Source organism: Schistocerca cancellata, chromosome 10 (assembly GCF_023864275.1).
Source record: "Schistocerca cancellata isolate TAMUIC-IGC-003103 chromosome 10, iqSchCanc2.1, whole genome shotgun sequence".
NCBI classification, from domain to species: Eukaryota; Metazoa; Arthropoda; class Insecta; order Orthoptera; family Acrididae; genus Schistocerca; species Schistocerca cancellata.
This window is the reverse complement of record NC_064635.1, coordinates 28,147,606-29,301,038: the sequence shown is the minus strand read 5'-3', so window position 1 is coordinate 29,301,038 and position 1,153,433 is coordinate 28,147,606. Positions and strand designations below refer to the sequence as shown.

Here is a 1,153,433-nt window from a genome sequence, read left to right as displayed (position 1 = left end):
TGGAGTGTAGCCATGTACGGAAGTGAAACATGGACGATAAATAGTTTGGACAAGAAGAGAATAGAAGCTTTCGAAATGTGGTGCTACAGAAGAATGTGAAGGTTTGATGGGTAGATCACATAACTAATGAGGAGGTATTGAATAGAATTGGGGAGAAGAGGAGTTTGTGGCACAACTTGACAAGAAGAAGGGGTCAGTTGGTCGGGCATATTCTGAGGCATCAAGGGATTACAAATTTAGCACTGGAGGACAGCGTGGAGGGTAAAAATCGTAGATGGAGACCAAGAGATGAATACACTAAGCAGATTCAGAAGGATGTAGTTTACAGTAAATACTGGGAGATGAAGAAGCTTGCACAGGATAGAGGAGCATGGAGAGCTGCATCAAACCAGTCTCAGGACTGAACACCACAACAACAACAACAACAACAACATGACCATATTCAGGTCTGTTTTATAAGTAACTTGCTTACTGATCATTTTAATCAATTCGACAATTTAATTAGAGAGTTACGACATCTGGAGCAAGACTAGAAGAAACCGTTGTTGTTTGTCATCTGTTGTTGACCTTGCCGGCGGATATGATAAAAGTACTATCACCAGACGCTTTAACTCTAAATTTCGTGAAGAACAGGCTTTTGGATAAGAGAAGAAGAAGAAAGATGTTCCCAAGGGAGACCATATCAACTTATCGACGTTTTTTGTCGCATTTAGGACAGAAATCGAAGTCTGGTAACAGAATTCAATCAGTTAGCAAAGGTACTAACGTTTTATTTTTCGATGCTATAACTGTGCATTGAATATACATAAAACGTCAGATTGTCTAAAATAAAAAAGCACAGAAAAAAACCTATAAGAGCAGCTTCTAATGATCAAGATGGAGAAGAGAGTAATTACTGTTTCTCAGCAACTAGTTATGAAAATTCGTCAACACTGGCTCAAATTAAATGGCATTTGGATTCCGGAGCCACAGAACATTTAAAAAATAGCAACATGCAATTGAAATACATGAGAACGTTGCCGTATTCAATTAAAATCAATGTTACTAAGTCTGGAATCTTTCTATATGTTACGTGTGTCGGTGAAATTGAAGTTATGAGTTGTGTAAATGGTACGATTACAAATATTTTGTCAGTTCCAAACCTCAGAAAACCTGCTGTCCGTGCGTAAACTTGGATCAAAAGGTTTGCTAGCTGTTTTTGTATTTTTCAGGACAACAACGTGCTCTTGCCATTGCAGAAAGGAGTGAGTCAAACATGTACACACTAAATTGTATACAAAGGGACTTAAATGTCATGTAGTTTCACCAACACAGACGTTTTTAATTATGGGATGAATGGTTGGTTCATCTGAGTTACGATAATATTCGTAAGTTGCAGAAGCAAGCCAACGGAATGAACTTTAAATCTAACACGTCAGATTAAAATTTTTGTCATACATGTATTGAAGGGAAACAGACGTCTCATCCACATGAAGAGTAAAAGCGACCAAACCACTAGAATTTATTCAGTTATGTAGTTGGACCAATTATTCGAAACTGATATGATATTAAAAGGTATGTTTAGACATTTATTGATGACTTTACTCATTTTACTTGCATGTATTTTCTAGAAGCAAAGCCAGAAGTGCCAAAATTTTTCAAAAATTTGAAGCAATGTTTACAGCTCATTTCAATTTGAAAGTAAGTCATCACTGTTGTGATAATGGGCAAGAGTATATATCGAATGAGCTGAAGACTTTCGACCGTACATTTGCGTTACGCATAAGCTATTGCCAATCATTTGCTTCGTGATAATGGGCAAGAGTATATATCGAATGAGCTGAAGACTTTCGACCGTACATTTGCGTTACGCATAAGCTATTGCCAATCATTTGCTTCGCTGCCTTGATGACGATTGTCAGCTGAGAAGTTAGAATTCCATTGAGTATTGTTTATTTGTGGGTATGTGTGTGTGTTAGTGTTTATTTGTGGGTACGTGGTGTGTTTATTGAGTGTTGTTTGATAATTCGCCTACAGTGCTGAAAATATTTTGTTGCAGAGTCCTGTTTGGTCATTGATGAATTTTTTTTACCTGTGTAATAGTTTTTTGGATGCGGAGAGTTTCTTATATTTTTAATAAATGGTACGTACTGTGTGTGTGTGTGTGTGTGCTTCAAGATCTGAAGATCAGTTTATGTGCCTCCTGTGGTGTTGTTTGTTTTCAGTGAGGTACTCTGCAAATGTGGAATGTGTAGTATCACTTTTCGATGGGCTTAAATGTTCAGAATCACATCGAGGAAGGTGTAAGGTTGTGTTTTACCCACTCCTCGATGTTTTTCAGTCTGTAAATCATGCAAACAGTGAAGAAGAAGGAGAAGAAATTTGGAAAGGGAATCAAAGCTCAGGGAGGTGCTACGAAAACTTCACGGTTCACCTATAATACTGTCAGACGGAAAATGATTTGGAAGTGCACTTTAGCGCAATGGGCAGTACGCAAAAAATACATTGTACGATGAACATCAACAAAAGTGAAACAGGGGTAATGAAATGTAGTCGAATTAAAGCAGGCAGTGTGGAAGAAATTAGTTTAGGAAATCAGACACTAAAAGCGGTAAACGAATTTTGCTATTGAGGCAGCAAAATAACGACGATGGGCGAAGTACTAAGAAGAAAAACATTTTTGAAGGCGGGAGAGGAATCTGTTAACGTCGAATACGAACTTAAGTGTCAGGAGGTCTCTTATGAACCAAAGCCAGTTAGTCAGTTAATTAGTTATTAGTTACATGTTCCATGGATCATTTTGTACGATGGATCGTAATGATATGGAAATAGTCATTTTCCCTTCACTTCGTAAATCAATTTGTACATATTGCTACATTCTGAATACTTCTAAGTTTTTTTTATATAACAAAAAAAAAGATATACAGATGTGAGACAGTAATTCCTATCCACTACTTCTTACACGTTACATCAATATAAATTCTTCTAAACAATAGAAGTTTTCAAGTAGAAACTTTCTGAGTTTGTTTTCAAATTTTACTTTTCTTTCTTTCAGATGCTTCATATCACTGGGTAAGTGAAAAAAAACTTTCTATTGCAGCATTGTACACCCGTTTTTGTGCTAAAGACAACCTTAATGTGGAGTAATGAGAGTCATTTTTGCTTCTGGTATTATAATTATACAAATCATTTTTCTTTTGAACTTTAGAGGACTGCTTACGACAAACATCATGAGGGAATAAACATACAGTGAAGCAGTGAGAATGCCCAACTCCTTAAACAGGTATCCACAATATGATCGTGGGTGAGCATGAAATATTATTCTTACAGCAGGTTTCTGTGCAATGAAAGCTTTCTTAAAGATCAGTTACCTGAGAGCATTATTTCATATTACATTAATGAATGAAAATACGCATAATATGTCAGCTAAATGATTTGTCTCTCCCAAAGATTTGCAAGGAGTTTGATTCTAAGTGCAAATGTCGCTGAACTAATTTGTTTAGGAGTTCCAAAAGGTGTTTTTTCCCCAGTTAATATTCTCATCAATAGGAACACCTAAGAAATTTGAAGTTTCCACCATATTTATTATTTCGTCACGACGTATTACACTTATCGTAAGTCAAGTACCCCTAACTATGCAGCACTGAATAGGTTGTGCCTTTTTAAAATTGAGGGTAAAACCATTCGCAGAAATGGGTACTTTTAAGAACCTTGTTTACTGTTTTTCTGTTTGGTGTATGTGTACTTGGACTGGATACAATACTAGCGTCCTCCGCAAAAAGAATTTTGCTTGCTGTATATTAGAGAAAATATCGTTTACATGTATTTGAAGGACAATAGTGGACCTAAGATTGAGCCCTGGGGAACTCCATTCGTGATCCCCCACCCCTCTCCCAGTCAAAATTATCTCTGTAGACTACAGGAGTTGAATTACTAAGTACAACTTCCTGCATTCTTTTGCTTAAATGTGACATTATCCACTAGCTGAATGTACTGTCTATCTCCAAATGTTTGGAGTGTAACCTAACACCGTAAAATTTCGACGAAAAATATTTCAGATGAGAAAATAACAGCAGTTTTTGAATCATAGTGCTACAGGGGAGATCAGAAGATAGTTAGATGAAGAGATCGAATGACTAATGAAGTGATACAGAACTGAATTGGGGAGAAAGAACTTCAGAATGCAACTTAACTAAAAGGAGGGATCAGTTTATAGGATACATTCTGAGACTCCAAGGAATAGCTAATTTGGCGATCGAATGAAGTGTAGGAGCTTGGGGGAAAATTAAAGGGAGATGGAGAGAGAGACAACAAGTCTATATTACAATAAACAGGTTCAAATAGCGCATAGACTATCGTGAAGATTTGCATGAAACCAGTCTTTGGACTGAAGACCAGAACACCACCAACTGAAGATTTGTCACACAGTGAATGTCCACTTTATTGCAGGCTAGATCCAGGGTTCAAGCAGCTTTGCACCGTAGTGGGCTTCGGACGACGTGGGAGGAACCTGATTCCAGATACAGGACTCATGAGGGGGGCCAGCTTCCTCATGGAGCATGGCAGCAAGTGTGGCTACAGCGGCATCACTGACGTGAGTATCACCTACTCTCTGGTCGATGTTCTTTACGTCCAGCTCGATACCCTAAAGATTTGCAAGGAAATAGCAGTACACAGTTGCTGAGGTTGGTATAGCCATCTCAGATAATAGAGATCACGACCAACTTTCTGTCAAAGTAGTGATGAATCACATAGTAGCCGAAGGTCAGTCAGGCTTTCGCAAACATCAGAACACATTTGTTTTAATAAGATGATAACAGTTTCTGAAAATGTAAAGTGAAACATTTATAGGTAAGAGTTGACTATCATTTACTTATCAGACTCAGCATCCCGACTCTCTCTCCATGTGCCATAAAAGTTTTCGTTCATACATGACACACTGCTAACAATGGATTATGTCTGGGCCGACATAGTCGTAATGAAAACATGTAGTCACAGGCATATCCTACTATACAGAATTCAGACCAATACTCTTCTCAATGTATGTTATGGGGTGACATCAGTTCTGTCCTGCTGTAAATACTACTTACATGCTGATGTCCCACAGTTATGGTTATTGCATAAGCAATTAACTTCATTAAAACTATTGAGAATCTCAGCGGTGACTTGTGTACATTACCGAAATGGCACAAAATATTAGGTGGAAGGTGTCTATAAACAGCATATCCGAAAAGTTCCCATACCCCTTTTCACTATATATAATATACGAAATAAATAACTGTTTTCTTCGTAACCCTGTTTTGTAGTTGACAAAAAGCGTTGTTGTCAGTATTATATGAAATGATTTAGATTAATGTTTCTGATTGACAATGACATAGAGCAGCTAGTTGCAACCCACCGTGCTTTTTCGGTACATTTCCAAATGGCACATCCCACATAAGAATGTTATTTTCTGATGAGTGTGAGATATGTTACGATTCACACACAAGGCTAAAAGTCTGTTAATAATGGCAATGTATGCAGAGTTGCTGCTTATTACATGTGAGTCCAGCAAGGCGTTAGCCAAGTAGTCATGAAACAACACACGACAAACTTTAATACTAGTGGAAATCGACAAAGTTTTCCGTTGTCAATAAACAGATTTACAGACAAACGAGATGAGCGAGTGCAGTGTTTGTTACTTTTATTGTAAAATAAGAGACTGATGACTGACGATATTGCTTGTGTTGTTGAGGGGGGTAGGACGTCGAACGGGCCGACTTGGAGCAGGAGAGGCACCACAGGACATTTTAATTTCCACTGTCTATAGTTTCACAAATAAATTCATAAAACTTTGTCAGCATGACCAAGAAGGACTCAGGATTCACAATCATAACAGTGGAAGTTCAAAAACATAACAAAATAATTTTTTTCATGTGAAATTTGATCATTTTTTCACTTACTATTGGCTGCATTTGTTGCTATAGGTACACTTTTCTTCATAAGTAAGAAAGATTCTTCGAAGAATTTGGTACAGCATACAAACCGTACTTGCAGGTGTATGAAACTCTAGAATTTTTTGCATTAAGTAGTTTGTGTTTAATAAGCATACCAAGTTTAAAGTAATAAGATTTTTATTTTGGCTATTACATATCCCCAACTACAGAATTTTGTGTTCTTTTAAAACTGTCGAGCAACATAGGCAGATTCTTTTTCACTTTCTAAAACAGTTTCCTTCCTTTTCACATTCCTATGTTGCACTCTCCTTGATTTTATCACCTGCAAAAATGGTTTACCTGCTTTCAGTACAAGCTCTCTGTCTATTACAAACAAAGCTTTGATGCGGTTCACTCTGGGCTTAATTCCCATTTTCTCTAAAACGTATTTCCTGCTTTCACACCAGCATCAAAACATTAAACTGCATCACAAACTCCAATAGAAAGCGCATTTCTCCTAACAAAAATGGTTTTTGGCAATCTTACCCATACACCTTGGTTAAAACCTCCTTTTGGGTTTTGGGTACCGCCATGAAGGGATTTCTTCAATAAGTTTTCATTTGCAAGATCCCTGATTAGAGGTTTGATGGCTTCCATTACAGCAGCTAGTAGGGAATTCCTGTGAGAATCTTCTTCACCATCAGCACTTGACCTTTGGTAGCCACACCATGATTCACTTCCTTTTGACACTGCATCTTGGTAAACTTAAGACCAAATAACGTGCCTTATAATCACTCAAATATATATGTTTTATACATCAAAGTATTCAGGAATATGTGCGCTACAAAATAGGCATATTTTTGAAAAATCGAATATTTTAAAATTTTTGACGTCCTACCCTCCTCAAGAAAATGTCATTTTCCGGACATGCTTGCATGTCCGATGGAACAGGCACTGCAGCTACTGCAGCTGTCATGAAATACGTGAAATGTATTAGCAGCTGTGAATATGAACAACCATCAGTTTTATAAATGAATGACGACAGTGAAAATTTGTGCGAGTCTGGGATTCGAACCTGCATTTACCACTTTCCACAATAGGTCACCTCAACCGCTTTGGCTATTCGTGATCGACCCACAATCAGACTCATAGTTCCATATGTCGTCGTTCTGGCGTTGCGACCTGTATTCGTGCACACATTATGTAATTCTCGTACAAGGGAGGACAGTTTAACTGAAAGTGGCTGCCCGGTGATGACTGACGTGACTGAGTTTGACCACCGACCACAAGACTACGCTGCCACAGTGAAAACAACAAGCTTAGTTCAGCACCAAGTTATATTTATCATTCGTGGGTCGCCTGACCATGGAAAAATTGTAGGACAATTTAAAGGCTCTTGAAATCTAAGTCAGGTTGAAGTTACCAGAGGTCTATTTGCTACAATGACTGACATAAATCATAATAAAATTACTAGAGAACAAAGTTATCTAAAACTCAAATCAAACAAAATATCCCTGACACTTTGGGGATGTGCCAAAAAGTACGGAAGACTGTATGGTAAAAGCACTACATGGTCTGCTCATCTCGGCATCTCGCAAAAAGTATGTAACAAGAAGCAAGAAGCACAAACTGTAAAAAAAAAAAAAAAAAAAAAAAAAAAAAAAAAAAAAAAAAAAAAAAAAAAAAAAAAAAAAACCTAGGCGACCCAATTTTTTGGTTTTGAATATAAACTTCATTGTCAATACAATCTGAAAGGAATATATACTACAATGTAGAGCCGTCCATGGAGATTTGTTCTAACTCAGCACATGCTCAATATGTCCACCATTTCGTTTCCTAACTTCCTTCAAACGAACACTGAAGTTAGTGATTACCCTACGGCACATGTCTTCCGTAATTTCATTGCATGCTTGAAGAATAAGTCTTCTGAGGTCAATTAAATCACATGGACGTTTCGGGAAAATTTGTTCCTTTAGGTACCCCCCAAAAAGAAAGTCACATGGATTGAGGTCTGGACTATTGGGGGGCAAATTTTGTCCGTCATTGAAGCGACCTGGAAACCTGAGTGAAATGATCCGCATGTCGAAATGCTCGTGTAAAAACTCCAACACAGTGTTTGCAGTATGTGGCCTTGCTCCATCTTGCATGAACCACTGCGTGTTGAAGGGCAAGGTAGCAGCAAGAAGCTGTGGAATGAAGCTGTTGCGAAGCATGCTGTTCACAGTTTCCTCAAAGAAATAGGGTCCAATAAGTCCGTGACCGGAGATTGCTGCCCACGCTGTAATCCTCGGAGCATAATGTTGTCGTTCATGAAGCACTTGTGGGTTTTCAGTGGCCCAAAAGCGTACATTTTGATTGTTAACCACACCGTCTAAATGAAAATGCGCCTTGTCTGAAAACCAAACGGTTGAGAGTTTCTTCCCTATCCTCCGCCCACTGAGCAAACAGTAGTCTCTGCTGCTTGTGTTCTTCAGTGAGCTTCTGTGCACAGGTCATCTTGTATGGGTACATATGGAGGTCACTTTTAAGAATGCGTTGAACGGAGCGTCTGGATATTCCCAGTTGCACTGCTTCGTTTCTACACCATTTCCCGGGACTTCTCTGTACAGCAACTCGTAACGCTTCAATATTCTCCGGCGAACAAACAGACTTAGGCCGAGGTCGCTTCGCTTCCAATACTGTTCCTTCCTGTACAAATTTATGGTACAACCTGTGGATGGTCTTCTTGCAAGGGACCCATCGCGTGTTAAACTGTTGTCGAAAACGCCTCGGAGTCACGACAAGGTTTTTCGTTTCATGAAAAAGTGTCGTCAGTCTTCCATTGTCAGCCATTGCTGCTTACCAGTCTCCTAGCGGAAGTATTGTGAATTACACGTGATTTCGTAACTCATTTGTTTTTCCAAGCTCTGCTGGTACTGCTGTAGAGATCCCAGCGGGATATATAATGTGCGTCGTAAATTGTGAAAGAAACAATTGGTAACACATTTCGTATGCCACCCTGTAGATCTTCCTTCACAAGTCTCTAATTAAAAAAAAAATCTCCGTATGGAAGAGGCAGCTCAATGCTGGTACCAACGTGACACGCGAGAATACCGCTTATTTCACGAAAAGACAAGGATATACACCAAGCTTTCCACTCTTCATGTACACAACAGACATTAAGAAAGACAAGGGTGGTACTGGATGGGAGCACTTTGTCCTCAGTTGACTACGTCTTCATGCCAAGTATGGTGGTGGTGCGACTTATTCTGACTGGATGATAAAAATTTTGGAGCAGAAGTACTTGTTTTTGTTATGCTGGCTTGGTGGCACCATAGTGCATCGAACTTTGAGGTTCATGCAGGAAAATCGAAAGTGTCATACCCAATTATTCTGTGCTGACTGTAGTGGCGGCATAGTATCCTCTGCACTCAGCTCGACCATGTGTCACCTCTGCTGACCAAAGTCCAAAACAGGGTGCAACTTCACTTCTGACGAAACTGCCCATTTCCCTGGGAAGGTTCGCCTCTCATAATGAGATTGACTGAGTGCCTTCTGCACACAACAGGACCCTGAGGCCACTTCCAGAGTGAATCTTGCCAGTGTGAGCAAAGCATTTTCTCCCAAGCACCAAATGTCCAGTATTCTCAATAAAATAACCACCAAATAGTTGCAGAGAACGAAACAATATCACTGAGTGATGTGTGACAATAATGTCACATCAATGAAAATTCGAGAATGGTCGACATACAGTATGTATGCAATGTGAACGATTATTACATCTGAATACTGCAACGTTGTTAGGCACATTATTGTGAAACAACACACAGCAAACTTATAATCTGGTAGGAAATCGACACAGCTCTCCCTGATTAATAAAAAGATTTACAGTCGAACAAGACAAGTGAGAGCAATGTTTTCACTTAAAACTTCCGGGCTGATAGCCCGGAAGTTTTAAGTGAAGACAATACCGGCCGTGAAAGCTTACATTGTATGAGGGCAATGTTTGTTACCTATACTAAATACACTATGTGATCAAAAGTATCCGGACACCTGGTTGAAAATGACTTACAAGTTCTTGGCGCACTCCATCGGTAACGCTGTAATTTAATATTGTGTTGGCTCACCCTTAGCCTTGATGGCAGTTTCCACTCTTCCAAGCATACGTTCGGTCAGGTGCTGGAAGGTTTCTTGGGGGATGGCAGCCCATTCTTCACGGAGTGCTGCACTGAGGAGAGGCATCGATGGCGGTCGGTGAGGCCTGGCACGAAATCTGCGTTCCAAAACATCCCAAAGGTGTTCTACAGGATTCAGGTCAGGATTCTGTGCAGGCCGGTCCATTACAGGGATGTTATTTTCGTTTAACCACTCCGCCAAAGGCTGTGCATTATGCACAGGTTCTCGATCGTGTTGGAAGATGCAATCGCCATCCCCGGATTGCTTTTCAACAGTGGGAAGCAAGAAGGTGCTTAAAACATCAATGTAGGCCGGTGCTGTGATAGTGCCACGCAAAAAGAGGGGTGCAAGCCCTCTCCATGAGAAACACCACCACACCATAACACCACCGTCTCCGAATTTTACTGTTGGCATTACACACGCTGGCAGATGACGTTCACCGGACATTCGCCACACCCACCCCCTGCCACTGGATCGCCACATTGTGTACCGTGGTTCGTCACTCCACACAACGTTTTTCCACTGTTCAGTCGTCCAATGTTTACGCTCCTTACACCAAGCGAGGCGTCGCTTGGCACTTACCGGCGTGATGTGTGGTTTATGAGCAGCCGCTCGACCATGAAATCCAAGCTTTCTCACCTCCCGCCTAGCCGTAATAGTACTTGCAGTGGATCCTGATGCAGTTTGGAATTCCTGTCTGATGGTCTGGACAGATGTCTGCCTACTACACATTACATGTTTTTGGGGGTGTCCGGATACTTTTGATCACAGAGTGTAATATGAGAATGATTGTTGAGTCCATACAACTACAACGCTGTCACACTGAGAACAGCATGCTTAGTTATATTTATCATTATTGGGTCACATAACCATGGAAAATTTGTAGGACAGTTTAAAGGCTCTTGAAACCTAAGTCAAGACTAAGATTACGCGATATATATTTGCTCTAATGACTCACATAAATCATAAGAAAACTGCCAGAGGACAAAGTTCTCTACAACTCAAATGAAATTACAGAATGACGTTAACACTGTGAGGAGGTACCAAAAAGTGTGGGAGAGTGTATGAAGAAATTGCAACAAACTCTGCTATTCTGGGCGACTCCTAGAGTCAAAGATTACATTACCACAACAGGCTACGGATTATAACCAAATTAAGCAATGAAAGTTGCATAGAAAACTAAGCAAGTAACGAACTGCTCAGAATTGGGATCACACAACAGCTAGCATGAACGAAGAGAAGGAGATGGCAGCCCAGAGATGGAATGCCCACAGTGGTCCAGAACGGAATCGCCCAGAACATTTGTTACAGCCCTAATCTATCTGATGTTTTTAAAAAAGTACTGCATGCAGGGGACGATTCATTACTATTGCTAATTGATGGATGAAAATATCACTTGTTTTATGAAAAAATAGCTGGAGTATGCAGCAGAAACATCCCACTGTTCGTATTGTTGTTGTTGTGGTCTTCAGTCCAGAGACTGGTTTGATGCAGCTCTCTAAAGCTGCATGCCCTCGGGAAAAATTACAGCTGTAGTTTCCCCTTCCTTTCAGCTGTGTGCAGTACCAGCGCAGCAAGGCTGTTTTGGTCAGTGTTACAAGGCCAGATCAGTCAATCATCCAGACTGTTGCCCCTGCAACTACTGAAAAGGCTGCTGCCCCTCTTCAGGGGCCACACCACACGTTTGTCTCGCCTCTCAACAGATACCCCTCCGTTGTGGTTGCACCTACGGTACGGCCATCTGTATCGCTGAGGCACGCAAGCCTACCCACCAATGGCAAGGTCCATGGTTCATTGGGGGGGGGGGGGGGGAGACTCTTCTTGTACAAAATGCAAATTAACAAGCACAGAGTCATAACTGGGCTCTTACAGCGTCTAACTGTTTGCTCGGCTTCTTCTCAATGAACATGGTGTTGGCATGACTCAGTTAGACTGGATGATCAACATGTTGGAGTAAAAGCAACCATTTTTCTCATGCTGGCCAAGCAGCATGGTGGCATGATAACCTTTGAAGATCATGCAGAAAAGGCCAAAATTTGTGTGGTGCGTGTACTGTAAGACCTTCAGTACACACACCATCAGATTATTTGACTTGTTACTCTAATGAAGTAGGTGAATGTCAGCAATATGTCTCGTGGTCTTATCGTGGCGTGTTTATCTTCTGCCGTTAGGTTAGACGATAGAAATGCCACTTGTGCGCTTAGAGTAGCAGATTGACGGTGACCAAGTTTAAACAGATCTGGATTAATCTTCACACACATTTATTAAAATAATAACAAGCATAAAAATTACTAAACTTGGTTCTGGATGCTATTTACAATTGACAATCTAAAGTTCCTTTGGTATTGGTACGTTAATCTTATTCTCACATATATCTCTGATACTTGACAAAAGTGTCCATACATTTATCTTTATGGCTATTACAGGAATATGGTAATCTTATTAGGCGCAGACTGAATCTTGACTATAGACTGGTACAGACAAATGTAGGACTCGTACAGATTGTACAGACTAATGCAGACTGGTACAGACTGGTGCAGACAAATGCAGACTGGTACAGCCTAGTGCAGACAAATGCAGACTGACTAATTGGAGGTCTGTACACTCATTATAATACCTCGCGCATTCATGTATCACTGCGCGAGTGTGATCTGCAAGGAGAAAAGGATCTACATTAGCAGCAATCTCATTGGTTGCGTTACATATTAATACGCAGATCGGCGGAAGCAGAATTTGGTCCGTCTCTATGGCAGCGCCATCTCGTAGTGTGGACACGGACGAGCGCTGCGCCTGCACTGTTGTGCTTAGCGGGGCGCGCTCTAGTGGGAAAATTGTGTACGCGCTGACTATGCGGAACTATGTACACAACAATTTGTAACTCAATCATTCTGTGGAAATGGGAGCGGTGGCACTGCAACCCTCCCCCTCAGTTAGGTCAGCTGCCAGTTCTGCATATAGAAGGCCAAAGCAGTGTCTATTAACTTGTGTCTGAATATATATTGAAGAGTCAAAGAAACTGATACACCTGCTTAATATCGTATAGGGCCCCTGCGAGTGTGCAGAAGTGCTGCAAAACGACGTGGTGTGGACTCGACTAATGTCTGAAGTAGTGCTGAACAATATGAATCCTGCAGTGTTGTCCATAAATTGGTAATCATACGAGAGGGTTGAGATCTCTTTTGAACAGTATGTTGCAAGGCATCGCAGATATACCCAATAATGTTCATGCCTGGGGAGTTTGGTCGCCAGCGGAAGTGTTTAAACTGAGAAGAGTGTTTCGTGGAGCCAAACTGTAGCAATTCTGGACGTGTGGGTTGTCGCATTGTCGTGCTGGAATTGCCCAAATCAGTCGAATGCAAAATGGACATTAATGGATGCAGGTGATCAGGCAGCATCGTTACGTACGTGTAGTCTGTCAGAGTCGAATCTAGACGTGTCGTGGGTCCCATATCACTCCAACTGCACACGCCCCACACCACTATAGACCTTCCACGAGCTTGAACAGTCCCCTGCTGACATGCAGGGTTCATGGATTCATGAGGTTGTTTCCATAACTCTACACGTCCATACCTTCGCTAGAATTTGAAACGATACTCGTCCAATCGGACAGCTTTCCAGTCATTGACAGACCAATGTCGGTGTTGATGGGTCCATGCGAAGGGTGAAGTTTTGCGTCGTGCAGTCATCAAGGGTACTCGAGTTGGCGTTCGGCTTCGAAAGGCCATAACGATAATGTTTCGTTGAATGATTCGCATGCTGACACTTGTTGATGGCCCAGCACTGAAATCTGCAGCAATTTGCGAAAGAGTTGCACTTCTGTCACGCTGAACGATTCTCTTCAGTCGTCGTTGGTCCCGTATTTGCAAAACCTTTTCCCGGCCACAGCGATGTCGGAGATTTGATGTTTTATCGGATTCCTGGTATTCACGGTACACTCGTGAAATGGTCGTACTTCTATGCTATTTCGGAGATGCTGTGTCCCATCGATCGTGCGCCGACTGTGACACCACGTTCAAACTCACCTAAATTTCTCACCAGTACCTTCTGGTCGGGGTAGAAGAAAAGCTGCTTCACGTTCTTTGCTCTTGCAGTGCTTCTTTCCTGATGCTGGCAGTAATCTCCGCAATGACCTGCCTGTGCTGAGTCAGCAGCTGCAATGGCAACGCAGCCATTTCTCTAATCCTGTCCTCTGGTTCCTGATTTATTAACCCTCGAACAGTCGCGCCATTTTTCGTAACACGATTGGGCGTGTAGTGTACTTTGTACGTGTGTAAAGAGTAGCTGCCTTTAAGTTGCCAAGGTAAACATGTATGAGCAAAGTCACATTTAATCTTAGTTTAATTAAACAATGATATAATAAAATTACGTTACATGAGATGTATCACTGTTTAATGAAACAATAACGAAATAAGCTTTTCATAATGTTATGCTGGTGCCGCATGCAAATGTCACCCCGCCATTATGTCCCACTACAGGCATTAAGCAGAACAGTTGCGTTAAATACCTGCCAACTGCTTATTTTTGATCACTAATTTTTTTTTGGTCATCAGTCTACTGATTGGTTTGATGCGGCCCGCCACGAATTCCTTTCCTGTGCTAACCTCTTCATCTCAGAGTAGCACTTGCAACCTACGTCCTCAATTATTTGCTTGACGTATTCCAATCTCTGTCCTCCTCTACAGTTTTTGCCCTCTACAGCTCCCTCTAGTACCATGGAAGTCATTCCCTCATGTCTTAGCAGATGTCTTATCATCCTGTCCCTTCTCCTTATCAGTGTTTTCCACATATTCCTTTCCTCTCCGATTCTGCGTAGAACCTCCTCATTCCTTACCTTATCAGTCTACCTAATTTTGAACATTCCTTTATAGCACCACATCTCAAATGCTTCGATTCTCTTCTGTTCCGGTTTTCCCACAGTCCATGTTTCACTACCATACAATGCTGTACTCCAGACGTACATCCTCAGAAATTTCTTTCTCAAATTAAGGCCGGTATTTGATATTAGTAGACTTCTCTTGGCCAGAAATGCCTTTTTTGCCATAGCGAGTCTGCTTTTGATGTCCTCCTTGCTCCGTCCGTCATTGGTTATTTTACTGCCTAGGTAGCAGAATTCCTTAACTTCATTGACTTCGTGACCATCAATCCTGATGTTAAGTTTCTCGCTGTTCTCATTTCTACTACTTCTCATTAACTTCGTCTTTCTCCGATTTACTCTCAAACCATACTGTGTACTCATTAGACTGTTCATTCCGTTCAGCAGATCATTTAATTCTTCTTCACTTTCACTCAGGATAGCAATGTCATCAGCGGATCGTATCATTGATATCCTTTCACCTTGTATTTTAATTCCACTCCTGAACCTTTCTTTTATTTCCGTCATTGCTTCCTCGATGTACAGATTGAAGAGTAGGGGCGAAAGGCTACAGCCTTGTCTTACACCCTTCTTAATACGAGCACTTCGTTCTTGATCGTCCACTCTTATTACTCCATCTTGGTTGTTGTACATATTGTATATGACCCGTCTCTCCGTATAGCTTACCCCTACTTTTTTCAGAATCTCGAACAGCTTGCACCATTTTATATTGTCGAACGCTTTTTCCAGGTCGACAAATCCTATGAAAGTGATCACTAATTATCTCATAAATAACTGCCTCATTGTGGGACTGTGCTGCTAGCTCGGAATCTGCGTCATTTTTGTGTACACACCTCAACTTTTTTCTCAACTAGCTCGCTGTTCATCTGCTGCTCACTTGAGCACATGAAAACACAACTAATACTGTGCTTCCAGAATGAGATTTTCACTCTGCAGCGGAGTGTGCGCTGATATGAAACTTCCGGGTAGATTGAAACTGTGTGCCGGACCGAGACTCGAACTCGGGACCTTTGCCTTTCGCGGGCAAGTGCTCTACCAACTGAGCTACCCAAGCACGACTCACGCCCCGTCCTCACAGCTTTACTTCTGCCAGTACCTCGTCTCCTACCTTCCAAACTTCACAGAAGCAGAAGAGTCGTGCTTGGTACGGCACTTGCCGGTAAAAGGCAAAGGTCCCGAGTTCGAGTCTCGGTCCGGCACACAGTTTTAATCTACCAGGAAGTTTCAGTTACTGTGTTAACTGAAGCAATAATGAAGGAACAGGTACGGGGCGGCAATTTTAAAACAAGAAAAGAAGAGAATGTTTTTTCTAGTTGGTGCACTTTATACATAGGCGAGCCCACTCGAGGGTTAAAATTTCGGTTCGAGGCTTCTCGTTTAAATCGTGAGAAAAGTGAACTCGAATTCCTTGACATACTCATCCCAATTGCCGTGTCTTCTACTGCAGTAGGTCCGACAAAGTTTAACTAGTTGACACGTGAATCTCTCCGCTGGATTTGCTTGGGATGGCGCTCACCGGACTAACTCCCTTTATTCTCCTTCTCCGTAGCATTCCCTTCCACATCTTAATTAGTACGTCTCCGTCTGTGGTATAAGAGAGAAAATAAGTGATAAAACTGGTCAGCGAGAAGAAGTGCTTGTCCTCGAAGTTCTGTCCGCTGTTGGGTGCAGATCCTGGTGCCGCATGAGACTCCTTCGGCATGGCCCTATGGTACGCCTCTGGCAGTGCGGTATTAGGCTCCAAACTCTGACAAATATGCCGCTTATTACTCATACTCAGACTATTCTCTGCTACAGGAATTAATGACTCCATGACTTACGGTTGCTCAGTTTCTCCCCTTGGATTCTCTACATCGTGTCCCATCGAGACAAACTGTTCAGTTTCTGAGAATCCAACAGGTTCCATAACTTTATATCCAGTTTGGTCTTCCAGTACCTACATTCTCTGGGATACTGAGGTATTTGTTTACTCTGCAGTCTGCACTGATTCAGAAAGTGAAGCGTTTCTTTCCTTCACTTTCTTTAAATTGGACTCGACCTGGTCCAGCATTGTCACATTGCTTTCTATTGTTTTTGAATCCCTTTCCCATGAACCGTGGACCTTGCCGTTGGTGGGGAGGCTTGCGTGCCTCAGCGACACAGATGGCCGTACCATAGGTGCAACCACAACGGAGGGGCATCTGTTGAGAGGCCAGACAAACGTGTGGTTCCTGAAGAGGGGCAACAGTCTGGATGATTGACTGATCTGGCCTTGCAACACTAACCAAAACAGCCTTGCTGTGCTGGTACTGCGAACGGCTGAAAGCAAGGGGAAACTACAGCCGTAATTTTTCCCCGAGGGCATGCGGCTTTACTGTATGGATAAATGATGATGGCGTCCTCTTGGGTAAAATATTCCGGAGGTAAAATAGTCCTCTATTCGGATCTCCGGGCGGGGACTACTCAGGAGGACGTCGTTATCAGGAGAAAGAAAACTGACGTTCTACGGATCGGAGCGTGGAATATCAGATCCTTTAATCGGGCAGGTAGGTTAGAAAATTTAAAAAGGGAAATGGATAGGTTAAAGTTAGATATAGTGGGAATTAGTGAAGTTCGGTAGCAGGAGGAACAAGACTTTTGGTCAGGTGAATACAGGGTTATAAAGACAAAATCAAATAGGGGTAATGCAGGAGTGGGTTTAATAATGAATTAAAAAATAGGAATGCGGGTAAGCTACTACCAACGGCATAGTGAACGCATTATTGTGGCCAAGATAGACACGAAGCCCATGCCTACTACAGTAGTACAAGTTTATATGCCAACTAGCCTTGCAGATGATGAAGAAATTGATGAAATGTGTGATGAGATAAAAGAAATTATTCAGGTAGTCAAGGGAGACGAAAATTTAATAGTAATGGGTGACTGGAATTCGAGAGTAGGAAAAGGGAGAGAAGGAAACATAGTGGGTGAATATGGATTGGGGGAGAGAAATGAAAGAGGAAGCCGTCTGGTAGAATTTTGCACAGAGCATAACTTAATTATAGCTAACATTTGGTTCAAGAATCATGACAGAAGGTTGTATACGTGGAAGAATCCTGGAGACACTAGAAGGTATCACATAGATTATATAATGGTAAGACACAGATTTAGGAACCAGGTTTTAAATTGTAAGATATTTCCAGGGGCAGATGTGGACTCTGACCACAATCTATTGGTAATGAACTGTGGATTAAAACTGAAGAAACTGCAAAAAAGTGGGTATTTAAGGAGATGGGACCTGGATAAACTGACTAAACCAGAGGTTGTACAGAGTTTCAGGGAGAGCATAAGGGAACAATTGACAGGAATGGGGGAAAGAAATACAGTAGAAGAAGAATGGGTAGCTCTGAGGGATGAAGTAGTGAAGGCAGCAGAGGGTCAAGTAGGTAAAAAGACGAGGGCTAGTAGAAATCCTTGGGTAACAGAAGAAATATTGAATTTAATTGATGAAAGGAGAAAATACAAAAACGCAGTAAATGAAGCAGGCGAAAGGGAATACAAACGTCTCAAAAATGAGATCGACAGGAAGTGCAAAATGGCTAAGCAGGGATGGTTAGAGGACAAATGTAAGGATGTAGAGGCTTATCTCACTAGCGGTAAGATAGATGCTGCCTACAGGAAAATTAAAGAGACCTTTGGAGATAAGAGAACCACTTGTATGAACATCAAGAGCTCAGATGGAAACCCAGTTCTAAGCAAAGAAGGGAAAGCAGAAAGGTGGAAGGAGTATATAGAGGGTCTATACAAGGGCGATGTACTTGAGGACAATATTATGGAAATGGAAGAGGATGTAGATGAAGATGAAATGGGAGATACGATACTGCGTGAAGAGTTTGACAGAGCACTGAAAGACCTGAGTCGAAACAAGGCCCCGGGAGTAGACAACATTCCATTGGAACTACTGACGGCCTTGGGAGAGCCAGTCCTGACAAAACTCTACCATCTGGTGAGCAAGATGTATGAGACAGGCGAAATACCCTCAGACTTCAAGAAGAATATAATAATTCCAATCCCAAAGAAAGCAGGTGTTATGTGAAAATTACCGAACTATCAGTTTAATAAGTCACAGCTGGAAAATACTAACGCGTATTCCTTACAGACGAATGGAAAAACTGGTAGAAGCCGACCTCGGCGAAGATCAGTTTGGATTCCACAGAAATGTTGGAACACGCGAGGCAATACTGACCCTTAGAAAATAGATTAAGGAAAGGTAAACCTACATTTCTAGCATTTGTAGACTTAGAGAAAGCTTTTGACAATGTTGACTGGAATACTCTCTTGCAAATTCTAAAGGTGGCAGGGGTAAAATACAGGGTGCGAAAGGCTATTTACAATTTGTACAGAAACCAGATGGCAGTTATAAGAGTCGAGGGGCATGTTAGGGAAGCAGCGGTTGGGAAGGGATTGAGACAGGGTTGTAGCCTGTCCCCGAGGTTATTCAATCTGTATATTGAGCAAGCAGTAAAGGAAACAAAAGAAAAAGTCGGAGTGGGTATTAAAGTCCATGGAGAAGAAATAAAAAGTTTGAGGTTCACCGATGACATTGTAATTCTGTCAGAGACAGCAAAGGACTTGGAAGAGCAGTTGAACGGAATGGACAGTGTCTTGGAAGGAGGATATAAGATGAACATCAACAAAAGCAAAACGAGGATAATGGAATGTAGTCGAATTAAGTCGCGTGAGGTTGAGGGTATTACATTAGGAAATGAGATACTTAAAGTAGTAAAGGAGTTTTGCTATTTGGGGAGCAAAATAACTGATGATGGTCGAAGTAGAGAGGACATAAAACGTAGAGTGGCAATGGCAAGGAAAGCGTTTCTGAAGAAGAGAAATTTGTTAACATCGAGTATAGATTTAGGTGTCAGGAAGTCGTTTCTGAAAGTATTTGTATGGAGTGTAGCCATGTATGGAAGTGAAACATGGACGATAAATAGTTTGGACAAGAAGAGAATAGAAGCTTTCGAAATGTGGTGCTACAGAAGAATGCTGAAGATTAGATGGGTAGATCACATAACTAATGAGGAGGTATTGAATAGAATTGGGGAGAAGCTGAGTTTGTGGCACAACTTGACAAGAAGGGACCGGTTGGTAGGACATGTTATGAGGCATCAAGGGATCACAAATTTAGCATAGGAGGGCAGCGTGGAGGGTAAAAATCGTAGAGGGAGACGAAGAGATGAATACACTAAGCAGATTCAGAAGGATGTAGGTTGCAGTACATACTGGGAGATGAAGAAGCTTGCACAGGATAGAGTAGCATGGAGAGCTGCATCAAACCAGTCTCAGGACTGAAGACGACAACAACAACAACAACAATCTAGCGTTTGCCCACTGATCTGAGTAGGTGATCGGATTCTCCACATAGCGCTGCTACCTCTTCCTGAATTCGTTTTCTGTTCTCCAGCACTTTTTTCCTGTTTGCGTCTACTCTCATTCGATCTGCTTTGACCTCCGGGTCTCTGTCCTGTGCTGCTTTCCTACCTGCCTTCGCTTGTCTGTTCGACTTGTTTCGCGCCTGTTTCCAATTCTTCACCTCTTCCCTGCCTGCTTCTGCTTTCTCTAGAATTTTATTCACCCACAATGGAATATCTCCCATGGTTCAAAAGTGTGAGCTGCTACACGCAATGGTCTACTCCGTTTCGCAAATCACCTTAGTTTCACTCGCTTCGGCTGTCTGGATTTCAGGCACTGCAACAGCTGCTGACGTCTCTCCCTCAGAGAATTCCGATACGAGTTCCTGTGTTTCCATTGAATATGCCTAGTGAAAAACTCTCCTTGCCTCTCTACAACATACTCGACTAATCCTATCTATATATTTTGCATGCTCCAAACCAGTATATGCTGCAGATACAGTATAATGAGCAAGCTACAAACTAGGACAGAAATGGTTGCTACAACTTTTCGCAGTCGAAAGATGTATCTCACTGTGCTGCAGAATATTAAAGGAAACCAAAAGTAAGATCATGCGTCATTTATGATGGACGTTTATACGCAACGTTGCTTATTACGTATGAATACTGCAAGTTTTTTAGTCAAATGGTATGAAAAAGCGTACAGAAAACTTATAATCCTAGGGGAATTCAACACAGTTCTCCCTAGTCAATAAACATGATAAAATATTGACAACTTAGTAATCATGCTTTGACTTATTTTCTCTTTGTTTTCTATATGATCTTTTCATTGTGTTTTTCCCCTTTGTATCTGTATCTCGGCTTCAAGGTAATTGTAATTGTGATAAATAATAAACTCATCTAAATACTTACCTAAATACCTAGTAATTAACAACAGGTTTGGGCCTAGCTGCCAAGTTTTACAGTACACCAAGCAAAGGTGCAATAACTAATTAATTAATTTAATATATGATTCACAGTCATGGCACATGAGATGGAAAAGTACAGGATACCATTGCTTGATGGCATGAAATTTAACAACTGGAAATTTAGGACTGAACACAATTACGAGATCTGGCATTATTGAATTTTGCGGAGAAGCTGTACTTCGAAGTGAGAGAGATTACTCAGCATAACTCAACTGAACAACATGCACAGGAGAAAGCACTTCTGGAAGAACTTAGCGTAAACGATAAGAAGTGTGTCTCAAATAATTCAAAGAATTTCAGACAGTTAATCGGAGTATGTCAAGGACAAGGGAGCTGCCTAAGATTTCTAGAATTTATGAACTCAAACTTTTGAGGGGAAAAGTATGGCTAATATACTTTTATTAAGAAAGACTCTCTTGACTATGAGGTGTAATGGAAATGACGATACTCTTGAAAATCTTTTTTTTTTAATTTGATAAGTTAATATGTGATTTGGAAGCAATGGATGTTAATATTGAAGAAACCGATGTAATGTGCAGTTTGTTACTAACAATGCCTCCAACATACCAGGTTGTTTAGTGCTTAGGAAACCTTGTCAAGTGAACAATTCTAACTCAGTTTTGTAAAGGGTAAACTATTAGACGGAGAAGCAAAGCGTAATAATTCTAAAGGTAACAAAACGTTATTAATTGAACTGTGTCCATCGATAGCCTTTGTCTTGCAGCAAGGTCAACGGAAGTATCAAGTGAGAACCAAGTCTTAAGGTATGAATGATACAATCAAAGACCAGACGTAATTGCATCACTTAAATATTTTAATAGACGTAAAAATAAAGCAGTAGAATTTTAATGGAAAGTTTGAAACAAATTCTTCGGTATTTTAAAGTAACACTTGTTGTTGATCTGTGTAACAAAAAGGAAAATTCAAATGATCTTCTCTGCTATGCTGATTCTGACTGAGGAAGTCAAGAAGACAGAAGATCGATTTTTTTTTTTTTTTTGGAAACACTGTTTATTGGGCTACAAGGAGACAGATAAGTCTTTCACTGTCTTCAACGGAAGCAAAATATCTTGCTTTGGCAACAGCTACAACAGATACACTTGTCTGTAGAATTTTCTAAAGGAATTTAAAATATTTTCGAAAACTCTAACAGTTAATGAAGATAATCGGTCACGCACATGCCTATTACAGAAGTGGGAATACAGACCACTGAAGCATATGGATATTACATACAGTTTCTTACACCAGTTGTGCACTGAAGGACTTCTGAATGTTCAAGATATTAGCTCTGAGGAACAAGTGACAAATATTTTAACAAAAGCAGCTCCAACTGTACAGTTTAGTAAACTGTGTACGAGAATGTGGATTATGAAATTTCTGGATACACACTGAAATTATTAATTATTAATTAATAATCAAGTCCCATATGGATCGACGTAGGTAAAAGGCTGATGAAGAATTGTGCAAAAGAGCAGAGAAAACATTTCAAAGGAGACCTCCAGTAATCTGCACAAGATGTAGACGAGGAAATGGAGATGCATAGATGTCTGTTTGAGGCGCGATGGTGCACACGCAAAACCGTTGCATACCTGGTGTTTATTTGTAAGTACTGCAATATACAATGTAGTTTATGAGAGTACACTTTTTGCAGTCTGTCGATCGCGGTTTTATTACAGCAGAATTACCAGTTTTGAGTAGCATCGCCCGTCTTGATCTCTGGTAAAAAAATAAAAGTAAACGACAACTGGGATGTAATATTGTGTTTACAGTATTAAAAAAACTAAACAAAAATTATCATCTACAAATAGCGGCAGTATCGCATACACAATATATAAAAGACGAGTGCATTGGCAGAGCTGTCATTTGCACTTAGGTGGTACATATGAGAAGGTTGCCTATGTGATTATAGTCACATGACGGGAACTGACAGACTTTGAGCTAGGAGTGATACTTGAACCTAGACGCATGGAGCATTTCATTTCGGAAATGGTTAGAAAATTCAATATTCCGCGATCCACAATATCAAGAGTGTGCAGAGAATGCCAAATTTCAGGCATTTCCTTTCGCCATGGATAACGCAAAGGGCAACGGCCTTCACTTAACGACCAAGAGCAGCGGCATATACGTAGAGTTGTCAATGCTAACAGACAACAGCGTGGGAAATAACCGAAGAAATCAGTGGGAGATGTACGATGAACGTATGAGGGTGAGACAAATGAAAACCTCAAATATTTTTTTAAATATTATTTATTGTGCAGAAGTGGTACAAACCTGTATCACTTTTCTACATAATCTCCCCCACGCTTAATGCAAGTCCTCCAGCGCTTACAAAGTGCAAAAATTCCTTTAGAAAAAAATTCTTTTGGTAGTCCGTGCAACCATTCATGCACTGCGTGGCGTACCTCTTCTTCAGAACGGAACTTCTTTCCTCCCATTGCGTCTTTGAGTGGTCCAAACATATGGTTATTACTTGGGGCAAGGTCTGGTGAGCATGGTGGATGAGGAAGACACTCTAAATGCAGGTCTGGGATTGTTGGAACTGTTGTATGGGCAGTGTGGGGCCTTGCATTGTCATGTTGCAAAAGGACACCTGCTGACACCAATCCACGACACTTTGATTTGATTTCAGGCCGCAGATGATTTTTTAGGGGATCTGTGTATGATGCACTGGTGACAGTGGTACCTCTACACATGTAATATTCCAAAATGACGCCTTTTTCGTCCCAAAAGAGAATCAGCATAACCTTCCCTCCTGATGGTTCTGTTCGAAACTTCTTTGGTTTTGGTGATGAGGAATGGAGCTAATTCCTTGCTCGCTCTCTTCGCTTCCTGTTGGTGGAAGAGAACGCAGGTTTCGTCCCCAGTTACGATTCTTGCAACGAAGCCATCACCTTCCTTTTCAAGAAGCTCTTCACAAGCATCAACACGTCGTACTCTCATTTCAGGAGTCAGCTGCCGTGGCACTTATCTTGCAGACACTTTGTGAAACTGGAGCACATCATGCACAATGTGGTGTGCTAACCCATGACTAATCTGTAAACATGCTGCAATGTCATTTAGTGTCACTCTGCAGTTTTCCTATGGCTTCAACTGCTGGAGCACATCATGCACAATGTGGTGTGCTAACCCATGACTAATCTGTAAACATGCTGCAATGTCATTTAGTGTCACTCTGCAGTTTTCCTATGGCTTCAACTGCTGCAATGTTCTGTGGAGTCACAACTCGTTGTACCTGACCTGGACGAGGAGCATCTTCCACTGAAGTCACACCATTTGCGAACTTCCTACTCCATTCGTAGACTTGCTGCTGGGACAAACACACATCACCCTACTGAAGCTTCATTCGTCGATGAATTTCAGTAGATTTCACACCTTCACTACGCAAAAACCGAATAACAGAACGCTGTTCTTCCCTGTTGCAAGTCGCAAGTGGGGCGGCCATCTTTGTACTGATACTGTGACGGTACGTGTGCATCTGCACTGTGCTGCCACCTACAGGCTATTCTGCACGCTGTTTGTAGCACGCTTACCAACTTACAGGATAACGGCGCGAAATTTCGATTTGTTATTACAAATTTAAGGTTTTCATTTGACTCACCCTCGCATCTGTTAGGACGGTTCTGCGAAATTTGTCGTTAATGGATTATGGCAGCACACGACCGACACGAGTACATTTGCTAATAGAACGACATCGCCTGAGCCGGCCTGAATGGCCATTGCGGTTCTAGGCGCTACAGTCTGGAGCCGAACGACTGCTACGGTTGCAGGTTCGAATCCTGCTTCGGGCATGGATGTGTGTGATGTCCTTCGGTTAGTTAGGTTTAAGTAGTTCTAAGTTCTAGGCGACTGATGACCTCAGACGTTAAGTCGGATAGTGCTCAGAGCCATTTTGAGCATCGCCTGCACTGCCTCTCGTGAGCATATCAGTTGGACGCTAGATGACTGCGAAAGCTTGACTTGGTCAGACGAATCTCGATTTCAGTTGGTAACAACTGATGGTAGGCTTCGACTGTGGTGTAGACCCCACGAAACCATGGGCCTAAGTTGTCAAGAAGGCACTGTGCAAGCAGGTATTGTCTCTATAGTGTTGTGTGCTGTGTCTACATGGAATGGACTGGGTCCTCTGGTCCACCTGCACCTACCATTGACGAGGAATGGTTATGTTTGGCTACATGGAGACCATTTGCAGCCGTTCACGGAGGTCATTCATGGATGACACTGTGTCATGTCACCAGACCACAACTGTCCAGGACTGGTTTGAAGAACATTCTGCACTATTCGAATAAGTGATTTGCTCACCTATATTGTTCGGCATGAGCCCCATCGAACATTTATGGGACATAATGGAGAGGTCAAAAAATGGTTCAAATGGCTCTGAGCACTATGGGACTTAACATCTATGGTCATCAGTCCCCTAGAACTTAGAACTGCTTAAACCTAACTAACCTAAGGACAGCACACAACACCCAGTCATCACGAGGCAGAGAAAATCCCTGACCCCGCCGGGAATCGAACCCGGGATCCCGGACGTGGGAAGCGAGAACGCTACCGCACGACCATGAGCTGCGGACTGGAGAGGTCAGTTCTTGCAAAAAATCCTTCAGTGGCAACGCAGAGGTAATTGGAATGCACCTTGCAGGTCTCCAGGCGAATAAACCATGTCTGTTCAGTCGTCTTTAGACTGTGTGTCTGGAGACAACTGTTCCAGTGGCTGTGGTAAGGTCCCAAGCAAGGCTACCTGCAGTACTCCGTGACCGTCTGTGGGCACTGATGGTGAGATATTGGTCTTCATGTGGTGTTGTACACTGAGGACGTCCTGTACTGTAGCGCCTGGACACGTTTCCTGTCTGCTGGAATCGTTGCCATAATCTTGATATCACACTTTGTGCCACACAGAGGGCCCATGCTATGACGAACTGTGTTTGACCAGCCTCCAGTCACTACCCCTCATAAAGTCATCAATATGTGTTCTTTGAGTCATTTTAAACACGCAGTCACTATTAGCACATCTGAAAATGTCCGCACACTTACTCGCTGCACCGTACTCTGACATGCACCAACACACCTCTGCGTATGTGGGCTGCTGCCAGCACCACCGCATGGTGATACCCCGAGGTGATTTAAACCCGCAAACCGCCCACCAGAGCGTTGTTTCACCATCTATCAGCATTATCCTTAATTTATGAGCATGAGTGTATGTAGATGTAGATTCTCAAATGCTGGGTGAATATGTTTAGGGTGCTGTATACATATATACACATCTTCAAACTTTAATACGAGGGTGAGTCAAATGAAAACCTTAAATATTTTTTAAATATTATTTATTGTGCAGAAGTGGTACAAAACTGTACCACTTTTCAGCATAATCTCCCCCACACTCAATGCAAGTCCTCCAGCCCTTACAAAGTGCATAAATTCCTTTAGAAAAGAATTCTTTTGGTAGTCCACGCAACCACTCATGCACTGCATGGCGTACCTCTTCATCAGAACGGAACTTCTTTCCTCCCATTGCGTCTTTGAGTGGTCCAAACATATGGAAATCACTTGGGGCAAGGTCTGGTGAGTATCGTGGATGAGGAAGACACTCAAAATGCAGGTCTGTGATTGTTGCAACTGTCGTACGGGCAGTGTGGGGCCTTGCATTGTCATGTTGCAAAACGACACCTGCTTGACAGCAATCCACTTAGCTTTGATTTGATTGCAGGTCGTAGATGATTTTTTAGGGGATCTGTGTATGATGCACTGGTGACAGTGGTCCCTCTAGGCATGTAATGTTCCAAAATGACGCCTTTTTCGTCCCAAAAGAGAATCAGCATAACCTTCACTGCTGATGGTTCTGTTCGTCGATGAATTTCAATAGGTTTTACACCTTCACTACGCAAAAACCGAATAACAGAACGCTGTTCTTCCCTGTTGCAAGTCGCAACTGGGGCGGCCATCTTTATACTGATACTGCGATGGTATGTGTGCATCTGCACTATGCTGCCACCTACAGGCCATTCTGCACGCTGTTTGTAGCACACTTACCAACTTACTGGATAACGGCGCGAAATTTCGATTTATTATTACAAATTTAAGGTTTTCATTTGACCTATCCTCGTACTTGAATTATTGTATTACATTTTTAACATAATATTACATCTGATAATAAATGCATTATGACAGAATATTAAATTTTTAAATTCAATCAATATTTATGTGAAATAGTGAAAGTCAAGTTTTTGCTGCCCCTGGTAGCCGTAGGATAGGCTAGCTGCATCAGAAATGAGGTGTCCGGTTAGGCACTTATAGTTCAATTCTTTTGTCTTGGTGGCTCGCGCATACCCGCCCATACGCGGGAGACTGCTGTGTTGCCAGTTGCACGCGCCAAGAGAAGCAGCGCCATAGTATAGTATAGTTCGCAAACTTACGTTTCGGGGGGGGAGGGGGGGGGGAAGCTCGGTTTTCATGAAGTAAAGCCACCACGGCCGCATTAACCCTTTAGCTGCTACAGAGACGTGCTTCCCGCATTCCGCGCTGTGAGCGATTGTCATCACTGCACTGCTCGCCTGTGCTGACACATGGTGTTCTGACTGCTTTGACACACTTATCATTCGATTTCACAAAAACTATTTGGCCCAAAAATTTGATTTTTACACATCTTCTTGACTGATACCTTACCCCCATAAATGACTTAATTTCGCTTCGATGTTCAACGCAGTTATTGTGCAGCATTAAATGTAATAAATGCGCGAAAGTTTGAAGAGTTTGCAGAGGTAAAATTCCATAGCGTCTACTTTCCGTATGGTCGATTTTAGTTGCCACAATGTTGGGAATGAAATGTGGACAAGATACCTAAATTTCATATAAAATTTACTGTATAACAATATCTCATTTAATTTAAGTACCAGATAGGTTTCGTATGTAATATTGAGAAATATTCCGTCTTTCGCGATTGTAATAAAAGGTTTATTTATACCAGAGTCATTTCGCTTTTTTCTAAAAAGTTCTGATTAAAACAAAATTGGCAAAGTACACAAAACTGAATTGTGGACGTAATAAAACATAGAAACTAAAATATATTGTTAGTGAGGCGCAGTGCGCAAACAATTTGTGTTCGTCACAACGGACAGCAAGTACTTGCCAAAACATAGATCAGTTGACGAAAATATTGAATATGATGCTGTTGCCAAAGGAGCGAAGCAAAGAATTGCGTCAGACAATCAAGTAGCTCGGCAACGTACGAGCCGAAATTCTGCTCTAAATAACACTTTTAATACTGTCGCAGAGAATATATCTCAATATGAATAGTAAAACAGCGACTGCGGAAGAGAAGATATACAAACAAAACAGATATCATGAATATTGTATGTGTGCCTTTTCATTTTTTTTAATTGCTCTGAAAAGAAATATTAGAGGACAAAATTAGAAAAACTGAAAACTTATTATGATTGTGATGAAGAGACAAAGCACTAGAAATTTCAAAAAATACATTCAAATGAATAAAATTTATGAAGTAAGACACTACAATATTGTTTTTAAATAAAGAAAATATTACGCACCGAACATAGTTTGAACACAGAACCTCTCCTTTATCAGTCAAACACCTTAACCATTACACTAACACAGCTCATCATTCAAATGTTTTGCTGGAGGACTGGAACACATCATGCAAATTACCGACAAACACTGTTGGTATGACTTTGAATTATTCACGTTTCGTCGAAGTACAATAGGAAATAAACAATTACTGCTGTTCGTTATTGCGAAAAAGCAGTTTGTGAGAATGATACAAGCAACTTTCCTTGCTTATTGCTTGTTTGGTTTAATTAATTAATAGAATATGAAGCAATTGGTATAAAGAACGCTTTTTCCAAATTTTCTATAAAAGAAAGCCTGTTATCAAGAAACTGCTTTTGTTCAATTATTTTATTTATGACTCAACATTTCTAAAACTGAAGCCACTCGTCCGTGCTCTGCACTGCAGTAGAGCTCTGGCAACGTCGTTCTCTGTTCATTGCCTGACTGTGTTTTGTGATGTCAGTTGCACAGAACGAACCTAAAGTCGGCCACCGTCATAAATGACGCGCACTATAGCCGCATCTGAAATATGGAGTCTGCTTAGGCACTTAGTAACGTACATGGGAGATGTGTCATAGGACGGTCCGCAGCAGGGAGTGTCGTATGCGGCCCTTGCAACTGTGCCTGCTTTCTCGTCCACAGAACGGCTTGTGCACTTTCGACGTCGAGAAGAAGTCTGCGTGTTTCGGCGACTCTGGAGGGCCCATCTTCTGCAACAACGTGCGGGTGCAGTTCGGTATGGTGGTGGCTGCCCGGTACGAAAACTGCACCGTCGACTACTGCGGGGCCCCGGTCATTTTCAACATACACCTGTTCCTCGGCTTCTACCGCGAGTGGATCATGAGGTTCGTCAATCCGCCAGCGGCGCCGGGGCGCCGGGACGCCGCCTCCCAGACGGCGTCTGCACCGAAACTCGCGCTGCCTTCCGGGATCGCTCTCTCCCTGCTCAGATCCTTACCAGACTCTCACCTGGCTACGTGAGCCTGTCGCTGCGTATCTGACCGACCCATTCTTTTATGCACCCACCACATTTCTATCCAAGAGACCCAGAGCAGGCTGCGCAAGGGGCAGTATTCAGAGTTTCCCTTTCTATCACTAGCGACCTCGTAATATGTACCCTTGTCTATATTTGCCACGTATCCCAAAAATTTGAGGGCACAGCAGCATTTTCAGAAAAAAAAACAAAGTTATATCGGAAAATATGTTTGTGGCAAACTGCCCTGACTCTGGATTGCTCACCATGGACATTGGGGGACAGTGTCACAGATTGTTTGGATACGAAAAAATAAATTATTTATTCAGAAAGAAGTTGTATTAAAAAAAGAAAAATCAAACTATGATATTCAAATAACTTCCGGGAATTCAGCCAGGTAACACTTTCAGCCACCGCCGATATTTCGGCTGGAGAACACCCCGCCATTTTCAAGGCAAACTGCAACGGACAGGCGGCGTACTTGCACATTTAAAACCTCGGTTCTCGGACTGAAGCAGGAAAGATGGTAGGGAGAATCTGAATGTCTTTCTAGAACATCGGAACTCGATCCACCCGAATATTCGTTTTATGATGGAGGTGGAAGAGGATGGTTGCCTTCCCTTTCTTGACGTGTTGGTTAGGAGGAAGGATGATGGATCATTGGGACATGCAGTCTACAGGAAACGTACTCACACCGACTTGTACTTACAGGCTAATAGTTGTCACCATCTGACTCAGCGTGAAGGGCTACTTCGTACCTTGGTACAAAGGGCACATGTCGTTTCTGACGCTGAGACTTTGTCAGCTGTGCTGTCCCATCTTGAAGTTACATTTCGTCAAAATGGTTACAGTGATAGACAGATTAAACGTGCGTTGCGCTATCGGCGAACTGTACATCGTGTGATTAATGATAATTCTGAGTCAACACCTAAGTCTACTGCCTTTTTGTCTTACGTAGGAAACATGTCCAACATGATCGGTCGTATTTTACGGAAATACGATGTGAAATGCGTTTTCCGACCTTCATCTAAAATTAGAGCACTTTTGAGTTCCGTTAAGGATGATCTTGGACTGCGTAAGGCGGGTGTATATCGTATTCCTTGTAGCTGCGGCATGGCATATATTGGTAAAACTATCAGGACCGTGGAGGACCGATGTACTGAGCATAAACGGCACACACGATTACAGCAGCCAAGTAGATCTGCTATTGCCGGACATTGCTTGGATACTGGTCACCCCATGTTATATAATAACACCGAGATATTGGCATGCACGTCCAGCTATTGGGACAGTGTTATTAGGGAGGCAGTTGAGATTAAATTAGCGAGCAACCTCGTTAACAGAGATGGAGGTTTCTGTTTAAACTCTGTTTGGAATCCGGCTCTCTCCCTTGTCAATAAACGGAGGGACAGAGTCAATGCTACCTTACCTGCGAATTTATAGTCTCACTATCGACAGCTCTGACTTTGGTCATCTTTGGTGGCACTAGTGTTCAGTGTGTGTGTTATCTTTCCTGCTTCAGTCCGAGAACCGAGGTTTTAAATTTGCATGTACGCCGCCTGTCCGTTGCAGTTTGTCTTGAAAATGGCGGGGTGTTCTCCCGCCGAAATATCGGCGGTCGCTGAAAGTGTTACCTGGCTGAATTCCCGGAAGTTATTTGAAAGTTGTATACGCCAGGAGAATCTCTGGTCTCCAACTATGATATTGATAACGCCCTGTTAAACCGGACGTTTCCGTAAGAGTGTGCAAAAATGTAACAGTCATACAGAATGCTCCACTGAATAATTTCAGGTAGGGAATCTGGGGCTGGAAAAGCCAGCCTAAGGAGATATGGAAGGAAACGTGACTACCATTTTGTCTAGCATTACTGTTTTCCAGCTTATTTACAACTAACATGCGTACATGTTCACACGTACTGCGCTGTTTATTTACATGTACATTCCTTATTTCCTGCAAGGAAACAAGGAGGACGAGCCTGGTTAGCAAGATGGTATGATGCAGGTTTTGTTTACTTTACTTGTCCATAAGATGGTTCTGTTGTCTCGTATTTACATCCTCCTAGCTATTTCCCATAGGGATATCTGGAGTCACTTGAGTATGAGACCCAAGTAGATACTGTAATCTTGCCGTCACACAGAAAAATGGTTCACATGGTTCTGAGCACTATGGGACTTAACAGCCTTGGTCATCAGTCCCCTAGAACTTAGATCTACTTAAACTTAACTAACCTAAAGACATCACACACATCCATGCCCGAGGCAGGATTCTAACCTGCGACCGTAGCGGTCACGCGGTTCCAAACTGAAGCGCCTAGAACCGCTCGGCCACAGCGGCTGGCGCCGTGACACACATCACTATTAAATTATCCTTAGTGTCATCATTAGTTCCAAAAACTTGAAAAAGGGTAAGACATACAAAGAAAATACTTTTTATTTATCCTCATTTTCTCTTGTAGTAGTTGTTGTCGTCGTCGTCGGTTGCAGTTGCCGCGTCTATTGTTACATTCTTGCGGCTGAAATTTTGACTTACTGGGTTCCAGGTGATAGAATGCTATCTGTTGCTATGACTTTCTTTTATTTGATCCCACCCTTCTGTATCACACTGACTTCACAGTCTCCATTTGCATACAGCCAACAATTACATTGTTGTAGACAAAATTAAAAAAAAAAAAACACGTGCGTTTCCATCACAGGCATACTCAATACTACTGACCAGACTTGGCCACTGTTTCTATGTTTCGATACAGTGTATCGATACCTGGAACTGTTTCAGTGTTTCGGAACGGCTATGGTTCACTGTTTCGAAACAGTGGTGTTTCATTCCGCCCCTGTCTCGGATCTCGAGCCAGACACAGAAACTGTATCGTTGTTTCAAAATAAGACTGTTTCAGTCCACCTGCGCCTGGAACGGAGTAATTGTATCGAACCAGTGATGTTTCATTCCGCTCTGTGTCGGACGAGATTCGGGCTCGGCACAGGTACTGAAACACAACATACCACTTCATGAAACACTTTCAAGTGTGTCGAAATCTTTAGACAAGCAATAGCATGAAGCTTAAGATATCCGAAAATAAAGCTTCGTTTCTAGCTGACTGTCCTATTCCGAAATGGCGTTACATCTGCTTTATAAACACTAACCAAACAATAAAACAACGCATACTATTCACATTCAAAATAATAAATATCTGAAAATCATTCAGTTAAATTACACTTTTTTTTATAACATACGCTTCTCTGTTCATGTACAGTAATCATATTAAAAAACGCAAGTAAGACTACAACATTTTAAATTAAAAAAAGGCGTAGAGTGACAGTTATTAGATATGTACATAAATTTGATGTAGCTATAATTGCAAGCAATCTGTTTGACATATCACTGATAGTGTAATGGTAAACGGGAAGCATCGTAAATTTATAGTAACGGTTCGAAACACCTTGAAACACAAAAATTTTTTTCTGTTATATTTTGTTATTTATTCAAATTATTTGGCGTTATTTGTGAGTCTATAGTCACTGTGTCTATTATCCACAATGATTCCCTTTGTGTGCATGGAAATTAGCAGGATGGGTATATTAGCCATACTAATGAAGAACCTCCAGTTCCGTTCGTGGTGGTTCTTCTGTCTTCAGCGAAGGCTTTCCTCAGCCAATTGAAAAGTATGAAAGTCACATGAAACAAAAGCAGCGCATTTGCTGCAGGAAATACGAAACTGCCAAGACGCCTAAGTGATAGTTTCATACTTTCTGCGATATGATTAGCGCTCTCGCACCTCATTTGTGTTTATATGGACATACTTATACAGTAGACATTCAAGATGATAAAATGTGTAGGTTTATTAGATTACAAAACACAAACTGTTTCACTGTTTCGAAACACCGTATCGAAACATTATATTGTACTGTTTCATTTGTTTCGAAACATTTACGTGTTTCAGTTTGCCCATCTCTACTACTGACATTCTGCGGTACTCACAATATTCCGAAGAGTTTACAAAGCAAAAGAGTTTACAAACTCTATTGACAAAAGAAGACTCTGTACTAAGTTACATAATTATTTTATAAATGAGTCCAGAAATAAATTCAATAAATATCGTCAGAAGGTGCAAATTAATAACGGGAATTTTAAATATGTCAGAAATTTCGTACTTTCAGATATTTGTAAAAGGAGAGTAATTTTAACCATTAGTGCATATCGATTGTAACAGACTAATTTCTTTTCATACATTTTAGCCTGAAACAGAATACATTGTATATAAAACCATAAGAAATTGTTTTAGCGAAACAGCTGAGATAATTTTAACCTATAAAAGATTTAGAAGTATGCCTTTTGGTGTCGCCTATTTCTATAAAGAAAGGTGATGTTAGAGGAGGGTGTCGCATTACAATACGCAGATTGAATTAGTTGCCGGAACTGTAGCTGCCTGTGATGTGATTCGAAACATACCAGGGATATTTGTCAAAGTATATCAGAATCTTGTTCGCCGATATCATACTTGAATTGAGGTTGATAGCCGTCAGTTTCAGCACTTTTTGTAACATTCAGTATAAATGGTACGTTTATCGTGCCATGACGGTATTTGGGGTTAACTAATGCAAATAAGAAAAGTACACAGTAATGTAATTTTAATCCTATTATCTCCCGAAACTGGCTGCTGCGACCCCAGGTTCCCTACCTCAAATTGCTCAGTGGAGTATCCTCTATGGCCTGTTATACGGAAACATCCTGTATATTCATGATTAACTAGCTTAGCACCCACTGCCTCGCTTGTGTAGGCTGTATGGCCTGCACATATTTTTCGGTTGCGACACCTGCTAAACTTCTCACGCCAAGGCCATAGAAGCATGGTCTTTTCAGAATGTACTTCTAGTGAGAATGTGATTCTGGTAACTAGAGTCCAACGTTTTTGTTAATCATGCCTTTTGCGTTCTGCTGGTGATATTTCCACAGAAACTTTCATACCTTAACACATATTTCTTTATATTTAACTGAGAAGTGAAATATCAAACAATGGAAAATCCAGGATGAAATGTAACAATATTATGAGAAGAAAAGTTGCTACTCACCATATAACGGAGATGCTGAGTCGCAGATAGGCACAACAAAAAGACTTTCACACTTAAAGCTTTCGGCCAATGGCCTTTGTCAACAACACACACACACACACACACACACACTCATGCAAACACAACTCACACACACGACTGCAATCTCAGGCAACTCAAACCACACTGAAAGAGAAACACCAGCTTTCACAGACATCGATTCAATTATTTTTCATATAACAAAATATTTTCTTAAAAATCCTCTATTTCACCTCCCTTAGGGGTTGAATTTTCAAAAACAGTGTAACACGTATTTTTTTTCTAACCGGGAAGCTAAATACAAATTTTCATAGATTTAGCTTCAAAAATGCTTTCATTATGAAATAATTTCATAAAATTTTACGTCCCTTCTTTCACACCCTTGGGAGGTTGAATTTCCAAAAACACTGAAACATGTGTTTTTTTTCATTTTCAATCGCGAAGTCAAATACGAGTTGTCTTAGATGTACCTTTAAAAATGCTTCAGCAGTTGACTAACAACGATTTATTTCCATAACGTTTTCACCAACTATTTTTACCTTGTCAGTGGTTCGATTTCCAAAAAAGCTGAAACATGATTTTTTTAAATTTCTGACTGAGAAACCAAACACCAGTTATCGTAGTTCTAGATTTTCAAAGGGTTTTTCAGTTCCTATTTCACCTGCTTAGGAATGCAATTTTGAACAGTTCCTTCTTACTCAACGTCTTAAGTATAAGATTAACACTCTAGCCAAATTTCAAGTTTATATCCTTAGCGGTTTAGGCTGTGTGATCCTGTGTCAATGACTCACCTTTGCACTATTTCAGTCCTTTAGAGTTGAATGTCCAGAAGCACATATTTTTCGTATTTGCAACCAAGAAACCAAATCCCGAATTTCAAGGATTTAGCTTTACAAGTGCTTCCGTAATGAAATATTTTCAGACCATATTTCACACCCTAATTCACCATAGCGAAGGTTCAGTTTTCTAAAACCGTGAAATGTATATTTTTTATTTGTAAGGGGGAAGTCAAATATAAATATTCATAGATTTAACTTCAAAAATATTGCATAATGAAAATATTTCCATAATCAATTTAATCTCCTATTCCCCTCGCATCACGAATGGATTTCTAAAAACAGTGAAACACCTTTTTTTTTATTTTTAGCTCAGAAGCCAAAGTCAAATTTTTATATATTTACTTTTAATAATGCTTTCACAATAAATTAGTTTCATAAAACGTTTCATTCCTTATTTAACCTTTTAGGTGTTGAATTACCAAAACATTGAAACATGTATTTTTTATTTGTAACCGAGAAGTGAAATTCAAAGTTCATAGACATACATTCAAAAATAATTAGTAATTATTAATAATGATACCTTTAAAAAAAACGTTATCCCACTATGTCACCAATACCAATTTTCGTAGGTCAGGCTACAAAATTGCCATAATAGCAACATATTTTCAAAAAACTTTTCATCCCCTATTTAACCCCTTTAGGAGTGAAATTTCGAAAAATCTCCTACAGTGGGTTAGGCTATGATGAGTCAGCTGGTGAGTGAATGAGTCAGTCAGTTGGGACATCGCGTTTTACACGTAGAGATTTAGACACTAAAATAAGTTCAGCAAATATTTAAAAAAGTAAGTCCTGTACTAGTCTATTCACTATCATATGAAGCTGGTATCTGTACAGATATCACAGGTGATCTTGCAGCTCTCGATGAATGAAGTTGTAATGAAATCTAGACCTTTCACTGCTTGCAGGAGTTGATAAATATCAACAGGGACAGTTGAAAAACGTGTGCCCCGACCGGGACTCGAACCCAGGACGTCTTGCTTATATGGCAGACCCTCTGTCCGAGTGAGCCACCGTGTACACAAACGATAGTGCGAATGCAGGGACTTATCTCTAGCAGCTGTACTCTTACAATTGCCACACAAACATAAAAGTTGAAACTTCCTGGCAGATTAAAACTGTGTGCCGGACCGAGGACCTTTGCCACAGGACCTTTGCCTTCGAGTCTCGGTCCGGCACACAATTTTTGTCTGCCAGGAAGTTTCATATCAGCGCACACTCCGCTGCAGAGTGAAACTCTCATTCTGGAAATGTGGGGAAAGTTAAAACGAACTAAGTTGGTTCCAAATCGAGGTCTGTTCACTAACTGGAGAGCACTCCACAAATTCCAAAACAATTCACATGTATGAATTCCTACCGCTATGGTTCCGTAATGGTGCTGTGTGCAGTCTGTGGCTGGTTGGTATTGTTGGAATATTCGCTATTACAGTGTTAGGCAGCTGGAAGTGAACAGTGCGTAGCGTTGCGCGGTTGGAGGTGAGCCGCCAGCAGTGGTGGATGTGGGGAGAGAGATGGCAGAGTTTTGAGACCGGACGATCTGGACGTGCGTTCGTCAGGAAAAGGAAATTTGTAAGACTGGATGTCATGAGCAGATATATATATATTATGACTTTTGAACACTATTAACGTAAATACATTGTTTGTTCTCCATCAAAATCTTTCATTTGCTAACTATGCGTATCAGTAGTTAGTGCCTTCAGTAGTTCGAATCTTTTATTTAGCTGGCAGTATTGGCGCACGCTGTATTGCAGTAGTTTGAGTAACGAAGATTTTTGTGAGGTAAGTGATTCATGAAAGGTATAGGTTATTGTTAGTCAGAGCAATTCTTTTGTAGGGATTATTGAAAGTCAGATTGCGTTGCGCTAAAAAAAATGTTGTGTGTCAGTTTAGTGTTGATCAGAATAAAGAAAAAGAGAAATGTCTGAGTACGTTCAGTTTCGCTCAGCTGTTTAAAAATCAAATAACGTTAGAGGTTTACCAGCACTGTCATTTATAAATTTTCTAAGGGGATGTTTCGTAAGGGAAACTGCTGGTCATTATCATTATCCAGCGAGGGTTTGATTTTTTAAGGAATGCAACGTGGACGCTCAATTGCTCCAACAGATAGATTCAAAGACTGAACAGTATGGCCGCTGGCAATATTCACCATTTTCTAGTAATGATTGAGTCATCAGGGCTGGCTTATGAATCTCAGCAAAAAGAAACTCCAAACTTATTGAGGATCACAATACATGAGTCAGTCAGTAGCAGAAGAGTCGCTGAGCTAGTATGTGATGACTATGATACGCCAATCGGGTGTGCACTTGGACTCTGATTGTGGATAGGAGATAGTTCAATTTTTTCCCGAGTCAGGACTCCTATGGCTTTTTGAAGTCAGTTGTTGGGACACTAAGGGATTCGCAGAAGTGACAAGCTTCTTAATCATTTAACAAGATTTATGTGGGGCCATCTTTGCGCTATATTCGTTCATGATTCACCTCATGTATTGAGATCCTCAATATGTGTGGATGTTCTTTTTGCTGAGTGGTCATTAACCTCTTGTTACCTACAAGGAAAAATTACTAGGATTCGTTTAGTAAAGATCAGTCCTTGAACGGTCGGCCTGAACTCCGTTGGTTAAATTTTTGTCATGCAGTTTCTTGATGACAGAATACAGGGCTGAATTCAACTAATGTCTGTCTGACTTCAGACGACTTGCCATTCAGGGAAGTTAAGGATTGATGAGCACTTTTTTGCTCAATAGGAAGCTTATGGCTACAAAAAGTTCATGTTATACTGCAAATGAATGTCCCACCGTGTGGGAACCTCTTACCTGCAGATACCCACAAGGATATTTAAGATACCGTGCATCCTTAGGCAAGTGTTAAGTGGAAGGAAGTGCTTAATGTGTGTATCTTTCTTACAGGGATACTTAGAGTTCTAAAATTAGTGTAGGTTACTGTAGACTACCATAAGTACGCGTGGACTAGCGTATTTTTCCTAGTATCTTTAGTCAGTTATGGTCATACCCACGACACTTGTACATTGGGTGTGTTGCATACCTATCTGGCGTTACCACATATCAATCGCTTTCTTTACATATGTGATCAGTATCTTATTAGATTCCATAAAAACCGGAAGCGGTGAACCACCTTTAAACTGAGTGAGAGTATTATTAGGGGCGAGGTAACCTAGGGAACATTTCTGTTTTACATACTTATCCTCGTATCTGTTACTTGTATATAGACTGCAAAATTGAAATTGCCAATGTTTAGTTAACGTTTTATTCCAAATTTGTTGATCTATAACATGAAACTTTTGTGTCCCGCCTGGAAGGCGGCGCGTGGGTCTGCTCCTGAAAACTGAAGGGTAGGCCGAATGTAGGAAGCTGGGAGGAGCGGGTGAGGTAGAAATACGTTGGTACAGCAAGTAAGTAAAAGTGGTTCACTGGTGCATGAATATATAGGGCTATTACAAATGATTGAAGCGATTTCATAAATTCACTGTAGCTCCATTCATTTACATATGGTCACGACACACTACAGATACGTAGCAAAACTCATAAAGTTTTGTTCGGCTGAAGCCGCACTTCAGGTTTCTGCCGCCAGAGCGCTGGAGAGCGCAGTGAGACAAAGTGGCGACAGGAGCCGAGAAAGCGTATGTCGTGCTTGAAATGCACTCACATAATGAAATGAAATGTCGTGTGGCGAGGGCCTCCCGTCGGGTAGACCGTTCGTCTGGTGCTAGTCTTTCGATTTGACGCCACTTCGGCGACTTGCGCGTCGATGGGGATGAAATGCTGATGATGATTAGGACAACACAACACCCAGTCCCTGAGCGGAGAAAATCTCCGACCCAGCCGGGAATCGAACCCGGGCCCTTTGGATTGACATTCTGTCGCGCTGACCACTCAGCTACCGGGGGCGGACTATGCATTCACATCAGTCAGTCGTAACAGTGCAACGACACTTCAGGACGAAGTTCAACAAAGATCCACCAACTGCTAACTCCATTCGGCGATGGTATGCGCAGTTTAAAGCTTCTGGATGCCTCTGTAAGGGGAAATCAACGGGTCGGCCTGCAGTGAGCGAAGAAACGGTTGAACACGTGTATCTGGACATGCTGGAAAATTGGCTCATGCCACAACTGGAGACCGACAGCGCCGACTTCATCTTTCAACAGGATGGTGCTCCACCGCACTTCCATCGTGATGTTCCGCAGTTCTTAAACAGGAGATTGGAAAACCGATGGATCGGTCGTGGTGGAGATCACGATCAGCAATTCATGTCACAGCCTCCACGCTCTCCCGACTTAACCCCATGCGATTTCTTTCTGTGGGGTTATGTGAAAGATTCAGTGTTTAAACCTCCTCTACCAAGAAACGTGCCAGAACTGCGAGCTCGCATCAACGATGCTTTCGAACTCATTGATGGGGACACGCTGCGCCGAGTGTGGGAGGAACTTGATTATCGGCTTGATACCTGCCGAATCACTAAAGGGGCACATATCGAACATTTGTGAACGCCTAAAAAAACTTTTTGAGTTTTTGTATGTGTGTGCAAAGCATTGTGAAAATATCTCAAATAATAAAGTTATTGTAGAGCTGTGAAATCGCTTCAATCATTTGTAATAACCCTGTATACAGAGGCATACATAACTTTGTACAGATGAACACGTAGGTGTAAGTAGAGCAAAGTCTCTAAATGAAGCGAAGCTGAAGCGCAGTGTCCAGGTCGTCTGCTCTTGATCAAAATGGATAGACTCTGCAGCGGCGCTCGTACAGCTGAACAGCGCCTGCTTAAATCATGGCTCAAGTATTTTTAAACTGGATTTCTGTTAGGTAAGTAAGTTTGTGATCTTGCTGGTGGTAAGTTTCTATGAGACCAAACTGCCGACGTCATCGGTCCCTAGGCTTACACACTACTTAATCTAACTTCTGTCAGATGACAGAAAGGTAGTCTTTGATTTACCAGAATGTTGATGGCGGCTACACTTCGCCCACCACCGATGTAACTTTGCTGCTTTTACATGGCTAATTGTGAAACTATTAATTCTCTTTGGAAGATTACAGAATGAGGGTCCCTGTTCAGAAATATTTGAAGAAGTGAAGCGCTAATTACATCCCTGTAAGAGTTAGTATTACATGGCCGTCTTAAAAAATTTAAATCTTCATATCCGTAAAAGTATTTAGATTGTTGGTCAGCTAGGTTTCGAAGTTTCGGTCTAAGATTAAGTTAATGTTACAGAGGATAAAATGACCCTGGATTATGTCGTTTTGCCCTGCCCCATCAAACGCCACATCGATCTTTCGAATACACTATCGCTGCTTATAAAACGACATTTACAAATTAAAACAGTAAGAAGCAACTAGGAGGGTCGTACAATAAGTAATACAACACATTTGTTTACTGAAAGCAGATTGGCCGGCCGCTGTGGTTCAAATCGTTCAAATGACTCTAAGCACTATGAGGCTTAACATCTGAGGTCATCAGTCCCCTAGACTTAGAACTACTGAAACCTAACTAACCTAAGGACTTCACACAAATCCAAGCCCGATGCAGGATTCGAACCTGCGATCGTAGCAGCAGCACGGTTCCGGACTGAAGGGCCACTGTGGCCCAGCGGTTCTAGGCGCTTCAGTCTGGAACCGCGCGACCGCTACGGTCGCAGGTTCAAATTCTGCGTTGGGCATGGATGTGTGTGATGTCCTTGGATTAGTTAGGTTTAAGCAGTTCTAAGTCTAGGGGACTGATCACCTCAGATGTTAAGTCCCATAGTGCTCAGAGCCATTTGAACCATTTGAAAGCAGATTGATTTTATTTCAGGATTTCTGCAACCATATTATTCCTCACTCTTTTGGCTACAAAACCCAGTTTTTTAATATAATCTCAGTTCAATGCGACGGCCTTACGCCTCCATACTGGGTGCTCCCGAATACCCGCAAGGTACCGCTCTGCTGCATCAATAAAAGCACTCCGTCTTCAGGCCACAAGTGGCCCACCGGAGCCATCCGACCGCCGTGTCATCCTCAGATTAGGATGCGAATAGGAGAGGCGTGTGGTCAGCACACCACTCTCCCAGTCGTTATGATGGTTTTCTGTGACCAGAGTCGCTACTATTCGGTCGAGTAGCTCCTCAATTGGCATCACGAAGCTGAGTGCACCCCGAAAAATGGCAACAACGCATGGCGACCCGGATGGTCACCCATCCAAGAGCTAGCGGTGTCGTCGGTGTTATTGCCTCGTCCGCCCTAGTCACTCGTTCGTTTCCTTTGCTGAGAGTCTTTTTAAGTAGACTCAGTGCTGGTTCCCATGCCCTGCTGAGGTTGTAGCCGCAATTTCGGCTAGTTAAAAAGACGCTCAGCAAAGAAAACGAACGGGCGACTAGGGCGGACGAGGCAATTACGCCGACGCCACAACAGACGCCGACGCCGACGCCAACGTCACACCGACCACTGACTCGCGGGCGCGGACTGCGGAGAGAACGCTCGCGAGGGGAGGGGATTTAATACCACAGCCCACCCTCAGGAGCTCAGTTCGTCAGCACTCCTGACGATGGTGACATGTCTGATCGCCGCAATATTGTGCCCGCTGGACACTATGGACCGGCAGTATACCCGTGGACTGTTCGAGCAAGAAATACTCCGGGAGAAACTGAAAAATCACAATTTATAGTCGGGTCGATGACATAAATATAGTCTCATTATTTGAACTGAAATTCCTATCCAGCAATTCAACACTGGTGAAATTTTAAATGTGAGTTGTCAGTTTTTAAATTACTGAAGATAATGCCGTTCGATATTTTAAATTTTGTTATTAGCCATTGTTACCTCATTAATCACAGTTATACCTTTATTTGTTGCATATTTGTGCTAATGATTCCAAGCCGGGGTGGCCGAGCGGTTCTAGGCGCTACAGTCTGGAACCGCGCGACCGCTACGGTCGCAGGTTCGAATCCTGCCTCGGGCATGGATGTGTGTGATGTGCTTAGGTTAGTAAGGTTTAAGTAGTTCTAAGTTATAGGGGACTGATGACCTCAGAAGTTATGTCCCATAGTGCTCAGAGCCTTTTTTTTTTTTCGTTTGCTAAAAAGAATGGGTAGCTTTGAGGGATGAAGTACGGAAGGCAGCAGAGGATCAAGTAGGTAAAAAGACGAGGGCAGGGTAACAAGAAATGTTGAATTTAATTGATGAAAGGAGAAAATATAAAAATGCAGTAAATGAAACAGGCGAAAAGGAATACAAATGTCTCAAAAATGAGATCGACAGAAAGTGCAAAATGGCTAAGCAGGCATGGCTAGAGGACAAATGTAAGGATGTACAGGCTTATCTCTCTAGGGGTAAGATAGATACTGCCTACAGGAAAATTAAAGAGACCTTTGGAGATAAGAGAACCACTTGTATGAACATCAAGAACTCAGATGGAAACCGAGTTCTAAGCAAAGAAGGGAAAGCAGAAAGGTGGAAGGAGTATATAGAGGGTCTATACAAGGGCGATGTACTTGAGGACAATATTATAGAAATGGAAGAGGATGTAGATGAAGATGAAATGGGAGATACGATATTGCGTGAAGAGTTTGACAGAGCACTGAAAGACCTGAGTCGAAACAAGGCCCCGGGAGTAGACAACATTCCATTAGAACTACTGACGGCCTTGGGAGAGCCAGTCCTGACAAAACTCTATCATCTGGTGAGCAAGATGTATGAGACAGGCGAAATACCCTCAGACTTCAAGAACAAAATAATAATTCCAACCCCAAAGAAAGCAGGGTTTGACAGATGCGAAAATTACCGAACTATCAGTTTAATAAATCACAGCTGCAAAATACTAACGCTAATTCTTTACAGACGAATGGAAAAAATGGTAGAAGCCGACCTTGGGGAAGATCAGTTTGGATTCCGTAGAAATGTTGCAACACGTGAGGCAATACTGACCTTACGACTTATCTTAGAAGAAAGATTAAGGAAAGGCAAACCTACGTTTCTAGCATTTGTAGGCTTAGAGAAAGCTTTTGACAATGTTGACTGGAATACTGTCTTTCAAATTCTAAAGGTGGGAGGGGTAAAATACAGGGAGCGAAAGGCTATTTACAATTTGTACAGAAACCAGATGGCAGTTATAAGAGTCGAGGGGCATGAAAGGGAAGCAGTGGTTGGGAAAGGAGTGAGACAGGGTTGTAGCCCCTCCCCTGTGTTATTCAATCTGTATAATGAGCAAGCAGTTAAGGAAACAAAAGAAAAATTCGTTGTAGGTATTAAAATCCATGGAGAAGAAATAAAAACTTTGAGGTTCGCCGATGACATTGTAATTCTGTCAGAGACAGCAAAGGACTTGGAAGAGCAGCTGAACGGAATGGACAGTCTCTTGAAAGGAGGAAACAAAAGCAAAACGAGGATAATGGAATGTAGTCGAATTAAGTCTGGTGATGCTGAGGGAATTAGATTAGAAAACGAGACACTTAAAGTAGTAAATGAGTTTTGCTATTTGGGAAGCAAAATAACTGATGATGGTCGAAGTAGAGAGGATATAAAATGTAGACTGGCAATGGAGAGGAAAGCATTTCTGAAGAAGAGAAATTTGTTAACATCGAGTATAGATTTAAGTGTCAGGAAGTCGTTTCTGAAAGTATTTGTATGGAGTGTAGCCAGGTATGGAAGTGAAACTTGGACGATAAATTGTTTGGACAAGAAGAGAATAGTAGCTTTCGAAATGTGGTGCTACAGAAGAATGCTGAAGATTAGATGGGTAAATCACATAACTAATGAGGAGATATTGAATGGAATTGGGGAGAAGAGGAGTTTGTGGCACCAATTGACTAGAAGAAGGGATCGGTTGGTCGGACATGTTCTGAGGCATCAGGGCATCACAAATTTGGCATTGGAGGGGAGTGTGGAGGGTAAAAATCGTAGAGGGAGACCAAAAGATGAATACACTAAGCAGATTCAGAAGGATGTAGGTTGCAGTAAGTACTGGGAGATGAAGAAGCTTGCACAGGATAGATAGAGTAGCATGGAGAGCTGCATCAAACCAGTCTCAGTACTGAAGACCACAACAACAACAATGATTTAATACTAAGAATGAAACATCTCTGCGTAGAGGTAAAGTGTGCTCCACCCCAAACTTAGAAGAGAAGTATATTTTTGAAAAGGGAGACACTAATTATTTTATGTTAAATTTTTTATGGATTTAGTATTCTAGAAATGTTGGTGTGAGATAAGATGTAATTACATAATTTTGACTAGTCAAAATCATCTGTGAAATAGGAATTAATTTTTGGTATTTCTTTTTGGGCCACCATGCACGCCTATTTACGTAGCATCTTTTATACTGGCCTGACATGGCCCACCACAACTCGCCATCCTGTGTCTGCCGCTTCATCTCAGAGAAGCACTTCTGTCGTTAGTGGGGTACATTGCTGTCTTTGTCTTCTCCTACGGTTATTCACCCTATGGGTCCCTCTAGTACCATGGAAATTATTAAATTATTCCCTGATGTCTTAATGCATGTCCCATTGTCCTGCCTCTTCTTCCTGCGGTGCTCCTCATTCCTTAACTCATCAGTCCACATAACTGAACTTTCTTCTACAGCACCATATCTCAAACTGCTTCGATTCTCCTCTGTTCCGGGTTTCCCACAATCCATGATTCGCTATCATACAATGCCGTAATTCAGATGTACATTTCAGAAATTTCTTCCAGAAAGTACGGTCGATGTTTGATACTAGCAGACCGCTTTAAGGCAAGAACGCCCTCTCTGGCTTTCCTAGTCAGCTTCTTACGTCACCCTTGATCCGTCCGATATGTGTAACTTTGCTTCCAAAGTAGCAGAATTCCTTCTCTTCATGTGATTATTGGTACCAAAATTTGATCTTAAGTTTATCGATAATTCTGCTATTCGTCATTACTTTCGTCTTTATTCGGTCTACCCTCGGTCCATGCTGAGAACTCATTACACAGTTCATTCCATTCAACAGCTTCTGTAATTGTCCTTCAATCTGACTAGGATAACAATGTCATCAGTGAATGTTATCACTCATGTCCTTTCACTCTTAATTTTAATCCCATTCCCACAACTTTGTTTTGTTCCCATCACTGCTTCTTCGAAGTACAATTAAGCAATAGTGGCGTAAGACTTCATCTCTGTCTTCCAGCGTTTTTAAATCGAGCACTTCCTCTAAGCTCAAGCATTTTTAATGGTCACCCTTGTTTCTTGTACCTGTTGTACAACACTCATTTTTCCGTATAACTTACATCTATTTTCTGAGAACCTCATACATTTGGCACCATTTTACATTGTCGACAACGAACATGTCTTGATTTTTCTTCAGTTTTGCTTCCGGTATGAAGCACAGTACCAAAAGTGATCGTCATTTAACATACCCTCATTTCTCCTTTCCATTCTTCTGCGTATTATTCTTGTCAGGAACTTTGATGTATGAACCACTAAGCTGATAGTACGATATCTTTGGCACTTGTCTGCCCTTGCTATCTTCGGGAGTGTGTGAATGATATTTTTTCCGAAAGTCGGATATCTACAGTGTCATAGATTTTACAAATCAGCTTGCACAGGCGTCTGGTTGTAATGTACGCTACACATACTGAGAAATACTAGTATGAATGTTACGAGCACATAGCGCCATACCTGAATTCCTATACAAAGCGAAAAATAAAGACCTATCCATCAATTAATCGTATTCTTCAGTCTCAAAGGAAATCGTAAATACAGAACGAATCCACAATACCAAATTAATCTATGAGGAAATGATTATGTACACTGTCATAAGATTTGACATCAATCTCAACTGCTGGACTGATATCAGCTATGACAGGCAGTATACCAAAGTAATAAAATAATCAAGTAAGTTTGTAAGTATGCTGTTTAGGTTTTTATGTTGGTAACGCCACGTAGCGCTCTGTATGAAAATCACTGACTGTGCTGTGTGCAGTCTGTGGCTGGTTAGCATTGTTGGAATATTCGCTATTGTAGTATTGGGCAGTTGGATGTGAACAGCGCGTAGCGTTGCGCAGTTGGAGGTGAGCCGCCAGCAGTGGTGGATGTGGGGAGAAAGATGGCAGAATTTTAAGAGCGGACGATCTGGACGTGTGTCCGCCAGAAAGAATAAATTTCTAATACAGGATATCGTGAACTGATATATATATGATGACTTTTAAACATTATTAAGGTAAATACATTGTTTGTTCTCTATCAAAATCTTTCATTTGCTGATTATGCGTGTCAGTAGTTAGTGCCTTCAGTAGTTAGAATCTTTTATTTAGCTGGCAGTATTGGCGCTTGCTGTATTGCGGTAGTTTGAGTAACGAAGATTTTTGTGAGGTAAGTGATTCATGAAAGGTATAGGTTATTGTTAGTCAGGGCCATTCTTTTGTAGGGATTATTGAAAGTCAGATTGCGTTGCGCTAGTAAAAATATTGTGTGTCAGTTTAGAGTTGAATAGAATAAGTAATGAGAGTAATGTCTGAGTACGTTCAGTTTTGCTCAGCTGTTTGAAAATCAAGTAACGTAGAGGTTTATCAGCACAGTAATTAAATAATTTTTCAAAGGGGATGTTTCAAGTTGTAGCTATGAAGAAAGCTACTGATTCGACTGTTATATTAATTATTTTATGTTGGTCAAGTACTGTACATTTAACGATTTCTAGACTACATTTACTGTTATTGAAAGAATTAAAGTTACAGAATTAATTTACGTTTTCGCACCAAAGATATTCTACATCTACATTCTACATCTACATTTATACTCCGCAAGCCACCCTACGGTGTGTGGCGGAGGGCACTTTACGTGTCACTGTCATTACCAAAAGTGATCGTCATCTAACACACCCTCAGTTCATCTTTCCATTCTTCTGCGTACTATTCCTGTCAGAAACTTTGATGTATGAACCGCTAAGCTGATAGTACGATATCTTTCGCAGTTATCTGCCCTTTCTATCTTTGGGATTGTGAGAATGTTATTTTTTCCGAAAGTCGGATATCTACAGTGTCATTGATTTTACAAATCGGCTTGCATTGGCGTCTGGTTGTAATGTACAGTACACATAATGATAAATACTAGTGTAGTGCTCAGCACAGATATTGCTTTGTATGGACGCCAAAGATTAGACTTCACAGTAGGCAGCAGTGAAGCATCTGACGTTCGATTAACAAATGACGGTATGTGATGACAGTCTTATCTTCCACGGTAAACAAAATCCCACGTCTCCTCAAAAGATTAACCGATGCATGAAACACTATGACATGCTGTTAGGTTTCGATTCTAACTTCATCTCCGCTTCTACAAGGAGCTCGAGTTAAAATGCTGCTCTAGAGTAGTGTGTGATCACCTTGTATTAGCACAATATTTGATGGTACCTCTGCGCAAGAGGAATCAGCGCAAAATTCCCAATGAAGCATCGAGCGACACACCGCTGGAACACGGTGCAGGTTTGCTGGTTGGCCGCGTGGGGCGCTGCCATCGCTTTGGTTCACTGCGGTCTCAACACGCCGGAGGAAATACGGAAGGGCAGGGAGGCGTGGGAGCGGTGGCGTCGCACGGCGAACAGCGAAGGACATCCGGAGGGCAGAGTGTTTGGAGGCTTCGAGACTCACGTCGGCGTTTATCCCTTCGCCATTTACATGCAGATCAGGGAACTTGACAATTTTTGGCATTGTTCGGGCAGCATCGTCGCTACGGAATGGGTTCTATCGGCGCGGCACTGTGCAGGACATGCGGTGTGGGAAGGTGAGCAGCCATGACATCTTTATTGCTTTGTGGTGGTAATACACTCTAGAGATGGGCAAACTGAAACACATAACTGTTTCGAAACAAATGAAACAATACAATGTAATGTTTCGAAATAGTGAAACAGTTTGTGTTTTGTAATAGTACTGGAGGCGGGAACAAACTGCAGAAACAACGGATACGCTACTGGGATTCCCAAATTTCGTTAATATGGATAATATATACCCGGCCTGCTAATATTCATGCACACATTGTGGAGAATAGGCACATTGACTATAGACTCATGAATAAAGCTACAATTCGAAAAAATAACGAAATATAAGAGAAAAAAATTTTGTCCCTCAAGGTGTTTCAAATCATTACTATAAATCCACCATGCTTCCCAGCCCTTCCCGTTCACCATTACATCATCAATGATCCGTTAATCACATTGCTTGAAAGTACATCCAATTTACGTATATGTCTAAAAACTGCCACTCTACGCCTTTTCTAATTCAAAATGTTGCAGGTTTACTTGAGTTTCTTTAATGTGATTACTGTACATGAACAGACAAGCATATTTTATAGGAGATTTGTAATTTAACTGAATGTTTTTCACACTTTTATTATTTTGAATGCGAATAGTGGGCTTTATTTTATTGTTTGTTAGTGTTTATAAAGCATATATTACACCATTTCGGAATAGAGCAGTCAACTAGAAACGAAACTTTATTTTCGGAAATCTTATGCATCATGCTGTTGCGTGTCAAAAAGATTTCGACACTATTGAAAGGGTTTGATGAAGTAGTATGTTAAACGTATTTCCGTATCTGTGCCGTGCCCGAATCTCGTCCGAGACAAAGTGAAATGAAGCATCACTCTTTCGATACAGTTAGTCCGTCCAAGCACAAGTGGACTGAAACAGCGTTATTTTGAAACAACGATATAGTTTCTGTGGCTGGCTCGAGATCGAATCTGGTCCCGTTATCCGACACAGTGCGGAATGAAACACCACTGTTTCGAAACAGTGACACATAGCAGTTTCGAAACAGTGAAACAGTTCCACGTATCGATACACTGTATCGAAACATAGAAACAGTGGCCAAGTCTGATACACTCACGCTGGCGGCAGCTCTTGCGTCGGTAATGATCCACGTGACGCGCTCTGAATTAAGGGAGGTGAATACGACAAATTGTGACTCGTGTGTTGATAGTCAATCAAATTCTCGTTCGTTATTTCCTATGCTTCGTAAATAAAGTTAGCTGATATCTAGTGCTATTAGGTCCCGAGTTAACCACTTACTCTAAAATTGTGGCAAGTTCGGAAGTAAGATACACGAGCAGACGATTGCAATGGTGAGTGCAGATCTTAGGCTAAACTACAGATCGCTACGGTCGCAGGTTCGAATCCTGCCTCGGGCATGGATGTGTGTGATGTCCGTAGGTTAGTTAGGTTTAAGTAGTTCTAAGTCTAGGGGACTGATGACCTCAGATGTTAAGTCCCACAGTGCTTAGAGCCATTTGAACTAAACTACAGATCAATAGATTACCATAATTATTCTCGGGTCTAGTGCAGCAGGGGATACAACCCGTCGGCTTTGAACAATGACGTCACAAGTCGCCAGAGACCATGTATTACAAAGATGAAAGAGCTGAGGAGAATGTTGAGAAACAAAGGAATGCGAGAGAGATAAACATTGATCTTGTCAAAAGCCGAGAAGCGATTCTTCTTAGTGTTGTAGCTCCCTTCAGTAGCTAATAAGTGTTTTTTGGCTTTAAAAAAAATCTCACGAGATAGAATAAACTGATCCTACTTTATTAAGCAATCAATAAAAAAAACTAAACTAAAACATAACAGCAAATTTTAGTTTAGTTTTTGTATTGATTGCTTAATAAAGTAGGATCAGTTTATTCTATCTCGTGAGATTTTTTTTTATTAAAAAGCCAAAAAACACTTATCAGCTACTGAAGCATCTGTATCTTAGGATCAGGTTATTCTATCTAGTGAGATTTTTTTTTTTAAAGCCAAAAAACACTTATCACCTACTGAAGCATCTGTATATTCTAATGGGTGCGGGAGTTCCGACTCCTGGGGAGGTGGGTGGGTGTTATGCATGGCTAATCTATTCTATTTGCAGTTTACCATTTTCGCTTTTGCTGTTATGTTTCAGCTTCGTTTTTTTATTGATTGCTTAATAAAGTAGGATCAGTTTATTCTATCTCGTGAGATTTTTTTTTCAAAAAGCGAAAAAACACTTATCAGCTACTGTGCCTTGGACGCTAATAGTATCCCATTCGTTAGTTGAACTATATAGCTATACGCACCATTTTTATCTTGCTCGCGAATTGACATATATAGTGTCAGTGTGAAGGCGAAGTGAAGTACGGGATACAAATTATAGTTGTGTCGTCAGTGTAAAGGCGAAGTGAAGGATGTTGTTGTGATGGGGGTTTCGGAAGTACACATTGGAAAATGTCATGCTGATACTAGAGCTGGAAAACGAAAAAAGATCGCCAGCTCCCAAATTTCTGTTACGTACTTCGCAACACGGAAATACACATATTGGTGGAATAAGAAACGATCGCTTTTAGATTAACATTCAATTATTTTAATGATAGTGCTTATTAGAACACAGAACTGCTTTATTATCTATGCCTCGAAGTGAAGACATTACGATCTATGACTAAGGAATGACGTCATTGTTCAAAGCCGACGGGTTGTATCCCCTGCTGCACTAGACCCTTATTCTCTAGTGTTCACATTCGTTGGATTTGCCAAATCGCAACGAATTTAGCGTATTCTAACCTAATCTAGACATTAGTATACGCTTCAGATAATCAAGACGTTAAATGTGATTGATGGCAGTTTCACCCACAACGATTTACGCTGTGCTGTTGGTTTTATTTGTTTATTTATTCAACCAGCTGAGAACAGTGTGTTTAGGCCCTCTCTTTTGTACAGTGTTTTTTACGTCATAGCTCCTTTAGAAGGAACAACAGTTTTAATGCTACAAATAGAAATAAAACGACTTGAATTTATGTAGAGACAGTGAAAATTATTAAAAGCATCTCGCATTGAAGTATGCCCCATATTTCGCACTTCTATAAAACTTTGCCAATCTTGGGGATAATGCGCTCTTTGAAATTTGGCATAATCAACATTAAAGTTAATAATAATCAAATCAATGCTAGTTAATTTCGCGTTCTCCATCTCGGAAATAAAAATAATTAATTTGCATCTTCCGCCGCAAGAATCGTTAGATCCAGCTATTCTCACTGGCTACCCTCCACTAAAACCTAACTGGTTACGACCAACGGTAACGAATTGCCAACAGCGGCACTCGGTAGAAGAACCGCTGACATTGTAAGTGCACCGTAATTAGCGCTGGTCTGATATGTATATTGACGACAGCCACTGCTCTGAAAGTTGTTTTTCAATCTGACTGTTGAACAGACCAAATTAGACGCCAAAATCGCAAAACGTGAAGTAGTTATGATTTTCTGATGCGCTGTTAGGACCAGTTACGGTAGTGCGGACCCAGCTTCGCAGCTTCGAAAAGCCTATGCTTCCTGAGTAGTATGTAAAAAAATCTGCGAATTTTTTGGACTTGTTTTAGCTATTTTCTCATAATTCGTAAACTATGCGCTTTCCGATGGTAATTGTGGGGTCTTGCCCACTCTTCGCTAATAGGGTGCCTACGGGGTGCAGCGTTCTCGGAATGCTACACAACAGTTCAAACAAATAGCATTAGTAGTCTTATTTCTAGAAACCAAATTGACAGTACTTAACTTTGGAGATTTACAAGTAGTAGTCGAAAAATTGGAATTTTGTGGTAAGTTCCTACGGGACGAAACTGCTGAGGTCATCGGTCCCCAGGCTTAAACACTAATTAATCTAGCTTAAACTAACTTAGGACTAACAAGGGGAAGGCCTCAGACACGGCCAACCGTTTCAGCTCAAATTTGGCAGGTCGCTTGAGTACAACCTAAAACGGTAATCTAAGATATTTTGGGTCAACACCCGACGTTGCCTGGTGAAACGTTGTTGTGATGCCTCGTGTAAGGAGGAGAAATGCAAACCATCACGTTCCCGACTTTGATAAAGGTCGGATTGTAGCCTATCGCGATTGCGGTTTATCGTATCGCGACACTGCTGCTCGCGTTGTTCCTTGCTAATTAACAACGAAAGTGAAGACCAGATGTGGCTTGAATTTAAAGAAATAGTATCGACTGCAGTTGATTTATATCAAATAAAGTAACTAACGACGGAACTGATCCTCCTTGGTACACAAAACGGATCAGAGCACTGTTGCAGAAACAACAAAAAACAACATGCCAAAATTAAACGAACGCAAAATCTCTGAGATTGGCAATCTTTTACAGAAGCTCGAAATTTAGCGTTGATTTCAATGCGAGATGCTTACAATAGTTTCCACTACGAAACTGTCTCGAAACCTGGCATAACATCCAAAGAGATTCTGGTCGTATGTAAAGTATGCTAGCGGCAAGAAACAATCAGTGCCTTCTCTGAGCGATGGCACTGGGAATACTATCGATGACAGTGAAGCCAAAGAAAACTTACTAAACAAAGCCTTCCGAAATTCCTTCACGAGAGAAGACGGAATTAATACTCCAAAATTGGAATCAAGAACAGCTGCCATCATGAGTAACTTAGAGGTAGATATCCTCGAAGTAGTGACGCATCTTAAATCGCTCAATAAAAGCAAGTATTCCGGCACAAAGTGTATACCAATTAGGTTCCTTTCACAGTATACTGATGCCATGGCTCCATATTTAACAATCAAATACAACAGCTCGTTCAACGAAATATCCGTACCCAAAGACTGGAAAGTTGCACAGATCACGCCAATATGCAAGAAAGGTAGAAGAAGTAATTCGCTAGAGTGCAGTCCCACATTATTAACATCGATATGCAACAGGATTTTGGAACATATATTGTGTTCGAACATTATGAATTACCTCAAAGGGAACGGCCTATTAACATACAGTGAACACGGATTTAGAAACACAACTAGCCCTTTACTCGCACGAAGTGCTGAGTGTTATTCACATGGGATTTCAAATTGATTCTGTATTTCTAGATTTCCAGAACGCTTTTACACAGTGCCATACAAGCGACTTGTAGTGTAATTTCGTGATTATGGAATATCGTCACAGTTATGTTACTGGATTCGTGATTTCTTGTCAGGGAGGCCACAGTTTGCTGTAACTGACGGAAAGTCATCGAGTAAAACAGAAGTGATATCTGGCGTTCCCCTAAGTAGTGTTATAGAACCTTTGCTGGCCCTTACTTATAAAAACGATTTAGGATGTTTGCAGGTTATGCTGTCGTTTATCGACTAGTAAAGTCATCAGAAGATCACAACAAATTGCCAAACTATTTAGAAAACAAATATGTACGGTGCGAAAACTGGCAATCGACCCTAAATAATGGAAATTGTGAGGTTATCCACGTGAATGCTAGAAGGAATCCTTAAACTTCGGTTACACGATAAATCAGTCAAATCTAAACGCCGTAAATTCAGCTAAATACGGGTGAATTACAATTACGAATAACTTAAATTGGAAAAACCACATAGAAAATGTTATGCGGGAGGCAAATCAAAGATTGCGATTTATTGGCAGAACAGTTAGAAAATATAGCAGATCTACTTAAGAGAATGCCTACTCTACACTTGTCAGTCCTCTTTTAGAATACAGCTGCGCGGTGTGGGATCCTTACCAGGTAGGACCGAAGGAGTACATCGAGAAAGCTGAATGGCGAGCAGCACGTTTTGTATTATCGCGAAATAGGGGAGACAGTATCACTGACATGACACGGGATCTGTGGTGGTTATCATTAAAACAAGAGCGTTTTTCGTTGTGGCGGCATCTTCTCAGGAAATTTCAATCACCATCTTTCTGCTCCGAATGCGAAAATGTTTTGTTGACGCCGACCTACCTACATAGGGAGAAACGATCGTCATAATAAATTAAGGGAAATCAGAGCTCGCACGAAAAGATACAGAGAATTATTGTGAAGGTGGTTCCATGAAAACTGTGCCAGGCACTTAAGTGAGTACCCATATACACTCCTGGAAATGGAAAAAAGAACACATTGACACCGGTGTGTCAGACCCACCATACTTGCTCCGGACACTGCGAGAGGGCTGTACAAGCAATGATCACACGCACGGCACAGCGGACACACCAGGAACCGCGGTGTTGGCCGTCGAATGGCGCTAGCTGCGCAGCATTTGTGCACCGCCGCCGTCAGTGTCAGCCAGTTTGCCGTGGCATACGGAGCTCCATCGCAGTCTTTAACACTGGTAGCATGCCGCGACAGCGTGGACGTGAACCGTATGTGCAGTTGACGGACTTTGAGCGAGGGCGTATAGTGGGCATGCGGGAGGCCGGGTGGACGTACCGCCGAATTGCTCAACACGTGGGGCGTGAGGTCTCCACAGTACATCGATGTTGTCGCCAGTGGTCGGCGGAAGGTGCCCGTGCCCGTCGACCTGGGACCGGACCGCAGCGACACACGGATGCACGCCAAGACCGTAGGATCCTACGCAGTGCCGTAGGGGACCGCACCGCCACTTCCCAGCAAATTAGGGACACTGTTGCTCCTGGGCTATCGGCGAGGACCATTCGCAACCGTCTCCATGAAGCTGGGCTACGGTCCCGCACACCGTTAGGCCGTCTTCCGCTCACGCCCCAACATCGTGCAGCCCGCCTCCAGTGGTGTCGCGACAGGCGTGAATGGAGGGACGAATGGAGACGTGTCGTCTTCAGCGATGAGAGTCGCTTCTGCCTTGGTGCCAATGATGGTCGTATGCGTGTTTGGCGCCGTGCAGGTGAGCGCCACAATCAGGACTGCATACGACCGAGGCACACAGGGCCAACACCCGGCATCATGGTGTGGGGAGCGATCTCCTACACTGGCCGTACACCACTGGTGATCGTCGATGGGACACTGAATAGTGCACGGTACATCCAAACCGTCATCGAACCCATCGTTCTACCATTCCTAGACCGGCAAGGGAACTTGCTGTTCCAACAGGACAATGCACGTCCGCATGTATCCCGTGCCACCCAACGTGCTCTAGAAGGTGTAAGTCAACTACTCTGGCCAGCAAGATCTCCGGATCTGTCCCCCATTGAGCATACTTGGGACTGGATGAAGCGTCGTCTCACGCGGTCTGCACGTCCAGCACGAACGCTGGTCCAACTGAGGCGCCAGGTGGAAATGGCATAGCAAGCCGTTCCACAGGACTACATCCAGCATCTCTACGATCGTCTCCATGGGAGAATAGCAGCCTGCATTGCTGCGAAAGGTGGATATACACTGTACTAGTGCCGACATTGTGCATGCTCTGTTGCCCGTGTCTATGTGCCTGTGGTTCTGTCAGTGTGATCATGTGATGTATCTGACCCCAGGAATGTGTCAATAAAGTTTCCCCTTCCTGGGACAATGAATTCACGGTGTTCTTATTTCAATTTCCAGGAGTGTAGATGTGGAACTTTACGTTCAGTTAAGGTCGAGAAGGGTATCAGGGATCATAAGGCGGTGACAGCATCTACGACTACGGATACAACAAGGAATGTTAAGAAAGATGGTGTAATACTTACGTTAAATGGGTTTCGTAAGATGGTGCATTATGACGCAAAACCTACACTCTTGGCAGAAGGACAACGGGGCGTGTTGATGACATGGTGGTGCCAGAGTGGCAATGTGCTGACGTGCCACGCCGCTACTCTCTATGGAACAACGTCCTCGCTATCTACTTGCTGACCGCATCCGGTCCGTATTTGAGCATAAGAAATGGTTCAAATGGCTCTGACCACTATGGGGCTTAACTTCTGAGGTCATCAGTCCCCTAGAACTTAGAACTACTTAAACCTAACTAACCTAAGGACATCACACACATCCGTGCCCGAGGCAGGAATCGAACCCGCGACCGTAGCGGTCGCGCGGTTCCAGACTGTAGCGCCTAGAACCGCTCGGCACCCCGGCCGGCGTTATTAGCTCAGCTTATTTGTTGCTAAGAGGTCAAGTGTGTTTTCATAATCGTTTACTATTCGCGTTGGCTCGTGAACTAACTGCTCGAAATAATATTCGGAGAATGCGTTTAGTACAGTTTCGGATGATGTTTTATGTGTATCACCTGATTTAAACATTTATCTTCGCCAACATATCGCGGGTAATTTAAAGCCACCACCAACTATAATTGTATGAGTCGGGTGTATATTTGAAATTAAACTCAAATTTTCTTTTAACCTTTCAGCAGTTGTATCGTCTGAGTTGGCAGGTCGGTTAAAGGACCCAATTGTTATTCTATTTGATTGCCAAGAATGTTATCTGCCCTTACTCACAGGATCTGTGTACTTCGTTAAAATATAAACTACTTTTTACAGCAAAAACACTCCACCACCAACTGTGTTTAGTCTATCCTTTGTAAACACCGTTAGGTTCTTCGCTAAAAATTTTGGCTGAACTCATCTCCTGCTTTTTCCAGCTTTCAGTGCCTATAACGATTTGGGCGTCAATGCTTCCTATTAGTGCTTGTAGCTCTTGTACTTTCCCAACACAGTTACAACAATTTACAACAGTTATACCGATGGTCCCTGGATCTACGTTCTTGCTGTGTTCGAGCGGCACCCTTTTTAAACTCAAGCCCTTTTTCTCTTTCTCCGAGACCCTCTAACCTAAAAAAAAACGCCGAGTCCACGCCACACAGCCCCTGCTACCCGCGTAGCCGCCTCCTGCGTGTTATGGAGTCCTGATCTATTCAGCGGAACCTGAAACCCAACCACCCTACGGGGCAAGTCGGGCAGCCTAGACAGTCGCAGAACTGTCTGGGCCTCTGATTCACACCCTCCAGTCAGCTCTGTACCAGAGGTCTGCAATCGGTCCTGTCGACTATGCTGCAAATGGTGAGCTCTGCTTTCATCTCGCAAGCAAGACGGGCAGCCTTTACCACTTCTGTTAGCCGATCGAATTTAGAGAGAATTGTTGTGGCGTAGCAAGACAGCCACGCCACTCGGAAGTAGCCGAAAGGCACGCGTTAAGCTCACGCAGATGGGCGTGAGGTCTGAAACAGGATACGTAATGAATGCTATAAAGAAAAGTACGTAGCTTCTGGAATACTTAACTTTAATCCATCATTTGTATACAGCATTCTTGATGATACAAGTGAGACTCTCCAGAAATGGTTAATGGCGCCTTGCTAGGTCGTAGCCATGGACTTAGCTGAAGGCTATTCTAACTGTGTCTCGGCAAATGAGAGAAAGGCTTCGTCAGTGTAGTCGCTAGCAAAGTCGTCGTACAACTGGGGCGAGTGCTAGTAAGTCTCTCAAGACCTGCCGTGTGGTGGCGCTCGGTCTGCAATTACTGACAGTGGCGACACGCGGGTCCGACATGTACTAATGGGCCGCGGCCGATTTAAAGCTACCACCTAGCAAGTGTGGTGTCTGGCGGTGACACCACAAGAATCTCTTCCGATCCAATGCGACACATATCATTGGTACCGATGTAAGCCACCACCTGCAGTTGGCTGCACCCTGTGCTCCTCATGGATTTCTGGAGGGACCCGTTCCACGTCTGGACTGAATCCACCCGGTGTGAAAATGGAGAGCGCATTCGTTTTCTTCCCCTCCTTGCCAGCCGTGTCCCTTAGGGGCCCGAAAACGCGCCAAACATTGCAACTCCCAACTACCAATAATCTCGTGCTCTGTGACTGCCCGTGTCTTGCAGGCCGCGAGATTTGCTCTGAAACAGGAGAAGAGACTGCACCCGGCTGAGGAACAGTGTCGGCCCCTGACAGCACCTGGAACCTGTTTGTCAGACAAACTACGGAGGTCTTACTTGCGGTCCCCTGAGAAGTCTTTCGCCCACAGGCGTGCTAGTGCTATAGTATCCCCCTCACGGTACTTACATAGACATGAAGCGATGAGAGCCTTAAGAGCCTGAAGTACACCCATCGTCTACATCTACATCTACATCCATACTCCGCAAACCACCTGACGGTGTGTGGCGGAGGGTACCTTGAGTACCTCTATCGGTTCTCCGTCCTATTCCAGTCTCGTATTGTTCGTGGAAACAAGGATTGTCGGTATGCCTCTGTGTGGGCTCTAATCTCTCTGATTTTATCCTCATGGCCTCTTCGAGAGATATACGTAGGAGGGAGCAATATACTGCTCGACTCTTCGGTGAAGGTATGTTCTCGAAACTTTGACAAAAGCCCGTACCGAGCTACTGAGCGTCTCTCCTGCAGAGTCTTCCACTGGAGTTCATCTATCATCTCCGTAACGCTTTCGCGATTACTAAATGATCCTGTAACGAAGCGCGCTGCTCTCCGTTGGATCTTCTCTATATCTTCTATCAACCCTATCTGGTACGGATCCCACACTGCTGAACAGTATTCAAGCAGTGGGCGAACAAGCGTACTGTAACCTACTTCCTTTGTTTTCGGATTGCATTTCCTTAGGATTCTTCCAATGAATCTCAGTCTGGCATCTGCTTTACCGACGATCAACATTATATGATCATTCCATTTTAAATCACTCCTAATGCGTACTCCCAGATAATTTATGGTATTAACTGCCTCCAGTTGCTGACCTGCTATTTTGTAGCTAAATGATAAAGGATCTATCTTTTTGTGTATTCGCAGCACATTGCACTTGTCTACATTGAGATTCAATTGCCATTCCCTGCAGCATGCGTCAATTTGCTGCAGATCCTCCTGCATTTCAGTACAATTTTCCATTGTTACAACCTCTCGATACACCACAGCATCATCTGCAAAGAGCCTCAGTGAACTTCCGATGTCATCCACCAGGTCATTTATGTATATTGTGAATAGCAGCGGTCCTATGACACTCCCCTGCGGCACACCTGATATCACTCTTACTTCGGAAGACTTCTCTCCATTGAGAACGACATGCTGCGTCCTGTTATCTAGGAACTCCTCAATCCAATCACACAATTGGTCTGATAGTCCATATGCTCTTACTTTGTTCATTAAACGACTATGGGGAACTGTATCGAACGCCTTGCGGAAGTCAAGAAACACGGCATCTACCTGTGAACCCGTGTCTGTGGCCCTCTGAGTCTCGTGGACGAATAGCGCGAGCTGGGTTTCACATGACCGTCTTTTTCGAAACCCATGCTGATTCCTACAGAGTCATTTGTAAGACTGTAACATTTATTCATGCTTATAAGATCTGTCGATTATATGGTGAATAAGGTTTACCTGTACTGTAGGCGCACACTATATAGAGGGTGTTACAAAAAGGTACGGCCAAACTTTCAGGAAACATTCCTCACACACAAAGAAAGAAAATATGTTATGTGGAGATGTGTCCAGAAACGCTTACTTTTCGTGTTAGAGCTCATTTTATTACTTCTCTTCAAATCACATTAATCATGGAATGGAAACACACAGCAACAGAACGTACCAGCGTGACTACAAACACTTTGTTACAGGAAATGTTCAAAATGTCCTCCGTTAGCGAGTATACATGCGTCCAACCTCCGTCGCATGGAATCCCTGATGCGCTGATGCAGCCCTGGAGAATGGCGTATTGTATCACTTCAAGAAGAATATAATAATTCCAATCCCAAAGAAAGCAGGTGTTGACAGATGTGAAAATTACCGAACAATCAGCTTAATAAGCCACAGCTGCAAAGTACTAACACGAATTCTTTACAGACGAATGGAAAAACTAGTAGAAGCTGACCTCGGGGAAGATCAGTTTGGATTCCGTAGAAATACTGGAACACGTGAGGCAATACTGACCTTACGACTAATCTTGTTGTTGTTGTTGTTGTGGTCTTCAGTTCCGAGACTGGTTTGATGCAGCTCTCCATGCTACACTATCCTGTGCAAGCTTCTTCATCTCCCAGTACCTACTGCAACCTACATCCTTCTGAATCTGCTTAGTGTATTCATCTCTTGGTCTCCCCCTACGATTTTTACCCTCCACGCTGCCCTCCAATACTAAATTGGTGATTCCTTGATGCCTCAGAACATGTCCTACCAGCCGATCCCTTCTTCTGGTCAAGTTGTGCCACAAACTTCTCTTCTCCCCAATCCTATTCAATACTTCCTCATTAGTTATGTGATCTACCCATCTAATCTTCAGCATTCTTCTGTAGCACCACATTTCGAAAGCTTCTATTCTCTTCTTGTCCAAACTATTTACCGTCCATGTTTCACTTCCATACATGGCTACACTCCATACAAATACTTTCATAAATGACTTCCTGACACTTAAATCTATACTCGATGTTAACAAATTTTTCTTCTTCAGAAACGCTTTCCTTGCCATTGCCAGTCTACATTTTATATCCTCTCTACTTCGACCATCATCAGTTATTTTACTCCCCAAATAGCAAAACTCCTTTACTACTTTAAGTGTCTCATTTCCTAATCTAATATCCTCAACATCACCCGACTTAATTCGACTACATTCCATTATCCTCGTTTTGCTTTTGTTGATGTTCATCTTACACCCTCCCTTCAAGACACTGTCCATTCCGTTCAACTGCTCTTCCAAGTCCTTTGCTGTCTCTGACAGAATTACAATGTCATCGGCGAACCTCAAAGTTTTTATTTCTTCTCCATGGATTTTAATACCTACTCCGAATTTTTCTTTTGTTTCCTTTACTGCTTGCTCAATATACAGATTGAATAACATTGGGGAGAGGCTACAACCCTGTCTCACTCCCTTCCCAACCGCTGCTTCCCTCTCATGCCCCTCGACTCTTATAACTGCCATCTGGTTTCTGTACAAATTGTAAATAGCCTTTCGCTCCCTGTATTTTACCCCTGCCACCTTTAGAATTTGAAAGAGAGTATTCCAGTCAACATTGTCAAAAGCTTTCTCTAAGTCTACAAATGCTAGAAACGTAGGTTTGCCATCATGTAGATGGTTCTTACCCCTACAGTGCTTCGTTCCTGTATGTGCCAAGTTTGGTTGACATTGGTCGATTGGTTCAAGATATAAGGAGTTTACATACATATGCATATTATTTTGATAAATAAACAAAATTTTTGTTTATTGTAGGTGGAAAGGAAAGGGGGTGAGCAGAGGGCAATGAAACAAGCAAATAATATCAATAGACATAGATTATGAAACCGAGGGATTCTCCAATAAGTCCACATTTCCTGCATGGCCGACTTACTGGTTGTGGTCCCATTATTTCCCTCAACACAAGCTAATCAACTATTTGGATGATTTTCCTTATGGTGGGAGGATCTGTATGTGGTAGATGCACAATGGTGCATCGGCACACTTTCAACAGGCTGTTTTGGAATACACAGCATGAATCTTCAGCAGCAAGTATATCAGCCGTGGATCGCCTATGCCATGGTTTTCTAGGTTCCTCCTAATTGAAACCGTTGACTTTTTTGCGCTGGGATATTTAAAAACATTGAAGTATTCCAGCCCTGTTGATAGTGCTGATGGACTCTGGGAACTCACTGCAGATAGTTCTCAATGCATTCAGAACGCACATGGGATTTCTGAACGTGTTATGGGTATCAATGAGGGGACATGCAGAGGTCTGCCTTCGCATGAATAGTGGACATATGGCACACTTACTGTAATGTGTTTGTCTTCAAGCGAATTTCTACAGTTGATCCTAGGGGTTTCTGTTATAATGTGTTCATGTTCTCAGTCGTGATACATCATATTGGGGAAAGCATTTGTTTCCAGACCTACGTTTATCAGGATTATTTGGTGTTTCATTGTCCTCTACTAGCCCCTTCTCGTTGGTACCTATAACAGTAGAACACCCAGTATGCAGATTAACGCTACTTGTGAGCCAAGTAACTATCTACTTTGATCTCACATTTTATTTTTTGAAGCAGCCAGCCGCTCTCTGCCTCCACAGGCGTGACATTCGCTGGTGACGTGGACTACACGACAGACAGGCTGTTCACAAAGTACAACATCCAGATACGGCTCGTCAGGGCGGCGAAAAGCTACGTGCCGCCCACTCCTGACACAAAGGACCACGACATCATGATGGTGCGTGTGTGGAGGGGCTTCACTACAATCGTGGGTTACGTCTCAGTTATTCCCATCACAGAGGACAAAACGTAAGTACCCAGTGGAAATATCCAATATTTGTGTATTATTAGACAGATTTTTTGTGATCTCTCAAAGGTTTTTGATTGTATAAATCATGGAATACTTCTACATAAGCTCAAGTACTGTGGTATGAATGGGACAGCGCTCAGATGATTTAAATCATACCTAACTGGAAGAGAGCAGAAAGTTGAAATAAGCAGTTCAGATAATGTGCAAAAAACTGGTGATTTCTCAAACTGGGGATCAATTAAGAATGGGGTGCCGCAAGGTTCGTTCTTGGGTCCTCTGCTGTTCTTAATATATATTAATGACTTGCCATTCTGTATTCACGAAGATGCAAAGCTGGTACTTTTTGCCGATGATACAAGTATAGCTATCACACCCAACAGACAAGAATTAACTGGTGAAATTGTAAACGACGTTTTTCAGAAAATCATTAAGTGGTTCTCTGCAAATGGGCTCTCATTAAACTTTGACAAAACACAGTATATACAGTTCCACACAGTAAATGGAATGACACCATTGATAAATATAGACTTCGATCAGAAATCAGTAGCTAGGGTAGAATATTCAAAATTTCTAGGTGTATGCATTGATGAGGGGTTGAACTGGAAAAAACACACTGAGGATCTGCTGAAACGTTTGAGTTCAGCTACTTATGCTATTAGGGTCATTTCAATTTTTGGCGATATACATCTGAGTAAATTATCTTTCCTTGCCTATTTTCATTCTCTGCTTTCCTATGGCATCATATTCTGGTGTAACTCATCATTGAGTAAAAGTGTGCTCATTGCACAAAAGCGTGTAATCAGAATAATTGCTGGAGCTCATCCAAGATCATCCTGCAGACACTTATTTAAAGAGCTAGAGATCTACACTGTAGCCTCACAATATATATATTCACTTATGAAATTTGTTATTAACAATCCGAACGAATTCAAAAGTAATAGCAGTGTACATGGCTACAACACTAGGAGAAAGGATGATCTTCAATGATGATGATGATGATGATGATGATGATGATGATGACGATGATGATGATGAAGCCCCGTACTCCGTTACAGAGCGTAGGGGGACGATGCGGGAGACCCGCATCGCCGTACTAGGCAAGGTCCTAGTGGAGGTGATTTGCCATTGCCTTCCTCCGATGATGAAGACGACACAACAACACCCAGTCATCTCGAGGCAGGTGAAAATCCCTGACCCCGCCGGGAATCGAACCCGGGACCCCGGGCTCGGGAAGCGAGAAGGCTACCGCGAGACCAATACTCAAGGTTAAATCTAACTGTGGCTCAGAAGGCGGTAAATTATGCTGCCACAAAAGTCTTTGGTCACTTACCTAATAGCATTAAAAGTCTGACAGATAGCCATATAGCATTTAAAAGGAAATTAAAAGAATTTCTTAATGGCATCTCTTTCTACTCATTAGATGAATTTTTGGATATACTAAGTGGGTAATTTCCCCAACGCCACAAAAAAAAATTAAAAATATTAAGTGTCATGTAATATTTTGTGTAATGTAATATATATCTTGTATAGACACCTTTTATTAACCTGACACGTTCCACATCATTACGAAGTGTCGCATTCATGATCTATGGAAGAAGTACTAATCTGATCTAATCTAATCTAATACAGCTTCTGTTGTAGCCCTAGTATGAACTAGTCTTGACAATATAATGATGTACCGCAGCACTCAAGTTCAAAGAGATAGGTTCATTACTCCATGGTGTAAAGGTAGCAATCGATAACAGAAATGCGTTTAAAGATGTGCACGACAGCTTGATTTTAATATTAGTGATTTGATTAACAGCCGGGAGAAAAGTAGAGAGAGAGTGCCAACAAAAGTGGCTGCAGCATGTGCTTCCCAGATTTTATGTTATTACAAGACGATAGATTTTAAAACATGGAGTAGTTAGAGGCCACAGATTTGTGAGTGTGTATCTTCTCCAGAGAAGTAAAAGATTTTTGCAAGAGGGGAGCTGCTATACTAAAATTGCCATTAGTGTGCTTGAAGAAGTGTTACATCCCAAAAACTAAACTCTGAAAGGCAGATCAAATCTTTTACATTCCAGAGTTTAATAGTTATTATTCAACATTTTTCCAGATATGTTACTTTTAATATCTCAAACATGGGTTCGACTTCATTCTTATACACTATGTCCATATTTTTATGGTATTAACAAGGTTATGGACAATACGCTTACAAACTTAATGTTAAGGACTTATTTTTTCATATTCTTGTATCTATCACATCTCGAACGCAATAATAAAAAAGCTAGGAAGTAAAGCAAAGAAATATTTTCTGATCGTATGTTATTAAAACACAAAAACTGTTCACTACAATAACTTCATTTATTCAAATACAATACAAGCAATTAGAAAGAAAGTTGAAAATCCAGTTGTTCATCAACGAAATAACCAGCCTTAAATGTAAAATGTAACTAATACTTTTCAGAAATGATGAGGCCGGAAATTAGCTTCAAAAATGTTTATCGAATTTTGATACAATCTGTAATGCTTTATTTGTTTACAAAAATTGGCTTATGATAGTGTTAGATGGGTAGATCACATAACTAATGAGGGGGTATTGTTTAGAATTGGGGAGAAGAGGAGTTTGTGGTACAACTTGACTAGAAGAAGGGATCGGTTGGCAGGACATATTCTGAGGCATCAAAGGATCACCAGTTTAGTATTGGAGGGCGTCGTAGAGGGTAAAAATCGTAGAGGGAGACCAAGAGATGAATACACTAAGCAATTCAGAAGGATGTAGGTTGCAGTAGTTACTCAGAGATGAAGCAGCTTGCATAGGATAGAGTAACATGGAGATCTGCATCAAACCAGTCTCAGGACTGAAGACCACAACAACAACAGTGTTACTTACTGTACAAAGTAATAAAGCCGACATGAAGGGTGATTATTCATTGTTGGGCTTCGCCTCTCTAATTTCAGACACACAAAAATGCAGCCTCAATGATCCGAGATTGATTCAACTGTCAGACTGACAACCACTGAAATGTGGATGGAAATTAATGAGATGCTGGGTGCATCATTTATGAGGATTCACATTATTTGCACTTTCATCGTCTACTGCTCTTTATTGTGAATTAAATGTTTAAATTCTTTCTGCATGGTGCTCTGATGTTGTTCCATAGCAAATTTGCAATAGTATATCATATAATACATATCCAGAGTATTTATCCTTCTCTCATGTCATTAACATTCTTTTTAAAGAATTGTGACGATAGATTGTTAGAATGTTTCTTTTGGTGCAAACAGCCACTGGATCTTTGAACATCCTTCATACCATGCACAAAAAAAAAAAATGAAATGATTGTTGGCACTGATGTCCAGGAGGCCTCATACGGGGAAGTTCGGGCGTCAGTTGCAAGTCTTACTTCGTTCGACGCCACACTGGGCAACTTGCGCGTCCGTGGTGATGATGATACGTTTATGAGGACAGCACAGCACCCAGTCCAACAGCGGAGAAAATCTCCAACCCGGCAGAAAATCGAACCTGAGCCCGCTGCACGGTAGGCAAACACGTTACCACCCAGCTAAGCAGGCGGACATACGAGCAAACAGTGATCACATCTACATCTACGTGATTACTCTGCTATTCACAATAAAGTGCCTGGCAGAGGGTTCAATGAACCACCTTGAAGCTGTCTCTACCGTTCCACTCTCGAACGGCACGCGGGAATAACGAGCACTTAAATTTTTCTGTGCGAGACCTGGTTTCTCTTATTTTCTCGTGATGATCATTTCTCTCTATGTTTCTGCGTGCCAACAGAATGTTTTCGCAATCGCAGGAGAAAACTGGTGATTAAAATTTCGCGACAAGATCCCGTCGCAACGAAAAACGCCTTTATTTAATGATTGACACTCCAATTCACGTATCATGTCAGTGGCACTATCTCCCCTACTTCGCGATAATACAAAACGAGCCGCCCTTCTTTGTACTTTTTCGATGTCATCCGCCAGTCCCACCTGATGCGGATCCCACACCGCACAGCAGTACTCCAGAATAGGGCGGACAAGAGTAGTGTAAGCAGTCTCTTTAGCAGACCTGTTGCACCTTCAAAGTGTTCTGCCAATGAATCGCAGTCTTTGGTTTGGTTTACCCATAATATTATCTATGTGATCGTTCCAGTTTAGGTTATTTGTAATTGTAATCCCTAAGTATTTAGCTGAATTTACAGCCTCCATATTTGTGTGACTTATCGCGTAATCGAAAATCTAAGACGGCTACTCAGACTGTATTCTATATTGTTGGGGAACGCCGGATATTACTGCTGTTTCACTCGATGACTTTCCGTCTATTACTATGAACTGTGACCTTTCTGACAGGAAATCACGAATCCAGTCGCACAACTGAGCCGATATTCCACAGGCACGCAGTTTGGTTAGAAGACGCTTGTGAGGAAATGTGTCGAAAGTCTTCTGGAAATCTAAAAATATGGAATCAATTTGACATCCCCTGTCGATAGCACTTATTACTTCATGAGTATAAAGAGCTAGTTGTGTTTCACAATAACGATATTTTCTCAATCCGTGCTGACTACGTGTCAATAAATCGTTTTCTTCGAGGTTCTTCATAATGTTCGAATACAGTATATGTTCCAAAACCCTACTGCAAATCGACGTCACTGATATAGGCCTGTAATTTAGCGGATTACTCCTACTTCCCTTTTTGGGTATTGGTGTGACTTGAGCAATTTTCGAGTCTTTCGGTTCTGATATTTCTGTGAGCGAGTGGTTGCATATAATTGCTAAATATGGAGCTGTTTTATCAGCATACTCTGAGAGGAACCTGGCTGGTATACAATCTGGACCGGGGGCCTTGCCTTTCTTAAGCGATTTAAGCTGCTTCGTTACTCAGAGGATATCTGCTTCTATGTTTCTCATCTTGGCAGTTGTTCTTGATTGGAATTCAGGAATATTTACTTCGTCTTCTGTGGTGGACGAGTTTCGGAACAACGCTGTGGCCACGATTATATCGAACTGAGGAAAGTTGTGCGAAATGAAGACTGCCACATGGCAATAATAAATGAAATGTCGCTCTGTAGTAGGTTCTTCCGAGAAGTACCGAGTAAAGGCAAGACAGCGCGAGCCTCGGCGAGCACGCGCTTGCCGTGGTCGATCCTGCCATAGAGGTTAGGTTAGGTTAGTGTTGTTTAACGTCCCGTCGACAACGAAGTCATTAGAGACGGAGCGCTAGCTCGGGTTAGGGAAGGATGGGGAAGGAAATCGGCCGTGCCCTTTGAAAGGAACCATCCCGGAATTTGCCTGAAGCGATTTAGGGAAATCACGGAAAACCTAAATCAGGATGGCGGGAGACGGGATCGAACCGTCGTCCTCCCGAATGCGAGTCCAGTGTGCTAACCACTGCGCCACCTCGCTCGGTCCTGCCATAGAGGTCTGACTGCGAGAATGTTAACTGCACTGTTTCATACGCTGAGCTATACAGCCCTGGTATTTTGTGCAATTAACACTGGGTGATTTAGTGTGCCACACGACGTGCCTGATTGTCCGTCTAGCCGAGGAAGTATGCTAACAATCCTGTGAATATGGCCGTTGCCCACAGAACATGAGGATATAGGAAAGGTGCATCACTTGGTCATCGATAATGTTAAAGCAAGGATCCTGGTTAATGTTCACCTTAACTTTAATGACCGGTCCAAAAACCATTACCAAAACATCAAAGAACCGCCAGTAGTATGTTTTGAACTTTTAGCCTAGAACGTAACCGCAAGGCTATATAATCAGTTAAAACAGCTGGCGTATGTCCCATTTGACGTTCACCATTGCTACAGTTCATCTCCGCTTAATGCTACTCATTACTGTTTGGCTTTCAAATGAGTTTTTGTGTTCAAGCACTATGGGACTTAACATCTGAAGTCATCAGTCCCCTAGACTTGGAACTACTTAAACCGAACTAACCTAAGGACATCACACACATCCATGCCCGAGGCAGGATTCGAACCTGCGATCGTAGCAGCAGCACCGTTCCGGTCTGACTTTTTGTGTTCCTTTCATCTTTAAGGCGACCAGAGGGCGTGAGTAGAGTTTCGTTATTTTTGTTTGCAAACACTATCTGGTGTGATATACTGTTTATTGTCTACATTGCGTCTTTGTTACAGAGTTTACTTACGTTTTCTCAAACTCATTGGCGAATTCTGGTTATTATTTTTCGCTTCTGTAACACAAAGGCACTTTTCACTGATCATTATCCTCACAGATTCGCTATTGACAGTCACTTGTTTAGTCGTCTTGTTTACGACTGTCAGCCGCGAAGTTTGAATTTGTTCAACAGTGTTGTTTTAACTTTATTTGTGGTAATGTGTTTACTTAATGCGTGGTGTTTGATGGTTCGTTTCGAATGCTGAAAATGTTTTATTGCAGCGTCCTGTTTGGTCACTGATTATTTTGACCATGCGCAATTCTACTGTGGATAAGGAAACTTTCTTCTATTGGTCATAAAGGTAGAGACGATTATTGTGCTTCAGGATCTGGAGTTCCGTTTCCTCACTCCATCGCTGTTGTTCTTTTTCAATGAGGTGGTCCGCAAATTTGGAGTGTGTACTATCACTCTCAATGCTCTTAAAAACTGAGAATATCTTCTAGAAACGAGTGAGGTGGGTTTCTAGATTCCCTCTCCCCCACCCCAACCCCTACCCACCCGATGTCGTCCAATCTGTACATCGAGCAAGCAGAGAAGGAAAATAAGGGCATATTTGGATTTGGAACCAGCATCAAACTTAAGGAGCAGAAATTTAACTTCACGGTTTGCATATGGCACTGTAATTCTGTCAGAGGTGGCAAAGGGTGTGGGAGAGCAGTTGAACAGTGTGGATACTGTCATGAAAACAGGTTATAAGATGAACATTAAAAAAAGTAAAATAATGTAGTCGAACTCAGTCAGGCAGTTTAGAGGGAGATTAGGAAATGAGAAACTGAAACCAATAAATGAGATCTGCAATAACTGACAATGGCTGAAGTACGAAAGATATAAAATGCAGGTTGGCAGTAGCAGGACATGCATCTCTGAAAGAGAGAAAGAGATCTGTTAATATCGAATACAAATTTCAATGTGATGACGGCACTTCGATAGAGGCTTTTAGAGTGTAGCCTTATATGGATGTGGAACTCGGGCGAAAAATGTTTAAAGACCAGAAGATATGATGTATTGCTGAAGATTAGATGGGTAGATGAAGTGAGTCATGAGGAAATACTGAACTGAATTGGGGAAAAGAAAAATTTATGGTGCAACTTAACTACACTACTGGCCATTAAAACTGCTACACCACGAAGATGACGTGCTACAAACGCGAAATTTAACCGACAGGAAGAAGTTGCTGTGATATGCAAATGATTAGTTTCTCAGAGCATTCACACAAGGTTGGCGCCGGTGGCGGCACCTACAACGTGCTGACACGAGGAAAGTTTCCAACCGATTTCTCATACACAAACAGCAGTTGACCGGCTTTGCCTGGTGAAACGTTGTTGTGATGCCTCGTGTAAGGAGAAGAAATGCGTACCATCACGTTTCCGACTTTGATAAAGGTCGGATTATAGCCTATCGCGGTTGCAGTTTATCGTACCGCGACATTGCTGCTCGCGTTGGTCGAGATCCAATGACTGTTAGCAGAATATGGAATCGGTGGGTTCAGGAGCGTTTTGGTTTTGGTGCTCTATACCAATGATCTTCCCATCAGCCACCAGACACGAATATTCATATATGCTGATGATGCAGCACACAGGATAAAACCTTTGAACAAGAGGAGGAGAATCTCACAGGAGCCTTAACAGAACTTGCTACCTATTACGACGGCAATAATCTCAAACCAAACCCTAGTAAATCTCAAGTATCCGCCTTTCATCTTACGAACAATCTAGCCAAACGGAAACTCCGATTCACGTGGCAAGGGGAAGAGCTGAAACATACAAACAGCCCAAAATACCTGGGAGTAACATTGGACAGAGCACTTACTTTTAAGCAGCACTGTCACAATACTAAAAAAAAAGGTCTGTGCCAGGAACAACATACTGCGGAAGCTAACAGGTTCACCGTGGTGAGCTCAACCACATGTTTTGCGCACCACGGGTCTGGCGCTGAGTACAGGGTTATTACAAATGATTGAAGCGATTTCACAGCTCTACAATAACTTTATTATTTGAAATATTTTCACAATGCTTTGCACACACATACAAAAACTCAAAAAGTTGTTTTACGCGTTCACAAATGTTCGATATGTGCCCCTTTAGTGATTCGGCAGACATCAAGCCGATAATCAAGTTCCTCTCACACTCGGCGCAGCATGTCCCCATCAATGAGTTCGAAAGCATCGTTGATGCGAGCTCGCAGTTCTGGCTACGTTTCTTGGTAGAGGAGGTTTAAACATTGAATCTTTCACATAACCCCACAGAAAGAAATCACATGGGGTTAAGTCGGGAGAGCGTGGAGGCCATGACATTAATTGCTGACCATGATCTCCACCATGGCCGATCCATCGGTTTTCCAATCTCCTGTTTAAGAAATGCCGAACATCATGATGGAAGTGCGGTGGAGCACCATCCTGTTGAAAGATGAAGTCGGCGCTGTCGGTCTCCAGTTCTGGCATGAGCCAATTTTCCGCGGGCTACGCGTGAAACTTGCCCGCACGCGTTCAACCGTTTCTTCGCTCACTGCAGGCCGACCCGTTGATTTCCCCTTACAGAGGCATCCAGAAGCTTTAAACTGCGCATACCATCGCCAAATGGAGTTAGCAGTTGGTGGATCTTTGTTGAACTTCGTCCTGAAGTGTCGTTGCACTGTTATGACTGACCGATGTGAGTGCATTTCAAGCACGACATACGCTTTCTCGGCTCCTGTCGCCATTTTGTCTCACTGCGCTCTCGAGCGCTCTGACGGCAGAAACCTGAAGTGCGGCTTCAGCCGAACAAAACTTTATGAGTTTTTCTACATATCTGTAGTGTGTCGTGACCATACGTCAATGAATCGAGCGACAGTGAATTTATGAAATCGCTTCAATCATTTGTAATAGCCCTGTATCTCAGCAGTGGAATATGCGGCGCCAGTTTGGAGGAACTCTGCTCACACTAAGCAAGTTGACGTCGCCGTAAACGAAACTGTACGTATTGCCACAGGATGCCTCAAACCAACTCCCACAGACATCATTTACCCCATCATAGGCATAGCACCACCCACTATCCGCAGACAAGTAGCCGCCGAGATCGAAAGATCAAAACAAAAGAATGATCCTCGACACCCGATGCATATGTACCGAAAACAACGTGTCCGGCTGATATCCCGCAGGAGTTTCATTGAAACTACTGAAGAGCTCGCCACCAAGCCCGCCGCAAGGCGGCTATCTCTTTGGGAAGAAATGGTGCCACACTCCACAATGGAACTACTTGAGGAGGGATCTGCAGGATTTCAACTACCTTTTACAACTTGGAGGTCTTTAAACCGGCTGCGCACTGGAGTAACTGGGTGCAAATCAAACCTATTTAAATGGGGTTACAGTGATGGCGATAGGTGTGAATGCGGAGCAATACAGGACTTGGACCACCTACTGATCTGCCCAGATATGTCTATAACATGCACTAAAGATGATATTTTGAAAGTCAATGACAAAGCAATCTACGTTGCTAATTACTGGGAAGGGAAGATATAATTGGTTCATCCGGACACGGAAGACGAAGAAGAAGGAGGGTAATAGGGAACGCCGTGCTGGATCCCAACGGCCTCGTATCACTAGCAGTCGAGATGACAGGCATCTTATCCGCATCGCTGTAACGGATCGTGCACCAACGTCTCGATCCCTGAGTCAACAGATGGGGACGTTTGCAAGACAACAACCATCTGCACGACCAGTTCGACGACGTTTGCAGCAGCATAGACTATCAGCTCGGAGACCACGGCTGCGGTTATCCTTGACGCTGCATCACAGACAAGAGCGCCGGCGATGGTGTACTTAACGACGAACCTGGGTGCAAGAATGGAAAAACGTCATTTTTTCGGATGAATCCAGGTTCTGTTTACAGCATCATGATGCTCGCGTCCGTGTTTGGCGACATCGCGGTAAACGCAAATAGGAAGCGAGTATTCATCACTCTGCGAGATGACATGGATTGCCATTGGTTACCCGTCATGGTCACCTCTTGTTCGCATTGACGGCACTTTGAACAGTGCATGTTACATTTCAGATGTGTTGCGACCCGTGGCTCTAACCTCCATTCGATCCCTGCGAAACCTTACATTTCAGCAGGATAATGCACGACCACATGTTGCAGGTCCTGTTCGGGCCTTTCTGGATACAGAAAATGTTCGACTGCTGCCCTGGTCAGCACATTCTCCAGATCTCTCACCAATTGAAAACGTCTGGTCAATGGTGGCCGAGAAACTGGCTCGACACAATACGCCAGTCACTACTCTTGATGAACTGTGGTATCATGTTGAAGCTGCATGGGCAGCTGTACCTGTACACGCCATCCAAGCTGTGTTTGACTCAATGCCCAGGCGTATCAAGGCCGTTATTGCGGCCAGAGGTGGTTGTTCTGGATACTGATTTGTATGCACCCAAATTACGTGAAAATGTAATCACATGTCAGTTCTAGTATAATATATTTGTCCAATGAATACCCGTTTATTATCTGCATTTCTCCTTGGTGTAGCAATTTTAATGGCCAGTAGTGTAAAAGAAGGGATCGGTTAATAGGTCACATTCTGAGGCATCAAGGTATAGCTAATTTGACAATAGACGGATGTGTGGGGAGAATTTGTAGAGAGAGACAGAGAGGCAAAGGCGGGAGTGAGAGAAAGAGAGAGAGACAGGGAGAGAGAGAGAGAGAGAGAGAGAGAGAGAGAGAGAGACAGACAGACAGAGTCTCGACTACAATAAACTAGTTCAAATTAATGTAAGTAGCAGCAGTTATGCTGAGATGAAAATGTGCATCAAATAAGTTTTCGGAGTGGAGACCACAACAACACCTGTAGGTTTGTCACACAGTACAGTTGTTGGCAGTGAACATCCGCTTTATTGCAGGTTGGATCCAGAGTTCGAGGAGACTTGCACCTTGGTGGGCTTTGGACGACGTGGGCGGAATTTGAAACCGGACACAGGACTCCTGAGGGCAGCCAGCTTCGTCATGGAGCCTGGTGGCGAGTGTGGCTACAGCGGCATCACCGACGAAGTAAGTAAGTCGACGTACCCGACATCCAACTCGGTACCCTACAGATGAGAGGAGAAATGCCAGTCTCTGGCTGATGAAGTTGATGTAGCCACCGTAGGGAACACAGATCGCGGCTAGCTTTCCACGAAATTAACGATGAATCATCATGAGACTGTGACGCCTCCTATTGCTGCCTACTGACACTTTATAATGATATGTCTACGTAATGTGTATACATAAACATACAGTTATAAATGTCCCCGTTCGTAGTCGCTAATTATAACAATATGTTACTTTTGTGCTGTAACATATAGCTATAATCAGCGGTGGAAACATATTTGCGAACGCCGACCGTGTGCCGCTGTTTCTTGTTGGATGGTCTGATCAGTCGGAAGTTGCATTGCAGAGGAGAGTAAATGCCTATTCAAAATATAATTATTTTGGATAGCTCAACATGAATTTCCTAAGGGACCGTAGTTTATCATGCATTTACCAGTAGAATATGGCGCGGAGAAAATATTTCGCCGCATGCAACTTCCGTCCGAAATCGACGAAATAATTCGTGACTGTGAACTCTCTATTTGGCAGAAACATATAGAAAATTAAATAATTTCATGAAGAAGTGAGACGTAGATTCTATGAATAGTCCATACACCCGTTCCATTTAACTCTGAATTTATGGCAATTAATAGACGAACTTACACTGCAATGAAGGATTTAACATGGATGCCGTTTTGACTGCCACTTCTCTTAATGAAAACGATTCCTTTGACGTTTTCACATACACGTCGCACAATAAATCTACTGCTAGGCACTTTTAATATTACTCATTTACTTTACACTAGAACAATATTATTTTTAACAATAATAATACGGCAGCAAGACATGCGCGTCCGACACAAGTTACAGGAGACAAGAGAAGAATGAGTAACTGTTCATCGAGAATATCTCGTACCTCAAAAAAATATGTGTAAAAGTGTTCTTCTTCTGTCCGTTTTTCGCGCCGCGGTTTTCAAAGTCAGTAACTCACTGCATCTCTGACGGCGCTTCGACAATAAACATGTTACGTCACAGGTCGTTCCCCTTTTACATTCTCGCAACATTATTTGCTAACTGTAGCTGTTGCCGAGCGACTGCTCGATTAGTGAATGATTTAAAATGATAAGGCAATCACATAATGTTACAACTTCCACGATCAACCAAGGTCTAGTGTCCTTTTTCTATGCCCAGCCAGTATTCTTCACCTCGTCGAAGTACGTCAATATATGTTGATCAACAGGTCTAAATTGAAATTTTTACTATCACCTATCTGTGTTGTGTAGTGGCTGCCGCCAAAGATGTTCATTAACAGTTACTAGGCGGTCAATTTTTGTTTCGAAATGAAATGATATCTTTGATTTTGCGTACATGTGTACACAGAATTACACTCCTGGAAATTGAAATAAGAACACCGTGAGTTCATTGTCCCAGGAAGGGGAAACTTTATTGACACATTCCTGGGGTCAGATACATCACATGATCACACTGTGATGATGATGATGATGTTTGGTTTGTGGGGCGCTCAACTGCGTGGTTATCAGCGCCCGTACAATTACCCAATCTTTGCTCAGTCCAATTTCGCCACTTTCCTGGATGATGATGAAATGATGAGGACAACACAAACACCCAGTCATCTCGAGGCAGGTGAAAATCCCTGACCCCGCCGGGAATCGAACCCGGGACCCCGTGCTCGGGAAGCGAGAACGCTACCGCGAGACCACGAGCGGCGGACATGATCACACTGACAGAACCACAGGCACATAGACACAGGCAACAGAGCATGCACAATGTCGGCACTAGTACAGTGTATATTCACCTTTCGTAGCAATGCAGGCTGCTATTCTCCCATGGAGACGATCGTAGAGATGCTGGATGTAGTCCTGTGGAACGGCTTGCCATGCCATTTCCACCTGGCGCCTCAGTTGGACCAGCGTTCGTGCTGGACGTGCAGACCGCGTGAGACGACGCTTCATCCAGTCCCAAACATGCTCAATGGGGGACAGATCCGGAGATCTTGCTGGCCAGGGTAGTTGACTTACACCTTCTAGAGCACGTTGTGTGGCACGGGATACATGCGGACGTGCATTGTCCTGTTGGAACAGCAAGTTCCCTTGCCGGTCTAGGAATGGTAGAACGATGGGTTCGATGACGGTTTGGATGTACCGTGCACTATTCAGTGTCCCCTCGACGATCACCAGTGGTGTACGGCCAGTGTAGGAGATCGCTCCCCACACCATGATGCCGGGTGTTGGCCCTGTGTGCCTCGGTCGTATGCAGTCCTGATTGTGGCGCTCACCTGCACGGCGCCAAACACGCATACAACCATCATTGGCACCAAGGCAGAAGCGACTCTCATCGCTGAAGACGACACGTCTCCATTCGTCCCTCCGTTCACGCCTTTCGCGACACCACTGGAGGCGGGCTGCACGATGTTGGGGCGTGAGCGGAAGACGGCCTAACGGTGTGCGGGACCGTAGCCCAGCTTCATGGAGACGGTTGCGAATGGTCCTCGCCGATACCCCAGGAGCAACAGTGTCCCTAATTTGCTGGGAAGTGGCGGTGCGGTCCCCTACGGCACTGCGAAGGATCCTACGGTCTTGGCGTGCATCCGTGCGTCGCTGCGGTCCGGTCCCAGGTCGACGGGCACGTGCACCTTCCGCCGACCACTGGCGACAACATCGATGTACTGTGGAGACCTCACGCCCCACGTGCTGAGCAATTCGGCGGTACGTCCACCCGGCCTCCCGCATGCCCACTATACGCCCTCGCTCAAAGTCCGTCAACTGCACATACGGTTCACGTCCACGCTGTCGCGGCATGCTACCAGTGTTAAAGACTGCGATGGAGCTCCGTATGCCACGGCAAACTGGCTGACACTGACGGCGGCGGTGCACAAATGCTGCGCAGCTAGCGCCATTCGACAGCCAACACGGCGGTTCCTGGTGTGTCCGCTGTGCCGTGCGTGTGATCATTGCTTGTACAGCCCTCTCGCAGTGTCCGGAGCAAGTATGGTGGGTCTGACACACCGGTGTCAATGTGTTCTTTTTTCCATTTCCAGGAGTGTATTTCCTTCAGAAGTCACAGGGTTCATTTTACACAGTTTATTTGATATGATTCACTACGATCGATAATCGTACTTGAGCCCGATAATAAATGTCGAAACAGGGTCTATAATCGAAAGTCAAAGAAATTTACTTTTAATTCGCCCGGCTTGCAATGAGTTTAACTATTTCATGCAGTGGCGCACTAACTTAAGCATCGCGAATATTCAGAACTTCAACGCTAAAAGCCCGGACACTAAAATCTCGGAACACGAAGATTCCCGGACGCTAAAGACCCACAGACGCTGGAGACTAACAGACGCGAAAAACGTGAACAATACATGCGTTGGGTTTACGTAATAGTTGTGAAGCAAAAGGAACGTTCGTTAGAAAGTCTTTGAATAAAGCCCCTTGCTGCTTTACATATAATTCTCTATTCCACTTGATCTTATTATTCTTTAATGCAATTCTTCTGCTTTAAATTGAAAATTCGTGATTTTGTGAAGTATGGGAATTGTTCATGGCCAGTTCGTATAAATTTTAGTTTCAAAAACCGAGCGAGGTGGCGCAATAACTAGCGCACTGGACTCACTTTCGGGAGGACGACGGTTCAAACCCGCGTACGGCCATCCTGATTTACGTTTTCCATACTTTCCCTAAATCGCTTCAGGCAAATACCATCATGGTTCCTTTAAAACGTCAGTTTCAAAAAATACCCGGAAGGTAAGGAGGGGTTACAAGACGAGTACCAACCAGCCTTTCGTAAAAACAAAGAAAATAGCATTCTCATTAATAAAAGTTATGTAAAAACATAGAGCGAATCAATTACACATAGTAGAAGATTATAAGTTCAAATTGGTTCAAATGGCTCTGAGCACTATGGGACTTAACATCTGAGGTCATCAGTCCCCTAGAACTTAGAACTACTTTACTAACCTAAGGACATCACACACATCCATGCCCGAGGCAGGATTCGAACCTGCGACTGTAGCAGGTACGCGGTTCTGGACTGAAGCGCGCAGAACCACTCGGCCACAGCGACCGGCAGAGTTTATGTTGTCAGAGTCTTTCGCTGTAATATAGCTGATAAAATGCTCTCGGTTTACAAGCCGCGCTACTTCAGGAACAACGCTCGTACTTCCGACGGCTATTTCCGCCATTGTTGTCCCGAGTAAAAACTCTGGATCACAGGATCCCGGGTTCGATTCCCAGCCGGGTGGCGGATTTTCTCCTCCCGGAGGCTGGGTGTCTGTGTTGTCCTCATCATTTCATCATCATTCGTGAAAGCGGCGGCACTGAACTGTGTAAAGATTCGGAATTTGTACGGGCGCTGAAAACCGCGCCCTTGAGCGCCCCACAAACCAATCATCGTCATCACCATCATCATCATCAAGTAAACACCTCTCCCTTCCGGGGCTGGCACAGTGTTCCACTTATATAGGCGCGTCTGCGACGTCTACAACCATCCAGAGAGGGCCGAAGTAACGCATGCGCAGAAAGGCGCGTCGAGAAACTCCTAACAGCTCCGATCTTTGTTTCGCTCCATATCCTGAACCAGTCCAACGCCCTGCTGAAACAGTACCCCTGGTCTCTGTTGGAACTGTAGCGGTTTACTCGAATCTAGGTCGCTTCCTTTATGCTGGAATCCCAATATTTATTTATCTTTTACGTCCGATTTCCAGGCAATGTTCAGCTATGGCCGACTCCTCAAGCTCCCTTCGTTAATACACGTTCCAGTCACCATCTGTCAAAAGCATGAAATGCATCTGAAATGCGGACATACAGGAATAGAGTCAGTGGGATGCTGGAAGGCACCGACAGGGATGTGGAACAATGTCGACTCTCACTTCGTCGTCAGCTGCACTAGGTTTCTCTGTTGAGGATCCATGGCGCGAAGAGCTCGATCAAGGTGGTCATACAGATTCGCGGAGTCTGGGGCCAGGGTCTTTCGAATCACACACACACACACACACACACACACACACTGCGATCTGTGTGACACCTTGCAATCATTGCCTTGTTGGCAGACGCCATAGTGCCGAGGAAAGCAAACACCATATAGGGGTGTACATGATCCCCTGGGAGAAATACATACGAGGTGTGACAATAAAGTAATGAGACTGATTTTCTTTGCAAGATGTGCCAACCCTGCAGGCTTGCGTAGGCACAATATCTTTGACCTTGTTCTATAAGCTGCTTCTAGTCCAAGCGGCACATCGATGCAACTGCTCAGGCGTTTGTTGTGCTGTAATACGTTAACACGTGTTTGTGTCTCTCGTCACGTAAATGGAACCACATAATATTGCACATTGGTATGCCATTTCTTTTTGCGTTAAATTGGGTGAAAACACGACAACTTAGGGTAAGCTTTAGAAGAGTTTTGGAGAGGAGGTTATGTCAAGAGCTCAAGTTTTCCATTGGCATAAAATTTTTAGTGAAGGCAGAACGAATGTTGAAGATGAAGACCGCAGTGGACGACCACCAACCTCACGGACGGATGTCAACTTGGCCAGGGTGAGTGAACTAGTACGACCTGATCGAAGATTATCCGTGAAAATAATTGCAGAACAAGTGAACATCAGTCGAGAAACGGTTCGTCTAATAATAACTGAAGACTTAAGTATGAGAAAAATTTGTGCAAAAATGGTCCCCAAAAATCTGACACCACAACAGCGAGAAACACGAAAAAATGTGGCGGCCGATCTGTTAGAGCAAATGGAAATCAATACAGAATTGTTGAGGCATGTTATCAATGGTGATGAAAGTTGGTTTTTTCAGTACGATCCAGAGACAAAAGGCCAAAGTTCGCAATGATGCTCAAAGGGATTACCCAGACCAAAAAAAAGCTCGCGTGTCAGAGTCAAAAGTGAAATGCATGCTTGTGTGCTTCTTTGATTCCAAGGGAATTGTTCATAAAGAGTGGGTGCCTCCTGGACAAACAGTTGACCAATATTACTACAAAGAAATTTTAGAAAGACTCCGTAAAAGAGTTCTTCGTGTCCGTGCCAGCATTGCTGATAATTGGAGTCTGCATCACGATAGTGCGCCATCCTGTACACAAATTTTTAACTTCGAAACAAATTTCAGTACTGCCACAGCCACCTTATTCACCAGATATCGCTCCGTGCGACTTTTTTCTATTTCCAAGAGTCAAAACGGCGGTCAGCGGAAACCATTTGCAATCAACACAAGATGTCCAAAAAGCTGTGACGAGGGTCTTGGAGGCTATTACAGAAGATGAGTTCCAGAAATGTTACCGTCAATGGCAGAGGCGCTGGAAAAAGTGTGTGCAATCAGAAGGTAGCTACTTTGAAGGAGACAACACTAAACTTGACTAAAACAGTAAGCAACTTTTTTTTTCACATCAGTCTCATTGCTTTATTGTCGCACCTCGTATTTGTGTTGAATGATTGTGGCTTCCAGGATGGCGAAATCACCCAGCGAGTGCCACGGAAACATTCCCCAGACCATAACTCTCCTTCCTCTCGCCTGGACCAATGACTCTTCCAGGCCGTTCGCTTTCAGACCACTCTCGACGCATACGCCGACAGCTTTCATTCCAATGGAGCACAAAAAATAATTAATCCGAAAACGCCACTCAGTGGAAGTCTAGCTCCGGTAGTGGCTTGCAAATTCCAACCTTCCTCGCCAGTGAACAGCATTCAGCATGGGCCTGTGAACTAAGCGTCCGCAGTGGAGGCCGATACACAGAAACATTCGCATAACAGTCATTGAGGCGACAATGTTGGTGCACGTTGGTTCATCTGTGTGGTAGGCTGCTCAAAAGTTGCACGTCTATTCGACAGTACACACGTAGATAGCCATCGTTTACCCTTGTCATCGCCGGCCGATGTGGCCGAGCGGTTCTAGGCGCTTCAGTCTGGAACCGCGCGACCGCTACGGTCGCAGGTTCGAATCCTGCCCCGGGCATGGATGCGTGTGATGTCCTTAGGTTAGTTAGGTTTAAGTAGTTGTAAGTTCTAGGGGACTGATGACCTCAGATGTTAAGTCCCACAGTGCTCAGAGCCATTTGAACCATTTGAACCCTTGTCATCTATGGCCTTTGGTACACCAAGTCGCCTCGGCGACGATTTTGGATGGTACTATTTTGCCATGCACGGTATATTTTCTCGGTGGCACGTGAACAACTATCACTTAATCTCCACATTACGACAACGACTGCTCTGTTTTCCACTTCCCCCGACGCGCCTTATATGGTCAACACTGCTAGTGTCAAAATGGTTCAAATGGCTCTGAGCACTATGGGACTTAACTTCTGAGGTCATCAGTCCTCTAGAACTTAGAACTACTTAAACCTAACTAACCTAAGGACATCACACACATCCATGCCCGAGGCAGGATTCGAACCTGCATCCGTAGTGGTCGCGCGGTTCCAGACTGTAGCGCCTAGAACCGCTCGGCCACAAGGGCCGGCTGCTAGTGTCGCCAACTACCCTGTGTGAGTGGTTATTGCACACTGGCGTCGAAAATAGGTGTTGCTCGTATTAGTGCGACTGGACCACATGGATGCAGCAGCATTCGCAGGGGACGCCATACGCACAGAGCTCTTGATGAGCCATCTCGACTTTAACTGGGCGTAACATACGCTATGTGATCAAAAGTATCCGGACACCTCGAAATCAATACGTTTTTCATATTAGGCGTATTGTGCTGCCACCTACTGCCAGCAACTCCATATCAGCGACCTCAGTAGTCATTAGACATCGTGAGAGAGCAGAATGGGGCACTCCACAGAACTCACCGACGTGGTCAGGTGATTGGGTGTCACTTGCGTCGTAAGTCTGTGTGCGAGATTTCCACACTCCTAAACATCCGTAGTTCCACTGTTTCCGAAGTGGTAGTGAAGTGGAAACGTGAAGGGATACGCACACCACAAAAGCGCACAGGCTGACCTCGTTTGTTGACTGGCAGACACCATCGACAGTTGAAGGGTGTCGTAAGTGTAATAGACAGACATCTGTCCAGGCTATCACACAGGAATTCCAAACTGCATCAGAATCCACTGCAAGTACTATGACAATTAGTCAGGAGGTGATAAAACTTGAATTCATGGTCGAGCGGCTGCTCATAAGCCTCACATCAAGCCGGTAAATGACAAACGACGCCTCGCTTGGTGTACGGAGCGTAAACATCGGACGGCTGAACAGTGGAAAAACGTTGTGTGGTGTGACGAATTACGGTACACAATGTGGTGATCCGATGGCAGCGTGTGGGTATGGCGAATGTCCGTTGAACGTCATCTGCCAGCGTGTGTGGAGCCAAATGTAAAATTCGAGGGTGGTGGTGCTATGGTGTGGTCGTGTTTTTCATGGAGAGCGATTGTACCCTTGTTGTTTTGCGTGGCACTATAAGAGCACATACCTATACAGGGTGTTACAAAAAGGTACGGCCAAACTTTCAGAAAACGTTCCTCACACACAAAGAAAGAAAATATGTTACGTGGACATGTGTCCGGAAACGCTTACTTTCCATGTTAGAGCTCATTTTACTACTTCCCTTCAAATCACATTAATCATGGAATGGAAACACACAGCAACAGAACGTACCAGCGTGACTTCAAACACTTTGTTACAGGAAATGTTGAGAATATCCTCCGTTGGCGAGGATACATGCATCCACCCTCCGTCGCATGGAATCCCTGATGCGCTGATGCAGCCCTGGAGAATGGCGTATTGTATCACAGCCGTCCACAATACGAGCACGAAGAGTCTCTACATTTGGTACCGGGGTTGCGTAGACAAGAGCTTTCAAATGCCCCCATAAATGAAAGTCAAGTGGGTTGAGGTCAGGAGAGCGTGGAGGCCACGGAATTGGTCCGCCTCTACCAATCTATCGGTCACCGAATCTGTTGTTGAGAAGCGTACGAACACTTCGACTGAAATGTGCAGGAGCTCCATCGTGCATGAACCACATGTTGTGTCGTACTTGTAAAGACACATGTTCTAGCAGCACAGGTAGAGAATCCCGTATGAAATCATGATAACGTGCTGCATTGAGCGTAGGTGGAAGAACATTGGGCCCAATCAAGACACCACCAACAATGCCTGCCCAAACGTTCACAGAAAATCTGTGTTGATGACGTGATTGCACAATTACGTGCGGATTCTCGTCAGCCCACACATGTTGATTGTGAAAATTTACAATTTGATCACGTTGGAATGAAGCCTCATCCGTAAAGATGAAACATTTGCACTGAAATGAGGATTGACACATTGTTGGATGAACCATTCGCAGAAGTGTACCCGTGGAGGCCAATCAGCTGCTGATAGTGCCTGCACACGCTGTACTTGGTACGGAAACAACTGGTTCTCCAGTAGCACTCTCCATACAGTGACGTGGTCAACGTTACTTTGTACAGCAGCAACTTCTCTGACGCTGACATTAGGGTTATCGTCAACTGAACGAAGAATTGCCTCGTCCATTGCATGTGTCCTCGTCGTTCTAGGTCTTCCCCAGTCGCGAGTCATAGGCTGGAATGGTCCGTGCTCCCTAAGACGCCGATCAATTGCTTCGAACGTCTTCCTGTCGGGACACCTTCGTTTTGGAAATCTGTCTCGATACAAACGTACCGCGCCACGGCTATTTCCCCGTGCTAATCCATACATCAAATGGGCATCTGCCAACTCCGCATTTGTAAACATTGCACTGACTGCAAAACCACGTTCGTGATGAACACTAACCTGTTAATGCTACGTACTGATGTGCTTGATGCTAGTACTGTAGAGCAATGAGTCGCATGTCAACACAAACACCGAAGTCAAGATTACCTTCCTTTAATTGGGCCAACTGGCGGTGAATCGAGGAAGTACAGTACATACTGACGAAACTAAAATGAGCTCTAACATGGAAATTAAGCGTTTCCGGACACATGCCCACATAACATCTTTTCTTTATTTGTGTGTGATGAATGTTTCCTGAAATTCCCGGGTTCGATTCCCGGAGGGGTCAGGGATTTCCTCTGCCTCGTGATGACTGGGTGTTGCGTGATGTCCTTAGGTTAGTGAGGTTTAAGTAGTTCTAAGTTCTAGGGGACTGATGACCATAGATGTTAAGTCCTATAGTGCTCAGAGCCATTTTTGAATGTCTCCTGAAAGATTGGCCGTACCTTTTTGTAACACCCTGTATTAATGTTTAGGCACCTTCTTGCTTCCCACTGTTGAAAAGCAATTCGGGGTTGCAATTGCATCCTTCAACACGATTGGGCACCTGTTCATAATGCACGACCTGTGGCGCAGTGGTTACACGACGATAACATCCTGCACACAGTCCTGACCTGAATCCTATAGAACACCTTTGGGAAGTTTTGGAGCGCCGACTTCGTGCCAGGCCTCACCGACCGACATCGGTACCTCTCCTCAGTGCAACCCTCCGTGAAGAATGGGCTGTCATTCCCCAAGAAATCGTCCAGCACCTGACTGAACGTGTGCCTGTGAGAGTGGAAGCTGTCATCGAGGTTTTGGGTGTGCCAACACCATATTGAATTCCAGCATTACCGATGGAGAGCGCCACGAACTTGTAAGTCATTTTCAGTCAGGTGTCCGAATACTTTAGATCACATAGTGTATTATATGTCTAGGATTCAGTCCAGAACACTGACCTCAATCCACGCCTGTGCACCAAGCCTGGTATCTTGCTGCTCATCGCCTCACAGTGTGGCAGGAAAGCAGCTATCATGAATCTTCCCCCGATTCAAAGATGTCCTTCGTTAGCAACATCTGAAAGCGTTTGTAATGTCTCCCTTGCTGTAACCGTTCTCTCTGAACACGCATCTTGATTTCTACAATTCTGACTATGAATTGTCATCGTCAGAAATAACATTTACCCTGTGTACAGACGTGTTCAGAACCTCTTCCATGTGTACAGAATGGTGAAAATTACTAGCGTTCGAGTACCCATCAGTGTGTGTTAGTTTCCTGTACACCGAATGACCGAGCTGGCTTCCTGTTCAGTTAAAACATCCGAGAATGGTAGCTTGCCATCTGTGTCCATCTCGAAAGCGAATTTAATGTTGTACACTGCCATGTGATTAACGAACTGCTGCAGTGCATTTTCACCACGAGGCCATATCGGGAAGGTGTAGTCCATGTAGAGTAGGAAGGAAGATCGAAGTAATGAAATTGTTTATCGTGTGTTGATCTCATTTTATTTGCCAGTCTCATCCCATCGTTTCTCTACAAGCAGTACAAGTGTTTCACGCATACACGACACCGCGCTGACAATGATTCATTTCCAGGGCGAGATGTGGAGACATGCAGACACAGATGTACAGACCGGGCTCTTTTCGACACAAGTCATAGTGTGTCATTGAATCTGCCCCACCGTAAATACCACATATAACCTGACGACCTCCAGTTACGTTTCAGTGCAAAACATATTAACAGCATGAAGGCTATTCAGAATATCAGCGTGGCATATGTACATCATCACAGTGGCACAAAATATTACGTGAAAGATGTGCATACACAGTGTATCTGAAAAGACCCCATGCCCCTCTTAAGTTCGTTCAATTGACGAAAGAAACAGTTGTTTCATTGCTACTCTCGCTTTGTAGCTATCAAAAAGCGTTGTTGTCAGTGTTGCATGAAGTCATTCAGACTAACGTTTCTGAATGAGTTCTCTGGTAACAATGTACAGCAGCGAGTTGTAACGTGGCATGCATTGTTGCCACACTTCACAAATAACGTATATCGCATAAGATGGTTATTTTCTGATGAGAGTGCGATGTATTGCAATTCATGCGAAAGGAATTTGGCTTCCTAGTCCAAAAAAAATCTCCAGTATGTGCATGAGTTGGAAAGCAACCTGCTCTTGTTATGATATGGGCAGGCATTTCAACACAAAACCCGTTCGCACCATATTTTATTGAAAGATATGTGACTGGAAATTCTTATTTGGACATGTCGAAACTGTGGTGAATACCTCAGCTAGATGGCTAGAGAATCGTGGATCACAGTGTGGTTACAGCTGGATGGAGCTCCAGCAAACTTTGCTATTCAAGTGTGAGAGTTTCTCGATGATTCATTTTCGAGGCCACAGGATTGGGCGTGGTTCAGCAACACCTCCTGCTCCAGTGAAGTGGCCTCAACCAAACCTGGACTTTATCACATCAGACTACTCGTTGTGCGAAATAATACCGTATAGTTCCACACAGATCAACGTCGGCTCAAGGCTAATGAAGAAATGCACAAAATTGGGAATTGAGGAAGCCAATCAAAGAATATCTCCAGTGATGTCCACAAGATGTCAATGACGTCATGGAGATGCATAGTTCATTGTCTAAGGCACGATGGCATGCATGAAGATCTGTTTCTATTTGTATTATTTATACACATATTTTTTAATTTTTTTTTGTATCTATTTTTATACTCCAGTAAATACAACATAAGATACATGAGAATTCACTTAGTTTCAGTCTGTCGATCACGGTCTTGTTACATCAGAATTACGGGTTTCGTGTGTTGTCGCCCATATTCAGATACAAGCGTTGTATAACAAACAATTCATATAGTCACAGAGTGACCGGTCTTAATGGAAACAGAGCGTGGCACAGTTGTATACTAAAGCCAGGCTGGCATTATGTCACAATACAGGGTGTAACTAAATTTCCTATACAGACTTTGAAGAACTTGTAATGGGACCAAAATGTTAAGCTTAGAATAGATACTCATGTCCAGAAACGTAGAGTTTTACTGCTACATGCAAAAACCATAACGCACGTTGCTGTATGGCTTCTGCAGCTTATCGTCTGGGTCCACTTACGGGTAGGACTCTTTGTGACGACCATCGGCTGCTGGCTGCTCTCATCTTTTACTTTCCCCTCTTTGGGGAAGTGTGAGGGGGAGTTTGTAGCCCTTCGGCTTTTACTCCCCTGTGGACGTGTGTGTGTGATTTTTCTATAGTTTTAAAGGTGTCTGTGATAATGTGATGATTGTTGTGAGTGTGTCTGGTACTTGCCTGGGGTAGGCGAGCATTTTGGTGTTGTGGGGGAAGGAACAGGATTAGGGATTGTGTGTTGGGATTTTCTCTTCGACTTAGTCGTCGAAGATCGTCATAGGGCGCTTGTGCTTATCGCGGGACATGTCATACCGACCTAGGGAGTGGATGAGTGCGTTTCCTGATCTGGCAGAACCCTCACAGAAGGCCCTTGCCAGATCCTGGAAACGCTCTCTCAGGAGTGGGATTTCGGCTGCGGCGTGCAGGTCGTCTGTGGGGAATCCAAGGGGTAGACGCAGTGCCCTTCTGAGGGCGCGGTTCTGCAGCCTCTGGAGTTTGTCCAGGTGCTGCTTCGCCGCGTATCCCCAGACAGGGCACCCATACTCCATTACTGGCCGGATCAGGGCCTGATATACATTTACTGCTACTGGGCAGGGAAGGGAGCTGGTTGTGTTCAGGATAGGGTATAGGATGGACATTCTGGCGCAGGCCTTCCTGTGGACCTCGTCTATGTGGGGTTTCCACGTAAGACGAGAGTCCAAGGTTACGCCAAGGTACTTGGCGGTTCTGCGCCAGGGGAGTTGGTTTCCGTTTAGGTAAAGGTGGAGGGGGGGGGGGGGGGCGTTGAGGAGGTTCGCGCCTTCCGAGCCTGCGGGTAATCAGCATTGCCTGCGTCTTCTCAGAGTTGATGGTGATGCGCCAGCGACGGGCCCAAGTTTCTGTGTCATCTAAAACCTTTTGTAGCCTGCGGATGACCAGGTCCTTATTCGCGTTTCTCGTGTAGAAGGCTGTATCGTCAGCGTACTGTGCGGTGTGCACCAGGGGGGCCGTTGGAGTGTCTGCAGTGTACAAACTGTACAATACGGGCCTCAGGACCGATCCCTGTGGCACCCCAGCACGAATACGCCTTCTGGTGGAGGTGGCAGTTTCTACTTTGACGGTGAAAGTCCTATTCGTGAGATAGCTCTTGATCAGCTGAACTATGCTCCCGGGAAACCCTTGTGTGTACAACTTGTAGAGTAGCCCTCTATGCCATACCGAATCGAAGGCTTTGGCTACATCTAGTAGCACTATCCCGCAGTAGCCTCTAAGACGGCCATCGACGTCAGCACAGATAAGGTACCTCTCTACCATGCTCAGGTTCTCACAGTCACCAATCCCTGGCCCCCAAACACCTACCACAGCCGTAACCCGTGCTAGCAGGTCTTTCTCGGATATCAGGGGGAGGGGGGGGGGGCGTGTCTCCTTGGTCAAGGATTTCATGTGATCCAACAGATAGTAGACCGAGCAGGTTCAAGTTGGGAGATCAGGTAGGCCAAGCAATCAGGCCACCACAATCTATGCACTGTTGGTCAGATTGTTGTTGGCCAGATGATCTCAGACCACATGTGGAAAATGAGGTGATGCGTCATTGTGCTATAACCACGTGTCTTGATACACATACAATGGCACATCTTCCAGAGTCCATACAGTAGACCACCAGTGAATCAAAAATACGTGGCACGCATGAGATGTGGAACGCTTCCGAAGTAGTCAGAGCGTATCGTTCCTGAAACCCTCGGGACCACACACCTTGCGGAATTTCATCAGCCGATACATGATTGTTGTGGGAATTGAGAACACCTCGCCTGATGAACTTGGCTTCATGCGTGGAAGGGATCGCCGTAGGATGTCCACACAGTGGTGCAAGAACCACCTGTAGAAGTAGACTGCAAGACGCACAATCCTGTAGCTGCATTGGTGTAACTTCTACGGGTACTACTGATGTAGCTCCTGCTCGTGCAGAACACGCCAGAGAACCTGGTGACGCACAGTATACCTGCTGTGTTTCTGGTACACGTCATCGCGTCCTCTTCACTATGTGGAGTACAGCCTCTTCGAACTCGAATGTGCGGCGCTGCCGTGGGGCAGCACAGTCGGCCCTGCTGGTGATGAAAGTACCCATATCGGAGGCCCGCTGGGGCTGCACTACGAAGAGGGAGTGCGGAAGTCTCTGGCGCAGTGGAAAACGCTCCGCAGTCAACTGACGGAGCACCCCTCCCATTGCATCGAGCTTCGCCGTACAATAACATCCTGTCGGCGTATTCCGCAAACATGTAGTTCCCGATGGTCGACAGGATCATACAAAAAATGAAAATTACGTACAGCTTGCCTTCTGTATGCCCACGGCCTTTCCGCAGTGGTAACGCCGTTTCCCCGTCAGATCGCCGAAGTTAAGTGCTGTCGGGCTGGGCTGGGACTTGGATGGGTGACAACCCGGTCTGCCGAACGCTGTTGGCAAGTGGGGTGCACTCAGCCCTTGTGAGGCAAACTGAGGAGCTGCTTGACTGAGAAGTAGCGGCTCCTGTCACGAAAACTGACATACGGCCAGCAGAGCGGTGTGCTGACCACATGTCCCTCCAAATCCGCATCCAGTGACGCCTGTGGACTAAGGATGACACGACGGCCGGTCGGTACCATTGGGCTTTCGTGACCTGTTCGGGAAGACATTTGCATTCTGTATTGTAGTGAATGATTACCACGAAGAAAGCCCACAAACACAACTGGAGGTACAAAGCTCTGTAAGTGGGTAGAATAGTACAGTGTGAAAAGAGACCACAAGCATAAAAGCAGGTACAAACCTCTCTGGCCAGAGCACAGACTCAACTGAAAGGCATGTAGAGCAACCTTTAGTGGGCGTGGGACATTGGGTTATAGGTGAATGACGTGTGCAATAATCTGGTCAGTGTCGCCGAAAATGCGGAAGATTTGAACGTGTGTTGTCATATTTTGCCTGTAGCTGCAAAACGGTACGTTTCCGGACATGAGTTCGTATGCTGAACTTAACCGTCTTTGTCCCCACAGCAACTCCTCAACGCCTCTAAAGGGAATTTAGTTATATCGCGTATATTAAAATTTCAATGTAGTTTGATTGGTGTAAGAATCCTACGTATCCTTAATGCCCGACGTCTACACGTACTAATCGATTTAAAATGCAACCTTGAAACAATTTACACTCAAAATGTTCCAGAGCATTAAAAATAAAAGATTGCAGAGGATTTACTAGATGGAGAAAAACATCTCATTAAAAGAAAACAGTTACAAAACTTTTTAGAAGTGTCCTCTTTTGTTTTCCATTAAATCATAGTAGAGGGCTCCAAACTGAGATTTCTTCTGTTCTGTTGTGTCAGACTCGACGCTGCCGCAGCAGAATCGTTGTACAGTACCAATCCTATCCCAACACGGTGCGATTGTACAGCCTAAAACGTGCCTTTGAAAATTTCGTAATAACTACTGTGAGCAAAATAAATTTCTTCTTGCAGCAGCTCTCCAGGAATTTTTTACCGATAGGCGTAAATTCCAATTTTTTCTGTCATGTTTAGATAAGAACTCTTTTGAAACTCTGTGCAGTAGTCCCGTCTCTTCTCCTTCTGCACGAAGTTTGTGTTTGCTGGTTTGCATATGCGCCACGAACTTCAGCCAACTATTGCGCCCACTACGTTCGTTCTAACAGGTGTGATAGTTTCGCCGAGTTTGGTCTGTATTATATTTATTACTCTCTGCACATTTGGTTTTTTACACACCGAAATAATTTGCCATGTGGTGCTAGTACTTTAAACGTATGGAGTGTAACAAACTACTTTGGCCAAAATAGCGAAACTTTCCTCTCTGTTATTGTAGGTCTGTGAATATACACCAACAAGTCCGGCAACTTCATTCGCATAGTTCTTTTGGGCACGGCGAAACACTGCTACTCTGCTAGGTCTCCACATCAACTCATTCTTACTACAGCGATTCCCTGCGAATGATACCGTACTCAAAGAATGAACTCCCGAACTGCGATTGTGCTTCTTCGTCAGCCGTAGAATATTTAAGAACAAATGAAAATTTGTGCTTGACTGGGGCTTGAACCAGGATTTCCCATTTGTCGCGAGAGGTCACGGTAACCACTTCGGCTATCCGAGCATGCTTCCAAGAGTGCCTAAAATCTTCATCAGTCCTGGTGTCTGCTCTCCCTTGTGCTCACGGAATCACAATCGCAATTTGCGAGTTCATTCTTAATTTAATGCTGCTGTTGATCGTCAAGCCAGTGTCTCACACACGCCCTTCAATACTTAACTTGGTTTCTTTCAATGTCTTTGCAAATACCTCTCCCTTTATCGCCTTTACAACGTCTGTTATTCGTGCCATAAGAGTTTGCACGTCAGAAATTGGTCAACTGAATATATATTTAACCCTTTCAGACCCGAATTTTTTCTGGAGGAAGGAAATTTTTTTTAAATACTGTAATGGACTTGGATGATTTTTTAATGATTTTAGATGAATCATTTATAAAAAGATATGTTACCATTTACACACAAAATACATGCAAAATTCACCATAATTTTACTTAAAAATGAAATGAGTCATTAATTATGTTCATTATGTGGTTCTAATTGACAGGAAATGAACGGAAACAGTTTTTTTCCTTTGACAAACAGAGATGTACATTACATTTTTCACATTTTATTCATGAACGTCTCTTGCATCCCGGAAATTTGCACCTGGTAGGCAGTGCACCACTTTCATGAAGAGGCAAGTGTTGTGTTCCATCAAACTGAATCTCTTCAGGAGGCCTAGTTTCTCCTCGAGGTGTATCTGGAGGTGTGGCAGATGGTCGGTCCCGTTTTCTATTCGAGGTATCCAGACATCTGTTACGGATGGCAGTATATATAGGCCGAACATTATAGAACTTGTCTTTATTGTCTGCTGGTATAGCCATGTTGTTAACAAGATGTAAATTTGATCTGAGTTGGAAGAATCTATTTCTGGGCATATTGTCCAAGAATAATTACATTTTCAATGTTGTGTCCCAATACATTTGGACTCTAGGAAATTTTAGACTTCCCATAATTATATGAAGCCCAAACAAGATTTGGAGTTCCGCTGGTGTAGTTTGTTTGAAATTGCTAATTGTTCCACTCTGCAAGGCATATAGGTTTGTCATATCAGCCATAGTACTGAACAGATCATTGGTAATGTACTTGCTGAAATAAGTTGAAGGAGGAAGTATTTCCTGTTCTTCAATACATTGTTCCCATTCGTAATATGAAGCCAGTATAGAGAGTGGACGATGACGCCACTTGATGTCGTTTTTTTCTGACAAAATGTATTTTACATCACTGAGCTCATTGTTCGTAAGTGAATCACTGTCTTGAATATCACTATCGTTGTTATCATTGTCACTGCACACACCACTTTCATTATTTGCAGTTCACTCATGATTGGTTTCTCCCTTCTTTATTTTGTCAGCCCCCACTCTCACTTCCTTCTCTCTTGAAGTACAGTAGGATTCTACATCAGGAACTGATTCTTCATCTGATGATAAATCGAAACCTGACACCTCTCCATTCAGCAGCATCTCTAAAATGGTATCTGCATCGCGCTCAGTGTTGAAATACTGTTTCTTTGACATGATGAACAGAACTGAAATATTCACAAATAATAATATCAGTAGTGGTATTTCCCTAAAATAATAATTTACAGTAGACCGAACGACATTGTCATCAACTGGAGCTTCAATGCTATGTCAATTTTCCTAATTGTTGCTCATAACAATACCTAGTAATACAACATACTTTATATGTTTTGAATAAATCCCAGTCAAAACTCATACAATCGTCAGGATAACAAGAAACGGTTCCAACAAGCACTTCATATGAAGGAAACACAAGATACTGAGTTATGTAAAACATTGTTCTTGAGACCTCATGGCTACAATAGTGCACACAGAAAAACATCGCCTCTTTTTGTTGACTAAAACAAATAATTTTGAAATATTGATTGTTGTAATAAATAAATAGAACATTCTACAATGTTCATGGAAAACAAGAATACTGGTACTAAACTATACTGTGGGTTACAGCTTACCAAAGACTACCAGGTACTTTCAAGGTCACAAACTGCTCTGCACTGCTACATTAATCTGTTGATATTTTTATAGTGCTGCACAACAGATGGCAGCACTTGTGCACGGTGGAAAGAATGAAAATTCACAAATGTGTACATCAGCTCCGAATTGAGTAAGAATATTTCTATTGCAGTTAAGACGTAGCAAAATTAATGTACACAATTGTAACCATCATCATCATCAGTTATCTGCTATATTAGCAGGTCCTTTGCCTCTCCATTTTCTGCGATCCATTGCTTCCTTCTTAAGGCTGCTGTATGTTGTACCGTCCATCATGTCATCCAGTATCTGGAATCTCTTCCTTCCTCGCTTCCTTTTCCCTTCTACATAACCTTCTAAAACTGTTTTTATCAGTCCGTCATTCTTTCTTAATATATGCCCAATCCAATTTCTTTTTCTTTTCTTTATTACATCTAGTAACTGTCTTTTCTCTCCCACTCTTCTCAGTACCTCTTCATTTTTTACTCTGTCCATCCAACTTATTCTTTCCATCTTCCGCCATGTCCAGATCTCAAAAGCCTCCAGCCTTTCTCTGTCTTTTTTCCTCATAGTCCATGTTTCAGCGCCATATAGAAGAACACTCCATACAAGACATTTTATGAGTCTCTTTCTGAGTTCTCTGTCCAGACCGCTGCAGAAGATTCTCCTTTTATTATAAAACGCCTCTTTTGCCATTGCTATCCTTGTTTTAATTTCTGTGGTGCACTTCCAGTTGGTGTCTATCCTGCTTCCAAGATACTTAAAATTTAGCACTTGTTCTAGTGTTTCTCCATTCAGCACAATTTTTATTTCCTTATTTCCTCCTATTGCCAATACTTTTGTTTTATTTGTGTTAATTTTCATTCCATATTTTTTTCCGTTAGTTGCAATGGTGTCCACCAAATCCTGTAATTCTTTTTCCCCTGTGGCTAGAAGGACCATGTCATCAGCAAATCTCAAGCATCCTACTCTTCTTCCTCCAATTTCTACTCCTTTGTCATCTAATGAGCATTGGTCAATCATATTTTCCAAGTACAGGTTGAAAAGAGTAGGTGATAAACAGCATCCTTGTCTTACTCCTTTCCCTAGTCTGATCCAGTTTGTACTTTCTCCTCTCACTTTAACTGAAACTTTTTGATTAAGGTATAATGAGTTTATAAGTCTTCTGGTTTTCCAGTCCACTCTCTCTTCCCTCATAATAGTCGCCAGCTTGTCCCAAACCACATTGTCAAATGCCTTTTCTAAAGCGATGAAGCACATATATAGGTCTCTTCCTTTTTCAATAAACCTTTCTCCCAAGATTCGTAGGAGCCCTATTGCATCTCTGGTGCCCGTATTCCGTCTAAAGCCAAACTGCTCCTCTCCGAGATTCTCCTCCATTACATTTTCAAGTCTTTTATTAATTATTCTTAACATCACTTTGGCTGCATGTGAAATGAGGCTGATAGTCCTGTGCTCGCTGCATTTCTTGTTTCCTTGTTTTTTCGGTAATGGAATCATTACTGTTGTCAAAAAGTCCTCAGGCCATTCACCACTGTCATATATTTTGTTACATAACCTCAATATTTCTCTTATTCCATTGTGGTTCAAGCATTTTAGTATTTCTCCCGGTATTGTATCTGTACCTACTGCTTTGCCATTTTTCATTGCAATTGTAACCACAGGGTCTAAAAGGGTTAACATACAGCACAAAGTGCCAAGCAACTGGAAAAAAGCGTAGGTGACTCTAGTACATAAGAAAGGTAAAAGAACGGACCTGCAAAATAACAGAACAATATCCCAAACTTCTGTTTGCTGCAAATTCCGTGCGGGATTAGCCGAGCGGTCGAAGGCACAGCAGTCCTGGACTGTGCGGCTGGTCCCCGCGGAGGTTCGAGTCCTCCCTCGGGCATGGGTGTGTGAGTTTGTCCTTGGTATAATTTAGGTTAAGTAGTGCGTAAGCTTAGGGACTGATGAGCTTAGCAGTTAAGTCCCATAAGATTTCACACACATTTGAACATTTTTTTGCTGCAAGTTCCTTGAACATATTCTCAGTTCGTACACAATAAACTTTCCTGAGTCTAAGAAGCTTATGTCCACGAACTAGCATAGCTGTAGGAAGCACCGCTCGTGTGAAACTCAGCTTGCCCTTTTCTCACATGATATACTGAGAACTCTGGATGATGGAGAACAGGCAGATTCCATATTTCTAGATTTACAGAAAGCATTTGACACGGTGCACCATTGCAGGCTGTTAAGGAAGGTACGAGCATATCTGCATCTACATTTACATCCATACTCCGCAAGCCACCTGACGGTGTGTGGCGGAGGGTACCTTGAGTATATGGAATAAGTTCACAGATACGTGAGTGGCTCCAAGGCTTTTCAAATTATAGAACCCAATATGTTGTCCTCTGCGGCGAGTGTTCATCAGAGACAGGGGTATCGTCAAGAGTTCCCCATGGAAGTGTGACAGAACCACTGTTGTTCTCTACGTACACACATCTGAAAAGGTTTTACATCACCTCGGTTCCGAGAGTTCTGGAACCTGTACAGAAAATTGGAATAGAGATCAACATAAACATCATTTCCACGCTTTTTATTGCTCATGAAAACCACACATTGCATGTTGTACCACCATATAGCGAGATCTTCAGAGTTTGTGGTCCTGATTGCCGTACACACCGGTACCTCTAATACCCACTAGCACGTCCTCTTGCGTTGATGCATGCCTGTATTCGTCGTGGCATACTATCCGCAAGTTCAAAAAAATGGTTCAAATGGCTCTGAGCACTATGGGACTTAACTTCTGAGGTCATCAGTCCCCTAGAACTTAGAACTACTTAAACCTAATTAACCTAACGACATCACACACATCCATGCCCGAGGCAGTATTCGAACCTGCGACCGCAGCGGTCGCGCGGTTCCAGACTGAAACGCCTAGAGCCGCTCGGCCACATCGGCCGGCTCTGCAAGTTCATCAAGGCACTGTTAGTCCAGATTGTCCCACTCCTCAACGGCGATTCGGCGTAGAGCCCTCAGAGTGGTTGGTGTGTCACGTCGTCCATAAACAGCCCTTTTCAATCTACCCCGGCATGATCGATAGGGTTCATGTCTGGACAACATGCTGGCCACTCTAGACGAGCGAAGTCGTTATCCTGAACGAAGTCATGCACAAGATGTGCATGATGTGGGCTGGAATTGTCGTCCATGAAGACGAATGCCTTGCCAGTAAGCTGCCAATATGGTTGCACTATCGGTCGGAGGATGGCATTCACGTATTGTACAACCGTTACAGCGCCTTCCATGACCACCAGCGGCGTACGTCGGCCCCACATAATGGCATCCTGTCTCTCTATATCTCTTCCATGTCCAGACAACATCGCTTTGGTTCACCCCAATACGCCTGGACACTCCCATTGTTGAGAGCCCTTCCTGGCACAAAATAACAATGCGGACGCGATGGAATCGCAGGGTTGACCATCCGGGCATTGTTGAACCCCTGTGGAATGACTGGAACTGATCGGCTGACGGGCTCCCTCTATTTAATAGTCGCTGCTCATGCATGGTTGTTTACATCTTTGGGTGGGTTTAGTGGCATCTCTGAACAGTCAAAGCGACTGTGTCTGTGATACAACATCCACAATCGATGCCTGCTTCAGGAGTTCAGGGAACTGGGGTGATGCAAAACTTTTCTTGATGTGTGTATATACAGGGCGTTTCAAAAATGACCGGTATATTTGAAACAGCAATAAAAACTAAACGAGCAGCGATAGAAATACGCCGTTTGTTGCAATATGCTTGGGACAACAGTACATTTTCAGGCAGACAAACTTTCGAAATTACAGTAGTTACAATTTTCAACAACAGATGGCGCTGTGGTCTGGGAAACTCTATAGTACGATATTTTCCACATATCCACCATGCGTAGCAATAATATGGCGTAGTCTCTGAATGAAATTACCCGAAACCTTTGACAACGTGTCTGGCGGAATGGCTTCACATGCAGATGAGATGTACTGCTTCAGCTGTTCAATTGTTTCTGGATTCTGGCGGTACACCTGGTCTTTCAAGTGTCCCCACAGAAAGAAGTCACAGGGGTTCATGTCTGGCGAATAGGGAGGCCAATCCACGCCGCCTCCTGTATGTTTCGGATAGCCCAAAGCAATCACACGATCATCGAAATATTCATTCAGGAAATTAAAGACGTCGGCCGTGCGATGTGGCCGGGCACCATCTTGCATAAACCACGAGGTGTTCGCAGTGTCGTCTAAGGCAGTTTGTACCGCCAGAAATTCACGAAGAATGTCCAGATAGCGTGATGCAGTAATCGTTTCGGATCTGAAAAATGGGCCAATGATTCCTTTGGAAGAAATGGCGGCCCAGACCAGTACTTTTTGAGGATGCAGGGACGATGGGACTGCAACATGGGGCTTTTCGGTTCCCTATATGCGCCAGTTCTGTTTATTGACGAAGCCGTCCAGGTAAAAATAAGCTTCGTCAGTAAACCAAATGCTGCCCACATGCATATCGCCGTCATCAATCCTGTGCACTATATCGTTAGCGAATGTCTCTCATGCAGCAATGGTAGCGGCGCTGAGGGGTTGCCGCGTTAGAATTTTGTATGGATAGAGGTGTAAACTCTGGAGCACGAGACGATACGTGGACGTTGGCGTCATTTGGACCGCAGCTGCAACACGGCGAACGGAAACCCGAGGCCGCTGTCGGATCACCTGCTGCACTAGCTGCGCGTTGCCCTCTGTGGTTGCCGTACGCGGTCGCCCTACCTTTCCAGCACGTTCATCCGTCACGTTCCCAGTCCATTGAAATTTTTCAAACAGATCCTTTATTGTATCGCTTTTCGGTCCTTTGGTTACATTAAACCTCCGTTGAAAACTTCGTCTTGTTGTAACAACACTGTGTTCTAGGCGGTGGAATTCCAACACCAGAAAAATCCTCTGTTCTAAGGAATAAACCATGTTGTCCACAGCACACTTGCACGTTGTGAACAGCACACGCTTACAGCAGAAAGACGACGTACAGAATGGCGCACCCACAGACTGCGTTGTCTTCTATATCTTTCACATCACTTGCAGCGCCATCTGTTGTTGAAAATTGTAACTACTGTAATTTAGAAAGTTTGTCCGCCTGAAAACGTACTGTTGTCCCAAGCACATTGCAACAAACGGTGTATTTCTATCGCTGCTCGTTTAGTTTTTATTGCCGTTTCAAATATACCGGTCATTTTTGAAACACCCTGTATAAGCGCCAGGCCAAAGATAGTACAAGGTGTGAATATCGATACACACCGCTGCTGCCACTCGCGGAGAGAGAGGATATCACCATAATCGCGATAACCGCGGTAGACTAAACACAGACTAGCAATCAAGGTTTAATCCAACGCATAACACGAGCCACCCACGGTTCATTGTAGTTTGACAGTGAATGTGACTTTATTTCAGTGATTACAATCTCAAGTAAGTTTTACAAATGACTCGATGGCATAAGCCCTGTTTTCAGTATGTGGTTGGACCCCTTCATGCCTGGACGAGAGGCTCTGGTTCACATGTGGAGGGTGTCGGGATGTCCTTGTAATATCTCCCGAGGTAAACTGGCCCACAACTGTTATAATTAATTCTTCATCTCCTGGATACTGGAGTGGGGCGGAGTTGATGAACATTTTGATCTCATACGTCCAGGCGTCTTTCTGGCCACAGTAGTACATCAGTATCTAATAGACAATTCAAAGACAAATACGTTCTCTATGTGGACGAGCATTGTTCTGTTGATGATGGTGTTCAAAATGGTTCGGCTCTGAGCACTATGGGACTTAACATCGGAGGTCATCAGTCCCATAGAACTTATGTGAGGATGATGATGTTTGGTTTGTGGGGCGCTCAACTGCGTGGTTATCAGCGCCCGTACAATTTCCCAACCTTTGCTCAGTCCAATTTCGCCACTGTCCTGGATGATGATGAAATGATGAGGACAACACAAACACCCAGTCATCTCGAGGCAGGTGAAAATCCCTGACCCCGCCGGGAATCATAGAACTTAGAACTACATAAAGCTAACTAACCTAAGAACACCACATACATCCATGCCCAAGGCAGGATTCGAACCTGCGACTGTAGCAATGGTGCGATTCCGGACTGAAGCGCCTAGAACCGCTCGGCCACCGCGGCCGGCGACAATGCTGTCACATGACATGTAACAAATGAGGATGGAAGTTGATCGTCATGTAACGTTGTGCCATCAGTGTTACGTCAGTCTTTACCAGCTGTGACCTGATGACACGTAACCGCTACGGTCACAGTTTCGAATCCTGCCTCGGGCACGGATGCGTGAGATGTCCTTGGGTTAGTTAGGTTTAAGTAGTTCTAAGTTCTAGGGGACTGATGACATCAGATGTTAAGTCCTATAGTGCTCAGAGCCATTTGAAACATTTGAACATGATGTCACACCCAACGGCTTGCCACATCTTGACAACATGAGTAACACCCCTCTCACTCTCCAAAACAATAAGAAAATGGGTCCTGTCCCGTGGTCGCCGCCATAATAGTAGACAGTTGTCATCTGGGGTAGCCCCAGAACAACAGTTCATTGCTCAACACATTGCGACGCCATTCATCAGTGGTCCAGGCTTGCTGGGCAAGCAACACTCCAAATGTAGCATCCGTGTTGTAGTGTTAAAAGCAGCCTACAGGTGGAACGGTAATTTCCTAGACCAGCTTCTACTATCCTCTGACCAGTGGTGTAGGATTCTGCTGATAACGCTGTGTCACAAGAGCACGTGGCATCTCTGTCTTCCACAGTGATCACTCAACATCTGACACTCTTCACGCCCCTTGCATACACTGCCTGGCCTCATAGCATAGCATAAATATTAATTACATCCGGAGATATTGTAACCTAAAGTTGACGCTTGAAACCTCCGACGTTCAGTTGCGTGTTGTAACAAACACTTCATTTCAGGGGCCCAAACAGCTGCAACATACATCGCGTTTCTACAGAATGATCTGCCAACGTCGCTCGAAAATGTCCCACTGGAAATGCGTCGACGTATGTGGTATCAGCATGATGGTGCACCTGCACATTCCACAATTAACACTAGGCCGACCCTTGACAGGATGTTCGACGGGCGTTTCATAGGACGTGGAGCACGCATAAATTGGCCAGCCCGTTCTCCTAACCTTACACCTCTGGACTTCTTTCTGTGGGGTACGTTAAAGGAGAATGTGTACCGTGATGTGCCTACAACCCCACAGGATATGAAACAACGTATTGTGGCAGCCTGCGGCGACATTAGACCAGATGTACTGCGGCGTGTACGACATTCATTACGCCAGAGATTGCAATTGTGTGCAGCAAATGATGGCCACCACATTGAACATCTATTGGCCTGACATGTCGGGACACACTCTATTCCACTCCGTAATTGAAAACGGAAACCACGTGTGTACGTGTACCTCACCCCTCATGGTAATGTACATCTGCGTCGGTGAAAAAGACCAACAAAAGGAGTTAGCATGTGGACGTAATGTGCTGTTCCAGTCTCTTCTGTACCTAAGGTCCATCACCGTTCCCTTTGGATCCCTACGTAATTCGGTGCTCTCCGATACATACGATCGAACAGCGGAGGAGTGGTACGCAAGCGTCAACTTTAGGTTAAAATTATCTCCGGATGTAATTAACATTTTACAATGAAACAAACGGCACTGATTACGTATTTGTTTATATGTTCAGATGTGCTAACAAAACTAACGGGGTTCCATTTAAAAAAACGTAGGTTTGTGTTAAAAAACATACTTCCGCGCATTTTTTTATGGTTTGTATTAACCAATTACACTAGCCCCTCTCCTCACGTTCGGTCTGTGGAATCGATTCGTCAGTATTTGATGTGGTTTACGAAATATATCCAGCGGTAATGTCAGGTGACTCACCCTGTATAAATAGGTGCGGGTTTTCTAACGAGAGGCATTCATGTGTGACAGCTCTCCTGGATGGCGGGGCGTGTCACACCACCGGCTACACGCAGCAGCAGATGGGGCTCCACATTCCCGACCCTCTGAGGCCTAAGCGGGGTCCGTAGCCAGCCAGCGACAGGCCATACCACGGCTCGCTACCACGGGCAGACTTGTTGGCTCCCAACACACACCGGAGACATCCAGGGCGAGGACCGCAGATTCGGACGTCGGATCACGGGCGCTTGTTGCCGCTTGTGATCTGATCCGTGACGGCGAAGAAGCGTGCAGCGGGCCACCTGCGGCTCCAGGCGAGCGCCCAAGGCAGCAGTGGCAAAGACTGCCGAGTCGACTATCAGCGCATTCTAACGAACGGCCCACACACGGCAGTGCACGCACAGGTTGCTGAGGCAGCCATTCCGCGCCAAGCCGTTTCACAGAAAGCAAAATGGCGTCCTCAGCATAGTAGGACTAAAGTCTATTCACCGACAGCTGAGACGAAGTATAAACAGTGTCACGTGAGCGACTACGCTCGTTTCCAGACAAAGCATTCGGTGTTCACGTGATACGTAGGGGTGTGAAAAATCCTTGGCGCCGCTTTGCAGCTGGCGGCGTTCGGATGGCTGCCGAGCTGTCACAGCGGACCGTGAGAAACCTGGGCAACAGTGTACGAAATAAATTTAACAATAATGTTAAAATAATGTTAAACTGAGTTCATTCTGTCGAAGCAGATTTATTTTCATCCAGGTTGCTAACAAAACGCTCCGTTAAAACACAATTAATTGTTAATTTTAATAACAGTACCAGTAATAACAATGAGAAAGGACGAAACAAGGTTCACTCTGTCGAACTTGAACTGTTTTCATTGAGATTTATAGCAAACCGCTCCTCTCTCTCCTCTATAATGCAGTCTAATTTCCACATTTGAATTTCCACTTTTTCTACGACATGGAGGACGCACTTGTTCGAATCCTCTGCAGTCACTGTTCTTACTGCTTCTTCTAGCAGTACTTTAACTTCCGGCATTTTGTATGTTTTATTTTTCACTGCAACATAGCCTTTGATTCTGGCCCACACTAACTCGATGGTGTTTAATTCACAGTGGTACGGAGGAATTATGAGAACTGTTTTCCCTGCATTATTCGCCATTTCATTCGTTGTGCGCTGTTCTGTGATTTTTAACTGTATCTAAAAGTTCTTACTTCAACATACCGTCTTCGAAATGGATGTTTTTAGACGTGAGGTTTTAATTCATTGCTTCACTATTACTGACTCTATTGGGCAGAAAATTTGCAGACGTCATCAACATATAGCACTGAAGGCAATTATAAAATTATGTTGCTGTGCGACACACAGTTTAGGAGATATGGCGTGATAAATATAGAGTAACGCGAAAAAACAACTTTTCCTGAAAGCTTAAATATTTCTCTTTTTGAGTGACAATAAATCTTAATGTAATGTAAATAAAGGTGTCGGAAGGTAGTTCTCGGATCACTTTATCATGTTCAGGTGCCAAATTATAAAAAACACGACTTTCATTTTTTAATTTCTGACGCCCCAGCCTTGTACACCCCTCGACGGCAGCGCTGTGGTCACTAGAGATGGGCAAAACTGTTCTTTTCAGAGATTGGATCAGAACTGTTCACTCCCTGAAATGAATTAGCTCTTTTTCATGACTCACCACTCATTTACAATATAAAATAAATGGAAGGCACATTGCCCTTTAAACTTGGTTTATTCCAGTACTATACCTGTATTTTGATCTTATTTGATCCTATTTTGAAGTAACACAGATAATGAGTAAGAATTTTGTATTGTTTATTGAAATTTCCACGATATGACAAAGTTTTTGATTATTGATTTATTTTGCACTATCGTGGTTTTTTGGGTGATCGGAAAATGTTGTAACTTGAGATTTACATTAACAATATATTTGGCTATAACGTATTAAAATTTCATTAACCTCATACAAATACATCACAAGCCATATATTTTTAAAGTGAACTTTTCCTTCCGAAGACGCCTAAAATCGCAAAATCCGTACCAGAATAAGAAAAAAAAATATAAATTTGACTGTAAGACGAAAGTGCTGCATATAGCCTTACGCAGAATAAAACAAGGAAAATATTGGTGTATCACATTTTGCGATACGTTTATCGGTTCGCTCGTAATTAAAGCGTAAATTCGAGTGTCTATAATAAAAATCCTATAGTAAGAGGAGTCATCAGGAACCTAATCTAATCAGTTTAAACAAATAAAAATAAAATAAAAACAATTGATGTATACATAACATAATAATGTAATATACATAGCGACATTACTACGAAGAACAATATCCAGTGGGGACGAACTCCGATGCAGAGGCGCTGAGTCGAGCAGGTCGAGCCGCGAGCTGTATTACTGCGTGAGATGAGACCGCAGAGACCACAGTGACACCTGAGTCGCTTTGCTCGACGCTCTGGCTAGTGTCGAGACGGTGGGGCGAGCGTTGAGCGGGCGAGTTCCGAGGGAGGGGGTAGCGGTGAACTCACCCGCTCCGAGACAAATAGTTCGTTCCCTTGCGAGCGGGTTTTTGCAAGTAGTTCCTATGTTATCCGCTAGGTGGCTCTCTGTCCTGTTGCTCGCATCAACTGCCCAGAGGGCAGGACGTGCGACTGAAACGATCGCCGACAGAGTGCGATGCGAAGTTACACTGCGCGGCAGACGACGCACAGAGACCCCACGGCATATGTGAAACACAAAATCCAATGGGGCACTGCACAATGCAGGCAGCCAAGGTAGAAGCAGGGCAGAGGCCGGCGCTGGCTGTGTTGTGTGGCGTGCACTGTGCTGTGACCAGCAGAGGCGCTGCTGATATGCTCCGTCTCTCTCTCTCTCTCTCTCTCTCTCTCTCTCTCTCTGCCGTGGGAAACGTTTGGAGCTACCGTTCTTTTTTTCTGAATCACTGATTGTTCACTCCTTTGAAAGATTGAACTCTATGAATTAGTTCAAGAGCGGATCCCCCATCTCTAGTGGTCACGCGCCTTGCCGTGTTTACCGTACGTCTCTTGTTTCGGTGAATGGAGTATAGGTGACGCAGACCGATGGGAACGCGGCACTGTATCTGGAAACAATAAAGCGCTTGGAAACCCTGTCGAGTTTTAATACGGTGCCTTCTACCTCTTCCCACTACATTTGGTGCTGCTGTTACATTCGGTCACAGAAGTTGCCACTACAGTATGTATACAAGACGTTCAGAAGTTCTCGTTGCAAGCCTTCTAGAACTTGTAGGTGGGAGTGATTCCATAACGTTTTGAGTAGGAATCCATATACAGTTTCGGTTCCATGATGGTTTCAAATCATATGTGGAACTCATCTACGTCTGCTGATGGAAAGGCAAAGGTCTCGGAGTTGCTTCTCGTAGTATGTAATAGGACAGCCAGGATGACGTATACTATACTGACGCTACTGGACTTCAGCAAAGCTTTTGACACTGTTAACTTTGACATATTGCTCAGAAAAATGCAACAGCTTAATTTCTCAGATAGTGCAATGAGATGGTTTGAAAGCTACTTACAAGACAGACAGCAATGTGTTGTCTGCGTAAATGAAAAATCTTCCTGGAAACATGTTTCCTCGGGAGTGCCACAAGGATCAGTCTTAGGACCACTTTTGTTTTCTTTATATGTCAACGATATTTCGTTGGTTCTGTCCTCCTGTAAATATCATTTCTATGCCGACGACCTCCAGCTCTACCTAAGCGTCAGACCTGAAGATGTAAACACGCTCAGATGAATGATGATCTGTCTTCAGTAGTGACATGGGCGATAAACCTGGGGCTTAAACTAAGTGCAAAAAAGACGCAAGTAATCTAAATAGCCCATCAAAAATTAATAAGTTCAGATTTCCGCGAACGGCTACCTCCTATTCTGCTCGACGGTACTCCAATACCATATCAGAAAACAGTTCAGAACTTGGGTGTAACTTTGGATGAGCATCTCAACTGGGCGGAGAATACAGTCGCAGTGTGCCGAAAGACGTCTGCTTGTCTCTATGCTCTCAAAAAGTTTCGGAACATATTTCCACAGGACTTGAAACGCCAGCCCGTGCAAGCACTCGTTCTACCGAACCTCCACTATTGTGATGTGATTCAGCAAGGCACGAGTAGTGAAAACAAAAGACGGCTAGAGCTAACCATGAATGCCTGTGTGCGTTACACCTGCAACATTCGCCGATATGATCATGTTAGTGCTTCATACTCCGAGCTAGGGTGGCTGCATCCGGACAAATTGCGTGACTACCACACTCTATGTCTACTTCACCGACTCCTCGTCGCGCAAGCACCCCAGTACCTTGCTTCAGAGATTAAAAACCTGTCATGCCATCATAATCGAAACACGAGGTCACTCTTATTTGGCATCCTAACTGTGCCCACTCACAAAACAAAAACTTTTGCAAACTCCTTCTCAGTTGCCGCTGTCCGCCTCTGGAACAAACTGCCCCTTACCTTGCGCAAAATTCAATCTCCTGCTGCTTTTAAGAAGAAGTTGAAGCATTTCCTACTATCATCCTCATAACGTTCTCCACAAAATTGATGTACAAGGCCAATCCTCTCATCTGTCAAATAGCAAAGCTAGCGTCTCCTATCTTGCTCCTGAGATGCCTTCCTCTTGATCTATCTCTATTAGCCACGCAATCTTCTTTTCTTTTATGTTTCCTTAATTAAGTTTCATCATGTCTCTCTATTCTTCTCCTCCCTTCACCATCAGTCTCCCTCATACTCCCTGCTGCTAGCACTCCTATCTAAAATCTGTCTCTTCAATAATGTCTAATTATAAGAGTACTTATGATCTACGAATATAAACTCTATATGTATGTATTTTTTCAGGGGTGCCTTTGTAATTGTTTATTTCACTTTCTGTACTAGACGTAGTTTAACATGCCTACTAAAACATATGAATGTAAAATAAGTAGAATGCCTGGTTAGATGTAAGAGAGGGCCTGATGGCCCTAATCTTGCCAGGTTAAATAAATAAATAAATAAAATAAAATATATCAGACGGTCACCTCATGTCACTTAACGTCATATGTGAAATTTTATTTATGAGACTCCTGTAGAGACAGAGGAACAGTTCCAGCTGCTGCCGTAGAAACTGAAGAGACGCCCAGGTGGGGTGGAGAGTGTGTACCAGTACATCCTTCGAGGGTACAATGTCTGTAATAACGTTGGTGGTGACCCGTCGAGCTGCTGTTGTAATGCATCAGTACTGACGTGTACGTACAGTATGCTGTGTCACTTTTGTTTTGCAGTTATGTAACATGTAACGTTCATTATACTTCCTTTCGAATTGTTACCTAACAACTGTACTGTGCCACGCCTAATTCGGTTCCTCAGAAACAGTATGTTTCCAGACATGAGTTCCTATTCATAATATGCACTCACTCCCTTCTACAAGTCTTAGAAGTTTGTAATGGGAATTACCGAGCACCCAGTATGTACAAAGTTACACTCTCAGTCGAGCATTTCTTTTCGCATTTTTGGGCCACAGTCATGCAATAATACTAGAATGATATTTGTGGCACTTCATTTTATATTACTGCCATGATTTCGGTCCTAAGCCATTATCAAATACAACAATGTTGAGTATATACTCAATGTTATTTTCAGACCGTGTTAATGTAGCTAATGTATTGATGTTCATTCTGTGGCTCAATGGTTTTATGGCTGGAAAACACGTTTGCTACCACACATTTCTGTGGTTTCGTACTTACTTGTACACTGGGACACCCAGTTCAACCCAGACGTTGCCTTACTTAACAAAATCTAGTTGTGCTCAACATTGTAGTACGTGTTAATGGCTTAAGGCCGAACTCATGTCAATAAAGTGTTGTTTCTTTTTTTTTCCAGACAGAGTACATGTGACTTTTGTGAATAGTCTGTGACCTGCAACAGACAGTGGCACGTATGAACCTTACAAGCGTGTCTTCTTTCTCATCCCCAGAACGGTCTATGCACATTTGACGTCAAACAAAAGTCGGTGTGTTTCGGCGACTCTGGAGGCCCCATCTTCTGCAACAACGTGCGGGTCCAGGTCGGCTTGGTGGTAGCTGTCAAGTACAGGAACTGCACCATCGACTACTGCGGGGCGCCGGCGGTGTACAACATACACCTGTTCCTGGGCTACTACCGTGACTGGATCACGGCGGTCATCAACCCCCCAGCGGCGACGGAGCCTGGTCGTCGGGCTGGCGCGTCCCAGCCGGCGGCCATGTCGATCCTCGCACTGCCTTCTGGACTCGTGCTCTCCCTGCTGAGCTTCTCATTAAATTCTCACTGGGCTACATGAGTCTGCCATTGTATATTTCACCACCTCACCCTAAGATTCTCCAGTTCTTTTTCTTTTTTGGGGGGGGAGGGAAGGAGACCCAGGACAGTTTGTGCTCAGTTTATACACTACTGGCCATTATAATTGCTACACCACGAAGATGACGTGCCACAGACACGTAATTTAAACGACAGGAAGAAGATGCTGTGATATGCAAATGATTAGCTTTTCAGAGCATTAACACAAGGTTGGCGCCGGTAGCGACACCTACAACGTGCTGATATCAGGAAAGTTTCCAACCGATTTCTCACACACAAACAGAAGTTGACCGGCGTTGCCTGGTGAAACGCTGTTGTGATGCCTCGTGTAAGGAGGAGCAATGCGTACAATCACGTTTCCGACTTTGATAAAGGTCGGATTGTAGCCTATCGCGACTGCGGTTTATCGTATCGCGACAAAGATGCTCGCGTTGGTCGAGATCCAATGACTGCAGAATATGGAATCGGTGGGTTCAGGAGGGTAATACGGAACACCGTGCTAGATCACAACGGCCTCGTATCACTAGCAGTCGAGATGAGAGTCGTCTTATCCGGACGGGTGTAAGGGATCGTGCAGCCACGTCTCGATCCCTGAGTCAACAGGTGGAGACGTTTGAAAGACAACAACCATCTGCACGAACAGATCGACGACGTTTGCAGCAGCATGGACTATCAGCTCGGAGACCGTGGCTGCGGATACCCTTGAGTCTGCATCACAGACAGGGGCGCCTGCAATGGTGTACTCAACGACGAACCTGGGTGCACGAATGGCAAAACGTCATTTTTTCGCATCAATCCAGGTTCTGTTTACAGCATCAAGATTCTCGCATCCGTGTTTGGCGACATCGCGGTGAACGCACATTAGAAGCGTGTATTCGTCATCGCCATACTGCCGTATCACCAGGCGTGATGGTATGGGGTGCCATTGGTTACACGTCTCGATCATCTCCTGTTCGCATTGACGGCACTTTGAACAGTGGACGCTACATTTCAGATGTGTTACGACCCGTGTCTCTACCCTTCAATCGATCCTTGCGAAACCCTACATTTCAGCAGGATAATGCACTACCGCATGTTGCAGGTCCTGTACGGGCCTTTCTGGACACAGAAAATGTTCGACTGCTGCCCTGGCCAGCACATTCTCCCGATCTCTCACCAATTGAAAACGTCTCGTCAATAGTGGCCGAGCAGCTGGCTCGTCACAATACGCCAGTCACTACTCTTGATGAACTGTGGTGTCTTGAAGCTGCTTGGACAGCTGTACCTGTACACGCCATCCAAGCTCTGTTTGACTCAATGCCCAGGCGTATCAAGGCCGTTATTACGCCCAGAGATGGTTGTTCTGGGTACTGATTTCTCAGGATCTATGCACCCAAATTGCGTGAAAATGTAATCATATGTCAGTTCTAGTATAATATATTTGTCCAATGAATACCCGTTTATCATCTGCATTCCTTCGTGGTGTAGCAATTTTAATGGCCATTAGTGTGTGATTTATAGTTTTTGAGGAGGCATCATCCAGAATTTCACTCTCTATCATTAGCGTTTCTCGTAATATGTATCCTTGACAATAACGTCCCAAAAATTTGAATGTATAGCAACATGTTTCATGAAAAGTTTTTTCGGAGTAATTTTTGTGTCAACCTATCCTGACTCCGGGCTGGTTGTCACAGATCTTAGGATTGGTGTCAAAGTCTGTCTAAATGTGGAAAAAATATTATTCTTTGAAAGTATTTCTATCGAAAATAGAAAAATCAAAAATCTCTCAAGATTTATTGTTGCCACAACACATATGGATTACATGAAATGATTACATTTACAGATCAATAGCACAAGCGGTCGAGATTTCGACCAACGCTGGAACATCCACATTAGTACGTGGTGCAGCCTTCACGACCGGCAATCCAGGTACTGACAATAACTTCCAGTCAATCGTACAGACGGCGAATACAGGCCTGGCATACGTTATCCCACGCCTGCTTGACCTGTTCATGTAGTTCTGTAAGCGATGTTGGCTGACGGGTCACACGAATCGCTCCTCGTCCCCTCATATGCCGTACGTGCACCACTGGAGACAAACTGGGAAATCGTTGTGGCCAGAGAAATTGCTGCATGAGGTTGCGGAGCACGTTGATTTTCATGGGCAGTGCATAGGCAAGCATTTTCCTCTTGGAACAACACATCAGCTTCCTGTTGCAAGTACGGCAAAACGTTCTGCATATGCCGAGGGCTGGTTAGCGTCCTGTAGTGTGCGTACCGTAACACCTCCAGTACACACACCATCAGATTATTTGACCTGTCGCTCTAACGAAGTAGGCTAGTGTCAGCAATGTGTCTCGTGGTCTTATCGTGCCGTGTTTATCTTCTGCCGTTAGGTCAGGCGATAGAAATGCCACTTGCACGCTTAGAGTAGCAGATTGTCGGTGACCAACTTTAAACAGAACTGGATTAATTTACACACACATTTATTAAAATAATAACAAGCATAAAAATTACTTAACTTTGTTCTGGACGCTATTTACGATTGACAACCTGAAATTCCTTTGGTATTAGTACGTTAATCTTATTCCCACATATTTCTCTGATACTTGACAAAAGTGTCTATATATTTATCTTCATGGCTATGTACAGGAATATGGTAATCTTATTAGGCGCAGACTCAAACTTGACTATAGGCTGGTACAGACAAATGTAGAACTCGTACAGACTGGTACAGACTAATGCAGACTGGTACAGACTGATGCAGACAAATGCAGACTGACCAATCAGAGGTCTGTACGCTGGTTGTAATACCTCACGCATTCATGTATCACTGTGAGAGTGTGATCCACGAGGAGAAAAGGTTCTACGTAAGCAGCAATCTCATTGGCTGCGTTACATATTAATACGCGGATAGGCGGAAGCAGAATTTCGTCCGTCTCTATGGCAGTGCCATCTCGTAGTGCGGAGATGAACGAGCGCTGCGCCTGCGCCGTTGTGCTTAGCGGGGCGCGCTCTAGTGGGAAAGTTGTGTTCGCAGAACTGTGTACACAACATGTCCCCACGCCAGACACACAGAAGCTGAACCAATGTTGTAGCTCATCGCCATTGTGTCTCGGATGAATGCACTCTGTGACACACCGCTCACCAAGTCTACGTCGTACGAGCAAACAGCTGTCACCTGCATGCGCGAAGAATCTGCTGTCATCGCTGGAGAGCACTGCGCGCCATTCCATCTTCCTTGATGATCCTCTGACAGCACCAGTCGAGCCGTGCACGTCGATGCTGTGGCGTGAATGAGAGACGGGCTAGAGTTGTGCGTGCCCACAGTCCCATCGCTGATAACCTGTTCGCAGCAGTTCGTGGTGACTCGTCTGGGCTCACAAGCCCTCTTACCTGTGCTATGACAGCTCTACAGTCTGCCACTGCTGCCCTCACAATACGACGAACCTGGCGGCCGTCTGTGCTGCGCAGATGTCAAGAACCTCATCTACGGGTGTGAGAATGATCATGTGACCCCTGTAAAAAGTGGCTGGTTTCTGTAATCTTCTGTGTAAGAGTCAACCTATATTTTGTACAAAGCCATGTGGTCAAAATATCAGTTTTGACAAAATAGCAAAAAGTTACTTATGAGCCGCTTCATTCTATCTTCTATTTTCCCAAACTTTTTGACATACGAGGTGCGACAATAAAGTAATGAGACTGATTTTCTTTGCAAGATGTGGCAACCCTGCAGGCTTGCGTAGGCACAATATCTTTGACCTTGTTCTATAAGCTGCTTCTAGTCCAAGCGTCACATCGATGCGACTGCTCAGTCGTGAGTTGTGCTGTAATAAGTTAACACGTGTTTGTGTCTCTCGTCACGGAAATGGAACCGTGTAATATTGCGCAACGGTATACCATTTCTTTATGCGTTATATTGGGTGAAAACGCGACGGCTACTTACGGTAAGCTTCGGAAGGATTTTGGAGAGGTTATGTCAAAAGCTCAAGTTTTTCGTTGGCATAACATCTTTAGTGAAGGCAGAACGAATGTTGAAGATGAAGACCGCAGTGGACGACCACCAACCTCACGGACAGATGTCAACTTGGCCTGGGTGCGTGAACTCGTACGATCTGATCGAAGATTATCCGTGAAAATGACTTCAGAAGAACTGAACATCAACTGTTCTGGAATGAGAAAGATTTGTGCAAGAATAGTCCACAAAAATCTCACACCACAACAGCGAGGAACACGGAAAAGTGTGGCAGCCGATCTGTTAGGCCACCTTATTCACCATATATCGCTCAATGCGACTTTTATCTGTTTCCAAGAGTCAAAACGGCGGTCAGGGGACACCATTTTCAAACAACGCAAGATGTCCAAAAAGCTGTGACTGGGGTCTTGGAGGATATTACAGAAGATGAGTTCCACAAATGTTACCATCAATGGCAGAAGCGCTGGAAAAAGTGTGTGCAATCTGAATGGAATTACTTTGAAGGAGACAACACTAAATTTGACTACAACGGTAAGCAACTTTTTTTTCAAATCAGTCTCATTACTTTATTGTCGCACCTTGTTTGTTCATATTCGAGCTTTCTATGATGAGAGAGAGGGAGACAGCGGCTGTGGGGAAGAGGCGAAAAACTAATAAATACTGGAAGATAGTAGAAAGTGGTTATAGTATAGAAAGAGCGAAAGAGGAAGTGATAGTGTGAGAGAAAGAGAGGGACGCAGTGGCAGCGGGACATATTTGACAGTGACAAGACGGTGCTGGGAATAGAGTGAAGCAGACAATGCAAGGAGAGGGGAGGCAGGAATAAAGAGAAAGTGAAAGTGGAAACTGAAGTGGGTGAGAGACAGTGATAGCGAGAGACAGAGTATATGACAATGAAAACGAGGAAGAGAGAGATAGTGACAATAAGAAGAGACAGCAGCTGTGGAAAGGGATGAATCAGACAGTAGCAGTAAGAGGAAGACGGTTACAGTAGTACTTGGACAGAAGGGAGGAGACTGAGGCTGTGAGACAGGGGACAGTGACAGAGAGACAGTGAGCTGGGCTGAGTGAGTGAATGGAAATGGGCAAGTGCTAGCGGATGGGTATCGGCGACCTGCAGCGATGGACTAGTGGGTTTAACAGTTACAGTTAGATGAACTTGTGAGAGTAAGATGTGGGTTGCATGATAAAAGGATCGAAAATACGTTTCTGCGTCGCAAAATTTTTGGGAAGTTTTCTAAAGGTGCTGAAGAAGGTGGAATTAGGAAGCTGGGACCCCACTTTTCAGTCGGAAGATTCTATTTAATAAACACGAACGTATTCGAATGTTTCCGCTGATGAATTCTCTGCCTAAGAATTTTGCTGTCTAGTATATCGAGTTGTGTTATTCCTACTTCCTCCAGGTCGTCTCTTACAGCACCGACCCATGAGTTTCGTAGAATTCCGAACCCTATCTAGTTAACCTGATTTGTTTCCATCTTTTAGAATTTTAACCTATTGTTTTTCATCCCCGAAAACATGTTAATGTATTTTTCTATTTCTTTACTTGCTCTTAGTCTTTACGTTCCTTCTTCAATAAAATTTCGACCTAAAATTCTCCATATTAATTTATATTGTCTGTTTTAGATTTCTTCAATGTCTCTCTTTTTATTTAGAGTGTTTTAGCTCCGTAGAGATGCTATGGCTCGGTGACAGTGTTGAAGTGTCTCAGTTCGGTGTCTACATAATGAATTTTTTGTTATAGATGTCTCTTGTGAGCTCGAAAGCTGTTTTTGCAGATTGTTACAATGAATTTTGTAGCCAGTATGAAGGAAAACTGACCTTTGAACGTTGAGTTGCTTATATACAGGGATAGGGCCAAATGCATCACATCATCATGATTTGGGGTATGGCAGGAACGACTATTTGAAGCAAAACACTTCATATGGACATATACCCTATTCCGAATGGTTTCTGAGAGTGAACACATTTAATGTACATAATTATTGATTTCCGTATTACCAGTACATTGTCAGATTTACACATGTTCACATGTACGGCAGTTAGTTTCATTTGTTGTGGGGGAGGAGACCAGACAGCGAGGTCATCGGTCTCATCGGATTAGGGAAGGACGGGGAAGGAAGACGGCCGTGCCCTTTCAAAGGAACCATCCCGGCATTTGCCTGGAGTGATTTAGGGAAATCACGGAAAACCTAAATCAGGATGGCGGGACGCGGGATTGAACCGTCGTCCTCCCGAATGCGAGCCCAGTGTGCTAACAACTGCGCCACCCCGCTCGGTACGGCAGTTAGTAAACATTACGGTATGCGTTTTACAAAGCATCAGTTGGGAAATGATATTCTGAAAACATTCACCTCTAAGCATTCTGGTACACGTCACATTGCAGCTATCGTACAATTCACAACATATGTTAGGGTATCCTATAGACAGCTTCAGCGAATTTGCTCACTTTTGGAAGAGCACGTTGTCTTGCTTGTCTGAGTGACTCTGCACGTTCGCGTATTCACCTTTCGTTTCTACTTCTCAGACTACAACCACCACCATAAACGAACATCAAATGGAGTAAAGTCTGCTGATCTCGGTGGCCAGTTACCTGGACTACGACTACCAATCCAGAGATTAGGGCACGTGGGGCTGGTGACCTACGAAGAGGTTCCGTCATGCTGGAAATGCACTGCAACATCGTCAGGGTATTAAACGAACGAATTTTCGGAAAAATGAAAGTAATTCTGTCCCATCACTCGCTCTCCTAAAATGACTGGACCTATCAAGATGTTACCGATCATGCTGCTCCAAACATTGATCGACAAACGAAACTGGTAACTCATTTCCATTGGAGTGTGAAGATTTTCCTGCGACCATCGATTACTTGCGTTATTGATTCAGTTCCGTGTAAACGTGGCTTCATCAGTGAATTGTATTAATGGAAGGAAATGACGATTGTCATTTAACCAGTGACATAATTCTAGTCTTGTGGTACTGTCCCCAATACGAAGATTATGGACTCACTGTACGTGAATAGGAGACAAGTTTTCTGCATGGAGTGTTCGCCATACACATATTCGCTGGACACTGATACGTGTAGGAAGCCGTTGTGTGCTAGTAGTAGGACAACGCTGTCCATTGCCATTGCATTAAATGTGTCGCTGTCCGTGCGCGCGTTGTTGAACTACACGCTCAGAAGCAAAATGGGAACTTGCAAGAATACCTCTATCACACGATGTGTTGAAAATTCTGGTGAGGCTACTGTACGGCCAGGAATTCGACATATCGAAAAGCACCGATGGTTTTCTTCAACAGCAGCAGAAGCCGTATCTCCATATTCTTCATTAATCTAGATGTGTGACATTTTAACCAGCACAGTGTACAATCACAAGTAACAAATGCTTCGCTCCAAAACACTCTCACTCTGACGAACTAATTCGCTCAAAAGACAGCTAGGACAACTGCGCATTCGAAGGGCTCGTCTAAGGTTGAAAGCAATGCGTTAGGTTGAGCTAGAATAAAAGATCAAAGAAGTTCGGTGGGTAAGACACATGCATGCGCACCATTAGCCCAAAAACAAATGCACATTCATTGTGTTCTGTCTAGGGTACTACTCTGAATAGGGCATATGTCCAATGAAGGTCTTTGCTTCAAATAAGCATTCCTGCCATATCCTTCAATACTGCTCACTCCTCCTGAAGCAATAAGACGTCAAAACTGATGACTCATTTGTAGCCGCGCGGGGTAGGCGTGCGGTCGGAGGCACCTTGTCACGGTCCGTGCGGCTCCCCACGACGGACATTCGAGTCCTCCTTCGAACATGGGTGTGTGTGTTGTCCATAGTGTTGTTGTTGTTGTGGTCTTCAGTCCTGGACTGGTTTGATCCAGCTCTCCATACTACCCTATCCTGTGCAAGCTTCTTCATCTCCCAGTACTTACTGGAACCTACATCCTGCTGAATCTGCTTAGTGTATTCATCTCTTGGTCTCCCTCTACGATTTTTACCCTCCACGCTGCTCTCCAGTGCTAAATTTGTGATCCCTTGATGCCTCAGAACATGTCCTACCAAGCGATCCCTTCTTCTTGTCAAGTTGTGCCACAAACTCCTCTTCTCCCCAATTCAATTCAACACCTCTTCATTAGTTATGTGATCTACCCATCTAATCTTCAGCATTCTTCTGTAGCACCACATTTCGAAAGCTTCTATTCTCTTCTTGTCCAAACTATTTATCGCCCATGTTTCACTTCCATACGTGGCTACACTCCATACAAATACTTTCAGAAACGATTTCCTGACACTTAAATCTATACTCGATGTTAACAAATTTCTCTTCTTCAGAAAGGCTTTCCTTGCCATCGCCAGTCTACCCGTCGACTCTTATAACTGCCATCTGGTATCTTTACAAATTGTAAGTAGCCTTTCTCTTCCTGTATTTTATCTCTGGCACCTTTAGAATTTGAAAGAGAGTATTCCAGTCAACATTGTCAAAAGCTTTCTCTAAGTCTACAAATGCTAGAAATGTAGTTTTGCCTTTCCTTAATCTATTTGCTAAGATAAGTCGTAGGGTCAGTATTGCCTCTGCGGAACCCAAATTGATCTTCGCCGAGGTCGGCTTATACCAGTTTTTCCATTCGTCTGTAAAGAATTCGTGTCAGTATTTTGCAGCTGTGACATATTAAACTGATAGTTCGGTAATTTTCACATCTGTCAGCACCTGCTTTCTTTCGGATTGGAATTATTATATACTTCTTGAAGCCTGAGGGTATTTCACCTGTCTCATACATCTTGCTCACCAGATGGTAGAGTTTTGACAGGACTGGCTCTCCCAAGGCCATCAGTAGTTCTAAGTCGATAGTGTAAGTTAGTTTAAGTTAGATTAAGTAGTGTGTAGGCTTAGGGACAGATGACCTCAGCAGTTTGATCCCATAAGACCTTACCACTAATTTCCAAATCTTCAATCATTTGTAAACAGTCCGTGAATTTTTCAGAACGTCCTCAACGAATACTCATAAGGAGAGACCGGATGAGGTGAGCTCCGCCTAGGGACTCTTAGCACATGGTCAGCCGAAGAGAGAAGTGCGGTATACGGGAACAAAGCGACCTTACGCCACGCCGCACTGACCCTACACACATGTGCTTATTGGTTTGGCACAGCGTAGTATGGGTATCACTTCATAATGGCTACGGTACACGTGAATAGTGTATTGTTTCACTAAAGAGCCAAAGAAACTGGTACACCTGCCTAACATCGTGTAGCGCCCTCACGAGCACCCAGAAGTACTGCAACACGACGTGGCATGGACTCGACTAATGTCTGAAGTAGTGATGATGGAAACTGACACCATGAATCCTGCAGGGCTGTCCATACATCCGTAAGAGTACGAGAGGGTGGAGATCTCTTCTGAACAACACGTTGCAAGGCATCCCATATATGCTCAATAATGTTCATATCTGGGGAGTTTGGTGGCCAGCAAAGTGTTTAAACTCAGAAGAGTGTTCCTGGAGCCACTCTGTAGCAGTTCCGAATGTGAGGGGTGTCTCATTGTCCTGCTAGAATTGCCCAAGTCCGTCGGAATTCACAATGGACGTGAGTAGATGCAGGTGATCAGACAGGATGCTTACAGGTACGTACGTGTCACCTGTCAGAGTTGTTTGTAGACGTATCAGGGGTCCCACAGCACTCCAACTGCACACTTCCTACACAATTACAGAGCGTCCACTAGCTTGAACAGTCCCCTGCTGACATGCGGGGTCCTTGGATTCGTGAGATTGTCTCCATACCCGTACACGCCCATCCGCTTGATACAACTTGAAACGAGACTCAGGCGACCACACACATGTTTCCAGTCATCAACAGTCCAATGTCGGTGTTGTCATGTCCAGACGAGGCCTAAAGCTTTGTGTCTACATCTACATCTACATTTATATTCCGCAAGCCACCCAACGGTGTGTGGCGGAGGGCACTTTACGTGCCACTGTGATTACCTTCCTTTTGTGTTCCAGTCGCGGCAAGAACGACTGTCTGAAAGCCTCCGTGCGCGCACGAATCTCTCTAATTTTACATTCGTGATCTCCTCGGGAGGTATAAGTAGTTGATGTGGTCTTCAGTCCTGAGACATGTTTGATGCAGCTCTCCATGCTACTCTATCCTGTGCAAGCTTCTTCATCTCCCAGTACCTACTGCAACCTACATCCTTCTGAATCTGCTTAGTGTATTCATCTCTTGGTCTCCCCCTACAATTTTTACCCTCCGCGCTGCCCTCCAATACTAAATTGGTGGCAGTAAGTAGGGCGAAGCAATATATTCGATACCTCATCCAGAAACGCACCCTCTCGAAACCTGGCGAGCAAGCTACACCGCGATGCAGAGCGCCTCTCTTGCAGAGTCTGCCACTTGAGTTTGCTAAACATCTCCGTAACGTTATCACGCTTACCAAATAACCCTGTGACGAAACGCGCCGCTCTTCTTTGGATCTTCTCTCTCTCTTCCGTCAACCCGATTTGGTGCGGATCCCACACTGATGAGCAATACTCAAGTATAGGTCGAACGAGTGTATTGTAAGCCACCTCCTTTGTTGACGGACTACATTTTCTAAGGACTCTCCCAATGAATCTCAACCTGGTAATGTATTCGCAATACATTACATTTGTCTATGTTAAGGGTCAGTTGCCACTCCCTGCACCAAGTGCCTATCGCTGCAGATCTTCCTGCATTTCGCTGCAATTTTCTAATGCTGCAACTTCTCTGTATACTACAGCATCATCCGCGTAAAGCCGCATGGAACTTCCGACACTATATACTAGGTCATTTATATATATTGTGAAAAGCAATGGTCCCATAACACTCCCCTGTGGCACGCCAGAGGTTTCCTTAACGTCTGTAGACGTCTCTCCATTGATAACAAAATGCTGTCTTCTGTTTGCTAAAAACTCTTCAATCCAGCCACACAGCTGGTATGATATTCCGTAGGCTCTTACTTTGTTTATCAGGCGACAGTGCGGAACTGTATCGAACGCCTTCTGGAAGTCAAGGAAAATAGCATCTACCTGGTAGCCTGTATCTAATATTTTCTGTGTCTCATGAACAAATAAAGCGAGTTGGGTCTCACACGATCGCTGTTTCCGGAATCCATGTTGATTCCTACAGAGTAGATTCTGGGTTTCCAAAAACGACAGTCATCAAGAGTACACGAGTGATCCTTCGACTCCGAAAGCCCATATCGGTGATGTTTCGTTGAAAGGTTCGCACCTGACAGTTGCTGATGGCGCAGCATTGAAATCTGCAGCAATTTGCGGAAGGGTTGCACTCCTGTCCCGTTGAACGATTCTCTTCAGTCGTCGTTGGTCCCGTTCTTGCAGAACCTTTTTCCGGCCGCAGCGATGTCGGAGATCTGATGTTTTACCGGATTCCTGACATTCACGGTACACTCGTAAAATGGTCGTACTGGGAAAATCCCCACTTCATGACTACCTCGGAGATGTTGTGTCCCATCGCTCTTCAGGCGACTATAACACAACGTTCAAACACTGAAATCTTGATAGTCTGCCATCGTCGCTGCCGTAACCGATCTAACAACTGCACCAGAGTCTTGCTGTTTTACAAAGGCGTTGCCGGCCGCAGCGCCGTATTCTGCCTGTTTACATATCTCTGTATTTGAATACGGATGCCGATGCCAGTTTCTTTGACGCTTCAGTGTACTAGCGGTGCTGTGGGTTTGGTGCACCGGATAGCGTTTTGGGTTAGCATGCAGGAGGTGAAGGCTTCGATTGTGGGTCGAAACGGATATGTTTCTACACTCCTGGAAATTGAAATAAGAACACCGTGAATTCATTGACCCAGGAAGGGGAAACTTTATTGACACATTCCTGGGGTCAGATACATCACATGATCACACTGACAGAACCACAGGCACATAGACACAGGCAACAGAGCATGCACAATGTCGGCACTAGTACAGTGTATATCCACCTTTCGCAGCAATGCAGGCTGCTATTCTCCCATGGAGACGATCGTAGAGATGCTGGATGTAGTCCTGTGGAACGGCTTGCCATGCCATTTCCACCTGGCGCCTCAGTTGGACCAGCGTTCGTGCTGGACGTGCAGACCGCGTGAGACGACGCTTCATCCAGTCCCAAACATGCTCAATGGGGGACAGATCCGGAGATCTTGCTGGCCAGGGTAGTTGACGTACACCTTCTAGAGCACGTTGGGTGGCACGGGATACATGCGGACGTGCATTGTCCTGTTGGAACAGCAAGTTCCCTTGCCGGTCTAAGAATGGTAGAACGATGGGTTCGATGACGGTTTGGATGTACCGTGCACTATTCAGTGTCCCCTCGACGATCACCAGTGGTGTACGGCCAGTGTAGGAGATCGCTCCCCACACCATGATGCCGGGTGTTGGCCCTGTGTGCCTCGGTCGTATGCAGTCCTGATTGTGGCGCTCACCTGCACGGCGCCAAACACGCATACGACCATCATTGGCATCAAGGCAGAAGCGACTCTCATCGCTGAAGACGACACGTCTCCATTCGTCCCTCCATTCACGCCTGTCGCGACACCACTGGAGGCGGGCTGCACGATCTTGGGGCGTGAGCGGAAGACGGCCTAACGGTGTGCGGGACCGTAGCCCAGCTTCATGGAGACGGTTGCGAATGGTCCTCGCCGATACCCCAGGAGCAACAGTGTCCCTAATTTGCTGGGAAGTGGCGGTGCGGTCCCCTACGGCACTGCGTAGGATCCTACGGTCTCGGCGTGCATCCGTGCGTCGCTGCGGTCCGGTCCCAGGTCGACGGGCACGTGCACCTTCCGCCGAGCACTGGCGACAACATCGATGTACTGTGGAGACCTCACGCCCCACGTGTTGAGCAATTCGGCGGTACGTCCACCCGGCCTCCCACATGCCCACTATACGCCCTCGCTCAAAGTCCGTCAACAGCACATACGGTTCACGTCCACGCTGTCGCGGCATGCTACCAGTGTTAAAGACTGCGATGGAGCTCCGTATGCCACGGCAAACTGGCTGACACTGACGGCGGCGGTGCACAAATGCTGCGCAGCTAGCGCCATTCGACGGCCAACACCGCGGTTCCTGGTGTGTCCGCTGTGCCGTGCGTGTGATCATTGCTTGTACAGCCCTCTCGCAGTGTCCGGAGCAAGTATGGTGGGTCTGACACACCGGTGTCAATGTGTTCTTTTTTCCATTTCCAGGAGTGTATTTGCCCATGAAATCGTTGTGGGCTTCCCGTTGTTGTTGAAATCATTCACAGAAGTGGATCCGCAGACAGCGGTATGCAGGTTGCTGCTGTTGCGTTAAAGGAATAAGCTGATGCTGCTCGTTCAGCACGTCGCCCTGCGTTGAGAAACACGCGTCTGTCTTGCAACGCTACGTTTAATGCGCTTTAGTTCTTGGTGTGTGACATCTAGAACAGCTTCTTCAGTAGATGGAGTAAGGCGAGTTCGTGGACAATGTCTGACACGCATTGGCGGAATGAGAGAAACTGTCTCCCGAAGGCTAAGCTCCAGACAACGAAACACATTTGTATCTGTGTGACGTTGACGAGGAGGATATATAGCAGCACATTCATGAGTGGCAACACCATACCAGTTATTAGGTGCACCAGGGACCATATTCATCGTTTGTGTATGCTGTACGTCTGCAACACTGTTATAGAACAACACAAGGAGAAAATATGATATGTTTACGAGTGCATATGGAGTCAAAATGGTTCAAATGGCTCTGAGCACTACGGGACTTGTCATCAGTCCCGTAGAACTTAGAACTACTTAAACCTAACTAACCTAAGGACATCACAAACATCCATGCCCGAGGCAGGATTCGAACTTGCGACCGTAGCGGTCGCTCGGTTCCAGACTGTAGCGCCTAGAACCGCTCGTCCACCCCGGCCGGCGCAAATGGAGTCAGTCATGGGCGCGTTACTCCACAAGAAATCAGTCCCAGTCTGGTGATAAGCGAGCGCATATAGTGTAAACACGTCATTTGTCGCAGCGGGCTGTTGCACGTAACGCGCATCACCTCTCTTACAGATTTTGTTAGCCGGCCGCGGTGGCCGAGCGGTTCTAGGCGCTTCAGTTCGGAACCACACTGCTGCTCCGGTCGCAGGTTCGAATCCTGCCTCGGGCATGGATGTGTGTGATGTCCTTAGTTTAGTTGGGTTTAAGTAGTTCTAAGTCCTAGGGGACTGATGACCTCAGAAGTTAAGTCCCATAGTGCTCAGAGCTATTTGAACCATTTGAACCATCCCGTCACTGCCAATTCTGAAATATCCGTTTTCGAATTACACAGTTTCCCTAACAGTAATGTGCGATAAGCTTCACATTTCCATGGCTGACAATAATAATAATACCAACTACTTACTAACCAACATCTGGTTATCAGACCCAATATTGAAAGACATAATTAGTGGTTCCATGGTGATAAAACAAGCAAATGGTAACCCAAGTTTGAAATTATTTGCAAAGCACGTTGCTAGCCCCACTGGTGAAATAAGGCCCTAACGAACTGTAATGAACGTGGTAAGAATAACAGTTGGTACTAATCAATGGGTCCAGACCACCACGACGAGTGAAATGCTTCCTTAAAAGCACTTCAGTTTCCGTTGTTGTAATGCGTCAGTGCAAGTGGTTTGGAGTAGACCCACTGTGATCGCTTTATGATGATTAGGACGGAGACTACATTTAGCAAATAAAAATAACTACGCCTTGAGTCAGAATCGAACCCTAGACCTCCTGCACACTGACCCAAATCGCTGTCCGCAGCTCGTGGTCTAGTGGCTAGCGTTGCTGCCTCTGGATCACGGGGCCGTAGGTTCGATTCCCGGACGGGTTGGGGATTTTCTCTGCCGGGGGACTAGGTGTTTGTGTTGTCCTCATCATTTCATCAATATCATCATCATTCGTGACAGCGGTTAACTGGACTTTGTAAAAAGAATTGGACTGTGTCAACACTGGCGCTGATGACCCCACAAACCAAACATCATTATCATCATCATTCAAATCGCTATGCACTGCATGAACTGTACAGCACTACGGCGACATCCTGACACAGGTAGTTACCGTACATCTGATTACATACAGTGTTGCCAGGTTGCCAATCTTTAACGTCCGTTTACTGTCGGAAATTTGCGCAGCACAAAATTTTGTGACACTTTTATACTGCTAGTAAGTGACGAATCGCACTGTGAAGGAGTGCATCAATTTTTCTTTAAACAGCAAGACCTATTTGACAAGTGTGCGTATCACGTTGGGCCAGCGACGGGACGAGGGACGTTTGTATGTGTGAACCGAAATTGTCACGAAACTGTAACGCTGGATAGCTGATGCTACTAGGGACCAAAATTACTAATGTTGTGTTGGTCGAAAACGCACCATTTTTAAACTAAGGAAAATTGGCACCAGGCGCTCCGATTGGCCGTGGGATTGCCCTGTTGCCCTTCGTCGGTTGACACAATTCACCGGCGACTTGGCGAAACAGGTTCCTTAGAGGGATAAGCAATGACGAGATACGTTTGAAGTTCTCTAACGCTATAGATACAGCAATAAGGAATAGCGCAGTAGGCAGTACAGTTGAAGAGGAATGGACATCTCTAAAAAGGGCCATCACAGAAATTGGGAAGGAAAACATAGGTACAAAGAAGGTAGCGGCGAAGAAACCATGGGTAACAGAAGAAATACTTCAGTTGATTGATGAAAGGCGGAAGTACAAACATGTTCCGGGAAAATCAGGAATACAGAAATACAAGTCGCTGAGGAATGAAATAAATAGGAAGTGCAGGGAAGCTAAGACGAAATGGCTGCAGGAAAAATGTGAAGACAAAGAAAAAGATATGATTGATTTGGTGAAGACTGCCAGTCTCGCTAGCGGGATGAAAGCAGAGCTCACCATCTGCAGCATCGTCGACAGGACTGACTGCGGACCTTTGGTACAGAGCCGAGTGGAGGGTCTGAATCAGAGGTTGAGACGGTTCTGCGACCATGTGGGCTGCAGATTCCTCGACTTGCGCCATAGGGTGGTGGGGTTTCGGGTTCCGCTGGATAGGTCAGGAGTCCACTACACGCAACAAGCGGCTACACGGGTAGCAGGGGTTGTGTGGCGTGGGCTGGGCGGTTTTTTAGGTTAGATGGCCTCGGGCAAGTGCAGAAAGGGCAACAGCCTCAACGGGTGCGGGGCAAAGTCAGGACATGCGGGGACCAAGCAGCAATCGGTATTGTAATTGTAAACTGTCGAAGCTGCGTTGGTAAAGTACCGGAACTTCAAGCGCTGATAGAAAGCACCGAAGCTGAAATCGTTATAGGTACAGAAAGCTGGCTGAAGCCAGAGATAAATTCTGCCGAAATTTTTACAAAGGCACAGACGGTGTTTAGAAAGGATAGATTGCATGCAACCGGTGGCGGAGTGTTCGTCGCTGTTAGTAGTAGTTTATCCTGTAGTGAAGTAGAAGTGGATAGTTCCTGTGAATTATTATGGGTGGAGGTTACACTCAACAACCGAGCAAGGTTAATAATTGGCTCCTTTTACCGACCCCCCGACTCAGCAGCATTAGTGGCAGAACAACTGAGAGAAAATTTGGAATACATTTCACATAAATTTTCTCAGCATGTTATGGTCTTAGGTGGAGATTTCAATTTACCAGATATAGACTGGGACACTCAGATGTTTAGGACGGGTGGTAGGGACAGAGCATCGAGTGACATTATACTGAGTGCACTATCCGAAAATTACCTCGAGCAATTAAACAGAGAACCGACTCGTGGAGATAACATCTTGGACCTACTGATAACAAACAGACCCGAACTTTTCGACTCTGTAAGTGCAGAACAGGGAATCAGTGATCATAAGGCCGTTGCAGCATCCCTGAATATGGAAGTTAATAGGAATATAAAAAAAGGGAGGAAGGTTTATCTGTTTAGCAAGAGTAATAGAAGGCAGATTTCAGACTACCTAACAGATCAAAACGAAAATTTCTGTTCCGACACTGACAATGTTGAGTGTTTATGGAAAAAGTTCAAGGCAACCATTAAATGCGTTTTAGACAGGTACGTGCCGAGCAAAACTGTGAGGGACGGGAAAAACCCACCGTGGTACAACAACAAAGTTAGGAAGCTACTGCGAAAGCAAAGAGAGCTTCACTCCAAGTTTAAACGCAGCCAAAACCTCTCAGACAAACAGAAGCTAAACGATGTCAAAGTTAGCGTAAGGAGGGCTATGCGTGAAGCGTTCAGTGAATTCGAAAGTAAAATACTAGGTACCGACTTGACAGAAAATCCTAGGAAGTTCTGGTCTTACGTTAAATCAGTAAGTGGCTCGAAACATCATGTCCAGACACTCTGGGATGATGATGGCATTGAAACAGAGGATGACAAGCGTAAAGCTGAAATACTAAACACCTTTTTCCAAAGCTGTTTCACAGAGGAAGACCGCACTGCAGTTCCTTCTCTAAATCCTCGCACCAACGAAAAAATGGCTGACATTGAAATAAGTGTCCAAGGAATAGAAAAGCAACTGGAATCACTCAACAGAGGAAAGTCCACTGGACCTGACGGGATACCAATTCGATTCTACACAAAGTACGCGAAAGAACTTGCCCCCCTTCTAACAGCCGTGTACCGCAAGTCTCTAGAGGAACAGAAGGTTCCAAATGATTGGAAAAGAGCACAGGTAGTCCCAGTCTTCAAGAAGGGTCGTCGAGCAGATGCGCAAAACTATAGACCTATCTCTCTGACGTCGATCTGTTGTAGAATTTTAGAACATGTCTTTTGCTCGAGTATCATGTCGTTTTTGGAAACTCAGAATCTACTATGTAGGAATCAACATGGATTCCGGAAACAGCGATCGTGTGAAACCCAACTCGCATTATTTGTTCATGAAACCCAGAAAATATTAGATACAGGCTCCCAGGTAGATGCCATTTTCCTTGACTTCCGGAAGGCGTTCGATACAGTTCCGCACTGTCGTCTGATAAACAAAGTAAGAGCCTACGGAATATCAGACCAGCTGTGTGGCTGGATTGAAGAGTTTTTAGCAAACAGAACACAGCATGTTGTTCTCAATGGAGAGACATCTACAGACGTTAAAATAACCTCTGGCGTGCCACAGGGGAGTGTTATGGGACCATTGCTTTTCACAATATATATAAATGACCTAGTAGATAGTGTCGGAAGTTCCATGCGGCTTTTCGCGGATGATGCTGTAGTATACAGAGAAGTTGCAGCATTAGAAAATTGTAGCGAAATGCAGGAAGATCTGCAGCGGATAGGCACTTGGTGCAGGGAGTGGCAACTGACCCTTAACATAGACAAATGTAATGTATTGCGAATACATAGAAAGAAGGATCCTTTATTGTATGATTATATGATAGCGGAACAAACACTGGTAGCAGTTACTTCTGTAAAATATCTGGGAGTATGCGTGCGGAACGATTTGAAGTGGAATGATCATATAAAATTAATTGTTGGTAAGGCGGGTACCAGGTTGAGATTCATTGGGAGAGTCCTTAGAAAATGTAGTCCATCAACAAAGGAGGTGGCTTACAAAACACTCGTTCGACCTATACTTGAGTATTGCTCATCAGTGTGGGATCCGTACCAGATCGGGTTGACGGAGGAGATAGAGAAGATCCAAAGAAGAGCGGCGCGTTTCGTCACAGGGTTATTTGGTAACCGTGATAGCGTTACGGAGATGTTTAACAAACTCAAGTGGCAGACTCTGCAAGAGAGGCGCTCTGCATCGCGGTGTAGCTTGCTCGCCAGGTTTCGAGAGGGTGCGTTTCTGGATGAGGTATCGAATATATTGCTTCCCCCTACTTATACCTCCCGAGGAGATCACGAATGTAAAATTAGAGAGATTAGAGCGCGCACAGAGGCTTTCAGACAGTCGTTCTTCCCGCGAACCATACGCGACTGGAACAGGAAAGGGAGATAATGACAGTGGCACGTAAAGTGCCCTCCGCCACACACCGTTGGGTGGCTTGCGGAGTATAAATGTAGATGTAGATGTAGATGTCGGAAGGACAGACTCAGCATACAGAAAAGTCAAAACAACCTTTGGTGACATTAAAAAAAAAGCAACGGTGGTAACATTAAGAGTGCGACGGGAATTCCACTGTAAAATGCAGAGGAGAGAGCAGATAGGTGGAAAGAATACATTGAAAGCCTCTATGAGGGTGAAGATTTGTCTGATGTGATAGAAGAAGAAACAGGAGTCGATTTAGAAGAGATAGGGGATCCAGTATTAGAATCGGAATTTAAAAGAGCTTTGGAGGACTTACGGTCAAATAAGGCAGAAGGGATAGATAACATTCCATCAGAATTTCTAAAATCATTGGGGGAAGTGGCAACAAAACGACTATTCACGTTGGTGTGTAGAATATATGAGTCTGGCGATATACCATCTGACTTTCGGAAAAGCATCATCCACACAATTCCGAAGACGGCAAGAGCTGACAAGTGCGAGAATTATCGCACAATCAGCTTAACAGCTCATGCATCGAAGCTGCTTACAAGAATAATATACAGAAGAATAGAAAAGAAAATTGAGAATGCGCTAGGTGACGATCAGTTTGGCTTTACGAAAAGTAAAGGGACGAGAGAGGCAATTCTGACGTTACGGCTAATAATGGAAGCAAGGCTAAAGAAAAATCAAGACACTTTCATAGGATTTGTCGACCTGCAAAAAGCGTTCGACAATATAAAACGGTGCAAGCTGTTCGAGATTCTGAAAAAAGTAGGGGTAAGCTATAGGGAGAGACGGGTCATATACAATATGTACAACAACCAAGAGGGAATAATAAGAGTGGACGATCAAGAACGAAGTGCTCGTATTAAGAAGGGTGTAAGACAAGGCTGTAGCCTTTCGCCCCTACTCTTCAATCTGTACATCGAGGAAGCAATGATGGAAATAAAAGAAAGGTTCAGGAGCGGAATTAAAATACAAGGTGAAAGGATATCAATGATACGATTTGCTGATGACATTGCTATCCTGAGTGAAAGTGAAGAAGAATTAAATGATCTGCTGGACGGAATGAACAGTCTAATGAGTACACAGTATGGTTTGAGAGTAAATCGGAGAAAGACGAAGGTAATGAGAAGTAGTAGAAATGACACTGACACGACGGCATGCTGCATTTGAAGAGACTGTTGTCGAGCGCTTCGAGGAAGCGCCTACGACAAGTACTCGAGTGGTTGGACACGACATGGCGGTCACTCATCGGCTAGTCTGGGAGATTTTGAGGTATGAAGGCCAAGCACCCATTTAATTTCCCTCCTGTCCAAGACCTAAATCCTGTGGCGGACTCTGAACACAGGCTAGGTTTTTGCCGGTGGTTTCTGCGACGTGTTGCGCGAGATCCCGACTTCTCCGCCATTGTGTTGTTTACCGACGAGCGCACCTGCCATTCAGATAGCCTCTACAACACTCGAAACGTCCATTACTGGGAAACGGGAAATCCTCACGTGACGTTAAGTCCACGGACACCAGGAACGATTTTCACTCCACATTTGGGCAGGCATTGTGGGTGACAATCTGATAGGGCCGGTCCGTCTATCTCCTCGGCTTACTGGAACAAATTAGATTCACTTCTTACAAGAAACTCTACCCTACCTGCTGGAAGGTGTTCCCCTGGACGTACGGCTACACATGTGGATTCAGCGTGATGGGGCGCCCGCACATAACAGTCGTGCTGTCCGCAGGTACAGGGCTATTACAAATGATTGAAGCGATTTCATAAATTCACTGTAGCTCCATTCATTGACATATGGTCACGACACACTACAGATACGTAGAAAAACTCATAAAGTTTTGTTCGGCTGAAGCCGCACTTCAGGTTTCTGCCGCCAGAGCGCTCGAACGCGCAGTGAGACAAAATGGCGACAGGAGCCGAGAAAGCGTATGTCGTGCTTGAAATGCACTCACATCAGTCAGTCATAACAGTGCAACGACACTTCAGGACGAAGTTCAACAAAGATCCACCAACTGCTAACTCCATTCGGCGATGGTATGCGCAGTTTAAAGCTTCTGGATGCTCTGTAAGGGGAAATCAACGGGTCGGCCTGCAGTGAGCGAAGAAACGGTTGAACGCGTGCGGGCAAGTTTCACGCGTAGCCCGCGGAAGTCGACGAATAAAGCAAGCAGGGAGCTAAACGTACTACAGCAGAAGCCTTACCGTTTACAATTGCTACAAGCCCTGACATCCGATGACAAAGTCATACGCTTTGAATTTTCGGCGCGGTTGCAACAGCTCATGGAAGAGGATGTGTTCAGTGCGAAACTTGTTTTCAGTGATGAAGCAACATTTTTTCTTAATGGTGAAGTGAACAGACACAATGTGCGAATCTGGGCGGTAGAGAATCCTCACGCATTCGTGCAGCAAATTCGCAATTCACCAAAAGTTAACGTGTTTTGTGCAATCTCACGGCTTAAAGTTTACGGCCCCTTTTTCTTCTGCAAAAAAAGACGATACATGACACGTGTATCTGGACATGCTGGAAAATTGGCTCATGCCACAACTGGAGACCGACAGCGCCGACTTCATCTTTCAACAGGATGGTGCTCCACCGCACTTCCATCATGATGTTCAGCGTTTCTTAAACAGGAGATTGGAAAACCGATGGATCGGTCGTGGTGGAGATCATGATCAGCAATTCATGTCATGGCCTCCACGCTCTCCCGACTTAGCCCCATGCGATTTCTTTCTGTGGGGTTATGTGAAAGATTCAGTGTTTAAACCTCCTCTGCCAAGAAACGTGCCAGAACTGCGAGCTCGCATCAACGATGCTTTCGAACTCATTGATGGGGACATGCTGCGCCGAGTGTGGGAGGAACTTGATTATCGACTTGATGTCTGCCGAATCACTAAAGGGGCACATATCGAACATTTGTGAATGCCTAAAAAACCTTTTTGAGTTTGTGTATGTGTGTGCAAAGCATTGTGAAAATATCTCAAATAATAAAGTTATTGTAGAGCTGTGAAATCGCTTCAATCATTTGTAATAACCCTGTATTTAACTCCTCGACCGCCAGGTAACTTGCAGAGGTGCTCGTAGGACATCGTCCCCTCGATCATCAGACCTCACACTCCACTGGGCTTTTCCCTGTGGGGATCCTTCAAGGTTCTAGTTCACCCACTCGGGCGCGAGCCACCTGCAAACGAAGAGGAATTAATGGATCGGATTGAAGATGCCACGATTTACATCAGGCCAATGCCAGGAGTCTTTGAAAGACTTCGGCAAAACACGGTTCGACGTTACCAAGCTTGTGTCGCATCAAAAGGTCGCCAGTCCGAGCACCTGCTGTAAGTAAACAAGTCCTAGCTACAAAAAAGGCCCTTTTCAGGGCCGACACAATTTGTAAAAGACTTTTCTGTACGCGGACTAACAGCTATTGACGGATTTGTTCCCAGTATGCCTTACCATGAAACTACAATGGATGTGATGGAAACCCGGTGGATTCGCCCCCAGGTCCCGAGTGTGGAAGGCTAGCGCGCTACCACCGAGCGCTCGGGCTGCTTGGATACAAAGCGATCTCTGGCAGGCAAAGCATTCGCGGTCACCTACTTGGGCATCATCATTTGTTGCAGGTCGTGATTGACGTTTCACACGTGGCTGAACACTTCCTGTTTCCTGAAATAACGCAACTATCCGGTGAACGGTCCGGACACTTCGATGATGTCGTCCAGAAAACCGAGCAGCATACATAGCACACGCCCGTTGGGCATTTTGATCACAATAGCCATACATCCTTACGATATCGACCTTTTCCGCAGTTGGTAAACGGTCCATTTTAACACGGGTAATGTATCACGAAGCAAATACCGACCGCACTGGCGGGATGTTACGTGACACCACGTACTTATACGTTTGTGACTATTACAGCGCCATGTATCACAAAGCGGAAAAAGTGGTTCAACTAAAACATTCATATTTCTTTACGTACTAAACGAATGTGTAATAAAAAGTGGGGGTTCCTATTTAAAAAGACGCAGTGGATTGCGTTTGACCTATGGCAGCGCCATCTAGCGGGCCAACGATATCGCCATCTGGTTTCCCTCTTCAAGGTAGACGAGTTTCGTTCTTTGTAGTTTTTTCGTTTGATGCTTATTTCGTGAGATATATAGCCCGGTCACTGTCAATGGACCACACTGTATACAGGGTGTTACAGAAAGGTACGGCCAAACTTTGAGGAAACATTCCTCACACACAAAAATGAAAATATGTTACGTGGACATGTGTCCGGAAACGCTTACTTTCCATGTTAGAGCTCATTTTATTACTTCTCTTCAAATCACATTAATCATGGAATGGAAACACACAGCAACAGAACGTACCAGCGTGACTTCAAACACTTTGTTACAGGGAAAGTTGAGAATATCCTCCGTTAGCGAGGATACATGCATCCACCCTCCGTCGCATGGAATCCCTGATGCGCTGATGCAGCCCTGGAGGATGGCGTATTGTATCACAGCCGTCCACAATACGAGCACGAAGAGTCTCTACATTTGGTACCGGGGTTGCGTAGACAAGAGCTTTCAAATGCCCCCATAAATGAATGTCAAGAGGGTTGAGGTCAGGAGAGCGTGGAGGCCATGGAATTGGTCCGCCTCTACCAATCCATCGGTCACCGAATCTGTTGTTGAGAAGCGTACGAACACTTCGACTGAAATGTGCAGGGGCCCCATCGTGCATGAACTACATGTTGTGTCGTACTTGTAAAGGCACATGTTCTAGCAGCACAGGTACAGTATGCCGTATGAAATCATGATAACGTGCTCCATTGAGCGTAGGTGGAAGAACATGGGGCCCAATCAAGACATCACCAACAATGCCTGCCCAAACGTTCACAGAAAATCTGTGTTGATGACGTGATTGCACAACTGCATGCGGATTCTCGTCAGCCCACACATGTTGATTGTGAAAATTTACAATTTGATCACGTTGGAATGAAGCCTCATCCGTAAAGAGAACATTTGCACTGAAATGAGGATTGACACATTGTTGGATGAACCGTTCGCACAAGTGTACCCGTGGAGGCCACTCAGCTGCTGATAGTGCCTGCACACGCTGTACATGGTACGGAAACAGCTGGTTCTCCCGTAGCACTCTCCATACAGTGACGTGGTCAACGTTACCTTGTACAGCAGCAACTTTTCTGACGCTGACATTAGGGTTATCGTCAACTGCACGAAGAATTGCCTCGTCCATTGCAGGTGTCCTCGTCGTTCTAGGTCTTCCCCAGTCGCGAGTCATAGGCTGGAATGTTCCGTGCTCCCTAAGACGCCGATCAATTGCTTCGAACGTCTTCCTGTCGTTCTGGAAATCTGTCTCGATACAAACGTACCGCGCCACGGCTATTGCCCCGTGCTAATCCATACATCAAATGGGCATCTGCCAACTCCGCATTTGTAAACGTTGCACTGGCTGCAAAACCACGTTCGTGATGAACACTAACCTGTTGATGCTACGTACTGATGTGCTTCATGCTAGTACTGTAGAGCAATGAGTCGCATGTCAACTCAAGCACCGAAGTCAACATTACCTTCCTTCAATTGGGCCAACTGGCGGTGAATCGATGAAGTACAGCACACACTGACGAAACTAAAATGAGCTGTAGCATGGAAATTAAGCGTTTCCAGACACATGTCCACATAACGTCTTTTCTTTATTTGTGTGTGAGGAATGTTTTGCTGAGAGTTTGGCCATACCTTTTTGTAACACCCCGTATAAATAAAAACAGTTGACCTAAGATAGGACCCTGAGGTACAGTCGACTCTACACTGCCCTCAAAAATTTCGTTTTTCTTCTTTCTTGACAGTGGAGTCCGTACTTAGGCCGACCCTCGGCAGTGGTAAAGGAACAGCAGATTAGTGTAGCAGAGGGGCCTTTACTGAGCAGCTGGAGAGACAGGCCGCCAGACCGGCGAGGGAGGCCAGCAGCGGGGCGGCCGCCCCGCGGCTGCCGCTGCAGCTCGCGCGCCCCCGCGTGCCCGGCGTGATGGCGTCCTCGATCCAGTCCCGGTAGTAGCCCACGAACATGTGCACGTTCTTCCAGACGGGCGCGCCGCACCACTCGAAGCAGCAGTTCTTGTACTTGGCGCCCACCACGAGGCCCATCTGGATCTGCTCGCCCTTGCAGAAGACGGGTCCTCCAGAGTCACCGCGGCACACCGACTTCGTGGCGACGTCGAAAGAGCACAAGCCGTTAATCTGTCAACAAGTAGTGTGACGCTACTTGTCCTGAACCGCATATCTACAAGTACATGTTTATACTTTTTCATGGAGTGTCTATTAACAAATCTGTCATATTTGCAGTACACATGTTTGGCGAGTAGTTTCGGACCAACTGGTTCATACTCAACCCTTACTTACGGAGGCTATAAAAAATACACTACTGGCCATTGAAATTGCTACACCACGAAGACGACGTGCTACAGACGCGAAATTCAACCGACAGCAAGAAAATGCTGTGATAAGCAAATGATTAGTTTTTTAGAGCATTCACACAAGGTTGGCGCCGGTGGCGACACCTACAACGTGGTCACATGAGGAAAGTTTCCAACCGATTTCTCATACACAATCAGCAACTAACCGGCGTTGTCTGGTGAAACGTTGTTGCTCGCGTTGGTCGAGATCCAATGACTGGTAGCAGAATATGGAATAGGTGAGTTCAGGAGGGTAATACGGAACGCCGTGCTGGATCCCAACAGCCTCGTATCACTAGCAGTCGAAATGACATGCATCTCATCCGCATGGCTGTAACGGATCGTGCAGCCACATCTCGATCCCTGAGTCAACAGATGGGGACGTTTGCAAGACAACAACCATCTGCACGAAGAGTTCCACGACGTTTGCATCGGCATGAACTATCAGCTCGGAGACCATGGCTGCGGTTACCCTTGACGCTGCATCACAGACAGGAGCGCCTGCGATGGTGTACTCAGCGACGACCCTGGGTGCACGAATGGCAAAATGTCATTGTTTCGGACGAGTCCAGGTTGTGTTTACAGCATCATGATGGTCGCATCGCGGTGAACGCACATTGGAAGCGTCTATTCGTCATCGCCATACTGGCGTATCATCTAGCGTGATGGTATGGGGTGCCATTGGTTACACGTCTCGGTCACCTCTTGTTCGCATTGACGGCACTTTGAACAGTGGACGTTACATTTCAGATACGTTACGATCCGTGCCTCTGCCCTTCATTCGATACCTGCGAAACCCCACATTTCAGCAGGATAATACACGACTGCATGTTGCAGGTCCTGTACGGGCCTTTCCGGATACAGAGAACGTTCGACTGCTGCCGTGGCCAGCACATTCTCCAGATCTCTCATCAACTGAAAAAGTCTGGTCAATGGTGGCCGAGCAACTGGCTCGTCACAATACGCCAGTCACTACTCCTGATGAACTGTGGTATCGTGTTGAAGGCGGATGGGCAGCTGTACCTGTACACGCCATCCAAGCTCTGTTTGACTCAATGCCCAGGCGTATCAAGGCCGTTATTACGGCCAGAGGTGGTTGTTCTGAGTACTGATTTCCCAGGATCTATGCACCCAAATGGCGTGAAAATATAATCACATGTCAGTTCTAGTATAACATATTTGTCCAATGAATACCCATTTATCATCTGCATTTCTTCTTGGTGTAATAGTTTTAATGACCAGTAGTGTAATACATAGTTGAAGCTTACTGGCACATTAAAACTGTGTGCCGGACCGAGACTCGATCTCGGGACCATTGCCTTTCGCGGGCAAGTGCTCTACCATCTGAGCTACCGAAGAACGACTCACGCCCGGTACTCACAGCTTTACTTCCGCCAGTACCTCGTCTCCTACCTTCCAAACTTCTCAGAAGCTCTCCTGCGAACCTGCGAAGTTGGGTAGCAGTTGGTCGTCGTTGCTCCTGATTCTTTGTCTAGAGCGAAGTGCTCGATCTATCTCCTTGCTAGAATAGCCATTCACGAAAGTCGACCGTAAATGTTCAATCTCATCTTTTAAATAAACAGTTCACAAATTATCTATGCCCTGTTTACCAGGGTTTACAACTCCTTTTTGTCTAGGGTGTTGGTTAAATTCTTTATGCAGATAACTATCAGTATATGTGACCTTTCTATACACCTTATGGTCCAAAGCTCCGTCCCGTCGTTTAATCACAGACTCATCCAGGAAACTCAGTTGCCCATTACTCTCCGTCTCCTTAAATTCGATTTTCGGATTAATGCTGCTTAGATGCGTCAGGAAGGTATCCAACTCCTCTGATCCGTGTGTCCATACTACGAAAGTGTCATCGACATAGCGATACCATCTGGTCTGGTTTTAAGTGACGACAATACCGGCCATTAAAGGCTACATTGTATGATGTTAATGAACCAGCTGGTCCGAAAATAGTCGCCTAACATATTTAAGGCATCTATGTCAGATTTTGTTAATAAATCCTTCATAGGCTTCGTCGACCTGGAAAAAGCGTTAGACAGTATCAAATGGTACTCATATTCGATATTCTGAGAAAAACCATACTTGCTCCGGATACTGCGAGAGGGCTGTACAAGCAATGATCACACGCACGGCACAGCGGACACACCAGGAACCGCGGTGTTGGCCGTCGAATGGCGCTAGCTGCGCAGCATTTGTGCACCGCCGCCGTCAGTGTCAGCCAGTTTGCCGTGGCATACGGAGCTCCATCGCAGTCTTTAACACTGGTAGCATGCCGCGACAGCGTGGACGTGAACCGTATGTGCAGTTGACGGACTTTGAGCGAGGGCGAATAGTGGGCATGCGGGAGGCCGGGTGGACGTACCGCCGAATTGCTCAACACGTGGGGCGTGAGGTCTCCACAGTACATCGATGTTGTCGCCAGTGGTCGGCGGAAGGTGCACGTGCCCGTCGACCTGGGACCGGACCGCAGCGACGCACGGATGCACGCCAAGACCGTAGGATCCTACGCAATGCCGTAGGGGACCGCACCGCCACTTCCCAGCAAATTAGGGACACTGTTGCTCCTGGGGTATCGGCGAGGACCATTCGCAACCGTCTCCATGAAGCTGGGCTACGGTCCCGCACACCGTTAGGCCGTCTTCCGCTCACGCCCCAACATCGTGCAGCCCGCCTCCAGTGGTGTCGCGACAGGCGTGAATGGAGGGACGAATGGAGACGTGTCGTCTTCAGCGATGAGAGTCGCTTCTGCCTTGGTGCCAATGATGGTCGTATGCGTGTTTGGCGCCGTGCAGGTGAGCGCCACAATCAGGACTGCATACGACCGAGGCACACAGGGCCAACACCCGGCATCATGGTGTGGGGAGCGATCTCCTACACTGGCCGTACACCACTGGTGATCGTCGAGGGGACACTGAATAGTGCACGGTACATCCAAACCGTCATCGAACCCATCGTTCTACCATTCCTAGATCGGCAAGGGAACTTGCTGTTCCAACAGGACAATGCACGTCGGCATGTATCCCGTGCCACCCAACGTGCTCTAGAAGGTGTAAGTCAACTACCCTGGCCAGCAAGATCTCCGGATCTGTCCCCCATTGAGCATGTTTGGGACTGGATGAAGCGTCGTCTCACGCGGTCTGCACGTCCAGCACGAACGCTGGTCCAACTGAGGCGCCAGGTGGAAATGGCATGGCAAGCCGTTCCACAGGACTACATCCAGCATCTCTACGATCGTCTCCATGGGAGAATAGCAGCCTGCATTGCTGCGAAAGGTGGATATACACTGTACTAGTGCCGACATTGTGCATGCTCTGTTGCCTGTGTCTATGTGCCTGTGGTTCTGTCAGTGTGATCATGTGATGTATCTGACCCCAGGAATGTGTCAATAAAGTTTCCCCTTCCTGGGACAATGAATTCACGGTGTTCTTCTTTCAATTTCCAGGAGTGTATTTAAGAGTAGAACAGGAAATGACTACTAATGGTACAGCGTACCCTTCGCCATGCACCATAAAGTGGTTTGCGGAGTATGTATGTAGATGTTTCTTGATGAACCATTTATTATTTATTGTTTGAACAGAAGGTATGTAAAGTCTAGTCTCGTCGTGCTTGCAGGCAAGCATACCCAACTGTCGTCGGGCACATTTTGAATCCATGTAGTGTGTTGAATAGACAGTATCGAAATACGCATACGGTGTAAATTACAGCTGCTCGGACAAGAACCACAGGAGCTACGAGTTGCGAAATGTAGGCTCTGAGTAGACACGAAGACAGGAATCCTCGTGACGATTCCAGACGTGGCCGGATATTGTGGATGGACGAACAGATGCATTCAGTAACGTTACAATAATGAATTAAACTGCATTTCGCACCCATGGCAGTTCAGGTGCAGTGGCAATGAAGAGCGATATGTAATCCGTCGTCTAGATACAAATATCCTTCAGAGTGGGCACGTTCTTCTTCTAAACCACTCACGAAACAATATCCGGAAGGAGTGTCGAATTATCCTGAATGTTCATCGGTGTAATTACATTTGAAGCAAGCAAATCATATCAATTGTTTGAAATTATTTTCAGGTAACTGTAAGTGCAGAAACGATCGAATGCGAAGAAATTGTGCGCTTTGCCACACTTTAACTGTGGACGATAACACCCTTGTATCTGTGATGAGCCGTTGTGTACTTGTGAAAAAGGAAACGTCCGCTGGTTGTATGAACCAAATGCATTTTGCAAGGACCAATTTCTTGTGAAATTCAACATCTTCTAGAACTGTGTCACGGTATAGACTATCATCTTTGTTTGCTGTCCAAGAGTCAACCAGAAGAAGAATTCGATCTCCGCCATGCAAATCCGTCTATAGTACCTGTTCCAAGAACACTTTCAAATCCCATTTTGTCATGTTCGATGATTTGGTAGCATTTCTTTCATACTGCGTAATTCAAGTGTCATGATTGTTGGAAATTTCCCAGTGAGTTTCGAAACCAGAACATACAATAACAGGCATTGTTATGTAGGAATGGATGGTTTCTGCAACAGAACCTAAGGCATCATAAATCGTCTTTGCTACCTTAACGGCAAGAGTTATTCCACAATGTATCTCCTTAGCAAGTCCTGACTAATCTGCAATAGTTATTTGCTCTGGGGTGAAATCATACTCTTCAGTAAAACGCCTTACTTCCGTAACTCTATTACTAGCTTCCTTTTCTATTATCACCCACGTCACCAGACTATTTGTCGCTATCTTTATGCGTGATCACGAGAGAAAAATCTTGCTTCTTTTATCATGACTCGCTGTAGCGATGTTTTGGAAGTTTTGATTTTTAAGGTGTTGTCTGGATCAATCTCTGCCTTAAAAGACATCGCCCAGACAGGTTGCGCTCCGCCATGTATAATTCCAAGTTGTTTTCGCATTGCAATGAACTGATCACGCACGTATTTGTTTACTCTTTCTTGTGGTATTTGGCCATTACTGTAGTGAATTTGCCTCTAGGGAACATGTCTAGGACTGCTCCATGCATGAGGGTACAATTGGATGCTTCGGCCCGGTTTTGTAAGCATCAGCCGAGTAACCTTCAGGATATTTTGTACTGTTCTTCTTTAGAGGTGATGGAAATACGAGAAACCACTGCTTTTGTCACCGATGCGTAATGTTGGACCTAGTGGCGGCTCGTAGGTATACATTTTGGGTGTTCACAAGTTTTTAAATTCAGATAATATGAGAGTGTGAAATTAATAGCATTTGCTGTATAATAGTTATCCTTATCAAAATATCTACACAACTTCAGCTGCTGTCAATAATAATAATAATAATAATAGTAATAATAATAATAACATCCATAACTTGTCTGAAAAAAGGAATAATTGTTTTTGTGGAATTTTGTTGTTTTGTACATAATTAAGTACAGTTTACGTCAAGAACGAAATAATATTAAGCTTTCGCCACTCTTCGTTTTGTATTTTTGTGTAAATGGAAGATTTCGTCTTTTTTTCTAATTTTTCGGGCAAATTTACAAGATCCTTAATTCATATATTAGTTAACGAATTGCCGGCCGGTGTGGTCGTACGGTTCTAGGCGCTTCAGTCTGGAACCGCATGACCGCTACGGTCGCAGGTTCGAGTCCTGCCTCGGGCATGGATGTGTGTGATGTAGTTAGGTTTAAGTAGTTCTAAGTTCTAGGGGACTGATGACCACAGATGTTAAGTCCCATAGTGCTCAGAGCCATTTTTAGTTAACGAATTAACTTCTGAGCTGAAAATCAGGCGTTCTTACGTTTAAACCACATAACAAGTTACGCTTGCAATACGTGTCTTGGTTAAATGTTCGCTTGTAGTCACGCTTACTTGATTTCGACACTTTTCAGGCAATGGATCTGGTCTGGAATGCCCTAGTTTCTTTGCAGCTAACTGTTAACTGGTAATTTTCTTTTCTGTTAGCGCTCGATACAGGTTCAACAGAGTTCATGTTGACAGTCGACAGGAAAGCCGATTCCTGCACAGTAGACAACCAACTCCGAACACAAACTGCCGTTTGGGGAAATAATTAAATTCAAGTAGTACTATCTGCCAACAAGGTCACTTGACGAGAATACAAATGCGCGCTGAGAGCCATTAGGGCTGAAAGTGCACCGTCTCCGATCCCCCATTATTTAAGTGAATATCAGAGAAACCAACTTTACGTCAACGTTCAGATATACCGGGTGATCAAAAAGTCAGTATAAATTTGGAAACTTAATAAACCACGGAATAATGTAGATAGAGAGGCAAAAATTGACACACATGCTTAGAATGACATGGGGTTTTATTAGAACAAAAAAACAAAAAAAAGTTCACAAAATTTCCGACAGATGGCGCTGGACCGCAAAACGTCAGTGACTGCGCATAACAATCGTGTATAAAAGAAGCTGTAATGAGAGAGAGAATCGGATACACCAGCAGTCGCAGCATGTTGACGTTACCTGAAAAGGCGCTTTTGGTGAAGCTGTATTATCAGAACGGGGAATGTGCTAGTTCAGCGTTACGATCCTATCGCCATAGGAAGGGGATTCGAACGGGTAAAGGTCCGTTGACAAATGCAGCTGTGGCGAGAATGATTTCGAAGTTCGAAGCCACGGGTTGTTTAGACGATAGACCCCGTAGTGGCCGACCGAGCACAAGGCGTAATGCTGCTGAGACAGTTGAGGAAGAGCCGGTCGTGGTGGCCGAGCGGTTCTAGGCGCTTCAGTCCGGAACCGCGCGACTGGTCGCAGGTTCGTATCCTGCCTCGGGTATGGATGTGTGTCATGTCTTTAGGTTAGTTAGGTTTAAGTAGTTCTAAGTTCTAGGGGACTGATGACCTCAGATGTTAAGTCCCATAGTGCTCAGAGCCATTTGTACCAGTTGAGGAAGAAGTCGAGACTGTAGCGGGTTCGTCTACCCACGGGGAAGTCAGCGCTCGTGCAGTCGCACGTCGCACCGGCATTCCATACACTACTGTTTGGTTGGCACTTAGGCGTACCCTCCGATGCTATCCGTGCAAAATTCATCGGCATCATGAACTGTTACCTGGCGATTTAGTGAACCGAAGGGCATTTGCGGCGTGGGCGTTTCAAAAGATGGCGGAAGATGACGATTGGTTGAGTAACGTGTTGTGGACCGATGAAGCTCATATCAGGCTCCGAGGGTCTGTCAACACCCACAACTGCAGAATTCGGGCTACCGACAATCCTAGAACTGTCGTGGAAACTCCATTGCACGACGAGAAAGTCACAGTATTGATGTACCACATCTACCGTTATCAGGCCTTTTTCTTCGAGGAAATGCGTGGTTCTGGTTTTGTAACTGCTACCGTGACGGGTGAGAGGTACGCCGAATTGTTAGAGAATCGCATCATCCCCAGCCTAGCTGATAAACACCTGCTGGAACGTACGATGTTTATGCAAGTTGGCGCTCCACCCCACTTTGCTAGACGCGTGAAAGATCTCTTGCGCGCGTCGTTTGGTGATGATCGTGTGCTCACCTGCCACTTTCGTCATGCTTGGCCTCCCAGGTCCCCAGACCTCAGTCCGTGCGATTATTGGCTTTGGAGTTACCTGAAATCGCAAGTGTATCTCTAGGGATGCTGAAAGACAACATCCGACGCCAATGCCTCGCCATAACTCCGAACATGGTTTACAGTGCTGTTCACATCATTATTCCTCGACTACAGCTTTTGTTGAGGAATTATGGTGGATATATTGAGCATTTCCCGTAAAGAACATCATCTTTGCTTTGTCTTACTTTGTTATGCTAATTATTGCTATTCTGATCAGATGAAGCGCCATCTGTCGGACATTTTTTGAACTTTTGTATTTTTTTGGTTCTAATAAAACCCCATGTCATTCCAAGCATATGTGTCAATTTTTACCTCTCTATCTACATTATTCCGTGATTTCTTCAGTTTTCAATTTTATACTGACTTTTTGATCACCCGGTACATACAATGTGGTCCTACAGTACTGATTAACGTGACCCACCATAAGATCAACAGATGTGAGAAGCATGAAAAATGCTAGTCTCACAATCAACAATCATGTGCTTTATGGTTCTCAGTGCCTCACTGTATGAAAAAAATGGTTCAAATGGCTCTGAGCACTATGGGACATAACTTCTGAGGTCATAAGCCTCTAGAACTTAGAACTACTTCAACCTAACTAACCCAGGGACACCACACACATCCATGCTCGCGACAGGATTCGAACCTGCGACCGTAGTGGTCACGCGGTTCCAGACTGAGGCGCCTAGAACCGCTCGGTCACCCCGGCCGGCATAATCTATGAAAAAATCCGAAACTTAATTTACTATATCTCCCTCACAATCCCACAAAATAATCGCAGGTTTCTCTATCAGTATAACTATAATACACACTGATGTGCGATCTAATTTTACTATATAGTGAGTGAACTCGCATATCTGTGGAGTGTGCTACCGCCTAGATGTGTGGTGAATGTAGATTACAGTCTGCTGCAGTGTGCTGCCACCTCGTGGCATTGACGTAAACTTGTAGGTAATTGGTTACGACTAGCAGCGCACGCCGTGAACCGTGCACATCGTTTATCAAATCCGTATGCATTTGGCCCGTAAAACAACTACGTCACTGCAGTTGCGCATGTGCAGAAGCTCCTTAAAATGTGCACAAGTGAAGGTGTGCTCGCAACCCTGATGCCAAGTTGCACCGAGTCTTCTTCTGCTTTCTTCTTCTTCATCATCGTCGCCTTGTGCCACGTCACGTAGGGTCGGCGTTGCTCTTCTGGATCCTTCTCCTCCATAGTTCTCTATCCATTGCCTCTTCCTTCTTCCATCCTTTCTCCCTTAGGTCCCTGGATATCTTATCCTTGCACCTCATCTTCGGTATTCCTCTCCTTCTCGCTCCTTCAATCTTTATATCTTCAACTCTGTTTCCGATATACTCTTCCCCTTTTCTCTGTAAGTGTCCGTACCACCTTAGTCTGCTCTCTTGTATCTTTTTCCCCATGGGTCCCACTTTCACAGCTCCTCTAATAAATTCATTTCTAATTCTGTCCTTCCTTGTTACCCCACACATCCACCTAAGGATCCTCATCTCCGCCACTTCCATCTTCCTTTCCTGGGCTACTGTGATTGGCCATGTCTCTGCCCCGTATATCATAGGAGGCCTTACCACCGACTTTTACACTTTCCCTTTGAGCCCAATGCTCACCTTCTTGTCACACAACACTCCTCTCATTTCCCTCCAGTTGTTCCAACCGCAATTTATTCGGGTTGTTGTATCTCGCTTTCCAGTCCCCAGGTATTTAAATTTGCAGACCGATTTCAGCTCATCATCCTGGATCTTGCAAGACCTCATCTGCACATCCTTCAGTGGTAAATATTCTGACTTTGTCCTGCTAATTTTCATCCCTCTTTCTTCTAGTGCCTTCCTCCAATCCTCCAGCTTCTCCTCAAGTCTGTCGATGCTCTGCTCACAAAGAACCACATCATCCGCATACATCATATTCCACGGTGCTTCCTTCTTCACATCTTTCACCAGCACATCCATAATCAGGTCAAAGAGGTAGGGGCTAAGCGCAGACCCTTGATGGAACCCTACTTTTACTGGAAACTCCTTTGTCATACCCACACTGCTTCTCACCTGTGTGATTCCTCCTCTGTACATTTCCTTCACTAACCTCACATACTTCTCTGGCACGCACTGCTCTCTCACGGTTCTCCATATTTCGTTCCCTGGGACTCAGTCATATGCTTTCTCCAAATCAATGAAAGCCATATGTAGATCGGCTTGTAGCTCCCCGTGTCTCTCCACTATCCACCTTAAAGCATGTATTGCATCAGTCGTTCCAGGCATGAACCCAAACTGTTCTTCACACACCACAGTCTCCTTGCGTAATCTTGCTTCTATAAGACTTTCCCAAATTCTGCACCGAGTCTAGAGGAGCAATATGCAACACAGCGCTGTACAATCAGTGCCGTTTGTTTCAGATCACCGCATCTACATTTCGCTTCACAGCACTCAAAGGAAGATAACCAATAAATCGGCAAAGTGCCAAAAGTTCGGATGTTCAGGTGCTCTTGTGCTCCTACACAGCAGCCGCCACTGCCTGGACGACTTTCTGAAGTCGGCTGATTTTCTAGCTGTATAGCTGGATCATCCCCAAATTCACTTTCAATATGACCTTTATCGATGACCTCTTCATTTACAATATACCTTCTATTTTTTTCAATAGGGTCTAACGCCGGAAATGCATACCCTCCTATTTCCATCTATTGTACTATAAATTTTTTTCCTATATTTGTTACCTGATACATTTCTGTGTCTTTATATAATGTAATTGTTTTACTTTATGTCGATGTATAATTGGTTTGTTTTGTAAATATTATTTGTATTTTACGCTGGGTCTGGCCTAGGGAAAACTATGCTATCGAACGAATACATCGATAGGTCGTGTGGAGAACCAAAGTGTTTAGGATCTTTGGTAGTGTTAACTCTGCCGCATGGAGCGCGGGCAGAGAGAGTCTGGCTGGAGTAGTGCGGTTGAGCAGGTGTGTTGTGTGACGCTCCCGCGAGTTGCCGCGCTTTCGGGGTTTGGCAGCATGTAATTGCGCTCGAATTGCTATGTTAGTTTCTGACACGGTGTCGCGGACGGGAAGCATTAGCTGGCGCACATCAAGAGCCCGTTTCGCCTTGTGACCGTGTCGAGAAGAAGGCGCGCCAACATCCAGCTTCTGCAACAGCGACGGCCGACAATGAGTGACTGTCGCCACCTCCTCGATCGACGACTTCAAACCTTCAATCAACCAACAAGGAAGACTGAAAGCACGTGAAGTTTTGGAACTGTATGGCAGACCTCAGCTTTTCAAACTATGCCATTAGCAAAATACAGCAACTTAGCATCAACCTTTGTTGCTCATTGTCCCAATTGCATTACCAAGCAGGGTCCCTTCCTTTTCCGGAATTAACCCGAGTGTCGTTGAAATTCAAACGCCAGCATTAAAGTAATATCATTCCATTTCACTGCTTTAATTTCAAAGTTCAGTTAAAGTATTCATAGCTGGCTACAATATTTAGATTACACAAGCACAAATTAAGAGTGCGAGTTTTGTTACCATACTTTAGCTTACCTGTGACTGCAGCTCAGCTTGTGCTGCTAAATTTTATTATTGTTAATTGGTCAGAATCATTTAATTCAAGTTCAAAGTTAAATCTCTTATTTCTAAATTCCGTAGATTCAAGTAGCTTTTGAAATGATTGTTGAGGTAGCCCAAGACTAACCTTATTTTATTGAATTTCGTAGTGCTTCAGAAACAAAGTTCACTATTAATTTCAGTCACTAAATTAACTTTCAGTTTTACGGTTTCATTAATTCTTTTGCTAAATTAAGTCAGAGTGTAGGGAAATTTATTACTTCTGACAAACATTCAGTTTTCACACAACAAGCGTCAACCTTCAGTTGCCACGCTTTTAGTGCTAATTATATGTGCATTAATCTTTCATTTTCAGTTATTATAGTAGTTGTCCATAGGACTGGCGACCGTAATTTTCCGCAAATCTCAAATATCTAATTAACGCCAATTAATTGTTAACGTAACGATCGCACATTTACTTTCTTTATTAACTTTACCCCTTTTCAAAATTAATTTCCACCAATTTCGTTTGCATTTTTCCTTTCATTTAGATGTAACCCTTTCCTCCTCCTTTACCGACAGATCAACTTCGGTGACGATTGCTTTTCGCGAATTTCCATTAGGTACACGTGGTTTAATTTTTCACTGCCATTAAGGTCGTAAGTGAGGGGGAGGTTACAAGGGCTGCACCCACGGTCTGCGGGAAGGTTCTTGTATATCTCACTAGCCGTAGCGTCGCTTGTGTGAAGTTTTCCTCGTTAGTGTTGTTCTGACGGCCGAGTGAGTCGTAGCGCCTTTGCTCCACCTTTACTGTCTGTTTGTGTTCGTCTACTTGCAGCGGCGTCGGCCGCTCAGCTACAACGGTTTGTGTGCGCTTTACTTTCGATAAAACAAAGCGGCACGTGCAGCCCGGGTCTCTAGAAATCCACGACTGGCTTGTCTATACAGTTTATGTGAACTCCGATCAGATCCACACTGCTTGTTTTCATGCCGACGAGTAAGTGTTTTACGTGAAATTTATCGACTCCCTTCACGTTGAATGATTACTGTCGCGACATGGTTCTCAAGTCCACTTCAAGCGTCGTGATAATTCCGTTAGTATAGTGTCTCTCGCAGATGCTGAAATCGAATATACCAATGTTCGAGTGTTCAGCCTCCCGTCGGAAGTTGATGACTACTTTTTAAAGGACAAAATGTTCAAATGTGTGTGAAATTTTATGGGACTAAACTGCTAAGGTCATCAGTCCCTAAACTTATACACTAATTAACCTAAATTATCCTAAGGACAAACACACACACACCCATGCCCGAGGCAGGACTCGAACCTCCGAAGGAGACCAACCGCACAGACCATGACTGCAGCGCCCCAGACCGCTCGGCTAATCCGGCGCGGTCTAAAGGACATGTGACTCCTTATGGTAACGTGAAAAACGTCCGTCGAGAACGCTAGTCTATTCGACATAGACTGTAATGTTACGGTGGAATTCGTCAAACGCAATATTCCATCACATTTACAAGTGTGTGGTTACCGCGTCCGTGACGTATATACCTGCTTCCTGCAGTAATGGAAATACACTACCAGCCATTAAAATTGTTACATCAAGAAGAAATGCAGATGATAAATGGGTATTCATTGAACAAATATATTATACTAGAACTGACATGTCATTACATTTTCACGCAATTTGGGTGCATAGATCTTAAGAAATCAGTACCCAGAACAACCACCTCTGGCCGTAATAACGGCCTTGATACGCCTGGGCATTGAGTCAAACACAGCTTGGATGGCGTGTACCGGTACAGCTGCCCGTGCAGCTTCAACACGATACCACAGTCCATCAAGAGTAGTGACTGGTGTATTGTGACGAGTCAGTTGCTCTGCCACCATTGACCAGACGTTTTCAGTTGGGGATAGATCTGGAGAATGTGCTGGCCAGGGTAGCAGTCGAACATTTTCTGTATCCAGAAAGGCTCGTACAGGACCTGCAGCATGCGGTCGTGCATTATCCTGCTGAAATGTAGTGTTTCGCAGGAACCGAATAAAGGGTAGAGCCACGGGTCGCAACACATCTGGAATGTAACGTCCACTGTTCAATGCGAACAAGAGGTGACCGAGACGTGTAACCAATGGCACCCCATACCATCACGCCGGGTGATACGCCAGTAGGGCGATGACGAAGACACGCTTCCAATATGCGTTCACCACGATGTCGCCAAACACGAATGCGGCCATCATGATGCTGTAAACAGAACCTGGACTCATCCGAAAAAGTGACGTTTTGCCATTCGTGCACCCAGGTTCGTCGTCGTGTACACCATCGCAGGCGCTCCTGTCTGTGATGCAGCGTCAAGGGTAACCGCAGCCATGGTCTCGGACCTGATAGTCCATGCTGCTGCAAACGTCGTCGATCTGTTCGTGCAGATGGTTGTTGTCTTGAAAACGTCCCTATCTGTTGACTAAGGGATCGAGACATGGCTGCACGATCCGTTACAGCCATGCAGATAAGATACCAATATCGACTGCTAGTGATACGAGGCCGTTGGGATCCAGCACGGCGTTCCGTATTATCCTCCTGAACCCACCGATTGCATATTGTGCTGGTGGGTCTCGACCAATGCGAGCAGCAATGTCGCGACACGATGAACCGCAATCACGATAGGCTACAATCCGACTTTTATCAAAGTCGGAAACGTGATGGTACGCATTTCTCCTCCTTCACAACAACGTTTCACCAGGCAACGCTGGTCAACTGCTGTTTGTATATGAGAAATCGGTTGGAAACTTTCCTCATGTAAGAACGTTGTAGGTGTCGCCACCGGCGCCAACCTTGTGTGAATGCTGTGAAAAGCTAATCATTTGCATATCACAGCATCTTCTTCCTGTCGCTTAAGTTTCGCGTCTGTAGCACGTCATCTGCGTGGTGCAGCAATTTTAATAGCCAGTAGTGTATATCCATTTGTTGGTTAAAAGTAATATACAGTCCCAAGCTGAGGTGGATTATCTTTTAGAGGGTGTTTAATACACTGAAGCGCCAGAGAAACTGGTATAGGCTTGCGTATTCAAATACAGAGATATGTAAACAGGCAGAATACAGTGCTGCGGTCGGCAACGCCTATATAAGGCAACAAGTGTCTTAGCAGTCGTAAGATCGGTTACGGCTGCTATAGATTTAAGTGAGTCTGAACGTGGTGTTACAGTCGGCGTACGAGCGATGGGACGCAGCATCTCCGAGGTAGCAATGAAGTGGGGATTTTCCAGTACGACCATTTCAGGAGTGTACTGTGAATATTAGGAATCCGCTAACACATCAAATCTGCAACAGCGCTGCGACCGGAATAAGATCCTGCAAGAACGGGACCAACGACGACTGAAGAGAATCGTTCAACGTGGCAGAAGTCCAACCCTTCAGGAAATTGCTGCAGATTTCAATGCTGGGCCATCAACAACTATGAGTGTACGAAGCATTCAACGAGACATCATCGATATGGGCTTTCGGAGCCGTAGGCCCACTCGAACACCCTTGATGACTGCCCGACACAAAGCTTTACACGTCGTCTGGGCCCGTCAACAGCGACATTGGAATGTTGATGACTGGAAACACTTCACGTGGTCGGACGAGTCTCATTTAAAATTGTGACAATTGTGATAATCTGAGCAGTTCTCTTAGGTTGTTCGCAGATGACACTGTAATTTACCGTTTAGTAAGGTCATCCGATGACCAGTATCAGTTGCAAAGCGATTTACAAAAGATTGCTGTATGGTGTGGCAGGTGGCAGTTGCCGCTAAATAACGAAAAGTGTGAGGTGATCCACATGAGTTCCTAAAGGAATCTGTTGGAATTCGATTACTCGATAAATAGTACAATTCTCAAGGCTGTCAATTCAACTAAGTACCTGGGTGTTAAAATTACGAACAACTTCAGTTGGAAAACAGCATAAATAATAACACAATTATATAACACAATGAGGTTGATTTCTGGAACCGTTAAATCAACGCCCACGTACTGGCTACCGGTGCTATGTAATATCCTGCCCCCGGACCTGCGTAGAAAAGCGGCCCTACTGCACGAATTCAGAAAGATTGAGACAAAACCAGAACTACCAATTAAAGAAGAATTCTCACAACTGCGACACACTCGATTGAAATCAAGAAAGCCACCCATACGCACAGCTGAGCAGCTTCAAAATAATAACTATGACCACATGAAACAATGGAGACTAGATTGGAACCAAAAGACAAATGACCAACTACAGACCTGGTTTGAGAACTATAACTGCAACATCTCTGGAATGGAACTAACACGGAAAACATGGTCCGCATTAAATCGAATACGTACTGGACATGGCAGGTGTGCGGATTCACTACACAAATGGGGAAGAGCGATGTCACCAGAATGCGACTGCGGTGCCCCTAGACAGACGATCCAACACATCCACGGTGAATGCTCCTTGCGAGCATATGCAGGGAACTGGTCCGACTTCCTGGAGGCATCCCCATCGGCGCTAGAATTGATCTCAAACCTCGATATAACCTTTTAACTGACCAATATAACCATAAATTATATTCATGATTGTTATAAGATTTTAATGTCTAACACTTGATGTATTAATGTTCCATGTATAGTCATACGCTAAATAAATAAATAAATAAATAGATAATATTGTGGAGAAGGCGAGCCAAAGGTTGTGTTTCATTGGCAGGACACTTACAAGATGCAACAAGTCCACTAAAGAGACAGCTTACACTACACTCGTTCGTCCTCTGTTAGAATATTTCTGCGTGGTGTGGGATCCTTACCAGGTGGGATTGACGGAGGACATCTAAAGTGTGCAAAAAAGGGCAACTCAAATGGCTCTGAACACTATGGCACTTAACTTCTGAGGTCATCATTCCCCTAGAACTTAGAACTACTTAACCCTAACTAACCTAAGGACATCACACACACCCATGCCCAAGGCAGGATTCGAACCTGCGACCGTAGCGGTCGCGCGGTTCCAGACTGCAGCGCCTAGAACCGCTCGGCAACTACGGCCGGGAAAGGGCAGCTCGTTTTGTATTATCACGTAATAGGGGAGAGAGCGTGGCAGATATGATACGCGAGTTGGGATGGAAGTCATTAAAGCAAAGACGTTTTTCGTCGCGGCGAGATCTATTTACGAAATTTCAGTCACCAACTTTCTCTTCCGAATGCGAAAATATTTTGTTGAGCCCAACCTACATACGTAGGAATAATCATCAAAAATAAAATAAGAGAAATCAGAGCTCGAACAGAAAGGTTTAGGTGTTCGTTTTTCCCGCGCGCTGTTCGGGAGTGGAATGGTAGAAAGATAGTATGATTGTGGTTCGATGAACCCTCTGCCAAGCACTTAAATGTGAATTGCAGAGTAGTCATGTAGATGTAGATGTAGATGTAGATGTAGATGTATGGAGCGGATGGACGTGTACGGTTATGGAGACAACCTCATGAATCCATGGGCCCTGCATGTCAGCAGGGGACTGTTCAAGCGGGTGGAGGCTCTGCAGTGATGTGGGTCGTGTGCTGCTGGAGTGATATGTGTCCCCTCATATGTCTACATACGACTCTGACAGGTGGCATGTACGTAAGCATCCTGTCTGATCACCTGCATCCATTCATGTCCATTGTGCATTACGATGGACTTTGGCAATTCCAGCAGGACAACGCGACACCCCACACATGTACATCTACATCCATACTCCGCAAGCCTCCTGACGGTGTGTGGCGGAGGGTACCTTGAGTACCTATATCGGTTCTCCCTTCTATTCCAGTCTCATATTGTTCGTGGAAAGAAGGATTGTCGGTATGCCTCTGTGTGGGCTCTAATCTCTCTAGAGCCCACACAGAGGCATACCGACAATGCTTCTTTCCACGAACAATACGAGACTGGAATAGAAAGGAGAACCGATATAGGTACTCAAGGTACCCTCCGCCACACAATTAGAATTGTTACAGATTGGCTCCAGGAACGCTCTTCTGAGTTTGAACCCTTCCGATGGCCACCTAACTCCCCAGATATGAACATTATTGAGTATATGTGCGATGCCTTGCAACATGATCTTCAGAAGAGACCTCCAGCCCCTCTTACTCTTACGGATTTCTGGACAGCCCTGCTGGATTGATGGTGTCAGTTCCCTCCAGCCATACTTCAGACATTAGTCGATTCTCTGCCACGTCGCGCACTTCTGTGTGCTAGCGGGAACCCTACACGATACCAGGCAGGGGTTGCAGTTTCTTTGGCTCTTCAGTGTATTAAGATAGAGGGTTACTAAAATATTTCTTGTGTGTTAACTGTTGTATTTTATGCGTGTTTCAGAAATTCCTTTCCATATTGTTTCCCCCCATGAACCATGGACCTTGCCGTTAGTGGGGAGGCTTGCGTGCCTCAGCGATACAGATAGCCGTACCGTAGGTACAACCACAACGGAGGGGTATCTGCTGAGAGGCCAGACAAACGTGTGGTTCCTGAAGAGGGGCAGCAGCCTTTTCAATAGTTGCAGGGGCAACAGTCTGGATGATTGACTGATCTGGCCCTGTATCAATAACCAAAACGGCCTTGCTGTGCTGGTACTGCGAACGGCTGAAAGCAAGGGGAAACTACGGCCGTAATTTTTCCCGAGGGCATGCAGCTTTACTGTATGATTAAATGATGATGGCGGCCTCTGGGTCAAATATTCCGGAGGTAAAATAGTCCCCCATTCGGATCTCCGGGCGGGGACTACTCAAGAGGATGTCATTATCAGGAGAAAGAAAACTGGCGTTCTACGGATCGGAGCGTGGAATGTCAGATCCCTTAATCGGGCAGGTAGGTTAGAAAATTTAAAAAGGGAAATGGATAGGTTAAAGTTAGATATAGTGGGAATTAGTGAAGTTCGGTGGCAGGAGGAACAAGGCTTTTGGTCAGGTGAATACAGGGTTATACATACAAAATCAAATAGGGGTAATGCAGGAGTAGGTTTAATAATGAATAGGAAAATAGGAATGCGGGTAAGCTACTACAAACAGCATAGTGAACGCATTATTGTGGCCAAGATAGATACGAAGCCCACACCTACTACAGTAATACAAGTTTATATGCCAACTAACTCTCCAGATGACGAAGAAATTGAAGAAATGTATGATGAAATAAAAGAAATTATTCAGATAGTGAAGGGAGACGAAAATTTAATAGTCATGGGTGACTGGAATTCGGTAGTAGGAAAAGGGAGAGAAGGAAACGTAGTAGGTGAATATGGATCGGGGGGAAGAAATGAAAGAGGAAGCCGCCTGGTAGAATTTTGCACAGAGCACAACTTAATCATAGCTAACACTTGGTTTAAGAATCATGATAGAAGGTTGTATACATGGAAGAACCCTGGAGATACTAGAAGGTATCAGATAGATTATATAATGGTAAGACAGAGATTTAGGGACCAGGTTTTAAATTGTAAGACATTTCCAGGGGCAGATGTGGACTCTGACCACAATATATTGGTTATGACCTGTAGATTAAAACTGAAGAAACTGCAAAAAGGTGGGAATTTAAGGAGATGGGACCTGGATAAACTGAAAGAACCAGAGGTTGTACAGAGTTTCAGGGAGAGCATAAGGGAACAATTGACAGGAATGGGGGAAAGAAATACAGTAGAAGAAAAATGGGTAGCTTTGAGGGATGAAGTAGTGAAGGCAGCAGAGGATCAAGTAGGTAAAAAGACGAGGGCTAGTAGAAATCCTTGGGTAACAGAAGAAATATTGAATTTAATTGATGAAAGGAGAAAATATAAAAATGCAGTAAATGAAGCAGGCAAAAAGGAATACAAACGTCTCAAAAATGAGATCGACAGGAAGTGCAAAATGGCTAAGCAGGGATGGCTAGAGGACAAATGTAAGGATGTAGAGGCTTATATCACTATGGGTAAGATAGATACTGCCTACAGGAAAATTAAAGAGACCTTTGGAGATAAGAGAACCACTTGTATGAACATCAAGAGCTCAGATGGAAACCCAGTTCTACGCAAAGAAGGGAAAGCAGAAAGGTGGAAGGAGTATATAGAGGGTCTATACAAGGGCGATGTACTTGAGGACAATATTATGGAAATGGAAGAAAATGTAGATGAAGATGAAATGGGAGAAACGATACTGCGTGAAGAGTTTGACAGAGCACTGAAAGACCTGAGTCGAAACAAGGCCCCCGGAGTAGACAACATTCCATTGGAACTACTGACGGCCTTGGGAGAGCCAGTCCTGACAAAACTCTACCATCTGGTGAGCAAGATGTATGAAACAGGCGAAATACCCTCAGACTTCAAGAAGAATATAATAATTCCAATCCCAAAGAAAGCAGGTGTTGACAGATGTGAAAATTACCGAACAATCCGTTTAATAAGCCACAGCTGCAAAATACTAACACGAATTCTTTACAGACGAATGGAAAAACTAGTAGAAGCCGACCTGGGGGAAGATCAGTTTGGATTCCGTAGAAATACTGGAACACGTGAGGCAATACTGACCTTACGAATTATCTTAGAAGAAAGATTAAGGAAAGGCAAACCTACGTTTCTAGCATTTGTAGACTTAGAGAAAGCTTTTGACAATGTTGACTGGAATACTCTCTTTCAAATTCTAAAGGTGGCAGGGGTAAAATACAGGGAGCAAAAGGCTATTTACAATTTGTACAGAAACCAGATGGCAGTTATAAGAGTCGAGGGGGACGAAAGGGAAGCAGTGGTTGGGAAGGGAGTGAGACAGGGTTGTAGCCTCTCCCCGATGTTATTCAATCTGTATATTGAGCAAGCAGTAAAGGAAACAAAAGAAAAAATCGGAGTAGGTATTAAAATCCATGGAGAAGAAATAAAAACTTTGAGGTTCGCCGATGATATTGTAATTCTTCTGTCAGAGACAGCAAAGGACTTGGAAGAGCAGTTGAATGGAATGGATGGTGTCTTGAAGGGAGGATATAAGATGAACATCAACAAAAGCAAAACGAGGATAATGGAATGTAGTCGAATGAAGTCGGGTGATGTTGAGGGTATTAGATTAGGAAACGAGACACTTAAAGTAGTAAAGGAGTTTTGCTATTTGGGGAGCAAAATAACAAATGATGGTCGAAGTAGAGAGGATATAAAATGTAGACTGGCAATGGCAAGGAAAGCGTTTCTGAAGAAGAGGAATTTGTTAACATCGAGTATAGATTTAAATGTCAGGAACTCATTTCTGAAAGTATTTGTAAGGAGTGTAGCCATGTATGGAAGCGAAACATGGACGGTAAATAGTTTGGGCAAGAAGAGAATAGAAGCTTTCGAAATGTGGTGCTACAGAAGAATGCTGAAGATTAGATGGGTAGATCACATAACTAATGAGGAAGTATTGAATAGGATTGGGGAAAAGAGAAGTTTGTGGCACAACTTGACCAGAAGAAGGGATCGGTTGGTAGGACATGTCCTGAGGCATCAAGGGATCACCAATTTAGTATTGGAGGGCAGCGTGGAGGGTAAAAATCGTAGGGGGAGACCAAGAGATGAATACACTAAGCAGATTCAGAAGGATGTAGGTTGCAGTAGGTACTGGGAGATGAAGAAGCTTGCACAGGATAGAGTAGCATGGAGAGCTGCATCAAACCAGTCTCAGGACTGAAGACCACAACAACAACAACATTGTTGTAAACTGCTCTGTACAGCTGGTCTCAGGCAGCCAGTTTTGGCATTCAGTGAGGGCCCATAACTGTTAGCTCCAGCAACGAGAATCATTCCTTGAGTGCATTGTTGGAATGATTTAATTTCATGAGCTTCCATTTATAATTAGTTTCGTAAATGTTTTGCGTAATAATTTTTTGAATTTAAAGTTCATTTCCTCTGGATTAGTCTGTTTAAGCACCTTACGCTACTGCCCTGGGCGTTTATATCTACGGTTCTTCCCTGATTAATTCCATGTTTCTATTTTCCTGCTTGCTGTTTGCACTACGCAATTTTGTTGTGCTTGTTATTAGATGAAGTATGTAATTAATTTGAGTGGAGAAATGTAATCAAAGAACAGAGGAAGGTTGTTCTAAGGCTCATAGCAATTCGACAACACCCCCGGTGTATGAATATGAAGTGATACTTACGTCGATACCAGGAAACCTGCAGTTGGGTCCGGGTTCCATCATGAAGCTGGCTCCCTTCTGGATCCCAGTCTCTGGCTTCAGGTCTTTGCCTCGCAAACCAAAACCAACGACAGTGCACCTCTCGTTGAAGTGTTCGGAGTACCTGTAGGCAGCAATGGTTCCCTTAAAACAATGGCTTTACGTCTAACTGAAACTTACGCAGAGCATCACTAGCAACTTAGTCGAATAAGTATGTAATAGCAACTTAGTGTCTAATAGGTCGTCTACATCAACGTTACCTCCTTGAAAATAGTCCCCATTAGATAGTATGCACTTATACCAGCGCTTTTTATAACCCCCCAAAAAACTTCTCGATGTCGATCTTTGGCTCTTCCTTTAGCTCTGTCGGCAACACTTTTTTAATCTTATCTGTGCTTGTACATCGACGGGCGTTCAGGGTTTTCTTTATTTTTGGAAAAAGGAAAATGTAAAATGGGGCCATGTCTGGCTGGTACAGAGGCTGGGGCATCACTACTGTATTGTCCTGGCCAAAAATTCGCGAACAAGCAACGAAGTGTGAGCATGTGTATTTATCGTGGTGAAGATGCCATAAATATTGATTCGCCCCAAATGCGGGAATTTTTTCAGATTTCTTCACGTAAACGGCGCTGAACTCGAAAGCAGTTCTTCTTACTGACCTTTCGACGTCGTCGCTAAAACTAATTTCTCTGGTCTTGGCGATCCAGAACGTTTGTTCTGAAACGTTTAACCTTACTTTCGACAACAATGTGGGAATTGTGAAGCAGCCTCGATGCGAAACACTTTTTGTTATTTATTTACTTATTTATTCCCCAAAGTAGTTTCAGCTACAAATATAGCCATCGTCAGTGGGGTCTTTAAGGAGAGCAAGAAGTCAAACAGGCCGACTTGGAGCAGGAGAGGCACCACAGGACATTTTAATTTACACTGCCTCTACTTTTACAAATAAATTCCTAAAACTTTGTCAGGAAGGATTCAGGATTCACACTCGTAGAAGTTCAAAAACATAACAAAATACATTTTTTTGCATGTGAAATTTCATCACTTTTTCACTTACTATTGGCTGCATTTGTTGCTACACGTACACTTTTCTTCATAAGTTTGAGACATTCTTCGGTAAATTTTGCACAGCGCACAAATAATACTTACAGATATATAAAACTCTAGATTTTTCCAAAATCTATTACAAACTTTGGTAAAAATTGAGACAATTAACTATAAAATTTGAGTTTTTTCTAAACATTTTTTCATAAAATAAATAAAGTCTAGAGTTTCATGCACCTGTAAGTATGGTTTGTATGCTGTGCAAAATTCGTCGAAGAATGTCTCTTACTTTTGAAGGAAAGTGTACCTATAGCAACAAATGTAGGCAATAGTAAGTGAAAAAATGCTGAAATATCACATGTAAAAAAAATATTTCATTATGTTTTAGAACTTCCACTGCTATGAGTGTGAATCCTGAATCCATCCTGATCATGCTGACAAAGTTTTGTGAATTTGTTTGTAAAAGTATAGACAGTGGAAATCAAAATGTCCTGTGGTGCCTCTCCTGCTCGAAGTCAGCCCGTTTGACGTCCTATCCCCCTTAAATCTAAAACATGCAGAAAATACTATACATCATGTCATCTTGGAGATGACATGATGTATACGGAGAAAAGCAGCAACAGAAAAAGCACTGAAAATATGATGCAAACAGCGACAACAGTTCGTATAACCGTGTTGTTACGTACAATAAATAAGGTTGTATGAAAGTATACATAGATACAATATTTAAAAAACAAACAGTGCAAATGTAATAATGTGTTATAGTGCTTTATAACTATGCTATTTTCTGCATGTTTTAAAGAATCCACATTTATTTTAATTTTACTTCAATATTAATTCGTTGCTTTCGAATTCTTTGACATCAGCTGTATTTGTCATATACGAGGGTAATCCCAAAAGTAAGGTCTCCTATTTTTTATAAGTACGTAGACCTGTTTATTTCTACAATGGTTTACATCAGTTTACAGCTTCAACATTTAGCTATTTTTCGACATAATCACCATTTCTGTCGATGCATTTTTGTAGACGCTGTGGCAGTTTTTGTATGCCCATGTCATACCAGCTCGCCGCCATGCTGTTCAGAAAGTTATGAACCTCTTCTTTCACCTCCTTTGTTGGAGCTGAATCGCTGGGACCACAATTAACGCTGACAGGTACTGTGAGACTCTGAAAAAACTCAAACGGGCAATTCAGAACCGGAGAAGATAAATGTTGAGCAAGGGTGTACACATTCTCCATTACAACGCTCGCCCACACATCGTTCTGCAAACCGTTGCTCTCCTGCAACACTTTCAGTGGAACATAATCACCCACCCACCCTATAGTCCTGACTTGGCGCCCAGTGACTATCACCTGTTTCCTAGGTTAAAAGAACATTTGCCCGGAAAGCGATTCAGCTCCGACGACGAGGTGAAAGAAGAGGTTCATAACTTTCTGAACAGCACGGCGGCGAGCTGGTATGACATGGGCATACAAAAACTGCCACATCGTCTACAAAAATGCATCGCCAGAAATGGTGATTATGTCGAAAAATAGCTAAATTTTCAAGCTGTAAACTGATGTAAACCATTGTAGAAATAAACAGGTCTATGTACTTATAGAAAATAGGAGACCTTAACTTTTGGATTAACCTCGTAATGTTGTTCAGCACACTGCCGCAGTCATCAGTAGAAATATCTACATGTATACACCTAACACCCGTTGTATTCTACGGCCTTCGATAGTGCTGGAAGAATGCGGATAGGTGGGTTAGAAGGAAAGAAACGGTGGTAATGAGGTTGACGTAACGAGAAGGACTCGAGAATGAAGCGTCGTACCAGTCTGACATACTCACTGTCTCATTTCCGTGATGGGTATGATGCCGACGAAGCCGGAGATCATTTCGAAGGCGCGGTACATGTGCAGCAGCATGATGTCGTGGTCCAGTCTGTCTGGAGTGGGCGGCTTGTAGTAGCTGACCGTCGCCGCGACGCGGATCTGGACGTTGATCTTGGTGAAGACTCTGTCGGTCGAGAAGTCCACGTCACCAGCGAAGACGATAGCTGCGGGCAGGTAGTATGAGTCAAGGGTCTACCTCCCCCACAGGGGCGCAGGCAGTGCCCCCTCCTGGAATCTGGGCTACAGGGTTTACAATCATCACGGAATTGTCGCGATGTACTACAAGCGACCATCTACAGGGCTATTACAAATGATTGAAGCGATTTCATAAATTCACTGTAGCTCCATTCATTGACATATGGTCACGACACACTACAGATACGTAGAAAAACTCATAAAGTTTTGTTCGGCTGAAGCCGCACTTCAGGTTTCTGCCGCCAGAGCGCTCGAGAGCGCAGTGAGACAAAATGGCGACAGGAGCCGAGAAAGCGTATGTCGTGCTTGAAATGCACTCACATCAGTCAGTCATAACAGTGCAACGACACTTCAGGACGAAGTTCAACAAAGATGCACCAACTGCTAACTCCATTCGGCGATGGTACGCGCAGTTTAAAGCTTCTGGATGCCTCTGTAAGGGGAAATCGACGGGTCGGCCTGCAGTGAGCGAAGAAACAGTTGAACGCGTGCGGGCAAGTTTCACGCGTAGCACGCGGAATTCGACGAATAAAGCAAGCAGGGAGCTAAACGTACCACAGCCGACGGTTTCGGAAATCTTACGGAAAAGGCTAAAACAGAAGCCTTACCGTTTACAATTGCTACAAGCCCTGACATCCGATGACAAAGTCAAAGGCTTTGAATTTTCGGCACGGTTGCAACATCTCACGGAAGAGGATGCGTTCAGTGCGAAACTTGTTTTCAGTGATGAAGCAACATTTTTTCTTAATGGTGAAGTGAACAGACACAATGTGCGAATCTGGGCGGTAGAGAATCCTCATGCATTCGTGCGGCAAATTCGCAATTCACCAAAAGTTAATGTGTTTTGTGCAATCTCACAGTTTAAAGTTTACGGCCCCTTTTTCTTCTGCGAAAAAAACGTTACAGGACACGTGTATCTGGACATGCTGGAAAATTGGCGCATGCCACAACTGCAGACCGACAGCGCCGACTTCGTCTTTCAACAGGATGGTGCTCCACCGCACTTCCGTCATGATGTTCGGCATTTCTTAAACAGGAGATTGGAAAACCGATGGATCGGTCGTGGTGGAGATCATGATCAGCAATTCATGTCATGGCCTCCACGCTCTCCCGACTTAACCCCATGCGATTTCTTTCTGTGGGGTTATGTGAAAGATTCAGTGTTTAAACCTCCTCTACCAAGAAACGTGTCAGAACTGCGAGCTCGCATCAACGATGCTTTCAAACTCATTGATGGGGACATGCTGCGCCGAGTGTGGGAGGAACTTGATTATCGGCTTGATGTCTGCCGAATCACTAAAGGGGCACGTATCGAACATTTGTGAATGCCTAAAAAACTTTTTGAGTTTTTGTATGTGTGTGCAAAGCATTGTGAAAATATCTCAAATAATAAAGTTATTGTAGAGCTGTGAAATCGCTTCAATCATTTGTAATAACCCTGTACAACTGTACTAAACTACATACTAAACCTTCTGGCAAGGGCTCTGGCGTATAACATATAACCCCGCCCCCCCTCCCGAAGAGGCTATGAAGGCCCAAAGGTACCCACCGGCCGCCGTGTCATCCACAGACCACAGGCGTCGCTGGATGCGGATTTGGAGGGGTATGTGGTCAACACGTCGCTCTCCCGGCCTTATGTCATGTAATATATAGATTATTGCTTGCTACTTCAGTGTTACCTTGAAGCTGTGAGGAAGGAGGACAGGCGTTCCAAGGCGAGGAAGCAGAGACGATGCTGAGGGCAGACGAAACTAAGAGAGATATTGTTACATGAAGTAAACCGTAAGGGGAGAGCCTTGCGAAAATGCAGACGCCCTCAGACGCGGTCCCAGGTCGTTAGTAGTTACTCTTCAAGGAATTGACGTGTAACTTCATATGTCGTCTAGACGCTGTGGTATTTTGCCACCGTAGAACTTTGTAACTAACAGGCACGTAGTAGCGTATGAAGCTAGCTTGATACCAGCCCTGAGAACAGCAACGGCAGTAGGCTCACAGGGGTTAGAAAGAGAGCGAAAACGCCAAAAACTGTTGACCTACTCTGGGAAGCCCGAGGGGCGGGACTAACTGACGTATAACAATAATGTTGCAAGCCTTATTTGGCAGAGCAGCTACGTTTAGCTTTCAGCCGAACTATGTCGATACCAAATACGGACTTAGTGCAACTGCATTAACATCCCCGCCTTATGAGCAGTAGAGGGGACCTAACTAAACCGTGATTGGCAGGCACCGGCAAGAGACCTACGGGATTGGCTGGGTGGCTTTAAGTGGGAAAAACAGTGCCTCCACGTGACTCTTTAAAATCCCTAGATTCCGCATTTTGGCGGAGTTCTCAGTCAGACGATCTGGGAGCCGAACCCGCGTCCGTCGACTCCAGCCTCGGTCCAGCTCCGCGTAAGTCTGCTCTCGCACTTGGAGTGACTCAGTGAACAGTGTCACATTCAGTATGTTTTGTTTTGCAACTAAGTTGTATCCTTAATATGCTGCTAGTGTTTGCTACTGTGGTTAGCATCCACTCCTGGGACTTCTGCACTGGTTTCTGTTGTAACAGTGTTATTCTTACTTTTTCTACCCACAGAACTAGCCTCCAGTGCATTAGTCAGTCCTGTCTGGAATAAAGAACTATTTCAAAACCCTGTTTGTCCAAGAGTGTCCACAACGAGTTCCCTACCGAGTCTCACCACCTGCATTTCTAGTAAATGCCTGTACCAGTGTTGGCTCAGATAGAAGAAAACAATCACATTCCTTCACTGTGAATTGTCCTTCTGCCTTCTGCTCTGTACCGCTCGCAAGCACAGACTAACCATCAACCCCTTTTTCCCTCTCCCACCTATGTCAGGACACGACAGTCAGTTTCCGAGACCGGAGCCGCTACTTCTCAATCAAGTAGCTCCTCAGTTTGCCTCACAAGGGCTGAGTGCATCCCGCTTGCCATCAGCGCTCGGCAGACCGGATGGTCACCCATCCAAGTGCTAGCCCAGCCCGACAGCGCTTAACTTCGGTGATCTGACGGGAACCAGTGTTACCACTGCGGCAAGGCCGTTGGCACGTATAACATTTAGCAATGGCAAATGAATTTCACTTTAAAAGCTAACATTTTGATTAGGCTTTACCGTGACTGTTACTGACATTAAATGAAACAACAAGTTTACTGTTACCAGTCACTGTTTATTTATCTCCACGACGCGTTTCAAAGGTTTAAACCTCCATCGCCAGGTGGATTTACATTTGTTAGTATGACATTTGCGTGTGTGTTGTGTTATGATTTTTTGGAGGAACTTGTGGCACTGTCTAGTGGGGAAAACAAAACACTATTGCAGAACATGGTTTTGGGTGCAAATGGCTCTGAGCACTATGGGACTTAACATCTATGGTCATCAGTCCCATAGAACTTAGAACTACGTAAACCTAACTAACCTAAGGACATCACACAGCACCCAGTCATCACAAGGCAGAGAAAATCCCTGACCCCGCCGGGAATCGAACCCGAGAACCCGGGCGGTTTTGGGTTTCTTTTGACAAAATTTAAACGTATATCTAATGGTAAACATAAAATAAGTAAAATAGAGTACTTCTAGTGGTCACAAGTTCCTTTCTCTGTCGTAACACGTCACATCTACATCTACATCTACATTTATACTCCGCAAGCCACCCAACGGTGTGTGGCGGAGGGCTCTTTACGTGCCACTGTCATTACCTCCCTTTCCTATTCCAGTCGCGTATGGTTCGCGGGAAGAACGACTGCCGGAAAGCGTGCGCGCTCTAATCTCTCTAATTTTACATTCGTGATCTCCTCGGGAGGTATAAGTAAGGGGAAGCAATATATTCGATACCTCATCCAGAAACGCACCCTCTCGAAACCTGGCGAGCAAGCTACACCGCGATGCAGAGCGCCTCTCTTGCAGAGTCTGCCACTTGAGTTTGTTAAACATCTCCGTAACGCTATCACGGTTACCAAATAACCCTGTGACGAAACGCGCCGCTCTTCTTTGAATCTTCTCTATCTCCTCCGTCAACCCGATCTGGTACGGATCCCACACTGATGAGCAATACTCAAGTATAGGTCGAACGAGTGTTTTGTAAGCCACCTCCTTTGTTGATGGACTACATTTTCTAAGGACTCTCCCAATGAATCTCAACCTGGTACCCGCCTTACCAACAATTAATTTTATATGATCATTCCACTTCAAATCATTCCGCACGCATACTCCCAGATATTTTACAGAAGTAACTGCTACCAGTGTTTGTTCCGCTATCATATAATCATACAATAAAGGATCCTTCTTTCTATGTATTCGCAATACATTACATTTGTCTATGTTAAGGGTCAGTTGCCACTCCCTGCACCAAGTGCCTATCCGCTGCAGATCTTCCTGCATTTCGCTACAATTTTCTAATGCTGCAACTTCTCTGTATACTACAGCATCATCCGCGAAAAGCCGCATGGAACTTCCGACACTATCTACTAGGTCATTTATATATATTGTGAAAAGTAATGGTCCCATAACACTCCCCTGTGGCACACCAGAGGTTACTTTAACGTCTGTAGACGTCTCTCCGTTGATAACAACATGCTGTGTTCTGTTTGCTAAAAACTCTTCAATCCAGCCACACAGCTGGTCTGATATTCCGTAGGCTCTTACTTTGTTTATCAGGCGACAGTGCGGCACTGTGTCGAACGCCTTCCGGAAGTCAAGAAAAATAGCATCTACCTGGGAGCCTGTATCTAATATTTTCTGGGTCTCATGAACAAATAAAGCGAGTTGGGTCTCACACGATCGCTGTTTCCGGAATCCATGTTGATTCCTACATAGTAGATTCTGAGTTTCCAAAAACGACATGATATTCGAGCAAAAAACATGTTCTAAAATTCTACAACAGATCGACGTCAGAGATATAGGTCTATAGTTTTGCGCATCTGCTCGACGACCCTTCTTGAAGACTGGGACTACCTGTGCTCTTTTCCAATCATTTGGAACCTTCCGTTCCTCTAGAGACTTGCGGTACACGGCTGTTAGAAGGGGGGCAAGTTCTTTCGCGTACTCTGTGTAGAATCGAATTGGTATCCCGTCAGGTCCAGTGGACTTTCCTCTGTTGAGTGATTCCAGTTGCTTTTCTATTCCTTGGACACTTATTTCGATATCAGCCATTTTTTCGTTTGTGCGAGGATTTAGAGAAGGAACTGCAGTGCGGTCTTCCTCTGTGAAACAGCTTTGGAAAAAGGTGTTTAGTATTTCAGCTTTACGCTTGTCATCCTCTGTTTCAATGCCATCATCATCCCGGAGTGTCTGGATATGCTGTTTCGAGCCACTTACTGATTTAACGTAAGACCAGAACTTCCTAGGATTTTCTGTCAAGTCGGTACATAGAATTTTACTTTCGAATACACTGAACGCTTCACGCATAGCCCTCCTTACGCTAACTTTGACATCGTTTAGCTTCTGTTTGTCTGAGAGGTTTTGGCTGCGTTTAAACTTGCAGTGAAGCTCTCTTTGCTTTCGCAGTAGTTTCCTAACTTTGTTGTTGTACCACGGTGTGTTTTTCCCGTCCCTCACAGTTTTACTCGGCACGTACCGGTCTAAAACGCATTTTACGATTGCCTTGAACTTTTTCCATAAACATTCAACATTGTCAGTGTCAGAACAGAAATTTTCGTTTTGATCTGTTAGGTAGTCTGAAATCTGCCTTCTATTACTCTTGCTAAACAGATAAACCTTCCGCCCTTTTTTTATATTCCTATTAACTTCCATATCCAGGGATGCTGCAACGGCCTTATGATCACTGATTCCCTGTTCTGCACTTACAGAGTCGAAAAGTTCGGGTCTGTTCGTTACCAGTAGGTCCAAGATGTTATCTCCACGAGTCGGTTTTCTGTTTAATTGCTCGAGGTAATTTTCGGATAGTGCACTCAGTATAATGTCACTCGATGCTCTGTCCCTACCACCCGTCCTAAACATCTGAGTGTCCCAGTCTATATCTGGTAAATTGAAATCTCTACCTAAGACTATAACATGCTGAGAAAATTTATGTGAAATGTATTCCAAATTTTCTCTCAGTTGTTCTGCCACTAATGCTGCTGAGTCGGGGGGTCGGTAAAAGGAGTCAATTATTAACCTAGCTCGGTTGTTGAGTGTAACCTCCACCCATAATAATTCACAGGAACTATCCACTTCTACTTCACTACAGGATAAACTACTACTAACAGCGACGAACACTCCACCACCGGTTGCATGCAATCTATCCTTTCTAAACACCGTCTGCACGTTTGTAAAAATTTCGGCAGAATTTATCTCTGGCTTCAGCCAGCTTTCTGTACCTATAACGATTTCAGCTTCAGTGCTTTCTATCAGCGCTTGAAGTTCCGGTACTTTACCAACGCAGCTTCGACAGTTTACAATTACAATACCGATTGCTGCTTGGTCCCCGCATGTTCTGACTTTGCCCCGCACCCGTTGAGGCTGTTGCCCTTTCTGTACTTGCCCGAGACCATCTAACCTAAAAAAACCGCCCAGCCCACGCCACACAACCTCTGCTACCCGTGTAGCCGCTTGTTGCGTGTAGTGGACTCCTGACCTATCCAGCGGAACCCGAAACCCCACCACCCTATGGCGCAAGTCGAGGAATCTGCAGCCCACACGGTCGCAGAACCGTCTCAGCCTCTGATTCAGTCCCTCCACTCGGCTCTGTACCAAAGGTCCGCAGTCAGTCCTGTCGACGATGCTGCAGATGGTGAGCTCTGCTTTCATCCCGCTAGCGAGACTGGCAGTCTTCACCAAATCAGATAGCCGCCGGAAGCCAGAGAGGATTTCCTCCGACCCATAGCGACACACATCATTGGTGCCGACATGAGCGACCACCTGCAGATGGGTGCACCCTGTACCCTTCATGGCATCCGGAAGGACCCTTTCCACATCTGGAATGACTCCCCCCGGTATGCACACGGAGTGCACTTTGGTCTTCTTCCCCTCCCTTGCTGCCATATCCCTAAGGGGCCCCATTACGCGCCTGACGTTGGAGCTCCCAAGTACCAGTAAGCCCACCCTCTGCGACCGCCCAGATCTTGCAGACTGAGGGGCAACCTCTGGAACAGGACAAGCAGCCATGTCAGGCCGAAGATCAGTATCAGCCTGAGACAGAGCCTGAAACCGGTTCGTCAGACAAACTGGAGAGGCCTTCCGTTCAGCCCTCCGGAATGTCTTTTGCCCCCTGCCACACCTTGAGACGACCTCCCACTCTACCACAGGTGAGGGATCAGCCTCAATGCGGGCAGTATCCCGGGCAACCACAGTTGTAGCCCGATCGGGGGATGCGTGGGACGAGCTGGCCGTCCCCGACAAACCCCCATCCGGACACTCACAGTGATGCCCATTGGCAACAGCCTCAAGCTGTGTGACCGAAGCCAACACTGCCTGAAGCTGGGAGCGAAGGGATGCCAACTCAGCCTGCATCCGAACACAGCAGTTGCAGTCCCTATCCATGCTAAAAACTGTTGTGCAATGAACGTCTGAACTAATCTACAGAGAGCGCAAACAAATCGAAACAAAATTTAAACGGTTATTAAAATACGAGATTGCCTAGTAAATGCAGTAATGCTGCCACTTGTGCACTGCTGACACACTGCTCGGCGGCGGAAGGAGACTACGCGATTTTACACTATTCAGGTACTAAAACGCGATGCTACAACTCTCAAATACTATAATATGCCCGAAATTTATGAATTAAACAATGCAAGTACCAAAAACACGCAAAGAAATTAAGAATTAAACTATGTAACAAATGAGTGAGCTAGGAGTATACGACTTGCTGCTGCAGCTGCTTATCCAACGGCGGCAGGGAGCACACTGTGGGTCAGTGTTGACATGATAAGAAAAAATAAAGAGAAAGTAGGCTCAGCATGTTCAGTTTTACTCAGCTGTTTAAGAATCAAACAACGTAGAAGTTTCATCTTCTCAGTCATTCTGCAATTTAAGTACAGACACACTCATTTAAATAAAGAAGTTTCAACAGGACAGTATACATGAACTGTGTTACGACAGCGAAAGAAAACTGTGACCACTGGAGGTACTCTACTTTACTTATTTTATGTTTACCGTTAGATATTCGTTTAATTTTTTTGTCAAAAGAAACACAAAACCATGTTCTCAAATAGTGTTTTGTTTTCTCCACTAGACAGTGCCACAAGTTCCTCCAAAACATCGTAACACAACACACACACAAATGTCATACTCACAAACGTAAAACCACCTGACGATGGAGGTTTAAACCTTTTAAACGCGTCGTGGAGATAAATAAACAGTGACTGTTAACAGTGAACGTGTTGTTTCATTTACTAAATTAATCTCAATTTTTGCCAGTTTAGATATTCCTTCATTATCGCTTCGGGTACCATAGCGATAGGTTTTGCCCACCGTAGCGCATCAGTGAGCAGCTGAAAAGCGAGTGTGTTACGTTTGGCGTACAAAATACGCATCGCGTCTGGCCATCTCAGTAAAATTCCTCCTATTTAAAATTTGAGAGAACTAAATTTTCGCTCTGTTGCGCAGTGTGTGCTGATATGAAATTCCTGGCAGATTAAAACTGTGTACCACACGCAGACCCAATCTCGGCGTATTTACCTTTCGTGGGCAAGTGCTCTACCGACTGAGCTACACAAGCGCGACTCTCGAGCGATCTTCACAGCTTTACTCCCGCCAATATATACATCTACATAGATACTCCGCAAGCGAAAGTATGGTGCGTCGTAGATGGTAGCCAGTACCATCACTAGTCATTTCCTTTCCTGTTCCATTCGCACATAAAGCGTGGGGAAAACGACTTCCTATATGCTTCCGTATGAGTCCTCGTCTCGTGTGGATCTGCACGGAGATAACTTATCCTCCGATGTGTGATGGAGTTCACAGCAGTTAGTGCTTTGCCTCCCATGCATGTTGGTGTTGCGTCTTCATATGTGGATTGTCTTCTTGGGTGTCTCCTCAGCACAGTTCTGCAGAGCTAGCTATGCAGCGAGCAGGTGTGGCCAGCGGGTGGCGACGCTGCGCTGCAGTTTGCGGCCCAGCGTCCGGATTTGAGCATTGTGCGACCGGCCAGCACGTTCGTAAAAGGTGCGGGCGGTCGTCTGGAAGAGGTCACGGAGCAGAGGTACTTCCGCGACGTCGTGAAGATGAGCGGTGGGAAAATCGTAAGGCAGGTGTAAGGCCAGCCGAAGGATACGGTTCTGCAGTGTCTCCAGCTTCTTCAGGTTCGTGTCGGCGGCGTTCCCCCAGACGACAGCGGCATATTGGAGTACAGGGCGGAGCAGCGCCTTGTACAGGGTGATGCCCAGCCGCGGTGGTAGTTGGGAGCCGGGGTTCAGCACCGGGTACAGGGTGCGGAGTCTTTTCCGCACTTTGGCCTTCACTTCGCGGATGTGTGGAACCCACGTGAGGCGGCGGTCGATGGTGACGCCGAGGTAATGCGCCGTTGGGCGCCACGGGACAGGGCTTCCACCGACGGTGAGCGGTTGCAGACCTGCAGGAACGAGTCGCCTGGTGACGATCAGGAACTGGGTCTTGGCACCATTGAATTGGAGACGCCACTTGACTGCCCAGGCTGCCAGGGTGTCAACGGCGAGCTGCAAACGGCGGCGCATGACGGCGGCATTGAGGCTCCTCGTATAGAGAGCCGTGTCATCCGCGTACAGGGCGAGCCGCACACGGTCGATCTTCGGTGCATCAGACGTGTGCAGCGAGTACAGGAGTGGCCCCAAGACCGAGCCCTGCGGCACGCCGGCGTTGATGCGGCGGACGGAGGACAAGCCCTGCGCGTCCCGCACATGGAAGGTCCTATCGGCAAGATAGGAAGCGATGAGACGTACGTGCGACGTCGGGACCCCAATTTCAAAAAGTTTGAACAAGAGGCCGCGGTGCCACACACTGTCGAAAGCACGCGAAACGTCCAGGAACACCGCGCCGAAGAACTCGCGCTGCTCGAGGGCGACGAACGCATCTTCCACTAGCCGAAGGAGTTGATGAACGGCCGAGTGGCCCCTGCGGATTTTTCGCATCCTATCTTCGTGGTCCTTACATGCAAGGTATGTTGACAGCAGTAGAATCGTTCTGCAGTCAACTTCAAATGCCGGTTCACTAAATTTTCTCAACAGTGTTTTTCGAAAAGAACGTCGCCTTACCTCCAGGGATTCCCATTTGAGTTTCGGAAGCAACTCCGTAACGCTTACATGTTTTTCGAACCCACCGGCAACTAATCTATTAGTCCGCCTTTGAATTACTTTGATGTCTTCCTTCAGTCCAATCTGGTACGGATCCCAAACACACGTGTAGTACTCAAGAATAGGTTCGTACTAATTTCCAAACTCCGCCATCTCTCTCCTCACATCCACCACTGCTGGCGGCTCACCTCCAACTGCGCAACGCTACGCGCTGTTCACATCCAGCTGCCGCTGCCCAACACTACAATGGCAGACAACAATGCAAACTAGCTACAGATGGCTGCTGGCCGTCTCTACATGGACTACACTGGGTCTGCATCTTTGATGGCCCACCAATACCATTATTTCTACAAGGACTGCAGTGGGTCTGCACCTCTGGTGGCCCACCAATACCACAATCTCTACCAGGACTACAGTGGGTCTACTCTGTGATGACCTACCTACCAATATTCATCACCTTCGACTGACTCTGCGGTGGGTTTGCTCTGTTGTGGCCCATTACCTGTCTGCATGTCAAGAGGCAGCACTGTCTTTCCGTTGGAAGCACAACACTACTTCTTCAAGACTGCATGGAAATCCACTACTTCTGTGTGCAATTTCTTTTACTAATGAGACTTTGTGAAAAAAAACTGTAATTACTATTATGATGAATGATCAGAACTATCTTTATGGACTGTGAGAAAATTTTAGCTTTTGACCAACATTGTATCAATAAGTGTGTGCATTTGATTTCTTTGTTATTGTAATTATGAAAAATTTTATCAAATCATTATTGGCCACTGCCCAAAACAATTTGTAAATTTTTTTGTGGGGAGCATGGGGGCTATGTAAGTAGGCTGTTTATATTTTCTTATTGGCAACGTTACGTAGCGCTCTGTATGAAAATCACTGGCTGTGCTGTGTGCAGTCTGTGGCTAGTTTGCATTGTTGTCTGCCATTGTAGTGTTGGGCAGCGGCAGCTGGATGTGAACAGCGCGTAGCGTTGCTCAGTTGGAGGTGAGCTCTATTAAAATCTTTCATTTGCTAACTATCCCTATCAGTAGTTAGTGCCTTCCGTAGTTTGAATCTTTTATTTAGCTGGCAGTAGTGGCGCTCGCTGTATTGCAGTAGTTCGAGTAACGAAGATTTTTGGTGAGGTAAGTGATTTGTGAAAGGTATAGGTTAATGTTAGTCAGGGCCATTCTTTTGTAAGGATTTTTGAAAGTCAGATTGCGTTGCGCTAAAAATATTGTGTGTCAGTTTAAGCACAGTCCTGTATAATTGTTGAAAGGGGGCGTTTCAATCTATTAGTCCGCCTTTGAATTACTTTCATGTCTTCCTTCAGTCCAACCCGGTACGGATCCCAAACACACGTGCAGTACTCAAGAATAGGTCGCACCAACACCCTATGTGCAGTCGTCTCCTTTACAGGTGAACCACTCTTTCCTAAAAATCTCCCAATCAACCGAAATCGATCATTCGCCTCCCCTACCACAGTTTTCACATGGTCGTTCCATTTCATATCGCTTTGCAATGTTACGTCCAGATATCCAATCGATTTGACTGTGTCAAGAAGGGTACTAGCAATACTGTAACCGAACATTACAGGTTTGGTCTTCCTAGTCATCCGCATTAGCTTACAGTTTTTCCACTTTTAGGGCTAGCTGCCATTCATCACATCAACTAGGAATTTTGTGTGAGTCGTCTTGTATCATCCTGCAGTCACTCAGCTTCGACACCTTACCCTACACCACGGCATCATCAAGAAACAACAGCATATACGCTCCTGGAAATTGAAATAAGAACACCGTGTATTCATTGTCCCAGGAAGGGGAAACTTTATTGACACATTCCTGGGGTCAGATACATCACATGATCACACTGACAGAACCACAGGCACATAGACACAGGCAACAGAGCATGCACAATGTCGGCACTAGTACAGTGTATATCCACCTTTCGCAGCAATGCAGGCTGCTATTCTCCCATGGAGACGATCGTAGAGATGCTGGATGTACTCCTGTGGAACGGCTTGCCATGCCATTTCCACCTGGCGCCTCAGTTGGACCAGCGTTCGTGCTGGACGTGCAGACCGCGTGAGACGACGCTTCATCCAGTCCCAAACATGCTCAATGGGGGACAGATCCGGAGATCTTGCTGGCCAGGGTAATTGACTTACACCTTCTAGAGCACGTTGGGTGGCACGGGATACATGCGGACGTGCATTGTCCTGTTGGAACAGCAAGTTCCCTTGCCGGTCTAGGAATGGTAGAACGATGGGTTCGATGACGGTTTGGATGTACCGTGCACTATTCAGTGTTCCCTCGACGATCGCCAGTGGTGTACGGCCAGTGTAGGAGATCGCTCCCCACACCATGATGCCGGGTGTTGGCCCTGTGTGCCTCGGTCGTATGCAGTCCTGATTGTGGCGCTCACCTGCACGGCGCCAAACACGCATACGACCTTCATTGGCACCAAGGCAGAAGCGACTCTCATCGCTGAAGACGACACGGCTCCATTCGTCCTTCCATTCACGCCTGAGGCGACACCACTGGAGGCGGGCTGCACGATGTTGGGGCGTGAGCGGAAGACGGCCTAACGGTGTGCGGGACCGTAGCCCAGCTTCATGGAGACGGATGCGAATGGTCCTCGCCGATACCCCAGGAGCAACAGTGTCCCTAATTTGCTGGGAAGTGGCGGTGCGGTCCCCTACGGCACTGCGTAGGATCCTACGGTCTCGGCGAGCATCCGTGCGTCGCTGCGGTCTGGTCCCAGGTCGACGGGCACGTGCACCTTCCGCCGACCACTGGCGACAACATCGATGTACTGTAGAGACCTCACGCCCCACGTGTTGAGCAATTCGGCGGTACGTCCACCCGGCCTCCCGCATGCCCACTATACGCCCTCGCTCAAAGTCCGTCAACTCCACATACGGTTCACGTCCACGCTGTCGCGGCATGCTACCAGTGTTAAAGACTGCGCTGGAGCTCCGTATGCCACGGCAAACTGGCTGACACTGACGGCGGCGGTGCACAAATGCTGCGCAGCTAGCGCCATTCAACGGCCAACACCGCGGTTCATGGTGTGTCCGCTGTGCCGTGCATGTGATCATTGCTTGTACAGCCCTCTCGCAGTGTCCGGAGCAAGTATGGTGGGTCTGACACACCGGTGTCAATGTGTTCTTTTTTCCATTTCCAGGAGTGTATATACAGGGTGGTCCATCGATCGTGACCGGGTCAAATATCTCACGAAATAAGCATCAAACGAAAAAACTACAAAGAACGACGAAACTTGTCTAGTTTTAAGGGGGAAACCAGATGGCGCTATGGTTCGTCCGCTAGATGTCGCTGCCATAGGTCAAACGGATATAAACTGCGTTTTTAAAAATTGGAGCCCCCATTTTATTACATATTCGTGTAGTACGTAAAGAAATATGAATGTTTTAGTTGGACCACTTTTTTCGCTTTGTGATAGATGGCGCTGTAATAATCACAAGCGTATGGCTCACAATTTTAGACCAACAGTTAGTAACACTTAGGTCTTTCAAATTAAAATACAGAACGTAAGTAAGTTTGAACATTTTATTTCGGTTGTTCCAAAGTGATACATGTACCTTTGTGAACTTATCATTTCTGAGAACGCATGCTGTTACAGCGTGATTACCTGTAAATACCATATTAATGCAATAAATGCACAAAATGGTGTCCGTAAACCTCAATGCATTTGGCAATACGTGTAACGACATTCCTCTCAACAGCGATTAGTTCGCCTTCCGTAATGTTCGCACATGCATTGACAATGCGCTGACGCATGTTGTCAGGCGTTGTCGGTGGATCACGATAGCAAACATCCTTCAACTTTCCCCACAGAAAGAAATCCGGGGACGTCAGATCCGGTGAACGTGCGGGCCATGGTATGGTGCTTCGACAACCAATCCACCTGTCATGAAATATGCTATTCAATACCAGTTCAACCGGACGCGAGCTATATGCCGGACATACATAATGTTGAAAGTACATCGCCATTCTGTCATGCAGCGAAACATCTTGTAGTAACGTCGGTGGAACATTACGTAAGATATCAGCATACATTGCACCATTTAGATTGCCATCGATAAAATTGGGGCCAATTATCCTTCCTCCATTAATGCCGCACCATACATTAACCCGCTGAGCTCGCTGATGTTCCACTTGTGGCAGCCATCATGGATTTTCCGTTGCGCAATAGTTCATATTATGCCGGTTTACGTTACTGCTGTTGGGGAATGAGGCTTCGTCGCTAAATAGAACGCGTGCAAAAAATCTGTCATCGTCCCGTAATTTCTCTTGTGCCCAGTGGCAGAACTGTACACGACGTTCAAAGTCGACGCCATGCAATTCCTGGTGCACAGAAATATGGTACGGGTGCAATCGATGTTGATGTAGCATTCCCAACACCGGGGATTTTGAGATTCCAGATTCTCGCGCAATTTGTCTGCTACTTAATGTGCGAATTAGCCGCGACAGCAGCTAAAACAGCTACTTGGGCATCATCATTTGTTGCAGGTCGTGGTTGACGTTTCACACGTGGCTGAACACTTCCTGTTTCCTTAAGTAACGTAACTGTCCTGCGAACGGTCCGGACACTTGTATGATGTCGTCCAGGATACCGAGCAGCATACATAGCACACGCCCATTGGGCATTTTGATCACAATAGCCATACATCAACACGATATCGACCTTTTCCCCAATTGGTAAACGGTCCATTTTAACACGGGTAATGTATCACGAAGCAAATACCGTCCGCAGTGGCGGAATGTTACATGATACCACGCACTTATACATTTGTGACTATTACAGCGCCATCTGTCACAAAGCGAAAAAAGTGGTCCAACTAAGACATTCATATTTCTTTACGTACTACACGAATATATAATAAAAATGGGAGTTCCTGTTTAAAAAAACGCATTTGATATCCCTTTGACCTATGGCAGCGCCATCTAGCGGACGAACCATAGCGCCATCTGGTTTCCCCCTTCAAGCTAGACAAGTTCCCTCTGATGAACACTCGCCGTCGAGGACAACATACAGCGTTAATGCCGTCTCCTATCGTTAAAATTCACAGATGCTCTCCTGCGAAACTTGCAAGACCAGAAGTCTTGGAAAATAGGATATTACGAGGACATAGCTTAGCCACAGCTTGTGGGATGTTTCCAGAAAGAAATTTTCGCTCTCTATTTCTCCGAATGAGATTTCTTCTTCTTCCAGTAGTACAACTACTGTTTTGCGACTGGTGTTGTATGCAAGTCATCTACAGAGTGTTTTCCTTCTTCAGGTCGCGTAAAAGCGTCACTCCCGACAAAGTTCATGAGGTATTCAGTGCGGATTCCAACGCTGAAACTGTTCCACAGTTCTGATGAAGTTCTGATGAAGAATATGGAAACCATTGACTATAGCGAACTCGATTCATATAATGAGCAGAAGTACAATCCTGAAGGTGATTGCAGGGAAGGAAGTTGCGGGTTTTTCAAATGAGACGTATTTCATAGAAAGAGACAAAGAAGGTAAATGGAAAAACATCCTGCAATGTCAGTAAAAGTATAAGAAACAAGAAAATCGTGAGAATTTTCTTTATTCTAACAAATTCTAACAAATAATAAAATAGAAATGCTTTGTCTCATAATGTGAGTATACTTTTATACACAGGTTGGATAAAAAGTACTGGCAACACGGTTATTTATTTATTTATTTATGCATTTATTTTACCTGGCAAGATTAGGGCCTTCAGGCCCTCTCTTACACCTAACCAGGCATACTCAGATTCAACAAATTTCAGTTTCTACAGAACATTAAGAACATATAACATGTTATACAGTATTAATGTTACAGAAAAAAATAGAGATTATAAAAGTAGTTCAATGATAATTATATCAATCAAAAAATAATTATAACAATCAAGAATAATAATAATAGTAATGACTATGTATAGGAAAGTATATTTTTTTCTTTTATGAATGTCAGTCCTATTGCTAGTTGGGAATTTTCTCGTTATATTCTTGCAGCTTGTGAGTTATTATCATCAAGCAGAGACATAAGACGATAGAATGGGGTGAAAGAGATATAGAAGAGGTAGATAGGTTAGAGGAAGAGAAATAGAATGGTAAAATTCGAAGCTATGATGGAGAGGAGAAAGAAAAAGATGAGAGGGGCACAACAATGGTGGCTATACCGTCCCTAATATGTAAGTCTTGAGTTCCCTCTTGAATGTTAAGTGGTTCTGGATAAGACGCAGATCACAGGGGAGCGCGTTCCATAGTCGTATGGCTGAGATGGAGAATGACACAGAGAAAGATTTTGTGTTATGTAAAGGTACAGCCAAGATGCTAGACGTATCCGATCTGGTATTACGGTTGTGGAATGATGATAGGTGTTTAATGTGAGAAGATAAGTATTGGGGGCACCAGTGGCTAAGAAATCGATGAAGTAAGCCATCGTGTAGAGATCGCGTGCCTTATGTGGGCGTATCCAACCTAGCTGGGAGTATGAAGGACTGATAATTCTTACCAGACTTTACTGTGAGACGTTCACCATATAACGTGCTCTCTCGTCCTGCATCTCAATCGCCTTCCCCCACCGACAGGGAAGGCACCGTAAACCATCAGCGCATCCACCTCTGTCGATGTCTCGGAAGGGGCCGTTCTATGGCACGGATGATGTCTTCTCTTGCGTTGTAACGCATGCCATGACTTAGTTCCTTCATATTGGCGAACATACAATAACTGCGCGGACTCGTATCTGGTCAAAACAGTGGATTGTGTGTTGAAGCAGGGACCTAGAAGTGATGAGCAGGCTTCGTCCCCCTCTGCAGCCCTCAGCGATTCACAACCCAACAACAGGCCACAGCAGTCCACCCACACCACCGCTGCCCCACATTGAACCCAGGGTTATTGTGGTCTTCAGCCCTCAGCCGCCCCGCCGCGCCCCCGGGGACATCTTATACCAGACGAGTGTAACCACAAATGTTTGCGTGGTAGTTCTGGTTTTCAAAGGGCTCTGAGCACTATGGGACTTAACTGCTATGGTCATCAGTCCCCTAGAACTTAGAACTACTTAAACCTAACTAACCTAAGGACATCACACACATCCATGCCCGAGGCAGGATTCGAACCCGTGACCGTAGTGATCGCACGGTTCCAGACTGAAGCGCCTAGAACCGCTCGGCCACATCGGCCGGCAGGTAGTTCTGGTGTGCGCATATGTGGAAACAGTGTTTGCACATCAATCGCCAACACAGTGTAACTGAGGCTCAGTAAGGGGAACCAGCCCCCATTTGCTGAGGCAGATGGAAAACTACCGTAAAAACCATCCACAGGCTGGTCGGCATACCGGACCTCGACACTAATCCACCGGGCGGATTCGTTCCAGGGACCGGCGCACCTTCCCACTCGGGAAGCAGCGCGTTAGACAGCGCGCCTAGCCGGGCGGACAAACAGTGGATGGTCCAGAATGAGATTTTCACTCTGCAGCGGAGTGTGCGCTGATATGAAACTTCCTGGCAGATTAAAACTGTGTGCCCGACCGAGACTCGAACTCGGGACCTTTGCCTTTCGCGGGCAAGTTTTAATCTGCCAGGAAGTTTCATATCAGCGCACACTCCGCTGCAGAGTGAAAATCTCATTCTGGAAACATCCCCCAGGCTGTGGCTAAGCCAAGCCCCCGCAATATCCTTTCTTTCAGGAGTGCTAGTCCTGCAAGTTTCTCAGGGGAGCTTCTGTAAAGTTTGGAAGGTAGGAGACGAGATACTGGCAGAAGTAAAGCTGTGAGTACCGGACGTGAGTCGTGCTTCGGTAGCTCAGATGGTAGAGCACTTGCCCGCGAAAGGCAAAGGTCCCGAGTTCGAGTCTCGGTCGGGCACACAGTTTTAATCTGCCAGGAAGTTTCATATCAGCTCACACTCCGCTGCAGAGTGAACATCTCATACTGGAAACATCCCCCAGGCTGTGGCTAAGCCATGTCTCCGCAATATCCTTTCTTTCAGGCGTGCTAGTCCTGCAAGGTTCGCAGGAGAGCTTCTGTAAAGTTTGGAAGGTAGGAGACGAGATACTGGCAGAAGTAAAGCTGTGAGTACCGGGCGTGAGTCGTTCTTCGGTAGCTCAGATGGTAGAGCACTTGCCCGCGAAAGGCAAAGGTCCCGAGTTCGAGTCTCGGTCGGGCACACAGTTTTAATCTGTCAGGAAGTTTCATATCAGCGCACACTCCGATGCAGAGTGAACATCTCATTCTGGAAACATCCCCCAGGCTGTGGCTAAGCCATGTCTCCGCAATATCCTTTCTTTCAGGCGTGCTAGTCCTGAAAGGTTCGCAGGAGAGCTTCTGTAAAGTTTGGAAGGTAGGAGACGAGATACTGGCAGAAGTAAAGCTGTGAGTACCGGGCGTGAGTCGTGCTTCGGTAGCTCAGATGGTAGAGCACTTGCCCGCGAAAGGCAAAGGTCCCGAGTTCGAATCTCGGTCGGGCACACAGTTTTAATCTGCCAGGAAGTTTCATATCAGCTCACACTCCGCTGCAGAGTGAACATCTCATACTGGAAACATCCCCCAGGCTGTGGCTAAGCCATGTCCCCGCAATATCCTTTCTTTCTGGAGTGCTAGTCCTGCAAGGTTCGCAGGAGAGCTTCTGTAAAGTTTGGAAGGTAGGAGACGAGATACTGGCAGAAGTAAAGCTGTGAGTACCGGGCGTGAGTCGTGCTTCGGTAGCTCAGATGGTAGAGCACTTGCCCGCGAAAGGCAAAGGTCCCGAGTTCGAGTCTCGGTCGGGCACACAGTTTTAATCTGCCAGGAAGTTTCAGTGGATGATCCAGTATCTCTCATGCCCTACAAACCTGGAAGCTCCTGCACGGGATTCGCCATGTGGCCTTGTGCATTATTGTGAATTTGTGAATGTCGATGGGATGCAGTGGCAGAAGGAAACACTGTCGTGCGCGCCGACCACGTGACACTTGAAGCTTGATACACCTGCACTGTTTGTGTTTCCTAATTATACTGTTAGGGTGCTCGAACTGGCCTCCTGCATCCTCAGACAGTACACACAGCAACTGACTCAGACACAGCCGTGACAGCTCACTGCACTACTCCAGTTGACCTGCTACACACAGCTGTCGTGCCATCTGATGCACGTCCTTCATGTTATAGTGGTGTTCCCACTACTTTTTACCCAACCCACGTATATGGGGCATTCAAATGAAAACAAGACGAATGGAAGAAAAGAAATAAACTGTTTATCATTTCGAAAGTAATCGCCATAACTGTTAATACATTTATCCCACTATGAGTCAAGTCTTCATGGGAAAACATTTGCAGTTTCCTGTGTGAGCGTGTGGGTGCTATTCTGTCATTCTGCGCAACGGATTAATCTGAGATGTACCCTTTACCTGTGGCTCCTGCAAGATGCAATTTCCACCCCCACACTACTACAGAAGTCAGACAGACGCTCCCAACGTTCTAAAGAGAAATGCCTGAAAAACTTTTAGCAATAAATATGCTCTGGAGTCATCCACTGTAAGGAAATGACACAAAAATTCATAAAACTTCTTATGTAACTAGTGGCATACTTTGGTACTGGAGTAGTGCTAGTTAGTGTAAGAAAAACATGAAACAAATGAAAATTATTATTTATTTTGCAAAAATTCTGAGAAATCACAATGGCACTTTTAGTTATGGACTGAATAAGTTATTTTCAGGTTCTTTTCGGAACGTGAAGGATAGGATTCGCTAATGAAATTTCTATACAAAGTTTAAGATTGTTATTGACTTGGCAGAACGGCAAAGAGCCGCGCCTACTCAACTTGAATAATTATCCGCCTTAGGACGTTACTAGGTATGGTCGAGGCTGTCGTGTGTGAAATGCAGTGAAGTGTACTGTTGTGGAGGAAATATGGGGCTCGCAAGACCTGTAGTGCACAATACAGTAAGCTGCGATGACTTCTGTCTGCGCCGCTCGCTGCTGACAAATAAGATAACTCTCGTTCTATCTGGATTGACCTTCGCCAATCAAACTCTCCCTATGCCTTGATGAAGTCAAGGACTCCTATTCGCCCCTAATCTAACTATTGGCGTGGTACACTGGTCAGATAACCAGTCCACCGTGATACCACTCAAACATTCGCTCACAGGCGTTTAACTATAACTCTGTCCATTCACACAGCACAATAACTGTGGCGGCCAACACAGTGAACAATACTTAATCGCAAGGACTCAATATAGAGTCGCACTCCGATTCGCTCTCGACAGAGCTGCTCTCCCAGTGAAGTACTGAGGAGAGACTTGTTCCTCGCTATTTGAGTACACATAGGAGCGCACACGCTCTCGTTACATGTTCTCGCTCCAAGAGCGACAATGGAATGGCCCCTCTTCATGCCAGACATGAAGGGGTATATCTTTCGGTCTCTTCCATTACTCCTTCAGCTCAAGGCATCAGGAATATCATCTGCCAATCAGCATTGTTCTTCTAAAACGGAAGAATGACGTTTCGTTTAAGGTGACCAATCCAGAAGTCTGTAGCATCGGCGTTTGGCGTTTGCTGTCTCCCTGTGAAAACCTCTGAAACTGTGTGCTATGTTTGTAAAGAATGCGTAGGCTGGGCGCTCCCACACAATGTAGCGGAATTTGCTTTTAATCCCAACACGGGGTCATTCTGCCTTTCACTAGGGCAAACGCTGTCTGCTCTATGGGCGGTCACCGGCTGACATAAATCGTCCTCTGAAGGGACCGGCCTCCTGGCGTGCGGTTTGCCTCTCCCGAACTAAAAGCTTTTGTGACCGTCGTGTCTTGAATGTGCGTGTGTACGCCAGCCTCGAGTATTTCAACCTCGGTGCACACTTGCGATTTACTAGTTATTTGCATGTCGTTTACATGAATACATACAACATTGACATTATCTTATCGAGTTTGGGTTCGAATGAAGCGTCTTGATGTGCGGAATGTGATTGTGGGGGCGCAATATGTAAGCAATGAAAGTCAGGAGACCACGACGTCTTACACCTGCTAAACCATGATGCTACGCAGGAGTGCACTTTTTCGGTTGAAGCAAACAGACAGCCATAGACATCTTTCTTCAGGGAAATCTCTTGGAGAGAGATCGGGACTGTATTGAGGATGTGTATGGGCTTTCCAACGAAACTTCTGCAGTGTAGTCGAAACACCCCTGGCAACATGTGGCACCTATACACAGTTCTACTAGAAGCATGCCATATGTAGCAGAGAGTGTCAGTTTATCAATATGAAATGATAGCAAAATAATAATAAATGAGGTATTCCTTAAATACGGCTTCACTGAATCGATGAACATGTAATAGATTGGTGTGGAGTGTAAAGTATGCAGAGTGCCCGAAAACTTTAAGAAGAATGCATGCACTCACTTGAGGATTAACACTGCTGCTTACTGAGATTCTAGCACTCACTGTGTAGTGTGAGCATAAAGTTTTTTCCCTGATTACAAAAATTCATTCCTAAGAAACCATGCGAGATACTGCTATGCAGTTTGCTGCAAATGGTTTTACGGATACACTTCTACGTGTGCTGTGACAGCATCTGACGTTTCTTCCCTATCTCTTCTTTCAGTTAGCATCGTTTAGGAGTGCTGCTGTTCCAGTTGCGTCTGTGCAGGGGGAAGTACAGTGTGTTTTGTGATTTCCCGAAATGCGGTCGCCTATTGCAGTTCGGCAACAGTTCTGAAGTGCCTGTTGTGATGTAGACCAAAGATCGCTGTGCTGCACCAAACGTGTTAACTTTCATCAGTACTACAGACATCGGCGATGTCTCGCTGAAAACCGCAATGACGAATGGAGAAGGCCGCCAGAATTTCACAAAACTCTACAGGGGCTGAAGTGGGAATATTCCATTATGTCCTACAAGAAATTCCGCATTTTTTCACCAGAAAAAATGTATTCCGTTACTTACTGAACGCCTCTCATACTAAGCTATCACCATCATTCTGTCCCTTTGTAAAGAATTTGAATGTGTGAATTACACTACTGGACATTAAAATTGCTACACCAAGAACAAATGCAGATGATAAACGGGTATTCATTTGACAAACATATTATGCTAGAACTAACATGTGATTACATTTTCAGGCAATTTGGGTGCATAGACCCTGAGAAATCAGTACCCAGAACAACCACCTCTGGGCGTAATAACGGCCTTGATATGCCTGGGCATGAGTCAAACTGAGCTTGGATGGCTTGTACAGGTACAGCTGCCCATGGAGCTTCAACACGATACCACAGTTCATCAAGAGTAGTGACATGCATAATGTACGAGCCAGTTTCTCGGGCACCATTGACCAGACCTTTTCAATTCGTGAGCGATTTGGAGAATGTGCTGGCCAGGGAAGCAGTCGAACATTTTCTATATCCAGAAAGTCCCATACAGGACCTGTAACATGCGGTCGTGCATTATCCTGCTGAAATGTAGGGTATCGCAGGGTTCAAATGGTGGATAGAGCCCCGGGTTTTACCACATCTGAAATGTAACGTCCACTGTTCAAAGTGCCGTCAATGCGAACATGAGGCGACCGAGACGTGTAACCAATGGCACCCAATACCATCACGCCGGGTGATACGCCAGTATGGCGATGACACGCTTCCAATGTGCGTTCACCACGATGTCGCCAAACACGGATGCGACCATCATGATGCTGTAAACAGAACCTGGATTCATCCGAAAAAATGACGTTTTGCCATACGTGCACCCAGGTTCGTCGTTGAGTACACCATCGCAGGCGGTCCTGTCCGTGATGCAGCGTCAAGGGTAACCACAGTCGTGGTCTCCGAGCTGATAGTCCATGCTGCTTCAAACGTCGTCGAACTGTTCGTGGAGATGGTTGTTGTCTTGCAAACGTCCCCATCTGTAGACTCAGGGATCGAGACGTGGCTGCACGAGGCCATGCAGATAAGATGCCTGTCATCTCGACTGCTAGTGATACGAGGCCGTTGGGATTCAGCACGGCGTTCCGTATTACCCTTCTGAACCCACCGATTCCATATTCTGCTAACAGTCTTTGGATCTCGATCAACGCGAGCAGGAATGTCGCGATACGATAAACCACAATCGCGATAGGCTACAATCCGACCTTTATGAAAGTCGGAAACGTGATTTCTCCTCCTTACACAAGGCGTCACAACAACATTTCACCAGGCAACGCCGGTCAACTGCTGTTTGTGTATGAAAAATCGGTTGGAAACTTTCCTCATGTCAGCACGCTGTAGATGTCGCCACTGACGCCAACCTTGTGTGAATGCTCTGAAAAGCTAATCATTTGCATATCACAGCATCTTCTTCCTGTCGGTAAAATTTCGCGTCTGTAGCACGTCATCTTCGTGGTGTAGCAGTTTTAATGGCCAGTAGTGTAATTGTACTTCAAAACTATCTTTTTTCATTTTGCATAATATAAAAATCCTATTCAAAATGGTCACCTGCAGCTGCTAGTTATTGTTTTGGATGCTATGGCGTCAAGATGCCTTTAAAATATGTTCAGAAGTGAGTGTGACGAACATGGGATCCTGTTTCGATAAATAATGCGATTGAGGGGGAGAAGAATGATATGCTGACCTATTTTCACAGCAAGAAAGCAGCATAATGTTCCACATAACAAACAGAAAGTGGTGATTACAGGAAAAAATAAAGGTGTAGTAGTTGGTGAAAAGATCATGAGAAGGTTAAGGAGTGTGAAATGAAGAACAAGAGCAAGGAACCCTTAATTATATTTCTGAGATGGAACAACGATTTCATGAATTTACTGGGAATGACCTATGAAGCTTAGTATTCCAGTTGCTAGAGTGAAACAAAAGACCTCATCGTTTTCAAACTAATAATCTACATGCAGTGGCCTCTGTTGTGTAAGAGCACAAGAACACCTTTCGGAGCTATAAGTTATTTTTATTTGACTGCTGTTAAATGTAAAGTAGATGCAGTAATCTGAACTACATGACACTAAATCGACCACGATATGCCATGTTGCTACTCCTCTAGATTCCGTGAAACTTGGCAACAGCATCACGAGCACACCTTCAGTTGTGCACATTTTAAGGAGCTTTTACGTATGCACAACTGGTATGACGTGATTGCTTTACAAGCCAGATGCGTATAGATTTAATAAATAATGTGCACAGTTCATGATGCGCACAGCTAGCCCTTAACACTCAACTACAAATTTGGGTCAATGTCACCAGGTGGCAACACACTGCTGCAGAATTTTATCCTTTTTTTCTGTATTGTTATTTTAATACCTTTACAACAAAGATAGGCCGGCGGCGGCCTATGTATGCTGCTCTTCGGCCACAGTGAACACATACAGGAAACAGAAAGACAGAAAAACAAACAAACATGGTGGACAAAAACGGGAGACAGGCATAGCAAAATAAATTAAGCCATTCACGGGCGCACTGTTTGAATAAAGAACGTTCATCACTAAACACAACGGGGAAGAACGAGTTTACACACGTGAACGGAGGAGCACAAATGTAGAGACACTGAAGCACTGACACGAAGAAGCACACGAGCACCGGCGACGGTCTCTGGCGCACAAAGACGCACCGTTCACACACTAAGCTGGGGACCTGTCAAAGGAAAGAGGTGCGGGTAGGAGGGAGAGGGGGAGGGTGTTGATGCCGTTGGGGGAGGAGAAGGAAGGGGGAGGGGAGAGGGTAGGGGGGTTGTGGAAGACCGGCGGAGGGGAGGAAGGGAGGAGGGAGAGAAGGGAGAGAGGGTGCCCTGGAGGAAAAACACAGGTGGAGGAAGGGGAGGATCAAAGTTGGTAGGAGGGGTAGATGGAGGGGATGAGGGCATCATCAGGGAGGGGGAGCTGGCGGGAGCCACCTCGGGCGAGCGTATGGAGTGTGGAGAGATGGAGCATGGGTGGGATGTGGGAGTACAGGTGTGGCAGTGGACGGGGATGAGAAAGGATAGGAGAGACAAGCGGGTGAGGGGGATCAAGTTTGCAGGAAGTGTAAAGGATGAATTTTATCCCTGTTCACTTCGCATAAATCCTGCTAGGCGGTAGCACACTCCGCAGTTACGCCAATGTAATCACTATATAGGAAAATTAGATCTGGCATCAATACATGTTATAGTTATACAGACAGAAAAACCTTTTTTGTGGGATTATGAATGAAATATACTGTACTAAGTTTTGGATTTTATCATAAAGCAATCCATTTGAGGCGCCGGAAACCACAAAGTGCGTCATCGTCAGTCGTGAGACTGTGGCATTTATTCATGCTTCTGAAATCTGTTGATCTTACTGTGGGTCGTCAGGTTTCTCTGTGCTGTAGACCCATGTTGTATAAATTAACATTCACGAAAAGCAGTCTCACTGGTTTCTTTGATGTTCAACTACACGATGGCGTGCTTTTGGCCCTTATGGTTCTCAACATCTCATTTCTGTTCTAGTCAAGTGACCATTTTCGTAGATAGAAGTACATGAATTTAATCATTTTCATAAACTGCAGTTTGTGTTTGGAGATGGTTGCTTAGTGTCAAAATGGACTATGTTGAATCTGTTTTAAGTGTTAACAGTAAACAAAATTGCTAGGAAAAGTTAGCCACAAAGGAATTAGGGCCTCTCAGACCAGACCTATTGCCTGAAAAAGTGCCTAAATCAAATAAGCATGACTTCAAGTGAGCAAATAAGTGTATAATAAGCGTAAATTGTTGTGTGTGTGTGTGCAACATAAGACCGTCCGATTTTCAGCCTGAAAGTTAATTCATTACCTAATAAATGTGTTATGGATCTTGTACATTTGTCCAAAAAAATAAAAAAAGCACGAAAACTTTCACTTGCACAAAAATGCGATATGAAGAGTAACGAAAGCTTACACGTTGTTTCGTTCTTCCTTTAAACTGTTTTTAATTACGTACAAAATAACAAAATTATCCATAAACAATTCTTTCTTTTTTCAGAAAAGTTATGCGTATTATTATTACTATTATTATTATTATTACTATTATTATAACGATTGTTCCCCTTCAGGAGGGCGATTGAACTTGAATTCATAATTTCATCTGCGGACTTTTTTCTTCTTTGAGGGTTGAATAACACTTAGGCGGTTTTTTGTTCTACTGATTTTTATTTGTATGAACTAGTTTTCGGCTTATTAGGCCATTTTCAGATAACTACTGGCTATTGTTTACAAGGAGCTTGTGTTCTTACGTACCAAACATTCTGGACCAAGATACAACGCACTTACATACGACCTTTAGTTGTGGTACTGTCTTTGGAATTGTCAAACGGGTCTTTTGACTTTTTGCTCTGTAAAACTGTTCTTTAAGATAAAAAATCACATTTTATGGTTTGTCAGTACCATGTATGACAACAATGAGAATTATTTAGAATACACATTGTTACAAATTTACAATTTTTGGTATTTGTTGTGAACAGTTGCACTGGACTTTAATTGTTGGTTGTACAACAGCATGTTTTCTTTGGCGGTTGCATTTTGTTATTAGAAAATTGTGCATTAATATATACCAAATATTACATTGTTACAGTTGAGTTACAGATAGGAACGTAAACACATAAGGGATATTACATTACATTGGGGTGTGAATTTGTTTACTATTGGGACACTTTGTGGTTAGTAGCAGTTCTACTTTATTGCGTAAAGTTTAAGAGTGGTGACGTGCTTAGTTGCAATTGGTCATTTAGGACCAACTGGGGATTTAGGGCTTAGTGTTTTTCTTCTTTGCTTCCCAAAAACTCTTCATCCTCTCAGAATGCTCCTTCTTCCGTTCTACTGTCCATTTTTTTTAACACGCTGACGCGATGTTCTTTCCCTAAACTTCACACTTGTGATTTTATTCCGGCACTGAGTGCGGTCTTCGAGATTCTTTATGTTGATCTGCTGCAGATCCCTCTGGACCTCTTTCAGCCATTATGTGCCGCATTTACTCTTTGTTATAATAATGAAAATTTTCCTTGCTGATTTGGAGTCTCCCATCCTGTAGACATGTGTATAAATATTGGCATGGCGTTTCCTGATTTCGTCTGTTACTGTGTTGGTCTTTATATAGAGCTCGTTTTGTGGTCTCTTCATCCAAATGCCGTTTTTGTTCATTACCCCATAAATTTTCCTGAGAATTTTTCTGTCTTGCTTTTCTATTTCCCTAATTTTTGAATGAACATCAGCCACCATTAAACTTCCTTTCAGATTAAAACTGTGTGCCGGACCGAGACTCGAGCTTGGATCTTCGTCTTTCGCGGGCAAGTGCTCTACCATCTGAGCTACCCAAGCACGACTCACGACCCGTCCTCACAGCTTTACTTCTGCCAGTATCTCTTCTCCTACCTTCCAAACTTTACAGAAGCCTTGCAAAACTAGCACTCCTGAAAATGGATATTGCGGAGACATGGCTTAGCCACAGCCTGGGGGATGTTTCCAGAATTGCATCAACCATCATTGTTTCAGCTGCGTAGATTGCTTATGGAAGAATGATTGTTCTATAGTTTTTTAATTTTGCGTCTGTCGTAATGCACTTCTTATTGTAATGCGTCCATGTTAGCCTGTAGGTTTTCTGGAGCGTGGTGATTCTTTGTTCATTGGCGATTCGGTTTAATCGTGAGGACTGTATAGTTTCTCCTAGGTATTTAAAATGGTAGACTTGGGAAATTTTGTGATTAAATGGGATTTATTTCTGGCTGTCTTTCCATATAGTTCGGTTTTTTAATAGATATCTGTAGTCTGGTTTTTTGTGAAATTTCATGTAGTTTTTTCACTGCGTGAATCGCTTGTGTTCTGTTATTGGTGATAATTGTACTATCGTCAGCGAAAGCAATGCACTTGATTTTAATTCGGTTCTATTTTTTTATCCAATTTGGATACCCTTTATAGGAGATTCCCATTCCCTGATGATCTTTTGTAGAACAATATTGAAAAGCGTTCGGGATAGTCCGTCTCCCTGTCGGTCTCCACCTTTAATTTCGAAGGATTCTGATATTTCGCCCATGAATTTCACTTTGGTTGTTGTTCCTGTAAGTGTCTGTTCGTGTCTTTCGTTCGATCCCAAATTCTTCCATGATTTCAAACAGGGTTTCACGGTCCACTGAATCGTATGCTTTCCTGAAGTCTATGAATGTAATTACAGTAAAACTTCGTTAATACGAATACGAAGCCGGCCGCGGTGGCCGCGCGGTTCTAGTCATTTCAGTCCGGAACCGCGTGACTGCTACGGTCGCAGGTTCGAATCCTGCCTCGGGCATGGATGTGTGTGATGTCCTTCGGTTAGTTAGGTTTAAGTAGTTCTAAGTTCTAGGGGACTGATGACCTCAGATGTTGAGTCCCATAGTGCTCAGAGCCATTTGAGCCACGAATCCGAAGGGACCGAAAAATCAGGAGTTCGTGTTAAGTGAAAAACACAGATTTTAATAAGTATACATGTACAGCAGTACACTAATGTGTAATACACTACACTATCAATCACGTTATTGTAGACTTATAACACTATAAAATGATTGTAAAATCCAAGTACTCACAAATTATGTACGTTACTTTCTTGAAAAAAATTCGGTCATGGTTCGCTGACGTTCATGGGAACGATAATATTTTGTAATTTCACAACCAATTGTAATGATAACGTCCGTAAACCCAGCAGTGACGTCGGATGTTGAAGCGAACCGTTCTAAACAGTCCAAGGCTGTAACATCTCCTGACGGGTAGGTGGAATGGTATCTGTATTCTCTTCCTCTCCACTTTCTTCTGATGGCCCTTCTTGCACCTCGTTCACAGCTTTTGGCACTTCCGATTCCGCAGAAGCACATACGGCAACATCGTCGTCTACACTAATGAATTCTTCGAAACTAATCCCAGGGTTTGCAACGTCCTGCAGAACTGTCCATTCATCAAGTGAAGTGGCATCTTCAAACTCGTGGACATCTTCAGTGTCGCTATGTCTCCAAGCTCTCTTAAAGCACTTCCCTATATGATGTGGAGATCCAGGCTGCTGCGATGGCTTTTATTGCATCAAGCAAATTCCAATTTGGGGTTGCACTATTGTTTTCAGCAGCACGAACTGCATCTCTTACAAGTCTCTTACGATAGGCTATCTTTATGAGAGAGATGGCAGAGGAAGTGCAAAATGGCTAAGCAGGGATGGCTAGAGGACAAATGTAAGGATGTAGAGGCTTGTCTCACTAGGGGTAAGATAGATACTGCCTACAGGAAAATTAAAGAGACCTTTGGAGAGAAGAGAACCACTTGTATGAATATCAAGAGCTCAGATGGCAACCCAGTTCTAAGCAAAGAAGGGGAGGCAGAAAGGTGGAAGGAGTATATAGAGGGTTTATACAAGGGCGATGTACTTGAGGACAATATTATGGAAATGGAAGAGGATGTAGATGAAGACGAAATGGGAGATAAGATACTGCGTGAAGAGTTTGAAAGAGCATTGAAAGACCTGAGTCGAAACAAGGCCCCGGGAGTAGACAACATTCCATTAGAACCACTGACAGCCTTGGGAGAGCCAGTCCAGACAAAACTCTACCATCTGGTGAGCACGATGTATGAGACAGGTGAAATACTCTCAGACTTCGAGAAGAATATAATAATTCCAATCCCAAAGAAAGAGGGTGTTGACAGATGTGAAAATTACCGAACTATCAGTTTAATAAGTCACAGCTGCAAAATACTAACGCGAATTCTTTACAGACGAATGGAAAAACTGGTAGAAGCCGACCTCGGGGAAGATCAGTTTGGATTCCGTAGAAATGTTGGAACACGTGAGGCAATACTGACCTTACGACTTATCTTAGAAGAAAGATTAAGGAAAGGCAAACCTACGTTTCTAGCATTTGTAGACTTAGAGAAAGCTTTTGACAATGTTAACTGGAATACTCTATTTCAAATTCTAAAGGTGGCAGGGGTAACATACAGGGAGCGAAAGGCTATTTACAGTTTGTACAGAAACCAGATGGCAGTTATAAGAGTCGTGGGGCATGAAAGGGAAGCAGTGGTTGGGAAAGGAGTAAGACAGGGTTGTAGCCTCTCCCCGATGTTATTCAATCTGTATATTGAGCAAGCAGTAAAGGAAACAAAAGAAAAATTCGGAGTAGGTATTAAAATCCATGGAGAAGAAATAAAAACGTTGAGGTTCGCCGATGACATTGTAATTCTGTCAGAGACAGCAAAGGACTTGGAAGAGTAGTTGAACGGAATGGATGGTGTCTTGAAGGGAGGATATAAGATGAACATCAACAAAAACAAAACAAGGATAATGGAATGTAGTCGAATTAAGTCGGGTGATGCTGAGGGAATTAGATTAGGAAATGAGACACTTAAAGTAGTAAAGGAGTTTTGCTATTTTGGGAGTAAAATAACCGATGATGGTCGAAGTAGAGAGGATATAAAATGTAGACTGCCAATGGCAAGGAAATCGTTTCTCAAGAGGAGGAATTTGTTAACATCGAGTATAGATTTAAGTGTCAGGAAGTCGTGTCTGAAAGTAATTGTATGGAGTGTAGCCATGTATGGAAGTGAAACATGGACGATAACTAGTTTGGACAAGAAGAGAATAGAAGCTTTCGAAATGTGGTGCTACAGAAGAATGCTGAAGATAAGGTGGGTAGATCACGTAACTAATGAGGAGGTATTGAATGGGGTTGGGGAGAAGAGAAGTTTGTGGCACAACTTGACTAGAAGAAGGGATCGGTTGGTAGGACACGTTTTGAGGCATCAAGGGATCACAAATTTAGCATTGGAGGGCAGTGTGGAGGGTAAAAATCGTAGAGGGAGACCAAGAGATGAATACACTAAGCAGATTCAGAAGGATGTAGGTTGCAGTAGGTACTGGGAGATGAAGAATCTTGCACAGGATAGAGTAGCATGGAGAGCTGCATCAAACCAGTCTCAGGACTGAAGACCACAACAACAACAACATGAGAGAGATTTTGCCTTGGTCCAAAGGCTGAAGGCGTCTTGTGGCGTTGGGTGGAAAAAACTGAATCTTTACGTTGGATAGGTTCAGATCATGAACGTTATGGGCAGTACATCTGTCCAATGTAAGAAGAACATATCTATTTTGAGCAACCATTCGACTGTTGAAACGAAGAAGCCACTTGCGAAATGATGTGCCATCGATCCAAGCTTTCTTGTGGTGAGAGTAGATGCAAGGTAAAGTGCCCATATTTATGTTTTTAAAACAACGTGGTTTCTCGGATTTACCGATAACCCAGGGACGAAACTTCTCACTGTCGTCAGCATTAGAGCGCAGTACAACAGTCACACGTTCTTTGCTTCGTGCTCCACCGTGACACTTATCAGCTTTTATCCTCAGGGTGTGATTTGGAAAAAGATTGTAGAAAAATCCAGTTTCATCCATGTTAAACACATCACACGAGGCATTCTTTTCCCTCACTCGGTTGAATTCATACAACCAGCTGTTCGTGCTTTCTTCATCAACTTTATTTGCTTCGCCACAAATTTGTACAGATGAAATTGAATGTCTCTTTTGGAACCGATACAACCAACCAGCAGAACAACGGAAGTCTTTGATGCCCATATCTTTAGCAATATCATTTGCTTCTGACTGAATCACAGGGCCAGTTAAAGGTATGTTACATGCACGCATATGATTGAACCATTCTAACAGTAACGATTCGATGTCTTCATACTTGGCGGTACGAAGTCGTTTACATTTGTTTCCTGAACCTGATGCCGCAGCATTAATTTCTTATCGATTCTTAATAATCGTAGATAAAGTAGATCTAGGTATTCCAAACTGCTCTGCAATTGTTGTTTTCTTGGTACGACAGTCCACTTCATCCAGAATCTTAAGCTTTAACAGTACATTTAGAGCTGTCTGTTTCCTCTTTGCCATTTTCGCGTGCTACAGTACTGGTTGTAGCTGTAGTTTTTATTCAGCATTACAACTCGATACGGCTACGACTAACAGAACACCTGTCAAGTCGGGCACTTTGAGTACATTCCTAAAAGCTGCTGCACACATTATTGAATGTCTTACAGTGTACAGCATACGCTGATTGTTGAGGTGATAATCGCGGCTACCGACCTGCAATACGTTAAAAACGAGTCAACAATAAGTAGAATTAGCTTTGTAGCTACATTTCCTACATTTATTACGGAAAAAATTACGCTTTAGAATTCTCTAAGGTCGGAAGTTTGTGTTACAGTGAAATTTAATTACGCTAGGAACTGAAACAGAGTTCGTAATTTATATTAACCGAAATTCGTGTTAACCGATATAACATACCATAAGAACTAATGTATTCCTGAATGAGATTTTCACTCTGCAGCGGAGTGTGCGCTGATATGAAACTTCCTGGCAGATTAAAACTGTGGGCCGGAACCAGACTCGAACTCGGCACCTTTGCCTTTCGCGGGCAAGTGCTCTACCATCTGAGCTACCGAAGCACGACTCGCGACCGGTACCCACAGCTTTACTTATGCCAGTACCTCGTCTCCTACCTTCCAAACTTTACAGAAGCTCTCCAGCACGACTCACGACCGGTACCCACAGCTTTACTTCTGCCAGTACCTCGTCTCCTACCTTCCAAACTTTACAGAAGCTCTCTTCGCAGGAGAGCTTCTGTAAAGTTTGGAAGGTAGGAGACGAGGTACTGGCAGAAGTAAAGCTGTGGGTACCGGTCGCGAGTCGTGCTTCGGTAGCTCAGATGGTAGAGCACTTGCCCGCGAAAGGTAAAGGTGCTGAGTTCGAGTCTCGGTCGGGCCCACAGTTTTAATCTGCCAGGAAGTTTAATGTATTCCTGGCGGAACCAATATTTTTTTCGCGTTAGCCGCGAGTTCGTCTTATGCGAGTTCGCCCTAACGAGGTTATACTGTACTGCTTTTCTTCATTTCTTCATATGTAACATCGTCTTTAAGCACCAGATCTGTTCCCCACATGATCGTCCTTTTCTGAACCCGGTCTGGTATTTACCAATTAGAGGATCTGCTTGGGATGCTATCCTGTATAAAAGTGCTTTGGAAAGGATATTGTAAGCGACTTGGAGCAGGGAAATTCCTCTGTAATTGTTGATGTCTGTCTTGTCGCCCTTTTTGCGTAGCGGGTTGAATTAGAGCGTATTTCCAGTCCTCTGGTATTTGCTCCGTCATCCACGCGTATTATTACTATTACTATTATTGTTGTTACTATTATTATTATTATTATTATTACTGTTTTTCTTATTGGCAGTGACTGGATTTGTGCAAGTGTGTTGATAAGCATAACTACTATCTATACAGGAGATACGATTAATTCCACACTCTCATATTAAACTGAATCTAAAAATTTGTGAACACCCAGAATGCATGCTCACAAGTCGCCGCTGCCTATATGGAAAAGTGGACAGGCAGTGGCCACATAATGCCTGTAGATAGGGAAAACTGGCCACCATGTAAGCCTCCAAAAAAAATGTTTATAGTTATCAGAGCATTTCTTTTTCCACAAAAAAATACTTGCTTTCATACCTAATGTGCATTCAAAATGCATAAGCGGCAAGCTTCTATTAAAAATTATGAGTTGGTGAAAATTCAATTTTCCTTAGCGTAGCCACTTTACGCCACCTTGCCCCACATATCATAAGCCAATTCCATCAGTTGGTGTTGTGGCCTCTTTGAGTCCGGGTGTAACACAGGATGCCAGCAGGTTCTTCCATTTCTATTGATTTTGACCCACTCGTTGCCAATTCAAACTGGCTGTCTTCCTTAAGTCTCTGTCCCATCCGTCCAGTGGTCTTCCCTGATGGCTATGACCAATGTTAATGAATCGCCAGCAGCAGCACGCAACAGAAGTAAGACACTGTAAGTGCACTCTAGCCGAAATGTTTGCCGAAGATTCTAACTGCAACAATTTATACACTTCTCACAACGACAAACTAAGGACAGTGAAGTACAGCACAGAAATGCAGCAAACAATAATGGCTGCATACCTCATACCGTTCGATCAGCTAACTGACGTTGATTGCAGTTAAAAACAAATAATTACTGGCCGAATCATTCCGACTTCTAAGAGTTCAGAAAGTATTCGGAATACATCGATATAGTGGAAAGCAACTGACTCTTTATTCACACTGAGTGATGAGTGCTACCAACATAAAATTTCAAGCTTGTTATATATTTCTAGATTGCCAGTGGGATTTTGACAGTGTTCCCTATAAATGCTTCTAATCAGATGGAGTACTGTCACAATCGTGCAACTGTATTCGTGATTTCCTGTCAGAAATTGACACTGTAGCAACTGGCAGGAAGTCATATAATGAGACAGACGCGATATCTGCAGTTTCAAATGGTTCAAATGACTCTTAAGCACTATGGGACTTAACAGCTGACGTCATCAGTCCCCTAGACTTGGAACTACTTAAACCTAACTAACCTAAGGACATCACACGCATCCATGCCCGAGGCAGGATTCGAACCTGCGACCGTAGCAGCCGCCCGGTACCGGACTAAAGCGCCTAGAACCGCTCGGCCACAGAAGCCGGCTATCTGCAGTTTCTCACGGAAGTATTATTGATCCTCTGCTTTTCCTAATTCGTAGAAAACTATTTGGGAGGCAATCTGAGCTGCATTCTTAGATTGTTTGCAGATGATGCTGTAATTTTCCATCTCGTGAAGTTATCATATAATGTAAACCAATTACAAAATATTATAGACACGATATCTGCATGGTGCGAAAAGTGGCAGTTGATTCTGATTAATGAAAAGCGTGAAGTTTCCACGTGATTACAAGAAACAATTCGCTAAATTTCGCTTACATGGTAAATCACACACATCTAAAGGCAGCATATTCAGCTTAACACCTAGGTATACAATTACGAATAACTTACGCTCATACCATTACATAGAAATTGTTGTGGAGAAGGTGAACCAGAGATTGAGTTTTATTCGCAGAACACTTAGAAGATGCAACACAGAAGAGACTGCCTCCACTATGATAGTGCATTCTCTTCTGGAGTATTTCAGCGCAGCATGGAATCCTTACTGGTCAGGATTGAAGGAAGACATCGTAAAAGTTCAAAGAAGGGTATCTAGTTCTGTATTATCATGAAATAGGGAAGAGAATGTCATGGATACGATAATCGAATTAGGTTGGCAATAATTAAAACGATTCTGTTTTTCGTTGTACTGAGATCTTCTAACAAAATTTACTTCACCAACTTTTTTATGTGAATGCGAAAATATTTTGCTAACGAACACCAACATATGGAAAAATGAGCATCAGAGTAATAGTAATAATAATAATAATAATAATAATAATAAAGAACAAAGAAAAGTATGAGAAAGGGCAATTATAATAACTAAAAGCAAACTTGAAAAGAAGAAAGTGGGGGAAATTAAGGAAATCTTTAAAAAATAATATCTCTGATTTTATCAGACATTTAACAGCAGACTTGGCTTACGCAGCACTGAAAATTGCGAAATATTTGCAAAATATTTTGATCAACTTCTTAATTGTCCAGAACCAATCCATAAACTGGAATTGTCAAAAATTCATGAAAATCGAGAAGAAGATTTAACTTTGAATACCAAAGACATTGAAGAAGTATTTACAGCCTTAAGAAACAATAAAGTTAGTAGAGAAAACTCTACAACCGAAGGACATTTGAAATGATCTCTACCAAAAATTTTAAAAAAGAGCTAAAGTTAATTTTTGAGGAAATCTAGAAAACAGAAAAAAATTCCAGGGGCCTGGAGCGAAGCCTTCATACATTCACTGCACATGAGAGGCAATAACCAAGATGTTAAGAGCTACAGAGTAATCTCTTTGTGAGCTGCTACATATAAAATATTTTCCTATATTTTACTGAGTGGAATAGAAACAACACTGGACAGTCATTTACTTGAATATGAAGGTGATTTAGGAAATGCAGAAATGTTTAACCATAGAACACTGAAGGGGCGACATTATTACTAAACCATAGTAAATTTTACCACTCCATATTTTACTCAGAGGAAGTCATAATTTGCAGTTTATGCACTAGTTAATTACGATTATAAGACCTCGTATGGTTCATCACACAGAAAAGTAGACAGTGTCCTTTTTTACGCCCTTTAATGACAATAACAGATTGTTGGGAACCACGAATTGGTAACGACTTCAATTGTAAGTTTTTATGAAACTTTAGTAATCTAGGGTTAATCTAAAATCAATCCTTTGCCACTGATTACTGAATACAAAAGACATTGTAGTATTCAATTATTATTGATTTCTCCATCTTAAGACTACTTCAATTAATTAAAGAGAATTTTACACCAGACATTGTAGTAATATTTGCTGATTTCAAAAAGGTCTTTGATTTCGTTGACATAAAAACTATGAGCCCACATAAAGTAATTGGAGAACACTGTGTCAGGTCTAAATTAGCAAATGTAATTCGTGAAATACATACAGACACAGCATGTAAAATGAAATTTATGACAGAAATATCTCACCACTTCGAAATGGATGGAGACGAGGGGCTATCCCCAATTTTCTTAACCGTGTTCTAGTAAAAAAAAAAAGTGTAAATTTGGCATGGAAAATGTATGAATATAAGATCTGACGAATAGGATTGGGAAAAGAAACAAAAATACTGGGATAAACTGTCTCACTTTTGCAGATGACTTTGCTGTATTTTCCGAAAATGAGAGATCTGCTGTAACACAACTTAATCTCTTGGAAGAAATAGCCAGTAGGACTGGCTTTAGAATTACTGTAAAGAGAAACAAATATCTTATGAACATTAAAAATGCATAGAAGAATGTTTGGCAATAGATATTGCTCAAATTGTACAGGTTAAAAAATTTAAATATCTTGGTGAAATAATCTAAGAAAACGATATGGAAAAATCTGTATAGAGGAAAGGATATATAAAATGGGAAGAGCAAATGCTATAACATAACGCTTTTACAACAAGAAATGTATGAGTAAAAAAAAAGGAAAAAAACAGAAATAAGGTTTCACAGCACAGTAGAGAAAGTAGAATGTCTATGTATACAAGAGTATGTCTATCATGGAACTATAATTTGGGTAAATGAGACATACTAGAACAGCGAATTATGAGGAAGCTGTTACACCCACGAAAAACTGTATAAGGTTAGAAATTCCATAGTAATGACGACATTTATCGAAACAGAAAATGCTTCAGAATTAGTAATGAGGAAAAGGAGACTGGTACTTTTTGGGTATTTATACAGGATTAAAGACAGTAGATCAATCAAAATTAGCTTCAGATATCTCTGGAATAAGAAGTCAACAAATAGTTGGTTTCATGAAGGAAAAAGGTATTAAGGAAAAAAAAATACTTTAAAAGCTGAAGAAACAGCTGACAGAGTTGTGTTTAGGGAAAAAGTATTGTATGCACATGGATTCCAAGAGAAGACAGTGGAAAAAAAACTGGACTGAAATGTTGAGAACATAAGAAGAAAAAAATAGTGAAAAGACTAAAGAGTAATTGAAGAAAAGAAAAGAAAAAACAATAAAGAAATGAACTTGGCACACGGTCATTAATCGGCACATTCAAGATGAAAATATTATTATTATTATTATTATTATTACTATTATTATTATTATTAAGGAACTGAATTTGGCACATGATGATTAACTGGCCCATTAGAGAAAAATATTAATACTAATAATAATAATAATGAGAGAAATTGGATCTCGCAGAGAAGGATTTGCCATTCAATTTTGCCACTTTACATTCGCGAGTGGAACGGTAGAGAGAGAGAGACAGAGGGAGGGAGTGTTTTAAATTTGTTTTATGAACCCTCTGCCAAGAATGTAAGTGCGAATTGTGTAGTAGTCAGGCGAGCTCACCATCCCAGTCGCCCGAGCCCTTGCAGTGGCGCGCCGTCAGGACCCAACCGGGCGCCACCAGACTTCCGGAGCAGTCTTCGTACCCCTGCTTGTCTTTGGTGATGAGGTACACGGCGAAAGGATACAGCCCCACGTGTGTCTGGAATCCTCCGAATATCCGGTTCGTGGTGAACTCCTCGCGTTTCCGTTCGCGTCGCATTCCTTCCAAGGCCGCCTTCCCCTCCTGAATCTCCTCCGGCGTGTTGTAGCCACAGCTCACGAGCGCGACGACAGCGCTCCATGTGGTCAGTCGCCACACTAGCAACATGACCCGTCGATATACAATTCAACCACGAAAATCAATTTTTCCTTCCGCCAAACAATGAGAAAACAGGAGTAGCCACCTCAGCGTACGGCGGTTTTCAACTGCGAGGAGCGTTGCTCTAAATTTTCATCGTCCATTCAGCACGTCAAAGCGGCGGTGATTATGAAAACATCACTGAACAACATTTAGCTCCTTCTGCAGATATTCAGCTGTTCTGTGGTCTCAGCTGTAAACTACGTATTATCTCTGGCGCGCTCATATCGTGGGCATATCTATGGAGTCAAATATAGAGTAGATCTACGTCTACATCTACATTTACATGACTACTCTGCCTGGCAGAGCACTCATTGAATTACCTTCAAGTTATTTGTCTACCGTTCCACTCACAAACAGCGAGAGGGAGACGCAAATCGTTAAAGTTTTCTGTGCCAGCTCTGATTTATCCAATTTAATTCTGAAGATCATTTCTCCCTGTTTATGTGGGCGCCAGCAAAATATCTTCGCATTCAGAGGAGGAAGCTGATGATTGAAATTTCATGAGAACGTCCTATCGCAATGAAAAACGCCTTTGTTTAAATCATAGCCACCCCATTTCGCGTATCATTCCTGTGACACTTTCACCCCTATTTCGCTATTGTACAAAACGAGTTGTTCTTCTTTTGAACTTTTTCGGTGTCTTCCGTGAATTCTATCTTATATGGATCCTAACACTGCTCAGCAGTACTCGAGAAGAGGGCGGAAAAGCGTAAGGAGGCGGTAGAACTGTTGCACTTTTAACTGTTCTGCCAATAAATCCCTGTCTTTGGTTGGCGCATATCTTCTTTTCTAAATCAAAATCTACATATACATGATTACTCTGCAATACAGAATCAAGTGTCTGTCAGAGGGTTTATCGAAAACACCTTTAAGCTGCTACCCTACCGTTCCACTCACGAAAAGCGCGCCTAAAAAACAAAGACTTAAATCTTTTCGCGCGAATTCTGATTTCACTTGTTTATTTTGATGGTCATTTCTCCCTGTGCACGTGGGCACCAACAAAATATTTTCAAACTCTGAGGAAGAAACAGGTGATTGAAATTTCATGAAAAGTTCCTGCTACACCGTAAAACGTCTTTGTTTTAATGACTGGCACTGTAATTCGTGTGTCATATTCGTGGCAATCTCCCCATTGTCGAGCGATAATACAAAACGAGCTGCCTTCTTCGAAATTCTTTGATGTCCTCCATCAAACCTATCTGATGCGGATCCCACACCGCTCAACAATACTCCACAGGAGGACGGACAAGCGTAGTGTAGGCTGTCTCTTTAGTAGATCTGTTCCATTTTCTGAGTGTCCTGCCAATAAATCGAAGTTTTTGGTTCGCCTTATCCACAACATTATCTATGTGATCGTTCCAGTTTAGGTTATTCGTAATTGTAATCCATAAGCATTTAGCATTTAGATTTGTGCGATTTACCGTGCAACCGAAATTTAGCGGATTCATTTTAGTAGGACTACTCACGCGGACGACTTCACACTTTTCATTATTTAGAATCAATAGACATTTCGCACACTATATAGATATCTTGTCTAAATCATTTTCAATTGGTTTTGATCATCTGATGACTTTACAAGACAGTAAATGAGAGCATCATCTGCAAACAATATAACGTAACCCGAAGTGGGTCGCGATATTCTTTAGAACCTCACGCTTAAATCAGAGATTCAGCGGTATTTTCGGTAACCAGCTGAGATTTTTCAGGTCTCTGTGGTTGGAGACAGTACAGAATGACTCGGATATTAGGCTAAGGAGATGGATATTGTGATGACAGGGTAAATGAGACTCTGCGTTGGCCTGCTTTTCATTGCTTCTTCACGTATTAGCAAGGAACATTCAGAAGAGGGCATGCACTACTTCATAACTTCAGAAAGCGTAGAAGACAGATGAGCTTTACAACCAGTTACCAGAAGAAATAGCTACCTCGGCTTACACCTTTGTTAATAGTGGAGTAGACTCAGTAGTGAACTAAAAACTGAACTAAACTCCTCCCGAGCAGTCCATGAAGGCCCAACGGCACCGACCGGCCGCCAGGTCATCCTCACGCACAGGCGTCACTGGATGCAGATATGGAGGGGCATGTGGTCAGCACACCGCTCTCCCAGCCGTATGTCAGTTTCCGAGCCTGGAGCCGCTACTTCTCAATCCTCAGTTTGCCTCACAAGGGCTGAGTGCACCCCGCTTGCCAACAGCGCTGGGCAGACCGGATGGTCACCCATCCAAAAGCTAGCCCAGCCCGACAGCGCTTAACTTCGGTGATCTGACGGGAACCAGTGTTACCACTGCGGCAAGGCCGTTGGCATCAGTAATGAACACTGATAAGAAAAAACATTATGGCTATTTCCCACCGCGACGTTGGATGCCGCCTGGTAGCGTTGCGGGCATGTGACACGGTAACAAAAGTATGTAAGCGTAGCAGACACGGACGGGGGATCACCCAAGTCAAGATATGGGCTGTAAATGGGGAAATGCACTGAGATAAGCGACTTTGACAAATGGCAGATTATTATTGCGAAAAGTCTGTGAGCGAGGATCTCGAAAACGGCGAAGATAGTCGAATGTTCACGTGCTACTGTCGCGAGAATCTACGGAAAGAAGTAGAAGAACTGTGAAACTACAACTAGACACTAAATACACTCATACTCATAAATTGAGGATAATGCTGATACATGGTGAAACAACGCTCTGGTGGGCGGTTTGCAGGTTTAAATCACCTCGGGGTATGACCCTGCGGTCCATTTGACCTGCGGTCGTCGCACGGTGGCGCTTGCAGCAGTCCACATACTCAGAGGCGTGTAGGTGGATGTCAGAGTGTGGTGCAGCGAGTAAGTGTGCAGATGTTTTCAGACGTTCTAATGGTGACTGTGTGTTGAAAATGGCTCAAAGAACACATATTGATGACTTTATGAGGGATAGAATACTGGGGCGACTGGAGCCTGGTCAAACACAGCAGGTCGTAGCGCGGGCCCTCCATGTGCCAAAAAGTGTGATCTCAAGATTATGGCAACGGTTCCAGCAGAGAGGAAACGTGTCCAGGCGCTACAGTACGGGACGTCCACACTGTACAACACCACAAGAAGACCGATATCTCACCATCAGTGCCCGCAGACGGCCACGGAGTACTGCAGGTAGCCTTGCTCGGGACCTTATCACAGCCACTGGAACAGTTGTCTCCAGACGCGCAGTGTACAGACCACTGAACAGACATGGTTTATTCGCCTGGAGACCTGCAAGGTGCATTCCACTGACCCCTGATCACAGGAGAGCCCGTAAAGCCTGGTGTCAAGGACACAGTATATGGTCATTGGAACAGTAGTCCCAGGTTATGTTCACGGACGAGTCCAGGAATAGTTTGAACAGTGATTCTCATCGGGTTTTCATCTGGTGTGAACCAGGAACCATATACCAACCCCTTAATGTCCTTGAAAGGGACCTTTATGGAGGTCGTGGTTTGATGGTGTGGGATGGGATTATGATTGGTGCACGTACACCCCTGCATGTCTTTGACAGAGGAACTGTAACAGGCCAGGTGTATCGCGACGTCATTTTGGACCAGTATGTCCGCCTTTTCATGGGCGCAAAGGGTCCAACCTTCGCCTGATGGATGATAACGCACGGCCCCACCGAGCTGCCATCGTGGAGGAGTACCTTGAAACAGAAGATATCAGGCGAATGGAGTGGCCTGCCTGTTCTTCAGACCTAAGCCCCATCGAACACGTCTGGGATGCTCTCGGTCGACGTATCGCTGCACGCCTTTAAACCCCTACGGCACTTCAGGAGCTCCGACAGGCACTGGTGCAAGAATGGGAGGCTATACCCCAGCAGCTGCTCGACCACCTGATCCAGGGGATGCCAACCCCGTTGTGCGGCCTGTGTACGTGTGCATGGTGATCATATCCCATAATGATGTCGGGGTACATGCGCAGGAAACAGTGGCGTTTTGTAGCACATGTGCTTCGGGACTGTTTTCTCAACTTATCACCAATACCCTGGACTTACAGACCGTGTCGTGTGTGTTCCCTATGTGCCTATGCTATTAGCACCAGTTTTGTGTAGTGCCACGTTGTGTGGCACCGCATTGTGCAGTTATCCTTAATTTATGAGCATGAGTGTGGATGATACGTGAATGTATCGCTTTTTGCCTCCAATTCGCAGTTGGTGCGTATGAAATCAGCCGTTTCTCACTGCTTATGAACTCTTAATGGACTGGTGAAAGCGGCTTTGAATGTACGTCTCTACTTAAGTTACAAGGCTTACAGCTAATATTCATACTCGGACGATATTTTCTTTTTTATGGCAAGCTTTTATGATTCAATCACTACAGATCTAAGAGGACTGCTCGGATGTCTCCTAAATCGGTTATGTAGATCAGGTCCTATAACACTCTCTTGAGGGACTCCAGATATTACTTCTGTCTTACTCGATGACTTTTCGCCAGTTACTACGACCTGTGACCTTTCTGACAGAGGATCACGAATCCAGTGACACAACTGAGACGATACTCCGTAGGCACGCAATTTGGTTAGCAGTCACTTGTGACGTAACGGTGTCAAAAGCCTTCCGGAGCACTTGCTGGCAACACTTCGCCAGTCTCCTGATGCTGGAGACGGTGAAAAAAAATTTTAAAAATATATTTTTTACAAGTTATACCTAACTTAATCAATTTATTGTTTTTATTATATTCTGATAAGGTTGCTACAGTGGAGGAGGCAGCAAATGTAAGCAAGACAACATCTAACAATCAAGATGTATCGGGAAAAAAATAAAATTAATACCAAACCGAAGAGGAAAACTGTTGCAACAAATAATTTAATCATGCAAAAAGCTATAAGCGAAGAAGAGGATCAATACGGCAAATACGTTGCAGCCGAAATGACACGTCTCTCTTCAGAATATTCACGTAAAAAAATGAAAATTAAATTTCTGCATCTCTTACCCGAGATAAATGAGGAGGATAAGCTATAATCAAAACCCGCTTTTCATAACTACAGCAGTCGTAACTCGGTGGCTTCGGGAAACGGTGTTTTGAATCGTCAAGCAATTCTGAACATTATATAAACCTACTAGCACCGAAAACCTTGGCATCTTATACACTGACAAACTGAAAGTACTTTTCCACCCATTTAATACCAATTACCTAAATGTAATCATTTAGCAATGCAGACGTTTCACGAAAATATACTGTTTCATGATGTAGTATTAGTACCTACTTACCTTACGCTAAAAATCGCAAAGTTACAACGAGTCGTTCTCCTACGCTAATAACTTTTCTGAATTTGGTATCTGTTTTGAAGTGCACCAATTTTACAAACAAGCTTTTAGGAATCAGCTGGTTTTATGCTTAAGAAATCCGAAAACTGTGCTGTATCCTCAATGAGGAATTCGGACATTAACTGACTGTAGGAACCCAAGTCTGCTCGTCTCAAAGCCCACTCTCGGGCCCACACAGAATGCTTTTTCTTCTTATCTGACGTCTTTGGATTAATTATGCACGCCGCGATTTTGCGCTTCGATACTTTCAACATGGCAAGCAGATGTACGACACAGGGCACATCAGTATTTTCTTTTGTGACGAATAATTCCAAGTAACTACAAATATTTTAAATAGTAATGCTTCTTCTTTACTACGAACTTGTTTCTGCTATAGCGCCATTCTCAAGTAAACATAGAGTTACCCATCTTGTCAATACAACTGTCAAAAGCACTTCACGAAAATATTCTATACAAGCAAAACCTTATGTGCTTATAACGATGTAACAACAAATAGACAGTCCACAGTTTATTCTCTGATGCAATTTGGGCATCTATTGCAACTAGATGTTTACTTGTGAAAGGCGCTACACCCGATAAAATCTTGTGGTAAAGAAGAAGCATTAATAATTAAACAATTGCAGCTTAGCTGGAATTAGTAATTATAAAACGTCATATTGTGGCCATACTTTATACTTAGTGCCTGGCCGAAAGCAACATCTGTATTTATCAAGCAGTAAATATCATATGTAAACGCATCTAAACGCCTAACATTTATTACGAATTATAGCATTTCGGAAACTGACAGATACATATCCGTGATACAATTTTCTAGTGATATCTCTCAGTTCGTAAACAGTCAAAGCTGTTTTTTGTCCTACACTTGAAAAATATTTCCAGAGAAAAGTGTCAGGTGTTAGCGCACCTTAACACATAACAACCGCTACACACCTGTTTATTGTTGTTATACACTGTGACAGCAGCGCTCCAAGCGGACATAGTTAAAAACGACATCCGATGAATGAGTGTAGTATCGTTTATCGTCACTATGTTTAAATGCGACACATCTTCCGTAAGACGAAAACCGAATTTCGGAAACAGTGTTTACATATAAAGGTATGAAGCAGATTTGGTAGCCCAGTTAAATATGGCACCTGGAAAACAGCTGTTACAATATCTGATTTACTCAGCACAATTAGACGAGGAGTAAACGGCTTCGGTCTAATATTTCTACTTATCTTTCACTGTACAAAGAGCCACACCGGCAATGTTAGCCGAAAATTTTTAAAAACAAGAGAAAACCTGTTAGCCCAAGCTCGTTTCAAAACCGGTTACGTTTACAAGGGAGCTAAAATTGAATTCCATACGTGTTTTACGGTAATTTCCAAGAACGTTTGCCTATCGAAGTCGCTGGGTCCAAACGATACGTATCGAACGTGCGATCGGAAGTCGATGCTGCGACCCAGGTGTCGGGCGTTGTGATCAATTATTTGTGATCGTGATTTTTATCTGTTTTCCGTCGCTCCCTTACTTGCTCTAAATTACATACCTCTGCGAATTATTTGTGAGTTGCTTGGGAAAAACACGATTTATGTCGTTAGTGAGTGGGATGTCTGGTGTTCTTGACGTTTCTTCGGCGGATACTCTCACATGGAAGAATCTAGTTCCATGTTTATCCAGCATAGAAAATTGTTCGACTTTTTGTCGCAAATACGGAGTACTACAGGAGTAGAAAAGAAGGGACTGTGTACACTGTTGTGGTGCGAAGTGTGTAAAACTTCGTAAGAGCAGTTTCGATGCTGAAATACTGTTACAATTTCACTGCGGAAAACGAACGAGTGTCAGGAAGAATACATGGTTCGACTCTTCCAAATTATCCATTCAGACCACCGTAATGACCTTTCACATGACTACACCGACGACGAGTAAGGTAAGTCGTCTCCTTTGCAATTACAAGTATTTTTTGTAACGCCCTTCTTTTGTGGTTCCTGTAGTGACCAGCGTAAACATACTCATAACACCCGCCATCAGAGTCACATACTCGATTTACGATCGCACGTTCGATACGTATCGTTTGGACCAGCGACTTCGATAGGCAACCATTCTTGGAAATTACCAATTTTACGATATGGTCGATAACAAAGTAAATAGTAACGATACGTGTGTAATGTGTACTGCTGCTATTAGGGGTCTAGTGCAGCAGGGGATACAACCCGTCGGCTTTGAACAATGACGTCACAAGTCGCCAGAGACCATGTATTAGAAAGATGAAAGAGCTGAGGAGAATGTTGAGAAACAAAGGAATGCGAGAGAGATAAACATTGATCTTGTCAAAAGCCGAGAAGCGATTCTTCTTAGTGTTGTAGCTCCCTTCAGTAGCTAATAAGTGTTTTTTGGCTTTTTTTAAAAAACAATCTCACGAGATAGAATAAACTGATCCTACTTACGAATAGGTAGAAATACACGTACGTTACATTTGCGACCTCTGAATAAGAAACAAACAATTAACTTAATTAAATCACACGTTTAATGATTTAGCGAATATCAAGCGATCGCTTTTAGATTCACATTCAATTATTTTAATGATAGCGCTTATTAGAACACAGAACTGCTTTATTATCTATGCCTCGAAGTGAAGACATTACGATCTATGACTAAGGAATGACGTCATTGTTCAAAGCCGACGGGTTGTATCCCCTGCTGCACTAGACCCGCTTTTAGTAACGAATACACACGGATACACTTTATTTCGTTACTTTCACAGCTCTATTACATTATGTTCCTTGTTTCTCGCCGAGGGAATCAAACTTCAATGGACTTCTTCGAGATTGTGGTTGCTACTCTATGCGGAAAATCAGAGAATATGCTGACCAGCAGAAAGCAGCGATGTAATCTGTTGATCGACAAACAGCTGAAGATACATAGCGTGTGATGAATACAAAATTGTGGTTCGTTGCTTGTTTTTTTGATAGTGTTTTCTTACCATGTGACAGTTGTTTTGTCCGTGATCTCCTTCCGAGTGAGAGTTAGGTATTTAAATTTCTCGAATTGTTTTGTTTTACATCGCTGTTTTAACGGCCGCATGACTCACAGCACGACGTGGTGCGAAAATCACGCCTTTGTCTGAATGGTGGAAGGAATCTGGCAGAAATTTTCTCGCAAACGGAGCTGATCGCCATCCGTTGACATGGTGCTAGTGCGTCGCCTGGCCGCTTGGTGCGCTGTCGTCGCTGTGGCGCGCTGTGGCCTCAACACCCCAGAGGAGGTGAGGAAGGGCAGAGAAGCCCTAGAGCTGTGGCGCCGCAAGGGACGAGACAGCGGCTGTCCTGACGACAGAATATTTGGCGGATTCGTCACTTTCGTCAGCCTGTACCCCTTTGCTGTCTTCTGGTACTCGCTTTCAAAAGATAACTTACAGACGTGTTCAGGCAGCATAGTGGCTCCTATGTGGGTTCTGACAGCGCGACACTGCATCTTGACCATGGACTGGGAAGGTAAGTTACAGCTCATTCCGCGTCTTAACCACCATATGTAGTAGTAGTGGCAGTAGTAGTAAGGGCGCTGTGGAGGGTCCGTATAACTTTGTGAATGACTTTTACAACATCCTGTAGTCGCTTCTCTTGACGTAGTGGGGGAGATAGAGTGGGGATCACTTGCTCGACCTTCAATTTGCAGACCTGTGCAGGAGGGAAGTGCATGAATACAATCCGCCGAACTACATTCCCCCACACTTATAACCTGTTATATCTCCAGAGCACAATTTATCCCTCAAAACGGCTACTGGATTTAAAGATAAACATTAATTTTATACTCTTTGAACAATATTTTAATAATCTGCAATTTTTCCATCCCTAAATCCATGAAAACGTTAGTTCTACAGAAAAAATGAATAGGACATTTCGTGTAGGAAATTAAGGGTGAGCCAAAAGTCCGTCAATATTTAAAAATTCGATACTTCACGGAATAAAGTAGACAGACAAGTAAAATCTGAGACACGTCACTGGAATGACATGGGGTTTTATTGAAATCAGTGCACAAAATGACCAACATCTACATCTACATCTACCTGGATACTCAGCATATCACATTTAAGTGTCTGGCAGAGGGTTCATCGAACCACCTTCACAATTCTTATTATTCCAATCTCGTATAGCGCGCGGAAAGAATGAACACTTATATGTTTCCGTAAGAGCTCTGATTTCCCTTATTTTATCTTGGTGATCGTTCCCCTCTATGTAGGTCGGTGTCAACAAAATATTTTCGCATTCGGAGGAGAAACATGGTGATTGGAATTTCGTGAGAAGATTCTGCCGCGACGAAAAATGCCTTTCTTTTAATGATGTCCAGTCCAAATCCTGTATCATTTCTGTGACACTCTCTCCCATATTTCGCGATAATACAAACCGTGCTGCCTTTCTTTGACTTTTTCGATGTACTCCGTCAGTCCTATCTGGTAAGGATCCCACACCGCGCAGAGGTATTCTAAAAGAGGACGGACAAGCGTAGTGTAGGCAGTCTCCTTAGTAGGTCTGTTACATTTTCCCCACAACATTTTCAATGTGTTCCTTACAATTTAAGCTGTTCGTTATTGTAATACCTAGGTATTTAGTTCAATTTACGGATTTTAGATTGGATTGATTTATTGTGTAACCGAAGTTTAGCTAGTTCCATTTAGCACTCATGTGAATGACCTCACACTTTTCGTTATTTAGGGTCATCTGCCGCTTTTCGCACCATTCAGGTATCTTTTCTAAATCGTTTTGCAGTTTGTTTTTATCTTCTGATGACTTTATTAGTCGATAAACGACAGAGGCATCGGAGAAAAACCGAAAACAGCTGCTCAGATTTTGTCCCAAATACACTCCTGGAAATGGAAAAAAGAACACATTGACACCGGTGTGTCAGACCCACCATACTTGCTCTGGACACTGCGAGAGGGCTGTACAAGCAATGATCACACGCACGGCACAGCGGACACACCAGGAACCGCGGTGTTGGCCGTCGAATGGCGCTAGCTGCGCAGCATTTGTGCACCGCCGCCGTCAGTGTCAGCCAGTTTGCCGTGGCATACGGAGCTCCATCGCAGTCTTTAACACTGGTAGCATGCCGCGACAGCGTGGACGTGAACCGTATGTGCAGTTGACGGACTTTGAGCGAGGGCGTATAGTGGGCATGCGGGAGGTCGGGTGGACGTACCGCCGAATTGCTCAACACGTGGGGCGTGAGGTCTCCACAGTACATCGATGTTGTCGCCAGTGGTCGGCGGAAGGTGCACGTGCCCGTCGACCTGGGACCGGACCGCAGCGACGCACGGATGCACGCCAAGACCGTAGGATCCTACGCAGTGCCGTAGGGGACCGCACCGCCACTTCCCAGCAAATTAGGGACACTGTTGCTCCTGGGGTATCGGCGAGGACCATTCGCAACCGTCTCCATGAAGCTGGGCTACGGTCCCGCACACCGTTAGGCCGTCTTCCGCTCACGCCCCAACATCGTGCAGCCCGCCTCCAGTGGTGTCGCGACAGGCGTGAATGGAGGGACGAATGGAGATGTGTCGTCTTCAGCGATGAGAGTCGCTTCTGCCTTGGTGCCAATGATGGTCGTATGCGTGTTTGGCGCCGTGCAGGTGAGCGCCACAATCAGGACTGCATATGACCGAGGCACACAGGGCCAACACCCGGCATCATGGTGTGGGGAGCGATCTCCTACACTGGCCGTACACCACTGGCGATCGTCGAGGGGACACTGAATAGTGCACGGTACATCCAAACCGTCGTCGAACCCATCGTTCAACCATTCCTAGACCGGCAAGGGAACTTGGTGTTCCAACAGGACAATGCACGTCCGCATGTATCCCGTGCCACCCAACGTGCTCTAGAAGGTGTAAGTCAACTACCCTAGCCAGCAAGATCTCCGGATCTGTCCCCCATTGAGCATGTTTGGGACTGGATGAAGCGTCGTCTCACATGGTCTGCACGTCCAGCACGAACGCTGGTCCAACTGAGGCACCAGGTGGAAATGGCATGGCAAGCCGTTCCACAGGACTACATCCAGCATCTCTACGATCGTCTCCATGGGAGAATAGCAGCCTGCATTGCTGCGAAAGGTGGATATACACTGTACTAGTACTGACATTGTGCATGCTCTGTTGCCTGTGTCTATGTGCCTGTGGTTCTGTCAGTGTGATCATGTGATGTATCTAACCCTAGGAATGTGTCAATAAAGTTTCCCCTTCCTGGGACAATGAATTCACGGTGTTCTTATTTCAATTTCCAGGAGTGTAGTTTATATAGATAAGGAACAGCAAAGGGCCTATAACACTACCTTGGGGAACGCCAGAAATCACTTCTGTTTTATTCGATGACTTTCCGTCAATTACTACGAACGAATGATGTTTTCTAAACCCATGTTGATTGTGTGTCAATAGACCGTTTTCTCCGAGGTAGTTAATAATGTTGGAACACAATATATGTTCCAAAATCCTGCTGCATATCGACGTTAACGATATTGGCCTGTAATTTAGTGGATTATTCCTACTACCTTTCTTGAATATTGGTGCGACCTGTGCAACTTTCCAGTCTTTGGGTACGGATCTTCCGTCGAGCGAACGGTTGTATATGATTGTGAAGTATGGAGCTAATGCATCAGCATTCTCCGGAAGGAACCTAATTGGTATATAGTCTGGACCAGAAGACTTGCTTTTATTAACTGATTTAATTTGCTCCACTACTCCGAGGATATTTACTTCTACGTTACTCATGTTGGCAGCTGTTCTCGATTCGACATATAATACAAAGCAATAATTAACATAAACATTGATTTTTAGCGACGACATTCTTCTTCATAACAAGAGTTGAACATATCGGTCGGCATTAATCAAGAATATCTGTAGTCAAAGGACAGTTTTGTGAGCAACACTGTACAGTAGATATGGTGCGAAATTGCCGTCGGATGTTGTCTTTTAGCATACCTAACGAGGTCGGACTTTCGCAGTAGACTCGCAACTTCAGGTAACCCCACAACTAATAATCACACAGACTGAGATTTGGGGACATGGTAGGCCAAGCATGATGGAAGGGATGGCTTAGCTGGCGATCCTCACCAAACGATGTGTGCAGGAGATCTTGCACATGTGTAGCAACATGGGTGAAGTGCCATGCAGTATAAAAGTCATACCTTCCAATAGGTGTTTACTAGCCATGCAAGGGATGATGCGATTCTGTAAGATATCGGCGTATCTCGTACATGTCACACTCACAGTTCGAAAAGAAGCATCCTGTGGTGTCACCGCCAGACACCACACTTGCTAGGTGGTAGCCTTTAAATCGGCCGCGGTCCGTTAGTATACGTCGGACCCGCGTGTCGCCGCTATCAGTGATTGCAGACCGAGCGCCGCCACACGGCAGGTCTAGAGAGACTTCCCAGCACTCGCCCCAGTTGTACAGCCGACTTTGTTAGAGATGGTTAACTGACAAATTACGCTCTCATTTGCCGAGACGATAGTTAGCATAGCCTTCAGCTACGTCATTTGCTACGACCTAGCAAGGCGCCATTATCATTTGCTATTTATCTTGTGATGCATGTACCGTCAGACCGATGTTCACCAATTATGGAATAAAGTTAAGTATTCCCGAAGCTACGTACTTTTCTTCCTACTATAAACTCCTATAACTGTTCCAGACCTCACGCCAGCCTGCGTGAGCTTAGACGCGTGCCTTTCGGCTACCAATCATAGTGGCTTGGCTGTCTTGCCAAGTCACAACACGTCCCACATTTCCTCGAAGAAAAAGGGTCCGATGACGATTCGTATGGTAAATTCACACACTGTGTCTTCCTCACGCAATGGGATCTAGACAACTGTTGCAGGATTTTCAGTAGCCCATATTCTGCCGTTGTGGCTGTCGACAGGCTCTCGGAGAGTGAAATAGGCTTCGTCGGTCCGCAACACATTAGACAACATAGCGTCATCTTCCCCCATTTTGTGAAGCGCCAACACTACAAATAATCTCCGCGTCACAAAATCGACGGTTAATACACTCCTGGAAATTGAAATAAGAACACCGTGAATTCATTGTCCCAGGAAGGGGAAACTTTATTGACACATTCCTGGGGTCAGATACAGCACATGATTACACTGACAGAACCACAGGCACATAGACACAGGCAACAGAGCATGCACAATGTCGGCACTAGTACAGTGTATATCCACCTTTCGCAGCAATGCAGGCTGCTATTCTCCCATGGAGACGATCGTAGAGATGCTGGATGTAGTCCTGTGGAACGGCTTGCCATGCCATTTCCACCTGGCGCCTCAGTTGGACCAGCGTTCGTGCTGGACGTGCAGACCGCGTGAGATGACGCTTCATCCAGTCCCAAACATGCTCAATGGGGGACAGATCCGGAGATCTTGCTGGCTAGGGTAGTTGACTTACACCTTCTAGAGCACGTTGGGTGGCACGGGATACAAGCGGACGTGCATTGTCCTGTTGGAACAGCAAGTTCCCTTGCCGGTCTAGGAATGGTAGAACGATGGGTTCGATGACGGTTTGGATGTACCGTGCACTATTCAGTGTCCCCTCGACGATCACCAGTGGTGTACGGCCAGTGTAGGAGATCGCTCCCCACACCATGATGCCGGGTGTTGGCCCTGTGTGCCTCGGTCGTATGCAGTCCTGATTGTGGCGCTCACCTGCACGGCGCCAAACACGCATACGACCATCATTGGCACCAAGGCAGAAGCGACTCTCATCGCTGAAGACGACACGTCTCCATTCGTCCCTCCATTCACGCCTGTCGCGACACCACTGGAGGCGGGCTGCACGATGTTGGGGCGTGAGCGGAAGACGGCCTAACGGTGTGCGGGACCGTAGCCCAGCTTCATGGAGACGGTTGCGAATGGTCCTCGCCGATACCCCAGGAGCAACAGTGTCCCTAATTTGCTGGGAAGTGGCGGTGCGGTCCCCTACGGCACTGCGTAGGATCCTACGGTCTTGGCGTGCATCCGTGCGTCGCTGCGGTCCGGTCCCAGGTCGACGGGCACGTGCACCTTCCGCCGACCACTGGCGACAACATCGATGTACTGTGGAGACCTCACGCCCCACGTGTTGAGCAATTCGGCGGTACGTCCACCCGGCCTCCCGCATGCCCACTATACGCCCTCGCTCAAAGTCCGTCAACTGCACATACGGTTCACGTCCACGCTGTCGCGGCATGCTACCAGTGTTAAAGACTGCGATGGAGCTCCGTATGCCACGGCAAACTGGCTGACACTGACGGCGGCGGTGCACAAATGCTGCGCAGCTAGCGCCATTCGACGGCCAACACCGCGGTTCCTGGTGTGTCCGCTGTGCCGTGCGTGTGATCATTGCTTGTACAGCCCTCTCGCAGTGTCCGGAGCAAGTATGGTGGGTCTGACACACCGGTGTCAATGTGTTCTTTTTTCCATTTCCAGGAGTGTAGTTCATTGTAGCTCATTTTATGCACGATTCTCAGGCAGCGTTACTGTCATGTTCCTGTTTAGAGTAGCATGCCATTTCAGGCATGGGTGTCAGTTTTTACCCCTCTGTCTACATTATCTGTGAATTAGCGCGTTTTCAAATGTTAATAACTTTGGGTCACCCTGTGTAATGTAGTTTAATTTTGTACAGGGATAAAATTACGCTAGGACCCGCGATTTCCGAATAATTCCAGAAAAACATAAACAAGTTACCTTCAAACGCGCTCCCCCCGCACCCCAGCACTCGCACACCAATGGTCTTTATGTATAGTGTGTTGTTCATGACACTCCCACTTCTAGCACTGTACAAATATTTGCGACCACACCGTTTTCCCCCTAGTAGACTTTCTTTAGTCTTCGTTGACTGGGATGTATAGTAGTCCGCATCTCGTGGTCGTGCGGTAGCGTTCTCGCTTCCCGCGCCCGGGTTCCCGGGTTCGATTCCCGGCGGGGTTAGGGATTTTCTCTGCCTCGTGATGACTGGGTGTTATGTGATGTCCTTAGGTTACTTAGGTTTAAGTAGTTCTAAGTTCTAGGGGACTGATGACCATAGATGTTAAGTCCCATAGTGCTCAGAGCCATTTGAACCATTTTGATTTGATGTATAGTACTTGATAGGCATTGAGAATCGCTGAAACTACTTATTACAGCGTAAGACACAAATAGATTACTTTTGTTTTCGACGTGGTGAGTGAGACTGGCGATTATTGTTGCTGATTTTCGTATTTATTTCTTGTAATGTATGTTTCTCTGAATATGACAGGATTTCTTATGAAATTGTTTAGTATTCCAGTGTTATATTTGGACTGTGAGTTTGGAATGCCAACAAATGTCAGTGGAGGAAAACGTTGTGGTGACAAACTGACCTGCAGCATAGCCGGAGGTCTACGGAAATGTCTCAGACCTGTTAGCTACAAATAGGCCGGACCATACCTAAAGTGTTAGTATAGAACCAAGGATTAGCGATCAGTATGTCATTATAGCAACTATGGTTACAAAAGTTATTAAATAGGTAAAGAAGGCTAGGAGATGTAACTCTTCAGGCTTATCGCTCAGTTATAGTATTCTTTTTCTTGTCTGTAGCAGATGTTGTCATTTCAACGTCTTCAATTGTTTTATATATTGTATGTCGTGAACGTCGACGATATCTTCTGTAAGATATATTCTGACTAAACTTCAACATTGACATCAATGATTCCTTCACACATGGTAACGGATGGTTAACCGTCGCTATTGTACGAGGTGGTTCAGGTGTGCCAAATGTAGCCGGCCTCGAAAGCTTTGTCGACACTCTCTACTTGATGGACCAGCAGTCTTCTGTGGATGCAGACTAAACTTCAGCATTGACATCAATGATTCCTTCACACATGGCAACGGATGGTAACATGCTGAAGTTTAGTCTGCATCCACAGAAGACTGCTGGTCCATCAAGTAGAGAGTGTGCAGCGACAGATTTTATAGTATTCTTTTTCTTGTCTGCAGCAGATGTTGTCATTTCAACGTCTTCAATTGTTTTATATATTGTATGTCGTGAACGTCGACGATATAAAAATACTAAGATAATTGAAGACGTTGAAATGACAACATCTGCTGCAGACAAGAAAAAGAATACTATAAAATCTGTCGCTGCACACTCTCTACTTGATGGACCAGCAGTCTTCTGTGGATGCAGACTAAACTTCAGCATTGACATCAATGATTCCTTCACACATGGTAACGGATGGTTAACCGTCGCTATTGTACGAGGTGGTTCAGGTGTGCCAAATGTAGCCGGCCTCGAAAGCTTTGTCGACCGTGATGTCATCGCATATAGAACCTATCATGTTACTGAAAATGCTAATAAAGACTTTGTTAAATCGACTTATATGTCACCATCACCTTTTACTTTATATACACGTAGTAGACGTAAGTTATCATCTAATGAAACTGTATCAGGTCCTGATGAAGGTCTCGAGCTACGTGACCGAAATATCGTGCAAGTACGACGCTGATATCCGGCAGAATACCCGACAACCCAAGATGTCAAGCCTAGGAGAGATTTTCTGCTAGATAGAGCACTTGAACAGGGAACGTACATAACTTAGTTCCAGTAACATGGACTTAGAAAGGTTGTGGTCCCAGTTTAAGCAGATTCTAAATCGTGGTCTGGAGAGTTATGTGCCTGATAAGTAGATGAAGGATGAACAAGGCCCGCCACGGTTTAATAACAAACTGCGGAAGATGTTAAAGAAGCGGAGGCTGCAGCACTCTCGATTCAAGAGAGAACGCTCAAATGACGGCAATCGAAGGTTAGTGCTAATGAGTGTGTCTGCGAAAGGATCTATGCGCGAAGCATACAACAGCTGCCGCCGTCATACCTCATCAAAGGATCTGGCAGAGAGTCCTAGAAAAATTTGGTCCTAGGTAAAATCGCTAAGCGGGTCCAAGGCCTCCATTCAGACCCTTTTTGACCAGTCTGGTTTGGCAGTTGAAGATAGCAAAACGGAAGTCGAAGTTTTAAATTTCACTTTCAAGGAGAATCGTAAAAATATACCATCATTTGACCTTTGGACAGACTCTCACATGGACAACATAGTAATAAGCATCCATGGCTTAGGGAAGCAACCGAAAGATTTGAAAGCAAATAAATCACCATGCCTGATTTATCAGCCATTTTAGCGTATGACGCGTTTTACATCATGGCGAAGGCCATTTCATTTTTAGTTTTGGACCTCCATTACTGTATGGTGTTTTTTAGCCCTTTTTCCACGTACCTGTTTTTAGCTGTCTCCAATTCTGTCCATTGGGAATGACGCATAGTCGTTTAACTCCACTCTGTGTTCGTGTTCCCTAGTTTTGACTTGGGCGCGTATGACCCCAGCTGTTTTTTGCGCCCTAAAGCAAAACAAGATAAACCGACCATGTCTGGATGGAACCACAATTCGATTTTTAGAGTACTCTATGGCATTAGCCCCTTACCTAGCCCGCATTTGTCGTAAATGTCTCGCGCAGCACGAAGTCCCAAGCGACTGCAAAAAAGTGCGGGTGACACCAGTACATAAGAGGGGTAGAAGAAAGGACCCTCAAAATTACAGTCTAATATACATAAATTCGATTTGCTGCAGAATCCTTCAACATATTCTCAGTTTGAATATAATGAACTTTCTTGAGAATGAGAAGCTTATGTCCACGAATCAGCATAGTTTTAGAAACCTCCGCTCGTGCAAAACTCAGTTTCTCTGACGTGATATACTGCGAACTATGGATGACAGGCAACAGGCCAGGGGAATACTCGTATATCTAAATTTCCGGAAGGCGTTTCACAGGGTGTCTCATTGTAAAGCACTCCGTCGTCAGGCCACGAGTGGCCTACTGGGACCATCCGACCGTCGTGTCATCCTCAAAGAAGGATGCAGATAGGAGGGGCGTGGGGTCAGCACACCACTCTCCCAGTCGTTATGATGGTATGCTTGACCGAAGCCGCTACTATTCGGTCGAGTAGCTCCTCAATTGGCATCACGAGGCTGAGTGCACCCCGAAAAATGGCAACAGCGCATGGCGGCTGGATGGTCACCCATCCAAGTGCCAGCCACGCCCAACATCGCTTACATTCGGTGATCTCACGGGAACCGGTGTGTCCACTGCGGCAAGGCCGTTGCCTGTCTCATTGTAGCTTGTTAACAAAGATACGAGCGTATGGAATAAGTCTACAGGTATGTGGTCGGCCGTGGACTTCTTAAGTAATACTACCCAGTATGTTGTCCTCGACGGCGAATGTTCATCAGAGGCAAGGTTATCATCTGGAGTGCCCCAGGGAAGTGCGACACGACCGCTGTTCCCAATATACAGAAATCATTTGGCGGACAAGGCGGGGAACGATCTGCGGTTATTTGCTGACAATGTTGTGGTGTAGTATAAGATGTCGAAGTTGAGTGACTGTAGGAAGCTACAAGACAACTTAGACAAAATTTGTAGCTGGTATGATGAATGGCAGCTAGAGCTACATGTCGAAAATGTAAGTTAATGTGGATGCAAAATTGTTAAAGCTTTCGTGGCCACTTGTTGACAAACTGCCTATCGGCTTCTGGCTCGGGTTATTCGGCCGACATTCATCGGATGATTTTACTGACGTTTCGCCAGCAGGAGTGGCTGGCATTGTCAAAGCTTCACCCTCCATTGCCGGTGGTGAACTGGAGCAGAGTTCGCGGCAGCTGACTATATGTACCTGAAGCGCCAACGTCCCAGGGGTTCTCCGCGGTTATTTCCGGTGCGGTTCTCCTCTTGCTACCTGCGACAGTACGGGAATCCAGGATCCGTTTACCTTTAGGCTTTCCTCTTTCTTCTTGAATCTGTTCGCGTGTTTTCGTGTTTTTGTATTTCTACAGCTTCTCCCCCCCATGAACCATGGACCTTGCCGTTGGTGGGGAGGCTTGCGTGCCTCAGCGATACAGATAGCCGTACAGTAGGTACAACCACAACGGAGGGGTATCTGTTGAGAGGCCAGACAAACGTGTGGTTCCTGAAGAGGGGCAGCAGCCTTTTCAGTAGTTGCAAGGGCAACAGTCTGGATGATTGACTGATCTGGCCTTGTAACAATAACCAAAATGGCATCGCTGTGCTGGTACTGCGAACGGCTGAAAGCAAGGGGAAACTACGGCCGTAATTTTTCCCGAGGGCATGCAGCTTTACTGTATGATTAAATGATGATGGCGTCCTCTTGGGTAAAATATTCCGGAGGTAAAATAGTCCCCCATTCGGATCTCCGGGCGGGGTCTACTCAAGAGGATGTCATTATCAGGAGAAAGAAAACTGGCGTTCTACGGATCGGAGCGTGGAATGTCAGATCCCTTAATCGGGCAGGTAGGTTAGAAAATTTAAAAAGGGAAATGGATAGGTTGAAGTTAGATATAGTGGGAATTAGTGAAGTTCGGTAGCAGGAGGAGCAAGACTTCTGGTCAGGTGACTACAGGGTTATAAACACAAAGTCAAATAGGGGTAATGCAGGAGTAGGTTTAATAATGAATAAAAAATAGGAATGCGGGTAAGCTACTACAAACAGCATAGTGAACGCATTATTGTGGCCAAGATAGATACGAAGCCCACACCTACTACAGTAGTACAAGTTTATATGCCAACTAGATCTGCAGATGACGAAGAAATTGAAGAAATGTATGATGATAAAAGAAATTATTCAGATAGTGAAGGGAGACTAAAATTTAATAGTCATGGGTGACTGGAATTCGAGTGTAGGAAAAGGGAGAGAAGGAAACGTAGTAGGTGAATATGGATTGGCGCTAAGAAATGAAAGAGGAAGCCGCCTGGTAGAATTTTGCACAGAGCACAACTTAATCATAGCTAACACTTGGTTTAAGAATCATGATAGAAGGTTGTATACATGGAAGAACCCTGGAGATACTAAAAGGTATCAGATAGATTATATAATGGTAAGGCAGAGATTTAGGAACCAAGTTTTAAATTGTAAGACATTTCCAGGGGCAGATGTGGACTCTGACCACAATCTATTGGTTATGACCTGTAGATTAAAACTGAAGAAACTGCAAAAAGGTGGGAATTTAAGGAGATGGGACCTGGATAAACTGAAAGAACCAGAAGTTGTACAGAGTTTCAAGGAGAGGATAAGGGAACAATTGACAGGAATGGGGGAAAGAAATACAGTAGAAGAAGAATGGGTAGCTTTGAGGGATGAAGTAGTGAAGGCAGCAGAGGATCAAGTAGGTAAAAAGACGAGGGCTAGTAGAAATCCTTGGGTAACAGAACAAATATTGAATTTAATTGATGAAAGGAGAAAATATAAAAATGCAGTAAATGAAGCAGGCAAAAAGGAATACAAACGTCTCAAAAATGAGATCGACAGGAAGTGCAAAATGGCTAAGCAGGGATGGCTAGACGACAAATGTAAGGATGTAGAGGCTTATCTCACTAGGGGTAAGACAGATACTGCCTACCGGAAAATTAAAGAGACCTTTGGAGATAAGAGAAACACTTGTATGAACATCAAGAGCTCAGATGGAAACCCAGTTCTAAGCAAAGAAGGGAAAGCAGAAAGGTGGAAGAAGTATATAGAGGGTCTATACAAGGGCGATGTACTTGAGGACAATGTTATGGAAATGGAAGAGGATGTAGATGAAGATGAAATGGGAGATACGATACTGCGTGAAGAGTTTGACAGAGCACTGAAAGACCTGAGTCGAAACAAGGCCCCCGGAGTAGACAACATTCCATTGGAACTATGACGGCCTTGGGAGAGCCAGTCCTGACAAAACTCTACCGTCTGGTGAGCAAGATGTATGAAACAGGCGAAATACCCTCAGACTTCAAGAAGAATATAATAATTCCAATCCCAAAGAAAGCAGGTGTTGACAGATGTGAAAATTACCGAACAATCAGTTTAATAAGCCACAGCTGCAAAAGACTAACACGAATTCTTTGCAGACGAATGGAAAAACTAGTAGAAGCTGACCTCGGGGAAGATCAGTTTGGATTCCGTAGAAATACTGGAACACGTGAGGCAATACTGACCTTACGACTTATCTTAGAAGAAAGATTAAGGAAAGGCAAACCTATGTTTCTAGCATTTGTAGACTTACAGAAAGCTTTTGACAATGTTGACTGGAATACTGTCTTTCAAATTCTAAAGGTGGCAGGGGTAAAATACAGGGAGCGAAAGGCTATTTACAATTTGTACAGAAACCAGATGGCAGTTATAAGAGTCGAGGGACATGAAAGGGAAGCAGTGGTTGGGAAGGGAGTAAGACACGGTTGTAGCCTCTCCCCGATGTTATTCAATCTGTATATTGAGCAAGCAGTAAAGGAAACAAAAGAAAAATTCGGAGTAGGTATTAAAATCTATGGAGAAGAAATAAAAACTTTGAGGTTTGCCGATGACATTGTAGTTCTGTCAGAGACAGCAAAGGACTTGGAAGAGCAGTTGAACGGAATGGATGGTGTCTTGAAGGGAGGATATAAGATGAACATCAACAAAAGCAAAACGAGGATAATGGAATGTAGTCGAATTAAGTCGGGTGATGTTGAGGGTATTAGATTAGGAAATGAGACACTTAAAGTAGTAAAGGAGTTTTGCTATTTGGGGAGCAAAATAACTGATGATGGTCGAAGTAGAGAGGATATAAAATGTAGACTGGCAATGGCAAGGAAAGCGTTTCTGAAGAAGAGAAATTTGGTAACATCGAGTATAGATTTAAGTGTCAGGAAGTCATTTCTGAAAGTATTTGTATGGAGTGTAGCCATGTATGGAAGTGAAACATGGACGGTAAATAGTTTGGACAAGAAGAGAATAGAAAGTGGTGCTACAGAAGAATGCTGAAGATTAGATGGGTAGATCACATAACTAATGAGGTGGTATTGAATAGGATTCGGGAGAAGAGAATTTGGTGGCACAACTTGACCAGAAGAAGGGATCGGTTGGTAGGACATGTTCTGAGGCATCAAGGGATCACCAATTTAGTATAGGAGGGCAGCGTGGAGGGTAAAAATCGTAGGGGGAGACCAAGAGATGAATACACTAAGCAGATTCAGAAGGATGTAGGTTGCAGTAGGTACTGGGAGATGAAGAAGCTTGCACAGTATAGAGTAGCATGGAGAGCTGCATCAAACCAGTCTCAGGACTGAAGACCACAACAACAACAACAACAACAGCTTCTCTGAACAATCGCGTGTGATAGTGCTTCTCTACAGCCAGAACTTCCGAGTCGGCGAATATTATTACGTGGTCTGTCTCACTCAGTGCGTGCTCTGCCACCGCCGATTTCTCCACCTGCCCCAACCTGCAATGTCGCTTATGTTCTTCGATCCTGGTGTTGATTGATCGTCCAGTCATTCCGACATAAACTTTTCCGCATGTGCATGGTATACGGTATATTCCCGACATTGCAAGTGGGTCCCTTTTCCCCTTTGCCGATCTAAGACACTCTTTGATATTCCTTGTCGGTTTGAAAATCGTCTTTACGCCGCGGTTGCGCAATATACGGCCGATTCTGTCCGTCACTCTGGGAATGTATGGCAGAAAGGCCGTACCCGACTTTCTTTTTCTGATTCCTTACTTCGCCGAGTGTTTGGCTCTGTTACACTTCCAATATAATTTGTGGAGTACCCATTGCTCCTCAGAAAACATCCCAGGTGTTGCATTTCGCGTATGGGGTGCTGCGGCTCACACATTCGTCCTACACGCGTTACGAGCGTATTAATCATACCTCTTTTCTGGCTCGGGTGGTGGTTTGACAGTTTGTGCAGGTATCGGTCCGTGTGTGTCGGCTTTCGGTACACGCTGTGTCCCAAGTTTTCGCCATCGCCTGTGACCAGCACATCCAGAAATATCGGTTTTTGTCATTTTCTACTTCCATGGTAAATTTTATTTTGGCTTGGAGGCTGTTCAACTGTCTTAGGAAGTCGGATACGCCATTACCATTGTCCCTCTTGATACAGTCAAGTCGTTTAAAAATCTGGGCATAACTTTGCAAAGTGAGATGAACTGGAACGAGCAACTGCGAACTGTAGTAAGGAAGGCGAATGATCGGCTTCGGTTCATTGAGAGAATTTTAGGAAAGAGTGGTTCTCCTGAAAAGGAGACCGCATGCAGGACGCTCATGCTGCCTATTCTTGAGTACTAATCGAGTGTTTGGGATAAGAACAGGTCGGACGGAAGGAAGACATCGAAGCAGTTCAGAGGCGGGCTGATAGATTTGTTGCAATAATGCAGATGCTTCGGGAATTCAACTGGGTATCCCTAGAGGAAAGGCGACGTTCTTTTCGAGAAACACTTCTGTGAAAATTTAGAGAACCGCCATTTGAAGCTGACTGCCTAACGATTCTACTGCCGCCAACATACACTACTGTCCATTACAATTGCTACAACAAGAAGATGACGTGCTACAGACACGACAGGAAGAAGATGCTGTGATATGCAAATGATTAGCTTTTCAGAGCATTCACACAAGGTTGGCGCCGGTGGCGACACCTACAACGGGCTGACATGAGGAAAGTTTCCAACCGATTTCTCATACACAAACAGCAGTTGGCAGGCGTTGCCTGGTGAAACGTTGTTGTGATGCCTCGTGTAAGGAGGAGAAATGCGCACCATCATGTTTCCGACTTTGATAAAGGTCGGATTGTAGCCTATCGCGATTCCGGTTTATCTTATCGCGACATTGCTGCTCGCGTTGGTCGAGATCCAACGACTGTTAGCAGAATATGGTATCGGTGGGTTCAGGAGGGTAATACGAAACGCCGTGCTAGATCCCAACGGCCTCGTATCACTAGCAGTCGAGATGACAGGCATCTTATCCGCATGGCTGTAACGGATCGTGCAGCCACGCCTCGATCCCTGAGTCAACAGATGGGGACGTTTGCAAGACAACAACAATCTGCACGAACAGTTCGGCGACGTTTGCAGCAGCATGGACTATCACCTCGGGCACCTGGTTACTCTTGATGCTGCATCACAGACAGGAGCGCCTGCGATGGTGTACTCAACGACGAACCTGGGTACACGATTGGCAAAACGTCATTTTTTCGGATGAATCCAGGTTCTGTTTACAGCATCACGATGGTCGCATCCGTGTTTGGCGACATCGCGGTGAAAGCACATTTTAGGCGTGTATTCGTCATCGCCATACTGGCGTACCACCCGGCGTGATGGTATGGGGTGCCATTGATTACACGTGTCGGTCACCTCTTGTTAGCATTGACGGCACTTTGAACAGTGGACGTTACATTTCAGATGTGTTACGACCCGTGGCTCTACCCTTCATTAGATCCCTGCGAAACCCTATAGTTCAGCAGGATAATGCACGACCGCATGTTGCAGGTCCTGTACGGGCCTTTCTGGATACAGAAAATGTTCGACTGCTGCCCTGACCAGCCCATTCTCCAGATCTCTCACCAATTGAAGAGGTGTGGTTAATGGTGGCCGAGCAACTGGCTCGTCACAATACGCCAGTCACTACTCTTGATGAACTGAGGTAGGCTATCGTGTTGAAGCTGCATGGGCAGCTGTATCTGTACACGCCATCCAAGCTCTGTCTGACTCAATGCCAAGGCGTATTAAAGCCGTTATTACGGCCAGAGGTGGTTGTTCTGGGTACTGATTTCTCAGGATCTATGCAACCAAATTGCGTGAAAATGTAATCACATGTCAGTTCTAGTATAATATATTTTTCCAATGAATACCCGTTTATCATCTGCGCTTCGTCGTGGTGTAGCAATTTTAATGACCAGTAGTGTAGTATTTCATGCCAAGACAAGGCCCGACAGTAATCATAGCTCTCTCCCAGTGCAGAAATCACAGCAATTGTGCAAATACAGGACGTAAACACAAGGTGAGATATTGAAGTTTGAGTCGGTTTGGAGACGTGCTCGGATGGTCGAGACAGTTACAGCAACTGATCGCGTGGAATGGGAAATTCGGATGCGAGTTCCGGTTTTGCACAAATTTTCATTGTCACAAATATATTGTGCAGCTTTAGCGTGATCATATTCGCAATAGCGAATGTATTTCTTGTACAGTCCATTGCCTTCTTACTTTCGTCCATGTTCGTCTTATAATGTCTTTACAAGAGACTTTCCATTTGAAACTTCCTGGCAGATTAAAACTGTGTGCCCGACCGAGACTCGAACTCGGGACCTTTGCCTTTCGCGGGCAAGTTTTAATCTGCCAGGAAGTTTCATATCAGCGCACACTCCGCTGCAGAGTGAAAATCTCATTCTGGAAACATCCCCCAGGCTGTGGCTAAGCCATGTCTCCGCTATATCCTTTCTTTCAGGAGTGCTAGTTCTGCAAGGTTCGCAGCAGAGCTTCTGTAAAGTTTGGAAGGTAGGAGACGAGGTACTGGCAGAAGTAAAGCTGTGAGTACCGGGCGTGAGTCGTGCTTCGGTAGCTCAGATGGTAGAGCACTTGCCCGCGAAAGGCAAAGGTCCCGAGTTCGAGTCTCGGTCGGGCACACAGTTTAAATCTGCCAGGAAGTTTCATATCAGCGCACACTCCGCTGCAGAGTGAAAATCTCATTCTGGAAACATCCCCCAGGCTGTGGCTAAGCCATGTCTCCGCAATTTCCTTTCTTTCAGGAGTGCTAGTTCTGCAAGGTTCGCAGGAGAGCTTCTGTAAAGTTTGGAAGGTAGGAGACGAGGTACTGGCAGAAGTAAAGCTGTGAGTACCGGGCGTGAGTCGTGCTTCGGTAGCTCAGATGGTAGAGCACTTGCCCGCGAAAGGCAAAGGTCCCGAGTTCGAGTCTCGGTCGGCCACACAGTTTTAATCTGCCAGGAAGTTTCATATCAGCGCACACTCCGCTGCAGAGTGAAAATCTCATTCTGGACTTTCCATTTGTTCGACTGCTGTTTCAAATCGTTTGGCCGCTCCTGACAATGAGAATGTCATCTTCAAGCTTCTTTATTTTTAAATTTCTTCTCCATGTACTTTAATTCTCTCTCCAAAATTTCTCCTTAGTTATCTTCACAGTTTGCTCGTTGTACAGGCGGAGTAACATTGGGGTCAGGCAACAATTCTGTCTCACTTCCTTCTCTACTACTGCTTTCTTTTCATGTCCTTCAACACATGACTGCCAGTCGGCGTTCTGTATACGTTTACAGGTAACAATTCACATCCGTATTTTATGTCTACTACTTTCTACATTGTAAAAATCTTATTATTATTATTATTATTACAATGAAATGAATACCCTTATCTGCATACAGGCGTTGATGTAAGTCAACGGGGACAGTTGAAAATGTGTGCGCCGACCGGGACTCGAATCCGGGATCTCCTGCTTACATGGCAGACACTCTATCCATTTTCTTTTCTTTTTTTTCTTTTGTCCGTTGTTGATCGTTGTGTTTGGTCGTTGCGGACGTCACATGACATCCGTTCAAGTTCGTTTGTTGATCCTTCCAATCAGTTTGTTTGTTACAGAGGCCAACCAGCTTTCTGATCGAACACGCTGAGCTACCGTGCCGGCGAGGGGCACTGTTTGTGCATCCGCGCAGAAGAAGATTGTCAAATGGCTGTTCAGCCTTAACTAATATATATATATATATATATATATATATATATATATATATATTAGTTAAGGCCGAACAGCCATTCATATATATATATGAAGATGGATGGTGTTCTTTCGGACATGTCCGACAGAACAATTACCATCTTCATATATATATTTTTATTTTTAAAAAAATATAGACGTTGTGGGATGATGACAATTTATAAACAGAGCGAGGTGGTGCAGTTGATAGCGCACTGGACTCCCTTTCAGAAGGACGACGGTTCAAACCTGTTTCCGGCCATCCTAATTTAGGTTTTCTGTAATTCCCCTAAATCGCTTCCTATGAACGGATACGGCCAATTAGCTTCCCCAAACCTTCCCTAAACCGAGCTTGTTCTCCGTCTCTAATGATCTCGTTGTCGACGGGACGTTAAACGGTAGTCTCCTCCTCCAATTTATAACCGAGCCATGGGACTGTGGCAGATTGTTCTCAGTTGTAAAGATGACCGGCCGTAACCAGAGAGGTACCGTAAACTCGCCACACTCGTCCTCCGCAGGTGTTATTTTCGCTGGCGACGTGGACTTCACGACGGACCGAGTCTTCACCAAAGTGAACATCCAGATCCGCATAGCCCGGGAGGCGTACCGTTACTGGCCGCCACAGCCGGACCACCTGGACCACGACATCCTGCTGCTGGAGCTCTGGAGGGCCTTCACCATCGTGCGGGACTACGTCGCCGTCATCCCCATCACCGAGGACAAGACGTGAGTGCAGCGCCACAGTAAGCTGCAGTGGCGAGCCCGTTTACCAACTTACTGGCCTTCAGGGTGTGCCCGTGAGTTCAGTTGTCAGTCTGCAGTATCTGATTAAAATGATTGTCGCACACTATCTGATCAAAGGTATCCACACATACACACATCACAAAAGTTTTGCGTCACCCCAATTCCCAGAACTCCTGAAGATAGACGTCGACTGTGGATATTGTATCACAGACGCAGTGTCTTTGACTGTTCAGAGATATCACTAAACACGCCCGAAGATTTAAACAACCACTGTTACGTCGGGTCGGCGGTTCCATCTCAAAATTCGGTGCACCTTGCCAATTTCTTTCATAATTTCCGAAATGCCCTGTGTTATTATTTTGTGGCTTTTCTACATCTACATCTACATTTATACTCCGCAAGTCACCCAACGGTGAGTGGCGGAGGACACTTTACGTGCCACTGTCGTTACCTACCTTTCCTGTTCCAGTCGCGTATGGTTCGCGGGAAGAACAACTGCCGGAAAGCCTCCGTGCGCGCTCCAATCTCTCTAATTTTACATTCGTGAGCTCCTCGGGAGGTATAAGTTGGGGGAAGCAATATATTCGATACCTCATCCAGAAACGCACCCTCTCGAAACCTGGACAGCAAGCTACACCGCGATGCAGAGCGCCTCTCTTGCAGAGTCTGCCACTTGAGATTGCTTAACATCTTCGTAACGCTATCACGCTTACCAAATAACCCTGTGACGAAACGCGCTGCTCTTCTTTGGATCTTCTCAGCCGGCCGCGGAGGCCGAGCGGTTCTAGGCGCTACAGTCTGGAACCGAGCGACCGCTACAGTCGCAGGTTCGAATCCTGCCTCGGTCATGGACGTGTCTGGTGTCCCTAGGTTAGTTAGGTTTAAGTAGTTCTAAGTTCTAGGGGACTGATGACCTCAGAAGTTAAGTCCAATAATGTTCAGAGCCATTTGAACCATTTTTTATCTTCTCTCTCCATCTCCTCTGTCAACTCGACCCGGTACGGATCCCACACTGACAAGCAATACTCAAATATAGATCGAACGAGTGTTTTGTAACCCACCTCCTTTGTTGATGGACTACATTTTCTAAGGACTCTCCGAACGGAGAAGTAGCTGCTGCCAGTGTTTGTTCCGCTATCATATAATCATACAATAAAGGATCCTTCTTTCTATGTATTCACAATACATTACATTTGTCTGTGTTAAGGGTCAGTTGCCACTCCCTGCACCAAGTGCCTATCCGCTGCAGATCTTCCTGCATTTCGCTAAAATTTTCCAATGCTGCAAATTCTCTATATACTACAGCATCATCCGCGAAAAGCCGCATGGAACTTCCGACACTATCTACTAGGTCATTTATATATATTGTGAAAAGCAATGGTCCCATAACACTCCCCTGTGGCACGCCAGAGGTTACTTTAACGTTTGTAGACGTCTCTTCATTGAGAACAACATGCTGTGTTCTGTTTGCTAAAAACTCCTTAATCCAGGCACACAGCTGGTCTGATATTCCGTAGGCTCTTACTTTGTTTATCAGGCGACAGTGCGGAACTGTATCGAACGCCTTCCGGAAGTCAAGGAAAATGGCATCTACGTGGGAGCCTGTATTTAATATTTTCTGGGTCTCATGAACAAATAAAGCGAGTTGGGTCCCACACGATCGCTGTTTCCGGAATCCATGTTGATTCCTACAGCGTCGATTCTGGGTTTCCAAAAACGACATGATACACGAGCAAAAAACATGTTCTAAAATTCTACATCAGATCGATGTCAGAGATATAGGTCTATAGTTTTGCGCATCTGCTCGACGAACCTTCTTGAAGACTGGGACTACCTGTGCTGTTTCCCAATCATTTGTAAACTTCCGTTCCTCTAGAGACTTGCGGTACACGGCTGTTAGAAGGGGGGCAAGTTCTTTCGCGTACTCTGTGTAGTATCGAACTGGTATCCCGTCAAGTCCAGTGGACGTTCCTCTGTTGAGTGATTTCAGTTGCTTTTCTATTCCTTTGACACTTATTTCGATGTCAGCCATTTTTTCGTTTGTGCGAGGATTTAGAGAAGGAACTGCAGTGCGGCTTTCCTCTGTCAAACAGCTTTGGAAAAAGGTGTTTAGTATTTCAGCTTTACGCGTGTCATCCTCTGTTTCAATGCCATCATGATCCCAGAGTGTCTGGATATGCTGTTTCGAGCCACTTACTGATTTAAAGTAAGACCAGAACTTCCTAGGACTTTCTGTCAAGTCGGTACGTAGAATTGTACTTTAGAATTCACTGAACGCTTCACGCATAGCCCTCCTTACGCTAACTTTGACATCGTTTAGCTTCTGTTTGTCTGAGAGGTTTTGGCTGCGTTTAAAATTGCAGTGAAGCTCTCTTTGCTTTCGCAGTAGTTTCCTAAGTTTGTTGTTGAACCACGGTGGGTTTTTCCCGTCCCTCAAAGTTTTACTCGCCACGTACCTGTCTAAAACGCATTTTACGATTGCCTTCAACTTTTTCCATAAACACTCAACATTGCCAGTGTCGGAACAGAAATTTTCGTTTTGATCTGTTAGGTAGTCTGAAATCTGCCTTCTATTACTCTTGCTAAACAGATAAACCTTCCTCCCTTTTTTATATTCCTATTTACTTCCACATTCAGGGATGCTGCAACGGCCTTATGATCACTGATTCCCTGTTCTGCACTTACAGAGTCGAAAAGTTCGGGTCTGTTTGTTATCTGTAGGTCCAAGATGTTATCTCCACGAGTCGGTTCTCTGTTTAATTGCTCGAGGTAATTTTCGGATGTGCACTCAGTATAATGTCACTCGATGCTCTGTCCCTACCACCCGTCCTAAACATCTGAGTGTCCCAGTCTATATCTGGTAAATTGAAATCTCCACCTAAGACTATAACATGCTGAGAAAATTTATGTGAAATGTATTCCAGATTTTCTCTCAGTTGTTTTCCGTATTTCTATGTCCCTCTTCCCGTATTGGAGCGCGAGTGTCCTTCTTATATTACTTGTGTCAACTGTTCTTGTTTTCCCGGATTACTCTTTTGTGTTGCGTATTAATTTGGTTCTGATTTTGTTTGCATTTCCTAATTTGTTCGAATTTTTCTGTGTCAGTAAAGACTACCGGTCTTGTGTCATTCAGATTATAATCTACCTTCACAGATAAATTATTTAGCTGATCCGAAAGTTCGACTACTTTCTCTGATAATGAACCGATGTCCTCCGTGTGTCTTTCTGAACCAAATTTCAGAGCATCTACTGTGTCCTTTAAGTTTTCCTGAGTTTTTGCAAGTTGCGCAACCGAATCGGTAGATGCAACTGAGTCAATTTTAGCGTGCAAGGTGTCGTGATTTTCATGAACAATAGTTTGCAGTTCTTTTATGGCTGCTTCGTGATTCTGTAATGCGTTTTCATGCGCGAAAACATAGGTTGAACATGCTCACAAATTTGTGTTTTTACGTTATTACAGACATTTTGACATTTCGATTCGATTTTAAGTAACTCAGCAGTTAAACCTTCACGTGTTTGTTGAAGTATTTCTTTAATTTGTTTCTGATTTTGTTCCATTTGTTGCTGTGATTGTTTGTTTTTGATTTTGTTCCATTTGTTACAATAATTACAATTATAATTAATTAGTGTCTGGAGCATGTTCCTTTGTGCCTATCGACGGTGCATTTGCACCGGCAGTATTCGTATTTTGAAAAGCAGAGAATGTGCCTTGAAGCAATTGAGAAAAAGGTGAGGACGTAAAACCTGAATCTACAGTATTTGCAAAATTTTGTCCTGTCATTTCGGATACCTGAGGCGAGCTGTTGCCGACCAAACGATCGACAATGCTTCTCTGTTCACTAATTGTTTCACTGTCCACACCATTATTTGGCACCTGGTCCATTTCCCTACGGAGAATTACCAAATTACTATTCTGAATATTTGTTAATTCACACAGTGGCGCTAACACACTACTCTCGTCTTCACTGTCATTTCTCAATTTACTTTGCAGCCTAGTGTTACGTTTTTCACACACCATGATCACAATTTCAAGATCAAAAATAAGAAAACACATTAACATAGCAGTGAATATAATATATAAGACGGCTAAGTAAAACTGAACGTACTCAGACAGTTCTCTCTTTACTTATACTGATCATCAATAAACTGACACATAATATTTTTTAGTGCAGCGCAATCTGACTATCAATAATCCCTACAAAAGAATGGCCCTGATTAACAGTAACCTATACCTTTCATGAATCACTTACCTCACGAAAATCTTCGTTACTCGAACTACTGCAATACAGAGAGCGCCAATACTGCCAGCTAAATAAAAGATTCTAACTACTGAAGGCACTAACTACTGATAGGCATAGTTAGCAAATGAAAGATTTTGATAGAGAACAAACAATGTATTTACATTAATAATGTTCAAAAGTCATCATATATATATATCAGTTCATGATATCCAGTATTACAAATTTACTCTTTCTGGCGGACACACGTCCAGATCATCCGCTCTCAAAACTCCGCATCTCATTTACCACATCCACCAGTGTTGGCGGCTCACCTCCATCCAACTGCGCAACGCTACGCGCTGTTCACATCCAACTGCCCAACACTACAATAGCGAATATTCCAACAACGCCAAACGGCTACAGACTGCACACAGCACAGTCAGTGATTTTCATACAGAGCGCTACGTGGCGTTACCAACATAAAAACCTAAACAGCCTACTTACATAGCCCCCATGCTCCCCACAAAAAATTTTACAAATTGTTTTGGCAGTGGCCAATACAGGTTTGAGAACATTTTTCATAATTACAATAACAAAGAAACCAAATGCACACACGTATACAATGTTGGTCAAGAGCTAAAATTTTCTCACTGTCCATAAAGACAGTTCTGATCATTCGTCACCGTAAAATTGCAGTGTTTTTATTTTTCTCAAAGCCCGAGCAGTAAAAGAAAATGCACACGGAAGTAATGGATTTCCATGCAGTCTTGAAGAAGTAGTGTTGTCCTTCCAACGGAAAGGCAGTGCTGACTCTTCACATGCAGACAGGCCACAACAGAGCAAACCCACAGCAGAGTCAGTCGAAGTTTTAAAGAATATTGGTAGGTAGGTCACCACAGAGTAGACCCACTGGAGTTCTGGTACAGATTATGGTATTGGTGGGCCACCAGAGGTGCAGACCCACTGCAGTCCTTGTAGAAATAGTGGTATTGGTGGGTCATCAAGGGTGTAGACCCACTTTAGTCCTTGTAGAGATTGCTAGCAGCCGTCATAGCGTTCAAAAGTATATATATATATATATATATATATATATATATATATAATTTTGTGACATCCAATTAAACAAATTTCCTTTTTCTGGTGGACACACCTCCAGATAGTCTGCTCAAAAATCTGGCATCTCTCTCCCCACATCCACCACTGCTGACGGCTCACCTCCAACCACACAACACTACACCCAGTTTGCATCCAACTGCCCAACACTCCAATGGCGAATATTCCAACAATGAGTCCAACTGCACACAGCACAGTCAGTGATTTTCATACAGAGAGCTACTGGCGTTACCAACATAAAAACCTAAACAGCCTACTTACACCACAAGCAAGTCTTTAGCAAAGCATCTTGTGGATTTTTCTACCAAGAGGAAAACGAATTCTCAGAGTTTGAGAATGCCCACCTTGAGTGGCGATGTTCCTTCTGTTGTGTCCTCGCCAATGGGCGCAACCAGATCTGGAGTGCTCAGGCATTTTCCTACTGGCGCCATGGGCTGCACTTTGAAATTCGCTACCAATCACAAACGTCATCAGCAACTTCTTCACTGTCACCAATGAGATGGATCTCTCTGTTGTGATAACCGGCGACCACAGGCAGCAATGAACGAGTTCATGTTCAGCGATGGTGTACGACAGTTCTAGTGTGGAGTTCCAGAGTTGCTGTTCGTGGCTACAGTTCTTAGTGGTGATCAGCCTGCGAGACTTAGTCTACAAATGGAGTCACATATGGCCTTCGCTCAAGAACATATGATTACTACCGTGATTGACAGTGTGGCACTCAGGATGGACTTAGTCTTGTTGACATTGTATTCAATATTCAGTAATGCACACCTTGGCAGGCCACTGCTTAATTTTATTTGTCCACAAGCACATCTAGCGAGTTGCTGTACAACTCTAGTTAAGTACTGCAGCACAATAAAGTGAATATTTGTGGGTCACTAACTTCTTTGGACTGCCATAGTTCCTACCTCCACAATGGAGCATCTAAATGTAATACAACGTGTGTGAGCTGTTCTTCCAGGGTGACGCGTTAATGTCAACTGGGATCCGTTTGCGTGCATTGCCGAGGACAAAAGACCTTTGTAGTGTGTGGTGACTCTTAACGCCTCCTCGCTCCTGTGACACGCAGTGCGGGCGGCCCTACAGCCTCACAATGCACCATCTCAGGAAAACATGTACCTTATGCAGCATCATACAGCTTGTGTATCCCTACAGTTGAAGTCTTAACCACCACATATAATTTGTCAGGAATGATCCTGTGATTTGGCTGCTTCCTGACCTCAGATTGGCCATTAAAATTGCTACACCACGAAGATGACGTGCTCCAGACGCGAAATTTAACCGACAGGAAGAAGATGCTGTGATTTGCAAATGATTAGCTCTTCAGAGCATTCACACAAGGTTGGCGCCGGTGGCGACACCCACAACGTGCTGACACGACGAAAGTTTCCAACCGATTTCACGTACACAAACAGCAGTTGACCGGCGTTGCCTGGTGAAGCGTTGTTGTGATGCCTCATGTAAGGAGGGGAAAAGCGTACCATCACGTTTCCGACTTTGATAATGGTCGGATTGTAGCCTATCGCGATTGCGGTTTATCGTATCGCGACATTGCTGCTCGCGTTGGTCGAGATCCAATGACGGTCAGCAGAATATGGAATCGGTGGGTTCAGGAGGGTAATACGGAACGCCGTACTGGATCCCAACGGCCTCGTATCACTAGCAGTCGAGATGACAGGAATCTTATCCGCATGGCTGTAACGGATCGTGCAGCCACGTCTCGATCCCTGAGTCAACAAATGGGGACGTTTGCAAGAGAACAACCATCTGCACGAACAGTTCGACGACGTTTGCAGCAGCAGGGACTATCAGCTCTGAGACCATGGCTGTGGTTACCCTTGACGCTGCATCACAGACAGGAGCGCCTGCGATGGTGTACTCAACGACGACCCTGGATGCACGAATGGCAAAACGTCATTTTTTCGGATGAATCCAGGTTCTGTTTACAGCATTCGTGTTTGGCGACATCGCGGTGAACCTACATTGCAAGCGTGTATTCGTCATCGCCATACTGCCGTATCGCCTCGCGTGATGGTATGGGGTGCCATTGGTTACACGTCTCAGTCGCCTCTTGTTCGCATTGACGGCACTTTGAACAGTGGACATTACATTTCAGATGTGTTACGACCCGTGGCTCTACCTTTCATTCGATCCCTGCGATACCCTACATTTCAGCAGGATTATGCGCGATCGCATGTTGCAGGTCCTGTATGGGCCTTTCTGGATACAGAAAATGTTCGACTGCTGCCTTGGCCAGCACATTCTCCACATCTCTCACCAATTGAAAACGTCTGGTGAATGGTGGGCGAGCAACTGGATCGTCACAATACGCCAGTCACTACTCTTGATGAACTGTGGCATCGTGTTGAAGCTGCATGGGCAGCTGTACCTGTACACGCGATCCAAGCTCTGGTTGACTCAATGCCCAGGCGTATCAAGGCCGTTATTAGGGCCAGAGGTGGTAGTTCTGGGTGCTGATTTCTCAGGATATATGCACCCAAATTGCGTGAAAATGTAATCACATGTCAGTTCTAGTATAATATATTTGTCCAATGAATACCCGTTTATCATCTGCATTTCTTCTTGGTGTAGCAATTTTAATGGCCATTAGTGTATATGCTTTAGAGAAGCAGTATTCCCATGACTAAATCAAGGGAGAATACTGATTTGTACAATAGTGTGGGTGACTGTCGTATATGAAGGTTGTTTTTAGATATAAAAGTGGCATCTCGTCGTAGGTAGCTTTGTCACCTAAATGAGAAGTTCCATAGTGCTGCTCACAGTGCATGCAACTTGAAGTATAAACTACCATGGCGCATACCCCTTTTTTTCACAGTTTGAACGAGTGTGATGCTCACTTTCTCGTTGACCACTTGGTTGATTTCGGTGTGAAGAAAGATCAGACCAGTGTCCTGCCTGACAACGTCGAGAAATATATTTCTTTCTCAAAATGAATGATACCAAGAATTTCTTTCTGCTTCCTAGCCGCACTGTGTTTTATTCAGGTACCACTACAGAAACTTTTTCAAACTGTTTCTCAGGAGGATATGCAAATCCCTTTAGTGCATATTATGATGACGCAAAGTTTCATCTTGTGACGAGGAAGGGTACTTTGCCATACTAGTACCTGGACTGCATGGAAAAACTCTACGAAAATAGGGTACCCTACACAACTGCATACACGAGAAACCTTAGAGGTGATGCAGTACCATATGCAGAGTATAAGCATGTAGTAAATGTTTGACAGGACTTCAAAATCCTAAATTTAGGGAAGTATGCAAAACTTAATGTGGACATGGACATATGTTTGCTTGCTAACGTTCTTTAGAAATTCTGGGGCGTATGTACCCTTAATCGGGTAGATAGATTAGAAAATTTAAAAAGGGAAATGGATAGGTTAAAGTTAAATACAGCGAGAATCAATGAAGTTCGGTGGCAGGAGGAACAAGACTTTTGGTCAGGTGAATACAGGGTTATAAATACAAAATCAAATAGGGGTAAGGCAGGAGTAGGTTTAATAATGAATAAAAAAATAGGAGTGCGGGTAAGCTACTACAAACAGCATAGTGAACGCATTATCGTGGCCACGATAGGCACGAAGCCCACGCTTCACTACAACTAGCTTCAGTAGAACTAGCTCCGCAGATGATGAAGAGACGGAACAAATGTATGATGCGATAAAAGAAATTATTCAGATAGTTAAGGGAGACGAAAATGTAGTAGTCATTGGTGACTGGAATTCGATAGTAAGGAAAGGAAGAGAATCGATAGTAAGGAAAGGAAGAGAAGGGAAAGTAGTCGGTTAATATGGATGGAGGATAAGGAATGAAAGAGGAAGCCACCTGGTAGAACTATGCACAGAGCATAATTTAATCAAAGTTAACATTTGGTTTAAGAATCATGGAAGAAGGTTATATACGTGGAAGAGGCCTGGAGACACTGGAAGATTTCAGATAGATTATATAATGGTAAGACAAAGATTTAGGAACCAGGTTTTAAATTGTGGGATTTCCAGGGGCAGATGTGAATTCTGACCACAATTTATTGGTTATGAATTATAGATTAAATCTGAAGAAACTGCAAAAGGGTGGGAATTTAAGGAGATGGGGTCTGGATAAACTGAAAGAACCAGAAGTTGCAGAGAGTTTCACAGAGGGCATTAGGGAACGATTGACAAGAACAGGGGAAATAAATACAGTAGAAGAAGAATGGGTAGCTTTGAGAGATGAAATAGTGAAGGTGCAGGGGAAAAAGTAGATTAAAACACGAGGGCTAGAGGCATATATCGCTAGGGCTAAGATAGATACTGCCTACAGCAAAATTAAAGAGACCTTCAGAGAAAAGAATCACCTGTGTGAATATCAAAAACTCAAATGGAAAACCAATGCTGAGCAAAGACGGGAAATCAAAAAGATGGAAGGAGTATATAGAGGGTCCATTCAAGGGCGATGTACGTGAGGGCAATATTATCGAAATGGAAGAGGACGTAGATGAAGATGAGATGGGAGATATGATACTGCGTGAAGAATTAGACAGAGCACTGAAAGAGCTAAGTCAGGGAACGACCCCAGGAATAGACGACATTCCGTTAGAGCTACTGATAGCCTTGGGAGAGCCAGCCCTGACAAAACTCTACCATCTGGTGAGCAAGATGTATGAGACAGGCGAAATATCCTCAGACTTCAAGAAGAATGTAATAATTCCAATCCCAAAGAAAGCAGGTGCTGAAAGGTGCGAAAACTACCTAATTATCAGTTTGATAAGTCACGGCTGCAAAATACTATCAAGAATTCCTTACAGACAAATGGAAAAATTGGTAGACGCGGATCTTAGGGAAGATCAGTTTGGATTCCGTAGAAATGTCGCAACATGCGAAGCAATACTAACCCAACGACATATCTTGGAAGATAGACTAAGCAAAGGCAAACCTACCTTTCTAGCATTTGTAGACTTGGATAAAGCTTTTGTCAATGTTGACTGGAATACTCTCTTTCAAATTCTGAAGGTGACAGCGGCAAAATACAGGGAGCTAAAGGCTATTTACAGTTTGTACAGAAACCAGATGGCAGCTATAAGAGTCAAGGAACATGAAAGGGAAGCAGTGGTTGAGAAGGGACTGAGGCAGGGTTGCAGTCTGTCCTAGATGTAATTCAGTCTATATTGAGCATGCAATGATGGATACAAAAGAAAAATTCAGAGTAGGAATTAAAATCCATTTAGAAGAAATGAAAACATTGAGGTTCGCCGATGACATTGTAATTCTGTCAGAGACAGCAAAGGACCTGGAACAGGAGTTGAAGGAATGGACAGTGTCTTGAAAGAAGGATATAAGATGAACATCAACAAAAGCAGAACGAGGATAATGGAATGTTGTCTCATGAAGCCAGGTGATGCTGAGGGAAATACATTAGGAGATGAGAAACTTAAAGTAGTAAATGAGTTTTGCTATGTTGTTGTTGTTGTGGTCTTCAGTCCAGAGACTGGTTTGATGCAGCTATTCATGCTACTCTATCCTGTGCAAGCTTTTTCGTCTCCCAATACCTACTGCAACTTACATCCTTCTGAATCTGCTCAGTGTATTCATCTCTTGTTCTCCCTCCACGATTTTTTATTTATTTCTTGTTCTCCCTCTACGACTTTTACCCTCCACATTGCCCTCCTATACTAAATTGGTTATCCCTTGATGTCTCAGAACATGTCCTACCAACCGATTCCTGCTTCTAGTCAAGTTGTGCCACAAATTTCTCTTCTCCCCAATTCTATCCAATACCTCCTCATTAGTTATGTGATATATCCATCTAATCTTCAGCATTCTTCTGCAGCACCACATTTCGAAAGCTTCTATTCTCTTCTTGCCTAAACTATTCATCGTCCACCTTTCACTTCCATACGTGGCTACACTCCATACAAATACTTTCAGAAACGACTTCCTGACACTTAAATCTATACTTGATGTTACCAAATTTCTCTTCTTCAGAAACGCTTACCTTGCCATTGCCAGTCTACATTTTATATCCTCTCTACTTCGACCATCATCAGTTATTTTGCTCTCCAAATAGCAAAAGTCATTTACTACCTTAAGTGTCTCACTTCCTAATTTAATTCCCTCTGCATCACCTGATTTAATTCGACTACATTCCATTATCCTCGTTTTGCTTTTGTTGATGTTCATCTTATATCCTCCTTTCAAGACACTGTCCATTCCGCTCAACTGCTGTTCCAGTTCCTTTGCTGTCTCTGACAGAATTACAGTGTCATCGGCGAGCCCTATAATTTTTTTTTCTCCATGGATTTTAAATCCTACTCTGAATTTTTTTTTGTTTTCTTTACTGCTTGCTCAATATACAGATTGAATAACTTCGGGGATGGGCTAGAAACCTGTCTCACTCCCTTTCCAACCACTGCTTCCCTTTCATGCCCCTCGACTCTTATAACTGCCATCTGGTTTCTGTACAAATTATAAATAGCCTTTCGCTCTCTGTATTTTACCCCTGCCACTATCAGAATTTGAAAGAGAGCGTTCCAGTCAACATTGTCAAAAACTTTATCCAAGTCTACAAATGCTAAAAACGTGGGTTTGCCTTTCCTTAATCTTTCTTCTAAGATAAGTCGTAAGGTCAGTATTGCCTCACGTGTTCCAACGTTTCTACGGAATCCAAACTGATCTTGCCCCAGGTCGGTTTATACCAGTTTTTCCATTCGTCGGCAAACAATTCGTGTTAGTATTTTGTAACGGTGACTTTATTAAACTGGTCATTCCGTTATTTTCACATCTGTTAACACCTGCTTTCTTTTGGTTTTGTAATTATTATATTCTTCATGAAGTCTGAGGGAATTTCGCCTCTCTCATACATCTTTCTAACCAGATGGTAGAGTTTTCGCAGGGCTGGCTCTCCTGAGGCTATCAGTAGGTCTAATGGAATGTTGTCTACTCCCAGGGCCTTGTTTCGACTTAGGTCTTTCAGTGCTCTGTCAACCTCTTCCCGCAGTATCATATCTCCAAGTTCATCTTCATATACATCCTCTTCCATTTCCATAATATTGTCCTCAAGAACATCGCCCCTGTATAGACCCTCTGTAAACTCCTTCCACCTTTCTGCTTTCCCTTCTTTGCTTAGAACTGGGTTTCCATCTGAGCTCTTGATAGTCATACAAGTGGTGATGTTTTCTCCAAAGGTCTCTTTAATTTTCCTGTAGGCAGTATCTATCTTACCCCTAGTGATATGTGCCTCTACATCCTTACATTTGTCCTCTAGCCATCCCTGCTTAGCCATTTTGCACTTCCTGTTGATCTCATTTTTGTGAGGATTGTATTCCTTTTTGCCAGCTTCATTTACTGCATTTTTATATTTTCTCCTTTCATCAATTAAATTCAATATGTCTTCTGTAACCCAAGGATTTCTACTAGCCCTCGTCTTTTTACCGATTTGATCCTTTGCTGTCTTCACTGTTTCATCTCTCAAAGCTCTTCTTCTACTGTATTTCTTTCTCCCATTCTTTTCAATCATTCCCTAACGCTCTCCCTGAAACTCTCTACAACCTCTGGTTCTGTAAGTTTTTCAAGTCCCATATTTTTAATTTCCCACCTTTTCGCAGTTTCTTCAGTTCTAATCTACAGTTCATAACCAATAGATTGTGGTCAGAGCCCACATCTGACCTGGAAATGTCTTGCAATTTAAAACCTGTTCCCTAAATCTCTGTCTTACCATTATATAACCTCCCAGTATCTCCAGGCCTTTTCCATGAATACGACCTTCTTTCATGATTCTTGAACCAAGTGTTAGCTATTATTAAGTTATGCTCTGTGCAGAATTCTACCACGCAGCTTCCTCTTTCGTTCCTTACCGCCACTCTGTATTCACATACTACGTTTCCTTCTCTTCATTTTCCTACTGTAGAATTCCAGTCACCCTTTACTATTAAATTTTCGTCTCCCTTCACTATATGAATAATTTCTTTTACCTCCTCATACATTTCATCAACCTCTTCGTCATATGCAGAGCTAGTTGGCATATAAACTTATACTACTGTGGTTGGCGTGGGCTTCGTGTCTATTTTTTGGCCACAATAATGCGTTCACTATGCTGCTTGCAGTAGCTTAACTGCACTCCTATTTTTTTATTCATCATTAAATCTACTCCTGTATTATCCCTATTTTGTATTTATAACCCTGTATCCACCTGACCAGAAGTCTTGTTCCTCTTGTGACCGTACTTCACCGATTCCCACTATATCTAACTCTAACCTATCCATTTCCCTATTTAAATTTTCTAACCTACCTGCCCGATTAAGGAATTTTACATTCCACGCTCCGATCCGTAGAACGCCAGTTTTCTTTCTCCTGATAACGACGTCCTCTTGAGTAGTCCCCACCCGGAGATCCGAATGGGCGACTATTTTTGCTATATCGGGAGCAAAATAACTGATGATAGTCGAAGTAGAGAGGATATAAAATGTAAACTGGCCATAGCAAGGATAGCGCTTCTGAAGAAGAGGAATTTGTTGATGTATGGATTTAAGTACCAGGAAGTCTTTTCTGAAAATACTTATATGGAGTGTAGCCACATATAGAAGTGAAACATGGACGATAAAAGTTTTAGACAAGGAACAGTCTAGAAGCTTTCGAAATGTGGTGTTACAGAATAATGCTGAAGATTAGATGGGTAGATCACGTAACTAATGAGGAAGTATTGAATAGGATTGGGGAGAAGAGGAGTTTGTGGCACAACTTGACTAGAAGAAGGGATCGGTTGGTAGGACACGTTCTGAGGCACCAAAGGATCACCAATTTGGTACTGCCGGGAAGCGTGGAGGGTAAAAATCGTAGACGGAGACCAGGAGATGAATACACTAAGTAGATTCAGAAGGATGTAGGATGCAGTAGGTACTAGGGTATGAAGAGGCTTGCACAGGGTAGAGTAGCATAGAGAGCTGCATCAAACCAGTCTCTGGACTGAAGACCACAACAACAATGTATGACCACATATACTCTGGATCCTGCCTTTTATTACATGGCAGCCAGTTAGTCTCAAATGCTATTCTCAAGAAAATGAAAGTCAACATTGAATTATTGACAAATATTGATATTGTTGACATGTAACTGTCCTTTGGATGAAGGATCTGTGAGGGTCTTTGGTAGTGTATCTGTAGCCACAGATTAGATCAGATTAGATTATTTTTTCGTTCCATAGATCCGTGCTGAGGAGATTGTCGTGGATGTGGAACATGTCAATTTTTTTTTTCTTTTTTAAAGCTGAAATAGCAATACTAATAGTATGAATATATACAATACATCAATTGTTACTATTAAAAAATTCGTCAATGGGGTAGAAGGAGTTGACCACTAGTAAGTCTTTCAGGCTCCTTTTAAACTGATCTTTATTTGTAACTAAATTTTTTATGTTTGCTGGCAAATTATTGAAGATGAGTGTTCCTGAGTAGTGAACCCTTTTTTGAACTACAGTAAGTGCTTTTAAGTCCTTGTCCAGATCATTTTTGCTCCTGGTATTGTATGTATGAACTGAGCTGTTTGTTGTAAAAAGAGATATATTATTTAGGACAAATTTCATTAAGGAGTAAATATACTGAGAGGCAGTAGTTAGTATACCCAGTTCTTTGAAGAGGTTTCTACAGGACATCCGTGAATTTACTCCACAAATAATACGTATTACACGCTTTTGGACTCTGAAAACGTTTGTTTGACTTGAAGAGTTACCCCAAAATATTATACCATATGACATTATGGAATGAAAGTAGGCAAAGTATGCAAGCTTTTTCATTTTTATGTCGCCTATGTCTGCTAACACTCGAATTGCACATTGCATTTGTTAAGACGTTTCTGCAGTTCTGTGGTGTGCTCCTCCCAACTGAATTTATTATCAAGTTGTAATCCCAGGAATTTAAGACTGTCAACCTCTTCTATCTGCTCTTCTTCATACTTTATGCATATGCTGGGTGGAAACCTCTTACAGGTTCTGAATTGCATATAGTGAGTCTTTTCCAAGTTTAATGTCAGCGAGTTGGCTTTAAACCATTTATTAATATCCTTGAAAATATCATTAGTAGATCTTTCTAGAACTACACTGGACATACTATTTATTGCAGTACTTGTGTCATCTGCAAACAAAACGAACTCAGCATCTGGCAGTGTAGCTGATGAGAGATCATTGATGTACACTAGAAAAAGCAATGGCCTTAAGATGGATCCTTGTGGGACACCACATGTAATTTCTTCCCATTCTGATGATGACTGATGACTTAATTCACTAGTCCCTTACACTGACACCCTTTGTTTCCTGCTAGTGAGGTATGACTTGAACCATTACACCATACATTTCTAATTTATTTAAAAGGATGTTGTGGTTCACACAACCGAATGCCTTTGACAAATCACAGAAAATACCTGCTGCTTGTAACTTGTTATTTAATGAAATAAGTACATTTTCACTGTAAGTGTAAACAGCTTTCTCGATATCAAAACCCTTCAGAAATCCAAACTGTGGTCTTGATAATATGTTATTTGTGGTCAGGTGGTTGAGAAGCTGCCTATACATTACTTTTTCTAAAATTTTTGAGAATGCTGGCAGAAGTGAAATCGGTCTGTAGTTTGATGGTATCTCTTTATCCCCTTTCTTGAATAGAGGCTTAACATCTGCATATTTTAGCCAGTCAGAAAATGTCCCAGTTATAATTGACTGGTTACACAAGTAACTTAGAATCGTACTAAACTCACAAGAACATGTCTTAATTAACTTTGTTGATATTTCATCATAACTACTAGAATTCTTTGTTTTTAAAGATTTTATTAGGGAAGTTATTTCTTTTGGTGAAGTGAGTGATATATTCATGTACCTGAAGCTATTTGTAAAGGCTAGTTTCAGATATTCAAGGGCATTATTTACTGATCCTGACAATCCCATTCTATCAATAACGGATATAAAGTACTTCAAGTACAATAGAAAGGCAACTAGGCCACAGATGAGTGAGAAGTTCAATGCATATGATGATTCAAGCTTCAATGTGTGTCTGGATGATAATAACTTATACAGGCATACCACTGTTGCTGATGGTTGGCGGGTTTCAATGGCTGTCCAAAGATGAATGCCTTGGAGTAGGTGAAAATATCCGTAGTGTGATGGCTAATTCAGGGCTGGGGTATGCCATACAAGCAAAACCCTACTAGTTTCCATGATATGTCCAACTATTTGCCACTATTTCCAGAGCAACTAGTTCTGCAAGGAGGCTCCATCCCCAAACAGATGACAACACTAACGAACAAGTAGAGATATGTTGTTCATTATTGTAATTTCCAGCAGTCCCTCAGCTTAGGGATGGAGCTGGTTAGAATCACTCACGCTATCTCCTGCAAAAAGTCACGCTGGTTGAAGGAGTGTATTGATCTAAATACTAGAAAGTGGGCTTCTGCAAAGAATGATTTTGAAGCAGATTTTTTGAAATTATGAATAATGCAGTTATCAGCCAGACAGTGAAGAATTTGAGAAAACACCACAAAAATCATATCAGAAAAAAAATGGGATTTGCGTTATGGCATAATCAAATATCGTACCAGAACAAATTTCGTGATTCACAATCTTCAGTAAGAACTTTGTTGGTGTAGATATGGCAAAGGTTGAAGCAGAGTTCACGAAGTCTGTCAAGTGGGGACATGTACCGGTTTCAGCATGAGTTTGCAGAAACCCGTTTTGCTGATCCAAAGTTACTTTATATTGATACAGATAGCTTCATCTGTTGGATGAATGACTGCAATCCATGCAAGGTAATGAAGTGCCATGCCAGTGCATTTGAGACAAGGTCACATGCAGTATATGAACCTTGTGGTATTGTTCCACAGAGCAAGAAGATTGTCAGCCTTATTAAAGACGAAGCAAATGGGTTGCCAGTTGTGGGGTTTGTCTGTCTCTCATCGAGGTGTATGCGTATCGCACATTGGGAGGTGTCACCCAGATGCAGGTGAAGGCTCTCATGACTGAAGACTACACGCATTGTTTGTGGTAAATGGAAATGAGCGTTTGGCATCATTGGCCGGGAGGCCCCTTACGAAGCAGGTCCGGCCGCCTTGGTGCAGGTCTTATTACATTCGACGCCACATTGGGCGACCTACGCGTCTGATTGGGATGAAATGGTGATGAAGACAACACAACACCCAGCCCCTGAGCAGAGAAAATCCCCGACCCAGCCGGGAATCGAACCCGGGCCCCTTAGGATAGCAGTCCGTCACACTAACCATTCAGCAATCGGGGCAAAGATTGTTTGTGGTGCTCCACCGCAACTGCAGCATATGGTGCGACAGACTAGTATTCAATCGTTGGGGCACAAGGTGTACACTGTGCTGCAATCAAAAGTCGGTCTGGAACCTCATGATGATAAGCAGGTCATTTGTGAGGATGGGTCTGACACTCACCGATACTCACACTATTCACTTGATGCGGGTGATGAGATTGAGAGAGAGTGACAGTGAGTGTAAATGCCGTGTGTACCTGAAATATTATGACTTGTTTATCACAGTGGAGATATTTTTTTAACTGCACAGTGTGTGTGTTGACATACATGTGTATATCTGTAAGTATATTTGCTGATAAAAATGTGTACTGTGTAAACACATATCCACAACATCTGTGCTGACAAAAATGTGTACAACATACACTTGTAAATATTCCTTTTACTATTACAGCGCCATCTATCACAAAGCGAAAAAAGTGGTCCAACTAAAACATTCATATTTCTTTACGTACTACACGAATATGTAATAAAAATTGTGGTTCCCATTTTAAAAAACGCAGTTGATATCCGTTTGACCTATGGGAGCGCCATCTAGCGGGCCAACCATAGCGCCATCTGGTTTCCCCCTTCAAGCTAGACAAGTTTCGTTCTTTGTAGTTTTTTCGTTTGACGCTTATTTCGTGAGATATTTGGCCCGGTCACGATTAATGGACCACCCTGTATACACTATGGGCAGCGATTGTTCACTCTTTCATGCTGACTGTCAATACCATGCTATGTTCTTCACCTAATGCAGGTTTTATAATCGATTCTATTATTATTATATCCTCTGAAATGTAATTGGCGTTTGAATTTACCGCGAAAATTTGAATTTACCACGAAAATTTGAATTTCCTGAGAAAATTTTAAATATGCCCAAATACGGGAGGGTAGAAGGGTGAAGGCTGTGAAGGGTGTCGGAGAGAGATATCCCAGGGGATGGGGGAGGGGAGAATAATTCATCTATTGCCTTAATCAGTCAATTAATTTTATATCAATTTAATATCAAAATTGTCCCAGAACTGTCTTTGTCCTCCTACCCACTGCTTCCCTGGTGGCAACACAATACTTCCCCTGTTCTTCTGTGCTGGCGGGTCCGCCTCAAGTGACATCCGGTGGCCATTTCTGCTTTAAAGAAGGGGTGTGGTTTCTTTTGATCAGATAGTGTATGATTTATAAGACTCTTTCTGCTCGTGGCGTATGTCACACATTTCACACACACAGAGCGTATTCAAAAATTCAGTCGACCAAACGGAGTCAAAAACAAATATACCTCGCTAAACAAGTTATGGGAAAAACATTTTGAGTGAGCAGTAATACACCTGTGGTGAAGGGGACAAACGAAAACTATAAGGGGCAGCCAAAAAAAAGCGAGATTGATGTAGTCTATTTATCCTTTCAAAACTAACCGCCATAACTGTTAATATACCAGGTGATCAAAAAGTCAGTATAAATTTGAAAACTTAATAAACCACCGAAAAATGTAGAAAGAGAGGTAAAAATTGACACACATGCTCGGAATGACATGGGGTTTCATTAGAACAAAAAAAAAAAACAACGTTCACAAAATGTCTGACAGATGGCGCTGGACAGCTACCATGACGGGTGATAGGTACGCCGATATGTTAGAGAATCGCATCATCCCCAGCCTAGCTGATAAACACCTGCTGGAACGTACGCAGGATGGCGCTACACCCCATATTGCTAGACGCGTGAAAGATCTCTTGCGCGCGTCGTTTGGTGATGATCTTGTGCTCAGCCGCGTTTCGTCATGCTTGGCCTCCCAGGTCCCCAGACCTCAGTCCGTGCGATTATTGGCTTTGGGGTTACCTGAAGTCGCAAGTGTATCGTGATCGACCGACATCTCTAGGGATGCTGAAAGACAACATCCGACGCCAATGCCTCTCCAGACATGCTTTACAGTGCTGTTCAAACATTATTCCTCGACTACAGCTATTGTTGAGGAATGATGGTGGACATATTGAGCATTTCCTGTAATTTTTTGAACTGTTGTATTTTTTTTGTTCTAATACAACCCCATGTCATTCCAAGCATGTGTGTCAATTTTTACCTCTCTATCTACTTTATTTCGTGATTTATTCAGTTTTCAAATGTATACTGACTTTTTGATCACCCGGTATTTGTCTCACTGTGAGACAAGGTGTCCATTGCCTTCATGGAAAGGTGTTTGCGGTTGCCTGCGGAACCACGAATGTACCCAAGCATGTACGTCTTCCTCCGAAGCAAAGCGACAGGCACAAACGTCTTTCCTCAGGACTCCAAAAAATTGGAAATCGCATGGACCCGCCCATGTGCTGCCAAGGTTGTTTCGCGTATGCTGCAGAAGTTTTGCAGGGAAGCTCTTACAGATTCTCCATGCAATCCCGATCTCCCTCCATGCAATTTCGATATTTTAGGAGCCCTGAAGAAAGATATTCGTGGCCGTCGCTTTGTTTCGAAGAGTTGCGCACCTGGGTGCAATAATGTTTCCGTAGGCAACAGCAAACATTTTTATTTGATTGCTCCCTTCTTGCTTCTTCGAAGATCGTTCCACAAAACTTGATTTGTGATACGTAGTGTTGCGACGTCCAGACATTCGCACTACGAGTTCTGGCATGCCTACCATTACATATACATTACAACATATAAAGGTGATGCCAAGACAATGTTGTATTTATTTAAATGGATCATAGTAAAAGCAATGTTCTTCCAGTATAACTGGTTTCTCACAACAACTATACTCGTTTACAAAAAGAAATCGGTTGACCTACACGTCAAAAAAGTACTAGCACACATTCAACGAACTTACGGCACGTTTTGCCCAAAATGCCCGCTTCTGAGCCAGAAATAACGTTTCAAAATAGGTAGAGTTACCCCAAAATATAATGCCGTATGTCACAAGCGAATGAAAATACTCAAAGTAGACTGGTTACCCAGTCGAACTATCAGTTACTGCAGATAATGTTCTAATGGTAAATGTAGCAACATTAAGTCTGTGAACAAGATCCTGGACATGGGTTTTGCGTGACAGTTTACTATCTATTTGCACATATATAAATCTGAATTGTTCAGTGTCACTAATCATATGCCTATTCTGTGTAATTAGAACGTCAGGTTTTGTCGAATTGTGTGTTAAAAACTGTGAAAACAGTGTTGCTGTGATCTTATACTACACGGAACTTACAATACTGGCCATTAAAATTGCTACACCAAGAAGAAATGCAGGTGATAAACGGATATTCATTGGACAAATACATTATACTAGATCTGGCATGTGATTACATTTTCACGCAATTTGGGTGCATAGATCCTGAGAAATCAGTACCCAGAACAACCACCTCTGCCCGTAATAACGGCCTTGATACGCCTGGGCATTGAGTCAAACACAGCTTAGATGCCGTGTACAGCTGCCCACGCAGCTTCAACACGATACCACAGTTCATCAAGAGTAGTAACTGGCGTACTGTGACGAGCCAGTTGCTCGGCCACCATTGACCAGACGTTTTCAATTGGTGAGAGATGTGGAGAATGTGCTGGCCAGGGCAGCAGTCGAACATTTTCTGTATCCAGAAAGGCCCATAAAGGACCTGCAACATGCGGTCGTGCATTATCCTGCTGAAATGTAGGGTTTCGCAAGGATCGAATGAAGGGTAGAGCCACGGGTTGTAACACATCTGGAATGTAACGTCCACTGTTCTAAGTGCCGTCAGTGCGAACAAGAGGTGACCGAGACGTGTAACCAATGCTAGCCCGTACCATCACGCCGGGTGATACGCCAGTATGGCTATGACGAATACACGTTTCCAATGTGCGTTCACCGCGATGTCGCCAAACACGCATGCGACCATCATGATGTTGTAAACAGAACCTGGATTCATCCGAAAAAGTGACGTTTTGCCATTCGTGCACCCAGGTTCGTCGTCGAGCACATCATCGCAAGTGCACCTGTCTGTGATGCAGCGTCAAGGGTAACCGCAGCCACGGTCTCCGAGCTGATAGTCCATGCTGCTGCAAACTTCATCGAACTGTTCGTGCAGATGGTTGTTGTCTTGCAAACGTCCCCATCTGTTGACTAAGGGATCGAGATGTGGCTGCACGATCCGTTACAGCCATGCGAATAAGATGTCTGTTATCTCGACTGCTAGTGATACGAGGCCATTGGGATCCAGCATGGCGTTCCGTATTACTCTCCTGAACCCACCGATTCCATATTGTGCTAACAGTCATTGGATCTCGACCAACGGGAGCAGCAATGTCGCGATACGATTAACCGCAATCGCTATAGGCTAAAATCCAAGGTTTATCAAAGTCGGAAACGTGATGGTACGCATTTCTCCTCCTTACGCGAGGCATCACAACAACGTTTCACCAGGCAACGCCGGTCAACTGCTGGTTGGCACTGGCGCCAATCTAGTATGAATTCTCTGAAAAACTAATCATTTGCATATCACAGCATGCTCTTCCTGTCGGTTAAATTTCGCGTCTGTAGCACACCTTCGTGGTGTAGCAGTTTTGATGGCCAGTAGTGTTTAATTTGTTGATGTGTGTATTTTAGTTCTTTTCATGTTTCAATATGTTACCAGTGTATTATGTCACAAGCTGTGTGGTGAAATTTTAATCCATTAAATAGTAACCCTTTATGAAATACTGTGTTACAGCTGATAATCCTACAAAACTCTGTTTTTGTGGGTTAGTTAACAGGAAATTCCATGTGTGGCCAGCACCACGCGGTCAGCCCAGTTGATCTGTACAACCTAAATACGACCCCTGCAGCAGTGGTCTCTTACTAAAGTCTTATACTCCTTGCAGGTACCCGGCAGACTTCAAAAAGATTTGCACCACAGTGGGGTTCGGAAGGCGTGCCAGAGACGCGCCGCCATACACGGGTATTCAGAGGGGAGCCAGCTTCCTGATGGAGCCTGGCCAGAAGTGTGGCCTCCCGGAAGTCAAAGTGAGTACCTCACAGACCCCACGGCGGTGGGGCTTCAAGCATGTGCCGCAGAACAACGCTTCTACTCATCATGTGCTTCGTGCTCACTTTTTGGCTCATTTGCCTTCAGCCTGTTTGACTGTTATTGCCGGCCGCTGTGGCCGAGCGGTTCTACGCGCTTCAGTCCGGAACCGCGCTGCTGCTATGGTCGCAGGTTCGAATCCTGCCTCGGGCATGGATGTGTGTGATGTCCTTAGGTTAGTTGGGTTTAAGTACTTCTAACTCTCGGCGACTGAAGACCTCATATGTTAAGTCCCATAGTGCTTATAGCCATTTGAACGATTTTTTTATTATTAATTTTAATAATTAACAGCCTCAGTTGCACTGTTTGCCTAGAATTTACCTAGGTTTCAGTCGGGATAATCAAACTGTAGAGAAGCAGCCTACTCACGCCTTATAAAATTCTCATCAGTCTTTCCATCGTGTGCCAACCTAGTCCGCTGAAACTAGCTCTGACGTCATAAATGTTGCGCAATACTTTAAAAAGCAAGTAAATAACCTGCAACGGTTCTAGCATGTCAGGAGTAATACTAAATCAATATGTGTTGAATGTCAGTTCAATAACTTTAACCATTTTCAAAATTTGGACGTTTTTCTGTAAAAATCATTGGCGCAACAGAAAAGAGCTAGAGACTTAAAAATTTATATTTAGATTCCTGTTTCATATTAATTTAATAGAAACAGTCTTCTGGATCTCACAAATTAATATTTTAGTTGAAATTCAATATTTTCTGGTTTTTGTCTTAAAAATTAAGGAAGCAAGATAGATTAAGTAGGCTAATAAATAAGGCTAGGATGTTTAAGTAGAATGGAGATCCGCTATAATCATAAAGATATGAAAAATTTCAATTGAATAACTATAAAACTATAGCGATAGCGTATCTCCAAAGAGCAAGTTCAGAGCTCGTCTACTGCGTGTAGTGTAATTAAATTAATTCTCTCGCCCAAAATATTTTACTTAGCCACGTCAGACTTTTCTTATGATTACTTACCTGTGTGCTGAATGCACATTTAAATTGAGAGCTTCATCGGCCATCAGCAAAAGAAGCTATGATTTATTCAATGACTTAAAGTGGTGCATTACTAGCCCAGCGGCTAGTTGGGAGGGCCGATTTGATCAGGCGTTCCCTTAGCCGTCCGCACCGCGGCTTTATATATAAGAATGCTGTGCGAGGAAGTAAGGCCCCAGTTCTCTCCAGACGCTGAATAGCACATCACCTGTGCCGGGAGTCGCGTCGCGTCGGTATCAGTGCTATAAACAGCCTCGGATGCCGTATTAAGTTAATCGGCATACGCGTAACCATGAAATCGTTTTCGAGTGAAGTGTTAATTCTGGGATGACTTTAATAATCTATCTTCAGTTTGCGTATGTCGTATTTTCGCGTGCCGCCGCGGGACAGACATTCTACCATTATTTAGCGTGGCGTTTGATGAACATTATCATCAAATTATGGCGAGCATTCACTTATACATTTAATTTGAACAGTTATAGTTGTATCAGCGCATTAGACTCTGAACTGCTCTGGTAGTTGGATTGTGTGGATTTTTTTTTTTTTCATCTGTGACTTTCAGAATATATCGAACGTTTTTTCACGATCGTTTTTGATTATGAATCCCAGACAATCTCCTAATTCCTCAGAGCTATAAGCTGTAGCTATAAGTGTATTTCTCAGATAAAGTGGGCACTAGGAATTCTAATTACAGGCTTCACGTTTTGCTAATCACTTTCTGGTTGCCAATATTGTAGTTAGAGAGCCAGTGTTGAGAATGGCAAAAGACAGCATAAATAATAGGAACATTTATATAACAATTAATTCCACCTGCCGCCCCACAAATGGTTAAACGGCAGGGAAAAGCATCTTTTCTTTTCTACATAACATATTACGTTTAAACAATAGAATAAATTCCAACCCGCCACCTCACAAAACCTACTTCAGAATAACAGTAGCTACCGTCTTTCCATAGTGGACACCGTCAAGCTAAAATTAGAAATCCATAAATTATAGTCAGACTGTAAAACTTATCTGGCACTACCTCCGCCCCACTTCGCGACCGCATGTGGCAGCCACGAGTGCTGTACTGGAACTTGAGCTTTGAGCATAATTGACCTATGTCGGTCAATAGTTTTTAAGTGTGTTGACTGAAGCGATGTTAGCCAAGTCACACTTTAGCATATTTCCGCTGTCATTCCCTAAGTTGAATGGCAGTGGTCTCCAGGCCCGAATTATGATGGCAGTGGTCCACACACAGTTTTTATAGTATGTGTGTGGATCACCTCCATGGAGGCAAATTGAGTACCCCATTGCCGCCACATTTCCCCTACTTTAGTGTTTTCTACAACTCATAACCATAAATTCGCCAAGAAGCTCAATCAGGCACGTGTATTAGTTTTTGACTTGATTCTAGACCTTTTCAGGTCAAATAAACTAATCTTGAATAATGACCATCTATTTTATATGGCCCGTATTGCCAGATGTTACAGATTAAATATAGACTTGTTCCTAAGTTCAATCATGACTATTTGTGTGCTAAGTCAATAAGATGTTCATGCGTTGTAACCATAGCTAAGCAGGTGCTTAACAATTACGTCTTAAAAACTTCTATACCTAGTCGTAATAATGACGATGTTGGCTTTATACGATCCTTCCCACTCCTAAGTTCCTTTTAGGCGATTAAACTTCGTGCTTAAGCACAAAAATTTTCCTAGATAGGCTATACCTTGTAAGCACATATCTTCCTCATATCATGACCAATGAATACTTCATAACTGTTAAGACACTCGATCTAATTACATTCTGCACAGGTTAACATACAGGGTGTTACAAAAAGGTACGGCAAAACTTTCAGGAAACATTCCTCACACACAAAGAAAGAAAATATGTTATGTGGAAATGTGTCCAGAAACGCTTACTTTCCATGTTAGAGCTCATTTTATTACTTCTCTTCAAATCACATTAATCATGGAATGGAAACACACAGCAACAGAACGTACCAGCGTGACTTCAAACACTCTGTTACAGGAAATGTTCAAAATGTCCTCCGTTAGCGAGGATAAATGCATCCACCCTCCGTCGCATGGAATCCCTGATGACCTGATGCAGCCCTGGAGAATGGCGTATTGTATCACAGCCGTTCACAATACGAGCACGAAGAGTCTCTACATTTGGTACCGGGGTTGTGTAGACAAAAGCTCTCAAATGCCCCCATAAATGAAAGTCAAGAGGGTTGAGGTCATGAGATCGTGGAGGCCATGGAATTGGTCCGCCTCTACCAATCCATCGGTCACCGAATCTGCTGTTGAGAAGCGTACGAACACTTCGACTGAAATGTGCAGGAGCTCCATCGTGCATGAACCACATGTTGTGTCGTACTTGTAAAGGCACATGTTCTAGCAGCACAGGTAGAGTATCCCGTATGAAATCATGGCGGTGAATCGAGGAAGTACAGTACATACGAAACTAAAATGAGCTCTAACATGGAAAGTAAGCGTTTCCGGACACATGTCCACATAACATCTTTTCTTTATTTGTGTGTGAGGAATGTTTCCTGAAAGCTTGGCCGTACCTTTTTGCAACACCCTGTATAAGCCCTTTTCCTCAGCTATACCTTCTATTTCACTTTACTAGTAAATTCAACGTCAGGAATTAGGTTCACGTCTTGTCCCGACAAGTAACTATCATATAGTTTACGTGCACGCAAGGTATTGTGTCCGCCTAGGAGGGCCTCATGACGTTACGGTGAGTTCCAGTACAGCACTCGTGGCTGCCGCATTCGGTCGCGAAGTGTGGCCGAGGCAGTGCCAGATAAGTTTTACAGTCTGACGATAAATTATGGATTTGTAGTTTTAGCTTGAAGATGTCCACTATGGTCAAACGGTAGTTATTGTTATTCTGCAGAAGGTTGGGTTATCCCGACTGAAACCTAGGTAAAATCTAGGCAAACAGTGCAACTGAGGCTGTTAATTATTAAAATTAAAAAAATGATAAATTGTCATCGTTTGATTTTATCATAATTCAGGATACTTAAGTCTGGTAAATAGTGTTTTCACAAGTGTATCAGGTGTGTCTCTCCAAAAGCATGACCTCCAGGTCCCCTAACTTGAACCAGTTGGATTCCTTCGAATCAGGAAATTTGTGACTTTTGGCGTATTGCATCTCTGCTGGAAGTGCCAATGAACTCTGGGAGCCGACTGTGGATAGTTGTCAGTGCATTCGGGAAACGCCTGGATCGATACGTGAACGTTGCTTTCATGCAGGCTCGGGCATAAACCTGTGGGCTGGAATTGTGGGAGGAGCGCTTCTGGGTCCTTACCTATTGCTGGACTAGTTGAATCCTCCCTTGTATCGTAAGTTTCTTTGCAATATTTTGCCGGTGCAGTACAAAACGTTCCATATGGTGTTCGAGGACGATAGCTATGGTTTCAGCTTGATGTTGCACCGCCACCATTTGGAATCAATAACTATTTAAATGAAGCATTTTCAGAGAAATGGATTGGTCGAGGAGGTCCTATGTTGCAGCCTCCACGTTCCCTGGACCTGAACCGACTAGATTTTTATTTGTGCGTACACGTAAACGAACAAGCTTCTAGTAGTCCACCCATGGATGTAAGCTACCTAATAGCTCGCGTACATGACAATGGCGGATGCAGGCGTTTTGCGTACGGTGCAGCAAAATGTCTTCCAGCGAATGTCGAAGTGTTTTCAAATGCAAGGTGATCGCTTTGAACATCTTCTCTGAAGTGGACGCTGCTCGTAAATGTAGGTACTGTCTCTGTGAAGATAAACCTGGACATGAGACGTGCGTGCCATAACGTGCAATATAGCGTAGCCTACCTTTTGTGTTTTTTGTACCTCTTTGGGTACAGACGATGTTACTGTATGTAATATTATTTTCTATTCGCTTTACTTGTGTCATTTACGAAACAAAGTGGTCTTCTTGTCTGCAAAAAGCTCGTGTTATGTCTTAATGTTAATGCAACAAGACGCCGCACTGTGGAAGTGTAAACTTGATGCAATTTGATGCTTTAACTGGGAAAAAGGAATGTTTGGCGCGAACGCGACTCGAACATCGGCGAGTGTGCACTTCCTTTCCCCACCGCACTGCCTCTTCTCACTGAGCTACTGGGACAGCTCTGCCAGAGTGCAGAAGGGTTCATGCTGTCTGCTCCTGGCCATGCTGCGTGCAGTTACAGTGTAGCCAGAGTCTCGATTTTTAAATTGACTTTCTATTAGGTTTTGTTAGATACACTTTTGTCCTGATTTGGGATGATGAATTGCACACTGAACGCCAATCATGGCATTTTTCCTTCATCCTGTATTTGTATATGTCCTGGTAATAATAATTTCGTGTTGCTTAATGTTCTAGTGCAAATCCTTCAATTGGAAGTCACTTCAGCAACTTTTGTCTCCATAACCAGTTATCCAACTGGGTGAAGGCGACCTACAGTTTAACATGGAATCGGAAACATGTTTCGCTTCTGGCGAATCTCCACAGCCAGACGGTCTGGCCGAGCGGTTCTAGGCGCTGCAGTGTGGAACCGCACAACCAAAAGTGCGGTCGCAGGTTCGAATTCTGCCTCGGGCATGAATGTGTGTGATGTCCTTAGATTAGTTAGGTTTAAATAGTTCTAAGTTCTAGGGGACTGATGAACTCAGATGTTAAGTCCCATAGTGCTCAGAGCCATTTGAACCATTTTTTGAATCTCCACATCATTGAGAAGTGTTTGCTGGGTTAACAAACAGAAATAAAAATTTGATCCCACTGAGAATCAATTCCACGAAATGATTAAACGTGTCCACACACTCCAAAATATGTCAGTTTCCTGCTTTTGACTAAGGCAGCAGCCGCACAGTATCAACGTACATCCTTTGAAAGGCCCTCTTGACTGGCTTGGAGGCCACATGTCCCGTCTCACTATTGTGTGATAGTTTACTGAATGCACACACATGACAAGTAGACAGTCTTTTACGAATTTCCATGCTCATCCTGGATCATATTGTAAGATGGCAAGAACTATGCCCCCTACATGAAGTCATTAAAGATCACCGAACTCACATTGAGCGAACAGTAGGGCTGAACAAAAATGACTGATAAGGCACACTGCATCTTGTAGAGGGTATAGCATGGACGTATTGGAATAATTAATGGTGATGGTTTTAATGTAATTCGCACGACATGAAAACTTTGTGGAAACGTGTCGATTTACTGGAAGCTAGTTTATCCCAGGGAAGTATTCAGAGTTGACTGCAGCTGGGCGGCGGCGTGCGGCTGGGAAGTGGCGAAGGGAAGCGAAAATAGGCAGCTTCGGGCGGCTCAAACTCTGAGAAAGTGGTAACAGGGCGCGGCCTCCAGCTACCTTAAGATGAGTGACAGTGAGGGGGTGGTTGACCCCATGCTGGTGTACCGGGAAGCAGATGGAGAACTTGTACGCCTGTTGATAAATGTCCGTCCTCCCGTTCTCAGTGAAACATGCGAGAAAGCCGCGCAAAGCTATGGTGGAGCGGTCAACAGAGGTCAAAATATGCGTGTTCGTGACTATAGCAACTTCATGCTGAATTCACGGTCCGCAGAGTCTGAAGTAAATCAGGTGAAGAGCGACAGAATGAGATATGCTGGCCTCCAATGGGAATGTAGGATCAAGGAATTTGAAGTACTCTCCTGGGAGTCAGAATTCCGCAAAAATTGGTGTTTTGTGCAGACGCTAACCTTCATGGCTGGCCTGGGAGGAGCTAAATAGCAGAAGTTGAGAGCATGGGAAATTTTGTGGGAATTTGTTCACTTCCCAGAGCAGGCATTGGTCGGGACTGGGAAGTGACGCATAATTAACGCGACTTGCGCTGCAATTGGCGTAAGTGATTTTGCTGGAGGGGAAACCGATGCAAAGAGTGGACTGGCAGAAGTCTCCGTAGTGGTCTTCCGTTCCCAGCTTGCCTAGAGTGCGGACGTGGCGTTCTTTACTCAGCTTGCCTGAGAAAGAGTGAGCATCTCTGCAGTTTAGGACTTAGCAAATAGAACGATTGAGCTTGGAGATAGGAAGTTTTGGTTCAGCTATGTACTGAACAAGATAGCTAGGAGTGAATAGACGAGCGCAGCCTTGCAGCACCACGAGGTTGGCCGACGTCCGCACAACGACACCGCTCCGCCATGCTGTATTCGGTTATATTGCGCCATCTCCGTCCACTGATTAATTTGTTGGATCATGTCGGCAAGGTTTCCTCGAAGGTTTCATGGGCCGTGTATTGTAGAATTCTTCTCGCACTTCGCATTACGCCTGGGTCAGTCGATAGGAATTACTTTTGAGTTATCGCGCTTTACTCCACGCAAACGCAATTTATTACCACTGCCTGATAGGAGAGTCTTGTATTGTGATGACTGAAGGTCGGGAGTTAAAATAAATTTGTGCTAATCGACTGCATCTGTTTTCAATCAAGTAGTTGAAATCCCAAGTCACTTTCTTAATTAATTTTATGTTCAACATTTGCATCTGATGTTCAATACCTGAATATAACATCAATGTGCACCCCTTTTTAATTAAAAGTGATCAATTCTGAATCAATTAATGTCAACACTGCCACCGCAGTTTAATCAGGAGTCACAGGGCCGTATTACTTTTTTTTGCGTTATCCGATATTGCGGCAGTTTTGCACTCTGTGTTGATCTGTTAGTCAGTTAGCTGGGGCGCTCACACGCCAAAACCAGATAAGTGACACACACCCCAGTGATCCATGTAAATACCGAAAGAGAAATCGAAATAATTCCTTAGGAAGCACTATCTGAAATTCATTGCCTCTTTGGGACTTGATGATGATGACTTTGGGACTTACAAAATAATATTCACTTTCTCGACGTACGGGCCTTTACTGTTTCACTTTCATGAATCCTCTTGTAATTTCGCGAAAGCATTCATCTTGATCTTGGAATTTTCTAATGTCAAGAAGCAGGTGAGGTATGTGAGTAATAACGTAAGTCACAATCAGACCTGAAGCACTATTTTTCACCAGCTGACAGTCTCTTCGGTAATTCTCACTGGAATCAAACATAAAACTCAACCCTTCTGCGACCACTTTTTCTGAACCCTTTATAATATGGAACTCGAACTTAAAGGTTAAATTTCTTGTTATCCATCTGGCAATACGACCAGTCTTGCATGCGCTGTCTAAGACGGAAATGGGCGCTTGGCTGTCAGTCTCTGCAATGAACTTTCGATGCTCCGAATAGCATCGAACCATTTCCATGCCAAACAGAAGAGCAGAGGCTTCCAATTCATAAATTGAGTACCTTGTAGTTCATTGAATCCCTTTCACGTACAGTCAGTTGCTTTCTCACCCACTTCCTGCTCCTGCAGCAAAGCAACTCCTACCTCTAGGGCCAACACATCTGTCTGAAGAATGAAGGCTAATGCCAGGACTGACGTCAACGCTTCCTTCAGTGCCAAAAAATTAGTCTTTCTGTGAAGGCCCAAAAGAAATTTACACCCTTCTTTACGCAACTCGTTAAGTGGATCAGCCTTCTCGGCAAAAGTGCCGATGAACTTCCTAAAAGCATTGGCCATACTCACAAATCTGACAATTTCTTTAACGTTTTCCAGGGGTGATGACTGAAGTCTTCTTCTCTCTTTGGGTCGGTATGAATCCCTTCATTTGAAACTATGTTCCCTAGAACCTGTATAGAGTATCAGGGAAACACAACCTTTTGTGGATTAATCATCAGATTTGCGTTTCTTAATCGCTCAAAATTGTCACGCAGGTGCCGTACGCGCTCTTGAAGCGAACTACTAACACCACTGAATCGTCAAGATAATAGTGCGGATATCGAAGCTTTATGTTGGAAAACACAGCGTCCATTACCTGCGAGAGAAGGCAATGCTTGAAGCTAATCCAAAGGGGACACTTTTTAACTCAAATATCTTCCAATATACTACGAATGCTGTAACCAGCGTCAAACCTTCCTCCAAGCATGTTTGATTACAGGCCTTATTGATAACTAAGGTGGGAAAGACCTGCACTCCCTGAAACCATCTTAGGCACAAATTACAATCAGGCAGTCGCACTGATCTCAGGACTCCCTCTTTAGTTAATTCACAGTAATCCAGCACCAGGAGGTGCCCACCAGTACATTTGGGAGCCAAGAACTTTGTAACAGCATAAGGAGATTTAGGCGACCAGATTTCTCTACATTATAACTTTCTTCGTCTAATATTTGCAGTTGCCGGCCGGAGTGGCCGAGCGGTTAAAGGCGCTACAGTCTGGAACCGCACGACCGCTACAGTCGCAGGTTCGAATCCTGCCTCGGGCATGGATGTGTGTGATGTCCTTAGGTTAGTTAGGTTTAAGTAGTTCTAAGTTCTAGGGGACTTATGACCACAGCAGTTGAGTCCCATAGTGCTCAGAGCCATTTGAACCATTTTATTTGCAGTATGAGTGGCGGTAATCTACAGGATTGCTTCTTAACTGGCAGCGTATCTTTTAAGTCAGTATGTCATTATAGAAGTCCAGTAATTCATTGGTCAACACATCTGGGAATTCTGCGCACAGGTCCTTGATCCTTACCTGAGGAAATTCATCTGAAGGGGCTAACTGTTCATCTAATGAGTCTGGCTGCCTCACATCATCAGCTACCATACTGTATTTGTCATACATCTACATCTACATGGATAATCTGCAAATCACATTTAAGTGCCTGGCCATGTTCATGTTACACTGCTTGACAAAAAGATGTAACGTCAAGACATATGGGAGGTAACGAAGTTAAATTTCACAGACTGAGAGAGCGTATGATATATTTTTCTATGATTATCAAAATCGAGTCAAATTGACAAAGAACTTGGTAGTATGAACCCACTTCCTTTTTATGACGTCGCATCTCCTCTAGTCTGGATGCATGCACTGATTCAGTTGAGAAGGGTGGCATAAGAGGCAAACTGGTCCACAACTGCTGTAACTGGACTGTGCTTGTTAAAGCCATTGGTATGACATTGACATCCGAGCTCCTCAAACACATGTTCTACCAGTGACCGATCTTGTGATCTTGCTGGCCACGGAAGTACCTCAACATCAAGCAGTCAGTTCGTAGGTACACAAGCTGTGTGTGGTCGAGGATTTTCCAGTTGAAAAATCGGACCGAGACACTGCTACACGAGGATGCAGGATGTACTTTATATACCATTGTGTACTCAAAGATCGCTCAGTTACTGAAAGCCGTGATCTGAAGTGATACCCGATGGCTGCCCAAACTGCGCGCAAGACTCCTAGAGTAACATCGCCGTGCCGCTCCAGAATATTGGAAGAATGGGATCACCCCTCAGATCGCTGTCATACTGGCCATTTTTGAGCATCTGGTGAAGTGCAGAACTGTTATTTATCAGTATTCCTGTTTTACAGTCACGGCACCAATCCATATGCGGCCGTTTGTGGTGTTAACAACAATATACGAGGGCAGTTCAACAAGTAATGCAAAACACTTTTTTTCTGAAACAGGGGCCGTTTTATTCAGCATTGAAATACACCAGGTTATTCCTTTTAGCTACACAACACTATTTTTCAACGTAATCTCCATTCAATGCTACGGCCTTACGCCACCTTGAAATGAGGGCCTGTATGCCTGCACGGTACCATTCCAATGGTCGATGTCGGAGCCAACGTCGTACTGCATCAATAACTTCTTCATCATCCGCGTAGTGCCTCCCACGGATTGCGTCCTTCATTGGGCCAAACATATGGAAATCCGACGGTGCGAGATCGGGGCTGTAGGGTGCATGAGGAAGAACGGTCCACTGAAGTTTTGTGAGCTCCTCTCGGGTGCGAAGACTTGTGTCAGGTCTTGCGTTGTCATGAAGAAGGAGAAGTTCGTTCAGATTTTTGTGCCTACGAACACGCTGAAGTCGTTTCTTCAATTTCTGAAGAGTAGCACAATACACTTCAGAGTTGATTGTTTGACCATGGGGAAGGACATCGAACAGAATAACCCCTTCAGCGTCCCAGAAGACTGTAACCATGACTTTACCGGCTGAGGGTATGGCTTTAAACTTTTCCTTGGTAGGGGAGTGGGTGTGGCGCCACTCCATTGATTGCCGTTTTGTTTCAGGTTCGAAGTGATGAACCCATGTTTCATCGCCTGTAACAATCTCTGACAAGAAATTGTCACCCTCAGCCACATGACGAGGAAGCAATTCCGCACAGATGGTTCTCCTTTGCTCTTTATGGTGTTCGGTTAGACAACGAGGGACCCAGCCGGAACAAACCTTTGAATATCCCAACTGGTGAACAACTGTGACAGCACAACCAACAGAGATGTCAAGTTGAGCACTGTGTTGTTTGATGGTGATCCGTCGATCACCTCGAACGAGTGTGTTCGCACTCTCCGCCATTGCAGGAGTCACAGCTGTGCACGGCCGGCCCGCACGCGGGAGATCAGACAGTCTTGCTTGACCTTGCGGCGATGATGACACACGCTTTGCCCAACGACTCACCGTGGTTTTGTCCACTGCCAGATCACCGTAGACATTCTGCAAGCGCCTATGAATATCTGAGATGCCCTGGTTTTCCGCCAAAAGAAACTCGATCACTGCCCGTTGTTTGCAACGCACATCCGTTACAGACGCCATTTTAACAGCTCCGTACAGCGCTGCCACCTGTCGCAAGTCAATGAAACTATACGAGACGAAGCGCGAATGTTTGAAAATATTTCACAAGAAATTTCCGGTTTTTTCAACCAAAATTGGCCGCGAAAAAAAATGTGTTGCATTACTTATTGAACTGCCCTCGTACACATTCCGTAATCGAGCTGGTGTTAGCTTCTGAGCAATGGTGCCGGTTGCCACAGAATGTTACAGGGAGTGTGTTGCTCGTTATCAGACACCTGGCGCAAGTGTGAAAGGGTTATCATGTTCTTGGTGCACACTGTGGCAGTCCTCCCTCGTGATGGTCTGAGGTGTTCGAGTGAAACCTAGGCGTCGAGAATGCCTGCCCTATATTCCCTTGCAGTCCAACATCAAGCCACTGGCCCACTGGTCCAAAAATACGGACATCGCACCATTCAGCGAGCTAGCCTAATGGAGACCGACAATGATGATGACATTTGGCTTGTTTTGTACTCAACTACTCGGTCATCAGTGCCCATACAAATTCCAAATTTTTCACAATCCAGTCACGTCACTTTTACCGAATGATGACGAAATGATGAGGACAACACAAACACCCAGTCCCCAGGCGGAGAACATCCCCGAACCAGCCGGGAATCGAACCTGGGAGCCCGTGATCCAGATTCAAATGGTTCAAATGGCTCTGAGCACTATGGAACTTAACATCTGAGGTCATCAGTCCCCTAGAACTTAGAACTACTTAAACCTAACTAACCTAAGGACATCACACACATCCACGCCCGAGGCAGGATTCGAACCTGCGACCGTAGCGGTCACGCGGTTCCAGACTGTAGCGCCTAGAACCGCGCGGCCACTTCGGCCGGCGTAATCCAGAGACAACGCTAGCCACTACGTCACGAGCTGTGGACGTCCTCAATGGGGCACCACTGGAAGTTTGTATGATGCTGGCAATGCTGTCTCAAGAGTGTGCAGAATCTGCGTGTCCTCCACAGTGATCATTCAGTACATGACGCTGTTCATGCCATTTATATGCCCTACCAGGCAGGACATGTTCTATGAGCAGAGGACGCTCTCCGCAACAGAGAATTTCTACACCATCCAGCTGGTAGACGTCCAAGAGGGGTCGTCTGCAAACGAGGTGGAGAGACAGGACTTAAGTGGCGCTGGAAGAAGCACTTCCAATAGCCAGGTCTGAAGAAACTCGAGATAGAAATAAATGGACAAACTTGTTGTAAGATGGCTATAATTTCGCACCTTACAAGCACTCATCCACATACTTTACCGTGAACTACAGCCACAATTACTTATCATTTGATAGGTTTTACATCGTATATATGAATACTTAAAGGAGACTGACATTGCCACGTACGCCTTGTAAATACAGGGCTATTACAAATGATAGAAGCGATTTCATAAATTCACTGTAGCTCCATTCATTGACATATGGTCACGACACACTACAGATACGTAGAAAAACTCATAAAGTTTTGTTCGGCTGCAGCCGGACTTCAGGTTTCTGCCGTCAGAGCGCTCGAGAGCGCAGTGAGACAAAATGGCGACAGGAGCCGAGAAAGCGTATGTCGTGCTTGAAATGCACTCAGATCAGTCAGTCATAACAGTGCAACGACACTTCAGGACGAAGTTCAAAAAAGATCCACCAACTGCTAACTCCATTCGGCGATGGTATGCGCAGTTTAAAGCTTCTGGACGCCTCTGTAAGGGGAAATCAACGAGTCGGCCTGCATTGAGCGAAGAAACGATTGAACGCGTGCGGGCAAGGTTCACGCGTAGCCCGCGGAAAATTGGCTCATGCCACAACTGGAGACCGACAGCGCCGACTTGACCTTTCAACAGGATGGTGCTCCACCGCACTTCCATCATGATGTTCGGCATTTCTTACACAGGATATTGGAAAACCGATGGATCGGTCGTGGTGGAGATCACGATCAGCAATTCATGTCATGGCCTCCACGCTCTCCCGACTTAATCCCAAGCGATTTCTTTCTGTGGGGTTATGTGAAAGATTCAGTGTGTAAACCTCCACTACCAAGAAACGTGCCAGAACTGCGAGCTCGCATCAACGATGCTTTCCAACTCATTGATGGGGACATGCTGCGCCGAGTGTGGAAGGAACTTGATTATCGGCTTGATGTCTGCCGAATCACTAAAGGGGCACATATCGAACATTTGTGAATGCCTAAAAAAACGTTTTGAGTTTTTGTATGTGTGTGCAAAGCATTGTGAAAATATCTCAAATAATAAAGTTATTGTAGAGCTGTGAAATCGCTTCAATCATTTGTATTAACCCTGTAGTTGTTAACGCTTATTGCATGAAAGATGACAGAGTGTCTTTATTAACAGAACGGTGTAATGAATGATTGCCTATACTAGTAAAGGTTGGAACGACAGTGGAGGCAAAGCGGCAGGCAGAACTCCAGCTCTGGGTGGAAGGCCTGCACAGGTGTTGGTCCTGCTTAAAAACAGGAAGCAGCTAGACGGATGTCGTGGCACCTGAGCTCTGGAGCACAATAGGGTGACGGCCGGCCGCTATTGTAGCAGGGGCGTGAAGGATAACCGGATAATACTTCCGAGCTCTGCAAATCTTGGACGCAGGTGAGAGGAAGGAAGAAGCGGCATCTAGGAAACGACACAGCCTAGGTTATTTCCGAGGATTTTCACTCAGAAGCGTACCATTGTACGAGTATAGGTTTTTCCTCGGAAACATTCCGCGCTGGACGACAAAAGACTAAAATATGGTTGGTCAGCGTTCGAAAGAATCTGTAGAGAGGGAGAATATTCCGTGGTTTTGGGAATATGATTCGTTTTCGGAATTACGATGGTGGGGAGCTGAGCCTTGCTGGGAAGCCAGCGGTGGGGAGACGGGGTCTTCCGTTGTGAGCGCCCTTGTGTGACGGTCGCTCGATATCAGCTTTTGTTTGTACGGGCGGACTTGCTGTCATTGCTGTCAGGAGAGTTTACAGTTAGAACAGTCGGGCGCTGTACTGTTGCAAACCTATACGATTCTGGACTTCACCTCCAGGTTGGAAGTCGTCATTGAGATCACTTCTGCCTAAACTGACGTTGAGACGTTATTTGAACTCCGTCCTTGTGGCTGGGGTTTCGCGTTTCTCGTGTGTAGAACACAGAGAGGAGAAGACAGAGTTGGTTAGTCAGGGGACCGCCTTCTGTCGTCTATCGCGTCCGTCGACCGTCGGAATTTAATATATTATTATTATTGTTTTGATTGTTGCCGACTTACGTGGTAGACCTTAATAAAAATAATACAGGGTGATTCAAAAAGAATACCACAACTTTAGGAATTTAAAACTCTGCAACGACAAAAGGCAGAGCTAAGCACTATCTGTCGGCGAATTAAGGGAGCTATAAAGTTTCATTTAGTTGTACATTTGTTCGCTTGAGGCGCTGTTGACTAGGCGTCAGCGTCAGTTGATGCTAAGATGGCGACCGCTCAACAGAAAGCTTTTTGTGTTATTGAGTACGGCAGAAGTGAATCGACGAGAATCCGCGGGAAACCAGTATGAACGTGACTCGCCTAAGGTGAACGTTTTCTGTGCCATTTCAGCCAATAAAGTTTTTGGTCCCTTTTTCTTCGAAGGTGCTACTGTAACTGGACTACAGTATCTGGAGATGTTAGAGAATTGGCTGTTCCCTCAGCTCGAACAAGAAGCACAACAATTCATATTTCAGCAGGATGGAGCGCCACCACATTGGCACTTATCTGTCCGTAACTACCTGAACGTCAACTACCCGAGGCGATGGATCGGCCGCCAGGCAGCCCGTGACAGAGCACTTCATCACTGGCCTCCAAGAAGCCCTGATCTTACCCCCTGCGATTTTTTCTTATGGGGGTATGTTAAGGATATGGTGTTTCGGCCACCTCTCCCAGCCACCATTGATGATTTGAAACGAGAAATAACAGCAGCTATCCAAACTGTTACGCCTAATATGCTACAGAGAGTGTGGAACGAGTTGGAGTATCGGGTTGATATTGCTCGAGTGTCTGGAGGGGGCCATATTGAACATCTCTGAACTTGTTTTTGAGTGAAAAAAAACTTTTTTAAATACTCTTTGTAATGATGTATAACAGAAGGTTATATTATGTTTCTTTCCTTAAATACACATTTTTAAAGTTGTGGTATTCTTTTTGAATCACCCTGTATTTCATTTTATTTTGATTTACTATTAAATGCTTTTGTGAAGTTCTCCTTTTTAACAATATTAATCTTAAATTATTTGTTACGTTAATGAATGTTAGGCTCACTGAATCTTAAGATTTGAGCATATAAGTTGAACAATGGAATAAACTTTTCATATTAATTTCCTCGGCTAGTCAGTTCACTTGAAAGCAAAAAATCTTTAGTTATTAATTACAATTGCGGCCCACACACGCGCGAGAGTATTTTTTCTTACCTCCGTTAACCATTCCATTGTAGTCGGAGTCCTGGCTCTGGCTCTCGGCTGTGGTACTGAAAATAAGAACCTAAAGCTACATATTTTCTGCAACGTCGGGCGGCTGTGGAGAAAAAAGTATATTATGTTAATAGCGGGCGAGTTTTTCGCTTCCGCTAAAAAAATTTTATAAGTTAATATCGCCACGTAATGGCGTCGTTGGCTGCATCGGCTGCTGCGATTGTTGAACTGTAAACTACTCGAATGCAGGTTAATTCAAAGGAAGGCGGACATGAAATCGGGATCACCTCTTACAAATTAAAAGTGCACAATAATATTAAATGAATATATTATCTGCTTAATTCGTACAAATATGCTTACATTTGCCAGCACACGCAAAATGTCCGTCTACACGCAATCAAGACAAGAGAAGAAGTGAAGACGACTAAAAAATTAACAAAAGAGCGTATCTTGTCGTCTCTTCAGATCATTTTGTTATATTTCTTTGCACTCGAAACTTACACAGAGAAATTATTATTTTACGTGTACATGATAATAATATATATTATTCAATTTTTAAATGTCTCTTCTTTATAAATATTGTTTTTAAGACCTTTTTTATTATTTCGCTGGGGACGCTATACGCCCTATTGCTTGAAAGAGTTTATTTGTGGCTGGAGTTCCCCCATCGTCGCAGACGAGTACGAGAACCATCACTTCGACGCGCCGGACGCAGTACATATCGCAAATTGCTTCGGCTTATTAGGGCTATAAAAGCTAAACAGCTGTGATCACGTCAGTTTATTTCTACTCAGGTTCCACACCACCGTAGATCATCTTTGAAAGTAGTGTCTTCTAGTGTTTGGTACGTAGATGATGTCAGTCATTTCGCGTTATTGAATTAGATTGCGCAGTCATAATAAGGTGCAGAGTTGGGCAATTGATTAGTAATTTTACTTAGGAAATGTAAACTTTGTAATATAATGTTTTTTTAATCTACAATAAATATACAAGCAGGAACAACGTTTATTATTTAGTACTGTAGTATTAGTTGCCTTAATCATTCATTTATGTTTAGGTTGTAATTTATATGTTAAAGTCCATTAAGAGATCCTAAGATGTGCTTCAGGGGGTAGTCAGACAAGGCGAAATCTTCATTTTAGCGTTTATTATTTTCCGTTGCGCACATTTTTTTTACATCCTCCTGGAGTAGCATCTTGGAATATATAATAAAATTTCTGTGATGTTACAACTACTTTGGCGCGATTCGTGGACTTAATGTGTTGATCATTTTATAACTTTCTGTGTATGTCTTGTATTTGTATATTTTTCTCTTATGCCATGGGCCTATGTGGTCTGTGTTTGCGCAATAAATGACGATGATCGTGACCGGGCTTGGTAGCGGCAGTAAACAAAAATAAATCTAGTGCACTGTGGGGTCGTTTCTACTTGTGACGGGCAATTTCAGCTCTGATCACTTACTGTATACAGGGTGGTCCATTGATAGTGACCGGGCCAAATATCTTACAAAATAAGCATCAAACGAAAAAACAACAAAGAACGAAACTCGTCTAGCTTGAAGGGGGGAAACCAGATGGCGCTATGGTTGGCCCACTGGATGGCGCTGCCATAGGTCAAACGGATATCAACAACTTTTTTTTAAAATAGGAACCCCCATCTTATATTAAATATTTGTGTAGTACGTAAAGAAATATGAATATTTTAGTTGGACCACTTTTTTCGCTTTGTTGACAGATAGCGCTGTAATAGTCACAGTCGTATAGGAACGTGGTATCACGAAACATTCCGCCAGTGCGGACGGTATTTGCTTCGTGATACATTACCCGTGTTAAAATGGACCGTTTACCACTTGCGGAAAAGGTCGAATTGTGTTGATGTATGGCTATTTGTGATCAAAATGGCCAACGGGCGTGTGCTATGTATGCAGCTCGATATCCTGGACGACATCATCCAAGTGTCCAGACCGTTGGACGGATAGTTACGCTATTTAAGGGAACAGGAAGTGTTCGGCCACATGTGAAACGCCAACCACGACCTGCAACAAATGATGATGTCCAAGTAGGTGTTTTAGCTGCTGTCGCGGCTAATCCGCACATCAGTAGCAGACAAATTGCGCGAGAATCGGGAATCTCAAAAACGTCTGAGAATGCTACATCAACATCGGTTGCACCCACACCTTATTTCTATGCACCAGGAATTGCATGGCGACGACTTTGAACGTCGTGTACAGTTCTGCCACTGGGCACAAGACAAATTACGGGACGATGACAGATTTTTTGCACGCGTTCTATTTAGCGACGAAGCGTCATTCACCAACAGCGGTAAGGTAAACCGGCATTATATGCACTATTGGGCGACGAAAAATCCACGATGGCTGCGACAAGTGGAACATCAGCGACCTTGGTGGATTAATGTATGGTGCGGCATTATGGTAGGAAGGATATGGCTAAATGGCTCTGAGCACTATGGGACTTAACATCTATGGTCATCAGTCCCCTAGAACTTAGAACTACTTAAACCTAACTAACCTAAGGACATCACACAACACCCAGCCATCACGAGGCAGAGAAAATCCCTGACCCCGCCGGGAATCGAACCCGGGAACCCGGGCGTGGGAAGCGAGAACGCTACCGCACGACCACGAGCTGCGGGCGTAGGAAGGATAATTGGCCCACATTTTGTCGATGGCAATCTATATGGTGCAATGTATGCTTATTTCCTACGTAATGTTCTACCGATGTTATTACAAGATGTTTCACTGCATGACAGAATGGCGATGTACTTCCAGCATGACGGATGTCCGGCACATGGCTCGCGTGTGGTTGAAGCGGTATTGAATAGCATATTTCATGACAGGCGGATTGGTCGTCGAAGCCCCAGATCATGGCCTGCACATTCACCGGATCTGACGTCCCCGGATTTCTTTCTGTGGGGAAAGTTGAAGGATATTTGCTATCGTGATCCACCGACAACGCCTGACAACATGCGTCAGCGCATTGTCAATGTATGTGCGAACATTACGGAAGGCGAACTACTCGCTGTTGAGAGGAATGTCGTTACACGTATTGCCAAATGGAGTGAGGTTGACGGACGTCATTTTGAGCATTTATTGTATTAATGTGGTATTTACAGGTAATCACACTGTAACAGCATGCGTTCTCAGAAATGATAAGTTCACAAAGGTACATGTATCACATTGGAACAACCGAAATAAAATGTTGATACGTACCTACGTTCTGTATTTTAATTTAAAAAACCTACCTGTTACCAATTGTTCGTCTAAAATTGAGAGCCATATGTTTGGGACTATTACAGCGGCATGTGTCACAAAGCGAAAAAAGTGGTCCAACTAAAACATTCATTTTTATTTACGTACTATACTCAAGAGGATGTCGTTATCAGGAGAAAGATAACTGGCGTTCTACGGATCGGAGCGTGGAATGTCAGATCCCTTAATCGGGCAGGTAGGTTAGAAAATTTAAAAAGGGAAATGGATAGGTTAAAGTTAGATATAGTGGGAATTAGTGAAGTTCGGTGGCAGGAGGAACAAGACTTCTGGTCAGGTGACTACAGGGTTATAAACACAAAGTCAAATAGGGGTAATGCAGGAGAAGGTTTAATAATGAATAGGAAAATAGGAATGCGGGTAAGCTACTACAAACAGCATAGTGAACGCATTATTGTGGCCGAGATAGATACGAAGTCCACACCTACTACAGTAGTACAAGTTTATATGCCAACTAGCTCTGCAGATTACGAAGAAATTGAAGAAATGTATGATGAAATAAAAGAAATTATTCAGATAGTGAAGGGAGACGAAAATTTAACAGTCATGGGGGACTGGAATTCGAGTGTAGGAAAAGGGAGAGAAGGAAACGTAGTAGGTGAATATGGGTTGGGGCTAAGAAATGAAAGAGGAAGCCGCCTGGTAGAATTTTGCACAGAGCACAACTTAATCATAGCTAACACTTGGTTTAAGAATCATGATAGAAGGTTGTATACATGGAAGAACCCTGGTGATACTAAAAGGTATCAGATAGATTATATAATGGTAAGTCAGAGATTTAGGAACCAGGTTTTAAATTGTAAGACATTTCCAGGGGCAGATGTGGACTCTGACCACAATCTATTGGTTATGACCTGTAGATTAAAACTGAAGAAACTGCAAAAAGGTGGGAATTTAAGGAGATGGGACCTGGACAAACTGAAAGAACCAGAGGTTGTACAGAGTTTCAGGGAGAGCATAAGGGAACAATTGACAGGAATGGGGGAAAGAAATACAGTAGAAGAAGAATGGGTAGCTTTGAGGGATGATGTAGTGAAGGCAGCAGAGGATCAAGTAGGTAAAAAGACGAGGGCTAGTAGAAATCCTTGGGTAACAGAAGAAATATTGAATTTAATTGATGAAAGGAGAAAATATAAAAATGCAGTAAATGAAGCAGGCAAAAAGGAATACAAACGTCTCAAAAATGAGATCGACAGGAAGTGCAAAATGGCTAAGCAGGGATGGCTAGAGGACAAATGTAAGGATGTAGAGGCTTATCTCACTAGGGGTAAGATAGATACTGCCTACAGGAAAATTAAAGAGACCTTTGGAGATAAGAGAACCACTTGTATGAACATCAAGAGCTCAGATGGAAACCCAGTTCTAAGCAAAGAAGGGAAAGCAGAAAGGTGGAAGGAGTATATAGAGGGTCTATACAAGGGCGATGTACTTGAGGACAATATTATGGAAATGGAAGAGGATGTAGATGAAGACGAAATGGGAGATACGATACTGCGTGAAGAGTTTGACAGAGCACTGAAAGACCTGAGTCGAAACAAGGCCCCCGGAGTAGACAACATTCCAGTAGAACTACTGACGGCCTTGGGAGAGCCAGTCCTGACAAAACTCTACCATCTGGTGAGCAAGATGTATGAAACAGGCGAAATACCCTCAGACTTCAAGAAGAATATAATTCCAATCCCAAAGAAAGCAGGTGTTGACAGATGTGAAAATTACCGAACAATCAGTTTAATAAGCCACAGCTGCAAAATACTAACACGAATTCTTTACAGACGAATGGAAAAACTAGTAGAAGCCGACCTCGGGGAAGATCAGTTTGGATTCCGTAGAAATACTGGAACACGTGAGGCAATACTGACCTTACGACTTGTCTTAGAAGAAAGATTAAGGAAAGGCAAACCTACGTTTCTAGCATTTGTAGACTTAGAGAAAGCTTTTGACAATGTTGACTGGAATATTCTCTTTCAAATTCTAAAGGTGGCAGGGGTAAAATACAGGGAGCGAAAGGCTATTTACAATTTGTACAGAAACCAGATGGCATTTATATGAGTCGAGGGACATGAAAGGGAAGCAGTGGTTTGGAAGGGAGTAAGACAGGGTTGTAGCCTCTCCCCGATGTTATGCAATCTGTATATTGAGCAAGCAGTAAAGGAAACAAAAGAAAAATTTGGAGTAGGTATTAAAATCCATGGAGAAGTAATAAAAACTTTGAGGTTCGCCGATGACATTGTGATTCTATCAGAGACAGCAAAGGACTTGGAAGAGCAGTTGAACGGAATGGACAGTGTCTTGAAAGGAGGGTATAAGATGAACATCAACAAAAGCAAAACGAGGATAATGGAATGTAGTCGAATTAAGTCGGGTGATGTTGAGGGTATTAGATTAGGAAATGAGAAACTTAAAGTAGTAAAGGAGTTTTGCTATTTGGGGAGCAAAATAACTGATGATGGTCGAAGTAGAAAGGATATAAAATGTAGACTGGCAATGGCAAGGAAAGCGTTTCTGAAGAAGAGAAATTTGTTAACATCGAGTATAGATTTAAGTGTCAGGAAGTCATTTCTGAGAGTATTTGTATGGAGTGTAGCCATGTATGGAAGTGAAACATGGACGGTAAATAGTTTGGAGAAGAAGAGAATAGAAGCTCTTGAAATGTGGTGCTACAGAAGAATGCTGAAGATTAGATGGGTAGATCACATAACTAATGAGGAAGTATTGAATAGGATTGGGGAGAAGAGAAGTTTGTGGCACAACTTGACCAGAAGAAGGGGTCGGTTGGTAGGACATGTTCTGAGGCATCAAGGGATCACCAATTGAGTATTGGAGGGAAGCGTGGAGGGTAAAAATCGTAGGGGGAGACCAAGAGATAAATACACTAAGCATATTCAGAAGGATGTAGGTTGCAGTAGATACTTTGAGATGAAGAAGCTTGCACAGGATAGAGTGGCATGGAGAGCTGCATGTCTCAGGACTGAAGACAATAACAACGACAACAACGAATATGTAATAAAAAATGGGGGTTCCCATTTAAGAAAACGCAGTTGATATCCGTTTGACCTATGGCAGCGCCGTCTAGCGTTCCAACCATAGCTCCATCTGGTTTCCCCCTTCAAGCTAGACAAGTTTCGTTCTTTGTAGTTTTTTCGTTTGACGCTTATATTTGCCCCGGTCACGATCAATGGACCACCCTGTATACTCGGCTGTGGTGTGTATCTGGAGATGAGCACGTCTTCTGGGTTTTCACTTTTTGACACCTTATCACGTGTTCTAGGTGCCCGCATCTCGTGGTCGTGCGGTAGCGTTCTCGCTTCCCACGCCCGGGTTCCCGGGTTCGATTCCCGGCGGGGTCAGGGATTTTCTCTGACTCGTGATGGCTGGGTGTTGTGTGCTGTCCTTAGGTTAGTTAGGTTTAAGTAGTTGTAAGTTCTAGGGGACTGATGACCATAGCTGTTAAGTCCCATAGTGCTCAGAGTCATTTGAACCATTTGAACGTGTTCTAGGTCCTTCAGTTTATTGTCGCGCAGTGTATTTAATTTTATAATCAGGGATCCGTTTGCTGGACCACCTGTACACGGAGTGAGGCTGTAAAGCGACAAGCTGTACTGTCTGTCGGCAGGACAACGGGCTGTGCACCTTCGACGTGGAGACGAAGTCCGCCTGCAAGGGCGACTCTGGGGGCCCCGTCTTCTGCGGCACGGCCGACTTCCAGACGGGCCTCATCGTGGGCGTCGTCTACAAGAACGAGTGCGCCAAGTGGTGCGGGGCGCCCGCGCAGTTCAACTACCACATCTTCGTGGGCTTCTACCGCGACTGGATCCTCTCCCGAATACACGAGCCGTATCGCGTCCGCTCTGCTGCTGCTGCAGTCCCGGCGGCCTCGCAGCCGATTTCGCTTTGTACACTCGCCGTGTCTCTGCTCAGCTTTGCAATAAACGACCACTCATCTGCATGACTTGCTGTACGTCCCACCATCAGCAGACAGTCTGAGTAGCCCTCTTACGTTGTTTCCAGCCGGTGTAGTAATTTGGAAAATGGGTTTAATCATAAAGTCGCACAATAATTCTCGCCGTGAAGCAGCGTTGCGACAATAGCGATATATGAGGGGCGTTTGAAAAATCCGTGCAAAGTCCGAGAGATGGCACCACCGGCGCATATTCAGGTCATGTTTAGTTAGTAGCATCTTTGGAAAGAGCGCACACCAAGGTTCACCCATATTGGTCTATTTCCTTGTGTTTGGCATTCGTGTGAATCAAGGAAGTCGAATGATTGTCAAAAAATGGACGAAAAAGAATTTCATGTGGTGATTAAACATTACTTTATGAAAGGCAAAACATCTCAGGACACTAAAGAGAAGCTTGATAAACATTACGGAGACTCTGCACCTTCGATTCGAACAGTTTATAAGTTGTTTCAAAATTTTCGGAGTGGCCATATGGGCACAAGTGATGCTGAAAGTTATGGACGTCCTGTGGAGGTTACGACTCCATAAATCATTGATAAAGTCCTTGATATGGTGACGGATGACAGAAGAGTTAAGGTGCGTGGGATTACTAGTGCTGTGGGCATCTAGAGTGAACGGGTACAAAATATTTTGCATAAACATTTGAACATGAGAAAGCTATCCGCAAGATGGGTTACGCGATGGCTCAAGTTTGACCAAAAACGGAATAGTGTGAAGTGTTGTAAGGATGGTTTTGAAGCTGTTCAGGAAGAATCCGCAGGACTTTAAGCGTCGTTTAGTCGCTGTGGATAAAACATGGATACATTCCTATACGCCTGATACCGAACAACAACACTGGGTTACCAAGGGAGAATCTGGACCAAAAAAGAAGACCATTCCTTCGGTGGGAAACGTTATGGCGACTGTCTTTTGGGATTCACAAGGGATAATCCTCATTGACTATCTGGAAAAGGGTAAAACTATTACAGGTGCATATTATTCATCGTTATTGCACCGTTTGAAAACCGAGCTGGGGATTGGACATAAAAAAAGTCCTTTTCCATCACGACAATGCACCAGGACACACCTCAGCAGTTGTGGTCGCACAGTTAATGGAAATAGGATTCCAAATCGTTTCACATCCACCCTGTTCTCCAGACTTGGCTCCCTCGGACTACTATATGTTCCCCAATTTGAAGAAATGGCTAGCGGAACAAAGATTTTATTCAAACGAGGAGGTGATTGTAGCAACTAGTAGCTATTATGCAGACTTGAACATTTCATATTATTTGGAAGGGGGCAACAAATTAGAACAACGTTGGATGAAGTGTATAAGTCTAAAAGGAGATTATGTCGAAAAATAAAAAAGGTTTACCCCAAACATGTAAGTAGTTTTGATTTTTGCATGGACTTTTCAAACGCCCATCGTACACAAATGGAAACTATGCCACAGAATATTAACAAAATATAAGTAATATTTAACTCCACACTGGCTGCCACAACGAGAAAAGTCACATACATTCGCGAGTGAGTGGGTTGTCTAATAACTACTGCGTTTGGGGATGATAGTAAAAAATTTTAGTTATTGTAAAAGTCACTCACATATGACGAATATACGGGAGAGTTTGACGCAGGTATTTTCTTAAATTCACATTTCCTTGTGGCCTGGTTTGCAAGGAATATCGGTTACGGTGAAAATAAGAATCAGATAAAAATTACAGCAAAAGGAATCGGACTTCGATAGAAAAACAGAAATGATGAAGATTGCAGGCAAATGACGAAATTTAAAAAAAATGAGAACGGTGGACACAAAGAAAGAAAAGGGATGTTCACCTACCACCATTTCTGTACTGCACAGTCGTGAAATCGACGCTCCTGTCTGTATCCATCTCGTATAGATAATATTGATCCAGGAGAAAATGGTATTAGGCATCCATAAATAATTATAAACGCGGAGATTTCGTTTTGACTTAAGCTTGTGATTATTCAAATAAACTTCCATAAAAATAGTACCAGGCTTCACATATACATCTACACTTTATGGCGAACGAGAACAGAACAGAAAATTACTACTAAAGGTAACAACTGAAAAGCATCATTATGTGATTGTCTCTCTTACTTATCTTTGATTGGCCGATTGATATCGGGCAAATATTTCACATTTTGGTTTATCAAGATATATTGAAAAAGTATCTCCAGAACTGTTTCACAAATTGTTGACGTTTTGAAATAGGAGTAACATACAAACTAATCACGAAACAAAGTTGAATCTCAGTAAGGTGCAAAATTTATTCAAGTTTACTTGAGAAGCACTCTCTCTTTCCAAGCACTAATCCCGACTGCCAGGGTCTGCTGGTCAATCGGATGTGGCATGGTAATTGTAAGGGTGGCCGCATGCCCTTCCTGTCGCCACCCCGTACCCCCGGGAAGGAATTAGTGTATCCCAAATGTCTGCATCTAGTGTAAGCCATGGAATAGTGGAAACGTATTCAGATATCTGTGAGCTGTGTAGTAGTAGTAGTAGTAGTAGTAGTAGTAGTAGTAGCTTTATTCGTCTGTAGATCTCTTTTTATAAGGATATAGGACATGTCATTTAGAAATTTAGATCAATTTAAAATAAGCTAATTCGTATACACATATACTTACAGACTTCTAGTTAGAGACAATCATTAAATTTACTCCTGGTACACAATACTTTTCATGCAAATAACTTATTAAATAATGTAATGCCACATTGTTCACTCATATCTCACAATCAGTCACTGCACACACTACACACACATTGTTTCATAACACTTCACTCACTACACACACACACACACACACACACACACACTGGTGATCTCTGGGCCATTTTCTGTGCTGGAACTTCCCATTTGCTATCCTGAAAAATTGAGTCAGCATCCCTCCATAATGAGTGAGATGTTGAGCTCAGAAAGAGGAAGAGGCGTTAGTATGGTACCATATGCTTAGCTTGGACGTAAATATTTCTAGAAAGAAAAAAAAGGAAAAAAAACGTAAGGTGAAGGTGTTATGTGGAATGTTGGATATTTTATAATCATTATTATTATTATTTATTTGTATAACATTTTTATCAAACCCCTACTCTGTTATAGCTAAGTAATTCTTCAGTGTATAATATGTATTGCATAATAGGTACTTTTTAGCTGCCTTTTTAAATAAGTATATTTTTGCAATTTCTTTAATCTCTTTTGGTAATTTATTGTACAGTTTTATTCCTTGGTAGAAAATGCCGTTTTTAGTTTTATGTTTATTTTTTCTTGGTAAATGTAAGTTGAGTCCATCTCTTGTTGATTGGTCATGGACAGATTGTGCAGTGATTACCAACGTTATTTTTGATGTGTACAACTGACTGGTAAATGTATTCATGTGGAGCAGTTAAAATGCCCAGTGTTCTGAACAGATCTTTACCATGAGCTTTACTAGTATTTTTGGTTATTATTCTTATGGCTCTTTTCTGGAGTTTGAAAATTGTGTTCATATTTTGTGCATTTGTTCCCCAAAAAATTCCATGGCTACGATTTGAGTGTATATATGAATAATATGTAACTAAAAAACACTGCATGTTACACAGTGATGATAGGATTCTAAAGGCATAACATGCTGATGACATTCTGTTTGCAAGTACCTTTGTGTGTTCACACCACTTTAACTGAGAATCAGTATTCATTCCTAGAAATTTTGCATTTGTTACACAGTCTATAGAGGTGCCATCTACATTTAATTTAACATTGTCTTTTTCCTCATCAAACTGAAATTCATGGCATTAGTTTTCTTTATGGTCAATGTCACTTTATTACTTATTGACCAATCATACACTTCCTCCCGGGTTCGATTCCCGGCGGGGTCAGGGATTTTCTCTGCCTCGTGATGGCTGGGTGTTGTGTGCTGTCCTTAGGTTAGTTAGGTTTAAGTAGTTCTAAGTTCTAGGGGACTTATGACCACAGCAGTTGAGTCCCATAGTGCTCAGAGCCATTTGAACCATACACTTCCTTGAGAGATTCATTCGCTTTCCCGGCAAGGAGTTCTCTTGTTTTCTCAGTGACTATAATATTGCTGAATTCCTCCAATAGTTATGAAAGAGTAATTCAAAAAAACTGTGGTGGAATGTGGGGACCAGCCCAGTACTCACCTAGCAGAATGTGGAAAACCACCTAAAAACCACAAACAGCCTGGCCAGCAGATCGGCCCTCGTTGTTAATCCGCTAGGCAGATTCGATCTGGAGCCGGGGCGCATGCCCGAGTCCAGGAATCAGTGCATTAGCACTCTCGGCTACCCTGGTGGATACTACATCGCACAAATGGCGACCATTTGCAGATACACAGTACTCCATGAATTTAGTGAAATTTCCAATTTCTGAACTACTCTTTCGTAACTACTGGAGGAATTCTGAAAATTTCATCGAGAATTCGATCTTTTAACTATTGCTAGCTTCTCGGCGGTCGGCGGATACAATAACAAGCCAACACATTATCAGCACTGCTACTGCGACATTGGATGCCACCTGGCGGCGTTGCGAGCACGTGAAGCAATAACAAAAGTACGTAAGTGCAGCACACACCGACAGGAGACCACCCTAGCGAAGATACGGGCTTCAATTGGGAAATCCATTGAGATAAGGAACTTTGAGAAACGGCACATTATTTTTACTCAGAGCCTGTGAACGAGTATCTCTAAAATGGGGAAGCTGGTCAGGTTCACACGCTACTGTGTTGAACGTCTACAGAAAGAGATGGGACAGTGAAACTAAGATGGACGTCCACCACTGTTCACAGAACGTGGGGTTCAAAGGCTTGTCTATTCTGTAAAATAGAATAGATTGTGAACTGTGGCATTTACGCCGAAAGTCCACAATGCTCATGCATATAGAAGTGTTTTGGTACGCACCATTCATCGTAAATTGTTGGACATGGAGCTGGTGGAAATTTCATTGTTATATTAGCTATTCCTGTTGTGAAAAAGATCATTGAATAACTAACAAACAAAAAAGAAACAAAACGTAAAGGTGGATTCTTATCATTGTTATTAGCTGCATCAACTTATTGAGCAGCTGTTGGTTCACTTGCTGCTGGTTCTTCAGCAATTCGAAATGCAGATATAAATAAGAAAAAAGGGAATAATGATCAGAAGAACAAAAAGATCTATTTTAGCAATGCAAAAGAAAGGAAAAGGAGTAAAACAAATTTCAAAGAAATAATCGGTATAAGTAATAATCTATTATCTAATTTTGATATGATATAATTAGTTAAACAATTAAAAATTTAATATTTTCGTGTTGTTTTTATGATTGAAGGATTATTTAATGAACCAAAAAAATTAGAATGTCGAATAGTAAATTTAGATACTTCTGGTCATGTTGGAACTCATTGGATTTGTTATCATAAAAATAAAAATATAAATTTTGTTTTTGATTCATATGGAGGAAATATACCTAAACTAACTGTTTGAGATAAAATAATTTATACTGCAATATTGAGAGAATACAAAACTTCTGTGAAGTAATTTGTGTTCATTTGTTTTAAAAATAGTAAGCATGAATTATAAGTTTAATGATATTTTAAGTTTACTAAATGGACATTTTTTAAATAAACTCAGTATCGATTTAGAAAAAGTAAAATATTTTCAGTCATTCATTTCAAAGATAAATAATGAATTAATTTCAAAATTGGAAGATTTCTGAGTCACAAATCAAAAATTTTCATCATCAATATATCCAAAAGTTAATAAAAAATAAAGCCATCATTAGAATAGTTAGAATCAAAAATTAAAGATTTTAAAACATCAAGAGATCCAAAAGGAAATAATTTACTTGGAAATTTTCAGAAAGAATTAAATACCATTATTAAAGCAACTATATCTATATTGGAAGAAGAACTGTGAATGTAAATGATCCAATAGATGCAAAGATTTGGTGAACAAACATTATTTACAGAATCAGATATCAAATCTTGTTACAAAACTGCAATATACAAGTATTCTGACACAAGTCAATAATTATATAAGTAAACAAGAAATAAGTCATTACTTCACAAATAAGGAAATTAAAGATGTTATTTCATAAATAGATTTAACTCCATACTTAAATGAGTTAAAAAACTTAATTATGAAGTGTATGATAAACGAATTATTAAATGTAGTTTTATGACTGGAGGTGAACAAAAAATGTACAATTACAGTTAATATGAGTTTATAATTAAAAAGTTGTTGTTGTTGGTAAAAGCATAAACAGAGATGTAACATTTAATGATTTTGTAATTTGGGTGAGTGTTATTGACATACTTTACAAAATAAATCCTGAAGTTGTGGGAAACAAAATATAGAAATCAAGTTTTCTGACTGTAACATTAAAAAATTCTGTTAAAACTGTTCCAAGTGATGTAAAGATAATTGTATTTGGTGAAACAATTTAATTGTTTTTATTCTATGTAAATGAAAAGCGATATTCTTATTTAATATTTGAAATGCAAAAAGTTTAGTGAACACTAATTATAATAGATTAACACCAAGAAATGGAAAACAAAAAATCGAAGTACTTTCTTCAATTAGAAAAGTAAAAAAACTAAATTCGTTAAAAAATTTGTAGGTGAAGGTCTAAACATTTCTGGACAAATTATTATTGAATTACATAAACTAATGAGACTAGGATTTAAAACAAGAAATGAAATTTCTTATGGAATAGATGATTTATGGCAGTCTGATATAGTCGAAATGGATTCAAGTAACCTGAAAGTAATATTGTAAATAAGTAATGGATATAAATATTTTTTAAACTGTTATAGATGTTTTTTCCAAAATTTGCTTGCGCTATTCCAGTTACAGGTAAAACAGGTAAAAATAAAGTTGATCCATTTAAAAAAATGTTCAAGTTGTCAAAACCAAAAAAGTTGCAAACACACAATGGTAAAGAAATTTATAATAAAGAATTTCAAGAATTAATGAAAATATATAACATTGATCATTATTCAACTTTTAGTGAATTAAAAACAACTGTTACTGTATGATTTAATAGAACGTTGAAAGAAAATATGTGGCAGAAATCTGCTCTTCAAGGAAATTATAAAAGGTTTGACTTAGTTTCTAAATTAATTGATGAATAAATTAACACAAAACATTCAACTCTAAAAATGACACTAAAATGTGTAAATAAAGAAACAAAAAAATCCTTTTTGAAAACTATTCACATAACAAATTTTTTAGATACAGAAGCTAAATATGAAATTGTTGATAAAGTAAGAATAAGAAAATTGAAAGGAATTTTTGATAAAGTATATACTACCTATTGCTCAACAGAAATTATTGAAACTAAAGATGTTTTTCATTCTAATCCAATTACATATAAAATTAAAAAGTAAATGGCAAACAAATAAAAGGAAATTTTTATGAACAAGAACTATTAAAACGAACTTTGCAAGTGTTTATATGGTTGAAAAAGATTTAAATAAGAAAGGTAGTAAAGCATATGTTAAATGATTAGTTTTTGGTAGTTCACGCAAGAGTTAGGTAAATAAAATTAATATAATTTTTTAAGATGTTCATAAAAATTTTTAATTTAAATGGCGAGTGTTACTGAAAATTTAAACATGTCTGGTACTGAATATGCTTATTGTTTCATTAAAAAAGATAGAGTTGATATTCAAATAAATGTTGACAAAAACAATTTAATGCCAAAATTATTTGAGGATTTTAAATTTGATTTTATGGAATTAATTGAAGGATATAGTGAGCTTTACTTATTAGATGAACTTAAAAAAATTATGATTTTTTTTATAAAATTTGTTTATGAAAAAAGTACTTGGTAATTTAGTTTTATAGTCTAAGAAGCATTTCCAAGTTTATTTATATCTTCATAGAATTGTTCTCATGAATATTCAACCAAAGTGTTGAAATAATTGCAGTGGCAAACAATTCTTATATTTTCTTTTTAATTTGTTGATACAAATTTACTGAATTGAAGTTGTAATCAAGTCTTAACATTTCTTCACAATTTGGATGCCAGTTAGCAGTTGATGGTTAGAGTGCTGTCACCAAAGATTTAAGATAGTCTGCGTAACCAATTATGCTGGCCACTGATGCAATATATATATATATATATATATATATATATATATATATATATATATATATATATATATATATATATATATATATATATATGTACAGGAATCGTGTTAATCCCTTCCACATGAACTACAGCCAGAAGATGGCGCACTGAAGCGCCAAAACTGGTTGCAATAAAATAAATAAAATCATAAGGTCGGCTGTAGGCGTTTCATTTTCTCACAATAGTAAACGGGCGTCGTCCCAAAGATCAAGGATGGACATACGAAATCTGTAGAGTGTAGTGTGTGTGTAATGATGCCGTAGGTGGTGGGGGTGGAAACGCTGTGGACAATTTGATGATACAGCTTTATTATATCTTCAAATCCAAGTGATGCAGGCATGCCTCTCCTCGTGACCTTTGGACAGTGCGGCTGTCATCTGCTGCTAGTATGGCGCCTGGTGACACTGTGTTAAGTCTGCGGACCGTCGGCGAAGGCCAGGCCACACCCAGTTACACAGTGGCGCTTCCTGGCGGAACGACTTGCCAGGCGGTGGCCCCTCTGCTCTTCGCTCCATGGTAGCGGAAGCGGCCGTTTATGGGTCTCGAACCACATCCCTCAGGCACGTGGCGGACGGTGACTGGACCTCCGGATAAGTGACAGTTAGCAGAGACAGCAGGGCCGGTGGTGCTGTGGCACCAAGTTCTGTGAAGGAACAACCCAGTGCGATGGCACACGCAGCCTGGTCTCGAACCGTAGGCTGATGCTGGTGCTACCCAGTCGTAGCGCAGTCCGGTGGTGCTCCAGCGTCCTGGTGTGGCTACTCAATCTTGACCAAGTCTCAAAATCTAATGATGTCCTGCACTCAAATTCAGCTTCATTCACACTCTGTTACTGCTTATTTGTTTCTTTAAAACCTGGTGTCCAGTCATGCCGCCCATAACAAAGGGACTTCCTCCAGTCTGGTGGCAACGACTCGCTTACTACATCGTTCTTTGCTGTTCGAAGAACTTTACCACCGCGATCAGCTGTCCTCACTTCGCAACTCACTTGCGCATCTGTTAGTGTGGCCTACATACAGTGTGACAATTATTGAACAGTTGCTGTTGTGGTCTTCAGTCCTGAGCCTGGTTTGATGCAGCTCTCCATGCTACTCTCTCCTGTGCAAGCTGCTTCATCTCCCAGTACCTACTGCAACATACATCCTTCTGTATCTGTTTAGTGTATTCACCTCTTGGTCTCCCTCTATGACTTTACCCTCCACGCTGCCCTCCAATACTAAATTGGTGATCCTGTGATGCCTCAGAACATGTCCTACCAGCCGATCCCTTCTTCTAGTCAGGTTGTGCCACAAATTCCTCTTCTCCCCAATCCTATTCAATACCTCCTCATTAGTTATGTGATATACCCATCTAATCTTCAACATTCTTCTGTAGCACCACATTTCGATAGCTTCTATTCTCTTCTTGTCTAAACCATTTATCGTCCATGTTTCACTTCCATACATGGCTACACTCCATACAAATACTTTCAGAAACAACTTCCTGACATTTAAATCTATATTCGATGTTAACAAATTTCTCTTCTTCAGAAACGCTTTCCTTTCCATATGCCAGTCTACATTTTATATCCTCTCTACTTCGACCCTCCCCAAATAGCAAAACTCCTTTACTACTTTAACTGTCTCATTTCCTAATCTAATTCCCTCAGCATCACCCGACTTAATTTGACTACATTCCATTATCCTCGTTTTGCTTTTGTTGATGTTCATTTTATATCCTACTTTCAAGACACTGTCTATTCCGTTCAACTGCTCTCCCAAGTCCTTTGCTGTCTCTGACAGAATTACAATGTCATCGACGAACCTCAAAGTTTTTATTTCTTCTCCTTGGATTTTAATACTTACTCCGTATTTTTCTTTTGTTTCCTTTACCGCTTGCTCAATATACAGATTGAATAACATCGGGGATGGGCTACAACCCTGTCTCACTCTCTTCCCAGCCACTGCTTCCCTTTCATGCCCCTCGACTCTTGTAACTGCCATCTGGGTTTTGTACAAATTGTAAATAGCCTTTCGCTCCTTGTATTTTACCCCTGCCACCTTCAGAATTTGAAAGAGAGTATTCCTGTCAACATTGTCAAAAGCTTTCTCTAAGTCTACAAATGCTAGAAATGTAGGTTTGCCTTTTCTTAATCTAGCTTCTAAGATAAGTCGTAGGGTCAGTATTGCCTCACGTGTTCTAATATTTCTACGGAATCTAAACTGATCTTCCCCGAGGTCGGCTTCTACCAGTTTTTCCATTCGCCTGTAAAGAATTCGCGTTAGTATTTTGCAGCCGTGACTTATTAAACTGATAGTTCGGTAATTTTCACATCTGTCAACGCCTGCTTTCTTTAGGATTGGAATTGTTATATTCTTCTTGAAGTCTGAGGGTATTTCTCGTGTCTCATACATTTTGCTCACCAGATGGTAGAGTTTTGTCAGGCTGTCGGTAGTTCTAATGGAATGTTGTCTACTCCCGGAGCCTTGTTTCGACTCAGGTCCCTCAGTCGTTTATCAAATTCTTCACGCAGTATCATATCTCCAATTTCATCTTCATCTACATCCTTTTCCCTTTCTATAACATTGTCCTCAAGCACATTGCCCTTGTATAGGCCTTCTATATACTCCTTCCACCTTTCTGCTTTCCCTTCTTTGCTTAGAACTGGGTTTCCATCTGCGCTCTTGATATTCATACAAGTGGTTCTCTTTTCTCGAAAGGTCTCTTTAATTTTTCTGTAAGCAGTATCTATCTTACCCCTAGTGAGATAAGCCTCTACATCCTTACTTTTGTCCTCTAGCCTTGCCTGCTTAATTATAGAACTATATGAAATAAAATTGTCATAACTTCTGAACGGTTTGCGTTAGGACGTTCAAACTGCACTATTGGCTGCGTGGCATGATGGAAATTAGTATGCACATAGTTTGGTTTAGCCCACTTTCATTTAGATGGCTTCATCAACAAGAAAAATTGAAGTATTTGAGGGACTGAGAATACGCAATTCGCGATCGACAAGTCTCTTCAGCCTCAACAAGTGACTGTGTCGTGCGCAGTCTCCAATTACAAACAATTGGTGCGATATTCCTTGATGGCAAGGTGACTACTGGACAATATGTGATGGCTTTGGAAAATTATTTCATCCCTATTGTGCAAAGTGAACTTGCTTTCGACAAGCTGTGGTCCATGCAGAATGCAGATCTACCTCATCGAAGCAGGAAAGTCATGTCCTGGAGGAGCACTTTGGGGACCGCATTCTGGCTCTGGGGTTCCCAACGGCCACTGGCATGGCCCTCGATTCCCACCATATTCACCAGATCAGAAAAGATGCGACTCCTTCTTGTGGGGTCATATTAAACACCAGGTATACAACAATAACCCCTACCCATTTCTGAGGTGAAAACAGCCATTCAGAAGATCATCGACAACATCGATGTTCAAACATTTCAGCGGGTCATGCAGAATTCCGCTATTCGTCTGCGCTACATTATCGCCAATGACGGCAGGCATATCGAACATGTTAAACCTAAATCCGAATACGTGCACACGTGCTCCGAGCAAGTTCATGTGCTCCTTTGACACCTCTCTGTGCTTCCCACTAATAATGACCAGTTCTTGCACCCCTGAAAATACTTCTTCCTGCCTCCTGAGTTCATTCCGTAACTCCCATGAATTAAATACTAAACTTAAATATCATTTATGGCTAGAAAGTACCACATCTCGCTGTGTGGAAAACAATACTCCACCTTCCAGGAGGTGCACTTGGAGTCTCTTTACGCCGCCCCCAGCGAACAGGTACAGAGCGTTCTTCTCCTCTGCCTGGCAACCTGAGGTCAGAGATTCATATCTCCTCCACCCTCCCAAGAATCGTGCTGTCTCTAAACAGCGATCACCTTGTTCTACTGATAATACTACCACAAATAAATATATAGGTCTACCACCAATATTATCAACGTTATGTCCTACACTGCGCATACAAATAAACTCTCTTGACCTCAATATGCAACGAGTCTGAGGTATCATGACTTCCCTCGACCGTTGCTCATCATTTCGCTTTTTCGTCTTAATATCCTTCCTTGCCTTTACAGGCACTTCTTGTCGAATCGCCACTGGCGCGCCCTTGAAAGATCGCACACGTCCCATAGGCACAATCGTCGTGCTCGTCAATCGCCTGCAATGGGCACCGTGCCAAAGATTTTGCAGAAATCTAAAAATATGGAATTTGCTTGTTGCCTTCATCCAGGCACCTCTTGTCAAAAACATGTTCTTCTGGTCATGTCTTCTAAATGTGGTTCTACTCGTAATGTATTTACATTGTGTGCGTGTGCGATTGTGCGTGTGTGTGTGAGAGAGAGAGAGTGTGTGTGAGCGTGTGCAGCGAATTCAAGAGACCTCACCCCTCAGGGCTTCTTTTCATTTCATGGAATAATTCCACTGTAGATTGAATTCAAAAATTTTGCAATTCCAAGTACACTTTACTCGCAGCTCGTATTTATTGGGAGAGAATAGAACAGCAGAAACAAAGTGTGGTAACATGACACAGTGTAAGTCATCGAGTTTTTTTGTCAGAATATATCTCCCTGCATACAAAACATAGTTTAGCAAATGAATGTATGCCTACCATTTTACACCAAAACAGAATGTTACAGTTGGGAACAGAAGACCAGCAAACAGTATTGACAACGTGCTCCACCCTACTCTGTGCTAGTCGCTTCCGTGTTGTGTCCGTTAACAAATAAGTTCTGAAGCGGCCGATGTGCGGTGTTTCACAGTGTTGTACAGTTTGTCTACCTGGATAATCAGCCGCCAAGCACGGTTAATGTGTTACGTACGTGAAAAAGAAAGCTGGAAATGGAGGACATCAAAGTCAAGAAACGGAAAACAGAAGTATTTGGTGAAGACAGCTGCCACGGAGGAAGTATATAAACTGCAATTGCAAAAACGGAAAGCTATTGCAAATGTGCAACCAAGGTTTACATATTGTTTCAAACACAGGGTACAGAGTAATCTGACTATGACTTGGGGATATGAGATATTAGCATTTACTGTAAATAGCAATAGTGAGTAACAATACGTAGGAGTACTGGCCGAAATTGTCGCAATAGAGACCATTTACTGCATGAAGGGACACACGAATAATGTGTGTATAAAGTTGCATTCACATGCTGATCTGCTTAAAAATGGAAGTTATGAGGGGGGTTCAATAAGAAAGGCAATGCATTTTTTCCTCGCCCCGTTTCGGTTGAAAGAACGAAGAATTTGCTGTTGGACATTGAGGAATATTCTCACGACAGTCCCAATAGTTTCATGAAGTTCCGGTACGTGGTGGCACTGTACGTAGCCTTCAAAATAGTGTCTGTAACTGAAGTGCGTTCCAAGCAGAGAGCTACCATCGAGTTTCTTTAGGCAGAAAACCAGACAGTCGCAGATATTCGTAGGTGTCCACGGAGACTTGACAGTGAACAAAAGTGCGATGAGTGGTTGGCCGAGGCTTCTGTCATCATCGGAACAAGGTCGCGCGAAACTGTGCGATCTCCCCCGTGCTGGCCGGCTGCTCAGCGCTGTGACTCCAGCAATGTTGGAACGTGCAGACACTCTCATTAGAGGTGATGGACGGATCACAATGAGACACCTCGCTGCACAGCTGGATGTCTCTGTTGTTACTGCAGACACAGTGGTCCACCATTTGGGGTATTCAAAGGTGTGCATCCGCTGAATTCCTCGCAGCTGGCAAGACCATAAAGACCAACGAAGTACCATTTGTGCCGAATTGTTTGCGCGTTACGAGCCTTATTGTAACAATTTGCTGTTGGACATTGAGGAATATTCTCACTACAGTCCCAATAGTTTCATGAAGTTCCGGTACGTGGTGGCACTGTACGTAGCCTTCAAAATAGTGTCTGTGACAGAAGTGCGTTCCAAGCAGAGAGCTACCATCGAGTTTCTTTTGGCAGAAAACCAGACAGTCGCAGATATTCGTAGGTGTCCACGGAGACTTGACAGTGAACAAAAGCACGGTGAGTGGTTGGGCGAGGCGTCTGTCTTCTTCGGAACAAGGTCGCGCGAAACTGTCCGATCTCCCCCGTGCTGGCTGCCTGCTCAGCGCTGTGACTCCAGCAATGTTGGAACGTGCAGACACTCTCATTAGAGGTGATGGACGGATCACAATGAGACACCTCGCTGCACAGCTGGATGTCTCTGTTGTTACTGCAGACACAGTGGTCCACCATTTGGGGTAATTCAAAGGTGTGCATCCGCTGAATTGCTCGCGGCTGGCAACACCATAAAGACCAACGAAGTATACCATTTGTGCAGAATTGCTTGCGCGTTACGAGCCTTATTGTGACAATTTTTTGTCGAACTTCCTCACAGGCGTTGAGTACTTCGAACCGGGAACAAAATGGTAATTCATGGAGTGCTGCAACACCACGTCTCCTCTGGAGGAAAATTGTCAAAGCCGTACCTTCAGACAGTAAAGTCATGTCGACCGCCCTCCTAGTAGGGTGACGTTGCTCGTTAGCTGAGTTGGTAAAATTACGAGTCCAGAGGTCCAGAGTTCAACTCTGCGTCGGTCTTAGGTGTTTTCCCTTCACTTATTGCGTTATTTCGTATTTGGAAATGATTTGTGTGTATAAAAAACGCCAAGTTGTACTGTAGTTCACAGTCCACCTCCCCTCTGAAGAAAAAGTTCAGAGCCGCACTCTCAATCAGTAAAGTCATGGCGACGGAGCTGCGGGACTGTGAAGAGGTTATCCTGTTTGGTGTCCTCTTTCATGGTGCAACGAGCGACTCTACGAGGTGAATTCAAGTTCTAAGGCCTCCGATTTTTTTCTAATTAACTACTCACCCGAAATCGATGAAACTGACGTTACTTCTCGACGTAATCGCCCTGCAGACGTACACATTTTTCACAACGCTGACGCCATGATTCCATGGCAGCGGCGAAGCCTTCTTTAGGAGTCTGTTTTGACCACTGGAAAATCGCTGAGGCAATAGCACCACGGCTGGTGAATGTGCGGCCACAGAGAGTGTCTTTCATTGTTGGAAAAAGCCAAAATGTCACTAGGAGCCAGGTCAGGTGAGTAGGCAGCATGAGGAATCACTTCAAAGTTGTTATTACGAAGAAACTGTTGCGTAACGTTAGCTCGATGTGCAGGTGCGTTGTCTTGGTGAAACAGCTCACGCGCAGCCCTTCCCGGACGTTTTTGTTGCAGTGCAGGAAGGAATTTGTTCTTCAAAACATTTTCGTAGGATGCACCTGTTACCGTAGTGCCCTTTGGAACGCAATGGGTAAGGATTACGCCCTCGCTGTCCCAGAACACCATCATTTTTTCAGCACTGGCGGTTACCCGAATTTTTTTTGGTGGCGGTGAAAATGTGTGCTTCCATTGAGCTGACTGGCGCTTTGTTTCTAGATTGAAAAATGGCATCCACGTCTCATGCATTGTCACAACCGACGAAAAGAAAGTCCCATTCGTGCTGTCGTTGCGCGTCTACGTTGCTCGGCAACATGCCACACGGGCAGCCGTGTGGTCGTCCGTCAGCATTCGTGGTACCCACCTGGATGACACTTTTCGCATTTTCAGGTCGTCATGCAGGATTGTGTGCACAGAACCCACAGAAATGCCAACTCTGGAGGCGATCGAGGTTGTTTCGGTTTGTTGTCACACGATGTTCTGCCTTCATTTAACTGTCGCACCCTGTCCATCACCACATGTCTCCTTCAACTGTCGATGAATTTCAATTGGGTTTCACACCACGCAAATTCAGAAAACGAATGATTGCACGCTGTTCAAGTAAGGAAAACGTCGCCATTTTAGGTATTGAAAACAGTTCTCATTCTCGCCGCTGGCGGTAAAATTCCATCTGCCGTACGGTGCTGCCATCTCTGGGACGTATTGACAATGAACACAGCCTCATTTTAAAACAATGCGCATGTTTCTATCTCTTTCCAGTCCGGAGAAAAAAAAATCGGAGGCCTTAGAACTTGAATGCACCTCGTAATGCTGATTGTGGTACCCTAACGAAATTGAAGAAACGACTTCAGCGTGTTCGTCGACACAAAAGTGCAAACGAGCTTCCCCTTCTCCATGACAGTGCAAGGCTTCATACAAGTTTGCGCTCCAGATAGGAGCTCACATAACTTCCTTGAACTTTTCTTCCTCATCCAACGCACAGCCCAGATCTCACCTTTCTAGCCTCCATGTGTTTGTTTGAAGAGGGCAGCACTCCACGGGAAGCAGTGCGTGGATGATGGGGAGGTCATTGATGCAGTTCGTTATTGACTCTGACGTCGACGAGTAGAGTGGTACCATGCGGGTATACAAGCCGTCCCAGTAAGGTCGCATAAGGCCGTTGCATTGGACAGAGACCATGTAGAAAAACAGGATTTTTTAGCCGACGGGGTGGGGAATGTAATTCTCTTCGACCCCTTCATGGATGAACTACTCAAAAATGTGAAACAAGAGCCACCTTGGAGCATGATGTTTACCGATGATGTTGTAATCTGTGAACCCATCCAGGATTCACTTCAAGACAAGCTTGAACAGTGGAGAAAAACTGTAGAGGAAAGAGGAACGAGAATTAGCAAGGTGAAAACAGAGTATGTATTGCAAAGGATGCCAAAGACCTATATACGAGGGTCACTCCAAAAGAAATGCACAGTATGTTTGTAAAAATACAGTTTTCACTCTGCATGTGTGAAAGTTTTACAGTGTGTAGATACATCCTTTCCCGCTTGTTTTCAAACTTAGTTCAACCTGTTCCCGTGAATGGCACCGTCACAGCATGTCTTCAAGATGGCTGCTACACTTGACGTTCGTCAGAAGCAACGTGCTGTCATAGAATTCCTGTATTGTGAAAACGAGACAGTGGGAAACATCCACAAGAGGTTGAAAAAGGTGTATCGAGATGCTGCTGTCGATCGCAGTACAGTTAGTGGGCAAGCAGGTTACGTGATGAAAGCGGGCACGGCAATATTGAGGATTGTCCTCGGAGCGGCAGGCCTCGTACTGGACCTACTCCAGACAATGTGCAGAGAGTTAACGAATTGGTGACTGCTGACAGACGCATCACAGTGAACGAATTGTCACGCTACGTTGGGATAGGGGAAGGAAGTGTTTGCAGAATACTGAAAGTGTTGGCGTTGAAAAGGTTTGGGCCAGTTGGGGTCTCAGGATGTTGACAGTGGCTCACAAAGAAACAATAAAAACAGTATGCAGCGAACTTTTGGAACAGTACGAGAACGGTGGAGATGAATGTGTTGGAAGAATTGTGACAGGTGATGAAAGATGGCTCCATCATTTTTCACCAGAGACAAAGAGACAACCAATGGAGTGGCATCATGCAAATTCACGCAAGAAAAAAAAATTCAAAACCACGCCTTCTGCTGGAAAAGTTATGGGCTATGGTGTTTTTCGATCCCGAAGGACTCTTGCTTGTGGACATCATGCCAAATTCTGATGCATATGTAACGACACTGAGAAAACTTGAAGCTCAATTGAGTCGTGTTCGACCACATCGGCAAAAGCAGGATGTTTTGCTGTTGCACGACAATCTACGGCCACATGTCAGTCAAAAAACCATGAAAGCGATCACTAAACTCGGATGGACAACACTGAAACACCCGCCTTACAGTCCTGACCTGGCTCCATGTGACTATCATCTCTTTGGGAAACTGAAAGACTCTCTTCGTGGAACAAGGTTTGAAGATGATGACTCCCTTGTGCACGCTGCCAAACAGTGGCTCCAACAGCTTGGTCCAGAATTTTACCGTGCGGGTATACTGGCGTTGGTTCCAAGGCAGTTGAGAGGGATGGAAATTATGTGGAGAAATGAAAATATTATACCTAAAGGATGTATCTACATACTGTAAAACTTTAAAACATGTATAATAAAAGATGGATTAAAAAAAATAGTGTGCATTTCTTTTGGAGTGACCCTTGTATTAACTTGCAAGGAGAACAACTGACACTGGTCAAGAAATTTAAATACCTAGGCTCTTACACGCAAAGTGATGGAGAACTGGAGACCGGAATAAAGCAAAGGATAAATAGTGGGTGGATGAACTGGAGTAGACTGAGCGGAGTACTGTGTGATAAGAAGGTTAGCTGCAGAATGAAAGGAAAGCTTTACAAGTCTGTGGTAAAAGTAAATGTCGTGTGACTAGGGCCGCCGGTCAGGTAGACCCTTTGCCGTGTGTAAGTCTTTCGATTTGACGCCCCTTCAGCGACTTGCGCGTCGATGGGGATGAAATGATGATGATTAGGACAACACCCAGTCCCTGAGCGGAGAAAATCTCCGACCCAGCCAGGAATCGAACCCGGGCCCTTAGGACTGACATTCTGTCTCGCTGACCACTCAGCTACCGGGAGCGGACACAAGCCTGTGGTGAGGCCTGCAATGCTGCATAGTGCAGAAACTTGGCCAGTTACAAATGCCCAAGAGAAAATTATGGAAGTGGGAGAAATGAGAATGTTAAAGTGGATGAGTGGGGTGACACAGAAGGATAGACTTAGGAATGAGTAAATCAGGCAAACAGTGAAAGTTGAGCCCATAGCGAAGAAGATCCAAGAAAGTAGGCTAAGATGGTATGGGCACGTGCAGAAAAGAGGAGAGTAGTAAAGTGGGGAGAAGAATTGAAGACCTAGAAATCGAAGGTTCAAGGAGAAGAGGAAGACCGAAACTGAGATGGAAAGACAAGGTACCTGGGGACCTAGGGTAGAAAGGATGGCGTAGAGAAGAAGCTCTGGAAAGGCATTTATGGAAGAGAAGGATCCAGCAAAGCGACGAGGACCCCACATGACGTGGAAAAAGGCTGAGATGATGATGATGATGACGATGATGATAGCGTGGGGAATAACATGGTGTATTGTAATTCTAAATAAGACCAACCTATCTTCAAAGAACTACTTATTGAACGCCTCGCGTTTCAGACTAGATGTCGTGCACATAGCAAGATAACAATCGCCTGCATAGTTTAATACTGATGCAATAACGGTTTATAATGGTAATTCGGTAGCAAAAACTGTGAACGTCAAGTCCTACATAGCTATAACATGTTGGAAGCGAAAGCAGTCTACAGCAGGCTACTGCCATATTCAAATGTGGGCCTCTCTGTACACAAGAATATTATACACTCCTGGAAATTGAAATAAGAACACCGTGAATTCATTGTCCCAGGAAGGGGAAACTTTATTGACACATTCCTGGGGTCAGATACATCACATGATCACACTGACAGAACCACAGGCACATAGACACAGGCAACAGAGCATGCACAATGTCGGCACTAGTACAGTGTATATCCACCTTTCGCAGCAATGCAGGCTGCTATTCTCCCATGGAGACGATCATAGAGATGCTGGATGTAGTCCTGTGGAACGGCTTGCCATGCCATTTCCACCTGGGGCCTCAGTTGGACCAGCGTTCGTGCTGGACGTGCAGACCGCGTGCGACGACGCTTCATCCAGTCCCAAACATGCTCAATGGGGGACAGATCCGGAGACCTTGCTGGCCAGGGTAGTTGACTTACACCTTCTAGAGCACGTTGGGTGGCACGGGATACATGCGGACGTGCATTGTCCTGTTGGAACAGCAAGTTCCCTTGCCGGTCTAGGAATGGTAGAACGATGGGTTCGATGACGGTTTGGATGTACCGTGCACTATTCAGTGTCCCCTCGACGATCACCAGTGGTGTACGGCCAGTGTAGGAGATCGCTCCCCACACCGTGATGCCGGGTGTTGGCCCTGTGTGCCTCGGTCGTATGCAGTCCTGATTGTGGCGCTCACCTGCACGGCGCCAAACACGCATACGACCATCATTGGCACCAAGGCAGAAGCGACTCTCATCGCTGAAGACGACACGTCTCCATTCGTCCCTCCATTCACGCCTGTCGCGACACCACTGGAGGCGGGCTGCACGATGTTGGGGCGTGAGCGGAAGACGGCCTAACGGTGTGCGGGACCGTAGCCCAGCTTCATGGAGACGGTTGCGAATGGTCCTCGCCGATACCCCAGGAGCAACAGTGTCCCTAATTTGCTGGGAAGTGGCGGTGCGGTCCCCTACGGCACTGCGTAGGATCCTACGGTCTTAGCGTGCATCCGTGCGTCGCTGCGGTCCGGTCCCAGGTCGACGGGCACGTGCACCTTCCGCCGACCACTGGCGACAACATCGATGTACTGTGGAGACCTCACGCCCCACGTGTTGAGCAATTCGGCGGTACGTCCACCCGGCCTCCCGCATGCCCACTATACGCCCTCGCTCAAAGTCCGTCAACTGCACATACGGTTCACGTCCACGCTGTCGCGTCATGCTACCAGTGTTAAAGACTGCGATGGAGCTCCGTATGCCACGGCAAACTGGCTGACACTGACGGCGGCGGTGCACAAATGCTGCGCAGCTAGCGCCATTCGACGGCCAACACCGCGGTTCCTGGTGTGTCCGCTGTGCCGTGCGTGTGATCATTGCTTGTACAGCCCTCTCGCAGTGTCCGGAGCAAGTATGGTGGGTCTGACACACCGGTGTCAATGTGTTCTTTTTTCCATTTCCAGGAGTGTATTTATGTACCCAACTCATCTGGAAAGTCTACTACTTTCCTAACTCCCATGCTCTACACTGGCAGGCACGAGCATGCACAGTGTGTTCAGCAGGAATGCCGATGGCTGACTAAGCCTAGCTCAGCTTCTGCATGTTACTACACATACTGCGGCACCTTGATTCACACCACAGCATTCACACTTCTGAGAGACTGTGCATGCATTCCCCCAGCACACGCAGTATGCAGTATCGTGTGGACGCAGGCCTGGGCATAGTCAGTCATCAGTATTTGTACCATGTACAGCGTGCATTGTCAGGCCTGCAGGGTAGAGGACGGAGCCTCGGAGAAAACTGCACTATCCAGATCTGCTGCGTACGTGAGTTAAACATTAAATGGTTCGCACTTTACCGCGCACACAGAGGTCCACATCTGAATATGGCAGTAGGTTGCTTTACACCGCTTCTGCATCCAATGTTGTATAACCATGTAGAACTTTAAATTAACAGTCTCCGCAAATGAATTACCATTAAAAATATGTTAGTTCGTTGGTTTTAAACGGTACAGACGGTTGTTATGTTGCTAGGTTCAAAAAATGGTTCAAATGACTTTGAGCACTATGGGACTTAACAGCTGCGGTCATCAGTCCCCTAGAACTTAGAACTACTTAAACCTAACTAACCTAAGGACACCACACACATCCATGCCCGAGGCAGGATTCGAACCTGTGACCGTAGCGGTCGCGCGGTTCCAGACTGAAGCGCCTAGAACCTCTCGGCCCCTCCGGCCGGCTTGTAATTGATGCTACGTGAGGGTGATTAGGACGGAGTACAGGGTAGCACATTCTAAATACTGTTTTTTGATCTTTGCACAGGTTCAAACACACGATGCATTCTGTTCCCACCACCTATAAGATATTTTTTAGCCTAAGTGCTATGCACCCATTCGTTTGCTAAACTGCTAGTTCAGTGCATAGGAATATATAGGGAGAAAAGTACTAGATGCCATGCCCTATGACCTGATACCTCACGTTTTTTTTAGCGTATTGTGATTTGTAGGATATTGTTTATTCAGATTCCGAATGCTACCGTATTCTCTCCCGATACATCCAAACTGCAAGTAATGTGTATCTGGAATTGTAAAATATTTGGTTGCAATCAAAAGTGGAATATTTCCATAAAACGAAAAACGGCCTTGTGTGAAGGTGGGGGAGGGGCAGAGTATCCACCTCGCAACACACATTTACATACACAAAAATGTGCAGTTAGATTGCAATCACCACCTTATTCTGCACCTAAAGCTTATGGCTGCCGGTTCGAATACTCGTGATCAGCAAAAATGCATTATCCATTCTCATTATACTGTTACACTAAAATACCTGAGACAGGCAGATGTAGGATCTGAAGCCACATCTCCTGTAGAATTAAATACTTACAAGCTGAGGGGTGACTTGCGTAGAAGTACATACGTTGTTCGTCATCAATTGGCTCGTGAACAACACCGACCAGTACTAACCTATAACGTTACTGGTGACGTTCCAGAAGGCTTTCGACACCGTTCCTCACAAGCGTCTTCTAATCAAGCTGCCTGCCTACGAAATATCGCCTCAGTTGTGTTACTGGATTCGTGATTTCCTGTCAGAAAGGTTACACTTAGTAGTAATAGATCGAAAGTCATCGAGCAAAACAGAAGTAACATCCGATGTTCCCCAAGGAAGTATTATACGCCCTCTATTGTTCCAGATCCATATTAACGACATAGGTGACAATTTGAGCAGCCATCTTAGATCGTTTGCAGATCAAGCTGTTATTTACCGTCTTGTACAGTCATCAGATGACCAAAACGAATTGCAAAATGATTTAGATACGATATCTGTAAGGTGCGAAAAGTGGGAATTGACCTTGAATAAAGGAAAAGTGTGAAGTTATTCACATGAGTACTAAAAGAAATCAGCTAAATTTCGATTACGCGATAAGTCACACAAATCTGAAGGCTGTAAATTCAACTAAATACTTAGGGATTACAATTACAAATAACCTAAATTGGAACGATGACATAGATAATGTTGTGAGGAGAGCCAACCAAAGACTGTCATTCATTGGTAGAACACTTAGAAAGTGCAACAGGTCTACTAAAGAGACTGCTTACACCACGCTTGTCCGCCCTATTCTGGAGTACTGCTGTGCGGTGTGGGATCCGCATGAGGTAGGACTGACGGATGACATCGAAAAAGTACAAAGAAGGGCTGCTCATTTTGTATTATCGGGAAATAGGGGAGATAGTGCCACAGACATGATACGTAAATTGGAGTGGAAAACATTAGAACAAAGGCGTTTTTCGTTGCGACAGAATAATCTCATGAAATTTCAGTCACCAGTTTTCTCTTCCGACTGCGAAAACATTCCGTTGGCACCCATCTACATCGGGAGAAGTGATCATCACAATAAAAATAAGAGAAATCAGGGCTCGCACAGAAAAATTTAAGTGCTCGTTTTTCCCGCGCTCCGTTCGAGAGTGTAACGGTAAAGAGACAGATTGAAGGTGGTTCATTGAACCCTCTGCCAGGCACTTTATTGTGAATAGCAGAGTAATCACGTAGATGTATATGTAGACGATAACGCCCGCCCGCATTCTGCCAGACTGACAGAAAAAGCTGTGCAGGAGTTTGGGTTACGTTCTCTATCGTACAACCTTCAAGGAAATTTCTTTCCGCGTGGCTCCGAACTCTTCACCTCAAAACCACATGATTTGTACAGTCGCTGAATCGAAAAGTTACCCCAGCGGTGGCAGACTGTTGTAAATAGTGAAGGAGAATATATTATTTGATGACTAAAACCTCTGCTATGTGTATCTTGTGTATTTATTAAAGTTATGGATAAATACTGCGAATTTAAACACCGGCCCAATATAACTTGATCTCACCTCCATAAATCTGATTGCTGTTTTTTTTTTTCTCCAGTAATGCCATGGAATCGTTAAAACAACTGGTACGACAGTACTATACTCACTATCCTAACTTGGACGTGACGTCCTTTGTGGAGACCTGCCAAAGCAATCCATGTTTAAACTCCCTACATAATTAAAAAGCATAACTTCAATTTTAGTTCTGGAAGAAGTGTAATGTCGTTACTTGTGAAGCTAGGCATCTTATACTAACAGCACCAGTTTGTGAGTGGCTGGTCTGAATCCCAACCCCTTAAAAATAAAACCAAAATAAAGTTAAATAGGAGATTTTTGGGATTTGAGGTCCGCCAGCTATGCAGTACCCAAACATGTTTCGGCACCACTGTGCCATCATCAGTGGGTTTTAGTTTTTATTTATTCTGCAATGTGAACATTTTTGTTGTATGATTATAAAATTATGTGCATTTTTAGTTTTAGTTTTTATTTATTCTGCAATGTGAACATTTTTGTTGCATGATTATAAAATTATGTGCATTTTTAGTAATGCACATAATTATATAATCATGTAACAAAAATGTTCACATCGCAGAATAAATAGAAACTAAAACCCACTGATGATGCCGCAGTGGTGCCGAAACATGTTTGGGTACTGAGAAAAACGGTGGTTTCCGTGACTGGTGGACCTCAAATCCCAAAAATTTTAACTGCAAACACGGCCAATATAAGGAGCTGCAAATCAAACGATGGATATTAAATAGGAGAGTTGATAAGGTACAATACAGTAGAAACAAAAATTTTACATTTGGTGTATTTTATAAGTCATTACAAATGCTTACGCAAATGTTCTTTTAACACGGAAGAGTCAAATATTTGTGGCCGTTGTTCCTGTAAACACAAATTCAAACATTTTATTATTCTCATTCCTACTATTAAAGGCAATCACATACAGTCCTATAGTGATTATTGACGGGAAAGTGGAAGTATTGTGGATGCAGAGTTGATTCAGCATCAGCATTTGTGTGTAGCTCAGCACAACTTTTTCATATATTTCATGAAGTTACTAAAAATTTTGAATTCTATGATGCGGCCAACCCTGCTTTCCTTTACTGAGAGTAGAGCTGCTTCATTTATTTGTTGTATTTGTTGTATATATTTCAATCTTAGTGTTCACCTACAATTTTTATCCTTTACAGCTCTAGTACTACCGAAGTTATTCTGTGATGTCTGAATACATGTTGTATCATCCTGTCCCTTATCAGAGAGTTAGAGGTTTGCACATATTTTTCATCTAATCTAAGGATACTGAAAAGGTTTCCAGCACCATTCCGTTAACGCACACCTCAGTTTCTTCGATCCTCTTCTTTCTTAAGTTTATACAAATGTAAACTAAGGAATCTAAATGGAGGAACAGAACCAGTTGGGATTTAAAGTACCAGCTCGATCCAGGCATCCATTTGTGAGCTGGTTACAATAGGTCAAGCAATTGTTTCTAATGCTATCTTATCAGTGTATGATTCGTATACTGTTTATTCTGGTGATAGTTCGAATGAAATACAGTGCTGACGTGAATGTTAGATGGATACCATCTCTGGCCACTTTCTTTTCAATGAGTCTCTTTCCAGACTGCGACTGGACACTGAGCTGAGAACCAGCAGTAGATACGACATGTCTGGTGCAGAATGGGCGCAGAACAGTGCTACATGACCGGCTGAAAAGCGTGGAATCTTTGGTTGACCAAACTGTCCAGTTTGTATGTGGCTAAAAATTGCACATATACATGTTACACTGAGTGCTCATTACCACACAATATTATAGTTCATATATGAAGGGTCCAACTGTGGTGGCTAATACTAGACGTGGACTGTTGGAGACAGTAACACGGACACACTGATTAGGCAGATGGTGTGTAAGCTGAAGATAGGCCATTGAACTCCAGGTTGTTCTGGCAGCAGTGAGGTAAGTTTGGAAACTTCTCAGGATCTTTGTCAGCATAACTTCCAGCTCTAGCAGTGTGGAAGGTGGTACTATGTGCTGGACTCATGCAGGTACGCTTGGAAGATCATGTTCGGCTTCTTGACCACCAGATTCTCCCAAAACATATGTTGCAGGAATGGAAACCACATTGGAATGTCGACCAGTGCGTGGTGTCTCTTCTTTCGGACTTGTCCAAAAGAACAGAGGCCATTTCGATCCTGCAGCCAATTTGAATCAAGGCGCCAAGGAATTATAGACATTAGCTATCAGTGCCCATTGAATTATATCAACGGGCAAGTACAAAATTAGTGCTGGACTGGGATTGAAACCTAGGCGGACGGGCTGCCCACTATACCATCCAGACAGAGTGGTCAGAACAACTACACAGACTAACGTAGCACGTTTCCCATCAGCCCCAAATTCTCAACTTACCCCACGCCCTTGCTCATTAGCCTCATTACTCATGGCACCTCGCTGATTCCCATAAGAATACCCACTTGGTGTGCATCTGCGCTGAAAGGATCATTGGCCGTCATTGCCAGAATTGTATATGTGGTGTCTGTTTTTTCAGACGTCTCTGAAGAAACAGACACCATGTTGATCCTGGAGACACTATGACTCAAGACACAAAGAAATTAAAGCCATTGTCTACCAGAGCGTTGATTTATATCACTTGTATGGCGTAGTAGCCATTGCATCCCAGAAACTTAGGTCAGACTTGCCCTAATGATATAAATCAATGCCGACTGGTAGGTAACATCCTTAACATATGTGTGCCTTGATCAAAATTGTGTTGAGGGTGCTCTTACATGCTATGGCATTCAGAGGTATGGAAGCAGTAGCTTATTAGACTGACATTGTGTAGGGTGACAGGGAGTGCATCGTCGTTCATATCCTCAAAGCTGTGCAGCAGGGGGGAGTAGTGCCTCAGGATACTGGTCAGGAAGAGCTTGGTTCGATCAGTATGAAGGATACTATTCACATGCGACAGGTCCCTCCAGAGGCACGCAGGAAACTCTGATCGGCTTGACGGGGTGCTGGGTGACAGAGAGCGTGCCGCCTTCCAGGTCCTCCCAGGTGGTGTGTGGCAGGAAGCGGAAGCGCCTCAGGACATCTGCCAGCATGGCCTTCAGCTCCAGGCGGGCATACTGGTAGCCCACGCAGTTGCGCGGGCCCATCCCAAATGGTAGGTAGCTGCACGCGTGCTCCTTTCCTCCGCAGCCCTCGAGGAAGCGCGAAGGGTCGAACCTCAGTGGGTCCGGAAAGAATTCCGGCAGGCGGTGTGTGAGGAAGGACGTCAGGAAGAGCAGGGTGCCCTTAGGGACCAGGACCTGACCCTTGGACAGCCAGAGGTCCTCCGAGGCCACCCGAGGGATCAGCGGGACCGCCGGGAACAGTCGTAGTGTCTCCTATGGATCACACCAAGAAAAGAATCAAAATGTGGACTCATACTGTGTGTGCCCACCAAGAGTTGAGGAGCAAATAAACTTCTTAGATCTGGAAGTAACTGAAGTCTGAAACTGTAGGTATGTTAAACACAATGTCTAATGGGTAGTCCAGCAAGTGTGGCCGTGCGGTTCTAGGCGCTACAGTCTGGAACCGCGTGACCGCTACGGTCGCAGGTTCGAATCCTGCCTCGGGCATGGATGTGTGTGATGTCCTTCGATTAGTTAGGTTTAAGTAGTTCTAAGTTCTAGGGGACTGATGACCTCAGAAGTCCCATAGTGGTCAGAGCAATTTGAATCTTTTTTTTTTTTTTTTTGTAATGGGTATACGTGCAGATATTTTTATATGTGATACCTTAATATAAGTACAGACACCAATGAGTTGGTTGTTTTTTCTCCGTGTCGACCAGTCATCCCAAAGACGTCACCAACTTTACGACTTGATGTTTTCTGTATAGCCACAACAGCAACACTATGCCTGTATACATTTACCACATTGCATCCACATGTCCACACTTCAACATCCCCGATTCCATGAGAAAATAAGCATTACTGTCTTGCTTTTGCCACACATACCTGGAGGTACTAACCAGCCTAAAAACATACTTCACCTAATACCTATCTGTAATTATTAGTCTGTAAATGAAGTAAATACTGACGTAATGTTGTTGAGTACACCGTCCTGAGTCACCGAAAAAAATATCAGCAATTATACCCACTACACCTCGTACACAGAAGCGTCAAAGAAACCGTTATAGGCATGTGTACTCACATACAGAGATATGTAAACAGGCAGAATTCGGCGCTGCGGTCGGCAACGCCTGTGTATGACGACAAGTGTCTGGCGCAGTTGTTAGATCGGTCACTGATGCTTACCATCCCCACCAACAAAAAATGGCATATTTCAGAGCCGTGGTACATCGAATTAAAAAAGTACCTATGAGTGACACAGACCAACAAAATGAAAACAATATAATTAAAACAGTTGCTCATAATAATGGATATAAACGCATAATAATAGAAAAACTCCACAACAAAATGCAAACAAAAACCACAGATCCACTTAACAGCAATCCACACAACATGCCCAACCAAATCAGTGTACCACGGAAGCCAAACCTAAATATGCTCCTCTCCCATACATAGGCTCACTATCATACCAAATAGCGAACTTATTTAAAAAGAAAAATATCACAATCAACTTTCCCACAAATAATAAATTACAACAAAAAGTAATCCATGATGTAAACACCTCCAAGAGCCCCTACACTAAGTCAGGAATATACAAGTTCAAATGTGATTCATGCCCAAAATTCTACATTGGACAAACAGGCTGAAGTTTAAAAATTAGATACAAAGAACACGTTGATGCTTTAAGGCTTGGCAACTTGAACAAATCTGCATTTGCAGTCCATTTTGCTGAAGAAAACCATTCTGTGAAAAACATTGAGAACAACTTAAAAATTTTACACCTAGCATAAAAGGGAGCCACTATGAATATGCTGGAAGAAATAGAAATACACTCACGCAGAAACAGCATCCCAGACTATATCCTTAATGAACAAACTGAGTTGGCTAACACCCCTTTCCTGAAAAATTTCCAAATATTATTTTCCACCCTTCAAAGCAAATAAAATTCCTACACCTATCTGCAGTTCAAGTAGCAAATTTAAATGTTACTACAATTCTCATAATGCTAAATGTAAATAAATAATGTAACTAATGTAAATAAATAATAATTAATAATAAATAAATGTAAATAAATAATGGAAATATATATATATATATTTACTTGGAGCATCTTTATAATTAGTGTAGCAGTATTTACTCTAATATTCAGAAACTCAGTGTCTTTCTGTACTAGTGTAAAAGGCGTTTCAGTTACATAAATGAATATATGACCTTTTTCCAAATATGGAGCATCTTTATAATGTCACGATACATCATAGCATCTTTGACACTCATATGTTTGTAAACACTTTAACACTTTGTATCTATCAAAACATGCGATATATGTTAGAAGTCTGTTCTGCGACTAATATAAAGTGCTCAGTGATACAAATTTACGTGTGCAACGGTAGGAAAATGGTGGAAACGTATTCTGCGACAAATCTGAAGCGCACAATTATACAAGCTTATGTGTGCAGTAATGGGAATGTGACGAAAACTACGAACGCCGTCTGCTGGATGAAAACTATTAAAACAAGTACTCCAAACCAGCATTTCACGTGAGTCACATCCCAACGCAAATCTGTAACTCAACCATCTCTGTGGCGTGCTTACAATTATGTATTATTTATATTTTAGGACAACTAATCAGTAAAAAATGCACCACATGTTCTAATGAAAGCATGAAAGCTGTCTGAAGATGAATTGTAATGATTCGAAACCGGAAACGGTACCTTTTGGGTAAAGGAACTTCAAATAAATTTGTGGCTGGTTGCAGTCTCAACACAAACAACATTTGTCTTCAAATAACAGCCACAGTCTCCAACCATGTCATCATATGACAAAATTGTATTACAGAATCGACTAGTTATCCTGATGCATATAGGTGCTAGGCATTTAGAGTGGTTAGCTCTTCAGTGCTTTCAATTGTACACTACTGCACGTAAAACTCGAGTTATGGTGGTGTGATAAAACGATTTATTAATGGAAGCCTCTAAGAGTTCTTTTATTAATTATTTTGTCTTTTTCCGGGTCTGTGGCAATCCTATGGGTTATTGAAGTTTCCATCCACAGTGGATAGCCTTTTTTGTAGGTTGATGTATGATGACAGATGGTTAGCCACATTACTACATTCATAGGCATTCAGTTATATATTAGTCCGCAGCTTATATTAATATAATGCAATCTAATGCGTTTTGGTTTTTTATTTTCAGTATTCTTTAGTTACAGATGTCCATGTACTCAGTCTGTAATTAGATTTGACGGTTCTCCTTTGGTATCCTACGAAGTATTCATGGCGCTGATGTAGGCTGCCACATCGCCTAATTTTTCATTGCACTGAATACGATGCGTTGCAATACAATGGTATAATTTTAATGAGTGGTTGCGCTAGCTTCAGATATTGGGCTGAACACGGCTGTATTTTGATTTTAATAACTAACTAAAAATGTTTTTGCATACAGTCTAACTTTAAGAAAAATTTCTTTTGTACCTATGTTTGTCACTTACACCACAAAAGGTACTTGCATTTCTGCGACAATGTAACGCAAGTATCGTAAATATGGCGTATAAGATTTCTTAGCAGTATTTTATCATGAAGGAATCATCGAAAATGGTTTACGAACATTTCAAAATTTTTTATACATGTCTGTTTAGAATCAGGGTTGCTTTTAAATTACATATTTGACTTTTACTTATAGAACCTATGTACTACAGCAACACCTGTTGTGCTTGTGGCCAGTTCGCCTCACGCTCTGGCTATTGGCAGTTTGTCTTGTGGCGCCCTGGTAAGCATTACATGTTATAGGAACGATATTTTGGCGAATAGTTATGTACATAGTAATTTTAATTTAGACGCGCCAACCCTGGTAACATTTTTTTATTGTATCTGGAAATTCAGTAGAAAGTTTTTGTGTGTAACTGGCACACGACGTTTGCAGTAACCTTTATGAAGGTATGATGTCATTTAGTTCTTCTCTGTGTTAATGTTGCATTATTTGCAGAACAGTTTTTAGCAGTTCTTGTAATTTTATTACAGTCTAGAGAAGGTAACTTGGTTTTCACGAAACCAGTTATCCACAATGAAGTACTTTATAGCGATCTCGGCTAAGATGTTCTTCTTCTCCTGAATAAACACATAGATCGCTCCCTCGAGCACAACACGAGTAAAGTAATGCTGTTGTTTGATATGTACAGCAAGTATCCCTAACGAAACAATGGTGCGGTATAACTACAGGATTTTACTGCGCAATGTATCCCGATCTGTACGGGAGAGACGCCGCTCCTTATATACAGGGTTATTACAAATGATTGAAGCGATTTCACAGCTCTACAATAACTTTATTATTTTAGATATTTCAAAATGCTTTGCACACACGTAACAAAAACTCAAAAAGTTTTTTTACGCATTCACAAATGTTCGATATGTGCCCCTTTAGTGATTCGGCAGACATCAGGCCGATAATCAAGTTCCTCCCACACTCGGCGCAGCATGTCCCCATCAATGAGTTCGAAAGCATCGTTGATGCGAGATCGCAGTTCTGGCACGTTTCTTGGTAGAGGAGGTTTAAACACTGAATCTTTCACATAACCCCACAGAAAGAAATCGCATGGGATTAAGTCGGGAGAGCGTGGAGGCCATGACATGAATTGCTGATCGTGATCTCCCCCACGACCGATCCATCGGTTTTCCAATCTCCTGTTTAAGAAATTCCGAACATCATGATGGAAGTGCGGTGGAGCACCATCCTGTTGAAAGATGAAGTCGGCGCTGTCGGTCTCCAGTTGTGGTATGAGCCAATTTTCCGCGGGCTACGCGTGAAACTTGCCCGCATGCGTTCAACCGTTTCTTCGCTCACTGCAGGCCGACCCTTTGATTTCCCCTTACAGAGGCATCCAGAAGCTTTAAACTGCGCATACCATCGCCGAATGGAGTTAGCAGTTGGTGGATCTTTGTTGAACTTCATCCTGAAGTGTCGTTGCACTGTTATGACTGACTGATGTGAGTGCATTTCAAGCACGACATACGCTTTCTCAGCTCCTGTCGGCATTTTGTCTCACTGCGCTCTCGAGCGCTCTGACGGCAGAAACCTGAAGTGCGGCTTCAGCCGAACAAAACTTCATGAGTTTTTCTACGTATCTGTAGTGTGTCGTGACCATATGTCAATGAATGGAGCTACAGTGAATTTATGAAATCGCTTCAATCATTTGTAATAGCCCTGTATTTATGACGTTGTTAGCTAAGAAGATCGTGCTAGAATCAAAAGATGCAGAGTAGGACTGACTGTTAATACAACTACGCAAACATCTGGAAATATTTGACTATTTAGCATAGACTAACAACTAACGGCAACACCGAAAAGGTTTTGAATAGATATTTATAGACTTACGTCAGTTATTGGCTCTGAGCACTATGGGACTTAACATCTATGGTCATCAGTCCCCTGTCAGTTATTCTCCCAGTGTTTATGTGAACCGAACTCGATCGAAACACAAACACTTTTATTAAGTACGATAATGTTAGAAGCTTGCTTATTAGCCACAAATGCTGACCATTACACCATCGCAGTACTATGATCAACACTGCTGCACAAACTACGCAAGTCGAATGCCCTCCCTCCCCCCCCCCCCCAACACAAACTTCAGTTCATATCTCCAGCTTATTTCCCCCTACATTGTCACTATTACCAGGGCTCTCCGGCACTGGATTAGCACCTTAGTACTGCACGTAATGGGGAAGTCCTGTACCACATTTATAATTAAATTTTCCCCGAAATATTTAAGTCTCATTTTCATCTACGATTTTATTAAGGCCTGGCGATACACGCACACTGTGTCTATATTTGCCGAAATTACAAGGGGAGCGACGTCTATTCTGCACGTACCCTACCACCAGCAAAGTGAAATACCAGTCAGTAGCTGCCAGCACCAAGCGGATGCCCCCTGGGGTCCATATGCTGACCATATCTTTCGGAATACAGTGTACACCGACAGAAAAGAAATCGCAAGGAGGTGTTTTGCGATGTAAATGAAAGTTGTTAGCAGTGTTTCTATATCTTAAAGATGATGTGTATTGAAATTTCGCGCCAATCGCATAACAATGGCGCTAGTAGTGCAGTGTATACTTCTGTCTTTCTTTTGCTGGTGCCTTGTCTCGCAGTTCCGCAGGGTCGGCACGGCTAGGAACGGATTTGGGAAGGTTAGTTTTAGGGGTGGCCGGATGCCCTTCCTGCCGCCACCCCCTACCCGCCCCCCCCCCCCCCTCCGGGACAGAATTAGTGTACCCCAGCTGTGTGCGTCGAGTGTAATCCATAGTGCGAACGTGTTCAGATGTCTGCGAGTCGCGTAACTGAGGCGGAACGTGGGGACCAGCCCGGTATTCACCTAGCGGGATGTGGAAAAGCGCCTAAAAACCACATCCAGGCTGGCCGACACACCGGCCGACGTCGGGATTTTTTTTTTTTTTTTTTTTTTTTTTTTTTTTTTTTTTTTTTTTTTTGCAGCCGGGAATCGAACCCGGGCTCTTAGGAGTGACATTCTGTCGCGCTGACCACTTTTTTTCTTTTTTATATTTATGGACCGGTGGGGGCTCGGGGGGCAAAGTGGGCAGGGGTCGAAACCTGAGGCCTGGCCACAGTGTCCCCCTCACCACCACCGAGCCTGTGGTGCTTAGGAAAGTGGGAGAAACAGGAATCAACAGTAGTGGAAGGCTTTGTTATTTATTGATTTGCATGTGTTTTTGTAATATTCACTAATAGCATGAAATTATGGGAACACATATGCGAAAGAGAAAATGAAATATAAATTCTGGGTAAAGAAAAAGAAAGGAAAAGGGAAAAGCAAAAAGAAATAAAATTCGCGCAATCTGCGACGCGCTCTCCCATCCGCGGAGGTCAGAAGTAGAATAGATCGTCGGCGGTTGAAACTCAGACACCGCCGGGGGAGGAGGGGTGGGTGCCCTCTGTGCCAGGCACCCCCCAACTCAGTGGAGGTCTAACAAAGACCGCTCGAAGATAGTTAGCAAATAATGTTCGGTAACGTGGAGTGTTTTCGAGAGCTGCATGGGCTGTTCGTAAATAGGTCCAGAAGTCGAGGCGGGATTTAGGTCCCTCATGAAAGAGATAAGCGACCGCCCACCCTTTGACCCACGTAATAGCATGACATTTGGCGGCGGGAAAATGTCGGTCTTCCGGGTATAGAAACATTCGAGGCTCGACTGTGTCTGGTGGCACCCGGAGATAGCAGGCAATGATTTGCTGCACGAAGCGCCATACATCTCGCGATGAGGCGCATGTCAGACGGTGTTCATCAGTGTCCAGTTGCTGGCAAAGGAGACAAAGAGGGGATTCTGACAAGCCAATGTTGTGCAGGCGCTGCTTCGTGGCAAATTTCCTGTTAACTATGTGATACCACAGTGCCCGGACGTTCGTAGGGAGGAAGGGCTGGTGGACGGTAGTCCACACCATGGGCCACTGGATGGAGGGGTGTTTGGTCTCCATCACATTCCGGGGAACACAGCGCAGCAACAGGCTGTAAAAATCCTTAGTCCTAGGTGGGCGTGTATCTGGGAGACTGGTATGTATGTAACTGTAGTCGACGAAAAAGGTCGAAATATGGGACAAATGAGGCACGATATGGCCGACAGACACCGGTGGTGAGGTGGAAGCAGGTAGGAGGACCTCAAGCAAGCTGCGTGTTAGAGATGTACCCTGGCCCATCCACTGTTTTCTCATGGTACTCATGTACAAGGCTGCAGCTCGCATACGGACATTGACGACCCCGACGCCACCATACCGTGAGGGCAGGGTAAGTGTCTCATAACGGACTTTGAAAATTGAACCAGCCGTGAGATAATAGCCAAAAGCCGCCTGAAGGTTGCGCCCAATTGCAGTTGGCAGAGGGAGAACTTGCGCGATGTGAACCAATTTTGATGCCACATAAAGATTAATAAACGCAACCCGTTGAAGTGTGTCCTGGCGGCGCAAGAGGTTCTGGCGGACGTCGTTGCGGATGACGTGTAACAGGCGACGGAAATTCGTTGCCGCCGTGCGTGTGACCGTGGGGGTAAAGGTAATGCCCAGGTACCGGAAAGTCCGCACAAGCGGCAGTGGTGCAACTTCACCCTCCTGGAGGCCTCGTCCAATGTGCATTGCAGAAGATTTAGCGACATTCATGGCACTGCCAGCGGCAGCCCCATAACGGGTAATCAATTCGAGGACATCCCGAATCTCAGAACCGGAGCGAATGAGGAGGAGGAGGTCGTCAGCATATGCCCGACAGCGAAAAGTGTGTTGGCGTAGGGTGAGGCCAGAGAGCTTGGTCGTCAAGCCCCCAATAAGGGGCTCAAGGGCAATAGCATACAGGAGGGTAGAGAGGGGGCACCCCTGCCGTATCGAACGGCAGATAGGTACCGGCCCTGCTATACGTCCATTGACTTGGACACGTGAACTAGCACTGTCGTAAAGACGCCGGATGACGTCGAGAAACGGAGGGGGGATGCCCATTCGGGCTGCCACCGAAAACAGGAAAAGATGACGCACTTTATCGAAGGCGCTGTCGAAGTCTATAGCGACGACCGCTGCCCGGAGCCTGCAGGCCGCCGCTATCGCAATTAAGTCGCGGCATTCCCCTGTGGCAGTCTGTATGTTAATCTGTCCGCCAGGCGTCGTTTGCTCTGGCGAGAGGATATGAGGGAGTGTAGTTCGGAGCCGCATTGCCAGCAAGCGCGCGAAAATCTTGTAATCGGCATTGAGGAGGGTGAGCGGTCTGTAACTCGTGACCATCGAACCACGAGCTGGTTTGTGGACTGGTATAATGATGCCCTCAGCAAAGGCGGGTGGGATTGCTTGGTCAGATGTCATCAGTTCTTGATACATAGTCGTCCACCGTGGGGCCATGAGGTCCCGAAAGGTACGGTAAAACTCAATCGGTAAGCCGTCAATGCCGGGCGATCTGTTGACTGCCCCCTTGGCGATTGCGTTGTTGACTTCGTCTACCGCCACTGTCAAAGCATCCGCCTCCGTGTGGGGGAGGGTGCGCGTGACGTAATTCAAAATGGAGTCGTCTGCTGCAGTTTCAGCGTCGTCATCACTATAAGTACGACGGTAGTGCTCGACGAAAGTGCGGACGATGTCATTCTGAGTGGTCACCTGCGTTCCATGAGGCGTGGTCAGAGTGCTGATGATCTGCCGACGACGCCTTCGTTTGTCGGACACTATATCATGCATGGATGGAATTTCTAAATCCGCGCGATCGTGGCGCCGCGTCCGGATCACGACCCCTTGCAGTTTCCGGCGTGCCAGCGCAATTATCTTCGCCTTAGTTCTTTACCGTTCCAACTGGTTGTCCGGGGTTGGCGGTTGAGCATCCAGATCTCGGAGAATCGCGTAATAGAAGTCAACAGTGGTGCGATGCCAGTCGGCCATGTCCTTCCCGTATCTCATCAGTGTCCTCCGGATCGCGGGTTTGGCGCAGTCCAACCACCATGTCAATGTCGAGTGGTAGCGGGGAAGGCGTCGTTCGCAGGCTGTCCACGTTTCAGTGACTTGTTGGTGACACGAAAGGTCATGCAAGTGTGAGGTATTGAGTTTCCATGGCGCACGGCTGCGCCATACTGATTGCGGCGGAAGGAGGACCGTACAGATGTAAGCGCAATGGTCGGAAAAGGCCAGCGGCCAGCGTTCGGCGCCCCGTATCGCAGATCTAAGAGTTTGTGAGACATATATCCTATCTAGTCGGCTTACGGAATGACTTGTAAGAAAGGTATGGCCAGAAAGGTCGCCGCGTTGTACTTCCCAGGTATCGTGAAGCAGGAGGTCTCGCACCACTATACGTAGCTCCTGGCATGTAGTATAGTGGGGAATCTGATCTTTAGGATGCAGAACGCAGTTAAAGTCACCTCCTAGTAGGCAATGGTCATAACGCCCTAAAAACAGGGGAGCGATTTCCTCGGAATAAAACTGGGCTCTTTCATGCCGTCGGTCGGTGCCTGAGGGAGCGTAGACATTAATGATGCGTGTCCCCATGGCAGTGAGTGCCATGCCCCGAGCTGATGGAAGGAAGGCGACATCGGTCACAGAAATCCCGTGGCGGACGTAGATGGCCACCCCGCGGCCCATAGGATCACTCGCGGAGGCGTGGGCGGTATAGCCATTGATATCCGGGAGACTAGCCAAGTGAACTTCCTGCAGAAGGGCGAAATCAATATCCGAAGCCCAGAACATCTCCTGCATAAGGCGGATTTTCACCCTGGAACGGATGTTGTTGGTGTTGATGGTTGCTATCCGGTAGGCCTGGTGTCGGATTGCTGGAGGCTGTTCCACTCCGCCGTCCGCGCAAGGGTGTGGGCGTCGCAGCGGAACGTTATCCCGCTGGCCCGCAGGGGAGTCTGGGGAGAGTATGATTAGTGGTGCGGCCGTGACGGCGCAGGGTCCCGTAACGGCTCCTGCTCCTCGACCTCCTCCTCGTGCCACGCCGTGGAAGCGGAAACTGGTGTATCGTCCATTTTGTCTGCAGAAGATGTTGTAATTGTGCGTGGTGTAGTGTCGCCTGTGGGACGTTCATGATTTAGTTCAGCGTCAGCACGGGGCACAGGCTCACCGATAGATGTCTCCGCGCTCATTACGTCTTCGTCAGCAGTAGCGGGTTCTGAGGCCTCGTGCTGGTCGACGGTTACGTCCTCCTCGACTTGTAACATCTCCTCTTGGCCGGAAACGGTGCGACGTCTTCGCTTGCGACGTTTCGGGGAACGTTGTTTCCTTGTGCGACCCTCCGTGTCCGACGACGGAAGGGAGTCGCGTCGTTCTGGCAGAAAGGCTGCTGTAGGAACGATGAGCGAGTCGATCTCCATCGTGTTTCCGAGATCAGGGTCAGCGTCTGGTTGCGCCGGCATCTTCGGAGCGGCGTCAATGGCCGGCCGAGGCGGCGGGTCGTCCGAGGCGCTCTCCGTCGGTGTCCGGTCGGGCTCGTTGGTGGCGTCGTTTGTGGTGACCGGGTGACGTTGCAATGTGGTAGGAGAAGCCAGAGCAGCGGCATAGGTCACCGGTAGCACTGTAGGTTGCGACGTGGGTGGTTTTTCGGCAGCTGGAAGTTGCGTAATACGCCGTTGTAGGCATTCGGATCTAAGGTGGCCTTCTTTGCCGCACCCGGAACAGGTCCGAGGCTGGCCATCGTATATAATTATGGCACGGCATCCGCCGATCTGTAAGTAGGACGGGACGTGGCTTCGGAGATCTATGGTGACCTGTCGGACCCCGTTTAGGACAGGATACGTCCGAAATTGTGTCCACTTCTCTGCAGTGTGGCCATGGACTGTGCCGTATGGGCGTAGTGCCGCGACGACTTCCTCAGCTGGCAGTTCGAATGGCAATTCGAAAATGCGTATCGTTCGCATACCTAAGCCTGCGTGGTCGACGGTTACCTCCCCCACATTGCCATCAGCGTGACAGAAGCGGAGCCCCTGTTTGGTCTCACGTAGTATGCGTTCGCACGCCGCGTCGTTAATGATTTTCACATAGACCGTGCTGCTCACGATGGACAAATGTATGCCGATAATATCGGTCGCCGGGATCTTCACTTCCTCTCGCAGAAAACGCTCCACCTCGAGCGCTTTGGGTCGGGCATAATCGTTGAAGAAAGTAAATCGGAGTGTTGATTTACGGTAACGGTTCGCCATGGATCGTACAAGGTAAGCCGGCACTTAAGCAACGGCCGTCAGGAAGTAAACAAGGCGAGCTCGCGCGCCGCACGAAGTCAACACGTACGCGTCCGCTCTGTTGCCCTGCCGAAGGCAGACTGTGCTCTCGGCTAACCTGGTGGGTGCAGTGTACGCCGCCTCAACTCCATACAACATCGGGGTTTACGTCTTGCGATCGGAGCGTTTTATACTAGTCCCGTCGAGAGTCTTCATGCTGACGCTGGTGAATTGCCACTCACCTACCGGTGCGATATACTGCTTTGTCGGTATGCCTGTCGGCCCGACCACCCGTCTTATCGTTCCTTTTTTGACGACTCTCTCGACCGTCAATACGGGTTGTATGTCTCTGCCCTGCTACCCCCTGGAGTTCGCTTTCGTCGCCTCCTTCAACACCTTAATTTTTCACTCCCTGCGACCTTTCGAGTGGGCGAGAGCCGCACGCCACCTTGGCTCCAGGCTCAGGTTCGCGTCCACCTTGACCTCAGCTCGCTCCCAAAGGAGGTTACCCCCGGTTCGGTCTACCACTCCCGTTTTGTCGCACTTCGTTCGAAGTTCATTAATATGACCTTCATTTATACAGATGGCTCTAAGACCAATGACGGGGTCGGGTGTTCTTTTATTGTCGGGGCACAAAGTTTCAAATACCGGCTCCATGGCCATTGTTCGGTCTTCACAGCTGAGCTCTTTGACCTCTACCAGGCTGTTCTTTACATCTGCCGCCACCGACATTCTGCTTATGTCATCTGCTCCGATTCCCTGAGCGCCGTCCAGAGCCTCAGTGATCCGTATCCGGTTCACCCTCTCGTACACCGGATCCAACGCTCTCTTCAGAAGCTGGTGGACGTCGGTTCTCCGGTTACTTTTATGTGGGTTCCTGGCCATGTCGGTATCCCTGGGAACGAAGCTGCAGATGCCGCGGCCGAGGCTGCGGTCCTCCAGCCTCGGACAGCTTCTTGTTGTGTCCCTTCGTCAGATTGTAGCAGGGTCATTTGTCGGCGCATTTTATCGCTGTGGCATGCCGATTGGGCTGCACTTACGGACAACAAGCTTCGGGCCTCGAAACCTCTTCCCGCGGCTTGGACGTCCTCCTCACGCCCTTCTCGGCGGGAGGAGGTCGTTTTGGCCCGGTTACGAATTGGACACTGCCGGTTCAGGCATCGCCATTTGCTGACGGCTGCGCCAGCGCCGTTCTGCCCATGTGGGCAATTGCTGACGGTCCGCCACATTTTAACGTCCTGCCCGGATTTTAACACACTGCGTCTTGATCTTGGCCTGCCATGTAGTCTAGACGCCATTTTAGCGGATGACCCACGAGCAGCTGCTCGCGTTCTTCATTTTATCAACTTGACCAACCTCTCTCAGGACCTTTGATTATGCTGGTTCTTTTTTAATCCTATGCCTGTCAGTCTGTCTTTTATCATGTTTTCCCTTTTAGTTGCTGTTTTAAACTTGTGCCTGGCGTTGCATTCCTAACGTAGTCTGGGCGCTAATGACCATTGAAGTTGTGCGCCCTAAAACCACAAAAAAAAACTTCCGTGTATTATGCAAATTGGAAATTTGTGGTAAGTTCCTATGGTACCAAACTGCTGAGGTCATCGGTCCGTAGGCTTACACTACTTAATCTAACTTACACTTAGGACAACACACACACCCAAGCCCGAGGAAGGACTCGAACCTCCGAAAGGGGGGAGCCATGTGAACCGTGGCAAGGCGCCCCTAGACGGCGCGGCTACTCCACGCGGCTGTGTATTATGCATAGAAACTGAAGTAGCAGGTGAAAGTTTGCACCAAGGCCGGGAATCGAACCCGGTCCTCCTGCTTCCTAGGCAATGAGAATTTGGATAGACGAAGGAGGCGTGCCAGGGTGATGCGTGCAGTTGTGCGAACTGCTGCGGCAAGGTGGCTTAGCGGCTGGCGCACCTGTCCAGCAAGTGGGAGAACTGGGTTCAATTCCTGGCCTCGGAACAAATTTTCACCAGCGGCTTCAGTCTGCATACGGTGCTACTACGCTGGTGGAGATACGGCGCTGAGAGGGAAGAGTCTCATAGCACGCCTTACGACTACACCCTGCAGGCAAAGTGTTTCGACTCACCTTGATGACGCTCTCCAGCACCCTGAGGTCGGTCAGGTCTGCGAGGCTGGCCGGGCGCAGGTACTCGTCGCCCTCGCCAAAGACGGCCCTCAGCTCCTGGTGGACCGCATCCTGCCACTCCGGCTGTAGCGACAGCACTGCCAGCACGAAGCTGATGGACACGGACATGGCCTCGCTGCCGGCCACTATCACGTTCATGATCTGCAAGGTAATTGCGTCAGCGTTCGTGCACTGTCTCTTCTGGAGGCCGACAGCAAGGAATGGACATTACTGCAGGAAATACTGCTCATACAAGCGGCTGAAAGCTGCCCACGCACAAGAAAAGAAGATCACTATTCTAAAATACATCAGGTGTTCGAGATTTACTCGCGATATGGAAGTGAACATTGATCAGACAGAAATTTATAACCACCGAACTACACTACTAGCCATTAAAATTGCTACACCACGAACATGACGTGCTACAGACGCGAGATTTAACCGACAGGAAGAAGATCCAGTGATATGCAAATGATTAGCTTTTCAGAGCATTCACACAAGGTTGGCGCCGGTGGCGACACCTACAACGTGCTGACATGAGGAAAGTTTCCAACCGATATCTCATACACAAACAGCAGTTGACCGTCGTTGCCTGGTGAAACGTTGTTGTGATGCCTCGTGTAAGGATGAGAAATGCGTACCATCACATTTCCGACTTTCAAAAAAATGGCTCTGAGCACTACGGGACCCGACATCTGAGGTCATCAGTCCCCTAGAACTTAGAACTAATTAAATCTACCTAACCTAAGGAGATCATACACATCCATGCCCGAGGCAGGATACGAACCTGCGACCGTAGCAGTCCCGCGGTTCCAGACTGCAGCGCCAGAACCGCACGGCCACCACGGCCGGCTTTCCGACTTTCATAAAGGTCGGATTGTAGCCTATCGCGATTGCAGTTTATCGTAACGCGAAATTGCTGCCCGCGTTGCTCGAGATCCAATGACTGTTAGCAGAATATGGAATCGGTGGGTTCAGGAGGGTAATACGGGACGCCGTGGTGGATCCCAACGGCCTCGTATCACTAGCAGTCGAGATGACAGGCATCTTATCCGCATGGCTGTAACGGATCGTGCAGCCACGTCTCGATGCCTGAGTCAACAGATGGGGACGATTGCAAGGCAACAACCATCTGCACGAACAGTTCGACGACGTTTGCTGCAGCTCGGAGACCATGGCTGCGGTTACCCTTGACGCTGCATCACAGACAGGAGCGGTGCGATGGTGTACTCAACGACGAACCTGGGTGCACGAATGGCAAAACGTCATTTTTTTCAGATGAATCCAGGTTCCTTACAGCATATCATGGTCGCATCCGTGTTTGGCGACATCGCGGTGAACGCACATTGGAAGCTTGTATTCGTCATCGCCATACTGGCGTATCACCCGGCGTGATGGTATGGGGTGCCATTGGTTACACGTCTCGGTCACCTTTTGTTCGCATTGACGACACTTTGAACAGTGGACGTTACATTTCAGATGTGTTACGACCCGTGGCTCTACCCTTCATTCGATCCCTGCGAAAGCCCACATTTCAGCAGGATACTGCACGACCGCATGTAGCACGTCCTGTACCGGTCTTTCTGGATACAGAAAATGTTCGACTGCTGCCCTGGCCAGCACGTTCTCCAGATCTCTCACCAACTGAAAACGACTGGTCAATGGTGGCCGAGCAACTGGCTCGTCACAATACGCCAGTCACTACTCTTGATGAACTGTGGTATCGTGTTGAAGCTGCATCGGCACCTGTACCTGTACACGCCATCCAAGCTGTGTTTGATTCAATGCCCAGGCGTGTCAAGGCCGTTATTATGGAAGGAGGTGGTTGTTCTGGGTACTGATTTCTCAGGATCTATGCACCCAAATTGCGTGAAAATGTAATCACATGTCAGGTCTAGTATAATATATTTTGTCCAATGAATACCCGTTTATCATCTGCATTTCTTCTTCGTGTAGCAATTTTAAGGGCCAGATGTAGACCTACCCAGGCGATAGCAGCGTCGCCTGGCGGGGAATGACTGCTCTTCAGCCACACGCATGATGCCTGTAGTAGCAGTGAACGTGCTGCCCGTGTGGAGAATGGGGAAGGCGCACGACCTACCGGAGTTTGACCGAGAGCAGATTGTGATGGGCTGCACGACGCTTTCTGAAACTATAGGACTTGCCGGGTGTTCGCGGAATGCTACGGCGAGTGTCTTTAACGCGTGGCGAAACCAAAGAGAAACTACTTCCAGACACCCCTCATTACAGACGTCGTGAACTCGGCAGACTGGTAAAACACGACAGGCGGCGAACTGTGAAGGATCTGGCATCAGACGTTAATGATGAACAGATTACAAGTGTGTCTGAACACACAGTGCACCGAAAACTTCGAACGATGGCCTTGCACAATCGACAACCCTTCCATGTGCCAATGTTCCACGTCATCAGCAACTACGACTGAAATGGGCAATGGACGTCGCTGCAGTGGCAGTGCGTTTCATGATGTCTATGGGAGGACGAGAATTCGTCGTCTTCCTGGGAAAAACAGCTCCTTGGACCGTGTACTGTAGGATGGAGGCAAGCTAACGGAGGACCCAGTACACACTGGGGAACATTCGATGGGAGGACGAGAATTCGTCGTCTTCCTGGGAAAAACAGCTCCTTGGACCGTGTTCTGTAGGATGGAGGCAAGCTAACGGAGGACCCAGTACACACTGGGGAACATTCGATGGGAGGACGAGAATTCGTCGTCTTCCTGGGAAAAACAGCTCCTTGGACCGTGTACTGTAGGATGGAGGCAAGCTAACGGAGGACCCAGTACACACTGGGGAACATTCGATGGGAGGACGAGAATTCGTCGTCTTCCTGGGAAAAACAGCTCCTTGGACCGTGTACTGTAGGATGGAGGCAAGCTAACGGAGGACCCAGTACACACTGGGGAACATTCGATGGGAGGACGAGAATTCGTCGTCTTCCTGGGAAAAACAGCTCCTTGGACCGTGTACTGTAGGATGGAGGCAAGCTAACGGAGGACCCAGTACACACTGGGGAACATTCGATGGGAGGACGAGAATTCGTCGTCTTCCTGGGAAAAACAGCTCCTTGGACCGTGTACTGTAGGATGGAGGCAAGCTAACGGAGGACCCAGTACACACTGGGGAACATTCGATGGGAGGACGAGAATTCGTCGTCTTCCTGGGAAAAACAGCTCCTTGGACCGTGTACTGTAGGATGGAGGCAAGCTAACGGAGGACCCAGTACACACTGGGGAACATTCGATGGGAGGACGAGAATTCGTCGTCTTCCTGGGAAAAACAGCTCCTTGGACCGTGTACTGTAGGATGGAGGCAAGCTAACGGAGGACCCAGTACACACTGGGGAACATTCGATGGGAGGACGAGAATTCGTCGTCTTCCTGGGAAAAACAGCTCCTTGGACCGTGTACTGTAGGATGGAGGCAAGCTAACGGAGGACCCAGTACACACTGGGGAACATTCGATGGGAGGACGAGAATTCGTCGTCTTCCTGGGAAAAACAGCTCCTTGGACCGTGTACTGTAGGATGGAGGCAAGCTAACGGAGGACCCAGTACACACTGGGGAACATTCGATGGGAGGACGAGAATTCGTCGTCTTCCTGGGAAAAACAGCTCCTTGGACCGTGTACTGTAGGATGGAGGCAAGCTAACGGAGGACCCAGTACACACTGGGGAACATTCGATGGGAGGACGAGAATTCGTCGTCTTCCTGGGAAAAACAGCTCCTTGGACCGTGTACTGTAGGATGGAGGCAAGCTAACGGAGGACCCAGTACACACTGGGGAACATTCGATGGGAGGACGAGAATTCGTCGTCTTCCTGGGAAAAACAGCTCCTTGGACCGTGTACTGTAGGATGGAGGCAAGCTAACGGAGGACCCAGTACACACTGGGGAACATTCGATGGGAGGACGAGAATTCGTCGTCTTCCTGGGAAAAACAGCTCCTTGGACCGTGTACTGTAGGATGGAGGCAAGCTAACGGAGGACCCAGTACACACTGGGGAACATTCGATGGGAGGACGAGAATTCGTCGTCTTCCTGGGAAAAACAGCTCCTTGGACCGTGTACTGTAGGATGGAGGCAAGCTAACGGAGGACCCAGTACACACTGGGGAACATTCGATGGGAGGACGAGAATTCGTCGTCTTCCTGGGAAAAACAGCTCCTTGGACCGTGTACTGTAGGATGGAGGCAAGCTAACGGAGGACCCAGTACACACTGGGGAACATTCGATGGGAGGACGAGAATTCGTCGTCTTCCTGGGAAAAACAGCTCCTTGGACCGTGTACTGTAGGATGGAGGCAAGCTAACGGAGGACCCAGTACACACTGGGGAACATTCGATGGGAGGACGAGAATTCGTCGTCTTCCTGGGAAAAACAGCTCCTTGGACCGTGTACTGTAGGATGGAGGCAAGCTAACGGAGGACCCAGTACACACTGGGGAACATTCGATGGGAGGACGAGAATTCGTCGTCTTCCTGGGAAAAACAGCTCCTTGGACCGTGTACTGTAGGATGGAGGCAAGCTAACGGAGGACCCAGTACACACTGGGGAACATTCGATGGGAGGACGAGAATTCGTCGTCTTCCTGGGAAAAACAGCTCCTTGGACCGTGTACTGTAGGATGGAGGCAAGCTAACGGAGGACCCAGTACACACTGGGGAACATTCGATGGGAGGACGAGAATTCGTCGTCTTCCTGGGAAAAACAGCTCCTTGGACCGTGTACTGTAGGATGGAGGCAAGCTAACGGAGGACCCAGTACACACTGGGGAACATTCGATGGGAGGACGAGAATTCGTCGTCTTCCTGGGAAAAACAGCTCCTTGGACCGTGTACTGTAGGATGGAGGCAAGCTAACGGAGGACCCAGTACACACTGGGGAACATTCGATGGGAGGACGAGAATTCGTCGTCTTCCTGGGAAAAACAGCTCCTTGGACCGTGTACTGTAGGATGGAGGCAAGCTAACGGAGGACCCAGTACACACTGGGGAACATTCGCGTGGGCAGGTGTGGATCTAGTGGAACTCGTGCAAACTCCGTGACGGCCAAGAAGTATCGTACACTAGTTGCACATCACGTACACTCCTTCTTAGCAATCATATACAACCGCTCACTCGACGAAAGGTCTGCTCCTAAAGACTGGAAAGTAGCACAGGTCACATCAATATACAAGAAATGGCTCTGAGCGCTATGGGACTTAACATCTATGGTTATCAGTCCCCTAGAACTTAGAACTACTTAAACCTAACTAACCTAAGGACATCACACACACCCATGCCCGAGGCAGGATTCGAACCTGCGACCGTAGCAGTCCCGCGGTTCCGGACTGCAGCGCCAGAACCACTAGACCACCGCGGCCGGCCAATATTCAAGAAAGTAAATAGGAGTAACCCACTGAATTAAAGTCCCATACCACTGACCTCGATTTGCAGTAGGATTTTGGGGCATATACTGTACTCGAACATTATGAATCACCTTGAAGAAAATGACTTATTGATAAATAACGAACACGGATTCAGAAAATATCGTTCTTGTGCAACGCAGTTTCGACGGCTCTCTTTTTGTTATTGCTCGCGTAACAACTAATATATTGATAAATGTCTGAGATTAATATGTTGCTACGAAAAGAGCCCTGAAATATTTTTTAGGGCTGCTGTGCTGTGACTTTCTTTGGATCGTTAATTTTCAACAAAACAAAATATATTATGTTCTTATTATTCTGGATCTGGCTTTCTATTAAAGGAACATTGTTTCTTTACTGTAACTCGCTATAAAGTTCAACATATCTTCCTTACTTTACAGTTATTGAAAAGGTTACTGAAAACTATTTCGTTATCAATACTGATGTTACAGTACGCAATGTTTGTTCAACATCAAAATTTTTGTAGTGGATTTTTGTTAACAGTAAAATACCAGTACACCGACTAACACGAGAACATGAGACTATTATCAGAGAAAAAGATGTTTTTACTACAATGTTTTCCATACCAGAACTACGCACAGCAAGATTTATTTTATGTCATGAAGGTAAATTATCTTTTTGCACTGTTAATAATATATCATCATAAAATCTGTTGCTCTGCCCTGCAATCCCGAAATCTGAAAGAAATAATTTTAGTTCACTATTACCTGTCCGCTTCTTTGCGGTGTGATTGGTTTCATTTAATGCAGTTTGAATGCGCCGCGGCAGCGGCTCGTTCGTTCGTAGCGCAGCTCTGCACCACGAATAATATTTAAATAGCTGTAAATGTCTTAAAATGGTGGGATAAAATACCAGATAAGCTTATTACAAATCATAATGCATGTTTTCACTAAGTAACTCTATTCAAAACATTTAAACAGATTAAATTCTTACACACTTTGCGTCCTTCTCTGAATCTTGACAAAAGAATGCATACACAAGCATACAATATAGCGTCACAGGCTCTTCCTACCCACGTAACTCCAAGAAGACGACTGAGAAATTAATGCTCGGTCCCTACTATTTATACTCGTTGTGACATATTCTCATCTCTGTTTGATATTTAATAAATATCGTCTGTGGCGGTTTCAGTACTCGCCGACACAGATATTACCTTTAAAAAAAAGTCGATACATAATTCTATACAAGTAAAACACATAGCACATAATGGTTTCTCTTTATTACATAAAGTTCACACAATCTTTGTCCACGCAATTACAACCATCCAGTTCAATTATTCTTCTTTTTTACCACATATAATATGTGTTTTGCTAGGAGACGTGACAACAGCTAGCTCTTTATTCCCATGATGTAATGAGTGCTGTCGACAAGGGATCTCAGATAGATTCCATATTCCTAGATTTCCAGAAGGCTTTTGATACAATTCCTCACAAGCGACTATTAATCAAATTGCGTGCATATGGAGTATCGTCTCAGTTGTGTGACTGGATTCGTGATTTCCTCTCGGAGAGGTCACAGTTCGTAGTGATAGACGGTAAATCATCGAGTAGTGCACAAGTGATATCTGGCGTTCCTCAAGGTAGTGTCATAGGCCCTCTGCTGTTCCTGATTTACATAAATGGTCTAGGTAATAATCTGAGCAGCCCCCTTAGATTGTTTGCGGATGAAGCTGTAATTTACCGTCTAGTAAAATCATCAGACGATCAATTCCAATTACAAAATGATCTGCCGGCCGCGGTGGCCGAGCGGTTCTAGGCGCTTCAGTCCGGAACCGCACGATTGCTACGGTCGCAGGTTCGAATCCTGCCTCGGGCATGGATGTGTGCGATGTCCATAGGTTAGTTAGGTTTAGGTAGTTCTCAGTTCTAGGGGACTGATGACCTCAGATGTTAAGTCCCATAGTGCTCAGAGCCATTTGAACCATTTTTCCAAAATAATCTAGAGAGAATTTCTATACGGTGCCAAAAGTGGCAATTGGCACTAAACAAAGAAAAGTGCGAGGTCATCCAAATGGGTACTAAAAGAAATCCGATAAATTTTGGGTAATCGATAAATCGCACAAATCTAAGGCATGTCAATTCGACTAAATACCTAGGAATTACAATTACGAGCAAATTAAATTGGAAAGACCACATAGATAACATTGTGGGGAAGGTGAAACAAAGACTGCGCTTTGTTGTCAGAACACTTAGAATATGCGACAAACCCACTAAAGAGACAGCCTACATTACACTTGTCGGTCCTCTGCTGGAATATTGCAGCGCGGTACCAGGTAGGATTGACGGAGGACATAGAAAAAGTGCAAAAAAAGGGCAGCTCGTTTCGTGTTATCGTGCAATAGGAGTGAGAGTGTCACTGATATAATACGCAAGTTAGGGTGGCAGTCACTGAAACAAAGGCAGTTTTCTTTGCGGCGAGATCTATTTACGAAATTTCAGTCGCCAACTTTCTCTTCCGAATGCGTAAATATTTTGTTGTCACCCACGTGCGTAGGGAGAAATGATCATCATAACAAAATAAATCAGAGCTCGAACGGGAAGATTTAGCTGTTTCTTTTTCCCACGCGCCATTCGAGAGTGGAACGGTAGAGAAGTAGTATGAAAATGTTTCGATGAACCCTCTGCCAGGCACTTGAGTGTGAATTGCAGAGGAACCATGTAGATGTAGATGCAGATGATGACCACGTTTCCCGATGGCAGTGGCATTTTTCAACAGGATAATGCGACATGTTGCAAGGAATGCGATGGAATGGTCCGAGAAATTCAGTTGCGAGTTCCAATTGATATGCTGGTCCGCAGCTTACCAGATCTGAACCCGATCGAACACTTCTGGGATGTGATTGAACATGGTGTCAGAGCTCTTCGCCCTCCTCTCAGGAATTTACGGGAATCTGGTGACTTGTGTGAGCAGATGTGATGCCACCTCCTTCCAGCGACCTACGAAGGCCTCATTGCTTCCATGCCACGATGCGTCGCCGCCTTTATCCGTGCCAGAGTTGGACGTACTGGCTATTAGGTTGGTGGTCATAATGTTCTGACTAATCAGTGTAGTACAGCGTTCGTTCAACCGATAATGTCTCAAATTTCCTTTTCAGCCATGAATATACATGGTGATTAGCTGTCTACTGGTTTAATGCAACCTGCAATGCCTTCAAATATGACATGCAGGACTGTCATATTCTCACACTCGCTACCTGCAGACTATTAGTCCCACAAGAAAAATGAACGGGACCTTTTTGTAATAAATTTAATCTACACTCCTGGAAATGGAAAAAAGAACACATTGACACCGGTGTGTCAGACCCACCATACTTGCTCCGGACACTGCGAGAGGGCTGTACAAGCAATGATCACACGCACGGCACAGCGGACACACCAGGAACCGCGGTGTTGGCCGTCGAATGGCGCTAGCTGCGCAGCATTTGTGCACCGCCGCCGTCAGTGTCAGCCAGTTTGCCGTGGCATACGGAGCTCCATCGCAGTCTTTAACACTGGTAGCATGCCGCGACAGCGTGGACATGAACCGTATGTGCAGTTGACGGACTTTGAGCGAGGGCGTATAGTGGGCATGCGGGAGGCCGGGTGGACGCACCGCCGAATTGCTCAACACGTGGGGCGTGAGGTCTCCACAGTACATCGATGTTGTCGCCAGTGGTCGGCGGAAGGTGCACGTGCCCGTCGACCTGGGACCGGACCGCAGCGACGCACGGATGCACGCCAAGACCGTAGGATCCTACGCAGTGCCGTAGGGGACCGCACCGCCACTTCCCAGCAAATTAGGGACACTGTTGCTCCTGGGGTATCGGCGAGGACCATTCGCAACCGTCTCCATGAAGCTGGGCTACGGTCCCGCACACCGTTAGGCCGTCTTCCGCTCACGCCCCAACATCGTGCAGCCCGCCTCCAGTGGTGTCGCGACAGGCGTGAATGGAGGGACGAATGGAGACGTGTCGTCTTCAGCGATGAGAGTCGCTTCTGCCTTGGTGCCAATGATGGTCGTATGCGTGTTTGGCGCCGTGCAGGTGAGCGCCACAATCAGGACTGCATACGACCGAGGCACACAGGGCCAACACCCGGCATCGTGGTGTGGGGAGCGATCTCCTACACTGGCCGTACACCACTGGTGATCGTCGAGGGGACACTGAATAGTGCACGGTACATCCAAACCGTCATCGAACCCATCGTTCTACCATTCCTAGACCGGCAAGGGAACTTGCTGTTCCAACAGGACAATGCACGTCCGCATGTATCCCGTGCCACCCAACGTGCTCTAGAAGGTGTAAGTCAACTACCCTGGCCAGCAAGATCTCCGCATCTGTCCCCCATTGAGCATGTTTGGGACTGGATGAAGCGTCGTCTCACGCGGTCTGCACGTCCAGCACGAACGCTGGTCCAACTGAGGCGCCAGGTGGAAATGACATGGCAAGCCGTTCCACAGGACTACATCCAGCATCTCTACGAACGTCTCCATGGGAGAATAGCAGCCTGCATTGCTGCGAAAGGTGGATATACACTGTACTAGTGCCGACATTGTGCATGCTCTGTTGCCTGTGTCTATGTGCCTGTGGTTCTGTCAGTGTGATCATGTGATGTATCTGACCCCAGGAATGTGTCAATAAAGTTTCCCCTTCCTGGGACAATGAATTCACGGTGCTCTTATTTCAATTTCCAGGAGTGTAGTTAAATTTTGTACTGGGGTTTTTGTTGGAGTTATTACGACGGTGAGTCAAATGAAAACCTTAACTATTTTTTTAAATATTATTTATTCTGCAGAAGTGGTACAAAGCTGGATCACTTTTCAACATAATCTCCCCCACGCTCAATGCAAGTCCTCCAGCGCTTACAAAGAGCATAAATTCCTTTAGAAAAAAATTCTTTTGGTAGTCTGCGCAACCACTCATGCACTGCGTGGCGTACCTCTTCATCAGAACGGAACTTCTTTCCTCTCATTGCGTCTTTGAGTGGTCCAAACAAATGGAAATCACTTGCGTCAAGGTCTGGTGAGTATGTTGGATGAGGAAGACACTCAAAATGCAGGTCTGTGATTGTTGCAACTGTTGTATGGGCAGTGTGGGGCCTTGCATTGTCATGTTGCAAAAGGACACCTGCAGACAGCAATCCACGTCGCATTGATTTGATGGCAGGCCGTAGATGATTTTTTTAGGAGATCTGTGTATGATGAACTGGAGACAGTGGTCCCTCTAGGCGTGTACTGCTCCAAAATGACGCCTTTTTCGTCCCAAAAGAGAGTCAGCATAACCTTCCCTGTTGGTGGTTCTGTTCGAAACTTCTTTGGTTTTGGTGATGAGGTAAGGCGCCATTCCTTGCTCGCTCTCTTCGTTTCAGGTTGGTGGAAGGGAACACAGGTTTCGTCCCCAGTAATGATTCTTGCAAGGAAGCCATCACCTTCTCGTTCAAAGCGCCGAAGAAGTTCTTCACAAGCATCAACACGTCGTTCTCTCATTTTAGGAGTCAGCTGCCGTGGCACTCATCTTGCAGACACTTTGTGAAACTGGAGCACATCATGCACAATGTGGTGTGCTGACCCATGACTAATCTGTAAACATGCTGCAATGTCATTCAGTGTCACTCGGCGGTTTTCCTTCACTATGGCTTCAACTGCTGCAATGTTCTGTGGAGTAACGGCTCATTGTGCCTGACCTGGACGAGGAGCATCTTCCACTGAAGTCACACCATTTGCGAACTTCCTACTCCATTCGTAAACTTGGTGCTGTGACAAACATGCATCACCGTCGATGAATTTCAATAGCTTTCTCACATTCACTACGCAAAAACTGAATAACAGAACGCTGTTCTTCCCTGGTGCAAGTCGCAATTGGGGCGGCCATTTTTATACAGATACTGCGACGGTATGTGTGCATCTGCACGATGCTACCACCTACAGGCCATTCTGCACCCTGTTTGTAGCACGCTTACCAACTTACAGGATAACGGCGCGAAATTTCGATTTGTTATTACAAATTTAAGGTTTTCATTTGACTCACCCTCGTAAAAAACGTACAAAAGTGACCTTCAAACCGATTTTCTTTAATACCTCTAAAACAAGGACCCCCAGCGAAAACGTATCCCAGCACAAATTTCACTACATTAAATTTCTAACAAAAAGATCTTGTTCATTTTTACTTCTGTAGGACTAACAGTTTGCGTGTAGCGATCGCGAGAATACGAAGATCTCGCGCGTGATTCTAGAAGGCGTTGCTGGTTGCATAAAACCCGTAGATAAGGTCAGCTGAATCATCCTATATACAGAGTAAACCAGGAATCCATTAACGTACTTTCAGAGGTGGTGGTATCGTCCCAAAACAAAGAAAATTCTAGTAAAAATAGGCTCTAAAATCCTTCCCAAAAAATTTGAGTACTTATTCATCATCGATGTTGTGGAGATCTATTCTACTGCGAACTCCTTGCTGTTCATATTTTAGGAGGATGTAGTATGAACCAAAACATGAAAAAAGTGTAGTAAACATGGGCTCTAAAACGCGTACCTTGAGAGCTATAAGCAGTTGTTCGATAGAAGATAGCCGACCGCTGTGGCCGATCGGATCTAGACGCTTCAGTCCGGAACCGCGATGCTGCTACGGTCGCAGGTTCGAATCCTGCCTCGGGCATGGATGTGTGTGATGTCTTAGGTTAGTTAGGTTCAAGTTGTTCTAAGCCTAGGGGACTGATGACCTCAGATGTTAAGTTCCATTGTGCTCAGAGCAATTTGAACCATTTATTTGATAGAAGATACACTACTCGCCATTAAAATTGTTACACCAAGAAGAAATGCAGATGATAAACGGGTATTCATTGGGCAAATATATTATACTAGAGCTCACAGGTGATTACATTTTCACGCAATTTGGGTGCATAGATCCTGAGAAATCAGTACCCAGAACAACCACCTCTGGCCGTAATAACGGCCTTGATACGCCCGGGCATTGAGTCAAACAGAGCTTGGATGGCGTGTACAGGTACAGCTGGCCATGCAGCTTCAACACGGTACCACAGTTCATAAAGTAGTGACTGGCGTATTGCGACGAGCCAGTTGCTCGGCCACTATTGACCAGCCGTTTTCAATTGGTGAGATATCTGGAGAATGTGCTGGCCAGGGCAGCAGCCGAACATTTTCTGTATCCAGAAAGGCGGTCGTGCATTATCCTGCTGAAATGTAGGGTTTCGCAGGCATCGAATGTAGGGTAGAGCCACGGGTCGGAACACATATGAAATGTAACGTCCACTGTTCAAAGTGCCGTCAATGCGAATAAGAGGTGGCCGAGACATGTAACCAATGGCATCCCATACCATCACGCCGGGTGATACACCAGTATGGCGATGACGAATACACGCTTCCAATGTGAGTTCACCGCGATGTCGCCAAACACGGATGCGACCATGATTATGCTGTAAACAGAACCTGGATTCATCCGAAAAAATGACGTTTTGCTATTCGTGCACCCAGGTTCGTCGTTGAGTAGACCATCGCAGACGCTCTTGTCTGTGATGCAGCGTCAGGGTAACCGCAGCCACGGTCTCCGAGCTGATAGTCCATGCTGCTGCAAACGTCGTGGAACTGTTCGTGCAGATGGTTGTTGTCCTGCAAACATCCCTATCTGCTGACTCAGGGATCGAGACATGGCTGCACGATCCGTTACAGCCATGCGGATAAGATGCCTGTCATCTCGACTGCTAGTGATACGAAGCCGTTGGGATTCAGCACGGCGTTCCGTATTACACTCCTGAACCCACTTATTCCATCTTCTGCTAACAGTCTTTGGATCTCGACCAACGCGAGCAACAATGTAGCGATACAATGAACCGCAATCACGATAGGCTTCAATCCGATCTTTATTAAAGTCGGAAACGTGATGGTACGCATTTCTCCTCCTTACACGAGACATCACAACAACGTTTCACCAGGCAACGCCGGTAAACTGCTGTTTGTGTATGAGAAATCGGTGGGAAACTTTCCTCATGTCAGTATGTTGTAGGTGTCGCCACCGGCGCCAACCTTGTGTGAATGCTCTGAGAAGCTAATCATTTGCATATCACAGCATCTTCTTCCTGTCGGTTAAATTTTGCGTCTGTAGCATGTCGTGGTGTAGCAATTTTAATGGCCAGTAGTGTAGAAGAGGCTGAACGAAATCAAGAACTGGCTCAGATGTGTCTTGTCTGAAGAAAAGCAAACTATCTCGGAGGGTTCTTGTAGTGAGACAATCACGTGGGAGTGCAGAGAGGTTGGTTTCAGAGAGACGACAAGGTGCACTGTTAAGCTGAGGTGCTGCACAACCTGAGTGCGGCATCACGCACCAACAGAACAGATAGGCAAAGAACAGACAGGATTCAATATTCGTTACACTCCCGGATAAGTTCTAAGCTCATGAACACCCTCACAGAAAGCATGATATGTTGAATACAATAACTTGGGGTTGATATGGCAGCAATATCATTTATGAACAATCGTGTAGTTGTGGAAGAAATTTTGATAGATTATTCCTTCTTAAACATGCGTCTTCAGTTTGAGAACTCTTGTGGTTGCATTTTGCGGATATTCTTCAATTCTGTGTGTTTAGTGATTCACACTTACATTGTACTGCACTACAATCTGAGTAACGTCATGTTCAGGAAATTGTTACTTAGTTGTTTATTCATTTACACATAATTTACGGGATGATATCAGTCATGGCACAGTGCTTGCAACAGGAAACCATTTTTATAAAATTATCTAATTTATGCATACAGTAATAATGTAGATATAGATAAGGAACTGCCTATGCGTTATTTTAGATTTTTAGGTATACATCGTATATTCCCCCCCATGAACCATGGACCTTGCCATTGGTGGGGAGGCTTGCGTGCCTCAGCGATACAGATGGTCGTACCGTAGATGCAACCACAACGGAGGGGTATCTGTTGAGAGGCCAGACAAACGTGTGGTTCCTGAAGAGGGGCAGCAGCCTTTTCAGTAGTTGCAGGGGCAACAGTCTGGATGATTGACTGATCTGGCCTTGTAACATTAACCAAAACTGCCTTGCTGTGCTGGTACTGCGAACGGCTGAAAGCAAAGGGAAACTACAGCCGTAATTTTTCCCGAGGACATGCAGCTTTACTGTATGGTTAAATGATGATGGCGTCCTCTTGGGTAAAATATTCCGGAGGTAAAATAGTCCCCCATTCGGATCTCCGGGCGGGGACTACTCAAGAGGACGTCGTTATCAGGAGAAAGCAAACTGGCGTTCTACGGATCGGAGCATGGAATGTCAGATCCCTTAATCGGGCACATAGATTAGAAAATTTAAAAAGGGAAATGGATAGGTTAAAGTTAGATATAGTGGGAATTAGTGAAGTTCGGTGGCAGGAGGAACAAGACTTTTGGTCAGGTGATTACAGGGTTATAAATACAAAATCAAATAGGGGTAATGCAGGAGTAGGTTTAATAATGAATAAAAAAAATAGGAGTGCGGGTTAGCTACTACAAACAGCATAGTGAACGCATTATTGCGGCCAAGATAGACACAAAGCTCATGCCTACTACAGTAGTACAAGTTTATATGCCAACTAGCTCTGCAGATGATGAAGAAATAGATGAAATGTATGACGAGATAAAAGAAATTATTCAGGTAGTGAAGGGAGACGAAAATTTAATAGTCATGGGTGACTGGAATTCGTCAGTAGGAAAAGGGAGAGAAGGAAACATAGTAGGTGAATATGGATTGGGGCTAAGAAATGAAAGAGGAAGCCGCCTGGTAGAATTTTGCGCAGAGCATAACTTAATCATAGCTAATACTTGGTTCAAGAATCATAAAAGAAGGTTGTATACCTGGAAGAATCCTGGAGATACTAAAAGGTATCAGATATATTATATAATGGTAAGACAGAGATTTAGGAACCAGGTTTTAAATTGTAAGACATTTCCAGGGGCAGATGTGGATTCTGACCACAATCTATTGGTTATGAACTGCGGATTGAAACTGAAGAAACTGCAAAAAGGTGGGAATTTAAGGAGATGGGACCTGGATAAACTGAAAGAACCAGAGGTTGTAGAGAGTTTCAGGGAGAGCATAAGGGACAAATTGACAGGAATGGGGGAAAGAAATACAGTAGAAGAAGAATGGGTAGCTCTGAGGGATGAAGTAGTGAAGGCAGCAGAGGATCAAGTAGGTAAAAAGACGAGGGCTAGTAGAAATCCTTGGGTAACAGAAGAAATATTGAATTTAATTGATGAAAGGAGAAAATATAAAAATGCAGTAAATGAAGCAGGCAAAAAGGAACACAAACGTCTCAAAAATGAGATCGACAGGAAGTGCAAAATGGCTAAGCAGGGATGGCTAGAGGACAAATGTAAGGATGTAGAGGCTTGTCTCACTAGGGGTAACATAGATATTGCCTACAGGAAAATTAAAGAGACCTTTGGAGAGAAGAGAACCACTTGTATGAATATCAAGAGCTCAGATGGCAACCCAGTTCTAAGCAAAGAAGGGAAGGCAGAAAGGTGGAAGGAGTATATAGAGGGTTTATACAAGGGCGATGTACTTGAAGACAATATTATGGAAATGGAAGAGGATGTAGATGAAGATGAAATGGGAGATAAGATACTGCGTGAAGAGTTTGACAGAGCACTGAAAGACCTGAGTCGAAACAAGGCCCCGGGAGTAGACAACATTCCATTAGAACTACTGATGGCTTTGGGAGAGCCAGTCATGACAAAACTCTACCATCTGGTGAGCAAGATGTATAAGACAGACGAAATACCCACAGACTTCAAGAAGAATATAATAATTCCAATCCCAAAGAAAGCAGGTGTTGACAGATGTGAAAATTACCGAACTATCAGTTTAATAAGTCACAGCTGCAAAATACTAACGCGAATTCTTTACAGACGAATGGAAAAACTGGTAGAAGCCGACCTCGGGGAAGATCAGTTTGGATTCCGTAGAAATGTTGGAACACGTGAGGCAATACTAACCTTACGACTTATCTTAGAAGAAAGATTAAGAAAAGGCAAACCTACGTTTCTAGCATTTGTAGACTTAGAGAAAGCTTTTGACAACGTTAACTGGAATACTCTCTTTCAAATTCTGAAGTTGACAGGGGTAAAATACAGGGAGCGAAAGGCTATTTACAATTTGTACAGAAACCAGATGGCAGTTATAAGAGTTGAGGGGCATGAAAGGGAAGCAGTGGTTGGGAAAGGAGTGAGACAGGGTTGTAGCCTGTCCCCGATGTTATTCAATCTGTATATTGAGCAAGCAGTAAAGGAAACAAAAGAAAAATTCGGAGTAGGTATTAAAATTCATGGAGAAGAAATAAAAACTTTGAGGTTCGCCGATGACATTGTAATTCTGTCAGAGACAGCAAAGGACTTGGAAGAGCAGTTGAACGGAATGGACAGTGTCTTGAAAGGAGGATATAAGATGAACATCAACAAAAGCAAAACGAGGATAATGGAATGTAGTCAAATTAAATCGGGTGATGCTGAGGGGATTAGATTAGGAAATGAGACACTTAAAGTAGTAAAGGAGTTTTGCTATTTAGGGAGTAAAATAACTGATGATGGTCGAAGTAGAGAGGATATAAAATGTAGACTGGCAATGGCAAGGAGTCGTTTCTGAAGAAGAGAAATTTGTTAACATCGAGTATAGATTTAAGTGTCAGGAAGGCGTTTCTGAAAGTATTTGTATGGAGTGTAGCCATGCATGGAAGTGAAACATGGACGATAACCAGTTTGGACAAGAAGAGAATAGAAGCTTTCGAAATGTGGTGCTACAGAAGAATGCTGAAGATAAGGTGGGTAGATCACGTAACTAATGAGGAGGTATTGAATAGGATTGGGGAGAAGAGAAGTTTGTGGCACAACTTGACTAGAAGAAGGGATCGGTTGGTAGGACATGTTTTGAGGCATCCAGGGATCACAAATTTAGCATTGGAGGGCAGCGTGGAGGGTAAAAATCGTAGAGGGAGACCAAGAGATGAATACCCTAAGCAGATTCAGAAGGATGTAGGTTGCAGTATGAACTGGGAGATGAAGAAGCTTGCACAGGATAGAGTAGCATTGAGAGCTGCATCAAACCAGTCTCAGGACTGAAGACCACAACAACAACAACAACATCGTATATTACAAACATGGTTCCATTTATGATAGTTCACAGGGTGTTTTAGCCAAATGACGTTCAAAGAAAGCATTGCAGTACTGAATCACACTCATCATTTTACTGTGCTTGACATGTGCGGAATTTAAACAACACCATGTCGTCATTTTTTATTTTTTGTCATGTTAATTGATATATATATATATATATATATATATATATATATATATATATATATATATCAGGCAAATGTGCTACGTAACGTTTTTAGTAGAGTGGAAGGTATCAGAACCAAATTATATTTGACATTCGTTTTACGCTATATTTTCCAGTAAATAACTTTTTAAGATTACTGACAAGTTATTGGAAATTTAGGTTCCAGAATAATGAACTATTATTTCGACTGATGAAAAAATCTCTCTCTTCATATGTGGATTATCCTGTTTTGAAATATTTCATTGATAAACTCTCTTTTTACCAGATCAAGGCACATGATTCTCAGGTTACAGTGATGGTGCAGATAACAATGAATATATTTTTTGTTATTGACAGATATGATGAATCACACTTTAATACAGGACTCTACTCTGTGAATTAATTACATGAGCTGCTTAAAAAGTTTAATGCATTTTTTTACTTAAACACACGGTCTTTCACTGCCAAGCTGAAAATTTTTCAATCTGCCCATTTAGTTTCTAAGAGCATATATTTCTCTATGATAATGGGGAAGAAGGGCAAGACGAAGAGCTATAATGTCAAAGAGGGACAGAGCAAAACATAATGAAGGAAAGTGAGTAGAAAAGACAAAGCAGAGGAGTGGGAATAAGAATGCAAGAGAAGAACAAGAATTTGGACTAGAACAAGAAGACTGATCAAAAGATAAGACAAAAAAAGAAAAAAATATAAGCAAATAGTTGGTAGAAGAAGGTGGAATCGTAGGGGACAACAGAGAAGTGTAAAGATGGAAATGTCTGAAAGGAGGTGGAAGAGAAGAATAAGAAGGAAAGATATAGGAGAGGGCAATAAGGGGGAAGAACTGTAAGAAGAGTGAGGATAAGGGATAAAAATCAAACAAATAAGAATGAGAGGAAAACCTTGGAAAAGAGAAAAGTGAAGGAGTGAATAAAGAAGAGAATGGAGGAAATAATAAAAGAGGAGAAAAAGTAAGTAAGATCTTGGAAAAGAACACAGGATGGAAGAATAAATGCAATAAGATGGAGAATAAAGATGAGGAAGAAGGTAAATGCAAAAATATAGCAGAGGACAAGCAGGAAAGATAAGATTTAAATGAATTGGTAAAGGCAGAATTAAGAAGAAATAGCAATAGAATAACATTTATGATAAGATGAGGGATGAGGTTGAGAGGTGAAGAACTGAAGAAGGTCAGAATAAAGCTAAGGAGAAGAAGGTACTTGGGGATGAGAGAGGGGGGGAGGAGATAGATGAGATGGTACAGGACCAATGAAGAAGAAATAGAAAAGGAAAAATGAGTTCTATAAAGTGAGTGAGGGGATGCAAGGTGCACATGAGCAAAAGGCAGTTGAGGTGGAACTGCAGTGGGAACTGAAAAAATAAATAAATATGAAGTAAAGGGTATTGGGGGAATGGAGGACAAGCAAAAGGATGAAAGGTTGGATGAAGTAGTGGAGAAAGAATGAGATAGCAGTTCAACTGCGTCAAGGAGACAGATAAATTTAGTAAACTCTGGATAAAGCACAGGATATGGAAGTCAAGCAAAAGGAAGAACTGAGGGAGATGAGGGTAAAGTGAAGGGGAACGAAGCACTGAAGGATGAACTGGAGGAGGAAGAGTTGGGTAAAATGGTGGAGGCAAAAGAAGGAAGGAGAAGTAGAAAAGGAGAAGAGAAAGAATAAAGTGTGAGAGGGGAGGAGAATTGCGGATGAGGAAAGGGGAATAGGAGTAGGAGGTACAGAAGATGTTGATGAAGTGTAGGGGAATAAAGTAGTGGATAATGAGCAAGAAGAGAAAGATTTGGATGAAGCGATGGAGGAAAAGTAACAGAGAAGTAGGATTATAGCAAGGATCATGTCAAAGTGAGGGAGGAGGATGGGAGTTGCAGATGAGGTAAGCTAAGTGTAGTAGGAGGTGGAACTGGAGGAGAAGAAGGCCGGTGGGAGGAAAATGAGGAGGAGTAGGAGGAACAGGAGTAGTAGGAGGGAGCTAAATATGTTGGGAAAAGGAAGAAAGACAAGGTAGTCGAGAATAAGCAGCAAGAAGGGACACAATAAGGAGGTCAGGCAGACTGCCTCTGCTTTTGACTCACCACATCCCGAGCCTCGCTGAGTGGCATCACGGTCTGCCCACCCGTTCTTACAAGAGATTCGGTCAGGTTCAGGCGCTTTGTGGCAGGTTCCTCGTCCGTGGTCGTCGACGCCGTGGCGATGCACTTCATGGCCCAGTCTTGCAGCAGCTGCGTGTACTTGAACAGGCCACGACCCTTGGAAGTCATCTTCAGCAGGAACTTGTTCTGCAGCCACGGCCGCACTATCATCATCTGTAAACACCAAATATCACACGGTGCTCGTCAGAGCTAGCCTCTGTTTGAAGGGGACTTCTGTAATCATTGACAACTCGCAAAAAATACGAATAGTATAAAACCTACCTATGGAAAATCATGAATATAAGGCCTCAGTGTGATTCATTGTGATAGTTAAACACTGATCAAGCAGATAAACTGTAACTATCAGTTCCTGGACACGCCCATCGGCGGTCGTTGTTGTGAACAAAGGTGCTGTTTCTTCAGTTTCTGGGGGGCAGTAACTACTGTCCATCCTGTAGATAACGTTCTCACCTTCCGTTAATCCTGTTAATTGCTGGTGCTCTTTAACGTTTCCTCTTATAAAAAGTTTTACACTACAGAAGAGAATAAGTTTCTGCAATGACGCAAATCTGTGTCCGATATAAAGGGTTTGCTGAAACGTAATGCCTCAGAATTTTCATGTGACAAATAAATAATAAAACAAAATTATTAAGATCCTAAAACTTTATCGAACATGTCAACATATTTATTTCTCAACGTAGTCACCCTGCCGATGAACACATTTCTCCCAAAGAGAGAGCAGTTTCTTGATACTGACACTGTAGAATGTTTGATATTTTTGACGGGACCACGACCTCACCTTTTCTTGCACCGCTTCGTGATTAACAAACTGAAGTCCCCCAAGGTGATCTTCAAGTTTTGGAAACAGATAAAAAACGTATAGGGCCAAGTCGGTACAGTAGGAAAGATGATTGATGACCGTGAACTCAAGGTGTCGGATTGTTGTACACATCACAGCGCTCTTGTGTGATCTGGCATTGTCCTGCTGAAGGAGAGGTCGACCACGTCGAATTCGTGCTTTCGGTCACAGCGTGCTGTTTCTCACGCACCGGCATACTTTCGTCACACACTGCAATGCTACAACCTACAATTTGCAGCCCTGTACGGCCGGAGGCTACAATCTGTGTCAGGGAAGCGGGAAACTCGACCGAGTTGTATACATCACATGTAATACCTCAACTGATATGTAGAACAGAACAAAAAATTTGTAGGCACTACTTTTCAGCACGCCCTTATACTAACTGCACAAGTTGTTGTTTGCTGACTGTTGCATATGGGGGCTATGCAGAATGAACCGCTGGGTCCATGCAGCATGACCATCCATCATTTGTGGAGTGGGTATCCTGTCTATTCTAATGGGCAGCACTGCAGCAACTGCACATGCCATTATACACTACACAATAAAACAGAACCCACAAAATGGGATAAATATAACAGTCTACCTCGACCACACTGGTCTCAAAGCCGACTGATTTCAAAAGGATGGCAAGTGTTTTTTCGTACCACTTGGAAAAGTAGCCTCTCAGACATGTCATGTCTGCTTGTGCCTGTATATGTGCGGATCGATATGTGTGTGTGTGCGAGTGTATACCTGTCCTTTTTTCCCCCTAAGGTAAGTCTTTCCGCTCCTGGGATTGGAATGACTCCTTACCCTCTCCCTTAAAACCCAAATCCTTTCGTCTTTCCCTCTCCTTCCCTCTTTCCTGACGAGGCAACCGTTGGTTGCGAAAGCTAGAATTTTGTGTGTATGTTTGTGTTTGTTTGTGTGTCTATCGACCTGCCAGCGCTTTTGTTTCGTAAGTCTCATCATCTTTCTTTTTAGATATATTTCTCCCACATGGAATGTTTCGCTCTATTATATATATATATATATATATATATATATATATATATATATATATATATATATCATTCCAATGATTGCTACTTTTGGAGTGTTTATATACGTATATATATATATGTATATAAACACCAAAAGTAGCAGTCACTGGAACGATTTCTTGGCGCCCTCCATATCATAGAAACAGCAAATCTAAAGGTTTTCTTCTCCTTTTTGCACCATTTTCTCTGATCTTCAACACACACATAACAAACCTTACATGGCGCCAAAGATTTATCTTCATCACCAAGTTTAGATCCAAATTATGATAGATAAACCTTTTCCACAAAGTCTGTAATGTTTCTTTGGTGTTTTTTAATCACAAAATTACCACAAATATAACAAAAACTGTCAGCAGAGTTTTTACAACCACGATTAGACTTTGTACTGAACACATGTACAGGAAATGGGAAAGTGAGGTTAGGTTGACAGTAAACAAAACACCATCTGTTAACACAAAAAAAGGAATCGACCTTTTCTTCGCCAGCAAATGTTTTTCAGCAGTGCTACCAACATCATGTACATTCATTACACATCCTTTTTAAATTATATTAACTATATAAAAGCTGTTAACTGCAGACAGCTTGCGGCATAGCTGCGAGTTGTTGGGCTACTGTATGTAAAATTGAACGACACCAAGAAGAGAAATTTAGCCCATACAGCAAGATACTTGCAGGACATACTGTGGGTAGTGTAGCCGTCATAATTGCTTGCCACACCTAAGCCTACAGCCACCACATAATTTTTTTTTGTATTTTACTGTTGTACAGCGTAAACTATTAATTTAAATTGTGTTTTATTAGTAAATAACCATTCTTGAACTTCAAAAAAACTGGTTCACTCTGTTAATTGATCCTGATCATACACCTACATAGGGTTTCTTCCTGGTGGTCGATTAATCCGAGTGTCCTGTTTTACAGACGTATGAAGTGCCAAGTTAATACCAAGTTAATATAAAGAGACACCATTTACATTGTTTTTGCGTAAAAAGTTGTCTTAGTTGTTTCACTGAAAAATGTAATGAGAATTTTAGTTAGAGTAATAACACGTCCATGCTTCAGTACATTACAGAGAAATAAGGAAAAACTATTTTTGTTTTATAAGTTTTCTTAACTATCGCAAAGTGTAATAGTAAAGGTTTGGTTACATAAAATTCAATCAGAGTGAAGCCAAGTTATTAGAATCTGTTAAATGACTATACAGACTTAGTTCAAAGAGTAATAGCTTTTGAAAGTAAATTCCACTAAGAAAGAGGTTTCCTTGAAGTGAAACGTTCAGTACAAAAAGTGTGTGCTTTAGTATCTAAATATTTTAGTATTTAAGTTTTTTGGTTATGGAAAGTGCTCCCTCCTAGCTAAAATTTTTCTAGCTTCTTTGAAGTTATCTACTTGGTTTTTTCTCTTTTAAAAACGTAATGTATAAAGGTGTAGTAGTCAAATAATTCCAGCGTCTGCACCAACATCTTTTACGTCGAATAATATTCATTTGAAGAAACAACTTAAACAGTAGGGAGAAAGTAGGCAAAATTCATACTTCTGCTTCTCCAATACTTCACTGTTTCATTGTCTGGATAGGCTGGCGACCGTTAGCACATATTTTAAATCACTAAATGAACTTGGAACTGAGTTGTCCTACCTAAAATATAATAGTATTCATACTGCGTTTCTTTCTAGCCGGTGGGTGTGATCTTACATAAAGAATTGAATAGTCTGATTTACTTATCCATCAGACACAGCATTTCGTCAAATCCCGTAAAAAGGGTAACTCTATTGATTAGCTTTTCCTATTAACAGAACTGTTCTCCCGTAGTGTACTTTATTTGGAAACTAAACTAAATGTAGTAAGAGGGTTATACGTGGAAACATAGAACAGGGTTTTCAGTTATTTAGGTAAAATCATACTAATTCACAATAGTGGCGGTAGGATTATAAGCTGAGGTTTAAAAAGTGCTGCATATCTGAAATTTGGAGTGAATGAGAAAAGACTGAGTGAGCGAGTATTTTCTAGATGGACTAACCGTTTCATATTACAACATGCAGTCATGTCATACTCGGAGGTAGTGTTAGACAACGGCAAGGCGAATTTGGTGAGGTCTTACAGAAGACAACATGTTCCGCTTATTGCACTAGAAGCTTGTAGTGGTTTTCTGTGTGTCCTGCTCCCTATCAGCTTTTGATGGCTATCCACGTTTGGTTATGGACGAGATACTACAAATAGGTGGGAGATCCTGTAGTAACTGTTTGTACTGCTCATTTCCCACTCCAGCAGTCAGATCTGAGAGTCTATTGAGTGCAGTTGAATTGCTACAGGGCATTGATTGATTAGTGGTATAAAAGAATTGTATGTAGCAGGTGCATTTGGGGTGCCAGCATTCTTGCTGCTGATGTAAGACAGCATCTAATGTGCTGATGTGAACCAGGATGGATAGGTTGAAAATGGTCTGAACCTTAGCCCAAAAAATCACCCGACCTCAATCCTCCAGAGTTTTCAAGCTGGTGTCATCTGAAAAGTGAAGTGTACAGCACTCTTGTTGGTAGAGTTTAAGAACTGCTGCACAGAATTTTACAGATGTGAAATTCCAGAAGATGTGGAAGCATTTGATACAATTTGTAATTCTTCTTTCTTAACTATGTCTGAAGAAACAGAGATTGGTGACGTTGCAGCTGTACAAAATTTATAAAATTTTTTTAGCAACTGTGGAATATTCCTGATATTTGCTGCATTAGGTATGAAGGTACTACTTACTGCTGATGCATGAAAATTTGTGCCAGACCAGGACCCAAACATGGATTTCCTGCTTCTTGCATGTGGTGGCCTTCGCCACTTCAGCCATCTGGGTACACTTCAGCGCGGACACAAGCTTCCAAATGTCATACTGTCTACGACCCCATCTCTCAAAAATTAGTTAGATTCCTGCCACAGAATTTAAAGGAGACAAGAGGGCCCAAAGATATCATCACGATCGTCATTTTGCCCGTCGAGGCTTGTAATAATTATTTTCTGACAATGGTTAAAGAATTTCATAAATTTAGTAGAATCACAGATTCGTCACCAGTGTCTGTTTCTTCAGGCATTGTTAAAAAATAAGTATTAAAAACCTTGATGGGCAAAATAGTGACCATAGTACCCCAGATCACGTAAGAAACAGATTGCCCGATCGCTTGGTCCAGCAGGCAACCCTTGTCAGGGAACGGCCACCAGGCGTCAATAGCGTCGCACCCTTACTTGTGGAATCAACCACTAGATGGCACTCCGTTCTGTGAAATATGTGGCAACATTGGCTTAACGCGTGCAGCTTTCCACTATTTGGCGTCTGTGAAGTACAGCTGTTTCTGACATACCAGTGGTAGTGGATCGAGTCGTCATGCCGAGGGCCTGCGAGTATACCAACTGTGGAAGGAGTAGACGAACAAATCCTGAATTAAAAATGTTCAGATTTCCCCTCAAAGTTAAAGAAAGGTTACACGAGTGGATTTTAAATTCAGGTAAATCAATAAATTAGTTACGAGTAAGAATTAATGAAGAGCCCTAAGCATTCGATCCTATCTACAGTTTGTCGATCATATATTCTGATATAACGTAGCAGCCCTTCCTGTACAAGAACCATATCATACAATTTTTAAATGAAATCTTTGCTGCAATTTGGACTTTTCTAAATGTTCTAAGACAAGCGTAGTAGAACTGTCTTAAAATCTGAAAATTATAAAAAATATGTAGTTCATTCATATTGTATTTAGGTACCAAATAAAGATTCTCCCTTAGGCTGGACAAATAAGTTTCGTTGCCTTTCCTTGATCACTCTACCACGTTTAACTAGAAAAAAGTAATGTGTTAAATCTGAGCAAAACAGTACTGCTTGTGACAATAGTAGATGTGCTGACCGCAAAGTTAAGATGTTTACCATCACAGAATTTCTTTTTTACTCACGATATTTAAAGTTTCACAATATTTATATTTTTGGAAGATATCGTTGTTAAGTGCGTACATGAAATTATATTTGTTTACAACTAACAGTAAGCAAATGCAAAATGTGGTTATACTTAAGAACGCTTACAGAAATACTTAGAAAGGAAGCAAAATCTGTTTCTTAAACTTATTTACAGTCTCAATGTGAAAAATATCTTGTAGTTATAACTCACCTAATCCCTATACATACTTTATGCAAAATAAATAATGATGTCAGGACGCGAAACCCACTGCTCAGTGCAATATTTGTCAGTAAATTAACGGATTATATTTCAAAGACGTTGAGGTTTTGAAAACTTTCTAGTGTTAACCTGCACGTGGAGATCTTTTTTACCACCATAATCCGTATCAGAAGAGCTGTATAACAAAGAGGAAATAGACGGCATGGAAGGCGAGCGTAAAACCTATGCGACTGCAATACAGTCTGCATTTAAACAGTAACTCACGAGAAATATTTGTGTGTTACTTTTCATTTATTTAATTTCGCATATGATTGTAAGAAGTATCCCTATAGTAGAAATAAACTTCGTTTGTAGAATTACAGGAGCTAATCTACATTCTTCGATTGAAAACTCGGGAAAAACCATAGCCGATCATGGTCTACAGTCAGCTGTGTGACGAATGCATTTCGTGCGCGACGCTCTAGCCGAACACAAATCAGCGTCATTCACGTCACCAAAGATACAGCGTTGCCAATTCCGCGACATGGACAGATCAGTTAGCATTGTAGCGTCGCATGCGACATCTGTTGACCGACGGGAAAACTATTTTTATGGTTGCCTGTTCCGCCGTAAGGATTGTCAATCTGTTTCTTACGTGATCTGGGATAGTACTAAAGTTTATAGCAACAACAAGAGCCACAGTCACATTTTAGAAGTAGGTGGTACTGCGCTGCGATATCGGTGTTGACCACGAGCCCGCGGGCCGACATGGTTCAAATGCTAATCATTTCTGCAGAATATACTAATGTACATGTCCTATGAATATGAACGTCTTATCTCTGGTCGTTCAAGGTGTTCTGTTTTTTTCTGGATGTGAGTGAACAATTCATGACATCAAACAGAGATTGTATCCAAGTGATCCATCATCCTACTACAGTCAGTCAAAGATAACAGTATCCCGGACACTACAGCGTCAGCAGCAAAATGTCGAGTATTGCTGCTTACGCTACGTGTCAGGTGGGTCGTAAAGAACAAGAGCTCTCATATCCCATGGGGCACTCCTCACGAGCCTTTGTCTCCAGTGTTCATTCGCCATCCAGGACAATGTACACTCATGCTCATAAATTAAGGATAATGCTGATACATGGTGAAACAAAGCTCTGGTGGGCGGTTTGCGGGTTTAAAGCGCCTCGGGGTATGACCATGCGATGCATTTGACCTGCGGTTGTCGACGGGTGGCGCTGGCAGCAGTCCACATACGCAGAGGTGTGTTGGTGCATGTTAGTACGGTGCCACGAGTAAGCGTGCAGACGTTTTCAGACGTGCTAATGGTGACTGTGTGTTGAAAATGGCTCAAAGAACACATATCGATGACGTTATGAGAGGTATAATACTAGGGCGACTGTAGACTGGTCAAACACACAAGGTCGTAGCACGGGCCCTCTGTGCGCCACAAACTGTGATCTCAAGATTATGGCAACGATTCCAGCAGACAGGAAACGTGTCCAGGCGCTACAGTACGGGGCGTTCACAGTGTACAACACCACAAGAAGACCAATATCTCACTATCAGTGCCCGCAGATGGCCACGGAGTACTGCAGGAAGCCTTGCTCGGGACCTTACCACAGCCACTGGAACAGTTGTCTCTAGACACACAGTCTACAGACGATTGAACAGACATGGTTTATTCGCCCGGAGACCTGCAAGGTGAATTCCACTGACCCCTGGTCATAGGAGAGCCCGTAAGGCCTGGTATCAAGAAGACAGTACATGGTCATTAGGACAGTGGTCCCAGGTTATGTTCACGGACGAGTCCAGGTATGGTCTGAACAGTGATTTTCGCCAGGTTTTCATCTGGCGTGAACGAGGAACCAGATACAAATCCCTTAATGTCCTTGAAAGGAACCTGTATTGTGGCCGTGGTTTGATGGTGCGGGGTGGGATTGTGATTGGTGCACATACACCCCTGCATGTCTTTGACAGAGGAACTGTAACAGGTCAGGTGTCTCGGGACGTCATTTTGCACCAGTATGTCTGCCTTTTCAGGGATGCAGTAGGTCCCACCTTCCTCCTGATGAATGATAACACACAGCCCCGCCGAGCTGCCATTGTGGAGGAGTACCTCGAAACGGAAGATATCAGGTGAATGGAGTGGCCTGCCTGTTTTCCAGACCTATATCCCATCAAGCACTCTCGGTCGACGTATTGCTGCACGTCTTCAAACCGCTAGGACACTTCAGGAGCTGCGACAGACACTGGTGCAAGAATGGGAGGCTATACCTCAGCAGCTGCTCGACCACCTGATCCAGAGTATGCCAACCCATTGTGAAGGCTGTGTATGTGTGCATGGTGATCATAACCCATATTGATATCGGGGTACATGCCCAGGAAACAGTGGCGTTTTGTAGGACATGTGTTTCAGGACGGTTTTCTCATCTTATCACCAATACCATGGACTTAACAGATCTGTGTCGTGTGTGTTCCCTATGTACCTATGCTATTAGCGCCACTTTTGTGTACCGGCACCACATTCTGCAATTATCCTTAATTTATGAGCATGAGTGTACTATGGATCCTGCGATACAAATCATGAGGTGGCCCTTGGGGTACAAAAGTATATGCGGCAACAGATAATGCCACTGTTGGAATATCATTTGGTAAAACCACTGTTTTAATCGACCTTACCTGGATGGTGGCCATGGCATCGCTCATGGCGGCAGACAGCTCCTCCTCTGCCAAGGCATCTGGTATCAGCAGGTCTGGGTCGATGCCGATGATGGTACTTAAAACGTTCCGGACGGCTGCCAGAAGCACTGGAGGGTAGAGCAGGGTGACAGCGCCTCTGGTCCTGGCCAGGCGTTCGCTCAGGAGGAGGCCGCCCTCGTGGAACGCCTGTAGGTAGCCCTCCAGCAGCTGGAACACAGCACACACCCACTATGCCTCCTCTCCAGCTGCAACTGCCTGAAGTTGGAATCAATGCCATCTTCATGATAGAAGGCAGTGTATCTCGCTCCTTTGTCTGTCATATAGCAACATCATAATCAGCAACTGTGTACCACAGGGTTCTGTCTCGGGTCCTACAATCGGGAAAACGGAACCCCCTATACTATCACCTTGTCGTCCGTCTATGTGTGAGTCTGTCAGCCTGTTAAATTGAAGTTAAGCTTTATGTCACATTCTATGGCCTGCGATACCCGAGCAGAGCATAAAGTTGAAGCTCCTACAGCGATGCAATAAACAGAGATGACCATATATGTCACATATCTTGATACTCTCAAATTCACTCATCAAATCGAATTTGGTATTTCACGTTGACACTGAAACATCCACTTATAAAAAATTTATAAATGACAGTGCTGGAAAACCTCTTACATTATTTGATTTTCAAACAGCTGAGCAAAACTGAATGTACTCAGACACTTCTCTCTTTACTTCTTTTGATCATCTCCAAACTGACACACAATATTTTTAGCGCAACGCAATCTGACTTTCAATAATCCCTACAAAAGAATGGCCCTGACTAACAATAACCTATACCTTTCATGAATCACTTACCTCACAAAAATCTTCGTTACTCAAACTACTGCAATACAGCATGTGTCAATACTACCAGCTAAATAAAAGATTCTAATTACTGAAGTCACTAACTATTGATAGGCATAGATAGCAAATGAAAGATTTTGATGGAGAACAAACAATGTATTTACCTTAATAGTGTTCAAAAGTCATTACATATATATGTTAATGACATCCAGTCTTACAAATTTACTCTTTCTGATGGACACACGTCCAGATCGTCCGCTCTCAAAACTCCGCCATCTCTCTCCCCACATCCACCACTGCTGGCGGCTCACCTCCAACTGCGCAAAGCTATGCGCAGTTCACATCCAACTGCCCAACACTGCAATAGCGAATATTCCAACAATGCCAACCAGCCACAGATTGCACACAGCACAGTCAGTGATTTTCATACAGAGCGCTATGTGGCATTACCAACATAAAAACCTAAACAGCCTAATTACAACACATTATCATGAAATTTGGCTAGAAGCAAGGAATTACATTAAAAGTAAAAGAAGAAATTCGATAATCATTAAAATCTAATTATATCACACGAAACCCTTTGTGTTTTTTTTTTGTTTTTTTTGTCGTTTTTCATACGACTGCTGTCTATCGTTCAGTTAGGACATCTTTTTGTCAAGAACGACTTCGACGTATCGAGTTCAAATTTAGGCCATACGCTAAGGTGTATGGTCCCTTCACAAATTAAAAAAAAATTTAATTTAGAAGTCAATGTAGTCGAAAGATACGGCCTATTCTGTCACACATTTTGATCCCCTAAACTCATTCATCAAATTTAGAATGTTTATTTGACACCACAAACGGTCGTAAAGCCACAGTCACTAAAACAATGAAATTTTTAAAAAGTTATATAATTACTTTTGACTTACTGAGTCGCCATTTTCAAATGTAATCACAAATCTGGAAAACTGCATTAATAATTGCAACCACACGTCTTTCAAATATTACGAAAGATACACTAAAACCAGTTTATTGGTTTACAATCTGAAAATTGTCAATTTGTAACTTTATGACTTCACTTTTATTTTATCCTTTGTTATCTAACTGTCTGTCTGTCTGTCTGACTGTTAAGAACCTTTTCTGTCAGGAACAGCTTGACGTATCAACTTCAAATTTATGTCTCACACCTAAGTCAGTGCAATCAAAACATACGGCTATTTGCGTCACATATTTTATTCCTGCAAACTCACTCATCAAAACTAATAGAGTACTTCCCCTTAACCTAGACTCACGATATTTGGCTAGAGGCAATGTTTCGCAGTACAAGCAAAGCAAACTAACCGAAAAATTGTTAATTTCGCATTATACCACACGAAAACCATATTTCCTTTGTCATTTGTTATTCAACAGTATGTCCTGGAAGGACCACTTTCTCTCAAGAATGGGTAGATGCATATCTTGCCTGTATATACAGGGTGGTCGGAAATTCCCGTTACAGGATTCTAGGACTTGTAGAGGCGAGTGAGTACCTCGTGTTTTGAATAGGAACCCATGTCCGGAAACGTCATCCGACGAGACTACAGAGCGTTAAATTTATAGTCGCGGGTGTCTGTAAATGTATGTATACAAGGGGTGATTCCTTGATGATGTTACAGACTTTCTAGGATGATGAAGAACGATAACTGTATTAATTTGAAGTAAGGATCCCTGTACCGGAAACGAAAGAGTCGAAAGTTATAAACGAAAACCTTTCTGATACCTCTGACAGCTGAATAAATGTACCGGTTCTTGTGTTGCAAGAGTGTAAGGCTGGTAACTTTCAGTTGTGGTAGTGTGGACAAAAACGGGAAAAAATGTCCAATAAACGTGGGCTCTAAATTGCATACCTGAGGTGCTATGACCATTCGTTCATCTTCGCTAATGTGAAACACATTTCCTCTACTGAGCAAGTGTTCAAGTGTTTTTACAAGCTCTGCTCGCACTTGTCAGGATTTTTTATTTCTCATATACATACACTCCTGGAAATTGAAATAAGAACACCGTGAATTCATTGTCCCAGGAAGGGGAAACTTTATTGACACATTCCTGGGGTCAGATACATCACATGATCACACTGACAGAACCACAGGCACATAGACACAGGCAACAGAGCATGCACAATGTCGGCACTAGTACAGTGTATATCCACCTTTCGCAGCAATGCAGGCTGCTATTCTCACATGGAGACGATCGTAGAGATGCTGGATGTAGTCCTGTGGAACGGCTTGCCATGCCATTTCCACCTGGCGCCTCAGTTGGACCAGCGTTCGTGCTGGACGTGCAGACCGCGTGAGACGACGCTTCGTCCAGTCCCAAACATGCTCAATGGGGGACAGATCCGGAGATCTTGCTGTCCAGGGTAGTTGACTTACACCTTCTAGAGCACGTTGGGTGGCACGGGATACATGCGGACGTGCATTGTCCTGTTGGAACAGCAAGTTCCCTTGCCGGTCTAGGAATGGTAGAACGATGGGTTCGATGACGGTTTGGATGTACCGTGCACTATTCAGTGTCCCCTCGACGATCACCAGTGGTGTACGGCCAGTGTAGGAGATCGCTCCCCACACCATGATGCCGGGTGTTGGCCCTGTGTGCCTCGGTCGTATGCAGTCCTGATTGTGGCGCTCACCTGCACGGCGCCAAACACGCATACGACCATCATTGGCACCAAGGCAGAAGCGACTCTCATCGCTGAAGACGACACGTCTCCATTCGTCCCTCCATTCACGCCTGTCGCGACGCCACTGGAGGCGGGCTGCACGATGTTGGGGCGTGAGCGGAAGACGGCCTAACGGTGTGCGGGACCGTAGCCCAGCTTCATGGAGACGGTTGCGAATGGTCCTCGCCGATACCCCTGGAGCAACAGTGTCCCTAATTTGCTGGCAAGTGGCGGTGTGGTCCCCTACGGCACTGCGTAGGATCCTACGGTCTTGGCGTGCATCCGTGCGTCGCTGCGGTCCGGTCCCAGGTCGACGGGCACCTTCCGCCGACCACTGGCGACAACATCGATGTACTGTGGAGACCTCACGCCCCACGTGTTGAGCAATTCGGCGGTACGTCCACCCGGCCTCCCGCATGCCCACTATACGCCCTCGCTCAAAGTCCGTCAACTGCACATGCGGTTCACGTCCACGCTGTCGCGGCATGCTGCCAGTGTTAAAGACTGCGATGGAGCTCCGTATGCCACGGCAAACTGGCTGACACTGACGGCGGCGGTGCACAAATGCTGCGCAGCTAGCGCCATTCGACGGCCAACACCGCGGTTCCTGGTGTGTCCGCTGTGCCGTGCGTGTGATCATTGCTTGTACAGCCCTCTCGCAGTGTCCGGAGCAAGTATGGTGGGTCTGACACACCGGTGTCAATGTGTTCTTTTTTCCATTTCCAGGAGTGTATTTTTCGTCATATTGGGGACGATCATATTTCCAGAGTTAAAAAGCTACACTCGTTTTTGTTTGAAACCAATTTTAGGGTCTGTACATAGGAATTAGTATGAAAGACTGTGACAGTATCGTGGAAAGGTAACAATCCTCAGATGGATGATCTTTACATTTCGATCGAAGACATCGTACAACCCGTGCAGTATGTCAATAAGAGTCCCGTAATCTGCAGTCGTAGCTTCAAGGTGCTCCTTCCTCTTTTACAGCTTCTGTGTTTTGATCGTCGCCATAACACAGACTGTCTCTTGCAGAGAAGATAACAGCAACCGTCCACTTTATATGGCGCTATTTATGTACGTAAATAGCACCGCTACCGTTTTCGAACCGACAGCTCAGACATCAGACAGCTTGTTCACGTTAAGATACATTTTTGTTGTAATCATGCAATGTAGGCTTTCACGGCCGGTGTTGTCTTCAGTTGAAACTTCCGGGCTGAGAGGCCGTGGTCGATGTATAAAATTTCCACCTGACGTTTCGTCTCCATCTGCGGGAGACATCTTCTGAGATCGTCCGGCTACTGCCACTGAGGCTCTTTTTTTTATTCTTTATTGTAATTTTTATCACCTTACACAAGGCGGGCTGTCAGCAGCTGAGTACGCCGCTCTTCAGCCTTGAGATTTACAATAAGTATGAAATACAGGGGACACAGAGAATACAATCAAAAATGGTGGGCAAAACAATGTAGACACCAAAAAACAAAAAAAAAAAACACGGAGCCGTTCACGCCTGACGAGAAAACAGCACTGCCACTAGTGGACACGGCGCACAAAACAGGGATGATGGCGATGGTACACGTGAACAGTGGCGGCGTTTCGGCGAACAAACACTAAACACAAACGAAGGCACACACACGAGACACTAATGGCGATGACTTCCGGCGCGCGAATGTTCACTGAATGTGTGCGAGTCCGGGGATCTGCCAAGAGAGGAGGAGGAGGAAGGGGAGTGGGAGAGGGAGAGGGGAGAGCAGAGATGCCATGTGCAGGGGAGAGTGGGGGCGGGAGGAAGGGGGAGGGGAAGCCCGGGGGAAGAGGGGTGGAGGACGCAGGACGGGGAAAAAGGAAAGAGAAGGGAGGGAGGGTGCCTAAAGGAAAGGAAACAGGGAGTGGGGGGGAGGATCAAAGTTGATTGGAGGGGTAAATGGAAGGGAGGAGGACATCATCAGGGAGGGGGAGCTGGCGGAAGCCACCTCGGGAGAGGGTAAGGAGGGTGGAGCGGGCGAGGGTGGGAGAGGAGTGAGGAGACGAGCGGGTGAGGAGGATCGAGTTTGCGGGAGGTGTACAGGATCCATATCCTTTCAAGGAAGAGGAGAAGGTGGGGGAAGGGGATGAGATCGTAGAGGATCCGCGTGGGGGAGGGGAGACGGATGCGATAGGCGAGGCGGAGAGCATGGCGTTCAAGGATTTGGAGGGATTTGTAAAAGGTAGGGGGGGGCGGAGATCCAAGCCGGATGGGCATAACAAAGGATAGGGCGGATGAGGGATTTATAGGTGTGGAGGATGCTGGAGGGGTCCAGATCGCACGTACGGCCGGAGAGGAGCTTGAGGAGACTGAGGCGGGAGCGTGCCTTGGCTTGGATTGTCCGGAGATGGGGAGTCCAGGAGAGGCGACGGTCGAGGGTGACGCCAAGGTACTTAAGGGTGTGAGTGAGGGCGATAGGACGGCCATAGATGGTGAGATAGAAATCAAGGAGGCGGAAGGAAGGGGTGGTTTTGCCTACAATGATCGCCTGGGTTTTGGAGGGATACTGAGGCTGCTGGTACTCTCGCATTTATAGAGCGCATAGAGGGCACCACCATTCGTCACGTGATGCCGGCGGTATGCCTATCTTTGGAAGGCGTCATCATTCTCGATTAAGAGTAATCGATTGTCATTCTGCTGGCGCAACGTCGACACCCGTATTTTGTCTAACCTTAAAACTTACTCTTTTCTATTAAAATTGTTATGGTATTTGTGAATCTCTATTGATTCTCTATATATGCGCGCATTATAATGGGATGTTCGTGCTAAAACACTTGTCTCATTAAATTTCGTGGTTACCATCTCGAAAAACATGCTCAGCTACGGCCGATTTTTCGATGTGTCCTAAGCGACAGTTTCTTGTATGTTCGGCTAAGCGGGTGCTTACACTGTTTTTCGTTGTTCCAATTATACTTGTCCACAACTGCATGGATTTTTGTATACCCCAGGTGATGCTAGAGGGTATCGGGCTTCTTTTGCAGTTCTGAAATATTCCTTAATCTTCTTGGTGGGTCTGATGATTGTTTCGATCCCATACTTGGCCAGAACTTTCCGATACGGTCCGTGACTTTATTAATGAACGGCAGGAAAACTTTTCTAGTAGGTGACCTTTGTTGCTCTGGACTTCTGGCTTCTTTTCTTCTTTGATGGAGGGCTCGATCAACCTCCTTGCTGGTATATCCTTTTTTCATGAAGGCTGACCGTAAGTGATTTAGTTCATCTTGTAAGTAAGCCGGCTCGTAGATTTTGTTGGCTCTGTCCACTAAGGTTTTCATGAAACCTCTTTTTTGCCTAGGATGATGGTTAGATTCCTTGTGGAGGTATCGATCCATAATGTGAGTGTTCTTTCTATGTACCTTGTGGCCCAGCGTCCCATCCACCAGTTTAATTACAGACACATATAGGAAATTGAGTCGACCGTTGCTCTCTTTCTCCATCGTAAACTGTATCTTCGGGTTAATGCCTTTCAGGTGCACCGAGAAGACATCCAGCTCTTCTTCACACTGCAAATATGTCATCAACATAGCGGTGCCATTTAGCATTTTACTGGCAGTCTGCAGCGCTCGCTGTTCGTAGATCTCCACAAATAAATTGGAAACAGCTGGGCTGAGAGGGCTTCCCATCGTCACACTGTCGATCTGTTCGTATAACTCGTTGTTATACTGGAAATAAGTTGTCGTCAGGCAGTGTTGAAATAAAGCCACTATGTTAGTCGTAAAAATATCTGCGATATATGAAATAGCTTCGTTTACAGGCACCATGGTAAATAATGACACTAAATCGAAGCTCACAAGAATTATCACTTGGGCTGAAGTTAATCTCCCTCAGTTTTTCAATAAAATGCGCCGAGTTTCTAATGTAACTGTCCGTTCTGCCAATGTGTGGTTGCAGCAAGCAGGCGAGATATCTGGCCACCTCTTGTGTTGGAGATCCTATGGCACTCACAATCGGTCTCAACGGGACCTGTGGTTTATGTACCTTTGGGAGTCCATAAAGTGTGGGTGGATAAGCTTCCGTTTTGCATAGTTGTTTTTTATCATCCGAAGAAAGAGAAGATTGTTTTACCAGTTGATTGGTATTTCTCAAAATTTTCGTTGTAGGATCCTTCTGAAGCCTTTTATACTTAGTGGGATCCAAAATGTCACAAATCTTATTGTAGCATTTCCTTTATCAGCTGAAAGTACAATAATGCTCTTATCCACATTAATCTCCCTCAGTGCCCTCCTTTCCGCTCGAGAGAAATTGCTGGCAGGTGGTTTCGCTTGGCGTAATATTCTGGCTGTTTCAGTCCTGATTTCATCCGCGGAATGCGATGATAACCATCGGATTCCTGCCTCCACATTCGCTATAATGTCCTCCGTAGGAACCTTTAGTGGCGTGACTGCAAAGCAATAGAGATTCACAAACACCATAACAATTTTAATAGAAAAGAGGAAGTTTTAATGATAGACAAAATATGAATGTCGACATTGCTCCAGCAGAATGACAATCGATTACTCTTAATCGAGAATGATGACACCTTCCAAAGGTAGGCATACCGTCGGCATCACGTGACGAATGGTGGTGCCCTCTATGCGCTCTATAAATGCGAGAGTAGCTGTGGCCTCAGTGGCAGTAGCCAGACGACCTCAGACGATGTCTCCCGCAGATGGAGACGAAACGTCGGGTGGAAATTTTATACATCGACCACGGCCTCTCAGCCCGGAAGTTTTAGCTGAAGATTTTTGTTGTACGAGGGCAGTTCAATAAGTAATGCAACACATTTTTTTTCTCAAACAGTGGTTGTTTTATTCAGCATTGAAATACACCAGGTTATTCCCCAATCTTTTAGCTACACAACACTATTTTTGAACGTAATCTCCATTCAATGCTACGGCCTTACGCCACCTTGAAATGAGGGCCTGTATGCCTGCACGGTACCATTCCAATGGTCGATGTCGGAGCCAACGTCGTACTGCATCAATAACTTCTTCATCATCCGCGTAGTGCCTCCCACGGATTGCGTCCTTCATTGGGCCAAACATATAGAAATCCGACGGTGCGAGATCGGGGCTGTAGGGTGCATGAGGAAGAACAGACCACTGAAGTTTTGTGAGCTCCTCTCGGGTGCGAAGACTTGTGTGAGATCTTGCGTTGTCATGAAGAAGGAGAAGTTCGTTCTGATTTTTGTGCCTACGAACACGCTGAAGTCGTTTCTTCAATTTCTGAAGAGTAGCACAATACGCTTCAGAGTTGATCGTTTGACCATGGGGAAGGACATCGAACAGAATAACCCCTTCAGCGTCCCAGAAGACTGTAACCGTGACTTTACCGGCTGAGGGTATGGCTTTAAACTTTTTCTTGGTAGGGGAGTGGGTGTGGCGCCACTACATTGATTGCCGTTTTGTTTCAGGTTCGAAGTGATGAACCCATGTTTCATCGCCTGTAACAATCTTTGACAAGAAATTGTTACCCTCAGCCTCATGACGAGCAAGCAATTCCGCACAGATGGTTCTCCTTTGCTCTTTATGGTGTTCGGTTAGACGACGAGGGACCCAGCGGGAACAAACCTTTGAATATCCCAAATGGTGAACAATTGTGACAGCACTACCAACAGAGATGTCAAGTTGAGCACTGAGTTGTTTGATGGTGATCCGTCGATCATCTCGAACGAGTGTGTTCGCACGCTCCGCCATGGCAGGAGTCACAGCTGTGCACGGCCGGCCCGCACGCGGGAGATCAGACAGTCTTGCTTGACCTTGCGGCGGTGATGACACACGCTTAGCCCAACGACTCACCGTGCTTTTGTCCACTGCCAGATCACCGTAGACATTCTGCAAGCGCCTATGAATATCTGAGAGGCCCTGGTTTTCCGCCAAAAGAAACTCGATCACTGCCCGTTGTTTGCAACGCACATCCGTTACAGACGCCATTTTAACAGCTCCGTACAGCGCTGCCACCTGTCGGAAGTGAATGAAACTATACGAGACGAAGCGGGAATGTTTGAAAATATTCCACAAGAAATTTCAGGTTTTTTCAACCAAAATTGGCCGAGAAAAAAAATGTGTTGCATTACTTATTGAACTGCCCTCGTAGTTTGCATCAGTTTTCACTTTTTATTCCACTACATGATGAAAATTACTTGGAGTAATGGTGCCCTACAACACCCAAAACATGATGTAAGAAACTCTCTATTTAACTGTAATTGTGCCTCATAACGATTTCAAGCGATGTAAACAGATTATCAAATTGAAAATGTTTTAGTTACTGTCGTCGAACATTCCGTGCCATTACGTTGCAATGGTGGCTGCTCGTGCTCATGCAATACCGAAGACTGTGTGAAGCACCTGCTCTAAACAGGGTGTTTCCGTAAGAGCGTGCAAAAATGTAGCGGGACGTAGACAGTGCTCCACTAAACAATATGACGCAGGAAACCAGCTTAAGGGGCTCCGGAAAGGCTCAAAATCATGAAAAGTTCAATTTTTACTTTTTTGCGTTTTCTGAATCTGCAGACTATTACCTTTTAATAGATATATAATTTATTCAATTCCGAAGACTACAACTATTTTTAATTTTTTTTGAAATGTGTTCTACATGGGCGTGACCCACTGTGGCGCTGTTAAACTGCTGTCAAATGGTGTTATTATTAACGTCCGTGTTCATCAGGTACATTTTAGTGATGTGAGATAAAGTATGTGTTGTGGCTAACCTGTGATGGTTCAATATATTGTTCTATATATATCGCTGGTGTGATTGTCGATTGTTTCATATTTATTTACTCTGTCGTTATCTCGAAAATATTCGTAATTAATTCTGTTTCTTGAGTCTCTGTTTTGTTGAAGTATAATAATGAGTAAAAGTAAAGTTGCTGTTGCGACTTTCAATGATGGCAACATTGTAAGGTGCAAGGTATTTAGAAATATGGGAATGAAGATAGGTTCTAACATGGTACGGACGATGCTTGCTTTAGACAAGGAACGCCTTCGGGCTGCAGACAGGGCTGTAAAGAGTCTAGAAATACAAGCGAGAATAAACAGGAGGAGGAGCAAGAGGAAGCTGGAGGAGGAGTTTGCAGAGGATGAAGATAATCCATCCTATGGACCTGGAATGCACTAAAAAGTTAATCCAATCTTTGTCGCTCGATTCCCAAAACTTTTATTTTCTCATACTAATTACATGTTTTCTAAGTATCTTCCAAACATATTTGTTTCAAACTTTCAGTAAATGTTACACAGTACCTTCTGCATAATTTAACACAGCCTTTTTCCAAAAAACTGTATATTTTTGAATATATAAATAAAAAATTGCAAAAAAATGTTGTGAATTTTCATTACAATTGAAAAAAAATCATCTTTAATAACTGAACTAAAATTTTGTAAAATCCCTGTGTTAAGTTGTAGCCCATATTCCAATAAATAATCTGTAAAAACTTCAACTTCCTACCTCAAATACTTTGTGAGGAAAGATGTAATTTATAAGCGTTATTTTAACATTGCAAGTATAGGGCGTTCCGGAGCCCCTTAAGGACATGTGGAAGTAAACTTGCCTCCGCTTTGACTAGCATTACTGTTTTCCGGCTTAAAACATCCGTACAAGTTTACGCGTACTGTGCTGTTTATTTACATGTTCATTATTTGTTTCCTGCGAGAAAACGAGGAGGACAAGCCCGATTAGTAGGAAGTATTTCCTGGTGGTTAGATTGGAAGGGGAGGTCCTCTTCCATGGCCTGCGAGGTCACCTACCCTCAATCCACTTGATTATTTCCTACGGGGATAGCTAAAGTCACTTGTGTATGAGAGCCCAGTGGATACGAAGATGTAGTTGGTTGGCTGCGCTGTAGCTGCCTGTGATGTGATTCGAAACATACCAGGGATAACTGCGCGTGGGAATCTTGTTCGCCGATGTCATGCTTTCATTGAGGTTGTTGGCCATCAGTTTCAGCAGCTTTTGTAAGATGCAGTACAAACGGTACGTTCATTGTGTCGGTGGTGGTATTTGCAGTTAACTGTAACCAATGTAGCCTGCCGAAGTGGCAGTACGGTTCTAGGCGCTGCAGTCTGCAACCGCGAGACCGCTACGGTCGCAGGTTCGAATCCTGCCTCGGGCATGGATGTGTGTGATGTCCTTAGGTTAGTTAGGTTTAACTAGTTCTAAGTTCTAGGGGACTAATGACCTCCGAAGTTGAGTCCCATAGCGCTCAGAGCCATTTTTTTTTTTTTTTTGTAACTAATGTCAGTAAAAAAGTACACAGGACTGTGATCTCTCCTTAAGCTGGCTTTCCTTCTTCTTAAGACGGCTTCTTCCTATCTCAAACTGTTCAATGGAGCATCCTCTGTGTCCTGTTAAAATTTTTCACGCTCTTACGGAAATACCCTGGTGTGGATGAGTGATGCTTTACATTATGTATGTACTTTACTAATTCACACGAAAAAGTTTCGCTACGTGGAAAGATGAATAAAAAGATGGCGATATCCTAACCATAACAAAGCCAAAGAATCTGTGAGAGATATTTCGATATATACATTGATGTGCCAGTAGCAATTTACAAACCACAAACGTTTCATTACTTACAATTTATATTAAATAGAACTGATTAAGATTAACAAATAAAACAGCCAGAATGTTATCAAGTGTTACTGCAACGACATAATGTGAATATTATTTATATTATGTGTTTACATATATACAGGGTGTTACAAAAAGGTACGGCCAAACTTTCAGGAAACATTCCTCACACACAAATAATGAAAAGATGTTATGTGGACATGTGTCCGGAAACGCTTAATTTCCATGTTAGAGTTCATTTTAGTTTCGTCAGTATGTACTGTACTTTCTCGATTCACCGCCAGTTGACCCAATTGAAGGATGGTAATGTTGACTTCGGTGCTTGTGTTGACATGCGACTCATTGCTCTACAGTTTGGGCAGGCATTGTTGGTGATGTCTTGATTGGACCCCATCTTCTTCCACCTACGCTCAATGGAGCACGTTATCATGATTTCATACGGGATACTCTACCTGCGCTGCTGGAACCTGTGCCTTTACAAGTACGACACAACATGTGGTTCATGCACGATGGAGCTCCTGCACATTTCAGTCGAAGTGTTCGTACGCTTCTCAACAACAGATTCGGTGAACGATGGATTGGTAGAGGCGGACCAATTCCATGGCCTCCACGCTCTCCTGACTTCAACCCTCTTGACTTTCATTTATGGAGGCATTTGAAAGCTCTTGTCTACGCAACCCCGTTACCAAATGTAGAGACTCTTCGTGCTCGTATTGTGGACGGCTGTGATACAATACGCCATTCTCCAGGGCTGCATCAGTGCATCAGGGATTCCATGCGACGGAGGGTGGATGCATGTATCCTCGCTAACTGAGGACATTTTGAACATTTCTTTGTAACAAAGTGTTTGAAGTCACGCTAGTACGTTCTGTTGCTGTGTGTTTCCATTCCATGATTAATGTGATTTGAAGAGAAGTAATAAAATGAGCTCTAACATGGAAAGTAAGCGTTTCCGGACACATGTCCACATAACATATTTTCTTTCTTTGTGTGCGAGGAATGTTTCCTGAAAGTTTGGCCGTACCTTTTTGTAACACCCTGTATAAAATAAGTGCTTCATATACTTTTCGCTTCTGCATGAACACGAACAATCAACATTGCAACGCAATGGCGCAGAGTGTCCGACGTAAGTAACTAAAAGTTTTCAATTTAATAATCTGTTTACATCGCTTGAAATTGTTATGAAATGGTTCAAATGGCTCTGAGCACTATGGGACTTAACATCTGTGGTCATCAGTCCCTTAGAACTTAGAACTACTTAAACCTAACTAACCTAAGGACATCACACACATCCATGCCCGAGACAGGATTCGAACCTGCGACTGCAGCAGTCGGGCGGTTCCGGACTGAGCGCCTAGAACCGCGAGACCACCGCGGCCGGCGAAATTGTTATGAGGCACAATTATAGTTAAATAAACATTTCCTCACATCATGCTGTATGGCGCCAACACCGCAAGTAATTTTCATAATACGGCGGAATAACAAGTGAAAACTAACGTAAACTACAACAAAAATGTATCATATAGTGATCAAGCCGTCTGATGATGAAATTGTCGGTTCGAAATCGGTAACGGCGCTGTTATATGGCATTATAAATATTATATGGCATTATAAAAAGTGGCTGATTACTGTTATCTTCTCTGCAAGAATCAACGTGTATTTTGTACACAGCCACGGACTCAAAAGTCAGTTTTCGACACAATAACTTTCCCGTAAGTCTTTACAACCTCCAAAGCTGTGTAAGGCACCTCAGTGTCTTTTTTTGGGGTTGATCGGTATTCATCTACATCAACATGGATACTCCGCAAATCGCACTTAAGTGCTTGGCAGAGGGTTCATCGAATCACCATCACAATAATTATCTATCATTCCAATCTCGAATAGCGCATGAAAAAAAACGAACATTTACACATCTCCCTTATTTTATTAAGATGATCGTTTCGCCCTATGCAGATCGGCGTCAACGAAGTGTTTTCGCATTCGCAGGAGAAAGTTAGTAATTGAAATTTCTTGAGAAGATCACGAAGAAGCGAGAAACGCCTTTGTTTCAATGTCCACCCGAAATCCTATATCATGTCCGTGATACTCTCTCCTCCATTTTTCAATAATGCAAAACGTGCTGCCCTTCTTTGAACTTTCTCGACATACTCCGTTAATCCTATATGGTAAGTATCCCACACCGCACAGCAGTACTCCAATAGAGGACGGACAAGCGTTGCGTTGGCAGTCTGCTTAGTAAATGTCTTGCATCTTCAAGTGTTCTGCCAATAAAACGCAGTATTTGGTTTGCCTTCCCCACTACGTTTTTTATGTGTTCTTTCCAATTTAAGTTGATCATAATTGTAATTCCTATGTATTTAGTGTAATTTATGGCATTTAGATTTGACTGATTTATCGTGTAACCAGAGTTTAATGGATTCCTATAAGCACTCGTGTGGATAACCTCAGACTTTTCATGATTTAGGGTAAATTGCTAATTTTGGCATCATACAATTATCCTTTCTAAACCGTTTTGGAATTTGTTTTGTTCTTCTCATCACTTTACTATACGATAAACGACAGCATCATCTACAAACAACCTAAGACGGCTGCTCATATTGTCTCCTAAATCACTTATATAGATAAGGAGCACCGGAGGGCCTATAAGGCTATCTTCGGGGACGCCAGAAATTACTTCTGTTTTACTCTATAACTTTCCGTCGGTTACTAAAAACTGACCTATCTGACAAGAACTCACACATCCACTCTTACAACTCAGACTATTCCATAAGCACGCGTTTCACTACAAGTCGCTTGTCTGGTACAGTATCAAAAGTCTTCTCTAAAACTACACTACTGGCCATTTAATTGCTACACCATGAAGATGACCTCCTACAGACGCGAAATATAACTTACAGGAAGAAGATGCTGTGATATGCAAATTATCAGCTTTTTAGAACGTTCACACAAGGTTGGCGCCGGTGGCGACACCTACAACGTGCTGACATGAGGAAAGTTTCCTACCGATTTCTCATACACAAAAAGCAGTTGACCGGCGTTGCCTGGTGAAACGTTGTTGTGATGCCTCGTGTAAGGAGGAGAAGTGCGTACCATAACGTTTCTGACTTTGAAAAAGGTCGGATTGTAGCCTATCGCGATGGCGGATTGTCGTATCGCGACATTGCTGCTCGCGTTGGTCGAGATCCAATGACTGTTAGCAGAATCGGTGGGTTCAGGACGGTAATACGGAACGCCGTGCTGGATCCCAACGGCCTCGTATCACTAGCAGTCGAGAGGACAGCCATCTTATCCGCATGACTGTAACAGATCGTGCAGCCAAGTCTCGATGCCTGAGTCAACAAATGGTGACGTTTGCAAAACAACAACCATCTGCACGAACAGTTCGACGACGTTTGCAGCAGCATGGACTATCAGCTCGGAGGCCATGGCTGCGGTTACCCTTGACCCTGCATCACAGGCAGGAGCGCCTGCGATGGTGTACTTAACGACGAACCTGCGTGCACGAATGGCAAATCGTCATTTATTCGGATGAATCCAGGTTCTGTTCACAGCATCATGATGGCCGAATCCGTGTTTGGCGACATCGCTGTGGACGCACATTGGAAGCGCGTATTCGTCATCGCCACACTGGCGTATCACCCGGCGTGATGGTATGGGGTGCCATTGGTTACAAGTCTCGGTCACCTCTTGTTCGCATTGACGGCACTTTGAACAGTGGACGTTACATGTCATATGTGTTACGACCCGTGGCTCTACCCGTCATTCGGTCCCTGCCAAACCCTACATTTCAGCAGGATAATCCATGACCGCATGTTGCAGGTCCTGTACGGGCCATTGTGGATACAGAAAATGTTCGACTGCTGCCCTGGCCAGCACATTCTCCAGATCTCTCACCAATTGAAAACGTCTGGTCAATGGTGGTCGAGCAACTGGCTCGTCAAAATAAGCCAGTCACTACTCTTGATGAACTGTGGTATCGTGTCGAAGCTGCATGGGCAGCTGTACCTGTACACGCCATCCAAGCTGTGTTTGACTCAATGCCCAGGTGTATCAAGGCCGTTATTACGGCCAGAGGTGGTTGTTCTGGATACTGATTTCTCAGGGTCTATGCACCCAAATTGCGTGAAAATGTAATCACATATCAGTTCTAGTATAATATATTTGTCCAACGAATACCCGTTTATCATCTCCATTTCTTCTTGGTGTTAGCAATTTTAGTGGCCAGTAGTGTACTAGGTCCAGAAATTTGCTTCCGCCCTTTTTTCTTGAAGTTCGGCGCTTTATTGTGAAAAACTTACAAAAAAAATTATGATTCATAGGATTGCCCATCGCTGGCCACTACATTCTCCCATCTTTCGTATAACATACGAATCCCGTGGCGGAAGAACTGGGTGTCTTTTGTGGGGATCCATAAATCTATTCAATTCTGCACTTGTTCGTATGATCGGAAGTGCTGGTCAGCCAGACTGAATGCCACTGATCGAAAAAGGTGGCAGTCAGACAGAGAAATGTATGGAGAATACGGCGGGAGGGATAGGACTTCTCATTTCAACGTTTCCATGTATATTTTTACGGGGTTTTGCGACATCGGGTCGGGCACCGACCTGCTGCAAAGTTACCTTTACGTGTCTATCGCTGTATTGTGGCCGTCTGTGTTTCAGTGCTGGGCTTGAAAGCATCAATTGCTTTCGATAATGATGTCCTGTGACTGTCTTCATCTGTTTCAGTGGTTACGAAAACGTTCTGACTTTCACCGCCATGCCGGTCTTCGATATCAAAATCACCATTCTTAAGGCGTTGAAAACATTCTCTGCACGGTCTTCCACTAATAGTTCCCCCACCATTGGTGTTACCCAGCACTTTAAGAGCCACAGCCGCAGATTCCTTCATGTTAAAGCATAAAATGGCGAGTAATGGGTACGTAAGTTGACGTACTTAATCGAGGATAACATTATGCCACAAAAATATTAGTCGATTTGTGATTGCATCATATGTTTACAGAAGCCTTAGCTTGTTGTATTACACCAATGACCGACCACCTGAACCCCACTTTCCGCTACTGCTGTCTATTGCAAAACAGCGGAAGCAAAGTTGTAGACATAATAGAAACACACAATCAATTTGAAATCCCTTGTCAATCCACTTTGTGAGAGTAAAGAGCTAGTTGTGTTTCACAAGAACGATTTTTTCTAAATCCGTGTTGACTATGTGTCAATAGATCGTTCTCTTCGAGGTATTTTGGAACACAATATATGCTCCAAAATCGTGCTATATATCGACGTTAATGATACCGGCCTGTAATTTAGTGGATTAGTCCTACTACCTTTCTCGAATATTGGTGTGACTTGTGCAACTTTCCAATCTTTGGATACGGATCTTCCGTCGAGGGAGCGGTTATACGGGGTTTTCAAAAAGTCTCTCTACAGTACCGTATGATTGTTAGCCGCGCGTGTCGTATGATTGTTCGCCTGCCTGGGTTACTTCCCTTCAAGTGGACTTTCCCAACATTCCACTGTTTCGATTATGTCAGTCAGCGTCCGTAGTATCGTTGGTGTGCGTCGTGACTTGTTGACGTGAACGTTTAAATTTAGTTCCTTTGTTCATTTGTTTCGTTTTTGTCACTGTTAAAATGCTAACCATTGAAGAACGTGTGCTTTTAGTCGAAAAAGTGTTCAACGCTGGCGGTAAATACACTGTTTCAGTTCGTCAAACATTTAATTCAGTTTCCCCCGAGAAAACACTCTCACATCGCGATACTGTGCGAGATTTGATTAACAAATTTCAGTGTCAGATGCACCGAGAAGTGGTCGTCGTTGCGTTTGGTCTGGGGATAAACTACTCGATATTTCCGATAAAATGTACATGGTTCCGAACAAGGCAGTGAGAAAACTCGCCCAGGAAATCGATGTTAGTGTCGGAACGGCCGACACAGCTGTATGGAAAAAATTAGAACTTTTCCCATACAAAGTGACAGTCGTGCAAGAACTGAAAAATACTGATCATGGCAAGGGACTGCATTATTTTCAATGGTTCAAAAATTTCGTTCAACAAAATGGAAGGGATATTCTTAATGAAACGTTTTTCACTGATGATGCGGGTTCATGAACTCGCAAAATTCTCGTATGTGGAGTACTGCAAATCCATTGTGTAATCATCAGGAACCACATCATTCCGTGAAAACAGGAACTTGGATTGCAATTTCTAGACGTCGGATTGTGGGTCCCATATTTTTCAACGAAACAATAAACGCACAACGATACTGCAGTGATATTCTGTACCCATTCATAGGAGAACCTGTGTTAAGTGAAATACTGAACAAGATGGTGCAACAGCGCAGACAGCTCGCGTTTCAATGTCACTGCTTGCTGATGATTTTGGTGACGGCATAATTTCACAGGGTCTTATGGCCTCCACCATCGCCTGACCTAACACCACCTGACTGTCTAAAAAAAAACGTCCAAAATCCGTCGATGAATTGAAAACTGCAATATCCACTTTATACAACTACATCTACTTTCTACTTTTACTGCTTCTGTTACAGAAGAAATGTTACAGCTTGTGTTTGGAAACATGATTAGACAAATTGAATTGTGTATTCAACCACAGGGGGGACACTTTCAACATTACGGCACTGCGGAGAGACTTTTTGAACATCCCGTATATGTTTGTTAAGTACAAAGCTATTGCACCAGCATACTCAAAAGGGAAGCTAATTGTTAGATAGTCTGGACCAAAAGACTTGCTTTCATTAAGGGGCTCCGGAAAGGCTCAAAATCATGAAAAGTTCAATTTTTACTTTTTTGCGTTTTCTGAATCTGCAGACTATTACGTATTAATAGATATATAATTTATTCAATTCCGAAGACTACAAGTATTTTTAAATTTTTTTTGAAATGTGTTCTACATGGGCGTGACCCACTGTGGCGCTGTTAAACTGCTGTCAAATGGTGTTATTATTAACGTCCGTGTTCATCAGGTACATTTTAGTGATGTGAGATAAAGTATGTGTTGTGGCTAACCTGTGATGGTTCAATATATGGTTCAATATATATCGCTGGTGTGATTGTCGATTGTTTCATGTTTATTTACTCTGTCGTTATCTCGAAAATATTCGTAATTAATTCTGTTTCTTGAGTCTCTGTTTTGTTGAAGTATAATAATGAGTAAAAGTAAAGTTATTAGAAATCCTCTGCAGGCTTTTAAGAAAAGGAGAAATGTTGTTTAGAAATATGGGAATGAAGATAGGTTCTAACATGGTACGAGCGATGCTTGCTTTAGACAAGGAACGCCTTCGGGCTGCAGACAGGGCTGTAAAGAGTCTAGAAATACAAGCGAGAGTAAACAGGAGGAGGAACAAGAGGAAGCTGGAGGAGGAGTTTACAGAGGATGAAGATAATCCATCCTATGGACCTGGAATGCAGTAAAAAGTTAATCCAATCTTTGTCGCTCGATTCCCAAAGCTTTTATTTTCTCATACTAATTACATGTTTTCTAAGGATCTTCCAAACATATTTGCTTCAAACTTTCAGTAAATGTTAGACAGTACCTTCTGCATAATTTAACACAGCCTTTTTCCAAAAAACTGTATATTTTTGAATATATAAATAAAAAATTGCAAAAAAATGTTGTGAATTTTCATTACAATAGAAAAAAATCATCTTTAATAACTGAACTAAAATTTTGTAAAATCCCTATGTTAAGTTGTAGCCCATATTCCAATAAATAATCTGTAAAAAGTTCAACTTCCTACCTCAAATACTTTGTGAGGAAAGATGTAATTTACGAGCGTTATTTTAACATTGCAAGTATAGGGCGTTCCGGAGCCCCTTAGGTGATTTACGTTGCTTCACTACTACAGTGCACCTTCGAGTGGCTGCCGATAGAGGATGCAACTTAACGCAGGCTGGTTAACTCACCTCAGAGCGGAACGTGTGGCTGACGTGTTTCCGGTGTGTCTTCCACCGGTCACCACTGCTGGAGAGTATCCCATCGCCGGCGAAGACCCGCATGGCGTGCGTGGTGAAGGGGTCGCGGTCCACCATCTTGGACGTCAGCAGGGTCTGCTGCACATCGTCCGGGTGCGCCACAACCACCACCAGAACTGGACCCAGGTAGAACCTGCCACCAGCATAACAACGGTACCCGCATCATCATTTCTTGGTGTGGCTGAAAAAAATCACCCTACGCGATTAATAACTAAAATCATGTGTAAGCCAAAGTTCAAGAACAAGTTAAGCACACCGCGATACGACAGTGAAGACATTTATCCGATTCTACGTGATACGTGCGAGACATTAAGAATTTGTATGGTTGTACGTCTCCATTTGGTGCACTCAGAGAAACTAAAAGTTTTTGGCAGAAATTGAAGATTGCCTGCGTCTGCTTCTGCAGATCTCTCTCGTCATCCTTTATACCTCTACATATGCTTTTGGATAGGGTCCGCCTTTAGCAAAATACAATTTTGTTTTTTAACCCATACATGTTTCACTGCAGTTTCAGCGCCATCAGTAGGCATTTATTTTATGGCTGTTAAAGATAAAGAATGTTCTTTACTGTCTGTATACATGTAACTATTAGTTTTTAAATCGTAATTACAGATATTTGAAAAAACATTTAAAATTTGAATTCATACCTTTTTGCTACATGGTGTGGTTTTTCTGTTGTATTGTGTTTCTACAGTGACTGTTTTGTTCCACAGGTTGTCATCTGCAACCACGTACAGCTTAAAGTAGATAAATTACTTAAGCCAAAATTACGATTTGAAAATTGTTATTTCTATGCCTGAAATTATATATATATATATATATATATATATATATATATATATATATATATATCTGTGTGTGTGTGTGTGTGTGTCTATTTACATGATATTTCACTTACGTTCTCTATTTCCTCATCTTATCACTGTCAGACACTATATATTGATTTTTTTGGATGTGATGTCCGCCAGCTATGCAAAACACCGTTTTTCTCAGTACCCAAACATGTTTCAGCATCACTGTGCCATCATCAGTGGGTTTTGGGTTTTTTTTATTAAGGTGTTCCTGTATTTGTTGTAGAGCTTGCTGGGGAATGCCTGGCTGGGCGACGAAATATCCATCTTTTGATATGCAGTTCCTTGTATTGGCCTTGTTTGCAGTTAAACATTTTTGGATGTGAGGTCTGCCAGTTATGCAAAACACCCAGCCAGGCATTCCCCAGCAAGCTCAAAAAAATACAGGAACACCTTAATGACAAAACGAAAACCCACTGATGATGGCATAGTGGTGCCGAAACATGTTTGGGTACTGAGAAAAACGGTGTTTAGAATAACTGGCGGACCTCACATACAAAAATTTTTAACTGCAAACGTGGCCAACACAAGGAGTTGCATATCAAAAGATGGATATTCCGTCGCCCAGCCAGGCATTCCCCAGTAAGTTCTACAACAAATACAGGAACACCTTAATGAAAAAACGAAACACCACTGATTATGGCACAGTGGTGCTGAAACATGTTTGGGTACTGAGAAAAACGGTGATTTGCATAACTGGCGGACCTCACATCCAAAAATTTTTAACTGCAAACATGGCCAACACAAGGAGTTGCATATCAAAAGATGGATATTTCGTCGCCCTGCCAGGCATTCCCCAGCAAGTTCTACAACAAATACAGGGACAACTTAATGAAAAAACGAAAAACCACTGATTATGGCACAGTGGTGCTGAAACATGTTTGGGTACTGAGAAAAGCGGTGTTTTGCATAACTGGCGGACCTCACATCAAAAATTTTTAACTGCAAACACGGTCAATACAAGGAGCTGCATATTAGAAGATGGATACTATATATTGAGCTGTTACTGTCACTGTCACTGTTTCACTGTTTACCAGCTATAAAAACAAACATGGCGGACAGTGGGACAGTTGAAGGTGTAAAAACAAGATGGCTGACGGGGGAACAGTTGAAGGTGTTCCCAGCAGTTGTTCTGAATCTTTCAGAGGAGTTTGTGCATCTTTTGTGTGTGTGTGTGTGTGTGTGTGTGTGTGTGTGAGTGTGTGTGAGAGACAGAGGGAGAGAGAGAACAGGTCTGAGGATTTTTCATTATTATTATTATTATTATTATTATTATTATTACAAGTACTTTGCTTTTTGTGTGTGTGAAAAGGGAGAGAGAGAGAAAGTGAGTGTAACTGTGGGGCTGCGGATTTTTTTTTCTTTTGTGTGTGTGTGGGGGGGGGGGAGGGGGGGATAGCTCTATAGGGTGGTCTTGTCTAATAATTCTTTATATCTCTATCCACAACAATTTAATGGTGGTGATGGAGGATGGGGACGAATAATACCTGGCAAACCATGAGGCAGGCAGATTCGATGAACGTATCATGAAGACCAACGTGCTGATCAACAGTGGAGTGGTACCATCTTTTTTCAAAGAAGTTTTCCACATTCTCATCGCTATCATCTAGGAATTGTCTCGTTGAAGTATGTCATCTATACATAAGGATTCGAGTGATAGAATGCTTTCAACGTTACCGCCTAGGAACTGAGACCGTATGGTGTCCTAAGTCATTACTTTTAGAGTTTGTCTGCGAAACCGTGTTTCTGACAGTGGAGTAAAAAATTCAGTTTTAGTTTATAGTTATGAAAAGAACCATTGTTCACTTTTCCTCTTAATTCCGTAAGGCTTCAACTTATCGAAGAGTATCCGAGTCTACATAACTATACCACTGATTTCTGAAGATTAGACAGCATTTTTTTTCTTTCCGAGTGTTACGTTAACAGCCAGCCACTGCCCAAGCGTCCACCTCCATACAGGGTGGTTCGTAAGTGTGGAATCACGCTTCTAACAGATAAACTGGTGGACAAATAGAAATCTTACGATGTGGCTCACACTGACGAATGCTGTGAATCTGTTACCACTGTGGTCAACTTCTATCTGTATTCTGTCAAACGGATGATCACTAAGTTTCCTTTCATTTACGTCTATGGTCACAAACTTTTTGTTGACAGATTACCGGTTTCGGTCTTTAATGACCATCACCAGATCTGCCGCAAAACTGGGAAAAACATTAATACACTCGCAGATTGCCTACAGCTTAAAAACAGTACATAGACCATAATGAAAAGTAGCACTGGCAATACATACATTTGTGCGCTTTAAGTATGAAGAGGCATACCTGTTTCATAAAAACAAAGCCCTAATCTACTGCAGCCATATTGGCATCATCAAATGTTAAATGCAGAATCAGCACCAGCATCGTCAAATACATATAAATGACATCATATGTACGAGTCATGTTGTCAGTAGTACTACTGTTCAAAACAAGCTGCCCTACAGTAGCCACAAGATGTTTGTGTTGTAAGTTCACCAGATGTCACTAATGTCGGCGTACACTAGTTTTCAATAATTAATTGAAACAGGGAAAATAAAGGGGGCATACAATAGTTGAAGTCTGTAGTGAGCTTCTAACGTAAAAAGGCATTACAGTAATAAAAAGCAATAAAAAGAAGAACACAACCAAAGTAAGATTGTTAAAATGAGGAAGAGTTAACAAATAGTGGTTGACATATGCTCTAGTACCAATATTATAGATAATGACATGAATATTAAATACCTTTGATCACTGTCCACACAGAGGCACTAGAAGCTCACCTAATCAAGTCTCCATACCGGTGGTGGAGTTCTCGAAACTTCCGTAGGGTCACCGGAACCTCGCGGAATTCCAGAATGTTGCCGATGATGGGCAGCGTGGGCGGCCCTGGAACGTCCACGCGGGGTCTGGTGACCCATAGCCACCACAGTACCGCCGCCACGCCGGCGCACCACCACACCGCCAGCTGCGCCAACAACCACGACCACCACACCATGGCCCAACAACCAAGGACGGCTACTGGTTACCAACCTGCAGTCAGAAGCACAGCTGGTCACTCTTTGCATGGTTTTCATTACTGTGCGCAGGCAAGTTCAGTAAGGGTGGCAACTACACTACTGGCCATTAAAATTGCTACACCAAGAAGAAATGCAGATGATAAACGGGTATTCATTAGAAAAATATATTATACTAGAACTGACATGTGATTACATTTTCACGCCATTTGGGTGCATAGATCCTGAGAAATCAGTACCTAGAACAATCACCTCTGGCCTTAATAACGGCCTTGATACGCCTGGGCATTGAGTCATACAGGGCTTGGATGGCGTGTACAGGTACAGCTGCCCATGCAGCTTCAACACGATACCACAGTTCCTCAAGAGTAGTGACTGGCGTATTGTGACGAGCCAGTTGCTCGGCCACCACTGACTAGACTTTTCAATTCGTGAGAGATCTCGAGAATGTGCTGGCCAGGGCAGCAGTCGAACATTTTCTGTATCCAGAAAGACCCGTACAGGACCTGCAACATGCGGTCGTGCATTATCCGGCTGAAATGTAGGGTTTCGCAGGGACCGAATGAAGAGTAAAGCCAAGCGTCGTAACACATCTGAAATGTAACGTCCACTGTTCAACGTGCCGTCAATGCGAACAAGAGGTGACCGAGACGTGTAACCAATGGTACCCCATACCATCACACCGGTTGAAACTCCAGAATGGCGGTGACCAATACACGCTTCCCAGGTGCGTTCACCGCGATGTCGCCAAACACGGATGCGATCATCATGATGCTGTAAACAGAACCTGGATTCATCCGAAAAAATGACGTTTTGACATTCGTGCACCCAGGTTCGTCGTTGAGTACACCATCGCAGCCGCTCCTGTCTGTGATGCAGCGTCAAGGGTAACCGCAGCCACGGTCTCCGAGCTGATAGTCCATGCTGCTACAAATGTCGTCGAACTGTTCGTGCAGATGGTTGTTGTCTTGCAAACGTACCCATCTGTTGACTCGGGGATCGAGACGTGGCTGCACGATCCGTTACAGCCATGCGGATAAGATGCCTGTCATCTCGACTGCTAGTGATACGAGGCCGTTGGGATTCAGCACGGCGTTCCGTATTACTCTCCTGAACCCACCGATTCCATATTCTGCTAACAGTCATTGAATCTCGAACAACGCGAGCAGCAATGTCGCGATACGATAAACCGCAATCGCGATACGCTACAATCCGTCCTTTATCAAAGTCGGAAACGTGATGGTACCCATTTCTCCTCCTTACACGAGGCATCGCAACAACGTTTCACCAGGCAACGCCGGTCAACTGCTGTTTGGTATGAGAAATCGGTAGGAAACTTTCCTCATGTCAGCATGTTGTAGGTGTCACCATCGGCGCCAACCGTGTGTGAATGATCTGAAAAGCTAATCATATCACAGCATCTTCTTCCTGTCGGTTAAAGTTCGCGTCTGTAGCGCGTCATCTTCGTGGCGTAGCAATTTTAATGGCCAGTAGTGTAAATCTGCTAGCTGTTGGGAAAATACTCTCTCGTTATTTTCAATTCTTTGGTCTCTAAATATGAGATACATTTTTCCGGAATTTGACGAAACCTACAAAGCGAAGTTTTATGTCTCTGTGATATCCCACTGTAGAAGGTAACTGTCTTATTTGCCATTACTATTTTCAACAAGTTTGAACCATAAATGTAACATATGATTTCGTCTTATAGTGCAAACAACTGTCAAGGAAAGTAATTGTACACAGAAAAATTATTAGTAAATTTTGCTAACTTCTCTGGATGTGAGAACTTTATGAAAAGCTGTATTATTGTCGTGGCTTAATGAAACATAGTTATCATTTATCAGTCGTTAAAATTAGATAACTGTGTTTGTATAGTCGTATTGCGCAATTGTGCATCGCAGGTAGTGTACTGAGAAGCATTTTTTCTGAAAATTTGTTTTATGCCGTCTTGGATTGCACATGGCAATCCGAGTTTTGACAGTCTCAGTATTATCCTAATAGTGACAGGTTTCAGAGCAAACGAGCGTTCCGTGTATGGAGATATTCCAGTAAATTCAATTACCATCGAAGCTCATATGCCTTGTAAGGCGCCGTGATTGTCACACTGTAATTCTGAGGCTTAATGCCGGTAAACGATTCGGTAAATCGCTATCTTGTTAATTTTCAAGCAGTCTTATCACAAAGTAAGATGCGTTAATTTTTATATTCATTTGCTCTGTTATTACAATATCAGTACTGGTACAGTGATTGTTTGCAAGACTAAAGATTAGCTATATTCAGGGCCAATATTTTAATGAATCATTTTGTTTTGCTGCCAGGTGGCATATGTAAATCTCACTGAAAACGGATTGCTTTCTCGCATACGAACTGTTTGATATACCGTCTGGTCTGTATTCCACATCGTGTAGCGTTGAGCTACACATATTTCCATTCAAAATTAAATTTTAACACAGCTCTGTTGCCCTGCACTGATATTTACATATTTCGATATCAAAAGAAGCTTTATATGTTTCTCAGATTCCGACCAGACCCTTACAAACACGAGTATAAACCAATACGAACACGTTTCAACTGTAATAGATTTAGTAGATGGCTTATATTTTACTGTATTTGCTGCTATTACAGAAACACGGAGTTGATTTATTTTGAGTGTTTCTTCCATTTGTTCGCTAATGTTCATGATTATAAAGAGTCCAGAGCAATTCGTTAGATTGTCAAACACAATGGGTACCGTGAAATTAATTCTATAATTTACAGTTATGAAGTACAGCACCACGAAATCTGCCTGTAAAGGTGGCAATGACCTCTTCGCTTCTCTTTTGTTTGCTTGAAGCACTCTTCACAGATGTGACACGTTTCTGCTGTTCCAAGCAAATATTCCTCATCGGCACTAAAGAACGTCTGCTGTCTTACAACAAGAAATTCTTTCTACGCTATTTGGTAAACCATTATATGCAATCTGCATGCACGATACAAGTGTTTAAATTCTGAATTTTCTTCACTATAACTTCTTCAGGAGTGCTAGATCTGCAAGGTTCGCAGGAGAGCTTCTGTAAAGTTTGGAAGGTAGGAGACGAGGTACTGGCAGAAGTAAAGCTGTGAGGACGGGGCGTGAGTCGTGCTTGCGTAGCTCAGTTGGTAGAGCACTTGCCCGCAAAAGGCAATGGTCCCGAGATCGAGTCTCGGTCCGGCACACAGTTTTAATCTGCCAGGGAGTTTCATATCAGCGCACACTACGCTGCAGAGTGAAAATCTCATTCTGACTGAAATCAGTATGGAGCACTTCCAGGGAGGCCATAATATTTTAATTTACTTAAAAGAATGCTGTGATTCACACAGTGAAGTGCTTCTGACAGATCACAGAAGATGCCAGTTGCCTCTAATTTGTTGTCTAATGAATTAAGGAAATTTTCACTGTAAGTGTGCCGGCCGGGGTGGCCGAGCGGTTCTAGGCACCACAGTCTGGAACCGCGCGACCGCTACGGCCGCAGTTTCGAATCCTGCCTCGGGCATGGATGTGTGTGATGTCCTTAGGTTAGTTAGGTTTAAGTAGTTCTAAGTTCTAGGGGACTGATGACCTCAGAAGTTAAGTCCCATAGTGCTCAGAGCCATTGGAACTGTAAGTGTAAATAGCCTTCTCAATATCAGAACCCTTAAGAAACCCAAACTGTGACTCTGACAGTATGTTATTTTCATTAACGTGCCTAAGTGGATGCTTGAACATAGCCTTTTCAAAGACTGCATTCGTGGTTCCCTGCAAGAAAGGTCGCAGTTGCTAGTAACTGATCGTGAGTTATCGGGTGAAACAGAAGCAATATCTGGCGTTCCCCAAGGGAGTGTCATGGATCCTCTACTGTTCCTGATCTGCATAACTTAGAGTCCTCAGATGATACTGCCATTTCGCGATTTGTAAAGTCGGCAGATGACTAAAACCTCCTGTAAAATGATTTAGACGAGATACATTTGTTGTTGTGGTCTTCAGTCCCGAGACTGGTTTGATGCAGCTCTCCATGCTACTCTATCCTGTGCAAGCTTCTTCATCTCCCAGTACCTACTGCAACCTAATTGCGAGAAAAGTGGCAATTGACTCTAAATAATGAAAGGTGTAAAGTTATCCACGTGAGTACTAAAACGAATCCGTTAATTTTCGGTTACACGACAAATCAAACACGTCTAAAGACTGTGAAAGCAACCAAATACTTAGGGGCTACAATTACAAACAACTTAAATTGGAACGATGACGTTGATAATGTGGTGGAGGTGTCAAACTAAAGAATGCGATCTATTACAAGATGCAACAGGTGTAATATAGAGACGGCCTACACCACACTTATCCGCCCTCTTCTGGAGCTCTGCTGTGCGGTGTAGGATCCGTATCAGATAGGATCGAAGGAGGAAACAGAAAAAGTTGAAAGAAATGGAGCTCCGTGTATTACTGCGTAACAGGTGAGGGTGTACCACGAATACGATACGCGAATTGGGTTGGCAATCCTTTAAAGAAAGGCGTTTTTCGCTGCGGCAGGTTCTTCTCGTGTAATTTCAACCATCAACTTTCTCCTCAGAGTGTGAAAATATTTTGCTGACACCCGCCTACATAGGGAGAAATGCTCATCCTCATGAAATAAGAAAAATCAGAGCTGCTACGAAAAGATTTAAGTGTTCTTTTTTCCCGCTCGCTGCTCTGCCAGGCACTAAATTGTGAATTGCAGGGTAATCATGTAGATGTAGATCTGAAGCATGTAAAGCATGTAAATTTAACGTCGTAAAAACGACGGAAAGCACAAAAACGTGCATTTATCTATTTATTTACTGTAAATAGCTTCAAATCTAAATAGTTTACGTGATTTAATTTTGTGAAATGCAATTATTATTTCATACACAATATTTCAAAAAAAAAATAGCTGCAGTCAACACGTGTCTGATTTCAACGATTGTGATACGTTCTTTTTTTGTTATAGGAAGTAAGTGAAGAGCGTTCCTACTCTCTCTTGTTTGTTAGCCTTCATATTGATAGCTGCGTTCCTTCCGTATAAGTAAGTACTTATTCTTTTGTGTAGACAAACGTGACGTAAGCGTCACGTACTATTTTTAGAACTATTTGCAGTTAAATTTATGTAAATTAATCAAGTCTCGTGCGTTCTCATTTTACCAGTTCTCCTAATAGATATATGACACAAGAAATGTTTTACTGCTTTACTGTCACGGCGAACGACCAATACGAGCTTAACGGATCGTCAAGAGGAGACACAGAAGCCGAATACTTACGACTAGTATTCTGCTATTTATTCATTTGCAACTTGTTACAGCGTCCCTGAGATTGTCAATCGTCACGAAGCGTTTTGCAAACTTGAATGCAAGCGCCGAACATTAAATGATCTGGCCACAGTCTCCAAGCTATGATTCCGTTTCATCCATAAATAACAGACACTGGCCCCGTAAAACTGATGGTGATATTGAAAGGTGTAATGTTTTCCAAACTGTATAGCATTTTTCTAGTAGTCAGTTTGGCCTTTAAGAAAGATTCATCCGCCATCAACAATGGCTGTCTGCTCCAGTTAATTTTAACACTTTTCTTTCCATTGATTAATTTAAATTTCTATTGAAAGTCAAATTTACTTCGGTGAGCACATGAGTCAGATTCAAAGCATCATGTCAAACGATGAACCGTATGAACTGTATTATTTGTAATGTCTGAAGATCTGTGAACATCTTCCTAACAGTGAATCTACTGTTTATGATCAAATTGTACATTTCGCACGCTGCATTTGTAAAATAAACTACCTTAAATTTGAAACTTCCTGGCAGATTAAAACTGTGTGCCCGACCGAGACTCGAACTTGGGACTTTTGCCTTTCGCGGGCAAATGCTCTACCATCTGAGCTACCGAAGCACGACTCACGCCCGGTCTCACAGCTTTACTTCTGCCAGTATCTCGTCTCCTACCTTCCAAACTTTACAGAAGCTCTCCTGCGAACCTTGCAGAACTAGCACTCCTGAAAGAAAGGATATTGCGGAGACATGGCCTAGCCACAGCCTGGGGGATGTTTCCAGAATGAGATTTTCACTCTGCAGCGGAGTGTGCGGGCACACAGTTTTAATCTGCCAGGAAGTTTCATATCAGCGCACACTCCGCTGCAGAGTGAAAATCTCATTCTGGAAACATCCCTTAAATTTTCTAACGTGTGCTCGTGCCGTCTCTAACACCTTTGCCCGTCGGCTAGACTGCAATATAGCTTTCCCTCCCTTGCACTTCCCCTCAATTGCATACGGGTGCCCTTCTCTGTTTGCATGGAAGTGTACACAAAGTAGGTCTTTACCAGAAAACCTGATTTTATACTCTATTCAAACATTATTTCTGTATCCACATGAAGGTAAAACTGAGCGCCAAGTGGGAATTGGCACAAAGTGCTGTGGTATTCTGACACGTTACTACCCTTAAGGGCCGTAGGACTTCAAACGGACCGACTTGGAGCACGAGAGACACCACGGGACATTTTAATTTCCACTGTCTATACTTTTACAAATAAATTCATAAAACTTTGTCAGCGTGACCAGGAAGGACTCAGGATTCACACTCAAAGCAGTGAAAGTTCAAAAATATAACAAAATAATCTTTTTTACATGTGAAAATTCATCATTTTTTTCACTTACTATTGGCTGCATTTGTTGCTATAGGTACACTTTTCTTCATAAGAAAGAGAGGGTCTTCGATGAATTTTGCACGGCATACAAACCATACTTATAGGTGTATGACTCTGTAGAATTTATTTAATTTATGAAAAAATGAATTAGCTGTTACATTTTAAACTTCGTGTTTAGAAAAAACTCAAATTTTATTGTTAATTATCCCGATTTTTACCACAGTTTTCAATAGATTTGGAAAATTCTAGAGTTTTGCATTAAGGAGTTTGTGGTTAATAAGCATACCAAGTTTGAAGGTAATAGGATATTTATTTTGGATGTTACATGTACCTAAGTACAGAAATTTGTGTTTTGTGGAAAATGGCCGTTGAAGTTTCTGCATGTATATAGCATTCTTGTAGAACTGTCCAGCAGCATGAGCAGCTTCTTTTCCATTTTCTAAATCAGTTTTCATCCTTTTCACGTTCCTATGATGCTCTCTTCTTGACTTTATTACCTCCAAAAATGAGTTATCTGCTTTCACTGCAAGCTGTCAGTCTACCGCATACAAAGCTTTGATGCAGTTCACACGGGGTTTAATTCCCATTTTCTCTAAAACATATTTCCTGCTTTGCACAACATCATTAAAACATGAAACTTCATCATAAACACCAATACCCAGTGCATTTCTTCCCACAAAAATGGCTTTTGTCAATCTTTCCCATACACATTGGTTAAAACTTTCATTTGGGTTTTGGGTACAGGAGGACATTTCTTCAATAAGTTTTCATTTGAAACTTCCTGACAGATTAAAACTGTGTGCCTTTCGCGGGCAAAGGTCCCGAATTCGAGTCTCGGTCCGGCACACAGTTTTAATCTGTCAGGAAGTTTCATATCAGCGCACACTCCGCTGCAGAGTGAAAATCTCATTCTGGAGTTTTCATTTGCAAGGTCCCTGAATATAGGCTTGAAAGCTTCCATTGCAGCATTTTGTAGAGAATTCCTGTGATGATATTCTTCACCACCAGCAATTGGCCTTTGACAGCCATACCATGATTCGCTTTCTTTTGGGCACAAGTTATGAATAAGGTTATTGTCTGTGGACATTTTGTGGAAGTATAAGGCCCAAACTGCTTGCTTCATTTTTTCAAGTCCCCTGTGAATCCTAGGCATCTTGTGCGATAATATGCGACAAACGGACACAAAGCAACACAGCCAAATGAAAATCGTTTCAAAATTCACAACACCACACTGCAAGCCTTTCAAAACAGAGAACAAACAAAATCAGCAATCAAAACAATGGACGTCAACAGCAGCAGACGAAGTATATCAGTAGACTTTTGTTTCACGTATGACAATCTCTGGCGCAAATATAAACATCCGAATTCTACAGAGCGAAATACACTCACGTGACAGAAGCATGTTGTGCAAGGTGATGTGGCGCTGCATCTTGGTACACTTAAGACCAAATAACGTGCCTTATAATGTTTCAAATACAGGGTGTTTCAAAAATGACCGGTATATTTGAATCGGCAATACAAGCTAAACGAGCAGCGATAGAAATACACCGTTTGTTGCAATATGCTTGGGACAACAGTACATTTTCTGGCAGACAAACTTTCGAAATTACAGTAGTTACAATTTTCAACAACAGATGGCGCTGCGGTCTGGGAAACTCTATAGTACGATATTTTCCACATATCCACCATGCGTAGCAATAATATGGCGTAGTCTCTGAATGAAATTACCCGAAACCTTTGACAACGTGTCTGGCGCGGAATGGCTTCACATGCAGATGAGATGTACTGCTTCAGCTGTTCAATTGTTTCTGGATTCTGGCGGTACACCTGGTCTTTCAAATGTCCCCACAGAAAGAAGTCACAGGGGTTCATGTCTGGCGAATAGGGAGGCCAATCCACGCCGCCTCCTGTATGTTTCGGATAGCCCAAAGCAATCACAGGATCATCGAAATATTCATTCAGGAAATTAAAGACGTCGGCCGTGCGATGTGGCGGGCACCATCTTGCATAAACCACGAGGTGTTCGCAGTGTCGTCTAAGGCAGTTTGTACCGCCACAAATTCACGAAGAATGTCCAGATAGCGTGATGCAGTAATCGTTTCGGATCTGAAAAATGGGCCAATGATTCCTTTGGAAGAAATGGCGGCCCAGACCAGTACTTTTTGAGGATGCAGGGACGATGGGACTGCAACATGGGACTTTTCGGTTCCCCATATGCGCCAGTTCTGTTTATTGACGAAGCCGTCCAGGTAAAAATAAGCTTCGTCAGTAAACCAAATGCTGCCCACATGCATATCGCCGTCATCAATCCTGTGCACTATATCGTTAGCGAATGTCTCTCGTGCAGCAATGGTAGCGGCGCTGAGGGGTTGCCGCGTTTGAATTTTGTACGGATAGAGGTGTAAACTCTGGCGCATGAGACGATACGTGGACGTTGGCGTCATTTGGACCGCAGCTGCAACACGGCGAACGAAAACCCGAGGCCGCTGTCGGATCACCTGCTGCACTAGCTGCGCGTTGCCCTCTGTGGTTGCTGTACGTGGTCGCCCTACCTTTCCAGCATGTTCATCCGTCACGTTCCCAGTCCGTTGAAATTTTTCAAACAGATCCTTTATTGTATCGCTTTTCGGTCCTTTGGTTACATTAAACCTCCGTTGAAAACTTCGTCTTGTTGCAACAACACTGTGTTCTAGGCGGTGGAATTCCAACACCAGAAAAATCCTCTGTTCTAAGGAATAAACCATGTTGTCTACAGCACACTAGCACGTTGTGAACAGCACACGCTTACAGCAGAAAGACGACGTACAGAATGGTGCACCCACAGACTGCGTTGTCTTCTATATCTTTCACATCACTTGCAGCGCCATCTGTTGTTGAAAATTGTAACTACTGTAATTTAGAAAGTTTGTCAGCCTGAAAATGTACTGTTGTCCCAAGCATATTGCAACAAACGGTGTATTTCTATCGCTGCTCGTTTAGTTTTTATTGCCGTTTCAAATATACCAGTCATTTTTGAAACACCCTGTATATGTGTTTTATACGTCAAACTATTTAGGAAGACGTGTGCTACAAAATAGGCATGTGTCTGTAATTTTTTTTTAAATTTTTGACGTCCTACCCCTTTAAAGAGATTCAAAAACAGTAATTTCAGTGATTTAATATAGATTTTTAAAAAAGGACAGGGTAGGTATCAACATATGGTGGTTCCGCTTATTGTCGTCTGCAATACGTACGGCTCTGCGCTGTAATACATCCAACGCTCCATACCAACTTCTTCGTGATGGTGAGAATGCAAAAATATAAGGGAAATTAACCGCCATCAAAAACTTTTAAATGTTCGTGGGGCCTTTTCAGAGTGATGTAAGCCGTACAACGACGTCATTGTTAGTCGACGACTGACCGACTCATTCTTTGCATAGCTTGGGTGAAAATCCTGCAAGACACAAATAAAATGACCAGTCGAAGTATCTGAGGGTCGTGTAGCGTAAGACGCAGAAAAAAGTGTTCGGTCATTAACGCCCACTAACAATGTCCCGTCGACGCATCTGTTCCAGCGAGCCTCTAACAACACATCATGCAAATTGAAAATCATATAAAAGTGACATGGGTTTTGTTGCAAATAAAACTTCATACTGTATCAAGAAGACCTAATTATCATTTGTATAATAATCTTTACAATGAGCACAGCAGAATAGCGTCCGTACCTTACGAGAGCGAGACAACGAATGACAAAACTCACAAGAGGTAACAAACATTCGAACTACAAACACATCAGACGTACCAATTAGTCCAACTATGGGATATCACATTTTAGAGTCCATAAACTCACGTAAATGCATAAATTTCAAGTAAGAGCCCAGGTGCAACGATTACAGAGTTACACTATGTGATCAAAAGTATCCGGACACCCCAAAACATACGTTTTTCATATCAGATGCACTGTGCTGTCACCTACTACCAGGTACGCCATATCAACGACCTCAGCAACCATTAGATATCGTGAAAGAACAGAATGGGGCGCTCCGAGGGACTCACGGATGTCGAAGGTGGTCAGGTGACTGGGTGTCACTTGTGTCATACGAGATTTCCACACTACTAAACATCCCTAGGTCCACTGTTTCCGATGTGATTGTGAAGTGGAAACGTGAAGGGACACGTTCAGCACAAAGGCATACAGGCCGATCTCGTCTGTTGACTGACAGAGTTCAAAAATGGCTCTGAGCACTATGGAACTTAACTTCTGAGGTCATCAGTCCCCTAGAACTTAGAACTACTTAAACCTAACTAACCTAAGGACATCACACACATCCACGCCCGAGGCAGGATTCGAACCTGAGACCGTAGCGGTCGCGCGGTTCCAGACTGTAGCGCCTAGAACCGCTCGGCCAACCCGGCCGGCAGTGACAGAGTCCTCGGACAGTTGAAGAGGGTAGTAATGTGCAAAAGGCAGACATCCATCCAGACCATACTGTATCAGGACCCACTGAAAGTTCTATGGCAGTTAGGCGGGAGGTGAAAATACCTGGGTTTCATGGTCGAGCGGCTGCTCATAAGCCACACATTACGCCAGTAAAGCCAAATTACGCCTCGCTTAGTTTAAAGAAAACTTCCAGCACCTGAGTGAACATATACCTGCGAGAGCGGAAGCTATCATCAAGGCTAGGGGTGGGCCAATACCATATTGAATTCCAGCATTACGGATGGAGGGCGCTACGAAGTGGTAAGTCATTTTCAGCCAGATGTCCGGATACTTTTGATCAGTTAGTGTATTTCACAAGCAGTTCATATATACAAAATAGGGTGAAATAAAAAGTAATAATACAATATAGACTAAAATCAGAGGACGTGATGAAATACGAAAGAGCTTCTGGTGGTCGGTCGTTGTTATATGTAAATATTTATAATGCCGCATACTACCATATACAGGGAGCGAAAGGCTATTTACAATTTGTACAGAAACCAGATGGCAGTTATAAGAGTCGAGGGACATGAAAGGGAAGCAGTGGTTGGGAAAGGAGTAAGACAGGGTTGTAGCCTCTCCCCGATGTTATTCAATCTGTATATCGAGCAAGCAGTAAAGGAAACAAAAGAAAAATTCGGAGTGGGTATTAAAATCCATGGAGAAGAAATAAAAACCTTGAGGTTTGCCGATGACATTGTAATTCTGTCAGAGACAGCCAAGGACCTGGAAGTGCAGTTGAACGGAATGGACCGTGTCTTGATAGGAGGGTATAAGATGAACATCAACAAAAGCAAAACGAGGATAATGGAATGTAGTCGAATTAAGTCGGGTGATGCTGAGGGAATTACATTAGGAAATGAGACACTTAAAGTAGTAAAGAGGTTTTGCTATTTGGGTAGCACAATAACTGATGATGGTCGAAGTAGAGAGGATATAAAATGTAGACTGGCAATGGCAAGGAGAGCGTTTCTGAAGAAGAGAAATTTGTTAACATCGAGTATAGATTTAAGTGTCAGGAAGTCATTTCTGAAAGTATTTGTATGGAGTGTAGCCATGTATGGAAGTGAAACATGGACGGTAAATAGTTTGGACAAGAAGAGAATAGAAGCTTTCGAAATGTGGTGCTACAGAAGAATGCTGAAGATTAGATGGGTAGATCACATAACTAATGAGGAAGTATTGAATAGGATTGGGGAGAAGAGAAGTTTGTGGCACAACTTGACCAGAAGAAGGGATCGGTTGGTAGGACATGTTCTGAGGCATCGAGGGATCACCAATTTAGTATTGGAGGGCAGCGTGGAGGGTAAAAATCGTAGGGGGAGACCAAGAGATGAATACACTAAGCAGATTCAGAAGGATGTAGGTTGCAGTAGGTACTGGGAGATGAAGAAGCTTGCACAGGATAGAGTAGCATGGAGAGCTGCATCAAACCAGTCTCAGGACTGAAGACCACAACAACAACAACATACTACCGTATGACAATACGTATTGGTTTGACCAATTCGAGGGGAGGCGTCACGGAGATGATGAGAAACTTGAACTGGCAGCACTTGAAGGTAGAGCGCGCCTTGAAAGGCTACTCACACGGCAGAGAGGGCTGCTCGCGAACTCTGGACACGGACGGCACCTGAGGCAGTGGTGGAGCGCCGATGACGTAGGAGCCCGCGCTGCGGTGGGACTTCTGCGACGTCTGCCGGTGCAGCACTGCACGGTGCAGAATGCAACGCGCTGTTATTATACGCGCCACCCGTCAGCCTTGGACACACCCAGAACCACCCGCACCGGTTCTTAGGCATGACCTAGAGCGTGCATCGGCTCTCAGCAAAAGAGTGCTCTGGGTTTAGAAATTCCCAGCAGATGGAAAGAGCCACGAGTTATCACATAGAACTGTGAGACGTTGTTATCTGCCACGTATTATCAGGGCAGAATATCACACTAGTTTATAAGCTACATGTCGTATCAGATGGTAATATCCCACCGGAAAAGTTGTGCCATAGCATTTAAAAAAAAAAAAAAAAAAGACAGCAGTGAGTCGCAAATTCAGTGTATCGAGTCTGTATTTTTACTGCAGATCTAGATAGCAGCTGTTGAATACCTATCTTCAATGCATTTAAATCAAATCATATAGACTCGTCTAGCTTTCGTCGACACGTTTTTTTATGCGATTTTATTGTAATCCGGCAATGTATATGTAGTGGACTGACAAGACAGCCAGTCCACAGTGACGGGTAACCGAAAGGCACGCGTTTACACACGCCGGCTGGCGTTAGGTCTGAAAAGGATACGTAATGAATGCTATAAAGAAAAGTACGTATACAGCATTCTTGATGATACAAGTGAGACTTTCTCTAGAAATGGTTAATGGCGCCTTGCTAGGTCGTAGCCATGGACTTAGCTGAAGGCTATTCTAACTATCTCTCGGCAAATGAGAGAAAGGCTTCGTCAGTGCAGTCGCTAGCAAAGTCGTCCGTACAACTGGGGCGAGTGCTAGTACGTCTCTCAAGACCTGCCGTGTGGTGGCGCTCGGTCTGCGATCACTGACAGTGGCGACACGCGGGTCCGACATGTACTAATGGACCGCGGCCGATTTAAAGCTACCACCTAGCAAGTGTGGTGTCTGGCGGTGACACCACAGTATATACGAAAATTGCGTAAAAAAAGGTGTGGACAAAAGCTGGACGGGTCTATATGATTTGAGTTAGATGCATTGAGGACAGCTATTCAACAGCTGAAAATATATACAGGGCGATCCATTGATCGTGACCGGGCCAAATATCTCACGAAATAAGCGTCACACGAAAAAACTACAAAGAACGAAACTCGTCTAGCTTGAAGGGGGAAACCAGATGGCGCTATGGTTGGCCCGCTAGACGGCGCTGCCATAGGTCTAAGGGATATCAACTGCGTTTTTTTAAAATAGGAACCCCCATTTTTTATTACATATTCGTGTAGTACGTAAAGAAATATGAATGTTTAAGTTGGACCACTTTTTTCGCTTTGTGGTAGACGGCGCTGTAATAGTCGCAAACACATGGCTCACAATTTTAGACGAACAGTTGGTAACAGGTAGGATTTTTAAATTAAAACACAGAACGTAGGTACCTTTGAACATTTTATTTCGGTTGTACCAATGTCACACATGTATCTTTGTGAACTTATCATTTCTCAGAACGCATGCTGTTACAGCGTGATAACCTGTAAATACCACATTAATGCAATAAACGCTCAAAATGAAGTCCGTCAATCTCAATGCATTTGGCAACACGTGTGACGACATTCCTCTCAACAGCGAGTAGTTCGCCTTCCGCAATGTTCGCACACGCATTGACAATGCGCTGACGCATGTTGTCAGGCGTTGCCGGTGGATCACGATAGCAAATATCCTTCAAGTTTCCCTACAAAAAGAAATCCGGGGACGTCAGATCCGGTGAACGTGCGGGCCATGCTATGGTGCTTCGACGACCAATCCACCTGTCACGAAATATGCTATTCAATACCGCTTCAACCGCACGAGAGCTGTGTGGCGGACATCCGTCATGTTTTAAGTACATCACCATTCAGTCATGCAGTGAAACATCTTGTAGTAACATCGGTAGAACATTACGTAGGAAATCAGCATACATTGCACCATTTAGATTTCCATCAATAAAATGGGGGCCAATTATCCTTCCTCCCATAATGCCGCACCATATATTAACTCGCGAAGGTGGCTGATGTTTCACTTGTCGCAGTCATCGTGGATTTTCCGTTGCCCAATAGTGCATATTATGCCGGTTTACGTTACCGCTGTTGGTGAATGACGCTTCGTCGCTAAATAGAACGAGCACAAAAAATCTGTTATCGTCCCGTAATTTCTCTTGTGCCCAGTGGCAGAACTGTACACGACTTTCAAAGACGTCACCAAGCAATTCCTGGTGGACAGAAATATGGTACGGGTGCAATCGATGTTGATCATTTGTTGCAGGTCGTTGTTGACGTTTCACATGTGGCTGAACACTTCTTTCAGTGGCGCCCCAACAGTCCGTATTTAACTTGCAGTTTTAGTAGATGATCGCTGGCTCAGGGAGTTTGAAATTGCCGGCGGTGGGTTGTGAGGTGAGAAAGGGCCGCAGCGTGAGAGTATCACGCGTGAATTATCGCGAGCGACGGTTCTTTCGGTCGCCAGTTCTGTTTGTGCCGAAATCGACTTTTCGATTCTTTGGGCAGTTGCAGTCACGCCGATGTATCGACTGCGTCCTAGTACGGCCTACAGTGGATTTGCACAGCCCTGATATCCGTTCCGTGCGGACGTGGAAGCTGAGAGTTTTGCCCTCATTGTCGGCGCATATGCAGGGACCATTCATTACTGGAAAATCGTTCGGAGTGTACTGCTCACGCTCTGACATCTGTGCCTCTGCATGTGGTGCCCCGTGGGACGTTGGGACTTCTTAATTAATGATTAATCTTAGCCGCGAGCGCGTTGTACCTTTGCATTTGTTTCATTGGTGTTCCTGTCCTCGCTACAGAGAGTACCGCTGAGACCTTTATAATCAGAAAAGCGGAAAGTCATGGACTATCGTTTCGTCAGAGGCCCGTCTTCGTTTTATATACGGGCCTCTGACAAAAATGACAACGATAGTCCATGACTAAACTACTGGCCATTAAAATTGCTACACCACTTCGAAACTTTAGAAGCTTGTATTATGGCTAAAGCAACTTAACTGATCTGCGCGAACAGTTTATCCTTTATTTTTTCAAGACGTCGAACACAACATAGACAGAAACGCGCAAGTTAAGAATGTACACTACTGGCCATTAAAATTGCTACACCAAGATGAAATGCATATGATAAACGGGTATTCATTGGAGAAATATATTATACTAGAACTGACATGTGATTACATTTTCAGGCAATTTGGGTGCATAGATCCTGAGAAATCAGTACCCAGAACAACCACCTCTGGCCTTAATAACGGCCTTGATACGCCTGGGAATTGAGTTAAACAGAGCTTGGATGACGTGTACAGGTACAGCTGCCCATGCAGCTTCAACACGATACCACAGTTCATCGAGAGTAGTGACTGGCGTATTGTGACGAAGCAGTTGCTCGGCCACCATTGACCAGACGTTTTCAGTTGGTGAGAGATCTGGACAATGTGCTGGAAAGGGCAGCAGTCGAACATTTCCTGTATCCAGAAAGGCCCGTACAGGACCTGCAACATGTGGTCGTGCATTATCCTGCTGAAATGTAGGGTTTCGCAGGGATCGAATGAAGGATAGAGCCACGGGTCATGACACATCTGAAATGTAACGTCCACTGTTCAAAGTGCCGTCAATGCGAACAAGAGGTGACCCAGACGTGTAACCAATGGCACCCCATACCATCACGCCAGGTGATACGCCAGTATGGCGATGACGAATACACGCTTCCAATGTGCGTTCACCGCGATGTCGCCAAACACGGATGCGACCATCATGATGCTGTAAACAGAACCTGGATTCATCCGAAAAAATGACGTTTTGCCATTCGTGCACCCAGGTTCCGCGTTGAGTACACCATCGCAAGCGCTCCTGACTGTGATGCAGCGTCAAAGGTAACCGCAGCCGAGCTGATAGTCCATGCTGCTGCAAACGTCGTCGAACTGTTCGTGCAGATGGTTGTTGTAAACGTCCCCATCTGTTGACTCAGGGATCGAGACGTGGCTGCACGATCCGTTACAGCCATGCGGATAAGATGCCTGTCATCTCGACTGCTAGTGATACGAGGCCGTTGGGATCCAGCACGGCGTTCCGTATTACTCTTCTGAACTCACCGATTCCATATTCTGCTAACAGTCATTGGATCTCGACCAACGCGAGCAGCGATGTCGCGGTACGATAATCCGCAATCGCGATAGGCTACAATCCGACCTTTATCAAAGTCGGAAACGTGATAGTTCGCATTTCTCCTCTTACACGAGGCATCACAACAACGTTTCACCAGGCAACGCCGGTCAACTGCTGTTTCTGTATGAGAAATCGTTTGGAAACTTTCCTCATGTCAGCACGTTGTAGGTGTCACCACCGGCGCCAACCTTGTGTGAACGCTCAGAAAAGCTAATCATTAGCATATCACAGCGTCTTCTTCCTGTCGGTTAAATTTCGCGTCTGTAGCACGTCATCTTCGTGGTGTAGCAATTTTAATGGCCGGTAGTGTATATATATAGGGTGATTATCATTAAACTTTCAAACCGCTGTAGAAATGACACCACTGGTCTGAAAGACGTCAAATTGCAACGGAATATTATCGGAGAAAGGGGAAAACATATGGCGGAAGAAAAAAAATTGTGTAAAAATTGATCGATAGGTGGCACTGTACGTGTCAGGATACGTAAATGAAAACACCTGTCATGCGCACGATCCACTGAAGTTGGCTTAATCTCGCCGGGTACACTGCTTTTCCTCCTTTCGCGTCTGCGACGTTCGCCATTACTGTCTCAATGCAGGATCGCGCTCTACTTGTGGAGCTGTATTACAAGAATGATGACTGTGCACGCGTCGCTCTGCAGAAGTTCCGGGCACTGACAGGTTTGAAAAAACACTGACTGCAGTGGGTCTCGAGAAAATGATTCGGAAATTCGAAAAGACGGTTTCTTTGATGTGCAACCTGGTAGAGGGAGGAAACGAATTGATTCGACGTGAGTGGAAGCAGTGGCCACAGTAATGCAGGAGGAGACGAGTGGTGGTGTGCAAAAGTGTAGTGCACGGAGAGTTGCCCGAACATCGGACATACCCGTGAGCACGGTGCGTAAAATCCTACGAAACACATTTCTTTGCTAACCATTCAAAATTACCCGTGTGCACGAGTTGCTTCCTGTTGTCCTGCCAGCAAGAGAGACCTATGCTTTAGAATTTCTTGCTCGCATGGAAGTGGACAATGATTGGCCGTGGAAGATTTTATGGACAGACGAAGCCCACTTCCATCTGACTGGATGTGTCAATACCTTGAATTATCGAATAAGGGCGACGGAAAATCACTAATGAATATATTTTTTTCAAATCATTGTGATGTATAACTCTTCTATGCTTCAATGTTTCTGGATGTACAAGAAAATGTCTTCCACTGTGCAGTATATTGGTAACTGTATACAGTCCTGTACACAAGTGTTGTCATTTCTTGTTCTTCTTCTTGAACAGTGGAGCATTTGGATGGGCCTTTAATAGTACCTTTTCCTCTATGTTATACATTTGGTGTATTTAGTTTTTCCTTATAATGTGTCCTTGGTTTAGCCCTCATTCAAACCAAATAGTAGTACACGTAAGTGTGAGGCTTGGCCAGCAAATATGAATGCTGCGCACTCACTTGATTGTTCGGAAAGTAATATTTGCCTATGGGATGAGCGCAAATCTATCCTGGTCAAGTACTTTACACCGTACAATCTTTGTATTTGTTCCTGAAAGTTCTCGAGAGATGTACGTGCTGGCATAATAATCTGATTAGCGATTAGCCATTATTAAAAGTGGACTACTACAGGATCAGTAAGTTGGTTCAATTATCCCCCACTAGAACAACCTTTTGGTCTCTTTATTAACCGCCTCTGTCTTGGCCCACAGAACCGAGTAAGTTGTATTGCAAAATGTTTTATGAAGTATCGCATCCTGTTATATCCCTTAACAAAACTGTTTTCTTGGGAAATACAGACAAATATTTGACAAGTAGATTATATAATTGTACCTTCCCGTGTTCCTCCAAACATTTAGGTTGCTTAATCTTATCACATATGTCCACAACACTACAGTCAACATCTGCATCTAATGTTGGGTTGCTCATCATTCTGTTCTCCGGAAATATTTTATGCTTCGTGTACCTAACCTTCAGTTCACGATAGAATTTTCCATGAACCTCTTGCATTACAATCAAATTCCGTACCACTTCATCACCTCTATCTCTAATAAAACAGGATATATCAATACATAGAATATATATCAATATATATATATCAATACATAGAACAAAGTCGAATCTTTCCCCTTTCGCCCAGAGGAACACAAGAGCCAGGATGCAGAGTACAGGTAATTTTCTGCTGTCAGGGATGTGCACGTATATGCTCCTTTTCTCATTCTAACATCCACTTGCTCCTTAACACATTGCAACCTGACACCAGTAGCACCAGTCACCTTACAATTGTGTATTCGCTAAGTAAGTACATTATTCCTACTACTCATTCTTTTATAAAACAAATCATTCATTATTTTTATAGCAGCTCTTGTGTCGAGTACAAAGGTAACTCTATACCACATATACTAGCCTGGACTGCAGTTTGTACTGTTCCAGTATTCGGTTCTTTACACTTCATAACTTCACAAATATTCTTTCATCTTCTCTCCATCATCGTACCCGAGCATAGCCAGCTGTTATTAGTGTTCTTATTATCACAGATGTTACTTTGTGTAAACACGTGTGTATGGTTGTAATCCACATTCTGCTCCACAACCAACATTAGATGCTGGAATTCTATCGTATCCAGTTTAACTGCGCTGATGTCCTTGTGCAGTGGTCATTCACGATTTCAGTTACCTGTACATTGTGATTTTGTTGTTCCCAATTTTGCATTCCGTTCATTTCTTGTGATTGACTGTGATTCTGTTTTGCACAGATATGTTTCCCATGGGGAGTGGAACGGTACTTTGTTGCCACTGCGCTGGATCGTTACGTTGCTATCAGTTACTATAATACCTTCGATTAGCATTACTCTTATTGTAAATTGGATGGTAACCCAGGTGGTATCTACTGCCGTTTCCACGAATGTGATTTGCATTAGGTGAATGGATGTTGTTAAAGTGAGGTAGGTAGTTGTTACCATTCGACCTGGTTGCACGCTCGAGTTGTTATTATGGTAATCACCATTTCTTCTGCCATTTTGATTATCAGAGTTGTGACTTTTAGACTGCAAGTACCCATTACTGTGTTGCTCGCTTCCCTCTTGTAGTAAATCTATGGAATCTAGTGTGGATAGAAAATCTTCTAAATCTGTTTCAGGTACGTGAATTAACGTCTCTTTGATATTAAGTGGTAGTTTCGCCTTCAAAATTCTTGGCACATCTCAGTGCCAGATAGGTTCAACCCAGTACTTTGTTTTATTTATGCAGCTTTCGAATTAATTTTCTTAGTTTTCTCTGTTTTTGATTGTATAGGTTTTACAATTCTTTTCTTAATTTTTTTGGTAAGTGTGCGGATCGACCAACATTTGGCTAGGAAAGCCTTTCAAACTCTGCAAATGTGTAACATCGTCCAAAGAGGAGCATCCCCTTTTATATATACTACTGCAAATGAAATTTCCTGTTGCTCTGTCCAAGTTTGTTACAAGATTCCTCTAAATCCTTTTATAAAGACAAGTGGATGTGGGCTTTTCTCCTCTGGGATAAAAGTTTGTAATTGTTTTTTCCTTATTAGCTCCTCTTCGGCTAATATCATGGAGACAGAATACTAGTCGAGTTCATGTCTGATAGATTACTCTGATCTAATACTGATGATTTGGTGATTAGTACAGATTGCCTGTGTGATATGTATTCGTCATATGAGGATATGAGTGTGTATTAAGCTGTACTGTATGCCTAATGTCTTCTAGTTCTAGTTTTAGCTGTTTCATTTTATTGTTAATGTGTTACTGCCAGAATGTGTATCTTGTTTGATCTGGTGTAGTTCTACTTCAGAGGTCTTATTTTCTCCTAACATGTTCTGTGAATGAGTTGATGTATAATATTAGATCACTCCGTCATTAGCTTTTCATTAATCTGAGGATCTTTTTCTGTTATCCACTTATTAAATTGGCGTACGATTACTTACCCCTATTTTGTAAACAGTTTTTTTTTTAAATTTCGTCTTTACTCTCTACTGTGACGTTTTGCATTTGTGCGGACAAACTACTCAAGTCGACTCTAGGTGTTTTACTATGAATTCTAAAGTTGATTGTGTACGTGAATTAATGTGTTCAGTTCCATATTAAGGTTTGTTAACTTATCTGGTATGTCTTTGTATACTTGTTCAACAATCTGAAGTCTGTCTGTATACGTTCAAAGAATGATTTAATCTGTTTGGACTGTTGCTTGACCAATTCTTTCTGTTTCTTATTTCATTGATATAAGCTCGCTTTTATTCTTTCCTCCTGTTTTGTGTATAATTCTTCAAAGATCTGTTTTACCTGTTCCTGTTGTTACTTGGCAAAATTCTCTAACAACCTCTGATTGCGATTATGCAGTTTTGCGAACAGATCTGCAAACGGATCCGATACAGTTTTCGTTACTATAATATTTCTTGGTGGGACTGCTTCGGTTTCAAATTAGGGTAAAGCAGGGCATGTCATTTCAAACTTAATATCGTTAGCACTGTTGCCTTCAGCTGGCTGTTCACAATGTGTGTCTGCTAGTGAATCCATCTTGTTTCATCTACCTATCTTACCCATAGCCATTACCTTTAATCATCGGTGACATTTTAACCTGCACTACACAAATACTTAACTCCTTATACCAAAATTACGAAAATGGAAGAAAGAAAGTTAATAATTACTTCTCACTGGTTAATCCATTTTTGTGAGACGTCTAAATGAAGTGGCTATCTTGTGTTTGCAGCACGGTCGATCTTGTAATGAAATTCTAGTTTGAGAAAAGATACTATTACACTCTAAAGGAACAAGAATCATGGATCTTCTGAAAAAAAAATGCTGTTCTGAACTCGTTTTGCCGGCCGTGGTGGCCGAGCGGTTCTAGGCGTTACAGTCTGGAACCGCGCGACGGCTACGGTCGCAGGTTCGAATCCTGCCTCGGCCATCGATGTCTATGATGTCCTTAAGTTAGTTAGGTTTAAGTAGTTCTAAGTTCTAGGGGACTGATGACCTTAGAAGTTAACTCTCATAGTGCTCAGAGCCATTTGAACCATTTTTGAACTCGCTTTCTAAACACAGAGAACCTAGTATTGATCTCCTTATCCTGATTTGAAACAGCAGTAGTGAGTTGAAATTACATACATTTTCTTAAAAAATCGATAATCTCATTTTTCATGTCTAGTTCATCAAAATTTTATGTTCATTATCTTCCTGCAGTTCCTCCCTCGTCGTTGCATATGAAACAGACATTGCATACACATTAGACAGAAAGAAAAAATTACACATGCACTGTATCTGGAAACCAAACGGGTCCTGACATGGTCGCACACATATAACTAAATAAAATCAAAATAAAAAATTCTACTATTATTACTTCTTAAGTATTTTACGTTGTGTGAGACTATACGTATTTTATTTAGTATTTAGTTATAAGAATTTCCTGTGGGAAGCACTAAATAGTTTTACATGTAACTATGATCTCCAGATATTTTAAGAAACGATGGAGTAAAAGTATTTCCCAAGTCTGAATGTTATTAGATGGTTTTGCACTATACTTTCCTACATTGCGTTATGAAAGTTATTGTCTTTTGATCCTATCAGATCCATTCCAATCGATACTTCAAGAAACTGCATCTTGTGGGATTCCTTTTAAATTATGAAATGAGTAAACACTGTGTCGCCTGTAGAAAAACTATTGGACTCGTTTAATGTAATGGTAAAGATGCATAACCCGTTTTGCAGATACATTTAACTCACTAACTGGGGGTGAAGGCGACCAAAAATTTCTCTCACGATAACTTCAGTTATTACAGTGTTTTCATTAATTATCTGCAAATAAAATATTCCTCAGGGTAACGAAATAATGCACGCAACTGTACAAAATACTTTTCTAGCAACGAACAATGAGAATAGAAACCTCAGTAGGAATCATTACACAGATGTGAATGAGTTTACAATGTTTTGTCACATTTATACTTTTACAAAACAAACAATTTAAGCACGTCAAGAAGTTTTCTGCGTCGTGTGTCTGGTTAACTTGCAGTTCTTTGCTCTGGAACTCCTCTGGAACTACCTTAGGCACATGGTTCTTTATTAATTGCTATTTATTACTCGTAAGAAAGGAAACACGAATGAAAATACTAAAAAAATTTAATCTAGAAAAGAGGGGTCGCATGTCCCCTCCCCCCCCCCTTTTTCTTTGTAGCACTTGCAACCTACGTCCTCAGTTCCTGTGCCTACATACCAATTAAAAAAATACATAAATAAGACTACAGACCTAAGTTTGCTAGCTGATATAAATGTTAACAACACGACACACGTAAAGGAATGTCATGTACTCACATAAAAGTATTCGCAACGTCATGCTAGACGAAATAAAAATCAGTACCGTCAGGTGATAAAGCCGTTAATGATACACTGAAAGTAACAGTATACAAACACACAGTAATGTGACTCATTACGACACCCGCATATCATAAAACCATAAAAGATTCCTATTACAACAAAGTTACCCGTTACCATATCGAAATATAAATTATGTCGTCAATCTGTGAAAACTGTGCAATGGAGTATACTCACTCATATGTGCAATCGGTGTTACAACTGTGAACAGATTCATACCACGCAGTTGCGACAGAACAGCTGATCACTGTTTGCTAATAGAGCCAGAGATGGTCACATCGGTCTAAAGACATCGATAGTGACTAGAAGCTTACGATTACTCAGCTGTGTGTCGTCTGCTACTATAAATGCGCGTGACAGTCATAACAGGTGTTCTATATGTTGCATCTAATAGCAATTTGTGCGTTTTACAATCACAGTTGCAGTGACAGAAAACAAATGCATAGAAGTAATGATTAACTGGTATACAGCCACTGCTTTGATTATAATGTTAATGTTAAAATGCAGTACCACCACACTCTCAAACTGTAGGTTCCCTCAAACACCTCAATTTTCCAGCATTTACTAATTTCTGTTTATCGTATTGATATGGCTTAAGTTCTTCGTGTATTCTGTATTTACATTGACAACTATCTCTTCTTTTTTAATTAGTTGTGTATCACTCTCCATGTTTCATACCTCTTGATACAGCCTTGTCTAGTACTAATTTTATCTTATTTCAATAGTTTTGTTTATCAATAGAAACTGTTATGTAGGCATGCTATTCTTATTTTGTGCTAAAGGTTTTCCTGTCAACTCCATTGTTATTTATGCACTGTTCAGTTTTTACTATTTCATTGCAAAGATGTTACTCACTGTATGTTTCTACTTCACTCTAGATGTGTTACTTCTCTTCCAATGTTGTCTGCTAACATTTAACTTCTTTGTTGATAATACTCAGTAAATGTCTGAAGATGGCGTTGTAAGCCGAAAACCGGTTAGCAATAAAAATAACATTGTAGAACAAAAGCAAACTGGTGCTTTTCATTTATTATTAACGTATAGTCACAGGCACTAGTGTGAAACGCGTTATAGTCACATTAATATGTATACTCCCTTCCATCGTACAGTAACTTTTATGGGACTTGGCGCACAGTTACATGCAATGTACTCCTAGCCGAATTGTCTAAATATATACAGTATGTCAGATGTTCAAATGGTTCAAATGGCTCTGAGCACTATGGGACTTAACTACTGAGGTCATCAGTCCCCTAGAACTTAGAACTACTTAAACCTAACTAACCTAAGGACATCACACACATCCATGCCCGAGGCAGGATTCGAACCTGCGACCGTAGCGGTCACGCGGTTCCAAACTGACGCGCTTAGAACCGCACGGCCACACCGGCCGGCATGTCAGACGTAACTCGATGAATTTTATAGACGAACAGTTACATCAGCATGTCACATAGCACACTGAAGCGGCAACTGCGTGTAAGGCATGGCCAGTTGAGGGTTTTTACAGGCACAGAGACTTATGTTGACTGAAATCGTGTTGTATGTAGTGTTCAGTTAATGTATGTTCACTAACTGTTCATATTACAACATATATAAGCTCTTATGCAGACAAAAAGGTCAACAGAATGTCTGACACAATAAGAGTACCTCACTACATACAAATGAAACGTACCTGGGTTCAAAAAATGGCTCTGAGCACTATGGGACTTAACTGCTGAGGTCATCAGTCCCCTAGAACTTAGAACGACTTAAACCTAACTAACCTAAGGACATTCACACACATCCACGCCCGAGGCAGGATTCGAACCTGTGACCGTAGCGGTCGCGCGGTTCCAGACTGTAGCGGCTAGAACCGCTTGGCCACTCCGGCCGGCAAACGTACCTGGGCTTAGAAACATCTCAAAAAATACACGATATACGCGATGAGTATATGGAATGTAGTATATGAGTATGGAATGTAGTCGAATTAAGTCGGGTGATGCTGAGGGAATTAGATTGGGAAATAAGACACTTAAAGTAGTAAAGGAGTTTTGCTATTTGGGGAGCAAAATAACTGATGATGGTCGAAGTAGAGAGGATATAAAATGTAGACTGGCAATGGCAAGGAAATCGTTTCTGAAGAAGAGAAATTTGTTAACATCGAGTATAGATTTAAGAGTCAGGAAGTCGTTTCTGAAAGTATTTGTATGGAATGTAGCTATGTATGGAAGTGAAACATGGACGACAAATAGTTTGGACAAGAAGAGACTAGAAGCTTTCGAAATGTGGTGCTACAGAAGAATGCTGAAGATTAGATGGGTAGATCACATAACTAATGAGGAGGTACTGAATAGGATTGGGGAGAAGAGAAGTTTGTGGCACAACTTGACTAGAAGAAGGGATCGGTTGGTAGGACATGTTCTGAGGCATCAAGGGATCACCAATTTAGTATTGGACGGCAGCGTGGAGGTTAAAAATCGTAGAGGGAGACCAAGAGATAAATACACTAAGCGTATTCAGAAGGATGTAGGCTGCAGTAGGTACTGGGAGATGAAGAAGCTTGCAAAGGATAGAGTAGCATGGAGAGCTGCCTCAAACCAGTCTCAATACTGAAGACCACAACAACAACGACGCGATGAGTAGAGAACGATAAACTGTCAAATTGCACTTATAAAGCCATGTAAAATGATTAATATAAGCACTTCAACGGTCAGGTAAGCGGTGGATCAAGCGTTAAGCAAACAGGCACACGTAAAGAAATATCATTACTATGTAAAGGAAGCCAAACAAAGGAAGACAAACCGTTAAAATTTTATTGTCAGTTGATGGTGGCGCCATGGGACCATAGCGAGGCGGTGATACGTGGAATTGTTCAGTATAATGGAGACGAGGCCAGCCGCGGGATGCGAGTCTACAGAAAGCCCCGGCGCTTAATGACAAGTTCACCTTGTGTGCAGAACCGTTCCCGTAATTTTTCTAGATGCTAAGTAAAGTGTGGGAGCTAGGAAACCTTGGTAACTGTTTCAGCAAGACAGTGAGTGAAAGTTGCACATTAAACATTGTAGCAGCTCGTGGGTATGCCGAGAAAACATGGTTAAAAAGAAAAAGTTCTCTGTTACGTCAAAAGATATTTTTACATATTCGATGGAAACTACAGAATGAATTACTTAAAAAATCTGTGAGCAAGCCAGTTTCGAATCTGTAATCAGGTACAAGAAGAACTCGACAAGAAGTAGGTTATTACAAATCATTACAAATCATTTCAGTGCGAGTCAGTCATTCGAGAAATCCTTAGAATGAAGACGAGAATATTTATAAATTTCAAAGCTCTTCCAAACGACACATTTTTCACCCTTCTTCTACTATATGAAAAATTTCCATAGCGAATAAGGAGGATAGCGGGAAATGTGTGGTTTTCAGTTTCAAGATTTTTTTGCAAAAGTTGATTTATAAGAATTTTCACCATTTTTGTTGAGTAAATGCTCGCGAAAACAGGTCTTAAAAGCCCTCCCTTTTTGTCCTGTATAACATGTCGGACACCCACTGCATTGAACTTCGTACATCGCACATTTGTGGACCTCTGGTTAAGTACGACAAGCAGCTTAGAGACATCATCCGTGTGGTAAACGCTACACTGAACTCATATTTTCTAAACAAATTGACAATACGCTATGGTTCAAATGGCTCTGAGCACTATGCGACTTAACTGCTGAGGTCATCAGTCGCCTAGAAGTTAGAACTAATTAAACCTAACTAACCTAACGACATCACACACATCCATGCCCGAGGCAGGATTCGAACCTGCGACCGTAGCGGTCACGCGGTTCCAGGCTGAAGCGCCTTTAACCGCACGGCCACACCGGCCGGCACAATACGATATGATTACTCGCCTAGGAAAGGAGTAGTATTGTTTCTTTCACAGTGACATCTTTTTTAATAAAGAAGAATTAGCGTACCTATTAGTTTTAGCATTATAGAGTTTTTTTTCACAAGACTAGATCGATCGTCGTTGTTGACACAGGGCACTGAAGATTGTTAAGCTCTGTGGCATGGTAGCAGAGGGTGTAGAAGGGACCTCAAACATGCGGTCAATCGTAACATGAAAAAATACAGCTTTATGTCTGAAAGTCTGGCAGGAAGAAGCATGAACCATGATTTATTTGGGAGTTATTTTCCTAAACATGTCACAACAGTTTTTCCGTATACGACACGCAATTTCATCTTGATGAAATTAATTCCATGGCAGTGATTTTCTATGTACTACATAAATCTGATTTTCGAGTACCACTAGCAGTTCAGGGAGTCACTAAGAGACAGAATCATTTACATCGCTTTAGAATACGACGATGGTATCATTGTATTGTATTGTATTAAACTGGAGACCTAGAAACGACGGAGAAGATTCGTCCCCTGTAGCCCTCAGTGGTTCACAACCCCACAACAGGCCCCAGCAGTCCACCCACCCCACCGCCGCCCCACGCCGAACTCAGGGTTACTTTGTGGTTCGGCTCCCAGTGAATACCTCCCCGGGAACGTCTCACACCAGACGAGTCTAATCCCAAATGTTTGCGTGGTAGAGTAATTATGGCGGAAACGGTGTTTGCGCAGCAATCACTGACGCAGTGTAACTGAGGGGGAATTAGGGGAACCAGCCCGCATTCGTCGAGATACATGGAAAATCGCCTTAAAAACCGTCCTCAGGCTGGCCGGTACACCGGTGCTCGACACTAACCCGCCAGGTGGATTCGTGGGAAGCAGTGCGTGAGACCGCGTGGCTAGCCGGGCGGGTCTGGTATCACACACGTACCGTCTTTAAAATGAAATGATATTAGCCACAACTGGAAAAGATTTGAGAAAGCTAAGCACAAAGAGACTAGCGAAAAACTCACCTACAAAGCCAGTGAGACAGTTCCCCATAGCGAGACCTTCACCTTGGTGAAATATCCGCTTACTGAAGCTGAAATATATCTGAGACTGATACTCGAAAGCGTTATCATTTCTTTAATTTTTACCAGAATTCAATTTCTTCTACTTCGAGAGATTTTCTTTAATAATTAGGATCGTTTGTCAGATGACTTAGTTGTGATGGCAGATTCTATTGAAAGTTTGCAAAGTAATATTTCAGAGCTAGATCAGAAATGTAAGGACTATGGTATGAAGATTAGCATCTCCAAAACGAAAGTAATGTCAGTGGGAAAGAAATATAAACGGATTGAGTGCCAAATAGGAGGAACAAAGAACAGGTGGACGGTTTCAAGTACTTAGGATGCATATTCTCACAGGATGGCAACATAGTGAAAGAACTGGAAGCGAGGTGTAGCAAAGCTAATGCAGTGAGCGCTCAGCTACGATCTACTCTCTTCTGCAAGAAGGAAGTCAGTACCAAGACTAACTTATCTGTGCACCGTTCAATCTTTCGACCAACCTTGTTGTATGGAAGCGAAAGCTGGGTGGATTCAGGTTACCTTATCAACAAGGTTGAGGTTACGGATATGAAAGTAGCTAGGATGATTGCAGGTACTAGTAGATGGGGACAATGGCAGGAGGGTGTCCACAATGAGGAAATCAAAGAAAAACTGGGAATGAACTCTATAGATGTAGCAGTCAGGGCGAACAGGCTTAGATGGTGGGGTCATGTTACACGCATGGGAGAAGCAAGGTTACCCAAGAGACTCATGGATTCAGCAGTAGAGGGTAGGAGGAGTCGGGGCAGACCGAGGAGAAGGTGCCTGGATTCGGTTAAGAATGATTTTGAAGTAATAGGTTTAACATCAGAAGAGGCACCAATGTTAGCACTGAATAGGGGATCATGGAGGAACTGTATAAGGGGGGCTATGCTCCAGACTGAACGCTGAAAGGTATAATCAGTCTTTAATGATGATGATGATGATGATGATTAGGATCGTTTCATCCACTGTAATATTAGTATTGAGATTCGTGATATCAAGCGATGCAAGCAAATCCCCAGAAGAAAAGGTAGCATCTTTAAAAGAGTTAACTTGTTCTTTCCTACTTTTCACTGAAAAAGATGTCCGCCCCCGGTAGCTGAGTGGTCAGAGCGACAGAATGTCAGTCCTAAGGGCCCGGGTTCGATTCCCGGCTGGGTCGGAGATTTTCTCCGCTCAGGGACTGGGTGTTGTGTTGTCCTAATCGTCGTCATCTCATCCCCATCGACGCGCAAGATCCTGAAGTGGCGTCCAATCGAAGGAATTAAAACCTGGCGAACGGTCTACCCGACGGGAGGCCCTAGTCACGCGACATTTACTGAAAACGATTTATAGTATGTGTAACATATCTTGAGGAGAAACTATAACTTCGAGAAACACAACGGGCTATCAATTCCATTAACAATCGGAGTAATGTGCCAATCATTGTTACGCGTCTAAACTTACGAACTTGAAGTTGCCGTCTTAGTTTTCATGGTTAACGATGTAGCGCGGTCTTTCAGAGAGAAAAGGGAATTACAAGAATCAAAGGCTGTTTTACGCTGAGATGACAAAAGTCGTTGGATGCCTCCTAATGTCATCTCGGACCATCTTTTGCCCGACCCAGTGCAACAGCTGGGCGTGGCACGTGGACATCAAGTCGTTGAAGTCCCCTGCAGGAATACTGAACCATGCTGCCTCTGCAGCCATCCATAATTGCGGAAGTATTGTCTGTGCAGGATTATGGGCACGAATTGACCTCTTGATTATTTTCCATAAATGTTCATGTGACCTGGAACTCAAGGAAGGCAGGATTCGGTTAGGATTGTGGACGGCGCCGTAATCAGTTACTTTTGCAGTTACACAAATTTATTTTAAAACGGTAATTCCAGACTCAGCAATAAATAAGATAGCACACGTTATCAATGAAGGAATAAACAACTGGGTAATTACGAGGTGCATTCAACTTCTAAGGTCTCCGATTTTTTTTTCTCTCGACTGGAAAGAGATAGAAACATGCGCATTGTTTTAAAATGAGGCTGCATTCATTGTCAATACGTCCCAGAGATGGCAGCACCGTACGGCAGATGGAATTTTACCGCCAGCGGCGGGAATGAGAACTGTTTTAAATACTTAAAATGGCGACGTTTTCCTTACTTGAAAAGCGTGCAATCATTCGTTTTCCGAATTTGCGTGGTGTGAAACCAATTGAAATTCATCGACAGTTGAAGGAGACATGTGGTGGTGGAGTTATGGATGTGTCGAAAGTGCGTTCGTGGGTGCGACAGTTTAATGAAGGCAGAACATCGTGTCACAACAAACCGAAACAACCTTGGGCTCGCACAAGCCGGTCTGACGACATGATCGAGAAAGTAGAGAGAATTGTTTTTGGGGATCGCCGAATGACTGTTGAACAGATAGTCTCCAGAGTTGCCATTTCTGTGGGTTCTGTCCACACAATCCTGCATGACGACCTGAAAATGCGAAAAGTGTCATCCAGGTGGGTGCCACGAATGCTGACGGACGACCACACGGCTGCCCGCGTGGCATGTTGCCCAGCAATGTTGACACGCAACGACAGCATGAATGGGACTTTCGTTCCGTCGGTTGTGACAATGGATGAGACGTGGATGCCATTTTTCACTCCAGAAGCAAAGCGCCAGTCAGCTCAATGGAAGCACACAGATTCACCGCCACCAAAAAAATTTCGGGTAACCGCCAGTGCTGAAAAAATGATGGTGTCCATGTTCTGGAACAGCGAGGGCGTAATCCTTACCCATTGCGTTCCAAAGGGCACTACGGTAACAGGTGCATCCTACGAAAATGTTTTGAAGAACAAATTCCTTCCTGCACTGCAACAAAAACGTCCGGGAAGGGCTGCGCGTGTGCTGTTTCACCAAGACAACGCACCCGCACATCGCGCTAACGTTACGCAACAGTTTCTTCGTGATAACAACTTTGAAGTGATTCCTCATGCTCCCTACTCACCTGACCTGGCTCCTAGTGGCACATTCACCAGCCGTGCTGCTATTGCCTCAGCGGTTTTCCAGTGGTCAAAACAGACTCCTAAAGAAGCCTTCGCCGCTGCCACGGAATCATGGCGTCAGCGTTGCGAAAAATGTGTACGTCTGCAGGGCGATTACGTCGAGAAGTAACGCCAGTTTCATCGATTTCGGGTGAGTAGTTAATTAGGAAATAACAAATAATGTTTTAAAAACAAGCCAATGTGACCCTAATTAGAATTTCAAGGCAAGTAACCACAGTCACGGCTGAAGGCCTTTAACGTCAAGATCGGCAATTATAAAAAAAATTAACAGACATACTGTAAAACAGCAATGCAAGACAGGCAACTGATCAACATACGGGTGAGACAAAATAATGATAAACTTGGTAGCACAACCATTTAAACCTGCTGTAACGCAAGAATAGAAATTATATTAAAAATTTAAAAAAGACATAGGAGTGAAACAGTAAATACAACAGAAAGGTTAATTTAAAAGGAAAAGCAACTGATCACCAAACAGGTGACACAAAATGGTGGTAAACTTGGTAGCACAATCATTTAAAGCTGCTGTAAAGCCAGGACTGGCAATTATATAAAAAATTTAGAAACATACAACAGAACAGCAAATACAATAATAAAACAGAAGGGCCAGTCGTACATGGTGCACCAGGAATCGAACTCTGAGTAGGTCCGGCAAAAAAACACCTTCGTGAGCGATGAGATAGGCAGCCAAGAGTTGCATTCACGTCACAAGATGGTAACTCAGACTAGTGGCAGTCTGACGAATGACTAATGATAATGTGGCTCAGGCTACCTGACGTCCAATAAACCAAATTCAAAGATGTAAAAATACGCCAAAGCCGGAACCAGCGGGTCTGGACTCCGCCCACAGAATACTGTGCTTAGAGGGCCCGGAGCAAGAAAGGAATCGCCACCAGAGTGGAAGCATCGCCAACCAACCGACAATCAAGAAAGCTGTCAAAACTACACGCCACACAGGACAGCAGTGGCAAGGCGAGGAAACGTACACTGCCGTTGCATACACTAACCCCCAGGGCAGGTAACTGGGGCGTTAGCGGCCACAATGCAGGAAAAAAAAACGCTTTTTGAACTTAACAAATTGGTAACAAACTGAACGCAATAAATAGTAATTAGAAGTCTAGAAAAGCTAATCAGATCCGCCTTCCCCAAGCATTCCACTCGCTGCTCTTAACAGGCTCCGCAAAGGCTCAAAATCATGAATTTTTACTTTTTTGCGTTTTCTGAATCTGCAGACTATTACCTTTTAATAGATATATAATTTATTCAATTCCGAAGACTACAACTACTTTTAAATTTTTTTTTGAAATGTGTTCTACATGGGCGTGACACACTGTGGCGCTGTTAAACTGCTGTCAAATGGTGTTATTATTAACGTCCGTGTTCATCAGGTACATTTTAGTGATGTGAGATAAAGTATGTGTTGTGGCTAACCTGTGATGGTTCAATATATATCGCTGGTGTGATTGTCGATTGTTTCATGTTTATTTACTCTGTCGTTATCTCGGAAATATTCGTAATTAATTCTGTTTCTTGAGCCTGTGTTTTGTTGAAGTATAATAATGAGTAAAAGTAAAGTTGCTGTTGCGACTTTCAATGATGGCAACATTGTAAGGTGCAAGGTATTTAGAAATATGGGAATGAAGATAGGTTCTAACACGGTACGAGCGATGCTTGCTTTAGACAAGGAACGCCTTCGGGCTGCAGACAGGGCTGTAAAGAGTCTAGAAATACAAGCGAGAGTAAACAGGAGGAGGAACAAGAGGAAGCTGGAGGAGGAGTTTGCAAAGGATGAAGATAATCCATCCTATGGACCTGGAATGCACTAAAAAGTTAATCCAATCTTTGTCGCTCGATTCCCAAAACTTTTATTTTCTCATACTAATTACATGTTTTCTAAGGATCTTCCGAACATATTTGTTTCAAACTTTCAGTAAATGCTACACAGTACCTTCTGCATAATTTAACACAGCCTTTTTCCAAAAAACTGTATATTTTTGAATATATAAATAAAAAATTGCAAAAAAATGTTGTGAATTTTCATTACAATTGAAAAAAAATCATCTTTAATAACTGAACTAAAATTTTGTAAAATCCCTGTGTTAAGTTGTAGCCCATATTCCAATAAATAATCTGTAAAAAGTTCAACTTCCTACCTCAAATACTTTGTGAGGAAAGATGTAATTTATAAGCGTTATTTTAACATTGCAAGTATAGGGCGTTCCGGAGCCCCTTAAGCCTCGGCAACAGTACAAGCAGCTACACGAACCCAAGACACTGGAGAATCGCAAGATCTCACAATGGTGGAGGCTTCTCTACTTGAATCAAAAACACTCAAAGCTTGCGGGATCCGGTTTACGCCGAGGTTGTGCACCCTCGTGACCACGGGCCTTTGATCCGGCACTCCAAGCACACTGCCAGCAGTCCCAGTGTGTTCTCGCACTGTGAGGACCTCGCTCCTCCTGAGTCTCCAAGCGAACTGCACACTGACACGACCTGGAATAACAACGACGTCACCCCAAAGATAGGGCCACAGTTACTACATATCGATAACAGCCGCTGCTGCCACTAGCGGACAGGCAATGCTTGCAAAACCAATTGGCGCGAGTCAACACGAAAAGAAGACAAAAAACCACAACCGTGCCAACTAAACGATACCGTCTGGCCTCCAACAGAGGACGGAAACCTACAAACAACACCAACGCGAGCTGCAGCATGGCTTCGTTCGACAGGATTCAAGGTAGGCGATCTGGCTAGCCAAATGATTCAAATGGCTCTGAGCATTATGGGACTTAACTTCTGAGGTCATCAGTCCCCTAGAACTTAGAACTACACCACTGGCCATTAAAATTGCTACACCAAGAAACAATGCAGATGATAAACGGGTATTCATCGGACAAGTATATTATACTAGAACTGACATGTGATTACATTTTCGCGCAATTTCGGTGCATAGATCCTGAGAAATCACTACCCAGAACAACCACCACAGGCCGTAATAACGGCATTGATACGCCTGGGCATTGAGTCAAACAGAGCTTGGATGGCGTGTACAGGTACAGCTGCCCATGCAGCTTCAACACGATACCACAGTTCATCAAGAGTAGTGACTGGCGTATTGTGACGACCCAGTTGCTCGGCCACCATTGACCAGACGTTTTCAATTGGTGAGAGATCTGGAGAATGTGCTGGCCAGGACAGCAGTCGAACATTTTCTGTATCCAGAAAGGCCCATACAGGACCTGCAACATGTGGTCGTGCATTATCCTGCTGAAATGTAGGGTTTCGCAGGTATCGAATGAAGGGTAGCGCCACGGGTCGTAACACATCTGAAATGTACCGTCCGCTCTTCAAAGTGCCGTCAATGCGAACAAGAGGTGACCGAGATGCGTAACCAATGGCACCCCATACCATCACGCCGGGTGATACGCCAGTATGGCGATGACGAATACACGCTTCCAATGTGCGTTCACTGCGATGTCGCCAAACACGGATGCGACCATCATGATGCTGTAAACAGAACGTGGATTCATCCGAAAAAATGACGTTTTGCCATTTGTGCAGCCAGGTTCGTCGTTGAGTACAGCGTCGCACAGCTCCTGTCTGTGATGCAGCGTCAAGGGTAACCGCAGCCATTGTCTCCGAGCTGATTGTCCATGCTGATGCAAACATCGTCGAACTGTTCGTGCAGATGGTTGTTGTCTTGCAAACGTCCCCATCTTTTGACTCAGGGATCGAGACGTGGCTGCACGATCCGTTACAGCCATGCGGATAAGATGCCTGTCATCTCGACTGCTAGTGATACGAGGCCGTTAGGATCCAGCACGGCGTTCCGTATTACCCTCCTGAACCCATCTACTCCATATTCTGCTAACATTCTTTGGATCTCGACCAACGAGAGCAGCAATGTCGCGATACAGTGAACCGCAATCGCGATAGGCTACAATCCGACCTTTATCAAAGTCGGAAACGTGATGGTACGCATTTCTCCTCCTTACACGAGGCATCACAACAACGTTTCACCAGGCAACGCCAGCCAACTGCTGTTTGTGTGTGAGAAATCGGTTGGAAACTTTCCTCACGTCAACACGTTGTAGGTGTCGCCACCATCGCCAGTCTCGTGTGAATGCTCTGAAAAGCTAATCATTTGCTTATCACAGCATCTTCTTCCTGTCGGTTAAATTTCGCGCCTGTAGCACGTCATCTTCGTGGTGTAGCAATTTTAATGGCCAGTAGTGTATGTTCAATTATTCAGATGTGCACTTCCTTAAAATACACTCCTGGAAATGGATAAAAGAACACATTGACACCGGTGTGTCAGACCCACCATACTTGCTCCGGACACTGCGAGAGGGCAGTACAAGCAATGATCACACGCACGGCACAGCGGACACACCAGGAACCGCGGTGTTGGCCGTCGAATGGCGCTAGCTGCGCAGCATTTGTTCACCGCCGCCGTCAGTGTCAGCCAGTTTGCCGTGGCATACGGAGCTCCATCGCAGTCTTTAACACTGGTAGCACGCCGCGACAGCATGGACGTGAACCGTATGTGCAGTTGACGGACTTTGAGCGAGGGCGTATAGTGGGCATGCGGGAGGCCGGGTGGACGTACCGCCGAATTGCTCAACACGTGGGGCGTGAGGTCTCCACAGTACATCGATGTTGTCGCCAGTGGTCGGCGGTAGGTGCACGTGCCCGTCGACCTGGGACCGGACCGCAGCGACGCACGGATGCACGCCAAGACCGTAGGATCCTACGCAGTGCCGTAGCGGACCGCACCTCCACTTCCCAGCAAATTAAGGACACTGTTGCTCCTGGGGTATCGGCGAGGACCATTCGCAACCGTCTCCATGAAGCTGGGCTACGGTCCCGCACACCGTTAGGCCGTCTTCCGCTCACGCCCCAACATCGTGCAGCCCGCCTCCAGTGGTGTCGCGACAGGCGTGAATGGAGGGACGAATGGAGACGTGTCGTCTTCAGCGATGAGAGTCGCTTCTTCCTTGGTGCCAATGATGGTCGTATGCGTGTTTGGCGCCCTGCAGGTGAGCGCCACAATCAGGACTGCATACGACCGAGGCACACAGGGCCAACACCCGGCATCATGGTGTGGGGAGCGATCTCCTACACTGGCCGTACACCACTGGTGATCGTCGAGGGGACACTGAATAGTGCACGGTACATCCAAACCGTCATCGAACCCATCGTTCTACCATTCCTAGACCGGCAAGGGAACTTGCTGTTCCAACAGGACAATGCACGTCCGCATGTATCCCGTGCCACCTAACGTGCTCTAGAAGGTGTAAGTCAACTACCCTGGGCAGCAAGATCTCCGGATCTGTCCCCCATTGAGCATGTTTGGGACTGGATGAAGCGTCGTCTCACGCGGTCTGCACGTCCAGCACGAACGCTGGTCCAACTGAGGCGCCAGGTGGAAATGGCATGGCAAGCCGTTCCACAGGACTACATCCAGCATCTCTACGATCGTCTCCATGGGAGAATAGCAGCCTGCATTGCTGCGAAATAGTGGATATACACTGTACTAGTGCCGACATTGTGCATGCTCTGTTGCCTGTGTCTATGTGCCTGTGGTTCTGTCAGTGTGATCATGTGATGTATCTGACCCCAGAAATGTGTCAATAAAGTTTCCCCTTCCTGGGACAATGAATTCACGGTGTTCTTATTTCAATTTCCAGGAGTGTAGATCCCTGAACCGAATTTGGTAATGTTTGTGAATTGAATGATTGGCTGGTCGTCTGCTGACCACAGATAGTGAAGGTAGATTCTATAATCATCTTTGAGACGGTTATCTGTTCACCTTTGGCCGAAGCAAAGAGAGGTAGTATACCTGAGTACCTGAGGGTCTGGGATGTGGCTGACGAATACGGTGTCAAGGTCGTCCCCCACTTCTGCGGGATGACCGGATGAACGGTCATGTTTCAGCACTCTGTCGCTTGTTCCTGAGGTGTGCAGACGTGTTCTGTGTGTGCTCTAGAAAAACAAAGTTAAATGAAAATGGTACGCACGTGGAATATTTAGGAGTAGATGAACTAATAATTTCTCTGTTCAGAAACTTTTGATGGGAGACTGATCTAAATTGTTCTGAATAAGACAGGCAGGTAAAAGTTCATGGTGAACATAGGAATTGACAAAGAAACCACGTGTGTTAATCATAAGACTAAATACTAGCGTGTGGTACTATTAAGATGAAATACTTGCGTGTGTAAATCTAAGTTGAAAATAATTAAGATTTCCGTGTGTAGAAGTTGAATTAGAGACAAGCACTTCCACATGGTGAGTACAGTGTGACTCTCAGCCTGACTATGAGACAATAAAAAGAATTAGAAGTGTTTGTCCTAGCATTCGGTTGAACTTACATTATGAGATACATTCGTGTGACGTCAGCTTGATATTCAGATACTCTGAGAGTGAATTAAGGTCAGTCAGCCATCTACCCAGCAACTCCATGTGGGTTGCATTGCACAGGGAGATGTGCATAAATCCCCCAGAGTTTGTGGTAGGAAAATTATTACGTGGGTCAGTGACGTGTGAATCTGGGATGACTATTGTTTGATGTGGGAAAGCAGAACGAGTAGAAAACCAAACATTTGGTTTTTAGATATGTGTTTTATACTGTCAGTGTGATTTATTATGTGTATTTAATCTGTGTGATTTGCATGAGACAGTAGGGAATTTCGTGGGTCAAGCACGATTTTTCCCTGTACAGCACGAAAGTCAGTAAGTTCGTTATGTTGCTAATGAATGTGGGAGAGAATGTACTAGAAAAGATTCCTTGCCAATCCAGAAAGTGCACAGTAGCAATAGACAGAAACATTACGAGACCATAGAATAGTAAAATGCTTATGTCATATCATGCCCATTGGGTGGAGAATCACTTGTTTAACTACTGTGTTTAAGTGTAATGCCAGGACTTTTTAAACATTAACGTGAAAGAATTTATTGTAATGAAAGAGGAGGTATATGAGACAAATAGTGGCCTGGATTATTGAGTTGTGGGTAGCCATTTTGTTGAGGTATTTTACCATAACCTCCATTTTCTTGCTGGGATGTCCAAGCTTTGGATAAAATATATACCACAGTAAGGAAATGTGGCCTTGCCAGGGTAGAGTGAGTCCATAAGAAATGTGCACTAGCTATTGGTCAGATGCGTTGTTCATTCTGTTGCATTAAAAAGTAAGGGCGAGAATAAATTATAGCTTAACTGCTCTAGGGCTCATATTTCAAGCATAGTTGCAGAGGGTATGATAAACACGAAAATGTTTCTGATGTACGAATAATAAAAGCACTCGCTTGACAAGGCACTCATCTAGTAAGCCTGACTACTAGATGCCACAGAATGGGGTAGGGACCTCCCAATACAATATAAAAGTATTTTAACATTAACCTTTCGGTAAGCAGACCGCACAAGGGGAAGCATTAGTGGGGAAGAGAGTGTTAATAAATGTGTACATCGAGCAAGCACTCAAGCAAACGAAGGAGAAATTGGGAGCGGGAAGTTAAGATCAGGAGAAACATGTATTGTTGTTGTGGTCTTCTGTCCTGAGACTGGTTTGATGCAGCTCTCCATGCTACTCTATCCTGTGCAAGCGTCTCCCAGTACCTACTGCAGCCTACATCCTTCGGAATCTGCTTAGTGTATTCATCTCTTGGTCTCCCTCTACGACTTTTACCCTCCACGCTGCCCTCCAATACTAAATTGCTGACCCCTTGATGCCTCAGAACATGTCCTACCAACCGATCCCTTCTTCTAGTCAAGTTGTGCCACAAACTCCTCTTCTCCCCAATTCTACTCAATACCTCCTGATTAGTTATATGATCTACCAATCTAATCTTCAGCATTCTTCTGTAGCATCACATTTCGAAAGATTCTATTCTCTTCTTGTCTAAACTATTTATCGTCCACGTTTCACTTCCATACATGCCTACACTCCATACAAATACTTTCAGAAACGACTTCCTGACACTTAAATCAATACTCGATGCTAACAAATTTCTCTTCTTCAGAAATGCTTTCCTTGCCATTGCCAGTCTACATTTTACATCCTTTCTACTCCGATCACCATCAGTTATTTTGCTCCCCAAATAGCAAAACTCCTTTACTACTTTAAGTGTCTCATTTCCTAATCCAATTCCCTCAGCATCACCCGACTTAATTAGACTACATTCCAAAAAAATCTATATTTTGCCATTCATGTTGTATTGCCTCATGGATATCAAAGGTTTTGGAAAATCAGTTGTACAGAATGGACCGTCTCTTAGACAGGTGTTATAAACACCAAAAGTAAAACAAAGGTAACTGAATGTAGTCGAATTAAGTCAGGTGACGCCGAGGGAAGTGGAGTAGGAATTTAGACACTTTAACTGGTAGATGAGCAATGCATTTTAGGCAGCGAAATAACTGATAATGACCAAAATACAGAGGATAAAAAATACGCTCTGGCAGAAGCAAGAATATATTTTCTCCATAACACATTTTCTCCATATGAGCAAAACCTCAACATTGGAAATAAATTTAAATGTTTGGAAGTGCACTCTATGAAAAAAATAGAGACGCACCACGAAGGAATTTTCCGATGGAACGGAAATCAGTAGATGCGCAGTACGTGTACAGGCAAACAAATGATTACAATTTCAGAAAAAAAGTGGATAATTTATTCAAGAGAAAGAGCTTCAAAAATTGAGGAAGTTAGTAAAGCGCTGACCGATCTCCGGCCCTTACGCAAGCTGCTATTCGGTTTGTCATTGACTGATAGAGTTGTTGCGTTCCTCTTGAAGTATACCCTGTTAAATTTTGTCCGATTGGCGTGATCGTACAAATCCCGAGATGATAGCAGGACGCTGCCCATAATCTTCCAAACGTTCTCAACTGGGGAGAGGCTGGCGACCTTGCTAGCCGAGTGAGCTGTTCTTGCTGCTGCACACGCGAAGTAGAAGTGAAGCGGCAAAAATATTTCTGCCTTCCACGACATGACGGCGCTTCTGGTAGTGGCAACGTTCCGGTGCCTGCTAGTAGTTGGCAGTTCTTTTTGTTCCAGGCGTTCTGCAGCCTCGTAATTGGGGACCAGTACAATTACTGTAGCTCTTGTCTTCTGCAGCAAAATTCTCATGGACAACACACTTGCTGACCTCGTCTCCGCTGCGCCAGAACCTCCGATTCTGCGTCCGTTCCCCCATCGTATTTCCACGAATACTTCCTTTCTGCAGCCTAGCACTCGACTACAAAGATCTTAAACAGGACTAAGTACTTGGTATTGCCAGTGTGTATAGGGGAACTCCGTGGGGGAACGAGATATTTAATGTTTAACAATTGTAAAATAACAGAGCACCAAGAAACACTTCTTAAAGGAATTAAAAAAGAAATATTGTAGTGCAAGCTAGCTTAACGTACTTGAAAATCACTTAATTGTATATTATGTAGTTTTTGCATTTTTTCAAACAAACTGTTGCACACTTCCCGTTCTACATCTACATATGTACTCCGCTAGCCACCAAGCGGTGTGTGGCGGAAGGCACAATTTGCGCCAAAGTCATATTTCTTCCCCCTCCGTTCCAATCGCGGATCGTGCGAGGGAAAAACGACTGTCTGAACGTCTCAGTACGAGCTCTAATTTGGTGATCATTGCGCGATTTGAAAGTTGGTGGTAGTAATATATGCTCTACATCCTCGGCGAAGATCGGATTTCGGAATGTAGTGAGCAACCCCTTCCGTTTAACGCGTCGTCTATCTGCAAGTGTGTCCCACTTCAAACTTTCTATGAGATTTGTAACGCTCTCACAATGGCTAAATGTGCCTGTCACGAATCTTGCAGCTCTTCTTTGGACCTTCTCAGTCTCTTGAATCAGACCCAACGGTAAGGGTCCCATACAGACGAACAATACTCTAAGACTGGACTAACGAACGTATCGTAAGAAATTTCCTTTGTTGAAGGACTGCGTCGCTTTAGGATTATACCAAAAAACCGCAATCTAGAGTTCGCCTTGCCCGTTACTTGTGTAATCTGATCATTCCATTTGAGATCATTTCGAAGTCACACCCAGATACTTGAAGAAACTGCAACACGGAGAAGGAATTGTGGGACATAAACGAAAGTTGGTAGTCGTGTTTCTACGTCTGAAAGATGATGTCTATTCAGATTTCGCGCCACTATGAGGATGCAGATCAGTTTTCCTTTAAATAGACGTTGTCGCGATCGTGAGCGTCAGTTACCTTTGAGCGGCCGCTGTGGCCGAGCGGTTCTAGGCGCTTCAGTCCGGAACCGCGCTGCTGCTACGGTCGCAGGTTCGAATACAGCCTCGGGCATGGATGTGTGTGATGTCCTTAGGCTAGTTAGTTTTAAGTAGTCCTAAGTCTAGGGGACTGATGACCTCGGATGTTAAGTCCCATAGTACTCAGAGCCATTTGAACCACTAGAGTGACCTTTGAGGACTGGACGTGCTGAGTTGATTTTAGTTAGGAATGTCTTTAACGCGACAAAAACGGCATTATCGACATCTCACTGAGTTTGAACGACGTCCTGTAACAAGGCGACGAGAAGCGGAATGTTAATTCTGCGATACTGCGGAAAGGGCAGGAATGTACCCACTGCACATGACTGCTGGCAGTGGTGGCCACGAGAACGTACTGTCGCAAAAAGACCGGGCTTCAGACTGCCACGTGGCCCTACCGAGAGGGAAGACCATCGTATTCGGGGCGTGACTCTGCCATTGTACTTCATCTGCAGCAGTGTTTTGAACACCAGTTGGCACCACAGCGACGCAACGAACTGTTACAAAGCGGGTACTTCAAGGACAGCTTAGTTCCGGACGCCATGTAGCGTGCGTTCCACTAACCCAAACCACTGCCATGTGCGACTTCAGTAGTGTCAAGCGAGAGCTTTTTGGAGAACAGGGTGGAAGTCTGTTGTATTTTCTGATGAAATCTGGTTCTGAATCAGGTCCTGTGATGGCCGTGTGTTGATTAAAGGTGGCCAGTTGTCTGCAAAGAACCTGTCTTACTAAATGCACTGGACCTACACTTGGAGTTATGTTCTGGGGTGCGATTTCGTATGACAGCAGGAGAATTCTCGTGGCTATTCCACACACCAAAACTGCAAATCTGTACATGTATCTAGTGATTCGACCTGTTGTGTTGCCACTCATCAACAGAAATCTGAGGGGTATTTTCCAACAAGATAACGCTCGCCCACATACCGCTGTTGTAACCCAACATGCTCTGCAGGGTGTCGAGATGTTGCCTTGGCCTGCTCAATCATCAGATCTGTCTCCAGTCAAGAACATTTGGGACATTTTCCAACAAGATAACGCTCGCCCACATACCGCTGTTGTAACCCAACATGCTCTGCAGGGTGTCGAGATGTTGCCTTGGCCTGCTCAATCATCAGATCTGTCTCCAGTCGAGCACATATGGGACATTTTCCAACAAGATAACGCTCGCCCACATACCGCTGTTGTAACCCAACATGCTCTAAAGAGTGTCGACATGTTGCCTTGGCCTGCTCAATCATCAGATCTGTCTCCAGTCGAGAACATATGGGACATTTTCCAACAAGATAACGCTCGCCCACATACCGCTGTTGTAACCCAACATGCTCTACAGAGTGTCGAGATGTTGCCTTGGCCTGCTCAATTATCAGATCTGTCTCCAGTCGAGAACATTTGGGACATTTTCCAACAAGATAACGCTCGCCCACATACCGCTGTTGTAACCCAACATGCTCTGCAGGGTGTCGAGATGTTGCCTTGGCCTGCTCAATCATCAGATCTGTCTCCAGTCGAGCACATTTGGGACATTTTCCAACAAGATAACGCTCGCCCACATACCGCTGTTGTAACCCAACATGCTCTGCAAGGTGTCGAGATGTGGCCTTGGCCTGCTCAATCATCAGATCTGTCTCCAGTTGAGAACATATGGGACATTTTCCAACAAGATAACGCTCGCCCACATACCGCTGTTGTAACCCAACATGCTCTAAAGAGTGTCGACATGTTGCCTTGGCCTGCTCAATCATCAGATCTGTCTCCAGTCGAGAACATTTGGAACATTTTCCAACAAGATAACGCTCGCCCACATACCGCTGTTGTAACCCAACATGCTCTGCAGGGTGTCGAGATGTTGCCTTGGCCTGCTAAATCATCAGCTCTGTCTCCAGTCGAGCATATATGGGACATTTTCCAACAAGATAACGCTTGCCCACATACCGCTGTTGTAACCCAACATGCTCTAAAGAGTGTCGACATGTTTCCTTGGCCTGCTCAATCATCAGATCTGTCTCCAGTCGAGCACATATGGGACATTTTCCAACAAGATAACGCTCGCCCACATACCGCTGTTGTAACCCAACATGCTCTAAAGAGTGTCGACATGTTGCCTTGGCCTGCTCAATCATCAGATCTGTCTCCAGTCGAGAACATATGGGACATTTTCCAACAAGATAACGCTCGCCCACATACCGCTGTTGTAACCCAACATGCTCTAAAGAGTGTCAACATGTTGCCTTGGCCTGCTCAAATCATCAGATCTGTCTCCAGTCGAGCATATATGGGACATTTTCCCACAAGATAACGCTCGCCCACATACCGCTGTTGTAACCCAACATGCTCTAAAGAGTGTCAACATGTGCCTTGGCCTGCTCAAATCATCAGATCTGTCTCCAGTCGAGCACATTTGGGACATTTTCCAACAAGATAACGCTCGCCCACATGCCAGTGTTGTAACTCAACATGCTCTTCAGAGTGTCGACATGTTGCCTTGGTCTGCTCAATCATCAGATCTGTCTACAAGTACAGTAATGCAGTAATGATGGAACTCCATCCCACAAACCGACTTACGGCACTTGTACAACTCAATGTGTGCACGTCTGCTTGCTTGCATTCAACATTCTGGCGCTTATACCGGTTATTAATGTACCAGCATTTCACATTTGCAGTGGCTTATCTCGCGCTTAGATCAATCTGTGGTCTTGCAATATTTATCATTTAAATACGAGAGTAAGTCGATTATTATCCGTAATGTAGTTATAATATTTTATTGTAATCAAATACGAAACTTACACCAACATCATTTTTCGACATAGTCTCCTCGCGTTTTAACGCACTTGGGCCATCGTTGTATAAGCTTCGTGATGACCTCATAAAAGGTTGTTCTCGGTTGAGCTGCGAGCCAGATGCAGCGCTTCTTTCACTGCTTCGTCCAAGGCAAATCGACGGCCCCTTAATGCCTGTCCGAGTGGATCAAACAAGTGATAGAAGGAGCAAGACTGGGACTATATGGAGGATGATCCAGTACTTCAAATTTGAGTTTCTGGAGTGTTTCAGCAGTGTGGACAGCAGTATGCGGACGGGCATTATCATGCAACAACACAACACCTTTCGACAGCAATCCTTGGCGTTTGCTTCGAATTGCTGGCTTTAGCCTGGCAGTAAGCATCTCACTGTAATGTACACTGTTTATTGTTGTATCCCTTTGCCCATAACGTTCCAGTATTGGACCCTGTGCGTCCCAAAAACTGTAAGCATCAGTTTTCCTGCGGACGGTTGGGTCTTGAACTTTTTCTTGCACGGCGAATTTTGATGTTTCCGTTCCATACTCTGCCATTTACTCTCCGGCTCGTAAAGATGGATCCATGTTTCGTCACCAGTAATCCTATCTAAGAAGTTGTCCCATTCGTTACCATAGCGATCAAAATGATTTTTGCCGATGTCCAAGCGCGTTTGTTTATGCAACTGTGTGAGTTGTTTTGGGACAAAATTCAAATGTTCAAATGTGTGTGAAATCTTATGGGACTTAACTGCTAAGGTCGTCAGTCCCTAAGCGTACACACTACTTAACCTAAATTATCCTAACGGCAAACACACACACACACCCATGCCCGAGGGAGGACTCGAACCTCCGCCAGGACCAGCCGCACAGTCCGTGACTGCAGCGCCTTAGACCGCTCAGCTAATCCCGCGCTTTTTGGGACCCATCTTGCACAAACTTTATAAAACCCAAGCCGGCCGCGGTGGTCTCGCGGTTCTAGGCGCTCAGTTCGGAACCGCGCGAGTGCTACGGTCGCAGGTTCGAATACTGCCTCGGGCATGAATGTGTGTGATGTCCTTAGGTTAGTTAGGTTTAAGTAGTTCTAAGTTCTAGGGGACTGATGCCCACAGATGTTAAGTCCCATAGTGCTCAGAGCCATTTGAACCATTTTTTTATAAAACCCAAGTCTGTTGTGGATGATTTCGTAGGCAGAACCGTGACTAATTTGCTGACGATGTGGCACTTCGTCAACAGTTAATCGTCTGCCTAAGAGAGACATTTCACGTGAACGCTCAATGGTTTCTTCATTTGTGGAGATAGACGGTCGTCCGGCTCCTTCATCGTGCGTAACACTTGTGCGAACATTTCGGAATTTTTCAATCCGTTCGTAGACACTCCGTTGTGGCAAAACACTGTTCCCGTATGTACCGAAAGTCTTCGATGAATTTCGGCCCTTGATACGCCTTCCGACCACAAAAAACGGATCAGTGACCGTCGATCTACTTTGGTGCAAATAAACAGCGGAGCAGCCATGTTTAACAGCGCGGCAACGATAACGAAACTGACCCATCAGCTTGAAAATTGCAAATATATAATAACAAATAAACAAAGCCTGCGTCATCAACGTAAAACGACAGCACTACTAAAATATAACTAAATTGCGGATAATAATTGACTTACCCTCGTATAATACCTAGACAAATATCTTCCCAAATTACATTATTATACGTTACTTATTTTTTTGGCGTTGTCAGTGTATTACGTACTTGACGTATAGCAGATGGCATGCACTTTAAGACTACCTGCCATTTAAGAGCATATACACTCCTGGAAATGGAAAAAAGAACACATTGACACCGGTGTGTCAGACCCACCATACTTGCTCCGGACACTGCGAGAGGGCTGTACAAGCAATGGTCACACGCACGGCACAGCGGACACACCAGGAACCGCGGTGTTGGCCGTCGAATGGCGCTAGCTGCGCAGCATTTGTGCACCGCCGCCGTCAGTGTCAGCCAGTTTGCCGTGGCATACGAGCTCCATCGCAGTCTTTAACACTGGTAGCATGCCGCGACAGCGTGGACGTCAACCGTATGTGCAGTTGACGGACTTTGAGCGAGGGCGTATAGTGGGCATGCGGGAGGCCGGGTGGACGTACCGCCGAATTGCTCAACACGTGGGGCGTGAGGTCTCCACAGTACATCTATGTTGTCGCCAGTGGTCGGCGGAAGGTGCACGTGCCCGTCGACCTGGGACCGGACCGCAGCGACGCACGGATGCACGCCAAGACCGTAGGATCCTACGCAGTGCCGTAGGGGACCGCACCGCCACTTCCCAGCAAATTAGGGACACTGTTGCTCCTGGGGTATCGGCGAGGACCATTCGCAACCGTCTCCATGAAGCTGGGCTACGGTCCCGCACACCGTTAGGCCGTCTTCCGCTCACGCCCCAACATCGTGCAGCCCGCCTCCAGTGGTGTCGCGACAGGCGTGAATGGAGGGACGAATGGAGACGTGTCGTCTTCAGCGATGAGAGTCGCTTCTGCCTCGGTGCCAATGATGGTCGTATGCGTGTTTGGCGCCGTGCAGGTGAGCGCCACAATGAGGACTGCATACGACCGAGGCACACAGGGCCAACACCCGGCATCATGGTGTGGGGAGCGATCTCCTACACTGGCCGTACACCACTGGTGATCGTCGAGGGGACACTGAATAGTGCACGGTACATCCAAACCGTCATCGAACCCATCGTTCTACCATTCCTAGACCGGCAAGGGAACTTGCTGTTCCAACAGGACAATGCACGTCCGCATGTATCCCGTGCCACCCAACGTGCTCTAGAAGGTGTAAGTCAACTACCCTGGCCAGCAAGATCTCCGGATCTGTCCCCCATTGAGCATGTTTGGGACTGGATGAAGCGTCGTCTCACGCGGTCTGCACGTCCAGCACGAACGCTGGTCCAACTGAGCCGCCAGGTGGAAATGGCATGGCAAGCCGTTCCACAGGACTACATCCAGCATCTCTACGATCGTCTCCATGGGAGAATAGCAGCCTGCATTGCTGCGAAAGGTGGATACACACTGTACTAGTGCCGACATTGTGCATGCTCTGTTGCCTGTGTCTATGTGCCTGTGGTTCTGTCAGTGTGATCATGTGATGTATCTGACCCCAGGAATGTGTCAATAAAGTTTCCCCTTCCTGGGACAATGAATTCACGGTGTTCTTATTTCAATTTCCAGGAGTGTAGTTAGGAATTAACGGCTCATCTTAGGTGTAAATTCAACAAAACTATAAAACCAGAATTGGAAAAGTGAAGGCGGACCGTTCACTTACAAGTCGTTCTGCAAACCAAGTTAAAACGGCTGTCGTACCTTCCTTAGCGTTCGGAGACATAGCTACAGGTTACTACAGTAGGTTACAGCACTCTCCGTACTAGAAACCGTTGTGCCCCACTATTCCGGTTTTGCCTGATCTCCACTTCTGCTTTTAGCCATAATATAACGTAGATCTCTGGAACGAAAGCCCTGCGCAGTAGTTGGAAGAAGACAAAGCGTGCACCTGTCTACAAGAGGGCAGAAAAAGTAAAGCACTAAACTGACGTCTAATACGTTTGACATCCGTTTGTTGTAAAATCTTAGAACATATTCTGACAATGAGGTGAATGTAACGAGGTACCTCGAACAGTACTGCCTCCTCCATGACAGCCAGCATGGATTCTGGGAACGACGTTCATGTGATAGCAAATGCACTTTTCTCTCACAAAGTCGTTAAGGCCACGGATCTAGGCAGACAGATAGGTACTGTATTTCTTGACTTCCAGAAAGCATTTGACTCGGTACCGCACCTACGCTTAATATCGAAAGTACGAGCGTGTGAGTTTTAAGCAGAATCTGTGTCTGTACTGAGGAAGTCGCTGCATTTTATAATGGTTGAAGGAGGAGGGGGGGGGGGGAATATGTAAAAGTACAGTGTAGCAATTATTGAACCATATGAAAAACGTAAACTAGTTACAAAACTACGGCGTGCAAACAGTTTATTCAACATGTAAACGTCACTGCTTATATTCGGATATAGGTTGTGACAAGTTCGATGTGCCTGCCATCATTGGTAATGATGTGGCGCAGACAAATAGCAAAATTCTGCATGACCAGCTGAAGTGTCGGAAAATCGATGCTCCTGAATGGATGTTTACAGCTCAGCAATGGTTTTTGGGTTATTGGTGTTCACCTTGTCTTTAATATAGCCCCACAAAAAGGAATCGCATGTATTCAGATCCGGAGAATATGGCGCCCACACGAAGGCCATGCCAGTTGTCTCTGGAGCCAGAATGCCGTCTCCAAAGTGCTCCTCCAGGACATCAAATCTTGTCCTGCTTCAACGGAGTCGGATACCGTCTTGCATGAACCACATCTTGTCGAAATCACGGTCAGTTTGGATAATGGGTATGAAATCATCTTCCAAAACCTTCACGTACCATTCGGTAGTCACCGTGTCGTCAAGAAATATCTCACCGATTATTCCGTGACTGGACGCTACACGCCACACAGTCACCCGTTGAGGGTGATGATGATGATGATGTTTGGTTTGTGGGGCGCTCAACTGCGTGGTTATCAGCGCCCGTACAATTTCCCAACCGTTGCTCAGTCCAATTTCGCCACTTTCCTGGATGATGATGAAATGATGAGGACAACACAAACACCCAGTCATCTCGAGGCAGGTGAAAATCCCTGACCCCGCCGGGAATCGAACCCGGGACCCCGTGCTCGGGAAGCGAGAACGCTACCGCGAGACCACGAGCGGCGGACAGCCCGTTGAGGGTGAAGAGACTTTTCGATCGCGAAATGCGGATTCTCAGTCTCCCAAATGCGCCTATTTTGCTTACTGACGAACCCATCCAAATGAAAGTCGGCTTCGTCACTAAACCAAACTATACTAATTCCCATCATGCCTCAATGCCAAGCGTGCAGTTTGAACGTCCTAACGCAAACCGTTCATAAGTTATGACGATTTTTATTTCGTATAGTTCAATAGTTGTCAGCCTGTACGTACATGTGTGATGAGGAATTGTCTGCAGACAATATTAGTATTAGGTCTATAACATTGCTACCGCCGTTTTGCAATAGACAGCAGTAGTGGAAAGCAGTGGCTCAAATCGTTCGTTGTTAAGTGTCATACAATAACCTTAAGCATTTGAGAACATGACCACATCAAAATATTAACTGATTTGTGATTGCATCACAAAGTTATTCTCGACTGAATATGTCAACTTACGAGCCGAATTCTCGTCATCTGCGGGAGGTTTCAATTTTCTGCTTTGCCATGAAGAAATGTGCGGCTGAGGCTCATAAAATGCTGGGTAAGATTTCTGATGAGACACCTATTGGTGAAATAACTTTGCAGAAAGTGGTTTCCACGCTTCAAGGACAGTGATTTTGACGTTGAAGACCGGCATAGTTGTGACAGAAAGTTTTCGATGCTACCGATTAGAACAATCACTCGAGATGGTTATCGAAAGCAGCTCATGTGCTTGAGTCGAGTGCTGAGAGGCCAACGGCCATAGTACGGCGGTAGACATGAAAAGATGATTTTTCAGCATGACAATGCTCGACCCCATGTCGAAAATCCCATCAAAACATACTTGGAAACGTTGAAATGGGAAGTCCTACACCACCTGCTGTATTCTCCAGACATTACACCGTCTGACTGCTACCTTTTTCGATCAAAGGCACGTGGTCTAGTTGATCAGCCCTTGTAACTACGAACAAGTGCAAAATTGGCTCCCCTCAAAACAAGCCCAGTTTATCCGCTGCGGGATTCGCATGCTGCCGTAAGGCTGGGAGAAAGCAGTGGCCAGCAATGGCCAATACTTTCAATCGTAAATTTTTATAAGTTTTTTACAATAAAGCCTCGAACTTCGAGAAAAAAACTGCAGAAGCAAAGTTGTAGATCTAATAGTAACATCAGACGTTTTGCAGATGATGATGTTACCTATTATGATGTGCAAGAACACTATAAATCATTCATTTGTTTTGAAAGCTCTATTTTCAAAAGTATTTCGTATACAGTTACGACTGATTCATGAATAGAACTGTAAACTCAACAAGATTGCATCGTTTTCACTCTACAAATGTTCTATGAGTGCTTCTCTAGTCATACGACACACGTCCAATTGCTAGTCCGTTCCATATCTTATGTACCAACGTTCCGTCATCGGTCATCACAGCAGGTCTGAAACTTTCTCTGAGCTGTCCAGTTTTCTGGCAGTAAACACAGTCCTTAATACACACATCAAAAAAAGTTTTGCATCACCCCGCTTCCCAGAACTCCTGAAGATAGACGTTGACGGTGGATACGGTATCACAGACACAGTCCCTTTCGCTGTCCAGAGATGTCACTAAACCTGCCCAAAGGTGTAAACAACCATATATGAGAAGCATCTATTAGACAGAGGGGTCCGACAGCCGATTAGTTCCAGTCATTCCACCAGGTAGGAGGTACGCGGCTCATGTTGTCTGTGGTTCAACCATGCCTAGACGGTCAATACTACGGTTCGATCGCTTCCGCATTGTTACTTTGTGCCAGGAAGGGCTCTCAACAAGGGAAGTGTCCAGGCGCCTCAGAGTGAACCAAAGCTATGTTTTTCGGACATGGAGGAGATACAGAGAGACTGAACTGTCGATGACATGCCTCGCTCAGGCCGCCCAAGAGCTACTACTGCAATGGATGACCGCTACCTACGGATTATGGCTCGGAGGAACCCTGACAGCAACGCCACCATGTTGAATAATGATTTTCTTGCAGCTACAGGACATCGACTCAAAAACTGCGCAATAGGCTGCATGATGTGCAACTTCACTCCCAACGTCCATGGCGAGATCCATCTTTACAACCACGACACCATTCAGCGCGGTACAGATGGGCCCAGCAACATACCGAAAGGACAGCTCAGGACTGGCATCACGTTCTCTTCACCGATGAGTGTTGCATATGCCTTCAACCAGACAATCTTCGGAGACGTGTCTGGAGGCAACCCGGTCAGGCTGAACGCCTTACACACACTGTCCAGCCGGCTGGTGTGGCCGTGCGGTTCTAGGCGCTTCAGTCTGGAACCGCGTGACCGCTACGGCCCTGCCTCGGGCATGGATGTGTGTGATGTCCTTAGGTTAGTTAGGTTTAAGTAGTTCTAAGTTCTAGGGGACTGATGACCTCAGATGTTAAGTCCTATAGTGCTCAGAGCCATTTGAAACCACACTGTCCAGCGAGTGCATAAAGGTGGAGGTTCCCTACTGTTTTGGAATGGCGTTATGTGGGGCCGACGTACGGCGATGGTGGACATGGAAGGCGCCGTAACGGCTGTACGATACGTGAATGCCATCCTCCGACCGACAGTGCAACAATATGAGCAGTGTATTATCGAGGCATTCGTCTTCATGGACGACAATTCGCACCCCCATCGTGCACATCTTGTGAATGGCTTCCTTCAGGATAACAACATCGCTCGACTAGAGTAGCCAACATTTTCTCCGGACATGAACCCTATCGAACAGGCCTGGGATAGATTGAATAGGGCTGTTTATGGACGACGTGACCCACCAACCACTCTGAGTGATCAGCGCCAAATCGTCGTTGAGGAGTGGGACAATCAGGACCAAGAGTCCGTTGATGAACTTGTGGATAGTATGCCACGGCGAATACACTGTTCATCAGTGCAAGAGGACGTGCTACTGGGTATTAGAGGTACCGGTGTGTACAGGAATCTGGACCACCACCTCTGAAGGTCTCGCTGTATGGCGATAGAACATGCAATGTGTGGTTTTCATAAGCAATAAAAAGGGCGGAAATGATGTTTATGTTGATCTCTATTCCAATTTTCTGTACAGGTTCCGGAACTCTTGGAACCGAGGTGGTGCAAAACTTTTTTTGGTGTGTGTATAAGCTTCACCCCCCCACCCTCCCCCAAAGGATAAAGTCAGGTGACGTAGGGAGGGGATAATGGATGGCGGGGGCAAAGGAACAGAACCAAATCATCTTGTCCACTGCACCCAATCCAGCAACGCGTTGTTCGTAGTTCACGTAGCAACAGACATCGATGCTCCAATAAGGGTCTGCCCATTCTCGTTGTGGAAGATTAAATTCTCGGAATCAGCTGTCAGGTATGGAAACAACCGAAACTGCAACTTATCAAGGTAAGATGTGACCATCACAGTCGCCTGGCAAAAAATAAATAAATCAATAAATAAAAATAAAAACGGACAAGTGTTCGTAGGGCTCGCGCTTTCAGGGTTAAGTATAAGATTAATATGTACACTCATGTTCACAAAAAAAAAAAAAAAAAAAAAAAGCAGAGCACCTTCAACGACTAGAGACAGGACGTTCATACTCAGAGGACACGCACATTAGTATATTCTGCAGAAATGATTAGGATTTAAATTACATCTACATCTACATCTACATTTATACTCCGCAAGCCACCCAACGGTGTGTGGCAGAGGGCACTTTACGTGCCACTGTCATTACCTCCCTTTCCTGTTCCAGTCGCGTATGGTTCGCGGGAAGGACGACTGTCTGAAAGCCTCCGTGCGCGCTCGAATCTCTCTAATTTTACATTCGTGATCTCCTCGGGAGGTATAAGTAGGGGGAAGCAATATATTCGATACCTCACCCAGAAACGCACCCTCTCGAAACCTGGCGAGCAAGCTACACCGCGATGCAGAGCGCCTCTCTTGCAGAGTCTGCCACTTGAGTTTGTTAAACATCTCCGTAACGCTATCACGCTTACCAAACAACTCTGTGACGAAACGCGCCGCTCTTCTTTGGATCTTCTCTATCTCCTCCGTCAACCCGATCTGGTACGGATCCCACACTGATGAGCAATACTCAAGTATAGGTCGAACGAGTGTTTTGTAAGCCACCTCCTTTGTTGATGGACTACATTTTCTAAGGACTCTGCCAATGAATCTCAACCTGGTACCCGCCTTACCAACAATTAATTTTATATGATCATTCCACTTCAAATCGTTCCGCACGCTTACTCCCAGATATTTTACAGAAGTAACTGCTACCAGTGTTTGTTCTGCTATCATATAATCATACAATAAAGGATCCTTCTTTCTATGTATTCGCAATACATTACATTTGTCTATGTTAAGGGTCAGTTGCCACTCCCTGCACCAAGTGCCTATCCGCTGCAGATCTTCCTGCATTTCGCTACAATTTTCTAATGCTGCAACTTCTCTGTATATTACAGCATCATCCGCGAAAAGCCGCATGGAACTTCCGACACTATCTACTAGGTCATTTATATATATTGTGAAAAGCAATGGTCCCATAACACTCCCCTGTGGCACGCCAGAGGTTACTTTAACGTCTGTAGACGTCTTACCATTGATAACAACATGCTGTGTTCTGTTTGCTAAAAACTCTTCAATCCAGCCACACAGCTGGTCTGATATTCCGTAGGCTCTTACTTTGTTTATCAGGCGACAGTGCGGAACTGTATCGAACGCCTTCCGGAACTCAAGGAAAATAGCATCTACCTGGGAGCCTGTATCTAATATTTTCTGGGTCTCATGAACAAATAAAGCGGGTTTGGTCTCACACGATCGCTGTTTCCGGAATCCATGTTGATTCCTACATAGTAGATTCTGGGTTTCCAAAAACGACATGATACTCGAGCAAAAAACATGTTCTAAAATTCTACAACAGATCGACGTCAGAGATATAGGTCTATAGTTTTGCGCATCTGCTCGACGACCCTTCTTGAAGACTGGAACTACCTGTGCTCTTTTCCAATCATTTGGAACCTTCCGTTCCTCTAGAGACTTGCGGTACACGGCTGTTAGAAGGGGGGCAAGTTCTTTACGTCGGCCCTCGGGTTCAAGGTCAACATGGATATCGCGACTCAGCACCACCTGCTGGCAAAATGTGCCGGTGACTCTAGTTGTCACTATAAACCTATAAACGGGAGGTAATGGATGAGTGTGAGTTGAGCAGAGGTGCAGGATACCCCGCAGAAGTATGCGCGAACCGTATCGTCAGATCAGTGGGTTTGCAAGAGCGCGTTATTGGCTTGAGAGAATGAGAGGCATCCATCCGGGAAATTGCTGCTCATGTGAGACGAATTGTCTCGCTAGTGCAACCGGTGTGCGCCGAATGGTTCGCGGCACGCCATAGAGCACGACGAGATGCGCCAGATCTCGTCACCCATATCACCTCCCGAGGAGGTCGACACCCCATCCGAATGGCATTCCGGGAAGGATCTGCGTCCTTCTCGGCTCTGGCGCAACGGTGGAACAGTGTAACACGACGTACACAATCACAGGGTGACAGGCCGTCACCGCCTATTACGGCAAGGATTGTGTGCGCGCCATCCACTTCTCTGCCCACCTTTCATGAATGTACAGAAACGTGCTAGACGGCAATGGTGTGTGGAACGACGTCACTGTGGACACAGTGACTGCATCCTGTAATGGTCGCCTGGTCGTAGATATTGCTAATTGCTATAATCGCACTATTTCACTCCCATTTACGGAGCTTCTTAGCACTTGATGTTAGGTTGGCGCCATTAAAATGCATTGTGTTGTGGTAATCGCTGCTACTTGCTGGATTGCTGCTGTGTCTCGATGCTGATGCTGGCTCTAAATCTGGTTGTCTAGGGTTAAAAACATGAGGTCCCGTGTTTTTTATATGCTTTTGATGATAAAGAACGAGCGAAACCAACAAATATGTAAACTTCAAATATTTATTACTCTGGTGGCCATCTTAATTCCACTGTCCACCAAAGACCTTGACTCAACACAAAGTAGTACTTCCGTTACATGTTCTTTGCATTGTTTATCCACCTCAAACAATAACACACAAACACACTTTACCAAAGTGACATTCCGACTGCCTCCCGACCCTTCTTGCAGCTTGTATTTATAACATTGTCAAAGAACTACTAAAAAGAGATATAGTTTATAAGTCACATGTACATCTGTTATCATAATTTGTGCAGAAAAGTTATTAATTTGCATCGAGTGACATAATTTAACATGTTATTGAAATGACAGACAGATTTGTTGACTTGACAGAATAATTCTCTGTTACAAAAAGGCCGTTTTTTAGAAGTTTGTCAATTGACTTCTCTAATTTGCATAAATAAGTAAATAACATGAATTATTAAGAATTACATTGGTTTTCGTCTAAAATAGGATTGCTGAGTGAAAACGCTCCTAGTGAACAAATAGGTTTCACTGGGTGATTTTTATTTAAGGAGATCCAAAGTACCTAAGTTGGCCACTATTTTTCGTACTTCATATTAATGGTTCAAATGGTTCAAATGGCTCTGAGCACTATGGGACTTAACATCTATGGTCATCAGTCCCCTAGAACTTAGAACTACTTAAACCTAACTAACCTAAGGACAGCACACAACACCCAGCCATCACGAGGCAGAGAACTTCATATTAATTATTTAAGATGAACTTAGTGTTTTTACATGATGACATTTGCTGTATCAGTGATCAAGTGATATAAACTTTTGTGTGGGTCAGTTATTCAGTATAATTTAATGGGTTGACTGTTTATGCAGACATGTTATGCAATCATTGTTAACATACACAATAACTTTTCTATAATCATAAATACTCATTAAACTGGTTGAATTTGGAGGGTATCGCATACTTCGGTAAAGTAAAGCCTTTAATATGTTCCGTTACAATCCGCACAAGAAATACATCGCCAACTAAAGGTGTTATGTTGTGAGGCGATGTTGGGTACTACGACAAATCACAGTTGATGCGGGACCACGACACTGTGACCAGGTGCAGCTCTGTGACTCAGTACCAACCACCACAGATGAACTTTGGAACCAGGTGAACGCAGCATGGATGGCTATACCACAGGACGCTATTCGCGTCTTATACGCGTCGATGGCATCACGCACTGAACATGTTATCAGGGCCCGTGGTGGACCCTGCACCTACTATCAACAGGATATATGCTGAACCGAAGTGACTGAAATGTTGCTCATTCCTGCAGAACATACTGTGTGCAGCTAGCATAAGCAAACTGGTATTCGGATGTGTATTCGGTGTGTACAAAGATAAGATGTATAGTCTGCTAAGTGACTCTACCTATAGGAGGATTGATTACGATCCTACAGGACGTGTGCAACGAAAAACTTCAGCACTATTAAATTCCTCCTCCTTACCGCAAGAGACCATCAAGAGGTTAAGACCACATGGTTGTGTACCTCCGAGACTGTATGGCCTTCCAAAGATTCATAAAAAGGGTCTTCCTCTGCGTCCAATAGTGAGCAACATTGGAGCTCCTACATACGATTTAGCTAAACATCTCGCTTCCTTACTGAGACCTTTCGTAGGCAAGTGCTCACATCACATACGAAACTCAGCTGATTTTATCAATCGACTGGGGGCTCTTAGTCTTAGCAGTGTAGACCTTCTAATAAGTTTTGATGTGGTCTCACTTTTTACAAAAGTTCCTCTTGCAGATTCTTTGACACTGATTGGTAACATGTTTCCTGTTGATGTCACTGCTTTGTTCAGGCACGCACTTTCCTCAACTTATTTTATGTTTAATCAAGAATATTTTGAACAGACTGTGTCGCCATGGGTAGCCCCCTGTCTCCTTTGGTGGCCAACCTTTTTATGGAGGATTTTGAAGACAGAGCGCTTGAATCAGCTGCCCTGAAGCCAACAGCTATTTGGCGGTATGTGAATGACACTTTCATAGTGTGACCTCATGGAGAAGATAAATTAATGGAGTTTCTACATCACCTCAACTCCATTCATAGCAACATCCTGTTCACCATGGAAATAGAGAAAGATGGTTGTTTGCCTTTCTTGGATGTCCTGGTTCGAAGGAAGAATGATGGTTCTCTAGGGCATTCAGTTTACCGGAAACCCACTCATACTGATTTGTACCTGCAAGCATCGAGTTGCCATCACCCATCGCAAACCATGAGTGTGCTTAAAACACTTGTTCATAGAGCTCATACTCTCTCAGATATAGATAGCTTACCTCAAGAACTCGCCCATCTAAAGACAGTATTCAGCGAAAATGGGTATTCCATCCGGCAGATTAACAGGGCACTAACAGTTAAAACTAAGAAGCAGGAAGTTGGCAACACTTCGTTTAAAATAGCAAGAATCCTCCGAAAATTTCAGGTAAAAGTGGTTTTCCGCCCAACATCGAAGATTGCGGACCTTGTGGGATCAGTTAAGGACAATCCGCTACTACGAAAGGCCGGAATTTACAAGATACCGTGCCAATGTGGTATGGCTTACATAGGTCAAACCACACGCACCGTGAAAGAACGCTGCACTGAACATCAACGTTACACCCGCCTTTTGCAGCCAAGCAAGTCCGCTATTGCTGAACATTGTATTTCTGCTGGACATTCAATGGAGTATGAGAAAACAATGATTTTGTCCACAGCAACGTCTTTCTGGGACTCCATTATTAAAGAATCCGTAGAAATACGACTGGCGGAAAATCTGTTAAACCGTAACAGCGGCTACCAGCTGGACAGTGCACGGAATCCCGTCATCTCCACGATTTGCTCAAATCGAAGACGACAGATTGCGTCGACCGCCGTGGCAAACAGCAACGCAGAGGGCGACTGAGTTCCGCTATTCCAACAGCGAGGGCGCTGCCGGCGGGCAGTGTGGTTCAACTATCAAGTTTTCGACGAATGCGCAGAATAGTTACAGCACGCTATATATTGCGGAACGGACGACGTTTTCGCCAGTCTGCGACGGCTCACCTGAAGATGAGTGGCAGGTGCCCAGTTGAAATATCGTGCGAAGTATTGAACGACGACCGGCAATTTGTTTGAACAACATGGTATTCGGATGCCTTTATGCCAACACTGGAAGGGTGTGGCCGCGAGAATTTGAAGCAGCATTGTGCCAGGTAGCACTGTCTTGTTCCCTGGCGTCATCTTTAGCACAAGTAACGTTATGTGGAACCTTTTGGTTATTTACGTCCCTCTACCGCAATTTTCAAGTAGCTCGGGGGGTCTCTGAATTTGAAGAGTTGCTGCTTTGCTTCAGTATTAAGGGTAACTTGTTAGTTACTCACCTTCCCTGTCTCTGGTCTTTTCCTGCTCCCCCCTGTTCATCTCCTCGTCTCTCCTTTCTTTGTTCATTTCCCCGGCGGGTCTACCTCGTAAGCCGGTCGCTGGTTTCTGGTGGAGCTGCCCGATGTCAACTCCGGCCGCTGTTCGTAGCATTACTTTGGTGCCTGTTTTCTCGGAGAGTCCTATCCCTGGAGACCTTCTCGAACAACGCTCTCCATCGATGGTGCAAGTGATTTTGGTGCCTTCGTTTCGTCGAACGATTTGCATTGCAGCCAGTGTACTTGTTGCTTGGTTGCCCTAATGTATGTGTTGTTGAAGTAAGAGCAACTGGCAGTGTGTGTAACCACATGGAGACCAGCAGTTACTGTTTCTTTTAAAATTCCGCTGGTTGGATTAATATTAGGAAGCTGATTACCTCGAAGGTGTGTGATATTTTTTTGTTGGGGGGGTTGTGACAGTATCCAGAAGTTTATGTATTGTATGTATGAGATTTACAGTGTATTTTGATTGCCACTAAATCGACGACCCTTGTATATTGCTGTAAAATTTGGGTCACTCCTGTCGAAAGCACTTACTCAGTTAATTAGTTAAGACTCATATTCTGTAAAACTAGTCATTTGTACGTAGTTCCTTTATGTAAGCGCATTTATTTGAAAGCAGTCTATCAATTATTAGTGAAGCACGTATTCTGTAAAAGGGATCATTTGTACATAGAATTTTGTCCGCGTGCATTTATTTGTGTTGAAAGATTCCCTTGGAAAAATTTATGATTTACTGTGCTGATAAACCTCTTACGTTGTTTGATTTTCAAGCAGCTGAGCAGAACTGAACGTACTCAGACATTTCTCTCTTTACTTATTCTGATCAACACTAAACTGACACACAATATTTTTAGCGCAACGCAATCTGACTTTCAATAATCCCTAAAAAAGAATGGCCCTGACTAACAATAACCTACACCTTTCATGAATCACTTACCTCACAAAAATCTTCGGTACTCGAACTACTGTAATACAGCGAGCGCCAATACTTGCCAGCTGAATAAAAGATTCAAACTACTGAAGGCAATAACTACTGATAGGCATAGTTAGCAAATGAAAGATTTTGATAGAAAACAAACAATGTATTTACCTTAATAATGTTCAAAAGTCATCATATATATACAGGGTTATTACAAATGATTGAAGCGATTTCACAGCTCTACAATAACTTTATTATTTGAGATATTTTCACAATGCTTTGCACACACATACAAAAACTGAAAAAGTTTTTTTAGGCATTCACAAATGTCCGATATGTGCCCCTTTAGTGATTCGGCAGACATCAAGCCGATAATCAAGTTCCTCCCACACTCGGCGCAGCATGTCCCCATCAATGAGTTCGAAAGCATTGTTGATGCGAGCTCGCAGTTCTGGCACGTTTCTTGGTAGAGGAGGTTTAAACACTGAATCTTTCACATCACTATGCGTGAAACTTGCCCGCACGCGTTCAACCGTTTCTTCGCTCACTGCAGGCCGACCCAGTGATTTCCCCTTACAGAGGCATCCAGAAGCTTTAAACTGTGCATACCATCGCCAAATGGAGTTAGCAGTTGGTGGATCTTTGTTGAACTTCGTCCTGAAGTGTCGTTGCACTGTTATGACTGACTGATGTGAGTGCATTTCAAGTACGACATACGCTTTCTCGGCTCCTGTCGCCATTTTGTCTCACTGCGCTCTCGAGCGCTCTGGCGGCAGCAACCTGAAGTGCAGCTTCATCCGAACAAAACTCTATGAGTTTTTCTACGTATCTGTAGTGTGTCGTGGCCATATGTCAATGAATGGAGCTACAGTGATTCCAGAATGAAACTTCCTGGCAGATTAAAACCGTGTGCCCGACCGAGACTCGAACTCGGGACCTTTGCCTTTCGCGGGCAAGTGCTCTACCAACTGAGCTACCGAAGCACGACTCACGCCCAGTACTCACAGCTTTACTTCTGCCAGTACCTCGTCTCCTACCTTCCAAACTTTACAGAAGCTCTCCTGCGAAACTTGCAGAACTAGCACTCCTGAAAGAAAGGATATTGCGGAGACATGGCTTAGCCACAGCCTAGGGGATGTTTCCAGAATGAGATTTTCACTCTGCAGCGGAGTGTGCGCTGATATGAAACTTCCTGGCAGATTAAAACCGTGTGCCCGACCGAGACTCGAACTCGGGACCTTTGCCTTTCGCGGGCAAGTGCTCTACCAACTGAGCTACCGAAGCACGACTCACGCCCAGTACTCACAGCTTTACTTCTGCCAGTACCTCGTCTCCTACCTTCCAAACTTTACAGAAGCTCTCCTGCGAAACTTGCAGAACTAGCACTCCTGAAAGAAAGGATATTGCGGAGACATGGCTTAGCCACAGCCTAGGGGATGCTTCCAGAATGAGATTTTCACTCTGCAGCGGAGTGTGCGCTGATATGAAACTTCCTGGCAGATTAAAACCGTGTGCCCGACCGAGACTCGAACTCGGGACCTTTGCCTTTCGCGGGCAAGTGCTCTACCAACTGAGCTACCGAAGCACGACTCACGCCCAGTACTCACAGCTTTACTTCTGCCAGTACCTCGTCTCCTACCTTCCAAACTTTACAGAAGCTCTCCTGCGAAACTTGCAGAACTAGCACTCCTGAAAGAAAGGATATTGCGGAGACATGGCTTAGCCACAGCCTAGGGGATGTTTCCAGAATGAGATTTTCACTCTGCAGCGGAGTGTGCGCTGATATGAAACTTCCTGGCAGATTAAAACCGTGTGCCCGACCGAGACTCGAACTCGGGACCTTTGCCTTTCGCGGGCAAGTGCTCTACCAACTGAGCTACCGAAGCACGACTCACGCCCAGTACTCACAGCTTTACTTCTGCCAGTACCTCGTCTCCTACCTTCCAAACTTTACAGAAGCTCTCCTGCGAAACTTGCAGAACTAGCACTCCTGAAAGAAAGGATATTGCGGAGACATGGCTTAGCCACAGCCTAGGGGATGTTTCCAGAATGAGATTTTCACTCTGCAGCGGAGTGTGCGCTGATATGAAACTTCCTGGCAGATTAAAACCGTGTGCCCGACCGAGACTCGAACTCGGGACCTTTGCCTTTCGCGGGCAAGTGCTCTACCAACTGAGCTACCGAAGCACGACTCACGCCCAGTACTCACAGCTTTACTTCTGCCAGTACCTCGTCTCCTACCTTCCAAACTTTACAGAAGCTCTCCTGCGAAACTTGCAGAACTAGCACTCCTGAAAGAAAGGATATTGCGGAGACATGGCTTAGCCACAGCCTAGGGGATGTTTCCAGAATGAGATTTTCACTCTGCAGCGGAGTGTGCGCTGATATGAAACTTCCTGGCAGATTAAAACCGTGTGCCCGACCGAGACTCGAACTCGGGACCTTTGCCTTTCGCGGGCAAGTGCTCTACCAACTGAGCTACCGAAGCACGACTCACGCCCAGTACTCACAGCTTTACTTCTGCCAGTACCTCGTCTCCTACCTTCCAAACTTTACAGAAGCTCTCCTGCGAAACTTGCAGAACTAGCACTCCTGGAAGTTTCGGAGCTACAGTGAATTTATGAAATCGCTTCAATCATTTGTAATAGCCATATATATATATATATATATATATATATATATATATATATATATATATATATATATATTACTGTTTATTATATATATATATCAGTTCATGACATCCAGTATTACAAATTTACTCTTTCTGACGGACACACGTCCAGATCGTACGCTCTCAAAACTCCGCCATCTCTCTCCCCACATCCACCACTGCTGGCGGCTCACCTCCAACTGCTCAACGCTACGCGCTGTTCACATCCAACTGCCCAGCACTCCAATAGCGAATATTACAACAATGCCAACCAGCCACAGACTGCACACAGCACAGTCAGTGATTTTCACACAGCGCGCTATGTGGCGTTACCAACATAAAAACCTTAACAGCCTACTTAGAGTATGCACTCAGTATTAGTACTGTTTATTAGTATTTATTTGTTGTTTATTGATGTCTTAACATATAGTAATTGATGTTTGGTTTGTGTTTGCTTGGTGTCTTCTGCAGTCTGTTTGTGTTCTAGCTTCCTGCGAGTTGGGGTGTGTGGGAGCAGCGCCACGTTTCGCTTCGGTGCACAGAAGCTGTGACGTGGCGTCTAATGGGGAGTGACTCCCGGTAGGGCCTCGGCGTTTAGGTGTTGTTTTGGACGGCTGGTCTGCTGCTTCCGGCATTTTAAGTTAAGTCACATTTTGCCCAGGGCAGCCTGGCGTCACTGCCAGTTTGCTAAACATTTAACGTGTTTCATGTACATTTGTAGCCATTAACTGACCTAGCTAATGTCACACTTATTTAGATTACATTTAAACTGTAGACTGTAATATCCTCTTAAATCACGTGGAGCAAGTCATGAAACACATGTAAAGACCTTTTTAAGTGGAATTACTTCACAGGAGTTATCTGTAAGACAGGTGTGGGTGGGGTGGGGTGGGAGGGGGTGGAGGGGAGGGGGAGCAATTTATGTGCACTAAGAGGGCTTTAGATACTTGGCTTTTCAGCTTTTATAATAGTCAAATACCATAAGATAGACTGGCATACGATGTTGTTGTGTGCTCGGTGTGAAAACCCCAGAATGCTCGGTGTGAAAACCCCAGAATTTGACTATTTTATCATCACTGATGGAAATGTTCAGCTGAAATATAATATTCTATTCTTTGCAGGTCATGTATTAGAAACACATTTGTTTGAAACTGGAGTATTAATTATCCTTTCCTGCTGGTTCACCATGAGGCACATCATCTACAGGCACCTGAAATCACTATAAGCTTTCAAGTGTACAAATAGGTAAAAAATATTACGCATTTCAGTGCACTATTTCATCAGATGAAGAACATCCATTATATCTGCCTCAGGAATCTCACTGTACTGCAGTCTGTTCTGCAGTTGATGAGTTGGTGATACAATGTTTGTTGAACAAATGTCCCTCTCCACAACATGCATTAAGTAATCATTCACAAGATTACTGAGTAGGACTGGATCACCTTTATGTTTATCACAACCATCTGTTTCTATATCACTCGTTTTATTTCTAGATCAAATATCTCTCAATCCATTAATTATAGTCTAGCAGGATTTTACATTACAATGTTTCTGAAAGTTTATATTATGGATTTTTAGTTTCTTAATTTCTATGTAATCTATACACTTCTTCCATTTTCCTTTTAAGCTGTTCAGTTTTCTCCTCTAATGTCACCCATTTCACATAAGACTTTTTGTTACTTCCCTTAAATGAACTTTAACTTACTGTCTACGTCTCCAGATGAAGTATTCTGAAATTTTCCCACTTATTGTCCACTGCTTTAGCCTCCCATGTTTTCTGTCCTAAGCTTTGCCTAAGTAAGCCAGTGTTAGTAGCTGTACTCTGTACCTTTTTTCTTATTTACATTGAGCATTGCAATCTATCACTAACATCTGGCCTATGTAGATGGTCTGAGATAAATCATTTATAGTTTCTGCTAAGATGTTTCCACAGATAATAATTATGTGATCTATGGCTATAATCAGAATAAAATTGGAAGACAGAAATGTATAGTGATTTCACTAAATTGCACATAAGTCAAATTAAATGTACAGCTTTGCTTTTCATGTCCCAGAGATCATTCTTCATGGGATCCATGGTATAAGGCCAATCTAATGTAAAAATTTTCTGGTTGTAATTAGAAAAGTTGTGCACAGTTAGTTTCAACATGAATAACGTACTTTTGAGCACTATATCGCAAAAATAAGGTCACTGTGTGATTGAAGAAGTGCTGTATGGCTGTATGTGGGGGTGGAGAGGATGAGGAGGCAATGTTCCCATCACGCAGACAGCCATGTTTAAAAAGGATCACCTTGTGCCTAAAAGACAGAACACATACAGTGAGTTCATGGACTGAACCATGATCAGCTGAATCCAGACCACATCATTCTGTACAAAAATTCAGTCAACCTGAAGAGCACTGCTGTAACTCACTCAAATGTAAGTTTTTTTTTTTTTTTTTTTTTTTTTTAAGTAGATGGTATCTAGTTTACAGAATGTCTTGACCTAATGGCGAAAGGGAATTGATTCAAAAAATTATTGATGTATATACACTAACGGTAAGATCCAATTACATTATTCGTATAAACACTGCCAGACCAGAAAAAGTGAAGCACGCAGAAGCAGAGGAGGGAGTAAAATAAAACTTCATGGATTGAGAGGGTATGTGATGTCATTTCAATCATTATAAAACAGCCAATCTACAAAGAACTTGGCAGTACAGACCCACTTATGAGTATGACATTTGTCCCCATGTGGTCTGGATGTATGCACTAGTTTGGTTGGAAATGGTGTCACAAAGCTGTTGCATCCTCTCCTGAGGCAAACTGGTCATTGATATCCTGGATAGTGGCACTGGGACAGAGTTGCACATTGTGTTGGGGACAGATCTGGGGAGCTTGCCGGACACGGAAGAACCTCAACATCACACATTCATAGACACACATGCCATGTGTGGACAAGCATTGTCCTCTTGAAAAATAGCATCACAACACCGTCACCATGAGAAGTAACACATAAGGATGCAGCCTGTCTTTGAGGCACCATTGTGCCATCAGACTTTCCTCAATCACTACCAACCTTGACCTTAAGTATGCCTGACACCTGGGGTAACACCACTGTCTGTCTTTCCAAAATGTTGGAAGAATGGGACCTCTTGCCAGTTCGCCACCCTATGCATCTACAATGGTCATCTGGGGTAGTCCAGAATCACAATACATCACTGAGGACACTGCAGAACCACTCATATGCAGTCCATGATTCCCCACCATGGCACCACTCCAGACGCACCTGTTTTGTTATAGTGTTAGCAGTAGACTATGCACAGGACAGTAATACCCTAATCTAACAGCTGCTAGTCTGACCAATGGGGCACGACAACACAGAATTTCTGTTACTTGTTCTCAGACGGGAGGCACAAAAGTGAGGGGGTTATGATGCACTTGGTGAACAATATGGCTATCCTCCCTTGTGGGGTCAGATGCGGTTGACCAGAACCTTGACAATGAGTATGCTTACCCTCACATTCCCATGCAGTTGAACATGGGATCACAATAATGACCAGATGCCCCAAAAAACTCTAATATTGCACAATTTGACCAGTCGACCAAATGGAGACCACAATGAGGTCCCTTTTAACCTCTTTCAAGTACTGATAATGGTGTCTAACAATGGTATGTGGCATCTCTATGCCCTTCATAGTAAACACTCAACATTTGATGCTGTTCACCCCTCCCACATACCCTACCAAGGCTGGTAATAACACTAAACACAAACACTACGGCACTCTGGTGTCCGTTCGACCTTCCACAGAGAACTGCAACTCAAATCACTTATATACTCACCAATGGTGTGTGTCTATATGATGTTACATTGACAACCAGCCATGACTTATGAATGCTTGTATGAGCCCTTGATTATGAGGGATGCCCCTGAAAAGTTCGTTGTCAAACAATTACTGTAAAATGAAATAATGTGAAATGAAATGGGAATGTCATTATTGATTCAAGAAGAACAGATACTCAGCTTTCCCATTATTCACTTTATACTTTACTCTATTTGTCCAGAATAAATATTAAACAGCCAACTTTATTTCCTTTTTTAGTCAGTACAGTGAAAGATACTTTCAGAAGATAAACAAGCCACACCTAAGAAGTGTTTCTGAAGATACCAATAATGTGCAATGAACATTTAAAGTGCATAGATATCAGAGTTATCTGTATGCACAGTAAATGTTCATTGCACATTTTTGATGCCTTCAGAAATGCCATTTTCGACTTTTTTTATGATGATTGGAAAGTGGGTCTCAGCCCAAACCTAGTCATTGAATAAATAAAAAGTAAAAATTTGCAACCTGGACTGGTTTCCTGTGCTACTGATTAACAGAAGTTGCTGGCCCAAGCTACTCCAGCATGCTGGAAGTTTGTAAGTCATACCTAACTTTATTAATTATCTTATCACGATATACTTTCCACTGGGTGCTAATGAGTTTATATACTTACTTAGTATTTATGAGTGGAACTTTCAAGCTTATTGTTACTTGCTTGGAACTGGATGATACATGTTTATGTAAGAATACAGGTTAAGCTGTTCTGCTGTGAAACAATTATAAACTTGCTATTTAAAGTTTTCTTGAGATCACAAATTTTGAGGCTCATGTGTATTACAAATATCTGTGCAGTTTGCAGAAAGGTGGTAAAAAAACTGAATAGTTAATTGATTCTTTTGTTGTTGTGTCATCTGTAACTTTTATTTTAATCTATCCACCACCAGACTCCACGCATTTTTAAGACTATGCCCTATGTCTCTGTTGATTAATTCATCATCCCCATGGATGTAGACAGCCAGTTTGATAGCACTGTGCCAGAAATGGGTAGCAGCTACAAAAATCTGTGATTTTTGTCAATCCCAAGCCATGTATTCAGACATCAGTAACCATTGTGTTCTTGTTTCAACATGACAGTTAACAAGATTACGACTGGGTGTTACATAGAGTTACTGCAGAGCTTTAATAATTCTTCTCCAGATGACTTCGGCAACAATCGACCTAGGCTTTTCACCAGCATAATTGTGTCATCAGTAAACAATGCAGTTTCTAAAATACCTGTTCACATATTTTGTAGATCATTCATTTATGTCATGACTAGATGAATTTGAAAACCTGGAAGAGCTCCACACTGGATGTTCCAGGACTCTGAGTTTGTTGTTCTTCATGTTGAAGAGTCTGTGAATATGACACATTGTGGGGGGTGGGGTAGTTTAAGGAAGGGTTCAATGCCATTAACCTGTAGTTTGCTGAGTATGGGAACATCTATTGTGTGTATCCCAAAGTTCTTCATAATATCATAACACACGCAGACAGGGTAGCTCAATCGAAAGAGTTTCATCATCACTCTGGGGGCATACATTACAGTATCCAAACAAATTAATTTAAAAAAGGATGTTTTCTATGGTAGACTTATATTTCAGAATGAGTACATAAACTGAAAACTTTTTGTTTGCATTTAGTTCTTTTAATGCATCACTGCTTGCATTCAGCACTGTTAACTTATATATACCTTTGTACAGTTTCATACCTCCATCGTTGGTTGCAAAGCAGAATTAGAAATTTTATGGTGACATGCATAACAGACTACCTATGAATCTCTCATGTTTGTAGGGATATGAGTGGTGTTTTGTATATTTATTATCTGTATTAGTCCTTGGTTTTGACCTTTGACATATAGCACCTGAAAGCAGTTTCACAGAGCCACGATTTATATTCTCTCTACCTTGGCCATCATCAGTTACTTTGCTGTCCAAATAGCAAAACTAGTATAAGACTTTGTCTCAATTCCTAATCTAATTCCCTCTGTGTCACCTGATTTAATTCAACTACATTCCATTATCTTAGTTTTGCTTTTGTTGATGTTCATCTTATATCCTCCTTTCAAGATACTGTCCATTTCATTCAACTGTCTTCCAAGTCCCTTCCTGTCTCTGACAGAATTACAATGTCATCAGCAAACCTCAAAGTTTTTATTTCTTCTTCCTGAGCTTTAATTCCTATGTTGTTGTTGTTGTGGTCTTCAGTCCTGAGACTGGTTTGATGCAGCTCTCCATGCTACTCTATCCTGTGCAAGCTTCTTCATCTCCCAGTACCTACTGCATCCTACATCCTTCTGAATCTGCTTAGTGTATTCATCTCTTGGTCTACCCCTACGATTTTTACCCTCCACGCTACCCTCCAATACTAAATTGGTGATCCGTTGATGCCTCAGAACATGTCCTACCAACCGATCCCTTCTTCTGGTCAAGTTGTGCCACAAACTTCTCTTCTCCCCAATCCTATTCAATACTTCCTCATTAGTTACGTGATCTACCCATCTAATCTTCAGCATTCTTCTGTAGCACCACATTTCGAAAGCTTCTATTCTCTTCTTGTCCAAACTATTTATCGTCCATGTTTCGCTTCCATACATGACTACACTCCATACAAATACTTTCAGAAATGACTTCCTGACACTTAAATCTATACTCCATGTTAACAAATTTCTCTTCTTCAGAAACGCTTTCCTTGCCATTGCCAGTCTACATTTTATATCCTCTCTACTTCGACCATCATCAGTTATTTTGCTCCCCAAATAGCAAAACTCCTTTACTACTTTAAGTGTCTCATTTCCTAATCTACCGTATTTACTCGAGTCTAAGCCGCACTCGAATCTAAGCCACACCTGAAAAATGAGACTCGAAATCAAGGAAAAAAAATTTCCCGAATCTAAGCCGCACCTGAAATTTGAGACTCGAAATTCAAGGGGAGAGAAAAGTTTTAGGCAGCATCTCCAAATCGAAAAAAAGTTGGTCCACTGTAATATGAGACAATTTAGGTCGAATGAATGATGATACAGCTACAGTAGTTTGGTTCGAGTCGTAAGCTTAGCAGTTAAGCTTTACCATTGCTATGCGTCAGGCGCTCCGTCCATATTTATACGGGTACCCTTGCTTTTTCACGTGCTTCGTCTGGTTTGAATTGATTGCTTATTTTTCTTTGATCTGATAAGCGCAGTTTTCTTTGTTATAGGTGTTTACGTCACTCTACGCTGAAAATGCATTACTGTACTGTGTCATGCATTGTTTGTCGTACTCTGATACTGCGTATTTACGGCCTGTCGCCGATCGCGGCATGGCTTGCTTTTGAGCGCGCTACCGCAGCTTACAAATAAAAAAAAGAAAAAGAGAGAGAGAGGAATCGTCTCATTAGCGAAACAATGGCAAGAGACTGCTACTTGTTGTTACTTACACTGCTGCTTTCTTTGATAATGATTAACAAGAACCAAATAATAGACTGCGTATGATAGATGATGTTCTGAACGAGAGTTTAGCGAAAATTTTTCTCCGTTTGAAAATCTTTGCAGGCGCCTCTTTAGTACATTACATTCTGCACAGAAATTAGAGTCATCTTAGATTTAAAAATCTAGGCAATTGCCTCGCTTCATTTCTGACAGTATCACTGTTTAGCATAAGAATAATACGAATATACACATGACATGATATGTATATTCTTCCGCGTTTGCTGTTGTCTCACTCTAGTTTTGTGGTTTATTACGCAGACAGGATTTAAATGAGATAGTAGCAAACACCAAACAATACATGACAAAATGTTTATATTCGTATTAATCTTATGGTGACGAGAATACTGCATGTGATTCACAATTTATAAAAGTTCGTATTAGCAACCATCTCTTTTCACAGATAGGAAAAAATTCAGAACGTAGAGTTTTTTGGCCATATTGACAAACATCCTAAACATTCTTGCCAGTCGGGTTTTCATAGTACATTGAAATGCTGCTACATTCGAAGATGAACAATATGGAATTAGTATTTACTTCGTTGGATAATGTATGAAAATGCAGTGGTCGAAACTCGGCGCGGAGGAAAAAAGCTTGTCTTCCACCTTTTTTTTTTAATTTATTTACTGACGCAGAGGTTTTGGCGCCAGTATTTATCTTTGTGCCTACAAACAGCACCCTAAAAAGCATGCCTGTGTAGCGCTACATATATTCGACGGCAGAACTAAGTTGTGGCGGCACCCACCAACATTTTTAAGAACTTCCGCTTGCTTTGCACTCGATTCTAAGCCGCAGGCGGTTTTTTGGATTACAAAAACCGGAAAAAAAGTGCGGCTTAGATTCGAGTAAATACGGTAATACCCTCAACATCACCCGACTTAATTCGACTACATTCCATTATCCTCATTTTGCTTTTGTTGATGTTCATCTTATATCCTCCTTTCAAGACACTGTCCATTCCGTTCAACTGCTCTTCCAAGTCCTTTGCTGTCTCTGACAGAATTACAATGTCATCGGCGAACCTCAAAGTTTTTATATCTTCTCCATGGATTTTAATACCTACTCCGAATTTTTCCTTTGTTTCCTTTACTGCTTGCTCAATATACAGATTGAATAACATCGGGGAGAGGCTACAACCCTGTCTTACACCCTTCCCAACTACTGCTTCCCTTTCATGTCCCTCGACTCTTATAACTGCCATCTGGTTTCTGTACAAATTGTAAATAACCTTTCGCTCCCGGTATTTTACCCCTGCCACCTTTAGAATTTGAAAGAGAGTATTCCAGTCAACATTGTCAAAAGCTTTCTGTAAGTCTACAAATGCTAGAAACGTAGGTTTGCCTTTCCTTAACCTTTCTTCTAAGATAAGTCGTAAGGTCAGTATTGCCTCACGTGTTCCAGTATTTCTACGGAATCCAAACTGATCTTCCCCGAGGTCGGCTTCTACTAGTTTTTCCATTCGCCTGTAAAGAATTCGTGTTAGTATTTTGCAGCTGTGGCTTATTAAACTGATTGTTCGGTAATTTTCACATCTGTCAACACCTGCTTTCTTTGGGATTGGAATTATTATATTCTTCTTGAAGTCTGAGGGTATTTCGCCTGTTTCATACATCTTGCTCACCAGATGGTAGAGTTTTGTCAGGACTGGCTCTCCCAAGGCCGTCAGTAGTTCCAATGGAATGTTGTCTACTCCAGGGGCCTTGTTTCGACTCAGGTCTTTCAGTGCTCTGTCAAACTCTTCACGCAGTATCGTATCTCCCATTTCATCTTCATCTACATCCTCTTCCATTTCCATAATATTGTCCTCAAGTACATCGCCCTTGTATAGACCCTCTATATACTCCTTCCACCTTTCTGCCTTCCCTTCTTTGCTTAGAACTGGGTTTCCATCTGAGCTCTTGATGTTCATACAAGTGGTTCTCTTATCTCCAAAGGTCTCTTTAATTTTCCTGTAGGCAGTATCTATCTTACCCCTATTGAGATAAGCCTCTACATCCTTGCATTTGTCCTCTAGCCATCCCTGCTTAGCCATTTTGCACTTCCTGTCGATCTCATTTTTGAGACGCTTGTATTCCTTTTTACCTGCTTCATTTACTGCATTTTTATATTTTCTTCTTTCATCAATTAAGTTCAATATTTCTTCTGTTACCCAAGGATTTCTACTAGCCCTCGTCTTTTTACCTACTTGATCCTCTGCTGCCTTCACTACTTCATCCCTCAAAGCTACCCATTCTTCTTCTACTGTATTTCTTTCCCCCATGTCTGTCAATTGTTCCCTTATGCTCTCCCTGAAACTCTGTACAACCTCTGGTTCTTTCAGTTTATCCAGGTCCCATCTCCTTAAATTCCCACCTTTTTGCAGTTTCTTCAGTTTTAATCTAAAGGTCATAACCAATAGATTGTGGTCAGAATCCACATCTGCCCCTGGAAATGTCTTACAATTTAAAACCTGGTTCCTAAATCTCTGTCTTACCATTATATAATCTATCTGATACCTTTTAGTATCTCCAGGGTTCTTCCATGTATACAACCTATACCAAATATTATTTTGGTTTCCTTTAGTGTTTGCTCACTGTACTGACTTGAATAACATTGGGGACAAGCTACAACCCTGTCTCATTTCCTCCTCAGCCACTGCTTCCCTTTTGTGACTCTTGACTCCTAACTTCAGAATTTAAAAGAGAGTATTCCAGTCAACATAGTTGATAGTCTTCTGTAAGTCTAAAAATGCTATAAATGTAGGTTTGCCTTTCCTTAACCTATCTTCTAACATAAAGCTTAGGGGCAGCATAGCCTATATTTCTCTGGAACCCAAACTGATATTCTCTGAAGCCAGCCTCTACCAGCTTTTTCCATTCTTCTGTAATTAATATTCACACCTGTCAGCACCTGCTTTCTTTAGAACTGGAATTATTACGTTCTTCTTGAAGTTTGAGGGTATTTCACCTGTCTCATACATCTTGCACACCAGATGGGATTGTTTTGTCATGGCTGGCTCTCCCAAGGCTAACAGTACTTCTGCTGGAATGTCAAACAAAACTGAAATTAAAGCTCACAAAGATGCTACGTGTGTAGTAGTTTCCATTGAAAGTTTCCTCATTTTCTAACAAACATTTTATAACTGTTACTGGAAAGATGGGGTTGTCAGGTTCTTTAGATGCTATGGAATACCTCACACCAGACATTTCAAGTAACATCCGTAATATGAATTTGACACTCACTACCCCAGCAGAAATAAAGTACATCATAAAATCTTTAAAATCAAAAACATCTAGTGGGTATGATGAAATATCAACAAAGTTAATTAAAGAATGTGATTCTGAGTTAAGTAACATTAAGCTACCAGTGTAATCAGTCATTTATCAGTGGAATATTTCCTGAATGGTTGAAATATGCTGAAGTTAAGCCACTGTTTAAGAACGGAGATAAAGAAATAGCATCAAAGTTCTGTACAATTTCTCTTTTGCCAGCATTCTCAAAAATTTTAGAAAAAGTAATGTACAATTGGCTTCATAATTATCTTACCCCCCCATGAACCATGGACCTTGCCGTTGGTGGGGAGGCTTGCGTGCCTCAGCGATACAGATAGCCGTACCGTAGGTGCAACCACAATGGAGGGGTTTCTGTTGAGAGGCCAGACAAATGCGTGGTTCCTGAAGAGGAGCAGCAGCCTTTTCAGTAGTTGCAGGGGCAACAGTCTGGATGATTGACTGATCTGGCCTTGTAACACTAACCGAAACGGCCTGTGCTGGTACTGCGAATGGTTGAAAGCAAGGGGAAACTACAGCCGTAATTTTTCCCGAGGGCATGCAGCTTTACTGTATGGTTAATGATGATGGTGTCCTCTTGGGTAAAATATTCCGGAGGTAAAATAGTCCCCCATTCGGATCTCCGGGCGGTGACTACTCAAGAGGACATCGTTATCAGGAGAAAGAAAACTGGAGTTCTAAGGATCAGAGCGTGGAATGTCAGATCCCTTAATCGGGCAGGTAGGTTAGAAAATTTAAAAAAAGGAAATGGATAGGTTAAACTTAGATATAGTGGAAATTAGTAAAGTTCGGTGGCGGGAGGAACAAGACTTCTGGTCAGGTGACTACAGGGTTATAAACACAAAATCAAATAGGGGTAATGCAGGAGTGGGTTTAATAATGAATAAAAAAATAGGAATGCAGGTAAGCTACTACAAACAACATAGTGAACGCATTATTGTGGCCAAGATAGATACGAAGCCCATGCCTACTACAGTAGTACAAGTTTATAAGCCAACTAGCTCTGCAGCTGACGAAGAAATTGAAGAAATGTATGATGAAATACAAGAATTTATTCAGATAGTGAAGGGAGATGAAAATTTGATAGACTGGATTTCAGTAGTAGGAAAAGGGAGAGAAGGAAACATAGTAGGTGAATATGGATTGGGGCTAAGAAATAAAAGAGGAAGCCGCCTGGTGGAATTTTGCACAGAGCACAACTTAATCATAGCTAACACTTGGTTCAAGAATCATAAAAGAAGGTTATATACATGGAAGAAGCCTGGAGATACTGAAAGATTTCAGACAGATTACATAATGGTAAGACAGAGATTTAGGAACCAGATTTTAAATTGTAAGACATTTCCAGGGGCAGGTGTGAACTCTGACCACAATCTATTGGTTACGAACTGTAGATTAAAACTGAAGAAACTGCAAAATGGTGGGAATCTAAGGAGATGGGATAAACTGACTAAACCAGAGGTTGTACAGAGTTTCAGGGAGAGCACAAGGGAACAAATGGCAGGAATGGAGGAAAGAAATACAGTAGAAGAAGAATGGGTAGCTTTGAGGGATTAAGTAGTGAAGGCAGCAGAGGATCAAGTAGGTAAAAAGACGAGGGCTAGTAGAAATCCTTGGGTAACAAAAGAAATATTGAATTTAATTGATGAAAGGAGAAAACATAAAAATGCAGTAAATGAAACAGGCAAAAAGGAATACAAATGTCTCAAAAATGAGATCGACAGGAAGTGCAAAATGGCTAAGCAGGGATGGCTAGAGGATAAATGTAAGGATGTAGAGGCTTATCTCACTAAGGGGAAGATAGATACTGCCTACAGGAAAATTAAAGAGACCTTTGGAGAAAAGAGAACCACTTGTATGAATATCAAGAGCTCAAATGGAAACCCAGTTCTAAGCAAAGAAGGGAAAGCAGAAAGGTGGAAGGAGTATATAGAGGGTCTATACAAGGGCGATGTACTTGAGGACAATATTATGGAAATGGAAGAGGATGTAGATGAAGATGAAATGGGAGATACGATACTGCGTGAAGAGTTTGACAGAGCACTGAAAGACCTGAGTCGAAACAAGGCCCCGGGAGTAGACAACATTCCATTAGAACTACTAACGGCCTCGGGAGAGCCAGTCCTGACAAAACTCTACCATCTGGTGAGCAAGATGTATGAGACAGGCGAAATACCCTCAGACTTCAAGAAGAATATAATAATTCCAATCCCAAAGAAAGCAGATGTTGACAGATGTGAAAATTACCGAACTATCAGGTTAATAAGTCACGGCAGCAAAATACTAACACGAATTCTTTACAGACGAATGGAACAACTAGTAGAAGCCGACCTTGGGGAAGATCAGTTTGGATTCCGTAGAAATATTGGAACACGTGAGGCAATACTAACCCTAAGACTTATCTTCGAAGCTAGATTAAGGAAAGGCAAACCTACGTTTCTAGCATTTGTAGACTTAGAGAAAGCTTTTGACAATGTTGACTGGAATACTCTCTTTCAAATTCTGAAGGTGGCAGGGGTAAAATATAGGGAGCGAAAGGTTATTTACAATTTGTATAGAAACCAAATGGCAGTTATTAGAGTTGAGGGGCATGAAAGGGAAGCAGTGGTTGGGAAGGGAGTGAGAAAGGGTTGTAGCCTCTCCCCAATGTTATTCAATCTGTATATTGAGCAAGCAGTTAAGGAAAGAAAAGAAAAATTCGGAGTAGGTATTAAAATCCATGGAGTAGAAATAAAAACTTTGAGGTTCACCGATGACATCGTAATTCTGTCAGAGACAGCAAAGGACTTGGAAGAGCAGTTGAACAGAATGGACAGTGTCTTGAAAGGAGGATATAAGATGAACATCAACAAAAGCAAAACGAGGATAATGGAATGTAGTCGAATTAAGTCAGGTGATGTTGAGGGCATTAGATTAGGAAATGGGACACTTAAAGTAGTAAAGGAGTTTTGCTGTTTGGGGAGCAAAATAACTGATGATGGTTGAAGTAGAGAGGATATAAAATGTAGACTGGCAATGGCAAGTAAAGCGTTTCTGAAGAAGAGAAATTTGTTAACATGGAGTATAGATTTAAGTGTCAGGAAGTCCTTTCTGAAAGTATTTGTATGGAGTATAGCCATGTATGGAAGTGAAACATGGACAATAAATAGTTTGGACAAGAAGAGAATAGTAGCCTTTGAAATGTGGTGCTACAGAAGAATGCTGAAGATTAGATGGGTAGATCACGTAACTAATGAGGAAGTATTGAATAGGATTGGGGAGAAGAGGAGTTTGTGGCACAACTTGACAAGAAGAAGGGATCGGTTGGTAGGACATGTTCTGAGGCATCAAGGGATCACCAATTTAGTACTGAAGGGCAACGTGGAGGGTAAAAATCGTAGAGGGAGACCAAGAGATGAATACACCAAGCAGATTCAGAAGGATGGAGGTTGCAGTAGGTACTGGGAGATGAAGAAGCTTGCACACGATAGAGTAGCATGGAGAGCTGCATCAAACCAGTCTCTGGACTGAAGACCACAACAACAACAATTATCTTATCTCAAATACCATACTGTCAAAGTCGCAGTTCGGATTTCTAAAGGGTTCTTATATTGAGAAGGCTATTTACACTTACAGTGAAAATGTGCTTTATTCATTCGACAAAAAATTGCAGGCAACTGGTATATTTTGTGATCTGTCAAAGGCATTTGACTGTGTAAATCACAATATCCTTTTAAGTAAATCAGAATACTATGATGTAACAGGAAATGCTGCAAAATGGTTCAAATCTTATATCTCTGGCAGGAAACAAAGGGTGTTATTAGGAAAGGACATGTATTAAGCTATCAGGCATCATCCAACTGAAAACTAATTACATGTTGGGTCCCACAAAGTTCCATTTAGGGCTCTTACTTTTTCTTGTGTATATCAATGACCTTTCATCAGTAACATTACCAGATGCCAAGTTCGTTTTGTTTGTCGATTATGCAAACATTGCAATAAATAGCAGATCAAGTGTAGTCTTAGAAAGATCAGCTAATAAAATATTTAAGGATATTAATCACTGGTTCCTAGCCAATTCTTTGTCCCTAAACTTTGAAAAAACACACTACATGCAGTTCAGAACTTTTAAGGGGTGTCCCACGAGTATATGCCTGCTGAAGTGTCCTAACAAATCTCTATTTGCAAATGCAAATTGTGTCAGACATAGGGGATATAAAAATGAAAAATCTGGTATAATATGCTTACTTTCATTCCATAATGTCACATGGGATTATTTTTTGGGGTAATTCATCAAGCCAAGCTAAAGTTTTCCGGGCACAAAAAGTGCAGTAAGAGTTATATGTGGTGTGAACTCAAGAACACCCTGCAGAAGCGTGTTTAGGGAACTAGGGATTCTAACTACTGCTTCCCAATATATTTATTCCTTAATGAAATTTGTCATTAAAAATGTATCACTTCTTCAAACCAACAGTTCAATTCATGGAATCAATACTAGAAATAAGAATAATCTTCACAAGGATTTAAAGTCACTTACTCTTGTGCAAAAAGGTGAACATTATTCAGGAAAACACATTTTCAATAACTTGCCAGCAGCCATAAAAAGCTTAACAACCAATAAAATTTGGTTTAAGAGAAGACTAAAGGACTTATTGGTGGCCAACTCCTTCTACTCCATTGATGAATTTCTCAGTAGGACCGTGCAGTAATCTGTTCATCTAAATAAGTGTGTGTGTGTGTGTGTGTGTGTGTGTGTGTGTGTGTGGGTGGGTGGGTGTGTGTGTGTGTAAGCACAATCTAACTTCTGCACCATTTCACTGCAGTAATGTGTTCATTGTAAACAAGTATTTTAGTAGTTCTATTACATGTTTATTATCTAATAAATAAATAAAAACTTTTTTTAATTTTAAATTCAGTGTATTAGTGTTTGTAAAATGTTTCGTTCATATAGTGTTTATTAAAAAAATGACGATCATTGTACTTGAGACCTGTGGAAGGTACATTAGCTTATTTGTTTCAGTTGTAAATATTTGTCATGTATTGTTGTTTTTCTGACATGTTCTACATCCTGGAGGACCTCCTCACTATGGATCAATTGGAATGAAAGTAAATCTAATCTAATCTAGCACATCCATTCATTTTGGAAAAATAAAAAAAATGGCTGGGAAAAAAGAAAAACAATATATTTTATTTTTTATAAAACTAGCTAATATATTTTATAAATAGAGCAAAAATATTAACAATCACTTAGATGTTATACAAATAATATAATACATAAATTACATCAATACAAAAACTGACACTGCAACTTAATTAAGTCTTGTTGCATTGGCAAGATTGTGCAATGTACTGAATTTATACTGGCAAGAACACACACATCAGGAATGAATACATTTGTTTCTGTATTACACGTGGACTTCAGAGAATCACAGTGTACACATGAGATAAAGCCATGACTGAAAAAAAATCGACTTTACATGAACCTTTTATGCCTGCTCACTAAAAAGCTGATGTGTACAAAGTTAGTTGTACACATTTCACATATTAAATAGGTCATTGCCTTGTATCTATGAGAAAGGAAATTTAATGTATAAAAATCTGTATAACGTCTGTTTCAAATTTGATGAAAAAATATTACATTAATCTTGGTAGCATTTATTATAAGATATATTAAGAAATAGTTACTTTTTCGTTTGAAGGAAAAGGAAAGTCAAGTGGTGTGTGGAATTTTTGGTCCACATTCAAACATTGTAAAGTGTTTCCTGGATGGTCATCCATTAAATAGGAATTAGTGATATTTTAATAGTAAGAAATACTTTCTTGTAGGTTTACAATATATACAAAAGTACATTCACTCTTTTGATATAAAAATGTTTAAAAATACAGTCTTAGTTATTTCAGTTTGATTTATTTTACTATCAATAATATAAAATATTCCACACCCTCACAACCATATTCTTTTGTAAGTTTCAGGTATGCAGTCTCACTAGTAAGCAATGAAGGACCATGTCAACTGACAGGTGTGTAATCATTACAAGGACTAATACTGTTCTAGATATATACAGTTAAAATAGATATCTCACAGCACATTTAGTTACCTTAGAAGTCAATAGAGATTTGAAACTTGAGCTTGAAGACCTTTCACTACTTCTGTGTTACTTCCCTAAGAAAGTGTACATACAGTGTGACTGCTCATTTATGCAACCAAGAGCATAATAGTGTTTGGTTGATATTTTTTTGTTATTTTCATTTGACATTTTAATGCACTCATGTATATTTCAATATTAATCTGATTTTAATTTTAGTTGATACATACAACTACCGTGGATTTACTATGCAGAGTTAAGTCTGTACAAAAATTTATTTTTAAAAATATTGACAATTTTATGAAAAGTCACTCTTACATTTCTAATTCCATCAGATGTGTTTACACAAGGAAAACTGAACCCTTGCAGACTTTTGCTACTAAGAAGTACTGTTTTATTTGGAGACTGCTACTCTGCAAACATACAAGCAACTGCACTATATAGGCACTTTGTGCTTTCTCGTAACAAACCTATAGTTTTTTAACATATGTACAAGGGCACAAGAACTTCTGAGCTGCCTCCTTGAGGACATAACACACTAGAAACTGTGTGCTATAAAATTAACTACTGGTTCTTAATATATGCTTATGCTGTGGCATGGTGCCCCTCTTAAACTTTTTCCAGACCTTCAGAAAAAGAGCAGGATTGAATAACTGAATGTCACTAACTAATTAGGCAAAGACAAATGAAAGACCAGAGAGTGAAATGGGCATGACAATTGTCACTGCAACAATAAAAAGAGAAATAACCATTCTGTTTACATAACTGTCCCACTAGATGTATCACATTCCTTTCATTTTCTGAGACGACGTACTTTTCACTTAGTCATTCTTATATGCAGTATCTGTTTGTCCATTAACTTAAGTGACTGAACAAAATCTCCAAATCTCCATTCCTTCAAAACTGTGTTACACTTCAACTGAAAATGACACAAGGATGGAATTTCCCAAATACAAGAGTCACTCTGTGAAACTGTCCCCCCCCCCCCCCCCCAATAACAATAACAATCATTGGCTCCAGTGTGATGCTAAGAAAAAGCGGGAACAACTGTTTACTGCTTAGTTGTCCGATTCTAAAATGTGTGACAAAAGTAACTGTGCCACCAAGTGTGAGGCTCATAGTGTATTATGGTTTCTGAATGCAAAAAAAATCTGCCCTCATCAAAATGTATGCACAGATAACTGGACTTCTTGGAAATGTTATGAATAAAACTTCAGTTCGAAAATGGTGTAACGTGTTTAATGCTGGATGAACAAATACTTTTAATGAAGAACCACCTAACTGACCTATAGTTATGTAGGCACAGTGTGAAGTTTTTGGACATTCTCCTTATAGTCCAGACTTGGCCCCAAGTGATTACCAAGTTTATCTGAAATTGAAGCATTTTTTTTTTTTTTTTTTTTTGCGAAAAGCACTATGGAAATAACAGTAAACAGAAAGATAATGCTAATGAGACAGTCAGTAATTTAACAGCAACTGAGTGTGCAGAAAGCTTGTGTAGCACTACAATGAATGTTTAAATTCGAATAGTGGTACATAGAAAAACAGCTAAGATACCAAAATATGTTGTAAATTAATTTCTCTTTCATTATCTTGAATAAACATGTCTCTACTTTTAGATTGACCCCTCTCACAACTACTTCTAATTTCTGAATTGTGCATTCAACAAACATTTTTCTTCTCTCTTCCTCTTTACTTCTTACGATTCTTTGGGTTCAGTGAATCATGATTCGTGGATGCAAAAAAATCGCTGGAGATAGAATTTAACTGCTTGATTCCTCTGTATACTCTACTCCACTGATTCCCCACCCCAACCCCCACTGGATAATATAGGGAAGGATGAGCAAGTCTCAATTTAATAATTGTCTGAAGTAAGAAAGTGTGATATCTTTAAATAGTGAAATTTTGAAAGGGAGTCCCCCCCCCCACAGTCTCTACTGCGACAAGGGGATACCAGGCACAAGCTAAAAACATTTCATGATAAAAGAGTTACACAATGAAATAAATTGTACACATTCCAGTTTAGTAAAGAACACAAGACATTTGTACGCTGCCCACAAACTGGATCTGTGGGCATGGGTTCAGTCTCTCTTCTCGAGTAAATAAGCTGAAAGCTGAAGTCTGATAGGTGTAGCACCAGAAAAAGGTGTCCTTCACAAATCGCAAGCACCTTCCAGCCCACGGCACTGGCCATGTTACTGCAGTAGGAAGAGATTAGTTTCAGGACGGAGTTATGGCTGTTAACTATTTTACCAAAATAGAAGCTACTAAAGGAGCAATGCACTGTATTCATAGTCTTCATTTCTTACGGATACACCACATGTCTGGTGATAAGTGTACATCCACAGTGCACCAAGGGAAAGCCACAGACATTACACATTCAAGTGATCTGCACCACACTGCATCACTAAGGTATCGCAGGTACTTTTTTTTCTTACAGCACTTTCTGAAATGACGGTACTGAAGCAGTCTCACTATTTGCATCTACAAGTGTGTCTGTATGCTACAAATGTGATGACAGCTTCGGGTGCTCACACGTAGTTTTCTGGGGGAAGATTCGAGGACGAGTACGGGATCGGCGCTTGTGGCTGCTGCTGTTGTTGCTGCCGCCAGCAGGCGAGCTCCGTGGAGCCAGCAGGGACCGACGCCCCCGTGGCCGGGTCCACGCCCTCGCAGTTGTTGTTCTGGCTGCGCGCTGCCTCCATCAGGCTCTCATCCTGTTGAAATGTAACCATTTTAAACATCCTATAATGTACTAATGATTCATATGTTTAATGAAGAACCCAATGCATCCATATTTTTTGATCCTGTAACTGGTAATTTCAGGTTTTTTTCAATAATACACTGCCAGAAAAAATCTGTACACCTATCTACAGGTTTCCAATTCACTCAATATTTCTTGGTCCAACAGTGTACATGAAGTACATGAAATGATTACATTTAAGGACATTAGTAAAAATGGTTCTTAGGTACCAGGTACCAAACCCAAGCTGAAGCATTCATATTAGTCTCTAGTGCAGCCCCGGGGGTAGCAATGTAGGCACTGACTCTGGAATTCATTCCATCAGATGGCAAATACTGTCCTGTTCATGTAGTTCAGTAAGAATTGTTGGCTGGAGAGTCATACAAGTCACTTCTCATCCCATCATATCTGCAATGTACTCAACTGGAGACAAGACTGGAGAATGTGTTGACCAGGGAAGCTGCCACAGATCTTGCAGAGCATGATGAGTTCTACGGACAATATGCACGGGAGCATTACCCTGTTGGAACAACACATCACTATCCCATTGCGAGAACAGCAAAAGAATGGGTCTAAAAACATTCTGCACGTACTGAATGCTGATTAGTATCCCCTTATCCCCTCCAGAAACACCGAAGGTGAACGAGAGTTGTAGGTTATCGCACACCAGACCGTAAGGGCTGTGGTGGGGCCAGTGTGTCTCAGACGAGTGTACTCTATGAGACAGCACTTATACCAGGTCTATGTCGTATGCACAAACGACCATCACTTGCATGCAAGCAGTGTCTGCTTTCGTTTCTGTAGACCACAGCATACAATTCCATCTTCTAAGTGATCATCTGAAGGCACAAGTTGAGCCGTGTACATTGATGCTGTGGTGGAAGACTGGCCCAGAGATGTGCGTGCCCATAGTCGCACTGCTGATAACTAGTTCGCAATAGTTCATGTTCACATGTCTAGGCTGACAAACTCTCTTAGCTGTGCTGTGCTAGCTGACACTCTGCCACTGCTGCCCTTACAATATGACAATCCTGGCAGGCATCCTTGCTGCATGGACATCAATAACCTCATCTATGGGTGCAACCACTAATTCCAGCATTGTTGCACAACTGACGCAGCACATTCAATTCGTGTGGCAGTTTTACAAAGGACCTTCCTGCCACTTGGAAGGCCACAATTTGACCCCTTCCAAACTCACTCAGTTGGCTGTGGGAAGCATGAGTGTGTCTCCGTGTCACGGTTGCCTGCTTGCTTCACGTGCTTGCACCACATGAGCCTTCTGGCTGTGAGTATTCTGTACTAAAGGGTAGAAACAGATGGTGCTCTGGTGCCTATATCATTACACTATCGCTTTTTTCTGCCAGTGTATACATTTTGAATAGACAGTTAACACTTCTGGTTAATAATTTGGGTATTTTGTTTCATTTTGAAATTACAATTTTGTAGTTAATAAGAACAACAACAATAATAACAACAATAATAATAATATCCAAGTGGTGAGCACTTCAGTGTTGTAACCAATGTAAATCCATGATTTGTGATACAAAAATAAGACAAATGGCACAAAACAAAGTATGCATAATTATTTTTAATGAATAATTACTGAATATACGAAGACATTTAACAAATCTCACATAAGTAAGGAATTTTGTAAAAGGAAAACAACATATGAATCATATGAAAATGATTGCACATTTGTATCAGACAGGTCAAATTTGTAAAAGAGTGTAATTTTAACAAATCTAGACAAAAATATCAAATGAATTGTCACAAGAAGTCTGTATAAAATTTTGAGAATGATGAAACTAATTCTAATAACAGATTTTACAGAGTAGGAGTTACTGACTGTTGAAGATTGTGGCTGCAACTGCATGACTCATTATTTTGTTTATATCAATCTCCATAAAGTTAGCTTTTGTAGTAAATGTTTGAAATTATATGAAAAAGAAATGTTTTCAGTGTTATCTTTAGCCTTTTTTGTTTATATTCTGCCATTCTGCAAATAATTTAATTGATTAGATTAGCAGCTGAACAAATTTAGATAAATAGTCTGTGTGTGTTTGAAAGTTATTTCAAATGAAAAATATGTTGAAGGCAGCAACATTACTTTGTATAGAAAAAAGTCAATACAGTTAACAGTGCCTTTTATGTACAAAAGTCATGAATAATGCTACATCTGCACTAGAGAGCAAAGTTGGAATAAAAACAGGGTGAATCATAACTAACAGTGAAAACAGGTGGAAGTATGTGATAGCAGAAACAAAAAAATCTTTCCCGTTAAGTTGCAAACAAGACTGCAAATGAGCTGTTTATGAGATAAACGTGAATTTGCGGTTATGAGCATCCACTGACTTCAGTATCATTTACATCCACATACGTACTACACAAACCACCACACAGTCCATAGTGGAGGGTATCTTGTGCCACTGCTAGACATTCTCTTTCTTCTTACACTCATAAACAGACCGAGGAAAGAAAAATTTCTATATGCTTCCATATGAGTCCTGATTTTATCTTCTCTCCATGGTCCTTACATAAGATGTATGTTAGCAATAGTAATACTATCCACAGTATGGTATAAAATAAAGTCATCTTTCCTCCAGTAAACAGTTAACTAAAGAGCAAAATTCACAACAATAACATTCATAATGTATAGGTTAAGTCAGAAATTTGCAACTTAAGGCTCTCTGTCAAATAAGGACAGAAACAATCAAATTTTTATGTGGAAAATAGATTAGAAGTTGAGAAAAGTATTGTTGGAGTGTATGCAGAATGACATGCCGGCAGATGCACAGTCAGCCAGGCAAGTGTGGGGTGAGTGATAGTGGTGGGGTTCGCGAGGGGAAATGCCGAGTGCTGGAGGGATGGTGTCACTCTGAACTGAAGATCACACTCACATTTTTCATAAATTTTAAGCGGAGCCCCTCCACACCCACAATTGCATGATGGTCACCCAAAAAGGTGAAATGTCACCTTTGCTTTGGTTAGTATCTAAAAGGCATTCCACTGAAAATGCAGGAGCAATTTATTGTCACATGACTTGTTAACCATTTGTAACTTTCAGAGGAGTGTCATGATTGGAGAATTTTGAGTAAAACCTACAACTTTCTTGTTGCTGTGTTAAAATTTGCTTCTTTTGCAGATTGGGATTTATACAATGTCACTTCACTAACATGTTGTGCAGATATAATAACAACAGAATTCTCAAACAGTGGTTTAAGAAGTTTATTAAGCAAGGAAATGATGACAAGTAAGGTCAATAGCTCATAAAAAAGCACATCCACAGGACGTGTAGTGTCTTCACTTATGTTGTTTCACTAGATATTGATGACCCTTAAGAGTTACATTCTTTCATAAAAAAAGTCTATAGTTTTTGAAATAACACAGCAGATAATGAATTTTGCGTAATAGCCTCATGGTGAAGTACTCTCCTCTTTGTGTGCTGTGTTTGCCAGAATCTCATTTCAATATCTCAAACCGCTTATCAGATATGAGGAATGTTAAGGATATTTCATTCTGGCTTTGTCGCTAGTGTGTGCAATCACAAGTGAGTAAGCTATTGGTAACAAACTTCCACCCAGGTCTAAAGAAAAATTCAATATGTTAGCTAAATTTCATATGCAGCAACATTTGATGTAATATGCAGCAAACACAAAGTCATAATGACCCCTATTTTTCATTACAAACTTTTTCAAACTCTGTGCATTGCCCCACTTAAATGGAAATATCGCAATAACTAAAACATTAACAGAATGATAGGCACACATCGTGAATCTGACATACAAAACTATAAGTAAATTTTTTACTGAATATTGTTTGTAATATCATTTGAGAAAGACTGAAGGGTGTGCAGCTCAAATGTGTCAGTGCAGCACATCGCCAATTGGCTGATTGGCTGAAAGTGTGTAAACAATGTGACCTCCCCTTCCGAGCAAACTAATGAGCTCACCCAGTGCTTTGGACAAAAAATTGATCACTGCGTGCTGGCCACTGCATCCTGGATGGACTCTACCAATGTTGAAAATGTTTATATACATGATGTAGCTAAGACTGATGATGATTTAATTATTTAATATGATGATTATGTGGAAGATGATGTTTTGAATGAAGTACAGCACACTGATTATGAGACAAACTATTTTATTGTCTTTAAAGATGAATATTCATCAGAGGAAAGTGAATGTATTGTATCTAGATTGTCAAAAATAGACAAGGTTTCAACAATAAGTATAGATAACTATTCAAAATCTATTGTATGCAAAGAATCTGGGTGGGGAAAATTGTCTAAATTTTTTAAAGAATTGTATCTTGATTGGTGGGAAAAGCATCAGAACAAATTTTGTAATCAGATTAGATTAGATTAGATTAGATTAATACTAGTTCCATGGATCATGAATATGATATTTCGTAATGATGTGGAATGAGTCAAATTTTCCAATACATGACATAATTAAGTTAATTTAACAACATAATTAAGTTAATATAACAACTTTTTATTTTTTTTAATTTTTTTATAACTTTTTTTTTTTTTTTTTTTTTTTCTTTTTTTTCTTAATTTATATCTAAAAATTCCTCTATGGAGTAGAAGGAGTTGTCATTCAGAAATTCTTTTAATTTCTTCTTAAATACTTGTTCGTTGTCTGTCAGATTTTTGATACTGTTTGGTAAGTGACCAAAGACTTTAGTGGCAGTATAATTCACCCCATTCTGTGCCAAAGTTAGATTTAATCTTGAATAGTGAAGATCATCCTTATTCCTAGTATTGTAGTTATGCACACTGCCATTACTTTTGAATTGAGTTTGGTTGTTAATAACAAATTTCATAAGAGAGTATGTATATACTGAGAAGCTACTGTGAATATCCCTAGATCCTTAAATAAATGTTTGCAGGATGATCTTGGGTGGACTCCAGCTATTATTCTGATTACACGCTTTTGTGCAATAAATACTTTATTCCTCAGTGATGAATTACCCCAAAATATGATGCCATATGCAAGCAATGAGTGAAAATAGGCGTAGTAAGCTAATTTACTAAGATGTTTATCACCAAAATTTGCAATGACCCTTATTGCATAAGTAGCTGAACTCAAACGGTTCAGCAGATCATCAATGTGTTTCTTCCAATTTAACCTCTCATTAATGGACACACCTAAAAATTTTGAATATTCTACTTCAGCTAAATCCTTCTGATTAAGGTCTATATTTATTAATGGCGTCATACCATTTACTGTACGGAACTGTATGTAATGTGTCTTATCAAAATTCAGTGAGAGTCCGTTTACAAGGAACCACTTAGTAATTTTCTGAAAGACATTATTGACAATTTCATCAGTCAATTCTTGTTTGTCAGTTTAAAATGATTCAAAAGAACCTTGTGATAATGTGGTACATGATGTAATTTTGTGTGGAATGGTTGGTCCTAATGAGTAAATTTGTGACTTTGACTTGTCAGTTACAATAAGTGAAAGAATAATAGCAATATGTGGAAGTAGTCATATATGTTTTTGTTCAGTTCACTGTTTTAATTTCACAGTAGATTTAAGTGAAAAACTAACTATAAAATGTAGAGATAGGATAATGTGTATGGAACTATGGTGGAGAAGGCTCGACAGACTGAATTAAATAAAAAAGTTAAAAAACCATGACATTGATTTAAGTATGAGAAGAGGAACAACAGTGATGTGCACAAATTTCTCTGCAAGGGTGAATTGGAAAATTTTATGCAGGCTTTATTTATTGAACTAACTTTTAATCTTTTGATATTTTATGGTTTATACTAAGATTTTGGCTACACGGATGGCTGATGATTTTCCTAGTGATTATTTAACGATTAATTTCTATGATGCGCTTCATTCATTTAATGCTTTTGTCTATGACATCGCTTTTAATGGGAAAAACGATTTGTTATGCTCATTTGAATACTGATTATGCCATGCAGTACAAAGAAACATGTTGCATCATGATGACTTAATAATTTGAAAATTGTGGTACATTTCATATTTTGACTGGATTTGAATTGGACTACTTAATGTTTGCTTTGAGATCACTTGTCATTTGAATTTTACTTTAATTTATTTTCTGTAAAGCATTAGAAGGACATACACACATTATATGTTATGTGCATGGCATATACAGAGCCTTAAGTGCAGCAATTTTCTTATAGAGAAACGACAAAGTAGTATTAGATTTGTTTGGTAGTAGGCCTATGCATAATGTCTTATTCAAAGTAATCTTGAAGATCAGACAGATGCAATGACTGTAAAAGGTTTGTGCATATTTCTGACACATCTGTAAAGAATAAATTGGAAGTTGCATCAAAATTTTGTCAGGCTATTATTTACAATGACCAACCCTGGACATAATCTTTCACCAATCAAGTAAGTATTCAAGTTATCTTTTTCTAACACTATCAAACTGGATATTGACTACTGATGATACATATGGGGTTTAAATTCCAAATAAATCACCTGCAAAGTAAAAACAGCTTATGTTTGCAAAAGTCAAATAATAATTCTTGTCTAAACAATCAGACAGTAATGTTTGATACTCCACACATTACACAATATAACAACACTTCTGGAAAAGAGTTATTGCTGCTTCACATACATATGTATGTCAATTCTGGTTGCTCAGTTGGTGAGGCACTACCATTAGATTTGTGTCCCCCCTCCCCCACATTGCACTCTGTTCTCTGTGAGTGCTGGGTCCCAAGCTTTGCTCAAGACGAAGTAAGAAAATTTCACTCAGACCCGAAAAATACAGTACAGTTGTCATTAAAGTCGAAAGAAATGTACAAATTGTAGTCTAGATCAATAAATACAATGTAAGTAAAAATATAGCAAAAGTCACCTTCATTTAATAGTACAATTCAGAAGAAGTTGCTCATTGTGAAAAAGATTACAGTCGAACTGATCGAGAAAATGCAACACCAACTGGTGCATCCATCAAAAGGGCTATGGCTTATGTAATCAGACAGTTTCTGCAGTCAGACCATGAGGAAGACTTATCAGAAAATCCTATGAAGTTCTGATCATGTTTAAAGGCAAAGAAAGGATACAACCTTCAGTTCAATCTCTTGCGGGTTAGTCCGGTGTTGAAACAGAAGGGAACAGACAAAATGCTTCATTTTAAGAAGTATTAATATGTGGGTTGGGTATATTGGTATATGCTATATTGGCATTTGTACGTTTGGCTGCCAAACAGATTTACAAATGAGAGATATCGATATTAACACCACTTGTACTGAAAAAGAATTGAGAATATTAAAAGTAAAGAAGACACCATGCCCAGACAGAATGAGATTTTATACTGAAGACACTGCAGAATCAGGCCCTTTCCTAGCTCATATTTATTGAGAATATCTACCACAAGCAATAATTCTACACGACTAAAAATTCCTGGTTACAAAAAGGGTAAAATATTAGTTGCAAACAATTGCAGATATATATTGCTGATGTCTGCTTGTATCAGGATTCTAAATCGTATTCTGAGTCATTATGCCGGCCGGTGTGGCCGTGCGGTTCTAAGCGCGTCAGTTTGGAACCGCGTGACCGCCACGGTCGCAGGTTCGAATCCTGCCTCGGGCATGGATGTGTGTGATGTCCTTAGGTTAGTTAGGTTTAAGTAGTTCTAAGTTCTAGGGGACTGATGACCTCAGTAGTTAAGTCCCATAGTGCGCAGAGCCATTCTGAGTCATTATGATGTCCCACTGTGCAATAATTTTCTTTTAAAATTAGCACATATACAAAACAAGGTCAGAAAAGAATCTACTACTATATCACCACATGGCCACTCATTACACTGACCAGTTATACTGAGTGTGACAGAACCCATTAAGCTTTCGAGGAGTTATAAAAAAGAAATTGTGGTAGATACAGAAAGAATATTTTTAAATTCAAAACCAATAGTTCATAAAATTTTATATTCATTCAGTGTTGAAAATAATGCCCTCAAGATGATTACCATTAACAGCAATACACTTTTGGAGAAGATCTCTGAAATTCTCAACAGTTCATTTAAATATATCATGAGATATGGTGTTCACTTCTTCAATAATTTGCTCCCTTAGCTCTGGTAGGGTGTAAGGTGATGTTTAAACACCTTTTGCTTTAGGTATCCCCAAACAAAGAAGTCACAAATGCTCAAATCTGGTAATCATGCAGGCCACCCCACGTCACCCTTCAAAGAGGCCAGACATCATGGAAACATTTCCTTCAAAACATTGAATGAATTTTGGGCTGTGTGAGCTGTAGCCTCATCCTGTTGGAAGAACAAGTCCCTTATTCCCTTTTCTTCAATGATCTCTTCCATTCTCGGGTACAGAAAATTTTGGAACACTGAAACATAATGCGTGGAATGTACAATTATGGTCACACATTCCTCATCAAATAAGTACAAGCCTATCATGCCAAATTGTGATACAGTATACAACAATGTCAATTTAGGGGAATTTAGTGGTCTTTTATGAATAAGTTGAGGGTTATTTTAAGCTCAGTAGTGAAAAATTTGTGTATTCACTGTCCCACTGAGATGAAAATGTGTCTCATCACTGCTGAAGAAAGTTGCCTCTAGAGAGATCTGTGCAAGCATTTGTTCACGCAGATTTTAGCAGCTGGTGTAATCTGCTGGGCTCAATTCTTGAAGCATCTTTATTGTGGAAGGATGTAAGTTCAAATCAAAATGTAAATCCTCCCCAAATTGTGATCTAAAATCCCCACTGCAACAGCATGCATTCAAGCAGAAAGTAATGGCAAATTGCTCAAGTGTTTCTCTCACCAGCTACAAACTATCTGGTGTTGTGTGCGACTTGCATTGCCCACATGTCTCTCTTCTTACTGTGCTACCAGTTTTTTCCAACTACCAAATCCAGGGCTGAATTTTGTTTGCATTAAGAATGGCATTGTTATGCGGAATGGTGAACCATCACCAAAAGGCTCTTTGCTTCATGATCACAGCCCGACACACACACATGGCAAAGCCCCAACGAGCTCCGGTCCAAACCATGTCAGCCATACTGTAATGGGGTCATGCATGGAACAGAGGGAGACCATGTGCAAATGCTCCCCCCCAACACCAGAGCAGTTATCACTCAAAACTGCTCGCTTAGTTCTGCCGCATCCTATATAAGAGACAAACATCCCAATAGATGATCACAAATCCCATTCCTCTCCTAAGAAAATAGCTTAAAAAAATGCTCACACACACACACTTACACCGACACATATACAGTCAACACCAAGAAAGTTGGCAATGGTTACAAAAGCAAATGACACACCAAGGTCCCCTTTGTGATCATCAGACAGATCATCTGCCACAGTCGTCCCTCCCAGATGTTGCCTTCCCACTGTAATATACATAACATACAAAGACTTAATGAAAAGTTTGATTCCCTGACATTGTGTAGTACAATACCTCACTTTAAAATGATTGGTATTGTGGTGATTCGTGAATTTTATAAAAATGACACTAAATTGGAGCATAATTAGCAGGCACTATTATAAAATAAAACAAACAATGATGTATTTTAACAAACTGTGGCATTCATTGTAGCAATGGGAAAGACTTGAATTGGTGAAAATGGTAGGAATAAAATATATGGTATTAATTACCAACTGTAATTATTCAAATAATTGGACTTTTATGAATGTAGTTTACTCATTCAAGAAGTCATTCTCTCACTTGCAAATGAAGGCCCATATTGTAAAACATAAATTTAGGATGAAAGCTGCAAAGAACATTACGTCTTAAAGACTTTATTAATTAAACTCATGTTGTTGTAACCAGATATACACCTAATTATAAAATTCTAGGCATCTGTTATAAATTCTGTCAATCAAAACCTGTTTTGTTTAACCCTCTTAGCTTCAATTATTGTTAGGAATGTGAGTCTGTGTAATTAGCATGTATTAATTAATTTTGTGAAGTTCATTATTGTACTCATATTTAGATGGAATTTTCACATTTTAAAACATTTTTACATTATAAATTTCACGTATTCAATTCTGTAATTTTAGACGTATTATTCTGCGTAATCAGAACATCTTAGCTTTGGAACTTTTAATTGTAAATACGATTAAAAATATGTTGTCATTATTAAGTAATAATGGTCCAAGCGATCATCCATTATTTAGAATATGTAAGTAGGGAAGCAGCGAGGCTGCTGGGACGGGCAGTTTGAACTGATATCTCGAAGTGTAACCTGTGTTAGTTACTTGAATATTATTTCACTAAGATTTAAAGTTGTGAAAAAGTATATTTCTCGATTTGTGAACCAGTCAGTTGTTTTACGAAGACATACTGTACAACTCGGCCTCTTTGCAATGTGTCATGATGGATTTGATCAGCTGTTACGAATGGAAGAATAAATGTTTAAAAACTGGAACCGATCACTTTCACTGTAAGCCAAAAACTTCATGAAGATCCAGGCAATCTATGAATATTTGAGTTATGTGGAGAAAAATTTTGTTTTAACCTTCTACTTACGATTCCAGATAACATCAGATGACATGCACTTTTGATAAGTCAGTTCATCTGTCTCCGAAGTAGATAATAATTAAGTGGAAGTGTTAAACCACGGAGGACCCGAAAGTGCCTCTGTCATTATACTTGCCGCACCACTGCGGCTGTGGACACCTCTCTCTGTGTGGATGGCAGGGCACTCAGAGCCCTACGCATGTTTGGGTGCCCTACAACAACATGCTAGATTCATCACTGCCCTACGGGCTCAGCCCTCACCGTATTTTCATTCTTCATCCACTGAGTCGACCCTAGCTTTCTTCAGGCTTTCTTCAGGTTTTCGCGGCGCAAAGACTGCTCCATTAAGTTTCGGGAATGCAGCCGCATGAATTCTGCTTCTTCTTCTAATATTTCGGCTGTATACCTTTCAGCCATCTTCAGAGAGAGCCGTACGACTGACGATCCAGCGCTCGCTCCATCCTTTTAAACTTGCGGACCGCGCCACTGCGCATGTGGCCACAGATAAACAAGGCGCCAGTGATGTTGATCGGCGGCAAAGATGTACAATATACGTGAGTTACGTCTGTGGTTGCGCATTCGATCCATGCTGGGAGGTCGATGTATTACTGGGAGCTGAACTGAAGCGACGTCTTTGTAAGTTCAATATTGAAAGTGCCGGATTCCATGATTTATCTAACGTGAAACCGCTGTCTCTATTAATTAAATTCTTTGTCAAGCAGATTTCAATGGCCTCTTTTACTACAGAGTCCCAGAAAGATGAAACAGAAGTCAGAATTTCGACATTTTCATATACCATAGAGTGACCAGAATCAATACAATGCTCTGCCACAGCCGATTTACTGGGTTGTAAGAGCCGAGTGTACCTGCGATGTTCCGTACACCTCTCTTGGACTGTACGATTCGTTTGTCCGATATATGAAAGGCCACATTCACATGGTATCTTGTAAACTCCAGGCTTGCGGAGTAGTAAGTCATCTTTAACGGAACCCAGGAGTGCAGCCGTCTTCGCCGGTGGACGAAAAATCACTTTTACTTTATGTTTAGTGAGGATCCGTCCTATTTTGGATGAAAGGCTTCCCACATACGGCAGGAAAGCCATGGATTTAAATGTTTCCTCGTCATCTTCTGCATTCCTTATGGATACCTTACGTTTTATTTGTAGTGCCTTACGTATCTGTTGTGGAGAATACCCGTTGTCCTCAAAAACTCTCTTCAGATGTAAAAGTTCGTCTTTTAAACTACTTTCATCAGATATGATGTGTGCTCGGTGTACCAAAGTTCTTAGAACACTACTCGTCTGCGAAGGATGGTGACAGCTCTTTGCATGTAAATATAAGTCCGTATGGGTCGGTTTCCGATATACTGCATGACCCAAAGTGCCATCTTCTTTGCGCCGAACCAAGACATCCAAAAATGGAAGACATCCCTCCTTTTCCACTTCCATTGTAAACTGAATTTGTCCTTGGATGGAATTCAGATGGTTTAAGAAGTCCTGCAATTTTTCCTCACCATGGGGCCACACTATGAAGGTGTCATCAACGTACCTCCAAAAAACTGTAGGCTTCAAACTAACAGACTCCAGGACCTTCTCCTCGAAGTCCTCCATAAATAAATAAATATATCGGACAAACAAATCGTACAGTCCAAGAGAGGTGTACGGAACATCGCAGGTACACTTGGCTCTTACAACCCAGTAAATCGGCTGTGGCAGAGCATTGTATTGATTCTGGTCACTCTATGGTACATGAAAATGTCGAAATTCTGACTTCTGTTTCATCTTTCTGGGACTCCGTAGTAAAAGAGGCCATTGAAATCCGCTTGACGAAGAATTTAATTAACAGAGACAGCGGTTTCACATTAGATAAATCATGGAATCCGGCACTTTCAATATTGAACTTACAAAGACGTCGCTTCAGTTCAGCTCCCAGTAATACATCGACCTCCCAGCACGGATCGAATGCGCAGCCACAGACATAACTCATGCATATTGTACGTCTTTGCCGCCGATCAATATCACTGGCGCCTTGTTTATCTGTGGCCGCATGCGCAGTGGCGCGGTCCGCGTGTTTAAAAGGATGGAGCGAGCGCTGGATCGTCAGTCGTACGGCTCTCTCTGAAGATGGCTGAAAGGTATACAGCCGAAATATTAGAAGAAGAAGCAGAATTCATGCGACTGCATTCCCGAAACTTAATGGAGCTCCTTCCTTTCGTTCACACCGTTCCTCGCCTGTCGCTTTGGCCATCCTTCACGATCCTCTGTCCTCAGTTCCAGACCTTCCGGCTCCACAGCAGCTCTGACACGAGCCCTTTTGTTTCAGGGATTCCCCTCTGGGGTTTGTGAAGTTTTCCCCCACTAAACACAATACAGTATTTGTGGGCCAGCAAACGCTGGCCACTCCACTGCCAATAGGGACTGCTTTGCACCACCGGTCCTCCACCTTTCGGGGCCCCGGGTCTCAGCGCGACAGTCGACTTTGCCAGATATCCACAATCACAGTGGTTGCACATCTTCTCCTCGGAGTTGGAGAAGGGATACGGTGTCACTGCCACCGGTCTCTCAGTGGTAGATGGTCAGTTGCAATTTCCTAGCGGAAAAGGACATTGTAACTGGACATGCAGTCTGACGGCTAGATAAAATGTCCCAACAGGTTGTCAACTCATTGGCCTGCCCATGCTGCATCACTGAGGAACAACTGCGACAGTTCTAGACGGGCACAACAATACGAGTCAGGACAGAGACAACACTGACTTGTCTGTACCAGAAAGTCAGAATGTTGCCCTCCCGTCACTGATGTGTGGCATTGCTACCACTGACAAGAAGCACAGTCTACATCGGTAGTTCACTCCAGAACTTACACCAACCACATCGCAGTCCCTCTTCTGGAGTACACTGCCGACCACTGTCAATGCAGGAAGGAACTTTAATCTCACCAGGTACAGTCTTGGGACTCAACTGGCTAGACTTCATTCATTGTGCTTAGTGGATAACTATCCTAGGCCTTGTGCTCCACATCACGGCTAGTGCATCATCACGAACTTCTAATTGAAACTGGCCTCAATAATAAACTTTCAGACTGACCAGATACTTGACCTTCGGTGGTTTCTTGCATTTTCTATAACTAAATCATCACAGTTGGGTGACTTGATGAGAAACATATTAGTTATCTTTTCACACAATTAACAAATGATGACTATTTGTCAGCTTCAAAGCTGTTTCTTTCCGTATGTACCACACTTGCAACAAAGATGGATAATAGTAAGCGTGAAAGGTATTTGAATAACTTCAGGAAAGATTCTAGGTAGTGTTCCACTTTCCATTTGGGCTGAGTATCTGAAAAGCTCCTTCACTTTGAATCATAACTTGTTGAGGGCATGATTGTCTAATCTAAGCAAAATGATGTACTCGATGCCATCTTTTTGTTGGACCGTAGAGGTTCCTGGTCAGACTTATTGGTGCAATGTTGGAAAACAACTACCTAAAGTACTTGATACAGGCAGCCATGTTGTTAACATTACAAATTTTACATTTTTTTCCCTTTCCATTATTTTCTCCTTGTAAAGGTCAATCACTGTCTCCAGTACACAAATAATATTTACATCACATATAATTTAGAACATAATACTAAATCATAAAATTTCAAATTCAGTCTGCTGATACCTGCATTCACATAGGTAATAGAGTAAACATTACATATTATTCTCTAGCAGAGCAAAACAGTTGCTTCTGATAAACAACAGAGTGTACAGTACACAGTATCCAAAATTCTTCTCATGCATGCATATACTCATTAATTCTTGAATACCAGTGACAAGAGTTCCACAAAATTTAGGAGAAATGTGAAATATCAGGCTTCTCTCAGACGAGAGTGTACAATGAGAATGGTTCACAGGTTATGACTAAAGAAGACAAGTCATGCACTAAAATCTCTAAGTACAGCTCAAGACCTACAGTCATAAGGAATCTTTGTCAAAGTTCCTGTAACATAACTATCACCACAGTAACTCCTCAGAGTTACACAACTACAGAGACATGCAAGAAGACGGATAGTCACGAGCACTAACTAGGATGGAAGTTTCAACTTGAAAAATGTAAGTGATAACAGTGTGGCATGCAGTCAATTTTCTTTTCCAGGCCCAAGACCTCCAGTATTCCAACTACACATTCCATTACACTGCGTCTATCTTCCCGAGGTTCCGTGACGGATGCCAGGAATCGTGCAGTTACCTCGGCCTCTGCCAGGGGATTCGTGGTGATGGTGAGCTTCCCGTTGGCCAGCGGTTGCTGTGTCTGCGGCAGCCGCTGCGGGGGTCGGCCGTTCTGCTGGCCACCCCCGCGCCCGCCCTTGGCAACCGCCGTGATCTCTGGGAATTTGTCCCGGCTATCACTCCCTGTGTGTTGCGAATGGTACAGGTAAGGCATGTGGAGTGTGAGCGAAACTTTTTTTTTTCTGTTGATTGAGAAGTGTCTGCAATGAACATGATTAAATTTGCAACCTCCTTTTCCCAACACAAAACATTCCCAAAGAAACTGATGCAATACACTGTACAGCACTGGCTGTTAGGAAAACACACAGAAATACTGTGTACACATGTTTCACAGCAGGACAATAGATATACTGCACCTGGATAATCCAGAGCCTTCGAAACACCCATCGACTTTTACCAATGAGATCATAGCAAGGTTCAAAATGCAACCCAAACAAAATTTCAAAATGGCAGCCATGATGCACCTATTCCCATGGTGCAAATATATAAACAACAGTTACAAAATTGTACAAATTCTTAACAATAAATATTGAGCCTAACAGGAAAACCACAGAAAAATGAGGCTTTTGAATGGGGACAAACTGCAAAAACTAAAATAACAACCACAAAAATATGCAAAACAAAAATAACCAGATAAGTTGGTAAAGCAGTTGGTAAAAGAAAAAAGAAACTTAGTGTGAACCAATTATAACTGGTATCAAAAACATCACTTGTCATATATAGCTCAACTGAAAAGCCAGATACTTTACACAAAGCCAAAAAGTGATACCAATACAGATAACCAAAAATCATGGAAGTTAACTAAATGCAGTTTCAGAAATGAACAAAATAGTTTAACACACAAACTGAGCCTCGATCTCTCAAGCAGCATGTCAGACAAGAATTTTATATTTCAATGGAAGATGTATTCATAAGAAATTCCAAGTTCACATAAATTGCAATCAGTGTTTATCTTCATTACCAGGACATCCAAAGATAAAGTTTAAGCTCTGATGGATTATTAGTGTAAACTTGTTATAGTTTGTTCAAGTAGCTAAACCTGTAGCTCTAATAATGTGCCCACACCATCACAATCCCTAACACACATTACAGACCCAATGACAACCACAAACACTGTATTAACTGACACTATTAATGCTCCCAAGCAAAACAAACAAACACTCTGCACACACATGATGTCACCCATCATGACACCACTCTATCACGGCTCGGAGCTGATGGGCAGCATCACACCTCAAGTCGACCTCCTTAAATATTACTGTTGTTGCAGAGTTCATCATTTCAATCTGGAGACAGATACCTGGCTTATATCATGTAACATCAAACTCACAAAAGGTTTATTAAAATACATTTTCTCAGTGCGCAGAATTATGCTGATACACCACCATACCCTGCCTATGAAAGTTGGTTAGCCCTCATCTTTTTTCCCCACAATAAACTTCAGACTACCATACAAAAAGAAGAGGGTGAAGATTTTGTTCATTTTCTACCTTAACTGCCAACAGTATTTTCTATACAGAAGTGTGTAAACAGACTGATTTGTGCATGTCTCTGACAAGTATTCCAATTCTCTCTCTCTCTCTCTCTCTCTCTCTCCCCCTCTCCCTTTCCCTCACCCTCACCCTCTCCTTCTCTCTCTCTGTCCAAACAGGCGTCGGAAGGACCAATGGCATCAGATGACTGCCGCCATCTTCAGTCCATAGGCATCACTGGATGCAGATATGGAGAGGCATGTAGTAGCACTCCACTCTCCCAGCCATTGTCAGTTTTTGTAATCAGGGCCACTACTTCTGTCAAGTTGCTCCTCAATAGGTCTCACAAGGGCTGAGTGCACTTCACTTGCCAACAGTGCCTGGAAGACTCAGATGGTGACCCAACCAAGCCCAACAGTGCTTTTCAGTGATCCAATTGGAACCTGTGTTGCCACTGCAGCAATGCCATTGGCAAGTATTTCAACTGGTCACATATCATGTTTCACAAACATTTCAGCTGTATCTGTAGTGAAGTTCGCTATGCTGTGTTACACTATGCAATTCCAGAGAGGACATTATTTAATTGCTGTGTACAGTGGAAAGGCATGATCTTCAGCCCTCAAACACACTGATAAAATTATCTTCTTACAGTGTTCATTCTTGCGACCTGGTTGATGTATTAAACAATATAAAAAACAGACAAATTGCCCTTCATACTTTCAAAGTATTCCTTATAAATTAAGGAGGGAAAGAACTGCATACCATGCAACAGCTTTTGGACTCACCTGGGGCTTTTCACATGAATGAATTCTAAAGGGATCAGTGCTGGCAATTTTGCTTATTAGCACATCCAGTCACTAAAAATTTTGCTTCATCAGACATCAGCAGTTGTGGAGAAGCAGTGGTTCTCTGTTAGTCATTGCAAAAATGTCAGTACAGCTGGAGAGTCTGTCTGGACTATCAACACCCCTCAACTCTTGAACAACTGCAGTTTATGCAGACGAAACTTCAAATCAACCAGTAACAAGCAAACAATGGAAAATCCAGGAAGGAATGCACCAATATAATGAAAAGGAAAGTTGCTACTCACCATATAGTGGAGATGCTGAGTCACAGACAGGCACAACAAAAAGACTGTCACACATACAGCTTTCGGCCAGTAGGGCCTTTGTCAAACACACACACACACACACACACACACACACACACACACACACACACGCACGCACACGCGCACACACACTCATGCAAACGCAACTCACACATGACTGCAGTCTGAAACCACACTGTGAGCAGCAGCACCAGTGCATGATGGGAATGGTGACTGGGTGAGGGTAAAGAGGAGGCTGGGGCATGGATGGGGAGGGATAGTATGGTAGGGGTGGTGGACAGTGAAGTGCTGCAGGTTAGACATGACACCCAGTCTTTTTACTTTTTCTTCTCTCCTTCTCGCTACTCCCCCCCCCCCCCTCCTCCTCCCCATCACACCTCTCCCTGCTCTCCATCTAACCTGACACAGTAATACCTTCTTGCTCACAACACCCCATAGCTCACAAACATGCAGCTTTCCACTCAATGGTACACCGTCTCATATCCATCCCCATGTCCAGAGATGATTTTAAAGCAGAGTTAGATACAATAAAATTTATTGCCTCAGCCAATGGCTACAATCCAGTTCTTATTGACCACATCTTGCACAGGAAACAAAAACGGAAAATTATACCCCTCCTCTATGCCCCACCTGCTTCCCCATCCACTGTCTGCAAGAAATGGTGTGCTATACCATTTGTAGGTCAGGTATCACAGACTATAGCCAAAGCACTGAAATCCTGCAAGTATAGGGTTTCCTACTATGTCAGGAACACTACAGCCCAGTGTGTTTTTAATAGCAAAGATAAGATCCAGTTATTAGCCAACAGTGGGGTATATAAAATCACCTGTTCTGATTGTGACAAATTTTACATTGGTCAGTCAGGCAGAGACATATCAACTAGGCTGGCTGAACATGAACGCAGCTGGAGGTTGCAGAATTCAGACTCTACATTTGCTGAGCATGTACTGAGTGAGGGTCACAACTACCAGCCAGTGTCCCATGTACTTCACTTAGCAAACAAAGGCCATAAACTCAACCTGCTGGAAGCCCTGGAAATTAACAAACATCTTGCTCACAGTCCAGATCTCATCCTAAATGACCAGACACAACTCAACACTTCCCCTCTCCCAAACTTCATATAATCATCTTTGTTGTTCATTACTTCCCACACTCTCTCTTCCTACATATTCCCATTTTCCTATAGTCATTAAGTTGTTTTATTTGTTGCAGTTGCCTTTGTATTCCACATATGCTGTAGTTTCAATAGTTAAGGGTTTGCTTTTAACTTGTACTTGTATTACTGTCCATGTTTAACTCCCCTTGTAGTTGTCTCATCAAATACTGTTCATATTTTACTTTGCTCATTTATTTAATGTAAACTGGTATACAGCCACTGCTTTGATTATAATGTTAATGTTAAAATGCTGTACCACCACACTCTCAAACTGTAGGTTCCCTCAAACACCTCAATTTTCCTGCATTTATTAATTTCTGTTTATTGTATTGATATGGCTTAAGTTCCTCGTGTATTCTGTATTTACATTGACAACTGTCTCTTCTTTTTTTAATTGGTTGTGTATTACTCTCCATGTTTCATACCTCTTGATGCAGCCTTGCCTAGTACTAATTTTATCTTATTTCAATAGTTTTGTTTATCAATAGAAACTGTTATGTAGGCATGCTATTCCTATTTTGTGATAAAGGTTTTCCTGTCAACTCCATTGTTATTTATGTACTGTTCAGTTTTTACTATTTCATTGCAAAGATGTTACTCACTGTATGTTTCTACTTCACTCTAGATGTGTTACTTCTCTTCCAATGTTGTCTGCTAAGATTTAACTTCTTTGGTGATAATACTCAGTAAATGCCTGAAGATGGCCTTGTAAGCCGAAAACCGGTTAGCAATAAAAATAATATTGTAGAACAAAAGCAAACTGGTGCTTTTCATTTATTATTATAATGTTGTTCTACCAAGAACCGACGGAATATTCTGTTACTATAACCTGAAGCACTTCACTGTCCACCACTCCTATCATACTATCCCTCCCCCGCCAGGCCCCAGCCTCCTCTTTAACCCCACCAGTTGCCACTCCATTCGTGCACTGGTGCTGCTGCTCGCAGTGTGGTTTCAGTTGCCTGAGACTGCAGTCATGTGTGTGAGTTGCATTTGAGTCAGTGTATGTGTCTGTTGTCTATTTTGGATGAAGGCCTTACTGGCCAAAAGCTTTATGTATGACAGTCTTTTTCTTGTTCCTATCTGCAACTCAGTATCTCCACTATATGGTAAATTAAACAGTAAGCAGCTCAATGCACATCGCAGCAGTTGTAATGTTTGTGCATCTCACCGTGCTGAACATCTGGGACTGCATTCAAGTGATACAAACATCTGCTCCAGGTTGTTACATGTTAGAACATTCGTCCCCCATCTGGTGACTACCAGTTCAGAACTGTTTGCGTGTCACCACGACTAAAGTATACCACGCACAACAAAAGGGCACTATCTATGCTTCCACCCTTGACCTGAAATCCAATGATCCTGCTCTTTTGGACATCAGATAAATCACTCCATTTACTTCCACTTCACAACAATGACTGCATCGTTTTCAAATATAGGCAGTGGTCACATTTATGTGACTGTACATGAAAATTCAATAATTATTTTAATGTACAAAAGTAGCTGTACTTTTTTTTAATGCCTGATTGGTAAAAATAATGTACAATTTATGTGTTTAGGGCATTTTACCTATTTAATCCTAATTTTTAATTAATTTTTAGGTTATCTGGATTTTTTATATTCCAGGTGACCTATGGTCCCATCTAATCCAGATAAAGAAGGTTCCAGTGTAGTTTCACATCTGCTGAGATTTTCTGAGCAAAGAAACGCCAAAGTCTTCATTCCTCTCCCAGTGTACCACACAGGTTTAATCCGTCAAAATTTCATTACCATGGTGCCTCTACAACAGAGCAAAAGAATCCGCTACTCAGCAGAACAGTTCATTGTTCTGCCTCCATTTCTTTTTAATCAATACAATAAATGTGTTGTCTCTGGTAAAGTATATGGAAGTAAGAGGGTGAAGATAGCGTCTGTGATGAATATTTTGTTAACATTTACGGGCTACTCTGTTGGCACCTGGAAGAACACAGACATATTAAAAATTGAAACACATAGTATTAATGTCCCACAATAATACTTACTGTATATTTTGTTGTGCACTGGCTTTCTAAGTCATTGTGAGATAATTTAAGAATGAACAGATTAGTCCACACATCAACATAACTGAACAAAGACTGTCACTTCCAATGATATGTACGTCTAATGATTATGCACCTACACAAAAGTTCAGTATATCATTAAATAATATTTCTTTTTCTGTTCCCATGTCAAATTAAAGCATTCCAGTTCTGTGTTTTTCATATGCCTGCATAAACTCCAAATGTCATACATCTTTGGAATAACAGTCTGTTTACAGCTAGAAGCTTCCACTGATGTTATGTCAACTATCTGTAAGTCTTACTACATTTGCTGCTGCCTAAGATGAACCAGTGTAAAAGACACACACCGCTTTTTTAGACTATTTTTGGGAAAAAGTTTCTCACTTAATACATCTACTGCAAAACAACAATAACACATATGTACACATACACATAATGTCTAGGCAATGTAAGTAGGAAAAAGTGCTAACCTTTTAATTTTTGTCCTCAAATCTGCACAATTCATCCACAGTGCTGAAGGAAGAAATACTTGATGCCCCCATGTCAGAATCTGTAGCCTCATACAATATATTATCCATTGTAACACTCAGTGCATTGCTGATTCCATATTTTTTAAACGATTTCATCATTGTTTCAGCTTTTATAAAATCCCATGAAGCTTTGACTCACTTGACTCACAAACTTGAGAAATGCTAGGTTTCTTCCTCCTTCCTGATGATGTAATTTCAAAATCTGTAGATTGCATCAATCTGTTCCACTGCTCCTTCATAAGTCCCTTACATGATTTATTGATACATTCATCTAATGGGTGAAGTAAATTAGTTAGTCCTCCTAGAATTACAACTAACTGAGTCTTCAATTCTGTATGATTAAATGATGATGGCGTCCTCTTGGGTAAAATATTCCGGAGGTAAAACAGTCCCCCATTCGGATCTCCGGGCAGGGACTGCTCAAGAGGATGTCGTTATCAGGAGAAAGAAAACTGGTGTTCTACGGATCAGAGTTGATCCAAACCATGAACATCATGATCTGGATTCACTAAAGTTGGCAATCACTTTGTTAGTGGATATTGCTTTTGCTTTATGAATGATCATTTTCATACAAACTGAAATTCTGTTCTCTAAAATCCAAGTATTGAGTCCTGACAAGTTTTGACCATTTAATAGCTCCATTTCTCAGATTTTGTTTGGTGTGAAGTGCTTTTTTTAAAACATCTTCCTGATTCTGCCAAATTCTTATCATTTTTTTCAGTTGTAGGTGGCCCGAAGTGCCTTCCTGCAGTCCTATTTCCATGCTATTTAGCAAATGCAATCACTTACAGCTTAAATGCAACTATACAACAATGTCATTTTTCAGCCACAGTTCAAAAATAAAACCACAATATAGGCACAACACAAACAGGTCTCCACACTAAACACAGTCACTGGAGGTTGAACAAACAAAATAAAAACCATTAACGACAGCGCATGTGCATCCACTGAACTCTGTACAACTTAATTGCTCAAAATTCACAAGGAAATGCAGAATGAATTTCTTCAAGCCAAAACATAGAAACTTTTAAGAAATGGAGCTTGTCTTATTCAAGAATGGTAGTACGTGAAATCCATTAAATTATAGGCCCCCATTATTAACATCAATATGCTGCAGGATTTTTGAACATACATTGTGTTTGAACCTTATGCATTACATCAAAGAGAACGGTCTGCTGACACACATTCGACACGGATTTAGAAAACATCATTCTTGTGAAACACAACTCCCTCTTTATTCACATGAAGTGTTCAGTGCTACTGATAAGAGATTTCAAATTGATTCCATATTTCTAGGATTTTAGAAGGCTTTAAACAGTGTACCACACAAGTGGCTTGTGGTAAAATTGCATGCTTATGGAATATTATCTCAGTTATGTGACTGGATTTGTGATTTCCTATCAGAGATGTCACAGTTCGTAGTAATTGAAGGAAAGTCATCGAGTAAAACAGAAGTGATTTTTGGTGTTTACCAAGGTAGTGTTACAGGGCCTCAACTGTTCCTTATCTGTATAAAAAAATTTTAAGACAATCTGAGCAGCCATCTTAGGTTGTTTGCAGATGATGCTGTCATTTATCATCTAGAGAAGTCATCAGAAGATCAAAACAAGTTGCAAAATAATTCAGGAATGATATCTGTATGGTGTGAAAATTGGTGATTGACCCTAAATAATAAAAAGTGTGAGACCATTCACATTAGTGCAAAGAGAAATCCAGTAAACTTCAGCTATTCATTAAATCAGTGAAATCCAAAGGCCATAAATTTAACTAAATGCCTAAGAATTACAATTATGAATAACTTAAATTGGAAAGAACACAGAAAATGATGTGGAGAAGGTAATACAAAGACTTCATTTTATTGGCGGAACATTTAGAAAATGTAACAGATCTAATAAAGAGACTGGCTACACTATGCTTGTCCGTCCTCTTTGGAGTACTGCTGTGCGGTGTGGGATCCTTACCAAATAGGATTAATGAAGTACACAGAGAAAGTTCCAAGAAGAGCAGTGCGTTTTGTATTATCACAAAATAAAGGAGAGAGTGTCACTGACATGGTACAGGATGTGGGGTGGACATCATTAAAACGAAGGTAGAATCTGTTCCACAAAAACATGGGAGAACTGCCGGATGTCAGTAACGTCCTGCCACGATATTTCGGCGCAGAGTCTTCTGGCCATCTTCAAGTGAGTACCACTGAAGTAGTACGGGTGAGTATGCGCTGAGCTCTGCAATTTAAAGCCATACTGAGGTGACATTGCACATGCGCTGCTCAGTGTGCATGTTCATAACAACACCGTGCGCTGTGCCTCGCGCCCTCCGCGGTGAAAGCTTGGCGTATCAATATCAGGTTGATTTTCATCTTTATGCAGATAACTACATTGACTACAAAGTTTCTCTATAACAGGATTCCAAGCAGAGTTTAGCTGATAACCGCTATCTCGATTGATGAGAGTCTCATTGTCAGACAATCTTATTTCCACAGATTATTTGATAATCGAGCTCCAAAACAACACAAACTGTGCAGGAATGCATTGTGGAACACCAACGGCATACTCGCCTTCTCCAACCCACCAAGTCCGCAATCGCCGAACATTGCATTTCCACAGACCACCCCCATGAATTACAATGAAACAAAAATTTTGGCCCATACATCAAACTTTTGGAGCTTAGTTATCAATGAATCTGTGGAAATAAGTTTGTCTGACAATGAGACTCTCATCAGTTGAGATAGCAGTTATCAGCTAAACTCTGCTTGGAATCCTGTTATAGAGAAACTTCATAGTCGACGTAGTTATCTGCATGAAGATGAACATCGACCTGATATTGATATGCCAAGCTTTCACCATGGAGGGTGCGAGGCGCAGAGCATGGAGTTGTTATGAACGTGCATGCTGAGCAGCGCATGTGCAATGTCACCCCAGTATGGCTTTAAATAGCAGAGTTCAGTGCATACTCGCCAGTACTACTACAGTGGTACTCACCTGAAGATGGTCAGAAGACTCTGCGCCGAAATATCGTGGCAGGACGTTACTGACATCCGGCAGTTCTCCCGTGTTTTTATGGAACAATCAATATGCCAGGAAAGCTTTAAACATCAAAGGTAGAATCTCCCCATGAAATTTCAGTCACCAACTTTTTCCTCTGAATGTGAAAATATTTTGTTGATGCTGACCTACAAAGGAAGAAACAATCACCATAACAAAATATGCGAAATTGGAGATCACACAGAAAGGTATAGGTGTCTAATTTTTCTATACGCTGTTTGAGACTGGAATAACATTATTGTGAAGGTGATTAAATGAACCCTCTGCCAGGCACATAAGTGTGATTTGCAGAGTATCCACATATATGTAGATGTACCTTAACTTGCTATCTGCATGTAAGACCCATTCAGTTTTGGGGCCTGTTTTTGAAGGAAAAAAGTGCATCTTATAAGTGGAAATGCGGGAAGTTGTCTGATGACGGTCAAGAAAGCTGAAAGTTTGTTCACAACAAAACACAAAATAATTGTTATTGTGGAACATTAATAGTGTGTATTTCAGTTTTTAAAATGTCTCATTTGTCAGTCCTACACACAGCAATGATTATGCCTTAGAATATCAGTATACCAACCTCGCTCTCCAGCCCTCGCAGAGACCTTTCGCCGGTAGAGCAGCCAGACGACGGTAGCCGCCACCAGCACGACGACGATCACGCCCACGCTGCAGCCGACAGCGAGATACAGGGTGCCCGCTCCGCTCGCCTCCACCGTCTTTACCAGCACCTGTGCACTGTTGGCCCCGTCCACTGTGCTGTCTGCTCCGGAAACTGGTGGCTCTGTCACGGGCAGAGCTGCAACAGAGCAGGGGAGTTATGTGACACAGTTGTGAGTAGCAGTCTGTTGTTTCAAAATTAATTGTGCAAGTTGAAGCCATGCTAGCTCAGTGCATTTTCTCTCTAGCAATCTTTTGTCACTCAGAATGTAGTCACAGGGAGAATGTTTTTCTGTACAATAGTTGTGAGGGCAGCACTGAAACAGCCATTCATTACTCCAGCATAATAGAAAGCACTCAAAACTTTTTTAAAAATCTTTGTCAATGACACTAACCTCAAATTCCTCATATGTCAATCCTTGACACACTAATACTGAGGAATGGGTAATGTAAATCATTTCCCCTTCTAGTATTATATTTGTGAATGTTACTGATGTTTTCGAATTGAAATTGACAGTTGCCAACAAATTTAACAAGGAAATAAATGTACCGCGAGGTGGTTGTTAGTATGTCTAACTGCTGAAAGAGTTGTCTGAGAGTTTTTAGAATGGACATCACAAATTGCACATTTCTGTGCAACAAACTCTTCCTTCCGCATGAAGAGTTACGTCAGAATATGATGCCACAAGACGCTAATGAATGAGAATAGAAAATGTAATTCTATGTTTTGATAGCTACTTTAGCTGTTTTTTAAATGGTAAATGGCATTTGTAACATGGTAATTTTCCTTATTACCTTCGCTACACATTAGTGGAACATACACTAAATGTTTTAAAGTAAAATCCATTGTAAGGGTAAGTTGTTCACTGGTTGGTTACATTTAGTCCCGAAATTATTCCTTTCAGCCAAACAGCCTTCTTCTGAATTGGAAAACAAACATACATTCACACAAATGCAACTCTCACACACAGGACTACTGTCTCTGGCTGCCAAGGACAGACTGTTAAGTTTTTTTTTTTAATTCTAAATAACAAGCAGAGAGAGAGAGAGAGAGAGAGAGAGAGAGAGAGAGAGAGGGGGGGGGGGAGGGAGGGAGAGAGAGTTTGTGTGTGTGTGTGTGTGTGTGTGGGTGTGTGTGGGTGGGTGTGTGGGGGGGGGAGGGTTTACTAATAGAATGAAAGGTAAAATTAAAATACACTGACTGAAATTTCAATGTTTTTTTTTTATTATTTATTGATTTTTTATTTACATTATCAATTTTTATACTGAAAATTTCATCTTTAGATTTGCCTGTACATAAAAATCTTCTGCAAACAAGGTCTATCTATATTTAGTATTGATGAACACAAACTGCAACAATGAAAATCAATAAAATAATTACTAAAATTTTTAGCACCTTCCAGTATAGTTGCACTGACATTACGTTTTGGGAAAATTTGACAAAATACCATGAATGTGCAATAATTACTAAGAGATAATACCACTGGCACCAGCAGCAGTCCTATTCCACATAGAACTACTGACCAAACAACATGTATCAATAACAAAAGGAAGAAAATGGAGAGAATTGGGAATCTCATCAATGCAAGTTATACCATACCTAGTGTGCATATGTGTTTTGTACTTCACAAGTGCTGCAAGTCAAATTTTTGTAATAAAAACCTCCTGTGTTGTGAGTCATATTCTCTTATATGAGCTGATTTATGAAAGGGATGTAGTATCCTTACAACCAAGCAATATATCATAACCTATCATAATGTAATGCAATTAAATTAAAAAAAAAATGTGAATATTACATTCAACCTCAGACATAATAAATACAGTAAAACTTGATCAAAACGGAATGTGTATTAATTCAGAAATCTGCCCAGACCATATAAGTATTTCAGTCCCGACGCATTCAATACACTTTCATATGCTAATATTTCGTATAAAGCAGAAAGTGCCTAACGTGGAAATGGAATGACAATTTTAAGACTTGACTAATAAATCATTGTATAATGTGGTAAACAGCTTATACAGCACTACTGTATTTCAGTATTCATTAGTTATTCACAATTCTTAAAGGACACTACTTTTAACACTAAACTGTTCAGCCATTACAATGCTGCTGAGCAGTGCAAAACCAAGAAAAAGAGTTATCAGCGTAGGGTGGCATTGTGGGTGTGGGCATCAAACTGCGCAACAATGAACAAGTTGGACACAGAGTCGATACACCAAAGGAAATGGTTCGCTCCTTTGTCGGCTTCTCTCATTTTCCATTATTACTGATGCATGCTGGAGCACACTGGAACATTGTTGTGCACTTACGAACACTCTGCTGCAATAAGCGCAGTGAGGTGGATGTTGTCTGGTTAAACAACGCTTTTACCCAACAAGGTCAAGAAATCCAAATAAATGCACTGTGTGCATTATCTCCTGTCAATTTCAGTTCACTAGGAGCACTTTAAGTGATACTGGCAACATGATGTCGAACAAAAAGTATGTGTCAGTAACATTCAACAAAAATATTAAGGTATTCGAGGCATGTGAGAAAGAAACTCCCTGTGCACGAAATGATGGTGCACTTGAAATGCAGTAAAACACAAATTTATGGTACCTTAAGAAGGATGAAAGGGAATGGGCAAATGAAAGGGAAGAAGATGGGAAATAAAGATGTTAACAAGGTGGTGTGGGAAGGGTTTGTAAGTGTGCGAGCAAAAAATACTTACCTTTGTCAGGAACCACGTTGCAGAATGAGGTTCTGGAAGTTGCTAAAGAGCTTGGAAGTAAGGAGTTTGACATCCACAGAACGGCTCGACAGTTTCATAGCTAATCACCACATTGTGTGACGTGGGGAAGCTGAGAATATGCAGAAAAGAGTAGCAACACAACGGAAGACAACACTGTTCAACCTGATAGTTAATTAATTAAAATGCGAGCAATTCCATGTAGTGCAGAAGGCAACATTCGAAGCGATAGCTTCCTGTCAACTCACTCTACTTCAGCAACATATTTAATAGAAATCCGCAAAATAAGATGAACGGGAAAGAAACAAAGGGAGAAGAACAGGAGCAAAATGATAGCCCTAAAAAAATTAACGTGCCTGCAGCACACACAAATCCTCCCAAGCTGTTGGAAATGCTTCATAAGGCAAAAAATTGTGTAGAATAAACATATCTGAACATGAAAAAAGAGGCAAAAAAGTGAAATGTAAGGAAAATAAACACAAGAATAAAATGTATGTACAACAATACAGAAATGCTGTGTTATTTATCAATTTCTGTACAGTCTAGTGTTCTGTTGTACAATATACAGTAAATGAACATCTACTGTGCAGGGGTGAAGGTACATAAATATGTGCATAATTACAAATTTATACTTTTGTGCATGATACCTGCCCAATTTTATGTAGGCTAATGAGTTTTGTGTAATCCGGAAACTTGTCCAATTTGGAAAATTGTTTCAGTCCCATGTGTTCCCGTTTTGAGCAAGTTTTACTGTACAAAATATTATGGTAAACACTCACTCCAGAACCTATGGCCAAAACTCGGCATATTATCCCCATAATGCATTTGGAATACAACCTGTTTTTCCCCTTTGCCTATAAGACTTACTACCATCCGATTTTATGGCCACCTCCACAAAATGACAGTGTAGTGAACATAATCTATATATGATGTGGTGGGAGGAACATATCAGACATGTTAACATCCAAATATCAAACAACCACTGACGGATGGAAACACACACCTTAGTGGCTCAAATGGCTCTGAGCACTATGGGACTCAACATCTTAGGTCATAAGTCCCCTACACACACCTTAGTGATGACTCCACATGGTTACTCTCTGTGTAAACATGCAACAAACTTAATAACTGTTATACTATACTAAATGTTACGAGGTTCCTAATTCTCCATTTCTCTTTCTTTTTGTGGCTGATAGTGTGAGATTTGATATTGAGTTCTATGTAGTGTAGGGCTATGGTTAGCGCAGAAGACATTATCTTTCAGTAATCATTACAATAATGTGGTATTTTTAAAAATATCTCAAAATGTGACCTCCATGCTTATCTAATGGGAAATTTTAATTGAATAAACTGTGGGTTCTTGGTGAAACATTGTAAATTAACTAAACAAACACTGTTTTTTGATTTGTTTCACAAATTTTATCATGGTTACAGCACAACCTAGGTTTCAGATTATAAATTCATTTTAGGTACATTCCTGTGGTGTGCGTACTGTAAGACCTTCGGTACACACACCATCAGATTATTTGACTTGTCGCTCTAACGAAGTAGGCGAGTGTCATCAATATGTCTCGTGGTCTTATCGTGGCGTGTTTATCTTCTGCCGTTAGGTCAGACGACAGAAATGCCACTTGCACGCTTAGAGTAGCAGACTGACGGTGACCAACTTTAAACAGAACTTCATTAATTTTCACACACATTTATTAAAATAATAAAAAGGCATAGATATTATGTAACTTGATTCTGGATGCTGTTTACAATGGACAATCTGAAGTTCCTTTGGTCTTGGAACGTTAATCTTATTCTCACATATCTCTGATACTTGACAAAGTGTCTAGTCATTTATCTTCATGGCTATGTACAGGAATATGGTAATCTTATTAGGCGCAGACTGAAACTTGACTATAGACTGGTACAGACAAATGCAGACTAATGCAGACTGATTAATCGGAGGTCTGTACACTCGTTATAATACCTCGCGCATTCAGGTATCACTGCGTGAGTGTGATCCGTGAGGAGAAAAGGTTTTACGTTAGCAGCAATCTCATTGGCTGCGTTACATATTAATACGCGGATCGGCAGAAGCAGAATTTGGTCCATCTCTAAGGCAGCGCCATCTCGTAGTGTGGAGACAGACGAGTGCTGCGCCTGCGCTGTTGTGCTTAGCGGGGCGCGGTCTATTGGGAAAGTTGTGTACACGCTGACTACATGGAACTATGTACACAACAATTACTGATTCCAAAAATGATAAAAAAAGATAAATATGGAGATACGGCACAAAGATAAACATATCAAGTTCTTAATATGTCAATCCTTGGCTTAAATTTATGCAATACATTATGTAATCATAGCGTGGGAAAGATTTTTGTGCCCACTTTGCTAATGATGTATGTCTAAGTGTACTTGCTTTTGTAAGGAGGCAGCCAGAATAACAGTTGAAAGTAAAATCATATTCTAAATTTATTCCAAGATTAATTTTCTTTTCATTTGGTTTTATTAAATGTTATATTAGTATCTGCATGTTGGAATGACATAAATGCATCTGTGAATAATGATTGGTGAAGGCCAGTTTTGGTGCGAGAAAGATCTCGAACAATTCTTCTGACTGGCCAGCCAAAATGATCGACCAATCAGAGTTAAGCAGTTCCCACGCACTGCTAGATGGATATGCTGAGGAAGAAGCAGCATCTGGGAGAGTCACTAGTCAGCTATTGGATGTGCAGGTCACGTTGAACATTTCAGTCTTTATTATGTGTAAAATGAAGAAGTAATTGGTTTCTTGTGCCTAGATTGTTGGATTTTTGAACAGTTTGTTGAAAGCTGGAAGTTTTGTAATTGTTTTGTTGGAAAGTTGGCCGCATGTAAACTTTTGGCTTGTGAGTAAATTCCATGTAGCATGTTTCATATTCATATATGGAATATTTGGCGAGTACTTTCTGTTAAAGAAATCCACTGAAAAGAATCCAGAGTGAAACTCACAATTAGTAGCGGAACTGTAACTGTGAAATCACATAATTATTCGGGTCAGACTTATGTATATTTCTGGCTGCTTTGCATGTGATCTGGACTGCACAAACTGTTAACTGAGAACAGTGGCCTTGGACTTGATGGCAGACTTTTTTTTGTGAGCTAAAGGAAATAAAAAGACTTGTATTATAATTTTGACATTTTACTAAAGGAATGACGCAACCACCTTCCGCCCGAAAATTATTATAAGATATTTACAGGACAGCTGGCTACTAGATTTACACGGACTTTGCAATGTAAGTATAGGCAGCATTTTATCAATGCTGCTTTTTTGACATACTAATAGTACCTACATTTGCAGAGCCGCGGGATGGTGAACTGACGCTGTACTGAGGTAGGTGGAACTATTGCAAGAGAGCAGTACAACCAGACTTGATGGCAAAAATTACACCCCGCCACACTGCACACCCTTTTAGAGATTTCCAGTTCACTCATGATTTGTTGTTGCAATGGTGCATATGGAGTACAAGAAATTATTACATACACAGATCAATATCACAAATGGTTCGGAGGTACAACCTATAGACCCCCTGCTGAAGCACTCATATTACAACATAGGAAAATCCAGGATGGAATGTACTCACCATATAACAGAGATGCTGAGTTGCAGATAAATACAACAAAAATTACTATATAGGCGGCAATATGGGTGCGGACTATGGCATGCAGTCAACCGTACAGAGGGTGAATACTGTCCTAGGAAATGTCATGTCATGCCTGCTTGACCCGTTCATGTAATTCTGCAAGGGATTTTGGTTGATGAGTTGCATAAGTCACTTCTCGTCCATCTTATCTGACACGTAATCAATTGGAGGCAAGTCCGGAGATCGTGCTGGCTACAGAAATTACTGCATGTCTTTCAGAGCACACTGGGCTTCACAGGCAGTTTCTGGGTGAGCATTACCCTGTTGGAACAACACAGCACCTTCCTGTTGCAAGAACAGGAAAAGAACAGGTCTAACAACATTCTGGACATATCGAGCACTATCTAGCTTGCCATACAGAAACACCAAAGGTGAACGAGAGTTGTAGCTTACCGCACCCCAGACATGGTCTGGTGTGGGGACAGGGTGTCCCGGACGAATGCAGTCTACGGGACAGCGTTCACCAGGTCTATGTCATACCTGTAAATGACTGGCACCTGCATGCAAGCAGAATCTGCTTTTATCATTGAAAACCGTGACATGCCATTCTATCTTCCAAGTGATCCTCCGATGGCACTGGTCAAGCCATACACGTTGATGCTGTGGTGCAAGTGGAAGATGAGCTAAAGGTGCATGTGCCCAAAGTCCCACTGCTAATAACCAGTTTGCAACAGTTTGTGTTGACACATCTGGGTTCACAAGTTCTCTTATCTGAGATGTGGTAGCTGTATGATCTGCCACTCCTACCCCTACAATATGATGATCCTGGCAGTCATGGAAGTCCAGAAATTCATCTATGGGTGTCAGAATATTCATGTGACCATCTATACCAGCACTGTTGCACAACTAATGCAGCACATCCAGCTTTGGAGACTATTCTCTGGAAGGACCAGCCCACGACTAAGATGACCAAAATCTGACCCCTTTCCAAGTCATTCAGTTGGCTGTAGGTGACATGAGTGCATCTCCATGATATGGTTGCCTGCTTGCTTGAGATCTTTGCACCACACTGGGCCTTCTGACCATAAGTGTTTCCTATTAAAGGGTAGACACAGATGGCACTCTGGTAGCAACGCCACTACACTATCTGCTGGCACACAATGCTGAAACCATTATCAGTACATCTACTGTCCCCCAAATGGCATATGCCATCACCAGATCAAAATGGACGCTGTCTTTCCAGGTGTAATAATTCATTCATGTTTTCTGGCAATGTATTTCAAATGTTGTTTACTTAACAGCACCATATAAGCCCCAAACATTAATTTTTCAGATTTTGTTTGATAACTGCAGAAATTAACATCCAGGCAATGATCTCTATATCCTAATAGCCGGTAAGTAGGAAGTGAACTGAAGAGGAACAGTCCATGACAGCCACTTGTTGGGGACTTACGTAAGGGCACATCCAAAGATTAAACTGGAAGTTTCAGAATTGATTATATAAATTTAAAAAAATTGCTTTCAGTGGGATTTAGCTTCCTCTACAAGATAAGCAGGTGGCGCACGAAATGTGTTACCAATTGTTTCTTTCACAATTTACGACACACATTAGATATCCCGCTGGGATCTCTACAGCAGTACCAGCAGAGCTTGGAAAAACAAATGAGTTACGAAATGATGTGTAATTCATGATACTGCTGCTAGGAGACTAATAAGCAGCAATGGCTGACAATGGAAGACTGACGACACAGCAATGATCGGCAATTGTGTTACTTTTTCATGAAACGAAAAGCCTTGTTGTGACTCAGAGGCATTTTTGACAACAGTTTAATGCACAATGGGACCCTTGCAAGAAGACCATCCACAGGTTGTACGATAAATTTGCAAAGGAAGGAACAGTATTGGAAGTGAAGCGACCTCGGCCTAAGCCTGTTTGTTCGCCGGAGAATATTGAAGCGGTACGAGTTGCTGTACAGAGAAGTCCCGGCAAATCGTGTAGAAAGGCAGCAGTGCAACTGGGAATATCCAGACGCTCTGTTCAATGCATTCTTAAAAGTGACCTCCATATGTACCCATACAAGATGACCTGTGCACAGAAGCTCAATGAAGAACACAAGCAGCAGAAACTACTGTTTGCTCAGTGGGCGGAGGATGGGGAAGAAACTCTCAACAACGTTTGGTTTTCAGACGAGGCGCATTTTCATTTAGACGGTGTGGTTAACAAACAAAATATACACTTTTGGGCCACTGAAAACCCACAAGTGCTTCACGAACGACAACATTATACTCCGAGGATTACAGCGTGGGCAGCAATTTCCAGTCACGGACTTATTGGACCCTTTTTCTTTGAAGAAACTGTGAACAGTGAGCGTTATTTGAGCATGCTTTGCAATAGCTTCATTCCACAGCTTCTTGCTACTGCCTTGCCCTTCAACACACAGTGGTTCATGCAAGATGGAGCAAGGCCACATACTGCAAACACTGTGTTGGAGTTTTTACAAGAGCATTTCGACATGCGGATCATTTCACTCAGGTTTCCATGTCACTTCAATGACGGACAAAATTGGCCCCACAATAGTCCAGACCTCAATCCGTGTGACTTTTTTCTTTGGGGGTACCTGAAGGAAAACATTTTCCCGAAACGTCCACGTGATTTAATGGAGCTCAGAAGACTTATTCTTCAAACTCGCAGTGAAATTACAGAAGACATGTGCCGTAGGGTAATCACTAACTTCAGTGTTCGTTTGAAGGAAGTTAGGAAATGAAATGGTGGACATATTGAGCATGTGCTGAGTTAGAACAAATCTCCACGGATGGCTCTTCATTGTAGTCTATGTTCCTTTCAGATTGTGTTCACAATCAAGACACATTTCGTGCACCACCCTGTAAGTCATTGCATCCAAGAATAAGAATACTGCAGCTGACAATAGCTCAGTGAACACCTGCAAAAGGGGACACTTACGCAGAGTCTTCTGGGTGAGGATGGCACTGAATGCTGAGGCAGCTTCTTTCACGAAGCCCTGCAGCTTCACCTCGTAGGTGGTGTCGGGCTGCAGGTGCTCCACGTCGAACGTGTCCGCCTGCGGGTCCTCCACCGTGACGTGCAAGTAGTCCCCGGCCGTGCTCGCTGGCCGGTAGTAAATGTAGAAGCCTTCCAGCTCTGCCGGCTCTGACTGCTGAAAAAGTGCCACTTCCACTGTACTTAATCTGTCTCTGCAGGTAAACTGCAATAGAGTGTAAGCATCCAAATATTTTACACTTGCAATGTCTGCTGCTGCTGCAGTTAGAGTGGCCAACTTTTCTAAATGAAAAACAAGGGAGATTAATAGCACAGCAAAATTTCGCCAAAAATCAAAGCAGAATTTGTAAAAGTAGACTATTTATTTTCACATCACAATTACTTATACATATTTTGCAACGGATTTTGCCTCAGCCAGTAGTTTTACATTATTTTTAGCAAATTCAAAGAATTCACTACACAAATAGGGAAAATTCATGGCAACTTGTAGTTCAGATTTGATTAAGTTTGTGCTACTTCTGTTCCTTACATCAGTCCACTTATTATTCATAAGAGAAAATACTCTCTCAGTGTGAGCATTACTTCCTGGTATACTCATAACAAAACAAACCAGTTTACCCAAGTTTTCAAAATTAACATTATTTGATTTCAAAGTTGTAAAAACCTGTATCCATTTGTGGTTAACATTACCATCTAAAGAGACAGCACATTTAATTGCATCATTAGAACTACAAAACTCCTCGTATAACTCATCTTCATTTATACAATCCAGCTTAAGATATTCTACAACTTCATGCATGTCATTGAATGTCAATTCGCTTTTTAGACATAGTGGAATTAAACTCTAAACTATTATCAAATTTACTACATAAGTAAGAATATAAACAATCACAGAATTCAATGAAGTGGTTCTCACTACTAGACTTCAAATTTAAATCAAGAACAGAGGCTAATAATTTATGAGTACCACTACCAAAAAACCTATCTTCCTTTCTCTGTCTAATTTTACTAATTAGTAAGTTTACAGCTTCATGAGATTCCATAATACTAAGGTCGGAATTCTCCAAATACTTTGCTTTTTGAATGAAAACATTTCCAATATTCACAAAAAACTAATATAAGCTTGAACAATTGTTTCTACTTCTGTATTTTCATTGAAAAAATAGTTTTTCATAACTTTAGGACAGACTGATTCATCTATGCTTTGAAAATAGCTTTTTATAGGCACCCAATTTTTTAAAAGTCTTCTACAGCAAGTGTGAGAGATAACCATCTAGTATTCACATGTCACATGAATTCAGCACATTCCACATCAATCTGACAGTGTGTGCAAAATTTAAATGATTGAAAAATATTTTTACATAGCGGTACATGATAAAAAAAATTAAACTTAGGAGATAAACGGCCACTGAGCCTGAAAATACGGGAGCTGGGAGATTATGAAAAAATGTCTCTAAATACGGGAGATCCCAGGAAATACGGAAGAGTTGGTCACCCTAGCTGTAGTTTCATGTTTCTTCCTTTCTGATAAGTTCTAGTACAAGTAATCCATGTACTGTGTATGAGGTTACAAGCTGAATAACATAAACTGCTCAGTCAGCGTAACATTTTGTGATTCAAATTAAAATTGGAAATAGAGTTACGTTAAGGAAAGGAAAATCATTTGTAGACTTACAGAAAGCTTTTGACAATGTTGAATGGAATACTCTCTTTGAAGGCTAAAATACAGGGAGCAAAAGGCTATTTACAATCTGTACAGAAACCAGACAGCAGTTCTAAGAGTCACAGGGCATGAAAGGGAGGCAGTGGTCGAAACAGAAGTGAGAAAGGGTTGTGGCCTACCACCAATATTATTCAATATGTACATTGAACAAGCAGTAAAGGAAAGCAAAGAAAAATTTTGAGTAAAAATTAAAGTTCATGGGAAAAAAAATTGAGGTTTGCCAATGACATTGTAGTTCTCACAGAGGCAGCAACAGGCTTGGAAGAGCAGCTGAATGGAATGGACAGGTGGATATAAGCTGAACATCAACAAAAGCAAGCCGGCCATGGTAGCCGAGCGGTTCTAGGCGCTTCAGTCTGGAACCGCGTGACCGCTACACTCGCAGGTTTGAATCCTGCCTCAGTCATGGATGTCTGTGATGTCTTTAGGTTAGTTAGGTTTAAGTAGTTCTAAGTTCTAGGGGACTGATAACCTCAGATGTTAAGTCCCATAGTGCTCAGAGCCATTTCAGCCATTTTTGAACAAAAGAAAAACAAGGATAATGGAACATAGTCGAATTAAATCAGGTGATGCTCAGGAAAATAGATCAAGGAAATGAGACAAAGTAGTAGATGAGTTTTGCTATTTGGGCTGCAAAATATCTGATAATGTCCAAAGCAGAGAGAATATAAAATGTAGGCTGGAAACGGCAAGAAAAGTGTTTCCGAAGAAAAGGAATTCGTGAACATCGAATATAGATTTAAGAGTTAGGCAGTCTTTTCTGGAAGAGGTATATGGCTGAAGTGTAGCCATGTATGGTAGTGAAACATGGATGATAAAGAGTGTAGATAAAAACAGCTTTTGAAATTTGGTGGTACAGAAGAATGCTGAAGATTAGATGGGTTGATAACATAACTAATGAAGAAGTACTGAACAGAGGTGGGGAGACAAGAAACTGTGGCACAACTTGACCAAAAGAAGGGACTGGTTGATGGGACATATTCTGAAACATCAAAGGATCACCAACTGAGTATTGGAGGGAAGTTTGTGTTTGTGTGTGTGTGTGTGTGTGTGTGTGTGTGTGTGTGTGTGTGTGTGCGCGTGTGTGGCCGGGAGGGGGGGGGGGGGGGGCTAAAAATCATAGAGGAAGACCACCAGATGAATACAGTAAGCAGATTCAGAAAGGTGTAGGTTGCAGTAGTTATTCAGAGATGAAGAGGCTCACACAGGTAAGAGTAGCATGGAGAGCTGCATCAAACCAGTCTGTGCACCACAACAACAATAACAACAACAGAGGTACCAAGAGGAAGTTGGTGGTAAGCTGACGAGGAAACAAACAGTGGAGGTAAAGGACAAAGCTGAAAAAGTAATTGACTATTGGAAGATTGGATAATAAACAGGAAAATGTAGAGTGTTGAGAACATACACACAGAAGGGAGGGTAATGGTGCTGTTTATGCATGCTGGCAAGCCAAGCCTGTCAGTCTAATAAAATGCATGTAATTGTGAGACAAGTTTAATTTTGTAATGGAACTGGTCATGGGTACTTTTTTTTTTCTTTTAGCGTACTTCTCGTTGCACTTGAGTAAATGTAATACTCGATGCACAGGCATCCACCTGAGGTCATAAAAATTTTGATTTCTTGTTATAATGAAATGAGTTGCAGAGTGTTATTGTACATATGTACAAATATAAAAATATATAATAACAAATTATTTCAAAAAAGGAATCAAACTAAAAGTTGTGTCAAACATATTTTGCTACCAAAATTATTTACGCAGTTTAGCATTATAATTTGAAAATCATCTTACTGTACATTTTATAAATTATTAATTACATATAAGCAATGTAGGAAAAGACAGATTGCTACTTACCATAAAGAACACACGTTAAATTGCAGATAGGCACATTTAAAAACACTTACATAAAACTTTTGGGCATAGCTTTCATCAGCAAAAGAGAAACATGCAACACTCATATACACAAGCAAACACACCTCATGCGCACATGACTGCCAACTCAAGCATCCGGTAGAGATGCTGGAGTTGGCGGCCATGTGTGCATGAGGTGTGGTTGCTTGTGTGTGTGAATGGGGTGTATTTCTCTTTTTCTGATGAAGGCTGTGCCCAAAAGCTTTAAGTAAGTATTTTCAATTGTGCCTGTCTGCAACCTAATGTGTCTTCTTTATGGTAAACAGCAATCTGTCTTTTCCTACATTGTTGATATTCCAACCTGGAGTTTCCATTGTTTAATTACATATAACTTTTACTTTTGGATGTAAAGATCAAAATATACACAAAAATATCTTCGCATTGCAAGTTGAGCTCTGTTGGTCACTTTGGTCTTAACTTTTTGATATGTGGTAAGTCAGTGTTCGAAAGTCTGCGTACACTAATGCTGCATTCTGCTGTGTTATATGGAAAGTTGGAGTGCTTTACTACTCGGTGCTGGAAGTTTTTGTGGAAGCAATAAATTGTGTAACTGATGAAGATGAACAAGTTTCTGATACATTTTAGTTCTAAAATTTATTCACGAACAACCAAAAATCTGGGTTTCTCCTGGTAAAGAAATTTTGAGAAGACAACAGAAAAAATATAAACTAAGTAACTTATTTCATTTTAAACAGTGCTTTTTAACCATATGCACTAATCTGCCACATCTTCCTATTTTGTCCAGCTCTGAATAATGTACTCCATCGTCATTAAAGACTGCTGCACAAATACAGATTTTAATTTTTGAACTATTGTCTATAGAAAGATGAGCTCAGGACATGGGAACAGATAGAACTTGATTGCAACAGAGCAGCCAGACTGGTGCCAAAGAGGACACACAGTTAGTGGGACCAAATGTGCCATCAAACAATGAGATGCTCTTTGAGGATAAAGTTGCTATGTGTATATAGGATGTAAAAAACAAAATTCCTACACAAAACTATGCAGCTTTAGAGGAGATAAAAAGAAATACCTTCTTACGCAACAATTGCACTATTTCCTCACCAGCAATCCATGAAGGTTTCGATGCTAGTGATGTTCAGAGAAGGTGTTCCAACTGCTGAGTGTATAATATTGTTTTAGATCTGTTATGACCTCCTATGGGTTTCCTTTTGCAGACAGAGATGAAGTGTTTGGAGAACAAGACACTGGTAGATGCTCCAGAAGAGCTGGTTACCAATTTTGCTGCCACTGCAGCCATTACCCAGGAAACACCTGGTTGTTCTGATTGTGTTAGATAATGATCAGCATGCAGATGCTGGTAATGCATTAATGTAAATGGACAACATTTTCAGAAACATCTCTAAACCACTATCATACTTGCCTGCCTTCAAGAAAAACACAAAATTACTAGCTCTCTTTCCATACAATGTTGCAAAACTATAAATTGCTACAAAAACTCCAATGAAAACATTAGCTACCCATGCTCCTCATCTGCAGCATAGCACAAGAAATCAGTACTAGGTTGGAATGTTTTTTTGGTTATTCACAAACTTAAGAAAGCATTGGGAAAATATTGTTTTCATATGTTTTGAAACATTGCTTTTTTCGCCATACAATATGCAAATGTCACATTGGAAAAGACTACAAAATGCAAAAAATGGATCTTTCATTGAGTCAATTACGCAAGGAAACTGCTCTGAACATTGTTTTGTGAAAACATACTTTTTTTTGCCATAATGAGAAACAAAGCACCAGATCAAAATATTAAGAATATGACAAATAAGATACAAGTGAAATAACTGCTTACACAAAAACAAAGCCTTTCAGGGATTCAGGTAACAAAGTAACACCCATAACCATCCATTCTAAAGATTTGATTATGAAAACACTAAATCAAGAGTGACTTCTCTTCATCACAATAACAAGACACAAACACAATGCTAAAGAGAGCACAACACAAGTATAAATTCTACAAAATGCTTGGGAAATAGGAAAAATAACAACAGATATACTGGTCAGGTGCAAGTTCCTGATGTCTATAGACTTCTACCCGTATATCGATTAAAAACGATTAATCAATGAAGGACTTCAGGCCACTGGCCAAGAAAAAAAATGGTAGAATTTGAAAACAAATGTCTTAGATTTGATGATATTAGCTAAAAATCAGGAGAAATAATGGAATAATTGGGTGGGATGAACTGGAAAATTGGGAATATATAACATAAATTGGGAGAGTTAACACCATGCCTGAGCATCACTGGTGTCAAAACCTTCATGGACCTACACTTTAGAAGTATTATTATGTCTCTATCAAGATTGAGTACAGTGGTATCAGCATTTAGGGCAAGACAAAAAGTGGGAGACAAAAGGGGAACAGAGAAAGTTACTTTGGTGGGGGTGACACTACATACAAGACGCCAATGGAGGGCTTAGGGCACAGTTTGAGATCATACAGAGAGAGGCATCTTTATCCCTCCATTCAGTCTCTCAGGAACTCATGATGAATAATGCATAAAACTAGCTAATATTGCAATGGGAAGCCTTTGAATTTTGTCATGTTAGGGACAGCAAGATCAAAGGGAAAAGCTTAACAAAAAGGGATGATGTACGATCCCCACCAAAGTGAACTGGTGCAGTTAGACCCTGACCTGCTGCCCATTGCAGCAGTTGGGCTCGGATTGCTATTGGCTGCCTCGGTGAGCAGTGCAACGTAAATGTCGTGTTCACGTGGTGCCTACCGATCTGGTACAAGTCTCACATTTGATAGTTGGTAGGGTGGAGAATATATAAGAGTAGTCCTACTGCTGAGTACACTGTTAGTCTGAAGATTGGAGGATTTGGTTCCAGCAGAGTTACAGAATAGTCAGAGGTTGTAATGTCTCTGCACTAGGGTTTGATAGTCTTACAGAAGTGACATTTCATCTGGACAGCTTTTCTTATTGTATAAAGACAGGTGAAATGCACCTAGAAGTAACATTTTATGTCTAAGCTGTCATTCACCTGAGTCACCTCCTACCCTCATTTCCCCATCAGAGGTAGCTAAAATTTGAGAGGAAAAGTTCAGTCAAGCAAAGGAAAATCCCTCCCATAGCCTGAGGGTAAGGATCTCATAACGAAGATAAGAACTTCTGTAGGGCATCACAGCTTTTCCCAATCATTTCTGAAGAAATATTTTCAAGTAAATTGTACCTCCTGGATTTTTGTATCAGAACATCGTACAAGAAATACTTGTGTGCTTTCTTCTCCTTTCAATGTACTGCAGTTACAGTGGGTGAAAAGATGCCAACAGTGAAGCTTAGAGCACTGGAAATGAGATATTCAAGTCATAAGAGCACATTGCTGCCTATACATTAATGACATGCAGTGTCATATTTATTGTAAACATCAAAAGGCCTGCAGGGGAAATTCATGCAACAGTTGGTTTTGAGCCATTCTTTAGACATTTCAGTGATTTATTGATGGTATTATGAAAAGAACAGCTGCTACTCACCACACAGCGAAGATGCTGAGTCACAGATAGGCAAAACAAAAAGACTGTAAAACAAAGCTTTCAGGCAAACAGGCCTTCATCAGAATAGACAAAACACACACACACACACACACATGCAAATGCAATTTTAGATAATCTGTTAGCAGAAAGATTATAGATCTGTTTTTGCTAAAGACACATCCTCTTAGTCATGTTTCCCAGACTTTTTCAGCACATCTTTCATTAACATCTGTTCTCCAAAATCTAACAGTTTAGTAATTATGAAATGCAATAACACAATGGTGATGCAACTGCCTCATGTTTGTGCAAGAAAACTAATAAAAATTTGTGTTGCTGCTACTGATGTCTCCCATATCCAGATCATTGCAAAGTCCTTGCCACAGTGAATCACTATTGCTACAGTGGTTCATGGAACAGTTACTTATATCAGGACAAAGATAACTGTTTAATGAAAATATTATGAAATGACAAGTAGAAAACACACATACATTCACACAAGCACAACTCACACACAGGAGCACTGCTTTTGTGTGTCCATCCTTCCGATTGGAGATTAGAGGGACTTCGGCCATTCATTACGTAATAAAATGGAACACCTACAGCCATCCATATGATGTTATTTATTATATGACTACCAGTTTCGGTGCTTCAGTACACCATCTTCAGGCCTTAACTGACACTGAGGGGGTTATCTCCAATCTTATACACCATTCATCAGTGGCCAACATCTATGAACTTGTTTTCACAGATTACCTGTGGCAACTCACATATTGTTGTTACATGCACTCTGTGAAAACCAGCTCACAGGTGAATCGTGTATACAACTGGAATTAACGCCCTCAGTGTCAGTTAAGGCCTCAAATGGTCTACTGAAGCACCGAAACTGGTAGCCATATAATAAATAATATCATAAGGATGGCTGTAGGTGATCCATTTTATTACATGGCCACTGTCTCTGGCTGCTGCGGCCAGACTGAACACCTCCTCTATATGGTGATCAGCAATCTCTCCTTTCCCTAATACTGTCATTATTCCATCCTGGACTTTCAACTGTGACTAACTATTTGATAATCTTATACTTCTACTATCAATACTCCAAACTAAAGAATCACAGAGAACTCTTAATATTTTATATTGCAACATAAAACTTAGATGTTTCGAAATGATAACTTCTTTCTTGACTGTAAACAGCTTGCACTTGTTGACTTGAGATAGTTCCAGTACCTACGTTTCATATGTCCCTAGAAGAATATATACTGACCTTCCAGTAGAGCTTGATGGACGTAGGGGACAGGGCAGACGTCCTGTACAGCGTCGGTGCTGGAAGGTGCATGCCGACGTCCGATTTCAGGTGGAAGTGCCGCAGGTTGGGGCTCAGTTTATTGTCATCATTGGAGTAGGCAGCAGCGATGCGAAACCTGAAACAAAAATGGAGGTTACAGTTATTTACAGCTGTGTAAGTTTTCAGGAGCACAGACATGGTGATTCAGCTAAACAAACTATTTATTATATGCATTACCGAGAACAGATTGGATCACCCAATGATTAACCTACTCCCTGTGTTATGAACTTACACCCTACCTGCAGTAAGTCAACCACATATGAGTAAAATATTTTGAACCTTTGACAAATAGTTTATATAAAAAAAAAGGAGAGATAAAACTCTGTAATTTACAATAATGATGTAGGTTGAAACAATGAATTAAAATTTGTACGTGCCAGGATTCAAACCCAGGTCTCCTGCTTACTGGGCAGATGTGCTAACCACTGTACCATACTGGCACTGTGGCTATCACAGCTGCACGGATTACCCTGGCACACCTCTCTACGGGCAGCTGCGGTGCCAATACGGTGCGGCTGTTAGCGCATCTGCAAGAGATATGGGTTCGAATCGCACCACTATTATGAATTTAATCCATTGCTTCAGCCTACATTATTATTGCAGATAAAAGTGAGACTGAACATGCCTCAGGAAAATTAACTGTATATTATTAATGTACCACTCTGTAACAGGAGCATCATGACTTATTCTCTTTCTGCTAACTGAAGACAAAATTTCTTGTAATCCCATCGGATGTATTGAAAGACGATGCTGTACTACCAGTACGCCTCACTACACCTGTCAACATCGCTATGAGCGTTAAGCAATGGATGGCCTTTGGCTGGGCAGTCACCTGGGCCCATCAGCTGGCCCAACCCCTCTTCTGTTCAATAAACAAATGTGTTCCTGGACTAAAGTACTGACAATGATTCTCTACTACAGCAGCTATTCTTTGGAATGCTCATGTTGTAACTGCACCTGCTATAATGCCATTCTGCTACTGCTCTTAAGTTCTACTTTGGCAGATGGTGATAGCATTTTGGTCAAGGACTGAATTCTGCCTCACCTATAAGTGATTTCCATCAACACAATTCAAACTGTCCCACTTCTGATTCTTTGCATTTGTAGTCCTGGAGAATTCACAAGATCACTAACTTTTATGAACTATGCATCATTTAGCCCATTTCATAGTATTTGATAAAGTTTCAATAAATGACTTGTGATCCAAATTGATGACTACAAAAGAATGTATCAAATCATTTTCCCTGCATTCCAGATTTTTCTTTGTGTAACATTTTTCAAAAATGTATGGGAAGGGTTCAGTCCTTAATCAACCTATGGCTTTTTTCTGCTGGTTACAGCTTCATCCACCTCCAGTAATGAGTATATAATGTGTTAAAAAAAAAGTGTCCCCTATTTGTACAAAAGGTAGTGTCATGTCCCGGAAAAGGAGCTAAGAAGGATGATTGCTGATTGACAGCAAACTTGAATGAGCAAGAAGTCATGGACTCAATTCAGCACATTGTTTGAAGTTCTCTGATGACTCTTGGAGCTGAAAGTTTTTGCAGGCTAGGAAACTCAGTGAGAAGGCAGAAATGTAGGAAGGTTAAATAAAGACTCAGAAGCCTGAATGTATTGAGATATAGAGAGAACTACTGAGGTGCATCTGAGAAGAGCATAACCTTCCACAATTGCTCTATCAGGAAAGACAAGTCACGGTCTTGCAGCTCAGTGTCACAGAGACTGTGTTGGAAGCTGGTCACTGAGGAAGATTCTCTGGAGCACTCTGTCTCTTGCACTTAAATCTTTTGACGGCAAATTAGCTGCTGCTCTTATCTTCCCTCTTGCACAGCTGTTTATCATCTGCTAAGCCACTGGGCACTGTGGCAACTCATGCCACCCACATCCATCTCCAGTTAATGTGATGCAACTTTGTAACAACAGTACTGTACTTCTTTTTCCTACATTTGCAACAGTAGTATTGGTCAAAACTTAAACAAAATTCTTATAACAATATGACCAGAGATCAAAACCTGCTAAATATGGATCACTGAAGATCCACAGTTCATGGCCTGCATTTTATTTATAGATGAAACAGGATTCACAAAAGTTGGTATAGTAAACTACAAAAACAAACATATGTGGGCAGATACAAAACCTCAAGCAATCATGCACATGAGACATAAGGATTGCTTCAGTACCAATGAATGGGCAGGAACTGCTGGTGTGACAAATTCATGGACCCATAACCTTTTCCAAACAGACTAACAGGTATTGTACATTGCTGATTTCTGCATGAAGAGTTACCAGAGATAATGGAGAATGTTATCCTTATATAAAGACAATGACTGTGGTTTATGCATGACAGGCCTCCACCCCTTTTGTATGGATTGTGAAACGTACCTCATTGCAGCATTTCACATGTGATGGATTTGTCAAAGAGATCTGATAGCAAGGCCTACCCATTCACTGTGCCTGAAGCCATTGGACCTCTGGCTACAGGGACATTTAAAGGCATTGCTGTGTGCCCAATCCATCAACATTGTGGAGATATTACACAACAGGATGAACACAAGAGAAGAAATTTCGAGATTTTTCCTGGATTTTCAAGGTAAAAAATACACTTTTTCCTGAGTGATAGTACATTTTTTCACGTTAAGTGACAATATATTTTCCCTCTGAGTTTTAAAACTTACTAACCCCTTGAATGGCAAAGGTCTTATATACTGGTGTAGGAGAAGAAACCCAGCAAAACCAACATGTTTTGGAAAGATCTTTGATAAGCGACAACATTGTACATTGCTTATTTCCACATTACGAAAGTATAAATGCAAATTTTACCAAATACAGCAAGGTAGCTTCTGAAGCACTGAAATCAAGGTTTCAGTGCACTTTTGTCAGTCAAGTATAGTTCATGTTACATGATCTCACCACCCAATGACAGCCTTCTTTTTTTTTACAGATAATAATACTTTTTTTGATAGCTTTTTTAGTATGTGTTACCCCTTAAGGTACCAAACACAAATGTGCCAGTAGAATTTTAAATAATGGTTTAAACAGCTAGTCTTTTGGGCTAAAATTTTTCTGAGTGTCTGGTCCTCCAAGTGTTAAGCTTTGAATGAGAGTCAAATGCTCCATAACTTAAAAAATTCTCAGATATTTTCAAATGTTACATAATTCATTTGCGTTAAAGGAAATAGGAAATTTAGTTTGGAAGAACACTTCCCAAACCACCATTTGCAACATTTTTCCATGACCTGTTAGAAATGTAAACAATTGTGACAACATGCTCATCAAACACAGTTTGTTGTTATGAACTATTGCAGTCTTTTTCCTACAGCTTTTGACATATTTTTCTATCAGCATATGCTTGTGTGTGCACTGTGTTTTGTTGTTGTAAATGGCACATTTTCTTTGCAACTAAAGTTTTATTTTGGCATTATTCTCTTGTTTATGCTTTATTGCTGCAGTATTATTCTGTAGTAGCACTCTGAAGCAAAATTCTTTGTTAGAGTATCAGTTCTTACCAATCAAAATTATATAAATGTAACTGAAAACTAAGACAATGAAAATGCCACACTTCTCATGCATCACAGTCCAGGTTAAACTATTGGCCCCTCTATGCTTGACTGGGTTAAGTCTTTTCTGAAGTCGGTAAAAGGCATACTTGATAGTAGACACTTCATGCATTGGAGCTTGTTTTTCTCTAATCAGGGCACCATCTTCATGCCTGAACTGCTTGCCATTGCCAAATTGGTCAATTCACTTCCAATTCCTTGTCTTCAAATCATGAGTATGGAATTTTTATTTCATATTTCATCATACACAGTAACCACATCAAAACAACCCACACATATGAAGCTAATGAAATACACACATTTCATGTACAGGTATTAACTAAACACTACTGGATGCTTCCGCACAAGATGTGATTCAGCATCTATATCCAGCTACCATAATCACAGAGATCGGCTTAAATTAGAAAAGCTTCACGTGGCATTGCATGAAAATGAGGTTTTGAAGGCATCAGTTCATCATTATGATTGGGTAATCAAAGTCAAAAACAATTCCAACCGGTGTTGTACTTTATTGTAATGGTTAGTGTCTTAACCTACCATGTCAAAGGTCATAGGTTTGAAGCTAATCATACATCATGAAAATTCATTTCTGAATCCAATCAAAGGAGTTTGACTACCATTTTTATTCAATTAATTGGTTTACACATAATTTGTTATTTATAATTCTTTCCCAGATCATTTTCATCATTGTATTGATTTCTTATATTTGGTCTTATTTTTCTACCTTTCTTTCTTTTTGCATCTGGTATCTGCCTGTGTTATCTATAATCTGCAACCAAGTGCCAATGAGGACTGTTCATTGGTTGGTAATGTGGCAGCTCATGTAGCCAGTCGGAGGATGGTTCCAGGTAATGATACTAATAAATTAAAAAATTGTTCATTGAAACTGAACTTTTTCTGTCTTGAGTTTGCTCATAGAGGTTAGCTTTAATAGTCGTGAACAAGGCAATAATGATTTTAGTTCTGCCACAGATTGTTGACCACTGCTTTCTCAGATACATTACACCTCACGAGGTTGTGGTTAGCTTAGGAGACGAGTTTAAATTCAGGGTTACAAAATGTATCACCTGTCACTGTTTAGTCATTGGACACTTACAAACACTGTCAACTGCGTCCACTTCCAAAATTGCTCCACATTATACATTAACAGCATCTGTGAAGTAACTTGCTGAGCGGTAGCCGCCGGCCAATGTGTCAACACCATAATGGCAAGTGACAGATGTCAACTATCAAGTAATTTTAAATGGACGACAGTAAAAGACCGCTGAGTTCATAGCAATCCACACATTGACAACAGCTTTACCTTTTATTATTAGCTTCTAGTGTTTAGTCTGTAGAGCCTTCTGCAGTAATACAATATTAGCACTCACCGGTATGTCTGGTTGGGCTCCAGGTTGTCCACCTCATACGTGTGTATGTAGGGTGGTATGTCCCCATTGTTGGTCATCCAGTTCTGGTGCTTGCCACCCCCTCCCGAACCCCCATGGCCCTTGTGACTGTACTGGACTTTGAAGAACTGGATGGGCAGACCGTGATTCGGGGTCACCTTCCAGCGCACCATCACCGATGTGTCTGAGAGGCGGGTGACATGCGGCCTCGAGGGAGGAATCATACGTACTGAAATAAAAATATGTATTAATGCTCTTACACATATTGAATCATTAAACTGTCTGCCAGGATTGCAACCAGGAAATGTATCAGCTCTCATCAGGACAATGCACCTGCCTACAAAGACACTCTGAGAGAGGGGAAAAACAGAGACATTTGAAGTCAGACTGATAGAATGCCCATTTTATTTATCAGATTTGGCACCATCTCATTCCTGTTTGTGTGTAATTGTTTCTAGACTGCCCCAGTAAAAATCTCAACAGAATTATTTATAAAGAGCATTACAATACTGAAATCATCATATGAGGTAGTTATTTTCTTAACATTCTTACTTCCATCTATTTGTGCACCTATAGAAATTTGAAGCTGGGAAATGTTTTGAACTCAGTATAGAGGCTGAGACAGGCATATATGCTTCCTGTGCAACTTTCCAGAAATGCATTTCTAGGATGGACTTTCAAAACATATGACAAAGTGGCAGATTAAAACTGTGTGCCCGACCGAGACTCGAACTCGGGACCTTTGCCTTTCGCGGGCAAGTGCTCTACCAACTGAGCTACCGAAGCACGACTCACGCCCGGTCTCACAGCTTTACTTCTGCCAGTATCTCGTCTCCTACCTTCCAAACTTTACAGAAGCTCTTCTGCGAACCTTGCAGAACTAGCACTCCTGAAAGAAAGGATATTGCGGAGACATGGCTTGGCCACAGCCTGGGGGATGTTTCCAGAATGAGATTTTCACTCTGCAGCAAAGTGTGCGCTGATATGAAACTTCCTGGCAGATTAAAACTGTGTGCCCGACCGAGACTCGAACTCGGGACCTTTGCCTTTCGCGGGCAAGTACTCTACCAACTGAGCTACCGAAGCACGACTCACGCCCGGTCTCACAGCTTTACTTCTGCCAGTATCTCGTCTCCTACCTTCCAAACTTTACAGAAGCTCTTCTGCGAACCTTGCAGAACTAGCACTCCTGAAAGAAAGGATATTGCGGAGACATGGCTTGGCCACAGCCTGGGGGATGTTTCCAGAATGAGATTTGCACTCTGCAGCGGAGTGTGCGCTGATATGAAACTTCCTGGCAGATTAAAACTGTGTGCCCGACCGAGACTCGAACTCGGGACCTTTGCCTTTCGTGGGCAAGTGCTCTGCCCGCGAAAGGCAAAGGTCCCGAGTTCGAGTCTCGGTCGGGCACACAGTTTTAATCTGCCAGGAAGTTTCATATCAGCGCACACTCCGCTGCAGAGTGAAAATCTCATTCTGGATATGACAAAGTGTGCTGACCTGAAAAATACTACACTGACAAATAAGTGCATTGTGTGCACTGTTGATAACAATAAAAAAGAAAGAAAAAAAGCCTTACATGGTGACCCTGACAAATTTTCACTTTACCACCTTGCAATGTTATGTGGTCAACCCTTTGCTACCAATGTGCTCTCTGCATTCCATGCTGAGCGTGGCTTTCTTCTGGCTGTAATGCTTGTCAAATGTTGGTGCCTGTGCTGAGGGAGACAGCATTCCAGCCACTAAGAAATACTTATCATCAGATTTTATGAAAAATATTTTTTAAAAAAATGCACATCTTATGGCCTGATATCTTTGCTCAATAAAGGACTGAATTTTTCTCCGTTGTAAACCATAGTCACTGTGCTGCATCAGATGAAGTAAAACAATGCAAAAATTTTTAAAGAGTTTGCAGAGGTAAAGACACATTGGGTTAACTTTGTGTATGGAGCTCATACATTGTAGTATATAAAATGTAGATAAGATATTGAGATTTGATTACAATTGAAATCAGAATGATATCTCATTTCATTCTCGAGTTACTGATTTTTATATCCAGCAGATGGTCGTGTGCAATGCACCCATTTCTGTCCCTGTGAATCAGGAGTTATGTGGTCACAACAATCGTCATATTTCATAAACAACTCAAGATACTGAGATGAGGTTGTCTGCAATTGATAGAGGCACATATGTTGCATGATAAGCACACAGAAACTTTTTTATTCAGCATGATATGAAAGTAACTTGTCTGCTGCAGTGAGAGGTTGACAGCTCAAGATGCATACAGATATCAGTAGCACTGTAGGAAAACCAAGTGACATGCATATACACATCCACATCACTTGGGGAACAGTGGAGCAGGATGTGTATACATGTCCACATCAGCAAAAGGGTTAGTAAGCACCTGTATTAAATTTTAAGCAGTCTGTTGGAGTATGTTGAGAATGAACGGCTGTATGATTTGCTTTTAAGCTTAAGGATGTCCTGCTATTACTCACATACAGTACTGGTTGGTAGCACACTGGACTCTGGACCTTTAGGCCTTGAGTTTATCCCAGGAATGGGTGGGTATTTTTCCCTCATTCCAGTCCCTCCACAATGGCCCCAAACCCCCTCAGCCTGCTGTCAAAATGAGTACCTGTGATCTTTTCCCGGGGTGAATAGCAGCCCAGATGAGTGGCCTCTCACCCCCCCCCCCCCCCCCCTCCTGGTGGCATGGCAAATAGGTTGGTTGTTTCAGGGAAGGAGACCAGACAGCGAAGTCATCGGTCTCATCGGATTAGGGAAGGACGGGGAAGGAAGTCGGCCATGCCCTTTGAAAGGAACCATCCCGGCATTTGCCTGGAGCGATTTAGGGAAATCACGGAAAACCTAAATCAGGATGGCCGAACGCGGGATTGAACCGTCGTCCTCCCGAGGCACAGCAAATAGAAAGGCTCCACTCAGCCTGCAGGTAGATCAACAGATTGGTCATGGGCTTGTGCCACAGAGTTTACCTGTACCTATGGTTTCACTATCGATACCAAGTATTCAATAATTTCACAGTATCTGAAGAAATATCAAAATACAAGTATTTATCAAGTACTGAATGGCATAGAGGGGGGAATTTTTTGAGAATATATGCAGTATCTATATAGTTTACAGTAAACACAAGTGCAGCAGTTAAAATGACAAATCATGTACAGACTACAATGAACATATCAGATTTCTGTGACATACACCAGTAGTATTGAGTATTACTCACTACCTAGTAAAATGGTCCAAGTACTCACATGTATGTGAATGAAATGTACATAAAGGAAAAAGTTTTATTTTCAGACAACATATCTGATAAAGATTGTTTCAAGTAGACATGTCTTTTCATTATGAAAATAGTTTTTCTCGTAATAATAACACATGGGAGTATGGGATAGCATGAAATTTACATCAGGTTTGCAATATTTTTCTTGCTTATGATTGTATTTGATTTTCTGCCTATGTTTCCTCATGCAAATATACTACAATTGTGATTTTTCACCTTGTATTCAATTTGTGTTTAAGAAAAATTTAAAAATACATTCAAAAAGCAATCAATACTTTGTGTTCCTGCCAGTACCAATACTTTTGTTACAATATTATTGAGGTAGTGATAGAATTTTGGGTATAAGGTATCAGTGACAAATGGCTCTAAGCACTATGGGATTTAACATCTGAGGTCATCGACCGCTCAGTGACAAATATTTTACTGAATAGTACAGGAACGTTCATAATAAGGATGGCTGAAATTATAGAGAGATAAACTTTTCAATCCATAGTAAGGAGATCCTCAAATATGTGGAGCATGTCAGAAAAAGAAAAACACATGATTTATCAAAACCAAACAGATATGCAAATGTTCCTTCCAGAGACCCTGAATGAAATGATCCTCAAGGATGTGGAATAGATAGAAAAAAACTGAAGCGTTTTCATTATCACCTTTTAACTGAGTCAAAGGTGTAACTTATGGATATATCAGTTTCGATAAGTCTGATTGAGGCAGCCATAGCAGAAGGCTAGTTATTACACCAAATGTTTCTAAAGAGATAGCTGCAACTGTTTGTTGGCTAACACCAATAAAGATACATGCAAGGCTTGGTTTAATTTAAGGCGCTACTGTCCCATAAACTCACCATGGCCGTGGTTGATCTTTCTGCGGTCCTTGGTGCCTTTGTGGGGCCCCTCTGACTTCTTACCAGAACTGCCACCAGCACTGCCATCACTGACATCAGTGCCTGGAGATACCAAATTCATTACTAGAGTGCAACTGTATTGTTCTGCTGCTTTAAATTTCAAGTTAAAGTCCAAGATAAGAGTAAGAACCACAATAACTCAACAAGGTAAAAAAAAGATACTTTAGTCTTGAAAGCAGACAAATTTGTCTGTTCCATATACTATTACAGTGTCAGTTCAATTTTTCATTATTTAGTAGTTGTCATTGTCTGTCAGGTGTTTCTCAGTGCATTAACTACAAACTGAATAGCACCTTTAAGCTCCAAATCTGATGTGTATCAGTTTCACCAAGAAAGCTTTGAAGATCACATTACTTCACACAAAATACAGATATGAATTAGCAAGTCATTGTGCAAAATAATGCAACAGAATTATATGTGTGGTCCACACAAGAACATCTTGTAGGCATCAGCTTATGCAGCTGGAATATTAACCTTGGCCTTATGGCACATTTATCCACCAGTGTAATTTGTTGTCAACAATCAATATTGGTTGAAGAGTAATATAGACTTTGTACAAAAACAACATTAAGGGGAAAGCGATCTGCACTTCTCTCAAGCAAACATAGCTTCAACATAGTTTGAGAAATACACTGTTATAAAAAGCTTAATCAGTCTGCTCATGGAAATGAAATATCTGATAAGCAGCAGTACTGATATTGGGTAATCTTTCTTTTTTCTCTCTGAGATAATTTCTTCTATACCATACAGGAATTCTTGAAAAGAAATAGTAAATTACAGAGTTATAAATACCTAACATACAGCCAAAGATATTTAAACCATTTTTATTCAGTTGACTATTCCGTATTATAACATTTAGCATGAACGTGACATGTATGACACAGAATGTACTAGGCTAAACTAACTATTCATGCAGAAAGAAGCAGTAAACTACTAATTAAGGCTGTCTACAGAATGAAAAAATATACCAGCAACATCTCAGTTAAAACATTGCCTCAACAGTAAAATAATAATGACAACACAATAAAAGTCTAGATTCCTACCATCTGCTCCGATGTCATCTGGATTTATGCTAACAGCATTAGGAGCGACTTCCACCATTGCAGATCCAAAGACTGACCCGAGCTCATTTCGACCAAAGCACTGGAATATGCCAGCGTGCTTTAGGTCAGCATTCTGTATGGCAAGATTTCCTCCTGGAAAGTTGAAAAGAAAATGACTTACATTTTGTCAACTGCTGCCATACTGGCAGAACTGTGAATATGCATGCAGTTACTATGAGGTGTAAAGTGTGCTTTCTAAGGCTATGATGTCCCTTCTGTGGTTTCTGACCACCCATTCATTTAGTTCACTGCATTTGCATCTTGAGCTGCATACAAAGTGTGTAAGAAAATTAACAAAAATGATTTTTTTGGTAGCCATGAATTTTAGCCTTCTTACATATCAAGGTTGTGTTCTAATAAACATTCCCTTCTCAAGATAACACAGTGATTGACATACTGTTTCCAGTTCTGGAGAGATTCTCGTGAAATGATTTTCCATGTGTTGGTTACACTCTTCTGAATATTGTGAGGTGTGTTCAACAAATATTGAACCTTTGGTTGGTAGAAATACATTTGGAAGTACAGAACCCTAATTCCTCCAAAGTAGTCTCCTTGGTAATGTTCACACTACTCCCAGTGCTCCCGCCATTATTGGAAATACTTCTCGAATGTTTCTTTCAGAATGGTCATCACGCGGGTTGTCACATTCCGCAAAATGCCATCTTTTGACACAAATCGTGTTCCTTGCAGGAGCATTTTCAGGTTGGAAAATAACCAAAAATTGCGTGGAGCCATGTGTGGGGAGTAGAGAGCCTGACTAACTGCAGGAATGCTGTGTTTGGTGTGGAAACTCTGTATCAGATGTGTACATTCGGTTGGTGCATTATCGGGATGGAGTTGTTAAGAATTCACCAGCCACAGATCCAGTTATTAATGTCATGCAATATTATCAAGGCTATGAAGGAGCTCCTGGGAGTATTCCTGTAAGATGTTTTGGTTTGTGATGTTTACACATGATGCACCATCTGACAGGAATTGAAGAAAATGGTCAATATGTTTTTGACATTGCTGTGGACCTGATACATTGGTTTAGGCCTCAGAGATGTTGAATGTTTCCACTATGACAACTGTATCTCGGTTTCCTGGTAATACCCATAAACTCACATTTCAATGACTATGACCACGATATTTAGAAAGTTTGGGTTACTGTTTGCATTGTCCAGCACATCCTGTGCGATTTCCAGTCGGTGCTGCTCCTGCTGCATTGGCAGAAGTTTTGGCACAAATTTTGCAGACACACTCCTCACACACAAATCTGATGCTTACCATATCTTACTTGCAAGTAATCATACTAATATATGATGCTCTTCCACGACCAAAGTCCACACTTACTCAATGACTTCGTCATTACGGCTTGTTGAGGATCTGCGTGAGCGTGGTTTGTCCACTGATGAGTGGCCATGTTTGAAGTAGTTGTACCACTCCTTTATCCATGAGGCACCTTAATATTGTGTAAGGTTTCCACTTACCTACCACCAAACTTTCACCAGACTGAGAATCCATATCACTGCCTACTTTGTTCTGACAGTTTACATCTTGCAGGAATCCAAGACCACTCATTACACATCCACATTCACAGGTCAACTGCCAGCAACTAATGCTTTCTGCTGGGAGGAAAAGATTCACAATTGTGCATGAATCTCTACAGAAGAAAGCCTCCCATGCTTCACTGGTATACACAGGAAAGAGGAAGGTTCAATACTTTTGAAAGCACATTGTTTTGTCTACAACATTATCAAAGTGACATCCTTTTAAACTGGTATATGAACTGAGGTACTGCAACAAAGTCACTGAACATGAGATCTGGCAAACCCAGGGCACTGAGGAACCACAGGACTGCTATTTAATGCAAAACTCACTGTTGGAAATGACCATGTGACAGGGAGTAGTGTCACAGTGCAGCATCCAAATGTGTGTATTGCTTGGTTGCTTATATTTCACCCTTTCCCTGAATCTTTCAAGAAATTCCTGACAAAAATTGTGATCAGCTGTTTGTAGTGGAGGCATAAATTCTTTGTGGACAGTCCTTTGACTGTAAAAAATGCTGAATGACTATAAGTTTGATTCTTAGTTTATTCATCCTTCCTTTCCTAGGATGGGGTAAAACTGCAGTGTACCACTCCTCACTCTGGCATTTTGTCAGAGGACCATATTCAAGACCCATGATTTTCCATCTGTGATAATGAGACTGAAGAATTCAGGCTCCCTCTGAAGGCAGTGCAGAAGATAAAGACTTCCAGCCTTCCATTTGTTGTTCTTCTCAGTTGTGATATTCTTTGAACCATCTTTGCACACACTTTTCATATGTGCAAATATGGTGTTAAATCGCCATTAATCATTGATATTATCTCACAAGATACTTCACCCCTTTCATGTAGTTTAGATTTGCCTTTCCTGTAGGCCTTAAAAAAATACCATCTGAATACGGGTGCCTCAGATAGGAACTGATTGCCTGAGCCTTCTACAAATTTTCATAAGACACAGTGTTGTCAATCTAACATATGTGAGGGAGGACCCTCAATGAAAAGGAATGAGGCAAAATGTATCTACATCACCACAGTGGTATGACTGATAAAATTGTTTCTGTACATTATGCTGAAAAATATCATTTATGACACAAATGTTGTACACAAGGCAAAAGCAGACTAAAACAATAAACTTTCAGAGGTTTTATGAGTTTTTTATATTGAGGAGCCCTTGGTTTCAAGTAGATCATTACAAAGTAGTTCACTTGGTTTGTTGCCATCGTTATATGTAACTAGCCGTGAGACTAATAGAATACACTTAGTACAACTGATTCACAGTAAAGAGCTTAACCCCTAATCCTGGAAGTGCTAATACTATACAATTCCAAACATATAAAAATTACTTTAAGGTGCCAAAAGTTGAGAGATCAATGGACAAACACTGGATGAAGCTCCATGTGTGAAATTCTTAGAGATCCATATGGATAACAGAGCGAGATGACAACAGCCCATAGACAAATTAACCAAAAAGCTCAGACCTGCAGGCAAGTTTGCTAGTGTACTTCCATTCAGTGCTGTCCAATGCTACAACCAGTGCAGCTAAAGTCAAAAACGTAATTCTTCCATTTCATTTTCTGTGAAACTGCACTTAGCCCCTATTGTTTAGCTCATCTTGTAAAGCACAAAATCACACACACACACACACACACACACACACACACACACACACACACACACACACACACACACAGATTTTCACTTTCTCCAGACACTAATCTTTTTAACTCCTTGGGAAAGAACATCTGAAATGCAAGAAATAACAGGAGAAGTTGTTCTGGAGGAAGGAAGAAGGAGAATGTGTGTGTGTGGGGGGGAGGGGAGGGTGGATGTGAGAGAGAGTGAGAGCAAGGGTGGGGGGAGGGGGGGGGGAGAGGGAGCAGCAGCGGGAAAGGAGGACAGGGGTGGCAGGGTGCTTTACAGAAGAATGTACCCATGAAGGTAGAGTTACATAATTCATATTCCTCGATAATGATAGAAGCTGAAGGAATGAATTAAAATTTGTGCTACAACCGGGACTTGAACCCATGTCTCCTTGCTAGTACGCAGGTGTGCTAGCCTTCACATCCCTGTAGCAGTATAGCTAACACAGCTGCACAGACTAGCCTACTGCAGTGCCCTCCCTAACACAAACTTCAATTTACACCTTCAGATTAATTTTCTCTTCTTAGATTGTCACTATTTTTGAGGTTCTCTGGTATTGGAGTAGCACCCCAGCGGAGATAAAGATGAGACCAAAATGTCTCAAGGAAAACAGTGAAAGATCCAAATAATCCTAATAAACATGGGTTTGGAAGCCAAGACTTTCCCCATTACAATGTATGCGCAAGTGCAGTCGTGCCAATCTTACAATACTATTAGTGTCTAAGGCTACGTTATGCTGCTGCTCGACTGTTGGACCATCACTGTCAGTTAGTTGAGTACTTTGCTTTCATTGTTGTCAAGCAAAGTGTGACCTCGGAGCACCCAAACACATCTCAAATTTTAGCCATGCTGGTGATTTGTGAGCATCGAGGATGTAACGTGAACGCGACCTTACGGTCCAGGTACCAGTTTGTTCACAGAACAGCAAACATGGTGTGCATGTGTAGCATTTGAAGTGGTTGCCACAGTGCCATACATATTTTCAAGTGAAGAAATGGGTGATATCCACTTCTCGTATGGGCATGCTACTAGCAATTCGTGGGAGAAAGCACGATTGTATCACGAAACATATACTCGAAGAAGACATCCAAACTGCAGGGTATTCACTAGGTCCCACCAGCACCTGCATAAGACCAGTTCACTTAGACATGACATGCTGCGTGCAGATAGAGCAAGGACAGTGCCTACACCTTAGCAGGGGGACTGTGTATATTACAAGTGAACACAACGCTGGGGTCAAGTGCTAGAAGAACTGTTGCAGTAGAACATGTCTTACCCTCCGTGATATGTCAGATATTACATGAGGGGCAGTTGTACCCATTGTGTAAGAAGTGTGCCACCCTCAGCCACATCTGATTTTCCAGCCTAGGTTGTCTTCTACCATTGGATACTTAGACAATGCAGGAATGATCCACAGTGCACATTATTTACAGAAAAAGCATGCTTTATCCAAGACTTTACTATGAACATCCACAACACACACATTTGGACTTATGAGAACCCACGTGCAACCACTGAGAAGGTACTTCAGCAGAGATTTTCCATTAATGTTTCGGCATGTGTCATTGGTGGTCCATCGATAGAGTCACATTTCCTACCTGGCTGACTTACAGGTCTGCAATACAAGATGATCAATTATTTGGATGACATTCCTTATGATGAAATGACACTCACATAGTACATACACAATGATGCATCGGTATACTATCTGGTGGTTGTTTGGGAATATGTAGCACAAATCTCCGACAACTAGCAGATGGGTCGAAGCTCACACCAATACTGGCTAATCCCACAGCCCCAAAATCAACCTGTTGGATACTTTTTGGGTGGCGATATTTAAAATTTTTGTTGTGTTCCAGTCCTGTTGATCATGTCAATCAATTCCAGCAACACATTGTGGATGGTTGTCAATGCATTCAAAACATGCCTGGTATTTCTGAATGCGTATGGACACAAATGAGAAGACATGCTGGGTTGCATTCACATGAATGGTGGTCATGTGGAACACTTGTAATGTGTTGCTCTTATGTGGGTATCTTCAGTTTGGATCACTGGGGTCTCTGTTGCAAGGTGTTCATTTATTCATTCATAATGCTGCATATGGGAGGAACTATTGATTTCTGGAGCTATGTTTATTGTTATTATTTGCTTCTTTCATTGTTCTCTCCTCATTCCTTTCATTTGTACATATAATAGTCAAGACACTCTGTATAATAAGTGACCTCTAGGTCATCTATTCCTATGAATGAAATTTTAATACTGGAGCTTGTAACATTTTTCAGGTACAGGAATTTGTTTCGATGGGTAACAGTCTCTTCATTTTATGTTGCAGAATAATATTTACAACTTAAGTTTATCATTTTCTACAATTTGCTCAGATAAACATGCCATGCATATTAATGGGATCAGGAGGTGTGCCAGCTCCGGAAATAAATCCACCCAACCGATTAACAATGAGGGTATGTGGGCCATCCACCCTGGATATAGTTTTTAGGCAGTTTCTCACATCCCACCAGGTGAATACAGAGCTGGTACCAGTATCTCACATCAGTTACATGACTCAAAAACATTTTGCTCACTTCCCCATGAACAACACTGCTTGCAGGCAGCTGGGGTACACATGTTCTGTCTTGGGAGGGGGGAGGGTTAAGGGGTGCGACAAGAATGGCACCCAGTGACTCCTTAAAGTAATCATAACAAATGCATTAAAAACCATGCCGACCCTGTACTGATGTGAAACAAAGGCACAAGAAGAAAAAGAACATTTCCATACACAGAATTCACACACATCATTACAGGTTTACTTCTGGAGTAAATATTGCACAAATAATGAAGATTCTTGTGATCCTGTCACGTCCAAAACCAGCTATTTGTAATTTTTAATTACTTTTCTAAATAAAATTTAATTTAAAGTGTTTCAAAATAATTATTTTGTTTTATTAAATTAATTTTTATAAACCAAAACTAAGATAAAATTTATTACTCATAAAAAATTGTATTCCACTAACAATCTATGTATATTATGTATTTTATTTACTTTTATACTTAAGGGTTTTTGAATGAGATATTTTTGTAATTCAGTTCTGTCACTGCAGTATGAAAACTTGTAATAGAACAAGGAGAGTGGATTGATGCACTAGTGCACAGTAAAACAGTTTCAAACCTAAAGCATTAAAAAAAAAAAAAAAGTGAATAAATGGAAGATTTTCAAATAAATCAAATGCTGAAATTAACTGAAACATTACCAGTTTTACACAGAGTACACAAATAATTTTAAAAAATCCAGGCGATTAATGGATTAATAACAACCAACAATCATTGAAAGCAGCGGTAGAAAGAGGTGCACTTCCTGCCCTTGAAGACTTTGCAACAAACTCATTACTTTGGAGTAAATTGCAGTTGCAGTTAAAATCTGTACAATTCTAAATTGAAGAAGAGTGAAAGCTAGAGAATTACAAAACTCTAGAATGTTGTTAAACACTACAATCTCTAAAGCATTTCGAAACAAAGTTATAGTAATATTGTCATTTTTATAAAGCAGTTTTAATATCAAACAGATTACATGCAAAAGTTGCACTCCTTATGCTGTCTATGAATATGCAGCACTGCTTACTGATAACTGTGATGTGGCTGTCATTGGTCACAGAGTTTCCGTTGAAGACCCACGTGATGTTGGGTTGTGGCGACCCTCGAAACTCGCACTCGAGAACAACATTGTCTCCTTGCTGCACTCGATCCACCTTCGGGCCTCTCACCAGGACTGGTGGCTCTGTAATTGGAAACTAGCTTTCAGAATTTGTGGATCTGATAAATATATAGGAAATCTGTAAGTCTCACACTGAAGTACTATAATCTCTTTACATAAAAGACAATGTCCTGAGTGACTGGCTGACTCATCATTGCCCAGTCCAATCAGCTAATGACACAAACTTGAAATTTGGAAAAGGTGTGGACTTTAAACTATAGGTGTCATTTAAGAAGGGATTTTTTCAAAATTCTGACCCTAAGGGGGTGAAAAGTGGATGTAGGGCATTTTTGAAAAATGGCACTATTAAGGCAGTTCAGAAGTTATACCTACAAAAACAATGGTATTTTATTTCTCGATCAGAAATAAAGAAGATTTAAAAAAAAAAAAAAAAATCAGTCGTCTGACTGGTTTGATGTGCTCCGCCATGAATTCCTCTCTTGTGCTAACTTCTTCATCTCAGAGTAGCACTTGCAGCCTACATCCTCAATTATTTGCTGTCTTCCTCTACAGTTTTTGCCCTCTACAGCTCCCTCTAGTACCATGGAAGTCATTCCCTCATGTCTTAACAGATGTCCTATCATCCTGTCCCTTCCCCTTATTAGTTTTTTCCACATATTCCTTTCCTCTCCGATTATGCATAGAACCTCCTCATTCCTTACCTTATCAGTCCACCTAAATTTCAACATTCGTCTGTAGCACCACACCTCAAATGCTTTGATTCTCTTCTGTTCTGGTTTTCGCACAATCCACGTTTCACTACCACACAATGCTCTACTCCAGATGTACATTCTCAGAAATTTCTTCCTCAAAATAAGGCTGACATTTGATATTTTCTCTTGGCCACGAATGCCTTTTTTGCTGTAGCTAGTCTGCTTTTGATGTCCTCCTTGCTCCGTCTGTCATTGGTTATTTTACTGCCTAGGCAGCAGATTTCCTTAACTTCATCTACTTCCTGACCATCAATCCTGATTCTAAGTTTCTCGCTGTTCTCATTTCTACTACTTCTGATTACTTTTGTCTTTCTTCAATTTACTCTCAATCCATATTCTGTTCTTATTAGATTGTTCAATCCATTCAGCATATCATGTAATCCTTCTTCACTTTCACTTAGGATAGCAATGTCCTCAATAAATCATATCATTGATACCCTTTCACCTTCAATTTTTATTCCAGTCCTGAACATTTCCTCTATTTCTGTCATTGCTTCCTCGATGTACAGATTGAACAGTATGGGCAAAAAGCTACATCCTTGTCTTACACCCTTTTTAATAAGAGTACTTCATTCTTGGACACCCACACCTATTATTCCCTCTTGGCTGTTGTACATATTGTATATGACCTGCCTCTCCTTATAGCTTACCCCTACTTTTTTCAGAATTTGGAACATCTTGCACCATTTTACACTGTCGAACACTTTTTCCAGGTTGACATATCCTATGAACGTGTATTGATTTTTCTTTAGTCTTGCTTCCATTATTAACGGCAATGTCAGAATTGCCTCCCTTGTGCCATTTACTTTTCCTAAAGCCAAACTGATCATCATCTAGTGCATCCTCAATTTCCTTTTCCATTCTTCTGTATATTATTCCTGTAAGCAACTTGGGTGCATGAGCTGTTAAGCTGTTTGTGCAATAATTCTTGCACTTATCAGCTCTTGCCATCTACAAAATTGTATGGATGATACTTTCCTGAATATCAGATGGTATGTCGTCAGACTCATACATTTTACACACTAACGTGAATAGTTGTTTTGTTGCCACTTACCCCAATGATTTTAGAAATTCTGATGGAATGTTATCTATCCCTTCTGCCTTATTTGACCTTAAGTCCTCCAAAGCTCTTTTAAATTCTGATTTTAATACTGGATCCCCTATCTCTTCTAAATCGACTCCTATTTCTTCTTCTATCACATCACACAAATCTTCTTCCTCACAGAGGCTTTCAATGTATTTTTTCCATCAATCTGCTCTCTCCTCTGCATTTAACAGTGGAATTCCCATGGCACTCTTAATGTTACCACCCTTGCTTTTCATGCCACTAAATGTTGTTTTGACTTTCCGGTATGTTCAGTCTGTCCTACTGACAATCATTTCTTTTTCAATGACTTCACATTTTTCCTGCAGCCATTTCGGCTTAGGTTCCTTGCACTTCCTATTTATTTCATTCCTCAGCGACTTGCATTTCTGTATTCTTGAGTTTCCCCGAACATTTTTGTACTTTCTCCTTTCATCAATCAACTGAAGTATTTCTTCTGTTCCTCATGGTTTCTTCACTGTTACCTTCTTTGTACCTAAGTTTTCCTTCCCAACATCTGTGATGGCCCTTTTTAGAGATGTCCATTCCCCTTCAGCTGTACTGCCTACTGAGCTATTCCTTATTGCTGTATCTATGGCCTTAGAGAACTTCAAGCATATCTTGTCATTCCTTAGTACTTCCATGTCCCACTTCTTTGTGTATTGATTCTTCCTGACTAATGTCTTAAACTTCAGCCTACTCTTCATCACTACTATATTGTGATATGAATCTATATCTGCTCCTGTGAACGTCTTACAATCCAGTATCTGATTTCGGAATCTCTGTCTGACCATGATGTAATCTAACTGAAATCTTCCCTTATCACCCGGCCTTTTCCAAGTATACCCTATCCTCATGGGATTCTTGAAGAGTGTATTCACTATTACTAGCTGAAACTTGTTACAGAACTCGATTAGTCTTTCTCCTCTCTCATTCCTTGTCCCACATGCATATTCTCCTGTAACCTTTTTTTCTACTCTTTCCCCTACAACTGCATTCCATGACTATTAGATTTTCATGCCCCTTTACATACTGTATTACCCTTTCAATATCCTCATACATTTTCTCTATCTCTTTATCTTCAGTTTGCGACGTCGGCATGCATTCCTGAACTATCGTTGTTGGTGTTGGTTTGATGTCAATTCTGATAAGAACAACCCTGTCACTGAACTCTTGACAGTAACACACTCTCTGCCCTACCTTCCTATTCATAACAAATCCTAGTCCTGTTATAGCACTTCTGGTCATCTGACCAGAAATCCTTGTCCTCTTTTCACTTCACTTCACTGATCCCTACTATATCTAGATCGAGCTTTTGCATTTCCCTTCTCAGATTTTCTAGTATCCCTCTCACATTGAAGCTTCTGACATTCCACGCCCCAGTTCGATTCGTAGAATGTTATCCTTCCATTGATTATTCAGTCTTTTTCTCATGGTAACTCTCCCTTTGCTGTCCCCTCCCAGAGATCTGAATCGGGGACTATTCCGGAATCTTTTGCCAATGGAGAGATCATCATGACACTTCTTCAATTACATGCCACATGTTCTGTGGATACACATTACATGTCTTTAATGCAGTGGTTTCCATTCTGTTCTGCATCCTCATGTCATTGATCATTGCTGATTCTTCCGCCTTTAGGTGCAGTTTCCCACCCCAATGACAAGAGAGTGCCCTATGGGGGTGGAATATTGGGTGGCAGCTTTTTTTTGAAAATATGTCACTATTGAAGAACTGCTTAAGTTTTTGAAAGCTACACCCATGAACATTGGTATTGGTCTTCGCAGTTACAAATAAAAAACAAATGTGTTTCAGTGTTTTTGGAAATTGAACCACTAAGAGGGTGGAATAAGGGATGAGACTTTTTATGAAAACATTTTATTATGAAAGCTTTTTAAAGACAAATCTATGAAAATTTAAATTTGGCTTCTCAGTTAGAAATGAACAAATACATGTTTCACTGTTTTTGGAAATTCAGCCCCTATAGGGTGAAATGAGGGATGAAAGTTTTCATGGAAATATGAGAATCATGGAAATATGAGAATGTTAATTATCCAACACATAATAATAATTTTTAATAAAATTACATTTTTATTTTTAACTATAGATCAAATGACAATAAATTAAAATTTGATACAAAAATGAGATATGCCTTATTACTAAACTAGCTGAGAATACCGGGCATTGCCTGGTTATTCATTTGCAGTTATGCCTGGGACTTCATACAAATGGAATTTGTTTTTGACTTACAAAGCTTCTTTGTATACAATGTCTGAAGTACTATATTGGAGAAATGAACAAACGTGAACCACACATACAGTGTCTAGCCTTGTGCTTTGTTTATGGACTTGGCATAACATAAGCTAACCAGTAATTGTACAAGTTGCAGGATCCGAGGTAGGAAAACTCATTAACCTGTGCCACTTCCCGGTAAAATATCCACTACTAAGACGTTACTTTGAGGAGAAATAACTTTAAGCCTCTATGAGTGAAGGGTTCTGAGAAATGAAACAATGCATGAAGCTCTCAATCAGAGTTATGTCACACCTCACATTTGGAAGGAGTTTCCAAAGAGAGAGTTAAAGCCTGATGTTCTCAACCTGCAAAACATCTTGTATCCTGATCTTCATTGTATTCTTTTACCTGTTCTGGTGTATTCAGAACACTCATTTTATAGGCATTTTTATTCATAAACAAAACAGATCAAAATGTAATGAGTACAGACACAAATCACAAAGCACACTTAATAAATACAATTTTCCTAGCAAATAATATACTGAAAGAAGCATAGCAACCTCATTAAGTTTTTAATATACAAGGCAAAAATCAGTAGATCCATAAATACTGGCAAAGTAAATTCGCTCTTAGTTTGTATTTGTACGGATAAGATTGCAGTGCTTAATTCTGTCACTGAAGTAAACTTCTGAAAATACATTTGACACTGAATTGAAAAACCATTTATTGGTTCTTTTGTGTACTACGAAACTAACAGTACTGTCTATTGGTTCTTTGGTGTACTATGCCATGATGATTAAACATCCAAACTATGAGGGGCATTCAGTAATGTAACACTTTTTTTTTAAATTTTTTTATGAAAGCAGATTGGTTTTATTCAGGATTCCAATACACCCAGTCCTTTGGCTACAAAACACTAATTTTCAACACCACCTTACTGGGAGGGCTTGTATATCTGCATGGCAACTTTCTACTTGTAAACGTCATAGCCAACATCTTCCTGCATCAACAACCTCCCTATCATCCAAGTACTGCTTCCCTTGGAGTGCATCTTTCACAGAAATGGAAGTCAGAAGGGGCAAAATCCAGGTTGTAGTGTGGGTGAGAAAGAATAGTCCAATGAAGTTTTGTGACCTCCTCTCATGACCACACATTTGGGTGAGGCCTTGCATTCTCATGGAAGAGGAGAAGTTTATTTGCATTTTTGAGGTGATGAACACACTGAAGAAGTTTCTTAAATTTCTTGAGAGTTGATCATTGCACCATGAGCATGGCTAGTGTGTGGCTTTGAACTTTTTCTTCAGAGGACAGATGGTGGTGCGCCACTCCATAGCTTGCTGTTTTGTTCACAGTTTGAAGTGACATATCCATGTTTCAGCACCTGTGATGATGTTCAACAAAAAATTGCCATGATCAGCCTCGTAACATGTGAGATGGTCCTTTGTTGTTCTGTATGGTCTACTGTTAGGCAGTGAGAAATCCAGCAGGCACACACCTTTGAGTACTCCAAATGGTAGAAGTGTGTGTCAGCACAGCCAACAGAGATGTCCAGTTGTGCAGCGAGGCATTTAATTGTGATTCGTCAGTCATCTGAAATGAGAGTGCCCAGACGTTCCAACAGTGCAGGAGTAATAGCCATGTGCAGCTGGTCGGCACACAGGTTATCGGATAGGATTGCACGATCTTGTTGTGACGGTGACAAATGTCTCGTCCAATGACTCCCTGTGCTTTTGTTCACTGGCAGGTCTCTATAGACATTCTTCAAGTGCCTATGAATATATGTGATGCTCTAGCTTTCTGCAAAAAGAAACTCAATGACAGCTCTCTGCTTGGGACACACCTCCACCACAGATGCCCTTTTGAAGGTTATGTATAGTGTCACCACCAATTGGAACTTAACAAAACTATAGGGGCTGAAGCAGGAATATTCCACAATGTCCAAAAACAAATTTTACATCTTTTCAACTGGAACTGGCTGAGAAAAAATATGTGTTCCATTACTTGTTGAATACCCCCCTCCCCCCACCAATTAAGCTGAGCAGATGATTCCAAATAAAACGTTAAATTACGATATTTTTTTCCCGTGATTTGATGTGATGAAATAACGAGTTTAAAATACCCTAATCTGAGCACAAGTTACCTGTGAAAACCTGATGAAAACTCATCTAGTAGTTCTGGAGATTAGTGTGTTGAAACATACACACACGACAGTTTTACATAAAACTTTAAATCACGATATATTTTTTCCAGCATCCAATTCTGATGAAATAAATCCTACATGTTTCACCAAGCTATGCTCAAGTTACCTGTAAAAATCACATAAAAATTCATCTACAGCGAATAGTCTGATCATACAACAAGATGATTTGAAATAAAACTTTAAATCACCATCTTTTTTCTGTGAGCTGATTTCAATGAAATAAAGCCTTGATGTTACCCAAGCTATGCTCAGCTACACTAAATTCCATCCAAACAGGCCACAGAGGGCCCAGCGGTACTGACCGACTGCCGTCTCACCCTCTGCCCACAGGCATCACTGAATGTCGATATGGAGGGGCATGTGGTCAGCACACTGCTCTCCCGGTTATTGTCAGTTTTCGTGGCCAAAGCAAATTACTTCTCGATAAAGTAGCTCCTCAATTTGCCTCACAAGGGCTGAGTGCATCCCAGCGCTCAGAAGACCGGATGGTCACCCATCAAAGTGCTAGCCAAGCCCAACAGCTCTTAACATCGGTGTTACCACTGCAACCAGGTCATTGGCCAAGCTATGCTCAAGCTACCTGTAAAAACCCGATGAAACTTCATCTCGAAGTTTTCGAGATTAGCATGATCAGACAAACAGACACAAGGCTTTTAGATAAAACTTTAAATCACAATCACTTTTTGACATCATCTGATTTTGATGAAATAAAGCCTATTCATTACCACAAGCTATGCTCACATTACCTGTGAAAAACCCATGAAAACTCATCTAGGAGGTTTGCAGTGTAGCGTGTTCAGACAGACAAACATGACGGTTTTATGGTATTATACACTCCTGGAAATGGAAAAAAGAACACATTGACACTGGTGTGTCAGACCCACCATACTTGCTCCGGACACTGCGAGAGGGCTGTACAAGCAATGATCACACGCACGGCACAGCGGACACACCAGGAACCGCGGTGTTGGCCGTCGAATGGCGCTAGCTGCGCAGCATTTGTGCACCGCCGCTGTCAGTGTCAGCCAGTTTGCCGTGGCATACGGAGCTCCATCGCAGTCTTTAACACTGGTAGCATGCCGCGACAGCGTGGACGTGAACCGTATGTGCAGTTGACGGACTTTGAGCGAGGGCGTATAGTGGGCATGCGGGAGGCCGGGTGGACGTACCGCCGAATTGCTCAACACGTGGGGCGTGAGATCTCCACAGTACATCGATGTTGTCGCCAGTGGTCGGCGGAAGGTGCACGTGCCCGTCGACCTGGGACCGGACCGCAGCGACGCACGGATGCACGCCAAGACCGTAGGATCCTACGCTGTGCCGTAGGGGACCGCACCGCCACTTCCCAGCAAATTAGGGACACTGTTGCTCCTGGGGTATCGGCGAGGACCATTCGCAACCGTCTCCATGAAGCTGGGCTACGGTCCCGCACACCGTTAGGCCGTCTTCCGCTCACGCCCCAACATCGTGCAGCCCGCCTCCAGTGGTGTCGCGACAGGCGTGAATGGAGGGACGAATGGAGACGTGTCGTCTTCAGCAATGAGAGTCGCTTCTGCCTTGGTGCCAATGATGGTCGTATGCGTGTTTGGCGCCGTGCAGGTGAGCGCCACAATCAGGACTGCATACGACCGAGGCACACAGGGCCAACACCCGGCATCATGGTGTGGGGAGCGATCTCCTACACTGGCCGTACACCACTGGTGATCGTCGAGGGGACACTGAATAGTGCACGGTACATCCAAACCGTCATCGAACCCATCGTTCTACCATTCCTAGACCGGCAAGGAAACTTGCTGTTCCAACAGGACAATGCATGTCCGCATGTATCCCGTGCCACCCAACGTGCTCTAGAAGGTGTAAGTCAACTACCCTGGCCAGCAAGATCTCCGGATCTGTCCCCCATTGAGCATGTTTGAGACTGGATGAAGCGTCGTCTCACGCGGTCTGCACGTCCAGCACGAACGCTGGTCCAACTGAGGCGCCAGGTGGAAATGGCATGGCAAGCCGTTCCACAGGACTGCATCCAGCATCTCTACGATCATCTCCATGGGAGAATAGCAGCCTGCATTGCTGCGAAAGGTGGATATACACTGTACTAGTGCCGACATTGTGCCTGCTCTGGTGCCTGTGTCTATGTGCCTGTGGTTCTGTCAGTGTGATCATGTGATGTATCTGACCCCAGGAATGTGTCAATAAAGTTTCCCCTTCCTGGGACAATGAATTCACGGTGTTCTTATTTCAATTTCCAGGAGTGTATTTGTATTGATGAAAAAATTACATATATCAATAACACTGTACAGTCTATAAATAAACCAGTATTTTATTTTCTATTCAATGCTTCCCAATTTGTAACAAATTTTAATTTAGTTTTATGAATACTTGCATTTTTATGTGATTAGCAACTGAATCTAGCAAGGTTTAATTTTTATTAAAAAAGTGTGATTCAATATCTGTTAATCAGTATTTGGACCCCAAAAAGATACACAGAAAAAACTGTTGGTCCTAGCAAGAACTGAACAACAGGCTTCACAATTACAAGATTAATATTCACAATTGTAAGACCAATATGCTATGCACTCAGCTTCCAATAACTCATCTAAAAGTCTTCAAATGTTTTATACTTCACTGCACTCACTAATCTCATAAGCTGACTTTTTTCAAGTTTGTTTGTGAACTGTGTAGTCCAACCTTAAAAATGTAAAAGCCCAGGAGCTTACCATAAAATTCTGTAAGTGTGAAGAAAATTGAAGAGGATCAATACTCAAAGCCCATCTCTGAGTTGAAAATTCATTTCTGCACACAATATTTCGACAACTGGTCTACTCATACAAATATTTTGCACAACAAGGAATATTTAATTTGTCTACAAAACCAACAATTCTACCATCAATCAGTCACAGAGAGAAAAACTCAGAAGTCACATTTGTTTCATAATTGTATTTCTTATTTCATTCAATTAGCAAACACACAGTAGAAGATGCACAAGTAACCACTTGTGTGCCGTGTAAGCTGCCTTCAGATTCAGGGTTTCAAAGCTCTAAGTAATTTCAAAGTGTGAACACCTGTTTAATTCTTGAACAAGTGTAGTCTACGAACTGTCATGTTCTGTGAAAATATGCCACGCCAGTCCAGAATGAATTCAATCTGCAGTGGTGCACACAGAGATTTGGAAAGTAGGAGACAGGTAATGCAAAAATGAAGCTGTGAGGGCACGTCATGAGCTGTGCTCGGAAAGCATTCCAGGGTATATACATGGATAAGAGAAAAAAAATCCCAGATTTCCAGGTTAAAAATACACACTTTCTCAGGTGAATATATACATTATACTCCAGGTGGAAGTACATTTTTTTGTGTTAAGCGACCACATAATTACCATATGAACTGTAAAAATTATCAATCCTGTCAATGATACAGGTTTTATATACTGGCATAGACTTCCCTGCACCTTGGAAAATGAAATTCACGAAAAAAAACAATGCATTTTGGACAGACCTTCGATGTGCGGCAACATGTACAGTGCGTATCTTCATATTATGAAAGTAAAAATACAAATTCCACCAACTACAGCATGGTAGCTTCTCAATCACTGAAATCAAGAAAGTGATGTGTGATGCACTTTTTTGCGGCAATCATAGCTCACATCACTTGATTTTGGCTGCCAACGACAGTATACATTCAGAGCATAGGATATGTGATGTAGTCAGCCATTAGCAACGTCACTGTTAAGGAGAGCAAACACACAAACAGGAAAAGTTAATGGTTTAGATTAATATAGATACAGAATAGCTGCAAGAAAAGCTAAGCTTTCACATGTAGTATTTATCATCAAGAATTTTTTGTCAATTTTTTCTGAGGGTGTGGATCCTAAGAGGATGGCTTAAATTGCAGCAGCTGAATATTTCTGACAAGCATGATTATAAATTTCACTGCTGCACACTGAATATTTTAGGGTTTACCTGGTTGGATATATGTTTTATCAAGTATTTCGAATATTCCATAAAAAAGCCAATTATATGTGAAATCGCTCATGAAACCCCCCCCCCCCCTTTTCTAAAGATGATTATACTTTTTGTCATCATTAATGCATAATTTGTAATTTATGAAAGAACTAAAATAAATATGAAAAATTAATCTTGAAGTATGGTCTTTTTTCACATAAGTTACTTAAGACATATCGAACACAAATGTGCCAGTAAAATTTTAAATAATGGCTTAAATGGCTGGTCTTCTGTGCCCAACATTTTTCTAAGTAGCTGATCCTCAAAGAGTTAAATTTTGAGTGAGAGTAGAAACACTGGGCACACTCCATGATTTAAGAAATTCATTGCACATTCCCAAACTTAAGATAATTCACCTAAATTTATTTTGAAAGAAACAATTCTCAAATCACCATTTGCAAATTTTTCTGTGACCTGTTAGAAATGTACAGTTGTGGCATTACACTCATCAAAAGCAGTTTGTTGTTATGAAGTATTGCATATGTTTCATCCTAAAGCCTTTGATATAATTTTCTGTCAACAAACATTTGTGTAAGCACTGTGTTTTGTTGTTGTAAATGGTGCCTTTTCATTGCAACTAAAATTTTATTTTGGTATTATTCTCTCGTTTATGTTTTGCTGCTGCAGTATTATTCTGCAGCAGGGGGCTCTACCCTAGTATATCCAGTCTTACCTGATAAAATTACACAAATTTGACTGATAACTAAAACAATAAAAAATTCTCAGAATTCTAAAAAAAAAAATCCTAATTTTTTTTCCTAGATTTCTCATGGATGAAAAAATTCCCATTTTTTCCAGATTTCCTGATTGTCCCAGGGTGTATACACCCTGAATAATTAATCATATATTGTTCTGTGTTATTTTTGGTTACATAAGTTAAAATGAAAATAATAAAATGAACAGGATAACACAAAATACTGTTTCTGCTCTCAGTTCAGAGCACACCTCAGCAACAAAGTATGAAGCCACATACCCAAAACTTCAACCAGTACTTCCAGCGAGACAGAACCTAGTGAATTTTCCAAGATGCACTTGTAGCGCCCTGTATCTTCCAGTGTGGTCCCTGTCAGCATCAGTCCACCGGGAACCATGGCAGAGCGCGTGGGGTGCAATTCGTGGTTACCTTCCCGGAACCACTTCGTCACTGGAGTCGGATGTCCGAGTGCCCAGCAGGGCAACGTCACATTATCACCTGAAATGTCAAATGCAACATATGGGAAACAAGTAAGACATAGCATCATAAACTGGAACTAATTTAGTGTGTGTATGTGAAAAGCTGCTGTACAAAACTGGAAGTAAAATTATAGAAGATGTGAAGCAGGATGAATAAGAATGTCATGGGAGAAAAAGACAGGATTTGAATGAGCAAAAAGAGATTCAAAATTTAAAGAAATAGCTACAAGGGTCACTCGGAATGTAAAGAATGTTTTGTTCTGAGACGTGACTGTGTCCCCACCCCCTTCCTTCCCCCCCTCCCCTCCCCCCTCCCCTCCCCCCCAGTGCCAACTAACCACTGACCTCGGTACTCAACCGCTTCAATTTGGTGGCAGCTATGATCCAATATGGTTGTTTGCTGCTTAACTGTGTGACTTTAAAATATGTGACAAAATTGATGACCCCCAACAAGTGTAAGGTGCACAGTGTTATCCACTTTTTAAATGCACAAATAGTCTGACCCATCAAAATTTATAGACAGATAACAAGTTTACAGTAATGTGATGAACAAAGTGTCAGTTCAGAAGTGCAGTATCATGTTTAATGACGGACAGAAGAATATTCACGACTAAGATTGCTTGGGCCAGCCCTCAGTGGTGACTGACAGACTCAAAGCAAGGACTGAAACAAAAATGCAAGAAAATAGCCACTTCAATATTAGTGGATCTCACTCGTTCTTTCCAACAATTTCAGAAACTGTGTTATGACCTGTGGTTGAAGCATGCACAGTCAATGGTTATTAAATTCACCGTGTCTGTAAATTTTTTTATTATAACCTCATATGTACATATTCTTGTATGTTGCTTTAGGAACAACCTGCCACAAAACTGGTTGGAATATACTTGTTATGGCTCATATGGAGCACTGTCCTATGAAGTATCTATGGTGTCACTGCTGTGTATATGTAATCACAAGCCAACATCCAACACAATGTGAAAACTGTTAATGTAATAATGCTTAGAGAGGGCCAGCATAAACCATGCACAAATTAATGTAACAGAACACACACAAAATATGGTCATTTGGATTAAAAATTTCAGTCTTACTTAAAACTCACCAACTCATTTCACTCTGTCCTACCCTAGCACTCTAATCTTTGAAAAACACACATTACAAACTGGAACAGTACATCCTTTCTCATAAGGTATGAATGAAAAAGAAATAAAAGTTTATGTAGTAAGTGATGGCTTAAGTTTCGATCCAGTTGAGAGAACACTCACCTGCCCTGACTGGGTACCTCCGCAGTGGGACGGGGTCATCCAGGAAACGGGGTGCTGAGCGCGGTGGGTCCCTCGTGACAGTCACAGAGAAGATACGGGGTGACCTCACCAGCTGCCCTGTGATGTCATTCACAGCCTCGCACGTGTAGTTACCGGAGTCAGACTCACTCAGGGAAGTAAGGAGCAGTCTTCCTGGTCCTGTAATGAAACAGAACAATGATACTTGCATTTCCAAGTGACGTAACTGAATGTTACGTCATAAAGGTTGAGTAGAAACTGGGAACGTACTTGAGGAATTGGTTCTGTCAAAAAATGGACAACAGTGTTATTTCCAACCCAACAGAAGTGATATAATGCAATTGCCAATGTTAGATAATGTGGAGAACACAATTCACCATTGCTAAATAATCCGACACCGAGCATACTTTTTCATACTAACAAAGGATGTTTCATTTTATTGTGTTGAGCTGTAACTAATGTTTCCTGTATGGCATATATTTATTTTATGGTAATATCAGTGTGTGTACCACTTTATCTTTCATTAATAGTTACATATAAGTATATGGCATTCTTTGTTTCAAAAGCATTTGGATAAAATTCCAGAAAAAAATAATGAAGTTACCTAAGAATTCGTTTGTATAGAATAGTGAAAACATGACATAAAATCCTTTTTAGAATGTTAATACTATTTCCGAGTGAATTTACGTGTAAAACTGTCAATACATAATGATTTTGTACTTGATAAACTCCTTTTTCCTAGAGGTAAAAATGACTTATTATCCATTGTTAATACTGTCAGTGAAACAGAAAAGAGTTCAGTATGGAGCAACAAAAATGTTTGATCATTTGCCTGATAATGTAAAATATCTTACAGGTAGAGAAACAAATTTCAAATCTAATTTAAAATTATTTCTCCTGGACAATTCCTCCTATTCCACTGATGAATTTCTACTTAAGAACTGTTAGCCAGTAGCCGGCCGATGTGGCCGTGCGGTTCTAGGCGCTTCAGTCTGGAACCGCGTGACCGCTACGGTCGCAGGTTCGAATCCTGCCTCGGGCATGGATGTGTGTGATGTCCTTAGGTTAGTTAGGTTTAAGTAGTTCTAAGTTCTAGGGGACTGATGACCTTAGAAGTTAAGTCCCATAGTGCTCAGAGCCATTTGAACCATTTTTTGTTAGCCAGTAAAAGAACAAGAATTGTTTAGATGATCAGTGGAACATGTAATTAACTAACTTAGCTGTTTTCAATATTTACAAGCAGTTGTACTTCAAAACATTCGCACTGAGTTTTAGACTGGAAATTGTACAGCTTACTGTGAGTCAGAGTTAATGACAGAAGATATTTGTCACTATGTATTGCACCTGGAAAAAATAAAAGTTGTGTAATGATAAAAGTGTATCAAGTTATTAATATACGATAACAACACTGAACCAGTTTATCCTGCATCAAAGTTAAATAGAATATATTTTTATTAATGTTCTAATGGAGTCTATTCATCACTGGCCTGTGGAAATTTCTTTTGGGTTATTGTGGCAAGAAAGTCAAAAGCCAAGTACTATTATCATTCATGTTTTATTTTTTTTCCAAAGGTAACAAACTAATAGATCTCGGGAATGATCACAGCCATATGCAGTGTTCCACTTAAGTCCACTGTGAGTTGTAACTGGTAAATGAAATACCCAAATACAGCAGTCAGCACAGGTTGAAGTGGCTAGAATCCATGCAGCTCAGATTCAAAGGACCCCCCACTCCTTCACACTATGGACATTATGCACACTGTTGTTACTGTTCTGCAAATAGTTTTTATCTAATATGAGATTCAGTTTGCATTGAAACAGTCTTTTATTCCTATCTGTGTAAGTCTTAACTTTTTATACTAGCAGTAACATCTGTACCTTTATGTTTCTTGGAAAGATTTGTGTCTCTATATCACGGTACAATTATCTTGCTTATCCCACTTCTACAAGTTTACCATTTTTTTTTAAAGACACTCACCATAGGTCTTGTGTTCCTTTCATCTGTTACTTTTTATTACAAGCTGACATCAGCCAATATGTCTCAGACAATTTTGTTCTTATTTGAGTCATAATTTTATATAACTTGTTGTTTAGCTTTTATTGTATCTATTGTCAATTCCAATTATGTGGGACACCAATGTTGCTACTACTCTGCCACCTGGTGGCAGCCAATAAGCCTTATTAGTTTTATTTTACATGTTACATTTTGTAATTATTTTGTTGTTGAACTTTTATTCTGCATAAATAAAATTCCCTGTCAATCTTGATGATGTAAAGTATCACATCTGTTTCTATTCTGCCACCTGACGGCAGCCATTTTACTGTTATAATTGTATCATGTATACTTGAGAGTTGCGTTTCTGTGATTTAGTTTTTTGCACTATGCTACAAATTACGGCGAAGTATGGCACCATCATCTCTACTAACTGCCATCTTGCATGAATGTTCATGCCTATGTTTCATGTTAAATTTTTTTCACTAATCTGTTTAAGATTGTTACATATATGTCTTATAACCTTTATATCTAAATACAGCATGTTGCTCCTAAAAATATTTTTGCCTAAGTACCTGGAAGAGCAGCTGAACAGAATGGACAGTGTCTTAAAAGGAGGATATAAGATGAACATCAAAACGAGGATAATGGAGTGCAGTCGAATTAAGTCGGGTGATGCTGAGAGAATTAGATTAGGAAATGAGACGCTTAAAGTAGTAAAGGAGTTTTGCTATTTGGGAAACAAAATAACTGATGATGGTCGAAGAAGAGAGGATATAAAATGTAGACTGGCAATGGCAAGGAAAGCGTTTCTGAGGAAAAGAAATTTGTCAACATCGAGTATAGATTTAAGTGTCAGGAAGTCGTTTCTGAAAGTATTTGTGGGAGTGTAGCCATGTATGGAAGTGAAATGTGGACGATCAATAGTTCAGGCAAGAAGAGAATAGAGGCTTTCAAAATGTGGTGCTACAGAATAATGCTGAAGATTAGATGGGTAGATCACATAGCTAATGAGGAGGTATTGAATAGAATTGGAGAGAAGAGAAATTTGTGGCACATCTTGACTAGAAGAAGGGATCGGTTAGTAAGGCATATTATGAGGCATCAAGGGATCACCAATTTAGTATTGGAGGAGAGCATGGAAGGTAAAAATCGTAGAGGGAGACCAAGAGACGAGTACACTAAGCAGATGGAGAAGGATGTAGGTTGCAGTAAGTACTGGGAGATGAAGAAGTAGCATGGAGAGCTGCATCAAACCAGTCTCTGGACTGAAGACCGCAACAACAACAAGAACCTTATTGGTACAAATGAGAGTTGCTCTTATATTTCACTATTCTGATCCTGTATTGTAATTTTCAAGTATTTTTACTAATTTTTAAGAGATAAATGAGGATGGCAGAGCCTGAATCACATCATTATGAGCAATAAAGTTATACTATTTTTGAAGCAGTCCTTTTTGATTAGCAAGCAGTCCAGCCTTCATTCAGCAGTACTGTACATATTCAACATGGTCAGCTGCCTCCTAAGTGACTTTATATCACGTTCGTGTTACAATATGGGTATTCGTGAATGTACAGTCAGCATTTTGTAAGTTACGAGGGTCACTCCAAAAGAAATGCACACCATTTACTTTTAAATCCATCTTTTATTCTACATGTTTGAAAGTTTTGCAGAGTGTAGATACATCCTTTAGGAACAACATTTTCATTTCTCCACATAATTTCCATCCCTCTCAGCTGCCTTACGCATCTTGGAACCCGCGCGCTAAAATTCTGGACCAACCTGTTGGAGCCATTGTTTGGTAGCGTGCATGAGGGAGTCATCATCTTCAAACCTTGTTCCATGAAGAGAGTCTTTCAGTTTCCCAAAGAGATGATAGTCACATGGAGCCAGGTCAGGACTGTAAGACTGTTTCAGTGTTGTCCATCCGAGTTCTATGATCACTTCCATGGTTTTTTGACTGACATGTGGCTGTGTATTGTTGTGTGGTCAAACACGACTCACTCGAGCTTGAAGTTTATTCAGTGTCATCACATATGCATCAGAATTTATTGTGGTTGCACTTGGCATGATGTCCAAAAGCAAGAGTCCTTCGGAATCGAAAAACACTGTAGCCATAACTTTTCCAGCAGAAAGGTGTGGTTTTGAATTTTTTTTTCTTGGGTGAATTTGCATGATGCCATTCCATTGACTGCCTCTTCGTCTCTGGTGAAAAATGATGGAGCCGTGTTTCATCACCTGTCACAATTATTCCCAGAAATTCATCTCCACTATTCTCGTACTGTTCCAAAAGTTCCCTGCATACCGTTTTTCTTGTTTCTTTGTGAGCCACTGTCAACATCCTGGGAATCCACCTGGCACAAACCTTTTTTAATGCCAACATTTTCAGTATTCTGTAAACACTTCCTTCCCCTAGCCCAACGTAGTGAGACAATTCATTCACTGTGATGCATCTGTCAGCAGTCACCAATTCGTTAACTCTCTGCACATTGTCTGGGGTGCATGAAGTACGAGGCCTGCCACTGCGAGGACAACCCTCAACATTGCCGTGCCCACTTTCATCGCGTAACCTGCTTGCCCAATGACTAACTGTACTCCAATCGACAGCAGCATCTCCGTACACCTTTCTCAACCTCTTGTGGATGTTTCACACTGTCTCGTTTTCAAAGCACAGGAATTCTATGACAGCACATTGCTTCTGATAAACGTCAAGTGTAGCAGCCATCTTGAAGACATGCTGCGACAGCGCCACTCACGGGAACAGGTTGAACTAAGTTTGAAAACAAGTGGGAAGGATGTATCTACACACTGTAAAACTTTAACATACCAGAATGAAAACTGTATTTTTAGAAAAATATTGTGCATTTCCTTATGAGTGATCCTCGTATAATTTTACACTTTTTCTTTTCATTTTTAAAAATTCTTTTCCTTTTTTGTCTTCTGGGTGACTCAGAGGGTGGGGGGGTCCATTATTTCCTGTGTACTACTCCCGCTGCCTCAGCCTAGTTATGCCATCGGCACTTACCGGCTTGAGCAGCAGCGCTCCTGGGCTGGAGGCGGTGTTCGTCCCGGTAGAAGAGCAGCGCGGGTGGTGGCACACTCGGGGGCGGCTGGCAGGGCAGTACCAGACTCCCACCCACGGCCACGTGCACCTCCACCTGCCGGCTGGGCCCGTCGCCACCAGGGAAGGGGTCCAGCCGAGCCACCAGCAATTGTGCAGGCGTCGACACCAGGGCCGCCGCGCCGAACCACGCCACGCACTGCAACAGACGTGAGGTCACGTGTGGACGTGTCTGTCTCGGTGGAGGCCTTGTAATATAGGCTTATGTCTGTTTCAATGGGTTTGTCTCACAGCACGGTATCAGTTAGTTCAATAAAGCCTAATCATTTTTGTACCCTAAATTCCGCTAAAATAGTAACAAATTTACTTTTGGAGTAGAAATTATGCAAATAATAATTACACATTGGACCCCTTCACAAAAATACTAACTCATAGCAAAAAAATTACTAATTATACTGTACAATAAAAAATATTTCTGAAAAATGATTTAGTCCCATAAAATCAGTTTTCGTAATTTCCAACTTTTGTAGTGATTATACAAAAGAAAATGTAAACGAGAATTACTATCTTCACATGGGACTCCCAAAAATTAGATTTTGTTAATTAATATCACAATACTGTTTTCTGGATGGTGATGTAAACACCCCAAAATCAATTCTGGAAATCAGTTTCTAGCTATTTTCAGCCATAATGGCTATATTTGTGCACCGTGACTGTGTGGGGGTAATTCTTTATTTCAAGTTTCTGCTACCAGTCACTTTTTATTTTATGCTTAATCTAACATAATGCAACGCGTTTCGAACATGTTCTGTTCATCTTCAGGCGTTTATACATACATACGCACATATAGAGAAATGTTACTTAAAAATAAACAGTCATATACTATATTAATCTAGAACTCTTTGTGCATTGTTTTTTTACTGTAGCTGCTGGTGTGGCATTTGGGGAGTAGGAGGGGGGCAGTGTATGGGTAGAAATCGAAATCAGTGATGTCTTCTGCTGGTTTTCTTCCTTGGGTTGACTATGTACATCACAGCCTGTATAGGATGCAGATAGATTTGCATCTGTTATGTGTTACGAAACTAGTGTGAAAGGGTTTTATATGACAGTTGATCACTTACTGGCAGATAAAAACTGTGTGAAGGGCCGATACTCGAACTCAGGACCTTTGCCTTTGCGGGCATATCAACGCACACTGTGGGTTAAGGGGAAACCTCTCAGACGTGATAATAAATCGTCAACAGCAATAAAACTGTTTCTGAACATAGAGGAAACCAGTTCCACAACTGTTGCTAAATCTGAGCTACTAACGGCAAGAATTTTTCTAGATTTTTCCACACCCGAATAACACCACAACTGACGGCTGCTGGGTAAGTTCCCTAGGTGTTTACAACAGATACTAAACTTTTTATAAAACATAAAGATGCTTGTGGCGCAGAGCAGGCCTGAACGGAATGTTAATTTCATTTACATTACCACCAACTTACAATAAATGACTCTGTTAGTTTCGTCCTTTAATTACTGTGGTCTTGTCCCGTGGGCTGGACTTCGGCTCCGAGAAATTTATCACCCAAAGTAAGAAAAAATGCAATGAAACAGACACGCTGTGTATATTCTGCAAATCATACGCATCAAAAGAAGTTTTGCATCACATCAGTTCCGAGAGTTCCCAAACCTGTACAGAAAATTGGAATAGTGATCAACATGAACATCATTTCCGATCTTTTTATTGCTTATGAATACCACACATTGCATTTTGTACCACCATATGGCGAGACCTTCAGAGGTGGTGGTCCAGATTGCTGTACACTCCGGTACCTCTAATACCCAGTAGCAAGTCCTCTTGCATTGATGCATGCCTATATTTGTCGTGGCATACTGTCAACAAGTTCATCAAGGTACTGTTGGTCCAGATTCTCCCACTCCTCGACGGCGATTCGACGTAGATCCCTCAGAGTGGATGGTGGGTCACGTCGTCCATAAACAGCGATCTACCCCACGCATGGTCGATAGGGTTCGTGTCTGGAGAGCATGCTGACCACTCTTATCGAGCGATGTCGTTACACTGAAGGAAGTCATTCACAAGATGCGCACGATGGGGGTGGAAATTGTTGTCCATGGGAAGACAAATGCCTCGCCAATATGCTGTCGAGGTGGTTGCACCATCGGAGGATGGCATTCAAGTATCGTACACCCGTTACGGCGCCTTCCATGACCACCAGCGGCGTACGTCGGCCCCACATAATGTCACCCCAAAACAGCAGGGAACCTCCATTTTGCTGGACTCGCTGGACAGTGTGTCTAAGGCGTTCAGCCTGACCGGGTTGCCCTCAAACACGTCTCCGACGATTGTCTGGTTGAAGACATATGCGACACTCATCGGTGAAAAGAACGCGATGCCAATCCTGACAGTTCCATTGGGCATGTTGTTGGGCCTATCTGTACCGCGCTGCATGGTGTTGTGATTGCAAAGTTGGACCCCACCATGGACGTCACAGCCTATTGCGCACAGTTTGAATCGTAACACGGCCTGTGACTGCACGAACAGCATTATTCAACATGGTGGCGTTTCTGTCAGGGTTCCTCCGAGCCATAATCCGTAGGTAGCGGTCATCCACTGCAGTAGTAGCCCTTGGCGGCCTGAGCGAGGCATGTCATTGACAGTTCCTGTGTCTCTGTATCTCCTCCATGGCCGAACAACATCGCTTTGGTTCACTCCGAGACGCCCGGACACTTCCCTTGCTGAGAGCCCTTCCTGGCACAAAGTAACAATGCGGACGCGGTCGAACCGCGGTGACCGTCTAGGGATGGTTGAACTACAGAAAACACGAGCCGTGTACTTCCTTCCTGGTGGAATGACTGGAACTGATCGGCTGTCGGACCCCCTTCCGTCTTAGGCGCTGCTCATGCATGGTTGTTTACATCTTTGGGCGGGTTTAGTGACATCTCTGAACAGTCACAGGGACTGTGTCTGTGATACAATATCCACAGTCAACGTCTATCTTCAGGAGTGTTAGGAACGGGCGTGATGCAAAACTTTTTTTGATGTGTGAACTTTTAAGCATATTATTAAAACTAGAGTGAGGGAGAAAAATGGTACTATACAAAATTGAAAAAAAATAGATTTAAACTATTTTCACAGATCTTGCGTCCTTTTCATTCAGAGGTGTACATGCGGATTAATTTAAAGGACAGGATAAACGTACCGTACAACAATAATTTTAGCGTGCAAGATGGAGTACAACATTACGCGATGGGCAGAAGCGCTGGGCGTTATGCTGTCTGTGTGTGTGTGTGTGTGTGTGTGTGTGTGTGTGTGTGTGTGTGCGTGTGTGTGTGCGTGCAGCACACTCAAGACAAGTTCACAGAGCAGCAACAGTGCAAATGTTTGAACGTTGCTGCAGGCAGCAGTTAAAAACATGACGTCATAGGCACGAAGATTACCGACTTGCGCCGATATGTATCCAGCAGAACTAAAGAGCAAAGTGACACAGCTACGGGAACAGATGGTAGCACCTCTTGTTTATATTAAATCTTGTGGTTTTATTGTTGTGACTATAAGAAAAAGTGTTTTAAGAAACTACATCTCACACCACTATTTTGTAAAAAAATGATTTCTCATTGTGAGCTTCATCACAGGATTTCAGATATTGAAACTTGTGATTTATATGGCGGGGGGGGGGGGGGGGAGGAATGGAGGAGAAGGTACGGGGAGGGGGGCGATTGTATTGTTAAGAGGTGCGTTCCGCCACCTAAAACTTTTACAACTTAAGTACTGCCTCATCCTCTAAACTATCTTGCAACGAAAGGCAGGATGGTACCGACCATATAACCGACAAGAAGGGAGCAGTAAGTGAATAACGAAGTATACCGTGTCCCATATCTCGGCTTACTCAGAGAACAAGAAAGTACTCACTGACTGGTGATTCAGTTGTCGGGAACGGTTGGCTGCTGCTTCGAATCGTTCCAAACAGTTAACGGTATCGCTTTTCCCACCACAGACTGCATGTCCGAAATAACAGATACCATCTTCATATATAGTTCAGGCTATCCGGTCATTGACCTCCTTCTTCTGTGCGGATGCACACACATTGCCTGAACTCTCACGGGACTCGGTAAGATTGTCCACCGCGAGTATTGAGTGTAATGGGCAGGGGCACTACGAATGCAGTGTGTGGACATTAACTTGGGAATATGGGTCTCACGGGGAGCGTGCAAGGGATGAATCCCTGCAGTCGCCCTATTCTCTGTGCCCTCGGTGGCTCAGATGGATAGAGCGGCTGCCATGTAAGCAGGAGATCCCGGGTTCGAGTCCCGGTCGGAGCACATCTTTTCAACTGCCCTCGTTGATGTATATCTATGCACGTCGGCAGCGAAGGGTCTTGATTTAATTATCATTTCATTACAGACTGCATTGGCACCGTTTATACTGCAATTACGAAGAAAGAAAAATGAAATAAATTCGATATACGTACGTGAAATATATCGTTGGCCGTTCCCTCAGAGAAAGAGCAATGCCTATGGCAGCGATGCGTAGGCGGCTGTAATATATTCCTAGATTCATCACTTGGCATTCGTTCGAGGAACTTTCTAAGTAGCTTTCCTTGGGATAGTTGGCGTATATCTTCGGGTGTCTGTCAGTCCAGTTTTTTCACCATCTTCCTGCCACTCGAACAAACGTGCAACCTTTGTGCTGCCCTGCTCTGTATATGTTCAGTATTCCCTGTTATTCCTATTTGGTATGAGTCCCACACACTTGAGCAGTATTCTAGAATGGCTCACATGTGTTTTGAATGCACTCTCTTTGTAGAGTTATTGCATTTCCTTAGGACTTTTCTTTAGTCATAATTGTTCTGACTCGTTTTATGCGGCCCACCACGAATCCCTTTTCTGTGACAACCTCTTCATCTCAGAGTAGCACTTGCAACCTACGTCCTCAACTATTTGCTGGATGTATACCAATCTCTATCTTCCTCTACAATGTTTACCCTCTATGGATCCCCCTAGCACCATGAAAGTTATTCCCTGATATCTTAACTGACGTCCTACCATCCTGTCTCTTCTTCTTGTCAGTGTCTTCCATATATTCCGTTCCTCGCCGATTCTGCGGAGAACACCTTCATTCCTTAGCTCATAGTCCACCTAATTTTCAACATTCTTCTGTAGCACCACATCTCAAATGCTTCGAGTCCCTTCCTTTCCGCTTTCGCCGGCGCCCACGTTTCACTACCATGCAATGCTGTACTCCAAACGTACACACTTGACCTCTTCGCAACAAATAATCCTGAGTTAATGACGAACATCAAAACCGATTCAGTGATTAGTGAACACAGAGTTGTCGTAGCGAGAATGAATATCGTAAGCCCCAAATCCTCGAAAAATAAGCGAAAAATATACCTATTCAAAAAATCAGATAAAAATTCACTTTCCGCCTTCCTAAGAGACAATCTCCAAATTAATAATATAAGTGTCGACCAGATGTGGCTTGAATTCAAAGAAATAGTATCGGCAGCAATTGAGAGATTTATACCAAATAAATTAACAAACGACGGATCTGATCCTCCTTGGTACAGAAAACGGGTTAGAACACTGTTGCAGAAACAACGAAACAAACATGCCAAATTTAAACAGACGCAAAATCCCCAAGATTGGCTATCTTTTACAGAAGCTCGAAATTTAGCGCGGACTTCAATGCGAGATGCCTATAACAGTTTCCACAACGAAACTTTGTCTCGAAACCTAGCAGAAAATTCAAAGAGATTCTGGTCGTATGTGAAGTATGTTAGCGACAAGAAACAATCAATGCCTTCTGTGCGCGATAGCAATGGAGATACTATCGAAGACTGCTGCCAAAGCAGAGTTACTAAACACAGCCTTCCGAAATGCCTTCACAAAAGAAGACGAAGTAAATATTCCAGAATACGAATCGAGAACAGTTGCCAACATGAGTAACGTAGAAGTAAATATCCTCGCAGTAGTGAAGCAACTCGAATCACTTAATCAAAGTAAGTCTTCTGGTCCAGACTGTACACCAACTAGGTTCCTTTCGGAGTATGCTGATGCATTAGCTCCATACTTAACAATCATATACAACCGTTCGCTCGACGAAAGATCCGTATCCAAAGACTTGGAAAGTTGCACAGGTCACACTAATATTCAAGAAAGGTAATAGGAGCAGTCCACTAAATTACAGGCCCATATCATTAACGTCGATATGCAGCAGGATTTTAGAACATATATTGTGACATGGGTTTAGAAAACATCGTTCCTGTGAAACACAATTATCTCTTTATTCACATGAAGTGTTGAGTGCTATTGACAAGGGATTTGAGATCGATTCCGTATTTCTGGATTTCCGGAAGACTTTTGACACTGTACCACACAAGCGGCTCGTAGAGAAATTGCGTGCTTATGGAATATCGTCTCAGTTATGTGACTGCATATGTGACTTCCTGTCAGAGAGGTCACAGTTCATAGTAATTGACGGAACATCATCGAGTAAAACAGAAGTGATTCTGGCATTCCCCAAGGTAGTGCTATAGGCCCTTTGCTGTTCCTTATCTATATAAATTTCGGTTACACGATAAATCAGTCTAATCTAAAAGCCGTAAATTCAACTACACTCCTGGAAATGGAAAAAAGAACACATTGACACCGGTGTGTCAGACCCACCATACTTGCTCCGGACACTGCGAGAGGGCTGTACAAGCAATGATCACACGCACGGCACAGCGGACACACCAGGAACCGCGGTGTTGGCCGTCGAATGGCGCTAGCTGCGCAGCATTTGTGCACCGCCGCCGTCAGTGTCAGCCAGTTTGCCGTGGCATACGGAGCTCCATCGCAGTCTTTAACACTGGTAGCATGCCGCGACAGCGTGGACGTGAACCGTATGTGCAGTTGACGGACTTTGAGCGAGGGCGTATAGTGGGCATGCGGGAGGCCGGGTGGACGTACCACCGAATTGCTCAACACGTGGGGCGTGAGGTCCCCACAGTACGTCGATGTTGTCGCCAGTGGTCGGCGGAAGGTGCACGTGCCCGTCGACCTGGGACCGGACCGCAGCGACGCACGGATGCACGCCAAGACCGTAGGATCCTACGCAGTGCCGTAGGGGACCGCACCGCCACTTCCCAGCAAATTAGGGACACTGTTGCTCCTGGGGTATCGGCGAGGACCATTCGCAACCGTCTCCATGAAGCTGGGCTACGGTCCCGCACACCGTTAGGCCGTCTTCCGCTCACGCCCCAACATCGTGCAGCCCGCCTCCAGTGGTGTCGCGACAGGCGTGAATGGAGGGACGAATGGAGACGTGTCGTCTTCAGCGATGAGAGTCGCTTCTGCCTCGGTGCCAATGATGGTCGTATGCGTGTTTGGCGCCGTGCAGGTGAGCGCCACAATCAGGACTGCATACGACCGAGGCACACAGGGCCAACACCCGGCATCATGGTGTGGGGAGCGATCTCCTACACTGGCCGTACACCACTGGTGATCGTCGAGGGGACACTGAATAGTGCACGGTACATCCAAACCGTCATCGAAACCATCGTTCTACCATTCCTAGACCGGCAAGGGAACTTGCTGTTCCAACAGGACAATGCACGTCCGCATGTATCTCGTGCCACCCAACGTGCTCTAGAAGGTGTAAGTCAACTACCCTGGCCAGCAAGATCTCCGGATCTGTCCCCCATTGAGCATGTTTGGGACTGGATGAAGCGTCGTCTCACGCGGTCTGCACGTCCAGCACGAACGCTGGTCCAACTGAGGCGCCAGGTGGAAATGGCATAGCAAGCCGTTCCACAGGACTACATCGAGCATCTCTACGATCGTCTCCATGGGGAGAATAGCAGCCTGCATTGCTGCGAAAGGTGGATATACACTGTACTAGTGCCGACATTGTGCATGCTCTGTTGCCTGTGTCTATGTGCCTGTGGTTCTGTCAGTGTGATCATGTGATGTATCTGACCCCAGGAATGTGTCAATAAAGTTTCCCCTTCCTGGGACAATGAATTCACGGTGTTCTTATTTCAATTTCCAGGAGTGTATATACCTAGCTATTAGAATTACGAACAACTTAAATTGGAAGGAACACACAGAAAATGTTGTGGGGAAGGCTAACCAAAGACTGCGTTTTATTGGCAGGACACTTAGAAAATGTAACGGATCTACTAAGGAGACTCCTTCACTACGCTCGTCCGTCCTCTTTTAGAATACTGCTGCGCGGTGTGGGATCCTTACCAAATAGGACTGACGCAGTACATCGAAAAAGTTCAAAGAAAGGCAACACGTTTTGTATTATCGCGAAATATGGGAGAGAGTGTCACAGAAATGATACAGCATTTGGGCTGGAAATCATTAAAAGAAAGACGTTTTTCGTTGCGACGGAATCTTCTCACGAAATTCCAATCAGCAATTTTCTCCTCTGCATGCGAAAATATTTTGTTGACACCGAGCTACATAGGGAGGAACGATTACCACGATAAAATAAGGGAAATCAGAGCTCGTACGGAAAGATATAGGTGTTCATTCTTTCCGTGCGCTGTACGAGATTGGAATAATAGAGAATTGAGCAGATAGTTCGATGAGCCCTCTGCCAGGCACTTAAATGTGATTTGCAGAGTATCCATGTAGTTGTAGATTCCCAGAAACCTTTTGCTCAAATTAAGGCCGGTGCTAGCAGATTTCTCTTGGCCAGGAATGCCCTTTTTGCCTTTGTTAGTCTGCTTTTGATGTCCTCCTTGCTCCGTCCGTCATGGGTTATTTTGCAGCCGAGGTAGCAGGATTCCTTAACTTCATCTACTTCGTGATCACCAATCCTGATGTTTAGTTTCTCACTGTTCTCATTACTACTACTCTGTCCCCATTCTGTATTTACTACTGTTCATTTCATTCAGTAGACCCTCAGTACTCTACTAATATACCGCAGTCTGCCACCTTCTTTACCTACGACTGAAACTATGATCGTTCCATTTCATATCTTTACAAATAGTTACACCCAGGTATTTGCATGGGCTGACTGATTCCATCTGTGACACACTGACTCTGTAGTTACACGATACTACTTTTTTTCATTTCGTGGAGTGCACAATTTTAGATTTCTGAACATTAAGAGCAAGTTGCTAATCTTTACACCACTTTGAAATCTTATCAAAATCTGACTGAATATTCGCACAGCTTCTTTCAGACAGTACTTCATCAGAAAGAACTGCATCGTCCGCGGATAATCTGAGATTACTATTAGCATTGTCTGTAAGGTCAGTAGCATACAACTTGAAAAGCAGGAGACCCAACACACTTTTCTGGGGGAACATCCGAAGTTACTTCGACAGCTGTCGATGAATCTCTACCCACAACTATTGCGTCCTCCTTCCCAAAATGTCCTCAGTTTAGTCACAAAAGCCGGCCGGTGTGGCTACAGTCGCAGGTTCGAATCCTGCCTCTGGCATGGATGTGTATGATGTCCTTAGGTTAGTTAGGTTTAAGTAGTTGTAAGTTCTAGGGGACTGATGACCTAAGAAATTAAGTCCCATAGTGCTCAGAGCCATTTGAACCATACAATAACTCTTCCCTGTTTCACGATAACGCAAAACGTGTTGCTCTTTATTGAACTTTCTCGATGCACTCCGTTAAACCTATGTGGTAAGGATCGCACACCGCGCAGTAGTATTGTAAAAGAGTATGGAAAGGTTTGTGCAGGCAGTTTCTTTAGTAGGCCTTTGCATCTTCCAAGCGTTCTGCCTGTAGTCTTTGGTTCGCCTTCCCCACAACATTTTCTGCGTGCTCTTTCCAATTTAAGTTATTCGTAATTGTAATTCCTAAGTATTTAGTTGAATTAACGGCCTTTAGATCTGGCTGATATATCATGTAACCGAAGTTTAACGGATTCCTTTTAGCACTCATGTGGGGCACGTCACACTTTTCATTATTGGAGTCAACGGTCAATTTTCGCACCATACAGATATTTTTTCTACATCGTGTTGCAATCTGTTTTGATCTTCTGATGAGTTCACTAAACGACAAACGACAGAATCACTGGGAACAATCTAAGACGGCTTCTCAGATTGTCTCCTAAATCATTTATATAGATAAAGGACAGCAAAGGGCATATAACACTACTTTGGGGAACGCCAGATATCACTTCTGTTTTACTCGACGACTTTCCGTCAATTACTACGAACTGTGACCTCTCTGACAGGAAATCACGAACCCATTCACATGACTCAGACGATATTCCACGAGCACGCAGTTTCAGTACGAGCTGCTTGTGTGGTACATTGTGAAAAACCTTCTGGAAATCTAGAAATACAGAGTCAATTGAAACTGCCTTCTCAGTAGCACTCGACAGTTCGTGTGAGTAAAACGCTAGTAGGGCTTCACAAGAACGACGTTTTCTAAATCCGCCTTGACGGTGTGTCAATAGACCATAATTCACAATGTTCGAACACAATGTTGTTGTTGTTGTTGTCTTCAGTCCAGAGACTGGTTTGATGCAGCTCTCCATGCTACTCTATACTGCGCAAGCTTCTTCATGTCCCAGTACCTACTGCAACCTATGTCATTCTGAATCTGTGTAGTGTATCCATCTCTTGGTCTCCCTCTACGATTTTTACCCACCACGCTGCCCTCCAATACTAAACTGGTGATCCCTTAATGCCTCAGAATATATACTACCAACCGATCCCTTCTTCTAGTCAAGTTGTGCCACGAATTTCTCTTCTCCCCAATTGTATTCAATACCTCCTCATTAGTTATGTGATATACCCATCTAATCTTCAGCATTCTTCTGCAGCATCACATTACAAAAGCTTCTGTTATGTTCTTGTCTATACTGTTTATCGCCCACGTTTCACTCCCATGCATGGCTACACTCCATATAAATACTTTCACAAACGACTTCCTGACGCGATGTTAACAAATTTCTTCCGAAACGCTTTCCTTGCCATTGCCAGTTTACACTTGATATTCTCTCTACTTCGACCATCATCAGTTACTTTGCTGCCCAAATAGCAAAACTCTTTTACTACTTTAAGTGTCTCATTTCCTAATCTAATTCCCGCAGCATCACCCGATTTAATTCGACTACATTCCATTATCCTCCTTTTGCTTTTGTTGATGTTCATCTTATATCCTCTTTTCAAGACACTGTCCATTCCGTTCAGTTGCTCTTCCAGGTCCTTTGCTGTCTCTGACAGAATTACAATGTCATCGGCGAACCTCGAAGTATTCATTTGTTGTCCATGGATTTTAATTCCGAATTTTTCTTTTGTTTCCTACAACCCTGTCTCACTCCCTTTTCAACCACTGCTTGGAACACAATATACAGGTGTTACAAAAAGGTACGGCCAAACTTTCAGGAAACATCCATCACACACAAATAAAGAAAAGATGTTATGTGGACATGTGTCCGGAAACGCTTAATTTCCATGTTAGAGCTCATTTTAGTTTGTTGTTCCACCTACGCTCAATGGAGCACGTTATCATGATTTCATACGGGATACTCTACCTGTGCTGCTAGAACATGTGCCTTTACAAGTACGACACAACATGTGGTTCATGCACGATGGAGCTCCTGCACATTTGAGTCCAATTGTTCGTACGCCTTTCAACAACAGATTCGGTGACCGATGGACTGGTAGAGGCGGACCAATTCCATGGCCTCCACGCTCTCCTGACCTCAACCCTCTTGACTTTCATTTATGGAGGCATTTGAAAGCTCTTGTCTACGCAACCCCGGTACCAAATGTAGAGACTCTTCGCGCTCGTATTGTGGACGGCTGTGATACAATACGCCATTCTGCAGGGCTGCATCAGCACATCAGGGATTCCATGCGACGGAGGGTGGATGCATGTATCCTCGCTAACGGAGGACATTTTGAACATTTCCTGTAACAAAGTGTTTGAAGTCACGCTGGTACGTTCTGTTGCTGTGTGTTTCCATTCCATGATCAATGTGATTTGAAAAGAAGTAATAAAATGAGCTCTAACATGGAAAGTAAGCGTTTCCGGACACATGTCCACATAACATATTTTCTTTCTTTGTGTGGGAGGAATGTTTCCTGAAAGTTTGGCCGTACCTTTTTGTAACACCCTGTATATCCCAAAATCCTGCTGCATATCGACGTTAACGATACGGGCCTGTAATTTAGTGGATTACTCCTACTGCCTTTCTTGAATACCGGTGTGACTTGCGCCAAGTTTCTACTTTTTTTGTTTAAAAATTTTTTGGTCAGGACCTGTTTTTGTTAGGACCACCGTCTCCTCCCTGACAATATCAGGCTACATCGAAATACGAGGGCAGTTCAATAAGTAATGCAACACATTTTTTTTCTGAAACAGGGGTTGTTTTATTCAGCATTGAAATACACCAGGTTATTCCCCAATCTTTTAGCTACACAACACTATTTTTCAGCGTAATCTCCATTGAATGCTACGGCCTTACGCCACCTTGAAATGAGGGCCTGTATGCCTGCACGGTACCATTCCACTGGTCGATGTCGGAGCCAACGTCGTACTGCATCAATAACTTCTTCATCATCCGCGTAGTGCCTCCCACGGATTGCGTCCTTCATTGGGCCAAACATATGGAAATCCGACGGTGAGAGATCGGGGCTGTAGGGTGCATGAGGAAGAACAGTCCACTGAAGTTTTGTGAGCTCCTCTCGGGTGCGAAGACTTGTGTGAGGTCTTGCGTTGTCATGAAGAAGGAGGAGTTCGTTCAGATTTTTGTGAACAATTGTGACAGCACTACCAACAGAGATGTCAAGTTGAGCACTGAGTTGTTTGATGGTGATCCGTCGATCATCTCGAACGAGTGTGTTCGCACGCTCCGCCATTGCAGGAGTCACAGCTGTGCACGGCCGGCCCGCACGCGGGAGATCAGACAGTCTTGCTCGACCTTGCGGCGATGATGACACACGCTTTGCCCAACGACTCACCGTGCTTTTGTCCACTGCCAGATCACCGTAGACATTCTGCAAGCGCCTATGAATATCTGAGATGCCCTGGTTTTCCGCCAAAAGAAACTCGATCACTGCCCGTTGTTTGCAACGCACATCCGTTACAGACGCCATTTTAACAGCTCCGTACAGCGCTGTCACCTGTCGGAAGTCAATGAAACTATACGAGACGAAGCGGGAATATTTGAAAATATTCCACAAGAAATTTCCTGTTTTTTCAACCAAAATTGGCCGAGAAAAAAAATGTGTTGTATTACTATTTGAACTGCCCTCGTATTTAAGATTTTTCACGTGACGCCCGCGCTAACTGCGAGCGCCCGCTGCCGTGGTACCGACCTGGTAGTCGCCGGCCTGGTCGTAGCTGGTGACGTGCACCTGGTAGCTGGAGCGCACGCGGCCCTTGCCGCCGCCGCTGGCGCCGGAGGGGGCGGGGTGCGCCTGCTGCGCGTGCGACGGCGCCGACGACGCCGACGTCGACTGCGCCTGCTGCGGCGCGTGCGACACGAAGCGGCCGGCGTGCTTCCAGCGGATGCGGTCCGCCCCGGAGCGCAGCCGGCAGTCGAACGAGACGCGGTCCCCCAGCGGCGCCACCGCGTCTTCAGGGCTCCGGAGGAACAGCTGCGTCATGTCTGCGAGCAGACACACGGCGGGCTCTCACCAGTGGGAACCAAATTTTAATGACAAGTCATATTTTCAGAATGAGATTTTCACTCTGCAGCGGAGTGTGCGCTGATATGAAAGTTCCTGGCAGATTAAAACTGTGTGCCCGACAGAGACTCGAACTCGGGACCTTTGCCTTTCGCGGGCAAGTGCTCTACCATCTGAGCTACCGAAGCACGACTCACGCCCGGTACTCACAGCTTTACTTCTGCCAGTACATCGTCTCCTACCTTCCAAACTTTACAGAAGCTCTCCTGCGAACCTGTAAAGTTTCGAAGGTAGGAGACGAGATACTGGCAGAAGTAAAGCTGTGAGTACCGGGCATGGGTCGTGCTTCGGTAGCTCAGATGGTAGAGCACTTGCCCGCGAAAGGCAAAGGTCCCGAGTTCGAGTCTCGGTCGGGCACACAGTTTTAATCTGCCAGGAAGTTTCATTTCAGCGCACACTCCGCTGCAGTGTGAAAATCTCATTCTGGAAACATCCCCCAGGCTGTGGCTAAGCCATGTCTCCGCTATATCCTTTCTTTCAGGAGTGCTAGTTCTGCAAGGTTCGCAGGAGAGCTTCTGTAAAGTTTGGAAGGTAGGAGACGAGATACTGGCAGAAGTAAAGCTGTGAGTACCGGGCGTGAGTCGTGCTTCGGTAGCTCAGATGGTAGAGCACTTGCCCGCGAAAGGCAAAGGTCCCGAGTTCGAGTCTCGGTCGGGCACACAGTTTTAATCTGCCAGGAAGTTCCAAGTCATATTTTGTTCTGGAACAGGGGTCTCCAAACTTTTTAGTCCGCAGGCCACACTGACTCCTCCACGAAGTCATAAGGGCCAAGGTCTACCTAGTGGGATTAAAGCACCCTAGCGCTCCATGCTCACCGTAATGTAAGGCTAAAGGAAAGATGAAATCGCATAAATCTAAGGTTGTGGGAATAGCTAGCACTGAAACGAACTACGATTTTTATTTAATTACATAATTTTGATTGGTGGACGTACCTGACCGAAATTCTGGCGTATTTTACGAGGTGCATTCAAGTTCTAAGGCCTCCGATTTTTTGTCTCCGGACTGGAAAGAGATAGAAACGTGCGCATTGTTTTAAAATGAAGCCGCGTTCATAGTCAATACGTCCCAGAGATGGCAGCACCGTACGGCAGATGGAATTTTACCGCCAGCGGCGAGAATGAGAACTGTTTAAATACTTAAAATGGCGACGTTTTCCTTACTTGAACAGCGTGCAATCATTCGTTTTCTGAATTTGCGTGGTGTGAAACCAATTTAAATTCATCGACAGTTGAAGGAGACATGTGGTGATGGAGTTATGGATGTGTCGAAAGTGCGACAGTTCAATGAAGGCATAACATCGTGTGACAACAAACCGAAACAACCTCGGGCTCGCACAAGCCGGTCTGACGACATGATCGAGAAAGTGGAGAAAATTGTTTTGGGGGATCGCCGAATGACTGTTGAACAGATCGCCTCCAGAGTTGGCATTTCTGTGGGTTCTGTGCACAAAATCCTGCATGACGACCTGAAAATGCGAAAAGTATCATCCAGTTGGGTGCCACGAATGCTGACGGACGACCACACGGCTGCCCGTGTGGCATGTTGCTGAGCAATGTTGACACGCAACGACAGCACGAATGGGACTTTCTTTTCGTCGGTTGTGACAATGGATGAGACGTGGATGCCACTTTTCAATCCAGAAACAAAGCGCCAGTCAGCTCAATGGAAGCACAGAGATTCACCGCCACCAAAAAAATTTCGGGTAACCGCCAGTGCTGAAAAAGTGATGGTGTCCATGTTCTGGGACAGCGAGGGCGTAATCCTTACCCATTGCGTTCGAAAGGGCACAACAGTAACAGGTGCATCCTACGAAAATGTTCTGAAGAACAAATTCCTTCCTGCACTGCAACAAAAACGCCTGGGAAAGGCTGCGCGTGTGCTGTTTCACCAAGACAACGCACCCGCACATCGAGCTAACGTTACGCAACAGTTTCTTCGTGATAACAACTTTGAAGTGATTCCTCACGCTCCCTACTCACCTGACCTGGCTCCTAGTGACCTTTGGCTTTTTCCAACAATGAAAGACCCTCTTCGTGGCCGCACATTCACCAGCCGTGCTGCTATTGCCTCAGCCATTTTCCAGTGGTCAAAACAGACTCGTAAAGAAGCCTTCGCCGCTGCCATGGAATCATGGCGTCAGCGTTGTGAAAAATGTGTACGTCTGCAGGGCGATTACGTCGAGAAGAAACGCCAGTTTCAACGATTTCGGGTGAGTAGTTAATTAGAAAAAAAATCGGAGGCCTTAGAACTTGAATGCACCTCGTAAGGCTAAAGGAAAGATGAAATCGCAAAAATCTAAGGTTGTGGGAATAGCTAGCACTGAAACGAACTATGATTTTTATTTAATTATACAATTTTGATTGGTGGACGTACCTGACTTAAATTCTGGCGTATTTTATTCTGGCGAATTTCACGGACAAAAAAGTATGTCACTGCACGTTCTTCACGAAAGCGTCCTGCAAAGTTAACGAAATCTCAAAATCATTGTTAGCAACACTATTACTGCAAGACGTAACAGATGTAGAGTATGTCAACGCATTGTTATTTCAAGCGGCGCAACAATAAGTTTAGTTATGTAGTCTTGTAGCAGAGCCAGTGTCGCGGTGTATTGGTCGCGATAGGCCTCGAAATTCAATTGTTGGCAGTACAGGCACCACCTCAAATATTTGGCGGGCCGGATACCAGGGATGTCCGGCCAGCTAACGCGGGCCAGTTTCGGCCCGCGGGCCGCAGTTTGGAGACCCCTGTTCTGGACTATAGGGTGCATTTTAGAACAATTTATACACAAATCTAGGCATTTTAGTGTCGAAAAATGTAAGAGTCATATTTCAACAAATTTTAGTAATAGGTCACATTGCTGCTAACATTTAATATAATAGGTCACATCTCCGTCAACTTTTGCCAAAAATGCATATACCGTTTTTCTCGTATCTTACGGGACACACGAATAAGAAAATGAAAATGTTGCTTACGAGACAATATTTAACGTGCTACTATGAAAGATAAACAGATAAATTGGTACACAGCTTTTTTTCTCAGGACTGTAGGTGAAAATTGGTGTACCACAACAGTCGTTTCGCGAACATAAAACATTGTTGCGAAGAGTCGACAATACGCTCTCAGAGCCAACAAAGGCGGCTTCTGCCGTAATAATCATCGCAGTCGCACAGGTGTTCCCACTAACCAGTTTGAATACAGCCTTTGTCTCGTTCTACATGCCTAAAGCAAAGTGCTCCGACAGCGTGAAGTTGTGAGGATATGTTCGAGAATTTGCAGAGAAGTTCTTTAGTGCTGAAGGGAAAATATTATTTTGTAAACTGTGTGAAGTTAAAGTTAGTGCAGCAAAGCGCTTTAATGCGCAACAACACTGTAATACCGCTAAACACAGCAGCTGCGTGAAAGGAAGTGCTGAAAATAACAGCAAGCAAACGCTATTATTTGAACAGACAGGCCAATCGTCAACCGTGCAATCATTATACAAGGATTTGTGTGAGATGATGGTGTCCTACAACATTCCACTCGAAAAGGTGAAAAATCCACGCTTCAGACGGTTCTTGGAGAAGTGCACAACACATACAGTTCCAGATGAATCTGCACTGAAAAAGAACTACACTCCTGGAAATTGAAATAAGAACACCGTGAATTCATTGTCCCAGGAAGGGGAAACTTTATTGACACATTCCTGGGGTCAGATACATCACATGATCACACTGACAGAACCACAGGCACATAGACACAGGCAACAGAGCATGCACAATGTCGGCACTAGTACAGTGTATATCCACCTTTCGCAGCAATGCAGGCTGCTATTCTCCCATGGAGACGATCGTAGAGATGCTGGATGTAGTCCTGTGGAACGGCTTGCCATGCCATTTCCACCTGGCGCCTCAGTTGGACCAGCGTTCGTGCTGGACGTGCAGACCGCGTGAGACGACGCTTCATCTAGTCCCAAACATGCTCAATGGGGGACAGATCCGGAGATCTTGCTGGCCAGGGTAGTTGACTTACACCTTCAGTGGTTGGCACATTGCACTCGCATGTTCAACCCCGCGACCGACCATCCAAATTTAGGTTTTCCGTGATTTCCCTAAATCGCTTCGGGCAAATGCCGGGACGGTTCCTTTGAAAGGGCACGGCCGACTTCCTTCCCCATCCTACCCGAATCCGATGAGGCCGATGACCTCGCTGTTTGGTCTCCTACCCCCAAATCAACCCAACCCCAACCCACTTTATCGCTACCTCGGAGACGCTGTGTCCCCATCGCTCGTGCGCCGACTATAACACCACGTTCAAACTCACTTAAATCTTGATAACCAGCCGTTGTAGCAGCAGTAACCGGATCTAACAACTGCGCCAGACACTTGTTGTCTTATATAGGCGCTGCCGACCGCAGCACCGTATTCTGCTTGTTTATATATTCTGTATTTGAACACGCATGAAAGGACTTGGAAGAGCAGTTCAGCGGAATGGATGGTGTCTTGAAGGGAGGATATAAGATGAACATCAACAAAAACAAAACGAGGATAATGGAATGTAGTCGAATTAAGTCGGGTGATGCTGAGGGAATTAGATTAGAAAATGAGACACTTAAAGTAGTAAAGGAGTTTTGCTATTTGGGGAGCAAAATAACTGATGATGGTCGAAGTAGAGAGGATATAAAATGTAGACTGGCAATGGCAAGGAAAGCGTTTCTGAAGAAGAGAAATTTGTTAACATCGAGTATAGATTTAAGTGTCAGGAAGTCATTTCTCAAAGTATTTGTATGGAGTGTAGCCATGTATGGAAGTGAAACATGGACGGTAAATAGTTTGGACAAGAAGAAAATAGAAGCTTTCGAAATGTGGTGCTACAGAAGAATGCTGAAGATTAGATGGGTAGATCACATAACTAATGAGGAAGTACTGAATAGGATTGGGGAGAAGAGAAGATTGTGGCACAACTTGACCACAAGAAGGGATCGGCTGGTAGGACATGTTCTGAGGCATCAAGGGATCACCAATTTAGTATTGGAGGGCAGCGTGGAGGGTAAAAATCGTAGGGGGAGACCAAGAGATGAATACACTAAGCAGATTCAGAAGGATGTAGGTTGCAGTAGGTACTGGGAGATGAAGACGCTTGCACAGGATAGAGTAGCATGGAGAGCTGCATCAAACCAGTCTCAGGACTGAAGACCACAACAACAACAACATGACTATACCAGTTTCTTTGGCGCATCAGTACATTTGAAGAATTGCGGTCAGAGAAACAATTGTTTGGCCAGAGTATCTGTGTTTGCGAAGGCAGCACTGTGGAGTCGTAGAATCTTTGACAGTCATTAGTTGAAGAGCTGCAGTGTGCAGCCGCGCGCGATTAGCCGAGCGGTCTGGGGCGCTGCATTCATGGACTGTGCGGCTGGTCCCGGCGGAAGTTCGAGTCCTCCCTCGGGCATGGGTGTGTATGTTTGTCCTCGTCTATCGAAACAGTAAAACAATGTTTTTATTTCTACACAGTGTTTAAAGCGTTTCACATTATTTAATACTGTATGTCAATCTTCAGTATCTGCCAAGTTGCACTGGATCACAAGGTGCATTTTCAGGTTTTCCACTGTCAAAGATCTACGGTTGTCGCTGAGGATAGTTTTGTACTTGGAAAAGCTCCTCTCCGCTTCACAAGACGTCACTGGAGCGTATCTGAAGGCAGCCAGGCCACTGGAGTTCAGCTTTGTTTCACTATCTTCAAATGTTGCGGCATTCCCTGAAAGACTGTCACTAATTTTGCACAGTGTAGAACATCCAGGATTGAAGTGTCGGCAGACGTGCCGACACTGTTTTTAGAGGAGGAGGCCGAAATGCACGCGTCAAATCACGCAGGCTTGCTTAGGTCTGAAACAGGATACGTAATGAATGCTATAAATAAAAGTACGTAGCTGCTGGAATACTTAACTTTAATCCATCATTTGTATCATTTGTATACAGCATTCTTGATGATACAAGTGAGACTCTCTCTAGATATGGTTAATGGCGCCTTGCTAGGTCGTAGCCATGGACTTAGCTGAAGGCTATTCTAACTATCTCTCGGCAAATGACAGAAAGGCTTCGTCAGTGTAGTCGCTAGCAAAGTCGTCCGTACAACTGGGGCGAGTGCTAGTACGTCTCTCAAGACCTTCCGTGTGGTGGCGCTCGGTCTGCAATTACTGACAGTGGCGACACGCGGGTCCGACATGTACTAATGGACCGCGGCCGATTTAAAGCTACCACCTAGCAAGTGTGGTGTCTGGCGGTGACACCACACAGGATTCCGTTGGAGAATACTTTGCAATTTGGTTTTCACTTTGTCAGCCACATGACCACGAGCTCGACCCAAGTCACTCTGCACTTGTTGCACAATACTCAGGGCGTCGCAAAGCTGAGTGCCAACAGCTTCCAGTCGTTTGATGGCTTTTGATATCACTGAAAAATTGGCGTTGATGTATGCCAAGTTTCGAGACAATGTATCTCTAAAAACTTCTTTCACAATTTTGGTAGCACTTGATTCACCGCTATCAAGCTCACAGAAGATTGTCTTTATTTGGGTGTAGTTGGTGCAGTAATACTCAACAGCATTAAGCCAAGAACTCCATCGTGTAAGAACAGGTTTAGGTGGGAGGGGCGTTGAATGTGCTTGTTCCTTGAATTTCTGCACCCTTAGGGGTGCCTTCACATAGATTTTCTTGCCACAGGAAATTAATTTGTCCACGTCAGGGTAATCTGATCGCACATCTTCGGCAGCTCTGTGCAACGCATGTGCAAGGCAAGTGGCGTACACCATACTGGGGTAGAGGATCTGAAAAATGGCTCTGAGCACTATGGGACTTAACTTCTGAGGTCATGAGTCCCCTAGAACTTAGAACTACCTAACTAACCTAAGGACAACACGCACATCCATGCCCGAGGCAGGATTCGAACCTGCGACCGTCGCAGTCGCACGGCTCCAGACTGTAGCGCCTAGAACCGCTAGGCCACTCCGGCCGGCCTAGAGAATCTGAAGCCCTTTGGCTGCTTTAGCCATATGTGAAGCACCATCTGTTACAAGCAGCAAAACGTTGTCTCTTTTCACACCATCCGGCCACAGTAGCTTCAGAGAGTTGTCAAACAAAATAGCAATCGTCGAATTGTTTGCTCTATCGAGAGCTTCACACATTGTAAATCACGCATTGGACAAGTATGTGCCGAAAAAGTGGGTTACGGACGGAAAAGACCCACCGTGGTTTAACAGTGCAATTTGGAGACTGTTCAGGAAGCAAAGGCAGTTACACTCGCGGTACAAGAAAGATCGGGAGAATGAGGACAGGCAAAAGTTAGTAGAGATTCGTGCTGCTGTAAAAAGAGCGATGCGCGAAGCGTTCAACCACTACCACCGTCATACCTTAGCTAAAGATCTTGCTGAAAACCCAAGGAAATTCTGGTCTTACGTAAAATCGGTAAGCGAGTCGAAGGCTTCGATCCAGTCACTCACTGATCAGTCTGGCCTGGCAACGGAAGGCAGCAAAACGAAAGCTGAAATTTTAAATTTAGCGTTTGAGAAATCTTTCACGCAGGAGGATCGTACAAACATACCGCCGTTTTAGTCTCGTACAGATTCCCGTATGGAGGACATAGTGATAGACATCCCTGGGGTTGTGAAGCAGCTGAATGGGTTGAAAATAATTAAATCGCCAGGTTCCTGATGGGATTCCAATTCGGTTTTACAGAGAGTACTCTACTGCATTGGCTCCTTACTTAGCTTGCATTTATTGCGAATCTCTTGCCCAACGTAAAGTCCCGAGCGAGTGGAAAAAAGCGCAAGTGACGCCTGTATATAAGAAGGGTAGAAGGACGGATCCTCAAAATTACAGACCAATATCCTTAACATCGGTTTGTTGCAGGATTCTCGAACATATCCTCAGTTCGAGTATAATGAATTTCCTTGAGACAGAGAACTTGATGTCCATGCATCAGCACGGCTTTAGAAAGCATCGCTCCTGCGAAACGCAACTCGCCCTTTTTTCACGTGATGTCTTGCGAACCATGGATGAAGGATATCAGACGGATGCCATATTCCTTGACTTCCGGAAAGCGTTTGACTCGGTGCCCCACTGCAGACTCCTAACTAAGGTACGAGCATATGGGATTGGTTCCCAAGTATGTGAGTGGATCGAAGACTTCTTAATAGAACCTAGTACGTTGTCTCGATGGTGAGTGTTCATCGGAGGTGAGGGTATCATCTGGAGTGCCCCAGGGAAGTGTGGTAGGTCCGCTGTTGTTTTCTATCTACATAAATGACCTTTTGGATAGGGTGGATAGCAATGTGCGGCTGTTTGCTGATGATGCTGTGGTGTACGGCGTCGTTGAGTGACTGTAGGAGGATACAAGATGACTTGGACAGGATTTGTGATTGGTGTAAAGAATGGCAGCTAACTCTAAATATAGATACATGTAAATTAATGCAGATGAATACGAAAAAGAATCCCGTAATGTTTCAATACTCCATTAGTAGTGTAGCACTTGACACAGTCACGTCGATTAAATATTTGGGCGTAACATTGCAGAGCGATATGGACAAGCATGTAATGGCAGTTGTGGGGAAGGCGGATAGTCGTCTTCGGTTCATTGGTATAATTTTGGATAGATGTGGTTCATCTGTAAAGGAGACACTAATACGACCTATTCTTGAGTACTGCTCGAGCGTTTGGGATCCCTATCACGTCGGATTGAGGGAGGACATAGAAGCAATTCAGAGGCGGGCTGCTAGATTTGTTACTGTTAGGTTTTATCATCACGCGAGTGTTACGGAAATGCTGCAGGAACTCGGGTGGGAGTCTCTAGAGGAAAGGAGGCGTTCTTTTCGTGAATCGCTACTGAGGAAATTTAGAGAACCAGCATTTGAGGCTGACTGCAGTCAATTTTACTGCCGCCAACTTACATTTCGCGGAAAGACCACGAAGATAAGATAAGAGAGATTAGGGCTCGTACAGAGGCAATTAGGCAGTCATTTTTCCCTCGTTCTGTTTGGGAGCGGAACAGGGAGAGAAGATGCTAGTTGTGGTACGAGGTACCCTCTGCCACGCACCGTATGGTGGCTTGCGGAGTATGTATGTAGATGTAGATGCAGAGAGAAGAGGAAGGAGGAGCATCTTCGTACTTAAGCGTATGCCCGTCACTTTCTGGCACCAGTTGACTCCACAGCAGCTGAGAAGAGTGCTCCACCTACCATCTTCTAAGGATGCCATGGGTATAACAACTCTTACTGTATTTTATCCTTATAAGTATTTTGTCATATTTTATTGTCAAACTAGTAAGGTTTCTAACTATATATGACGGTATTACCTGTTCCCGAAAGAACAGTTATCGTCGATGACCATGTAGCTTTGCTAGAAATGAAATGATAATTAAATTGACACCCGGGAGATCCCGGGTTCGAGTCCCGGTCGGGGCACACATTTTCAACATGTCCCCAACGAAGTGTATCAACGCCTGCTTGCAGCTAGGGTGTCAATTTAATTATCATTTCATAGTAAGGTTTCTATTACTTTCTAAATTAAATTACAGGTCTGATGATGGTCATGTGATATGACCGAAACCGGTGACCTACGTTCTTGAAACATACGTGGTGTGATCAAGACTGAATTTTTGAAAGAAAAATTTTGAAATTGAAAATTTATACTTTTGTTCAATTTCATGAGCGACCCCAGTTTAAAAAGCCTTAAATATTCACGTAAACAATTCGGAGGCATTACTTTTCAGCACGGCGTCGTAGAGTGACCGAACGAGGCCAGGGAGGTGCGACTTTCCGCCGTCAGCAGAAATGGAAGAGGTTTCTCCGTCTGTGAAAAGGGGCGAGGCCACGCTTGTGAATGGAGCGGCCGCCGGGCTCGCATTTCTGCCCGCGAAAGCTGAATGGGCGGGAAGGCCTGGTGGCTGTGAGTGCAGTGGCGGGACGCTGATGGACGGTTGGCGGCGGCGGCGGCGGCGGCGGCGGCTGTTACTGTCTCTGGAGGCCGGTTTGGGGTTCCGAGAACCGCGCGACGCTCGGGGACCGCTGCGGCTCCATTGAGCGGCTTTCTCCGCCGGCCTGGTCGTCATCGCAGCCTCCAAATGCGGAGTCGCCGCCGCAACCTGTCTGGAAGGAGGCTATACAGACCGCGTATGACGAAACCGGCTTTTCCACGGGTTATTTTGCTTTCAACCCCCACCATCCCCTCCCCGAGCACCGTGACACTGTGACCTATCGAAGATACTTGATTGTGGCAATCATGATTCTCTACGAGAGGCGTTCAGTAAGCAATGCAGCACTTTTTTTTTTCTGAAAGCGGATTGGTTTTACAGTTTCCAATACACCATATTATTCTCCAAACTTTTCGCTACAAAACACAATTTTTCGAGTCTCCGTTCGATGCAACGGCCCTACGCTACCTTACACTGAGGCGCCAAAGAAACTGCTATAGGCATGCGTATTCAAATACAGAGATATGTATGTTGTTGTTGTTGTGGTCTTCAGTCCTAAGACTGGTTTGATGCAGCTCTCCATGCTACTCTATCCTGTGCAACCTTTTTCATCTCCCAGTACCTACTGCAACCTACATCCTTCTGAATCTGCTTAGTGTATTCATCTCTTGGTCTCCCTCTACAATTTTTACCCTCCACGCTGCCCTCCAATACTAAATTGGTGATCCCTTGATGCCTCAGAACATGTCCTACCAACCGATCCCTTCTTCTGGTCAAGTTGTGCCACAAACTTCTCTTCTCCCCAATCCTACTCAATACTTCCTCATTAGTTATGTGATCTACCCATCTAATCTTCAGCATTCTTCTGTAGCACCACATTTCAAAAGCTTCTATTCTCTTCTTGTCCAAACTATTTACCGTCCATATTTCACTTCCATACATGGCTACACTCCATACAAATACTTTCAGAAATAACTTCCTGACGCTTAAATCTGTACTCCATTTTAACAAATTTCTCTTCTTCAGAAACGCTTTCCTTGCCATTGCCAGTCTACATTTTATATCCTCTCTACTTCGTCCATCATCAGTTATTTTGCTCCCCAAATAGCAAAACTCCTTTACTACTTTAAGTGTCTCATTTCCTAATCTAATACCCTCAGCATCACCAGACTTAATTCGACTACATTCCATTATCCTCGTTTTGCTTTTGTTGATGTTCATCTTATATCCTCCCTTCAAGACACCATCCATTCCGTTCAACTGCTCTTCCAAGTCCTTTGCTGTCTCTGACACAATTACAATGTCATCGGCGAACCTCAAAGTTTTTATTTCTTCTCCATGGATTTTAATACCTACTCCAAATTTTTCTTTTGTTTCCTTTACTGCTTGCTCAATATAGAGATTGAATAACATCAGGGAGAGGCTACAACCCTGTCTTACTCCTTTCCCAACCACTGCTTCCCTTTCATGTCCCTCGACTCTTATAACTGCCATCTGGTTTCTGTACAAATTGTAAATAGCCTTTCGCTCCCTGTATTTTACCCCTGCCACCTTTAGAATTTGAAAGAGAGTATTCCAGTCAACATTGTCAAAAGCTTTCTCTAAGTCTACAAATGCTAGAAACGTAGGTTTGCCTTTCCTTAATCTTTCTTCTAAGATAAGTCGTAAGGTCAGTATTGCCTCACGTGTTCCAGTATTTCTACGGAATCCAAACTGATCTTCCCCGAGATATGTAAACAGGCAGAATACGGCGCTGCGGTCGGCAACGCCTATATAAGACAATAAGTGTATGAAGATAGTAACTGTTCTCGAAAGAACAGATACCATTGATGACCGTGCAGCTTCTCTGGAATAAATGATAATTAATTGAAACCCTCAGTTGCCGACAGGTGTTGTTGACATAGCTCGATGAAATGAAATGAAATGTCGCGTGACTAGGGCCTCCCGTCGGGTAGACCGCTCGCCTGGTGCAAGTCTTTCCATTTGACGTCACTTCGGCGACTTGCGCGTCGATGGGGATGAAATGATGATGATTAGGACAACACAACACCCAGTCCCTGAGCGGAGGAAAATCTCCGCCCCGCCGGGAATCGAACCCGGGCCCTTAGGATTGACACTCCGTCGCGCTGACCACTCAGCTACCGGGGGCGGACGACATACCTCGATAGGCACAGCTGAAAATGTGTGCCCCGACCGGGACTCGAACCCGGGATGTCCTGCTTAGACGGCAGACGCTCTATCCATCTGAGCCACCGAGGACACAGATGAATAGGGCGGCTGTAGGGACTTATCCCGTGCACGCTTCTCGTGAGACCCACATTCCCAAGTCTACATACGTAACGTTCCTAATAGATACTTTGCCCAACCACTCGTTACTCGCACCCACTAAGGTGACGATTCCCGTAAGAGTTCGGGCAACCTATGCGCATTCGCACTGACGAAGGTCAATGGCCGGGTAGCCATTTAACTATACGAGGGCGGTTCAATAAGTAATGCAACACATTTTTTTTCTCGGCCAATTTTGGTTGAAAAAACCGGAAATTTCTTGTGGAATATTTTCAAACATTCCAGCTTCGTCTCGTATAGTTTCATTGACTTCCGACAGGTGGCAGCGCTGTACGGAGCTGTTAAAATGGCGTCTGTAACGGATGTGCGTTGCAGACAACGGGCAGTGATCGAGTTTCTTTTGGCGGAAAACCAGGGCATCTCAGATATTCATAGGCGCTTGCAGAATGTCTACGGTGATCTGGCAGTGGACAAAAGCACGGTGAGTCGTTGGGCAAAGCGTGTGTCATCATCGCCGCAAGGTCAAGCAAGACTGTCTGATCTCCCGCGTGCGGGCCGGCCGTGCACAGCTGTGACTCCTGCAATGGCGGAGCGTGCGAACACACTCGTTCGAGATGATCGACGGATCACCATCAAACAACTCAGTGCTCAACTTGACATCTCTGTTGGTAGTGCTGTCACAATTGTTCACCAGTTGGGATATTCAAAGGTTTGTTCCCGCTGGGTCCCTCGTTGTCTAACCGAACACCATAAAGAGCAAAGGAGAACCATCTGTGCGGAATTGCTTGCTCGTCATGTGGCTGAGGGTGACAATTTCTTGTCAAAGATTGTTACAGGCGATGAAACATGGGTTCATCACTTCGAACCTGAAACAAAACGGCAATCAATGGAGTGGCGCCACACCCACTCCCCTACCCAGAAAAAGTTTAAAGCCATACCCTCAGCCGGTAAAGTCATGGTTACAGTCTTCTGGGACGCTGAAGGGGTTATTCTGTTCGATGTCCTTCCCCATGGTCAAACGATCAACTCTGAAGTGTATTGTGCTACTCTTCAGAAATTGAAGAAACGACTTCAGCGTTTTCGTAGGCACAAAAATCTGAACGAACTTCTCCTTCTTCGTGACAACGCAAGACCTCACACAAGTCTTCGCACCCGAGAGGAGCTCACAAAACTTCAGTGGACTGTTCTTCCTCATGCACTCTACAGCCCCGATCTCGCACCGTCGGATTTCCATATGTTTGGCCCAATGAAGGACGCAATCCGTGGGAGGCACTACGCGGATGATGAAGAAGTTATTGATGCAGTACGACGTTGGCTCCGACATCGACCAGTGGAATGGTACCGTGCAGGCATACAGGCCCTCATTTCAAGGTGGCGTAAGGCCGGAGCACTGAATAGAGATTACGTTGAAAAATAGTGTTGTGTAGCTAAAAGATTGCGGAATAACCTGGTGTATTTCAATGCTGAATAAAACAACCCCTGTTTCAGAAAAAAAAAAGTGTTGCATTACTTATTGAACTGCCCTCGTATATGAAGATAGTAACTGTTCTCGTAAGAACAGATGCCATTGATGACCGTGCAGCTTCCCTAGAATAAATGATAATTGAAACCCTCAGCTGCCGGCGAGTGTTGTTGACATACCTCGACAGGGACAGCTGAAAATGTGTCCCCGGACCGGAACTCGAACCCGACAGGAACATTAAATGGTTCAAATGCCTCTGAGCACTATGGGACTTAACATCTGAGGTTATCAGTCCCTTGGACTTAGAACTACTTAAACCTAACTAACCTACGGACATCACACACATCCGTGCCCGAGGCAGGATTCGAACCTGCGACTGTAGCAGCAGCGCGGTTCCGGACTGAAGCGCCTAGAGCCGCTCGGCGACGCTGGAGTCGTTTCTTTAATTTCCTGAGCGTGGCACAATACACTCGAGAGCTGATCGTTGCACCAGGAGGGGGGACATCAAACAAAATAACCACGTCAGAGTGCCAGAAGACCGTCGCCATGACTGCACCAGCTGACGGTGCGGCTTTGAAATTTATCTTCAGATGTGTGGTGGAGCGGCGCCACTCTATGGATGCCCATTTTGTTTCCGCTTAATTCTGATGTCCGAAGTTTCATCGCCTGTGACTATGTTCACCATCAGCCTCGTAACGCGCAAGCAATTCCGCACAGATGGTCCTTCCTTGCTCTCTATGGTCTTCCATTAGATGGCGATGAATCCAGTGGCGACACACCTTTGAGTACCCCAACTGGTTGACATGTGTGTCAGCTCTACCAACAGAGACATCCAGCTGAGCAGCGGTATGTTCGATTGTGATGTGTCGATCGCATCAAATGAGAGTGTCCGCACGTTCCAACACTACAGGGGTAACAGCTTTGTGCTGCTGGCCAGCATGCGGGGGATCGGACAGGTTTGGTGAGACGACAGATGCCTCGCTCAACGACTCACCGTGCTTTTGTTGCCTGACAGGTCTCCGTAGACATTCTGGAAATGCCTATGAACATCTGCGATGCCCTAGTTTTCCGCCAAAGGAAAGTCAGTGACAGTTTTCTACTTGGACTGAACCACTGTTATAGCCCCATATTGAAGTTTACGTACGAGGTGCATTCAAGTTCTAAGGCCCGTGATTTTTTTTCTCCGGACTGGAAAGAGATAGAAACACACACACTGTTTTAAAATGAGGCCGCGTTCATTGTCAATACGTCCCAGAGATGGCAGCAACGTACAGCAAATGGAATTTTACCGCCAGCGGCAAGAATGAGAACTGTTTTAAATACTTAAAATGGCGACGTTTTCCTTACTTGAACAGCGTGCAATCATTCGTTTTCTGAATTTGCGTGGTGTGAAACCAATTGAAATTCATCGACAGTTGAAGGAGACATGTGGTGTGGGAGTTATGGATGTGTCAAAAGCGCGTTCGTGGGTGCGACAGTTTAATGAAGGCAGAACATCGTGTGACAACAAACCGAAACAACCTCGGGCTCACACAAGCCGGTTTGACGACACGATCGAGAAAGTGGAGAGAATTGATTTGGGGGATCGCCGAATGACTGTTGAACAGATCGCCTCCAGAGTTGGCATTTATGTGGGTTCTGTGCACACAATCCTGCACGACGACCTGAAAATGCGAAAAGTGTCATCCAGGTGGGTGCCACGAATGCTGACGGACGACCACACGGCTGCCCGTGTGGCATGTTGCCGAGCAATGTTGACGCGCAACGACAGCACGAATGGGACTTTCTTTTCGTCGGTTGTGACAATGGATGAGACGTGGATGCCATTTTTCAATCCAGAAACAAAGCGCCAGTCGGCTCAATTGAAGCACACAGATTCACCGCCACCAAAAAAATTTCGGGTAACCGCCAGTGCTGAAAAAGTGATGGTGTCCATGTTCTGGGACAGCGAGGGCGTAATCCTTACCCATTGCGTTCCAAAGGGCACTACGGTAACAGGTGCGTCCTACGAAAATGTTTTGAAGAACAAATTCCTTCCTGCACTGCAACAAAAACGTCCGGGAAGGGCTGCGCGTGTGCTGTTTCACCAAGACAACGCACCCGCACGTCGAGCTAATGTTACGCAACAGTTTCTTCGTGACAGCGAGAGCGAGAGCACCAGCAGCAGCACAGTACTGTTTGTATAAAGCGTTTATTTTGCATTTTGTTTACGACCTTCCACTAAGGAAGGGATTCTATTTGTGTTTATCTGCTCTGCATAGTAACTAACAGTTCTTGATAAAACTTTACGTAGTTTTCGTGTTAGATTTCTTAGTGTTTTCTTGATCGTTTAGAACAGAAAGCGCCCTAAAACCGTCTTTGTTTGTTTCGCGGCCGTTAGCCACTAGTCACTTGAATCAGCAGTTGTCTTGTGACAGCCAGAGCGAGAGCACCAGCAGCAGCGAGTACTGTTTGTATAAAGCGTTTTTGTACTTATTTGCTGCGCTTAGCTTTTAAATAGTTTTTCTGGGAAAACCTAGCGTAGTTTTCGCGTCTCGTATTTCAGTGAGTGTTTCTTGATTATCAGAGTAGCTCATCAGAAGATTATCTTGGGAATTTGTCACCGTATAGGGTAGGGTAAACATAGTCATGTGTAGGGACTGTGGTTGTTGTGAGCGGACGCAAGGAGAATTGGCCACTCTTCGGGGGCAGGTGGAGGCTTTGTCTGTTAGGCTCATCGAGCTCGAGGCGCAGGCGTCGGCTCGTAGTGGCGTTGGGGCAACTGTGGTGAGACCTATGCCTACTTCGGTGGCCTTGGAATCACATGGAACCCCTGATGTCGCTGCGTCTTCCGGCAGTGAGCATCTTACCGGTCAGCCATCACTCCAGGGTGAATGGCGGACAGTGGTGGGCTCTCGCGTGCCTGGCCGAAAGGCGAAGGTGGGATCTGGCCGCGTGGCAGCTGCCTTACCCCTTTCCAACAGGTACGGGGTGCTTCCTAGTGGTGATGACATCGTTTCCGAGCCACCACAGGATGCCTCGCCTGTTGGGCCAGTGGCCGATTCTCCGGCAAGGTCCCGACAGTCACAGAGGGCGGGCCTATTAGTTATAGGGAGCTCCAACGTTAGGCGGGTTATGGAGCCCCTCAGGAAAATAGCGGGTAGGTCGGGGAAGAATGCCAGTGTGCACTCGGTGTGCTTGCCGGGGGGTCTCGTCCGTAATGTGGAGGAGGCCCTTCCGGCAGCTATTGAACGCACTGGGTGTGACCGGCTGCAGATAGTAGCACATGTCGGAACGAATGACGCCTGCCGCTTGGGTTCTGAGGCCATCCTTGGTTCCTTCCGGCGGCTGGCTGATTTGGTGAAGACAACCAGCATCGCACGCGGAGTGCAAGCTGAGCTTAATATCTGCAGCATAGTGCCCAGAGTCGATCGCGGTCCTCTGGTTTGGAGCCGTGTGGAGGGTCTAAACCAGAGGCTCAGACGACTCTGCGACTATAATGGTTGCAAATTCATCGACCTCCGTTATTGGGTGGAGAACTGTAGGGCCCCCCTAGACAGGTCAGGCGTGCACTACACACCGGAAGCAGCTACTAGGGTAGCAGAGTACGTGTGGCGTGCACACGGGGGTTTTTTAGGTTAGAGGGACCCCCCCTTGGGCGAAACGATAAAATACCTGACGGCTTACCAGAGAGGACATTATCATCGTTGATAAAGAACGTCCGTCCTCAGAGACCAAAAACAGGAAAAGTTAACGTAATGTTGGTAAACTGCAGGAGTATCCAGGGCAAGGTTCCTGAATTAGTATCTCTTATTGAAGGAAATAGTGCGCATATAGTATTAGGAACGGAAAGTTGGTTAAAACCGGAAGTGAACAGTAACGAAATCCTAGACACAGAATGGAATATATACCGCAAGGATAGGATAAACGCCAATGGTGGAGGAGTATTTATAGCAGTAAAGAATTCAATAATATCCAGTGAAGTTATTAGCGAATGCGAATGTGAAATAATCTGGGTTAAGCTAAGTATCAAAGGTGGGTCAGATATGATAGTCGGATGCTTCTATAGACCACCTGCATCAGCAACCGTAGTAGTTGAGCGCCTCAGAGAGAACCTGCAGAACGTCGTGAAGAAGTTTCGTGATCATACTATTGTAATAGGGGGAGACTTCAATCTACCAGGTATAGAATGGGATAGTCACACAATCAGAACTGGAGCCAGGGACAGAGACTCTTGTGACATTATCCTGACTGCCTTATCCGAGAATTACTTCGAGCAGATAGTTAGAGAACCAACTCGTGAAGCTAACGTTTTAGACCTCATAGCAACAAATAGACCGGAACTTTTCGACTCCGTGAATGTAGAAGAGGGTATCAGTGATCATAAGTCAGTGGTTGCATCAATGACTACAAGTGTAATAAGAAATGCCAAGAAAGGAAGGAAAATATATTTGCTTAACAAGAGTGATAGGGCACAAATCGCAGAATATCTGAGTGACCACCATCAAACGTTCATTTCTGAGGAAGAGGATGTGGAACAAAAATGGAAAAAATTCAGAAACATCGTCCAGTACGCCTTAGATAAGTTCGTACCGACTAAGGTCCAAAGCGAGGGGAAAGATCCACCGTGGTATAACAATCATGTACGAAAGGTACTACGGAAACAAAGAAAACTTCATCATAGGTTTAAGAGTAGTCGAATCATAGCTGATAAGGAAAAGCTGAACGAAGCGAAAAAGAGCGTAAAGAGAGCAATGAGAGAAGCATTCAACGAATTCGAACATAAAACATTGGCAAACAATCTAAACAAGAACCCTAAAAAGTTTTGGTCATATGTAAAATCGGTAAGCGGATCTAAATCCCCTATTCAGTCACTCGTTGACCACGATGGCACCGAAACAGAGGACGACCGAAGAAAGGCAGAAATACTGAATTCAGTGTTCCGAAACTGTTTCACTGCGGAAAATCGTAACACGGTCCCTGACTTCAGCCGTCGCACGGACGCCAAAATGGAAAATATTGAAATAAACGATATCGGAATTGAAAAACAACTGCTATCACTTAGTAGCGGAAAAGCATCCGGACCAGACGAGATACCCTTAAGATTCTACAGTGATTATGCTAAAGAACTTGCCCCCTTTCTATCAGCAATTTATCGTAGATCGCTGGAAGAACGTAAAGTACCTAGCGACTGGAAGAAAGCGCAGGTCGTTCCCATTTTCAAGAAGGGTCATAAATCAGATGCGAATAATTATAGGCCTATTTCGCTTACGTCAATCTGTTGTAGAATAATGGAACATGTTTTGTGTTCTCGTATTATGACGTTCTTAGATAATACAAATCTCCTTCATCATAACCAACATGGATTCCGCAAACAGAGATCATGTGAAACTCAGCTCGCCCTATTTGCCCAAGAAATTCACAGTGCCGTAGACACTGGCGAGCAGATTGATGCCGTATTCCTGGACTTCAGGAAGGCATTTGATACGGTTCCGCACTTACGTTTAATGAAAAAAATACGAGCTTACGGAATATCGGACCAGGTTTGTGATTGGATTCAGGATTTCCTAGAAGAACTCAACATGTCATTCTTAACGGTTCAAAATCTGCAGATGTAGAGGTAATTTCGGGAGTACCGCAAGGAAGCGTGATAGGACCTTTATTGTTTACAATATACATAAATGACTTAGTTGACAACATCGGTAGCTCCGTGAGGCTATTTGCAGATGACACGGTTGTCTACAAGAAAGTAGCAACATCAGAAGACTCGTACGTACTCCAGGAAGACCTGCAGAGGATTAATGCATGGTGCGACAGCTGGCAGCTTTCCCTAAACGTAGATAAATGTAATATAATGCGCATACATAGGGGCAGAAATCCATTCCAGTACGATTATGCCATAGGTGGTAAATCATTGGAAGCGGTAACGACCGTAAAATACTTAGGAGTTACTATCCGGAGCGATCTGAAGTGGAATGATCACATAAAACAAACAGTGGGAAAAGCAGGCGCCAGGTTGAGATTCATAGGAAGAATTCTAAGAAAATGTGGCTCATCGACGAAAGAAGTAGCTTACAAAACGCTTGTTCGTCCGATTCTTGAGTATTGCTCATCAGTATGGGACCCGTACCAGGTTGGATTAATAGAAGAGATAGACATGATCCAGCGAAAAGCAGCGCGATTCGTCATGGGGACATTTAGTCAGCGCGAGAGCGTTACGGAGATGCTGAACAAGCTCCAGTGGCGGACACTTCAAGAAAGGCGTTACGCAATACGGAGAGGTTTATTATCGAAATTACGAGAGAGCACATTCCGGGAAGAGATGGGCAACATATTACTACCGCCCACATATATCTCGCGTAATGATCACAACGAAAAGATCCGAGAAATTAGAGCAAATACGGAGACTTACAAGCAGTCGTTCTTCCCACGCACAATTCGTGAATGGAACAGGGAAGGGGGGATCAGATAGTGGTACAATAAGTACCCTCCGCCACACACCGTAAGGTGGCTCGCGGAGTATAGATGTAGATGTAGATAACAACTTTGAAGTGATTCCTCATGCTCCCTACTCACCTGACCTGGCTCCTAGTGACTTTTGGCTTTTTCCAACAATGAAAGACACTCTCCGTGGCCGCACATTCACCAGCCGTGCTGCTATTGCCTCAGTGATTTTCCAGTGGTCAAAACAGACTCCTAAAGAAGCCATCGCCGCTGCCATGGAATAATGGCGTCAGCGTTGTGAAAAATGTGTACGTCTGCAGGGCGATTACGTCGAGAAGTAACGCCAGTTTCATAGATTTCGGGTGAGGAGTTAATTAGAAAAAAAAATCGGAGTCCTTAGAACTTGAATGCACCTCGTATAGCGCCGCCACCTATCGGATTCTCTTAGTGCCTTACAATCATTGCAGAATCTGTACCCAACTGAGGAGATGGTCCAACTGATATATGACCAACTTTGCCTGCTCCAACGGCGGGGTAAGGAGGGTCCTTCTGCTGGGTGCCTGGTCAATGGGCAATGAACAGGGTGATCGGGCTGCCAAGGAGGCCTGCAGAGAGCAGGATGCGGTCCAGTGTCCTATCCCCTTGCAGTCAGTCATCTCTGCACTCCACAAGAAGCGCACGGAGTTGTGGGAGGAAGAATGGCTGGCGGTGACGGGCAGTGAACTGCGGTTGGTGAAGTCAACAACTCGGCCGTGGCGTTCCTCCTGCCGGTTGCTCAGGCGGGAAGAAGTGACCCTCACGCGTCTTCGGGTTGGGCACTGTCCTCTCACGCATAGCTTTCTATTGCGGAGGGAGGATCCCCCGTTTTGTGATGCTTGTAGTGTACACATCTCTGTCCGGCACATTTTAACAGACTGCATTTTATACTGTGATGCAAGGGCTGCATGACAACTTGATAGGGATCTGCCCTGTGTTTTAGCAAATGATGAGACGTGTGTGGCTAGGGTTTTAAAGTTTTGCGATGTGTCTGGACTCTTGCCTCAACTTTTAGTTCAAAATGGTGCAAATGGCTCTGAGCACTATGGGACTCAACTTCTGAGCTCATTAGTCCCCTAGAACTTAGAACTAGTTAAACCTAACTAACCTAAGGACACCACACACATCCATGCCCGAGGCAGGATTCGAACCTGCGACCGTGGCCTCAACTTTTAGGCTGGAGGTTTTAGTGTATTGCAGAGTGCCTGGCACCTCCCTCTTTTCCTTGCGGTCAACCAGCCACTTCCATCTGCTATATTGTTTTAGCTCCCTCTAACACTTTCTTCCTCTGTTGTCCGTGTTTTACTGCTGACGGCATGCTTCGTCCCAGCTTCGGTATGGGTAGGCACATATTTTTGCAAGCTTTTTACCCGTGTTTTCCGTTCTATTTTATCTTCTGAGTGTTTTCTTGACACCCGTCTCAATTTTTTACTGAGCGGACGCTGAAGACCTTGCCGTTGTGCGCCCATATAACCCTCTACCTCCCTCGATCCATCCTATCGGAATTTCATGAAATTATGGGGGCTGAACACGGAATATTCTACGATCCCGTAACAAAGTCCGTATCTTTTCAACCAAAACTGGTCAAGAAAAAAGAAAGTGTTGCACTACTTTCTTCCTCTGTTGTCCGTGTTTTACTGCTGACGGCATGCTTCGTCCCAGCTTCGGTATGGGAAGGCACATATTTTTGCAAGCTTGTTACCCGTGTTTTCCGTTCTATTTTATCTTCTGAGTATTTTCTTGACACCCGTCTCAATTTTTTACTGAGCGGACGCTGAAGACCATGCCGTCGTGCGCCCATACAACCCTCTCCCTCCATCGATCCATCCTACCGGAATTTCATGAAATTATAGGGGCTGAACACGGAATATTCTACGATCCCGTAACAATTTCCGCATCTTTTCAACCAAAACTGGTCAAGAAAAAAGAAAGTGTTGCACTACTTACTGAAGGCCCGCGTATCTGAGACTGCTACTGTGCCCAGTAGTCATATAACATCTGAACGAGCGAATGAACAGAGAGCAGACGAAGTCATTGTTCAGTTCGTGGAACGCAGTCGTTCAACAAGCACATGCAGAACTTACACACGTATCTGCGTCCCACATATATGGGTTGGGCAGAATCATGGAGACACTTCGAGAAGCGCAAGCATGAACGTAAATGGAGATGGTAGGCAAGCCTACAGGTTGTACTATTGTATTTGTCCAAGGTAGTGGTTGTGTTAAACAGAAGTGGAGGAGACAGTGCCAATGGAAGAGGGTCAAAGAGAAGGAGAAAGTCGAAGTGCATCGGAGCCAGTGATAATGAGAGAGTCTACTACATGGGCAACGAGAAAGACGCAGATAGAGAAAGTGGGGGGAACAGCAGTAGTGGGAAGAATGAATGAGATAGTGGACGTAAGAGAGAGCAATAGATAGAGACATTGAGAGGAGATGGTATTAGTAGGACAGAGCGAAGGGGACTGTGGCTGTGAGAGGAGGACAGCGACCGACAGTTAGAGAGATACAAAGAGATGATGATAACGAGTTGGACTGAATGGGTGGGTTGGAATCGGGAAGTGGGAGTGGTTGGGTATGAAAGACTTACGGTGATGAACTAGTGGGTGTGAACGAGTTAGTTAGAGGAGCTTGTTAAAAAGACGCATGTATGTCCGCATGCCAAAATTTTTGGGAAAATCCATAAAGGATGGTAGGATGAGGCAGCTGGTACCCCACTTTTCAGTCAGAGTCTTTTAAACAGAAGCATATAGGGGAATTTTTCCGGTGGTATACAGGTTGTTCAGAAGTGATGATCAATAATTCACACTTGGAAAGTACAGGCCGAAAGTAACTAAAAAGCTCCAATAAACATGGATACACAAATCAATCGTTGTCGAGATAACGAGACATTTTCTGTTGCGGTTCATCACCGTCTAGGAAAACATGGCATCTCTAAACGTTGAAGCAGGTGTTCGGAATGTTGTCCGTGGGTCTGAATGCAACGTTGAACTCGTTTCTGAAATGAGTTGCAAATCCTCTCACGCAGTCGTGAGGATTTCTGTAAATGTCGGACTGCTGCTTCACCCGCAAGTGTAATTCCCTGGGGCACTTCAGATGATACCGCCACCTCCGTTGAACACTCACCAACGAGGACAACGTACTGAGTTCTATTACTTCTCTATCTACCTCACGTCAACCAATCAGTGTAAAACGGGTTCACATAACCGTCAAAATGTAAAAAAAAGCACAATAATAACATAAAAAGAGTTATGTATATAAAATATCTCTTTACAACCATGGAACTACTTAAATATTGTGTAAAATATCAATTAAAAGTTTTAAAAATAACTGTACAGACGATGTGTACTTAGTGTGCCCTCTATGGGCTAAGGCGGTGCTACCACAACGGTTTCAAGTCAACGATGTTGTGAAGGTCTTTGGCATTGTGGCATCATATTGATATGGCAGGGGTAAAATACAGGGAGCGAAAGGCTATTTACAATTTGTACAGAAACCAGATGGCAGTTATAAGAGTCGAGGGGCATGAGAGGGAAGCAGTAGTTGTAGCCTCCCCCCGATGTTATTCAATCTGTATATTGAGCAAGCAGTAAAGGAAACAAAAGAAAAATTCGGAGTAGGTATTAAAATCCATGGAGAAGAAATAAAAACTTTGAGGTTCGCCGATGACATTGTAATTCTGTCAGAGACAGCAAAGGACTTCGAAGAGCAGTTGAACGGAATGGATGGTGTCTTGAAGGAAGGATATAAGATGAACATCAACAAAAGCAAAACGAGGATAATGGAATGTAGTCGAATTAAGTCGGGTGATGCTGAGGGTATTAGATTAGGAAATGAGACACTTAAAGTAGTAAAGGAGTTTTGCTATTTGGGAAGCAAAATAACTGATGATGGTCGAAGTAGAGAGGATATAAAATGTAGACTGGCAATGGCAAAGAAAGCGTTTCTGAAGAAGAGAAATTTGTTAACATCGAGTATAGATTTAAATGTCAGGAAGTCATTTCTGAAAGTATTTGTATGGAGTGTAGCCATGTATGGAAGTGAAAGATGGACGGTAAATAGTTTGGACAAGAAGAGAATAGAAGCTTTTGAAATGTGGTGCTACAGAAGAATGCTGAAGATTAGATGGGTAGATCACATAACTAATGAGGAAGTATTGAATAGGATTGGGGAGAAGAGAAGTTTGTGGCACAACTTGACCAGAAGAAGGGATCGGTTGGTAGGACATGTTCTGAGGCATCAAGGGATCACCAATTTAGTATTGGAAGGCAGCGTGGAGGGTAAAAATCGTAGGGGGAGACCAAGAGATGAATACACTAAGCAGATTCAGAAGGATGTAGGTTGCAGTAGGTACTGGGAGATGAAGAAGCTTGCACAGGATAGAGTAGCATGGAGAGCTGCATCAAACCAGGTCTCAGGACTGAAGACAACAACAACAACAACATCGATATGTGGGTTGAGACTTGACTGCAAGTATACACCTATGCTACATTCAGTCTGTCTGTCTTATATAAACATTATTTGGCACTGGAGATATATGTAATAATGGAATGATCAGCTGCAGAGTGGTATGATATTACATACATTTTTTTAAATGTCATAAAACTGATTTATCAAAAATGGAGTTATATTTCGTAATACTTCTAGTTGGAAGTTTAAGATTGTGATATAAATATTTATGTACTGTTCTAAGGTACATTTCTACCATGGATAGAACTGGGTCCTATGATTTTCTGCACTGATTGGTTGACGTGAGGTAGAGGGAGAAGAGGTAGGCGGAGCATCTTCGTACTTAAGCGTATGCCGGTCACTCGCTGGCACCAGTTGACATCACAGCAGCTGACAAGAGTGCTCCACCTACCATCTTCGAAGGTTGCCATTGGTATAACAAGTCTTATTGTATTTTATCCTTATAAGCATTTTGTCATATTGTATTGTCAATCTAGTAAGGTTTCTATTACTTTCTAAATTAAATTACAGGTCTGATGATGGTCATATGATATGAACGAAACCGGTCACCTACGTTCTTGAAACATACGTGGTGTGATCAAGATTGAATTTTTGAAAGAAATTTTTTTAAAAAATTTCAATTTATTTTTTAGCTCATGAACAGTAAGTTTCCAAAGTTTAAGTGATGAAATCGCATCTGAAGTGCTAAAAACATTCAACAGCCTAGATCGTATAAAAGATTTTTTAAACATATTTGGAAGGTGTCTATCAACAGCCGTCAAGTAATGTATAAACTGCGTGTTTAACCATCAGCTGCTTTTATTTTAAACCCAAACATCGACCGGTTTAAGTCATGGGTCATCTTCACGGATAAGGATTAAAATGGTTTAACCCACATCACATTTGTCATTACTTAAATAATGTGTAGAGCACGTCATGAATATCGATATACCACACAGAACTGTTAGAAGCTAAGATACTAGTAACAAGCGTACACAGAGCAGAGAGAAGATCACAGGACTGGTGTGTGTACGCTTGTTATTATTGGTTACTGATATTCATGACATGCTCTACACATTATTTAAGTAATGATAAATGTAATCCAGAATGAGATTATCACTCTGCAGCGGAGTGTGCAGTGGGATATAAAATGTACACTGGCAATGGCAAGGAAAGTGTTTCTGAAGAAGAGAAATTTTTTAACATCGAGTATAGATTTAAGTGTCAGGAAGTCGTTTCTGAAAGTATTTGTATGGAGTGTAGCCATGTATGGAAGTGAAACGTGGACGATAAATAGTTTGGACAAGAAGAGAATAGATGCTTTCGAAATGTGGTGCTACAGAAGAATGCTGAAGATTAGGTGGGTAGATCACATAACTAATGAGGAAGTATTGAATAGAATTGGGAAGAAGAAGAGTTTGTGGCACAAATTGACCAGAAGAAGGGATCGGTTGGTAGGACATGCTCTGAGGCATCAAGGGATCACCAATTTAGTACTGGAGGGCAGCGTGGAGGGTAAAAATCGTAGAGGGAGACCAAGAGATGAATACACTAAACAAATTCAGAAGGTTGTAGGTTGCAGTAGGTACTGGGAGATGAAGAACTTGCACAGGATAGAGTAGCATGGAGAGCTGCATCAAACCAGTCTCAGGACTGAAGACCACAACAACAACGTGGAGTGTGCGCTGATATGAAACTTCCTGACAAATGATAACTGCGTGATGGACCGAGACTCGAACTCGGGACCTTTGCCTTTCGCGGGCGAGTGCTCTGCCATCTGAGCTCAAGCACGACTCACGCCCCGTCCTCACAGCTTCACTTCTGCCAGTATCTCGCCTCCTACCTTCCAAACTTCACAGAAGCTCTTCTGCGAACCATGTAGAACTAGCACTCCTGGAAGAAAGAATATTGCGGACAACAGCCTAGGGGATATTTCCAGAATGAGATTTTCACTCTGCAGCGGAGTGTGCGCTGATATGAAACTTCCTGGCAGATTAAAACTGTGTGCCCGACCGAGACTCGAACTCGGGACCTTTGCCTTTCGCTGATGGTGGTTTAAACACGCATTTTATACCAATATTTTTTTTTAATTTAAGACAACTAGTTTCGAACGAACTTTGCAGTTGTCTTCAGGTCTTAAAAATCTTTTTCTTGTGCAATGTGTTCAGTTTACGTTGAACCTCACACCATGTTAAGTGGATAAAAATTAGCACAGCCGTACAACACTTTGCTGAGAAAGGCTAAAGTCCCGAGTTCGAGTCTCGCACCGGCACATAGTTTTAATGCACCAGGAAGTTTCATATCAGCACACACTCCACTGCAGAGTGAAAATTTAATTCTGGAAACATCCCCCAGGCTGTGGCTAAGCCATGTCTCCGCATTATCCTTTCTCCCAGGAGTGCTAGTTCTGCAAGGTCTGCAGGAGAGTTTCTGTGAAGTTTGAACGGTACGAGACGAGTTACTGTCGGAAATAAATCTGTGAGGAGGGGTCATGAGTCGTGCTTGAGTAGCTCAGATGTTAGAGCACTTGCCCGCGAAAGGTAAAGGTCCCGAGTTCGAGTCCCGTTCCCGCCCACAGTTTTAATCTGCTGGGAAGTTTCATATCAGTGCACACTCCGCTGCAAAGTGAGAATTTAATTCTGACAACCTCACTGTTAAAATTTCAAATCAATAACTTCAGTACTTTCGGAGATATCAGTTTCTACCTTAAACACATAATAACCGTGCTGGCATTGTGAAACTAAGTTAGGAGTGGGTGCCCAAAATGCTTACAAAGCACCATTAAGAACAGCGAATGGGGGCAACGTTGACATTTCTGGAGGCCTACCACAAACATAGTAATTCATTACTGGATCAAATCGTAACTGGTGACGACACTTGGGTGCAACACGTCAGTTGCGACACAAATTTACAGTCCATGGAGTGGGGGCGCCCAAAGCCCCCCCCCCCCCTCCTCGAAAAAAAACCAAGAAAATATTTGCAAACCTTGTCAGCAAGGAAGTTGATGGCTACAGTGTTTTGGGATAGGCAAGGTGTGCTCGTTATTGATTTTCTCGAACGTGGAGAGCCATAAATTCTGCCCGGTACTGTCAAACTTCGCACAGCCTTAGAAGAGCAGTTCAAAACAAACGCCGAGGAAAGCTGACGTCCAAAATTATATTTTTAGACGACAATGCCCGACCTCACACGGCAAACCGCACTAAAGAGCTCCTTAATTCATTCAAATGGGAAATTTTCCCTCATCCGCCCTACAGCCCCGATCTCGCACCAAGCGACTTCCACTTGTTTCCCAAGATGATGAACTGGCTTGCAACGCAGCGCTTTGATGACGACGCGGAAATCCAGGCGAGCGTGACACTGGTTGAATTCTTAGGCGGCAGAGTTTTACGACGAAGGTCTTTCAGAGCTTGTCCACCGCTATGATAAGTGCCTCAATGTGCTTGGTGAATATGTGGAACACACATCCATGCCCGAGGCAGGATTCGAACCTGCGACCGTAGCTGTCGCGCGGTTCCAGACTGTAGCGGTTAGAACCGCTCGGCCACTCCGGTCGGCGATCTGTTTCTGTTTCAGTTTTCGTTTCTTGTACAATTTTACAAGTATAATGTTCAGGCCATAAGTAAAATTTGGTTTCTCTGTTTTCCCACAATGTGTTGCGAAATCTCACTGACAGTCCTTTGACAGCTCCAACTGAATCCTTGATGGTTTTGGTTGCCTTCGAGCATGCTAAAGCATCTTAAAAATGTATGTTCTAGAAACTAAAACACACGGTCGAGGGATGTTGATTGGCTCATATCTTACCATTCCCTTTTGGAAAAAATGGTTCAAATGGCTCTGAGCACTATGGGACTTAACATCTATGGTCATCAGTCCCCTAAAACTTAGAACTACTTAAGCCTAACTAACCTAAGGACATCACACAACACCCAGTCATCACGAGGCAGAGAAAATCCCTGACCCCGCCGGGAATCGAACCCGGGAACCCGGGCGTGGGAAGCGAGAACGCTACCGCACGACCACGAGCTGCGGACATTCCCTGTTGACAGCATCCTCCTTTCGATTTCTCTTAAGTAGTCTGTATTCGTTGGATGCCAGATATTTTGATACTTAACATATTTTACGATATCATGAATAGCCGCTTGTATAGACTGAAGATTGTCCCAAACGTCTACCAGATTAACAATATCTGTGACAGCATGGATGCTGCACTAGTATGGCACTAAGTGGTGTTATTCTCCTGTGTACCGAAAACCATTGAAGATTTTAGATGGTTACAGGAGAAAAATAAACTGTGGATGGAAACCCATGTCCGAAGTCGTCATCAACCGAGGGAAAACAGCATCGCATTCATATCGGACAAGGCCTGTCTACACAGGCCTGCATCTTCTTGACCGGCGATCGTGACAATCAATCGCAGCCGCAGAATAACAAACAACATTGTAAGACGTTCTGCATAGGATCCGTCAGCGTATAAAGTCACGTTTGCTGGCGATGGGGTTGCCTAGTGGCAGGCGCCGGCGTCGATAACTTCTATGCTCTTTAGCGACGTTGGATTACGTTTCTGGGCATGGGTTCCTATACCCCATTTGTTCCTTCAGACACCCACTGCAACCCATCGAAGCTTGACGCAATACTTCTGGGACATCCTATAGAGTGAACTGTATGGGGCGAAAGATTGCCTTACACCCTTCTTAATCCGAGCGCTTCGCTCTTGATCTGCCACTTTTATTTTTCCCTCTTCTGGCAACTACAATATTAGACTAATTACAGCGAGCACAAAGGTATTTAATCAGCGACTCTTCCCATGCTCCATACCTGGTTCTAGCCGAAGATAAAGATTGGAGTATATTGGACTAATAATTGAGGGTTGGGTGAGACGAAGAGGTTGGCACAGTGGAGAAAATCGTGATGGCCACATCGAACCATAGAGAAGACTGATGACACAAAAGAAGACAAGAAGTGCCAATCCCGCAACTTCAGCCATTACTGTTACTACCAGTACAGCCATGGTTCAAATGGTTCAAATGGCTCTGAGCACTATGGGACTCAACTGCTGAGCTCATTAGTCCCCTAGAACTTAGAACTAGTTAAACCTAACTAAGGACATCACAAACATCCATGCCTGAGGCAGGATTCGAACCTGCGACCGTAGCGGTCTCGCGGTTCCAGACTGCAGCGCCAGAACCGCGCGGCCACTTCGGCCGGCTACAGCCGAGGTAACAGTTTAGTAATCTTTATAAGAGAAGAAACTGTTCAGGAAAGACGCCCACTCAAATGAGGCACTCACGAGTACGTTTGTACCTACAAGTTTCTGCAATAGCGGAAAAAATTTTCTGTGTAATGGCCAAGTCAGTAACAACGTTTGGCAACAACACATTCGTGTGTCTTCAAACCCATTATAGCATTCCGATATATGGTCATGAGTACACCAGACGGGTTGCTGCGCAACTACTTCAATCTGAAGATGATCCAGAGTGATCGAAACATGTAATCTAATTAAAAATTTACATTTGAGATGGAACAATAAAAGATGATTATCTTAACGATCTCTGGAGTTGGCCTGCTTTGGTCTGCTTCTCTTCAAAAATTTCATCCTCCCACAGTTTTCGTAACCATATCTTGAACGCCAATTGAACAGTTGAACTGACGCTCCCTACTGTCTCACCTGCAGCGCGGACGACGGTCAGTGCCGCCAACAGCAGAGGCGCGGCGGACAGCCGCCACAGCACCTGCGACACCGCCATGCTGGCCGCATTCCTGCCAACACAACAAAAGAAGCCGTCAGCAGTGTGGCACCAGGTCTGCTACATCTTAAAAACTTTGAGCCCAGCAACATGGAAAACATATAACTTCAAATTTTTTTTTTGCGAAAGTATCTTTATTATCAATGTAGGCAACGAATACGAGAAGAAATCGGCTTAAAGTAAACATTCAATACTTTTAAGGTCGTTGTTTCTCTTTCGAATATATTTTTAAAATTTTTCACAAAACTAACCTTTATTATCACAGCAAGCAACGAAAACAAGAAAAAAACTGGGAAACAGTAAACAATCAATAGTTTAAGGAGATGGTTTCACTTCAGAAGCACTAGCACGTTTTCAACTACCCATCATTTATGGTGATATATTATAAAGCAAACTGGCATAGACACAGTCCCATATCTCGAAACTCCCACAAACTCATAATGCCTAAAACAAATCACAGTCCTCAATAACAAGCAAATATGTGCCCATAATTTAATAAATTTTGCAACAAAATTGCATAAATGTGGTTTCATTTCGAACTACTCTAAAAGCAGTAGAACAAATTCAAATTTACGTTAACTAACTTCAGATCTACGAAGGGCGTTCAATAAGTAATGCGATACGTGTTTTTCTCAGCCAGTTTCGGGTGAAAAAAATGCGGAATTTGTTGTTGGTGTAACGCCGGAAATGCATATCCTCCTATTTCCATCTATTGTACTATAAATTTGTTTTCCTTGCTTTGTTACCTCAAGATATGACATTTCTGTCTCTTTATATATTGTAATTGTTTTACTGTTTGTATATATATATATATATATATATATGCATTTATGTTTGTTTTGTGAATATTATTTGTATTTATACGCTGGGTCTGGCCTAGGGAAAACTATGCTATCGAACGGATACATCGATAGGTCGTGTGGAGAATCAAAGTGTGTGGGATCTTTGGTAGTGTTAACTCTGCCGCGTGGAGCGCGGGCTGAGCAGAGAGGGAGTCTGGCTGGAGTAGCGAGTGGAGCAGGTGTGTTGTGTGACGCTCCCGCGAGTTGCCGCGCTTTCGGGGTTGGGCAGCATGTAATTGCACTCGACTTGCTATGACAGTTTCTGACACGGTGTCGCGGACGGGAAGCATTAGCTGGCGCACATCAAGAGCCCGTTTCGCCTGGTGACCGTGTCGAGAAGAAGGCGCGCCAACATCCAGCTTCTGCAAAAGCGACGGCCGACAGTGAGTGACTGTCGCCACCTCCTCGGTCGACGGCTTCAAACCTTCAATCAACCAACAAGTAAGACTGGAAGCACGTAAAGTTATAGAACTTTATGGCAGACCTCAGCTTTTCAAACTTTTAAAATTGTTGCATCACAAAATTACAGCAACTTAGCATGAATGTTTGTTGCTCATTGTCCCAATTGCATTACCAAGCAGGGTCCCTTCCTTTTCCGAAATGAGCCCGAGTGTCGTTGAAATTCAAACGCCAGCATCATTTTATTTCACTGCTTTAATTTCAAAGTTCAGTTAAGGTATTCATAGCTGGCTACAATACTTAGATTACACAAGCACAAGTTAAGAGTGCTAGTTTTGTTACCATATTTTAGCTTACCTGTGACTGCAGCTCAGCTTGGTACGTACTAAATTTTACTATTGTTAATTGTTCAGAATCATTTAATTCAAGTTCAAAGTTAAATCTCTTATTTCTAAATTGCGTAGATTCAAGTAGCTTTTGAGATGATTGTTGAGGTAGTCCAAGACTAACCGTATTTTACTGAATTTCGATGTGCTTCAGAAAGAAAGCTCACTATTAACTTCAGTCACTAAATTACCTTTCGATTTTCCGGTTTTATTAATTCTTTTGCTAAATTAAGTCAGAGTGTAGCGAAATTTATTACTTCTGACAGACTTTCAGTTTTCACACTACACTTGTCAACCTTCAGTTGCCACGCTTCTAGTGCTAATTATATGTGTAATAATCTTTCTTTTTCAGTTACTATAGTAATTGTCCTTAGGACTGGCGACCGTAATTTCCCCCAAATCTCAAATATCTAATTACCACTAGTTGACATTTACTTTCTTTATTGACTTTACCCCTATTTCAAAATTAATTTCCACCAGTTTCATTAGCATTTTTCCTTTCATTAAGATGTAACCCTTTCCTCCCTCTTTACCGACAAATTAACCTCGGTGACGATTGCTTTTCCCAAATTTCCATTAGGTACACGCGGTTTAATTTTTCACTGTCATTAAGGTCGATAAGTGAGGGGGGAGGTTACATTGGACATCATGGAATATTCCCGCTTCAGCTCCTACCTATAATTTCAGGAAGTTCCGACAAGTAGCGGCACTGTACATAGCCTTCAAAATAACGTCTGTAACTAAGGTGCGTTCCAGCCAGAGAGGTGTCATTGAGTTTCTTTGGGCGGAAAACCAGAGCATCGCAGATATTCTCACTGGCGCTTTCACGATGACTACGGACACCCGGCAGTGAACAAAAGCACGGCGAGTCGGTGCGCGAGGCGTCCGTCATAATGGCAACAAGGCCGTGAAAACCTGTCCGTTCTCAGGCACGCAGGCCGACCGCACACAGCTGTGACTCCTAGAATGCTGGAACATGCGGACACTCTTATTCGAGGTGATCCACAATCACAATCAAACACGTCGCTGCACAACTGGGTTCGTAGTGCTGATACACTGGTCCACCAGCTGGCATTGTCAGAGGTGTGTGCCTCGTCGCCTAACAGAAGCCAATAAAGAGCAACGAAGGGGTCGTCTGTGCGGAATTGATTGCGTGTTACGAGGCTGATCCGTGACAATTTTTTCTCGAACATCGTCACAAACGATGAAACATGTAGCCCTATTATTTAAGCAAATAAATTTGTTCTTCATAAATCCAATCTGTTCGGCAAAAATATATAAACAGAAATAGCATTTATAATATTTCATGGGTTCATCACTTCGAACCGAAAACATAACATCAATCCATGCAGTGGCGCCACATCACCTCTCCTCCGAAGAAAAATTTCAAAGCCGCATCATAGTTTCCACAATGAAATATTGTCTCAAAATGCGGTAGAAAACCCAAAGAGATTCCGGTCGTATGTAAAGTACACCAGAAGCAAAAAGCAGTCACGAGCGTTACTGCGCGATACCGACGGAAATGTTACCGATGATGGTACCACTAAAGCGGAATTACTAAATACGGTTTTCCGTAATTCCTTCACGAAATAACACGAAGTAAATATACCAGAATTCAAAACCAGAACAGTTGTTCGCATGAGAGACATAAAAGTAGATATCTTAGGTGTTGCGAAACAACTCAAATCACTTAACAAAGGCAAGTCTTCCGGTCCAGATGGTATACTCCTTTCGGAGTATGCGGACACAATAGCGCCTTTCTTAGCAATCATATGCAACCGCTCACTTGACGAAAGATCTGTTGCTAAAGACTGGAAAGTAGCACATGTCACGTCAATATTCAAGAAAGGAAATAGGAGTAACCCATGGAATTACAGACCCATATCACTGACCTCAATTTCCAGTAGGATTTTGGAGCATATACTGTACTCGAACATTATGAATCATCTTGAAGAAAATGACTTATTGATAAATAACCAACACGGATTCAGAAAATATCGTTCTTGTGCAACACAGCTAGCTCTTTATTCCCATGAAGTAATGAGTGCTGTCGACAAGGGATCTCAGATCGATTCCATATTCCTAGATTTCCAGAAGGCTTTTGATACCGTTCCTCACAAGCGACTCTTAATCACATTGCGTGAATATGGAGTACCGTCTCAGTTTGTGTGACTGGATTCGTGATTTCCTCTCAGAGAGGTCACAGTTCGTAGTGACAGACGGTAAATCATCGAGTAGAACAGAAGTGATACCTGGTGTTCCGTGAGGTAGTGTCATAGGCCCTCTGCTGTTCCTGATTTACATAAATCATCTAGGTGATAATCAGAGTAGCCCCCTTAGATTGCCTGCAGATGACGCTGTAATTTACCGTCTAGTAAAATCATCAGACGATCAATTCCAATTGCAAAATGATCTAGGGAGAATTTCTGTATGGTGCAAAAAGTGGCACATAGCACTAAACAAAGAAACCTGCGAGGTCGTCCATATGCGTACTAAAAGAAATCCGATAAATTTTGGGTATACGATAAATCGCAGAAATCTAAGGGCTGTCAATTCGACTAAATACCTAGGAATTACAATTACAAGAAACTTAAACTGGAAAGACCACACAGATAATATTGTGGGGGAGGCGAAACAAAGACTGCGCTTTGTTGGCAGAACACTTAGAAGATGTGACAAACCCACTAAAGAGACAGCATACATTACACTTGCCCGTCCTCTGCTGGAATATTGCTGCGCGGTACCAGGTAGGATTGACGGAGGACATCGAAAAAGTGCAAAGAATGGCAGCCCGTTTCGTGATATCGCGCAATAGGGGTGAGAGTGCCACTGATATGATACACGAGTTGGGGTGGCAGTCACTGAAACAAAGGTGGTTTTCTTTGCGGCGAGATCTATTTACGAAATTTCAATCACCAACTTTCTTTGACGAATGCGTAAATATTTTTTTGACACCCGCCTACGTAGGGAGAAATGATCATCATAATAAAATAGGAGAAATCAGAGCTCGAACGGAAAGATTTAGGTGTTCCTTCTTCCCACGCGCCATTCGAGAATGGAATGGTAGAGAAGTAGTATGAAAACGGTTCGATGAACCCTCTGCCAGGCACTTTGGTGTGAATTGCAGAGTAACCATGTAGATGTAGATCAGACGGTAAAGTCATGGCGACGACCTTCTGAGAGTCTGAAATGGTTATTCTGTTTACTGTCTTTGATGGGTATTTTAATTCCCTCAGGAAATTTAAGAAATGACTTCAGCGGGATCTTCGCCACAGAAATGCAAACGTATTTCTGCTTCTCCATGACAACGCAACGTCTGGTGCAAATCTGAGCACAAAAACATCTACATCTACATTTATACTCCGCAAGCCACCCAACGGTGTGAGGCGGAGGGCACTTTACGTGCCACTGTCATTACCTCCCTTTCCTGTTCCAGTCGCGTATGGTTCGCGGGAAGAACGACTGCCGGAAAGCCTCCGTCGCGTCTCGAATCTCTCTAATTTTACATTCGTCATCTCCTCGGGAGGTATAAGTAGGAGGAAGCAATATATTCGATACCTCATCCAGAAACGCACCCTCTCGAAACCTGGACAACAAGCTACACCGCGATGCAGAGCGCCTCTCTTGCAGAGTCTGCCACTTGAGTTTGCTAAACATCTCCTTAACGCTATCACGCTTACCAAATAACCCTGTGACGAAACGCGCCGCTCTTCTTTGGATCTTCTCTATCTCCTCTGTCAACCCGACCTGGTACGGATCCCACACTGATGAGCAATACTCAAGTATAGGTCGAACGAGCGTTTTGTAACCCACCTCCTTTGTTGATGGACTACATTTATTAAGGACTCTCCCAATGAAGCTCAACCCGGCACCCGCCTTACCAACAATTAATTTTATATGATCATTCCACCTCAAATCGTTCCGTACGCATACTCCCAGATATTTTACAGAAGTAACTGCTACCAGTGTTTGTTCCGCTATCATATAATCATACAATAAAGGATCCTTATCCTTCTTTCTATGTATTCGCAATACATTACATTTGTCTATGTTAAGGGTCAGTTGCCACTCCCTGCACCAGGTGCCTATCTGCTGCAGATCTTCCTTCATTTCGCTACAATTTTCTAATGCTGCAACTTCTCTGTATGCTACAGAATCATCCGCGAAAAGCTGCATGGTAATTCTGACACTATTTACTAGGTCATTTATATATATTGTGAAAAGCAGTGGTCCCATAACACTCCCCTGCGGCACGCCAGAGGTTACTTTAACGTCTGTAGGCGTCTCTCCATTGAGAACAACATGCCGTGTTCTGTTTGCTAAAAACTCTTCAATCCAGCCACACAGATGGTCTGATATTCCGTAGGCTCTTACTTTGTTTATCAGGCGACAGTGCGGAACTGAATCGAACGCCTTCCGGAAGTCAAGGAAAATGGCATCTACCTGGGAGCCTGTACCTAATATTTTCTGGGTCTCATGAACAAATAAAGCGAGTTGGATCTTACACGATCGCTGTATTATCACTGGATTGTTCCTCTTCATCTATCCTATAATCTGAACGTCGCCCCTTCCGACTTCCGTCTGTTTAGCCCAACGAAAGATGCACTCCGAGGAGCATTAAGGGTGGGGGGGGGGGCATGGGGAGGTTACTGATGCAGCAAAATGTCGATCAATAGAGTGGTACCATCTGGGCACATAAGTCCTCCCAGTAAGGTGCCGTAGGGCCGTCGCATTGTACGGACATTATTCTGTAAAACAGGGTTTTGCAGCAAAAAAAAAAGTGGGGAATAGCATGGTGTATGAAATCCTGAATAAAACCAACCTCCTTTCAGAAAAAAATTACCGCGTTACTTGTTGAATGCCCCTCGTACTTACTTCTGTCATTAATCTTCTAAATATGGACACTATTATAAACCTGCTTGCCACAGTCTCCCGCAATCACTTAACACAATCTCCGCGTCGATTGTTGCTTTGAACGTCATAAGTAACTGCTACAACACACTACATTGGTAGAAGTACCTCAGTGCACCACTAGATGCGTGTGTCCAACAACATCAGTGCTTTCATGCTAAAGACACTAGTACTTCAAAACAATATTAATGAAATGGTGGTTTCAAGCAGAAACCACTGGCACTGAAATGGTTAAAAAGGACTCCAGGTGGGACAACAGTGGAGATCACTATTTAGAACATATGGACTATGGCAGATAAAAACATGTTATTAGCGAATAATTGTAAATACTTCAGAATTGACGGTGCGATGCGAATGATAAGCACAGGCGAGTAAGTTGCCGTAAATAAACCAGACTCGTTTCAAGGTGTCTGTCTGTGGTAATACAAGTACTTGACGCCGCACTCCTGTACACATACTAAAAATGCAGACATGGTATCTGATCACTGGTTTTGCAACGGAAATTCTACTGCCGATCGTCAAGAATACGGGAGGCAGTTGATACTCGCGTAGTACAGGTTCCAAGATTGTTTGGTTGTTTCACTTCTTTTTTCGCAGCAAATTTCGTGACCAGAACACACATTTCTTCCGAGCGTGCGATTGTAAACTAGCTTCACGAAACTGGTATGTTTGCCTTATCTGTCGCCACGTACACATGAGACACAATTTGCGAGAAACGACAATCGAATTTTTGTATCAGATTTTCGCTGTCGATTCGCATTTTAACTCAGAATCCATTTTGGTAGAAAGATGAAATATTTGTTCTTTCAGCGTCAGTTCTTTCGCACGAAAGGTGTCTGCAATAAACTGTTCCGACTTCTTCGCGTCGACAGATTGAGGTTATCATTACCTTCGTAACATTTTTAGTGAAGAGAGAGTACGGTTTTATTTTTAATGTCACTGAATTATTAAGGAGGAGATTGTGGTGTCACCGCCAGACACCACACTTGCTAGGTGGTAGCTTTAAATCGGCCGCGGTCCATTACTACATGTCGGACCCGCGTGTCGCCACTGTCAGTAATTGCAGACCGAGCGCCACCACACGGCAGGTCTAGAGAGACGTACTAGGACTCGTCCCAGTTGTACGACGACTTCGCTAGCGACTACACTGACGAAGCCTTTCTCTCATTTGCCGAGAGACAGTTAGAATAGCCTTCAGCTAAGTCCATGGCTACGACCTAGCAAGGCGCCATTAACCATTTCTAGAGAGAGTCTCACTTGTATCATCCAGAATGCTGTATACAAATGGTGGATTAAAGTCAAGTATTCCAGCAGCTACGTACTTTTCTTTATAGCATTCATTACGTATCCTGTTTCAGACCTAAAGCAAGCCTGCGTGTGTAAACGCGTGCCTTTCGGTTACCCGTCTCTGTGGACTGGCTGTCTTGTCAGTCGACTACAGAGATATTATTAAAAAAAATAAAATGAAATGAGAGTATGGCATCGTTGGCCGGGAGGCCCCATCCGGGGAAGTTCGGGCGGCAATTGCAAGCCTTGTTGCAGTCGACGCCACGTTGGGCGACTTGCGCGTCGGTAATGAGGATGAAATGATGATGAAGACCACAAAACACTCAGTCCCCGAGCGGAGAAAATCTCCAACCCGGCCGGGAATCGAACCCGGGCCCGTTTGCATGGGAGGCGAGCATGTTACCACCTTTTCTTTATTGTTCTAATTTTGTTCGATTTTGTTTGTTGCATTTTTTCGGTGCGGATGTCCCATGACACCCGTTCAAGTTGAGTGTTGAGCCGTTGACTCAGTTTTTTTTTTTAATTCAGAGGGCAGCTAACCCTCTGACCGAACACGCTGAGCTACCGCGCTGGCGCCCAGCTAAGCAGGCTAACTATTAAAAAAAAAAAAAGGAAATGTTTAAACGTGTTATGAACACGAAATCGTGTGGGTGAAACTGTTGTAAGTAGGCTGTTTATGTTTTCTTATTGGCAACGTTACGTAGCGCTCTGTACGAAAATCACTGGCTGTGCTGTGTGCAGTCTGTGGCTAGTTTGCATTGTTGTCTGCCATTGTAGTGTTTGGCAGCGGCAGCTGGATGTGAACAGCGCGTAGCGTTGCGCAGTTGGAGATGAGCCGCCAGCGGTGGTGGATGTGGGGAGAGAAATGGCGGAGGTTTGATATTTGTAAAAATGGATGTCATGAACTGCTGTATACATTACGACTGTTAAGGTAAATACATTGTTTGTTCTCTATTAAAATCTTTCATTTGCTAACTATGCCTACTAGTAGTTAGTGCCTTCCGTAGTTTGAATCTTTTATTTAGCTGGCAGTAGTGGCGCTCGCTGTATTGCAGTAGTTCGAGTAACGAAGATTTTTGTGAGGTAAGTGATTTGTGAAAGGTATAGGTTAATGTTAGTCAGGGCCATTCTTTAGTTGAGATTTTTGAAAGTCAGATTGCGTTGCGCTAAAAATATCGTGTGTCAGTTTAAGCACAGTCATGTATAAATTTTTCTAAGGGGACGTTTCACTGTCTTCGTACTCCCACCTACTACGTCACGAACGTTGTGGAAGAAGGTGCGAAGTGACCACTGGCTGGACATCATGCATTCTATTTCAACATTTTGTAGACTCAGAATGGCTGGACAACTTTCGAATCAGTAACAACATTCCTGTTCCCGTGTATAGGATTAGCAAATGTTTTGTCGCTAACCACTGACTGTGTAACCAGTTTTGTCACTAATAGTTACCAGTCGACATATGTTCCGCAAACAACGACTGCCTCAAAACCCGGCTCTCTCTGTTCGCACACGAGACTTATAAGGCAGTAGACGCACGTGTCCAGATAGACGCCGTGTGTTCCTTGACTCCAGGAAAGCGTTCGGCCTAGTTCCGCACTGCCATCTATTGAACGAAATGCAAGCGTACTATCATACCAGTTTTCTGAACAGTTCCTAGCAAACAGAACACAGCAAGTCGTTACTTATGAACAACTTCGGGCGTACTCCAAGGGCGTGTCATAGCACCAGTACTGTTCACAAAATACAGTTAAAAAATGTTACATATTTAGGAGGTCGTACTATTGACCAACACAATAAAAAAAATTCAGCTCTCCTTGCCAACTTTTTCATCTCAAAGTAACACTTGCATCCTATGTCCCTAATTACACAAAAATCGTTCAAATGGCTCTGAGCACTATGGCACTTAACATCTGAGGTCATCAGTCCCCAACAACTTAGAACTACTTAAACTTAACTAACCTAAGGACATCACACACATCCATGCTCGAGGCAGGATTCGAACCTGCGACCATAGCGGTCGCGCGGTTCCAGACTGAAGCGCCTAGAACCGCTCGGCCAATTCGGCCGGCCCTAATTACACTCACGGGAAAAAAAAATCGCAACACTAAAAAGGAGTTGTGCGACAGAAACGAAAGCTGGTAGTTGTGTTGCTACATCGCTGGCCGCTGTGTTCATGCGCGATAGCCCATAGAGGATGACTAACCCTCATAGATGCTGAAATTGAACGTACACAAGTTCCAAGATCTTTCTCCAGTCTTTTGTCTTTCCTCCACGACTGGAGTACGAATGGTCCGAATTCTGTCACGATCAGCCATTGTTGCAATACAGAGCCATTTTTTTTTAGTCATCAGGTTTGATGCGTCCCGCCTCTTCATCTGAGAGTAGCACTTGCAACCTACGTCCTCAATTAATTGTTGGGTGTATTCCAATCTCTGTATTCTTCTACAGTTTTTGCCCTCTGTAGCTCCCTCTAGAACCATGTAAGTCATTCCCCGATGTGTTAACAGATGTCATATCACCTTGTCCATTATCCGCAGAACCTCCTCATTCATTACCTTAACAGTCAATCCAATTTCCAACATTCGTCTGTAGCACCATATCGCAGTTGCTTCGATTCTCTTCTGTTCCGGTTTTCCCGCCAGTGCTAGTCTCCTTTTGATGTCGTCCTTGCTCCTTCCGTCATTGGTTATTTTTTTGCCCGGGTAGCAGAATTCCTTAACTTGCTCTACTTCATGACCATAAATTCTGATGTTAAGTTTCTTCCTGTACACATTTCTGCTACCAGAGAGGCAATTCGGACGTGCGGTTGATAATGGAAGCAACACTGACGAAAAATCAAGGCACGTCCATAGGATTTGACGACCTGGAAAAAGCGTTCGACAATGTAAAATGGTGCAAGGTGTTCGAAATTTTGAGAAAAATAGGGGTAAGCTATAAGGAGAGACGGATAATATACAGTATGTACAAGAGCCAAGAGGGAATAAGAAGAGTGGACGAGCAAGAATGAAATTCTCGGATTAAAAAGCGTGTAAGACAGGAATGTAGCCTTTCGCCTCTACTGTTCTATCTGTACATTCAAGAAGCAATGATGCGAATAAAAGAAAGATTCAGGAGTGGAATTAAAATACAAGGACAAAGGATATCACTGATAAGATTCACTGATGACATTGCTATCATGAGTGAAAGTGAACAAAAATTACATGATCTGCTGAACGGAATGAACAGTCTAATGAGTACAGAATATGGATTGAGAGTAAATCGAATAGAGACGAATATAATGAGAAGTAGCAGAGTCTGCTAGCCACACTGGAAAAAAAGGGCTGAATAACTGTGCAAATAACATCTTGCGTTCTGGGTATTTTTGAGCATACAGCACATGGGGTCGAAATTTGCTTTCATTTGTCAGACAGTACCAGAAGATCGTGACTCATATTTTCGTGTGGAATAAGAGACTTGTTGTGGCGTATCAAGACAGCCACGCCACTCGGAAGTAGCCGAAATGCACGCGTTACACACGCCGGCTGGCGTTAGGTCTGAAACAGGATACGTAATGAATGCTATAAAGAAAAGTACATAGCTGCTGTAATACTTAACTTTAATCCATCATTTGTATACAGCATTCTTGATGATACAAGTGAGACTCTCTATAGAAATGGTTAATGGCGCCTTGCTAGGTCGTAGCCATGGACTTAGCTGAAGGCTACTCTAACTGTCTCTCGGCAAATGAGAGAAAGGCTTCGTCAGTGTAGTCGCTAGCAAAGTCGTCGTTCAACTGGGGCGAGTGCTAGTACGTCTCTCTAGACCTGCCGTGTGGTGGCGCTCTGTCTGCAATTACTGACAGTGGCGACACGCGGGTCCGACATGTACTAATGGACCGCGGCCGATTTAAAGCTACCACCTAGCAAGTGTGGTGACTGGCGGTGACACCACAACTTTCATTACGCTAGTAGGCGCAAGGATAAAAGTGCTGCCGGCCGGTGTGGCCGTGCGGTTAAAGGCGCACAGTCTGGAACCGCGTAACCGCTACGGTCGCAGGTTCGAATCCTGCCTCGGGCATGGATGTGTATGAGGTCCTTAGGTTAGTTAGGTTTAATTAGTTCTAAGTTCTAGGCGACTGATGACCTCAGAAGTTAAGTCGCATAGTGCTCAGAACCATTTGAACCATTTGATAAAAGTGCTGAAAAAGCAACTGGCTTATCAAAACACAAACTAGTTCCATTAGAACTGATGTATGTGCTACACTTCCCCAGAACAGTGAATACGGTTTACAGCACCGACACTAATACAGATGTTTACTGCGTGCCATATCCATGCGCAATAGCATAGGAATGCGCTCCGACCTGTTTGCTGCATTCTGTAGGACGTTCCTAACAGTAAAGAGCTTGCAGTGGAAGAGATGTGTTTCATACTAATGAAAATCGTAGCTCTTAAGGTAGGCACATTACAGCGCATCTGCATGATTACTCTGCATTTCACAGGTAAGTGTCTGGCAGAAGGTCCATCGGACCGCCTTCAAGCTATTTCTCTACATTTTCACTCTCGAATAGCGCGGGGGGAAAAACGGTTCTTAAATCCTTCCGTGCGAGCTCTGATCTCTCCCCCCCCCCCCCCCCCTCTTATGGATCCTCGTCCTCCACCGGCTCCTTTCCCCCCTTCCCCCACTTCGATTTTTTTCCTCTCCTTCCCCCCCAGTCCGGAACCGTGGGACTGCTACGGTCGCAGGTTCGAATCCTGCCTCGGGCATGGGTGTGTGTGATGTCCTTAGGTTAGTTAGGTTTAAGTAGTTCTAAGTTCTAGGGGACTTATGACCTAAGATGTTTAGTCCCATAGTGCTCAGAGCTATTTGAACCATTAGCCATCCTTCCCCCCCCCCCTTGCCTTTCCCGTCATCTTTCCGGGTTCCCCCCCTCTGCCCTCGGCTGTGGTGTATCATATTTGTGCCAATTTTTTAGTGCAGTGTTCAAGTGCATGTTCAGTGTTGTTCGTCTTTCCAAAGCGTTGCGAACAGAAATCATGCTGTCGCTGGGTGTGAATTTTATGTCTCTTGCGAACAAAAACCAGAATGTCGCCGTGGTTTTTTAACTGTCTGTCTATTATTTTACCTGTCTGTTTCATATATATTTTATTAACATCATCAACCCTATGTTCTATGTTTTAAGTTCTACGATTTTCCGCCATGTTACCATTTAAGTCTCCGATTTTATCGCCTGTTTTTATTAGCCATTACCTTCATTTTTTTAAAACAAATTCTGTAGGCTGAAGAGCGGCATACTAAGCTGCTGCCAGCCCGCCCCCTTCGGGGGAATCGAAACTCAATAAAGATAAAAAAAAAAGATTTCTCTTATTTTATCATGATGATCGTTTCTCCCTATGCAGGTAGGCGCCAACACAATATTTTCGCATTCTCGGGAGGACGTTGGAGCTTGAAAGTTCGTGAGAAGATCCAACTGTAACCAAAAACGCCTTTGTTTTAATGACTGCCACTCCAATTCCCGTGTCATATGCGTGGCACTCTTTGCCCTACTTCGCGATAATACAAAACGAGCTGCCCTTCTTTGAACTTTTACGATGTCCTCCGTCAGTCCTACCTGACGCGGATCGCACACCGCAAGATATTTTTGTCTTTTGTCAATAGTGTCACCTCTCAAAATATGATGCACTTTAGTCCTAAAAATGGTATATATAAATGACGTAATGGATAACGCCGTAAGTTCCATGAGGAATCTCGCACATGACGCTCATCTACACTCCTGGAAATTGAAATAAGAACACCGTGAATTCATTGTCCCAGGAAGGGGAAACTTTATTGACACATTCCTGGGGTCAGATACATCACATGATCACACTGACAGAACCACAGGCACATAGACACAGGCAACAGAGCATGCACAATGTCGGCACTAGTACAGTGTATATCCACCTTTCGCAGCAATGCAGGCTGCTATTCTCCCATGGAGACGATCGTAGAGATGCTGGATGTAGTCCTGTGGAACGGCTTGCCATGCCATTTCCACCTGGCGCCTCAGTTGGACCAGCGTTCGTGCTGGACGTGCAGACCGCGTGAGACGACGCTTCATCCAGTCCCAAACATGCTCAATGGGGGACAGATCCGGAGATCTTGCTGGCCAGGGTAGTTGACTTACACCTTCTAGAGCACGTTGGGTGGCACGGGATACATGCGGACGTGCATTGTCCTGTTGGAACAGCAAGTTCCCTTGCCGGTCTAGGAATGGTAGAACGATGGGTTCGATGACGGTTTGGATGTACCGTGCACTATTCAGTGTCCCCTCGACGATCACCAGTGGTGTACGGCCAGTGTAGGAGATCGCTCCCCACACCATGATGCCGGATGTTGGCCCTGTGTGCCTCGGTCGTATGCAGTCCTGATTGTGGCGCTCACCTGCACGGCGCCAAACACGCATACGACCATCATTGGCACCAAGGCAGAAACGACTCTCATCGCTGAAGACGACACGTCTCCATTCGTCCCTCCATTCACGCCTGTCGCGACATCACTGGAGGCGGGCTGCACGATGTTGGGGCGTGAGCGGAAGACGGCCTAACGGTGTGCGGGACCGTAGCCCAGCTTAATGGAGACGGTTGCGAATGGTCCTCGCCGATACCCCAGGAGCAACAGTGTCCCTAATTTGCTGGGAAGTGGCGGTGCGGTCCCCTACGGCACTGCGTAGGATCCTACGGTCTTGGCGTGCATCCGTGCGTCGCTGCGGTCCGGTCCCAGGTCGACGGGCACGTGCACCTTCCGCCGACCACTGGCGACAACATCGATGTACTGTGGAGACCTCACGCCCCACGTGTTGAGCAATTCGGCGGTACGTCCACCCGGCCTCCCGCATGCCCACTATACGCCCTCGCTCAAAGTCCGTCAACTGCACATACGGTTCACGTCCACGCTGTCGCGGCATGCTACCAGTGTTAAAGACTGCGATGGAGCTCCGTATGCCACGGCAAACTGGCTGACACTGACGGCGGCGGTGCACAAATGCTGCGCAGCTAGCGCCATTCGACGGCCAACACCGCGGTTCCTGGTGTGTCCGCTGTGCCGTGCGTGTGATCATTGCTTGTACAGCCCTCTCGCAGTGTCCGGAGCAAGTATGGTGGGTCTGACACGCCGGTGTCAATGTGTTCTTTTTTCCATTTCCAGGAGTGTATATAGAGAAGCCTCACCGCTGGAAAATTGTGGCGAAATGCAGGACATCCGCAGTGGATCGACTCATGGCGCAGGGATTACCAGTTGAATCTCAAAATAAACAAACTAGCTACATCCAACCATGTGTAGCACATTCTGCATAAATAGGCAGAAAGGCCAGTTACTGTATGACTACACGATTGCACAATCTTCACATCTATTAAATACGTAGGTTGGCACTTAAAATAGTGGCAACCCTGCTGTGGAGACACTATGCAATAGAATCTACTAGAACACTTGCCCGCGAAAGGCAAAGGTCCCGAGTTCGAGTCTCGGTCGGGCACACAGTTTTAATCTGCCAGGAAGTTTCGTATCAGCGCACACTCCGCTGCAGAGTGAAAATCTCATTCTGGAAACATCCCCCACGCTGTGGCTAAGCCATGTCTCCGCAATATCCTTTCTTCAAGGAGTGCTAGTTCTGCAAGGTTCGCAGGAGAGCTTCTGTAAAGGTTGGAAGGTAGGAGACGAGGTACTGGCAGAAGTAAAGCTGTGAGGACGGGGAGTGAGTCGTGCTTGGGTAGCTCAGTTGGTAGAGCACTTGCCCGCGAAAGGCAAAGGTCCCGAGTTCGAGTATCGCTCCGGCACACAGTTTTAATCTGCCAGAAAGTTTCATATCAGCGAAAAAAAAAAAATGGTGTTGCGGTAGCGTTCTCGCTTCCTGCGCATGGGGTTTCGGGTTCGATTCCCGGCGGGGTCAGGGATTTTTCCTGCCTCGAGATGACTGGGTGTTGTTTCGTCGTCGTCGTCGTCGTCGTCATCATTCATCCCCATTACGCCAGGAGGAAGGCAATGGCAAACCACTTCCACTAGGACCTTGCCTAGTACTCTCCTCTGAGTATGCGACCTCATCATCACTGTCCGTTTTTGGAGCATCACCTGCGACCAGCTTTGCGAAAGAAGCGGCGACACTTTTTTCGCAACCCACCCATCATTTTGCAAGACAATGCGAGGGCGCATACAGCGAAGGTTGTGGCTGCTCTGTTCAGTCGATGGGGCTGGGAAGTACTGTACCGTCCACCATACTCCCCGGACTTAAATCCTTGTGAAATTGATTTGATTCCGAAGATGAAGGAACCATTTCGCGGCATTCGATTCAGAACTGTTCCAGAGATTCGACAGGCAGTAGACCGCTCCATTCGCACCATCAACAGAATAGGATGTGCTAACGGTATGCTACGCCTTCCACATCGCTGGCAACTGATTCTACACAACGCTGGTGAGTACTTTGAAGAACAGTAACAGATGAAAACATGTAACTCTTTTGTATCGGTTGTGAATAGTTGCCGCTATCTAAGTTCAAACTCCGTATCCTGAGTCGCGTTCGGAGCGATTTAAAGTGGAAAGACCCCATAAAACTAATCGTAGGACACGGATATGCCAGACTGAGATACAGTGAAATTATTCTCAGGAAGTGTACTTCACTCACGGAGGATGTAGCTTCCAAAACCGTCGTTTGACCGATCCTTGAACGCATTTCTGGCCACATATCAAAAAATGGCTCTGAGCACTATGGGACTTAGCATCTGTGGTCATCAGTCCCCTAGAACTTAGAACTACTTAAACCTAACTAACCTAAGGACATCACACACATCCATGCCCGAGGCAGGATTCGAACCTGAGACCGTAGCAGTCGCGCGGCTCCGGACTGAGCGCCTAGAACCGCTAGACCACCGCGGCCGGCGCCACATATCCATATGGCCTTCTTTGCTACTTATTTTCTCAGGATTCGTTACCTGCAGTTTATTCCCATTAAACAAAATCGCCTTATATAATGAAACATGAAAACACGTCAAACTTTGAAGTGCTCTGTTATGAACACGAATAAAACGGCAAATACATCTGAAAACGGACCTATTCAAGAAACTAAGAGATTATTTAAAATATTGCACAGTGTTGTTTTTCTCGGATGTTTGTAATTGTCAAATTCTGTTAATATACAAGGTGTAACGGGTATACGCGCAGATGTTTTTGTGTGTGGTACCTTAATATGTACACCCGTCAGTGTGTCGGTTCTTTTTCCTCTGCATCGAACAGCCGTCCCACAAACATGTCACAAATTTTACGACCTGATGTTTTCTGCACGGTCGTAACTGCACCACTGAGTGGAGTATGCCTGTCAGTACAAACTAACCGTTTTGCGTCCACACGTCCACACTTCAACAGCTGACCTACTGAGCATAAGAATTAGTGGCTTGCTCTTGCTATATGTACTTGCAACATGTACTTGGCGGTACTAACCAACCTTAAAAGGAAGATCCGAAACCCGAGCGTTTCAAAGAATATTGGAAGTTACGGCACGCTCGCTCCCTTGTACGCAGCGATCTGACGCCCATGAATCTGTGGAAGAAACTCAGTTGCTTGGGGATCGGAAAGGCAAAATCGGAAACTGCTTTTCAGGTCTCAGCTAACGAATTATATGAATTCTTCTCTGCACATCTGAATACCCATACGGTTGATAATAACCGTCCACAAGAATCCCCTAAATGGGTAACTAACCACGCCAGTCTGGGACGCGTACCAGATAGAAAAGATCAAAAGATACCAGTGCATCATAATGAAACAGCAGCTGCTGCAGCCCACAACATATTCTCTCCCGGACACAGGATTGCCTCACAGCGTCCCCGGCCCTGCGAGAAGCGGAAGCTGCGCTCGTGCCGGAAGCGAGCACTGGAGGGTGCCGGAAGCAGTTCTCCAGTTCCATGACGCAGCGCCGGAGAAGTCCCGCAGCGACACTCAATGGCAGCCGCTCAGAACGTGCGCCCTGGAGAGACAAGCGCGGGACAATGCACGGGTAGACTCGTGTAGTCAGTGTAAAGAAGCGTGTCTCGCTTTCGGCGAGTTTAATAAAGCTGAGTTACGCTTCTCGCCTGACAAGTTATACTCCTCAGCTAAAACACTGGGAGCACCTACTTAATGGCGTGCCAGTCCACCTTTGATAAGCAATACAGTGGCGACTCTTCGTCGCATGGATTCGACAAGTTCCTAAGTAGGTTTTCGGAAGTATGTAGCACCAGATAAAGGGTGGTTATAATACACTACTGGCCATTAAAATTGCTACACCACGAAGATAACATGCTACAGACGCGAAATTTAACCGACAGGAAGAAGATGCTGTGGTATGCAAATGATTAGCTTTTCAGAGCGTTCACACAAGGTTGGCACCGGTGGCGACACCGACATGAGGAAAGTTTCCAACCGATTTCTGATACACAAACAGCAGTTGACCGGCCTTGCCTGGTGAAACGTTGTTGTGATGCCTCGTCTAAGGAGGAGAAATGCGTACCATCACGTATCCGACTTCGATGAAGGTCGGATTGTAGCCTATCGCGATTGCGGTTTATCGTATCGCGACCTTGCTCCTCGCGTTGGTAGAGATCCCGTGACTGTTAGCAGAATATGGAATCGGTGGGTTCAGGAGGGAAATACGGAACGCCCTCGCATCACTAGCAGTCGAGATGACAGGCATCATATCCGCATGGCTGTAACGGATCGTACAGCCACGTCTCGATCCCTGAGTCAACAGATAGGAACGTTTGCAAGACAATAACCATCTGCACGAACAGTTCGACGACGTTTGCAGCAGTATGGACTATCAGTTCGGAGACTATGGCTGCGGTTACCCTTGACGCTGCATCACAGACAGGAGCCCCTACGATGGTGTACTCAACGACGAACTTGGGTGCACGAATGGCAAAACGTCATTTTTTCGGATGAATCCAGGTTCTGTTTACAGCATCATGACGGTCGCATCCGTGTTTGGCGGCATCGCGCTGAGCGCACATTGGAAGCGTGTATTCGTCATCGCCATACTGGCGTATCACCTAGCGTGATGGTATGGGGTGCCATTGGTTACACCTCTCGGTCACCTCTTGTTCACATTGACGGCACTTTGAACTGCAGACGTTACATTTCAGATGTGTTACGACCCGAGCCTCTACCCTTCCTTCGATCCCTGCGAAACCCTACATTTCAGCAGGATAATGCACGACCGCATGTTGCAGGTCCCGTACGGGCCGTTCTGGATATGAAATGTTCAACTTCTGTCCTGGCCAGCACATTCTCCAGATCTCTCACCATTTGAAAACGTCTGGTCAATGGTGGCCGAGCAACTGGCTCGTCACAATACGCCAGTCACTACTCTTGATGAACTGTGGTATCGTGTTGAAGCTGCATGGGCAGCTGTACCTGCACACGCCATCACGCCATCCAAGCTCTGTTTGACTCAATGCCCAGGCGTAACGAGGCCGTTATTACGGCCAGAGGTGGTTGTTCTGGGTGCTGATTTCTCAGGATCTATCCACCCAAATTGCGTGAAAATGTAATCACATGTCAGTTCTAGTATAATATATTTGTCCAATGAATACCCGTTTATCATCTGCATTTCTTCTTGGTGTAGCAAATTTAATGGGCAGTAGTGTACAGTAAGCCCTATTACTACTCGCAGAACGCAGGCTACGTATCGTCTTCCTATTATTCTGCGACCCAAATGGGCCCCACCAGCCATGGTCGGCTGGTAAGTCACCGTTGACAGGGGGCTTCCCGCTCTTTCCATCAGCGCGTGGGTCAGCTCCTTCAACGAGGGTTGACTAAAGTAATGCACCGCGTTTTGTGATTGTTCTTTTATTACGTCAATATTTCAACAATATTTTTAACACAGGTAAGACACGGTGAAATTAGAGCTTCTAGCGATACTCGAACTACCGACTTCACGATTACAATTGCATTACATTACGCATTCGTCCGTCGCCAAATACGACGGTAGTCTAGAACCCTTCTATTCTTCAGAGGCCACGTTTTTTTTTCTTTTTATTTAGTTGCGTCGCACTGCTTTAGGAAGCTGACGTCCGGGCACTGACCTTAAAGTCCTGTAGGTATAAAGAAAATCATAGATAGGCAGTCCGTAAGGTCCTTACCGTGTAATTCGTTCGGCTTTGGTAACGCCGGCACCGCGGCTACCCCGCACGACCGCGGTGTTGTGCGGGTTGTATCGGAATGCGTTCCAGGCGTTATACGAGCGGCGGGCACGGCTGAGCAGAGTGCTGCCGGCCGGAATAAAAGACCGGCGGCGCGGCGCGGCGGGCATTCCAGGTCGTAAATACCGTACTGGGCGCGCTACACGTCCAGCACACTTCCCCCCCCCCCCCAACCCCACCCCACACAGCGACCAGTTTCGGCACGTCGCTGCTGCCTGCACCTCCAATGTGGGGGACCAACTCTCTCGCGACGGTATGCTCACGTAAAATATTCCACGGATCTTTGTCGCCTGATATTAGAATAATACAGGGTGATTCAAAAAGAATACCACAACTTTAAAAATATGTATTTAATGAAAGAAACATAATATAACCTTCTGTTATACATCATTACAAAGAGTATTTAAAAAGGTTTTTTTTCACTCAAAAACAAGTTCAGAGATGTTCAATATGGCCCCCTCCAGACACTCGAGCAATATCAACCCGATACTCCAACTCGTTCCACACTCTCTGTAGCATATCAGGCGTAACAGTTTGGATAGCTGCTGTTACTTCTCGTTTCAAATCATCAATGGTGCCTGGGGGAGGTGGCCGAAACACCATATCTTTAACATACCCCCATAAGAAAAAATCGCAGGGAGTAAGATCAGGGCTTCTTGGAGGCCAGTGATGAAGTGCTCTGTCACGGGCTGCCTGGCGGCCGATCCATTGCCTCGGGTAGTTGACGTTCAGGTTTCATAACTAACCTTTTTCGTAGGACTCTCCATACAGTTGATTGTGGAATTTGCAGCTCTCTGCTAGCTCTGAGAGTCGATTTTCCTGGGCTGCGAACAAATGCTCGCTGGATGCGTGCTACATTTTCATCACTCGTTCTCGGCCGTCCGGAACTTTTCCCTTTGCACAAACACCCATTCTCTGTAAACTGTTTATACCAACGTTTAATACACCACCTATCAGGAGGTTTAACACCATACTTCGTTCGAAATGCACGCTGAACAACTATCGTCGATTCACTTCTGCCGTACTCAATAACACAAAAAGCTTTCTGTTGAGCGGTCGCCATCTTAGCATCAACTGACGCTGACGCCTAGTCAACAGCGCCTCAAGCGAACAAATGTGCAACTAAATGAAACTTTATAGCTCCCTTAATTCGCCGACATATAGTGCTTAGCTCTGCCTTTTGTCATTGCAGAGTTTTAAATTCCTAAAGTTGTGGTATTCTTTTTGAATCACCCTGTATTAAATGAAACAACAAGTTTACTGTTACCAGTCACCGTTTTATTTAGTTCCACGACGCGTTTCGAAGGCTTAAACCTCCATCATTTGATTTACAGATATTAACTGCGTTTTGACACAAAAGTAAAGGCATTTGCATTGCAATATGCTATTTTCACTCATGTATATGCCTGAAATAAGATTGTGAGAAACTGCATTTTGTGGACACGTTTGTCTTTCCACGTCCGCTTCTCCGTTTGAGCTGTAGAGGATAAACACCACCGTCTCCGTGTGGAACAACAGTCTGTCGTCATGGTGGAGGGGAGTGTCGTAGGACCGTTGCTATTCACACTATACATAAATGACCTTGTGGATAGCATCGGAAGTTCACAGAGGCTTTTTGCAGATGATGCTGTAGTATATCGAGAGGTTGTAACAATGGAAAATTGTACTGAAATTCAGAAGGATCTGCAACGAATTGACGCATGGTGCAGGGAATAGCAATTGAATCTCAATGTAGACAAGTGTAATGTGCTCCGAACACACAGAAAGAAAGATCCTTTATCATTTAGCTACAATATAGCAGGTCAGCAACTTGAAGCAGTTAATTTCATAAATTATCTGGACGTAGGCATTAGGAGTGATTTAAAATGGAGTGCCCATATAAAATTAATCGTCAGTAAAACAGATGCCAGACTGAGATTCATTGGAAGAATCCTAAGGAAATGCAGACCGAAAACAAAGGAAGTAGGTTACAGTACACTTGTTCGCCCACTGCTTGAATACTGCTCACCAGTGTGGGATCCGTACCAGATAGGGTTGATGGAAGAGAGAGAGAAGATCCAACGGAGAGCAGCGCGCTTCGTTACAGGATAGTTTAGTTATCGCGAAAGCGTTACGGAGATGACAGATAAACTCCAGTGGAAGACTCTGCAAGAGAGACGCTCAGTAGCTCGGTACGGGCTTTTGTTGAAGTTTCGAGAACATACCTTCACCGAGGAGTCGAGCAGTATATTGCTCCCTCCTACGTATATCTCGCGAAGAGACCATGAGGATAAATTCAGAGAGATTAGAGCCCACACAGAGGCATACCAACAGTCTTTCTTTCCACGAACAATACGAGACTGGAATAGAAGGGAGAACCGATAGAGGTATTCAAAGTACCCTCCACCACACACCGTCAGGTGGCTTGCGGAGTATGGATGTAGATGCAGATGTAGATACAGCGCAGCAACGTTGACGGCAACAGTATTGTAGCCACACATTGCCGTAAAATATTGCGTGTGTGTAAACGCTTTACCAAGACGCATTCTAATTGTAACGAACAGCCGTGAGGGAGAAACTTTCGAGGCAGCGTGTGGCCCGGCCCCTACGCTCGTTAAGCCACAACTACTGAATTATATCTCAATCGATAGGAGGGGGCGGACAGAGGTTTTAGTGCCGTGTCGGAGAGCTGGCAACAAAAGACGCCGCCGACACCGGGCTGAGAAAGTGGGGGTGAGGGGATGACCTCGAATGATTCGATGCATTCCGCGCCGACAGCGGCTACAATAAGCGGAGAATCACAAAAAGGAGCAGAGAATGCTACCTGCGATCGGAACCACATACGCCGGGCGCCCACACAATGGCCGTGAAATGCTTCGGACAACACCGCCATCTTGCCGTGCCGTAGATGTTTTTGTCCCGCCAGAGATGCTAGCCGCGGCAGTCTATACGTCACGCCAGAGATGGTATAGTCTTCGGACGGGAAACAAGCACCGCGCGCGTGAGCCATTTTCCATTGTTCAGCGCCGCGGAACCAAAGCTGTTGGGAGCATCCGCTGCCCTTTTATGGAATGTTGTTTACCCCCACCTCTGAGATTGTCTTTGATGACAAACTGCACGTGACACTCGCGTTCGTGAGCAACAGGGGCACATTAATGACTCGCAGTGAATGTCGAGGATAACTTATGCTTCAGCCACTTTCCGTACTGATACACTGGTTACACGTTGTTAGAGGGAACTTTGTCGCCTAAATGACGTATGCGACTGTTCATCTCATGGATTTATCATACTGATGTGCAAAAGGACGACAGCACCTATTCCATGTGTGTCACTGTCAGGTAACATCGCTCGACGAAAGATCAGTACCCAAAGACTGGAAAGTTGCACAGGTCACACCAATATTCAAGAAAAGTAGTAGGAGTAATCCGCTTAATTACAGGCCCATGTCAGTAACATCGATATGCAGCAGGATTTTAGAACATATATTGTGTTCCAACATTATGAATTACCTCGAAGGAAACGGTCTATTGACACACAGTCAACATGGGTTTAGAAAACATCGTTCCTGTGAAACACACGAAGTGCTGAGTGCTATTGAGAAGGGATTTCAGATCGATTCCGTATTCCTGGATTTCTGGAAGGTTTTTGACACTGTACCACACAAGCGGTGCATAGTAAAATTGCGTGCTTATGGAATATCATCTCAGTTATGTGACTGGATTTGCGATTTCCTGTCAGAGAGGTCACAGTTCGTAGTAACTGACGGAAAGTCATCGAGTAAAACAGAAGTTATTTCAGGCGTTCCCCTAGGTAGTGTTATAGGCCCTTTACTGTTCGTTATCTATATAAACGATTTGGAGACAATCTGAGCAGCCCTCTTCGGTTGTTTCCAGATGACGCTGTCGTTTATCGACTAATAAAACGATTTAGAAAAAATATCTGAATGGTGCGAAAAGTGGCAGTTGATCCTAAATAACGAAAAGTGTGAGGTCATCCGCATGAGTGCTAAAAGGAAGTCGTTAAACTTCGATTATACGATAAATCAGTCTAATCTAAAAGCCGTAAATTCAACTTAATACCTAGGTATTACAATTACGAACAACTTAAATTGGAAAGAACACATATAAAATGTGGGGAAGGCTAACAAAAGGCTTCGTTTTATTGGCAGGACAAAAAAAATGGTTCAAATGGCTCTGAGCACTATGGGACTCAACTGCTGTGGTCATTAGTCCACTAGAACTTAGAATTACTTAAACCTAACAAACCTAAGGACATCACACACATCCATGCGCGAGGCAGGATTCGAACCTGCGACCGTAGCGGTCGTGCGGTTCCAGACTGTAGCGCCTTTAAGCGCTCGGCCACTCCGGCCGGCTATTGGCAGGACATTCAGAAAATGTAACAGACCTACTAAGGAGACTGCCTACACTACGCTTGTCCGTCCTCTTTTTAGAACGCAGCTGCGCGGTTTGGGATCCTTACGAGGTAGGACTGACGGAGTACATCGAAAAAATTCAATAAAGGCAGCACGTTTTGTATTATCGCGAAATATGGGGGAGGGTTTTGGACGATAAATAGTTTAGACAAGAAGAGAATAGAAGCTTTCGAAATGTGGTGCCACAGAAGAATGCTAAAGATTAGATGCGTAGATCACATAACGAATGAGGAGGTGTTGAATAGGATTGGGGAGAAGTTTGTGGCACAACTTGACTAGAAGAAGGGATCGGTTGGTAGGACATGTTCTGAGGCATCAAGGGATCACAAATTTAGTATTGGAGGGCAGCGTGGAGGGTAAAAGTCGTAGAGGGAGACCAAGAGATGAATACACTAAGTAGATTCAGAAGGATGTAGGCTGCAGTAGGTACTGGGAGATGAAGAAGCTTGCGCAATACAGAGTAGCATGGAGAGCTGCATCAAACCAGTCTCAGGACTGAAGACCACAACAACAACATGGGGGAGGGTGTCACAGGATTTGGGCTGGAATCATTAAAAGAAAGGCGGTTTTCGTTGCGACGGAATCTTCTTACGAAATTCCAATCACGAACTTTCTACTCCGAATGCGAAAATATTTTGTTGACATCGACCTACATAGGGCGGAACGATCACCACGATAAAATAAGGGAAATTAGAGCTCGTACGGAAAGATATAGGTGTTCAATCTTTCCGCGCGCTATACGAGACTGGAATAATAGAGAATTGTGAAGGTGGTTCGATGAACCCTCTGCCAGGCACTTAAATGTGATTTGCAGAGTATCCATGTAGACGTAGATGTAGATTAAATTTAAACCGTATATGGAAATAACTGCCCGCATCTCGTGGTCGTGCGGTAGCGTTCTCGCTTCCCACGCCCGGGTTCCCGGGTTCGATTCCCGGCGGGGTCAGGGATTTTCTCTGCCTCGTGATGGCTGGGTGTTGTGTGCTGTCCTTAGGTTAGTTAGGTTTAAGTAGTTCTAAGTTCTAGGGGACTTATGACCACAGCAGTTGAGTCCCATAGTGCTCAGAGCCATTTGAACCATTTGGAAATAACTGGTAAAGTACAGTTTAGTATAGAAGGTAGCTGAAAATACGCCAAGACGCGAACAGAGATGACGATAATTTTACTGAAGTCACTGCGATTCATGGTAGTCCCCGGGACAAAAAGTGAGACATGGTTCTTAACAGGGTGTGTGATCACCACGGACGGCTATGCATGCTCTCATGCTAACTACAATGTTGGTAAGGAGTTCTGGTGATAAAGTGATCCATTCTTCCACCAGCGCAACTGGGAACTTCTGCATGGTCGTTGGTGCACGTGAACCTGCTACGACACGTCTCCCTAACCATCGCACACGTGCTGAATGGGATTTAAGTCGGGGGAAGGAGCAGGCCAGTCCATTCGCCGAATACCTTCTCCAGAGCACCACCACCCGCTCTGTTCGACACGGGCGCCTATTGTCACCTAAAAATAATGAATTCAGGTCCTAATGCATCCTGCACGTGGGGGGGGGGGGCGGATTACAGTGTCACGATTACGACCTCCCGTGAGTGTACCATGTTAAAAGATTTGGAGGTAATTACACCCATGCAGTATTATGCTTCCCTACAATAAAAACGCCGAGTCAAAAAGTCCTTGACACCTTCACAAGTTGGAAGATTAAAGGAAGAATTGAAATGTGATGATGGGAACATAGGTTTGACGCGGGGCCACAACTTTTGGAGTGAATGTCATTCATGGCCGCCATCTTGAAATCCGCCATTTTGGATTCAGTTTTTTTTTTTTATTGGAATGGTGGTGTATGTCACATAAAGTAACACTCGTTTGAGCTCTGGAATCTAGTGGTATAATTTGTTCTTGTCTATCTTGTACAGTTTATAAGTTATTAATGTTCGAAGTTACCTTGATACCGAGTCACATCTCTCTTCGTTCCAGTCTGACACGTGAAGAGAAGATCGAATTCATCCTTATATCAGGGGAACGCAGCTACCGAACAATAGCAGCTGACTACAACAGACGGCACCCAGACAGAGAACTGGCGGCGTGGCCGAGCGGTTCTAGGCGCTTCAGTCTGGAACCGCTCGACTGCTACGGTCGCAGGTTCGAATCCCGCCTCGGGCATGGATGTGTATGATGTCGTTAGGTTGGTTAGGTTTAAGTAGTTCTAAGTTCTAGGGGACTGATGACCTCAGATGTTAAGCCCCATAGCGCTCAGAGACATTTGAGCCATTTTGAACAGAGAACTGGTATCGCACAGCGCGGTGGCTCACGCGATCACCAGATTCCGGGAGACGGGCTCTGTTCACGACAGGGCACGTAGTGGGCGCCCAAGGACTGCCACCAATGAGGAAACTGCAACTGCGGTTGTTGCGTCGTTTCTGGAAAGTCCTAAACGAAGTACCCGTCGTGTGGCCCTAGCATGTGGAACAAGTCAGACCTCCGCTGTCCGGATGTGCCACCAATAAGAGGCATCCTTACAAGCTGCAGATGCAACATCGACTTAACGAGGATGACGCTGATCACCGGTTGGAGTTCTGCCTGTGGGCTACTGAACAACACGCACTGGACCCTTCGTTTGCTAAGGGCATACTGTTCAGCGACGAGGCGTATTTCACTTTGAACGGGGAGGTTAATCGACATAATTGTCGATACTGGAGTGACGCTAATCCGAACTGAGTTGCCCCAGTTCGAGAACATAGTCCAGCGAAGGTGATGGTGCGGTATGGCATATGGGACACCCACATCATTGGGCCATTTTTCATTTACAACACCTTAACTGCACCACAGTATCTGATGCTGCCGGAGGACCTTGTGTTCCACACTGAACGCTGGCGGCATTTTCCTATCTTATTTTCAGCACAATGGAACCCTTCCACACTACGGCATTTGTGTCAGAGAATGGTTGGAGGAACAACTGCCAGGGAAGTGGACTGGTCGCCGTGGTCCCGTGTAGTGGCCGCCCAGATCCCCTGACTTAACGCCCTTGATTTTTATCGTTGGGGACATCTTAAGCAGATAGTGTATGGTGAGAGCATCCGTGATTTGAGACACCTGGAGGAACGCATACGACACGCCTGCGGCCAAATTGCAGGAGACACTCTCCTGCGTGTGCAGTCAGAATGGTTGCGGCGAGTACAGTTGGACATTGCACGGGATGGACAACACGTAGAACGTGTGTTGTAGCAGTCGGTATGAAGGTACTTTCCCAACTTTGAACATTAATAACCTCTAAACTGTACAAGATAGACAAAAACAAATTGTTGTTGTTGTTGTGGTCTTCAGTCCTGAGACTGGTTTGATGCAGCTCTCCATGCTACTCTATCCTGTGCAAGCTTCTTCATCTCCCAGTACCTACTGCAACCTACATCCTTCTGAATCTGCTTAGTGTATTCATCTCTTGGTCTCCCCCTACGATTTTTACCCTCCACGCTGCCCTCCAATACTAAATTGGTGATCCCTTGATGCCTCAGAACATGTCCTACCAGCCGATCCCTTCTTCTGGTCAAGTTGTGCCAATCCTTTTCAATACTTCCTCATTAGTTATGTGATCTACCCATCTAATCTTCAGCATTCTTCTGTAGCACCACATTTCGAAAGCTTCTATTCTCTTCTTGTCCAAACTGTTTACCGTCCATGTTTCACTTCCATACATGGCTACACTCCATACAAATACTTTCAGAAATGACTTCCTGACACTTAAATCTATACTCGATGTTAACAAATTTCTCTTCTTCAGAAACGCTTTCCTTGCCATTGCCAGTCTACATTTTATATCCTCTCTACTTCGACTATCATCAGTTATTTTGCTCCCCAAATTGCAAAATAAATTACACCACTAAATTCCAGATCTCAAGAGAGTGTTATGTGATGCGTCATACACCCACCTTCCCATTAAAAAAAAAGAAATGACTTGAATCCAAAATGGCGGATTTCAAGATGGCGGCCATGAATGACATTCATTCCAAAAGTTGCGGCCCGACATCAAACCTATGTTCCCATCATCACATATCAATTTTCCCTTTAATCTTCCAACTTATGAAGGTGTCGAAGGTCTTTTGCTGGGCCACCAAAACAATCGTGATCCATAATCCATTAAATTTCGGGCATGCAGCCGCGCAAATAAAATTTCTTCTACTGATATTTCGGCCGCGTATCGTCCGGCCATCTTCAGAGCGAGTCACAAGACTGTCTTGTGACTCGCTCTGAAGATGGCCGGACGATACGCGGCCGAAATATCAGTAGAAGAAATTTTATTTGCGCGGCTGCATGCCCGAAATTTAATGGATTATTCATTACGCCGCGAGAAGTTGAAAATGCACAACAAATCGTGATCCAGTTGCTGGACGTACACTTATGTGGGGAGAGGTGGGAACGCGCAATGCACCTAGGAATATTGTCGAATATCATCGTTTTGGTAGTTAGATGTGTTATGGTGAGGAGGAGGGAGCGGGGGGAGAGGGGGGGGGCACAATGAAGGTGTTGCCGTACTCTGGTGGCCTTATAGGGTCGTTTTACCGATTTATTCACGCATAGGGTGACCAGACGTCCGGATTAATCCGGACATGTCCTCCTTTTTAGCTCTTTGTCCGGGGTCCGGGCGGATTTTTAAAGTGTCCGACTTTTTCGCAAAGTTGAGCGTAATACAGTTAAATTTACAATTCGTCCCGTTCTATTGCTCTTTTCTTAAATACTTTAACTATTGGCACGGCCTTCGTGATAAACACGCACGAAGGCAGTGTTAGTATGTGGCACCAGGACCGTCGATGTCATCGTTGATCGACCTATAAGCGAATGCAAATATCGATTATTAATAATTTTCGTTTCGTATCTTCGCTTTGTATTGGCTTGGCTTCCTGTAGTGCACGTGTGATTTGTGAGTGTAATTTTTAACCGAGTTAGGTAAAATATTTGGCTATGGATAAACGAAAGTGTACATTTTCTGATGTCCTTTCCTGCAAATATCCGCTATTCAAGAAAGGGAGAAATGAATTTGAAGCGGAATGTAAGATATGTGGAGCTGGAACGTACGTCTCAGTGGCCAATAAAGGTAAGAAATAACTCGACAGATTAACTGTCATGATTTTATTTCATTGTTTCATAGTTATTCAGTTTATTTGTATTCGGAAGGTTAAAGTACAGTTTACATGTCGTCAGCTGCTTCTTGAATTGTAGATGTTGGTAGCGGTGCGTCGAATGAAGGGAGGTGAATGGTCTTACGTTTTTCGCTTTGTAAACACTTCCGTGTTGTTGACATAACAAAGCAATTGACGCCACACTGTCACCTCAATCAATGTTTTTAATTTTTTTTATATTTGTCAGTTAACCACCACCTGACCATACGTAACAATTAACTACTAGTTTTATCCTGCCTCGGGCATGGATGTGTATGTTGTCCTTAGGTTAGTTAGGTTTAAGTAGTTCTACATTCTAGGGGACTGATGACCTCAGATGTTAAGTCCCATAGTGCTCAGAGCCATTTGAACCATTTTTTAAACTACTAGTTTTACCGGGAATTCCCAGAGTCACGTGACTTGTCCAAAGCTGACGGGTGGTATCCTCAGCTGCAGTTGACCCGTTTGATGTGTCCTCTTTTCTTCTTCCTCTGTCCTCCTTTTTGAAGCTGTTTGTCCTCCTTTTTAAACAACTGCATCTGGTCACCCTACTCACGCGTATGTCGCACTACCGAGTGATCACGCCACAGGAGGGCGAAAATCAGGGGGTTTGAAAAAGGATAAGTGATGTGTTGGCAGATGTGCCAACACCTTGTAGCAAGAGGAGGCCGAAATGCACGCGTCAACTCACGCAGGTGGCGCTAGGTCTGAAACAGGATACGTAATGAATGCTATAAAGAAAAGTACGTAGCTGCTGGAATACTTAACTTTAATCCATCATTTGTGTACAGCATTCTTGATGATACAAGTGAGACTCTCTCTCTAGAAATGGTTAATGCCGCCTTGCTAGTTCGTAGCCATGGAGTTAGCTGAAGGCTATTCTGTCTCTCGGCAAATGAGAGAAAGGCTTCGTCAGTGTAGTCGCTAGCAAAGTCGTCGTACAACTGGGGCGAGTCCTAGTACGTCACTCTAGACCTGCCGTGTGGTGGCGCTCGGTCTGCAATTACTGACAGTGGCGACACGCGGGTCCGACATGTACTAATGGACCGCGGCCGATTTAAAGCTACCACCTTGCAAGAGTGGTGTCTGGCGGTGACACCACAATAAGTACCTTTTCATGCTTGGGATCACGTGCAGATTTCGTCGAGTGGTACTGAACAGTCCACAATGGCTCCAACCTGTACACGAGAAGAAAAAAATGCGGTTGCGCTGCGCTCCAAAGCGGAGCCACCACGTTCATTGGGGATGCAGCTCCACAATGTCCTTAGAGAAGGTCTGACACGTCGACAGGTGCCAGCGATGTCAAACCTTGTCAAAAACATCTTCCTGTTACTCCTCGCACTGCAAACTGTCCTCGACCGCGAAACATCTACATCTACATGACTACTCTGCAATTCACATTTAAGTGCTTGGCAGAGGGTTCATCGAACCACACTCATACTATCTCTCTACCATTCCACACCCGAACAGCGCGCGGGAAAAACGAACACCTAAACCTTTCTGTTCGAGCTCTGATTTCTCTTATTTTATTTTGATGGTCATTCCTACCTATGTAGCTTGGGCTCAACAAAATATTTTCGCATTCGGAAGAGAAAGCTGGTGACTGAAATTTCGTAAATAGATATCGCCGCGACGAAAAACGTCTTTGCTTTATAGACTTCCATCCCAACTCGCGTATCATATCTGCCACACACTCTCCCCTATTACGTGATAATACAAAACGAGCTGCCCTTTTTTGCACCCTTTCGATGTCCTCCGTCAGTCCCACCTGGTAAGGATCCCACACCGCGCAGCAATATTCTAACAGAGGACGAACGAGTGTAGTGTAAGCTGTCTCTTTACTGGACTTGTTGCATCTTCTAAGTGTCCTGCCAATGAAACGCAACCTTTGACTCGCCTTCCCCACAATATTATCTATGTAGTCTTTCCAACTGAAGTTGTTCGTAATTTTAACACCCAGGTACTTAGTTGAATTGACAGCCTTGAGAATTGTACTATTTATCGAGTAATCGAATTCCAACGCATTTCTTTTGGAACTCATGTGGATCACCTCACACTTTTCGTTATTTAGCGTCAACTGCCACCTGCCGCACCATACGGCAATCTTTTCTAAATGTGGGAATATACGCCTCAGGAGAACAGGTGGTTTAATTTACACCCTTTGTTCTACCCCCCCCCCCCCCCCGAGACTTTTCCTGACCGGCGATGTGTCTCAAACGTTTTCCTCGGCCATCCATCAAAAAACCGCGTGATTTCAACGGTGAGTGTCGCAGTTCTGACCTCCGTCGCAGAGACGTTAAAAGAAGGGGTGAAATGTGGCTAAGAGAGGGTGCGAGTAGGGACTTCAAATATAGGCGAAGGAGAGTGTTTGACCACCTTTCCATATTGTGACACATCCACGGTGGCGTTGGACAGAATTGTGGCGAGTTATGGGGCCAATGTGACGTCATTAACCCACCTTACAGCACACAAAAGCTTTTGAGGTCCGGCCTTTATTTCGCACGTGTCGACACCTTGCTCGCTGAAAAGTCGCCGAGCCCCAGGGTGACTCCCAAAGCGCCACATTTTGGCACCGTTACATAGAAAGGTTGTAAGTAACTTTGACCCAAATTTCTAACATACACTACTGGCCATTAAAATTGCTACACCAAGAAGATGAAGTGCTACAAACGCGAAATATAACCGACTGCAAGAAGATGCTGTGATATGCAAATGATTAGCTTTTTAGAGCATTCACACAAGGTTGGCGCCGGTGGCGTCACCTACAACGTGCTGACATGAGGAAAGTTTCCAACCGATTTCTCATACACAGCCGTGCAGGATTCATGGCGTGAGTTCCCTCCAGCACTACTTCAGCACAGTTGACCGGCGTTGCCTGGTGAAACGTTGTTGTGATACCTCGTGTAAGGAGGAGGAATGCGTACCATCACGTTTCCGCCTTTGATAAAGGTCGGATTGTAGCCTATCGCGATTTATCATATCGCGACATTGCTGCTCGCGTCGGTCGAGATCCAATGACTGTTAGCAGAATATGCAATTGGTGGGTTCAAGAGGGTAATACGGAACACCGTGCTGGATCCCAACGGCCTCGTATCACTAGCAGTCGACATGACAGCCATCTTATCCGCATGGCTTAAACGGATCGTGCAGCCAAGTTTCGGTCCCTGAGTCAACAGATGGGGACGTTTGCAAGACAACAACCATCTGCACGAACAGTTCGACGACGTTTGCAGCAGCACGGACTATCAGCTCGGAGACCGTGAACTGCGGTTACCCTTGACGCTGCATCACAGACAGCAGCGCCTGCGATGGTGTACACGACGACGAACCTGGGTGCACGAATGGCAAACTTCATATTTTCGGATGAATCCAGGTTCTGTTTACAGCAACATGATGCTTGCATCCGTGTTTGGCGACATCGCGGTGAACGCACATTGGAATCGTGTGGTCGGCATCACCATACTGGCATATCACCCGGCGTGATGGTATGGGGTGCCATTGGTTACACGTCTCGGTCACCTCTTGTTCGCATTGACGGCACTTTGAACAGTGGTCGTTACATTTCAGATGTGTTACGACCCGTGGCTCTACCCTTCATTGGAACCCTGCGAAGCCATACACTTCAGCAGGATAATACACGACCGCACGTTGCAGGTCCTGTACGGGCCTTTCTGGATACAGAAAATGTTCGACTGCTGCCCTGGCGAACACATTTTTCAGATCTCTCACCAATTGAAAACGTCTGGTCAATGGTGGCCGAGCAACTGGCTCGTCGCAATACGCCAGTCACTACTCCTGATGAACTTTGGTATCGTGTTGAAGCTGCATGGGCAGCTGTACCTGTACACGCCATCCAAGCTCTGTTTGACTCAATGCCCAGGCGTATCAAGGCCGTTATTACTGCCAGAGGTGGTTGTTCTGGGTACTGATGTCTCAGGATCTATGCACCCAAACTGCGTGAAAATGTAATCACATGTCAGTGCTAGTATAATATATTTGTCCAATGAATACCCGTTTATCATCTGCATTTCTTGTTGGTGTAGCAATTTTAATGGCCAGTGGTGTATGACTCGAAATGGAAGGCTATTACGGGGTTTTCAAAAGTGATCCTTTCATTTGGTTGCGCAGTGTACAAGGCCTCACCTTCACAGTTATAATCGTAATGTCCGTAGGGTGGTTAGTCAGTGATTAAGAAGTTGAGCGGCGGAAATCATCCTACGTCATGTAACATGGAACATGAGACACTGGACCAAAAGCAACGTGGTCGAGGCAAGGAGAGCGCGAAGAGGCTCATTGTTGTGACTTGGCAAGACGGCCAAGCCACTATGATTGGTAGCCGAAAGGCACGCGTTAAGCTCACGCAGGCTGGCGTGAGGTCTGGAACATTTAAAGTGACTGAGACTGGCAAATAAAGTACGTAGCTGATGGAATACTTAACTTTAATCCATAATTGGTGAACATCGGTCTGACGGTACATGCATCACAAGATAAATAGCAAATGATAATGGCGCCTTGCTAGGTCGTAGCAAACGGCGTAGCTGAAGGCTATGATAACTATCGTCTCGGCGAATGAGAGCGTAATTTGTCAGTGAACCATCTCTAGCAAAGTCGGCTGTACAACTGGGGCGAGTGCTAGGAAGTGTCTCTAGACCTGCCGTGTGGCGGCGCTCGGTCTGCAATCACTGACAGTGGCGACACGCGGGTCCGTCGTATACGAGCGGACTGCGGCCGATTTAAAGGCTACCACCTAGCAAGTGTGGTGTCATCATAAAGTGGAACGGGAGAAACCAAAACTACGTCCTCTGTGCTCTAAGCGTAGTATGAAAGTTGGGGCTTCGGTACATCGATTTTGACAAAATGAGGATAAGAAAGCACGTAGCAAGTACACTAAAGAGCCAAGGAACCTGGTACACCTGCCTGATGTGGCGTATGACCCTCGCGAGCACACAGAAATGCCGCAGCATGACGTGGTATGGACTCGACTAACGTCTGAAGTGGTGCTGGAGGGAATTGACACCATGACTCCTGCAGAGCGGTCCATAAATCCGTAACAGTACGAAGGGGTGGAGATCTCTTCTGAACAACACTTGGCAAGGCATCCCATATGTGCACCATAACGTTCATATCACTCGGAAGAGTGTTCCTGTAGCCACTCTGTAGCAATTCTGGACGTGTGCGGTGTCGTTGTCCTGCTGAAATTGTCAAAATTCGTCGAAATTCACAATGGACATGAATGGATGCAGGTGATCAGACAGGATGCTTACGTACGTGCCACCTGTCAGAGTCGTATCTAGACGTCCCATATCGCTCCAACTGCACACGCCCCACACCATTACAGAGCCTCCAACAGCTTGAACAGTACCCCGCCTTGGATTCATGAGTTTGTCTCCATACCGGTACGCGTTTTATCAGCTCGATACAATTTGAAACGACACTCGTCCGACCAGACAACATGTTTCCAGGCATGAATAGTCCAATGTCGGTGTTGACGGGCCCAGGCGAGGCGTAAAGCTTTTTGTCGTGCAGTCATCAAGGGCACACGAGTGGGCCTTCCGCTCCGAAAGCCCATATCGATGATGTCTCGTTGAATGGTTCACACGTTGACAGTTCTTGACGGGCCAGCACCGAAATCACTTCTGTCACGTTGAACGATTCTCTCCCGTCGGTTTTGGTCCCGTTCTTCCAGGATATTTTTCCGGGCGCAGGATTCCTGATATTCACGGTACACTGGTGGTCATACGGGAAAATCATTCCTACCTCGGAGATGCTGTGTCCTACCGCTCGTGAGGCGACTGTAACACCACGCTCAAACTCACTTAAATCTTGATAATCTGCCACTATAGCAGCAGTAACCGATCTAACAACTGCGCCAGACACTTGTTGTCTTGTATACGAGGGCTATCCAGAAAGTACATTACGTTTTGGAATTAAAAATAAATAATGGTATTGGAATTTTTTTATTATATACAGATGAAAGCCACACTTAAATACTACTTTTATACATAGTTGCCATTTAAATTAAGGCACTTATCATAGCGATGGACGAGCTTGGAAATTCCTTCGTCTTCAACCACGTGGTTACCTCTTCTTGAAGCTGTACGTCGTCATCAAAACGCTGCATAGCCAACCACTTCTTCATTGCTGGGAATAAGTGGAAGTCGCTCGGCACCAGGTCGGGACTGTACGGCGGATGAGGAAACAACTCCCACTTAAAAGATTCGAGAACTCCACGAGTAGCATTTGCCGTGTGGGCCCGGGCATTGTCGTGAATCAGCAAGATCTTTGAGCCTAACTTTCCCCTGCGCTTGTTTTGTATTGCTCTTCTGAGGTTGTGCACAGTTTGGCAATACCTTTGAGAGTTCATTGCAGTGCCTCTTTCCAGGAAATCCACAAAAATCACACCTTTTCTGTCCCAAAAGAGGTAACCACGTGGTTGAAGGCGCTGGCGGCCGAATTTTACGACGAAGGAATTTCCAAGCTCGTCCATCGCTACGATAAGTGCCTTAATTTAAATGGCAACTATGTAGAAAAGTAGTATTTAAGTGCGGCTTTCATCTGTATATAATAAAAAAAAAATTCCAATACTTTATTTGTTTTTAATTCCAAAACGTAATGTACTTTGTGGATAGCCCCCGTAGCTGGTTCCTACCGCTCCACCATATTCTGCCTGTTTACATAGTTCTGTATTTGAATACGTAGTTTCTTTGGCGCTTCAGTGTAATTACACTCGTGTTATTATCTGTTCTCACAAATAGATGCTTATGGCTGTGGTATTACTTATTATAAGGTTTCAATCACCATCACAGCTCATTGCTTGTTGTTTAGATACGCACCTGATGATTCTATGCAACGAGTCCGGCAGGGCCTTAATAAAAATGGTTCAAGATGCAGCTGTCTGCGGCGTTGCTGCTGTAAAGTTCTAATGTTAGCGTAGTACTGAGATATACAGGTTGTGTTTTCGTAAAACGTAATTTAAAACTGACAGATCGCAACTAAAGACACCCGTTACTGAGAAGAACCATTAACAGCAATCATTTTTATCAGGAAGTCACAGTTTAGACTATATCTACTAATTAAAAAAACTGTAAAATACTTGTATTGAAAGTCTCGACCTTTTTCGGGTCAACTGAAGACGCATCTTGTGGTGGTCTGTACAAAAATTGAAAAGAAATATTTTTACAGCTTTTTGTTTACAATTATTATACAGATCACCTGAGGATGCGTCTTCAGTGCGAAACCAGTCGTGACTGTCAATAAAAGTATTTTTTAAATTAATTATAAGGCAGTGTACATCGCGACGTATGTTTATTAAAAGATGATTGGATTTGCTCCTCACATGATCATCTTCATCCTTCAGCCGTAGTATAATCAGTGTGCGATTTGCAAGGGGGGATGGCGGGGATTTCCCCTCCCCCCCCCCTCTACATCAGACCATCCCCTCCTCTGTTTTTAGTTTATGCATCCCAACCCGGGATGTTTATTTCCACGCACTGGAGTAAAACTTTACATTTAATTTAAATTTGTGGAGCCGATCACTGAAAGTTTTTAATACAGTCTTACTGTTGTTACTATTAATATGTTTGCTTATTAATTTTGAAAAAGTATTATGTAGTAGGTAAGCATTTCAAAACATTTAGAACAAAACGACAAGACGTCGCCCCAGCGTAAACGAGGCTTTAGAGCCAGGTCTGTATTGTATGGTGGATGTGGTGTGTTGCGTACGAAACTGAAACCTGCGATCAGACCCAAACGTCGTGGAAAACGGTGAAGAGGTGTCATGCTGCAGCAAGATAACGCTCGCCCACATTCTGCCAAACGGACAGCCGACGCAATAAAGGAGTTGAGATTCGAGGTGCTGGAACATCCACCATACAGTCCAGACCTGGCTCCAAGCGATTTTCCCATGATTCGACCCTTAAGGGAAGCACTACAGGGAAGAAGATTTGAAAGTGATGAAGACGTTATTGCTGCGGTGCAACCGATAAACGTATTTTCTGATGAAATAAAAAAAACTCGTAAAACGTCGGGAAAACTGCATTGAAGTCCAGGGAGGTTACGTAGAAAAATAACGCATGTTTCAGTTTTCTATCATCAGAATAAGTACAGCTTTTCACATATGTCCCTTTACTTTTTGAATTCCCCTCGTATACCTGTAAGTAGATAATTTTGTAAATAAGCTTTACCTATAATGTACTTTTAAAGATATAACAAGGGATGGCTTTTCTGATAGTGCATACACGTGAATAGTGAGTTTCGCCATTAACATCTATTTATAAATAACTGTTTAACCATGGGTAACGCCACGGTCCAAGCTAGTAACATGTATAATTATACTAACCCCCTAAGACATCCCCCCCACTCGTAAAAGCACAAATCGAACACTGAGTATAATACAGAATATAAATTAGAGGGGTACATATAAAGAACTTAAAATTGTCTCTACAATTATGGAACATAGATATACATGTATTGATGGACATTGTCTGTGCATGGACAGGAACAGCTGAATTTTTATAGCCAACTGCTGGAGAAAGCAGTACAGCTATTTTTTTAAAAAAATACTGGAGGCTGACAGCACGACGTCTTCATGGCTGTGATATACCTGTCAACGTTACTTATTTTTTCACTAGTTATCACATCATATATTTCAGAAAAATGGGCATGTATTTTCGTTTAATATTTGTAGCCTCTCATACCACTTTCGTTATTATTTGCTAGCATATTACGATATACAGCTATTTGCTATGGATACATCCGTAAGGTAGTGGATACTGCTCATTTACATCCTGGGACTGCATGTACAGAGTGTGCTCTACTAAGCTTCGATTATCAATGTTTGTGGTTGATTCAATTGTAACCGCCCACGATCAGTGTCTACCATCCACATAGTAATCAACTACTTCGTATATCTATGGAAGGTCGTCTGCTCGGCATTACCTATCGTTACTCACAGCCATCTCCTTGGAAATCGCCCTGCTGCTGCATCTTTCGAAAGCTCCATAGAAACCAACAAAATCGTAATTATTTTTTCCAGGATGCCCCCTCTTTATTATAAAACTATTCCACGTAATTCTGACGCTTCATTTACTAACAGGTACATCTTTTTGTACATAATTATTTTGACTTATACCTGACTGGTTAACGCGAACAACATGCTGTCATCTGTAGGAGGAACCTTCAGTATTTAAGAAACATCCCCCCCCCCCCTATTCCCCTCGGGCTGTGGTTAAGCCGTGTCCCCGTTATATCCTCCCTCCCTGGAGTGATAGTCATCCAAGTTTCGCAGGAGAGCTTCTGTGAAGTTTGGAAGGCAGGAGATTAGATCCTGGGGGGAATAAAGCTATGAGGACGGGTCGATAGTCGTGGCTGATAGCAGAGCTCTTGCTCACAAAAGACAAAGGTTCTGAGTTCGAGTCTCGGTCCGGCACTCAAGCCCGCATCCGGCCATCCTGATTTAGGTTTTCCGTGATTTTCCTAAATCGCTCCAGGCAAATGCCGGGATGGTTCCTCTGAAAGGGCACGGCCGACTTCCTTCCCCTTCCTTCCCTAATCCGATGAGACCTATGACCTCGCTGTCTGGTCTCCTCCCCCAAAAAACCCCAACCCAACCGATCCGGCACGCAGTTTTAATCTGCCAGGAAGTGTCATATGCGCGCACACTCCGTCGTAGAGTGAAAATCTCACTCTGGATTTAAGAAGTAGCTACACTGCTCTCTCCATCAATTGACTAACGTCATTCAGCTGTTCCACCCGATGTACAGCCACTGTCCGTCAATACGGGAACGCCTATGTTTTGTAATTTTACAGCTAATTTTAAATTGTATTTTTACAACCCTCTAATTTATATCCTGTATTATATTACAGTTGAAGGTCTGAAGATGATCATTTGATGATCGAAACCAGTCACCTGTTAATGAGCGTGCCATGCGATCTAGATTGTTTTACACTTAATTTCAAATATAGTATTACATTGTGATCGCTGGCTTTCCTGAGCAATGTCTTCAAAAATACTTCAATAACAGTAACACACACAGTGGTTACGGTTACTAGAAGCCACATCACAAGTTGGGAAACGGGGCAAATTTCTAGTAGTTTATTGTCGAGTTGAGATTTTCACACACAAATGTTTTATTCATATCTTATAGAAACTAACAGTACGGCAATAAACAGCCTTTTAAACACGCCGCTAACGGCAATCAAGTAATTTATAGCAATACAACAATTTAAAAAAGTTTCTTTAAAAAAAAAAAACAGAAGCTAGCAGTATGGCAATAAACAACCTTTCAAAACACGCCGCTAACGGCAATCAAGTAATTTATAGCAATACAACAATTTAAAAGATTTAAAGAACATTAGTAAACAGGCCACTAAAGTAAATACAGAACTTTGTTAATAAGGTACAGTGAGGTAGTGAAGGTACAAACACCGCCATTCAAAAAAACAATGGTCTCAGCAAACACACGATTAATGGCAATAAAGGAATGGAGGAATTTTAAAAAAAGTTTTTAAACTAAAGTGTCCTGGAATATCATTAGAACATAACAGATATGACGGACCCATGTAAAGAGGTCACAAACCACCCACTCAGGGATGCTCAAGCTAGGCAGAATACTGATCAATTTAAATACGCCCGTAAACACAATTGCCACTCTCAGGCTGGTCACTGCACCGACTTTTAGCCAGCGAAAACTTGTAATAAGATGGCTTAACTTGCTGACAGAATTAGAGCTAACCTCGTGCAAGGAAACATTACACCACACGGTCCCGAATGAGCGACCACATGATCAACCAACATGAAGCCTGAATTTACTTATAACAGACGGCAGAATAGCGAAACAATTAAACTGCCAAAACTACACCTCCCATCGGGCAGTAACGAGAGGGGGAAATATCACTGCCTTTAATTACACCGGTGCCGGGGACAGGAAACCCGGTCGCCGGACGTCACAAGGCAGAAGAGACACTGGTTATGCAAACTTATTACTTAATGATTAAACCTTCCACTACCTTAACTTGCAATTATGCTCGAACAGGCAGTACAGCCACGACCTCCGATGGCAAGGATCCACACATCTGACCGCGCACGCGTCGCCAGCGTACCCAACACGCCACGGTCACGCGACGACACGTCTTCTCTGCAACGTTAACGGGTAGTGACCGCTCCTTCATGTTAGGTGTCCCCTTTTTAAACTCCAGTGTTGCAACGGAGGACTTAAAGAAGCTTGTTAACGTCCCACCCAGGGTGAAATGAACGGCAACTACTCGTGGGGCGATTCTGTATACAACCAACCCGCGGGGAGATGCTCCGACAACTTCACCCGCTCCTTACACACAACCGACCACGCCTGGTCCGCGCTGGCGAGCCACACTGCCCTCCCGTGTCCACCAGACTCTCTCTGAGCGAACGCCCCTACTTCCGCGCCACCACACGAAGTTACCACCGGTCAAAGATCTCACTTCCTCCATAGCAGTTTCCCGGACGCAAAAACGCCGATATCGATAGCAGAGAGAAAAGACAACCAAGCAGCCACTTAATAACAGACAACATACGAGGTGCATTCAAGTTCTAAGGCCTCCGATTTTTTTTTCCAATTAACTACTCACCCGAAATCAATGAAACTGGCGTTACTTCTCGACGTAATCGCCCTGCAGACGTACACATTTTTCACAACGCTGACGCCATGATTCCATGGCAGCGGCGAAGGCTTCTTTAGGAGTCTGTTTTGACCACTGGAAAATCGCTGAGGCAATAGCACCACGGCTGGTGAATGTGCGGCCACGGAGAGTGTCTTTCGTTGCTGGAAAAAGCCAAAAGTCACTAGGAGCCAGGTCAGGTGAGTAGGGAGCATGAGGAATCACTTCAAAGTTGTTATCACGAAGAAACTGTTGCGTAACGTTAGCTCGATGTGCGGGTGCGTTGTCTCGGTGAAACAGCACACGCGCAGCCCTTCCCGGACGTTTTTGTTGCAGTGCAGGAAGGAATTTGTTCTTCAAAACATTTTCGTAGGATGCACCTGTTACCGTAGTGCCCTTTGGAACACAATGGGTAAGGATTACGCCCTCGCTGTCGCAGAACATGGACACCATCATTTTTTCAGCACTGGCGGTTACCCGAAATTTTTTTGGTGGTGGTGTTCTTCCATTGAGCTGACTGGCGCTTTGTTTCTGGATTGAAAAATGGCATCCATTGTCACAACCGACGAAAAGAAAGTCCCATTCCTGCTGTCGTTGCACGTCAACATTGCATGGCAACATACCACATGGGCAGCCGTGTGGTCGTCCGTCAGCATTCGTGGCACCCACCTGGATGACACTTTTCGCATTTTCAGGTTGTCGTGCAGGATTGTGTACAGAGAACCCACAGCAATGCCAACTCTGTAGGCGATCTGTTCAACAGTCATTCGGCGATCCCCCAAAACAATTCTCTCCACTTTCTCGATTGTGTCGTCAGACCGGCTTGTGCGAGCCCGAGGTTGTTTCGGTTTGTTGTCATACGATGTTCTGCCTTCATTAAACTGTTGCACCCACGAACGCACTTTCGACACATCCATAACTCCATCACCACATGTCTCCTTCAAATGTCAATGAATTTCAATTGGTTTCACACCACGCAAATTCAGAAAACGAATGATTGCACGCTGTTCAAGTAAGGAAAACGTCGCCATTTTAAGTATTTAAAACAGTTCTCATTCTCGTCACTGGCGGTAAAATTCCATCTGCTGTGCGGTGCTGCCATTTCTGGGACGTATTGACAATGAACGCGGCCTCGTTTTAAAACAATGCGCATGTTTCTATCTCTTTCCAGTCCGGAGAAAAAAAAAATCGGAGGCCTTAGAACTTGAATGCACCTCGTATTAGGGGAACAAAAGGAAAACCAATGCAATCTAAACACAAGGTGTAGCGCGAGTCGATACATGGCTCAAACAGTATTTCACAGCCAGTACGAATCGTTTAAAAATGTGTACTTTCGACTGCGGTTGGCCGAAGTTTGAAATAACGTGCTAATTACGAAGCGGCAGGTTGGTGCGGCTAGCCGCCAGATGGCAGGGCCGGCGCCGCCGCTGGCCTCCTAGCTGGACTGGACGCTGTCCGCCCACCGCGACTCAGTCGGCCGCCTTATTAGGCGATGCCAGCGCCCCTGGCGGCGCCTGCGACCTGCCTCGCGCGGCCAGCTGCCGTTTGTTCCGCAGATAACATCGCCGCACCTACACTCCACGCACGCCGCGGGTCCGGTTCGGCCGCATTCTGCTGTCGCCCTTGTTCTGCTCATCTGGCATGTGGCCGGCAAAACCTACACTCCTCCAGACCCGTTTCACAGCCACACGGCGAGCGCAGTAATATAATTGTCGCGGGCGAGTTTCGAGCATCATCATTAGCGTTACGTCCACAACTGCGCAAGCAGTCTCACAGTCTATGGCGGGCGGTACATCTACATCTACATACATACTCCGCAATCCTCCAAACGGTGCGTGGCGGAGGGTATGGTTCAAAAAATGGTTCAAATGGCTCTGAGCACTATGGGACTCAACTGCTGCGGTCATCAGTCCCCTAGAACTTAGAACTACTTAAACCTAACTAACCTAAGGACATCACACACACCCATGCCCGAAGCAGGATTCGAACCTGCGACCGCAGCAGCAGCGCGTCTCCGGACTAGAGCGCCTAGAACCGCACGGCCACCGCGGCCGGCGCGGAGGGTATCTCGTACCACAACTAGCATCTTCTCTCCTTGTTCCACTCCCAAACAGAACGAGGGAAAAATGACTGCCTATATGCCTCTGTACGAGCCCTAATCTCTCTTATCTCTGACCTAGTAGATAGTGTCGGAAGCTGCGGCTTTTCGCGGATGATGCTGTAGTATACAGAGAAGTTGCAGCATTAGAGAATTGTAGCGAAATGCAGGAAGATCTGCAGCGGATAGGCACTTGGTGCAGGGAGTGGCAACTGAGCCTTACCGTACACAAATGTAATGTATTGCGAATACATAGAAAGAAGGATCCTTTATTGTATGATTATATGATAGCGGAACAAACACTGGTAGCAGTTACTTCTGTAAAATATCTGGGAGTATGCGTGCGGAACGATTTGAAGTGGAATGACCATATAAAATTAATTGTTGGTAAGGCGGGTGCCAGGTTGAGATTCATTCGGAGAGTCCTTAGAAAATGTAGTCCATCAACAAAGGAGGTGGCTTACAAAACACTCGTTCGACCTATACTTGAGTATTGCTCATCAGTGTGGGATCCGTACCAGATCGGGTTGACTGAGGAGATAGAGAAGATCCAAAGAAGAGCGGCGCGTTTCGTCACAGAGTTATTTGGTAAGCGTGATAACGTTACGGAGATGTTTAGCAAACTCAAGTGGCAGACTCTGCAAGAGAGGCGCTCTGCATCGCGGTGTAGCTTCCTGTCTAGGTTTCGAGAGGGTGCGTTTCTGCATGAGGTATCGAATATATTGCTTCCCTCTACTTATACCTCCAGAGAAGATCACGAATGTAAAATTAGGGAGATTCGAGCGCTCACGGAGGCTTTCCGGTAGTCGTTCTTCCCGCGAACCATACGCGACTGGAACAGAAAAGGGAGGTAATGACAGTGGCACTTAAAGTGCCCTCCGCCACACACCGTTGGGTGGCTTGCGGAGTATACATGTAGATGTAGATGTAGATGGTATCTACAAGCAGGACAATGCACGGTGCACGAGCGTGGTTCGAAGGGCACCAGGATGAGTGGACCGTACTCGACTAGCCGCTAGACTCCCCGGATTCAGCCCAATCGGGATTCTATGGGACGAACTCGATCGGGCTATTTGCGGCATGAAACTTAGTGCACACGACCACGGCACTGGAAATGACTCCACACCCCTACACGTACCTTCCAGGACCTGATTGATTCTCTTCCTCTTTCTCTCTTTGTGGTCTTTCTGCGAAATATAAGTTGACGGCAGTAAAATTGTACTGCAGTCAGCCTCAAATGCTGGTTCTTTAAATTTGCTCAGTAGTGATTCACGAAAAGAACGCCTCCTTTCCTCCAGAGACTCCCACCCCTGAAGCATTTCCGTAACGCTCGCGTGATTATTAAACCTACCAGTAGCAAATCTAGCAGCCCGCCTCTGAATTGCTTCTATGTCCTCTCTCAATCCGACCTGATAGGGATCCCAAACGCTCGAGCAGTACTCAAGAATAGGTCGTATTAGTGTTTCATAAGCGGTCTCCTTTACAGATGAACCACATCTTCCCAAAATTCTACCAATGAACTAAAGACGACTATCCGCCTTCCCCACAACTGCCATTACATGCTTGTCCCACTTCATATCGCTCTGCAGTGTTACGCCCAAATATTTAATCGACGTGACTGTGTCAAGCGCTACACTACTAATGGAGTATTCAAACATTACGGGATTCTTTTTCCTATTCATCTGCATTAATTTACATTTATCTATATTTAGAGTTAGCTGCCATTCTTTACACCAATCACAAATCCTGTCCATCTTGTATCCTCCTACAGTCACTCAACGACGACACCTTCCCGTACATCGCAGCATCATCAGCAAACAGCCGCACATTGCTATCCACCCTATCCAAAAGATCATTTATGTAGATAGAAAACAACAGCGGACCTACCACACTTCCCTGGGGCACTCCAAATGATACCCTCACCTCCGATGAACACTCACCATCGAGACAACGTACTAGGTTCTATTACTTAAGAAGTCTTCGATCCACTCACATACTTGGGAACCAATCCCATATGCTCGTACCTTAGTTAGGAGTCTGCAGTGGGACACCGAATCAAACGCTTTCCGGAAGTCAAGGAATATGGCATCCGTATGATATCCTTCATCCATGGTTCGCAAGACATCACGTGAAAAAAGGGCGAGTTGCGTTTCTCTGTCTCAAGGAAATTCATTATACTCGAACTGAGAATATGTTCGAGAATCCTGCAACAAACCGATGTTAAGGATATTGGTCTGTACTTCTCGTACCAACACCTACATCTATATTTACGAGTGTCATTTCAAAAGTTCTGCACATTGTAAAACGGACGTTACAAAATGCCTTTATAGGCCTTCGGTAAAATCTCTATTTTAGATTTTCAGAAGGCTTTCGACATCGTTCCTCTCAAGCGTCTTCTAACCAAATTGTGTACCTATGGAATATCGCCTCAGTTGTGCGACTGGATTCGTGACTTCCTGTCAGAAAGGTCACAGTTCGTAATAATAGACGGAAAGTCATCGAGTAAAACAGAGGTAATATCCGGCGTTCCCCAAGGAAGTGTTATAGTCCCTCTATTGTTCCTGATCTATATTAACGAGATAGGAGACAATCTGAGTAGCCCTCTTAGATTAGGAGAGCTTTTGTAAAGTTTGGAAAGTAGGAGCCGAGGTACTAGCGGAAGTAAGACTGTGAGGACGGAGCTTGAGTTGTGCTTGGGTAGCTCAGTGTGGAGAACACTTGCCCGCGAAAGCCAAAGGTCCCGAGTCCGAGTCTCGGTCCGGCACACAGCTATAAGCTGCCAGGAAGTTTCATATCAGCGCACACACAGCTGCAGAGTAAAAATCTCATTCTGGAAACATCCCCCAGGCTTTGGCTAAGCCACGTCTCCGCAATGTCCTTTCTTTCAGGAGTGCTAGTTCTGCAAGGTTCGCAGGAGAGCTTCTGTTAAGTTTGGAAAGTAGGAGACGAGGTACTGGCAGAAGTAAGACTGTGAGGACGGGGCGTGAGTCGTGCTAGGGTAGCTCAGTTGGTAGAGCACTTGCCCGCGAAAGGCAAAGGTCCCGAGTTCGAGTCTCTGTCCGGCACACAGTTTTAATATGCCAGGAAGTTTCATATCAGCGCACACTCTGCTGCAGAGTGAAAATCTCATTCTGAAGCCCTCTTACATCATTTGCAGATGATGCTCTCATTTACTGTCTTGTAAAGTCATCAGATGACCAAAACAAATTACAAAATGATTAAGATATCTGTGTAGTGCGAAAGTGGCAATTGACCTTGAGTAAAGAAAAGTGTGAAGTTATTCACATGAGTACTAAAAGAAATGCGCTAAATTTCGATTACGCGATAAGTCACACAAATCTGAAGGCTGTAATTCAGCTAAATACTTAGGGATTACAATTACAAATAACCTAAATTGGAACGATCACACGGATAATATTGTGGGTAGAGCAATCGAAAGACTGCGATTCATTGGAAGAACACTTACAAGCTGCAACAGTTCTACTGAAGAGACTGCTTACACCACGCTTGTCCGCCCTAAGCCGACATTATACTTCGAACACGTGGAGCACGGACCTCTCCACCTCTCCTTTTCACAGACAGACAGACACACGCACACACACACACACACACACACACACACATACACACACACACACACACACACACACACACACACACACACACACACACACACACTTCGAATCCTGCCTCGGGCATGGATGTGTGTGATGTCCTTAGGTTAGTTAGGTTTAACTAGTTCTAAGTTCTAGGGGACTGATGACTACAGATGCTAAGTCCCATAGTGGTCAAAGCCATTTGAACAGTTTGTCCGCCCTATTCTGTAGTATTACTGTACGATGTGGGATCCGCATCAGGTGGGACTGACGGATGGCATCGAAAAAGTACAAAGAAGAGCAGCTCGTTTTGTATTATCGCGAAGTGGGGGAGATAGTGCCACAGACATGATACGTGAATTGGAGTGGTGATCATTAAAACAAAGGCGTTGCGACGGGATCTTCTCATGAAACTTCAATCATCAGTTTTCTCCTCCGATTGCGAAAACATTCTGTTGGCACCCACCTACATAGGGAGAAATGATCATCACGATAAAATAAGAGAAATCAGGGCTCGCACAGAAAAATTTAAGTGCTCGTTTTTCCCGCGCGTCGTTCGAGAATGATAGGGCAGAGAGACAGCTTGAACCCTCTGCCAGGCACTTAATTGTGAATAGCAGAGTAATCACGTAGATGTAGATGTAGATGACAGCATCCCAACGTTCTGGCCGCTTCTGTATTCCGGGTAGGGCACCTTCGTTGTCGAACTGTCTAAATACCCAGGTCACATAGGAATCATCATCATTTATATCCAAACGTTTTCCATGCAGAAGTTCTTTCAGATTGGAAAACGATTTAAAGTCTGGTCGTCTCATATCAGGACTGCATGGCGTGGAAGGAAGTACACAGAGGTGGCAAAAGTCATGAGACAGCGATACGTACTCGTAGATATACAGATGGCGGTAGTAGGGCGAACACGAAGTATATATCGGCGGAGCCGTCATTTCCACTCCGGTGATTCACGTGAAAAGGTTTCCGACCTGATTGTGGCCGCACCACGGGAACTAACACACCACGGAATGGTAGTCGGAGCTAGATGCGCGAGACATTCCATTTCGAAAATCGTTGGCGAATTCAATATTCTGAGAGCCAACAGCGTGCCGAGAAACCAAATTTCGGGCGTTACCTCTCACCACGGACACTGCAGCAGCCGATGTCGCTCATTTAGCGACAGATAGCAGCGGCGTTTGCGTAGCGTTGTCAGTGCTTACAGACAAGCAACTCTTCGCAAAATAACCGTAGAAATCAATGCAGGACGTACTATGAACTTATGCGCGAGGATAATGCGGTGAAATTTGGCGTTAATGGGCCACGTCAGAAAAAGACCACCCCAGTACCTTTGCTAACAGCAAGGCATCGCCTGCAGTGGCTCCCCTGGCCTTGTGACCATATCGGTTGGACCCTAGACTACTGGCGTGTTCAGATGAGTCCCGATTCCAGTTGATGAGAGCTGACGGTAGTGTGGCGCAAATCCAACCAAGCAATGGACCCTAGTTGTCAATAAGGCACTCTGGTGGCTCCATAATGGTTTGGGCCAACTGGACCGATCATTGACTGGAAATCATTGCGTTTGGCTACTTGGTGGCCATTTGCAGCCATTCACGGCTGGTTCAAATGGCTCTGAGCACTATGGGACTTAACATCTCAGGTCATCAGTCCCCTAGACGTAGAACTACTTAAACCAACCTAACCTAGGGCCATCACATACATCCATGCCCGAGGCAGGATTCGAACCTGCGACTGTAGCAGCAGCGCGGTTCCGGACTGAAGCGCGCTAGAACCGCTCGGTCACAGAGGCCCGCCCATTCACGGACTTGATGTTTCCCAAGTAACGATGGAATTGTAATGGATAACAATGTGTCATGTCGACAGACCACAACTGTTCATGTTTGGTTTGGAGAACATTCTGGACAATTCGAACGATTGATTTGGCCACCCAGGTCAACCGACATGAATCCCGTCAGGCATTTACGGGACATAATCGAATGGTTAGTTCGTTCACAGACTCCTGCACCGACAACACCTACGCAATTATGGACGGCTATGGGGCATCACGCCTCAATATTTCTGCAGGGGACTTCGAACGACTTTTTGGGTTCATGTCACGTCGAGTTACTAGAGTACGTCGGGCAGAGCGAAGTTCGAAAAGATGTTAGGAGTATCCCATGACTTTTACAACCTCAGTGTATTTCCCATTCCTACACTACTGGCCATTAACATTCTACACCAAGAAGTGCAGATGATAAACGAGTATTCATTGGACAAATATATTATAATAGAACTGACATGTGATTATATTTTCACGCAATTTGGGTCCATAGATCCTGCGAAATCAGTACCCAGAACAACGACCTCTGGCCGTAATAACGGCCTTGATACGCCTGGGCATTGAGTCAAACAGAGCTTGGATGGTGTGTACAGGTACAGCTGCCCATGCAACTTCAACACGATACCAAAGTTCATCAAGAGTAGTGACTGGCGTATTGTGACGAGCCAGTTGCTCTGCCTCCACTGACCAGACGTTTTCAATTGGTGAGAAGTCTGGAGAATGTGCTGGAAAGGGCAGCAGCCGAACATTTTCGGTATCCAGAAAGGCCTGTACAGGACCTGCAACAGCGGGCGTGCATTATCCTGCTGAAATGTAGGGTTTCGCAGGGATCGAATGAAGGGTAGAGCCACGGGTCCTAATACATCTGAAATGTAACGTCCACTGTTAAAAGTGCCGTCAACGCGAGGTGACCGAGACGTGTAAGCAATGGCACCCCATACCATCACGCCGGGTGATACACCGATATGGCGACGACGAATACACGCTTCCAATGTGCGTTCACCGCGATGTCCCCATACACGGATGCGACCATCACGATGCTGTAAACAGAACCTGGATTCATCCGAAAAAATGATGTTTTGCCATTCGTGCACCCAGGTTCGTCGTTGAGTACACCATCGCAGGCGCTCCTGTCTGTGATGCAGCGTCAAGGGTAACCGCAGCCATGGTCTCCGAGCTGATAGTCCATGCTGCTGCAAACGTCGCCGAAATGTTCGTGCAGATGATTGTCTTGAAAACGTCCCCATCTGTTGACTCAGGGATCTAGACGTGGCTGCACGATCCGTTACAGCCATGCGGATAAGATGGCTGTCATCTCTATTGCTAGTGATGCGGGGCCGTTAGGATCCAGCACGGCGTTCCGTATTACCCTCCTGAACCCACCGATTCCATATTCTGCTAACAGTCATTGGATCTCGACCAACGAGCAGCAATGTAGCGATACGATAAACCGCAATCGCGATAGGCTACAATCCTACCTTTATCAAAGTCGTAAACGTGATGGTACGCATTTCTCCTCCTTACACGAGGCATCACAACAACGTTTCAGCAGGCAACGCCGGTCAACTGCTGTTTGTGTATGAGAAATCGGTTGGAAACTTTCCTCATGTCAGGACGTTGTAGGTGTCGCCACCGGCGCCAACCTTGTGTGAACGTTCTGAAAAGCTAATCATTTGCATATCACAGCATCTTCTTCCTGTCGGTTAAATTTCGCGCCTGTAGCATATCATCTTCTTGGTGTAGCAATTTTAATGGCCAATGGTGTATTTCTCGAGCATTAAATGGTTCAAATGGCTCTGAGCACTGTGGGACTTAACATCTGAGGTCATCAGTCCCCTAGAACTTAGAACTAGTTAAACCTAACTAACCTAAGGACATCACACACATCCATGCCCGAGGCAGGATTCGAACCTGCGACCGTAGCGGTCGCGCGGTTCCGGACTGAAGCGATTAGAACAGCTCGGCTCGAGCATTACTCTGCCTGTAGGGCAATATGTGGTCTTGCGTCAGCATGCAAAATAGGGACACTAACTGCAGATATGTCAGGCCGCCCTCTTTGACGAATTTTGGGGCGAAAAACAAGTTGCAGAAACAGCTTGTAGAACTCGCATGAGACGGACGTTCCCTGGGGCACTCACAGTTTGTATGTATGGCTCCATTCATGTGATACGCAAAAATCATCACCAGTTCCACTTTGATTGTTGATGGCGGAATTTTTTTGACCATGGATCGTCGAAATTTTTCCATTGTGACGACTGAGACTTCTGTTCTGGTTCAAAATTCCGTATCCAGGTTTCATCAAGTGCAACAATGCCTTTAGAAGCTCCTGCTCTTTTGTTCGATAGTGTTGAAGGAATTCTTCTGCGATTCATTTGCGACTCGCTTTGTGCTCTTCACTCAGATCATACGGGACCCATCTGGCAGCAACGTTTCTCATCTTCAACTGTTCAGTTACGTTTTTTTAAGCTAAAGAAACGGACATTCCGGCCTGATAAGCAGTTTCCTCACACGTTTTTCGTCGATTCTCTCTCCAAATGTCATTAACAGTAATCTGAGAGGTGTATTCTGTAGAAGTAGATGGCCTTCCACTTCACGGAAACGAGCAGAGAACCATGACATTGCGCTACGATCCCCTGGCCTACACTATTCCCACACACCTCTCTCAAAGCATTGTAAATTTGCTTTGGCTTCTGTCCACGTAGGGATTCGATTTTGATGTGGGATCGCCGGTCACTATGTGTAATCCGACCTGACTCAGTTTCAGCTTCCAACTGAATTAATCACGACACAGCGTGCGAACCGGCAAACACATGTACGATTGTCACGCCCTAAAGTCTCGCCCACAACTGATATGCATTTCAATTTGATCACGCTACCATACGGGTCGCGCATGCGCAGTGTGCACGACTTTTGAAACGACCCACGATCATACACTGCTTGACAGTTACTAAGGAAGAACTGTCAGCTGCGATGGAACAGCCGACAATTGCTTCGGAACAGCCGAACAGTGACAGTAAAAGGGAATGTGGAAGGCGGGACGTGTTGACTGCAGCGAAGCCTTTGTACGAACGCTCTGTAAGCATTCGACCGCTCATGTAGGATATTGTTTGACGAAGATTGTTACGGAAATGATTAGTGCTACACTCCGCGTGGTACGGCAATACGTCTGCAGTACATTTTGAGTCTTTACGACGGTGGACGAGCAATTGGACGGCTCGAAGCCGATAAAAGTGTTATTACTGCAGTAACAGTCCTCCCCCCCATGAACCTTGCCGTTGGTGGGGAGGCTTCCGTGCCTCAGCGATACAGATAGCCGTACCGTAGGTGCAACCACAACGGAGGGGTATCTGTTGAGAGGCCAGACAAACGTGTGGTTCCTGAAGAGGGGCAGCAGCCTTTTCAGTAGTTGCAATGGCAACAGTCTGGATGATTGACTGATCTGGCCTTGTAACAATAACCAAAACGGCCTTGCTGTGCTGGTACTGCGAACGGCTGAAAGCAAGGGGAAACTACGGCCGTAATTTTTCCCGAGGGCATACAGCTCTACTGTATGGATAAATGATGATGGCGTCCTCTTGGGTAAAATATTCCGGAGGTAAAATAGTCCCCCATTCGGATCTCCGGGCGGGGACTACTCAAGAGGACGTCGTTATCAGGAGAAAGAAAACTGGCGTTCTACGGATCGGAGCGTGGAACGTCAGATCCCTTAATCGGGCAGGTAGGTCAGAAAATTTAAAAAGGGAAATGGATAGGTTAAAGTTGGATATAGTAGGAATTCGTGAAGTTCGGTGGCAGGAGGAACAAGACTTTTGGTCAAGTGAATACAGGGTTATAATTACAAAATCAAATAGGGGTAATGCAGGAGTAGGTTTAATAATGAACAAAACAATAGGAATGCCGCTAAGCTACTACAAACAGCACAGTGAACACATTGTTGTGGCCAAGATAGACACGAAGCCCACGCCTACGACAGTGGTACAAGTCTATATGCCAACTAGCTCTGCAGATGACGAAGAAATGTATGATGAAATAAAAGAAATTATTCAGATAGTGAAGGGAGCCGAAAATTTAATAGTCATGGGTGACTGGAATTCGGTAGTAGGAAAAGGGAGAGAAGGAAACGTAGTAGGTGAATATGGATTGGGGGTAAGAAATGAAAGAGGAAGCCGCCTGGTGGAATTTTGCACAGATCACAACTTAATCATAGCTAACACTTGGTTCAAGAACCATAAAAAAAGGTTGTATACATGGAAGAAGCCTGGAGATACTAAAAGGTATCAGATAGATTATATAATGGTAAGACAGAGATTTAGGAACCAGTTTTAAATTGTAAGACATTTCCAGGGGCAGATGTGGACTCTGACTATAATATATTGGTTATGAACTGTAGATTAAAACTGAAGAAACTGCAAAAAGGTGAGAATTTAAGGAGATGGGACCTGGACAAACTGACTAAACCAGAGGTTGTACAGAGTTTCAGGGAGAGCATAAGGGAACAATTGACAAGAATGGGGGAAAGAAATACAGTAGAAGAAGAATGGGTAGCTTTGAGGGATGAAGTAGTGAAGGCAGCAGAGGATCAAGTAGGTAAAAAGACGAGGGCTAGTAGAAATCCTTGGGTGACAGAAGAAATATTGAATTTAATTGACGAAAGGAGAAAATATAAAAATGCAGTAAATGAAGCAGGCAAAAGGAAAACAAACGTCTCAAAAATGAGATCGACAGGAAGTGCAAAATGGCTAAGCAGTGGTGGCTACAGGATAAATGTAAGGATGTAGAGGCTTATCTCACTAGTGGTAAGATAGATACTGCCTACAGGAAAATTAAAGAGACCTTTGGAGAAAAGAGAACGACTTGTATGAATATCAAGAGCTCGGATGGTAACCCAGTTCTAAGCAAAGAAGGGAAAGCAGAAAGGTGGAAGGAGTATATAGAGGGTTTATTCAAGGGCGATGTACTTGGGGGCAATGTTATAGAAATGGAAGAGGATGTAGATGAAGATGAAATGGGAGATATGATACTGCGTGAAGAGTTTGACAGAGCACTGAAAGATCTGAGTCGAAACAAGGCCCCGGGAGTAGACAACATTCCATTAGAACCACTGACAGCCTTGGGAGAGCCAGTCCTGACAAAACTCTACCATCTGGTGAGCAAGATGTATGAAACAGGCGAAATACCCTCAGACTTCAAGAAGAATATAATAATTCCAACCCCAAAGAAAGCAGGCGTTGACAGATGTGAAAATTACCGAACTATCAGTTTAATAAGTCACGGCTGGAAAATACTAACGCGAATTCTGTACAGACGAATGGAAAAACTGGTAGAAGCCGACCTTGGGGAAGATCAGTTTGGATTCCGTAGAAATATGGGAACACGTGAGGCAATACTGACCCTACGACTTACCTGAGAAGCTAGATTAAGAAAAGGCAAACCTACGTTTCTAGCATTTATAGACTTAGTGAAAGTTTTTGACAGTGTTGGCTGGAATACTCTTTCAAATTCTGAAGGTGGCATGGGTAAAATACAGGGAGCGAAAGGCTATTTACAATTTGTACAGAAACCAGATGGCAGTTATAAGAGTCGAGGGACATGAAACGGAAGCAGTGGTTGGGAAGGGAGTAAGACAGGGTTGTAGCCTCTCCCCGATGTTATTCTATCTGTATATTGAGCAAGCAGTAAAGGAAACAAAAGAAAAATTCGGAGTAGGTATTAAAATCCATGGAGAAGAAATAAAAACTTTGAGTTTCGCCGATGACAAGGACTTGGAAGAGCAGTTGAACGGAATGGACAGTGTCTTGAAAGGAGGATATAAGATGAACATCAACAAAAGCAAAACGAGGATAATGGAATGTAGTCGAATTAAGTCGGGTGATGCTGAGGGAATTAGATTAGGAAATGAGACACTTAAAGTAGTAAAGGAGTTTTGCTATTTGGGGAGCAAAATAACTGATGATGGTCGAAGTAGAGAGGATATAAAATGTAGACTGGCAATGGCAAGGAAAGCGTTTCTGAAGAAGACAAATTTGTTAACGTCGAGTATAGATTTCAGTGTCAGGAAGTTGTTTCTGAAAGTATTTGTATGGAATGTAGCCATGTATGGAAGTGAAACATGGACGATAACTAGTTTGGACAAGAAGGGAATAGAAACTTTCGAAATGTGGTGCTACAGAAGAATGCTGAAGATTAGACGGGTAGATCAGATAACTAATGAGGCGGTACTGAATAGGATTGGGGAGAAGAGGAGTTTGTGGCACAACTTGACAAGAAGAAGGGACCGGTTGTTAGGACATGTTCGGAGGCATCAAGGGATCACCAATTTAGTATTGGAGGGAGCGTGGAGGGTAAAAATCGCAGAGGGAGACCAAGAGATGAATACACTAAGCAGATTCAGAGGTATGTAGGCTGCAGTAGGTACTGGGAGATGAAGAAGCTTGCACAGGATAAGAGTAGCGTGGAGAGCTGCATCAAACCAGTCTCAGGACTGAAGACCACAACAACAACAGTAATAGGTGTGTCCAAGAGTGTCATCTCGAGATGAAAGAAGGCCGTTGAAGCTGGAAATACTGTGGGAAAGCATACCGGTGGTCCACCACGTCGCAAGATGCTCGATGCGTGGCCCCAGTGACGTAAAGGAACGGACATCTCCCTCCTAGGCAGATCACTGCAGACCTCGCAACCGCTACCGAGACATGTGTCTCTGCCAGAACCAGTTCGCGGTGATTAAATTAGGATGGTGCGTATGTCCGAAAGCTTGTTAAGTGCATCCCTCTTCCACCACGTCATCCTCGACAAAACGTCTACTGGCGTAGGCAGTATATTGATTGGGATCAGCAACAGTGGTCCAGAGTGATGTTATCCGACGAAACCTGCTTCACTCTGGCAACTGATTCTGACCACCTGTTTGTATGGAGAGAGAGGGGAACTCTAAATCTCAGCAAAACAGTTGTTTATTTTGGTTGGCAAAAGATTTCGGTCTATAATTTAGACCATCTTTTGCCGACTAATACTGCCAAGCATCCAGCGCTGCCGAGTCGCTGCTGGATAACTGTTTATTCTGCGTGTTTTAGTCAGCTTGTTAACACATATCGACATGATAAATATCGGACTAGACTAATTTGGGAACGCTCGATCGAACTTTTTTCCGTTTATTCATTTAGTCTTCTGGCTGGTTTGATGCGGTCCGCCCGAATTTCTCTCCTGCGCCAACCTCAGAGTAGCACTTGCAACCTACGTCTTCAGTTATTCCTGGATGTATTCCAATCTCTGTCTTCCTCTGCAGTTTTTGCCCTATACAGCTCCCTCTAGTATCATGGAAGTCATTCCCTGACAACAGATGGTCCGGAACCGCGTGACTGCTACGGTCGCAGGTTCGAATCCTGCCACGGGCATGGATGTGTGTGATGTCCTTAGGTTAGTTAGGTTTAAGTAGTTCTAAGTTCTAGGGCACTGATGTTCTCAGATGTTAAGTACCATAGTGCTCAGAGCCATTTGAACCTGACAACAGATGTCCTATCATCCTGTCCCTTCTCCTTATCTGTTTTTTCCACATATTCCTTTCCTCTGTGATTCTGCGTAGAACCTCTTCATTCCTTACCTGATCAGTCCGCCTAATTTTCAACATTCGCCTGTAGCACCACATCTCAAATGATTCTCTTTTGTTCCGGTTTTCCCACAGTCCATGTTTCACTACCGTACAGTGCTGTACTCCAGACGTACATTCTCATAAATTCCTTCCTCAAATTAAGGCCTATGTTTGATACTACTAGATTTCTCTTGGCCAGGAATGCCCTTTTTGCCAGCGCTAGTCTTCTTTTGATGTCCCACTTCCTCCGTCAGTCATTGGTTATTTTGCTGCCTAGGTAGCAGAATTCCTTAACTTCATCTACTTCGTGACCATCAATCCTGATTCTAAGTTTCTCGCTGTTCTTATTTCTGCTACTTCTCATTACTTTCGTCTTTCTTCGATTTTCTCTCATTCCATATTCTGTTCTTGTTAGATTGTTCAGTCCATTCAGCATATCATGTAATCCTCCTTCACATTCACTCAGGTTAGCAATGTCATCAGCGAATCGTATCACTGATACCCTTCCACCTCGAATTTTAATTCCACTCCTAAACTTTTATTTCCATCATTACTTCTTCGATGTAGAGATTGAACGGTAGGATTGAAAGACTACATCCCTGTTTTATACCCTTTTTAATACGAGCACTTCGTTCTTGGTCGTCCACATTTATTACTCCCTCTTGGCTCTTGTACATATTGTATATTACACGTCTCTCCTTATAGCTTACCCCTAATTTTCTCAGAATTTCGAACATCTTACACCATTTTACATTGTAGAATGCTTTTTCCAAATCAACAAATCGTATGAATGATCGAACGGGCGCGTAAAATTCCGATTTAAAGATAATCTTGTTTGTAATGGGAAACAAACAGACGTTTTCTGTTGTCACTGGGCGTCGCACGAAAGACGTGACGAGCAGTAACTTTTTGGAATGAAGCCAGCTACGCAATGCAAAAACTAAATTGCAAGTACCTGCCGCAAAATCAGAGTAAATGTGCCCGACGACTCTTACCACACACTTCTAGAGGGGACTAGGTAAATCAAGTTTTACATAGGAACCCCTGTCCGGAAACGTCATCCAATGACGCTACAGAGTACATATACGAAGGTTGGAACGAAATAGTGGCAACTAGTTATTCACAACCGATACAAAAGAGCTACATGTTTGCACCTGTTACTGTCCGTCAGAGTAGTCACCAGCGTTGTGTAGAACCCGTTGCCAGCGATGTGGGAGGCGTAGCATACCGTTAGCACATCCTGTTCTGTTGATGGCGCGAATGGAGCGGTCTACTGTCTGTCGAATCTCTGGAACAGTTCTGAAGCGAATGCCACGAAGTGATGCCTTCATCTTCGGAATCAAATCAAAGTCACAATGACTTAAGTCCGGGGACTATGGTGGATGGTACAGTACTTCCCAGTCCCATCGACCGAACAGAGCATCCTCAGCTTGCACTGTATGCGCTCGCGCATTGTCGTGCAAAATGATGGGTGGGTGGCGCAGGAAGTGTCGCCCCTTCTTTCGCAAAGCTGGTCGCAGGTGATGCTGCAAAAACGAACAGTAATACTGTGCACTGACGGTCTGCCGCGGAGGAACGTAATGCGTTAGGATAACACCGTCACAGTCGTACACCAGAATCACCATAACTTTCACCATACGGGGGCTCTGTTGCACTTTCGACTTTCGCGGCGACCCATAATGACGCCATTCGTTGGATTGGCGTTTCAGTTTTGGCTTCGTGGCAATCGCTTCAGCACCGTTCCAGGGATTCGACAGGCAGTAGACCGCTCCATTCGCACTATCAACAGAACAGGCTCTGCTAACGGTATACTACGCCTTCCACATCGCTCGCAACAGGTTCTACACAACGCTGGTGACTACTTTGAAGGACAGTAACATGTACAAACATGTAACTCTTTTGTGTTGGTTGTGAATAAATAGTTGCCACTATTTAAGTTCCAACCCTCGTATATATCCGCCACTGCAGTGGGTATATAAAAACACGCGCATTCCAATGCAACACTGTGCCAAAATTTCAAACCAACCGGTGAATAACTTTCGAAGTTTACGATCCTACACAAAGGAAAATTCACATTTTTGCTTATACACTCCTGGAAATTGAAATAAGAACACCGTGAATTCATTGTCCCAGGAAGGGGAAACTTTATTGACACATTCCTGGGGTCAGATACATCACATGATCACACTGACAGAACCACAGGCACATAGACACAGGCAACAGAGCATGCACAATGTCGGCACTAGTACATTGTATATCCACCTTTCGCAGCAATGCAGGCTGCTATTCTCCCATGGAGACGATCGTAGAGATGCTGGATGTAGTCCTGTGGAACGGCTTGCCATGCCATTTCCACCTGGCGCCTCAGTTGGACCAGCGTTCGTGCTGGACGTGCAGACCGCGTGAGACGACGCTTCATCCAGTCCCAAACATGCTCAATGGGGGACAGATCCGGAGATCTTGCTGGCCAGGGTAGTTGACTTACACCTTGTAGAGCACGTTGGGTGGCACGGGATACATGCGGACGTGCATTGTCCTGTTGGAACAGCAAGTTCCCTTGCCGGTCTAGGAATGGTAGAACGATGGGTTCGATGACGGTTTGGATGTACCGTGCACTATTCAGTGTCCCCTCGACGATCACCAGTGGTGTACGGCCAGTGTAGGAGATCGCTCCCCACACCATGATGCCGGGTGTTGGCCCTGTGTGCCTCGGTCGTATGCAGTCCTGATTGTGGCGCTCACCTGCACGGCGCCAAACACGCATACGACCATCATTGGCACCAAGGCAGAAGCGACTCTCATCGCTGAAGACGACACGTCTCCATTCGTCCCTCCATTCACGCCTGTCGCGACACCACTGGAGGCGGGCTGCACGATGTTGGGGCGTGAGCGGAAGACGGCCTAACGGTGTGCGGGACCGTGGCCCAGCTTCATGGAGACGGTTGCGAATGGTCCTCGCCGATACCCCAGGAGCAACAGTGTCCCTAATTTGCTGGGAAGTGGCGGTGCGGTCCCCTACGGCACTGCGTAGGATCCTACGGTCTTGGCGTGCATCCGTGCGTCGCTGCGGTCCGGTCCCAGGTCGACGGGCACGTGCACCTTCCGCCGACCACTGGCGACAACATCGATGTACTGTGGAGACCTCACGCCCCACGTGTTGAGCAATTCGGCGGTACGTCCACCCGGCCTCCCGCATGCCCACTATACGCCCTCGCTCAAAGTCTGTCAACTGCACATACGGTTCACGTCCACGCTTTCGCGGCGTGCTACCAGTGTTGAAGACTGCGATGGAGCTCCGTATGCCACGGCAAACTGGCTGACACTGACGGCGGCGGTGCACAAATGCTGCGCAGCTAGCGCCAGTCGACGGCCAATACCGCGGTTCCTGGTGTGTCCGCTGTGCCGTGCGTGTGATCATTGCTTGTACAGCCCTCTCGCAGTGTCCGGAGCAAGTATGGTGGGTCTGACACACCGGTGTCAATGTGTTCTTTTTTCCATTTCCAGGAGTGTATTTAGATGAAGAAAGAAATTGAAGAAATAAACTTACTTAAGTTGTTCTCTTTTACGTGTACTTCTTGTAAGAAACAGAGGGATGTTGTAGTTGAAAAAAAAAAAAAGAAACAAATTGGGCAGATGTAAGTAGGACTTGCACACTGCGAGTGCCGAACGACATAATTACGCATGTAGACAGTTCAGCCATTTTTGGAATCGACGATTTTTGCCTATTATCGACACTGATTTTAGCAAGATATTGGCCCTATGGGTCTAAGACTGTCGGGAATGTTTTAATATGAAGTTTGAAATCGGATAACAAACGACAAAAGAAATATTTTTATCGTTTGATATAATTACAGATTAACAATTTTGGGATTTTTCCTTTGTTTGTACTGCAAAACCTTGCTTCTTGCCGAATTTCATGATTCTAGACCGACGGGAAGGAACATATAGTTTTTGATCAGTGAATTTTACGGAATCAGTATGTATCTGAAAAGATTGCCTTCGAAGCTTAAAACCTTTATACCGCCAAGGGACCATAGACCTAAGTTTGCAACGAAAATTTAACTTGATACGTCTTCCATTCCCTGAGAAACAGGGAACAAACGAGAAAAAATTTTCTGCGTGTGATATAATTATAAATTAACAATTTTACGATATTTTACTTTGGTCGTACTGTGAAACGTTGCTTCTTTCCAAATTTCATGATTATGTGTCTGTGGGATGTACCCGACAGGATTTGATGAGTGAGTTTGCGAATATCAAAACATGTGACAAAAATGGCCTTAACTTCCCACTGTGTTTTCTTGAAAGCTTCCATTTTTTACACTCGCAGGGGAACGTAGGCCGTAGTAAATGACATAAATTTTAACTTGAGATGTCTACCGGTTCCCGAGAAAAAGGGATTTTTATTAATCCTACACACACACACACACACACACACACACACACACACAGACAGACAGATGGTCAACAAAAGGATCCTACAAAGGTTCCGTTTTTACCGATTAAGGTACGGAACCGTAAAAACAATTCAGATTTACCATTCAGCGCTATAAAATGAAATTTCCTCAAAAATAAAAAAATAAAAAAGAAAAAAAAGGAAGAGCACGTCAAACATTGCTTCAATACCTCTGCGAGCAACACATGTTGCTGTTATCCATAAACAAGTTTCGAACTTGTCAATAAGTACCGGAAACTCATGCCTTTGATGATGATGATGAAGAACATTCTATTCAGTACAAAATAACAGCAATAATCATATAGATATTTTTATACTTGCATCAAAAGTAGCTGGTTTCCTTACATAAATCTCAGAAGTTACGCAGTCAACTAATTTTTATTACTTATGAAATGCAATTTATATTTTGTAATCAAATAAAATGGACTGCCACTGAATGATGTGCGACTCTAATCACGTGCAAAAAAAAAAATAAATAAATAAAAATAAGGAAGTCGTCGGCTCCCATTTTCTCTCTCATACATTCATTAGTGTTTCTTTTCCTACCAATGCTACCAACACTACCGGTAATCCTAACTCGCATTTTTCTACATTTTTATGGCGATTGTTAGTTAATTATTATAAGTAAATCGCATATGTTTTGCGATTGACCCGCATTGCGCTACAGACAATTTGGAGTTGCCGAGGTTCCAGTCTTGATGTTACTGCCTGATCACCCTGTACTTTAGACCGTTTACCGGGTCGCAGCGGCTCCGAGATAACCGAGGAGGGTCAGCACGATGGACCATAATGAATATAACGTCTCAATTAGACTCCATATATCTTATCCGAAATGGGCGGAAGAATCCATGGCGACTTCTACAGCGTACTGAGGGCAGAACACTAACATTTGGCCAGACGTGACGAATTAATTCACTACTACAGAACCGTTAAGGCTTTCCTAGCAGCTTGTTGATGAATTGCCTGTTGGCTTCTGTCTCGGGTATGAGGATTTTTCTGGCGTTTCGCCACTTCGAGCGTCTGGCATTGCCAAAGTTTAACCCTCCATTGCCGGTGGAGGACTAGAGACGAACTCACGACCGCACAATTACACTGAAACGCCAAACAATCTGGTATAGGAATGCGTATTAAAATACAAAGATATGTAAACAGGCAGAATACGGCGCTGCGGTCGGCAACGCCCGCCTATGTGGGACAAGTGTCTGGCGCACTTGTTAGACGGATTACTGCTGCTGCAATGGCAGGTTATCAAGATTTAAGTGAGTTTGAACGTGGTGTCACAGTTGTCGCACGAGCGATGGGACACAGCATCTCCGAGGTGCAATGAAGTGGGGTTTTCCTGCACGACTACACTCCTGGAAATGGAAAAAAGAACACATTGACACCGGTGTGTCAGACCCACCATACTTGCTCCGGACACTGCGAGAGGGCTGTACAAGCAATGATCACACGCACGGCACAGCGGACACACCAGGAACCGCGGTGTTGGCCGTCGAATGGCGCTAGCTGCGCAGCATTTGTGCACCGCCGCCGTCAGTGTCAGCCAGTTTGCCGTGGCATACGGAGCTCCATCGCAGTCTTTAACACTGGTAGCATGCCGCGAAAGCGTGGACGTGAACCGTATGTGCAGTTGACAGACTTTGAGCGAGGGCGTATAGTGGGCATGCGGGAGGCCGGGTGGACGTACCGCCGAATTGCTCAACACGTGGGGCGTGAGGTCTCCACAGTACATCGATGTTGTCGCCAGTGGTCGGCGGAAGGTGCACGTGCCCGTCGACCTGGGACCGGACCGCAGCGACGCACGGATGCACGCCAAGACCGTAGGATCCTACGCAGTGCCGTAGGGGACCGCACCGCCACTTCCCAGCAAATTAGGGACACTGTTGCTCCTGGGGTATCGGCGAGGACCATTCGCAACCGTCTCCATGAAGCTGGGCCACGGTCCCGCACACCGTTAGGCCGTCTTCCGCTCACGCCCCAACATCGTGCAGCCCGCCTCCAGTGGTGTCGCGACAGGCGTGAATGGAGGGACGAATGGAGACGTGTCGTCTTCAGCGATGAGAGTCGCTTCTGCCTTGGTGCCAATGATGGTCGTATGCGTGTTTGGCGCCGTGCAGGTGAGCGCCACAATCAGGACTGCATACGACCGAGGCACACAGGGCCAACACCCGGCATCATGGTGTGGAGAGCGATCTCCTACACTGGCCGTACACCACTGGTGATCGTCGAGGGGACACTGAATAGTGCACGGTACATCCAAACCGTCATCGAACCCATCGTTCTACTATTCCTAGACCGGCAAGGGAACTTGCTGTTCCAACAGGACAATGCACGTCCGCATGTATCCCGTGCCACCCAACGTGCTCTAGAAGGTGTAAGTCAACTACCCTGGCCAGCAAGATCTCCGGATCTGTCCCCCATTGAGCATGTTTGGGACTGGATGAAGCGTCGTCTCACGCGGTCTGCACGTCCAGCACGAACGCTGGTCCAACTGAGGCGCCAGGTGGAAATGGCATGGCAAGCCGTTCCACAGGACTACATCCAGCATCTCTACGATCGTCTCCATGGGAGAATAGCAGCCTGCATTGCTGCGAAAGGTGTATATACACTGTACTAGTGCCGACATTGTGCATGCTCTGTCGCCTGTGTCTATGTGCTTGTGGTTCTGTCAGTGTGATCATGTGATGTATCTGACCCCAGGAATGTGTCAATAAAGTTTCCCCTTCCTGGGACAATGAATTCACGGTGTTCTTATTTCAATTTCCAGGAGTGTACAAAGATATGTAAACAGGCATAATACGGCGCTGCGGTCGGCAACGCCCGCCTATGTGGGACAAGTGTCTGGCGCACTTGTTAGACGGATACTGCTGCTGCAATGGCAGGTTATCAAGATTTAAGTGAGTTTGAACGTGGTGTCACAGTTGTCGCACGAGCGATGTGACACAGCATCTCCGAGGTGCAGTGAAGTGGGGCTTTCGTGTACGACTATTTCACGAGTGTTCTGTGAATATCAGGAATCCGCTAAAACATCAAATCTCCGACATCGCCGCGGCCGGAAAAAGATCCTGCAAGAACGGGACCAACGACGACCGAAGAGAATCGTTCGACTTGACAGAAGTGCAATCCTTCCGCAAATTGCTGCAGATTTCAACGTGGGGCCATCAGCAAGTGTCAGCGTGCGAACCCTTCAACGAAACATCACCGATATGCCCTTTCGAAGCTGTAGGCCCACTCGAGTACCCATTGTGACTGTACGACACGAAGCTTTACGCCTCGCCTGGGCCCGTAAACACCGACATTGGACTGTTGATGACTGGAAACATGTTTCCTCGTTGGACAAGCCTCGTTTCAGAGTTGTATTGAGCGGGTGGACGTGTACGGGTATGCAAACAGCTTCATGAAGCCATGGACCCTGCATGTCAGCAGGGGACTCTGTTATCATCCGTCGTCACTGTGGAGGCTCTGTAACGGTATGGCGCGTGTGCAGTTGGAGTGATATGGGACCCCTGGCACGTCTAGATACGACTCTGACAGGCTGCACGTACGTAAGCATCCCAGTTGATCATCAGCATCCATTCATGTACAGGGCTATTACAAACGATTGAAGCGATTTCATAAATTCACTGTAGCTCCATTCATTGACATATGGTCACGACACACTACAGATAAGTAGAAAAACTCATAAAGTTTTGTTCGGCTGAAGCCGCACTTCAGGTTTCTGCCGCCAGAGCGCTCGAGAGCGCAGTGAGACAAAGTGGCGGCAGGAGCCGAGAAAGCGTGTGTCGTGCTTGAAATGCACTCACATCAGTCGGTCATAACAGTGCAACGACACTTCAGGACGAAGTTCAACAAAGATTCACCAACTGCTAACTCCATTCGGCGATGGTATGTGCAGTTTAAAGCTTCTGGATGCCTCTGTAAGGGGAAATCAACGGGTCGGCCTGCAGTGAGCGAAGAAACGGTTGAGCGCGTGCGGGCAAGTTTCACGCGTAGCCCGCGGAAAATTGGCTCATGCCAGAACTGGAGACCGACAGCGCCGACTTCATCTTTCAACAGGATGGTGCTCCACCGCACTTCCATCATGATGTTCGGCATTTCTTAAACAGGAGATTGGAAAACCGATGGATCGATCGTGGTGGAGATCATGATCAACAATTCATATCATGGCCTCCACGCTCTCCCGACTTAACCCCATGCGATTTCTTTCTGTGGGGTTATGTGAAAGATTCAGTGTTTAAACCTCCTCTACCAAGAAACGTGCCAGAACTGCGAGCTCGCATCAACGATGCTTTCGAACTCATTGATGGGGACATGCTGCGCCGAGTGTGGGAGGAACTTGATTATCGGCTTGATGTGTGCCGAATCACTAAAGGGGCACATATCGAACATTTGTGAATGCCTAAAAAAACTTTTTGAGTTTTTGTATGTGTGTGCAAAGTATTGTGAAAATATCTCAAATAATAAAGTTATTGTAGAGCTGTGAAATCGCTTCAGTCATTTGTAATAACCCTGTACATTGTGCATTCAGACGGAATTGGCCAATTCCAGTAGGACAATGCGACGCCCCTTACATTCACAATTGCTACAGAGTGGCTCCAGGAACAGTCTTCTGAGAGTAAACTGTTTCGCTTGCCACCAAACTCCCCATTCACGAAGATAACTGTGCATATGTGGGATACTTTGCAACGTGTCGTTCAGAAGAGAGCTCCACCCCCTCGTACTCTTACGGATTTATGGACAGCCCAGCAGCATTCATGGTGTCATTTCCCTCCAGCTCTACTTCAGCCATCAGTCGAGTCCATGCCACGTCGCGCTGCGGCACTTCTGCGTGTTCACGGGGCCCTACACGATATTACACAGGGGCAGCAGCCTTTTCAGTAGTTGCAGGGGCAACAGTCTGGATGATTGACTGATCTGGCCTTGTAACATTAACCAAAACGGCCTTGCTGTGCTGGTACTGCGAACGGCTGAAAGCAAGGGGAAACTACAGCCGTAATTTTTCCCGAGGACATGCAGCTCTACTGTATGATTAAATGATGATGGCGTCCTCTTGGGTAAAATATTCCGGAGGTAAAATAGTCCCCCATTCGGATCTCCGGGCGGGGACTACTCAGGAGGACGTCGTTATCAGGAGAAAGAAAACTGGCGTTCTACGGATCGGAGCGTGGAATGTCAGATCCCTTAATCGGGCAGGTAGGTTAGAAAATTTAAAAAGGGAAATGGATAGGTTAAAGTTAGATATAGTGGGAATTAGCGAAGTTCGGTGGCAGGAGGAACAAGACTTTTGGTCAGGTGATTACAGGGTTATAAATACAAAATCAAATAGGGGTAATGCAGGAGTAGGTTTAATAATGAATAAAAAAATAGGAGTGCGGGTTAGCTACTACAAACAGCATAGTGAACGCATTATTGTGGCCAAGATAGACACAAAGCCCATGCCTACTACAGTAGTACAAGTTTATATGCCAACTACCTCTGCAGATGATGAAGAAATAGATGAAATGTATGACGAGATAAAAGAAATTATTCAGGTAGTGAAAGGAGACGAAAATTTAATAGTCATGGGTGACTGGAATTCGTCAGTAGGAAAAGGGAGAGAAGGAAACATAGTAGGTGAATATGGATTGGGGGGAAGGAATGAAAGAGGAAGCCGCCTTGTAGAATTTTGCACAGAGCATAACTTAATCATAGCCAACACTTGGTTCAAGAATCATAAAAGAAGGTTGTATACCTGGAAGAATCCTGGAGATACTAGTAGGTATCAGATAGATTATATAATGGTAAGAGAGAGATTTAGGAACCAGGTTTTAAATTGTAAGACATTTCCTGGGGCAGATGTGGATTCTGACCACAATCTATTGGTTATGAACTGCAGATTGAAACTGAAGAAACTGCAAAAAGGTGGGAATTTAAGGAGATGGGACCTGGATAAACTGAAAGAACCAGAGGTTGTAGAGAGTTTCAGGGAGAGCATAAGGGAACAATTGACAGGAATGGGGGAAAGAAATACAGTAGAAGAAGAATGGGTAGCTCTGAGGGATGAAGTAGTGAAGGCAGCAGAGGATCAAGTAGGTAAAAAGACGAGGGCTAATAGAAATCCTTGGGTAACAGAAGAAATATTGAATTTAATTGATGAAAGGAGAAAATACAAAAATGCAGTAAATGAAGCAGGCAAAAAGGAATACAAACGTCTCAAAAATGATATCGACAGGAAGTGCAAAATGGCTAAGCAGGGATGGCTAGAGGACAAATGTAAGGATGTAGAGGCTTGTCTCACTAGGGGTAAGATAGATACTGCCTACAGGAAAATTAAAGAGACCTTTGGAGAGAAGAGAACCACTTGTATGAATATCAAGAGCTCAGATGGCAACCCAGTTCTAAGCAAAGAAGGGAAGGCAGAAAGGTGGAAGGAGTATATAGAGGGTTTATACAAGGGCGATGTACTTGAGGACAATATTATGGAAATGGAAGAGGATGTAGATGAAGACGAAATGGGAGATAAGATACTGCGTGAAGAGTTTGACAGAGCACTGAAAGACCTGAGTCGAAACAAGGCCCCGGGAGTAGACAACATTCCATTTGAACTACTGATGGCCTCGGGAGAGCCAGTCATGACAAAAGTCTACCATCTGGTGAGCACGATGTATGAGACAGGCGAAATACCCTCAGACTTCAAGAAGAATATAATAATTCCAATCCCAAAGAAAGCAGGTGTTGACAGATGTGAAAATTACCGAACTATCAGTTTAATAAGTCACAGCTGCAAAATACTAACGCGAATTCTTTACAGACGAATGGAAAAACTGGTAGAAGCCGACCTCGGGGAAGATCAGTTTGGATTGCGTAGAAATGTTGGAACACGTGAGGCAATACTGACCTTACGACTTATCTTGGAAGAAAGATTAAGAAAAGGCAAACCTACGTTTCTAGCATTTGTAGACTTAGAGAAAGCTTTTGACAATGTTGACTGGAATACTCTCTTCCACATTCTAAAGGTGGCAAGGGTAAAATACAGGGAGCGAAAGGCTATTTACAATTTGTACAGAAAGCAGATGGCAGTTATAAGAGTCGAGGGACATGAAAGGGAAGCAGTGGTTGGGAAAGGAGTAAGACAGAGTTGTAGCCTCTCCCCGATGTTATTCAATCTGTATATTGAGCAAGCAGTAAAGGAAACAAAAGAAAAATTCGGAGTAGGTATTAAAATTCATGGAGAAGAAGTAAAAACTTTGAGGTTCGCCGATGACATTGTAATTCTGTCAGAGACAGCAAAGGACTTGGAAGAGCAGTTGAACGGAATGGACAGTGTCTTGAAAGGAGGATATAAGATGAACATCAACAAAAGCAAAACGAGGATAATGGAATGTAGTCAAATTAAGTCAGGTGATGCTGAGGGAATTAGATTAGGAAATGAGACACTTAAAGTAGTAAAGGAGTTTTGCTATTTAGGGAGTAAAATAACCGATGATGGTCGAAGTAGAGAGGATATAAAATGTAGACTGGCAATGGCAAGGAAAGCGTTTCTCAAGAAGAGGAATTTGTTAACATCGAGTATAGATTTAAGTGTCAGGAAGTCGTTTCTGAAAGTATTTGTATGGAGTGTAGCCATGTATGGAAGTGAAACATGGACGATAACTAGTTTGGACAAGAGGAGAATAGAAGCTTTCGAAATGTGGTGCTACAGAAGAATGCTGAAGATAAGGTGGGTAGATCACGTAACTAATGAGGAGGTATTGAATAGGATTGGGGAGAAGAGAAGTTTGTGGCACAACTTGACTAGAAGAAGGGATCGGTTGGTAGGACATGTTTTGAGGCATCAAGGGATCACAAATTTAGCATTGGAGGGCAGTGTGGAGGGTAAAAATCGTAGAGGGAGACCAAGAGATGAATACACTAAGCAGATTCAGAAGGATGTAGGTTGCAGTAGATACTGGGAGATGAAGAAGCTTGCACAGGATAGAGTAGCATGGAGAGCTGCATCAAACCAGTCTCAGGACTGAAGACCACAACAACAACACCAATTTCTTTGGCTGTTCAGTGCATATGTACCAGGCGCGCATAGTCCAAGGGCTTTTCCGCGGTCATTGCTACATGCGACGTTCGGTAGCTGCAGCACGAGAATCCAGGAGTCGTTCACGTTGAAGCTTTCTTCTTTGTTGTCGAAGCTGTTCTCATATTCGTGTTTTTCTACGGCTTCCCTGAACAAGCGGGTGTGATAGCTCTACTCTACTCTATTCTACAGCGGTGTCGGCGAATTTCACTGTGTGCTTGGTGTCACACATGGCGTACTCTGCCATGGCCGATTTCTCCACCTGCTCCAACTTCCATTGCCGCTTATGTTCGGTGATCCTGGTGTTGATCGCTCGTCCAGTCATTCCAGCACAGACTTTCCCGCGTGTACGTGGTGTGTGGCGTGTTCCCGGCATTGCAACTGGGCCCCTTCTCTCGTTTGTCGATCTGACAAGGGGAGGCCGCCAATTGTGAAATTCAGATTCGATTCATACTGCGCATAATAAAAGCTGATGGCCAGAGGTGTAATGTGGCAAAGCACCAAGATGCACTTCTCAGCCGTTGTCGAGAAAATCGACAGTTAAAAGAAACCGTTGCGGTGAAATACTCTCTACGATTAATAGTTTTATACAGCGTCGTGGCGCAGCGGTAAGCGCTCGGGTTCGTAATCCGAAGGTCGCCGGATCGAATCTCGCGCCATGCAATTTTTTTAATTATTAGTTTTTTGTAATTCATATACACTCCTGGAAATGGAAAAAAAACACATTGACACCGGTGTGTCAGACCCACCATACTTGCTCCGGACACTGCGAGACGGCTGTACAAGCAATGATCACACGCACCGCACAGCGGACACACCAGGAACCGCGGTGTTGGCCGTCGAATGGCGCTAGCTGCGCAGCATTTGTGCACCGCCGCCGTCAGTGTCAGCCAGTTTGCCGTGGCATATGGAGCTCCATCGCAGTCTTTAACACTGGTAGCATGCCGCGACAGCGTGGACGTGAACCGTATGTGCAGTTGACGGACTTTGAGTGAGGCCGTATAGTGGGCATGCGGGAGGCCGGGTGGACGTACCGCCGAATTGCTCAACACGTGGGGCGTGAGGGCTCCACAGTACATCGATGTTGTCGCCAGTGGTCGGCGGAAGGTGCACGTGCCCGTCGACCTGGGACCGGACCGCAGCGACGCACGGATGCACGCCAAGACCGTAGGATCCTACGCAGTGCCGTAGGGGACCGCACTGCCACTTCCCAGCAAATTAGGGACACTGTTGCTCCTGGGGTATCGGCGAGGACCATTCGCAACCGTCTCCATGAAGCTGGGCTACGGTCCCGCACACCGTTAGGCCGTCTTCCGCTCACGCCCCAACATCGTGCAGCCCGCCTCCAGTGGTGTCGCGACAGGCGTGAATGGAGGGACGAATGGAGACGTGTCGTCTTCAGCGATGAGAGTCGCTTCTGCCTTGGTGCCAATGATGGTCGTATGCGTGTTTGGCGCCGTGCAGGTGAGCGCCACAATCAGGACTGCATACGACCGAGGCACACAGGGCCAACACCCGGCATCATGGTGTGGGGAGCGATCTCCTACACTGGCCGTACACCACTGGTGATCGTCGAGGGGACACTGAATAGTGCATGGTACATCCAAACCGTCATCGAACCCATCGTTCTACCATTCCTAGACCGGCAAGGGAACTTGCTGTTCCAACAGGACAATGCACGTCCGCATTGTATCCCGTGCCACCCAACGTGCTCTAGAAGGTATAAGTCAACTACCCTGGCCAGCAAGATCTCCGGATCTGTCCCCCATTGAGCATGTTTGGGACTGGATGAAGCGTCGTCTCACGCGGTCTGCACGTCCAGCACGAACGCTGGTCCAACTGAGGCGCCAGGTGGAAATGGCATGGCAAGCCGTTCCACAGGACTACATCCAGCATCTCTACGATCGTCTCCATGGGAGAATAGCAGCCTGCATTGCTGCGAAAGGTGGATATACACTGTACTAGTGCCGACATTGTGCATGCTCTGTTGCCTGTGTCTATGTGCCTGTGGTTCTGTCAGTGTGATCATGTGATGTATCTGACCCCAGGAATGTGTCAATAAAGTTTCCCCTTCCTGGGACAATGAATTCACGGTGTTCTTATTTCAATTTCCAGGAGTATATATATACTATTAATGAATGCTTATGCATGTTGGTGAAGGCGGATCACTCTCCAATTGTACCGCCTCCATTTTTCCGTTTTTTTAACAGGGTGTACCAAAGCTCTCCCGTCCGCACTGATTTTCGACGATGTTATATAAGTTGCGCTAGGGACCGCATCTACCTTCTTTCGAAGTTAGCAGGCAACTACGCTGTTATGCGGCGGCTCGTTTCGGCCCATTCAACATCTGTCCTTCAAGTGTAACGAGCGAGTAACGGAGTTTATATTTCATACCTGCCATTGCGAATTTGTGTTCGTGGGGTCTCTATTCTAATTCGAACGTTTGACTTACGCTATACGTATTCGTTTCGGAATATCGTTTCTACGTCTTCCGTTAACTATACGTGGTTAACATTATGAAGACAATGAATAACATTTGTGAAATACAACTTTGTTTGCGGAAAACATAATGATGTTCGAAGTCGCCAGTTTTTCCACGACAAACGACTTTCAACAACTTATTATATGCATAATTGTTGCAACTGATTGCCGGGAATTATATACTTACTTACTTACTTACTTATCGCGAATGGACCCAGAAGGATCACGCAAAGCTTTCTGACGTCGTTTCTTCCATACTTCTTTCATTCGTTCTCCATGTTTTCTTTTTCTTTCTTCTGTCCATTATGTTCCTGGTCTCTTTAGTGCTTCCTTCTCCGACAATACAATCCACTTTTCCACCTTATTTCTAAAAGTTTTTCTATCTTTGACATCTTTAAGTTCAATATTTGCTTTTTGTAAATCTAATTTTACTTGGCTAATCCATGGTGTTGTTGATTTGACTTTTTCTATGTAAGTGAGAATTCTGTTGGTGAGTCGTGTGGGGGGAAGTCTAGTGACATGTCCATAGAATTTTAATCTTCGCCTTCTTATGTCTGCTGCCAGGTTTGATATAGTTTCTGTGGTTCTTCTTGATTGTATCCGGTATCCTTCTTCTGTTAATTTTGGACCTAAAATCTTTCTCATAATTTTGCGTTCTTCTTTTAGTATTTTTTCTAAGTCACATTTTGTGTGGAGTGTGAGCGTTTCACTAGCATATAGTGCTGCTGGCTTAATTTCTGCGCAGTAGTGTCTGATTTTTGTGTTCGAGGAGATGCATTTTTTATTGTATATTTCATGTGTCATACCATATGCTCTCTTCATTTTCTGTTGTCTGATCTTCTGTGCAACTTTCTCTCCTCCGGTTGGCTCCAAAATTTCACCTAGGTATTTAAAATGTTTTACTCTATTTATTTTTTCATATTTTGTGTTCAAACTGTGTATATGGAATTTCGTACAGAAAAATTCTGTCTTTTGAAACGAAATTTGTAAACCTACTTTATACGCGCATTCCTTAAGGATCTCTATTTGTTTGGTGGCGATTTCTTCATCATCTGCAAGTATGGCCAAGTCGTCCGCGAATGCTAAACAAGATACCTCCACGTTGTCTTTGGTTCTACCAAGATGGACTGGTTTCCAGTAGGATTGATTTTTTAATTCTTTTTCCCATTCCTTAATGACTTTATCCAGGACTATATTAAACAGAAGTGGAGATAGCCCGTCACCTTGACGTACTCCAGTTTTTATGAGAAAAGGTTCAGAGATTTCTCCCCTGAATTTAACTTAAGATACAGTGTCTGTCAGTGATTCTTTGATAAGCCTTAGTGTTTTGGAGTCAAGTCCAAGTTCCTCTAAAATGTTAAACAAAGATTGCCGGTCAATTGAGTCATAGACTTTCTTAAAATCTACAAATGTACAAATTATGGGGGCATTTCTAATTGCTTTGTGTTTTAATATTGTCTTTAAATTAAATATTTGTTCTATGCATGAGCGACCGGGGCGGAAGCCTGCTTGATAATCACCAATTTGGCGTTCCAGCTGCTCTTGTGTTCTTTTCAGCAGGCATGTTGAGAGAATTTTGTAGGTGACTTGTAAAAGTGAGATTCCCCTGTAGTTATTGACATTTGTTCTGTCTCCTTTTTTATGTAACGGGTGAATAAGGGCACATTTCCAATCCTCTGGTAATTTTTCTGTTTCCCATATTTTTGTTATTATTTTTGTGAGCTCTTGCAACGTCTTTGGTCCTAGGTTTTTTAATAGCTCTGCAACAATGCCATCTTCGCCAGATGTTCTATTATTTTTTAAGTTTTTAATGTGACATTTGATTTCTTCCTGTGTTGGTGGTAATGAATCCGGTTGAGCGTTGGCACTCATTTCTTTGGGAAACCTTATACTAGGTCTGGGCAATTTAGTAGGTTAGAAAAATATTGAGCCCATACTTGACAGTTTTCCTGGTTTGTTAGGGCTAATTTACCATCTGGTTTTCTGAAACATAAATTTTGAGGGATATATCCTCGTATTTTATCTGCGAAAGTTCTGTAGAAGTCTCTTGTATTATAGTTTTGGAAATTTTCTTCTATGGCATCCAGTTGTGCCTTTGTGTACTTCCTTTTTGCTTGCCTAATAGATTTTGAAACCTGTTTTCTAACCTCGTTAAATAAAAGTAGACTTTCTTGTGATTTTTTACTGTTATATTCTTGAAATGCCTTTTTTCTCCTTTCCAATGCATTTTCACAGTCTGAATCCCACCAAGGGTGTTTGAATATCTTTTTCAAGGGAATAGTTTCCTTAGCTATTCGCGTGATTTTAGAATGAAATTCTTCCCATGTGTTTGCCTTTTCCTTCTCCCATTCTTCTTTTACTTTAGATTCTTTAATCTTCTTGGTGTCATATTTCTGTATTTCTGTTTTCTTCTGATGACTTCTTCGTGCTGTAAACTTGATTTTAATTCTAGTTAGGTAATGGTCTGAATCAATGTTTGCTCCTCTGCGTACTTGGACGTCGTAAATTTCTTTTTGTACTGGGTATGAAATCGCCACATGATCTATTTGAAACTCGCCAATTTGTTGTATAGGAGATCTCCATGTCTTTTGTTTTCTTGGACATTTTCTTAGAGATGTTGACATTATCTTCAGGTTATTCTGCTTACATAGTTCGACGAGCCTTGTACCATTTTTATTGGTAAATTTATGTGCAGGATATTTGCCTACGGTTTTTTGGTGGATTTTCTCTCTACCAATTTGGGCATTAAAATCGCCGAGTAGAACTTTTGTATCATCTTTTGGAATCTTGGCCATTATATTCTCCAAATTTTCCCAGAACTTTTCTGTTTCTACGGGGTTTTTCTTGTTGTCTCCGTTTGTGGGAGCATGAACATTAACCATTGTGTATGTTTTGTTGGCACATGTGTGTGTGTGTGTATATATATATATATACACACATTTGAATAACAAAAAACAAATACTAAAAACAAAAATTTGCATGGTGCGAGATTCGATCCGGCGACCTTCGGATTACAAACCCGAGCGCTTACCGCTGCGCCACGGCGCTGTGGAAAATTACCAATCGTAGAGAGTATTTCAGCGCAACGGTTTCTTTCAACTGTCGATTTTCTCGACAACGGCTGAGAAGTGCATCTTGGTGCTGTGCCACATTACACCTCTGGCCATCAGCTTTTATTATGCGCAGTATGAATCGAATCTGAATTTCACAATTGGTGGCCTCCCCTTGTGAGAGATTCTTTGTTGTTCTTTGTCGGTTTATGAATTGTCTTTACGACGTGGTTGCACAATGTATGGCCGATTCTGTCCGTCACTCTGGGAATGTTATGACAGACAGGCCGTACCCGACATGCCTTTTTCCAATGTGTTACTCCGTAGAGAGTTTTGTGCTGTGACTGATGGAGTATCCACTGCTCCTCTGAACCACATTCTAGTTGTCGCATGTCGCGTCTGAAGTGCTGCGTCTCACATATCCGTCTTCATCACGTCACCAGCGTATTAATCACGCCTATTAATCATGCCTCGTTTCTGGGTCGTGTGATGATTAGACAGATTGCGCAGGTATCAGTCCGTGTACGTTGGTTTTCGATATCCGCTGTATCCCAGGTTTTCACCATCCCTAGTGACGAGCATATCTAGAAAGGGTTGCTGTTGGTACTTTTCTACCACCACGGTAAATTTTAAGTTGGCACGGAGGCTGTTCAGGAGGCTTAGGAAGTCACTGAGCTGTTTCCTCACCATGGCTCCATAAAACGAAGGTGTCGTCGACGAATTTGGACCACACCTTGGTTTACCAGGTGCCAAGTCCAGCGCCTGCTTCGAAATGTTTCGTGAAGAAGTTGAGCATCACTGGACTAAGTGCACCACCCATGGTGACACGTGCCAGCTGATCGTAGAACTTGCCATGCCGCATGAAATAGCTCGTGCTGACACGTGCGTAAAAACCTTTGGAGATTTCGGTCTTGAGATCATCTTTAGATAGCGTTAGGAGGTGTTATACTGGGAGATACCACCTTCCAAACTTTACAGAAGCTCTCCTGCGAACCTTGCAGAACTAGCACTCCTGAAAAAAAGGATATAGCGGAGACATGGCTTAGCCACAGCCTGGGGCTGTGGAAGGTAGGAGACGAGATAGTGGCAGAAGTAAAGCTGTGAGTACCGGCCGTGAGTCGTGCTTCGGTAGCTCAGATGGTAGAGCACTTGCCCGCGAAAGACAAAGGTCCCGAGTTCGAGTCTCGGTCGGGCACACAGTTTTAATCTGCCAGGAAGTTTCAATCAAAAATATGTCTGGAAATAATTACTTATTGAGATATTGGCTATTCTATTCTTCTTCTTCTTCTTCTTCTTCTTCTTCTTCTTCTTCAACTTCTTCCTCCTAACACAGTCCCGTTGCTCTACGGGGTCGGCATTGTTATATGGGCTTTGACAGTGTCACTGGCATTTGGTGGTCAGATACCATCCCTAAGGCCACGGCTCCACACGAGAAGTCGTGATCGGAAGCACATCCTGATGAATCCAACTTGTGTTACAACGAAAACAGGCTGGATGACTAAAAATCAGCCAATAAGAAAGCGATATAATGGATTGATACACTTGCAGCGCTCCAAGTGGCGTGGCAGCGAACCAAGGCCGTGTTGCCAAAAGTCCCTATATAAGTTTCATCCCCGTGGCTGATTGCCATCTCATCATCAATGGACAATGATAATCGTCCTCACCACATTTCGAATATCTAGACCGCCGTTAAAAGCGACACACAAACGGTCAAAAGTATACGGACAAATATTAGTGGATATTAACGCCTTTGTAACGGGTTGAGCTCTGCTCGGGATACTTTCAGTTAGGTGTCTTAATATCTGTGAAGAAATGGTCCATTAGGGACACTTTCAATCAGGCGTCTTAATATCTGTGGAGGAATGGCAGCCTATTCTCCTCCCGGAGCCGAAACTACAGAAAGCAGTGTAGCAGACTGTGGTCTTTTTCAACATCATTTGTAGGGAGACATACACCACTAAACAAAACATTAGATCACAGTGTTCCATTTACTATCAGCTGCATTTGTCCTGCTTCGCCACTGCTTCCATTGGTTGCCTCGGAAACTGTTAAAAATAGGAAGAATCTTCATACGATGCTTTTGTTCAGCATGACTAATACATCACCCCTCTAATCTTTTCTCCTGACACCCTGTCTAGTTACATAATATGAATTATTCTTGCACTTACATAGTACTGAACTTACAATGAGGATCACCATTTATCCACTCATATGACTTGTTCATTTCTCATGCCACCGCGCGTTTCGGCATTCCGATCCAGACATAGAGCTCGCTGTTAAGAAAAATGGCTAGTCATAAACATGGACAGAAAACTGAACTTGAGCTACTTATTGGCAGCCAGTGGAGAGCAAACATCGAAACGGCAGTTACAGTGACGACGGATGATAACAGAGTATAGTCAACAGAAACAATTTAACAATGGCAAAACGATCGAATGCGCCGGATAGCGCCTACTGTTTCGTCCGGTTGCTCCATTACACTGTTTTCGATGAAAACAATGACGTAATAACTCAACTGGTACGTAAAACTACAACCGAAAGAGTCGATTGTTTTCCAACAACCAACAGTATCCACAGTTTTCATTCGATTGTTCCCATCACTAGTGATCCATAACGTTTTGGCTCGGCAAAGTAAAGACGTCGTCCGAGACATTTTTACACTTCTGGCCATTAAAATTGCTACACCACGAAGATGACGTGCTAAAGACGCGAAATTTACCTGACAGGAAGACGATGCTGTGATATGCAAATGATTAGCTTTTCAGAGCATTCACACAACGTTGGCGCCGGTGGAGACACCTACAACATGCTGACATGAGAAAAGTTTCCAACCGATTTCTCATACACAAACACCAGTTAACCGGCGTTGCCTGGTGAAACGTTATTGTGATGTCTCGTGTAAGGAGGAGAAATGCGTACTATCACGATTCCGACTTTCATAAAGGTCGGATTGTAGCCTATCGCGATTCCGGTTTATCGTATCGCGACATGCTGCTCGCGTTGGTCGAGATCCAATGACTGTTTGCAGAATACGCAATCGGTGGGTTCAGGAGGGTAATACGGAACGACGTGCTGGATCCAAACGGCCTCGTATCACTAGCAGTCGAGTTGACGGGCATCTTATCCGCATGGCTGTAACGGATCGTGCAGCCACGTCTAGATCCCTGAGTCAACAGATGGGGACGTTTGCAAGACAACAGCCATCTGCACGAACAGTTCGACGACGTTTGCAGCAGCATGGACTATCGGTTCGGAGTCCATGGCTGCTGTTACCCTTGACGCTGCATCACAGACAGGAGTGCCTGCGATAGTGTACTCAACGACGAACCTGGGTGCACGAATGGCAAAACGTCATTTTTCGGATGAATCCAGGTTCTATTTACAGCAGCATCCGTGTTTGGTGACATAGCGGTGAACGCACATTGGAAGCGTGTATTCGTCATCGCCATACTGGCGTATCACCCGGCGTGATGGTATGGGGTGCCACTGATAACACGTCTTTCAGATGTTTTACGACCCGTGGCTCTACCCTTCATTCGATCTCTGCGAGACGACGGTTCAATCCCGTCTCCGGCCATCCTGATTTAGGTTTTCCGTGATTTCCCTAAATCGTTTCAGGCAAATGCCGGGATGGTTCCTTTGGAAGGGCACGGCCGATTTCCTTCCCAATCCTTCCCTAACCCGAACTTGCGCTCCGTCTCTAATGACCTCGTTGTCGACGGGACGTTAAACACTAACCACCACCACCACCACCACCACCTACATTTCAGCAGGATAATGCACGACCGCATGTTGCAGGTCCTGTACGGGCCTTTCTGGATACAGAAAATGTTCGACTGCTGCCCTGGCCAGCACATTCTCCAGATCTCTCGCCAACTGAAAACGTCTGGTCAATGGTGGCCGAGCAACTGGCTCGTCACAATACGCCAGTCACTACTCTTGATGAACTGTGGTATCGTGTTAAAGCTGAATGGGTATCTGTACCTGTACACGTCATCCAAGCTCTGTTTGACTCAATGCCCAGGCGTATCAAGGCCGTTATTACGGCCAGAGGTGGTTGTCCTGGGTACTGATTTCTCAGGATCTACGCATCCAAACTGCGTGAAAATGTAATCACATGTCAGTTCTAGTATAATATATTTGTCCAACGAATACCTGTTTATCATCTGCATTTCTTCATTGTGTAGCAATTTTAGTGTCCATCAGTGTATCTTCGATAGCTGGCCCCTGCTTGTCTGTGGGAAACAACATGCGGCCAGAAGGCGTCGTAGCGCGGCGTTTTCGCAGGTGTGTTTGCTGGCCCGTACATCACATAACAGTGGCTGTCCTTGTTGGCTACCACAAGGCAGAATGCATGCACCAGCCCTATCTTTAGCGGCGCCTGTTCGCGGCTGCAAGTGTGCGTTTATTTTCGCACGCGTACTTCTTACGCAACGGTGGAAGTGTTGCGTGCGTGCGCGCGCGTGAGTGTGTGGGGGCTAGGAGGGGCGCCGCGTGTCACTGCGTACGTGGGAGAGGGCACGCAACTTCGCCCAGCTCACTGGGACCTGCGCCCGAGCAAACATCTGGCCGAGGCTACTTGGCGTTAACTGAATCGCTCGATACCGCTCCGGCAACTTACAAAGTAACCCAGGCCTCGGGATGCGCTACAATTCCGATCTCACTAGAATCCAGACCATCTGTGTGGCTGGATTGAAGAGTTTTTAGCAAACAGAACACAGCATGTTGTTATCAACGGAGAGACGTCTACAGACGTTAAAGTAACCTCTGGCGTGCCACAGGGGAGTGTTATGGGACCATTGCTTTTCACAATATAAATAAATGACCTAGTAGATAGTGTCGGAAGTTCCATGCGGCTTTTCGCGGATGATGCTGTAGTATACAGAGAAGTTGCAGCATTAGAAAATTGTAGCGAAATGCTGGAAGATCTGCAGCGGATAGGCACTTGGTGCAGGGAGTGGCAACTGACCCTTAACATAGACAAATGTAATGTATTGCGAATACGTAGAAAGAAGGATCCTTTATTGTATGATTATATGATAGCGGAACAAACACTGCTAGCAGTTACTTCTGTAAAATATCTGGGAGTATGCGTGCGGAACGATTTGAAGTGGAATGATCATATAAAATTAATTGTTGGTAAGGCGGGTACCAGGTTGAGATTCATTGGGAGAGTCCTTAGAAAATGTAGTCCATCAACAAAAAGGAGGTGGCTTACAAAACACTCGTTCGACCTATACTTGAGTGTTGCTCATCAGTGTGGGATCCGTACCAGATCGGCTTGACGGAGGAGATAGAGAAGATCCAAAGAAGAGCGGCGCGTTTCGTCACAGGGTTATTTGGTAACCGTGATAGCGTTACGGAGATGTTTAACAAACTCAAGTGGTAGACTCTGCAAGAGAGGCGCTCTGCATCGCGGTGTAGCTTGCTCGCCAGGTTTCGAGAGGGTGCGTTTCTGGATGAGGTATCGAATATATTGCTTCCCCCTACTTATACCTCCCGAGGAGATCACGAATGTAAAATTAGAGAGATTAGAGCGCGCACAGAGGCTTTCAGACAGTCGTTCTTCCCGCGTACCATACGCGACTGGAACAGGAAAGGGAGGTAATGACAGTGGCACGTAAAGTGCCCTCCGCCACACACCGTTGGGTGGCTTGCGGAGTATAAATGTAGATGAATCAACGTCCCAAGAAATACTGCAGACGTACATCGAAATTGATTCCACCCGTCTGCTTTGACCAGTGACGCAGTGACGTGGTGGTGAGTAACGACACTACGACGCGTAGTTTTTGAGTTCAAAATGGCTCTGAGCACTATGGGTGGTGGTGGTTGTTGGGATGTTTAAGGGGGACTAAACAGCGAAGGTCATCAGTCCCCCAAGCACTATGGGACTTAGCTTCTGAGGTCATCAGTCCCCTAGAACTTAGAACTACTTAAACCTAACTAACCTAAGGACATCGCACACACCAATGCCCGAGGCAGGATTCGAACCTGCGACCGTAGCGGTCGCGCGGTTCCAGACTGTAGCGCCTAGAACCGCTCGGCCACCCCGGCCGGCATTTTTGAGTTCGATGTGTTTGCAGATGTCGTGTTGTTGTATTTGATGGTACCCTCTGGTGGTGGATGTGGACGTGCTGAGTTTGATGTGTGGTACTGGGTTCATCTGAGTTTTGGTTGTCATTGTGTTAATTTGGTTTTGATTGTAGGTATTAATTTTAATTCTAATAATGAGCAGCCTCAGTTGCGCCGTTCACCTAGAAATTTACCTAGGTTTCAGTCGGGATAACCCAACCTTCTTCAGAATAACAGTAGCTATCGTTTGTCCATAGGGGACATCGTCAAGCTAAAACTACAAATCCATAAATTATCGTCAGAGTGTAAAAACGTATCTGGCACTGCCTCGGCCCCACTTCGCGACCACGATGCGACAGCCACGAGTGCTGTACTGGAACTGACCGTAGCGTCATGAGGCCCGCCTAGGTGGACACAATACCTTGCGGCTGCGCATAAACTGCTATCATAGTTACTTGTTGGGAAAAGACGTGAACCTAACTCCTGGCCTTGAATTTACTAGTAAAGTGAAATAAAAGGTATAGCTGAGGAAAAGGGCGTATATGTTAACCTGTGCAGAACGTACTTAGATTGACTGTCTTAACATTTATGAAGTATTCATTGGTCTTGATATGAGGAAGACATCACATGCTTACAAGGTATGACCTATGTAGGAAAATTTCTGTGCTTAAGCATGAAGTTTAATCACCTAAAAAGAACTTGGAAGTGGGAAGGATAATATAAAGCCAACATCGTCATTATTACGACTAGGTCTAGAAATTTTTTTAAGACGTAATTGTTAAGCACTTGCTTAGCTATGGTTACAACGCATGAACATCCTATTGACTTAGCACAGAAATGGTCATGATTGAACTTATGAACAAGTCTATATCTAATCTGTAACATCCGGCAATATGGGCCATATACATTAGATGGTCATTATTCAAGATTAGTAAATTTGACCTGAAATGGTCTAGAATCAAGTCAAAAACTAATGCCCGTGCCTGACTGAGCTTCTTGGCGAAGTTATGGTTATGAGTTGCAGAAAACACTATAGTAGGGGATGATGTGGCGGCAATGGGGTACTCAATTTGCCTTCATGCAGGTGATCCACACACATACTGTAGAAACTGTGTGTGGATCACTGCCATCATAATTCGGGCCTGGAGACCACTGCCATTGAACTTAGGGAATGACAGCGGAAATATGCTAAAGTGTGACTTGGCGAACATCGCTGCAGTCAACACACTTAAAAACTATTGACCGACATAGGTAAATTATACTCTAAGCTAAAGTGTGACTCGGCGAACATAGCTCTGGTCAACACAATATAATTGACCGACATAGGTCAATATGTACTTAAAGAACTAGTCTAAATTATGGGAGGATGACGGAAAATGGTAAATTATTATGTGATTTGGCGAGCAGCGCTCCAAGGACACCTTTAAACGTCATTGAGTAAGATTGTAGGTAGTTGGAGCGGTAACGTGGGTTGTCGAAGAGTTTTCAGTGAGTTATTAAGGGTTTTGTTTTGTCTATGTGTTTGGCGTTTTTGTAATTATTGCCTTTTGTTGGGGATGGATATGACAGTGACGTTCACGAGTGTATCATTAAGTTCTGGGATGGGTGGTGATATGTTGTCTGTCATACAGTTTCTGGAGATGTTCGGTCTTATTGCTGAATATGTTAGGTGTCACGTCTGTGGCAACAATATGACGTTGACGAGGGTTCAGGCAGCTGAGACAAGGGACGTGTATATATGGCGTTGTCGGTGTGTGTGTGTGTGTGTGTGTGTGTGTGTGTGTGTGTGTGTGTGTGTGTGTGGTGGCCAACCGAGGTGGCATTGCAGGAGGCTTTTGTCGATAAATATCTTTTGTTTTGATTTTATTCTACATTAATTGTGATGTTTAGTGTGTTGTATATATATGGCAGGTCGGTTGTCTTTTAATTCATGTAGTGACTGTGGGGTATTTGGATTTTTGAGTTGTTGGGGTATTGGTTTCACTTTCTGGAGTTGTAGGTGTTGGTTGTTGGGTACTGATAGCTGCGGTTGAGCTGAATAGGCCACGTGAAATGTCCGATTCCCCGTTTCTGGGTTGTAGGTGTTGGTTTTTGGGTACTGGTGGCTGCAGTTGAGCTAGTAGGTCAAGTGAAATGTCCGATTCCTAATGTGAGTTAGTTAGTTGCGTGTTCCATTGATCAATCGCACGGTACGGTAGCCGTTATGATGTGGAACGTGTCAAGTGCACAAGAAATGTACATATGAAACAAGGTCTTTTAATATATATATATATATATATATATATATATATATATATATATTACAATACAGAATTAAGGATTAATATAGCTAAAATAGCACAAAATGCATATACTATATTTAAAGATTTAGTTATTCCTATTCAAGAATTCATCTATGGTATAGAAGGAGTTGTCAAGGAGGTATGATTTCAATTTATTTTTGAAGCTATTACTGCTGTCTGTCAGACATTTTATTTCATCTGGTAATTTGTCGAAAATTTTTATAGCAGCATATTATACCCGCTTTCTGTGCCAAAGATAGGTTGCGTAAACGATAGTGTAAGTCTTTCTTTTTCTGGTATTATAATCATGAATGTCACTGTTGTTTTTAAACTGGTCCATGTTGTTGAGAACAAATTTCATTACTGAGCAAATGTACTGTGAAGCAGTTGTAAGAATTCCTAACCTTTTAAACAGATGCCTACAGCATGTGCGACTATGAACCCCACACATTATTCTAACTACTTTCTTTTGAGCAGTGAATACCTTTTGTCTAAGTGTTGAGTTGCCCCCTAATATCATTCCGTATGACATCAGAGAGTGGAAGTATGCAAAGTATGTTAGCTTACTAATTTCTACATCCTCAAAACTGGCAATTATTCTGATTGCAAAAGTTGCTGAACCTAGTCGCTTTAGGAGATCCAAATTTTGAATTTTCCAATTAAGATTCTCATCTATACGTACACCCAAAAACTTGGTATGCTCTACCCTGGCTACTGACTTCTTTTGATGTGTTATGTATATCGAAGGAATTATACTTTTTGCAGAAAAAAATTGGATGTACTGTGTTTTTTCAAAGTTCAGAGCAAGCCCATTTGCCGAGAACCAATTAATGACTTTTCCAAAGACCTTATTTGTATCATTTTCAATTGGAGTTTCTTTTACCGGATTAATAATGATGCTTGTATCATCAGCAAACAGTGTCAGTTCAGCTTACTGTTTCAGATAGGAAGGGAGATCGTTCACATATATCAAAAACATTAGGGGACCCATGATTGAACCCTGTGGAACACCTAATGAAATTTCACCCTGTTGGTGTAGCGGAATGCTGTAATTTAAACTTTTCTGGATATTATTTGTTTTGGGATGGTGCGGTGATTTTTATTATTGTGTATTTTCCTTGCCCCCACCCCAAACCGCACATTTTCCGAGGTTATGCCGTTAATAAAATACAGTGAGAGAAAGGCTATTTACAATTTGTACAGAAAGCAGATGGCTGTTATAAGAGTCTAGGGACATGAAAGGGAAGCAGTGGTTGGGAAGGGAGTAAGACAGGGTTGTAACCTCTCCCCGATGTTATTCAATCTGTATATTGAGCAAGCAGTAAAGGAAACAAAAGAAAAGTTCGGAGTAGGTATTAAAATCCATGGAGAAGAAATAAAAACTTTGAGTTTCGCCGATGACATTGTAATTCTGTCAGAGACAGCAAACGACTTGGAAGAGCAGTTGAACGGAATGGACAGTGTCTTGAAAGGAGGATATAAGATGAACATCAACAAGAAGCAAAACGAGGATAATGGAATGTAGTCGAATTAAGTCGGGTGATCCTGAGGGAATTAGATTAGGAAATGAGACACTTAAAGTAGTAAAGGAGTTTTGCTATTTGGGGAGCAAAATAACTGAGGATGGTCGAAGTAGAGAGGATATAAAATGTGGACTGGCAATGGCAAGGAAAGCGTTTCTGAAGAAGACAAATTTGTTAACGTCGAGTATAGATTTAAGTGTCAGGAAGTCGTTTCTGAAAGTATTTGTATGGAGTGTAGCCATGTATGGAAGTGAAACATGGACGATAACTAGTTTGGACAAGAAGAGAATAAAAACTTTCGAAATGTGGTGCTACAGAAGAATGCTGAAGATTAGATGGTTAGATCACATAACTAATGAGGAGGTATTGAAGAGAATTGGGGAGAAGAGGAGTTCGTGGCACAACTTGACTAGAAGAAGGGATCGGTTGGTAGGACATGTTCTGAGGCATCAAGGGATCACCAATTTAGTATTGGAGGGCAGTGTGGAAGGTAAAAATTGTAGAGGGAGACCAAGAGATGAATACACTAAGCAGATTCAGAAGGATGTGGGTTGCAGTAGTTGCTGGGAGATGAAGGAGCTTGCACGGGATAGAGTAGCATGGGGAGCTGCATCAAACCAGTCTCAGGACTGAAGACCACAACGACAACAATGCCGTCAATTTCATTTTATTTTTGGAGTGAGACGTTATTGTGTCATTTTTATTTTTGTTAGCGTTTGTTGGCGTGCGTATTTAGTGACGTCATCCTCATTTTGTATACGCTGGAAGTAGCCGTTTCCGCCGTATTGAAGACGTCATGGATCAAAGTAGACTGATGGAATCGAACGCTACTGTAATGCCCTTCAATCTTACGTTAGCTTATCATCTTTAGATCTTATTCTGTCCATTTTTGTTCCAGTTTTAATAAAATTTGATGCTGTTCGTTGTCTCAAGACCTCAATTCCTATCCAACCATCTCGACTACCCTTCGCATTTTCTCAGGCATCCTACTTTTCCCGCTACCTGCGTACTGCTGTAAGGGGACTTACGTCAGAATCAAAATTATACTCACTACGTAGTTACCTGTCACCATAAAAACCACGGGGAATGAATGAGGCGCCTCGAGTTGGGTTAAGTAACGCGCAGTTTGTGGCTCGCCGCATACCGCATAACGAGTCGGCGCGGCCTCGATGTGGCCGGGATAGCGCGCAGGAGAAATACTCGCCTGGGCTGCGAGCCAGGGAGCCGAGTTATGGTCAGCTCCGGCTGGACAAGCCAAGGACTCCTCGGCGGCGGCGCCTGGCCGTAGCCTAGCTAGCTGCCGTCCGCTCCCACCAGCCGGCGTGTATGCAAACAAGGTGGCGCCACCATTCCACCGCCTGACGTCACACCGAGCGGCGCCAGAAACGCGGCCCTGATGAGCGAGCTGTCCCCCAGTGGACGGAAGCGTGTAGGTGCGGCCGAAAATACCAGACGCCCTAAACTACAAGGCATGCCCAATTGACGAAGGATCCCCACCCAAAGACCGGAAAGTTGCGCGGCTCACACCAGCATTCGAGAAAGAGTAGGAGTAATCCACTAAATTACAGGCCCACACCATTAACGTCAATATACAGCAGGATTCTGGAACATATACCGGGTGATCCAAAAGTCAGCATAAATTTGAAAACTTAATAAACCAGGGAATAATGTAGATAGAGAGGTAAAAGTTGACACACATGCTTGGAATGACATACTGTTTTATTAGAACCAGGCGTTCCATCCCATATTGCTAGACGCGTGAAAGATCTCTTGCGCGCGTCGTTTGGTGATGATCGTGTGCTCAGCCGCCACTTTCGTCATGCTTGGCCTCCCAGGCCCTCAGACCTCAGTCCGTGCGATTATTGGCTTTGCGGCTACCTGAAGTCGGAAGTGTATCGTGATCGACCGACATGTCTAGGGATGCTGAAAGACAACATCCGATGCCAATGCCTCACCATAACTCCGGGCATGCTTAACAGTGCCGTTCACAACATTATTCCTCGACTAGAGCTATTGTTGAGGAATTGATGGACATACTGAGCATTTCCTGTGAAGAACATCATCTTTGCTTTGTCTTACGTTATTATGCTAATTATTGCTATTCTGATCAGACGAAGCACCATCTGTCGGACATTTTTTGAACTTGTGTATTTTCTTGGTTCTAATAATACCCCATGGCATTCCAAGCATGTGTGTCAATTTGTACCTCTCTATCTACATTATTCCGTGATTTATTCAGTTTTCTAATTTATACTGACTTTTTGATCGCCCGGTATATTCCCGTACAGGGAAAGCTTTTTAACTGAGAGTTGCTTGTCCGGTGTCGGTAGATAAATACGCTATTGCGGTGCCTACGTCATTTCGAATTACGATGCGAAGTTCCATCGTAATTCAGAATAACACGGCAATATCGTATTAAAATTCTGTGTGATTTGGTAGGAAGACATACGTAGAATATGGTAGGAGAAAGCTGGGAAACGAGAGATTGAGGCAGGTTTGGCAGAGGAGGCGCAAGGTTTCGGCTGGTACGGCGCTATCATCCTCAGGTGCGACTGCGCGCTAACCGAAGCGCCCGCTGCTACACGGGGCTTAAGCCGCGGCTTCCTGCGCGCTGTTTGCGCAGACACGCGACCGTTGAAAGCGCCCACTCAGGCTTATCGCTGTCCAAACAGCGCAGCCTCCAGAGTTCCAGGGACGCGACGTAACACCTCAACCCCGTTGCTCACGCCACAACGGGCGCCTAGCGTGAATATTACCGGACAATCAGCTTGCTTGCAAGACAAGGAAGCTTTCTTTTTTCTTCGACCTCCGATCGGTCGCGAAATTAAAACCCAGTGAAGATCCAGCGAAGCTCTTCATAGATGTTGCACACTATGTGCGTCTAATGCGTTAAGGGGCTCCGGAAAGGCTCAAAATCATGAAAAGTTCAATTTTTACTTTTTTGCGTTTTCTGAATCTGCAGACTATTACCTTTTAATAGATATATAATTTATTCAATTCCGAAGACTACAACTATTTTTAAACTTTTTTTTTTTCTAATGTGTTCTACATGGGCGTGACCCACTGTGGCGCTGTTAAACTGCTGTCAAATGGTGTTATTATTAACGTCCGTGTTCATCAGGTACATTTTAGTGATGTGAGATAAAGTATGTGTTGCGGCTAACCTGTGATGGTTCAATATATGGTTCAATATATATCGCTGGTGTGATTGTCGATTGTTTCATGTTTATTTACTCTGTCGTTATCTCGAAAATATTCGTAATTAATTCTGTTTCTTGAGTCTCTGTTTTGTTGAAGTATAATAATGAGTAAAAGTAAAGTCGCTGTTGCGACTTTCAGTGATGGCAACATTGTAAGGTGCAAGGTATTTAGAAATATGGGAATGAAGATAGGTTCTAACATGGTACGAGCGATGCTTGCTTTAGACAAGGAACGCCTTCGGGCTGCAGACAGGGCTGTAAAGAGTCTAGAAATACAAGCAAGAGTAAACAGGAGGAGGAACAAGAGGAAGCTGGAGGAGGAGTTTGCAGAGGATGAAGATAATCCATCCTATGGACCTGGAATGCACTAAAAAGTTAATCCAATCTTTGTCGCTCGATTCCCAAAACTTTTATTTTCTCATACTAATTACATGTTTTCTAAGGATCTTCCAAACATATTTGTTTCAAACTTTCAGTAAATGTTACACAGTACCTTCTGCATAATTTAACACAGCCTTTTTCCAAAAAACTGTATATTTTTGAATATATAAATAAAAAATTGCAAAAACATGTTGTGAATTTTCATTACAATTGAAAAAATATCATCTTTAATAACTGAACTAAAATTTTGTAAAATCCCTGTGTTAAGTTGTAGCCCATATTCCAATAAATAATCTGCAAAAAAGTTCAACTTCCTACCTCAAATACTTTGTGAGGAAAGATGTAATTTATAAGCGTTATTTTAACATTGCAAGTATAGGGCGTTCCGGAGCCCCTTAAGTCGTTCTTTTCAATTCTAAAGGCGGAGTGAGTACATAAAGATGCCTGGAAAAATGTATCTCCCGCCAAGGGTGACGTTTTGTTGAGCGACTTCGCCTGATTTCATGCAGCCCACAAACGCAACTGTCAAACATTGCCTTCTTCATGGCAATTCTCGGCCGCGCACTGCAGGAGTACCGAAGACTCTCCTGCATTTTCGATGGAAAGTGTTCCATCACTCATACTTACAGAGTTGCGCTCTACCAAAACTACGGATCGGTAGTTTTGATACAATACATAAACGAAATAGTAAATGGCTGCATTATTGGGAAGATCAGTTTGGATTCCGTAGAAACACTGGAACACGTGAGGCAATACTGGCCTTACGACTTATCTTAGAAGAAAGATTCAGGAAAGGCAAACCTACGTTTCTAGCATTTGTAGACTTAGAGAAAGCATTTGACAATGTTGACTGGAATACTCTCTTTCAAATTCTAAAGGTGTCAGGGGTAAAATACAGGGAGCGAAAGGCTATTTACAATTTGTACAGAAACCAGATGGCAGTTATAAGAGTCGTGGGACATGAAAGGGAAGCAGTGGTTGGGAAAGGAGTAAGACAGGATTGTAGCCTGTCCACGATGTTATTCAATCTGTATGTTGAGCAAGCAGTAAAGGAAACAAAAGAAAAATTCGGAGAAGAAATAAAAACTTTGAGGTTCGCCGATGACATTGTAATTCTGTCAGAGACAGCAAAGGATTTGGAAGAGCAGTTGAACGGAATGGACAGTGTCTTGAAAGGAGGATATAAGATGAACATCAACAAAAGCAAAACGAGGATAATGGAATGTAGTCGGATTAAGTCGGGTGATGTTGAGGGAATTAGATTAGGAAATGAGACACTTAAAGTAGTAAAGGAGTTTTGCTATTTGGAGAGCAAAATAACTGATGATGGTCGAAGTAGAGAGGATATAAAATGTAGACTGGCAATGGCAAGGAAAGCGTTTCTGAAGAAGAGAAATTTGTTAACATCGAGTATAGATTTCAGTGTGAAGAAGTCATTTCTGAAAGTATTTGTATGGAGTGTAGCCGTGTATGGAAGTGAAATATGGACGATAAATAGTTTGGACAAGAAGAGAATAGAAGCTTTCGAAATGTGGTGCTACAGAAGAATGCTGAAGATTAGATGGGTAGATCACATAACTAATGAGGAAGTATTGAATAGGATTGGGGAGAAGAGAAGTTTGTGGCACAACTTGACCAGAAGAAGGGATCGATTGGTAGGACATGTTCTGAGGCATCAAGGGATCACCAATTTGGTATTGGAGGGCAGCGTGGAGGGTAAAAACCGTAGAGGGAGACCAAGACATGAATACACTAAGCAGATTCAGAAGGATGTAGGTTGCAGTAGGTACTGGGAGATGAAGAAGCTTGCACAGGATAGAGTAGCATGGAGAGCTGCATCAAACCAGTCTCAGGACTGAAGACCACAACAACAACATTGGTGGAGTGGTAGCACTGGTAGGGAGAGAGACAAATATGAATGTATGAGAAAGAAGTTTTGTTGCTTTGCACCTAATCAGATCTGTACATCGTTTGTGTTAGTCCATTGTGTATTCTATTTCCTTACAGAATGTAAATTGCATTTTATGGCATATATGGCTCTGCGACCTATGGGACTTAACTTCTCAGGTCATCAGTCGGTGTGCGGACATTTGCCACGGTTTCACCTGCTCCGAAGGGTTGGGTCCCTGGTCTTCCCCTCCTCCTGCTCCTCCTCTTCACTCGCCGCCCGACCTGCAGTACAGGTACTTACTGAGGCTTTCCGCTGGGTTACTTAACACAGGTCCAGAATCTCTATGGATTTTTCGCCACTTTTGTAGAGAGAGTTTCGCTGTGGAAACTATTAAATGCATCTCGCATTGAAATCGGTACCAAATTCTGAGCCACAGTAGAACTTCACGAATCCTGGAGATTTTCCGCTCGTCTAAATTATACGTGCCTTTTTCGGTGCTCCTGCAGCAGCTTTCTGTCGTGTTTTGTGTACCGTGGGGGATCAGTTCTGTCTGATATTAATTTATTTGGTATGAATCTCTCGAGGCTGCTGATACTATTTCTTTGAACTTAAGCCACATATGGTCTTCACTTACATAGTTTGGAAGGATTGGAGACTGTCTTTTGGAAAGACGTCAACCGAATTTCGCGTTTAGTTTTGGTGAATTTCTTTGTTACGGAATTGAGCCTCTCTACGACTGTGTGTTCACTAATCCCTCTATCCGTCGTGATGATCAGGATTATTTGTGGCTAAGAGGGCAAGTGTGTTTTCGTAACCATTTACAATTTCAATGGCATCGTGAGCTAATTGTTCAAAATAATTTTTTAAAAAGCATTTAGAACAATTACAGAAGTTGTTTTTTATCTACAGTAGGGTCTGAAAATGTATTTTTGTCAACAAACGACAGGTAGATTGAAGTCACTGCCAACTATAATTGTATGAGTAGGGTACCTATTTGCGATGAGACTCGAGTTTTCTTTGAAATGTTCAGGAACTGTTTCATCCGAGACCGGATGTTGGTAAAAGGAGCCAGTTATTAATTTATTCCGGTGGTCGAATATAACCTGTGTCCATACTAAGTCACAGGAACTACCTGCTTCAATGTCGCCTGTGAGCTGGAACACACATTACATTATTTTTCCTTAAGTTGTGCTTCTTGTTTCTGTTGTAGTGGAGGTCATTACAATTACGGCTTTTCCATCCAAAACCTAGGATGCTTTCTTCAAATGTGTGTGAAATCTTATGGGACTTAACTGCCAAGGTCATCAGTCCCTAAGCTAACACACTACTTAACCTAAATTATAGGATGCTTTCTCTGTGACCCTGTAAATCCCACAGCTAAACAATGTAGAACAACGTACGGTACAAGCATAGCGTTCTGTATTACTTCATTTCCTTGTTTCTAACATTTTAAAATTGTACGTCGACTTTAGATGACATGTCAATCATAGATGTTCTTATCTCTGTTTATGAACGCACTTTCAGCCATGTTTTGAACATTGTCCCGCTACACTTTATTAACTAATGTTTCGCCGCAAGGGATATCGGATTTTAGAGAGTAAATTAATATGGAGTATGTCGTTCTTCTTTTCAAACATTCACATACCCATTTCTTCTTTCCTTATTGTCTTTTGGGCATGCAGTTGTAGTAATTAAAGTAGGCACAAATGCAGCCATCAAAAAGAAATGATCAGCGTACATTCGCATTCCGTTTACAGCGTTCCTTTCTTGTTGCTCCCGTGGCGATGGACTGTTTCTATCGCAGTCAGTAAGCGTGAAAGGAAGCTACCGTACAGAGAGAGGACTCTGTATTTATACTTGGCAGAACTAATTACATACTGACATAATGATCGGAATTGCTTTCGTTTCCCAAAAGATATAAATATTTCGATTTCGGAAAAGAAGCTCTGTGTTTCGCCAAGATGTCGAATAAAAAGGTCCCTTATGTACTGGTTGTATCGAGTAAGATATGGAGACGGCGGTTTGAAAGCGGACGGAAGTAGTACGAGGAAGGGCGTCCCTTACCTGAGGGATCGCTACCTGGCGAAGGGGCAAGTGTGGCAAATGTCCGGCGTGGCAATGTCCGGCATTCCATCAGTCCCCTAGAACTTAGAACTACTTAAACCTAACTAACCTAAGGACATCACACACATCCATGCCCGAGGCAGGATTCGAACCTGCGACCATAGCGGTCGCGCGATTCCAGACTGTAGTTCCTAGAACTGCTCGGCTACCTCGGCCGGCCAATTGCATTTTATAACTAATAAAAATTAGTTGATGGCATAACTTCTGCGCTTTTATGTAAGCAAAGTATTTACTTTTGATGCAGGCACAGTTTACAGGCACAAACGTAATAAATCTGCGTAATAATTGCAGTTTTTTGTACTTTATACAACGTTCTTCATCGTAATCAAAGGCAAAAGCTTTCTGTTATTATTGACAAGTGCGAAAGTTGTTTATGAGTAACAGAAATATGTTTTACATAACTTCGACAGGCCTGAAGATCACGTGATGGGAACGCTGAAACTGCTTGTCTGATACAACAATATCAATATAACGGCTGTTAGTACGGTATTATTATATGTCAAAGTTTTTATTTCTTCTCCCTGGGACGCGCGGTCTAAGGGCGTCTTGTCACAGTTCGCGCGGCTGCCGCCGTTGGAGGTTCGAGTTCCCCTTCGGGTATGGGGTGTGTGTCGTCCTTAGCGTAAGTTAGTTTAGGTTGGATTAAGTAGTGTGTAAGCTTAGGGACGAATGAGCTCAGCAGTTTGGTGCCATAGGAACTTACCACTGATTTCTTCTCCTTGAACTGAAGTGTCTTGAAGAAAGGTTACTAGATGAGCATCAACAAAAGTAGAACAAGTGTAAAGGAATATAGTCAAATTAGATCACGCGATGCTGAAGGATTTAGGTTACGAAATGAGACAGTTAAAATAGTAGACAAGTGGCAGACTTGGGCAGCAAAATGATACAGGATGAAGCAGAGGGGATGTAAAAATGTAGAGTAGCTACAGTACGAAAAGCATTTTTGAAAAAGGAGGACTATGCTTTAATTTACGTATTTCTACATTTAGAGCTAGCTACTGTGACGGTACGTCACATAAATGGACATTTGGAGAAAGGATTGGATTGGATTGTTTGGGGGAAGAGACCAAACAGCGAGGTCATCGGTCTCATCGGATTAGGGAAGGGCGGGGAAGGAAGTCAGCCGTGCCCTTTCAAAGGAACCATGCCGACATTTGCCTAGAGCGATTTAGGGAAATCACGGAAAACCTATATCAGGTGGCCGGACGCGGGATTGAACCGTCGTCCTTCCGAATGGGAGAAAGGGAAAAGACGTTTTTGCTATGAGATGTGTGAAACATAAATTATCTAAAGACTAAGTACGTCTGCGCGACGTATAACAAATAGTAAAGAACCTAAGTTTTTTATTATCAAAACAGAAATATCGATGTAATTAACAAAACACAGATTTTTGGTATGATCTCTGTGTAACATAGGCCATGACGATCAGAGACACTGCTTTGGTTGAACGAGCTCTCCTGTTTTTGTTTTGTCTAGAGATAGGCCGCCATTGTAGCGCTGGATAATATTTAATGTAAGTTTGGTTGTAATTTAGTAAAATATACTTATAATTGTTATTGGAAAGTGTGTATTATTGACTTAGTTGCCACCTCGCATGATCGCAACCATTAATTATGGTTCATATGGCTCTGAGCACTATGGGACTTAACTTCTGAGGTCATCAGTCCCCTAGAACTTAGAACTACTTGAACCTAACTAACCTAAGGACATCACACACATCCATGCCCGAGGCAGGATTCGAACCTGCGACCGTAGCGGTCGCGCGGTCATTAATTACAATTAACAAAATATTTATAGGACTTTGTAGTGCGGGAAGGTCATCTCCCGTAGCAGGATTTAGTCGGCCATTACGCTGACTGTATTATTTAATTTAAATTTTATGTCATAATACTAAATGTAAATGTGAGAGGTTTCTCTGCCTTGACCTTTCAACAGAGTTAACAGAGTAAAAATAGATTTCGTTTATTAATATTTAGAATACTGAATGAGTTCAGTATGTTTCATTTTGGCCGCCTAACGGCAGATGAGATTCTCTCCAGTTTTGCCTTGCAAATAATGAACCAGAAATATTGAAAATCATTATATTCAATAAGCTCCACAATATCTCAGTTAATCTTTGTCACATTTGGTACAAATAAAAATGGTTCAAATAGCTCTGAGCACTATGGTACTTAACTGCTGAGGTCATCAGTCCCCTAGAACTTAGAACTACTTAAACCTAACTAACCTAAGGACATCACACACATCCATGCCCGAGGCAGGATTCGAACCTGAGACCTGAGACCGACCACACCGGCCGGCCATTTGGTACATAAATAACCAGTAGCCCTGAGACCCATATTAATAATTACAGTTTGCGTAAGAATACGCATATTTTCTTTTCTAAACAGCAGCGCCCACGCAGACTACTTATTAGAAGGCGGTGAGTCACGCCTTGTGTTTAAAAAATATTATATCGTACGTACTTCGGGGCAGCCGATGTCCGTACGAACGAAAGTAATGTCAGTGGGAAAGAAATATAAACGGATTGAGTGCCAAATAGGAGGAACAAAGTTAGAACAGGTGGACGGTTTCAAGTACTTAGGATGCATATTCTCACAGGATGGCAACATAGTGAAAGAACTGGAAGCGAGGTGTAGCAAAGCTAGTGCAGTGAGCGCTCAGCTACGATCTACTCTCTTCTGCAAGAAGGAAGTCAGTACCAAGACTAAGTTATCCGTGCACCGTTCAATCTTTCGACCAACTTTGTTGTATGGGAGCGAAAGCTGGGTGGATTCAGGTTACCTTATCAACAAGGTTGAGGTTACGGATATGAAAGTAGCTAGGATGATTGCAAGTACTAGTAGATGGGAACAATGGCAGGAGGGTGTCCACAATGAGGAAATCAAAGAAAAACTGGGACTCTATAGATGTAGCAGTCAGGGCGAACAGGCTTAGATGGTGGGGTCATGTTACACGCATGGGAGAAGCAAGGTTACCCAAGAGACTCATGGATTCGGCAGTAGAGGGTAGGAGGAGTCGGGGCAGACCGAGGAGAAGTTACCTGGATTCGGTTAAGAATTATTTTGAAGTAATAGGTTTAACATCAGAAGGGGCACCAATGTTAGTACTGAATAGGGGATCATGGAGGAACTGTATAAGGAGGGCTATGCTCCAGACTGAACGCTGAAAGGCATAATCAGTCTTAAATGATGATGATGATGATGATGATGATGTATCTTCGACAGCCACTCAACGTAGACATCTTCCCGTTCACTGCAGCATCACCAGTAAACAACTGCAGACTACTGCACACCCTCTACGTCAGATCATTTATGTACACAGAATACAGAAACACATTGTATTCCAACTGAGAATATGTTCAACAAATCTGCATCAAACCAATGTTAGGGATATTAATCTGTAATTTTTCGGGTCCGTTCTTTCGCCCTTCTTATAGACAGATCTCCGGCGCTTTTTTTTCCGGGCGCTTGGGACTTGGCGCTAGGCGAAAGACTGGCGATAAATGCAAACTAAGAGGCCAGTGCCGTAGAGTATTCTTTATAAAACCGAACTCCTATTCCAACCGGACCTGGAGATTTATTTCTTTTCAACTCTTCCAGTTGTTTCTCTACGTCCCGAATGCCTATTACTACGACCTCCATACGGCAGTCTGTGAGATCGACAACCGACGATGTGTTCGTACGATTCTGCTGCGTAAACGATTTCTTAAACGCGAAATTTAAAACTTCGTCTTCACTTTTGCCTTATTCTACTGCCACGCCAGATTGTCTAACGAGTAGCTGGATAGAAGCCACTACAATAACGAGCCTAAACATTGAACTGTCTTATATTATATGAGGTGCATTGAAGTTCTAAGGCCTCCGATTTTTTTTCTAATTAACTACTCACCCGAAATCGATGAAACTGGCGTCACTTCTCGACGTAATCGCCCTGCAGACGTACACATTTTTCACAACGCTGACGCCATGATTCCATGGCAGCGGCGAAGGCTTCTTTAGGAGCCTGTTTTGACCACTGGAAAATCGCTGAGGCAATAGCAGCACGGCTGGTGGATGTGCGGCCACGGAGAGTGTCTTTCATTGTTGGAAAAAGCCGAAAGTCACTAGGAGCCAAGTCAGGTGAGTAGGGAGCATGAGGAATCACTTCAAAGTTGTTATCACGAAGAAACTGTTGCGTAACGTTAGCTCGATGTGCGGGTGCGTTGTCTTGGTGAAACAGCACACGCGCAGCCCTTCCCGGACGTTTTTGTTGCAGTGCAGGAAGGAATTTGTTCTTCAAAACATTTTCGTAGGATGCACCAGTTACCGTAGTGCCCTTTGGAGCGCAATGGGTAAGGATTACGCCCTCGCTGTCCCAGAACATGGACACCATCATTTTTTCAGCACTGGCGGTAACCCGAAATTTTTTTGGTGGCGGTGAATCTGTGTGCTTCCATTGAGCTGACTGGCGCTTTGTTTCTGGATTGAAAAATGGCATCCACGTCTCATCCGTTGTCACAACCGACGAAAAGAAAGTCCCATTCATGATGTCGTTGCGCGTCAACATTGCTCGGCAACATGCCACACGGGCAGCTGTGTGGTCGTCTGTCAGCATTCGTGGCACCCACCTGGATGACACTTTTCGCATTTTCAGGTCGTCATGCAGGATTGTGTGCACAGAACACACAGAAATGCCAACTCTGGAGGCGATCTGTTCAACAGTCAATAGGCGATCCCCCAAAACAATTCTCTCCACTTTCTCGATCATGTCGTCAGACCGGCTTGTGCGAGCCCGAGGTTGTTTCGGTTTGTTGTCACACGATGTTCTGCCTTCATTAAACTGTCGTACCCACGAACGCACTTTCGACACGTCCATAACTCCCTCACCACATGTCTTCTTTAACTGTCGATGAATTTCAATTGGTTTCACACCACGCAAATTCAGGAAACGAATGATTGCACGCTGTTCAAGTAAGGAAAACGTCGCCATTTTAAGTATTTAAAACAGTTCTCATTCTCGCCGCTGGTGGTAAAATTCCATCTGCTGTACGGTGCTGCCATCTCTGGGACGTATTGACAATGAACACGGCCTCATTTTAAAACAATGCGCATGTTTCTATCTCTTTCCAGTCCGGAGAAAAATAATCGGAGACCTTAGAACTTGAATGCACCTCGTAAGATTTGATTAGCACTTGTGAAGAAAGCAAGGTATATCTTCATTAACCTTAATCAACAGATTAAATATAACGAAAGTCACTTATACTAATTAACTGTATACTTAGTGTCCCTTTCTCGGTGCTGAGGAATTTTTGTAGACGAGTTTATGAGTCATACCTGTCAGGAAGGCTGATAGAAACTCTAATTTTAGTTTATGCAAAGGTGGTATTTTTGACGAATAAAACAGTACTTCTGAGTTAAGTTTTACCACTGTAAAACTTCTCTCATCTGTGTTTTACAGATCATAAGACGCACATTTCTCGTCGAAAAATTGCCTCCAGAATTCAGATGCGTCTTATGCTCGAAATTAATACAAAAATGTCCAGTGTTTCATTTAAAATTCCCGCCAGTCGCTGCCGCGGGCATCCTGTCTCTCTACATAGCAACACTGGATTCAAATGGCAGCAGCCATGTACCAATGCGACGAACATGAGTTGCGGGGATTCACTAGCATCTATTGTATTGTGTTTTAACCGGGGACCTAGAAACGACGGAGAGGCTCCGTCCCCGCCGCAGCCGCAGTGGTCCACAGCCCCACGACGACTACCGCAGTCCACTTCACCCCTCCGCCGCTCCACACCGAACCACTCTTTCAGGGTTATTGTGCGGTACGGCCCCCCGGTGGACCCCCCAGGGAACGTCTCACACCAGACGAGTGCAACCCCTATGTTTGCGTGGTAGAGTAATGGTGGTGTACGTATACGTGGAGAACTTGTTTGCACAGCAATCGCCGAATAGTGTAGCTGAGGCGGAATAAGGGGAACCAGCCCGCATTCGGCGAGGCAGATGGAAAACCACCTAAAAACCATCTACAGACTGGCCGGCTGACCGGGCGTCGAAACAAGTCCGCCAGGCGGATTCGTGTTGGGGACCAGGCGCTCCTTCCCAATCCGGAATTCACCAGCTTGCTAACACAGTCTCCCACCCGCCCCGCCACTACAAACCGAGATGATGCGTCATTGTAGTCTACGGCGCCACTGAACTTGAATTGAAAGTGATTTGTGTTATCGGTAACAGTCCAATATTTTTGTTAGTAACTACTTTCGTAATGGAAAAAAAATAAAAGGTATTCGTGTGATGTGACCTATATGCTGAAATAGCATATGCATACGAATACGGAAAGAGAGCAGCCGAGTGCCATTTCGGCAAACAGAAAAAAAAAAATCGGCACTGGCGGGCTAGTAAAGAAGAACTGAAAAAAAAAAACGAGGAAAACTAAATACACAAAAGAGGACCGCAAAACGACCGAAACTAGATGATGACGATCTTCAGGAATATTAAAGGCCAGTTGGATTCTACAAACTAAGAAATTTTTTTAGTCTGCTTTGGCAGTCTAATAATAAAAATGGTAAAAACGTTATTTAAAGCCGCGCGGGATTAGCCGAGCGGTCGCAGACGCTGCAGTCATGGACTGTGCGGCTGGTCCCGGCGGAGGTTCGAGTCCTCCCTCGAGCATGGGTGAGTGTGTGTTTGTCCTTGGGATAATTTAGGTTAAGTAGTGTGTAAGCTTAGGGACTGATGACCTTAGGAGTTAAGTCCCATAAGATTTCACACACATTCGAACATTTTTGTTATTTAAAAAAATTTTTTTTTTGTTTTTGAGGCCCGCGTAGTGGGTCCTTTTCCCGCCGATATTTTTTTAAAGAAAAGCCGTCTATACGCTCCGTGTTCCTGCAAATTGGACCTGTCAACATAGTGGGCGGATCCAGGCAGAATAAGCGAGCGTGTGCGAGCATTTTACGCAAGCGCACACGGAACTCTTTCACGGCCTTGTTGTACAAGCGTCGCATTATACTTCGAACACGTGGAGCACGGACCTCTCCGTTTCACACACACACACACACACACACACACACACAAACACACACACACCCACACCCACACATACACACATACATACACGCGGTTCTAGGCGCTTCAGTCTGGAACAGCGCTTCTGCTACGGTCGCAGGTTCGAATCCTGCCTCGGGCATGGATGTGTGTGATGTCAGTTCTAGGGACTGATGACCTCCCATAGTGCTCAGAGCCATTTGAACCATTTCGGTTCTTGAGGAAGAATGTCCATCCATTTCTCTGCAGTCATTCCGACACCTCACTGAAAGTGTTCTCAGTAAAGTTGAAGCTGTCATTAACAACACACATTATTAATGCCAGTGGCAACGGCCTTGCCTCAGTGGTTACACCGGTTCCCGTCAGAACATCGAAGTTAAGCGCTGTTGGGCGTGGCTGGCACTTGGATGGGTGACCATCCGGGCCGCCATGCGCTGTTGCCACTTTTCGGGGTGCACTCAGCCTCGTGGTGCCAATTGAGGAGCTACTCGAGCGAATAGTAGCGGCTCCGGTCAAAGAAAACCACCATAACGACCGACAGAGCGGTGTGCTGACCACACGCCCCTCCTATCTGCATCCTCAGCTGAGGATGACACGGCGGTCGGACGGTTCCGACGGGCCACTTGTGGCCTGAAGACGGAGTGCTCTTATTAATGCCAGTAATTGGTATCGGATCAGATAGCGTATGTAGACACAGATCAGTAGCACTTTCAGTCTCTCATGCTTTCAAGGTACGCAAGGTCCTATCTGGCTCGTTCGGAGGTAGCGGTATGTAGCATGAGCGTATCAGAGACGTCTACAGACGTTAAAGTAACCTCTGGCGTGCCACAGGGGAGTGTTATGGGACCATTGCTTTTCACAATATATATAAATGACCTAGTAGATAGTGTCGGAAGTTCCATGCGGTTTTTCGCGGATGATGCTGTAGTATACAGAGAAGTTGCAGGATTAGAAAATTGTAGCGAAATGCTGGAAGATCTGCAGCGGATAGGCACTTGGTGCAGGGAGTGGCAACTGACCCTTAACATAGACAAATGTAATGTATTGCGAATACATAGAAAGAAGGATCCGTTATTGTATGATTATATGATAGCGGAACAAACACTGGTAGCAGTTACTTCTGTAAAATATCTGGGAGTATGCGTGCGGAACGATTTGAAGTGGAATGATCATATAAAATTAATTGTTGGTAAGGCGGGTACCATGCTGAGATTCATTGGGAGAGTCCTTAGAAAATGTAGTCCATCAACAAAGGAGGTGGCTTACAAAACACTCGTTCGACCTATACTTGAGTATTGCTCATCAGTGTGGGATCCGTACCAGATCGGGTTGACGGAGGAGATAGAGAAGATTCAAAGAAGAGCGGCGCGTTCCGTCACAGGGTTATTTGGTAACCGTGATAGCGTTACGGAGATGTTTAACAAACTCAAGTGGCAGACTCTGCAAGAGAGGCGCTCTGCATCGCGGTGTAGCTTGCTCGCCAGGTTTCGAGAGGGTGCGTTTCTGGATGAGGTATCGAATATATTGCTTCCCCCTACTTATACCTCCCGAGGAGATCACGAATGTAAAATTAGAGAGATTAGAGCGCGCACAGAGGCCTTCAGACAGTCGTTCTTCCCGCGAACCATACGCGACTGGAACAGGAAAGGGAGGTAATGACAGTGGCACGTAAAGTGCCCTCCGCCACACACCGTTGGGTGGCTTGCGGAGTATAAATGTAGATGTAGATGTAGACGCCAGAACGGCCCGCCCATGTGTGTGTGTGTGTGTGTGTGTGTGTGTGTGTGTGCGTGTGTGTGTGTGTCCGCGCGCCCTCTGTTTGCAGTTCCCACTGCACATGTGTGAGCACCCAGTCTGCTTCCGAGTCCTGATTGGCGTCAGACTTCGCACGTGTTTATCGTTAACTGTTCGCAAATGTTTGTCGTCGTCCTCCGATATCACGAGGGCTGTAAGGTTGGCCTTATCACCACCATCCATCAATTTTGGCACTCAGCAGTTGACGAAAAGTGATCGGGGGGGGGGAACCTCGCTGGTCACTGTGAGCCTCAAAGAAAGTTCTACAGAGCCTTCACGTTTTGGTTATCACGCGTCACCGTGCGTGTTTCCAGAGCTAAGCGATGCAAGGTCTCATGGGAGAGGTTTGGTTCCATCGTTGGTTTACAGCTATCTCCTTTACACAATACTCCGCTGGGCGTGTGCGATATTATTTCACTACATTTCGACCGTGAGCGTGTTAGAAGAGGCAGTAAATTTCGCGAAAACAATAAAACGAAACTGCCGGTTTCTAGCGAAATGGTTAAAATGGCTCTGAGCACTATGGGACTTAACATTTGAGGTCATCAGTCACCTAGAACTTAGAACTACCTAAACCTACTAACCTAAGGATACGACACACATCCATGCCCAAGGCAGGATTCGAACCTGCGACTGTAGCGGTCGCTCGGTTCCAGAATGTAGCGCGTAGAACCGCTCGGCCACTGCGGCCGGCCTCTAGCGAAATACATGACTATGGCGATGTTTACGAAATATCTGGAAAACGGTGTTTTTTTTCGAAATATCGTGAAATTTGTCATTTTTCGGTATAAAAGTTTTATTAATCTGAGGACGGCTCTTTACCGATATTCTTAACATAGTTTTTGAATCTTGAAACTGCACTTTAATTTCCTGTTCCCTCACGTTGACATTCATGTATAATATTAAAATGTCAGTTCATTTCTCGTGCAACTTAAGACAATGTGACGTCAAAAATAGCACCGTATTTGACAATATATAACAGCGATATCAGAGGTAAAACACCGAAACCGGAAAAATACCACAGAAACTGGAAAAAAAACAGCGAAACTGGAAAGAAAATTACACCGAAAACGGAAAGAAAATAATGCCGAAATTGGAAAAAACATGCTACTGAGATATGTTGTTATTGTGGTCTTCAGTCCTGAGACTGGTTTGATGCAGCTCTCCGTGCTACTCTATCCTGTGCAAGCTGCTTCATCTCCCAGTACGTACTATGTACCCTCTCCCTCACTTATCGACCTTAATGACAGTGAAAAATTAAACCGCGTGTACCTAATGGAAATTTGGGAAAAGCAATCGTCACCGAAGTTAATCTGTCGGTAAAGAGGGAGGGACGGGTTACATCTAAATGAAAGGAAAAATGCAAATGAAACTAGTGGAAATTAATTTTGAAAAGGGGTAAAGTTAATAAAGAGAGTAAATGTGCGGCCATTACGTTAACAATTAACTAGCGGTAATTAGATATTTGAGATTTGGGGGAAATTACGGTCGCCGGTCCTATGTACAATTACTATAGTAACTGAAAAAGAAAGGTTATTACACATATAATTAGCACTAGAAGCGTGGCAACTGAAGGTTGACACGTTAGTGTGAAAACTGAAAGTTCGTCAGAAGTAATAAATTTCGCTACACTCTGACTTAATTTAGCAAAAGAATTAATAAAACCGGAAAATTGAAAGTTAATTTAGTGACTGAAATTAATAGTGAGCTTTGTTTCTGAAGCACATCGATATTCAGTAAAATACGGTTAGTCTTGGGCTACCTCAACAATCATTTCAAAAGCTACTTGAATCTACGCAATTTAGAAATAAGAGATTTAACTTTGAACTTGAATTAAATGATTCTGAACAATTAACAATAGTAAAATTTAGTACGTACCAAGCTGAGCTGCAGTCACAGGTAAGCTAAAATACGGTAACAAAACTCGCACTCTTAATTCGTGCTTGTGTAATCTAAATATTGTAGCCAGCTATGAATACTTTAACTGAACTTTGAAATTAAAGCAGCGAAATTGAATTATATTACGTTAATGCTGGCGTTTGAATTTCAACGACACTCGGGTTTATTCCGTAAAAGGAAGGGACCCTACTTGGTAATGCAATTGGGACAATGAGCAACAAAGGTCCATGCTACGTTGCTGTAATTTAGTGAGAAAAATTTAACAGTTTGAAAAGCTGAGGTCTGCCATACAGTTCTAAAACTATACGTGCTACCAGTCTTCCTTGTTGGTTGACTGAAGGTTTGCAATCGTCGATCGAGGAGGTGGCGACAGTCACTCATTGTCGGCCGTCGCTGTTGCAGAAGCTGGATGTTGGCGCGCCTTCTTCTCGACACGGTCACCAGGCGAAACGGGCTCTTGATGTGTGCCAGCTAATGCTTCCCCTCCGCGACACCGTCTCAGAAACTATCATAGCAAGTCGAGCGCAATTACATGCTGCCAAACCCCGAAAGCGCGGCAACTCGCGGGAGCTTCACACAACACACCTGCTCCACCACCCTACTCCAGCCAGACTCTCCTCTGCCCGCGCTCCACGCGGCAGAGTTAACACTACCAAAGATCCTAAACACTTTGTTTCTCCACACGACCTATCGATGTATTCGTTCGATAGCATAGTTTTCCCTAGGCAAGACCCAGAGTAAAAATACAAATAATATATACAAAACGAACCAATTATATATCGACATAAATGCACACACATATATATATATATATATATATATATATATATATATATTTATTTATTTATATATATATACAAACAGTAAAACAATTGCAATATATAAAGAGACAGAAATGTCATATCTTCAGGTGACAAAATAAGGAAAAAATTTATAGTATAATAGATGGAAATATGAGGATATGCATTTCCGGCGTTACAACTGCAACCTACATCCTTCTGAATCTGCTTAGTGTATTCATCGCTTGGTCTCCCTCTACGATTTTTACCCTCCACGCTGCCCTCTAGTACTAAATTGGTGATCCCTTGATGCCTCAGAACATGTCCTACCAACCGATCCCTTCTTCTAGTCAAGTTGTGCCACAAACTCCTCTTCTCCCCAGTTCTATACAATACCTCCTCATTAATTATGTGATCCACCCATCTAATGTTCAGAATTTTTCTGTAGCACCACATTTCGAAAGCTTCTATTCTCTTCTTGTCCAAACTATTTATCGTCCACGTTGCACTTCCATACATGGCTGCACTCGATACAAATACTTTCATAAACGACTTCCTGACACTTAAATCAATACTCGATGTTAACAAATTTCTCTTCTCCACAAACGCTTTCCTTGCCATTGCCAGTCCCACTGAGATAACGACACTGAAATTGAAAAAGGCTCAAATTGGAAGGAAATAACCTAAAAGTGGGAAAAACACCAAAATTGAAATGAAACACCGCAATTGAAAAAGCTTCGAAACTGGAAAACATTGAAATTCAAAAAACACCGAAAATGGAAAAGATAACAGCGGAAAATAAAAGAAACAGCGAAATTGGAAAAAGGAATAACAGCGAATTTAGCCAAAACTACCCGCGAAACTGGTAAAAATAGTAAATTTGACAAAAGAACCTATATCGAACTTACCAGGAAAAACGTCGAATTTAGTAAAAACGGTAACGCCGAATTTTGCAAAGAAAGTAACAACGAACTTAGCAAAAAAAGATTAACAGCGAGTCTTTAGAGAAAGGTAATACCGTGGCTATCAAAAACAGTTAACATCGTGATGTGTTGGCAAATGTGCCAACACCTTGTAGATAGAGGAGGCCGAAATGCACGCTATAATCTAACGCAGACGGGCGTGAGGTCTCGAACAGGATACGTAATGAATACTATAAAGAAAAGTACGTAGCTGCTGAAATACTTAACTTTTAATCCATCATTTGTATACAGCATTCTTGATGATACAAGTGAGACTCTCTATAGAAATGGTTAATGGCGCCTTGCTAGGTCGTAGCCATGGACTTAGCTGAAGGCTATTCTAACTATCTCTCGGCAAATGAGAGAAAGGCTTCATCAGTGTAGTCGCTAGCAAAGTCGTCGTATAACTGGGGCGGAGTGCTAGTACGTCTCTCTAGACCTGCCGTGTGGTGGCGCTCGGTCTGCAATTACTGACAGTGGCGACACGCGGGTCCGACATGTACTAATGGACCGCGGCCGATTTAAAGCTACCACCTAGCAAGTGTGGTGTCTGGCGGTGACACCACACATCGAAACTGGCGACGAAATAGAACAGAAACTGAAAAAATAGCAAAAAGGGAAAAACCACCTAGGTTGTCAAAAAAAAACAGCGAAAGCGACAAGAAATACAGGTTTGGCAAAAATTAGCACCGAAGTTGGCCAAAACATGACATCGAATTTAGCTAAAAAGAACACGGAATGTGACTAAAAATAACACCGAACTTGCCTGCCGCTATATATTAGTCGCCATTTTGTGAAGCGATAAAGCATCGATTGCACACCGACCAGCGCAGCGCCGCGAAAAGGCATTCTCGAGGGCTGCCCAGAGAGTAATGCACCGCATTTTTTTTTTCTCAGCCGAAATCATTGCTACGAATGAGAAACGTTACGCATGTAATATTTGAAGACTCCTGGGTGAGCGCGCCAAATTTCCGTCAGTTCCGACAGATAGCTTAGCTGCATCACAGTTTCAAAACGGCGTCTGTAGGTGATGTACGTTACAAGCATTGAATTTCTCACGGCAGAGAAATAAAGTCTGGGGAATATTCACAAACGCTTGTGCAAAGTGTGGTGTCACCGCCAGGTCTAGAGAGACTACCTAGCACTCGCCCCAGTTGTACAGCCGAATTTGCGAGCATCGGTTCACTGACAACTACGCTCTCATTTGCCGAGACTATAGTTAGCATAGCCTTCAGCTACAGTTGCTACGACCTAGCAAGGCGCCATTACCAATTGATGGAGATTGCACTTATGTATAATCAAGATCTATGTTCTCCAATTATGGAATAAAGTTAAGTATTACTTCAACGACGTACTTTATTTGCTACATTAAATTACATTGACCTGTTCCAGACCTCACGCCAGTCTGCGTGAGATTATAGCGTGCATTTCGGCCTCATCTAACTACAAGGTGTTGGCACTTCTGCCAACACTTCACAAAGTCTATGCAGCATCTGCTGTCGACAGAAGTACAGTTAGTCGCTGGACACGGAGGGTGAGGTCATCAGACGGCGGTTCGGCAGAGCTCCACGATTTGCAGAGGTCGGGGAGACCATCAACGGCTGCCACATCTGACCTGTTGCAGCGAGCTGATGTTTGCATTCGCCATTAAAGGATGCCCTTTGTGGAAGACATTTTGAGGACGATGAGGAGGTCATTCACACAGTGAAGCACTGGCGCCGCCACCAAGACAGGGGTTTGGTACCGATAGGACATTCACGCCGTTGTTTCGCTCTGGAGGAAGACCATGGGATGGAGATTACGTGGAAAAATAGGATGTGCGGATAAAACACCATTCTTTCGTGTGTGTAATTCTCATTATGTTCAACAAAGAAACGTGAAGAAAAAAAACGCGGTGCATTACTTTCGTCAACCCACGTTGAAGGTGCTGACCCGAGCGCCGATGGAAAGAGCGGGAAGCCCCCTGTCAACGGTGACTTACTAGCCGACCATGGCTGGTGGGACCAAGTCGGGTCGCACGACGACACTTAGCCTGCGTTCTGCGAGTGGTAATAGGGCATAATGTACACTACTGGCCATTAAAATTGCTACACCAAGAAGAAGTGCAGATGAAAAACGGGTATTCATTGGACAAATATATTATACTAGAACTGACATGTGATTACATTTTCACGCACTTTGGGTGCATAGATCCTGAGAAATCAGTAACCAGAACAACCACCTCTGACCGTAATAACGGCCTTGATACGTCTAGGCATTGAGTCAAACAGAGCTTCGATGGCGTGTACAGGTACAGCTACGCATGTAGCTTCAACACGATACCACAGTTCATCCAGAGTAGTGACTGGCGTATTGTGACGAGCCAGTTGGACGGCCACCATTGACCAGACGTTTTCAATTGCTGAGAGATCTGGAGAATGTGCTGGCCAGGGCAGCAGTCGAACATTTTCTGTATGCAGGAAGGCCCGTACAGGACCTGCAACATGCGGTCGTGCATATCCTGCTGAAATGTAGGGTTTCGCAGGGATCGAATGAATGGTAGAGGCACGGGTCGTAAGACATCTGAAATGTAACGTCGACTGTTCAAAGTGCCGTCAATGCGAACAAGAGGTGACCGAGACGTGTAACCAATGGCACCCCATACCATCACGTCGAGTGATACGCTAGTATGGCGATGACGAATACACGCTTCCAATGTGCGTTCACCGCGATGTCGCCAAACACGGATGCTGTAAACAGAACCTGGATACATCCGAAAAAATGACGTTTTGCCATTCGTGCACCCAGGTTCGTCGTTGAGTACACCATCGCAGGCGCTCCAGTCTGTGATGCAGCGTCAAGGGTAACCGCAGCCACGGTCTCCGAGCTGCTACTCCATGCTGCTGCAAACGTCGTCGAACTGTTCGGGCAGATGGTTGTTGTCTTGCAGACGTCCACATCTGTTGACTCAGGGATCGAGACGTGGCTGCGCGATCCGTCACAGCCATGCGGGTAAGATGCCTGCCATCTCGACTGCTAGTGATACGAGGCCGTTGGGATCCAGCACGGCGTTCCGTATTACCCTCCTGAGCCCACCGATTCCATATTCTGCTGTCAGTCATTGGATCTCGACCAACGCGAGCAGCAATGTCGCGATACGATAAGCCGCAATCGCGACAGGCTACAATCCGACCTTTATCAAAGTCGAAAACGTGATGGTACTCATTTCTCCTCCTTACACGAGACATCACAACAACGTTTCACCAGGCAACGCCGGTGAACTGCTATTTGTGTATGAGAAATCGGTTCGAAACTTTCCTCATGTCAGCACGTTGTAGGTGCCGCCACCGGCGCCAACCTCGTATGAATGCTCTGAGAAGCTAATGACTTTCATATCAGAGCATTTTCTTGCTGTCGGTTAAATTTCGCGGCTGTAGCACGTCATCTTCGTGGTGTAGCAATTTTAATGGCCACTTGTGTTTTTATAGCCTGTTCGTGAATTTGCCGCTCTCTCCCTGTAATTGTTTTAGAACTGCGTCGTACTGCTTTCTAAATTTGATATCCGTGCACCGACCTCAACTCGGCCAGCCCTTGATCTCGCCTAGTTGGATTCCTAACTGCAACTCTGGCCCAAGCGCCGGGTACCGAACCCACGACCGGCGGATGCCAGCTCGCGCTGGCTCGTTCGCGCGCGCGCGTGTGTGTGGGTGTGGGTGTGGTGGGTGGGAGGCGAGCGCCGACTGAATCAGCAGGAATGCGTGACGCGGCACACAGCAGCGGCTAACGGGCGCTCCCCGGGGAACCGCGTGCACATTGCGCGCGGTATGACCGCCGTCTATACTTAACTCTGCACTCCGCCGTATACTGCCTACCGGGAATACTCCATTACGGCGGCTGTGCCCAGCACGTGCGCATCTTTCCGTCCCTAAAAATTTGCCGTAAACCGCAGAAATTCCGTGCACTTACTCTCAAACAAACCATAAGTGTGCGCCGTATTTAACGAAAATAATTCGGCTAATGGAAGCAGTAAAGGAAACAAAAGAAAAATTCGGAGTAGGTATTAAAATCCATGGAGAAGAAATAAAAACCTTGAGGTTTGCCGACGACATTGTAATTCTGTCAGAGACAGCAAAGGTCCTGGAAGAGCAGTTGAACGGAATGGACAGTGTCTTGAAAGGAGGATATAAGATGACCATCTACAAAAGCAAAACGAGGATAATGGAATGTAGTCGAATTAAGTCGGGTGATGCTGAGGGAATTAGATTAGGAAATGAGACACTTAAAGTAGTAAAGGAGTTTTGCTATTTGGGGAGCTAAATAACTGATGATGGTCGAAGTAGAGAGGATATAAAATGTAGACTGGCAATGGCAAGGAAAGCGTTTCTGAAGAAGAGAAATTTGTTAACATCGAGTATAGATTTAAGTGTCAGGAACTCATTTCTGAAAGTATTTGTATGGAGTGTAGCCATGTATGGAAGTGAAACATGGACGGTAAATAGTTTGGACAAGAAGAGAATAGAAGCTTTCGAAATGTGGTGCTATAGAAGAATGCTGAAGATTAGATGGGTAGATCACATAACTAATGAGGAAGTATTGAATAGGATTGCGGAGAAGAGAAGTTTGTGGCACAACTTGACCAGAAGAAGGGATCGGTTGGTAGGACATGTTCTGAGGCATCAAGGGATCACCAATTTAGTATTGGAGGGCAGCATGGAGGGTAAAAATCGTAGGAGGAGACCAAGAGATGAATACACTAAGCAGATTGAGAAGGATGTAGGTTGCAGTAGGTACTGGGAGATGAAGAAGCTTGCACAGGATAGAGTAGCATGGAGAGCTGCATCAAACCAGTCTCAGGACTGAAGACCACAACAACAACAATGGAAGGAGAAGAGATGCTTACGTCTGCAAAGAAGTCTCACAGTGTTTTACATCTACACCATAGTGAAGCCATTCTCTCAGGGACGTGAATACGTACCTGGAAGGGCAGCTGGTGATGTCACAGCGTGGAATTCCACGTTTCACTATGTGGCGAAGGCAATGAATAATCTGCCATGTCCGATTTATTTGCCTTTTGGAGACTAACGTCGCCATTGAGATGCGGTGTAGGTCTTACGTCACAATCACAACTTAGGGGACGCCACATTCTATGAAGCTAAAGTCCGTATTTGGTGTTTTTAGAGTTCCATACCTCAACTAGTAAAAACGGAAGCCTTATAGCATCGCTCTGTTATCCATCTTCTGACTGTTAAGAACCGTTTTTCCCAGGAACGGGCAGACTATCAACCTGAAATTTATGTCTCATACTAAGGTCTACGGTTCCAAATGGTTCAAATGGCTCTGAGCACTATGGGCCTCAACTTCTGAGGTCATTAGTCCCCTAGAACTTAGAACTAGTTAAACCTAACTAACCTAAGGACATCACACACATCCATGCCCGAGGCAGGATTCGAACCTGCGACAGTAGTGGTCTCGCGGTTCCAGACTGCAGCCCCTAGAAGCCACTTCGGCCGGCGTCCACGGTTCTAACTGAGTGCAAACAACTTAAGCTTCTAAGACAGTGTAATCAAAAGATACGGCTATTTATTTCACACATTTTGATACTCGAAAACTCACTGAGCAAACATATAGGGTACTTTCCGTTCACCTATGAGTCATGAAATTTGACAAGATGCTAGGTTTCACAGTACAAGTGGAGGAAAAAAAAATTCGAAAATTCTTAATTTGGAATTATATCACACAAAAAATGTTTTCTCTGTCATTTGTTATCCGTCTGTCCGTGCGACTGTTAAAAATTCTCTCTCTCAATAATGTGTTAGTGTATTAAGTTGAAATTTACATCACATATTAGGCTCTACGGTTTCTTGCATATGTAAAAACTTTAAGATTCTAAGTCGATACAGCCAAAAGATAAGGCCATTAATGTTACAAATTTTGGAACTCGCACACTCACTCATTCAAACACATACAGTATTTCAAATCGATCTAGAATCGTGAAATTTGGCAAGAAGCAAGGTTTCACAGAACAAATAAATGAAAAAATCCTAAAACTCTTAGTTTGTAATTCTTTAACACGAAAAAATTGTTATTTGTCATGTTATCTATCTGTCTGTCTGTCTGTCAAGACCACTTTTTCGCAAGATGGAGCATTGTATCAAGTCGAAAAATATGTCATACACTGAAATCTGCGGTCTATTGATGGCGTAAAAAATTCAAGCCTATACGTTAATGCAGTCAAAAGATACGGCCTGCCATCATCGATATCAATAACAGGGAGAAGTCGGCGAAATTCTCGAATGGATGAACTATGCAGGGTCATTTCTTCCAATGTCTACAACTATTGGGATTGGTCGATGAGGGGATACGCAACAAAAAAGGTATAACGTACTGATCTCCGGAAATGCATGGTTTCCATGGTATAGACCATTTATTCAATCATATATATTTTTTTAAACTTATGGGACTTAACTGCTAAGGTCATCAGTCCCTAAGCTTACACACTACTTAACCTAAATTATCCTAAGGACAAACACACACACACACACACCCATGCCCGATGGAGGACTCGAACCTCCTCCGGGACCAGCCGCACAGTCCATGACTGCAGCGCCGCAGACCACTCGGCTAATACCGCGCGGCTATTCAATCATACATTGTTACAGAGACTACGGTCTAATACACGCTGCACCATGCAGCCACAGTTACAGTATGCGTTGAAAATGGTTTGCATGTGCCTCGACGCATGTGTGTAACCGCTGTACCATATTCTGTCTCACACGTTCACATCGGCCAGGTTGCTTCCGAACAGTGCCATAGGTAGAATCAGTACGTTGCTCTAGTGTTTCCACATCTGGAATGGGCTCTGCATACACGATTCTTTTGATATGGCCCCATAACTAGAAAGATCCTGTGAGCCAGCAGTCGATGCAACTGGACACCCTCGTCCGATACATCGACCGGGGAAGACACAACTGAGATGCGTCCGGACGTTAACGGCGAAGTGGGCTGGAGCAACCATCATCTAGCAGCCAATAACACTTCGAATCAGCACTGACACTTCTGCAGCAGGGGAAGCAAAGTCACCTACAAGAAACGCTGGTAGTTGCGGCCTGGTAGACGACGTGGAAGGAAGACTGGTCCCAAAATACGGTCGCCAGTTATCCCGCCCCCGGCATTCCGCCTGCACTGTGTAAGTAGGCTATGTAAGTAGGCTGTTTATGTTTTCTCATCGGCAACGTTACGTAGCGCTCGGTATGAAAATCACTGGCTCTGCTGTGTGCAGTCTGTAGCTACTTTGCATTGCTGTCTGCCATTGTAGTGTTGGGCAGCGGCAGCTGGATGTGAACAGCGCGTAGCGTTGCGCAGTTGGAGGTGAGCCGCCAGCAGTGGTCGATGTGGGGAGAGAGATGGCGGAGATTTGAGTACAGAATGGATATTATGAACTGCTATGTATATTATGCTTTTTCAACACTATTAAGGTAAATACATTGTTTGTCTATTAAAATCTTTCATTTGCTAACTATGCCTATCAGTAGTTAGTGCCTTCCGTAGTTTGAATCTTTTATTTAGCTGGCAGTAGTGGCGCTCGCTGTATTGCAGTAGTTCGAGTAACGAAGATTTTTGGTGAGGTAAGTGATTTGTGAAAGGTATAGATTTATGTTAGTCAGGGCCATTCTTTCGTAGAGATTTTTGAAAGTCAGATTGCGTTGCGCTAAAAATATTGTGTGTCAGTTTAAGCACAGTCTTGTATAAATGTTCAAAGGGGTCGCATCAAATTATTAACTTGCAAGTTACATTTCACTGCACACGTTTCTGTTGGTCATAGTATATGGACAATATGTGAGAAGCAGAGACTGTTAGTGTTTGCACGTGTGTTGATAATTCAGCAAGGGACTGGATAACAGCATTGCTGGTTCTAAGGACAATTCCAAAAACTTTGTGAGTGCACAAGTGGTGGTTTATGGACTTGCTATATTCTCCGCAAGACTCTTCGATGGTGAATGTGCACCTGCACAGTCGCAACAGATGGCTGCTCGCCGTCTCTACAAGGGCTTCAGTGGGTCTACACATTTGATGACTCACCAATACCATTATTTCTACAAGGACTGCAGTGGGTCTGCACCTCTGGTGGCCCACCAATGCCGTAATCTCTACCAGGACTACAGTGGGTCTGCTCTGTGATGACCTACCTACCAATCTTCTTCAAAACTTCGACTGACTCTGCTGTGGGTTTGCTCTGTTGTGGCCCATTACCTGTCTGCATGTCAAGAGTCAGCACTGTCTTTCCGTTGGAAGGACAACACTACTTCTTCAAGACTGCATGGAAATCCACTACTTCTGTGTGCAATTTCGTCTACTAATCAGACTTTGAAAAAAAAAAAACACTGACATTTTACTGTGATGAACAATCTGGACTGTCTTTATGGACTGTGAGAAAATTTTAGCTTTTGACCAACATTGTATAAATAAGTGTGTGCATTTGATATATTTGTTATTGTAATTATGAAAAATTTTATCAAATCATTATTGGCCACTGCCCAAAACAATATGTAAAATTTTTTGTGGGAAGCATGGGGGCTATGTAAGTAGGCTATGTAAGTAGGCTGTTTATGTTTTCTTATCGGCAACGTTACGTAGCGCTCGGTATGAAAATCACTGGCTGTGCTGTGTGCAGTCTGTAGCTAGTTTGCATTGTTGTCTGCCATTGTAGTGTTGGGCAGCGGCAGCTGGATGTGAACAGCGCGTAGCGTTGCGCAGTTGGAGGTGAGCCGCCAGCAGTGGTGGATGTGGGAAACGAGATGGCGGATTTTTGAGTACAGAATGGATATTATGAACTGCTATGTATATTATGGTTTTTCAACACTATTAAGGTAAATACATTGTTTGTTCTCTATTAAAATCTTTCATTTGCTAACTATGCCTATCAGTAGTTAGTGCCTTCCGTAGTTTGAATCTTTTATGTAGCTGGCAGTAGGGGCGCTCGCTGTATTGCAGTAGTTCGAGTAACGAAGATTTTTGGTGAGGTAAGTGATTTGTGAAAGGTATAGATTTATGTTAGTCAGGGCCATTCTTTTGTAGGGATTTTTGAAAGTCAGATTGCGTTGCGCTAAAAATATTGTGTGTCAGTTTAAGCACAGTCTTGTATAAATGTTCAAAGGGGACGTTTCAACTGATGCTGATGATTCGCTGTCAACACACTATGGGAGTTCTCCATACTATCCCACAGATGACAGTTGTGAAAAATGAAGATGCTATTCCGCATAAAGGTGGCCTCGTCTGTGAATAGGACGGATGACACAAATCTCGGAATCGTGGTTACCCGGTGAAGAAACAAGTGACAAAACTGCTCCCGATGAGGAAAGCCTATCACTAGAAATCCCTGCACATGTTGTAAGTATCGTGGAGAAAGTTCCACACGGTCGTTGGCGGCGGGGACAGGTACCCTGGTACAACCTCGCTGCCCGCCACCCGTTGCCATTTGCCTTTCCGTTAGTAAATACCATGTCGGCAAGCTCTCTATTGGAATACGATATCATTGTACGCTATGTGGTGTCACCGCCAGACACCACACTTGCTAGGTGGTAGCCTTTAAATCGGCCGCGGCCCGTTAGTATACGTCGGACCCGCGTGTCGCCACTATCAGTGATTGCAGACCGAGCGCCGCCACACGGCAGGTCTAGTCTAGAGAGACTCCCTAGCACTCGCCACAGTTGTACAGAGGACTTTGCTAGCGATGGTTCACTGTCTACATACGCTCTCATTTGCAGAGACGACAGTTCAGCATAGCCTTCAGCTACGCCATTTGCTACGACCTAGCAAGGCGCCATATTCAGATTCTAACAGATAATATTGTGAATCATGTACCGTCAAGAAAGACGTTCATCATTAACGGATTAAAGTTAAGTATCAGACTAATTACGTCCACTTTCTGAATTGTGTTCCAGACCTCACGTCAGTATAGTTCTTCCCTCCTCACGCCAGCCTGCGTGAGCTAAAACGCGTGCATTTCGGCCTCCACTCGTAACACGGTGGCGGCTCTTCTGCCCTCACAACACACAACGCTTTTTCACACCCACTGCAAGGTGAGTCAGCAAGAGGAGTGAATCGGACGCAACATTACCAATTACTGTGCAAGGAGAGGGCGACAGTGCATGTATGAGGAACAGTACCACCCTGTAGGGGGAAACCTTGCATGCCGTAACTGTGGCTGCATGGTACAGCGCAGATTAGCAAAGTATGATTGAATAAATGATGTGTAGTATGGAAACCATGCACTTCCGGACATAAGTTCATTAGACCTTTGTTGTTCTTTATCCCCTCATCAATGAGCCCCTAGAGCAGGGGCGGGCAAACGCTGCACGCGGCTCATGAGCACACAGCGCTGCACGTGTGCTGCTCACGTGCAATCGTCGACTGGGGCAGTGGCGACAGCCTGCAGGTTGCGGCAGTGTAGTACCAGGCTAAGCTGCGGACGTTGATGCGAAGCGACCGCTAACGTAGTGAACGTTGTATTTCAATAACCGGAAAATGCAGAGTGAATCAAGGAAACGGAGAATTGGAGATTTGCTATCTTTTAAATAGGAATGGGAGAATCATTTCTTCTCCGTGGAAAAACGTGAAAATTGGAAATGTATAATATGTGACAGTATTCTCGCTGGTGGGCGGAAGTTTAATATTGAACGCCATTATAAGAAATTTCAGTACGTTGCCGTTCTTAGTGCAATGAAAGAGGAATTTCTCAAGCGATTTGGGGATATATCTTACTTAACCCAAGGTTTTGAATAGTTCTCGAGAGAATCTGGTTTGTGTAGATGATATTCATCTCAGTTTGCAAATGGAATTAATAGATCTACAGTGTAATTCTCGTCTGAGAGGCAAGTTCCTTTTGGCAAGACGTGTAATAGATCTTTATCACGACTTTCCACAGCTAGAGTTTCCTCGTCTCCACCGTGAAGCCATGAAGACAGGGCTCGACATACTTTTGTGAGAGACTTTTTTCTGTTATGAAAATTAATAAGTCTCGGTTAAGAGCAAACATCAGTACTGAAAATTTACGTAACTGTTTGCGTTTGTCTGTATGTAGAAATTTTGTTCCAGTCATTAAACGTATTGTAAACTCCACCTGTCATAATTAAACAAAACGTATCGTAGGTAATAGGTACTCTTTCAAACCATGATTACTTTCAAACGCTCCTACTAACCTTATTCCTTCATTTAATAAAGCAGGCCAAGAAACAAAACGCATTACAGAGGAAGAAGCGGAGAGACGGTATGGTGGGGAGGGGTGAGAAGCGGGTGGTCAGCTTGCCCCTGTGTGCACGCAGAACACCTGCTAACTGCACGCGTGCATGTGCACCGCACACGTGCAGAATTCCTGCCCGCCCCTGCCCTAGAGCTTGTACGCGGTCGAAAAAAATCTCCCTGTATATGTACACATAATTCAAATTGTTCAAATGTATGTGAATTATTAAGGGACTAAACTGGTTAGGCCATCGGTCCCTAGACTCACACACTACTTAAACTAACTTATGCTAAGAACAACACACACACCCATGCCCGAGGGAGGACTCGAACCTCCGCCGGGAGGAGCCGCGCAGTCCGTTACATGGCGCCTCATACCGCGCGGCCACTTGCTGTACAAATGCTCAGAGCCATTTGAACCAATAATCAGGAAAGGAGTGAAACTATACTGTCTAAACATTTCCGATCTCTATCTCTCCAAGGTTCTGAGATAACGGGTCATCGATAATGCAAATTTAACACTGTAGGTGTAGGACGCACGTTGTTGTTGCTGTTGCTGTCTTCAGTCCTGAGACTGGTTTGATGCAGCTCTCCATGCTACTCTATCCTGTGCAAGCTTCTTCATCTCCCAGTACCTACTGCAACCTACATCCTTCTGAATCTGCTTAGTGTATTCATCTCTTGGTCTCCCTCTGCGATTTTTACCCTCCACGCTGCCCTCCAATACTAAATTGGTGATCCCTTGATGCCTCAGAACGTGTCCTACCAACCGGTCCCTTCTTCTTGTCAAGTTGTGCCACGAACTCCCCAATTCGATTCAATACCTCCTCATTAGTTACGTGCTCTACCCATCTAATCTTCAGTATTCTTCTGTAGCTACACATTTCGAAAGCTTCCATTCTCTTCTTGTCCAAACTATTTATCGTCCATGTTTCACTTCCATACATGGCTACACTCCATACAAATACTTTCAGAAACGACTTCCTCACACTTAAATCTATAACCGACGTTAACAAATTTCTCTTCTTCAGAAACGCTTTCCTTGCCATTGCCAGCCTACATTTTATATCCTCTCTACTTCGACCATCATCAGTTATTTTGCTCCACAAATGGCAAAACTCCTTTACTACTTTGTCTCATTTCCTAATCTAATTCCCTTAGCATCACCCGACTTAATTCGGCTACATTCCATTATCCTCGTTTTGCTTTTGTTGATGTTCATCTTATATCCTCCTTTCAAGACACTGTCCATTCCGTTCAACTGCTCTTGCAAGTCCTTTGCTGTCTCTGATAGAATTACAATATCATCGGCGAACCTCAAAGTTTTCATTTCTTCTCCATGAATTTTAATACCTACTCCGAACTTTTCTTTTGTTTCCTTTAGTGCTTGTTCAATATACAGATTGAATAGCATCGTGAAGAGGCTACAACCCTGTCTCTCTCCCTTCGCAACCACTGCTTCCCTTTCATGTCCCTCGACTCTTATAACTGCCATCTGCTTTCTGTACAAATTGTAAATAGCCTTTCGCTCCCTGTATTTTACCCCTGCCACCTTTAGAATTTGAAAGAGAGTATTCCAGTCAACATTGTCAAAAGCTTTCTCTAAGTCTACACATGCCAGAAATGTAGGTTTGCCTTTCCTTAATCTATTTTCTAAGATAAGTCGTAGGGTCAGTATTGCCTCACGTGTTCCAGTATTTCTGCGGAATCCAAACTGATCTTCCCCGAGGTCGGCTACTACCAGTTTTCGCATTCGTCTGTAAAGAATTCGCGTTAGTATTTTGCAGCCGTGACTTATTAAACTGATAGTTCGGTAATTTTCACATCTGTTGTTAGTAGGCTGTTTATGTTTTCTTATTGGTAACGCCATGTAGCGCTCTGTATGAAAATCACTGGCTGTGCTGTGTGCAGTCTGTGGCTAGTTTGCATTGTTGTCTGCCATTGTAGTGTTGGGCAGCTGGATGTGAACAGCGTGTAGCGTTGCGCAGTTGGAGGTGAGCCGCCAGCAGTGGTGGATGTGGGGAGAGAAATGGCGGAGTTTTGAAATTTGTAAAAATGGATGTCATGAACTGCTGTATATATTATGACTTTTGATGACTATTAAGGTAAATACATTGTTTGTTCTCTATTAAAATCTTTCATTTGCTAACTATGCCTGTCAGTAGTTAGTACCTTCCGTAGTTTGAATCTTTTATTTAGCTGGCAGTAGTGGCGCTCGTTGTATTGCAGTAGTTCGAGTAACGAAGATTTTTGTGAGGTAAGTGATTTGTGAAAGGTATAGATTAATGTTAGTCATGGTCATTGTTTTGTAGGGATTTCTGAAAGTCAGATAGCGTTGCGCTAAAAGTATTGTGTGTCAGTTTAAGCACAGTCGTGTATAATTGTTCTAAGGGGACGTTTCAGTGTCATCACCTGCTTTCTTTGGGATTGGAATTATTATATTCTTTTTGAAGTCTGAGGGTATTTCGCCTGTCTCACACATACGTACGTACTCCGCTTAAATTGGAGTTCTCTGAAAAGTTAACTCCAAACGTCCTAGCCGTGTTACGACTGGTTGCAAAGTGGCCTGGCAGGGAGCAGAAGCGGCGGCTGAGTGGTGGGCGCAGGTCGGCCGCTACTGCCACGGGCACTCGCCACCGCCTGCCGACTTGGTCACGGCCTGGCTGGCGTGGGCGGACGTCTTGTATGTGTGAGTGTGCGAGGGGGGGGGTCAACCCCCCCTCTACCCCCCCCCCCCCTTCTCAGCCGCTCGCCGCTCGCAGCTCCGCTGTCGTTTGCTTTGCGGTGCTTAACGAGCGCGCGAGCGCTCAGCTCGGCACGGTAAGCAGGCAGCTTTCTCTTTCTGTTCGACGCCCACCAGACCTGCGTGCCCGCGTAGGGCGCAGCGCCGCCACGCAACTCACGCCCGAGCCGCCGGCAGCACAGCTGCTGTTCACCGCCGCACCCTCACTGGCTTCACCAAAGTCACGCGTTTCTTGCGTTGCCTGTTACGAAAAAGTTTGCGAATCTCTATTCTAAATCCTGCACGGGAATCATGAGTTGTCTGGGTAAATGAATTAATTACACTACTGGCCATTAAAATTGCTAAACCAAGAAGAAATGCAGATGATAAACGGGCATTCATTGGACAAACATATTATACTACAACTGACATGTGATAACATTTTCAAGCAATTTGGGTGCATAGATCCTGAGAAATCAGTAACCAGAACAACCACCTCTGGCCGTAATAACGGCCTCGATACGCCTGGGCATTGAGTCAAACAGACCTTGGATGGCGTGTACAGGTACAGCTGTCCATGAAGCTTCAACACGATACCAAAGTTCATCAAAAGTAGTGACTGGCGTATTGTGACGAGCCAGTTGCTCGGCCACCATTGGCCAGACGTTTTCAATTGGTGAGAGATCTGGAGAATATGCTGGCCAGGGCAGCAGTCGAACATTTTCTGTATCCAGAAAGTCCCGTACAGGACCTGCAACATGCGGTCGTGCATTACCCTGCTGAAATGTAGGGTTTCCCAGGGATCGAATGAAGGGTAGAGCCACGGGGCGTAACACATCAGAAATGTAACGTCCACTGTTCAAAGTGCCGTCAATGCGAACAAGAGGTGACCGAGACGTGTAACCAATGGCACCCCATACCATCACGCCGGATGATACGCCCGTATCGCAATGACGAATACACGCTTCCAATGTGCGTTCACCGCGATGTCGCCAAACACCGATGCGTCCATCATGGTGCTGTAAACAGAACCTGGATTCATCCGAAAAAATGACGTCTTGCCATTCGTGCCCCCAGGTACGTCATCGAGTACAATATCGCAGGCGCCCCTGTCTCTGCTGCACCGTCAAGGGTAACCGCAGCCGTGGTCTCCGAGCTGATAGTCCGTCCTGCTGCTGCAAAAGTCGTCCAACTGTTCGTGTAGATGGTTGTTGTCTTGCAAACGTCCCCATCTGTTGACTCAGGGATCGAGACGTGGCTGCACCATCCGTTACAGCAGTGCGGATAAGATGTCTGTCATCTCGACTGCTAGTGATACGAGGCCGTTGGGATCCAGCACGGCGTTCCGTGTTACCCTCCTGAACCCACCGATTCCATATTCTACTAACAGTCATTGAATCTTGACCAACGCGAGCAGCAATGTCGCGATACGATATACCGCAATCGCGGTAGGCTACAATCCGACCTTTAACGAAGTCGGAGCGTGATGGTACGCATTTCTCCTCCTTACACGAGGCATCACAACAACGTTTCACCAGGCAACGCCTGTCAACTGCTGTTTGTGTATGAGTAATAGGTTGGAAACTTTCCTCATGTCAGTACATTGCATGTGTCGCCACCGGCGTGAACCTTGTGTGAATGCTCTGAAAAGCCAATCATTTGCATATCACAGTATCTTCTTTCTGTCGGTTAAATCTCGCGTCTGTAGCACGTCATCTTCGTGGTGTAGCAATTTTAATGGCCAGTAGCGTAAATCCTGCACGGGAATCGCGAGTTGTCTGAGTAAATAAATTAATTATCTATGAGGAGAAACACATTGGTGTGTGTGAGATGAATGTTCGGGTCAGCTCAGAGAGCCTGCTCAGACCGTCTAATTACAAAGCGACCGCTCGAGATAACCGAGAAATCCCGGTTCGAGACCCGATCAAGCATACACTTTCTTACACTATGCGATCAAAAGTATCCGGACACCCCCAAAAACGGTTTTCATATTAGGTGCTTTGTGCTGCCTCCTTCTGCCAGGTACTCCATATCAGCGACCTCAGTAGCCATTAGACATCGTGAGAGAGCAGAATGGGGTGCTCCGTGGAACTCACGGACTTCGAACGTGGTCAGGTGACTGGGTGTCACTTGTGTCATACGTCTGCACGCGAGATTCACACGCTCTTAAACATCCATTGTGATAGTGAAATCGATCTCGTCTGTTGACTGACGAAGCCCGCCGACAGTGGAAGAGGGTCGTAATGTGCAATAGGCAGACATCTATCGAGTCCATCATACAGGAATTCCAAACTGCTACAGGATCCACTGCAAGTACTATGACAGTTCGGCGGGAGGTGAGAAAACTTTGATTTCATGGTCGAGTGGCTGCTCATAAGTCACACGTCGCGCCATTAAATGCCAAACGACGCCGCGCTTGGTGTAAGGAGCGTAAAAATTGGGCAATTGAACACGGGAAAAACGGTGTGTGGAGTGACGAATCACGCTACACAATGGGGCGATCCGATGGCAGAATGTGGGTATGGCGAATGCCCGGTGAAAGTCATTTGCCAGCGTGTGTCGTGTCAACAGTAAAATTCGGAGGCGCGGGTGTTATGGTGTGGTCGTGTTTTTCATGGAAGGGGTTAGAACCCCTTGTTGTTTAGCGTGACACTATCAAAGCACAGGGCTACATTGATGTTTTAAGCACAGTCTTTCTTCCCACTGTTGAAGAGCAATTCGGGGACTCAACACGATCGAGCACCTGTTCATAATGCGCGGTCTGTAATGGATTGGCCTGCGCAGAGTCCTGACCTGAATCCTAAACAACACCTTTGAGATGTTTTGGAACGGTGACTTCGTTCCAGGCCTTACTGACCGACATAGATTCCTCTCCTCAGTGCAGCACTCCGAGATGAATGGGCTGCCACTCTCCAAGAAACCTTATAGCACCTGATTAAACGTATGCGAGCGAGAGTGGAAGCTGGCATTAAGGCTAAGGGTGGGCCAACACCGTACTGAATTCCAGCATTACCGATGGAGGGCGCCACGAATTTGTAAGTCATTTTCAGCCGGGTGTTCAAATGGCTCTGAGCACTATGGGACTTAACAGCTGGGATCATCACTCCCCTAAAACATAGAACCACTTAAACTTTACTAACCTAAGGACATCTCACACATCCATGTGAAGCGCCTAGAACCTCTCGGCCACAGCGGCTGGCGGTATTAAGTTCAATTTACGGCCTTTAGAATACACTGATTTAACGTGTAACCGAAGTTAAACGGAACCTTTTACTGCCCATGTGAATGACCTCACAATTTGCATTATTTATGGTCAATTGCAAACTTTTGCACCATTACAGATATCTTTTCAAAATCGTATTGCAATTTCTTTTGTTTTTCTGATGACTTTACTAGACAATAAACGACAGTATCATCCGCAAACAAGCTAAGACTGCTAGTCAAATTGCCTCCTAAATCTTTTATACAGATAAGTAACAGCAGATGGCTTGTAACAATACCTTGGGGAGCGATAGAAATCACTTCTGTTTCACTCGATGACATACCGTCAGTTACTACTAACTGTGATCTCTCTGACAGGAAATCACGAAACCAGTCATATAACTGAGACAATATTCCATAAGCACGCAATGTCACTATAAGCCGCTTGCGTAGTACATTTCCAAAAACCTTTCTGGAAACATAGAAATACGGAATCAATTTGAAATGCCTTGTCACTAGCACTCAACACTTCGTGTGAGTAAAGAGCTAGTTTTGTTTCACAGGAACCATGTTTTCTGAATTCGTTAACCCGTTAACAAAAGCAAAACCCTTGGCAAGGCAAAACTATTACAAGAAAGCCTCAGTATCAGAGAACGAGAATAATGTCTGGTTTCCGATGAAAGAGGACATTAACTGGCCACAGATGAAATGGGCTTTCACGGTTTGTTAAGGTGGACGGAAGGTGTGGACCAAAGGGATTTGAGGCACTTCATTCACTGTTTATTTTTTTTACAACGCACTTCTTTATTAATAACACTGATAATACTTTTTTAAAAGGAAATAACACAACAGGCCTTGTAAATCGCCTAACTGCATAAGTGAACTACTAAAAATAATCTTTAATATGTTTAGGAACACAATAAACTTCAACCCACAAATAGCATTCAGTTGTTTACTAATTAATTAAATGTCTGTTCAAGGCAATTTCCCCACATAATCAACACAACTTGAAACCAGACTTCCTTACTATTAAATGTCTGCATGAGTTAATGGCCATAAGTACTAGCCTCTGAACATCAATTCAATTGAATTAAAAAAAAACGAACAAAAAAAACGCAATCACCTAAACATGTTTACAGAATTATGGGAAAGAAATGCATATACAGGGTTATTACAAATGATTGAAGCGATTTCACAGCTCTACAATAACTTTATTATTTGAGATATTTTCACAATGCTTTGCACACACATACAAAAACTCAAAAAGTTTTTTTAGGCATTCACAAATGTTCGATATGTGCCCCTTTAGTGATTTGGCAGACATCAAGCCGATAATCAAGTTCCTCCTACACTCGGCGCAGCATGTCCCCATCAATGAGTTCGAAAGCATCGTTGATGTGAGCTCGCAGTTCTGGCACGTTTCTTGGTAGAGGAGGTTTAAACACTGAATCTTTCACATAACCCCACAGAAAGAAATCGCATGGGGTTAAGTCGGGAGAGCGTGGAGGCCATGACATGAATTGCTGATCATGATCTCCACCACGACTGATCCATCGGTTTTCCAATCTCCAGGTTAAGAAATGCCGAACATCATGATGGAAGTGCGGTAGAGCACCATCCTCCTGAAAGATGAAGTCGGCGCTGTCGGTCTCCAGTTCTGGCATGAGCCAATTTTCCGCGGGCTACGCGTGATACTTGCCCGCACGCGTTCAACCGTTTCTTCGCTCACTGCAGGCCGACCCGTTGATTTCTCCTTACAGAGGCATCCAGAAGCTTTAAACTGCGCATACCATCGCCGAATGGAGTTAGCAGTTGGTGGATCTTTGTTGAACTTCGTCCTGAAGTGTCGTTGCACTGTTATGACTGACTGATGTGAGTGCATTTCAAGCACGACATACGCTTTCTCGGCTCCTGTCGCCATTTTGTCTCACTGCGCTCTCGAGCGCTCTGACGGCAGAAAGCTGAAGTGCGGCTTCAGCCGAACAAAACTTTATGAGTTTTTCTACGTATCTGTAGTGTGTCGTGACCATATGTCAATGAATGGAGCTACAGTGAATTTATGAAATCGCTTCAATCGTTTGTAATAGCCCTGTACACCTTCTGTTTAGCAAATGAACCACTTTCGGCCTGAGCCATCAACAACATAAGTCGTTCTCATTACCCACGTAGAGTCACTCCAAGGTACGGGAAGCAAAACATAACTCTTCCACGTGTACACCAAAGGCATGGTTTTCCAGAATGCAAGCCGTAAGAAACCACAGTCAACACGCTCCCGCCTAAAAGTACAGGACGGCGTCGGGCTAGTAAACAACGCCCGCTACGGTGGGCGGGCGCGACTACGTAATTGCTTGCCACAGCGGGTCGGTTCCTCCCGCAGCCTCTGCGAAGACCGGTGGCGAAATTAATGAAATTAGCACCACCTGTGACACAAAGGGCAAGCAACTCACCAACGTAATGACATAAATTATTTGCATATACAACGTGTCCAAATCAGCTGTCTATCCACTACTTCCAGCACCTGAGAGGACACCACTTAACACAGTGAATTCAGAGTCATCTAAACATACCGCGCAATCTTCGCAAAACCAAATAAACTTCCTGCATGAGCGCACTACGCTTAAAATAAGGAGTATTAACTTAACACAACATGTTGTTGTTGTTGTTGTGGTCTTCAGTCCTGAGACTGGTTTGATGCAGCTCTCCATGCTACTCTATCCTGTGCAAGCTTCTTCATCTCCCAGTACCTACTGCAACATACATCTTTCTGAATCTGCTTAGTGTATTCATCTCTTGGTCTCCCCCTACGATTTTTACCCTCCACGCCGCCCTCCAATACTAAATTGGTGATCCCTTGATGCCTCAGAACATGTCCTACCAACCGATCCCTTCTTCTGGTCAAGTTGTGCCACAAACTTCTCTTCTCCCCAATCCTATTCAATACTTCCTCATTAGTTATGTGATCTACCCACCTAATCTTCAGCATTCTTCTGTAGCACCACATTTCGAAAGCTTCTATTCTCTTCTTGTCCAAACTATTTACCGTCCATGTTTCACTTCCGTACAAGGCTACACTCCATACAAATACTTTCAGAAATGACTTCCTGACACTGAAATCTATACTCGATGTTAACAAATTTCTCTTCTTCAGAAACGCTTTCCTTGCCATTGCCAGTCTACATTTTATATCCTCTCTACTTCGACCATCATCAGTTATTTTGCTCCCCAAATAGCAAAACTCCTTTACTACTTTAAGTGTCTCATTTCCTAATCTAATACCCTCAACATCACCCGACTTAATTCGACTACATTCCATTATCCTCGTTTTGCTTTTGTTGATGTTCATCTTATATCCTCCCTTCAAGACACCATCCATTCCATTCAACTGCTCTTCCAAGTCCTTTGCTGTCTCTGACAGAATTACAATGTCATCGGCGAACCTCAAAGTTTTTATTTCTTCTCCATGGATTTTAATATCTACTCCGAATTTTTCTTTTGTTTCCTTTACTGCTTGCTCAATATACAGATTGAATAACATCGGGGAGAGGCTACAACCCTGTCTTACTCCCTTCCCAACCACTGCTTCCCTTTCATGTCCCTCGACTCTTATAACTGCCATCTGGTTTCTGTACAAATTGTAAATAGTCTTTCGCTCCCTGTATTTTACCCCTGGCACCTTTAGAATTTGAAAGAGAGTATTCCAGTCAACATTGTCAAAAGCTTTCTCTAAGTCTACAAATGAACATACAACTTCTAAATCTCCGGTGGCTGGCCTGGACTCGTGAACTGGATCTACCAACACATCATCGTACCCAATAAACCGCCTCCGCTCTCCACTTGCGAGGCACAAATAGGATATGTCCTGCAACACACTGATTAAAATATCTAAAACAGTGTTCGTTACAAGATTAACACTCAATGTCACAGGGAAACATTGGTTGGTTGGTTGTTTTGGGGAAGGAGACCAGACAGTGAGGTCATCGGTCTCATCGGAGTAGGGAAGGACGGGGAAGGAAGTCGGCCGTGCCCTTGGAAACGAACCATCCCGGCATTTGCCTGGAGCGATTTAGGGAAATCACGGAAAACCTAAATCAGGATGGCCGGACGCGGGATTGAACCGTCGTCCTCCCGAATGCGAGTCCAGTGTGCTAACCACAGGGAAACATTAATCAGAAACAGACAGCCGGCCGTGGTGTCCGAGCGGTTCTAGGCGCTTCAGTCTGGAACCGCGCGACCGGTACGGTCGCAGGTTCGAATCCTGCCTCGGGCATGGATGTGTGTGATGTCCTTAGGTTAGTTAGGTTTAAGTAGTTCTAAGTTCTAGGGGACTGATGACCTCAGCAGTTAAGTCCCATAGTGCTCAGAGCCATTTGAACCAGAAAGAGACATCGGTTTGTTACAACAAACGCACAAATTGCGTGGCTGAAAAACACAACGAAGTCAGTGGCACACAAGAAGGTCAGTAATAGTAAGGCCCTTTATCATTTTCCCATTCAGAGGGGTGAAAAACAATAACACTTAAGCAGAGAAGTATGAATCCATTTGAGCAATTCAGTGACAGACAACAACTAAGTTTTTAAATGCAGAACACAAGTCCTCACAGGATAAACGCGGCCTTACGCAATGGACTCCTAATAGTAAGGTCAAACGTCCAAAGCACACTGCTCAATAAATACACCACAACGGAAAGCACACTCAGTAATCGCCAGAACGATGGACATTGAGAGCTAAATGCTGCTTATATCCAAACCAACTGTACTCGCAATGGCATCACATGAGTCACACAGCCATAGAGACGAGAATGTAGTCACTAGGAGCAAACGGTAAATCCATCATAAACAAGGAACCAGCATGTTCCCGACGACATCGGCGCCTCTACCCAACAAGTCCGCCGTGAACGCCCAAACACAGTCAGGTAACGTGGAGAACTTTCCCCTGGCCACCACGCACGGCGTCGGCAGACGCGGCTTCACGCTCCGCGCACTACTGCCTATCCCACTGTTTCTGCTCGCCCTCCAAAATCCAACTGTCACAGGTGCCTTGCCGACTTCCCCCACTAGGGGGCGCCACTTCTCTCTTTCCTCCGCGATGCAGGGATAATACACTCCTGGAAATGGAAAAAAGAACACATTGACACCGGTGTGTCAGACCCACCATACTTGCTCCGGACACTGCGAGAGGGTTGTACAAGCAATGATCACACGCACGGCACAGCGGACACACCAGGAACCGCGATGTTGGCCGTCGAATGGCGCTAGCTGCGCAGCATTTGTGCACCGCCGCCGTCAGTGTCAGCCAGTTTGCCGTGGCATACGGAGCTCCATCGCAGTCTTTAACACTGGTAGCATGCCGCGACAGCGTGGACGTGAACCGTATGTGCAGTTGACGGACTTTGAGCGAGGGCGTATAGTGAGCATGCGGGAGGCCGGGTGGACGTACCGCCGAATTGCTCAACACGTGGGGCGTGAGGTCTCCACAGTACATCGATGTTGTCGCCAGTGGTCGGCGGAAGGTGCACGTGCCCGTCGACCTGGGACCGGACCGCAGCGACGCACGGATGCACGCCAAGACCGTAGGATCCTACGCAGTGCCGTAGGGGACCGCACCGCCACTTCCCAGCAAATTAGCGACACTGTTGCTCCTGGGGTATCGGCGAGGACCATTCGCAACCGTCTCCATGAAGCTGGGCTACGGTCCCGCACACCGTTAGGCCGTCTTCCGCTCTCGCCCCAACATCGTGCAGCCCGCCTCCAGTGGTGTCGCGACAGGCGTGAATGGAGGGACGAATGGAGACGTGTCGTCTTCAGCGATGAGAGTCGCTTCTGCCTTGGTGCCAATGATGGTCGTATGCGTGTTTGGCGCCGTGCAGGTGAGCGCCACAATCAGGACTGCATACGACCGAGGCACACAGGGCCAACACCCGGCATCATGGTGTGGGGAGCGATCTCCTACACTGGCCGTACACCACTGGTGATCGTCGAGGGGACACTGAATAGTGCACGGTACATCCAAACCGTCATCGAACCCATCGTTCTACCATTCCTAGACCGGCAAGAGAACTTGCTGTTCCAACAGGACAATGCACGTCCGCATGTATCCCGTGCCACCCAACGTGCTCTAGAAGGTGTAAGTCAACTACCCTGGCCAGTAAGATCTCCGGATCTGTCCCCCACTGAGCATGTTTGGGACTGGATGAAGCGTCGTCTCACGCGGTCTGCACGTCCAGCACGAACGCTGGTCCAACTGAGGCGCCAGGTGGAAATGGCATGGCAAGCCGTTCCACAGGACTACATCCAGCATCTCTACGATCGTCTCCATGGGAGAATAGCAGCCTGCATTGCTGCGAAAGGTGGATATACACTGTACTAGTGCCGACATTGTGCATGCTCTGTTGCCTGTGTCTATGTGCCTGTGGTTCTGTCAGTGTGATCATGTGATGTATCTGACCCCAGGAATGTGTCAATAAAGTTTCCCCTTCCTGGGACAATGAATTCACGGTGTTCTTATTTCAATTTCCAGGAGTGTATTATACGTGGTACGTTCGATAGATCAAACCCGAGCCGCCACGGCTCAACAGAAAAAAGGGAAGCGAGGAAAATGAGTGATTAACGTCCCGTCGACGGCGACAGCTGGGATTAAGGAAGGAAGTCGGCCGGGCCCTTTCTAAGGAACCATCCCGTCGCTTACCTTAACCCAGGGGCGGGCAAACGTTGCACGCGGCTCATGAGCACACAGCGCTGCACGTGTGCTGCTCGCGTGCAGGCGTCGACAGCCGGCAGGTTGCGGCAGTGTAGTGCCAGGCTAAGCTGCGGACGTTGATGCGAAGCGAGCACTGTGTAGTGAACGTTGTATTTCAAGAAACGGAGAAGTGGAGATTTGCTATCTTTTAAAAAATAATGGGAGAATCATTTTTTTCTCTGTGCAAAAACGTGAAAATTGGAAATGTATAATATGTGACAGTATTCTCGCTGGTCAGCGGAAGTTTAATATTGAACGCCATTATAATAAATTACAGTATGTTGCCGTTCTTGGTGCAATAAAAGAGGAATTTCTCAAGCGATTTGGGGATATATCTTACTTATACCAAGGTTCTGAATAGTTCTCGACACAATCTGCTGTTTCTGTAGATGATATTCATCCCAGTTTGCAAATAGAATTAATTGATCTACAGCGTAACTCTCGTCTGGGAGACAAGTTCCTTTTGGCAAGATGTGTAATACACTCCTGGAAATTGAAATAAGAACACCGTGAATTCATTGTCCCAGGAAGGGGAAACTTTATTGACACATTCCTGGGGTCAGATACATCACATGATCACACTGACAGAATCACAGGCACATAGACACAGGCAACAGAGCATGCACAATGTCGGCACTAGTACAGTGTATATCCACCTTTCGCAGCAATGCAGGCTGCTATTCTCCCATGGAGACGATCGTAGAGATGCTGGATGTAGTCCTGTGGAACGGCTTGCCATGCCATTTCCACCTAGCGCCTCAGTTGGACCAGCGTTCGTGCTGGACGTGCAGACCGCGTGAGACGACGCTTCATCCAGTCCCAAACATGCTCAATGGGGGACAGATCCGGAGATCTTGCTGGCCAGCGTAGTTGACTTACACCTTCTAGAGCACGTTGGGTGGCACGGGATACATGCGGACGTGCATTGTCCTGTTGGAACAGCAAGTTCCCTTGCCGGTCTAGGAATGGTAGAACGATGGGTTCGATGACGGTTTGGATGTACCGTGCACTATTCAGTGTCCCCTCGACGATCACCAGTGGTGTACGGCCAGTGTAGGAGACCGCTCCCCACACCATGATGCCGGGTGTTGGCCCTGTGTGCCTCGGTCGTATGCAGTCCTGATTGTGGCGCTCACCTGCACGGCGCCAAACACGCATACGACCATCATTGGCACCAAGGCAGAAGCAACTCTCATCGCCGATGACGACACGTCTCCATTCGTCCCTCCATTCACGCCTGTCGCGACACCACTGGAGGCGGGCTGCACGATGTTGGGGCGAGAGCGGAAGACGGCCTAACGGTGTGCGGGACCGTAGCCCAGCTTCATGGAGACGGTTGCGAATGGTTCTCGCCGATACCCCAGGAGCAACAGTGTCCCTAATTTGCTGGGAAGTGGCGGTGCGGTCCCCTACGGCACTGCGTAGGATCCTACGGTCTTGGCGTGCATCCGTGCGTCGCTGCGGTCCGGTCCCAGGTCGACGGGCACGTGCACCTTCCGCCGACCACTGGCGACAACATCGATGTACTGTGGAGACCTCACGCCCCACGTGTTGAGCAATTCGGCGGTACGTCCACCCGGCCTCCCGCATGCCCACTATACGCCCTCGCTCAAAGTCCGTCAACTGCACATACGGTTCACGTCCACGCTGTCGCGGCATGCTACCAGTGTTAAAGACTGCGATGGAGCTCCGTATGCCACGGCAAACTGGCTGACACTGACGGCGGCGGTGCACAAATGCTGCGCAGCTAGCGCCATTCGACGGCCAACACCGCGGTTCCTGGTGTGTCCGCTGTGCCGTGCGTGTGATCATTGCTTGTACAGCCCTCTCGCAGTGTCCGGAGCAAGTATGGTGGGTCTGACACACCGGTGTCAATGTGTTCTTTTTTCCATTTCCAGGAGTGTAGATTTTTATCACGACTTTCCACAGCAAGAGTTTCCTCGTCTCCATCGTGAAGCCATGAAGATAATGTCAATGTTTGGCTCGACATACGTTTGTGAGAGATTTTTTTCTGTTATGAAAGTCTCGGTTAAGAGCAAACATCAGTAATGGAAATTTACGTAACTGTTTGTGTTTGTCTGTATGTAGAAATTTTGTTGCAGACATTAAACGTATTGTAAACTCCACCTGTGATAATTAAATAAAACGTATCGTAGGTAATAGGTACTCTTTCAAACCACGATTACTTTCAAGCACTCCTACTAACCTTATTCCTTCATTCAATAAAGCAAGCCAGGAAAGAAGACGCCTTACAAAGGATGAAGCGGTGAGACGGTACGGCGGGGAGGGGTGAGAAGCGGGTGGCCAGCTTGCCCCTGTGTGCGCGCAGAACACCTGTTAACTGCACACGTGCATGTGCACCGCACACGTGCAGAATTCCTGCCCGCCCCTGCCTTAACCGATTCATGGAAATCATGGGAAACCTAAATCCGGAGTACGAGTCCGGCATGGGGACCGTTGCTCTCCCTCCCTCGGTAGACACGCATGGGACGGGACATTTACCCCACGTGACCACTCCCAGAGAAGTATGGACCAAGTTCAAAAATTGGGAAAATAACCAAGCACCTGAACCAGCTGCCTTAACAAACGATTAACTCAAGGAAATGCGAAGAAAACCAATCATCTCACTAGCTAGAATCTACAGTAGTTGTACGCTGAACTGCTGTTTCCACGACAAATGGAGAAAGGCGCAAGTTATACCGATCTCAATACCGAGGAAAGATTTGACAAAACCAATCGACTACTGATCATACAAAAGCTTTCACAGCCGGTATTGTCTTCACTTAAAACTTCGGGGCTGACAGGCCGTGGTCGAAGTATAAAACTCTCTCTTGACGTTTCGTCTCCGTCTGCGGGAAACGCTTTACCTCAGAGGATGTCTCCCGCAGTCGGAGACGAAACGTCAAGAGAGAGTTTTATACTTCGACCACGGCCTGTCAGCCCGGAAGTTTTAAGTGAAGACAAACGACTACTGAACGAGTTTCAGACCAAGCAGTTACAGCAAAACTTTCGAGAGAATACTCGAAGATAGACTTCAGGATTTTGTACGAATGCACGGTTTCGAGGCGATATGCGCTGTAAGAGAAAGAAAAAAGACGGGCTACGAAGGGATTATCCGAATACGGCGGAAGTCGGAAGATGTGACGTACACGTGTAGTCAAACAAATGATTACAGTTTCAGATTAATTGGGTCGTTTACTTAAGAGAAAGAGCTTCACGGGCCGAGTAAGTCAATAACGCGTTGATCGATCTCTGGCCTTTACGCAAGCTGTTATTCAGCTTGGCACTGATTGATAGAGTTGCTGCATGTCGTCCTGAGGCATATCTTGCCAAATTCTGTCCAATTAGCGCGACAGATTGTCAAGATTCGGAGCTGATTGGCGGGCACTGGACAGCAGCCCTTTTATTCCGAAGATGTAACATCTCCTCACTATGTCACTAGCCTATCACGTAGAAGAAAGAAATGGATTACCACACAGATTTGACAAAGAAATTTGTGTAGCGGGGCAGGACTGGGTTACTAGGCATCGTATAGACATCATATGTTGTCTTTTCGCAAGTCAGAAATACATTTGGTGCACGACCTACGGGATTCAACAATAACAGTAACGGTAATTTGGTACTAAGCATTAAAAATAATTGTGCTTTACCCACCAGGTTTGCCGAGAGCGCTAACGCGCTGCTTCCTGGACTCGGGTAGGCGCGCCGGCCCTGGATGGAAACCGCCCGGCGGCTTAACGACGGAGGCCGGTGTGACAGCCGACCTGGATGTGTTTTTAGGCGGTTTTCCACATCCCACTAGGTCAATACCGGGCTGGTCCCCACGTCCCGCCACAGTTACACGGCTCGCAGACATCTGAACACATTCGCACTATCCCATGGATTACACTAGACACAGACAGTTGGGGTACACTAATTCCGTCCCTCCCATGGATTACACTAGACACAGACAGTTGGGGTACACTAATTCCGTCCCGGGGGGCGGGGGGGGGGGGGGGGCGGGGGGGGGGGGGGGTTGCAGGAAGAACACCTGGCCACCCCTTAAATTAACCTTGCCAAATCCGATTAACCATGCCGACCCTGCGTCATTGCAGAAAAAAGGCACAAGCAAAAGAAGAAGAAGAAGATTAAAAATAATTGTACTTTCTGACATTAAAATACAGGGTGATTCAAAAAGAATACCACAACTTCAAAAATGTGTATTTAATGAAAGAAACATAATATGAAAGAAACATAATATAACCTTCTGTTATACATCATTACAAAGAGTATTTAAAAAGGTTTTTTTCACTCAAAAACAAGTTCAGAGATGTTCAATATGGCCCCCTCCAGACACTCGAGCAATATAAACCGAATACTCCAACTCGTTCCACACTCTCTGTAGCATATCAGGCGTAACGGTTTGGATAGCTGCTGTTATTTCTCGTTTCAAATCGTCAATGGTGGCTGGGAGAGGTGGCCGAAACACCACATCCTTAACATACCCCCATAAGAAAAAATCGCAGGGGGTAAGATCAGGGCTTCTTGGAGGCCAGTGATGAAGTGCTCCGTCACGGGCTGCCTGGCGGCCGATCCATCGCCTCGGGTAGTTGACGTTCAGGTAGTTACGGACAGATAAGTGCCAATGTGGTGGCGCTCCATCCTGCTGAAATATGAATTGTTGTGCTTCTTGTTCGAGCTGAGGGAACAGCCAATTCTCTAACATCTCCAGATACTGTAGTCCAGTTACAGTAGCACCTTCGAAGAAAAAGGGACCAAAAACTTTATTGGCTGAAATGGCACAGAAAACGTTCACCTTAGGCGAGTCACGTTCATACTGAGTTGTTTCCCGCGGATTCTCAGTGCCGTACTCAATAACACAAAAAGCTTTCTGTTGAGCGGTCGCCATCTTAGCATCAACTGACGCTGACGCCTAGTCAACAGCGCCTAAAGCGAACAAATGTACAACTAAATGAAACTTTATAGCTCCCTTAATTCGCCGACAGATAGTGCTTAGCTCTGCCTTTTGTCGTTGCAGAGTTTTAAATTCCTAAAGTTGTGGTATTCTTTTTGAATCACCCTGTATTTTCTTATTCTTCACGAATTTTCTGAAGATTCCATATCTATTAGTATAAAATGTTCATTAAAAAATTTTATGTCTTAGTTTTGAACCTCTATTACTAACGATTTTAACGATTATGAAACGATTTCACAATAAATTGCCTCCTCCCATCCCGCCTCGTGGTTGCGGCAGAACGGGAAATATGCGGGCATTCCTTTGAAAAATGTAATCCACAGTTTTGGTTGGTTGATTTGGGGAAGGGGAACAAACAGCGAGGTCGTCGGTCCCGTCGGATTATGGAAGGATCGGGAAGGAAGTCGGCCGTGCCCTTTCAAAGGAACCATGCCAGCATTTGCTTGAAGCGATTTAAGGAAATCACGGGAAATCGAAATCAGGGTGGCCGGACGTGGCTTCGGGTTTTCGTCCTCCCGAATGCGAGTCCCGTATGCTAACAACTGAGCCACCTCGCTCGGTACAGTTTTAAACGATTTTCAAGAACGGTTTGTTAGCTTATACTGCAAGCTGATTTTTTATAACTGTAAGAAGACTTTTCTTGTATTTCTTTACAAAAATTATTAAACATTAAGTAGCCCACTCCACCTCGAGCTCCCCTACTGACAAAATTCTCTCGTACTTACAGAAGCGTAAAGTGATTTAAACATGCACGAGCTTTCGGTCCAGTACCCCTCGGCCTTTGTCAAGTGCTGCCATCCTTATACAGCCACACTGCCTTCCGTGACGTCACTGGTGCTCACTCCAGCGCCGTATACGGAAATGCCTTCGTTGCGCAACCGCCGCGCCCGCTTCAGACTTCCAATAGCCGGGTCCCAGCCTATGCTTGGCTGCAAGCCATCGTCTTCATTGAGCGTGAGGTCACAGATTTCTACCTCGATCATTACTGTTATGGTGTTATCTCGGATACCATTGGTCCGTTTAGCAACAGATGGCGAAGTCAATACTGTGTCCGTTTTCCAGAGTTACCTCTGATTTCTCAGGATCCAGTAGACGGAAAAACCTCTCGTGTTCTGAACTGCGCTATTCAATAGGGCGCACAGTCTGTCGAATGTCCTACGAATTACGGAACACGTAAGGAAAAGCTTGAACGTGACAACCGCGGCCGCATCTGCCTTTCTTGACTTTAATAACTTTTCTTGTCTTGACCACACTTTCATTATTTCCAAAAATACTTAATCCGTTTTGACATTCCGTCATTTTCAAAGGCTCTAAAATACTACACAAAACTGGTACCAAAACATATGAAAATATGTTACTTTTCACCATTGATTAGAGACATAATATAATGAGTAGAATATGGCATTCTAGCTTACCAGTGTTATGTCAGTCATACAAAACTGAACCATTAGATACACTACTGACCATTACAATTGCTACACCACGAAGATGACGTGCTACAGGCGCGAAATTTAACCGACAGGAAGAAGATGCTGCGATTTGCAAATTATTAGCTTTTCAGAGCAAGCACACAAGGTTGCCGCCGGTGGCGACACCTACAACGTGCTGACACGAGGAAAATTTCCAACCGATTTCTCATACACAAACAGCAGATGACCGGCGTTGCCTGGTGAAACGTTGTTGTGATGCCTCGTGTAAGGAGGAGAAATGCGTTCCATGACGTTTCCGACTTTGATAAAGGTCGGATTGTAGCCTATCGCGATTGCGGTTTACCGTATCGCGACACTGCTGCTCGCGTTGGTCGAGATCCAATAACTGTTAGCAGAATATGGAATCGGTGGGTTCACGAGGGTAATACGGAACGCCGTGCTGGATCCCAACGGCCTCGTTTCACTAGTATTCGAGATGACAGGCATCTTATCCGCATGGCTGTAACGGATCGTGCAGCCAGGTCTCCATCCCTGCCCGCATCTTGTGGTCGTGCGGTAGCGTTCTCGCTTCCCACGCCCGGGTTCCCGGGTTCGATTCCCGGCGGGGTCAGGGATTTTCTCTGCCTCGTGATGGCTGGGTGTTGTGTGCTGTCCTTAGGTTAGTTAGGTTTAAGTAGTTCTAAGTTCTAGGGGACTTATGACCACAGCAGTTGAGTCCCATAGTGCTCAGAGCCATTTGAACCATCTCCATCCCTGAATCAGCAGATGGGGACGTTTGAAAGACAACAACCATCTGCACGAACAGTTCGACGACGTTTGCAGCATCATGGATTATCAGCTTGGAGGCCATGGCTGCGGTTACCCTGGACGCTGCATCACAGACAGGAGCGCCTGCGATGGTGCACTTAGCGACGAACCTGGGTGCAGGAATGGCAAAACGTCATTTTTTCGGGTGAATCCAGGTTCTGTTTACAGCATCATGATGGTCGCATCCGTGTTTGGCGACATCGTGGTGAACGCACATTGGAAGCGTGTATACGTCATCGCCATACTGGCGTATGACCCCGCGTGAAGGTATGGGGTGCCATTGGTTACTCGTCTCGGTCACCTCTTGTTCGCACTGACGGCACTTTGAACAGTGGACGTTACATTTCAGATGTGTTACGACCCGTGGCTCTACCCTTCATTCGATCCCTGCGAAACCTTACATTTCAGCAGGATAACGCACGACCGCATGTTGCAGGTCCTGTACGGGCCTTTCTGGATACAGAAAACGTGCGACTGCTGCCCTGGCCAGCACAATCTCCACATCTCTCACCAATTGAAAACATCTGGTGAATGGTGGCCGAGCAACTGGTTCGTCACATTACGCCAGTCACTACTCTTGATGAACTGTGGTATCGTGTTGAAGCTGCATGGGCAGCTGTAACTGTTCACGCCATCCGAGCTCTGTTTGACTCTATGTCCAGGCGTATCAAGGCCGTTATTACGGTCAGAGGTGGTTGTTCTGGGTACAGATTTCTCAGGATCTATGCACCCAAATTGCGTGAAAATGTAATCACATTTGAGTTCTAGTATAATATATTTGTCCAATGAATACCCGTTTATCATCTGCACTTCTTCTTGGTGTAGCAATTTTAATGGCCAGTAGTGCACATTGTATCTCGTCAACATTCTCAATCACTGACCTACATGTCGGTCAGGGGCCTGAAGATGGTTGCAGTAGAACGATGAAACTGGTTGCCAAATAAATTAAGGTTGTAAACTAGATGGCTGAAAAGTGTTGTTTCGTTTGACATCCTCTATGGAACAGCCGAGTCCCACAAGCACCTCTAAAAAGATGGACATACAGAGAAAGGATATTCGGCGAAAGGAGTGAACTGACCGTTTCCCCGACTAAAATCCCAGCGAACACTTGTAGGATCCGTTGGGAGATGCATTACACCACTTCCACATGCACAGACGACCATCTAGTGATTGTCGATTGTGCTGGTGGGGCGATGGAACGCCCTACCGAAGAAGTCCTTCCCAGCCTTCCGGTTAAAGTGGGAGCACTTTGCCGAGCATGCATTGCCACTTATGGTGATAACACGCCCTATTAAGGACCATGTCATGCCTTTTGCAACGTCAAGAGGACCATCGCAAATCGCGGTGACTCCAGCGTAGTTATTCTCTTCGAAGAAAATTGTCATTTCTGTTCGTCTCCTTGATGTAATTTTTTTCAGTTACTTCCTATATTACACTGTAGAAGTTCTTTCTGTGTATGGTCCAAGTTTTGTCAAGCTATGTTACGTGTCAGTGACACGTCATTCTGAAGTGACGTTCGTTCGTAAAAGTTTTTTCCGCATCAGTGTACAATTACCACAGTTCACAGACGATTCTGCTTACAAGTAGAAAACATTACAACTCCAAAGTCAGAAGACTACAGACGCAATCTGATCCCAATGTGGATCGGCGCAGTAAAAGCGAAAACACAATTCCGGAAAAAAAACAGCGATATATTTCTGCAAAACAACGTCAACACCAGGAGAGGAAATAATGGCTCTGAGCACTATGGGACTTAACATCTAAGGTCATCAGTTCCCTAGAACTTAGAACTACTTAAACCTAACTAACCTAAGGACATCACACGACACCCAGTCATCACGAGGCAGAGAAAATCCCTGACCCCGCCGGGAATCGAACCCGGGAACCCGGGCGCGGGAAACGAGAACGCTACCGCACGACCACGAGCTACGGACGGAGAGGAAATAAGTACCCAAGGGCAAGTAAGACCCACCAACCAGTATAACTACCAGATACTTGGGAGTAACATTAAAACTATGTGCCCGACCGAGACTCGAACTCGGGACCTTTGCCTTTCGCGGGCAAGTGCTCTGCCAACTGAGCTACCGAAGCACGACTCAGTTGGTAGAGCACTTGCCCGCGAAAGGCAAAGGTCCCGAGTTCGAGTCTCGGTCGGGCACACAGTTTTAATCTGCCAGGAAGTTTCATATCAGCGCACACTCCGCTGCAGAGTGAAAATCTCATTCTGGATCATTAAAACTAACCTCCGTCCGAACAGGCCTTGGAAGGCCCAGCGGCACCGACCGGCCGCCGTGTCATCCTCAGACCACAGACGTCACTGGATTCGGATATGAGGGGGGCCATGTGGTCAGCACACCATTCTCCCGGCCGTATGTCAGTTTCCGAGACCGGGGCCGCTACTTTTCAATCAAGTAGCTCCTCAGTTTGCCTCACAAGGGCAGTCAAGAGCTCAACGTCACAAGGATAGTAAGACCCTATAAAGCAACAGGATTAGCGAAATGGGTGCACCTCATGAAGGCATAGCTACCAAGGCCCAAATTCAAGACGTCTATGTACTTGGGTAAACTATTCCGGAGGTAAAATAGTCCCCCATTCGGATCTCCGGGCGGGAACTACCAAAGAGGACGTCAATATCAGGAAAAAGAAAACTGGTGTTCAACGGATCGGTGCGTGGAATGTCAGATCCCTTATCGGGCAGGTAGGTTAGAAAATTTAAAAAGGGAAATGGATAGGTTAAAGTTAGATATAGTGGGAATTAGTGAAGTTCGGTGGCAGGAGGAACAAGACTTTTGGTCAGGTGAATACAGAGTTATAAATACAAAATCAAATAGGGGTAATGCAGGAGTAGGTTTAATAATGAATAAAAAAATAGGAGTGCGGGTAAGCTACTGCAAACAGCATAGTGGACGCATTATTGTGGCCAAGATAGACACAAAGCCCACGCCTACTACAGTAGTACAAGTTTATATGCCAACTAGCTCTGCAGATGATGAAGAAATTGATGAAATGTATGATGAGATAAAAGAAATTATTCAGGTAGTGAAGGGAGACGAAAATTTAATAGTCATGGGTGACTGGAATTCGAGTGTAGGAAAAGGGAGAGAAGGAAACAAAGTAGGTGAATATGGATTGGGGCTAAGAAATGAAAGAGGAAGCCGCCTGGTAGAATTTTGCACAGAGCATAACTCAATCATAGCTAACACTTGGTTCAAGAATCATGATAGAAGGTTGTATACATGGAAGAACCCTGGAGATACTAGAAGGTTTCAGATAGATTATATAATGGTAAGACAGAGATTTAGGAACCAGATTTTAAATTGTAAGACATTTCCAGGAGCAGATGTGGACTCTGACCACAATCTATTGGTAGACTAAACTGAAGAAACTGCAAAAAGTTGGGAATTTAAGAAGATGGGACCTGGATACACTGACTAAACCAGAGGTTGTACAGAGTTTCAGGGAGAGCATAAGGGAACAATTGACAGGAATGGGGAAAAGAAATACGGTAGAAGAAGAATGAGTACCTCTGAGGGATGAAGTAGTGAAGGCAGCAGAAGATCAAGTAGGTAAAAAGACGAGGGCTAGTAGGAATCCTTGGGTAACAGAAGAAATATTGCATTTAATTGATGAAAGGTGAAAATATAAAAATGCAGTAAATGAAGCAGGCAAAAAGGAATACAAACGTCTCAAAAATGAGATCGACAGGAAGCGCAAAATGGCTAAGCAGGGATGGCTAGAGGACAAATGTAATGATGTAGAGGCTTATCTCACTAGAGGTAAGATAGATACTGCGTACAGGAAAATTAAAGAGACCTTTGGAGAAAAGAGAGCCACTTGTATGAATACCAAGAGCTCAGATGTAAACCCAGTTCTAAGCAAAGAAGGGAAAGCAGAAAGGTGGAAGGAGTATACAGAGGGTCTACACAAGGGCGATGTACTTGAAGACAATATTATGGAAATGGAAGACGATGTAGATGAAGATGAAATGGGAGATACGATACTGCGTGAAGAGTTTGACAGAACACTGAAATACCTGAGTCGAAGCAAGGCCCCAGGAGTAGATAACACTTCATTAGAACTACTGACGGCCTTGGGAGAGCCAGTCTGGTGAGCAGGATGTATGAGACAGGCGAAATACCCTCAGTCTTCAAGAAGAATATAATAATTCCAATCCCAAAGAAAGCAGGTTCTGACAGATGTGAAAATTGCCGAACTATCAGTTTCATAAGTCACAGCTGCAAAGTGCTAACACGAATTCTTTACAAACGAATGAGAAAACTGGTAGAAGCCGACCTCGGGGAAGATCAGCTTGGATTCCGTAGAAATATGGGAACACTTGAGGCAATACTGACCTTACGACTTATCTTAGAAGAAAGATTAAGGAAATGCAAACCTACGTTCCTAGTATTTGTAGACTCAGAGAAAGCTTTTGACAATGTTGACTGGAATACTCTCTTTCAAATTCTAAAGGCGGCAGAGGTAAAATACAGGGAGCGAAAGGCTATTTACAATTTGTACAGAAACCAGATGGTAGTTACAAGAGTCGAGGGGCGTGAAAGGGAAGCAATGGTTGGGAAGGGAGTGAGTCAGGGTTGTAGCCTCTCCCTGATGTTATTCAATCTGTATATTGAGCAAGCAGTAAAGGAAACAAAAGAAAAATTCGGAGTAGGTATTAAAATCCATGAAGTAGAAATAAAAACTTTGAGGTCGCCGATGACATTGTAATTCTATCAGAGACAGCAAAGGACTTGGAAGAGCAGTTGAACGGAATGGACAGTGTCTTGAAAGGAGGATATAAGATGAACATCAAGAAAAGCAAAACGAGGATAATGGAATGTAGTCGAATTAAGTCAGGTGATGCTGAGGGAATTAGATTAGGAAATGAGACACTTAAAGTAGTAAATGAGTTTTGCTATTTGGGAAGCAAAATAACTGATATATATAAAATGTAGAGTGGCAATGGCAAGGAAAGCGTTTCTGAAGAAGAGAAATTTGTTAACGTCGATTATAGATTTAAGTGTCAGGAAGTGGTTTCTGAAAGTATTTGTATAGAGTGTAGCCATGTATGGGAGTGAAACATGGACGATAAATAGTTTGGACAAGAAGAGAATAGAAGCTTTCGAAATGTGGTGCTACAGAAGAATGCTGAAGACTAGATGGGTAGATCACATAACTAATGAGGAGGTACTGTACAGAACTGGCGAGAAGAGAAATATGTGGCACAACTTGACTATAAGAAGGGATCGGTTGGTAGGACATGTTCTGAGGCATCAAGGAATCACTAATTTAGTATTGCAGGGCGGCGTGGAGGGTAAAAATCGTAGAGGGAGACCAAGAGATGAATACACTAAGCAGATTCAGAAGGATGTATGTTGCAGTAGGTACTGGGAGATGAAGAACCTTGCACAGGATAGAGTAGCATGGAGAGCTGCATCAAACCAGTCTCAGGACTGAAGACCACAACAACAACAACAACAACATGAACTACAAAAACAATATCCTCCGATGGATACTGAGTGCTTTAAGATATACGAGAATTTCAAACAGTGGCACCAGGATGTAAATATGAAAACGTTTTACAAAAATGGTAAAACTCAGATTGTGGTGTCTAGGAATACTGTGTACTCGGTTCGCGAGACAAACATTTAATCAAATCATATTAATGAATTTCATTACAAAATGTAATTTCCAATACTTAACTTTTGCAATTGCACAAAAGTGTCGTAAGCAAAGGAGGACATACGAAATAATGAATATTCTTCGGTATAACCAATTCCAAGTCTGTGATACACAGAGAGTACAAACGAAGTAACTACTGTTGACGCTGCTAAGGAACTGGCAGGTTTTTAAGCTGCTGTTGAACTGTGTCGTCACCGGTCGGTCGCGGCGCTTACGTCCTCTTTACTTTGGGGCCGATGAACGTGCTATTGACTAATCTTGTCACAGCCATCTCTCGTCTATCGTTGCCGACTGGCGTGCCGGCGCATGCCTTTACGCCGTAACACAGATCAACAAAAGTACACTGAAAGCAGGACCAACAAAGATATGAAATCAGACACATCTGCGGCTTAGGTACCACCACCCAGAACATCCACATCGGCAAAGCGTGCCCAAGGGTAACTGAAATGATACAATGCAAATAATAAACGAGACAACCGGTAGAGAAGAGAGTTAGGGACGTGACGGTCCTAACAAGTTCTCCCTGCGGGTTTAAATAAAGAGTAACCTCAAACCCCCGAAGAGGTGATGGGGCTTCGAAAGAAAAACGACAGGTATTGTTTGACGTCATGCAGCCAGCTGTGTCATTAAGGTTTCTCATCCCAAATGAGACAAAAATGCTTCCCAACAGATACTCAGATGCCGCCATAAAGATGTAATGCATCCGCTGCGGCGTCTTGAAAGCCATAAGAGTCGAGTCGGTGCGACAGGAGGATCCAATAGTTGCGTAAGCGACTGTACCCCAGGTAGCGGCAGCTGTTGCCTCGGGGTGTGGGAGGAATGGTAGAAGCGAGTGGTGTTGGTGGGGGGAGGCAGAGGGGATGGGGGGACCCGGCTCTCTCAGGTAGCACACACACACACACACACACACACACAGCGCGGCATTCCCGCATGATTGGTCCCGCTCGGCGAACCAAACTGCCAAGTTCGGAAAACACGGGTAAACACAGACGCTGACTGTCTCCTTGTTCTTCACTCCGCCGACAGCTCTTACCTCACCCACACTTCACCTTTTTTTTTTTCATCTCACCCTCCCCACCCTCCACCCACAACTCTCGCCATAATCTCCGTCACACCACCAAATTGCCCCCTCAGCGTTCAGTTTTTACCGCGTGCTGTTCCTGTCACGGCAAGATGCGTGACCGGAAAAGGCGAGAGCAATACTGAATACAGTCCTCTATGCGAATGTTCACAACGCAGAATCAAAACTCAAGTGGTGCCACTGACAAGACTGATGAACTGTTCTTCATTATTTTAGGTAAATCTGTCGTCAACCATAAGGTTAGTTTTTCACCGCGGTGCCTAGACATGGTGGTAAAGGTAGTGCCTTTTCCGCCGACCTCTGAAGTGATTTACCGGGCAAGTTATAAAGATGCTATATCTATACTTTAAAAGGGTAGAATGGGATGGAATTATTTTAGCGTAATTTTTGGCATAAAGTGTTCCTTAAAGAGTATATTTTTAAGATTCATTCATATAAAGTGTGGAGCAAATGTTACACTATGTTAACACTGCGATTTAATGCATGGACATCTGGGCAACAACTTTGAAATCTTAAATGGGAACCCCTATTTTTTATTGCAGATTCGGATTCTACGGTCACATGGAGCTGTAATAGGAAAAATCAAAATGGGTAGAAAATCGTGTGTTTCAAAGTGCTATCCAATGACACCTGTATTATCCCCCCCCCCCCCATCTCCACGATGAGAGGGTAGAACAGTCAATTGTTTCATAACTTTTAATGGTACTGCACTGCCTGCTATGATAAGTCGTAGTTCGCTACACGGCCACAAGTGGCGCGCTGTGCAGTCCCCTTTTCGTTTTGTCGGGGGAATACAACTCGAGAATGGAGTTTCCCTTTAAGAGGAGGCGGCATTTCTGCTTTTGCGTTGCTACCTCGGCTTCACTTCCTGGCTCTTCCAAGCATGTCTGAACACTTTCATTGCTACCACTAACAGCCTCTGCATGTGAATTACCTCGAAGAGAACGGTCTATTGACTCACAGTCAACACTGATTTAGAAAACATCGTTCTTGTGAAACACAACTAGCTCGCCGAGTGCTAGTGACAAGGGATTTCAAATTGATCCCGTATTTCTAGATTTCGAGAAGGCTTTTGTGAAATTGTGCGCCTATGGAATATCGCCTCAGTTATGTGACTGGATTCGTGATTTCCTGTCAGAGCGGTCACAGTTCGTTGTAACTGATGGAAAGTAATCGAGTAAAACAGAAGCGATTTCTGGCGTTCCCCAAGGCAGTGTTATAGGTCCTCTGTTGTTTCTTATGTATATAAATGATTTAGGAGACAATCTGAATGAAGGCCGTATATTCAACTAAATACGTAGGAATTACAACTACGAACAACTTAAATTGAAAAGTGCACAACGAAAATGTTATTCTGGGAGAGCAGGTAGAAAATACAACAGATTTACTAAAGACTTACACTACGCTTGTCCGTCCTGTTTTGGAGTACTGCTGCCCGGACTGGCATACTTACCTCTCAGGAATGACGGAGTACATCGAGGAAGTTCAAACAAGAGCAGCACGTCTTGTATTATCAAGAAATAGGGGAGAGAGTGTTACGGACATTATAGAGGATTTGGGGTGGACATTATGAAAACAAAGGCGTTTTTCGTTGCGGCAGAATCTTCTCGCGAAATTTCAGTCACCAACTATCCCTTCCGATTGCGAAAATATTTTGTTGACGGCGTCGTACACAGAGAGAAACAATCATCAAAATAAAATAAGGGAAGTCAGAGCTCGAACGGAAAGATTTAGATGTTCATTTTTTCCGAAAGCTGCTCGAGATTGGAAAACTGTATTAGAGAATTATTGTGAAGGTGGTTCGATGAAACCTCTGCGAGACACTTGTGATTTGCGGAGTATCCATGTGGGTGTAGATGTAGATAACCAGAATTTCTTTTTTTTTGTGAGATATCCTGAGTCCGCTGCTCGTGGTCTCGCGATGGCATTCTCGCTTCCCGAGCACGGGGTCCCGGGTTCGATTCCCGGCGGGGTCAGGGATTTTTCCTGCCTCGTGATGACTGGGTGTTTTTGTGTCGTCTTCATCATCATCATTCATCCCCATTACGGTCGGAGGAAGGCAATGGCAAACCACCTCCACTAGGACCTTGCCTAGTACGGCGGTGCGGGTCTCCCGCATCGCTCCCCTACGCTCCGTCACGGAGCATGGGACTTCATCATCATCATCCTGAGATAACGTTCTGTTACGGTAGTAACCAAGGCTCCACACATTGCTTTCTTAACAGCCAAACGCGATTCATTCAGCATCTCTACACCGGTATCTATCGACCGCTGCTTTGTTTTACACCTGTTATGCAGGTTGTGTGTGCCCCCTCCCGCCGCCCCCCCCCCCCTCTCCCTCATGACAATACATGTGTTAAATATAATTCCCTCGCAACTGTGTGAATTACGGCTATGTTTACGTTACCCTGCGACGAGTCGGAATCAGAACGTTAGGCACCTGCAAATAAAGCCCTGACTTATATCGGACATAAAAGTTAAAACTCCCTGAAGAAACCACAAAAGATGGATATGCGAGACATCTACATCCATATGATTACTCTGCTATCAACAATTCCTGCCTGGCAGAGGGTTCATCCAACCACCTTCAACCTATTTCTCTACAGTTCCACTCTCGAAGAGCATGCGGAAAAAAACAAACATTTAAATTATTTTCATCATGGCAGCAACACCAGCACCAACATAAGATTTAGTATAAAAATAATTAGTGCAACTGTGGGCTGTTTTTCATTCGAAAACAAATATTTAAATCTCTCCGGGCCAGCTCTGATTTTTTAAAAATTATGATGGTATTTTCTGCGTATGTAGGTGGACGCCAACAAATTATCTTCGCATTCCGAGGAGAAAGATGGTGACTGAAATTTCTTGAGAAGATCCTCTGCCGCAACTAAAAATCCTTCGTTTTAATTATTGCCACCCCGATTCGCGTGTCATCTCCATGACACTCTCTCCCCTATTTCGCAATGGTACAAACCGAGCTGCCCTTCTTTGGACTTGTTCGGTGTACTACCTGGCAAGCATCCCATACAGCACAGCAAAACTCTGGCAGAGGGCGAACAAGCGTAGTGTAGGCAGTCTTTTTAGTAGACCTGTTGCATGTTCTAAGCATTCTACCAATAAAACGTAACATACAGTTTGCCTTCACCACAATATTATGTGTGTAATTGTTCCAATTTAAGTTCTTCGTAATTGTAATTCCTAGGTATTTAGTCGAACTGATATCCTTTGTGATATTTATTCTGTAACCGAAATTTAACGCATTCCTTTTTGTACTAATGTGGGTGACACATCTTTCCTTATTTAGAATCAGTTGCCACTTTTCGCACTATATAGATATCGTGTCTAACTCATTTTGCAATCATTATTTGTTTTGATCTTCTGATGACTTTACTACACTCCTGGAAATTGAAATAAGAACACCGTTAATTCATTGTCCCAGGAAGGGGAAACTTTATTGACACATTCCTGGGGTCAGATACATCACATGATCACACTGACAGAACCACAGGCACATAGACACAGGCAACAGAGCATGCACAATGTCGGCACTAGTACAGTGTATATCCACCTTTCGCAGCAATGCAGGCTGCTATTCTCCCATGGAGACGATCGTAGAGATGCTGGATGTAGTCCTGTGGAACGGCTTGCCATGCCATTTCCACCTGGCGCCTCAGTTGGACCAGCGTTCGTGCTGGACGTGCAGACCGCGTGAGACGACGCTTCATCCAGTCCCAAACATGCTCAATGGGGGACAGATCCGGAGATCTTGCTGGCCAGGGTAGTTGACTTACACCTTCTAGAGCACGTTGGGTGGCACGGGATACATGCGGACGTGCATTGTCCTGTTGGAACAGCAAGTTCCCTTGCCGGTCTAGGAATGGTAGAACGATGGGTTCGATGACGGTTTGGATGTACCGTGCACTATTCAGTGTCCCCTCGACGATCACCAGTGGTGTACGGCCAGTGTAGGAGATCGCTCCCCACACCATGATGCCGGGTGTTGGCCCTGTGTGCCTCGGTCGTATGCAGTCCTGATTGTGGCGCTCACCTGCACGGCGCCAAACACGCATACGACCATCATTGGCACCAAGGCAGAAGCGACTCTCATCGCTGAAGACGACACGTCTCCATTCGTCCCTCCATTCACGCCTGTCGCGACACCACTGGAGGCGGGCTGCACGATGTTGGGGCGTGAGCGGAAGACGGCCTAACGGTGTGCGGGACCGTAGCCCAGCTTCATGGAGACGGTTGCGAATGGTCCTCGCCGATACCCCAGGAGCAACAGTGTCCCTAATTTGCTGGGAAGTGGCGGTGCGGTCCCCTACGGCACTGCGTAGGATCCTACGGTCTTGGCGTGCATCCGTGCGTCGCTGCGGTCCGGTCCCAGGTCGACGGGCACGTGCACCTTCCGCCGACCACTGGCGACAACATCGATGTACTGTGGAGACCTCACGCCCCACGTGTTGAACAATTCGGCGGTGCGTCCACCCGGCCTCCCGCATGCCCACTATACGCCCTCGCTCAAAGTCCGTCAACTGCACATACGGTTCACGTCCACGCTGCCGCGGCATGCTACCAGTGTTAAAGACTGCGATGGAGCTCCGTATGCCACGGCAAACTGGCTGACACTGACGGCGGCGGTGCATAAATGCTGCGCAGCTAGCGCCATTCGACGGCCAACACCGCGGTTCCTGGTGTGTCCGCTGTGCCGTGCGTGTGATCATTGCTTGTACAGCCCTCTCGCAGTGTCCGGAGCAAGTATGGTGGGTCTGACACACCGGTGTCAATGTGTTCTTTTTTCCATTTCCAGGAGTGTAGATGGTAAATGACATGAACATCCGCAAATAATATAAGAAAGGTACTCGTATTGTTTCTTAATGTTTGTGTAGATTAGGAACAGCAGGGGGCCTGTAACACTTTCGCCAGGAACGATGAATATCACTTCTGTTTTACTCAACGATTTTCCGTCGATTACTACGAACTGTGACCTTTATCACAGGAGATCACGAATAGAATCTCACAATTGAAGCGATTTGACTAGAAGTGTCTAGTGAGGAACGATGTCTAAAACCTTTTGGAAATCTAGAAATATGGAGTCAATTTGAGATACTCGATCAACAGCACTAATTACTTCGTGGGAATAAAGACAGTTTCTGTTTCCGCGCTGTCTGTCGATAGACCGATACCTTCGAGGTAATTCATAATGTTAGAACACAGTATATGCTCTAAAATGCTGCTGCAAATCCATGTTGGCGGTGTTGCTGTTGTGGTCTTCAGTCCGAAGACTGGGTTTATGCAGCTCTCCACGCTACTTAAAAAAAAAAAAAAATGGTTCAAATGGCTCTGAGCACTATGCGACTTAACTTCTGAGGTCATCACTCGCCTAGAACTTAGAACTAATTAAACCTAACTAACCTAAGGACATCACACACACATCCATGTCCGAGGCAGGATTCGAACCTGCGACCGTAGCGGTCGCTCGGTTCCAGACTTTAGCGCCCACGCTACTCTATCCTGTGCAAGTCTCTTCGCCTCCGAATGATTTCTGCAACTTACAGCTTTCTGAATCTGCTTACGTACGATTTTCATCCCCCCCCTCCCCCATACACACTTCCTTTCAGCACAAAGTTGGTGATCCTTTGATGTCTCAGAATGTGTCCTACCAACCGAGCCATTCTTTTGGCCAAATTGTGCAATAAATTTCTATGTCTCCCCAATTTTATTCAGTGCCTCCTCATCAATTACGTGATCTACCCATCTTATCTACAGCATTCTTCTCTAGCACCACACCGCAAAAGCTTCTATCTGTTTTGTCTAAACTGTCTGTCGTCCATGTTTCACGTCCACACATGAGTAAACTCCATACAAATACTTTCAGAAAAAGACTTCATTGCACTTAAATCTGTACTTGATCCAAACAAATTTCTCTTCTTCAGAAACGGTTTTCTTGTCATTGCCAGTGCACATTTTACATCCCCTCTACTTCGGCCGTCATTAGTTATTTTGTTGCCCAAATAGCAAAACCCATATACGACGTTAATTCTCTCGTTACCTAATCCGATTCTTTAGCATCACCTGATTTAATTCGATTACATTCCCTTATCCTTATTTTCTTTTGTTGGGGTTCATCTCACATCCCCCTCCTTGGATTTTAATTCCTACTCCAAATTTTTCTTTTATTTCCTTTACTGCTTGCTCAATATACACACTGAATAACATTGGGGATAGGGTACAACCCTGTCTCACTCCCTTCCCAACCGCTGCTTACCTTTCATGCCCCTAGACTCTTAAAACTGCCATCTGGTTACTGTACAAATTGTAAATAGCCTATCGCTCCCTATATTTTACCCCTGCCACCTTCAGAATTTGAAAGAGTATTCCAGTCAACATTGTATTTTACCTCTGAATTTCAAAGCTTTCTCTAAGTCTACAAATGCTAGAAACGTAGGTTTGTCTTTTCTTAATCTAGCTTCTAAGGTAAGTCGTAGGGTCAGTATTGCCTCACGTTTTCCAGTATTTCTACGGAATCCAAACTGATCTCCCCCTAGGTCGGCTTCTACCAGTTTTTCCATTTGTCTGTAAAGAATTCGCGTTAGTATTTTGCAACCGCGACTTATTAAACTGATAGTTCGGTAATTTTCACAACTGTCAACACCTGGCTTTCTTTGGGATTGGAATTAGCGTTATCGGCCTGTAATTCAACGGATAACCCTTTAGCTTAGTTGAGCGTTGGAATCGGTGGTTTCAGGAGGGTAATGCGAAACGCCGTGCTGGATCCCAATGGCCTCGTACCACTAGCTTTCGTGATGACAGGCATTTTATCCGCATGGCTGTAAAGGATCGTGCAGGTACGTCTCAATCCCTGAGTCAACAGATGGGTACGTTTGAAACACAACAACCATCTACACGAACAGTTCGACGACGTTTGCTGCAGCATGGGCTATCAACTCGGAGACCATGGCTGCGGTTACCCTTGACGCTGCATCACAGACAGGAGCGCCTGCGATGGTGCACTCAACGACGAACCTGGGTGCACCAATGGCAAAACATCATTTTTTCGGATGAATCCAGGTTCTGTTTACAGCATCATGATGGTTGCATCCGTGTTTGGCGACATCGTGGTGAACGCACATTGGAAGTGTGTATGCGTCATCGCCATACTGGCGTATCACCCGGCGTTATGGTATGGGGTGCCATTGGTTACACGTCTCGGTCGCCTCTTGTTCGCATTGATGGTGATTTGAACAGTGGACGTTACGTTTCAGATGTGTTACGACCTGTGGCTCTACCCTTCATTCAATCCGTGCGAAACCCTACATTTCAGTAGGATAATGCACGAGAGCATGTACAGGTCCTGTACGGGCCTTTCTGGGTACAGAAAATGTTCGACTGCTGCCCTGGCCAGCACATTCTCCAGATCTCTCACCAATTGAAAACGTCTGGTCAATGGTGGCCGAGCAACTGGCTCGTCACATTACGCCAGTCACTACTCATGATGAACTGTGGTATCGTGTTGAAGTTGCACGGGCAGCTGTACCTGTACACCCCATCCGAGCTCTGTTTGACTCAATGCCCAGGCGTGTCAAGGCCGTTATTACGGCTAGAGGTGGTTGCTATTGGTACAGATTTCTCAGGATCTATGCGCCCAAATTGCGTGAAAATGTAACCACATGTCAGTTCTAGTATACAGGGTGATTCAAAAAGAATACCACAACTTTAGGAATTTAAAACTCTGCAACGGCAAAAGGCAGAGCTAAGCACTATCTGTCGGCGAATTAAGGGAGCTATAAAGTTTCATTTAGTTGTACATTTGTTCGCTTGAGGCGCTGTTGACTAGGCGTCAGCGTCAGTTGATGCTAAGATGGCGACCGCTCAACAGAAAGCTTTTTGTGTTATTGAGTACGGCAGAAGTGAATGGACGACAGTTGTTCAGCGTGCATTGCGAACGAACTATGGTGTTAAACCTCCTGATAGGTGGTGTATTAAACTTTGGTATAAACAGTTTACAGAGAATGGGTGTTTGTGCAAAGGGAAAAGTTCTGGATGGCCGAGAACGAGTGATGAAAATGTAGCACGCATCCAGCAAGCATTTGTTCGCAGCCCAGGAAAATCGACTCGCAGAGCTAGCAGAGAGCTGCAAATTCCACAATCAACTGTATGGACTTGGCACTTATCTGTCCGTAACTACCTGAACGTCAACTACCCGAGGCGATGGATCGGCCGCCAGGCAGCCGTGTTTCGGCCACCTCTCCCAGCCACCATTGATGATTTGAAACGAGAAATAACAGCAGCTATCCAAACTGTTACGCCTGATATGCTACAGAGAGTGTGGAACGAGTTGGAGTATCGGGTTGATATTGCTCGAGTGTCTGGAGGGGGCCATATTGAACATCTCTGAACTTGTTTTTGAGTGAAAAAAAAACCTTTTTAAATACTCTTTGTAATGATGTATAACAGAAGGTTATATTATGTTTCTTTCATTAAATACACATTTTTAAAGTTGTGGTATTCTTTTTGAATCACCCTGTATTTGTCCAATGAATACCGGTTTATCATCTGCATTTCTTCTTGGTGCAGCAATTTTAATGGGCAGGAGTGGAGTTATCACTGTTGTCTTTTTTCCGGGTGATGTGGAGGCTGCCTACCCCAGCGTCGCATGCGACTGGTCTCTGTCGTCGGCGAAGACGACTCTCGGAGGCAACAGCCGTAATGGAACGCGGAGTACGGCAGAAGGCGGCAGGTAGCTACAGAGGGCACCCAGCCGTAAACAGGGAACCCGCAGAGGGAAAGGAGAGGCGGGGGGGGGGGGGGGGCGACAATTTGTGTCCAGTCGGCCGCGGAGCCTTGTTTTTTGTGCAGCCCGGGCGGGCGGCACGCGGGGTGCTTAGCTGTATAGCGCCAGGGGGCAGGGAGGGCGGCGCAACAGGCTTATAAGCCCCGTCCGGGCTCCCCAACAGCAACAAGAAATGACGCGCCCCTAATTCCACACACGCGCGCGCTCTCCTCGATTGACAGCGGCTGCCGCGGATGCGTGTGCTCCGACGGCATTGTAAATCCGTTTTTAACAATCCACCCTAAGCCCCGAGTAAAAAAACGGTACGCCCTACTCATAAGTGTTGCCACACCATGTTTAGAGATATGCTATACGCTCTTTAGGAATGGGTGATTATGAGTTAGAGTCGATTGACTATCATTTCGATTATTCAAATAAACCGATTAATCGTATGGTTACCTCTATGCCAACATTCGATTAACTGTTACGTTACGGCTTTCTTTTTAGGACAATAAAGCACTCCTGTAAAAAATTAGAAAAAAAATGACATGATTACCGCCTTCAGCAGCTGATAAAATCTCTATTTAAACAACCAGTTTCGGCCAACTGGCCATCCTCACCTTCTTAACAGCACTTACAGCATCATATTAGGCGAATTCTGAAGGTGGCAGGGGTAAAATACATGGAGCGAAAGGCTACTTACAATTTGTACAGAAGCCGGTTGGAGTTATAAGTGTCGAAGGGCATGAAAGGTATAAGCAGTGGTTTGGAAGGGATTGAGACAGGGTTGTAACCTGTCCCCAATGTTATTCAATCTGTATATTGAGCAAATACACTCCTGGAAATGGAAAAAAGAACACATTGACACCGGTGTGTCAGACCCACCATACTTGCTCCGGACACTGCGAGAGGGCTGTACAAGCAATGATCACACGCACGGCACAGCGGACACACCAGGAACCGCGGTGTTGGCCGTCGAATGGCGCTAGCTGCGCAGCATTTGTGCACCGCCGCCGTCAGTGTCAGCCAGTTTGCCGTGGCATACGGAGCTCCATCGCAGTCTTTAACACTGGTAGCATGCCGCGACAGCGTGGACGTGAACCGTATGTGCAGTTGACGGACTTTGAACGAGGGCGTATAGTGGGCATGCGGGAGGCCGGGTGGACGTACCGCCGAATTGCTCAACACGTGGGGCGTGACGTCTCCACAGTACATCGATGTTGTCGCCAGTGGTCGGCGGAAGGTGCACGTGCCCGTCGACCTGGGACCGGACCGCAGCGACGCACGGATGCACGCCAAGACTGTAGGATCCTACGCAGTGCCGTAGGGGACCGCACCGCCACTTCCCAGCAAATTAGGGACACTGTTGCTCCTGGGGTATCGGCGAGGACCATTCGCAACCGTCTCCATGAAGCTGGGCTACGGTCCCGCACACCGTTAGGCCGTCTTCCGCTCACGCCCCAACATCGTGCAGCCCGCCTCCAGTGGTGTCGCGACAGGCGTGAATGGAGGGACGAATGGAGACGTGTCGTCTTCAGCGATGAGAGTCGCTTCTGCCTTGGTGCCAATGATGGTCGTATGCGTGTTTGGCGCCGTGCAGGTGAGCGCCACAATCAGGACTGCATACGACCGAGGCACACAGGGCCAACACCCGGCATCATGGTATGGGGAGCGATCTCCTACACTGGCCGTACACCACTGGTGATTGTCGAGGGGACACTGAATAGTGCACGGTACATCCAAACCGTCATCGAACCCATCGTTCTACCATTCCTAGACCGGCAAGGGAACTTGCTGTTCCAACAGGACAATGCACGTCCGCATGTATCCCGTGCCACCCAACGTGCTCTAGAAGGTGTAAGTCAACTACCCTGGCCAGCAAGATCTCCCGATCTGTCCCCCATTGAGCATGTTTGGGACTGGATGAAGCGTCGTCTCATGCGGTCTGCACGTCCAGCACGAACGCTGGTCCAACTGAGGCGCCAGGTGGAAATGGCATGGCAAGCCGTTCCACAGGACTACATCCAGCATCTCTACGATCGTCTCCATGGGAGAATAGCAGCCTGCATTGCTGCGAAAGGTGGATATGCACTGTACTAGTGCCGACATTGTGCATGCTCTGTTGCCTGTGTCTATGTGCCTGTGGTTCTGTCAGTGTGATCATGTGATGTATCTGACCCCAGGAATGTGTCAATAAAGTTTCCCCTTCCTGGGACAATGAATTCACGGTGTTCTTATTTCAATTTCCAGGAGTGTAGTAAAAGGAAATAAAAGAAAAATTTGGAGTGGGAATTAAAGTCCTTGGACAAGAAATAAAAACGTTGAGGTTCGCCGATGACATTGTAATTCTGTCAGAGACAGCAAAGGACTTGGAAGAGCTGTTGAACGGAATGGACAGTGTTTTGAAAGGAGGATATAAGATGAACATCAACAAAAGCAAAACAAGGATAATGGAATGCAGTCGAATTAAGTCGGGTGATGCTGAGGGAATTAGATTAGGAAATGAGACACTTAAAGTAGTAAAGGAGTTTTGCTATTTGGGGAGCAAAATAACTGATGATGGTCGAAGTAGAGAGGATATAAAATGTAGACTGGCAATGGCAAGGAAGGCGTTTCTGAAGAAGAGAAATTTATTAGCATCGAGTATAGATTTAAGTGTCAGGAAGTCGTTTCTGAAAGTATTTGTATAGAGTGTAGCCGTGTATGGAAGTGAAACATGGGCGATAAATAGTTTGGACAAGAAGAGAATAGAAGCTTTCGAAATGTGGTGGTACAGAAGAATGCTGAAGATTAGATGGGTAGATCACATAACTAATGAGGAGGTACTGTACAGAACTGGTCAGAAGAGAAATCTGTGGCACAACTTGACTATAAGAAGGGATCGGTTGGTAGGACATGTTCTGAGGCATCAAGGAATCACCAATTTAGTATTGGAGGGCAGCGTGGAAGGTAAAAATCGTAGAGGGAGACCAAGAAGATGAATACACTAAACAGATTTAGAAGAATATTGGTTGCAGCAGGTACTGGGAGATGAAGAAGCTTGCACAGGATAGAGCAGCATGGAGAGCTGCATCAAACCAGTCTCTGGACTCAAGACCACAACAACAACCAAATTAGGCGAATACAAAATAACTGACTTAATATAATAAAACCATATATTTGTCACTGTTGTCATATCGTAATATACATTACAAAGCAATGTATAAACTGTACAGTACTAGTCAGTGCTCCCTCTTATGTTACATTCCTTTTAAATGATCGTTTATGATAAAGAGGTTTGTTCAAAGAAAAAAAAAAAACGATGCTATCACACTCATACTTCTCTCTTTCTATTTAATAGTAGATGCCCATTCTATTGTAATGATAGTCTAACATAGCTGCTTTTTTAGATATTTTTTATTTATTTTTACCGGTCTTGAGCATAGCTCACTTTCGGGCGGTACCGAGATTCAATCAATCTATTATTAGTACATACAGGGTGACAATTATTGAACCAATGGAAAAAAAAAGTTACAAACTACGGCGTGGACATACTTTATTCAATTCGTCAACGTATCTACACATATTCGTATTTAGGCTATGACATGTGCGACATGCCTGCCATGATGGACGATGATGTAGTGCAGACGAATAGCGAAATTCTGCATGACCCAATGAAATGTCGGAAAATCGACGCTGTCGATGACCTCCTGAAGGGCTATTTTCAGTTCAGCAATTGTTTTGGAGTTATTGCTGTACACCTTGTCTTTAGTATAGCCCCACAAAAAGGAGCCGCATGTGTTCAGATCCGGAGGATATGGCGTCCAATCGGGGACCATGCCAGTGGCCTCTGGGTACCCCAGAGCCAGAATTCGGTCCCCGAAGTGCTCCTCCAGGATGTCAAACACTCTCCTGCTTCGATGGGGTCGAGCACCGTCTTTCATGAATCACATCCTGTCCAAATCAGGTTCACTTTCGATAATGGGGATGAAATCATCTTCGAAAACCTTCAGGTGACGTTCGGTAATCACCCTACCATCGAGGAATATCGCGCCGATTATTCCTAACGCAAACCGTTCAGAAGTTACGACGATTTTATTTCATATAGTTCAATAATTGTCGCTCTGTGTATTTGTCTGGAATGTAGCCGTGTATGGAGCGTAACACCGACGATAAGCAGTTCCAGTGAAAAGTGAATATGAGCGTCTGAAATGTGCAAGCTATAGAACAACCCTGAACGTTAGATAGGTAGAGCGGATCAGTGATGGACGGTAGTGTGGTTTAGTTAAAATTGTAGAGGGATAAGATTACTACTGTAAGCAGGTTCAGATGGATGACGTTGCAGAGGTTAGTAGGAGGTGAGGGGGACTGCACAGGATTGAGTAGCTTGGAGAACTACACCAGACCAGCATTCGGACTGAAAATCACAACAGAATGAGTGGTGTGTTGGTCATTCAACAGGACAGACATCAACCTTTGCCATGCAGTTCAGTTTATGAAGAGGTTTACACGCCGTCAGGTACTTCCGAAGTTGTCTGCTCATCTATAAGAGTGGACGTGTATAACTGGGCTAATCGGTAAACATGAAGGAGCCACTCACGTGACGGCTGGCTACTTACCTACTTGCCGATAGCGTCGGCAACCTGTGTGAATTACCGTCATAAGCAGCAGTCGGCAAAATCTTACCTAGAACAAGACGAACAAAAAATTATTATTATTGTTATTATTATCATTATTATCATTATTATTATAGCTAGTACAAACAAAAAACAGCTATACAATTCCTTCAGATAATACAGGGCTTAAAGAGTGTCACATATTCTCACAGGCTATAGTACTGAACAAAGCTATACAAAAAAGTTCCGTAAACATGTAAGTCGGTTGACATTTAGTGGCCGTTGTCTTTCGTCTACATCTACATGATTACTCTGCAATGTATAATTAAGTGCCTGGCAGTGGGTAATACCTAAACAACTAGCTCCCAATATCATAAATTTTGAAACTTCCTGGCAGATTAAAGCTGTGTGCCGGACCGAGACTCGAACTCGGGACCTTTGCCTTTCACGGGCAAGTACTCTCACCAACTGAGCTTCCCGAGCACGACTCACGCCCCGTCCTCACAGCTTTACTTCTGCCAGTACCTCGTCTCCTACCTTCCAAACTTTACAGAAGCTCTCCTGCGAACCTTGCAGAACTAGCACTCCTGAAAGAAAGGATATTGCGGAGACATCGCTTTACCACAGCCTGGGGGATGTTTCCAGAATGAGATTTTCACTCTGCAGCGGAGTGTGTGGTAGAGCACTTGCCCGCGAAAGGGAAAGGTCCCGAGTTCGAGTCTCGGCCCGGCGCACAGTTTTAGTCTGTCAGGAAGTTTCATATCAGCGCACACTCCGCTGCAGCGTGAAAATCTCATTCTGGGATCATAAATTTTATTTTTTCTCGTTATTAATTTCTATGGCTGTTTTCTTTTCCTCGTTGGTAATAATAAATTTGTACATTGCCGGCAAGGACAGGCTTTTAAAATTATATTTGTAACAAAAGAGTAATGTCCGAAGAATTGCCATACACGTTGGGCACAATGTATGGTGGTGTCTTGCTGCTTTCAGCACTGGTCCGTGAAACATTCCATCACCTGCAGACGCACGTCAAAACTGACGTATTGGCCAGGAGCGGTGGCCAACCGTAAATCATGTGAAACGTCCCTTTAGAAAAATTATACAGGACTGTGCTTAAACTGACACACAATATTTTTAGCGCAACGCAATCTGACTTTTAATAATCCCTACAAAACAATGGCCCTGACTAACATTAACCTATACGTTTCACAAATCACTTACCTCACCAAAAATCTTGGTTACTCGAACTACTGCAATACAGCGAGCGCCACTACTGCCAGCTAAATAAAAGATTCAAACTACGGAAGTCACTAACTACTGATAGCGATAGTTAGCAAATGAAAGATATTAATAGAGAACAAACAATGTATTTACCTTAATAGTCATAATATATATAGCAGTTCATGACAAATTACAAAACTCCGCCATCTCTCTCCCCACATCCACCACTGCTGGCGGCTCACCTCCAACTGCGCAACGCTACGCGCTGTTCACATCCAGCTGCCGCTGCCCAACACTACAAGACACTAATGCATTGTTATTACAATTAATGCAACAAATGGGACAAAATCTTCAAAAGTTAGACACAATGGAACAGAATCTTCTAAAGTTAGACACAATGGAACAAAATCAGAGACAAGCACAGCAAAAGCTTCAAAAGTTAGACACAATGGAACAAAATCTTCAAAATTTTAATGGTGTAAAAGTGTTGTCTTCCATTGATCTCAGATCCAGCTTTTATCAGATGGAACTTCATCCAGAATGTAGAAAATACACAGCTTTCCTTTGTTTCGGCGTTTGTTATCAGTTTCGGAAACTTCCTTTTGGTTTGAACATTTCTTCGGCAGCATTCATTCGCGGGTTAAATTCCATATTACCTGAGTTCTTAAAACGTCACATCACCTTATATGTGGACGATATTCTGATAGCAGAAGCTTCATGGGAACAACATAACCGCATCCTCAACAGTTTGTTGGGTATTTTTGCGGAATCTGGAATTACAGTTAACTTGGAAAAGTCTGAATTCGGTAGGACAAAGGTGAAGTTTTTGGGACATATTATTTCTTCTGAAGGCATTCAGCCGGATCCTGAAAAGCTGGAAGCAATCAGAGCCATTCCAGTTCCATCCACAAAAAGACAAGTCCGCAGTTTTCTAGGTCTCGTAAATTTTTACCGTCGTTTTCTGAATATGCAAATTCTTGTCACACCAAAACTTTGTTCTCTCACTGGAAAAAATACTATTTGGAACTGGGACGAACAAGCACAGTCTTGTATAACGTTTGAAAGGGGACGTTTCACATGTACGGACGAAATCCGGGCACCTGCTGTATCAAGAGGGAGCACTGACAAGGGAACATCCCCATCGCACCCCCCTCAGATTTAGTTATAAGTTGGCACAGTGGATAGGCCTTGAAAAACTGAACACAGATCAATCGAGGAAAACAGGAAGAAGTTGTGCAGAACTATGAAAAAATAAGCAAAATATACAAACTGGGTCGTCCATGCGTAAGATAGGAAATAATAAGGGCAATATGAGGCGAAAAGCTCCGTGGTCCCGTGGTTAGCGTGAACAGCTGCGGAACGAGAGGTCCTTGGATCAAATCTTCCCTCGACCGAAAATTTTAACTTTTTATTTTCAGTTTATGTGAAAAACTCTTATGTTTTCATCACTTTTTTTTTGGAGTGATTATTACATCCACAAGAAAACCTAAATCGGGCAAGGTAGAAGAAACTTTTCACCCATTCGCCAAGTGTACTAGTTAGGTGGGTCGACAACATATTCCTGTCATGTGACGCACATGCTGTCACCAGTGTCGTATACAAAATATCAGACGTGTTTTCCTGTGCAGGAATCGGTTGACCTATGACCTTGCGATCAAATGTTTTCGGTTCCCATTGGAGAGGCTCGTCCTTTCGTCAACTAATCACACGGTTTTGCGGTGCGGTCGCAAAACACAGACACTAAACTTATTACAGTGAACAGAGACGTCAATGAACGAACGGACAGATCATAACTTTGCGAAAATAAAGAAAGCAAAATTTTCAGTGGAGGGCAGATTTGAACCAAAGACCTGTCGTTCCGCAGCTGATCACGCTAACCACGGGACCACGGCGCTTCTCGCCGCACGTTGCCCATAATATTGCCTATCTTACGCAGTTTGTATATTTTGCTTGTTTTTTCATAGTTCCACAAAACTTCTTCCTGTTTCCTCGATTGATCTGTGTTCAGTTTTTCAAGGCCTATCCATTGTGCCAACTTATAACTAAATCTGAGGGGGGTGCGATGGGGATGTTCCCTTGTGAGAACCGTCTACTTGCATCAGGGTTGAGATAGCGTGCGTCTCTGGCCAGGCTACCGCTGACGCCACGAGACCGCCAAACACGGCTACTCTTGTGCCTTCAGTGACGAGAGTAGTTTCTGTTTGCATGCGGGTGACGCACGTGCGCGTGTGTGTGGCACAGACTCGTGGGCTGCTTATTATGAAGTGCGTTCGTCCACATTATATTAAGGGAAACGAAGCACTTTCGAGGAACAGAGTACAAAATGTGAAACAATCTCCAGCCAAGAAGAGAAGGATTGAAAAGTTGGGCATTAATAGCTCTCTGGAAAACTGGCCGCTGACCCTGCTGTGGCGTGCATACACAAACTCCGAGTGAGATATTATTATCGCGAGTCGTATCGAACAATTGAAAGCAGTCGGACGCAGCGTGCGCTGGGAGAGAAGCCGCCTGACATGAGGTCGCAGCCTGCCGTCATCGTGGCAGCAGCGCCGGAGGAGACTTCGCTATTAAGGGAGAATTTTTAAGCAATTTGACTTTTTGCTGCACGTAGCTGTTGCCTGTTTGCGCACTGGAGGGATCTTGTCAGACTTGTGTATGCATGCATTGAGAGTAATATTCGTATCTTTGTTGTGACCAGATACTTGATCACAGACATTATGCAATAATTAAAGTAGTTGCTAGTCAAACTGTCAAAGGAAAGGGCAGACCCGGGTAAAGTTTCTCAGTGTTTGAATTGTCAATTTTCACAATACAGTAAATTACACGTTTTTATTGCTTTCATTTTTTTTATGCCGCCTAAGGGTTATTGAGCAAACCACTCCTGACCATTCAATTTCTAGATAGGGAAATGCAGCAGCTGTATGAGTGGTTCCTGCCATGCATTGCACTCTGCATGAATTGCAGTACTTCTTTTGAATTAGTTTAGCATCCTGGCTGCAAGGTATTCACGTAGTTGCAGCGAAAAGACGAGGTATGTTGTCTGCTGCGTGCAGGAGCATTATTATTCACACATCAAAAAAAGTTTTGCATCACCTCAGTTCCGAGAGTTCCGGATCCTGTACAGAAAATTGGAATAGAGATCAACATAACCATCATTTCCGCCCTTTTTATTGCTCATGAGAACCACACATTGCATGTTGTACCACCACAGAGCGAGACCTTCAGAGGTGGTGGACCAGGTTGCTGTACACACCGGTACCTCTAATACCCAGTAGCACGTCCTCTTGCATTGATGCATGCCTGTATTCGTCGTGGCATACAATCCACAAGTTCATCAAGGCACTGTTGGCCCACATAGTCCCACTCCTCAACAGCGATTTGTTCTAGATCCCTCACAGTGGTTGGTGGATCACGGCGTCCATAAACAGCCCTTTTCAATCTATCCCAGGCATGTTCGGTAGGGTTTATGTCTGGAACACATACTGGCCACTCCAGTCGAGCGATGTCGTTATCCTGAAGCAAGTCATTCACAAGATGTGCACGATTGGAGCGCAAATTGTCGTCCATGAAGACGAATGCCTGGCCAGTATGCTGCCGATATGGTTGCACTATCGGTCGGACGATGGCATCCATTTTTCGTACAGCCGTTACGGCGCTTTCAATGATCACCAGCGGCGTACGTCGGCCCCACATAATGACACCCCAAAACAGCAGGAAACCTCCACCTTGCTGAACTCGCTGGACAGTGTGTCTAAGGCGTTCAGCCGGACTGGGTTGCCTCCAAACAAGTCTCAGACGATTATCTGGTTGAAGGCATATGCAACAGTCATCGGTGAAGAGATTGTGATGCCAATCCTGAGCGGTCCATTCGGCATGTTGTTGGGCCCATCTGTACTGCGCTGCATGGTGTCGTGGTTCCAAAGATGGACCTCGCCACAGACGTCGGGAGTGAATTTGTGCATCATGCAGCCTATTTCGCACAGTTTGAGTCGTAACACGACGTCCTGTGGCTGCACGAATAGCATTATTCACCACGGTGGCGTTGCTGTCATGGTTCCTCCGAGCCATAACCTGCGAGTGGCGGTCATCCACTGCAGTAGTAGCCCTTGGGCGGCCTAAGCGAGGAAAGTCATCCACAGTTCCTGTCTCTCTGTATCTCCTCCATGTCCGAACAACATCGGTTTGCTCACTCCGAGAGGCCTGGACACTTCCCTTGTCGAGAGCCCTACTCGGCACAAAGTAACAAAGCGGACGCGATCGAACCGCGGTACTGACCGCCTAGGCATGGCGGAACTACAGATTACATGAGCGGTGTACCTCCTTCCTAGTCGAATGGCTGGAACTGATCGGCTGTCGGACCCCCTCCGTCTAATAGGTAACTGCTCATGCATGGTTGTTTAAGTCTTTGGGCGGGTTTAGTGATATCTCTGAAGAGTCAAAGGGACTGTGTCTGTGATACAATATCCATAGTCAACGTCTATCTTGAGGAGTTCTGGAAACCGTGGTGATACAAAACTTTTTTTGTGTTTGTATTAAATATTAGATGTTAGAGAATACTTTTATAATCGCAGTCAGATATAAGAGAATTTGATTTTTCATGATTTGTAGGAAGACCAGTAAATTTCTGATTTTTTTCTCAATCAGAAAACTAATATTGTCAGAGATGGAGCTTTTCACATTTCCGTACGTCTTTCACCCGAACAGTAATAACTACAAATATTGAAGAAAACAGTTTTCAAGATTAGCAGAGACAAAGAATGGGAAAGTATTGGGAAGATAGGAAGAAGAACATTATTCGCATGAACATTTCCTCTAACAAGGGAACCTCCCCATCGCACTCCCCTCAGATTTAGTTATAAGTTGGCACAGTGGATAGGCCTTGAAAAACTGAACACAGATCAATCGAGAAAACAGGAAGAAGTTGTGTGGAACTATGAAAAAAATAAGCAAAATACACAAACTGAGTAGTCCATGTGCAAGATAGGTAACATCAAGGATAGTATGAGCTCAGGAGCGCCGTGGTCCCGCGGTTAGCGTGTGGAGCTGCGGAGCGAGAGGCTGTTGGTTCAAGTCTGCCCTCGAGTGCAAAATTTTGTTCTTTATTTCGCAAAGTTATGATCTGTCCGTTCGTTCATCGACGTCTCTGTTCACTGTAATAAGTTTAATGTCTGTGTTTTGCGACTGCACCGCAAAACCATGCGATTAGTAGACGAAAGGACGTGCCTCTCCAATGGGAACCGAAAACATTTGATCGCAAGTTCATAGGTCAACCGATTCCTCCACAGGAAAACACGTCTGATATATTCTATACGACACTGGTGACGGCATGTGCGTCACATGACAGGAATATGTTGTCGACACATCTAACTTGCACACCTGGCGAATGGGTAAAAAGATTCTTCTACCTTGCCCGATTTAGGTTTTCTTGTGGATGTAATAATCACTCCAAAAAAAAAGTGATGAAAACATAAGAGTCTGTCACATAAACTGCAAAAAATGAATGCAACAGTTTCACAGTCGCACAGTTTTCCCTGTTCTCTGTCAAAACATATGTTTTTAACGTTTTCATACAACGTCCCCAAACTACGGCGCAGTTACCTCGCGCCGGACCGACGAACACATAATAACTGTCTGAAAATAAAAAGTTAAACTTTTCAAGAGGGAAGACTTGAACGAAGGACCTCTCGTTCCGCAGCTGCTCACGCTAACCACGGGACCACAGCGCTCCTGAGCTCATACCATCCTTGATGTTACCTATCTTGTATATTTTGCTTATTTTTTTCATAGTTCCACACAACTTCTTCCTGTTTTCTCGATTGATCTGTGTTCAGTTTTTCAAGGCCTATCCACTGTGCCAACTTATAACTAAATCTGAGGGGGTTGCGATGGGGAGGTTCCATTGTAAGTAATTGTTTTACGTGGTCGGCACTTGGCTAGAGTCGATGCAAGAAGAAGAAAGAAACGTTCCCCTTAGGAGCGCCAAATTCCCCCCGCCCGCATTTCGTCACCGCCAGATAGAGCAACTGTGCTTGCGGTGGACCAGCTGCACCGCCTGTTTCGTGTGAACGCCACAGATCGCGTGGCACGTGGTCTGTGGTCTAGACCTCAGCCCAGGACGCGGCGTGAGCTCTGAGCCTCTCCGAAGAGTACCTCTGACGGCGGACACGTCCAGGAGGGGCCTAGGTATAGGTATGAGGGGGAGGGGCCGACACCGCTGTTTGCGCCAGACCCGGCAATTTGAGGCACTTACTTCTCACGCACTGCCCCGGGCTGGTCGGCAACACTATATAGGTGGGGAGGGAGGGGGGGAGGGAGAGGTGGAACGCGGGGGGAGGGAGGCAGCGGGGGAAGGCGACGGAGGCGTCTCTGGCCAGAGCTGTAATCTGCCCACATCTTCACGAACATCGCCCGACACAACTCCTGGCGTGGGCACGTCTCGAAGCTGCAGCCAGAACTTACAAGGGAACCTCCCCATCGCACCCCCCTCAGATTTAGTTATAAGTTGGCACAGTGGATAGGCCTTGAAAAACTGAACACAGATCAATCGAGAAAACAGGAAGACGTTGTGTGGAACTATAAAAAAAATAAGCTAAATATACAAACTGATTAGTCCATGCGCAAGATAGGCTCCATCAAGGAGGGACAGAATTCAGGAGCACCGTGGTCTCGTGGTTAGCGTGAGCAGCTGCGGAACGAGAGGTCCTTGGTTCAAGTCTCCCCTCAAGAGAAAAATGTTTCTTTATCTTCGCAAAGTTATGATCTGTCCATTCGTTCATTGACGTCTCTGTTCACTGTAATAAGTTTAGTGTCTGTGTTTTGCGACCGCACCACAAAACCGTGCGATTAGTAGACGAAAGGACGTGCCTCTCCAATGGGAACCGAAAACATTTGATCGCAAGGTCATAGGTCAACCGATTCCTCCACAGGAAAACACGTCTGATATATTCTATACGACACTGGTTACAGCATGTGCGTCACATGACAGGAATATGTTGTCGATCCACCTAACTTGTACACTTGGTGAATGGGTAAAAAGATTCATCTACGTTGCCCGATTTAGGTTTTCTTGTGGATGAGATAATCACTCCCAATAAAGTGATGAAAACATAAGAGTTTGTCACATAAACTGCAACAAATGAATGCAACAGTTTCACAGTCGCACATTTTTCCCTGTACTCTGTCAAACCATATGTTTTTAACTTTTTCAAATTTTTCCGTGTGTAGACCGTCAAATCCTGCATATGTCCAAGCAAATCTGAACATGTCCTGGAATTTTGGAGAGCGAAGTTGATTATGTGTGAGTGCCTGAACTTTGATAATTGTCCGAAAATAATAAATTAAACTTTACGCTCGAAGAAAGACTTGAACCAAGGACCTCTCGTTCCACAGCTGCTCACGCTAACCACGGGACCACGGCGCTCCTGAGTTTTGTCTCTCCTTGATGGAGCATATCTTACACATGGACTAATCAGTTTGTGTATTTTGCTTATTTTTTCATAGTTCCACACAACTTCTTCCTGTTTTCTCGATTGATCTGTGTTCAGTTTTTCAAGGTCTATCCACTGTGGCAACTTATAACTAAATCTGAGAGGGGTGCGATGGGGAGGTTCCCTTGTTAGTGATAAGGCCGTACTTTCACGGGACGTGAAAAAACACACGTGGACGAGAAGCTGGTGCCGTCTCAGGTTGGAATCCCACGTTCCACTACACTGCGGAGCGTGAAATAAAGAATCTGGCATGTCAGATTTTTGCCTCGTGGAGAGCAGTGTAACTAACGAGATGCGACATCGTTTTACGTTACAAGCAGAAGACAAGAACCGCCATATTGTATTGATTTAAACTACGTATTTGGCGAGGTTTTTTTGTCACAGAGCACGTAATACGGAAATAAGCTGCTTCAGAGCAGCATAAAATTGAGGATCTCTCGAAGACAAGTCCTTTTAGCTACGGCTTGGTTATAATAAAATGACGGGAAACTACACGCATGCTAAGAAAAAGCGACCACAGATTGTACCTTCATATTGACATGTATCGTATGTACCGGGTGATCAAAAAGTCAGTATAAATTTGAAAACTGAATAAATCACGGAATAATGTAGTTAGAGAGGTACAAATTGACACACATGCTCGGAATGACATGGGGTATTATTAGAACCAAGAAAATACACAAGTTCAAAAAATGTCCGACAGATGGTGCTTCGTCTGATCAGAATAGCAATAATTAGCATAACAAAGTAAGACAAAGCAAAGATGATGTTCTTTACAGGAAATGCTCAATATGTCCACCATCATTCCTGAACAATAGCTGTAGTCGAGGAATAATGTTGTGAACAGCACTGTAAAGCATGTCCGGAGCTATGGTGAGGCATTGGCGTCGGATGTTGTCTTTCAGCATCCCTAGAGATGTCGGTCGATCACGATACACTTGCGACTTCAGGTAACCCCAAAGCCAAAAATCGCACGGACTGAGGTCTGGGGACCCGGGAGGTCAAGCGTGACGAAAGTGGCGGCTGAGCACACGATCATCACCAAACGACGCGCGCAAGAGATCTTTCACGCGTCTAGCAATATGGGGTGGAGCGCCATCGTGCATAAACATCATACGTTCCAGCAGGTGTTTATCAGCCAGGTTGGGGATGATGCGATTCTGTAACATATCGGCGTACCTCTCACCCGTCACAGTAGCAGTTTTGCTGTCCAGCGTCATCTGTCGGACATTTTGTGAACTTTTCTTTTGTTCCACTAAAACCCCATGTCATTCCAAGCATGTGTGTCAATTTTTACCTCTCTATCTACATTATTGCGTGGTTTATTAAGTTTTCAAATTTATACTAACTTTTTGATCACTCTGTACATTAGTATGTTCAGCAGAAGTGATACTACTGCAACCCCATTTAAAATCAACCAACTTAAAATCTGTGCACTATGCTTATTGCTCGTAAATCACTTTATTGCTGTCCGCCCCCGGTAGCTGAGTGGTCAGCGCGTCAGAATGTCAATCCTATGGGCCAGGGTTCGATTGCCGGCTGGGTCGGAGACTTTGTGCGCTCAGGGAGTGGGTGTTGTATTGTCCTAATCATCATCATTTCATCCCCATCGACGCGCAAGTCGCCGAAGTGGCGTCAAATTCAAAGACTTGCATCTGGTGAACGGTCTACCCGACGGGAGGCCCTAGTCACACGACATTTACATTTTTACTCGATTGCTGCTCTCCTTACTTCTCAACTGCCAGGAATTGGAAGACTTCAGACTGTTACTGGTTGGTGTCTGACCACAGCTACTAATAGTAATGTTGGTAGTAATAGTACTAATAATAATAATAATAGTAGTAGTAGTAGTAGTAGTAGTAGTAGTAGTAATAGTACTGTGTATAGCAATATAGAGCCCTTACCTAGTAACTGCTATTTCGTGCTATCAATTAATTCATTTATCTGATCGAAGTGAGTAATGAAGCAATTCCCGGTCGGGGTGGCCGAGCGGTTCTAGGCGCTACAGTCTGGAACCGCGCGACCGCTACCGTCGCAGGTTCGAATACTGCTTCGGGCATGGGTGTGTGTGATGTCCTTAGGTTAGTTAGGTTTAAGTAGTTCTAAGGTCTAGGGGACTGATAACCTCAGAAGTTAGGTCCCATAGTGCTCACAAGGGAACATCCCCATCGCACCCCCCTCAGATTTAGTTATAAGTTGGCACAGTGGATAGGCCTTGAAAAACTGAACACAGATCGATCGAGAAAACAGGAAGAAGTTGTGTGGAACTATGAAAAAATAAGCAAAATATACAAACTGGGTCGTCCATGTGTAAGATAGGCAATATTAAGGGCAATGTGATGCGAGGAGCTCCGTGGTCCCGTGGTTAGCGTAAACAGCTGCGGAACGAGAGGTCCTTGGTTCAAATCTTGTGGTGGAGGCTACAGTCTGTTACACTAATATATGAACAACATCTTCCTCATACAGGCCACCCACTACACACATACTATGTACTTTGTACCATCCGTCGATGACAATAAAACTGAGGCATATATGCTTGTACAGAACACGAAAATGTCATCTCCGAGTTATAGGTAGTTCCCGCAGTGGATCAGAAATTGCTTCATCTTTCATTTCGCAACAGATAAATGAAGTAACTGATAGCACAACACAACAGTAACTACACATAGTAACTACACTATGTGATCAAAAGTATCTGGACACCTGGCTGAAAATGACTTACAAGTTCGTGGTGCCCTCCATCGGCAATGCTGGAATTCAGTATGGTGTTGGCCTACCTTTAGCCTTGATGACATCTTCCATTCTCTCATGCATACTTTTAGTCAGGTGTTTCTTGGGGAATGGCAGCCCATTCTTCACGGAGTGCTGCACTGAGGAGAGGTATCGATGCCGGTCGCTGAGGCCTGGCACGAAGTCGGCGTTCCAAAACATCCCAAAGGTGTTCTATTGGATTCAGGTCAGGACTCTCTGCACGCCAGTCCATTACGGGGTCGTTACTGTCGTGTAACCACCCCGCCACAGGCCGTGCATTATGACCAGGTGCTCGTTCGCATTGAAAGATGCAATCGCCGTCCCCAAATAGCTCTTCAACAGTGAGAAGCAAGAAGGTGTTCAAAACATCAATGTAGGCCTGTGCTGTGATAGTGCCACGCAAAACAATAAGGGGTGCAAGTCCCCTCCATAAAAACCACGACCACACCATAACACCACCACCTCCGAATTTTACTGTTGGCACTACACACACTGGCAGATGGCGTTCACCAGGCATTCTCCATACCCACGCCCTGCCATCGGATCGCCACATTGTGTACCGTGATTCATCACTCCACACAACGTTTCTCCACTGTTCAATCGTCCATTGTTTATGCTCCTTACACTAAGCGAGGCGTCGCTTGGCATTTACCGGCGTGATGTGTGGCTTATGAGCAGCCGCTCGACCATGAAATCCAATTTTTCTCACCTCCTACCTAACTGTCACAGTACTTGCAGTTTGGAATTCCTGTGTGATGGTCTGGATAGATGTCTGCCTATTGTAAATTACGACCCTCTTCAACTGTCGGCGGTCTCGCGTCAGTCAACAGACGAGGTCGGACTGTATGCTTTTGTGCTGTACGTGACTGCTTCACCTTTCCACTTCACTATCACATCGGAAACAGTGCAACTAGGGATATTTAGGAGTTTGGAAATCTCGCGTACAGACGTATGACACAAGTGACATCTTATCACCTGACCACGTTCAATATCCGAGAGTTCCACGGAGCGCCCCATTCTGCTCTCTCACGATGTCTAATGACTACTGAGGTCGCTGATATGGAGTACCTGGCAGTAGGTGGCAGCGAAATGCACCTAATATGAAAAACGTATGTTTTGTGTGTGTCCGGATACTTCTTATCAAATAGTGTATGCAACGGCTATTAAATTTCTGTGGGGCTCACACAGTATTTTTGTTATTATTGTTACTGTTACTGTTGTTATTACCGGTGGCACGAAGCATTGGCAGCGTGAAGTCTTCAAATTTCTGCCACTTCAGGAGTAAGGACTCCAGCAGTCAAGTGATTTAGAAACAGTATGTGCAGTATTGAGCAAGCAGTAAAGGAAAAAAAAAAATGGTTCAAATGGCTCTGAGCACTATGGGACTCAACTGCTGAGGTCATTAGTCCCCTAGAACTTAGAACTAGTTAAACCTAACTAACCTAAGGACATCACAAACATCCATGCCCGAGGCAGAATTCGAACCTGCGACCGTAGCGGTCCTGCGGTTCCAGACTGCAGCGCCTTTAACCGCACGGCCACTTCAGCCGGCTAAAGGAAACAAAAGAAAATTTCGGAGTAGGTATTAAAATCCATGGAGAAGAAATAAAAACTTTGAGGTTCGCCGATGACATTGTAATTCTGTCAGAGACAGCAAAGGACTTGGAAGAGCAGTTGAATGGAATGGATGGTATCTTGAAGGGAGGATATAAGATGAACATCAACAAGAGCAAAACGAGGATAATGGAATGTAGTGGAATTAAGTCGGGTGATGCTGAGGGAATTAGATTAGGAAATGAGACACTTAAAGTAGTAAAGGAGTTTTGCTATTTGGGGAGCAAAATAACTGATGATGGTCGAAGTAGAGAGGATATAAAATGTAGACTGGCAATGGCAAGGAAAGCGTTTCTGAAGAAGAGAAATTTGTTAACATCGAGTATAGATTTAAGTGTCAGGAAGTCGTTTCTGAAAGTATTTGTATGGAGTGCAGCCATGTATGGAAGTGAAACATGGACGGTAAATAGTTTGGACAAGAAGAGAATAGAAGCATTCGAAATGTGGTGCTACAGAAGAATGCTGAAGATTAGATGGGTAGATCACATAACTAATGAGGAAGTATTGAATAGGATTGGGGAGAAGAGAAGTTTGTGGCACAACTTGACCAGAAGAAGGGATCGGTTGGTAGGACATGTTCTGAGGCATCAAGGGATCACCAATTTAGTATTGGAGGGCAGCGTGGAGGGTAATAATCGTAGGGGGAGACCAAGAGATGAATACACTAAGCAGATTCTGAAGGATGTAGGTTGCAGTAGGTACTGGGAGATGAAGAAGCTTGCACAGGATAGAGTAGCATGGAGAGCTGCATCAAACCAGTCTCAGGACTGAAGACCACAACAACAACAATGTGCAGTGTACACATTTTAACCTGGTTAATTTTACTTACAAGGGAACCTCCCCATCGCACCCCCGTCATATTCAGTTATAAGTTGGCACAGTGGATAGGCCTTGAAAAACGGAACACAGATCGATCGAGAAAACAGGAAGAAATTGTGTGGAACTATGAAAAAAAAAGCAAAATATACAAACTGGGTCGTCCATGTGTAAGATAGGCAATATTAAGGGCAATGTGATGCGAGGAGCTCCGTGGTCCCGTGGTTAGCGTAAACAGCTGCGGAACGAGAGGTCCTTGGTTCAAATCTTGTGGTGGAGGCTACAGTCTGTTACACTAATATATGAACAACATCTTCCTCATACAGGCCACCCACTACACACATACTATGTACTTTGTACCATCCGTCGATGACAATAAAACTGAGGCATATATGCTTGTACAGAACACGAAAATGTCATCTCCGAGTTATAGGTAGTTCCCGCAGTGGATCAGAAATTGCTTCATCTTTCATTTCGCAACAGATAAATGAAGTAACTGATAGCACAACACAACAGTAACTACACATAGTAACTACACTATGTGATCAAAAGTATCTGGACACCTGGCTGAAAATGACTTACAAGTTCGTGGTGCCCTCCATCGGCAATGCTGGAATTCAGTATGGTGTTGGCCTACCTTTAGCCTTGATGACATCTTCCATTCTCTCATGCATACTTTTAGTCAGGTGTTTCTTGGGGAATGGCAGCCCATTCTTCACGGAGTGCTGCACTGAGGAGAGGTATCGATGCCGGTCGCTGAGGCCTGGCACGAAGTCGGCGTTCCAAAACATCCCAAAGGTGTTCTATTGGATTCAGGTCAGGACTCTCTGCACGCCAGTCCATTACGGGGTCGTTACTGTCGTGTAACCACCCCGCCACAGGCCGTGCATTATGACCAGGTGCTCGTTCGCATTGAAAGATGCAATCGCCGTCCCCAAATAGCTCTTCAACAGTGAGAAGCAAGAAGGTGTTCAAAACATCAATGTAGGCCTGTGCTGTGATAGTGCCACGCAAAACAATAAGGGGTGCAAGTCCCCTCCATAAAAACCACGACCACACCATAACACCACCACCTCCATGAGCAACATAAGCAACATCACGGATAGGTCGAAATTAGGAGCTCCGTGGTCCCGTGGTTAGCGTGAGCGGCTGCGGAACGAGAGGTCCTTGGTTCCAGTCTTCCCTCGAGCGAGAAGTTTAATTTTTTGTTTACAGACAATTATCAAAGTTGAGGCACTCACACTTAATCAACTTCTCTCTCCAAAATTCCAGGACATGTTCAGATTTGCTTGGACATATGCAGGATTTGACGGCCTACACACGGAAACATTTGAAAACGTAAAAAACATATGTTTTGACAGAGCACAGGGAAAACTGTGCGACTGTGAAACTGTTGCATTCATTTGTTGCAGTTTATGTGACAAACTCTTATGTTTTCATCACTTTTTGGGAGTGATTATCACATCCACAAGAAAACGTAAATCGGGCAAGGTAGAAGAATCTTTTTACGCATTCGCCAGGTGTGCAAGTTAGGTGGGTCGACAACATATTCCTGTCATGTGACGCACATGTCGCCACCAGTGTCGTATAGAATATATGAGACGTGTTTTCCTGTGGAGGAATCGGTTGATCTATGACCTTGCGATCAAATGTTTTCGGTTCCTATGGGAGAGGCACGTCCTTTCGTCTACTAATCGCACGGTTTTGCGGTGCGGTCGCAAAACACAGACACTAAACTTATTACAGTGAACAGAAATGTCAGTGAATGAACGGACAGATCGTAACTTTGCGAAGATAAAGAAACATTTTTCTCTTGAGGGGAGACTTGAACCAAGGACCTCTCGTTCCGCAGCTGCTCACTCTAACCACGGGACCACGGCACTCTCCGGCTCACATCGTCGTTGATGTTATATATGTTGCACATGGACTACTCAGTTTGTATATTTTGCTTATTTTTTCATAGTTCCACACAACTTCTTCCTGTTTTGTCGATTGATCTGTGTATCAGTTTTTCAAGGCCTATCCAGTGTGTCAATTTATAACTAAATCTGAGGGGGGTGCGATGGGGAGGTTCCCTTGTTAGGATGCAGCGTCGGGACGAAGCAGGTGTCATTAGCGAGAGGACCGCTGCGGAGGAAGCACGTTTTGTAACAAGTGTCTATCCTTCAATGCGGATAGTTAGCTTTCTTTTCTCAGAAGATGTTCCAGGTAGCACTTGCGATGCACTGACAATACATCATTCTGTAAAGAAAAGAAGTTGCTAGAGGTAGGGGATGTCGTCTCATTGACTCATTATTTCATGGTTTAATAAAGCACGAATACATACTAAATGTTATTCATCTTTCATTATTTTAAAAATAAAAATGTTAAGAGAAAATGCTTTTTCGTTCTTAAGTTAGGCGCTGATGTTCATGATGGAGGTGCACGGAGGGAGGGGGGGGGGGGACTAGTTCATATCTGATTACGTTAAGGGGTAATGGTAGTTTGGGAACCACTGTTATAGAGGTACCGCTAAAGAGAACACTTCGTAATATATAGAGAAAGGATAGGTATAACATTCACAGGCAGTCACATGACACATTCTTTTCTACCCAGACGTAGTGATTAAGAGGCGTTTACATGTGGAAATATGTATATCGTCTTCTCTCAGCAACCCCTCACCACTGGATCTGCCGTTAATACCATTTACATCATCCTTCTTCTTATGACTGTCCTCTACATTGATTTTCCCCGCTCCATCTGCAACTTCTTTCAAGTTTTCCGCCATTCCCTTTACTTTCTAGATCTGGAAGCAAAAATCAATAGCTATTAATATTTAAGACAATACCTGTCAGACCTCATTTTGGAGCTGAAGCAACTACAAAGTTCTGTACGAACAGTTAATCCAGTTTCGTCGTACGTCACACTATTCCCGTTCCAACAACTTTATTTGGCAAAATGGAAGTGCTTTTAAAACTGCTTATTCTAAGCCATAATTCATGGTCATGGCATGTTGGAAGGCAGGGCTTGTCGATATTGGGCCACAGACGTTTCTCTTTTATGTATTCTGGCCACGCTGAATAGGTACTGAAGATTTCTACACCTTTTTTTCGGCAAGTAATGCCTTTATATGTAAGTGAGTCGCTGTCCTGGGACCTTCCACTTTGAACAGCAGAACCGACGACGATCACATCGACAACGCATTTCTCAGCTGTGCTGGTTGCTACAGGTACGTGTCTCGCCCCGCACGCTCTCCTCTGCTCATGGAACGATAAAAAGTGAATAGATTTTAGCTGTATACTCTACGAGTGGCAACAATTTTGGTTGCATATATTATTTTGGAATTATAACTCAAAATGTATTACACAGTAAACGTTTCACTTCTGTTTCACTGAGTGATGGCCCGTGCCTGCGTCTGGTCTCAAAAAAAAGTATTCACGTCAAAAAGACTGTAAGTAGGCTGTTTAGGTTTTTTTATTGGTAACGCCACGTAGCGCTCTGTATGAAAATCACTGGCTGTGCTGTGTGCAGTCTGTGGCTGGTTTGCATTGTTGTCTGCCATTGTAGTGTTGGGCAGCGGCAGCTGGATGTGAGCAGCGCGTAGCGTTGTGCAGTTGGAGGTGAGCCGCCAGCAGTGGTGGATGTGGGGGGAGAGATGGCAGAGTTCTGAGAGCGGATGATCTGGACGTGTGTCCATCAGAGAAAGTACATTTGTAAGACTGGATGTCATGAACTGATATATATATATATATATAATGACTTTTGAACACTATTAAGGTAAATACATTGTTTGTTCTCTATCAAAATCTTTCATTTGCTAACTATGCCTATCAGTAGTTAGTGCCTTCAGTATTTAGAATCTTTTATTTAGCTGGCAATATTGGCGCTCGCTGTATTGCAGTAGTTCGAGTAACGAAGATTTTTGTGGGGTAAGTGATTCATGAAAGGTATAGGTTATTGTTAGTCAGGGCCATTCATTTGTAGGGGTTTTTAAAAGTCAGATTGCGTTGCGCTAAAAGCTTAACGTCATCCACAGTGCAGCAACTTCGAATTCAGCTGATTGTTGCAGCTATTAGTTTCTAAGACTGCAATCGCCTATTACGGGTTTTGTAGTCAGCGTGCTTCGTGGAATGAAGAATTTTGTATTAGAGTGGTCGTAGCCACGCACCGAATACACTTCGGCATTTTATAGCTTAAACGCACAAAACCAAGCGAAGTGACATATGAACAATGGCCTCACTCTAACTTTTATCAAAGATCGTTGTAAAACTTCCCTATTACACTGCCAATGATTTGATAAAAGGGTTTTGACACTAAGATATACGTAGATGGAGGAAAAAAATAAGAGAAGTTGTCATGACGTCACAAACTTGAAGCCGACCCAAGTGAAGGTCCGCCATGTTAGCTACCCCAAAATATTCGCTTCTGGTGGTTTGATTCCATGTAGTGGTGAAGTGTTTTGATAAAAAAATGCCAGCTTGCATCGCTTACGGGTGTACTAATTGTCCTGATTGTAGTCTAAAGTTTAAACAAATCACATTTCATTCGTAAGTAGACTTATTTAAGCGCTATTTTCTTGTATATACTTGAAATTCTGATGCACTGTATGGTTTTATTTCTGTGATTTGACTTTAGATTTCCTATCAGCCCAACGCGAAGAGCTCTCTGCAGGTGAGCAATACACTTGGTTTTCATTGTTTGGTTATTCCCAAGTAACTGAAAAGTCCTGGCAAGAAATATCCTGGAAATGGGGACTAATGTTTTAAAATGCAATAATTTAATATAAAACGGATGTAACTACATGTAGTTACTTAAATTTTGAGTAAAATGTGTGGAACATCTGTTATAGTGGTTAAATTATATGTACTTAAATGGTTACATATTTGTTAAAGCTAAGTTCCCTATCTAATCACTGTGTTGTCGTGTTACCCTGTAAATTGCTGTTATTTGCCACACTGAATGCCATTTGGTGGGTAGAATTTAAAAAGAAAGCAGATGTGGAAATTACAATGGGCCTGACAATCTTAATTTCAGTTCTTTTCCTTCGTAATTTAACGTATCCTTCACTTCGTTGACATGACAACTGGCTTGTTTACATCATCCCTGCATACATCTATGGGACACCAAAGGAAATAAGGTAAGTTTCTTGCAAACGTGAACATTTAAAATTTGCATTTGACTTGAAAACGCAACGAATACAAATCGGTGCCTCTAAACTATCAATCATTGCTTTTGGAGTTCTGACTTTATCAATTATTATCGACACAAACACAATGAAAGTGAATAGAAATGGATTACAAAAGCACGCTTTTCATGGCACATACGTCTCCTCTCGGTTATTCGAAGTGTATAAACAAAAAGGAATTACATTACTGAGGCCAGAAGCGTCATTTTTTCGTGTCGTATTACTGTATCGAATACACATTTAACACCAGAAAAACGTTTGAAGTTGCGATTCTTATGCTGTGTTGTTCACTAAAACAGTCTAACATTTACTATATAAAACAAATATTACGTGCACACGACAGAAATAACGAAGAAGAACTAATTGTAAATACTCGTTTGCTGATGTTTTGGGGCATCCAAGATGGCGGCAGGCCCTGCCCACGGGCTTCAAAACAACGTACAGCGTAAGTCAGTAGCGCCATCTCCCTTATTCTACCTCCATGCATACATATTGTGGTGTCACCGCCAGACACCACACTTGCTAGGTGGTAGCTTTAAATCGGCCGCGGTCCATTAGTACATGTCGGACCCGCGTGTCGCCACTGTCAGTAATCGCAGACCGAGCGCCACCACACGGCAGGTCTAGAGAGACTTACTAGCACTCGCCCCAGTTGTACGGACGACTTTGCTAGCGACTACACTGACGAAGCCTTTCTCTCATTTGCCGAGAGATAGTTAGAATAGCCTTCAGCTAAGTCCATGGCTACGACCTAGCAAGGCGCCATTAACCATATCTAGAGAGAGTCTCACTTGTATCATCAAGACTGCTGTATACAAATGATGGATTAAAGTTAAGTATTCCAGCAGCTACGTACTTTTCTTTATAGCATTCATTACGTATCCTGTTTCAGACCTAGCGCCACCTGCGTGAATTAAACGCGTGCATTTCGGCCTCCTATTGCAACACAGTGTTGGCTCTTCTGCCAACATTACACATATCTCTGTGGGCTTCGACACGTATTTATCGTTGGCCTGACGTCACACTGCCGCGCGCTTCGGCCTGTATGTATCGTAGGCAGGGTGACCAGACGTCCGGATTAATCCGGACATGTCCTCCTTTTTAGCTCTTTGTCAGGGGTCCGGGTGGATTTTTGAAGTGTCCGACTTTTTCGCAAAGTTGAGCGTAATACAGTTAAATTTACAATTCGTCCCGTTCCATTGCTCTTTTCTTAAATACTTTAACTATTGGTACAGCCTTCGTGATAAACACGCGCGAAGGCGGTGTTAGTAGGTGGCACCAGGATCGTCGACGCCATCGTTGATCGACCTATAAGCTAATGCAAATATCGATTGTTTAATATTTTCGTTTCATATTTTTGCTTTGTATTGGCTTGGCTTCCTGTAGTGTACGTATGATTAGTGAGTGTAATTTTTAACCGAGTGAGTACGTAAAATATTTGGCTATTGCATAAACGGAATGTACATTTTCTGATGTCCTTTCCTGCAAATATCCGGCTTTCAAGAAAGGGAGAAACGAATTTGAAGCGGAATGTAAGATATGTGGAGCTGGAACGTACGTCTCATTGGCCAATAAAGGTAAGAAATAACTCGGTAGATTAACTGTCATGGTTTTATTTCATTGTTTCATAGTCATTCAATTCATTTGTATTATGAAGGTTAAAGTGCAGTTTACATGTAGTCAGCTGCTGCTTGAATTGTCGGTAGCGGTGCGTCGAATGGTTCAAATGGCTCTGAGCACTATGGGACTCAACTTCTGAGGTCATTAGTCCCCTAAAACTTAGAACTAGTTAAACCTAACTAACCTAAGGACATCACACACATCCATGCCCGAGGCAGGATTCGAACCTGCGACCGTAGCGGTCTCGCGGTTCCAGACTGCAGCGCCTAGAACCGCACGGCCACTTCGGCCAGCGTGCGTCGAATGAAGCGAGGTGAATCGTCTTACGTTTTTCGCTTTGTAAACAATTCCGTGTTGTTGACATAACAAAGCAATTGATGCCACACTGTCACCTCAATCAATGTTTTTAATTTTTTTTATATTTGTCAGTTAACCACCACCTGACCATACGTAGCAATTAACTACTAGTTTTATCCTGCCTCGGGCATGGATATGTGTATTGTCCTTAGGTTAGTTAGGTTTAAGTAGTTCTAAGTTCTAGGGGACTGCTGACCTCAGATGTTAAGTCCCATAGTGCTCAGAGCCATTTGAACCATTTTTTAAACTACTAGTTTTTACCGGGAATTCCCAGAGTCACGTGACTTGTCCAAAGCTGACGGGTGGTGTCCTCATCTGCATTTGACCCGTTTGATGTGTCCTCGTTTTTCCTTCCTTTGTCCTCCTTTTTGAAGCTGTTTGTCCTTCTTTTTAAACAATTGTATGTGGTCACCCTAATCGTAGGCCACGGATGACGTAAAATTACGTCACGTTTGCGTCGTTCGTGGTCAGCTGAGTGTTACCGGAATTTGTGGTGTCGTGTGAACGGCAGCTGAAGGCGCCACCCGCTCTGCGGCGTCTCTTTACTCGCGTGTGGAAACCCGGCGACGATACGCAATAGTGGCCGCCAGACCAGAGCGGCGTAAAGCCGAACGTTATCGTTCAGTGTGCCGAGTTCAACGTGCTGCTGAACGTTCAGGAACGATGCGACTTGTGCATACGGTACGTGGGCCCCAACGTGGTATATGCGATCGCAACGCACTCCAGCGGCAGTTGAGGGATGTTTCTAGTTCGTAAATCACACTGTTTACTCAACAGGCGGGGAGTAAAATTCCCACGTTAGCTCCACTAAAACGCAGATTTTCTCCATCGTTCACGCAAAAGAAAGTACCGTGTCCAATCAATAAGGACACAGGCTTATAAAAGTTCCATTACAAATAGTGCATTACAAATTTGGAATACTTCTGCGCATAAGATAAACATTATTTCATCGTTTCCACATTTTAGTACAACCCGAAGGTTGATCACTGTTCCTACCCAGTAGCAGAATCTTAGGAACATGTGAATTACGAAGCGTAAAAGAAAAAGGAGCAAAATATCTTTATACAAGTAGCGCAAGCTGTCCTGTAATTAAGCCAATCGAACAAAGTCACCCCTCAAAAAAAGGTGAACTTATATTTACATAACATCAAATATTATAGTATATACTTATATTAAACTAATAATAAAGTATAAGAACTAAATAAAAATGCGAATAGGAAAAAAAACCTTAGGAGTGTTACGACGCGAACCACCGCCTTAACCACTACTCGTTTACGGACAGAGACGCTACTCATTACGCTAAACCAACAACAAGCAGATGCATCTTAAAAATATTGTTCTGCCCCTTTGTAAAGACGTTAATCGTAAATAATTATGTTATTAATTGAAATATAATTATAACAAATTGTAGGAAGAACAATGCGTTTTGGGTGGATCTTCAGTGTGTCGCTGCTTTCAAATAGCCTACCCTCATAATACGCTCGTTACAATAATTCTTTTACCACGAATATGATGTTTCTCATTAATTAATTGGAACGAATCACACAACTAACAACGGGTTTTCCAGTGATTCTCAATTTGCTGGTGCTCATAAACGGCATATATACATATAGGCTTGAAATGAGTGCCAATATGGCGCCTCACAACTCTGTACTGAAGGGAGACGGCGTGCGTGTGACGTAGGTGGCGTTGTGCCATCTCATTGGTCAACGCTCAGACGCACGCTCAGAATATCTGACATGCCAGATATTGCTCTGCACGTTCGGAAAGACTCCCGAGCGTGCTGTTCCACACTATGACGTCAGAAACTCGGCACGCTCAACGCTCAACGTTCGGATGCACGGTACGTGTGCCGACGGCTTTAGTCGCGTGTGGAAACCCGACGACGATACGCATTTGTGGCCGCCAGACCACAGCGGCATAAGAGCAAGTTGCTGTACCTGTTGAGCATATCTGGAGACTGAATCGTATATCTGGAGGGAGGGGGAGGACCGGCGCTGTGTCGTGGGGAGGGGGAGGGTAATCCGGTGCGAGGAGGGGCTGGAGTCGTTAGGCGGCTTGTTGGCGCTGACAAATCGCCAGCGCCACAAAGGCGCTGATTGCGGCGACGCCGGCAGCCTTATCGTTGGGCTAGGGGCTCTGCTCATCAAGGACGCCAGGGGGCATCAAGGCGGCTAGCGGGCTACACAAAAACCAGGAGGCGCCGACCCGAGTACTCCCTCAAAAGAGCACCCCGGCCACGGTATACAGGGTGTGTCGAAAAGAATCGTCCGATTTTAAAAAATCCCAGCTACTGTGGTATTTGAGGTACAGGGTGTTTCAAAAATGACCGGTATATTTGAAACGGCAATAAAAACTAAACGAGCAGCGATAGAAATACACCATTTGTTGCAAATTGCTTGAGACAACAGTACATTTTCAGGCAGACAAACTTTCGAAATTACAGTAGTTACAATTTTCAACAACAGATGGCGCTGCGGTCTGGGAAACTCTATAGTACGATATTTTCCACATATCCACCATGCGTAGCAATAATATGGCGTAGTCTCTGAATGAAATTACCCGAAACCTTTGACAACGTGTCTGGCGGAATGGCTTCACATGCAGATGAGATGTACTGCTTCAGCTGTTCAATTGTTTCTGGATTCTGGCGGTACACCTGGTCTCTCAAGTGTCCCCACAGAAAGAAGTCACAGGGGTTCGTGTCTGGCGAATAGGGAGGCCAATCCACGCCGCCTCCTGTATGTTTCGGATAGCCCAAAGCAATCACACGATCATCGAAATATTCATTCAGGAAATTAAAGACGTCGGCCGTGCGATGTGGCCGGGCACCATCTTGCATAAGCCACGAGGTGTTCGCAGTGTCGTCTAAGGCAGTTTGTACCGCCACAAATTCACGAAGAATGTCCAGATAGCGTGATGCAGTAATCGTTTCGGATCTGAAAAATGGGCCAATGATTCCTTTGGAAGAAATGGCGGCCCAGACCAGTACTTTTTGAGGATGCAGGGACGATGGGACTGCAACATGGGGCTTTTCGGTTCCCCATATGCGCCAGATCTGTTTATTGACGAAGCCGTCCAGGTTTTTCAAACAGATCCTTTATTGTATCGCTTTTCGGTCCTTTGGTTACGTTAAACCTCCGTTGAAAACTTCGTCTTGTTGCAACAACACTGTGTTCTAGGCAGTGGAATTCCAACACCAGAAAAATTCTCTGTTCTAAGGAATAAACCATGTTGTCCACAGCACACTTGCACGTTGTGAACAGCACACTCTTACAGCAGAAAGACGACGTACAGAATGGCGCACCCACAGACTGCGTTGTCTTCTATATCTTTCACATCACTTGCAGCGCCATCTGTTGTTGAAAATTGTAACTACTGTAATTTCGAAAGTTTGTCTGCCTGAAAATGTACTGTTGTCCCAAGCATATTGCAACAAACGGTGTATTTCTATCGCTGCTCGTTTAGTTTTTATTGCCGTTTCAAATATACCGGTCATTTTTGAAACACCCTGTATGTGCTTGAACAACGTACGGCTGGATAGAGCGAAACCGAGTTTTACATGTTCCCGCTAGGTGGCAGCAGTGTGCGCCCACTTCAGTTCTATAATCCGTTCATTGAGCCGTAGTAAAAATTGCTGTTTTGAAAAGCGCGCCGCGGCGTGTAGTGTGAAGCAGTCGCCCTCCGTTTCTGGCGGTGGCGCCGCTGTGGTAATCGCAGCTTTGGTGTCTCCCTCTGGTGGGAAAGGGGAAAAATTGCCTGTTCACGTGCATTTAAGGGGCGCTATGAGCTCGGCAGCCACTCGCCCTCGCTCCTACCCTCCAATGGTCCCAACGCCTTCTCCAGAACCACCTTGACCTTTTTCCCGCACGGTGTAACCAGTGGCTCCTGAAAATCAATACTTCCAAGACCCAGGCAATCATCGTAGGTCGTACGACTCGCTCCTTCCGGGTCCTGGATTTCTCCCTTACCGTCTGCGCCCGTCCTGTCCACCTCTCCCCCACCCTCACCTACCTTGGCATCACCATTGACCGTCACTTCACCTGGATCCCTCATCTCCGCTCCATCCAATCCAAAGCCCACAACCGCCTCCGACTTCTCAAACTCTTCTCTGGCTGGACATTGGGCTTGCACCCCTCTACCATCCTCCACACCCACAAATCCTTAATCCGTCCCATCCCCTGTTATGCCAGTCCCACCTGGATATCTGCCCCCCCCCCCCCAATTCTATAAGTCCCTCCAGATCCTTGAGCGTCATGCACTCCGTCTCGCCTTCCGTATACACCTCCCGTCCCCCACGCGGATCCTCTATGACCTCATTCCTTTCCCCCATCTGCTCTGATCCTCCTCACCCCCTGGTTGCTCCTCTCCTCTCCCATCCCCGCCCCCTGCCATGTCTTCACTGTTGTGCCCCCCCTACCCTCCATCTCTACACCCTTCATCTCATTTCCCAAGGTGGCTTCCATCGACTCCCCCTCCCAGATGATGCCCTCTCCCTCCATTTATCCCTCCTATCAACTCTGATCCTCACCCCCCCTCCTTTCCTCTGTCCTTTTATTGGGCTCCCTCTCCCCCCCTCCAGCCTCTTTTTTCCCAACCTACCCTCTCTCTGCTCCCTTCTCTCTCCCGAGTCCTTTTGCACTTCCCTCCTCTGCCTTTTCCCATTTCCTCTCGCGTCTGCCCTGCCCCTCTCCCCCCTTATGAGTCCTCTCCCTCCTTTGGTTCCCCCCTTTCGTTTTTCCTCTCCTCCCTCCTTGTCCCCCCCCCCCCCATCTGACCGAGCGAGGTGGCGCAGTGGTTAGACACTGGACTCGCATTCGGGAGGACGACGGTTCAATCCCGCGTCCGGCCATCTTGATTTAGGTTTTCCGTGATTTCCCTAAATCGCTCCAGGCAAATGCCGGGATGGTTCCTTTCAAAAGGGCACGGCCGACTTCCTTCCCTCATTCGATGAGACCGATGACCTCGCTGTCTGGTCTCCTTCCCCAAACCAACCAACCAACCCCCCCCCCCCCCCCATCTGCCATTGGCTATGGTGTATGATCTTTGTGCCGACATTTTAGTGCAGTATTTACACTGAGTGTTTAGTGTTGTGTGTTTTTTCCGAAGTGTTGCGAATGGACATCATACTGTCGCTGGATGTGATTTTTATATCTCTTGCGAAGAGAAACCAGACTGTCGCCATGTTTTTTAATTGTCTGTCTACTATGTTAGCTGTATGCTTCCTGTGTATTTTATTAGCTTTGCCAACCCTTTGCTTTATGTTTTAACTTTCCACAATTTTCTGCCGTTTTCCATTTAAGTCACCGTTTTATCGCCTGCTTTTATTGTTTCTTATCTTCTTCTTATGTTTTAACAAAGTCTGTAGGCTGCAGGGCAGCGTAATAAGCTGCTGCCAGCCCGCCCCCTTCGGGGGGGAATCGTAATTCAATAAAGGAAAAAAAAAAGAACTCGGCAGCCAGGGAGTCTGTTAGTCTGAGTCGCCGAGTCTGGTCAGCTGGTCAGCCAAGTCGGTCTGGGTCTGTCTCTCGTCCGCATTGGTGAGGCAGTCAGTGTCTGTCGGTCGTCCGGAGTGCTACTTTGTGTTAGGCTGCCAGTCTGTTCGAGTTTGCTCAGGCAATGGGCATTGGCGGTTGGATCGATCGGTTGGTCGGTCGCGCACTGGGACACAAGATGACTTGTCCGCCTGTGAGGTCGCCACGTGAGTCCAGTGGGCCGCGCCGTATAGCGAGGGGTAGTGGCTTCGCGGCCGACACGAGAGCAACAGGAGTCAACCCACGACACCGGGCTGGCCGGCGCGAGCTGCGACGCCGTGAGACGGGAGATCGGCGCGCCTTCCTGCGTCCGTTGAAGCGGCTGGCAGCGGACGGTTCGGGAGAGCGATTTGGGGGTGCTGCGCCAGGTCTTCTCGAGAAATCGCAGTTTGTTACAAGTTAAGTGATTGGTGATATGTTGTTTCATTTACTTGTTAGATTCTACTTGTTTTCTTGGTCAGTCTCTCGTCCCCAACTTGCTGGTCTGTCTCCCGTCCGCATTTGTTAGGCAGTTAGTGTCTGTCTGCCTGTCGGTCTGCCGTACGTTAATAGCTGCCTCTGTTATATTTGCTGGATTCGGTGTTAACGAATTTATAGATACAAGGTAAAGGCCGAATTCATAAAATATGTTTTTATCTTGCCTATCATCTTGCAAGGCGGTATATGTGTAATGTAGAGCATGTTGTACACTTTATGTAAGTCTGAATTTCACGGGTTTTATTGAAATAGTCATTTTTATAAAGTTGCCACCCTTCCACCGTAAGAGCCCTTTTAAAAAAAAATTGCACTTTTGGTGGAAAATAATTTCTTAGTGTGAGTGTTTTACCATTTCCATCCTTCTTACGGGGTGCACAGTTAATGTGGTTGTGTGAGTTGTTAAAATTTTTAGTTTAAAGTAATCTGGTGTGTTTCAGATTTGCACCAGTGTAGTCTTTCAGAGGTCATTATGAGCGGTCGTGACTACGGCCGTGTTAAAAGGGAGCGACAAGGTTCTCAACCTGGAAAAAAAAAAAAAAAAAAGTTATTCTACGTCGGAATAATTGTAACTTGATATTAGAGGGTGCTTTCCTGCTTATAAATTTTAAATCTGTTTTTGAAAAAGCTTTTATGAATAAAATTTCCATTGGTTGAAATTTAATTTGTTTCCATCAGTTATTCCTTGGCAACTACTTCCACGCTCACATAGTGTGTTAATGTTCTTGATGAATCTCTAGTAGGTTAAATTCACAGTTCATTCGTCATAAGAATAAACCTGGTGTAAACAAACACAAAGGCGATGATTGGGCAGAAGCCACAGAACACGTACACTGGCGTTGTTACGCTCTTGGATCTAGGTCCTACTTATGTATTAGGTATCTTATTACTGCCGCGCGAAATAGCCGAGCGGTCTTGGGCGTCCTGTCACGGTTCGCGCGGCTTCCCCCGTCGGAGGTTCGAGTCCTTCCTCGGGAATGTGTGTGTGTGTGTGTGTGTGTGTGTGTGTGTGTGTGTGTGTGTTGTCCATAGCGTACGTTAGTTTAAGTTAGATTAAGTAGTGAGTAAGCTTAGGGACCGATGACTTAAGCAGTTTGGTCCCATAAGATCTGTAAATAAATTCTGTATTTCTCTGTTAATGAGGCTACCATCTGCGCTTCTTTTGGTGGGACTAGGGTGATATCTGCCAGGCTGACAGGGCGGACGCAGCGTCCGAAAGCGGAGCCATGTGCGCCGCCGACCGATCGGTCAGCCGAGCCCACTGCACCTTGCCGAGACAGGGTTCTAAAGCACGTAGATAATTTATTTGTGTCTTAATGATTCCAGCTCTCTACAGCAGCTGCCCTTTAAAACTTTTTATTTCTAGCTTATGCAAATACCTCAACCTCCAAAGCAACGGGTATAGGCATGCATATTCAATTACAGAGATAGGTAAACAGGCAAAATACGGCTCTGCGGTCGGCAACGCCTATGTAAGAGAACAAGTGTCTGGCGCAGTTGACAGATCGGTTACTGCTGCTACAATGGCAGGTTATCAAGATTTAAGTGAGTTTGAACGTGTTTTGCCGTACGATCATTTAAAGAGTGTACAGTGAATAACAGAAATCCGGTAAAACATGAAACCTCCGACATCGCTGGGGCGGAAAAAGATTCTGCACGAACGAGAACAACGACGACTGAAGAGAATAAAGAAAAATGGTTCAAATGGCTCTGAGCACTATGGGACTCAACATCTTAGGTCTTAAGTCCCCTAGAACTTAGAACTACTTACACCTAACTAACCTAAGGACATCACACACATCCATGCCCGAGGCAGGATTCGAACCTGCGACCGCAGCAGTCCCGCGGTTCCGACTGAAGAGAATCGTTCAGCGTGACAGAAGTGCAATCCTTCCATACGTTCAATGCTGGGCCATCAACAAGTGTCAGTGTTCGATCCATTCAACGAAACGTGATCCATATGGGCTGTCGGAGCCGAAGGTCCTCTCGTGTACCCTTGATGACTCCATGACACAAAGGTTTACACCTCGCCTGGGCCAGTCAACATCAATATTGGACTGTTGATGACTGGAAACCTGTTGCCTGGTCGGACGGGTCTCGTTTCAAATTGCTTTGAGTGGATGGAAGTGTACGGATATGGAGCCAACCTCGTGAATCTATGGACCCTGCATGTCACCAAGGGCTGATCAAGCAGGTGGAGTCTCTGTAATGGTGTAGGGCGCGTGCAGTTGGAGTTGTGTTCGACGACTGATATGTCTAGATACGACTTTGACAGGTGAAATGTACGTAAGCATCCTGTCTGATCATCTGCCTCCATTCAAGTCAATTGTGCATTCCGACGGACTTTCGAAATTTCACCAGGACAATGCGACACCCAACATGTGCTGAATTGCTACAGAGTTGCTCCAGGAACATCTTCTGACTTTAAACGCTTCTGTTGGCCAGCAAACACCCCATTCTTGTTGTTGTTATGGTCTTCAGTCCTGAGACTGGTTTGATGCAGCTCTCCATGCTACTCTATCCTGTGCAAGCTTCTTCATCTCCCAGTACCTACTGCAACCTACATCCTTCTGAATCTGCTTAGTGTACTCATCTCTTGGTCTCCCCCTATGATTTTTACCCTCCACGCTGCCCTCCAATACTAAATTGGTGATCCCTTGATGCCTCAGAACATGTCCTACCAACCGATCCCTTCTTCTGGTCAAGTTGTGCCACAAACTTCTCTTCTCCCCAATCCTATTCAATACTTCCTCATTAGTTATGTGATCTACCCATCTAATCTTCAGCATTCCTCTGTAGCACCACATTTCGAAAGCTTCTATTCTCTTCTTGTCCAAACTATTTACCGTCCATGTTTCACTTCCATACATGGCTTCACTCCATACAAATACTTTCAGAAATGACTTCCTGACACTTAAATCTATACTCGATGTTAACAAATTTCTCTTCTTCAAAAACGCTTTCCTTGCCATTGCCAGTCTACATTTTATATCCTCTCTACTTCGACCATCATCAGTTATTTTGCTCTCCAAATAGCAAAACTCCTTTACTACTTTAAGTGTCTCATTTCCTAATCTAATACCCTCAACATCACCCGACTTAATTCGACTACATTCCATTATCCTCGTTTTGCTTTTGTTGATGTTTCATCTTATATCCTCTCTTCAAGACACCATCCATTCCGTTCAACTGCTCTTCCAAGTCCTTTGCTGTCTCTGACAGAATTACAATGTCATCGGAAAACCTCAACGTTTTTATTTGTTCTCCATGGATTTTAATACCTACTCCAAATTTTTCTTTTGTTTCCTTTACAGCTTGCTCAATATACAGATTGAATAACACCGGGGAGAGGCTACAACCCTGTCTTACTCCCTTCCCAACACCCCATACATGAACATAATTGAGCATATCTGGGATGCCTTGCAAACCTGCTGTTCAGAAGAGATCTCCATTCCCTCGTACTCTTACGGATTTATGGACAGTCCTGCAGGAATCATGGTGTCAATTCCCACTGGCACTGCTTCAGACATTAGTCGAGTCCATGCCACGTCGTGCTGCAGCACTTCTAGTGATCGCGGGGGCCCTACGCGATATTAGGCAGGTGTACCAGTTTCTTTGGCTCTTCAGCGTAGTTCAGTAGTTTTCACCCTGTAAGGTGGCAGAATAAATGGTCAGATTCGCACCTTACAAGAGACCTTTACACATCGCAATGATATGGTGAAGATGACACCTAATGTAGTTCGGCAGTTATGAAAACATTTGCAGTATGTACTGCAAAAATGGATGACAGCCAATCGACGGTAATTAACACACCATTCCTATACATTGCATGTCTTTGAGTGGAAGGTGGAACAGGGAACACGAGCCGCTTTTAGTTGTGAAAAGCCAGCTCCAGGACACGCTGCGGGAGTTACGAGGGAAACCACTTAAAGGGGTGGCGGGAGGAAGGTCAGCGACCCTGGACCAGGTGATTCAGGCTGGAGGACGCATGTAGCGGCACCTCTGGACAAGGGAAAGAAAAATGACTTTAGGAAGCTGCGTTTCGGATTTCCAATGGGATACGAACAAAAGGCAGTGACGCATTTTGGGCAGCGACACACGGAAAGGCATGTAGAATGGGCACAAAACGTCCAATTGGCGGAAACGCACTAGAAAGGAGAAAGACACTGAAGTTTCGATGCAGTTTGATAGAAGGGACATTGCGATTGGTAGAGAGAGATTCTACAAAATAAGAGGAATGCTCCTATTGGTCGAATAAAGCTGTGACGTGAAAAAGGAACCCAAGTGGACGGAGACATGAGTAGGACAAGAGAGACATTTTTAAGGCGGGCCGGGGTTGCCGAGCGGTTCTAGGCGCTACACCCTGGAACCGCGCGACCGCTACGGTCGCAGGTTCGAATCCTGCCTCGGACATGAACGTGTGTGATGTCCTTAGGTTAGTTAGGTTTAAGTAGTTCCAAGTTCTAGGGGACTGATGACCTCAGAAGTTAAGTCCTATAGTACTCAGAGCCATTTGCACCATTTGAACACTTTTAAGAGGACTCTTCTCTGAACTGGCGTCAAGTGCAGAACGGAGCGCTTAACGCTCTGTACGACGCAGAGAAGAAGTCTGTGTGGCCACTGTGTTCACAGCAGCTGCACTCCAGCTGAAATTAGCTGTAACAACGTTTAGCTCCAGCTGTGGAGAAACGAACCAGCCAAATTAGCTAATTGTTCTTGTGAGAACTGAGAGGGCACTATAATATGTACACTGCTCCAACCATGCGGGTGTATATCGCCAGATAATAAGACCAGGGCTGAGTACATGTTTTCTTGCATAACGGGAAACATAGGGAAAGTTTCTGCTGGAGAGTTCAGCAAAGGCCAGATTAGTTTTGTAGGAATTTCAGTGGGAGAGAGCGGCCTTGCAGACAGCAGTACGTCGCAGCTTAAGGTAAATGCCGCGTGCAGAGGCGTAAACTTTGTCGGTTCACCAGCTTGCGTCCACTGTAAACTCGAGCGGCCTTGGGTAATCTTGCGCTCAAATTTGTCACTTTACTAACCATCCACCGTAGACTTGGTTGTCATCCTAAATAGTACCGAACTTTGAACCGGAATTGGACGATTTTCGTAGTACTGACCAACATCGTAACGTATGTGTAGGAGCAATTTTGTAAAGAAACTTCCAATTAAACTTCCATATTATTATGCTTAGGATTAATGTAAAGAAACTGTGGTGTCACCGCCAGACACCACACTTGCTAGGTGGTAGCTTTAAATCGGCCGCGGTCCATTAGTACATGTCGGACCCGCGTGTCGCCACTGTCAGTAATTGCAGACCGAGCGCCACCACACGGCAGGTCTAGAGAGACGTACTAGGACTCGTACCAGTTGTACGACGACTTTGCTAGCGACTACACTGACGAAGCCTTTCTCTCATTTGCCGAGAGACAGTCCATGGCTACGACCTAGCAAGGCGCCATTAACCATTTCTAGAGAGAGTCTCACTTGTATCATCAAGACTGCTGTATACAAATGATGGATTAAAGGTAAGTATTCCAGCAGCTACGTACTTTTCTTATAGCATTCATTACGTATCCTGTTTCAGACATAACGCCAGCCGGCGTGTGTAAACGCGTGCCTTTCGGTTACCCGTCACTGTGGACTGGCTGTCTTGTCAGTCCACAACAGAAACTTTCAATTAAACTTTCATACTATTGTGCTTAGGATTAATGTTCTTTCAGATAGTTAATATTCAACATCGTTGTGTATAAAATTATCTCACTTTTTGATGTTGGCAAGATGCGTTATCCATTGCGCTGTTTTTATGTTGTCAGGTTGAAAACAGTGTAAAAGCGTGTAATTTTTTGAGAAAAATTGCGACATTAAACTTGTCATTTCACCTTATACAGTTGTTCTCAATTCTAGAATAGAATAAACCAAACCGCAACTTACAACCCTGTATGTGGAGGAGGATTAACAGCTTCGCAAAATTCATGGTCGCTACTTGATGTTTTCGAGGTGATAACTGAAGCTTTATGACTAATCATCGTGCGTTCTTTCTTCATCAGTGCCAATTATTATCGTAGCGTATTCGTAAGAGTATAACACTCCTGTCTGCTACTGTTATACCATAACCTCAAAACTGGAGGCAATTTGCAAAACAGAATTATTTTGTTGGATTAATAATGGTATAAAGCAACAGGGCAGTGTTACCCTCTGAGATGAATTTTGCTAGGTTGACCGTGTTGTTCCTAACGGAGGTGGCTTATCGGAAAAGAAAGTAATGAGCAAAATACTGGGCTTTAATGTTCTTTTAGTAAGGACACTCGGATATCACTTTAGCTCAAACGGAGAGGAACCTGAGAGGTGTTATGATGAGGAGAAAAATCAAGGTAGGTACATAAATTCAGATACAAATTACCTTATATTTGAGCACACTAACACATCCATTAAGCTGATCCTTCACTGTACATCATTGTAGTATTCCGATGTAATGATTGCGCAATGTGGTGGCCACTGCATTTTGTTAGGTGGAATTGCAGGTAGAATTGCTGGACTCTGTCATTTCTTGGTGGCGATGATTGATATCAATCCCAGAATATTTCCAGCTATTTATCCATTCTTCCGAGGCATTTGAAAGCGACAGGAAAAGCCTCTCTCGGAACCAGCATAATATGCATCTTTTACATGGCAGTGCACCGACTCGTAGCTCGTCTCCGACTCGTAGCTCGTCTCCGACTGACTATCAGTTCCACCTTTTCTACCTAGGCCAACCACAATTTGCGCGCGCTATACAGTTGCGTTCCCGAGAGGAACCACTACACCTTTTACATACAGAATAACTAAGAACCCTAAGTGAGGATCAGCAGTTTACATAACAGCAACCAAATACATTAAATAAGACAGAACATTTGCACATATTGACATTTCTACAAAAAATTATTCACACATAAATTACAATTATATATAGTAAGTTTTGTTCCCTCCAAATGGGACAAAGAAATTAAATAACAGATACACTACTTTGCATAGAACCAAAGCATGACATCAAAGTTTGTACAAAGGAAGGAGTATACAGTTTTGTGTTATCTATTCAAACAAACACATTTACAGAAGTTCAACGAAGTAACATTAAATAAAACAAAAGGCAAAATAAATCAGTAGAGCATTAGAGCTACGGTGTTACAAGAGGATGACGTAGATTTCGGCGTGCTTGCATGGAGATAAACCGGAAGCCAGCGCTGTGAATGGGATGCTGTCAGAAGCTCGCCTGCCGACACGTGGAACCAGCAGACACACGACCGACGAGATGAGGAATGGAGACAGGAGCGACGTTCCCCTGCCGAGGAGGAGGCGAGGATTTTTCTCTTCTGCAAAGCGGCTTACGGCGCCCGCACCTGCAGCCGTGTGGCGTGGGTCGTAAAATACAGGAGAGCTCGGCGTTCCCCCGCGCCGCCGACAATTACGCTGGGGCTACAGACGTCGCAGTAACCGACGCTATCGCAGCGCAGAATTCGGCCGAAGCTTCGTCTCGCGGTCGTAAGCTGCCCGGGAACGCTCGTAAAATAGCTCGTCGCCCGTCCGCCGAACGGAGATAACGGCTTGCATTAAAAAACCGACGCGAAAAGCATTAAAACTAATTGCTGGAATTATTTCGTGGCGTAGAGGAATTTATTTCTGTTTCTCTCCGCCAGACAAAGACGCACACACTGAGATCGCAAACGTCACGCCAAGTTATTATCGAGTGTCAACGTCAGCTATACGTACAGGGGTTGGGACTCAGTACCACGTACAGCTCTGCAATGACAGCACTCTGACCTAAACAAACCTGTCGCGAACTCTCCCATCTTCTAATGTTGAAAAGTGCGAGAATTCACAGACACCAGTGTATTCCGAGGTATTTTGAGGGGACGAAAATGCGAAAAATAACACGAAATTGACGGTTTTTAATGAAATAACACTAATTCGACCCCTTTACAAAACATGTTGCGTAATTTGTCATTTTACTGTATAAAAAAATGATATGAATCTGACCATGGCAGTTTCAGTTTACCGACACTCTTAGCTGGTAGTTACTGAATACTGACACTGCACTCTGATTTCCTATTTTCCTCAAAGCTGACGGTAGTGTATAATATTCAAATGGCTCTAAGCACTATGGGACTTAACTTCTGAGGTCATCAGTCCTGTAGACTTAAAACTACGTGAACGTAACTAACCTAAGAACATCACACACATCCATGCCCGAGGCAGGATTCGAACCTGCGACTGTAGCAGCCGCTGGGTTCCGGACTGTATAATATTAAAACGACATTTAATCCCCCGCGTAAATAACGATACTGTGACGCCGAAAATAGCACAGAAATCGACAAAAAACACCGATATCGAAGAATAATACCGAAACTGGAAAAAATAACACTAAAACTGAAAAAAACATCGAGACTGGAAAAAAACTCCGTAATTGAATAGGAAACAACACTGAAATTGGAAAAACTACCAAAATCGGAAAAAATCCCCGACACTGGAAAAAGTACCGAAATTAAAGAAACACGTACATAGAAAAAAAGTGTGAAATTGAAAAAAAAACACAGAAATTGGAAATAAATAACATCGAAAAAGGAAAAACTGGCGAAATTGGAAAAAGAAACAGGAGTAAATCTGGCAAAGAATAACATTGAAATTGGTAAAGAACCACGGAATTTGACAAAACAATCGCACCAAACTTACCAGAAAAAAAATTGTCTAAAAAAAGGTAACTGCTTATTTGGCAAAAAAGAAACAGCGGGGCTGTTAAAAGAGGAACCACCGAAACTGGCAAAAAATAGAACAGAAATTGAAAAAAAAAGCTTAAAGTGTGAAATCCGGTATACTGGCAAAAAACAGCGAACGTAGAAAAAATGGCGAAAGTGGCAAAAACATGGATTTGGCAAAAGTATAGCATCAAAACTGAAAAAAAAACATCGAATTTGGCTAAAAGTAACACCGAATTTGGCCGTAAAATAAAACGATTTTTTCCCGTCCTTCCTTGTGCAATCAATTTGTTATACGTCTCTCTCCTGTTTCTGAGGGATGGGTAGTCGTATCAAGTTTAAATCTGAATCAAGTTTAACGGTCGCCTCTGATTCAGGGGCTCAGACGGTTTTGCGACCGTGTTGGCTGCAGATTCTTTGCCTTGCGCCATAGGGTGGTGGGGTTTCGGGTTCCGCTGAATAGGTCAGGAGTTCTCTACACTCAGCTGGCGGCTACACGGGTAGCGGAGGCTGTGTGGCGTGGACTGGGCGGTTTTTTAGGTTAGAAGGCCTCGGGAAAGTACGGGGTAGGCTGCAATCTCTAAGGGTGCATGGCAAATACAGGACGTGCATGGATCAAGGAACAGTCGGAATTGTAGTTGTAAATTGTTGTAGTTGTGCTGGGAAAGTCCCTGAGCGTCAAGCGCTAATAGAAAGCACAGAAGCTGAAATCGTTATAGGTTCAGAAAGCTGGCTAAAGCCTGAAATAAGTTCTGCAGAAATTTTCACAAAGTCTCGGACGGTGTTCAGGAAAGATAGATTAGGCAGAATTGGTGGTGGACTGTTTGTGTCTGTCAGTAGTGGTTTATCTTGTAGTGAAGCCGAAGTAGATACTCCGTGCGAATTGGTATGGGTGGAGGTTATACTTAACAGCCGAACTAAATAATTGGCTCCTTCTACCGACCCCCAGACTCCGATGATATAGTTGCTGAACAGTTCAGAGAAAATTTGAGTCTCGTAACAAATAAATATCCCACTCATACAGTTATAGTTGGTGGGGACTTCAACCTTTCCTCGATATGTTGGTAAAAATACTTGATCAAAACCGGTGGTAGGCATGAAACATCTTCCGAGATTGTCCTAAATGCTTTCTCCGAAAATTATTTCGAGCAGTTATTACACGAACCCACGCGAATTGTAAATGGTTGCGAAAACACACTTCACCTCTTAGCCACAAACAATCCAGAGCTAATAGAGAGCATCATGACTGATACAGGGATTAGTGATCACAAGGTCGTTGCAGCTAGGCTCAATACCGTTTCTTCCAAATCCACCAGAAACAAACGCAAAATAATTTTATTTAAAATAGCGGATAAAGTGTCACTAGAAGCCTTCCTAAGAGACAATCTCCATTCCTTCCGAACTGACTACGCAAATGTAGACGAGATGTGGCTCAAATTCAAAGATATAGTAGCAACAGCAATTGAGAGATTCATACCTCATAAACTGGTAAGAGATGGAACTGATCCCCCGTGGTACACAAAACAGGTCCGAACGCTATTGCAGAGGCAACGGAAAAAGCATGCGATGTTCAGAAGAACGCGAAATCCCGAAGACTGGCTAAAATTTACAGACGCGCGAAATTTGGCACGGACTTCAATGCGAGATGCCTTTAATAGGTTCCACAACGAAACATTGCCTCGAAATTTGGTAGAAAATCCGAAGAAATTCTGGTCGTATGTAAAGTACACAAGCGAATTCTGGTCGTATGTAAAGTACACAAGCGCCAAGACGCAGTCAATACCTTCGCTGCGCAGTGCCGATGGTACTGTTACCGACGACTGTACCGCTAAAGCGGAGTATTTGAACGCAGTTTTCCGAAATTCCTTCACCAGGGAAGACGAATGGAATATTCCAGAATTTGAAACACAAACAGCTGCTAGCATGAGTTTCTTAGAAGTAGATACCTTAGGGGTTGCCAAGCAACTCAAATCGCTTCATACGGGAAAGTCTTCAGGTCCAGATTGTATACCGATTAGGTTCCTTTCAGATTACGCTCCTACAATAGCTCCCTACTTAGCAATCATATACAACCGCTCGAACCAGTGTTTAAGAAGGGTAGTAGGAGTAATCCATCAAACTACAGACCTATGTCATTGACGTCGGTTTGCAGTAGGGTTTTGGACCATATACTGTATTCAAACATTATGAATCATCTAGAAGGGAACGATTTATTGATACGTAATCAGCATGGTTTCAGGAAACATCGTTCTTGTGCAACGCAGCTAGCTCTTTATTCGCACGAAGTAATGGCCGCTATCGATAGGGGATCTGAAGTTGATTCCGTATTTCTAAATTTCCGGAAAGCTTTTGACACCGTTCCTCATAAGCGACTTCTAATCAAGCTGCGGGCCTATGGGGTATAGTCTCAGTTGTGCGACTGGATTCGTGATTTCCTGTCAAGAAGGTCGCAGTTCGTAGTAATAGACGGCAAATCATCGAGTAAAACTGAAGTGATATCAGGTGTTCCCCAGGGAAGCGTCCTGGGACCTCTGCTGTTCCTGATCTATATAAATGACCTGGGTGACAATCTGAGCAGTTCTCTTAGGTTGTTCGCAGATGATGCTGTAATTTACCGTCTGGTAAGGCCATCCGAAGACCAGTATCAGTTGCAAAGCGATTTAGAAAATATTGCTGTATGGTGTGGCAGGTGGCAGTTGACGCTAAATAACGAAAAGTTTGAGGTGATCCACACGAGTTCCGAAATCCGTTGGAATTCGATTATTCGATAAATAGAACAATTCTCAAGGCTGTCAATTCAACTAAGTACCTGGGTGTAAAAATTACGAACAACTTCAGTTGGAAAGACCACATAGATAATATTGTGGGGAAGGCGAGCCAAAGGTTGTGTTTCATTGGCAGGACACTTAGAAGATGCAACAAGTCCACTAAAGAGACAGCTTACACCACACTCGTTCGTCCTCTGTTAGAATATTGCTGCGCGGTGTGCGATCCTTACCAGGTGGGATTGACGGAGGACATCGAAAGGGTGCAAAAAAGGGCAGCTCGTTTTGTATTATCACGTAATAGGGGAGAGAGTGTGGCATTTATGATACGCGAGTTGGGATGGAAGTCATTAAAGCAAAGACTTTTCCGTCGCGGCGAGATCTATTTACGAAATTTCAGTCACCAACTTTCTCTTCCGAATGCGAAAATATTTTGTTGAGCCCATCCTACATAGGTAGGAATGATCATCAAAATAAAATAATAGAAATCAGAGCTCGAACAGAAAGGTTTAGGTGTTCGTTTTTTCTTCGCGCTGTTCGGGAGTGGAATGGTAGAGAGATAGTATGACTGTGATTCGATGAACCCTCTGCCAAGCACTTAAATGTGAATTGCAGAGTAATCATGTAGATGTAGATGTAGAGCAGGCGGCATAACATTGCATCCTAATTCGGAATAACAGAGACATTGCATTGTCGTATTTATCTGCCGACACCGGGCAAACGACTGCCCGGTTCTAGGCGCTGCAATCTGGAACCGCGAGACCGCTACGGTCGCAGGTTCGAATCCTGCCTCGGGCAGGGATGCGTGTGATGTCCTTAGGTTAGTTAGGTTTAACTAGTTCTAAGTTCTAGGGGACTAATGGCCTCAGAAGTTGAGTCCCATAGTGCTCAGAGCCATTTGAACCAAACGACTGCCAAAGTAAAATGTCTCGCCTGTACGGGAATATTCACAGTGGACGTACGAGCACGGGCTGTAGACACATGGATGACGACAAATGGAACTCTGGGTCTGGTCGTGGGTCGGGCACGGATAGCCAAACGATAAGGTGATCGCTCGTGGTAACGGCAAGCCCGGGTTCGAGACCGAGTCCGGCCCAAATATTCACTGTCGTCATTTCATTATACAGCTGATGGTTGTCCACATTCGCAATTGCGAATACATTTAAGGGGCTCCGGAAAGGCTCAAAATCATGAAAAGTTCAATTTTTACTTTTTTGCGTTTTCTGAATCTGCAGACTATTACCTTTTAATAGATATATAATTTATTCAATTCCGAAGACTACAACTATTTTTAAATTTTTTTTGAAATGTGTTCTACATGGGCGTGACCCACTGTGGCGCTGTTAAACTGCTGTCAAATGGTGTTATTATTAACGTCCGTGTTCATCAGGTACTTTTTAGTGATGTGAGATAAAGTATGTGTTGTGGCTAACCTGTGATGGTTCAATATATATCGCTGGTGTGATTGTCGATTGTTTCATGTTTATTTACTCTGTCGTTATCTCGAAAATATTCGTAATTAATTCTGTTTCTTGAGTCTCTGTTTTGTTGAAGTATAATAATGAGTAAAAGTAAAGTTATTAGAAATCCTCTGAAGGCTTTTAAGAAAAGGAGAAATGTTGGAAAGCCAAAGGTATGTGTTATTATGGGAATGAAGATAGGTTCTAACATGGTACGAGCGATGCTTGCTTTAGACAAGGAACGCCTTCGGACTGCAGACAAGGCTGTAAAGAGTCTAGAAATACAAGCAAGAGTAAACAGGAGGAGGAACAAGAGGAAGCTGGAGGAGGAGTTTGCAGAGGATGAAGATAATCCATCCTATGCACCTGGAATGCACTTTTATTTTCTCATACTAATTACATGTTTTCTAAGGATCTTCCAAACATATTTGTTTCAAACTTTCAGTAAATGTTACACAGTACCTTCTGCATAATTTAACACAGCCTTTTTCCAAAAAACTGTATATTTTTGAATATATAAATAAAAAATTGCAAAAAAATGTTGTGAATTTTCATTACTATTGAAAAAAAATCATCTTTAATAACTGAACTAAAATTTTGTAAAATCCCTGTGTTAAGCTGTAGCCCATATTCCAATAAATAATCTGTAAAAAGTTCAACTTCCTACCTCAAATACTTTGTGAGGAAAGATGTAATTTATAAGCGTTATTTTAACATTGCAAGTATAGGGCGTTCCGGAGCCACTTAATGTAACGAGCTGAGGAGGTTGTTTTTCGGCGGCTACAAGAGTAGCCACGACATTTTTCCATTTGTATGCGGTATAGGTGCAGGCGACTGAAGCATTGTGGTCGGAAGAAGGTGATATTTGGACCTTGTCCAAACTCACTCCTTGGGGTCATTAATTTTGCTCATTTACTGTTGTACCTCGCGGGACACTCGGAGAATATGCTGGCAAGCAGCATCCTCAGTTGGTGGCAGAGAAGATGCTGGCGGTTGTTCTGAATGCTGATTTGATGTATCTCCTGTATCTGATGTGGTTCAGAGACGCTTTACCACCACACAACTCGATGAAGGATCTGTTACCACACTCCACTGTGGCCTCAGCAGCGGATTTTTGATGTTTATATGTCCAGTTGCAGTTCACAGTTTTTGTTCGGTGTAGTGGTGGATTTCAATCTGCACAGATTGTAAAAAGCAGAAGTAGTGTCACAGCTATTAACTGCATGCAAAAACAGGACATTTCTCAAGTGGGGTGGCCAGTTCACTGAGCAGAGTAGAGCTGATGTGGGGTTTTCTCTCTACCTGATTTCATCAATACTTTACTGTATTGATCAGGACGTTTAGAATGGGGAGGAGGTCCATGGCTTACCTGACAGCTACGACAGCTGAATATGCGGGGTCCAAAAATAATGGGTGTTCATAACCTCGATATCGGCATCGTCCTCAGCTTGCTTGGAAGCTATGGCAGCTTTGACCAGTTTGTCCATTCACACTGATATTAAGCGGTCCTTGTTCTTCGAATCAGCAATAGGTGTTAATCATCGTTCCCTTGAAAATTATAAGGGGAGCTCAAAAAGAAACGAGCCGGAGGCATAATTACAGAATTACAGCTGTTGAGACACTTGTCCCAGCCGACCGGTGTGGCCGAGCGGTTCTAGGCGCTACAGTCTGGAACCGCGCGATCGCTAAGGTCGCAGGTTCGAATCCATGGATGTGTGTGATGTCCTTAGGTTAGTTAGGTTTAAGTAGTTCTACGTTCTAGAGGACTGATGACCTCAGCAGTTAAGTCCCATAGTCCTCAGAGCCATTTGAACCATTTGAACACACAGTCCCACTGTTACAGAAGGCGGTGAATGGCTATCTCATAAAATTCCCGGGGCTGCGATGTTAACCATGTAAGTAGGCTGTTTAGGTTTTTATGTCGGTAACGACACGTAGCGCTCTGTATGAAAATTACTGACTCTGCTGTGGTTTTGCTCTGTTGTGGCCCATTACCTATCTGCATGTCAAGAGTCAGCACTGTCTTTCCGCTGGAAGGAGAACAACTTCTTCAAGACTGCATGGAAATACACTACTGCCGTGTGGATTTTCTTTTGCTTCTCAGACTTCGTACTACTGTGATGAATGATGAGGACTGTCTTTATGGACTGTGACAACAATTTTTGCTTTTCACCAACATTGTATCAATAAGTGTGTGCATTTGATATCTTTGTTTAATTATGAAAAATTTTTCAAATCAGTATTGGGCACTGCCCAAAACAATTTGTAAAACTTTTTGTGGGGAGCATGGGGGCTATGTAAAAAGGCTGTTTAGGTTTTTATGTTGGTAAATTCACGTAGCGCTCTGTATGAAAATCACTGACAGTGCTGTAGTGTAGCGTTGGGCAGTTGGAGATGAGCCGCCAGCAGTGGTGGATGTGGAGAGAGACATGCCAGAGTTTTGAGAGGTTATACTATAAGCGGACGATCTGGACGTGTGTCCGCCAGAAAAAGGAAATTTGTAAAGATGGAGGTCATTAATTTATAGGTATATATACCGGGTGATCAAAAAGTCAGTATAAACTCGAAAACTTAGTAAACCACGGAATAATGTAGATAGAGAGGTAAAAATTAACACACATGCTTGGAATGACATGGGGTTTTATTAGATCCGAAAAAAACCAAGTATTGCTAGACGCGTGAAAGATCTCTTGCGATGATCGGATGCTCACTTTCGTCATGCTTGGCCTCCCAGGTCCGCAGACCTCAGTCCGTGCGATTATTGGCTTTAGGGTTACCTGAAATCGCAAGTGTATAGCGATCGACCGACATCTCCAGGGATGCTGAAAGACAACATCCGACGGCAATGCCTCACCTTAACTCAGGACATGCTTTACAGTGCTGTTCACAACATCATTCCTCGACTACAGCTATTGTTCAGGAATGATGGTGGACATATTGAGCACTTCCTGTAAAGAACATCATCTTTGCTTTGTCTTACTTTGTTATGCTAATTATTGCTATTCGGATCAGGTGAAGCGCCATATGTCGAACATTTTTTGAACGTTTGTATTTTTTTGGTTCTAATAAAACCCAATCTCATTCCAAGCATGTGTGTCAATTTGTACCTCTCTATCTACATTATTCCGTGATTTATTCAGTTTTCAAATTTATACTGACTTTTTGATTATCCGGTATATATATATATATATATATATATATATATATATATATATATATATATATACATTATTAAGGAAAATACATTGTTTGTTGTCTATCAAAATCTTTCATTTGCTAACTATGCCTATCAGTAGTTAGTCCCTTCAGTAGTTAGAGTCTTTTATTTAGCTGGCAGTATTGGTGCTCGCTGTATTGCAGTAGTTCGAGTAATGAAGATTTTTGTGAGGTATGTGATTATTGTTAGTCAGGGCCATTCTTTTGTAGGGATTGTTGGAAGTCAGATTGCGTTGCGCTAAAAATATTGTGTGTCAGGTTAGTGATGATCAGAATAAGTAAAGAGAGAAATGTCTGAGTACGTTCGGTTTTGCTCAGCTGTTTGAAAATCAACTAACGTAAGAGGTTTTCCAGCACTGTCATTTTTAATTTTTTTCTAATGGGACGTTTCAACCACTTCCGCACATAAAGCTGGACGTAGTCATCCGGGGTCAATCGTTGGCCCCTATGCTGCCGTTCTTCTTTGACCGAGATGGCCCCCTTCTGATTCACTTCCTGCAGCGCGGGACAACAGTGAATGCCCAGCGTTACTCGCAAACCTTGACCACCCTTCGCCAAGCGATCAAATCAGAACGACCAGGCAATCTCACCCGTGGGGCCATTCTACTCCACGACAATGCAAAGCCGCATACGGCCAATACAGTCGGGGCACTCCTGCAGAAACTCAAATTGGAGGTTCTCGGCCACCCTCTATACAGTCCGGACCTCTCTCCCTGTGATTACGCCAGTTTTGGTCCCCTTAAAAAGTCTGTGAGGAGCAAACGATTCACCTCTGACGATGACGTTCAGCTGTACGTGCGGAACTGTTTAACATCGCAGCCCCGGGAATTTTACGAGACAGCCATTCACCGCCTTGTGTCACAGTGGGACAAGTGTTCCATCAGCCAGGGTCAATACTTCTAACACACAGGTACTGGTTTCTGTAAATATGCCTCCGGCCCGTTTCTTTTTGAACGTCCCTTATACACTACTGGCCATTAAAATTGCTACACCAAGAAAAAATGCAGATGATAAACGGGTATTCATTGGACAAATATATTATACTAGAACTGACATTTGATTACATTTTCACCCAAATTGGGTGCATAGATCCTGAGAAATCAGTACTCAGAATAACCACCTCTGGCCATAATAACGGCCTTGGTACGCATCGGCATTGAGTCAAACAGAGCTTGTATGGCTTGTACAGGTACAGCTGCCCATGCAGCTTCAACACGATACCACAGCTCATCAAGAGTAGTGACTGGCGTATTGTGACGAGCCAGTTACACGGCCACCATTGACCAGAGGTTTTCAGTTGGTGAGAGACCTTGAGAATATACTGGCCAGGACAGCAGTCAAACATTTTCTGTATCCAGAAAGCCCCGTACAGGACCTGCAACATGCGGTCGTGCATTATCCTGCTGGAATGTAGGGTTCCACTGGGATCGAATGAAGGGTAGCGTCACGGGTCGTAACACATCTGAAATGTAACGTCCACTGTTCAAAGTGCCGTCAATGCGAACAAGAGGTAACCGAGACTTGTAACCAATGGCATCCCATACCATCACGCCGGGTGATGCGCCAGTACGGCGATGACGAATACACGCTTCCAATGTGCGTTCGCTGCGATGTCGCCAAACATCAATGCTACCATCATGATGCTGTAAACAGAACCTGGATTCACCCGAAAAAATGACGTTTTGCCATTCGTGCACCGAGGTTCGTCGTCGAGTGCACCATCGTAGGCGCTCCTGTCTGTGATGCAGCGTCAAGGGTAACCGCAGCCACGGTCTCCGAGCTGATAGTCCGTGCTGCTGCAAACGTCGCCGTAATGTTCGTGCAGATGATTGTCTTGCAAACGTCCCCATCTGTTGACACAGGGATCGAGACGTGGCTGCACGATCCGTTACAGCCATGCGGATAAGATGCATGTCATCTCGACTGCTAGTGATACGAGGCCGTTGGTATCCAGCACGGCGTTCCGTGTTACCCTCCTGAACCCACCGATTCAATATTCTGCTAACAGTCATTGGATCTCGACCAACGCGAGCAGCAATGTCGCGATACGACAATCCGCCATCGCGATAGGCTACAATCCGACCTTTTTCAAAGTCGGAAACGTGACGGTACGCATTTCTCCTCCTTACACGAGGCATCACAGCAACGTTTCACCAGGCAACGCCGGTCGACTGCTGTTTGTGCATGAGAAATCAGTTGGAAACTTTCTTCATGTCAGCGCGTTTTAGGTGTCGCCACCGGCGCCAACCTTGTGTGAATGCTCTGAAAAGCTAATCATTTGCATATCACAGCATCTTCTTGCTGTCGGTTAAATTTCGCGTCTGTAGCACGTCATCTTCGTGGTTTAGCAATTTTAATGGCCAGTAGTGTAATTAGCTTCAAAGAAAGACTATATCGTTTGCAATGTAATAAAAAGACATTTATATTAGATGAGATGGTAGTGCATAACGTTCTAGAAACTAACATTTTATCTTTGCCATTATATATAAGAGAAAAAAGATATTTAAAATCACTTGGAGTCAAAGCATTTCTTCTGCTGTATGTAAGGTACGATTGCTATTGTAAAGTGGTAGCTTTTGTTCTATTTGTTCTCGTACGTAGCGAATAATTCAAGTGTGTATTCTGTGCTTAGTGGAAATATATTTACAAAAAGTGAGTGCATTGTGTTACTTAAAGAACGCATGCAAACAATTTTTCCTGAATTAATAATTGCAAGAAGTTATTTAGAATTTTTTCAGTCTCTGCGAAGCGAGCAGCGGTGATCTTTGACTGGACAATTCGGCGCCATTACTGGCGTATTTAAATTTATTTTTTTGTGTAATATATCACCACAGCTGGAGCAGAAAGAATCATTTCAAATTATTCAATTGACTAAAGTGCAAAGCTTCACTAATGCTATTTTGTCAAAAAATGCATACTTTCAAAATTCGATTTAGTCCATGTCGGTGAAGTTATCCTGCATTACATTCCGCCGAAAGCATTTGAAATAATTTGTAGGGAGACTGGTGTTCATTTGAAACATAATTTAATATTTATCTTTGACCACCTACAAATCAATATATATATAATCCCTTTCTTGTGTTTCGTTTAGTAATAATAATAATTAATAACCACAGAAAGGAAGGGATAATATAACATACAGAAGATTACGAGTGAAGTATGTTGTGCAACATAAGTGGAAATGAAGAAAGCAGACACAAGAGTAAGATGAAACAAATTTCTTGTTTTCGACAAAAATTGACCAGACTGTAGGCAATAAAGGTCTCATATTTCTCATAATGTCTCAGCAGACAACAAAGGCAAAAGCTGATTAAGACAACGAACTTTAGTATTTCGCTTCTGGACGACCTCTATTTGCACGAAAGGCACGAGCAATTTGCCATTACCACTCTGCCTGCCTGTGCTGTTCTGTTCCAGACCGAAACATCGTCGTCCATTTTGCCGCGGGCGCCGCCGCCACATCCCAGTTAGCCTTGGAAGCGTGCACCGCCTTCCCTTCTCGCGCCGTGGGCGCAACCACCGCCTTCTCGATGTGATTCCCGTCGCTCGCGTGCTTACCAACAATCACAGTGCCTGTCATCATGGCATCTGGCAGCTGGCAGCCGTGATTACTTTCCACGCTTTAACAACGTCCGTTCCGATGTGAGAAGCTCTTCCCTAGTTTGCTCCTTTATTTTGACGACAACGAGCGGTGTAATCTGCAGCAACACTCCTCTCACACCACTAATCTCTTTTTCTCAGCTTTTTGTTTGTAGCCGAACATAATAAAAATGTGCATATATAACAACATAGTGTCTACTCAAGAAAAAGGATAATTCCAGGTGCTCCAAATTGTAGATTAGTATGTTTCATGAGAAACATGTGGAATATAATTATTTACAAAGACTGCAGACATCAATCTTTCTTTTTTTTTATTCTGAAGACTTGTGTGTGTTTGCTCCGAAATTATGTCAAGTTGGTAAATGTAGATAATAAAAGATTTCTCAACTACAGTCTTTTCATCATCACATGAAGTGGTGCCTTCCAGAATATTAATCACACTCAATTACTACACTCCAGAAATGACATTCCCATAATCAATCCAGTTTAATTACCAGAAAACAGAAAATATAATTATGAAAATATAATGGGTAAATACAAACATATTGTCAGTATATCAACATCATGATACTAAAGTAAGAATATAGATATTATTTCTACAAAATATCATACCTTGAACAACACATAGTTCAGATGATATGACTTCATTAAGACTGAGATTATAGAGAAACTAGCTTTTGCGTAAAATGGAGTACAAATTACCCAGAATGTATTTAGTCAGTCTTTGATAATGAAACTATTTAGCAACTCCCAACAAACTTTAAACATAATTTCAAACATTTTCTAAACTTCTTCTTGCTTACAAGTTCGACATTTGTATATTAATCAGACGCTTGAAACTGTTTTATGCGTGGGAGTTTCATTCATTATAGAAATATGGATGAGGGATTTACTGGTAGGGACAGAATCCACTACATACTGTATATTACTATACTTGCACCACATAGTTGTTTACATGTATACTATTAAGCATACAACATCCAAATGATGATGTGTACATGTCCAGAAGTCAGAACTGAAAATGATTCAGAACTTTAAAAAATGAATTAAAACGGCTCTTACCAGATGATCAGTTTGAACACCATAGTGCTTTACTAACAAGGATTCTACCACAAGGAGATAAACATCTAGGATTAAGCTCAGTTCATTGTGCAAGTATTTCAGAGGTTATATTGCTTTCCCACTCAGTCTCCCTGTCTCCCACTGGTAGACTTTGCTCTCACAGCCACTTTTAATGTACCACAATTGCCTAGGATTCAATAATGATAAGGATAGCATCTGTAACACATTTTAATACAAAAATTAATAAGTTGCCAAATTTAACACTTGCTACATCACTTTATTGTAACTTATATGGATGATAATTACTCTTGATAAATTGAAGCATGCAGTCTCTATTCACGATTTTGAACACATGTCTTCAGTCTATGGCTTTATCTGCATGTAAATGAGAGAAATGATGTTTTCTTCAATCATTTCCACCTACAGTGTTGCTGTTATTTTTCCTTAGTGGAGATTATTTCCTTTTCTGCCTTCCTTGCTCAACTTCCTGTGGTTTGCTGATTTTCTGTCCATCACATTTACTGCGAAATTGACCAAGTATGTAGTGACAAGAATGTCGAAGTTAGCTTTCCTACCAATAATAAACTTTTGTATAGAGTTCTGCACACATTTCCACACATTTATTGCCACAAAAAGAGAGCAGAAATTAATAAAATGAACTTCAAGAACTGTCCCATATTTTACATAGGCCAAACACGTAGAAGTTTTGAAACAAGGCTTAAGGAACACATTGATGCCCCAAGTGTTCCGATATAACGTCAAGTGCTGGCACATCGGTCAAGAACATTAGAGCAGAGAGGGCTGTGAAGAAGATGTCAGCCAACAGTACGCTGACCGACCCCTCTCTAGGACGACAAGTGGACAGAAATGGCGTCAACACGAAGAGGACATAAGCGCCGCACTGCCTGGCTGTGCGCCAATTTAAGACTAGCCGTTTTACAAGCTCCACAGCAGCAACTTAGGAACTACGTAAATTCACTTGTTATGGAAGATCTTCCCAGGATTAATTCTGAATGAGTGAACAGTCACCCAACACAGACCTCCTGAATGACTTCCAAAAGGCTTTCTCATCTGTTATGCCAACATATTATAGCCATAGTCCATGATGGCCATAGCACATCCTCAGTGCTGTTTGACTGATATATTTACCTGTCTTCTGTGAATGCAATATAAACTACCTACACTTTGATTCTGAAACTCATGTTTATTTGATATTCATAGATAGATATATAAAAACATTATAGCTTATTTCTTACATTAAAACTGGTCAATCAGTATAAAAATAAAATAATGTTTCATCTGATCCATTTTCATTTCATTTTCATTCATATCGTTTTTGCGCTTAAGGAAAGTGTTTGAACTCAAATATCTCATGATGACACAATTTTCACTTCTTTCCTTTCTTCCTTTTCTCTTCCTAAAATCTCTTCATCCTTTGACTATGCTCTTGTTTGCTTTGTTCTGTCGATAATGCTCCCACCTTCCTCTTCTCATTTACCATAAATTTTGCGTTCCTAATTTTGTTCCTGAATTCCTTTCTGTCTTTTATCATTTGTTTGTTGATCCCCAGCTGCCTTATGTCTTCCTCTATCCATTTATACAGGGTGATTCAAAAAAGAATACCACAACTTTAGGAATTTAAAACTCTGCAACGACAAAAGGCAGAGCTAAGCACTATCTGTCGGCGAATTAAGGGAGCTATAAAGTTTCATTTAGTTGTACATTTGTTCGCTTGAGGCGCTGTTGAATAGGCGTCAGCGTCAGTTGATGCTAAGATGGCGACCGCTCAACAGAAAGCTTTTTGTGTTATTGAGTACGGCAGAAGTGAATCGACGACAGTTGTTCAGCGTGCATTTCGAACGAAGTATGGTGTTAAACCTCCTGATAGGTGGTGTATTAAACGTTGATATAAACAGTTTACAGAGAATGGGTGTTTGTGCAAAGGGAAAAGTTCTGGACGGCCGAGAACGAGTGATGAAAATGTAGCACGCATCCAGCAAGCATTTGTTCGCAGCCCAGGAAAATCGACTCGCAGAGCTAGCAGAGAGCTGCAAATTCCACAATCAACTGTATGGAGAGTCCTACGAAAAAGGTTAGTTATGAAACCTGAACGTCAACTACCCGAGGCGATGGATCGGCCGCCAGGCAGCCCGTGACAGAGCACTTCATCACTGGCCTCCAAGAAGCCCTGATCTTACCCCCTGCGATTTTTTCTTATGGGGGTATGTTAAGGATATGGTGTTTCGGCCACCTCTCCCAGCCACCATTGATGATTTGAAACGAGAAATAACAGCAGCTATCCAAACTGTTACGCCTGATATGCTACAGAGAGTGTGGAACGAGTTGGAGTATCGGGTTGATATTGCTCGAGTGTCTGGAGGGGGCCATATTGAACATCTCTGAACTTGTTTTTGAGTGAAAAAAAAACCTTTTCAAATATTCTTTGTAATGATGTATAACAGAAGGTTATGTTTCTTTCATTAAATACACTTTTTAAAGTTGTGGTATTCTTTTTGAATCACCCTGTATAATGCACATCTATAAACCTTTCATTGTTTACATGTGAGTAAATGTAGCATTTTTTGGTGTAATCAAAGTTTATCTCTGACGCAGTCTTAGCCATTCAACAGGATGCCTCATTCAGATTGATTCTACATAATTTTATTTTCCTTTTCAGTGCAGTGGCAAAGACCTAACCTGCTTGACCATATATTCCATACAGTGTCTGTAACTTAACATCTCTACTATTCTGACACATTTGAGACAAATGTTTTTGTCGCTCCTGTGAAGCTGGTCCACATTTTGTGAATACTGAGCATGTGTGCTGCCATAAAATGTAGGATGGCGCACGTGCAACCAGTTTCCAGTGAATTTAACAGCACTCAGTCTCAAAATGCAGAATCTTTAAAATGTGTAACACAAACAACAAACTCATCACACAGACATATGCACCTCATAAGTTTTTGCCACATTTCACGTTTTATTAAGCATTTCAAGCATGTTTCTGTGAAGGTCAGAAAGAGAAAAAAGAATCTTTAGTAAGTCTACTCAAATCTGAAAGAAAAGAAAATTGTTTATCTTAGTGCATGCAGCCAATAATGACTACATCTACATCTACATCTACATCCATACTCCGCAAGCCACCTGACGGTGTGTGGCGGAGGGTACCTTCAGTACCTCTATCGGTTCTCCCTTCTATTCCAGTCTCGTATTGTTCGTGGAAAGAAGGATTGTCGGTATGCCTCTGTGTGGGCTCTAATCTCTCTGATTTTATCCTCATGGTCTCTTCGCGAGATATACGTAGGAGGGAGCAATATACTGCTTGACTCTTCGGTGAAGGTATGTTCTCGAAACTTTGACAAAAGCCCGTACCGAGCTACTGAGCGTCTCTCCTGCAGAGTCTTCCACTGGAGTTTATCTATCATCTCCGTAACGCTTTCGCGATTACTAAATGATCCTGTAACGAAGCGCGCAGCTCTCCGTTGGATCTTCTCTATGTCTTGTATCAACCCTATCTGGTACGGATCCCACACTGCTGAGCAGTATTCAAGCAGTGGGCGAACAAGCGTACTGTAACCTACTTCCTTTGTTTTCGGATTGCATTTCCTTAGGATTCTTCCAATGAATCTCAGTCTGGCATCTGCTTTACCGACAATCAACATTATATGATCATTCCATTTTAAATCACTCCTAATGCGTACTCCCAGATAATTTATGGTATTAACTGCTTCCAGTTGCTGACCTGCTATTTTGTAGCTAAATGATAAAGGATCTATCTTTCTGTGTATTCGCAGCACATTACACTTGTCTACATTGAGATTCAGTTGCCATTCCCTGCACCATGCGTCAATTCGCTGCAGATCCTCCTGCATTTCAGTACAATTTTCCATTGTTACAACCTCTCGATACACCACAGCATCATCTTCAAAAAGCCTCAGTGAACTTCCGATGTCATCCACCAGGTCATTTATGTATATCGTGAATAGCAACGGTCCTATGACACTCCCCTGCGGCACAACTGAAATTACTCTTACTTCGGAAGACTTCTCTCCATTGAGAATAACATACTGCGTCCTGTTATCTAGGAACTCCTCAATCCAATCACACAATTGGTCTGATAGTCCATATGCTCTTACTTTGTTCAATAAACGACTGTGGGGAACTGTATCGAACGCCTTGCGGAAGTCAAGAAACACGGCATCTACCTGTGAACCCGTGTCTATGGCCCTCTGAGTCTCGTGGACGAATAGCGCGAGCTGGGTTTCACATGACCGTCTTTTTCTAAACCCATGCTGATTCCTACAGAGTAGATTTCTAGTCTCCAGAAAAGTCATTATACTCGAACACAATACGTGTTCCAAAATTCTACAACTGATCGACGTTAGAGATATAGGTCTATAGTTCTGCACATCTGTTCGACGTCCCTTCTTGAAAACGGGGATGACCTGTGCCCTTTTCCAATCCTTTGGAACGCTACGCTCTTCTAGAGACCTACGGTACACCGCTGCAAGAAGAGGGGCAAGTTCCTTCGCGTACTCTGTGTAAAATTGAACTGGTATCCCATCAGGTCCAGCGGCCTTTCCTCTTTTGAGCGATTTTAATTGTTTCTCTATCCCTCTGTCGTCTATTTCGATATCTACCATTTTGTCATCTGTGCGACAATCTAGAGAAGGAACTACAGTGCAATCTTCCTCTGTGAAACAACTTTGGAAAAAGACATTTAGTATTTCGGCCTTTAGTCTGTCATCCTCTGTTTCAGTACTATTTTGGTCACAGAGTGTCTGGACATATTGTTTTGATCCACCTACCGCTTTGACATAAGACCAGAATTTCTTAGGATTTTCTGCCAAGTCAGTACATAGAACTTTACTTTCGAATTCATTGAACGCCTCTCGCATAGCTCTCTTCACACTACAAAACTAGGCTCCAGAAGGAATGCAAGGGAATCTGTAACAGCGTTTTGAAGATGGATTTTCAGTAAATACAAAACGGGTATCGTTTGATTCAAATAATCGTTTTTAGCGTAATTGTGGCTGGTTGCTGTTTTTAAATTATAAACATTATCACTGTGCTACAGCCACAGTTCGATAATGCCTGTCAATATAATCAAAAAATAGCGTTTATCTTTCTCACTAGGCAACCAAACCTTCAAATCAAAGCATATAAAGCTGTTACGCTCGTGCTCGCGCCCGAATGTAGCACACATAAAGCGCCAAGACATTATACGGCAAATCTGCGGCATTCCTACACCTCAAAAATTGAGAGCCCTCGGTATCGTCGGCAACAACAGGCGTGACTCTTCGAGATTGCCTCGCCGCGTAAAAACAGCCGCAGGAGAAGAAGAGAGCTGGGAAACTTTTCGCCTGCTCTATTAGGCCAGAGCGCCGGCCGGGCAATTACGGCCGGCGCGCCGCGAGGTGGCTCTGGCGTCGGCTCGTTTTCCCATTATTACAGGCAGGCAGCGCCTCGGAACTAACATCGAGAAGGCGCCGAGCAGCCGACCGGGCGCAGGCACTAGCCAATAAGAAAAACGTTAATTATCTTTTCGCCCGGAAGATTAATAACTCGAAATGCTGGCCGGCCGATGAAGAGGAGGAAGGAGGGAAGAGGGGAGGGGAGAGAGAGGGAGCAGAGGAGTAGAGGGCAGAGGGAAGAGGCAGAGAGGAGAGACCATTGTAATAAAGCGAGCCGGTCCTCGCCAGGGCCGTTCGTGGCGGCCGAACAAAGGAACGTCGAGGCTGTGTTGCAGCCAGCGCCAGATTGGCCAGGCGACAATAACCGCCAGTTACGATCGCCACAGCCCGTCTCGGAGTCGCGGAAGAATACATCTCGCTTTTATGCGCACCGGATTCCGGCGGGACGGCTGGAACGAGACACGGCAGCGGGCGCAGACATCCGCACTCGGCCTTCAGCGGCGCTACGTTCTCCGCAAACTGCGCCGAATCGGCGCAGTGTAGAGGAGATGGGGGGGGGGGGGGGGGACGGAAGAGGCCCGGGGAAAAACGTGACTGCAGGTGCTCTTTCAGCTGTCATGACAGCTCGTCAAGGTGGACTGTACGACGCTTCTTTTGTCGTGCGCTTGAGCAGAGTTGTGGGCTACAAACCCGCCCGTACTGCGGGCGTCCACGGGCAACTGTTACATTAATGTGACGCACCTGCGAGACGTGCCGGGAAGAGAGTCAATCAGGTCCTGGAAGGTACCTGTTGGGATGTCGAGTCATTTAGACTCCAGTGCTGTGGACAGCTGCACTACGTTTCATGCCGGAAACAACTCGATCGAGTTTTCTCCCACAGAATGTCGACTGGGCTTAAATCCGGGGAGTCGAGCGGCCAGTCGAGTACGCTGAACACATCCTGGTGCCCTTCGAACCAGCTCGTGCACGCTGCGTTGTCCTGCTTGTAGATACCATCTACATCTCCACTTATACTCCGCAAGCCACCAAACAGTGTGTGGCGGAGGGCATTTTACGTGCCACTGTCATTACCTCCCTTTCCTGTTCCAGTCGCGTATGGTTCGCGGGAAGAACGACTGTCTGAAAGCCTCCGTGCGCGCTCCAATCTCTCTAATTTTACATTCGTGATCTCCACGGGAGGTATAAGTAGGGGGAAGCAATATATTCGATACCTCATCCAGAAACGCATCCTCTCGAAACCTGGGCAACAAGCTACACCGCGACGCAGAGCGCCTCTCTTGCAGAGTCTGCCACTTGAGTTTGTTAAACATCTCCGTAACGCTATCACGCTTACCAAATAACCCTGTGACGAAACGCGCCGCTCTTCTTTGGATCTTCTCTATCTCCTCTGTCAACCCGACCTGGTACGGATCCCACACTCATGAGCAATACTCAAGTATAGGTCGAACGAGTGTTTTGTAAGCCACCTCCTTTGTTGATGGACTACATTTCCTAAGGACTCTCCCAATGAATCTCAGCCTGGCACCCGCCTTACCAACAAAAAATTTTATATGATCATTCCACTTCAAATCGTTCCGTACGCATACTCCCAGATATTTTACAGAAGTAACTGCTACCAGTGTTTGTTCTGCTATCATATAATCATACAATAAAGGATCCTTCTTTCTATGTATTCGCAATACATTACATTTGTCTATGTTAAGGGTCAGTTGCCACTTCCTGCACCAAGTGCCTATCCGCTGCAGATCTTCCTGCTGACAAGAAGATGTTATTGTTCGTGGACTGAGATTTTGCCGTCTCATAAAACGGATCACCCAACGCATGCTCGTTTTAAATCCTTTCTGTTATTGTTGAGCGTTGCAGCTATCTCGCGAACTCTGTTCTGAACCATTTCGTAACAGGCAGCACATCCATCATTCCGAAGTTCACTGACATAGTCGATTACACCATTTTCATTTTCGGGATATTTTCCTATTTTAGGCCCACGGAGAGATTTGGAGCTTGCCTTTGCAGGCATGAGTTCATCTTTTTGTCTCCGCCAATTCCGTATTGAATCAGAATGAAAGGGGAAATGCCATCCTGCAGCCTTTGTGTTGGCGTAAGATGACACATTTGATTTAAATTTTGTAGTGTAGTTTGAAAATTTCGACATTGTAGCAAAGTGACCTAGAAATGCGTCTGCAATTTCACTTTTAAAATTTACGGTATGTTGTGACAATAGAAATATTTTTATGAGAAGTACGGTTGTGTCCATTGTTATCTATTGTCAAGTCGCTTGAAGGCCGCTGCAGTAAGAATGAACCAGGAGAGGGAATTACGCGCGATATTAATAAAATAATTTTTAATGACAAAAATTCGTACGGTAGGGGAATATGCGAGGGTAGACGGGGCTTATGCGATAAAATAGAGTGTGTCTTCCATGATGGATTTCTTGGCAAGGACCGCGAATTTTTCGGTTAGCGCCGGTTACAGCGTGCCAAACCACACGCACGCCAGGTATCTGGCCCGCGTGTGGGCTGTTTCAGTCCTTGTCGGAAGTACTCGGCCTAGTTCGGCACCGAGCGAGGTGGCGCAGTGGTTAGCACACTGGACTCGCATTCGGAAGGACGACGGTTCAATCCCGTCTCCGGCCATCCTGATTTAGGTTTTCCGTGATTTCCCTAAATCGCTTCAGGCACATGCCGGGATGATTCCTTTGAAAGGGCACGGCCGATTTCCTTCCCCATCCTTCCCTAACCCGAGCTTGCGCTCCGTCTCTAATGACCTCGTTGTCGACGGGACGTTAAACACTAATATCCTCCCTCCTCCTCGTAGTTCGGTATTTCGACTACGACGTACGTTCAGAAGGTAAATGTATTGCGGCCACAACGGGCTGTGGTTTTGGCAGCACTCAGTGATGGAGTGGGAGCCTCTGACCAGAGCAAGCACCACAGAAACACGATAGTACGTAAACACGCGTCCTGGTGTCCAGTTGCGGCGGCCGTAGTGGCCGAGCGGTTATAGGCGCTTCAGTCTGGAACCGCGCGACCGCTACGGTCGCAGGTTCGAATCCTGCCTCGGGCATGGATGTGTGTGAAGCCCTTAGGTTAGTTAGGTTTAAGTGGTTCTAAGTTCTAGGGGACTGATGACCTCAGATGTTAAGTCCCGTAGTGCTCAGAGCCATTTGTACCGTTTTGTAAAGTTGCGTGGAAGGTGTCGGTAAGAAATCCTGCCACGTGCTGTGATACGCTTCCTACTCGTGGGTGGGATAACTCTTACCGAAATTTTTTCGCGAATCAAAACGGTTGATGGCGAAGGTCTCGTGAATAGAACGGGTGCGTTTTAAGTGATGTTAGGTTTTGTATCCCGCCTGGAAAGGCGGAGTGTCGGTCTGCTCCTGTAAACTGAAAGGTAGGCCGAATGTAGGGAGCGAGTAGGAGCAGGAAAAGGTGAAGTACTTCGCTACTGCTTGTAGATTTTACAAGTTTTTTTTTTTCTTTATTGTATTTCAGTTCCCCATGGGGGTGGGCTGACAGCAGCAGATGCGCTGCTCTTCAGCCGAAAGACATAGAACAAACAATAAGAAGACATTTAAAAATATACAAAGGAGAGAATATGATGAACATAGATATAAAAAAGGGGGATCATCATGGAAGGCAATAGACAAAAAACGGGGTAACCGTAAAATGGAGATAAAAAACTGTTAAAACTGTTTAAAAGTAGCACATACAAAAAGTCACACACTGCGACAAATAAAAGAACACAAGGCACAGTATGACTGGAGCATGAAAGGTATCGACGGATGGTATAGCACATAACAAGCACTGATGGCGAACCTCAAGGCAGTACACAATCACACCTCTTGACGCACAGGAGAAACAGCACTAAACACGATGTGGCACACTGACGATGATCAAGACAGAGGATCTGCCAGGCGCAAGGAGAGCAGGGAAACTGGAAGAAGGGAGGGAGGGGAAGAGATGGGGGAGATGAGGGGGGGGGGCGCGCTGAAGAGGGCCAGGTAGGGAGGGACGTGGGAAGGAAAGAGGCAAGTACAGGGTGCAGGGTCTCAGAGGGAGGGGGGGAAGGAGGAAAATCCGCTCTGGGAGAAGGAGGGAAGAGGAAAAAAAGGGAGCCCTGGGGAGGGGGGGGGGAAAAAGGCCAGGTTATACTTGGAAGGAAGGGTAGATGTCACGGCGAAGTTCGTCATCTGGGAGGGGGAGGCGTTGGAAATTGCCCTGATGAAGGAGATGGAGGGTGTGGAGGTCGAGAGAGGGAGGGATACAGCGATAGGGGCGTGGGGTGAAGGAGGAAACCAGAGGGTGGGGGGGATCAAGCCTGCGGACAATGTAAAGGATGCGGAGATGTTGGAGGAACAGGAGGAGGTGGGGGAAGGGGATCAGGTCGTACAGGAGCCGTGTGGGGGAAGGAAGGCGGATTTACAAGTTTACTGTAGTCAAAATACATAATGGTTACTTAACTTTGGCTGAGATGAGCACATAGGTGCGAAGCCGTACAGGTATCAACGCTAATAGCTACTGGTAGTTGGAAAAACTATCATTGAAGTAACAAAGGTAAAGCCTGTAATGGCTAGCCCCGTATGAAGCAGAAGGTAAGTTGCTTGGCCGTCTTCTCTTGATCAAATTGGCAGAATCTGTAGCGGCGCTCGTAGAGCTGCACAGTGCCTGCTAGAGGGCGCTGTCGTCCGTGTCGGTGTCGTACTGCCAACCTAACAACTTGAACCTACACTGTGGCATTAGGGAATTTAGTGGAGGCAGAATAAATGCTCGTGACGAACCGAGGAGTGGGGACTTTCCAGTTTGACAGACGAGTTGGAGCAAAACAAAAACGGGGAAGCTATTCGGAAATACAGCCAATTGGCTCAAATGGCTCTGAGCACTATGAGACTTAACTGCTGAGGTCATCAGTCCCCTAGACTTAGAACTACTTAAACCTAACTAACCTAAGGACATCACATACATCCATGCCCGAGGCAGGATTCGAACTTGCGACCGTAGCGGTCGCGCGGTTCCAGACTGTAGCGCCTAGAACCGCTCGGCCACTCAGGCCGGCGACGGCCAATTGACAGAGAATAAAAGTTCTCCAAAGTTTCCACAACTCTGCAGAACTCTCTTATACAAGACAGTCACAGAAACGTCGGGATACTGGCAATAGCGCGCAAGATTGGCCCCAAAACAGCTGACAGAGCAGCACAAGAAAAATCGGATGAACAGCACCCGCGAATTTCTTGAGCGACTCGAATTGAAAATTGAGGATTCTCTGAGCTGGAGACGAAACTTGGGCGGTTCAATACACGCCTGAGACAAAAAGACAGTCGTCAGAATGACGTCACACCAATTCCCCATCTGCAAAAAAAAAAAATCCAGAACAACAATTTCGGGCAAAACAACTCGTGGCATCAGTGGTTTTAGACTGAAAAGGCATCATTTTGGTTGAATTTCCGCCTCAGGGGACACCATCAATGCACAACGAAATTGCGGGGCCCTGAAAAAAACTGAAAAGGAGCGTTCCAAACAAAAGGAGGGGAATGCTGCAGAGAGGATGAAAGTTCTGCGATGTCTCCACAACACTCCAGAACTCTCGTATAGAAGACACTCACAGAAACGTTGGGATACTGGCAATAGTGCGCAAGATGGGCCTCAAAGCAGGTGACAGAGCAGCACAAGAAAGATCGGACAAATAGCAGCCGCGAATTTCTTGAGCGACTCGAATTGAAAATTGAGGATTTTCTGAGCTAGAGACGAAACTTAGGTGGTTCAATACAAGCCTGAGACAAAAAGACAGTCTTCAGTATGACGTCACACTAACTCCCCAGCTGCCCAAAAAAAAAGTTGCAGAACAACAATTTCGGGCAAAAAAATCGTGGCCTCAGTGGTTAGGGACTGAAAAGGCATCATTTTGGTTGAATTTCCACCTCAGGGGACACCATCAATGCACAACGATACTGTGAGGCTCTAAAACTCAAAAGGAGCATTCCAAACAAAAGAACAACGCCCAACACAGCTACCGAGGCGCTCCTGGACTCATATGCTGGGATGTTTCCAACCACCCCGCGTATACCCCTGACTTTGCTCCTTCAAATCATTTCAACTTCCTGATGGCACATGTGAACGGAATTAAAATTTCAGCCGACAAATAGATGGAGAAAGAGTTTCTGAAGTGGGTGAAGGAGCTGGCAAGAAACTTCTTTGAGGAAAATATAAAGATGCGCACGCCGCGGTTCACCGCACGCACTGAACGGGATGCCGCTTATGTGGAAAAATAGTCAACAACTGTATCAAAAATATCGTATAATTTTTTTCAATCACATTTTTTCCAAACAAAATATGGAAACCTAATTGCAGTTGTAAGTAGGCTGTTTATGTTTTTTAAGTAGGCTGTTTATGTTTTCTTTATGTAAGTTTGCTGTTTATGTTTTCTTATTGGCAACGTTACGTAGCGCTCTCTGTATGAAAATCACTGGCTGTGCTGTGTGCAGTATGTGGCTTGTTTGCATTGTTGCCTGCCATTGTTGTCATGAACTGCTATAGCTGGATGTGAACAGCAGATAGCGTTGGGCAGTTGGAGGTGAGCCGCCAGCAGTGGTGGACGTGGGGAGAGAGATGGCGGAGTTTTGATAATCTGTAAGACTGAATGTCAATTATGAATATTAAGGTAAATACATTGTTTGTTCTCTATTAATATCTTTCATTTGCTAACTATCCCTATCAGTAGTTAGTACCTTCAGTAGTTTGAATCTTTTATTTAGCTGGCAGTAGTGGCGCTCGCTGTTTTGCAGTAGCTTGAGTAGCGAAGATTTTTGTGAGGTAAGTGATTTGTAAAAGGTATAGGTTAAAGTTAGTCAGGGCCATTGTTTTGTAGGGGTTATTGAAAGTCAGATTGCGTTGCGCCAAATAATATTGTGTGTCAGGTTAAGCACAGGCTTGTATAATTGTTCTAAGTGGACGTTTCACATGTAAAATTGTTCAAAGGGGACGTTTCATATGTCGACCCTTAGCCTAGGATACCTCACTGGAATCTTCTGATTTTTTTCTTGTAGTTTGTGTAATTAGTGTAGATTTTGTTTATTGCTAGTGCGTAATTGTAGAGGGAATCTCCTTTGTAGTTGCAGCCTTTCATTGTTGTACTGTAAAACAGTTGTGGTATGCATGTAGATTTGCACCAAGTATTTCGCAGCTGCAATTAACTAGATATTATTTTCAGTGCTATGTTAATGTGTTCTCCTATTTTTGCTCTTCAAATTGTGTTTTTCTGTGTTATCGTGTGAAATATTGTCACAATAATGGCGTGTGAAAAACGTAACACTCGGCTCCAAAGTAAACTGAGAAACGACAGTGAAGACGAAAGCAATGTGTTAGCGCCACTGTGTAATGAGTTAACTAATGTTCAAAGTAGTAATTTGGTAACTGTGCATAGGGAAATGGAGCGGACGTCAAACAATGGCGTAGACAGTCAAACAGGTAGTGAACAGGAAAGCATTATCGATCGGTCGGTCGGCAACAGCTCGCCTCAGGAATCCGAAATGATAGGACACAATATTGCAAATACTGTAGATTCAGGTTTTGCGTCCTCACCGTTTTCTCAAATAAGTCAAGACACATTTTCAGCTTGTCAAAATGTGAATGTTGCCGGCGCAAATGCACTGCCGAAAAGAGTAGAGGAACAGATTCCAGACACTAATGCATTGTTATTACAACTAATGCAACAAATGGAACAAAATCAGAGACAGATGGGACAAAATCTTCAAAAGTTAGACACAATGGAACAAAATCTTAAAAAGTTAGACACAGTGGAACAAAATCTTAAAAAGTTAGACACAGTGGAACAAAATCTTCGGAAGTTAGACACCACACTTGAACAAACACGTGAAGATCTAACTACTGAGTTACATAACATTGAATCGAAATGCCAAAAAGTCTGTAATGACGTAAAAACACAAATTTGTGAGCATTTTCAGCCTATTTTTTCGCGGCATGAAAATGCATTACAGAATCACGAAGCAGCCATAAAAGAACTGCAAACTATTGTTCATGAAAATCATGAGACCTTGCAAGCTAAAATGGACTCAGTTGCATCTACCGATTCGGTTACGCAACTTGCAAAAACTCAGGAAAACTTAAAGGACACAGTAGAAAGACACATGGGGGAAATTAGTTCATTATCAGAGAAAGTAGCCGAACTTTCGGATCAGGTCACTAACTTATCTACAAAGGTAGATGATGATCTGAATGACACAAGACCCGTAGCCTTCACTGACACAGAAGAGTATGAACAAATTAGAAAATTCAAACAAAATCAAAATCAAATCAACACACAGTACAAAAGAGAAATGCGGGAATTACAAGATCAGCTGACACAGGTAATACAAGAATTACATATTTCAGAGGATACTCGCGCTCCAACACGGGAAGAGGAACTTAGAAATACGGAAAAGCCACAAAATAATAACACAGGGCATTTCGGTAATTATGAAAGAAATTGGCAAGGTACACCGAATTTTGAGATGGAACCGCCGACACGACGTAGCAATGACCGACATGCTACTCGCCGACACGATGATTTTGACTATAAGCTGTTCATTACTACACGTAAATTCAAAACATTTAAGAATTCTGGCAACGACATTCATCCACAAGCATGGCTCCATCAATTCTCTCATTGTTTCCCTCCCAACTGGTCATTGGAGCACAGGTTAGAATTTATGTGTGGCTACTTAGAGAATGAACCAGCTGTAAGAATGCGATCGGTCATTCACGATTGCCACAGTGAAGGAGAATTTTACCATGCCTTCCTCTCAGCATATTGGTCTCAAGCCACACAAGACCGCGTAAAACATAGCATCATGATGATGAAACACTTTGAACAATCTGAATTTTCCAGTCTTGTCAAATATTTTGAAGACATGTTGCACAAGAATCAGTACCTATCAAACCCATACAGCCCCTCAGAACTCATCCGCATTTGCTTAATCAAACTGCCTGAACATTTACGACATATTATTTTGGCAGGACGTTGCAAAGACGACATTGAAGCTTTTCAGGGATTGTTACAAGAACTGGAAATTGACACAGACAGTCGCGGGATGCGAAAACAGGAAAACAATCACTACAGGTCACATCCGTCTCAATTCCGTGACGACAGAAACAATAAATGGCCACGACAAACCTATTCTTACAACGTAAATCGTGACCAAAACAGACACCACCCATATGACAACCACTGGCAGAGTAATAGTTACAGGGAAAGATCACCTTTCCGCGGTAATGACTATCACAGAGACAATCAGAGAAACAGACAATATGGGAACCAATATAACTATTATCAAGGGAGACAGAATAACTTTAGACGCAACGGTCCAGCGCGTAGTTACGACTCAGGCAGAAATTCTCCACCACGTGACAGACAAGAAAGAAACTATCGAACCTACCGACATGACGACAGACGATATGATCGTAACGACAGACCTGAACTGCATCAGAACTGGCGAGTTTTAAACAGAGCTGGGCCCTCTCGGCAAGGCGAATTTATGGAAGTTAGGCCTCCTAATCCCAGTAACGGCGCGCGCCAACAAAGAAACAGACAATGACTCGCACCGCAGGCAGCTGCGTGCGCCGGCTGGCTCCGAGAAAAATAACATTGACGCTAACCTTGAGCAAAATTCCAGTATTCTTTACCGACGTATACCACATGATAATTGCATTCAAGTTGAAACTCTGCGTACTAGGAAGAGTAAAGGTTTACACGACATCTCACATTAAAACCGTTTATTGAGAGATAAACTGTTTTTTAATTTAGTCTTTGCTATAAAATTTTTCACTTCACGCTACTTGTACAATTTGTCCCACTGAGAAACTGTTAACATGCAACTATGTTTTTAAAGTTAACTAACCATCCAGTCAAGAACATAGGTAACTTAGACAAGTAATTGCGAATGCATTGTTATTGCGAACAGACGACACAGTGTTGTTATTTATACATTCTTCCTTGTTAGTTGCACGATTACATAACGAATATACGGCTTACATACTTAAAACATATACCAGCACTGCTAATGAAATTTTCATGCAACATTTTGGTTTGCTTACGAGTGGATTCTGGATTTGAGGTGCTTTCTGTGAAATGCCAGATGACACAGTGGTTAGTTTATGTGACAGCTACACGATTTTATCACGACGCTGCTAATGCGTGACAATTTACAATGTCGCTTTTGCGGTGTATCTGTTTTATATCTGCACAGTTTTTTCTGAATTCTTCTATAAAGTGAGACATGTTTTAGTAGTAACTTTTGTGCTATTGCTACAAGGAGACAGCCTTTTCCGTAGGACAACAATACGTTACAGCACAGTACTTTCCTCATCACGGCAATAAGCGTAATAACTAAGTTATCTATACGCAAAGCATTTCACTTTTGTTTATCATGAGGTAAGTACATTGGCTTCTGCTGAACTTAGCTTTTGGAGGACGATAACTACGACACTTCCCAGAGATTATCTTAGAGCAAAACGCACATTTAGCGCTACAGGACACGTACTTGAGTGATTAATTTTGTACTTAAAACATTTATTTTTAAAGATTTTTGAATTACAAAGAAAGTTTTTCGTGATACATTTCATTCCATTGCTGTAATCTGTAACACCTGAGGGTATAATTACAATAAACCTCAGGGGGGTACACGCCTACTTTGTGTACCATGTGTTTGGCAAGCACAAGGAGCCCTAGCTAATATGGTATTTGCTTATACAACTTTACACATCGGTACCATATTTCTCTAACACATAAATTACACACCTATCTGATCATTTAACAGAGAAACAAACATCCTTTTACTACGTCAGTGACACATGTTTACGCCATTACAGAGTTGGATTACTTCACACTTAAGAAATTGTACTTTGTCTGTACTTTGTGCACTGTTCATATTTTTTTTTTGGAACCATTGTGATACTATGAGAACTTTGAATGATGTATTTGGTAAGGGAGTATGATTTTAAAGTACGTTGGAGGCAGATGACACTTTTGACATGAACAGAGAATTTTGTTAGGTTTTGAAATTATTGGAGGAAGCTACGACGATTTTGAGATTTGACTGAGGTTTTATGATGTTATTTTTACGACGACGATGTGTATTATGCTGTTGCGGTAAGTTTATGATCCATAAGCCGATGCTATATGAGTTATTTGATTATGCTATGAATCTGTTATGATGAAATATGGAAAAAGTGTCGACGAATAAGGTAAGGAGTAATGAATAGTGGTTAGGGACTCTTGACCTGTGAAATATTTTTATATGAGACTGTCACTGTAGCGGAAACTGCTGTCGTAAATATTTCCGTAAGAAAGTTAAGTGACCACCTGCAGATAATGTGACGTGGGCACCCAGGTGTGTCAGACACCTGGAGAACAAGCCTTTTCAGACGCTCAGGTAGAAAAGAAAGCCATTAGGGTGTGCCAGAGGCACAGGTGGAAGAGAAGGACAAAGAGAGGGCTACACCTCTGTTAATGACATTCCTTTGTAGAGGGCATCGCTAATGCGACACGCTCGCTACTTGAAAACATATGATTTTTGTAATGCGTTGTGGGCACACAGCTGTGTCAAACACCTGGAGAATAAGCCATTAGGATGTGCCTTTCATCGCTAATGCGACACCCTCGTTACTTAAAAAATTTATGATATTTTTACATCTGCACACCTGATTATGACAAGAGTCTTTGTACGAGAGTTGAGAGCAATTAACTTATGAAATGAAATGTCACATGACTACTGAATGACATTTTTATGCTTTGGTTTGCGTAATTGCTTATTTCATTTGATATCTGGTTTCCAGCTGTGTTGCAGCATTGCTTTTATAAAATGAGATGCATTTGCTAATGTGAACACTTTCTGTCAACAGATCTATTAAATAATTATTTTATGATCCACATTCTTTAAAAAGGAGCACTTGGAAAGGAAAGAACAATACGAAGGAACTCGTAACAGTAAAACATAATTTTCTTTTCAAGTACACGGTAATATTTTTTTTACAATAAGTTGTTATGGTGCACCACTTTAATTACATAGACATTAAGATGACCACTTTAATTACATAGACATTAAGATGTGAATATGTATTTCACTTGTCTGCATTGTTGTTTTTACTGTAATATTTTTTCTGCTTGCGCTATGTCATGTTTAGGTATAAGTTGCTGCTGTTTGCCAGGCATAGTGTTACTGAATTTGACTTTGTGTTACTCTTCTAAGCTAGTTTTTCTTGTTTCCTGCATTGCCTTATATTAGTTGTAATATTGCACTTGCTTTGCTAATTTATGCTGCTTGCTTTGCCATTTCTATATTTTGTCATTGATGTTTGTGTTAATTATTTTTTTTTGCTGCATTTCCTCGTCCCTTGGTATATATATCTGAACTCAGTAGATTTAAGTTAGCTTAAGAGGGGGTAGACTATATAAGAAACTGACTATGGAGAATAGGTAAAGAATGCATTGCGAAGAAAGATTTGGGCCCAAATAAGTATGGTACAATCAGAAATAATTATTTTTAAAGAAATATGAATAGAATACAGGAACGAGGTATAGGTAGGATTTTCTTGGAAATAAATGATGAGGTAAGCAATGTGTGAACATATAAATACAGAAAGCATGCTTAGATAGAATTTTTTTGGTGGAAACAAAGGATGAAATAAGATGAAAGATGTACGGAATGAAGTTGTGGGGTGGACTGCAGTACCAAATGTTACACTGAAAACAAACCCTGTCCTTTCCTCTTTGCTGCTTTTTCCCAATATGTAATTGTGTGTTGTCCTTTCTTTTTGGTGTTATTCCGCTATGTGTTTGTGTACCCTTGTGTATTTGTGTTTTTCCTGTCTTTATGTGTTTAGCTGATGAGAGCTATGTTGTAGAATTTTTCTAATACTCTGTTATTTTCTTTGTAAAGATGCTTAGACATTATTTATTCTGTGTTGTTTTAATGCTCATGTGTGAAGTTGAATTTTTAAGAGTGATTCTGATCTTTTATGTATGTACTCATGTCATCATTCCTGTAACACTGATGTATATGTTTATTTCTATTGTTTTGTAAAGCCTGCACTACAAATATTATCTGTATTGTTATGTTTTTAATGATGTATTTTGTATCTTTGTAATTGTATTCTTATGTTATATAATTGTAATTGACACCAGTTACTCAAATTCAGTAACTTGTAAGCATTCATTTCACTGCACACATTTCTGTTGGTCATAGTATATGGACAATATGTGAGAAGTAGGGACTGTTAGTGTTTGCACGTGTGTTAATAATTCAGCAAGGGACTGGATAACAGCATTGCTGGTTCTAAGGACAATTCCCAAAAACTTTGTGAATGCACAAGTGGTGGTTATGGACTTGCTCTATTATCCGCAAGACTCTTCAATGGTGATTGTGCACCTGCACAGTCACAACAGATGGCTGCTGGCCATCTCTACGAGGACTACAGTGGGTCTGCATCTTTGATGGCCCACCAATACAATTATCTCTACAAGGACTACTGTGGGTCTGCATCTCTGGTGGCCCATCAATACCATACTCTCTACCAGGACTGCAGTGGGTCTGCTCAGTGATGACCTACCTACCAATATTCGTCAGAACTTCGAATGACTCTGCTGTGGGTTTGCTCCATTGTGGCCCATTACCTGTCAGCATTTCAAGAGTCAGCACTGTCTTTCCGTTGGAAGGACAACACTACTTCTTCAAGGCTGCATGGAAATCCACTACTTCTATGTGCAATTTCTTTTACTAATGAGACTTTGTGAAAAACAAAAACTGTAATTACTATTATGATGAACAATCTGGACTGTCTTTATTGACTGTGAAAAAAATTTTAGCTGTTGACCAACATTGTATCAATAAGTGTGTGCATTTGATATCTTTGTTAGTGTAATTATGAAAAATTTTATCAAATCATTATTGGCCACTGGCCAAAAACATTTGTAAAATTTTTTGTGGGGAGCATGGGGGCTATGTAAGTAGGCTGTTTATGTTTTTTAAGTAGGCTGTTTATGTTTTCTTTATGTAAGTTTGCTGTTTATGTTTTCTTATTGGCAACGTTACGTAGCGCTCTCTGTATGAAAATCACTGGCTGTGCTGTGTGCAGTATGTGGCTTGTTTGCATTGTTGCCTGCCATTGTTGTCATGAACTGCTATAGCTGGATGTGAACAGCAGATAGCGTTGGGCAGTTGGAGGTGAGCCGCCAGCAGTGGTGGACGTGGGGAGAGAGATGGCGGAGTTTTGATAATCTGTAAGACTGAATGTCAATTATGAATATTAAGGTAAATACATTGTTTGTTCTCTATTAATATCTTTCATTTGCTAACTATCCCTATCAGTAGTTAGTACCTTCAGTAGTTTGAATCTTTTATTTAGCTGGCAGTAGTGGCGCTCGCTGTTTTGCAGTAGCTTGAGTAGCGAAGATTTTTGTGAGGTAAGTGATTTGTAAAAGGTATAGGTTAAAGTTAGTCAGGGCCATTGTTTTGTAGGGGTTATTGAAAGTCAGATTGCGTTGCGCCAAATAATATTGTGTGTCAGGTTAAGCACAGGCTTGTATAATTGTTCTAAGTGGACGTTTCACATGTAAAATTGTTCAAAGGGGACGTTTCACAGTCACTTTCTGAACATGCCTCGTGGTACTGCAGTGTCGCAGTTTTCAGTCGACACAACTCTCTTCAGCCGGCCGGTGTGGCCGAGCGGTTCTAAGCGCGTCACTTTGGAAGCGCGTGACCGCTACGGTCGCAGGTTCGAATCCTGCCTCGGGCATGGATGTGTGTGATGTCCTTAGGTTAGTTAGGTTTAAGTGGTTCTACGTTCTAGGGGACTGATGACCTCAGTAGTTAAGTCCCATAGTGCTCAGAGCCATTTGAACAACTCTCTTCAATCCGGCAGAATCGTTGTCTCAGCGCTGTCTACCCTTCACTGTTTGTATGTGGTATGGAGAACATTCACAGATCCAGTGGTTGTTTGCTCACAAAGAGGCAGTCCAGCGATCTACCGCCGCAAGCCTTTACAATTGAATGGACATGACAGAAGGGGGGGATGATAATTTTCAGTATCTACACTCCTGGAAATTGAAATAAGAACACCGTGAATTTATTGTCCCAGGAAGGGGAAACTTTATTGACACATTCCTGGGGTCAGATACATCACATGATCACACTGACAGAACCACAGGCACATAGACACAGGCAACAGAGCATGCACAATGTCGGCACTAGTACAGTGTATATCCACCTTTCGCAGCAATGCAGGCTGCTATTCTCCCATGGAGACGATCGTAGAGATGCTGGATGTAGTCCTGTGGAACGGCTTGCCATGCCATTTCCACCTGGCGCCTCAGTTGGACCAGCGTTCGTGCTGGACGTGCAGACCGCGTGAGACGACGCTTCATCCAGTCCCAAACATGCTCAATGGGGGACAGATCCGGAGATCTTGCTGGCCAGGGTAGTTGGCTTACACCTTCTAGAGCACGTTGGGTGGCACGGGATACATGCGGACGTGCATTGTCCTGTTGGAACAGCAAGTTCCCTTGCCGGTCTAGGAATGGTAGAACGATGGGTTCGATGACGGTTTGGATGTACCGTGCACTATTCAGTGTCCCCTCGACGATCACCAGTGGTGTACGGCCAGTGTAGGAGATCGCTCCCCACACCATGATGCCGGGTGTTGGCCCTGTGTGCCTCGGTCGTATGCAGTCCTGATTGTGGCGCTCACCTGCACGGCGCCAAACACGCATACGACCATCATTGGCACCGAGGCAGAAGCGACTCTCATCGCTGAAGACGACACGTCTCCATTCGTCCCTCCATTCACGCCTGTCGCGACACCACTGGAGGCGGGCTGCACGATGTTGGGGCGTGAGCGGAAGACGGCCTAACGGTGTGCGGGACCGTAGCCCAGCTTCATGGAGACGGTTGCGAATGGTCCTCGCCGATACCCCAGGAGCAACAGTGTCCCTAATTTGCTGGCAAGTGGCGGTGCGGTCCCCTACGGCACTGCGTAGGATCCTACGGTCTTGGTGTGCATCCGTGCGTCGCTGCGGTCCGGTCCCAGGTCGACGGGCACGTGCACCTTCCGCCGACCACTGGCGACAACATCGATGTACTGTGGAGACCTCACGCCCCACGTGTTGAGCAATTCGGCGGTACGTCCACCCGGCCTCCCGCATGTCCACTATACGCCCTCGCTCAAAGTCCGTCAACTGCACATACGGTTCACGTCCACGCTGTCGCGGCATGCTACCAGTGTTAAAGACTGCGATGGAGCTCCGTATGCCACGGCAAACTGGCTGACACTGACGGCGGCGGTGCACAAATGCTGCGCAGCTAGCGCCATTCGACGGCCAACACCGCGGTTCCTGGTGTGTCCGATGTGCCGTGCGTGTGATCATTGCTTGTACAGCCCTCTCGAAGTGTCCGGAGCAAGTATGGTGGGTCTGACACACCGGTGTCAATGTGTTCTTTTTTCCATTTCCAGGAGTGTATAAAGATGCGAACGCCGCGGTTCACGCACTGAACGGGATGGCGATTATGTGGAAAAATAGTCAACAAGTGTATCAAAAATATCGTATAATTTTTTTTCAAACACATTTTTTCCAAGCAAAATATGGAAATCTAATGCAGTCACTTTCTGAACATGCCTCGTAGTACTGCAGTGTCGCAGTTTTCAGTCGACACAACTCTCTTCAATCCGGCAGAATCGTTGTCTCAGCGCTGTCCACCCTTCACTGTTTGTATGTGGTATGGAGAACATTCACAGATCCAGCGGTTGTTTGCACACAAAGAGGCAGTCTAGCGATCTACCGCCACAAGCCTTTACAATTGAATGGACATGACAGAAGAGGGGGATGATAATTCTCAGTATCTATCATGAAGTCGCATAATCGGTGGGTACTGCAGATTTTCTACGAAATGACATTACAGTAACGTGCAGAAAGAATATAAAGATTTAGTGACAATGAAATACTACAAAATTACAACGATCTTTAGACGGGATTCATTCAATTGTACGTCAGAAAGCACTTGGTGCTCACTTTGCACGCACGGAGCATTTGAAGAAATTGGTGGTACGAACAGTAAAATTTCTGAAGTCGCATGCATTATTCCACTGTAAGCTGCAATAAGTTTCGATGAAACTGAATGAAAAGTATGGAGACTATGTGTATAATGCTGCATAGTACTTTGGTTAAGTCTAGGGGCATGCCTGGAATGATTTTTTTATTTAAAACCTGCCGCTGTTGAATTCGTGAAGGAAAAAGGAGTGCATGAACGAAAATGAGAACGTCAGGAATGAATTGCCGACCTCGCATTTTAAGTCGCTGTGACTGCACACTGCCCACACTTCGACGATATAAAGTGAAAAAAAGTAATTTAAGATCTGATAGGGACGCATTTAAAAAGAAAATCGCATTCAGCAAAGGACAAATTCTGACAAAAGACACCATCCATTTATCTGAGCTCACTGGCGTTAAAGAAAACTTGGTGTTTGAAGAATTCATTGTGGCCCTGAAACCATTACAAGGATAGTTTTCTAAACCTTTTGCGTCTGTTTCCGAGCTGTATTCGAGACTGTTCACCATTTCAGTTGAATGTGGACTTGTGCATGTGCAGATGTAATTGACTGATCTGCATTGTAATTCTCATTTTAGAGACAAATGCCTTAACTTTAAAAATGCCTAGGACGTCTGCATTGTTTTCCTCAAGTAGGTTTTCCACGTCTTTGTGTTGAAATTGCATAAGAGCTATAAGATTTCGATCAACATGTGTATGTGAAAGACCTTTTTTCAATAATGAAGCTAACGAAGTCACTATTACGTGGCAACCTGACTGTGAAAATCTATGAAATTGTGTGCACCTATCTGTATGCTCTCTATCTGCGTCTAATAAAGATTATATTGTCTTCAGCGCGCCAAAAATAATTACATAACACTGGAAATTTGTTTTGTTTTTTATATGTGCAGCTGAGAAATGTAAAATATAAAACCAAGTCAGATGCAGCGTGACTCGTGCCATGGCATAGCTCGCGACGCAAAATCTCACCGCAACCCCGCCCCCCCCCCCCCCCATTTAGATAAAAGCAATTACTGGTGCTGTGCTTATGTCACTTTCATTTACGGCGTCACTGAGCGTTTCGATGGCCATGCCATCATCTTCAGGTGAATTACGGTATTTTTATATGTTTGAATCTGTGATGTATCTGTCTAGCAGGGTCACTTGATCACCTGGCCCCCAACTGCAGGTGGCCCACCTAACACCTTCCAGAGGTCACACAACTTTGATGTTATGTATTTCATATAATGATTCATAGAATTTAGAGATTCGAAATGCTGTCATTATCTGCCGATGAAGATGTGTAATCTTACAGTAAAGGTTTAACATAGTAAGTAAAGTATTAAAATTACAAACTGTGTATGTGTCTTGAGGCAGATGGCGCGCAAATTACCCAGATTATGTTCTTCCAGTATTACAGAATGAGAGAACTATCAAAATGGTTCAAATGGCTCTGAGCACTATGCGGCTTAACTCCTGAGGTCATCAGTCGCCTAGAACTTAGAACTAATTAAACCTAACTAACCTAAGGACATCACACACATCCATGCCCGAGGCAGGATTCGAACCTGCGACCGTAGCAGTCACGCAGTTCCAGACTGAAGCGCCTTTAACCGCAAGGCCACACCGGCCGGCAGAGAACTGTCACCTCCAACAACATAATGAAAGGAAAAGAGTTAATCCTTTAGAGCATTTTCGCTATTTATGCTGGATAAGCTTCATCAGAAATGACGTTTCAGCTTATTGCTTCCCTACTATAACCATTATTCACAAACCAGTTTGCAGACAGTATCCATGTAGCCCGCTGCGTATACCGTATTGACTCGAAACTAAGCCGCACTTTTTACCCAAATTTCACCTACTAAAAGTTAGGGTATGGCTTATATCCGCTACCTTGCCTTTTTACCAAAACTTGCTGTTTAAAACTTAAACTCATTTGCAACAATACGACTAGAGTCCGTAGACGAATCTTGCGACAAGGCATTTTATTACGCAACAGTGCAAACTTTTATCGCTGTTTTATTGGCGTTAACGTTGTGTAGGTCTACCTGTTGCGACGTAAAGTCAAGCGCTGGCAGGTCAGTCGGCAACGGGAGAGCAGAGAGGCGTGTGCTCTCCAGGACGACAACGCTACAGCAGCGGCCTCCAGGCGAAAGGAACACAAGCGCTGCGCCCGACTGGCCGCGGCCCAGTTCTACAGAAGCCTCACTACTACCGACCTGAATAGAAGACTCAACTCCGTATGTATTTTTATTAGCATCATCATCCCTCTGTTGTTTGTTTTAAGTTCCACGATTTCTTTTCGCCTTGTTACTCTCTAAGTCCCCGATTTTATCGCCTGTTTTTTACATCAATCTGTAGGCTGAAGAGCGGCGTACTAAGCTGCTGCCAGCCCGCCCCCTTCGGGGGGAATTGAAATTCAATAAAGGAAAAAAAAAAAAAAAACATAGAAGACTCGAACTGTCGCTTGTGAGCTCTGCAATATCCATGTACTAATTCTTATTTACATGACAAACCCTATTTTCAGGGCTATATTTTAATTTGGACTAATGGATCTATGCAGATATTTGTAAAAACGACGATGATACATCATTCCATATTAATGTAATACTGCCGCCTTCTGAAGAAGACAGATTTAAATCTGTCGAAACCTAGGTAAAGATTACTTTATCCATTGCAACCGGTCGGCTGTTTTTAGTCTTATTACGTGGAACCGTTGCTGTTGCGCAGCTATGTTTAAAATACTGAAATTCCTGCCCGCCGAGGTATCAAAAGCTGCAACCAGGTACATGGACATCAAATTAAAAATTGTGAAAGCAGGTATGGCTATTGACTTTAATCAAAAGTGCCTAGATAAAGACATTACCCCTGATTATGTGAAGGCGTACGTAAACTTTAAACAGTGTAACAAAGTGCGTTCTGTTAAAAAGAAATTAGTGCATTTAGTCATTTCGGATAGCACAGTAAATTTGTACAAGAAAAAAGATGTTCTTAATAGTGAAGCCGACTGTATACACCTATTTTTAACTAAAGCCTTTAAAGATCTTTGTAATTTTCAAATTGACCACCTGTGGAATAGTATTAATGAATGGCTCTTTAATCGTAAAGAAGAAATCAAAGTGAGACATGAAAGAAAGTTGTTGAAGTTTAGTAATAGAACCACAAGTAAAAGTGTTAATACAGCAGACAATAGTGTCAAACACCTATTTTACGAAAGAGTACTAAATAAAACCAATATTACTTTTACGCAGGCTGAGAATGACTTGTTATGTAAAGGCCTTAAATATAATTTGCCTGCTCAACTCGATAAATATCCAGTTATCTGTAATCTCATTGTAGATCTTAAAATCGGTTTAGAATCCCTGAAATTAGAGAAAACAGAGCAAGTCAAATGTGCCTACGAATGTAATAACATAATAGAAAAAGAAATTAAGCTATGTTTAAAATACTCAACTGTATTACTTCACTTGTATTATTGTCCGCCCCTATAGCTGACTGCAGTTGTATGTCACCTTATTTATATCATTTCATTGTAGGCACTATTGTTACTGTTTTTGTGGGGAAAAAGTGGTCAGCGCGACAAAAGGTCAATCCTAAGGGCCCGGGTTCGGTTCTCGGCTGCGTCGGAGATTTTCTCCGCTCTGCGACTGGGTGTTGTGGTGTCACAATCATCATCACTTCATCCCCATCGACGCGTAAGTCGCCGAAGTGGCGTCAAATCGAAAGACTTGCACTCGGCGAATGATCTACCCGATGGGAGGCGCTAGTCACACGACAGTTTTAATTGTATTTTTTACATGTCGCCCTTTGTTTTCGATACTTCGGTGTTATTGTCAAAGTTAAATATTGTCATCGAACATTTCGTAAAAAACTCATTAGTACGATTCGTTTGAGTGTTGTCCAGCGACCCAAGAGGCAGGCTTCCAAGACCCCATATACACTCCTGGAAATGGAAAAAAGAACACATTGACACCGGTGTGTCAGACCCACCATACTTGCTCCGGACACTGCGAGAGGGCTGTACAAGCAATGATCACACGCACGGCACAGCGGACACACCAGGAACCGCGGTGTTGGCCGTCGAATGGCGCTAGCTGCGCAGCATTTGTGCACCGCCGCCGTCAGTGTCAGCCAGTTTGCCGTGGCATACGGAGCTCCATCGCAGTCTTTAACACTGGTAGCATGCCGCGACAGCGTGGACGTGAACCGTATGTGCATTTGACGGATTTTGAGCGAGGGCGTATAGTGGGCATGCGGGAGGCCGGATGGACGTACCGCCGAATTGCTCAACACGTGGGGCGTGAGGTCTCCACAGTACATCGATGTTGTCGCCAGTGGTCGGCGGAAGGTGCACGTGCCCGTCGACCTGGGACCGGACCGCAGCGACGCACGGATGCCAAGACCGTAGGATCCTACGCAGTGCCGTAGGGGACCGCACCGCCACTTCCCAGCAAATTAGGGACACTGTTGCTCCTGGGGTATCGGCGAGGACCATTCGCAACCGTCTCCATGAAGCTGGGCTACGGTCCCGCACACCGTTAGGCCGTCTTCCGCTCACGCCCCAACATCGTGCAGCCCGCCTCCAGTGGTGTCGCGACAGGCGTGAATGGAGGGACGAATGGAGACGTGTCGTCTTCAGCGATGAGAGTCGCTTCTGCCTTGGTGCCAATGATGGTCGTATGCGTGTTTGGCGCCGTGCAGGTGAGCGCCACAATCAGGACTGCATACGACCGAGGCACACAGGGCCAACACCCGGCATCATGGTGTGGGGAGCGATCTCCTACACTGGCCGTACACCACTGGTGATCGTCGAGGGGACACTGAATAGTGCACGGTACATCCAAACCGTCATCGAACCCATCGTTCTACCATTCCTAGACCGGCAAGGGAACTTGCTGTTCCAACAGGACAATGCACGTCCGCATGTATCCCGTGCCACCCAACGTGCTCTAGAAGGTGTAAGTCAACTACCCTGACCAGCAAGATCTCCGGATCTGTCCCCCATTGAGCATGTTTGGGACTGGATGGAGCGTCGTCTCACGCGGTCTGCACGTCCCGCACGAACGCTGGTCCAACTGAGGCGCCAGGTGGAAATGGCATGGCAAGCCGTTCCACAGGACTACATCCAGCATCTCTACGATCGTCTCCATGGGAGAATAGCAGCCTGCATTGCTGCGAAAGGTGGATATACACTGTACTAGTGCCGACATTGTGCATGCTCTGTTGCCTGTGTCTATGTGCCTGTGGTTCTGTCAGTGTGATCATGTGATGTATCTGACCCCAGGAATGTGTCAATAAAGTTTCCACTTCCTGGGACAATGAATTCATGGTGTTCTTATTTCAATTTCCAGGAATGTATTTGACGTCAAGGCAGGATTCAACACTACGAGTATTGTTTCGTTGGCCTATTATTCAGTTTCTGTTGGATACTGGCAAGAAAGTCTGATTTATGACGACGATATGAACGACCATTTAGAGCGAAAGCAAGATCAAGCCAAAGAATTCGGCGCAGTTGCGGTGCGCCCTTTATTACGCGACAATGCAAACGCAATGAAAACAAAACTTTTACCGCTGTTCTATTAGTGTTATCGTTGCATAGATATACCAGAATACGGCGCAGATGTAATGCACACTTCAAACTTAACAGTTGTGCGTTATGCCAACACCTCATCCAACAGAGAGGCCGGAAGAAAGTACGGACTAGACGAATCTAACGTGCGACGTTGAGTTACTGCAGAAGAAAAACAGCAGAAACCAGTTTCAACGAGAAAAATCATTGAGGGGACCTGTTGTTGTTGTGCTCTTCAGTCCTGAGACTGGTTTGATGCAGCTCTCCATGCTACTCTATCCTGTGCAAGCTTCTTCATCTCCCAGTACCTACTGCAGCCTACATCCTTCTGAATCTGCTTAGTGTATTCACCTCTTGGTCTGCCTCTACGATTTTTACCCTCCACGCTGCCCTCCAGTAATAAATTGGTGATCCCTTGATGACTCAGAACATATCCTACCAACCGATCCCCTCTTCTATTCAAGTTGTGCCACAAACTTCTCTTCTCCCCAACCCTATTCAATACTTCTTCATTACTTATGTGATCTACCCATCTAATCTTCAGCATTCTTCTGTAGCACCACATTTCGAAAGCTTCTATTCTCTTCTTGTCCAAACTATTTATCGTCCATGTTTCACTTCCATACATGGCTACACTCCATACAAAAACTTTCAGAAACGACTTCCTGACACTTAAATCTATACTTCTCTTCTTTAGAAACGCTTTCCTTGCCATTGCCAGTCTACATTTTATATCCTCTCTACTTCGACCATCATCAATTATTTTGCTCCCCAAATAGCAAAACTCCTTTACTACTTTAAGCGTCTCATTTCCTAATCTAATTCCCTCAGCATCAACCGACTTAATTCGACTACATTCCATTATCCTCGTTTTGCTTTTGTTGATGTTCATCTTATATCCTCCTTTCAAGACACTGTCCATTCCGTTGAACTGCTCATCATAGTCCTTTGCTTCTCGCTCCCTGGAATTTACTCCTGTCACCTTCAGAATTTCAAAGAGTGTATTCCAGTCAACATTGTAAAAAGTTTTCTCTAAGTCTAAAAATTCTAGAAACGTAGGTTTGCCTTTCCTTAATCTAGCTTATAAGATATGTCGTAGGGTCAGTATTGCCTCACGTGTTCCGATATTTCTACGGAATCCAAACTGATCTTACCCGAGGTCGGCTTCTACTAGTTTTTCCATTCGTTTGTAAAGAATTCGCGTTAGTATTTTGCAGCCGTGACTTATTAAACTGATAGTTCGGTAATTTTCACATCTGTCAACAACTGCTTCCTTTGGGATTGGATGAGGGGACCTAAATGTGGCCAATATCCGGATCTTGCAGCTAAGTTTCTTTCGTACGTGTAAGATAAGAGGGAAGGTGGGATGCCTATCCCACGAGGAATTATCCAACTGGAGGCCTCGGAATCGCAAAAGTGATAAATGTGCCACGACGAGGATTTCGTTCGAAGATTGGTTGGTGTCTTCGGTTTATGCGGAGAAACGGGCTTGCTCTCCGACGAGGTACGAAACGACATCTACATCTACATGACTACTCTGCAATTCACATTTAAGTGCTTGGTAGAGGGTTCGTCGAACCACAATCATACTATCTCTCTACCATTCCACTCCCGAACAGCGCGCGGGAACCTTTCTGTTCGAGCTCTGACTTCTCTTATTTTATTTTGATGATCATTCCTACCTATGTAGGTTGGGCTCAACAAAATATTTTCGCATTCGGAAGAGAAAGTTGGTGACTGAAATTTCGTAAATAGATCTCGCCGCGACGAAAAACGTCTTTGTTTTAATGACTTCCATCCCAACTCGCGTATCATATCTGCCACACTCTCTCCCCTACTACGTGATAATACAAAACGAGCTGCCCTTTTTTGCACCCTTTCGATGCCCTCCGTCAATCCCACCTGGTAAGGATCCCACACCGCGCAGCAATATTCTAACAGAAGACGAACGAGTGTAGTGTAAGCTGCCTCTTTTGTGGGTTTATCACATATTCTAAGTGTCCTGCCAATGAAACGCAACCTTTGGCTCGCCTTCCCCACAATATTATCTATGTAGTCTTTCCAACTGAAGTTGTTCGTAATTTTAACACCCAGATACTTAGTTGAATTGACAGCCTTGAGAATTGTACTATTTATCGAGTAATCGAATTCCAACGGATTTCTTTTGGAACTCGTGTGGATCACCTCACAGTTTTCGTTATTTAGCGTCAACTGCCACCTGCCACACCATACAGCAATCTTTTCTAAATCGCTTTGCAACTGATACTGGTCTTCGGATGACCTTACTAGACGGTAAATTACAGCGTCATCTGCGAACATCCTAAGAGAACTGCTCAGATTGTCACCCAGGTCATTTATATAGATCAGGAACAGCAGAGATCCCAGGACGCTTCCCTGGGGAACACCTGATATCACTTCAGTTTTACTCGATGATTTGCCGTCTATTACTACGAACTGCGACCCAGTCGCACAACTGAGACGATACCCCATAGGCCCGCACCTTGATTAGAAGTCGCTTGTGAGGAACGGTGTCAAAAGCTTTCCGGAAATCTAGAAATACGGAATCAACTTGAGATCCCCTAGCACAGAGAATGCCAGCAGATGTCGAGGAGAGACTGGTCACCTGCCAACGCTACGTCACACTGTAGCGAAAGTCTCTCTCATCGCTTTTCATCACAGTGGCAATGCTGACGAAGCGCGTGTATTTTTTGACATGCCGAGCAATACGGCAGCAGTTATGAAGGGCGCAGAAAGTATCTCATTAAGAGGAACAGGGAATTAAAAAAAAAGAAACGAAAACAAAATAACTCTGACGTTAACTGTTAGAGCCGATGGCAGCCAACGAAGGGGATGGGAGACAAAGCAACTGATGGCTGACTGGGTGTCTACACCGTTTCGAATCGAAGTCTGGGTCACTACTTGCTAAGACAGCCATGCTAGTTTTGGAAGTCTTGGATGATTTTAAGGGACATCTAACTGCTGAAGTAAAAGATAAACTTGCTGCACAAAAGACAGGTCTTGTAATACCGGGAGGAATGAATTCAAAACTACAGGTACTAGATGCGGCTAGAAACAACCGCTGAAGGACAGCTTCCGAAAGATGTGTTCAGATTGGCTCCTGGAGGAAGACCATATCCTTACACCGTCTTGTAAGATGAAGAAGCCACAAGTTACCCTTCTGCGCGAGTGAATTCTTGTTTCATGGTACTCCGTATCATAACAGTGCATCCCCAAGGGCTTGAAGAAGTGCTTCGTATCGAATGCGCTGAATGACCGTGATGATGACGTAGTGTGTGAAGAGAATGAAGAAAATGATAGAAGTGAGAGTGATGAAGTGAATACCGGTACTGATAACGAAGAGAGTGAATAAGACAGAATATGTTGCCAATGTGTTGTATCAAATGTTAGAAAAAATGTTAACGCTACATGCCTAGATCTTACAGGCAAGTACAAAAACAATAAATTTTTGGTAATTTTTCTCCTCTCGATCAGCGTGCGGCTTATTTTTGCGCAACATCATTTTTTTTTCACGCAATTTAAGGATGCGGCTCACATGTGGTGGATGCTTATTTTCAGGCCGATATAGTACCTGCTGACTTATATCTTCATACGGCACACAGTTTCCCTAAATCGGAGCCCTAATTACACCCTTCCAGTGTGTGATTCATGGGCCTTCGCTTCTTTAAATAATCCGAGGAAGTGGGTCGGGTGGGAGGTGCTTCTACTACCACAAATGAAGCAAACCAATCAACTACCAACGAAATTTTAATTTTTTAACCTATGCCAATTATCGAGGATTAATTACGACAGAGAAAAACTTACCGGTCTATGAATACTGTTGGCGAAACATGTGGGTCAAGTCTCTTATGCAGCACGCACAGCTGTCTTACCTGGAACAAATGAAACAGAAAACATCACCACTACCATTCCTACAAAGGTCAGAGATTTCTAGAATCAAAAGATATACGCCATATAGTGTACGGATTAGTTTTTAGTTTTCTGTGGTACCACACAGAGCAGGATACACTTAAGAGATCAACTTTGTTTGTTACTATAGGATTCCGTGGTCTACATATTATTATTGCAATAATATTCTTACCAATATCCTTACCACGACACTTAATAAATCAATTTTCACCGAGACATCATTTTCGATCTGAAGCTGCTACATGATACTGACGTTTTGTACATGTATTATCTACATCTACGTCTACATGGATATTCTGCGAATCACACTTACGTGCCTGGCAGAGGGTTCATCGAACCACCTTCACAATAATTCCCTATTACACACACCAAAAAACGTTTTACATCACCCCGGTGCCCAGAACCCCTGAAGACAGAGTTTGACTGTGTATATTGTATCATAGACGCAGTCCCTATGACTGTTCAGAGATGTCACTAAACCCGCCCACAGATGTAAACAACCATGCATGAGCAGCGCCTGTTAGACGGAGGGAGTCCGAGAGCCGATCAGTTCCAGTCATTACACCAGGAAGGAGGTACACGGCTCGTGTTGTCTGTAGTTCAACCAGGCCTAGACGGTTCGATCGCGTCCGCATTGTTACTTTGTGCCAGGAAGGGCTCTCAACTAGGGAAGTGTCCAGGCGTCTCGGAGTGAACCAAAGCGATGTTGTACGGACGTGGAGGAGATACAGAGAGACAGGAACTATCGATGACATGCCTCGTTCAGGCCGCCCAAGGGCTACTACTGCAGAGGAGCCCTGACAGCAACGCCACCATGTTGAATAATGCTTTTCGTGCAGCCACAGGACGTCGTGTTACGACTCAAACTGTGCGCAATAGGCTGCATGATGCGCAACTTCACTCCTGACGTCCATGGCGAGGTCCACCTTTGCAACCACGACACCATGCAGCGCGGTACAGATGGGCCCAACAACATGCCGAATGGACCGCTCAGGATTGGCATCACGTTCTCTTCACCGATGAGTGTCGGATATGCCTTCAACCAGTCAATCGTCGGAGACGTGTTTGGAGGCAACCCGGTCAGGCTGAACGTCTTAGACTCACTGTTCAGTGTTTTCGACACTGTGATAACATCGGATTCAAGAAAGAGTTACTTAAGAAGGTTCGAGGAAACAGGAAACATGAGTCTATTAAAAAAGAGTAAGTCATTGTGGTTTGTGATACCCCAGTTTTTTTTTACATTTGGAAATTTGGTAACAATACTAAGACGTACCAATTGATATTTTTTTATCATCAGCCAGCAGTGAAGTTGTTTGGCAATATGGTAACCCTACTCAGACGTCACCGGTTGATATTGAAAGGAGTCTATTGGGGTACACTCGTATGTTGCACCCAAATATGATAATAATATTAAGGTAAACTAAAATGGACACTATGATATTATAAACTATATATGTCTCTGAACGGTTTTATAAAGAGGATCGCTGACTGTGCACGACCGAAGAGCCAAAGATACTGCTTCTGGTCAGATATTGTAGCGTTGGAACGAGAGAGCGCTTCGAGCACAGTTGTGGGTAGCTGCCTGTGAGCGAAAGAGGATTGAGTAGGCAGATTGTGTGGTGTGCTGTGCGAAGCCACCGAGCATTAGATCAATGTAGGAATTACAAAAACATTTAAGCAGAAGTCTTCTCGTAAGCAAGATAATGGTGTTGAATATTTATGGTTCTCGTTTTGTCAGCGCTTTAGTATAGTTGAGTTGGCTGACTCCAGAACGTACGTAAACTGATTTGATGAAAAGTCTTGTTAGATATTTCCCTTTTGTAATACTTCTAATATTTGTTAACACACGCATCTGTAGTTTGATGATTTGTATTTATGTTTTTCTTTTAGTGAGATTAGATAATACTTGCTGTATAAATCTCATTGTTTGTGAATCAGTTAGTAAAATTTTTCTGAGTAATGTAATTTCAACTGTCAGATGTTTTGAAAAGCCGAACTTAACTTGGAATACAATTTCAGTAAAAACTCAAGTGTTAGTAATTCACCACAGTCAGTACCGCCTCACTCTCCAGGTAATATGTTTTTCAAGGAAGTTAGATTTTTTAAAAATGTTTTGATTTATTAGACAAAAGAATTTCATGTACATTTCAAAGTATTACGGCCGGTATTGCACACCGCTGAAGTTTAGCTAACATATTTTATTTTTATACTTGAAAAAAGAGACAGCATTGGTCGTATATTTTTTACTATCGCAAAATCGATTTTCTGAATCACCATCTTCAGTGCTAGAAGTTAAAATTTTTTTCATATTACGATCAAAGAGTACAACATAGAAAACCACATTTACATCTGCATATGAATATAACACTTGTTAGAAACAAACCTATATCGTATAACTTAAATTAGGATGCACTGTTGTCACTAAGCTTACGGCAATCACATAGACTGAGGTCGCTGTTTACCTGCACTTGTTCAGCAGACCTCGGTGTGACGGGGCTTGACACGCCCTCTATGTGACATGTGTCACGTGAAGACATAGTATTACTGTTTTTGCGAATTATTAACACTAAATAACTCTTGTACTTTTGTGAATGGTGTAGTAATACAAATTTAAAATGTACGTACAACATATAGCAGACGCAGGGGAATATCTAAAATACATTGGCGTATTGTTTTTTATGAACTATAAAACATAAAATAGATCGATGATAAGTTGTTAGAGTGCAGAACATATAAAAAGCAAAAGATAATGCAAAAGAATAATAAATGAATAACATAAAAAGAGGCGTAACACAGGTTTTTTTTATAAAACATAATACCCACCATCTGGCGTGGGAAGTCAGAAGTACAACGTTCGTAATTTATGTAACAAACGTTAATACCAAGTAGTCAAATATATAAAAAATAATAACTTTAATACCATGGAGTCAAATACATAAAAAATAATAACAGTACGAAACTGCCGTTACTTAATAATTAAAATGCCGTGCAAATATAAGGTGCGAACAAGTAGTATACATCAATCATCGAGAAACCATCATGAGGAAGGACAAGTAATAGTGTCACTTATACCAAAATATACATCGTACTTTAGAGAAATCAAACATAGACTATGCACGATATCCAGCACTTATTCAAATAGCAAAGGAATTGTCAACATACATTAAAATTACGTAAAGTGATTACCGGTTTGTATTACTTTGTGTCAACGCCTACGAGATGTCGACTGAAGTGAAATTATGTTCAGTAGGCGTCCATAAGTTCTGCAAATTACAGAACAAAAAAGGAAGACGCATCTTTTAAAAAACCGAAATTAGTAATGTTATTAAAACAAACTGAAAACATGTGTGTCAATGTGTTGAGATAGTTGATATTTTATTCATTAGAGACCAGAATATATCACCTTCCACCGTTGCGGCTTTAGATGTAAGACAATTTAATTTATTTTTTGTATACCCAGGGGCCAAAGTTATCAGTTTTGAACAGGTGCAGAGGATCCACTGTCTAAGGAGTTGAGGGCCGGGCGGTCACGGGCGTCTTGTCACGGTTCGCGCGGCTCCCCCCGTCGGAAGTTCGAGTCCTCCCTCGGACATAAGTGTGTGTGTTGCCCTCAGCGTAAGTTACTTTAAGTTAGATTAAGTAGTGCGTAAGCCTAGGGACCAATGACCTCGGCAGTTTGGTCCCATAGTCCTTACCACAAACTACCAAATTTCTAAGATGTTGAATGTACACTACTGGCCATTAAAATTGCTACACCACGGAGATGACGTGCTACAGACACGAAATTTAACCTACAGGAAGAACATGCTGTGATATGCAAATGATTAGCTTTTCAGAGCATTCACACAAGGCTGGCACCGGTGGCGACACGTACAACGTGCTGCCATGGGGAAAGTTTCCAACCGATTTCTCATACACAAACAGCAGTTGACCAGCGTTGACTGGTGGAACGTTGTTGTGATGCCTAGTGTAAGGAGGAGAAATGCGTACCATCACGTTTCCGACTTTGATAATGCTCGTATTGTAGCCTATCGCGATTGCGGTTTATTGTATCGCGACATTGCCGCTCGCGTTGGTCGAGATCCAATGACTGTTAGCAGAATATGGAATCGGTGGGTTCAGGAGGGTAATACGGAACGCCGTGCTGGATCCCTACGGCCTCGTATCACTAGCAGTCGAGATGACAGGCATCTTATCCGCATGGCTGTAACGGATAGTGCAGCGACGTCTCGATCCCTGAGTCAACACATGGGGGCGTTTGCAAGACAACAATCATCTGCACGAACAGTTCGACGACGTTTGCAGCAGCATGGACTATCAGCTCGGAGGCCATGGCTGCGGTTACCCTTGACGCTGAATCACAGACAGGAGCGCCTGCGATGGTTTACTGAACGACGAACCTGGGTGCACGAATGGCAAAACGTCATTTTTTCGGATGAATCCACGTTCTGTTCACAGCACCATGATGGTCGCATCCGTGTTTGGCGACATCACGGTGAACGCACATTGGAAGCGTGTATTCGTCAACGCCATACTGGCGTATCACCCGGCGTGACGGTATGGGGTGCCATTGGTTACACGTCTCGGCCACCTTTTGTTCGCATTGACGGCACTTTGAACAGTGGACGTTGCATTTCAGATGTGTTACGACCCGTGGCTCTACCTTTCGTTCGATCCCTGTGAAACCCTACATTCCAGCAGGATAATGCACGACCGCATGTTGGAGGTCTTGTAGGGGCCTTTCTGGATACAGAAAATGGTCGACTGCTGCCCTGGCCAGCACATTCTCCAAATCTCTCACCAACTGAAAAGGTCTGGTCAATGGTGGCCGAGCAACTGGCTCGCCACAATACGCCAGTCACTACTCTTGATGAACTGTGGTATCGTGTTGAAGCTGCATGGGCAGCTGTACCTGCACACGCCATCCAAGCTCTGTTTGTCTCAATGCCCAGGCGTATCAAGGCCGTTACTACGGCCAGAGGTGGTAGTTCTGAATACTGGTTTCTCAGGATCTATGCACCCAAAGAGCGTGAAAATGTATTCGCATGTCAGTTCTAGTATAATTTGTCCAATGAATACCCGTTTATCATCTGCATTTCTTCTTGGTGTAGCAATTTTAATAGCCAATAGTGTATGGTAACCCTACCAAGACGTCACCAGTTGATATTTGTTTACCATCAGACACTAGCGCAGTTTTCTTGCTCTAGGGACGGTCTTGCTGTCCTTCGAACGCAGTTAGGTCTCTCTGCGAGTAGATGGATAGGTAGGTGCGGCGGTGTTGCTGCGCAGTAGGAGCCAGAACAAAAGGAATGCCGGCCGTGGCGGGTGCTGAGGTGCACACGTACGCACTCCGTTATTAATGACGACCACATGCCGAGCCGACGGCGCAATGCGGCGACAGGTGGTTGGCGAGGCGGGCGTAAGTGCGCGAAAAAACGAGGCTCGCTGTGGCAGCGGCTAGCCGTACCTCCTGCACCGAGGCTGCAGCCTGCACGGCAAGGCCGCAGTATAGTCCGAAACGCTGCCCCTGCCACCGGCCACTCCCTCCTGTAAAAGTATGCGGCAGGCGCTCACTCGGAAAATGCAGTCCGCGGTCTGATCTCGAGCGCGGCTCTTGTAGTCTGGGCGTCCAGGTCGCCCTCGGGCCATTCCTCGCATTTTACATCCTCCACTCCGGCGCACGTATTTTCCCAGCGGCGCGCATTCGCGATACGATACGTTAAGGGGCTCCGGAACGCCCTATATTTTCCTCACAAAGTATTTGAGGTAGGAAGTTGAACTTTTTACAGATTATTTATTGGAATATGGGCTACAACTTAACACAGGGATTTTACAAAATTTTAGTTCAGTTATTAAAGATGATTTTTTTCAATTGTAATGAAAATTCACAACATTTTTTTTGCAATTTTTTATTTATATATTCAAAAATATACAGTTTTTTTGGAAAAAGGCTGTGTTAAATTATGCAGAAGGTACTGTGTAACATTTACTGAAAGTTTTAAACAAATAAGTTTGGAAGATCCTTAGAAAACATGTAATTAGTATGAGAAAATAAAAGTTTTGGGAATCGAGCGACAAAGATTGGATTAACTTTTTAGTGCATTCCAGGTCCATAGGATGGATTATCTTCATCCTCTGCAAACTCCTCCTCCAGCTTCCTCTTGTTCCTCCTCCTGTTTACTCTTGCTTGTATTTCTAGACTCTGTACAGCCCTGTCTGCAGCCCGAAGGCGTTCCTTGTCTAAAGCAAGCATCGCTCGTACCATGTTAGAAACTATCTTCATTCCCATATTTCTAAATACCTTGCACCTTACAATGTTGCCATCATTGAAAGTCGCAACAGCATCATACACACCAAAGTGAAGTGTTTCTATTCCAACAAATACAGTCTTGGGGATTCTCGACCATATAACACATTTACTCTTTCATTGGGGTTTTGAGTTTTTCCGTGAATACACTTTTTCAACAGTTCAGGTGCTGCTAAGTCTCTGAAAATAGGTTTTATCACCTCCATTATTGCATGAGGCAGACTATGCTTATGAGTGTACACTTCACCAGTTAGCAATCCTTTGTTATATTTACACCAACTGTCTTCTTCTTTGAGACACAAGCTACGTTGGGGATTTTCATCGGTTGAAGAAGTATGAAAAAAAAGAGCCCAGACAGCCTTCTTCATTTCGTCGACACTTTGTGTATTTTGCCTAATAGCCATTCCATAATAGTTCTGTATTTTGTCAATTACACTGTCAGTTAACCTTCCCTTCCCATCCAACCCTTAACCATCACTGAGTTTTTGTTTTTTGTACGAAGTTTTCAGTCGCCGAAGTCTTGTTCCCATTCGCTTCTGTACGTGTCCAATACACTCAAATTTCTGCACTACAACATCATCACCATAGGGCTTCAGTCCTTGAACATGTTTGAAACTTTTAGAATCACCGTCACCAAGGTAATTAACATATCGCACAGCGCCACAGTGGGTCACGCCCATGTAGAACACATTTCAAAAAAAATTTAAAAATAGTTGTAGTCTTCGGAATTGAATAAATTATATATCTATTAAAAGGTAATAGTCTGCAGATTCAAAAAACGCAAAAAAGTAAAAATTGAACTTTTCATGATTTTGAGCCTTTCCGGAGCCCCTTAAGAGCCCGGGTGCCTCCCTTCCAGCAGTAGCAATTTCGTAGAACTGGCAGTGTTCTGTCCTCCGTATAATACGGAACACAGCCATACACAGCAGAGCGCCGGGTTGCCTACTACTCAGGGGCGACTCACTTAACGTGGTAACACAACTGTACAGCTTTCGGAAAATCATTTTTTATTGGCCTAAAAAGATATTTTTAACCTTTTAAAACATAAGCCAAAACGTCTAACCTCTGAAAAAAACTTTTTTTTTGGAATTCCGAGCTCCTTCTCTAGCGCCTCGGAAGACTCGGAATGGCCTACTCGCAGCAACTCGATAGCCCCTGTAGTGCGTTGATGTAGGCAGAAGCATTTCACAACAATAATACGTTAAAAATTTTTGGATGTGAGGTCCGCCAGTTATGCAAAACACCGTTCTTTTTCTCAGAACCCAAACATGTTTCGGCACCACTGTGCCATCATCGGTGGGTTTTGGTTTTTTATTTATTCTGCAATGTGAGCATTTTGTTAAATGATTACAAAATTATGTCCATTTTTACTTCAAAGAACAGATCATTTCTTTTTGTAAGTACCTTTACATTTGGTGTGCATGAACTTTCTGGATCACTTTTGTGTTAATTACTACAGGTAGATTGTCGTCTGCAACCAGACGATGTTGGTGAGAATGTTTTTTGCTGGGAGTTAACCTATCTTCTAGTAATTTAGTTTTTCGCGATGTTTTCGCGCCTATTTTCGTATTTACTTACGTTTTCGTGTGGCAAGCGCTTCCATTCTCCACATCATGCTGAGATGTTGTGATGCATACGTAACTATAACATGTATTTTCCACAAATAACGTAGTGAAATACTTTTTCACTACACCAGAACACAGTGTGATTGTGGTTTGTGATGTGTCCCAGCCCTGTCAGTGTTCATTTGTTCACCAGAGAGTTCGGAACCAAATTTGAATTTTGTTTGCATTTTATCTTTGTGTGTGTGTGTGTGTGTGTGTGTGTGTGTGTGTGTGTGTGTATGTGTGTGTGTTTCCTGTGTGCTACCTTAACTGTGTGTGTTGTCTTTTATATGGTATTCCTTTTGTGTGTAAATGGTGCGTCTTTGGAGATTTTAGTGTATCTATTTTTCGTGTGTGTGTGTGTGCGTGTGTGTGTGTGTGTGTAGAGAGACTTTATCTGTTTGTGCTGTTTTTATTTGTAAAATTCCTGTAATGTGTTAAATAGTGTGCCCTTGCAGAGGGTAGTGCATTTGTTAAAGAACTGTTGTCCTTCTGCTATTGCTTTCTGCATATGGAAGTTTTCCTCAATGGTCAGTTTGCTGTAAAGGCTGTGGCTGAGTTTTAGTATTCTTAAGTCTGTTTCTATTACGGGTGGGTGATGATTGTGGGCTACAAGGTGGTCAGCAAATGTGCTATGGGAGCTGTTGCTTTTTAAAGCTCTGAGATGTTCCGAATATATTGTTTTGAAGTTTCTGCATGTTTGTCCTATGTGTACTGACTGGCAAGTGTTGCATGTGAGTTCATATATTCCTGATCTGTTAAATTTATCCATGGGTGTTTCTTGTGTTCTGATCTTTTTCTCTGTTATGTCCTCCGTCCTGTATCCTATTTGGAGTCCCTTGCCTGTTCTGTAAACAATCTTGTAATCGTAGGTGAGTATGTGCCGTTTCGTTTAGTGTGTGTGTTGTTGCTCTGTAGTGTCTTGTGTGTGGTCATTGTGTTTTGTGTTGTTCTGATATGGGTGAGGATTTTTTGTGTGTGTGTGTGTGTGTGTGTGTGTGTGTGTGTGTGTGTGTGTGTGTGTGGTATGTGTTCATTTTTGTACTGTTTCCATATTTTTTGATTTAACTTGTCTACAATATGGGTAGTATAACCATTTTCTACTGCTATTTGTTTTATTGTGTTTAGTTCTTGCGTGTAGTTCTGTTTGTTCATGGGTGTTCTGTTTAATCTGTGGAGCATGAATCTGACGTTTGCATGCTTATGTGCCAATGGGTGGTTTGATAGGTTGTGAATGAAAAAAACATTTGTTTTTTGAACTGCAGAGACGGCCAATACAAGGAGCTGCATATCAAAAGATGAATAATACGTTAGCTTGGCGTCAGCAAACGTCAGTTCGTGTACGAAAAAGACAATTCTTTCGCTTCGAGTCACGATTTTTGTGTGCAGTATTGATTCTTGATAGTGTATTTGTGATCATACGGTACACATTTTTGTCTTTCGAGTAAGAATGAGTAGTACGAAAGTGCACTCGCGCAGAAAAGGTACGAAAACACCGCACCAAACGCGGCGTCGAAGCAGTGTGTCATCAAAGCGTCCAAATGATAGATACGAGACTTGGAGCAGTTCGGTAAGAGCCAGCGCCTCTGCTAAGAAATTGAAAGACGGTTACCAGAATTATTATGTGCATTGCGCGTTGAGGTATAGGATTATAAATTTTCATCTCTTTTTCTCTGTTATTTCACAATACATACAATGTAAAATGTGCAGTGCAGACATCACGTTACACGGGCGATTATCTCGAAACTTAGACTTCATAATACACTCCTGGAAATGGAAAAAAGAACACATTGACACCGGTGTGTCAGACCCACCATACTTGCTCCGGACACTGCGAGAGGGCTGTACAAGCAATGATCACACGCACGGCACAGCGGACACACCAGGAACCGCGGTGTTGGCCGTCGAATGGCGCTAGCTGCGCAGCATTTGTGCACCGCCGCCGTCAGTGTCAGCCAGTTTTCTGTGGCATGCGGAGCTCCATCGCAGTCTTTAACACTGGTAGCATGCCGCGACAGCGTGGACGTGAACCGTATGTGCAGTTGACGGACTTTGAGCGAGGGCGTATAGTGGGCATGCGGGAGGCCGGGTGGACGTACCGCCGAATTGCTCAACACGTGGGGCGTGAGGTCTCCACAGTACATCGATGTTGTCGCCAGTGGTCGGCGGAAGGTGCACGTGCCCGTCGACCTGGGACCGGACCGCAGCGACGCACGGATGCACGCCAAGACCGTAGGATCCTACGCAGTGCCGTAGGGGACCGCACCGCCGCTTCCCAGCAAATTAGGGACACTGTTGCTCCTGGGGTATCCGCGAGGACCATTCGCAACCGTCTCCATGAAGCTGGGCTACGGTCCCGCACACCGTTAGGCCGTCTTCCGCTCACGGCCCAACATCGTGCAGCCCGCCTCCAGTGGTGTCGCGACAGGCGTGAATGGAGGGACGAATGGAGACGTGTCGTCTTCAGCGATGAGAGTCGCTTCTGCCTTGGTGCCAATGATGGTCGTATGCGTGTTTGGCGCCGTGCAGGTGAGCGCCACAATCAGGACTGCATACGACCGAGGCACACAGGGCCAACACCCGGCATCATGGTGTGGGGAGCGCACTGGCCGTACACCACTGGTGATCGTCGAGGGGACACTGAATAGTGCACGGTACATCCAAACCGTCATCGAACCCATCGTTCTACCATTCCTAGACCGGCAAGGGAACTTGCTGTTCCAACAGGACAATGCACGTCCGCATGTATCCCGTGCCACCCAACGTGCTCTAGAAGGTGTAAGTCAACTACCCTGGCCAGCAAGATCTCCGGATCTGTCCCCCATTGAGCATGTTTGGGACTGGATGAAGCGTCGTCTCACGCGGTCTGCACGTCCAGCACGAACGCTGGTCCAACTGAGGCGCCAGGTGGAAATGGCATGGCAAGCCGTTCCACAGGACTACATCCAGCATCTCTACGATCGTCTCCATGGGAGAATAGCAGCTGCATTGCTGCGAAAGGTGGATATAAACTGTACTAGTGCCGACATTGTGCATGCTCTGTTGCCTGTGTCTATGTGCCTGTGGTTCTGTCAGTGTGATCATGTGATGTATCTGACCCCAGGAATGTATCAATAAAGTTTCCCCTTCCTGGGACAATGAATTCACGGTGTTCTTATTTCAATTTCCAGGAGTGTAATTATTGCTTGTCCAAAATGCCCAGAATTGTTGTACCAACTAGTGACTTTACAGGGAACGCAGATGGAATCGATCATCGCGTCATCCTAGCAATGCGACTGCTTGGAGTAGGGTCAAACTTAACTATAAAGTTTTGTGCATATGTGGAATTGTCATGACCGGTGTTTCAGTCGCTCTATGATAAACATAGTAGTGGATATTTCGACCGCAACAACAACACTACGATAGGCAAGCTATGGGATAGCAGACTGATGTAGAATTTTCAATCTTTTTATTTGAAATATTAACCACGACTTTGAAATATCGTTTCAAAGTGAACCACGTAGGGGATTTTGGAATAGTTAAACAAAAGTAGTTAAGAAATATCTGTTCCTTTTTTAGTGAAATACGAACGACTCGTTTCAAACAGTCGCCAATTACACAAAAATCAGTATTTCTAAAATTCCCTGCGTGTTTCACTAATTACACTCATGTAGATTAGAGATGGGCAAAGTCGTTCATCCTTGGGAACTCGTTCACTGATGATCGTTCTTTTTGGGAACCGTTCATTGTTGCTCGTTCACTGTTCGTTGAGCTTGGTATATGATTCTTATGAAAAACTGAAAATTAATAGCATAGGTGACTGAAGATGGAAGGCGCCAAGTGGGCACTTGCCTCCCCCTTGGAGTACAGAATTTTTATTCATAACAGAATTCTCACACGGTATATAAATAATTTTTACTTATGGACCGTCCGACAGCAACTGAATAAAACACAATTTTAGTGCCATACGTGTTTCGCCTTTATTTTCTGCAAGGCATCATCAGTGGCAGGTTGCGTGGACAATTTCTAACATATTACGCCCCTGTTGCATTTTTAGTGTTGTTCTTCTTCTTATGAATGCCAATTTGCGATTTTTTCCCACATTACGCAGCACTATGAACTGGACGCTTGTTTCAGTGCAATGCTTTAGTTTCTGTTGCCGCACATTGGAAGCGTGTATTCGTCATCGCCATACTGGCGTATCACCCGGCGTGATGGTATCGGGTGGCATTGGATACACGTCTCAGTCACCTTGTTCGCATTGAAGGCACTTTGAACAGTGGACATCACATTTCAGTTGCGTTACGACCCGTGGCTCTACCCTTCATTCGATCCCTGTGAATCCCTCATTTCAGCAGGATAACGCACGACCGCATCTTGCAGGTCCTGTACGGGCCTTTCTGGATACAGAATGCTGCCCTGGCCAGCACATTCTCCAGATCTCTCACCAACTGAAAACGTGTGGTGAATGGTGGCCGAGCAAATGGCTCGTCACAATACGCCAGTCACTACTCTTGAAGAACTGTGGTATCGTGTTGAAGCTGCATGAGCAGCTGTACCTGTACACACCATCCGAGCTCTGTTTGACTCAATGCCCGGGCATATCAAGGCTGTTATTACGGCCAGAGGTGGTTGTTCTGGGTACTGATTTCTCAGGATCTATGCACCCAAACTGCGTGAAAATGTAATCACATGTCAGTGCTAGTATAATATATTTGTCCAATGAATACCCGTTTATCATCTGCATTTCTTCTTGGTGTAGCAATTTTAATAGCCAGTAGTGTACTTGGTGGTTGGCAGTTGTTTACAAGCGGCTACACTTAGTGCACGTTCTCACAAAACACGGTGCACTGCATCAAACTCGAGTCCACCAGGACTCCAGCAGTAACAACAGAAGCACTCTGGTTGTGCACCTTATCATGTGGCGACGCCGTCCACTCGCCTCCAACGCAGAGCACTGCGCCCCATTGCGAACGCCAGCAACCACGTCACCAGGTCATTCTCCATGTGGAATCCCAGCCCATACTGACCAGCGCTTCGTCCGGTAACCGCCCCCCCCCCCCCCCCCCACACACACACCAGCTCCTTGAGGCCCTGGGACTCGGCTCCACCCAAAACTGCCTCCTTCCGCGTCACTCCAGGAACTGACTCACTTCCTCGTCCGTCCGCTGCTGCGGCTCGGCAATGACGGCAAACGCGCGTCCGCCCAGTCGCCCTCTGGTGCTACACACACTGGTCACCAGTCAGTTATGGATCATGTTTAACTGTCTCGTATTGCTGTTGTTGTGGTCTTCAGTCCTGAGACTGGTTTGATGCAGCTCTCCATGCTACTCTATCCTGTGCAAGCTTCTTCATCTCCCAGTAACTACTGCAACCTAAATCCTTCTGAATCTGCTTAGTGTATTCATCTCTTGGTCTCCCTCTACGATTTTACCCTCCACGCTGCCCTCCAATACTAAATTGGTGTTCCCTTGATGCCTCAGAACATGTCCTACCAACCGGTCCCTTCTTCTTGTCAAGTTGTGCCACAAACTCCTCTTCTCCCCGATTCGATTCAATACCTCCTCATTAGTTATCTGGTCTACCCATCTAATCTTCAGCATTCTTCTGTAGCACCACATTTCGAAAGCTTCTATTCTCTTCTTGTCCAAACTATTTATCGTCCATGTTTCACTTCCACACATGGCTACACTCCATACAAATACTTTCAGAAATGACTTCCTGACACTTAAATCTATACTCCATGTTAACAGATTTCTCTTCTTCAGAAACGCTTTCCTTGCCATTGCCAGTCTACATTTTATATCCTCTCTACTTCGACGACGATGATGATGATGATGATGTTTGGTTTGTGGGGCGCTCAACTGCGTGGTTATCAGCGCCCGTACAATTACCCAATCTTTGCTCAGTCCAATTTCGCCACTTTCCTGGATGATGATGAAATGATGAGGACAACACAAACACCCAGTCATCTCGAGGCAGGTGAAAATCTCTGACCCCGCCGGGAATCGAACCCGGGACCCCGTGCTCGGGAAGCGAGAACGCTACCGCGAGACCACGAGCGGCGGACACTCTCTACTTCGACCATCGTCAGTTATCTTGCTCCCCAAATAGCAAAATTCCTTCTCATTTCCTAGTTTAATTCCCTCAGCATCACTCGAATCAAATGGTTCAAGTGGCTCTGAGCACTATGGGACTTAACATCTGAGGTCATCAGTCCCCTAGAACTTAGAACTACTTAAACCTAACTAACCTAAGGACATCACACACATCCATGCCCGAGGCAGGATTCGAACCTGCGACCGTAGTGGTCGCGCGGTTCCAGACTGTAGCGCCTAGAACCGCTCGGCCACTCCGGCCGGAAGCATCACCCGACTTAATTCGACTACATTCCATTATCCTTGTTTTGCTTTTGTTGATGTTCATCTTATATCCTCCTTTCAAGACACTGTCCGTTCCATTCAACTGCTCTTCCAAGTCCTTTGCTGTCTCTGACAGAATTACAATGCCATCGGCGAACCTCAAAGTTTTTATTTCTTCTCCATGGATTTTAATACCTACTCCCAATTTTTCTTTTGTTTCCTTTACTGCTTGCTCAATATACAGATTGAATAACATCGGGGACAGGCTAAAACCCTGTCTCACTCCCTTTCCAACCACTGCTTCCCTTTCATGTCCCTCGACTCTTATAACTGCCATCTGGTTTCTGTACAAATTGTAAATAGCCTTTCGCTCCCTGTCTTTTACCCCTGCCACCTTCAGAATTTGAAAGAGTATTGCAGTCAACATTGTCAAAAGCTTTCTCTAAGTCTACAAATGCTAGAAATGTAGGTTTGCCTTTCCTTAATCTATCTTCTACGATGAGTCGTAGGGTCAGTATTGCCTCACGTGTTCCAACATTCAGCGGAATCCAAACTGATCTTCCCCGAGGTCGGCTTCTACCAGTTTTTCCATTCGTCTGTAAAGAACTCGCGTTAGTATTTTGCAGCTGTGACTTATTAAACTGACAGTTCGGTAATTTTCACATCTGTCAACGCCTGCTTTCCTTGGGATTGGAATTATTATATTCAAGTCTGAGGGTATTTCACCTGTCTCATACATCTTGCTCACCAGATGGTAGAGCTTTGTCAGGACTGGCTCTCCCAAGGCTGTCAGTAGTTCTAATGGAATGTTGTCTACTCCCGTGGCCTTGTTTCGACTCAGGTCTTTCAGTGTTCTGTCAAACTCTTCACGCAGTATCATATCTCCCATTTCATCTTCATCTATATCCTCTTCTATTTCCATAATATTGTCCTCGAGTACATTGCCCTTGTATAGACCCTCTATATACTCCTTCCACCTTTCTGCTTTCCCTTCTTTGCTTAGAACTGGGTTTCCATTTGAGCTCTTGATATTCATACGAGTGGTTCCCTTTCCTCCAAAGGTCTCTTTAATTTTCCTGTAGGCAGTATCTATCTTACCCCTAGTGAGATAAGCCTCTACATCCTTACATTTTTCCTCTAGTCATCCCTGCTTAGCCATTTTGCACTTCCTGTCGGTGTCATGTCTCGTATTATAGCGAATAAATACAAACTGCAGGGTAGCAATGGCTACGACGAAAATGTGAAGAACTCGAAGAAGAATGATCATCGGAAGGACCGACTGAGCTTATAGAAAAGAGAAAAGAGCCTTCGGTGAAAGTGACAGCAAGGGTGGTAACATTAAGAGTGCAATGTTAAACGCAGAGCACAGAGCATATAGGTGTGAGAAGGAAGGAAGATTGTGCTTAACGTCACGTCGACATTGAGGTCATCAGCGACGGAGCACAAAGTCGGATTGTGTCAAGGATGGGGAACGAAATCGGCCGTGCCCTTTCAAGGGAAACATCCAGGTACTTGCCTGGAGCGATTTAGGGAAATCACGGAAAACCTAAGTCTGCATGGCCAAACGCGGGTTTGAACAGTCGTCCACCAGAAAACGAGTCTAGTGTGCGAATCACTGCGCCACATCGCTCGGTCGGGATGGATGGAAAGAGTGCCGTGATAGAAGCAGAAACTGGAACAGATGGGGGAACCAGTATTAGAATCAGAATTTAAAAGAGCCCCATCAGGTTACCTTCCATTTGGAAAGTGGATGCACTCAATGGCCGTGCGGTTCTAGGCGCTGCAGTCTGGAGCCGAGCGACCGCTACGGTCGCAGGTTCGAATCCTGCCTCGGGCATGGATGTGTGTGATGTCCTTAGGTTAGTTAGGTTTAATTAGTTCTAAGTTCTAGGCGACTGATGACCTCAGAAGTTAACTCGCATAGTGCTCAGAGCCATTTGAACCTTTTTTTTTTTTTTTTTTTTTTTTTTTTTTTTTTTTTTTTTTTTTTTTTTGCACTCAGCGACTTTATGTGGCTTATAAATTATAGACTTTAGCAATCAGTCGTCCTTTTTAGATTTTATTATGCAAATCCAGATTTCGGCTAGTAGCTGGCCATTCTCAGTGCGCTATTTTTTATTCTCAATGTATGTAAGTCCCTGTTGTTCGGGCGTCAGTCACAGTTATTTGAGTACTCAAACAACTGTGAGTGACGCCCGAACAACAGGGACTTAGATACATTGCGAAAAAAAAGAAAACGCATTGAGAATGGCTAGCTACTAGCCGAAATCTGGATTTGCATAATAAAATCTAAAAAGGATGACTGATTGCTGCACTATAATTTATAAATTTAAAAGAGCGTTGGACGACTTAAGATCAAATAAGGCAGAAGGAATAGACAAAATCCCGCTGGAATTTCTGATATCATTAAGGGACGTGGCAACACAACGACAAAAAAAAAATGGTTCAAATGGCTCTGAGCACTATGGGACTTAACATCTTAGGTCATCAGTCCCCTAGAACTTAGAACTACTTAAACCTAACTAAGCTAAGAACATCACACACATTCATGCCCGACGGAGGATTCGAACCTGCGACCGTACCAGTCCAGCGGTTCCGGACTGCAGTGCCTAGAACCGCACGGCCACCACGGCCGGCTAACACAACGACAATTCACGTTGGTATATAGAATGTTTGAGGCCTGCGATATAACATCACGCTTTCGGAAAAACCATATCCAACAATTCCGAAATTGAAAGACCTAGACAAGAGCGAGAAGTATCGCACAATCAGCTTAACAGCTAATGCGTCCAAGTTGCCTACAAGAACAATATATATATAAATGAAATACAAAGTTGAGGATCTGTTAGATGGCGATCACGTTGGCTTTAGGAAAGGTAACGGCTCCAGGGAGGCAATTCTGACGTTGCAGTTGATAATGCAAGCAAGAGTGAAGAAAAATCAAGACTTGTTGATAGGATATGTAGCACCAGAAAAAGTGTTCGACAGTGTAAAATGTTCAAAATTCCGACAAAAATAGGGGTAAGCTATATGGAAAAACGGACTCGTACAATATGTACAAGAACCAAGAGAGAATAATAAGAATGGAGGACTAAGAACGAAATGCTCGAATTGAAAAGGGTGCACGCCAGGGATGTAGACTTTCGCCCCTACTTTTCAATCTGTACATCGAAGAAGCAATGATGGAAATAAATGAAAGGTTCAAGAGTGCGACTAAAATTAAGGTGAAAGGATATCAATGGTACGATTCGCTGTTGACACTGCTGTGCTGAGTGAAAGTGAAGAAGAATTATATGACCTGCCGAATGATATGAACAGTCTAATGAGTACAGAATATGTATTGAGAGTAAACCGAAGAAGGACGAAAGTAATGAGAAGTAGCAGAAATGAGAGCAGCGAGAAACAGAACATCGCAATTGGCGATCACGAAGTTAAGGAATTCTGCTACCTAGGCAGCAAGATAACCCATGACGGATAGAGCAAAATGGACATAAGAAGGAGACTAGAATTGGGAAAAAGCGCATCTTGGCCAGGAGAAGTCTATTACTATCAATTATAGGCCTTAATTTGGGGAAGACATTTCTGACATGGTACGTTTGGAGCACAATATTGAATGGTAGTGAAACATAGACGCTGAAAAAACCGGAACAAATGATAATCGAAGTATTTGAGATGGGGTGCTATATAACAATGCTGACAAGGTGCAGAATGAGCAGGTTGGCCGCAAAATTAACGAGGAAAGGAATATACGGTAAACAATGACAAGAAGAAAGAACAGCATCAGGGAATAACTTGCATGGTACTAGAGGGAGCTCTAGCGGGTGAAAACTGCAGAGGAAGACAGAGATTGAAATACATATAGCAAATAATGGAGGACGTAGGTTGCAAGTGCTACTCTGAGATGAAAAGGTTGGTACAGGAGAGCGGGTCGCATCAAACCAGTCGGAAGACTGATGATGAAAAAAAAAACACCTTTTTGGAGAAAGAAAATGTCCTCTACAAGAATCAGTATGGAATTTACGGACAGAGATCTTGCAAATCTCAGCAGACTCTGCTCCTCAATGTGATCCACAGCGCTGTGGACATAGGCGCTCAGACTGATGCTGTGTTCCTTCACTATAAGAAGGCATTCGATACTGTTCCGCAATGTCATTTAGTGGAAAAATACGATCCTACCGGTTTTGCGACTCGATTCATGACTTCCTTGCAGATAGAACTCAACATATCGCTCTTAACGGAACAAAACCGACACATGTAAAGATAATTTCCAGAGTATACAATGGAAGTGTGATAGGGCCCTTACTGTTTACAGTGTACATAAGTGATATAGCAGAAAGCGTCGGAAGCTCCGTAAGACTGTTCACAGATGATACGGTTGTCTACAAGGAAGTAGCAACGCCAGCAGACAGTACCTATTTGCAGAACGACCTGCACGGGATTGCTGAATGGTGCAGGCTATGGCAGTTGATCCTGAACGCAAATAAGTGTAACATATTGCGAATGCATATGAAAAGAAATCCACTACTGTACAACTACACTAATGATGAAAAACTTCCAGAAACAGGGTCTACCGTAAAATATCCACTGCGACCTTAAGTGCTATAAAAGAAATAGTAAGAAAAGCAGATGCCATACTGGGATTCATAGGAAGAATCTGAAGTACACTACTGGCCATTAAAATTGCTACACCAAGAAGAACTGCAGATGATAAACGGGTATTCATTGGACAAATATATTATACTACAACTGACATGTGATTACATTTTCACGCTCTTTGGGTGCATAGATCCTGAGGAATCAGTACCCAGAACAACCACCTCTGGCCGTAATAACGGCCTTGATACGCCTGGGCATTGAGTCAAACAGAGCCTGGATGGCGTGTACAGGTACAGCTGCCCATGCAGCTTCAACACGATACCACAGCTCATCAAGAGTAGTGAGTGGCGTGTTGTGACGAGCCAGTTGCTCGGCCACCATTCACCAGACGTTTTCAATTGGTGAGAGATCTGGAGAATGTGCTGGCCAGGGCAGCAGTCGAACATTTTCTGTAACCAGAAAGGCCCGTACAGGATCTGCAACATGTGGTCGAGCATTATCCTGCTGAAGTGTAGGGTTTCGAAGGATCGAGTGAAGGGTACAGCCACGGGTCGTAACACATCTGAAATGTAACGTCCACTGCTCAAAGTGCCGTCAATGCGAACAACAGGTGACCGAGACGTGTAAGCAATGGCACCCCGTAACATCACGCCGGGTGATACGCCAGTAAGGCGATGACGAATACACGCTTCCAATGTGCGTTCACCGCGATGTCGCCAAACACGGATGCGACCATCATGATGCTGTAAACAGAACCTCGTTTCATCTGAAAAAATAACGTTTTGCCATTCGTGCACCCAGGTTCGTCGTTGAGTACACCATCGCAGGCGCTCCTGTCTGTGACGTAGCGTCGAGGGTAACCGCAGCCGTGGTCTCCGAGCTGATAGTCAATGCTGCTGCAAACGTCGTCGAACTGTTCGTGCAGATGGTTGTTGTCTTGCAAATGTCCCTATCTGTTGACTCAGGGATCGAGATGTGGCTGTACGATCCGTTACAGCCGTGCGGATAAGATGCCTGTCATCTCGACTGCTAGTGATACGAGGCTGTTGGGATCCAGCACGGCGTTCCTTAAGTACACTCCTGAACCCACCGGTTCCATATTCTGCTAACAGTCATTGGATCTCGACCAACGCGAGCAGCAATGCCGCGATACGGTAAACCGCAATCGCGATAGGCTACAATCCGACCTTTATCAAAGTCGGAAACGTGATGGTACGCATTTCTCCCCCTTACACGAGGCATCACAACAACGTTTCACCAGGCAACGCCGGTCAACTGCTGTTTGTGTATGAGAAACGGGTTGGAAACTTTCCTCGTGTCAGCACGTTGTATGTGTCGCCACCGGCGCCAGCCTTGTGCGGATGCTCTGAAAAGCTAATCATTTGCATATCACAGCATCGTCTTCCAGTCGGTTAAGTTTCGCGCCTGTAGCACGTCATCTTCGTGGTGTAGCAATTTTAATGGCCAGTAGTGTAAATGTAGCTCATCCACTAAACAAGTGCCTTTCAACGTTATTTCTCGACCGATTATTGAGTATTGTTCGTCAATGTGGAACACTTACCGGGTACGACTAATAGAAGCTATAGACTTGATCGAACGAAGAGCGGCGTTTCTCATCGCGGGTTCGTTCAGTCGCTGCGAGTGCGTTGCACATGCGCTCAACGAACAACAATGGCAGACGCTACAAGAGAGCCGCTGTGTATCACGGAGAGGTTTTCTGCAGAAATTCCGGCCGAATGCATTCTGCGAGGAGTCGGGCAATGTGTTACTTCCTCCCACAAACGCCTCGCGAAATGACCACAGCGAGAAAATTCGAGGCGTAATACAGAGCTTTACTGGCATTTATTCTTCCAAGACGCCGTACGAAAGCGGAACAGGGAAAGCGGGGATCGGATAGCAGTACCAGAAGTACATCTACAGGGTGTTTCAAAAATGACCGGTATATTTGAAATGGCAATAAAAACTAAACGAGCAGCGATAGAAATACACCGTTTGTTGCAATATGCTTGGGACAACAGTACATTTTCAGGCGGACAAACTTTCGAAATTACAGTAGTTACAATTTTCAACAACAGATGGCGCTGCAAGTGATGTGAAAGATATAGAAGACAACTCAGTCTGTGGGTGCGCCATTCTGTACGTCGTCTTTCTGCTGTAAGCGTGTGCTGTTCACAACGTGCAAGTGTGCTGTAGACAACATGGTTTATTCCTTAGAACAGAGGATTTTTCCGGTGTTGGAATTCCACCGCCTAGAACACAGTGTTGTTGCAACAAGACGAAGTTTTCAACGGAGGTTTAATGTAACCAAAGGACCGAAAAGCGATACAATAAAGGATCTGTTTGAAAAATTTCAACGGACTGGGAATGTGACAGGTGAACGTGCTGGAAAGGTAGGGCGGCCGCGTACGGCAACCGCAGAGGGCAACGCGCAGCTAGTGCAGCAGGTGATCCGACAGCGGCCTCGGGTTTCCGTTCGCTGTGTTGCAGCTGCGGTCCAAATGACGCCAACGTCCACGTGTCGTATCATGCGCCAGAGTTTACACCTCTATCCGTACAAAATTCAAACGCGGGAACCCCTCAGCGCCGCTACCATTGCTGCACGAGAGACATTCGCTAATGATATAGCGCACTGGATTGATGACGGCGATATGCATGTGGGCAGCATTTGGTTTACTGACGAAGCTTATTTTTTCCTGGACGGCTTCGTCAATAAACAGAACTGGCGCATATGGGGAACCGAAAAGCCCCATGTTGCAGTCCCATCGTCCCTGCATCCTCAAAAAGTACTGGTCTGGGCCGCCATTTCTTCCGAAGGAATCATTGGCCCATTTTTCAGATCCGAAACGATTACTGCATCACGCTATCTGGACATTCTTCGTGAATTTGTGGCGGTACAAACTGCCTTAGACGACACTGCGAACACCTCGTGGTTTATGCAAGATGGTGCCCGGCCACATCGCACGGCCAACGTCTTTAATTTCCTGAATGAATATTTCGATGATCGTGTGATTGCTTTGGGATATCCGAAACATACAGGAGGCGGCGTGGATTGGCCTCCCTATTCGCCAGGCACGAACCCCTGTGACTTGTTTCTGTGGGGACACTTGAAAGACCAGGTGTACCGCCAGAATCCAGAAACAATTGAACAGCTGAAGCAGTACATCTCATCTGCATGTGAAGCCATTCCGCCAGACACGTTGTCAAAGGTTTCGGGTAATTTCATTCAGAGACTACGCCATATTATTGCTACGCATGGTGGATATGTGGAAAATATCGTACTATAGAGTTTCCCAGACCGCAGCGCCATCTGTTGTTGACAATTGTAACTACTGTAATTTCGAAAGTTTGTCTGCCTGAAAATGTACTGTTGTCCCAAGCATATTGCAACAAACGGTGTATTTCTATAGCTGCTCGTTTAGTTTTTATTGCCGTTTCAAATATACCGGTCATTTTTGAAACACCCTGTACATCTACATCTATACAGATGCTCCGAAAGGAAGCGCACGGTGCGCGGCGGAGGGCACTGTGGTCTGTGACGTGTGGCCAAGTGGAGCGCTGTAATGAATTTCCCTATTGTCACTTCGGTATGGGGAGTGATTCCACTCGCTATCCATCGGATGTGAGGGATTTTCCACTTCGTTCTTTAGTGTCTGCACCTCTTGAATGATCTGCTGCTTCCACTGAGGAAGGTCTTACGCCAAAGTTCGCCTTATCTGTCCCAGCTCAGATAACACGGTGTCTCCTGATTTTCCTGGTTCCGCCAAAAGGTCATAAGTAACTTCCCTTACTACTTCCTTCAGTTCTGTCTTTACCTTTTTTCTATCAGATGGTCTTTGGTTTTTGTCCACTCTGTGTAGTGGTCGGATAACGCTTCGGCGTGAGCCTTTACCGTAATCTTTACCCGCTCCTCTATGTCAAGTGATTCTACTTGTTTCGTCCAATCATTTTTCTCCTTTCCCAGATTAGTGACAACCAGTTCCACGACGCTGACCTCCTTTGACGTGGTATCACAATTACCCTTTAATGCTACAGTTTCGCTATGGTATGCTTCTACCCTGGCATTAATTCCACCCTTGGCAGCTCCTAGTACTGCATCAAATTTACTAGATACCTGCTTGATCTCAGCCTCAACCTGTTTACGGATCTCCTTTATTACTGCTTCAATTTGCCCACCTATTTCCGACTTGACCTCGCCAAATTGGGTATTCAGATCAGTTTTCAAGTCGGTAGTTATTTCAGTTCTACTGTGTCAAATTTTCCATTTACCACTCGAAATTATTCATTTACCGCATAAAATTGTTTATTTACATCGGTAAAAGCTCGCATTAGTTCTTTTTTGTTTTCCTCAAAAAAAAAAATGGTTCAAATGGCTCTGAGCACTATGGGACTCAACTACTGTCGTCATAAGTCCCCTAGAACTTAGAACTACTTAAACCTAACTAACCCAAGGACATCACACACATCCACGCCCGAGGCAGGATTCGAACCTGCGACCGTAGCGGTCGTGCGGTTCCAGACTGTAGCGCCTTTAACCGCTCGGCCACTCCGGCCGGCTGTTTTCCTCCTCTCGTTCAGCTCTCTCACTTGCTTTTCGTACCTTTTCTGACCGCAATTGTCCCTTTTCCTGATTTTTCTTTTCCCTGTCACTATTTGTGTCGTGATCATGTTCGATCACGACCGGATATGAGACATAGCAACTACGAACAGAGAAACCTAAGGGACCAGACAGAGCTGGAAATTTTCTTTGCTGTACTACACCACACATTAAAAGAAGTTGTATTTAAATCAGAAACAAGGTAAATAACAATGCGCTTTCTGCCTTAACTACGACGTTTGCCGACATGCAGTCGGTCCCTGGTAGCTGTATGAAAACTATAAAAACGCCGTTATTTCTGTTCCCATTAATAGGATAGGATGGAAATAATAAATAAGCAGGCACTATAGCATTTGAGAGCACAATAGCCAATTTAATTACCTGAGTCAGTATTGCTAACAATAGGCTCCGTACAATTTCAATTTTCTGTCTTGCTCGCTGTTTCTTTAAATTATGTCCTTTAACATCTTCGATATTTCATCTTAGGTGCACACATAAATTCTTACATAGCATTGAAAAATCGTAATATTTTATAATAACTAATTAGTGATTGCGGACCGCGCCACATCCGCGTCCGCTGTCTTCAAAAATATATCAGGACTGTGGTAACAGTAGAGGATTACAATTATGCAGCTGTCAAAAAATAAGACACAAAATGTCGATATCGATACAGTTTATGAACAATTCGTATTCTGCGCAGTGGCGCGTAAGATATTCATTGAAATATCAGGTGGTCGCTGCTCAGCGACGATCTAAGAAATTTTTACACAAATTGTATGGCTTTTATGAGCCGGCCTGGTTAGATTATCGATTGTAAGTTTATTTAAGCTATCGAAACAGATACTAATATTATAGGATCTACCTGTACTCGTTATCTCCTTTCCTGTTCCACTCGCAAATAGGGCGAGGGAGAAACGACCGACCGTATGCCTCCGTATGCGCCCTAATTTCTCCTAGCTTATTATTTTAAACATAGCTGCGCAACAGCAACGGTTCCACGTAATAAGACTAAAAACAGCCGACCAGTTGCAATGGATAAAGAAATCTTTACCTAGGTTTCGGCAGATTTAAATCTGTCTTCTTCAGGAGGCGGCCTGAGGACAATCAACATCGTAGTTTACATTAAAAGGTATGAAACTTAAGTCAAGAATAGAGTTTAACACATATTAGAGAGCTCTTGTATTACAAAATATAAGAAGAACGCCTGGTACTTACAATTTTACATAAATATGGAATTATGTATCATCGTCGTTTTTACAAATATCTGCATAGATCCATTACTCCAAATTAAAATATAGCCCTGAAAATAGGGTTTGTCATGTAAATAAAAATTAGTACATGGATGTAGCAGAGCTCACAAGCGACTGAGTATAATCGGCCAGCGTAGTTACTCTGCGGCCAGGGCAGGTGGCGCTCATGTCGCGAATTATGAGCCGATTGGCGTACCAAAGCAACGTGTAAATTATCAGTATTAATAGCGTCCTTGGATAAAGTAACAATAAAAAGAAGGAAAGCATTTAACACTCCCGTTATAACAGTATGGGAGCCTTGGTATCATTAACGTAGATATATACATCAAAAAGGCAGGTGGCGCTTACGCCGAAAGTCACATACAGTGGCATATACAGCCAGAATATAAAAGTTACATTACAATATTAGTGAAGCACACACACCGTATATAAGTCAGAACTTTAAAACTATCAGTAATGGCTCTTAAGACAAAATTACGAACCCCTACCTTATCTTCGTGGTTCTTACGCACAATGTATGTTGGCGGCAGTAGAATCGTGTGGCAGTCAACTTCAAATGCCGGTTCTCTAAATTTTCTCAATAGTGTTTTTCGAAAAGAACGTCGCCTTCTCTCCGAGGATTCCCATTTCAAAAATGGTTCAAATGGCTCTGAGCACTATGGGACTTAACATCTGAGGTCATCAGTCCCCAACAACTTAGAACTACTTAAACCTAACCAACCTAAGGACATCACACACATCCATGCCCGAGGCAGGATTCGAACCTGCGACCGTAGCGGTCGCGCGGTTCCGGACTGAAGCGCCTAGAACCGCTCGGCCACTGCGGCCGGTGATTCCCATTTCAGTTCCCGAAGCATCTTCACAACACTAAGGTGTTGTTCGAACTTACTTACTGAATTGCTTCGATGTCTTCCCTCAATCCCACCTGGTGCGGATCCCAAACAGTCGAGCAGTACTCAAGAATAGGTCGCACCAGCGTCCCACATGCTGTCTCCTTTACTGGTGAAGCGCTCTTTCCTAAAATTCTCCCAGTAAACCGAAGTCGTCCATTAGCCTTCCCTACCACAGTCTTCACATGCTCGTGTCGCTTTGCAGTGTTACGCCCAGATAATTAAACGACTTGACACTAATAATACTGTATCCCAAGCAGGACGCCGGCCGCTGTGGCCTTGCGGTTCTAGCGCTTCAGTTTGGAACCGCGTGACCGCTACGGTCGCAGGTTCGAATCCTGCCTCGGGCATGGATGTGTGTGATGTCCTTAGGTTAGTTAGGTTTAAGTAGTTCTAAGTTCTAGGGGACTGATGACCTCAGCAGTTAAGTCGCATAGTGGTCAGAGCCATTTGAACCATTTTTTAGCCCAAGCAGGACACTACTGTAATACAGGGTGATTCAAAAAGAATACCACAACTTTAGGAATTTAAAACTCTGCAACGACAAAAGGCACGGCTAAGCACTATCTGTCGGCGAATTAAGGGAGCTATAAAGTTTCATTTAGTTGTAAATTTGTTCGCTTGAGGCGCTGTTGACTAGGCGTCAGCGTCAGTTGATGCTAAGATGGCGACCGCTCAACAGAAAGCTTTTTGTGTTATTGAGTACGGCAGAAGTGAATCGACGACAGTTGTTCAGCGTGCATTTCGAACGAAGTATGGTGTTAAACCTCCTGATAGGTGGTGTATTAAACGTTGGTATAAACAGTTTACAGAGAATGGGTGTTTGTGCAAAGGGAAAAGTTCTGGACGGCCGAAAACGAGTGATGAAAATGTAGCACGCATCCAGCAAGCATTTGTTCGCAGCCCAGGAAAATCGACTCGCAGAGCTAGCAGAGAGCTGCAAATTCCACAATCAACTGTATGGAGAGCCCTACGAAAAAGGTTAGTTATGAAACCTTGTCGTCTGAAATTGGTTCAAGCACTGTCTGCAGCTGATAAGATTAAAAGAATCGATTTCTGTGATTTTATCCTTGCTCAAATGGAAACAGACGAATCTTTCGTTTCAAAGATTGTGTTTAGTGATGAAGCAACTTTGCACACTAACGGGAAAGTCAACCGTCACAATGTCTGTATATGGGGCACTGAGAATCCTCGGGAAACAACTCAGTATGAACGTGACTCGCCTAAGGTGAACGTTTTCTGTGCCATTTCAGCCAATAAAGTTTTTGGTCCCTTTTTCTTCGAAGGTGCTACTGTAACTGGACTACAGTATCTGGAGATGTTAGAGAATTGGCTGTTCCCTCAGCTCGAACAAGAAGCACAACAATTCATATTTCAGCAGGATGGAGCGCCACCACATTGGCACTTATCTGTCCGTAACTACCTGAACGTCAACTACCCGAGGCGATGGATCGGCCGCCAGGCAGCCCGTGACAGAGCACTTCATCACTGGCCTCCAAGAAGCCCTGATCTTACCCCCTGCGATTTTTTCTTATGGGGGTATGTTAAGAATACGGTGTTTCGGCCACCTCTCCCAGCCACCATTGATGATTTGAAACGAGAAATAACAGCAGCTATCCAAACTGTTACGCCTGATATGCTACAGAGAGTGTGGAACGAGTTGGAGTATCGGGTTGATATTGCTCGAGTGTCTGGAGGGGGCCATATTGAACATCTCTGAACTTGTTTTTGAGTGAAAAAAAACCTTTTTAAATACTCTTTGTAATGATGTATAACAGAAGGTTATATTATGTTTCTTTCATTAAATACACATTTTTAAAGTTGTGGTATTCTTTTTGAATCACCCTGTACTGTATCCAGTCATTACAGGTTTGATCTTCCTACTTATCAGCGTTAACTAACGCTTTGCCACATATAGGGCTAGCTGCCGTTCATCACACGAACCGCAGATTTTGTCTAACAAGGGAAGGCCACTACATCTGCAACGCGGATTTACTGTAAACTTCGCACACTCGAAGTACTCCATTAGGACAACAAAATGTGTAAGCAGTAGCGCGTACTTCTCAAGCGTTATTGAGAAAATCGCAAGATAATTTCGGACGTCAGATATACAGGGTGAGTCACCTTACGTTACCGCTGGATATATTTCGTAAACCACACCAAATACTGACGAACCGATTCCACAGACCGAACGTGAGGAGAGGGGCTAGTGTAATTGTTTAATACAAACCATACAAAAATGCACGGAAGTATGTTTTTTAACACAAACCTACGTTTTTTTTAAAAATGGAACCACGTTAGTTTTGTTAGCGCATCTGAACATATAAACAAATACGTAATCAGTGCCGTTTGTTGCATTGTAAAATGTTAATTACATCCGGAGATATTGTAACCTAAAGTTGACGCTTGAAACCTCCGACGTTCAGTTGCGTGTTGTAACAAACACGAGCCACGGTCGGCGAGCAGCATTTGCAGGGACATGTTTACGATGACTTCTTTCTGTGGGGTACGTTAAAGGAGAATGTGTACCGTGATGTGCCTACAATCCCAGAGGATATGAAACAACGTATTGTGGCAGCCTGCGGCGACATTACACCAGATGTACCGCGGCGTGTACGACATTCATTACGCCAGAGATTGCAATTGTGTGCAGCAAATGATGGCCACCACATTGAACATCTATTGGCCTGACATGTCGGGACACACTCTATTCCACTCCGTAATTGAAAACGGAAACCACGTGTGTACGTGTACCTCACCCCTCATGGTAATGTACATGTGCGTCAGTGAAAAAGACCAATAAAAAGGTGTTAGCATGTGGACGTAATGTGCTGTTCCAGTCTCTTCTGTACCTAAGGTCCATCACCGTTCCCTTTGGATCCCTACGTAATTCGGTGCTCTCCGATACACACGATCGAACAGCGGAGGAGTGGTACTCAAGCGTCAACTTTAGGTTACAATATCTCCGGATGTAATTAACTTTTTTACAATGCAACAAACGGCACTGATTACGTATTTGTTTAATACACTAGCCCCTCTCCTCACGTTCGGTCTGTGGAATCGATTCGTCAGTATTTGATGTGGTTTACAGTAATGTTAGGTGACTCACCCTGTATATACCTGTGTGTGACATTTTTATCATGAAGCGCCGGCAGCCGAGAAAAAAAGTGCTTAGCGTTAAAGCCCCGTAATCGCTGGGTCGCTGCATCATGTCCCGGTCGTCAGTTTTTTTTTTATTTCTAACACAGTCATTTCCTTCACTATTTATATTACAATTGATGTAATGGGGAAAATGCGTGTAATCGGAAGAACTTTTATTAGATTTACAATGTTATTTGGCAGCCTACAAATTTTTACTACCACAAATAATATAATATTCATAACTACCGACTAGTAAACGACCAAACGCATAAAGTGATACTGAAAACCTATGCTTGTCCGTGTCTTCAAAACTGTCCGTATTTAATCGAAAGAGAACGAGAAATTGGTTCTCGTGAAGACGCTACCAAAATACACTCGATACTGCATGACCAGTGATGAGCGCCGATATTTGAGGCAATGCTGCATTATGCATGCTTTGCTTCCAAATTATCGGCTGAAAGAGAGGTTTTTGAAAATGTAACCAGGTTTCTTTTTCCACGGAAAACCTCAAAAGACCTTAAGTGTGCGGAAAAATAGTACTTATTCAATGCAGCTGGTACCGTTTAACTTTTTGTTTTTCATGTTCTTACGAAAAATACCATCCTGCAACTTGTTCTCGTAATGTAGGAAGCGACGATTAATTGTACATTTTTCGAAAGCCGTCTGTGCCGGTCAAAACTTGGAGGTAACAAGTCGTTTCGGGCTCCTTCCAGGTGTGAGGGATTTCTCAAATCACGGACAAGTATACATTTTCAGTATCACTTTATGCGTTTGGCCGTTTACTAGTCGACAGTTATGAATATTACATTATTTGTGATAATAATGCCCGCATCTCGTGGTCGTGCGGTAGCGTTCTCGCTTCCCACGCCCGGGTTCCCGGGTTCGATTCCCGGCGGGGTCAGGGATTTTCTCTGCCTCGTGATGGCTGGGTGTTGTGTGCTGTCCTTAGGTTAGTTAGGTTTAAGTAGTTCTAAGTTCTAGGGGACTGATGACCGTAGCAGTTAAGTCCCATAGTGCTCAGAGCCATTTTTTTGTGATAATAAAAATTAGTAGACTGGCAAATAACATTATAAATTTAATAAAAGTTCATCCGATTACACGCATTTTCCCCATTACATGAACCGTAATATAAATAGCAAAGAAAATGACCGTGTTAGAAATTAAAAAAAAAAAACCGACGAGCGGGACTCGATCCAGCGACCCAGCGATTACGGGGCTTTAACGCTAACCACTTTTTTGTTTGTTTTCGTTCGTTGTATTTGCTCATGGCGGATGTCCCTAGACATCCGTTTCACGTCGTCGTTCATCCATTACTTCAGTTTTTTTATTACAGAGGGCAGCTAACCCTCTGACCGAACACGCTGAGTTACCGTGCCGGCTAATTACACATTTCAGAATGAGATTTTCACTCTGCAGCGGAGTGTGCGCTGATATGAAACTTCCTGGCAGATTGAAACTGTGTGCCGGACCGAGACTCGAACTCGGGACCTTTGCCTTTCGCGGGCAAGTGTTCTACCAACTGAGCTACCCAAGCACGACTCACGCCCCGTCCTCACAGCTTTACCTCAGCCAGTACCTCGCCTCCTACGTTCCAAACTTTACAGAAGCTCTCCTGCGAAACTTGCAGAACTAGCACTCCTGAAAGAAAGGATACTGCGGAGACATGGCTTAGCCACAGCCTGGGGGTTGTTTCCAGAATGAGATTTTTTCGCTCTACAGCGGAATGTGCGCTGATAGGAAACTTCCTGTCAGATTAAAACTGTCTGCCGGGCCGATATTCGAACTCGGGACCTTTGCCTTTCGCGGGCAAGTGCTCTACCAACTGAGCTACCCAAGCACGAATCACGCCCCGTCTGTGAGGACGGGGCGTGAGTCATGCTTGGGTAGCTCAGTTGGTAGAGCAGTTGCCCGCGAAAGGCAAAGGTCCCGAGTTCGAGTCTCGGTCCGGCACACAGGTTCAATCTGCCAGGAAGTTTTAATTACACATTTTGTTGTCCTCGTGGAGTACTCCGAGTGTACGAAGTTTGCAGTAAATCCGCGTTGCAGACGTCGTGGGCACCCCTTGTAAGTCGTCCTGTATCTTCGTACTGTCACTCAACTTGGACGCCTTACCGTACACCACGGCGTCATCAGCAAACAACGGCAGATTGTAGCCCACCCTGCCCGCCAAATCACTCACGCCTATAAGGAACGACAGCGGTCCCATGTGGCCCTCCGCCACAGACTACGAGATGGCCAGTGGACTACAGACGTAGACGGCGACGAATGCACCTCAGCCCAGCCTCGCCAGCCGAGGCTTCAGGGCACTGCGTGGCTTGCGCCAGCTGTAAGCGAGTCTCCTGCAGCCTTCGCTTCGGTCCCTGTGTTTTTGCACACGCCAGCCAACCAGTCCGTATCTCCGCAGCCAAGGACGGGGGGTTCTGCCCGATGGAACGCCGGAACGGCAGGTATGCAACCTCTCCAGTTTCAGCGACGTCTTCTGCACAGTCGGACAGCACAGCCGTACAATTTTCCTCAAACTGTGTCCGGTCCGTACCATATTAGACGAAGTGATGCAAAAGTACGCATTTCTTCTCCTTATACACGACGCATGACAACAACGTTTCACCAGGCAACGCCGGTCAACTGCTGTTTGTGTATGAGAAATCGGTTGGAAACTTTCCCCATGTCAGCACGTTGTAGGTGTCGCCACCGGCGCCAACCTAGTGTGAATGCTGTGAAAAGCTAATCATTTGCATATCACATCATCTTTTTCCTGTCGGTTAAAATTCGCGTCTGTAGCACGTCATCTTCGTGGTGTAGCAATTTTAATGGCCAGCAGTGTAACTAACTAAACCCTGATTTTTAAGCTTTTGCACAGGCATGACGGTGTCCTTCATACGGCAACAGCAGTAACTGTCACACGTTGGTCGCGATGTAAGAGGCGTTCTGCCAGGACGGTTCGGCTAGGAAGTGCGGCAGGGCAGCACGGAGCCGCTCGTGTCGGCCGGGTCCCTACTATCGTGTTTTAGGCAGCGGCTATCGCCTGATTTACGGTGAATGCGCCTCAGACAGCAGTTCAGCCCGCACTCTAGCTATCTATGTACCCTCGCCCGTCCTGGCGACAGTGCGATAGCGTGCATTCTCACCAAATCGTACGAGCCAGAGTTGGTCCAAACATTCTGTGACGGCAAAACTTATTAAGTGAAAACAAAAAATATGAGCGTATAGGAAATTAAATTTTAATTAGAATTTCTTTTTTTCGATTCAAGATGACGAACAGCGCCAAAAAACTACCGCAAGATTGGAAAAAAACGGTTTTCCTCAAATAAGTAAAAAAACTGTAACTCCGATCGAATTATGTTAAAGGAGAAAGGAGTAAGGATTAAAAAGCTCCGTTGATCACTTCTTTACAAGTCTTGATTGCTTTGTTACGTTTCGAGATATAGCAATAAACGGCTAAAAGTCAGATTCTCAATAACTCGGTAACATTCACGTTCCATTACTGGACATTACTTGATATGTAATGTACGTAAAGAACGCCGTAAGCCAAACACTACTTGTGTGGAAAATTAAAAAATATTAATTATTTCTCGAGATGTAGCGATTTATTTTTTTTAAAAAAAGGCGCTCTCAATAATTTGCTAATCTCCTCTCCATATAGCCCTCCAGTAACAGGTTCATTTTCTTCGCAAAGAGTTCTGCTGCCATGATATTACTTTCATGATCTTACTAATTTTAACGCTCAAGAAATTTGAGTTCGGAAACTGGTACTTCTGCTCAGTGTGTTTTTTTTAACTATCTCAATTTTTATTTTGTGAAAATAACAATGAAATAATGAAATTTCTGATATTTTTTCAAGAATTAAAAAAAATATGTTTTCTACGACCTTCTAGAGCCGAGATAACCTATTTTTTTAAAAATCTAGTGCACGCAGTTAACATATTACAACGATACACTTGATTGATGTTAATACAAAATACTTATATTTCCAAGAGAAAATATTAGGACATGTTTCACTGAATTTTAGTAACAGTGAGTCACAGGGGTAATAGCAGTTCCCATCAGATCATGTGCTGTCGGTCCGGGCTAGCACTTGGGTGGGTGACCATTCGGTCTGCTAAGCGCTGTTGGCAAACGGGGTGCACTCAGCCCTTGTGAGGCGAACTCAGGAGCTACTTGATTGAGAAGTGGCGGTTCAGTCTCGGAAACTTAGATACGGCCAGGAGAATGGCGTGCTCACCACACGCCCCTCCATGTGCACATCCAGTGACGCCTGTGGGCTGAGGGTGACACGGCGGCCGGTCGGTACCGTTGGGCCCTCGTGCCCTGTTCGAGCGAAGTTTAGTTAGTCTCCCTTTTTTTTTTTTTTTTTTTTTTTTTTTTTTTTTTTTTTTTAAAGGAAAGGTGTTGATAAGGGGGGGGGGGAAGAGAAGGAAAGCCGGGAAAGGGAGGAAAAGGCGGATGGGGGAAAAGGGGGAAAGGAGGTGAAAGGGGGGAAAGCGGGCAGCGAGGGAGACTGGCGCGCACTCGTTCTGAAAACTGATTCTACACAGCCTGCACTTCCAGAATCTTTGATATTTCAGCTTCTGGACCACGTGCAAAAATCCGTTTACTTACTCTGGGGTAACTTGACAAAGGAAACACAAATAGTTATAGCTATTTTTGCTTCAGAAACAAAATAGCCTTGCAAAAAATTTAATTTTTATTTAAATTTTGTTTTTTTCTGAAGCAGACGTCCATTTAAAAAAAAAAAAAAAAAAAAAAAAAAAAAAAAAAAAAAAAAAAGGTTCAAATGGCTCTGAGCACTATGGGACTTAACTTCTAAGGTCTCAGTCCCCTACAACTTAGAACTACTTAAACCTAACTAACCTAAGGACATCACACACATCGATGCCCCAGGCAGGATTCGAACCTGCGACCATAGCAGTCGCGCGGTTCCAGACTGTAGCGCCTTTAACCGCATGGCCACCCGGGCCGGCTTCCTTTGAATAAGGCTAAGGAAATGCAGTTCGTCCATGAAAACAGTATGAAATAATCTTTCCATTGAACAATATTACTACAAGGCTAAACCGATTGCGAATCTCACTTATACGTCGCCCATCAAATTGCTTCTAGGGCCAATAAAAAAATCTGGCTTCTGTATTTGATATAATTTTTGACCGAAAATAAAAAATTAAATGCGCTGTCGCAATCTACTCGTCAAGGTGTACGAGGGTGAGTCAAATCAAAACCTTAAATTTGTAATAACAAATCGAAATTTCGCGCCGTTATCCCGTAAGTCGGTAAGCGTGCTACAAACAGCGTGCAGAATGGGCTGTAGGTGGCAGCATAGTGCAGACGCACACATACCGTCCCAGTATCAGTATAAAGATGGCCGCCCCACTTGCGACTTGTACCAGGGAAGAACAGCGTTCTGTTGTTCGATTTTTGCGCAGTCAAGGTGACGAAAATGAAGTTTCAGTGCGGTGATGCATGTTTGTCACAGCAGCAAGTCCACCAATGGAGTAGGAAGTTCGCAAAAGCTGTGACTTCAGTGGAAGATGCTCCTCGTCCAGGTCAGACACAACGAGTTGTGACTCCACAGAGCATTGCAGCAGTTGAAGCCATAGTGAAGGAAAACCGCCGAGTGACACTGAATGACAATGCAGCATGTTTACAGGTTAGTCATGTGTCAGCACACCACATTGTGCATGATGTGCTCCAGTTTCATAAAGTGTCTGCAAGATGAGTGACACGGCAGCTGACTCCTGAATTGAGAGAACGACGTGTTGATGCTCGTGAAGAACTTCTTCGGCGCTTTGAATGCGAAGTTGATGGCTTCCTTGCAAGAATCGTTACTGGCGACGAAACCTGTGTTCACTTCCACCAACCGGAAACGAAGAGAGCGAGCAAGGAATGGCGACATTCCTCATGACCAAAACCAACGAAGTTTCAAACAGCAGGGAAGGCTATGCTGACTCTCTTTTGGGACGAAAAAGGCGTCATTTTGGAGCATTACATGCCTAGAGGGACCACTGTCACCATTGCATCATACACAGATCTCCTAAAAAATCATCTGCGGCCTGCAATCAAATCAAAGCGACGTGGATTGGTGTCAGCAAGTGTTCTTTTACAATATGACAATGCAAGGCCCCACGCTGCCTGTACAACAGTTGCAACTATCAGAGACCTGCATTTTGAGTGTCTTCCTCATCCACCACACTCACCAGATCTTGCCCCAAGTGATTTCCATATGTTCGGACCACTTAAAGACGCAATGCGAGGAAAGAAGTTCCGTCTCATAAAGAGGTACGCCACGCGGTGCATGAGTGGTTGCACGGACTACCAAAAGTACTTTTTTCTACAGGAATTTATCCACTGTAAGCGCTGGAGGACTTGCATTTAGCGTGGGTGAGTTTATCTTATAAAGTGATACAGCTTTGTACCACTATTTAAAAATATATTTAAGGTTTGCATCTGACTTACCATCGTATAATCTTACGTTAAAGGTGTAATGCAATAAACAAAAAAAGCACTCCGTCTTCAGGCCACAAGTGGCCCATCGGGACCATCCGGCCGTCGTGTCATCCTCAGATGAGGATGCGGATAGGAGGGGCGTGTGGTCAGCACACCGCTCTCCCGGTCGTTATGATGGTTTTCTTCGACCAGAGCCGCTACTATTCGGTGGAGTAGCTCCTCAATTGGCATCACGAGGCTGAGTGCACCCCGAAAAATAGCAACAGCGCATGGCGGCTGGGTGGTCACCCATCCAAGTGCCGGCCACGCCCGACAGTGCTTAACTTCGGTGATCTCACGGGAACCGGTATACCCACTGCGGCAAGGCCGTTGCCTATAATGAAATAAGCAAACCATTAAAGCTAGGAATTGTGTCTACAATTTCAAAATTTTTCGAAACTTTTCTCGCAGAGACAGTCCAAAAAATATATCCGGCGATCTTACAGTTTCCGATCGTACCGCGATTCCGCTGCGGGTGTACAGGGTGGTCAGAAGCAGCCTGAAAAGCTCGCAGGAATGTTGTAGGGTAGGTCGCACTGAGAAATAATTGTTCAGGAAAAAGAATTGGGTACGTTGCGCCGTCCCCGAGTTAATTAAAAAGAGAAATTAGCCAGTCTGCGGGAGCGAATTCAAGCCGCCCGCCTGATACAATTACTGTCAGTTGTTTTTCATACTTCACAGGATCATTTCTGTAGTATGTCTTCAACTCTCTGTATAGTTCAATACTGCATCAGTTGTTTACATAGCTCTCGCGGTATAATAAAATGAGTGGGCGCGAGACTTTTTAAAGATTATGATTTGGATTTGATTTTGAATTCAACTGAAATTATTTTTGAGATTTTATTTATACTTTTTATTTTATGAGATCGACAGGAAGTGCAAAATGGCTAAGCAGGGATGGCTAGAGGTCAAATGTAAGGATGTAGAGGCTTATCTCACTAGGGGTAAGATAGATACTGCCTACAGGAAAATTAAAGAGACCTTTGGAGATAAAAGAATCACTTCTATGAACATCAAGAGCTCAGATGGAAACCCAGTTCTAAGCAAAGAAGGGAAAGCAGAAAGGTGGAAGGAGTATATAGAGGATCTATACAAGGGCGATGTACTTGAGGACAATATTATGGAAATGGAAGAGGATAGAGATGAAGATGAAATGGGACATATGATACTGCGTAAAGAGTTTGACAGAGCACTGAAAGACCTGGGTCGGAACAAGGCCCCCGGAGTAGACAACATTCCATTGGAACTACTGATGGCCTTGGGAGAGCCAGTCCTGTCAAAACTCTACCATCTGGTGAGCAAGATGTATGAGACGGGCGAAATACCTTCAGACTTCAAGAAGAATATAATAATTCCAATCCCAAAGAAAGCAGGTGTTGACAGATGTGAAAATTACCGAACAATCAGTTTAATAAGCCACAGCTGCAAAATACTAGCACGAATTCCTTACAGACGAATGGAAAAACTAGTAGAAGCCGACCTCGGGGAAGATCAGTTTGGATTCCGTAGAAATACTGGAACACGTGAGGCAATACTGATCTTACGACTTATCTTATAAGACAGTTTAAGGAAAGGCAAACCTACGTTTCTAGCATTTGTAGACTTAGAGAAGGCTTTTGACAATGTTGACTGGAATACTCTCTTTCAAATTCTAAAATTGGCAGGGGTAAAATACAGGGAGCGAAAGGCTATTTACAATTTGTACAGAAAGCAGATGGCAGTTATAAGAGTCGAGGGGTATGAAAGGGAAGCAGTGGTTGGGAAGAGAGTGAGACAGGGTTGTAGCCTCTCCCCGATGTTATTCAATCTGTATATTGAGCAAGCATTAAAGGAAACAAAAGAAAAATTCGGAGTAGGTATTAAAACCCATGGAGAAGAAATAAAAACTTTGAGGTTCGCCGATGACATTGTAATTCTGTCAGAGACAACAAAGGACTTGGAAGAGCAGTTGAACGGAATGGACTGTATCTTGAAAGGAGGATATAAGATGAACATCAACAAAAGCAAAACGAGGATAATGGAATGTAGTCGAATTAAGTCGGTTGATGCTGAGGGTATTAGATTAGGAAATGAGACACTTAAAGTAGTAAAGGAGTTTTGCTGTTTGGGGAGCAAAATAACTGATGATGGTCGAAGTAGACGGGATATAAAATGTAGACTGGCAATGGCAAGGAAAGCGTTTCTGAAGAAGAGAAATTTGTTAACATAGAGTATAGATTTAGGTGTCAGGAAGTCGTTTCTGAAAGTATTTGTATGGAGTGTAGCCATGTATGGAAGTGAGACATGGACGATAACTAGTTTGGACAAGAAGAGAGTAGAAGCTTTTGAAATGTGGTGCTACAGAAGAATGCTGAAGATTAGATGGGTAGATCACATAACTAATGAGGAAGTATTGAATAGGATTGGGGAGATGAGAAGTTTTTGGCACAACTTGACCAGAAGAAGGGAACGATTGGTAGGACAAGTTCTGAGGCATCAAGGGATCACCAATTTAGTATTGGAGGGCAGCGTGGAGGGTAAAAATCGTAGGGGGAGACCAAGAGATGAATACACTAAGCAGATTCAGATGGATGTAGGTTGCAGTAGGTACTGGGAGATGAGGAAGCTTGCACAGGATAGAGTAGCATGGAGAGCTGCATCAAACCAGTCTCTGGACTGAAGACCACAACAACAACAACATTTTATGCTTTTAATAACTGGCTGATTAATAAAGATTAAGATGTGCAAACTTTTTGTTCGCGTTAAAGTAGACAAGTGTAATGTGCTGCGAATACATAGAAAGAAAGATCCTTTATCATTTAGCTACAATATAGCAGGTCTGCAACTGGAAGCAGTTAATTCCATAAATTATCTGGGAGTACACATTAGGAGTGATTTAAAATGGAATGGTCATATAAAGCTGATCGTCGGTACAGCAGATGCCAACTGAGATTCATTGGAAGAATGCTAAGGACATGCAATCCGAAAACAAAGGAAGTAGGTTACAGTACACTTGTTCGCCCACTGCTTGAATACTGCTCAGGAGTGTGGGATCCGTACCAGATAGGGTTGATAGAAGAGATAGAGAAGATTCAACGGAGAGCAGCGCGCTTCGTTACAGGATCATTTAGTAATCGCGAAAGCGTTACGGAGATGATAGATAAACTCCAGTGGAAGACTCTGCAGGAGGGACGCTCAGTAGCTCGGTACGGGCTTTTGTTCAAGTTTTGAGAACATACCTTCACCGAGGAGTCAAGCAGTATATTGCTCCCTCCTACGTGTATCTCGCGAAGAGACCATGAGGATAAAATCAGAGAGATTAGAGCCCACACAGAGGCATACCGACAATCCTTCTTTCCACGAACAATACGAGACTGGAATAGAAGGGAGAACCGATAGAGGTACTCAAGGTACCCTCCGCCACACACCGTCAGGTGGCTTGCGGAGTATGGATGTAGATGTAGATGTAGAAAGTTACCTTAACATGAGCCAGTCTAGAAATACATTGCATTTAAATTGAAAACTGAAATAATATTTTTGTATTTGCCTCGACCAACATTTTTAACAAGCATGAGTTCTTTGCTATAATTTGCAACTGCCCACACACGCGAGAGAATTGTTCTTACCGCCATTAACAAATAATGGAAGTCCGAGTCGTGGCTCTGGATTTCGGCAAGTAACTGAAAATAAAAATCTTAAAAACATTGTTTTCTTCCGCTGCATCAGGCGCCTGTGGAAAAAATATTAGTTATGTTTGGAGCGGGCGATCTCTCAGCTTCCGCAAAACTCGTGAATTGAAATGCCACGTACTGGCGTCTGTTGCAGCAGCGGCCGCTGCAACTGTTGAGCTCAAAATTACTCAGAATACAGATTGTAAAAGGAAACGGAAATGACACAGGGCTTATCTTCTACAAATAATGGTGAGCAATTAGTTTAAAGTATGAATGCAGAGTCTCGCGGCGATAACGTTGAATAAAATGTTCTCGGGTTTCCATCCGCGTCAGTTGCTTAAAACTACACGAGCTTTCGGCCAAGCACTCCTTGGCCATTGTCAAGTGTTACGACTGCCAGTGGGCTGTTGGTGCGCCCTTATACAGGGCTATTACAAAAGATTGAAGCGATTTCATAAATTGACTGTAGCTCCATTCATTGACATATGGTCACGACACACTACAGATACGTAGAAAAACTCATAAAGTTTTGTTCGGCTGAAGCCGCACTTCAGGTTTCTGCCGCCAGAGCGCTCGAGATCGCAGTGAGATAAAATGGCGACAGGAGCCGAGAAAGCGTATGTCGTGCTTGAAATGCACTCACTTCAGTCAGTCATAACAGTGCAACGACACTTCAGGACGAAGTTCAACAAAGATCCACCAACTGCTAACTCCATTCGGCGATGGTATGCGCAGTTTAAAGCTTCTGGATGCCTCTGTAAGGGGAAATCAACGGGTCGACCTGCAGTGAGCGAAGAAACGGTTGAACGCGTGCGGGCAAGTTTCACGCGTAGCCCGCGGAAAATTGGCTCATGCCACAACTGAAGACGGACAGCGCCGACTTCATCTTTCAACAGGATGGTGTTCCACCGCACTTCCATCATGATGTTCGGCATTTCTTAAACAGGAGATTGGAAAACCGATGGATCGGTCGTGGTGGAGATCATGATCAGCAATTCGTGTCATGGCCTCCACACTCTCCCGACTTAACCCCATGCGATTTCTTTCTGCGGGGTTATGTGAAAGATTCACTGTTTAAACCTCCTCTACCAAGAAACGTGCCAGAACTGCGGAGCTCGCATCAACGATGCTTTCGAACTCATTGATGGGGACATGCTGCGCCGAGTGTGGGAGGATCTTGATTATCGGCTTGATGTCTGCCGAATCACTAAAGGAGCACATATCGAACATTTGTGAATGCCTAAAAAAACTTTTTGAGTTTTTGTATGTGTGTGCAAAGCATTGTGAAAATATCTCAAATAATAAAGTTATTGTAGAGCTGTGTAATCGCTTCAATCATTTGTAATAACCCTGTATACGCTAGCTGCCGGCTGTGACGTCACTGGTGCCCGTGACGTTGCCATATATGGGCATGTTTTGAGTCGGTGTTCGATGTGCCCTCTTCAGCCGCACGATCGCTGGATCCCACGCAGCGCTGAGCTGCAAGCCGTCGTCTCTATTCAGGGTGTTGGCGGTAATTTTTATCTCAACAGCTTCGTTTATTAAACTGTCCCAGAAGCCGTTAAAGCGAGCCACGGCAGAGGTATCGTCAAATTTTGTGTGGTGACCGTTTTCTAACGCATGCTCAGCTAACGCAGATTTCTCTGGATAGCGTAGGCTATAATACCTCTCATGTTCTTTCCTGCGTTGTTCCACAGTGCGCACTGTTTGTCCGATGTACTTCTGGCCACACTCACAAGGTATTTCGTAGAATCCAGGTGTTCTGAGACCTACTGCGTCTCTAACTGGTCTCAGTAATTGACGGAGTTTCGTTGGAGGACTGAAGATTGATTTGATCTTGTGTCTTTTCAACAGGCGGCTTATCTTGCCCGATACAGAGCCACAGAATGGCAGCAAAGCAAGTTTCTTTTCCTGCTCTTCGTCGGTGGTCTTATTCTGATATTTCCCAGAAATCACTTCTCTCACTTCATGGGCGCTGTGTAGTACATCGGTAACGAACGACGTCACTCGGCAATATGGTACTACGTCACGGCTCGGAGGCCACTGTCGGCATCCACGGCTCTACTTGCAGAGGACGTCGCAGCCGCGTATTTCTTCTGGTTTCGCTCGTCATTGGAGAATGATGGGCGTCTGAAAACCAGCCCGCGCGTTATGTCACCCGCGCGGAGCACGCGTCGCCATGGAAACGCGACACCGCGCTCGTCTTTTGTCTCCCAGCGCGAGGCGCGCGCGGCCCGTGTCGCTTTGCGCAGGCGCGCTGCGCGGTGCATTGTGTTGGCAGCCCTGGCGGCGGGCGCCCGCATGGTGTTCCGTGTCAGCCTGGAGGGGGCTTCCCGGCGGTCAGAGCGCGCGCGGATCTCGGCGGCCACTTAACACCGGACGCAGGGGCTCTAAAACAAAAAACGACGGACAAAGGGAGCCAAACGAGCTGACAAGTGGGGATTAATGAACGGGAAGGTGGTGGTACTGATTTCCTGCTACCAGCCCTCCTGCCCCAGTCCCCTCTTCTGTCATCTGCCTGGCATTAACAAATTCGTCTGGGTCCTGGGGGCACTTGCTACATAGCAAACCCCTTGTTTACCAGGATGCAACTAATGTGCCACAACGGCGTCCAACTGTAGCATACGGCTAGGACTAATGACAAGCTTGATGAAAATGCAAAATAAATTTCAGGGTGTCCCGTAAGTGTGGCACAGCCCTCTAACACAAAAGCAGGTGGGCCATTCGTGACCGACCGACCGCCAGGTCATCCGCTGCCAGGGAATAGACAAAGGTTTGATTCCACCCTTCTGCTTTAACCCGTAACGACGTATTTCTAGTAGAGAGGATAGTAGACGAGTTACTAAATCAACCACAGATTGCATTTACGAACAGACGACTACATTCCCCAAGATGCGAGCACAAGGTAGACCATTGCAGTCGAAAACAAACATAAAAAACAAGTGAAATGTTTCAATCAGCTAATAAAATTAAATGAATGGGACAACTACGGGAATAAAGGGGCTTCGAATGGTGGTAAACCAAGAAAAGGTTAATAAATTAAGATCGTACCGAAGCAGCCAAATAAATCGAAAAATGACGCCCACGAATTCCTCTACAATAAAGCGAACCAAAATGTAGAGAAGCATAAAATTGGAATATAATAATTCGGTTGACCTACATAGCTTAATCAAAGACAGCAATACGAGAAATAAAAGCAGAATTACATAATGGAAAAATGTTGTTGTTGTTGTGGTCTTCAGTCCTGAGACTGGTTTGATGCAGCTCTCCATGCTACTCTATCCTGTGCAAGCTTCTTCATCTCCCAGTACCTACTGCAACCTACATCCTTCTGAATCTGCTTAGTGTATTCATCCCTTGGTCTCCCTCTACGATTTTTACCCTCCACGCTGCCCTCCAATACTAAATTACTGACCCCTTGATGCCTCAGAACATGTCCTACCAACCGATCCTTTCTTCTAGCCAAGTTGTGCCACAAACTCCTCCCCAATTCTATTCAATACCTCCTCATTAGTTATGTGATCTACCCACCTACTCTTCAGCCTTCTTCTGTAGCACAACATTTCGAAAGCTTCTATTCTCTTCTTGTCCAAACTATTTATCGTCCATGTTTCACTTCCATACATGGCTACACTCCATACAAATACTTTCAGAAACGACTTCCTGACACTTAAATCTATACTCGATGTTAACAAATTTCTCTTCTTCAGAAACGCTTTCCTTGCCATTGCCAGTCTACATTTTATATCCTGTCTACTTCGGCCATCATCAGTTATTTTGCTGCCCAAATAGCAAAACTCCTGTACTACTTTAAGCGTCTCATTTCCTAATCTAATTCCCTCAGCATCACCCGAGTTAACTCGACCACATTCCAAAAATAACACACACTAATTCCTCTAGAATAAACCGAACGAAAAAAAATGAAAAAAACACGCAATTGGAACTGGGAGATTGATTGACCTATATTGCTTTAAAGTCGACTGGGACACGAGACACACCTCCACAAAACAACGACTTATTCGTAAAATAACATACAAATTCCACCAGAATAATCCAAAATAAAATATAAAACAAAAATTGGAATCGCAATATAAACGAGAATTAACAGGTCAAAACCGAAAACAAATAAATAACCAATAAATCCTATTTGACTGAACCATTACTACAAAGAAAACCACCACAAATGTGAGCCACGGGTAACAATGCAGCTCCTACAGGAATAAACGATTTCACATACGCCGCGCCTCCTCGTCACATTCGGATAAAGCAGCCAAATATTTGTAAAAACCAGACTCACCCGGATAACTTCACCGTCAACAAACTTTTCACATTACAAAAACAAGAAAGTCATTGTAAGAAACAAAATGGTCACTAATCGTTTCACTTTCAACAGTTTTAACTTCTGCTCTTCAGTTCCTGCCTGACTCTACCCTCGTAAATAGTGCCAAATAGAGAAAGAAACAGCAAAATACTTGTGAGAAAAAAAAATATAATCTCTACTAACTTCCCTATCAACAATTTAAGATGTGCTTTCAGGTTCCACACAAACTACATCACGACATATTTGGAATAAACAGCACGGATTACGAACATCATAGATGACGCCAATAATTAAGACAATCACAGATTACGTGGCCTCCTACATCCTTCGCAACGTAAACTCACGACGTCACACAGCACGTCAAGGATCAAAGCAGACAGGTGGAATCGGACAGTGCGCTTGACCTCTGTGCCAATGGCGTCATTTGGTAGTGATGTGGAGGAGTACTGGGTCAGCACTAGCGATGGGAAAAACCGACCGGCTAAAACCGGTACCGGTATTTTAGTTCTGAATAACCGGTATTTTTTAGTATCGCTACGTCTCGATTATAATAGGTATTTTTATTTTTCGCTGACAACTGAGAATAAAACCGACACAACAATTTGTCGTAGCAGTGGTGCTAAATTTTTTGGTTTTCAAACAAAGCTTCTATTAAAAAACGAGTTTCGTATGTCCTGTGGCTTCCGTAAGATCGTAGCATCTTTGAATCATGCTGACGGAAAGTCAGCTTACAGATCAACACATTATAGAACGAGTATTTATGAGCAGATTGCACAATAAATATTGGCCAGTGGATTAATTCATTATTGAAACTGTAACTACTGTGATGTAATGGTTCATGGCAAATGCTATATTTTGCCTACTATCTAAATTGCTCATTTGAATTCATGAAAGAGCATTTTCGGTACTGTCAGTAATCATAAACTGTATTCAAATTCCCATGTTTCACTAAGATACGAGTTCTTTTGGAAATAAATTTTAAAAAAGTACACTACAAATGTTACATAAAAGCTCATTACTTGCCTGGCATTTCTATGAAATGAGAAAACAGAAGAAAAGTTATGTCCAAAGCAATAAATTAAAAACTTTACAGTCGGCCGGTGTGGCCGTGCGGTTCTAAGCGCTCCAGTTTGGAACCGCGTAACCGCTACGGTCGCAGGTTCGAATCCTGCCTCGGGCTTGGATCTGTGTGATGTCCTTAGGTTAGTTAGGTTTAAGTAGTTCTAAGTTCTAGGGGACTGATGACCTCAGAAGTTAAGTCCCATAGTGCTCAGAGCCATTTGAACCTTTTTTTTTTTTTTTTGAACAATTTTTTTTAAAACTTTACACTTCAGTATTAGTTTACAATGAAAATAGAAAGCCGCGCCGGATTAGCCAAAGCGGTCTGGGGCGCTGCAGTCATGGACTGTGCGACTGGTCCCGGCGAAGGTTCTAGTCCTCCTTCGGGCATGCGTGTGTGTGTTTGTCCTTAGGATAATTTAGGTTAAGTAGTGTGTAAGCTTAGGGACTGATGACCTTAGCAGTTAAGTCCCATAAGATTTCACACACATTTGAACAAAAATAGAAATTAGCTGATCCACTGCTTGTGCCTAAATCATATGCCTTTATCTGGTGGTAGCTCTCGGAAAACGACAAGTTAACACGAAGAATAGTTCTCCAATCTCAGTTTTCACACTTTAGCACTGACTATTTGTAATGCTGAAATACACCACTGGCCAATAAAATTGCTACACCAAGAAGAAATGCAGATGATAAAAGGATATTCATTGGACAAATATATTATACTAGAACTGACATGTGATTACATTTTCACGGAATTTGGGTGCATAGATCCTGAGAAATCAGTACCCAGAACAACCACCTCTCGCCGTAATAACGGCCTTCATACGATTGGGCATTGAGTCAAACAGAGCTTGGATGGCGTGTACAGGTACAGCTAGCTCCCCATGCAGCTTCAACACGATACCCCAGTTCATCAAGAGTAGTGACTGGCGTATTGTGACGCGCCGGTTGCTCGGCCACCATTGACCAGACGTTTTCAATTGGTGAGAGATCTGGAAAATATGCTGGCTAGGCAGCAGTCGAACATTTTCTATATCCAGAAAGGCCCGTACAGGACCTGCAACATCGGTCGTGCATTATCCTCTTGAAGTGTAGGGTTTCGCAGGGATCGAATGAAGGGTAGATCCACGGGTCGTAACACATCTGAAATGTAACGTCCACTGTTCAAAGTGCCGTCAGTGCGAACAAGACGTGACCGAGACGTGTAACCAATGGCACCCCATACCATCACGCAGCGTGATACGCCAGTATGGCGATGACGAATACACGCTTCCAATGTGCGTTCACCGCGATGTCGCCAAACACGAATGCGACCATCATGATGCTGTAAACAGAACCTGGATTTATACGGAAACATGACGTTTTGCCATTCGTGCACCCAGGTTCGTCGTTGAGTACACCATCGCAGGCGCTCCTCTCTGTGATGCAGCGTCGAGGGTAACCGCAGCCATGGTGTCCGAGTTGATAGTCCATGCTCTGCAAACGTCGTCGAACTGTTCGTGCAGATGGTTGTCGTCTTGCAAACGTCCCCATCTGTTGACTCTGGGATCGAGACGTGGCAGCACGATCCGTCACAGCCATGCGGATAAGATGCCTGTCATCTCGACTGCTAGTGATACGAGGCCGTAGAGATCCAGCACGGCGTTCCGTATTACCCTCCTGAACCCACCGATTCCATGTTCTGCTAACAGTCATTGGATCTCGATCAACGCGAGCAGCAATGTCGCGATACGATAAACCGCAATCGCGATAGGCTACAATGCGACCTATATCAAAGTCGGAAACGTGATCGTACGCATTTCTCCTCCTTACACGAGGCATCACAACAACGTTTCACCAGGCAACGCCGGTCAACTGGTGTTTGTGTATGAGAAATCGGTTTGAAACTTTCCTCATGTCAGCACGTTGTAGGTGTCACCATCGGCGCCAACCTTGTGTGAATGCTCTAAAGCTGATCATTTGCATATCACAGCATTTCTTCCTGTCGGTTAAATTTCGCGTCTGTAGCACGTCTTCTTGGCAGTGTAGCAAATGGCGAGTAGTGTAGATTTAAAAATGAGACTCAGAAGGAGAACACTCCTGAATTTAATGTATTGTTCAACCCCTCATTACGTTTCAAGAAAAAGTGCGAACGTAGAATGAACTAACTTTTCTTTTATTTACCTATTTTATTTGATATTTTGATTCTCTGTATCTTGGAACATAGACTGAAGCGCCAAAGAAATTGGTATACACGTGTCTATTCCATTACAGAGATATGTAAACAGGCAGAATACGGCTCTGCGAACGGCACGCCTATACCGGGTGGTCCATTGATAGCGACCGGGCCAAATATCTCACGAAACAAGCATCAAACGAAAGAACTCAAAGAACGAAACTCGTCTAGCTTGAAGGGGGAAGCCAGATGGCGCTATGGTTGGCCCTCTAGATGGCGCTGCAATAGGTCAAATGGACATCAACTGGTTTTTTTTAAAATAGGAACCCCCATTTTTTATTACATATTCGTGTAGTACGTAAAGAAATATGAATGTTTAGTTGGACCACTTTTTTCGCTTTGTGATAGATGTCGCTGTAATAGTCACAAACGTATAAGTACGTGGTATCACGTAACATTCCGCCAGTGCGGACGGTATTTGCTTCGTGATACATTACCCGTGTTAAAATGGACCGTTTACCAATTGCGGAAAAGGTCGATATCGTGTTGATGTATGGCTATTGTGATCAAAATGCCCAACGGGCGTGTGCTATGTATGCTGCTCGGTATCCTGGACGACATCATCCAAGTGTCCGGACCGTTCGTCGGATACTTACGTTATTTAAGGAAACAGGAAGTGTTCAGCCACATGTGAAACGTCAACCACGACCTGCAACAAATAACGATGCCCAAGTAGGTGTTTTAGCTGCTGTCGCGGCTAATCCGCACATCAGTAGCAGACAAATTGCACGAGAATCTGGAGTCTCAAAAACGTCGGTGTTGAGAATGCTACATCAACATCGCTTGCACCCGTACCATATTGCTATGCACCAGGAATTGCATGGCGACGACTTTGAACGTCGTGTACAGTTCTGCCACTGGGCACAAGAGAAATTACGGGACGATGACAGATTTTTTGCACGCGTTTTATTTAGGGACGAAGCGTCACTCATCAACAGCGGTAACGTAAACCGGAATAATATGCACTATTGGGCAACTGAAAATCCACGATGGCTGCGACAAGTGGAACATCAGCGATCTTGCGACATTATGGAAGGAAGGATAATTGGCCCCCATTTTATCGAAGGCAATCTAAATGGAGCAATGTATAGTGATTTCCTACGTAATGTTGTACCGATGTTACTACAAGATGTTACACTGTATGACAGAATGGCGATGTACTTCCAACACGATGGATGTGCGGCACATAGCTCGCGTGCAGTTGAGGCGGTATTGAATAGCATATTTCATGACAGGTGGATTGGTCGTCGAAGCACGTTCACCGGATATGACGTCCCGGGATTTCTTTCTGTGGGGAAAGTTGAAAGATATTTGCTATCGTGATCCACCGACAACGCCTGACAACATGAGTCAGCGCATTACCGATGCATGTGCGAACATTACGGAAGGCGACCTACTCGCTGTTGAGAGGAATGTCGTTACACGTATTGCCAAATGAATTGAGGTTGACGGACATCATTTTGAGCATTTATTGCATTAATGTGGTATTTACAGGTAATCACGCTGTAGCAGCATGCGATCTACATCTACATCTACATCTACATGATTTCTCTGCAATTCACTTTTAAGTGCTTGGCAGAGGGTTCGTCGAACCACAATCATACTATCTCTCTACCATTCCACTCCCGAACAGCACGCGGGAAAAACGAGCAGTTAAACATTTCTGTTCGAGCTTTGATTTCTCTTATTTTATTTTGATGATCATTCCTACCTATGTAGGTTCGGCTCAACAAAATATTTTCGCATTCAGAAGAGAAAGTTGGTGACTGAAATTTCGTAAATAGATCTCGCCGCGACGAAAAACGTCTTTGCTTTAATGACTTCCATCCCAACTCGCGTATCATATCTGCCACACTCTCTCCCCTATTACGTGATAATACAAAACGAGCTGCCCTTTTTTGCACCCTTTCGATGTCCTCCGTCAATCCCACCTGGTAAGGATCCCACACCGCGCAGCAATATTCTAACAGAGGACGAACGATTGTGGTGTAAGCTGTCTCTTTAGTGGACTTGTTGCATCTTCTAAGTGTCCTGCCAATGAAACGCAACCTTTGGCTCGCCTTCCCCACAGTATTATCTATGTAGTTTTTCCAACTGAAGTTGTTCGTAATTTTTACAGCCAGGTACTTAGTTGAATTGACAGCCTTGAGAATTGTTCTATTTATAGAGTAATCGAATTCCAACGGATTTCTTTTGGAACTCGTGTGGATCACCTCACACTTTTCGTTATTTAGCGTCAACTGCCATCTGCCGCACCATACAGCAATCTTTTCTAAATCGCTTTGCAACTGATACTGGTCCTCGGATGACCTTACTAGACGGTAAATTACAGCATGATCTGCGAACAACCTAAGAGAACTGCTCAGATTGTCACCCAGGTCATTTATATAGATCAGGAACAGCAGAGGTCCCAGGACGCTTCCCTGGGGAACACCTGATATCACTTCAGTTTTACTCGACGATTTGCCGTCTATTACTACGAACTGCGACCTTCCTGACAGGAAATCACGAATCCAGTCGCACAAGAGAGACGATACCCCATAGGCCCGCAGCTTGATTAGAAGTCGCTTGTGAGGAACGGTGTCAAAAGCTTTCCGGAAAATCTCAGAAATGATAAGTTCACAAAGGTACATGTACCGCCTTGGAACAACCGAAAAAAAATTGTTCAAGCGTACCAACGTTGTATATTTTAATTTAAAAAACCTACCTGTTACCACTGTTCGTCTAAAATCGTGAGCCATATGTTTATGACTATTACAGCGCCATCTATCACAAAGCGAAAAAAGTGGTCAAACTGAAACATTCATATTTCTTTACGTACTACACGAATATGTAATAAAAATGGGGGTTCCTGCTTTAAAAAATGCAGGTGATATCTGTTTGACCTATTGCAGCGCCATCTAGCGGGCCAACCACAGCGCCATCTGGTTTCCCCCTTCAAGCTAGACAAGGTTCGTTGTTTGTAGTTTTTTCGTTTGACGCTTATTTCGTGAGATATTTGGCCCGGTCACGATCAATGGGCCACCCTGTATAAGACAACAAATGTCTGGTGCAGTTGTTAGATCGGATACTATTGCTACAATGGCAGGCTGTCAAGATTTAAGTGACTTTCAACGAGGTGCTATAGTCGGCGCACGAGTTATAGGACAAAGCATCTCCGATATAGCGATGAAGGGGGGGAGGTTGAGGCCTGCCACGTCTTCACCGTTGTGTCCCCCCTACCCTCCATGTCTACACCCTACATCTCCTTTCCCAAGGTGGCTTCCATCAACTCCCCCTCCCGGATGATGCCCTCTCTCCCTCCATTTATCCCTCCTATCAACTCTGATCCTCACTCCCCCTCCTTTCCTCTGTCCTTTTCCCGGGCTCCCTCTCCGCCCCCTTCCATCCTCTTTCTTCCCCACCTCCCCTCTCTTTGCCCCCTTCTCTCCCCCGCGTCCTTTTACATTTCCCTCCTCTGCCTCCTCTCATTCCCTCTCGCGTCTGCCCTTCTCCCCCTTTATTAGTCCTCTCACTCCTTGGTTTCCCCCCCCCCCTTTTCGTTTTTTCCTCTCCTCCCTCCTTGTTTTTCCCTCTACTCCAGGTCCGCCCCCCCCCCCCATCTGCCTTGGGTCGGGAGTGCCATCTTTGTGCCGCCTTTTTCGTGCAGTGTTTTACAGTGTGTTTTTCCAGTGCGTGCTCCGTGTTGTGTCTTTTGGGAAGTGTAGCGAACAGCCATCATACTGTCGCTGGGTGTGCTTTTTATTACTTGCGAACAGAAACCAGACTGTCGCCATGTTTTTTTAATTGTGTGTCTACTGTGTTACTCGTCTGATTCCTGTGTCTTTTATCTACATTGCCAACCCCTTTTGCTTTCTGTTTTAACTTTCCGCAATTTTACGCCATTTTTCACTTTAAATCGCCATTTTATCGCCTGTTTTTCCTTGTTTCTTTCTTCTCCCTTTATTTACAAAAAGTCTGTAGGCTGTAGAGCAGCGTAGTAAGCTGCTGCCGGCCCGCCCCTTTCGGGGGGGATTGAAAATCAATAAAGGAAAAAAAAAAAAGAAAAGGTTGAGGCCGCGACTAAGCAGGAGCGTCCTGGCGCGTCGAAATAGCCGACGAGCATTTGCGCCACGTTGTCGGCTTCATTGCGGTGTTCGTGGAAGCCATTCTCTGCGTCGCCTCGTTACGCGCAGCCTGTAATAAATAATCACGCATCTGGCCACAACAACGATACGAATATTTCTCTCAATATATGCGTAACAAATCTGGCAAAATTCTTCCAGTGTGCAAGCAAGCAACAGCTACGTGCAGCAAAAAGGCAAATTACCAAAAGTCCTCAGTTAATAGGAAAGACTGCTCCGGCGCTACTGGCAGCCTGCTACCTCCCACACTGCGCGGCTTCTCTCCACTTGCAGGCTGCGTGCGACTACTCTCAACAACTGTTCGTCCTTAAATGAAACAACAAGTTTACTGTTACCAGTCACCGTTTTATTTTATTTTTTCCACGACGCGTTTCGAACGTTTAAACCTCCATCATCGGGTGGATTTACATTAGTTAGTATTACATATGTGTGTATGTTGTGTTACGATTTTGAAGGAACTTGTGGCACTGCCTAGTGGGGAAACAAGACACTATTTCAGAATATGGTTTTGGATAACTTTTGACAAAAGATAAACTGATATCTAATGGTAAACTTTAATAAGTAAACTAGAGTACCTCCAGTGGTCACAGGTTCCTTTTTCTGTCGTAACACTTCACATGTATACTGCCACATTTGTAAACAAATATGGCGTCTGGAATCAGCTGGGTGCAAGGTTCGTACAGCAGAAGAGAAGACATAATCGCAAAGGGCAAAGAATATAGATCGTAACAACATTATTACAGAATAATCGTTTAAACCATTTGGGGGTGTTTGTTTTGAGGTGTCGAATATATGTGTGTGTACTTCAGGTGGTATATAAATCCAATTTTGAAAGGTTAAAACAGCTAAACATTCGTACTCGTTTATGCAATCAGGTGAAATGTTAAAATGGCTTAAACTTCATACTTGCTAATAACAATTGGGTGAAATGTTACAGGCTTGAATTACAATGATCATATTGGCTACAGCAGTAAAATCACAAATAGATGACACTCTTTGAAGAAAGAGAGAGAGAGAGAGAGAGAGAGAGAGAGAGAGAGAGAGAGAGAGAGGAAGGAGTGATTATATGAGAGCAAACATTTACATGGCAAGGAGTCTTAAGATTACATTTTGCTTATATTAGCTGCCTAAAGGTTGGGGTAATACACTGGTTAATGTTATAAAATATGCAGATAGATATACATTTGTGCCAGTAGTTGATGTACCTACAGTTTTAAGCTGACAAGGGGTACAAGCTGTTGGTGTGATGAAATATCTGTGAATGAGGTCAATCTCTTGTACTCTTGGCGGCTGTCAATATTTATGGTAAATATTAGCATGTGTGCACATGTGTGTGTGTGTGTGTGTGTGTGTGTGTGTGTGTGTGTGTGTGTGTGTGTATTTTTAAGACAGTAGGCAGTTGCTGAAAACAGAGATGATACTATTGTAAATATTGTCGTTTTTGTCAATAAAATAAAACGGTGACTGGTAACAGTAAACTTGTTGTTTCACTTAACGTCAGTAACAGTCACGGTAAAGCCTAACCTAAAAATGTTCGCATTTAAAGTTAAACTGTTCGTCCGCTACTTCTCGCGACAATAATGTCTCAGACCAACACCGACTCAAAGGAAGGCCTCGCCGCTTGTTCGTGACGTCACGTCAGCTAGGCACGGCGAACGCCAGGTCTGTTGCAGGCATACCCATAATGGTGGTGTCTCCCTCTCTGACACAGGAAAATGTGAAACTATTGGCGGTAGTTGACCAACACACATTGTTCTGAGAGATTTCTGCAATCAATTAATTGTGCAATTCATTACACTTCTTAACAAATAGTGTACTCCTGAACTTAAATTTCCACCTGTTTTAAGGATTGACATACAAAAACAATTTCATGGTCCATCAGCAACAGAATTCGTGCTTCTTTGCCTTATTTGTAAATCTGAGGAAGTTACGTTTGTACTGGGTTGCTTTTACAAGAGACTGTGAACATATTGGTGCTCTTCTTTAGGTATCTTGGTTGACTATGGAGTGAGGAGCGCTGAATGTTAATGTAATATCTTGCGATTGTACACGTTGGGGGAGGGGGTGGGGGACAGAAGAAGAGGCAAAAGAGAGATACTTGTTCTATCAAATAAAATTTTTTTATCTTATAAAGTTTCTCCTTTCAGTTGCAAGAGGGGAATATTTATCTTTTCTAATGTGCATGTTTAAAAAAGTTTAAGCTCAGCAGTATTTTCGATGTATGAAGCTATTTTGTTTCCTGTTTAGAATTAATTTAGTTGAAAACGACTGTAATCTAATGACTGGCATCAGTTGGACATTTACACATGTAAAATAGTTCACATTTCCAGTGACGATGTCAAACGAAAATAAATAAATAAATAAAAGAAACGAGTTCATTGTAAGGGGGTGGGGTAAGTTTCGATAACGAAGTGGATCAAGTAAATATAGTTACTTGAATGTAAAATTTCCGAAGCTTGCAATGGGGCAAAGCATTTTCTCATATTCGTCTATGTTTCGACAGGATTCAGTAATACAGAGCTATGATCTTCATTTGTAGCTTTACGATAGTAAGAAAATCTTTCATCTACATAAAACTGCAGAATCCGAAACAATACCAAACATGTTGTCCAAAAATAAGAGATTTATAGTGATAAGCACGCCCAGGCGTTTCTGCCTGCAACACACCAGGCGTTCGCCGTGCCTAGCTGACGTGACGTCACCAACCAGCGCCGAGGCCTTCCTTTGAGTCGGTGTTCGTCAGACTCAAAGAGTTTGAGTATGCACACCACAGCAGAATCAGCGGCCAACTTTCCCAAGAAATACAGGGTGCATCAAGAAGAATCATCCGATGTAACAAAAAATTGTAACTATTATCAACAACGCACTGTTGTAAAGAGCAAACTCTCGAGTTGGTTCCCGCTAGGTAGCAGCAGTGTGCGCCCACTTCAGTTCTAGCAAATTATGGTGGCGAGACAACAGAAAGAGTTTTGCGTTGTACGTTTCGCGCGGTTCGGGTCAGTAACAATTGTTCAGCGTGACTCTCTTACTAGGCGTGGTGTGGATCCTCCTACACCACAGAGCATTAGACGATGCCATGGGCGATTCCGAGAAACAGGTTGTTTGCGTAAAGGAAAATCGTCGGGTCGTCCCAGACTGTCTGATACAGACGAACGCATCCGCCATAGTTTCACAAGAAATCCGCAGAAATCCGTTCGCCGTGTGTAGTGGGACGAAATTGAAGCGTCACCCATCCACCAGTGTCAGCCCAGTTTGCAGGTGAATATAAGTTTAATTTAGTTTTGTTTATGTATTTTTGTAATATTTTGTAATGGTTGTGAATTGTCTAAAGTTTTTGTATTTTTTTTATGTTTCATGTACGGAGAGGGCGGCGCAACGAACGGAGACAGCATCTTCGCTGCCGGGACCAGAGAGAAAATTGCTGGCCACTATACGTCGCGGGTCGACAGCCAAAGAGCCACAGAAGATCCTGGAACCGAGTTGTTGCGTCGTGCTTCTAAAAAATAAAATAAATGAAAATTTTTAATGTTTTGTACAACAATGATATCATAGGAAGTTTAATCTTATTGAAAAAGTTAGTTTTTGTCTCGTCAAGGCTCAGGTTCACGTCTGTATATAGGAAAATAATAAACTAGTGGATGCTACTAAAGTTGAAATACGTGTTCTGAGGATTTATTTATGAAGAATTATGTGAATGAATTATTAATATATTTGACGAGATTATTGAATTTTGACAGTGTTCATCGCGACTTTGAATCTCAAAGTTTATTCAATGTGGTTCTAATATCGATTAAGTCAAGATAACGTGTGTCAATATAATTTCTGAGGAGAAACAAACGAAATCTAAATTGAAAAAGTTTACGCAAACCAATTGGCCCGAGTGACGTAATTCTGTGCATACGACTCAAATGATGTTTTACAGTTTCGTTCAAGAACCATTCTGAGACAAGTTAAGAAGAATATAAATAATTTTGAAGTGGGTTGTAACTGACGTAGGTGACGAAGTCTACACATGGTCATATGTCGAAAGAAAATCATTTATAAAGAACTTACGTCGTTACACTACACGTGCAGCTCGACAGCTCAACATGCCCCCTATGTCCGTCTGGCGTGCGTTGCGTCGACGTTTACGCATGAAACCATACAAAATTCAGCTACGGCAAGCACTTCTTTAAGCTGACAGACAACAACGTCTGGAGTTCTGTAATTTCGCTCTTGGCAAGATGGAGGATGACAGTTTTTTTTCCACACTCAGTCCTTAGTGACGAGGGAACATTCCATTTAAATGGAAAGGCGAACCGTCATAATGCGAGAATACGGGGTACGGAACAACCTCATGAAGATTCACAACATGAGAGAAACTCTCCGAAAGTGTGTTGCACAGTTTGACGGGAAAAGGTGTATGGTCCATTTTTCTTTGCCGAGAACACTGTTACAGGAAGCACACATCTCGATATGCTTTAGAAATTTCTTTTCCCACAGTTGGAGGCCGATTCGAACGCCTCCATTTACCAACAAGATGGAGCACCGCCACACTGACGTCTCGAAGTGCGGGAATTTTTAAATCGAAGTATTACTGAACGATGGACCGGTAGCACTGGACCAAATGATTCAGCCTTACATTACTGGCCTCCAGCGTCGCCGGACCTCACTCTATGTGATTATTTCTTGTGAGGGCTTATAAAAGACTCTATTTACGTGCCTTCGCTACCAGTACCTACGAATGAACAGACACGCCGCATAACAGCGGCTGTTGAAGCTGTAACTCAAGACAAGCTCACCGCAGTGCGGAACAGTCTGAATACTGCAGTGGCATATGTCGTGTATCTCAAGCGGGGCATTTGAACACCTATAAAAAGGTATGAAAAAAAAACTTTTTGAGTTTCCCGTTCATCAAAAACAAAATTTCATTGTACGAGGGTGAGTCAAATGAAAAACCTTAAATATTTTTTTAAAAATATTATTTATTGTGCAGAAGTGGTACAAAGCTGTATCACTTTTCAACATAATCTCCCCTACGCTCAATGCAAGTCCTCCAACGCTTACAAAGTGCATACATTCCGCGCAACCACTCATCCACCGTGTGGCGTATGGCTTCATCAGAACAGAACTTCTTTCCTCCCACTGCGTCTTTGAGTGGTCCAAAAATATGGAAATCACTTGGGGCAAGATACGATGAATATGGTAGATGAGGAAGACACTCAAAATGCAGGTCTGTGATAGTTGCAACTGTTGTACGGGCAGCGTGTGGCCTTGCATTGTCATGTTGCAAAAGAGCACCTGCTGACAGCAATCCAGTCGCTTTGATTTGATTGAAGGCCGCAGACCATTTTTTAGATCTGGGTACGATGCACTGGTGACAGTGGTCCCTCTAGGCATGTAATGCTCCAAAATGACGCGTTTTTAGTCCCAAAAGGGAGTCAGCATAACCTTCCCTGCTGATAGTGCTGTTCGAAACTTCTTTGGTTTTGGTGATGAGGAATGGCGCCATTCCTTGCTCGCTTTCTTCATTTACGGTTGGTGGAAGTGAACACAGGTTTCGTCCCCAGTAACGATTCTTGCACGGAAGCCATCACCTTCTCGTTCAAAGCGCCGAAGAAGTTCTTCACAGGCATCAACACGTCATTCTCTCAATTCAGGAGTCAGCTGCCGTGGCACCCATCTTGCAGACACATTGTGAAACTGGAGCACATCGTGCACAATGCGGTGTGCTGACCCATGACTAATCTGTAAACATGATGCAATGTCATTCAGTGTGACTCGGCGGTTTTACTTCACTATGGCTTCAACTGCTGCAATGTTCTGTGGAGTCACAACTCGTTGTGCCTGACCTGGACGAGGAGCATCTTCCACTGAAGTCACACCATTTGCGAACTTCCTACTCCATTCGTAGACTTGCTGCTGTGACAAACGTGCATCACCGTACTGAACCTTTATTCGTTGACGAATTTCAATAGGTTTCACACCTTCACTACGCAAAAACCGAATAACAGAACGCTGTTCTTCCCTGGTGCAAGTCGCAAGTGGGGCGGCCATTTTTATACTGATACTGCGACGGTGTGTGTGCATCTGCACTATGCTGTCACCTACAGGCCATTCTGCACGCTGTTTGTAGCACGGTTACCAACTTACAGGATAACGGCGCAAAATTTCGTTTTGTTATTACAAATTTAAGGTTTAAATTTGACTAACCCTCGTGTATGTTCATTAGTTTCAAAAATATAGATGTGCCATATCGGATGATTCTTTTTGACACACCCTGTATTAACGTTCAACTTTCAAAGTGGACCGTGTGGAGTCGATCAGTGGACTTCTGACCCCGCGCCCTCTGTTCCCCTCCAACTTACACAAAAAACATTGGGGGAGTGAAAAGGTGTAAGGAAAGGCGTGTCTTGCGAGAGAAGGGCCGTGGGCAGTGAATGCAGACAGTGTCGTACATCACGAGCCGGAACGCCGGCGCCCGGAGTCGAACCGGCGGTCTATCGGGCGCGAGGCCAGCCGCTCTGGCGTTGCGTCATTCCGACATCCGGCACCGCGGTCCAGCCTGCCTTGACCAGCGGGCCGGATGCCTCGATACGCCAGTTGTTAATGAAAAGCACGATACTGTTTATATTCTACAGAATTAATTTGATTTGTTAAGGGGTAACGCAGAATTTTAAAAAAGTATTCTTTTCTCGGCTTAAAAGACGCTTTGAACATTCTGCACTATGAGGCAAAAGTCTAATCCCTGAAAAAAAAAAAAAGAAAAACCTAGCTCTATGGAATTCCGAACTCGTCCTCTAGCAGCTCACAAGGGAACCTCCCCATCGCACCCCCCTCAGATTTAGTTATAAGTTGGCAAAGTGGATAGGCCTTGAAAAACTGAACACAGATCAATCGAGAAAACTGGAAGAAGTTGTGTGGAACTATGAAAAAAATAAGCAAAATAAACAAACTGAGTTGTCCATGCGCAAGATAGGCAACATCAAGGATAATCTGGGCTCAGGAGCGCTGTGGTCTCGTGGTTAGCGTGAGAAGCTGCGGAATGTGGGGTCCTTGGTTCAAGTCTACCCTCGAGTGAAAAATTTACTTTCTTTATTTTCGCAAAGTTAAAATCTGTCCGTTCGTTCATTGACGTCTCTGTTCACTGTAATAAGTTTAGTGTCTGTGTTTTGCGACTGCACCGCGAAACCGTGCGATTAGTAGACAAAAGGACGTGCCTCTCCAATGGGAACCGAAAACATTTGATTGCAAGGTCAACCGATTCCTCCACAGGAAAACACGTCTGATACATTCTATACGACACGTGACGGCATGGTCATCACATGACAGGAATATGTTGTCGACCCACCTAACTTGTACACTTGGCAAATGGGTAAAAAGATTCTTCTACCTTGCCCGATTTTGGTTTTCTTGTGGATGTTTCGATGTTTCTTTAGGTATAGCGTCCCCATACTACGGCGCAGTTACCTCGCATCGGACGGACGTATAAAAATTGTCTGCGAATAAAAAATTAAACTTTCCACTCGAGGGAAGACTTGAACCAAGGACCTCTCGTTCGTCAGCTGCTCACGCTAACCACTGGACCACGGCGCTCCTGAGCTCAAACTATCCTTGATGTTTTCTATCTTGCGCATGGACTACTTAGTTTGTATATTTTGCTTATTTTTTCATAGTTCCACACAACAACTTCCAGTTTTCTCGATTGATCTGTGTTCAGTTTTCAAGGCCTATCCACTGTGCCAACTTATAACTAAATCTAAGGGGGGTGCGATGGGGATGTTCCCTTGTCAGATGACCAGAAACGGCGTATCGGCGCCTACTCGATTCCGCCTGCAGCATCTCGGATAGTTAAAAGTAGGACTCTTCAAAAATATCACGAACATGATGTTGTTGTTGTTGTGGTCTTCAGTCCTGAGACTGGTTTGATGCAGCTCTCCATGCTACTCTATCCTGTGCAAGCTTCTTCATCTCCCAGTATCTACTGCAACCTACATCCTTCTGAATCTGTTTAGTGTATTCATCTCTTGGTCTCCCTCTACGATTTTTACCCTCCACACTGCCCTCCAATGCTAAATTTGTGATCCCTTGATGCCTCAAAACGTGTCCTATCAAACGATCCCTTCTTCTAGTCAAGTTGTGCCACAAACTTCTCTTCTCCCCAATCCTATTCAATACCTCCTCATTAGTTACGTGATCTACCCACGAACATGATGTATCGACATATAAAAATTATCTTTAACGGACGTCGATGTATCAAAACATTATCGATATATCCACGGAGGAATAATCGACGTACCTAATCCTATCGGCTGCACATTGTAAATATACTACGAGTTTTAGATCCGCATATTTAAATAACGATTTATTATTACACGAGGTGCGACAATAAAGCAATGAGACTGATTTTCTTTGCAAGATGTGGCAACCCTGCAGGCTTCCGTAGGCACAATATCTTTGACCTTGGTCTATAAGCTGCTTCTAGTCCAAGCGGCACATTGATGCAACTGCTCAGTCGTGAGTTGTGCTGTAATAAGTTAACGTGTGTTTGTGTCTCTCGTCACGTAAATGGAACCGCATAATATTGCGCAACGGTATGCCATTTATTTTTGCGTTAAATTGGGTGAAAACGCGACGACAACTTGCGTTGAGCTTCAGAAGGCTTTTGGAGAGGAGGTTATGTCAAGAGCTCAAGTTTTTAGTTGGCATAAAATCTTCTGTGAAGGCAGAACGAATGATGAAGGGGGACCGGCCGATGTGGCCGAGCGGCTCTAAGCGCTTCAGTCTGGAACCGCGCGACCGCTACGGTCGGGGTTCGAACCTTGCCTCGGGCATGGATGTGTGTGATGTCCTTAGGTTAGTTACGTTTAAGTAGTTCTAAGTTCTAGAGGACTGATGACCTCCGATGTTAAGTCCCATAGTGCTCAGAGCCATTTGAGCCATTTTTGAATGTTGAAGGTGAAGACCGCAGTGGACGACCATCAACCTCACGGACGGATGTCAACTTGGCCAAGGTGCGTGAACTCGTACGATCTGATCGAAGATTATCCGTGAAAATGATTGCAGAAGAACTGAACATAAATCGAGAAACGGTTCGTCTAATAATAACTGAAGATCTTGGTATGAGAAAGATTTATGCAAAAATGGTCCCCAAAAATCTCACACCACAACAGGGCGAAACACGGAAAAATGTGGCAGCCGATCTGTTAGAGCAAACGGAAGTCAATCCAGAATTGTTGAGCCGTATTGTCACTGGCGATGAAAGTTGGTTTTTTCAGTACGATCCAGAGACAAAACGCCAAAGTTCGCAGTGGTGCCCAAAGGGATCACCCAGACCAAAAAAAGCTCGCATGTCAAAGTCAAAAGTGAAATGCATGCTTGTGTGCTTCTTTGATTCCAAGGGAATTGTTCATAAAGAGTGGGCGCCTCCTGGACAAACAGTTAACCAATGTTACTACAAAGAAATCATAGACAGACTTCATAAAAGAGTTCTTCGTGTCCATGCCAACATTGCTGATAAATGGATTCTGCATCACGATAATGCGCCGTCCCATACTGCTCTGTCAGTACAGCAATTTGTAACCTCAGAACAAATTTCAGTACTACCACAGCCACCTTATTCACCAGATATCGCTCCGTGCGACTTTTTTCTATTTGCAAGAGTCGAAACGGCGGTCAAGGGACACCATTTTCAAACAACACAAGATGTCCAAAAAGCTGTGATGAGGGTCTTGGAGGATATTATAGTTGATGAGTTCCAGAAATGTTACCACCAATGGCAGAAGCGCTGGAAAAAGTGTGCGCAATCAGAAGGGAACTACTTTGAAGGAGACAACACTAAACTTGACTAAAACGGTAAGCAACATTTCTTTTTTCACATCAGTCTCATTGCTTTACTGTTCCACCTCGTATATTCTGTACCTCAAGAAGCTAGCAGCCTGCCTCTCCGCCTTGGAGCAAGAACGGAAAGGAAAATGTTGCTCGTTCACGCTTGGTGATAACCGCTTTGCCAACAATGGTAACTCTTTTTATCTGAAAATTTAAGAATAAAGATCATTTCAGAATGAACCACGTAGAAAACTTTCGATTAGTTAGATTAAAATATTGATTAACAAATGATTATCCTTTTTTGGTGAAAACTGAACGACTTTTTTCAAACGCTCGCCAATTACACAATAATCAATATTTCTGAAATCCGCTACATGGTTCACTAGCTACACTTACGTAGATTACATTTGTCCAGATTCAAAGTGGCTCTAATTATAATGCGTGCCGCAGATCGCCTCAAATTTAACATGCCTCGCGAGAATTGCTGCCGTCTCACAATTCTGCAAAATTTTCCAACAACCTTTTTTTTCGTAATGTACATAAATATATGCCTAATAACTACTCCAAGTACACTCATGCTCATAAATTAAGGATAATGCTGATACATGGTGAAACAACGCTCTGGTGGGTGGTTCGCAGGTTTAAATCACCTCGGGGTACGACCATGCGGTGCATTTGACCTCCGGTCGTTGTCCGCCGCTCGTGGTCTCGCGGTAGCGTTCTCGCTTCCCGAGCACGGGGTCCCGGGTTCGATTCCCGGCGGGGTCAGGGATTTTCACCTGCCTCGAGATGACTGGGTGTTTGTGTTGTCCTCATCATTTCATCATCATCCAGGACAGTGGCGAAATTGGACTGAGCAAAGGTTGGGAAATTGTACGGGCGCTGATAACCACGCAGTTGAGCGCCCCACAAACCAACGATCATCATCAACACCTCCGGTCGTCGCACGGTGGTGCTGGCAGCAGTCCACATACGCAGAGGTGTGTTGGTGCATGTCAGAGTACGGTGCAGAGAGTAAGTGTGCAGACGTTTTCAGACGTGCTAATGATGACTGGGTGTTGAAAATGGCTCAAAGAACACATATTGATGACGTTTTGAGGGGTAGAATACTAGGGCGACTGGACGCTGGTCAAACACAGCAGGTCGTAGCACGGGCCCTCCGTGTGCCACAAAGTGTGATCTCAAGATTATGGCAACGATTCCAGCAGACAGGAAACGTGTCCAGGCGCTACAGTACCGGAAGTCCACAGTGTACAACACCAAAAGAAAACCGATATCTCACCATCAGTGCCCGCAGACGGCCACGGAGTACCGCAGGCAGCCTTGCTCGGGACCTTGCCGCAACCGCAGCTAATGGAACAGTTATCTCCAGACACACAGTCTACAGGCGACTAAACAGACATGGTTTATTCGCCCGGAGACCTGCAAGGTGCATTCTACTGACCCCTGGCCACAGGAGAGCCCGTAAAGCCTGGTATCAAGAACACAGTACACGGTTACTGGAACAGTGGTCCCAGGTTATGTTCACGGACGAGTCCAGGTATAGTCTGAATAGTGATTCTCGCCGGGTTTTCATCTGGCGTGAACCAGGAACCAAATACCCATCCCCTTAATGTCCTGATTGGAGGTCGTGGTTTGATGGTGTGAGGTGGGCTTATGATTGGTGCACGTATACCCTGCATGTCTTTGAATGAAAAACTGTAACAGGTCAGGTGTATCGGTACGTCATTTTGCACCAGTATGTCTGCCTTTTCAGGGGCGCAGTGGGTCCCACCTTCCTCCTGTTGGATGATAACGCACGGCCCCACCGAGCGGCCATCGTGGAGGAGCATCTTGAAACAGAAGATATCAGGCGAATGGAGTGGCCTGCTTGTTCTCCAGACCTAAACCCCATCGAGCACGTCTGGGATGCTCTCGGTCGACATATCGCTGCACGTCTTCAAACCTCTAAGACACTTCAGGAGTTCCGACAGGCCCTGGTGCAAGAATGGGAGGTTACACCCCAGCAGCTGCCCGACCACCTGATCCGGAGTATGCCAACCCGTTGTGCGGCCTGTGTACGTGTGCATGGTGATCACATCCCGTATTGATGTCGGGGTACATGTGCAGGAAACAGTGGCGTTTTGTAGCACATGTGTTTCGGGACGGTTTTCTCAACTTATCACCAACACCGTGGACTTACAGAACTGTGTCGTGTGTGTTCCCTATGTGCGTTTGCTATTAGGGCCAGTTTTGTTTAGTGCCACGTTGTCTGCCACCACATTCTGCAATTGTCCTTAATTTATGAGCCCAAAAAATTGCCAAGAAAACGCTTTTTTTTAGGCCGTTAGGGTGGTGTTACTCCTTAACGGGTTTTCTGCTTGCAACACAGTCATCAGACTCTTAACAGACTATCGTCGTCAGATAAGGTGCAATACTACTGAACAACACACTGGAAACATTTCGTCTTGGAAAACAGCCGAAAATCACAGAAAGTTGGTGTTTCTGTCCGCATTGTCGAGCACGTCTTGTGCGATTTCCAGACGGCATTTCTCCTACTCCAATGTCAGCACTGTCGGTAGGAGTTTCACGCACACACTACTCGTACACAAATCGTCGGTCAAAATTGGGTGTTCCGATCCAGTGCTTACTAGAGATGGGCAAAACTGTTCTTTTCAGAGATTGGATCAGAACTGTTCACTCCCTGAAATGAATTAGCTCTTTTTCATGACTCACCACTCATTTACAATATAAAATAAATGGAAGGCACATTGCCCTTTAAACTTGGTTTATTCCAGTACTATACCTGTATTTTGATCTTATTTGATCCTATTTTGAAGTAACACAGATAATGAGTAAGAATTTTGTATTGTTTATTGAAATTTCCACGATATGACAAAGTTTTTGATTATTGATTTATTTTGCACTATCATGGTTTTTTGGGTGATCGGAAAATGTTGTAACTTGAGATTTACATTAACAATATATTTGGCTATAACGTATTAAAATTTCATTAACCTCATACAAATACATCGCAAGCCATATATTTTTAAAGTGAACGTTTCCTTTCGAAGACGCCTAAAATCGCAAAATCCGTACCAGAATAAGAAAAAAAATATAAATTTGACTGTAAAACGAAAGTGCTGCATATAGCCTTACGCAGAATAAAACAAGGAAAATATTGGTGTATCACATTTTGCGATACGTTTATCGGTTCGCTCGTAATTAAAGCGTAAATTCGAGTGTCTATATTAAAAATCCTATAGTAAGAGGAGTCATCAGGAACCTAATCTAATCAGTTTAAACAAATAAAAATAAAATAAAAACAATTGATGTATACATAACATAATAATGTAATATACATAGCGGCATTACTACGAAGAACAATATCCAGTGGGGACGAACTCCGATGCAGAGGCGCTGAGTCGAGCAGGTCGAGCCGCGAGCTGTATTACTGCGTGAGCTGAGACTGCAGAGACCACAGTGACACCTGAGTCGCTTTGCTCGACGCTCTGGCTAGAGTCGAGACGGTGGGGCGAGCGTTGAGCGGGCGAGTTCCGAGGGAGGGGGTAGCGGTGAACTCACCCGCTCCGAGACAAATAGTTCGTTCCCTTGCGAGCGGGTTTTTGCAAGTAGTTCCTATGTTATCCGCTAGGTGGCTCTCTGTCCTGTTGCTCGCATCAACTGCCCAGAGGGCAGGACGTGTGACTGAAACGATCGCCGACAGAGTGCGATGCGAAGTTACGCTGCGCCAGACACTGCGCGGCAGACGACGCACAGAGACGCCACGGCATATGTGAAACACAAAATCCAATGGGGCACTGCACAATGCAGGCAGCCAAGGTAGAAGCAGGGCAGAGGCCGGCGCTGGCTGTGTTGTGTGGCGTGCACTGTGCTGTGACCAGCAGAGGCGCTGCTGATATGCTCCGTCTCTCTCTCTCTCTCTCTCTCTCTCTCTCTCTCTCTCTCTGCCGTGGGAAACGTTTGGAGCTACCGTTCTTTTTTTCTGAATCACTGATTGTTCACTCCTTTGAAAGATTGAACTCTATGAATTAGTTCAAGAGCGGATCCCCCATCTCTAGTGCTTACCCTCTGTGGCGTGGCAAGTACCCGCTCTGTGATAACTACGGTCTTCCTTGACCAAAGTCTGCCCTTCTTACGCAACATTGTTATTTCGGCTGTACTCCATATGTCGAGAGAAGAGCTCTGACATCTGGCAGCGCATACAGACAACGAACCAGGGGGGGGGGGGAGGGGGGCCGACCGACCTTCCCGTCCCACCCTTCGGCAACACTCGGCTCCTTCAGAACCTAATAATGCCGCGTCATTCATTGCAGCACTCCTGTAGACTCAGCATTCTGCTGACCGATATGTTCCTTGATGGAAAATTTTTTCACATGCGCCCCCAGTGTTTGTCACCTTAGACAAACACACACATAAATATTTTCTTTAAACACTTTGCAGGCACTTGAGTGCAACAGTTTTTATTTTATTGTTATACGGTTCATATTTCGCTGTATTTCATACCAGGCATCTTTTGACGTATAAATAAGTTACTGTACATGAAAATGGCCTATGGCTGCACTCTGGATCGTATAGGAAAAAAATTAAAATTATTACCGTCGAACGGCGGTTAACATCACCAAAAAAATTACCATGACTATGGTTCCAGCCAAAATAAAAATTACACGCAATCAGATTTTCAACATTAACAAGGTAAAACAGATTCCTATTAACCCAACACAAAATCCTATGACAAAAACTACTAGTTTCCTAAAACGTTTTGAGATTAATCATAGTTGTTAGCACACTCGAAAACAGAGTTCATTTACGATAAATGCAGATAATATATAGGGCTAATTCCCTTTAAGGGAAAACTACATGTAACATAATACGCTACTTAGTAAATCTGATATAGTAACTAAATCCCAAACTTCTATCTGCGACAGATTGCTTGTAGATTACGCAAAGGACAATGGTAGCTTCCGAAAATCCTCGAAAACGCACAATTATATGCACTGATATAAAATCAAGTTTAGAGGTGATGTATTCTTTGAAGAACTGTGAACTACAAACGCTGATTTGCTACGAAATAAATTAATAACGTATCCAAAACACTTGTGCCCTTAACTTAAGAAAACATAGTTTTCTAAGCGTCCGAAAGTTCTCAAAATAATCTACTCTTCACGCAGTTTTCAACGAAATTAGAGAACGATAGTTTTGAACGAAGATAGGCATACTGTTCACCAAAATTTTAAAAGAGCGCAATTACGTTTAAGCCTGCAATTGGCGATAGTAGTACGAGTTTATCGCTGCACTCGCGAATGTTCGAAGATTGACAATATATCACATAAAAACGGGTTAAAATTCGCTGATGACTTTTCTGTTCTCATTAGGAGTGACGCAGAATTGCAGTATGTGTTGAATGAAATGAAGAGTCTAATGATTACAGAATATGGATTGGGAGTAAAACGAAGAAAGTCGAAAGTAATAAGACGAGGTAATGACAGGTAGCAGAAATGAGAATAGATGGAAACTTAACATCAGGATTAGTAGTCCCAACGTATACCTACATCTACATATACGTGGATACTCTGCAAATCACACTTAAGTGCCTGGCAGAGGGTTAATCGAACCGCTTTCACTTCTCTATTATTCCAATCTCGATCAGCCCACGGAAAATACCAACACGTACATCTTTCCGTGTGAGCTCTGATTTCCCTTATTGTATTATGATGATCGTTTCTCCCTATGAAGATTGTGGTGTCACCGCCAGACACCACACTTGCTAGGTGGTAGCTTTAAATCGGCCGCGGTCCATTAGTACATGTCGGACCCGCGTGTTGCCACTGTCAGTAATCGCAGACCGAGCGCCACCACAAGGCAGGTCTTGAGAGACTTACTAGCACTCGCCCCAGTTGTACGGACGACTTTGCTAGCGACTACACTGACGAAGCCTTTCTCTCATTTGCCGAGAGACAGTTAGAATAGCCTTCAGCTAAGTCCATGGCTACGACCTAGCAAGGCGCCATTAACCATTTCTAGAGAGAGTCTCACTTGTATCATCAAGAATGCTGTATACAAATCATGGATTAAAGTTAAGTATTCCAGCAGTTACGTACTTTTCTTTATAGCATTCATTACGTATCCTGTTTCAGACCTCACGCCCATCTGCATGAGCTTAACGCGTGCCTTTCGGCTACTTCCGAGTGGCGTGGCTGTCTTGTTACGCCACAACAAAGATCGGCGTCAATTTTCGTATTCGGAGAAGAGAGTTGGCGATTGAAATTTCGTGAGAAGAATCCGTCGCGACGAGAAACGCCTTTGTTTCAATGATGTCGACCCTAAATCCTGTATCATGTCCGTCACACTCTCTCTACTATTTCTCGACAGTACAAAGCGTGCTGCTCATCTCTGAACTTTCCTCAAAAAAAATGTTCAAATGTGTGTGAAATCTTATGGGACTAAACTGCTAAGGTCATCAGTCCCTAAGCTTACACACTACTTCATCTAAATTATCCTAAGAACAAATACACACACCCATACCCGAGGGAGGACTCGAACCTCCGGCGGGAACAGCCGCACAGCCCACGACTGCAGCGCCCCAAACCGCTCGGCTAATCCCGCGCGTCTGAACTTTCTCGATGCACTCCGTGAATCCTATCTGGTAAGGACCCCCCTCGCGCAGCAATATTCGAAAAGAGGACGGAAAAGCGTAGTGTAGGCAGTCTTCCTAGTATATATGTTGTATCTTCTAAGTATTGTGCCAATAAAATCCTTCGCCACAACATTTCCTATGTGTTCTTTCCTATTTAAATGGTTCGTAATTGTGATTCCCGTTAAAGTTATGGAATTCTGCTACCTACTCATGAAGGGCGGAGTAAGGAGAACATCAAAAGCGGACTAGCAACGGCAAAAAAGGCATTCTTGCCCAAGACAAGTGTACTAGTATTTAACACAGGCCTTAATTTGAGGAAGAAATTTCTGAAAATGTACACTACTGGCCATTAAAATTGCTACACCACGAAGATGACGTGCTACAGACGCGAAATTTAACCGACTGGAAGAAGATGCTGTGCTATGCAAATGATTAGCTTTTCAGAGCATTCACACAAGGTTGGCGCCGGTGGCGGCACCTAAAACGTGCTGACATGAGGAAAGTTTCCAACCGATTTCTCATACACAAACAGTAGTTGACCGGCGTTGCCTGGTGAAACGTTGTTGCGATGCCTCGTGTAAGGAGGAGAAATGGGTACCATCACGTTTCCGACTTTGATAAAGGTCGGATTGTAGCCTATCGCGGTTGCAGTTATCGTGTCGCGACATTGCTGCTCGCGTTGGTCGAATCCAATGACTGTTAACAGAATATGGAATCGGTGGGTTCAGGAGGGTAATACGGAACGCCGTGCTGGATCCCGACGGCCTCGTATCACTAACAGTCGAGATGACAGGCATCTTATCCGCATGGCCGTAACGAATCGTGCAGACACGTCTCGATCCCTGAGTCAACAGATGGGGACGTTTGCAAGACAACAACCATCTGCACGAACAGTTCGACGACGTTTGCAGCAGCATGGACTATCAGCTCGGAGACCATGGCTGCGGTTACCCTCGACGCTACGTCACAGACAGGAGCGCCTGCGCTGGTGTAGTCGACGACGAACCTGGATGCACGAATGGCAAAACGTCATTTCTTCGGATGAATCCAGGTTCTGTTTACAGCATCATGATGGTCACATCCGTGTTTGGCGACATCGCGGTGTACGCACATTGGAAGCGTGTATTCGTCATCGCCATACTGGCGTATCACCCGGCATGACGGTATGACGTGCCATTGGTTACACGTCTCGGTCTCCTCTTGTTCGCACTGACGGCACTTTGAACAGTGGACGCTGCATTTCAGATGTGTTACGACCCGTGGTTCTACCCTTCATTCGATCCCTTCGAAACCCTATATTTCAGCAGGATAATGCACGACCGCATGTTGCAGGTCCTGTACGGGCCTTTCTGGATACAGAAAATGTTTCATTGCTGCCCTCGCCAGCACATTCTCCAGATCTCTCACCAATTGAAAACGTCTGGTCAATGGTGGGCGAACAACTGGCTCGTCACAAACGCCAGTCACTACTCTTGATGAACTGTGGTATCGTGTTGAAACTGCATGGGCAGCTGTACCTGTACACGCCATGCAAGCTCTGTTTGACTCAATGCTCAAGCGTATCAAGTCCGTTATTACGGCCTGAGGTGGTTGTTCTGGGTACTGATTTCTCAGGATCTATGCACCCAAACTGCGTGAAAGTGTAATCACATGTCAGTTCTAGTATAATATATTTGTCCAATGAATACCCGTTTATCATCTGCATTTCTTCTTGGTGTAGCAATTTTGATGGCCAGTAGTGTACGTTTGGCGCACAGCATTGTACGGTAGTAACCTAAAACTAAACTATACTCCTCCCGCGCAGGCCATGAAGGCCCAAAGGTACCTACCGGCCGCCGTGTCACCCTCAGTCCACAGGCGTCACGGGATGCGGATATGGAGGGGCATGTGGTCAGCACACCTCTCTCCCGGCCGTATCTAAGTTTCCTAGTCTGGAGCCGCTACTTCTCAGTCAAGTAGCTCCTCAGTTTGTCTCACAAGGGCTGAGTGCACCCCGCTTGCCAACAGCGCCCGGCAGACCGGATGGTCACCCATCCAAGTGCTAGCCCAGCCCGACAGCGCTTAACTTCGGTGAGCTGACGGGAACCGCTGTAACCAATGCGGCAAGGCCGTTGGCATAGTAGTGAAACTGACTGTGGGAAAACCAGAACAGACGCCTTAGATAAGTGGTGTTACAGAGGTATGGTGAAATCTTAAGTGACTGATAATGTGAGAAATGAGGAGAGGAAAGGAATATGTGGAAGACTCTGACAAGGATAAGGGACAGGATGATAGGACATCTGTTAACGAAGACATCAGGGAACAACCTCCATGTAGGGTGACCAGACGTCTGGATTAATCCGGGCATGTCCTCCTTTTAAGCTATTTGTCGGGGGTCCGGGCGGACTTTTACAATGTCCGGCTGTTTTGCAAAGTCGAGCGTAATACAGTTAAATTTACAATTCGTCCCGTTCTATGCTCTTTTCTTAAATACTTTAACTATTGGCACAGCCTTCGTGATAAACACGCACGAAGGCGGTTTTAGTAGGTGGCACCAGGATCTTCGATGTTATCGTTGATCGACCTATAAGCGAATGCAAATATCTATTATTTAAAACTTTCGTTTCGTATCTTTGCTTTGTATTGGCTTGGCTTCCTGTAGTGCACGTATGATTTGTGAGTGTAATTTTTAACCGAGTGAGTTAGGTAAAATATTTGGCTATGCCTAAACGAAAGTGTACATTTTCTGATGTCCTTTCGTGCAAATATCCGGCTTTCAAGAAAGGGAGAAATGAATTTGAAGCGGAATGTAAAATACGTGGAGCTGGAACGTATATCTCAGTGGCCAATAAAGGTAAGAAATAACTCGACAGATTAACTGTCATGGTTTTATTTCATTGTTTCATAGTTCTTCAATTCATTTGTATTCTGATGGTTAAAGTGCAGTTTACATTTAGTCAGCTGCTGCTTGAATTGTCGGTAGCGGAACGTCGAATGGTTCAAATGGCTCTGACCACTATGGGACTCAACTTCTGAGGTCATTAGTCCCCTAGAACTTGGAACTACTTAAACCTAACTAACCTAAGGACATCATACACATCCATGCCCGAGGCAGGATTCGAACCTGCGACCGTAGCGGTCTCGCGGTTCGAGACTGCAGCGCCTAGAACCGCACGGCCACTTCGGCCAGCGTGCGTCGAATGAAGCGAGATGAATCGTCTTACGTTTTTCGCTTTGTAAACAATTCCGTGTTGTTGACATAACAAAACAATTGACGCCACACTGTCACCACAATCAATGTTTTTAATTTTTTTTTATATTGCTCAGTTAACCACCACCTGACCATCAGTAACAATTAACTACTAGTTTTACCGGTAATTCCGGGCAGTCACGTAACTTGTTCAAAGCTGATGGGTGGTGTCCTCATCTGCATTTGACCCGTTTGATGTGTCCTCTTTTTTCTTCCTTTGTCCTCCCTTTTGAGGCTGTTTGTCCTCCTTTTTAAACAACTGCATCTGATCACCCTACTTCCATGGTACTACAGTGAGCAGTAGAGAGCAAAAGCAGCAGAGGAAGGCAGAGATTGGAATACATCCGACAAATAATTGAGGACGTAGGTTGCAAGTACTGCTCTTAGATGCAAATGTTGGTGTTGTGTCTAGACAAGACAGCCTAGACACAATGAGAGGAAGCCGAAAGGCACGCGCTTAAACTCACGCAGGCTGGCGTGAGGTCTGAAACAGGATACGTAATGAATGCTATAAAGAAAAGTACGTTGCTTCTGGAATACTTAACTTTAATCCACATTTGTAGAACATCGCTCTTGATGATACATGAAAGGTGGCTACACTGAGCCACAGCGCCAGAAATCGCGCCAGAGAGTATTGTTCCGCCGCCTCCACTGGCAGTGATTATTGAGACGTAGCGGCAAGCAGTTCTTGCCGAGAAGTTGTGGTGGACACTGCATGTCGTGAAGTCAGAGTGGTATGTGGTAGTGGAGAGTGTTGTTCCATGTTTTATGCAGTGGTTTGATGGGAGAGATAGCAGATGTTGTTCTAATGGAGATATTGTAATGGTCAGAGTGCATTTCGTCAATATATATGGAAGTATTTTCTTTTATTCTTTTATTCTTTCAGTGACCTGAATAATGTGTCATTACAGGTTCAGTCAACAAAGCATCTGGCGTGTGTTCTTGTATTAGAGTGTAATTATGATTTTCTTGCGCAATCATAGTGTTTCTAATTTTCTTTTATCACGTCAGTATAATTGGTATTTAAAAATTCTTGTCTTATTGAAGAAGAACCGTGCCAGATGTGTACGTTGAGTCATACTTCCACACACAGAACAGCTACACTTGTGCTATGTTGGCTTCGTAGATTTTATGGTTGCTGGGGACTTAATTAATTAACTGTGTTAACGAAAATTTCATTTCATTCTTTGTTGTTGTTCCATGCAGTCAGATTGCGTACAAATACTAGTCAGGGCCAGCCGTTTACGAGACTTGCGTAATCGGACTTATAGCTACACAAAAAAAAAATATTTTCATTAATATTTAATAAAGCCCCCATGCATACATTAATAGAATCTCAATATCTATACTGGTAATGGCGCCTTGCTAGGTCGTAGCAAATGTAGCTGAAGGCTATGCTAACTATCGTCTCGGCAAATGAGAGCGTAATTCTCAGTGAATCATGGCGCCCGCATCTCGTGGTCGTGCGGTAGCGTTCTCGCTTCCCACGCCCGGGTTCCCGGGTTCGATTCCCGGCGGGGTCAGGGATTTTCTCTGCCTCGTGATGGCTAGGTGTTGTGTGATGTCCTTAGGTTAGTTAGGTTTAAGTAGTTCTAAGTTCTAGGGGACTGATGACCTAAGATGTTAAGTCCCATAGTACTCAGAGCCATTTGAACCATTTTTTTGAACCATGGCTAGCAACGTCGGCTGTGCAACTGGGGCGAGTGCTAGTAAGTCTCTCTAGTACGTCTCTACGTCTCTCTAGACCTGCCGTGTGGTGGCGCTCGGTCTGCAATTACTGACAGTGGCGACACGCGGGTCCGACGTATACTAGCGGACCGCGGCCGATTTAAAAGCTACCACCTAGCAAGTGTGGTGTCTGGCGGTGACACCACAGTTAACACAGGAGATTAATTCGTGGCGGGCTGTGTAAAACCAGTCAGAAGACTGATTGGTAAAAAAAAAAAAAAAAAAAAAAAAACATTGCCCGCAGTGGAGACGTGATCCTGAGAACGCAAGTTGGCTGTGGAACGGAGGCGAGCCTACCAGATACGTCCTGCCTATGTGGTGTTGTTGTTGTTGCTCTTTCGATAGGATCCAGCTGAAGCTGGAGGACAAAGCAGAGGAGGAGGGACTCCCGGACAGGACAGCTGTCGGAAATCGATTTTCCGCCCGGGAAGCCCCAGAGATGCTGACAATGGCGTTTGCGTGGTGGGGGCTCGGGGCGAACGATGTTTACGCGGTCGGCAGCTCTCGGGAGGGACCCCTCCGTAGCTTCTACCTGTCAAGCGCTCAACGCCGACCGCATCATCTCCGACCGTTGCGGATTGCACGTAAAGCCGTCGCCACACGAACTGTGCTGTCGAACGTCAACGTTAAAGCCGTCGGCACACGAGACCGTGCATCCGAACGTTGAGCGTTGAGCGTGACGAGTTTCTGACGTCATAGCGTGGAACAGCAAGTTCGGGAGTCTTTCCGAACGTGCAGAGCAATATCTGGCGTGTCAGATATTCTGAGCATGGAGGTAACAATAGAGGGAGACGCCGTGACGTCACAGCTGTGAAGCTATGTGAAGCCGAGGGTAGCCATCTCAATCCGACCAAAACATTGCTGCTGTAAGCTTGTGTGCATAGGCTTGTCGCTCGCTTTTCGAAGGGTTTTGCGCTATTATGGTGACTTGTGTAGTGTCCGGCTGTACGAATCGTTCTGATTGTGATGCGAAATCGAAGGGATTAACATTTCATGTGTAAAGTTGTCTCGTTAAGTGTGATTTTACAACTTCATTGTGAATGAACGTGTGCTACATCGGTACTTGTACTATAGCGTGTTTTTCTCCTGTATGATTTTAGATTTCCTAAAAATGAAAGTCGGAAAGCTCTGTGGGAGAATGCCATGAGGAGGAAGAATTGGCGTGCGTCTAAATGGAGCACTATATGTTCTCAGCATTTCCGAGAAGAGGTCATAGACCGAACTTCCCTTTCAACAGTGGGGCTCCGAGAAAATGCTGTACCATCAGTTTTCCCTACACACCCAAAACATTTGCAAAAAGTATGTTAATTCAAAGAATTAAATTCTTAGTTTTCAAGTTCACGTTTCAGTATAATACGTACGTATCGTCAATAATCGAAGTGTTGAGTAACCCACTTTGTCTTCATCATGTACCAAATTAAAAGCTAACACTACATTAACTGGCGTAAAGTATAGGCCTAAACAGGACACTGTGTAGATTTGCCATTCTATGTACCGTATTTCAGTAAATATTGGTGGTAATGAACAGTGTTTCCCAGTAGTGTAACGTAACTGAAATGTCCCAGTACGTAGTACAAACAAGATGTATTTATGGGGCTTTGGAGGGAGGGTATAGCTAACTTAGTTTTCAGTTTCTATTATTTAGTTTTATTACTGAATTAACAAAACTGTATCGTTTACATTGAAGGCTAGCTATTCGTAACATTACATTAAAAACTATTTTTAATCAGAAGAAACGCGGAATTTCGCCTTTACGAGATTTTATTTTAAACAAAAACTCTGAAACAACCAATCTGATGACGTTACATGCGTATATGGTGCAATTAGCGACTGTAATACACGCAGCGCTATAGCACACTGGCAATGTTTTGGTCAGAGTGTCATGGCAGCGAGCCACGCCCCCATGGCTTCAAAACGTAGTACGGCTGGGATACGTAGCGCCATCTCCCCTTATTCTTACCTCCATGATTCTCTGCGTGCGTCTGAGCGTTGACCAATCAGATGGCACAACGCTACCTACGTCACACGCGCGCCGTCTCCCTTCAGTACAGAGTTGTGAGGCGCCATATTCGCATTCATTTCATATATATATATATATATATATATATATATATATATATATATATATATATATATATATGCCGGTTCTGACCACCAGCAAATTGAGAATCACTGGAAAACCGGCTGTTAGTTGTTCCAATAAAATAATCAGAAACATCGTATTGGTGGCAAAGGAATTATTGTAACTTGCGTATTATGAGAGTAGGCTATTTGGCAGCGACACACTGAAGGTCCACCCAAAACGCATTGTTCTTGGTACAATTTGTTACAATTAAATTTCAATTAGTAACATAGTTATCTACGATTAACGTTTTTAGCAAGGGGTAACACAGTATGTTTAACAACAGGGAGTGATTTTTTGTTTAGCGTAATGAGTTTTTGTTGGGGCGGTGGTTCGCGTCTTAACACTTCCAAATTTTTTTCCCTGACATTCGCGTTTTTATTAGGTTCTGATACTTTATTATTAGTTTAATATAAGTGGTGGTGGTGGTAGTTAGTGTTTAACGTCCCGTCGACAACGAGGTCATTAGAGACGGAGCGCAAGCTCGGGTTAGGGAAGGATTGGGAAGGAAATCGGCCGTGCCCTTTCAAAGGAACCATTCCGGCATTTGCCTGAAACGATTTAGGGAAATCACGGAAAACCTAAATCAGGATGGCCGGAGACGGGATTGAACCGTCGTCCTCCCGAATGCGAGTCCAGTGTTTAATATAAGTATATGCTATAATATTTGATGTTATGTAAATATAACTTCACCTTTTTTTGAGGGGTGACTTTGTTCGATTGGCTTAATCTACAGGACAGCTTGGGCTACTTGTATAAAGATATTTTGCTCCTTTTTCTTTTACGCTTCGTAAAACACCCAAAGAAAGGTTATATTTACATAACATCAAAAATTATAGTACATACTTATACTAAACTAATACACTCCTGGAAATTGAAATAAGAACACCGTGAATTCATTGTCCCAGGAAGGGGAAACTTTATTGACACATTCCTGGGGTCAGATACATCACATGATCACACTGACAGAACCACAGGCACATAGACACAGGCAACAGAGCATGCACAATATCGGCACTAGTACAGTGTATATCCACCTTTCGCAGCAATGCAGGCTGCTATTCTCCCATGGAGACGATCGTAGAGATGCTGGATATAGTCCTGTGGAACGGCTTGCCATGCCATTTCCACCTGGCGCCTCAGTTGGACCAGCGTTCGTGCTGGACGTGCAGACCGCGTGAGACGACGCTTCATCCAGTCCCAAACATGCTCAATGGGGGACAGATCCGGAGATCTTGCTGGCCAGGGTAGTTGACTTACACCTTCTAGAGCACGTTGGGTGGCACGGGATACATGCGGACGTGCATTGTCCTGTTGGAACAGCAAGTTCCCTTGCCGGTCTAGGAATGGTAGAACGATGGGTTCGATGACGGTTTGGATGTACCGTGCACTATTCAGTGTCCCCTCGACGATCACCAGTGGTGTACGGCCAGTGTAGGAGATCGCTCCCCACACCATGATGCCGGGTGTTGGCCCTGTGTGCCTCGGTCGTATGCAGTCCTGATTGTGGCGCTCACCTGCACGGCGCCAAACACGCATACGACCATCATTGGCACCAAGGCAGAAGCGACTCTCATCGCTGAAGACGACACGTCTCCATTCGTCCCTGCATTCACGCCTGTCGCGACACCACTGGAGGCGGGCTGCACGATGTTGGGGCGTGAGCGGAAGACGGCCTAACGGTGTGCGGGACCGTAGCCCAGCTTCATGGAGACGGTTGCGAATGGTCCTCGCCGATACCCCAGGAGCAACAGTGTCCCTAATTTGCTGGGAAGTGGCGGTGCGGTTCCCTACGGCACTGCGTAGGATCCTACGGTCTTGGCGTGCATCCGTGCGTCGCTGCGGTCCGGTCCCAGGTCGACGGGCACGTGCACCTTCCGCCGACCACTGGCGACAACATCGATCTACTGTGGAGACCTCACGCCCTACGTGTTGAGCAATTCGGCGGTACGTCCACCCGGCCTCCCGCATGCCCACTATACGCCCTCGCTCAAAGTCCGTCAACCGCAGATACGGTTCACGTCCACGCTGTCGCGGCATGCTACCAGTGTTAAAGACTGCGATGGAGCTCCGTATGCCACGGCAAACTGGCTGACACTGACGGCGGCGGTGCACAAATGCTGCGCAGCTAGCGCCATTCGACGGCCAACACCGCGGTTCCTGGTGTGTCCGCTGTGCTGTGCGTGTGATCATTGCTTATACAGCCCTCTCGCAGTGTCCGGAGCAAGTATGGTGGGTCTGACACACCGGTGTCTATGTGTTCTTTTTTCCATTTCCAGGAGTGTAATAAAGTAACAGAACCTAGTAACAACGCAAATGTTAGCAAAAAAAATTTATGTATTATCGAGCCGCGAACCACCGCCCAAATATAAAAATTTCACTACACAGTAACGCTACTCACCACGCTTTTTTTTTATTGCATTTTGTTCGTTGTTGATCGTTGTGTGCGGTCGTTGCGGACATCACATGACATCCGTTCAAGTTTGTTTTGTTGATCCACTCAGTTTATTATTACAAATGCCAACCATGTCTCTCTTATTTTCATTTTGTTCGCTTTTGTTCGTTGAATGTGGTCGGGGCGGACGTCGTAAGACATCCGTTTAAGTTCGTTGTTGATCGAGTAACTCGTTTTTTTATTACAGAGGGCAGCTAACCCTCTGAGCGAACACGCTGAGTTACCGTGCCGGCACGCTAAAGCCGTCGGCACACGGACCGTGTAGTCGAACGTTAACGTGGAGCGTGCCAAGTTCAACGTGCTACTGAACGCTCAGGAGCAATGCGACTTGTGCATACGATACGTGGGACCCAACGTGGTGTACGCGATCGCAACGCACTCCAGCGGCAGTTGAGTGATGTTTCTAGTTCGTAAATCACACTGTTTACTCAACGGGCGCTCGTAAAATTCCCACGTTAGCTCTTATTAAAACGCAGATTTCCTCCATCGTCCACGAAAAGGAAAGTACCATGTCTAATCAGAGGCTAATAAAAGTTCCACTACAAACAGTGCGGTACAAATTTGGAATACTTCTCCGCATAAGATAAACATTATTTCATCATTCCCACTTTTAGTAAAACCCCAAGGTCAGTCTTACTTGATCACTGTTCCTACCCAGCAGCAGAATCTCTGTACCATGTGAATTACGAAGCGTAAAAGAAAAAGGAGCAAAATAGCTTTATACAAGTAGCCCAAGCTGTCCTGTAAATTAAGCCAATCGAACAAAGTCGCCCCTCAGAAAAGGTGAACTTATATTTACATAACATCAAATACTATAGCATATACTTATATTAAACTAATAATGAAGTATCAGAACCTAATAAAAACGCGAATGATACGGAAAAAAAATTTGGTAGTGTTTGGACGCGAACCACTGCCCCAATTACGAATGTGAAAACTGACGCTACTCATTACGCTACACCAACAACACACGCATGGTGTCTAATCATATTGTGTTACACCTTGCTAAAAACGTTAATCGCAGATAATTATGTTATTAATTGAAATTTAATTATAACAAATTGTACCAAGAAAAATGTGTTTTGGGTGTGTCGCTGCCTTCAAATAGCCTACTCTCATAATTCGCAAGTTACAATAATTCTTTTGCCACGAATATCATGTTTCTCATTATTTTATTGGAACGAATCACACAGGTAACAACGGGTTTTCCAGTGATTCTCAGTTTGTTGGTGCTCAGAAACAGCATATATACATATAGGCTTGAAATGAACGCCAATATGGCGCCTCACAGCTCTGTACTGAAGGGAGACGGCGTGCGTGTGACGTAGGTGGCGTTGTGCCATCTCATTGGTCAACGCTCGGACGCACGCTCAGAATATCTGACATTCCAGATATTACTCTGCACGTTCGGAAAGACTCCCGAGCGTGCTATTCCACGCTATGACGTCAGAAACTCGGCACGCTCAACGTTCGGATGCACGGTCCGTGTGCCGACAGCTTAAGCCGCTAGCTAGCTAGCTCTTGTCACATCGAGGAAGGGTGCTAAGCAGCTGCAGCAAACTTCTGTGACAACCACAGAAACAGCATCGACTTTTTCAGGAAAATATACACACAACAAAAAAACTTTTGCGTCATCTCAGTTCCCAGAATTCCGGAACCTCTACATAAAACTGGAATAGAGTTCAAGATAAACATCATTTCCGTCCTTTTTATTTCTCATGAAAACCACACATTGGATGTTGTACCACCATACAGCGAGCTCTTCAGAGGAAGTGTGTAAGTAGGCTGTTTAGGTTCTTATATTGGTAACGCCGTCGCCACGTACCGCTCTCTGTACGAAAATTACTGGCTGTGCTGTGTGCAGTCTGTGGCTAGTTTGCATTGTTGTCTGCCATTGTAGTGTTGAGCAGCTGGATGTTAACAGCGCGTAGCGTTGCGCAGTTGGAGGTGAGCCGCCAGCAGTGGTGGATGTGGGGAGAGAGATGGCGGAGTTTTGAAATTTGTAATACTGGATGGCATGAACTGCTATATATATTATGATTATTAAGGTAAATACATTGTTTGTTCTCTATTAAAATCTTCATTTGCTAACTATGCCTATCAGTAGTTAGTGCCTTCTGTAGTTTGAATCTTTTATTTAGCTGGCAGTAGTGGCGCTTGCTGTATTGCAGTAGCTTGAGTAACGAAGATTTTTGTGAGGTAAGTGATTTGTGAAAGGTACAGGTTAATGTTAGTCAGGGCCATTCCTTTGTAGGGATTTCTGAAAGTCAGATTGCGTTGCGCTAAAAAATATTGTGTGTCAGTTTAAGCACAGTCTTGTATAAATTTTCCTAAAGGGGACGTTTCATAAGTGGTCCAGATTGCTGAACACACCAGTACCTCTAATACTCAGTAGCACGTTCTCTTGCACTGACGCATGCCTGTATTCGTCGTGGCATACTATCGACAAGTTCATCAAGGCACTGTTGGCCCACATTGTCCCACTCCTCAACGGCGATTCGGCGTAGATCCCTCAGAGTGGTTGGTGGTTCACATCGTCGATAAACAGCCCTTTTAAATCTATCCCAGGCATGTTCGATAGGGTTCATGACTGGAGAAGATGTTGGCCACATCCTAAACGAAGTCATTCACAAGAAGTGCACGATGGGGATGCGAATTGTCGTCCATAAAGACGAATGCCTCGCCAATATGCTGCCGATATGGTTGCACTACCGGCCTGAGGATGGCATTCACGTATCGTACAGCCGTTACGGCGCCTTCCGTGACCACCAGCGGCGTATGTCGGCCCCACACAATGCCACCCCAAAACATCAGGGAACCTCCATCTTGCTGCACTCGCTGGCCAGTGTGTCTAAGGAATTCAGCCTGACTAGGTAGCCTCCAAACACGTCTCCGACGATTGTCTGGCTGAAGGCATATGAGGCACTCATCGGTGAAGAGAACGTGATGCCAATACCGAGCGGTCCATTCGGCATGTTGTTGGGCCCATCTGTACCGCGCTGCACGGTGTCGTGGTTGCAAAGATAGACCTCGCCGTGGACGTCGGGAGTGAAGTTGCACATCATGCAGCCTATTGCGCACAGTTTGAGTCGTAACACGACGTCCTGTGGCTGCACGAAAAGCATTAATCAACATGGTGGCGTTGCTGTCAGGGTTCCTCCGAGCCATAATCCGTACGCAGCGACCTTCCACTGCAATAGTAGGCCTTGGGCGACCTGAGCGAGACATGTCGTCGACAGTTCCTGTCTCTCTGTATCTCCTCCATTTCCGAACAACATCGCTTTGGTTCACTCCGAGACGCCTGGACACTTCCCTAGTTGAGAGCCCTTCCTGGCACAGTAACAATGCGGACGCGATCGAACCGCGGTACTGACCGTCTAGGTATGGTAGAACTTCAGACAACACGAGCCGTGTACCTCCTTCCTTTTGGAATGACTGGAACTGATCGGCTGTCGGACCCCCTCCGTCTAATAGGCGCTGCTCATGCATGGTTGTTTACATCTGTGGGCGGGTTTAGTGAAATTTCTGAACAGTCAGAGGGACTGTGTCTGTGGTACAATATCCGCAGTCAACGTCTATCTTCAGGAGTTCTGGGAACCGAGGTGATAACAAAACTTTTTTTGATGTGTGTATAATCTGAACACAGTATAGATGCTGGCAATGCAGGCTTTCTCTGAGAATTTCATTGATGAAATCTTTTCGGTTATTAGCCGAGCTGAAGCGTCGTATTATCGCAACGTTTCGACGAGTTTCCTACTCACTATCTTCAGGTGAGGCGTCCCGTCCGTTCGTTCACAGTTGCCGGACCGCAACATCCCGTGATAAAGAGCGCAACCAGTGGGCAAATCGCGCGCCTCCGTAGGGCCCTCGGCACAGGGCTTTGCAGTCCAGCAGTTATAAATGAACGGACTGGACACGAACCCGGCACCTCGCCTGAAGATGGCGAGTAGGAACTTGTTAACTTGGTGCGACAGCTTGTTATCTTCTCGTCTCAACATCTCTTCATAAATTCGCCGTGTTGCTTCTTGCGTTCCTCCATCCACTGTTTTCCAGTGTTTTTTTTTTTTTTTTTTTTTTGCACCTTTCTTTGCGAATGAGTGATTTGCAACTAGGATTACAAAGATTGCGTTCTCTGATGCCGTCTTTGTGCGATTCATTTGCAGCAAATCCTGCGTAATTTCTTCTAAGCAAGTCATGTTTACCTTCTTTGAAATTATTCTATTAAGTATTATTTTTGTTAATCTAGTGTTGTCCATTCTGTAGACGTGACCACAGAACTTCAAGCGTCTCTACGTACTGAATCAGTGAACTTGTCTGCTGTTCTGCGTACGTCCGCAGTTTTCCATAAATTTCTCTTCCAACTTTTCGCTCTTCCTTTGCATTTCATCAATTTTTGAAAGACCTCCTAGAGATTTAATTTCTGACGCATATACACTCCTGGAAATGGAAAAAAGAACACATTGACACCGGTGTGTCAGACCCACCATACTTGCTCCGGACACTGCGAGAGGGCTGTACAAGCAATGATCACACGCACGGCACAGCGGACACACCAGGAACCGCGGTGTTGGCCGTCGAATGGCGCTAGCTGCGCAGCATTTGTGCACCGCCGCCGTCAGTGTCAGCCAGTTTGCCGTGGCATACGGAGCTCCATCGCAGTCTTTAACACTCGTAGCATGCCGCGACAGCGTGGACGTGAACCGTATGTGCAGTTGACGGACTTTGAGCGAGGGCGTATAGTGGGCATGCGGGAGGCCGGGTGGACGTACCGCCGAATTGCTCAACACGTGGGGCGTGAGGTCTCCACAGTACATCGATGTTGTCGCCAGTGGTCGGCGGAAGGTGCACGTGCCCGTCGACCTGGGACCGGACTGCAGCGACGCACGGATGCACGCCAAGACCGTAGGATCCTACGCAGTGCCGTAGGGGACCGCACCGCCACTTCCCAGCAAATTAGGGACACTGTTGCTCCTGGGGTATCGGCGAGGACCATTCGCAACCGTCTCCATGAAGCTGGGATACGGTCCCGCACACCGTTAGGCCGTCTTCCGCTCACGCCCTAACATCGTGCAGCCCGCCTCCAGTGGTGTCGCGACAGGCGTGAATGGAGGGACGAATGGAGACGTGTCGTCTTCAGCGATGAGAGTCGCTTCTGCCTTGGTGCCAATGATGGTCGTATGCGTGTTTGGCGCCGTGCAGGTGAGCGCCACAATCAGGACTGCATACGACCGAGGCACACAGGGCCAACACCCGGCATCATGGTGTGGGGAGCGATCTCCTACACTGGCCGTACACCACTGGTGATCGTCGAGGGGACACTGAATAGTGCACGGTACATCCAAACCGTCATCGAACCCGTCGTTCTACCATTCCTAGACCGGCAAGGGAACTTGCTGTTCCAACAGGACACTGCACGTCCGCATGTATCCCGTGCCACCCAACGTGCTCTAGAAGGTGTAAGTCAACTACCCTGGCCAGCAAGATCTCCGGATCTGTCCCCCATTGAGCATGTTTGGGACTGGATGAAGCGTCGTCTCACGCGGTCTGCACGTCCAGCACGAACGCTGGTCCAACTGAGGCGCCAGGTGGAAATGGCATGGTAAGCCGTTCCACAGGACTACATCCAGCATCTCTACGATCGTCTCCATGGGAGAATAGCAGCCTGCATTGCTGCGAAAGGTGGATATACACTGTACTAGTGCCGACATTGTTCATGCTCTGTTGCCTGTGTCTATGTGCCTGTGGTACTGTCAGTGTGATCATGTGATGTATCTGACCCCAGGAATGTGTCAATAAAGTTTCCCCTTCCTGGGACAATGAATTCACGGTGTTCTTATTTCAATTTCCAGGAGAGTAGTTTGACGTACAAGTCGTGGACTTGCGCTTCAGTTTACATACTTGAATTTTTCAACTGAGATTGTGATTTGTAGGTCAATTCTGCTGTAGTGTTTAAATATGCAGCACGTATTTACCCTCTACAGCTCCCTTCATCGTGGAAATTATTCCAAGATGTCCAAACAGATGTATCATCCTGTCCCGTCTTCTTCTCAGTGTTTTCTACATATTCCTTTCCTCGCCGATTCTGTGGAGGAGCTCCCCATTCCTTACCTCATCAGCCCACCTAACTTTCAACATACTCCTGTAGCACCGCTTCGATTCTCTTGTGTTCAGTTTTTCTACTGTCTGCGACTTATTACCATACAATGCTATGCTGCAAACGTACATTCTTAAAATTTCTTCCTCAAATTAAAGTCGATGTTTGACATTATTTTTTTTCTGCACTAGTCTTTTTTTATGTGCTGCTTGTTTCGTCCACCATGTGGTATTTTTCTTCGAATTTAGCAGACTTCCTCCACTGCATTCTCCCCAATTCTGATGTTAAATTATCGACAATCTCATTCCTGCTGCTCGTCGTTACTTTCACCTTTCTTCAGTTTACTTTCAATCCTCATTTCGTACGCATTATACTGTTCAGTCTGGACAACAACTCTTGCATTTCTTCTTCAATTCCACTGAAGACAGCAACGTCATCAGCAAATCTAAATCCACTCTGAATTTTAATCCCAGCCTTGAACCTTTTACCCATTACCGTCATTGCTTCTTCGATGTAAGACTGAACATCGTGGTGCGAAGACTACGTCCCTTTCTTATACACCTTCTAATCCGAACCCTTCGGTCTTGATCTTCCATTATTATTGTTCCTTCTTAATTCTGATACACATTGTATATTATCCCTTGCTCCCTGCAGCTTACATACATTTTTCTGAGAACTTGCACTATTTGTCATTTTCTAAATCTGTTCTTGAGTTTTATTAAACGGTGGCGTGCACAGGTGACTTGTCAACGTGGCAGAAAACTTTCCGTCACTGACACACCACGTCATCAAAGTGGAGCTTTGAAGAATGACTGTTACTAAAACTTCTTTGAAGTCCAGGCGTTTGCTTGTCGATTTGGTCTCGAAGAGACGGTGATTGTTTGCGAACTCCTGAGACGCAAAAGAAAATATCATATAAAAGAATGCCGCGCGGGATTAGCCGAGCGGTCTTAGGCGCTGCAGTCATGGACTGTGCGGCTGGTCCCGGCGGAGGTTCGAGTCCTCCCTCGGGCATGGGTGTGTGTGTGTTTGTCCTTAGGATAATTTAGGTTAAGTAGTGTGTAAGCTTAGGGACTGATGACCTTAGCAGTGAAGTCCCATAAGATTTCACACACGTTTGAACATGAAAAAGAATAGTGGGTACAACCCCTTTCGAGTGACAGGTTAATAAGTGGCATGTTTCACATAATCCTTCATATACGTGGACAACATTATGGAAATTTTTTTTCAGTATTTTAGAATGAATGTTTTGATAAATTATTTCACATTTTACCGGCATAAATACACACAGTAACGAACCTGAGACTGTTTGTTCCAGCTGAACATAAGCTGCCTCAAACACTTGACAATATTTCAGTAAGAATAGCTAGCTTTACCGATGGCGTCATCGTGTATAGTCGCGCTGTGCGAAGATATTGATGTCATGTTCCCGTATCACTGTGTCCACAGTCGGAAAGCAAATGGGGAACGGAGAAAGCACAGAGAATGAGAATTTTGTCAGCCGTGTGCGCGCGGCTATCGAAACCTAACGGCACAATGACAGCTTGTTCGCGAGTCGGAAGTCACGTTCCAACACACCCACATATTCACAGACTGGACAACAGTGATGAAATATACAGGGTGACACAAAACAATCGCTCGCGCTAGCCTCAAATGTTGCTTCCGTTATCAATCGCAACGTCAGAATTGCCTCTCTGGTGGACCTCTCCCAAAGTAAAATACACTCCAAGACAGAAAAGAAAAAGAAAACACAATCGACGCACCCCCAAGCAACTATCCGAATGAGACAGACATCAGTAGATGTGATGTGAGACAAACAAATTATTACATTTTCAGAAAAATTGGATGATTATTGGGACAGGTCCGGCCGCCTTGGTGCAAGGTCTTATTACATTCGACGCCACATTGGGCGACCTGCGCTCCGGATGGGGATGAAATGATGATGAAGACAACATAACATCCAGTCCCTGAGCGGAAAAAATCTCCGACCCAGCCGGGAATCGAACCCGGGCCCATAGGACGACAATCCGTCACTCTGACCACTTTTTTATTTTTTTCTTTTTGTTTTTTTTTCTATAATCTTTATTGAACAAACTAACAGTACATATACACTCCTGGAAATGGAAAAAAGAACACATTGACACCGGTGTGTCAGACCCACCATACTTGCTCCGGACACTGCGAGAGGGCTGTACAAGCAATGATCACACGAACGGCACAGCGGACACACCAGGAACCGCGGTGTTGGCCGTCGAATGGCGCTAGCTGCGCAGCATTTGTGCACCGCCGCCGTCAGTGTCAGCCAGTTTGCCGTGGCATACGGAGCTCCATCGCAGTCTTTAACACTGGTAGCATGCCGCGACAGCGTGGACGTGAACCGTATGTGCAGTTGACGGACTTTGAGCGAGGGCGTATAGTGGGCATGCGGGAGGCCGGGTGGACGTACCGCCGAATTGCTCAACTCGTGGGGCGTGAGGTCTCCACAGTACATCGATGTTGTCGCCAGTGGTCGGCGGAAGGTGCACGTGCCCGTCGACCTGGGACCGGACCGCAGCGACGCACGGATGCACGCCAAGACCGTAGGATCCTACGCAGTGCCCCAGGGGACCGCACCGCCACTTCCCAGCAAATTAGGGACACTGTTGCTCCTGGGGTATCGGCGAGGACCATTCGCAACCGTCTCCATGAAGCTGGGCTACGGTCCCGCACACCGTTAGGCCGTCTTCCGCTCACGCCCCAACATCGTGCAGCCCGCCTCCAGTGGTGTCGCGACAGGCGTGAATGGAGGGACGAATGGAGACGTGTCATCTTCAGCGATGAGAGTCGCTTCTGCCTTGGTGCCAATGATGGTCGTATGCGTGTTTGGCGCCGTGCAGGTGAGCGCCACAATCAGGACTGCATACGACCGAGGCACACAGGGCCAACACCCGGCATCATGGTGTGGGGAGCGATCTCCTACACTGGCCGTACACCACTGGTGATCGTCGAGGGAACACTGAATAGGGCACGGTACATCCAAACCGTCATCGAACCCATCGTTCTACCATTCCTAGACCGGCAAGGGAACTTGCTGTTCCAACAGGACAATGCACGTCCGCATGTATCCCGTGCCACCCAACGTGCTCTAGAAGGTGTAAGTCAACTACCCTGGCCAGCAAGATCTCCGGATCTGTCCCCCATTGAGCATGTTTGGGACTGGATGAAGCGTCGTCTCACGCGGTCTGCACGTCCAGCACGAACGCTGGTCCAACTGAGGCGCCAGGTGGAAATGGCATGGCAAGCCGTTCCACAGGACTACATGCAGCATCTCTACGATCGTCTCCATGGAAGAATAGCAGCCTGCATTGCTGCGAAAGGTGGATATACACTGTACTAGTGCCGACATTGTGCATGCTCTGTTGCCTGTGTCTATGTGCCTGTGGTTCTGTCAGTGTGATCATGTGATGTATCTGACCCCAGGAATGTGTCAATAAAGTTTCCCCTTCCTGGGACAATGAATTCACGGTGTTGTTATTTCAATTTCCAGGAGTGTATATAATACTGTACACATTGTAGCCATGAGTTTAGATTTGATTAACACGAAAGACTTTCCATACAAGTGAAGTAGAAAGTCGTCCTGCTATATGGGATGTCAAAAGCGATGACTACAGCAATAAAGTGGTGAAAACGAATGCTTGGCAAGAAATTATAACGAAGTTTGTGCCTGATTTCAACGACAAGAGCATGGATGAAAAAACAAAATTGGTAGGTTCTATGTTCTTTTTTCAAATTTAATACCTTATTTTTCGGGTCATAAAAGAGTGGCGAAATTTAGGTGCTACGCCTGTAAAGGCTAGGAGTGTAGTAACCTTCGCCCGTATCTCGTGGTCGTGCGGTAGCGTTCTCGCTTCCCACGCCCGGGTTCCCGGGTTCGATTCCCGGCGGGGTCAGGGATTTTCTCTGCCTCGTGATGGCTGGGTGTTGTGTGCTGTCCTTAGGTTAGTTAGGTTTAAGTAGTTCTAAGTTCTATGGGACTGATGACCTCACAAGTTAAGTCCCATAGTGCTCAGAGCCATTTGAGTGTAGTAACCTTCAAGCGCATTTGCATCCCTCACCCCTTTTCTTTTGCATTTACCAGTATCAAGTGTACCTTTATGCAGTCTTAATGCGATAAGAAGGGACAAAATGGATGAGCGTGCAAACCATGAACTCAGCCGTACAGGGCGAATGAAGAAGAAATCTAGAAAGATACTTATCTTTCAATATTTTTCATAACAAAATTGTGTGTCTTATCGTCTTATTAAGATGCTGCTCCTTATGGTCCGAAAAATACAGTTGATATATTATTTTCCATTCCTGTGATTTCTTCTTTTACTTCTCTTAGCAGTTCATCACATGAAGTGTTCTACATTCGAAAATACTGAAAAAACTTCTTCTGATCTTGTCTCAGATCAACATATAGAGTATAAACAATATTTTCTCCAGCCGATGTCGTAGCAGTGGATGTAAATGTAACGAACGTTTTATCCTTATTCTTCCCCTCCTCCTCCTCCTCTTGTTTAGAAGTATTAACTAAAGTTCCTCCTCGCTCGAGTCCATATCACTAATCAGTTGGCAATACCTACTGTGTCGGACACCGGTGATCCAGGGGTGTTCAATACAATTACCGGTGACCGTCGCTGGTGACTGTCACCAGTGTCCCAGTGTGAAACGGGCCTAACACCTAGTAGATATTGTCGGAAGTTCCATGCGATTTTGGCGGATGATGCTGTTGTATACAGAGAAGTTGCAGCATTAGAAAATTGCAGCGAAATGCAGGAAGATCTGCAACGGATAGCCACTTGGTGCAGGGAGTGGCAACTGACCCTTAACATAGACAAATGTAATGTATTGCGAATACATAGAAAGAAGGGTCCTTTATTGTGTGACTATATGATAACGGAACAAACACTGGTAGCAGTTAGTTTTGCAAAATATCTCGGAGTACGCGTACGGAACGATTTGAAGTGGAATGATCATATAAAATTAATCGTTGGTAAGGCGGGTACCAGGTTGAGATTCATTGGGAGAGTCCTTAGAAAATGTAGTCCATCAACAAAGGAGGTGGCTTACAAAACACTCGTTCGACCTATACTTGAGTATTGCTCATCAGTGTGGGATCCGTACCAGGTCGGGTTGACAGAGGAGATAGAGAAGATCCAAAGAAGATCGGCGCGTTTCGTCACAGGGTTATTTGGTAAGCGTGATAGCGTTACAGAGATGTTTACCAAAATCAAGTGGCAGACTCTGCAAGAGAGGCGCTCTGCGTCGCGGTGTAGCTTGCAGTCCAGGTTTCGAGAGGGTGCGTTTCTGGATGAGGTATCGAATATATTGCTTCCCCCTACTTGTACCTCCCGAGGAGATCACGAATGTAAAATTAGAGAGATTCCAGCGCGCACGGAGGCTTTCCGGCAGTCGTTCTTCCCGCGAACCATACACGACTGGAACAGGAAAGTGCCCTCCGCCACACACCGTTGGGTGGCTTGCGGAGTATAAATGTAGATGTAGATTTTCAGACACACTTACATTTTGATAACCTGCCATTGTAGCAGCAGTAACCGATCTAACAACCGCGCCAGACACTTGTAGTCTTATAAAGGCATCGCAGATCGCAGTGCCGTATTCTGCCTCTTTACATTTCTCTGTATTTGAATACGCATGTTATATCAGTTTCTTTGGCGCTTCAGTGTATAATCATTCGTTTGTCTGTATACGAGGTGCATTCAAGTTCTAAGGACTCCGATTTTTTTTTTCTAAGTAACTACTCACCCGAAATCGATGAAACTGGCGTTACTTCTCGACGTAATCGCCCTGCAGACGTACACATTTTTCACAACGCTGACGCCATTATTCCATGGCAGCGGCGAAGGCTTCTTTAGGAGTCTGTTTTGACCACTGGAAAATCGCTGAGGCAATAGCAGCACGGCTGGTGAATGTGCGGCCACGGAGAGTGTCTTTCATTGTTGGAAAAAGCCAAAAGTCACCAGGAGCGACGTCAGGTGAGTAGGGAGCATGAGGTATCACTTCAAAGTTGTTATCACGAAGAAACTGTTGCGTAACGTTAGCTCGATGTCCGGGTGCGTTTTTTTGATGAAACAGCACACGCGCAGCCCTTCCCGGACGTTTTTGTTGCAGTGCAGGAAGGAATTTGTTCTTCAAAACATTTTCGTAGGATGCACCTGTTACCGTAGTGCCCTTTGGAACGCAATGGGTAAGGATTACGCCCTCGCTGTCCCAGAACATGGACACCATCATTTTTTCAGCACTGGCGGTTACCCGAAATTTTTTTGGTGGCGGTGAATCTGTGTGCTTCCATTGAACTGACTGGCGCTTTGTTTCTGGATTGAAAAATGGCATCCACGTCTCGTCCATTGTCACAACCGACGAAAAGAAAGTCCCATTCGTGCTGTCGTTGCGCGTCAACATTGCTCGGCAACATGCCACACGGGGAGCCGTGTGGTCGTCCGTCAGCATTCGTGGCACGCACCTGGATGACACTTTTCGCATTTTCAGGTCGTCATGCAGGATTGTGTGCACAGAACCCACAGAAATGCCAACTCTGGAGGCGATCTGTTCAACAGTCATTCGGCGATCCCGCAAAACAATTCTCTCCACTTTCTCGATCATGTCGTCAGACCGGCTTGTGCGAGCCCTAGGTTGTTTCAGTTTGTTGTCACACGATGTTCTGCCTTCATTAAACTGTCGCACTTTCGACACATCCATAACTCCATCACCACATGTCTCCTTCAACTGTCGATGAATTTCAATTGGTTTCACACCACGTAAATTCAGAAAATGAATGATTGCACGCTGTTCAAGTAAGGAAAACGTCGCCATTTTAAGTATTTAAAACAGTTCTCATTCTCGCCGCTGGCGGTAAAATTGCATCTGCCGTACAGTGCTGCCCTCTCTGGGACGTATTGACAATGAATGCGGCCTCATTTTAAAACAATGCGCATGTTTCTATCTCTTTCCAGCCCGGAGAAAAAAAATCGGAGGCCTTAGAACTTGAATGCACCTCGTATTTACATCATATCCGTCGATTTCCGTCCCATTCGGCTGATTCCTTCGTGATGCGTCTTTTTTTTTTTTTTTGTCTTAGACTATATCTGCACTGATTGGTGCATGTCAGTGGTAGCGTTCTCGAAAATCCGTCGCGGCTGTGAGCGAGTTTTCGGGCCTGAGGCGTGGGCTCTGCAGGCGCACACGTGCGGCAGTGCGTGGGCTACGCACGTGCTCCGCACCGAGTCAGCTGCCTCGGCAGCGTTTGCGTTTTGTTCGCACAACTGCGTGCTGCAGGTCTGCTCTACCCTGGGCTCAGCACTTCTGGCAGGCTCACATATCGCATTCGGAGTATCCGTGCAAATGCCCAGACCAGTCAGCAACTAATTCCCGCAGGAAGGCGTAGCAGAGTTTTATCATTTTGCGAGTAGTGATTGTTAAAAACCGTTCACAGCCAAGATCGCACGAAATATTTCTTTATTTAAGGTAACCGGTTTCAACAGACTAAGCTGTCATCTTCAATGTCTTAAGGGGCTCCGGAACGCCCTATACTTGCAATGTTAAAATAACGCTTATAAATTACATCTTTCCTCACAAAGTATTTGAGGTAGGAAGTTGAACGTTTTACAGATTATTTATTGGAATATGGGCTACAACTTAACACAGGGATTTTACAAAATTTTAGTTCAGTTATTAAAGATGATTTTTTTTCAATTGTAATGAAAATTCACAACATTTTTTCGCAATTTTTTATTTATATATTCAAAAATATACAGTTTTTTGGAAAAAGGCTGTGTTAAATTATGCAGAAGGTACTGTGTAACATTTACTGAAAGTTTGAAACAAATATGTTTGGAAGATCCTTAGAAAACATGTAATTAGTATGAGAAAATAAAAGTTTTGGGAATCGAGCGACAAAGACTGGATTAACTTTTTAGTGCATTCCAGGTCCATAGGATGGATTATCTTCATCCTCTGCAAACTCCTCCTCCAGCTTCCTCTTGTTCCTCCTCCTGTTTACTCTTCCTTGTATTTCTACACTCTTTACAGCCCTGTCTGCAGCCCGAAGGCGTTCCTTGTCTAAAGCAAGCATCGCTCGTACCATGTTAGAATCTTATTATTTACAGTAATAACACATACCTTTGGCTTTCCAACATTTCTCCTTTTCTTAAAAGCCTTCAGAGGATTTCTAATAACTTTACTTTTACTCATTATTATACTTCAACAAAACAGAGACTCAAGAAACAGAATTAATTACGAATATTTTCGAGATAACGACAGAGTAAATAAACATGAACCAATCGACAATCACACCAGCGATATATATTGAACCATCACAGGTTAGCCACAACACATACTTTATCTCACATCACTAAAATGTACCTGATGAACACGGACGTTAATAATAACACCATTTGACAGCAGTTTAACAGTGCCACAGTGGGTCACGCCCATGTAGAACACATTTCAAAAAAAAAAAATTTAAAAATAGTTGTAGTCTTCGGAATTGAATAAATTACATATCTATTAAAAGGTAATAGTCTGCAGATTCAGAAAACGCAAAAAAGTAAAAATTGAACTTTTCATGATTTTGAGCCTTTCCGGAGCCCCTTAAAATCTTTTGTTGTAAAACATCTTCACTTTACGCTGGCCTCACGCACAAGATGCCAAGTGGATTAAAATAGCATATTATGAAAGGTTCGGCATCGCTAAAATATTTAAAACATAAAGCATCTTGTGTAACAGGCTATATCAACGTACATATTGCACACAGTTGCATCATACAAACACCGTACACAACAGCACAGCTGTTTACATTTGCTGGCCATATTCTAAACAGTGCGAATCCACTTCAAACGACCAGTAGTACCTTTACGCCATTTATTGTGTACCGTGTTTGTATGATGCAACAAGCAATTGTGAGGAATGCGTACATGGCCATAGACTTTTCCACAAGGTGCTTTATGTTTTAAGTATTTTATCGATGACAAACTTTTTATTATGAGACAATTAAAAGATAACAGCCCTCGGTCGCTAATTTTTAACGAACTAACCGGGTTTCATTACTGCTAGGAGTGTCTTCCTCAGAATTTAAACTAAAGAATGGTGTATACTGCCAGTCTTTCACGATAATTCTGTACTTATAATTTGTATCAGTACGTTTTTAGTCATAATTCTGTGACCACGTTATAGACCATTAATTAGTTTAAATTCTGAGGAAGACACTCCTAGCAGTGTTGAAACCCGGTTAATTCGTTAAAAATTAGTGACCGAGGACTGTTTTCTTTTGGTCTGTAAACGTGCAGCCATGTACAAAATTTTGCTTTTATTATGTGCTGTTTTTATCCACTTGCGTGAGAGGTCAGCGTAAAATGAAAATGTTTTACAACAAAAAATTTTAAGACACTGAGGATGACAGCTTAGTCTGTTGAAACCCTTTATCTTAAATAAAGAAATATTCCATGCGATCTTGGCCGTTCAGTGGTTTTTCGCTAGGAATGCGTAAATCTGCGCACGTTACCAGGCGCCCCCATTACTGAAAACTTTTTTCCCATTAGCCATCACTTTTCTGAGTAGAGGCGACTAATCATTTAACTCTAATCATACACAACAAAAATACAGACACGCAAACGTCAGATACAGAAAATTATTGTGTTCTTGACTTATAGAATGTTTAACTTTACAATTTATCTTCTTCTTTTGCTCTTCCTTTTTCTCCACTTCAAGGTTTAGGCAATACCAGTTAATCCCCGATTTTTTAAAGAATCGAACTGCGTTGTGTAAATAGAGCTTGAAACGTTTACTTACGAAATAATGAGTTACATTGTTAAATACACTCCTGGAAATTGAAATAAGAACACCGTGAATTCGTTGTCCCAGGAAGGAGAAACTTTATTGACACATTCCTGGGGTCAGATACATCACATGATCACACTGACAGAACCACAGGCACATAGACACAGTCAACAGAGCATTCACAATGTCGGCACTAGTACAGTGTATATCCACCTTTCGCAGCAATGCAGGCTGCTATTCTCCCATGGAGACGATCGTAGAGATGCTGGATGTAGTCCTGTGGAACGGCTTGCCATGCCATTTCCACCTGGCGCCTCAGTTGGACCAGCGTTCGTGCCGGACGTGCAGACCGCGTGAGACGACGCTTCATCCAGTCCCAAACATGCTCAATGGGGGACAGATCCGGAGATCTTGCTGGCCAGGGTAGTTGACTTACACCTTCTAGAGCACGTTGGGTGGCACGGGATACATGCGGACGTGCATTGTCCTGTTGGAACAGCAAGTTCCCTTGCCGGTCTAGGAATGGTAGAACGATGGGTTAGATGACGGTTTGGATGTACCGTGCACTATTCAGTGTCCCCTCGACGATCACCAGTGGTGTACGGCCAGTGTAGGAGATCGCTCCCCACACCATGATGCCGGGTGTTGGCCCTGTGTGCCTCGGTCGTATGCAGTCCTGATTGTGGCGCTCACCTGCACGGCGCCAAACACGCATACGACCATCATTGGCACCAAGGCAGAAGCGACTCTCATCGCTGAAGACGACACGTCTCCATTCGTCCCTCCATTCACGCCTGTCGCGACACCACTGGAGGCGGGCTGCACGATGTTGGGGCGTGAGCGGAAGACGGCCTAACGGTGTGCGGGACCGTAGCCCAGCTTCATGGAGACGGTTGCGAATGGTCCTCGCCGATACCCCAGGAGCAACAGTGTCCCTAATTTGCTGGGAAGTGGCGGTGCGGTCCCCTACGGCACTGCGTAGGATCCTACGGTCTTGGCGTGCATCCGTGCGTCGCTGCGGTCCGGTCCCAGGTCGACGGGCACGTGCACCTTCCGCCGACCACTGGCGACAACATCGATGTACTGTGGAGACCTCACGCCCCACGTGTTGAGCAATTCGGCGGTACGTCCACCCGGCCTCCCGCATGCCCACTATACGCCCTCGCTCAAAGTCCGTCAACTGCACATACGGTTCACGTCCACGCTGTCGCGGCATGCTACCAGTGTTAAAGACTGCGATGGAGCTCCGTATGCCACGGCAAACTGGCTGACACTGACGGCGGCGGTGCACAAATGCTGCGCAGCTAGCGCCATTCGACGGCCAACACCGCGGTTCCTGGTGTGTCCGCTGTGCCGTGCGTGTGATCATTGCTTGTACAGCCCCCTCGCAGTGTCCGGAGCAAGTATGGTGGGTCTGACACACCGGTGTCAATGTGTTCTTTTTTCCATTTCCAGGAGTGTATTTGCCGATAACCATGTAACCGAGAAAAAGTTCCCAAAAGGTTTGAAATTATGCAAAACTTTGTTGGAAATCGGTAATTGCTCTCCTTATCAAACACTGGATGAACATTAGTTATTGTAATTTGCGCTACATTTTAAGCAAAAGTTGGTTTTTCACGAATCTCTGGCGTACGATGATACAATTTTGTATCTACGTTCAGTGGTACATGAGGATATTGTCTGCAGACTGTATTGCAAATAGATTTGGTAGTAAAAACTTAATAAATTAAAACTTCATGCCTGAGGATGAAATTTTACAGCATGTACAGTGAAAATGTAGTAAGCGGTACTCTTTCTTTTCCCTTTCATCATTTTCTGGGGCGGATAAGAACGAAAAAAAGTTTAGTGAAGGTTGAGAAATATGTGTAGTTTTATTGGAAGTCAGTAAGTGTAACCATTCTCAAATATAGGATGACTAATCTGCCAGGAAGTTTCATATCAGCGCACACTCTGCTGCAGAGTGAAAATCTCATTCTGGAAACATCCCCCAGGCTGTGGCTAAGCCATGTCTCCGCAATATCCTTTCTTCCAGGAGTGCTAGTTGTGCAAGGACAGCAGGAGAGCTTCTGTAAAGTTTGGAAGGTAGGAGACGAGGTACTGGCAGAAGTAAAGCTGTGAGTACCGGGCGTGAGTCGTTCTTCGGTAGCTCAGTTGGTAGAGCACTTGCCCGCGAAAGGCAGAGGTCCCGAGTTTGAGTCTCGGTCCAGCACACAGTTTTAATCTGCCAGGAAGTTTCATTGGATGATTAAAATCCGGGTATTTCCGCGCCGTCAGTCACGCTGTTCCAAGATAAACGCAGTTACCAACTGTGACACTTGTTTTACTGTTTTGTTTTTAATGTAAGATTATACACTAATCCGCCACAACATTACTACCACCCAGTTAACAGCCGGTGTGTCCACCTTCGGCATGCATAACATCGCCGACACGCCGTGGCATGGAAGCAGTGAGGCCTTGGTAGTTCGCTGGAGTGAGTTGTCACCATTAAGAAAAAATGTTGCTTCATCACTGAAAACAAGTTTCGCACTTAACGCATCCTCTTCCATGAGCTGTTGCAACCGCGCCGAAAATTCAAAGCGATTGACTGTGTCATCGGGTGCCAGGGCTTGTAGCAATTGTAAACGGTAAGGCTTCTGTAGCTTTTTCCGTAAGATTTTCCAAACCGTCGGCTGTGGTACGTTTATCTCCCTGCTTGCTTTATTCGTCGACTTCCGCGGGCTACGCGTGAAACTTGCCCGCACGCGTTCAACCGTTTCTTCGGTCACTGCAGGCCGACCAGTTGATTTCCCCTTACAGAGGCATCCAGAAGCTTTAAACTGCGCATACCGTCGCCGAATGGAGTTAGCAGTTGGTGGATCTTTGTTGAACTTCGTCCTGAAGTGTCGTTGCACTGTTATGACTGACTGATGTGAGTGAATACGCTTTCTCGGCTCCTGTCGCCATTTTGTCTCACTGCGCTCTCGAGCGCTCTGGCGGCAGAAACCTGAAGTGCGGCTTCAGCCGAACAAAACTTTATGAGTTTTTCTACGTATCTGTAGTGTGTCGTGGCCATATGTCAATGAATGGAGCTACAGTGAATTTATGAAGTCGCTTCAATCATTTGTAATAGCCCTGTATGTGGAAAGCACTGACGAGGAGAAGGGACGGGATGATAGGACATCTGTTGAGACATGAGGGAATGACTTCATTGGTACTAGAGGCAGTTGTAGAGGGTAGAAACTGTAGAGGAAGACAGAGACTGGGACAGACCAGCAAATAATTTAGGACAAAGGTTGCAAGTGCTACCCTGAGATGAAGAGGTTAGTACACGAGAAGAATCTCTTCCATGTTTAATTTTAAATAACCTTTTCTCCTTCTGCAAAGAACTTGTGGACAATCCTGTACCTCCACTTAGACTGGACTGAACACACTACAGCAGTCTGCAAGTAAGTTTCTGCATACCTTCATTGTCTACAGAAATATAAAAAAGTGTTTTCGAGCTTAAGAAGAATCTCGTAGAATCTCTAACACTCCCTATTCTCGACAATGGCGATGTTATTCTTCAAGGACTTTCGTACGAAAACTCGCATGCTTGACCTAGCGATGAATGCTTGCGTCCGATATATCACGACAGCCTATGAACAATCATCGTGGCTAAGTGCTGACAAACGTAGGGACTGCCACACTTTTTGTTTACTCCATCGTCTTCTCAGTTATCAGACTCCCTCTTACTTATCCTCAGCCATTACACTACTAACTGAACAGCACAGCAGAAATACTCGATCTCAACAAAGAAAGATCCTCTCAGTACCACCACACAACACCGTCACGTTTTCTAAATCATTTTCTGTATCCGGAACCCGACTTTGGAACAATCTTCCTCAAAATATCAGAGAAATTAAATCACTTCCAGGCTTCAAAAAGCAGGGCTCACCTTCTCTCGCTATAGCTATCTCTCCCACATACTGGTCTGCAGCCCACACTCTTCAATCCCCCCTCCCCCTACAACTTTTCCCTTCTCCTCGCTTAGTTATTTACTTAAATCCTCTCCTTAAAAGCCACTATTACTGCCATCCAATTTTCTTGTTCTTCATCCTTTCTTTTTCTGACAGTACTAAACATGATTTAAGTTGTTCTAAATCAGTCTATATTATTTTAATTGCACTGGTCTGCAGCCCACACTCTTCAATCCCCCCTCCCCCTTCAACTTTTCCCTTATCCTCGCTTAGAGAGTTATTTACTTAAATCCTCTCCTTAAAAGCCACTATTACTGCCATCCAATTTTCTTGTTCTTCATCCTTTCTTTTTCTGACAGTACTAAACATGATTTAAGTTGTTCTAAATCAGTCTATATTATTTTTAATGCACTTTGTTTTATTATTACTGTTATTATTGCCATTTATCCTTACTTTCATTATTGTGAACTATTATTATTATTATTATTATTATTACTATTGTTAGTTGATTATCCTCTCTAAGATTGTTATCATTTTCATGAATGTTTTGGTAATACATCTGAATGTGCTGTTCCTGGTCAGATGTAAGAGATGGCCTTAGAGCCCTAATCTGGTCAGGCTAAACAAACAAATAAATAAATAAAAACTGGTGGTGGATCGCGTCAACCCAGTCGGAAGACTGGACACAAAAAAAAAGAGCCTGCTAGTAATTCGAAGAAGAAGAAGATATCTTGTGGGACTCACAATGCATGTAAGTCGATCTCGGAATTCGGTCGGTTTGACATCAAAACTCTCGCTTCGTTGGCTCTTTTGTCGCGAACCTTATCGCGTAGCAGACGCGGTGTAATTTACACGCGAGGGCAGAGAGGAGCAGATAAGCGAGGGTAGCGTGCTGCCAGGGTAAACATACCGCGGCAAATGGAACATTATCTCTGGCGTGCAACTAAGGAAGCTCCCCAACAGAGGGCGATGAACTCTCTGTTCCCGTGCCACTGTCACGCCACTGCAAATTCCATTATTGAGGCAAGGGCGCCACCAGCGAGGTAAACACCAAGTTCATACTATACCAAAGTACGCAGGCACTGTAACAATAATACCGTATGGCTTGGAGCCTGGTGCAAGTTTTTTCAATCGGACGTCGCTTAGGCGACTTTTGCGTCCCAAACCTGCCCCAGCAATCTAACCGGGAGAAGGGGACCTACAGTTGAATGTGGAATACGAACCATCCCAACCTTCAGAGACCTGAAGGCTGCGTTAAATGGAGCCTGAAAAACGTCCGTGGTTCTCCCGGGAATCGATCCCGGAGTATCGTGAATCCCAAACACGCACTTTAACCTAGATCGGAGTTCCGCAAACTGCTTTCCGCAGGACGCTGGTGTTCCACGGGATACGAATAGGCGCTCCGAAAAAAACTATTCATAATACGGCGACTTTTTCCGATATTTTGACGATGCTAATTATTTTCTTAAAATTGTATTACGCTATCTGTTTCACTGCTTATGATTTTAAATTGAGGTAATCACGGAGTAGACCACGTTTTTCTCATTTTTAAGAAGTTTATTAATCTCCAAAATAGACAAGGTGTTCCATCAAAGTACCATGATTCTCAGTGTTCCGTCAGACAAAAAACTCGGAAACCCTTACCCCCAGGAAGGCCGTTATCACTGAAACAACCGTTTTTCGGTTGTACCTTGTAACGTCTCTTAGCAAAAGTCATATTATGTAATAAAGAGAAAACATTGTGTGTCATGTTTTGTTCTTGTATAAAATTATGTACTGTTTTTTTTTATTTATTTTAGATAATATCTGTGTCGGCGAGTACTGAAGCCGCCACAGACGATACTTATTAAATATCAAACAAAGATGAGAATATGTGACTAGTATAAATAATACAGAACGAACATTAATTTCTCCGTCGTCTTCTTGGAGTTACGGGAGTAGGATAGCCTGTGACGTGATAGTGTACGCTAGCGTAGCATTCTTTTGTCAAGATCGAGAGAAGTACGCCATTACGTACTCATTGTAAAGGTGTGTAATAATTAATATATTTAAATGTTTTGAATAGAGTTACTTAGTGAAACCTTGCATTATGATTTATGATAAGCTTGCCTGGTATTTTATCCCATCCCCTTAAGACATTTTCAGTTAGTTAAATATTATTCGTGGTGCAGAGCTGCGCTACGAACGAACGAGCCGTTGCCGCGGCGCATTCAAATTTCATTAAATGAAATCTATCATACCGCGAAGAAGCGGGCAGGTAATAGTGAAGTAAAAATTATTTCTTTCAGCTTCCGAAGTTGCAGAGCAGAGCAGCAGATTTTATGATGTGTTTTACAGGTTGACGCGGGCTGCTGATAATATATTACTAACAGTGCAAAAAGATAATTTACTTTCATCACATAAAAGAAATCTTGCTGTGCGTAGTTCTGGTCTGGCAACCTTATAGTAAAAACATCTTTTTTCTCCGATAATAGCCTCATGTTCTCGTGTTAGTCGTGGTACTTATTGTTGTTTTACTGTTAACAAAAATCCACTGCAAAATTATGATGTTGAACAATCATTGCGTACTGTAACATCAGTATTGATAACGAAGTAATTTTCATTAACCTTTTCAATAACTATAAAGTAAGGAAGATAGGTTGAACTTCATGGCGAGTTACAGTAACGAAAAAATGTTCCTTTAATAGAAAGCCAGATCCAGAACAATAAGAACATAATATATTTTGTTTTGTTGAAAATTAATGATCCAAAGAAAGGCATAGCACAGCATCACTAAAAGGTATTTCCGGTCTCTTTTCGTAGTAACATATTTTATCTCATACATTAGTTGTTACGCGAATAATAATAATAAAACAAAACAAATAAGAAAAGAGACGAAGCGAAAACCTTTTTTTCCCACCTACATTTAAACAGAATGCTAAAACTGCCCAAACTTCCGCTTTCTTCAGAGCGCACGCGCGACCCGAAGACGTGAATGTATTAATTTCATTCTCTTCGCCAATTTTTCATTTCCCTAATTCGCGTACTTATCCCAGCATTACGGCTAATTCGCGTATTTTCCGCACTATTACAATCTGAAAAGAAGAATTTGAAATTTCTCGGCACACTGTAGGAGTCGAGTGAGTAAAAATATCTATTGAGAAGTATCGAGTACAAATGTTCCTTTATCGAGATGACAGTGCTGGATGCGAAGAAGTATCCATAGATTTTCCATCGCGTCCGTATCGGCACTGCGTTAAGGCTGAAACATACCCTTAGAAAATTTTATCAATTACTGTACTGGTTAACCCCTTACGTTATATGATTTTCAGACAGCTGAGCAAAACTGCTGATCATCACTAAACTGACACACGATATTTTTAGCGGAACGCAATCTGACTTTCAATAATCCCTACAAAAGAATGGCTCTGACTAAAAATAACCTATACCTTTCATGAATCACTTACCTCACAAAAATCTTCGTTACTCGAACTACTGCAATACAGCGAGCTCCAATACTGCCAGTTAAATAAAGGATTCTAACTACTGAAGGCACTAACTACTGATAGGCATAGTTAGCAAATGAAAGATTTTGATAGAGAACAATCAATGTATTTACCTTAATAATACATATATATCAGTTCATTACATCCAGTCTTACAAATTTCCTTTTTCTGGCGGACACACGTCCAGATCGTCCGCTCTCAAAACTCTGGCATCTCTCTCTCTCCCCACATCCACCACTGCTGGCGGCTCACCTCCAACTGCCCAACGCTACGCGCTGTTCACATCCAACTGCCAAACACTACAATAGCAAATATTCCAACAATGCAAACCAGCCAGAGACTACTACAGCACAGCCACTGATTTTCATACAGAGTGCTACGTGACGTGACAAACATAAAATCCTAAACAGCCTACTTACATGGGGTAGACCAGGCTGACATTCGGCTTAGGAACCGATATTCGTGATTTTAATCAGTAAAGTCAGTAAAATAACAAACAAATTATAAAACTTTCATTGGGCTTTTAATGCACATCCTTATCACTGAATTATGCGTTTTTCACGTAAAACGTTTGCACCCAGAGGACACTACACGACACCGGCGAACGGCCTTTGCGTAGTGCCAGAGAGGTCGGTGGAAGCTCTAAACGCCACAATTTTCAGTCTTGAAATAAAATTTCAAAAACTAATTTGAAACTGATGAAACTGTCTAACGTGGTACGTAAGGATATTTAAAAGAAATGGTTTTTAACAAAATGGCGGCACTCTGAAGTAAAAGTCAATTTTTTCGAAAAAATGTCTTTATAAGAACGTGCACCAAAAATCGAAATTAAAATACGTCTAAACGGCCAAAATTCTACGTTCTACAGTAGAAAAAACAACGATGCACAAGTTACAAAAAGGTATAATGTAATTGCGTGTATGGTATGGTATGGAACTGGGGACCTAGAAACCACGGAGAGGCTTCGTCCCCACTGTAGTCCTCAGTGGTTCACAACCCCACAACATGCCACAGCAGTCTACCCACCCCGCCGCCGCCCCACACCGAACCCAGGGTTATTGTGCTGTTCGGCCCCCCCAGTGGACCCCCCAGGGAACGTTCCACACCAGATGACTGTAATCCCAATGTTTGCGCGGAAGAGTAATTATGGTGTACGCGTACGTGGAGAAAGTGTTTGCGCAACAGTCGCCACATAGTGTAACTGAGGCGGGATAAGGGCAACCAGCCCGCATTTGCCGAGGCAGATGGAAAACCGCCTAAAAACCGTTCAGAGGTTGCCCAGCACACCGGACCTCGACACTAATCCGCAGGGCGGATTCGTCCCGAGGACAAGACGCTCCTTCCCGCCCGGAAAGCAGTGCATGAGACCGCACGGCTAACCGGGCGGGCAGTTGCACGTACACTGAATAAGTTATAACTCCAGCCAACTTGAAAAATTGATGTTTTTTTTAAAAAAGCGTTTAAGGTTTCAATTTGTGTTTTCTATCATTAAAATTGAACCGACCTTTAATAGGCAATTCCAGCACCGCCCAGTTGGCCTTTTTTTTCGCCGACGCTGAAACACACCCATTTTAACGAAATCATATCGTTTAATTGGCTTCCGCTTACGAATCCAATTTTTTTTTTGCGCGTTTGGGATTACTTTTCGAACCGTCTCTATCCGTATAAATGCCTTTGTTTGTCATATTCAAACACTCACGTTAAAAAGAGAAACAACAACAACAACAAGCGAAATACAAACCAAGCAGACGAGAGACAATATATGCTTTCAATCTGTTTACCATACACAAATCATGTTGCGAAGAGGAATCTTGTTGAACAGGAACTCTATTCCATCAGTAACTGTTACAAGTCTTGCATCGTTTGCCTTCGAGCGCTCGGATGCGCCAAACGCCCACGCAATTAATCGCGGTTTCCACGTATTTCAACATTTCTGGCACGCTGCATATGAATGGAACTTGGAATTAGATTCTTTAAGGAACATTTTAAGCCAGTAAAAAAAAGTTGGCTCAAAAAACATTCCTACCCTGGTTTACCCCCTTAAGGAAAGGGTTTTACAAGTGATTGACGGCGCACAGAGAGCCCACGTAATGAGGCGCTTACCTGGCGTTCACCTTGCTCCTATGGAAGGCGTCAGGGTCTTAAGTGAGAACAGCACTGCCTGCGTCTTCCTTACCTGAAACAAAGTAAGAGGACAACGTTAGCGAACTGGAGGAAGCGTTTGACAAAGCGTACAGCCTCGTACGTCTAAATTAGCAAATCTGCTTCGTGAAACACTTATACATGCAATTTATGGGAGCAATGTGCTAATGGGGCACCTCCACGCCGACACCATGGTGACCATTCGCCGCCCGCAGTGGCCGAGCTGTTCTAGGCGCTTCAGACCGGAACCGCGCTGCTGATACAGTCGCAGGTTCGAATCCTGCCTCGGACATGGATGTGTGTGATGCTCTTAGGTTAGTTAGGTTTAAGTAGTTCTAAGTCTAGGGGAATGATGACCTCAGACGTTAAGTCTCATAGTCCATAGAGCCATTTCAGCCATTTTTTTGACCATTCACAAGGATTTACAATCATCTCTGCTTTCGTTGGCAAGGGCCTTGCCGCAGGGGGTAGACCTGTTCCCGTCAGATCACCAAAGTTAAGCGCTGTCGGGCGTGGCCGGCACTTGGACGGGTGACCATCCAGGCCGCCATGTGCTGCTGCCATTTTTCGGGGTGCACGCGGCCTCGTGATGCCAATTGAGGAGCTACTCGACCGAATAGTAGCGGCTCCGGTCAAAGAAGACCATCATAACGTCTGGGAGAGCGGTGTGCTGACCACACGCTCCTCCTATCTGCATCCTCAGCTGAGGATGACACGGCGGTCGGATGGCCCTGATGGGCCACTTGCGGCCTGAAGACGGACTGCTGCTTTCGTTAGTATCTAAAAAGAATTTTGCCGAAAATGCAGCGATATATTTTCGCCTGGCTTGTTAACCATTTGTCTCTTATTTTTTTATAAGTACAGAGCTCTGTTTGTGTGGCAGTTTGTCACAGTGTTATGAAGAGTGCTTCACGCGCTGTGTGTAAACATGCGCACGCTGCGCTGAGGCGCTCAGTCTTGGCTTCGCAGCCGTTGAGAATGGAGCTCCCGTTGGATGTTACCGCCAAGTGCCAATTGCACCCAGTTATTCGGTTGTTGAACGCAAAGGGCACTGCGCCGATTGAAATCCATCGCCAATTGACGGAAGTGTACCGTAAGTCGTGCATGGCTGTCAAAAATGTTCGTAAGTGGTGTAGAGAGTTTGCAGCTGGTCGGGCCGAAATTCACGACGATCAAAGGAGCGGGAGAGACCGTCAGTTTCTGAGGAGACAGTGTTGAAGGTTGAGCAAAGCATGCGTGAAGATCGGCGGATCACCCTGGATGATCACTGCACGTTGGTTCCTGAGGTTTCCCGAAGCACCGCCCACAGGATTTTAACACAAACATTGAACTACCGGAAGGTGTGCGCAAGATGGGTGCCACGCATGCTGACTGAGGACCAGATGCGGCAACGAGTTGATGCTTCCCGCGCATTTCTTCACCGACTTGCAGCCCAACAGGACAACTTTCTGGGCTCAGTTGTCACGGGTGACGAAACCTGGGCATACCACTTAACTTACTCCTGAGACCAAGCAACAATCACGCCAGTGGCGGCATCCTTCTTCGCCAAAACCGCGGAAATTCAAAGAAACACAGTCGACCGGTAAAGTCATGACAACCGTATTTTGGGATCGGATAGGGGTCTTGTTGGTCGAGTTCAAGCCCACTGGGAAAACAATGAACGCTGACAGGTACTGTGAGACTCTGAAAAAACTCAAACGGGCAATTCAGAACCGGAGAAGAGGATTGTTGAGCAAGGGCGTACACATTCTCCATGACAACGCTCGCTTACGCATCGGTGGCAAACCATTCCCCCCCCCCCCCCCCTCCCGCAACAGTTTCAGTGGAACATAATCACCCACCCACGCTATAGACCTGACTTGGCGCCCAGTGACTATTACCTGTTCCCTAGCTTAAAAGAACATTTGGCCGGAAAGCGATTCAGCTCCGACGACGAGGTGAAAGAAGAGGTTTATAACTTTCTGAACAGCATGGCGGCGAGCTGATATGACATGGGCATACAGAAACTGTCACAGGATCTGCAAAAATGAATCGACAGAAATGATGGTTTACATCAGTTTACAGCATGAACATTTAGCTATTTTTCGACATAAGCACCATTTCTGTCGATGCATTTTCGTCGACACTGTGGCAGTTTTTGTATGCCCATGTCATACCAGCTCGCCGCCATGCTGTTCAGAAAGTTATGAACCTCTTCTTTCACCTCGTCGCCGGAGCTGAATCGCTTTCCGGCCAGCTGTTCTTTTACCCTAGGGAACAGGTGATAGTCATGGGCGCCAAGTCAGGACTATAGCGTGGGTGGGTGATTATGTTCCACTGAAACTGTTGCAGGAGAGCAACGGTTTGCCGAGTGATGTGTGGCCGAGCGTTGTCATGGAGAATGTGTACACCCTTGCTCAACATTCCTCTTCTCCGGTTCTGAATTGGCCGTTTGACTTTTTTCAGAGTCTCACAGTACCTGTCAGCGTTAATTGTGGTCCCAGTGGGCACAAAGTCGACCAACAATACCCCTTTCCGATTCCAAAAAACGGTTGTCATGACTTAACCGGCAGACTGTGTTTCTTTGAATTTCCGCGGTTTTGGCGAAGAAGGATGCCGCCACTGGCGTGGTTGTCGCTTGGTCTCAGGTGTAAAGTGGTATTGCCAGGTTTCGTCACCCGTGACAACTGAGTCCAGAAAGTTGTCCTGTTGGGCTGAAAGGCGGTGAAGAAATGCGCGGGAAGCACCAATTCGTTGCCGCATGTGGTCCTCAGTCAGCATGCGTGGCACCCATCTTCCGCACACACCTTCCGGTAGTTCAATGTTTGTGTTAAAATCCTGTGGGCGGTGCTTCGGGAAACCTCAGGAAGCAACGTGCAGAGATCATCCAGGCTGATCCGCCGATCTTCACGCGTGCTTTGCTCAACCTTCAACACTGTCTCCTCAGAAATTGACGGTCTCTCCCGCTCCTTTGTTCGTCGTGAATAACGGTCCGACCAGCTGCAAATTCTCTACACCACTTAGGAACATTTTTGACAACCATGCACGAGTCACCATACACTTCCGTCAATTGGCGATGGATTTCAATCGGCGCAGTGCCCTTTGCGTTCAACAACCGAATAACTGCGCGCAATTCGCACCTGGCGGTAACATCCAACGGGAGCTCCATTCTCAACGACTGCCAAGCGTGAAGAACTCTTCGTAACAGTGTGACCAACTGCCGCACAAACAGAGTTCTGTACTTATAAAAAAAGAGGAGACGTTAGTTTTGGTATTACATGTATACTCTGCAAATCACACTTAAGTATCTAGCAGAAGCTTCTTCGAACTGCCCTCACAATTATTCTTTATTATTCTACTCTAGAGCAGTGTGCGAAACAAACGAACACCTATCTCTTTCCGTGCGAGCTCTGATTTCCCTTATTTTATAATGATAATACACTCCTGGAAATGGAAAAAAGAACACATTGACACCGGTGTGTCAGACCCACCATACTTGCTCCGGACACTGCGAGAGGGCTGTACAAGCAATGATCACACGCACGGCACAGCGGACACACCAGGAACCGCGGCGTTGGCCGTCGAATGGCGCTAGCTGCGCAGCATTTGTGCACCGCCGCCGTCAGTGTTAGCCAGTTTGCCGTGGCATACGGAGCTCCATCGCAGTCTTTAACACTGGTAGCATGCCGCGACAGCGTGGACGTCAACCGTATGTGCAGTTGACGGACTTTGAGCGAGGGCGTATAGTGGGCATGCGGGAGGCCGGGTGGACGTACCGCCGAATTGCTCAACACGTGGGGCGTGAGGTCCCCACAGTACATCGATGTTGTCGCCAGTGGTCGGCGGAAGGTGCACGCGCCCGTCGACCTGGCACCGGACCGCAGCGACGCACGGGTGCACGCCAAGACCGTAGGATCCTACGCAGTGCCGTAGGGGACCGCACCGCCACTTCCCAGCAAATTAGGGACACTGTTGCTCCTGGGGTATCGGCGAGGACCATTCGCAACCGTCTCCATGAAGCTGGGCTACGGTCCCGCACACCGTTAGGCCGTCTTCCGCTCACGCCCCAACATCGTGCAGCCCGCCTCCAGTGGTGTCGCGACAGGCGTGAATGGAGGGACGAATGGAGACGTGTCGTCTTCAGCGATGAGAGTCGCTTCTGCCTCGGTGCCAATGATGGTCGTATGCGTGTTCGGCGCCGTGCAGGTGAGCGCCACAATCAGGACTGCATACGACCGAGGCACACAGGGCCAACACCCGGCATCATGGTGTGGGGAGCGATCTCCTACACTGGCCGTACACCACTGGTGATCGTCGAGGGGACACTGAATAGTGCACGGTATATCCAAACCGTCATCGAGCCCATCGTTCTACCATTCCTAGACCGGCAAGGGAACTTGCTGTTCCAACAGGACAATGCACGTCCGCATGTATCCCGTGCCACCCAACGTGCTCTAGGAGGTGTAAGTCAACTACCCTGGCCAGCAAGATCTCCGGATCTGTCCCCCATTGAGCATGTTTGGGACTGGACGAAGCGTCGTCTCACGCGGTCTGCACGTCCAGCAGGAACGCTGGTCCAACTGAGGCGCCAGGTGGAAATGGCATGGCAAGCCGTTCCGCAGGACTACATCCAGCATCTCTACGATCGTCTCCATGGGAGAATAGCAGCCTGCATTGCTGCGAAAGGTGGATATACACTGTACTAGTGCCGACATTGTGCATGCTCTGTTACCTGTGTCTACGTGCCTGTGGTTCTGTCAGTGTGATCATGTGATGTATCTGACCCCAGGAATGTGTCAATAAAGTTTCCCCTTCCTGGGACAATGAATTCACGGTGTTCTTATTTCAATTTCCAGGAGTGTAGTTTCACCCTATGCAAGTGGGCGTCAACAAAATATTTTTTGCATTCAGCGGAGGAAGTTGGTGATTGAAATTTCGTGAGAAGATCCTGGCGCAAACCCTGTATCATGTCTGTGACACTATCTCCTCTATTTCTCGATAGTAAAATATTTGCAGCTCTTTTCTGAACTTTCGCGATGTACTCCGTTAATCCTATCTGGTAAAGAATCCACACCATGCAGAAGTAATCCAAGAGACATGGACAAGCCTTGTGTAGGCAGTTTCTTTAGCAGATCTGTTGTATCTCCTAAGTGTTCTGCCAATAAATCACAGTCTTTGGTTCGCCTTCCCCACAACATTTTTTTGTGTGTTCTTTCCAATTTAAATTGTTCTTAATTGTAATTCCTTGGTAAGCAGCTGAATTCATGGCCTTTAGATTTGGTTTATTTATCGTGTAACCGAAGTTTAACGGATTCCTTTTAGCACTCGTGTGGATTACCTCACACTTTTCATTATTTAAGTACTATGGCAAATTTTCGCATTATATACAGGGCTATTACAAATGATTGAAGCGATTTCATAAATTCACTGTAGCTCCATTCATTGACATATGATCACGACACACTACAGATACATAGAAAAACTCATAAAGTTTTGTTCGGCTGAAGTCGCACTTTGGGTTTCTACCGCCAGAGCGCTCGAGAGCGCAGTGAGACAAAATGGCGACAGGAGCCGAGTAAGCGTATGTCGTGCTTGAAATGCACTCACTTCAGTCAGTCATAACAGTGCAACGACACTTCAGGACGAATTTCAACAAAGATCCACCAACTGCTAACTCCATTCGGCGATGGTATGCGCAGTTTAAAGCTTCTGGATGCCTCTGTAAGGGGATATCAACGGGTCGGCCTGCAGTGAGCGAAGAAACGGTTGAACGCGTGCGGGCAAGTTACACGCGTAGCCCGCGGAAGTCGACGAATAAAGCAAGCAGGGAGCTAAACGTACCACAGCCGACGGTTTGGAAAATCTTCCGGAAAAGGCTAAAGCAGAAGCCTTACCGTTTACAATTGCTACAAGCCCTGACACCCGATGACAAAGACAAACGCTTTGAATTTTCGGCGCGGTTGCAACAGCTCATGGAAGAGGATGCGTTCAGTGCAAAACTTGTTTTCAGTGATGAAGCAGCATTTTTTCTTAATGGTGAAGTGAACAGACACAATGTGCGAATCTGGACGGTAGAGAATCCTCACGCATTTGTGCAGCAAATTCGCAATTCACCAAAAGTTAACGTGTTTTGTGCAATCTCACGGTTTAAACTTTACGGCCCCTTTTTCTTTTGCGAAAAAAACGTTACAGGACACGTGTATCTGGACATGCTGGAAAATTGGCTCATGCCACAACTGGAGACTGACAGCGCCGACTTCATCTTTCGACACGATGGTACTCCACCGCACTTCCATCATTTCTTAAACAGGAGATTGGAAAACCGATGGATCGGTCGTGGTGGAGATCATGATGAGCAATTCATGTCATGGCCTCCACGCTCTCCCGAATTTCTGTGGGGTTATGTGAAAGATTCAATGTTTAAACCTCCTCTACCAAGAAACGTGCCAGAACTGCGAGCTCGCATCAACGATGCTTTCGAACTCATTGATGGGGACATGCTGCGCTAAGTGTGGGAGGAACTTGATTATCGGCTTGATGTCTGCCAAATCACTAAAGGGGCACATATCGAACATTTGTGAATGCCTAAAAAAACTTTTGAGTTTTTGTTATGTGTGTGCAAAGCATTGTGAAAATATCTCAAATAATAAAGTTATTGTAGAGCCGTGAAATCGCTTCAATCATTTGTAATAACCCTGTACATACCTTTTCTAGATCGTTTAGCAATTTGTTTTGAGCTTCTAATGACTTATCTAGATTATAAACGACACCGTCATTTGTACACTACCTAAGACGGCTGCTCAGATTGTATTTTAAATCGTTTATATTGATGAGGAACACCAGATGACGTATGACACTACCTTGAGTAACGCCTGAAATCACTTCTGTTTTACTCGATGACTTTCCGTCAGTTACTGTGACCTCTCTGGTATAACTGAGACGATAGTGCATAATCACACAATTTGATTACAGGCCGCTTGTGAGGTACAGTGTCAAACACCTTCTGGAAATCTATAAATACGGAATCAATTTGAAATCCCTTGTCAGTAGGACTCAGTACTTCGTGTGAGTGAAGAGCTAGTTGTGCATCGCAAGAACGATGATCTGTAAATGCGTGTTGATTGTGCGTCAATGCCGCGCGGGATGGCCGCGCGGTTAGAGGCGCGATGTCACGAATTTCGCGGCCCCTCCCGCCGGAGGTTCGAGTCCTCCCTCGGGCATGGGAGTGTGCGTTGTTTAAGTAGGATAAGTTAGTTTAAGTACTGTGCGAGTCTAGAGACCGATGGCCTCAGCAGTTTGGTCCCTTAGAAATACACACACATTTGAACATTTGTGCGTCAATAGACCGTTCTCTTTGGTGTAATTCATAATGTTCGGAGACAAGACTGTGGGACACTGTCAAGTGGGGGGTGCCCCAGGGATCAGTGTTGGGGCCACTCCTGTTCCTTATTTATATAAATGATATGCCCTCTAGTATTATGGGTAACTCTAAAATATTTCTGTTTGCTGATGACACTAGCTTGGTAGTAAAGGATGTTGTGTGCAACATTGACCCGGTTTCAAGTAGTGCAGTACATGACCTCAGTTCATGGCTTGTAGAAAATAAACTAACATTAAATCACAGTAAGACTCAGTTTCTAACACACAATTCAACAAAACCCGACGTTCTAATCTCACAGAACGGGCATATGATTAGTGAAACTGAACAGTTCAAATTCCTAGGTGTTCAGATAGATAGTAAGCTGTCGTGGAAAGCCCACGTTCAGGATCTTGTTCAAAGACTTAATACTGCCACTTTCACTATTCGAACGGTATCGAAAGTGAGTGATACTTCGACACGTAAATTAGCCTACTTTGCATATTTTCATTCACTTATGTCGTATGGTATTATGCTTTGGGGTAACTCTTCCCATTCTAGAAGGATATTTTTGGCCCAGAAACGGGCGGTTCGGGCAATAAGTGGTGTGAGTTCACGAACCTCTTGTCGACCTCTGTTCACGAGTCTGGGTATTTTGACATTGGCCTCTCAATATGTATATTCCTTATTGTCGTTTCTTGTTACCAATATTAGTTTATTCCCTACAATAAGCAGCTTTCACTCGGTTAATACTCGGCAGAAATCAAACCTCCATTTGCATCGGACTTCCTTAACTCTTGTGCAAAAAGGTGTACGGTATACTGCTGCATCCATTTTCAATAAGCTGCCACTCGAATTCAAAAATCTTAGCAGTAATCCACGCGCTTTCAAATCGAAACTGAAGAGTTTCCTCATGGGTCACTCCTTCTACTCTGTCGAGGAGTTCCTTGAAAAATTAAGCTGATTCTCATTGTAATGCTGATAGCGTTTGCTTAAACTTATGGACTGATTTTCTTTCAGGTTATAAGTAGGCTGTTTATGTTTTCTTATTGGCAACGTTACGTAGCGCTCTGTATGAAAATCACTGGCTGTGCTGTGTGCAGTATGTGGCTAGTTTGCATTGTTGTCTGCCATTGTAGTGTTGGGCAGCGGCAGCTGGATGTGAACAGCGCGTAGCGTTGCGCAGTTGGAGGTGAGCCGCCAGCAGTGGTGGATGTGGGGAGAGAGATGGCGGACTTTTGAAATTTGTCATGAACTGCTATATATATTATGACTATTAAGGTAAATACATTGTTTGTTCTCTATTAACATCTTTCATTTGCTAACTATCCCTATCAGTAGTTAGTGCCTTCTGTAGTTTGAATCTTTTATTTAGCTGGCAGTAGTGGTGCTCGCTGTATTGCAGTAGTTCGAGTAATGAAGATTTTTGTGAGGTAAGTGATTTCTGAAAGGTGTAGTTTAATGTTACTCAGGGCCATTCTTTTGCAGGGATCTTTGATAGTCAGATTGCGTTGCGCAAAAAATATTGTGTGTCACTTTAGTGAATGTTTGAGTACGTTCAGTTTTGCTCAGCTGTTTGAAAAGCAAATAGTGTAAGAGGTTTATCAGCACAGTCGTGTATAATTGTTCCTAAGGGGATGTTTCACAAGGTTCATGAACATTTATTTTTATCTGTTATTACTTTTATGTTGTAAGTTAATGTACTGACACGTTCCATGACCTTGGAGATTTTCTCCTCAATTTGGTCCTACGGAACTTGACATGTAAATAAATAAATAAAATAAAAACAATATATGTTCCAAAATTCTGTTGCATAATAACTCATAAGGACCCAAAACAATGGACCAAAAAAATTCAAATGGCTCTGAGCACTATGGACTTAACATCTGAGGTCATCAGTCCTCTAGAACTTAGAACTGCTTAAACCTAACTAACCTAAGGACATCACACACATCCATGCCCGAGGCGGGATTCGAACCTGCGACCGTAGCAGCACCGCGGTTGCGGACTGAAGTGCCTAGAACCGTTCGGCCACAGAGGCCGGCTTCCAGTCCCCATGCTACTGGCATGCCGATGTGCAGCTGCTAACGGAATACAACGTACTGGCCGTCGGCCAGAGGGACCACCCCAAGTTGCTTACCGTGCCACTGTGGAGCGCGAGATGCGAGCCTTGCAATGGTGTTGAATGTGGCTGCAACTGCACACACTGTTTGACATGGGACCCTTCTTGACTGTTGTCCAAAGTAACAGCCCAGATCGTAAGGTACCTTTAAGTAGGCCAAATTTTACGGAAATATTTCGCTGCAACAGTGTTGGTGTCAACATTGCTGACATGTGACTGCGATAGACAGCAATTATCTACATCTACATTTATACTCCGCAAGCCACCCAACGGTGTGTGGCGGAGGGCACTTTACGTGCCACTGTCATTACCTCCCTTTCCTGTTCCAGTCGCGTATGGTTCGCGGGAAGAACGTCTGTCTGAAAGCCTCCGTGCGTGCTCTAATCTCTCTAACTTTACATTCGTGATCTCCTCGGGAGGTATAAGTAGGGGGAAGCAATATATTCGATACCTCATCCAGAAACGCACCCTCTCGAAACCTGACGAGCAAGCTACACCGCGATGCAGAGCGCCTCTCTTGCAGAGTGTGCCACTTGAGTTTGTTAAACATCTCCGTAACGCTATCACGGTTACCAAATAACCCTGTGACGAAACGCGCCGCTCTTCTTTGGATCTTCTCTATCTCCTCCGTCAACCCGATCTGGTACGGATCCCACACTGATCAGCAATACTCAAGTATAGGTCGAACGAGTGTTTTGTAAGCCACCTCCTTTGTTGATGGACTACATTTTCTAAGGACTCTCCGAATGAATCTCAACCTGGTACCCGCCTTACCAACAATTAATTTTATATGATCATTCCACTTCAAATCGTTCCGCACGCATACTCCCAGATATTTTACAGAAGTAACTGCTACCAGTGTTTGTTTCGCTATCATAAAATCGTACATTAAAGGATCCTTCTTTCTATGTATTCGCAATACATTACATTTGTCTATGTTAAGGGTCAGTTGCCACTCCCTGCACCAAGTGCCTATCCGCTGCAGATCATCCTGCATTTCGCTGCTATTTTCTAATGCTGCAATTTCTCTGTATACTACAGCATTATCCGCGAAAAGCCGCATGGAACTTCCGACACTATCTACTAGGTCATTTATATATATTGTGAAAAACAATGGTCCCATAACACTCCCCTGTGGCAAGCCAGAGGTTACTTTAACGTCTGTAGACGTCTCTCCATTGATAACAACATGCTGTGTTCTGTTTGCTAAAAACTCTTCAATCCAGCCACACAGCTGGTCTGATATTCCGTAGGCTCTTACTTAAGCGGTGTGGCCAGCGAATGTTTCTGATGTTGTAGACAGTTGCGGACGTATTGCCGAGGGGCTGCTGTGTTGTCCATCACGGGCGTTGAATATCTCTCTCTCTATGTTCTTATCTCTAAATGCTTCCCTCTATCCCTCTTTCCTATTTCTCTCAGCGCCAGCACCACAGTCTGAGCGAAAATAATGTCTAGGTTAATGATGGAAGCTGAATGAATGAATTAAAATTTCCGTTTCCCGTGTTTCCTTGCTTACAGCACTATGTCTAACATTGCTGCACGGACTATCCAAGTTCAATGCCCTCCGCAATACAAACTTCAATTCATATCTTCAGCTTATTTTCTCCCTAAACGGTCATTATTGCTAGGGATCTCCGGCACTGGAATAGCGCCACAGCGTTGGATGTAATGGGGAAATCATGTACCTCAGGTCATCGTATAGATCTTATAACGAGGTGCAGCATTTCCCCATTGCATCCAACGCTGAGGTGCAATCCCAGTACCGGAGAACCTTGGCAATAGTGACGATTTAGAGGGAAAATAAGCTGAAGATACGAAACGAAGTTTGTGTTGGGGAGAGCAATCGACTTGGGGAGTCCATGCAGCAACGTTTCCCTTTGTGCTGCGGTGATGTAATGGTCAGCATTCCTGCATAGTAAGCAAAAAGAGACCTGGGTTCGACTCTCGGCTGTGGCACAAATTTTAAGTCATTTATTCGGCTTCCATCATTATAGCGGATAAAGATGAGAATTAAAAGCCTAGAGGAAAATTTAATTGCAAGATCTATACGAATACAATGTCGTTTCGCTTTTGTTTGAAAGTTTGCATGTAGGTACAGTTTGTGTTTCGCAGTTTGTTGCCGTGAGTTTGTTGTGTAGAACAGTGGAAAACTGTTCAGGGTACAAAACTACACTCCTGGAAATTGAAATAAGAACACCGTGAATTCATTGTCCCAGGAAGGGGAAACTTTATTGACACATTCCTGGGGTCAGATACATCACATGATCACACTGACAGAACCACAGGCACATAGACACAGGCAACAGAGCATGCACATTGTCGGCACTAGTACAGTGTATATCCACCTTTCACAGCAATGCAGGCTGCTATTCTCCCATGGAGACGATCGTAGAGATGCTGGATGTAGTCCTGTGGAACGGCTTGCCATGCCATTTCCACCTGGCGCCTCAGTTGGACCAGCGTTCGTGCTGGACGTGCAGACCGCGTGAGACGACGCTTCATCCAGTCCCAAACATGCTCAATGGGGGACAGATCCGGAGATCTTGCTGGCCAGGGTAGTTGACTTACACCTTCTAGAGCACGTTGGGTGGCACGGGATACATGCGGACGTGCATTGTCCTGTTGGAACAGCAAGTTCCCTTGCCGGTCTAGGAATGGTAGAACGATGGGTTCGATGACGGTTTGGATGTACCGTGCACTATTCAGTGTCCCCTCGACGATCACCAGTGGTGTACGGCCAGTGTAGGAGATCGCTCCCCACACCATGATGCCAGGTGTTGGCCCTGTGTGCCTCGGTCGTATGCAGTCCTGATTGTGGCGCTCACCTGCACGGCGCCAAACACGCATACGACCATCATTGGCACCAAGGCAGAAGCGACTCTCATCGCTGAAGACGACACGTCTCCATTCGTCCCTCCATTCACGCCTGTCGCGACACCACTGGAGGCGAGCTGCACGATATTGGGGCGTGAGCGGAAGACGGCCTAACGGTGTGCGGGACCGTAGCCCAGCTTCATGGAGACGGTTGCGAATGGTCCTCGCCGATACCCCAGGAGCAACAGTGTCCCTAATTTGCTGGGAAGTGGCGGTGCGGTCCCCTACGGCACTGCGTAGGATCCTACGGTCTTGGCGTGCATCCGTGCGTCGCTGCGGTCCGGTCCCAGGTCGACGGGCACGTGCACCTTCCGCCGACCACTGGCGACAACATCGATGTACTGCGGAGACCTCACGCCCCACGTGTTGAGCAATTCGGCGGTGCGTCCACCCGGCCTCCCGCATGCCCACTATACGCCCTCGCTCAAAGTCCGTCAGCTGCACATACGGTTCACGTCCACGCTGTCGCGGCATGCTACCAGTGTTAAAGACTGCGATGGAGCTCCGTATGCCACGGCAAACTGGCTGACACTGACGGCGGCGGTGCACATATGCTTCGCAGCTAGCGCCATTCGACGGCCAACACCGCGGTTCCAGATGTGTCCGCTGTGCCGTGCGTGTGATCATTGCTTGTACAGCCCTCTCGCAGTGTCCGGAGCAAGTATGGTGGGTCTGACACACCGGTGTCAATGTGTTCTTTTTTCCATTTCCAGGAGTGTATAATTTTTATAAGCGCGATTCGTCTGCGACTAGACCTACTGGACGTCGAACGTAATATCTACAAAGATAACAACGTGGAAGTGAATAGTTGGAAGGTTGACCACGACGAGCTCGGAATCAGCCTTTATACGAAGAATGCAAAAAAATTGCCGAATCTTCGAACCTACGCCAAATGCGAGGCAAAAATGCTGCATAGCACTGATGGAAGCACAGTTGCTTCCTCAACCAAATGATCTGCACCTGACGCCATGAGTTCCGCTCTATCTCAAGAGGCGCCTGGACTAGGAACTGATACTGTAAAAAGGGCATTCAAAAAGTTTTGCACAGATGTCACTAATTTCTTTATTTTTTGCAGGAGGAGAACGAAATGTTAAATGAAACAACAAGTTTACTGTTACCAGTCACCGTTTTATTTTATTTTTTCCACTACGCGTTTCGAAGGTTTAAACCTCCATCATCGGGTGGATTTACATTAGTTAGTATTACACATGTGTGTATGTTGTGTTACGATTTTGGAGGAACTTGTGGCACTGCCTAGTGGGGAAACAAGACACTATTTCAGAATATGGTTTTGGATAACTTTTGACAAAAAATAAACTGATATCTAATGGTAAACTTTAATAAGTAAACTAGAGTACCTCCAGTGGTCACAGGTTCCTTTTTCTGTCGTAACACTTCACATGTATACTGTCACATTTGTAAACACATATGGCGTCTGGAATCAGCTGGGTGCAAGGTTCGTACAGCAGAAGAGAAGACATAATCGCAAAGTGCAAAGAATATAGATCGTAACAACATTATTACAGAATAATCGTTTAAACCATTTGGGGGTGTTTGTTTTGAGGTGTCGAATATATGTGTGTGTACTTCAGGTGGTATATAAATCCAATTTTGAAAGGTTAAAACAGCTAAACATTCGTACTCGTTTATGCAATCAGGTGAAATGTTAAAATGGCTTAAACTTCATACTTGCTAATAACAATTAGGTGAAATGTTACAGGCTTGAATTACAATGATCATATTGGCTACAGCAGTAAAATCATAAATAGATGACACTCTTTGAAGAAAGAGAGAGAGAGAGAGAGGAAGGAGTGATTATATGAGAGCAAACATTTACATGGCAAGAAGCCTTAAGATTACATGTTGCATATATTAGCTGCCTAAAGGTTGGGGTAATACACTGGTTAATGTTCTAAAATATGCAGATAGATATACATTTGTGCCATTAGTTGATGTACCTACAGTTTTAAGCTGACAAGGGGTACAAGCTGTTGGTGTGATGAATTATCTGTGAATGAGATCAATCTCTTGTACTCTTGGTGGCTGTCAATATTTATGGTAAACATGTGTGTGTGTGTGTGTGTGTGTGTCTGTGTGTGTGTGTGTATTTTTAAGAGTGTAGGCAGTTGCTGAAAACAGATATGATACTATTGTAAATATTGTCATTTTTGTCATTTAAGATGGATTCTGGTTGTTTCGTTTGGTGTTTGTATATTTGGAGTGTTTCAAGGATGTCTAGTTTTCTGCCTTTTGGGTGGATGTGTAGGATGCTAATACTTGTGTTGTTAACATGGTGTTTTGTTTCATGTAGGTGGGTAGCTATTGCTGATTTGTGGTATTTTTTGTTTTTTAGTGCTGCCATGTGTTCCTTGAACCTAATCTCAAATGATCTGCCTGTATGGCCAATGTAGAAGCAGTCACAGTCCAGACATTCAATTTTGTACACACCTGTGTGATGAAGTGGGTCTCGTGTGCCGATGTTGTGGGGTAACTTCTGTCCAATCTTGTTGTCTGTTGTAAAGGATATGCTTATGCCTTTCCGTTTGAAGACATTGGCAATCTCGTATGAAATGTTACCCAGAAAGGGGATTGTATGGAAGATGTTATTTTCTTTTTGTTTTTTGTGTTGTGATTGCTTTGCCATTATTGAGTGTTTTAGAGTGTCTACTATGGAGCTGTTATAGCCATTTTCAATAGCTGTTTGTTTTATTATTTCAATTTCTTTATCACATTTATCTTCTGAAACTGGTAGTTGGATAGCTCTATTAATCATGTACCGGTATGCTGCCATTTTGTGTGCTGCGGGGTGGCAAGAGGAGTTGTGGATTGTGGTATGTGTTGTGGTAGGCTTCCGATAAATTTCAAACTGATGTCTGTTATTCTTTATTGTAACGGTAAGGTCTAGGAAATTTATACTGTCATGAAATGTTTTGTGAACATACTTGGAACACTTAGATATAAGTTGGTATATAAAAGTATTTTATTTTATTTACATTTGAGCCATAATGGACCGTGAAGTAGATGTATGGTTGCGACAATGGTCGGTGATGGAGTTTCTCTTCAATACCTGCGATGACTCTGCCACATCGATTCACAGGAAGTTGCTCCCTGTTTATGGGGAGGACACAGTGGATCGTAGCAGTATCCAGTGGTGGTTGCAGAGGTTTAAAGAAGGTGGTTCTCTACTGGACAGTCCACGATGCGGTAGACCATAGACGGCAGTGAGTGATGTGAATAAGGAGACCATTGATCAAATCATTCAAAATGACAAAAGTGTGACGACCCGACAGCCTGCTGAAATGACTCGTTTGTCATTGGGTAGTGTGGTATCACTGGTACAATAACTAGGGTGTAGAAAAATATGTGCACGTTTGGACCCAGGATTATTGACAAGAGAAATGAAAACGATGAGGAAGAATGTGTGCGAGCCGGCCGCGGTGGTCTCGCGGTTCTAGGCGCTCAGTCCGGAACCGCGCGACTGCTACGGTCGCAGGTTCGAATCCTGCCTCGGGCATGGATGTGTGTGATGTCCTTAGGTTAGTTAGGTTTAAGTAGTTCTAAGTTCTAGGGGACTGAAGACCGCAGCTGTTAAGTCCCATAGTGCTCAGAGCCATTTGAACCATTTGAAGAATGTGTGCGAGGGTCTCATGAACACCTTTACTGAAGTGTGGAAACAGTGTTTTGGCGGCGTCATTGCCCAGGATGAAACATGGTTGTTTTTGTCCGAACCTGAGAGCAAAACCTGATCCATGGAGTGGCGTCATCCGGGTTCCCCTCGGAAGAAGCAACGAAGACTTTCCCGAACAGCTAGCCGAAAGGTGATGGCCTCCTTCTTCTGGGATCATTGACTTTTTGGAAGCTGGCTCCGCAACTAACCGGGACCGCTACTGTTTATCGCTGGACGACTGAGACATGCCATAAAGACCCACAGCTTCAGGGTCAGCTGATCAGACTACAACATGACAATGCCAAGCCTCATACAGCCCTTATGACGCAGGAGAAAATCAGGAAAATGGGTTGGAAAATTGTTCCTCATCCTCCCTACAGTCCGGACTTGGCTCCGTCTGATTTTTACCTCTTTGCTCGTCTGAAGGCCCATCTGCGCGATAAAACATCTGATAGTGAGACAGACCTTATTTCCTATGTCAAGCCATGGTGTAAAGTCAATCCCCATAATTTTACCAAAGTGCATTTACATCACGGAAAGAACGCTGTGTCACAGATGATGGAGGCTACATTAAGTAGGCTCAATGTATAGCTAAATGTTCCAAGTATGTTCACAAAAAATATCATTCTCCTCACTAAACAAAAATTATAGACGACTGTGCAAAACTTTTTGAACGCCCTTTGTAAACAGTGCTGTGTGCCGGTGAAGAAAAATGAGACAAAAATTAAAGCTGTATTCTTATTTCAAACTTTCCTTAACCCACCGACCTACAGAGCCGGCTCACAACCGGTCGCAGGTTTCAGGTCCCTTATTACACTCCGTCTGTGAGGCTGGCCGAGCAGCTGTCACTTCTTCTTAGTGTTTCTTCTTCTCTGTTAACAGGCGGCATGATGCTTCACGGTTACGGAACTCAGCAGCCATTTTCCGCAGATATCGCCATCCTTGTTGCGTGAAACAGTCACTAAGCACCTGCTGTTCAAGAAATTGTGCGCCAGGTGGGTGCCTCACCAACGACCATCTGGTTGAGCTGGTTCCATTTACAGGCGGTAGGCTTCTACGACACAAGAATACAGAGGTTGATACCACGATGACATAAGTGTCTCAATTCTGTTGGTGACCTTGTCGAAAAATGGATCAAACATTGCTGTAGCTGTTGCCATTACCTGTTGCCAATGAAGTTTTTCGTGTCACTACGTGGTCTTTGTTTTAAAAACGTAGGGACACTTATGTGTTTGCTGCACCTCTTATATATCATCGGAAAACTGAGAAATCGATCTATATAGCGGTGTGTAACACAATCGATTTCTTTCCATATTTCGCGAATTATAAGCAATCGTTTTCCTGTTTTGTTAGGCCTGTATTTATCGTTGGCCACGGTACACGTCAAAATGACGCCACGAGTCACTTTACGAGGTGCATTCAAGTTCTAAGGCCTCCGATTTTTTTTCTCCGGACTGGAAAGAGATAGAAACATGAGCATTGTTTTAAAATGAGGCCGCGTTCATTGTCAATACGTTCCAGAGATGGTAGTACCGTACGGCAGATGGAATGTTACCGCCAGCGGCGAGAATGAGAACTGTTTTAAATACTTAAAATGGCGACGTTTTCCTTACTTGAACAGCGTGCAAACATTCGTTTTCTGAATTTGCGTGGTGTGAAACCAATTGAAATTCATCGACAGTTGAAGGAGACATGTGGTTATGGATGTGTCGAAAGTGCGTTCATGGGTGCGACAGTTTAATGAAGGCAGAACATCGTGTGACAACAAACCGAAACAACCTCGGGCTCGCACAAGCCGGTCTGACGACACGATCGAGAAAGTGGAGAGAATTGTTTTGGGGGGTCGCCGAATGACTGTTGAACAGATCGCCTCCAGAGTTGGCATTTATGTGGATTCTGTGCACACAATCCTGCATGACGACCTGAAAATGCGAAAAGTGTCATCCAGGTGGGTGACACGAATGCTGACGGACGACCACACGGCTGCCCGTGTGGCATGTTGCCCAGCAATTTTGACGCGCAACGACAGCACGAATGGGACTTTCTTTTCGTCGGTTGTGACAACGGATGAGACGTGGATGCCATTTTTCAATCCAGAAACAAAGCGCCAGTCAGTTCATTAGAAGCACACAGATTCACCGCCACCAAAGAAATTTCGGGTAACGGCCAGTGCTGAAAAAATGATGGTGTCCATGTTCTGGGACAGCGAGGGCGTAATCCTTACCCATTGCGTTCCAAAGGGCACTACGGTAACAGGTGCATCCTACGAAAATGTTTTGAAGAACAAATTCCTTCCTGCACTGCAACAAAAACGTCCGGGAAGGGCTGCGCGTGTGCTGTTTCACCAAGACAACACACCCGCACATCGAGCTAACGTTACGCAACAGTTTCTTCGTGATGACAACTTTGAAGTGATTCATCATGCTCCCTACTCACCTGACCTGACTCCTAGTGACTTTTGGCTTTTTCCAACAGTGAAAGACACTCTCTGCGGCCGCACATTCACCGGCCGTGCTGCTTTTGCCTCAGCGATTTTCCAGTGGTCAAAACAGACTCCTAAAGAAGCCTTCGCCGCTGCCATGGAATCATGGCGTCAACGTTGTGAAAAATGTGTACGTCTGCAGGGCGATTACGTCGAGAAGTAACGCCAGTTTCATCGATTTCGGGTAAGTAGTTAATTAGAAAAAACAATCGGAGGCCTTAGAACTTGAATGCACCCCGTGCAAGCGTGCAATATCGCTCGCCCGCTGGCTGTCTGACGAGGCAGGCAGGTGCTCGGCTCTTCGCCCTGGCCTCCTGGGGCACCAGACTGTCGGGCCGTGTCCTCGCCACCAGATAAGAGGCGCGATGGAACCGGCTCCGCATTCCGCGCCGGATACAATCGCTTCCGATCGCCTCCGAACGCCGGCAGGTCGGCGTGAGGAGCAGCGGGGGGACGCACGTTCCCCGCGGCCCCTCCCCCTTCCCTCCCCCACACTCGTCGCGTTCCTGCTGTGGCGGCGGCTGCTCGGCCGCTGGCTCGGACGACGCCGGGCACCCTCGCTCCCCCAGTGTCCTGAAAGCCCGCATCTCGCCTCCCGCGGCCCACGTCCGGCTGCTCCGGCACGCGCGTTTCGCATTCGGTCCGGCAGAGGACTCTCCACAGACGATGACTATGATGATGATGATGATTGGTCTGTGGGGCGCTCAACTGCGCGGCCATCAGCGCCCGTACAAAGTCCCAATTTTTACACAGTCCAAATACAGGGCTATTACAAATGATTGAAGCGATTTCATAAATTCACTGTAGCTCCATTCATTGACATATGGTCACGACACACTACAGATACGTAGAAAAACTCATAAAGTTTTGTTCGGCTGAAGCCGCACTTCAGGTTTCTGCCGCCAGAGCGCTCGAGAGCGCAGTGAGACAAAATGGCGACAGGAGCCGAGAAAGCGTATGTCGTGCTTGATATGCACTCACATCAGTCAGTCATAACAGTGCAACGACACTTCACGACGAAGTTCAACAAAGATCCACCAACTGTCAACTCCATTCGGCGATGGTATGCGCAGTTTAAAGCTTCTGGATGCCTCTGTAAGGGGAAATCAACGGGTCGGCCTGCAGTGCGCGAAGAAACGGTTGAACGCGTGCGGGCAAGTTTCACGCGTAGCCCGCGGAAGTCAACGAATAAAGCAAGCAGGGACCTAAACGTACTACAGCAGACGGTTTGGAAAATCTTACGGAAAAGGCTAAAGCAGAAGCCTTACCGTTTACAATTGCTACAAGCCCTGACACCCGATGACAAAGTCAAACGCTTTGAATTTTCGGCACGGTTGCAACTGCTCGTGGAAGAGGATTCGTTCAGTGCGAAACTTGTTTTCAGTGATGAAGCAACATTTTTTCTTAATGGTGAAGTGAACAGACACAATGTGCGAATCTGGTCGGTAGAGAATCCTCACGCATTCGTGCAGCAAATTCGCAATTCACCAAAAGTTAACGTGTTTTGTGCAATCTCACGGTTTAAAGCTTACGGCCCCTTTTTCTTCTGCGAAAAAAACGTTACAGGACACGTGTATCTGGACATGCTGGAAAATTGGCTCATGCCACAACTGGAGACCGACAGCGCCGACTTCATCTTTCAACAGGATGGTGCTCCACCGCACTTCCATCATGATGTTCGGCATTTCTTAAACAGGAGATTGGAAAACCGATGGATCGGTCGTGATGCAGATCATGATCAGCAATTCATGTCATGGCCTCCACGCTCTCCCGACTTAACCCCATGCGATTTCTTTCTGTGGGGTTATGTGAAAGATTCACTGTTTAAACCTCCTCTACCAAGAAACGTGCGAGAACTGCGAGCTCGCATCAACGATGCTTTCAAACTCATTGATGGGGACATGCTGCGCCGAGTGTGGGAGGAACTTGATTATCGGCTTGATGTCTGCCGAATCACTAAAGGGGCACATATCGAACATTTGTGAATGCCTAAAAAAACTTTTTGAGTTTTTGTTAGTGTGTGCAAAACATTGTGAAAATATCTCAAATAATAAAGTTATTGTAGAGCTCTGAAATCGCTTCAATCATTTGTAATAACCCTGTATATACAGGGTGTCCCAGCTATCTTGTCCACCCAAAATATCTCTGAAACAATAACAGCTATTGGAAAACCACTTTAACCGGTATCAATGTAGGGCTGGGACCCATGAGTGTACATATTTGGAAACATTCTAAAACGAAAGCATATGTGGTTTTTAACTCAAACTTATGTTTTTTTTAAATGGACCTCCTATATTTTTTCTTCAGCAATCCATAGCATGACAAAGCACACACACAATGGCGTTGATTGCATCGCAATATTCCCATTACATCCCGAGATATTGAGACGCGAAGTTGACGCGTTGTCCTCAGGCTCAGGCGTGAACCCGATGCTGCCCGTAATCGCGATGTGATTGACATGTGTAATCACACCTCCATACTTATCAAGAGGTCCGAAACGAATAATACGGTCTGCTGCCATCAACTCTCATAAGCACATAATGGTTTCCCTCTTGCACGTTTTACGTATCTACGTACACAATATGAACCAGTACCGATCGGTGTACACCCGTCAGGTTGTCTTATTTATCCTGCACACCCAAAATAAGGTTTATCTAATGCGTTGTATGACCCATTGTGCCTGTCGCGCACGGCCTGGCTCTACGTAGTCAAGTGTCCAACGTAGTTCCCACTACTGCCACAGTTACCACTTCGCCTTGTTTATGATTTGCGACCCATGCAAACTCCTGTACTCCACCACCCTCCGAGCATCCCATTTGTTGTTGCTTTGGCGTGCAGTACACCGCTTGCCAGTGTAGTCGTGCATCAGAGTAATCTAGTGACGGCACGGAGGTAGCACACATTGTGAATAAACATTGTGTTGTGGAACTTATACTGTACAGTATAATGTACACACATGAAGATATGGTAGAAATGCTGCTGATCTATGGAGAATGTACGTTGACGGGAAATACGTTATGAGATTGCTTGTTTGTTGATAGTACTGTTAGCGAACATTATGATTATTAAGTTAATATGTCTGTTTTCTACCCTACTCTGCATACCTGTACTGTACCCTCTTGTAGGTGGACGAAATGCTGTTCAGGCAGAACGACTGTACAGAAGACGATTCCCTGACAAGTCATCGCCTTCGCGCCGGATGTTTCGCCGTCTCACATCTCGTCTACATGAAACGGGAAGCTTAAATCCAAGACCTCGACATCGTCCTAGAACACGCACAGATGAACGTGCTGAAGTTGCTGTGAATCCTCAAATCAGCACACGTCAAATTGAACGTGAAGTTGGTGTCTCGAAATCAGGTGCACAGCGTATTCTTAAACGTCATAAATTTCATCCTTACCATGTTCATTTACACCAGGATCTTCATGGAAATGACTTCCGCAATAGGGTAACATTTTGTCGGTGGGCTCAGGAAAAACTTCTGACTAATCCAAATTTTTTTGCAGATGTTCTCTTTACCGACGAGGCATCATTCTCCAACAAAGGAATTGTCAATATGAGGAATATGCATTATTGATCCGCAGACAATCCAAAATGGCTCCGTCAGGTAGAGCATCAACGTCCGTGGAAAGTTAATGTTTGATGTGGAATTATTGGAGATACCATTATGGGACCTTTCTTTATAAATGGCATCCAAAATGGCAGACAATACTCCAGATTTATACGACACAATCTTCCTGTTCTCTTGGACACCGTACCTCTGAACCGGAGAATGGTCATGTGGTATCAGCATGACGGATGCCCTGCACATAACGCCTTACGAGCACGACGACTTCTGAACCGTAAGTTCCCTGGTAGGTGGATTGGACGAGGTGGCCCAGTTAGGTGGCCTGCCCGATCTCCGGACCTTACACCGCTGGATTATTTTCTTTGGGGAGCAGTGAAGGATGCTGTTTACCAACATGAACCAACAACACCAGAGGACATGAAGCAACGCATTATTGATGCTTGTACAGCCATCAAAGAGGAAACAGTAGCACGAAGTAGGGCATCCTTCATCCACAGAGTGACCCTATGTATGCAAGCCAATGGACATCACTTTGAGCATGAGATGTGAACGCTATGTTTAGTATGTAGTGCTGGTATCACAGTGGAAGTTTCTAAAAAGGGCCATTTTACCCAATGATGTTAAGAAACATTTGTTTGCAACAATTTGTCATTTAACGCATTAGATAAACATAACATTGATAATTATGTGATAATAAAACTAATTGGTTAAACATGTTTACATTCATCTTCTATATCCTACCTGAACTTCCCAAATCAAAACATTTTTACCTAAACAACGGTAAAACTTTTAGTCCACTTGCTCGTTTCACTAAAACCATCAACATGAATTTTACTATTACGAGTGAATGATTAACTGTCACTTGCGCTAGATGTACAGTAAAGTAAAGTATTAACGTTGAACGGCATTACCTTTTTAGTAAAGGATTAATGATAAGCGAAGTTAACTTTGTGACTAACGTTGCGGTACACAGATATGTTACAGAACTGCATCACCCCTAGCCTATGGGATAAATACCTGCTGGAATGTACGACGTTAATGCAGGATGGCAGTAGACCGTATTATTCGTTTCGGACCTCTTGATAAGTATGGAGGTGTGATTACACATGTCAATCACATCGCGATTACGGGCAGCATGGGGTTCACGCCCGAGCCTCAGGACGTGCGCTAGCAGCGCATGTCAGGTGTTTCAAGCGTCAACTTCGCGTCTCAATATCTCGGGATGTAATGGGAATATTGCGATGCAATCAACGCCTTTGTGTATGTGCTTTGTCATGCTATGGATTGCTGAAGAAAAAATATAGGAGGTCCATTTAAAAAAACATAAGTTTGTGTTAAAAAACACATATGCTTTCGTTTTAGAATGTTTCCAAATATGTACATTCATGGGCCCCAGCCCTACATTGATACCGGTGAAAGTGGTTTTCCAATAGCTGTTATTGTTCCAGAGATATTTTGGGTGGACAAGATAGCTGGGACACCCTGTATATAAAGGGTGTTTCAAAAATGACCGGTATATTTGAAACGGCAATAAAAACTGAACGAGCAGCGATACAAATACACTGTTTGTTGCAATATGCTTGGGACAACAGTACATTTTCAGGCAGACAAACTTTCGAAATTACAGTAGTTACAATTTTCAACAACAGATGGCGCTGCAAGTGATGTGAAAGATATAGAAGACAACGCAGTCTGTGGGTGCGCCATTCTGTACGTCGTCTTTCTGCTGTAAGCGTGTGCTGTTCACAACGTGCAAGTGTGCTGTAGGCAACATGGTTTATTCCTTAGAACAGAGGATTTTTCTGGTGTTGGAATTCCACCGCCTAGAACACAGTGTTGTTGCAACAAGAAGAAGTTTTCAACGGAGGTTTAATGTAACCAAAGGACCGAAAAGCGATACAATAAAGGATCTGTTTGAAAAATTTCAACGGACTGGGAACGTGATGGATGAACGTGCTGGAAAGGTAGGGCGACCGCGTACGGCAACCACAGAGGGCAACGCGCAGCTAGTGCAGCAGGTGATCCGACAGCGGCCTTGGGTTTCCGTTCGCCGTGTTGCAGCTGCGGTCCAAATGACGCCAACGTCCACGTATCGTCTCATGCGCCAGAGTTTACACCTCTATCCATACAAAATTCAAACGCGGCAACCCCTCAGCGCCGCTACCATTGCTGCACGAGAGACATTCGCTAACTATATAGTGCACAGGATTGATGATGGCGATATGCATGTGGGCAGCATTTGGTTTACTGACGAAGCTTATTTTTACCTGGACGGCTTCGTCAGTAACCAGAACTGGCGCATATGGGGAACCGAAAAGCCCCATGTTGCAGTCCCATCGTCCCTGCATCCTCAAAAAGTACTGGTCTGGGCCGCCATTTCTTCCAAAGGAATCATTGGCCCATTTTTCAGATCCGAAACGATTACTGCATCACACTATCTGGACATTCTTCGTGAATTTGTGGCGGTACAAACTGCTTTAGACGACACTGCGAACACCTCGTGGTTTATGCAAGATGGTGCCCGGCCACATCGCACGGCCGACGTCTTTAATTTCCTGAATGAATATTTCGATGATCGTGTGATTGCTTTGGGCTATCCGAAACATACAGGAGGCGGCGTGGATTGGCCTCCCTATTCGACAGACATGAACCCCTGTGACTTCTTTCTGTGGGGACACTTGAAAGACCAGGTGTACCGCCAGAATCCAGAAACAATTGAACAGCTGAAGCAGTACATCTCATCTGCATTCCGCCAGACACGTTGTCAAAAGTTTCGGGTAATTTCATTCAGAGACTACGCCATATTATTGCTACGCATGGTGGATATGTGGAAAATATCGTACTATAGCGTTTCCCAGACCGCAGCGCCATCTGTTGTTGAAAATTGTAACTACTGTAATTTCGAAAGTTTGTCTGCCTGAAAATGTACTGTTGTCCCAAGTATATTGCAACAAACGGTGTATTTCTATCGCTGCTCGTTTAGGTTTTATTGCCGTTTCAAATATACCGGTCGTTTTTGAAAGACCCTGTATATTTTATGGCGTATTAGAATATTTACCAAGTTTCGCTGCCGTGCTGTAATTACAGCCAACACTACACCTCTGCGAATAGCTGCACATGTGCTCTCCTACGCCTGGGTCTCATGCTGATTCAATCGATGCTGAGGTGTTGTTTCATACAGCTGGAAAGCCTCTCCAATGCTCTTCGAGTTTACGTGGAATACCAAGTGGGCTGAGATGCGAATGGAAATTTGGACTGTCGAGGGGACGCCGCTGTGCCACGGCGGCATCATAGTTGGCGCGTCTGCTTAGTTAGCAGGAGACGTGGGACCGAACCCCGGCCTTGTTACAAATTTTCCATCGCTTCAGTCTGCATGTACACACTGATAAGCCAAAACATTATGACCATTGTGCACCGCGACGGTGGAATGCCGCCTGGTAACATCGCGGGCAGGTGACACCGTAACACAAGTAATGCAAGTGGGGCAGACACGAACGGGAGATCACCCTAGCGAAGATATGGCCTGCAAATGGGAAAATCCTTTGAGATAAGCGACTTTGACAAAGGGCAGATTATCATTACGCAGAGCCTGTGTACGAGTATCTCGAAAACGGCGAATTTGATCGATTGTTCACGTGCTACTGTCGTGAGCGCCTACGGAAAGAGGTAGAAGGACAGTGAAAGTACCATAGGCGCTAAATGGTTGGAAATCCACGAATCTTCACAGTGGGTGGAGTTCGGAGGCTTGTGTGGCCTGTAGAGTAGGACAGATGATGATGTGTGGCATCTCTGTCGAAAGAGCATAACGCTGGTGCACGCACAAGTGTTTCGGAGCAGACCGTTCATTGTATGTTGTCGAACATGGAGCTCCGCAGCAAATCTACATCTACAGCTACATCCATACTCAGCAAGCCACCTGACGGTGTGTGGCGGAGGGTACCTTGAGTACCTCTATCGGTTCTCCCTTCTATTCCAGTCTCGTATTGTTCGTGGAAAGAAGGATTGTCGGTATGCCTCTGTGTGGGCTCTAATCTCTCTGATTTTATCCTCACGGTCTCTTCGCGAGATATACGTAGGAGGGAGCAATATACTGCTTGACTCTTCGGTGAAGGTATGTTCTCGAAACTTTGACAAAAGCCCGTACCGAGCTACTGAGCGTCTCTCCTGCAGACTCTTCCACTGGAGTTTATCTGTCATCTCCGTAACGCTTTCGCGATTACTAAATGATCCTGTAACGAAGCGCGCTGCTCTCCGTTGGATCTTCTCTATATCTTCTATCAACCCTATCTGCCACGGATCCCACACTGCTGAGCAGTATTCAAGCAGTGGGCGAACAAGTGTACTGTAACCTACTTCCTTTGTTTTCGGATTGCATGTCCTTAGGATTCTTCCAATGAATCTCAGTCTGGCATCTGCTTTACCGACGATCAACATTATATGATTATTCCATTTTAGATCACTCCTAATGCGTACTCCCAGATAATTTATGGTATTAACTGCTTCCAGTTGCTGACCTGCTATTTTGTAGCTAAATGATAAGGGGTCTATCTTTCTGTGTATTCGCAGCACATTACACTTGTCTACATTGAGATTCAATTGCCATTCCCTGCACCATGCGTCAATTCGCTGCAGACCCTCCTGCATTTCAGTACAATTTTCCATTGTTACAACCTCTCGATACACCACAGCATCATCTGCAAAAAGCCTCAGTGAACTTCCGATGTCATCCACCAGGTCATTTATGTATATTGTGAATAGCAACGGTCCTATGACACTCCCCTGCGGCACACCTGAAATCACTCTTACTTCGGAAGACTTCTCTCCATTGAGAATGTCATGCTGCGTCCTGTTATCTAGGAACTCCTCAATCCAATCACACAATTGGTCTGATAGTCCATATGCTCTTACTTTGTTCAGTAAACGACTGTGGGGAACTGTATCGAACGCCTTGCGGAAGTCAAGAAACACGGCATCTACCTGGGAACCCGTGTCTATGGCCCTCTGAGTCTCGTGGACGAATCGCGCGATCTGGGTTTCACATGACCGTCTTTTTCGAAACCCATGCTGATTCCTACAGAGTAGATTTCTAGTCTCCAGAAAAGTCATTATACTCGAACACAATACGCGTTCCAAAATTCTACAACTGATCGACGTTAGAGATATACGTGTTCACATGTTCAACCAACGACATTGTCAATTACGATTGCACGGGTCTATCGGGTTTCGATCAATGGAAACGCGTCGGCTAGAATGAAATTTTTACTCTACAGCGGAGTGTGCGCTGATGTGAAACTTCCTGGCAGATTAAAACTGTGTGCCGGACCGAGACTCGAACTCGGGCAAGTGCTCTACCAACTGAGCTACCCAAGCACGACTCACGCCCCGTCCTCACAGCTTTAATTCCGCCAGTACCTCGTCTCCTACCTTCCAAACTTCACAGAAGCTCTCCCGCGAACCTTGCAGAACTGTTGCACCTTGCAGAACAGTTTCACTTGTCGGCTCTTCGGGTGAATCACATTTTTACTACACCAGGTCGAGGTGAACGGCGTCTCGAAACGTGCAGCGTCTCACGGACGCAGGTTGCTGGTAGCAGTATTACGCTGTGGCAGACATTGTCCTGCGCTTGCACTGAATCTGTGGTAGTAACCGAAGATACGCTGACAGCTGCAAACGAACTGCATCCCTTCATGCTTCATGTCTTCCCTGACGGCGATATCAGTTTCCAGTAGTATAACTGTCTGTGTCTCGGAGCCAGAACGCTACCGCAGTGGTTTGAGGAGCATTACAGTGAAGTCATATACAGGGTGTTTCAAAAATGCCCTGTATATTTGAAACGGCAATAAAAACTAAACGAGCAGCGATAGAAATACACCGTTTATTGCAATATGCTTGGGACAACAGTACATTTTCAGGCGGACAAACTTTCGAAATTACAGTAGTTACAATTTTCAACAACAGATGGCGCTGCAAGTGATGTGAAAGATATAGAAGACAACGCAGTCTGTGGGTGCGCCATTCTGTACGTCGTCTTTCTGCTGTAAGCGTGTGCTGTTCACAACGTGCAAGTGTGCTGTGGACAACATGGTTTATTCCTTAGAACAGAGGATTTTTCTGGTGTTGGAATTCCACCGCCTAGAACACAGTGTTGTTGCAACAAGACGAAGTTTTCAACGGAGGTTTAATCTAACCAAAGGACCGAAAAGCGATACAATAAAGGATCTGTTTGAAAAATTTCAACGGACCGGGAACGTGACGGATGAACGTGCTGGAAAGGTAGGGCGACCGCGTACGGCAACCACAGAGGGCAACGCGCAGTTAGTGCAGCAGGTGATCCGACAGCGGCCTCGGGTTTCCGTTCGCCGTGTTGCAGCTGCGGTCCAAATGACGCCAACGTCCACGTATCGTCTCATTCGCCAGAGTTTACACCTCTATCCGTACAAAATTCAAACGCGGCAACCCCTCAGCGCCGCTACCATTGCTGCACGAGAGACATTCGCTAACGATATAGTGCACAGGATTGATGACGGCGATATGCATGTGGGCAGCATTTGGTTTACTGACGAAGCTTATTTTTACCTGGACGGCTTCGTCAATAAACAGAACTGGCGCATATGGGGAACCTAAAAGCCCCATGTTGCAGTCCCATCGTCCCTGCACCCTCAAAAAGTACTGGTCTGGGCCGCCATTTCTTCCAAAGGAATCATTGGCCCATTTTTCAGATCCGAAACGATTACTGCATCTCGCTATCTGGACATTCTTCGTGAATTTGTGGCGGTACAAACTGCCTTAGACGACACTGCGAACACCTCGTGGTTTATGCAAGATGGTGCCCGGCCACATCGCACGGCCGACGTCTTTAATTTCCTGAATGAATATTTCGATGATCGTGTGATTGCTTTGGGCTATCCGAAACATACAGGAGGCGGCGTGGATTGGCCTCCCTATTCGCCAGACATGAACCCCTGTGACTTCTTTCTGTGGGGACACTTGAAAGACCAGAAACAATTGAACAGCTGAAGCAGTACATCTCATCTGCATGTGAAGCCATTCCGCCAGACACGTTGTCAAAGGTTTCGGGTAATTTCATTCAGAGACTACGCCATATTATTGCTACGCATGGTGGATATGTGGAAAATATCGTACTATAGAGTTTCCCAGACCGCAGCGCCATCTGTTGTTGAAAATTGTAACTACTATAATTTCGAAAGTTTGTCTGCCTGAAAATGTATTGTTGTCCCAAGCATATTGCAACAAACGGTGTATTTCTATCGCTGCTCGTTTAGTTTTTATTGCCGTTTCAAATATACCGGTCATTTTTGAAACACCCTGTAAATGCCCCGGCGACCAAATTCGCCTGATGTAAATCGAATTGAACACAAGTGGGTCGTCGTTATTGGACGCCATCACTGCAACGCAAATCAGCGGCACTTTATTTACGCGAATAACAAGACCCGTGCGCGCGCCTCCATCCATACGAGGTTCGAGTCCTTCCTCGGGCATGGCTGTGTGTGTTCAAAAAATGTCTCTGAGCATTATGGGACGTAACTTCTGAGGTCATGAGTCCCCTAGAACTTAGAACTACTTAAACCTAACTAACCTAAGGACATCAGACACATCAATGCCCGAGGCAGGATTCGAACCTGCGACCGTAGCGGTTGCGCAGTTCCAGACTGTAGCGCCTAGAACCGCTCGGCCACACAGGCCGGCGGGGATGAATGATGATGATGCAGACGACACAATAAAACCCAATCATCTCGAGGCAAGAAAAACCCTGACCCCGCCGAGAATCGAACCCTGGACCCCGTGCGCGGGTAGCGAGAACGCTTGATAATGTCTCTGGAGCACTATAGTTTCAGCAGTTCCCACAAGTTACTTCTACATCTTTGTCGCACATGCTCTGTTCCTTGACGTCTTGCGCACACGCATCAGCCGCCAGCAAGTGCATAGCGTTGTTCGGACACCCGCGCTAACGCCTGGGCTGACAGGCGGCATTTCTCCAGTTGCTGACGCAGCCCAGTTCGCCGAGAGGATTGCCCGCCAGTCCTGAGGGACACACGCCGGCTGGAGTGGGAGTTATTTATGCACGCGGGCCGCTAGCAGGCGCCGCTAGACGCCCGTCCAGGCGCCTGCCGCGGCCGCTCCCTCCACCGCGTTTCCCGTCTCTCCCGCCCCCACCACAGCCCCACTAAGTCACGACCCATCAAACGGGGCAAGGACGGAGCGAGAGCACCGGCGCGGCCGGGGCCAGTCCAGTTGCTATGCGGGCGCGAGCGGTACAAAGCGGGCTCCGGAGCGTGGAGAGACGGGCAGAAAAAAAAAATAAATAAATAAGACAGAAAGTACGAGAGGAAAACAGAAAGAAAGAGGCAGAGAGCGAGAGCGGTGTGGGAGTTTTATGGCGGCAGGTAGATGGGCAGCTCAGATCTGCATTCCACTGGGCCGGCCAGCGGTGACGTCACGGCCGCGGTGCGGCCGTGGCGCCGCCGCGGACCGGAGCGGTCGCTAGCGGAAGCTCCGCCCGCTATTACGCGGGGCCGGCTAGGAGTCCTGCAGCGCACCGCTGCAAGTGACCGGTTTCCTCCCCCCCCCCCCCCCCCCACCAACTCTCCTGCTTGCGACGTTTTTTTATTTTCTTCCTTCCGTAGTTATATCGGCCGCAAATAAACCGCGTGCCTCGGACCCTCTCGCAGGCCGGCCGGATTCCGCAGGTAATCCGCCGCTTGAGTAGAGTTTGCGCCGCAGGTTCCAGTTATGACGGAATGCGGTGAGGTCGGCGGCGGACGGCGGTGTATCCGCGCTCGCAGCCGCAGCGTATCCATGTCCGGACACGGCCGACTGTCTCACGTTACCCACACCGAAGTGCGAACCGCAGCTGTCTAGATCCAGTATCGCGAAAGAAAGACGACCGTTCCCCGGCGGTTGAGGTTTCGTGAACGCGTCCTGCTACACTAATACAATTTATGGAACCGTCATGATGAAAAACCCACATAACCGATATTATTATTATTATTATTATTTGTTTTTTTTTAGGGTTCCGAAACTCAGTCGGTTAAAAGGGAACACTTATTGGATCACTGTTGTGTGTATACACTACTGGCCATTAAAATTGCTACACCACGAAGATGACGTGCTAGAGGCTCGAAATTTAACCGACAGGAAGAAGATGCTGTGATATGCAAATGATTAGTTTTTCAGAGCATTCACACAAGGTTGGCGCCGGTGGCGACACCTACAACGTGGTCACATGAGGAAAGTTTCCAACCGATTTCTCATACACAAACAGCAGTTGACCGGCGTTGCCTGGTGAAACGTTGTTGTGATGCCTCGTGTAAGGAGGAGAAATGCGTACCATCACGTTTCCGACTTTGATAAAGGTCGGATTGTAGCCTATCGCGATTGCGTTTCTGCTCGCGTTGGTCGAGATCCAGTGACTGTTAGCAGAATACGGAATCGGTCGGTTCAGGAGGGTAATATGGAACGCCGTGCTGGATCCCAACGGCCTCGTATCACTAGCAGTCGAGATGACAGCCATCTTATCCGCATGGCTGTAAAGGATCGTGCAGCCACGTCTCGATCCCTGAGTCAACAGATGGGGACGTTTGCAAGACGACTATCATTTGCACGAACAGTTCGACGACGTTTGCAGGAGCACGGACTATGAGCTCGGAGACCACGGCTGCGGTTACCCTTGACGCTGCATCACAGACAGGAGCGCCTGCAATGGTGTACTCAACGACGAACCTGGGTGCACGAATGGCAAAATGTCATTTTTTCGGATGAATCCAGGTTCTGTTCACAGCACCATGATGGTCGCATCCGTGTTTGGCGACATCGCGGTGAGCGCACATTGGAAGCGTGTATTCGTCATCGCCATACTGTCGTATCACCCGGCGTGATGGTATGGGGTGCCATTGGTTACACGTTTCGGTCACCTTTTGTTCGCATTGACGGTACTTTGAACAGTGGGCGTTACATTTCAGATGTGTTACGACCCGTGGCTCTACCCTTCGTTCGACTGCTGCGAAACCATACATTTCAGCAGGATAATGCACGACCGCATGTTGCAGGTCCTGTACGGGCCTTTCTAGATGCATAAAATGTTCGATTGCTGCCCTGGCCAACAAATTCTCCAGATCTCTCACCAATTGAAAACGTCTGGTCAATGGTGGCCGAACAACTGGCTCGTCACAATACGCCAGTCACTACTCTTGATGAACTGTGGTATCGTGTTGAAGCTGTATGCGCAGCTGTACCTGTACACGCCATACAAGCTCTGTTTGACTGAATACCCAGGCGTACCAAGGCCGTTATTACGGCCAGAGGTGGTTGTTGTGGGTACTGATTTCTCAGGATCTATGCACCCAAATTGCGTGAAAATGTAATCACATGTCAGTTCTAGTATAATATATTTGTCCAATGAATACCCGTTTATCATCTGCATTTCGTCTTGGTATAGCAATTTTAATGGCCAGTAGTGTATCTGTCTATACGTCTGCCTGTTAAAAACCCTTTTTCTCAGGAACGGGGAGACGTATCAAGTTGAAATTTGTGCCACATTAAGGTCTATGGTCCCTTGGCGTTGTAACACATTTAAGCTTCTGAGTCAATGCAATCAAGAGATACGGCCATTTATGTCACGTATTTTTCCCCTCGCAAACTCACTCATCAAAACCTATAGGATACTTTTTACTTAGAATCAACAAACCTGGCAAGACAAGAAGCAACGTTTAGCAGTACAGCCAAAGGAAAAAAGTCGTAAATGGTTAATTTGTTATTATATTACACGGAAAAAATATTTCTGTTGTCATTTGTTAGCAGTCTGTCTTCCTGTCCGTCCGTCTGTTAAAAACCATTTTGCTCAGGAGCGAGAAGACGCATTGTACGTAGGCTGTTTAGGTTTTTATGTTGGTAACGCCACGTAGCTCTGTGTGACAATCACTGACTGTGCTGTGTGCCTGTGGCTGGTTGGCATTGTCGGAATATTCGCTATTGTAGTGTTGGGCAGTTGGATGTGAACAGCGCGTAGCGTTACGCAGTTGGAGGTGAGCCGCCAGCAGTGGTGGATGTGGGGATTGGGTTGATGTGGGGATTGCTGCAGACGTCATCTTCTCTTCACCACCCGCCCCTAAGGGTGGTAGGTGGGTCTTAACCCCACAGAAACATTTGTGGCCTTGCACAACATCTCACCAAAGTTTCATCGTAATCGGTTGAATGGTACAGAAAGGCACAAAAGACGAACGAACAAACATACAAATACTCATTTTTATACCCACTATTAGAAATCAGGCGTTGAGAGGGACCTGTCAGCCACTACGAAGTAAAAATAATTAAGTGTGCATAAAAGAAAAGAAAAAAAGATTGTTATGTCTTGCCGTCTACATTTAAATTTACACCCGTCTCGCCGAACCGCACGAACATAAACATCGCTGAACAGACTGCGAAATGTGGGTCGCCGGATCTATTCGAGGTTTTACGATGTTTTCCGAATCGGATATCCATTCCGGCGCCGTCTGACGACAAGCCGGCGCGGTAAAAATAGCGACAAGTGCCCCGTCCCAGATCGAACCGGGGAACCGACCGGTGAAAGGCGGTCGGCCGTTAAAATGCCACGGGGCCCGAAACATGTGGCCGGCGTCGCAGCTCTCCAGGAATAGAGAGGGGGAAGACTCCAGCAGGGCGCAGCGGCGCGTCTGGCTGGACAAGAGGCCGGGGAGAGGACAAAGCTGAGCGCCTACCTACGCGTCTTTTGTGTCGCGAGCGGTCCTCCAGTGTCTGCACGGGTAATGCGCTGCTAATGGCCTAAAGCGGGTCGCCGCACTCTCGGCGAATCCTAAAGGGGCCTGCACGCGTTCAATATTTATTGACATTACTAGCCTGTCAAACCTTCAATATACATTGTTCGTGACCGGGCCAAATATCTCACGAAATAAGCATCAAACGAAAAAACTACGAACAACGAAACTTGTCTGCTTGAAGGGGGAAATCAGATGGCGCTATGGTTGGCCCGCTAGATGGTACTGCCATAGGTCAAACGCATATCAACTGCGTTTTTTAAAATAGGAACCCCCATTTTTATTACATATTCCTGTAGTACGTAAATAAATACGAATGTTTTAGTTTGACCAATTTTTTCGCTTTGTGATAGATGGCACTGTAATAGTCACAAACATATGGCTCACAAAATTGGTTCAAATGGCTCTGAGCACTATGGGACTCAACTGCTGTGGTCATCAGTCCCCTAGAACTTAGAACTACTTAAACCTAACTAACCTAAGGACATCGCACACACCCATGCCCGAGGCAGGATTCGAACCTGCGACCGTAGCAGCAGCGCGGCTCCGGACTGGAGCGCCTAGAACCGCACGGCCACCACGGCCGGCTATGGCTCACAATTTTAGACGAACAGTTGGTAACAGGTAGGTTTTTTAAATTAAAATACAGAACGTAGGTACGTTTGAACATTTTATTTCGGTTGTGCCAATGTGATACATGTACCTTTGTGAACTTATCATTTCTGAGAACGCATGCTGTTACAGCGTGATTACCTGTAAATACCACATTAATGCAATAAATGCTCAAAATGATGTCCGTCAACTTCAATGCATTTGGCAATACGTGTAACGACATGCCTCTCAACAGCGAGTAGTTCGCCTTCCGCAATGTTCGCACATGCATTGACAATGCGCTGACGCATGTTGTCAGGCGTTGTCGGTGGATCGCGATAGCAAATATCCTTCAACTTTCCCCACAGAATGAAATCCGGGGACGTCAGATCCGGTGAACCTTCGGCTCATGGTATGGTGCTTCGACGACCAATCCACCTGTCATGAAATATGCTATTCAATACTGCTTCAACCGCACGCTAGCTATGTGCCGGACATCCATTACGTTAGAAGTAGAGCGCCATTCTCTCGTGCAGTGAAACACCTAGTAGTAACATCGGTAGAGCATTACGTAGGAAATCAGCATACGGAGTGGCCGAGAGGTTCTAGGCGCGTCAGTCTGGAACCGCGCGACCGCTACGGTCGCAGGTTCGAATCCTACTTCGGGCGTGGATGTGTGTGATGTCCTTAGGTTAGTTAGGTTTAAGTAGTTCAAAGTTCTAGGGGACTGATGACCTCAGAAGTTAAGTCACATAGTGCTCAGAGCCATTTGAACCATTTTTTTAAATCAGCATACATTGCACCATTTAGATTGCCGTCGATAAAACGGGGGCCAATTATCCTTCCTCCCATAATGCCGCACCATACATTAACCCGCTGAGCTCGCTGATGTTCCACTTGTCGCAGCCATCGTGGATTTTCCGTTGCCCAATAGTGCATATTATGCCGGTTTACGTTACCGCTGTTGGTGAATGACGCCTCGTCGCTAAATAGAGCGAGTGCAAAAAATCTGTCATTGTCCCGTAATTTCTTTTGTGCCCAATGGCAGAACTGTACAAGTCGTTCAAAGTCGTCGTCATGCAATTCCTGGTGCATAGAAATATGGTACGGGTGCAATCGATGTTGATGTAGCATTCTCAACACCGACGTCTTTGAGACTCCGGATTCTCGCGCAGTTTGTCTGCTACTGATGTACGGATTAGCCGCGACAGCAGCTAAAACACCTACTTGGGCATCATCATTTGTTTCGGGTCGTGGTTGACGTTTCACATGCGGCTGAAAACTTCCTTTTTCCTTAAATAACGTAACTATCCGGCGACTGTCCGGACACTTGGATTATGTCGTCCAGGATACCAAGCAGCATACATAGCACACGCCCGTTGGGCATTTTGATCACAATAGCCATACATCAACACGATATCGACTTTTTCCGTAATTGGTAAACGGTCCATTTTCAAATGGTTCAAATGGTTCTGAGCACTATGGGACTCAACTGCTGTGGTCATCAGTACCCTAAGAACTACTTAAACCTAACTAACCTAAGGACATCACACACACCTATGTCTGAGGCAGGATTCGAACCAGCGACCGTAGCAGCAGCGCGGCTCCGGAATGTAGCGCCTAGAACCGCACGATCACCGCGGCCGGCTAAACGGTCCATTTTAAGACGGGTAATGTATCACGAAGCAAATACCGTCCGCACTGGCGGACTGTTACGTGACACCACGTACTTATACGTTTGTGACTATTACAGCGCCATCTATCGCAAAGCGAAAAAAGTGGTTCAGCTAAAACATTCATTTTTCTTTACGTACTACACGCATATGTAGCAAAAATTGAGGTTCGTCTTTAAAAAAAAGCGCAGTTTATATCCGTCTGACCTATGGCTGCACCAGCTAGCGGGCCAACCATAGCGCCATCTGGTTTCCCCCTCCAAGCTACACGAGTTTTGTTCTTTGTAGTTTTTTCGTTTGATGCTTATTTCATGAGATATTTGCCCCGGTCACTGTCAATGGATCACCCTCTATATACTGAAGCGACCTCACACCATCAATAATACTGACAAAAACTGTCAGGTAACAACGCGATTTTACGAGAGTAAGATGTCGACTTTGCAAGCAACAGAAAAAAAAAAACGAAAAAGAGGAAATGGATCCGAGATTAGCCGAAGAAAGGAGCGATTGGTCCCATGAATTTACTGACTGAAATCACAATCACGGACCCGAAAGATTTCGTAAATTATTTTCCAATGAGTTTTGCAGCGTACGACAAATTATTAGTGTAGATACGCCACAAAATAGAGAAGCAAAAACGTTAATGAGAGAGGCAGTCGTGTTCGACAGGAGATTAGGAGTAACCTCAGAGATGTCTGGCGACAGACAGATCATTCTAATGCTCGAAGTTTAGTTCTGTAATATCAGCAAGCACAATTAGTAAAATTCTATGGATATCTATGAAGCAGTTGTATCTGCCTAGCTAGGACTTGTTCAGGCAATTAAGATAAAACTTTTTTTTTTTTTACGCTTTGTGATAGTTTGGTGAAACTGACATGCATTTCACAGACCTCTTAGTGGCCACTGTAGATATACGACGTATATTTCGAAATGGTATCGTTTCTCAGAACTGCTATGTAGTAACAGTCTGTACTATATTTTCAAATTAATACAGTAAGCAGTGTCATAGAGAATCCTCCTTTAGCCGTCTCAAAGTGGCACATACTACGCTTATCCTTGCATAGGCTTATTAAGATTCTTTTCTGTTAAAAAGACTCCTTAAAAACTGAATCTGAGGTACGATATATTCAACCGCAAATTGAAAAAAATATAAACACTGCACACTAACGCTGCGTGGCTGGTTCCTGAAGCTCTGACGACACATAAATGAAGATATTGTCAGACCGTCAATACTTGACCTCACACGTTCAGTATGTATTGACAATATTGTAAATACGAGGGCAGTTCAATAAGTAATGCAACACATTTTTTCTGAAACAGGGGTTGTTTTATTCGGCATTGAAATACACCAGGTTATTCCCCAATCTTTTAGCTACACAACACTATTTTTCAACGTAATCTCCATTCAATGCTACGGCCTTACGCCACCTTGAAATGAGGGCCTGTATGCCTGCACGGTACCATTCCACTGGTCGTTGTCGGAGCCAACGTCGTACTGCATCAATAACTTCTTCATCATCCGCGTAGTGCCTCCCACGGATTGCGTCCTTCATTGGGCCAAACATATGGAAATCCGACGGTGCGAGATCGGGGCTGTAGGGTGCATGAGGAAGAACAGTCCACTGAAGTTTTGTGAGCTCCTCTCGGGTGCGAAGACTTGTGTGAGGTCTTGCGTTGTCGTGAAGAAGGAGAAGTTCGTTCAGATTTTTGTGCCTACGAACACGCTGAAGTCGTTTCTTCAATTTCTGAAGAGTAGCACAATACACTTCAGAGCTGATCGTTTGACCATGGGGAAGGACATCGAACAGAATAACCCCTTCAGCGTCCCAGAAGACTGTAACCGTGACTTTACCGGCTGAGGGTGTGGCTTTAAACTTTTTCTTGGTAGGGGAGTGGGTGTGGCGCCACTCCATTGATTGCCGTTTTGTTTCAGGTTCGAAGTGAAGAACCCATGTTTCATCGCCTGTAACAATCTTTGACAAGAAATTGTCACCCTCAGCCACATGACGAGCAAGCAATTCCGCACAGATGGTTCTCGTTTGCTCTTTGTGCTGTTCGGTTAGACAACGAAGGACCCAGCGGGAACAAACCTTTGAATATCCCAACTGGTGAACAATTGTGACAGCACTACCAACAGAGATGTCAAGTTGAGCACTGAGTTGTTTGATGGTGATCCGTCGATCATCTCGAACGAGTGTGTTCGCACGCTCCGCCATTGCAGGAGTCACAGCTGTGCACGGCCGGCCCGCACGCGGGAGTTCAGACAGTCTTGCTTGACTTTGCGGCGATGATGACACACGCTTTGCCCAACGACTCACCGTGCTTTTGTCCACTGCCAGATCACCGTAGACATTCTGCAAGCGCCTATGAATATCTGAGATGCCCTGGTTTTCCGCCAAAAGAAACTCGATCACTGCCCGTTGTTTGCAACGCACATCCGCTACAGACGCCATTTTAACAGCTCCGTACAGCGCTACCACCTGTCGGAAGTCAATGAAACTATACGAGACGAAGCGGGAATGTTTCAAAATATTCCACAAGAAATTTCCGGTTTTCAACCAAAATTGGCCGAGAAAAAAAATGTGTTGCATTACTTATTGAACTGCCCTCGTAATTTGAGGGCCATCAATACTGTTCGACAATATTTTTAGTATTGACAATATGTCAATCAGAACATTCAGGCGGTCATTATTTTGACGGTTTGACAATATTATTGACCATGTGAGGGAACGCTAACACGACGCGAGAGCGAGAGAAAGAAAGAGAGGGAGGGCCCATCCCCAGACGTGTTCTGCGCGCGCCGGGAACAAAGGGGCAGGTAGACCCACTCTCCCTCCAACACGATTCCACTATTTACTGTACTTTGCCGCAGTACTAAGAGGCGAAGGACGTGAAAGGGATGCAGTAGCTGAGAAGTGAGTGGAAATGTTTGTAGCTATGCCCCATACAATCCTTTGTTCAAACGAAGTAGGCTAACGCTGTCGACGAGGTAGTTTCCATGTTTCAGGGTTTCCAGAATGCTTTTGTCACGGTTCCTCACAGCCATGCCCGTCACACTGGTGTAAATAGACGATCTTGATGAATCGTGCTGGGTATGCAAAAAGGCCAAAATAATGCGATATGTATTTTTAGCATTTCGTACATGTTGTTGTTGTTGTTGTTGTGGTCTTCAGTCCAGATTAGATTAGATTAGATTAGATTAGATTTACTTTCATTCCAATTGATGCGTAGTGAGGAGGTCCTCCAGGATGTGGAACATGTCAGAAAAACAACAATAGATGACAAATATTTACAACTAAAACAAATAAGCTAATGTACCATTCCACAGGTCCGAAGTGGAATGATCGTCATTTTTTAATGAACACTAAGAGTCATTTTACAAATACTAATGCACTGAATTTAAAATAAAAAAGTTTTTTTTATTTATTTATAAGGTAATAAACATGTAATACTTATTTACAATGAACACATTACTGCACTGAAATGGTGCAGAAGTTAGATTATACTTACACACACACACACACACACACACACACACACACACACACAAATTTTCAATAAACACATTACTGCACTGAAATTGTGCAGAAGTTATGTTGTACTTATATACAAATCAGTTGGTTTTACTAAGAAATTCATCAATGGAGTAGAAGGAGATGGTCACCAATAAATCCTTTAGGCTTCTCTTAAACTGAATTTCATTGGTTGTTAAGCTTTTTATGGCTGCTGGCAAGTTATTGAAAATGTGTGTTCTTGAATAATGCACACCTTTTTGTACAAGACTAAGTGACTTTAAATCCTTGTGAAGATCATTCTTATTTCTAGTATTGATTCCATGAATTGAGCTGTTGGTTTGAAAAAGTGATATATTTTTAATGACAAATTTCATTAAGGAATAAATATATTGGGAAGCAGTAGTTAGTATCCCTAGTTCCCTAAACAAGCTTCTGCAGGATGTTCTTGAGTTCACACCACATATAATTCTTACTGCACGTTTTTGTGCCCGGAAAACTTTAGCTTGGCTTGATGAATTACCCCAAAAATTAATCCCATATGACATTATGGAATGAAAGTAAGCATAGTATGCCAGCTTTTTCATTTTTATATCCCCTATCATCACCAGAGACTGGTTTGATGCAACTCTCCATGCTACTCTATCCTGTGCAAGCTTCTTCATCTCCCAGTACCTACTGCAACCTACATCCTTCTGAATCTGCTTAGTGTATTCATCTCTTGGTCTCCCTCTGCGATTTTTACCCTCCACGCTGCCCTCCAATACTAAATTGGTGGTCCCTTGATGCCTCAGAACATGTCCTACCAACCGATCCCTTCTTCTCGTCAAGTTGTGCCACAAACTTCTCTTCTCCCCAATCCTATTCATTACCTCCTCATTAGTTATGTGATCTACCCATCTAATCTTCAGCATTCTTCTGTAGCACCACATTTCGAAAGCTTGTATTGTCTTCTTGTCTAAACTATTTATAGTCCACGTTTCACTTCCATACATGGCTACACTGCATACAAATACTTTCAGAAACGACTTCCTGACACTTAAATCTGTACTCGATGTTAACAAATTTCTCCTCATTAAGAACGCTTTCCTTGCCATTGCCAGTCAACATTTTATATCCTCTCTACTTTGACCGTCATCAGTTATTTTGCTCCCAAAATAGCAAAACTCATTTACCACTTTAAGCGTCTCATTTCCTAATCTAATTCCCTCAGCATCACCCAATTTAATTCGACTACATTCCATTATCCTCGTTTTGATTTTATTGATGTTCATCTTATATCCTCCTTTCAAGGCACTGTCCATTCCGTTCAGCTGCTCTTCCAGGTCCTTTGCTGTCTCTGATAGAATTACAATGTCATCGGCGAACCTCAAAGTTTTTATTTCTTCTCCATGGATTTTAATTCCTACTCCAAATTTTTGTTTTGTTTCCTTTACTGCTTGCTCAATATACAGATTGAATAACATTGGGGATAGGCTACAGCCCTGTCCCACTCCCTTCCCAACCACTGCTTCCCTTTCATGTCCCTCGACTCTTATAACTGCCATCTGGTTTCTGTACAAATTGTAAATAGCCTTTCGCTGCCTGTATTTTACCCCTGCCACCTTTAGAATTTCGTACATAAACCGGTAAAAACTGAACCCTAATAGAACCACCTAGATGTTCGTCTGTCTGCCCAACGGTTAAAAACCCTCCTTCTCAGGACCAGGGAGACGTATCAAGTTGAAATTAAAGTCACACATTAAGGTTTACGACCCCTTGGCAGTGTAAAACACTGAAGTTTCTATGTCAGTGCAGACAAAAGATACAGCCATCTACGTCACATATATTTGTACTCGCAAACGCACTCATCAAAACCTATAGGGTTCTTACGGTTGACCTAAATCGTGACATTTGGCAAGAAGAATTGTCCCATTTTAAAGGGAAAAATCCGAAACTGTTAATTCCTAAATATATCATACGAAAAATCTTTTTTGGCATTTGTTATCCAGCTGTCTGTCTTCCGTCCGTTAAGACCCCTGTTTCTGCCTTACTGGTAGGCGTATGAAGCTCTACTTTATGCTACATACTAAGGTCTATAGTGCTTTGGCGTATAATAAACGTTAGCTTCTAAGTTCAGTGCAATCAAAAGATACGGCCGTTTGTGTCACATATTTTGATACTCGCAAGTTCACTCATCAAAATCTATAGGGTAGTTCCCGATGGTCTAGAATCATGAAATTTGGTAAGAAGCGAGGTTTCACGGTACAAGTAAAGGGAAAAGATGTTAACTTGAATTTATGTTACACGAAAAAATATTTCTTTTATCATTTGCTACCCGACTACAGGCTTACAATTAAAACATTCTAGAAAGTCTTGCAATCTCTAGGACCAACATCTTGCCAGTATTAATGTCGGTAATAGGCAAAAGTCGTCGCGATTCTCATTTTCGGAGTGGATGAACTGCCTATGTATACATCACTAAGTTTGTGCGGACCCACAGTGCTCTTGTCATACACGAACCTGGCCGCTCTTTTCGTTTTTGCCCTATTTCACTTTTAAGGGGTATAACACACCCAGAAAGGTAATTTGGGATATTACGTTTAGAGGAAATATCTTCGAAATCATGAAGTATATTTAAAAAAAGTGTTTCCTATAAAAGTTGAAATGTTATCAACGTTCTTGAAAAATATATAATCAACATTTTCAATAATCTGATATTTCACTAATTGCCCCACGACCATAAGTTAATTTTGCAAAGAGAAAACATTTGCTACAACCATAATTACAGAAACTTTCCCGCTCCATACATCCATATGTAGCAAAGCTGGTTTCTGAAATGCCATTTTTGGAAAACAAGCTGTACACAACGTCCTGTCAGACCGTTTCCGACATACGTCATTAAAATATCTAAACATTAATTATCATTCTGATAATCTGTATCATTGTTTTATGTATTATATTGTTATTCTACAGTTCACGTCTTAACACGATTATGCTAGATCACTTCTTGTCTGTTTGCTCGGTACAAATTTTTGTAGCTGATTTTAAACCGCGATGAACTAACATGATGACAATGCAATATTAACCTGCTTCCGTGTGTGGCATGTGGCGGAGGGTACTTTCTGTACCACTGCTATTTCTCCCTTTTCCCATTCCATTTGCGAAAGTTTCGTGGTAAGAACGATTGCTGAAGTCCCCGTGTCAGCTGGATTCACTCTTATTTTTACCTTCGATGTCTTTTTGTGAAACAATCGTAGGGGGAAGCGATGTATCGACGGACTCAGTTAAAGACAAACTGAAATAATTCTGAAATTTACCACATACCTCTGGTGTAATCTCATCAAAATGTTTGAAATCGACTGAGAAATTTGACACACACAAGACTAAAGGGCAGAAGATAATTATTTAAATAAGAAACGTTATAACACGTTTTTAAAAAGGCCTAAAAAGATAAAATAATTTCTCTTAGTCCTGTAAGTTACAAACTCCAAACCCCAAACATACAGTCACGAAAATTTGCGATTGTGAAGTTTTAATAGCTACGAAAATACTTGTTGAAATCAAAACGAGAAACATGGGGTAAGCGATACATAATTGATACATGAATAGTTCACTTTCTTGCTATTATTTACTGCACGTGTTGCACGTTTTTCGTTTTAAATTCTAGAGGTATTTTCATAGCTATCAAACATTGACAAGCACCAATTTTTAGGCCTAGGTATCCACATGGGGTTAGGAGAGAATATTTCATAATTTTTAGTTCATTTTAAAAGCTTTTGCATTAAAAAGTATTTTATTTTAGCAATTACTTTTGTTTTTTTTCTTTTTAGTTTGCCGTTTCACAAAGATGTATTTTGTTAATTGAAAATAAGCGTCCTTAAAAGACAGTTTTCTTACACCATGAAATGAACGAACTTTCTTCACATAATACACACGATGGGGAACACAATATAATACGAAGATCAACAGGATTCTCAAATTGTGGCAGGAGATTCTCTGAACATCCTGATTTGCATGAGGCTTTTTCAGTATACGGGAAACCTCAGCGGAGAGAATTGATTATGAATTACTGACTGAAGGCCGATTATATTGATTGTCAAGTGGAAATCTGTAAAACAAACTCACTACCTCAAAAGACATTTGAGAGAAGTTTTTCTTTCCCTGCGCGGGAGAAAAATTTGTGTTGCTGTTATATTCTTGGGATGGTCAGTGTGAAGCAACCGTTCTGAGGGTCATATCTGACGCCGAGGAAGTTTATCATCTAGTGACCCGCACAGCCTCGAAGGGACAGGAACAGCCGGTGGACTTCGTGGGAAGATTTTCAGATCTGGTTCTGCTGAATTACTGGGATTATCTCCGCTTGAGGAACAATATCACTAAGCTGCAGTCTCCAGTACATAATCAATTCCCTTCGCCGAGGTTTTACAATGTACTGAAATAGGCCTCGTAAAAATCAGGATATTTACAGGATCACTCGCGATAATTTGAAATCCTGCTGAATTTTGTTTTATATTGCGTTGTCCATCACGTATATTATGTGAAGAACTTCCGTTCACTTTATGTGCATGGTCTAAAAAACGTTATCTTTCAAGTATTATCGTTTTCATTTAACAAAATACACTTATCTGAAATGGTAAACTAAAAAAAAACATTAATTTCAAACGTAAAATTACAATATAAATCATGAAAAAATAAGTAAAACAAATAATTAGAATAATAAGTAACAGATATTTTAACTGAGTGCGTTGTAAATATTCCGACAGCATGTTGCGTACAACTTATTTTCCAAAAATGACATTTCAGAAACCAGTTTCATTGTATACTGAGAAATGTGGCGTAGAAGCTTCTTTAATTCTGATTGTAACAAAAGTTATCAGTTTGCAAACTTAATTAAAGATAGTGGGGTATTTTGCAAAATTTCAAGTTATTACAAAAGTTGATTATACAGTTTTCAAGAACGTCGATTACATTTCAACTTTAATATAAAACACATTTCTTATATTTCATGGTTTCGAAGACATTTCCTCTAAACCTAATATGCCAAAGAAACTTTCGGGGTGCTTCTTACGCCTTAAAAACGAAAAAATACATATTCCATTATTTTGACCACTCTGCATACCCACCAAGCTTCTTCAACATAATTTACACTCCTGGAAATTGAAATAAGAACACCGTGAATTCATTGTCCCAGGAAAGGGAAACTTTATTGACACATTCCTGGGGTCAGATACATCACATGATCACACTGACAGAACCACAGGCACATAGACACAGGCAACAGAGCATGCACAATGTCGGCACTAGTACAGTGTATATCCACCTTTCGCAGCAATGCAGGCTGCTATTCTCCCATGGAGACGATCGTAGAGATGCTGGATGTAGTCCTGTGGAACGGCTTGCCATGCCATTTCCACCTGGCGCCTCAGTTGGACCAGCGTTCGTGCTGGACGTGCAGACCGCGTGAGACGACGCTTCATCCAGTCCCAAACATGCTCAATGGGGGAAAGATCCGGAGATCTTGCTGGCCAGGGTAGTTGACTTACACCTTCTAGAGCACGTTGGGTGGCACGGGATACATGCGGACGTGCATTGTCCTGTTGGAACAGCAAGTTCCCTTGCCGGTCTAGGAATGGTAGAACGATGGGTTCGATGACGGTTTGGATGTACCGTGCACTATTCAGTGTCCCCTCGACGATCATCAGTGGTGTACGGCCAGTGTAGGAGCCATGATGCCGGGTGTTGGCCCTGTGTGCCTCGGTCGTATGCAGTCCTGATTGTGGCGCTCACCTGCACGGCGCCAAACACGCATACGACCATCATTGGCACCAAGGCAGAAGCGACTCTCATCGCTGAAGACGACACGTCTCCATTCGTCCCTCCATTCACGCCTGTCGCGACACCACTGGAGGCGGGCTGCACGATGTTGGGGCGTGAGCGGAAGACGGCCTAACGGTGTGCGGGACCGTATCCCAGCTTTAGGGAGACGGTTGCGAATGGTTCTCGCCGATACCCCAGGAGCAACAGTGTCCCTAATTTGCTGGGAAGTGGCGGTGCGGTCCCCTACAGCACTGCGTAGGATCCTACGGTCTTGGCGTGCATCCGTGCGTCGCTGCGGTCCGGTCCCAGGTCGAAGGGCACGTGCACCTTCCGCCGACCACTGGCGACAACATCGATGTACTGTGGAGACCTCACGCCCCACGTGTTGAGCAATTCGGCGGTACGTCCACCCGGCCTCCCGCATGCCCACTATACGACCTCGCTCAAAGTCCGTCAACTGCACATACGGTTCACGTCCACGCTGTCACGGCATGCTACCAGTGTTAAAGACTGCGATGGAGCTCCGTATGCCACGGCACACTGGCTGACACTGACGGCGGCGGTGCACAAATTCTGCGCAGCTAGTGCCATTCGACGGCCAACACCGCGATTCCTGGCGTGTCCGCTGTGCCGTGCGTGTGATCATTGCTTGTACAGCCCTCTCGCAGTGTCCGGAGCAAGTATGGTGGGTCTGACACACCGGTGTCAATGTGTTCTTTTTTCCATTTCCAGAAGTGTATTTTTACCTGGGAATGTTCGCTTGGCAGTTGTGCTATGGATTCGTGATTCCTTGTCACGAAGGCCACAGTGTTCGTAGCAACTGGCGAGAAGTCATTTAGTGAAACCGAAGTGATGCATGTGGTTCCCCAAGGAAATGACACAGGACTTCTGCTATTCTTTGTATAAACGGTTACGAAGGCAATCTGAACAGCCCTCTTAGATCTTTTGCAGTTGATGCTGTCGTTTATACAGGGTGTTTCAAAAATGACCGGTATATTTGAAACGGGAATAAAAACTAAATGAGCAGCGATAGAAATACACCGTTTGTTGCAATATGCTTGGGACAACAGTACATTTTCAGGCGGACAAACTTTCGAAATTACAGTAGTTACAATTTTCAACAACAGATGGCGCTGCAAGCGATGTGAACGATATAGAAGACAACGCAGTCTGTGGGTGCGCCATTCTGTACGTCGTCTTTCTGCTGTAAGCGTGTGCTGTTCACAACGTGCAAGTGTGCTGTGGACAACATGGTTTATTCCTTAGAACAGAGGATTTTTCTGGTGTTGGAATTCCACCGCCTAGAACACAGTGTTGTTGCAACAAGACGAAGTTTTCAACGGAGGTTTAATGTAACCAAAGGACCGAAAAGCGATACAATAAAGGATCTGTTAGAAAAATTTCAACGGACTGGGAACGTGACGGATGAACGTGCTGGAAAGGTAGGGCGACCGCGTATGGCAACCACAGAGGGCAACGCGCAGCTAGTGCTGCAGGTGATCCGACAGTGGCCTCGGGTTTCCGTTCGCCGTGTTGCAGCTGTGGTCCAAATGACGCCAACGTCCACGTATCGTCTCACACGCCAGAGTTTACACCTCTATCCGTACAAAATTCAAACGCGGCAACCCCTCAGCGCCGCTACCACTGCTGCACGAGAGACATTCGCTAACGATATAGTGCACAGGATTGATGACGGCGATATGCGTGTGGGCAGCATTTAGTTTACTGGCGAAGCTTATTTTTACCTGGACGGCTTCGTCAATAAACAAAACTGGCGCATATGGGGAACCGAAAAGCCCCATGTTGCAGTCCCATCGTCCCTGCATCCTCAAAAAGTACTGGTCTGGGCCGCCATTTCTTCCAAAGGAATCATTGGCCCATTTTTCAGATCCGAAACGATTACGGCATCACGCTATCTGGACATTCTTCGTGAATTTGTGGCGGTACAAACTGCCTTAGACGACACTGCGAACACCTCGTGGTTTATGCAAGATGGTGCCCGGCCACATCGCACGGCCGACCTCTTTAATTTCCTGAATGAATATTTCGATGATCGTGTGATTGCTTTGGGCTATCCGAAACATACAGGAGGCGGCGTGGATTTGCCTCCCTATTCGCCAGACATGAACCCCTGTGACTTCTTTCTGTGGGGACACTTGAAAGACCAGGTGTACCGCCAGAATCCAGAAACAATTGAACAGCTGAAGCAGTACATCTCATCTGCATGTGAAGCCATTCCCCCAGACACGTTGTCAAAGGTTTCGGGTAATTTCATTCAGAGACTACGCCATATTATTGCTACGTATGGTGGATATGTGGAAAATATCGTACTATAGAGTTTCCCACACCGCAGCGCCATCTGTTGTTGACAATTGTAACTACTGTCGAAAGTTTGTCTGCCTGAAAATGTACTGTTGTCCCAAGCATATTGCAACAAACGGTGTATTTCTATCGCTGCTCGTTTAGTTTTTATTACCGTTTCAAATATACCGGTCATTTTTGAAACACCCTGTAATTACAAAATGACTTAGATAAGGTATCAGTATGGAGCCAAAAGTGGTAATTGAGAGTAAAACAATGGGCACAAAAACATTCAGTTAGGTTACGGTTGCACAATAAGTCAAAGAAATTTAAAGCTTGGCGAATTATGGAAAGAAAGGGGGAAAGACATCATTCCACTGGGCTGTATTTTAAAAATTATAGTTCATTTAGCAGCGCTGTTTACGGGCAAGTGCGTATCAAAACATAAAAACCAGCCATAACGAAGAAAGTTCTACAACATAACAGCCACGCAACTATAGTGGATGTAGTGCTTACGCAGACTTAGTGACCACCTGTAACAGATGAGGATCCATCGTCGACATCCTTTAAAAATCGCGTGCCACGCGTAATTGTGCACGGCACGGTCATCAGAGCGTATCATCTAAAATATAAAGTGCACGGAATGAAACTGATTGCAAGAACTACAGCGTTACGACGGTGTTAAAACGTCATCTACATCTACATCCACGTGATTACTCTGCTATTCACAATAAAGTGCCTGGCAGAGGGTTCAATGAACCACCTTCAAGCTGTCTCCCTACCGTTCCACTCTCGAACTGCACGCGGGAAAAACGAGCGCTTAAATTTTTCTGTGCGAGCCCTGATTTCTCTTATTCTCCCTATGATCATTTCTCCCTATGTAGGTGGGTGGAAACAGGATGTTTTCGCAATCGGAGTAGAAAACTGGTGATTGAAATTTCATGAGAAGATCCCGTCGAAACGAAAAACGCCTTTGTTCTAATGTTTTCCACTCCAATTCACGTATCATGTCTCTGGCACTATCTCCCCTATTTCGCGATAATACAAAATGAGCTGCCCTTCTTTGTACTTTTAAGATGTCATCCGTCAGTCCCATTTGATGCGGATCCAACACCGCACAGCAATACTCCAGAATAGGGCGGACAAGCGTGGTATAAGCAGTCTCTTTAGTAGACCTGTTGCACCTTCTAAGTGTTCTCCCAATGAATCGCAGTCTTTGGTTTGCTCTACTCACAATATTATCTATGTGATCCTTCCAATTTAGGTTATATGTAATTGTAATCCCTAAGTAATTAGTTCAATTAACAGCCTTCAGATTTGTGTGACTTATTGCGTAATCGAAATTTAGCTGATTTCTTTTCGCACTCATGTGAATAACTTCACACTTTTCTTTATTCAGGGTGAACTGCCACTTTTCGCACCATACAGATATCTTATCTAAATCATTTTGCAAGTAAAGCTGTGAGTGCCGGGCGTGAGTCGTGCTTCGGTAGCTCAGTGGGTAGAGCACTTGCCCGCGAAAGGCAAAGGTCCCGAGTTCGAGTCTCGGTTCGGCACACAGTTTTAATCTGCCAGGAAGTTTTATATCAGCGCGCACTGCGCTGCAGAGTGAAAATCTCATTCTGGAAACATCCCCCAGGCTGTGGCTAAGCCATGTCTCCGCAATATCCTTTCTTTCAGGAGTGCTAGTTCTGCAAGGTTCGCAGGAGAGCTTCTGTAAAGTTTGGAAGGTAGGAGACGAGGTACTGGCAGAAGTAAAGCTGTGAGTGCCGGGCGTGAGTCGTGCTTCGGTGGCTCAGTTGGTAGAGCACTTGCCCGCGAAAGGCAAAGGTCCCGAGTTCGAGTCTTGGTCGGGCACACAGTTTTAATCTGCCAGGAAGTTTCATTTTGCAAGTAGTTTTGATCATCTGATGACTTCACAAGACGGTAAATGACAGCATCATCTGCAAACAGTCTAAGACGACTACTCAGATTGTCTCCTATGTCGTTAATATAGATCAGGAACAATAGAAGGCCTGAAACATTTCCTTGGGGAACGCCGGATATTACGTCTGTTTTACGCGATGACTTTCCTGCAATTACTACGAACTGTGACCTTTCTGACAGGAAATCACGAATCCAGTCGCACAACTGAGGCGATACTCCGTAGGCACGCAGTTTGGTTAGAAGACGCTTGTGAGGAACGGTGTCGAAAGCCTTCTGGAAACCTAAAAATATGGAATCAATTTGGCATCCCCTGTCGATAGCACTTATTACTTCAGGAGTATAAAGAGCTAGTTGTGTTTCACAAGAACGATACTTTCTGAATCCGTGCTATGTGTCAATAAATCGTTTTCTTTGAGGTACTTCATGATGTTCGAATACAGTATACAGGGCGAAAAGTATTTAAATCGACAAACTCTGGGAGGTTTTAGGGGACATCAGAGCAAATATTTTTCCCTAATGTCATTTTTTCCTACGGGTATTATTTAAACCGGTGGAGGCCGTATTACGCTCTTCAGTTGTTAGAGGCCGTATTACGATCTTCAGTTGTTAGAGGGCGTATTACGCTCTTCAGTTGTAGGCAACTGCTGTCCACCAGTGTAGTAGCGCCTTGTCTCTGTTTACTAATGGACCGACACACCTGGAGTGAGTACATTGATATGGTTGGTGCGTACTGCGTAGAGAACCATAACGGACGAGCTGCACAGCGGGTTTATCAACAACAATATCCTAATCACCGTATCCCGCATCGTACGACCTTTGCTGCTGTGTAGCAACGTGTGCGTGAGCCCGGGTCATTTAGCAGATTACCTGGACAGGGACGCCGTCGCACGGTAAGAACGCTGCAATTTGAGGAAGCTGTCTTGCAGCATGTGGAGCGGGACCTTCAATCAGCACTCGTGCAATTGCACGTAACATGGGGACCAACCAGACGAATGTAAGAACAGTCCTTCGAGAGAAATAGTTACGTCCATTTCACTTACAGCGCGTCCACAACCTGGAACGAGTTGATTATCCACACAGACCACAGTTTTCGCAGTGGTACCTGGAACAGTGTGAAACGCATTCCTACATTTCCATCCTCTGTGTTGTTTACCGATGAAGCAACGTTCGGGTGTGAAGGAGTCTTGAACATCCACAATTCGCATGTTTGGAGTGAGGATAAACCGCATGCCACAGTTACGAGCGCTCATCAAGTGCGGTTCTTCGTTAATGTGTTGGTCGGTGCTGTTGGGGACTGTTTAATTGGGCCGCATCGGCTACCTAGGCCACTAAATGGCAGGCACTATTACAATCTTGTCGCCCGAGCATTGCCAGAATTGCTGGAAGACGTCCAGCTCCCTACAAGACAACGCACGTGTTTCCAACATGACGGGGCGCCGGCACATTTCAGTCGTCGTGTGCGTCGATTCCTGGACCGGCGGTTCCCAGAAACGTGGACTGGCAGAGGTGGTCCTGTACCGTGGCCTGCTCGATCCCCAGATATGTCCACTTTTTTGTGTGGAGAGAGATGCGCAACCTTGTTTACGCAACTCCTGTTGCATCAGAAGAGGATCTGGTTCCCCACATAGCAGCAGCAGCAGGAACAATTCAGGATACTCCTGGGGTTTTTGGCCGCGTCAGACAAAACATGATCCGACGGAGTAACCTTTGTTTGTGTGTCTATGGAGGCATTTTTGAAAAGCTACTGTAATTGAAATTGGGTTGTGTTAATGTATTGTCTCTTGGTCATAAAAAAATTGAAAAGTGTTTGTCGTTTTAATTAATTTGCCGCCGAAGAAATCTTCCTCTACCGGTTTAAATACTCCTCATAGGAAAAAATGACATTAGGGAAAAATATCTGTTTTGATGTTCCCTATAACCTCCCAGAGTTTGTCGGTTTCAATACTTTTCACCTTGTATGTTCCAAAACCCTACTGAAAATCGACGTTAGTGATATAGGCCTGTAATTCAGCGGATTACTCCTACTTTCCTTTTTGGGTATTGGTGTGACTTGAACAATTTTCCTGTCTTTAGGTACGGATCTTTGTGTGAGCGAGTGGTTGTATATAATTGCTAAATATGGAGCTATTTTATCAGCATACTCTAAGAGGAACGTGACTGGTATACGGTCTGGACCGGAGGCCTTGCCTTTAAATAAGACAGAAACAGAAAAGAGGCGAAACTTGTGACGCATTGCTGCAAAACATTCCTACACACAGCTAGTTGTGGTACTGTCGTGTGTGTACATATGTGGGCGGAAAATTGTAACTGTCAGTCAAGGCTGTAAATACGAACGATCTTACGCTACAATACTTTTGAATATCCGTGTATATGTTAGAAACTGCAATGAGCAATACACAGCTGCATCAGTATATTTTGTTAGGGACGATCGAATTCTGTCCAGGATCAGATCGCCATCGAGTCCAAACGACATCTCAACTATGCATTTGCGTAACTGGAGCAAAAATTAGGCGACTACATAGCTGATACATTATTTGGACCCAATGATGGTCTGATCCCAGACAGAAATCGACTTTCTCTAATGACGTGTAGTCCGCTCTTTCGATTTGATGCCACTTCGGAGACTTGCGAGTCGATGGGGATGAAATTATGATGATTAGGACAACACAACACCCAGTCCCTGAGCGGACCGCTACGGCCGCAGGTTCGAATCCTGCCTCCGGCATGGATGTGTGTGATAAAGTTCTAGGGGACTGATTACCTCATATGTTAAGTCCCATAGTGCTCAGAGCCATTTGAACCATTTGAACACTTGTCTGAATTTACGCTTAATCGTTACCTATTTACATACAAAACAAAAAAGAACCCAGTACACTGTACATACAGAACAGCGGTGACGCATTACAACAGCGGCTCGATGTGGAGACCACCAACGTTGTTACAGGCATTCTACTTACGAAACACGTTCTGGTACACACTCTCCATTCCGCCCGGTGTCTCTTCCATTTATAGTGCAACGACCAGAACTCGTGCCAGCAGATCGTCTTCTGTCTCTACAAGAGCCTCGTAAATTAAACCTTGCATGCGACCCACAAGAAGTGGTACACACGAGCTAAATCCGGCGAACGCAGAGACCACGCGGTTGGACCACCTCAGCAGACCTGAACGCGTCACACATCTGAATTGAAAACGTCATACAACGGAAACGGTACGTTTCTGGACTTGGATTTCTGTTTGTTGTTATGGTCTTCAGTCCAGAGATTGGTTTGATGCAGCTCTCCATGCTACTCTATCCTGTGCAAGCTTCTTCATCTCCCAGTACCTACTGCAACCTACATCTTTCTGAATCTGTTTAGTGTATTCATTTCTTGGTCTCCCTCTACGATTTTTACCCTCCAAGCTGCCCTCCAATACTAAATTGGTGATCCCTTGATGCCTCAGAACGTGTCCTACCAACCGATCCCTTCTTCTAGTCAAGCTGTGCCACAAATTTCTCTTCTCCCCAATTTTGATCAATACCTCCTCATTAGTTATGTGATCTACCCATCTTCAGGATTCTTCTGTAGCACGACATTTCGAAAGCTTCTATTCTCTTCTTGTCCAAACTATTTATCGTCCACGTTTCACTTCCATACATGGCTACACTCCATACAAATACTTTCAGAAACGACTTCCCGACACTTAAATCTATACTCGAAGTTAACAAATTTCTCTTCTCCACAAACGCTTTCCTTGCCATTGCCAGTCTACATTTTATATCCTCTCTACTTCGACCATCATCAGTTATTTTGCTTCCCAAATAGCAAAACTCATTTACTACTTTAAGTGTCTCATTTCCTAATCTAATTCCCTCAGCATCACCCGATTTAATTCGACTACATTCCAGGATCCTCGTTTTTCTTTTGTTGATGTTCATCTTATATCCTCATTTCAAGATACTATCCATTCCGCTCAACTGCTCTTCCAGGTCTTTTGCTGTCTCCGAAAGAATTATAATGTCATTGGCAAACCTCACAGTTTTTATTTCTTCTACTACTCCGAATTTTTCGTTTGTTTCCTTTAGTGCTTGTTCAATACACAGATTGAATAACATCGGGGATAGGTTGCAACCCTGTCTCTTTCCCTTCCCAACCACTGCTTCCCTTTCATGCCCCTCGACTCTTATAACTGTTATCTGGTTTCTGTACAAATTGTAAATAGCCTTTCGCTCCCTGTATTTCCTTGGGTTCCTATTCAAAATATTATGTACTCCCTCCCTCTACAAGTCCTAGAATTTTGTAAAGGGAATTTCCAAAGACACTCTATATATAGGAACAGCACCTGGCCTACAAGTGTCCCTTATGGCACCCTAAATGTTACCTTATTGGACCATCAGTCTTCTGACAGATTTGATGCGGCCCGCCACGAATTCCTCTCCTGTGCCAACCTCTTCATCTCAGAGCAGCACTTGCAAGTTACGTGCTCAATTATTTGCTGGATGTATTCCAATCTCTGTCTTCCTCTACAGCTTTTGCCCTCTACAGCTCCCTCTAGTACCATGTGGAAGTTATTCCCTCATGTCTTAGCAGATGTCCTATCACCCTGTCCCTTTTCCTTGTCAGTGTTTTCCACATATTCCTTACCTCCCCGATTCTGTGCAGAACCTCCTCATTCCTTACCTTATCAGTCCACCTAATTTTCAACATTCGTTTGTAGTGTGACATCTCAAATGCTTCGATTCTCTCCTGTTTCGGTTTTCCCATACTCCATGTTTCAGTCCCATACAATGCTGTGCTCAAATGCTCAGAAATGTTGTCCTCAAATCAGGGTCTATGTTTGATACTACTAGACTTCTCTTGGCTAGGAATGTCCTTCTTGCCATTTCTAGTCTGCTTCTGATGTCCTCCTTGCTCCGTCCGTCATTGGTTATTTTACTACCTAGGTAGTAGAATTCCTTAACTTCATCTACTTCGTGACCATCAATCCTGATGCTAAGTTTCTCGCTGTGTTCATTTCGGCTACATCTCATTACTTTCGTCTTTCTTCGATTTTCTCTCAATCCATACTCTGTATTCATTAGACTGTTCATTCCATTCAGTATATCATGAAAATCTTCTACACTTTCACTCAAGGTAGCAATCTCATCAGCGAATCGTTATCACTGATATCCTTTCACCTTCAAATTTAAAACCACTCCTGAACTTTTCTTTTATTTCCATCATTGCTTCTTTGATGTGCAGATTGAACAGTAGGGGCGACAGACCACATCCCATTCTTACAGCCTTTTTAATCCAAGTACTTCGTTCTTGGTCGTCCACTCTCATTATTCCCTCTTGGCTCTTGTACATGTTGTATATTAGCCGTCTGTCCCTATAACTTACTCCTATTTTTCTCAGAATTTCGAGCATCTTCTTCGATTTGCTCTCAAACCATATTCTGTAATCATTAAACTGTTGATTATATTCAGCATATCACGTTATTCTTCTTTGCTTCCACTCGGGATAGCATGTTGTCAGCAAATCGTATCATTGATATCCTTTCACCCTGAATTTTAATTCCACTCTTTAACCTTACTCTTATTTCGATCGTTGCTTCTACGATGTACAGATTGCTCAGTAGGAACGAAAGATCACTTCCCTGTCTTACACCCGTTTTAATCCGATCACTTAGTTCTTGGTAGTCCATTATTATTATTCCCTCTTGGCTGTTGTACATACGGTATATTACCCGTCTTTCTCTAAGGCTTACCCTTATTTTTCTCAGAATTTCGAACATCTTGCACCATTCTACATCGTCGAACGCCTTTTCCAGGTCGGTCAATCCTATGAACGTGTGTTGATTTTTCTTCAGTCTTGCTTCCATTGCCGGTCACGGTGGCCGTGCGGTTCTGGGCGCTACAGCCCGGAACCGCGGGACTGCTACGGTCGCGGGTTCGAATCCTGCCTCGGGCATGGATGTGTGTGATGTCCTTAGGTTAGTTAGGTTTAAGTAGTTCTAAGTTCTAGGGGACTGATGACCTAAGATGTTTAGTCCCATAGTGCTCAGAGCCATTTCAACCATTTTTTTTTCTTCCATTATCAACGGCGACGACAAAATTGCATCTCTTGTGCCTTTACCTTTCCTAAAGCCTAACTGATCGTCATCTACCACTTCCTCAAGTTTCTTTTCCATTCTTCTGCACATTTCCTTTATATTTGCCAATTTCGTCTTGCTTACACCAGCGTGCCGAGTCTATACTCTGGGAAGTCCTCGGTCCAGTCATAAATGTGACCCGATAATCGTTAAGCTCGCAGTCTTTTTCACTAACAAGGAGACCCTCCATACTGTAAATCACGGATTTTGATACGCTTCAAATAGGTTGTAGAGGGATTTACCTTGAGTACCTGGCTATCCGGCTTTTTAGCGACGGGCCTTGGTTTTTGAGAAAATCGATTTTTAAGTTCATTGCGCGCTTGGTATACCCGTAACTTTACATACGAGGTGCATTCAAGTTCTAAGGCCTCCGATTTTTTTCCTCTGGACTGGAAAGAGATAGAAACATGCGCATTGTTTTAAAATGAGGCTGCATTCATTGTCAATACGTCCCAGAGATGGCAGCACCGTACGGCAGATGGAATTTTACCGCCAGCGGCGAGAATGAGAACTGTTTTAAATACTTAAAGTGGCGACGTTTCCCTTACTTGAACATTGTGAAATCATTCGTTTTCTGAATTTGCGTGGTGTGAAACCAATTGAAATTCATCGACAGTTGAAGGAGACATGTGGTGATGGAGTTATGGATGTGTCGAAAGTGCGTCCGTGGGTGCGACAGTTTAATGAAGGCAGAACATCGTGTGACAACAAACCGAAACAACCTCAGGCTCGCACAAGCCGGTCTGACGACATGATCGAGAAAGTGGAGAGAATTGTTTTGGGGGATCGCCGAATGACTGTTGAACAGATCGCCTCCAGAGTTGGCATTTCTGTGGGTTCTGTGCCCACAGTCCTGCGTAACGACCTGAAAATTCGAAAAGTGTCATCCAGGTGGGTGCCACGAATGCTGACAGACGACCACACGGCTGCCCGTGTGGCATGTTGCCAAGCAATGTCGACGCGCAACGACAGCACGAATGGGACTTTCTTTTCGTCGGTTGTGACAATGGATGAGTCGTGGATGCCATTTTTCAATCCAGAAACAAAGCGCCAGTCAGCTCAATGGAAGCACACAGATTCACTGCCACCAAAAAAATTTCGGGTAACCACCAGTGCTGAAAAAATGATGGTGTCCATGTTCTGGGACAGCGAGGGAGTAATCCTTACGCATTGCGTTCCAAAGGGCACTACGGTAACAGGTGCATCCTACGAAAATGTTTTGAAGAACAAATTCCTTCCTGCACTGCAACAAAAACGTCCGGGAAGGGCTGCGCGTGTGCTGTTTCACCGAGACAACGCACCCGCACATCGAGCTAACGTTACGCAACAGTTTCTTCGTGATAACAACTTTGAAGTGATTCCTCATGCTCCCTACTCACCTGACCTGGCTCCTAGTGACTTCTGGCTTTTTCCAACAATGAAAGACACTCTCCGTGGCCGCACATTCACCAGCCGTGCTGCTATTGCCTCAGCGATTTTCCAGTGGTCAAAACAGACTCCTAAAGAAGGCTTCGCCGCTGCCATGGAATCATGGCGTCAGCGTTGTGAAAAATGTGTACGTCTGCAGGGTGATTACGTCGAGAAGTAACGCCAGTTTCATCGTTTTCGGGTGAGTAGTTAATTAGAAAAAAATCGGAGGCCTTAGAACTTGAATGCACCTCGTATATTCCGAGTAAGTCAGCGTAGAGCAGCGGTTGAGGTTCACAGCTACCGCGCTGGAGGTACCGGTTCGAATCCTGGTATTTGTACTTATGTCTTTTTTTTTTTCAAAATCGACCGAATTTTTCAATTTTATTCCACAGAATATCAACAAACAATGTAAGGTGTGCGAAATTATAAAGATATATTCAGTTATTAATTTTTTCTGTCATACAATATTACAAAATCTTATTTTTTATCGTCGACATTGCTTGGTGTGCCAGAACAATATTGTGGGCGATACTTATCATAGAAACAACCGAAGCACAAATTTTGGCAGCGCCACGCCCATTTTATGAAAGCAACCGTCTTGCAGGCGTACGGTTTCTTCATGAGCGATACCGGGAAACACAATTCTTTTGCATTCAAAAAGATTTCTCTATCATCCGCTAATTCCGATGCGAACCATGCGTATCTAATCATGCTTTCGAAATTAGATGCGCTGAATTGATGTAGAATTAGCGAATGTAATTTTATCGAATCTTCCCTAGAAGCGATCTCTCTATTGTCTTTCATCAAGTCGGGAGCATTCTGAATAATTTTCAGCTGTCGGTAAAAATAAATATCGCAGGGCTGGCAATATGGAGTGAACTTCGGTGGGACCACTTTTAGGGTGCAGGTGCTCGCTTTCTTTTCATCAGTGAAAAGATGATCGTATAAAGTATTTTTCTGTCCCACATACGGAAGAATTACAGAACGCAAAAATTCGTCGTACATCAGTTTCGTGAACTTCCCGGATTTCGTGCAGGACATGACTACATTTCTGTATTTCCCATTTAATTTGTCTACTCGTTTTTGAACGTTAGGAGCATATTTTTCGTACGGTTCTTGCATACATAAAAAAACATGGGAGCTGGATTCGAACACGGTACCACCAGCGCTACGCTGACTTGCTCGGAATATGTGTAATGTTACGGGTATACAAAGAAAGCAATGAACTTCAAAATCGATTTTCTCAAAAACCAAGGCCCATCGCTAAAAAACCGGATTCCAGATACTCAGGGTAAGTGCTTCTACAACATACGAGGGCTATCCACAAAGTACATTACTTTTTCGTTTGTGTCCGTTAGGGGCGGGGCTAGCGCGGCCATCTTGGTGTCATGGCATTTCGGCGCTCAGTCGGCATCCTGCCGTGCTAGTGAGAGGTTCGTGCTGTACTCCGTCGAGTTACTGTGACAGTTTGAAATGTCAGCGTTAATTGAAAATGCCGCGAAGTGTGAAGTGCGTGCTGTAATAAGGTTTCTGACTGCAAAAAACTGTACCCCGATAGAAATCTATCGGCAGCTTTGTGAAGTGTATGGGGACAACATAATCACTGAAGATGGAGTGCGTCAATGGGTCGTAAAATTTAAAAATGGCCGAACTAACGTTCACGACGAAGAGCGAAGTGGAAGACCCAGCATAGTGACTGTCGAACTTGTCGAGAAAGTCGATGCCGCGGTCCGTGAAAACCGTAATTTCACAATAATGGAACTCTCTATGAGTTTTCCACAAATTTCACGAAGTTTATTGCATGAAATCATTACCGATAAGCTTGGTTACCACAAGTTTTGTGCAAGATGGATACCAAAAATCTTGACAGAGATTCACAAAAATCAGCGAATGGCTGCAGCGTTAACGTTTTTGGACGCTTACGAGAAAGATGGCGACTCGTTACTCGATCGCGTCGTTACTGGTCACGAAACGTGGGTTAAGCAATGTGAACTGCGAGACAAAATTGCAGTCAATGCAGTGGGGGCACACAAATCCCCCCCCAAAAACCCAAGAAATGCAAGCAGACAATGTCGGCAAGGAAGGTGATGGTGACTTCTTTTGGGACAGAAAAGGTGTGATTTTTGTGGATTTCCTGGAAAGAGGCACTACAATAAACTCTCAAAGGTATTGCCAAACTCTGCACAACCTCAGAAGAGCAATACAAAACAAGCGCAGGGCAAGTTGGGCTCAAAGATCTTGCTGATTCACGACAACGCCCGGGCCCACACGGCAAATGCCACTCGTGAAATTCTCGAATCTTTTAAGTGGGAGTTGTTTCCTCATCCGCCGTACAGTCCCAACCTGGCACCGAGCGACTTCCACTTATTCCCAGCAATGAAGAAGTGGTTGGCTATGTAGCGTTTTGATGACGACGCACAGCTTCAAGAAGAGGTAACCACGTGGTTGAAGGCGCAGGCGGCCGAATTTTACGACGAAGGAATTTCCAAGCTCGTCCATCGCTACGATAAGTGCCTTAATTTAAATGGCAACTATGTAGAAAAGTACTATTTAAGTGTGGCTTTCATCTGTATATAATAAAAAAAATTCCAATACTTTATTTATTTTTAATTCCAAAACGTAATGTACTTTGTGGATAGCCCTCGTATTTGAAGCGCATCAAAGTCCTTGATTTACAGTATGGTGGCTCCCCTTGTAAGAGAAAATACGTCACTTTTTAGAATGCCTTCCTAAAGTCAAGGACCTGGTTGCGTTTGTCAACAGCGCTGAATTCGTTGAGAGAGTGCCATTAAGCGACCAAACGGACTGACCTACGGTTTTAACATGTTAGGAAGACTGAGTCACTCCACAGGTGAGTTGGACAGCCTTTCTCCTGAGCAGAGGTCAGCCGCGCTACACAACCGGAAACCGGTGGATGCCTGTCTAGTTACGCGCCGGTGGGAATTGCTCCACACCTCGGATGACGTCACGGGCGGACTTTTGCCTTCGCAAATAAGGACTCCTGCCTCTGTTTCGCAAAATACCGACGTAGCGGTCAACGGTACGGCGCGCAGTGGTTCTAAATCCCAGTTAGACACTGGACTCGCATTCGGGAGGACGACGGTTCAATCCCTCGTCCGGCCATCCTGATTTAGGTTTACCGTGATTTCCCTAAATCACTCCAGGCAAATGCCGGGATGGTTCCTCTGAAAGGGCACGGCCGACTTCCTTCCCCATCCTTCCCTAATCCGATGAGACCGATGACCACGCTGTCTGGACTCCTTCCCCCAAACCAACCAACCAATCTAAATCCCATAAACTCACGCCCAAGTCTCAGACAAACAGCATTCACTGAAGCTGTTAACTGTTCACTTGTTGAAACTTCCTGGCAGATTAAAACTGTGTGCCGGACCGAGTTCGAGTCTCGGTCCGGCACACAGTTTTAATCTGCCAGGAAGTTTCATATCAGCGCACACTCCGCTGCAGAGTGAAAATCTCATTCTGGAAACATCCCCTAGGCTGTGGCTAAGCCATGTCTCCGCAATATCCATTCTTTGAGAAGTGCTAGTTCTGCAAGGTTCGCAGAAGAGCTTCTGTAAAGTTTGGAAGGTAGGAGGTGAGGTACTGGCGGAAGTAAAGCTGTGAGGGCGGGGCGTGAGTCGTGCTTGGGTAGCTCAGTTGGTAGAGCACTTGCCCGCGAAAGGCAAAGGTCCCGAGTTCGAGTCTCGGTCCGGCACACAGTTTTAATCTGCCAGGAAGTTTCATATCAGCGCACACTCCGCTGCAGAGTGAAAATCTCATTCTGGTATTCACTTGTTGGTAGCATGAGGGCATGTGCTATGAGAACCCACCCAAGGTGAAATTGTATAGTTACACCTACATATACAGCTACAAGGTTACTCTGTTATTCGCACTTACGTACACTGACGGAAGATGGTTCAAATGGCTCTGAGCACTATGAGACTTAACATCTGAGGTCATCAGTCCCTTAGAACTTAGAACTACTTAAACTTAACTAACCCAAGGACATCACACACATCCATGCCCGAGGCAGGATTCGAACCTGCGACCGTAGCATTAGGGCGGGTCCGGATTGTAGCGTCTAGAACCGCTCGGCCACCGGCATTCTTCGGAGTAGATGGCTTTTCCCGACATGTTAGGGACTGTAGCTACACGGTCATATAGAAAAGCGTAATTAGCAGGAGATGTAGGAGGGTTACATGCCCACCAGTACCCCTCCTCCAAAGGACTGACACTCTTTACGACAACCTATGAAAACAGTCCCAAGTTTTGCACGATACCTAAAACTACAACCATCCCACCCTCGTATGATCTGTCACAGATAGCAAGAAAACCGCTAGCGCAGAGGTTTTTTTTTTCTCCTTGGAGCTAGCTTTCGCACGTTTTTTCCTCTGCCTTGAAACCGCTAATCGTTGCTCGCTTTTCGTCCACCATCTCCTCGATGCGACCATGTTAGTGGGTGATCTTACCGGGACGCACTTAAAACATCACGGCCCCACATCCTCGATTAGTAACTAACAAATACGGAACTGACAGTATAACTTTTACCATCATCACCAGGTCGGTGTGGGCGTGGAGGGGCTACAGCCTTCAGTCCTGGTTACAATCCTCATTCAGATCATTATTGTTATTATTTTCGATTATTCCAATTTAAAGAGAGCGTTTGAATTCGAATTCCTTTATGATGATTGTTTATGTTTTTTCTGAGCCCAAATTTTCTTCATGTCTTCACTGTGCTGTTTCTTTCGCTCCGCTGTCCATTTGCATCCTGGTCTCTTCTGTGTTGTGGTGTCAAATTTATGTTTTTTGATGATGTTCCTGAATTCAGTTCTGTTTTCTGCATCGTTTACTGTTATGTGTGCTTGTCTGAGGTGCTCTTCAACTTCTTTTATCCATTTTGTTTTTCCCCTGCCTGAGTTGATGACTTTAAGAATTCGCTTTGAAATTCTGTTTTCATTCATCCTGTGGATATGTCCGTTGAACTGCATTCTTCTTTTCCTTATTGTATCCGTAATCTTGTGTGTGTATTAATATAATTCTGATGTTGGTCTCTTCTTCCAGATTCCTTGCTCTTGTATCGGGCCAAAAATTTTCCTGAGAATTTTCCTTTCTTGTTTCTCTATTTCTTTGATTTTAGTTTGCCCACCTATTTGTGTTGTTTCAGATGCATACAGTGCCTCCGGAAGTGCGACAGTGCTGTAGTGCCTCAGTTTTGCGTTTATGGATATGGACGTTTTGTTATAATAGTTCCACGTGAGTTTATATGCTTTCTGTAGGTTTTTTATTCTTTACTCATTGGTCTTTAGGTTGATCCCTGATGGCTGGACGATTTCTCCCAGGTACTTAAAATGTGGTACTTGTACGATTTTCCCATGGGTTGTCACAATAGACAATTTGTCTTGTGGCACTCTTTCTATGTGCTGAGTTTTCTATGGCGTTAATGGCTTTTTTTCTATTATTTGTGAGGATTGCAAGGTCATCTGCAAAAGCTAAACACTTCACGCTGAATCGCTTATCTTTTATAATGCCAATTTGGATTCCTTTCACTTCTTTTTCCCATGTCCTGATAATTTTTTCAAGAATTATATTAAAGAGTAATGGTGAAAATCCGTCACCGTGTCGCACTCCAGTTTGGATTTCAAATGGTTCCGAGATATCCCCCATAAATTTAACCGTGGAGACTGTGTCGGTTAATGTTTGCCGAATGATTGCTCTTGTCTTTCTGTCAATGCTGAATTCTTCCAGCGTCTTGCAGAGCGCTACTCTGTCTATTGAGTCGTAGGCCTTTTTAAAATCTACAAAAGTGACATTATTCATCATCATCATCATCATTTAAGACTGATTATGCCTTTCAGCGTTCAGTCTGTAACATAGTCCCCCTTATAAAATTCCTCCATAGTCCCCTATTCAGTGCTAACATTGGTGCCTCTTCTGATGTTAAACCTATTACTTGAAAATCATTCTTAACCGAATCCAGGTACCTTCTCCTTGGTCTGCCCCGACTCCTCCTACCCTCTACTGCTGAACACATGAGTCTCTTGGGTAACCTCGCTTCTCCCATGCGTGTAACATGACCCCACCATCTAAGCCTGTTCGCCCTGACTGCTACATCTATAGAGTTCATTCCTAGTTTTTCTTTGATTTCCTCATTGTGGACACCCTCCTGCCATTGTTCCCATCTACTAGTACCTGCAATCATCCTAGCTACTTTCATATCCGTAACCTCAACCTTATTGATAAGGTAACCTGAATCCACCCAGCTTTCGCTCCCACACAACAAAGTTGGTCGAAAGATTGAACGGTGCACAGATAGTCTTGGTACTGACTTCTTTCTTGCAGAAGAGAGTAGATCGTAGCTGAGCGCTCACTGCATTAGCTTTGCTACACCTCGCTTCCAGTTATTTCGCTATGTTGCCATCCTGTGAGGATATGCATCCTAAGCACTTGAAACCGTCCACCTGTTCTAACTTTGTTCCTCCTATTTGGCACTCAATCCGTTTATATTTCTTTCCCACTAACATTACTTTCGTTTTGGACATGCTAATCTTCATACCATAGTCCTTACATTTCTGATCTAGCTATGAAACATTACTTTGCAAACTTTCAATCGAATCTGCCATCACAACTAAGTCATCCGCATATGCAAGACTGCTTATTTTGTGTTCACATATCTTAATCTCACCCAGCCAGTCTATTATTTTCAACATATGATCCATAAATAATATGAACAACAGTGGAGACAGGTTGCAGCCTTGTCTTACCCCTGAAACTACTCTGAACCATGAAGTCAATTTACCGTCAACTCTAACTGCTGCCTGACTATCCATGTAAAGACCTAAGCAAAAGTTTGCCTCCTGTTCCATAATCTTGTAGAACAGACAATAACTTCCTCCTAGGAAACCGGTCATATGCCTTTTCTAGATCTATAAAGCATAGATACAATTCCCTGTTCCACTCATAACACTTCTCCATTATTTGCCGTAAGCTAAAGATCTGGTCCTGACAACCTCTAAGAGGCCTAAACCCACACTGATTTTCATCCAGTTGGTCCTCAACTAATACTCGCACTTTCCTTTCAACAATACCTGAGAAGATTTTACCCACAACGCTGATTAAAGAGATACCTCTGTAGTTGTTACAATCTTTTCTGTTTCCATGTTTAAAGATTGGTGTGATTACTGCTTTTGTCCAGTCTGATGGAACCTGTCCCGACTCCCAGGCCATTTCGATTATCCTGTGTAGCCATTTAAGACCTGACATTCCACTGTATTTGATGAGTTCTGACTTAATTTCATCCACCCCAGCCGCTTTATTGCACTGCAATCTATTGACCATTTTTACCACTTCTTCAAATGTGATCCTATTTCCATCGTCATTCCTATCCCATTCTACCTCGAAATCTGAAACATTACTGATCGCATTTTCACCTACATTGAGCAACTCTTCAAAATATTCCCTCCATCTGCCCAAGGCATCCACAGGATTCACCAGCAGTTTTCCTGACCTGTCCAAAATACTTGTCATTTCTTCTTACCTCCCTTTCGAAGACTGCTAATTACACTCCAGAATGGTTTTCCAGCAGCTTGACCCATAGTCTCCAACCTGTTTCCAAAGTCTTCCCACGATTTTTTCTTGGATGCTGCAATTATCTGTTTGGCTTTGTTTCTTTCTTCAACATAACTTTCTCTGTCTACCTGGGTTCTGGTATGTAGCCATTTTTGATACGCCTTCTTTTTCCTTTTACAGGCTGCCTTGACTGTATCATTCCACCAAGCTGTTTGCTTCATCCTACTTTTACACACTACTGTTCCAAGACATTCTTTAGCCACTTCTAGTACTGTGTCCCTGTACCTTGTCCATTCCTTTTCCAATGACTGTAATTGACTACATTCAACTAACTGGTACCTTTCTGAGATCGCTGTTATGTACTTGTGCCTGATTTCCTTATCCTGAAGTTTCTCCACTCTTATCCTCCTACATATGGACCTGACCTCCTGCTACACCTCGCTTCCAGTTCTTTCACTGTGTTGCCATCCTGTGAGAATTGCATCCTACGTACTTGAAACCGTCCACCTGTTCTAACTTTGTTCCTCCTATTTGGCACTCAATCCGTTTATATCTCTTTCCCATTATTATTATTAGTTTTAGGAAAAGGGCCACCACACGGTTGCCGAAGGGTAGATGCAGCTGGACTGCCGCTACCCAGTGGAGCTGTAGACGAGTGTCGGAGCATGCCGGCTGCGTCTGCGACGGCATTCCGGGGAAGAGGCAGGAGCGGCGGCGCCCCGTTGCCTCTCCAAGGCCGGCAGCAGGTTCTCCGGTGCTCTCCTCGCCTGCTCTCCCGCCTTCGCTCCCCCCTGTTCCCTTCCGTTCCCTGTCCATCTGTCCTCCCCCCTCCCGTCGCCTCCCAACTGTTCCCGTCTGACCAGAGGACACAGTGGCGGCTCACGCTACTGCTGCTGTGCGCCACTCACCAGGTGCCACTGGACTAGACGCCGTCCCTTCCCAGTGTTCGACAATGCTCGACGTATCTGTGGTGTCACCGCCAGACACCACACTTGCTAGGTGGTAGCCTTTAAATCGGCCGCGGTCCGTTAGTATGCGCCGGACCCGCGTGTCGCAACTGTCAGTGATTGCAGACCGAGCGCCGCCACACGGCAGGTCTAGAGAGACGTCCTAGCACTCGCCCCAGTTGTACAGCCGACTTTGCTAGCGATGGTTCACTGACAAAATACGCTCTCATTTGCCGAGACGATAGTCAGCATAGCCTTCAGCTACGTCATTTGCTACGACCTAGCAAGGCGCCAGTACCAGTTACTATTGATATTATGAGTCATGTACAGTCAAGAGCGACGTTCACCATTAATGGATTAAAGTTAAGTATTCCACCAGCTACGTCCATTTTGCTAAAGCCTAATTCCCTTGTCCTGTTCCAGACCTCACGCCAGCCTGCGTGAGCTACAACGCGTGCCTTTCGGCTTCCTCTAATAATACGGTGTTGGCTCTCCTTGCCAACCCACAACAGTATCCTCATACGGCGAGAGCTGGGAACGCCTAATGAGTCGGATTGGGGAGCAAAGAGACTTATGGCAGGGTCTGAGTAAATGAAAGGATCAGTTGGTAGGACATATCCTGTGGCATCAGGGAATCGGAAATTTGATAATGGCGCCACATAACGCCACCCCAAAACAGCAGGGAACCTCCACCTTGCTGCACTCGCTGGACACTGTGTCTAAAGCGTTCAGCCTGACCGGGATGCCTAACACACGACTATTGTCTGTTTGAAGGCATATGCGATACTCATCGGTGAAGAGGACGTGATGCCAATCCTGAGCGGTCCATTCGTCATGTTGTTGGGCCCGTCTGTACCGCGCTGCACGGTGTCGTGGTTGCAAGGATGGACCTCGTCAGCCGGCCGGGGTGGTTCGAAGTGGTTCAAATGGCTCTGAGCACTATGAGACTTAACTGCTGTGGTCATCAGTCCCCTAGAACTTAGAACTACTTAAACGTAACTAACCTAATGACATCACACACATCAATGCCCGAGGCAGGTTTCGAACCTGCGACCGTAGCGGTCGCGTGGTTCCAGACCGAAGCGCCAAGGCCGGTGTGGCCGTGCGGTTATAGGCGTTTCAGTTTGTAACCCCGTGACCGCTACGGTCGCAGGTTTGAATCCTGCCTCCGGCATGGATGTGTGTGATGTCCTTAGGTTAGTTAGGTTTAAGTAGTTCTAAGTTCTAGGGGACTGATGACCTTAGAAGTAAAGTCCCATAGTGCTCAGAGCCAATTGAAAATTGGACCTCGCCATGGACGTCCGGAGTGAAGTTGCGAATCGTGCATCCTATTGCGCACAGTTTGAGTCGTACCACGAGGTCCTGTGGCTACACGCAAAGCATTATTCAATTTTGCTGTCAGGGTTCCTCCGAGCCATAATCTGTAGGCAGCGGTCATCCACTGCAGTAGTAGCCACTGGGCGGCCTGAGCGAGGCATGTCATCGCCAGTTTCTGTCTCTCTGTATCTCCTCCATGTCCTAACAACATCGCTTTGGTTCACTCCGAGACGCCTGGACACTTCCCTTGTTGAGAGCCCTTCCTGGCACAAAGTAACAATGCGAAGGCGATCGAACCGCGGTATTGACATTCTAGGTATGGCTGAGCTACAGACAACACGAGCCGTATACCTCCTTCCTGGTGGATTGACTGAACTGATCGGCTGTCGGACCCTCTCCATCTAATAGACGCTGTTCGCGCACGGTTGTTTACGTCTTTGGGTGGGTTTAGTGACATCACTCAAGAGTCAAAGTGACTGTGTCTGTGATACAATATCCACAGTCAACTCCTGTCTTCTCGAGTTCTGGCAACCGGGGTGATGCAAAACTTCTTTTTTTAATGTACACTCCTGGAAATGGAAAAAAGAACACATTGACACCGGTGTGTCAGACCCACCATACTTGCTCCGGACACTGCGAGAGGGCTGTACAAGCAATGATCACACGCACGGCACAGCGGACACACCAGGAACCGCGGTGTTGGCCGTCGAATGGCGCTAGCTGCGCAGCATTTGTGCACCGCCGCCGTCAGTGTCAGCCAGTTTGCCGTGGCATACGGAGCTCCATCACAGTCTTTAACACTGGTAGCATGCCGCGACAGCGTGGACGTGAACCGTATGTGCAGTTGACGGACTTTGAGCGAGGGCGTATAGTGGGCATGCGGGAGGCCGGGTGGACGTACCGCCGAATTGCTCAACACGTGGGGCGTGAGGTCACCACAGTACATCGATGTTGTCGCCAGTGGTCGGCGGAAGGTGCACGTGCCTGTCGACCTGGGACCGGACCGCAGCGACGCACGGATGCACGCCAAGACCGTAGGATCCTACGCAGTGCCGTAGGGGACCGCACCGCCACTTCCCAGCAAATTAGGGACACTGTTGCTCCTGGGGTATCGCCGAGGACCATTCGCAACCGTCTGCATGAAGCTGGGCTACGGTCCCGCAGGCCGTCTTCCGCAGCCCGCCTCCAGTGGTGTCGCGACAGGCGTGAATGGAGGGACGAATGGAGACGTGTCGTCTTCAGCGATGAGAGTCGCTTCTGCCTTGGTGCCAATGATGGTCGTATGCGTGTTTGGCGCCGTGCAGGTGAGCGCCACAATCAGGACTGCATACGACCGAGGCACACAGGGCCAACACCCGGCATCATGGTGTGGGGAGCGATCTCCTACACTGGCCGTACACCACTGGTGATCGTCGAGGGGACACTGAATAGTGCACGGTACATCCAAACCGTCATCGAACCCATCGTTCTACCATTCCTAGACCGGCAAGGGAACTTGCTGTTCCAACAGGACAATGCACGTCCGCATGTATCCCGTGCCACCCAACGTGCTCTAGAAGGTGTAAGTCAACTACCCTGGCCAGCAAGATCTCCGGATCTGTCCCCCATTGAGCATGTTTGGGACTGGATGAAGCGTCGTCTCACGCGGTCTGCACGTCCAGCACGAACGCTGGTCCAACTGAGGCGCCAGGTGGAAATGGCATGGCAAGCCGTTCCACAGGACTACATCCAGCATCTCTACGATCGTCTCCATGGGAGAATAGCAGCCTGCATTGCTGCGAAAAGTGGATATACACTGTACTAGTGCCGACATTGTGCATGCTCTGTTGCCTGTGTCTATGTGCCTGTGGTTCTGTTAGTGTGATCATGTGATGTATCTGACCCCAGGAATAATAAAGTTTCCCCTTCCTGGGACAATGAATTCACGGTGTTCTTATTTCAATTTCCAGGAGTGTAATAGACGCTGTTCGTGCACGGTTGTTTACGTCTTTGGGTGGGTTTAGTGACATCACTGAAGAGTCAACGTGACTGTGTCTGCGATACAATATCCACAGTCAACGCCTGTCTTCTCGAGTTCTGGCAACCGGGGTGATGCAAAACTTTTTTTTTATGTATGTTCCCGGGCGACCGTCAGTGAGTACCGTCCCAATGAGACAAAAACATGGGTCCATTCTACGATGCCCAAACCCCATAGGCAAGAAAAATGTCACAAATAGTGCGCTGTTTGCTGCTCGAGAGGAAAAATATGTGATAGTGCATGGAAGTGGAAAAAGTGTGGTATGGTTCTACGTTCAGAAGATTGCTTTGTGGTTCACCACACCCAAAAATCATAACAACGTACACATAAAACAATCATACATGGAGTCCCACATAAATCCGGTGCCGGGACACGTACCGGTTTATCGTCCCTAGACGAATTGCTTGCGAAGCGGCAACACTGCGGCAAGCAGAGCTTGTGTCGCATCATCATCATCATCATCATCATCATCATTTAAGACTGATTATGCCTTTCAGCGTTCAGTCTGGAGCATAGTCCCCCTTATACAGTTCCTCCATGATCCCCTATTCAGTGCTAACATTGGTGCCTCTTCTGATGTTAAACCTATTACTTCAAAATCATTCTTAACCGAATCCAGGTACCTTCTCCTCGGTCTGCCCCGACTCCTCCTACCCTCTACTGCTGAATCCATGAGTCTCTTGGGTAACTTTGCTTCTCCCATGCGTGTAACATGACCCCACCATCTAAGCCTGTTCGCCCTGACTGCTACATCTTGTGTCGCAGTTATAGTCATATGTTATTGGACACTTACTTTGAGTTACCAAAGCTGTATGCCTGGTCGGTTAGGAAGAAGTTGAAGTTTGTGATGTCTGAAGATGGGTGTTTTAATAAAAGAGTCAATTGAACATCTCATGACGTTATTGCGATGTACAGCATTGGTCGCCAATTATTAAATCGAACATGTCATAAGGTAAGTCTGAATATCTGGAGTGACGTTTACATGTTGAATAAAGTGTGTGCACGCCGTAATTTGTAACAAATTTACGTTTTTTTTCATACAGTTCAATAATTGTCACCCTGTAAGTGTTTGGTGTGCATTGTACGGCGTGCGCATTATTGGCCGAATATTTTTCAGTGACACTTTAAACAGTGCCAGATATCTGGAGATCTTAGTCTTTCAATGCGCAGTCAACAGAAGCAGAGAAGCTGTATGCAATATCCCGACAAGCTGGAGGAAACGCTCAACATCCAACCAAAGTATGGCCCACATCAGCAACGTGTTCCTTGAAGACATTCTTCCCAGTAGAGAGCTCTGGCCCCCCAACGTCTCCGGAGTTTACATCATGTGATTTTTATTTATGCGGCACACCAAAGAGCAAAATGTATTCTGACAACCCTCGGACAATAGACGACCTTAAACGGAACACTACTAGAGAAATTAACAACATAACGCCTGCAGAATTACAGCTTGTTGGTGATAACCATTTCTAGCATCTTTTATAAACAGGTAACTATATTTTTTAACGTTACTATTATTTATTAGTTAATTCATTATTACCTGAGGCATACCGATTTTATGAGGGACACCCTGTACCAACTAATACGTAAAACAATCATAGGAGCTGATCTACATCTACATCTACATTTATACTCCGCAAGCCACCCAACGATGTGTGGCAGAGGGCACTTTACGTGCCATTGTCATTACCTCCCTTTCCTGTTTCAGTCGCGTATGGTTCGCGGGAAGAACGACTGCCGGAAAGCCTCCGTGCGCGCTCTAATCTCTCTAATTTTACATTCGTCATCTCCTCGGGAGGTATAAGTAGGGGGAAGCAATATATTCGATACCTCATCCAGAAACGCACCCTCTCGAAACCTGGCGAGCAAGCTACACCGCGATGCAGAGCGCCTCTCTTGCAGAGTCTGCCACTTGAGTTTGTTAAACATCTCCGTAACGCTATCACGGTTACCAAATAACCCTGTGACGAAACGCGCCGCTCTTCTTTGGATCTTCTCTATCTCCTCCGTCAACCCGATCTGGTACGGATCCCACACTGATGCGGAATACTCAAGTATAGGTCGAACGAGTGTTTTGTAAGCCACCTCTTTTGTTGATGGACTACATTTTCTAAGGACTCTCCCAATGAATCTCAACCTGGTACCCGCCTTACCAACAATTAATTTTATATGATCATTCCACTTCAAATCGTTCCGCACGCATACTCCTAGATATTTTACAGAAGTAACTGCTACCAGTGTTTGTTCTGCTATCATACAATCATACAATAAAGGATCCTTCTTTCTATGTATTCGCAATACATTACATTTGTCTATGTTAAGGGTCAGTTGCCACTCCCTGCACCAAGTGCCTATCCGCTGCAGACCTTCCTGCATTTCGCTACAATTTTCTAATGCTGCAACTTCTCTGTATATTACAGCATCATCCGCGAAAAGCCGCATGGAACTTCGGACACTATCTACTAGGTCATTTATATATATTGTGAAAAGCAATGGTCCCATAACACTCCCCTGTGGCACGCCAGAAGTTACTTTGACGTCTGTAGACGTCTCTCCATTGATAACAACATGCTGTGTTCTGTTTGCTAAAAACTCTTCAATCCAGCCACACAGCTGGTCTGATATTCCGTAGGCTCTTACTTTGTTTATCAGGCGACAGTGCGGAACTGTATCGAACGCCTTCCGGAAGTCAAGGATAATAGCATCTACCTGGGAGCCTGTATCTAATATTTTCTGGGTCTCATGAACAAATAAAGCGAGTTGGGTCTCACAGGATCGCTGTTTCCGGAATCCATGTTGATTCCTACATAGTAGATTCTGGGTTTCCAAAAACGACATGATACTCGAGCAAAAAACATGTTCTAAAATTCTGATATGTATTAAATCTTATCTCGTTATTTAAGGACCATCTCATTGGTTGACATGTAAAACCTTACATACTCTTAAGGTGTATTGTTATTAATAGCGGAAAGTGACATGGGGAAAATATGCAATAACAGAAGCGAACAAGTCAGTGATTGTGTAACTGAAAACGAGCAATTTTCGCGGTAACTGCGAATGTATGGTTTCGAACCGCATCAAACCAGTAGAAAACACGCATTCCCGTCACATCCCATATTCCAATGTTCCGTTTAGAAGTACGGACAAATAAATTGTGGTAAGCAACCCTGTGGGATTCTCATTAGCGTAAGAGGTACAATATTGACGTTTGCCTATTTCAGTACGGAGCTGTTAGTTGTTATTATGCAATTGTGTTTGCTAAAGGATGACCGAACTCATCTGGCCACGGTCCATTCAAAATCTTGTATGCAGATACAACTATTGTAATGTAATCTACATCAGTTCCTGCCATTAGTACACGTGATAGCTGTATTAATTAAATTGATTACAAATGCCACACTCACGTACAGTTATCCAATTACTGCTAAATGAGAAGCTGCTGCTAACGTAGTCGAACTGTTCGTGCAGATGGTTGTTGTCTTGCAAACGTCCCCATCTGTTGACTCAGGGATCGAGACGTGGCTGCACGACCCGGCACAGCCATGCGGATAAGACGCCTATCATCTCGACTACTAGTGATACGAGGCCGTTGGGATCCAGCACGGCGTTCCGTATTACCCTCCTGAACCCACTGATTCCGTATTCTGCTAACAGTCATTGGATCTCGACCAACGCGAGCAGCAATGTCGCGACACGATAAACCGCAATCGTGATAGGATACAATCCGACCCTTACCAAAGACAGAGAAAGTTATGTTGAATAAAGAAACAAAGCCATACAGATAATTGCAGCATCCAAGAAGAAATCGTGGGAAGACTTTGGAAACAGGTTGGAGACTATGGGTCAAGCTGCTGGAAAACCATTCTGGAGTGTAATTAGCAGTCTTCGAAAGGGAGCTAAGAAGGAAATGACAAGTATTTTGGACAGGTCAGGAAAACTGCTGGTGAATCCTGTGGATGCCTTGGGCAGATGGAGGGAATATTTTGTAGACTTGCTCAATGTAGGTGAAAATGCGATCAGTAATGTTTCAGATTTCGAGGTAGAATGGGATAGGAATGATGATGGAAATAGGATCACATTTGAGGAAGTGGAAAAAATGGTCAATAGATTGCAGTACAATAAAGCGGCTGGGGTGGATGAAATTAAGTCGGAACTCATCAAATACAGTGGAATGTCAGGTCTTAAATGGCTACACAGGATAATTGAAATGGCCTGGGAGTCGGGACAGGTTCCATCAGACTGGACAAAAGCAGTAATCACACCAATCTTTAAACATGGAAACAGAAAAGATTGTAACAACTACAGAGGTATCTCTTTAATCAGCGTTGTGGGTAAAATCTTCTCAGGTATTGTTGAAAGGAAAGTGCGAGTATTAGTTGAGGACCAATTGGATGAAAATCAGTGTGGGTTTAGGCCTCTTAGAGGTTGTCAGCACCAGATCTTTAGCTTACGGCAAATAATGGAGAAGTGTTATGAGTGGAACAGGGAATTGTATCTATGCTTTATAGATCTAGAAAAGGCATATGACCGGCTTCCTAGGAGGAAGTTATTGTCTGTTCTACAAGATTATGGAATAGGAGGCAAACTTTTGCAAGCAATTAAAGGTCTTTACATGGATAGTCAGCCAGCAGTTAGAGTTGACGGTAAATTGAGTTCATGGTTCAGAGTAGTTTCAGGCTGCAACCTGTCTCCACTGTTGTTCATATTATTTATGGATCATATGTTGAAAACAATAGACTGGCTGGGTGAGATTAAGATATGTGAACACAAAATAAGCAGTCTTGCATATGCCGATGACTTAGTTGTGATGGCAGATTCGATTGAAAGTTTGCAAAGTAACATTTCAGAGCTAGATCAGAAATGTAAGGACTATGGTATGAAGATTAGCATCTCCAAAACAAAAGTAATGTCAATGGGAAAGAAATATAAACGGATTGAGTGCCAAATAGGAGGAACAAAGTTACAACAGGTGGACGGTTTCAAGTACGTAGGATGCATATTCTCACAGGATGGCAACACAGTGAAAGAACTGGAAGCGAGGTGTAGCAAAGCTAATGCAGTGAGCGCTCAGCTACGATCTACTCTCTTCTGCAAGAAGGAAGTTAGTACCAAGACTAAGTTATCTGTGCACCGTTCAATCTTTCGACCAACTTTGTTGTATGAGAGCGAAAGCTGGGTGGATTCAGGTTACCTTATCAATAAGGTTGAGGTTACGGATATGAAAGTAGCTAGGATGATTGCAGGTACTAGTAGATGGGAACAATGGCAGGAGGGTGTCCACAATGAGGAAATCAAAGAAAAACTGGGAATGAACTCTATAGATGTAGCAGTCAGTGCGAACAGGGTAGATGGTGGGGTCATGTTACACGCATGGGAGAAGCAAGGTTACCCAAGAGACTCATGGGTTCAGCAGTAGAGGGTAGGAGGAGTCGTGGCAGACCGAGGAGAAGGTACCTGGATTCGGTTAAGAATGATTTTGAAGTAATAGGTTTAACATCAGAAGAGGCACCAACGTTAGCACTGAATAGGGGATCATGGAGGAACTGTATAAGTGGGGCTATGCTCCAGACTGAACGCTGAAAGGCATAATCAGTCTTAAATGATGATGATGATGATGCCAAATGTGATAACTTCAACGCTCAGACATGTTTGTATTCAACTGTCAACTTGTTAATTGTTCAAAAGAAGGGAGAGAATTCCCTACAGGTACACATCAAGTCTCTATGAATTAACGTTGGCAAAGTTTGCGAAAAAAACACAGCTGCAGCCATAACTCTCTTACCTTTAGCCTGATACCGTTTCCATAACTGGGCATCGTTCGCTAGCGCAAATGTAGATAACTGGATGGCTCTTTCTTACCTGAAACATAAAATAAACGAAAATATCAGTACGAGTTCGCGATTCAGTAACATTTATGATTACTGAAGCAATCAAGAGGACACGTAACAAAAATGTACTTTACACCACAGGTAAGTGACAGTGCAATATACAAATTATTAGTATGTTTGTGCTGGAGGCTACCTTCCACAACAGTCGTTACAACGAGTGTATTTACTTAATGGCAGGCATTATGACTACAGAGAGACATGCAAACTGCTCGTAAGCTGTAATGGGCAGTTATGTCTCATTTGCGAGGTAATTCAGGTGATATCCAGCTTCGCCTCTTGTGGACAATCTTCACGTCTTTTCACTTTGGCTACAGTGTAACATTTCAACCTGGTTTCCAGTGTAGTGTGTCAACTTTGTTTCCAGCATGAAACATCAACTTGGCTTACAGTATGAAACGTCGACTTGGTTTATAGCGTAAAATGCCGACTTGCTTACAACGTAAAATGTTGACTTGCTTACAACCTAAAATGTCACCTTGGTTAAGCATAAAACGTCAGTTTGGTTATACTTTAACACGTCAATTTGATTACAGCGTAAAACGTCAATTTGGTTTGCAGTGTAAAACATCAACTTAGTTCACGGTGTTAAACGTCATCTTGTTTACAGTGTAAAACGCGCAGCTTTGCTTGTTGCGGGGTAACATACACTCCTGGAAATGGAAAAAAGAACACTTTCACACCGGTGTGTCAGACCCACCATACTTGCTCCGGACACTGCGAGAGGGCTGTACAAGCAATGATCACACGCACGGCACAGCGGACACACCAGGAACCGCGGTGTTGGCCGTCGAATGGCGCTAGCTGCGCAGCATTTGTGCACCGCCGCCGTCAGTGTCAGCCAGTTTGCCGTGGCATACGGAGCTCCATCGCAGTCTTTAACACTGGTAGCATGCCGCGACAGCGTGGACGTGAACCGTATGTGCAGTTGACGGACTTTGAGCGAGGGCGTATAGTGGGCATGCGGGAGGCCGGGTGGACGTACCGCCGAATTGCTCAACACGTGGGGCGTGAGGTCTCCACAGTACATCGATGTTGTCGCCAGTGGTCGGCGGAAGGTGCACGTGCCCGTCGACCTGGGACCGGACCGCAGCGACGCACGGATGCACGCCAAGACCGTAGGATCCTACGCAGTGCCGTAGGGGACCGCACTTCCCAGCAAATTAGGGACACTGTTGCTCCTGGGGTATCGGCGAGGACCATTCGCAACCGTCTCCATGAAGCTGGGCTACGGTCCCGCACACCGTTAGGCCGTCTTCCGCTCACGCCCCAACATCGTGCAGCCCGCCTCCAGTGATGTCGCGACAGGCGTGAATGGAGGGACGAATGGAGACGTGTCGTCTTCAGCGATGAGAGTCGCTTCTGCCTTGGTGCCAATGATGGTCGTATGCGTGTTTGGCGCCGTGCAGGTGAGCGCCACAATCAGGACTGCATACGACCGAGGCACACAGGGCCAACACCCGGCATCATGGTGTGGGGAGCGATCTCCTACACTGGCCGTACACCACTGGTGATCGTCGAGGGGACACTGAATAGTGCACGGTACATCCAAACCCTCATCGAACCCATCGTTCTACCATTCCTAGACCGGCAAGGGAACTTGCTGTTCCAACAGGACAATGCACGTCCGCATGTATCCCGTGCCACCCAACGTGCTCTAGAAGGTGTACGTCAACTACCCTGGCCAGCAAGATCTCCGGATCTGTCCCCCATTGAGCATGTTTGGGACTGGATGAAGCGTCGTCTCACGCGGTCTGCACGTCCAGCACGAACGCTGGTCCAACTGAGGCGCCAGGTGGAAATGGCATGGCAAGCCGTTCCACAGGACTACATCCAGCATCTCTACGATCGTCTCCATGGGAGAATAGCAGCCTGCATTGCTGCGAAAGGTGGATATACACTGTACTAGTGCCGACATTGTGCATGCTCTGTTGCTTGTGTCTATGTGCCTGTGGTTCTGTCAGTGTGATCATGTGATGTATCTGACCCCAGGAATGTGTCAATAAAGTTTCCCCTTCCTGGGACAATGAATTCACGGTGTTCTTATTTCAATTTCCAGGAGAGTATAATTTGGTGTGTTACACAGTGTAACATGCCAGCTTGGTTTCTACACTGTAACAAGCCAACTTGGTTTCTTCACAGTATAACAAGCCAACTCGGTTTCTTTACAATGTAACATGTCAATTTGCATTTCCAGCATGCTGGGTTGTATGTTCGTCACGCCAATTGTCATTGTAAAACTTGACTTCGACGCAAGTATGTACAATGTTCACATGGTTTGTGTGCTATCTCGGAATTCGCCAGTTTGAATATGGGTTCTGATACCTAACACCGGTAAGCAGTGAAATGAATTTCGCCGTTTTGGTTGTTTTCTACATCAAAATGTCAACTGTGTAACATATCATATGGTTACAGTGTAACAACCTACTTGGTAGTCATGTATGGGTGATTCAACACTAAACGTTATAACGAGGCGATGTTACACTGTATCCCCGTTTAAATAATCTGAAGATGCCCGCCCCCTGTAGCTGAATGGTCAGCGCGAAAGAATGTCAATCCTAAGGGCGCGGGTTCGATTCCCGGCTGGTCGGAGATGTTTCTCCACTCAGGAACTGGGTATTGTGTTGTCCTAAACATCATCATTTCATCCCCATCGACGCGCAAGTCGCCGAAGTGGCGTCAAATCGGAAGACTTGCACCCGACGAACGGTCTACCCGAATGGAGGCCCTAGTCACACGACATACATACATCTAAAGATGACCCATAACGGCCAAAAATTCGTAACCACCGGCGACTGCCATGAATAACAGGGTATGAGAGTTACTCTGTTTTCCTGGACTAAGCGTACAGCAGATTGAGGAAGTTGTGCGCCAGATGCGTTTCGCATTATCAGCAAAAGCATTCTAAGTTGTGATTCAGCTAACATTTTGAATGTGTGAGATCGCAGTATTGTCAAGCAGCTCTGACGAACGGATGATTGACGTCAGCTGAAATCCAAGCAGGGGGTCACAATGAGCCATCGGAAACAGATTACTGGAAGGCGAGTTATCTACGTACAGGGTGTTTCAAAAATGACCGGTATATTTGAAACGGTAATAAAAACTAAACGAGCAGCGATAGAAATACACCGTTTGTTGCAATATGCTTGGGACAACAGTACATTTTCAGGCAGACAAACTTTCGAAATTACAGTAGTTACAATTGTCAACAACAGATGGCGCTGCGGTCTGGGAAACTCTACAGTACGATATTTTCCACATATCCACCATGCGTAGCAATAATATGGCGTAGTCTCTGAATGAAATTACCCGAAACCTTTGACAACGTGTCTGGCGGAATGGCTTCACATGCAGATGAGATGTACTGCTTCAGCTGTTCAATTGTTTCTGGATTCCGGCGGTACACCTGGTCTTTCAAGTGTCCCCACAGAATGAAGTCACAGGGGTTCATGTCTGGCGAATAGGGAGGCCAATCCACGCCGCCTCCTGTGTGTTTCGGATAGCCCAAAGCAATCACACGATCATCGAAATATTCATTCAGGAAATTAAAGACGTCGGCCGTGCGATGTGGCCGGGCACCATCTTGCATAAACCACGAGGTGTTCGCAGTGTCGTCTAAGGCAGTTTGTACCGCCACAAATTCACGAAGAATGTCCAGATAGCGAGATGCAGTAATCGTTTCGAATCTGAAAAATGGGCCAATGATTCCTTTGGAAGAAATGCCGGCCCAGACCAGTACTTTCTGAGGATGCAGGGATGATGGGACTGCAACATGGGGCTTTTCGGTTCCCCATGTGCGCCAGTTCTGTTTATTGACGAAGCCGTCCAGGTAAAAATAAGCTTCGTCAGTAAACCAAATGCTGCCCACATGCATATCGCCGTCATCAATCCTGTGCACTATATCGTTAGCGAATGTCTCTCGTGCAGCAATGGTAGCAGCGCTGAGGGGTTGCCGCGTTTGAATTTTGTATGGATAGAGGTGTAAACTCTGGCGCATGAGACGATACGTGGACGTTGGCGTCATTTGGACCGCAGCTGCAACACGGCGAACGGAAACCCGAGGCCGCTGTCGGATCACATGCCGCACTAGCTGCGCGTTGCTCTCTGTGGTTGCCGTACGCGGTCGCCCTACCTTTCCAGCACGTTCATCCGTCACGTTCCCAGTCCGTGGAAATTTTTCAAACAGATCCTTTATTGTATCGCTTTTCGGCCCTTTGGTTACATTAAACCTCCGTTGAAAACTTCGTCTTGTTGCAACAACACTGTGTTCTAGGCGGTGGAATTCCAACACCAGAAAAATCCTCTGTTCTAAGGAATAAACCATGTTGTCTACAGCACACTTGCACGTTGTGAACAGCAACCGCTTACAGCAGAAAGACGACGTACAGAATGGCGCACCCACAGACTGCGTTGTCTTCTATATCGTTCACATCACTTGCAGCGCCACCTGTTGTTGAAAATTGTAACTACTGTCATTTCGAAAGTTTGTCCGCCTGAAAATGTACTGTTGTCCCAAGCATATTGCAACAAACGGTGTATTTCTATCGCTGCTCGTTTAGTTTTTATTGCCGTTTCAAATATACCGGTCATTTTTGAAACACCTTGTATTTGCCAAGCACCGTTTATCAAGGTCATCATGCCACAGACAACATAGGCTAGTATGGTATACATCCAGTCAATTGGGACGTTGAGTGACGTTCTGTGGTGTTCAGTGATGAGTCTCGATTCTCTCTGAGCCGACCGGAGTGGCCGAGCGGTTCTAGGCGCTACAGTCTGGAACCGCGCGACCGCTACTGTCGCAGGTTCGAATCCTGCCTCGGGCATGGATGTGTGTGATGTCCTTAGTTCAGTTAGGTTTAATTAGTTCTAAGTTCTAGGGGACTGAAGATCACAGCAGTTAAGTCCCATAGTGCTCAGAGCCATTTCACCCATTTTTTTTATTCTCTCTGTGGCAGTCAGAGCGACAGCAACTTGTCCAGAGACGAGCTCGTGGTGTGGGGAGCTTGTAACGACACCCCCACGTCAAGACAGTACCACACAACTGACACTCACTCACTTCCGAAACATAAATGTCCGGGAAGTAGGGATGAGTATTAAAGTGCTATATGGTTCAAATGGTTCTGAGCACTATGCGACTTCTGAGATCATCAGTCCCCAAGAACTTAGAACTACTTAAACCTAACTAACCTAAGAACATCACACACATACATGTGCCCGAGGCAGGATTCGAACTTACGACAGAAGCGGTCGCGCGGTTCCAGACTGAAGCGCCTAGAACCGCTCGGCCACACCGGCCGGCAAAGTGCTATATGTTGTTGTTGTTGTTGTGGTCTTCAGTCCTGAGACGGGTTTGATGCAGCTCTCCATGCTACTCTATCCTGTGCAAGCTGCTTCATCTCCCAGTACCTACTGCAGCCTAAATCCTTCTGAATCTGCTTAGTGTATTCATCTCTTGGTCTCCCTCTAGGATTTTTACCCTCCACGCTGCCCTCCAGTACTAAATTGGTGATCCCTTGATTCCTCAGAATATGCCCTACCAACCAGTCCCTTCTTCTAGTCAAGTTGTGCCCCAAATTTCTCTTCTCCCCAATTCTATTCAGTACCTCCTCATTAGTTATGTGATCTACCCATCTAATCTTCAGCATTCTTTTGTAGCACCACATTTCGGAAACTTCTATTTTCTTCTTGTCCAAACTATTTATCGTCCATGTTTCACTTCCATAACTGGCTACACCCCATACAAATACTTTCAGAAACGACTTCCTGACACTTAAATCTATACTCGATGCTGAAAATTTCTCTTCTTCAGAAACGCTTTCCTTGCCATTGCCAGTCTACATTTTATATCCTCTCTACTTCGACCATCACCAGTTAGTATATTGCTCCCAAGATAGCAAAACTCATTTACTGTCTTTGAGCACTGTGGGACTTAACATCTGAGGTCATCAGTGCCCTAGAACTTAGAACTATTCAAACCTAACTAGCCTAAGGTCATCACACACATCCATGCCCGAGGCAGAATTCGAACCTGCGACCGTAAGAGTGGCGCGGTTCCGGACTAGAGCGCCTAGAACCGCTTGGCCACCGCGGTCGGCGAAACTCCTTTATTACTTTAAGTGTTTCATTTCCTAATCTAATTCCTTCAGCATCACCCGATTTAATTCGACTACATTCCATTATCCTCGTTTTGCTTTTGTTGATGTTCATCTTATATTCTCCCATCAAGACATTCAGTTCAACTGCTCTACCTCGTCCTTTGCTGTCTCTGACAGAATTACAATGTCGTCGGCGAACCTCAAAGTTTTTATTTCTTCACCATGGATTTTAATTCCTACTCCAAATTTTTCTTTTGTTTCCTTTAATCTGCAAAATTTATTGAAAATGTATTTTTTTACAAACACATTAAGTTATTTCTCCCATTTACGCATGAAAAATTATATGCTCCATATGACCACCCACGGCCGCGAGGCAACGAGCAATGCTTTCATTGATATTCTCGATGACGCGATTACAAACATATGGTAGGAAGTAGTTAACAATCCTTTAATTTCATCCTTCAGTTGCCGTATTGTTTGTGAAATGGTTCAAATGGCTCTGAGCACTATGGGACTTATCTTCTGAGGTCATCAGTCCCCTAGAACATAGAACTATTTAATCCTAACTAACCTAAGGACACCACACACATCCATGCCCGAGGCAGGATTCGAACCTGCGACCGTTGCGGTCGCTAGGTTCCAAGCTGTGGCGCCTAGAACCGCACGGCCACTCCGGCCGGCTCGCGTTCACATTTTGAAACAAAAGGATTATATCCGTTGTAAACAATTGATTTCTTTTATTAACTGTTTTTACAATCATTCATTATAAATTACTTTGCCCTTCGGAAGTTTCATTACGAGCATAATGTCTCCCTATTTGCAGTAAATTATTCGGCTTAGGAGCTGCACTATATTATCTTTATAGGTACTGTGTTAATTATTCTATGAACAGTATTTCAATGTCTATACATGATGGTGTGAATGATTACTGTTGTTATTACGTTACTAGATCCAGAACGAGATTTTCAGTCTGCAGCTGAGTGTCCGCTGATATGAAACTTTCTGGCAGATTAAAACTGTGTGCCGGACCGAGATTCGAACTCGGGACCTTTCCCTTTTGCGGGCAAATGCTCTACCATCTGAGCTACCCAAGCACGACTCACGCCCCGTCCTCACAGCTTTACTTCTGCCAGTTCCTCCTTTACAGAAGCTGGTTCGCAGTAGAGCTTCTGTAAAGTTTGGTAGGTAGGAGACGGGGTACTGGCAGAAGTAGAGCTGTGAGGACAGGGCGTGAGTCGTGCTTGGGTAGCTCAGTCGGTAGAGCACTTGCCCGCAAAAGGGAAAGGTCCCGATTTCGATTCTCGGTCCGGCACACAGTTTTAATCTGCAAGGAAGTTTCATGTTACTAGATTATTATGTGATCCATTGATGCAGTGTAACGCCTTAGCTATTGCACATCAACTTTCCGTTCAAAAATGGTTCAAAAGGCTCTAAGCACTATGGGACTTAACATCTGAGGTCATCAGTCACCTAGACTTAGAACTACGTAAACCTAACTAGCCTAAGGACATCACACACACATCCATGCCCGAGGCAGGATTCGAACATGCGTCCGTAGCAGCCGGGTGGTTCCGGACTGAAGCGCTTAGAACCACTCGGTCACAGCTGCCGGCTTTCCGTTTGCCATAGCTGTTTTCTTTTATACTGCTTAGCAGTTGTCAGTACGTGAACATAGCAGTGGAAATGCATTTCGATCACACTGAAATTTAGTGGGTAGTCCAATGTCTTCACACTCATATTTTCAATAAATTAACAGCTTTTATAGTACATCCCAATACTTTAAGTTATTGCATGTGATATCATGACTGGCTTGGCAATTGCTAAAGGGAGGTTGAGTGGTTGGATGTGACAAGAATTGTAAAGTCTGTTGTGATAACTTCTTGATCAGGGTACCAGATAAAAACATATCAGATTTTTTCATTGAAACAATGTAATTATTGAGGACCATCGATAGCTGGTGAAACGAGAACTGCTGTGGGTTCTGTAACAGTAGAAGTGAAGAAATTACACGTTTATTTTTAGCCTGAGAATGGGCTGTTTCATAAACTATTGACGTGACTTGCGCTCAGTTATCAGTTTAATAATACACTATTTCAGTAGTATGTCGCAATTTCAACTGCATGAAAGTGTTAGTGAGATGAATAGTTTTGAACTCTTTGTGGGTTTTGACAAAAGAAGGAGATTTTAACATGGCAACAAGAGAAGGTACGTATTCCTCAAAACTCGTCACAGGCCTTCGTGAATCAATGTCTCCTCGCCTGTGTCGCTGACAACACGAGGGCAGTCCTGTGGTGTAACATTTGCAGTGGCTTCTTTTGTCAGCATTTCAAGCTCAGATACTTTTTGCCACGTTACTTTTCTCCTAGGCTCATATATTCTCAGTCGGATTTAAATGATACGGAGGAAGCCTGATTAAATTATGTCCTTTACCATTAACCAGTTCGTCGATATGGTTGCGTCAAGTTTTGGCTTGTACAGCACTACATCAACTTCGCCTTATACATGCTAGGTTAAACTTTATCTCATGGAACTTGTCTTTGTATCCAGTGAAAGATATCCGTTTTCCTTCACGGCACTGTTGCAGCTGTATGCATCACAACAGAGTGGTATGGCGCTTTGCCCATTACTATTGTCGAAGTACGAAGAATGTTTTGCAGCAGAACGTTGTGTTCCCAGCTGGTGAACGTATTCTTGAACGACACTTTTTTCCGAATCTCGGGCCGAGACATGCTGCACTGTTGCTACACTACTGGCCAATAAAATTGCTAAACCAAGAAGAAATGCAGATGATAAACGAGTATTCATTGGACAAATATATTATACTAGAACTGACATGTGATTACATTTTCACGCAATTTGGGTGCATAGATCCTGAGAAATCAGTACCCAGAACAACCACCTATGGCCGTAATAACGGCCTTGATACGCCTGGGCATTGAGCCAAAGAGAGCTTGGATGGCGTGTACAGATACAGCTGCCCATGCAGCTTCAACACGATACCACAGTTAACCAAGAGTAGTGACTGGTGTATCGTGACGAGACAGTTGCTCGGTCACCATTGACCAGACGTTTTCAATTGGTGAGAGATCTGGAGAATGTGCTGGCCAGGGCAGCAGTCGAACATTTCCTGTATCCAGAAAGGCACGTACAGGTCCTGCATTATTCTGCTGAAATGTAGGGTTTCGCAGGGATCGAATGAAGGGCAGAGCCACGGGTCGTAACACATCAGAAATGTAACGTGCACTGTTCAAAGTGCCGTCAATGCGAACAAGAGGTGACCGAGACGTGTAACCAATGGCACCCCATACCATCACGCCGGGTGATACGCCAGTATGGTGACGACGAATACACGCTTCCAATGTGCGTTCACCGCGATGTCGCCAAACACGGATGCGACCATCACGATGCTGTAAACATAACCTGGATTCATCCGAAAAAATAACGTTTTGTCATTCGTGCACCCAGGTTCGTCGTTTACACCATCGCAGGCGCTCCTGTCTGTGATCCAACGTGAAGGGTAACCGCAGCCACGGTCTCCGAGCTCATAGTCCATGCTGCTGTAAACGTCGTCGAACTGTTCGTGCAGATGGTTGTTGTCTTGCAAACGTTTCCATCTGTTGCCTCAGGGATCGAGACGTGGCTGCACGATCCGTTACAGCCATGCGGATAAGATGCCTGTCATCTCGACTGCTAGTGATACGAGGCCGTTGGGATCCAGCCCGGCGTTCCGTATTACCCTCCTGAACCCACCGATTCCATATTCTGCTAACAATCATTGGATACTATAAACCGCCATCGCGATAGGCAACAATCCGACCTTTATGAAAGTCGGAAACGTGATGGTACGCATTTCTCCTCCTTACACGAGGGATCACAACAACGTTTCACCAGGCAACGCCGGACAACTGCAGCTTGTGTATGAGAAATCGGTTGGAAACTTTCCTCATGTCAGCACGTTGTATGTGTCGCCAAAGGCGCCAACCTTGTGTGAATGCTCTGAAAAGCTAGTCATTTGCATATCATAGCATCTTCTTGCAGTCGGTTAAATTTCGCGTCTGTAGCACGTCACCTTCGTGGTGTAGCAATTTTAATGGCCAGTAGTGTATTAATGCAACACCAACACAAAACACTTCACAATACCTGATGAGTACAGAACATTTCAACTTCAGACAATACGCCTTTACAACGAGAGCTGCCGAACGTTGATGCGTGTAGTGCGTGACACCACGTGGTACTGTGGCAACTGGGGCACCTTACCAGCAGAATCGCTGGCGACGTGGGAGCGAAAGCCAGCCGGCCATTGCAACGGCATCTCGTCCGTCCCCTTCCAGTCAGACAAACGTCAAAAGTCACAATTAACTTTAATCGCACTATAGTGCTTTCCACTGTAGGGAGCATAGCTGTTCAGTGTCACAACGACCCCATTGCAAGTGGGACGCCATGTCGCTTGGGCGCACGAATTATGACGTCTGATGTCACGAAACAATGGCTACAACTGAGTAACGCGCGAACTGCACGAGACAATGCGTGCTACAGAGCTATTACAAATGATTGAAGCGATTTCATAAATTCACTGTAGCTCCATTCATTGACATATGGTCACGACACACTACAGATACGTAGAAAAACTCATAAAGTTTTGTTCGGCTGAAGCCGCACTTCAGGTTTCTGCAGCCAGAGCGCTCAAGAGCGCAGTGAGACAAAATGGCGAGAGGAGCCGAGAAAGCGTATGTCGTGCTTGAAATCCACTCACATCATTCAGTCATAACAGTGCAACGACACTTCAGGACGAAGTTCAACAAAGATCCACCAACCGCTAAGTCCATTCGGCGGTCGTATGCGCAGTTTAAAGCTTCTGGATGCCTCTGTAAGGGGAAACCAACGGGTCGGCCTGCAGTAAGCGAAGAAATGGTTGAACGCGTGCGGGCAAGTTTCACGCGTAGCCCGCGGAAGTCGACGAATAAAGCAAGCAGGGAGCTAAACGTACCACAGCCGACGGTTTGGAAAATCTTACGGAAAAGGCTAAAGCAGAAGCCTTACCGTTTACAATTGCTACAAGCCCTGACACCCGATGACAAAGTCAAACGCTTTTAATTTTCGGCGCGGTTGCAATAGCTCATGGAAGAGGATGCGTTCAGTGCGAAACTTGTTTTCAGTGATGAAGCAACATTTTTTCTTAATGGTGAAGTGAACAGACACAATGTGCGAATCTGGGCGGTAGAGAATCCTCACGCATTCGTGCAGCAAATTCGCAATTCAGCAAAAGTTAACGTGTTTTGTGCAATCTCACAGTTTAAAGTTTACGGCCCCTTTTTCTTCTGCGAAAAAAACGTTACAGGACACGTGTATCTGGACATGCTGGAAAATTGGCTCATGCCACAACTGGAGACCGACAGCGCCGACTTCATCTTTCAACAGGATGGTGCTCCACCGCACTTCCATCATGATGTTCGGCATTTCTTAAACAGGAGATTGGAAAACCGATGGATCGGTCGTGGTGGAGATCATGATCAGCAATTCATGTCATGGCCTCCACGCTCTCCCGACTTAACCCCATGCGATTTCTTTCTGTGGGGTTATGTGAAAGATTCAGTGTTTAAACCTCCTCTACCAAGAAACGTGCCAGAACTGCGACCTCGCATCAACGATGCTTTCGAACTCATTGATGGGGACATGCTGCGCCGAGCGTGGGAGGAACTATATTATCGGCTTGATGTCTGCTGAATCACTAAAGGGGCACATATCGAACATTTGTGAACGCCTAAAAAAACTTTTTGAGTTTTTGTATGTGTGTGGAAATCATTGTGAAAATATCTCAAATAATAAAGTTATTGTAGAGCTGTGAAATCAGTTCAATCATTTGTAATAACCCTGTATATCTGGACGACGCAGTGTGCGGACAGCATGAGAGAGGGTCGTTGCGTCAAGAATAGATGGCTCCTTTAATCAAAGATAAGCGAATCAGTAGGTTCACCTGCGAATGCCTTAGTGTCAGAACGCTACGCTATCCCGGCAGAGAAAGATCTGCGCCCTTCAGAACAAACAATGTTAGCCTGGATCGAGGAATACACTGGCCCGTTTTTAGGAATGGTGTCCGCTGGAAAAGAGGAGAATGCAGACCATCTTCCCTTCGGGTGTCACAGACGATATGAAATTATGACAGCCTTCGCTAAAAAACAGAATGTTAGCAATGATCATTCTGCAGATGCTGTCGTTTGGTTGGTTGTTGGGGACAACAGTCTTCGCCGGCCAGTGTGGCCGAGCGGTTCTAGGCGCTACAGTCTGGAACCGAGCGACCGCTCCGGTCGCAGGTTCGAATCCTGCCTCAGGCATGGATGTGTGTGATGTCCTTAGGTTAGTTAGGTTTAAGTAGTTCTAAGTCTAGGGGACTGATGACCTCAGATGTTAAGTCCCATAGTGCTCAGAGCCATTTGAACCATTTTGAACAACAGTCTTCATTACTTACTACAGAGAATTCTATTCCATAGATAAATGACGAAGGGAACGGGGGGTAAAACTACAGACCAGTAACAGGTCGAGAACTGAAATTAAATCAGATATATTCGTGAAAAAGCACACAAACGCAAGCTAGTACCGTCACAAAGATGGGATTGAGCCACACCATAATTTTGTACTATGTTGCAAGCTGTCGTCTTGCTGTCGAACAAGTCAAATAAAACTCGTCCAGTCATTGGAGAGGGTGGTAATCGGAAAAACTGACATGAATTTTGGGAACTGAGAAGCTCGAAAGAAATCAGTTAGCATAAGGAATCACGTAAAGCCAAAGAAGGTATTCCTTGCAAACGGACATCTTCTAGTATCAAACATTGCTCTTCATTTGAGGAAGAAATTTCTGACAATGTACGTTTGGAGCACAGCACTGGGAAAACCGTAAGAGAATCGAAACGTTTGAGTCGTGCCGGTACGGATGGTGATAATTAGGTGGACTGATAAGGAATAACCAGGTTCTCTGCAGAATTGGCGAAGAAACAAACACATGGAAAACACTGAAAAGAAGAACTGACGAATTGATAGGATATCTTGTAAGACACCAGGGAACAACTTTCGTGGTACTAGACCGAGCTGTAGAAGGTAATAACTGTAGAGGGAGACAGAGATAGAAGTTTTTGTTGTGGTCTTCAGTCCTGAGACTGGTTTGATGCAGCTCTCCATGTTACTCTATCCTGTGCAAGTTTCTTCATCGTCCAGTACGTACAGCAGCCTACATCCTTCTGAATCTGCTTACTGTATTCATCTCTTGGTCTCCCTCTACGATTGTTACCCTCCACGCTGCCCTCCAGTACTAAATTGGTGATCCCTTGATGTCTCAGAACATGTCCTACCAACCGATCCCTTCTTGTAGTCAAGTTGTGCCACAACCTGCTCCCCAATCCTATTCAGTGCCTCCTCATTAGTTATGTGATCTACCCATCTAATCTTCAGAATTCTTCTGTAGCACCACATTTCGAAAGCTTCTATTCTCTTCTTGTCCAAACTATATATCGTCCATGTTTCACTTCCATACATGGCTACACTCCATACAAATACTTTCAGAAACGACTTCCTGACAAATCTGTACGCGATGTTAACAAATTTCTCTTCCTCAGAAACTCCTTCCTTTCCATTGCCAGTCTACATTTTATATCCTCTCTACTTCGACCATCACCAGTTATTTTTCTCCCCAAATAGCAAAACTCCTTTACTGCTTTAAGTGTCTCGTTTCCCAATATAATTCCCTCAGCATCACCCGACTCAATTCGACTACATTCCAGTATCCTCGTTTTGCTTTTGTTGATGTTCATCTTATATCCTCCCTTCAAGACACCCTCCATTCCGTTCAACTGCTCTTCCAAGTCCTTTGCTGTCTCTGACAGAATTACAATGTCATCGACGAACCTCAAAGTTTTTATTTCTTCTCCATGAATTTTAATTCCTACTCCGAATTTTTCTTTTGTTTCCTTTACTGCTTACTCAATATACAGATTGAATAATACCAGGGAGAGGCTACAACCGTGTCTCACTCCCTTCCCAACCACTGCTTCCCTTTCATGTCCCTCGACTCTTATAACTGCCATCTGGTTTCTGTACAAATTGTAAATAGCCTTTCGCTCCATGTATTTGACCCCTACCACCTTCAGACTTTGAAAGAGAGTATTCCAGTCAACATTGTCAAAAGCTTTCTCTAAGTCTACAAATGCTAGAAACGAAGGTTTGCCTTTTCTTAATCTATCTTCTAAAATAAGTCGTAGGGTCAGTATTGCCTCACGTGTTCCAGTGTTTCTACGGAATCCAAACTGATCTTCCCCGAGGTCGGCTTCTACCAGTTTTTCCATTCGTCTGTAAAGAACTCGCGTTAGTATTTTGCAGCCGCGACTTATTAAACTGATAGTTCGGTAATTTTCACATCTGTCAACGCCTGCTTTTTTGGGGATTGGAATTATTATATTCTTCTTGAAGCCTGAGGGTATTTCGCCCGTCTCATACATCTTGCTCACCAGATGGTAGTGTTTTGTCAGGACTGGCTCTCCCAAGGCGGTCAGTAGTTCTGATGGAATGTTGTCTACTCCCTGGGCCTTGTTTCGACTCAGGTATTTCAGTGTTCTGTCAAACTCTTCACGCAGTATCGTATCTCCCATTTCATCTTCATCTGCATCCTCTTCCATTTCCATAATATTGTCCTCAAGTACAACGCCCTTGTATAGACCCTCTATATACTCCTTCCACCTTTCTGCTTTCGCTTCTCTGCTTCGAACTGGGTTTCTATCTGAGCTCTTCATATTCATACAAGTGGTTCTCTTTTCTCCAAAGGTCTCTTTTTATTTTCCTGTAGGCAGTACCTATCTTACCCCTAGTGAGGTAAGCCTCTACATCCTTACATGTGTTCTCTATATTGAAGTATGACGACAGATTATTTAGGATGCAGTGTGCTACTCTGAAATGAAAAAGTTGGCAGAGAAGAGGAACAAGTGGCAAGCTGCATCAAACGATTCAGAAGCCAATGACACGAGAAGAAGTGTCTGTGAGTAGAGTCCGCGTCCACGCTGAATACTATGTGTGAAAACCTCGGTATATACTGTGACGAAAGTGCCTCCTGACATCGTGTTGGGCCTCGTTTTTCCCAGCGTAGTGCACCAACTCGACGTGCTATGGACCCAACAAGGCGTCGGAAGTCCCCTTCAGCAACATTAAGCGGTACTGCATCTAAATCCGTCCATAACTACGGATGTGTTGCCGGTACACGATCTAGTGCACGAACTGATCCTAAAAAACGACACATTAGTACTAAAAGGAATCCGTTAATATTTGCGTTACCCGATAAATCACATAAATCTACAGTCTGCTAATTCAACTGAATACCGAGGGATTACAGTTGAAGACCACCGGAAAGAAGGGGTTAAGTCCACTTTATAGATTTTTCAGGAGAGCAATTTTGGTTCATGGTGTGGGTTCCTGTAGTCATGTCCTAGTTCATGAACCACGGGCAACGTATGAGTGGCCAAGTAAATGGTCCCGACAGTCGGGATACCAGTTACTTTGGAATAAGGCTGGGCATCTCGGACATATTCTGAGTCGTGGTCACCTTTGTGCTCATACGGCAAAGACTACCAAATCCACCGGTTAGTCCCTCAGCCGTTAGTGGTAAAACCCAATGGGACTCGGGGCAAGTAAGGCTAGCAACCTGCTTCCTTGGTACTTTAAATATGATGCTGGCAACAATCAGAGCAAAATGCCTCGGACCTTTGGAGATGACGGAGTCCCACCTGTAACTGACAAACCAGGGACTCCTAAGATACGACGATTTCAAGTACTTAGGATGCATATTCTCACAGGATGGCTACATAGTGAAAGAACTGGAAGCGAGGTGTAGCAAAGCTAATGCAGTGAGCGCTCAGCTACGATCTACTCTCTTCTGCAAGAAGGAAGTCAGTACCAAGACTAAGTTATCTGTGCACCGTTCAATCTTTCGACCAACTTTGTTGTATGGGAGCGAAAGCTGGGCGGATTCAGGTTACCTTATCAACAAGGTTGAGGTTACGGATATGAAAGTAGCTAGGATGATTGCAGGTACTAGTAGATGGGAACAATGGCAGGAGGATGTCCACAATGAGGAAATCAAAGAAAAAATGGGAATGAACTCTATAGATGTAGCAGTCAGGGCGAACAGGCTTAGATGGTGGGGTCATGTTACACGCATGGGAGAAGCAAGGTTACCCAAGAGACTCATGGATTCAGCAGTAGAGGGTAGGAGGAGTCGGGGCAGACAGAGGAGAAGGTACCTGGATTCGGTTAAGAATGATTTTGAAGTAATAGGCTTAACATCACAAGAGGCACCAATGTTAGCACTGAATAGGAGATCATGGAGGAACTGTATAAGGGGGGCTATGCTCCAGACTGAACGCTGAAAGGCATAATCAGTCTTTGATGATGATGATGATGATGATGATGATGAACGTTATAGTTTCATTAGTTATTGAAGTATGCTTTTGTAATTCATGCAGTACATTCAACGATCTTTTCTTTAGGATTCCTTAAAAGTGGAAAAAAATATTATTAAAAATTGGACCCTATATATCTTTTTATCTGAATGTATATTTTTTAACTTATTTGTGTAATGCACTAATTAGATGACCTTAGCAGTTTGGTCCCATAGGAACTTACCACAAATTTCCAGATTTACGCTCCTTAGATCAAGCGAGGCGTCGTTTGGCATGTACCACTCACCTACCGCCTGACTGTCACGGTACTTGCAGTGGATCCTGAGGCATTTGGAATTCCTCTGGGATGGTCTGGATGGATGTCTGCCTATTACACACTACGACCGTCTTCAGCTGTCAGCGGTCCCTGTCAGTCAACAGACGAGGTCGGCCTGTACGCTTTTGTGCTGTTCTTGTCCCTTCACGCTTCCACTTCACGATCACACCGGAAACAGTGGACATAGGGATGTATAGGAGTGTGGGAGTCTCGCTACAGACGTGTGACACAAGTGACACTCAATCACGTGACCACGTTCGAAGTCCGTGAGTTCCGCGGAGCGCTCCATTGTGCCCTCTCAGAATGTGTGATGACTACTGAGGTCGCTGATGGAGCACCTGGCAGTAGGTGGCAGCACAACGCACCTAATATAAGCCGGCAGATGTGGCCAAGCGGTTCTAGGCGCTTCAGTCTCGAACCGCGCGACCGCGCAGGTTCGAATCCTGCCTCGGGCATGGATATGTGTGATGTAATTAGGTTAGTTACGTTTGAAGTGTTGGCAGAAGTGCCAACACCTTGTAGTTAGAGGAGGCCGATATGCACGCTAAGCTCACGCAGGCTGGCGTGAGGTCTGAAACAGGATACGTAATGAATGCTATAAAGAAAAGTACGTAGCTTCTGGAATACTTACCTTTAATCCACATTTGTAGAACATCGCTCTTGATGATACATTAATAGAATCTCAATATCTTTACTGGTAATGGCGCCTTGCTAGGTCGTAGCAAATGTAGCTGAAGGCTATGCTAACTATCGTCTCGGCAAATGAGAGCGTAATTCTCAGTGAACCATGGCTAGCAACGTCGGCTGTACAACTGGGGCGAGTGCTAGTCAGTGTCTCTAGACCTGCCGTGTGGTGGCGCTCGGTCTGCCATCACTGACAGTGGCGACACGCGGGTCCGACGTATACTAGCGGACCGCGGCCGATTTAAAAGCTACCACCTAGCAAGTGTGGTGTCTGGCGGGGACACCACAAGGTTTAAGGGGCTCCGCAACGCCCTATACTTGCAATGTTAAAATAACGCTTATAAATTACATCTTTCCTCACAAAGTATTTGAGGTAGGAAGTTGAACTTTTTACAGATTATTTATTGGAATATGGGCTACAACTTAACCCAGGGATTTTACAAAATTTTAGTTCAGTTATTAAAGATGATTTTTTTTTCAATTGTAATGAAAATTCACAACATTTTTTTGCAATTTTTTATTTATATATTCAAAAATATACAGTTTTTTGGAAAAAGGCTGTGTTAAATTATGCAGAAGGTACTGTGTAAAATTTACTGAAAGTTTGAAACAAATATGTTTGGAAGATCCTTAGAAAACATGTAATTAGTATGAGAAAATAAAAATTTTGGGAATCGAGCGACAAAGGTTGGATTAACTTTTTAGTGCATTCCAGGTCCATAGGATGGATTATCTTCATCCTCTGCAAACTCCTCCTCCAGCTTCCTCTTGTTCCTCCTCCTGTTTACTCTTGCTTGTATTTCTAGACTCTTTACAGCCCTGTCTGCAGCCCGAAGGCGTTCCTTGTCTAAAGCAAGCATCGCTCGTACCATGTTAGAACCTATCTTCATTCGCATATTTCTAAATACCTTGCACCTTACAATGTTGCCATCATTGAAAGTTGCAACAGCATCATAAACACCAAAGTGAAGTGTTTCTATTCCAACAAATACAGTCTTGGGGATTCTCGACCATATAACACTATTTACACTTTCATTGGGGTTTTGAGTTTTTCCGTGAATACACTTTTTCAACAGTTCAGGTGCTAACCATCGCAGGTTAGCCACAACACATACTTTATCTCACATCACTAAAATGTACCTGATGAACACGGACGTTAATAATAACACCATTTGACAGCAGTTTAACAGCGCCACAGTGGGTCACGCCCATGTAGAACACATTTCAAAAAAAAATTAAAAATAGTTGTAGTCTTCGGAATTGAATAAATTATATATCTATTAAAAGGTAATAGTCTGCAGATTCAGAAAACGCAAAAAAGTAAAAATTGAACTTTTCATGATTTTTAGCCTTTCCGGAGCCCCTTAAGTAGTTCTAAGTTGTAGGAGACTAATGACCTCAGCTCTTAAGTCCCATAGTGCTTAGAGCCATTTGAACTATGTGAACCTAATATGAAAAACGTATGGTTTTGGGGATGTACGCAAATTCACCAGATAGTGCAGGTGCCGAACAGTCAAGAAAGCAACCGAATAAAACGTGAGATTCAAAACTTGTGCTAAGACAGGGGGCTTGTCGCGCGGTTTGCGCGTACTGCCGACTGCACAGAGCGCTGAATACTTTCGCCTCACAGCGGCGCCACTTCTCCCTTGAACCACCTGCCGGCCGCAGCTGACGTCACCGACTGCAGCGGCAGTTCGCCGCGGCGCTCGGCCGCCGGAGTCTATTCCCGGCGTGCGTCTTTCGCCGTGGCGTCAGATTCCCGCCCCTCACCGGCCCCAATGCCGTGCGAGAGCTCAGGAATGCGTATCCGGCGCATTTATACTCACTTCTGTCTGCTGCCTGCCCAGCTCCGCTCTCCGGAAATACCGGCCCGCGCTTCGAACCGCTACATGCAGTCCGACGCCTGGGTAATCCACAGTGACTGCCCCAGCGTCTGCTCTGACGCGACCTCTCCGTGTTTCAACAGCTGCGAGGGACACACCCCATCTGCACTTTTATTTTTCATTTTGCTTACTGCGTAGGCAAGTAGAGAGGATATAAAATGTAGACTGGCAATGGCAAGGAAAGCGTTACTGAAGAAGAGAAATTTGTTAATATCGAGTATAGATTTAAGTGTCAGGAAGTCATTTCTGAAAGTATTTGTATGGAGTGTAGCCGTGTATGGAAGTGAAACATGGACGATAAATAGTTTGGACAAGAAGAGAATAGGTTGCCATCCTGTGAGAATATGCATCCTGAGTACTTGAAACTGTCCACCTGTTCTAACTTTGTTCCTCCTATTTGAGTGCCAAATAGGAGGAACAAAGTTAGAACAGGTGAACAGTTTCAAGTACTTAGGATGCATATTCTCACAGGATGGCAACATAGTGAAAGAACTGGAAGCGAAGTGTAGCAAAGCTAATGCAGTGAGCGCTCAGCTACGATCTACTCTCTTCTGCAAGAAGGAAGTCAGTACCAAGACTAAGTTATCTGTGCACCGTTAAATCTTTCGACCAACTTTGTTGTATGGGAGCGAAAGCTGGGTGGATTCAGGTTACCTTATCAACAAGGTTGAGGTTACGGATATGAAAGCAGCTAGGATGATTGCAGGTACTAGTAGATGGGAACAATGGCAGGAGGGTGTCCACAATGAGGAAATCAAAGAAAAACTGGGAATGAACTCTATAGATGTAGCAGTCAGGGCGAACAGGCTTAGATGGTGGGGTCATGTTACACGCATGGGAGAAGCAAGGTTACCCAAGAGACTCATGGATTCAGCAGTAGAGGGTAGGAGGAGTCGGGGCAGACCGAGGAGAAGGTACCTGGATTCGGTTAAGAATGATTTTGAAGTAATAGGTTTAACGTCAGAAGAGGCACCAATGTTAGCACTGAATAGGGGATCATGGAGGAACTGTATAAGGGGGGCTATGCTCCAGACTGAACGCTGAAAGGCATAATCAGTCTTAAATGATGATGATGATGATGATGAAGAAGAGAATAGAAGCCTTTGAAATGTGGTGCTACAGAAGAATGCTGAAGATTAGATGGGTAGATCCCATAACTAACGAGGAAGTATTGAATAGGATTGGGGAGAAGAGACGTTTGTGGCACAACTTGACCACAAGAAGGGATCGGTTGGTAGGATATGTTCTGAGGCATCAAGGGATCACCAATTTAGTATTGGAGGGCAGCGTGGAGGGTAAAAATCGTAGAGGGAGACCAAGAGATGAATACACTAAGCAGATTCAGAAGGATGTAGGTTGCAGTAGGTACTGGGAGATGAAGAAGCTTGCACAGGATATAGTGGCATGGAGAGCTGCATCAAACCAGTCGCAGAACTGAAGACCACAACAACAACAAAAATACTGCGTAGGTAAAAAATAAAAAAAAAACCGCGAGCAGAACAGAAGCTGGTAGATGTGATGCACATGGACAGACAAACTAATGATTAAAGCCTCGAAAAAATTGGATAACTTATTGAAGTAAAGAGCTTCACAAACTGAGTACGTCCATAAATCGTTGGGCCACCTCCAGGCCTTATGCAAGCAGTTATTCTTCTTGCCACAGATTGACAGAGTTGTGGCGTCTCCACCTGAAATATGTTGTTGTTGTGGTCTTCAGTCCTGAGACTGGTTTGATGCAGCTCTCCATGCTACTCTATCCTGTGCAAGCTTCTTCATCTCCCAGTAACTACTGCAACCTACATCCTTCTGAATCTGCTTAGTGTATTCATCTCTTGGTCTCCCTCTACGATTTTTATCCTCCACACTGCCCTCCAATGCTAAATTTGTGATCCCTTGATGCCTCAAAACATGTCCTACCAACCGATCCCTTCTTCTAGTCAAGTTGTGCCACAAACTCCTCTTCTCCCCAATCCTATTCAATACCTCCTCATTAGTTACGTGATCTACCCACCTTATCTTCAGCATTCTTCTGTAGCACCACATTTCGAAAGCTTCTATTCTCTTCTTGTCCAAACTAGTTATCGTCCATGTTTCACTTCCATACATGGCTACACTCCATACAAATACTTTCAGAAACGACTTCCTGACACTTAAATCTATACTCGAAGTTAACAAATTCCTCTTCTTGAGAAACGCTTTCCTTGCCATTGCCAGTCTACATTTTATATCCTCTCTACTTCGACCATCATCGGTTATTTTACTCCCTAAATAGCAAAACTCCTTTACTACTTTAAGTGTCTCATTTCCTAATCTAATTCCCTCAGCATCACCCGACTTAATTTGACTACATTCCATTATCCTCGTTTTGCTTTTGTTGATGTTCATCTTATACCCTCCTTTCAAGACACTATCCATTCCGTTCAACTGCTCTTCCAAGTCCTTTGCTGTCTCTGACAGAATTACAATGTCATCGGCGAACCTCAAAGTTTTTACTTCTTCTCCTTGAATTTTAATACCTACTCCGAATTTTTCTTTTGTTTCCGTTACTGCTTGCTCAAGATATCGTGCCAAATTCTGTCCAATTGGCGTGTTCGAGGACCATGTTCACAAAGCAATAAATGTGCTCAATCGGGGAGAGATCCCGAGACCTCGGTTCCCAGGGCAGGTTTTGACAAGCACGAAGACAAGCAGCAGGAAGTCTTCCCATGCGTGGGCAGACGTTATCTTGCTGAAATGCCAAAACAAAATAGTTTCCCCGGAAGGGGAACAAAACGGGGTGTAGAATATCGTCGACGTACCGCTGAGCTGTAAGGGTGTCGCGAATGACAACCAAAGTGGTCCTTTCTGCTAAGAAATGAAATGGCACCTCACACCATCACTGCTCATTGTGGGGCCACGTAGTGGGCCTCAGTCGGGCTAGTACCCTACCGCTGTTAGGGGCGTCTCCGGACACATCTTCGGACTGGAATCTCATTGATTGGAGTAGAGCAGTCTCCGGTGACAAGGCCCACTTCAAACTGATGACCAGTGGCGACCTGTTTGTAGAGGTCCTCGACAGTGGCGGGATACCAACCTGAGTATCGTGCTCCGTATGGCCCAACGAGTATACAGGGTGTTACAAAAAGGTACGGCCAAACTTTCAGGAAACATTCCTCACACACAAATAAAGAAAAGATGTTATGTGGACATGTGTCCGGAAACGCTTGCTTTCCATGTTAGAGCTCATTTTACACTCCTGGAAATTGAAATAAGAACACCGTGAATTCATTGTCCCAGGAAGGGGAAACTTTATTGACACATTCCTGGGGTCAGATACATCACATGATCACACTGACAGAACCACAGGCACATAGACACAGGCAACACAGCATGCACAATGTCGGCACTAGTACAGTGTATATCCACCTTTCGCAGCAATGCAGGCTGCTATTCACCCATGGAGACGATCATAGAGATGCTGGATGTAGTCCTGTGGAACGGCTTGCCATGCCATTTCCACCTGGCGCCTCAGTTGCACCAGCGTTCGTGCTGGACGTGCAGACCGCTTCATCCAGTCCCAAACATGCTCAATGGGGGACAGATCCGAAGATCTTGCTGGCCATGGTAGTTGACTTACACCTTCTAGAGCACGTTGGGTGGCACGGGATACATGCGGACGTGCATTGTCCTGTTGGAACAGCAAGTTCCCTTGCCGGTCTAGGAATGGTAGAACGATGGGTTCGATGACGGTTTGGATGTACCGTGCACTATTCAGTGTCCCCTCGACGATCACCAGTGGTGTACGTCCAGTGTAGGAGATCGCTCCCCACACCATGATGCCGGGTGTTGGCCCTGTGTGCCTCGGTCGTATGCAGTCCTGATTGTGGCGCTCACCTGCACGGCGCCAAACACGCATACGACCATCATTGGCACCAAGGCAGAAGCGACTCTCATCGCTGAAGACGACACGTCTCCATTCGTCCCTCCATTCACGCCTGTCGCGACACCACTGGAGGCGGGCTGCACGATGTTGGGGCGTGAGCGGAAGACGGCCTAACGGTGTGCGGGACCGTAGCCCAGCTTCATGGAGACGGTTGCGAATGGTCCTCGCCGATACCCCAGGAGCAACAGTGTCCCTAATTTGCTGGTAAGTGGCGGTGCGGTCCCCTACGGCACTGCGTAGGATCCTACGGTCTTGGCGTGCATCCGTGCGTCGCTGCGGTCCGGTCCCAGGTCGACGGGCACGTGCACCTTCCGCCGACCACTGGCGACAACATCGATGTACTGTGGAGACCTCACGCCCCACGTGTTGAGCAATTCGGCGGTACGTCCACCCGGCCTCCCGCATGCCCACTATACGCCCTCGCTCAAAGTCCGTCAACTGCACATACGGTTCACGTCCACGCTGTCGCGGCATGCTACCAGTGTTAAAGACTGCGATGGAGCTCCGTATGCCACGGCAAACTGGCTGACACTGACGGCGGCGGTGCACAAATGCTGCGCAGCTAGCGCCATTCGACGGCCAACACCGCGGTTCCTGGTGTGTCCGCTGTGCCGTGCGTGTGATCATTGCTTGTACAGCCCTCTCGCAGTGTCCGGAGCAAGTATGGTGGGTCTGACACACCGGTGTCAATGTGTTCTTTTTTCCATTTCCAGGAGTGTAGTTTCTTCCACCTACGCTCAATGGAGCGCGTTATCAGGATTTCATACGGGATACTCTACCTGTGTTGCTACAACATGTGCCTTTACAAGTACGACACAACATGTAGTTCATGCACGATGGAGCTCCTGCACATTTCAGTCGAAGTGTTCGTCCGCTTCTCAACAACAGATTCGGTGACCGATGGATTGGTAGAGGCGGACCAGTTCCATGGCCTCCACGCTCTCCTGACCTCAACCCTCTTGACTTTTATTTAAGGGGGCATTTGAAAGCTCTTGTCTACGCAACCCCGGTACCAAATGCAGAGACTCTTCGTGCTCGTATTGTGGACGGCTGTGATACAATACGCCATTCTCCAGGGCTGCATCAGCGCAACAGGGATTCCATGCGACGGAGGGTGGATGCATGTATCCTCGCTAACGGGGGACATTTTGAACATTTCCTGTAACAAAGTGTTTGAAGTCACGCTGGTACGTTCTCTTGCTGAGTGTTTCCATTCCATGATTAACGTGATTTGAAGAGAAGTAATAAAATGAGCTCTAACATGGAAAGCAAGCGTTTCCGGACACATGTTCACATAACTTATTTTCTTCCTTTGTGTGTGAGGAATGTTTCCTGAAAGTTTGGCCGTACCTTTTTGTAACACCCTGTATAGAGGGTCCATACAAGGGCGATGTACTTGAGGACAAATATTATGGAAATGGAATAGGATGTAGATGAAGACGAAATGGAAGATATGATACTGCGTGAAAGCCGTAGCAAGGCCCCAGGAGTACACAACATTCCATTAGAACTACTGACAGCCTTGGGAGAGCCAGTCCTGACAAAACTCTACCATCTAGTGAGCAAGATGTATGAGACAATCCCAATCCCAATCCCAAAGAAAGCAGGTGTTGACAAATGTGAAAATTACCGAACTATCAGTTTAATAAGTCACAGCTGCAACATACTAACGCGAATTCATTACAGACGAATGGAAAAACTGGTAGAAGCCGACCTCGGGGAAGATCAGTTTGGATTCCGCAGAAATGTTGGAACACGTGAGGCAATAATGACCCTACCACTTATCTTAGAACAAAGTTTAAGGAAAGGCAAACCTACGTTTCTAGCATTTGTAGACTTAGAGAAAGCTTTTGACAACGTTCACTAGAATACTCTCTTTCAAAGTCTGAAGGTGGCAGGGGTAAAATACAGGGAGCGAAAGGCTATTTACAATTTGTACAGAAACAAGATGGCAGCCATAAGAGTCGAGGGGCATGAAAAGGAAGCAGTGGTTACGAAGGGAGTGAGACAGGGTTGTAGCCTATCCCCGATGTTATTCAATCTATATATTGAGCAAGCAGTAAAGGAAACAAAAGAAAAATTCGGAATAGGTATTTAAATCCATGGAGAAGAAATAAAAAGTTTGAGGTTCGCCGATGACATTGTAATTCTGTCAGAGACAGCAAAGGCCTTAGAAGAGCAGTTGAACGGAATGGATGGTGTCTTGAAGGGAGGATATAAGATGAACATCAACAAAAACAAAACGAGGATAATGGCATGTAGTCGAATTCAGTCGGGTGATGCTGAGGGAATTAGTTTAGGAAATGAGACACTTGAAGTAGTAAGGCAGTTTTGCTGTTTGGGGAGCAAAATAACTCATGATGGTCCAAGTAGAGAGGATACAAAATGTAGACTGGCAATGGAGAGGAAAGCATTTCTGAAGAAGAGAAATTTGTTAACATCGAGTATAGATTTAAGTGTCAGGAAGTAGTTTCTGAAAGTATGGAGTGTAGCTATGTACGGAAGTGAAACGTGGACGATGAATAGTTTAGACAAGAAGAGAATAGAAGCTTTTGAAATTTGGTGCTACAGAAGAATGCTGAAGATTAGATGGGTAGATCACGGAAGTAATGCGGAGGTACTGAATGGAACTGGGGAGAAGAAATTGTGGCACAACTTGACTAGAAGAAGGGACCGGTTGGTAGGGCATATTGTGAGGGATCAAGGGATCACCTATTTAGTACTGGAGGGCAGCGTGGAGGGTAAAAATCGTAGAGGAGACCAAGACATGAAAGGATGTAGGTTGCAGTAGGTACTGGGAGATGAAGAAGGGGAGAGCTGCATCAAACCAGTCTCTGGACTGAAGACCACAACAACAACAACAACATGTCTATCTGAATGTTTGTCAGAGTATCACCTAAAAAATTTGAAGTAAATCGGTCACGAACTTTTCGAGACTTTTGCTAACAACTTTTTCCAACGAGACCTTGATGGCAATTCTGAATGGGTAAATCTGTTAGGGTCATTAATACAGAGGATGTGAGAAACTTATGTATCTACGTTCAAGTGTTTATTAGAGTATCGTGTAAAAATTTAAGTAAATTGGTCAAGTACTTTTCAAGATAATTGTTGACAACGTTCCCCTTTTACATTTATTTTATTTATATATGTTTATATGCCATGCATATAAATGCCGAAATACTAAAAGTCTTTTTCCAAAGCTGTTTCACAGAGGAAGACTGCACTGTAGTTCCTTCTCTATATTGTCGCACAGATGACAAAATGGTAGATATCGAAATAGATGACAGAGGGATAGAAAAACAATTAAAATCGCGAAGGAACTTCCCCCCTTCTTGCAGCGGTGTACCGTAGGTCTCTAGAAGAGCGTAATTCCATAAATTATCTGGGAGTACGCATTAGGAGTGATTTAAAATGGAATGATCATATAAAGTTGATCGTCGGTAAAGCAGATGCCAGACTGAGATTCGTTGGAAGAATCCTAAGGAAATGCAATCCGAAAACAAAGGAAGTAGGTTACAGTACGCTTGTTCGCCCACTGCTTGAATACTGCTCAGCAGTGTGGGATCCGTACCAGATAGGGTTGATAGAAGAGAGAAAGAGAAGATCCAACGGAGAGCAGCGCGATTCGTTACAGGATCATTTAGTAATCGCGAAAGCCTTACGGAGATGATAGATGAACTGCAGTGGAAGACTTTGGAAGAGCGACGCTCAGTAGCTCGGTAAGGGCTTTTGTCAAAGTTTCGAGAACATACCTTCACCGAGGAGTCAAGCAGTAAGCCTATATTGCTCCCTCCTACGTATATCTCGCGAAGAGACCATAAAATCAGAGAGATTAGAGCGCACACAGAGACATACCGACGATCATTCTTTCCACGAACAATACGAGACTGGAACAGAAGGGAGAACCGATAGAGGTAGTCACAGTACCGTCCGCCACACACCGTCAGGTGGTTTGCGGAGTAGGAATGTAGATGTAGATGTTTGATGCATACTAATAATACATATGTCCGTCCGATTGTTTATTCGAGTCTCGTATAAAAATTTGAAGTAAATTGATCAAGAACTTGTCGAGATTTTTGCGAATGACTTTTCCCCTTTACGTAGTACATACATTTTTATACAAAAGCACTCCGTCGTTAGGCCACAAGTGGCCTACCGGGACCATCCGACCGCCGTGTCATCCTCAGTGGAGGATGCGGATAGGAGGGGCGTGTGGTCAGGACACTGCTCTCCCGGTCGTTACGATGGTTTTCTTTGACCGGAGCCCATACTATTCGGTCGAGTAGCTCCTCAATTGGCATCACGAGGCTGAGTGCACCCCGAAAAGTGGCAACAGCGCATGGCGACCCGGACGGTCACCCATCCAAGTGCCGGCCATGACCGACAGCGCTGAACTTCGGTGATCTGGCGGGAACCGGTGTATCCACTGCGGCAAGGCGGTTGCCACATTTTTATACACCACATCTATATTTTAAAAAGATGTAACCTATATCCGTCCGGACGTTTATTAGACTATCGCGTAAAAATCTGAAATCATATGGCGAATAATTTTTCGAGATTTTTCGTAACAATATTAATCACCAACTCGTCTTTATACATTAGTATAAATGAAATGATAATTAAATGGACACCCTAGCTGCAAACAGGCGTTGATGTACTTCATTGGGTACATGTTGAAAATGTGTGCCCCGACCGGGACTCGAACCCGGGATCTCCTGCTTACATGGCAGACGCCCTATTCATCTGAGCCACCGCGGACAGAGAGGATAGCGCGTCTGCAGGGACTTATCCCTTGCACGCTCCCCGTGAGATCCACATTCCCAACATGTCCACACCACTACATACGTAGTGCGCCTAATAGATGTTTGCCCATCATACTCATTACTCGTGGCAGATTAATCTACCAAGTCCCGTACGAGTTCGGGCATAGCATGTGCATTCGCACAACAAGGTCAATGGCCGGGAAGCCATATTTTAACTATATATGACGGTAGTATCTGTTCCCGAAAGAACAGTTACCGTGGATGACCATGCAGCTTTTGCTAGAAATGAAATGATAATTAAATGGACACCCTAGCTGCAAACAGGCGTTGATGTACTTCATTGGGTACATGTTGAAAATGTGTGCCCCGACCGGGACTCGAACCCGGGATCTCCGGCTTACATGGCAGACGCTCTATCCATCTGAGCCGCCAAGGGCACAGTGGATTGTGAGCCTGCAGGGACATCCCTTGCACGCTCCCCGTGAGACCCACATTCCCAACATGTCCACACCAGTACATTCGTAGTGCGCCTAATAGATGTTTGCCCATCATACCTGAAGTACATCAACGCCTGTTTGCAGCTAGGGTGTCCATTTAATTATCATTACATTTCTAGCAAAAGCTGCATGGTCATCCACGGTAACTGTTCTTTCGGGAACAGATACTCCCGTCATATATAATTAGTATAAATTACAGAAATCCAACTGTCGTGTGGTCTCCATGTGAGACACCAAAGTCACTCGTGTGGAAGGGGCTTCAGGTGTTGCATCCGCTTGGGCTCGCTGGGGCTCTCCTAGATGGCAAGCGGCGATCGGAGACCGCCGAGGCATTCTGCAGAACGTCGCGTCCCCTCTGTAATGACCTCACTGGCTGGTGCAGGGCCGTTGAACTCGGCCGCCAGAGCTGAGGGGGAAGTCGCCCGCGGCCCAGTGAGTGCTTCAGAAGACGGCGAGGCTGGGTGCTCGGTGCGGGGTGCCGGCAGGTACCGGTTGGGTAGCGGGTAGCGGGCCACGGCGGCGCCGACGCTGGCGCCGCCAACCCGATCCCGAGGAGGTCGGCGGCCGCACGGCTGAAACGATTTTCCCAGTGCGATAGCTGGGGGGGTCAGCGACTGCACGATCTACTTTCGCAGGCCGCTCACGGACAAATCTGACCTGAAACTTTCTGCTCGATTAAAAGTCGCAGGATTCAAATGCGGAACCTTTCACTAACTATATATAGATAATCCGCTAGAAAAAAAGTAGTGCCTATGGCGGTTCCCAACCTTCCTTACACCACTGCCCCTGAGTGCACTCGGGCATTAGGTTGTATCTCCCCCCCCCCCTCCTGTCGTCTGTTACCCCCTCCCCCCTTCCACCCCCACATTAAAACAGTCCACAGTGAGGGTAGACACCTGCTACAAATCAGACTACTCCTGCATTACTCCTCTCCATTGCGACACTTGCTTGACCTGTAGACTGCAATCCCATTTGAAATGAAACAAGTTCATATGTGTGCGCTATACTTAATGTTTGTGAATCACCTGATTGCTTTACTCCTTATTTGTCAACTGGCACAAATTGGACGACTTCAGACTATCTAATTTGTATAATAATAATAATGATAATAATAATACTGCGTACAGCCTGACGTAGTTACTGCTGTGTCCTACTGTCAATTAATCCGTGTTTCAAAGCCGGCAATTAAACAATTTCTAGACGACTGCAGGTACTATCTACAACTTGGAGAAGACATTTTCTTGAGATATTTAGCATTTGTTACGTATATGTCTCACTTTTATCATCCGCGATGTACGGGAGAAAGCACAACATATTGGTGAAGTGGGTGAAGTGCGTGAGGAACCTGTAACCTTCACTGGATTAATGCTACTAATTGAGAAAAAGTAATTATCAATAATATATATAATCAATATAAGAGCCTTGGAGATAATGGAAGTGATCTTTTGAAAATAATTTAATTGCGTTACTGAACAGAATCAAATCGTTTAGTTCTTACCACTCGAAAAATTTCATTTTACCCCTCAGGGGGTAATTACTCACAGGATGGGAACCACTGTCTATGCGAACTGTATAAACAAACGAAAATAAACAGCCAATACTCGGTTATTCTCACTTGCACTTGATTGTTTACGTCAACAGCCCGCACCCCGGTGTAGCCACACACTTTCACGGGGTCTAGTGCAGCAGGGGATACAACCCGTCGGCTTTGATCAATGACGTCATTCCTTAGTCATAGATCGTAATGACTTCACTTCAAGGCATAGATAATAAAGCAGTTCTGTGTTCTAATAAGCACTATCATTAAAATAATTGAATGTAAATCTAAAAGCGATCGCTTGATATTGGGTGCATCATTAAATGTGTGACTTAATTAACTTAATTATTTGTTTTTTATTCGGCCGGTACTTAGACTTAATTAACTTAATTATTTGTTTTTTATTCGGCCGGTACTTAATATTTTTCGTACCGATATGTGTATTTCCGTGTTGCGAAGTAACGAATGGGATACTATTAGCGTCCAAGCCACAGTAGCTGATAAGAGTTTTTTGGCTTTTTAAAAAAAAATCTCACGAGATAGAATGAACTGATCCTACTTTATTAAGCAATCAATAAAAAAAACGAAACTGAAACGTAACAGCAAAAGCGAAAATGGTAAACCGCAAATAGAATAGATTAGCCATGCATAACACCCACCCACCTCCCCAGGAGTCGGAACTCGCGCACCCATTAGAATATACACATGCGTCAGTAGCTAATAAGAGTTTTTTCGCTATTTAAAAAAAAAATCTCACGAGATAGACTAAACTGATCCTACTTCATTAAGCAATCAGTAAAGAAACGAAACAAAAATATAACAGCTTTTGCTGTTATGTTTCAGTTTCGTTTCTTTACTGATTGCTTAATGAAGTAGGATCAGTTTAGTCTATCTCGTGAGATTTTTTTTTTTTTTGAAAAGCGAAAAAACTCTTATTACGTACTGAAGGGAGCTACAACACTAAGAAGAATCGCTTCTCGGCTTTTGACAAGATATTGCTTAATAAAGTAGGATCAGTTTATTCTATCTCGTGAGATTTTTTTTTAAAAAGTCAAAAAACACTTATGCTTTTGACAAGATCATTGTTTATCTCTCTCGCATTCCTTTGTTTCCCAACATTCTCCTCAGCTCTTTCATCTCTGTAATACATGGTCTCTGGCGACTTGTGACGTCATTGTTCAAAGCCGACGGGTTGTGTCCCCTGCTGCACTAGACCCCTTTCACGGCCCGAACTTGTCAGAACGTGATTTCCGCGCGCGGTGCTGGGTCATTTTTGTCATAAAGCTAAAGAGTCCGTCGACATTCTCTAGAATTAAAAGAAATCCGTTAAAGTTAAGCCCTTACTCGGAAAGTTAACTTCGCCAGTTAACGATTGATGGATTAACAGTCTTGTGCTGTGGGTATGGTCTTGCACGTCTGACATGGTGGGCGCCAACAGGTGAGATTCAGTACCACCGTGTGCACTGGTCACAATGTTTCGGCTTATCATTGTATCTCACGCAGCCATAGTCAGTATAAGACCAGACAGATCACACTGTGCAACCGTGTTCATTATGTTTACAACATTTGATGATGCTGTTATTTAAATGTCCTGTACATTTTACACGTGAAATTCGACATTTACTCACTTTCTTGAATATGCGTCTACTGTTACGACCCATTTCGACCAAAACAGATTGATGTATGCAAACCTTAAAGCTGAAATACGTTTGTAACACATTCTATTCAAAGAAACTACGTTATAAACAAAGGGATAAGCAAAGATAATCTTTCTCACAGCCTTCTAGAGTCATCTGCAGTTCGTTTTTATAGTGTGAACGGAAATTTAAGCCAAAAAAGCTTAAGGGGCTCTGGAAAGGCTCAAAATCATGAAAAGTTCAATTTTTACTTTTTTGCGTTTTATGAATCTGCAGACTATTACCTTTTAATAGATATATAATTTATTCAATTCCGAAGACTACAACTATTTTTAAATTTTTTTTGAAATGTGTTCTACATGGGCGTGACCCACTGTGGCGCAGTTAAACTGCTGTCAAATGGTGTTATTATTAACGTCCGTGTTCGTCAGGTACATTTTAGTGATGTGAGATAAAGTATGTGTTGTGGCTAACCTGTGATGGTTCAATATATATCGCTGGTGTGATTGTCGATTGTTTCATGTTTACTTACTCTGTCGTTATCTCGAAAATATTCGTAATTAAGTCTGTTTCTTGAGTCTCTATTTTGTTGAAGTATAATAATGAGTAAAAGTAAAGTTATTAGAAATCCTCTGAAGGCTTTTAAGAAAAGGAGAAATGGTGGAAAGCCAAAGGTATGTGTTATTACTGTAAATAATAACATTCTAACATGGTACGAGCGATGCTTGCTTTAGACAAGGAACGCCTTCGGGCTGCAGACAGGGCTGTAAAGAGTCTAGAAATACAAGCAAGAGTAAACAGGAGGAGGAACAAGAGGAAGCTGGAGGAGGAGTTTGCAGAGGATGAAGATAATCCATCCTATGGACCTGGAATGCGCTAAAAAGTTAATCCAATCTTTGTCGCTCGATTCCCAAAACTTTTATTTTCTCATACTAATTACATGTTCTCTAAGGATCTTCCAAACATATTTGTTTCAAACTTTCAGTAAATGTTACACAGTACCTTCTGCATAATTTAACACAGCCTTTTTCAAAAAAACTGCATATTTTTGAATATATAAATAAAAAATTGCAAAAAAATGTTGTGAATTTTCATTACAATTGAAAAAAAAATCATCTTTAATAAGTGAACTAAAATTTTGTAAAATCCCTGTGTTACGTTGAAGCCCATATTCCAATAAATAATCTGTAAAAAGTTCAACTTCCTACCTCAAATACTTTGTGAGGAAAGATGTAATTTATAAGCGTTATTTTAACATTGCAAGTATAGGGCGTTCCGGGGCCCCTTAAGTTAAGAGAAGGTGTGGATCACAGCATAGAAAGACGAGGTGTGGCGGACGCAGACCACCCAAGCAAGCTTTCTAAAACGTATTTCTAGCCAGAATTCGATTATGAAACTTTCCGATGTTATTCTTGAAGAATCCATCTAATAAATTACGCAATTAAAAAATTCGAATTTTTTCGCAATGTTGCCCTGCATCTGCCCTTCCGCGTGGCCGTGTACGGTGACCTAAAGAGCTCAGTGTGGTTGTACTTCCGGCAATGAAGTCATATTTCAGGGTGGCGCATATCTCCCTATACAGCTGACGAGGTTCGTAGCCAACCCAGTACAAAAATGAGCACCCACAGTATCGTTTCCTTTGGCGACGGCGACTCGCGAGAGACTTGCTCAGTCCGTGGTTTCAGCACCCGCTGACTGCTGGCAGCCGACACGGACGCTCCAGATTAGGTTTCGCTGACGTTGATCATCCGAGTAAGCTTCGTACGTGACATTTTCTAGTGGTACTTCCTGTTTTTCACTCTACCGTAAGCCCTTGTAATGTGTTTCCAATGTTCTTCTGATATCGTCTTCATACAGGCTGTATCCTTCTCCGTCTTTCTTAAACTCATTTTCAATTGTGTGTGAAATCTTATGGGACTTAACTGCTAAGGTCATCAGTCCCTAAGCTTACACACTACTTAACCTAAATTATCCTAAGGACAAACACACACACACCCATGCCCGAGGGAGGACTCGAAACTCCACCGGGACCAGCCGGATAGTCCATGAATGCAGCGCCTCAGACCGCTCGGCTAACGCCGCGCGGCAAACTATTTCATTACTTTATAAAACTTGTAGGTTATCCTCGACATTACTAGTATACGTAATCCATGGTTCAAATGGCTCTGAGCACTATGGGACTTAACTTCTGAGATCATCAATCAATCCATGGTTCATCGTCGTAAAAAATGGTTCAAATGGCTCTGAGCACTACGGGACTTAACATCTGAGGTCATCAGTCCCCTAGAACTTAGAACTACTTAAACCTAACTAACCTAAGGACATCACACACATCCATGCCCGGGGCAGGATTCGAACCTGCGACCGTAGCAGTCACGCGGTTCCAGACTGCAACACCTAGAACCGCTCGGCCACCGCGGCCGGCTCATCTTCATATTGTCTTACAACTATTTCCACTGTAATCGCTTTGTACTGCATTTATCTTTATCCGTTTTTGTCTCTAAATATAGACTGGTGACCAAAATTAAAGCAACAAAAGGAAGTTTTGCAAGGTTGCGTCTATTTTGCAACAAAACAGTATAAAACAGCCGACATCAAAGTACAAAGAACACAGAACGTAAACAATTGCATCATGCATAACAGTAGACGAAAGCGTTCTTCGTTTCTTCCAAATTAACAGATTTGCACACATATTCCGACTACTGGTTAATGTGCACACTATGGTGTGTGAAAAAAGAAAAATTTGGAGTTAGAATTAAAATCCATGGAGAAAAATAAAAACTTTGAGGTTCGCCGATTACGTTGTAATTCTGTCAGAGACAGCAAAGGACCTGGAAGAGCAGCTGAACGGAATGGACAGTCTCTTCAAAGGAGGATTTAAGATGAACATCAACAAGAAGAAAACAAGGATAATGGAATGTAGTCGAATTAAATCGGGTGATGCTGAGGGAATTAGATTAGGAAATGAGACGCTTGAAGTCGTAAATGAGTTTTGCTATTTGAGGAGCAAAATAACTGATGATGGTCCAAGTAGAGAGGATATAAAATGTAGACTGGCAATGGCAAGGAAAGCGTTTCTGAAGGAGAGAAATTTGTTAATATAGAGTATAGATTTAAGTGTCGGGAAGTCGTTTCTGAAAGTATTTGTATGGAGTGTAGCTATGTATGGAAGTGAAACGTGGACGATAAATAGTTTAGACAAGAAGAGAATTTCGAAATGTGGTGCTACAGAAGAATACTGAAGATTAGATGGGTAGATCACATAACTAATGAGGAAGTATTGAATAGGATTGGGGAGAAGAGAAGTTTGTGGCACAACTTGACCAGAAGAAGGGATCGGTTGGTAGGACATGTTCTGAGGCATCAGGGGATCACAAATTTAGTATTGAAGGGCAGCGTGGAGGGTAAAAATCGTAGGGGGAGACCAAGAGATGAATGAATACACTAAACAGATTCAGAAGGATGTACGTTGCAGTAGGTACTGGGAGATGAAGAAGGTTGCACAGGATAGAGTAGCGTGGAGATCTGCATCAAACCAGTCTCAGCACTGAAGACCACAACAACAAACATGGCGTGTGACCACCTCTGGCAGCAATATAAGCATTACAACGACGGGACAAGCTGTGAATAATGTCATCAATGTTATGTTGAGGCAATAACGCCATTTCGTCCTGCGGGGCAGCTCGCAAGTCTTGGGAGACCGGTTGGTGGATGCTGACGTGATGCAACCGATCTTCCTAGTGCATCCCAGACATGCTCTGTGGTATTTAAATCGGGAGAGGAAGCAGGCCATGCCGTGCGTGAATATCTTCCTTTCCCAACAAAATATCAACCACTCGCGCTCTATGAGGTCGAGCATTATCGTCCATCGGGACGAAGTCTGGGCTCACGCCGGCTCGCAACAGCCGTACATGATGTCCCAACACTTCGTCACGATATCTGACAGCAGTTAAGGGGCTCCGGAAAGGCTCAAAATCATGAAAAGTTCAATTTTTACTTTTTTGCGTTTTCTGAATCTGCAGACTATTACCTTTTAATAGATATATAATTTATTCAATTCCGAAGACTACAGCAATTTTTAAAGTTTTTTTGAAATGTGTTCTACATGGGCGTGACCCACTGTGGCGCTGTTAAACTGCTGTCAAATGGTGTTATTATTAACGTCCGTGTTCATCAGGTACATTTTAGTGATGTGAGATAAGGTATGTGTTGTGGCTGACCTGTGATGGTTCAATATATATCGCTGGTGGAAAAACTCAAAACCCCAATAAAAGTGTAAATAGTGTTATATGGTCGAGAATCCCCAAGACTGTATTTGTTGGAATAGAAACACTTCACTTTGGTGTGTATGATGCTGTTGCGACTTTCAATGATGGCAACATTGTAAGGTGCAAGGCATTTAGAAATATGCGAATGAAGATAGGTTCCAACATGGTACTAGCGATGCTTGCTTTAGACAAGGAACGCCTTCGGGCTGCAGACAGGGCTGTAAAGAGTCTAGAAATACAAGCAAGAGTAAACAGGAGGAGGAACAAGAGGAAGCTGGAGGATGAAGATCCTATGGACCTGGAATGCACTAAAAAGTTAATCCAATCTTTGTCGCTCGATTCCCAAAACTTTTATTTTCTCATACTAATTACATGTTTTCTAAGGATCTTCCAAACATATTTGTTTCAAACTGTCAGTAAATGTTACACAGTACCTTCTGCATAATTTAACACAGCCTTTTTCCAAAAATACTGTATATTTTTGAATATATAAATAAAAAATTGCAAAAAAATGTTGCGAATTTTCATTACAATTGAAAAAAAATCATCTTTAATAACTGAACTAAAATTTTGTAAAATCCCTGTGTTAAGTTGTAGCCCATATTCCAATAAATAATCTGTAAAAAGTTCAACTTCCTACCTCAAATACTTTGTGATAAAAGATGTAATATATAAGCGTTATTTTAACATTGCAAGCATAGGGCGTTCCGGAGCCCCTTAAACCTTTATGATTCGCCCGTACAATGTCACGAAGAGATGTTCGAGTGATCAACACAATCCCTGCCCATACCATAAGCGATCCTACTCGATATCGGTCTCTTTCCACAATGTTCGGGTCTCGAAATCGTATTTCACATTCCCTTCAGATGCGAATCCGCCCAGAACCGCTCTCCTGGTCAAATCGGGACTCATCCGTGAAAAGAACATCAGCCCACTGTTCGACTGTCCAGATGGCATGTTGACGACTCCACTCTACAAGTTCTCTTCTGTGAAGACGCGTCAGAGGTACACATGCAGCAGCTCTCCCACAATAAAGGTGTAAGTAGGTTGTTTAGGTTTTCATGTTGGTAACGCCACGTAGCGCTCTACATGAAAATCACTGACTGTGCTATGTGAAGTCTGTGGCTGGTTTGCATTGTTGGAATATTTGCTATTGTAGTGTTGGGCAGTTGGATGTGAACAGCGCGTAGCGTTGCGCAGTTGGAGGTGAGCCGCCAGCAGTGGTGGATGTGGGGAGAGAGATGGCAGAATTTTGAGAGAGGACGATCTGGACGTGTGTCCATCAGAAAGAGTAAATTTGTAATGTTGGATATCATGAACTGATATACAGGGTGTTACAAAAAGGTACGGCCAAACTTTCAGGAAACATTCCTCACACACGAACAAAGAAAAGATGTTATGTGGACATGTGTCCGGAAACGCTTAATTTCCATGTTAGAGCTCATTTTAGTTTCTTCCACCTACGCTCAATGGAGCACGTTATCATGATTTCAAACGGGATACTCTACCTGTTGTAGCGGGACTTTGAATTTCGCCGCGCTACACTCGTTCCCTCAGATAAAAATTATACTGTCGCAGCGGTATGAGCGCTCGACGACAGAGAAAATACTAAAATTGTAACTTTTTTTGTTTTTCTATCCGTTTCTTTATTGTCTCTCGAGAGCGGAAGCTTAATGCAGACGTGATCTGATTAAGACGAAAAAACTTATTAATGTGTAGACATTGTGGAAGTTGTTATGAAATTCGGAGGATGGAGAGAAGCAACTAAAATAAATTGCATTTAATATCAAGACGATTTTGGATACATTAGAAATCCCTGGACAATGAAACTTATTGCAAGATTTCGGAGCAGACTTTTCACGCAGAAATGAAGGAGATTTTTGGAGACCTGGACGCCGCACGAAAGAAGACATGTTAACCTGGTAAAGGATGAACTGTTATCTACGCCTTTTCCCCCTGTTAGTTACATTTGTTATTCTCTGTCTTTTTTCAAATAATTTTTGGAGTGGAAATTGGTTTGACTTTTGCTCAGAAACGCCAAAAGAACCACCCCAGCAATAGCCTTTCCGAATCACGAAGTCCGATAACTTTTCTTTAATACGAAGTCCGATGTTGTTTTCATTCTTTCCCTTTTTCACGGTCATTTACGATTTTAAAACCGCCTTTTTATTCACCATTTCTTCCCACATTTCCAACCTTTCCTTTTCTTTTCTTTTCTTTTTCTTTTTTATTAACCACTACACTGTGCTGCTATAACATGTACCTTTACAAGTACGACACAACATGTGGTTCATGCACGATGGAGCTCCTGCACATTTCGGTCGAAGTGTTCGTACGCTTTTCAACAACAGATTCGGGGACCGATGGATTGGTAAAGGCGGACCAATTCCATGGCCTCCACGCTCTCCTGACCTCAACCCTCTTGACTTTCATTTAAGGGGGCATTTGAAAGCTCTTGTCTACGCAACCCCGGTACCAAATGTAGAGACTCTTCGTGCTCGTATTGTGGACGGCTGTGATGCAATACGCCATTCTCCAGGGCTGCATCAGCTCATCACGGATTCCATGCGACGCAGGGTGGATGCATGTATCCTCGCTAACGGGAGACATTTTGAACGTTTCCTGTAGCAAAGTGTTTGAAGTCACGCTGGTACGTTCTGTAATAATGATTTATTTTCATAAAAAGATTTCACCCTCTATTTCACCGTCATAGGAGATAATTTCCCCAAAGACTGAAACACATCCAGAATGAGATTTGCACTCTGCAGCGGAGTATTTCCATTCCATGACTAATGTGATTTGAAGAGAAGTAATAAAATGAGCTCTAACATGGAAAGTAAGCGTTTCCGGACACATGTCCACATAACATATTTTCTTTCTTTGTGTGTGAGGAATGTTTCCTGAAAGTTTGGCCGTACCTTTTTGTAACAGCCTGTATATATTATGACTTTTGAACACTATTAAGGTAACTACATTGTTTGCTCTCTATCAAAATCTTTCATTTGATAACTATGCCTATCAGTAGTTAGTGCCTTCAGTAGTTAGAATCTTTCATTTAGCTGGCAGTATTGGCGCTCCCATTGATGCAGTAGTTCGAGTAACGAAGATTTTTGTGAGGTAAGTGATTCATGAAAGGTATAGGTTATTGTTAGTCAGGGCCATTCTTTTGTAGGGATTATTGAAAGTCAGACTGCGTTGCGCTAAAAATATTGTGTGTCAGTTTAGTGCTGATCAGAATAATTAAAGAGAGAAATGTCTGAGTATGTTCAGTTTTGCTCAGCTGTTTGAAAATCAAATAACGTAAGAGGTTCACGAGCACAGTGATTTATTAATTTTTTAAGGGGATGTTTCAAAGGCCTCTCTGTGGAAGCCTTCTCTAGACCGTTTGCCTCGATACAAGACGTCCAGGGGATGCTGCGAGGTCAGATGCCAGTTGCAGTGCAGTACTAAGGCGGTTCCGTCGTGCCATTACGGCCAAACGACGGTTCTCTCTTTCTCGTGTCACATACGGTCGGCCCTGCCCCGGTCTCTGGGATACAGTTTCGGCCACTATAAACAATCGCCACAGCTGAGAAATATCAGAACGATTCACATTAAGCCATCGGACCGGATCGGTTCACAACTGTCCTGCTTCCATTCTTCTTATGGCCCTCCACCGCAGAGAATCTGGTAGGGGTCTGCTCTGTGCCACACTGCACCGGCTGTGACTGTGTGTACACGGCTGTTCTGGATGTGGAGCTATCCGGCAAACACCACTCTGTTGGTAGGTGCCCTGACGTCATCGTTGGTGTGGTTTCCCGTTGACCTAAATGCCATCTCCCATGCACGACACGATCGTTTGGACACCTGTTGACAATTTGTATGATTTTATCGTGTATTAGACACAGCACCAGGTTTCGTTCTACACTCCTGGAAATTGAAATAAGAACACCGTTAATTCATTGTCCCAGGAAGGGGAACCTTTATTGACACATTCCTGGGGTCAGATACATCACATGATCACACTGACAGAACCACAGGCACATACACACAGGCAACAGAGCATGCACAATGTCGGCACTAGTACAGTGTATATCCACCTTTCGCAGCAATGCAGGCTGCTATTCTCCCATGGAGACGATCGTAGAGATGCTGGATGTAGTCCTGTGGAACGGCTTGCCATGCCATTTCCACCTGGCGCCTCAGTTGGACCAGCGTTCGTGCTGGACGTGCAGACCGCGTGAGACGACGCTTCATCCAGTCCCAAACATGCTCAATGGGGGACAGATCCGGAGATCTTGCTGGCCAGGGTAGTTGACTTACACTTTCTACAGCACGTTGGGTGGCACAGGATACATGCGGACGTGCATTGTCCTGTTGGAACAGCAAGTTCCCTTGCCGGTCTAGGAATGGTAGAACGATGGGTTCGATGACGGTTTGGATGTACCGTGCACTATTCAGTGTCCCCTCGACGATCACCAGTGGTGTACGGCCAGTGTAGGAGATCGCTCCCCACACCATGATGCCGGGTGTTGGCCCTGTGTGCCTCGGTCGTATGCAGTCCTGATTGTGGCGCTCACCTGCACGGCGCCAAACACGCATACGACCATCATTGGCACCAAGGCAGAAGCGACTCTCATCGCTGAAGACGACACGTCTCCATTCGTCCCTCCATTCACGCCTGTCGCGACACCACTGAAGGCGGGCTGCACGATGTTGGGGCGTGAGCGGAAGACGGCCTAACGGTGTGCGGGACCGTAGCCCAGCTTCATGGAGACGGTTGCGAAAAGTCCTCGCCGATACCCCAGGAGCAACAGTGTCCCTAATTTGCTGGGAAGTGGCGGTGCGGTCCCCTACGGCACTGCGTAGGATCCTACGGTCTTGGCGTGCATCCGTGCGTCGCTGCGGTCCGGTCCCAGGTCGACGGGCACGTGCACCTTCCGCCGACCACTGGCGACAACATCGATGTACTGTGGAGACCTCACGCCCCACGTGTTGAGCAATTCGGCGGTACGTCCACCCGGCCTCCCGCGTGCCCACTATACGCCCTCGCTCAAAGTCCGTCAACTGCACATACGGTTCACGTCCACGCTGTAGCGGCATGCTACCAGTGTTAAAGACTGCGATGGAGCTCCGTATGCCACGGCAAACTAGCTGACACTGACGGCGGCGGTGCAAAAATGCTGTGCAGCTAGCGCCATTCGACGGCCAACACCGCGGTTCCTGGTGTGTCCGCTGTGCCGTGCGTGTGATCATTGCTTGTACAGCCCTCTCGCAGTGTCCGGAGCAAGTATGCTGGGTCTGACACACCGGTGTCAATGTGTTCTTTTTTCCATTTCCAGGAGTGTAGCTTCAAAATTCCATTAATAGCGGCATACTTTCAGAAAGCTTTTCATCCCCTTTTTCACCGCCTTAGGAGTCGAATTTCGGATAATCCTTTCTTAGAAGATGCTCACGGTATAACAGCCACACCCTCTCAGGTTTGTATCCCTAGCGGTTTGGGCTGGCCGACGATGACTCAGTCAAGTAGTCTGATCCTCTTTCACCTCCTTAGGGGTTGAATTTCCAATAAACAATGAAACATGTATTTTTCATCTCTAACCGAGAAGCCAAACATATATTTTCAAAGATTTAGCTTTAAAAATTCTTTCGCAATAGAACACTTTCATAAAACTTTTCATCCCTTATTTCACCTCCTTAGGGGCCGAATTCCCAAAAAAGAGTGACTGCGTATGTTTTATTTCTGACAGAGGAGCTAAAAAAAAAATTGCATAGATTTAGCCGCAAACATACTTGCATAATGAACTATTACAATGAAAACTTTCACTGCTTATTTTACCCCATTAAAGATCGAATTTAGAAAAACCGCGGAACACGTATTCTTTTATTTGTAACCGAGAAGCGTAATACCAGTTTTCATAGAAGTGGCTTTAAAAATACTGTAGTAGTTCTTTAAAAATGATTTATTTTGTTAAAAAGATTTCACCGTCGATTTCACCCTCATAGGCGTTAATTTCCCCAAAGACTGAAACACATGTTTCTTTATTTCTGACAGAGAAACCAGATACCAATATTTGTTGGTCTAGCTTCATAATTGCCTTAATAGTGACACCCCCATAGAGATCGAATTTAGAAAAACCGCGAAACACGTATTCTTTTATTTGTAACCGAGAAGCGTAATACCAGTTTCCGTAGAAGTGGCTTTAAAAATACTGTAGTAGTTCTTTAATAATGATTTATTTTGATAAAAAGATTTCACCTTCTATTTCACCCTCATAGGAGTTAATTTCCCCAAAGACTGAAACACATCCAGAATGAGATTTGCACTCTGCAGCGGAGTGTGCGCTGATATGAAACTTCCTGGCAGATTAAAACTGTGTGGCGGACCGAGACTCGAACTCGCGACCTTTGCCTTTCGCGGGCAAGTGCTCTACCAACTGAGCTACCCAAGCACGACTCACGCCCCGTCCTCACAGCCTTACTTCTGCCAGTACCTCGTCTCCTACCTTCCAAACTTTACACAAGCTCTCCTGCGAACCTTGCAGAACGAGCACTCCTGAAAGAAAGGATACTGCGGAGACATGGCTTAGCCACAGCCTGGGGGATGCTTCTAGAATCATATTTTCACTCTGCAGCGGAGCGTGCGCTGATATGAAACTTAGGTAGGACACGAGGTACTGGCAGAAGTGAAGCTGTGAGGACGGGGCGTGAGTCGTGCTTGGGTAGCTCAGTTAGTAGCCACTTGCCCGCGAAAGGCAAAGGTCCCGAGTTCGAGTCTCGGTCTGGCACACAGTTTTAATCCGCCAGGAAGTTTCACTGAAACACATGTTTCTTTATTTCTGACAGAGAAAGCAGTTACCAGTTTTCGTTGGTCTGGCTTCATAATTACCTTAACAGTGACAGTCTTTAAAAACAAAACAAAAGAACAAAAAAACACCCTTCATCTCGTATTTTACTCCCTTAGGATTGGAATTTCGATAAATCCCATCTTAAATGACGTCTACAGTATAAGATCGACACCTTCTCCAAATTTGAAGCTCCTGTCCTTAGCGGCTTGGGGTGGGCGGTGATGAGTCATTCAGGACATTGCCTTTCATAGATAGAGAAGATGTATTTGTGATATAATGTACTAGTGTTATGTTGCCAGCCATGAGAATAGAATGTCAGAAAGAGGAAGAGGCAGAGAGAGAGAGAGAGAGAGAGAGAGAGAGACCAGCCGGCCTGCGAGGGAGAGGATGCGCCGAGGTTAGGTTCAAGGCTGACCGAGCACTGCGTCCGCTCCTTGTCGTGACCCGTCGGCATGGGCCCCAGTATCCTGGTGGCTGCTGTCTGTAGCGGAACTGTTCGTGCCGGATCCGCGTTCCAGCGGAATGCGTCTTCAGGCTCGGATAAGCTGGAAAATTAATAATACACCAGTAACACCCGCACCCGCCGATTCAGTAATGGATCCAACTCCCATGTACGAAACGGCTTCAGACGAATGATTACTTTACAAATTGTAACGTCCCCTTAGAGATCTCTACAAGGACTACAGTTGGTCTGATCTGTGATGACCTACTTACAAATATTCTTCAAAACTTCGACTGACTCTATTGTGGGTTTGCTCTGTTGTGGCCCATTACCTGTCTGCATGTCAAGAGACAGCGGAAGGACAACACTACTTCTTCAAGACTGCATGGAAATCCACTACTTCCGTATGCATTTTCTTTTACTGCTCAGACTTTGAGAAAAAAAACTGTAATTACAACTGTGATGAATGATCAGGACTGTCTTTATGGACTGTGAGAAAATCTTCGCTTTTGACCAACAGCATATCAATAAGTGTGTGCATTTGATATCTTTGTTACTGTAATTATGAAAATTTTTTTTTCAAATATGTACAAGGCTATTACAAATGGTTGAAGCGATTTCATAAATTCGCTGTAGCTCCATTCATTGACATATGGTCACGACACACTACAGATACGTAGAAAAACTCATAAAGTTTTGTGCGGCTGAAGCCGCACTTCAGGTTTCTGCCGTCAGAGCGCTCGAGACCGCAGTGAGACAAAATGGCGACAGGAGCCGAGAAAGCGTATGTCGTGCTTGAAATGCACTCACATCAGTCAGTCATAACAGTGCAACGACACTTCAGGACGAAGTTCAACAAAGATCCACCAACTGCTAACTCCATTCGGCGATGGTATGCGCAGTTTAAAGCTTCTGGATGCCTCTGTAAGGGGAAATCAACGGGTCGGCCTGCAGTGAGCGAAGAAACGGTTGAACGCGTGCGGGCAAGTTTCACGCGTGTATCTGGACATGCTGGAAAATTGGCTCATGCCACAACTGGAGACCGACAGCGCCGACTTCATCTTTCAACAGGATGGTGTTCCACCGCACTTCCATCATGATGTTCGGCATTTCTTAAACAGGAGATTGGAAAACCGATGGATCGGTCGTGGTGGAGATCATGATCAGCAATTAATGTCATGGCCTCCACGCTCTCCCGACTTAACCCCATGCGATTTCTTTCTGTGGGGTTATGTGAAAGATTCAGTGTTTAAACCTCCTCTACCAAGAAACGTGCCAGAACTGCGAGCTCGCATCAACTATGCTTTCGAACTCATTGATGGGGACATGCTGCGCCTAGTGTGGGAGGAACTTGATTATCGGCTTGATGTCTGCCGAATCACTAAAGGGGAACATATCGAACATTTGTGAATGCCTAAAAAAACTTTTTGAGTTTTTGTATGTGTGTGCAAAGCATTGTGAAAATATCTCAAATAATAAAGTTATTGTAGAGCTGTGAAATCGCTTCAATCATTTGTAATAACCCTGTATTGGCCAGTGCCCAAAACAATTTGTAAAATTTTTTTGTGGGGAGCATGGGAGCTATGTAAGTAGGCTCTTTAGGTTTTTATATTGGTAACGATAACGTAGCGCTCTGTATGAAAGTCACTGGCTGTGCTGTGTGCAATCTGTGGCCGGTTTGCATTGTTGGAATATTTCCTATTGTAGTGTTGGGCAGTTGGCTGTTAACAGCGCGTAGCGTTGCGCAGTTGGAGGTGAGCCGCCAGCAGTGGTGGATGTGGGGAGAGAGATGGCGGAATTTTGAGAGCGGATGATCTGGGGGTGTGTCCATCTGAGACAGTAAATTTGTACGACTGAATGTCATGAACTGGTATATACTATGACTTTTGAACACTATTAAGGTAAATACATTGTTTGTTCTCTATCAAAATCTTTCATTTGGTAACTATGGCTATCAGTAGTTAGTGACTTCAGTAGTTAGAATCTTTTATTTAGCTGACAGTATTGGCGCTCGCTGTATTGCAGTAGTTCGCGTAGCGAAGATTTTTGTGAGGTAAGTGATTCATGAAAGGTATAGGTTATTGTTAGTCAGGGCCATTCTTTTGTAGGGATTTTTGAAAGATTGCGTTGCGCTAAAAATATTGTGTGTCAGTTTAAGCACAGTCATTTTTAATTTTTCTAAGGGGACGTTACAAAATGAGTTAAATACAGTAGTTGGACAAAAGTCTGGAAACACCAGAGACGTCGTACATCACCATGCCCGATGTAGGACACTCTCCAGCATTCAAAACAGTTTCCACTCGTCTCGGAACGGATAAATACTGGTCCTGGAATCTTGTACCATTCATGCTGCAAAGTAGTGGCAAGTTAGGGTAAAGATCAAGGTGGTGGACAGCGATCACGGACCCGTATCTCCAAATTAGACCCCAAAGGCCAAACAATACAGAGCTATCGTGAAAATCCATGGCCATGCTCAGAAAACCAATCACGGACAGTTTGATCGTGGGCCCTGTCACTCTGCAACACGGCATCACCACTCGGGAACAAACATTGTACCACTGTCTGAACCTGATCATCCAAAATGCTCACAGAAAGCTCGTCAGTAATCCGACGTTGCAGAATAGTCTTGGGGGCCATGGAATATGATGATATGGCTGCCCAAACCATCACCATACATCCTCTGTTTTTCATTGTTGGGATGTTAGCTCGGCCAGATGGAAATAGTATGAAACAAGAACCATCCGACCACATGACTTCCTTCCACTTCTCCACAGTCCAGGTTTCATGGCTTCGGCACCACTTTTTCCTGCTACAGACATATACACCACTGACGAGTGGATTCAGAATTCCAGCCCTACTTACAGTTACCTGCTTAAGGGGCTCCGCTTGTGTTATTTTGGTGCTGACAGGATTCGCAACTGCGACATTCAGTTCTGCAGCCATAAGGACAGTCGTACTAGTGGAGTTCGTACATAAGTCCGCCATGTCAGACCCGATCAAATGCCTTTTTAGTGTCTAAAACGACCGCCCCATTGTTGTGACCGTCGGTCCTAGAATTGCATATCTGCTCATCCGCACAGGTGGCCTGGGTATTGTGCCATGCCAGGCCCGAAAACAGAACTGTCCTGTGATGGTTATGTTTCCCTCCTTCAGGAATTCTTGTAGTGTTGTACCGACATCGGTGGAGTCCGCCGATGACCGACATAGCCCGACCTTTTCAGATGAGTGCGCGACCACGTGGGCGCGGTCACAATTCAGCAGATCTCATCGCCTGAATGTACTCACTTCCGACGACAATCGATGAAAGTCTAATTAGTTTCTTTTCTTCGGTCGAATCGACCGTCGTTCTCACATACGAAGTACGGACTGTGAGAAACTATGCTTAATCTGAGAAAAAAGAAAAAAAAAAGTGGTAAGTTCGTATGGGACGAAACTGCAGAGGTCATCCGTTCCTGATTCCCGGCGGGGTCAGGGATTTTCTCTGCCTCGTGATGACTGGGTGTTGTGTGATGTCCTTAGGTTAGTTAGGTTTAAGTAGTTCTAAGTTCTAGGGGACTGATGACCATAGCTGTTAAGTCCCATAGTGCTCAGAGCCATATGAACCATCCGTTCCTAAGCTTGTAAGTATGTTTATGTTTTCTTATTGGTAATGCCACGTAGCGCTCTGTATGAAAATCACTGGCTGTGCTGTGTACAGTCTGTGGCTAGTTTGCATTGTTGTCTGCCATTGTAGTGCTGGGCAGCGGCAGCTGGATGTGAACAGCACGTAGCGTTGCGCAGTTGGAGGTCAGCCGCCAGTAGTGGTGGATGTGGGGAGAGAGATGGCGGAGTTTTGAAATTTGTCATGAACTGCTATATATATTATGACTATTAAGGTAAATACATTGTTTGTTCTCTATTAAAATCTTTCATTTGTTAACTATGCCCATCAGTAGTTAGTGCCTTCCGTAGTTTGAATCTTTTATTTAGCTGGCAGTAGTGGCGCTCGCTGTATTGCAGTAGTTCGAGTAACGGAGATTTTTGGTGAGGTAAAAGATTTGTGAAAGATATAGGTTAATGTTAGTCAGGTCCATTCTTTTGTAGGGATTTTTGAAAGTCAGATTGCGTTGCGCTAAAAAATATTGTGTGTCAGTTTAAGCACAGTCGTGTATAAATTTTTCTAAGGGGACGTTTCATATGTCGACCCTTAGCCGAGGACACCTCACTGGAATCTTCTGATTTTTTCTTGTAGTTTGTGTAGATTTTGTTTATTGCTAGCGCGTAATTGTAGAGAGAATCTCCTTTGTAGTTGCAACCTTTCATTGTTGTACAGTAAAACAGTTGTGGCATGCATGTAGATTTGCACCAAGTATTTCGCAGCTGCGCTTGTAATTAACGAGATATTATTTTCAGTGCTATGTTAATGTGTTCTCTTATTGATGCTCTTCAAATTGTGTTTTTCTGTGTTAACGTGTGAAATATTGTGACAATAATGGCGTGTGAAAAACGTAATACTAGGCTCCAAAGTAAACTGAGAAATGACAGTGGAGACGAAAGCAGTGTGTTAGCGCCACCGAGTAATGAATTAACTAATGTTCAAAGTAGTAATTTGCTAATTGTACATAGGGAAATGGAGCGGGCGGCAAACATTGGTGTAGACAGTGAAACAATTAGTGAACAGGGATGCATTATCGATCGATCGCTTGGCAACAGCTCGCCTCAGGAATCCGAAATGACAGGACACAATTTTGCAAATACTGTAGAGTCAGGTTTTGCGTCCTCACCGTTTTCTCAAATTAGTCAAGACACATTTTCTGCTTGTCAAAATGCGAATATTGCCGGTTCAAATGCACTGCCGAATAGCACTGAGGAACATGTTTCAGACACCAGTGCACTGTTATTACAGTTAATGCAACAAATGGGACAAAGGCTACAAAAGTTAGACACAACGCTTGAACCAAATCAGAAACAAAAGGGGACGTTTCAAGCTTACACACTACTTAATCTAACTTAAACTAACTTACGCTAAGGACGACACACACACCCATGTCCGAGGGAGGACTCGAACCTCCGAAGGTGGAAGCCGCGTGGACCGATACAAGACGCCCTCAGACCGCGCGATCACCCCGGACGGCGAGAAAGAAGAATTCTATGGTATCCTGAGGGTAAAAAAAATCAGTATCGCAATATAGCTGGGATTCTATGGCCTGAAATCGCAGCTTCATTGGAAGCCACAAGTAGGGAAAACCTTTATGACGGATTGTAGTCGTAAATTATATCCTCCAAAACTTACTTTGTTAAAGTGAGAGGGGTGGCGTATCTTATGCTTACACTTACTGTAGTTGATCTTTTTCCGCCTTGTGTTTAGCTACCTACGATTTATTATTTCCACTACTGACGCTTTTACGCAAGTACGGCCGCGCGGGATTAGCCGAGCGGTCCTGGGCGCTGCGGTCATGGACTGTGCGGCTGGTCCCGGCGGAGGTACGAGTCCTCCCTCGGGGACGGGTGTGTGTGTTTGTCCTTAGGATAATTTAGGTTAAGTAGTGTGTAAGCTTAGGGACTGATGAACTTAGCAGTTAAGTCCCATATGATTTCACACACAGCTGGCCGCGGTGGCCGAGCGGTTCTAGGCGCTTCAGTCTGGAACCGCGTAACCGCTACGGTCGCAGGTTCGAATCCTGCCTCGGGCATGGATGTGTGTGATGTCCTTAGGTTAGTTAGGTTTAAGTAGTCCTAAGTTCTAGGGGACTGATGACCTCAGATGTTAAGTCCCGGAGTGCTCAGAGCCATTTCACACACATTTGAGCATTTTTTATGCAAGTACGGTGGTGACTCTGTTATCTGAGGTGATTTGCACCATTCGGGAGTGGAATAGCAGAAAAGTAGTATGGAAATGGTTCGATGAACCCTCTGCCAGGCACTTAAGTGTGAATTGCTGAGTAACCATGTAGATGTAGACAATAATATGGAAACACCAAAAATCACACCACATTACCGTGCCTAATAGGGTGTAGCAAACCAGTTGACATCCAAACATGTTCCAGTCGCGTGTGCAGCATTCAGCTCCCGTATGTACGAGGATCACTCCAAAAGAAACGCACACTACTTTTGTAAAAACACAGTTTTCATTCTGCATGTGTGAAAGTTTTGCAGTGTGTACATACATCCTTCACGCTTGTTTTCAAACTTAGTTCAACCTGTTCCCGTGAGTGGCGCCGTCACAGCATGTCTTCAAGATGACTGCTACGCTTGACGTTCGTCAGAAGCAACGTGCTGTCATAGAATTCCTGTGCTGTGAAAACGAGACAGTGGGAAACATCCACAAGAGGTTGAAAAAGGTGCATGGAGATGCTGCTGTCGATCTCAGTACAGTTAGTCGGTGGGCAAGCAGGTTACGTGATGAAAGCGGGCGTGGCAATATTGAGGATTGTCCTCGTTACGCCGGCGGGAGTGGCCGAGCGGTTCTAGGCGCTAAATTCTGGAACCGCGTAACCGCTACGGTCGCAGGTTCGAATCCTGCCTCGGGCATGGATGTGTGTGATGTCCTTAGGTTAGTTAGGTTTAAGCAGTTCTCAGTTCTAGGGGACTGATGACCTCAGCATTTAAGTCCCTTAGTGCTCAGAGCCATTTGAACCATTTATTGTTCTCGTTACGGTGTTTTTCGTATCCGAAGGACTCTCACTTGTCGACGTCATGCCAAGTGGAACCACCATAAGTTCTGATGCATATGTGACGACACTGAAGAAACTTCAAGCTCGGCTGAGTCGTGTTCGACAACATCGGCAAAAGATGGATGTTTCGCTGTTGCACGACAATGCACGGCCACATGCCCACTCAAAAAAACCATGGATGTGATCACAAAACTCGGATGGACAACACTGAAACACCCGTCTTACAGTCCTGACCTGGCACCATGTGACTATCATCTCTTTGGGAAACTGAAAGACTCTCTTCGTGGAACAAGGTTTGAAGATGATGTCTCCCTTGTGCTCGCTACCAAATAGTGGCTCCAACAGGTTGGTCCAGAATTTTACCGTGTGGGTATACAGGCGCTGGTTCCAAGATAGCGTAATGCAGTTGAGAGGGATGGAAATTATGTGGAGAAATGAAAATATTGGTCCTAAAAGATGTATCTACACACTGTAAAATTTGAGACATGTAGAATAAAAGATGGATTTTAAAAAAAGCAGTGTGCATTTCTTTTGGAGTGACCTTCGTATCTCAAGATAACCTCATACCGTTCCTTCTGCAAAATGTGGCAAATTTAGATAATGATGATTGAGATGGATATCGATCACGCGCCCTTCTCTCCAAAGTAGACCGCAAAGGCTCAACTGGTGAGTGTCGTGGTCAGTGGAGATGCCACAGTCCCGGTGTTCACAGAATTGGACCTGGGCGACGTGCGCTGTGCGAAAGGGTGCCCTGTCGTCTTGGAACACAGCACCACCAATGGGAAACAAACACTGTACCATACGATGGGCCTGATGAACCAAAATGGTCACATATTCCTTGGCAGTAATGAGACTTTGCAGAGTAAGCATGCGGCACATGGAATACCACGACACGGATGTCCAAATTATCACCGAACCCTCGCCATGCTTCACTCTTTGGAAGTGAATTTCGCCAGAAGTTGGAAACAGAGTGCCGGCCCGGGTGGCCGAGCGGTTCTAGGCGCTACAGTCCGGAGCCGCGTGACCGCTACGGTCGAAGGTTCGAATACTGCCTCGGGCATGGATGTGTGTGATATCCTTAGGTTAGTTAGGTTTAAGTAGTTCTAAGTTCTAGGGGACTGATGAGCTCAGAAGTTATGTCACATAGTGCTCAGAGCCTTTTTTTTTTTTTTTTTTTTTTTTATTTGAAACAGTGTGGAACAACACTCATCCGACCAGATGCGTTTGTTTCATTGATTCACAATCCAGGTTTTATGGATTCGGCACGTCGTTTTCCTGTCACGTGCATTTGCTTCACTGAGGAGTGCGAGAATTATCACTCCATCAGCTTAAGAGCTCGTGCATCCAAGTTGCTGAGATGAGTAATATACAGAAGAATAGAAAAGAAAACTGAGCGTGTGTTAGATGAAAATCAGCTTGGGTTTAGGAAATATAAAGGCACCAGAGAGGCAATCCTGATGTTGCGATTGATGGTGGAAGTAAGACTAAGGAAAAATCAAGACACGTTGATAGGATTTGTCGACCTGTTAAAAGCGCCCGACAATGTACAATTGCGCAAGATGTTGGAAATTCTGAGGAAAATAGGGGTATGGTATAGGGAAAGATGGGTAATATACAATACGTACAAGAGCCAAGAAGGAATAATAAGAGTAGAAGACGAAGAACGAAGTGCCCAGATTAAAAAGGGTGTAAATCTTTCACCCCTACTGTTGAATTTGTACATCGAAGAAGCAATGATAGAAACAAAAGAAAGGTACAAATGGTTCAAATGGCTCTAAGCACTGTGGGACTTAACATCTGAGGTCATCAATCCCCTAGACTTAGAACTACTTAAACCTAACTAATCTAAGGACATCAGACACATCCATGTGCGAGGCAGGATTCGAACCTGCGACCGTAGCAGCAGCGCGCTTCCGGACTGAAGCGCCTAGAACCGCTCGGCACAGCGGCCGGCAAAAGAAAGGTACAGGAATTGGATTTAAATTCAAGGTGAAAGGATATCAATGATATGATACGCTGATGACTTTGCTGTCCTGAGTGAAAGTGAAGGAGAGTTACAGGACCTGCTGAATGGAATGAACAGTCTAACGAGTACAGAATATGGACTGTGAGTAAATCGAGGAAAGGCGAAAGTAATGAGAAGCAGCAGAAATTATAACAGCGAGAAATTAACATCAAGCTCGATGGTCACTAAGCAGACGAAACTAAGAAGCAAAATACCCCATGATGGCCGGAGCAAGGAGCACATGAAAAGCAGACTAGCACGGACAAACAGGGCATTGCTGGCAAGAGAAGTCTACTAGTGTCAAAGATAGGCCTTAATTTGAGGAAAAAATTTTCGGAGAATGTACGTCTGGAGTACAGCACTGTACGGCAATAAAACATGGACTATGGGAAAACAGGAACAGAAGAGAACTGAAGCATTTGAGGGGCGGTGCAAGTGACGAATGTTGAAAATTAGGTGGAGTGATAAGGAATGAGGAGGTTCTGCACAGAATCGACGAGGAAATGAATGTGTGGAAAACACTGACAAGGAAGGAAGGTACAGGATGATAGGACACCTGTTAAGGCGCCAGGGTATAACTTCCGCGGTGCTAGAGAGAGCTGTAGACGGCAAAAACTGTAGATTGGATTGGATTGTTTGGGGGAAGAGACCAGACAGCGAGGTCATCGGTCTTATTGGATTAGGGAAGGACGGGGAAGGAAGTCGGCCGTGCCCTTTCAGAGGAACCATCCCGGCATTTGCCTGGGTCGATTTAGGGAAAACCTAAATCAGGATGGCCGGACGCGGGATTGAACCGTCGTCCTCCCGAATGCGAGTCCAGTGTGCTATAAAAGTGTAGAGGGAAACAGATATTGGAATACATCCAGCAAACAATTGAGGATATAAGTTTCTTGTGTTACTCTGAGGCCGGCCGGTGTGGCCGAGCGGTTGTAGGCGCTTCAGTCTGGAACCGCGAGACCGCTACGGTCGCGAGTTCGAATCCTGCCTCGGGCATGGATGTGTGTTATGTCCTCAGGTTAGTTAGGTTCAAGTAGTTCCAAGTTCTAGGGGACTGATGACCTCTGATGTTAAGTCCCACGGTGCTGTTTCTCTGAGGTGAAAAGGTTGACCCAGGAGAAGAATTCGTGGCGAGCCTCATCAAACCAGTCTGACGACTCAAAAAAAGAAAAAAAAAGGAAGAAGATATGAGTGATTTAGAACTGTAGCTCGTCCTGAAACTCGCTGCTTATGGATCTCCCTTCGTGTTGTTTTGACAGGGTGAGCGAGTGAGACATTCAGATCTCCTGACTTCTGCAATTGTAGTCTTCTATTTTTCGTCACAGCGCTCTTCAATGACTTCCGTCGCGACCGGTAAGCACACATCTGTATTGTGAGTTACAAGATGTTTTTCTGCTTTCCTTGTTTGCGATGTAAGTCTTCGATACGCTGGCGCTTAGAACACCAAACACGTCGGCTCCCGTGCTTACGGAAGCAACCGAAATACGACAGCCAACAGTTTACCCCCGTTCTAATTCATTTAGCTCCGACATGTGTACTCACAAGTACACAGAACACTGTTATGACCACGAATGACACTTGCGACGTGCTGAAGACGTTCCACAGGCGCCGTTCGTGGTCAAATTCAAACAGCGCAATTTACAGGCTTGGACAGCTCTAGCACGCATTCCGCGCGGTTGTAGAACGAAGGCTTTCACGACCGGGTGACATGGCTGTTGATATACTTTCCGGGATGTGAGGTCGTGGTCCAAGAACTTTTCTGCTCCTTACGTTTCGTCCAGGACTGCGCTGGACTTCCTCAGAGGCGCTCCTCCGCTGCGTCTTGCCGACTGACTGGTCGGGTGTCTGAGAGCGACTTATATATTGTGAGAAAGTGGGGCGTGGTTCAGGTGACACGTGATGAGCAGTGGTAATCCATAGCAAAGATAAGGTTGACTATCGATTACCACCTTGTCAAAGATAAAAATTGTTAGCAATTTTGTAGAGCCACTGTCCATATATCGCTAAGTTTCATAGCCTCCTCTTTCCTATTAAAATTATCGTGATGTTCATAAATTTCGATAGCTTCTCTATAAAGCCGTGGATAGTAATTTGACGTTGTAGATAAAACTTCGGTATCCGAAATATCACAATATATAAGTCGCTCTCAGACACCCGACCAGTTCCTATGTCACCATCCATAACACCGATTCCTACACCTTTTTCCCCTCTGCCGGTGTGCCCCAAGGCTCCGTCCTCTCCCCCCTTCTGTACCTTTTGTACACGGCGGACATGCCGCCGCCGTCACCCCCGTCCACCTTCTCCAGTTTGCCGATGACACCGCCTTCCTTGCCCTTGCCCCCACCCTGCAGCGCTCCCAACACCTTCTCCAATCCCATCTTGACCGGTTCACCGCTTGGTGCAACCAGTGGTTGCTCAAGGTCAATCCTTCCAAAACCCAGGCGATGATTGTAGGCAAAACCACTCCTTCCTTCCGCCTCCTTGATTTCTACCTCACCATCTATGGCCGTCCTATCGCCCTCACTCCCACCCTTAAGTACCTTGGCGTCACCCTCGACCGTCGCCTCTCCTGGACTCCCCACCTCCGGACAATCCAAGCCAAGGCACGCTCCCGACTCAGTCTCCTCGAGCTCCTCTCCGGCCATACGTGGGGTCTGGACCCCTCCACCATTCTCCACACCTATAAATCCCTCATCCGCCCTATCCTTTGTTATGCCCATACGTGGGGTCTGGACCCCTCCACCATTCTCCACACCTATAAATCCCTCATCCGCCCTATCCTTTGTTATGCCCATCCGGCTTGGATCTCCGCCTCCCCTACCTTTTATAAATCCCTCCAAATCCTTGAACGCCATGCTCTCCGCCTTGCCTATCGCATCTGTCTCCCCTCCCCCACGTGGATCCTGTATGATCTCATCACCTTTCCCCACCTCCTCCTTTTCCTTGAAAGGATACGGATCCTGTACACCTCCCGTAAACTTGATCCTCCTCACCCTCTCGTCTCCCCGATCCTTTCCCACCCCCGCCCGCTGCCGCACCTGCATTCCCACGTCCCACCCGGTCTCCATCTCTCCACCCTCCTTACCCTCTCCCAAGGTGGCTTCCGCCAGCTCCCCCTCCCTGATGCTGTCCTCATCCCCTCCATCTACCCCTCCTATCAACTTTGACCCTGCCCCCCCCACTTCCGGTGTCCTTTCCTTTCGGCACCCTCCCTCCCTTCTCTTCTCTTCCCTTCTTTTTCCTTTTCCCCCATCCCCTCCCTCCACCCCTCTTCCCCTGGGCTTCCCCTCCCCCTTCCTCCCTCCCCCCCATCTCCCCTGCCCGTGGCATCTCTGCTCTCCCCTCTCGCTCTCCCACTCCCCTTCCTCCTCCTCCTCTCTTGGCAGGTCCCCGGACTCGCACACGCATAGTGAACATTCGCGCGCCGGAGATCATCGCCATCAGTATCTCGTGTGTGTGCTTCGTTTTGTGTTTCGTGCAGTTACGACTCCACTGTTCACATGTGCCGTCGCCGTTCTCCGTGTTTTGTGCGCCGTGTCCACAAGTGTTAGTGTTTTTATCGTCGAACGTGAACGGCTTCATGTTTATTGTTTTTTTTTTTGTATCTCCATTTTTTGCCCGCCGTTTTTTGTATTGTCTGTATCACCTCTATGTCATGTTATTGTTTCCACTTAAGGCTGAAGAGCAGCGTAATGTGCTGCTGCCAGCCCGCCTGTATGGGTGATTAAAATTACAATAAAGGAAAAAAAAACCGACCAGTCAGTCGGCAAGACTCAGCGTAGCAGCGCCTGTGAGGAAGTCCATCGCAGTCCTGGACAAAACGTAAGGAGCAGAAAAGTTCTTGGACCACGACCTCACATCCCGGAAAGTATATCAACAGCCATTCCTCGCGGTGTTGTTTTACTCCGACCCCTGCAGCTATGCAACATCCACACACACACGCTACTGGCAGTGCAGCAGGAAGTCGGCAGGCAGTCCCGCGCCGCAGCGCTTCGGCAGGCTGAAGCCAGCTGGGGCCGACGTGCGTGCCGTCTATAAATGAACCTCTCCTCTCTCCTCTCCCGCCCTCTCTCTCCACCCCCCCCCCTCTCTCTCTCTCTCTTTAGCCGTGTCCGGCCGCTGCAAGACGCGAGTGCCGACGCCCTCAACTCGGCTCGCAGCTTCCCCCCTGCCCTGTCCTGCCCAGGTAAACACACCGCGCGCACCCACGCCATCGAAGCCGTCACCCATCTCAGCGGCACGACAGCCGGCCTAGCTGATGCCCGTAGTTTCAGTGCTGGCGAGGTCTACGAGAAAGACAGCCCGCGGCGCGTACGTCACGAAGTTAAGGCCCATCCACACACAACGATCTGTCTGCGCAAATGTCTGCGCACATCACATCTGCGCAGACAGATCGTTGCGTGTGGACAGGAGATTTGCACCAACCTGAGGTGTGTGCAAACCTGGAAGTTGGAGTTGGAGGTTTGAGCGAAACCTCTCAAGTCTGCGGGTTCAAACCAAATCTGCGCAGACAAGTTGGAGCGTGTGGACAGGAGATCGCCGCAAATCTGGCCCGAAACAGCTGTTTGCTCAGTCTAGTGTTTGTATTTGTGCGCACAGGGCATTAAAATGGTTGTTACTCGTCAGTGTTCTCTAGAGTTTGTCAGTGAATTCATTGAAATATATAGAAACCACCCTGTTTGTGGAAGATTAAAAGTAAAGAATATAATGACAGAGACAAAAAGACAGCACTATACAATGCTCTAATTGAAAAATTGCGAGCAGTTGACGCCTCGGCAAACAGAATTAAAAAAAAAATTCTTTGCGAACTGTGTACCGTAAAGAGTTATACAAAGTTCAGAAATCTAGAAGATCTGAAGTAGGGGTAGATCAAGTACACCAGCCAACTTCATGGTATTTTGATCTGCTTGGCTTTCTTCAGGTTCGCCCTTCAAATCTCGCAGTAAATTTACGTGAGAAAACTGTTTTCGCTTTAGCAGCCACTGTCTACACCATTTTGACCGCTGTCTCTGTTTCCTGCGGTTGGTCTGAATGTTTTTTGCAACACAAGTTGCGAACACAGACCACAACACAACTTCCTCCATTTCTATATTTCAAAATAACTGAATTAAATATTTGACGTTTACGGGGAGCGCAGTCGCTTGCCACTGATATTTCTTTTCTACACCGACAGATGGCGGGCGAGTAGTAGATTGGGGTTTGTGTCGTGTGAACACACCACATTTGCAGCCATCTTTTGCATGTACAGACATCTGCGCCGATGTCTGCGCAGACAGATCGTTGCGTGTGGACCGGGCTTTAGTCCTGCGCTCGCTCGCTCAAATCAGCAGACAAACTACGTTTCAACACCTGTTAACTCGTAACTAGGCGTGTCCGTACGAACGAAAATCTTAGTGTTACTAGTCCTGTAATGATGGGAAGTCCATGGGCCTACTTATAATTTGTTACGGCTGTACTGGCGTACAATAAAATTAAATCATGCTGAAACGATTATCAGTTGCATAAGGCACCACTTCCAGCACGTAATGAGCACTGTTAATCAGAAGAGACTAAATGCTATAAAGGCGCCGTTATACCATTTATATCGAGTATTGATCTTGAATTAAATTTTGCTGTAGTGCTGTTAGACTGCATAATAGCAGATTCCAGTGGAGGACATAAGTTTCGTTAGTACTTACTCGCCCAGCTGCGATTTAACAGGTTTAAATACGCATTTTGTCTGCTGAGCTGAGCGAGCGAGCGAGTTCAGGCCTACCTTGGTGATGCACGCGCCGCGGCCTGTCTTTCTCGTGGGCCTCGAGTGCTGCCCACTGACGTCACCACACTACGGAGGCCAGCAAACAACCAAATTTCCCTTACTGTGCATGCAGATCGTCTACGTTACTAAATGGTTTAATCCGCCATCTGCTTACAGTTGCAGGTTGCCTGCCTCCCAGGTGCTACCAAAATTCGATTTTCAATATTTCATACAAATATTGAGCGAAATTAAAATGTCAGTAACGCGTTGATCCACCTCTGCACCAGTTATCCGTCTTAGCATTCACTGATAGAGTTCTTGGATCTCCCCCCCCCCCTCCCCCCCCCCGCCCGCGAGGTATATCGTGCCAGTTTCTATTCAATCTCCGGCCATGGCCATCCTGATTTAGGTTTTCCGTTTCCCTAAATCGCTCCAGGCAAATGCCGGGATGGTTCCTGTTGTATTGGCAGAAGAGCCAACACTGTGTTGCAATAGGAGGCCGAAATGCACGCGTTTAATTCACGCCGGTGGGCGTGAGGTCTGAAACAGGATACGTAATGAATGCTATAAAGAAAAGTACGTAGCTGCTGGGATACTTAACTTTAATCCATCATTGTGGTACATCGCTCTTGACGATACAAGTGAGACTCTCTCTAGAAATGGTTAATGGCGCCTTGCTAGGTGGTAGCCATGGACTTAGCTGAAGGCTATTCTAACTATCTCTCGGCAAATGAGAGAAAGGCTTCGTCAGTGTAGTCGCTAGCAAAGTCGTCGTACAACTGGGGGCGAGTCCTAGTACGTCTCTCTAGACCTGCCGTGTGGTGGCGCTCGGTCTGCGATCACTGACAGTGGCGACACGCGGGTCCGACATGTACTAATGGACCGCGGGCGATTTAAAGCTACCACCTAGCAAGTGTGGTGTCTGGCGGTGACACCACAGTTCCTCTGATAGGGCACGGCCGACTTCCTTCCTCGTCCTTCCTTAATGCGATGAGACCGATGACCACTGTCTGGTCTTCTCCCCCAAAACAACCCAACTCTATTCAATCGGCGTGTTAGATCCTCTAAATCCCGAGTTGATTGGAGCTCCCTGCCCATAATACTCCAAACTTTCTCATTTGGGGAAAGATCCCGTGACCTTGCTGGCAGAGAGTAGGGTATGGCAAGCACGGAGACTTGTGAGTCCAGGATGGCTTGCTATCCTCTCTGTAGGTCGACCGCGTTCCTTCTGACTATGTGTTCGGCTGTGATTCCATCCAAAATCGTCGAGTACATCTACATCTACGTCTACATGGTTACTCTGCAATTCACACTTAAGTGCCTCGCAGAAGGTTCATCGCCGGCCGCGGTGGTCTAGCGGTTCTGGCGCTGCAGTCCGGAACCGCGGGACTGCTGCGGTCGCAGGTTCGAATCCTGCCTCGGGCATGGGTGTGTGTGATGTCCTTAGGTTAGTTAGGTTTAAGTAGTTCTAAGTTCTAGGGGACTTATGACCTAAGATGTTGAGTCCCATAGTGCTCAGAGCCATTTGAACCATTTTTTTAGAGGGTTCATCGAACCTTTTTCATACTACTTCTCTGCCATTCCACTCTCGAATGGCGCGTGGGGAAAAGGAACACCTAAATCTTTCAGTTCGAGCTCTGATTTCTCCTATTTTATTATGATGATCATTTCTCCCTACGTGGGTGGGTGTCAACATAATATTTACGCATTCGGAAGAGAAATTTGGTGATTGAAATTTCGCAAAGAAAACCGCCTTTGTTTCAGTGACTGCCACCCCAACTCGCGTATCATACCAGTGACACTCTCACCCCTATTGCGCTATAACACGAAACGAGCTGCCCTTCTTTCCACTTTTTCGATGTCCTCCGTCAGTCCTACCTAGTAAAGATACCATAACGCGCAGCAGTATTCCAGCAGAGAACGGACAAGTGTATGTAGGCTGTCTCTTTAGTGGGTTTGTCGCATCTTCTAAGTGTTCTGCCGACAAAGCGCCGTCTTTGTTTCGCTATCTAAGTGGTCTTTCCAATTTATGTTGCTCATAATTGTAATTCCTAGGTATTTATTCGAATTGAGTGCCGTGAGATTTGTCCGATTCATCCTATACCCTAAATTTATCGGATTCTTACAGCACCCATGTCGATGACCTCGCACTTTTGTTTGTTTAGTGCCAATTGCCACTTTTCGCACCATACAGAAATTCTTTCTAGATCATTTTGTAATTGGAATTTTTCGTCTGATGATTTTACTAGACGGTAAATTCTACATCTACATCTACATCTACATTTATACTCCGCAAGCCACCCAACGGTGTGTGGCGGAGGGCACTTTACGTGCCACTGTCATTACCTCCCTTTCCTGTTCCAGTCGCGTATGGTTCGCGGGAAGAACGACTGTCTGAAAGCCTCCGTGCGCGTTCTAATCTCTCTAATTTTACATTCGTGATCTCCTCGGGAGGTATAAGTAGGGGGAAGCAATATATTCGATACCTCATCCAGAAACGCACCCTCTCGAAACCTGGACAGCAAGCTACACCGCGATGCAGAGCGCCTCTCTTGCAGAGTCTGCCACTTGCGTTTGTTAAACATCTCCCTAACGCTATCACGGTTACCAAATAACCCTGTGACGAAACGCGCCGCTCTTCTTGGGATCTTCTCTATCTCCTCCGTCAACCCGACCTGGTACGGATCCCACACTGATGCGCAATACTCAAATATAGGTCGAACGAGTGTTTTGTAAGCCACCTCCTTTGTTGATGGACTACATTTTCTAAGGACTCTCCCAATGAATCTCAACCTGGTACCCGCCTTACCAACAATTAATTTTATACGATCATTCCACTTCAAATCGTTCCGCACGCATACTCCTAGATATTTTACAGAAGTAACTGCTACCAGTGTTTGTTCTGCTATCATATAATCATACAATAAGGGATCCTTCTTTCTATGTATTCGCAATACATTACATTTGTCTATGTTAAAGGTCAGTTGCCACTCCCTGCACCAAGTGTCTATCCGCTGCAGATCTTCCTGCATTTCGCTACAATTTTCTAATGCTGCAACTTCTCTGTATACTACAGCATCATCCGCGAAAAGCCGCATGGAACTTCCGACACTATCTACTAGGTCATTTATATATATTGTGAAAAGCAATGGTCCCCTAACACTCCCCTGTGGCACGCCAGAGGTTACTTTAACCTCTGTAGACGTCTCTCCATTGATAACAACATGCTGTGTTCTGTTTGCTAAAAACTCTTCAATCCAGCCACACAGCTGGTCTGATATTCCGTAGGCTCTTACTTTATCAGGCGACAGTGCGGAACTGTATCGAACGCCTTCCGGTAGTCAAGAAAAATAGCATCTACCTGGGAGCCTGTATCTAATATTTTCTGGATCTCATGAACAAATAAAGCGAGTTGGGTCTCACACGATCGCTGTTTCCGGAATCCATGTTGATTCCTACATAGTAGATTCTGGGTTTTCAAAAACGACATGATACTCGAGCAAAAAACATGTTCTAAAATTCTACAACAAAGCGTCATCTGCAAACTATCTAAGGGGGCTGCTCAGAATATCACCTAGATCATTTATATAAATGAGGAACAGCAGAGGGCCTATGACATTACCTAGCGAGACGCCAGATATCACATCTGTTCTACTCGATGATTTACCGTCTGTCACTACGAACTGTGACCTCTCTGAGAGGAAATCACGAATCCAGTCACACAACTGAGACGATACTGCATATGTACGCAATTTGATTAATAGTCGCTTGTGAGGAACGGTATGAAAAGCCTTCTCGAAATCTGGATATATGGAATCGATCTGAGATCCCTTGTCTTCAGCGCCCATTACTTCATGGGAATAAGGAGCTAGCTGTGTTGTACAAGAACGATATTTTCTGAATCCGTGTTGGTTATGTATCAATAAGTCATTTTCTTCAAGGTGAGTCATAATGTTCGAGTACAGTATATGCTACAAAATCCTACTGCAAATCGAAGTCAGTGATTTGGGTCTGTAATTCAGTGGGTTACTCCTATTTACTTTCTTGAATATTGGTGTGACCTGTCCTAGTTTCCAGCCTTTAGGAACAGACCTTTCGTCAAGTGAGCGGTTGAATACGATTGCTAAGATAGGCGCTATTGTGTCTGCTTAGTAGTGGCATCGCGCCTGTTCAAATTGATTCGCCGATTACTGCAGCCATCTTCTTTGAACCCAATTACACGTCCTCTTCCAACTGCTGACAACTGCGTAAATTCTTCACGCGTCTCTCTGCGTGGCATAGTTACTTCTCCGTCTGCCTACACGGAATGAAATTCGCCAAGACTTCATGCCCTAGCATCGATACGTCCGCTGTTACTACCCTTGCTAGCTGCAGCGTCATACATTGATCAAATGGCTAATGGTTCAAATGGCTCTGAGCACTATGGGACGTAACATCTTAGGTCATCAGTCCCCTACAACTTAGAACTACTTAAACCTAACTAACCTAAGGACATCACACACATCCATGCCCGAGGCAGGATTCGAACCAGCGACCGTAGCAGTCCCGCGGTTCCGGACTGCAGCGCCTAGAACCGCACGGCCACCGAGGCCGGCATAAATTAATCCATCGGCTGCCGAAGTTTTAGAATTTTGCACTGTCTATCAATGCCAATATGAATATAAATTTGTGACTAGCTTGTATAACTCATTCATAGTACTCTTCTTGTTTTTTTCCCCTTTTTTGTCTTAGAGTGTGTAATGTTACATTTGACTTTTTGAAAATAAGCTAAAATGATATACCTGGTATTATAACGATATTTACCCTGTAACATCAAAAAACGTTTGGCATCACCCAAGGTTCCAGAACTCCTGAAGATAGACGCTGACTGTGGATCTTGTATCACAGACACAGTTCCTTTGACTGTTCAGAGATGTCACTAAACCCGTCCAAAGATGTAAACAACCGTGCGTGAACAGCGCCTATTAGACGGAGGGGGTCCGACAGCCGATCAGTTCCAGTCATTCGACCAGGAAGGAGGTACTCGGCTCGTGTTGTCTGTAGTTCAACCATGCCTAGACGGTCAATACCGCGGTTCGATCGAGTCCGCATTGTTACTTTGTGCCGGGAAGGGCTCTCAACAAGGGAAGTGTCCAGGTGTCTCGGAGTGACCAAAGCGATGCTGTTAGGACATGGAAGAGATACAGAGAGACAGGAACTGTCAATGGCATGCCTCGCGCAGGCCGCTCAAGGGCTACTACTGCAGTGGATGACCGATGCCCACGGATTATGGCTCGGAGGAACCCTGACAGCAACGCCACCATGTTGAATAATGCTTTTCTTGCAGCGACAGGACGTCGTGTTACGACTCAAACTGTGCGCCATAGGCTGCAGGATGCGCAACTTCACTCCCGACGTCAATGGTTAGGTCCATCTTTGCAACCACACCATGCAGCACGGTACAGATGGACCCAGAACATGCCGAATGGACCGCTGAGGATTGGCAACACTTTCTCTTCAACCAGACAATTGTCGGAGACGTGTTTGGAGGCAACCCGGTATGCTGAACGTCTTAGACACACTGTCTAGAGAGTGCAGCAAGGTGGAGGTTCCCTGCAGTTTTGGGGTGGCATTATGTGGGGTCGATGCACGCCGCTGGTGGTCATGGAAGGCGCCGTAACGGCTGTACGATACCTGAATGCCATCCTCCGACCGATAGTGCAACCATATCGCAGCATATTGGCCAGGCATTCGTCTTCATGGACGACAATTCGCGCCCCCATAGTGCGCATCTTGTGAATGACTTCCTTCACGATAACGACATCGCTCGACTAGAGTGGCCAGCATGTTCTCCAGAAATGAACCCTATCGAACATGCCTGGGCTAGATCGAAAAGGTCTGTTTATGGACGATGTGACCCACCAAGCACTCTGAGGGACCTACGCTGAATCGCCGAGTGGGACAATCTGGACCATTAGTGCGTTGATGGACTTGTGAATAGTATGCCACGACGAATACAGGCATGCATCGTTGCAAGAGGTACGTGCTACTGGGTATTGGAGGTACCGGAGTGTACAGCAGTCTGGACCACCACCTCTGAACGTCTCGCTGTATGGTACAACATGCAACGTGTGGTTTTCATGAGGAGTAGAAAGGGCGGAAATGATGTTTATGTTGATCTCTATTCCAATTTTCTGTACAGCTTCCGGAACTCTCGGAACTGAGGTGATGCAAAACTTGTTTTGATGTGTGTATATAGTAAATTTTATCAGGTAGCATATGTACATTCTATGTACGTGTAAGTCATACATAAATTTTACATTTTTTATTGACATTATCTTGCTTATACTTACTTCAATAAAATCCTTGAAACAACTCACATGTGTATCACTGCAGGCATCAGAAACTATTTGATATGCACCAGCTGCTGATATGCGAAGCAATTACTTATGTAAATGCCTCCAACTGTTAATAACAATAGTGTAAATGTTAGCCTTAGATTATGTCGTTCGTCGGTAAGTAAGGTTGTGCTTTTACATTCCCTCCTCATCAGTGATGCGATGCGAGCGAAAACCTTAAACCGACATAACACGTGCAAAGTTTTGTAAAAAAGCTGAGGAAAGTTGGCACTGCAATTCAATCTTAAGCGTGACTCCATGTCGTGGTATTTCGAAACATAACAGATAATGAAATGAAACTAACCAAATAGTCAGTATATTGTGAACTCTACGAGCCAAAATTTAAATGCTGTGGAGTTGGTAACAAAGTGAAAATTGATTTTTGGCTAACATACTGAATTACGTATAATTTTTATTTCTGGTACACTGTGCTTCCACATTATTACGAATAAAACATCAAAACAAATTTTATTCTTATTTATTAACTTCTGAAATGACTAAACGAGGAATATCTATCAATTTATTGTTTTGTGTGTGTGTGTTTTTTTTATGGGACCAAACTGCTGAGGTCATCGGTCCCAGATGACTGGGTGTTTGTGTTGTCCTCATCATTTCATCATCATCCAGGAAAGTGGCGAAATTGGACTGAGCAAAGATTGGGTAATTGTACGGGCGCTGATAACCACGCAGTTGAGCGCCCCACAAACCAAACATCATCATCATCATCGGTCCCTAAGCTCACACATTACTTAATCTAACGTAACCTAACTTAGCTGAGGGCAACACACACACCCATGCCCGAGGGAGGACTCGAACCTCCGACGGGGGAGCCGTGTGAACCATGACAAGGTGCCCCAGACCGCACGGCTATCCCGCACGGCTTGTTTTGTGTATTTGAAAGAAATGGTTTTTAAAAGTCAGTTTTTTTCTCCTAATAATTTAAGAATATATGACACGCTCATCTTAAAATACTTAATACACTGTTGAATAATCTGCCTCGCTTTGTAGGCAAGAACTGTATTACTCTTCAAGAAAAATTTTGTTTTCTTAGCTTTAATACTGGGTGAGATAATGATAACTATGTATGCAAAAACATTGTTTATGTGAAATTCAAACAAAAATTTGCATGTGATTTTTTTCTCAATAATAACATGTCAAAACCTCCCACCTTCATAGTTTTGTTGAATCTTAGTGTCCTTTTCGACTTCTATAGTTTCCTTTCTTTGCTTTGTTATTCTGGCCTCCTTTGTCATGCTTTCATCAGCTTTCTCAGCTACAGCAACACGTTGCCTGTCCACCCGCAGTACCCAATTTTTATATTGTTCCCAGATTTGATGCCTAGTCTGCTCACGGTTGTTTAATCTGCTTGTTACTCCACAGGTGAATCAAATTGTGGGATCGATCGCATTAACTTTAAAAGGTGATATGCAAACAAAAACAGTTTTTGGCAAGTGCTCCCAAATGCGACTACTGAAACTTCCGTCTAGATTCTGCGCCAGCCGCTGTGGCCGAGCGATTCTAGGCGCTTCAGTCTGGAATCGTGCTGCTGCTGCGGTCGCAGGTTCGAATCCTGCCTCGGGCATGGAATGTGTGTGATGTTGTAAGTAGGCTGTTTAGGTTTTTATATTGGTAACGCCACGTAGCGCTCTGGCTGTGCTGTGTGCAGTCTGTGGCTGGTTGGCATTGTTGAAATATTCTCTATTGTAGTGTTGGGCAGTTAGATGTTAACAGCGCGTAGCGTTGCGCAGTTGGAGGTGAGCCGCCAGCAGTGGTGGATGTGGGGAGAGACAGGGCGGAGTTTTGAGAGCGGATGATGATTTGGACGTGTGTCCATCAGAGACAGTAAATTTGTAAGACTGGATGTCATGAACTGATATATATATATTATGACTTTTAAACACTATTAAGATAAATACATTGTTTGTTCTCTATCAAAATCTTTCATTTGCTAACTCTGCCTATCAGTAGTTAGTGCCTTCAGTAGTCAGAATCTTTTATTCAGCTGGAAGTATTGGCGCACGCTGTATTGCAGTAGTCTGAGTAACCAAGATTTTTGCGAGGTAAGTGATTCATGAAAGGTACAGGTTATTGTCAGTCAGAGCCATTCTTTTGTAGGGATTTTTGGAAGTCAAATTGCGTTGCGCTAAAAAATATTGTGTGTCAGTTTAAGCACTGTCATTTATAATTTTTGTAAGGGGACGTTTCAATGTCCTTAGGTTAGTTATGTTTAAGTAGTTCTAAGTCTAGTGGACTGATGGCCTCAGATAATAAGTCACATAGTGCTTAGAGCCATTTGAACCATTTCTAGATTCTGCGATTGGCAAGTACACATTTTTGCAGAGTTCAGAATCTGCAAGATCTCTATGTATTGGCTTCAGTTCCACCACGACAGAATTAAATGACGAGAAAATTTAGGCAAGGCTTTCTGTTTGACGATAGCGTGACAGATGGGCATTTAAAAAACACGCGCCGCGACTGCTTTTAAATGTTCAGATGTTCAGATGTGTGTGAAATCTTATGTGACTTAAGGGGCTCCGGAACGCCCTATACTTGCAATGTTATAATAACGCTTATAAATTACATCTTTCCTCACAAAGTATTTGAGGTAGGAAGTTGAACTTTTTACAGATTATTTATTGGAATATGGGCTACAACTTAACACAGGGATTTTACAAAATTTTAGTTCAGTTATTAAAGATGATTTTTTTTCAATTGTAATGAAAATTCACAACATTTTTTTGCAATTTTTTATTTATATATTCAAAAATATACAGTTTTTTGGAAAAAGGCTGTGTTAAATTATGCAGAAGGTACTGCGTAACGCCCGCATCTCGTGGTCGTGCGGTAGCGTTCTCGCTTCCCACGCCCGGGTTCCCGGGTTCGATTCCCGGCGGGGTCAGGGATTTTCTCTGCCTCGTGATGGCTGGGTGTTGTGTGCTGTCCTTAGGTTAGTTAGGTTTAAGTAGTTCTAAGTTCTAGGGGACTTATGACCACAGCAGTTGAGTCCCATAGTGCTCAGAGCCATTTGAATTTGAATTACTGTGTAACATTTAATGAAAGTTTGAAACAAATATGTTTGGAAGATCCTTAGAAAACATGTAATTAGTATGAGAAAATAAAAGTTTTGGGAATCGAGCGACAAAGATTGGATTAACTTTTTAGTGCATTCCAGGTCCATAGGATGGATTATCTTCATCCTCTGCAAACTCCTCCTCCAGCTTCCTCTTGTTCCTCCTCCTGTTTACTCTTGCTTGTATTTCTAGGCTCTTTACAGCCCTGTCTGCAGCCCGAAGGCGTTCCTTGTCTAAAGCAAGCATCGCTCGTACCATGTTAGAACCTATCTTAATTCCCATATTTCTAAATACCTTGCACCTTACAATGTTGCCATCATTGAAAGTCGCAACAGCATCATACACACCAAAGTGAAGTGTTTCTATTCCAACAAATACAGTCTTGGGGATTCTCGACCATATAACACAATTTACACTTTCATTGGGGTTTTGAGTTTTGAGTTTGAAACAATCGACAATCACACCAGCGATATATATTGAACCATCACAGGTTAGCCACAACACGTACTGTATCTCACATCACTAAAATGTACCTGATGAACACGGACGTTAATAATAACACCATTTGACAGCAGTTTAACAGCGCCACAGTGGGTCACGCCCATGTAGAACACATTTCAAAAAAAATTAAAAATAGTTGTAGTCTTCGGAATTGAATAAATTATATATCTATTAAAAGGTAATAGTCTGCAGATTCAGAAAAAGCAAAAAAGTAAAAATTGAACTTTTCATGATTTTGAGCCTTTCCGGAGCCCCTTAACTGCTAAGGTCATCAGTGCGTAATCTTACACATTACTTAACCTAAATTATCCTAAGGACAAACACACACACACCCATGCCCGTGGGAGGACTCTAACCTCCGCCAGGACCAGCCGCTGCTCTTAAAAAGGCACTCAGAAACTCGCTCGATATAGACCAGGATTTTCCGCACTCCACACGCGAATGCAACGCAGAGAAACCGCAACAACTGCTATTACTGTGGTTTTGAGAGTAAGGAAGTGGACAGAGATCCGCGCCAGCGACGCTTTGACGACCGTCGCCCCGGATATTGGGAACGCAGCCGCGGCACCTGCTAGCCATCTCTCGACAGGCGATACTCATGGAGCGCACTGCCAACAAACCGGCGACCAGTGTAAACACAGGGGGGTCCGTCTGTGTGCCGCCTCTCGCCAACCCACAGTCGGACAGAACTTGAAAAGCAAACCGTATCCACTCTAAACACCAACGTCCTATATTTCACTAGCTAACGAGCACGAGGTAAAACGAGGCGGCCATAATCGTATAAATAAAAATAAGTGCTTAATGTAACTCGTTTTTAAATTAAAATTGATGTGTTGGCAGATGTGCCAACACCTTGTAGTTAGAGGAGGCCGAAATGCACGCTATAATCTAACGCAGACTGGCGTGAGGTCTGGAACAGGGTACGTAATGAATGCTATAAAGAAAAGTACGTAGCTGCTGGAATACTTAACTTTAATCCATCATTTGTATACAGCATTCTTGATGATACAAGTGAGACTCTCTATAGAAATGGTTAATGGCGCCTTGCTAGGTCGTAGCCATGGACTTAGCTGAAGGCTATTCTAACTATCTCACGGCTAATGAGAGAAAGGCTTCGTCAGTGTAGTCGCTAGCAAAGTCGTCCGTACAACTGGGGCGAGTGCTCGTACGTCTCTCAAGACCTGCCGTGTGGTGGCTCTCGGTCTGCGGTCACTGACAGTGGCGACACGCGGGTCCGACATGTACTAATGGACCGCGGCCGATTTAAAGCTACCACCTAGCAAGTGTGGTGTCTGGCGGTGACACCACAAAAATCTTTTCTCCTATCACCATCACAGATTCCCAGTCCGATACAGATATTCTTGAAAATTTCTGGTTGTGAATTTTTTAATAGCTATGACAACACTCGCATGGTTTATAACAAAAAATGTTCGGCGCATGCAATATTTAACTGGTGCACTAGTAATTCACATGGGTCGCAAGCAATGTACGAGGGTCACTCCAAAAGAAACGCACACTATTTTTGTAAAAATATAGTTTTCATTCTGCATGTGTGAAAGTTTCCCGCTTGTTTTCAAACTTAGTGCAACCTGTTCCCGCGAGTGGCGCCGTCACAGCATGTATTCAAGATGGCTGCTACACTCGACGTTCGTCAGAAGCAACGGGCTGTCATAGAATTCCTGTGCTGCGGAAACGAGACAGTGGGAAACATCCACAAGAGATTGAAAAAGCTGTATGGAGACGCTGCAATCGATCGCAGTACAGTTAGTCGGTGGGCAAGCAGGTTACGTGATGAAAGCGGGCACGGCAATATTGGGGATTGTCCTCGCAGCGGCAGGCCTCGTATTGCACACACTCCAGTCAATGTGCAGAGAGTTAACGAATTGATGACTGCTGACAGATGCATCACAGTGAACGAATTTTCACGTTACATTGGGATAGAGGAAGGAAGTGTTTGCAGAATACTGAAAGTGTTGGCGTTAAAAAAGGTTTGTGACTGGTGGGTACCCGGGATGATGACAGTGGCTCACAAAGAAACAAGAAAAACGGTATGCAGCGAACTTTTGGAACAGTACGAGAACCACCATAAATTCTGATGCATATGTGACGACACTGAAGAAACTTCTTAGGGACTGATGACCTTAGCAGTTAAGTCCCATAAGATTTGACACAAGAAACTTCAAGCTCGACTGAGTCGTGTTGGGCCGGCCGGTGTGGTCGTGCGGTTCTAGGCGCTTCAGTCTGGAACCGCGTGACCGCTACGGTCGCAGGTTCGAAGCCTGCCTCGGGCATGGATGTGTGTGATGTCCTTAGGTTAGTTAGGTTTAAGTAGTTCTAAGTTCTAGGGGACTGATGACCACAGATGTTAAGTCCCATAGTGCTCAGAGCCATTTGAACCATTTGAGTCGTGTTGGAGCACATCGGCAAAAGCAGGATGTTTTGCATTTGCACGACAATGCACGACCACATGTCAGTCAAAAAACCATGGAAGCGATCACAAAACTCGGATGGACAACACTGAAACACCCGCCTTACAGTCCTGACCTGGCTCTATGTGGCTATCATCTCTTTGGGATACTGAAAGACTCTCTTCATGGAACAAGGTTTGAAGATGATGACTCCCTTGAGCACGCTGCCAAACAGTGGCTCCAACAGGTTGGTCCAGAATTTTACCGCGCGGGCATACAGGCGCTGGTTCCAAGATGGCATAAGGCAGTTGAGAGGGATGGAGTGGAGAAGTGAAAATAGTGTTCCTAAAGGATCTATCTACACAATGTAAAACTTTCAAACGTGTAGAATAAAAGATGGATTTGAAAAAAATAGTGTGCATTCCTTTATGAGTGACCCTCGTATATGTTGCTTCCGACGAACGTTTTTGGTTATAAGTCATACAAGTATTGTCGTGGTTATTAAAAATTCACAATCAAGATTTTCAGGACTGTCGATGAGGGGCTCGGAACCTGCATGGGGCTACAAGAAATTGTACATTTTGGTTCGATTTAAAATTTACTTTTATTTATTATTTTCTGCTTTTTAGGCTTGTGCGTGTGAAACTTTCCAATGGATTTAAAAAAAAGATTGGTGGGAGTGCTTCTTCTATTTAAATAATGATTTATATTTATTACCTTATGTGAACACAAAATAAGCAGTCTTGCATATGCGGATGACTTAGTTGTGATGGCAGATTCGATTGAAAGTTTGCAAAGTAATATTTCAGAGCTAGATCAGAAATGTAAGTACTATGGTATGAAGATTAGCATCTCCAAAACGAAAGTAATGTCAGTGGGAAAGAAATATAAACTGATGGAGTGCCAAATAGGAGGAACAAAGTTAGAACAGGTGGACGGTTTCAAGTACTTAGGATGCATATTCTCACAGGATGGCGACATAGTGAAAGAACTGGAAGCAAGGTGTAGCAAAGCTAATGCAGTGAGCGCTCAGCTACGATCTACTCTCTTCTGCAAGAAGGAAGTCAGTACCGAGACTAAGTTATCTGTGCACCGTTCAATCTTTCTACCAACTTCGTTGTATGGGAGCGAAAGCTGGGTGGATTCAGGCTACCTTATCAACAAGGTTGAGGTTACGGATATGAAAGTTGCTAGGATGATTGCAGGTACTAGTAGATGGGAACAATGGCAGGAGGGTGTCCACAATGAAGAAATCAAAGAAAAACTGGGAATGAACTCTATAGATGTAGCAGTCAGGGCGAACAGACTTAGATGGTGGGGTCATGTTACACGCATGGGAGAAGCAAGGTTACCCAAGAGACTCATGGATTCAGCAGTAGAGGGTAGGAGTAGTCGGGGCAGACCGAGGAGAAGGTACCTGGATTCGGTTAAGAATGATTTTGAAGTAATAGGTTTAACATCAGAAGAGGCACCAAAGTTAGCACTGAATAGGGGATCATGGAGGAATTGTATAAGGGGGACTATGCTCCAGACTGAACGCTGAAAGGCATAATCAGTCCTAAATGATGATGATGATGATGATGATGATGATTTATTACCTTTCTATTCATGACTTTGCGTGTGTATGTTTATGTCACATACATATAATTCACAAATATCCTCTTCTGTTCCCCCCACCCGCCCTCTCTCTCTCTCTCTCTCTCTCTCTCTCTCTCTCTCTCTCTCTCTCTCTCTCACTCACTCTCTCTCTACTCATCTTCACTTCCCCTCCTCACCTTGTTCAGTATGTCTGTTCGCTCCATGGCGCCTGGAAAGCGTTCCAACACTACCCACACATCAGTCCTGCTGGGCAATGGAGCTGTCAGGCGGTATCATAATTTCTCACATCCACTGCCACGTTTTCCAAACAGACCAACAACAAAACAAGTTAATATTGAATTCTCGCCCAATGTCAATTTCAATCCCTGTACTGAACACACAGACAAGAAAGCGACCTAATAAAGCACATTGAAATACGCCGTGCTAAAACTAGTGACTGCTTCAAGGTTAATGTGACCACCGCTTATGTTCGTCGTCAACGTGCAATATCCACTCTCAGACGGCAGGTGGCAGCACAAGCAGAGGAGGGTATATAAAGCGAGTCGAGAGACGGTGTGGTTACTGCTGCTAGAATGACATGTTATCAAGATTTAAATGAGTTTGATTGTGGTGTTACAGTCGGCGCACGAGCGGTGGGACACAGCATCTCCGAGGTAGCGATGAAGTAGGGATTTTCCCGTACGACCATTTCACGAGTGTACCGTGAATGTGAGGAATCCGGTGAAACATCAAATCTCCGACATCGCTGCGGCCGGGAAAAAATCCTGCAAGAACGGGACCAACGATGACAGAAGAGAATGATTCAACGTGACAGAAGTGTAACCCTTCCGCCAATTGCTGCAGATTTCAGTGCTAAATGTAAATGTCGTGTGACTAGGGCCTTCCGTCGGGTAGACCGTTCGCCGGGTGCAAGTCTTTCGATTTGACGCCACTTCGGCGACTTGCGCGTCGGTGGGGATGTAATTATGATGATTAGCAGAACACAACTCCCAGTTCCTGAGCGGAGAAAAACTTCGACCGAGCCGGGAATCGAACCCGGGCGCTTAGGATTGACATTCTGTCGAACTGACCACTCAGCTACCGGGGGCGGGTATGGGCCATCAACAAGTGTCAGCGTGCGAACCTTCCCGCGAAACATCACCGATATGGACTTTCAGAGCCGAAGGCCCACTCGTGTACCCTTGATGACCGCACTAGACAAAGGTTTACGCCTCACCTGGCCCCGTCAACACCGACATTGGATTTTCAATGACTGGAAACATGTTGTCTGGTCGGATGAGTCTGTTTTCAAACTGTATCGAGTGGATGGACGTGTACGGTATGGAGACAACCTCATGAATCCATGGACGCTGCATTTTAGCAGGGGACTGTCCAAGCAGGTGGAGGCTTTGTGATGGTGTGGGTGGTTCAAATGGCTCTGAGCACTATGGGACTTAACTTCTGAGGTCATCAGTCCCCTAGAAGTTAGAACTACTTGAACCTAACTAACCTAAGGACATCACACACATCCATGCCCGAGGCAGGATTCGAACCTGCGACCGTAGCGGTAGCGCGGTACCAGACTGAAGCGCCTAGAACCGCTCGGCCACTCCGGCCGGCAATGGTGTGGGGCCTGTGCAGTTGGAGACTGCCTGATACGTCTAGAAACAACTCTGACACCTAACATGTACGTAAGCATCCATTCATGTCCATTGTGAATTCCGACGGATTTGGGCAATTCCAGCAGGATAATGCAACACCCCACACATCCAGAATTGCTGCAGGGTGGCTCCAGGAACACTCTTCAGAGTTTATAAACACTTCCGCTGGCCACCAAACTCTCCAGACAAGATCGTTATTGAGCATATCTACTAAGCGTCGGTACGTACTGTTAAGAAGAGTTCTCCACCCCCTCGACCTGTTACGAATTTACGGACAGCCCTGCAGGACTCACGGCGTTAATTCCCTGCAGCACTGCTTCAAATATTGGTCGAGATCACGCCGCGTCGTGTTGGGGCACTTCTGGATGTTCGCAGGGGGCCGTATACGTCAGGTCAACGTAGACGTACTTGGACATCATCCGAAACAGCTGTCGTAATAATCCACAAATGTTTTAAGCAGTGCTACTGCAACCTTACTTACAACAGTCTGCGTAACTTGCGCACCCTGATGTGAGGACGGCTTAAACATGCAGATGCGTGTCATAGATACTGGGCAGTTAGTTGCTGTAGGTGACGTTTCCGTACGCTTGGAAAAGACAGCATATGTATAACACGTGTGTGTGTTGGCACGCGCCGGAGAATGTGTGTCTGGCCGAGTCGCATCGCCATACAGTGGGCGTGCGTAGTCGCCGTCCGAGTGGGCGAACTGCCAACTGGCGAGCCAGCACCACCTAGCGCGTGCTCTCTCTCTCTCTCTCTCTCTCTGTCTGTGTGTGTGTGTGTGTGTGTGTGTGTGTGTGTGTGTGTGTGCGTGTGTGTGAGAGAGTATGTGTGTTGGGAGGGGGAGGGGGTGGGAACTGAGAACACACACACACACACACACACACACAGCGAGAGGACAGACACGGCTCAGTGAAGCGTCCAAAACCGCAGCCAATCTCGCCCGTCCACTTCCAAGAACTCGCTACGTTCCTTCTACTGACAACCCGTCACTTGGCGTGTCTCCCACAAGGTTCCATCGCTGGACCACTATTCTTGCATTATGTTACATAGTATGTACTACTAACGGTTACGGCAACGAAGCCCCTATTGCAGGATGCCTGTCTAAGGCTTCCGGCCAAGAAACATTTGGTTTTAAATATTACATATAATTACTGATGAGTAAAAATTTAAAATCCACTCATGGTTCGGAGGCTTTATTCTTGAATTTTTTGCAGATTAGTAGGTGCCAAAACAACTGCAATGAGAATGGCGTAGAGAAGCAGCCTAAAGATTTGAAAACAAATGAATCACCTGGTCGCTATGGAATCCCAGGTCGATTTTACACTACAGGCCATTAAAATTGTTACACCAAGAAGAAATACAGATGATATTCGGGAATTCATAGGACAAATATATTATACTAGAACTGACATGTGATTACATTTTCACGCAATTTGGGTGCAGAGATCCTGAGAAATCAATACCCAGAAAAACCACCACTAGGCGTAATAACGGCCTTGATACGCCTGGGCATTGAGTCAAACAGAGCTTGGATGACGTGTACAGGTACAGCTGCCCATGCAGCTTCAACACGATACCACAGTTCATCAAGAGTAGTGACTGGCGTATTGTGACGAGCCAGTTGCTCGGCCACCATTGACCAGACGTCTTCAGTTGGTGAGAGATCTAGAGAATGTGCTGGCCAGGGTAGCAGGCGAACATTTTCTCTATCCAGAAAGGCCCGTACAGGGCAACATAGGGTCGTGCGTTATCCTGCTGAAGTGTAGGGTTTCGCAGGGATCGAATGAAGGGTAGAGTCACGGGTCGTAACACATCTGAAATGTAACGTCCACTGATCAAAGTGCCGTCAATGCGAACAAGAGGTGACCGAGACGTGTAACCAATGGCACCCCATACCATCACGCTGGGTGATACGCTAGTATGGCGATGACGAATACACGCTTCCAATGTGCGTTCACCGCGATGTCGCCAAACACGGATGCGACCATCAAGATGCTGTAAGCAGAACCTGGATCCATCCGAAAAAATTAGGTTTTGCCATTCGTGCACCCAGGTTCGTCGTTGAGTACACCATCGCAGGCGCTCCTGTCTGTGATTCAGCGTCAAGAGTAACCGCAGCCATGGTCTCCGAGCTGATAGTCCATGCTGCTGCAAACGTCGTCTAACTGTTCGTGCAGATGGTTGTTGTCTTGCAAACGTCCCCATCTGTTGACTCAGGGATCGAGACGTGGCTGCACGAACCGTTACAGCCATGCGGATAAGATGCCCGTCATCTCGACTGCTAGTGATACGAGGACGTTGGGATCCAGCACGGCGTTCCGTATTACCCTCCTAAACCCACCGATTCCATATTCTGCTAACAGTCATTGGATCTCGACGAACGCGAGCAGCAATGTTGCCATACGATAAACCGCAATCGCGATAGGCTACAATCGGACCTTTATCAAAGTCGGAGACGTGATGGTACGCATTTCTCCTCCTTACACGAGGCATCACGACAACGTTTAACTAGGCAACGCCGGTGAACTGCTGTTTGTGTATGGGAAATCGGTTGGAAACTTTCCTCATGTCAGCACGTTGTAGGTGTCGCCACCGGCGCCAACCTTGTGTGAATGCTCTGGAAAACTAATCATTTGCATATCACAGCATCTTCTTCCTGTCGGTTAAATTTCGCGTCTGTAGCCCGTCATCTTCGTGGTGTGGCAATTTTAATGGCCAGTAGTGTAGAGCTGAAGTGGGCGCACACTGCTGTTACCTAGCGAGAAGTATATAAAACTCGGGAGTTTGCTCTTTCCAACTGTTCACGCAAATGTATCAAATAACATAATAGTTATTATTTTTTTAAATCGAATGATTCTTTTTGATGCACTCTGTATTACAGCTCCCGAGCAATGATTCCGTTACGTCTCCTGTCCACTCTCCCCCCCACCCTCCCCCCTTTCCTGCTGAAAGCCCCGCTCCAAGTGCGTGTACGCAGAACGCCGTTAACATGGAGCGGTGTTTCGTGGGAAGTGTTGCGCGGAACGAAGCGACACACAGAATGGCTTCCAGGAACACCGCAATGAAGGCGAAAGCGTGGCGCAAATGCTCGTCGGATATTTGGACGCGGCGGGACGCTGCTGCTTTGTCGCGGCTTCAACCCCTCGCCGTTTGCCACCCGTACCGACGACACCGGCACTGCACGTTCCTTGGACGATTGGACACAAACGCGTCACGCAAGGAGCACCCACGTGCAACTTAGCTCGTTCTGTTCCTGCATCAGGTTTAGAAGGCAGCATACGGCGTATCATTATGGTGACTCTTATACGGCACCTTTTTATACACCCATCCTCATATATTGAGGGTAATTGCAGAATGTGGTCCCAACAACGTGGTACTACACAAAACTGCCGCTAATAGCACAAGCACATAGGGAACACACACGACACAGATCTCTAAGTCCACGGTATTGGTCATAAGATGAGAAAACCGTCCCGAAACACATGTGCTACGAAACGCCACTGTTTTCTGCGCATGTACCCCAACATCAGTATGGGATATGTTCACCATGCACACGTACACAGGCTGCACAACGGGTTGGCATACTCTCTATCAGATGGTCGCGCAGCTGCTGGGGTATAGCCTCCCATTCTTGCACCAGTCCGTGTCGTAGGGGTTTGAAGACGTGCAGCGATACGTCGACCGAGATTATCCCAAACGTACTCGATGGGGTTTAGGTCTGGAGAACAGGCAGGCCGCTCCATTCGTCTGATATCTTCTGTTTCAATCTCCTCCTCCACGATGACAGCACGTTGGGGCCGTGCGTTATCATCCTTCTCTAGATTGGCGCACAGATGACAAAATGGTAGATATCGAAATAGACGACAGAGGGATAGAGAAACAATTAAAATCGCTCAAAAGAGGAAAGGCCTCCGGACCTGATGGGATACCAGTTCGATTTTACACAGAGTACGCGAAGGAACTTGCCCCCCTTCTTGCAGCGGTGTACCGTAGGTCTCTAGAAGAGCGTAGCGCTCCAAAGGATTGGAAAAGGGCACAGGTCATCCCCGTTTTCAAGAAGGGACGTCGAACAGATGTGCAGAACTATAGACCTATATCTCTAACGTCGATCAGTTGTAGAATTTTGGAACACGTATTGTGTTCGAGTATAATGACTTTTCTGGAGACTAGAAATCTACTCTGTAGGAATCAGCATGGGTTTCGAAAAAGACGGTCATGTGAAACCCAGCTCGCGCTATTCGTCCACGAGACTCAGAGGGCCATAGACACTGGTTCACAGGTAGATGCCGTGTTTCTTGACTTCCGCAAGGCGTTCGATACAGTTCCCCACAGTCGTTTAATGAACAAAGTAAGAGCATATGGACTATCAGACCAATTGTGTGATTGGATTGAGGAGTTCCTAGATAACAGAACGCACCATGTCATTCTCAATGGAGAGAACTCTTCCGAAGTAAGAGTGATTTCAGGTGTTCCGCAGGGGAGTGTCATAGGACCGTTGCTATTCACAATATACATAAATGACCTGGTGGATGACATCGGAAGTTCACTGAGGCTTTTTGCAGATGATGCTGTAGTGTATCGAGAGGTTGTAACAATGGAAAATTGTACTGAAATGCAGGAGGATCTGCAGCGAATTGACGCATGGTGCAGGGAATGGCAATTGAATCTTAATGTAGACAAGTGTAATGTGCTGCGAATACACAGAAAGATAGATCCTTTATCATTTAGCTACAAAATAGCAGGTCAGCAACTGGAAGCAGTTAATACCATAAATTATCTGGGAGTACGCATTAGGAGTGATTTCAAATGGAATGATCATATAATGTTGATCGTCGGTAAAGCAGATGCCAGACTGAGATTCATTGGAAGAATCCTAAGGAAATGCAATCCGAAAACAAAGGAAGTAGGTTACAGAACGCTTGTTCGCCCACTGCTTGAATACTGCTCAACAGTGTGGGATCCGTACCAGATAGGGTTGATAGAAGATATAGAGAAGATCCAACGGAGAGCAGCGCGCTTCGTTACAGGATCATTTAGTAATCGCGAAAGCGTTACGGAGATGATAGATAAACTCCAGTCGAAGACTCTGCAGCAGAGACGCTCAGTAGCTCGGTACGGGCTTTTGTCAAAGTTTCGAGAACATACCTTCACCGAAGAGTCAAGCAGTATATTGCTCCCTCCTACGTATATCTCGCGAAGAGACCATGAGGATAAAATCAGAGAGATTAGAGCCCACACAGAGGCACACCAACAATCCTCCTTTCCACGAACAATACGAGACTGGAATAGAAGGGAGAACCGATAGAGGTACTCAAGGTACCCTCCGCCACACACCGTCAGGTGGCTTGCGGAGTATGGATGTAGAAGTAGATGTAGGAGGAGGGTGGGACCCACTGCACCACTGAAAAGGCGGACATACTGGTGCAAAATGACCTCCCGATACACCAGACGTATTACAGTTTGTCTGTCAAAGACATGCAGGGGTGTACGTGCACCAATCATAATCCCACCCTACACCATCAAACCACCACCTCCATACAGGTCCCTTTCAGGGACATGAAGGGGTTGGTAGCTGGTTCCTCCGGCGAGAAACACTGTTCTACATCTACACCCATACTCCGCAAGCCACCTGACGGTGCGTGGCGGAGAGTACTTTGAGTACCTCTATCGGTTCTCCCTTCTATTCCAGTCTCGTATTGTTCGTGGAAAGAAAGATTGTCGGTATGCCTCTGTGTGGGCTCTAATCTCTCTGATTTTATCCTCATGGTCTCTTCGCGAGATATACGTAGAGGGAGCAATATACTGCTTGATTCCTCTCGGTGAAGGTATGTTCTCGAAGCTTTGACAAAAGCCCGTACCGAGCTACTGAGCGTCTCTCCTGCAGAGTCTTCCACTGGAGTTTATCTATAATCTCCGTAACGCTTTCGCGATTACTAAATGATCCTGTAACGAAGCGCGCTGCTCTCCGTTGGATCTTCTCTATCTCTTCTATCAACCCTATCTGGTACGGATCCCACACTGCTGAGCAGTATTCAAGCAGTGGGCGAACAAGCGTAATGTAACCTACTTCCTTTGTTTTCGGATTGCATTTCCTTAGGATTATTCCAATGAATCTCAGTCCGACATTTGCTTTACCGACGATCAACACTGTTCAGACTATACCTGGACTCGTCTGTAAATATAACCTGGGACCACTGTTCCAATGACCATGTACTGTGTTCTTGACACCAGGTTTTACGGGCTCTCCTGTGACCAGGGGTCAGTGGAATGCACCTTGCAGGTCTCCGGGCGAATAAGCCATGTCTGTTCAGTCGTCTGTAGACTGTGTGTCTGCAGACAACTGTTCCAGTGGCTGCGGTAAGGTCCCGAGCGAGGCTACCTGCAGTACTCCGTGGCCGTCTGCGGGCTCTGATGGTGAGATATCGGTCTTCTTGTGGTGTTGTACACTGTGGACGTCCCGTACTATAGTGCCTGGACACGATTCCTGTCTGCTGGAATCGTTGCGATAATCGTGAGATCACACTTTGTGGCAGACGGAGGGCCCGTGCTACGACCTGCTGTGTTTGACCAGCCTCCAGTCGCCCTAGTATTCTACCCTTTATAACGTCATCAGTGTGTGTTCTTTGAGCCATTTTCAACACCCAGTCACCATTAGCACATCTTAAAACGTCTGCACATTTACTCGTTGCACCGTACTCTGGCATACACCAACACAGCTCTGTGTATGTGGACTGCTGCCAGCGCCATCGTGCGACGACCGCAGGTCAAATGCACCGCATGGTCATACCCCGAGGTAATTTAAAGCCGCAAACAACCCACCAGAGCGTTGTTTCACCATATATCAGCACTATCCTTAATTTATGAGCATGAGCGTAGTTCCGTACTTCAATCAGTAATAACGAAACCGTTATACGAGGTGCGTTCAGTAAGTAATGCATCACAATTTTTTTCTCCGCCAATCTCGGTTGGAAGATTGCGCAATTTGTTGTTGGACATAGTGGAATATTCCCGCTTCAGCCTGCGTAGTTTCATGAAGGTCCTGTAGTAGGCGGCGGTGTACGTAATCTTCAAAATGGCGTCTGTCACGGAGAGCCATTCCAAACAGAGCGCTGCCATTGAGTTTCTTTTGGCGGAGAACCAGAGCACTGCACGTATTTACATGCGCTGCGGAGATCTGGCAGTGTCCAAAAGCACGGTGAGTCGGTGGGAGAGGCGTCCGCCATCACCGCGGAAAGGTCGCGCAAACCCGTCCAACGTCTCGTGCGCCGGCTGTGATTCCTGAAATGTTGGCACGTGCGGACACCCTCCTTCCTCACCCTCCCACCCTGCAGCCCAGATCTCCCACCTTCCTTCTTCCATCTATTTGACCCAGCCGAGGATGCAATCCCAGGAAATCATGTCCATTATAATTATCCGGGCTGTTATGTCGCGGTCGGTTGGTGAATTCTGTGTCGATTCCCAACGTTTCGTCTCCGACTGTGGGAGACATCTTCAAGGGGGTCCATAGCTCAATGGAAGGTCCAACACACCCACTGGCTCGCTACTGACTAACGAGCCAGTGGGAGACATCTTCAAGGGGGTCCGTAGCTCAATGGAAGGTCCAACACACCCACTGGCTCGCTACTGACTAACGAGCCAGTGGGAGACATCTTCAAGGCGGTCCGTAGCTCAATGGAAGGTCCAACACACCCACTGGCTCGCTACTGACTAACGAGCCAGTGGGAGACATCTTCAAGGGGGTCCGTAGCTCAATGGAAGGTCCAACACACCCACTGGCTCGCTACTGACTAACGAGCCAGTGGGAGACATCTTCAAGGGGGTCCGTAGCTCAATGGAAGGTCCAACACACCCACTGGCTCGCTACTGACTAACGAGCCAGTGGGAGACATCTTCAAGGGGGTCCGTAGCTCAATGGAAGGTCCAACACACCCACTGGCTCGCTACTGACTAACGAGCCAGTGGGAGACATCTTCAAGGGGGTCCGTAGCTCAATGGAAGGTCCAACACACCCACTGGCTCGCTACTGACTAACGAGCCAGAGAGACATCTTCAAGGGGGTCCGTAGCTCAATGGAAGGTCCAACACACCCACTGGCTCGCTACTGACTAACGAGCCAGTGGGAGACATCTTCAAGGGGGTCCGTAGCTCAATGGAAGGTCCAACACACCCACTGGCTCGCTACTGACTAACGAGCCAGTGGGAGACATCTTCAAGGGGGTCCGTAGCTCAATGGAAGGTCCAACACACCCACTGGCTCGCTACTGACTAACGAGCCAGTGGGAGACATCTTCAAGGGGGTCCGTAGCTCAATGGAAGGTCCAACACACCCACTGGCTCGCTACTGACTAACGAGCCAGTGGGAGACATCTTCAAGGGGGTCCGTAGCTCAATGCAAGGTCCAACACACCCACTGGCTCGCTACTGACTAACGAGCCAGTGGGTGTGTTGGACCTACCATTGAGCTACGGACCCCCTTGAAGATGTCTCCCGCAGTCGGAGGCGAAACGTTGGGATAGACACAGAATTCATCAACCGACCACGGCATAACAGCCCGGATAATTATAATGGACATGATATTTCCGGCCGTGAAAGTCTACATTTTAGAATCCGAGGAAAGCAGTACGTGGATGATGCGGAGGTTATTTATGTAGCAAAATGTTCGCTCCAACGTCGACCAGTAGAACTGTACCATGCCGGTATACAGGCTCTTCCAGTAAGGAGGCGTAACTCCGCCGCATTGGACGGAAATTATGTCTAAAATAGGGTTTTGTAACCAAAACAGTGGGGAATAATATGATGTGTTGGAATCCTGAATACAACCAACCTGCTTTCAAAAAAAAGTCCTGTATTACTTACTGAACGCGCCTCGTGAATGATCTGAGATGTAACCCGAAGAAAGACGAATGTAATGGGTACTAGTAGAAATGACATTACAGATAAAATTGACACCGAAACTGGCGATCACAAAATGTTGGAAGTGAATTAATTCTCCTACATTGGAAGCAAAATAACCCATGACGTATGGAGCAAGGAGAAGTAAAAAAGCAGATAATCACAGACAAAGAGGGCGTCATGGTCAAAAGAACCCGTTTTTTTTTTTTTTTTTTTTTTTTTTTTTTTTTTTTTTTTTTTTTTTCCCAGTCTACTGACTGGTTTGATGCGGCCCGCCACGAATTCCTTTCCTGTGCTAACCTCTTCATCTCAGAGTAGCACTTGCAACCTACGTCCTCAATTATTTGCTTGACGTATTCCAATATCTGTCTTCCTCTACAGTTTTTGCTCTCTACAGCTCCCTCTAGTACCATGGAAGTCATTCCCTCATGTCTTAGCAGATGTCCTATCACCCTGTCCCTTCTCCTTATCACTGTTTTCCACATATTCCTTTCCTCTCCGATTCTGCGTGGAACCTCCTCATTCCTTACCTTATCAGTCCACCTAATTTTCAACATTCGTCTATAGCACCACATCTCAAATGCTTCGATTCTCTTCTGTTCCGGTTTTCCCACAGTCCATGTTTCACTACCATACAATGCTGTACTCCAGACGTACATCCTCAGAAATTTCTTCCTCAAATTAAGGCCGGTATTTGATATTAGTAGACTTCTCTTGGCCAGAAATGCCTTTTTTGCCATAGCGAGTCTGCTTTTGATGTCCTCGTTGCTCCGTCCGTCATTGGTTATTTTACTGCCTAGGTAGCAGAATTCCTTAACTTCATTGACTTCGTGACCATCAATCCTGATGTTAAGTTTCTCGCTGTTCTCATTTCTACTACTTCTCATTACCTTCGTCTTTCTCCTATTTACTCTCAAACCATACTGAGTACTCATTACACTGTTCATTCCGTTCAGCAGATCATTTAATTCTTCTTCACTTCCACTCAGGATAGCAATGTCATCAGCGAATCGTATCATTGATATCCTTTCACCTTGTATTTTAATTCCACTGCTGAACCTTTCTTTTATTTCCATCATTGCTTCCTCGATGTACAGACTGAACAGTAGAGGCGAAAGGCTACAGCCTTGTCTTACACCCTTTTTAATAAGAGCACTTCGTTCTTGATCGTCCACTCTTATTATTCCCTCTTGGTTGTTGTACATATTGTATATGACCCGTCTCTCCCTATAGCTTATCCCTACTTTTTTCAGAATCTCGAACAGCTTGCACCATTTTATATTGTCGAACGCTTTTTCCAGGCCGACAAATCCTATGAAAGTGTCTTGATTTTTCTGTAGCCTTGCTTCCATTATTAGCCGTAACGTCAGAATTGCCTCTCTCGTCCCTTTACTTTTCCTAAAGCCAAACTGATCGTCACCTAGCGCATTCTCAATTTTCTTTTCCATTCTTCTGTATATTATCCTTGTAAGCAGCTTCGATGCATGAGCTGTTAAGCTGATTGTGCGATAATTCTCGCACTTGTCAGCTCTTGCCGTCTTCGGAATTGTGTGGATGATGCTTTTCCGAAAGTCAGATGGTATATCGCCAGACTCATATATTCTACACACCAACGTGAATAGTCGTTTTGTTGCCACTTCCCCCAATGATTTTAGAAATTCTGATGGAATGTTATCTATCCCTTCTGCCTTATTTGACCGTAAGTCCTCCAAAGCTCTTTTAAATTCCGATTCTAATACTGGATCCCCTATCTCTTCTAAATCGACTCCTGTTTCTTCTTCTATCACATCAGGCAAATCTTCACCCTCATAGAGGCTTTCAATGTATTCTTTCCACCTATCTGCTCTCTCCTCTGCATTTAACAGTGGAATTCCCGTTGCACTCTTAATGTTTCCATCGTTGCTTTTAATGTCACCAAACGTTGTTTTGACTTTCCTGTATGCTGAGTCTGTCCTTCCGACAATCATATCTTTTTCGATGTCTTCACATTTTTCCTGCAGCCAGTTCGTCTTAGCTTCCCTGCACTTTCTATTTATTTCATTCCTCAGCGACTTGTATTTCTGTATTCCTGATTTTCCCGGAGCATGTTTGTACTTTCTCCATTCATCAATCAACTGAAGTATTTCTTATGTTACCCATGGTTTCTTCGCAGCTACCTTCTTTGTACCTATGTTTTCCTTCCCAACTTCTGTGATGGCCCTTTTTAGAGATGTCCATTCCTCTTCAACTGTACTGCCTACTGCGCTATTCCTTATTGCTGTATCTATAGCGTTAGATAACTTCAAACGTATCTCGTCATTCCTTAGTACTTCCGTATCCCACTTCTTTGCGTATTGATTCTTCCTGACTAATGTCTTGAACTTCAGCCTACTCTTCATCACTACTATATTGTGATCTGAGTCTATATCTGCTCTTGGGTACGCCCTACAATCCAGTATCTGATTTCGGAATCTCTGTCTGACCATGATGTAATCTAATTGACATCTTCCCGTATCTCCCGGCCTTTTCCAAGTATACCTCCTCCTCTTGTGATTCTTGAACTGGGTATTCGCTATTACTAGCTGAAACTTGTTACAGAACTCAATTAGACTTTCTCCTCTTCCATTCCTTGTCCCAAGCCCATATTCTCCTGCAACCTTTTCTTCTACTCCTTCCCCTACAACTGCATTCCAGTCGCCCACGACTATTAGATTTTCGTCCCCCTTTACATACTGCATTACCCTTTCAATATCCTCATACACTTTCTGTATCTGTTCATCTTCAGCTTGCGACGTCGGCATGTATACCTGAACAACTACTGTTGTCGGTGTTGGTCTGCTGTCGATTCTGATTAGAACAACCCGGTCACTGAACTGTTCACAGTAACACACCCTCTGCCCTACCTTCCTAATCATAACGAATCCTACACGTGTTATACCATTTTCTGCTGGTGTTGATATTACCCGATACTCATCTGACCAGAAATCTTTGTCTTCCTTCCACTTCACTTCACTGACCCCTACTATATCTAGATTGAGCCTTTGCATTTCCCTTTTCAGATTTTCTAGTTTCCCTACCAATTTGAAGCTTCTGACATTCCACGCCCCGACTCGTAAAACGTTATCCTTTCGTTGATTATTCAATCTTTTTCTCATGGTAACCTCCCCCTTGGCAGTCCCCTCCCGGAGATCCGAATGGGGGACTATTCCGGAATCTTTTGCCAATGGAGAGATCATCATGGCACTTCTTCAGATACAGGCCACATGTCCTGTGGATACACGTTACGCCTACTAGTAGCAAACACGTCCTTAATTTGAGGAAAGAAATTTCTTAGAGTGTCCGTTCGCTAGCACAGCACTGTACGGCAGTGAATCGTGGACTGTGGGAAAACCGGGAAAATAGAGAACTGAGTCGTTGGAGATGTTTGTGCTACAGAAAGATGTTGATGATTAGGTGGAAAGATAAGGAATGAGGAGCTTCTCGACAGAATCGTCGAGGAGAGGAGTGTGTGGAAAACACTGACAAGAATGAGGGACAGATTGATACGACATGTGTTAGGGTATCAGAGATACATTCTTATAATTAAATGTTTCCCTGAGACATTTAAGTCTCTTTTTATTATCTCCGATAACGATCGAAGCAGACGAAATGAATTAAAATTTGTGCTGCGGTCTGGTGTAACGGTTAGCATTTCTGCCTAGCAAGCAAGAAGACCCGGGTTCGAGTCACGGCCGCAGCACAAATTTTTATTCAAATGGCTCTGAGCACTATGCGACTTAACTTCTGAGGTCATCAGTCGCCTAGAACTTAGAACTAATTAAACCTAACTATCCTAAGGACATCACACACATCCATGCCCGAGGCAGGATTCGAACCTGCTCGCTCGGCTCCAGGCTGTAGCGCCTAGAACCGCACGGCCACTCCGGCCGGCTTTTAATTCATTTCGTCTGCTTCGCTCTTTATCAGAGATAAATTCCATAGTAGGTGGGGGAGCTGTAAAGGGTAAACACTGTGGGGGAAGCAGAGATTGGAAGATGCACAACAAATAATCAAACACCTTCGGTACAAGTGCGACTCTGAAATTAAGAGGTTGGCATAGGAGAGGAATTTGTGGTGGGCCGCATGAAACCAGTCAGCACTCAGAAGACTGATGACTCATAAAAAAGTAGTAGTAGTAGTAGTATTAGTAGTACCGAAAGCTGACATGGTTCACGGTATACGAAAAATGAAGTAAAAATGTCCCAAGGAGTACTGCAGATTTGTGGTAACGAGCCGCAACGGACACAGAAGATATTGTCTGAGTGAGTACAAATGATTTGAATAGTACCTAGTGTATTGATCAATTTCCCATCTAGCTCGGCTCAAATATCACCCACGACCTACCTACCTTAACAAGAAATACTATTTCAGCATCTTACGAGAGAGGAAGCAACTGAGCACCTAAACGGAAAATTAGGACAACAGAAATATGGTTTAGACCCTTTCTATGTTCGGTATAATGTCGTCGTCTTCCTACACAAATGAGCTAGGCACCTGCCTGTTCCGTCTTGCAACGTTTATTTATTTATTTTAGGCTTGGGCAGCACTGGTCGTACAGCAGCAATAGGCATGAAAGTTGACATGAAACCTTGAGTCACAGTAAAATGACGCAGTAAGCTTAACTTTGGGGACACCCTAAGAGATTATGTTACTCACAAGTCTGTTCTTACAATGGAGTATCTTATTTAAGATAAACATGTGAGCCGAGCGAAACTTTCGCACTTTTATAGTTTTAAATAGTGACAGTATCTGAAATAATGGTAGTCGTTGGCATAAGGTTTGTGTGGGAATGAAGGGAAAACATCTTTAAAAATGAACTGAATGACGTGAAATAATATAACATAGCCTCCGAAAAAAAGTAACGTAAATTAACTTATCGATTTTCATCAACAATGGAAGCGCTCTCTGCGCCCTCAGATGAGCAATAATTACTATCTCTGTATCGTAGTATATAAGGAAAGGACATTTTGTTTCTTTGTCTTCTTCTTTGTTTTCCTGGACTTGTTGGCTCTGATGTCCTATCTGGCGGTCCCATAGAGATCACGGTCTGTAAATAATTAATATAATTGTCTGTAGCGTTACTATCAGTTTTGTCAAATATGTATGCAATTGTTTATTGTAGAATGTGTTTTTTGTTGGTAGCAAAAAGTATCTTCTCTGACCAAAGATACATTTATGTAATATTTAAATGTTGCCCTGGCCATTTTGTATAAGTTAATTGTTGTAGCGACGCCATTAATGAGAAAATAATAAAAACGCTTTTAATAGTCATTTCGTGCAAGAAATTTTAAAGATAATAATCATAATAAATACAGAACGGCGTCTTGTAATATTTTCCATTTCATTTTTTAGGCCAGAGTTACAGTTTTATGAATAATAATTTTTATTAATGTATACGCTGCCATTGCACACAGCCAGCTCTATGGGACATCAAGCCTCACAGAAAAAGAAATAATTAAGTAGTTTATTTAACTTTATCGCATAACATAAAAGAAAGTTTTTTTTTTAATCCATCGTAAGACGAATGTCTTTGCGTTGGAATCCGTATGATATGTCTGGCCATAGCGCCCTGACAAACAATTCGCCGTGGCTTTTAACCAACATAAACGAAAATGTTAACAAAACAGTTTCATTTCCAATTATCAGAATAATTTATTTCATTCTCTTTTGAAAAAAGGTTACGCGATAATAATATTCACAAATTTATGACACATCCTTGTATATACATTTCCATGCACATGATTCTGATCAAAATTCTTTACAGATAAGTACAATATCTCTGTGTAAACGATATTTGACGTAAGAATGTAATCCTGGCGTATTTTTCGTTTTCCATTTTTTTTAACGAATAGGAGCAGAGATAATAGACTACTGCAGTGATCTCGGCTATTATCTATGACAATGCTACATACATATTATCTAGTTAATCAATACTTTAAGACAAATAAAATGGTATTTGTAATGAGACAATACGAGAAAGGAGTCTTTTATTCGACATTAATAGGTCAGCTTCGTAAAATATAGGATATGAAACTGGGCATCCACGCTGCCCTTTTACCTACTGATAGCTGAAAGTCTCTTTTATGTTAAAACTTGCCATAAATAGTAAATTTTAGCGCAAAATTGCTACGGATTGTCAGAAACTGATTCAAAAATATTTCTAACGACACTTCATTCATTCCTGCACGATTATTATATGTTGAGAAAAAGGGATATTCACTTGAGAAATATCATATACGATTTTAGTCTACATACTCTGTGTCCCAGGGCGAATGGTCAGCGATATGACAGGAACGATCATTCGAAACAATACATTCTAGTAAACATGGGCTGTAATATGTATACCTTAAGAGCTATTTGCACTTGCTCAGTAGAAGAGATGCGTTTCGCATTAGCAATGATGAAAATGTGTTCAAAGCTCTTGCGGTATGCACTTTAGAGCCCATTTCTACTTCTTTCGCTAGATAGTACCACCTTACAATATAAGGACAGCAAGGAGTTTGCAATAGAAGAGCTTTGTTCCGCAGTGTCGAAGATGACCTCTTCACGGCTCTTACCTTATACATTGTCCCACGTTTACTTGACTTTTGTGTTCAAAGTGTTCGTTCCTGTCATATACCAGAATATTTGCCATTCCTCCTGGTATACCCTAGGCCCCTAGAATCAAAGACTTGTCACATCAAAAGACCAATCTCATAAAATACCAGATCATGTTAAGAGCTACATGCCAACTCATGTACCTCTTAACATGGTCTCGTATTTTATGAGATTGGTTTTACTGATGTGACGAATCCTTGATTCTAGGGGCCTTAAGTTCCACATATGGACGTACAGACCATTGCCGACACATTTCATGTGGAGATAGCCTTACTGACAGATCAGTAATGTGAAGTTTGCCCTTCTGAGGAAATTGGAAACCACCATTTATTGCAGCTGGTTGGCTCATTTCACGTCACATCCTGTAGCAGGATTACCGATATTGCCTGCAAGAGGACTATTACAGATGAGCTTGTACCACAACACATTGACTCCATTCCAGTTAAGTCATTGTTGCCAGGACAAGTGAATAAAGAATCTGTTGTGTACACAGTTCCGCGTAGTCAGCGCGTACACAACTTTCCCACTAGAGCGCGCCCCGCTAAGCAGAACAGCGCAGGCGCAGCGCTCGTCCGACTCCGCACTACGAGATGGCGTTGCCATAGAGACGGACCAAATTATGCTTTCGCCGATCCGCGTATTAATATGTAACGCAGCCAATGAGAATGCTACTTATGTAGAACCTTTTCTCCTCGTGGATGACACTCGCGCTGTGACACATGAACGCGTGAGGTATTATAACGAGTGTACAGACCTCCAATTAGTGAGTCTGCATTAGTCTGTACGAGTTCTACATTAGTCTGTACCTGTCTATGGTCAAGTTTCAGTCTGCGCCTAATAAGATTACCATATTCCTGTACATAGCCATGAAGATAAATGTATAGACACTTTTGTCAAGTATCAGAGATATATGTGAGAATAAGATTAACGTACTAATACCAAAGGAACTTCAGATTGTCAATTGTAAATAGCATCCAGAACCAAGTTACGTAATATCTATGATTTTTATTATTTTAATAAATGTGTGTGACAATTAATCAAGTTCTGTTTAAAGTTGGTCACCGTCAATCTGCTACTCTAAGCGTGAAAGTGGCATTTCTATCCTCTGACCTAACGGCAGAAGATAAACACGCCGCGATAAGACCACGAGACACATTGCTGACACTCGCCTACTTCGTTAGAGCGACAAGTCAAATAATCTGATGGTGTGTGTACTGGAGGTCTTACAGTACGCCCACCACAGAATCATATTAGTGCACGTGTTCATTTGTGTTGTGCAAAGAGGATACCAGCCACCCATAACAACATCCTCTCCCTTGCTTCCTACAATACAAGACTCTAGCAAACGTTAAAACCTGCGAAGATCCCTGCGAGGATCCCCCCCCCCCCCCACTCTACCTCCCTGCGACACTCACCCCGCACTCAGCTCGCCCACGACGGGCCCTCACCGCACCCCCATACCTCGCTCACGAACGGGACCTCACCCCACCCCCTATAGTTCCCTCACAACGCAAGACCGGAAACAGTACCTGCATTTGCGTATGGAAAGTACGACTGATTTCATAACGTTTTTGTTATCAGTATGATTTTTATATTCTTCATTTCTTTAGGTCTAATGAGTGAAGCTACATTTTATAAACATAAAAATATTGAGTCAAGTGAGGATATTGTAAACAAGTAGGCCTGTCTATTCTTATTAGATTATTGCTTCTATTCCGTAGCAGAATATTTTGGATGTTTGAGATACAGAGACTAGAAACAAGATAGTGAAGCTAATGCAAATAGTGCAAGCTGTTTGGTGGATAAAGCTTACAGTTATGTCTCTCCTGACATAACACAGTATTTTTACTGTGCTGTTTTGGTTTGTGTTTGTTGTGTGTCTTATAATCTGGAATTTTTTTTTTGGATGAATAAAAGAAATAAACTCTGTTGCCATCTGCGGCTTCGTAAGCTTTTATTACCGACATACGTAACATTTCCAACCACATTATTTGCGAAGTGTAGTTTTCCCGAAAGATCACGTTATATTAAGCGATTGATTTGATGATAATTGGCTCACATTATAATTAACAGACAGCACGTTTGTACTTCGCTTTCATTTATTATTTTAAATCATTCGTGATTTTTTGTTCCGCTTGTTGTAAATACCATTAGGTACCGGAAATCCATTTTAAGTTATAGACACTTCTACTTCATCAATAACACACAGTTATAATCGTAGTCGTGTCCGTAAACGTTTACATTAATACTTGAAACTTAAAGTCTTTGCATTATACGTTGGAAATTGTTCATTTTCTAGTTCTCGTTCTAGGAGTAACATATCTGCGACGATGTGTATCGTTTTGCTCCGATTGGGCGGAGCATCTTGCTGATCGGGGGTGGAGCTTAAGTGGGGTGGGCGGGGACTATGTGTCGGGATCTTCGCAGATTTTAAGCTCATGTCAAGAGTCTACATTGGAGACGACGACGAGGATGGGATACTACAGTGGCGATGCGCACGCGCAGAGGAGCGCGCGCACTCGGCAGGTAGTGGCCGGCCCGGAACAGAGCGGCGTTTGTTTACTTGCGGCACGTCTGCCCTGGCGTGGCGGCCGCCCAGTTGCGTCACAGCCGCTTGCTATGCAGGCGTCGAGCCGCACGCGGTTTGCACGCGGAAGGCCGCGCCGGCGGATAAGGACCGCGCTCGGCGGCTCATCCCTTCCGCCGCGCCACGTCACTGCGGCGCGGCGCGTAAGCAGAGCCGGTCTGAGCGGCCAACACCGACTCAAAGGAAGGCTTCGGCGCTTGCTCGTGACGTCACGTCAGCTAGGCACGGCGAACGCCAGGTCTGTTGCAGGCGTACCCATAATGGTGGTGTCTCCATCTCTGACACAGGAAAATGTGAAACTATTGGCGGTACTTGACAAACACACATTGTTCTGAGAGATTTCGGCAATCAGTTAATTGTGCAATTCATTACAATTCTTAACAAAAAGTGTACTCCTGAACTTAAATTTCCACCTGTTTTAAGGATTGACATACAAAAACAACTTCATGGTCCAGCAGCAACAGAATTCGTGCTTCTTTACCTTATTTGTAAATCTGAGGAAGTTGCGTTTGTACTGGGTTGCTTTTACAAGAAACTGTGAACATATTGGTGCTCTTCTTTAGGTATCTTGGTTGACTATGGAGTGAGGAGCGCTGGATGTTAATGAAATATCTTACGATTGTACACGTTTGGGGAGGGGGTGGGGGACAGGAGAAGAGGCAAAAGAGAGATACTTGTTTTACCAAATAAAATTTTTTTTATCTTATAAAGTTTCACCTTTCAGTTGCAAGAGGGGAATATTTATCTTTTCTGATGTGCATGTTTAAAAAAGTTTAAACTCAGCAGTATTTTCGATGTATGAAGCTATTTTGTTTCTTGTTTAGAATTCCTTTCGTTGAAAACGACTGTAATCTAATGACTGGCAACAGTTGGACATTTACACAAGTAAATTAGTTCACATTTCCAGTGACGATGTCAAACGAAAATGAATAAATAAATAAACGAGTTCATTGTAAGGGGGTTGGGGTAAGTTTCGATAACAAAATGGATTAAGTAAATATAGTTAGTTGAATGTATAATTTCCGAAGCTTGCAATGGGGAAAAGCATCTTCTCATACTGATCTACGTTTGTTTCGACAGGATTCAGTAATACAGAACTATGATCTCCTTTCTAGCTTTACGATAGTAAGAAAACCTTTCATCTAAATAAAACTGCAGAATCCAAAACAATACCAAACATTTTGTCCAAAAATAAGAGATTTATGGTGATAAGCACTCCCAGGCGTTTCTGCCTGCAACAGACCTGGCGTTCACCGTTCAAATGGCTCTGAGCACTATGGGACTTAACTGCTACGGTCATCAGTCCCCTAGAACTTACAACTACTTAAACCTAACTAACCTAAGGACAGCACACAACACCCAGCCATCACGAGGCAGAGAAAATCCCTGACCCCGCCGGGAATCGAACCCGGGAACCCGGGCGTGGGAAGCGAGAACGCTACCGCACGACCACGAGATGCGGGCGCGTTCACCGTGCCTAGCTGACGTGACGTCACCAACAAGCGCCGAGGCCTTCCTTTTGAGCCGGTGTTGGTGCGGCCGCTTCTCCGCGCTGTCCGACCCTCCACACCAATTGCGCCTTAAGCCGCCGGCACACGGACCGTGTATCCGAACGGTGGGTATGCGGACATTTGCCACGATTTTACCTGCTCTGAAGGGTTGGGTCCCTTGCCTCCCCCTCCTCCTCCTCCTCATCGCTGTCGCGCAGTAAAGGTACTTAATGAGCCTTTCCGCTGGTTTACTTAACATAGGATCAGAATCTCTTTGGATTTGCTGCCACATTTCTAGAGACAGACTTTCGTTGTCGAAACTATCAAATGCATCTCGCATTGAAATCCGCACCAAATTTCGAGCCTCACTAGAACTTCGCCAATCGTAGGGATTTTGCGTTCGTCTAAATTATACGTGTCTTTTTCGGTGCTCCTGCGGCAGCTTTCTGTCGTGTTTTGTGTACCGTGGGGGATCAGTTCCGTCTCTTATTAATTTATTTGGTATGAATCTCTCGAGTGCTGTTGATACTATTTCTTTGTCCGCAGCTCGTGGTCGTGCGGTAGCATTCTCGCTTCCCACGCCCGGGTTCCCGGGTTCGATTCCCGCGGGGTCAGGGATTTTCTCTGCCTCGTGATGACTGCGTGTTGTGTGCTGTCCTTAGGTTAGTTAGGTTTATGTAGTTCTAAGTCCTAGGGGACTGATGGCCATAGATGTTAAGTCCCATAGTGCTCAGAGCCATTTGAACCATTTGATACTATTTCTTTGAACTTAAGCCACATATGGTCTTCACTTACATAGTTTGGAAGGATTGGAGACTGTCTCTTAGAAAGACGTCAATTGAATTTTTAGTTGCTTTTATAAATAGATATATTTCGCGTCTAGTTTTGGTGAATTTCTTTGTTACGGACTTGTGCCTCGCTACGACTGTGTGTTCACTAATCCCTGTATCCGTCGTGATGCTCAGGATTATTTGTGGCTAAGAGGTCAAGTGTGTTTTCGTAACCATTTACAATTTGAATGGCATCGTGAGCTAATTGTTCAAAATAATTTTTTAAAAAGCATTTAGAACAATTACAGAAGTTGTTTTCTATCTATAATAGAGTCTGAAAATGTATTTTTGCCAACTTACGGAAGGTAGATTGAAGCCACTGCCAACTATAATTGTATGAGTAGGTTACCTATTTGTGATGAGACTCAAGTTTTCTTTGAACTGTTCAGCAACTGTTTCATCTGAGACTGAGGGTCGGTGAAAGAAGCCAGTTATTAATTTATTCCGGTTGTCGAATATAACCTCTGCCCATACTAAGTCACAGGAACTATCTGCTTCAATGTCGCTTGATGAGCTGGAACACACATTACATTATTTTTCCTTAAGCTGTGCTTCTTGTTTCTGTTGTAGTGCAGATCATGACAATTACGGCTTTTCCCTCCAAAACCTAGGATACTTTCTCTGTGACCCTGTAAATACCAGAGCTAAACAATGTAGAACAACAACGTACGTTACAAGCATAGCCTTCTGTATTACTTCATATCCTTATTTCTAACATTTTAAAATTGTACGTCGACTTTAGATGACATGTCAGTCATAGATGTTCTTATCTCTATTTGGTGAAAGTATTTTCAGTCATGTTTTGAACATTGTACCGCTACAGCTTATTAACTAATGTTTCGCCGCAAGGGATATCCCATTTTAGAGAGTAAATTAATATGGAGTATGTTGTTCTTCTTTTCACACATTCAAATATCCATTTCTTCTTTCCTTATTGTCTTTTGGGCAGCAGTTTTGGTAATTAAAGTAGGCACAAATGCAGAGATCAAAAAGAAATGATTAGTGTACATTCGCATTCTCTTTACATCGTTCCTTTCTTGTTGCTCCCGTGGCGATGAACTGTTTCTATCGCAATCAGTAAGCGTGAAACTAAGCTACCGTACAGACAGAGGGACCTATATTTAAACTTGACAGAACTAACTACATACTGACATAATCGTCGGTATTGCTTTCGTTTCCGAAAAGTTGCAGATATTTCGATTTCCGAAAAGATGCTCTGTATTTGTATGTCGAAGAAGAAGGTCCCTTACGTACTGGTTGTATCGAGTATGATGTGGAGACGGCGGTTTGAAAGCGGACAGAAGAAGTACGAGGAAGGGCGTCCCTTACCTGAGGGATCGCTACCCGGCGAAGGGTCAAGTGTCGCAAAGGGTCAAGTGTGGCAAAAGTCCGGCATTCGCGCGGCCGCTTCTCGGCGCTGTCCGACCCTCCACACGAACTGCGCCTTAAGGGGCTCCGGAACGCCCTATACTTGCAATGTTAAAATAACGCTTATAAATTACATCTTTCCTCACAAAGTATTTGAGGTAGGAAGTTGAACTTTTTACAGATTATTTATTGGAATATGGGCTACAACTTAACACAGGGATTATACAAAATTTTAGTTCAGTTATTAATGATGATTTTTTTTCAATTGTAATGAAAATTCACAATATTTTTTTGCAATTTTTTATTTATATATTCAAAAATATACAGTTTTTTTGGAAAAAGGCTGTGTTAAATAATGCAGAAGGTACTGTGTAACATTTACTGAAAGTTTGAAACGAGTATGTTTGGAAGATCCTTAGAGAACATGTAATTAGTATGAGAAAATAAAAGTTTTGGGAATCGAGCGACAAAGATTGGATTAACTTTTTAGTGCATTCCCGGCCCATAGGATGCATTATCTTCATCCTCTGCAAACTCCTCCTCCAGCTTCCTCTTGTTCCTCCTGCTCTTTACTCTTGCTTGTATTTCTAGACTCTTTACAGCCCTGTCTGCAGCCCGAAGGCGTTCCTTGTCTAAAGCAAGCATCGCTCGTACCATGTTAGAACCTATCTTCATTCCCATATTTCTAAATACCTTGCACCTTACAATGTTACCATCATTGAAAGTCGCAACAGCATCATACACACCAAAGTGAAGTGTTTCTATTCCAACAAATACAGTCTTGGGGATTCTCGACCATATAACACTATTTACACTTTCATTGGGGTTTTGAGTTTTTCCGTGAATACACTTTTTCAACAGTTCAGGTGCTGCTAAGTCTCTGAAAATAGGTTTTATCACCTCCATTATTGCATGAGGCAGACTATGCTTATGAGTGTACACTTCACCAGTTAGCAATCCTTTGTTATATTTACATCAACTGTCTTCTTCTTTGGGACACAAGCTATGTTGGGGATTTTCATCGGTTGAAGAAGCATGAAAAAAAAAAAGAGCCCAAACAGCCTTCTTCATTTCGTCGACACTTTGTGTATGCAACTAGCCTCTAGGTTCACTTTTAAGTTCATATTCAACCAACTTTCTGTCCTTTTTTGTGTTCCTTCGCCTCGGTCACTCCCATACAGCCACTCCAAAAATAAAACTTCTTATAGCGCAAAAAAGTCAGTTATATGGCAAATAATACATGTATCACAGGTTAGCCACAACACATACTTTATCTCACATCACTAAAATGTACCTGATGAACACGGACGTTAATAATAACATCATTTGACAGCAGTTTAACAGCGCCACAGTGGGTCACGCCCATGTAGAACACATTAAAAAAAAATTAAAAATAGTTGTAGTCTTCGGAATTGAATAAATTATATATCTATTAAAAGGTAATAGTCTGCAGATTCAGAAAACGCAAAAAAGTAAAAATTGAACTTTTCATGATTTTGAGCCTTTCCGGAGCCCCTTAAGCCGTCGGCTTCTCCGCCAAAGTAGAAACTGCCACCTCCACCAAAAGGCTTATTCGTCCTGGGGTGCCACAGGGATCGGTCCTGGGGCCCGTTTTGTACAGCCTGTACACTGCGGACACACCAACGGCCCCCCTGGTGCACACTGCACAGTACGCGGACGACACAGCCTTCTACACGAGAAATGCGAACAAGGACCTGGTCATTCGTAGGCTACAAAGGGTTTTAGACGACACAGAAACTTGGCCCGTCGCTGGCGCATCACCATCAACTGAAAAGACGCAGGCTATGCTGATTACCCGCAGGCTCGGAAGGCGCGAACCTCCTCAGCGTCCTCCCCCCCCCCCCTCCACCTTCACCTAAACGGAACCCAACTCCGCTGGCGCAGAACCGCCAAGTACCTTGGCGTAACCTTGGACTCTCGTCTTACGTGGAAACCCCACATAGACGAGGTCCGCAGGAAGGTCGGCGCCAGAATGTCCATCCTATACCCAATCCTGAACTCAACCAGCTCCCTTCCCTGCCCAGTACGAGTAAACGTGTACCAGGCCCTGATCCGGCCAGTAATGGAATATGCGTGCCTTGTCTGGGCACCTGGACAAACTCCAGAGGCTGCAGAACCGCGCCCTCAGGAGGGCATTGCATTTACCTCTCGGATTCCCCACAGATGATCTGCACGCCGCAGCTGAAATCCCACTCCTGAGAGAGCGTTTCCAAGATCTGGCAAGGGCCTTCTACGAAGATTCTTCCAGATCAGGAAACGCCCTCATCCATTCCCTAGGTCGGTATGACATGACCCGCGACAAGCACAAGCGCCCCATGACGATCTTCGACGATTAAGTCGAAGAGAAAATCCCAATGTCCAATCCCTAATCCTGCTCCTTCCCATATAACATCTCGCCAACCTCAGGCAAGCACCAGACACAAACTGAACAGTCATCACATTTCACAGACACAAAAAAAACTACAGATATAATCACACACACACGTACACAGGGGAGTAAAAGCCGAAAGGCTACGAACTCCCCCTCACACTTCCCCAAAGAGGGGAAAGCAACAGATGAGAGCAGCAGCAAGTCGTCGGCACACGGACCGTGCATCCGAACGTTGAGCGCTGCCGAGTTACTGACGTCATAGCGTGTAACAGCACGTTCTGGAGTCTTTCCGAGCGTGCAGAGCAGTGTCTGGCATGTCAGATATTCTGAGCGTGCGTCTGAGCGTTGACCAATGAGATGGCACAACGCCACCTACGTCACACGCACGCCGTCTCCCTTCAGTACAGGGTTGTGAGGCGCCATATTGGCACTCATTTCAAGCCTATTTGTATACATACCGTTTCTGAGCAAATTGAGAATCACTGGAAAACCCCCTTGTTAACTGTCTGATTCGTTCCAATAAAATAATGAGAAACATCATATCCGTGGCAAAAGAATTATTGCAACTTGCGTTTTATGAGAGTAGGCTATTTGAAGGCAGTGACACACTGAAGATCGACCCAAACCGCATTGATCTTGGTACAATTTGTTATAATTAAATTTCAATTAGTAACAAATCTACAATTAACGTTTCCAGTACGGGGTAACATAACATGATTAGATGCCAAGGCTGTGTTGTTGGTTTAGCATAATGCGTAGCGTCACCATCCTGTATTGTGCATTGTGGTGGGGCAGTGGTTCGCATCTTGACACTTCCACAATTTTTTTCCCTAACATATTCGTTTTTATTAGGTTCTGATTCTTTATTATTAGTTTAATATAAGTATATACTATAATATTTGATGTTATATAAATATAAGTTCACCTTTTTTTGAGGGGTGATTGTTCGATTGGCTTAATCTACAGGACAGCTTGCGCTACTTGTATAAAAATATTTTGCTCCTTTCTCTTTTACACTTGCGTAAGTCACATGTTTCAAAGAGTCTGCTTCTGGGTAGGAACAGTGATCAAATAAACTGACCTCGGGGTTTTACTAAAATGTGGGAATGATGAAATAATGTTTATCTTATGTGGAGAAGTATTCCAAATTTGTACCGCACTGTTTGTAATGGAACTTTTATAAGCCTGTGTCCTTATTCATTGGACATGGTACTTTCCTTTTCGTGGACGATGGAGGAAACGTGCGTTTTAATAGAGCTAAGGTGGGAATTTTATGCGTGCCCTAGAGTAAACAGTGTGATTTACGAAACAGAAACATCCCTCAACTGCCGCTGGAGTGCGTTGCGATCGCGTATACCACTTAGGGGCCCACGTACCGTATGCACAAGTCGCATTGTTCCCGAGTGTTCAGCAGTACGTTGAACTAGGCACGCTCAACGTTAATGTTCGACAGCACGGTCCGTGTGCCGACGGCCTTAGGCTGCATTTACCGACAGTGGTCGCCACACACTGTCGCCCTCGGGCTCCGTTCTGTATCGTTCGTACCGATCGGGGCGGTAGGTTAGCCTCGATAATGACGTCATTTTCGGGTCTTTATCCGAAGTTGCTATTCTGTAAGCTTCTCAGACCTGATGCCGATCGATCCTGCCGCCGATTTTCCGCAACTGTACCGAGAGGGGATTAGGTTTCGGTATGGCCACTCCTTCGATTCGGTGTCATTTGTTTACAGTTAGAATTTGTCGTTTTAGAATTATTGAGTGGTTTTAGTTTCGGATTTAGTGATTATGTCACAGTGAAGAATCGCCTGAACGTATCTGAGAGGATTTCTTTTGTTAGAAATATGGTTTTGTATTGTTACTGTGAATGTTTATAACATCAAAAAAACCGTTTTGGTCAATATTCTCACAAAATACCTGTTACTTTTACATAATGAAGAGTTTAAAAAAATCATTAAATTTCAAAAGTTCGGCTCCGCTTATGTATAACACATGAGTGTCAGCTGAAATTACTAGTGAGTTCACGTACTTTTGCCTACAAATGGTTTTACTTATTAATTATCGAAACGCGTTTACAACTTTTAAATTAATAATGGAAAGGGATTTTGTGAAGCCTGATAGAGGAAAACTTCCAAAATTTCAGGCATTTACGATTTACGCCCGCTATTCGTGAAAGGTAAGTACTTTTCTGAAATATTCGTTGTTATTTACACGCAAAAGTGCGCCTTCTCAGTATTGAGTATCTTCGATTTCGTGAAATTCGTATGTTTAAGGAATCAAAGATGAAATTGCTGTTCGAGAAACAACTGAAATTGACATTTATATGTTTTTCTTGTCACAAATAATTCACCATATTTTTCTGAGTAGCGATTTCCGAGTGTGTGGTCAGATAGGAATCTAAGATGACAAATTACTGAGAATGAAACTACCAGCAATCTTCTTTGTACTTGTGCTTGTCACGAGTATTTATCTGCGATCAAATCCTTAAGAACAGTAGACAGAGATGAAAGATCCCCACCACAATATTTTCAGACTATACCACCATATATTAAACATTTTGATTCATCAGATGCATGTTATAAACTACGACGAACTTCAGTAACTGCACTCGCCACACGCTCTCGAAAAGGCGTTTCTTATATTTTGTTTTTAAGAACCAAATGGTTGATATACGAGGGTTGGAACTTTAATAGTGGCAACTGTTTATTTACAGCTCGTACAAAATAGTTACGTGTTTCAAAGTTTTAGTGACCTTCAAAGTAGTCACCAGTATTGTGTATAACCCGTTGCCAGCGATGTGGAAGTCGTAGAATACTCTTAGCAGTGCCAGTTGTGTTGACAGTTCGAGCGGCGCGGTCTGTTGCCCGACGAATTTGTAGCAGTTCTGAAGCGAATGTCATGAAGTGTTTCCTTCAGTTTAGAAATCGAGTTGAACTCACGAGGGCTTAATCCAGGGGAGTGACGTAGGTGGTATGGCACTTAGCTGCCCCACCAGTCAAACTGATCTGGGGGAAGAGACCAAACAGCGAGGTCATTGGTCGCATTGGATTAGGGAAGGATGGGGAAGAAAGTCGGCCGTGCCCTCTCAAGGGAACCATCCCGGCATTTGCCTGAAGCGATTCAGATAAATCACGGAAAACCTACATCAGGATGGCCGGACGCGGGATTGAACCATCGTCCTACCGAATGCGAGTCCAGTGTGCTAACCACTGCGCCACCTCGCTCGGTTTTCATGGAGGTATGTTCCGTCTATGCAACTACAGGGTGTTTCAAAAATGACCGGTGTATTTGAAACGGCAATAAAAACTAAACGAGCAGCGATAGAAATACACCGTTTGTTGCAATATGCTTGGGACAACAGTACATTTTCAGGCGGACAAACTTTCGAAATTACAGTAGTTACAATTTTCAACAACAGATGGCGCTGCAAGTGATGTGAAAGATACAGAAGACAACGCAGTCTGTGGGTGCGCCATTCTGTACGTCGTCTTTCTGCTGTAAGCGTGTGCTGTTCACAACGTGCAAGTGTGCTGTAGACAACATGGTTTATTCCTTAGAACAGAGGATTTTTCTGGTGTTGGAATTCCACCGCCTAGAACACAGTGTTGTTGCAACAAGACGAAGTTTTCAACGGAGGTTTAATGTAACCAAAGGACCGAAAAGCGATACAATAAAGGATCTGTTTGAAACATTTCAACGGACTGGGAACGTGACGGATGAACGTGCTGGAAAGGTAGGGCGACCGCGTACGGCAACCACAGAGGGCAACGCGCAGCTAGTGCAGCAGGTGATCCGACAGCGGCCTCGGGTTTCCGTTCGCCGTGTTGCAGCTGCGGTCCAAATGACGCCAACGTCCACGTATCGTCTCCTGCGCCAGAGTTTACACCTCTATCCGTACAAAATTCAAACGCGGCAACCCCTCAGCGCTGCTACCATTGCTGCACGAGAGACATTCGCTATCGATATAGTGCACAGGATTGATGACGGCGATATGCATGTGGGCAGCATTTGGTTTACTGACGAAGCTTATTTTTACCTGGACTGCTTCGTCAATAAACATAACTGGGGAACCGAAAAGCCCCATGTTGCAGTCCCATCGTCCCTGCATCCTCAAAAAGTACTGGTCTGGGCCGCCATTTCTTCCAAAGGAATCATTGGCCCATTTTTCAGATCCGAAGCGATTACTGCATCACGCTATCTGGACATTCTTCGTGAATTTGTGGCGGTACAAACTGCCTTAGACGACACTGCGAACACCTCGTGGTTTATGCAAGATGGTGCCCGGCCACATCGCACGGCCGACGTCTTTAATTTCCTGAATGAATATTTCGATGATGGTGTGATTGCTTTGGGCTATCCGAAACATACAGGAGGCGGCGTGGATTGGCCTCCCTATTCGCCAGACATGAACCCCTGTGACTTCTTTCTGTGGGGACACTTGAAAGACCAGGTGTACCGCCAGAATCCAGAAACAATTGAACAGCTGAAGCAGTACATCCCCTCTGCATGTGAAGTCATTCCGCCAGACACGTTGTCAAAGGTTTCGGGTAATTTCATTCAGAGACTACGCCATATTATTGCTACGAATGGTGGATATGTTGAAAATATCGTACTATAGAGGTTCCCAGACCGCAGCGCCATCTGTTGTTGAAAATTGTAACTACTGTAATTTCGAAAGTTTGTCTGCCTGAAAATGTACTGTTGTCCCAAGCATATTGCAAGAAACGGTGTATTTCTATCGCTGCTCGTTTAGTTTTTATTGCCGTTTCAAATATACCGGTCATTTTTGAAACACCCTGTAATTGTAGGAAGTTTGTTTAGCCGCGCTGTTAGATCTCCTCCTTCAATTTAGCATAAGCAGGAAGAGGTAAAGCTAGATAAGGTTAGGGTACGTTAGAATCTATTCTGTCCAGGAAATTAGAACCTATGAGGGTAATCCAACAAATAAGTTTTCTTCTTTTAAATTGCAGTTGTTTCAAAGAAATGCCTTTTGCGTGCTGCACATCGAAATTTTTATTTTTATTTATGCACCCAGACGCGTTTCGCCATTTTTTTACAAGGCATCTTCAGTGGGTGTCAGGTTGGTTGGTTTGGGGGAAGAGACCAAACAGCGAGGTCATCGGTCTCATCGGATTAGGGAAGGACGGGGAAGGAAGTCGGCCGTGCCCTTTCAGAGGAACCATCCCGGCATTTGCCTGGAGCGATTTAGGAAAATCACGGAAAACCTAAATCAAGATGGCCGGACGCGGGATTGAACCGTCGTCCTCCCGAATGCGAGTCCAGTGTGCTAACCGCTGCGCCACCTCGCTCGGTCAGTGGGTGTCAGGTAACTTCTAATTCACTGCATCTAAGCAAACTGCTTTTTCTCATCTGGCAACCAGGACATCTTACAGTTGGGGAAGTCTGTGCATGGGTACCACGTTTTTAGATAGAATGTTTCTGTAAATGCATCAGACAGAGGGAGATTTGCTTTTCAAATAGCTTGTGCACAGGGGATAAGAGTTGGGTCCATCGTCGAGTCCTTAGACAAAAGTCGTCGCATGGCGTGGAAGACATCTGGCGAAATTCCCCCGAAAAGGCAAAGGTCACACATTCGGCACGGAAATTTATGGCAACCATCTTTTGGGACTGTCATGGTGTTTTGCTCGTTCAGTACATGCCTCGTAACACGACAATGAAAGCAGAGAATTACTGTAATGTCCTGAAGAACCTGCGAGACCCGACCAATTACAACTACTGTGATTTGGAAAAACTTGCGTCTTGTTACCAAAAATGTTCGGAAAAACATGACGCTCCTCGTCTTTTAACGCCCTTTGGCCGGACACCTTGGTGCTTGGAGGCGATTGCTGCATTGCGGCTTTTGCTATTAAGCAGATACCGAATGCATGTGAATTAACTGTGCCGGCCGAAGTGGCCGTGCGGTTAAAGGCGCTGCAGTCTGGAACCGCAAGACCGCTACGGTCGCAGGTTCGAATCCTGCCTCGGACATGGATGTGTGTGATGTCCTTATGTTAGTTAGGTTTAACTAGTTCTAAGTTCTAGGGGACTAATGACCTGAGCAGTTGAGCCCCATAGTGCTCAGAGCCATTTGAACCATTTGAATGAACTGTATCTGCCTCCAAAAGAATGTGGCGGGTGCTGTACCACACACTTCCCGCAGTCACTGGAATAAACAGACGAGTTTTACAAACGTATCAGATGAGAAGCGAAACGTTCTATTGCGTACAAGGGATGATTCGCAGCGACACTGAAAAGTAAGATTACAAACACTCCGCACAACTTCAAACAAATTCAGCAAATAGTCAATGACTGTCATCCGGCATACATGTGAAAGACAAACATGAATTTTAGAATAACGTACTCTGACATCTTAAACACTGAAAAATGGAAAGACATACATCGCATTTGCAAAACAACTTCAGATTATGGAATCACCATCGTTCTTGCCTAAAAACGCAGGATGGGGATAGGATCGTTTATGTAGGGACTTTTAGTTTAATTTTAGACTGGGAAACATTTTCGCTATATCCCTAGGTATTCGTGTCATTCAAAACATAAAAAAGTGGCCTTTAATGATCCCACCGCTCTCCCCCCCCCCCCCCCCCAAGCACCGCCCCCACGGTCACACCCCACCGGTCAGAATTCCTGGTACGTTCCAGAATGAGATTTTCACTCTGCAGCGGAGTGTGCGCTGATATGAAACTTCCTGGCAGATTAAAACTTTGTGCCCGACCGAGACTCGAACTCGGGACCTTTGCCTTTCGCGGGCAAGTACTCTACCATCTGAGCCACCGAAGCACGACTCACGCCCGGTACTCACAGCTTTACTTCTGCCAGTACCTCGCCTACCTACAGAATGAGTGGTGTGTTGGTCATTCAACAGGACAGACATCAACCTTTGCCATGCAGTTCAGTTTATGAAGAGGTTTACACGCCGTCAGGTACTTCCGAAGTTGTCTGCTCATCTATAAGAGTGGACGTGTATAATTGGGGTAATCGGTAAACATGAAGGAGCCACTCACGTGACGGCTGGCTACTTACCTACTTGCCGATAGCGTGGGCAACCTGTCTGAATTACCGTCGTAAGCAGCAGTCGGCAAAATCTTACCTAGAACAAGACGAACAAAAAATTATTATTATTGTTATTATTATTATTATTATCATTATTATTATAGCTAGTACAAACAAAAAACAGCTATACAATTCCATCAGATAATATAGGGCTTAAACAGTGTCACATATTCTCACAGGCTATAGTACTGAAAAAAGCTATACAAAAAAGTTCCGCAAACATATAAGTCGGTTGACTTTCGTGGCCGTTGTCTTTCGTCTACATCTACATGATTACCCTGCAATGTATAATTAAGTGCCTGTCAGTGGGTAATACCTAAACAACTAGCTCCCAATATCATAAATTTTGAAACTTCGTGGCAGATTAAAACTGTGTGCCCGACCGAGACTCGAACTCGGGACCTTTGCCTTTCACGGGCAAGTACTCTCACCAACTGAGCTTCCCGAGCATGACTCACGCCCCGTCCTCACAGCTTTACTTCTGCCAGTACCTCGTCTCCTACCTTCCGAACTTCACAGAAGCTCTCCTGCGAAAGCTTCTGTGAAGTTTGGAAGGTAGGAGACGAGATACTGGCAGAAGTAAAGCTGTGAGTACCGGGCGTGAGTCGTGCTTCGGTAGCTCAGATGGTAGAGCACTTGCCCGCGAAAGGCAAAGGTCCGGAGTTCGAGTCCCGGTCGGGCACACAGTTTTAATCTGCCAGGAAGTTTCCTGGTACGTTGTTCATAGCACTCCCTCCTACCACTGTACAAAAACTTGCGACTACATGGCCTTTTCGCCCTTATTGGACCTTTCCTCTGTCACAAGAACTGACAACGCGTGGGAGAGAAGTGTGCTGACCACATGGCCTTCCATATCCACGTCCAGTGCGCCTATCGGCTGATGGCAACACTATTCGGACGGTAGTTTTTCGATCTTTTTTCGATCTTCGTTGACTGCACCTGACTTTTTGGTGCTGCACTCAGAACAAACTAATTAACACAGGTACGACATGAAATGGAATACAAGTTCTATGTTTTTAATATTACACGTATCTCTGAGGTGGAATGCCGTAAGGCCACAACTCGTGCATATCATTAGACCATGCTCTGTAGCCGTATACGTCATTCATGCCTTTAGCATGTACGCTTTCTAGAGAGTAAATTTTAAAACCTGCACTTTCTTCTTGAAGTACCCTGTATAATATCTGACGGAAAGACTCATATAACCGTACTGCTTAACGAACTAACTACACCATACTGCTCACATATTACGACTTAACTTCAGTTACTTCGCCGCTTTTTACTATTACGTCTACTGAAGTGGTCATCTCCCGGCGGTAGCTTGACATCGTTCAGTAATTTTGCGAGATAAAGCCGCTTCCTTCTGTGATTCAGCATAACAATGAAAATGTTACTTCTGATGCGATTATTTACATTAAGCGTCATACAGACAGATTGCGAAAGCACTTAGGTTGGCTCTTCTACGAGAAAAACTCTCAGAATTTTAGCGTGAAGCAGTGCATGCTTAAATTTGCCTCTCTTTTAGCGTCTGCATCTACGTGATAAGCGATTCAATATTGAGAAGCAGAGGGTTCATCGAAACGCCTTCAAGCTATTTCTCCACCGCTCCACTATCGAAGAGGGCGGGGGAAAACGAGCACTTTAATCTTTCCGTCTGATCTCTGATTTGTCGTATTATGATGATCATTTGTCCCTATGTACGTGGGCACCGAAACATTTTCGCATTCGGAGACAAGGTTGGTGGCAGAAATTTCAGGAGTGATTCCTGTCGCGACGAATTTCGTTTTTGTTTCATTGATTGCCACCCCAACTTCCGTTCATACCCGTTGAACTCTCTCCTCTCTTTCCCGATAATATTAAAGGGACCGTCCTTTTTGGAACTTTTTCGATGTCCTCCGTCAATTCTATCTGGTAAGAATCCCACACCGCGCCACAATACTCCAGAAGAGGACGGACAAGCGTAGCGTAGGCAGTCTCTTTAGTAGACCTGCTGCATCTTCCAAGTGTTCTGACAATAAATGACAGTCTTCGGTTTGCTTTTCTATGTCATCGTTCCAGTTTACCTTATTCGTGATTGTAATCCCTAAGTATTTAGTTACATTAACAGCTTTATATTTATGTGTCTGTTTGTGTGTCTGTGTGTGTGTGTGTGTGTGTGTGTAACGGAAATTAAACGTATACCCCTTAGCACTCATGTGGATGATTTCACACTTTTCAATATTTTGAGTCAATTGCCACATTCTGTACCATACAGATAGCTTGTCTAAATCGTTCTGCAATTGGTTTTTGATCATCTGATGACTTCACAAGAGCCGGCCGGGTGGCCGAACGGTTCTAGGCGCTACAGTCTGGAACCGCGCGACCGCTACGGTCGCATGTTCGAATCCTGTCTCGGGCATGGATGTGTGTGATGTCCTTAGGTTAGTTAGGTTTAAGTAGTTCTAAGTTCTAGGGGACTGATGACCTCAGAAGTTAAGTCCCATAGTGCTCAGAGCCATTTGAACCATTTTGAACTTCACAAGACGGTAAATAACAGCAATATCTCCAAGTAGCTCATAAATTAAGGATAATGCTGATACATGGTGAAACAACGCTCTCGTGGGCAGTTTGCGGGTTTAAATCACCTCGGGGTGTGACTGTACGGTGCATTTGACCTGCGATCGTCGCACGGTGGCGCTGGCAGCAGTCCACATATGCAGAGGTGTGTTGGTGCGTGTCAGAGTACGGTGCAGCGAGTAGGTGTGCAGACGTTTTCAGACGTGCTAATGATGACTGTGTGTTGAAAATGGCTCAAAGAACACATATTGATGACGGTATGAGGAGTAGAATACTAGGGCGACTGGAGGCTGGTCAAACACAGCAGGTCGTAGCACGGGCCCTCCGTCTGCCACAAAGTGTGATCTCAGGATTATCGCAACGATTCCAGCAGACAGGAATCGTGTCCAGGCACTATAGTACGGGACGTCCACAGTGTACAACACCACAAGAAGACCGATTTCCCACCATCAGAGGCCGCAGACGGCCACGGAGTACTGCAGGTAGCCTCGCTCGGGACCTTACCGCAGCCACTGGAACAGTTGTCTCCAGACACACAGTCTACAGACGACTGAACAGACATGGTTTATTCACCCGGAGACCTGGAAGGTGCATTCCACTGACCCCTGGCCACAGGAGAGCTCGTAAAGCCTGGTATCAAGAAGACAGTACATGGTCATTGGAACAGTGGTCCCAGGTTATGTTCACGGACGAGTCCAGGTAACAGTGATTGTCACCGGGTTTTCATCTGGCGTGAACCCTGAACCAGATACCAACCCCTTAATATCCTTGAAAGGGACCTGTATGGAGGTCGTGGTTTGATGGTGTGGGGTTGGATCATGGTTGGTGCACGTACACCCCTGCATGTCTTTGACAGAGGAACTGTAACAGGTCAGGTGTATCGGGACGTCATTTTGAACCAGTATGTCCGTCTTTTCAGGGGTGCAGTGAGTCTCACCTTCCTCCTGATGGACGATAACGCACGGCCCCACCGAGCTGTCATCGTGGAGGAGTACCTTGAAACAGAAGATATCAGACGAATGGAGTGGCCTGTCTTTTCTCCCGACCTAAACCCCATCGAGCACGTCTGGGATGCTCTCGGTCGACGTATCGCTGCACGTCTTCAAACCCCTAGGGCACTTCAGGAGCTCAGACAGGCACTGGTGCAAGAATGGGAGGCTATACCCCAGCAACTGCTCAACCACCTCATCCAGAGTATGCCAACCCGTTGTGCGGCCTGTGTACGTGAGCATGGTCATCGTATTCCATATTGATGTGGGGGTACATGCGCAAAAACAGTGGCGTCTTGTAGCACATATGTTTCGGGACGGTTTTCCCAACTTATCACCAATACCGTGGACTTACAGATCTGTGTCGTGTGTGTTCCCTATGTGCCTATGCTGTTAGCGCCACTTTTCTGTAGTGTCACGTTGTGGGGCACCACATTCTGTAATTATCCCTAATTTATGTGCATGAGTGTACATACTAAGAACAGCAGAGGGCCTATGACTTCCTTGGAGAACACCAGATATTACTTGTGTTTTACTCGATGACTTCCCGTCAATGACTAGACAGGAAGTCACGAATCCAGTGACACAACTGGGACGCCATTTCACTACAAGCCCCTTGTGTGGTACAGTGCCGGTACCCTTCCGGAAAGCAAGAAATACAGAATCTATTTGAGATCTCTTGTCAACAGCATTCAACACTTCTTGCAAGTAAAGAGCTAGCTGTGTTTCACGAGAACGATGTTTTATACATCCGTCTTGACTGTGTGTCAACAGACCGTTCTCTACGGGATAATTCATAATCTTCGAAAACAATATAAGTTCCAAAATCTTGCTACATATCGGTGTTAATGATATGGGCCAGTAATTTTGTGGTTTACTATTACTGCGTTTCTTGAATTTTGGTGTGACCTGTGCAACATTCCAGTCTGTCGCCTAGAAGCGCCTAGAACCGCTCGCCCACCGCGGCCGGCAAACAAAAAAAGTTCAAGTTTCTTCTTTCTTTTTTTTTTTTTTTTTTTTTGGTCGCTGAACCTCTGAGGGGGTGAAATAGTAGATGAGTTTTTTTTAATATTTTATTATCAAAGCATTTTTAGAGCTAAATCAATGAAAATGTAAATTTGACTTCTCAGTTACAAATAAAACATATCGCATGCGACTATCTTTGGAAATTCAACCCCTATGGGTGTGAAATACGGTCAGACTGCTTCACTAACTCATTATTGCCCAACCAAAACTGCTAAGAATAGAAGCTTGAAGTTTGGAGACGGCGTGGATCTTATTCAACGCCGAAGGGAGTGCAATAGGGGATTCCAAATTTTAAGAAAATATTTCGTTACTTGACTAATTTTAAAGTTAAATACATGCACATTGTTATTTCGCATATTGGTTAGCAATAAAGAAATATTTTTTAGGAGATTATCTCCACAAGAACGCAAGAGGCACGATTAACAAAAACTTTGTACTCTACCTGCTGGAATCGCTTTTTGGTCAGATGCACATTCGGAAAAGACTATGCTTATTTAGCCTTAACTAGAGTGAAAGGCTTAGAAGGTGTCACAACTTGTGAACAACATAAAAAACTTCGATTAAATGAAAAAAATCTCTGCTGACCATACATCTATCATATACAATCACGACACTCTGTGTAGTGAAAATGCTTACCTATTATGCAAATGGAAGGGGGAGGGCGAGAAAGGAAAGGAAAGGGAACGGAAGGGAAGGGAAGGGAAGGGAAGAGGAGGAACTGATGATACAGCTGCATCGGCAATTTGTGCGGAATCAGCAGCGACGAGTGAAAATGTGTGCTCGAGTGGTACTCTAATCCAGGATCTCCGGCGTTAAGGGGCTCCGGAACGCCCTATACTTGCAATGTTAAAATAACACTTATAAATTACATCTTTCCTCACAAAGTATTTGAGGTAGGAAGTTGAACTTTTTACAGATTATTTATTGGAATATGGGCTACAACTTAACACAGGGATTTTACAAAATTTTAGTTCAGTTATTAAAGATGATTTTTTTTCAATTGTAATGAAAATTCACAACATATTTTGCAATTTTTTATTTATATATTCAAAAATATACAGTTTTTTGGAAAAAGGCTGTGTTAAATTATGCAGAAGGTACTGTGTAACATTTACTGAAAGTTTGAAACAAATATGTTTGGAAGATCCTTAGAAAACATGTAATTAGTATGAGAAAATAAAAGTTTTGGGAATCGAGCGACAAAGATTGGATTAACTTTTTAGTGCATTCCAGGTCCATAGGATGGATTATCTTCATCCTCTGCAAACTCCTCCTCCAGCTTCCTCTTGTTCCTCCTCCTGTTTACTCTTGCTTGTATTTCTAGACTCTTTACAGCCCTGTCTGCAGCCCGAAGGCGTTCCTTGTCTAAAGCAAGCATCGCTCGTACCATGTTAGAACACATCTTCATTCCCATATTTCTAAATACCTTGCACCTTACAATGTTGCCATCACTGAAAGTCGCAACAGCATCATACACACCAAAGTGAAGTGTTTCTATTCCAAGACTCAAGACTCAAGAAACAGAATTAATTACGAATATTTTCGAGATAACAACAGAGTAAATAAACATGAAACAATCGACAATCACACCAGAGATATATACTGAACCATCACAGGTTAGCCACAACACATACTTTATCTCACATCACTAAAATGTACCTGATGAACACGGACGTTAATAATAACACCATTTGACAGCAGTTTAACAGCGCCACAGTGGGTCACGCCCATGTAGAACACATTTCAAAAAAAAATTTAAAAATAGTTGTAGTCTTCGGAATTGAATAAATTATATATCTATTAAAAGGTAATAGTCTGCAGATTCAGAAAACGCAAAAAAGTAAAAATTGAACTTTTCATGATTTTGAGCCTTTCCGGAGCCCCTTAACCACTCCGCCACGCGCGCACGCTGTTAATCGCAAATCCGCGAACTATTTCGGCATTCTCCCCGGCCGACCACCACTCCCACCTACCGCCACCTATCTGCAGTCCCCGTTCATCCTCCAGGCTACGGCTGGTCCCGGCGGAGCTTCGAGTCCTCCCTCGGGCATGGGTGTGTGTGTGTTTGTCCTTAGGATAATTTAGGTTAAGTAGTGTGTAAGCTTCGGGACTCATGACCTTAGCAATTAAGTCCCATAAGATTTCACACACATTTCAACATTTTCGAACATCCTCCAGGCTCGCTAATTTTAGATCCTTGCTTGAAGTCCAACGTAAATGTGCGTCCACACTGAAGGTCCATCGAGGCGAATCAATTATACGAATGCGTGGTGTCTGTTTTCGAACAGGTTCGAAGGAACGGACACCATTCATAGCAAAAAAATTCTTGACTGTTACTTGTAACGAAATTACCGCTCCTAGCGGCGAGAAAGGCAGTTACTTGAATGAGATTTTCACTCCGCTGCAGAGTGGAAATCTCATTCTGCAAACATCCCCCCCCAGGCTGTGGCTGAGCCATGTCTCCGCTACGTCCTTTCTTTCAGGAGTGCTAGTTCTGTAAGGTTCGCAGGAGAGCTTCTGTAAAGTTTGGAAGGTAGGAGACGAGGTACTGGCAGAGGTAAAGCTGTGAGAACGGGGCGTGAGTCGTGCTTGGGTATCTCAGTTGGTAGAGCACTTGCCCGCGAAAGGCAAAGGTCCCGAGTTCGAGTCTCGGTCCGGCACACAGTTTTAATCTGCCAGGAAGTTTCAAGACACTTGTCAATTTAAGTAACGAAATAGTTTTCATATATTACGTTCAATGGATTAGTAAATTATCAAGAGACGTGAATGATTGTGAAATAAATGCGAAAACAGCCGGATCCCACCGATTCAGTAACATAAGCTACAACTTATTCATATGAAATGATTTCGAATATGTATATAATTGCAGCATACTCCGCTGAAAGCAACAGGATATAAACACGTATTTCATGCCTGAGAAACATATTTCTGTTGTCTGTCCTTTTTGTAAGAGTCGCATTACTTGACATGAAGCAATTTCGTATAGAGTTTAGTGATATGCACACACACTTCGCTCGATTTTCTAATACACTAATATTTTTGTAAAAGTAATTATTTTTGGTTCAAAAGCGAACGTGTTGAAGAGTCTTGTCGTTTTTGCCTTAGATGTAGCAGCAATTGTGGAATTGTTTGATTCTGTGTTTCGAAACAAGCTTCATTAATTTTGATGTTTTACTATCAAATCTGTCACTATTTTTACATGGGACTCTCAAAATCGGATTTCGTAAATCGATTTCACAATACCGTTTCTGGCTGTTCAAGTAAACTCTCTAAAATCGATTCTGGAAATCCGTTCGTAGCCGCCGGTTTTGCACTTCCACAATCGATTTTCGTTCCCATTCAGGTCACGCCTTGTTTCCAAAATATTCGACTAATACGAACGGGTTGACTTATTGTGCAGCGAATGAAAAGAAGAAATATTAGACTGACCATGAAACCATATACCTGTAATATTCAAGCGTAGAGAATTAGCGACTGCGCTGAATAATCCAGAAACTGGAACAGCTGTTTTCCAGACGCCATATTTAACTGGGCTAGCAATTCCGCTTTAGACGTTAAGCAGGGATGACATGGATTTTTTTCCAAAAAATTGTTTTTTTTTTCAGAAATGTTATTTTATTGATCTGCATAGTTTAATCTATATTGTATGTGAATTTTATCGTGATAGCAGCTTAAGAAATGCCTTTAAAGTCTTAAACTGATTAACTCTACGCTGGCGGCTACACCCGCCTTTTCCGACATTTGGGAAACTGCTTGCTTCAGCGGAATTTTTGTCAGTGTGAAGTTATTTTCTTTCGATATCTTTGGCTGACATCTAAATCTCTGGCTGACATCTATATCTTTGCCTGAAAACTTTCTTGCATGTGGTTTATTTACGTTTTGATAATACTAATACATATTAGTAGGTGGAAGGTTGAATTCGCCAACCTTTACCTGGAAGGCAAGATTCATGCATAACGGGTGGTGGAAAAACTGTGTTTAGGAAACGGAGGTTTTATGGAAATCAGCTTACCAACAATATAGAAGAAGCAGCTCGAATGAAGAACGTAAGTCTCAGCTTCAGCATCGAAACTTGGGACAGGAGAATTGTACTGGTGCGTGAATGTTGTTGATATGGATTCCACTGAATTCAGACTTACTGATTTAGTGCTTCTCTGCCAGGCTATAAATTTTTCATGTTCGTGTACTAGCTGTAAATATACGGAATGCATAATTGTTGTTGAAGAAAGATTGGGTATGGCTTGTGACTTAAAATTAATTTGTAATTAGTATTGTTATGAATTTTCATTTTCCTCCTTCAAAACAACTACCACTGGTACCTATGAAAGCAATTTTGGGTTAGCATATGCTCTGAGATGCCATGGACAGGCCAGGGAAGAAGGTAATTTATTATGGGGTTTTCTGAACGTGCCTTCACCTTGTGCAAGGTTTGAAAAAAATAAATAAAGAAATGTCTGATGTTGTATGCGATACTGTCAAAGTTTCTATGAAGAAAGCAGTGGACGAATTGGTGGAAATAAACCAAAAAGAAATAGATCCTGGGGTAGATACTCTTGACAGTGAATCTCCTACAAATGTTACTGACCTGTGTGTGTGTGTGTGTGTGTGTGTGTGTGTGTGTGTGTGTGTGTAGATGAGACCTGGATGAAAAGGGGTCACACATCTCAGTGCGGAGTTATTGGTATTAACTCAGGTAAAGTTTTAGATGTAGACGTTATGTCTAAATACTGCCACCAGTTCGCAACAACGAAAATGTCCAACAATGAAGACAGTGAGAAACTGTGGCAAGAAAAGCATGCAGTAGCATGTTCTAAAAGATATAGTGGCCCAAGTAGGGGCATGGAGGCTGCTGCAGTTGTGAGGATGTTCTCCAGATAACAACAATAGGAAAGCTGGAATGGGTTGGTCACATCCAAAAGAGGCTTGGTGGTAGGCTTCGTCGCTTACTGAAAGAGAAGGAAGTTGAAGTACTGGAGGATGAAAATCCACTAGAAGGAAAAGGCAGGCTTCTCAAAGAAATTCATTCTTTTCAGTTATTTTATGGGAGAGCTATCAGAAAAAACACACGTAATGGAGCGTGCTGAGTGGGCAGTTTTTTTTCCACTATCTATCCACTGACCAAACTCCAATACACAATCTGTGTTCGAAACACGATTGGTGTAAGTTCAACAACAGAAATGAGATGTATTCACAAAAAAAAAGTGGCTCTGAGCACTATGGGACTCAACATCTATGGTCATCAGTCCCCTAGAACTTAGAACTACTTAAACCTAACTAACCTAAGGACGTCACACAACACCCAGTCATCACGAGGCAGAGAAAATCCCTGAGACCGCCGGGAATCGAACCCGGGAACCCGGGCGTGGGAAGCGAGAACGCTACCGGATGTATTCACATAAACACTCATTACCAGAACCTGTTATTAATGCTCTTAAGCCCACATTCAGGTTTCTTGCAAACCCTGATTTATTGATAAAGTGGAACAAAATGCAAATGAAAGACTCAATAATGTAATTTGGATTAGATGCTCAAAAAGGACATTCTGTGAACTTGCAGTACTCAAAATAGGTGTCTATGATGCAGTTTTATTTTACATTAACGGAAAAAATGGCAGAATTGTCCGCTCCTGGCAGCTGAGTGGTCAGCGCGACGGAATGTCATACCTAACGGCCCGGATTCGATTCCCGGCTGGGTCGGAGATTTTCTCCCCTCAGGGACTGGGTGTTGTGTTGTCCTTATCATCATCATTTCATCCCCATCGACACGCAGGTCGCCGAAGTGGCGTCAAATCGAAAGACTTGCACCAGTCGAACGGTCTACCCGACGGGAGGCCCTAGCCACACGGCGTTTCCATTTCCATGGCAGAATTGAAGTGCTCAAGAGATCCTGGTATGTTGACAACAAAAGCATTTTACACCATCGACGAGAGCAGGGCCAAGAAAGCTCAGCTCAGTATCTTACCTGCAAATACAGGCCAGGCAGATTCGACGAGGAGAGAACAGAAACCTGGAGGATGAGGAGAATCAGAATGGAGGATTTGAAAATTGGGGTAAGCCTATTACATATAGAAGTATGCGAAAAAATCTTTGAAACTCATTTTCTCAGTTTTACGTTTTTTACGTTATTAGAAGCCTTTACTCAAAAAGTACCGGGTGATCAAAAAGTCAGTATAAATTTGAAAATACACCACGGAATAATGTAGACAGAGAGGTAAAAATTGACTCACATTCTTGGAATGACATGGGGTTTTATCAGAAACAAAAAAAAAAAATAAAAATAAAAATAAATAAAATTTGCTAGACGCGTGAAAGATCTCTTGCGCGCATCGCGCCTAAGGACATCACGCACATCCATGCCCGAGGCAGGATTCGAACCTGCGAGTGTAGCGGTCGTGCGATTCCATACTGTAGTGCCTAGAACCGCTCGGCCACCCCGACCGGCCGCATTTAAAAGTGGTGCGTGTGATTTTCCCATCAGCAACAGTTTCGTCATGCTTGGCCTCCCAGGTCCCCAGACCTCAGTCCGTGCGATTATTGGCTTTGGAGTTACCTGAAGTCGCAAGTGTATCGTGATTTACCGACATCTCTAGGGATGCTGAAAGACAACATCCGACGCCAATGGCTCACCATAACTCCGGACATGCTTTACAGTGCTGTTCGCAACATTATTGCTCGGCTACAGCTATTGTTGAGGAATGATGGTTTACATACTGAGCATTTCCTGTAAAGAAGATCATCTTTGCTTTGTCTTACTTTGTTATGCTAATTATTGCTGTTCTGATCAGATGAAGCGCCATCTGTCGGACATTTTTTTAACGTTTGTATTTTTTTGGTTCTAATAAAACCCCATGTCATTCCAACCATGTGTGTCAATTTGTCCCTCTCTATCTACATTATTCCGTGATTTATTCAGTTTTCAAATTTATACTGACTTTTTTGATCATTCGGTATATGTGCTAATGCTATCAAATTTTCAGTAACTGTTTGCAGCGTGTTGCTGTCTCCCAGGAACTAAAAAATATGAGATTCTGCAGCTACATTCTGATTTTTAGATGACTGTATGTAGAAAAAAAGTTAATTTTGGATGTGCAAAATTAAAAACTCTGTTAATGAAACAATTTGTGCCATAAATTAATAACAGTAGTTAGTGGTCTTATAACATCCTCAGGACACTACAGTAAAATTTTCAGATTAATTGCATGATTAGAATTCGAGTTATGGCTTGTTATAAAAAAGACAATAAAAAGATTAAAGATTAAAATTTCTGGCAAAATATTACTCCTACGTATTTCATTATATTTTTCCGTTAAAATGCAGCTCTTATGATTTACACATGCAAAATTTTAGATTTGTACATTAATAAGTATGGCTGTAACGCTTCTTTAAATAAATGTTTACATTTTCCGTTACATTCCTCGTTAGCGTGTATACACGACAGCGAAAATCGGCTTCCGAAATTCGGTTTTCATCTTTCGGAACATGTGTCGCATTTAAAAAATGGCTCTGAGCACTACGGGACTTAACTTCTAAGGTCGTCAGTCCACCAGAGCTACCTAAAGCCAACTAACCTAAGGACATCACACACATCCATGCCCGAGGCAGGATTCGAACCTGCGAGTGTAGCGGTCGTGCGATTCCAGACTGTAGCGCCTAGAACCGCTCGGCGACCCCGACCGGCCGCATATAAAAGTGGTGCGTGTGATTTTCCCTTCAGCTACAGTTGAGTAGCCGTATATGCTACGTTACATAATGTAGCTACTGCTTTCCATACAAGTTCCTTACGTTCCACGTTCGCTGATTTGACAGCAAGAAGAGTGTTGGCAGTCGTTGTGAGGCTAACTGAAGAGCTACTTGATTGAGAAGGAGGATATGCACTGTGTTCTGTGGCATCTCAAATTACTTGACAACGTAATATTCGAAGACAATACGGAAGAGAAGCACCTGATGGCAGGAATATTGTTGCGTGGTACATGAAGGTTAAACAGGCAGCCAGTGTGTTAGAACAGGGCCGCTTTCGGTCAGAGAAGAAAGTATTGGAGCTGTGCAACAGGCGTTCCTACCAGGTCCTTCCAAATCTACTCGACGCGAATCTCGTGAACTAAGGATTCCTAAGACAGTGTGAAGAATTCTAAGCAACAGATTACACCTGCATTCATATAATGTGGAGATAAGACACGCGATACAACCAGGTTAAGCAACTTGTCGAGCAGGATTTGAAACTGAGATATTGGCACAGCAATGAATATCTTCAAATAATTTCTTTTTCAGACGAGGCTACATTCCACATGTCAGGTAAAGTGAACAAGCACAATGTGTGGATATGGGTTCTACATCTACATCTACATTTATACTCCGCAAGCCACCCAACGGTGTGTGGCGGAGGGCACTTTACGTGCCACTGTCATTACCTCCCTTTCCTGTTCCAGTCGGGTATGGTTCGCGGGAAGAACGACTGCCGGAAAGCCTCCGTGCGCGCTCGAATCTCTCTAATTTTACATTCGTGATCTCCTCGGGAGGTATAAGTAGGGGAAAGCAATATATTCGATACCTCATCCAGAAACGCACCCTCTCGAAACCTGGCGAGCAAGCTACACCGCGATGCAGAGCGCCTCTCTTGCACAGTCTGCCACTTGAGTTTGTTAAACATCTTCATAACGCTATCACGGTTACCAAATAACCCTGTGTCGAAACGCGCCGCTCTTCTTTGGATCTTCTCTATCTCCTCCGTCAACCCGATCTGGTACGGATCCCACACTGATGAGCAATACTCAAGTATAGGTCGAACGAGTGTTTTGTAAGCCACCTCCTTTGTTGATGGACTACATTTTCTAAGGACTCTCCCAATGAATCTCAACCTGGTACCCGCCTTACCAACAATTAATTTTATATGATCATTCCACTTCAAATCGTTCCGCACGCATACTCCCAGATTTTTACAGAAGTAACTGCTACCAGTGTTTGTTCCGCTATCATATAATCATACAATAAAGGATCCTTCTGTCTATGTATTCGCAACACATTACATTTGTCTATGTTAAGGGTCAGTTGCCACTCCCTGCACCAAGTGCCTATCCGCTGCAGATCTTCCTGCATTTCGCTACAATTTTCTAATGCTGCAACTTCTCTGTATATTACAGCATCATCCGCGAAAAGCCGCATGGAACTTCCGACACTATCTACTAGGTCATTTATATATATTGTGAAAAGCAATGGTCCCATAACACTCCCCTGTGGCACGCCAGAGGTTACTTTAACGTCTGTAGACGTCTCTCCATTGATAACGACATGCTGTGTTCTGTTTGCTAAAAACTCTTCAATCCAGCCACACAGCTGGTCTGATATTCCGTAGGCTCTTACTTTGTTTATCAGGCGACAGTGCGGAACTGTATCGAACGCCTTCCGGAAGTCAAGGAAAATAGCATCTACCTGGGAGCCTGTATCTAATATTTTCTGGGTCTCATGAACAAATAAAGCGAGTTGGGTCCCACACAATCGCTGTTTCCGGAATCCATGTTGATTCCTACAGAGTAGATTCTGGGTTTTCAGAAATGACATGATACGTGAGCAAAAAACATGTTATAAAATTCTACAACAGATCGACGTCAGAGATATAGGTCTATAGTTTTGCGCATCTGCTCGACGACCCTTCTTGAAGACTGGGACTACCTGTGCTCTTTTCCAATCATTTGGAACCTTCCGTTCCTCTAGAGACTTGCGGTACACGGCTGTCAGAAAGGGGGCAAGTTCTTTCGCGTACTCTGTGTAGAAACGAATTGGTATCCCGTCAGGTCCAGTGGACTTTCCTCTGTTGAGTGATTCCAGTTGCGTTTCTATTCCTTGGACACTTATTTCGATGTCAGCCATTTTTTTCGCTTGTGCGAGGATTTAGAGAAGGAACTGCAGTGCGGTCTTGCTCTGTGAAACAGCTTTGGAAAAAGGTGTTTAGTATTTCAGCTTTACGCGTGTCATCCTCTTTTTCAATGCCATCATCATCCCGGAGTGTCTGTATATGCTGTTTCGAGCCACTTACTGATTTAATGTAAGACCAGAACTTCCTAGGATTTTGTCAAGTCCACATGTTGCCTTAGATCGGGTCAGAGATTCCCCTGAAATGAATATGTGGTGCGGTTTAATACAGAACACAGTGACAGGTCCTTCCTTTTTTTGTCGAAAACTCGCTAACGGCTAATATCTGTCCGGCTATGGCAGAAGTAAAGCTGTGAGGACGGGGCGTGTGAGTCGTGCTTGGATTGCTGAGTTGGGGCCGCCTCGATAGCTCAGCGTGTTCGGTCAGAGAGCTGGTTGGCCTCTGTAATAAAAAATAACTGAGTGGAAGGATTAACAAACGAACTTTAACGGGGTTCATATGACGTCCGCAACGACCAAACCCAACAATAAAACAAAAAGATGGTAGAGTACTTGCCCGCGAAAGGCAAAGGGCCCGATTTCGAGTTTCGGTCCGGCAAACAGTTTTAATCTGCCAGGAAGTTTCATATCAGCGCACACTCCGCTGCAGAGTGAAAATCTCATTACGGCAGAGCAGTTTGCGGAGCCGCAACCGAGACACTTGCAGCCTGATGTAATTTTCAACAAGACGGTGTACCACCGCATTGGGGATTGCATTTCAGGAATTTTCTTAATGAAACATTTCCCGACTGGCTGGGTGAGATTAAGATACGTGAACACAAAATAAGCAGTCTTGCATATGCGGATGACTTAGTTGTGATGGCAGATTCGACTGAAAGTTTGCAAAGTAATATTTCAGAGCTAGATCAGAAGTGTAAGGACTATGGTATGAAGATTAGCATCTCCAAAACGAAAGTAATGTCAGTGGGAAAGAAATATAAACGGATTGAGTGCCAAATAGGAGGAACAAAGTTAGAACAGGTGGACGGTTTCAAGTACTTAGGATGCATATTCTCACAGGATGGCAACATAGTGAAAGAATTGGAAGCGAGGTGTAGCAAAGCTAATGCAGTGAGCGCTCAGCTACGATCTACTCTCTTCTGCAAGAAGGAAGTCAGTACCGAGACTAAGTTATCTGTGCACCGTTCAATCTTTCGACCAACTTTGTTGTATGGGAGCGAAAGCTGGGTGGATTCAGGTTACCTTATCAACAAGGTTGAGGTTACGGATATGAAAGTAGCTAGGATGATTGCAGGTACTAGTAGATGGGAACAATGGCAGGAGGGTGTCCACAATGAGGAAATCGAAGAAAAACTGGGAATGAACTCTATAGATGTAGCAGTCAGGGCGAACAGGCTTAGATGGTGGGGTCATGTTACACGCATGGGAGAAGCGAGGTTACCCAAGAGACTCATGGATTCAGCAGTAGAGGGTAGGAGGAGTCGGGGCAGACCGAGGAGAAGGTACCTGGATTCGGTTAAGAATGATTTTGAAGTAATAGGGTTAACATCAGAAGAGGCACCAATGTTAGCACTGAATAGGTGATCATGGAGGAACTGTATAAGGGGGGCTATGCTCCAGACTGAACGCTGAAAGGCATAATCAGTCTTAAATGATGATGATGATGATGAAACATTCCCCGGCAGGTGGATTGGGCGTTATGGTACCAGTGCTCGGACTGCAAGATCAGCAGACGTAACGCGTTTGGGGTTCTTTTCTGGTGCTACGTGTAGGACAAGGTTTACGCTACAGAAGTTCCTGGTCTGGATATATTAAGAAGAAGGATAAAAGACACTGTTTCTGGTGTTAAACAATGAATGTTGTCTAGCGTATAGCGTGAAATCGAATATAAATTAGACATTCTTCGAGAAACAAACGACGCACTTGTTGAAGTTTATTGACATCGTAACAAAAAATCGGTGATTTATTCTTTTCTTTGTCGCATACCACATATTTGTACGTTCTATCGCTGTTGAAAAATAAATATTGATAACGTGGACTCTTGCGAAACTTCCGCGCTTTTATAGTTGTAAATAACGATGGTATTTTATTTAGAATATGTGCAGTCATTGGAATAACGTTACTTGTAGGAATGGAGAGAAAACTTCTATAAAAATGAACCGAACGACGTGTAACACTAATAATGAATTTATGGTACATCCTTGTACACACAATTCCAAGCATATAATTTTGAATAAAATCCTTTACAGAGCATTACAATTCCTCGGTGTAAACGATATTTAACGTAAGAATGTAATCCTCGTGTACTTTTTCTTTTTCTGGTTCTTTAAGGAATACAAAAATATTAGTTGATATAGTTACCTTTGAAAAGGCTACATACAGTGTTGTCCATGAGAAAGGACGGGATTAAGTAAATACAATCCTGCTCTTTGACATACAGTGTTGTCCATGAGAAAGGTCGGGATTAAGTAAATACAATCCTGCTCTTTGAAGCGTAAGTCCCAGAGACTTACTTATAGCGATTGCAAATGCAATTTTAATTGGCAGCTGTCTTCTTGTCAACTGATAAGGCATACTTGGATCAGATGGTGTTAAGTTTATCCGTAGTATTACAACAGTCCTCCCGGTGTCAATATTCGACTGTCATCAATTGCTTGTAATTTCTACCTTTCGATCATAATATTTTACCTGTTGTTGAACAAAAGTTTAATGATAAATACAAACATAAAATAGAATGAAGTAAATTAATGTGAAATGTATAACTTAGAACATAGTGGTCGCTTGTTATCTCTCACACCACTGTAAAGCTACTATAACCTCTAACTTCATTTTGAGATTTTAATTACACTTCGTACTTTATGTAAGAACGTTAGGCTGTGACTGCAATAGGTAAATCACAGTTCAAGACGACATTGATAAATATGATTCTCGTTTAGAAAATCAACTTGTATCAGGGGCAGAGATAATAGACTACTTCAGTGGTCACGACAGTTATCTATGGTAATGCTGTACACAAATTATCACATTAATAAGTACTTTAAAACAAATAAAACGATATTTGTAATAAGATAATATGAAAAGGAAGTCCCTTATTCGTGATTAATAAGTTAACTTCGTAAAATATAGGTATTAAGCTGGGCGTCCGTGATGTCATTTTGCCTATAATTGTTAAAAGTGTCTTTTAGCCTAAAATTTTCCACAAATATTGAGTTTTAGTGCAGAATCGATATGCAGCGTCAGAAGCCGGTTAAAAAACCTTTCTGACGAAACCACATTAATCCCTGTACGATTAGCATGTGTTGAGAAAAAGGGATATTGAGAAATAATATGAGGCGTGTTTTTTTAAGTAAGTACCGTTTTGAAATTAAAAAAAGACGTGCTAAGATATCTCAATAATTTTATTTTTACATGAACGCCTGTACCTTCATCTACTTTTCTACATAATTTCCGTCAATATTGAGGCACTTGTCATAACGTTGTACCAGTTTTTGAATACCCTCCTCATAGAAGTCTGCCTCCTGACTTGCTAAGCACTGCATCACCACTGTTTTGACTTCGTCATCGTCTTGAAGACGCTGACCGCCCAGGTGTTTCTTCAAGTGCAGGAACAGATGGTAGTCACTGGGCGCAAGATCGGGGCTGTACGGGGGATGATCTAGAGTTTCCCATCGAAAAGATGTGATGAGATCTTTGGTCTGATTCGCCACATGCGGGCGGGCATTGTCTTTCAGCAAAACGATGCCCTTGCTCAACTTCCATGGACTGTTGCTTTGATTCTGGTGTGACGTAGGCCACCCATGTTTCATCGCCCGTAACAATTTGGCTTAAGAAATCATCACCGCCGTTGTGGTACCGCTCGAGGAAAGTCAGTGCACTGTCTAAACGTTTGGTTTTGTGCACATCCGTCAACATTTTCGGTACCCAACGAGCGCACAATTTTCGGTAATTCAAGTGCTCGGTCACAATGCCATACAAAACACTACGAGAAACATTTGGAAAGTCATCCCGCATCGTAGAGCATCTGTTTTCTCTCATCTTATTGTCAACTTCCTGCACCAAATTTCATTAACGACCGAAGGACGCCCACTCATTCATCATGCACATTTGTGCGGCCATCTTTAAATGCTGCCGGCCGAAGTGGCCGTGCGGCTAAAGGCGCTGCAGCCTGGAACCGCAAGACCGCTACGGTCGCAGGTTCGAATCCTGCCTCGGGCATGGATGTTTGTGATGTCACTAGGTTAGTTAGGTTTAACTAGTTCTAAGTTCTAGGGGACTAATGACCTCAGCAGTTGAGTCCCATAGTGCTCAGAACCATTTGAACCATCTTTAAATGCTCTCACCCACTTTCTTACCATTCCATCACTCATAATGTTTTCTCCGTAAACTGCACAGACCTCACGATGTATATTTATCGCTTTTAGGCCTTTAGCACTAAGAAATCTTATAGCAGCCCGTACTTCACAGTCGGCGGGACTCACAATTATCGGAGGCATCTTAAACACTCGGTACACAGCCCGCATTTCGTGGTCGTGCGGTAGCGTTCTCGCTTCCCACGCCCGGGTTCTCGGGTTCGATTCCCGGCGGGGTCAGGGATTTTCTCTGCCTCGTGATGGCTGGGTGTTGTGTGCTGTCCTTAGGTTAGTTAGGTTTAAGTAGTTCTAAGTTCTAGGGGACTTATGACCACAGCAGTTGAGTCCCATAGTGCTCAGAGCCATTTGAACCATTTTGAACCACTCGGTACACAACGTAAACAAGGAAGAATCAGACTGTAATGGCGTCAGTGCGTAGATTAAGGTACAGGTTTTCATGTAAAAATAAAATTACTGAGATATCTTAGCACGTCTATTTTTAATTTCAAAACGGTACTTACTTAAAAAACACGCCTCGTATAATGATAACCGCACACAGACTTTAGGCCTATCCCGTACGTTCCCCAACGTATCTCCCTCGTAGGAATCGTGAGAAAAGATGAAACAGCACGCACGGAGACATCTGAACAATTGAAAATCGTTGGCAAGAATTGAAAGGAGGTTACTTAGAGAAATAAAAACTTTTTTCCAAAATGGTGTTTTCTTTGTGAGGTCGGTTACTTCTGGGCCAGTCCTCATAATTGGCATATACCTTAGAAACACTTTAGCTCAATATTTCCAACATTTCTGTGACGCTCTGTCGTCGGTCATACAAACTTGTGACAGTTTGCGCTGTCTTGTGTTGGTCCCACACACTTCAGCAGTACTTCAGAATGGGTCGCACAAGTGTTTCGTAAGCGGAATCTAAATAGATCGCATCAGAGATCGCAAATGAGAAGCCATCATGGCAAAATAGAATAAAAAAACTGAACTATGCAAATTACATTACCAAAACTACATACAACAAAAAAAGCCTATCTATAGATGCAAAATTAAAACACTATAAAACAGTTACACAACCAGAAATAACGTATGCAGCTGAAACTATCTGCAAAACAACTAATACAGCAGAAATTGACAGAATACTAAAAATAGAAAGAAGAATAATTAGGACATGTATAAATAAACAGTATAAAATAAATGGACATTGGAGAATAGCATCAAATGAAACAGTATATAAGAAAATAGAACCAGTCATGAGCACAATCAGGAAGAAACGCATCTCATTCTTTGGACATCTGACGAGAACTCCAGAAAACAGAATTAGTAAAAAAATAATACAAAAATTGCGGAATAGCAAGAGCGACATTAAATGGATCACAGAAATTAAGGAAGATATAAAAGAACTTCGAATTACAGTAGATGACCTAAAAAACAAGACAGAGAAAACCAGAATACTGCAAGACCCGCAAACCAGACTACAAATGAAAATCAATAAAAGGAGTACAGGAAGAGTTGTCTCAGATGAAGAAAGAAAGAAAATATCTGAAAGAATGAAGAAATATTGGGCGGGCAGAAGAGCAAAACACCTTTCATATAAGAATAGCCTCTAATAATTATATTACCTAAATATATTAAGTTATTGTCGAACCAAATTGTATCCATTTGTAACAACTTGTTTAGAACTTTGTATTTTTGACTACAGTGATCCAATGAAGGCCATAAAATAAATAATAATAATAATAATAATAATAATAATAATAAGATGGCATCAGAGGAGTCGACTAAATCACGCTCCCTGTAGGCGTAAATTGGTTTGTATTTCAGTTGGTGAAGGTGCAACGAGGGGAAAAATGAATTCCTTCATTAAGTTAAATGCCCGTGTTGGCGAGAACATTGCGATAAAGACAGACAGACTCGCTCTGCGTTCAGTGCAGGTAGCAGACTCCTGTGTTCTGACGAGGCGCGCCGTGTAAGTTTTATCTGGTAATTCGAAAATAAAACTCAATTGACGCACACGATAGAGTTGAAGGTAAATCACTAGCGATTTTCTGTTTCAATCACGCATTACCAATTAAATCAGCACAAAGCACTTCTGCGTCACAGTGCCATCTCTCGTATTATTTCACAGTAACTCCTCACACTTGCGGAACGTTATCTAAACTCTCTCGCGTCCATTTAGCCGTGGCTGGACAAATTTGAGGCTTTGGATCTGCAATTATGACGTTTTTGGAGATCGAAAGTATCCTCAATGAAAGCTAAAACGATTCCTGCACACAGATCTTACGAAACTCAGATCGTTCTCTTTGCCGGTGAAATCCCCATTGGTTGATGCAGTGTTCCCTGACCTAAGGAAAGCATTTGACACAGTTCTGCACCGCCATTTAGTGAAAAAAAATTCGAGATTATCTAGTGTCGGATCAGATTTGTGGACTGGATTCAGAACTACCTCGCAGACAGAGGTCAACAGGTCGCTCTTAACTGAAAAAAAGCGACAGTTGTACAGGGCTATTACAAATGATTGAAGCGATTTCATAAATTCGCTGTAGCTCCATTCATTGACATATGGTCACGACACACTACAGATACGTAGAAAAACTCATAAAGTTTTGTTCGGCTGAAGCCGCACTTCAGGTTTCTGCCGCCAGAGCGCTCGAGAACGCAGTGAGACAAAATGGCGACAGGAGCCGAGAAAGCGTTATGTCGTGCTTGAAATGCACTCACATCAGTCAGTCATAACAGTGCAATGACACTTCAGGACGAAGTTCAACAAAGATCCACCAATTGCTAACTCCATTCGGCGATGGTATGCGCAGTTTAAAGCTTCTGGATGCCTCTGTAAGGGGAAATCAACGGGTCGGCCTGCAGCGAGCGAAGAAACGGTTGAACGCGTGTGGGCAAGTTTCACGCGTAGCCCGCGGAAAATTGGCTCATGCCACAACTGGAGACCGACAGCGCCGACTTCATCTTTCAACAGGATGGTGCTCCACCGCATTTTTCCATCGTGATGTTCGGCATTTTTTAAACAGGAGGTTGGAAAACCGATGGATCGGTCGTAGTGGAGATCATGATCAGCAATTCATGTCACGGCCTCCACGCTCTCCCGACTTAACCCCATGCGATTTCTTTCTGTGGGGTTATGTGAAAGATTCAGTGTTTAAACCTCCTCTACCAAGAAACGTGCCAGAACTGCGAGCTCGCATCAACGATGCTTTCGAACTCATTGATGGGGACATGCTGCGCCGAGTGTGGGAGGAACTTGATTATCGGCTTGATGTCTGCCGAATCACTAAAGGGGCACATATCGAACATTTGTGAATGCCTAAAAAAACTTTTTGAGTTTTTGTATGTGTGTGCAAAGCATTGTGAAAATATCTCAAATAATAAAGTTATTGTAGAGCTGTGAAATCGCTTCAATCATTTGTAATAACCCTGTACAGATAATTTCAGGAGTACTCAAACGAAGTGTAACAGAACCGCTACTGTTTGCAATATACGGGGTGAGGCAGCTAAGACAGGCCACCCCAGAATAAATAAATATATCGAGGTGCAGTTTTCGACAAGTTATAGTGAACGATTTAGCGAATTTCCTGAAGTAATTTTTATTGTCTATAGTCACCGAATTAGGACACCTAACTTGCTTTTCGTTTTTTTGTTTTTTTTTCTAATAGGATTACATTTTACGATGAATACGACAGTCGAGAAAGAGAGTATCATTTCTCCGTGACGGTCAGGCCTTGCGACTATACAGTCTGCTGTAAGTGCACCATAATGTATTCAACACCACGACGGAACTTTGTGTAAATTCAGAATACTACAGCTCTCACAAGGAGGAACGCTAAATACCGGACTCGTGAGGCTGAGAACGCGAAATCAGTTGCGCTTAGTGAGCTCGTTGTCTGCATGTCTTACTACGATGGCAGTTCAATAAGTAATGCAACACATTTTTTTTCTCGGCCAATTTTGGTTGAAAAAACCGGAAATTTCTTGTGGAATATTTTCAAACATTCCCGCTTCGTCTCGTATAGTTTCATTGACTTCCGACAGGTGGCAGAGCTGTACGGAGCTGTTAAAATGGCGTCTGTAACGGATGTGCGTTGCAAACAACGGGCAGTGATCGAGTTTCTTTTGGCGGAAAACCGGGGCATCTCAGATATTCATAGGCGCTTGCAGAATGTCTACGGTGATCTGGCAGTGGACAAAAGCACGGTGAGTCGTTGGGCAAAGCGTGTGTCATCATCGCCGCAAGGTCAAGCGAGACTGTCTGATCTTCCGCGTGCGGGCCGGCCGTGCACAGCTGTGACTCCTGCAATGGCGGAGCGTGCGAACACACTCGTTCGAGATGATCGACGGATCACCATCAAACAACTCAGTGCTCAACTTGACATCTCTGTTGGTAGTGCTGTCACAATTGTTCACCAGTTGGGATATTCAAAGGTTTGTTCCCGCTGGGTCCCTCGTTGTCTAACCGAACACCATAAAGAGCAAAGGAGAACCATCTGTGCGGAATTGCTTGCTCGTCGTGTGGCTGAGGGTGACAATTTCTAGTCAAAGATTGTTACAGGCGATGAAACATGGGTTCATCACTTCGAACCTGAAACAAAACGGCAATCAATGGAGTGGCGCCACACCCACTCCCCTACCGAGAAAAAGTTTAAAGCCATACCCTCAGCCGGTAAAGTCACGGTTACAGTCTTCTGGGACGCTGAAGGGGTTATTCTGTTCGATGTCCTTCCGCATGGTCAAACGATCAACTCTGAACTGTATTGTGCTACTCTTCAGAAATTGAAGAAACGACTTCAGCGTGTTCGTAGGCACAAAAATCTGAACAAACTTCTCCTTCTTCATGACAACGCAAGACCTCACACAAGTCTTCGCACCCGAGAGGAGCTCACAAAACTTCAGTGGACTGTTCTTCCTCATGCACCCTACAGCCCCGATCTCGCACCGTCGGATATCCATATGTTTGGCCCAATGAAGGACGCAATCCGTGGGAGGCACTACGCGGATGATGAAGAAGTTATTGATGCAGTACGACGTTGGCTCCGACATCGACCAGTGGAATGGTACCGTGCAGGCATACAGGCCCTCATTTCAAGGTGGCGTAAGGCCGTAGCATTGAATGGAGATTACGTTGAAAAATAGTGTTGTGTAGCTAAAAGATTGGGGAATAACCTGGTGTATTTCAATGCTGAATAAAACAACCCCTCTTTCAGAAAAAAATTGTGTTGCATTACTTATTGAACTGCCCTCGTAGATACAGTGTACGTAGGAACCCATATAAGGTTGAATGCAAAAAGACACAGAATAACCAACACACAAAAAGTAGCAACACAAGGAATAAAAGCTCTGCGTGACCCGAGAACAAACCACAGCGCCCCTAACGGAAATTGCGGAATTACTTGGCGCACGCGCGAAAATTGACACTTACTCGGGTTGACCCACGCACGCTAACACAACACACTCCAGGTTACGACTACGTTCTAACTTACCGCAGAGCTGTTTCACTGGCTTCAGGAAGCGACTATGGGCAAGCGAGTCCATTTCAGGGATGTTACGAACCACAATATTTTCCCATCTTCTGCTGCACAATGATTTTATTAGCCCATTATTTACATAACAGACGAGTCTCGATTCGGCAGGTTGCCATTTCCAAGTCATTGTGCAAATGACAACGTACAGGTTTTTTCGTATAAAATTACGAAATATAAGTTAGATGACTTCTATTTTTGTTGATATTTGCGTCTTTATGTGTTATATTATCTACATCTACATCCATACTCCGCAAGCCACCTGACGGTGTGTGGCGGAGGGTACCTTGAGTACCTCTATCGGTTCTCCCTTCTATTCCAGTCTCGTATTGTTCGTGGAAAGAAGGATTGTCGGTACGCCTCTGTGTGGGTTCTAATCTCTCTGATTTTATCCTCATGGTCTCTTCGCGAGATTAACGGTAGGAGGGAGCAATATACTGCTTGACTCTTCGCTGAAGGTATGTTCTCAAAACTTTGACGAAAGCCCGTACCGAGCTACAGAGCGTCTCTCCTGCAGAGTCTTCCACTGGAGTTTATCTATCATCTCCGTAACGCTTTCGCGATTACTAAATGATCCTGTAACGAAGCGCGCTGCTCTCCATTGGATCTTCTCTATATCTTCTATCAACCCTATCTGGTACGGATCCCACACTGCTGAGCAGTATTCAAGCAGTGGGCGAACAAGCGTACTGTAACCTACTTCCTTTGTTTTCGGATTGCATTTCCTCAGGATTCCTCCAATGAATCTCAGTCTGGCATCTGCTTTACCGACGATCAACATTATATGATCATTCCATTTTAAATCACTCCTAATGCGTACTCCCAGATAATTTATGGTATTAACTGCTTCCAGTTGCTGACCTGCTATTTTGTAGCTAAATGATAAAGGATCTATCTTTCTGTGTATTCGCAGCACATTCCACTTGCCTACATTGAGATTCAATTGCCACTCCCTGCACCATGCGTCAATTCGCTGCAGATCCTCCTGCATTTCAGTACAATTTTCCATTGTTACAACCTCTCGATACACCACAGTATCATCTGCAAAAAGCCTCAATGAACTTCCGATGTCATCCACCAGGTCATTTATGTATATCGTGAATAGCAACGGTCCTATGACACTCCCCTGCGGCACACCTGAAATCACTCTTACTTCGGAAGACTTCTCTCCATTGAGAATGACATGCTGCGTTCTGTTATCTAGGAACTCTTCAATCCAATCACACAACAGGTCCGATAGTCCATATGCTCTTACTTTGTTCATTAAACGACTGTGGGGAACTGTATCGAACGCCTTGCGGAAGTCAAGAAACACGGCATCTACCTGTGAACCCGTGTCTATGGCCCTCTGAGTCTCGTGGACGAATAGCGCGAGCTGGGTTTCACACGACCGTCTTTTTCGAAACCCATGCTGATTCCTGCAGAGTAGATTTCTAGTCTCCAGAAAAGTCATTATACTCGAACACAATACGTGTTCCAAAATTCTACAACTGATCGACGTTAGAGATATAGGTCTATAGTTCTGCACATCTGTTCGACGTCCCTTCTTGAAAACGGGGATGACCTGTGCCCTTTTCCAATCCTTTGGAATCTTATGTTTTCTGTATGTCTTACCAGTTTAATTTCAAGACATAAGTATTGAAAGATGTTCGCCGTAGTTGTTCTTGGTAGTAATTTCAAAACCTTCTTTTTTTTTGCGCAGGTACAACTGATGTCATAAGCGCCCATGTCATAACCTTAGAACACTAATCAGGAAAGGAGGTTAAAAGCGACAACACGTTATGCCCAATCGACGAAAGGAAAGACAGCTAAAAACAAAGACTTCCTCTTGCAGAAAGGTCCACAAAATACGCCGTAGAGACGACGAAGGTCCTGAACTAAAGATTAAAGACAATCCGCGAGTCGTTCACTAAAAACGGCCACTAACTCGAGACGGTAAGTAGACAGTACAATGCAATTGGTTAAAAGAAGGACATTCGGTCAAGAAATGGGGGACCATCACAGGGCATTAGGTCAGTGAATGACATCTTAAATACTTCTGTGTTTTCTGCTTCACTTTTATTTTATTAGCTCATAATTTTCATGAGTCTCTTTATATAAATAAAAGCTAATGAAATCATTAAGCAGTACAATGAGGCATTCCCCAAACCCCGAACTCTGCCAGATAGAGTACAGCCAGAGAGTACAGCGTCATCCAGCACTCCAAAGCACTAGCTTCCCGTCATACTTGCAATATTGCATACCTGTTTAAGCTATTACTTTGCACTTCAAGAAAACATTTCAGTGGTTATTTCTGAAATACTTCAGGAAGGTTCTCACTCGTTGTGTGAATGCTGATTGACTTTCAATACGTCATTGTATTTTATTTCGTAATTAAACTGATTACACTACGTCATTGGAAAAAAAAACATTATACAGGATGGTCCATTGATAGCGACCGGGCCAAATATGTCACGAAATAAGCATCAAACGAAAAAACTACAGAGAACGAAACTCATCTACCTTGAAGGCGGAAACCAAATGGCGCTATGGTTGGCACGCTAGATGGCGCTGCCATAGGTCAAACGGGGCTGTAACAAATGATGATGCCCAAGTAGGTGTTTTAGCTGATGTCGTGGTTAATCCGCACAACCAGTAGCAGATAAATTGCGCGAGAATCGGGAATTTCAAAAACGTCGGTGTTGAGAATGCTACATCAACATCGATTGCACCCGTACCATATATCTATGCACCAGGAATTGCGTGGCGACGACCTTGAACGTTGTGTACAGTTCTGCCACTGGGCACAAGAGAAATAACGGGACGGTGAAAAATTATTTGCACGCGTTCTATTGAGATTCTTTGGGAGAGTCCTTAGAAAATGTAGTCCATCAACAAAAAGGAGGTGGCTTACAAAACACTCCTTCGATTTATACTTGAGTATTGCTCAGCAGTGTGGGATCCGTACCAGATCGGGTTGACGGAGGAGATAGAGCAGATCCAAAGAAGAGCGCCGCGTTTCGTCACAGGGTTATTTGGTAACCGTGATAGCGTTACGCAGATGTTTAACAAACTCAAGTGGCAGACTCTGCAAGGCGCTCTGCATCGCGGTGTAGCTTGCTGTCCAGTTTCCAGAGGGTGCGTTTCTGGATGAGGTATCGAATATATTGCTTCCCCCTACTTATACCTCCCGAGGAGATCACAAACGTAAAATTAGAGAGATTCGAGCGCGCGCGGAGGCTTTCCGGCAGTCGTTCTTCCTGCGAACCATACCCTACTGGAACAGGAAAGGGAGGAAATGACAGTGACACGTAAAGAGCCCTCCGCCACACGCCGTTGCGTGGCTTGCGGAGTATAAATGTAGATGTGGAGGCTAAACTCGGTTAGATGTTGGAAACAGTGCGAGACAAGGCTCATCCGATCAAAAGGCTTTCCTCCATCGGTCCAAAGTCCAGGTTTTATGGATTCGGCACCGCGTTTTCCTTTTACTGTCATCTACATCACCGTTCCGCAGTTTTGGAATTCCTGCTCGCCCTGCAGTTCCCTGCCTCTTGATCTCCCTTCGCGTTGTTTTGGTGCCAACAGCGTTCGCGAACTTTCAGTTCTGTAGTGACTTCTGTAGCTGTCGTCAATTGTTTTTCGTCGCAGTCCTCTTCAATGACTTTCGTCAGGATCACTCAATACGTACTTTCGTCTGCGTTGTGACTCAGCGGATGATGATTTTTTTCCACTTTTCCAGTACGCGGTAGCCTATAAATCTTCGATACATATTAAAACACCAAACATTTTGGCTGCCTTGGTTGCGGAAGCAGCCACCATACGAACACCTACACTACTGGCCATTAAAATGGCTACACCACTAAGATGACGTGCTACAGACGTCAAATATAACCGACAGGAAGAAGATGCTGTGGTATACAAATGATTAGCTTTTCAGAGCATTCACACAAGGTTGGCGCCGGTGGCGACACCTGCAACGTGCTAACATGAGGAAAGTTTCCAACCGATTTCCCTCACACAAACAGCAGTTGACCGGCGTTGCCTGGAGAAACGTTGTTGTGATGCCTCGTGTAAGGAGGAGAAATGCGTACCACCGCGTTTCCGGATTGTAGCCTATCGCGATTGCGGTTTATCGTATCGCGACATTGCTGCTCGCGTTGGTCGAGATCCAATGACTGTTAGCACAATATGGAATCGGGGGGTTCAGGAGGGTAATACGGAACGCCGTGCTGGATCCCAACGGCCTCGCATCAGTAGCAGTCGAGATGACAGGCATCTTATCCGCACGGCTGTAACGGATAGTGCAGCCACGTCTCGCTCCCTGAGTCAACAGATGGGGACGTTTGCGAGACAACAACCATCTGCACGAACAGTTCGACGACGTTTGCAATAGCATGGACTATCAGCTCGGAGACCGTGGCTGCCGTTACCCTTGACGATGCATCACAGACAGGAGCGCCTGCGATGGTGTACTCGACGACGAATGGCAAAACGTAATTTCTTCGGATGAAACCAGGTTCTGTTTACAGCATCATGATGGTCGCATCCGTGTTTGGCAACATCGCGGTGAACGCACATTGGAAGTGTGTATTCGTCATCGCCATACTGGCGTATCACCCGGCGTGATGGTATGGGGTGGTTACACGTCTCGGTCACCTCTTGTTCGCATTGACGGCACTTTGAACGGTGGACGTTACATTTCAGATGTGTTACGACCCGTGGCTCTACCTTTCCTTCGATCCCTGCGAAACCCTACATTTCAGCAGGATAATGCACGACCGCATGTTACAGGTCTTGTACAGGCCTTTCTGGATACACGAAATGTTTGACTGCTGCCCTGGTCGGCACATTCTCTAGATATCTCACCAACTGAAAACGTCTGGTCAATGGCGGCCGAGCAACTGGCTCGTCACAATACGCCAGTCACTACTCTTGATGAACTGTGGTATCGTGTTGAAGCTGCATGGGCAGCTGTACCTGTACACGCCATGCAAGCTCTGTTTGACTCAATGCCCAGGCGTATCAATGCCGTTATTACGGCCAGAGGTGGTTGTTCTGGGTATTGATTTCTCAGGATCTACGCACGCAAATTGCGTGAAAATGTAATCACATGTCAGTTCTAGTATAATATATTTGTTCAATGAATACCCGTTTATCATCTGCATTTCTTCTTGGTGTAGCAATTTTAATGGGCAGTAGTGTACCACCTACCACCGTTCGAATGTACTTAGCTCCGGAATAATGCTCTGACAACAACACAAAACACTGTCCTGACCATTTGTAACATATTAAGGACACTCTACAGGAGCCCTGGGTATTCAGATACAGCTGGAGGCTTGGCTAACATCTGCAGTTATGGCCAAGCATGTGATATGTTAACTGCTGCTGGGAGGGGCCGAAGGTTGACTGCAGTATAAGTTGTTGGAGACGCTAGTGTTGCAATGGCTCAGACTTCTTGACGCAATGTGCAATTTTCAAGCAGTACACAAGCTGTATCACGACAGCTGGACATCCCATGGTCCACCGTTCGAAAAGTGCTGCGAGCAATTGTGAAATGGTACCTCCAGTGCGGTTCCAGGCTGCCATCGATGCAGATGGTCGTCACACTGAGCAACGCTTCTAACCTGGAACGCAGGTATGGTGCGCAGTTAACAAATGTTATCTGCTCATGAGAAAATTGAAAAATGTGTTTATTTCAATGGGCAACGGCCTTGCCGCAGTGGATACACATGTTCCCGTGAGATCACCGAAGTTAAGCGCTGTCGGGCGTGGCTGGCGCTTGGATGCATGACCATCCAGGCCGCCATGTGCTGTTGCCATTTTTCGGGGTGCACTCAGCCTCGTGATGCCAATTGAGGAGCTACTCGACCGAATAGTAGCGGCTTCGGTCAAGAATACCATCATAACGACCGGGAGAGCAGTGTGCTGACCCCATGCTCCTCCTATCCGCATACTCACCTGAGGATGACACGGCGGTCGGATGGTCCCGATGGGCCACTTGTGGCCTGTAGACGGAGTGGTTTATTTCAATGGCTTATTCGTTATTTCTCCACCGCATGTCCTTCTAAATGCTTCCACAGAGTTTCACAGTCCTTCGATCATTTGTTTACGTGTGGACCGTCTGAAGTAACTAAAGTTTAATTATAGCCATCCTGTAACCTGCAGGCTTCGCTAGCATCTGTATTGTCACTCGAGCATTTCCCAGTGTGCTTCCGTATTTTCGTGCAACTCCTGTTATCGGTTTCCAGTCAACGAAATGCAGTAATCGCAATACGCGTGCAAGTACCTTGTCTAGAGATACTAGTTGTCAGTTTTCCCAAGCGTAAAATCAAAATCTTGCCGTGACCTCCTCCTGAAATTAGCTAACAGATGGTTCAAATGGCTCTGAGCACTATGGGACTTAACTGCTGTGGTCATCAGTCCCCTAGAACTACGTAAACCTAACTAACCTAAGGACATCACACACATCCGTGCCCGAGGCTGGATTCGAACCTGCGACCGTAGCGGTCGCGCGGTTCCAGACTGTTGCGCCTAGAACCGCTCGACCACTGCGGCCGGCTAGGTAACAGAATGTCGTCGCCACTTTGTATTTCTCGTACAGTACATTCTGTCTGCTAGTTTTACTTCACGCGTCTCCATTAGCTAGTAAGCTAGGATGCAAGAAGAAAGAGGCATCGTGCTGATGTACAGGGTGATCAAAAAGTCAGCATAAATTTGAAAACTTAATAAACCATGGAATAGTGTAGATAGAGAGGTAAAAATTGACACACATATGCTAGGAGTGACATGGGGTTTTATTAGAAAAAAAAAAAAAAATAATCGAAGTTCACAAAATGACCGACAGATGGGGCGTGAAAGATCTCTTGCGCGTGTAGATAGAGAGGTAAAAATTGACACACATATGCTTGGAGTGACATGGGGTTTTATTAGAAAAAAAAAAAAAATAATCGAAGTTCACAAAATGACCGACAGATGGGGCGTGAAAGACCTCTTGCGCGCGTCGTTTGGTGATCGTGTGCTCAGCCGCCACTTTCGTCATGCTTGGCCTCCCAGGTCGCCAGACTTCAGTACGTGCAATTATTGGCTTTGGGGTTACCTGAAGTCGCAAGTGTATCGTGATCGACCGACATCTCTAGTGATGCTGAAAGACAACATCCGACGCCAATGCCTCACCATAACTCCGGACATGCTTTACACTGCTGTTCACAATATTATTCCTCGGCTGCAGCTATTGTTGAGGAATGATGGTTTACATACTGAGCATTTCCTGTAAAGAACATCATCTTTGCTTTGTCTTACTTCGTTATGCTAATTATTGCCATTCTGATCGGATGAAGCGCCATCTATCGGACATTTTTTGAACTTTTGTTTTTGTTTTGCTTCTAATAAAACCCCATGTCATTCCAAGCACGTGTGTCAATTTGTACCGCCCTACATTATTCAGTTTTCAAATTTATACTGACTTTTCGATCACTCGGTACTTTAACGAATGAGAAAAGGAGGTACCTTGCGTTATGCAGCAGGTGGCTGTTTAAAAGCCGGAGTATTTTCACGAAGAAAGTAGCGTGGTCGAATGAGTGCTAGAGACAGACTAGGGCAAGTGCCGTGTGACAGCCATGGCGCCGGGGGGAGCGGACACCTGTTGTTTCACTTGCCAGGCGGCGGCTCCAGGTCTGTTTTGAAGACGGAAGCGAGCGCACTGCCCGAGCGTTTTTGTAGCGGCACCGCTCCGGCCCGTGTCCGGCCGGCTGGAAGTTATTCCAAGGTCTACCGGCACGGCTGTAGGATGAGGGGGAAGAGGGGGCGGACGGAGGGGGGGGAGGGGGAGGGAAGAAAAAGAATTCCTAGCCGGGGGCGCCGGCCGCCTCTTCTTTCCTGCCGCCCCGGCAAAAGAGACCAGCACGAGCTCCGCAGATAGATGCTCTTACCTTGCGCGTCGCGCCGTCTTGGAAGCCTCTCGCCGCTTCGTCCTTCCTTTTTCCTCTCCGCTTCTCCCTTCACGCAGCCAGACTCATAGCCCCTGCCGCCGCCACAGCAGAGACGACAAACCGCACACACTCAGAAACAGCCGTCAAAATTTTGCTACCCACGCGCACACGGTGAATACGACACGCGATCGAGCTGAAGCGATGCGCTTCCAGCCGCAGCAACTGTCAGCCGAAACGAAATTGTCGCGACGGCACGCCAGAACGCACTGCGGAATCACGCGCGTTCACTCCCAAGTCGCGGGCACCGGGCCGCGGCTCCGCGTGTGAATGGCGCGGTGGTGGGGGGTCGTCGCGCCTGATTGGGCAGCCACGGTCGGCACGGTGGGGGGAGAGCACGTTGCTTTTATGGCCGGGCTGCTACAGGCCCGCCATCTGCCGGCCGACGCGCGAACTGCTGGCGCCGAGCGGCGAGGCCTTTGTCGTTCAGCGGCTGAAGAGCTGGAACATCGCTTCTTCATTTACGTCCTTCCACTCTCTGCAACTGTTACGACTCCGAGATAACCTTTCCGATGCACTCAACTGTTAAGAGTACCCAGTATTAGAACTGGAATTTAAAAGTGCATTGGACGACTTACACCAATAAGGCAGAAGGGAGAGATGACATTCCATCACAATTTTAATCATTGGCAGAAAATCGTAAGAAATTTTGGTCTTATCTCAAAGCAGTAGGTGGATCAAAACAAAAGTCCAGACACTCTGTGACTAAAATGGTACTGAAACAGGGGATGACAGACTAAAGGCCGAAATACTAAATGTCTTTTTCCAAAGCTGTTTCACAGAGGAAGACCGCACTGTAGTTCCTTCTCTATACTGTCGCACAGATGACAAAATGGTAGATACCGAAATAGATGACAGAGGAATAGAAAAACAATTAAAATCGGTCAAAAGAGGAAAGGCCGCTGGACCTTATGGCATACCAGTTCGATTTTACACAGAGTACGCGAAGGAACTTGCCCCCCTTTCTGCAGCAGTGTACCGTAGGTCTCTAGAAGAGCGTAGCGTTCGAAAGGATTGGAAAAGAGCGCAGGGACGTCGAACAGATGTGCAGAACTGTAGACCTATATCTCTAACGTCGACCAGTTGTAGAACTTTTGAACACGTATTATGTTCGAGTATAATGACTTCTCTGGAGACTAGAAATCTACAGTGTAGGAATTAGTATGGGTTTCGATGAAGACGATCGTGTCAAACCCAGCTTGCGCAATTCGTCCACGAGGCTCAGGGGGCCATAGACACGGGTTCACAAGTAGATGCCGTGTTTCTTGACTTCCGCAAGGCGTTCGATACAGTTCCCCACAGTCGTTTAATGAACAAAGTAAGAGCATATGGACTATCAGACCAATTGTGTGATTGGATTGAAGAGTTCCTAGATAACAGAACGCAGCATGTCATTCTCAATGGAGAGAAAGTCTTCCGAACTAAGAGTGATTTCAGGTGTGCCGCAGGGGAATGTCGTAGGACCGTTGCTATTCACAATATATTTAAATGACCTTGTGGATAACATCGGAAGTTCACTGAGGCTTTTTGCGGATGATGCTATAGTATATCGAGAGGTTGTAACAATGGAAAATTGTACTGAAATGCAGGAGGATGTGCAACGAATTGACGCATGGTGCAGGGAATGGCAATTGAATGTCAATGTAGACAAGTGTAATGTGCTGCGAATACATAGAAAGAAAGATCCTTTATCATTTATCTACAGTATAGCAGGTCAGCAACTGGAAGCAGTTAATACCATAAATTATCTGGGAGTACGCATTAGGAGTGATTTAAAATGGAATGATCATATAAAGTTGATCGTTGGTAAGGCAGGTGCCAGACTGAGATTCATTGGAAGAATCCTAAGGAAATGCAATCCGAAAACAAAGGAAGTAGGTTACAGTACACTTGTTCGCCAACTGCTTGAATATTGCTCACCAGCGTGGGATCCGTACCAGATAGGGTTGATAGAAGAGATAGAGAAGATCCAACGGAGAGCAGCGCGCTTCGTTACAGGATCATTTAGTAATCGCGAAATCGTTACGGAGATGATAGATAAACTCCAGTGGAAGAGTCTGCAGGAGAGACGCTCAGTAGCTCGGTACGGGCTTTTATTGAAGTTTCGAGAACATACCTTCACCGTTGAGTCAAGCAGTATATTGCTCCCTCCTACGTATATCTCGCGAAGAGACCATGAGGACAAAATCAGAGAGATTAGAGCCCACACAGAGGCATACCGACGATCTTTCTTTCCACGAGCAATACGAGACTGGAATAGAAGGGAGAAACGATAGAGGTAGTCAAAGTACCCTCCGCCACACACCGTCAGGTGGCTTGCGGAGTATGGATGTAGATGTAGATGAAGAAGAAGTGCCAACAAACCGACTATTCACGTTGGTGTGTAGGATGTAAGAGACAGAAGATATACCATGAGACATTCGGAAAAACGTAGTGTACACAACTCCGAAGACAGCAAGAGCCGACAAGTGAGAGTATTATCGCACAGTCACCTTCTCATTCATATAAGTTTCTGACAAGAATAATATATAGAATAATGGAAAACTGATGATCTGTTAGATGAAGATGAGTTTGGCTTTAGGATAGGAAACGGCACCAGAGTGGCAGTTATGACGCGGTTGATACTGGAAGCAAGACTGAAGAAAAATCAAAACACGTTCCTAGGATTTTTCGACCTGGGACTCCTACATCTACGTGATTACTCTGCTATTCACAATAAAGTGCCTGGCAGACGGTTCAATGAACCACCTTCAAGCTGTCTCTCTACCGTTCCACTCTCGAACGGCACGCGGGAACAACGAGGACTTAAATTTTTCCGTGCGAGCCCTGATTTTTTTATCGTGATGATCATTTCTCCCTATGTAGGTGGGTGCCAACAGAATGTTTTCGCAATCGGAGGAGAAAACTGGTGATCGAAACTTCATGAGAAGATCCCGTCGCAACGAAAAACGGCTTTGTTTTAATGATTGCCTCTCCAATTCACGTATCATGTCTGTGGCACTATCTCCCCTATTTCTCGGTAATACAAAACGAGCTGCCCTTCTTTGTACTTTTTCGATGTCATCCGTCAGTCCCACCTGATGCGGATCCCACACCGCACAGCAGTACTCCAGAATAGCGCGGACAAGTGTAGTGTAAGCAGTTTCTTTGGTAGACCTGTTGCACCTTCTAAGTATTCTGCCAATGAATCTTAGTCTTTGGTTTGCTCTACCCACAATATTATCTATGTGATCGTTCCAATTTAGGTTATTTGTAATTGTAATCCCTAAGTATTTAATTGAATTTACAGCCCTCAGATTTGTGGGACTTATCGCGCAATCGAAATTTACCTGATTTCTTTTAGTACTCATGTGACTAACTTCACACTTTTTCTTATTCAGAGACAATTGACACTTTTCGCACCATACAGATATCTTATCTAAATCATTTTGCAAGTCGTTTTGATCATCTGATGACAGCATCGTCTGCAAACAATCTAAGACGGCTAGTCAGATTGTCTCCTATGTCGTTAATATAGTTCAGGAACACTCCCTTCGGAAACGCCGGATATTACTTCTGTTTTACTCGATGTGATTCCTTGTATTACTACGGGCTGTGACCTTTCTGACAGGAAATCACGACTCCAGTCGCACAACTGAGGCGATACTCCGTAGGCACGCACTTCGACAATGTCAAATAATCCAAAATGTCCGAAATGGTCAGGAAAATAGGGGAAAGCTACAGGAAGAGACCGATAAGGTACAATATGTACAAGAGCCAAGAGGGAATAGTAAAACTGGAAGACCAAGAATAAAGTGCTCGTATTAAAAAGGGTGTAAGGATGAGCTGTTCAGTCTATACATCGAGAAAGTAATGATGGGAATAAAAGAAAGGTTCAGGAGTGGAATAACAACTCAAGGTGAAAGGCTATCAATAAGATGCACTGATGACTGCCTCCGTCCGCAGCTCTTGGTCGTGCGGTAGCGTTCTCGCTTCCCGCGCCCGGGTTCCCGGCTTCGATTCCCGGCGGGGTCAGGGATTTTCTCTGCCTCGTGATGACTGGGTGTTGTGTGATGTCCTTAGGTTAGTTAGGTTTAAGTAGTTCTAAGTTCTAGGGGACTGATGACCGTAGACTTTAAGTCCCATAGTGCTCAGAGCCATTTGAACCATTTGAACCATACCTCCAGTCAAACTCAGATTGATGGCGCGTCTTCGACATTCTACTCAAGGACAGCACGCTCGCCAGTACTACATGTACCGTGCGTGTGTCTGAGTAGGAGTCGTTCCTCGCCAGGTAACGCTGCTACAGCCTGGACGGTTTTATATCGGTAGTAGGTCAGCGGTCATAAAGTACTGGCTGACCAGTGTACATCTGGGAACCGGAGCAGGTATCGCAGATTTTTAAAGTTTATATCCTGCACTGCACTTTCAAGCGCAGACCATTCAAGTTTTCAATCGTACAAGGTCATGGGACAGATACACACACACACACACACACACACACACACACACAAACACACACACACACACACACAGGCTTATATCGCTGACGTAAAACTGTTGTAGAATTATGGAACATCTGAAACGTCTCTGTGAAGTCGTTTCATAAGACGCTTGTCGAATTCTGTACAAATGGTTCAAATGGCTCTGAGCACTATGGGACTTAATATCTGAGGTCATCAGTCCCCTAGAACTTCGAACTACTTAAACCTAACTAACCTAAGGACATCACACACATCCATGCCCGAGGGAGGATTCGAACCTGCAACCGTAGCGGTCGCGCGGTGCTAGACTGATGCGCCTAGAACCGCTCGGCCACTGCGGCCGGCGCACAGCGTAACAGTTGCCTCAAAAGTGAGGTTAAATTTGATAATGTTGACTGTTTAACAAATACGTGTATAGCAAACAGCGAATTTGAAAATTACGTTTTATAGTTTAAAGGGACCTAAAGGCTGCTCATCCATTGGTCGCGACAGCAAGTGACTCCTGGAACACTATTGCTACGCTTACGTGAGACACAACTTCCGGAAGACGAAAACTAATTTCCAGAAACCGTTTTTTTCGCTGTCGACTTTACACGTCAACGACTGAAACGGTGTTTCTAGATCGACACAAGTCGGTTTTCTGATCGTCAGTTGTTTTGCGCAAATGACGTCGGGAAATCAGCTGCTCGGGGTTTCTGCTTCAGTCAGCCGAATTGCTGTTCCTCTTCTATTCTACATCTACTTCTACATGGATACTCTGCAATCACATTTAAGTACCTGGCAGAGGGTTCATCGAACCACCTTCACAATTCTCTATCATTCCAGTCACGTATAGCTCGCGGAAAGAATGAACACCTATATCTTTCCGTACGAGCTCTGATTTCCCTTATTTTATCGTGGGGTTCATTCTTCCCTATGTGCCGGCCGGTGTGGCCGTGCGGTTCTAGGCGCTTCAGTCTGGAACCGCGTGACCGCTACGGTCGCAGGTTCGAATCCTGCCTCGGGCATGGATGTGTGTGATGTCCTTAGGTTAGCAAGGTTTAAGTAGTTCTAAGTTCTAGGGGACTGATGACCACAGGTGTTAAGTCCCATAGTGCTCAGAGCCATTTGAACCATTTTCTTCCCTATGTAGGTCGGTGTCAACAAAATATTTTCGCATTCAGAGGAGAAAGTTGGTGATCGGAATTTCGTGAGAAGATTCCGTCGCAACGAGAAACGCCTTTCTTTTAATGATTTCCAGCCCAAATTCTATATCATTTCTCTGACACTCTCTCCCATATTTCGCGATAATAGAAAACGTGCTGCCTTTCTTTGAACTTTTTCGATGTACTCCGTCAGTCCTCTCTGGTAAGGATCCAACACCGCGCAGCAGTATTCTATAAGAGGGCGGACAAGCGTAGTGTAGGCAGTCTCCTTAGTAGGTCTGTTACATTTTTTAAGTGTCCTGCTAATAAAAGGCAGTCTTTGGTTAGCCTTCCCCACAACATTTTCTATGTGTTCCTTCCAATTTAAGTTGTTCTTTATTTAATACCTAGACATTTAGTTGAATTTCGGCTTTTAGATTAGACTGATTTATCGTGTAACCGAAGTTTAACGAGTTCCTTTTAACACTCATGTGGTTGACCGCACACTTTTCGTTATTCAGGGTGAACTGCCACTTTTCGCACCATTCAGATGTTTTTTCTTGATCGTTTTGCAGTTTGTTTTGATCTTCTGGTGAATGTATTAGTCGGTAAACGACAGCGTCATGTTAAATATTAGAGGTAGAAATGCGCTGCCTAATGTTTCTACTTCTCTTGCACTGCACAAATTGTTATTCCGTCTACATACGCCGAAAATGTTTCAAAGCAAGATGTAACCCGACAATCCAAGCACGTTTCCAAATCGGTTGCGCGTTTAAAATGGTTCAGACGGCTCTGAGCACTATAGGTCTGAGGTCATGTCCCCTAGAACTTAGAACTACTTAAACCTAACCAACCTAAGAACATCGCACACACCCATGCCCGAGGCAGGATTCGAACCTGCGCCCGTAGCGGTCGTGCGGTTCCAGACTGTTGCGCCTAGAAACGCTCGACCACCCCGGCCGGCTGCGCGTTTAAACTAGAGCAAAAAATCGATTGTGGAGCAGGAAATGCGGCAGCTGGAAGAGCATTTGGTTTGTTTACACGACTGACCAGAAATGATGGCTCAAATGGCTCTGAGCACTATGGGACTCAACTGCTGTGGTCATAAGTCCCCTATAACTTAGAACTACTTAAACCTAACTAACCTAAGGACAGCACACAACACCCAGCCATCACGAGGCAGAGAAAATCCCTGACCCCGCCGGGAATCGAACCCGGGAACCCGGGCGTGGGAAGCGAGAACGCTACCGCACGACCACGAGATGCGGGCACCAGAAATGATATTCGTTTCCGAAAGCTGCTCTTGGGGCCTCACGTAAAGGTAGTCTATAAGCGACTGGGATTGTCCAATATAAGCGAACTTCACAGGGTGCTCATCAGCTCTATATTTAGGTACACACTATCCAATCAAAAGTATCCGGACAGCCCTATGTAATGCGGAATGGACAACTAGATGTCAGGAGACCAGTACAAGAGACTGTAGGGAGTATTGTATGGTCAATAGAGATGCAGTAAGAGCGGAAAGCACCAGTCACTAGAACTCAGGAACTTATGTCGTTGGTTGTCAGCCTTTATAAGGTTGCCCAAGTCGATTGTTGGTGATGTGACAGTGAAGTTGTTGTCTACCGGATTTTAGTGCGCATCGCCGTCTTTACTTTCCGCCTGAGCGACATCAGGTAGGCTATAAAAGTGTATTATTTAATTACGTAACCTGTTTTGTATGGTGTGTGTACTAAAATGCTGTTTTTTCTATCTCTTTCATGCTACACGGAGAAGATCCTGGCAAGCGATTCATAGGCGTTCCACCGAAGCAGCACGTCGGCAGTGCGGGGGAGAACATCGGGTCACCAGTGTCAGCATCTTCTCAGTGTATTGTTATAAAGTTGATGTTTAAAATGAACTTACGAAACAGTCTCAGTTCGCAAGATGGTCCCGAGCTTGTTTGATCATTGTGTGTCATGTCAACGTACTGTAAATAAAAAGCGTGTTAATTATGTGTACTGAGCAGCGTAGTAATTGTACCAACGACCTACTGAAATCGGTTACTTCGAGATAACGTTTAAAAGTGAATGATTGATGCACTGATGAGAGGGTATGTCTCCTGTTTTTACCTTTAGAGCTAAGCAGTTAATACTGCTCTGAAATTATTAGTGAGCCAGAGAATGTTGAAATACACTCCTGGAAATGGAAAAAAGAACACATTGACACCGGTGTGTCAGACCCACCATACTTGCTCCGGACACTGCGAGAGGGCTGTACAAGCAATGATCACACGCACGGCACAGCGGACACACCAGGAACCGCGGTGTTGGCCGTCGAATGGCGCTAGCTGCGCAGCATTTGTGCACCGCCGCCGTCAGTGTCAGCCAGTTTGCCGTGGCATACGGAGCTCCATCGCAGTCTTTAACACTGGTAGCATGCCGCGACAGCGTGGACGTGAACCATATGTGCAGTTGACGGACTTTGAGCGAGGGCGTATAGTGGGCATGCGGGAGGCCGGGTGGACGTACCGCCGAATTGCTCAACACGTGGGGCGTGAGGTCTCCACAGTACATCGATGTTGTCGCCAGTGGTCGGCGGAAGGTGCACGTGCCCGTCGACCTGGGACCGGACCGCAGCGACGCACGGATGCACGCCAAGACCGTAGGATCCTACGCAGTGCCGTAGGGGACCGCACCGCCACTTCCCAGCAAATTAGGGACACTGTTGCTCCTGGGGTATCGGCGAGGACCATTCGCAACCGTCTCCATGAAGCTGGGCTACGGTCCCGCACACCGTTAGGCCGTCTTCCGCTCACGCCCCAACATCGTGCAGCCCGCCTCCAGTGGTGTCGCGACAGGCGTGAATGGAGGGACGAATGGAGACGTGTCGTCTTCAGCGATGAGAGTCGCTTCTGCCTTGGTGCCTATTTTGGTCGTATGCGTGTTTGGCGCCGTGCAGGTGAGCGCCACAATCAGGACTGCATACGACCGAGGCACACAGGGCCGACACCCGGCATCATGGTGTGGGGAGCGATCTCCTACACTGGCCATACACCACTGGTGATCGTCGAGGGGACACTGAATAGTGCACGGTACATCCAAACCGTCATCGAACCCATCGTTCTACCATTCCTAGACCGGCAAGGGAACTTGCTGTTCCAACAGGACAATGCACGTCCGCATGTATCCCGTGCCACCCAACGTGCTCTAGAAGGTGTAAGTCAACTACCCTGGCCAGCAAGATCTCCGGATCTGTCCCCCATTGAGCATGTTTGGGACTGGATGAAGCGTCGTCTCACGCGGTCTGCACGTCCAGCACGAACGCTGGTCCAACTGAGGCGCCAGGTGGAAATGGCATGGCAAGCCGTTCCACAGGACTACATCCAGCATCTCTACGATCGTCTCCATGGGAGAATAGCAGCCTGCATTGCTGCGAAAGGTGGATATACACTGTACTAGTGCCGACATTGTGCATGCTCTGTTGCCTGTGTCTATGTGCCTGTGGTTCTGTCAGTGTGATCATGTGATGTATCTGACCCCAGGAATGTGTCAATAAAGTTTCCCCTTCCTGGGACAATGAATTCACGGTGTTCTTATTTCAATTTCCAGGAGTGTATGATGCACAGCGGAACCTATACCGAAAGTGCTATCGATCTGTGAAGAAGCACCACAGTTAAAGTTTTGTAACACTAGGAAAGGAAAGTAGCAGAAATGAGAACAGCGAGGTCAGGATTGATGGTAACGAAGTAGATGAAGTTAAGGAATTCTGCTACCCAGCCAGCAAAATAACCAATGACCGACGGAGGAAGGGCATCAAAAGTAAACAAGCGCTGGCAAAAAGAGCATTCTGCAGGAACGACCAGAAAAAGATCCTGCAAGAACGGGACCAACGAGGACTGAAGAGAACCGTTCAACATGACAGAAGTGCAACCCTTCCGCAAACTGCTGCAGATTTCAATGCTACGCCATCAACAAGTGTCAGCGTGCAAACCATTCGGCGAAACAGCATCGATATTGACTTTCAGAGCCGAAGGCACGACACAAAGCTTTACGCCTCGCCTGGGCCCGTCAATACCGACATTGGACTGTTGATGTCTGGAAACATGTTGCCTGGTCGGACGAGTCTCGTTTAAAATTGTATGGAGCGGATGGATGTGTACGGGTATGGAGACAACCTATTGAATCCATGGACCCTGCATGCCATCATTGAGCTGTTCAAGCTGGTGTAGGCTTTGCAATGGTGTGGGGCGCATGCTGTTGGCGTGATAGGACAGCTGGCACATAGGTAAGCATCGTGTCTGATTTTTTTTTTAGACAATATAGTTGTGTGGAGATAACAGCGATTGGTTTGCTTATAATCAATTATTTAAAATGACAGTCACAATCGCATTATTTATTTTCTACATCTACATCTACATCCATACTCCGCAAGCCACCTGACGGTGTGTGGCGGAGGGTACCTTGAGTACCTCTACCGGTTCTCCCTTCTATTCCAGTCTCGTATTGTTCGTGGAAAGAAGGATTGTCGGTATGCCTCTGTGTGGGCTCTAATCTCTCTGATTTTATCCTCATGGTCTCTTCGCGAGATATACGTAGGAGGGAGCAATATACTGCTTGACTCCTCGGTGAAGGTATGTTCTTGAAACTTCGACAAAAGCCCGTATCGAGCCACTGAGCGTCTCTCTTGCAGAGTCTTCCACTGGAGTTTGTCTATCATCTCCGTAACGCTTTCGCGATTACTAAATGATCCTGTAACGAAGCGCGCTGCTCTCCGTTGGATCTTCTCTATCTCTCCTAACAACCCTATCTGCCACGGATCCCACACTGCTGAGCAGTATTCAAGCAGTGGGCGAACAAGTGTACTGTAACCTACTTCCTTTGTTTTCGGACTGCATTTCCTTAGGATTCTTCCAATGAATCTCAGTCTGGCATCTGCTTTACCGACGATCAACATTATATGATCATTCGATTTTAAATCACTCCTAATGCCTACTCCCAGATAATTTATGGTATTAACTGCTTCCAGTTGCTGACCTGCTATTTTGTAGCTAAATGATAAAGGATCTATCTTTCTGTGTATTCGCAGCACATTACACTTGTCTACATTGAGATTCAATTGCCATTCCCTGCACCATGCGTCAATTCGCTGCAGATCCTCCTGCATTTCATTTCAGTACAATTTTCCATTGTTACAACCTCTCGATACACCACAGCATCATCTGCAAAAAGCCTCAGTGAACTTCCGATGTCATCCACCAGGTCATTTATGTATATTGTGAATAGCAACGGTCCTATGACACTCCCCTGCGGCACACCTGAAATCACTCTTACTTCGGAAGACTTCTCTCCATTGAGAATGACATGCTGCGTCCTGTTATCTAGGAACTCCTCAATCCAATCACACAGTTGGTCTGATAGTCCATATGCTCTTACTTTGTTCATTAAAGGACTGTGGGGAACTGTATCGAACGCCTTGCGGAAGTCAAGAAACACGGCATCTACCTGTGAACCCGTGTCTATGGCCCTCTGAGTCTCGTGGACGAATAGCGCGAGCTGGGTTTCACATGACCGTCTTTTTCGAAACCCATGCTGATTCCTACAGAGTAGATTTCTAGTCTTCAGAAAAGTCATTATTCTCGAACATAATACGTGTTCCAAAATTCTACAACTGATCGACGTTAGAGATATAGGTCTATAGTTCTGCACATCTGTTCGACGTCCCTTCTTGAAAACGGGGATGACCTGTGCCCTTTTCCAATCCTTTGGAACGCTACGCTCTTCTAGAGACCTACGGTACACCGCTGCAAGAAGGGGGGCAAGTTCCTTCGCGTACTCTGTGTAAATTTGAACTGGTATCCCATCAGGTCCAGAGGCCTTTCCTCTCTTGACCGATTTTAATTGTTTCTCTATCCCTCTGTCGTCTATTTCGATATCTACCATTTTTTCATCTGTGCGACAATCTAGAGAAGGAACTACAGTGTCGCCAACCGGTTTCAACCGGCGATGGGGTCATCTTCAGGGCAATTCACACTGTAAAGTTATAATATTAGTAAGTAATCATGTACATAATCTACAAGCAATTAGTTAAAGTTACATAAATAAACAGATTTTTATACTCATTTGGTCGCTCGCTGGAGTCGTCACCGTGCCTGTGCACGGTTGGTAACTCTGCTTGGTTGGTTCTCTGCATGAGCTTAGATAACGGCCAACAACACGTGGGCAGACGGTAACGCCCTCCAGGGTGACCAACGGTACTTACATTCTTAAGCAAGAAATCGTAAATTTTAAAGTTTGTTCCAGTTGTAATATAAACCATAATAAATATAACTAATTAAATCTCGAGAAATTAACAATTATTTAAAATTCCGATAACTGTTGTCCTCTTCATTTTTCACATCATTTGTGTATTTAATTGCTTGTAGATTATGTACATGATTACTTACTAATATTATAACTTTACAGTGTAAATTGCCCTGAAGATGACCCCATCGCCGGTTGAAACCGGTTGGCGACAAAATAAATAATGCGATTGTGACTGTGATTTTAAATAATTGATCGTGTCTGATCACCTGCATCCATTCACGTCCATTTGACAATTCCAGCAAGAGAATGGGACACCCCACACCTCCAGAATTGGAGTGGCTCCAGGAACGCTCTTCCGCGTTTAAGCACTTGCGCTGGCCAGACATGAACACTATTGAGCGTATCTGGGATGCCTTGAAACGTGCTGTTTAGAAGAGAACTCCAGCCGCTCGCACTCTTACGGATTTATGGACAATCCTGCAGGATTCATGGAGTCAGTTCCGTCCAGTACTACTTCAGACATTAGTCGAGACCGTGCCACGTCGTGTTGCGGCACTTCTGAGTGCTCGTGGGGGCCTTACACGATGGTAGGCAGGTGTTACCAGTTTCTTTGGCTCTCCAGTGTAGATGTTAGATTAGATTAGATTAGATTAGATTAATACTAGTTCCACGGATCATGAATACGATATTTCGTAATGATGTGGAACGAGTCAAATTTTCCAATACATGACATAATTAAGTTAATTTAACAACATACTTAAGTTAATATAACAACTTTTTCATTTTTTGTGTTTTTTATTTTTTTATTTTTTATTAATATTTTTTGTTTTGTTTTTTTAATTTATATCTAAAAATTCCTCTATAGAGTAGAAGGAGTTGTCATTCAGAAATTCTTTTAATTTCTTCTTAAATACTTGTTGGTTATCTGTCAGACTTTTGATACTATTTGGTACGTGACCAAAGACTTTAGTGCCAGTATAATTCACCCCTTTCTGTGCCAAAGTTAGATTTAATCTTGAATAGTGAAGATCATCCTTTCTCCTAGTATTGTAGTTATGCACACTGATATTACTTTTGAATTGGGTTCAAAAGTCAGTGTCACAGGTGGAATTATACTTAATCAGTATGATGAGAAGTTGAGTAACTAAAGTGAATCCAGGCAGGGAGATTACATACCACCAAAACTGTTCTCACTACGCCTAGAGCAACTTTTCTGATTCTAAGTTGGGAAACCATTTATAAGAACCAACCGTTTCCCCCGATAGCATAAAACTGTTTAGTTCTTGTCAAGTATTGAGTGATTCCTGAAGAACACGGAGACGTCACGTACTCGAGTAAGACAGCGTTATCAGCAACAGACAGAATTTGAAATGGATCTCAATGTGGGTCTCCAATTGGGCGGCTGGTCCAGTCATCCAATATCCAAACTTATTTGGCATTCGGATTTGACACTGGCCCGATTTTGGGCTGTATATGAACGTGAGAGCAGGGATATTCGTCGCCAAGTTTCCGTCGACTATGTATGACCACCACAAAGGAGGTTGGTTGGTTGAGCTGGTGGAGGGGACCGGTCAGCGAGATCACAGGTCCTATGTGACTAGGGAAGGATGAGGGAGGAAGACGGACGTGCCCTCTCAAAAGAACCATTCCGGCACTTGCCTGAAGCGATTTTGGGGAATCACGGAAAACTTAAATCAGGATGGCCGGCCGCGGGTTTGAACAGTCGTCCTCCCGAATGCGAGTCCAGTGTGCTAACCGCTGCGCCACCTCGTTCGGTACCACAAGATAGGAGCACCGTGTTGCTCGCGAAGCATATCGTAACTGCTCCACACCACCGCCTTCCGTCCGAGAACAAGTAGTGTGTAAGTAGGCTGTTTATGTTTTCTTTATGTAAGTAGGCTGTTTAGGTTCTTATATTGGTAACGCCGCCGCCACGTAGCGCTCTCTGTATGAAAATCACTGGCTGTGCTGTGTGCAGTCTGTGGCTAGTTTGCATTGTTGTCTGCCATTGTAGTGTTGGGCAGCGGCAGCTGGATGTGAACAGCGCGTAGCGTTGCGCAGTTGGAGGTGAGCCGCCAGCAGTGGTGGATGTGGGGAGAGAGATGGCGGAGTTTTGAAATTTGTAATACTGGATGGCATGAACTGCTATATATATTATGATTATTAAGGTAAATACATTCTTTGTTCTCTATTAGTATCTTTCATTTGCTAACTATCCCTATCAGTAGTTAGTGCCTTCAGTAGTTTGAATCTTTTATTTAGCTGGCAGTAGTGGCGCTCGCCGTATTGCAGTAGTTCGAGTAATGAAGATTTTTGTGAGGTAAGTAATTTCTGAAAGGCACAGGTTAATGTTAATAGGGCCATTCCTTTGTACGGATTTCTGAAAGTCAGATTGCGTTGCGCAAAAAAATATTGTGTGTCAGTTTAAGCACAGTCTTGTATAAATTGTTCTAAGGGGACGTTTCATATGTCGACCCTTAGCCGAGGATACCTCACTGGAATCTTCTGACTTTTTCTTGTAGTTTGTGTAATTAATGTAGATTTTGTTTATTGCTATTACGTAATTGTAGAGAGAATCTCCTTTGTAGTTGCAGTCTTTCATTGTTGTACTGTAAAACAGTTGTGGCATGCATGTAGATTTGCACCAAGTATTTCGCAGCTGCGCTTGCAATTAACTACATATTATTTTCAGTGCTATGTTAATGTGTTCTCTTATTTTTGCTATTCAAATTGTGCTTTTCTGTGTTATCGTGTGAAATATTGCGACATATGAAACGTCCCCTTAGAACAATTTATACAAGACTGTGCTTAAACTGACACACAATATTTTTAGCGCAACGCAATCTGACTATCAAATATCCCTGCAAAAGAATGGCCCTGAGTAACATTAAACTATACCTTTCAGAAATCACTTACCTCACAAAAATCTTCATTACTCGAACTACTGCAATACAGCGAGCGCCACTACTGCCAGCTAAATAAAAGATTCAAACTACGGAAGGCAGTAACTACTGATAGGGATAGTTAGCAAATGAAAGATATTAATAGAGAACAAACAATGTAGTTTCCTTAATAGTCATAATATATATAGCAGTTCATGACAAATTACAAAACTCCGCCATCTCTCCCCCCACATCCACCACTGCTGGCGGCTCACCTCCAACTGCGCAACGGTACGTGCTGTTCGCATCCAGCTGCCGCTGCCCAACACTACAATGGCAGACAACAATGCAAACTAGCCACAGACTGCACACAGCACAGCCAGTGATTTTCATACAGAGAGCGCTACGTGGCGGTGGCGTTACCAATATAAGAACCTAAACAGCCTACTTACATAAAGAAAACATAAACAGCCTACTTACACACTACTTGTTCTCGGACGGAAGGCGGTGGTGTGGAGCAGTTACGATATGCTTCGCGAGCAATACGGTGCTCCTATCTTATTATAAGATCATCTTCAGACCTACAATGAGCAAGAATCCTTATAAAGTACGAAATCGTATACTGATAAAACAGTGAATAACGCTGATATCCCATAAAAGTATGCCAGAGGTGGTCCCTCATGGCATCCCTCTTGCTTGTGGCTGGCGGTATACTGCAAAGTGAAGGACTCCAGCTGCTAATTAAATACTTGACGTGTAGGTAGCCATGGTTACTAGAGTGGCGCCCTTGTTATCGTCTTTCCTTTGGTCGATAACAGTACATGATAGAAGGCCACACTATTTAGGTCGCAGTAATTACCTTTTTACACTATATTTTAAAAGCTACAAGATTTTAACTTGTTTTATAAGTTCTATAGTTGGTAATAATGATTTAATAGTAACTACCACGTTACTTTGTTAAGTGGCAGATATGCAACTTACGTGATTGGCTATCCATGACGTTATGCCGGAGATGGCGGGCGGGGCGTCAAGTATTTAATTAGCAGCTGGCTTCCTTCACGTTGCAGTAAACCACCAGCCACAAGCAAGAGGGATGCCATGCGGAACCACCTCTGGCATACGTCTATGGTATATCAGCGTTATTCACTGTTTTATCAGTATACGATTTCGTCCTTTATAAGGATTCTTGCTCATTGTAGGTCTGAAGATGATCTTATAATAAGATCGAAACCGGTCACCACATTAAAAAATTTATGCGATCAAGACTGCTTCCAGTTTATTTAAACTGAGGAGCTTCTTGATTGAGAAGTAGCGGCTCCGGTCTCGTAAACTGACATACGGCCAGAGGAGCGGTGTGCTGACCACATGCCCCTCCATATCCGCATCCAGTGACGCCTGTGGGCTGAGGGTGACACGGCGACCAGTCGGTACCGTTGAGCCTTCCAAGGCCTGTTCGGACGGAGTTCAGTTCGATGTTGCTATGCTTATGTAGCTAACATTCCACCAGAATTTTTAAAATCATTGAGGGAATTGGCAACAAAACGACTATTCACGCTGGTGTGCAGAATGAATTAGTCTGGCGACATACCATCTGACTTTCGGAAAAGCATCATCCACACAATTCCGAAGACAGCGAGACGTGACAACTGCGAGAAGTATCGCACAATCAGCTTCACAGCTCATTCATCCAAGTTGCTTACAAGAATAATATAGAGAAGAATGAAAAAAATTGAGGATGCGCTAGATGACAATCAGTTTGACTTTAGGAAAGGTAAAGCATCAGAGAGGCAATTTTGGCGTTACGGTTAATAATGGCAGCAAGACTACAGAAAAATCAAGGATTTGTCGACCTGCAAAAAAGCGTTCGAAAATGTAAAATGGTGCAAGATGTTCGAAATTCTGAGAAAAATAGGGATAAGCTATAGGGAGAGACGGATCATATACAATATGTACAACAGCCAAGAGGGAATAATAAGAGTGGACGACCAAGAACGAAGTGCTCGTATTAAGAAGGGTGTAAGACAAGGCTGTAGCCTTTCGCCCCTACTCTTCAATCTGTACATCGAGGAAGCAATGATGGAAATAAAAGAAAGGTTCTGGAGTGGAATTAAAATTAAAGATGAAAGGATATTCAGTAATAACGATTCGCTGATGACATTGCTATCTTGAGTGAAAGTGAAGAAGAACTACATGATCTCCTGAATGGAATGATGAGTACAGAATATGGATTGAGAGAAAATCGAAAGAAGACGAAAGTAGTGAGAAGTAGCAGAAATAAGAAAAGCGAGAAACTTAACATCAGGATTGATGGTCACGAAGTACATGAAGTTTAGGAATTCTGCTACCTAGGCAGTAAAATAACCAATGACGGACGGAGCAAGGAGGACATCAAAAGCAGACTAGCACTGGAGAAGAGGGCATTCCTGGCCAATACAAGTTTACTAGTATCAAATATCGTCCTTAATTTGAGGAAGAAATTTCTGAGAATGTACGTCTGGAGTACAGCATCGTATTGTAGTGAAATATGGACTGTGGGAAAACCGGAACAGAAGAGAATCGAAGCATTCGAGATTTGGTGCTGCAGACGAATGTTGAAAATTACGTGGACTGATAAGGTAAGGAATGTGGAGGTTCTGTGCAGAACTGGAGAGGAAAGGAATATGTGGAAAACACTGATAAGGAGAAGGGACAGGATGATAGGACACACGTTAAGACATCGAGGAATGACTTCTGTGGTAGTAGAGGTAGTGTCGGAGTGGAGTGACTGCAGGATGATACAAGATGACTTGAACAAAATATCTAGTTGGTGTGATGAATGGCAAGCGGCTCTAAATGTAGAAAAATATAAGTTAACGTGGACGAGTAGGAAAAGCAAACCCAAAATGTTCAGACAGAGCATTATTGGTGTCCTGCTTGACATAGTCACGTATTTTAAACATCACGAAACTGAACGAGCATTGAGAATTGTGGAAGGGAGGTGAATGCTCGATTTCGGATTACTGGGGGAAATTTGGAAAAGTGTGGTTCATCTATAAAGGAGACCGCATATAGGACGCTAGTGCGATGTTCTTGAGAACTGCTCAAGCATTTGGGATCCGGACCTGGTCGGATTAAAGGAAGACACTGAACCAATACAGAGGCCGACTGCCATAGTTGCTACAGCTAGGTTCGAACAGCATGCATGTGTTATGGAGGCCCTGCGGGAACTCAAATGGAAATCCGTCGAGGGAAGACGACATTCTTTTCGAGAAAGACATTTAGATAACCGGCATTTGAGGCTGACTACAGACCGATCCCACTGCCGCCGACATTTAAGGACCACGAACACAAGGTACGAGAAATATGGACTCACGTGGAGGCATACAGACAGTCTTTTTCCCCTAGCTACATTTGCGAGTGGAACAGGAAAGGAAACGGCGAGTAGTGATGCAGAGTAATCTACGCCACGCACCATTAGGTAGTTTGCGGAGTATGTATCCCGATGTACACTACTGGCCATTAAAATTGCTACACCAAGAATAAATGCAGACGGGTATTCATTTGACAAATATATTATACTAGAACTGACATGTGACAACATTTTCACGCAATTTGGGTGCATAGATCCCGAGAAATCAGTACCCAAAACAATCACCTCTGGCCGTAATAACTGCCTTGATACGCCTGGGCACTGAGTCAAACAGAGTTTGGATGGCGTGTACAGGTACAGCTGCCCATGCAGCTTCAACACGATACCGCAGTTCATCAACAGTACTGACTAGTGTATTGTGACGAGGCAGTTGCTCGGCCACCATTGACCAGACGTTTTCAGTTGGTGAGAGATCTGCAGAATGTGCTGGCCAGGGCAGCGGTCGAACATTTCCTGTATCCAGAAAGGCCCGTACAGGACCTGCAACATGCGGTCGTGCATTATCCTGCTGAAATGCAGGGTTTCGCAGGGATCGAATGAAGGATAGAGCCACGGGTCGTAACACATCTGAAATGTAACGTCCACTGTTCAAAGTGCCGTCAATACGAACAAAAGGTGCCCGAGACCTGTAACCAATACCACCCCATACCATCACGCCGGGTGATACACCAGTATGGCGATGACGAATACACGCTTCCAATGTGCGTTCACCGCTATGTCGCCAAATACGGATGCGACCATCACGATGCTGTAAACAGAACCTGGATTCATCCGAAAAAATTACGTTTTGCCATTCGTGCACCCAGGTTCGACGTCGAGTACACCATCGCGGGCGCTCCTGTCTGTGATGCAGCGTCAAGGGTAACCACAGCCTTGGTCTCCGAGCTGATAGTCCATGCTGCTGCAAACGTCGTCAGACTGTTCGTGCAGATGGTTGTTGTCTTGCAAACGGCCCCATCTGTTGACTCAGGATCGAGACGTGACTGCACGATCCGTTACAGCCATGAGGATAAGATGCCTGTCATCTCGACTGCTAGTGATACGAGGCCGTTAGGATCTAGCACGGCGTTTCGTATTACCCTCCTGAACCCACCGATTCCATATTCTGCTTAAACAGTCATTGGATCTCGACCAACGCGAGCAGCAATGTCGCGATACGATAAACCGCAATCGCGATAGGCTACAATCCGACCTATATCAAAGTCAAAAACGTGATGGTGCGCATTTCTCCTTCTTACACGAGGCATGACAACAACGTTTCACCAGGCAACACCGGTCAACTGCTGTTTGTGTATGAGAAATCGGTTGGAAACTTGCCTCATGTCAGCGCGTTATAGGTCTCGCCACCAGCGCCAACCTTGTGTGAATGCTCTTGAAAGCTTATCATTTGCATAGCACAGCATCTTCTTCGTGTCGGTTAAATTTCGCGTATGTAGCACGACGTCTTCGTGGAGTAGCTAGTTTAATGGCCAGTAGTGTACTTACAAACAGCAGCTACTTTTCTAACCTACTACGTAATTAACAGTGACAACTACCTTGAGTACTGTTAAACAAAATTATTAATGTTATGCCTGAGCTAATTACAGGATCTAGCCCAACCCAATCAAAGAGGAGGTATGCCAACTACTGTTGAACCGCTCGCTGAACTCTGCATCTTGCTGTATCCCAGGATTTCGCCTGCAACTACTGCTACCCGCTACACAGACGTGTTGTGCAAATTGCTAGTGCTCCGGCTCCGTAGGGGACACTCCCTCGGTCCACTCGGACGTCAACATTACGGCTGCCACTCCGTACCATCCACAAGAAGTTCCTTTGTGCCCAGACACGCCTGTTTTGAAGTGGGCATCAGCCGGCATTAGTTTCACCACGAGAGGCGGCAGCCTCGAGACCAGTGCGCGCACATCTTAGACAACAGTGTCACAAGCGGGAGTATTACGTTGCCTGCACAAATCACGTGTCATCCGAGTATTGAGGAGCTACTTAAGATGGCGACGGCCACTCTCCAGCAGTACTGTTAACTGGGCCACAGCAAGCAGTTTCGACGCGGAGCGACCACCAGAATCTACACCATCGCCGTTCCAACAACTGTCCATACTGAAAGATACCTCACCGCAGCCATTACGAGCAGCAAGACGTCGCACAGTGGAATATTTGTACCCAAATCCTGGCCAAACTCAAAAATTAAAGTTTCCCAGCGATTGTAGCAAGTACATTTTATAATAACTGAACAACTAGCGGGTTCATAAGTCTACTTTCACAGTCCTGAGACATGCCTGTTAGCCTCCAGCAACGGTTGGAGAGGAGCTTTTTCTGCCAAGGGACGTTTTACTTGATTAAGATATTAGCTACATTCTAATTTTTTGTGGCTTCATTAAATGATTATTTTAAACTAAAGCAGATCTAAATGTTAAACCATGGTAACAGCTTGCATTTAAAATATGGGCTAATCTAATCACTTAAATTTATGTCACAGTAACTACATTGAAAAATTTTTACTAAACAGTATTTTATTTCGTCTATCATTTTCTTTATGAGTTCTTAATGTGTGTCGGGGCTTGTCGCACCTATTCTGATGTATAGTCGTGATTGCGCGAGGCAATACTGACCCTAAGACTTAGAACATGGATTAAGGAAAGGCAAACCTACGTTTCTAGCATTTGTAGACTTAGAGAATGCTTTTGACAATGCTAACTGGAATACTCCCTTTCAAATTCTGATGGTGGCAGAGATAAAATACAGGGAGCGAAAGGCTATTTACAATTTGTACAAAAACCAGATGGCAGTTATAAGAGTCGAGGGGCATGAAAGGGAAGCAGTGGTTGGGAAGGGAGTGAGACAGGGTTGTTGCCTATCCCCGATGTTATTCAATCTGTATATTGGGCAAGCAGTAAAGGAAACAAAAGAAAAATTCGGAGTAGGTATTAAAATCCATGGAGAAGAAATAAAAACGTTGAGGTTCGCCGATGACATTGTAATTCTGTCAGAGACAGCAAAGGACTTGGAAGAACAGTTGAACGGAATGGACAATCTCTTGAAACGTGGATATAAGATGAACATCAGCAAAAGCAAAACGAGGATAATGGAATGTAGTCGAATTAAGCCGGGTGACGCTGATGAAATTAGATTAGGAAATGAGACACTTAAAGTAGTAAAGGAGTTTTGCTACTTGGGGAGCAAAATAATTGCTGATGGTCGAAGAAGAGAGGATATAAAATGTAGACTGGCAATGGCAAGGAAAGCGTTTCTGAAGAAGAGAAATTTGTTAACATCGAGCATAGATTTAAGTGTCAGGAAGTCGTTTCTGAAAGTATTTGTATGGAGTGTAACCATGTATGGAAGTGAAACATGGACGATAAATAGTTTGGACCATAAGAGAGTAGAAGCCTTTGGAATGTGGTGCTACAGAAGAATGCTGAAGATTGGATGGGTAGATCACATAACTAATGAGGAAGTATTGAATAGGATTGGGGATTTGTTTTCGGATTGCATTTCCTTAGGATTCTTCCAATGAATCTCAGTCTGGCATTTGCTTTACCGACGATCAACATTATATGATCATTCCATTTGAAATCACTCCTAATGCGTAATCCCAGATAATTTATGGTATTAACTGCTTCCAGTTGCTGACCTGCTATTTTGTAGCTAAATGATAAAGGATCTATCTTTCTGTGTATTCGCAGCACATTACACTTGTCTTCATTGAGATTCAATTGCCATTCCCTGCACCAGGCGTCAATTCGCTGCAGATGCTCCTGCATTTCAGTACAATTTTCCATTGTTACAACCTCTCGATACACCACAGCTCCTCTCGATACACCACAGCACCTCTCGATACACCACAGCAGGTCCGACTCTGTAATAATCGCTTACGCGCCCAAAAATCAAGAGTTACAAGTACGTCAAAGATTATAGTGACAAAAGAAAGAATACGCATAAGAATAAGATGATTGCAACATAAAGATATCGATGTATCAAAGTACCTCTACATTCTCTATATCTATATCCGAATCCCGCTCCAGCTACTGCCGGGTCTGGGTGCTGACGAGTCCTCTCCATTTGGCTCGGTCCTCCCACCACTTTTCTTCCTCCACTTGCTGCCAGGTCACACCTCTCCTTTCAACAGATATTCTCACTCCCATTTTCCACCGTGTTCTTGGGCGCCCTCTAGGTCGTTTCCCATCCATCTTTAGTTCTTCCATAATTTTGGGGAGTCTCTGCCCATGCATCCTCTTAACATGCCCATACCATCTTAATCTCTTTCTTTCAATTTCTTCTCTCATACTTTCTTGTTTGAGGTCCTTTCTAATCTCTACATTCCTTACTTTGTCCATTCTTGTTTTTCCCTTAACCGCTCTGAGAAATTTCATTTCCCCTGCTTGCAGTCTGTTCCAGTCCCTTTCTTTCATTGTCCATGTTTCTCCACCATAGGTGACAATAGGGAAGTAATAATTCTTATACATCGGGAGTTTTGCTCTTTCTGAAACTTCATTATTCCAAATCAGATGTTTTATTGTTTGGTAGAAATTGCCTCCCTTCTGTAACCTCCTATTAATTTCGTTAGTTATTCTTCCATCCCTAGATATTTCACTCCCTAAATAAGTGAAACTTTCTACCACTTTGAGGGGTTCTCCATTCAAGGTAATATTTCCATTGATACCTTTCTCTCTTCCAAATACCATTACTTCACTCTTATCTTTATTTATTCTTAATCCATACCTTTTCATTATTTCCTTCCATGCATCAAGCTGTAACTGTACATCTACCTCTTTATCACCCCATATTACCATATCATCTGCAAAAATCATCTTTTTGTCTTTTTCTTTTACTATATCTTTAACTGCCCTATTCATTCCCTCCATCACAACATTAAAAAGCGCAGGAGATAGAATACTTCCTTGCTTAAGTCCTTGTCTTATTTCGAAGTATTCAGTGTTCCCCAATGGTGTTCTAATTCTACAATTGTGGCCTCTGTACATTGTCTTTATAACATTAATGTATCCATCTTCTATATCTATCTTCTTCAGTTCTTCCCAGAGTCTTTCCCTGTCAACTGAGTCATATGCCTTTTCTATGTCTATGAAAACCATTATCACCCTTTTGTTATACTCCCAACTTTTTTCCATCAGTTGACGGATAGAAAATATCAGGTCGATTGTGCTCCTTCCTTTCCTAAACCCATGCTGTTCTTCACTCAGCTCCTTTTCTATCTTTTCACTTATTCGATTTAGTAAAATTCTTTCAAAAATCTTGGCTGTATGACTCATGAGGGTTATTCCTCTGTAGTTTTTACAAAGTCTTTTATTGCCTTTCTTGAAAATGGGAACAATGTCTCCTGTTCTCCAGTCGCCAGGTATTTTACTATTTCTCCACACGCTTGATAGTACTCTATATAGCCACTGCATTCCCACTGGACCTGCTGCTCTTATCATGTCCACTGATACTTCATCAGGTCCTGGGGCTTTCCCCCCATTCATCTTCTTCACAGCTTTTTCCATTTCTTCCTGTGTAATTTGTCCTAATTCTGCTTCCCAACTTCTCTCAATTTCTCCATTATTTGTTGTTTCCTCATGTACCTGGTCCTCAGCGTTTAACAGCTTCTTAAAATGTTCTTTCCAGAGATCTTTTATATTCTCTGGATCTTCAATAATGGTACCGTCCTCTGTTTCCATCTTTACTGGTACTTCAGAAGCCTTCCTTTTATTTTTCATCATTTTATAGAACATTTTCTTATTGCTCTTCACATCTTCTTCAAGTTTCTTTGTAAACTCTTCCCATGCCTTTTTCTTTGCTGTTTCCACTATTTCTTTGCACTTCTTCTTTTCCTCTATATATCTTTTATGGTCTTCGTCATTTTTAGTTTTCCACCATTTTCTCCATGCTCCATTTTTTCTTCTAACTGCTTGGATTGTGGTATCATCCCACCAACTTGTCTGTTTTATTTTTTCCTTTCCAGATGTTCTGCCACATACTTTTTGTGCTGCTTCGACTAAAGTGTCTTTGAATAAGCTCCATTCTTTTTCTACATTGCAGAAAACTTCTTTTGGAAATTTTTGTGTTATTAATTCTCTGTACTTCTCAGCACATTCACTCTCCTTCAATTTCCAATCCCGTATCCTCGTCACTTTCTTCTGTTTTCTATTTTTCACACACTGATTCATTTTCCATTGTCCCACCAGTAATCTATGGTCTCCATCAGCACTCACACTTGGAATTACCTTCACATTTGTTACTTTCTCTCCCCATTCCCTATCTACTAGAATATAATCAATTACACTCTTCGTTCTTCCATCCCAACTGTATCTGGTGATAACATGACTTTCTCTCTTCATAAACCAGCTGTTTGCTATTTTCATTCCATTTCTCTGGCACAAATCCAGGAGTCTTTCCCCTTCTTCATTTCTACCTCCATACCCAAAACATCCCAATACTTGCTCAAATCCCTTTCTGTCTTTGCCTACCTGTGCATTAAAATCTCCCATCACTATATTAGCACTCTCTATATGGTTTTCTAACACATTTTCAAAGTCCATCTTCTCTTCTTCGCTACATCCCACTTGGGGTGCATAAATCTGGATTACTTTTAGTGTTTCTTTTTGGAATCTCAGGTTTAAGATTATGATCCTGTCTGATATATATCTCACATTTTCAATACAGCTTTGTACATTCTTATTCACCATCACTGCCACACCATTTCTTCCAGACCTGTTATTCCCACTCCAGTACAGTTTTCCTCCTCCTCTCAAATTCTTCTCACCTTTTCCCTTCCACTTTGTTTCGCTTAATCCCAATATATCTAACTTCCTCTCTGTCAGTACATCTGTCATTTCTTCCATTTTTCCATTGAGGGTTAATATATTAAGGGTGCCAATATTTAGGTTATTTTTTAGTCCAGTTGGTTTCTTCTTCTTGTACTGATGAGTAACATCAGGTCTCCCGTCATTTGCACCAGTACTTGAAGAAGCAGTGGGGTCAAATCCTGAGTGGTTCGTTCCGAGGCTCGTCTGTGTTTTGAAAGCAATATATGAACACTTTCCTACTGGCTTGCTAGGCCTAACGCAAGGAAGGATTTTCTGTTGGGGTTGTCTCCCTTAGCCTTTGGAGTTTCTCCTCCACCACAAGGCAGTGGTTCCCTTCTCATTTAATCCCCAGAAAGGAGGGTTGCCTCATCTGCCAGCTACGCCGTTCCGAAGTCTTCCTACTCCGCCGTCGCTGCCATTAAGGTCTTCACCCGTAACCCTGGGCATGGGTTCCGTGTTATACCCCACGGGATTGGGTCCCTGCCTGAACTCAGCCATCCTAGCACTCCGGCCTACTGAAGTGTAGGATGCCCACCCCCGCGACGTGGACGCGCCAGACAGGAATTACCCCAGTGGAGGAATAGGGAAGGGCACCCTACCTCCCTGGAGCCAGGTTAATGATTGTGTATGGTGCCACAATCAATCTACATTAATGAAATCAATCTACATTAATGAAATCAAATCTGAATGTTGTCTCAGAAATATGTTAACTGCTTTACAGAAAAACAGTATAATATTGCTGGTATCGAGAGGTTGAGTTGAGGTACCGTAATGGTTACGTAATTCGAGTACCATTACAACCAGTAAATTAACTCTGGAAAATCAAGGGAAAGCAACAACTAATTTCACTCGCAAGTGCTTCTTTTAAGTAAAACTGTACTTGATAAACAAACACCAAGAGTGGGAAATGAACTGGCTCCAGAGAACCGACACTCACTAGAACGTAATGACACACATCTGCAAATACAGCAATATTACGCGGAAGCAGAGCACACTCTTGGTAAGAGGCCTCAAGTGAAATCGAACAAACATAACACCACACGTCTTGTAACGTCTTACTGCACCACGAGCGATCACAATGACAGTTGACTGAGCGCTCTCAATTAATAGCGTACTTAACTTGGTGTCTCGATGCTGGGGAGATTTTTCGAAAGATGTCAAACCATCGCTTCGCAAGACTATAACAGCGTGTCCCCCCAAGGAAGCGGGTACATCCACAGCTCACGAGGTTGCCGGAGAATGCACAGTGGCGGCCAACTCCCTTTCCAGCGCAAAAAAAAAAAAAAAAAAAAAAAAGAGGATGGGGCCCCTCCACGCCCACACCAACGTGGTGACCAAACCAAAAGTTCTACTGTCACCTCCGTAAACATGTTAGTTTTTGAATCAGGCGTCACAGGATGCGGGCTGTGATGTTATCCATGCGTCTGAGTAGGATTACTCATTAACATGGTCCATCAGGAGATAGAAGTGGTCGAAAACGATTGAAGGGTAGCGGTTGTAAGGGCAGAGGAAAAAAAGTGCCAAGGCAAGAGCCAAGGGAAAAAAACCTCTGCGACAGTGGGACGGGTAGTAAGGGCAGTAGCGGCTTGCTAGCTGCGACAGAGCATGCAAGGTGCGGTTATGTTAGTTCGAGGTATCGTGAATCATTACCTTCGTCGTTGCTGGAGCTTGTTGCGGCGCTTGCTGCAGTTGCTGCGTCCCTGCGACAGTTCAAGGTCGTTGTAGATTAGTGGGCGATCGGTCATAGATCGGCTCACGGACGGTGTAGGGGGTGTGTGTGGCTGGTTTGCGTGCTGTGTACAGTACGGCTTCCCTGCGGTTGCCTGTTTTTCGGCTAGTCGCACATCTGGGTTTCCAGTAGTAACTGTGTTGCAGGGGCTCGCCAGTACTGTCGTGTTAGCGTTCTATGGGCCATAGATGTTTAGTTCCTAGCCAGTAATGTCTTTGGTCTGTTATGCTTCCATCTATGGTTGTGGTCGTAGTTACCCAGAGAAAGGATAAACGGGTTGCGCGAGTGTCTCGTGTTATTGTACAGTCGCGTGGAGAGTTTTTGGAATACCTGCAAGATAGTATCTAGTCGGTATTCCCGGTGAAGGTCCGCGATGCGTGTGTAGCGCGGAGCGTTGCTTATGATTTTGAGTACTTTGTTCTGTATGAGCTGCAGACGGCGCAGGCGAGTTGGCGCAGCGTATCCCCAGACAGGGGCTGCGTACGTCATCAGGGGTCGAATAAGTGTCATGTACATGGACCTAGACACCCTCCTGTTCAGTGTGCTACGCCTGTTAAGCATAGGGTAGAGTTGTTTGAGCCTCGCGTTAGCTTTGTTGGTCACGTGTTGAATGTGGTTCCCCCAGAGTAGTTTCCTGTCCAGCCAGACACCGAGGTATTTGACCTTCTCGCGGAAACGTATTGGGCGTGTGTGTAGTGTTATTGGGTTGCAGTGCTGATGTTTGCGCAGTTGCTTCGGTCGTCTAGTGAACAGAACGGCCTCGCACTTGTCGACGTTTACTCTAACACGCCATTTCACCAGCCAAGGCTCCGCCGTTCTGAGTGCAGTCTGGAGTCGTGAGTTAATGTTAGACGGCTTCCAATCTTGCGCAAGGTTGGCAGTGTCATCCGCGTAGATTGCTACCGTCGTGTTATGTGTAGCTGGGAGGTCGTTAATGTAGAGGTTAAACAGTAAGGGCCCCAGGATACTTCCTTGGGGGACTCCTGCCTTTATATCATGTCGTGTCGATTGTTTGCCCTGCACGCCGGTGTTGAAACTCCTGTCTGTGAGGTATGAGTGTAGGCCGACTCCCGCCGACTCCAGTACGACCACGTGACAACCGCCGCCCGGCGTCAGGCACGCCGTCTGCGCCTCTGTCCACCACACAATCGCCGACTCGAGCGCCACCGCGTAACGTTCTCAAAGCACTGTGTCCTCACCTTCGACCATAAATATAATAGACTGGCCCTGACGTCATTTTCGTGGCTCCAACATCTCTGGGCTAAAGTCACATGACTGTTGGCAAAACGTGGTTGTTTCGTGTTGCACTTATGGCTGTACTCAGCGTTTTGTTGGGGGAAATGGCATTACATTTCACGTATAAATGTTTCTATGATAGTACAGATGCGTTTATTGAAATCTGCTGAAGTGACTTTTATATGTTTTTTACACTTGAAATAGAGTATCACGTAAATTAAAGTGTTGAAAGTGATGGCTGTAAAGTCAGACCCATATTACACTTTGGAAAGTATCTGTGATAATTCGGTTACAGAAGTAAGTATAACTGTTTCTCGTTCCTACTCATAGATTCCCTAAGGATGAAAACCGAAGGCACATTTGGATACATGCCCTGAAACGGAAAAACTTTAAGTCATCTGCACATACGCGCCTTTTTGTATATACAAGTGAGATTATAATAAGGTAGAGCACGTATAGTCGACACATGAAGAGAATTTTTTTCTGCCTTCTAATACTATTAAATAAATGTAGGCTCCAAAATTATTTTCTGAAATATCAAAGTCTCACCTTTCATCTAAAATATCATTTTTTTTAAAAAACTGATAGTTTAAACTTTTGTAAAAATAGTAGGAACTGAACCTTTGAAGTGCACCTAAAATTGATACTCTAAAATGGACCTGCTCCTAAAGTCGACAATTTTGGCACCTATAGTTGACATAATTCCCATGTCCCATTTTCTTTTATAAGTGACTAGAGCTCTAAATGCGGCGAATCCAATGTTTAAAGTATTGACACGAGCACACTCTCACTGTTTGAAAGAATTTTAACGACATTTTACTTTAATTGATAGTTTATAGTAATTTTGTCCCGCTGCCCACCAGAGGGGCGTTCGATGTATTTGTTAGATTTTATAAATGGTACTGTGAACAAATCCAGGTCAAATGTAGTTCCGACATAATTTTTCGCAAATGAAAAAGCAATTTTTGTTGGAAGCGCTTGGCAGTCAGTTGAGAAATGTGGGTAAAATACGATACAAACATAGGATGGCAGACCGCTGGTTTGAAATCCCGCCACGTTTTGCCAACAGTCACGTGGTTTATGTTAGAGCCACACCAGCCCTATAGCTTCTGCACAGCAAGGCCAGTCTACTAGTATCTATGGTCGAAGGTCCTCACCTACTCGCGGTCGGCACATCCTTATATCTCGAGCCGGCCCAAGCACAAAGAGAAACCCCTGCACTAGAAAATCGATCGTCCTCATGTCAGAGATACTACCGGCGCCAGTCCCGCCACGGCTCACTGAGCTTACATTTCAGCAAGATAATGCCCGCCCGCATAATGCTAGAGCCTCTACTGCTTTCGTGCTTGCCGAACCATAACTTGGCCAGCGAGCTCGGCGGATCTCTCCCCAACTAGGATCAAATGGCTCTGAGCACTATGGGACTCAACATCTGTGGTTATCAGTCCCCTAGAACTTAGAACTACTTAAACGTAACTAACCTTGCGAGGTGCCGGGGCAAGCAGTGTATTTAACACTAAATTCTTCTAGAAGCTACATATGTACATGATGCGCTAAGCCCCCCCTATTCTAACTCCGACTTTTGCTGTTGCACAAGGATTAAAAAAAATACGCGAACTGACTCTAATCAACCCTGCCAGTGGAGTAGAAGAGAGTTTGGCACCTGCAATAATTTAATTTGATAAATAAGTTAAATAAACGAAGGTCTCATTAACATAGCGAGGAATGATAGGGTTGCTCTACCGATTAACAGAATGAAAGTTCTGTCCAAAATAACAATATGATTTATTAAGACTAAACACAAAATAATAAACAAAAACACATGAAATATTTATAATACATCAAATTGGCTCAAATTGGATACTCAAACAAAGACTGTGAATGTGAAGTTGTCTCTAAACTAGATTGTGAGGATTATGACGAAGTGGTATGTGGAGCCAATTCGTTGCAACTCAAATCTTAGAGAAAACACATAGCCAACCCAACATTAATTGCTGCTACCCAAGACAGAACAAAGTTAGAAAAAAGACGAACAGGCGCGCTCTGCTGAGCTCTGATTATTATCACCTAGGAAAATCCCTATCTGCTGGTGCTGCGGACATACATTACCAAACTGTCTTGTCGACTGCCAGGACACGATTTTGCGTACTGGAGGCGATGCCTGGTTGCTTCGACGTCCTCGACCGAAAGGCAAGAGCCGACTACTTACAAGAGCACCCGTACAAAACCGAACACAGAACATACCCGCCCCCACGACAGTGGCCGTGGTTAAACATTCCAATCAGCAACTCGAAAACCGGCGGAAAATTCCACTCCATTGCCGGAATGCTACCATTCCACCAATGGAGATTCTTGGCGCCAATTTCTGCGCCGATCTTGCTACGTCACGGAGCTATGCCCTGAGCAAGCCAATCACAGTTACTATTTTGCAGAAAGCGCGGGAATTTTCCCGCCACAGCTGCCTGGGTACACAAGTCATTCCCACGCCTCGCTGGTAGCCCGCCAGAAAGTGTTTTCGCTAAGTTTCTGCGAAGTAACGGAACCTCTAGCCCAGCCGCTACTTCAGGCCCTGCGGGCGTGCCTCTTGACAATGTCGGCGTCTGGAAAGCATTCACTCGACTCCCTCACACCTGTCGGCTTACCCTTTCAAAGTCAAACAGAGCCCGCCTGTCACTGGACCACCCGGGTGACGAGAGACGCTGCGTGCGAAGTCCGCGTGTGAAGGAATAGCAACTTTCCACCGCATGCAATTAGAGAGGAGAATCGTAAGATAGAAATATGAGAGGGGGCTCATGCCACCTATCAACCTAAGGACATCACACACATCCATGCCCGAGGCAGGATTCGAACCTGCGACCGTAGCGGTCACGCGGTTCCAGACTGTAGCGCCCCAACTAGGATCGTCTGGAGCGTTGTGGGCAGAGCCCTCCAACAAACTCGGGATTCTGGCGATCTAACGGGAAATTCGGACAGAATTCGGAACGATGACGCTCATGAGGACATCGAACAACTTGATCAATCAGTGCCAAGCCGAGCAACAGCTTCCGTAAGGGCCAGAGGTGGACCAACGCGCTATTGACTTGCTCAGTTGTGGAGCTCTTTCTCTTGATTAAATCATCTACGAGGGCAGTTCAATAAGTAATGCAACACATTTATTTTCTGAAACAGGGGTTGTTTTATTCAGCATTGAGATACACCAGGTTATTCCCCAATCTTTTAGCTACACAACACTATTTTTCAACGTAATCTCCATTGAATGCTACGGCCTTACGCCACCTCGAAATGAGGGCCTGTGTGCCTGCACGGTACCATTCCACTGGTCGATGTCGGAGCCAACGTCGTACTGCATCAATAACTTCTTCATCATCCGCCTAGTGCCTCCCACGGATTGCGTCCTTCATTGGGCCAAACATATGGAAATGCGACGGTGCGAGATCGGGGCTGTAGGGTGCATGAGGAAGAACAGTCCACTGAAGTTTTGTGAGCTCCTCTCGGGTGCGAAGACTTGTGTCAGGTCTTGCGTTGTCATGAAGAAGGAGAAGTTCGTTCAGATTTTTGTGCCTACGAACACGCTGAAATCGTTTCTTCAATTTCTGAAGAGTAGCACAATACACTTCAGAGTTGATCGTTTGACCGTGGGGAAGGACATCGAACAGAATAACCCCTTCAGCGTCCCAGAAGACTGTAACCGTGACTTTACCAGCTGAGGGTATGGCTTTAAACTTTTTCTTGGTAGGGGAGTGGGTGTGGCGCCACTCCATTGATTGCCGTTTTGTTTCAGGTTCGAAGTGACGAACCCATGTTTCATTGCCTGTAACAATCTTTGACAAGAAATTGTCACCCACAGCCACATGACGAGCAAGCAATTCCGCACAGATGGTTCTCCTTTGCTCTTTATGGTGTTCGGTTAGACAACGAGGGACCCAGCGGGAACAAACCTTTGAATATCCCAACTGGTGAACAATTGTGACAGCACTACCAACAGAAATGTCAAGTTGAGCATGAGTTGTTTGATGGTGATCCGTCGATCATCTCGAACGAGTGTGTTCGCACGCTCCGCCATTGCAGGAGTCACAGCTGTGCACGGCCGGCCCGCACGCGGGAGATCAGACAGTCTTGCTTGACCTTGCGGCGATGATGACACACGCTTTGCCCAACGACTCACCGTGCTTTTGTCCACTGCCAGATCGCCGTAGACATTCTGCAAGCGCCTATGAATATCTGAGATGCCCTGGTTTTCCGCCAAAAGAAACTCGATCACTGCCCGTTGTTTGCAACGCACATCCGTTACAGACGCCATTTTAACAGCTCCGTACAGCGCTGCCACCTGTCGGAAGTCAATGAAACTATACGAGACGAAGCGGGAATGTTTGAAAATATTCCACAAGAAATTTCCGGTTTTTTCAACCAAAATTGGCCGAGAAAAAAAAGGGGTGCATTACTCATTGAACTGCCCTCGTAATTTCCCTGAAACTGTCCAGACACTCTGTGGCCAAAATGGTACTGAAACAGACGACGACAGACTAAAGGCCGAAATACTAAATGCCTCTTTCCAAAGCTGTTTCACAGAGCAAGACTGCACTGTAGTTCCTTCTCTAGAATGTCGCACAGATGACAAAATGGTGGATATCGAAACAGATGACAGAGGGATAGAAAACTATTAAAATCGCTCAAAAGATGAAAGGCCGCTGGACCTGATGGGATACCACTTCAATTTTACACAGAGTACGTGAAGGAACGTGCGCCCCCCCCCCCCCCTTCTTGCAGCGCTGTACCGTAGACCCCAAGAAGAGCGTAGCGTTCCGAAAGATTGGAAAATGGCACAGGTCATATCCGTTTTCAAGAAGGGACGTCGAACAGATGTGCAGAACTACAGACCTATATCTCTAACGTCGATCAGTTGTAGAATTTTGGAACACGTTTTGTGTTCGAGTGTAATGACTTTTCTGGAGACGAGAAATCTACTCTGTAAGAATCAGCATCGGTTTCGAAAAAGACGATCGTGTGAAACCCAGCTCGCGATATTCGTCCACGAGACTCAGAGGGCCACAGACACGGGTTCCCACGTTGATGCCGGGTTTCTTTACTTCCGCAAGGCGTTTGATACAGTTCCCCACAGTCGTTTAATGAACAAAGTAAGAGCATATGGACTATCAGACCAATTGTGTGATTGGATTGAGGAGTTCCTAGATAACAGGACGCAGCATGTCATTCTCAATGGAGAGAAGTCTTCTGAAGTGAGAGTCGTTTCAGGTGTGCCGCAGGGGAGTGTCATGGGACCGTTGCTGTTCACAATATATATATATATATAGCCTCAGTGAACTTCCGATCGGAAGTTCACTGAGGCTTTTTGCGGAAGATGCTGTAGTATATCGAGAGGTTGTAACAATGGGAAATTCTACTGAAATGCAGGAGGATCTGCAACGAATTGACGCATGATGCAGGGAATGGCAATTGAACCTCAATGTAGACAAGTGTGATGTGCTGCGAATACATAGAAAGAAAGATCCTTCATCGTTTAGTTACAATATAGCAGGTCAGCAAATGGAAGCAGTTAATACCATAAATTATCTGGGAGTAGGCATTAGGAGTGATTTAAAATCGAATGATCATATAAAGTTGATCGTTGGTAAAGCAGATGCCAGACTGAGATTCATTAGAAGAATCCTAAGGAAATGCAGTCCGAAAACAAAGAAAGTAGGTTACAGTAAAGTTGTTCGCCAACTGCTTGAATATTGCTCAGCAGTGTGGGATTCGTACCAGATAGGGTTGATAGTAGAGATAGAGAAGATCCAACGGAGAGCAGCGCGATTTGTTACAGGATCATTTAGTAATCGCGAAAGCGTTACGGAGACGATAGATAAACTCCAGTGGAAGACTCTGCAGGAGAGACGCTCAGTAGCTCGGTACGGGCTTTTATTGAAGTTTCGAGAACATACCTTCACCGAGGAGTCAAGCAGTATATTGCTCCCTCCTATTTATATCTCGCGAAGAGACCATGAGGATAAAATCAGAGGGATTAGAGCCCACACAGAGGCATACCGACAATCCTTCTTTCCACGAACAATACGAGACTGGAATAGAAGCGAGAACCGATAGAGGTACTCAAGATACCTTCTGGCACACACCGTCAGGTGGCTTGTGGAGTATGGATGCAGATGTAGATGTACACTCCTGGAAATGGAAAAAAGAACACATTGACACCGGTGTGTCAGACCCACCATACTTGCTCCGGACACTGCGAGAGGGCTGTACAAGCAATGATCACACGCACGGCACAGCGGACATACCAGGAACCGCGGTGTTGGCCGTCGAATGGCGCTAGCTGCGCAGCATTTGTGCACCGCCGCCGTCAGTGTCAGCCAGTTTGCCGTGGCATACGGAGCTCCATCGCAGTCTTTAACACTGGTAGCATGCCGCGACAGCGTGGACGTGAACCGTATGTGCAGTTGACGGACTTTGGGCGAGGGCGTATAGTGGGCATGCGGGAGGCCGGGTGGACGTACCGCCGAATTGCTCAACACGTGGGGCGTGAGGTCTCCACAGTACATCGATGTTGTCGCCAGTGGTCGGCGGAAGGTGCACGTGCCCGTCGACCTGGGACCGGACCGCAGCGACGCACGGATGCACGCCAAGACCGTAGGATCCTACGCAGTGCCGTAGGGGACCGCACCGCCACTTCCCAGCAAATTACGGACGCTGTTGCTCCTGGGGTATCGGCGAGGACCATTCGCAACCGTCTCCATGAAGCTGGGCTACGGTCCCGCACACCGTTAGGCCGTCTTCCGCTCACGCCCCAACATCGTGCAGCCCGCCTCCAGTGGTGTCGCGACAGGCGTGAATGGAGGGACGAATGGAGACGTGTCGTCTTCAGCTATGAGAGTCGCTTCTGCCTCGGTGCCAATGATGGTCGTATGCGTGTTTGGCGCCGTTCAGGTGAGCGCCACAATCAGGACTGCATACGACCGAGGCACACAGGGCCAACACCCGGCATCATAGTGTGGGGAGCGATCTCCTACACTGGCCGTACACCACTGGTGATCGTCGAGGGGACACTGAATAGTGCACGGTACATCCAAACCGTCATCGAACCCATCGTTCTACCATTCCTAGACCGGCAAGGGAACTTGCTGTTCCAACAGGACAATGCACATCCGCATGTATCCCGTGCCACCCAACGTGCTCTAGAAGGTGTAAGTCAACTACCCTGGCCAGCAAGATCTCCGGATCTGTCCCCCATTGAGCATGTTTGGGACTGGATGAAGCGTCGTCTCACGCGGTCTGCACGTCCAGCACGAACGCTGGTCCAACTGAGGCGCCAGGTGGAAATGGCATGGCAAGCCGTTCCACAGGACTACATCCAGCATCTCTACGATCGTCTCCATGGGAGAACAGCAGCCTGCATTGCTGCGAAAGGTGTATATACACTGTACTAGTGCCGACATTGTGCATGCTCTGTTGCCTGTGTCTATGTGCCTGTGGTTCTGTCAGTGTGATCATGTGATGTATCTGACCCCAGGAATGTGTCAATAAAGTTTCCCCTTCCTGGGACAATGAATTCACGGTGTTCTTATTTCAATTTCCAGGAGTGTAGATGAAACTGTAATAATTTATTTGTTTGTGCATGTACGTCCCGTGTACCGATTTTCGTCCCATTAGGATAATTCCGTTGTGGTGGGTGGTTTTATAGTTTTCTCAGAGCGTATATGAAAATCAAAGCAACCCCTCACCATCCGAAGAAGGGGGTATGGTAAGACAAAAGCGTTGGCAGCTCTAAGTATCTCAAGGAAACAGGAGACTCTACAACGTAAAGCTAGTGACAAAAGGCTGACAACTACACGCGAAGTCCGCCGCTCGTGGTCTCGCGGTAGCGTTCTCGCTTCCCGAGCACGGGGTCCCGGGTTCGATTCCCGGCGGGGTCAGGGATTTTCACCTGGCTCGAGATGACTGGGTGTTTGTGTTGTCCTCATCATTTCATCATCATCCAGGAAAGTGGCGAAATTGGACTGAGCAAAGATTGGATAATTGTACGGGCGCTGATAACCACGCAGTTGAGCGCCCCACAAACCAAACATCATCCTCACAACTACACGCGAGAAATTATGGCCCATGTTTTTCTAGGGCACACGCTTCATAGAAGAGAAAAGTAACCCCAAAGGAAGCTGAACTAAGACATGTGTCTACAGACATACTCCGCAAGCCACCATACGGTGCATTGAAGATGAAATCCTGTACCACTGCAAGTTTTCCCTTTCCTGATCTCCTCGTAAATGGAACGGCGGAAAAAGGACTTCCTATTTGCTTCCACACAAGCTCTGATTTCTTTTATCCTTGGTAGCCGTAGGATCATTCTGCTGTCTAACATAAATGCGGATTTTCTAAACTTCCTCAGCAGTGTTTCGCGAAAAGTACACTACTGGCCATTAAAATTGCTACACTACGAAGATGACGTGCTACATACGCGAAATTTAACCGACATGAAGAAGATGCTGTGATATGCAAATGATTAGCTTTTCAGAGCATTCGCACAAGGTTGGCAACACATATAACGTGCTGACATGAGGAAAGTTTCCAACCGATTTCTCACACACAAACAGCAGTTGACCGGTGTTGCCTGGTGAAACGTTGTTGTCATGCCTCGTGTAAGAAGGATAAATGCGCACCATCACGTTTTTGACTTTGATAAAGGTCGGATTGTAGCCTATCGCGATTGCGGTTTATCGTATCGCGACATTGCTGCTCGCGTTGGTCGAGATCCAATGACTGTTTAAGCAGGATATGGAATCGGTGGGTTCAGGAGGGTAATACGAAACGCCGTGCTGGATCCTAACGGCCTCGTATCACTATCAGTCGAGATGACAGGCATTTTATCCGCATGGCTGTAACGGATCGTGCAGCCACGTCTCGATCCCTGAGTCAACAGATGGGGACGTTTGCAAGACAACAACCATCTGCACGAACAGTTCGACGACGTTTGCAGCAGCATGGACTATCAGCTCGGAGACCAAGGCTGTGGTTACCCTTGACGCTGCATCACAGACAGGAGCGCCTGCGATGGTGTACTGGACGTCGAACCTGTGTGCACGAATGGCAAAACGTCATTTTTTCGGATGAATCCAGGTTCTGTTTACAGCATCGTGATGGTCGCATCCGTATTTGGCGACATAGCGGTGAACGCACATTCGAAGCGTGTATTCGTCATCGCCATACTGGCGTATCACCCGGCGTGATGGTATGGGGTGCCATTGGTTACACGTCTCGGTCACCTCTTGTTCGCATTGACGGCACTTTGAACGGTGGACGTTACATTTCAGATGTGTTACGACCCGTGGCTCTACCTTTCCTTCGATCCCTGCGAAACCCTACATTTCAGCAGGATAATGCACGACCGCATGTTACAGGTCTTGTACAGGCCTTTCTGGATACAGGAAATGTTTGACTGCTGCCCTGGTCAGCACATTCTCTAGATCTCTCACAAATTGAAAACCTATGGCTAGTGGTGGCCGAGCAACTGGCTCGTCACAATACGCCAGTCACTACTCTTGATGAACTGTGGTATCGTGTTGAAGCTGCATGGGCAGCTGTACCTGTACACGCCATCCAAGCTCTGTTTGACTTAATGCCCAGGCGTATCAAGGCCGTTATTACGGCGAGAGGTGGTTGTTCTGGGTACTGATTTCTCATGATCTATGCACCCAAATTGCGTGAAAATGTAATCACATGTCAGTTTTAGTATAATATATTTGTCCAACGAATTCCCGTGTATCATCTGCATTTCTTCTTGGTGCAGCAATTTTAATGGCCCGTAGTGTACGGATTCCCGTTTGGATTCTGGTGGGGATTCCAAACGCTCTACGATTACCAGAATGCGATTTTCACTCTGCAGCGGAGTGTGCGCTGATATGAAACTTTCTGGCAGATTAAAACTGTGTGCCGGACCGAGACTCGAATTCGGGAGCTTTGCCTTTCGCAGGCAAGTGCTCTACCATCTGAGCTACCCAAGCACGACTCACACCCCTTGGGTAATTCAGATGGTAGAGCACTTGCCCGCGAAAGGCAAAAGTTCCAAGTTCCAGTCTCGGTCCGTCACACAGTTTTAATCTGCTAGGAAGTTTCACTCTACGATTACTAGTGTTCTGGACACTGTCTCCCTTATACACGAGCTACATTTTCCTAGAATTCTCCCAATAAACCGAGGTCTGCCTTTCGTCTTCTCGAAAACCCACTTTCCGTGCTCGCTTCATTTTATGTCACTTTGCAACGTTACGCCCTTACAGAACTCAATACGTCGCTTTCAATGGAGCAAGATGGACAGATGTAAAGATAATTTTCGGAGTATCGCAACGGAGTGTGATAGGACCGTTATCGTTTACAATGTACATAAATAATCTAGTAGAAAGCGTTGGATTCTCTTTAAGGCTGTTCGCAAATGATGCAGTTGTTTATAACAAAGTAGCAACGCCAGAAGACAGTACAGATTTGCATGATGACCTACAGAGGATAGATAAATGGTACAGTCTCTGGCAGCTGGAATTGAATGTAAATAAATGTACTGCACATACACTATATGATCAAAAGTATCATGACACCTGGCTGAAAAAGTCGGCGTTCCAAAACATCCCAAAGGTGTTCTATAGGGTTCAGGTCAGGACTCTGTGCAGGCCAGTCCATTACAGGGATGTTACTATCGTGTAACCACTTCGCCTCAGGCCGTGCATTATGAACATGTGATCGATCGAGTTGGAAGATGCAATCGCCGTTCCCGAATTGCTCTTTAACTGTGGGAAGCAAGAAGGTGCTTGAAACATCAATGTAGGCCTGTGATGTGATAGTGCCACGCAAATCAACAAGGGGTGCAAGCCCCCTCCATGAAAAACACCACCACACCATAACAACAACAACACCGAATTTTACTGTTGGCACTACACATGCTGGCAGATTATGTTCACCGGTCATTCGCCGTACCCACATCCTGCCATCGGATCGCCACATTGTGTACCGTTATTCGTCACTTCACACAACGTTTTCCCACTATTCAATCGTCCAATGTTTACGCTCCTTACACCAAGCGAGACGTCGTTTGGCATTTACCTGCGTGATATGTGTGGGTTATGAGGAGCCGCTCGACCATAAAATCCAAGTTTCCTCACCTCCCGCCTAACTGTCATAGTACTTGCAGTGGATCCTGATGCAGTCTGGAATTCCTCTTCAAGTGTCGGCGGTCTCTGTCAGTCAACAAACGAGGTAAGCCTGTACGCTTTTGTGCTGTACGTGTCCCTTCACGTTTCCACTTCACTATCACATCGGAAACAGTGGACCTAGGGATGTTTAGGAGTGTGGAAATCTCGCGTACAGACGTACGACGCAAGTGACACCCAATCACCCGGCCACGTTCGAAGTCTGTAAGTTCCGCGGAGCGACCCATTCTGCTCTCTCACGGTGTCTAATGACTACTGAGGTCGCTGATATGAAGTACCTGGCAGTAGGTGGCGGCACAATGCACCTAATATGAAAAACGTATGTTTTTGGGGGTGTCCGGACACTTTTTGATCACATAGTGTACATAGGAAAAGAAATTCACCACTGTACAACTACACTACTGACGAGAAACTGCTGGAAACAATATCTATCGTAAAATATCTGGCCAGAACGACCTTAAGTGGATTGAGGATAAAACAAGTAGTAGGAAAAGCAGACACCAGACTGAGATTCATATGAAGAATCTGGAGGCAATGGAACTCACCGTCGAAGGCAGTGGATTATAAGGCGTTTGTCTGACTGATTCTTGAATATTTTTCATCTACCTTGGATCCCTGCTAGACAGGACTGATAGAAGAGATAGAGAAGATCGTACGAAGAGCGGTGCGTTTCGCCGCGGTATCATTTAGTTGGCGAGGGAGAGTTACGGAGATGCTAAACAAACTCCATTGGCAGACGTTACAAGAGAGGCGTTGTCCATCAGGGATAGATTTACCATCGAATTAACAGCTTTTTCCGGGAAGAGTCGGACAACATATTACTTCCTCTCACATACGTATCGCGAAATGACAACGAAGAGAAAATTCGAGAAATTAGAGCCAAAGCAGAGGCTTACCGACAGTCATTCTTCCCACGCGCTGTTGGCGAGTTGAACAGGGTAAAGGGGATGAGTAGGTGGTACCAGAAGTGCCCTCCGCCACACACCATTAAGTGACGTGCGGAGTGTGATGTAGATCTAGATTTAAGTGTAGCAGGATATCGTTAATATGTATTCAAACATTGTTTTTCCTACTC

The 1,153,433-nt window shown here is 44.2% G+C and overlaps 2 protein-coding genes, 4 non-coding genes and 3 pseudogenes across 8 annotated transcripts; 3 read left to right on the top strand and 6 right to left on the bottom strand.

The window, feature by feature from the left end:
- Positions 1-67,834: 67,834 nt before the first annotated feature.
- Positions 67,835-67,907, bottom strand: Trnaa-cgc (transfer RNA alanine (anticodon CGC)). Its single transcript has one exon. It is a non-coding gene; the product is annotated as a tRNA-Ala (tRNA).
- Positions 67,908-159,564: 91,657 nt separating this feature from the next.
- Positions 159,565-159,682, bottom strand: LOC126106927 (5S ribosomal RNA; annotated as a pseudogene).
- A 37,444-nt stretch (positions 159,683-197,126) lies between these two features.
- LOC126107208 (5S ribosomal RNA) lies at positions 197,127-197,244 on the bottom strand (annotated as a pseudogene).
- A 96,442-nt stretch (positions 197,245-293,686) lies between these two features.
- Positions 293,687-374,107, bottom strand: LOC126106525 (cytochrome P450 4g15-like). The gene is made up of 7 exons (XM_049912852.1): positions 373,991-374,107; positions 361,070-361,319; positions 357,353-357,554; positions 337,339-337,566; positions 328,591-328,821; positions 308,733-308,933; positions 293,687-295,242 (listed from the first exon to the last, which is right to left on the bottom strand). Exons 2-7 carry the CDS (start codon positions 361,282-361,284, stop codon positions 294,808-294,810), a joined length of 1,512 nt encoding a protein of 503 aa, XP_049768809.1. The 5' UTR covers positions 361,285-361,319; positions 373,991-374,107; the 3' UTR covers positions 293,687-294,807.
- A 66,864-nt stretch (positions 374,108-440,971) lies between these two features.
- LOC126106353 (interference hedgehog-like) lies at positions 440,972-1,113,483 on the bottom strand. Of its 3 annotated transcripts, none has more exons than XM_049912604.1 (15): positions 1,113,180-1,113,483; positions 564,099-564,190; positions 533,469-533,761; positions 520,141-520,375; positions 515,105-515,302; positions 513,643-513,861; positions 502,310-502,465; positions 495,470-495,622; positions 494,367-494,468; positions 490,201-490,447; positions 485,193-485,349; positions 476,750-476,963; positions 467,368-467,586; positions 457,407-457,570; positions 440,972-442,679 (listed from the first exon to the last, which is right to left on the bottom strand). In XM_049912604.1, the coding sequence occupies exons 2-15, from the start codon at positions 564,175-564,177 to the stop codon at positions 442,494-442,496; spliced, it is 2,622 nt and encodes an 873-aa protein (XP_049768561.1). In that variant the 5' UTR covers positions 564,178-564,190; positions 1,113,180-1,113,483; the 3' UTR covers positions 440,972-442,493. The 3 variants fall into 3 exon arrangements, with proteins under 3 accessions (XP_049768561.1, XP_049768562.1, XP_049768563.1); XM_049912605.1 differs by having other exon boundaries at positions 476,750-476,960; XM_049912606.1 differs by lacking the exon at positions 457,407-457,570 and having other exon boundaries at positions 442,544-442,679; positions 1,113,180-1,113,482.
- Trnar-ucu (transfer RNA arginine (anticodon UCU)) lies at positions 545,967-546,040 on the bottom strand. Its single transcript has one exon. It is a non-coding gene; the product is annotated as a tRNA-Arg (tRNA).
- LOC126107126 (5S ribosomal RNA) lies at positions 663,345-663,462 on the top strand (annotated as a pseudogene).
- On the top strand, positions 830,098-830,172 carry Trnas-cga (transfer RNA serine (anticodon CGA)). The gene has a single exon. It is a non-coding gene; the product is annotated as a tRNA-Ser (tRNA).
- Positions 1,062,250-1,062,324, top strand: Trnaa-agc (transfer RNA alanine (anticodon AGC)). The gene has a single exon. It is a non-coding gene; the product is annotated as a tRNA-Ala (tRNA).
- Positions 1,113,484-1,153,433: the final 39,950 nt, after the last annotated feature.

Bases quoted from the DNA above. Each gene is read 5' to 3' on its own strand.
- LOC126106525 (XM_049912852.1), bottom strand. From the start codon at position 361,284: ATGGTGTGGTGGTCGTGGTTGTTGGCGCAGCTGGCGGTGTGGTGGTGC. The intron at 357,555-361,069 runs GTGAGCTTCTAG...TGCTGGTGGCAG, and splicing joins CGGTATGGAGACTTGATTAG to GTTCTACCTGGGTCCAGTTC. The intron at 328,822-337,338 runs GTAAGGTCGATT...TGGTGTTTACAG, and splicing joins ATGCCATGGCCACCATCCAG to ATGATGATAGTGCGGCCGTG.
- LOC126106353 (XM_049912604.1), bottom strand. From the start codon at position 564,177: ATGGCGGTGTCGCAGGTGCTGTGGCGGCTGTCCGCCGCGCCTCTGCTG. The intron at 494,469-495,469 runs GTAGGAATCTAG...TGGTATCTCCAG, and splicing joins AGATGACATCGGAGCAGATG to GCACTGATGTCAGTGATGGC. The intron at 457,571-467,367 runs GTTGGTATACTG...CGCAACACACAG, and splicing joins TGCGAGGGCTGGAGAGCGAG to GGAGTGATAGCCGGGACAAA.